We start from the raw sequence: 1,085,614 nt of genomic DNA, 5'->3' as shown, positions 1-1,085,614 counted from the left end.
CGCACGTTGAAGAACGCTATATGGAAAAAGTTTAGTCTCCGTGGGAACTACAAATGGTTCGACGTACTACCGGAGCTCACAGCTGCTTACAATAATCGCAAACACAAAACTATTGGTATAAAACCTACCCAAGTTACAGCGGCGAATCAAGCTCAAGTATTAAAAAAATTTATACAATACGTGGGAAGAAGAAAGCCAAAGTTCAAAGTTGGCGACAAAGTCAGAGTGAGCAAAGCGAAGCAAGTATTTGAAAAGGGATATAAACCAAATTGGTCAACGGAAATATTTACAATTGTACGCGTGGCACCAACAAATCCAACTATTTATCATTTGAAAGATTATCAAAATAAGCCTATCCTAGGTGGCTTCTACGAACAGGAACTTTAGAAAACCAAATATCCCGACATCTATCTAGTGGAAAAGGTTATTAAGAGGCGTGGTAATCGAGTTTTCGTAAAGTGGTTAGGATTTGATGATTCGCACAATAGTTGGATAAATAGAACCGTATTGTAGAGAAAAAAAGAAAAACTATGTAGATTGAAGAATTACTAAATAAACACACACACATATTTTGATTTGAAAAAAATATAAAGGAAGTTTATTCTCTTCTTTTTTTTTTTTTTTTTTTTTCTTGTTATGCGTTCATTGATATACATATATATTTATGCAGTTGTAAATTCTATACAACCATTACCCTTATGGCTGAGAAATAATTTAAGTTTATTAGCGTAATCGGACATATCGTTGTACAGCTTTTCATTCACGATCAGCGCACTCGATACCTTGTTTGGTAGAAACAGCTGAAACTCCTCGTTCACTTCGGCTACGATTTTTGCACCGTATCGTGTTTCAACTTGTTTGAGTCTGGTGATCATATACTTGGATTCTGTGTCCAATTCACGAATCTTCATAGTGGGTTTGAATTGATTACAAGCTAAATTATTCAGCTGCGCGAGATCCAACTGTAGAAAAAAACAATGATATTTAAACTCAGTCGACTTGAAACAAAACACACACAGACACAAAATCACAATTACCTCGTGTAATTTTTTTTATTTTTTTCTAATTTTTTCGACGAACCGAGCTTCCAGTAACTTTCTATTCCTCGGTGCAAGTTGACTAAGAATGAAATTCGAAGACTGCTGCTCGCTACTCGTCGTCAACGTTGCTGGTAACTTTGTCTCGATGAGAATGAGCTGCGAAGCCTCGGGCGTCGATTGATATAACCCGTCCCCCACTCCGCTCTTTTTCGGCGACGGCGGCTCGACAGCGGCGGCGGCGGCTGCCGGCGGCTCGGCGGCGTCGGTCGGCGGCTCGACGGCGTCGGCCGGCGGCTCGACGGCGTCGGCCGGCGGCTCGACGGCGTCGGCCGGCGGCTCGACGGCGGCTTTTGGCGGCTCGACGGCGTCGGCCGGCGGCTCGATGGTGGCGGCGGCCTCGGTGGCGGCGGCCTCGGCGGCGGCAGCAGCGACCGTTGGCTCGACTGCGATCATTCCCAACGCCTCTATCCGCCCCTCCCTCTCCACCAACGGAATGCCGTAATGGCCCCAAGGAAGCGTATCGGTGGTTCCGGGCAGCAAGAAGCGTTTATCGTCGTGCGCGCTGAGCGCGATCTTTGTTTGTCTCTCGCTGTACAATTGATGATGACGCGATCTGATGAACTTTTGCTGTCGGCTCAAAATCACATTTTCTCGGAGACATTTGACGTAGTCGGCGAACGTAATCGTGGTATTCAGCACCGAATTCTTGATCCCCTTTGCCTTCTTTATCGCATCTCTATTCCGAACTCTCACGCTGTACATTTTGCTTCTGAGTCCCACGAACTCGAGCATGAGCATTCCGGCGTTCTCGTCCTTCATCTTGCCGACCACCTTCTTATTGGCTCTGGGAATCGCGAAGCGATTCGGCTCTGGAAAATCCGACGTATCGAATTCGTGAATATCACGACGCATGACCTCGTACATGTCTACATTGGTGATCTCGTACACGAGACTGTCCGTGTCGGTGTACAGAAGCTTGCAACGCTCCTCGCCAATGGCGGCACCGAGCATGTAGTCGTAGTGGAATCGATACACGAGCGTCTTGGACAAGTCGAGAACAGCGAGACCTATGTAAATGGGTTTTCTCACGGTGATTTCCGTACGCAACAGTTGAATCGCCACCAGTTCGTCGTCGAAAATGTCGCTACTGTGGAAATTTGGTCGAGCTATCAGAGCCTCGGCACCGTATCGCCCCGCCCACTTGTTCACCAACTTCACGTCGATGTGTTTCTTCTCGTTTTCCATGGTCTTGCCGTACACCGCATTGTTGAACAGTTTGTACAGCATTTTTTCGAATTCGTTTGCCGCTCACTTACGCAACTCGCTATTCAAATCGATGTACGTCTTGGGCCATGGGCTCTCGCGGTGCGCTGGAAGTGCCTTTGAATCGAAGGTGAAGAGCACATCCAATTTTATTGCATAAATAGATTCTACGGTACTTACTGAGTAACTCTCTGCAAAAATTAAAATAATCCCCAGCGCCGTTTTTATTTTTTTTTAGTTTTAAGCTTAGAAAATCAAATATTGAGACGTACACAAAAATTTGACGGAGCGTGGTCGGTGAAATAATTCGATGATGTAGAAAAAATCGTATAACATTTTATTAACTGAATAATTAACATCTGCGGACTGTATGTGCACATCTATATCAAATCTATACATATATACATATGTGTGTATATTTGAAATATATACATTAAATATCCAATAACAAACTATAACAAACAAAGAATAACGAACTATATATGTTGACTATTATATTCTTGCACCGCTTTGAGTAAATTTGCAGCATAATTTTCGTGGGATTTATTCAACTTATATCTCTTCCAAGTGTTTTCAAATCCCACGAAAATTATGCTGCAAATTTACTCAAAGCGGTGCAAGAATATAATAGTCAACATATATAGTTCGTTATTCTTTGTTTGTTATAGTTTGTTATTGGATATTTAATGTATATATTTCAAATATACACACATATGTATATATGTATAGATTTGATATAGATGTGCACATACAGTCCGCAGATGTTAATTATTCAGTTAATAAAATGTTATACGATTTTTTCTACATCATCGAATTATTTCACCGACCACGCTCCGTCAAATTTTTGTGTACGTCTCAATATTTGATTTTCTAAGCTTAAAACTAAAAAAAAATAAAAACGGCGCTGGGGATTATTTTAATTTTTGCAGAGAGTTACTCAGTAAGTACCGTAGAATCTATTTATGCAATAAAATTGGATGTGCTCTTCACCTTCGATTCAAAGGCACTTCCAGCGCACCGTGCTCTGCTTAAACTTTAAAACCCGATGTATCTTCGCGAGGTGCAAGCCATGCCCTATTGCTTGTTTCAGAGCTCTGTAGTGGATTACGTAACGCTGCTTATCATGGAGAGTCGTCATGAGCTTTTTCTGCTTGGATCCCGGAGCGGCTTTGTGCTCCGGACAAAATGGCATATTTCTGTGCGGATCGTGAATTTCTTCTGGATACTCCAAATCCACCTCGAGTATGTAACCGAAGGCTGAGTCATCGGGAATATCGAAGGAAAAGTTGGCGGCGGCGTCAATGTCGCACCATTCGAAATCACCGAGTGGAAGTGGCTCGGTCATACTCCAACCGTAAAGGTTATTGACGTCAAAATACATCAAATATTTGTCATCTTTCTGTGGATCGTAGTTGTCGTCGTCGTCGTCCATGTATGGATTGTTCGCGACAGCGTACCTATTACAACACTGGCTAACTCCACCGCGAATGCCGCGCTCGACAAACATGAGCATGTCGATATCCGTCAAGAGCTCCAACCTTACACCCGTATACTTCAACATGGCGTCCCTACTCAATCCGGGCGTCGTATAGTAGTGGGCCGGATCCAAACGATACGCCGTTCGACACTTGGCTCTGAAATTTTCAAAAACTTCGGCCAACAAGAGAACGTCCGTCTTGAGATACAAATCCGAATAGTTGCCGAGATCGGCGATGTCGAACGTTCTCCAAACGTTCTCCGCGTGACTTTACTCCTCGTCGCTGATATCCGAATCGTACAGACTGCTGTAAAAATCTTGCTTTTGTGGAAGCGTCGTCGTCTCCTCGAGTTTTGTAAACGACGACACATAGTCATACGGAAATACACCTTTTCTCTTGAGTAGGGCAATCTGCGGCAGTGTGTATCCGTCATCTTGCTGAAAATGTCGCTCTAGAATATCGTGTTTTTCCAAGTACGACGATAGTTTGTCGAGCGAGGACGCCATAAATCGAAACGAATCGACGAAACGCAGCTTTATATCGGTACCTTCCACGTACTTCGTAAAAGATATGTATTTTTCCTTGGTTTGAGGAATGAGGCTCACTCGACCGGGAAATTCGTTCGCGATTTCCCGGATAAATAGATGCGCATCGTATCCGCTGAGATTGTGAAAAAAAACGGGTATAGTTCGCGATTCTTGATAAGCAATGTTACACGTGCTGTGAGCAGCTCCACGATACTTTCCCGTAAAGTGACAATGATCGCGAACTTTTCTGTCTTTTTTTTTTTTTCATTCTCGACAAAAGGCCTATTACATATATGACATAGCGTAGCACGAAGAAAGCTAAGTGCCTCTTGAAACGTTAAATTTTCCATAGGCTGCGGGCTTCTGTACAACTCTTGCAGATACTTGGCCAAATCGTGAAGATTGCGAACGAACCACTTGGCCGGACCAACATCATCGACGGTTTTCTGTCTGTAGCTTCGATAACGCGAAAGAGAGTCATCGTAGCTACACTTGACGAAAAAGCCAACGCTGTACGGTTTGTGACGTTGATAGATCCGCTCGTGGTTGGACACCGCTTCCAAGAGACTCTCAAAATTGGCGTACACGACGAACGGTACCGCGCACTCATTTTTAAAGTTTTCAAATTGTAAATATTTATCCTTGACACTGGGAAGCACAATTTTACACATATTCACATTTTTACAGTCGATCTCGTGCGTTTTCAATCTCTCTTCAGTTAGAAAATAGTGTAAGCAACGATCGCATATGTACGACTTACATTTGCGAAATGACAACTGTCGATACATCAATCGAGATAAGTCTTTTATCCAAACGTAGTGCACTTTGTATGGTATACCGGGACGTTCCATTTGCTGCTGCTGCTGCTGCTGCTGCTGCTTTTCGTTTACATCGATATAATAATTTTCCACTAGAAGAAGATTCACATGCCTGTCTTTTTTCTCATCGGTCAAATGTTGCGGCAACACATCGTAGGATCCATTATTCAAATTTAAAAAGTACACGTTCACTGAAACGTTGTTTTGCTTTTCAAATTTCACGACTTCTTTCGGGTGTACCGGAAATGATAGATTTTTGAAATTATATTTATCTTGATGAGGAGTATAGGCAGTGACACGGCATGCATTCCTTGCGACTGGATGTAACGCCGAAAGGATGGCCCATTTGAAACATTCGTTATCGTTGTTCCGCACGTTCACACAGGCTTTCTTATTTTTAACAGGCTTGGGCAATTCAACGTAAGAACCAACTCTCATAGGATTGTACTTGCTGATATTTACGGTTAAGTTTAATATAACGCGAAGAGACCAGCCTGAGCCTTGCTCTTGAAATTCTTCCGTGCTCTTACTAATTGGTTGTAAAACGTTTTCGACGAACCACTCGTCTATGTCTGTGGTTAGGTATATCGGCGCCATCTTCGTATTGAAATACTTCACATCGCAATTATTCTTTTCGACTGCATACTCGGCATCCAGTACGGCGTTAACTTTTAAAGAACTATGTTTCTCCAAGGTCTCCTTAATTTGAGCATGGAATAATGGTTTGGCATGCCTCAAAAACGCATTCAAATCCAGATGTTTCAGATTGGTTATCACACCAGTCTTTATTCTGCCTTTGAACGCACTATTGATGTCGTTCCAGTGAACTGTTGAGTCTTGAGCTGGATTAACAACAGCCGGTGTAGTGGCAGTAGTAGAAGTAGTAGTAGTAGTAGTAGTAGTAGTAGTAGTAGTAGTAGTAGTAGTAGTAGTAGTAGTAGTAGTAGTACTAGCCGGTTCGAGACCTTCACCAACTACATCTAAAATAACGAGAGGTTCGTATATGGATTGTTCGCTATGCTTGCTCACCACAGGTTCGGCAATCGATGAGGTGGCAATGGGGGGCTGTGCCAACAGCCTACTCTTGTATTCGTTTAGCAGATGTAAAACGCTTCTAATCATGCACATAGCTGCCTGCAGCTTCTGTTTGCCAGACACGATCAAGCTAGGCGAACGAGAAAGCTCATCGGCTTTGCGCAAAGCCAATGAACCCAGTGTCAACCATCTTTCGATGTCTTCGACACTAGCATCACCTGCATTCGCCAGACGATGTGCGCGCAAGAGCAACAAAGCTGTGTTCTTGAAATACTCAGCCATGATGCTAGTTACTCAACTGAGCAGATTTGACAAATCCATCGCGTTATATTCATTACTCGTCAATGCTGATTGGTTGGAAAAAGTATAGAGGGGGTGAACGATTGTGATTGATCGAAAAATTATAGTGGGGCATCAACAAGTGCAAGCTCAGTATAAAAAGACATTCATTCGTCTGTATTGACGCAGTCGTCGACGTCGATTCCTCAGTTACTACGATGGATTTTGTTGTAGACGTACAGGGCTTCAAAACTAGCTTAAACGAATTCGTATTCAAGGAGATTGCTGTTTGTCCTCTGGAAGAAGATCCAACTCCATCGGTGCTTCTGTTTAAACCACCTTACCCATGGGAGTGGTTATTAAAGAAAAATCAGTGTGAAAACCGGTGGTTAGCGAGAAATTTTCATGGTATTCCGTGGGAATCTGGCGATTTACCGTACGACGATCTTGGAAAAATAATCAAAAAAACACTTTTTGGAGCAACTATTTTTGTCAAAGGTCTTGAAAAAACAAAATGGCTGAGAAATTTGTTGACCAATGCACAGTAAGTGTCTTTTCGTCGCGTATCATCTTAAAGAGAAAAAAAATGATATCTAATGATTTTTTTTACAGAACGACTGTGGTTAACGTTGAAGATTTGGGTTGTCCATCACTCAAGAATATTTCAAACGATAGCATTTCCGTATGCAGTAACCACAACGCGTACCTATCAAATCCACCGTGTGCCTTTAAAAACGCGCTGGCTATCAGTAGATGGATGCTCGCTCGCAAAAGTCGTGATATGTAATTTGGTTTTTTTATATCTAAGTTTGAAAAATAAATTTTAAAAATTAACGTATCGATCAATCCTTGTTTTTTACTCACTTATAATATATAAATTTTAGAAACAAAAAAATATAACATTAAAATACAAAAAAAAATATTAGATTAAAAGAGAAAAAAAGTACACAAACATTTTTTAAAAATAATAGGAACTTTATTAAAACCAAACAAGAACAAATTTACGCAAAATAAGCACGAACGCGTTTGCTAATAGTTTGACGACATATTGGACAATCGTCAATTCTTGATGCACATTCCATGCATACAGTGATATGTCCACAAGGTAAAAAAAGTACAGCGATCCTAGCATCCAAACATATCTTACATCTGGTAATTTCAAGTTGACGCAAAATATTGCCTATATCTCGCTGAGACTTTTCAACCCTTTCGCGAATTTTATTCATTTTTTCATTTTGTTTATCGATACTCTTCTTATTACCGCGTACAAATTCTTCGCAAACAGATACCATACCAACAGTTGCATTTGCTATGGTTTTCGAAGCACATTTCTCCGTCAAATGTAAATTGGAAAAAAGCTTTGTAACAAGACTCTCAATCGATAACGATAACGCAGGCTCGTCTGTACTCGAAGGTGGGCTAGTTGTTGCGCACGCTGTTGCTGCCCGATACTCGAGCTTATACGGTCCACAAACATCTTTACTTTTTCTTCGAGGAGGAGGTACCGGTACGGGGCTCAATCCGATCGGCACATTGCCACAACTTCTGTTACGAATGAAAAGGCAGCCGCCATCCCAGCGCTTATGTTCCGTCATAGGGTCGTCACCTTCTTCCCAACGACAGATTTCCATACCACATTCAAAACAGCGTACTTGATCGATCTGCCCCGTATAATAAAAGCCGGCCGCAGCAAGATCTGCTGGTCGTACGTGTGCGCATGTCCATTGAGACGTGAAGCTATCCAGCCTCGCTTGCTCAAATCTGCACAAATAAAAAAATATTAAAAAAATATATAAAGTGTGTTCTATAAACAATAAAACAAATAATTACCTATAGTCAATCTTGTTGGAGCTCATTGTAGAATGTTCGTATGACCTTTCTTCTTTCACACTTTACACTAGTTCACTCTGGATGCGAATGCAACTGCTGATGAGATGCAGCTCATTTTTATAACGAACGATTGAGATTTCCCCTTCCATCCTCCATTAAAAAATTCCATACATGCCATACGTGCCATACATTCCATTCATTCCATACATGCCATACATTGCATAAAAAAAATTCATTTAATTTTTATGAGTTATACATACACGTGCGCACGCGTATGCGTATGTAAAGCATACAACTTGTGGGGAATTGACTCAACGGCCTATGCGAGTGACGTCATTTAAAACTGTCGCATATACGCACTGATTTTTAATAACGATATTTTAATTATTTTTAATTGAGAAGAAATTACCTATCCTTTCTGTTGAATTTAATTGTTGACAATTTACATATAAATAATTAATTGTCTACATCTAATACTCTATAAGAAAAAAATTAGTAACATTATTTATCGAATTTTTTTCTCGTAATAATCTTTCGGTAATATTAAAACTGTCGCATATACGCACTGATTTTTAGAGACATTTTTGTTGTTGTTGTTATTTTTAATAACGATATTTTAATTATTTTTAATTATTTATCGAATTTTTTTTCTCGTAATAATCTTTCGGTAATAGATATACAGGAGAATCGAACCTAGCCTCCTTTGCATCTATACGACAGTGCTCTACCGTCTGAGTTATTGTCGCTCTTTCTAAAGATAGTGCATACTAACTGTATATTATTTTATGATTTAGGAAAAAAATTATCGTTTTTTTTTAGTATTATTTTGTACACTGAATTAAACGAACTATTTTTATTGTGTATATTTTTTAACTAATTAAAAAAATACTTACCTTATACTTACCTGCTCGTTTCGCTGAAAATGGAGGGGGGGGGGGGTAAGAATAAAGAAAAACACAAGGTTGAATTTATTCGTAATTTCAAATTGTTATTTTATTAAACAAATAGTTAGTCTATGTTATATTTAACCATACGTTTGAATAGCACTGAAAAGTGCTGATTTATAAAAAAAATAATATAAGATTTTTATTGAAAATTTAGCACTGATATATTTGCACATACGTTTGAATAGCACTTAAAAGTACTGATTTATAGAAAAATAATATAAATTTTTTTTATTGAAAATTTAGCACTGCAAAGTGCTGTTTTAAATTGATCATGATATCGATTAACTGTCGGGATTGTACAGCTTCGTCAACTTGAAAAAAAAAAGTGGCCCAGAAAAGGGAAAAAATACTTACCTTATACTTACCTTATACTTACCTGCTTGTTTCGCTGAAAATGGAGGGAGGGGGGGGTAAGAATAAAGAAAAACACAAGGTTGAATTTATTCGTAATTTCAAATTGTTATTGTTTTAGTACTTACCTTTTCGGCTACGATATATTTGCACATACGTTTGAATAGCACTTAAAAGTGCTGATTTTTTAAAAAAATTATATAAGTTTTTTTATTAAACAAATAGTTAGTCTATGTTATATTTAACCATACGTTTGAATAGCACTGAAAAGTACTGCTTTATAAAAAAATAATATAAATTTTTTTTATTGAAAATTTAGCACTGAAAAGTGCTGTTTTAAATTGATCATGATATCGATTAACTGTCGGGATTGTACAGCTTCGTCAACTTGAAAAAAAAAAAGTGGCCCAGAAAAGGGCCGATCGTTCGTTCGCTGCAACTTGTCACTGCCAACGGCTTGCCACCACCTACTCTTCGTCCGTTGCGTGAGAAATAAAGAGCGTACGCGCTATCGCGATCCTATATTAATACACATTGGCGTCTCTTCTCCGCACTAATCACATTTTCATTAGCTACTCCCACCACTAATTATGATTGTCTTATGCGTGCGACAAAATCAGTGCTGTCGCGTAGTCTCGCATCCCTACTCCCAAATCTTCGACCAATGACCGAAACGCGGCTAGTGTTCCAAAAGATGAATAAAAATTCGAACGCCTTGCAACGATACGTTATTGTGATTTTTTTGTCGTCGAGTTAAGTGAAGTTAAGTGAAGTGTTTAGTAAAATGAGTGATGAACGGGTGGAAAATTTGTTTTCCTTGGACGAGGCGTCGTGGCAAGACGCACTGAACGAAGCAATCGAGACGTTGGGCGAGGACATAGATCTTTCCGAAGATGAAGAACGACGACGACGACATCCACGAAGCGGCAACCATTCGGATGCCGCTGACACCTCCACCTTCAATATTGTAAGTACATTTTTTTTCATTCTCTTGTACCCTCTCTCTCTCATTCTGTTTTTTATAATTAATACCATTATACTAATAACACAATTATATTTAAATTTTATTAATTTATTAATAAAATGGTATTAGTTATACATAAATATTTTAAAAATAATAAGAGCATATATGTTCTTAAATTAAAAAAAAAAGAGGTTCTGTTCTTTTTTATACATAAATTTTTTAAAAATAATAAGAGCATATATGTTCTTAAATTAAAAAAAAGAGGTTTTGTTCTTTTTTTCTGTATACTAATAATACAATTATATATCTAATAATATTGTATTAATAAATTGATAAAATTTTATATAATTTATCAATTTATTAATGTAAAAGTATTATTCGTTATATAATATGTATGTACGTGTGTATATGAGAGAGAGAGAGTATATACTCCAATTTTAAATTTAACATTCTTTTCTCTCACGTACTTAAAATTTCTTATTTTCCGATGTCCGGTTTTCGTCGTCGTAGTCGCGTTATCGGCATAATATAAATATAAGTGTTTCCGATTACAGCAGGCATCGGACAGCGCCACTCGAATTACCGCCACCGTCTCCATGCTCCCGATCGTCTTCAACGGTGAATGTGTAAGTTGAATATTTATTATACAGATAGATATATGAAATGATTTTTTTTCCAAAATAAAGAATCTTTTTTTTTTTTTTTTTGCAGGTCTGATGACGACGACGACGACAACGTGGAGATGGTCTGCGAGGTGATTGTCTCGCGTCGACCACCACCACCATCACGACGCGTGACATGCGTCGACCTGGTGACGCCTCGAAGAGCACCCGTGATGATCGACATCACAACGCCACAACAGCCGCTCTTGGTGAACTTAGTTTCACCACCAGCGATACAAGAGACGTCCTGCCGCCAACGAGAACAGGTATGATTCTTTTTTACTCTTTTCTTTTTTTTTTTAATTGGCAGTAGTATGTTCTAAGTTTTTTTTCATTTTTTTGTTGCAGGTCGGCGATCACAACAACACCATGCCAGTATGCGGGGGCTGGGAGTGCGCACACTACGCCGCTGGTCGCTGCAGTCGGCAGCCGCAGTGGGCGGAATCACCACCGCAGCGCGGCAGCAGGCGGCACGTCGATCGGAACGGGCCGGTCAGACAGGTGGTGCGAAGATTATTCGCATCACGGTTGAGCAGTCCCGAAGATTCCCCCGCTGTGCGCCAGCCTTCTCGGTCGCCGTCGCCAGCTCCGTTGAGTAGGCAGCCTTCTAGATCGCCCGCGGAATTATTCACAACGGCGATCATGCAGAGTCTCCACATCGCGGGGAAAAATCGCCTGCACGTCACGGACGAAACCGTCGACGGCGCCCCGCGGTACAAAATAGCAAAATTTTTCACCGCTGACGACGACGACGACGACGACGACGCCGACGACGACGACGACGCCGATGATAATGATGATGGCGAAAACTAGGCGTTAGTTTTTTTATACATTTTTGTACATTTTTTGTATTTTTTTTGTAGATTTTTTATATTTTGTTATATAATAAATAATTATTAATAATAATGTCTTTTCTTATAAATAATTATTAATAAAAAATTATTATTCGTTATATACCAATTATAATAAATATTTATTAAAATTTATTATCATTTGTATGTATTAGCGCTTGGGCCCTCCCCAGCAGCAGCAGCAGCAGCAGCAGCCGCCGGCGCCGCCGCCCCCCACATATCAATCGCGTGTGTAGCCAGTATACACAATACGGTATTGCCCGTGGTAACAGTGGCTGTAGCTCTAGCGGTAGAGCATCGGCCTGCGGATCCGGAGGTCGCGCGTTCGATCCCCCGATCCGTCCGTTTTTTTTCAGATAAATCTAAAAATTTTTAACACGCGCGCGCGCGCACACACACACAATAAAACAATCAAAACGCGTAACACAGAACGTGCGCGCAGTGCATAGGAATCAAATCAGTGGGAGAGGGGGAAATGCAGAGAACGCACGCCACATTAGATCAAGCCACATCAGATCAACTCAGTAAGGGAGGGGGAGTGCGTAGAACGCACCGGTATACGCCACATCAGAACAACTCAGTAGGGGAGGGGGAGTGCGTAGAACGCACCGGTATAACTCAGTAGGAGGGGGGGGAGGTGAGTCGACAGCGCACGGGCCGATCGGGGGGGGGGGGATGAGGTGAACATGCATACACCTCAACTCACACGCTTCAACTCAGTGAGCTAGTACCCCTCTGAGTTGATGCCCCTCTAGTTTACCTACTGTGATTAACTAAGCAAGACTATCGTTTCCTTATAATTTGAGCTCGACTTATAGAACATCTCGCGCTATAAGAAACTTGGGCCGAATTATATCCTGTCAAAGAAACACTTTAGCTCTGCTTATGGGACAATTCGCACCATAAGAAACTAGGGCATTGTCTGACTTTCCTCGATATATTGCACTTACTTATGTATATTTGATTTACTTATTTATTATATTTGATTCATTTATCTATTTTCTTGACAATTAGAGTAAAATCATTGGAAACAAATTCTTACTCATTAGCTAGATTACGAGAGTTCGAATTATTTTATTTATAAGTGATACGAACATCACATTTGGTGACCGTGACAGGACTCTTGTTACGTTAGTTAGTGTTAAGTGTTTGTTATTTATTTTGTATTAATTGGTAATTTTATTATAAATCTTTCTTTTATTATGCCGAAAAGAAATAGACATATGCGAGCTATATTGTGTAAAAATGCGTCACTAGAAAAAGAATTAAGTGAACTGCGTACTTTATATATGGAACTTGCGGAATCATTTGTTAATTTAGGTAACAATTACAAAAAGAATATGAGATTATTTGATACAAGTTTGAGAAATATGAGCTCTGATTTGAATCATTTGGCTGATACCGTAGAACATATATTAGTATCTAGGCCCGCTCCAGGCGCATAATTTGTGTTATTATTTATATAATAAATTTGATAACTACTATATATAATTTGAATTTGTTCAATTATTTGTCAAATCCTATGTATTGTTGAAATTAATTGATTAATATCATCCATATATTATTTATTATTGGTGTTGTATTAATTATATACTTTGGATTTTTTTGTTGATATTACAATGTCAAACGAGAAACATCTAATGTATAACTCTACTGAGTGTGCTCCCGAAACAATTCTAAACGAACTTAGTGAATCACTAATTGGTGAAGAATTGACCGTGCAGCAAAAAAGAACGCACGAATGGGAAAGAGCTGTAGTAGATGAATTAAAGACATTTCATACTGATCAGTTTAAATTACAAAATGATTTTAAAACAATTTGTGAAACTATTAACAATTTAAGTAATAAAGTTGATAGATTAACGAATAAAATAGTTGAACAAGATCAAATAATTAAAAGTTTAGAATCAAATTTAGAAAAGTCAAATGAAATTATTTCTATTTTAAAAGATAGATGTTAAGATAATTTTAATGATATTATTCGAGCGAAAAATAATGTTACTATGGAAATGAATGAAACATTTTCAGTACTTCGTGAGAATATTGATAAAATTAAGAATAATGAACAAAATAGATCAATTGTTAATGAAACTATTATTGAAACTATTAAGCAACCTGCTTTAACGTGTCCAGTTTTTGACGATAGTTATAAATATCGACCAGTAAAGTATTTAAATGATCTCAAACGTTATTTGCAAGCAAGTAATTATAATACTGCTCAACTGTTATGTTTGCTATCTCAATCTATGTCGGGAGTAAATTCTTCTTGGTATGACTTAGTACAGCGTGAAATTAGAAATTTTGAAGATTTTGAAATGTTATTTAAAGAAAAATTTTGGAACGCTGAAATACGTAGAAATATTACTCGCGAAATAGAATTTGGAAAATATTTTGGTGGAAAATTATGACGTTATAATTATGCTATACGTAAAATTAATTTAGCTTTTGATATAAATGAAAATCTAGATGAAGAAGAATTAATAGATAAATTATCTCGACATTTTGATAGAGATGTACGTTTATTAGTTCAAGCTAGACATATAAAAAAGATATCAGAATTTATTAAAATGTTATCTTCTTTGGATAATGATGATTATATTAGTTCACGTCATACTCAAAAAGATAGCGGCGGAGAACAACAAATTAATAGCATAACAATTGAAAATAGTAAGTCGAATAATAAGAATAATAAAGCAAATAAAAATAAGAATATTGCAAAACCGATTTTACAAGATATACCTAGTACTTCCTCGGGAAACGAGTAAATGTTGCTTCTCGGAAATCGGATAAATGCAAAAGCTTGCAACGAGTTGCAACAATAAAATCAAGTAACGATTTATTATCAAAAGAATTATTAACTATTTTTGAAGATCCTAGACATGAAATTAACGGTGAATTATCAAATAACGATAATAGCAATGGGGGCAGAATTTGTCCTGAAATATTTCTTTTATTAGAAAACATTCCAGTAAAAGCTCTACTTGATTCGGGTAGTGAAGTTTCTGCTATTTCAGAAGAATTTTACAATCAAAACTTAAGTAATTTTAAAGATAAACCTACTCTTCCGATTAGTGGACACGTTATTAAGGTAGCTACAGGCCAAAAATCGGTGAGATTGAAAAAGCAAATTCATTTGAATGTAAAATGGGGTAGTCAATACATTGATATTATCTTCATAATTATTCCTAGATTAATAAAAGATTGTATTATCGGTTATGATACTATGAAAAATATAAAGCTCAAACTTGACACATTTAAAGTGCAAATTTATTTTGAAATTAATAATACTTTGGAAAACATGAAATATAACGATGCATTTATAGATGAAAGTACATATCAAAGCTTAACTATTCAGTATGATACTGTCTCGGATTTTGGGGATGACATACCATCACTCATTGATCTAACTCGTAATGAAATAGATGCAGGCATCACAAATGATGATTCTGAAAATCTAACTCGAGGGGAAATTAATGAGAATGTTGATGAAAGCTCTAACCTTACCGACGCTCAAAAAAATGAGATAGCTTCGCTTGTGTACGAGTTTAGAGATGTATTTCGTAAAAAATTAGGTTTATTGAAAGTATATACTCATAAATTAATTTTAAAAGATAAAGAGCCATATTTTTCAAAACAGTATCCTATACCGTTAAATTATGGAGAAAAGGTTCGAATTGCAATCAAAGAAATGCTAAGAGATGGCGTTATTCGTCGATCAATTAGTAATTATATTAATCCAATTGTTATAAGCATTAAAAAAGACGGATCAGTGCTATTTTGTTTAGATGCTCGAAAATTAAATAAAAAATTAGTTAAAGATTATGAAGCCCCACTACATATGGATGATATTTTTGAACACTGTTTCGGAGTAAAGTTTATTTCTAGTTTTGATTTGACAAGTAGTTTTTGGCAGATTCCTCTCGATGAAGAAAGTAAAAAATATGCAGCATTTATTATCGAGGGCAATACCTACGAATTTAATGTAGTTCCTTTCGGTACATGTACTAGTACAGCAGCTTTAGTAAGAGCTTTAAATTTGTCAATTGGCGATTTAAAACAATTCATTATACCATTTGTGGATGATATACTATGTATTTCTAAAACCTTCAATGAACATATTTATCATTTACGAACGTTATTTACATGTTGTCGAAGAGATAATTATACATTGAAATTTTCAAAGTCTAAATTAGTTCAAGAAGAAATTGAATTTTTGGGACATATTATAACTCCACAAGGTATAAAAGCTCAAAAAAGCAAATTAGAAATAATTCAAAATTATAAAGCTCCAAAAAATTTGAAAAGCTTGCAAAGCTTTCTTGGATTTGTTAATTTCTATACAAAATTTGCAAAAAATTATGCTGAAATATGTAGACCTTTAATGAATTTATTGCAACAAAGTAAAGGCTATCAATGGTTACCTGAGCATGAAACAGCTTTTAATAACGTGAAAAAAATATTTATTGATACAATTACTTTAAAATTTCCTGATCCTAATAAACCTTACATATTAACAACTGATGCCAGTTATCATACTATAGCCGCTGCTTTGTCACAATTAAATAATGAAGGTGATGAAGAAGTTATAACATTTATATCTAGAACTCTAAAAGGAGCAGAATTAAATTATTTTACTACTGAAAAAGAATTATTAGCTATAGCTTGGTCATGTTTAAAATTAGAAACGTATCTAAGAGGTGCGAAAGAAATAATTATTCGTACTGATTACGAAGCGTTGAAATTTTTAACGACTTGTAAATTTACAAATGCGAGATTAGTGAGGTGGTGCTTGTTTCTTCAAGACTACAACATTACGTATGAGTATTTACCAGGAAATAAGAATAAAGCCGCCGATTTTCTATCTAGACATATCACAGACTGCAGTAATAACTATACAGATGAAATTCAGATTGCTATGTTGATGAAAGAACCTTCACGAAATTTAATGAAATACTTCAAGAGTATGGAGTCATTACAACAAAATGATGGTTTTATACAAAATTTAAGAAATAAAGAAAATTTTAATCATAGATACATAATTTATAAAAATTTAGTATATAAAAAAGATAAAATTAACAACAAATTATTATTGCCAGAAATAATTATTCAAAAATTGATCCAAGAAATACATGAAGTTTATGATCATATTGGAAAAAGAAAAATTACAAAGATGTTACAGGAAAATTTTTATATCTACAAACTTCGTAAAAAAGTAGCTGTAACAATAAATCGTTGCGATTTACTATATGTCAGCACACGAAGTATTACACAAAACAGACATTACCTGTAAATCTATACCAATTTTAGCTACTAGAAGATTTATCTTCACTCCAAACAAATTTACAATATATTGTAACGGGGGGATAAATCTGCAAAAATGAGAAATTTATTTAAGAACCAACTCCCACGATGCAGAGCAAACCGCCGCTCCGTTAACACGTATGTTAATACGTGTATTCGCCTTAACGTCAGTTGACTTAACTTAGTTGTCTTCGATCAAGCAGAGTTGAACTCACCTTAAGTCACGTGCCTTGTGACACACGATGAGTTTCAAGTGTAAGCGACTTTACTCCAAATCCACTTAATCCCCTAGCTATAATAGGATTAAAACCTAAGCTTTTTCTAATTGTTTAAACTACTAGGAAAAATCATATGACGAAATCGGCGAATAATTTTAATAGATTTTATTAATAAAAATCTCTACAGTCTTTATCGGGCCAAAAGACTGACGCACGCGAATAGGATTTACAATTAAATAACTTTCGGTGAGAAAGAGAGAGAGAGAAGATACGACAATTGGCGCAATCTAACGCTCGGCGCAAATACAAAAAAATATCAACGCTAACACGGTTGAATAAAATACTAAATGTATTTTGTCACGCGATAATTAAGGGAGGTGCACCTACCCTGCGGTGCAATTACGGTGATCAGCCGTAATTGTTGATGTTAGAAAAAACGATCAACTGCCTCTGGTCCTGATTTATCAGCTGCGCTGCCTCGTACCGCCTTTCTGCTGCAAATCTGCTGCTTTCGTAACGCCGCAATCTGTTTATCACCTTGATGCACTCGCGTGCGTAATTAATCTGTATAAAATGATTATTCCGCGAGAAAAACTGTGAAAACAAAATTCGGCGATATCCACTCCAATCAACAGCTGAGACGTAACTGCTAATTTAAAAGATCGCGCGCCCCCTCTCTCTCTCTCAATACTTAGAACTAACGCGCGAAAATCAGAATCGCGAACGGTTCGATTAATTGAATCGACTACCGTTGCAATATGTAAATATTGGAGAAAATGTATTAATAATTTTGAGACAAGGAGGGATAAAATCAACTTGGATGGTTATCCGATGTAAAGAACTTTATCTTCCTCCCTCAATATAAATTTTAAAACACATATATAATAAAAAGCTCATAAGGAACTCATTCATGACACTTCTTATCAGAAATCATTCAGTCTCAAGAGGGGGCTATGTAACGGTCCTATATATGAGCTATTTATTAAATCACTGAATGACTGCAACTAGTCTAACGTATCTATCTGTTTAGTCAAAACAATACATTAAGCGGCGCTACCTCACTGTTTACGCGACTGTATACAAATAAGAGTCGAATCAAAATAAACAGCGTGACGTCACAAAATAATTTTTTTTTTTTTTTTTTTTTTTTTTATTTAACAGAACAATTTACAATCCGTCAACTTGATTGTTGACAATAAATAAATAGTATTAAAATTGAATGGATAACATGGTATCAGCCGAGTACACCAGTGTGTGCTTGAACTTAGTCTAGTAGTTTGAAGACACTGCTGTTTTTATTTGTTAGTCATTATTTTGTGTTTCTTTAGTCTAGTGTTGGTGATCGACTCCGAAAGCAGTTTGCCGATTAGTTCATTTGTATGGTTTTGTAGTCTTGTGTAGTTTTTTTTATATACATTTGTAATTTCTGCTTTAACTGTTGGGATCTGTAAGTCATTTCTGATAATTTCGTTTGGAACGAACCACGGCGCGTTTGTTATACTACGCAGGACTTTCGATTGAAATCTTTATAATAGGAGGGCACGTATCTTTTCGGAGCGTGAATGTAGTGTGGACTGATTTACTTCCATTTACTACTATTCGCCATGAGTTTAGCCAGTTTTGAAAATGTTTATTTACGTAATTTTGTAATATTTCTGACGCTTTTGTTGCTTCTTGATGAGTTGTTAATATTGCTGTATCGTCTGCGTAGGTTGCTGTTAATATATTTGGAGACTCTGGTATGTCCGATGTGTATAGTAGATAAAGCGTTGGGCCTAAGACACTGCCCTGTGGTACTCCTGCATTTATTTCTTGCCGTTTTGACACTTTTTTATTAATCTTAACTTGGAATGTTCTATCTTGCAGGTAGGATTCTAGCAAATCGCTGTAGCATTTTGGAAAAAGTTTCTTCAATTTATAAATGAGCCCTTTGTGCCACACTTTACCGAAGGCCTGCGCGACATCGAGGAATATGCCTGTACAGTGTTGTTTTTTTTCTATTGATTTTCTCGCTGCTGATACAATTCTATTGACTTGTTCTATTGTGGAATGATGGTTTCTGAATCCAAATTGATGGCCCGGGATTAGTTTTTTTTCTGTTATAATTTTATTTAATCTTGCTAGTATTGTTTTTTTTAACATTTTTGATAACACAGGTAGTAGGCTGATAGGTCTGTATGAAGTCACTAATTCTGTTTCTTTGCCGGGTTTGGGTATTAGGATAATTTCTGCTACTTTCCATAGAGACGGAAAGTAACAAAGGCGAAAACATGCATTAAAAATGATTGTTATATATCGAACTGCAATTTTCGGAAGTTTTTTAATCATTTTTCCTGAAATGATATCATAATCGGGAGCTTTTTTATTGTTTAAACTATTGATTATTTGTTGTACTTCTTTATACTTGACTGGTTTGAATGGAGTGCCGTCTTGAACGTTATGAGCTTGCAGTAGAGCTTCTTCTTCTTGTTCATTGATTATTCTTTGATGTGGTTTGTAGACTTCGCTTAGATGATTTGCAAATATTGCTGTTTTTTCCTCGTTTGTTCTGACCCAAGTTCCACAGTTTTTACGGTTGGGCGGTATGAATGAGATTGGTCGATTTATCCTTTTTGTTGCTTTCCACAGTGAATAATCCGTAGCTTCAGTTGGGCTTAGTGCTCTTAGATTTTTTTGAATTTCTGCATTCTTCTCGACTACTAATAATTTTTTCAGTTCTTTAACCGCTTTATTAAATTTTCTTTTATCATGGCTCGATCTTGTAATTTGATACCTTTTCCTTAATAGTCATTTTTCTTTAATTTTTTTTTCTACTGTTGTGGAGGTTAATTGCTGTAATGATTTTTTCGTTACCGTTGTAGAACATTTATTAATGGCTTCAGTTACAATTGAGTTAAATGTTTGTATACTGTTTTCTATGTTTATGGTTGTTTTGAGAGGTACATTACATTTAATTCTTTCCTCTACGAGTAGTGTATATTTTTCCCAGTCTGTTATTGTGCGGTTATTTACGGTTTTTTGAACGGTTGAGTTTAGGATGATTAATATTGGTGAGTGATCTGAAGAAAGGTCATAGCAAGAGTGAGCTTCTATATGTGTTTTGTTTATACCTTTAGTTATTGCGAAATCAATCAAGTCCGGTTTTTTTTTCTTATCTGTTGGCCAGTATGTTGGTTCTCCAGTGGAGATTGGAATATATTTATTTTTTTGTAGAATTTCGTAAAGTATTCTACCTCTATGTGATGGCGTTGGTGATCTCGAACCCCACCACGGATGCTTAGCGTTCTAATCGCCTGCTGCTATGAAGCGGTTTCCAAGTGAGTGAAAGAGCTCAGTCCAATTATTTTTTGTTATTGTTTTGTTTGGAGGACAGTAAATAGCTGCTATTGAAATCGGGCCGTCTTTAGTCTCTATGATCACACTGATTGCTTGTATATAGATTTCGCTGACTTGTATGTGGACGTGATGATTTATTCTTGATTTGATTATTATTGCTGTACCTCCTTGCGCTCTATTGAGTGGGTGATTTGTTTTATAGACTATGTAGTTAGGAATTGTTAAGTAGTTTTTATTTGTGAAATGTGTTTCCGAAATTAGCATGATGTCAATGTTTTGATATATTAAGAATGACCGTAATACTTGATGCCTCTGTATAAGTCCATTGGCGTTCCATATTGCAATTTTCAAATTATTCATTTTGTTAGTTTGCTGATTAGTGCTGTTATTAGGTTTAACAGTGTGTCCATTCTTTGCATCATTTGCTCCATCATATGCTCGAGTTTGTTATTGTTGTTATTTTGTATTGTGTTTGTATTTACTGCTTCCGTGCTGTTTTGTTTTGTTTTTTCTGTCACAGACTCTACAATTTGTTTTGCTGTTGCTTGGGCGTAAGAAGTGTTTGGTCTCACTTTATTTTGATCGGAATTGTTATGCTAGTTATTATCTACCTCTATGTTATTCAGTATCTTTTTTTTCAATTTCGGGAATAATTTTTGTTGTAGTTTCAAGTGAACTGGACACCCTTTGTAACTAGCAGTGTGATTACCTTGACAATTTGCACATTTGACTACACTTTCCTCGTTTCGCACTCGCATTGGGCATTCTTTTGTCGGATGCGGTTTAACACATTTAACGCAAACTGCGCTTTTATAACAGTAGTTCTTAGTATGTCCATATTCTTGGCAGTTTTGACATTGCGTAATTACCCTTTTTATATTTTTGGTGATTCAAATTTGACTATAGTATTTAGTAATTTATTAACTGCATAGATTTCTTGAGAGTTGTAGTCATGTTCTATTTCAACGGCAAAGAGAGGTAACGGTATCTTCGTTACCCGATGTTTGATGTTATAAATGCTTATAACTTTGAATTTGTGCTCTTCTATAGCGGCTTTTATCTCATCAGTGTTATTTGAAGGGTGTACACCTCTTAGTATAACTTTTATACCTTTATCTTCTTTGCGTTGGTAGGTATAAAATTGGGTATTTTTGTTTTTAAGTGCATTTACTATTGGTAAGTATTTTTCTGACACATGTGGATGTATTTTCACTTTATTCGATCCTAATACTTTTGAAGTAAAGCAATTTTTCGCTATGTTGTTTAATAGGCTTTCTAGCGGTCGGATGTCCTCCACATTGAAAACAAAAATCGGACGAGATTTGCTTGGTTTTATTTCTTCAGGCCTTTTATTGTTCGGTGCTTCTGCGGGATTATCTTCATCACCCTTTTGTAGAATTTGAAGCTTATTGATTGATTGGCTCAGCCAATAATCCTTAAGTTGAGCCTGTTTTTGTTTATGTTTTTTGTTGATTGAGTTCTGCTCTGGGCTGTCTCGGTCTCGTTTTCCTTTGACAAGTTCCCAATCCTGGGACTTGTCGCTGGACGGGGTGGATGGAGCGTCCCCCGGCTGTGAGGCCATCAGGCCGTTATCTATGTTTACCCTTTTGTTTGTGACGATCACGCCTGAACTCGATTCACGCACTACACAAGATTCAGACAGATCAAATAAACACGTCCAGTCCCCTCGGAGTCTAGACATGAACTGTCACAAAATAATAGACATAGATATAATGATTCATGATATTAAGAAAAATATGTTAATTTTAATATAACAAAGTATCGATTATATAGATTTTAACATGTAGATTCAGAATATCTCTTTCAATTATAAATTAATAATGAATATCAATATGCAAAGTTGATTTATTTATTAACATACGAAATATTAGAAAAATATAAATAATTTATATGCTGTGACGGTAAACGTCAAATTAGCGCTGATTATTTAGCCTAATTGCTGCCTGTGAGGGCAGCACCTGCCGGGGGGACAAAATAGGTAACGAAGGAATTCGGCACGCGAGCAGACGGAATGCGCGCGACACAATTCGAACCAGTGAAGCTTAGACCATCATTGTGTCCGCCCGCTTTCGCTATTACCGCCACCGAATCACGTGCCCTTGACGACTACACACCAGATCAGCGATATCCGAGAGTGCCAGATAGCCGTGACAGCTGCCACCGAGGTGCCAGGCATCCGTCAGCTCGAGACCAGGACGAGAGAGAGAGTGAGTGAGGTTTCGCCATCGAGGGCGAAACCAGTGTGTGCGCGCATTCGCGACTCGCGAGCAAAACAAACATTAAAAACTTTTCCGCGCTGTGCGATTTATCGCTGTGTTCTCCGATCGCCTGCAAATATAAGGTAAGCTGGCCAGCTTAATTTCGCGATCGCGATCGCATGATTTATAACTAATTTCTAATATTCGATGCGTGCATGTAACGGCCCTAATAACAAAGAGCAGCGAGCGTGCCGGAAAAGCGTGTTGCCGATGAGCGAGCGTCAACGTAAACAAACGCGAGGGCCGACCTTCTGTAGAAGGAATAATAAAAGATCTAGTTCATTTTACTAACAAGTGTTTTCTTTTGATTCGCTTATATCTCATAGCTTCCACTCACTTTCCTTCGATAAGACGACTTATTGGTTGACTGGCGACTATCTTTACATGCTCTCCGATTTACGTACTGAGCATAATTAATTGCGCGCGTCCTTTTAGTGTATTTGCGCGCATAAAATAATTAAACGGTTTTACCCCGTTACAATGCAAAATGAATAAGCATAGAATATGAGTAAGAATTGGTTTCATTAATAACAGCTGAATAATAACTGTTATTAATAAATAAACAATAAGCTATATATAAAACGAAAATATTAAGTTAATACTTGATAATGATAACTTTATGACTTAGAAATCTTAGATAATTAATCTAATAATTGCATATTATGATTAGAAAAAACCGTTACAAATATGAAAAATTAGTCATAATTCAAATGTTATTAATTAATTTAAATAATTAATTTTGGAAAATACTTCCAAAATTAATCAACTATAAAGTTATATGAAATTTTAATAATTTTCTAATGTAAATAATGTAATATCACGTTAATTAACTTTATTAGTTAATAACTTTTGACGACAATATTGGCGATAATTACATATCGTATAAAATCAACAAATAACTAATTCTGTAAAATTTACATGTGTTAAAAACTTAATATTAATGGTTATTTACTTGTAAATTAAGAAAACTTATTTCTCAAAATTCGCGAATGTCTCTCGAATTTTCGATGAAATCTCTCCTGCAATAATAAGCGGGAAAATCTGTGTATAAATAGGCCTACCTTTGCACAGGCTAGCATTCACTTCTAGCCTTGCAAGGTGAGCGCATGAGTCTGAATAAACTTGGATTAATACCTAAGTTCTTTCTCTCATTGTGATTAACTAAGCAAGACTATCCTTTCCTTATAATTTGAGCTCGACTTATAGAACATCTCGCGCTATAAGAAACTTGGGCCGAATTATATCCTGTCAAAGAAACACTTTAGCTCTGCTTATGGGACAATTCGCACCATAAGAAACTAGGGCATTGTCTGACTTTCCTCGATATATTGCACTTACTTATGTATATTTGATTTACTTATTTATTATATTTGATTCATTTATCTATTTTCTTGACAATTAGAGTAAAATCATTGGAAACAAATTCTTACTCATTAGCTAGATTACGAGAGTTCGAATTATTTTATTTATAAGTGATACGAACATCACAAATATCTAATATTTAAAATCACTAACGTCACCCCTAATCTTGTTATTCATGCGTACTACAGAGCTCCAGGTAATCAGCATTCGCAAAACGATTGGAACTCTATTTTTGAAACCATTGATGATAATGAATATACTTTAATAATGGGCGATTTTAATGCTCACCATACGTCATGGAACTGTGGTAACTCTGACAACAATGGTGAATATCTTTATTCGGTTTACGTAAATTCCGATACTTTCTTGCACAATTTCGATACTCACACTTATTTTCGCCCTAATTCGAACTATGTTTCAAATCTTGATCTAATATTCTCGTCGAACAATTTCGTTCATAAAGTAAATGTTTTAGTCAATGATAAAACCTGGGTCTCGGATCATTTTCCTATTTTTATTGACATTAACATTAACAAAAGCATTTATCGCAAAAAAACGCACAACCTCAAATCCATTCGTACCGATTGGGATAAAGTTTCAGATCATGATATAAGAAAATATGCTAAAATACTAAAAATTGAATTTTCGAAGTGTTTTCATGCGTGATGCTCTATCGGCTGATGGACCCCGATATCCAGAGACAGCTATTGTAAATTTAGATAATAAACGTGGACCAGGGACTCATTGGGTAGCATATAACAAGAAAGGTGATGAGGTTATGTATTTTGATAGTTTTGGTAATCTACAGCTGCCTATAGATCTATTGCTCTATCTCAAAGTTAATAGAATCATGTATAATTATATTAGATATCAAGATTTTAATACATACAATTGCGACCATTTTTGTCTCAAATTTCTTTTAAACAAACTATAGAAAAGACAACTAGTATAAAAAATACTCACTCAACGAATGAATATCATTTTATATGAATCTGTCATGGGGAATACACTGACATTGAGTCTCTCAGGAATATCATCCGTACTCGAATCATATTACTTTATACTGATCGAATTGATACAAAAAAAAATACGCTCTTGGTCTACTTGAGCTATTAACAATTAATACAAAACCAAACATTGACGTTGGTTATAATAAATTTTACATTGAAGGTCAAGAAGCTATAACTTTACCGACTAGTAGCTAAAAAATAGAAGATATTGAAAACTTTCTCAATGAAGCATTATCACCTAAAGGTATATTGTTTAGCCTGAAACCAAATAATAATACTTGACGTAGTGTCATTCAGTGTATTAAAAAAATAGATTTTAAACTAGAATATTCTATTGGATCAATTTTAGACTTCACTAAACACACGCTTGTTGAAAACGAAACACACAGTTCTGACTTACCCGTCACTATACTCAAAGTTAACGCTTTACGTGTATATGAATTTTTCCCAGCAGTCCCACCTGGATATAAGATTATAGAAGTTCCCTCTCACGTCATTTACCTTCCAGTCGCTGCGAGGAGCATTGATCATTTTCAAATTCGTATAGTTGATCAACACGGAAACCTAGTTAACTTTCGAGGAGAAGTCATCACAGTCCGAGTACATACAAAGACCATATCTTAGTAATGGGTATCATTTACAATATAAAGAGCGGTCAAGGCTATATTAAAAGACATAAATGTGAACAGCGAGCTATCAGACAGCTCACACCTCAGAACATTCAATTCCTAAAAAGCTTGAGATTAAAAGTCGTCGAAAATCGTGTAAGAAAATATTGTGCATATTAGTGTGTTGTATAAAACAACAACAACAATATGGAGGGAATTCTAGACATTCATTCAGCTGTCGCTTTCGATGAGTCTATAGTTCATTATGAATTTCATGCGCATCAGCCTTATTCATTATCATATTTCAATAATAGCGATAAAATCCATATAGCAATTCAACATCAAGATTTATCTCTGCTTCCATCACGCAATATGATTCATATTTGTGGTCGATTGACCAAGCCATACGGTACTACGCCAGTGGAGAACACTTTATTAGTCAACAATGCCCTCTGTCATTTCTTTGAGGAAATACGATATGAAATAAATGCTATTGAAATTGATAAACTAAAAAATGTAGGTTTTACGAGCCTCATGAAAAATTTGCTTTCTCTCAATCTATGTCAGAGCTCTATCGCTGAAAATGCCGGATGGAATGATGATAACAATGATGTTTTAATATGTAATGCACTAGGTTTTTCTGATGTGACTATCCCTCTCAGTATGTTGCTGGGCTTTGCTGAAGATTATCGGAAAATTGTAGTCAATGTCAAGCATGAACTTATTCTCACAAGATCAAGAGACGATTTGAATGCTATTTTAAGTATTCTAGTAAGGAATCCTGATGCTTCAGAAAAATAAAAAATTACTTTAACTAAGGTTGAATGGTTGATGCCATATGTGATGGTTGCAGACAAAGAAAAAATCAAATTACTCAATCAGATTGGACGAGATCGTGCAATTACAATGAGTTATCGTACTTGGGAAATGTATGAGTATCCAAAATTACCACGTACATCAAAGCATGTTTGAAGTGTTAAGACTTCCAATCAATTGGAAAAGCCTCGCTTTGTTATTTTAGCTTTTCAAACTAAACGTAAAAGTTCAGCGAGTGTTAATTCTAGTAATTTTGATCATTGTAATATTAGTAATGTAAAGCTATTCCTCAATTCACAATGCTATCCGTATCGAAATCTCAATTTAAATATCAATCAAAATCAGTTTGCTGTTCTCTACGATATGTATACTAATTTTCAAAACGCTTATTATGGTAAAGAAAACGAGCTGTTACTCAATAAAAAAGATTACATTAATAAAGTGCCACTAATAGTTATAGACTGCTCCAAACAAAATGAAACATTAAAAAGCGCGCCAGTCGATATTCGCCTAGAATTTGAAACTCCGACTGATTTTTCTGAAGATACTGCAGCCTACTGATTAATATTACACGATCGTTTTGTACAATATAATCCAATTAGTGGTGATATTAAAAAATTAGTTTGAAATTAACAAGACATTATGTAATCAATGTAAACAATGCTTTTCAATAAAAAAGAAAATAAAATATATATATATTGTTGGAATTTAATACAAACTACCTATAATCATATTATATAGTGACTATGACGCCCTATACTTTCGAATGGTAAGGTATGGTCATTATGACCCCCTCTACTTTCGAATGGTGAGGTATACGCTTTATATAGAACAAACGCGCTCCTCTACTCTCATAACGGTTTTAGGAACTAGTAGAGTTCACATTAACTTCAGCATCTTTTCAAATGACTTTCGTAATAGATTTTCGAGGCTTTCAAAGTTTAAACGAGACTTTTGTTTGTAAAGAACTCGTATATTTAGCATTGGATGTAGATACTGTTCCATCTGTGTTTTTGTTCAAACCATCGTATCATTGGTTTCAACTTCCTTTCAAGTATCGAAAAGTGAATCATTTCTTAGGAACGTGTCATCATGGTTTATTATGGAGATTATTCCATATAAAAATTTAGCACGTGTAATAAACAATCATTTAGATAATTCAAGAAATATTTATATTAAAAGATTGAAAAAGAAACAATGGTTACAAAACATATTATCCGAAAAATAAGTATAAAAATTATTTTTATTTTTTGGTAGAAATTAAAATCATTATTAAATAGAAACTTTTTTCCTTCTATAGAAAAATTTTAGAACTTGAAAGCGAGATGAGATGTTCACCAATGAGCGCATTACCTTACCCATTAGAAACAATATGCACATATCATTACAATAAACCAGCTAACTTTGTATGTGCCGTGACAAATGCATAAAGATTGTTTTTATGGATAGAACCTAAACGGAAGCAATCTGAAGAGGAAGGTAATAATATTGAAGTTGATAATATTATATATAAAAATTCAACTCAATATTTCAATATAGCGATGTCAACTACTGAAAATAAAGATTATAGACAGACTATATTATATTCAATGTATAGTTGAATGAACAATAAATTAATAATTAAATGAAAATTCTATAAGTTTTCTTAATTAATATTCAAATAAAATTAACTGTGAGGTTGAAAGGTTCCCTAAATCTAATGAAACTACTATAGCGCTTGCTTAGAGAAAAAGAGAGAGAGAGAGACAGACACAGAGAGAGAGAGCAGCTTATAGCTTACCAAGCTATATGCTACCCTCTCTTCAAGGTCCCACACGCCCTACTATCGAAGAGAGAGCAGCATCCACACTATACGGCGAACGCACCTAGCAAGCTAGAGACGCTACCCCCTCTCCGAGAAACCACACTCAGCCTGCATAAGCTTACGAAGCGTCCTACTATCGAGGGAGAGTTAGAGAGACCATCATATAGCTTACCAAACAGCCTACCAACTATCTACAACATCCTACCTGAACAACCTCTTCAGGTGGGTTGGTGGTTTTCATATTTAATATTTTATTTTTTTATAAATAAGTAAATATACACTTTTTATTACATTGTTACGTCTCGTGCATAAACTACGAATAGCGAATGTGCGAAACGTACCAATATAGTACTAGTGGCTGATTGAGGCTCACAAGTAATGAGGAATATACGATATATGAATAAGAATGAATGTGTTTTATTATTTTGTTGTTCTTACAGTTTCTAGAGTACTTTCAGTATCGTAGATCTCGGTATTTGGATAGGTTCAATAATGAAGTTGCACGTTCTCACTTTTAATGGATCGCGTATTTATTGAGATCAAATAATTTAGTTTGACAGGTAATAATTGAATAGTTAACCAAATTGTCGAACAGGCTTGCACGCGACTGTAGCGTCGATACGTAGAGTTTATTCGTCAATTGTCGAACTGACGTGTACGGAGTAACAATAGTAATTTTTCCTTTTGAGTTCAATGTGTGTTGTGAAATGCTGAGTATGGTCTTTGTATTTTGCTGCCGTGTAGTTTTCTGGTGGATGTGTACATAGTTTTGATTTTACGAAATTTGGGATTGCACTTTTTAAAGAATGTGAATGAGTAAAGATGCGTCTTGAGACGTAACAACATAATTTATTTATTTATTTATTTATTTATACATATATAATGTTTTTTAATTTCTTTTTTTGCCGCATGGCTTGGAAGGTTGTGTTGGCCTTCGAACCATTCCCGAATACAACATATTCACGTTTTCTCTTTTCACAACTTTTATTTTCCGCTTATTGGTGATGCTGGTGGCGGTGGCAGTAGTGGTGGTGGTGGTGGTGGTGGCGGTATCAGCAGCAGTAGACTTTGCTCTTAGAAGGGCATTTTCAACGCTACTCAATGGCTCTCGAGCAACATCGTTTATCTGAAGAAATAATAATTTTTTAATTTTAATTTTATAATTAATTATATGATTATTAAAATTATACCTTTAAAAGTTTTTTTTTGGCGGTATGGATCCAAACGACTTCCTCCTTTTCCTTGCTGTTTCCACCAACATCTTTTCAGCTGCAGGCTTTTCGATTGCAGCCTGTTCGGCTGCAGTTTCTTGACTGCAGCACTTTCAGCTGCAGCTTTTTTGGCTGCAACCCTTTCAGCTGCAGCTTTTTCGGCTGCAGTCCTGTTGGCTGCAGCCCTTTAAACAACGGCTCTTTGGGCATCAGCCCGCTGTCTTGCTGAGCGCTTAGCAAACTCTAATATCTGCTGCAACTAAAAAACAAACAAATATTTATATATTTATATTAAGCAAATTATAAAAAAAGTAAAATTTCTTACCTCGATCACCCCCTGCAGCAGCTGACCAATCCGCATCTTTTGATCAGGATCGACCATGACTGAATGAAGCTGAAAAAAATATACAAGATTATAATAATTAAAAATAAATATATAATATAATTACTCACACAGATAATATCACCAACAATAAATTATAAAATAGTGCTGTCGGAATGCCCGCCAGCAGGTTTGGAGGAGTCTAAAAAAGATATATTAATTGAATTATAATATTAAGAATAAGATTGTTTTTTACTTACATTCACCATGAATACAATCATGGCGTTTATTGTTCGTATAATTTCCATTGCATTCATAATGCACTTTTTTTTTAATCACTTAACTTTACTCACTTATTTAGAAGTCTTCTCTTTGAGACCTAGTCTACTAATGAAAGATTTTCTGAAAATGAAGACGTTTTTATTTCGTTCCTCCCAAAAGTTTCCTACTCTCGAAGCTCCACTCAAAAATAGCGAACGTATTTTTTTAATGGAAGAGGTACATCGATTTTCGCTTTAGACACTCAGCATGTGATATATTGTTAGCGAAACTCAAGATGAGGCTAACTTGGAAAACCAATCACTTATTTTCAGACATTAAGATAACTATCGAACGATACACATAAATTTAGTTTTAGTTGCTCAGTATGCGATTCGTAATTAAGATAGAAGGTAACTTCAAAAGAAAGAGGTACATCGATTACGTCTTAAACCCTCAGCATGAGGTATAACATTATCAGAGAGTGCATTCTGAGAAAACACATAAGCATGCGACTCTGAAAATAAAAAAAAGGAGAGCACCCGATGCTAGAACACATCTTCAATAAAAAGGTACATGTATTGCATCTTAGCCCTCAGAATGAAGTATAGCGGTATCAGAGAGAGAGAGAGAGAGAGAGAGAGAGAGAGAGAGAGAGAGCACTCTGCTAGAGTGCATCGAAAGGACCCATTAGTAGACAGCCGAGGGCCTACACTCAGTCAGCATAAGCTTACTAAACACCCTACTAATGAAGGAGAGCGAGAGAGAGAGAGAACAGCATCCACACTATACGGCGTACGCGCCTAGTAAGCTAGAGACGCTACCCCCTCTCCGAGGGCCCACACTCAGCCAGCATAAGCTTACTAAGCGCCCTCTCGAAGGAGAGCGAGAGAGAGAGGGATAGAGAGAGAGACCATCATATAGCTTACCAAACACCCTACCGACTTCTACAGTATCCTATCTTAACAACCTTCTTAGGTGGGTGGGTGGGTGAGGGGGGCACTCTGTCGAAGGGCCCACTGGCTTCTGTCTCAGGACATACACATATACCTTATGCATTGGCGACGCATCTTCTATGCATAAGCTACATCGATTACCTTTGAGATACTCAGCGGGAGGTGTCAAAGGTACATCAAATGCCTATTAGATAATCAGCATGGCGTCTCACCTTATCGCGATAAAAAGATGTCGCGGTAGTGTGATACCGTGGGCGGCCTCTTTGTGTCCCAAAACATACACATATCCCTTATACATTGGCGGCATCCTTTGTCGGCTCCTTTGTGTCTCAGAACATATATTGCTTATCTACTCACTAAACTGCTTTCAGTATTCCTGGCCTAGAACGTTTCGAATTTAAGATATTACCCTTTGGGGTAATAAATTCACCTAGAGTCTTCCAGAGAGCAATAACAAAAGTACTTAGATACTTAAGCGCAAAAGGGTTTTGCTATGTCTATATTAACTACATAATCATTGCAGAAAAATAGTAGAAGAACATAACGAAAGATTTAAGCTTACAGAGCAAAAACTCAGAGAATCAGAGCTAAAAATCGAAACAAGTAAACGCAAAATTTTTCAGAGAGAAGTAAAATTCTTAGGTCATATAATAAGTGAAGAAGGCATCAAAACTGACGCCAAGAAGATAGAAGCTATCGTGAAATTTCCTATACCTTGAAATATCAAAATCATTAGAGAATTTCTAGGATTGACAGGCTACTACAGACATTTTATCGAGAACTTCTCACAAATAGCCAAACTTATTATCCAATTATTGCAAAAAGACACGACATTTATTCGGAATGAGGAGAGATGAAAAGCTAGTGTATGCGTTGTTTCACACTTTTCCGTTTTGAGGGTGGTATAGCGTAATCGAGACATTTCCACCCCTCTCTCTGGGCGCCAATAAGTTGGCATAGCCCACTGTCTTTCTCCCCTTCGCTTTCAAATATATTGGGGATCCGGAAGTCAAGTTTGCTACGACATCCCAGGCACACTCAGTGAGTCGGAACCTTTTTGATCTAAGGCGGCGACCTCCTCGAAAGGAGTACCGATCTTTTCACGGTTCGACGCTCAAGGAGAGCGGAACTAAAGGCTCGACCCTCGGTTTGGGCGCGACGGGACTCTAGTTGCCCCAACGGCTATTGCGTCGGAAGCACGCAGCATACAAATCTTACGAGATTTGCTTGACCTGGTACCACTACCCCTCAGAGGCCAACCCAAAATTGGGATGTCAGAAGAGAGACTCAGCCAGGACAGCCAGAGGAAGATTCCTAAGACGATCAACCAACCTCCCCTCCTGGGCTCGCGTTCGAAATACATCCCACCGTGCGTACCTGTATTAAGGGATTTCTCCCACGACTCACAGGTCCATCGCTTCGACGTGCCGGGGCATGTCTTCCCATTACGTTTCGGTCGTCCCCACTCACGCTGGTGGGTATCCGTCATTCGAAAGGTTGTGTTCTGATTTTGCCCGAGTCTCGGATTTCGCTTTCCATGGAAGGCTTTTATGACTCGCTGATATTGATCTCTGCTCTTTCGATTAATTTTCTGACTTGGGTCAGGGGCGGGGTCTCGCCTAGCCGACAAGGCGACTCCCCAGGCAGTTTTCAATATTCGTGCCAGTCATGCCACTCATTCAAATCAATTTCCGAGATCCAGGCTAAAATCAGGTGTTTTAGCGTTCGAGATTAGCGTTCAAATTGTGTTTTCTCACACAAAGGTGTCGGGCCTTACTCCCGGAGCTCGAGGCAAAGAACTTTGGGTGGCTGCTATGACCACGGCCACGACTCTTTACCCACAATAGTGGCACCTACCGATTGCCAGTCGATAGGGAGTAATTTCTTATCTATCCGAATTAGATTCGGATTGCCGGGGCCATTGGTCCTCTGCAACTAGCTCCCGGAGCGGTCTCCCGTCCTCTAAGAGGGCGCGTGGTACCACAATCCCAAGAGATTTCCCCTCAAGTGATTCCCAGATTTTGGCTTTTCTGGGCTTGAGTTGAGCTCTTGGGGTGCGGTAGACTCCACGTTGAATGTTTGGGCGTTTACGGGCCGCACCTCACCAAGTGCTGTCATGGTCCGTGTTGTTTATTGTCGTTTAGCCTATTGGCCATTTGCCCTAGGGTCGAGCGTTGTGTGTTTTGCCTACTGTTTCTTTACAGAAACAGCGTTTTCAGCCCCACCACGTGAAGGTACACACATCCGCACATGTGATTGCAAGTCTTCGTTCAAATACACATTGCATTCACTTCGGGTCGACTAGCATTAGTTGCTTGTCGAGGGCAATCGGTGACGCATTTTGTATTTCAGCATTTGCATTTGCTCATGCCCGTACAGGTAAGAGAAGTTTACGACATCCTCTGCCAAAACAACAAAGTGTTTGTTTGAGAAGTCTCCACTCTCTGTTGAGGAAGACAACTACTTTCCGCCGCTTTGACAAAAGATTTTTGCACAAGGTGACCTGGCCAGCCTCGCGGCTGGCTATATGGTGCACTATGTGCATCATCCATGTTTTTGCTAAGCGTATTATAATCGAGCTTCCTGAGAGCGTCGTGATCGCAACCGCCAGAGATGAAAAGCATTCGAACATTTGAAAAATGCTCTATGTAATGCCCCGGTCCTTCAATCCTCTGATATGAAAAAAACCTTTTATCATTACAACAGTCGCCTCAAAGTTCGGCCTGGGCTGCGTACTCTCTCAATGAAAAATCGATGAAAACAGAACAATAGTGTTCGCATGAAAGGTTCTAAAATCAACGGAACAAAAATACCTTACCTATGAATGTAAAACTCTTGGAATAATGTTCGCAGTAAAAAACGTTCAGAAACTATATATACGGAAACAAGTTTATTATTGTTAGTGTCCACAAACCACTGTTATCTTTCAAATCGGCATATAACAATTTAAGGGTGCAGAAGTAGAGACTTAAACTAGCAGACTATGACTATGACTATGACATCATTTATAAACCTGGCAAAATGAACACAAACGCTGACGCACTATCAAGAAATCCAGTAGACGAAATAAAAGTAAATGCAATTACCAGAGCTCAAAGAGAAGAAAATCTACAAACAATAAAAATACCAACAAATGACAACAAAGCTTGGAAAACAGATAAAATGGATGGTATGGATAGCACTGAGAGTTGAGTTACAGTTTTACATTTCTGATGTTACAATGATCAAATATACTAGCGTTAGAGTTTTGTTCATTTTTTTGAATGGTTTGGAAGGCTAAGATGACGTAGCGTGGTTTCTCCAACTGATTTGTCGTTTTAACTGTCCAGACGTGATTTGTATTTGCAGGCAGCGCTGGATATTCGTACAGCTTCCAACTACGAAAACTCATTGAAATACTTCGTTCGGTTTTTTAAAAAGTCGAGTAGACGTATTTTCTTGCCATTCGATGCAGTCACATATAGCATAAGCCATTCAAGACGTGTTACATTAATCTTGAATTCTTCGCAAGCTTCAACGTCGACCACGGTCTTCTTCGTTTGATAAACTGCATTTGAATCGGTACTCGATCTTATGAGAATTAATCCATGTTTCATATTCACTAGCACTTTGCTATAGTCCTTAGCGAATACAAGTATGAGGCTCAGAGAAATCAAAATGTCAAAGTCGCCATTCGCATTATTTATTTTACGGTCCTCTTGTTCTAACGTATTTATCCATCCGGCATTTTCGGCAATAAAGGTTTGACTTGGAGTGATACTCAACTTGATAACCAGTTCTTCATAACGGTTATGAGTCCAACGTTCTTACATTTATCTATTTCTATAGCATACACCTCATACCTAATTTCTTCAAAAATGTGACAAATGGTATTATTAACAAAATCAGTATTCGGAGCAGTTTCGCCGGATAAAGTCCACTGTTCCTTGGTCTCTGGTGTATACCAGTGGATCCATGTTTCGTCGACTGTCACGAAACGACGCAGAAACTCCTTCGGATTGCGCTTAAACAGCGTCAGACATTGCTATGAAGTTGTCTCATGGTTGCGTTTGTTGTCCGGAGTGAGTAAACGCGGTACCCATCGCGCCGACAGCTTTCTCGTGCCCAAAATTTCATGCAGAACATGACCTACGCGGTTTTTTGAGATGCCCACAATCTTAGCTATCTCGCGCACCTTCAATCGTCGATCTGCCAATACGAGATCGTGAATTTTTATCACGTTATCCTCCGTGGTAGCCGTTTTCGGAGCACCTGGAGGTGGCTCTTCAAAAATCGACGTGCGACCACGTTGAAACTCGTTAAACCAATTTTTGACGGCGCCATCGAAGGAGAAAAGTCACCGTACACAGCATCCAAGCGCTTTTTGATTTCGCTGCGCGATTTCCCTTCCAAAAACAAGAATCGAATCACCGACCAATACTGCTCTTTTTCAAGTTTTCAAAAATCAACGGACACACTTGCTTTCACACGCTGTCAAAAATAAACTACAACTTCGATCAAGCTGAAATCTTGACAGTAACCATCGAGAAGATTGTACTACGTGATAGAATATTTCTTTTGCGAGAGTGGCGCCATCGGGCGGTGAGGCTAAGTACTTATCGGACTACCCTCGTATGTGATACTATTACAGCAGGTATCGGTCGCCACTTCAAGCACTGCCACCGTCTCCATGCTCCCGATCGTCTTCAACGGTGAATGTGTAAGTTCAATATTTATTAATTTTTTAAAATTGTTATATATATATATATAGATAGATATATAAATTGATTTTTTTCAAATAAAGAATCTTTTTTTGCAGGTCTGATAACGATGATGACGACGTGGAGATGGTATGTCAGATCATTTTCTCGCGTCAACCACCACCACCACCACGAGCACCACGACGCGTAACACACGTCGACCTGGTGACGCCTCGAGCAGCACCCGTAATCAACATTACAACGTAACAGCCGCTCTTGGAGAACTTAGTTTCACCAGAGATACAAGAGACGACGCCCTGCCGCCGACGAGAACGGGTATGATTTTTTTCTTCTTTCTTTTTTTTTCTAATCGGGGGTATTTTTTTCATTTTTTTGTTGCAAGTCGACGATCACGACGACGACGACGACGACGACGACAACACCATGCCAGTATGCGAGGGCTGCAGTGGGTGGAATCACCACCACAGCGCGGAAGCAGGCGGCACGTCAATCGGAATGGACCGGTCAGACACGTGGTGCGCAGATTATTTACATCGGTGTCGTCCAATCACGAAAGTTCTCCCGCTGTGCGTCAGCCGTCTCGATCGTCGTCGCCAACTCCCTTGAGTAGGCCCGTAGGATCACCCACAACGGCGCTCATGCAGAATCTCCACATCACGGGGAAAAAGCGCCAGTGCGTAATGGACAGATCAGTCGACGCCGCTCCGCGCTATGAAGTTGCTAAATTTTTCTCCGCTTGTCACGATGACGACGACGACGACGACTACGACGACGACGACGACGACGACGACGACGACTACGACGACGACTACGACGACGACTACGACGACGATGATGACTAAGCGTCAGTTTTTTTAACAAATTTTTGTACATTTTTATATTTTTTTGTATTTTTTGTACATTTTTATATTTTTTTGTATTTTTTGTACATTTTTCTATTTTTTTGTATTTTTATATAATAAATGATTATTAATAATAATAATATGTCTTTTTATTTCAGCGATCAGACACACACACACACACACACACACATTGAACAGCAAAAAAAATTATATACCATTTATAATAAATATTTATGTATAATTTATTATAATTAGTATAATTATTAAAATGTATTATCATTTATATATTTGTATTAGCGCATGGGCCCTCCCCAGCCGCCGCCTCCCCGCATATCAATCGTGTAGCTAGTATACACAATACGATATTGCCTGTAGTACTAGTGGCAGTAGCTCTAGCGGTAGATCATCGGCCTGCGGATCCGGAGGACGCGCATTCGATTCCCCGATCCGTCTGTCCGTTTTTTTTCTGATAAATCTAAAAATTTAACACATACACACACACACAATAAAAAATCAAAACGCGTAATACAGAACGCGCGCGCATCGAGAATAGATTAGATCACGAGGAGAGAAGGAGGAGGGAGGGGGAAGTGCAGAGAACGCGCACGGGCGTCAGAGCACATTAGCATAGTATAGGAGAGGGGAGGGGGGAGTGCGTAGAACGCACGGATATCATAGTGTAGGAGAGGGCGGGAGTGCGTAGAACGCATGGATAGCATAGTAGAGCAGGGGGAGGGGGTGGGGGAGAATGCACGCCATCACAACAGATTAACTCAGTAGGGGAGGAGGGAGGGCGTAGAACGCACCGGTATAACTCAGTAGGAGGGGGAGGGGTGAGTCGACAATGCACGGGCCGCTCAGTAGGGGGGGGGGAGGTGAGGTGAGGTAACAGTGCCGAGCTGAACATGCACACACCTCAACTCACATACTTCAACTCGGTGAGTTGATACCCCTCTGAGTTAAGGCCCCTCTAGTTTACCTACTCATAATATGAAAAGAAAGACCAAAATAATATTATTATCGACACATAAATCCTTGTAATTTCAAAATAGGAAACCTAGTGTGGCTTATAAAAGAACCGAAATTAGGGAAATTAAATAAAAATCAAAACATAGGCCCATTTGAAATACTAGATGTCACCGAAAACACTAATGTAGTAATACGAGGTGTGTTCAAAAAATAACGAGAATTTTCGTTTTATGAAAAAAATATTTATTTATTCATCTACATTAATGTTGTCGCCTTCAAAGTAGTCCCCTTCGGATACAATACACTTATGCCAACTCTTTTTCCAATCCTCGAAACACTTTTGAAACTCGATCTTTGTAATAGCTTTTAGCTCTTTCAGCGATTCGCTTTTAATGTCATCTATGCTTGTAAAACGACGGCCTTTTAATGTTCTCTTTATTTTTGGAAATAGAAAAAAGTCACATGGAGCCATATCTGGCGAATATGGAGACTGAGGCATCGTTACAGTTTCGTTTTTGGCCAAAAATTCACGAACAAGCAATGAAGTGTGAGCAGGCGCATTATCGTGGTGCAAAAGCCATGAATTGTTTTGCCACAAATCCGGGCGTTTTTTTCGGATTGCTTCACGCAAACGACGTTGAACTTGTAGGTAGTACTGCTTATTGATTGTTTGACCTTGTGGCAAGAATTCATAATGCATTATGCCATTAAAATCGAAGAACACAGTGAGCATAACCTTCACATTCGACCGTACTTGTCGAGCCTTTTTCGGTCTTGGCGATCCAGAATGCCTCCACTGGGACGATTGAGCCTTAGTTTCGACATCATATCCGTAAACCCATGTTTCGTCACCTGTTATAACACGTTTTAGTAGTTCTGCATCGTTATTGACTTCATTTAGCGACTCCTGAGCAACTTCCATTCGCTGCTGTTTTTTGTTCGAAATTCAACAATTTTGGAACGAATTTTGCTGCCACACGTTTCATACCCAAAACATTCGAAAAAATTTGATGGCATGAGCCAACTGATATGCCAACATCATCAGCGACTTCTCTGATTGTGATTCGGCGATCGTTCATAACCATTTCTTTCACTTTTTTCACGTTTTCATCGGTTGTTGATGTGCTTGGGCGTCCGGGTTGTTCGTCATCTTCAACGTTTTCGTGGCCATCTTGGAAACGCTTATACCACTCATAAATCCTTGCTTTACTCATAGCAGACTCACTATATGCCTTTAACATTTGACAAACTTTACTACACTTTATTTCATTTTTTACGCAAAATTTAATACAAATTCTTTGATCCATTTTTTTTCACAAACGAAAATCGCCGAGCTCGAAAAACACGTCTAACGTTAGCGGCTGCCACTTAAAAAGTAAGCAATGAATATTGCTGAAAATTTTATCGTACTTCAGGGGCATGTGTACCAACATAATAAAAAAAAATTTTATACAAGCGGACTCTCCAAACCCGCGAAATTTAAAAATTCTCGTTACTTTTTGAACACACCTCGTAAACATGAGTGGAAAACCGAATACAGTTTTTGCAAATAAATTAATCTTATATAAAAAATTGCTTAATGTTTTATTCTATTTTAGGAAACTTCCAACCATGATTTTCAAACTCTTGCTAATAACAATCTTTAACCCAAGTAAGGGATTCATTGGATATCACTGTGGCTTAAAAACACCAGAAATCATGACATTCTCCCTGTTAGACTCTGGAAAATGTGATTTCTATGATACACATATAAATTCAACGACAGTAAACATAGAGCTTATCCAAGAAGCCAAATTCCGTGAGATATCAGTACTTCAATGTAAAATGGACTTCCACCACCGAACAATACGTATATCATTGTAAATGGTTTGGACGTCTAGAACCAGAACCCAATGGCGAACAAGAATACATGCATGAATTGAACCATGAGTAGTGCCGGCTCATCCACGAGACGAACATTTTCAAATACGATAATTCACATATTATAGCAAATTTAAAAATGAATTCCATAATAATAAAAGGTTTAGATTTTGCAAGCAATGTTGAAAGCCGCAGTAGCGTGATCTACACGGATAGTTTCGGATCATAGAGTAAAGTACTTGTTCAAGGTACAATAAAAATTACCCTTATACAAAGTAAAGCGAAAATTAGCCTAAGTAATGATAAACTAAGATTAAACTCAGGGACAGTATGTAAATTTTCCGAAAAAAGTTGTCTAGACGCAGAAGGAGGTTATACATTTTGGAATATTTTACCAGAAGGGGAATGTTTTAAAAATTTATATGATATTTTATATAAGAGTTTAGCTATAAAATATTCTAATGATAAAAATAATGAAATAATCTATATGGTAAAGTCTAGCGAAATAACACTTGTCTTTTCAGCAAGAGATAAAATTGTAAAATGTTATAGAGAATTTATACGAACTGAACATACAAAATTATTTATTTCAAAACAAATGTATATCCATAATTCCTATTTATACAAAAATGATATAGTCAGTAAAAAAAGTAGTATAAATATAGACTTATTCACATATGTAAATTCTAACTTCGTATATGTCAAGAAGTATTTCGGGAGACAACTCAACAACTTATATTTAAATTTTATTACAGAAAAATGTGATTTAGAAAGAAAAACTATATAAAATTCTCTATCCATCGCAAACCTTTCCCCAGACGAATTCGCATACAATATAATAAAGAAACTTGGTTATATCGCCAGGATTGCAGGTGAAGTAGTACATCTGATAAAATGCATTCCATGAATAGTAGAAGTCCAACATCTTAAAGAATGCTACAACGAACTCTCAGTCATTTCAAGAAATGAAACCTGGTTTCTCACACGCAAAACGCACACTCTGAAGAAACAGGGTATTCAAATAAACTGCAATTCCGTAGTACCCACATTAATTATTATTAATGTTAATAATTGTTTATAATTTTTTGAGGAAGGTTTTTAAGGCTCCTAGACCCTAGGGACCCTATACCTAATGCTTTCAGTCTAATTAAATTTAAATATATTTTTTTTTAAAGTTATAAATATATTGCAACGATTGCCGAAAATCGTGTGACTCGCGCGAGGTTAACGAGCGGCTAAATGTAAGTAGCCGCGCTCGGTTCGCGAGAGAGAGAGCGCGTAAGGGGCATTGACCGGGAGGGGAGGTAGCAACCGGCAGTATGACTGTGCTACTCAGTCAGTCCGTGCGCATAACCTGTTACCGTGCCTTCCGAACTTTCGTTGTTGCCGGTGATATTGCGGTACTGAGTGCGTGGGTGCGTTGGTAGCAGCAACTGCAGCAGCAGCAGCATCAACAGTAGCAATAGCAACAACAGCAGCAACAGCAGTAGCGACAACAACAACAACAGCGATCGAGGCGGTGCAGCGACAAGCGAAGCGGCGTCTCAGCCACTTGTCATTTGGATACGGTTGGCCACCGTATCCTCAGCGGTATCGCGGTAGGTGCACCTTCCCCTTTCTAATTGTTGTAACAATTTGGCGTGCGAATCCGCGCAGCGAGCGCGAAGAATTTGTTGTTGCGAGCGAGTAGGTAGTTCGCGATAATCGCGGTTTTCTTTCTCTCTCTCTCGATTAGCGTGTTGTCATTCACGCGTGCGTGCGTGAGACTCTCGGCATACCCTCCGTGTAATTGATTTTATTAAATAAATCATTCGTGGTTTTCCATTTAAACGAGTTTCCGTTATTGTGTTTAATCCTTTGTCCGGAGGTCGCGCCCAGCCTTGTTTACATTTCGTTCGAATTCGCCGGTAGCGTAGCACGGAGCTCGCTAATATAGGTAGAGGCGAACCGACGACTTGAGTTCCAGCGGCGGCCGCACGAGCGCTACTAGCAAGAGCGACAGCGCCGTCAAGTGGCGAGTTGGGGGAACCCAATTCGGAACTTTGAAGAGACTCTGCGCAGGCGCACTCCGAGGTAAGGTAGGTTAATGCGCATCAAGCGCATAGATAACAAGGCTTCGTATAGTTGAAATACGGGCACTATTAGGAGATTATCGACTAAACGATAGCCTGTTACATGGTGCCCAACTAATTTAGGACTCACACACGAGGGAAAGTGCACAAATAAAGAGAGCAACGCGCGCGAGAGAGAGACGTTTGCGCGCGCGCGTAATAAGGTGCGAGCGGGTAAAATAGCGCGTGGCTCGTTCGGTACGTGCTCTGCGGTAGGGGAAAGACGCCTCTCCGACCCAATAATACCTGCTTTTGTGAGCCGAGAGCACACTAACCCCAAGGGTCGAAGAGACGTCCGTAGTCGCTCTAACGAGAAAATAAAAGGTGACTAAGGGTATATAGGTTAACTTTTTACTTTTTTAAGTGTTTTAATTACACATTAAGGTAATTAAGTGGGGGTGAGTCACCGAGCGACAGTACCAGCAGAGCGCGGAATAGGGGTGTGTGTAGGGTTAGATTAACTAACCCGGTGGAGCTAACAAACAGTTAGCCTCCACCTATAGGCAGGTAGTTGCGAAGCGGAAGTTCGAACTTCCTTAGAGTGCGCGATACCTGCACACACCCACAAGCCACGCGTATTGTTGCCTTGTGAATAAAGGCGTAATTGGGTGGTTGGCGATAATAATCGCAACACCCCGCTCGCGCCTTGGGCGATAGGAGGCGGTAGTGGTCGACTAGGGTAAATTAACCTCAACCGTCACCTACGCCCCAGCATAAGCGTCATGGAGGATACCGCCGACGCGATAACCCGGTGGGCTTCGGAACTGCCTTCGACACAGCTGGACAGATACCTGACGCAACTGGAGTTGCGCACAGATGGTCCTAGGCTGATGCAGGCAGTCCGATTAGCATATTGGTTGCTAGGCGAGTACATCGACCTAGACTTCCAAGGAGCGGCGTTGGATAGGGAGGCCACACAACGCAGGCGACGGAGCCGCGAGAGGTGGCTGGAGACCAAGCGACGCGAGTTGGAAGCAGCCGACGCCGAGGATCTTGTCGCCCACCCACTCATGCTGCTATATAGAGATGAGGCGGTGGAGGCGAACCTAACGCGGACTCTCGCCGTCTACGAGAACCTCGAAGAGGAGAGCCAGAGCGAGATGGGGGAGCGAGAGCCCGCAGAGGAAGGGGGGACCGGCGAGGTTAAGGGGCCCACGGAGGGGGTCGAAGGTGAGCACAAGGGCTCCACCGGATCGCCAGATAGACGAAGAGCCCGACGCTTCGAGAATGAGGAGTTACAGCCTCAGGAAGAAGAAGAGGAACGGTGCGTAACTGAACGATTGAAAGAGGAAATCGAGCGCAACCGTGTCGGGATCAACCGCATACTTGAGATGCTGGAAAGGCACGACCAAGTATGCGCACGGTGGAGTGACCAGGTCACCGCTCTGCAGGTGGAGGTCCAGCAGTTGAGAAACAGGGACCCCACCGGTCGACGAACGGTCGTACCAGAGCGGCCCAGGAGAACCGTGGATTTCCAATCCACGTATACGTGCCACTACGACCCAAGGGTACCGGGTAGTACCCCGGAACCCCAGCGACCGACCCCTGGCGAACCTCGAGAGGCTCCCCAAAGGCAGGTGCCTTCAAGGATGGAGCAGCCACCGAGAAGAGGACCAAGAGACGCCGACATGGATGAAAGGCAGGCAACCACCGAAGGATCCGCCTGGTACGACGCTAATGCGGCGTCAGGGTACTACGCGACACGGGACGCGGGTAGGATTGTGAGAGGGTGGAAGCTGCGATACTCTGGCACGGCCTCAGAGTGCGTAGACACCTTCTTGTCGAGGCTAGAAGATCTACGCGCAGGTTCTGGGCTAACAGATGGCGAAATCTTGTGCTCGGTATCAGAGCTCCTCGAAGGCGTAGCGAGGACCTGGTACGAGCTTAACAAGCTTAAATGGAGAAGTTACGCCGACTTCGTGGCAGGCGCTCGACGTTGGTTTGGGTCGAGCGAGCTTCAGCAACAAAGGTTGCTGCAAGAGGCCCAAGCTCGGTACCAGGAGAAAGGAGAGCTGGTACGAGAATATGCCTGCCACCTTCTCTTCATGTTAGCCCAGCTGCGTCCGCCGTTACCAGAGCAGAGGCAGTTGGATTTGCTATATGCAAATCTCCTACCCGCCATCCGGATGCAGCTGCGGAGGAATGCATTCTCCAACGTGGACGAATTCCATGCCCGGGCGACCGAAATTGAGACCGCTTTGCGGGACGACGAGCGCCCGAGGACCAGGTTGGAGCCAACGTCCACGTTGTATCCCGAGCACATGGGGGTGTCAGCTAAGGCACCACCGCCCCGGGCAGGACCCCGAACGGCGGCCATGTCCAGCAAGCCTCGGGGTAGGGAGCAGCGGCAACCCGAGTCGCCGGTTAAAACCCCGGCCAAGAGACCCGAGGACCGGCCCACAATCGCTGCAGCGCAGGCAACAGACCCCATTGAGGATCTGTCGTCGCAAATTGCGACCCTGCGGCGCGATATGGACCGGTACTTTAAGGAGAGGAAGGCTAACTCTCCCAGGCGGCCGAGGGGTCGGCCACAAGAGAAGGGGAGGAACAAAACCCCCCCAGGGTCTCCTGGCCAGCGACGAGAGGGTCAGCGGAGGAAGATAGATTACTCCCAACCCATCAAGTGCTCGTCTTGTGGCAAACTGGGCTTTACCAGAAGGTACTGCCCGGATTGCAACAAGGGAAACGGGCAGGGAAGCGGAGGACGGAGGTCCCCTCCGCGTCCCCAGTAAAGGTGGCCTCTCGTCGCAGGTCGTTTGAGCGTGGCAGAGGCCCGTCAACGACCTCAGGGTTCAGGGAGGTCTCGACAGGGGTATCGGACCCCACGAGACCCAGCAGGACAGCGGCATTAGAAGCGACAGCGACCGAACAGATGCCTGATCTGGGTGACCGGGCATTTTGTATCCTCGAAGGATACGGAGGCCGGATTCAGGTGGTGGAGCAGGGGTTTGAGTGGGCCGGAGAGGAGACCACCGGACCCAAAAGCTCCAGGAGACCACCTGACGCTCCGGAGGATACGCCGGCGACCCAGACACCTGCGGGAAAGAGCACATCGACGCGAGTAGCGGCTGCCCAAGGCAAGAAGAGCCGTGGAAGCCCCCCGTCCACAGAGGGGAGAGGGACGGCGAAAGCTCCCCGCAGGTACAGACCCGAGGATGAGACCAGGTGGTGGCTTCAGGTGGGAATAGGTGCCTATAAATTAAGGGCACTCTACGACACCGGGGCCTCATCAACGGTGATGGGTCAACTCGGGCTAAGGTTGGCATCTGATATGGGACTGGGCCTGGACGTCACTCGAGCGGGAGATGCGAAGCTCGCTGACGGCCGTCCGTGTCCCATCCTGGGTCATGTGATTTTCCCCTTCACGGTAGGGGGAATCACAAAAGATGTAAGGGTCGCTATAACGCCACTGCTGTCTGATGACTGCTACGTCGGCGCGAATTTCGTAAGGGAATTCAGCGCCAACCTGAACCCTGACACGGACCAGCTGTACTTGGCAAAAGCCAAAGTGGCGGTACCGTTAGAAGTGGCAAGCGTCACTGGTACGTCGTGCCTCGCACCCGTAGGCCTGGTAGAAGCCACGGAAGCACAGCGCCAAGAAGTGGCTAGCCTCGTCGACGGATTAATTCCCGACGGAGGCGAATGTTTAGGCTGTGCTGTGGGGGTCGAGCATGAGATTGACATCGGAGACGCTCGACCCTGTAAACAGAAATACTACCCGGTCTCCGACAGGGTGCGAGACGAAATGCACGCGCTGGTCAAGGCCATGCTGGACAACGACGTCATTGAACCAGCAACCAGCGGGTGGTCAAGTCCAGTGGTGATGGTTAAGAAGGCAGACGGCAAATACCGGTTCTGCGTAAATTACCAGAAGGTAAACGCAGTAACCAAGCCGGACGCCTACCCATTACCCTTCATGAGCGACATCCTGCGAAGGATCAGGGATGCTAAATTCATCTCAACGCTGGACTTGAGTAGCGCGTACCACCAGATACCTCTCAAAAAGGAGTCGCGCCCAATTACGGCGTTTACAGTCCCCGGCCTGGGGCATTTTCAGTTCAAGAGAATGCCCTTTGGATTGTCCTACGCCGGCGCGACTTTCCAGAGGTTGATGGACAGAGTGATTGGCCCGGATTTAGATCCTTTCGCTTTTGCGTACCTCGACGACGTGATCATCATCTCGCCGTCATTCGAGGAGCATAAGCGACACTTGGGGTTGGTTTTACAACGAATCCTGAGTGCGGGCCTCACTGCGAATAAGACCAAAAGCCACTTCTGTAAGTCGGAAGTCAAGTACCTGGGGGTCCTAGTGAACCGTGAAGGGGTAAGGCCAGACCCAGAAAAGATCAGGCCCATAATGGAGTACCCAGTACCACGGACGATCAGACAGGTGAAGCGATTCATGGGGATGATGTCGTGGTATCGTCGCTTCATACCCGACTTCGCAACCATCGCTGAACCGATAAACCGCCTGACGAAGAAGAGCGTCCCGTTTGCTTGGCAGCAGGAACAGGAGCAGGCTTTCGAACGGTTGCGAGACGCAATGGTCTCGGCACCGATCTTGCAGTCGCCAGATCCCAACGCGCAGTTCGTGTTACAAACTGACGCGAGCGATAGTGGGATAGGCGCGGTATTGACGCAAGAAGTCGATGGACAGGAGCGCGTAATAGAGTACGCCAGTCGCTCCTTAAACAGCGCGGAAAGGAACTATACAGTCTCCGAAAGAGAATGCTTGGCAGTAGTATGGGCTATCGGAAAGTTCCGGCCATATGTCGAGGGGCACCACTTCAAAGTCATTACCGATCATAGTTGCCTTAAGTGGCTCCACAGTATGAGGAATCCTACAGGAAGGCTAGCGCGTTGGGCGCTAGCGCTACAAGGACAGGTTTTCGATATCGAGTATCGAAAAGGAGACCTCAACGTGATGCCAGACGCTTTATCTAGGGCCTATGAGGAGGGGGTGGTAGAAGTGGGTGCCATGACGCATCAGCCGGAAACCGCCGATGCCTGGTACCTTCAAAGGTACAGAGAGGTATGCCAGGACCCACATTCTCAGCCTACCTGGAAGGTAGTGGGTGGGAGACTGTACCATTACCATCCGGCTGAGGAGAGCGAAGGATCCATCGACAACGAGGAAGCCTGGAAGCTTGTGGTTCCTGCCGAGAAGAGGCATCAAGTACTTGAGGAGGTACATGATGCGCCGGCAGCGGGACACCAGGGGAGAGAACGAACGTTCTCCCGGGCTAGGCACCTGTATTTCTGGCCGAAGATGTATGATCAGGTCAGAGAGTACGTGCGGAGTTGCCCGGTATGTCAGCAATGCAAGGCGGAACAACGGCCACCTTGCGGGCTGATGGGTCGTCGAGAGGTCTCGCGACCCTGGCAGGTGGTGGCCAGTGACATTACTGGCCCTTTCCCAAAGAGCTCGAGAGGGTTTGAATATATCTTGGTATTCATAGACCTGTTCACTCGGTGGGTGGAATGTGTACCCGTACGCAAGGCCAACGGAAGGACCATCGTACGGGAATTGCACGAGAGGGTGGTAACCAGGTTCGGCGCGCCCGAGATTTTTCTTTCGGACAACGGGACCGAATTTAAAAATCAAGAGGTCGATGCCTATTTGATGAAAAATGGCATCCGACGCGCCCTGACCCCAGTTTACCACCCGCAGGCGAACCCAACCGAGCGAGTGAACAGAACCCTCAAGGTCATGCTCATGTCGTACGTGGAGCGTGACCATAAGAGCTGGGATGAGCACCTGCCAGAGTTCAACTTCGCGTTGAACTCGGCAACTCACAGCGCGACAGGATACAGCCCGGCCATGCTGGTCTTCGGTAGACAGCCCACTCCCCCCTCGACCTTCAAGAGGGCCCAGGATCAGTTGGCTCGGGAAGCTTCCGAGGGCCAAGAACAGATCGAATGGGGTGAGCACATGCGCCGGTTGCCCAACTTATGGGAACGCGCTGGCTCTAAGTCTAGGGAGCAGGCGGACCGTCAGGCGGTCTATTACAACCGGAAGAGACGTCAGGCCGACTTTAGGGTTGGGGACTGGGTGTGGAAGCGGAACCGCATCCTGTCTTCCGCAGCTCAGGGCGTTTCGGCGAAGTTGGCGCCGAAGTATGCTGGTCCCTATGTAATTCAGGAGGTATGTGGCACGAATACCTACCGCCTAGGTAACCAGCAGGAAGAGTTGCCCGAGCTAATCCACGCCAAGGACCTCAAGCCCTATCTCGGCCCCTTTTCGGATGAGGACAACGAGGAGCCAGGAGGCGGGGACTCAGCACCGTTGGACGAAGAGGAGGGCGTAGGCGACCCGCCAGCGAAGATCGAGGAATCCAGCGAGGATCCGATATGCGAGCGCGTCGCGAATGCAGCCCCCTCGAACGAGCGTGAGAAGCCCGCGGAGGCTCCTGAAGTACCGATCGAGGCGCCGGTTAAGCGGGGCCGAGGAAGGCCGCGCAAAAACCCCACGGGCGAACCTCGAGAACCAGGTGGAGACGACCTGGATGGCAATGCGGTAAGGGGAAGGGGCAGACCACGTAGAACCGCTCAGCACGTGCGGAAGGTGGTGCTGCCAGCTACCCCCGCAAATGGGCCATGTTCACGAGGAAAGAGCCGGGGACCGGGACGTCCTCGTAAAGAATAGCGTCGAGCGTTACACGGCGACGGGTAGGTTAAGGGCTGAGCCTGAGAAATCCCTTGACCCCACTTCTTCTCTTTTGCAGATGGAGAGGAAGCTGGTCATCAGTGAGGAGGCCCTCGAGACGGCCACCCAGCTGCTGCTCGACCTGGGATTGGGTCCGGGCGCCGATCGCCTGATCGGCGATTTAAGAAGATTTGTCCGGGCCCAGGTCGAGACGGCCGCTCGCGAGGGCCGCTCGCGCCAGCGGGTGGATGACTTCCTCCGGGAAGGTCTGAGGGCCCAAACCTCCAGACCCTCGACCCGGGAAGCATCCACCCAGACCGACGGTCCATCCGAAGAGGGCCGTCGGTCTCAGTCCACGCGGGACCAAGGTGTGCAGACCCCAGGGTCGAGCGCAACCACGGTAGAGAGCTCGACCCAGTGCCCCGGACCAAGGGAGGCCTGCGGCCAGCAGCACTGGGTCTGCACACACCCACGAGTCCCCCAGCAGGTGGGTCTCGAGAATACCTGGAGGCACGTGAGGTTAGGCCTCCAGGAACTCGAGAACGCCTGGGAGTTTGTCGGGGAACTCCAGCGCCAGGTGCACGCCCACCTGGAGGAGTTCCTCGATTTCCGAGGCGCCCAGGAAATGCTGGGGGAGTGGGCCCCTGTAATCCGGCGGCAGAGGGCCTATGGAGAGGCCCTCATGCGCATCGACCGGGGGCTGGAGTCCCCTGAGGCCGCGGGCCCGCCGGCAGTGTTGCCACCGGCGGCCCCATCGAACAGGGATGCGGCCAGGACTTCAGCCAAGCCCCCGACCAAGACCCAACCCAAGAGGGTCTCGGGGGCCCCCGGAGCCGGGCAGGAATTTGTGGTCCGCGTGGACGGGTCGGTTTCCGACCCGACCGTGGTGGTGCGAACCGTAGGGGGACGCACATCCGCCACGGTGGGCGGCGTTACCTTCATCGCCGCCCCGGCGTCAGCAGCCACGCCGCCCCAACAACCGTCCGGAAGCCAGGGCCACGGGGCGGAGCCCGGCCTCGCCAGGAGACCGAGCCGGGGCTGCTACATTTGCGGCCACCCCGGCATCACCACAACATCAAAGTGCCCCAACAAGGCGGAGCACTGGCGCTACCCCAGGCATAAGGCGCCAGGGGGCTCCGGCAAGTGACGGGGGGGCATCGGTGGTCCGGGATGGCCCAATAAAGCGTATTTTTTGAGAATAGGATGTGTTGGTTTCTCTCCTTTCCCCATCCTATCCTTGGGTCGCGAGTCAATAGGGTAGTTCGATCCGGTAGTTCGAAGCTAGGAGGGGGCTGCAACGATTGCCGAAAATCGTGTGACTCGCGCGAGGTTAACGAGCGGCTAAATGTAAGTAGCCGCGCTCGGTTCGCGAGAGAGAGAGCGCGTAAGGGGCATTGACCGGGAGGGGAGGTAGCAACCGGCAGTATGACTGTGCTACTCAGTCAGTCCGTGCGCATAACCTGTTACCGTGCCTTCCGAACTTTCGTTGTTGCCGGTGATATTGCGGTACTGAGTGCGTGGGTGCGTTGGTAGCAGCAACTGCAGCAGCAGCAGCATCAACAGTAGCAATAGCAACAACAGCAGCAACAGCAGTAGCGACAACAACAACAACAGCGATCGAGGCGGTGCAGCGACAAGCGAAGCGGCGTCTCAGCCACTTGTCATTTGGATACGGTTGGCCACCGTATCCTCAGCGGTATCGCGGTAGGTGCACCTTCCCCTTTCTAATTGTTGTAACAATTTGGCGTGCGAATCCGCGCAGCGAGCGCGAAGAATTTGTTGTTGCGAGCGAGTAGGTAGTTCGCGATAATCGCGGTTTTCTTTCTCTCTCTCTCGATTAGCGTGTTGTCATTCACGCGTGCGTGCGTGAGACTCTCGGCATACCCTCCGTGTAATTGATTTTATTAAATAAATCATTCGTGGTTTTCCATTTAAACGAGTTTCCGTTATTGTGTTTAATCCTTTGTCCGGAGGTCGCGCCCAGCCTTGTTTACATTTCGTTCGAATTCGCCGGTAGCGTAGCACGGAGCTCGCTAATATAGGTAGAGGCGAACCGACGACTTGAGTTCCAGCGGCGGCCGCACGAGCGCTACTAGCAAGAGCGACAGCGCCGTCAAGTGGCGAGTTGGGGGAACCCAATTCGGAACTTTGAAGAGACTCTGCGCAGGCGCACTCCGAGGTAAGGTAGGTTAATGCGCATCAAGCGCATAGATAACAAGGCTTCGTATAGTTGAAATACGGGCACTATTAGGAGATTATCGACTAAACGATAGCCTGTTACAATATATTATTGACAATTTACTTGCTTTATTGAAAATGAAACGAGTAGAAAGTAGTGATGATTTTTGAAAAAAATGAAGAGACAGACTGGAGAATAGAACCGGAGTCCTCTGGGTTGGCAGGCTAGCGCTCTACCACTAGAGCCAATACCACAAGTACCTTAGAGGATGCATATCGTGTATATTAGCTACACACGCATACGTTTGGTTTTGGGCCTGAGCGTGCGGAGGAGGGGGAGTGCATGCTGTCTATAGTTCTAACTTGAGGATGCGCTGATAGTAGTAAATGTGTGCTCTTTCTCTAGCTCTGGCTCAGCGTGGACCACAGCGTGCGGAGGAGGAGGGGAGCGCATGCTGTCTATAGTTTTGTCTTGGGGATGCGCTGCTATAGTAATAGTAAACGTGTGCTCTCTCTCTCTCTCTCTCGCTCTCTCTCCTATGCTCTAGCTAAGTGTGGACTACGGTGCACGGAGGGGAGCGTATGCTGTCTATACGCTACCAAAGTTCTACCTTGGGATGCGCTGCTATAGTAGTAAATGTATGCTTTTACTCTCACTCTCTCTCTCTCTTACGCTTTAGTTTAGCGTGGCTTGAGGCCATTCTCTCATAGAGGAGATATATTTTAATTCTCTCCGTGGAGGACAGCTATACTTGCTTAAATATAATCCCCGCTAATCCTTGCCCGCTATCCTAGCCATTTTCACTTAAATCTGTTTAAAAAGAGAGAGAGAAAAGAGATCAGCTATGCTTTATACATTTGGTTTTGGCCTGAGCGTGCGGAGGAGAGGGAGCGCATGCTGTCTATAGTTCTGGCCTGATGGGGATGCGCTACTATAGTAGTAGTAAACGTGCGCTCTCTCTCTTTCTCTCTCTCTCTCTCTCTCTCCAATATATCACCAGCCCCAAACGTTCCATGCCCAACCCCAGCATCAGCCACTCCAACAGCCCCAGCTACCGCACCTGCAAGCCACGCACCAACAAAAATGCTTGCAGAAAAACCGTGGCCGGAAAACGGCGCAAAACTCTGGTCCGCATCTGCTCCCCGTTCTGCCCGCTCATCCCTCATCCGCTGTTACAGCATCCTCCAATTCTCATACTGGCCAACCCCCACTTCTAAATCATCCGAGCATCAGTCCCGATGCTGCCCCTCGAATGTCTTCACTGGCAATGGATACGGCGGAGCCTTCACTCTCAAGTGGGACGAACTACCGTCAACCTTCCCACATCGCAGATGATGCATCCCTTCCCACTGAATGCACTATGGGAAATCCACCTACCATTGATTGACCCTCAGGGTCAATACAGCCCCCAATTGTTGCCCCCCTCCCATTTTCTGTGTAGCACATGCAAATGTGAACCGCCTGAACCACGGCGGCTATTTCGCCCTTCTTGAGGACAGAGTATCCCACTCACACTATGACGCTGTTGCCATCACAGAAACGTTCCTAAAGGATACTGTGGCTGACTCTCACCTTTCTTTCTCTGGATTCAACCTATTCCGACATGATCGCTCAGCCATGGAAGGTGGTGGTGTTGCTCTCTACATTCGTGACAGCTTCTTCGTTCGCATAATTGCCAAATCGCATCCTGATGACTACAATGCGTCAGAATTTTTGGTGATGGAATTACGACAACAACATGCAAAACTTCTACTTGCTGTAGTCTATCGTCGCCCGTCTGCGTTGGCTCCACTGAATTTTTTCCAAACCATTGTCCCTCTTCTCCCAAATTATCATGACGTGATAATTTGTGGGGATTTCAACTGCAATCTCTTATCGCACACACTACACTACGTCAACGTGCTCCGAGAACAAATCGAGCGCTACGCCTTAAAAGTCGTCTCCATGCTGCCTACTTGTCATCGATTCCAGGATGGTCATGCTTCTCACACTCTTCTGGACCTCTTCTTAAATAAAAATGACACAGATATCCACTCCTTTTCAAAAACGCCGGCCCCATTTATTGACTGTCACGACCTTATCGAGCTTTCTATCTACTCCACGGTTCCCCCCTCAGCCACGAAAACCATCCTCATTCGCAAACTGAAAAGTGTTGACATAGTACAGCTAAATTTACTGGTTGCCGAGAGCGTTGCCGTACAGTATCCATCACCGCAGACTACTCTTACTGACCCAACTCAAATGTCCCTGGATTCACTCGAACGCTTCCTCTCAAACGCCGTGCTGAAAGCCTTCGACACCCTTGCCCCGGTTCGCCAGACAAAACTGTCTGCCAAGGCTAAGCCGTGGGTATCAGCTGACATTCGCATCCTCATGCGTGCTCGCACGGCGGCGTACAAGCGAGCAAAAATAACTGCGCTTCCAGGTGACATTCGGAGGTACAAAGACCTTCGAAACCGTGTTTCAAACCTGCTTGACACTGCAAAAAATAACCACATCTCGGCCAAACTTGCATCTGCCACAGATCCCAAGACCAAATGGAGAGAGCTTCGCTGTCTCGGCATTGCACAAAAATCCATGCCGTCTCCACTATCATTTTTCTCACCCACAGCGTTAAACTGTCACTTTGCCAAAATCGTTAACCAGCTTCCGCCTATTACTCTTTCCTGCTACGACAATCTCACATCGATACCACTCTCTCGCTCATTCTCATTTCCCCAATTCAATCTAAACCCGGTGTCAGTCAAGGACGTGGAGGATGTTCTCGCGGATGCCCACTCAAAGTCAAAAGGAGAGGACGAGATCTCGCTGAGAATGCTCTCGATGGTTTCGCAAACTGTCCTTCCGTACTACACCACGCTTTTTAATCACTCAATTGCTAACTCACTTTTCCCCACGCTCTGGAAGCGCACACAAATTGTCCCGCTCTCCAAAGTGAAATCTCTTACCTCCCTTTCGGATACACGACCTATTGCTAAGCTATGTGAGCCCTCGAAGCTCTTCGAGCGCCTCGTCCATCGTCAATTGTCAGCCTACCTTCAGCAGCATCACCTGCTCGACTTCCGCCAAGCCGGATTTAGAAGGGGACATTCTACCGAGACCGCGCTCCTTGGTCTTCTCGACGATGTTCGGTTTGCTACCGAAAATAGGCTTCTCACCATCATCTATGCGGATGACACGCAAATATATGTGCATTGTTCCCCGCGGGACATTGAGCGTGGCATCGTGGAGGCCAGCGAGATGCACAAGCGGTGGCTGATTGGGCCTTGGGCAATGGCCTTGATCTCAACCTTGCTAATACGAAGGCTATGATCTTGGGCAGCGAATTGTATGTGACTGCCCTTGACCTCACCATCTTGCCCCGCATCACCGTCAATGGTCATATGATCCCCTTCGTGATGGCGGCAAAGAGCCTTGGGGTCACCCTCTCTCCTACTCTCCAATGGAAGTCACACACCTCAGACGTTGTGAGGAAGGTTTACGGCTCTCTCAGCTCTCTTAAGTTCTATCGCCGTTCTTTGTCGCTCGCTCTCCGCAAGACTTTGGTTGAGTCACTGGTACTCCCACTGCTAAACTTCTCGTCCACCGTATTCATGGATCTTGACAAGACACGTACTCGTGACCTCCAGGTGGCGCAAAATGCCTGTGTCCGATTCATCTCTGGTAACATCCCATTCCTACCAAATAATAACCTCACCTCTCATGTTACGTTCCACCGCCTGAAACTACGTTGGCTCACACTCTCATCGACACGTCAACTAACCCTCGCAAAACTATTTTATAAGGTCGTTTGTAACAATGGCCCGTCGTATCTGACTGGCCACATATCACTACTGAACCAACTTACTATCGCCCGCCGCTCTATTCGCAATATACCAGCGGCCTTCCACTTTCGTGCTCCATGTACTGAGTCCTGGAAGAGATCATTCGCAATTAAAGGTATGGATCTCCTAAACCAACTTGCAGTGACCACTTTTTCCTTGGAACGACTCACTGAATTCAAATACTGGTTATTTGATCTTCTTTTCCTCCTTGAAATTGACAGATTCGCTATCCGGGTTGCACAGGAGCAAATGACAGGTACGGCCTCCCTCGCTTACCTACCCCATATTTCACGCCCGTACAACGTCTCTGCGTTCGCTCCTAATCTCTCCCTCCAATCTAAACTGTAAATATGCCCCCCTCCCACTGCGTTAATTAAGTTTATATATTAAGCTCGTGCGCACCTCTCTGAGGTTCTCTTATTTGTATTTTTAGATTATACAGGGTGTCAATTAAGTCCCGGGACGCCTGAATATTTTCTGAAGTACTTCAGTTCTTAAAAAGGTCAAGGTCATTCCTACAGTAACTTTGAACAAGGAATCCGATGGTGACCTTGGATTTGACCTTGAACATCAATTTTGAGGTTATTTTGAGGTCAACCTCATTTTTTTAAATAGGAACCCCTATTTTTTATTGCGGAATCGGAAAGAGCGGGAAATTTTACGTCAGGATATGTATTGAGGTTTGAGGTTGAGGTTGAGGTTTAACCCCTAGAGGTCAAATAGACGTCAAATAATGATATTTTAAGAATCTCGCGAGTCCAGAGGTAACAAAAAACAAACAAAGGTCATACCTTAGGTAAGTCTTAACGAGGAACCCAACGGTGACCTTGGATTTGATCTTGAACCTCATTTTCAAGGTCATCTGAAGGTCAACCTCATTTCTTCTAACAAAAGAACTTATTTTTGATACCGGATTCCAAAGAAGCCAAAAATTTAACGTCCAAATATTTATTGAGGTATGAGGTTGAGGTTACTCCTAGAGGTCAAATAGAGGTGAAATAATGAATTCTTAAAAATTTCGCGAGTTCAGAGGTAAAAAAACAAATAAAGGTCATACCATTGGTAAGTCTTAACGAGGAACTCAACGGTGACTTCGAATTTGACCTTGAACCTCATTGTTAAGGTCATTTGAAGGTCAACCTCATTTTTTCTAATGGAAACCCCTGTTTTTGATAGCGGATTCGAAAGGAGCCCAAAGTTTTACGTATCGATGTGTCGAAAAAGGAATCCAATTGTGACCTTCAATTTGACCTTGGACTTGACCTTACAGGTTATTTGAAGGTTAACTTTTTTTTTTAATAGGAACCCTTATTTTTGACACCGAAAATCTATAGAGCGGGAAATTTTACGCTCAGGTATGTACTTAGGTCGCAGAAAAAGTTTGACATTGGGGTTTACTCCAAGGTCATTTACCCACAACGGTTCAATCTCCACTTGACATTTAAGGTCATTTCAAGATCAACTAGTTTTTTTGATTGGAAATCCCAGTTTTAGTACCAGGAATCGATAGAGGGGGAAATTTTTCATTCAGACAGCATTTTTTAAAATTATGACCTTACTATCGTCCTTATTCTTACTCTTTGCGTTACCCAGAAACAACGACGTGGACGTAGTAAGATCTGTTTCCTTTGGGGTGCTTGATTAGCGTGAGTCCCCTTGCCTCTCACTTAAAGGTTGAAAGTTTAATGGCAATGCCATTTTAGATTTGAGAAAATCTAAATTTTGTCAGTAGATTCGAACTCACAAGGAAACCCCCCCGACCCGACCTCACCGATTTCAATAATCTTTTGATATGTTATAGTTCATCAAAAAATAAGACATACGTATTTTTTTTTTATCGGCGGAAAAACACTTTGAGGGGGTGAAAACAACCCTCAAAGTTCACCCCCAAAAATAGATTTTCCAATGTATCTCAGCATCTAATTGATATTTTACGACCAAACAAATTTCATATCACTTCTCATGTGAAAAGCAAACTAGCACATTCCGACCACAAGGTATGCAACCCTTATTTTTTTTATTTAAAATACTATCTATTTCATGGCTATTTTTATGAAAAAAATTAAAATAACCCGAAAAAAATTGGAAAAAATATTACCCTACATAAAATACAAAAATAAAGTTAATCTAGTCAAGGTTTTTTTTGAAACTACCCCTTTAAAGTTGAAAAACCACCCCTAAAAAATTGTTTTCAATACATTACAGGTGGTGTTGATAATTTAGTGTAAAATACGTTAAGCATCATTTATACTTTACAAACACAACTATCTCGTGCAGTTTCGACCACAAGGGTTGCAACCCCTAATTTCTGTCATCGAAATTTTTACCTTCTTTGTACCTATTTTTGAAAAAAAGTTCATAATGAGCTTGAAAAAATTAGTAAAAATATTACCGTGGATAGAATAAGAAAAAAAATTTACCTTTTATTTTTAAAACCACCCCTTATGTTGAAAAACCACCCCCAAAAAATTGTTTCCAATACATTACAGGTGGTGTTGATAATTTACTGTAAAATACGTTGCGTATCATTTATAATGTACAAACACAACTATCTCGTGCAGTTTCAACCACAAGGGTTGCAACCCCTAATTTCTGTCATCGAAATTTGTACCTTCTTTATTCCTATTTTTGAAAAAAAGTTCATAATGAGCTTAAAAAAATTGGAAAAAATATTACCGTGGATAGAATAAGAATAAAAAATTTACCTGTTCAAACTTATTTTCAAAACCACCCTCAATGTTGAAAAACCATCCTAAAAAAAGTTTCTGACATATCGTTGCAATCTCTTCTAAATCAAATAAGCTATGATTCCATAGCTATTTTGTTGCTCTCTTTTAAATTTTTTACGTTCTATCGTTTATTAATTCTATCAAAAATAAATAACTTTTATTATATAAAAAAACAAGTCAAGAATAATATAATATTATAAGTATACCTAGAAGATAAGTATAGTTTCTCGGATGCGCAAAAATTTTGGTATATGAATGATAGTATTATCAGAATTTTATTTACGTCCTACTATCAGCGTCTCTGACGATGGTCTGTTATTTTCATGATTGATAAATATGAGTAAGTAATTCTTCATCAGTAGCCAACACAACTTTCTTGTTGTTGGACGTATTGTATCGACTATTGAACTAAGAGCATAATAAATAGTAATAAGAATATAAGATTATAAGTACAAATAATAATAAGATACTATTCCGTTAATTCGTATTTCGTAGTACCTGCTACGTAAGTATAACTATAAAATTATTTTTTATATGCAAATAATTTTACGGCTTTTTAATATTTGTTATTAAAAAAATTGAAATTACACTGATTATGAGGATTTATTAATTAATGATGTTTATAATTATTGTTTACTTATTGATTTGTTTATTATTATTGTTTATTAATTAATATGTTTACTTTTTAATTTATTAATTAATTTTTTTCATGAATGTTTTCTATAAGTTTGTTTATCATTATTGTTTACTTATCAATTTGTTTATTTATTTGTTTTTATCCTAATTTGTTTATTTGTTATTCAGTTTATTTCTTATTCCCCAGCGATATCAGGAGAGACCTATACAGAGGAAAAATAAGGAAAAAAAGGGGACGGATGGATGGACGGACGCACGGAGAATTTCGCGCCTTCTGTTTAATATAATAGAAGATATATAAGATATATATATATATATTTTTTTTTTATTTCTGATTAAAAAATGAAAATTAACGCTCTGAACGTTTTAAATTTATTATTAGCTTACTTTCAAACTCTACAAATACCTGAAAGTGAGACAAATTATAAAGAGATTCAATTGTCGGAAAGAATTAAAAGCATTTTAATAGATTCCGTGAATGATTTCAATGAAGTAGATATGATCGTTGAAGATACATTAGATTTTCAAGAAGATTACAAAGATCATGCTGCAAAAATAGTAGAAGATGAAGTTCAACACCATTTTCCTGACGATTTCGAAGCACCCACCGACCATTGTACCAAAGACAATGAAGATGTCAGTTTTGAATATAAGCAAAGAGCCGTAGAATACTGGAGAAGTGGCAAAAAAAAAAATTTAAGTGTTGAAAGTGTACGTCAAAAATTTAAGAAAGTTTCATCTGTGAGTCTGTTGAAACGTTGGGCTCATACAGTCAACGAAGGTGGTACTTATAGAGAAAAAATTGCAAGAATTTGTCAGTACACTTTTGATAATTTTAAAGCAGCAGTAGACGCTGGTTACATCATTCATGATCGTGACATACGTCGATGGGCATTGCAAGCTCAAAAGATTATAGGATCAGAAGATGTAAGATTCAAAGCTTCGGATAACTGGCTTTGTAAATTCAAGAAAGCTCATAGAATAGTATCCCGGAAAATAAATAAGTTTATAACCAAGAAAACACTAGAAAGTAATTCAGAACTAACGATTAAAGCAAATACTTTTATTGCTGATGTTAAAGCAGGCATAAGAATAATTGGAATTCATAATGTGTTTAATTCTGATCAGAGCGGATTCCAACTGAAAATGCACTCCGGAAGAACGCTAGCGGTGGAAGGAGAAAAGCAGGTACAGTGTTTAGTACAGTCAATTTCTTCAACAACCCACAGTTATACTATACAGCCACTCATATCAGCCACAGGAGAATTACTGTTACCACTCTTTTTAGTTTTGAAGGAATCTAGCGGTGAGTTTGGACCCATTGTTGAAACCACTTTATTTAGACCCGAAAATGTTTACGTAAAAGCATCTAAATCTGGAAAGTTGACTACAGGTATACATAATCCCATCTAGTTACAATTAATGTCATTATAAATGATTTTACAAATAAGATTTTTGATTTTAGATCTCTTTAAAATATGGCTGCAAAAAGTATATTTCCCTAATGTAGGTTCCAATACGATGCTGTTGCTTGACTCCTGGAGCGGTCATTGTGACAGTGCCATAGAAACTGTAACTCCACGTGATAAAATTATAAATTTTAAAAAAATACCGACTGGCACAACGGGAAAAATTCAGCCACTTGATGTTTTTGGATTTCGCATATGGAAGAACTTTGTCCGCCAATTTTCAGATACCGTAATTTTGATGAATTATGATTTGGATTTACATAAAAGAAACAACATTATTAAACTTCAGTCGTTAGTCCACAATCAATTATCTTCACCAAGATATACTAATCTTTTTAAATATTCCTGGTTCAAGAGTGGTTACCTCACTAAAAAACCAGAAAATTTTGACAATCCTGTTGCTTACAGTTTTGGAGATTCCTGCAATACACATTGTGACATAGAAGGATGCAAAAATGTGGCTATTATACGTTGCGGTTGGTGCAAAAAATCATTATGTTTCGAGCACTTCTATGAAGAATATCATTATTGTAAGAAGTATGAACAATAAATCCGTCCTAATTTTTTTGATGGTTTTTAATTGGTAACTGAATGAATTATAGTAACGCATATAAAAATCAATTAAATATATATTACTTGGCAGTTTACAATTTTAGTCACAAGAAAGGAGAAAAACTCAACCAACAAAAACAATGGCAATGCTATCAACCCTCCTAATCACCGAATGGCGATGGTAATAAACCTCCCCTAATAACCCTCCTAATATCCCCCAATGGCATTGCTTACAACCCCCCATTAACCTCCTAATAACTCCCCCCCCCCCCCCTCAATAAGACCCTCCCCCTAATAACCCCCTAATAACCCCAGTAGCTAGCAGGGTTGATAACGTTGCCATTATGTTATTCGGTGGGTTGCAAGCATTGCCATAAGGTTGCAAGGGGGCTCAGCTATGTCTTCGGGCTATTAGTGGGGGGCTAACGGCATTTTCATTGGAGGTTTTTAGGGGGTTATTAGGGGGGGTTGTAAGCATTCTGATAGTGTGGGTTAGTGCGGGAAATTGCCATTGGGATATAAGGGGAGTTTTAGAAATTGCTAATGGGTGATGGATCTTTTTTCCGGACAGATTCGGAATCGGCGCAACAAAATACTTTGGAAAAACGTTGTCCTAGTTCTGGGTCTTGTTGGGTGATATAATCTTGAATTGGTACATATTTTTCGTATTCTATCCACGATAATAATTTTTCCAATTTTTTTAAGCTCATTATGAACTTTTTTTCAAAAATAGGAATAAAGAAGGTACAAATTTCGATGACAGAAATTAGGGGTTGCAACCCTTGTGGTTGAAACTGCACGAGATAGTTGTGTTTGTACATTATAAATGATACGCAACGTATTTTACAGTAAATTATCAACACCACCTGTAATGTATTGGAAACAATTTTTTGGGGGTGGTTTTTCAACATAAGGGGTGGTTTTAAAAATAAAAGGTAAATTTTTTTTCTTATTCTATCCACGGTAATATTTTTACTAATTTTTTCAAGCTCATTATGAACTTTTTTTCAAAAATAGGTACAAAGAAGGTAAAAATTTCGATGACAGAAATTAGGGGTTGCAACCCTTGTGGTCGAAACTGCACGAGATAGTTGTGTTTGTAAAGTATAAATGATGCTTAACGTATTTTACACTAAATTATCAACACCACCTGTAATGTATTGAAAACAATTTTTTAGGGGTGGTTTTTCAACTTTAAAGGGGTAGTTTCAAAAAAAACCTTGACTAGATTAACTTTATTTTTGTATTTTATGTAGGGTAATATTTTTTCCAATTTTTTTCGGGTTATTTTAATTTTTTTCATAAAAATAGCCATGAAATAGATAGTATTTTAAATAAAAAAAATAAGGGTTGCATCCCTTGTGGTCGGAATGTGCTAGTTTGCTTTTCACATGAGAAGTGATATGAAATTTGTTTGGTCGTAAAATATCAATTAGATGCTGAGATACATTGGAAAATCTATTTTTGGGGGTGAACTTTGAGGGTTGTTTTCACCCCCTCAAAGTGTTTTTCCGCCGATAAAAAAAAATACGTATGTCTTATTTTTTGATGAACTATAACATATCAAAAGATTATTGAAATCGGTGAGGTCGGGTCGGGGGGGTTTCCTTGTCAGTGACCCCCAAAACCCCCGGGTACTGATTTCCAGCCATAAATTTGCGATTTCTATTTTCATCCGCCATCTTTAATTCGCCATCTTCGATTTAAAAAAATCTAAATTTTAGCAGTAGATTTGAACTCAGTGACCCCAAAAACTCCCGAGTACTGATTTCCAGCCCAAAATGTGCTATTTCTATTTTCATCCGCCATCTTGAATTTGCCATCTTGGATTTGATAAAATCTAAATTTTGTCAGTAGATTCGAACTCAGCGACCCCCAAAACCCCCGAGTAAGAAATTTCAAGCCAGAATAGTCAGTTAAAAGGAATGTTTATAAAAGAACATGATTGTTGATAAAATAAACGTTTGTTTAAACCGTTTTCAAACTTATTTCAAATTTGTAAGTGGGTAAAGACAAAGATTAATGTCCAGAAGTTTGCATTACAGTATATGAGTTAGGGATTCCTGAATTTAACGACTCTTGTTATTTAAGCATTTACAAAAAAAAATAGAATTTATTTGATCTTTTTTGTTGTTCCTGGATTGTATTTCCGGCTGATAGTTTACGAACATAATAAGTTCCAGAGTTAAAAACATTCTAAAGTTTAAAACATTCTAGAGTTCTAAACATTTCTTTTTGAACAACTCGTTTTTCTTTGCAGCTCCTAAGTTTTTCTTTTGGTTTTAATTCGTGTACTATTCTTATCTAATTAAAAAAAATGGCGTATGCTAAACTTTCGGAGCGAGAACGGATAAGTTTGTTGATGATGCGTGGTTGGGAAGATCGAGTTCGATCTTACCTTGAAGTGCGCACACTGTTCAATAATAATTTCCGTAATCAAGATGGACAAACACCTATTTCAAAATCTACAGTCGAAAGGACTGTACGGCGCTTCGCAGAATTTGGGACTATTAGTGATCTTCAGAGAACTGGTCGCCCAACATCTGTTGCAACTGAGGAGAAGCAGATTGAAATTGCTCAAGCATTTATTGAAAATCCGCATCTTAGTTTACGTAGAGCTGGGCATGAGCATGACGTTTCTCATGAATGCGTACGAAAAATTCTGAAAAGCATTCATTTTCATCCTTATAAAATCCATTTGGTACAGGAGCTTAATGAAGATGATCCGGATCGTCGGCTCGAGTTTTACGAAACGATGATGAATAGAATAGATGCAGAGCCTAATTTTTTATACAATATAGTTTTTTCAGATGAGGCTACTTTCACTTTAAATGGTGAGGTTAATAGACACAATTGCAGATATTGGTCTGACTCAAATCCTGCATGGATGTTGGAATACCACACACAATATCCACAAAAGTTGAACGTGTAGGCTGGTATCTCTAATGGTACTCTTGTAGGCCCTTTCTTTATAGACGGTAATCTCACTGCAGCTTCATACGAACAGTTACTTAGGGATCAAATAATACAACGAATTAGAGAGATAGCAGGTGATGATTACGATGTAACTTGGTTTCAGCAGGATGGAGCAGCCGCTTATTTTGGTCAAAACGTTCGAGCATATTTGGATGCTCAGTTTCCTCGAAGATGGATTGGAAGAAGGGGTGAAATCGAGTGGCCGGCTAGATCTCCGGATCTGACACCACTCGATTACTTTCTCTGGGGTTACCTTAAGAATAAAGTTTATGCCACTAAACCAAACAACATAGAGGAACTGCGCAATCGAATTCTGGAAGAGGCTGCAAGAATCGATAGAGCGATGATTCGCGATGCTGTTACTCATTTTTACAATCGTCTAGCTTTTTGTCAAGAAGTTGAAGGATTTCAGTTTGAGCATCTCCATTGAACTTTGAACCTTTAAGTAAGAGGCAAGGGGACTCACTAATCAAGCACCCCAATCGTGAGAGGCAAGGGGACTCACGCTAATCAACCACCCCATCGTGAGAGGCAAGGGGACTCACGCTAATCAAGCACCCCAAAGGAAACAGATCTTACTGCGTCCACGTCGTTGTTTCAGGGTAACGCAAAGAGTAAGAATAAGGACGATAGTAAGGTCATAATTTTAAAAAATGCTGTCTGAATGAAAAATTTCCCCCTCTATCGATTCCTGGTACTAAAACTGGGATTTCCAATCAAAAAAACTAGTTGACCTTGAAATGACCTTAAATGTCAAGTGGAGATTGAACCGTTGTGGGTAAATGACCTTGGAGTAAACCCCAATGACAAACTTTTTCTGCGACCTAAGTACATACCTGAGCGTAAAATTTCCCGCTCTATAGATTTTCGGTGTCAAAAATAAGGGTTCCTATTAAAAAAAAAAGTTAACCTTCAAATAACCTGTAAGGTCAAGTCCAAGGTCAAATTGAAGGTCACAATTGGATTCCTTCTTCGACACATCGATACGTAAAACTTTGGGCTCCTTTCGAATCCGCTATCAAAAACAGGGGTTTCCATTAGAAAAAATGAGGTTGACCTTCAAATGACCTTAAAAATGAGGTTCAAGGTCGAATTCGAAGTCACCATTGAGTTCCTCGTTAAGACTTACCAATGGTATGACCTTTATTTGTTTTTTTACCTCTGAACTCGCGAAATTTTTAAGAATTCATTATTTCACCTCTATTTGACCTCTAGGAGTAACCTCAACCTCATACCTCAATAAATATTTGGACGTTAAATTTTTGGCTTCTTTGGAATCCGGTATCAAAAATAAGTTCTTTTGTTAGAAGAAATGAGGTTGACCTTCAGATGACCTTGAAAATGAGGTTCAAGATCAAATCCAAGGTCACCGTTGGGTTCCTCGTTAAGACTTACCTAAGGTATGACCTTTGTTTGTTTTTTGTTACCTCTGGACTCGCGAGATTCTTAAAATATCATTATTTGACGTCTATTTGACCTCTAGGGGTTAAACCTCAACCTCAACCTCAAACCTCAATACATATCCGGACGTAAAATTTCCCGCTCTTTCCGATTCCGCAATAAAAAATAGGGGTTCCTATTTAAAAAAATGAGGTTGACCTCAAAATAACCTCAAAATTGATGTTCAAGGTCAAATCCAAGGTCACCATCGAATTCCTTGTTCAAAGTTACTGTAGGAATGACCTTGACCTTTTTCAGAATTGAAGTACTTCAGAAAATATTCAGGCGTCCCGGGACTTAATTGACACCCTGTATAATTAGCTTAGTCTCTACATGTACATTTGCGCTGCCTTGCACTTCTATGTATCAACTAGATTCCACTGCTGTCTTGCAACAATCCGCTTGCTAAAACATGCCGTTTGTACGCTTACAATACTGCTATTGTCACTATCACTACTATATATTGTCAACTATGTATTTCTTCCAACCACACGGGGTCCTACCCCATGGTTTAATAAAGATTAATCAATCAATCAATCAATCAATCTCTCTCCTACGCTCTAGCTAAGCGTGGACCATGGTGCGCGGAGGGGAGCGTATGCTGTCTATAGTCAATACGTGCTCTCTCCACGAAGGGAACTGTTTTCGTGAGAATGCTAGAGACTACGCATGCAGTCGCTCGACTGACACCTCCTTGAGATGTTCCTCCTAAACATCTCTGCTAGGAGAGAACCTTATTCCCATCCGTTAGGCCTTTCTTGTAATCGTTATGATTATTTTACTATTTAAATAAGTACATATTTTATTATTTATTTAATATTTATTATTTTCAATTATACATTCTGTAGAGTACACTTTGTCTATAATCTTTATGTTCAGTGTCTGACATAGCTATTTTTAAATATTCAGTTTAACTTTTATATGAATTATAGTCATCTGTAAATCTTTCGACTGTGTCGATCCCTTTTGATTTTGCTTGTTTTTGTCTTTCCATCATCCAATCGTGTATCATTTGTGTATTTACCGCAGCACATACTATATTCTCGCGATTTTGACTATGATATATATGCATGATGGTTTAAATTTAAGACTTAAATCTTCCAATCGCGGACATCTCATTTCAGTTGCGAAATCTAAAATATTTCTGTAATTCAAAAAAAACTAATTAAATTCGAATTTAGAATTTTATACTATTGTATATTATTTGAACCTACTTTTCAGGAATAATTTTTTTGAGCCATTGCTTCTTTTGTAATCCTTCCACATAAATATTTCTACAATTATGTAAATGACTGCGTATAGTACAATTTAAAAAATTGTATGGTAAAATACCATGATGATGTAATTCCAAACACTTATTAACACTTTGATATTCAATAGGTAGTTTGAGCCAATGATATGGAGGTTTAAAAAGTAGTACTGTAGGTGAAGTATTAGAACATACTGGTAAATAGGCAAAATCCTTACAAATAAAAATATTATTAGGACTCTGAAAACCTTGAATATCTAAAATATAGTCCATCTTAGAGTATAAATCCAATTATTCTCTATGATATGTGAGCTGAATCGTATATCAAAGCAATAATGACTATATTTTTATTCTGAAGATCTATATAAACCCTTTAATACTAAATTAATAAGTTAGATGGTGCTACAGTCGGTTCACCCCCCCCCACTCTTTCGTTTGAGCTATCCCTTCCATGTACTACCTACAGCGCCCTCACTTTATAGGCAGCATCCTCAGTTTGCTGGCAGCGCCCTCACTTAACCTTTAAAAACCGCTTTGGCCTAGCAAAAGAGCGCAGTCTCTCGAGACAGCCTGCGAGCTAAGCTTGCCTTACCTTACTCCATTTGCAAGTAGTTCCTCAGTAGTTAGTTGAATCCTTATTGATTTGTTAAACAAATCAATATTCATTACCAACTGAGAACAAGTTCATTTTAGAGCTGTTCACTACCTTTTATCAAAATAATCCTTTATACAACTATAGACAAGTGACTCTACAAGACAATAAAAGCTAGATAACTAACATGACTTCTATCGCCTATTTTGAAGAAACAGTTAAAAATTTGTGGAAAGCTTATAATCATTCGGACGATTTAGATATAGACGATTGTATTAGATGGATAAATCTAACAATTAATGCTATAATTTCAATTAATAAATTTATAAAACGATCTGATTTAAGTAAAGCAATTCGACAAAGGTGTCAAACTTGTGCTTGTCATTTGAATTCTATTCAAGTCAATTTAAGTAAAACGATAAAAGTTGGTGGAAGTATACAACCATTAACAGCTATTCAGGATGAAATTCCAGGTGATGGAGTTGTTTAGAGACCAATTCATTCAGCCTTTGAAAATCGAATTATTACAGTCTGTACAGTTAATCAACATCATACTTTTTTCAAATTTATAGCAGTTGTATCAAGTGATGACTCATCATGATCATGATCATCATCATCAATAGAAACAGCAGACTCAAATGTAGTATCAAGCGGTTGTAATGTAGAATTTAATTCATTAGCAGTACTATTGAAATATCTAGATTTGTAGGGAGTGTCATTTGCTACTTCTGACTTGAAAACATTATCGAACGCGATTTTCTTTTTCTTTTTCGTTGACTGTTGAGCAGTAGTAGCGTTACTTTTATCAGTAGTTGCCTCTACGAGTTTCCTCAATGGATCAACCATAGGTTTAAAAGTTTCATGCAATGTCTTTTCTAAATCAGCTTGACCGCGTTTTATTAGTTGATACTTGCGTCTTATGGCATCACGAGCCATGGATAATTGCTCGAGCACCTTCTTTTCTCTTTCTTAGTCAGCCATGTTTACGCTTCTAATTTCTGAAGTTAAATAATCTTCATCCACTCACTCATCTATATTTATAGCAAAAGAATCAAATCCCTTTCTATATCGTCCATGATTTATTGGTCCGTCTCTGTCGATTACCAAAAACCTATGATTATCGTCTCTCCAACATTTTGAACATATTGCTTTAAACTTCTCAAAAGACATATCTGAGTTAACCTGATCATTGTAAATGTCTTAATATTTACGTCATCTTGTCGAAACAAAACAAGTAAATTCACATTATTTCGAATGAGATGCTTTGGAATGCGAGCGTACGATTGACAGATGTAACGGTCCTATTTATGAGCTATTTATTAAATCACTGAATTACTGCAACTAGTCTAACGTATCTATCTGTTTATTCAAATCAATATATTAAGCGGCGCTATCTCACTGTTTACGCGATTGTATACAAATAAGAGTCGAATCAAAATAAACAGCGTGACGTCACAAAGTAATAGATATAGATATAATGATTTTCGATATTAAGAAAAATATGTTAATTAGAGATAAATTTAATATAACAAAGTATTCATTATATAATTTTACCATGTAGATTCATAATATAATAACAAAAATTACATTCAATTATGAAATGATAATGAATATCAATATGCAAAGTTGATTTATTTATTACGTTAACATATGAAATATTAGAAAAATATAAATAATTCATGTGCAAAGTGAATAAGCATAGAACATGAGTAAGAATTGGTTTCATTAATAACAGCTGAACAATAACTGTTATTAGTAAATAAACAATTAATAATTTATTTAAACAATAAGCTATATATAGAACGAAAATATTAAGTTTATACTTGATAATGATAACTTTATGATTTAGAAATCTTAGATAATTAATCTAATAATTACATAATAAGATTAGAAAAAACCGTTACAAATATGAAAAATTAGTCATAATTCAAATGTTATTAATTAATTCAAATATTTAATTTTAGAGAATACTTCCAAAATTAATCAACTATAAAGTTATATGAAAATTTAATAATTTTCTATTGTAAATATTGTAATATCACGTTAATTAACTTTATTAGTTAATAACTTTTGACGACACTATTGGCGATAATTGTATATTGTATAAAATCAAAAAATAACAAATTCTGTAAAGTTTACATGTGTTAAAAACTTAATATTAATGGTTATTTACTTGTAAATTAAGAAAACTCATTTCTCAAAATTCGCGAATGTCTCTCGAATTTTCGATAACATCTCTCCTGCAAAAATAAGCGGGAAAATCTGTGTATAAATAGGCCCACCTCTGCACAGGCTAGCATTCACTTCTAGCCTTGCAAGGTGAGGACATGAGTCTGAATAAACTTGGATTATACCTAAGTTCTTTCTCTCATTGTAATTAACTGAGCAAGACTGTCCCTTCCTTATAATTTGAGCTCGACTTATAGAACATCTCGCGCTATAAGAAACTTGGGCCGAATTATATCCTATCAAAGAAAGACTTTAGCTCTGCTTATGGGACAATTCGCACCATAAGAAATTAGGGCATTGTCTAACTTTCCTCGAAACATTGTACTTATTTATGTATACTTGATTTACTTATTAATTACATTTGATTTACTTATCTATTTTATTGACAATTAGAGTAAAATCATTGGAAACAAATTCTTACTCATTAGCTAGATACGAGGGTTCGAATTATTTTATTTATAAGTGATACGAACATCACACAGAGATAGAAACTATCTACTTTTTTATGTCTACCCATACAGAAGAATGCTCTTACGTTATCTTGCTTCTCAGTGGCTATATCGTCAAAAATCATGGTAGAATTTGGTCGTGTTTTATCTGGTGAAACAACTGTCTCATGCTCGCTGAAAGCATAATACTCTATATCATTAATAGGCTCTAATAAATCTTTCAAAAATGTATATTTAGGTTAATTAAGGGATTTTGAGTAGACATATACGTTTTCAAATCTAAGACCATTAGGATGAGTGATAAATGTTCATAAGCAATTAGTTTTTCCACAATTACTATGTCCGCAGAAAACGACACGAATACTATTAGGCAATAGTTCATCATGTCTTTTTTCTTGTTTTTCCGTCTCCACCACTCTATCGAAATTAATGACTTGAAGCTTAAGAGGTTGTTCTTTGAAATCCATGTTGTTTACTCATCATCGACACCTCAATGAATGAGTTTGTTAGGTATAAAAAGGCTGCTTATATATCTTTTATTTCATTAACATGCTGTCTTTTGAAGAAGTATGATCACGTAATATAAAAGAAAGACTGGTGGTGATCTAGTGAACAAGATTATAAATAACTTGCCTATTGAAGCTCACTTACCTGGATATCAGTATTGTGGTCCTGGTACAAAATTGAACAAACGCTTCGCACGTAGAGATCCTGGTAAAAATCCACTAGACGTTGCTTGTAAAGAACACGATATTGCTTATGCACAAAATCTGGAGGATATTACGACAAGAAATAAAGCTGACGAAATTCTAGCTAACAAAGCTTGGGAATGAGTGCAAGCTAAAGATAGCAGTTTTGGTGAGAAAGCAGCTACCTTCACTGTAGCCAACATTATGAATGTTAAAAGTAAGCTTGGTATGGGTATTGATATGAAGAAAGTTAGTAAGAAACGTAGTAGAGGATTTAAAAAACGCCAAGCACGAAAGAAATGTAGAAAAATCAAAAAGCCGTCAGTTACATTGAATAAAATTATTAAGACGGTCTCGAAAAGTAGTGTGCCTAACATTCGAGCTCTTGTAGTTATTCGTTCGGCTATAAAAGGAGCCAAAGAAGCTGTGAAAAAGGCTCGCGGTAGAAGTAAAATAAATATACCTCGTATTTTACCTATTCCCAGTAAAGTTGGTGGAAAGCTTCCTTTTTTAATTCCATTATTTGCTGCTTTATGCGCCACTGGAGCTCTAGCTGGAGGAGCTGCTTCAATAGCAAAAGCCGTCAACAGTGCTAAGGCCGCTCAAAATTAATTGAAAGAAGCTCATAGACTATAACGGGGATTTAGCCCGGTTAGCCCCGTAAATATAAAAAAAAGAAATAACTAATGTTAAATGAGGAATGTCCGAGCGAAGTCTGGAGCCTCCTGGACTGTCCGTCTTCTCAGGTCCGGTGTTCGTCACGCCGATGACAGGACAGCCGGATCCGCGCAGATTCGTAGTGTTGGCTGAAGAACGCAAAAGCCGAAGATTCGAAAGCGGGTGTAGGCGCGAAAGGGCGGAGCGTTTGAATAAGGCGTCGGGATACGATTAAATAAAAGAGACTCACGGTAAACAGTATTTTTAATCAGTAGAAGTTAACAAAAGTGGTCGGAAGGAGGGAGAGAGTACGCTGAGAGAACGGATAGAGAGAGAGTAAACCAACTAGCCGGTACTTACAATGACGGTGCTCGTCCTCTAGATACGCAAACGAGTCGCACAGTTTGCGTCAACGCACACGCACAAATTATCGGGCACCACGTGCACTCCGCGGTTCGTTTCCTCCTGACGAAATCCTGCTCCACCAGCTACAATACGCGAGCGTAGATCCTCTACTGGGCCAGGCGACGTCGCAATTCTTCTCTGGATAAAGGCCCAAGTTTCAAGATCGAAGAAGGGGGAAGCACCAGGTCACAACGAGGATGTGAGCAGGGAAAGTCGTTGAGACAATGGAATCTACCTGCCCGCTGACAAATCCGCACGATAGCCACTCTCTAGCGTGTTGCCTGCTCGGCTCTCGATTTCTTTCTGCTCTGTGTCTAGTCGATTAGTGCCCGCGGTCACTCGCTAAGGCGCGACTATGTTTCTCTCTCTCTCTCCGCGCCTCGCGGTCGCGCGCGGAAGTATCCCTGCGTACTCGCATCTCTCTCTCTCTCTTACCTTATATTCGAGCCGAAGGGTAATTACATATACAAATATTAATAATAAATGAATATAAACCTAATAAATTCATAAATATATAGGATAAGTTCGGAGAAATATGTTATATTTACATATCATTACTAGGGAGAGAGAGATATAACGGGTTGGCAATCTCACTCGTTATAAGACATAATCAAACTATGGAAGTTATTGCTATTGGTAAAGGACTTTATTTGAAACCATATCGTAAAGGTCAAGGTCTTCATCTGAAACCATATTCAAGTGGAAAAGGTTTAAAAAAAAAACCCGAAGTAACTTTACCTAATCGAGCACTGACAGATCATGATATAAGAAAATATGCTAAAATAATAAAAATCATTTTCGAGGGGTTTTCATGCGTAATACTCTGCCAGCCGATGGACCACGATATAAAGAGACAGCTATCGTAAACTTAGATGATAAACGTGGACCAGGTACTCATTGGGTGGCATACGAAAAGAAAGGTGATGAGGTTATGTATTTCGATATTTTTCGTAATCTACAACGGCCTATAGATCTATTGCTATATCTCAAAGTTAATAGAATCATGTATAATTATATTAGATATCAAGATTTTTATACATATAATTGAGGCCATCTTTGTCTCAAATTTCTTTTAAACAAACTATAGAAAAGACGACTAGTATATATAATACTCATTCAAAGAATGACTATCATTTGACATGAATTGTGTCTCTCAGGAACATCATCCGTACTCGAAACATATTATTTTCCACCGATCGAATTGATACCAAACAAAAAATAAGTTCTTGGTCTAGTTGAGCTATTAACAATTATTTCAATACCAAACATTGACGTTGGTTATAATAAGTTTTACATTGAAGGTCAAGATGCTATCACTTTACCGACTGGTACTGCTACGAAATAGAAGATATTGAAAGCTTTCTCAAAGAAGCATTATCATCTAAAGGTTTATCGTTTAGCCTGAAACCATATAATAATACTTTACGTAGTGTCATTCAGTGCTATCAAAAAATACATTTTGAACCAGAAGATTCTATTGGATCAATTTTAGGCTTCACTAGATATACGCTCGTTGAAAACGAAACACATAGTTCGGACTTACCCGTCACTATTCTCAAAGTCAACGCTTTACGTGTAGAGTGTAATATTACTACAGGCTCTTACATAAACGATCGCAAAGTACATAATATATATGAATTTTTCCCAGCAGTCCCACCTGGATATAAGATTATAGAAGTTCCCTCTCAAGTCATTTACCTTCTAGTTGCTGTGAGGAGCATTGATGATTTTCAAATTCGTATAGTTGATCAAGACGGAAACCTACTTAACTTTCGAGGAGAAGTCATCACAGTGCGAGTCACTATATCTTAGTAATGGGTATCATTTACAATATAAAGACCGGTCGAGGCTATATTAAGAGACAAAAATGTCAATCAATAGCCAGTGAACAGCGAGCTATCAGACCGCTCACACCTCAGAAAAGTCAATTCCTAAAAAGCTTGAGGCTGAAAGTCGTCGAAAATCGTGGAAGAAAATATTGTGCATATTAGTGTGCTGTATAAAACAACAACAATATGGAGGGAATTCTAGACATTCATTCAGCTGTCGCTTTCGATGAGTCTATAGCTCATTATGAAGTTCATGCGCATCAGCCTTATTCATTATCATATTTCTATAATAGTGATGAAATCCATATAGCAATTCAACATCAAGATTTATCTCTCCTTCCATCACGCAGTATGATTCATATTTGCGGTCGGTTGACCAAGCCGGACGGTACTACGCCAGTGGAGAACACTTTCTTTGTCAACAACGCCCTCTGTCATTTGTTCAAGGAAATACGATATGAAATAAATGATATTAAAATTGATAAAATGATAAATGTAGGCTTAACGAGCCTCATGAAAAATTGGCTTTCGCTCAATCCATGTCAAAGCTCTATCGCGGAAAATGCCGGATGGAATGGTGATAACAATGAAATTTCAATATGTAACGCTCTAGGTTTTTCTGATGTGACTATCCCTCTCAGTATGTTGCTGGGCTTTGCTGAAGATTATCGGAAAATTGTAGTGAATGTCAAGCATGAACTTATTCTCACAAGATCAAAAGATGATTTGAATGCTATTTTAAGTGTTCCAGTAAGGAATCCTGATGCTTCAGCAAAATAAAAAATTACTTTAACTAAGGTTGAATGGTTGATGCCATATGCGATGGTTGCAGACAAAGAAAAAATCAAATTACTCAATAGATTGGACGAGATCGTGCAATTACTATGAGTTATCGTACTTGGGAATTGTATGAGTATCCAAAATTACCTTGTACATCAAAGCTGTTTGGAGTGTTAAGACTTCCAATCAATTGGAAAAGTCTCGCTTTGTTATTTTAGCTTTTCAAGCTAAACGTAAAAGTTCAGCGAGTGTTAATTCTAGTAATTTTGATCATTGTAGTATTAGTAATGTGAAGCTATTCCTCAATTCACAATGCTATCCGTATGGAAATCTCAATTTAAATATCAATCAAAATCAGTTTGCTGTTCTCTACGATATGTATACTAATTTTCTAAACGCTTACTATGGTAAAGAAAACGAGCCGTTACTCAATAAAAAGGATTTCATTAATAAAGTGCCGTTAATAGTTATAGACTGCTCCAAACTAAATGAAACATTAAAAAGCGCTCCAGTCGATGTTCGCCTAGAATTTTAAACTTGGACCGATTTTCCTGAAGATACTGTAGCCTACTGCTTAATATTACACGATCGTATTGTACAATATAATCCAATTAGTGGTGATGTTAAAAAATTAGCTTAAAATTAACAAGACATTATATGATCAATGTACACAATGCTTTTCAATAAAAAAATAAAATAATATATATACACTATATATATTGTTAGAATTTAATACAAACTACCTATAATCATAGAGAGAGAGAGAGAGAGTGAGAGAGAGAGTGAGAGAGTGAGAACAGCATCCACACTAAACGGCGTACGCACCTAGCAAGCTAGAGACGCTACTCCCTCTCCGAGGGCCCAAACTTAGCCAGGATAAGCTTACTATTCTCCCTACTATAGAAGGAGAATGAGAGAGATCATCATATAGCTTACTAAATATCCTACCAACTTCTACAGCATCCTACCTTAATAACCTCTGTAGGTGGGTCTGGGTGGGTGGTTGGATGAGGGTTGGTTGGTGGGTGTGGGTGGGTGGGTGGAGTAGGTGGATGGATGGTTGGGAAAGGCACTCTGTCGGAGGGCCCACTGGCAGATCCAATCAGCGATGATGTAAAGAAATTAGTTTAGTATAGTTGACTCTCTAAATAAATTGGTATTAATACAATTAAATATAAGCTAAATAAATTAAAATGTGTAACATACAGTACATCACGTTAAAATGTATGAATAAAAGCATTTAATTTTAAATATAATAATAATTTAATTTTAAATATATAATACCTAATCATAACAGCATATGTAACTCTCTCTCTCTCCCTCTCTCTCTCTCCCTCCCTCTCTCTCTATCTCTCAACCACTAGTTCTCTCACTCTCTCACTTCTTTCTCTCCCTCTCTCTAATTAAAAAAATAAAGCATTTTATTTATTTTAATTTATTTTATTCATAATTTATAATAATTATTACAAAAAACAATATTATTTTATTTTATTTTGTCCTCTTTCTTCTTATGCGTTCCTACTACCTTGAGGGGGCGAGTCGACTTTCTCGTTGTCGGTTCAGCCGGAATCATGATTATTCTACGCCGAATAGCCTCACTACTCTTGATTTGTGGCTTCTTCGGCACAGTTCTCTGTAAAATATTAAAAATATTAATTAATTTTGTTTAAAATAAACGTATAAAATATATAAATTTTATAATAAATATAAGTGTATTTTTACCATAGTAGACAAATCAATTGCCTCATCATGTTGTAAAATGTCAAGCGAAGGCATCGATGATGTTGTAGATGCAGATGTGGTAGATGCAGACGTAGATGACGCAGACGTAGACGATGCTGACGTAGACGACGATGACAACGTCTCCGATCCTGAAGATGATGTAGATGAGGGCGACGCTGATGACGATGATTTTGATGGCACTAATCTTTTTTTTATTTTGTCCGCTAATTCATCCTGCACCGTCTTGGCCAGCTCAGCTTTTCTCTTGCGCTCTAATCGTGAGAATTCTTGTTTTTTTCTCATTATTTCTGCGCGCTTCTGGCGACATAGCTGCGCCCTCACTCGCTCTTCTATGGTCTTCTCAATTTGATAGGATAATTGTTGCGCGACCAGTCTTTCAGTCATTGATTCTTTGATCCACTGATAAATGAAAAATCTATATAAGTACATGTATAGAATTAAATAATAATATTAATATACTTACTTCACGAACAATCGCAATAATCTGGGTGAGTTGGGCAACGTGTTGTGCGTTACCTGCACACCTAAGCAACTGAAAATAAATAAATAAATAAATATTTAAATATTAAATATTAAATAATATAAAAAAAGACCTTACTGCGTTTAAAATAACAATGAGCAGCCGATACAGTATAGCTCACGTGGGATAGCATTAGTATTCTGTAAATTATAATTAAAAATTATTAAAATTATATATATATTATATATATATAAATAAAATAAATAAAATATATATATATAAATAAAATAAATAAAATATATATATATAAATAAAATATATAAATAAAATTATATATATATTATATATATATATAATTATTTTTAATTTTTAAAATGATTACTTACGGTTTCTAAAAGCTGACAAACATTAACGATACTTTCCATTTTCACTAATACAAATTTTTTTACACAAATAAATAGAAAAACTAATTTCACAATGTGCTATGACTAACTCGATGTTTGCCTTGAGACTGACCGTCGAAAATCCTACCGAACGCTTGTAATAATAAGAGATAATATTTTTCTACAATATGGAGTATAAGATAAAGAGGGTTGGTAGCAAAACATAGCTGCTCCCTTTTTCTCACTCCCAAAAAGTAGTGGAGAAGCTTGATCATCCTCAAGCCAGCTGTGATCTATATTTGTGATAGACATAGTCAACTAAAGATAAAAGGATAGGTAGTAAGCATAGCTGCATATATGCGTTCCTCTACTCCTCCGCGCTATGGTCCACGCTGAGTCAGAGCTAGAGAGAGGGAGAGAGAGAACACGCATCCTCAAGTTAGAACTATAGACAGCATGCACTCCCCCTCCTCCGCACGCTCAGGCCCAAAACCAAACGTATGCGTGTGTAGCTAATATACACAATATGCATACTCTAAGGTACATGTGGCATTGGCTCTAGTGGTAGAGCGCTAGCCTGCCAACCCAGAGGACTCCGGTTCAATTCTCCGGTCTGTCTCTTAATTTTTTTCAAAAATTATCGCTATTTTCTACTCCTTTCATTTTTAAGGGGTAACATCTATGTAGAAATTTCAAAAATTCAATTTTTTTCTTTAAGCTTATATAGTAGAGAAACATGTTAAAAAGAACGTCCCAAAGTGATTTTACGAAAAAAAAATTTTTCTCTGAGTTGTGAGCATTATACGCTAGGTATCCCGCTGCGCGGTCGCGGTCCCGCGGTGCGCCCTTCGCTCCGAAATGCTTACCTACCTGAGATATCCCTTTACGACTGTTTCTACTCGAAAATAGTACACAAGGCTGCCCAAGAGTGGCACTAGTGCGATTTTGAAATGTATTTGTGTTAGTGTATAAGTGTGGCGTCAGTTTGACCGTTGGCACCACGCTAACTGACAGTTGTGTTCTAGAGTTCAAATACTATTGCAGCGAAAGTTTTCATGAGTATGGCGTCGAATAAACCAGTGTTTGCTACAAAAAAAGGCACCATATCGACGAATCGCAAACGAAAAATGGGAAAGCCTCGTCCTATGAATCGTTACGAAGCAGAAGCTGATTTGTCAGGAGTGAGCGCGTCAGCGAAAAAACTGAAAAATGCTTCCCCGTGCGATGCGACTGTTGATCCGGCGTTCATGTATTGCTTCGTTGCTTTTGTGTCAGTTTTTTCAGAAATTTCATGTTGTGTGTCGTATTTGCCATTCAACAGTGCAATTTTACCAATCATCAAAACGTGGCTTGGGCTTCAAAATTGACATCGTTTGTTCTACTTGTGCCAAAAAAAGTGAAAAAAAAGTGATAGCTAGTGTGCCCAATAGTCCATTTATCAGAAATGCCTATGATATTAATCGTCGGATAATATTGGCAATGCGTTTGATAGGAGTGGGTTTGAATGGCTTGTCAAAATTCTGTGCGTTTATGGAAATTCCTCGTCCAATGTTTCAGTCCGTATATGACTCTATTGTGAAGACAATTTTGGTAGCAACAGCAAGCGTGCGGGACGCAAGTATGAAGAAAGCAGCTCAAGAAGAAATAAAATTATCTGCTGAAAATGAACAAACAGAGGGGATCACAGTTTCTGGCGACGGAACATGGAGAAAACGAGGTTTCTCATCGCTGTTTGGTATAGTAACTTTGATTGGTTGGACAACCGGAAAAGTTGTAGATATTGTTGTGAAATCTAGCTATTGTAAGTCTTGCGAGTTTTGGAAGAAGAAAGAAGGCACAGAAGAATATGCAGAGTGGTTCGAAACGCATGAAAATGAATGCCAAGCGAATCATAAAGGATCTGCAGGAAAAATGGAAGTGGACGCTGCAAAAGAAATGTTTGGTCGGTCTATCCTTTTACACGGTGTGCCTTACGTGAACTATGTTGGAAACGGCGACTGTAAGACTTACAAAGGGGTTGAAGAATTAGATCCGTATAAGAAATTGAATATAAAAATAAAGAAAAAGGAGTGCATCGGTCATGTACAAAACGTATGGGCACTCGCTTGCGAAATCTTGTCAAAACGAAGAAAGGATTGGGCGGACGAGGAAAACTTACTGGGAAGTTGATTGACGAACTCAATAAATATTATGGCTTGGCGATTCGTCGTAACCCTCATTCATTAGAGAATATGAAGAATGCTATTTGGACAACACTTTCTCATAAAATATCCACGAACGAGAACCCACAGCATGACCACTGTCCGATCGGCGTGGACTCGTGGTGTACATGGCAACGAGCGAAAGCAGAGGGTACTTTAAATAATTACGAGCACGTGAAGCCCCTCAACAACGAAGTTTACGATGCCATCAAACCAATATACGAAGATTTGACCAAGGATGAGTTATTGGATCGCTGCCTGGGGGGCTACACACAAAACAGCAACGAAAGTTTCAACGCGCTCCTGTGGTCGATGGCGCCAAAACATGTGTCGAGTGGCATGAACGTGCTCTCTGTTTGCGCTGATCTTGCTGTTTGCATCTTCAATGACGGTATTTCAAGTGTTATGGACGTGATGAGTGTGTTGGACCTCAAAATTGGAGACAATTGCTACAATTATTGCGCCGAATTTGACGAGAAGCGTATCCAGTCCTCGGAGCGCTCGCTAACTGACGCGGCGAGGGAGGCTCGCCTGGCTTTGAAATCGTCAAGAAGAGAAGAACAGCAAGGACATACCAACTTGGAAGGTCAACTTTATGGTGCTGGCATCGCTGAATGAAGGTGAAAACCGTTTATAGTGAATATTTTTAAAACTATGTTCGATTTTTCCCGTTTTCTAACTTTGAAAGTGTTTTTCTCGAAACGACTTTTTTTCACTTTACCACCATAATTATTCAGTCAATTTTGATCCGATCGATTTCAAATTTCAGTACAAGTTTTAAAACAGCATTTTCTAGAGAAAAGCGTAGGATTTTGATGAAAAGTTGAAAACTTTTTATTTTACGGCTGATTTTTCATGCTTTTTTTAACGAAAAAAAAAAATTTTTTTTCGAACTTTTGCAAAAATTTTAAAATTTGATATTTTTGAAAACCCCTACGTAGTTCTCTTGTTTTTAGTCCATACAATAAATAAAAATTTAATTTATGTGTTTCAGATCAATAGCGACGATAAAAAATTGGTGGTAGTGGAGGCCTCTCTAAAAATTGCTGCTCTACTTATAGCTCTATACAGGCGCCATTTTGTTTTTAAATCCATTGTAAAAATTAATTTGTGTAGTTCAAACCATGTATAATAAAGACAACTTGTTAGATTTTACATTAAATATTATGTCTTTCTAAAAAAAAACTCCGAAAATGTCCTTCAAAAACGTCTCTACATAGATGTTACCCCTTAATAAAGCAAGTAAATTGTCAATAATAGATATTTATAACTTATTAAAAAAATATATTTAAATTTAATTAGACTGAAAGCACTAGGTATAGAGTCCCTAGGGACTAAGCCCTAGTGACTAGGAGCCCTAGAAACCTTCCTCAAAAAATTATAAACAATTATTAACATTAATAATAATTAACATTGAAGCGTTAGGCCAGGGAATCAAAAGGTTAAACCAGGGACCCCCCACGAATATTGTTAATAATAATTGTTAACATTAACAATTATTATTAACGATATCCCCCGCAGATGTGTTGAAACATACGTATATTCCAGCACACCGGAAGTGTGCTGGAACATACATTGCTATACTACTCCTAACTAAAGAAACTAGCAGAAAGCACTTGGAATCATATCATCAACAAATTAATCACATGCGGGTCCCTCTCATCAATACTCATCATGTTATTAATTCTCCTATATATAGGAAATTTACTTATCGATGCCATCATTAAGGGATATACCCTACATGCAATATACGGCTGGTCAATGCACCTACTTTGGGCATTATTCAGTTCAGTTAATGACCTTCTCATAACAATGGAAAAGCGAAAATAATTTGAGGAACGAATTCATTTCCACATGTAAACAAACGCTTACGATAGACGGACAAGAAAATTACAATATAGATTTAAAAGAAATTAAAATAATTTCTATAAACTCAAGGGCAGAATCCACATTTTCCCCATTACCTACCTAACCTTCACACCTCTTCTTAAAACCAAAGATATGCATAATGTTTTTTCACTCAAGGAGTACTAAAAAAAATAACAACTATATTCATAATCAAAATTATCTGCTGACTAAGTCTCCCCGCAATTACTTCATGATATATATATTTATATCTCAAGTAGGGAGGGAAGCGAAATATTCGCTCTAAGTATTGAGAAAGACAAACAATATATGAGTTATATTTAGACTTTTATATTTTACATTTATTCAAATAAAATTACAGTCATATCTATGAACAATACTGGAACCTATAAATACTCGTACATCACAATAATCAGAAAATACCTCCATATACATTCTTTGGAACCCATTACAATATACGCTTAATACATAACAAAATAAATCAGAAAGATCCTAAACGTCTTTATCAGACATAAGCAACCCTTCCCACTTAGCACGCTTTACAGCGCGTGTATACTGTCAATCCGCAAAGTGGAAAAAGAAAAAAAATAAAAAAGAGAGTGAAAAAAATAAGATCATGAAATGACTATTAATAATGATAAGTTGTAAAAAATGAAATATTTACGTAAATAATGGAATATCGCTTTCTAGAAAAGCCAAACATTCTCAACGTGATATTTAATTGACACAATAAGTAAACTGTATAGAACTGAACAAGTCCTCACCTTTACTTGTTCGTGAATCTTAATTAGCCACTAACAAACATATTGGAACGTCCCGTTCATTTAATATTCGTAGTTTATGCATGAGACGTAACAATCTATTATATAGTTTTATATTACATAGTTTTATTATTACAAAGATAAGAGCCCTAACCTTTGCTAACATCTGTGAGGTACTTTTATTTCATCTTCGTCACTTGTGAGTCCATTAAGGCAAGTTGAAACCTACTTTAATACATACACATATGATTCGTTTACCTCTCCATAAAATAAATTTATATAATATAATCTTTATTGACATATAAGAAGATATAAAAAATACATTTAAATAGTAAATTTAAATCGATCACATCTATGATATTGTATAAATAATGCATATCTTTGGACTCTTTCTTGAAGAATAATAAAAAGATCGTAATGATGGATCATTGATCTTCAAATTCGGTCCCGTAGTATGATTTGGAATTCACAATCGAGTTGAAGAATAATTCGTGATTCATCTTGCCTCTTTGATGTTTGTATCACTTATTATTTATATTATAGTTCGTACTCTCGTGGTCTGCCGCGTTAATGAGTAAGAATTCGTTTCTTTTCAATATGATTCTAATTATTACTATAAAATAAAGTAATAAATAATATATATGATTATATAATTGAGGTTTCAAGGAAAAGATAGACTTTACCCTAGTTTCTTATGGTGCGAATTGTCCCATAAGCAAAGCTTAAGTCTTTCTTATAAAGGATGTAATTCAGCCCAAGTTTCTCATAGCGCGAAATGTTCTATGAGTCGAGCACGAATTACAATAGGAAAAGAGAGAATTTGCTCAGTTAATCACTATGAGAGAAAGAACTTAGGTATTAGCCAAGTTTATTCAATTTCATGCGCTCGCTTTGCAAAGCTAGGAGTGACTGCTAGTCTATGCAAAAATCAGTGTATTTATACACAGATTTTCCCGCCTATTTTCGCAGGACAGCTCTCTTTAAGTTCTTTACGCAATTTAGAGAAATCAATTTTCCAAATTTACAATTGAATAAACAGTAATAATGAAATTTTGAAACATGTAAACTTTACAAAAAGAGATATTGATCATTTTAGTATAATTTACAATTATCGCAAATAATATCGTCAAAAGTTATTAACTAATAAAGTTAATTAATGTGATAGCACAATATTTACAATAAAACAATAATAAAATTTTACATAAATTAATAGTTTATCAATTGTAGAAATAATTTCTAAAAAGAAATACTCAAATTAGTTGATAACGTTTGAATTATAATAAATGTTTAAATTTGTAACGGTTTTTTTCTAAAATCTTGCAATTACTAGATTAATTAATTAAGATTAATAAATTCATTATAGATAATGTCATTATTATGTACAAAATTAACGCATTTGATCTACATACAACTTTATGTTTAAATAAATTATTACTTATTTGTTTATTGATAACAGTGATAATTAAACTGTTATCAATAAAACTAATTCTTACTCATGTTTAGAGTATGCTTATTATTCTGATAATTAAATTTACAATATAATAAACAAATTAACTTTGCATATTAAAATTCAATATAATTTAATAATTAAACGCAATTAAAATTATTATAATCTAAACCTATACCCTAAAATCTATATAAAGAATGCTTTGTTTCATCAAAAATACTCTGAATTAACATATTTTAATAAAATAACAAAAACTATTATTTCTATATCTATAAGTATGTGATGTTATGCTCCTTATATAGTCATGAAATTTGACTTTGGTACTAAACAATCAAATAATATGTGAGGTGGCGCCGTTTAATATGCTAATTGATGTAAATAGATTCATGAGTTTAGTGGGTTGCAGTATTCAGTGAGTTAAGAAAATAGTTCATAGATAGGACCGTTACAAACAGGTCCAGTCCGATCAACGTGCTGCCTGCTCCCGCGCTGTGTTGGAGATTCTACCCACTGCGGTTTCCGACTGCAACGACCAGCGGCGCAGTATGCGCACTCTGAGCTCTCACATACGAGCATGGTGTCATTGAAATAAGAAAATAGCTCATAGTTAGGACCGTTATACCTCAGATATGTTATTAAAAATTCTGATCTCCATACAATACATGATCATTCTTTTCAGCAAGTATTTCGAAGAGCTTTATTCCAATATTATTATTATTATTATTATTATTATTAACCAGAGTATAGTACAAAATATTACAACAAGTAGTAATAATTATACAATTTTACATTACAAATTTGTAACCCGGCAGAGGATAAACCTGTTCGCTGGTCTGGTATTTTAAAACTACTAAACACTTAAAGAAAATTAAGGAAAAAAATAAAAAACTTAAAACTAAGAGTCGGTTTGTATAATAGATTATACTATTTCACAGATGAGGTATGGCTTAATATTGGTAGCAAGAATGCTTCCTATAAAAGCTTACTTCACCAATATCTTCGATTTTGTTCTTCTATCTCCAATATCTGATTAACATTTGTCTGGCCGTTACGATTGTCGCCATTGATGCTTTCATTTTTCTTGCGTATGATATTCTTTCGTATGTATTTAGTCTAACAGGACAAGTAAGTCCTGTAGCACACGTGACTCTATAGTGAGGGAACATTTCAGTATGCTGTCTATGTGAATCACATTTACATGTTTCTGTGAATACTATGTCATCTAAGACTATCAAATCTTTATATTTAGGTTGTTGTTCCAGTGAGTACAATGAATTAGTGAAAGTTTGATATCCTCTGATACCTCTATAAAAGTATAATAATGCTTTATTGTTTCCAAGATAACTGATGTCTCCATAGGTCATTCGAATATTATTTGTTTGTAGAATCGGTTTTCCTGGTGTATTTTTTGGTTTACTTGTTTCTAGTTGCATACTATTGTTGTCTGCAATGTCATCTATTTGTTTAAATACTGTTTCTATGGGTTTATATCTTACTTTATCTGTATTTGGTTCTTTGTGATCTTCTTTGTTTTCTTCTTTTATGAAATGTATATGTTTTTTACCAATTAATTGTTTGTATGTGCAGTATTCACATTTATTAATGAAATTTATGTTGGTTGTATCTGTTTTTGTTAGAATGTAAGTTTCGTTTCTTTTTCCCTCTTTGAGTCCGTTTTTTGTTTTGGTATTAATAGTTATCCGTTGTGAGTTCCATGCTACGTTAATCACATTTACAATTGTTTCTATTATTTTTCTGTAGTTATCTGATACTTTAATTTTTTTCATGTTATATTCAGACATTCGACGATGAGAACGATTGTGATGAAGTGTACAAGTGCCTTGTGAACACAAATATGTCCACATCCAAGAGAAACTTATCCTTATCCACATCCATATGGACTTCCAATGCTGAATTTAGACTATTATCAAAGTTCCCTTGTTGCTTTAGTTTGTAATATATTTGTTGTAAATTGTTGCAATGTATTTTGTGGTTCATTGTATTCCTGTATCTAGAATGTATGGCCTTTTATCCATTTTTTTATTTTGTCCTTTATTGTTTTTGTATTGCTATTTAAAGTTTTGAGGTGAGAAGGTAGTTGATTGAAGGTGGCTAAAGCTCTTGTATAGCTATCTTTAATGCTGATTGTTAATTTTCTTTTAAGGGGCTGTATAGTTTTTTTCCTTGTTACGGAATTTTTCTTCAGGAACATATCTTGCAGGTTGACATAGTGATACACTAGAGATTCCATGGTGAATGTTTGATCTATGTTTAGTGCATTTTTTTCATTTATAAACTTGTTTTTACTTATTATTTGTAATAGTCGTGTTTGTAGAGTTTGTATATATTTGAGTCTTCCAATGTATGCTCCACCCCATGCTATAATACCGTATGTTGTTATGCTATGGAAAAGTGCATAGTAAATCATACGTAGATTATCTGTGCTCATTATCCTAGATAATTTGTAGAAAATATAAGTTAGATATTTTAGTCTATTGTATAGCATGTTTGTATGCATGTCCCATCTCATATGGCTATCGAAATGCACTCCAAGGTACTTAGTGTTATCAACTTTTCGAATGGGTGCACCCTTTATATTTATATGTAGATATGTTGAGTTGCTATTGCAGTTATTTCCAAATGCCATGTATACTGTTTTGTCAATGTTTAGTGACAGTTTATTCAATGCTAGCCAAATGGATATTTTGTTTAAGTAGAAGTTCATATTTCTTTCGACTTCATGCCATGTTTCGTCTTTCACGATAATTACCGTGTCATCAGCAAAAGCCAACACATTATCATTTGGTAGCAATTGTAACATATCATTTATATAGATTATGAAAAATAAAGGTCCCAATATTGTACCTTGTGGTACGCCAATGTTGAGTTGTTGATATTGACTATATTCACCATTAATTTTAACTCTTTGTTTCCTATTACTTAGATAGCTTTTGATAAGTTCATACGCACTTCCTCTAATTCCATATCAATAGAGTTTTTTGAGTAGAATTTTGTGGTCCACAGTGTCAAAAGCTTTCGCTAGATCCAAGAAAGTTGCTGCTATTGATTTACTTTTGTCTAGTTGATTGTATATTGAGTTAGTTAGGTAGTATAGGGCATTTTTGGTGCTAAGACCTTTTCTAAAACCAAATTGTTTATTAGAAAATAAATTATGTTTGTTGAAAAAACTTGTAATCCTGATTTGTATTAATTTTTCAAAAATTTTGGCGATATTTGATATTAAAGATATAGGTCTATAGTTTGTTGGTAGATACTTCTCTTTAGTTTTGTGGATAGGAATAATTTTAGCACTTTTTAATTCGTCAGGCCATATTTCTTTTTGTAAGCATAAATTAAAGATATAGGTCAACGGATCACTTATGTGGTTTATTATCATCTTTAGTACCTGAGTGATGATGCCGTCAGATCCTCCATTTTTGTTGCCCATGTTTCTTATTGTTTGTTGAACTTCTATTCTATTTGTTAAATGTAGAAAAATACTGTTGTTGTTCATAGATGGTAGAGTAATGTTACTATTTATTGGTTGTCTAATATTATCACATATCTGTTTGCCTACTGTACTGAAAAATGTATTCATTTGTTCTGCAATGTCGTTTGAGTTTGTAATTTTTTTATTACCTATTAATAGATGATTAATGTTATTATTTTTTTTGGTTTTCTTCCCAATTTTGTTGTTGATTATTTTCCATAGTTTTCGTGGATTGTGTTGATTTGTTTTGATTTGATTTTTTTCATATTTTTCTTTAGCTAGATCTATGGTCTTTTTTAAAGTTTCTACATAGTTTTTATATTTTTCTCTTTTTATTGAATTATTGGGATCTTTTTTCCAATTATTATAAAGTTTTTCTTTGTGTGCACATGATATCATTATTGCTTTAGTTATCCAATTACTCCTTGGGTTCATTTTATTCTTATTGTGTTTATTGTTATTAGATGATGCCGTAATACATGTTTGAATTTTTTCTATTAATTTGTTCGTAGCTAGATTAGGGTCTTTTATAATTTGTATGTCAGTCCAAACATTTCTTTTGGCTTTATTTTTTAGTTTAAAATAGTTTATTATTTTGAAATTGGTTTTTTGTGTACATTTATATATATAAATTTATTCAACTAAATGTTACATCTTATTTTTTTTTTTTACAAAGCACATTTCATTTCTCTACTGTGTGAAGCGTCTTGCCTCCCTTTGCCTGTGTTTTGTGTGATTATGTTGTATGTGTGTGTGATTGAGTTTTTGTTCGTGTAAGTGTCTTTTGTATTTCCTTCTCATCTTCTTTTCCATTTGCCTTCCTTTTTTTCGTCTTCTTCTCACTCTTTCATTCCGTCTTCTATCCCATCCTCTCTCTTTCTCTCTCCCTCCTATACTTACCTCCTCTCTTTCTGTATGTTCTCTCATTTATAATCATCCTTCTGTTTTCTACCACGATGTCCATTACTACTCCTGCTTCCTGGCAAGCACTGAGGACCTTCTTTGCTGCCCTTACCATTTCGTCCCTCTCTTTTCTTTCTTCAAAGGACAGCCACTCGTCTAAGCTCATTTTTCCTTCTCTATATATTTCTCTTTCCAGGTCCCATATCTTGTCTCTGTCTTCTCTGCTATTAAACTCAACTTTCAGCCTTTCTCCCAATTCCTTTACGTAATTCACTTTCACTTTATGAACATTTTTAAACCATTCTTCTATTTTTACACCTTCTTCCCATTTTGGTCCCTTTTTCACTACCAGTATTCTTTTTTTCCACTTGTCCCATTCTTCTCCTGGTGATTCGTCACTCTCACTTTCCATTTTCCTTTTTTTCTTTTGTTTTTCTCTTTTTTTCTCTCTACTTCCTCTTCTGCTCCTTTCTCATCTCTTTCTTTTCTGCTTTCTTTTAGGTTTTCCTAAATTGTTCTTAGTCTTATTTCCTGGTTCCTAGCCTCTCTTTCCAACTCTTTTACCTTATTTTCCACATCACTTCTTTTTTTCTTTCTATTTCCATCCATTCTTCCAGATCTTCTTTTTCTACTCTTCTGTCTCTTTCTATCTTCGTTATTTTCCTTTCAATTTCATCCATTTTCGTTAATCTTTTCTTTCGCCTTCTTTACTCTATGAATTTTCTTTTATTTCTTTCTTATCTAGCCGGTCTTCTCACCTGTCCGTATTAAGGCTTTTACACCTTTTCTGCGATCTCCTCCGCTCCCTCTGCTTTCACTTATGCTTACTACAATTCTCTCTTACCAATTTCTTTCTTCTTTCTTTTCACTTTTCTTTTTCTTTCTCTTTTTCTTCTTCTCTTCTTCTTCTTTTCCACTTTAGTTCCCTCATCCATGCTATTTTATCTTTGCTCCCAACTATTATTTCTTCCCACTTTTCTCCTTCTTTTCTTGTCATTTCGCATTTTTCTACTATGTGTTTCCAATCTTCCTCTTCTTTTTGGCACATTCTACATTTCTTATTTTCTTCTTTTTCCCAGTATCTACTCCCTCTTGTCTCGTTCCCTAACCTAAACCTCTCTCTTATTTGTAGGCCTCTTATTTTCCCTTCATTTTGTATTTCTTTTAGTCTACACTTCTTTATTTCTTCCTTTATCCCCTTCCACTCTCTTATATATCTTGATTCTTCCAACTTATCTTCCATTTCTTTTTCTTCTTTTTTCTTCAATTCTTCTCTTACTTCATCCCAGAACTCTTCTCTTTCATCGTCTCCTTCTTCTCTCTCTCTATATTTCTTACTTTCCCCTAGTCTTTCTTCTCTCTCTCCTTTTTTTCATTTCTTTCTTCTCTTTTCCTTTCGTTTCTCTTCATTTCTCTCCATGCTTCTTTCTTTATTGTTCCATCGCCCTCTTCTTTAATTTTATTTTCATATCTCATCGCTCTCTCCATTGCTTTTTCTTTTATTTCTTTTCTTCCTGTTTCCCATTTTATCAGATAACTCGGTGTGTTTCTGTCCAAACCCAGTACCCATTTTATATATTTCATTTGAAGTCTTTCTATTTCCTCGTATCTTTTCCACCCCCATATTTCTGCTCCGTACATTATCACGCTTTTCACTAACGCGTCAAACAACATCATCCTTAGCTTCCAATTTTCTTTAAATAATCTTTCTCCCAACCCCCATACTTTTCCTAGTCCCATATTTATTTTACCTTCTGTTTTCTTTATATGTCTCTTATTCCCATTATTTTTGTTTATTATGTATCCCAGATAGTTATATTCTTTTACCATTTCAATTTTCTTTCCTATCCACTCAAAACTTTCTTCCTTTCCTCTTCCTCCTCCTTTCTTACATTTCATCATTTTTGACTTTTCTACGTTTAATTCCAGCTCTCTTTCCTCTAAGAATATCCTTAGTTTTTTCAGCATCTCTTTCATCCCATTTTCATTTTTTGCCATCATTACTATATCGTCCGCGTATCCTATCATCCAAATTTTCTTTCTTCCTATTACCACTCCTCCTTCCTGAATTTTACTCATTTTCTCTTCTAACTCCGTAAAGGCAAGATTAAATAGCGTGGTGCTCAGCGGGCACCCTTGCCTTACTCCCTTTTCTGTGTCAAATTCCCCTATTATCTCTCCTCTAATTTTTATTCTGCATCCTGTTTCCTTGTATATTTCTTCTATGCTTCTTCTGATCCTTTTATCTATTTCTTTTTCCTTCATTATTTCCCATATCTTCTTTCTTCTTATCCTGTCAAACGCTGCTTTCATATCAGCGAAGAAGACAAACAATTTCCCACCTTTTTCCCTGATTTCTTTTCCTATTGCCGTTTTTAGCACGTATATTGCATCTGTTGTTCCTCTTTTTAGTCTGAATCCCATTTGCGTATCGCTTAGTATTCCTTTTTCTTCTATCTCTCTATCTAGTCTTTTTCTTACTATTTCTGCATATATCTTATATCCTGTGTCCATCAGTGTTATACCCCTATAATTGCTTACTTCTTCTTTTTTTCCTTTCTTGTATACTGGTATTATTATTTCCTTTTTCCATTCCTTCGGGTATCCTTCTCCGTTCCATACTCTATTTAGACATTTTGTCAGATCATTTATTAGGCTTTCCGTCCCAGCCATCCACGCTTCATTTGCAATCCCAACTTCTCCTGTTGCTTTTTTCTTTTTAATTCTCTTTATCACCTCTACTACCTCTTTTACTTTTATTTCCCCTCTTTCTTCTTTTTCCCCTCTTTCCCATTCTTCTCTTTCTTCTTTTTTATTGTAGTCCTTTTCTTTTTCTCCCAGCTGCTTCTTGAAGTGTTTTAGCCATTCCTCATTGCTTATGTTTTCGTCTATTTTTGCTCTTTTTTTCTTTTCTCCGCCCACTTTTTCCCAAAATTTCCTTCTCGTTCTATCTTTGTTTATTTCCTCCACCACTTTCTTTCCTTCCTCTTCTTTTGCCTTTCTTATTTTCTCTCTGTATTCCCTCTTTGCTTCCAGGTATCTGCTTCTATCCCCAATTCCTCTTCTTAGTTCTTTCAGAGCATTCATTACCTTGTCTCTTTTTACCTTGCATTCTTGTCTCCACCAGCTTTTTCTTGTTCCTTTTTTACTTCTTATTTTCTTTTTTGTTATAGCGTTCTACACTCTAATTTTTATCTCTTCCCATTTTTCCGTTCCTTCTACTGCTCCTATCTATCTGTGATACTCTTTTATTCCTTCTTCGCTCCAGTCTTCTCTTAACCTTTCTTCTTCTCTGTTTTCTTCTTCTTCAACCCTGTTTTCTAGCTCTACTTCTACTGGTAGGTGATCCGATTTGATTCTCTCTCCCATTTGCATTTTCTTCACTTTCTCTTCCCCTCCTATATTTCCTATTATGTAGTCAATCGTCGACATCCCTCTCGCTCCTATATATGTAATTTCTCCCTCTTCATCTCCCTCTTTTTTCCCATTCATAATCACTAATCCCGTCTCTCCTAGCCATTTCACCATCTCTTCTCCTTCTGCGTTTATCGTACCATCCTTTGTTTTTATTTCTTCTGTCTGTCCTTCGCTATCCCATTCTCTTCCTTCGCCTCCTGTTCTAGCGTTAAAGTCTCCTCCTATTATTAATATTTTTCCTCTATTTTCTTCTATTTCTTCGGTTAGGTACTCATAATTTTCTTATGCTGCATGTAGACTGATGCAACCGTGCATTTCTCTCTCTCTATCTCTATTTCCCCTACAATGACTTCTTCTGTCCTTTCTTTCTTCCATTTTACCTTTATTCTCCCTTGTCTTTCTCTAACTGCCATCAGTCCACCCCCTATCTCCCTACCCCTTTTTCCTTCCCTTCTCGAGTCCCTCCATTCAATGTTATACTCATGCAAATTTCTTCCTATTCCTATTTCTGCTTCTTCTCTTTTCACCCATGTCTCCGTAAGTCCTACTATATCAAAATTTCTAATGTATTTCCAGTCTTCTTCTTCCAAGCTCTTTATTCCCGCCACATTCCAGAATAACATTTTTACTGTTTTTCTTCCCTCCACCTCTTCTCTCTTCTCTCCTCTCTCACATTTATTTCCGCAACCATTCCTTTTCCGCTTCCATTCCTTTCTTTGTCATTCTTTCTTCTCTCTCATTCCACCTCCGCTCTTCCTCCCCTGCTCTTAACCCGTTGTGCCATATTTTTACTTCCTTGCACTTAGTTTTCAATTCTCTTGCTTTTCTTCTTACCTCCTCTCTTATTTTCCTCTGTTTCCACGTCCAGTCGTGATCTATATATATTTTTTTCTCCCCTAATTTACTTTTTTTCTTCATTATTCCCTCCTCTTGTTCCCATGAGGCACACTTTATTTGCCACATCCTCTTCCTTCTATACTCCATCCCTTCCTGTCTCTATTTTATTTCTGGTCCTCCTATACTCCTTAGGCTTATTATTTCCCCCTTAATTCCCATTCTGTCCTTTAACCATTCCTCTGCATCTCCTTTTTTTCCCATTTCAATTCTGTCTCCAGATCCGTTACAATTATATTATTTACCCTACTTTCTCTATCCATCCTCTCCTTCATGTGATCCATTTCATCCCTATTATCTACTCCTTTTTCTTCTGCCCTTGTCTCTCTTCCTTCCACGCCTTTTTTTATCTTATTCACCTCCTCTTCCAATCCAGTCATTCTTTCTTCCCACTTCTCTTGTCTTTTTTTTTCTTCTCTTTTCTCTTTTTTTCTTTCCTCTCTATCTTTCTCTAATTCTTCTCTAAGTTTTTCTAACCCTCTCTCCCATTTTGCCTCTCTTTTTTTCTCCGCCTCTTCTATTCGCCTCATCATTTCATTTAGCAGTTCCTCTCTTTCTCTCTTCCCCTCTCTTCTCAGTTCTCTCATTTCTCCTAGTACTCTTTCAATTGCGTTATCTTCTCCGTTACTCTCACCCACCCCTATCAATGTTCTGTCCATTTCATTTCCTTCATCCCCATCTGTTTCACTCCCCTCGCTTTCACTTTTGTACCTTTTCATCTGCCTCACTTCTTCCTTGTTTCCTCCCCTCAGGCCCTCTTCGCTCTCTCTACCTCTCACCCCCTTTGCCTTCCTCTTATCCCCTCTACCATCCCTCTCTTTCGCTGTTCCTGGCGTTGTAAACATCTCGTTCCTGTTTCCTATTCAAATTCCCCAACTTGCTCCCGCCTTAACTCTCTCTCTTATTCCCTTTGTCTTCGCCTTTATACCCCTCTCCTACGCTCCTCTTTTCCCGCCTTCTGTCTTATCTAGCCTAACCTATCCTTTCTCCCTTTATTTTTTTCTCACCTTACTTCCTTCGCCCTTTGTTTCCCTCTCTTTTTCTCTTCTCCAAACCCCTTTCCACTCCTCCTGTACCTTTTCTCCACTTTTCCCTTCACTTCCCGCTCTCCTTCTCTCCAAAATTGAGTTATACTCAGCACTCACACAAGACACGTTCACACTCATCCAAGTCTCAATATAACCCCCTTGTGTACATTTATAATTATTCCTTAAACTCATCATTATTGGGTAGTGATCATTGAAGGGTACGTTGAAGACGTAAGTTTTATATTTGACTTTTTCTAGCCTAACATAGAAATTATCTATACATGTACCTTTATTAATATCAATATTGGATGGTCTTGTTATGGTATGTAGTCCAGGAGAATATCCATTTTCTAGCAGTACTTGTAAAAAATCTTGATCTAGTATTTCTTCACTCAATATATCAAAATTAAAGTCTCCCATTAAAATATTGTTTTTATATTTTTTGTTTATTTTCAATAATTCTTTGAGATTCAAAAGGAATTCAGATTTAGATAAATCATGGGATCTGTAAATTGCAGACAGCATCAAATTTTTGTTGTTTTCTAGTGTAATATTAGAGTTAATTATTTTTAATTTATCTATTTCAAGAATTTCTGTAATTTCGATGATTTCTTCTTTAATGTACAAAACAACTCCATCTGATTTGTTTATTTTACTTTCATTATAATATATTTTATAGTCTGGAATATTGAACATTTCATGATTTTCTAAATACCATGTTTCTGTGCATACTATTATACATGGTTTTTTATCGAGGTTCTTCAGAAATACTAGCAATTTATTGTAATTTTTTTTTAGGCTTCTGATGTTTATACATAGAATGATATTATTTTCTTTACATATATATTTATTTAGATCATCAATATTATCTGTTTTATGTTCATTTTCAAATATAATATCATATAAATTGTTATCCATATTGTAATATTGCAGAAAACTATTTAGTACTCCTGGTTTTATTACCTGTTGGACTTGGTGTAGATAACGATGATAACGATAAACTGTTATTTATTCTCGGACGGTTATATATCTTGCGGGTGTTTGTTTCAAAGTTTATTCTACCAAAATATCTTTGATGAGTTGGTAGAATTGGATAATCTGTCATTTCAATATACCTTTTTATTTTCATTTTTAAAACTTCACACATTTCGCTGTCGATTGCACTATGGTTTACGTTGTAGTTTTTACTATATGTTTCATTGTGGAAAATGCAGTTTGGACATTGGAGTATGCTGCTACTACACATTTTTGCTTGGTGCTTGCCTGCACATTTATAACACGTTGGCTCTTTTTTTGCTTTTTCACACTTTCCGCCGCCGTGGCCAAAACCTGAGCAGTTGTAACACGGATATGTATTGATGACGTCGAAGACTCTGCAGTTTTGACAACCAATAAATAATTTGTTACTATTGTTTTTTATATGTTTATATAAAATAGATGGAACTTCTACTATTGCAGTTACTGTTTTATTTTTTTCATTTGTAAATACATGATTTACTTTGCATTTTTCTTCGTATTGACTAAAATTTCTTGCATTAATATCAGTTTCTATATCTTTTACATTTGTTGTGAAAGCTTTAGAAATTCCTACTACTTTAATTATCGGTTTACGTATTTCTTCTTTTAGAACAGTAAGTGCCGGTAGTTTTTTTTGTAAAGTTTTTTCTAATACTGTGACATTTTCTTCGGTCATGCAGTTGACAATTATTGTGTCAGTATTTTTAACTTGTACACTTTTTGTTTGTATGTTTTTGTCTTTAATTAAGTAATGTGCTACTTGATTTTCTAAGTTTATGTTATCATTACTCTTTTTCTTTATTATTAATCTTGGTATTCTTTTGGGTTTAGGTTTTGGTAGTGCAATTGTTTCAGCATATGTTTTTCTCATAATGTTAGTATTTGTATTTTTATTTTGTTTTTCTTTAATTAGTAGTTCATTGAGGAATTCATTTTTTTCTTTTGTTTCTTTGTATAGTTCTTTCAATAGGTTATTTTCGGCTTTTAATTGTTGTAATTCATCCAAATCACTGATCTGTGTTACGTCCATATTATCATCGTTTTCATTTAAAATTTGCTTTTCATGCACAAGCTCATTTAATATTTCCTGTTTTAATTGTTCTCTACTTACAAGTTTGAATTGTGTTATAAAAGAACTAGCTTGTTCATTTAAGTCCCCATATGGCAAGTTTGATGTTAGTGCAAAATTTGGATGCTCCTGGCATATTATGAATGAGCTGTTTATTAGTTTAATTGCATTTCCTGCATTGATTTTTGCTACTATTTCACTCGTATGATAGAAATTACCACATACTAAACACACAACTGCTCCAACTTTTGTATTTGGATGACACTTGAAATACTTATGTAGCGATGATGCGTCAGGCGGTTGCACTTCCGCACCGCTTGACGGCGACATCGCGATTGAATTTATTCAATATTTCAAAATCAATATTCAATATTCAATATTATTCAATATTTCAAAATCCTTCTTGCTATTGGCTTAGAGATAGAGTATGTTACGTCTGCTACTAAGACTACAACAGCTCCTATAGGATTCTTGAGACAGAATAAAGCTTTTTGAGTTTTGCAACTCTTTTAAGACCTGATTTTTGAGCCGCCACAACCGCCTCCTTCTATTTTAAATTAGATTTCTATTTTATTTAACATAGAAGGTGTGATCAAAAAGTAAGGTGAATTTTGAAATTTAGCGGGCTACGTCCGTTCGATCTTCGACTTTTTTATTTGGTTATGTCGGTACACTCGTCTAGACCGTACGTTCCAAATTTCAGCTTTGTAGTATGTTTGGTTTGTTTGTGAGAGGCATCAAGGTTAGAAGTGTTTTGCGTGATCCACGATTTGCTGCTATCTAAAAACATGGATCAAAGAGTTTGCATTAAATTTTGTGTGAAAAATGGAATCAAATGTTCCAAAACACTTGAAATGCTGAAAGTGGCATACGGTGAGTCTACTTTAAGCCAAAAAAATGTTTACAAGTGGTATAAACTCTTCCAAGAAGGCCGAGAAAACACCGACGATGAACCTCATTCTGGACGCCCCAGCACATCAACAACTGATGAGAATGTTGAAGAAGTGAAGAAAATAGTGTTGGGAAATCGTCGAATTACCATTAGAGAAATTGCTGATGATATTGGCATCTCATTTGGTTCGTGCCAATCAATTTTGACGAGTGTTTTAGACATGAGACGTGTGTCAGCGAAGTTTGTTCCGAAATTGCTCAATTTCGACCAAAAGAAACGTCGCATGAGCATCGCCCAAGAGCTACTGAATGACGTCAACGATGATCCAGATTTACTCAACAGGGTTATAACAGGTGACGAAACATGGCTATACGGTTATGACGTTGAGACTAAGACTCAATCGTCCCAGTGGAGGCATTCTGGATCACCAAGACCAAAAAAAGCACGCCAAGTTCGATCAAATGTAAAGGTTTTGCTTACAGTTTTCTTTGATTGCAGGGGCGTGGTGCATCATGAGTTCTTGCCACAGGGTAGAACAGTAAATAAGGAATATTACCTGCAAGTTATGCGCAATTTGCGCGAAGCAATCCGCCAGAAACGTCCGAATTTGTGGAAAAATAAAAATTGGCTTTTGCACCATGATAACGCCCCTGCTCACACATCGTTGCTTGTGCGCGAATTTTTGGCTAAAACCAACACAGTAATGATGCTACAGGCACCGTATTCCCCAGATCTGGCCCCCTGTGACTTCTTCTTGTTCCCAAAACTGAAGAGGCCCATGAAAGGACGGCGTTTTGCCACGATTGAGGAGATAAAGACGGCATCGAAGGATGAACTAAACAAGATCACAAAAAATGATTTTTTGAAATGCTTTGAGGATTGGAAAAAGCGTTGGCACAAGTGCAGTATATCCGAGGGGGATTACTTTGAAGGAGATAAAATAAAAATTGATAAATAAATAAATATTTTTTGAGAAAAATAAAAATTCACCTTACTTTTTGATCACACCTCGTATATATTGCATAGTGCTTTTCTAATAGAGAACCAAGCATTTGATTCATTATTAGTATACGTTTCTTGAATAATACCCATGTTATAACTTGGCTCAATCCAGTAATGCGCCTGAACAATTGTGCTTATCTGTGAAGTGCTCTCGGTTGTATTGTGGATATTCTCACTCTTCGAACTTAAGCCGCCGTGTACATTTTCCTCTCCATGGTTCTCCCTTCTTAAGCTTTTTACGATTGACAGGCATCACTCCATTTCTAGATCTCGAGTCCTCAACGTCACCGCTGTTCCTCCCACCATATCTAATCTTCGTTTCTTACATACAGGGTTATTACCTCCACTACACAAACTTTTTTCTGAATGACATCTATTAGTATTTTGAAGAACTTCTAGATTCTCTTGTTGGTTTTGGCCACTGTATGTAGATAATTTTGTTTTTCTTTGTTGCGATGCATCTCTCTCCTTGAGGTGACATATTTCTTACGTTCTATAATGATCCCAAGAACGAGTATCAGAATTATTAGGATACAAACAACGTTTGTCATTATTACGATTCAAAGCAACTTTTTCTTCTTGAATGGTTCGAACTATATGTAAATTACTTCATATATTACATTATGTGCGTTTGATAATCTGTAACTGCTCCAAGCAACGTCTGTAATCTTCATGATCGATTTTATTTTTGACAATATATGTTTTAACAGCTTTTGCTTTTTTAATCAACTACTGATTTTTAATTTGAATACTGTACATTTTGCTTTGTAACTCTATAAATTCCTTGAATATATCCGAATTACACTCATCTTTCATCACTCCTAGAACTTTTTTGTTTACGCGCGGCATATCAAAATTGATTATTTTCAGGATAATCTGATGTATCAAACTCATCAATATCCTCTTTCATAATTTCATATATATCAACATCTTCAATTTCACATCCAAAGTTGTCTGTATCTGTATATAATAATTAATTTACATTTAGAGCCAACTCGATTTAACATATAGCCATAATGAAATTCATACATAAGTGTTTTTAATTTATTACCAAAGCTTATTAACAAAGCTCTATATAAATTGGTTTATTTACTTCTATACTTGTTGGCGATATAATTGTACTGCAATAAAATTTTCATCAAAAAAAGAGCTGCTATGAAAATTATGGAGAGCGATGCGTGCTTCTGCTCCAAATCGACCCTCCCATCGATTAATTATTTTCTCATCTTGTCTTTTACGTTCATCTTCCACCGTTTTATCGTATACTACATTGACCATAAGTTTATAAAACAGTTTATCGATTTCATTTGTAGCTTGTTTCCTTTTTGTCAGTAGGGTGACGGACTCGCACCCGGTAGGCCCAGGTTCGATTCCCAGTCTCTGCTGATTGATACAAGCACAACTGAAAAAAGTTTTATGTGCTTTATTCTCAAACACATTGCAAAATGTATCCAATATCGTTATAATCAGAATCATAAAAAAAAGTCCGTATTATCAATACTCTTAATCCATTCAAAATTTTTGTATGGTAATGACTGTGTAATAGCCTAACCATAAAGATTATAAACGTAATAATACATCATAATAGTTCATTCTCTTTGAATTTTGCCCTATGTATTTATTATTAGCCTGTGCATATCTATTACAACATTAACTAATACCTCCACGTATGCCTTTTGAATAAATAATACCATATCAATATCGATCAGAAGTTTGAGCTCAACTTTTATATACTTCAGCATTGCATCCCATGTTAAACCGGCTGTTGTATAATAGTGTGCTGGATCAAGATTATATGATTGTATATACGTTTTAAGAAAATTTAAAAAAATATCAGCTAATAATAGTATATCGCTTTTTAAATATAAGTGAATACATTCCCAAATCTGTAATTTTAAAAGTATTCCAAACATTTTGTGTATGATGATATTCGACTTCATTGATATCCCTATCTGTTAATCGGCTATAAATTGTTTCTATCGAAGGTAATCGAAGCTCGTTTAATCTACTAAAACTATTTATATATTCATGTGGGAAAATACCTTTTCTATACAATAACTCGATCTGATCTAGAATAACCATCTTTTTTAAATTCTCATGTAACTATATCTTATTTCGTTAAATAAGATGCTAATTTCTCGAGAGATAATGGTATAAAGCAAATGAATCAATAAAACGAAAATGAATTGGACTGTCTTGAACTTCTTTTGTGCAAAAGATATATTTATCTTTATATATATATTTATATATATATATATATATATACAAAGATAAATATACGCTACTACTACGATATTCGTACGCTTTTTAGGGTCAATTTGATGCTCATATTCCGAGTACTGTAACTTGGTTAATTCTTAATATTTTTGAACCAACCGCGTGTCATTTTTTTGTCTTTTTAAGACCTGTAATTTGAGACTCGGCGCATCTCAATGGACGCATTAAAACTAGACATATAGCCGTTTGAAAATGACCATTTTTTGAAAAAATCGAAATCGCCAATTTTTGAAATCGTTTTATTTGAAAATGAAAAAGGGTCATATCGTGAAAATATCAGAGCATGTTCTACTCGATTTGAGCTAACTAAAACCGCCTCAAAGTAGAAAAAAAATTGAATGCGTTTTTGTTTTTTCACCTTTGAAAATGTCCATTTTAAAAAAAAACGGCCAACTTTTATCGGCTATATCTCTGATTCTAATGTATCGATTGAGATGTACTGGATCTTAAATGAAAGGTCTTAAAAAGACAAAAAAAATGACATGTCGTTGGTTCAAAAATATTAAAAATTGACCAAGTTACAGTACTCGGAATATGAGCATCAAATTGACCCTAAAAAGCGTACGAATATCGTCAGAGTACACCCGGTAGCTGTCATTTTTTATAAATGAACAATTTTTTTCTTGAAAGTATAAAAGTAGACGAATCAAATGAGACGTGGCACGTTGAAAAATATTGAAAACTCGCGGAGCTACGATTTTTCAAAAATAACCAAAAACAGGCAGATTTTCAGACTTTGAAAAAAAATATATGGACATATATATATTTTAACGAAAATCTGAGATAGCCAAAAGGCTTTTTTTGACATACTCTATCATAGAAAAAATCGTCGAGAAGATCGGCTGACCCCCTTGCGCAGCCAATTTTAAAAAACTGCTGGAATCACCCATATATATATATATATATATATATATATATATATGACTCACATTTTATTATAAAAGAAATTATTACCCATCCTGATTTTGAAGGTGCTGTTAAAGTATTAGCTGAAATATATATATATATATATAATATATATATGAAATATATATGATGTGACGGTAAACGTCAAATTAGCGCTGACAATATAACTTAATTGTTGCCTGTGAGGGCAGCACCTGCCGGGGGGACGAAATTCATAACGAAGGAATTCGGCACGCGAGCAGACGGAACGCGCGCGATTGAAACCGAACTAGTGAAGCTTCGACTATCGTTGAGTCCGCCCGCTTTCGCTATCTTTATCGCCAATCTACAAGCCATCAACATCAACACGCTAGAGCAGCAACAGCCAGTCGTCCGTGATCGTAGCCGCCCAGGTGCCTTCCAGCTACCAGTTCGAGGCCAGGACGAGAGTGTGTGTGAGGTTTCGCCATCGAGGGCGAAACCATATCCGTGCGCGCGTGTTCGCGACCGGCGACAAACAATTAAAAACTGTTCCGCGCTGTGCGGTTTGTTTGTGCTTCCTTCGTTCGCCTGCAATAATAAGGTAAGCTGGCCAGCTTAATTTCGCGATCGCGGTTGCATGATTAATTATTAATTTCCGACATTCGAAGCGTGCATGCGACGACTCTAATAACCAAGAGCAGCGAGCGTCCCGGCAAAACGTGTTGTCTATGAGCGAGCGTCAATGTAAACAAACGCGCGGGCCGACTTTGTGTAGTATTTGAATGATAATAAAAGGCTCCGTCCGTGTTATTAACAAGTATTTTTGACTCGCTCTTTTCGTATAGCTTCCACTCACTTTTCCCAGATTAGAGGACTTACTGGTTGACTGACGCACGTTTCCATATGCTCTCCGATTTATGTATTGAGCATAAATAATTACGCGCGTCCTTTTAGTATAATTGCGCGAATAAAATAATTAAACGGTTTTACCCCGTTACAATGAAATATATATTTTATTATAAAAGAAATTATTACCCATCCTGATTTTGAAGGTGCTGTTAAAGTATTAGCTGAAATATATATATATATATATTTTTTCTAATACTTTATTAGCACCTTCAAAATCAGGATGGGTAATAATTTCTTTTATAATAAAATGTGAGTCATAGCTAGTCAAATTATGAAATACATGCAGGTATAGAGGAAACATTTCTGCAATATGTAATGCGGTACATTACAAGGCCTTTCCTGAGCGCTGCATTATTTGCAACACCTCAGAAAGGCCATCTCCGTCCCTTGCCACTCCGTAACCGGTTGAATAAAATAATAACAAACGCGCCCTATATAAAACAATTACCCCTTTTTATGTCCGAACAACCACATCGGAGATATTGGCAAAACAAACTCGACAAACGCGATCCGACGGACACTGAAAGAAAAGAGAGAAAAAAAAAAGGAGAGCACCACGGAAAAAGAGAGCGCACGCACACACTCACTCCCGACCACGTGGCCGACCGGCAAAAGAAAACGGAAAAACTTGACTGGGAAATGCAACGGAAATGCATGTTGATGACACATGCAGATCCGTTACACTCCCAGACACCAACACCAACACTCACAAAGCACTGACACTCCTGGGGCGAGCAGAAAATCGCCGATGAAGTGGCAGCCGGCAATCAGCTGTGTCGGGCTGACAAACACCATCGGCGACATCCTGAGCGCCACACACAAGCACAACAGCGACCACACAACCACCCGGGAACACGTCACTCAACGAACACGGGAGCGCCCCAGGAGGCGCTCCAACAACCGATACAGGAACACGAGGCGTACGCGCGAGAGACCGAGCGAGCGAAATAGACTAAACAAGAGCGAGCGAGACAGATGATATGAAATGATGAATAGAATAATATGAAAATGCGAGGATGAGGGCGCTACAAATGAAACGACGTATATTATATACGTATTCATGACAAATTACAATTATCATTGAAAAAAAATGAACATGGAATAGATACCGAATTGTAAAATTCGCATGCGACCGACACCCCTATTATGATAGCGACAACTACCCCGTTAAGTTTAAGCAATAAATTACTCTGACGAAATTCGCTAGTAACGTCACGACCAATCAGCGAATTAGAATAAAATTTGATTTCCGTCCGGATAGAAAAATAGATAAGAGTAGGGGTAGATCTTTTCCGACAATTAATGATAGCTACCTTAGTGGGGGGTGAGAGAGGGTAAATAACGACGAAAGTAGGAGAGTTAAGTAAGGCGCTGTATCCTTCTAATTTACATACGGACCAATGATAAAATATTCGGAGGGCGCTACCGATATCCGAATTAGCATACCGACCAATAATAACATTTCTTCTCGGAAAGAGGAGAAGAAAAGCGATCTTTGACCGCGAAAAGCCGATTCTCGTCCATTTTGCCACCGGTCTTCTAGCTAGAAGGAGTGATTGAGCCAGATAATTTCGTCACACAGGACTAATTACGTGGACATTCTGTACTAGCTAATTTTGTTCGCCGAAACAGTAAGGAAGAATCGTAATTAGGCAAAGTGCCACTCACTTATATTAATCGCGGAGTACGGGAGTGAAATTCTCAGTGTCGTAGGTCGTCGCGACGCGTGGATCCGTCGATGCCGGTGCCTATCGAATCGCACTGACTTCCCGCCATTTCGTAGATCGAACGTGAGTGCTAGGTTTATACGAATTAGAGGTCGTGATTAATTATTCGCGCTGACCTTTTGCCGTATAGAATTTTATTGCGTACGCAGAAGTAGGCGAATAACATTATTGATTAATTTATTCAGGCTGATCTGCTCGCCATTTAGCCGAATAGAATTGTCGTGCTTATTGAATTGTGCTGACCTTCCAGCCATTTCGCAAACTGAACGTGAGCGTTAAGATCAGACAAAGAAAATTCGTGATTTAGGATATTCGCGCTGACCTTTCGCTAACAATTTATTGCGAACGCAGAATTAGCCAAATAAACTTACCGCGATTATTTACTTGTGCTGGCCTTTCCGCCATTTCGCAAACCGAACGTGAGCTTTAAGATCAGACAAAGAGAATTCGTGATTTAGTTATTTGCGCTGACCATTCCACCATCTTTGTTAATCGAAGACCGACCGGAAAATTATTAATATTTCGATTAATTTGTACCCTTGCTATTTTATAATTATTCAGAGTTGTACTGACCCTAATCACTCCGACTTCTTGCTTATAAATTAATAAATACGTCAATAAAGTGATTAATTGTTTTTTTTACATATAATTTACTTCTGTAACCCTGCCTAAATTGCATGCTGGTGATTTTCAGCCGCGGGCGGTTATAATCGGGTAACGCTGATTCGCTATATTTTCGGGTCCCGCGATAGGTAACATACGCGCGAATTCGAACGGACTTACGACCTGAATTAAGGAGCCATCATCTGAGCTGCCGGCTTGCCATACTTGAGGAGGAAAAATTGGAATCGAGTATTTGGAAACCGAGGCCTGAACTGAGGAAATCGCGAGTACTCACCCGCTTGCCTACCCTGCGCAGTCGTCGTGAAGGCAAGCCGGGATACCCGCGACGAAACCCCATTTTGGCCCTACCCCCGACGATCGTCCTAATTAGCCGGCGGTCTGGCTCCCTAAATAATCGGGGGTAGTGAGTCAAACAGGCCTTGTGGCGGAAGAAACTCGTAGCGCGGTTAAAACCCCCGAAATTCCCCGCCACAAATGTAAATTACACTTATTATGAGTAACCCGTCTAAATTTACCTGTTAAATGACAATGATCTCTAATTTTCTTGTAGCTACTATCTTTTAAATTTCTGTAAGCGAATGTGGCATTTTGTAGTGGACTGAAAAACTTTTTCTTCAAAATCTGATCAATTCATTTTTACTGCGTTGTAATACACTTCTTGTAATTGTGTTAATAATATCTTAAATTGCTTTAAAATCCATGGAGCTGGTGTCTGATATTCATCGGTCTTCTTTCTATATTCTAAATACATTGATCTTGAATTATCAAAACTACATTTCCTGTACATTTCTATGCTTAAAGCTTCACGCTCTTGAAATGCCCGACGATTATCATCAATCTGTTTTAAGATACATTCCAAATTGGCATATATGATAAATGGAACCATTTCTGCTCGTTTGAAATTTTTAAATTCAAGAATATTATTTTTAGGTATCTCAATCGCATATGTATTTAGTTTTGAGTCTTAAGTTTTCCTTCATCTTGAAAATAGTGTAGATAACGATCAGAAAGATATAATTTGTTATGATTTTATTAATTTGATTTCTATTTAATGCAGACAAATTTTTAATCCATACGTAATGAAATTTTAAACTAAAATTGTTATGATCATATAGTCTATTTTCTTGATACTTTCTTAATCAATATAAGAATTTTGAATTAATAAAAGATTAATATGCTTATCTTCTTTTAACTTTATTACATAACACGGAGACCTTTTAATTCATTTAACATATTTTTTAGTATATACAAATTGATTGAGATGTTATTCAGTTTCTTAAATTTCTTGATATGTTTTATTTAAACTAGGAAACTTCTACCATCAAATTCAGTTCATTTTCGTAATTTTTATATTTATTCACTTGATATCCATTATTGCTTGGATAAAGTGCTGATAGAACAGCCCATTTAAAACACTCCTTATCATCATTCTTAACGTTAATACAGGCTTTTTTATTTATTAGATACGATGGTAATGGAATACATAAAGCTGGCTTGATAGGATTATGCTTATTCATATTGTTAAATCAACTATTTTACTTATTTATTTATAATGATTATTTTTGCTTGTTTTTTTACAGAAAGACGATGGTCAACGTTGAAGACTTGGGTTGTCCATCACTCAAGAATCTTTCAAAAGTTCATTTCCGTGTGCAGTAACCACAACGCGTATCTCTATCAAATCCATCATATGCCTTTAAAAACGCCCTGGTTATCAGCAGATGAATGCTCGCTCGCAAAAGTCGTGATGATATGTAATTTGGTTTTTAAATCTAAGTTTGAAATAAATAAAAAACAAAATTAGCGTATCGATCAATCCTTATTTTTTTACTCACTTATTTTATATATACAGGTTGTCCCATTTTAACATGCCCAGTAGGATATTTAAAAACTTGGCAAGGTAATCGAAAAATGTTTCAAACGAAAGTTATATGGTTTGAAGGGGGTCAACTTATGATAACCTCAAACTTGACCTTGAACTCGATTTTCAAGTTCATTTCAAGGTCAACTTTGTTTTTTTAAATGGAAACCCCTAATTTTACGTTCAAATCATGTAATATGTGTATGGTTAAAATGACCCCCACCCCACTCCCAAAGTCAGTTATTTATTTATTTTATTTATTTACCAGAGTATATAAACATTAATTACATAATCACAATAAACATACATATATTACACAACTAATAAATTATGTCAACGCTCGAGGTAGCGTTTTGTAATAAATTTGAATTCGTTAGTGACAAGGAGAGTAGTCATTGTGATCACCTTTTCTCTTCTACCTTTCCGGGAGTGATATACCACTTCCGTTACCTACTCCTTAAACAATTAGGTGATAGCGGGAAGGAATTGCCGGCCACGGACGGCCGACGCTATTACAAGATCAAACAAAAGCTTTCGAGCTCAATTAAAATTAACCCTACACCCAACCAGCCGGAGCATCGTAATCATCGTCGTCGTCATCGGTGTCGTTGACTTTATCGTCATCGGCGTCATTGACGTTATCGTTGTCGTTGATGTCAATATTCACGTGCTGTCAAAGAGTGAAGGCACAACAAGTCGACATGCCACTCTGATTTGTCAGCTGTGAGGTAAGTATTTAAAATACATAAATGCTGAATTAAAATTAATATTTAACTTTTTTTCTTTTGTTAGACAAATAAAAATATTTCGAAAGTACCATCAATAAAAAAAGTTATGGCGGTACGATGAAAAATTTTTCTAATACCAGTTGAGCCTACAATTTAAAAGTCAATTTACCCTGCCAAAATTATAGGATTGAAGACAAAAATATTTATAATAAATACTTTACAATCATTCAAAAATAAAATATTTTTGTAATCTTTGTAATTTTTGTAATTTTTTAAATTAAAATAAAATTATTAAATAAAGCATTATAATATTTATTTATTTACTTCGAATAGAGACAGAAAGAACCATGATCGCTTAAGAGCCTACAGCAGTTTCAGAAGCGTTACCTTATAAAATTCTATGAAATAATAAAAGTGCACTAAGTTTACAGAGCGTTATAGAATAAAACTGCCAATCGTATTTGTAAATTTGATTTATACAAGTATTTATTAAAAATTTATAAAATAAGATAATATACATTTTATATTATATAACTTTTTTTTTAATAGTTATATACTACATTAGTTTTCTCACATTACCAGTGATCGGATTGTATTGTACAAGTAGATCATAAAGAATTATCGGAATATTGTAAAGTTTAATTTTCTTACAATATGAATAACGTTACAGGCATACATAGAGATTCTTTAATTAAGATAGTAACATCAAATAAGATAAGTCATATGCATTTCTTTATTTTTCTGAAACTGCATATATTTACAGTATAACAAATAATGTAGAACGTAATCGTAGTCCTATTAATTATAAATAAGATAAGTTACACTGCCGCGAACGTACTTTGACTCCCTCTGAGCAAAATTGTATAAAATTAAAAATTTCATATGTTCCTTCTAAACTAATGTATAGAGATGAGCGGATACGCATTTGAAAGGACTTTCCAAGAGCTTTCAAAAGGTATCTACCACGAGCTCAATCAAATGGTTTTTTAAATTTTTCCAAAATTTTAAGTACATTTTTTATTTCTTGCCAATTCTAGGAAAAAATAGCAGTAAAATTATAAGTACGAAATTTTTTTCCTCTTTCCAAATGCTATCTAAATCACTTAATCAAAAATTATTTACATCAAATATGACCCATATTTGAGCATTTTTTTCAAAATTTTTTTTTCAAATGTACACTCCTCGCAAAAATTAAGGTAACAAAAAAATTTGTCAAATTTTTGGCTGATCTTCAACAGGCGGTATTTCAGTGATAAATGGTCGTACAGGAAATAAAAAAATAAAGCTGTTGAAGTTTGAAGACTCTAGTTTTTAGTTTTTATGGTTAAAAATTTCTTGGAGCTCCGTATTTCATGCAATCCTTATACAAAGCGCAAAAAAAATTTTATCCAAATTTTTTACATTTTGTTTCTTACTCTACGGGCATGGAAAAATTTGTTCAAGCTACGCCAATACATAGGTCTTTTAGCCTGTTTATTCAGCTTCACGCTGCTTTTCGCGGAGCTCAATTACGATCATTTGTCTTCGAGATATCGAACTTTGAATGTAAAATGATCCTTTTGCATTCAAAATTCGATATTTCTGGAACTACTGGTCGCACAGCGAGCGGACACCGAATTTCATCATCTGCATAAAATTTCCGATGAAATACAGTGAAACGTTAGGAAAGAGAACAATTTTTTTCCATCTCTAACATAGAATTGAAAAAAGTGAAAAAAGTGACATTTTCCCCTTTTTTGGTTACTTGACTATATCTTCAGTAATATGGGCGAGTAGTACAGCAATGTATGTTCCAGCACACCTGCGGGGGGTCTGTAACCCTTTGGCCCCACCGCGCTTAACCCTTTGGCCCCCCTGGCTTAACCCTTTCGTGTTAATAATAATTATTATTGTTAACAATTATTATTAACAATATTCGTGGGGGTCGCTGGTTTAACCCTTTGATTCCTTGGCCTAACCCTTCCATGTTAATGACTATTAATGTTAATAATTGTTTATAATTTTTTGCGGAAGGTTTCTAGGGCTCCTAGTCCCTAGGGACCCTATACCTAGTGCTTTTAGTCTAATTAAATTTAAATGTTTTTTTTTTTTAAGTTATAAATATATATTATTGACAATTTACTTGCTACATTCAGAATGAAACGAATAGAAAATAGTGACGATTTTTTGAATAGATGAAGAGACAGACCGGAGAATCGAACCGGAGTCCTCTGGGTTGGCAGGCTAGCGTTCTACCACTAGAGCCAGTGCCACATGTACCTTAGAGGATGCATATTGTTTATATTAGCTACACACGCATACATTTGGTATAGGACCTGAGCGTGCGGAGGAGGAGGGGAGCGCATGCTGTCTATAGTTCTGGCCTGATGGGGATGCGCTACTATAGTAGTATTAAACGTATGCTCTCTCTCTAGCTCTGACTCAGCGTGGACCACAGTGCGAGGAGGAGGGGAGCGCATGACCAGCTATGCTTACTAACTACCCTATTATCTTAAGTTGATTATGTCTATCATAAATGTAGATCACAGCTGGTTTGAGGGTGATCAAGCTTCTCCACTACTTTCAGAAAGAGAGAGCATCTATGCTTACTACCTTCCCTCTTATCTTATGTTACCTATGATTATCGCAAATGCAGATCATAGACGGTTTAAGGATGGTCAAACAAACTCATTAGCGCGGAAGCGTAACTATCTGCGTTTAATGTGTTTTTTTTGCGGATGACCATAAAGTTAGCGGGACGTCAAGATTTATAGAGTTTTTAGAAAGTGACAAACTTTCTAGCCTACATGGGGAGGGAAAGGGTACACCAAACGTCCTATCTCACTGAAAGAATATCTACGTTTGTGTGTAGCGTTACATATATTGTAGAAAATTCGTACCTGATAATAGTGTGAGTGTTCAGTAGGATTTTCGTTGGTCAGTCTTAAAGGAAACTTCGAGCTGTTCATAGCGAAGTGCTGATTATTTAAACATCAGTAAGTTTTTATATTTTTTATAAAATTTATTAATAAAAAAGAAAAACAAAAACTATGGAAAATATTATCAAAGCGTGTGTGTTTTTAGAAACTGTAAGTATAATTTTAAATAATTTAAAAATAATTAAAATAACTTTTAGAATTTTTTTAATAATATTATTATTCAATTTCAGCTTACTATTCCTTCCGTACAGAACGTAGCAAAAGAGCCGTTATATCGGCTCTTAATTCTAATATTAATAACTGTAAGTATTTTTTTTCTCATATATTTATTTATTTATTTATTTATTATCATTTATTTTTTAGTTGCAACGATTTGTGGAGGAGAGCAGTCCTCAAGGACTGCAAATCCTTGAGATAAAAGCTACTGTTCAACAAGTAAGTATTATTATAAAATTATATCAATTTATATTGTTTATTAATATTTAATTGTCTTATCTCTTTTCAGTGGATCAAGGAATGATATGGCAGCCAGAATGATGCCGCATCAAGTCGCATATCAAATTGACAAGATTGTCAATGATCGCGTCAAGGCAAAGTTGGAGCAACATAAGCGTGCGGACGCTATGAGGAAGCAGCAAGAATCCGCTCGATTGGAGCGGAAACAGAAAGCCGACTTAGCTAAAGCAGAGCAAGACGAACTTGCTGCGAAAGTTAAGCGAAGGCTTTCCAGCATAAACAAGATTGTTGCACCATCAACAACCGCTATGATGAATGAAGATAATGCACCACCTTCGAGGATGTCAACATCATCTCCGTCGGTGACATTATCATAGTCATCAGCAACGTCGAGGTCAACATCACCAGCGACGTCAACAGCAACCTCATCTACTGCAACATCCGCAGGCTGTCAAAGAGGAGACGATACCCAAATCGATATACCACTCGATTTAACTGCTAATGTAAGTAATTACATTATAGAAATAATTAATAAATTTAAATTATAAAAAATAATTAAAAAATTTTTTTTTTACAGAAAAAAATTCCGTTGGTGAAGAAAGTTTAGTGTGTTCGACGGAAAGTGATTTTGATTCCGGTTCAACCAACAGTGAGGAAGCCGACTCGCCCCTCTAAGGTCGTCGGATCAAAAAAAATTAAATAATAATAATATTAAAAAGAAAAAAAAACTGTATTTTTAATTTTGTAAAATTTATAAAAAAAGTAATAAAATAAACTAAATTAAAAAATTAATAATGTTTTAATTTACTTAGGATCTACCAGTGCCCCCATCCCCATTCACCTACTCCACCCACCTACTCATTCATCTACTCCACCCACCTACCTATCCTCACCCACTCACCCACCAACATTCACCTACAGAGGTTATTAAGGTAGGATGCTGTAGAAGTTGGTAGGATATTTAGTAAGCTATATGATGGTCTCTTTCATTCTTCTTCTATAGTAGGGAGGATAGTAAGCTTATGCTGACTAAGTTTGGGCTCTCAGAGAGGGGGTAGAGTCTCTAGCTTGCTAGGTGCGTACGCTGTTTAGTGTGGATGCTTCTCTCTCTCTCTCTCTCTATGATTATAGGTAGTTTGTATTAAATTCTAGCAATATATATATATTTTATTTTCTTTTTATTGAAAAGCATCGTGTACATTGATGTCTTGTTAATTTTAAACTAATTTTTTAACATCACCACTAATTGGATTATATTGTACAATACGATCGTGTAATATTAAGCAGTAGGCTGCAGTATCTTGAGGAAAATCGGTCCGAGTTTCAAATTCTAGGCGAACATCGACTGGAGCACTTTTTAATGTTTCATTTTGTTTGGAGCAGTCTATAACTATTAACGGCACTTTATTAATGAAATCTTTTTTATTGAGTAACAGCTCGTTTTCTTTACCATAATAAGCGTTTTGAAAATTAGTATACATATCGTAGAGAACAGCAAACTGATTTTGATTGATATTTAAATTGAGATTTCGATACGGATAGCATTGTAAATTGAGGAATAGCTTTACATTACTAATATTACAATAATCAAAATTACTAGAATTAACACTTGCTGAACTTTTACGTTTAGTTTGAAAAGCTAAAATAACAAAGCGAGGCTTTTCCAATTGATTGGAAGTCTTAACACTCCATACATGCTTTGTTGTACGAGGTAATTTTGGATACTCATACATTTCCCAAGTACTATAACTCATAGTAATTGCACGATCTCGTCCAATCTTATTGAGTAATTTGATTTTTTCTTTGTCTGCGACCATCACATATGGCATCAACCATTCAACCTTAGTTAAAGTAATTTTTGATTTTTCTGAAGCATCAGGATTCTTTACTGGAATACTTAAAATAGCATTCAAATCATCTTTTGATCTTCTGAGAATAAGTTCATGCCTGACATTGACTACAATTTTCCGATAATCTTCAGCAAAGCCCAGCAACATACTGAGAGGGGTAGTCACATCAAAAAACCTTGAGCGTTACATATTAAAACATTGTTATCACCATTCCATCCGGCATTCTCAGCGATAGAGTTTTGACATGGATTGAGTGAAAGCCAATTTTTCATGAAGCTCGTTACGCCTACATTTTTCACTTTATCAATTTCAATAGCATTTATTTCATTTCGTATTTCCTCGAACAAATGACAGAGGGCGTTGTTGACTAATAAAGTGTCTTTTATTACCACTGGCGTAGTACCGTCCGGCTTGGTCAACCGACCACAAATATGAATCATACTGCGTGATGGAACCAGAGATAAATCATGATGTTGAATTGCTTATGGATTTCATCACTATTATTGAAATATGATAATGAATAAGGCTGATGCGTATGAACTTCATAATGAGCTTAGACTCATCGAAAGCGACACCTGAATGAATGTCTAGAATTCCCTCCATATTGTTGTTGTTGTTTTATACAGCACACTAATATGCACAATATTTTCTTCCACGATTTTCGACGACTTTCAGTCTCAAGCTTTTCAGGAATTGAATGTTCTGAAGTGTGAGCGGTCTGATAGCTCGCTGTTGACTGGTTGTTGATTGAAATTTTTGTCTCTTAATATAGCCTCGACCGAACTTTATATTGTAAATGATACCCATTACTAAGATATGGTCTTTATATGTACTCGCACTGTAATGACTTCTCTTCGAAAGTTAACTAGGTTTCCTTCTTGATCAACTATACGAATTTGAAAACGATCAATGCTCCTCACAGCGACTGAAAGGTAAATGACTTGAGAGGGAACTTCTATAATCTTATATCCAGGTGGGACTGCTGGGAAAAATTCATGTATAGTATGTACTTTGCGATCGTTTATTTTAGCCTGTAGTAATATTACACTCTACACGTAAAACATTGACTTTGAGAATAGTGACGGGTAAGTCAGAACTATGTGTTTCGTTTTCAACGAGCGCACGTCTAGTGAAGCCTAAAATTGATCCAATAGAATCTTCTGGTTCAAAATGTATTTTTTGAGTGCACTGAATGACACTACGTAAGGTATTATTATTTGGTTTCAGGCTAAACGACATACCTTTAGATGCTAATGCTTCTTGGAGAAAGCTTTCAATATCTTCTATTTCGTAGCTACCAGTTGGTAAAGTGATAGCTTCTTGACCTTCAATGTAAAACTTATCATAACCAACGTCAATGTTTGATATTGAATTAAATGTTAATAGCTCAACTAGACCAAGAACTTATTTTTTGTTTGGTATCAATTCGATCGGTGGAAAATAATATGTTTCAAGTACGGATGATGTTCCTGAGAGACCTGTCAGTGTATTCTCCATGACAGATTCATGTCAAATGATAGTCATTCTTTGAATGAGTATTATATATACTAGTCGTCTTTTCTATAGTTTGTTTAAAAGAAATTTGAGACAAAGATGACCGCAATTATATGTATTAAAATCTTGATATCTAATATAATTATACATGATTCTATTAACTTTGAGATAAAGCAATATAGGTGGTTGTAGATTACCAAAACTATCAAAATACATAACCTCATCACCTTTCTTTTTGTATGCCACCCAATGAGTACCTGGTCCACGTTTATCATCTAAATTTACAATAGCTGTCTCTTTATATCGTGGTCCATCAGCTGGCAGAGCATTACGCATGAAAACACCTCGAAAATTAGCAATTTTTAGTATTTTAGCATATTTTCTTATATCATGATCTGTCAGTGCTCGATTAGGTAAAGTTATTTCGAGCTTTTTTTTAAACCTTTTCCACTTGAATATGGTTTCAGATGAAGACCATAACCTTTATGATATGATTTCAAATAAAGTCCTTTACCAATAGCAATAGCTTCCATAGTTTTATTATGTCTATGAACTTCTTTCAATTAATTTTGAGCGGCCTTAGAACTGTTAACGGCTTTTGCTATTGAAGCAGCTCCTCCAGCTAGAGCTCCAGTGGCGCTTAAAGCAGCAAATAATGGAATTAAAAAAGGAATCGTACCACCAACTTTACTGGGAATAGGAAAAATACGGGGTATATTTATTTTACTTCTACCGCCAGCCTTTTTCACAGCTTCATTGGCTCCTTTTATAGACGAATGAATAACTACTACGAGAGCTCTATTGTTAGGCACACTACTTTTCGAGACCGTCTTAATAATTTTATTTAATGTAACTGACGGCTTTTTGATTTTTCTACATTTCTTTCGTGCTTGGCGTTTTTTAAATCCTCTACCTCGTTTCTCACTACCTTTCTTCATAGCAACACCCATACCAAGCTTACTTTTAACTTTCATAATGTTGGTTACAGTGATGGCAGCTGCTTTCTCACCAAAACTGCTATCTTTAGCTTGCATTCTTTCCCAAGCTTTGTTAGCTAAAATTTCGTCAGCTTTATTTCTTATCGCAATATTCTCCAGATTTTGCGCTTAAGCAATATCGTGTTCTTTACAAGCAACGTCTAGTGGATTTTTACCAGGATCTATACGTGCCAATCGTTTGTTCAATGTTATACCAGGACCGCAATACTGATATCCAGGTAAGTGAGCTTCAATAGGCAAGTTATTTATAATCTTGTTCGCTAGATCACCACCAGTCTTTCTTTTATATTACGTGATCATACTTCTTCAAAAGACAGCATGTTAATGAAATAAAAGATATATAAGCAGCCTTTTTATACCTAACAAACTCATTCATTGAGGTGTCGATGATGAGTAAACAACATGGATTTCAAAGAACAACCTCTTAAGCTTCAAGTCATTAATTTCGATAGAGTGGTGGAGACGGAAAAACAAGAAAAAAGACATGATGAACTATTGCCTAATAGTATTCGTGTCGTTTTCTGCGGACATAGTAATTGTGGAAAAACTAATTGCTTATGAACATTTATCACTCATCCTAATGGTCTTAGATTTGAAAACGTATATGTCTACTCAAAATCCCTTAATTAACCTAAATATACATTTTTGAAAGATTTATTAGAGCCTATTAATGATATAGAGTATAATGCTTTCAGCGAGCATGAGACAGTTGTTTCACCAGATAAAACACGACCAAATTCTACCATGATTTTTGACGATATAGCCACTGAGAAGCAAGATAACGTAAGAGCATTCTTCTGTATGGGTAGACATAAAAAAGTAGATAGTTTCTATCTCTGTCAATCGTACGCTCGCATTCCGAAGCATCTCATTCGAGATCATGTAAATTTACTTATTTTATTTCAACAAGATGACGTAAATATTAAGCACATAAGGATATGTCTTTTGAGAAGTTTAAAGCAATTTTTTCAAAATGTTAGAGAGACGGTAATCATGGGTTTTTGGTTATCGACAGAGACAAACCAATAAACATAGACGATATAGAAAGGAATTTGATTCTTTTGATATAAGTATAGCGGAACGAGTGAATAAATGCTATTAAACTTTCGGGAGTTACAAGCATCGAAATGTCTGATTTTGAAAGAGAAAAGGAGTTGAAGCTCGTAATGCCATAAGACGCAAGTATCAACTACGAAAACGCGTTAAATCTGATTTAGAAAAGAAATTGCATGAAACTTTTAAACCTATGGTTGATCCATTGAAGAAACTCGTAGAGGCAACTACTCATAAAAGTAACGCTACTACTGCTGAACAGCCAACGAAAAAGAAAAAGAAAATCGAGTTCGATAATGTTTTCAAGTCAGAAGTAGCAACTGACACTCCCTACAAATCTAGATATTGCAATAGTACTGCTAATGAATTAAATTCTACATTACAACCGAATGATACTACATTTGAGTCTGCTATTTCTATGGATGATAATGATGATGATCATGATGAATCATCACTTGATATAACTGCTATAAATTTGAACAAAAGTAGTTCAAATGTAACTACAGAACAGAGACAACAGCTATTGGATGATTCGATTATAGGAAACTATGTTCGACTATTGCATGAACGTCAGCAGAAAAGAAATTTAGACAAGACATTTGGTGTTCGCTTACATGAAAATACATATGTCATAGGCAATTCTCCAATTTCCTTCCAAAACGATAACGTGACTGTGAATGATAAAGCATACAGCAAGACGCTTGGTTTAATGGAACTTCTCTTTCGTAAAGAATCTGATTCTAAATTAATCAGTTTATTGGATATTGAAAATTATATAAAAATTCTCGAAATCACTAACGCTCATCGAAATAGATATGAAAAAAATGGAGAATATCGCAATAAGCATGTAAATAAATTCAATAAGTATATTGGTCCAAATTTATCTTTGAGCAGTAGCGCTAAGAAGCGAAAATCGACTATTGATGGAAGAGGTCTTTTTCCTAACTATAAAATAGCTAGAAATGGAACGTTATTTCATTATGTATATTGGAATGATCCAAACGAGCTCGTTAATCGATGGAGATTGCTTATTTCCGAACAAACCGCCGGCAATTCTAGTCATGTTAATGAAATTCATTCAATTATTGAAGAATTACGTGAAGCTGGCTATATATATTAAGAGAATCCTAAATATTACTCAGTAATAAAATGAGTGTTGATGTGTTTGGACGTATATTGAATAAAAAAAAGGAGGATAATCGAGGTCCTCCTGGTATAGGGTATAATATCACTGAAGACGGACAATACGACGCGAATGACAAAAGAATTTGTTATATAGCCGATCCTCAGGAGAGTAACGATGCTGTAAATTTAAGAACGTTGCGAAAAACTAGTGAAGCTAACGTTACTACGCTTACGAGTATGATAAATGATCTCTCAAAATCATTGGATACAATAAGATTAGAATTAGTAAAGCATAGAGTAGTTATTGCTTAGTTAGAAAAAGATAATATTAGTAATCATAAAGAGAAAGAAAAAACTATTGGACCGTTTGACATTTTAAAAACAACTTTAAAAATAGTTTAAAATGAAACATCAAAGAGTGGTGGATGAGTTACATAAACCAGCACGTCGAAACTATCCCCGTAGAAAAGTTGATGTACGCGGAATAGATGAAACATGGCAAGCTGATCTTGTAGAGATGCAAGGCTACTCGAGAGAGAACAAAGGCTTTCGATATCTATTAACTGTCATTGATATATTTTCAAAGTACGCTTGGGCAGTTCCTGTGAAACAAAAAGCTGGTGTAGATGTTGCTTATGCAATGAAGTCTATATTAAAAAAAGGACGCACTCCTAGAAACCTACATGTGGATTGTGGCAAAGAATTCTACAATTCAAATTTTCAAAGACTAATGACAAAGTATAAAATAAATCTATATTTAACCTATAGCAATCTTAAGGCAACTATTTGTGAACGTTTCAATCGCACGCTAAAAAATGTCATGTGGAAAAATGCAGTCTTCAAGGAAATTACAAATGGATCAACATTCTAGCTGATTTATTGAAATCTTACAATAATCGAAAACATCGTACGACAGATATGAAGCCTAAAGACGTAACTAAAGAGAATGAAATGCAGATGTTGAGACGATTCTCTTACGACCGACCTCTTTTCGTTAAGAGCCCTAAATTTCAATTAGGCGATAAAGTACGTGTGAGCAAGTCTAAACACGTTTTCGAAAAAGAATACACTCCTAACTGGTCTACTGAGATTTTTACTATTCAACGAGTTGCGAAGACAAAGCCTATCACTTATTATTTAAGAGATTATAAAGGCAATCCGAATTGTTGGAGGTTTTTACGAGCAAGAACTACAGAAAGCTATGTATCATGATGTATATCTCATTGAAAAAGTTTTAAGGAAACGTGGTAATCAAGTATACGTTAAATGGTTGGGATTCGACAATTCGCACAATTCATGGATATATAAGACTTTATACGTATGAAAGCATAAAGACGTTTATGTAAAGTAACTTTTATTCAAATAAATATGAATAATAATAAATAATTTTTGTTTTATTTTAATGGTAAGAGCCCCAACCTTCGCTCTCACCTGTGAGATACTTCCACTTGAGCATCATCACTTGTGAATCCATCAGAACAAGTCGAAACCTGCTTTAGTAGAAACACCTGTGACTCATTTACCTCTCCACAATATATTTTATAATAAATTTGTTGTACATACTTTATTGAAATAAAGATACATTGATGTTACATTAAATCATAAATTGAAATCTACCAGCGCTATGATATTCAATCTGTAAACAATATTTTTGTACATGATCTGAAAGTAATATATAAAGATCATAATGTTTCATGATGGATCTTGAAATTCGATCTGGTAAAATAAGTTGGAATTCACAATCGAGCTCGAGAATGCTTCGATTGTTATCTTCTTCCTTAAAGTTTGTTACTAAATAACAATGATTTTCTTCAAGTTCATAATAATTTTTCTCCGGTAGTGGATCAAAGGGCTTCATAGCTATTTTATTTAACGGTTCTAAGTCCATCTTGCTATCGAAGACTTGAGAATAGTGGAGAGGGAAGTGGAAACTACTGGTAATGATTCTTCTAACAGAATGACGTTTTCCGAGCTCTTCTCTCTCTTTACCCCACTACTACACTTTTTTCTAGCCGGCACGACCGCCTCCCTCCACTTGCTGCTTCTTCCACCTCCACTTAGATTTTTAGTTTGTTAAGTGTATATACTATACAATGATTTTATAGTATAGGTTCAAGAATATGATTCATCATTATTATACGTTTTTTAAATAGTGCTCGCGATATTACACTACGTAGTTGCATAATACGACGTTGGAAGCGTTCTCGATCTCGTGCAAGCTGCTCCCATACTCCTTTCCTCGAGTCATTGTCTTCAATAGGAAGATGAAGAATTTGAATATTATCTGAGAACCATACATACTTCGAAGCGCGAATGCTCTTCTTGTTTCTTCTAATAGGCGCCATGATGAATCACAAGAGGATAGTCTTGCTATAGCTATTTCTTCTCATTGAATGATGGTAAAGCAATCTATGCATCCTTCTTATAAATATATTAGAACTCGAATGACTGCCCGCTATCGGAACTTAAGGTAAATTATAGGAATAGTGAGAGCCCCAACCTTCGCTCTCACCTGTGAGGTACTTCCTTTGGAATCATCGCTCATGAGTCACCTTTACATTGAAATAAAATTCATTGGAAAGGGCTACATTAGTAACTTTTTTTTTACCTCTCCACAAAAGAAAATAAGAGGATATTTAAATAAAGAAAAAATACACTATTCACTTAGATATATTTTTTTTATTATTCATAGTGCAGCTATTTAAATTAGTATTATAATACATTTAATTATTATTCGTTGAAGATAAAATTATGTTTAAATTCGAAGTTTGAACGGACAATATTGTAAATAAATAACTCCTCTTTCTGACTAGTTTGATGTAGGTTTTTCAACATTTCTTCATCTTTTTCGAGTACTATGTTAACCCTTTTAGGCAGGAACACATCAAATTCCTCATCAATTGTAATAACAACGCTAAATCCATATTTCGTTGTTAATGATCTAACTTTAGTAACTTGATATAATGTATTCGATGTTAGTTGGGACATCGCCTTCCGAGGAAGGAAAGTCATCTTGGAAATTTTATTTATTGCTGAGATAACCATTCTGTAAAATAAAAAATCAAAGAATTAATTATTTATTTATTTATTACTAAGGTATTAATAAACTAAAATTATTTAAATATCTTACTTGTTTCAATAGTTAGTGGAAGATGTATTAGAGGTTGAGGTAAGACTGTTGCTTGAGTGAGAACTGAGCAATTATTTCGAACAAGAGTGAGCTCGTATTTTTATAAGTATCATCACCACTCTTAAAGCTCAAGCCGCCGTCGCCGTTTCCCTCTCTTTCAGTCTCTCCTCTCTCATGATTTTTCATCTAAAACCATTCTCCCACTCTATAGACTCAGATATCCATTGTTTCTCCCGCTCCATTACTAGTCATCAGCGCCATCTAGTAACTGTCGAAGGAGTAGAATTCTTTCGCTAGTGCTGCCCTCTAGAATTATTTTCTTCAATTCTGAATCATTTCATATTACTATTTTGTTCTATCACTTCATCTTCTTCTCTATACCTCTTTCTTCGTAGCTGTTCAACTCTTTCTTTCATTTCAGCAATTTCGAGAGTTTTATAATGCCCCCATGGAAGTGTGTCCGGATTATTATCAAAAATACAACGTTTATCATCATGAGGGCTTAGTGCTGTCTTTTCCTCTCGCTCTGTTATTACTTGATGTAATTTAGATCGAATATTACATTGAGTACGTTTAATAATTTCCATTTCGTTTAAACACTTTCGATAATCTGAGTGAGTTATTCTATTTTTTACTGTATGTTTTTTCACTACTTTTGCCTTTTTCAAAGGATCCTTATTTATTATTTCGATACTGTATAGTTTACTTCGTAACCCAATGTACTCCCTCATAACAGCAGCATTGCACTCATCCTTCATAACACCAAGAACTTTTTTGTTGGCTAGAGGCATTCCAAATTGATTATCAGCAGGATAGTCCGATGTGTCAAATTTATGAATATCTACTTTCATGATCTCATACATATCAACATCTTGAATTTCATAAATAAGGCTGTCAGTATCAGTATAAAGTAATTTACATTTTTCACCAATTCGTTGCTTCATGTAACCATAATGAAAGTCATAGACTAATGTTTTTGAAAGATCTAATACACATAGACCGATGTATATAGGTTTTTTAATACTGATAGTTGTCCAGGATAATTGAATAGCAGCTCAATTTTCATGAAAGATGGAACTACTATGGAAATTTAGTTGGGCAATTCGAGCTTCAGCGCCATATCTACCACCCCATTGATTGATCAGTTTGATATCTTTTCGTTTTCTTTCGTCTTCCATTGTTTTTCCATATACTGCATTAATCATAAGCTTGTAAAATAATTTTTCAAACTCATTTTTAGCTTGGTTTCTTTTTTCAGTATTTAAATCAACATATGGTTTCAGCCATTGTTTTTGTTTGAATTCTAGCGCTCTATATATCTTTTTGAGTTTTAGTCCATAATTGAGAGTTTGTTTTAACGCTCTATAATGAATATCGTATCGTTCTTTATCATAAAGCGTTGTCAAAAGTTTTTTCTGTTTTGATCCGGGGGTTTAGTATGTTCAGGACAAAGAGGTAGGTCTTTATGATCATCATGCAGCTCTTGTGGATACTCTAGATCTACTTCTAAAATATAGTCTTCGTCGCTATCATCAGAGATATTGAAAAAATTTGACATATCCACATCTGAAACCCATTTGAAGCCCTCAAATGGTATTGAGTCATAGCCCAACCATAAAGGTTGTTTACGTCATAATACATTAAAAATTTGTTTGGCTCATCCTTATTGAATTCTTCAGCCATATATTTATTGTTTGCTTTTGAAAATCTATTGCAGCATTGACTAATACCTCCACGAATACCTTTTTGAATGAATAAAACCATATCTATATTTGTTAATAGTTCAAGCTTCATATTTGTATATTTTAACATCGCGTCCCATGTTAATCCAGGGGTAGTGTAATAATGAGCAGGATCGAGATCAAATGCATTCTTACAGGTTGATCGAAAATTCTCAAAAATATCAGCTAGTAAAAGTACATCAGTTTTCAGATAGAGATCAGAATACATTCCTAAATCTATTTTCTTCCAAATAGTACCGAAAATATTCCATACGTTTTGATCATGCTTATATTCTTTAGTAGGAATATCACTATCTGTCAATTAACTATGAAATTTTTCAATAGATGGTAACTCTGTCTTAGTTAGTCTATTTAAATTTTGGATGTATTCATATGGGAAAACTCCTTTTTTTTGAGTAAATTAATCTGTTCTAAAGTGTAATTATCTATCTGAAATTCTCTCTGTACAATATCTAGCTGAGATAAATAATATGCTAATTTATCTAGAGATGTAGGCATAAATCGAAAGGAATCAATGAAACGAAAGCCAATTCGACTGTTTGTAACTTCTTTTGTGAAGGATATGTATCGCTCCTTGTTTTCAGCGAGAACAGATATCTTTCCTTCAAATTCTGAGTTAGTAGCAATTTCTGTTATAATAAGATGTGAGTCATAGCCGGTAAAGTTATGAAATACGACTAGTATGAAAGCAGCATTTTTATAATTCAAATTGCAATCATTATGAGCTACACCTCTAAATTTTCCTGTTAAATGACAATGATCACGAACTCGTTTTTGGTTATCTTGAAAATATTGGTTGCAAATATGACATCTTCTTGCCGTTTTGAATGCCTGTTCATTAATAAATGATAAATCCATTTTTTTTGCGCTTTGTATAAGGATTGCATGAATTACGGAGCTCCAAAAAATTTTTAACCAAAAAAACTAAAAACTAGAGTCTTCAAGCTTCAACAGCTTTATTTTTTTATTTCCTGTACGACCATTTCTCACTGAAATACCGCCTGTTGAACATCAGCTAAAAATTTGACAAATTTTTTTGTTACCTTAATTTTTGCGAGGAGTGTAGTTTGAAAGTCTTGCAGGCAAGAAGGATGACAGAGCTGATGTGATTTATAAAAGCCAGAATTGAAAATCCGGATTTACAATAAATTAACTAGTTGAAATCGAGAGGAGACAAGGAAAAAGCTTGCAAAATTATGGAGCAAGAGTTTATGTGAGAGGTACATAAGGAAAAGACGGGAAGTTAGTAGAGTGAATTGAAGGGGGAAAATAATAGTTGAGGTAGGTTCCAAGTATTTAAAGGTAGGTCGATGTGGAGGTGAAAGCAGACACCATTTAGAGGGAGGGAAACTGGCGGTAGCTTTAGGAGGAACGAGGAATTTGAGGGAGACTCTAACTTAACTAGATTATGCAGGGCTAATTGTTCAAGTACCATGAAAAAAGAGAAAAGCCAGAATTTGAGTTCCATGTACCTTGTCATGTTAAAATCTGTAATGTATAATTGATCAAGCAGATACATAGCATAAATTGAGAAGGAAAGATTCCAGGCCTCCGTTCGTGAGGCCGAATATATGTGTGAAATTAGTTGGGGGGAGGGGGGGTATGAGAGAAACGTTTTATGGATGATTGTTTTGGAGGTAGTTAGATATGGAGGTTGTGATGTGCAGAGCGTTTTATATGTGAGAAGAACGAGTGATATGTTACGCTGTGATTCAGGAGAGCCATCCGAGGCGCAACCTGTGAAAAGTAACATGTGTTTGAATATCACAGGATGGAATGAAAGAAATGGAACCAGTTACAAAGTGGATACATGCATTCTGAGCAGTTTGCAAGGCGTATCGTCTGGTCTTGTTTGATTTTTGAAACGTAATAGAAACATAAATAAAATGAGGAAAAGTAAGGGTTTGAATAAGGTATTTCTTGGTGGAGATGGCAAGTGATTTTCAATGGCATTTGTGGGAGTTTAAGTTGATGTAGACCTTTTTAAGAACGTTCGAAATATAAGGTTACCAATGCAATGATGAAGTGATAGTTAGTGTTTTGATTTGTATTATTTTCTAAATTGCCGCAAGTGGCATTCTCAGCAATGTTTGAGATGTTTGTTATTTTGTCGGTTTGAATTTTTCTTTTAATCGAAGTAAGGATTTTATTTCAATCGAAGTAAGGATTTTGTTTAAAGAATTAGACGTAATTTTTTGTTTGGGTAAAAAGCCGTTAAGGCATCAAAATCCCAAATTTATTCAAATAAACAAAAGGACAAAAAATGATTAATACACTTAATGAATAAAAAGACAAGGATGTTAAAGGAAAACGTTAAAATCAAGTAACTAGTAAACGCTGCACTGCAAATGACCATCGCGGTGTACGGCCGCGGTTTTCGCGTATTTTACACAGCCACATTGTGGCACAGAAGCACGCGCGCTTGCGGAGGAATTCCCACACACACACACTTTGATCATTTTTGATAATTTGCTAGTTGATATTGATTACCTCGTTAACGTGCGGTTAGATGGTGAATACTTCAGCACAAGTATTCAGTTCAAGTTACGCAATGTGTTGATTGTGACTTTTGTGATTCATTACGGGCGCAGCACGTTATTCTATAGTTTACTGCTGTTCTCCTTCGCTGTTATGGTTTACTTCTGCTCTCCTTCACTCCTGGCGGGAACTTACACCGGTGGCGACTTGCTCAACAACAAAGGGAGAAGCGGATAGCCTGATTGGACGACATTTGTTGTCAAGCAAGCGAGTGCCGCTCTCGTGCGCATTCTCGTGTACGGTGACCGAACAGTTAGTCCTAGACTTTTTACTGATAGTGAAAAGAAGATGATGATATTGTCGATGTAAATTTGAGGAAGTAAGGAAAAGTAAAGGGAAAATTTATAGAGTTTACTGCCGACTATGATTACTTTTGTTTCGGCAACATTAAATTATATGCCATTCAGTGCAGCCCAATCAGCAACAGCCTGAGCGTTGAGCTGCATTACAGCAAGAGCTTCATGTATTTCGGATGGAAAACAGTGATGATAGATTGAAGTGTGGTCAGCATACATCATATGTCGGCAGAAATGCAATTCCTTGGGAAGATCGTTAATGAAAATGGCGAACAGTAGAGGACCAAGGACACTGTCTTGAAGGACACCAATCTGGGCACGCAATCATCGTGAGACAGCACCACCCCGATCGACAACAGCCTGTAATCATTCAGACAAGTAACTGAAAAACCACCGAAGAGTAGAGTCATCAAGATTGCAGGCCTTCAGTTTGCGAATGAGAAGGTCATGAGGGATACTATCGAAAGCTTTGGAAAAGTCAAACAATACCAGGATGGTAACCTGACGCAGCTCAACAACATATCTGACGGCATCCATGAAGCCGATCAGAGCGGTCTCAGTCGAATGCCCCGCTCGAAAACCAGTCTGCCTCGGATTAAGAATATTATGATCCTTCGGATTGTCTGAGAGTTGCTTATAAAGCAGACTCAAGTACCTTGGAGGACTCACAGAGCTGTGCTATTGGTGTAGTGTCAGACAAAGACTATAGAGCTTTTATTTTGGATAATGGACGGATAATAGTGTTCTTTTAAGAGAGGAAGGTGGATGTGGCAATGGATTGGTTAATGATAAATATAAGCTGAGGTGCAACGGAGTTTATGGCAAGCCTGAGCATATGGGCAGTGAGGCCATCATAGCCCCTACCCATTGAGCGAAGGGCTAAGATCTCAGACTCGATCTCACGCTGAGAAACATTAGAGAAGGAGAAGAGCAGAGAAGTATGCAGAGAGATGAGATCATAAGATGGAGCACCGATATGTCCTCAAAGCCCCGGAGTAACGATTAGCCACAGCTGCATAGTGGTCATTAAGATTATCAGAGGAGAAAACAAGCAGTAGGGAGGGCAGAGGACTAGAGGCTATACCAACATCGTGGAAGGCTCTCCACTTGTGTTTAATTGAGTTGGGATAATGGATGCTGTTATGAATGTATGAATTGTTAGCGGTGTCGATGTAATTGGAAATAAAGTTGCGGAGAGCGCGATATTGATTAAGTAAACCTAGGGAACCAATTTTTTTGTAGTGCCTGAAGATTACATCATGGACACGCATTTAACTTGCAACTCAATTGAAACCCAGGGCTTTTTCTTTGCCATAATGCTAATTTCCCGCAGAGGGGCAAGCTCATTGAAAGTTGAAAGAATTGAACTAGTAAACACACTCTCAAGGTGATCAACTGGTAAGGGTATGCTTTGATGGGGATTAAAAGAGTTCGAGAAATTGGTGGTAATTAAGCTATTAAGGGTAAATGAATTAATGCGTTGAAGAGAGCGAGAAGTGAAAGTTTCCACGGAAGTTTTAGCAAAAAATAGAAAGACAAATTAGATTATGGTACGGAACAAATGGAGAGAGAGACTGCGCAAATTTGAGAATAATTTGTAATGAAAAGATCAAGGGAAGTGTGGGAATGTAGGATGGTGAGTGGGTTCGATGGATACAACCTTTACAGCATAAGAGTCAAGCAAGTTTTGGAAGGAAAGTACATAAGGAAAATTGGAGGAGAGGTCGGAGTTAAAGTCACTGATGATAACAACATTGTTACAAAGCGGGAGATGACTGAAATAGAATCCAAGGAAAAGGAAGAGATGGATGGACGATGGTAGGCCATGGCAAACAATAGCTTATTCTGATTTTTATTTCGAACATCCACCACCATGAATTCAGGAGTGTTATCATTCTGCCACCCTCTCTGCCGACACGACCAAGTTGAAAAAAACTTATAATTAGCTAGGGAAAGATGCGGATCGGAAACATAATCATTTAGTTTTGTCTCGGAAATCACGATTAAATCATAAGGGTTAGAAAGAAAGTTCAAGCAAAGAGGAATGCAAGGGAACATTGAGGCCGTTTATATTTATGTGTACGTCGTTGGTGGACGGTGGAAGAATATTCTGAATAGCTCAAGGAGCTTTCACAGGTTTGTATCAAAAAGTCCTGTGAGTAAACTGAGAGAAGAGTGAAGGCAGCACCGATCCCTTATTCAGGGTAGGAGGGGGTTCGATTTACACTAGGAGGATTCGAGCGATGTAAAGAGTCAAACTTACGAAGGTCAGTCTTAGTCGTTATGAGTATCGGGTCGGAGCACTGAGTAGGCTTGCAGAAAACTCTCAAGTTTCTAACCATTGGCCAGGCATATTCGAGGTCGGTATCACTTGTCTAGCCTTTGTGAGAAGATCGAACACCGGCTTTAACCATATAGGGCCCACATATACAGGATGTCCCACTTTAACTTACGCATCAAGATATCCCAAAAACTCTGACAACTAGCGAAAAATGTTTGGAATAAAAGTTACTTGTCTCCGAAGAAGACATATTATGGTGACCTTGACTTTGACCTTGAAGGTCATTTTCAAGGTCATTTGAAGGTCAACTTTGTTTTTGTAAATAGGAACCCTTATTTACGACCCTGGATTTGGAAAAAGCGGGAAATTCTACCTTTAAATGACTTATTATGTGTGGGATCCGGGAGATCCGCCAAGGTCATTTCATGGTCAACTTGGTTTTTTCCTGGAGTACCCTACTTTTTTTATAGCGGATTCGGAAACAACAAAAAATTCTATGTTCAGGCAAGGTGTAACTTGTGGTTGATCACTCAAGAACATGTGAAGGTCCATTTTTTTCATAGGAATCCTCATTCTCGACCCTGGATTCGGGAAGTATAGAAGGTTCTCTGTTCTGTCAACGTCGAGGTGTAATGTGTATTCAATTCTTTATGCTCATTTAGAGGTAAAAGTAAGTTTTTAAATAAAAAGGTCGATTTTTGTTTTGAACGGATTGACGAATTTAGTGTTGAGATGAGTGATTATTAATAATCATTTTTTGAACAACTGTTGAAAAAGTCGTTGAGCATTTTTTATGTAAGTATAAAGTATTAACAAATTATTACCACAAGAGTGGTAATAATTTGTTAATGTAAATATGCATTACGTCTTTGATGTTTCTTCACAAAATGGCCAATTAATCACGAAATGAAGTTGAAGTATTGTTAGTTCTTGGTGAATGTCACTGAAACTATCGAGCTGCTGCTCGGCTCTATGCTGAAAGTTTTCCTAACTAGCGTCGTCCCAATGACAGACAAATCAGAAATATCGAAAGACGTTGCCGTATGAATGATCTTCATCGACAGACAGGTAGAAACAGAAATGTGAACAACAATGATCCAAGACTTCTTGCTGTGTTGGCAATGGTTCATGTGAATCCTCACATCAGTACAAGAGAAATTGAACGTCGATTGGGCGTACCTCGTACTACTGCTCATCGGATATTAAGATCCGCGGGTTATCATCCATACCACATCATCCTGCACCAAGAACTCAATGATAATAATTATTTACTCAGAATGAATTACTGTAGGTGGGCTCTTAATCGACTGGACGAGGATCCGAATTTCTTTTGGAATGTTTGTTTTAGCGATGAAGCTACCTTCAAAAGTGACGGTAGATTCAATAGACATAATTCTCATTATTGGTCATCTGTGAATCCTCATTGGCATCGTAAAGTGATAAATCAACACCGTTGGAGTCTTAATGTTTGGGTGGGAATATTCAACGGGCATATCATTGGTACCCATTTTTTTATGGCAATGTCAACGGCTAAGCGTATCTTGATTTTCTGGAGAATCATGTACCTGAATACTTGGAGGACATCCCACTGAATATACGGCAGCTCACGTGGCTACAACAATATGATGCTCCAGCTCATTTTGCTGTAAACGTTAGAGAATGTTTGAATGCTCAATTCCTTGACCATTGGATAGGTCGTGGTGGTCCAGTTCCCTAGCCACCTAGGTCTCCTGACCTGAATCCACTAGACAACTATTTCTAGGAATAGTTAGTGTATGTGTGTTGTCATACTTTTCCGATTTGAGGGAGGCACAGCGTAATCAAACATTACCACCCTTCTCACTGGGCACCAACAGGTTGGCATAGCCCACTGTCTTTCACTCCTTCGCTTTCAAACATTTTTGGAGATCCGGAAGTCAAGTTTGCTGCGACATCCCTGACGCACACAGCGAGTCGGAACCTTTTTCATCTAAGGCGGTATCATCAAAGTACCGATCTTTTCAAGGTTCGACGCTCAAGGAGAGCGGAACTAAAGGCTTGACCCTCGGTTTGGGCGCGACGGGACTCTAGTTGCCACAACGTCTACTGCGTCAGAAGCACGCAGCGTACAAATCTTACGAGATTTGCTTGACCTGGTACCACTACCCCGCAGAGGCCAACTTAAAATTGGGATGTCAGAAGAGAGACTTAGCCAGGACAGCCAGAGGAAGATTCCTAAGACGATCAACCAACTAAACCTCCCCTCCTGGGCTCGCGTTCGAAATACATCCCACCCTGCGTACCTGTATTAAGGGATTTCTCCCACGACACACAGGTCCATCGCTTCGACGTGCCAGGGCATGTCTTCCCATTGCGTTTCGGTCGTCCCCGCTCACGCTGGTGAGTATCCGTCATTCGAAAAGTTGTGTTCTGATTTTGCCCGAGTCTCGGATTTCGCTTTCCATGGAAGGCTTTTATGACTCGCTGATATTGATCTCTGCTCTTTCGATTAATTTTCTAACTTGGGTCAAGGGCGGGGTCTCGCCTAGCCGACAAGGCGACTCCCCAGGCAGTTTTCAATATTCGTGCCAGTCATGCCACTCATTCAAATCTATTTCCGAGATCCAGGCTAAATTCAGGTGTCTTAGCGTTCGAGATTAGCGTTCAAATTGTGTTTTCTCACACAAAGGTGTCGGGCCTTACTCCCGGAGCTTGAGGCAAAGAACTTTGGGTGGCTGCTATGACCACGGCCACGACTCTTTACCCACAATAGTGGCACCTACCGATTGCCAGTCGATAGGGAGTAATTTCTTATCTATCCGAATTAGATTCGGATTGCCGGGACCATTGGTCCTCTGCAACTAGCTCCCGGAGCGGTCTCCCGTCCTCTAAGAGGGCGCGTGGTACCACAATCCCAGGAGATTTCCCCTCAAGTGATTCCCGGATTTTGGCTTTCCTGGGCTTGAGTTGAGCTCTTGGGGTGCGGTAGACTCCACGTTGAATGTCTGGGCGTTTGCGGACCGCACCTCACCACGTGCTGTCATGGTCCGTGTTGTTTATTGTCGTTTAGCCTATTGGCCATTTGCCCTAGGGGCGAGCGTTATGTGTTTTGCCTACTGTTTCTTAACAGAAACAGCGTTTTCAGCCCCACCACGTGAAGGTACACACATCCGCACATGTGATTGCAAGTCTTCGTTCAAATACACATTACATTCACTTCGGGTCGACTCGCATTAGTTGCTTGTCGAGGGCAATCGGTGACGCATTTTGTACTTCAGCATTTGTATTTACTCATGCCCGTACAGGTAGGAGAAGTTTACGACATCCTCTTCCAAAACAACAAAGTGTTTGTTTGAGAAGTCTCCACTCTCTGTTGAGGAAGACAACTACTGTCCGCCGCTTTGACAAAAGATTTTTGCACAAGGTAACCTGGCCAGCCTCGCGGCTGGCGATATGGTGCACTATGTGCATCATCCATGTTTTTGCTAAGCGGATTATAATCGAGCTTCCTGAGAGCGTCGTGATCGCAACCGCCTATTTCTAGGAATATTGCAAGGAGGCTGTTTACTGGGATGCACCTACCACTAGACTAGTTACGATGGGAAGAGTGAGAACAGCTTGTACAACTGTTACGCCTGAAATGTTTACAACCGTTCTCAATAATTATCGTCGGCGTTTGGAAACATGCTTAGCAAACAATGGGGGATCTATTGAACATCTCATGTAATTGTGCTCATCATTTATCACTAACTTATTGCCAGATCATTATTATTGTAATTATTGAGTTATTCCTCATCAGTTTGACTAATACTGTTGATTATTACTACTAATGACTAATATTTTTTTTGTTAAGCTCTGTACATAAAAAGTTGAATAAATTTTTGTGTTTTTAAATTTACTCATACTTTATTTCTCATATGAAAACATGAAACTGTTCTGAGTAAAATTTTTTTCCATTAATTTGACGTTTAAATGGCCATGAAAAGTTGAATTAATTCATTACATAATATCTTTAGGATTTTTAGTATTTTTCGAATCCGGGGTCGAAATTAGGGATTCCTATTTAAAAAAAAAACCATGAAATGACCTTGGTGGGTCTTCCGGACCCCATGATAGATCATCTAAACATAAAATTTTCCGCTCTTTCCGAATCCGGGGTCGAAAACAGGGGTTCTTACTTAAAAAAAAAAAAAAAAAAAACAAAGTTGACCTTCAAATGACCTTGAAAATGATCTACAAGGTGAAGGTAAAGGTTACCACAATATGTCCCTCTCGGAGACAGATAACTTTTAATCGAAACATTTTTCGTTAGCTTTCACAGTTTTTGGGTTATCTTGGTGCATAAATGGGACACCCTGTACTTTTGCAGTACTACCACAACAAAAAATCGTTTGCGCTGTGTATTCCCTTAGTCTCGGTGAAAAGCGGAGAATTCTATCACGGACTGAAGGAGAATCCACCAGGAAAGTGAAAGATCGTCTGGAATGCGGCTGTCGAGAGATCATGGAGTGTTGCTGTTGAGTCATGGCGAACAGTAGTCAAAGGATTCCACTCGCGAGTATCAATTAATGGTAAAAGATTATGTATCCCACCAAAATGAGGCGCTACAAGAACGGCAGTAGCAGCTTGAAAACGTATGGAAATCCTGAACTCAGGCGGAAGACCATGGACTAGGAACTCAGGTTCATCTGTAACGGAGAAAATCGCATCTCTAGCCTGATGCTCAGCCGGGAGCTATGTCCACATGTCGCGGACTTTCTGATGGTGCCTAGCGATCAGTTGCACCCCTTTCAGGAACCATTTCGGCGCCTCTGTAATGCCGGTCCGGTGATGCGCAGCTGCGTAGAGAGAAGATTCTTGAAAGGGCGCAGAGCAAAGCAAATTTGCAGGGAACGTAGGTGAAGTAGAGTCCGAAAAATCAGGCGACAAATAAGCAGAGACCGTACAAGGCTGCTTAGTAATTGGTGAGAGTGATGGCTGCGAAGGTGAGCTAAATGCTTCTTAGCGAATGAGAGGATGTATAGGGAGTGGCCAGTGGGCATAGTAAAGAGCGCTGCCGATGTATTGGCGAGTTTGATATTGTTTGAGAGGGCGTGATCGTCGCAGCAGATGAAATCGGCGGATTGAGTGATGACTGGTCGAGCATTGGGGGAAATACAGCCAAAGTGGTAAAGAGAATCGCAGGAAGTAGTAGTATAGCAATGTATGCTCCAGCACACCTGCGGGGGGTCTGTAACACTTTGGCCCCACCGGGCTTAACCCTTTGGCCCCCTGGCTTAACCCTTTCATGTTAATAATAATTATTATTGTTAACAATTATTATTAACAGTATTCGTGGGAGGTCCCTGGTTTAACCATTTGATTGCCTGGCCTAACCCTTCCATGTTAATTATTTTTAATGTTAATAATTGTTTATAATTTTTTGAGGAAGGATTCTAGGGCTCCTAGTCCCTAGGGCTCCTAGTCCCTAGGGACCCTATACATATTGCTTTTAGTTTAATTAAATTTAAATGTTTTTATTTTAAAGTTATAAATATATATTATTGACAATGTACTTGCTACATTGAGAATAAAACGAATAAAAAACAGCGACGATTTTTTGAAAAAAATTAAGAGACAGACCGGAGAATCGAACCGGAGTCCTCTGGGTTGGCAGGCTAGCGCTCTACCACTAGAGCCAATGCCAAATGTACCTTAGAGGATGCATATTGTGTATATTAGCTACACACGCATACATTTGGTATAGGGCCTGAGCGTGCGAAGGAGGAGGAGAGCACATGCTGTCTATAGTTCTAACTTGAGGATGCGTGCCCTCTCTCTCCCTCTCTAGCTCTGACTCAGCGTGAACCACAGTGTGCGGGGGGGGGGGCATGCTGTCTATAGTTCTGGCCTGATGGGGATGCGCTACTATATTAGTAGTAAATGTATGCTCTCTCTCTAGCTCTGACTCAGCGTGGACCACAGAGCGAGGAGGAGGGGAGCGCATGATCAGCTATGCTTACTAACTACCCTATTATCTTAAGTTGATTATGTCTATCATAAATGTAGACCACAGCTGGTTTGAGCGTGATCAAGCTTCTCCACTACTTTCAGAAAGAGAGAGCATCTATGCTTATTACCTTCCCTCTTATCTTATGTTGCCTATGACTATCGCAAATGTAGATCATAGACGGTTTAAGGATGATCAAACAAACTCATTAGCGCGGACGCGTGACCATCTGCGTTTAATGTGTTTTTTTGCGGATGACCATAACGTCACCAGCACGTCAAGATTTCTGTAGTTTTTAGAAAGTGACAAACTTTCTAGCCCACATGGGGAGGGAAAGGGCACACCAAACGTCCTATACCTAAAGAATGTCTACGTTTGTGTGTAGCGTTACATATATTGTAGAAAAATCGTACCTGATGATAGTGTGAGTGTTCAGTAGGACTTTCGTTGGTCTGTCTTAAAGGAAACTTCGAGCTGTTCACAGTGAAGTGCTGATTATTTAAACATTAGTAAGTTTTTATATTTGTTATTAAATTTATTTAATAAAAAAAAGAAAAAACAAAACTATGGAGAACATTATCAAAGCGTGCGAGTTTTTAGAAACTGTAAGTATAATTTTTAAATAATTTAAAAATAATTAAAATAACTTTTAGAATTTTTTTCAATAATAATATTATTATTCAATTTCAGCTTACTATTCCTACCGTACAGACCGTAGCAAGAGAGCCGTTATATCGGCTCTTAATTCTAATATTAATAACTAAAAGTATTTTTTCTCATTATATATTTATTATTATTTATTTATTTATTTATTTATTTATTATCAATTATTTTTCAGTTGCAACGATTTGTGGATGAGAGCAGTCATCAAGGACTGCAAATCCGGGAGATAAAGGCGATTGTCCAACAAGTAAGTATTATTATAAAATTATATCAATTTATATTTTTTATTAATATTTAATTGTCTTATCTCTTTTCAGTGGATTAAGGAATCTATGGCGGCCAGAATGATGGCGCACCAATTCGCATATCAAATTGACAAGATTGTCAATGATCGCGTGAAGGCAAAGTTGGAGCAACGTAAGCGTGCGGAGGCTATGAGAAAGCAGCAAGAATCCGCTCGATTGGAGCGGAAACGGAAACCCGACTTAGCTAAAGCGAAGCAAGACGAACTTTCTGCGAAAGTTAAGCGAAGGCTTTCCAGCATAAACGAGATTGCTGCACTATCAACAACCGCCATGGTGAATCAAGATAATCTGCCTTCTTCGAGGATGTCAACATCATCTGCGTCGGTGACATTATCATCGTCATCAGCAACGTCGAGATCAACATCACCAGCGACGTCAACAGAAACCTCATCTACAGCAACATCCGCAGTCTGTCAAAGAGGAGACGATGCCCAAATCGATATACCACTCGAAATAACTGCTAATGTAAGTAATTTCATTATAGAAATAATTAATAAATATAAATTAAAAATAATAATTAAAAAATTTTTTTTACAGAAAAAAATTCCGTTGGTGAAGAACGTCGAGTGTGTTCGATGGAAAGTGATTTTGATTCCGGCCCAACCAACAGTGAGGAAGCCAACTTGCCGCTCTAAGGTCGTCGGGTCAAAACAATTTAAATAATAATAATAATATTAAAAAGAAAAAAAAAACTGTATTTTTAAATTTGTAAAATTTATAAAAAAAGTAATAAAATAAACTAAATTAAAAAATGAATAATGTTGTAATTTACTTAGGATCTACCAGTGGGCCCTCTAACAGAGTGCCCCCACCCCCATTCACCAACTCCGTCCACCTACCCATTCACCCACCCACCCACCAACATTCACCTACATAGGTTAGTAAGGTAGGATGCTGTAGAAGTTGGTAGGATATTTAGTAAGCAATATGATGGTCTCTCTCATTCTCCTTCGATAGTAGGGAGAATAGTAAGCTTATGCTGGCTAAGTTTGGGCCCTCGGAGAGGGGGTAGCGTCTCTAGCTTACTAGGTGCGTACGCCTTTAGTATGGATGCTGTTCTCTCTCTCTCTCTCTCTCTCTCTCTCTCTCTATGATTATAAATAGTTTGTATTAAATTTTAACAATATATATAGTGTATATATATATAATCTTATTTTTTTATTGAAAAGCATTGTGTACATTGATCGTATAATGTCTTGTTAATTTGAAAACTAATTTTTTAACATCACCACTAATTGGATTATATTGTACAATACGATCGTGTAATATTAAGCAGTAGGCTGCAGTATCTTAAGGCAAATCGGTCCAAGTTTCAAATTCTAGGCGAACATTGACTGGAGCGCTTTTTAATTTTTCATTTTGTTTAGTGCAGTCTATAACTATATTAACGGCACTTTATTAATGAAATCCTTTTTATTGAGAAACGGCTCGTTTTCTTTACCATAGTAAGCGTTTTGAAAATTAGTATACATATCGTTGAGAACAGCAAACTGATTTTGATTGATATTTAAATTGAGATTTCCATACGGATAGCAATGTGAATTGAGGAAAAGCTTCGTATTACTAATATTACAATGATCAAAATTACTAGAATTAACACTCGCTGAACTTTTACGTTTAGCGAGAATTTTCCAATTGACTGGAATTCTTAATACTCCAAACATGCTTTGATGTACGAGATAATTTTGGATACTCATACATTTCCCAAGTACGACAACTCATAGTAATTGCACGATCTCGTCTAATCTGATTGAGTAATTTGAATTTTTCTTTGTCTGCAACCATCACATATAGCATCAACCATTCAACCTTAATCAAAGTAATTTTTGATTTTTCTGAAGCATCAGGATTTCTTACTGGAACACTTAAAATAGCATTCAAATCATCTTTTGATCTTGTGAGAATAAGTTCATACTTGGCATTAACTACAATGTTCCGATAATCTTCAGCAAAGCCCAGCAACATACTGAGAGGGATAGTCACATCAAAAAAACCTAGAACGTTAAATATTGAAATTTCATTGTTATCACCATTCCATCCGGCATTTTCAGCGATAGAGCTTTGACATGGATTGAGTGAAAGCCAATTATTCATGACGCTCGTTAAGCCTACATTTTTCACTTTATCAATTTCAATAGCATTTATTTCATATCGTATTTCCTCGAACAAATGACAGAGAGCGTTGTTGACTAAGAAAGTGTTCTTCAGTGGCGTAGTACCGTCCGGCTTGGTCAACCGACCGCAAATATGAATCATACTGCATGATGGAAGCAGAGATAAATCTTGATGTTGAATTGCTATATGGATTTCATCACTATTATAGAAATATGATAATGAATAAGGCTGATGCGCATGAACTTCATAATGAGCTATAGACTCATCGAAAGCGACAGCTCAATGAATGTCTAGAATTCCCTCCATATTGTTGTTGTTGTTGTTGTTTTATACAACACACTAATATGCACAATATTTTCTTCCACGATTTTCGACGACTTTCAGTCTCAAGCTTTTTAGAAATTGACTGTTCTGAGGTGTGAGCGGTCTGATAGCTCGCTGTTGACTGGTTGTTGATTGACATTTTTGTCTCTTAATATAGCCTCGACCGGTCTTTATATTGTAAATGATACCCATTACTAAGATATGGTCTTTACATGTACTCGCACTGTGATGACTTCTCCTCGAAAGTTAACTAGGTTTCCGTCTTGATCAACTATACGAATTTGAAAATCATCAATGCTCCTCACAGCGACTGGAAGGTAAATTACTTGAGAGGGAACTTCTATAATCTTATATCCAGGTGGGACTGCTGGGAAAAATTCATATATAGTTTGTACTTTGCGATCGTTTATGTAAGAGGCTGTAGTAATATTATACTCTACACGTAAAGCGTTGACTTTGAGAATACTGACGGGTAAGTCAGAACTATGTGTTTCGTTTTCAACGAGCGTACGTCTAGTGAAGCCTAAAATTGATCCAATAGAATCAACTGTTTCAAAATGTATTTTTGACTGCACTGAATGACACTACGTAAAGTATTATTTGGTTTCAGGCTAAACGATATACCTTTAGATGCTAATGCTTCTTTGAGAAAGCTTTCAATATCTTCTATTTCGTAGCTACCAGTCGGTAAAGTGATAGCTTCTTGACCTTCAATTTAAAACTTATTATAACCAACGTCAATGTTTGGTATTGAAATAATTGTTAATAGCTCAACTAGACCAAGAACTTATTTTCTGTTTGGTATCAATTCGATCGGTGGAAAATAATATGTTTCGAGTACGGATGATGTTCCTGAGAGACACAATGTCAGTGTATTCTCCATGACAGATTCATGTCAAATGATAGTCATTCTTTGAATGAGTATTATATATACTAGTCGTCTTTTCTATAGTTTGTTTAAAAGAAATTTGAGACAAAGATGACCGCAATTATATGTATTAAAATCTTGATATCTAATATAATTATACATGATTCTATTAACTTTGAGATAAAGCAATAAATCTATAGGTGGTTGTAAATTACCAAAACTATCAAAATACATAACCTCATCATCTTTCTTTTTTTATCCCACCCAATGAGTGCCTGGTCCACGTTTATCATCTAAATTTACAATAGCTGTCTCTTTATATCGTGGTCCATCAGCTGGCAGAGCATTACGCATGAAAACACCTCGAAAATTTGCAATTTTGAGTATTTTAGCATATTTTCTTATATCATGATCTGTCTGTGCTCGATTAGGTAAAGTTACTTCGAGCTTTTTTCGCTTAAAGCAGTAAATAATGGAATTAAAAAATGAAGCGCTCTACCAACTTTACTGGGAATAGGTAAAATACGGGGTATATTTATTTTACTTCTACCGCCAGCCTTTTTCACAGCTTCTTTGGCTCCTTTTATAGCCGAACGAATAACTACAAGAGCTCTATTGTTAGGCACACTACGTTTCGAGACCGTCTTAATAATTTTATTCAATGTAACTGACGGCTTTTTGATTTTTCTACATTTCTTTCGTGCTTGGCGTTTTTTAAATCCTATACCTAGTTTTTTACTACCTTTCTTCATAGCAACACCTATATCAAGCTTACTTTTAACTTTCATAATGTTGGCTACAGTGAACGCAGTTGCTTTCTCACCAAAACTGCTACCTTTAGCTTGTACTCTTTCCCAAGCTTTGTTAGATAGAATTTCGTCAGCTTTATTTCTTGTGGCAATATCCTCCAGATTTTGCGCATAAGCAATATCGTGTTCTTTACAAGCAACGTCTAGTGGATTTTTACCAGGATCTCCACGCGCCAATCGTTTGTTCAATTTTGTACCAGGACCACAATACTGATATCCAGGTAAGTGAGCTTCAATAGGCAAGTTATTTATAATCTCTTTCACTAGATCACCACCAGTCTTTCTTTTATAGTACGTGATCATACTTCTTCGAAAGACAGCATGTTATTGAAATAAAAGATATATAAGCAGACTTTTTATACCTAACAACTCATTCATTGAAGTGTCAATGATGAGGAAACAACATGGATTTCCAAGAACAATCTCTTAAGCTTCAAGTCATTAATTTCGATAGAGTGGTGGAGACGGAAAAACAAGAAAAAAGACATGGTGAACTATTGCCTAATAGTATCCGTGCCGTTTTCTGCGGACCTAGTAATTGTGGAAAAACTAATTGTTTATTAACATTAATCACTCATCCTAATGGTCTTAGATTTGAAAACGTATATGTCTACTCAAAATCCCTTAATCAGCCTAAATATACATTTTTGAAAGATTTATTAGAGCCTATTAATGATATAGGGCATAAATGGTTGGGATTTGACAATTCGCACAATTCATGGATAGATAAGACTTTATACGTATGAAAGAATAAAGACGTTTATGTAAAGTAACTTTTATTCAAATAAATATCATAATAATAATAAATAATTTTTGTTTTATTTTAATGGTAAGAGCCCCAACCTTCGCTCTCACCTGTGAGGTACTTCCATTTGAGCATCATCACTTGTGAGTCCATGAGAACAAGTCGAAACCTGCTTTAGTAGAAACACCTGTGACTCATTTACCTCTCCACAATATATTTTATAATAAATTTATTTTACATACTTTATTGAAATAAAGATACATTTTTGTTACATTAAATAATAAATTGAAATCTACCAGCGCTATGATATTCAATCTGTAAACATTATTTTTCTACATGATCTGAAAGTAATATATAAAGATCATAATGTTTCATGATGGCTCTCGAAATTCGATCTGGTAAAATAAGTTGGAATTCAGCATCGAGCTCGAGAATGATTCGATTGTTATTTTCTTCCTTACAGTTTGTTACTAAATACCAATGATTTTCTTCAAGTTCATAATGATTTTTCTCCGGTAGTGGATCAAAGGGCTTCATAGCTATTTTATTTAACATTTCTAAGTCCATTTTGCTATCGAAGACTTGAGAAAAGTGGAGAAGGACGTGGATACTACTGGTGATGTTTCTTCTAACAGAATGACGTTTTCCGAGCTCTTCTCTCTCTCTTAAGACCTTTACCCCACTACTACACTTTTTTTCTAGCCGCCACGACAGCCTCCCTTCACTTGCTACTTCTTCCACCTTCACTTGCTGCTTCTACCACCACCACTTAAATTTTAAGTTTGTTAAGTGTATATACTATACAATGATTTTTTAGTATAGGTTAAAGAATATGATTCATCATTATTATACGTTTTTTAAATAGTGCTCACGATATTATGCTACTTAGTTGCATAATACGACGTTGGAAGCGTTCTCGATCTCGTGCAAGCTGCTCCTACACTCCTGTCCTCGAGTCTTTGTCTTCAATAGGAAGATGATGAATTTGAATATTATCCGAGTACCATACATACTTCGAAGCACGAATGCTCTTCTTGTTTCTTCTAATAGGCGCCATGATGAATCACAAGAAGATAGTCTTGCTATAGTTATTTCTTCTCATTGAATGATGGTAAAGCAATCTATGCATCCTTCTTATAAATATATTAGAACTCGAATGTCTACCCGCTATCGGAACTTAAGGTAAATTATAGGAATAGTGAGAGCGTCAACCTTCGCTCTCACATATGAGGTACTTCCTTTGGAATCATTGCTCATGAGTCACCTTTACATTGAAATAAAATTCATTGGAAAGGGTTACATTATGAACTTTTTTTTTTACCTCTCCACGAAAGAAAATAAGAGGATATTTAAATAAAGAAAAAATAGACTATTCACTTAGATATATTTTTTTTATTATTCAGAGTTCAGCTATTTGAATTAGTATTATAATACATTTAATTATTATTCGTTGAAGATAAAATTATGTTTAAATTCGAAGTTTGAACGGACAATATTGTAAATAAATAACTCCTCCTTCTGACTAGTTTGATGTAGGTTTTTCAACATTTCTTCATCTTTTTCAAGTACTATATTAACCCTTTTGGGCAGGAACACATCAAATTCGTCATCTATGGTAATAACAACGCTAAATCCATATTTCGTTGTTAATGATCTAACTTTAGTAACTTGATATAATGTATTCGATGTTAGTTGGGACATCGCCTTCCGAGGAAGGAAAGTCGTCTTGGAAATTTTATTTATTGCTGAGAAATCCATTCTGTAAAATAAAAAATCAAACAATTAATTATTTATTTATTTATTACTAAGGTATTAATAAACTAAAATTATTTAAATATCTTACAATTAAACAATTCAATAGTTAGTGGAAGATGTATTAGAGTTTGAGGTAAGACTGTTGCTTGAGTGAGAACTGAGCAATTATTTCGAACAAGAGTGAGCTCGTATTTTTATAAGTATCATCACCACTCTTAAAGCTCAAGCCGCCGTCGCCGTTTCCCTCTCTTTCAGTCTCTCCTCTCTCATGATTTTTCATCTAAAACCATTCTCCCACTCTATAGACTCAGATATCCATTGTTTCTCCCGCTCCATTACTAGTCATCAGCGCCATCTAGTAACTGTCGAAGGAGTAGAATTCTTCCGCTAGTGCTGCCCTCTAGAATTATTTTCTTCAATTCTGAATCATTTCATATTACTATTTTGTTCTATCACTTCATCTTCTTCTCTATACCTCTTTCTTCGTAGCTGTTCAACTCTTTCTTTCATTTCAGCAATTTCGAGAGTTTTATAATGCCCCCATGGAAGTGTGTCCGGATTATTATCAAAAATACAACGTTTATCATCATGAGGGCTTAGTGCTGTCTTTTCCTCTCGCTCTGTTATTACTTGATGTAATTTAGATCGAATATTACATTGAGTACGTTTAATAATTTCCATTTCGTTTAAACACTTTCGATAATCTGAGTGAGTTATTCTATTTTTTACTGTATGTTTTTTCACTACTTTTGCCTTTTTCAAAGGATCCTTATTTATTATTTCGATACTGTATAGTTTACTTCGTAACCCAATGTACTCCCTCATAACAGCAGCATTGCACTCATCCTTCATAACACCAAGAACTTTTTTGTTGGCTAGAGGCATTCCAAATTGATTATCAGCAGGATAGTCCGATGTGTCAAATTTAGCTTGTAAAATAATTTTTCAAACTCATTTTTAGCTTGGTTTCTTTTTTCAGTATTTAAATTAACATGTGGTTTCAGCCAGTGTTTTTGTTTGAATTCTAGCGCTCTATATATCTTTTTGAGTTTTAGTCCATATTTGAGAGCTTGTTTTAACTCTTTATAATGAATAACATATCGTTCTTTATAATAAAGCGTTGTCAAAAGTTTTTTCTGTTTTGATCCGTATGGTTTAGTATGTTCAGGACAAAGAGGTAGGTCTTTATGATCATCATGCAGCTCTTGTGGATACTCTAGATCTACTTCTAAAATATAGTCTACGTCGCTATTATCAGAGATAAAAAAAAAATTTGACATATCCACATTTGAAACCCACTTGAAGCCCTCAAATAGTAGTGATTGAGTCATAGCCCAACCATAAAGGTTGTTTACGTCATAATACATTAAAATTTTGTTTGGCTCATCCTTATTGAATTCTTCACCCATATATTTATTGTTAGCTCTTGAACATCTATTGCAGCACTGACTAATACCTCCACGAATACCTTTTTGAATGAATAAAACCATATCTATATCTGTTAATAGTTCAAGCTTCATATTTGTATATTTTAACATCGCGTCCCATGTTAATCCAGAGATAGTGTAATAATGAGCAGGATCGAGATCATATGCATTCTTAGAGGTTGATCGAAAATTTTCAAAAATGTCAGCTAGTAAAAGTACATCAGTTTTCAGATAGAGATCAGAATACATTCCTAAATCTATTTTCTTCCAAATACTACCGAAAAGATACCATACGTTTTGAGCATGCTTATATTCTACAGTAGGAATATCACTATCTGTCAATTAACTATGAAATTTTTCAATAGATAATAACTCTGTCTTAGTTAGTCTATTTAAGTTTTTGATGTATTCATATGGGAAAACTCCTTTTCTTTTGAGTAAATTAATCTGTTCTAAAGTGTAATTATCTTTCTGAAATTCTCTCTGTACAATATCTAGCTAAGGTAAATAATATGGTAATTTATCTAGAGATGTAGGCATAAATCGAAAGGAATCAATGAAACGAAAGCCAATTCGACTGTTTGTAACTTCTTTTGTGAAGGATATGTATCGCTCCTTGTTTTCAGCGAGAACAGATATCTTTCCTTCAAATTCTGAGTTAGTAGCAATTTCTGTTATAATAAGATGTGAGTCATAGCCGGTAAAGTTATGAAATACGACTAGTATGAAAGCAGCATTTTTATAATTCAAATTGCAATCATTATGAGCTACACCTCTAAATTTTCCTGTTAAATGACAATGATCACGAACTCGTTTTTGGTTATCTTGAAAATATTGGTTGCAAATATGACATCTTCTTGCCGTTTTGAATGCCTGTACATTAATAAATGATAAATCCATTTTTATTGCATTATTATATATCTTTTCTAACTCAATCACTAGGGACTTCAATTGCTTTATAAACCATAATGCTGGTGATTCGTCTTCATTTATTTTTTTTCTATATGACCTTTATATCGACTTACTATCATCATAACGGCATTTTACATATAATCCAATGCCATAGGCTTCATGTTCTTGGAAACTGTGTCTCTTAACATCGAGATTTCTATTCGGATCTTCTATAGGTTTTAACAGATATTCTAAATCAGCGTATATAATAAATGAAACTTCCTCTTTATGCTTAAAATTTTCAAATTCTAAAGTAGCGTCATCAGGTTAATTAATCCGACACTTATTTATTTTGAAACAGTCAACTTCATGAGATTTCAAATTTTCCCCGTTAGTTGAATAATGAAGGCAACGTTCGCAAAGATAAATTTTTTTAGTATGTTGAGTAACTTGTCTACGAAGGAGAGCAGATAAAGACTTAATCCATACGTAGTGAGTTTCTAATTTGAATTTTTCATCATCTATTGGTATTTGTGGTCTATTAGTATCGTTTTTATCAATATATTCGTTTTGTATAAAGAGTAAGTTCACATGTTTAGTTTGTTTTAATTTCGTTTTATAGCATGGTAAGACTTCATATTTCGATCCATATTGTTTTAGTATATATAAATTTATACTTATATTATTCAACTTTTCAAATTTAGGTATACTTTTTATTTTTACAGGGAAGCTTATACCATCAAAATTTAGTTCATTCTCATAGGGCTTGTACTTAATTATTCTGTTTGGATTTCTTTTAACTAGATGAAGGCATGGAAGTATAGCCCATTTAAAACATTCATTGTCTTCATTTTTAAAATTAACACAGACTCTTTTATTATCTATGCTTGACAGTAACGGTATATATGAGCATGGTCTAAATGGATTATATTTATTTATATTAATAGTGAGACCAACAATAGTTTTTAACGACCAGTCTGAGTCTCTTTCTTGAAATTCTTCGATTTGTTTAAGTATAATATATTTAACGTTATTTTGAAACCATCTATCAAGATCAGTAGTCTTAAAAATGCAAACATTTTCTCTATTGAAATACTTGATTTGAATATCTTCTTTTTGATTTTTCTTTATGATAAATTGTGATGCCATTTCTGTATTTATTTTTAAGTTATTATGGATAGCAAGAAATTGAGGTATTTTAATTTGTAAAAGTTGATTTGTGGCAACTAGAAATGTTTTTATATCTTAATGATGTTGATGAACTATACAGACTTTACTAATTCGATTTTCAAAGGCTGAATGAATTAGTCTCCAATCAACTCCATCTCCTGGAATTTCATCCTGAATAGATGTTAATGGTTGTATACTTCCACCAACTTTTATAGTTTTACTTAAATTGACTTCAATAGAATTCAAATGACAAGCACAAGTTTGACACCTTTTTCGAATTGCTCTACTTAAATCATATCATTTCATAAATTGATTAATTGAAATTATAGCATTAACTGTTAGATTTCTCCATCTAATACAATCGTCTATATCTAAATCGACCGAATGATTATAAGCTTTCCATAAATTTTAAATTGTTTCTTCAAAATAGGCGATAGAAGTCATGTTAGTTATCTAGTTTTTATTGTCTTGTAGAGTCACTTGTCTATAGTTGTATAAAGGATTATTATGATGAAAGGATGGAAAAAGTAGTGAATAGCTCTAAAATGAACTTGTTCTTAGTTGGTAATTAATATTGATTTGTTTAACAAATCAATAAGGATTCAACTAACTACTGAGGAACTACTCGCAAATGGCGAAAGGTACGGCGAGCTTAGCTCGCAGGCTGTCTCGAGAGACTGCGCTCTTTTGCTAGGCCAAAGCGTTTTTTAAAGGTTAAGTGAGGTCGCTGCCAGCAAACTGAGAGCGCTGCCTATAAAGTGTGGGCGCTGTAGTTAGTATATGGAAGGGATAGCTCAAACGAAAGAGTGGGGGTGAATCGACTGTAGCATCATATAACTTATTAATTTAGTATTAAAGGGTTTATATATAGATCTTTAGAATAAAAATATAGTCATTATTGCTTTGAGATACGATTCAGCTCACATATCATAGAGAATAATGGGATTTATACTCTAAGATGGACTATATTTTATATATTGAAGGCTTTCAGAGTCCTAATAATATTTTTATTTGTAAGGAGTTTGCCTATTTACCAGTATGTTGTAATATTTCACCTCCATATCATTGGCTCAAACTGCCTCTTGAATATCAAAGTGTTAATAAGTGGTTGGAATTACATCATCATGGTATTTATTTTTATTATCGTTAATTAACATTGATTTTATTTGAAATATTTAATGTAAACAATTTTATACGTATATTATGGAGAAATGGTATTTTACCATATAATTTTGGGATGGGAATAAGGTTCTCTCCTAGCAGAGATGTTTAGGAGGAACATCTCAAGGAGGTGTCAGTCGAGCGACTGCATTCGTAGTCTCTAGTATTCTCACGAAAACAGTTCCCTTCGTAGAGAGAGCACGTATTGACTATAGACAGCATATGTTCCCTCCGCGGGCCATGATCCACGCTTAACTAGAGCGTAGAAGAGAGAGAGAGAGAGAAAGAGAGAGAGAGCGCACGTTTACTACTACTAGTAGCGCATCCCCATCAGGCCAGAACTATAGACAGCATGCGCTCCCCTCCTCCTCCACGCACACTGTGGTCCACGCTGAGTCAGAGCTAGAGAGAGGGAGAGAGAGAACACGCATCCTCAAGTTAGAACTATAGACAGCATGCGCTCCCCTCCTCCTCCGCACGCTCAGGCTCTATACCAAATGTATGCGTGTGTAGCTAATATACACAATATGCATCCTCTAAGATACATGTGGCATTGGCTCTAGTGGTAGAGCGCTAGCCTGACAACCCAGAGAACTCCGGTTCGATTCTCCGGTCTGTCTCTTCATTTTTTTCAAAAAATCGTCGCTGTTTTTTATTCGTTTCATTCTCAATGTAATAAGTAAATTGTCAAGAATATATATTTATAACTTTAAAAAAAAAACATTTAAATTTAATTAGACTAAAAGCACTATGTATAGGGTCCCCAGGGACTAGGAGCCCTAGGGACTAGGAGCCCTAGAAACCTTCCTCAAAAAATTATAAATGTGACGGCCAGCCGTAACTTAGTTTTTTTTCCTCTATTAATTTAATTATTAAATATGACGAACGGAGTGGGAACCTTCCTAATTTCCCACGATGAAAACGCATTCGAAATATAAACTTTGATAGTGGCCCGAGCCTGCGTACTCAAGCTTACAATCAGCGCTCTATCCTGCTTTGTCCCACACGCATGTGTTGACAGGGGCCTATGATCATCGCGTATACATCGTGAAGTGTTAATACGCTGATAATGGAAGGGGACCATAAAAATGCAATCTATCTTTTTTTTCCCATCGATTTTTAAGAAAATATCCGTCATATTAAATAGATTTTCATCAATTTTGTAAGTTATTATAATGCGCATCTTTTTGTCACCGAATAACCAATAAATAGAACAATAATGTATTTTATAATAAATCGTAAAAGGTTTGGATTTTTCTGAATGTTTATAATAATCACTATGTATCGTTATAATTAATTAAGCTTAGTGCGATTATGTATAAGTAATTATAAACTATAGCGTTACTCTTGCTCTTAAAAGTGGCACTTCGAGAGCCATCTCTGGAGAAAAGGGCCCAAGTTAAAAAGGGACCGCCCTTTCTCTCTCTGAAAATTCACGCCCACAGACCAATAAAGAAATTCTGGATATGATTAGAAAATTTCCCACCAATACAAAATTTGGCCGTTATCGCTTCATGGGCCTGAGGAAAGGGATTTCCACCCAACCACCCACGGCTTATAAAAAGCTCTGTACAAGGCTGGAAAGTAGAGTTGGAAGTGGAGTGAGCACCAGGAAGTCCCTAACAAGAAGTGTTTACCAGTGAGGGAGTCCCGGAGGAAACATCAAAGAAAAAAAGTCAGCCAAAATTCAATTAAGAAGTTACCCAAGTATATTCAGAGTATACAGAGAGAGAAAGAGGCCAAAGAGCAGAGAGAGAGAGCGCTACCTTAATAATAAGTGATTTGATAAAATAAAAGTAAGTAAAATCTTATATCTGGCTATCCTTTTCTTTCTTTAAACAATCCACCCTCTTTTTTTGGAAATTCATTAAGCGTGAGTCTGGTGAATTTTCATTAAAGTCCCTTAAGAACACATTAAGCGTGAGTCTGGTGTGTTCGTAATAACATTTGGTTATTACATTCCGCGTTAGCATACAGTTTTCTCAACGCAACAATATTGCTCGTCCCGGCTTATGTGTTACACGATAGCCAAATCAGAGCAACCCTGAGTTTACGCTTACTCCAAGCGTACCTGATAGTGACCCCGACGTCACATAAATAATTATTAACATTAATAATAATTAACACGGAAGGGTTAGGCCAGGGAATCAAAGGATTAAACCAGGGACCCCCCCCCACGAATATTGTTAGTAATAATTGTTAACAATAATAATTATCATTAACATGAAAGGGTTAAACCAGGGGGCCAAAGGGTTAAGCCCGGTAGGGCCAAAGTGTTACAGACCCCCCGCAGGTGTGCTGGAGCAAACATTGCTATACTACTGCAGGAATAACAGAGTCGAGAGCGATCAAGGCACCGCAGGGGAGGCTACATTTGACACAATTTCTTTTTAACATGAATGGAAAAGAAATGTAACTTCACCTTAAATCAATTAGTAAAAAAGATATCGGAGAGGCTGACTTCGACATACTCAAGCGGATGATAGCTGCTGAGAAAAAGCGGATTATAGCAGACGGATGATGGGAATGACGTAAATGAGGCGGTTGGAGATTTAGCTCGGAAAACTTGGTGGGGATTTGAGAAAGCCTCACCGGTTGAAGTGCGAAGTATAAAATTGGAGCAATATTCGCGCAAGAAATTTGCAGAAACTGTAGATATAACCTCGATAAGTTAAAAAGTTTTATAAAAATGCGTTATAAAAGAAATGTACAAAACAATAAAACAAGAATCAATTAAGTCAATACTATGAACAAAAAAGAAAATGAAACAACAATAAATGCTTGCGCGAGTCAGGCAGAAATAGCGATATAACTCGGTCAGTGGACTCGCAAATTATAACGAGCGGAAAAACACAAAAGATGCAAATGCAAAACGAAAAAAAAAACTAGCAGTATAGCAATGTATATTTCAGGCCAACCTGCAGGGTGTCCTTAACCCGTTGGTCTCCTGGCCCAACACTTCCTGGCTTAACCCTTCCATGATAATTATTATTAATGTTATTATTATTTATATTTTTTGAGATAAGGTTTTATATTGATAATTTGCTTGCTACATTCAAAATGAATAGAATGTGATAACTGAAAAAAAAATAAACATACACATCGGAGAATCGAACCGGCGTCCTCTGAATTTGTAGGCTAGCATTCTACCACTAGGGCCAATGCCACATATACCTTAGAGAATGCTTATTATGTATATTAGCTATAAACACATTTAGTATAGGGCCCGAGAGTGCGGTGGAGGGAAGCGTGTGTTCATCGTGGCTTGGCGGCGCTCTCTCTCTCTCTCTATCTCTCTCGCTCTTGCTTAGCGTGGCTTGGGACCACAGTGCAAGGAGGTAGAGGAGAACTCACGCTATCTATAGCTTTGACTTGGGGATGCTCTGCGATAGTAGTAAACGCGTGCTTTCTCTCTCTCTCTCTCTCTCTCTCTGGTACGTACAACACCTCCTTTTTTCGCTCTGTTGATACTCTGCCTCACTCATCTTGTTTTCCTTCTCGGAGTGAAAACTCACTTTGCAGGGTATTCGCCGACTGCGGCTCTCATGCTTGGGCAATAAATCGCAATTTTTATTGCCTTTTTTGAGTTGCGGAGGCGATTAAATACCCGGCTACACAACATAACCTACAAACATAAACAACAACGCCTTACACACACACGCTTCTGCACACCTGCGCTTCTACACACTACGCTCTCATCTGCGCTACCACACACTACGCTCTCATCTGCGCTACCACACACTACGCTCTCATCTGCGTCCACTGCATCAGCTGCATCTCTGTGCTGCTGCACCTCTTCAACACATTCGGCTTTGCTCCAACTCGCCGTAGCTGTCCTCGCCTGCACTCTACCTACATGTTGGTGAGAGAGAGAGAAAAATCTCAAATCTCGTGCATGCCTATCTGCACCCTCGTATGCGTTGCATAAATTTGCACTATTGTATTCCGCTTGCGTTATCGTGCATTTCATATAACACGCTTTTATATGTATTTTGCCGAGTTTCCAAATATTGTGTTTATGTTTACATTTTGTCTGTTCGTTTTGTTTACCTATTCAGCTGGGAAAAGTTACTCTGGCTAGAGTCTGTTTGGCACGCAATCACCCGCGAAATTCAAAACTTGAAATCTGCCCGTGGCATTTCCGCTCTTTCTTGACTTCGTCAAACTCTCCACGGTCGGACAATCAACTATTGCCTCTGCCAGCATCTCTCGCTCAAGTGTCTTTCCCCTGTCTGTCCACACCGGCCTGCTTCTATGTCCAGTCTATGCGCTAAATGTCTGTTTCCCCTGCGCCGTATCGACAATACTTTGTTATGCACTGAATGCAACGCGCTCCTTCACATCGACTGTGTGTCGCCGTCAGCAGCGACTCGTCGTTGGCGTCTGTCGTCGAGGCTCTTCCCCAGTCTTCACCAGTAGTTCCACTGGCCTCTGGCGCGTCCCTTTTACCATATCTCTCCAAGAAGCGGCTAGCCTCGTCCACTCTGCCTAGTTTACACGCTCCGAAGCTCCGTTGCCAGGGTCCTCCATTGTTACGCCGCAATTCAACTACTTTATACAGATCCTCGCCTGCATCGTTGGAGAACTCCTCGGCTGCCTCTCACCCGACTATACAGGTAGAGCCTACATCAAAGCCCATCATGTCTGAAAAACCACCTACTTGGTTTGTTGGCTTCCTCGAGGAATTCCAAGACCTCAGAAATGATATCAACTCTATTAGCTCCACTCTCCAGCATTCCGTCAAACAAAATGATCTCAACAATAAACTTGCTGCACACATTGATGCTCCAGAGGTTATGGTTCGCGGGCTCCCCTCGCAGTTTAATGGCTCGCTGTATGATGCCGCTCGCTACATACTAAGCGCCCTTGGTTTTGGCCATGGCCATGACATGCCTGCTATCGAGGCCACCCGTGAATGGTATCAGCCAAACCGCTACCAAAATGCGCAACAAAATGTTGACGCCCTCGCAGAGTCTTCTCACCCACGCCTCCCTTTTTTCACCTTCTCATTCTACCTCTCATCAACCTCCTCTCGCGATCGCGTTATCGCTGCGACAGCTCGTATTCGTGAGCTCACTGCCCAATCTATTTTTGGGTGCGGTGGAAGCTCCCCTGTCTATGTGCGCCCAGTCTACCCCAAAGCCATCTACGATCTCCTCACAAAAGCTAGGGCTGCCTGCACAACGCTTGGATATCTCCGTCCTTTAGTCCGTAACCTTCGTATCTTCGTGCGACCTACATTTAATTCTAAGCTTTTACCGATTCTCTGCGAGGAGAATCTACACCTTCTCCCCCCTAATCAAAATCAAAATTGCTCAGCCAATCTCTCACTCAACGCTATTACCCCTACTCGTGGCTCTCGACCCTTCATTCCACGAAAGTCCCAGCGACTGCAGCACCCACAAAGTAAACAGGAACAATACTCGCATCAGCTACCCTCACTTCTACAATATCAACAAGCGCAGCAATCGCCACAGCAACAACAGCAGCAACCACCTCAACAACAGCAACAACAGGAACTTTAGTATAGTCAGCAGTTACCACAGCATCAGCCACCCCAATTGTCTCAACAACTCTATTAACAACCCCCGTCCCTGCAGCAACAATATCACCAGCCTCAAACTTTCTATGCCCAACCCCAGCATCAACCACTCCAACCGCCCCAGCTATCGCACCCGCAAGCCACGCACCAACATCATACTCAATCGCTTCTACCAACCCTGCAAACCCTGCAAATCACACCCACTTTGGCCGCTTTCTACAACCGGGCCGCTCACACAGGCAAACGCCCCACAGTGTGTAACTAAACTGCTACAAAACGCACGCCCGCAAACTTCCCAGAAATGCTTGCAGAAAAATCGTGGCCGAAAACCGGTGCAAACCTCTGGTCTGCATCTGCTCCCTCTTATGCCTGCCCATCCCTCACTCGCTGTTACAGCATCCTCCACTTCTCACACTAGCCAACCCCCACTTCAAAACCATCCGCGCATCAGTCCCGAAGTTGCCCCTCAAATGTCCTCACTTGCAATGGATACGACGGAGCCATCACTCTCAAGTGGGAAAAACTACTATCCTCCTTTCCACGTCGCAGACGATGCATCCCTCGCGCTGGAAACACTACGGGCAATCTACCTACCATCGATTGACCCTCAAGGTAAACACAGCCCTCAACCATTGCCCCCCCTCCCATCCTCTGTGTAGCACATGCAAATGTGAACCGCCTGAACCACGGCGACCATTTCGCCCTCCTTGAGGACAGAGTATCCCACTCACACTATGACGCTGTTGCCATCACAGAAACGTTCTTAAAGGATACTGTGGCTGACTCTCACCTCTCACTGCCTGGATTCAACCTATTTCGACACGATCGTTCAGCCTTGGAAGGTGGTGGTGTTGCTCTCTACATACGTGACAGTTTCTCCGTTCGCACAATCGCCAAATCTCATCTAGATGACTACAATGCGTCAGAATTTTTGGTGGTGGAATTACGACAACAACAAGCAAAACTTCTACTTGCGGTAGTCTATCGTCGCCCGTCTGCGTTGGCTCAACTGAATTTTTTCCAAACCATTGTCCCTCTTCTCCAAAACTATCATGATATGATAATTTGTGGGGATTTCAACTGCAATCTCTTATCGCACACACTGCACTACGTCAATGTGCTCCGAGAACAAATCGAGCGGTACGCCCTCAAAGTCGTCTCCATGCTGCCTACTTGTCAGCGATTCCAGGATGGTCATGCTTCTCACACTCTTCTGGACCTCTTCTTAATTAAAAATGACACAGATATCCACTCCTTTTCAAAAACGCCGGCCCCTTTTATTGACTGTCACGACCTTATCGAGCTGTCTATCTATGCCACGGTTCCCCCCTCAGCCATGAAAACCTTCCTCATTCGCAAACTTGAAAGCGTTGACAAAGTGCAGCTAAACTCACTGGTTGCCGAGTGCGTTGCCGCACAGTACCCATCGCCACAGACTACCCTTACTGACCCAACTCAAATGTCCCTGGATTCACTCGAGCGCTTCCATTCAAACGCCGTGCTGAAAGCCTTCGACACCCTCGCCCCGGTTCGCCAGACAAAACTGTCTGCCAAGGCGAAGCCGTGTGTATCAGCCGACATTCGCATCCTCATGCGTGATCGCACGGCGGCGTACAAGCGAGCAAAAATAACTGCGCTTCCAGGTGACATTCGGAGGTACAAAGACCTTCGAAACCGCGTTTCAAACGAGCTTGACACTGCAAAAAATAAGCACATCGCCAAAATCGTCAACCAGCTTCCGCCTATTACTCTTTCTTGCTACGACAATCTGACATCGATGCCACTCTCTCGCTCATTCTCATTTCCTCAATTCAATCTAAACCCGATGTCGGTCAAGGACGTAGAGGCTATTCTCACGGATGCCCACTCAAAGTCAAAAGGAGAGGACGGGATCTCGCTGAGAATGCTGTCGATGGTTTCGCAAACTATCCTTCCGTACTACACCATACTTTTTAACCACTCAATTGCCAACTCACTTTACTCCACGCTCTAGAAGCGCACGCAAATCGTCCCGCTCTCTAAAGTGAAGTCTCCGACCTCCCTTTCGGACTCGCGACCTATCGCTAAGCTCTGTGAGCCCTCGAAGCTCTTCGAGCGCCTCGTCCATCGTCAACTGCCAGCCTACCTTCAGCAGCATCACCTACTCTACTCCCGCCAAGCTAGGTTTAGAATGGGACACTCCACCGAGATCGTGCTCCTTGGTCTTCTCGACGATGTTCGGTTCGCTACCGAAAATAGGCTTCTCACCATCCTTGTGCTTTTTGACTTCTCAAAAGCCTTTGATCGTATCTGCCACTTGCGATTGATCACCAAGCTGCGCAACATAAACCTCTCCGACAAAACCCTCAAATAGTTTTTCAACTATTTGGCGGATCGCCTACAGGCGGTGGTCGATGAGGGAGACGTTGTCTCCGAATGGCTCCGCGCTGCTACCGGTGTCCCGCAGGGGAGTGTCCTTGGCCCACTACTCTTTGCCATCTACATCATCGATCTTCCGATGGTCCTGTTATCTGCCAAGTATGTCATCTATGCGGATGACACGCAGATATATGTGCATTGCTCCCCGCGGGACATTGAGCGTAGCATCACCGAGGCCCAGCGAGATGCACAGGCCGTGGCTGACTGGACCTTGGGGAATGGCCTTGATCTCAACCTTGCTAAAACGAAGGCTATGATCTTGAGCAGCGAATTGTATGTGACTGCCCTTGACCTCACCATCTTGCCCCGCATCACCGTCAATGGTCATATGATCCCCTTCGTGATGGCGGCAAAGAGCCTTGGGGTCACCCTCTCTCCTACTCTCCAATGGAAGTCACACACCTCAGACGTTGTGAGAAAGGTTTACGGCTCTCTCAGCTCTCTTAAGTTCTATCGGCGGCCTTTGTCGTTCGCTCTCCGCAAGACTCTGGTTGAGTAACTAGTACTCCCACTACTAAACTTCTCGTCCACCGTCTTCATGGATCTTGACAAGACACGCACTCGTGACCTCCAGGTGACGCAAAACGCCTGTGTCAGATTCGTCTCTGGTAACATCCCATTCCTACCAAATAACGACCTCCCCTCTCAAGTTACGTTCCACCGCCTGAAACTACGCTGGCTCACACTCTCATCGACACGTCAACTCGCCCTCGCAAAATTATTTTATAAGGTCGTCTGCAACAATGGTCCGTCGTATCTGACTGGCCACTTATCACTACTGAACCAACTTACTATCGCTCGCCGCTCTACCCGCAATGTACCCGCGGCCTTCCATTTTCGCGCTCCACGCACTGAGTCCTGGAAGAGATCATTTGAAATTAGAGGCATGGATCTCCTAAACCAGCTTGCAGTGACCACTTTTTCCTTGGAACGACTCACTGAATTCAAGTACTGGTTATTTGATCTCCTTCTACTCCTTGAAATCGACAGATTCTCTATCCGGGTTGTCCAGGAGCAAATGACAGGTACAGCCGCCCTCGCTTACCTACCCCATATCTCACGCCCGTATAATGTCTCTGCGTTCAAATTATAATCGTCTGTAATCTTTCGACTGTATTGACCCTTTTTGATTTTGCTCGTTTTTGTCTTTCTATCATCCAATCGTATATCTTTTGTGTATTTACCGCAGCACATACTATATTCTCTCGATTTTGACTATGATATATGCATCATGATATAAATTAAACACTTAACATTTCGTACATTTTCGAAATACAATAATTTCTTTACCAATATTCATCAAACTTTGTATGTATGGGTTTTTGGGGTTGCTAACTACGAATTTACAATTATATTTTCAAAATTCAAGATGGCGGATCCAATATGGCGAACGAAAATTTCGAAAGATGTCAAGTTTTTTTGAAAATTGGTATACGAGGTCTGTCCGGAAAGTATCGGGCCTACCTTTATATTTTCGTGCTAGCGTTATTCTTTATCATCTGGTGGATGGTATCCTTCAAAGTAATACCCACTTGATTGAATAACACGGTTCCATCGATGTTTCCAATTTTTAAAACAGTCCTGGAACTCACTTTTAGGGATAGCCTTAAGTAAACTCGTCGCATTGTTTTCAACCGTTCTTTTGTCATCGAATCGATGTCCTTTGAGTGGTTTTTTTAGTTTTGGAAACAGCCAAAAGTCACAAGAGGCTACGTCGGGACTGTATGGAGGTTGTCGAAGCAATGCGATATTGTGTTTGCTCAAAAACTGCTGCACAAGATTGGATGAATGCACTGGCGCATTATCGTGATGGAGAAGCCAGTCACCACTTTCCCAAAAGTACGGCCGTTTTCTTCTTATTGCATCACGCAAACGTTTCAAAATGTGAACGTAGTATTCTTTATTGATATCTGACCTGTTGGTGCATATTCGTGATGTACAACACCTTCACAATCGAAAAATACAATCAACATTGATTTAACATTGCTCCGACTTTGACATGCTTTTTTTAGTCTTGGCGATTCAGAATGCTTCCACTGAGAAGATTGTTGTTTTGTTTCAGGATAATAACCATAAACCCATGATTCATCACCTGTAATAACTTTTCTAAGCACATTATCATCATTATTGACCATTTCCAGATTGTCCAGAGCGATTTCTAAGCGAATGTTCTTCTGCTCTGCTGTGAGCAATTTTGGGATGAATTTCACACACACGCGTTTCATTCCTAAATTTTCGGTTGAAATTTCTGAAATTATAGTTTTTGGTATCCCAAGGTTTTTTTCTAGTTCTCGTACAGTCATATGACGATCTTGTTCGATTGCAAGTCGCACCCGCTCAATATTATCTGCGGTTTTTGTCGTCGAAGGTCGGCCGGAACGAGAATCACTATCGACAGAAGTGCGACCATCCTTGAACCGTTTATACCACTCTTTTATTCGTGTTTTGCTCATACACTCGCTTTCGAAGGCCTTTTACATCATTTCAATAGTTTCCGAACTCGTTTTTCCGAGTTTAAAGCAAAATTTGATGCAAATTCGTTGATCTTGTTTTTCAGTCATTTTTAACAATATCAAAATCCGACGAACGCGAAAAAGGCACTGTAAACAAAGACACGCTGCGCATGAACTACACGTCCGACAGGTAAGTAACCAATAGATTCGTGAGGCTTTACTGTTGACGTTTCTGTCCGGTAGAGGTCGCTCGAACACTATGGCGCGAAGATATAAACGTAGGCCCGATACTTTTCAGACAGACCTCGTATAAGGGTTGTTTGGGTCGCTGATTAGGAATTAATTATCAGATTTTCAAAATTCAAGATGGAAAAATCAATACGGCGGCCGAAAATCAAAAAATTTTCTCAGTTTTTACAGAAATCGGTACCTGCAACTCTTTTAAATCACTGATTAACAATTTGTAGTCAAATTTTCAAAACTTTACATAGCTAATATAAAGTGTTCTATCCTTTCACAATTTTCTAACCTCAAAAAATGTATGTATATAAGGGTGTTTTGTGCTTATGTCATGAATACACTAACAGTTTTTAATGTTTCGAATTTTTGGTTAAAAAATATGGTCAAAAGCTAGATTCATCAACATTTTTAAGCTTTTAAGTACCAAAATTAAAAACTGAATAAATTTTACGAAATTTTCGGCCGACATATTGGATCCGCCATCTTGAATTTTAAAAATCTAATTGTAAATTCATAATCAGTGATCTAAAAAATCCATATTTACGAAGTTGATGAATATTGGTAAAGAAAATATGGTTTTTCGAAAAAGTACAAAAAGTAGCAAAAAATTTCTTTCTTTGAACCACCTTATTGGATGCAGTCATGTTGAATTTCAAAAAAGCTACACCTATAACTTAAAGTCTAGTATTCGAAGACAACTTTTATGTGCTATTTATAAAGATCTATATTGAAATTCAACTCGAAAACAATTTAAAAATTTTTATCACTCAAAATTTCATATTTTTGTTAAATAAACAATTATAAATGTGTTAACAAATTTTTAACAAATTTTTATCGAAAGTTTAGACTATTTTACGTCGGAAATGTCATCTCCCGATTTTACATTTAGAAAATTATTTGAAAACTGTAAAAAAAAATCATCCATTTGGGACTTAATGGATTAAAAAGCCATCTCTTGAGAAAGTGGACCAAACATAAAAGTTGCTACTCTTAATCGTCTAGAAATTCACGTCTTTCAGCCAATTAGGAGGACTATTTTCAGCGAGAGAAATCCTCAACTAATCCAAAACTAAAAGAACAAGTCTAAATACAAATCGCCTACAAAGCCCCGCTTGTCAAAACGCAAGTATGTTACATGAAGTTGAGTGACAGAATTCAAATAGAGTGGTCTGGTTTAGGCAGGTAAAAGTGCAAAAGACCTTAAGTAAAATATAGTTGGAGTTTCGTGACACAGTAATATAGTAAAAATGAGAAAATAGTCTAGGAGCTCATAGATAGGCCCGCTAGAATGTCATTTATAACAAATCAATATTAAAATGAAGAAAAATTACTTGTCCTTCAATCAATTTTTTCATAAGAGTAAGTAAACTACAGAGACCTCAGCTCAGGGGGTATCAGTTTAGTGAGCTAATAGCCTCCCTGCGCTGATACTCGTGTATTTTGACTTCGGTTCTGTTGACTCCCGCCCCCCTCCCATGTTAAGCTGATGCCCATGCCTTCTATGTGCCACACATTAGGTTTATTATGCCCCCTTCCTCTACTGAGCTGATGTGCTCCCTGAGCTGATACCCGTGCGTGCTGTGTTCCACGCTTTCATTTCCTTGTGTGTGCGTGTGTTAAATTTTTAGATGTAATAAAGTAAATTTTATTATGAACAGACAGGTCGGGGGATTGAACCCATGTCCTCTGAATCCGCAGGCCGCTGCTTTACCGCTATAGGCACTGGCACTAGTATCAAGGACAATTTTTTTGTGTATATTGGCTACATGACTGGTATAGGGCCCCAAGCGTCAATATTTATAAATAATAATGCTATTTATATATATTTATTATAAATAGAATATAATGAATTTTTGTAGTGCAATGTATGTGTGTGTGTGTGTGTCACCTACCGAAGATGGTTTAATTAAAAAAAGTATAAGTACCTGTGAAGACCAAGACAAAAAAAATATGCAACACAAAATCCTGCGAAGACGAACTACTGCTGCTGCTGCTGCAGCTGTCCTCGTCAGAGTCAGTAAAGAATTTTGCTTCTTTGGATGGTTTAATAAAAAATAAAACAATATTTTTTTGTATGGATTGAAAAAAATTTGTTCGACATTTGGCCCTGAAGTTTTCAAAAACTTCGGTCAAAAAGAGAACGTCCCTCTTGAGATACACATCCGAATATTTGCCCAGATCGATGATATCGAACATTCTCCAAACATTTTTCGTGTGACTGTACTCCTCGTCACTGATATCTGAATTATACAGACTGCTGTAAAAATGTTGCTTTAAAAAAATATATGTAATGTATAAAATATATTATCTATAAACAATAAAAAAATAATTACCTATAGTCAATCTTGTTGGCGCTTATTGTAGAATCCTTATATCACCTTTTTCTTTCTTTCACACTTTTTACGCTACGTAGTATAAGGCCGATGTAAATGCGACTGCTAATGAGATGCAGATTATTTTTATAATGGACGACTGATATTTTTCTGTCCATTAAAAAAATTTACTTTTATTCCTTCTAATAAATACAGGCCATACATTCCATACATTTTAGTGAAAAATTACATCCCTTGCATACTGTGATGGTAAACGTCAAATTAGCGCTAATTACCTAACCTAGTAGCTGCCTGCGGGGGCAGCACTTACCGGTAGACTAAAAATGTAACGACGGAATTCGACACGCGAGCAGACGGAACACGCGCGATTGAAAAAGAACCAGTGGAGATCCAGCTACCAGTACGGAAGCCACGAAAGTTAAGGTTCGCGACCTAATTGCCCGTACGTGCCCCAGAGTCCTGAGTAATTGTCATCGAGCTACACGGCGTGCAGATCTGAGCCAGCCGAAAAAGCAGCATTGTTACCTGCGGATTCAAGAGTGTGTGTGTGAGGTTTCGCCATCGAAGGCGAAACCACGTGCGCGCGAATTCGCGATCTACGACAAAAAGAACAGTCAGACTTTCCCGCAGTGCGAATTGTTCCCTTCGTCTTCGTGCGTCTGCAAAATAAAGGTAAGCTCGCCAGCTTGACCTCGCGACCGCGATTGCATGCGTGATAACTGATTTTCCGCATTCGATGCGAAGCGTGCGTGTAATAGCTCTACGGACAAAGAGCAGCGAGCGTTCTGACACTGCATGTTGTTGTCGAGCGAGCGCCGATGTAAACATACACACGCGGGCCAATTTTAGTGTAGCATTTGAAGGATAATAAAGAGTTTTCGTTCGTGATATTAGCAAGTGTTCTCAGCGTGTTTATTCCGTAGTAACTCCACTCCTTGTAGATTCGTAGATTTGTCGGTTAACTGACACCCGTTCCCTCTTGCTCTCCGACTTTCTTATTTAATCTAGGTGATTGCGAGCGTATTTACGCGATCGTCTTAATAAAATTAATTAAACGGTAAGCAACCCCGTTACAATACATTTCAGGAAAAAAGTCGATATTTTTGACATTTTTTAAAATAAATGTATGAAAGTTATATAAAACCTATCATTAGAATTCGATTAAATAAATAAAAACAAATTTTTAAATAAATTTTGATATTATGGAGAATCTTACTTGCGATCTGAGCATCCGCACGTCAACGTTTTACCGTTCGACAACACTTATATATAGAGTATGTGCTGACTATATAACTTTTTGATTTATCAAATAAGAAAAAAATTATTATCAATTGTCTTTAATACAATGAATACGAGGTGTGTTCAAAAAGTACCCGGAATTATCGTTTTTCTAAAAAAATATTTATTTATTCGTTTACATCACTGTGGTCCCCTTCAAAGTAATCCCCCTCCAGATATAATACACTTATGCCAGCGTTTTTTCCAATCTTCGAAGCACTCTTGATATTCACTTTTTGGTATGTCCTTGAGCACTCTCAGCGATTCGGTCTTTATTTCTTCAATCAAGGAATAACGCTGTCCTTTCATGGGTTTCTTCAACTTTGGGAACAGAAAAAAGTCACACGGAGCCATATCTGGTGAATATGGAGGTTGGAGCACGACTACGGTATTGTTTGTGGCCAAAAAATTACGAACAAGTAACGACGAGTGAGCAGGTGCGTTATCGTGATGCAAAAGCCATGAAATGTTTTTCCATAAATCGGGGCGTTTTTTTTGAATTGCTTCACGCAAACGTCGCATAACTTCAAGGTAATACTCCTTATTAACCGTACGACCTTGTGATAAGAACTCATGATGCACCACGCCCCTGCAGTCAAAGAAAACTGTAAGCAAAACCTTCACATTTGATCGAACTTGACGTGCTTTTTTCGCTCTTGGTGACGTTGAATGCTTCCAGGTGGACGATTGTGCTTTGGTTTCGACATCATAATCATACACCCATATTTCATCACCAGTTATGACCCTTTCAAGCAAACTTGGATCGTTGTTGATGTCGTTTAATAGCTCCTGAGCGGTGTTCATGCGATTGTTTTTTTAGTCAAAGTTCAGCAGTTTTGGAATGAATTTTGCTGCCACCCATTTCATGCCCAAAACATTTGAAAACATGACATGAGCCAATTGATATGCCAACTTCATCAGCAACTTCTCTAATTGTGATTCGGCGATCATTCAGGACCATTTTTTCCACTTTTTTCACATTTTCATCTATTGTTGACGTGCTGGGTCGACCGGCGCGTTCGTCATATTCAACGTCTTCGCGGCCATCTTGGAAACGCTTATACCACTCGTAGATACTTGTTTTTTTTTCATAGCAGACTCACCATAGGCTTTTTGTAACATTTCACACACTTTGTTACACTTTATTTCATTTTTTACGCAAAATTTAATACAAATTCTTTGATCCATTTCTTTTAAAAAACGAAAATCGCCGAGCTCATAAAAACACGTCAAACCTTAGCGACTGCCGCAGACAAAGTAAACAGTGAATATAGCTGAAAATTTTATCATATTTCAGGGGCATGTTTTTGCGTGTATTAGCCTTGTCATCTCCTGCCTGCGCCTGTGATTACGTTCTTCTGACGACTATCGACTTATTTGCTCTATTTAACCCATTAAGGATGGGACGGACACTTTTTCGTGTCCAACTTCAAGCTACCACCAAGCCAATAATTTAATTGCAAAAAAATTCGCGAACTACCGTTTCCTATGTTTTGGAGTATGTTCTTTCCGATTATGACACTTAATTTTTTCTAAAATGAGTTTTTTTATGTACAATTTGAAAATTAAAAAAAAAAGCACTGATTTTTTGGAAAAAAAAATTTTTTGATCGAAATTTGTTTGCCTTTCGATTTTTTTATGGGCTTAAAATTCATAAAAAAGGTGTCCATGATACCTTAACTAAAAAAAATCGGCCCTACGAAAACCCAAATATATATATTTTTTAATTAATTTGCGTAAATAAACAAAAATTTCATTCACTAACTTCAACGATTTTTATCTCGAAAACTATCGACTTTCATGAAAAGTTTATAAGAACAAAAAATGCTTAGAATCAGTCAAGGAACACGTCTGAATTTTTTTAGATTTTTGGAGACCATTTTTGGTTTTTTCGAAAATGGCAATTTATATCCTTCTTTCTGATCGAAAAAGTGGACGTGGCCTATATTATTAAGATTGATACAATCATCAATTACTAATGCGTCAATTCTTCGAAATTTAGTTCATGATGATAAAGTAGGAACAAAATCGATCGCCTTGGAAATTGCAAAATCCTATCTAGCTAAATCAAAGAAACACGAAAGCGTACATGTTGCAAAGAAAGGATATTGTCAAAATTTTGAGAAATGTAACGCAAGGACACAAAAAATGTGCAAAAACTGTGACTTTTACTTGTGTTCGTCCTGCTTTCTTACTTTTCACACGTCATGAACAAAAAAAAAGAAAATTAAAAGAAAATGAACAAGAAAAACATAAAAAATGAACAAAAAAGAAAAAAAAACATAAATTAAAAACAAAAAAAAAATTTTTAAACAAAAAAAACACAAAAAAAACGAGGCTCTTGATTATGCGTTTACCTCCCCGTGGTAAGAGCTAGGCAACGGTAGTATTATTAGTTTTTGCACATTTTTTGTGTCCTTGCGTTACATTTCTCAAAATTTTGACAATATCCTTTCTTTGCAACAAGTACGCTTTCGTGCTTCTTTGATTTAGCTAGATAGGATTTTGCAATTTCCAAGGCGATCGATTTTGTTCCTACTTTATCATCATGAACTAAATTTCGATGAATTAACGCATTAGCAATTGATGATTGTATCAATCTTAATAATATAGGCCACGTTCACTTTTTCGATCTTAAAGAAGGATATAAATTGCCATTTTTGAAAAAACCAAAAATGGTCCCCAAAAATCTGAAAAAATTCAGACGTGTTCCTTGACTGATTCTAAGCATTTTTTGTTCTTATAAACTTTTCATGAATGTCGATAGTTTTCGAGTTTAGGAGATAGTGAATGAAATTTTTGTTTATTCACGCAAATTTATTAAAAAATATATATATTTGGGTTTTCGTAGGGCCGATATTTTTTAGTTAAGGTATCATGGACACCTTTTTTTATGAATTTTAAGCCCATAAAAAAATCGAAAGGCAAATAAATTTCGATCATAAAAATTTTTTTTTCCAAAAAATCAGTTCTTTTTTTTTCAATCTTCAAATTTTACATGAAAAAACTCATTTTAGAAAAAATTAAGTGTCATAATCGAAAAGAGCATACTTAAAAACATAGGAAACGGTGGTTCGCGAATTTTTTTGCAATTAAATTATTGGCTTGGTGGTAGCTTGAAGTTGGACACGAAAAAGTGTCTGTCCCGTCCTTAATGGGTTAAGAAGAGATGAGAAATTCAGTGATCCAGTGAAACTTACTTTTATATACTTATTTGTGACTTGTTATGGTGTTTGTTTTGTGTATATATGTATTTTTGCGGTTTATAAGTGCTTGTTTATATCATAAACTTAAGTTAAATCTATGCGTAAGTCACTCGTCTGTGACTGTTTACGTTGGCGTATTTGGATTCTCGAGCGCGAAACTTAAATATAATTTGTATACTGATTTATCTGGTGAGAGGGCGCCGTGTCTCGATTACCGATTGTTAAGTGTGGGAGCTCCTTGAATTCACTATAGATGTCATTACGTGCCTATATAAATGAGTGAGCCTTCCGTTGCTTCTAATGCCTGATATGAATAAACAACGTAATAAAACATTGTGTGCGCGTTGCTCTGGTAATATTGCCGGTGCGCTAAGATATTGTGAGGTTTACGCTCGTATTTTTCATCCAGGCTGCGTAACTTATTAACTTAAGTCGAAATCAGCGGAAGCTTGTTGCGCACTCCATTTGGATCGGACTATCACGAGACAAAAATATTTAGCGCTGCTCAACGCTACCAACCCGGCTAGTTTGTCTGCTGCGGCCCATTCTTCTACCTTTGATAGCGTGCATAATATTGTGGAGTCCAGTATGAATCTCTCATCTGATCGCTTATCCAACATGCACGCAGATAACAATGATCTCCCGGAAAATTGGAGCACACTTTCTCAATCCGATCAATTGGCTGCTATTTTTCGGAACCAGAATGTCATTGCTGCTCAAACAAGCGCGAAGCTAGACATGTTTGCTGAACGATTTGAAACGCAGGATAGAATAATAAACAATCTGGTGAATGAAAATGTGATTCTGCGTGGTGAGATCGACCAGCTGAAGGATCTCTACGCTCGAGCTGTGCCTAGTACCCAAATAAGGGTGAGTGATATGCCATCGTCGTGCGCCGTGCCTCTTGATGATCTTGTTACACGTATTTTAGGAGTTCTCGGTATTAAACATTTATCTGTGGATATCATCGAGACAAGGCCCTTTGCGCGTCGTGTGGTGCCGCAAGAAACTATAAGCCAGCATGGTTCAGATGTTGGGGCGACTAACCGGCAGCGAGACCCGCTTTCGCGAGTGAAGTCGTTCTCCTTCGTGATTAGGCTGAAGTCCCCCGAGGTGCGCAGATTCATCCTTGAGGCCAAGCGTAAATTCGGCAGCATTAAGCTCTCTGCTCTTGTTGGTGTCTCACTCCACAGCGAAACTAGGCTTTACGAGTTAGCTCCACAGCCAGTGTATGAGTTGCGCATGTTTACGAAATCACGTGCAGAGGCATTAAATTATAAATATATATGGCTGCGCGATGGCAAATTTATGTTCGAAAAGAGGATAATCGGATTGCCATGTGATTGCGACCGAAGTTGATCTCGATCGTTTGGAATGACGCCAATTACCCACAAGCCCCACCTGCCCACTTAGCGTTTTCTCGAAAGGGTTGCGTATAGCCCACGTTAATGCAAGCTCGATGCATCGCCATCATGCTGAAATTAGGGAACTTTTGATAGATGTGTAATGCGGTACATTACAAGGCCTTTCCTGGGTGCTGCATTATTTGCAACACCTCAGAAAGGCCATCCCCGTCCCTTGCCGCCCCGTAACCGGTTGAATAAAATAAAGACAAACGCGCCCTATATAGAACAATTACCCTTTTTAATGTCCGAACAACCACGCCGGAGATATGGGCAAAACAAACTCGTCAAACGCGATCCGACGGACACTCAAAGAGCAGAGAGAAAAAAAGGAGCGCACCACGGAAAAAGAGAGCACGCACACACTCCCGACCACGTGTTGCCGACCGGCGAAAGAAAAATGGAAAACTTGACTGGGAAATGCAACGGAAATGCATGTTGATGACACATGCAGATCCGTTACACTCCCAGACACCAACACCAACACTCACGAGGCACTAACACTCCTGGGGCGAGCAGAAAATCGCCGATGAAGTGGCAGCCGGCAATCAGCTATGTCGAGCTGCCGAACACCATCGGCGACATCCTGAGCGCCACACACAAGTATAACAGCAACCACACATACAAACACCCGGGAGAACGTCACTGAACCGACACGGGAGCGCCCCAGGAGGCGCTCCAACAACCGACACAAGAACACGAGGCGTACGCGCTAGAAACTGAGCGGCCATCTTGAAGCGCCGAGACAGACTGAGATCGAGCGAGCAAGACAGAGTGAGCGAAGTAGACTAAGCAAGAGCGAGCGAGACAGATGATACGAAATGATAAATAGAATAATATGCAAATGCGAGGATGAGGGCGCTACAAATGAAACGACGTATATTATATACGTATTCATGACAAATTAAAATTAAAATTATAATTGAAAAAGAATGAGCATGGAATAGATACCGAATTGTACCGAATTCGCATGCGACCGACACCCCTATTATGATAGCGAGCGACAACAACCCCCTTTAGGTTTAAATAATAAATTAACTGACCGAATTCGAACCTCTGACAGAATTCGCTAGTGACGTCACGACCAATGAGCAAAGTAGAATAAAATTTGATTTCCGTCCGGATAGACAAATAGATAAGAGTAGGGGTAGATCTTTGCCGACAACTAATGATAACTACCTTAGTGGGGGGGGGGGGGGTGAGAGAAGGTAAATAACGACGAAAGTAGGAGAGTTAAGGAGGGCGCTGTATCCTTCTAATTTACATACGGACCAATGATAAAATATTCGGAGGGCGCTACCGATATCCGAATTAGCATACCGACCAATAATAACATTTCTTCTCGGAAAGAGGAGAAGAAAAGCGATCTTTGACCGCGAAAAGCCGATTCTCGTCCATTTTGCCACTGGATCTCTAGCTGGAAAGAGCCTTCCGTAGATAATCTTATCGCAAGACCATTTGCGCTAGACACCTTCCATTTTAGCTAATTTTGTTCGCAGAAGCAGCAAGGAAAAATCGTAAGTAGGCAAGGTGCCACTCACTTTTATTAATCGCGGAGTGCGGGAATAAATTTCTCAGTACCGTAGGTCGTCGCGACGCGTGGATCCATCGACGCCGGTGCCTATCGAATCGCGCTGACCTGTACGCCATTCCGTAAATCTAAAGTGAGTGATAGGTTTGTACGAAAGAAAGTTCGTGATTTAGGATACTCGCGCTGACCTTTCGTTAATGGGATTATTTCGAATATAAGATTAGTCGGATAAAATTACCGTGCTAATTCAATTGTGTTGACCTTCCCGCCAATTTATAAAATTGAATGTGAGCATTAAGATCAAACAAAAGAAAGTTCGTGATTTAGGATACTCGGGCTGACCTTTCCGCCATTTCCTAGATTTAAAGTGAGTGTTAGGTTTATACGAATTCGAAGCAGTGGTTGAGTTATTCGCGCTGACCTTTTGCTAATAGTTCGTTGCGAACGTAGATTTAGCCGAATATAAGATCACCGTACTTATTTAATTGTGCTGACCTTTCCGCCATTTCGTAACCGAGTGTGAGCGTTAAGATCAAACAAAGGAAAGTTCGTGATTTAGGATTCGCATTGACCTTTCGCTAACAAATTATTACGAGAGTAGAATTAGCCGAATAAGATCACCGTACTTATTTAATTGTGCTGACCTTTCCGCCATTTCGTAAACCGAGCGGGAGCGGTAAGATCAGACAAGAAAAATTCGTGATTGAGTTGTTTGCGCTGACCTTCCCATCATTTTTGTTAATCGAGGACCGACCGGAAAATTAGTAACATTTCGATTAATTTGTACCCTTGCCATTTTATGGTTATTCAGAGTTTTACCGACCCTATTCACTCCGACCTCTTACTTGTAAATTACTGTATACGTCAATAAAGTGATTAATTATTTTATATAAAATTTACTGTGTTATCCTACCTCGATTGCATGCTAGTGATTTTCAGCCGCGAGCGGTTATATACGGGTATCACTAATTCGCTATATTTCGGGTCCCACGATAGGTAATATACTCGCGAATTCGAACAGACTCACGACTTGAATTAAGGAGCCATCATCTGAGCTGCCGGCATACCATAATCAAGGAAGGAGTTGGACACCGAGGCCTGAATCGAGGATATTACGCGTATTCGCCGTTAAGCAGATCGGGATACGCGACAACCTTACTGGCCTTACCCCCGACGATCGCCGTAATTAGCCGACGGTCTGGCGCCCTAAATAATCGGGGGTAGAGCCAACGAGGCCTTGTGGCGGAAGAAACTCGGAGCACGGTTAAAACCCCCGAAATTCCCCGCCACAGATGAAAATATTGATATCCCTGCTGTTACGGAAACTTGGTTCACACCAAATCATGGTGATGTTCCGTATTCCATTGATGGTTACAGCTTTGTTCGTAATGATCGGGGCCTTCTATCAGAGACGGGCAAACCCACTTATGCTCAGGGCGGTGGTGTGGCTTGTTACATGCGTAAAAGCATGAGTTTCAGTATGATTAAATCGTCATCCATGAAGGTTCGAAATGAGACCGAGTACATGATTTTAGATATAAGTCTAGCTAATAAGAAGATATTGTTTTGCGTTGCCTACCGTAAACCTGGAGGTCGTGTCTTATCTGGCCTATTCAAGTGGATTCAAGAGCTTTCACATCGGTATACAGGTGTGTTCATCGTTAGGGATTTTAATTTAGATGTTTGTGATCAGAACGATAGCTATGGAGTTCATTTAAATAAACTTATTTCGGACTATTCTCTGTTTTTGGTTCCTTTTAATGTAACTCATCATACGGCCAGCTCAGATAAATGGATTGATATCATCCTAGTTAATTTGCCTAATTGTTTAGCATTTACTAGGAAATCACATGCTTCATACATTAACGGGCATGACTATTTAATCTGTGATGTCGACCTTAGCATTTACGTTGATAAACCGAAGAGCTACACTTTTCGTTCATTTACGAACTTTTCACCAGATCGTTTTGCTCGGACACTTGATGTTGCTTTGACGCCCCTGAATTCCTCCCGACCAGATAATGTCGACCAATATTTGAGTTCTATTAAGGAAATACTCTCCTCCGGTCTTGACGAACATGCGCCCTTCGTGACACGAAAAATCAGGACAAATTTTGCTCCGTGGATGTCGGCGGATCTTAAAGATCTACGCAAGTTTAGAGATCGATTATGTAAGCGTGCCAAGCGTTCTCGAAATCGGCTCCATTGGTTAGAGTATAAGGAGGTCCGTAGACGGCTTCGCAAAAGCATTGACTCTGCTCGAGATGAATATATCACAAAGTCTCTTGTTGCTGCGTGTAGTAAGTCGGAACTGTGGCGTCTTTTAAATAGGTTTGGCATTACGAATGATGTAGCTGGCTCGCCGCTCCGACTATTCTCGGCGCGAGATTTGAACTGTCATTTCAATTCAATAGCTACGAGGCATCCGCTTTGTCATTAGTGCTGAGTCGTGAAATTTTTTCATTTGTTCCGATTACCAAGACTGAAGTTTTGAATTCTCTTAAATCCTGTCTTCCGAGGGCGAAGGGCTGTAGTTTTGATGGTTTGTCTCTTACCTACTTCAAGCAAGTTTTTCTTTCACTAGTCCCCCCGCTAACAAATCTGTTTAACATGTCGCTGGAGACAAAGTAGTATCCCACCAGATGGAAGAGGGCTGTAATCATTTCCCTTAGTAAGGTCCCAAACCTTAAAACTCCGTCAGACACACGTCCGATTGCAAATCTTTCTCATTTCGCTAAGACTTTCGATAAAATTATTGCCCATCGGATCACTGATATTTTGGAGGGAAAGAATCTGATTTTTGATTTCCAATCGGGTTTTCGTAAGTATTACAGCATGCAGATAGCTCTTTTGAAGATCACCGAGGATATTCGCCTTGGTTTTGATGAGGGTCTTGTAACAATCTTGCTCTTGTTTGATTTCAAGAAGGCGTTTGACTTTCTCGATCATACTGTGCTTCTTGTGATTCTTAGGGAGTTAAACTTCTCGGATGATGCTGTCATGTTTATCTACTCTTATATAACGGGCCGTTTCCAGGGAGTGCTTGATCTTGACGGTACCATCCGAGTTTCTTGTAGTCACTTCAGGGGTTCCACAGGATTCAGCACTTGGCCCTATCATATTTCTGTTATTTATAAATTCTCTTTTACTTGTCCTATTCCATTCTATTGGTATGCTTTACGCCGACGACCTCCAAATTTATATTCAGTGTAAACCTAATGAGGTAAACGATGGAATCTTGAAGTTAAACCAGGATGGAACCAGGTCAATCATGCGTGGAATTGATATCCGTTTTGCTAAGACAACGGCTATACTATTCGGATCAGTCCAACAATTACGATTTCTGGACATGAGTGCACTATATCCAATCGTCATTGGAGATAACGTCATTCCGCTCGTGCATACTGTGAGGGACTTAGGGCTCATCATGTATAATAGTCTTCAGTGGAACTCTCAGGCGGCACAAGTTTTATCGCGTGTATACGGTGCACTGCATAAGTTGCGGAGAAGAGGCTCGATTCTGCCGTTAGCCCTTCGCAAGGAGTTGGTCACTGCCCTTGTGTTGCCACACTTTGACTATGCGTGTCTGGCCTTTGTGATCTGCCTGATTATCTTAACATTAAGCTCCAACGACTGCTAAATGTTTGCGTTCGATTTGTTTTTAGACTTAAGAAAGACGCCTGTCTTTAGCCTTTTTACGATAAGTTAGGTTGGCTATCGATCCGAGCAAGAAGAAGGTACTTTAAGGCCTCAGTACTGTACCAAACCCTTACTACTCAAAAGCCGGAGTACTTGTATGCCTTATTTCCGCCGCCGAGAGGCGAAATTCGGTGCTCTGGGCGCCTTCAACAATCTAGCTTTGATATCCCTCTGACTCGTACTACCGCATATGAAAGTTCATTTACAGTGCAAGCTATGATTCTTTGGGACTCATTGCCCGCTTCTCTACGCCTTAGGGAGAACAGTGTAAATTTTAGGCTGGGATTGTTGGAGTACCTCAAATCACGTGATATTTGTTTCACGGAATAGATTGCTAAAATAATTGCTGGTTGCAGTTGGCGCACAGGTTTGTCTTGGTCTGGCTTCAAATGTCTAGCGTTAACACAAAGTGTATACTGTGCTAATTTGTTATTTGCTGCTGAATTCTCAAACTGCCATATCTGTCCTGTATCGCTTACGTTTTGCTACGCGTTGCTATTAATGTTACGTCTAATAACATTGTTGTAATTTTTGTTGGCTGCTCTTATTGTTATTATTGTTTTAAATAGTAGTTTGGTTCTACTACCGACTGATCGATGTTGTTATGCGCTATTTATATTGTATTTCTATTTGTATGTACTAAATTATGCAAATTACCATAAGGCCAAAATGTAGCTATGGCATAAATAAATCCTTTATCAATCAATCAATCGCACTCCCTTGTAATATATATTTTGATAAGATACTTATTAAAAAAGATTTTCTACTCTATTTTAAAAAAGAATGAAAATGAATAAAGAAGTAACCGTGCGCGCGCGCGCGTGTGTGTGTGTGTGCGCGCGGCGTGTGTTTGTGTGTGCACGCGCGCGAGTGTGTGTGCGTGTGTGTGTATATGAGAGAGAATATATATACTCTAATTCAAATTTTATTTCTCTCTCTCATGTACAATTCTTATTTTGTTCTTTGTTCTCTATCGCATTCTTTTCACGCTATTTGACACCTCGATTTCGTCTTTATCAGCATAGTGCACGGTTACTTCGTGCATTCTCATTCTTTTTAATATAAAGAATTTTAGGTGAAGAACATATCTGTTCTTCATATAAAATTTATACTTAATTAATTAATTAATTTATTAATAATATTACAGCATGCGTCGGTCACCTTTCCAACCATTGTCGACGTCTCCATGCTCCCGATCATTATCAACGGTGCATGTGTAAGGTATATATATATATATATATATATTGTGACGGTAAACGTCAAATTAGCGCTGATAATATAACTTAATTGTTGCCTGTGAGGGCAGCACCTGCCGGGGGGACGAAATTCGTAACGAAGGAATTCGGCACGCGAGCAGACGGAACGCGCGCGATTGAAACCGAACTAGTGAAGCTTCGACTATCGTTGAATCCACCCGCTTTCGCTATCTCTATCGCCAATCTCGAGGGCGAAACCATATCCGTGCGCGCGTGTTCGCGACCGGCGACAAACAATTAAAAACTGTTCCGCGCTGTGCGGTTTGTCTGTGCTTCCTTCGATCGCCTGCAATAATAAGGTAAGCTGGACAGCTTAATTTCGCGATCGCGGTTGCATGATTAATTATTAATTTCCGACATTCGAAGCGTGCATGCGGCGACTCTAATAACAAAGAGCAGCGAGCGTCCCGGCAAAACGTGTTGTCGATGAGCGAGCGTCAATGTAAACAAACGCGCGGGCCGACTTTGTGTAGTATTTGAATGGTAATAAAAGGCTCCGTCCGTGTTATTAACAAGTATTTTTTGACTCGCTCTTTTCATATAGCTTCCACTCACTTTTCCCAGATTAGAGGACTTACTGGTTGACTGACGCACGTTTCCACATGCTCTCCGATTGATGTATCGAGCATAAATAATTACGCGCGTCCTTTTAGTATAATTGCGCGAATAAAATAATTAAACGGTTTTACCCCGTTACATGGCGCCCAACGTTAAAGAACCTCCGGTGTTTCTGATTGTTCAAAACACCGGTTCTCAATAGTGACCTCGCGCCCAGTCAACCAGCGACTTAGGTGGCAATCAAGTGTTGTTGTGCACACTTGATACCGAAGGCCACGTTAGTAAACAGAGCCTGTTAGCTAGCTTGCGAAGGCCCGCCGCGGCGAAAAATTGTAAACAATAGCTGTGAACGCGTGCGAGTGCGACCGAAAGATTCTTAAACGTAAACACCAACGAATTTTGAAAGTTGCCGCAAATAATATTATTATACCCGTTGGCCCGGGGAAATCTAACACCGGCAATTTTCAAACGAAATTAATTCAATCGAGTAATTTTATTTGATACAGTGCTGTCTTAACGTAAATGTGTTTCTTTAAATATTATTAACTGCGGTTATTGGTGATTACGCGCAACGCTCGTTACAATATTTTAGATACTAACTCACACAGCCGTACTAACAAACAGTTAGTGCGTCTGATAGGCAGGATCATTATATTGCGTATTAACGAGCGAAGAATCTTTCGGCAAATAAATCGTAAAACGCCTTTGATCAAGCCCAGTGTTGGCTAATAAATTTTTTTTATTTTTCATTCGGCGTACGAATTGTAATACAACACTCGCACTCGCGTAACATACCTGTATTGTTACAAAGAAATTAAACGCAAGTAAACAAACAGACAATCATGGACCGCACTCAGACAGAGATAGAAAATTGGGTATGGACGCTCCAGGAGGAGGCAATCGAAGAATATCTCGAGCAACTGGAGCTCAAAACAAGCGGGACCAAGCTCTCGAGAGCTGCACGACTGCACAACTGGTTACTCGGCGACTATTCCGCAGCAGATTTCGCGGAAGTCGACAACCAACACAGCAGTCCAGCCAAAAGAGCCGCCCTACGTTCGGAGCTAATCGTATCCCTATGCCAGGAACACACAGCATCCGAGCAGGAGGGAGAACACCAGCTAGCCCAACTATTGCAAAGTACGGACGTAATATCGCGAGTTCAGAAAACCGCGATAAACATCGCGAATGCCCTGGACAGCGGAGAGAACATGAATAGTAATAAGAGTATTACTATAACGGCTGACGATGGCAGCCAGTTTAAACTCCCGCCGGCATTCGCGGTGATGATTCAAAACCTCATTTTCCGGTCCAGAGAAAATGAGAAGAAATGGGAGGTACAAGACTCACGGAATTCGAATACGTCTAACCTAACGCAAATAGTGGAACAAATTCTCAGGACCAAGGTGCAGGAACAAATGGACAACCTGTCAGCCAGGATGAACGCACTGGAGAATGCCACTCACAGAGATATGCGGCAAGACGATTCGAACAGTTCCAACGAGGAGCCACAACCGGAAAACACGCGTAGGAGCATCGCATTCCAGGATACATTCACATGCCACTACGACGCCAGGCTACCCCAGAGCATTCCAGCCGGACCCGGACTGAGGCCCACGGGGGACGCCGGCAGGACCCCCCGCCGGACGCCCCCTTTCGGAGAGGGTGGACAGCATCAACTCGGTGGAGTTAATGCTGAAGTGGACAACCACCCGCCGAGCATGTGGTCATCCCAACAGACGTCAAACACGTGGTCGATAACAAGAGACGTCGGCCGCATCGTCCGGGGATGGAAACTCAGGTTCTCCGGAGAAGGCAACGCGAGCATTGACACCGTCTTATCAAGGTTGGACAACTCGAGGAGCAGCGCTGGACTCACAGAAGACGAGATGCTCATGGCCGTATCCGAGCTACTCGTCGGTCCTGCCCTCGTCTGGTTCGAAGCAATGCGGAACGAATGGTTCTCCTACGCGGATTTCGAGGCAGACGCCAGAGCATGGTTTGGGACCAGCAGGCAACAACAGCAGCGTCTAACCAAAGAGGTTCAAGGCTGATACCAGGGCCCAGACGAACCCGCGAACGTATACATCGCGAACATGATGGGCCTAATGAGTCGACTGAACCCCAAAATGACGCACGAGAGCCAGCTGGATCTGCTACATGCCAACCTCCTACCGGAAATCCAGAGTCAAATACGGAGATCAGAGGTGGACTCCGTACGGACCCTGAACGACCTGGCCACGACGGCCCAAAATAACTTGCATCAGCGAAGGATGGAACGGACGATACCAGACCCTCAGTCGACTCTATATCCTGAGTTGGCGTATCACCCCCGCACCGACGCGAGCAAGGGTCGTAAGGGGAAGGTGGCATCCATGTCCGGTGACAAACCGGAAGTCAATGATAGGTTGGACGGCATGGAGAAAGTACTCGAGAAGGTGACGCACCAGGTCGTCTACACGCCGACGCCCTCGGGGGCGACACCTAATCCGAGTCTGGAATCCGTCGATGGCGAGAAAAAGGTTCTGCCCATCGACATGTTTAACCAATTGCTGTTGTCCATCAAGGAAATGACGGCGGAAATGAAGAATAATCGCGACGACAATCCGAGGACCGAGCCAAGAGGCCGGAGACTCCCCGCAAACGAGGAAGAGAGTTCTCAGGGCCGATCAAATGTGCCGAGTGCGGCCTACTGGGTTACTACAGGAAGTTCTGTCCCCAATGCAATAAGGGAAACGAGCAAAGGAGTGGATAGGTGGGGTTGATCCCATTCCTTCATCCAGTAACCCAAACCCCGTCAAAAAGATGGGGTCTCGCAGCCTCCGCCAACACAGCCCACGCCGTTAGTAGCGAGCGTATTGAGCGTCGAGAGCAAGAACTCCCTTAGTGAGGCCAAAGATAAGCGTGGCGGTAGAGTGCATGTGGAGAATGAGGATAATGACGTTAACAGAGCCAGAGACCCTAAACCAGCCGAGGCGGTGACTTATGGATCGCACACGCCCTCGGGGGCACGGGCAAAGGCGGATAAATCGTCGAAGAGTAACCCCATGGAAACTCCGCTCGTCCGAACCAAAGGGGCTCAGACGACAAGTAACGTCACTCGACCACGCGACAGCACAATGGCTAGCGCTATGATGAATAAGGAGCAAAGCTGTGGAGCCGTCGAAGCTGTTTCCCGATATTCCCCGGAACAGGAGACGCGTTGGTGGCTACCGGTGAAAATAGGGGACTTCCAAATACGGGCCCTCTATGATCCGGGAGCTTCCACCACAGCCATGGGTAGTAATGCTCTACAAATAGCGTCTGTGCTGGGCGTCAAATTGGACACCACCCACGTGGGTACAGCAGGATTACCAGACGGTCGTAAGTTAACGATCGTTGATCACGCCCTGCTACCATTCACCGTGGGAGGATTGACGATGCCGACGAGAGTAGCCATCCTCCCTACCCTCGTCGAGGAATGTATTTTAGGAGTGAACTTCATCAGGTTGTTCAGAGCGGTACTTGACTCCGACGATAACACGTTGCTGTTCAAGGGATCACAGGCCAAAATGGAGCTAGAAGTAGCTAGCTTGGAGGCTGGTCCGAGATTAGCTACAATTGGACTAGCCGAGGTTACGGCTACACAACAGGCCATGCTGCAGAAGACCATCGACGAGGCCCTATCTCGAGCCGCGACGGGCTTGGGATGTGCGGCAGGCATCGAGCACGAGATTCGGGTCGGTGATACGAAGCCAATTAAACAGCGTTACTACCCGGTATCGCACAAGGTCGAGCAGGACATGCATAGACTGGTAAGGGAAATGTTACCCCAAGGGGTAATCGAACCGGCGGACAGTGGCTGGTCGAATCCAGTGGTTATGATACGCAAGAAGGACGACTCGTACAGATTTTGTATTGACTTCAGAAAGGTCAACAAAGTCACCGAGCCGAATGCGTATCCCTTACCTTTTATGCAAGATATATTAAGGCGTTTGCGAAACGCACGCTATATATCGACACTCGACCTCAGCAGCGCGTATCACCAGATCCCACTCAAGCCGGAATCTCGGCCAATTACAGGTGCGCTCTATCATGGAGTACCCACGACCAGGAACCGTGCGATAGCTGCGCACCTTCCTGGGGGTTGCTTCATGGTACCGCAGATTCTTGACCGACTTCGCCACACACGCTCAACCGTTAACGAGGTTAACAGGAAAAAAGAGCGAATATGTGTGGGGAGAGGAACAGGAACAAGCCTTTGCCAAAATTAAGGCACTCATGATGTCCGCACCATGCATGGGATTACCGGAACCCGATGGGCAGTACGTGCTGGAGACAGATGCTAGCGCTACAGGAATCGGTGCCGTCCTGATACAAAAAGCAGGAGACGGCGACCGAATCATAGAGTACGCTAACAGAGTCCTTAATCCGGCTGAGCAAAACTACTCAGCTACGGAGCGCGAGTGCTTGGCGGTCGTGTGGGCCATCCAAAAATTTCGCCCATACATAGAAGCGTACCCGTTCAGGGTGGTAACTGACCACAATAGCCTGAAATGGCTATACAACCTGAAGAACCCAATTGGACGTCTCGCCCGATGGGCCTTATAACTTCAAGGCCATACTTTCGAGATCGAATACCGAAAGGGGGCAGACAATGTGTTGCCCGACGCCTTATCACGCGTTTTTGAGCCCACGAAGGCAGAGGTTGGCGCAATGGACCAACCGAAGTCAAGGGACAGCGCCTGGTACACGGATCAATTCCGACGCGTCGAGAACCACCTAGAGAGATACGCGAATTGGAAGGTTGTCGGCCGGGTGATGTATCACTGAAAGCCGAGCTACGATCATCAAGGAGGAGACGGATATGGCGACGAATGGAAACTCGTCGTGCCCCCGGAAGAACGCAAAGCGGTGTTGTTCGAAAATCATGACCTAGAGATGGCAGGACACTTGGGACGCGAGAAGACCTTCGCCCGCGTCGCCCAGTGCTATTACTGGCCGGGAATGTACACGGATGTGAAGGGATACGTCCAAAAGTGCCAGGTCTGCCAACAGTGTAAGGTCGAGCAGCGACCGCCGCGCGGATCGAACATGGTCTATGCCTTGGCAAGTGGTCGCGGGCGACATCGCCGGACCCTTTCCGAAGAGCTCTCGAGGGCACGAATACGTCCTAGTATTCATCGACGTATTCACACGATCGGTCGAATGTATACCCATACGTAGTGCTAACGGCAAGACGATAGTGAAGGAACTTCGGGAACGAGTAATCCTACGTTTCGGCACACCAAAAATCTTCTTGTCCGACAATGGCACCGAGTTCCGCAATCAGTTGGTAGACGGGTACCTAAGAGATCAGGGGGTAAAACGGACCTTCACCCCAACCTATACCCCGCAGGCTAACCCTACGGAAAGGGTTAACCGCACCTTGAAGACGATGATAACGTCGTATCTGCAGGGGAATCATAGGGAATGGGACCGAGCGCTACCCGAACTCATGTTCGCGTTGAATACGGCCGTCCATAGTTCCACCGGGGTTAGTCCGGCCATGCTCAACTACGGCAGACAACCGGGAGCCCCGAATACTCTCCGGAAACGGATGGACGAGCTCGCCGCGCAAGAGGAGAGTTTGCTTCGAATCGGGCAATGGAACGAGCACATGCAGAATAGCCGTTCCGCCTTTCAGCAAGCTCACGAGAGCGCCTCGGATGAGTCCCTGAGGCAGTCCAAGTACTACAACGCCAAGCACAGGGACCACAGGTTTAAAGAAGGTGATTGGGTGTGGAAAAGGAATCGCGTACTGTCCTGCGCGGCGCAGGGCATTTCCGCGAAACTAGCACCCAAGTTCATAGGCCCCTTTATCGTCACGAAGGTACTCGGCGCCAACTCATATCGCCTCGCCAACCAACAGGAGGAGGTCACGGAGCTAATACATGCTAAGAACCTCAAACCCTATTATGGGCGAGAGGACGATACACCGGAAGATGGAACCCGAACACGAGATGACGACGAGACCCCTACCACCGAGGGAACCGAGGCGATGAGCGTCCCGCCCAATGCGAGCGATACATTGATACACGGAAACGGGAGCGCCGACACTACAGATAATACACTCCGAAATGACGACGCGACAACTCCGAGCTCACCTCGCCGTACTCGTCGTGGTCCCCCCAGCCGGGTCCCACTAAATACCTCTCCCACTAACACGATGAAGCGCCCACGAGGAAGACCTCGTAAGTGCGCACGAACCACACTCACTACACAACACGGACAGATTACTCGAGCCCCTCCTCCCATCATCGGGAAGAGGAAGAGGGGCAGACCACCGAAAACGACAACCGTGGATGCATGAGACACGGCGAACGAAGGACCTGGGAGACCGACGCCAAGGACCCCACCTTCGACTCCGGCGATGAAGGCCCTGGGCAGCCGAACAGGCGCCCACCTTCGATATCCAAAATTATTCAGGATACTAACTCGCTGGATTATTACAGGATGCAGATCACGCTCGAGCAGTTCGAGCAAGCGGCAGCCGCCCTCATCGACTTGGACTTAGGTCTCGCCGTTGAAGGGGTGGTGCATGCCGCCCTGCACCTTATCGGTGTAAAGAAGGAGGAAGAGGAGCAAGCACGGGTGCGAGCTCACGAGAGCTCGTCATCCGTGCTCATAGAGGAGCTCCCAGCAGAAGAGCCGACCGCGATGCCGTCGACGAACCCCGGCATCACACGCAGTGACGCCGCATCGCTGCCTGGGCCTCCAGCGGGACCAATCCCTCGGAAGGCCCCGACATCGTCCATCGGCACCCAGACGGAGGAGGGTGCCGCCGACGCGACCTGGCGCCCCAGGTTCACCAGCCAGACGCCCCCGTCTGGCGAACGGACCTGGGAGGAGATAGTTGAGGGGTTGAGGGAAGTCGAGCAAGGCTGGGCGACCCTCAACGCCCTCCAACGGGCTGTGTACGCCGAGTACGACGCGTACACAGCCGCGGGGCACCACCCAGACGATCTGGACCATTGGGATATGGTGGTGTCCCGCCGTCGCCAGTTCGCGTCGGCAATCAGAGAGGTGCAGCAGCGCCACCGCCAGGCCATCGAGGGCCCGGCGAGTGGCAATTCCGCGAACCTCCCCCAGCCTCCGATCGCCGGAGCCAGAACAGTGGCTCCAGAGGTCAGGTCGGGGGTCACATCGCGCCAGGGCCCGCAAACGTGCGGGGTAAACCTGGTGGTGAATGTGGACGGGAGCCAGGGTGGTCAAGCAACGGGGCCCATCCACATCAATGTGGTATTAGGCCCCGCGGGTGAGGACCCCACGGTTGAAAGACCGTGGTGGTCCGCCCCGAACCGTAGAAACGGGTTGCCTCTGACCCCGAGAGAACGAGGCCTCCCACGGGGCACCCTTTCCCGCGCTCAGTGGGAGGGGTGCAACGTATGCCACTACCCCGGGGTGACCCGCACGGACCGTTGCCCCCGCGTGCGACAACACGCCGACCTGGTCCAAGAGAGGCTGGGGTGGGAGGCGCGCGGCCGTCCCCCACTAGATGACCAGGGCGAGGAGCTACCCGGGAGACCAGCCAGGTGATCTTCCCCTGCCCCCGTGGGCAGGGACACCGTCATGTTACCCGGCAAATAAATAGTGAATTGACATCACATGGACTATAACCCTTTATTATCCTTCCTCTTCTCCTCCTCGGAAGGGACAGCGCTAATGGAATTATCGTCGAGGACCCTGTAGGCTCAGACTGGAAGGGGGCTGTGACGGTAAACGTCAAATTAGCGCTGATAATATAACTTAATTGTTGCCTGTGAGAGCAGCACCTGCCGGGGGGACGAAATTCGTAACGAAGGAATTCGGCACGCGAGCAGACGGAACGCGCGCGATTGAAACCGAACTAGTGAAGCTTCGACTATCGTTGAATCAACCCGCTTTCGCTATCTCTATCGCCAATCTACGAGCCATCAACATCAACACGCTAGAGCAGCAACAGCCAGTCGTCCGTGATCGTAGCCGCCCAGGTGCCATCCAGCTACTAGTTCGAGGCCAGGACGAGAGTGTGTGTGAGGTTTCGCCATCGAGGGCGAAACCATATCCGTGCGCGCGTGTTCGCGACCGGCGACAAATAATTAAAAACTGTTCCGCGCTGTACGGTTTGTCTGTGCTTCCTTCGATCGCCTGCAATAATAAGGTAAGCTGGCCAGCTTAATTTCGCGATCGCGGTTGCATGATTAATTATTAATTTCCGACATTCGAAGCGTGCATGCGGCGACTCTAATAACAAATAGCAGCGAACGTCCCGGCAAAACGTGTTGTCGATGAGCGAGCGTCAATGTAAACAAACGCGCGGGCCGACTTTGTGTAGTATTTGAATGGTAATAAAAGGCTCCGTCCGTGTTATTAACAAGTATTTTTTGACTCGCTCTTTTCATATAGCTTCCACTCACTTTTCCCAGATTAGAGGACTTACTGGTTGACTGACGCACGTTTCCACATGCTCTCCGATTTATGTATTGAGCATAAATAATTACGCGCGTCCTTTTAGTATAACTGCGCGAATAAAATAATTAAACGGTTTTACCCCGTTACAATATATATATATATATATATATATCAATTTTTAATATGTATTGTTTTAATTAATTTTTTCTATATAATTTTTTTACAGGTCTGATGATGATGACGTGGAGATGGTGTTCAAGGTTCTCGTCACGCATCCACCACCACGACGCGTGACACACGTTGACCTGGTGATGCCTCTAGTACCCTTTGTAGATCTCACGACATCTCAACCGCTCTTGGTAAATTTAGTTTCACCATAGCAGCAAGAGCTAAAATAAATAAAATAAAATAAATGCGAGAAACATCGCACCAGTGAGGAAAGGTATAAATTTTTTATTCATTACAAACAATACTCTTTTTTTTCTAATCAGTATGGTTTCTTTTGGTTCTTTGTTGCAAGTCAACAATCATAACGAAACCATACCTGACTGCGAAGTCTGGGACTGCGCATACTGCGCTGCTGGTCGTTGCAGTCGGCAGCCGCAACGGGTGAGTCAGCTCCACACTGTGAGATCCAATATACACAATAAGAATTGTCTATGTTACTAGTGGTAGTGGCTCTAGCGGTAAAACATCGGCCTGCGGATCCAGAGGACGCAGGTTCGATCCCCCGACCTGTCCGTTCTTTTTTTTCAATAAAATTTACTTTATACATCTAAAAATTTAACACACACACACATACATACAATAAACGGAAAGCGTGGAACACAGAACGCACGGGCATCAGCTTAATAAGGGCGGGGAGAAGGTGAGTCGACAGTGCCGAAGTTAAAATGCACGGGCATCAGCTCAGGAAGGATATCAGCTCACTGAGCTGATACCCCCCCCCCCCCTGAGTTAAGGGCTCTCTAGTTTACCTACTCATAAGCATTCAAATGAGAAAACTTCAGAGGCTGACTCAGATATAATTATTTTATATTTCCTAAAAACTTCTACTCCAGTACAATCCTTGGTTAATAGTTCAAATGACTCTAATTTACACTATTGTAGTTTTGTGCTTTAAAAATATTGTATTTTAACCGGGTTCCATGCACAATATGAAATTATATAAATAGTGGCAGTAGGTTAAGATATTTAAAACACAAACAAAAATAACATATTTTTATAAAAATCCATCATCCAAAGCAAATTAGCTTATATGATTATTTTAAGCATCAAGTTGAACATTGATACAAAATCTCCGTCATTACAGAAAAACTTCTTGTACTTGACTTTTGAAAGAGTGTATAAATTATAACTTATTTAAGAAATATAATCAACAATTTCACTGTAAAATAAATTGAAAGGTAAAAAAATTACATGAACTGTGAAGTTCCAATAAAAATTGTTTAAAAAATGCATACACTGCATAATTATATCGTATTACCACGAAATTGAAACTCATTGATAATATCGTAAGAATAAAATCCTATTATTATTATTAACGTAACGTTTATATTCTTTTAATTTATGTTCAATAACTACTTCCAACTATGTCGTCCAAAAAAATTTATAACTTATTTAAGATTTGAGAACTATCTCTTTTTTTAATTAAAAAAACATCAACATCAATAATCCACTCAAGGCCTGTAATGGCTTGGTCGGTAGGGCAACGGACTCGCACCCGGTACGCTCGGGTTCTATTTCCAGTCCCTGTTGATTGATACAAGTACCACTAAAAAAAGTTTCATGTGCTTTTTTCAAATACATTGCAATTCTTTGTCGCTGATTAGCACTGATAGAGCATAAATAGATCGACGTTAAAACTAAATAAAAAAAATAAATATGTAACCCACTCGTGGGTGTAGAACATACATGCTCATCAAATAATGGTGATATCGAATATATCGGCGCAAACAAACTTAACATGAGATCCACATTGAAAAGTAATCTTTTTGAAATTTTTAAAAACAGAAGATTTATGTTACGAACCACTTCATTTATTCCCTCATCACTTACGCGTTGTGTGCTTATTAATAGATTCTATAGCCTAAGGCTTTTTCACGGAAAATTTTTGAGTAGCAATATATGAATTCTAAGAGTAATAACCAATGAAAATTACCGATAACGGTGGCACTCCCAGAGCAATGACCATTGAGAATTTATGATCACCGATCACCAATATAGTGGCACTCTAAAATCTAGCTCCTTTTGATATTTGTATAAATAAAATTGCAGAGCTAATTTATGAAACATTTTGTTAACAAAGTGTTATATTTTTAAGTAATATATTGAGGATAAATTCAAAAAAATAAAAAAACGTTTGTACTTGGGGTATCAGAGTTATTTCTAACCGGAGAAAATAAAACATAACTTCCAAATATTTTTTATAGTTTTCTTCAGTTTTATAAAAAAAAAAGATTATGCTAAAATTTGACTCACATATGCTAGAAAATATGTTTGAATCACATATGCTAGAAAATATGTTTTGTTTTTTTGTCATTCAAAAATTAAACCCTTGCCAGGTTTAAAAACATATAATGAGATGTTGCAATTATTTTAGTGATCCATTGATTTTGTTTTACAAACTATATAAAGTTTCATATTTCGTATATAACATCATAATTTCTCTAAAAATCTTGTCAAAAATTCATAAAAACCAGCTAAGAAATCGAATTTTTAACGTTTATTTATTTTTTGTTCTTAATCATCCCGGGACTATACAATCTGACTTAGACAGATCTAGTTATCTGAAAAATATGATATATTTTTATCTCATGTATCATTTATAATTTATGGAATGATTTTTATTTAATTTTAAGATTTCCAATTGTTAAAAAAGAGTATTACAATAAAGTCAAAGTTATACGTTTGTTTGTATTTTTCATACACCTTAATGAATGCAAAAACTTTTGAAACAAAAGCGTGCAATTAATTTGAAAAACTTATAAAACTCCGCTAAATGAATGAATTTTTTGTTTGGAATAGATATAGTTTAAACAATAATATTATTGATCAAAATATTTTAAATAATTTGTTTATATAATCATGGTTTGGTAACAGTTCTGTATTTTTACGGAAAAACTATTTTAGTATATGATAACTTTAGAATTATTTTCATACGTGATCGACGTATTTTGCAACAACGACAATCTCATGTCTATAGTCCAACTATATGTTTCTTATACAAATCATTTGATGTTAGAGAAGGTAATCAATACAACTATCTATAATATTACAACATGTGGATAATCAGTTTGATATGGGATAAAAAGTGAGATATTAACTATTTAAAAAACATTCGATTAATCAACCACTCGATTATTGATTGATTTTTAAATAATAATCAAAGGACTCATCGTGAAATTTACTGTATAATTTTCTGTAAAAACGTATATAAAAAAATTTAAATTCAGTAAAAATGTTGATAATGATTTATTGTAAGCAATACACTTGGAATAACCTTCATACAAAACCATTTATGATTAGAATTCAATAAACGAACGTTATTGAAAAACCATTTTTGCTGATTTCGTTTTGTAATTCATAAAATAAATCTAATTTGTTAGGTCATCAGACAATGAAAATAAGTATATGATATCAAGTTTTTTCATTATTGTTTTGTATTTGGAAATCTAATATTTTTTATTTCAGAATGACGACGATGCAAAATGACGAAGCTGTTGAATCGATCGAAGCTTGGACATTGACGTTGACGGCGTCGGGTGGGGCAAGAGGGCGCTTATGTCTTTCGTTTATATAGTGACTGGGCAGAAAGCTCTTGTCAAAAGTTGCTGAGTTTATTCTTTTAATTCTTATCGTCTACATAGTTTCAATTTGATTTCAATATCTGAACAGAATGTAACACTGATTGTGATTAAAATGAAATCAAGTATGAAATATCTAATGATATTACTCTATCCATGAAATATGTCCCTTGTTTCTCACCTAAAGAAAAGGTAATTATATATCGTTAAATTAAAAATATTATATTATTTTAAAATAATTTATGCTATTATTTATTATTATTAGATTATTTCAGTTAACTACTCAGGACTTTATCTCTTATAATATACATTTATCATGATAAAAAAAGGTAGAGAAGAACCTATTCTCCGGTCAGTAAAATAATTATTACATATACTTCCATGATATTAATTGTAATTGTACATTATATAGTTGATTAGAATAGCAGTTTTTAAATGTAAAGCTATAGTATTCCACTTTAATAATAAAATATCAAGTTCGTATTCTAGAACCAGAGATATAAAAATGGTTCCTCTTCATTCTCGATGAAATCTATGTATAATATTTTAAATATTTTTGGTATACTATACAGATTCAATCAAATGAATGATAGCCGCGTCAAAAGAAAAGTCTAAGGCAGAAGTCTGTAGCGATATAAAACATTTTTTCCATTCATATTTTCTATTAATATAACGCATTCACTAATCGTGTTTTTATGTCATATGAAAGAGCAGCATTTCCTTTTCGTTTCCTTACATGTCCGTTAAGATTGGTATCTCATAATGAATTGTTTCTCAATTACTTTTTCATTAAATGTATCTTATACTACTTTACGTTACATAAACTCACCTTTATACATGTCTTAAACAGGACATCTTTAGAACGTATTAAGGAACGTATTAAAATTCTAGAAAAGGCTAGATTCAAGAATTATCTTGAATCAACATATTTAAAATGATTAAATAGATTTTTATTAGTAAATTATTCTTATTATGATATAAATAGTTTTTTTTTAACATTTTCATTAATGTTACAATATCCGCTCAAATCGCTCATTTAATATCAATTTACACTAAAAAAATTGTTTGCACATCATAGATAGTGGAATGATAGTCAGCAATAGTATGCTTTAGTTGATTCATTTATATCCTGAACAGCTAAGAATCTAATTTGATAAATTCCTCGATAATATTTTTACCACTTAAAATAAATATGAAGATTCAATTTGGTGTAAGGATGGAAACGTATGTAAATAAAACATGTTATTCAAGTTTTACGCTATGGTCCTTTTGTTTCTACCAACGATATTTTTTAGGAAACAGGTATTCTAGTAATTTAATCTAGTCAATCTAGTAATAATCGAAAAATGTATTTTTTCATATTTAATAGTTTTGAAAAGACCATTTAAATAAATAATTTGTATGCTTATATTTTGGCAAGTATTTGATAAGATTTCATGAATATGCCTAATCTTGAAAATTTGTGTATATAAGCTTACATTGTTTCTCTGATAATGTTTTAAATATTAGAGATATCTGTATTATAATAGCCCAATAACTCAGAATAACTTGGTTTCTAAACAAATTTTTGTATACGCTGAATGTATTGTACATTGTTTAGGTGCAGAGAGAATCCGGATTTTCCGTAGATTTCCTCGGTTTTATTTCTTTATGGATGATTTTACTTATTGACATTAAATCACTTCAAAATAATATTTATGTCACGTAAGTTTATGAAATTTTATAATGTTTGATATGAGATTATATACTTGTAAAAAAAATTACAAAGGTATAAAGTATGTAAGTCATTTTTTCAGCTTTAAAAACACCAAAATGTTTATGTTAATTTAACGTAAATTTGAGTGTATAATCAACGTAAAATCACTAAGGAATTCATTTTAAATCAACATTCATTTTTTCTGAAAATGTAATGTTAAATCAACAAAACTTACCTTTGAGAATAATAAACTAGTCAAGCACACCTTATGCTTCCATTTCATTTGTTAATATAAATGTCTTATTTATATATCAAAACTAATAAATTCGTTTTTTTAGTTTGTAACATTGATTCTTTTAAGAATATGAAAAAAGACTTCTCATAAAGTAAAAAGTTGAATAAATGCTTTTATAACTTCATCACTATTTTTGTTATTCTTCATATTTAATTTTTGATCTGTAGTAAAATTTATGTGAACATGACACAAATTCCATAAATTAATTTCAGCTTCATTAAAGCTGAAGAGAAAACAAAACTTTCTGTCTTCTATTAATAAAAAAGACATTAATTTTATTTTATACTTATTATCTTTTTCAGATCCCGATTCCTTCTGGTATGTTGGAAAAACGTATATTTTATTCAAATGTGATATGGATATTATTAATAAGTTTTAAATGTTTGGCATAAATTTCAAAAATTTATAATAAACTTTATCAATTCCGTCATTTGATACATAATAGTAATTAATGACGTTTTCAAAATTAAAAAAATTTTGAATATACCGAAATCTTAGGAAAACACAACTCGAAAGCTTAAAATTATTTTCATATACTTTAGAAGATTGAATAAGAAAATTAAATTTCGCTCAATAATAATCAACGTTTTAAACTCTTTAAACTTTCGATTTTAAACTATTGAAAGTGTTAAAATCTATTTAAAAATGGTAAAAATGCTGTTGATAAGTTTCACAAACATTACACATACATTTGAGAGATTTATATTGCATAAAAATTACAATCTTTGATAAATGAAATATACTCGTCGTCGTCGTATTTATTTCTAAATAAAAATTTCCAATACTTTATAATTTTTGGTAATTTTTATTATTTACGGGTCTAATATTCAAAATAAGAAGATTTACAGTAAGTTTGTTGATCTAGCTAAATTGTAAGTGACCAATATTGAATGTGAATGCCGTACTTCTACAATCTAATAAAAATATGTAATCCTTTTTTATAATTTGTTCCATTAACTTCTACAATTAGTTATACGTTTACTATATCCAAATTATTTATGTAAACGTGCATTTGATTTTATTTTCATTGTTTGTAATTGATACTGTTGGCGAACAGACTCAGCTAAAAAGTTTGAAAAATGAAAAACAATTTGAATAAAATACTATATTTAGTATATTATAACATTATAAATAGTATATTTAATCTAAAATATAAGGTACTGAGGAAGATGCGAATATACTTGTAAAATGCGATCATGCCTTAAATTTGCCAAAAAAGTTTAAGAACAACATATATTTGCAATATATAAATACAACTGAAATATCGCTGATAATCCTATCTCTTATAAATAAAAAAAGGTGGAGGTGATGAAATTTCTGCACTAATATTGACGACTTTAGACAGGTAAATAAATTTGTCATTAGAGTTCATATTCAATTCGTGCATTTTCAAGGCATCATGGCCCTCACCTTTGAAAAATGCTGTAATATAACCAACACAAAACAAGTGACGAATCATTAAATCATTACGAATGAACTATAAGTCTGCATATTTTTAATTGAAACATGGCACAAATTTCGAAAAAATAATATACGCGAGATAACATAATTTTCTATCGAAATATGAAATAGTTAAAATACTATCTAATAGAAAGTTTTATTTAATAAAAACAAGTAGGAACGAAGAATGCTCAATCTTATATAGTTGGTTAAATAATTAAAGTAGTGAAGGAAAATCAAAAAGTCGTTTATTGTTTTCGTAGACTTGGCAAAGGTTTTTGAGACAATTGCCCATGAAATTTTATTGAAAAATTTGGTACGATATCGAATAAAAGGTTCAGCCCAAGTTACGTCTTGTTTTTATGTTATTTTTTAAGGGGATAATTTATGAGTCTGCGCGAATAGCGAAGGTTTATGGAATAATGCGGATTTGATAGTACATGGAATAGTATAGTGTTCAAATGCGTGGAAGCAATAAACTTAGCAAAAATGCTATAAATCAAATAAATTAATCACAAAAATATAACATCAGGTAACGAGAGATGTCAACTCTCATTACCTATATATATCGATTTGTTGGATAAAGTCCGTCAGTTGCATTTATTATTTTTCTTCTTTTTTTTTGTTTGGCTGGCTCTGAAGTTCCCTTTATTAGTAACTACGTCTAAGCTTCCTTATTTTCAATGTTATGGATTACGTGTGATTCTTCCTAACATATATGCGACACCGATTGCAGGAATTTGCGATTCTCAACCAATCATACTTAGTACAAGTTCGTCGAGCAATTGGCGGAATAAACGGTAATTATAAAATGAAAATACGTGGAACTCCCGGTTGCACTTGTGTCGTTAAAGATATTTATTTCTCAAAAAAAAAATGACAGAAAGATAGGCTTAGAACTGAACGGTATCTTATTCAACACTTATCGAAAGAGAGTTGTATTACTTAGTCACGATGCTCGAGCTAGACTGATTATCGTTGACAAAAAATGTATCGCAGAAGCGGTAATTTCCCCACCTTGACTGATCGGGAGTTAGGAAAATTTGATATTTGGCAGGTGGAGATAGTGCACTCCGCTCTTGCTGACGTTTGTGCAAGCGAATTCATTTTACGTCTAGCGTGCGCTCGCGAATCAGCTGTGATTTCTGCAGTATTAACCAATTTCGCCTGCCTTTGCCGGTCGACTTCGTAAGAACACATAAGAGCTCTCCTACAGAGTCAGCAACAAAGACATGAATTTACGGTGTCCTTATGTCGACCTTGCCTGTGTAAGCCTTATCGAGATGTAATGGCCAACGATCTGTTCAAATACTATTTGAGGAATGAAAAACAATTTGCGAAATATTAAAGCTGTAAACAAATTTTCGCATTAATTTTACCTGGTATACCGCAGGGTACTGTTCTTGGACTTCTATTGTTTATCATTTTATAAATGATTAACTTCTTTTGTTACTGGGAAAAATATTATGTATATTTTATGCTCCATAAGGTATTATGGAGCTCTGTTGAAAAAATCTTGCTAGATTTTCAGTTTAATTTACTAGTTGCATTTTCGACTGAATTTTCAGTTGAATCAACAGAATTCATAAATAGATTCTGCTAGATTTCTCAGTCGACAATTCAATATGATGCGTATATTAAATGACCGTATATTCACAGACTATTTTAGTTTGTTAAAATTAAAGGCTTATGGTATAATATCTTTTGAAAAATTATGATTTTCTTAATTTTTATAAAAATTTACACATTATTTTTATCTGAATTAAAATTTAAGTAACAATCAAGTAGATACAAAGTATGCAAATTTTTAAATAAAAAACGTTTGTAACGTATAGAAATAATTTATGTATGGTCTTTTATGAGTTCTGAGTATTTCTAACACATATCTAATTCACTTATAACCTATACAGAGCGATCAAAACTCTACTGACGATCTTACCTTTTGTTCATAATTGAAATCAATAATCATATCAGTTCTCTTTTACCTTATCAGAAAAATAGCAACTCAACTAAATTTTTTTTAATATGAATAGCAAGAATTGTTTTTGTAAGCATCTATAAAATGTTGTAAGCCGTTATAAAATAAGAGTATGGAAATAAAGCTGCAAGTAATATCGTTTACAAATCAAACAAAATTATCATAACAGGCAAACGCTTCGTTAAAAAACATCTCCGTTGCAACTTAAAGCAACCATTGCATAAGACTTATAAATTCTTTCTTATATGTGACTTAAATTTCTGTGCTTAACGTATTTAGCTTGGAAATTTTATTAAAGTAACTGTCCGAAATGTTAATGCCCGATTAAAAAAACTTTAAAGACAGGATTCAGAAAAGTAGTAGTAGCTATGAAGATCATGAGCCACTTACCATGCCAGCATTAGTTTCTTCCTTACCGTTAGTCGCTAAACTTTATTGACTCGCATGTTACCGACATATCGTGCTGTTTTATGAGCGGTTTATCGATGTTAGAACTGCTTTTACCAACATCATTTCATACCAACAGTTATGTACTGATATGCGTATCCTATTTATCGACCTGCGCAGGAGCCCATTCAGCAATATCGTTACTTCATGCCTGTTCAATTACTACGTAATAGTAAGGAAAAGAGAAATTTTGCTAACAATCTCACCTGGAAATGAAGGCTTATACTCTGTACTTAAATTAGACTAGGGTTAGGGCTGTGTGCGTAATATAAGCAAAAATCCAACTCAGAGATTACGTGAAATCTTACTTTTAATCAGAAAAGAAACAAAACCTAACATACGTACTTATCCGACATAAAAAAACCCCAATCCTAAGTGGAGGAAAAGCCATCTATGCACCTAAGGTAATGTTATACTCGACTCTCAGAGTAAGCATGATGTATGATTAGTAAGCTCTTGGTATAAGAAAGATCAACTCTCTGATTCATTGTAGACATACATAGGCTTTCACAAGGCACTTTTGTTTTCAACTAGTTCCTAATATTGAAATAAATAATTTCTTGTAACGCATGTGCAGTGGAATTATTTGTTGTTTGGAGTTTTAATATATAACTATCGTTTCTTTCTTTTTCCTCTCGTCTTTTACAGATCAAACATTTTATTACACTAGGTAGATCGTGAGCAAAGAATAATTTGAATATTTCAACTTTTTGACATAAATCTTGTAGAAATGTAGAGGCATCATGTAGTATTGGTAGCGAATACTTTTGACTAATGAAATCTTTTAATTCTTTTGTATTTGTTGAATCCTTTGCCATGTATTTATCAAAGAAAAATTTTAGAGTCTACATTTATCTGCTCCATTAATTTACACCTTATTTCATCACAGTGTAATATACATTGGATACACACGTTTGCATATGATGATACGCGATCTTCATGTGTAAGTTCCCTTAAATATGCCTAATAATTATCTTCAATTAGATTCGTTTGTCCTAACAAGTGTTCAAGTGGTTCACTCCATTTATTGTCACGGATTGTAATTTGGACAATAACAGGGACGTGCATTACTACTATCGCGGGAAATTCTCTTTTCGACGACGAGGGATTGAAGCTTCGCTATACCACACGCTTGACAATATAGTTATGCTTCGCATTACTTTACTACACTCTTGGCAATAAAATAACGTAACAGGGAGCCTATCTAATATGCACTCGACCAAACGCTTGGCAATTGAGTGTAACTATCTAAAGCGAAACTAAGAAAGGAAAGGATGAGAAAATAAATGAACCGAAAGAATTGAATTAGAGTTTTGGTTTTCATTAAATTAGTCTTCTTACTTTTTTAATACTTATTTCCTTTTTATAGAGTCACTGAACTGGAACGAACTGGGATAGAACTCCTTATTTTTCTTCACGAGTTTCCTTTTATGCTTTTCGCGAGAGAGTCCCACTCTGAATTTCTTGTCATTTTTGGGCAGGAAAAATTATAATCTTTCTGGTTTAATTGGTTGGAAAATTTGGGGAGTATCTTAAGCGTAAGCGAAGTTCGAACACTAAATGATCGGAGGCGGAGTATGCAGGAGTGGCCTCATTCAAGTGTTTCGGGCCCTCTTCACATAGATTGGCCTCTATTTACTATTTTCATCTAGCCTCCGTCGCTGATTAGCACTGATGGAGCCTAAATAGAGCGACATTAAAAAAAAATATATATTATTTAGTCTATAATAAAACTAAAATTCTAAACAAAAGTCAAGGATTACATTTATCTGGAAACAAACAAGATTATACAGGTTTCATCATTAACTAATTACCAAAAGCCCATAAGAAATACTGGAAAATCGGAGTTAATTATTATGAATATAATCATCAAATTTCGTTCAAGACATTCTTATTTTTTAACGCGAAATTGAGAGTATTTAACATTTAAACATTATTTCACAATTCAAATTTTTATAACTACAAATTTTTAGTTAATACGGAAATATAATAAATTATTTAAAAACTAAAGCTATTCGAGCAATTAACAAAAACTATTATTCAAAATAGCCTTTTGTTAATTACTCGAAAGTTACTTGAAATGGTTAAGTCTTGCAAATTTTTGAGGGATCTGCAAGAAAATGTGTTTCTTTTAATTTAAAAAAAAACTAATAAAATTGAAAAAAGTTAGTTAAAATAAAATAATTATATTATATAGGATGCACATGTGCGCTGCAGCTCTCCATTTTTCAGTTATTCGGCAATTTTCTGAGATGTTCACAATCTGCCTATTCCAGATGGCACGGTCGTAAACAGTCTCTTTTTTTTAAACAGGCTCCACTTTTAAGCATCCGAAAATTACCAGATGCAAGAGACGAAAGCTGTCGTTCACGAAATTTTTCTTTTCTCAGCTGCACGCAATTTCTAATCTTAATTTACGAGCTAAACGTGTGTCCTGTTTTCCTACTTCCTCTTTTTTTTTATTTTTGAGCCGCCGTTACAGGATCATAAATTCTTTATTTCGATTAATATTTGGGATATGTATTAGTTCTACATGCGAATCACTAATTTTTCTAATTCTATTATATTCCATTCGCTGGCAAATATACTATCAAAAGTAATAAAATACGTTGACGATCCATACTTTCTCATCGTGCAGTTTAAGTCGTTTCTTAGATATTTCCAGTATAATTCAATACCTCTTAGACATAAAAGAATGCTGTCGATATTTGATTTAAGTTTATTATTTTTTTCATGTTTTGTAAGTCACCAGTTGTTCATTTATAATGTGGATTAACAATGTTCCATTTGTGAAATAGACCTACGCCAATTTATCTACGATTATGATTGAATAACAAATAGAAAAGGTAATGTTTATTTAATCGAAATCTTAAAAATTTTGAAGTCAATTTACTTTTAATGAAATCAGATTCTCTCAAATTAAATTTTCTTATTTCATACATCCCTTCCATGCTTTCCTGTCGGAAACAAGTCGGGAAAACACATGAAATCCAACTCTTTTTCGCATGTGTCTATAGCGGTTCCGTTAACTTTTAAAATTTGATATAATGTTATGTATCAATATTTTTTGATTCATTATGTAAAGCATAAATTGTATATTGATTATAAAAAGCGTCAGAGGCTAATTTCTGAGTTCATAGTGCTTGTGGTTATTTTAAAAGATGGCTCTCTTTTTTTCATCTTATGAGAGGTCTGTTCAAAAAGTATCGCGAATTTTGAATTTCCGCGGGCTACACAAATTTGCTTTTTGATTTTTTTGTAGCGTTATGTTGGTACTCATGTTCCGTATTTATGCTGACAACGTCGGTCATTTTTAATGTTTAGTTAATTTTTAACATCTGTTTAGCTTGGGTGTTTTGGCTCGTCTTCAATTTTTGCCTATTCTAAAAAATGGATCAAAGAATCTGTATCAAATTTTGTGTGAAAAACAAAATAAAGTGCGTGGACGCATTCCGAATGTTAACTGTGGTATATGATGAAGCTATTTTGGACCAAAACAACGTTTATCGGTGGTACAAAATGTTCTGAGAGGGCCGAAAAGATGTGAACGACGAACAACGTGCCGGACGCCCGAGCACGTCAACAACAGACGAAAATGATAAAGTGAAGAAAATAGTATTGGCCAATCGTCGAATAACCGTTAGAGAAGTTTCTGAGGATCTAAACATATTGATTGGCTCATATTATTCGATTTTAATCAATGATTTGGGCATGAATCGGGCCGCCGCGAAATTCGTGTCTAAACACCTCAATTTCGACCAAAAACAGCATCGCGCTAAAATTGCTCAGGACATGTTGGACTCGGTCCGTGACGACCCAAATGTGCTCCAGAGGATCGTAACTGGTGATGAATCATGGATTTATGGTTTTGATGTGGAAACTAAAACTCAATCATCCCAATGGAAGCTGCCGCATGAGCCAAGAGCGAATAAAGCGTGCCAAGTTCGGTCGAACATGAAGGTTTTGCTCACAGCAGCGATGAGCATTCTTCGGTTGCAGGGGCGTGGTGTATTATGAGTTCTTGCCACAGGGTAGTACAGTCAATAAAAAATATTACCTGCAAGTTATGCGCAATTTGCGCGAAGCAATGCCCCAGATTTTTGGAAGAACAAAAACTGGCTTTTGCACCATGAAAATGCCCTTTCTCAAACATCGTTGCTTGTGCCCGAATATTTAGCCAAAAACAACATAGTAATAGTGCCGCAGCCACCGTATTCCTCAGATCTGACCACCTGTGACTTTTTCTTGTTCCCAAAACTGAACAGGCCAATGAAAGGACAACGCTACGCCACGATTGAGGAGATAAAGATGGCATCGAAGGAAGAGCTGAATAAGATCACAAAAAATGATTTTTCAAAGTTCTTCAAGGATTGGAAAAAACGTTGGCACAAGTGCATTATGTCCGAGGGGGATTACTTTAAAGGAGACAAAATAGATATTCATGAATAAATAAATAATTTTTGAAAACATACAAAATTCGCGATACTTTTTATATTCGCGATACTTCGTATAGAAGAATTTTAATTATCTTTTTTCCATCATGTACCATTGAATAACTAATCGCATTTTTGTTTTCATCGTCAACTCTACAATATTGCAGACGTGTTTGCTGGTTAGTTGATATTTCATCAGCATTTTTTGCCTCCATTGAGCAATCATTAATCATTATCTTTTCTATTCCATTCGTAACTGGATGATTAGTTAAATCTTTATTTTCCTCATGAAATCTACAATCTTGCAAATTATCAAACAAATTTGCTAGATTGTTCGGAATGAATATTTTTTATATTTTTTCTCCCATATAAGTTTATTTTTATTAGGATTCCCTCTTACGTACAAATCTTGATCTTTCATTGAAGAATCTACTATGGGGCATATTTTTTTCAAAGTTACTTCAATAGGCAATTGTAGATGGAATGTCCTACCAACAACTTTATCGATTTTTACGTAATATGGAAAGTGTTTTTTCATAATAGTATCCTTTTTTACAACTATTTGAAATGCCTTTGCTCGTTGAATTAACACTTTTTCAAAATCATTGAGGACAACTATTTCACTAGGAACTACGTTACTAGTCAATTCATTTAAAATACAAGTAGAAGGCATATTATTTTTATAAAAATTACTTTTGCAGATTCTATAAAATCATGTACTTGTTGTCATGAGGTCATGAAACTGCAAGAATTTATCCCAATATCTTTTACTTTGTACTTTGAATTAAGAATCTTTAGTGATAGGTGATAACTCGCGCGAGGCGAGTTTGTCCCCTACGAAGGCCTTTTTAACAGCCGAGCGGCCTTACACTCGGGCGGCAGTCAGGCTTTCGGGCACCCCGGCCCGTTCGCGCGTCAATAATGAAATCCCTGTTAATTATAATTCGACACTCGATATCGTTTTTGTAAAATAAATAATTGAACGTTTATAACGTTTTTCGCTTATTTATTAAAAGGAAAAATGTAATAGCGATTTTCTTTAATATAGTGGGGAAGCATATGGATACACTTATAGGCGTTTATAATTATAATATTTATTCTAGTCTCTTTCACAACATAAATAAGTTAAGCAGAATAGAGCAGAATAGATATATTGTAACGGAGTAAGACCGTTTAATTATATTTTTATTCGCGCGGTTTTGTTGAAAGGGCGAATGTAATTATCTATGCTCAAAACGCAATCCGGAGAGCATGGGGAGACAGGCGTCAGTGAACCAGTAAATCTATTAAGCTATAAGAAAGTGAGTGGAAGCTATAAGAAGTAAGCGAGTCGAAAAACACTTGTTAGTAACACGAACAGAACCTTTTATTAGCACTCAAATGCTACATAAGGTCGGCCCGCGCGTTTGTTTACATCGACGCTCGCTCATCGACAACACGTATTGTCGGGACGCTCGCTGCTCTTCGTTATTGGAGCCGTTACATGCACGCTTCGGATATGATAGATCGATTATTAATCATGCAACCGCGATCGCGAGATTAAGCTGGCCAGCTTACCTTGATATCGCAGACGTTCGTAGGAAACGGTAGAGACACACACTACGAGAAAGTTGTCTTATTGTTTATATCGCGGGTCGCGAATGCGCGCACACGCGGTTTCGCCCTCGATGGCGAAACCTCACACACACTCTCTTGATTTCGTCTGGGGCGACGCTTCTCTGTCGGCGCAGATCTCTCCCTTTGGATGCTGTAGGGCACCTTGACGATAGCGATCACTCTGGCTATTACTGAAACGGGCGTCCTCTCGATTTTCGGTGTTAGCTGCAGCGGATCGGTAGTGGCAAAACAATAAAAGCGGACGAGCGTTTTGGTGGTCAAAGCTTCACTGGTTCGGTTTCAATCGCGCGCGTTCCGTCTACTCACGCGCCGAATTCCTTCGTTACGTTTTTCGTCCCCCCGGTAGGTGCTGCCCTCCCAGGCAGCGATTAAGTTAGGTTATCAGCGCTAATTTGACGTTTACCGTCGCAATATATATATAAATTCTCAGACGCGTAATTTTCGCCTCGCGATGTCTATTATTTTTTGGTTACATAAAAAGTATTACTCACTTTGTATTAATATTGTAAATATAAATCGGCCCAAAATATTATTCGCTTCGTGATGTGGCCAATCACTTTTTCTTTGAATCTGATCAGATCAACTGGTCCAATATATTTTTTATACCATACTTTAGCAACACGCAAGAAAATGATAATTCCTATGATTTTCGTTTACACAAAATTATTAAAACAATTGTACTCGACACTTCTAATACTTAATCGCAACTCAAACAATTATATTCTCAAACTCTTATTATGGTTTTAACTTCAGTAGGATAAATGCAGGCTTCTTAATTGAGCGCTCGCTCCTAACTGACTAATTCTCTGTCATGTTGTTTTCGTCGGTTTATTATATAGCCTTTGTCCCTTGCATACCGTCTCTCTCTCGCGCATATACTTTAGACGTTTACGCTTCTCGTAGCGGCTCGTCTTAACTAGCTAAGCACGCTGACTGCAGCGTGAATCAGCCTCTACCGCTCATTTCCACCGAGTCGCGCACACGAATACTGCTAGCTATACTATGTCCGAACGGAAATCCCGAGAGCAAAATATTATTCGATAGTATATGTATAATTGTAACATAATAAGACGTCACGTAACATTAGCATTTTCTTTGTCGTCTTCAACTTTTTCCAAAAGCTCTTCGACATTTTCTTCTTCATTAACATATTCAACATGTTTCCTGTTTGGTAAATTATAAGATTTATTTTCAAATTTCTAGTCATCTCTAGTTTTTTGTACTGACATCATATTTATTGAACAGCAAAGTCGCTCACACGAAATTCGTGGAATACAAGGAGGATTCCTGTCAATTTTCTGGTACTCAATGATACTTTCTGTATATTTCTCTTTAATTTTGACTACGTCTAAAGATATTACTTCGTCTGGATAATGGAAGTCAGTGCGAGAGTCATGAAAACATGTTGCTTTATTTCTAAATTCAGATACATCATTTGTATTCAATGCCTTATCAATTCGAGAAATTGGGCGATAATCAGCTTTTATTTTATAAATTAGTCTTTTTATTGTATGTAGATAAGGATAATGGTCAGCTAAAAAGCTCAACTTTAAAAATATTGATTTGCACGTAAGTGGTTGATCATAACAAATATTTGGATGTACTTTTTTCCGATGATCTTATGATTTACTAGAGCAAACGTCAATATCTCGATAAAATTCAAAATCGTTAGTGTATTAAACATCTAGTATAGTAATGAATAAATCTGCCAATATCTACAAAATATTAGAGATAAAAGTTTTACAATTTTCATTATAAAACCACGTGATCGGCTGATCTTCGTATTAACAAGCATTTCTTTCAATTTTTTAAAAGCATCTTTGAAATTATATGATGTTTCTGCTAAAAAAACTTCCACTTGACATGTTTGATTGCGTTGCTTACGTAAAATTCTTTAGACTGCAATATGTATCGAGTACTATGATTGGTAGTAATCTTTTTACATTTTCGCAATTTTGAGGACGAGGTAGAAGTCGACGAATTCAAGACGATCAAGGTCTTTTGGTATCTGTAAAGGCGCCAAGAAGTCCGAGACCAGCCGAAGAAATATCATAATTGGAAAGTAGAGGACAATCTGTTATATCCGCATATGACAGATCATCTGCTCGATCCAATCACGAACCACGACGAGTGCTGGTTGTTTTGCTCGAATATAGAGAGAAAGTTCTGCAAGATGAGAAAAGGAGAGAAGGAAAGAAAGAGAGAGAGAGTGAAATAGTGTCGTCAGTGTGATCCGCACGTGTGTGCGTAGCCGGCGGCGCTTAGCCGATTTTAAGTATTGTTTCTCTCTCTTGGCGAAAACCATTAGGACGAAGATGAATGGATGCGAATACGTTTGAATCGCACCATATCTGTCAGGCAAACTTGTACGGAAGCTGCGAACTGTGAGGACTTTGTCAGCTAAGCAAGACGCCGACCGTACAACTAACTTAAAAAACAGGGCAGTAAGCGGTTCTAACAAATTAGAAATGCCTATCTCTCTGAAAATAAAATTTGAAAGCGAAATCAGAAAAACAAACTATCTTGGAATGACAGATACCCATCAGTGTGAACGAGGTTGACCGAATTGGAATGGGGAGACGTGCCTTGGTACGTTGAAACGAGGGACCTGTGAGTCGTAGGAGCAATCCCTTAATACAGGTACACAAAGAGGAACGAATTTGACAGAGCCTAGAAAGAGAGATTTAGCCGGTCGATCGTCTTAGGAATCTTTTATGACTGTCCTAACTGGATCTTTCTTTTGACGTCCCAACGTTGGGTCGGCCTCTGCGGGGTAGTGATACCTGGTCAAGCAAGTCTCGTAAGATTTGTATGTTGTGTGCTTTTGACGCGGACGACGTTGAGGAAACTAGAGTTCTGTCGCGTGCAGACCGAGGGTCAAACCTTTAGTTCCGCTCTTCGTGAGCATTGAACCTTGAAAAGATCGGTACTCCTCTCGAGAAGGTAGCCGCTTTAGATTAATAAGGCTCCGACTCCCTGTGAATGTTAGGGATGTCGTAGCAAACTTTTTCTGGATCCCCATGGTATTATTTTTGAAATCGAAACCAAGGAGTGAAAGACCTAAACTATACCAATCTATATACCATGTATATATAATCTTATACATATATATATATAAGGTTGGCTATACCAACCTTTGGTACCCAGGGAGAGGGGTGATAATGTCTGATGATGTTATACCTCCCCTAAAACAGAAAAATGAAAACACAGAGACTATCTATAACTAAATACCAAGAGCGAATAAAGAATGTTAGTAAATGAATAAGTCTCGATAATTCCTAGCCTCTCTCTCTCTCTCTCTCTCTCTCTCTCTCATAATTGCAGTAATCAAGATTGTTGGGCGACGAGAGCTAGTCGATACCTTCCGCGGCGAAGCGAATGTGCCTTCCTTACCTTCCCCTTTAAAAATAATTAGTGACGCGATGTTATTTGGGCTATTTCTTGATACACGAATCGCGAAGTCGGAAATTAAAGAATCGAATGTATGACATAATATACATCATTTTTAATTCCCTTATAATAAATGGATACATTAACGAGATAAAAAAGTGAATCATGACATCCGCAATGTCTATGAACTTGTAAAAGTAATAAAGAAAAATCTATATTAATTACAATAACATCATGTTGTATAGATGTTGACTATCATGAACAATGTAGAGAAATTTTAAATAATTCTCTTTCATGTCGGCCCTACCTGCCGGCTGTTCGATTTTTATTGACAAATAATATACATGTCCATGAATCTGTCAATGGGATCATATGACGTTTCGATTGGAAAGAGTCAATTTAATCCAATTTAAATTCTTTTTTGAAAAATGTCTTATAGATTTAGATGGCGTTCTTCATTTTCAGATGTCAGTATTCATGTGCAAGTTGTAAAAGCTATGAAGAAATAATTCACTTTTTCTGTTTTTGAAATATTGGATAATGTCAATTATTTTTGCCATTATTATTATTTACTTTACGAGGTGTGTTCAAAAAATACCCGGAAATTTTTAATTTCGCGGGTCTGGAGAGTCCGAATGTCAAAATTTTTATTGTGTTAGTATACATGCCCCTGAAGTATGATAAAATTTTCAGCTATATTCATTGTTTACTTTGTCTGCGGTAGTCGCTAAGGTTTGACGTGTTTTTATGAGTTCGGCGATTTTCGTTTTTTAAAAGAAATGGATCAAAGAATTTGTATTAAATTTTGCGTAAAAAATGAAATAAAGTGTAACAAAGTGTGCGAAATGTTACAAAAAGCCTATGGTGAGTCTGCTATGAAAAAAACAAGTGTTTACGAGTGGTATAAGCGTTTCCAAGATGGCCGCGAAGACGTTGAAGATGACGAACGCTCCGGTAGACCCAGCACGTCAACAATCAATGAAAATGTGAAAAAAGTGGAAAAATGGTTCTAAATGATCGCCGAATCACAATTAGAGAAGTTGCTGAAGAAGTTGGCACATCAATTGGCTCATGTCATAACATTTTTTCAAATGTTTTGGGCATGAAACGGGTGGCAGCAAAATTCATTCCAAAACTGCTGAACTTTGACCAAAAAAACAATCGCATGAACATCGCTCAGGAGCTGTTAAACGACGTCAACGACGATCCAAGTTTGCTTGAAAGGGTCATAACTGGTGATGAAACATGGGTGTACGGTTATTATGTCGAAACCAAAGCATAATCATCCACCTGGAAGCATTCAACGTCACCAACAGCGAAAAAAGCACGTCAAGTTCGATCAAATGTGAAGGTTTTGTTTACAGTTTTCTTTGACTGCAGGGGCGTGGTGCATCATGAGTTCTTATCACAAGATCGTACGGTTAATAAGGAGTATTACCTTGAAGTTATGTGACGTTTGCGTGAAACAATTCGAAAAAAACGCCCCGATTTATGAAAAAACAATTCATGGCTTTTGCATCACGATAACGCACCTGCTCACTCGTCGTTGTTTGTTCGTAATTTTTTGGCCAAAAATAATACCGTAGTCGTGCCCAACCTCCATATTCACCAGATATGGCTCCGTATAACTTTTTCCTGTTCCCAAAGTTGAAGAGACCCATGAAAGGACGACGTTTTTCCTCGATTAAAGAAATAAAGGCCGAATCGCTGAGAATGCTCAAGGACATACCAAAAAGTGAATATTAAGAGTGCTTCGAAGATTGGAAAAAACGCTGGCATAAGTGTATTATATCTGGGGGGGATTACTTTGAAGGGGACCACATTGATGTAAACGAATAAATAAATATTTTTTTGGAAAAACGATAATTCCGATACGACACACCTCGTATATTAAGGTATTAAGTATTCTTTCAAGTTAAAATAACGTATAAATCCCAGAAAAACGTTGATAAATTTTGTTATACTGTAATTGAAATTGGTAGTGATTAAACTGACGTTATAATGACTTTATTATATTTCAGAAGTGTTCGAAAAATGAATTGACAGTAGCGTAAAAACATTATATAATTATGAAACTATAACACTGACATGAGAATTAAACCATTTACTGCAATCCTGTTCCTCTGTGAGGATACTATGTTTTGTTTACAGGTGGAAAATTACATATAGAAAAATTGGAATAGGATAATAAATGTAAATAACATTAAATATAGCAAAAATCTGAAATAGCAATCAAAGTAAAAATTGTTGTATGGAATTAGATTGAACTTACAGTGACAAAAAAATTCAAAGTTTCTTAAATAGCAAAATAAGTGATAGTACTACTGATTGCAATATAAATTATTCTTAATTTTTTCACTCCTGATGTTTGATAATTATATTAGTAATCTTGATCTTAGGAGTCATCCCTATAAATAAACTACACACTTATTTTATTATAAACGTTTCGCAATGTATATGACTAAGTATGATAATAATATGAATAAGTATGATATGTTATTATATTCATAACAGTTACTTAGCTTTTAATTTGCTGATCATGATGTGTTTTTACCTAATTGACAAATTATGTTTTTACCTAACTGACAAAAGATTGTTAATTTATTTATATTTATTATTAGACAGAAAAATTAATATTTATTTAATTAAAGTGTAATGACTATATATGTGCGGAAGAACTTTTAATTTATTCAATTTTATCTACATTACAAACATGTACTGAGGTGGCAATAAATAAAATTGCGAAACGTTTATAATAAAATAAGTGTGTAGTTTATTTATAGGGATGACTCCTAAGATCAAGATTACTAATATAACTACTGATTGCAAGTTAGATAACAAAGCGAAAAATCATGATTCAGCGTTGAAAACTCAAGTTAACTGTTTTCAATTTTCAACTCGTATTTCTATAGATTTTCCGCTTTGGAAACACCTGTGCTGTTATCAATACGAGTTTTTATCGATCAACTTGAAACTTTCCAACTGAAAACACTGAATATAGATATCGCTTTGATTATGTAACTCTAATAACTATTTCTCGTATTGATATTGTGTTACAAAATAAATAGATTATAATTATGTTTACTGTAGTAGCAAATCGACATCAGATGCATAGCGGAAAGCTATAAGAAAATTTCGTTCTTATATTAGTCAAACTGATGTGATTGTTACTTTTTGAGGGTCAGCCGTCAGATTAGAGTAAGGATTTTGGGTTGGGTTAGAGTTAAACTTCTTGATGATGAGTGATGTGAAATGATATTCGGGCGTCCAAGTATAAGTATTCTGCCTAACGGTAGGTTAGGTGATCGAAGCTCATTTTGAAATCGCAACTCACGCGTGAACATAAAATTCCGTAATTAATCCATTACGTAGGATGAGATTCGTGAAACAAATAAATGACTGACCAATCAAAACAAATTTCCAACTGAATTTTTACGATATTTTTGCCGGATACAAATTTGGCGTTAGCTGACCAGCGCACATATTTCATCAATTCATTTTGAGTAATTACCGACGAATAAATAAACATTAATGACCGAAAATTGCTTATAAGTTGAAGAACTATGTAATGTTGTAATTATTTGATCGATTACCAAAATATACAGGAAAATGTGCGCTACCTTGTAGAACCTAGTAAGACCTAGTTAGCAGATAGCTAAAATTTCAGAGTCCTAACTGTTCAGTGTGGTCCATTTTTAATATTTTTTAATACATATATATCTATAACATTTCAAATATTTATTGGAATACTGATTCAGATTTTTATAAGTGGAAATAGTTTTCAGATAGTTTATAGTAATATGTTATATAATTTTGTAATTGAAGGGATCAAAATAAAGAAAATTTCAAATTAACCTTAAAAGTATTGTGCAAAACTTTATTTAGAATGAGAATTATTACATGAAAATATCAAAGTAGTGAATATCTTACAACGGGAATTATGGTTCCTATTTTTTCCTCTCCTATTTGTTCTTTGATTCACATTTATATTTTGTAAAACTTCTAAAAAAATTCAGATTCTATAATATGAGTAGAAATTCATAAACAAAGTAAAAAAGACAATGGATAAGAAACATGTCTATCATTTCAGTATCCACAGTAATAAAAATGACTACATAAAAATTAAAGACAGGCTTCACGTTTTTTGTCTAGATTCATTAGTATGTATAATATTTTGCAAATTAACATCTCGGAATTGGGGTCTGCAGTGGGTTAAGTTGATCGGTAGGGCGCCGGACGGGCCCCAGTTCGATTCCCAATCCCTGCTGATTGATACAAGCACCACTGAACAAATTTTTTTAATTATTTCACTGAATCACTGCAACTCGTTAAACTCATCTATCTGTTTACATCAATTAACTATTTAACGGCGCCACCTCACCTATTATTTAATTGTCTTAATACAAGGGTTTAATTTCATGACCATATAAGGAGCGTGACGTCACAGACTGATAGATATAGATATAATAGTTTTTGTTATTTGAATAAAATATGTTAATTAGACGTAATTTTGATGTAACAAAGCATTTCTTATATAGATTTTAGTACATAGATTTAGATTACAATAATACGAATTACGTTTAATTATTAAATAATAATGAATTTTAATATGCAAAGTTAATTTGTTTATTACACTATAAATATTAGTTATTAGAAAAATGTGAATACTCCATATTCAAAATGAATATCTAAAAAACATGAGTAAGAATTGGTTTCATTAATAACAGTTTAATAATAACTGTTATTAAGAAATAAATAATCAATCATTTATTTAAACATTAAGTTGTTTATAGAACGAAAGCGTTAATTTTATACATAATAATGATAGCTTTACAATTTATAAATCTTAAATAATTAATCTAGTAATTGCATTATAAGATTATAGAAAAAACCGTTACAAATATAAAAATTTGTTATAATTCAAATGTTATTAACTAATTTGAGTATTTCTTTTTAGAAATTACTTTTGTAACGTCGGCTGATGAAACAATTCTCAGGCGCACTTTTTGGCTTATCCTTTCGGACAATAACTGGGACATGCGTTGCCACTATCGCGGGAAATTCTCTTTTCGGCGCCGGAGGATTGAAACTTTACCATACCACACGCTTGGCAATATAGTAATGCTTCGCGTTATTTTATCACACTCTTGGCAATAAATTAATGTAAAAGGGTGCCTATCTAATATGCACCCGATCACACGCTTGGCAATCGAGTATAACTATCTAAAAAAAACCGTACGCGAAACTAGGAAAGGAGAGAAAAATTAATGGAAAGAAGTTAGAGTGTAAATTTTTTATTTAATTTTTCTTATTCACTTTTTATATTAGTTTTCCTACACACACTGGAAAAATAACTGAAACTAACTAAACGAAGTCGAACAAGTTGCACGAACTGAAATAACTTGAACTATACGAAGTCGAAAAAGGTTGCATGAACTGAACGATCTGGGAAAATAACTGCCTAATTTTCTTAAAGAGCTTCCTTTTATGCTTTTCGCAAGAGACTCCCACTCTAAAATCTTTGTCATTTTAGGGCAGGAAGAACTGAAATTTTCTTGACTTAATTGGTTGGAAAATTTGGGAAGTGCCTCAAGCGTAAGCGAAATTCGAACCCTGATTGGCTGGGGGTGGAGTGTGCGGGAGTGGCCTCATTCAAGTGTTTTGGGCCCTCTTCACACAGATGGCCCTCTATGTACTATTTTAATCTTTAATTATATAAACTAATTTTATCTAAATATAATTGTGTGTGTGGTACTCTAATTTTACAAAAATATTACTTAATCTACAATAAAACTAAAATACTGAACAAAATTAAGGATTATATTTATCTGAAAACTAACAAGATTTTAATAGTCTTAACTATTAATTAATTACCAAAAAGCCTTAAGAAATACTGAAAAATCAGAGTTAATTATAATGAATATAATTATTTACTTTCGTTCGAGCCGTTCTTAAATTTTCTAACGCAAAGTTGAGCGTATTCAACGATTAAACACATAAAATTCGCAGTAAAAATCTTAATAAATACGGAAATATAATGAATTATTTCTATATTTCTATATTTATATTTGTATATAAAATTAAAACTATTCGAGCAATAAACAAAAACTATCAATGAAAATAGTCCTTGTTAATTACTTGAAAGTTACTTGCAATAAATACGTCTCGCATATTTTTAAGAGATCTGCTAGCAAATGTGCTTCCCTTAATTTAAAAGAAATTAATAAAATTGAGAATAAATTATTTAAAATAAAATAACGGTATTATGGGTAAGATGCACATGTGCGCTGCAGATTTCGATTTTCCAAAGATGTTCGCAATCTGGTTACTCCGGATGGCGCGGTCGTAAACTCTCTCTGATTGTTCCAAACATCCGAAAATTGCCAGATGAGCTAGCCAAAAACTGCCGTTTACAAAAAAAAATTTTCTTTACTCAGCTGTACACGATTTTTCATCCTAATTTACGAGTTAAGTGTGTGGCCTGTTTTTTTTTCTTGATGTTTTTTTGAGCCGCCGTTACACTTCTAAAATTAATAAACGATAAAGTTATGTAAAAATTTAATATTGTTCTATTATAAATATTATAATATTGCATTTATTAACTTTATTAGTTAATAACTTTTGACGATACTATTTGTGATAATTGTAAATTACACTAAATCGACCAATAACTAATTTTGTAAAGTTTATATGTGTTAAAACTTTAGTATTGTTGGATTACTGGGATAAATTGAAAATAACAATCACCTTTTGTTTTATATATGAATATATATATAAGTAAGACTATACAAATACTTTTCTCTAAAGATATGCAAACTCTAATTTTATTAACTAAATCACAAATCAAAGATAACACAAAAAGAACAAGAAGAAAGTAGCAGAGCTCCGAGTCGATGATAGGATATAGCTGTAATGCAGAGCACGCCAGTTGAGCAGCGCCGCACAGCGAAGACGGCGCGGCAAGCTCCCGCGCACATGCGCACAGTATTCCGAACACTCCCTCCACTGTACGCATATGCGCGTGAGCACAAGCAGCTCACTTAGGTCCGTTGGTTTCCGCGTCTGTAAATAATCAAAGACATTCTCGAGCATAGTCAGTTATTAATTATATTATCTCTAATAGCTCTAAAAGAATCGAAAGGAAGAGGCTTTGTAAATATATCTGCTAAATTTTCTTTAGATGGTACCCAAATCAATTTAACTTTTCCTTCAGTTACGCACTGTTTAATGTAGTCACCATGTACTTTAGACAATTTATTTTTAGTTCCTGTTTTCTCTCTATTCTCTAAGCTAACAATTATTTCTTTAACTGAATCATCAAAATTCTTTAGTTTATGGTTTCCTTCTTTTTGTGTGCAGCTGATTGAGGACTTATTATCGCATCTGATAATTATAGGGTACATAGTTTTTCTTAACATGTCTCTAAGAGCTTTATCTAATGAGATCATTTCTTGACATGCTTCGCTCATTGCGTAATATTCAGCATGACAGGTCGAGAGATTGATTACACTTTGTTTGTGGCTTCTCCACATAACGGAGTCTCCAAATAGTCGTGCAACCATTCCACTTGTTGAAGATGAATCAGCATTGTCTCTAAAACTTGCATCTGTAAATACTTCTAAGTTTTCAGTGACTCCTCTATATATTAGTCCTAGATCAGAACTTCCTCTAAGATATCGCATGATCCTCTTTACATCAATCCAATCCTCTATGGTGGGATTTGATTGTTTTCTAGCTAGTAAATTTACAGCAAATGCAATGTCAGGTCTTGTGACATTCGCAAGATACATTAAGCTACCTATTGCTTCCCTATAAGGAAATTCTGGTTTTCCCAGTTGTTTCGCTTTCTCCATATTTTTATTGTTTCTAACTTTGACTTTTCTAGTTATCATCGGCGTGTTTTGGGGTTTGCTTTCATTCATATTGAATCTCTCTAATACCTTTTTCGTATATTTGCTTTGACTTAATATTATTTGTTTAGATTCTCTGTCTCTAGTGATTTGTATACTTAAGTATTCTTTGGGTTCTCCTAATTCTTTCATTTTAAATACAGAGCTTAGGTGTCTCTTAACTTCATTAATCTTGTTAGAATTATTCCCTGCTAAAAGTATATCATCTACATATAAAATAAGTAATATCATTACGCCATTCTTTCTGTATGTAAATAAACAGGGTTCATTTATATCTCTCTGTAAACCTAATTTTTCTACCTCAGTCGAAAACCTTTGATTCCATTTCTTAGGACTTATTTTCAAACCGTATATAGCTTTATGTAATTTACAAACTCTATTTTCTTTCGTGTGTTTATCTAACATTAATCCATCTGGTATTTCTATGTATATTTCTTCCTCTAGTTCACCGTTTAAGAATGAAGTTTTCACATCCAGTTGACATACTTCAAGATTTAATTTATTGATTATAGCGAATGCAGCTCTGATTATAGACAGCCTAGATACAGGTGCATACGTTTCTCTTAGTTCGTATTCATTGATATCTTTAAATCCTCTAACTACTAGCCTAGCCTTAAATGTTGTTTTTCCTTCTGAGTCAATTTTTCTTTCAAGTACCCATCTACTGTCTATTATGTTGGCTTTATTGCCTTTCTGATTCATCGATGGTCTCTCTACTATACTCCATACATTATTTTCACGCATGGACTCTAATTCATCGTTTATTGCTTTAGACCAGTTCATTTTATCTTTAGTCTCCATAGCTTCTTTATAATTGGTTGGGTTAGAGTTTAGCGTAGCCATCAAACAATAACATTTTTCATCTTCTCCCAATACTTTGATTTCATTATATTGAGTTATAAAGGCAAAACTGTTATCTACTAGATTAACCTTTCCTTCTGACATGGCTTTGTAGTCTCGTTTTATCTTGCTGTTTCGTTTAGGCTGCACTCTATTATGTTTTTCTGATATGCGATCAATTATTCTTTGTCTCTTGTTGGTTTTATTTGTCTCTAATTGTTTTCTGTTTTCCGAGTTACCGGCATTGAATATATCCATGGTCTCCTCTGGTGTTTCTTTATCATTGTCATTTGGAATAGAGTTTGAATCCTTATTCCATTCTCTAGTAATTTCTTCATGTTTGTCAATATTTTTATAAGTTAATTTTTCCCGGAATTTCACATGTTTGGTTAGAATTAATTTTCCGGACTGAGGATGCCATAGTATATATCCATTACTGGTTTGTCCTACTAAAATTCCTTTTATAGCCTTTTCGGATAATTTGTTTTCAGATAATGGTTTCTTTGCATAAGCTATACATCCAAAACGCCTGATCTTTTCTAAATGATTTTTCTTATTAGGGGATATCGTATTCAAAGGAGTTTTGAATTCTATAGACGAATTTGGAGTTCTATTATATACATCTACAGCCACTTCCAGGGCTAAGTTCCATAAAGACTTTGGTAGTCCTGAATCTATCATTAATGATCTTAATTTTTCTAATATAGTTCTGTTGAATCTTTCAGCAGTACCATTATGGGGAGGTGTATATGGATTCGAAAAATTTGACTCTAAATTTTCCCTTTTCATGACTTCTAGAAATTCTCCACCTGTAAATTCCCTAGCGTTATCTGCTCTTATATAGCAAGCTCTCAAATTCTTACCTGTCAAATTCCTCATGGTATTTAAATAGTTTTCTAAGCATTCTCCTGCTTCAGATTTGTTTGTTATTGCATACGTTTTGGCAAATTTCGAAAAATCGTCTATGAAAGCTATTATATATTTCTTTCGACCAGGATAAGTAATTGTTTTAAATGGACCTATTATATCGGTGTGAGTTAGTTGAAGTGGATGATCGGCTCTAGTTCTTATTTCTTTAAAAGGTTGTTTACTCATTTCGGACATTGTGCATACTTCACAGTTCTTAATATTTTCATTAAATTTTACATTGCTCAGTTCTTTATTTATCTTTTGCAATTTTAATAGGTAATCATATGATGGGTGTCCTAGTCTTACATGCCACAACATCCCTTCATCTAACTCCTCTGAATATCTTTTCTCGAGTTCGAAAGACGTGAATATATCATCCATTGGTTTTTCGTTCTTAAGATCATCTAGTGAATAATTTTCGAAGTCTCTATATTGGCTAAGTTTAGGTATAGATTCATTTGTAACTAACTCCCTCCCAACTTCTGAATCTATGTCTTTATTGTTTTGATCCTACCGTGAGTTTTTGGATCTCGAGTCGCTTTGACTCGAGTGAAGCGTCCATTATCAGTCTTGCCTCTTTGATGGCCTCGTTGATCTGAGGCCAGGTTTTGGCCTGTAGCTCGGCCACTTTTTCAGCAGAGGCCATTATGGACTCGAGTCGGGTGGCGAGGATAGTGTTAGGGTCTTCCCTGGGTGGTGCGTAGGCCGAGCTAGCCCTTGGAGGAGGTCGAAGGGGCACTATCATGCGGGGGTTACGAGTTCTCGCACTGGTTGTTGCGGTGGGTCGCAAGGAGTTCGATGGGATGACGAACTCGGGGCCCCGGTCGTCTGTTGTTGTATCGGAAGCAGGGGTTGACGACAATGCGTCACTGGTAACAGTTGAGGGTGCTAAGGAACAATATCTCCATTTAAACATTCGGTACTTAACTCTGATTAATCGCGGATCCGCACTCTATTACTCTAAGATTGTTCGATAGCTATCCAAGCTCTAAAACTTATTATATTTGTTAATATTTATGTATATACCTGTCTCATCCGCCTCCGTCTCCTGACCGACGACGCGGTCCCCCTCCATTGCCTCCCCCATCTCCTGATTAGCCTCGCTGTTCATCTATAAATAAAAATTGACCGAATGTTTCTTCTAACTGTTTATAAAAGGCGGGCTAACAATAGGCTTCTTTCTTATATCTGTCGGGTACATCCGACAAATGCAGTCAGAAAGCCAACAATTAATTGCCCAATAAACCGGTACTGCTCCCGTGATCCCTCCTTTTCTATTGACCATACATAGCGCAAATTACTGGGGAGGGGCGATCGCTCACGTTTACAATACCAGGCTCATCACGCAATCAACCGTTAAAGTCGCAAGAGGTGTTGACTATACATAGTGCAACAACCTCGACTTTATCAGGAGATATCACGGAATATATATACAAATTTTTGGCTCTTAATATCTCTAAAACGGTAAACTATTCTTCTAAGAATTTAAACTAATTTTAAGATTATAATTTGCAAGTACATACATAATTTAACATAATTACTATATGTATATATATATATATTAATGTTATATTTATAAATATTAAATGTTGATATTATGTGTATTTAATTTTATTTTATATATGGTATTGGTTTTATTTTGATCTACATTAGCTTAATCGTAGTACATGTCATGTGCGCAGGCAGTCCCATACCGGGTCACTGTCTGGTATTTGACAATTCACTCCAAAGTTGCAACGGACCTTAGGTTGTGTCACAAGTACCGTTGTGAACACACCTTAGTAGCGCGCGCGCTCACTACCTCTACTTTTTCCTTTTCCTCTAGCTGTTTGTTGCGCGCGCATTCTCTCTCGTTATACTATTTGTTTAGCGCATGCGCGATGCTACTCTTTTATCGCGCGCTTTCTTGTTGCCTCGTGTTTTAGCCGGGTGTCATGGCGTCGAGCCCTTTGTTCAACCGTCACTCATGATACCGACTTTCAATTGCATTTAATTCACGAACAAGGCTATGTCACTCGCGAGAAATCTAATGTTACTGTTTCTCTGTGTTTACGTTGTTGCCTCTAACCTTGATCCGAGCCATGTCTTTACGCCACTGCACGATAAAACGCGACAGATAAACCGCACTATTCTGCAATTTTATTAATGTCGTAAATTTACTCTAGAATTCCAGCCCTCTTATTAATTCGCTCTAATATGTTATTCCGTTTCTTTTCTAATGATTACGCGCTCGATATTTTTATTAGTCTACGACTGACTAAATGTTAAGTAAAAAAAATATTCGTTCTTCGAGTATTTTGCGTATTCGGAATGCGACACTTTCCGTGTGCTTATTAGCTCACTTTGCTTTTTTTTTTTGTTATTTATCGCGAACTCGTGTTGCTCAGGTAGATTCTTTTCAGCTCACATTAATAATTTTTTACCATACCTCTATGATTCACAATTTTTCCTTTTGCTGCGCAGCGGAAGCTTGGCAGGGCCGATAACCTGTTGGATTACTGGGATAAATTGAAAATAACAATCACCTTTTGTTTTATATATGAATATATATATAAGTAAGACTATACAAATACTTTTCTCTAAAGATATGCAAACTCTAATTTTATTAACTAAATCACAAATCAAAGATAACACAAAAAGAACAAGAAAAAAGTAGCAGAGCTCCGAGTCGATGATAGGATATAGCTGTAATGCAGAGCACGCCAGTTGAGCAGCGCCGCACAGCGAAGATGGCGCGGCAAGCTCCCGCGCACATGCGCACAGTATTCCGAACAAGTATTAATGTTTATAGACTTGTAAATTAAGTAAATTCATTTCTCAAAATTTGCGAATATTTTTCGAAGATTCGAAAACTTCTCGAAGAGAACACTCCTGCGAAAATAGGCGGGAAAATCTGTGTATAAATACGCTGATTATTGCACAGGCTGGCATTCACGCCAAGCCTTGCAAAGTAAGCGCATGAGATTGAATAAACTTGGCTAATACCTAAGTTCTTTCTCTCATTGTGATTAACTGAGCAAAACCTTTTTTTTCCTATAATTCATGCTCAACTTATAAAACATTTCGCGCTATAAGAAATTTGGGCTGAATTATATCCTTTATAAGAAAGACTTTAGCTCTGCTTATGGGACATTTCGCACCATAAGAAACTAGGGCAGAGTTCTGACTTTTCTTGAAACTTTACTTATATTTGCATATACTTGATTTATTAATTTATTTCATATTGACAATTAGAGTAAATTTGAAAAGAAACGAATTCTTACTTATTAACGCGACAAGACCATGAGAGTACGAACTATTAATTATATTATAAGTGATACAAATATCACAGTTCTCAAATACATTGCAAACCTCCGTCACTCATTAGCACTGATGGAGCATAAATAAAGTGACGTTAAACAAAACAAAAAAAGAAAAAATCATCTTTGAATTTAGACCTATACAAATTTTGATGCTCTCGGATATCACTTATCTCACATCCTTGGATTCGTTAATTTGTAATTAGAGATTGAAATGCTCTTAAAGTTAATAATACTTTTAAAAAAATACTAAATTATGTCACTTGTGATACCATTTTCAGAAATTGAATGAAAATGACATAAATAATATTTTGAACCAATGAAAATTTGATTTTTCAATTTTACTACTAGCTGATAGTCATATATTCTGGCCTTGAACAAGCCAATTTTCTTGGCGAAGGTCTTGGTTTTCAACTTGAATATGATTGCCACCACGTAGACTGTTACCTTGAACATTGACAGTATTACCTTGAGATAATCGAGCACCTTGATTGCCAGCATTTTCTTGCCGTTTGAATCAATCCTCTAACGTTGAAATACAAAAAAGATATTTTATTATTAGTCATTTTATTTTATTATTCTTAGCCCAACACTAATGTGAAAATATAAAAAAGATTTTCTGATGATAAATTAGCTCAATTTATTTACCACCTGTTTTAGCATTTACGCCTTGTTCATCAATGGACATGTGATTATGTGGCTGGTGATAATCAGCAGCATTGAACGCTACAATTAACAGAATAATTCCAATCACATATTTTAAAGGAACCGCATTAAAAACCCGTTGTAAATTTTTATAGCAAACAATATGATATGAGAAATGAATTTACTCATCAAGTGGTAGAAGATTGCTGTCATCTCTCGCATTTATAATGGGATTTTGTTGCGTATTTCCAACGGTATGAATTAATTCTAAATTATTAATATCAATTTAGTTATTAAGAAAAAGTATTAGAAACTTATGGTAAGTTTTTTTACCATCTATGTTATAATTTTCCCCATTGCCTTACTTATCAACCATCACGTTTTCTATACCACCATAAAAACAATGGAATATTCAAACTCAATGAAATATATATCGAATATCACCTAAAAAAAATTTTTTCTTGTCATCTTGCAAAATCATAGACAAATGAAAAGTTATTGCATGATAGTGAACCATACATGTATATTCGACTTCAATCAACTAGTACAACGATAATTACCATTGTTAATTCCGAAGAATTCGTCGATTTCTTCCATCGCGTGCAGTAACTCTGATTTGAGTAGATAATATAATTATACGGTAGTTATAAGTACAAGAAAAACTAATATGTATCTATTCCGCAATACAACTAATATGTATCTATTTCACAAACTGCAAGCAATAAAAAATCGTGTAAGACGAAAAAATTGTTCCAACAATCAACAGGTCTGATCTTGCAGATCTTTCCTTTTGTTTTGATGTGCTTATCCTTTGTATGAAAATTGGGTAAAGGGAAAAGGGAAGAGAAGACACCATGTTTTTGATGCTAGTTTAAATATTTGAAAAGTATGGAAATTATATTAATATTTCTTGACTTTCAATATTTCATTTTTTTAAATATAGAATTAATTCAAATTACCACAGTAGTATAGCAATGTATGTTCCAGCACACTTGCGGGGGACCGTAACCCTTTGGCCCCCTGGCTTAACCCTTTGGCCCCCTGGCTTAACCCTTTCATGTTAATAATAATTATTATTGTTAACAATTATTATTAACAATATTCGTGGGGAGTCCCTGGTTTAACCCTTTGATTCCCTGGCCTAACCCTTCCATGTTAATTATTATTAATGTTAATAATTGTTTATAATTTTTGAGGATAGTTTCTAGTCCCTAGGGCTCCTAGTCCCTAGGGTCCCTATACCTAGTGCTTTCAGTCTAATTAAATTTAAATGTTTTTTTTAAAAGTTATAAATATATATTATTGACAATTTACTTGCTACATTGAAAATGAAACGAATAGAAAATAGCGACGATTTTTTGAATAGATGAAGAGACAGGCCGAAGAATCGAACCGGAGTCCTCTGGGTTGTCAGGCTAGCGCTCTACCACTAGAGCCAATGCCACATGTACCTTAGAGGATGCATATTGTGTATATTAGCTACACACGCATACATTTGGTATAGGGCCTGAGCGTACGGAGGAGGAGGGGAGCATATGCTGTCTATAGTTCTGGCCTGATGGGGATGCGCTACTATAGTAGTAGTAAACGTGTGCTCTCTCTTTCTCTCACTCTCTATCCTACGCTCTGACTCAGCATGGACCACAGCGCGCGGAGGAGTAGGGAAGCGCATGTGCAGCTATGCTTACTACCTACCCTTTTATCTTAAGTTGACTATGTCTATCACAAATGTAGATCACAGCTGGTTTGAGGGTGATCAAGCTTCTCTACTACTTTCTGGAAGAGAGAAAAAGAGAGCAGCTATATTTTGCTACCAACCCTCTTTATCTTATACTCATATTGTAGAAAAAATATTACCTGTTAATATTATGAACGTTCGGTAGAATTTTTAACAGTCAGACTCAAGGAAAACTTTGAGTTGGTCACAACACATTGTGAAATTAGTTTTCTATTTATTTGTGAAAAAATTTTTGTTGGTAAAAAAAAAAATGGAAAATATAGTTAATGTTTGTCAGCTTCTAGAAACCGTAAGTAAACATTTTAAAAATAAAAAATAATTTATGTTATATATATAAATATATGTATAATTTTAAAAATTTTTATTTATAATTTATAGAGTACTAATGATATCCCACGCGAACTGCTGTATCGGCTGCTCATTGTTATTTTAAACGCAGTAAGGTCTTTTTTTATATTATTTAATATTTAATATTTAAATATTTATTTATTTATTTATTTTCTGTTGCTTAGGTGTACAGACAACTCACAACATGTTGCCCAACTCACCCAAATTATTGCAATTGTTCGTGAAGTAAGTATATTAATATTATTATTTAATTCTATACATGTACTTATACAGATTTTTCATTTTTCAGTGGATCAAAGAATCAATGACTGAAAGACTGGTCGTGCAACAATTGGCCTATCAAATTGAAAAGGCCGTAGAAGAGCGAGTGAGGGCGCAGCTATGTCGCCAGAAGTGCGCAGAAATAATGAGATAAAAACAAGAATTCTCACGATTAGAGCGCAAGAGAAAAGCTGAGCTGGCCAAGACGGTGCAGGATAAATTAGCGGTCAAAATAAAAAAAAGATTAGTTCCAGTAAAATCATCGTCATCAGCGTCGCCCTCATCTACATCATCTTCAGGATCGGAGACGTTGTCATCGTCGTCTACGTCTTCATCGTCTACGTCTGCGATGTCTGCCTCGTCTATATCTACGACGTCTACGTCTGCGTCATCTACGTCTGCGTCTACCACATCTGCGTCTGCAACATCATCGATACCTTCACTTGACATTTTACAACAGGATGAGGCAATTGATTTGTTTACTAAGGTAAGAAAACACTTATATTTATTATAAAATTTATATAATTTATGCGTTTATTTTAATCAAAATTAATTAATATTTTTAATATTTTAGAGAGAACTGTGCCGAAGAAGCCACAAATCAAGAGTAGTGAGGCTATCCGGCGTAGAATAATTATGATTCCGGCTGAACCGACAACGAGAAAGCCGACTCGCCCTCTCAAGGTAGTAGGAACGCATAAGAAGAAAGAAGACAAAATAAAATAAAATAATATTGTTTTTGTACTAATTAATATAAATTTTGAATAAAATAAATTAAAATAAATAAAATGGTTTATTTTTTTTAATTAAGGATGCTGTAGAAGTTGGTAGGGTATTTAGTAAGCTATATGATGGTCTCTCTCATTCTCCTTCTATAGTAGGGAGTATAGTAAGCTTATGCTGGCTAAGTTTGGGCCCTCGGAGAGGGGGTAGCGTCTCTAGCTTGCTAGGTGCGTACGCCGTTTAGTGTGGATGCTGTTCTCTCTTTCTCTCTCTCTCTTTCTCTCTCTCTCTCTCTCTCTCTCTCTCTCTCTATGACTATAGGGAGTTTGTATTAAATTCTAACAATATATATAGTGTATATACAGGGTTTCCCATTTTAACTTGCCCAGTAGGATATCTCACAACTGGGCAAGGTAATCGAAAAATGTTTCAAACCAAAGTTGTATGTTTCGGAGGGGGCAACTTATGATAACCTCAAACTTGACCTTGAACTTGATTTTCAAGGTCATTTCAAGATCAACTTTGTTTTTTGAATAGGGACCCCTATTTTTGACACTGGATTCAGAACCTACGAATAATTCTACTTTCAAATGATGTATCATATGTGGGGTCCGGGAGACCCCCAAGGTCACTGAAAGGTCAACTTTGTTTTTTTAAAGTACACCCACTTTTAATTGCGGATTTGGATAGTGTTGGCATTCTAAAATTAGATGAGGTTATTAGATGAGATTCTGAAGAATCGCTTCAACTTCGCAACGTAATGTACAAGTCAAAGTAGTTTCCCTCGTGAAAATCGTTCGATTCTCTAATCGGATGAAAATCTGCTGCCTGCTCCGATTTCTGAAACGGGAAAAATTCTAGCTCTGTGACATTCTGAGAAAGCGATTTTTAAGGAGCCTGTTTAGGCATTAAAAACTTATTGTACGTAGATTATCTATGACAACATCGCTTCTTTTTTTTACCATATCATCGGAATCGAAATGATCCTATCTTTAACTTATGTTTGAATGACAATTTCATGGTGAATGAAATGATATGGACGTGAAAATAATAACAATAATAATAATAATAATAATGAAGGTGAGAGTGTGATCGTAGTATTTAGTGAACACGGTGTAAATTAGTATCTTTGAACATTTTTGTTTCCTGTAAGTATAAAAAATTATTTACCTACTACATGTGGAGTTGAACCTTTTTTTCCCGTAAGTATGAAAAATTAATGTAAACTTCTTGTACTACCATTAAAATGCTGCGATTCGCATATTTTTTCTACAGAATGGTAAATTATTCAGCGGATGAAGTTGTTGAAATACTGTTGACACTTGGGGAATGCAATCGGAACTACAGAGCTGCTGTTCGGCTTTATGCTGAACGCTTCCCTAACCATCGCCACCCAAGCCATAGACAAATATTTAATATTGTAAGACGCTGTCGTCGGAATAATTTACATCGGCAGAGACATCAACACAGATATTTGAATAACAATGATGCAAGACTCATTGCGGTATTGGCAATGGTTCATTTAGACCCTCATGTCAGTACAAGAACAGTTCAACGTCAACTGGGAATTTCCAAATCTACTGCTCATCGCATGTTAAGATCGGTGCGTTATCACCCATATCACGTATCACTGTATCAAGAGTTAAATGACAATGATCGACTACTCAGAATGAACTTCTGTTGGTGGGCTTTGAATCAATTGGATCAGGATCCAGATTTTTTCTGAAACGTTTGTTTTAGTGACGAAGCCACTTTCAAAAGTGATGGCAGGCTTAACAGACACAATAGTCATTATTGGTCCCCTGTTAATCCTCACTGGCATCGTCAAATTATCAATCAACATCGTTGGAGTGGTAATGTTTGGGCCGGAATTTTCAATGGGCACATAATTGGTCCACATTTTTTTGATGGTACAGTCAATGTTCCACGATATCTTAACTTTCTGGAAAATCATTTGCCCGAATATTTAGAGAATATTCCATTGAATATTAGACAGCTTATGTGGTTCCAACAAGATGGTGCTCCAGCTCATTTTGCGGCCAATGTTAGGGCATTTTTGAATGGTCGGTTTGGGAATCATTGGATAGGTCGTGGTGGACCAATCCCATGGCCACCAAGATCGCCTGATCTTAATCCATTAAATAGTTTTTTTTAGGGATTTTGTAAAGATGCTGTTTATGGAGATACACCTACTACTAGATTAGACATGATAGAAAGAATCAGGAGGACTTGTGCAGCAGTCACGCCAGAAGTACTCAGAGCTGTCATGAACAATTATCGCCGTAGATTGGAATTGTGTTTAGAAAATAATGGAGGACCAGTTGAACAATTGTTATAATCAATTTAAAATTATTTTTATTTGAAAATAAATAATGTTAATCGCTATGACGAGCTGTATCCCAAATAAGTTGCTAGCTAAACTCTGTTCATTCGTACATTAATAAATTGAATCTGAGCTGAAAACTATCTTTGCTTTTTTACTTACCTGAATTACAAATTTGAAATCCCATTTTTGACTTGCACATAACCTTGAGAGGTTGAAAGAATTATTGAGTGATAATTCATTTACTCTAAAAATTCTCGCTCTATCCAAATAGGGGTTCCTATTCAAAAAAACAAAGTTGACCTTGAAATGACCTTGAGCGGTCTCCCGGACCCCACGTATAATAGGTCATCTTATGGTTAAATTTCCCACTCTATCCGAATCCAGTCTCAAAAATAGGGGTTGCTATTCAAAAAAACAAAGTTAACCTTGAAATGACCTTGAAAATCAAGTTCAAGGTCAAGTTTGAGGTTATCATAAGTTGACCCCCTCCGAACCATACAACTTTGGTTTGAAACATTTTTCGATTACCTTGCCCAGTTTTGAGATATCCTACTAGGCAAGTTAAAATGAGACACCCTGTATACAGGGTGGCCCATTTTAAGTGATCCACTCAGATATCTAGATTGGAGTGAGTTTTATCGAAAAAAGTTTCAGACAAAAGTTACTCAACTTTGAGGGGGCCATGTTTCTATGACCTTGGATTTGACCTAGGAGGTCATGTTCAAGGTCATTTCAAGGTCAACTTTATTTTTTTAAATAGGAACCCCCATTTTTGACCCCGGATTCGGAAAGAGCGGGAAATTTTACGTCCAAAACGGTATTTTTAAATTTTTTTTCATGGCCTCGAGAAGGTCGATTTAAGGTCAAATGCTTGAAAAACTGCCTAAAAGCATTTTTTTAATTTTTAAGATATCGAAAAATGACCTCTACAAAATTTGTTCAGAATAGAGTGGGCCACCCAATGCACCAAAAACCTTTGACCTTTAACCGCATTTTGAAGGTCATTTCAAGGTCGAAGTGTTTTTTGTAATGGAAATCCCTCTTTTTAACCCCGGATACGCACATAGCGCGAAATCCGACGTTTGGATAAGGTATTGTGTTGAGTTTCGCGCTATGTGCGAATCCGGGGTCAAAAAGAGGGGTTTCCATTACAAAAAACACTTCGACCTTGAAATGACCTTCAAAATGAGGTTAAAGGTCAAAGGTTTTTGGTGCATTGGGTGGCCCACTCTATTCTGAACAAATTTTGTAGAGGTCATTTTTCGATATCTTAAAAATTAAAAAAATGCTTTTAGGCAGTTTTTCAAGCATTTGACCTTAAATCGACCTTCTCGAGGCCATGAAAAAAAATTTAAAAATACCGTTTTGGACGTAAAATTTCCCGCTCTTTCCGAATCCGGGGTCAAAAATGGGGGTTCCAATTTAAAAAAACAAAGTTGACCTTGAAATGACCTTGAACATGACCTCCAAGGTCAAATCCAAGGTCATAGAAACATGGCCCCCTCAAAGTTGAGTAACTTTTGTCTGAAACTTTTTTCGATAAAACTCACTCCAATCTAGATATCTGAGTGGATCACTTAAAATGGGCCACCCTGTATATACCGGGTGTTTCAGACCATCCGTACAGCCATTTTAAAATCGAAAATTCGTGTTTTTGTAAAAATGTTTCAGATGAAAGTTATTTAAGACAAAGGGAGCCATCTATTTATATAATTAGTTTTGACCTTGAACATCGTTTTCAAGGTCATTTGAAGGTCGAATTGTTTTTTTTAAATGGTAACCCCCATTTTTGACCCCGGATTCGGAAAGAGCGGGAAATTTTACGTCCAAAACGGTATTTTTAAATTTTTTTTCATGGCCTCGAGAAGGTCGATTTAAGGTCAAATGCTTGAAAAACTGTCTAAAAGCGTTTTTTTAATTATTCAGATATCGAAAAATGACCTCTACAAAATTCTTTCAGAACAGAATAGGCCACCCAATGCACCAAAAACCTTTGACCTTTAACCTCATTTTGAAGGTCATTTCAAGGTCGTAGTGTTTTTTGTAATGTAAACCCCTCTTTTTGACCCCAGATTCGCACATAGCGCGAAATCCGACGTTTGGACAAGGTATTATGTTCAGTTTCGATTGATCCACGACGTTCATCGCTAAGATCATGTAAATATAACCCATTAACGACCAAGACGGTCGATTTTAGACTAACTTTTCGTAGCTGAATTTCAGGTACTCAACGAAGTAATAACTGGGTCCAACATATCAATCTTTATGTATTTTTGTCTGCTAAATCAGAATCTGGACTCGAAATTCGAAAATTTCTATTGCAAAAAAAGATATGGCGATTTTATTGCAAAAAAATCGAAAAAAATCGCATTTTCAAACTTTATGATTTTTTTTCAGGCAGAAATCGCATGAATTCATGGTGAAATCTCACCCATCGGTGCACAAATTTGTTAAAGTTTAACGATAAATTTTTACGTATATGTATTTTTCGCCAAAATGGCGGCCAAAATGCAAAAAATTGCATAAAATCGCATTTTTTGTTCTTTATTTTTTTTCTCGAAAACTAAAGGATTAAACAAAAATTGTCTAAGAATAAAAATGTCTTAGAATTGATCAAGGAATACTCTCAAATTTTTTCAGATTTTTTTGAGACAATTTTTGATTTTTTGAAAAATGCTAAAACCAAATTTTTAAAAAATGTCTGCAAAAAATTTGAAAAAATTTGAGAGTATTTTTTGATCAATACTAAGACATTTTTATTCTTAGATAATTATTGTTTAATGCTTTAGTTTTCGAGCAAAAAAATAATGAACAAAAAATGCGATTTTTTGCAATTTTTGCATTTTGACCGCCATTTTGACGATAAATTCAGATATGTAACAAATATCTATCTTGACTCTACAGTGATTTTTTACTCTTTGCATAACCCAGAGACAACAGCGTGGACGTGGTAAAAAAATGTCTCCTTCAGGGTGCTTTTTTACCGTGAGTCCCCTTGCCTCTCACTAGTCGGGGTGCTTTTTTACCGTGAGTCCCCTTGCCTCTCACTAGTCGGGGTGCTTTTTTATCGTGTGTCCCCTTGCCTCTCACAAGCACCTATATTTTAGTGCCTTTTTTTCATACACGAACTGCAAATATATAATTGGCAATCACTACATAAAAGGTATGTTCTTACAGGACAATTAGAACAACTTTTTTGCTTGCTTTCTCTGATCGTTTCATGTTTACTTTGCTTTATTTTACCATCATGAATATAACTTTTAGCTATCGATATAGCGAAGTCTTTTGTTCCAACTTTATTTTCATTATTCTTAGCAACATTGAATATAACAACAGAATTTGTAGTGGCAGCCTGGATGAGCCTGATGAAGACTACCCAAGTCCATTTCTTTGATCGAATACTAGGCAATAAATTATTACAGTGTCCATCATGAACATCGACCCCACCCATGTACTGATTGTAAAGGTGAAACGCTTGTGGGATTGGTATCACAATTTTTGCCTTTTCGTTCGAACTATATCTCATTAGTGGTTCTAATGGAGTGCCCCCTGCTGATGTTGATAATATTGACACTAATTTTGAATCCATTACAGTAATATAGTTGATCCCACTGTTTTTTTCATGTTTTACTGCATATGTACCACGTGGAGATTTGTTATTGACGACATTTTATTCATTGATACGATTTTCTCTAACAGTTCCAGTGCATCTCAATTGTAATTTTTTCAAATGTATAACAATATCTAAATTTGTAAAAAAGTTGTCAAAATATACGTGGTACAGGGGAATTTTTCCAGGAGCTGTCATTTCGAAAAAAGGTTTCAATAAATTCATAATTACACGAGAACCCAATGCACATTTCGCTAATTTTTCTCCTACTACAGAATTTTTTCCGCAGTATAAATCGAAATTTAATAAATATCCATCAGCAGTGCAAAGACCCCAAAATTTAAGTCCAAATCGCGTAGGTTTTCCGCGTATGAATTTCTTCAATGACGTTTTAGCATATGATTTGGCCATCATTTCATCTATTGACAGAGCAGTTCTCCAGAAACCAAACTTCAGAATATTTCTTTGAAAAATTTTCATCAATTTTCACGAACACGCCACGCCTTATCGTTTGGATTGTTATCTTTAGCCTTCGAGTACTTCAATTTTGATTCTATATTTTCAAACTTAGATCGTGACATTGCGGAAGAAATTATTTGACAAGGCAAGAAAGGGTCTGTCGACCAATAATCTCGCTGACTTTTTCTTTTATTGAAAGAAGTGATTATAATAATTCCAATGAATGTATTCAACTCAGCCAACGATAAATTTAAACCATTTTCTTTGCATGCATCGATAATATACTCCTTCATTTCAATTGAAAAAAAAATATCAAAGAGTTCCCTTGGCTCACTCTTTCGTATATTATTTTTTGCACTTTCTGTCAATAAAATTTATCGGTACATTTATCGGAATATGTCCTTTCACCATCTACCTAATCAAATACATGTTCATTTTCTAGCTTCGCTTGATCTTCTTGATAATTTTTTGAAACTTTCTGGTAAATAATTCTCGATAATTTTGCGTCAGAATAATTTTCAGAATCAGAATCAGAGTCCCCTGATGAACCGGAATCATCTGCACTTGGTATCAAAACCGTTTCATCATCCTCTGAGGTTTCAACCTCAGAATCAGAAGAAACAGATCGTCTCGTACGCTTTTTTGACATTATTATGAATGTTATTGTGACGAACTATTTAATTGAAGTATTTTATTTGTACTATGGATAATAACATTTTTTGCCCAATATGACAAATCGTATCTGAGGACTACAATGAATACATAACAAATATTGAAATTTCGAATGTACATTGACGAAAAAACCTTTCAAGATGGTTGACTAATTTTACGAACACATAAAAGCAGACCAATTCGAAACGTTATTATCTAATGTCAGCAACAAGTGTCCACCATTGGAAAATGCATGTAATCAAGTTCAACAAAGTTTTTCTCAAAAACTAAAGGCTTACATGAAAATTGCCTAAGAATAAAAATGTCTTAGAATTGATCAAAGAATACTCTCAATTTTTTTCAGATTTTTTGCAGACATTTTTTAAAAATTCGGTTTTAGCATTTTTCAAAAAATCAAAAATTGTCTCAAAAAAATCTGAAAAAATTTGAGAGTATTTCTTGATTAATTCTAAGACATTTTTATTCTTAGACGATTTTTGTTTAATCCTTTAGTTTTCGAGAAAAAAAATAATGAACAAAAAATGCGATTTTATGCAATTTTTTGCATTTTGGCCGCCATTTTGGCAAAAAATACACATATGTAAAAATTTATCGTTAAACTTCAACAAATTTTTGCACCGATGGTTGATGATTTCACCATGAATTCATGCAATTTCTGCCTGAAAAAAAATCATAAAGTTTGAAAATGCGATTTTTTTGCAAAAAAATCGCCATATCTTTTTTTGCAATAAAAATTTTCGAATTTCGAGCCCAGATTCTGATTCAGCAGACAAAAATACATAAAGATTGATATGTCGGACCCAGTTATTACTTCGTTAAGTACCTGAAAAGTAAGTCTAAAATCTAAGCTACGAAAAGTTAGTCTAAAATCGACCGTCTTGGTCGTTAATGGGTTAAAATCCAATAGTATTTGCGAAACATTTACAAAATGTTTTGGGCTAAATTTATTAAACTCCACTGGAAGCACGTCGTCTTTAGACACATGGTATTCATGTTGATCCTTGAGTTTTTCTGCTGACGCACTCATTCCATTGTCTGAAGCCTCTGCAGCTTTGGGATTAAACTGCTTTCTTTTTCTACTTCTTGCCTTATAAACGTGGTCACTTTTTCTTGACTCTCTCGATACTTTTTTATCCATTTTACACTCAAAACATCGAAGTTCTTGAAAATACAGATGCGCCCGGACCGAGCAATGCAACGTGTGTTCAGCTCAAAGTTTCAAGTTCAACTGCTGCGTACGCAGCTGCTAGCCGAAAATGTACATTAAAATCTTTCAAAATTTTACAATAAAGATGTAAGTAATTTTACAATGTAGTACAATGTATTTAAGCTATGTATATGCCAGGCAGGTAAGAAAAAGATCCCTATAACTCGAACAACGGTCGAACGCACAGCTGCCGCTACCTACCTGTTTTTAAGCACTCGAGGTAGGTGTGTTGTAAGTTGTATATCTCGGTGAATAATGGTCCGATTGGTCTAATAATTTCAGGGAATACTTTCAAAATGTTATACTTTTAGAAAATGTAATAAAAAGAAAATCGATTTTTTGAAAATCATGACTGGACCTAACCCCTTAAGTGTATATACTATACAATGATTTTTTAGTATAGGTTCAAGAATATGATTCATCATTATTGTACGTTTTTTAAATAGTGCTCGCGATATTATGATATTAATATTATCCGAGAACCATAAATACTTCGAAGCACGAATGCTCTTCTTGTTTCTTCTAATAGGCGCCATGATGAATCACAAGAGGATAGTCTTGCTATAGCTATTTCTTCTCACTGAATGATGGTAAAGCAAACTATGCATCCTTCTTATAAATATATTAGAACTCGAATGACTGCCCTCTATCGGAACTTAAGGTAAATTATAGGAATAGTGAGAGCCCCAACCTTCGCTCTCACCTGTGAGGTACTTCCTTTCGAATCATCGCTCATGAGTCACCTTTACATTGAAATAAAATTCATTGGAAAGGGCTACATTATGAATTTTTTTTTTGACCTCTCCACAAAAGGAAATAAGAGGATAGTTAAATAAAGGAAAAAAAGACTATTCAATTAGATATATTTTTTTTATTATTCATAGTGCAGCTATTTACATTAGTATTATAATACATTTAATTATTATTCGTTGAAGATACAATTATGTTTAAATTCGAAGTTTGAATCGACAATATGGTAAATAAATAACTCCTCCTTCTTACTAGTCTGATGTAGGTTTTTTAGCATTTCTTCATCTTTTTCCAGTACTTATTAACCCTTTTGGGCAGAAACACATCAAATTCGTCATCTATTGTAATAACAACGCTAAATCCATATTACGTTGTTAATGATCTAACTGTAGTAACTTGATATAATGAATTCGATGTAAGTTGGGACATCACCTTCCAAGGAAGGAAAGTCGTCTTGGAAATTTTATTTATTGCTGAGAAATCCATTCTGTAAAATAAAAAAACAAAGAATTAATTATTTATTTATTTATTACTAAGGTATTAATAAACTAAAATTATTTAAATATCTTACTTGTTTCAATAGTCAGTGGAAGATGTATTAGAGGTTGAGATAAGACTGTTGCTTGAGTGAGAGCTGAGTAACTGTTTCGAACAAGAGTGAGCTCTTAGTTTAATAAGTGACATCCCCACTCTTAAAGCTCAAGCCGCTTCCCTCTCTTTCAGTCTCCCCTCTCTCATGATTCTTCATCTAAAACCATTCACCCACTCTGTAGACTCAGGTATCTATTGTTTCTCCCTCTCCATTACTAGTCATCAGCGCCATCTAGTAACTGTCGAAGGAGTAGAATTCTTTCGCTAGTGCTGCCCTCTAGAATTATTTTCTTCAATTCTAGATCTTCTTATATTAGTATTTTGTTCTATCACTTCATCTTCTCTATACCTCTTTCTTCATAGCTGTTCAACTCTTTCTTTCATTTCAGCAATTTCCAGAGTGTTATAATGCCTGTAACAGGCTGTCATTTAGTCAATAAATCGTTGAATCCACCTAAAAGTGACTATACGACGCCTTGTTATCTAAGTGCACGAAGCACAATCACCTACCTTGCCCGAAGTGCGCCTGCGCAGAGTCTCCACGATGTTCCGAGTTGGGTTCCCCCAACTCGCCACTTGGCGGCGCTGTCGCTCGTCCTAGTAGCGCTCGTGCGGCCGCCTCCGGAGCCCAAGTCGTCGATTCGTGACTACCTATACTCGCGCGGTTCGTGCTACGTAACCGGCGAATTCGAATCGAATGTCAACACTGGCACGACCTCCGGACAAAGGCAAAACACAATAACGGGAACTCGAAATAATGGTAAAGATTCACTTTATTACGCTAATCAATTTACACGGGAAATTGGCCGAGAGACTAACGCGCGCACGCGTGAATGACAATACACGCTTTACGAGAGAGAGAGAAAAAACCGCGATGCCGCGAACTACCTGCTCGCACGCAAAACAATAAACTCCTCGCGCTCGCTGCGCGGATTCACACGCAAAATCAACAACAATTGACAAAAGGGGAAGGTGCACCTACCGCAATTCCGCAGGGGATACGGTGGCCAACCGTATCCAAAAGACGAGGGCTGAAACGCCGCTACGCTGCTCTGCCTCTGATGCTGTTGCCGGTGTTGTTGTTGCCGCTACTGTCGCTGCTGTTATTGCCGTTGCTGCTGTTGCTGTTGCAGTTGCCGCTGCTACTATTGCTGCTGCTGCTGCTGCTGCTGCTGCTGCTGCTGCTGCACCTCACCCACGCACGCTCACCAGGAACAATGTCCAAAACGAAAACGACAAAAATACTCGGGACGGATGGAGGTTAGGCGCACGGATCGACTGAGTAGCACAGTCATACTGGCGCTCGGAGCCTCCCCTCCCGGTCGTTGCCCCTTACGCGCTCTCTCTCTCGCGAACCGAACGCGGCTCACCTCGCTTAACCGCTAATTACATCGCGCGAGTCGAACGATTTTCGGCAATCGTTGCAGCCCCCTCCTAGCTTCGATCTACCGGATCGAACTACCCTATTGACTCGCGACCCCAAGGATAGGATTGGGAAAGGAGAAAAACCAACACATCCTATTCTCAATGTACACATTTTATTGGCCCATCCCGGACCACCGATGCCCCCCCGTCACCTGCCGGAGCCCCCTGGCGCCTTGTGCCTGGGGTAGCGCCAGTGCTCCGCTTTGTTGGGGCATTTCGACGTCGTCGTGATGCCGGGATGGCCGCAAATGTAGCAGCCCCTGCCCGGTCTCCTGGTGAGGCTGGGCTCCGCCCCATGGCCCTGGCTTCCAGACGGTTGTTGGGGCGGCGTGGCTGCTGACGCCGGGGCGGCGATGAAGGTAACGCCGCCCACCGTGGCGGATGTGCGTCCCCCTACGGTTCGCACCACCACGGTCGGGTCGGAAACCGACCCGTCCACTCGGACCACAAATTCCTGCCCGGCGCCGGGGGCCCCCGAGACCTTCTTGGGTTGGGTCTTGGTCGGGGGCTTGGCCGGAGTCCTGGCCGCATCTCTACTTGTCGGGGCCGCCGGTGGCAACACTGCCGGCGGGCCCGCGGCCTCTGGGGACTCCAACCCCCGGTCAACGCGCAGGAGGGCCTCCCCGTAGGCCCTCTGCCGCCGGACTACAGGAGCCCACTCCCCCAGCAGTTCCTGGGCACCTCGGAAGTCGAGGAACTCTCCCAGGTGCGCGTGCACCTGGCGCTGGAGTTCCCCGACGAACTCCCAGGCATTCTCGAGCTCCTGGAGGCCCAATCTCACGTGCCTCCAGGTGTTTTCGAGACCTACCTGCTGGGGGACTCGTGGGTGGGTGCAGACCCAGTGCTGTCGGCCGCAGGCCTCCCTTGGCCCGGGGCACTGGGTCGAGCTCTCCACGGTTGCCGTGCTCGACCCTTGGGTCTGCACACCCTGGTCCGTGGTGGACAGAGACCGACGGCGCTCTTCGGGTAGACCGTCGGTCTGGGTGGATGCTTCCCGGGTCGCAGGCCTGGAGGTTTGGGCCCTCATGCCTTCCCGGAGGAAGTCATCCACCCGCTGACGTGAGCGGCCCTCTCGAGCGGTCGCCTCGACCTGGGCCCGGACGAATCTTCTTAAATCGCCAATCAGCCGATCGGCGCCCGGGCCCAACCCCAGGTCTAGCAGCAGCTGGGTGGCCGTCTCGAGGGCCTCCTCACTGATGACCAGCTTCCTCTCCATCTGTAAAAGAGAAGAAGTGGGGTCAAGGGATTTCTCAGGTTCAGCCCTTAACCTACCCGTCGCCGTGTAACGCTCGACGCTATTCTTTACGAGGACGTCCCGGTCCCCGGCGCTTTCCTCGCGAACATGGCCCAGTTGCGGGGGCAGCTGGCAGCACCACCTTCCGCACGTGCTGAGCGGTTTTACGTGGCCTGCCCCTTCCCCTTACCGCATTGCCATCCAGGTCGTCTCCACCTGGTTCCCGAGGTTCGCGCGCGGGGTTCTTGCGCGGCCTTCCTCGACCTCGCTTAACCGGCGCCTCGATCGGTACTTCCGGAGCCGCCGCGGGTTTCTCACGCTCGTTCGAGGGGGCTGCATTCGCGACGCGCTCGCATATCGGATCCTCGCTGGATTCCTCGATCTTCGCTGGCGGGTCGCCTACGCCCTCCTCTTCGTCCAACGGTGCTGAGTCCCCGCCTCCTGGTTCCTCGTCGTCCTCATCAGAGTATGGGCCGAAATAGGGCTTGAGGTCCTTGGCGTGGATCAGCTCGGGCAACTCTTCCTGCTGGTTACCTAGGCGGTAGGTATTCGTCCCGCATACCTCCAGAATCACGTAGGGACCAGCATACTTCGGTGCCAACTTCGCCGAAATGCCCTGAGCTGCGGAAGACAAGATGCGGTTCCGCTTCCACACCCAGTCCCCAACCCTAAAATCGGCCTGACGTCTTCTCCGATTGTAGTAGACCGCCTGACGAGCCGCCTCCTCCCTGGACTTAGAGCCAGCACGTTCCCACAAATTTGGTAACTGGCGCATGTGCTCGCCCCATTCGGTCAGTTCTTGGCCCTCGGAAGCTTCCCGAGCCAACTGATCCTGGGCCCTTCTAAAGGTCGAGGGGGGAGTAGGCTGTCTACCGAAGACCAGCATGGCCGGGCTATACCCTGTCGCGCTGTGAGTTGCCGAGTTCAACGCAAAGTTGAACTCAGGCAGGTGCTCGTCCCAGCTCTTATGGTCCCGCTCCACATACGAAATGAGCATGGCCTTGAGGGTTCGGTTCACTCGCTCCGTGGGGTTTGCCTGTGGGTGGTAAACTGGGGTAAGGGCGCGCTGGATGCCGTTCCTCGACAGGTAGGCATCGACCTCTTGATTTTTAAATTCGGTCCCGTTGTCCGAAAGAAAAATCTCTGGCGCCCCAAACCTGGTGACCACCCTCTCGTGCAATTCCCGTACGATGGTCCTTCCGTTGGCCTTGCGTACGGGCACGCACTCCACCCACCGAGTGAACAGGTCTAAAAAGACCAAAATATACTCGAACCCTCTCGAGCTCTTTGGGAAGGGGCCAGTGATGTCACTGGCCACCACCTGCCAGGGTCGCGAGACCTCTCGACGACCCATCAGCCCGCAAGGCGGCCTTTGCTCTGCCTTGCATTGCTGACATACCGGGCAACTCCGCACGTACTCTCTGACCTGATCGTACATCTTTGGCCAGAAATACAGGTGCCCAGCCCGGGAGAACGTCCGTTCTCTCCCCTGGTGTCCCGCTGCTGGCGCATCGTGCACCTCCTCGAGTACTTGATGCCTCTTCTCGGCAGGAACCACTAGCTTCCAGGCTTCCTCGTTGTCGATGGACCCTTCGCTCTCCTCAGTCGGATGGTAATGGTACAGTCTCCCACCCACTACCTTCCAGGTAGGCTGAGAATGTGGGTCCTGGCATACCTCCCTGTATCTCTGAAGGTACCAGGCATCGGCAGTTTCCGGCTGATGAGTCATGGCACCCACTTCTACCCCCCCCTCCTCATAGGCCCTAGATAAAGCGTCTGGCACCACGTTGAGGTCTCCTTTTCGATACTCTATATCGAACACGTGTCCTTGTAGTGCTAACGCCCAACGCGCTAGCCTTCCTGTAGGATTCCTCATACTGTGGAGCCACTTAAGGCAACTATGATCGGTGATGACTTTGAAGTGGTGCCCCTCAACATAGGGCCGGAACTTTCCGATAGCCCATACAACTGCCAGGCATTCTCTTTCGGAGACTGTATAATTCCTCTCCGCACTGTTTAAGGAGCGACTGGCGTACTCGATTACGCGCTCCTGTCCATCGACTTCTTGCGTCAATACCGCGCCTATCCCACTATCGCTCGCGTCCGTTTGTAGCACGAACTGCGCGTTGGGATCTGGCGACTGCAAGATCGGTGCCGAGACCATTGCGTCTCGTAACCGTTCGAAAGCCTGCTCCTGTTCCTGCTGCCACGCAAACGGGATGCTCTTCTTCGTCAGGCGGTTTATCGGCTCAGCGATTGTTGCGAAGTCGAGTATGAAGCGACGATACCACGACATCATCCCCATGAATCGCTTCACCTGTCTGATCGTCCGTGGCACTGGGTACTCCATGATGGGCTTGATCTTCTCTGGATCTGGCCTTACCCCTTCCCGGTTCACTAGGACCCCCAGGTACTTGACTTCCGACTTACAGAAGTGGCTTTTGGTCTTATTCACAGTGAGGCCCGCACCCAGGATTCGTTGTAAAACCAATCCCAGGTGTCGCTTATGCTCCTCAAAAGACGGCGAGATAATAATCACGTCGTCGAGGTACGCAAAAGCGAAAGGATCTAAATCCGGGCCAATCACTCTGTCCATCAACCTCTGGAAAGTCGCGCCGGCGTAGGACAATCCGAAGGGCATTCTCTTGAACTGAAAATGCCCCAGGCCGGGGACTGTGAACGCCGTAATTGGGCGCGACTCCTTTTTAAGAGGTATCTGGTGGTACGCGCTACTCAAGTCCAGTGTCGAGATGAACTTAGCATCCCTGATCCTTCGCAGGATGTCGCTCATGAAGGGTAATGGGTAGGCGTCCGGCTTGGTTACTGCGTTTACCTTCTGGTAATTTACGCAGAACCGATATTTGCCGTCTGCCTTCTTAACCATCACCACTGGACTTGACCACCCGCTGGTTGCTGGTTCAATGACGTCGTTGTCCAGCATGGCCTTGACCAGCGCGTGCATTTCGTCTCGCACCCTGTCGGAGACCGGGTAGTATTTCTGTTTACAGGGTCGAGCGTCTCCGATGTCTATCTCATGCTCGACCCCCACAGCACAGCCTAAACACTCGCCTCCGTCTGGAATTAACCCATCGACGAGGCTAGCCACTTCTTGACGCTGTGCTTCCGTGGCTTCTACCAGGCCTACGGGTGCGAGGCACGACGTACCAGTGACACTTGCCACTTCCAACGGTACCGCCACTTTGGCTTTCGCCAAGTACAGTTGGTCCGTGTCAGGGTTCAGGTTGGCGCTGAATTCCCTCACGAAATTCGCGCCGACGTAGCAGTCATCAGACAGCAGTGGCGTTATAGCGACCCTTACGTCTTTTGTGATTCCCCCTACCGTGAAGGGGAAAATCACATGACCCAAGATGGGACATGGACGGCCGTCGGCGAGCTTCGCTTCTCCTGCTCGCGTGACGTCCAGACCCAGTCCCATATCAGATGCCAACCTAAGCCCGAGTTGACCCATTACCGTTGATGAGGCCCCGGTGTCGTAGAGTGCCCTTAATTTATAGGCGCCTATTCCCACCTGAAGCCACCACCTGGTCTCATCCTCGGGTCTGTACCTGCGGGGAGCTTTCGCCGTCCCTCTCCCCTCTGTGGACGGGAGGCTTTCGCGGCTCTTCTTGCCTTGGGCAGCCGCTACTCGCGTCGACGTGCTCTCACCCGCAGGTGTCTGGGTCGCCGGCGTATCCTCCGGAGCGTCAGGTGGTCTCCTGGAGCTTTTGGGTCCGGTGGTCTCCTCTCCGGCCCACTCAAACCCCTGCTCCACCACCTGAATCCGGCCTCCGTACCCTTCGAGGATACAGAATGCCCGGTTACCCAGATCAGGCATCTGTTCGGTCGCTGTCGCCTCTAATGCCGCTGCACTGCTGGGTCTCGTGGGGTCCGATACCCCTGTCGAGACCTCCCTGAACCCTGAGGTCGTTGACGGGCCCCTGCCACGCTCAAACGACCTGCGACGAGAGGTCACCTTTACTGGGGACGCGGAGGGGACCTCCGTCCTCCGCTTCCCTGCCCGTTTCCCTTGTTGCAATCCGGGCAGTACCTTCTGGTAAAGCCCAGTCTGCCACAAGACGAGCACTTGATGGGTTGGGAGTAATCTATTTTCCTCCGCTGACCCTCTCGTCGCTGGCCAGGAGACCCTGGGGGGGGTTTTATTCCTCCCCTTCTCTTGTGGCCGACCCCTCGGCCGCCTGGGAGAGTTAGCCTTCCTCTCCTTAAAGTACCGGTCCATATCGCGCCGCAGGGTCGCAATCTGCGACGACAGATCCTCGATGGGGTCTGTTACCTGCGTTGCAGCGATGGTGGGCCGGTCTTCGGGTCTCTTGGCCGGGGTTTTAACCGGCGACTCGGGTTGCCGCTGCTCCCTACCCCGAGGCTTGTTGGACATGGCCGCCGTACGGGGTCCTGCCCGGGGCGGTGGTGCCTTAGCTGACACCCCCATGTGCTCGGGGTACAACGTGGACGTTGGCTCCAACCTGGTCCTCGGGCGCTCGTCGTCCCGCAAAGCGGTTTCGATTTCGGTCGCCCGGGCGTGGAATTCGTCCACGTTGGAGAACGCATTCCTTCGCAGCTGCATCCGGATGGCGGGTAGGAGATTTGCATACAGCAAATCTAGCTGCCTCTGCTCTGGTAACGGCGGACGCAGCTGGGCTAACATGAAGAGGAGGTGGCAGGCATATTCTCGTACCAGCTCTCCTTTCTCCTGGTACCGAGCTTGGGCCTCTTGCAGCAACCTCTGTTGCTGAAGCTCACTCGACCCAAACCAACGTCGAGCGCCTGCCACGAAGTCGGCGTAATTCCTCCACTTCAGCTTGTTAAGCTCGTACCATGTCCTCGCAACGCCTTCGAGGAGCTCTGATACCGAGCACAAGATTTCGCCGTCCGTTAGCCCAGACCCCGCGCGTAGATCTTCTAGCCTAGACAAGAAGGTGTCTACGCACTCTGAAGCCGTACCAGAGTATCGCAGCTTCCACCCTCTCACAATCCTACCCGCGTCCCGAGTCGCGTAGTACCCCGACGCCGCATTGGCGTCGTACCAGGCGGATCCTTCTGGGATCATCTGCCCTTCACCATTGTCGGAGTCTCTTGGTCCTCTTGTCGGTGGCTGTTCCGTCCTTGGAGGGATCTGCCGTTGGGGAGCCTCTCGAGGTTCGCCAGGGGTCGATCGCTGGGGCTCCGGGGTACTACCTGGTACCCTTGGGTCGTAGTGGCACGTATACGTGGACTGGAAGTCCACGGTCCTGCGGGGCCGCTCTGGTATGACCGTGCGTCGATTGGTGGGGTCCCGGTCTCTAAACTGCTGGAACTCCACCTGCAGAGCGGTCAGCTGGTCGCCCCACCAAGCGCATACCTGGTCGTGCTTTTCCAGCATCTCCAATATGCGGTTTATCCCGACCCGGTTGCACTCTATCTCCTCTTTTAGTCGCTCGGTCACGCACCGCTCCTCCTCTTCCTCTGGAGGTTGTAGCTCCGCGTTCTCGAAGCGACGGGCTCTTCGCCTATCCGGCGATCCGGTGGAGCCCTTGTGCTCACTACCGACCCCCTCCGTGGGCCCCTTGACCTCGCCGGTCCCCCCTTCCTCTGCGGGCTCTCGCTCCCCCATCTCGCTCTGGCTCTCCTCTTCCAGGTTCTCGTAGACGGCGAGAGTCCGCGTCAGGTTCGCCTCCACCGCCTCATCCCTATATAGCAGCATGAGTGGGTGGGCGACAAGATCCTCGGCGTCGGCTGCTTCCAACTCGCGTCGCTTGGTCTCCAGCCACCTCTCTCGGCTCCGTCGCCTGCGTTGTGTGGCCTCCCTATCCAACGCCGCTCCTTGGAAGTCTAGGTCGATGTACTCGCCTAGCAACCAATATGCTAATCGGACTGCCTGCATCAGCCTGGGACCATCTGTGCGCAACTCCAGTTGCGTCAGGTATCTGTCCAGCTGTGTCGAAGGCAGTTCCGAAGCCCACCGGGTTATCGCGTCGGCGGTGTCCTCCATGACGCTTATGTTGGGGCGTAGGTGACGGTTGAGGTTAGTTTTCGTACTCGACCACTACCGCCTCCTATCGCCCAAGGCGCGAGCGGGGTGTTGCGATTTTTATCGCCAACTACCCAGTTACGCCTTTATTTACAAGGCAACAATACGCGTGGCTTGTGGGTGTGTGCAGGTATCGCGTAGTCTAAGGAAGTACTAACTTCCGCTTCGCAGCTACCTGCCTATAGGTGGAGGCTAACTGTTTGTTAGCTCCACCGGGTTAGTTAGTCTAACCCTACACACACCCTAATTGCGCGCTCTGCGGGTACTGTCGCTCGGTGACTAACCCCCACTTACTTACTCTAATGTGTAATAAAACACCTAAAAAGCAAAAAGTTAACCTAAATACAGTTAGTCACCTTTTATTTTCACGTTAGAGCGACTACGGACGTCTCTTCGACCCCTGGGGTTAGTGTGCTCTCGGCTCACAAAAGCAGTTATTATTGGGTCGGAGAGGCGTCTTTCCCCTACCGCAGAGCACGTACCGGACGAGCCACGCGTTATTTTACCCGCTCGCACCTTATTACGCACGCGCGCAAACGTCTCTCTCTCGCGCGCGTTGCTCTCTTTTTTTTTTTTTTTGTATAATTTTCCCCGTGTGTGAGTCCTAAATCAGTTGGGCGCCATGTAACAGGCTGTCATTTAGTCAATAAATCGTTGAATCCACCTAAAAGTGACTATACGACGCCTTGTTATCTAAGTGCACGAAGCACAATCACCTACCTTGCCCGAAGTGCGCCTGCGCAGAGTCTCCACGATGTTCCGAGTTGGGTTCCCCCAACTCGCCACTTGGCGGCGCTGTCGCTCGTCCTAGTAGCGCTCGTGCGGCCGCCTCCGGAGCCCAAGTCGTCGATTCGTGACTACCTATACTCGCGCGGTTCGTGCTACGTAACCGGCGAATTCGAATCGAATGTCAACACTGGCACGACCTCCGGACAAAGGCAAAACACAATAACGGGAACTCGAAATAATGGTAAAGATTCACTTTATTACGCTAATCAATTTACACGGGAAATTGGCCGAGAGACTAACGCGCGCACGCGTGAATGACAATACACGCTTTACGAGAGAGAGAGAAAAAACCGCGATGCCGCGAACTACCTGCTCGCACGCAAAACAATAAACTCCTCGCGCTCGCTGCGCGGATTCACACGCAAAATCAACAACAATTGACAAAAGGGGAAGGTGCACCTACCGCAATTCCGCAGGGGATACGGTGGCCAACCGTATCCAAAAGACGAGGGCTGAAACGCCGCTACGCTGCTCTGCCTCTGATGCTGTTGCCGGTGTTGTTGTTGCCGCTACTGTCGCTGCTGTTATTGCCGTTGCTGCTGTTGCTGTTGCAGTTGCCGCTGCTACTATTGCTGCTGCTGCTGCTGCTGCTGCTGCTGCTGCTGCTGCTGCACCTCACCCACGCACGCTCACCAGGAACAATGTCCAAAACGAAAACGACAAAAATACTCGGGACGGATGGAGGTTAGGCGCACGGATCGACTGAGTAGCACAGTCATACTGGCGCTCGGAGCCTCCCCTCCCGGTCGTTGCCCCTTACGCGCTCTCTCTCTCGCGAACCGAACGCGGCTCACCTCGCTTAACCGCTAATTACATCGCGCGAGTCGAACGATTTTCGGCAATCGTTGCATGCCCCCATGGAAGTGTGTCCGGATTATTATCAAAAATACAACGTTTATCATCATGAGGGCTTAGTGCTGTCTTTTCCTCTCTCTCTGTTATTACTTGATGTAATTTAGATCGAATATTACATTGAGTACGTTTAATAATTTCCATTTCGTTTAAACACTTTCGATAATCTGAGTGAGTTATTGTATTTTTTACTGTATGTTTTTTTACTCCTTTTGCCTTTTTCAAGGAATCCTTATTTATTATTTCGTTACTGTATAGTTTACTTCATAACCCAATGTACTCCATCATAATAGCAGCATTGCACTCATCCTTCATAACACCAAGAACTTTTTTGTTAGCTAGAGGCATTCCAAATTGATTATCAGCAGGATAGTCCGATGTGTCAAATTTATCAATGTCTACTTTCATGATCTCATACATATCGACATCTTGAATTTCATAAATGAGGCTGTCAGTATCAGTATAAAGTAATTTACATTTTTCACCAATTCGTTGCTTCATGTAACCATAATGAAAGTCATATACTAATGTTTTTGAAAGATCTAATACACATAGACCGATGTATATAGGTTTTTTAATACTGATAGTTGTCCAGGATCATTGAATAGCAGCGAAATTTTCATGAAAGATGGAACTACTATGGAAATTTGGTTGGGCAATTCGAGCTTCAGCCCCATATCTACCACCCCATTGATTGATCAGTTTGACATCTTTTCGTTTTCTTTCGTCTTCCATCGTTTTTCCATATACTGCATTAATCATAAGCTTGTAAAATAAGTTTTCAAACTCATTTTTAGCTTGCTTTCTTTTTTCAGTATTTAATTCAACATATGGTTTAAGCCATTGTTTCTGTTTGAATTTTAGCGCTCTATATATCTTTTTGAGTTTTAGTCCATATTTGAGAGCTTGTTTTAACGCTCTATAATGAATAACGTATCGTTCTTTATCATAAAGCGTTGTCAAAAGTTTTTTCTGTTTTGATCCAGGTGGTTTAGTATGTTCAAGACAAAGAGGTAGGTCTTTGTGATCATCATGCAGCTCTTGCGGATACTCTAGATCTACTTCTTAAATATATCCTACGTTGCTATCATCAGAGATATTGAAAAAATCTGACATATCCACATTTGAAATCCATTTGAAGTCCTCAAATGGTAGTGATTGAGTCATAGCCCCACCACAAAGGTTGTTTACGTCATAATACATTAAAATTTTGTTTGGATCATCCTTATTGAATTCTTCACCCATATATTTATTGTTAGCTCTTGAACATCTATTGCAGCACTGACTAATACCTCCACGAATACCTTTTTGAATGAATAAAACCATATCTATATCTGTTAATAGTTCAAGCTTCATATTTGTATATTTTAACATCGCGTCCCATGTTAATCCAGGGGTAGTATAATAATGAGCAGGATCGAGATCATATGCAGTCTTACAGGTTGATCGAAAATTTTCAAAATATCAGCTAGTAAAAGTACATCAGTTGTCAGATAGAGATCAGAATACATTCCTAAATCTATTTTCTTCCAAATACTACCGAAAATATTCCATACGTTTTGAGCATGCTTATATTCTTCAGTAGGAATATCACTATCTGTCAATTAACTATGAAATTTTTCAATAGATGGTAACTCTGTCTTAGTTAGTCTATTTAAATTTTGGATGTATTCATATGGGAAAACTCCTTTTCTTTTGAGTAAATTAATCTGTTCTAAAGTGTAATTATCTTTCTGAAATTCTCTCTGTACAATATCTAGCTAAGGTAAATAATATGCTAATTTATCTAGAGATATAGGCATAAATCGAAAGGAATCAATGAAACGAAAGCTAATTCGACTGTTTGCAACTTCTTTTGTGAAGGATATGTATCGCTCCTTGTTTTCAGCGAGAACAGAGATCTTTCCTTCAAACTTTGAGTTAGTAGCAATTTCTGTTATAATAAAATGTGAGTCATAGCCTGTAAAGTTATGAAATACGACTGGTATGAAAGCAGTATTCTTATAATTCAAATTGCACTGTTTGTGAGCTGCACCTCTAAATTTTCCTGTTAAATGACAATAATCACGAACTCGTTTTTGGTTATCTTGAAAATATTGGTTGCAAATATGACATCTTCTTGCCATTTTGAATGCCTGTTCATTAATAAATGATAAATCCATTTTTATTGCATTATTATACATCTTTCTAACTCAATCACTAGGGCCATCAATTGTTTTATAAACCATAATGCTGGTGATTCGTCTTCATTTAATTTTTTTCTATATGACTTAAACAATATCGACTTACTATCATCATAACGGCATTTTACATATAATCCAATGCTATAGGCTTTATGTTCTTGGAAACTATGTCTCTTAACATCGAGATTTCTATTCGGATCTTCTATAGGTTTTAACAGACATTCAAAATCAGCGTATATAATAAATGAAACTTCCTCTTTATGCTTAAAATTTTTAAATTCTAAAGTAGCGTCATCATGTTAATTAATCCGACACTTATTTATTTTGGAACAGTCAACTTCATGAGATTTCAAATTTTCCTCGTTAGTAAAATAATGAAGGCATCGTTCGCAAAGATAAATTTTTTCAGTATGTTGAGTAACTTGTCTACGAAGGAGAGCAAATAAAGTTTTAATCCATACGTAGTGAGTTTCTAATTTGAATTTTTCATAATCTATTGATATTCGTGTTCTATTATTATCATTTTCATCAATATATTCGTTTTGTATTAAGAGTAAGTTCACATGTTTAGTTTGTTTTAATTTCGTTATATAGCACGGTGAGACTTCATATTTCGATCCATATTTTTTAGTATATATAAATTTACACTTATATTATTCAACTTTTCAAATTTAGGTATACTTTTTATTTTTACAGCGAAGCTTATACCATCAAAATTTAGTTCATTCTCATAGAGCTTGTACTTAATTACTCTGTTTGGATTGCTTTCAATTGGATGAAGGCATGGAAGTATAGTCCATTTAAAACATTCATTGTCTTCATTTTGAACATTAACACAGGCTCTTTTATTATCTATGCTTGACGGTGATGGTATATATGAGCATGGTTTAATTGGATTATACTTATTTATATTAATAGTGAGACCAACAATAGTTTTTAATGACCAGCCTGAGTCTCTTTCTTGAAATTCTTCGATTTATTTAAGTATAATATCTTTAACGTTATTTTTAAATCATCTATCAAGATCAGTAGTCTTATAAATGCTATAACGGGGTTTTGACCCAGTGCGGGTCGCTCGTCATATAATTTACGAGGAAGTTGGGAACAGCTCGGAGTGGGCCTAGTAATAGGCTGTGCGAAGCCTAACCCGGCAGCAACAGCAACGACTTGGTACAGCGTCTGTTACCTTAGCCCGCAGAGAGCGTCGTGTAGTCCTACGGGCGCTGTTGAGCGATCACGAAATTAAGGTGCGAGGGAGGACGGAACGGGATTGATTACGATAGGTGGAGTGCTCAGAGAAAGAAAACAGATATACAAAAAGCATCGAGTTTACTACTGAGGAAAATACAGAGTTAGGACACAGCATAGGCGAGAGAGAGAGCGGCGAAAGGTTAGCGAGAGAGACACGTATTCGAAGTGGTACTTACAAAGACGTTCCAGCGTCAGCCCTGGAAGCGGTGCCCTCAGCCTCGCACGTGGCTTGCGAGGACGTGCAGTGTGCAGCTCAGGTGCAGTCGGGAGGCGGGCCGCCTTAAAGGCTCGCGCGCGTACTCTCAGGAACTGGCCCACCAAGGACTCTAGGGGTAATCAGACCTGAAGTCTTGCACCGAGTGAACACTAGCGTACTCGCCGGAAACGCCAAAACAATGAAAATGAAAAAATCGGTAGCGGAGGACAAAGGTCGCGCACGTGTAGAGCTATTCGTAATACGTCCGCGTGCGTCGAAGTCGCCGATACAATTGTCAATCCCCACTCTCGTTCTTGCGTGCGTCGCGTCGGCTTCCCGAATTCTCTCTCTCTAACTCGCCCTCTATTAGTGCTCTCTCTGACTTACCTTTGGCTGCCGTATATATGAAATAAGTATATGACAAATAAATACATATATATAAGGATAATTATAATTATGTATGGAGGGAGAGAGACATAACGAGGGTCTGGCCACTCGTTATAATGCAAACATTTTCTGTATTGAAATACTTGATTTGAATATTTTCTTCTTGATTTTTCTTTATGATAAATTGTGATACCAAATCTGTATTTATTTTTAAGTTATTATGGATAGCAAGAAATTGAGGTATTTTAATTTGTAAAAGTTGATTTGCGGCAACTAGAAATGTTTTTATATCTAAATGATGTTGATTAATTATACAGACTGTACTAATTTGATTTTCAAAGGCTGAATGAATTTGTCTCCAAACAACTCCATCTCCTGGAATTTCATCCTGAATAGCTGTTAATGGTTGTAGACTTCCACCAATTTTTATCGTTTTACTTAAATTGACTTCAATAAAATTCAAATGACAAGCACAAGTTTGACACCTTTGTCGCATTGCTCTACTTAAATGAGATCGTTTCATAAATTCATTAATTGAAATTATAGCATTAATTGTTAGATTTCTCCATTTAATACAAACGTCTATATCTAAATCGTCCGAATGATTATAAGCTTTCCACAAATTTTTAATTGTTTCTTCAAAATAGGCGATAGAAGTCATGTTGTTAGTTATCTAGTTTTTATTGTCTTGTAGGGTCTATAGTTGCATAAATGATTATTATGATGAAAGGATGAAAAAGGTAGTGAACAGCTCTAAAATGAACTTGTTCTCAGTTGGTAATTAATATTGATTTGTTTAACAAATCAATAAGAATTCAACTAACTACTGAGGAACTACTTGCTAATGGCGTAAGGTAAGGCAAGCTTATGTAAGGCAAGCTAGGTAGGCTATCTCGAGAGACTGCGCTCTTTTGCTCAGTCAAAGCGGTTTTTAAAGGTTAAGTCAGGGCGCTGCCAGCAAACTGAGAGCGCTGCCTATAAAGTGAGGGCGCTATAGGTAGTATATGGAAGGGATAGCTCAAACGAAAGAGTGGGGGTGAACCGACTGTAACACCATCTAACTTATTAATTTAGTATTAAAGGGTTTTGTAACGGGGTGGATACCGTTTAATTATTTTTATTCGCGCAACTTTATTGAAAGGCAAATGTAATCATCTATGCTCAAAACGCAATCCGGAGAGCATGGGGAGACAGGTGTTAGTCAACCAGTAAATCTATTAACCTATGAGAAAGTGAGTTGAAGCAATATGAAATGAGCGAGTCGAAAGCACTTGTTAATGTCACGAATGGAATCTTTTATTACCTGTTATATGCTACATCAGATCGGCCCGCGTGTTTGTTTACTTTGACGCTCGCACGACGACAACATGCGGTGTCGGATCGCTCGCTGCTCTTTGTTAGAAGAGCTGGTACATGCACGCTCGAGATGTCGGAAAATTAATTGTTATTCGGGCTATTGTATCGCGACCGTGAATATAAGCTGGCCAGCTTACCTTAATATCACAGGCGTATGAAGCGGACGATGGAGAATCGCACTGCGCGGAAACTGTTTGTGTTTATCTTGCGGATCACGAACTCGCGTACACGCGGTTTCGCCCTCGATGGCGAAACCTCACACACTCTCTGTTGGCTTCGTGGAGGGCGACGCTTCTCCCTCGCCGCAGGTCTCTCTCCTTTTGGCAGCTATCTGGCACCTTGGCAATAGCGATTATTGCTGGCACTCTCTGGGCGTTCCTCTCCTATCTCTTTTAGCGTAACGGCACGGGGATCGGTATAAGCGTAGCAGATAAGCGGGCGATCGTGATGGCGATCATAGCTTGACTGGTTCGATTTCAATCGCGCGCGTTCCGTCTGCTTGCGCGCCGAATTCCTTCGTTACGTTTTTCGTCTCCCCGGTAAGTGCTGCCCTCGCAGGCAGCAATTAGGTTATATTATTGGCGCTAATTTGACGTTTACCGTCACAGTTTATATATAGATCTTCAGAATAAAAATATAGTCATTATTGCTTTGAGATACGATTCAGCTTACATATTATAGAGAATAATGGGATTTATACTCTAAGATGGACTATACATTAGATATTCAAGGCTTTCAGAGTCTTAATAATATTTTTATTTGTAAGGAGTTTGCCTATTTACCAATATGTTCTAATACTTCACCTACAGTACTACTTTTTAAACCTCCATATCATTGGCTCAAACTGCCTATTGAATATCAAAGTGTTAATAAGTGGTTGGAATTACATCATCATGGTATTTATTTTTATTATCGTTAATTAACATTGATTTTATTTGAAATATTTAATATAATCAATTTTATAGGTATATTATGGAGAAATGGTATTTTACCATATAATTTTTTAAATTGTACTATTCGTAGTCATTTACATAATTGTAGAAATATTTATGTGAAAGGATTATAAAAGAAGCAATGGCTCAAAAAAATTATTCCAGAAAAGTAGGTTCAAATAATATGCAATCGTACAAAATTCTAAATTCGAATTTAATTAGTTTTTTTTTTAATTACAGAAATATTTTAGATATCGAAACTGAAATGAGATGTCCGCGATTGGAAGATTTAAGTCTTAAATTTAAACCATCATGCATAGTCAAAATCGCGAGGATATAGTATGTGCTGCGGTAAATACACAAAAGATACACGATTGGATGATGGAAAGACAAAAACAAGCAAAATCAAAAGTGATCGGCACAGTCGAAAGATTTACAGATGACTATAAATCATATAAAAATTCAACTGAATATTTAAAAATAGCTATGTCAGACACTGAACATAAAGATTATAGACAAAGTGTACTCTACTCAATGTATAGTTAAAAATAATAAATATTAAATAAATAATAAAATGTGTACTTATTTAAATAGTAAAATAATCATAACGATTGCAAGAAAGGGCGAACGGATGGGAATAAGGTTCTCTTCTAGCAGAGATGTTTAGGAGGAACATCTCAAGGAGGTGTCAGTCGAGCGACTGCATTCGTAGTCTCTAGCATTCTTACGAAAATAGTTCCCTTCATGGAGAGAGCACGCATTGACTGTAGACAGCATATGCTCCCCTCCGCGCACCATGGTCCACGCTTAGCTAGAGCGTAGGAGAGAGAGAGAGAGAGAGAGAGAGGGAGAGAAAGAGAGAAAGAGAGAAATTGAGAGAGAGCGCACGTTTACTGCTACTATAGTAGCGCCTCCCCATCAGGCCAGAACTATAGACAGCATGCGCTCCCCTCCTCCTCCACTCACTGTGGTCCACGCTGAGTCAGAGCGTAGGAGAGAGAGAGAAAGAGAGAGCACAGGTTTACTACTATTCGATTCCTGATCCTCAGCATGCTCAGGCCCTATACCAAATGTATGCGTGTGTAGCTAATATACACAATATGCATCCTCTAAGGTACATGTGGCATTGGCTCTAGTGGTATGGCGCTAGTCTGCCAACCCAGAGGACTCCGGTTCGATTCCCCGGTTTGTCTCTTCTTTTTTTTAAAAATCGTTGCTATTTTCTATTCGTTTCATTTTCAATGTAGCAAGTAAATTGTCAATAATATATATTTATAACTTTAAAAAAAAACATTTAAATATAATTAGACTGAAAGCACTAGGTATAGGGTCCCTAGGGACTAGGAGCCCTAGAAACTATCCTCAAAAATTATAAACAATTATTAACATTAATAATAATTAATATGGAAGGGTTAGGCAATCAAAGGGTTAAACCAGGACCCTCACGAATATTGTTAATAATAAATGTTAACAATAATAATTATTATTAACATGAAAGGGTTAAGCCAGGGGGCCAAAGGGTTACGAACCCCCCGCAGGTGTGCTGGAATATACATTGCTATACTACTTACCACAGCTCATGAATTTGACTTGAAAGTATTATTTTTAGATAGAATAGAAAAAACAAAAATAAGGAATATTATTAGTACAGTATTATTGATCAATAATTTAATTTCATGAATATTCACTAAATTTACATAGCTCTAACAGTAAAGCAATTACATGACACATATGTTATGCAGTATTAATAACTAAAAATCTTTTAACTTATTAAATGTCATCTTGAAGAGCTTTTTGTAATATTCATTTTATAAAATAAATCTTGGACCCTTGAAGTTGACCAGAAAAGACAAAAGATACTTTGACATAAGCGTTATTGTTTACCTTTGCTCTGTAGTACACTGCTAATATTATTAAAAAGTAATAAGAAATACGTCAAAGTTCTAATCTTTTCAGGTACAGTGCCGGATTAAGCAATTTCAAAAACATAGGCAAACATGGTCGGGGGCCTATTTAAGGAAATGATTTTGAGCTAATTAATTATGAAAATTGACATCGAAATTAAAGTTACAATTGATTGAGATATGCTAAAAGAATTCCATTTATTTACATGAAACTATTATTAATAATTATACATTAACATTTTGGTAACAATTTTGGTATGTTTGATTGAATAAAACATTATATCAGTACTTTCCGAGATTTTCTCTCAGTGAAGTCATTTATTATATCATCATAATTCAAACTTCTTAATAAGTCACTTTCAATGCTCATAATTGACAGATCGTTCAGACGATATTACTTCATAGATGCTCTAAGTCTATCTTTTATCAATTTGAGTTTTGAAAATGATCACTTACAGGTGCAGTTTGTTGTCATAGGAGTTAAATATATTCTTAATAAAATACAAATATTTAGAAAGACATCTCGTAAACCTCTATTGATTATAAACCTGTAAATTTTTAACTCGAAAGATACATTTTCTTTTTCGTTAATATTAATAAATTCTTGTACAAATTCTTTAAATTGCAATAACTCATTAATCAAACTGTCCTCCAAATCATCTTTATATAAATCTGTTAATTTAGCAGCATGGGCTCTGATCTCTTCAGTAGGCAGATTATCTAGATTTCTTAAAAATCCAAAATAATTGTTAGCTTCTTCATACGCACTAATTCTTTGATTTAAGAACGTAACTAATTGATCGATAACAGGAAGATACCTATCAACTTGAAATTTATTGGAGTCTATGAGGTTGACGTCGTTTGCACGACCATAATCAAGAGGGTTGAGCCTAACATTTCGTCGGCGTGTTCCTTTTTATGATTGTTCGTATGTCTTACATTCAGAAATTTCTTTACCTAACTTCTCGTAATGTGTGAAATTATCGCGCATCGACTCAACAAAAGCCTTTAATGATTGCAAAAGCTCAGTAGAAGTGGTTATGTCTGCACTGGAGCTTTGTAATTTAATGCTTGTTGCATTTATCCTCTCTAATATATCTTTCCAAAACACAAGATATATACTAGTTTTTAATTTTACTATCGTGTTATATAATCCCTGTGCTTCATCATTAGTTGCTGATAATTCCAATAACACAGAAGTGTATTCTTTTATTCCTTTCTTAACAGATTTAACAGACTCTGATCGAGCCGACCATCAAGTTAAATTAATTTTCTTAGTTAAAATAGGATGATCTTTGTTATTATCTGCAGCTTGCTTCAATGCATGAACCAACATGTCAAATCTTTCTGTTAAACTAGTATAAAATACATAGAGTCTTTTTAAAAAATCGAAAAATGATTTTGCTGTTAAGCAACACTTCATTGTTGCCGTACCAACCAGATTCAACGAATGCCCAAAACACGCTATCCATAGTGCTAGATAATTTTTCTCCTTTATAAGAGCTTGCAAATCATTAAATTGACCGCTCATAACTGAAGCATTGTCGTATGATTGGCCTCAACAATCCTCGAGTCGAACCTCATATTCTTGATAAAATGACAATATTGCATCAAATATATTTCGTGCTTTGTGGCCTTTATTGTATAAAAATATTAAAAATCGTTCAACGAGTTCATCATTTTTAAGATATCGTATAGCCAAAGTAAATTGATCAACGTGACCTACATCACTTGTTTAATCCACAGATAAGGAGAAATATTTTATTTTAATATTTTCAATTATTTTGTTCAACAGATGTTCGCATATTATTTTAATTAGCTCTTCATAAACTGTTAATGAAAGATAACTTACATTACCTTAACCTCCCTGAGCATATTTAAATTAATGAGCTTTCATAAAATCATCATATAAGGCTAAAACTCAACCAATCCCAAAAAATTCCCATTATTAGGTACTCCTATATTTTCAGTGTCATCCCTGAATGGTAAATTTCTTTCACTTAAAAAAATAATAATGTTGATAATTCTTTTCAATAAGTTTTTCCAATAATTTTTTTCATCTTCAATCTGCTTTCTTAGTTTATGATCAATCACGGAAATTTTTGATGAACGCATTGTAAAATTATAAACAGCTCCTAAATGTGACTGAGATTTTTCATGCTCTTGCAAACGATTGTAAGCATTTTTCCAATCACAAAATCCATCACGTGTGAATTGTGTGTTTGTACCACTAAAAAGTTTACAATGAAAGCAGTAAGGTTTTTCAGTGATTGGTGAAAAGCATAACCATGAACGCTTTACCGTGTAATTTTTAATTTTCCTTTCCAACATCGATACTTTACATTTTCTCGTAGTGTTTCCATCTTTTTGTATAAAGGATTTTGAATCTAATACCTTGGGAACGTTATACTGAATTTGTACGCTGTTTTCTTTCACCCAATAATCTAAATGCTTAGCCATCTGCTCAGGCCATTGAGAAATATCACTAAATGCTGTTTGTAAGCCATCGTTTATCAAGTTAACGGCAGAATATGATGTTTGAGTAAAAACTGATCTGTCACTCGTATTGTTGAAACGTTAATTGCTGTAGAAAATATTATTGTCACTTTTTATTCGGGCCATGCTCATTAAACCATCTGCAAACAATGTAATTATTGAACAGTACTAAATTAATAAGCAAATTCTATGATTGCACGATATCGCATTCTACAAAAAAACGAATACTCACTTGTTTACTATTCTTTGAAGAGTTTAATTTTATTGCATTTTTTATATATTCTCATTTTCATCACAAATAAATGCACAGCAGTCAAAAACGTTAATATATTGTGGCGGGGAATTTCGGGGGTTTTGACCGCTCTCCGAGTTTGTCCCGCCACAAGGCCTATGGGGCTCTACCCCCGATTATTTAGGGCGCCAGATCGTCGGCTAATTACGGCGATCGTCGGGGGTAAGGCCAGTAGGGTTGCGCGTATCCCGGTCTGCCTAACGGCGACTGCGCAGAGTGGGCAGATGGGGGGAATACGCGTGGTATCCTAGCTTCAGGCCTTGGTGTCCAACTCTCGTGGCTATTTTCCTCCATAATTAGGGTACACCGGCAGCTCAGGTGATGACTCCTTAAATCAGGTCGTGAGGACGTTCGAAATCGCGCGTATATTACCTAACGATTGACCCGAAAATATAGCGAATTAGTTAAACCCGTATGTAACCGCTCGCGGCTGAAAATCGCTAGCATGCAATAGAGGTAGGTTATCAAGTAAATTTTATATATAGATATAAAGATAATTAATCACTTTATTGATGCATTAAAAATTTCTCACATACGAGGTCGGAATGAATATGGTCGGTAAAATTCTGAATTTTCATTAATCCTTAAAGGTACAATTTAATCGGACGTTCATGATTTTCCGGTCGGTCTTCGGTTAATAAAGGGACAGAGTCAGCGCAAGTAACTCAATCGCGAATTTCCTTTGTCTGATCTTACCACTCACTCTCGGTTCATAAAGTGGCGGAAAGGTCAGCGCGAATATCCTCGATCTCAATTTTCCTGGGTTAATCCTAACGCTCACATTCGGCTCGCGAAATGGCGGGAAGGTCAACACAAATATCTAATCAAGACAATTTTTCAATTGAACCTACGTTTGTAATAAATAACTAACGAAAGGTCAGCGCGAATCCTAACTCGCAATTTTTATTCGTAACATCTAACACTCAATAAAAGTCAAGGAAAGGTCAGCGCGAATACTAAATCGCAATTTCCTTTTTGTAAGACCTAACGCTCAAATTCGGTTTGCGAAATGGCGGAAAGGTTAGCACAACTAATTAATCAAGACACTTTGATTCGGTTAAACCTACATTCGTAATAAATTATCAACGAAAGGTCAGCGCGAAAACTAGATTGCAATTTTCTTCCGTAAAACGAACACTTAATAAAAGTCGACGAAAGGTCAGCGCGAATACTAAGTCGCAATTTTCTTTCGTAAACTCTACACTTAATAACTGGTAAACGAAGGGTCAGCGCGAATCCTAAATCGCAATTCTCTTTCGTAAACCGAACACTCAATTTATATTCACGGAATGGCGGACAGGTCAGCACGACCCGATAGGCACCGGCGTCGACGGATCCACGCGTTGCGACGACCTACGGCACTGAACGATTGATCCCCGCATTCCGCGATTAATTGAAAATGAGTGGTACTTTGCCTACTTACAAATTTTCCTTGCGGTATTAGCAAACAAAATTGGCGGAAGGAGTATGACTGGCGTCTAGCGCTAATAATCTGGCGGCAAGAGTATCTGGCAGAGGCTCCTTCTTTCGAGAGATCCAGTGGCAAAATGGACGAGAATCGGCTTCTCGCGGTCAAAGATCGTTTCTCTTCTCCTCTTTCCGAGAAGAAATGTTATTATTGGTCGGTATGCTAATTCGGATATCGGTAGCGCCCTCCGAATTTTTATCATTGGTCCGTATGTAAATTAGAATAATACAGCGCCCTCCTTAACTCTCCTACTTTCGTCGTTATTTACTCTCTCTCACCCCCCACTAAGGTAACTATCATTAATTATCGGAAAAGATCTACCCCTACACTTATCTATTCGTCTATCCGGACGGAAATCAAATTTTATTCTAATTTGCCTATTGGTCGTGACGTTACTAGCGAATTTTGTCAGAGGTTCAAATTCGGTCAGTTAAATTATTATTTAAATCTAAAGGGGGTAGTTGTCGCTCGCTATCATAATAGGGGTGTCGGTCGCGTGCGAATTTTACAATTCGATATTTGTTCCACGCTCATTATTTTCTAATTTAATATTTTAATTTTATTATCAGAGATACGTATATAATATACGCCGTTTCATTCGTAGCGCCCTCATCTTCGCATTTGCATATTATTCTATCTATTATTTTAAATAGTCTGTCTCGCTCGCTCTTGTTTCGTCTATTTCGCTCGCTCTGTCTCGCTGGCTCTGTCTCAGTCTGTCTCGCTCGCTCGCTCTCAGTCTATATCGGCGCTTCAAGATGGCCGCTCAGTTTCTCGCGCGTACGCCTCGTGTCCTTGTGCCGGTTGTTGGAGCGCCTCCTGGGGCGCTCCCGTGTTGGTTCTGTGATGTTCCTCCGGGTGTTTGTGTATGTGGTTGCTGTTTTTCGTGGCGCTCAGGATGTCGCCGATGGTGTTCGGCAGCCCGACACAGCTGATTGCCGGCTGCCACTTCATCGGCGATTTTCTGCTCGCCCCAGGAGTGTCAGTGCCTCGGGAGTGTTAGTGTTGGTGCCTGGGAGTGTAACGGATCTGCATGTGTCATCAACATGCATTTCCGTTGCATTTCCCAGTCAAGTTTTGCATTTCTTTTGCCGGTCGGCAACACGTGGTCGGGAGTGTATATGAGTGAGTGTGTGCGTGCGCTCTCTTTTTCTGTGGTGCGCTCCTTTTTTTTCTGTCTGCTCTTTGAGCGTCCGTCGGATCGCGTTGGGCAAGTTTGTTTCACCCATATCTCCGGCGTGGTCGTTCGGACATGGAAAAGAATAATTGTTCGGTATAGGGCGTGTTTAACTTTATTTTAAACGACCGGTTGCGGGGCGGTAAGGGACGGGGATGGCCTTTCTGAGGTGTTGCAAATAATGCAACACTCAGGAAAGGCCTTGTAATGTACCACATTACAATATTTTCAATTAAAGTTTTGTAATTTGAACTTAAGCCAATTTGACTATATATACATCTGTTGTTAATACAGAATAAAAGGAATCTATGTCAACTTGTGAAACTTGTCATTGCAGGAATCGTCATTCCATAACACACATTTCAGGTTACGAGCAGAACACATCAATAAGTTATGTTCGATCGATAAAGCAGTCAGTTACGCAAGATGTCAACGCACGCGTTTTTAAGTTTTCAAAATTATAATTTTTTTTTAATACAATATATTAGTTTGATCATATTGACATAAACAAGAAAACTAAATGATAAATTTGTAATGATGGAACGAAGGTAAATAGTGATAGATGGAAAATCACTAATTTTAATTATATATTTTCACTTATTTTAATTATACTTAATTTTAATTATATTCAGCAACGTTTCATTAGCACATTTGCTGACCTCTTCAGGCTTTATTAATAAGAAAAACACAACAAATTATTAACAATAGAGTTTTCATAACTAATTTTAAAAGTACATAATTTTAAGTATACGTGTATACCTGATTTCTCTAGTAGTCAAATTATTATAGGCTAAAACGAATAAATCGTAGCACAGTCAAAATTAAAGTGAGAAATCAAGTATTTCATCTCATATATATACTCTTCATCTATTGTCCCTTCCTCATCGATCTTGATAAAGGCTTATAGGTGTGACTAAGATATTGTATATCCTCTTTTCTGTTTAACGTATTTTTATGTAAGCCCATTTGTAACATTTCAGATATTCTTCGTTTCTTATAATTCTTTTCATAATCCAATATCTTAGCTTTTTTCCAGTCAAATTCGTGTGAGAACGTTCTTCTATGTGTAGCTACTACTGTATCTGAATCAATGTTTTTTTTGTGTTTGTTTAATCTAATTTTTAATGAACGTTTACTTTCACTTATATAGACCGCTGAACATTGTTTGCAGTTAAAACTGTAGACAATACCAGTGTTGTCTAATAAATCAGATTTGTCTTTTCCTAAACGGATAAACTCTTATAATGGTTTTTGTAATAACGGGTGGTTTTTATAATAATTTCCCTTCGTTCCATCATTACAAATTTATCATTTAAACAAATCATAAGGGAATCAAGACAGTATGTTACGTCAAGAAAACTAAAATATAATTATTGCAATAATACAGAGCACAGATGATCGAATAATTTTCTACGAGATCTACACGCTTGGAGTGCATGTGTTTCATTAAAAAATGTATTTTTTCATCACAAAAAAAAAATTCTAGTATGGTGGAGGCTCTTTTTGTGGTGGGGGCCTATAGGCCGTGCTTAGTTTGCCTATGCGTTAATCCGGCCCTGTTCAGGTGTATATAAAGAGCTTAAGGATGATATTGTAATTTCCTAGTCCCCAAGTTCAAATTGAATACCACATCTCCATATAATTTTCAGGTAAGAATTTCTTACAAATAAGAAATGTTACTCTTTTTAGAATTTTTGATATTGGAAATGAAATTTGTATTGATAACTACAAACAAATTTGATTCAGTCAGTTACATATCTATAAAAATAGATAAATAAATATCAGATTAGATATATAAAACTTGAATAGATAAATAAATAAATAATAAATAGGCTGACCTTGGATATTTTTATATGGCAATACAAAAGACAAAATTAATTAATGAAAGCGAGAACTAGCGAAACTTTTTTTGAAAATGAAAGGTTCATAAATTTTGAGATTTATTATCTGTAGCTTGACCTAGCGAGACCATTGAGACTATTATTTGTTTCTAGCGAGACTCTTTTGAGAGATTCATAAAGTTTTGAGATTCATTTATTGTAGATAGTGTACCGGCGGTGGCGATCACGACGCTCTCAGGAAGCTCGATTATAATCCGCTTAGCAAAAACATGGATGATGCATATAGTGCACCATATGGCCAGCCTCGCGGCTGGCCAGGTCACCTTGTGCAAACATCTTTTGTCAAAGCGGCGGACAGTAGTTGTCTTCCTCAACAGAGAGTGGAGACTTCTCAAACAAACACTTTGTTGTTTTGGCAGAGGATGTCGTAAACTTCTCTTACCTGTACGGGCATGAGCAAATGCAAATGCTGAAGTACAAAATGCGTCACCGATTGCCCTCGACAAGCAACTAATGCTAGTCGACCCGAAGTGAATGCAATGTGTATTTGAACGAAGACTTGCAATCACATGTGCGGATGTGTGTACCTTCACGTGGTGGGGCTGAAAACGCTGTTTCTGTAAAGAAACAGTAGGCAAAACACACAACGCTCGCCCCTAGGGCAAATGGCCAATAGGCTAAACGACAAACAACACGGACCATGACAGCACGTGGTGAGGTGCGGCCCGTAAACGCCCAAACATTCAACGTGGAGTCTACCGCACCCCAAGAGCTCAACTCAAGCCCAGAAAAGCCAAAATCCGGGAATCACTTGAGGGGAAATCTCTTGGGATTGTGGTACCACGCGCCCTCTTAGAGGACGGGAGACCGCTCCGGGAGCTAGTTGCAGAGGACCAATGGTCCCGGCAATCCGAATCTAATTCGGATAGATAAGAAATTACTCCCTATCGACTGGCAATCGGTAGGTGCCACTATTGTGGGTAAAGAGTCGTGGCCGTGGTCATAGCAGCCACCCAAAGTTCTTTGCCTCGAGCTCCGGGAGTAAGACCCGACACCTTTGTGTGAGAAAACACAATTTGAACGCTAATCTCGAACGCTAAAACACCTGATTTTAACCTGGATCTCGGAAATTGGTTTGAATGAGTGGCATGACTGGCACGAATATTGAAAACTGCCTGGGGAGTCGCCTTGTCGGCTAGGCGAAACCCCGCCCCTGACCCAAGTCAGAAAATTAATCGAAAGAGCATAGATCAATATCAGCGAGTCATAAAAGCCTTCCATGGGAAGCGAAATCCGAGACTCGGGCAAAATCAGAACACAACCTTTCGAATGACGGATACCCACCAGCGTGAGCGGGGACGACTGAAACGCAATGGGAAGACATGCCCCGGCACGTCGAAGCGATGGACCTGTGAGTCGCGGGAGAAATCCCTTAATACAGGTACACAGGGTGGGATGTATTTCGAACGCGAGCCCAGGAGGGGAGGTTTAGTTGGTTGATCGTCTTAGGAATCTTTCTCTGGCTGTCCTGGCTGAGTCTCTCTTCTGACATCCCAATTTTGGGTTGGCCTCTGCGGGGTAGTGGTACCAGGTCAAGCAAATCTCGTAAGATTTGTACGCTGCGGGCTTCCGACGTAGTAGACGTTGGGGCAACTAGAGACCCGTCGCGCCCAAACCGAGGGTCAAGCCTCTAGTTCCGCTCTCCTTGAGCGTTGAACCTTGAAAAAATCGGTACTCCTCTCGAGGAGGTCGCCGCCTTAGATGAATAAGGTTCCGACTCGCTGTGTGCGTCAGGGATGTCGCAGAAAACTTGACTTCCGGATCTCCAAAAATGTTTGAAAGCGAAGGAGTGAAAGACAGTGGGCTATGCCAACTTGTTGGCACCCAGTGAGAAGGGTGGTAATGTTTGATTACGCTGTGCCTCCCTCAAATCGGAAAAGTATGACAACACACATACACTAACTGTAGATAGTGTACCATAATATGATTGATGAAGTTTATTTTTTCAATTAGAATCTTTGCTAGTGCGACCATTTTTATTATTCATCCTCTGGATTCTACAGGCACCTACAAAACATACGACTGTAGAATTAGTTTTAACAAAATAAATACATACTAGTGTTTTCAAACAACCTTTCTCTCATTAATGAACTGAACACGTTTTTGCAAAAACTCGTAATAATATTCGTGGTTCTATTGCTCATGGGAAATTTTTAGCTTCATAAATAGCAGCCTGTATTCATTTATTACAGTGCAATATGCTTAAAAAATCCTTCCATACTTGTCTACTAGTTTTTACTTTTATACCAGCTCTTGTCCCTCGTGAACCACCTGCACCTGATATTTATTCATGTACCATTAATTATCGTTAGCACTGTACAATTGTTTGTGAAACTATATCACTTGATTGAACATAGCGCAATGTGACGTTAATATCACCTATTATTTATTATTTTGTTCGTACTCTCATGGTCTGTCGCGTTAATGAGTAAGAATTCGTTTTAACTTTGAAAATTTTCATGAATATTGAGTTTGAAATTAAATTATAAATAAAATACCTATCATTAATTGAATTGGGCTTAAGGAATGATAGACTTTACTCTAGTTTCTTATGGTGCGAAGTATACCATAAGCGGAACTTAAGTCTTTTTTGTAAAAAGGATGTAATTCAGCCCAAGTTTCTTAGAGCGCGAAATGTTCTATGAGTCGAGCGTAAATTACAATAGGAAAGGAAAGCATTGCTTAGTTGATCACTTGAGAGAAAGGACTTATAAGCTAAGTTTATTCAATCTCGGGCGCTCAATTTGCAAGGCTAGGAGTGAATACTAGCCTGTGCAAAGTTCAGCGTATTTATACACAGATTTTCCCACCTATTTTCACAGGAAAGCCTTCTTCGAGCTGTTTACGCAAGTGTGCAAAATCATTTTCTCTTGTTTACAAGAGAATACACGCAATAACGAAATTCTAAAACATGTAAAATTTACAGAAGTAGATATGAATTATTTAAGTATAATTTACACTTATCGCAAAAAGTATAGTCAAAAGTTATTAACTACTGAAGTTATTTAATATAATAGCGGAATATTTACAGTAAAATAATAAGAAAATTTTACATATAAAATAGTTTATCGCTTGTAGAAGTAATTCCAAGAAAGAACTGCTTAAATTCGTTAATAATATTTAAATAATAATCAATTTTCGTATTTTTGCAAAATCTTATAATGTATATATTAAATCAGTTAATTAAAATTAATACATCATAAAGATGTCGTTGCTAAGTACAAAATTAATGCTTTCGATTCATATACTATTATTTGTTTAAATAAGTTATTAATTGTTTATTTATTGATAACAGTAATAACTAAGCTGTTATTATTGAAACGAATTCTTATTGATGCATAAATAAGAGTGAAAATAAGAGAAGAGCTCATAGATAGGACCGTTATAATAGCCTTTTTGTCCAGTAAAATTATTTGTATTGCTCGAAAATTTGGAAATAGTTTGTTGCCATGTCGATGATTGTTTGTGCTTTTTTTTTATCTGGGTCTTCTTGTGGAAGACGAGAGTACGTTACTTAAGGGTAGCGATCCATTTTATTGGAATACTGGTTGATGAATGATTCGATAATTCTTACACTGTGCTATTTATAGTAGCTTACAACCACGAAGGCTACAAATATAACAAAATAAGCAGGGTTTTGAGTTGGATTTTTTTTTCATCTTGGTCTTGCACTTTTTTTTATTAACCATCTTCGATAGATGAGACACACACATACACATACATACACACATGTTAAACTGCAAAAAAATTCATTTTATACTAATTATAATAAACACACACACACACACACACACACACACACACACACACACACACACACAAACACACACACACACACACACACACACACACACACACACACACACATATATATATATATATATATATATATATATAATAGCATTAATAGTTATATATATTAGTGTTTTTGGGCCCTATACCAATCGTCTAGCTAATATACATAATAAGAACTGTTCGGGGTACTAGTGGCTGTGGCTCTAACGGTAGAGCATTGGCCTACGGATCCAGAAGAAGCGGCGGGTCCGTTCGTTTTTTTTTATAACTATAACAAACTTATAACAAATATATAACAAATATATAACAATAACTTATAACAAATGGCAAGTGGATTACCGCAAGCTACTGGACATTGCACTCTACTATGTCTTAACGCCTTGCAATTAAAAAAGGCTTCTGTAAATTGTCCATCTAAATTGCCTCCAAAGACACCAACTGTTAGATCGCGCTGCTACAAAATTAAGCTATGGGCTACACCTGCAGCTGAGGCTAGTGAAACCTGCGCATTCTGTTAAGCAGACGCGGTTTGTTTCGCAGGTTGGTTCGTCACTGGTGGCTGCTGCTTATTGGCCACAGCCGCGGCAATTTCACCTACCTACTTTTCACCCTTTCTATTTTTCTTTTTTCTCTGCTATTACACTTTCTTATTAGATGGCTCTATGACCAAAACCCTTCTGCTGCTTTATTAAATTCCTCTATAGTCTTTATCAATTTTTACTTACCTGAGACTTTTTAGACCTAGTGTATACAGATTAAATGACCTCTGCCACCTTTTCCAACCTGCTATATGATTCTCTAATACCATACGCGCTTCTTTAAAGTCCTCTAAATCTACCATTTATATTTCAGTTATAAATCTTTTATTGTAGTAGCTAGTTAACATGTGACCGAAATCGGTGAATTGAAATGGCGCAAAATCATCTGACATATAGCGACGTAGTCCACTATTTTCTTATATTCGCCTTGTGTTCTTTGACGCAACGCACCATAAAGCTATTTTCTGTTAAATCTACGTCAAAATTCACTAGAAAAGTTTTTTCTGAAATCTGTTAGCGTTTTTCATAAACCGCGATTAACCCCGTACTACAATCGTGCTTTGTCGCAAAACACTGTACCTATTGCTCATAGGATCTCTTCATCAGAGATACCATAGTAGCGTTTACAATCGCTCAAACACGACAAAGAACTCAATGCATTCATACCATCTTTGCCAGAAAACCGAAGAGACCACGCATTGAGCGCACTTACCCCGTTCGCAGGTATACCATTGATGTACTTTACTCCCGGACGGCTGCACTTTTCACTCAGTCTCTACATTTTAATTACTCCACTTTTTCTCAGTAATTCACTTATATTAGTATCGCAACTATTCGAATTGGAAAGACATGTAGTCATATCATATCAATCGCTCAATCGCAGCAGCTGGCACATTTAGCACTGCGCGGCCGCCAGGCGGCTTATTTTGAAGCGTTGTTGAATTCTACTGCTCAGCCTCGGCTACCCTATCGTGTTTTGCCTCTCTTTCTATAAACTACCTTTGTATCATCCATGATGCCTTTCGCGTCTATGTATCCAACGAGATATATTTAGCTTCGTGCACTTACCGAACGTCTGGAGTAGTCATTACCACAAACATAGTCGACTTGTCTCGCTGTAAGAATCGGTGCAAGTGTATGGTGGTATTCCAGAATCTGTTCACTAAGTGGGTAGAATTCAAGCCACTGATCATCGCGACGAGGATAAGCACCTACACAAGTTTCGGTACGAGATGAACACGGCTGTTCAATCAAGTACAAGATTGTCGCTCGCGTTCCTGAATTTTGATAGAGGACCACGCTAAATGAAGAGTCTACGTAGAGACGTCAAGAAACGAAAGCCATTCGTGCGATACTCTCCTGGTGAATGGGCAGACTAGATGAAACGCCTGAACACACTGTGAAGCCTCGTCATGAAATATATTGAGTAGACGCAGAATAAATAAAAGAGTCCCTATAATTGTGGCCGTCCTTTTATCTAGTTTCAGGAGGGTGATTTGGTATGGCACAGTCACACACCCTTTCTAATACGGCTAAGAGCAGGAAGGTGAAGCTAAATCCCTCATATATCGAGCCCTACAAAAAGATAAAGGTGCTGTTCCTAGAATTGTACATTCTATCGACGGATAGTGAGCAGTAGGTGGATCATGTACACGTGAAGAAACTGAAGCGGTATGTCTCGCTGCGAGGAAACCGAACGATTGAATAGCAAACGACCGATAATCTAGGGCAGCCTTCATTAGACGGCTCTTACAATGAGAGTCGAGTGTAATATTACCTTAGGTGCATATATGAATGGGAGTAAGGTTCACGATATTCATGAATTTTTTCCTGCAGTACCACCTGGATATAAAATTATCGAAGTTTCTTCAAATGTGATTTATCTCCCAGTTACCGTAAATCGTATAGATAATTTACAATTATGCATCATTGACCAAAACGGAAATTTAATAAACTTTCGAGGTGAAGTGATAACAATTAGATTACAACTGAAAATTACATGATGGGAATCGTTTACAATTTAAACAGTAGAGGTGGCTATACGAGTATAAGGAGTAAAATATATAAACCAACCATCAGTCATCGATTGAAAGTAAAAGCAACAACACGGCGAATTCCGAGTGTCAATCGTTATCGAAAAGCAAAAAGATTGACGTATCAAAGCATAAAGTTCTTAAAAAGTCTCGGTTTATAAGTAATTTCTGGTGAAAAGTAAATTACATTATTTTTTGTTGCTTTCAACCAAATAATGGAGAACGTTCTAGAAATAAAGTCACCCATCACCTTTGATGAATCTTTGACTCATTTTGAGATTCATACTCATCAATCGTACACCAATACATCTTTCAAAAATAGCGATGAAATTCGCATATCAATCTAACATCAAGACCAGTATCTTTTACCATCTCGTAGCTCATTGCGTATTTGTGGTAGATTGTGCGATGATAAGAATGTAGTCTTAACGAATACTCTATTTGTGAACAACGCCATCTGTCACTTGTTTGAAGAAATTAGGTATAAGCTAAATGCGATAGAAATCGATAAATGTAAAAACGTTGGTCTAACAACTATTATGAAAAATTGGCTATCACTTAATCCAAGTCAAAATCGGATTGCTGAAAATGCCGGATGGATAACAGAAAATGATCAGAAAATAATCAACGACGAAGGATATTTCGATGTCACTATTCCTTTAAACTTCATTCTCGGATTTGTTAAAGATTATCGCAGAGTATTGGTAAACATGAAACATGAACTAATTTTCACACTATCTAGCAGTGATTTAAATGCAGTTATCCAAATTGTGACGAAAGCAAGCGTTGCGCTTGTTCTCGTCGGAATTTTCCCAAGTTCCCCTCTCTCTCGGCAAGGCACGGTGACCAGCGTTAGGCGCATTTAAGAATGCTTCTAATGCATGGTCTCTGTTTCAGCTGACGGAGATTGCCGAGCGAGGCCGAGCAGGCTCGAAGCGGCTACGCTGGCGACAGAGAGTATAGAGATGTTAGAGAGAGTTAGTAAGTCGAGTAGAGACTCAGAAGGTTTTCGGAGTCGACCGGAGTTAGACGGTGGACGGCCAGCGGTGACAGAAGTTCAGCCGAGGACAGGGGACCGAGAGGAAGCCGGCAGGAGTTGCCCAGCGACGACCTGCAACACCGTGCGCAGGGCGCAGCCGGAGTTGCCCAACAACGACCTGTAACACCGTACGCAGGGCGCAGCCAGGACTCTCGCTCCGGCATCCAAGGTCTAGTTCTCAATTTAATCTCTCTCTCTCTCTCTCTTCATTGACGGTACTGTGCGCGAATTTCAATATTAGGTGGGTAGCAAGGCGTACATATGCCGGCTATCTGCCTTAATCACGAGAGGGTAATAAATCGCGCAGAGAAATCGTCCAGGCGATCCCTCGCCGGGCGACTTTCTCTTTTAGCTAAATAACTTAAGTCGGTTCGTCGTCAAGGCGGTCATCTGCCGGGCGACGCGTGTTATGTTTTCTATAGATTTGTAGGCGCGATAAGTTAGTTAATTTGCTCTTTTTTGTAATAGTTGTTAAGGACGTCATTGTGTTTATTCGATTAAAGTGTGTGTAATGCGGCTTATCACTATGCGGTTTGTTAATGTGCGGTATTTGCGAAGTTTTAAGTGTAATTTAACTTTTGTTTGATATAATTATATTTGTTTAAATGCGAATGTGTTTGTGTGTATAAAGTTATTAACCATTTTTATTGAATTGCCTCTTCCCCCTTCCCACCTCAATTGCTATGAGCGAGTGCGCCTCACTTGCCCACCTTAAATAATAGTTAACGAACGAGCTTTCGTTACAAAATAACAAAATCAGTTGAACTAGAAACAATCATCGAAAAGTTCAAGATCAATATAACACACATCGAATGGCTTATGCCATACGTTACTGCATCGAATATTCAAAAAATTCGTCTACTTGATTTTATGAAAAGTGAAAAATGTAAGCGTTAAAAAAGAACAATGTATATATTTATGATCACCCCCCCTCTACTTCACTATTTCATGAATTAATAATCAGTATATAATTTTTTTCACTAAATCTATGCATTACACATAAATCAATTGCATCAAATTAATTAAATGCCATTAATTACATAAATTTATTTTGATTTTTAAAACGCATTTCACATTCGGAGGGCGGTGTGAAGGGGGAGTGGCTCTTGTGCATGATCTAACAGTACTGATCTGATACCTTATACATCTCAGATCACAGAGGGGGTGGCGGCGAGGGCGCCTAATCTCAAGAGGAGATGGGAAGCCTGATCTAAGAGTGCTGATCTCATAGATCATGCACTTCAGATCACTGATCTGAGCCCCCCTCCCCGCCATGATCTGAGGCCCCCCTTATCTATGGCCTGCCTAGTTTACCTACAAGGGAGTGATTAAACTACTACATCTTAATAATAGTGGTAAATTTGGTTCGTTTTTTTAGTCCCATTCCTAAGCGCTCGGTGATTTCCTTGGTGGCCTGCATTTTTATTTTTCTCTCGAGTGTGGAAAGTTTGTTACTTCTTCTCTTCATTTTCTATGGAGACAGCCGCTCATTGAGTTGAAGGGAGGAAGGATCGGCCGTTTGTGCGGGTATGGACTGGATACACCTAACGATGATCCCTGGTCGTGATGGGAAAGCCAAAGGCGAGTCGCAGATGAACCATCTGGATGGCGTCTGGGTTGCCTTGACTGAAGATGGTCGAGGTAGTTCCTTGATAGTGAATGGAGAGAGGTGCAGATCGGAGGAATCGGTCTACATTTCGACGCTCTTTTTCAAGAGCATTTTTGTTTTCTTTGTCCATACCCTCAAAAAACCCACTTATATACAATAGAAACTTTTAATTTGTGTTTAGGTAACTTGTCTCCTCCTTTCAGTCATTCTACGTATGACTTTATATTATTGTGTGAAATGTACCTCTCTTTTCCGTTAGGATAACTGTGACAGGGCTACAGCGATGCTCGCTGGCCCTGAGTGTGGCACTCTCCTCGCGTGAACGCAGCGACCGAGTATACGCTATATAGCGACTACATACTTGTGTCGTTGCAGGATCTGGAGAGAGGAGCGCAACGATCGGCGAAGTGTCGCCGTGAGTGCGAGTGAGAGCGAGAAGAGCGAGAGAGAGAGAGAGAGAGAGAGAGAGCGATTTTGACTGATTTTTGACGGCGAGAAAGTAAGAGAGAAGAAGGGCAGTTAGGCGCGAGCTCTCGAGTAATTAAGCCCTCCTAGAGAGGATCTTCCTGGACAGAGTTCCTGCTGCAGAGGAACCACTTCCACTGATGTGACAATTATATCTGTCAGGGAGGAGAAGCTATCTGGGAAGCAGAGCCAGTCCCCGCAGCGATCATTCGTCGACCACAGAGTAAAGGCCGTGCTGCGGGTCTCCGCTTTCGCCGGCGCGGCGTCGCCTCTCTACCGATGGACCATCGGCACCCGGTGGGTCTAACGCCAGTTTACTCTCTCTCGCGTCAGCTCTCGCTCGTTTACAGATTCAAATTTATCAAGCGTAATTTTATTACGCATGCTGAGCGATCTCGCTCGCGTGATCCCGCGAACTCTGGTCGCGAGAGGCTGAGCGAGCGCACTCGCCACGGTAAATTAACTTTGTAGCGTTTATTTGTAAAAGAGCGTCAATAAATGAGATCGCCATATGTAATGTTAGTTAATCAAAATGTCTGATTATTTGAATCATCCTCCTCAACCAGAGCGAACGTCGGCATGTGAAAGTCAGCGCCGGCTTTTTTTACTGAGAAAGAACCCAGTAAAATTTAGCAGAGACCAGCTCAAGGCGCACAGTGGCTGATCTCTCTTGCATAACTAGAAGATAAGTATCTAGACCTTTTATTCGTTTAATTATGTACGGTCCTTCATAAAAATTTAGAAATCTTTTTAATCTTTTCGTAGTCATTCTTGTCTAAACATTTTGATAGAAAGCCTGCTGCTGCGTTTGTTTTCTCAGAATGTGTTCCTAAGTAATGTTAAAATTTTGTAGAAAAAGACTCAATCTTATTAATCTCGAATTAGTAAATTTTAGCACTTCGTGATCAGTTCTTACAATAATTTCCCTAGCACCTCGTAATATGTTTCTAATTTTAAGCAACTCCAATCAATAACCAGAAATTCCTTTTCGGTGGTAAAATAATTAAGTTTTGAGCCCATTAGTGAGTGCGATATAAAAGTTATTACTTCTTTCTCTCCTGAATCACTTAATTGAGAGAAGACAGAGGCCACATTATGGTAGGTGGCATCTGTGGTTAATATGTAAAGCTTATTAGGGTCAGGATATTTTAAAATAATAGTATTAATAAATAATTTCTTAACATTTTCTGTTGATACGCAAGTAGCCATTTGTACCCTTTACCTTGTGTAAGTAAATCAATTAGAGGCTTACAAGTTTCAGAGTAGTTTTTTGCAAATTTGATATAAAAATTGACAAAACCAAATAAATTCTGTAATCTTTTAATATCTTTAGGAGCTTTATAATTTTGTATTATTTTAAGTTTCTCTTTATGAGCTTTTATTCTCAATGAAGAAATAATAGCCTAGAAATTTTATTTCGTTTTTAACTAAATATGATTTTGAAAATTATATCGTGTAATTATTTCTAATACAACACTTAAATAATGTTCTTAATGAAATAAATGTTCGTCAAAAGTTTTGGAAATACATAGAATGTCGTCGACAAAGGGTATCACAAATTGTTTTAATTTGCTAATTGAGAGATTTAATGCTCTTACGAGGGCTGAAGTACTAATTCATGTGCCGAACGGTACCATATTGAATCTATATGTATTGTCTTCTATTATGAAGGCTGTATACTTTCTACTGTTTTATGTAGAAGAATATGCCAAAAACTGCTGGTTAGATTGGAACTAGTCATATATTTTATGCCAAAACATTGTTGAAATATCTCATCTATATGTACTAGGGCTTTCTGGTCTTTTACTAACTTTATATTTAATTATTTAGCGTCTAAACAAAAGCGAACAGTGCCGTCTTTTTTTATACTGACCACGTTTTTGGCAAAATTGGTTTTTTATATTCAACATAGTTGCCATCGAGACGATATAGGAATTATAGTGATCTTCCAACTTTTCAATACCATTTTTGTAAGGCGATGTGTCCATAGCCTCAAAATAGGCCGCTGTTTCAGGGATTACTTCTTCATCGGTCTTAAATTTCTTTCAGCACTTTTTTCTTCCTAAAATGGGGACGTTTTTTTGCAATGTCGTCCTTCAAACACTCCAATAATGCTATATAATAGTCGGTGTTGATGGCTTTTCCTTTTTCAAGGTAGATGATAAAAACTATTCCATGCGCATCTCACAATACAGAAGCCATAACCTTCCCAGCCGATTGTTGAGTCTTTCCACGCTTTGGATTCGATTCATCGCGTGCAGTTCAATAAGCTGTCGATTGGATTGTCGATTGAACTCCGGAGTAAAATGATGGAGACATGTTTCATCCATTTCCACATATTGACGTAAAACTTCGGACTTATTATGATAGAACAGCTCCAAACACAGTTCAGGATTATCAATTTGTTGTTGTTTTTGGTCGATTGTGAGCTTGCACTGCACCCACTTTGCACAGAGCTTTTGGCACAAGATGACTTTTGGCTTGTAATATCGGGTATCACTTTTACCAATTTACTGCCGAATTTATACATGATTAATACTTTTCTACCACAAGTACCTAGTTATATCTCTGTAGCGTTCCACATGGACGTAGTTTTTGAAGTCATAATAACACAATAACACATGCGGTTTTGATTTCTAATTGTTTGTTGATGGAGATGTGCTGAGTGATAAATATAGACATTTCTCTGCACAAGATTGTTAACTTTTCATAGTAATTTTCGGCTTTTCTGATTTTGACTTATATTGACAAGCACTTTAAAACATATGTTACTACCCTTGTCATCATGCTTATGTATTTAGGCTAGTGTATTAGATAGTTAAGGGCTGTGTATTGACGTAGTAAACTTTAAAGTCAACTTTCAAAAGTAGACGTAATTGAAACAGTATCCATACAAAATTATGGTAGCTAAATTAGATTTATTGTTAGATGTTCAATGAATACGATTAGCTATGAATATCGCAAATTACAAATCATTGTTCAAACAATGTATATACTTTATTTAATAATTTGGACATTCATGAGTAAAATTGTTTTATTAATTTATATAAATGATTGGTAAAATGCTTTATGTATTATTTACATTTTTATATATTTTGATTCTGTATTTGTCAGAAAATATGAGTAATGAATATTGTTATTACTATTTCTTCCATGGTACGAACTACAAAATATATTTATATATATTTGTTTATACATGTGCGTATGTATAAAATTTCCACGTATTCTTTACAGGACTCTGTATATTCACAAGCCATCGAAGATCATATGTATACTGATAATCACGATGGTGGTGAATTTGAAGAATACGAGGCATTTAGTCAAGAGTAAATGAATGATTGGAGTCACTTCTAAAAATTAATCGATTTATCAGATGAAAATGAAACTAATGATACTTTTGCTGCAAATACAGTTGTCAGTGAAGTAGAAAGAATTTTAGCTGTTACAGAATTTTCAGAAACGTTCGGTTTGCGAAATATAGCTGCACCTAACTTTTTCAAAATGATGAATTGATTCTTTTATCAGCGTGTACTTCGCTACTCAATACTTAATTGACAAACTATTCTATCTTGATGGAGGTATAAAATCTTCTACATCTATTAAATTTAAATCTTATGTAAATATTTTTAAAAGAATATACAAATAATTTTTTTGTGAAATTTATCAAGTAGATATCAACTAATAAAATCAATCATATAAAAATTTTTTTCTAGCTATTGATATAACAAACAGAATAAGAAAACTCATAAAAAGTAATGACGTTTTCTATCAAACAATTGTCTTTAAAAATCAGAAACAAGATAACATACGCTGTAACTATTTTCAATAGTGGTAGTTCACCTTTATTCAAGATCTTGAAGTACTCGTGTGGAATTCAATTAGGGTCAATGAATTACCTACGTATACACGATCGTAACCAGAAAAGTATTATTCATTCGCTCTTATTTATCCACAAAAAGCCAAATATAACCTATTTTCTGCCTCCGTTTGTAGATAATATGAATGTTTTATCACAAGACGGAATACAGTCGACTTTGAATTACGAAATGAAATTATAAAATATATTTCTATGATGATGCGATTACAACAGCAATTAAATGGATACTTTATCTGCATTTGGTGCCTCGATCTAGGTGAACGTGTTTTGCATAAAATTAGAAGTGCATTTAAATATCCGTTTTAAAACGAGATTTCACAGAAAAAGACAACTGAAGAAATGTTTAGATATGCACAGAATACGTTGAATTCTGAATTAGCAACTTTTTGTGTTAACAAAGATAGTTCTTTCTTGAATTTAAACAATTTTGATCTTGTTGTATAATTTATATCAGACTTTATGCATTTTATCAATTTACAATTTATATAACAATCACGAAGCTATTAATTCGATGTAGCAAGAAAACCTTAATATATTCCAAAGCGATACATCAATAGTCTTCATTAACATATAAAATATTTTTAAATTCCTACTGAACTTATTTATTAATCAGAATCAATTATCTTAGGCTTTGAAAAGCGTCCTAATAGTCCCATTTTTGCTTTTTGGCTAATGGGCAATGTTTGCGCATGTATTCGTGTATACGAGGAGTCTCAAGTAAAAGGTTGGTCGCAGTGTGAGGTAGCCAGGCTCACACTCGGGCGGTTGGTAAGGTAGGAAGCGTTTCGTCCCGATGCTACAGGCTGGGCTCGTGAGTGAGGCTCGACGGCCGGTAACACCTACCTCATACGCTCGAAGTGCTTGTGTCGCTATGCGGACTTATATATTCAGTGAGCGTATTTCTTGCCGCTCGTGGCTGGCCGATGCCATCTAGATATGGATGGTCAAATCATGAGACCGCTACAACTCGTTTTATAGCATTTTGCATTATTGCCTGTTCTAGTCAAAAATATCCAAGACTCTCAGCAGTATATATGATTGATGTCAACATGTGGAAGACTATTATTTAATATTACAAGATAATATAATACATATAGAAATTAAAAAAGCAGAGAACCTTATTACGCTGTCCATAGCAGATATAAAGTGCTAATATTTCGGGTAACCAAAACTTGTGAAACTAATTTTTCTTAAGTTTTTAATTCTTTTAATAACTGCTTTACAAGCTTTTTATAGAATATTCTAATACAAGTGCTTTTTTAAATTTAGTAGAGAAATATGTTGTATATCTGATAATTTATTTGTATGCTTAATTTATGAAATATTTATAATAGTAAAGAAATTTATCATTGATATAAATATGGGAAGAGAATATACACTTTACAAAAAAATATCTATCGAAGAGAACGTAATTGTAAATAGTTTAACTTCAATTTAAAAAATACAACGTATACAGCAAGATAAATTGTGCGTACATATACAAACAGGAGCAACTGAATTTGTTGTATCAATATTTGATGGGTGACAACTCGCGCGAGGCGAGTTTGTCCCGTACGAAGGCCTTTTTAACAGCCGAGCAGCCTCAAACTCGGGCGGCAGTCAGGCTTTCGGGCACCCTGGCCCGTTCGCGCGTCAATAATGAAATCCCTGTTAATTATAATCCAACACTCGATATCGCGATTGTAGAATAAATAATTGAACGTTTATAACATTTTTCGCTTGTTTATTAAAAGGAAAAATGTAATAGCGATTTTCTTTAATATAATGGGGAAGCATATGGATACACTTATAGGCGTTTATATTTATAATAGTACTTGTTAGATTTATTTTATAAACATTAAGTACATGAATAAATGATAAAGCAGAGATAATAAAATGATTAGAGCTATATATAGACGCGTGTTCTTCGCTTCGCGTTGTCTATTATCTATGAACAATATGGTTACATAAAAAGTATTACTCACTTTGTATTAATATTATAAATATAAATTGGTCCAAAATATTATTTGCTTCGTGATGTGCCCAATCACTTTTTCTTTGAATCTGATCAGATCAACTGGTCCAATGTATTTTTTATACAATACTTTAGCAACACGCAAGAAAATGATAATTCCTATGATTTTCGTTTACACAAAATTATTAAAACAATTGTACTCGACACTTCTAATACTTATTCGTAACTCAAACAATTATATTCTCAAACTCTTATTATGGTTTTAACTTCAGTAGAAAAAATGCAGGCTTCTTAGTTGAGCACTCACTCCTAACTGACAAATTCTGTCTGGGGTCATTGTTTTCGCCGGTTTATGATATATCTTTTTTCCTCGCATTCCGTCTCTTTCTCGCACATATGCTTTAGACGTTTACGCTTCTCTTACCTAGCTAAGCATGCTGACCAAAGCATACTGTCGCAGCATGCTGCCGCAGCGTGAATCAGCCTCTGCCGCACATTCCTACCGAGTCGCGCACACGAATACTGCTAGCTATACTATGTCCGAACGGAAATCTCGTGTCCGAGATATTATTCGACAAAATACAATTATAACATAATGAAGTATCACGTAACATCCCTCCCCACTTAGAATCGTTGCCGTCCTCGGCAATGTATCAAGAGCCACAGGGTCTGCAATGGGTCGGTAAGGAATAAATTAGTGACTAAATTAGTAAATATATAGGTCCTTTATTCCTAGTCCATTATTATAATTGACGATAGCGTATAAAGAAGGGGGTGTGTACATATATTTAATAAGGGAATAACCCGGTCCTAGATTTCTATCCGCGCTAAATCATCCGAGATGGCCTGCGCCGTGTTGTTGGTCCTTGCCGCTGATTCTGTAGGTCCAGCGAGGTCGATTAATGTTTGTTCTGGTTTTACTTTACTAACATAATCAAAATTCCTAATACTACAGTCCTCCAGGTGCTGGTCCCATTCTCTTAATTCTATGGACCTGCCGCAGAAGTAATGTTTTCTTAAATTACCTCCGATCTGCATATCGCAGAGTAAGACGTGCTTGCTGCGTTCATTAGAGGTGATCTAGTGGCTGCAGAGATCGTGTTTTTCATAGAGGTCCAACGTGTTTTTGTCGTACCTTACGATCTTGGGGCGAATAAGTCTGGCTTTTAAATACTGACCAAGCTTATTCACGACCACCCTTTCTGCGTCAGAGGTATAAATAAATGCGGCGAACCCCATTGAACCTTTCCCTTTAATTTATGTAGTCCATAAGGCCAAATTTTAGTAAGGCTTTATTTGCCATTACTTCGGTCCAATTATAGGGTAGTCTTACTATAATAATATAGTGAATCCTATTTAAGCGATCGTGTTTAGGACCAAGGTTTTTTGTTTGGGGGACCAGAGCGGCACTACTCAGGCCGGTGTTTTGCTCATCCTCGTCATCAGATGAGTCTGGTACATTGGCGTTTTCCGAGAGGTCGTAGTCGTCAAATATTGCCTTCTAAAGCTGATAATAAGTCGGCTATTCCTCTTCCAGCCCTAGAACTTCTTTGTAAAACGGTTTTCAATCGTTGAATAACTGCTCGATTGCCTCCAGGGCATGAATGGAGTTCACAAAGTAGAAGACCGTGCATCCTAGGCTTTCCCTGAATTTCTCGGGAATCACCACGTCGATCATCTTCTCTAAAGGTCCATATTGGCAAGCGAGCCACATTGCTTCCGCTTTCCTATTGGGGTCCATGTATACCATTGTAAGACCATAGTTCTCATTAAACATCGGCTCAACGTCATATCTGAGCCATGGGTCCATGTTAAAGATCTTCTGTAAATTTTAAGTATGGTCCTTTAGAAAGATGAATGATAAAATATAGATAAATCGGAAGCGAAATGTACTACGAGAAGCGTTAGACGGGGTATTATAATTAGTTCACGGGTAGTATCTACAAACATGCACTTATTCAAGGTATTATCTAATCGTCGGCGCGTGTATAACTAAGATTAACAAAAGTGACAAAGATGATCATACTTAGTTTGAAAGAATTTCCTTTAAGCTATAAAATATTTATCTTTAGATAACGTTTTAGTGTAATCAACTTTCTCCCTTTTTGCCCCATTTTATACATAAGTTTCTAAATATTCTCGCGCTTGGTCAATGTTTGTGCTTATTTCATCTTCAGGTGGAATATCAGCTTGGTCCATGGACTTCGCGTTCTTCGCGGGCTGCTGAATCAAGGTGGTTAATTGTTTGGTCCTGGTTGAAGAGATCGATTGTGTATTTACCTTGGGTTCAGGGTTAATTGTGGTTTTAGTTGTGCTTACGACTATAAAGTGTGACGGTGGTCTTCTAACTTCTGATTTTGGATAACGTTCGTTAGCCTTTTTCTCCCTTATCCTTTTCTGATGCTGCCACATGCAAGTCCTGTCATGGTCTTGTTCATCACATAACCAGTGGTGTTTGGTTTCATGATCCCGATTCCAACGTCGTTTCCGTACCTGTGCGAATTCTGCGCCATATATTGGATCACACCTTTCTACTGCCCTGTTAGCGTCAGCTGCATCTTAGTATTGGACGTATTCCAAGGTTAATGATCCCCTCGAATCTTTCAATACTTTGTGATATAGCAAGGGTCCGAATTCTACGAAATGCTCGAAAAAGGCCACTTCTCTTCGATTTTCTTCAATAATCCACGGTAGTCTGCAGAATAAGCGTGTGTTATCAGTTGGTCTTGGCGAAGATTTCTTAAAGATTCTGGTCCTTTCTATACGCGATGAATGTTTAGTTATTGGGTCAGGGGTCCATGATTTATTCCTCCTAGCTATTTTAGCATGTTCGATTTGATCGAATTGACATAATACAACTTTTACGCTGCTATTGGCCATTTTTTCCAGTGCATGAAACTCCTGAACTAGTCCGATCTGTTCCAGTCTGCGTAGAAGTTCATTTAATAGCAGGTGGTTAGGGTAAAGAATTTTTATATTTTAGGATCCTGTACCGTAGTACTGGTTATTTCACTCATGTCGTGTTTTCTTCTTTTTTCTCTGAAACAGATTGTGAGTTGGTCATATAAGTCATTAAGTTAATTCTGCGATTTGGGTTTGCAGTGCAAGGGTATTGTCGTGTCTCTTTTGGGGGTTAGGTTTCAGTGTAGATGATGCTTTTGATTTTGTTTCATTTTGTTCCAATGAAGCGTCATTTAACGTATGACCAACAGGTTTTCTTGGTTCATCCGTCCGTTTAGAATCCTTCCTAGTCTTAGTCATTTTAAGACTTTGGAAAATCGATGTGGTTCTTGCAATATGGTTTCGATTAGGTCTACGAACGTCGGGTGATTTGTGAGTTGTAGTGCTATGTGAGATCCATGTGCAGTTAGCGCACCATTTATACGCAAGTGCAATTAGTAACATTATCATAATAATATTGATACTTAGTCCGCCGTAGATCAGTCCGGATTGATAGGTAGTAATTTTATTGTGTTGACTTATAGTTTCTGCCTTCTCCATAATGTCATTTAAAGCCTTTTCCTGGCTAGTCCACATTCCAGATTGCGGGACCCATTTTTCTTTATTTTATATCTGAATCGGATAAGAGATGTACGGTAGGATATAGATTCGTTAAGTTGAGGTTCAAGTTTGGTTTATATAGATAAATGTTTCTGTCATTTTTTTTTGCTTCTGTTAACAAAGTCGCATCGCTCGTGTATCCAATACAGCCTGGGGCGATTTTGAGTATCCCTAGCCCTTGTATGTGGATCATCTGGTCCATTCGGTCCGGACAAGCGATTCGTATAGTGCCCAGTTGATGAGCAGAGAAAATCCACGACCCGTCCATCGAAATATAATTCAAGTGCGTCGTTTCCTGACTTTTCAGTACTATATCACAATAATACAACTCATGGTTGGATGGTTGTATTAGCATTCTTAATTCACAATTCTTATTCAGATTAACATCTAGAAGGGGTCCTTTTACTGAGCATACAAAGGTGTAGTGAGTTCGAATGCAATCTGATAGAGATTGATGGTCCATTTGCATATACTGTTTTTGATCCGAGCTCAAGGCTAAGTAAGGGTAATTATATTTTATATATGCCGACCTTCTTTTAGAGATCGATAATTGTGGTACTAATATAGAATGCAATCTATATAAATTGTAGTAATTTCTGTCCACAAGGGGCAAGTGCACCACTATATATGTCCTTCCTTCGCGATGCGATGCATCAATTTTTGAAATTCTAACAACTTCTTCCGCTCTGAGATGCTCCGTTGGAATGGGAAAATCAAGGTCCATTACAGTATGTTTGATATCATTAACTATTTGATGCAGCACATCAGTCTCTATTAAATCTGGGTGCACTTTTCCTTTGAATGCGCGGAGAATTTATAGAAATCTTTCTGAACCTTTAATGAAATAATCTAATCTAGATTCCAACATTCTTCCAAAAGATTGTACAGAAATCATATATTCTAAGCGTGCGTTTTCATTTTCTAATTTTTCGAATTTCTGCTGCAGCTGGGTTCCAAGCTGAAAGATTTTGTCACCATGTATGTCTATCATTTTGAATAATTTGTTTATTTCCGTGGTAATAATGCGTGTCCTTTTATTAAAGAGGTTGATTAAGGATTTCTGGTCTTGGTATAATTGATCGATGTTTGTGTCTATTTTATTCGTTTCGTCCACAGTTACCAATCCAAACAAATTGTTGCTTAAGCTTCCTATCCCTCCAAATGATATTAGTCTTTTGTTCCTGATGCTTCCGGGCCCCCGAACCCTGGATGGTTGGATGTTTCCCATGTTTCCGATTGATTCAGTAATTTCCGTTTGTAGTTGTTGAAGCGTGAGCTCTTTCACATCCAAAATATCTTTGTTTAACATGTTGTTGCACGTCATTCCATCTAGGTGTTTGGTGCAATTCCCAAGTAATATCTGAAGGTCATGTATTATGGTTGTCCTTGCCAAGAAGTACTTCGTATCAACTGTAATATATACTTTCCAATCCGCTCTTTTTATTCTCATGGGGTTCAATCTTTCATAATATAATCCTGGGTTTTGGCTCAAATTTTCTATCGTATAAGCTTGGGGGTCCGTAACAAATAATGCGAATACGGAGAGAAAGGAAACTTAGATACATATTAAATGAAAGGAAATATATTAAAAGAAATAGTACCTGAAAGAACAGAACAAAATAAATAGTATAGACGAAGGATATAGAACAGATAAGATAAGTGAGTAATTGTACTTATATAGCTACGCCTGAAGTTTAAGTTTATCCATATGCTTCCGTATTGTTTTTCCATTGGGTAATTCTAATAAAACGTTCTTATGATTCAAAATTTCAACGATTTTTAGAGGTTTTTTTATAATAACTATCAGCTTTTCCTACCCGAGGTTCGTTTAGTATCCAGGCGTAATCATCGACTTTCCCTTTAAAGGGTCCAGCGTGTTTATGATATTGGTCTTTAGATTTTTCCTTTTCACGAATTTGATTATCACCCGCCGCTATCTTTAGTTCTGTCAAACGTAAGACTAGATCGCGTAGATATTGATTATAGGTCCCTAATTTTTCCTCCTGATAATTTTGTTGGTTTTGTACGAAGTTAACATTGAGACTGCGTAATAAATTTGTCCATTTGTTAGGGTTCGAGTCCCCATGCCTTGCCCTTACTTATTTCTTGTTTCTATACGCAACGCTTCTTTATAAGCATCCTCCAAGGTTTTAGGCTGTTTAATATCCACTAAGTCTCCAATTTCTTTTGGCTATCCATCTATGAAAGTCTTAATAGTTGAGTTGCGCATTGGAGTCATCATCGTCTCAGTGTACTCTTGTAGGTTAATCGGATTCCTTGAAAGTGCGTCTGCATTGCAGTTTAATTTTCCAGGTTTATACTTGAATGTATATTGGTAATCTGTGAATTTAAACATTCATCTTATAAGCCTTTGTCCTGGGTCCTTGCGATTATGCATAAAGTTTAGAGGTTCGTGATCAGCAACCAGAGTAAACTTCTTACATAGGAGATAAGGTCTGAACAAATTCATCGCATATAAAACTGCAACACACTCCTTTTCCGTGGTAGTATAGTTTCTTTCCGCTTTATTCAATAATCTTGAAAGATACGCTACAGACCTTTCATGGCCATCCACTTTCTGCGATAGGACCGCTCCTATCGCATAATCCGAAGCATCTGTGGTTAAGGTAAAAGTCTTCCCGAAATCAGGAAAGGCTAGGATCAGAGCCTTACAAAGCATCTGCTTCAGCTTTTCGAAAGCCTCTTCCTGCTCTGGTCCCCAGTTATAGGCAACTGCGATAACTGGTTCATTAACGATTGTGGATTCTTTAGTATTGTCATTACTTTTGCTGGGGGTACTCCCGGTTTTTCGGACGTCGATACTTCCTGAATTTCGGTCAACATCGTCTTCGCATTCGGTTGAACTTTCTCTTGGTTCTGGCGGCACGTCTGACAGGGGCCCGTTCCATTCGCTGCTGGGCCCCATCTGAGTTTAAATTACTTGCATAATTGTGTTGCTGGTACTTTGGATTAGGTCTAAGCTCGCCTCTTTGCTGCTGATCATAAGCTATTGTTCCATAGCGTTTTCCAGAGGGATGATGATAAGAGTCTGTATCTGGGTCATATAGCCGTCCTGCATGTGGTCCATTGTCCTGATAATTTTTGTAACGAGGCTTCCAATTCCTATTTTTGTTCGGTCTCTGCCCTTGAGATCGAACCTGTTGCTGTCCTTGATTATTCTGATTATTCATATACGATTGCTGTTCTTGATTTCTTTGTACAAATAATTGTTGGATTTCTGCGGGTAATTCATCCCACTCATCCTCTAATTGTTGCTCTTGGTCGTTTTGTTGGTAGAATTCACCTTATATATTTTTCTCACTTCTGATTTAGGGTATCGTTTTTTTTTATTTTTCCTTCCCTGAGTTTTTTCCATTTGTTGCAAAGCCAGTGATGCCTAGTTTCATCACTGTGGTCCCATCTTCTTTTCCTTATATCAGCATATCTAGCGCCGTAAATAGGGTCGCATTCTTTTAAGGCTGTTGCGGCATCAGCAGCTTTGTAATACTGAGCGTAGCCTATAGCAAGGGCTCCCTTGTTATCTCGTACCACTTTATGATACACTAAGGGTCCAAATTGTACGAAGTGTTGGGAAAACGAGATTTCCCTATAACTCTCTTTAATTGTTCAGGGGAGTCGACAAAATAGTCGGGTTTTCTCTGTGGGCCTAGAGTTGTTTGTTCGTGACGGTTTTGGTTTTCCAATACGAGCACGACTTATCTCGCTTATGTTCCGGTTTTTTTATTTTTCTTGCTTCAACTGCATATTTAATTCTAGTAAATTTGCAGAGAATAATTCTTGTACTGTTGTTCGTGAGATTTTGTAATGAATGAAATTCCTTTATGGGTCCGATACTCTCTAATCGTGTCAGGAGTTCGCTCAGCGGCTTATGCTTTAAGTACCGTATTTTGATGCAAGTCGGGTCTATTATCAAGTGGTCGGACATTTCACTCTTGACGATAGTGGGTACTGAAACAAATGATCAATAATTTTTTTTTGATAAGAAAAAAATTCATACAGGCTCTGCTGTCTGGATTTGTAAACCCGAGGAATTTTCAGATTTTATCAGCGGATTAGGCATAGTCGCGGGGGGTTTCGGTTTCTTCGAGGGTTGAATGCGAAAGGTTTCAATTGGAGCTTGTTTTTTTTAGGTCGTTCTTCAGGCATCCGGGCAGGATATTCGGACTGTATCTTGTTGGTTAGCTGAGTATATCCACGATCCATCCGTTGATATATAATTCCAACTGGTAATTCGTCGTATTCTCAGAACTATGTCACAATGGTATAGTTCATGCTTGGATGGTTGTAATAGCAGTCCTAGTTCGCATTTGCTATTTAGATTAACATCTAAAACAGGTCCTCCTACCGGGCATATGGGTAATTCTAGGCTATTTCGATTGACTTGTAACCCTTAGGTTACGGATTTTTTTTTAATTTGGCACAATTGTTGTACACATAAAACTGAGATTTTTCCCAAATTTTGGAGACGATACATTAATTATATCAAAAGTTATTAACAATTAAAGAAAAATGATAAAAAATTTTCAAACAGCTATATTTTAAAAACTAATAAAGATATCGAAGTCGGATTTTTTTCAAAATACTTATAATGCCTTAAAATTTCGAAATAATTACAACAATAAACAATAAAAATTTTTTTTCGAAAGTTATTAACTTTTTGTTTAAACAATTGCTAATATCTCAAAAAGTATATTTTTTTTTTGAAAAATTCTTGCTCCTACGTATTCCTGAAGATTTTTGCTATCGAAATCAATCATAAAATTCAAGGGCCCGACATATCGGAAAGCGTAGCCCTAATCAAAAGAAGACGCCTCGGCGTAAGGCTGCGGTAACGCTCCAGCGGACTCACGGTCGAAAGGTACTTTAGCTTTAATCTAAAAAACTAATAAAGATACCGAATCGGAGTTTTCCCAAATTACTTATAATACCTTGAACTTTCGAAATAATTACAACAATAAACAATAAAAATTTTTTTTCGAAAGTTATTAACTTTTTGTTTAAACAATTGCTAATATCTCAAAAAGTATATTTTTTTTTTTGAAAAATTCTTGCTCCTGCGTATTCCTGAGGATTTTTGCAATCGAAATCAATCATAAAATTCAAGGGCCCGACATATCGGAAAGTGTAGCCTGAATCAAAAGAAGACGCCTCAGCGTAAGGCTGCGGTAGCGCTCCAGCGGACTCACGGTCGAAAGGTACTTTAGCTTTAATCTAAAAAACTAATAAAGATACCGAATCGGAGTTTTCCCAAATTACTTATAATACCTTGAACTTTCGAAATAATTACAACAATAAACAATAAAAATTTTTTTTCGAAAGTTATTAACTTTTTGTTTAAACAATTGCTAATATCTCAAAAAGTACATTTTTTTTTTTGAAAAATTCTTGCTCCTACGTATTCCTGAGGATTTTTGCTATCGAAATCAATCATAAAATTCAAGGGCCCGACATATCGGAAAGCGTAGCCCTAATCAAAAGAAGATGCCTCAGTGTACGTCGCAACGACAGCAGGACGTCTTCGTGGTCTTACGCTGAGGCGTCTTCTTTTGATTAGGGCTACGCTTTCCGATATGTCGGGCCCTTGAATTTTATGATTGATTTCGATAGCAAAAATCCTCAGGAATACGTAGGAGCAAGAATTTTTCAAAAAAAAAATATACTTTTTGAGATATTAGCAATTGTTTAAACAAAAAGTTAATAACTTTCGAAAAAAAATTTTTATTGTTTATTGTTGTAATTATTTCGAAATTTTAAGGCATTATAAGTATTTTGAAAAAAATCCGACTTCGATATCTTTATTAGTTTTTAAAATATAGCTGTTTGAAAATTTTTTATCATTTTTCTTTAATTGTTAATAACTTTTGATATAATTAATGTATCGTCTCCAAAATTTGGGAAAAATCTCAGTTTTATGTGTACAACAATTGTGCCAAATTAAAAAAAAATCCGTAATCTAAGGGTTACAAGTCAATCGAAATAGCCTAGAATTACCCATATAAAGGTATAGTGTGTTAATTCTGTTTCCCATTAGAAGGATCAGTTGCCTCTTAGCTAGGGCCAGCCTCAGCCCATATCTAGACATTTATCTGTTAATTCGTTCGTATGGTTCGGTAACATTTATGGCAACTCCGTGGTGGGTACTGTTATCACTGCTGCGATGTCACCGACGTAGGCGACCATCTTCACTCCCGACGGCATCTTCAGTCTCAGTAATGCGTCATATACTATATTCCAGAATTTCAGATCCAAGATAGATCCCTGCGTACACATGAGGTATATGGAGAGTCGAGGATTTCAAGGTCCTCAAGTATATCACTCCATTTGGCTAGGTTAAGGCATCTTGATGTCCACTGTCTCTATTGATCTCGCCCTGTAGCAAATGCGCTTCGTCTACGAAAAACTATCCGTGATCTGTCGTATTACCCTTATTGTCGAGCATTGCCTTAGAAAACCATGCCGGTTATCCGCGGTTCTCCGTTGATGTTACCACATCCGTTAGTTTCGGTTTTATTAGCGCTTCGTACAGTTTACACGCTGTCTTTAGCAGACTCAGGAGTCTATAGCAAGACGAGGCATTCGGCTTTCTTTTTTCATATAATGTCGCAGTAAATTTTCCCGCAGTGGTTTACGGATTATATATGGCCCAGGGTCCTTTATATATATATTTTTTTTTAATATTATAGATAATAAATGAATAAAGCCGATAATACAATGATAATAATTCCTAACAAGATAATAATTTATTCAAATAATTATTATCAACAAAATACCAAATATTATTATTAATTAATTATAATTAACAATTAATAATTTATTCAAATAATAATTACCAATAAAATACTAATTATTATTATCAATCAGTAACAATTCAATATATATATATATAGAATTATAAGTTTTTATTTTAATAATTAATTTATATTATTCCATTAACCAATAAATAACTTATATTAATAAAATAAATTATTGATTAATAAATTAATTTATTAACCAATAAAATATATATTTTATTAACTAATATATATCTATCATTTAGTAATAAAAGTAAAAGTAAAAATAATTAAGGGAAATTTTAATAAGTGAATGGTACGGGATAATGCCAAGTGTCAGTCCCCTATTACAACAGAATAAAAAAAAAGAAATAATATATTTCGCAAACGCGCACATCAAAATTTTAAACCATCGTTCATAAATAATACCCCAAGGGAATTTTGCTAAGCCGTGTTTCGACTTTCCAATATTTTTAAGCAAAAGAATCACGTTGCCAATGCTATTCCGTCAACTAAGTATGAAATGTGAGAACGGAAAAAGGACGCACCCGGTTTCAGACGCGAAGACTCTAATTACGCTTACGCGACCAAAAAACGAAACTCCGATGAATTCCTGAGCGCCCGATCGTGTGAAAAACAATTTTTCCACGTCTCCGGCGTGGCTTTAGCCTGCTCAAAAACAAGCGTCCTATTCACCCGTATCGCACTTCACCAGCACAAGAAAGAAATTATATTATTTAATTTTAATCGCGATTATAATCAAATACAACCTAAATATTAATTTAAAGGGAAAACAATATATGAATTAATGAATAAAATAAGTAAAAATAAAAATAAATTATATTAATAATAATAATAATGACAGCGGATTAATTAATATGTATCAATATTAACCAATATGCGTCAACATATATTAACACTACGTAAAATATATATGTATATTTCACACATCAATCAACCCGTATAGTGTATTAATACCAATTGCATTAATACACGTACTACCCAATATGCATATATAAATAAATTTATAAGGTTATTCGATAAATTATTGAAAATGTTATCAACGCGAGGGAAAAGTGGAAAGACCAAGCCTGACAACCACGCTCTGCTACCAATTGATAGGTGACAACTCGCGCGAGTCGAGTTTGTCCCGTACGAAGGCCTTTTTAACAGTCGAGTAGCCTCAGACTCGGGTGGCAGTCAGGCTTTCGGGCACCCCGGCCCGTTCGCGCGTCAATAATGAAATCCCTGTTAATTATAATCCGACACTCGATATCGCGATTGTAAAATAAATAATTGAACGTTTATAACGTTTTTCGCTTGTTTATTAAAAGGAAAAATGTAATAGCGATTTTCTTTAATATAATGGGGAAGCATATGGATACACTTATAGGCGTTTATATTTATAAAAGTACTTGTTAGATTTATTTTATAAACATTAAGTACAAGAATAAATGATAAAGCGGAGATAATAAAATGATTAGAGCTATATATAGACGCGTGTTCTTCGCTTCGCGTTGTCTATTATTTATGAACAATATGGTTACATAAAAAGTATTACTCACTTTGTATTAATATTATAAATATAAATTGGTCCAAAATATTATTTACTTCGTGATGTGCCCAATCACTTTTTCTTTGAATCTGAACAGATCAACTGATCCAATATATTTTTTATACAATACTTTAGCAACACGCAAGAAAATGATAATTCCTATGATTTTCGTTTACACAAAATTATTAAAACAATTGTACTCGACACTTCTAATACTTAATCGCAACTCAAACAATTATATTCTCAAACTCTTATTATGTTTTTAACTTCAGTAGGAAAAATGCAGGCTTCTTAGTTGAGCGCTCACTCCTAACTAACTAATTCTGTCTAGGGTCGTTGTTTTCGCCGGTTCATTATATATCTTTTTTCCTCGCATTCCGTCTCTTTCTCGCACATATGCTTTAGACGTTTACGCCTCTCGTATCGGCTCGTCTTACCTAGCTAAGCACGCTGACTAAAGCATGCTGTCGCAGCATGCTGCCGCAGCGTGAATCAGCCTCTGCCACACATTCCTACCGAGTCGCGCACACGAATACTGCTAGCTATACTATGTCCGAACGGAAATCTCGGGTCCGAAATATTATTCGACAAAATACAATTATAACACAATGAAGTGTCACGTAACAATATTTAATATTTATTTAAAATAAAACTGAAAGAAATTATAAATAATGTATGAGATCTGTTATATTTTTTAAACGATACATGTCAATCATTGTATAAACCTTATATTTTTTATTTAATTTAATTTTGTCTGCGATGAGTTTTATTGTTTTTTTTTAACAATATTGAATACTTAGCAATATTGAATATTTCTACTATTCAATAATAAATTTTTCTGTTTATTAAACAATTAGAATTCGCACATTGTTACTGTTTTCTTAAAGTAGAGACAATCTAAGCGAACACAAAATTTAAATTAATAACCAATTTTATAAAAGGTTTTATAATCATAATTTGTAGAAAAATTGCTCTCAATAGTTATGTAATTAATTCTAAAGTTTCTTTTACATACCAAAAAATTGAACTTTTTGTAATTGAATTGAAAATTAAACTTTTTTCGTTCAAACCCGTGCCCATTATTTAAAAAAATGTTATGCACCAATCGTTTAACAAATTAGATAAAAGTATAACCTACTTTAAATCCTTAAAAATTAATACAGAAAATATTTTGATACTTTACAAGCATTCGTAATTCAAAAAACGATATTTGTATCGAATACAATTTTGAAAATAACGTTATGTTACGTTGCAAACTAGAGCGGACACCAGACGCTGTTACGCCGAATGACTGCTTGTATGAGAGAACTCATTTTAAGCTTTCTCACATAAGAATGTATATCCGCACTAATTTGTTGCTCTTGCAGCTGTGAAAAGGCACATGTGTATTTGTGAGTCGAGGTTGCCTTTCGCGAAAGGTGACAATCATGCATAACAGTGCCCGATACACACTTTTTTGAACATAGAATCACGAAACAGAAGGACAGGAGAAGCACTTTACTTTTTCTCTGTCTCTCGTCTCTGCCTTTGCTTTTCTTCCTCACTTTGCTCCCACCTATGGATCTGCACTTGGCTTAGCTCCCATTTATGCATCTGCACTTGGCTCCTACTTATACATCTGCACTCAGCTCTCACTTAATTGCTCTTCTTAAAACGTAGACTGACTCTTATTTGTTGCCTTCGCAAGAATCGTTGCACGAAAACAGAAATAATTTTTTGCGGTTGATTTAAAAGAGTGGAGAGTTAAGTAATTAGCTCATTGTCCAGGTTTATTTATTGTCTTGTCAGTAAGCTACCTACCTTGATTTTCATTGATGCACAGTTGGGAAGCCCCGAAAGATTTTCGAGCGACTTCTTAAGCCCATGAAAAATGGGACAGATACGGAGATTAGATCAAAGAGAGCGGATACAGTTGCGAAAGTCGTGAATAAATTTTTTTTGTGTAACTAACAAGTCGCCTTGTACTTAAAGTGGAGAAAATAAGCCTTTTAAATTTAAACAAATTTCTAGTGACATTAATTTTAAAATCGAAACACCTTATCTAGCTGTAAATGATGCTTCAAGCATGTTTTATATTGTCGAAGACACATATAGATGAAACCAAGCACAAAACTTGACTATACTGTGAGAGTAGCCGAAGCGATCGATGGAAAATCCAAGTAGGTGAAATTAAACAAGGGTGCCCGTCATCCGTCATCAGAAGGAGATTGTACATTTCCTATCCAATACTTATAGTTTGAAAAAAATAATAGCGAAAGTTACCCAAACTCAGGACGCAACAAATACACAACGTGCTCTTTATTATAACAAACTAAAATACGGTCTATGAATTATAGTCATTTGGTGTACGCACCTGGATTTTTTATAGATATTTAGTTGAATAGAATTGGCTTTTTTACTGAAAAGATCCAATTGAAAATCTAGATAGTTAATCTAGCTAGAAAGCGAGCAGAATTTTTTTAACAGGGAGATGATCCAGTAATCCTAAGGAAGAAAACTGATTAGGCATATGCGAAATCCAACATAAACAGGTACTCAAGTGCTGTAAATTACTAGGAGGCTCTAAACCATCTGTAGTTAAATACATAAAAGGCAGTATATGTGATTTTTGGCTCATATCATGATATTATACGGTTTGATTTAAAATATCCACATTGTGAAGAAGCCAACAAATATACTACAATATTAAAAATATTTGAGGATTGTAATGAGCTACAGACTCAAACAGGATAATCATATGCAATATATAGAAAATAAAACGAAATATATTATTACGAGATACTACTGAAAATCATGGACTTTTTGTAACTACCGCTTCTTGCTCATATTCACAAAGAATTCTAGCGCTTACCGCACGGTACGTATCTTCGCTCTCAATAAAGCTATGCAAGGATGACGCGAAAGCTACTACAAAACTACATCTCATTTATATTACGCAGATTTCTGAAGACTAGTCAGCAAAATCGCGCCCATTATGGAATCTTCGCAGCAACAAATCCGTCTGTCGTTTCTATAAAATGTTCAGAGTCGAAAGAGTGAGTTAACGGTTTCCTGCTAAAAAAGTTTCATCATTCAAAATCATCAGTATTCTGTGGTAATCAGTTATGTTTAATAAAATAAATCTATGGCGGGGAATTTTAGGGGGTTTAATCGCTTACAAAATTTGTTACCACAGCTTATCCTGTGGTGATTTATTTCTTTGATTTTATTTATTGGTGAGAATGGATCTGCAGCTTTCTCAATAGGAAGCGTCCTCAAAACTAATCTGCCGGCCGTAACCTGCTTGCAGTCCACGACTTACGATTTCTTTTCATCTCAGTTGACTTTAATTTTTGGTGGCGTGCAACGTTCGCTTGCTCGAACCTGCATAGTACTTAACGCGCTCTCTCTTTTTCTCTCTAACTCTCATTCTAATTTCTTCGCTGCTTTAGTTTTTGGGCCGACCCAACCTCTCCTTAGCAATCGATGGCATTGAAACAAAGAGGCGTATTATTGTGCGCTGAACGCTGGCCAGTATGCCTTGCCAAGAGCATACGGAAGAGGGAGAGAGGCTAATGAGAAACAAGCTAACTGCCTTATCTCGTCAGAGAGTTCTTAAGAATATAGAATAATACTAAATAATTTCAAAGAATTATTATTAGATAAGCAAAATATGTTCTGGGACACAAAGGAGCCGACAAAGGATGCCGCCAATGTATAAGGGATATGTGTATGTTCTGGGACACAAAGAGGCCGCCCGATGAAGGTGTCGCGGTAGTGATGCCTTTTAATTTAAGGTGAGACCCCATGCTAAGTGTTTAAAAGGCATTTGTTTTTCGTTTGACACCTCCCGCGTGCCAGTGGGCCCCTTCGACCCCCCCCCACCTTTTTTTGTTTTTTTTTTTGTTTTTCAGAGTCGCATGCTTATGTGTTTTCTCAGAATGCACTCTCTGACGGCGTTTTACCTCATGCTGAGTATTTAAGACGTAATCGTTGTACCTTTTTCTTTTGAAGTTACCTTGTATCTTAATTACGAATCGCATACTGAGCAACTAAAACTAAATTTATTACCTCTTCCATTAAAAACAATACCTTCGCTATTTTTGAATGAAGTTTCGAAAGTAGGAAACTTTTGGGAAGCACGAAATAAAAACGTCTTCATTTTCAGACAATCTTTCATTAGTAGACTAGGTCTCCAAGAGAAGACTTCTTAAAAAGTGTGTAAAGTGATTAAAAAATAAGTGTATCATGAATCCAATCGAAATTATAAGAATAATAAATGTCATGATCGTATTCATGGCGAATGTAAGTAAAAAAAGCAATCTTTATATTAATATTATAATTTAATTTATATATGTTTTTTTTAGACTCCTCCAAACCTGCTGGTGGGCATTCCGACAGCATTATTGTATTGTTTACTACTAGCAATTTTATCAGTCGTAAGTAAATTTATTATATATCCATTTTTAATTATTATAGTCTTATATATTTTATTTTTCAGCTTCATTCAATCATGGTCGATCCTGCTCAAAAACTGAGGATTGGCCAGCTGCTGCAAGGAGTGATCGAGGTCAAAAATTTTACTTTTTATAATTTTTTTCATATAAATATATAAATATTTGTTTGTTTTTTAGTTGCAGCAGATATTGGAGTTTGCTGAGCGCTCAGCAAGACAGCGGGCTGATGCCCAAAGAGGCGTTGTTCAAAGGGCTGCAGTCGAGAGGGCTGCAGCCAAAAAAGCTGCAGCTGAAAGGGCTGCAACCAAAAAAGCTGCAGCTGAAATGGCTGCAGGAAAGAAAGCTGCAGCCAAACAGGCTGCAATCGAAAAGGCTGCCACCGCAAAGCCTGCAGCCGAAAAGCCTGCAGCCGAAAAGCCTGTAGCTGAAAAGACTGCATCCGAAAAGGTGTCGGTGGAAACAGCGAGGAAAAGGAGGAATCCCTTTACGTCGTTACCACCAAAAAAAAAATTTTTTAAGGTATAATTTTTTAATAATCATATTATTAATTATAAAATTAAAATTTTTAAAATTATTTTTTTTTTCAGATAAACGATCGAGAGCCCTTATGCAGTATTGAAAATGCCCTTCTAAGGGCAAAGTCTACTGCCACTGACACCACCACCACTACTACTACCACCACCACTACCACCAATGCCATCGCTACCACTAACATCACCATCACCACCACCACCACTGCTGCAACCGCCACCAACAAGCGGAAAATAAAACTTAAGAAAATAGAAACCGTGAATATGATGTATCCCGGAATGGTTTGAAGGCCAATACAACCTTCCAAACCATACGGTAAAAAAAAAATTAAAAAAAACATTATGTAAAAAAAAAATAAATAATTGTAATAATTAATATTATATTTAATAATTATATAAATAAATAAAGAATAAATAAATTACATAATAAAAAGTGTCTCTCTCTCTCTCTGTCTCTCGCTCTCCTCCGATAGTAGAGTGCTTCGTTAGTAGGACTATGCTGGCTGAGTCTAGGCTCTCGGAGCGGGGGTAGCGTCTCTAGCTGCTTGCTAGGAGCGTGCGCCGTATAGCCCTTGGAGAGGGGGAACGTCTCTAGCTGGTTGCTAGGAGGTGCATAGTATAGCCCTTGGAGAGGGGGTAACGTCACTTGCTGGTTTCTAGGAGCGTGCGCCGTATAGCTCTTGGAGAGGGGGTAGCGTCTCTAGCTTGCTAGACGTATAAGCTGTATAGTGAGGATGCTGCTCTCTCTCTCTCTCTCTCGCTCTCCTTCGATAGTAGGGCATGTGGGCCCTTGGAGAGAGGGTAGCATATAGCTTACCAAGATATATGCTGCTCTCTCTCTCTCTTTTTCTAAGCAAGCGCTATAGTAGTTTCATTAGATTTCGGGAACCTTTCAACCTCACAGTTTGATTTAATTTGAATATTAATTAATAAAACTTATAGAATTTTCGTTTAATTATTAATTTATTGTTCATTCAACTATACATTGAATACAATACAGTCTGTCTATAATCTTTATTTTCAGTAGTTGACATCGCTATATTGAAATATTGATTTGAATTTTTATATGTAATATTGTCAACTTCAATATTATTACCTTCCTCTTCAGATTGCTTCCGTTTAGGTTCTATCCATAAAAACAATCTTTATGCATTTGTCACGGCACATACAAAGTTAGCTGGTTTATTGTAATGATATGTGCATATTGTTTCTAATGGGTAAGGTAATGCGCTCATTGGTGTACATCTCATCTCGCTTTTAAGTTCTAACATTTTTCTAAAAAAGGAAAAAAATTTTTAATTAATAATGATTTTAATTTCTAACAAAAAAAAATAAAAATACTTACTTTTCACGTAAAATTTTTTGTAACCATTGTTTCTTTTTAATCCTTTTACATAAATATTTCTAGAATTATTTAAATGGTTGTTTAGTACACGTGCTAAATTTTTATATGGAATAAGACCGGATCTCCATAATAAACCATGATGACACGTTTCTAAGAAATGATTTACTTTTCGACACTTGAAAGGAAGTTGAAACCAATGATATGGTGGTTCGAAGAAAAACACAGTTGGAACAGTATCTACATCTAATGGTAGATATGCGAGTTCTTTACAAACAAAAGTCTCGTTTAAACTTTGAAAGCCTTGAAAATCTATTACGAAATCCATTTGAAAAGATGCTGAAGTTAATGTGAACTCTACTAGTTCCCAAAACCGTTATGAGAGTAGAGGCACGTGTTTGTTCTATATAAAGCCTATACCTCACTAATTGAAAGTAGAGGGCGCCATAGTCACCATATCTCTCCAATCGAAAGTATAGGGCATCATAGTCACTATACAGTATGATTATAGGTAATTTTTTCTAAATTCCAACAATATATGTAATTTATTTTCTTTTTTTATTGAAAAGCATTGTATACATTGATTACAAAATGTCTTGTTAATTTCAAACTAATTTTTTAACATCACCACTAATTGGGTTATATTGTACAATACGGTCGTGTAATATTCAGCAGTAGGCTGTAGTATCTTCAGGAAAATCAGTCCGACTTTCAAATTCTAGGCGAACATCGACTGGCGCGCTTTTTAATGTTTCATCTTGTTTGGATCAGTCTATAACTATTAGCGGCACTTTATTAATGAAATATTTTTTATTGAGTAACGGCTCGTTTTCTTTACCATAATAAGCGTTTTGAAAAATAGTATACATATCGTAGAGAACAGCATACTGATTTTGAATGATATTCAAATTGAGATTTTCATACGGATAGCATTGTGAATTGAGGAATAGCTTCACATTACTAATATTACAATGATCAAAATTCCTAGAATTAACACTCGCTAAACTTTTACGTTTAGTTTGAAAAGCTAAAATAACAAAGCGACGCTTTTCCAATTGATTGGAAGTCTTAACACTCCGAACATGCTTTGATGTACGTGGTAATTTTGAATACTCATACATTTCCCAAGTACGATAACTTATTGTAATTGCACGATCTCGTCCAATCTGATTAACTAATTTGATTTTTTCTTTATCTGCAACCATCACATATGGCATCAACCATTCAACCTCAGTTAAAGTAATTTTTGATTTTTCTGAAGTAGCAGGATTCCCTATTGGAGCATTTCAAATAGCATTTAAATCATCTCTTGATCTTGTGAGAATAAGTTCATGCCTGACATTGACTACAATTTTCCGATAATCTTCAGCAAAGCCCATCAACATACTAAGAGGTATAGTAACATCAAAAAAACCTAGAGCATTACATATTAAAACTTCATTGTTATGACCATTCCATCCGGCATTTTCAGCGATAGAGCTCTGATATGGATTGAGTGAAAGCCAATTTTTCATGAGAGTTGTTAAGCCTACATTTTTCACTTTATCAATTTCAATAGCATTTATTTTATATCGTATTACCTCGAACAAATGACAGAGTGCGTTGTTGACTAATAGAGTGTTCTCCACTGGCGTAGTACCGTCCGGCTTGGTCAACCTACCACAAATATGAATCATACTGTGTGATAGAAGCAGAGATAAATCTTGATGTTGAATTGCTATATGAATTTCATCGCTATTATTGAAATATGATAATGAATAAGGCTGATGCGCATGAACTTCATAATGAGCTATAGACTCATCGAAAGCGACAGCTGAATAAATGTCTAGAATTCCCTCCATATTGTTGTTGTTGTTGTTGTTATTGTTGTTGTTGTTGTTTTATACAACACACCAATATGCACAATATTTTCTTCCACGATTTTCGACGACTTTTAGTCTCAAGCTTTTCAGGAATTGAATGTTCTGAGGTGTGAGTGGTCTGATAGCTCTCTGTTGACTGGCTGCTGTTTGACATTTTTGTCTTTTAATATAGCCTCGGCCGCTCTTTATATTGTAAATGATACCCATTACTAAGATATGGGCTTTATATGTACTCGCACTGTGATGACTTCTCCTCGAAAGTTAACTAGGTTTCCGTCTTGATCAACTTTACGAATTTGAAAATGATCAATGCTCCTCACAGCGACTGGAAGGTAAATGACGTGAGAGGGAACTTCTATAATCTTATATCCAGGTGGGACTGCTGGGAAAAATTCATGTATAGTATGTACTTTGCGATCGTTTACGTAAGAGCTTGTAATAATATTACCCTCTACACGTAAAGCGTTAACTTTGAGTATAGTGACGGGTAAGTCAGAACTATGTGTTTCGTTTTCAACGAGCGTGCGTTTAGTAAAGCCTAAAATTGATCCAATAGAATCTTCTGGTTCAAAATGTATTTTTTGACTGCACTGAATGACACCACGTAAATTATTATTATTTGGTTTCAGGCTAAACGATATACCTTTAGGTGCTAATGCTTCTTCGAGAAAGCTTTCAATACTTTCTATTTCGTAGCTACCAGTCGGTAAACCTGTCACGATGTCGCCGTCGAGCGGTGCGGACGTGCAACCGCCTGACGCATCATCGCTACATAAGCATTTCAAGTGTCATCCAAATACAAAAGTAGGAGCAGTTGTGTGTTTAGTATGTGGAAATTTCTATCATACGAGTGAAATAGTAGCAAAAATCAATGCAGGAAATGCAATCAAACTAATAAACAGCTCATTCATAATATGCCAGTAGCATCCAAATTTTGCACTAACATCAAACTTGCCATATGGGGACTTAAGTGAACAAGCTAGTGCTTTCATAACACAATTTAAACTTGTAAGTTGAGAACAAATAAAACAGGAAATATTAAATGAGCTTGTGAATGAAAAGCAAATTTTAAATGAAAAAGATAATCATATGGATGTAACACAGATCAATGATCTGGATGAATTACAACAATTAAAAGCCGAAAATAACCTATTGAAAGAACTGTACAAAGAAACAAAAGAAAAAAATGAATTGCCCAATGAACTACTAATTAAAGAAAAACAAAATAATAATGCAAATACTAACATTATAAGAAAAACATATGCTGAAACAATTGCACTACCAAAACCTAAGTCCAAAAAAATACTAAGATTAATGATAAAGAAAAAGAGTAATGATAACATAAACTTAGAAAATCAAGTAGCACATTACTTAATTAAAGACAAAAACATACAAACAAAAAGTGTACAAGTTAAAAATACTGACACAATAATTATCAACTGCATGACCGAAGAAAATGTCACAGTGTTAGAAAAAACTTTACAAAAAAAACTACCGGCACTTACTGTTCTAAAAGAAGAAATACGTAAACCGATAGTTAAAGTAGTAGGAATTTCTAAAGCTTTCACAACAAATGCAAAAGATATAGAAACTGATATTAATGCAAGAAATTTCAGTCAATACGAAGAAAAATGCAAAGTAAATCATGTATTTACAAATGAAAAAAATAAAACAGTAACTGCAATAATAGAAATTCCATCTATTCTATATAAACATATAAAAATCAATAGTAACAAATTATTTATTGGATGTCAAAACTGTAGAGTCTTTGACGTCATCAACACATATTCGTGTTACAACTGCTCAGGTTTTGGCCACGGCGGCGGAAAGTGTGAAAAAGCAAAAAAAGAGCCAACGTGTTATAAATGTGCTGGCAAGCACCAAGCAAAAATGTGTAGTAGCAGCATACTCCAATGTCCAAACTGCATTTTCCACAATGAAACATATAGTAAAAACTACAACGTAAACCATAGTGCAATCGACAGCGAAATGTGTGAAGTTTTAAAAATGAAAATAAAAAGGTATATTGAAATGACAGATTATCCAATTCAACCAACTTATCAAAGATATTTTGGTAGAATAAACTTTGAAACAAACACCCGCAAGATATATAACCGTCCGAGAATAAATAACAGTTTATCGTTATCATCATTATCTACTCCAAGTCCAACAGGTAATAAAACCAGGAATACTAAATAGTTTTCTGCAATATTACAATATGGATAACAGCTTATATGATATTATATATGAAAATGAACATAAAACAGATAATATTGATGATCTAAACAAATATATATGTAAAGAAAATAATATCATTCTTTGTATAAACATCAGAAGCCTTAAAAAAAATTACAATAAATTACTAGTATTTCTGAAGAACCTCGAAAAAAAACCATGTATAATAGTATGCACAGAAACATGGAATTTAGACAATCATGAAATGTTCCATATTCCAGACTATAAAATATATTGCAATGAAAGTAAAATAAACAAATCAGATGGAGTTGTTTTGTATATGAAAGAAGAAATCACCGAAATTACAGAAGTTCTTGAAATAGATAAATTAAAAATAATTAACTCTAATATTACACTAGAAAACAACAAAAATTTGGTGCTGTCTGCTATTTACAGATCTCATGATTTATCTAAATCTGAATTCCTATTGAACCTCAAAGAATTATTGAAAATAAACAAAAAATATAAAAACAATATTTTAATGGGAGACTTTAATTTTGATATATTGAGAGAAGAAATACTAAATCAAGATTTTTTACAAGTACTGCTAGAAAATGGATATTGCCCTGGACTACATACCATAACAAGACCATCCAATATTGATATTAACAAAGGTACATGTTTAGATAATTTCTATGTTAGGCTAGGAAAAGTCAACTATAAAACTTACGTCCTCAACGTGCCCTTCAATGATCACTACCCCATAATGATGAGTTTAAGGAATAATTATAAATGTACACAAAAAACAAATTTTAAAATAATAAACTATTTTAAACTAAAAAATAAAGCCAAAAGAACTGTTTGGACTGACATACAAATTATAAAAGACCCTAATCTAGCTACGAATAAATTAATAGAAAAAATTCAAACTTGTATTACGGCATCATTTAAAAACAATAAACACAATAAGAATAAAATGTACCCAAGGAGTAATTGGATAACTAAAGCAATAATGATATCATGTGCACACAAAGAAAAACTTTATAATAACTGGAAAAAAGATCCCAATAATGCAACAAAAAGAGAAAAATATAAAAACTTTGTAGAAATTTAAAAAAAGACCATAGATCTAGCTAAAGAAAAATATGAAAAAAATCAAATCAAAACAAATCAACAAAATTCACGAAAACTATGGAAAATAATCAACAACAAAATTGGGAAGAAAACCAAATAAAACAATAACATAAATCATCTATTAATAGGTAATAATAAAATTACAAACTCAAACGACATTGCAGAACAAATGAATACATTTTTCAGTACAGTAGGCAAACAGATATGTGATAATATTAGACAACCAATAAATAGTAACATTACTCTACCATCTATGAACAACAACAGTATTTTTCTACATTTAACAAATAGAATAGAAGTTCAACAGACAATAAGGAAAATGGGCAACAAAAACGGAGGATCTGACGGCATCAACACTCAGGTACTAAAGATGATAATAAACCATATAAGTGATCCGTTGACCTATATCTTTAATTTATGCTTACAAAAAGAAATATGGCCTGACGAATTAAAAAGTGCTGAAATTATTCCTATCCACAAAACTAAAGAGAAGTATCTACCAACAAACTATAGACCTATATCTTTAATATCAAATATCGACAAAATTTTTGAAAAATTAATACAAATCAGGATTACAAGTTTTTTCAACAAACATAATTTATTTTCTAATAAACAATTTGGTTTTAGAAAAGGTCTTAGCACCAAAAATGCCCTATACTACCTAATTAACTCAATATACAATCAACTAGATAAAAGTAAATCAATAGCAGCAACTTTCTTGGATCTAGCGAAAGCTTTTGACACTGTGGACCACAAAATTCTACTCAAAAAACTCTATAGATATGGAATTAGAGGTAGTGCGTATGAACTTATCAAAAGCTATCTAAGTAATAGGAAACAAAGAGTTAAAATTAATGGTGAATATAGTCAATATCAACACGTCAACATTGGCGTACCACAAGGTACAATATTGGGACCTTTATTTTTCATAGTCTACATTAATGATATGTTACAATTGCTACCAAATGATAATGTGTTGGCTTTTGCTGATGAGACGGTAATTATCGTGAAAGGCGAAACATGGCATGAAGTCGAAAGAAATATGAACTTCTACTTAAACAAACTATCCATTTGGCTAGCATTGAATAAACTGTCATTAAACATTGACAAAACAGTATACATGGCATTTGGAAATAACTGCAATAGCAACTCAACATATCTACATATAAATATAAAGGGTGCATCCATTCGAAAAGTTGATAACACTAAATACCTTGGAGTGCATTTCGATAGCCATATAAGATGGAACATGCATACAAACATGCTATACAATAGACTAAAATTTCTAACTTATATTTTCTACAAATTATCTAGGATAATGAGCACAGATAATCTACGTATGATTTACTATGCACTTTTCCATAGCATAACAACATACGGTATTATAGCATGGGGTGGAGCATACATTGGAAGACTCAAATATATACAAACTCTACAAACACGACTATTACAAATAATAAATAAAAACAAGTTTATAAATGAAAAAAATCCACTAAACATAGATCAAACATTCACCATGGAATCTCTAGTGTATCACTATGTCAACCTGCAAGATATGTTCCTGAAGAAAAATTCCGTAACAAGGAAAAAAACTATACAGCCCCTTAAAAGAAAATTAACAATCAGCATTAAAGATAGCTATACAAGAGCTTTAGCCACCTTCAATCAACTACCTTCTCACCTCAAAACTTTAAATGGCAATACAAAAACAATAAAGGATAAAATAAAAAAATGGATAAAAGGCCATCCATTCTAGATACAGAAATACAATGAACCACAAAATACATTGCAACAATTTACAACAAATATATTACAAACTAAAGCAACAAGGAAACTTTGATAATAGTCTACATTCAGCATTGGAAGTCCATGTGGATGTGGATAGGAATAAGTTTCTCTTGGATGTAAGGACATATTTGTGTTCACAAGGCACTTGTACACTTCATTACAATCGTTCTCATCGTCGAATGTCTGAATATAACATGAAAAAAAGTAATGTATCAGATAACTACAGAAAAATAATAGAAACAATTGCTAATGTGATTAACATAGCTTGGAACTCACAACGGATAACTATTAATACCAAAACAAAAAACGGACTCAAAGAGAGAAAAAGAAACGAAACTTACATTCAAACAAAAACAGATACAACCAACATAAATTTCATTAATAAATGTGAGTATTGCACATACAAACAATTAATTGGTAAAAAACATATACATTTCATAAAAGAAGAAAACAAAGAAGATCACAATGAACCAAATACAGATAAAGTAAGATATAAACCCATAGAAACAGTATTTAAACAAATAGATGACATTGCAGACAATAATATTATGCAAATAGAAACAAGTAAACCAAAAAATACAGCAGGAAAACCGATTCTACAAACAAATAATATTCGAATGACCTATGGAGACATCAATTATCTTGGAAACAATAAAGCATTATTATACTTTTATAGAGGTATCAGAGGATATCAAACTTTCACTAATTCATTGTACTCACTTGAACAACAACCTAAATATAAAGATTTGATAGTCTTAGATGACATAGTATTCACAGCAACATGTAAATGTGATTCACATAGACAACATACTGAAATGTTCCCTCACTATAGAGTCACGTGTGCTACAGGACTTACTTGTCCTGTTAGACTAAATACATACGAAAGAATATCATATGCAAGAAAAATGAAAGCATCAATGACGACAATCGTAACGGCCAGACAAATGTTAATCAGATATTGGAGATAGCAGAACAAAATCGAAGATAATTGGTGTAGTAAGCTTTTATAGGAAGCATTCTTGTTACCAATATTAAGCCATACTTCATCTGTGAAATATTATAATCTATTACAAACCGACTCTTAGTTTTAAGTTTTTTGTTTTTTTTTTTATTTTTTTATTTTTTTCTTAATTTTCTTTGTTTTTTTTTATTTTTTTTTCTTAATTTTCTTTAAGTGTTTAGTAGTTTTAAAATACCAGACCAACGAACAGGTCTTCCTCTGCCGGGTTACCAATTTGTAATTGTAAAATTGTATAATTATTACTACTTGTTGTAATATTTTGTACTATACTCTGGTTAATACTAATAATAATAATAATAATAATAAAGTGATAGCTTCTTGACCATCAATGTAAAATTTATTATAACCAACGTCAATGTTTGGTATTGAATTAAATGTTAATAGCTCAACTAGACCAAGAACGTATTTTTTGTTTGGTATCAATTCGATCGGTGGAAAATAATATGATTCGAGTACGGATGATGTTCCCGAGAGACTCAATGTCAGTGTATTCTCCATGACAGATTCATATCAAATGATAGTATGATATCATTGAAAAATGATATCAAATGACAAATGATATCAATTCGTCGAATGAGTATTTTTTATACTAGTTGTCTTTTCTATAGTTTGTTTAAAAGAAATTTGAGACAAAGATGGCCGCAATTATATGTATTAAAATCTTGATATCTAATATAATTATACATGATTCTATGAACTTTGAGATAAAGCAATAGATATAGAGGCGGCTGTAGATTACCAAACCTATCAAAATACATAACCTCATCACCTTTTTTTTTATATGCTACCCAATGAGTACCTGGTCCCGGATTATTATCTAAATTTACAATAGCCGTCTCTTGATATCGTGGTCCATCGGTCGGTAGAGCATCATGCATAAAAACACCTCGAAAATTTGCAATTTTTAGTATTTTAGGATATTTTCTTATATCATGATCTGTCAGTGCTCGATTAGGAAAATTTAGTTCGAGCTTTTTTTTTTTAAACCTTTTCCACTTGAATAGTTTCAGATGAAGACCATAACCTTTACGATATGGTTTCAAATAAATTCCTTTACCAATAGCAATAGCTTCCATAGTTTTATTATGTCTATGAGCTTCTTTCAATTAATTTTGAGCGGCCTTAGCACTATTAACGGCTTTTGCTATTGAAGCAGCTCCTCCAGCTAAACCTCCAGTGGCGCTCAAAGCGGCAAATAATAGAATTAAAAAAGGAAGAGCTCCACCCACTTTACTAGGAATTGGTAGAATACGAGGCATATTTTTTTTTCTTCTTCCTCCAGCCTTCTTCACAGCTTCTTTAGCGCCTTTTATAGCCGAACGAATGACAAAGAGTGATTTATTACTAGGTACAACCCTTTTAGAGGCAGCGTTAAAAATTTTTTTCAATGCAATTGATAAATTATTACTTTTTACATGTGTCTTTCGCCGCTGCTGTTGTTGTTGGCGATTTTTTAAGCCCTTACCTCGTTTCTTTCCTCGTTTTAAAATTTTAACACCCATACCAAGTTTACTTTTAACTTTCATTAAGTTTTATTAATGTTTTTATTAATGTTGGCTATAGCAAACGCAGCAACTTTTTTACCAAAACTACTATCTTTCGCTTGCACTCTATCCCAGGCCTGATCAGCTAAAATTTTGTCGGCTCCGTTTCTCGCTTCAATGTTCTCTCGATCCTGAGTTCCTGAACTTCTCTTTCGCAAAGAACCTAATTCTAAATTAATCAGTTCATCGGATATTGAAAATTATATAAAAATTCTTGAAATCACTAACGCTCATCGTAAGAGATATGAAACAAATGGAGAATATCGCAATAAGCGTGTAAATAAATTCAAAAAGTATATTGGTCCAAATATATCTTTAAGTGGTAGTGCTAAGAAGCGAAAACTAACTATAAAATAGCAAGAAAAGGAACAATATTTGATTATGTATATTGGGATGATCCAAACGAGCTCGTTGATGGATTGAGATTGCTTATCGCCGAACAAACCGCTGGTAATCCTAGTCATATTAATAAAATTCATTCAATCATTGAAGAATTACGTGAAGCTAGCCATATATATTAAGAGAATCCTAAATATTCCTCAGTAATAAAATGAGTGTTGATGTGTTTGGACGTATATTGAATAAAAAGGAGTGTAATCGAGGTCCGCCTGGTGTAAGGAATAAAATTACTAAAGACGGACAATACGACGTGGATAACAAAAGAATTTCTAATATAGCTGATCCTCAGGAGAGTAACGATGCTGTAAACTTATGAACGTTGCAAAAAACTAGTGAAGCTAACGTAGATACGCTTACGACTACAATAAATAATCTTAAAAAATCTTTAAATATAATAAGAATACAATTACGATCGTATGGAGAAGCGATTTCATATTTACAAACAAATAATAATGATAATAATAAGGAGAAAGAAATAAGGATTACGCCGCCTGACTTTTCATTCAATTATAACAAATAGATTAAAAAAATGAAACATCAAAAAGTGGTGGATGAGTTATACAAATCAGCACGTCCAAACTATCCTCGTCGAAAAGTCAATATACGCGGAATAGATGAGACGTGGCAAGCTGATTTTGTTGTGATGCAAAGCTATTCTAGAGAGAATAAAGGTTTTCGCTATCTATTAACTATTATAGATACGTCCTATAAATATGTTTGGGGAGTTCCAGTAAAACAGAAAACTGCTACAGATGTCACTAACGCAATGGAATCTGTATTAAAAAAGGGACGCATTCCTAAAATCTCCAAGTGGATAGAGGCAAAGAATTCTACAATACAAATTTTCAAAGTATAATGAAAAAATATAAAATAAACCTTTATTCTACTTATAGCAATCTTAAAGCATCAATTTATGAACGTTCCAATCGAACACTAAAATATATTATGTGGAAAAAATTTAGTTTAATAGGAAATTATAAGTGGATTGACTTTCTCCCCAGTTAAATAGAATTTTATAATAATCGAAAACATCGCACAATAAATATGAAGCCTAAAGACGTGACTAAAGAAAATGAAATTCAGGTCTTGACACGATTCTCTTACGATCATCGTCTTTTCAAAAAACCGAAATTCCAGGTAGGAGATAAAGCGTGAGTGAGGAAGTCTAAACACGTTTTTGAAAAAGGATATACGCCTAATTGGTTTACAGAAATTTTTACTATTCATCGTATTTCGAGAACTAAACCTGTAACCTATCACCTACTAGATTATCAAGAAAATTCTTTTGTTGGTGGTTTTTATGAGCAAGAACTACAGAAAGCTATGTATCCTGATATTTATCTGGCAGAAAAAATTCTCAGAAGACGGGGTAATGAAGTCTTTGTAAAATGGCTTGACTTTGATGATACTCACAATTCTTGGATAAATAAGGAGACTACAACAATGAATTACAAATATAAATTCTTATGTATCTAGCTTATATTTAAATAAATAGTTGTTTTCATTTATAAATATTACATTGTTTTTTTTATTTTAAGGATAAGAGCTCCAACGTTCGCTATTACCTGTGAGGTACTTCAATTTTTTATATTCGGCACTAGTGAGTCCATTAAGACAAGTCGAAACCTGCTTTAATAGAAACAATAATAACTCATTTACCTCTCCAGAAAATAAATTTATATAATACAATCTTTATTGAGATATAATATGATATACAAATACATTTTACTTAATATTAAATTGAAATCGATCCCATCCATGATATTAAATAAATAATGCATATTTTTGTACTCTATCAGAAAAGAAAGATAAATAAAAATATCCAAATGATGAATTATCGCTCTTGACATTCCGTCTGGTAGAACAATTTCGAACGCACAATCGAGTTCAAGAATAATTCGAGATTCATCTTGTCTCATGAATGTTATTAGATAATTCTCATCTTCATGCAATTCGTAATGACTTTTTTCAGGAAGTATATCGAAAAGCTTCATTCCAATGTGATTCAACATTTCAAAATTCATCTTGCTGTAGGTAAAGAGATCTAGAATGTTACGTATTCTTCTTCTAATACTACTTCTACTACTACTTCTACTACTGCTCTCACTGCTGTTGGTACTGATGCTGCTGCTGCTGCTGCTGCTATTACTACTCGATTCTTGAGACAGAATGAAACTCTTCGAGGCTCACAGCTCTTTTAAAACCTTTTCCCACTACTTTGGTTTTCGAGCCGCCACAACCGCCTCCCTCTACTTTAAATTAGATTTCCATTTTATTTAACATATATATAGTGTGATGATTTTCTAATATAGGACCAAGCATTCTATTCATCATCAATATACGTTTCTTGAGTAATACTCGTGATATAACTTTATTCAATTCTTTAACATTCTTCGCAAACCATACATGCTTAGAAGAGGAGTGAGATCTCCTGTTGTCTCTTATAGCTGGCATGGCTAAGCTTCTACTATCCTTCTTCTTCTTACCACTACTTCGAACAGAATGGGCTTCTTATTAACATCTCATCGCTATTTTAGAATATAACCCCACTACTTCGCTTTTCGAACTGCGGAAATCGCCCCTTCTCTCTTTTTTAATTTTTTTTTTGTTAGGGAATGGTGAGAGCCCCAACCATCGTTCTCACCTGTAAGGTGCTTCCACTACTAACATTGCTTATGAGACCTTTACACTAAGTCGAAACTCGGCAGAAAGAACGCATAAGTAATTACTTCAACGTCTCCAAAAAAAAGGATTTGAAGGAATAATTAAATTAGGATAAAAGACATAATTAACATTTTAAATATAAATTTATTTACTATGTATACATTTACACATTATACTAGATTAATTTTTAAATTCAAAATTCGAGCCTTCTCGATGGTAAATAAACAACTCCTTTTTCTTCATAGTCTCGAATAATTTCTTCAACATATCTTCGTCTTTTTCTAACGCTAAGCTTACTCGCTTAGGTAGAAAAATTTCAAATTTGTCGTCCTCGGTTATTATAACACAGAATCCCTAACGAGTATTCAGCCATCTTAATTTCGTTATCATATAGGTGTAGTTATTTTCTAATTGCGACATTGTTTTTCTAGGTAAGAATGCCGATTTGGCTATTTTGTTAATTGATGAAAAATCCATTCTACAATAAAAAAATCAATCATTAATTAATACTACTAGGATATAGTTAGAGAGCAACTCGTATATAAGAAACTTACTTTTAAGAGAAAATCTAGAAGTCCAATAGGAGAACTAGGAAGAGAGACTACTGCTGTTGCTTCAACCTACTGCTGAATAACTGCGACGAACTGAGGTGTGTTCTCCGGTTTGTACCATGCGTCCCCAGGATTTTTATCGAATATACATCGTTTATCATCATATGGACTTAGAGCTACTTTCTACACTCTTTCTGTTCTTACTTGGTGCAATACACTTCGTATGTTGCATTGCTCACGCCCAATAATTTCTAAATCCAATAAACAGTTTCGAAAATCTTCATGATCTATTGTTTATATGACAGTATGTGTTTTTACGCCTTTTGCTTTCTTTATTGCTTGATGGTTTTCTATTAGTATACTATACATTTTACTTCGAAGTCCAATGAATTCTCTCTAATATTACCATTGCATTCATCTTTCATAATATTGAAAACTTTTTTATTAACTAACGGTATATTAAACTGATTATTTTCTGAGTAATCTGATGTATCAAATTTATTGATATCTTCTTTCATTATATCATATATATCAACATCTTGAAATTCATATACGAGGCTATCTGTATCAGTATAAAGTAATTTTGCTTCATGAGGTAGTCTTTCTTTTATGTAGCCATAGTGAAAGTCACATACTAATGTTATTGAGAGATCTAGCACACAAAGTCCAATATATATTGGTTTTTTAATATTAATAGACGTCCATGATAACTGTATTGCTACTAAATTTTCATCAAAGATTGAACTACTATGAAAGTTGGGTTGGACGATCCGTGCTTCTGCTCCATATCTGCCACTCCATGCACTAATTAATTTAACGTCTTTTCGTTTCCTTTCATCCTCCATAGTCTTTCCGTATACTGCATTAATCATGAGTTTATAGAATAACTTTTCAAATTCATTTTTAGCTTGTTTTCTTTTTTCTGTATTCAAATCTACATAAGTTTTAAGCCAATGCTTTTGATTAAACTGAAGTGCTCTGTGTATTTGTATTATTTTAAGCCCGTATTTAATAGCCTGCTTTATCGCTCTATAATGAATGACATACCGTTCTTTATCATACAGTGTTGTTAAAAGTTTTTTTTGTCTTGATCCAGGTGGTGTGTTGTGTTCAGGACAAAGTGGAAGGTCCTTATATTCGTCGTGTAGTTCTTTTGGATACTCTAGATCAACTTCTAAAATATATCCAACCTCATTGTTATCCGAAACATTGAAAAAATGAGGCTCATCGATGTTAGAGACCCACTTAAAATTTTTATATGGTAATGATTGCGTCATCGCCCATCCATATAAATTGTTAACGTCAAAGTATAGTATTCTGAGCCCATATATCGATTATTAGCTTTTGAGTATCTAATACAGCATTGATTAATACCTCCTCGAATGCCTTTTTGGATGAATAAAACCATGTCTATATCGGTTAAAAGTTCTAGCTCAATTTTTGTACACTTTAACGTAGCATTCCATGTTAATCCAGGAATAGTATAATAGTGTGCCGGGTCGAGTTGATACGCGTCCATACACGTTTTACGAAAATTTTCAAAAATATCGGCCAAGAGTAATACGTCAGTTTTTAAATATAAATCAGAATACTGTCCTAAATAAATGATGTCAAATATATTCCACACTTTTTGAGCATGCTCATAGTCAGCTTCAGAGATGTTGTTATCTATCAATTAACTATGAAAATCTTCGATAGGTGGTAAGTGAGTCTGTTTTAATCTTGCAAAACTGTTAACATACTCATATGGAAAAACGCCTTTTCTCTTTAATAATTCTATTTGTGTTTTGGTATATTTATCTATCTTAAATTCATGCTCTATGATATTTAGTTTGGTTAAGTATGAAGCCAGTTTTTCGAGAGATTGTTGGATAGAGGAGACTCGGGGGAATTTCTTCGGCTTCCGGGCTCCTCGGCCAACGAGTGAGAGCGTTTCCCCGACTTTGTGAAGGGCGCCAGACAGCCGAAAATCGGTAGTCGTCGGGGAAAACGTCGGCAAGGCGAGCTTTTCGCAGCTCAAGCCAACCGGCGTGAGTGGTACGCTCCACTCTTCCACCACAGCCTAAAATTCACCACAAACCCTTATCCTTGGTCCACGGCTAGCTCCACGCATGTACCTCGATCCAGGGGTAGGTATCGGCCTCGGCTGTAAATCGCGAAAAGTGATGTCGGAACAATTAGCGCACGCACACAAGATGTCCGCCGGTCGTCCGTGGTTTGGGCTCCTTCCTAGTCCTGCTAAAGTCGGAAAAAGGGGAAGGTTGACAACAAAATCACGGCACTTTTGTCAGAAAACTCTTTATTCAACTTGCGTTCCCTTCAAACCGGCGCGACGGTTAACGCCTAAATACGCGAGGGGTGATGGCGGCCCAGCGTTCGCGCGAATTTACAACGGTCGCGACGACGGAATTCGCACGCCTCGTGAACCGATAAGTAACGCGCGCAACGCACCAAAACCACACTCGCGTTACCCAATTAGGCGGCACTCGTCACCGCAAAGTCAGCCCTGCAAGGAAAAATGTCGGCAACTTACAAGATCTCGTAATTCCTCGGCGGATTGATAGGGAGAGAGAGAGAGCTCTGTCGTGCTGTTGCTGCTGCTACGGCGGGTGACAAAATGGACGAGTCTTTTTGCTACTCGTCCTTCCCGGAAATCTCTTCCAAAATCGCTGATTTTCCCCCGCTATCGTCTGTTACTCATAAGAGGCTATGCAAATTAGCCTACCCCTACCGCGGGTCCTTTATCAGAGAGAGCGGAACAAACAAGTTTCAACGCCTTCTCGTCATGTACAAATTTTCACTTAAGTCAGCGGCGCTCGGTCTAAGTATAAAATTTCGCATAGTCTGAATCATTTGTCTAATAGTTGTACGTTTCGCTATACATCATTATTTCGCAGTTCGTGATTTATTATATTTTTCGCATGTCAGTTACAATGTTTTTGTCCAATTGTCCATTTATTTTGCCTGAATTAACAATAAATTCGCTCGCAATAATTTATTCAAGTTGTCAGCTCATTCAAATTTTCGTCAGTAGCGCCCCTGTAATTGATTTGCATGTATGAGTCAGTGTGTCTGTTTTATCGGTATTCTCGGTAGTGCGCATGGTCAGTAATTTGAATAGTCGTCGGAAACTTCGCGCCGCTAGCGCTTTTAATTAGTATTTTCCTTTATCTCTCTCTATCTCTCTCTCGCTCCCTCTCTCTAGTGCTATCTCGCGCGCTCCCCTCCTTGTCGGTCTCGCATACGCGCGCTCTCTCCTACTCTATCTCTCGCTCTCATACACGCTATCGCGGCACATGTGCGGCGTCCAAAATGGCCGCGCCCGCTCGCACACGTGCTCGTCGCGCCTCGCGTCCGTCGTTCTCGGCGTCTCCTGGAGCGCTCGCTCGCCGTCCAGGTCCGCGTGTGTGTGTGCGGTTGTCCTTCGTTGGCGACACCTGTGGCCACAGGTGTCGTCATCCTCAGCAGTGTCAGTGTGTGTGCGCGCCACCGGTAGTAGCCGGCCGATCAGCTGATCGCCGGCTCCCGGTGGACTGTCTTCGTCGGCGGTGTCAGCCTCGTCCTCGCCAAGGGCGAGCTACGTCGGTGTATGTGTGTGGCTGGAAGGCCACGTGTGGCAGCTTCTCGGGTACGTGCCTCAGGAAGCTGCACGTTTTGTATGTTTTTTGGTGCGGCCTCCTCGCGTCTGCCGTCGGACGCCGTCTGTGTCCTTGCAACGCCCGTATCTCCGGTCGTGGGCGTTGCAGGGAGAAGAAAAGGGGCGCGCATTAGAGGGTGGGCCTTGCCGCGATTTATGCGGCCGGTCGCGAGACGGGTGGGCATAGGGCAAGGGCGCGCACGGGTAGCAGAAGGTGCGAGCTTCTGCTGCACGCCTCATTACAAGATGATGGCATAAAACGAAACGAATCAATAAATCGAAAATTTAAAGTACTACCGTCCACGTGTTTTGTGAAAGCATTATATCTTTCCTTGGTTTCAGCTAAAACAGTCACATTTCCCTCAAGATCAGAGCTAGTAGCTATTTCTTTTATTATAAAATGAGAATCATATCCAATAAGGTTATGGAAGACGACTGGTATAAAATAAGGATTCTGTTGGAATAGTCACTACGAGTGTGTATGTGTCGTGCTATGCGTGTGAGTGAGAAAGGCCACTCGCGGCGTTGACTGCGGCAAGCGCGCCCCCAGGCTTACCGAGTCGGTCAGTCGAGGCGTTCGCACGCCTTCTTGTGCTAAGTAGGAATAAAGGTTTTTGTTCTAAACACCACATTTTTCTTATTTTACCTGCTCTGCTTCCCATAATTCCCTCAGATTCTTATACTTTAAATTATAGGATGCGTGAGCAGCATCTCTAAATCGGCCCGTCAAATGACAATGATCTCTAACTCTTGTATCATCACGTTGAAAATATTTTCTATAAATATGACACACTTTGCTCATCTTGAAATTCATTTGATTACGCCATGAAAGATTCATTTCTATTGCATTCTTATATATTTGATTCATTTTATCTAACAAAATCTGAAATTGTTTGATAATCCATTGTGCGGGTGATTGTTCTTCATTCAGTTTTTTTCTATACATCTTAAAAACTGATTTGGAATCATCATAACTACATTTTATATAAAGCCCCACACTAAAGGCTTCATGATCTTGGAAGGATCGTCCATTATTTACTGGTTTCAATAAGCACTCTAAATCAGCATAGATAATAAACGGAACCACTTCTTTTCGATCATAATGATTAAATTTCAGAAGAGGAAAATTAGGTAGATTAACTCTATATTTATTTAATTTTGAACAATCTGTCTCATGAAAATTCAATTTTTCTTTATTATTAAAATAGTGAAGACAGCGTTCACATAGATAAATTTGTACAGTATGTTTCGTTACTTGACTTCTAACAAGAGTAGATAAGTTTTTAATCCATACATAGTGTAATTTTAATTTAAAATTAGCATAGTTATTTGATCTATTAGATTTTTCTGTTTCATTCTCATCAATATAATCGCTTTGTAGTAACGAAAGATTTACATGCTTATCTTATTTTAAAGTTGATATATAATATGGTGAGACTTCGAATTTAAAACCGTATTTTTTTAGTATGTATAGATTTATTGAAATACTATTTAATTTTTCAAATTTAGGAATATTCTTTACCTCAACAGGAAAGTTTATATCATCGGATTTCAATTCATTCGCAAAGGGCATATAATTTTGAACTCTTTCGCTATGAAATCTAGCTGGATGAAGACAGGCAAGCACAGCCCATTTAAAACATTCATTATCTGTATTTTGAAAGTTGATAATTGCTTTTTTATCTGCTATTTGTTTTGATAGTTGAATATATGAGCCAGGTTTGAAAGGATTAAATTTATTTATATTAACAGTAATACCGATGATAGTTTTCAATGTCCAACCGGAATCTTTTTCTTGAAATTCTTCTAAATTTTTAAGTATAACATCTTCAATATTTTCTGTAAATCATAATTTAAGATCTGTCGTTCTATAAATAGAAACATTTTCGGTGTTGAAATATTTTACTTGAATGTCCTCTACATTATCTTTTATTACGGTAAATTAAGCTGACATTTCTATATTTATTTTTAGAGCATTATGAATTGAAAGATATTTTGGTATTTATAATTGTAATAGTTTATTTACTGTTTTTAAGAATAACTTTATATCTGTATGTTCTTGATTGGCTATGAATGCAGTAATGATACGTTTTTCAAATGCTAAATTTATTTCACGCCAAATAACTCCGTCCCCTTCAATTTGGTTTGGAATAACTCGTAATGAATTAACATTTTCTCCGACTTTTATGGAATTATTTAAATTAATTTCGATTGAATTCAAATGAGTAGCGCATGTTTGACATCTCTATCGTATTGCTCTACTTAAGTTAGGCCGTAACATATATTCTTGAAGAGAATTCAAAGCGGTAATTATTATATTTTTCCATCTAATAAAATCATCCTTATTAGCGTCTGAGTTGTAATAGGCTTTCCATAAATCGCGTACTGTATTTTCGAAATAAGAAATAGAAGCCATTGTAATAAAAATGCGCGGAGGATAACTAGTAATACTACTACTACTACTATTAGTACTACTACTACTACTACTAGTACTACTACTACTACTACTAGTACTACTACTACTACTACTACTGATTGTCACTGCTAAGAAAGCTAGTGAAGCGGGCGGGCTGTCTCGAAAGACTGCGCTCTTTTCCAATCGAGCACGGCTTTTAAGCACTATGGTGGCGCTGAAAGCAGCGATTTCGGCGCTGTAGGTTGAAGAGGGGGTAGTCAGACGAAAGGTGGGAGGTGGGTGGGTGGGTGGTGGCTGCGCCTAGCAAGCTAGAGATGCTACCACCTCTCCGAGGGTCTAAACTCACCTAGCATTAGCTTACTAAGCGCCCTACTTTCGAAGAAGAGCGAGAGAGAGAGAGAACAGCATCCATACTATACGACGTATGCGTCTAGCAAGCTAGAGACGCTACCCCCTCTCCGAGGGCCCACACTCAGCCAGCATAAGCTTACTAAGCGCCTTACTATCGAAGAAGAGCGAGCGAGAGAGATATAATGAGAAAACAGCATCCCCACTATACGGTGTACGCGCCTAGCAAGCTAGAGATACTACCCCCTCTCCGAGGGTCCACGCTTAGTCAGCATAAGCGCCCTACTATCGAAGGAGAGCGAGAGAGAGGGATAGAGAGAGAGAGAGGAAACAGCATCCACACTATACGGTGTACGCGCCTAGCAAGCTAGAGACGCTACCCCCTCTTCGAGGGTCCACGCTCAGCCAGCATAAGCGCTCTAATATCGAAGAAGAGAGAGATAGAGACCATCATATAGCATCCTACCTTAACAACCTCTGTAGGTGCGTGGGTGGGTGAGGGAGGGGTGGGGGGAGAACTCTGTCGAAGAAGCCCACTGGCACGCGGTAGGTGTCAAACGAACATCAAATGCCCTTTAAACACTCAGCATGGGGTCTCACCTTAAATTAAAAAGCATCACTACCGCGACACCTTCATCGGGCGGCCTCTTTGTGTCCCAGAACATACACATATCTCTTATACATTGGCTTGTGTCCCAGAACATACACATATCCCTTATACATTGGCGGCATGCGGGAGGTGTCAAACGAACATCAAATTCCCTTTAAACACTCAGCATGGGGCCCACTGGCACGCGGGAGGTGTCAAAGGTACATCAAATGCCTTTTAGACACTCAGCATGGGGTCTGACCATAAATTAAAAGGTGTTACTACCGTGACACCTTCATCGGGCGGCACCTTTGTGTTCCAGAACATACACATATCCCTTATACATTGGCGGCATCCTTTGTCGGCTCCTTTGTGTCCCAGAACATACATTGCTTATCTACTATTATTAATAAATTTCCTTAAAAATGCATTATTGAATTTCAATTGTATTATATAAATTACATAATCATCTAGTATATCCTCTAGAATGCTTAATAATATTTGCCCATCGAAGAACAGAATGACTATAACTTTTAAGCCCCATATCTTGGCTGTAATTGATCCTATTGAGCTCTACAAAGTTCGTTTCAAAAAGTTTTTCAAGCTCTTTTAACTAGTATATGTTAAAATTATACAAAAATTAAAACAGAAATTATAAAATTTTTAGTGTAACTTTAACCGCTCACCATTTCAAAAAAAAAAGTTGAAATAATTAAAACAAATTATTTTCTAGTCCTTTTCTTATACTATACAAAGCAGTAATTTAAAAATAATTTTAATTTAAATTCAGTGATAATATGGCTACGTACTTTCTTCAGAAACAACGTCTATAATAGTAGCTCTTAATTTTGAGACATTTAAATCATAAAAATAAGCTTGCTTGAAAGAAAAAGCTCTATTTCATAGCAAAATATTAAAAAAAAAAGTTTCCTAATCATATGAAAATATTTTTTTCTTATCATAATATCAAGTACATCAATTTTTTTAATATTCAGTTTTTTTTATTTTGAAAAACTAAAAATGATCTATAATGAGAGAGTTTTGATAGTATTAGTTTTAAATTCTTTGTATAAACGTTATTGATATATTAATAATTTTAATATTAGCAATTATATATATATATACGACCAATAAAATTTCAGACGTGATAATCAAATAACTAAAGATTGAAAATTTTTTTCATTCATAGATATTACAATTAAACAATCTTTTGACAATTTTTTTTAATTAGGTGGTATTTAATAAATACAGAAATAAGTATATAGAAGAAATTACAAAATTTATTTACATATTGTGGTTGTACCTAAGTTCCAAAAGTTTTTCATAATTGTTAGGATGATATTTAATGTAATAACAATCAAAACAAAATAATTTTCTGTACCATGAGCATTTAATGTAAATTGAAATCATGCATTTATATATTTACCATTGTCTTGCTCAATTGCAAAATATACTTGTCTAACATTCATAAAAACATCACGATCATCGAACATTCCTGATGTATACCAGGCATACGAGGTGTGTTCAAAAAGTAAGGTGAAATTTTAAATTGGGCGGGCTACGTAGATTCGATCATCTAGATTTATTTTTATTACGTTGATATACATGTCCTTCACATATGCTCAGAGTTTCAGCCAGATTGTATGTTTACCTTTTTCTGCGATACAGAAACGTTAGATGTGTTTTTTATGCTCGGCGATTTTCTGCTGTCAAAAACAATGGATCAAAGAGTTTCCATAAAATTTTCTGTAAAAAATAGAATTAAGTGCTCCAAAATACTTAAAATATTCACAGTGGCACACTGTGAGTCTACTTTGAGTCAAAAAAATGTTTACGAATCACTATTAGAGAAGTGGCTGAAGACGGCGGCATCTCTATTAGCTCGTACCATGCAATTTTTTCCAAAGCTTTGGGTATGAAACGTGTTGCAGCAAAATTTGTTCCGAAACTGTTTAATTTCGGAATTAATAAAAGTGATTGTATTTTTACTGTATTTTACAACATATCTTGATGTTAATTTTTTCAAGGTATGTTGAATTGTAAGTTTCTATCAATAAAGTGTTTGCTTATATACGAAAATGCTGATTTAATAAACTTCAAAAAATATATATATATTGATAAACCGCCTGAAACATCCAAAGGATGAGCGTAAGCTGTGCAGTCAGGACAAATAACTTTGACTGTATAACTCTGATTAATGTATGCGTTAATAACTTTTTCATATAAATTTATATTTTTTTGTCTATTCTAGCTATTCGAAAAAAGGAAAAATGGATTATACTCTTACTTTACTCGGTAATATTTTTAAATCGATTTACCCACAATAAGGAAGAATTAAATTGCCAGTATACTTGGTTGAATTGCATAGAACCTTGCAATGCTTATTTCTATAAGTTTCAAGTATTCATAGAAAGTTTCTTTTCTCTGGCATCTACAAATCTATCGTATGTTCATTTATGTATGATTTTCTGCTTGTTGAATCAAGTGCCTTCTTTTTAAACATCTTTTCCCATCTCTTTATTATATTTAATCTTATTAAAAACTGAGATCCTCTATTTTGTAGAGTGGTAAGCGGCCAATCAGGATTTTCTTTACCTAAATTTACATATTTTATTTTAATCTTCAATGGAATAGCTGAATAATAATCTTTTTATTATTTTTTTGGTTTCAGGTTGATAATCACTCGCTTGCATTTTAACAAAGTTATCTAGATATGTACAAAAACTACTGTATAAGTTTATCTAAAAACTATTTAGTGTGTGAGTAATTATTTGGTAGATTTTACAAATGATATTTGTAAAACCAACCTTCTTGATTTTCTAAATTTTTCAATATATAAAATTCTTTTGGTGCATATATATTTATATTGATTAAATTTACATATTCAGCATCTGTATATAGTGTGTCAATTTCATTCAACATCAAGTCCTCTTTTAAAGTCATATTTCAAAATAATCGCATTGAACTACTGCCTTCTAATTACCAATTCTTTTACCGGCTTGCTCTGATTTGTCTTATGAGAAATCTTCATCAAATTCATACTCTAAATTTTTCAAGCAAAATTGTAAGCTCTGATTGAAGAGTTTTGAGTTTGAATCAATATTTTTGTATTGTAATCTTATGTATAATTTTAATCTTTTTAATAATTTATTCGTAAGAATGGTTTATAATGTATATTATAATTTTTCTGACAACAAAAATTTTTGGAAAACCTCCCACGAATCGCAACATAATTTTGAATAATTACTTATCCGTTACTACTACTTACATTGTAACCGTAGATACGGTCATTTCCCCTAAGATTAACTCGTGGCCACCTGTACAAATAATTTTTGAGGGGGATTCGAAAGGCGCCAATGCTCTCACGACTAAATGACTGCTGAGCTATAATGCATCAATCGGGAATGGGGTTCAGGATGAGAAGTGACACTGGCGGCAAAGGAATATGAAAGGGATTTAATATAACAGCATTATTATAACAGAATAACAGAACAAAAGAAACAAAGGTAACTATATATATATATATCGTTACCTTTGCTATATATATAATTGTTATATATATCTAACAAGCCAAATGCTGTTTACTCTAACTGGACAACAATTCCGCGTTCGCGAAGGTGAAACAGTGGTAGGGCTGCTACCCTTTACCCCTATTCTACCATTACTAACAACAGTAAAACGCCGTACAAGTCGGTAATCACAACCGACGGAATAGCTGATAGGTCTGACACGCTAGCCGCAATAAGCTTGCTTCTAAAATTTGTGAGAGAGGGAGAGAGAGAGAGAGAGTGAGAGAGAGAAAGAGAGAAGTCACGGCACTGACCTAGTCTGCTGCTCTCTTGCTCCGTCATTGTTGTCGATGCTGTCGTCATTTTATCATCGATGTTGTCGTCGCTGTCTCTTCTATTGCTACCACTATTGTTGCCCTAATAGTTATTGCTGTTGTTGGTGTTGTTGTTTGTCGTCACTGTTGTTGTAATCATTGCTTGTTCTCGCCGCCTCGTTACTTATTGCTGCTGCCAATCGCTATTGCCATACTACTTGCGGCAATGGCCGCTGACAGGCGCACGCCGTTACCTCGCTGGAATTTTCATGCGCACTAGTGCTTGGTAAATCTAACGAAAATGGCTGAGCATGATCCAGCCTACCTGACCGTACCGTACACATTTCCACGCACCGAGCGCGTATCCATAAAAATTCGTTGACGAGGTCGCGGGAAACCTCGAGAAAAATGTTGGTACGAAAGTACCTGAGTAACTCCCGAACTTTATTCTTCTCTCTTCTATCTCTCTCGCTCTTTATTTTTCTGTCTTCAATCTCTCTATATTTTTTCTGTCTTGTGTCTCTCTTTTTCACTCTTCTCTCTCGCTCTTCTTCCCCTCGCAGCCTGTTCTCTTCTCTGCCGATCGTTCTCGCGCCACACCTCAATAAAGCAGCAACAAGCATGAATGTGTGCTGCAGACACATACATATTCGCAGCTTGACGCGGGGCACGGACATTAGCGAGAGTCCGGCAGCGGAAACACTGACCATGCCGGGATTCTCCGTCATAGCCCCTCCGAAGCAACGGATCCTTTCAATAGTAGTGCGGGGGCTGTCTTCCACTTCCACCGTCTGGCTGCCTTAACTAGACTAGGATATTTTACTTGACTGTAGCTGCCAGTTAACAGCAGGGGTGCAAATGGCATCCCACCGCCCGCGAGTGGGCAAGCTAGCAGATGAAAGGAAAAATCATATAAAATGAAACCCGAAACGAAAAATGAAACGCAAAACAAAAAGACACATCAAACTGAAAATAAAAAAACTGTAAAACTCAAATGAAAATTTGTAACGGTGCCGGTGGATTTGACCTGCACCGTGTGTCTCTTATCTCTCCCTACCATCGGCAGGGACTCATGGCAGACCTATGGCGCATAGTTCACGTGCCTGATGCCAGCCTTTATGTTTTCAGCATCGCTACCGCAACAAGAAAGAAGAGGAGAGATAGAGAGAGGCAGCGGCATTGGTCGACAAGAGCGCGTAGTAACATGCGCTCTTGTAAGAGAGAAAGAGAGAGAGAGAGAGAGAGAGAGTGAGAGAAAAGAGAGAAAGAAAAGAACGCGACTAGTGCAGGCAGGCGCGTGACACTGGCCGCGCTTGACGGTGCCGCGTGCCGCCGATTAGGCAAGTGAGTGGGGAGAGCGTGAGAAGCAGTCTCTCACGCACTCGGAAGCATACTCGCGGGCAGTAAAAAGTTGCCCATAGCAGAGAGAGGTGCACGGACCCCCTGCAGTCAGCAAGAAAAGGCGAGGAAACCGAGACGGCATTAGCAATCTGCCCGGATCCAGCCTATCATTTCAGCGAGCCCTTCCAACCACAGATTTGCCTGCAGGACGTTATCACCATCATCGGCGAGGCACTGCATCAAAGGAGATCTACATTCGTCAGGTCATTCTCTAATCTCTCTCTCTTGAATTCTCACTTTACGGCTACTCGCGGCTTGTGCACTGTGCCAGGCTTTCACGGGCCGGCACGGCTAGTTTGGTTATTAACATAATTTAGATTATATCGAGTCGGTAGCGAGATGGCAAGGCGCTAACGTGCCGGCCATCTCCTTCAACGATCGTAGATTGTTAATAGTTAGATAAGGCGCGCGGTAGATTGACCGAACTATTAACGCTTAAGGTAGCGTATTGTAATAAATAGATTTACCAAGATAAGAGGAAAGATCATTGCGTTTACCTTTCTCTTTACCTTGTCAGGAGCAATACACCGCCTCCCTTGCCTTCCCCCTTTATAAATAATTAGTAATAGCGATAGATTTATCGGCGTTATAGGCCGACTCTATTACAAATTAAAACAAAACCCAAAACCTAAAAATAAAACGAAAATTAAAAAATTAAAACTAAATAAAACTTACCTCATCGCTTCTTCATACTTCTAGTCTTCTTAGAGGGTTGGAGGTTGCAGCTATTCGCTCGCCCCACAATGAGTCTCAGCCGGTCCCCTTGGAACAGTCCGACAAGGTACAGAGCCACTTCCCAGGAGGCGATGATAATTTCGCTGGTGGACACGGTGACTTTGCAAATGTTATATACACCGACGTCATCAATGGTGAAACCTCTGCAGTGTCGGTCAGCGGCATCGGGTACAGAATGGCAGATTCTGGACTATAGCGGGCGAGATGTTCTTAACATCCTCGTCGGAGATGAAGGCGGCCTTCTTTCGTCCTGGAATGCGCCTTAATTCAACGCAGATTTTTCGACGCCGACGGCCATCGGGCTACATCTTCCAAACTATCCTGTTGGCGTTGATCTCAAGGGCGAGATCTGGAGCTTCTCTAGCCACCGAGGCCTTACCAATCAACGCGCTCCCCGAGGATGGTACTGCTGAGGCTCTTCCCTTCTCCATTGGCTGGGATTGTCCCACGTTTTCCCTTGCGGTAGAAATAACTCACGCCCTCGAGCTCTGGGCCTGCCCAATTTCTTGGTCCTCTTTGCATCGGCGTGCCGGCCTCTGCTCCGCATTATATTTTACCTGCGAAGAAGGGTGATCACTAATATAGCGGAATTCTACGTTCAAGAAGGTACATACAGCCAAACTCCGGCCGTATCAATATCGATGGTGCAACCATTCAACGTCGCATTGTCACCAAGGCGTTACCGGTTTTCGACCGCTCTCGACTGGTGCATGGGGACCGGCTTAGGGGTGCCAAGAGCGCTATCAAGGAGTTAGCCGATAGGGATATTGTCAGACCATCTTAAAGCCAGAAGGCTAGTTCTTGAAATCTGGTAGTAAAGAACTCTGGCATGAACCGTGTCACTGGCAATTACCAAGCCCTCAACACTGTCACCAAGGCAGACCGGTACCCACTACGTATCATCAAGGACTTGCTTCACGACCGCTAAGACGGCATCGTCTTTTCGGTGATTGATCTGGAAAAAGCCTCCTATCAAATCCCGATAATCAAGGAGGACATCGTCAAGATAGCCGTTACGACTTCTTTTAGCCTCGTCGAATTTTTTACGATGTTAATAAGTCTCCGAAACGTCTTGTAGACTCTGCAGTAGCGTTTTCCGACTCACTTTTCTGGAACATGCTTATTGTTCGCTAGTATCTCGACAACGTCTCGATCATCTATTCCAAAGACCAAAAACAGCACCTGTGCATTATCTTGCAGACTACGTGACACAGGCTTAACCGTCAATCTTAAGAAGTGCCAGATCGACCAAATGAAAGTCGACATCTTAGGATACCTAGTATCGCAGCACGGATACAGTCCGCCACCACGGAAGGTCGATGCAAAGGTCAATAAACTAGTAAGAGTTTCACAGCTTACTGGAGATGGTGGATTATTACCGCCGCTGCATCCCAAAGGCAGTGCACATCCAGATGCCGCTAAATGACCTTCTTCGTGACTCACCAAAACGCAAGAAGGCCAAAGTGTCGGTGTGATCTGAGCAGTACGAGACTGCTTTCCTCGCATGCAAGGAAGGACTGCACAAGGGTACAATCAATTGGCTCCTGGCTTCGAAGTGGCAGCTCATCGTATTCATGGATACCTCAGATACAGCTCTCGATGCCTTCTTGGAACAAATCTTCGATAGAATAAAACATCCAGTAGATTTTTTTTGCACGAAGCTCACGAACACCGAGAGATGATAGAGAACATATGACAGGGAACTGCTTGCGACCTACGCGGTCGTCAAGTTTTTCCAATGCTATCTGCAATGCCGCTCTTTTGAACTTCAAATGAATCACAAACCGCTCAACAACTCGTTACAAAATTTGTAAAATTTCTAACAATTGCGTAATATCTTTATGAATTATTTAAGGGGGATAAGTGAAGTACTTTCGCTCTCAGTAATCGAAGTAGAAAAAAGAAGATAGATCAACAAATAACTTTATACACCCGTCTTATCAAAAAGCATAATTTTATTACTAACTAAAACAATTCAATAAACGAACATCTTAATTATTAAGAACGGAAATGAACACATAAACGACTTACCATTGTATTGAGTATCAAAAATAAATCGGTGGTACAAATTGAAACTAATTTTTTTAAAGTACTTATAACATACTTATACCATACCTGTTCCTACACTTGTCCTGCATCTACACCTGTTTTTACTTTACACAGTTGTACTAAATCAAGATTATATACTTCTGTACTCGTGTATTTTTACACTTGATATACCACGATTCATTCAACGATATACAATTATCGACAAAAATAAAAAAAGAGTATACATACATTGAAACGGATTTTTATAACATTATACGCCGTACAATTTAACACACTAATATTTATTTCTTTAATTATTCAACTCAATTATTCTGAAAATAATTGTCAGAGTAATTAAATATTGATAGGTGACAACTCGCGCGAGTCGAGTTTGTCCCGTACGAAGGCTCTTTTAACAGCCGAGCGGCCTTAGACTCGGGCGGTAGTCAGGCTTTCGGGCACCCCGGCCCGTTCGCGCGTCAATAATGAAATCTTAGTTAATTATAATTCGATACTCGATAACGTTTTTGTAAAATTAATAATTGAACGTTTATAACGTTCTTCGCTTATTTATTAAAACCAAAAATGTAATAGCGATTCTCTTTAATATAGTGGGGAAGCATATGGATACACTTATGGATGTTTACAATTATAATATTTATTCTAGTTTCTTTCAGAACTTAAATAAGTTAAACAGAATAGAGATATATATATATATATATTCTCAGACGCGTAATTTTCGCGTCGCGATGTCTAGTATTCTTTCGGTTACATAAAAAGTATTACTTACTTTGTATTATTATTGTAAATATAAATTGGTCCAGAATATTATTCGCTTCGTGAAATGGCCAATCACTTTTTCTTTAAATCTGATCAGATCAACTGGTCCAATATGTTTTTTTATACAATGCTGTAGTAACACTCAAGACAATACTAGTTGCTATGATTTTAGTTGTCTAATATCCTCCTTATCCAATAACGTAGCAACACGGAAGAAAATGATAATTCCTGTGATTTTCTGTTTATGCAAAATTATTGAAGCAATCGTACTCGACACTTCTAATATTTAATTATAACTCAAAACAATTAAAAATTAAAACTTCTATTATGGTTTTAATTTCAGTAGGAAAAATATGCGGCCTTCTTAATTGAGCGCTCGCTTTTAACTGACTAATTCTCTCTCCTCTGCTTTCGCTGGTTTATTATATAGCCTTTGTCCCTAGCATACCGTCTCTCTCTTGCGCATATGCTTTAGACGTTTACGCTTCTCGTAGCGGCTTGTCTTACCTAGCTAAGCACGCCGACTGCAGCATGCTGTCCCAGCATGCTGACGCAGCGTGAATCAGCCTCTGCCGCTCATTCCCACCGAGTCGCGCATATGAATACTGCTAGCTATACTGTGTCCGAACTGAAATCCCGAAAGTAAAATATTATTCGATAGTATACAATTGCAATATAATAGGCCGTCACGTAACAAATATTCATCAATCAAATCTAATTATTTTGTTGAAATTTAAATAAAATATGATAGACTTAACAAGACATCTTTTAGGTAGATCAATTAAATATTAAAATTAATTATTAAATATTAAATATTAAAATCATAAAAATTGAATCTATGTTAAAAGTTATTCATGTCGACAATTTTTATTCAATATTAAATAATTTTTTAATAACAAATCCACCTATTATTCAGCAACGATCTACATTAATTATACATAATATTACGAAAAATCCAATAAACATAATGGCTTCAATCTGTTCCAATTGATTCAGTGCATTTGGAAATATTGTACACATTTTTGAATCGTTCAATTAAAAGGGTCTCTATCCTTACATAGTTTTTGATGTAATTCTTTCCATATTTTATACCAGATGGAAAATTTAACAAACATAAAATTATTTTTTTAAAAGTGCAAAACCAAAATACAATCGCATGCAAAAATATCCGTGCACATATAATTTTTTGATTATATAATATATTAAAGGTGCAAAATCGAAAGATACATTTATTATCATGAAGTACTTATATGAAGTTTCTAAGCTTTGTAATTAAAACATTCTATATAAATATTTTTAATTATTTCTAAGAAAAATAAATATTTATGAATTTATGAAAATATCAAATTTTCATAAATATCCTGCCAAACAAAAACAATATATATAAAATCTTAAGAAAAATTAATTGTGTTACTAGTCAAAACTAGTAACACAAGATGAATATAACAAAGATAAATAAAAATTTCTATCAATACTTTGTAGCCGTGCCTTTAGCAGTTATCACAGCATCACAACGATGAGACACCGATTCGACAAGTTCCTGTATTTTATTTTGTAACACTATGATTTATTGAACGCGTACGGAAAAGAATAGTATTCGATTCTTCCCACTGGCTACACTCTAGGTCAGTGTCTAAGCGCCGTGTTACTAATTATTTTTAAGGGAAAGGTACGGGAGGCTTATTTACTTCATTGCAAATGTGACGATGGGCCTCGTCACGAAGTTGGCAGGCTAGGTGTTAGCACGAGAGGACGGGAATGACGGGCGCACACAGTAATGACTCTCAATCCCCTTAGATTATATTTATTCCATTAACTTGTACAAAAGTAGAGACATCGTAAATTTACGCATTATTCTCTGTGGCCATGTGCCTCTGCTCGTGCAGAAGAATGCACGGGGGCACGATACAATAATAGCTTTGAGAGGCAACAAAGGAAGAATTTCGCCGTAATCGCTGTGATCGCGGATGATTGTGAGCACTTCACCACCGCGTCACGCACTCACGAATGAAAGGAGGGAGAGAGAGAGAGAGAGACGACTATATATGAAGAAGTCTGCTGGCTGAACTGATAATGCAGTTGCTGGCAGGTTGACATCAGACTGGCTCGAATTCTTCGTGCCCTGGACGATAATTTTTCCTCGCGATTCTATGCTCAGCGTCGTCCTCGTTCTTAGATCTTGCTGCTCTGCAAGCGGCGATTCTAGAAATCTGGCTCTCCTCTCTAGCGCGCGCGCTCTCGGCCATCACGGTCTATATCCTCTGATCGAATGCAGAGCTCGAACTGGCTTCTCTCTCCCCATCGCGCACGTGCCAGCTCGAGCAACGCTGCCGGCTTCGCTCTCGCAAGCGAATCACCGCGGGTCACTCGCGCTCGTTCTCTCATTCTACGCGACGTATCCTCTCGCTCTCTTCTTGACACTGCAACTCTCGCTTCCACTTGGCTCCCAATAACGATGCCAGCCACATGAACACAGCGAATGAGTGAGTTGCGAGAGAGAGAGAGAGCCAGACAGGGCAGTCCATTTCAGCCAGTGACCCCTCACAATTTTTAGAGATATTTCTTCACTCTTCTTAAACATTATTCTACAAATCAGCTTTATTGGCACAGTTTTTACTTACTATTGTCAATTTTAGCTTTTGTTAAAATTTCAGCTCTTGTTGCTCTAGCTCTTAAATTTTCTACAGGATTCAGGTCCGGAGATTAATCTGGCCACTTCAAAACTCGGACTTTTTTTGAGAAACAAACTGTTGTAGAAGTGAAAATTGATGTTTTAAATCGTTATCCTGCTGTAAAATCCATCCTCGTGGCATGTTTTTACAAGCGTAAGATAGCATTATATCTAATATGATTTCTCTATACTTAATAGAATCTATAGTGCCGTCAATTTTATAGATTGGACCCACGGCTTGCACCGAAAATGTACCCCATAACATGATGCTGCCTCCGCCGTATTTCATAGTTGGTATTTGGTATTGCGAATCATTTCTGGTACCTTTCGGTCGTCCTACATATCTTCTTCTATCATTTATAAACAAATTAATTTTAGTTTCGTCTGAAAATAACACTTTGTTCCAATCATCTTATAGGTCAGTTCTGGTGATTTTTTGTAAATTATTGATAAGCGACTTTTTAACACCATTACGTCCAAAAATTCACACTTCTATCAGCCTTCGTAACATAGTAATTTGACTAATGTCAGCCAAATTTTTTTCGCGTAAATCACGTGCGATGACTGCAGTATTTTTCTCCACGTTCGAGATAGTCTTCCTTTTGATTATTTTATCAACACGATTAGTTAATTTTCTAGACTGCCCAGGATTACGTTTGGTTTCTAAAGTATCTCTTCACTTACATTTATTAATTAAATCACTAATCGTTGATTTTCCGATAACTAAAGTTTTTGCTATTTTATCTAAAACTTTTCCTTCATTGTCTAATTTAATTTACAGTATACGTACAATTAAAGGTGTGTGTTTCTGCATCTTATCAAAGTGTTCCTGAGCGTCTAATATAGCGAAGGTAAAACATGTTTAATGTTTATATATTTTTGCCGCAGCGGTAAATACAGCGAAGCAAATTCTATTATACTTTGATGATAATACCATAATGAAATTTGGCCAGATATTTGTTATTAAATGAAATTTAATAATTCTTTTAAAAATAATTGTTAAGCGCTATTGAAAATTTTTCAATTACATGTTTGGATTACGTAATAAAAGTGATTTACATTTATATATTTGATTTTTTATTTTCTATTATGTTAAACATACTTAATCATAAAATTATGTTTGGCCGAACAATTTTGCATGCAACTGTATTTATACTTGTGAAGAGATTATTAAAATATATGTGATATGAATATAATTTTCTTAGCGTCGTACTCATCAGTAATTGTTGTAATATTTGAAGAACAATTCTACTTCCCTGAGCACACGTAGGTAAATAGTTGGATGTCTTAGATTTTTTCTGCAGTATATATCAAAATCAAATAAGTAACCGTCAGCATTGCACAACGCCCACATCTTCATGCCAAATCTATTGGCTTTAGATTTTATAAACTGTTTGAAAGAATTCTTTCTATAATATTTCATCATCATTTAATCAATAGAAAGGGCTGTTGACAACAACCCAAATGGCCTGATGTTCTTTCGAAAAATATCCACCATTTTTCTGGTCTGCCACACTTTATCAACATTGTTTTGATCTCAGGAACCGAATATTTTATAGACGACTTTATTTTTTCAATATTATGCCAAGACATTGCTGATATTATCACTTTCAATTTCAAAGGATCAGTAGTCCAATAGTCTCTTTGAGATGACATTTTATTAAAGATAGTGAATACTATTATTCCGATAAAAGTATTTAGTTCATCCTGAGAAAGAGAATACCCGTTAGCTTGAGTGCACGGTATCATGTATAACAGCGTATTTACGGTAAGGCAAGAACTGTACGATGACTCACGCGATTAGCGCATGGGCGCCAGGCACTGAGGGGAAGTGAGGGAGCAGTGCCTCTCCTTTGGATATGACTAGCTCTAATATTGAAGAGCGGGAGCAGGTTCCTGTGAATTTACCTAGAAAGAATGGGATAAGGAACTGGGGATTGCATACAACTCAATGTCTATAATAAAAATCAAAGTAAATGATAAATATGAGATTTATTACAGATCGAACAAACAAATACTTGTTAAATAAACTAGGCAATTAATATGGTATTCAAACGAATACTAACTTGATAATGAGCTTCGACTTACTCGTCTAATTCGACGGCTAATTAAATTAAATATTTCAAAATTGTAATTCTAAGACTTTGGCTCTCTTCGGCTTGACCGTACGATAGTCAAGCCAGGCATAGAGGAAAACAAAAGATTCTAATAACGCGAGGTCACTTACAATCGCTAATGATATAATTCGCCGATAGTCAAATTTCCATTTAGAGTAAGATTTGAGTCACACACATGACCGATTGAAGCAATTTAATAGGCTTGAAATGACTGTTACCTTAATTGCTTACAAAGCTCTGATAATCCACTTACTGATACATGCTCGCTGATTAACACGGAACAAGACCTTTGACGGTAGTTGATTAGTTAGGCAAGGTAACGGCAAACAATGCAACGTGATCACTTATGATTGAATGAGGCACGTTTGAGCTAATCAAAGACTGACTTTGTAATGCAATTTCGAATGCCGGAGAAAGCGTTATCTCGGCGCAGTATGATAAGCGCGGGTTTAGAACGTCCGGCGTTGACCGCAGCCTAGAACTCTCTGCCGGATTCCTTTTCTTCTCCGTCTTTGCTAGCATTGCCCCTCATCTCGTTGTACTTAGCTTCCGAGAGTGGGCTTGGTAATTGTTTGTGTGTACTTGGTAAGTATTTTGTAAGTGTGGTGTGACGTCATATGGCCTTGACTCAGGGAAACATGAAATAAATACAAAATATGAAAATATCGTATGACCTGTACTTTGTCAAATACGTCGCGAGAGTCAATATTGCTCATTGCGCATGAGAAAGTCAGCAGCGGTCAATTAGCCTACCGCTGCCTGATCTTGTCCCATGTTACACATGTAGTTTTTCAATTCTGTTGAAAGTTGTCGAGATGTTATTCCAGCTTTATCTTTGTCAGACAACAATATTTCATTGGTCAAACTTTCATTTAAAGGATATCCCCCCCCATTTGTACTCATAATTCGTCTCTAACTTTTTCTGTGTTGCAGAGTAGTTACTTAATACTTTCTCGTAAGACCCGTATTGAAGAAAAGACTCATCTTCCAAATCACTGTTATTCGCCTAACAAGGAAACCCCCCTAACCCGACCTCACCGATTTCAATAATCTTTTGATATGTTATAGTTCATCAAAAAATAAGACATACGTATTTTTTTTATCGGCGGAAAAACACTTTGAGGGGGTGAAAACAATCCTTAAAGTTCACCCCCAAAAATAGATTTTCCAATGTATCTCAGCATCTAATTGATATTTTACGACCAAACAAATTTCATATCACTTCTCATGTGAAAAGCAAACTAGCACATGCAATTCTGACCACAAGGGATGCAACCCTTATTTTTTTTATTTAAAATACTATCTATATCATGGCTATTTTTATGAAAAAAATTAAAATAACCCGAAAAAAATTGGAAAAAATATTACCCTACATAAAATACAAAAATAAAGTTAATCTAGTCAAGGTTTTTTTTGAAACTACCCCCTTAAAGTTGAAAAACCACCCCTAAAAAATTGTTTTCAATACATTACAGGTGGTGTTGATAATTTAGTGTAAAATACGTTAAGCATCATTTATACTGTACAAACACAACTATCTCGTGCAGTTTCGACCACAAGGGTTGCAACCCCTAATTTCTGTCATCGAAATTTTTACCTTCTTTGTACCTATTTTTGAAAAAAAGTTCATAATGAGCTTTAAAAAATTAGTTAAAATATTACCGTGGATAGAATAAGAAAAAAAATTTACCTTTTATTTTTAAAACCACCCCTTATGTTGAAAAACCACCCCCAAAAAATTGTTTCCAATACATTACAGGTGGTGTTGATAATTTACTGTAAAATACGTTGCTCATCACTTATAATGTACAAACACATTTATCTCGTGCAATTTCGACCACGAGGGTTGCAACCCCTAATTTATGTCATCGAAATTTTTACATTCTCCATTCCTATTTTTGAAAAAAAGTTCATAATGAGCTTAAAAAATTGGAAAAATTATTATCGTGGATAGAATACGAAAAATATGTACCAATTCAAGATTATATCACCCAACAAGACCCAGAACTGGGACAACGTTTTTCCAAAGTATTTTGTTGCGCCGATTCCGAATCTGTCCGGAAAAATGATCCATCACCCAGTAGCAATTTCTAAAACTCCCCTTATATCCCAATGGCAATTTCCCGCACTAACCCGCACTATCAGAATGCTTACAACCCCCCCTAATAACCCCCTAAAAACCTCCAATGAAAATGCCGTTAGCCCCCCACTAATAGCCCGAAGACATAGCTGAGCCCCCTTGCAACCTTATGGCAATGCTTGCAACCCACCGAATAACATAATGGCAACGTTATCAACCCTGCTAACTACTGGGGTTATTAGGGGGTTATTAGGGGGAGGGTCTTATTGGGGGGGGAGTTATTAGGAGGTTAATGGGGGGTTGTAAGCAATGCCATTGGGGGATATTAGGAGGGTTATTAGGGAGAGGTTTATTACCATCGCCATTCGGTGATTAGGAGGGTTGATAGCATTGCCATTGTTTTTGTCGGTTGAGTTTTTCTCCTTTCTTGTGACTAAAATTGTAAACTGCCAAGTAATATATATTTAATTGATTTTTATATGCGTTACTATAATCCATTCAGTTACCAATTAAAAAAAATCAAAAAAATTAGGACGGATTTATTGTTCATACTTCTTACAATAATGATATTCTTCATAGAAGTGCTCGAAACATAATGATTTTTTGCACCAACCGCAACGTATAATAGCCACATTTTTGCATCCTTCTATGTCACAATGTGTATTGCAGGAATCTCCAAAACTGTAAGCAACAGGATTGTCAAAATTTTCTGGTTTTTTAGTGAGGTAACCACTCTTGAACCAGGAATATTTAAAAAGATTAGTATATCTTGGTGAAGATAATTGATTGTGGACTAACGACTGAAGTTTAATAATGTTGTTTCTTTTATGTAAATCCAAATCATAATTCATCAAAATTACGGTATCTGAAAATTGGCGGACAAAGTTCTTCCATATGCGAAATCCAAAAACATCAAGTGGCTGAATTTTTCCCGTTGTGCCAGTCGGTATTTTTTTAAAATTTATAATTTTATCACGTGGAGTTACAGTTTCTATGGCACTGTCACAATGACCGCTCCAGGAGTCAAGCAACAGCATCGTATTGGAACCTACATTAGGGAAATATACTTTTTGCAGCCATATTTTAAAGAGATCTAAAATCAAAAATCTTATTTGTAAAATCATTTATAATGACATTAATTGTAACTAGATGGGATTATGTATACCTGTAGTCAACTTTCCAGATTTAGATGCTTCTACGTAAACATTTTCGGGTCTAAATAAAGTGGTTTCAACAATGGGTCCAAACTCACCGCTAGATTCCTTCAAAACTAAAAAGAGTGGTGACAGTAATTCTCCTGTGGCTGATATGAGTGGCTGTATAGTATAACTGTGGGTTGTTGAAGAAACTGACTGTACTAAACACTGTACCTGCTTTTCTCCTTCCACCGCTAGCGTTCTTCCGGAGTGCATTTCCAGTTGGAATCCGCTCTGATCAGAATTAAACACATTATGAATTCCAATTATTCTTATGCCTGCTTTAACATCAGCAATAAAAGTATTTGCTTTAATCGTTAGTTCTGAATTACTTTCTAGTGTTTTCTTGGTTATAAACTTATTTATTTTCCGGGATACTATTCTATGAGCTTTCTTGAATTTACAAAGCCAGTTATCCGAAGCTTTGAATGTTACATCTTCTGATCCTATAATCTTTTGAGCTTGCAATGCCCATCGACGTATGTCACGATCATGAATGATGTAACCAGCGTCTACTGCTGCTTTAAAATTATCAAAAGTGTACTGACAAATTCTTGCAATTTTTTCTCTATAAGTACCACCTTTGTTGACTGTATGAGCCCAACGTTTCAACTGACTCACAGATGAAACTTTCTTAAATTTTTGACGTACACTTTCAACACTTAAATTTTTTTTTTTCCACTTCTCCAGTATTCTACGGCTCTTTGCTTATATTCAAAACTGACATCTTCATTGTCTTTGGTACAATGGTCGGTGGGTGCTTCGAAATCGTCAGGAAAATGGTGTTGAACTTCATCTTCTACTATTTTTGCAGCATGATCTTTGTAATCTTCTTGAAAATCTAATGTATCTTCAACGATCATATCTACTTCATTGAAATCATTCACAGAATCTATTAAAATGCTTTTAATTCTTTCCGACAATTGAATCTCTTTATAATTTGTCTCACTTTCAGGTATTTGTAGAGTTTGAAAGTAAGCTAATAATAAATTTAAAACGTTCAGGGCGTTAATTTTCATTTTTTAATCTGAAATAAAAAAAATATATATATATATATCTTATATATCTTCTATTATATTAAACAGAAGGCGCGAAATTCTCCGTGCGTCCGTCCATCTATCCGTCACCTTTTTTTCCTTATTTTTCCGCTGTATAGGTCTCTCCTGAAATCGCTGGGGAATAAGAAATAAACTGAATAACAAATAAACAAATTAGGATAAAAACAAATAAATAAACAAATTGATAAGTAAACAATAATGATAAACAAACTTATAGAAAACATTCATGAAAAAAATTAATTAATAAATTAAAAAGTAAACATATTAATTAATAAACAATAATAATAAACAAATCAATAAGTAAACAATAATTATAAACATCATTAATTAATAAATCCTCATAATCAGTGTAATTTCAATTTTTTTAATAACAAATATTAAAAAGCCGTAAAATTATTTGCATATAAAAAATAATTTTATAGTTATACTTACGTAGCAGGTACTACGAAATTCGAATTAACGGAATAGTATCTTATTGTTATTTGTACTTATAATCTTATATTCTTATTACTATTTATTATGCTGTTAGTTCAATAGTCGATACAATACGTCCAACAACAAGAAAGTTGTGTTGGCTACTGATGAAGAATTACTTACTCATATTTATCAATCATGAAAATAACAGACAATCGTCAGAGACGCTGATAGTAGGACGTAAATAAAATTCTGATAATACTATCATTCATATACCAAAATTTTTGCGCATCCGAGAAACTATACTTATCTTCTAGGTATACTTATAATATTATATTATTCTTGACTTGTTTTTTTATATAATAAAAGTTATTTATTTTTTGATAGAATTAATAAACGATAGAACGTAAAAAATTTAAAAGAGAGCAACAAAATAGCTATGGAATCATAGCTTATTTGATTTAGAAGAGATTGCAACGATATGTCAGAAACTTTTTTTAGGATGGTTTTTCAACATTGAGGGTGGTTTTGAAAATAAGTTTGAACAGGTAAATTTTTTATTCTTATTCTATCCACGGTAATATTTTTTCCAATTTTTTTAAGCTCATTATGAACTTTTTTTCAAAAATAGGAATGGAGAATGTAAAAATTTCGATGACAGAAATTAGGGGTTGCAACCCTTGTGGTTGAAACTGCACGAGATAATTGTGTTTGTACATTATAAATGATACGCAACGTATTTTACAGTAAATTATCAACACCACCTGTAATGTATTGGAAACAATTTTTTGGGGGTGGTTTTTCAACATAAGGGGTGGTTTTAAAAATAAAAGGTAAATTTTTTTTCTTATTCTATCCACGGTAATATTTTAACTAATTTTTTAAAGCTCATTATGAACTTTTTTTCAAAAATAGGTACAAAGAAGGTAAAAATTTCGATGACAGAAATTAGGGGTTGCAACCCTTGTGGTCGAAACTGCACGAGATAGTTGTTTTTGTACAGTATAAATGATACTTAACAAATTTTACACTAAATTATCAACACCACCTGTAATGTATTGAAAACAATTTTTTAGGGGTGGTTTTTCAACTTTAAGGGGGTAGTTTGAAAAAAAGCTTGACTAGATTAACTTTATTTTTGTATTTTATGTAGGGTAATATTTTTTCCAATTTTTTTTGGGTTATTTTAATTTTTTTCATAAAAATAGCCATGAAATAGATAGTATTTTAAATAAAAAAAATAAGGGTTGCATCCCTTGTGGTCGGAATTGCATGTGCTAGTTTGCTTTTCACATGAGAAGTGATATGAAATTTGTTTGGTCGTAAAATATCAATTAGATGCTGAGATACATTGGAAAATCTATTTTTGGGGGTGAACTTTAAGGGTTGTTTTCACCCCCTCAAAGTGTTTTTCCGCCGATAAAAAAAAATACGTATTTCTTATTTTTTGATGAACTATAACATATCAAAAGATTATTGAAATCGGTGAGGTCGGGTTGGGGGGGTTTCCTTGTAAGAAAGATCATCATCAAATTCATCACATTCGGCAGATACATTCATCAGAATCTGATTCCAAAGAATCATCAGCATCTGGGATCAAAATAGCATCAACAAATTTCTCTTTTTCAACAGCTTCTATCATTTTTTCCGCGTTACCATTGTCGAATGAACATTGGATTTCTCTACAGAATCAGATTCAAAAGGAGGATCACTTGATTTCCTTTTTGTAATATTTTACAGATATTTAAATGAAATTGTAATTGAAGAAGTATACTTATACAATGAAATCAGCTATCCATAAGTTTTTCAAAACGTGTGACCTATTAGAGTTGATTCTCGTACAGTGATATGGCCATGCAGAATCTAGTAATACAATTGTGTACTTTGTAGTACTCTAAGACTATGTAGAAGACTATGTATTCTTTCAACGATTACTTCATTGACCGGGAATTAGACCGTGCAAATGGCAGTGAATAAGCTTTTTAGTTGATTTTTGAAATTATCCTAAAAATCACATACGTACAGTTGATATATTATACTTGACATTATGAAATGGAATTACAAATATACGGATATGTATAACAGTACATACCTTTTGAAATATGATTTTTTTGCTCGAAAACTATAATATTTACAAAGAATTTTGCAAATACAAAGATATCTTAAAATTGATCAGAGAACATCTTGGAATTATTTCTGAATTTTCCGATACAATTCTGAAATTTTCACTTTTGGGACTTTTCGAAAATTAAAAAATTTTCTTGGACCATTCTGAAAAAATTTGAGAATATTCTTTGATCAATTTTAAGATAATTATGTTCTTAGAAAATTTCTACGAAAATGCTTGGTTTTTGAGTAAAAAATCATCCAATTTAAAACAAAATTTCATATCCGTCGCTATTTTGTTTACATAACAAATTTTCATATTCGGTAACTTTACTACTATTTACTTCAGACGTTGAAGCCGTGATCTAAAGGGTTTTGGAGCATATAAAAACATGTTACGGGATTGCAAATTCGATTTAAACAAAAAATTTAGCCGAAAAATTTAGCTTTTTTTATTTACTTTCGATTTTTTATGGCAAAACTTCCTTAGCTGGACTTTGCTCTCAGCTTTCAAAAATCGTCCTATGAGCGTTAATGGGTTAGTCAGCAATATGTTCCAGAATTCATTGATAAATTAAAACATATGAAATTAACAGTTTACTATGAATTACAAATAACATTGTCATGTAGTATTTGTGATAACATCAAAGTTCTTATCCTATATTATAACAATATATTTTCTCTATCTATTTCTTCAGATAAATTAATGTATAATTTGCAGAATTAGATTAATACGAATTTATAAGCTTCGAAGCTAAGTAACATATTTTGTGATTGTTGTAGCATGAACTCATTAAAATTTCATGAAATATTAATTTTCAAAACTAATAATAACGTTATAATAGTGCATACTAATTTATTCCACCTAGATAGTAACGAAATATTAAAAATTAATAATTTTGTTTTAACGGAAGTACAGACAGTTAATATTTATAATAATCTGTACAAAATGAATAGCGTAATTGTTCATATAGGACAATTAAACGACAGTGGACATTACATTAACTACATCAGACAGGGTAACAATTGTTGGATAATCTATGATAATAATGTAATTAAAATACGTTCTCCATCTGACATACAAGATGCTTATATTAATTTTCTGACAAAAAGTTAACCAAACTGAGTTAAGGCTGCGAAATTTATAAGTGTGTAATGTGGTACATTACAACGCTTTGCCTGAGAGTGTTGCATTATTTGTAACACCTCAGGAAAGCCATCGCCGTCCTCTGTCGCCCCGTATCCAGCCGTATAATATTAACCTATACGTGCCCTAATTTAAGCATTGATTATTTTTCATATCCGTTCACCTAAACCGGAGAAATCGACGACACAACTTGACGAATGCGATCCGCCGGATGCTCGAAAAATGGAACGCATTATAAGAATAAAGAGAACGCACGCTCATACACACACTCACGACCACGTGTTGCCGGCCAGAGAGAAAACACGAAAAACTTGACTGGAAAATGCAGCAGAAATGCATGTTGATGACACATGCAGGCCCGTTACACTCCCAAACACTAACACTGATACTTGGAGAACGCTAGCATACCTGAGGCGAACAGAACATCGCCGATGAAGCGGCAGCCGGCAATCAGCTGTGTCAGGCTGCTGCGCACCATCAGTGACATCCTGAACGCCACACATGCATACACTGCTGCTGACCACTAGTGGCACCCAGAGACACACACACACACATACACACCACATAACCGAAAAGGGAGCGCCCCGGTAGGCGCTCCAAAGACCGGTACGGAGACTCGAGGTACACGCGTGAGAGAGCGGGCGGCCATTTCGAAGCGCCGAGTTAGATTAAACATGAACGAGCGCGATAGACTCAACTTGAGCGAGCGAGATAGACTAAGCGAGAGCGAGCGAGACAGACTAATCGAGAGCGAGCGAGACAGACTAAGCGAGAGCGAGCAAGGCAGACTAAACGAGAGCGAGCAAGGCAGACTAAACGAGAGCGAGCGAAATAGACCATATGAAGCGAGCGAGATAGACCATATGAAGCGAGCGAACTAATAAGTATTATAAATTCAACTGTAAATGCGATGATGAGGACACTACGAATATAAAATGACTTTAATTATTTTATCATTGGCAAATAATTTAAAGATGTAACTTAGGTATGAAACATTAAAATACATAATTAGAAATATTTGAATGCGACCGCTACAACCCCTTTCATGTAATAAGCGACGAACAATCTGACGAATTAAATTAACCAATTGATTGACGAAATTCGAACCTCTGACGAAACTCGCTGATGACGTCACGACCAATAAGCGAATTAGAATCAAATTTGATTTCCGTCCGCATCGAAAAATAGATAAATAAAAAAAAATAATAATCTTTCTCATCAATCAATGCTAGCCGACTTAGAGGGCTAAGAGAGGGTAAATAGCTACGAAAGTGGGAGATAAAGTGAGGGCGCTGTATCTTTCTTATTTACATATTGACCAAAGATGAAATATTCGGAGGCCGCTACCGATTTCCGAATTAGTCTATCGGCCAATAATAGGATTTCTTCTCGGAAAGAGGAGAGGAAAGGTGATCTTTGACCGTCAAAAAGGCGTTTTTCGTCCATTATAGATCCATAGGAGTGATTGTGCTAGATCTTCTCTTGTAATTTTGCTCATCGAGTCATCAGCAGAAATTCGTAAGTAGACAAAGTGCCACTCACTAACAGTAATTGTGAAGTGTGGGCGTGAATTTTCTTGGGCTAATAGACCGTCGTAACGCATCTATCCGTTAACGTCGATATTTTAGTGCTTCAGCTATTCGCGCTGACCATTCCGCTATTTCTCCGAATTGACGTGAGTAGTAAAGTTTAACTGAAAAGTATTTGGTGATTCGATTAAGTCGCGCTGACCTTTCGTTATTTCCCCAAATTGAGTGTAAGTGCTAGGATTAAACGGAAAAAATATTAGTGCTTTAGTTAATTCGCGCTGACCAATCGCCGTTTATTTGAATTAAACGTGAGTGATAGGATGAAAAGGAAAAAATATTAGTGCTTGAGTTAAGTCGCACTAACCATTTGCACGTTTATTCGAATTTAACGTCAGTGTTAGGTTTAATCGAAAAATATTTTAGTACTTCGGTTACGTTGCATTGAACATTTCGCCATTTCTTCGAATTGAGCAAGTGTTAAAATCAAACGGAGAGAATTCTAGTGTTTCAGTTAAGTCGCGCTGACCTTTTTGCCGTTTCTTCAAATTTGTCGTGAGTGCTAGGAAAGAGTAACAGAATTTAGATAGTGGACTAGGGAATCACGGTTTCCAAGTCAGAGATCGGAAATATAGATCGTCACAGATTTAATTCCCCGGGACGTGTAGATCCGTACCACTGAGTATTTTGTTGAGTTGCGCTGACTATCCACTAATTAGACCGCCTTTGTACTCGTAGTTTGAAATAAATGCAATTAAAACTAATCAATTTTGCATAATTATACGCCTTGTTACTTTCCCTTCCCTGCATGCTGATATTATTTTCAGCCGCGGACGGTTAATATCGGGAAGTACTTGTTCGCCATTTTTGGTTCCAATATTAGGTAACATACGCATGAATTCGAACGAATCTCCTACCCAAGGTAAAGAGTCATAACCTGAGCTGTCGGCATTTTACGGATACGAGAGGATGTAAGGAATTAAATTGATGGACACTAACGGCCTGAATCCAAGGAAATCGCGGGTCAACGCAAACAGGGATACGTCGCGATATCCTGGCCCTATCCCCGAAGATCGCCCTAATTAGATATTGCGGTCTGGCACCCTAATAATTAATCGGCAAAAAAGGGCCAATCAGGCCTTGTGGCGGAAGCGCTTCGAGAGTGCGGCTAAGACCCCCCCAAATCCCCGCTACAAGTGATAGCTGGCTGTGCACATAAATCTAATAACTTTCAAAAAAGAAAAGTTATTTAATCAGATGTTATGCTTCCCATGAGAAAGCGCAGACGACTTTAAATAACTGAAATTACTTTTGAGTAGAGCTTAATCAAAGATGATAATCATTTTGATAAAAGTTTAAATAACAGTAATTTGGCTCACATAAAATCAATTGATGTGGCAATTATTACAATAATGGAGCTAATGAATATTTTATTAATTAAATTAATTCATTTAGTATTTCCTAATATATTACTCGAAGGCCCATAGAAGCTAAAAGCTATCCGATATCAAAGATTTTAACAAGTCTTGTAATTTTAAGAAGTGATATTTATTACATAGTCCATTACCAGATAGTATAATTATTCGTATTAATAAATTTATCAATTGTCAAACGGTATTATCAACTGATAAAAATATCAACAATAACAAGTCGTTGATAACACAAAAAAATATTTATCATCGAGACTACTGTAGGGAGAATGAAGACAAAGTACGTATGAAGCGTCGCCACATTATGGTCAATAGGTTCAAAACCACCTAGAAGCCAGAAATCTTATTCAAACTTTATAATTTTTGTTGAGGATCTTTTTTATACTATATGGAAGAGAGCTACGAAGCCCCTTCTCCAAACTCACAAACCCAAAACCCCAAACCCACAAACCCCAAACCCACAAACCCAATACTCCAAACCCACAAACTCATAACCCCAAACTCCAAAACCATAAACCCACAAACCCAATACTCCAAACATACAAACCCAAACCCCCAAACCCACAAATCGAAAACCCCAAACCCCAAACCCCAAACCCACAAACACAAAACCCACAAACTCAATACTTCAAACCCACAAAACCAATACTCCATACCCACAAACCCAATACTCCAAACCCACAAACCCACAAACCCAAACCCCCAAACCTCAAACCCAATACTCCAAACCCACAAACCCAGTACTCCAAACCCACAAACCCAAATCCCCAAAACCCAAACTCCCAAACCCACAAACCTCAAACCCAATACTCCAAACCCACAAACCCAAACCCACAAACCCAATACTCCATACCCACAAACCCAAACCCCCAAACCCACAAACCTAAACCCCCAAACCCAATACTCCAAACCCACAGATCCAATACTCTAAACCCACAACCCAAAACCCCAAACACCAAACCCACAAACCCCAAACCTGCAAGCCCAATACTCCAAATCCACAAACCCAGTACTCCAAACCCACAAACCCAAATCCCCAAACCCCAAACTCCCAAACCCACAAACCTCAAACCCAATACTCCAAACCCACAAACCCAGTACTCCAAACCCACAAACCCAAATCCCCAAACCCCAAACTCCCAAACCCACAAACCTCAAACCCAATACTCCAAACCCACAAACCCAAACCCACAAACCCAATACTCCAAACCCACAAACCCTTCTCTTTCGTAGAATTCATTTAACACATTGCACTTCATTATGTCTTTTTATCCTGACTTCATCATTTTTTTTTTAAATAACAGATTTCAATATGTAAGCTCTGTGTCAATTATAAATTTAAATTTCTTAATCGTGTAATTTCAAATACTTATACAGTAAATTTTAATCCCAATTTATTCTACATCATTGAAAGCTTATAATAGTGAAAGTTTGAAAGTTACTGTTTTATGTTTATGGTGAAAATCTAAAACAACTATGTATGGCTGTCTATTTTCCTTTCAATAGTATGCAACTTATTATAATTTATTGCGAGTAGATCGATTTACAAACCTAAATCAGTTATATTACTAGAAAAAACTATAGATAAAATAATATTTTTATAATTAGAACAAGCAAAATTGAATATGTCAAATTCAAGTAACTCAAATTGTAAATGAAATGGAATAACAGTAATTGTTATCAATAAGAATAAGATGTATAAAAAATTTAACCACATATAACGTTTAAGTTAAAATTTGCTAAATAATTTCCTTTAATATTAGTAATATTCATTAGTAATACTTATAAGTCATATTTGTATTGTATTATCTATAATTATTCACATCACATTCATTCATCACAATCATTCGAGAGCCCATTTTTTTTAATTTTAGTGTATTTTAAAAAAATAAAGACTTGTGCATACTTGCAGTATTATTAATATTCTTACATCACACTTACATCACACTAAATATTTTAAAATGGAACTCTTACTCTACCCCACTTAAACTTATGTGACGTATTGTTCAAACTCGATAAAAATGAACAAAATGTTGATTGCTAATCAGTTATGTTAATACGATTTATCCTGACTTAGACGAAGAACAGTTATCGCGCGTGAAGAAAAAACTTAGTTTCAGTTTTCTGCGCATCTTCAAAATGAAATTATCTTCTGCATTTTACAAAGAAAATGTATTTAGGAATAAAAATTGCCAGTGGTTATCAGAAAATGTTATTATTGATCTTAAAGAGGATGCCCCAAGTGGTGGCAGACCATCATTAGATAATTACGAAGGTAGTTCTAAATCTACTAAGCGCAGAAAAATACTACTTCTGTCTGAAAGTTATTCAGAAGAAGAAATAAAACAGGCTTTTTATAAAAACTTAAGAGATTCTGGAAAGAAACATTTGATACATGTTATTGAATGCCTTTTAAACAATGAAGAATGCAACTTACTTACATTTACCGAAAATGAGTCATTAGCTCTTATTGAGGATACAAAGTTATCTCGGTGGCAGTATGATACGATTCGAAAACGATCTAAAGAAAAGAATGCAGATATTTTTATACCTTATAAAAATCTTGCAGAAGCAAAAGTAGAATGCTATCCTGTACCTTCAAGTATATTAATAACTGAGAAACACGTTTCCATTGATTTATTCGAAACTGATAACTCGGATTCAAAATCGATTGAAGAAAAAGAACAAATGAAATTATCTAAAACTAGGATCCAAAAAATGTTCAAAGATAAAACAGGTTTACTTATAGATTACCCAAAACAAGGGACAGGATCTTCCAATGACGGTAATACTGCAAGAAGATTTTTTTGTGATCCTGACTTGGCATCTCAAATAACAGGTGTCGACAAACAATTAATCGTCAAATTTGGAATCATATTACAAACTATTGCATGTGGTATAAAACTTGACACCATGAAATTCAAGTTTTATGCAAAAGAATCTTTACAATTATATATAAATTTATATAATTGGTACTATATGCCAGAATCTGTGCATAAGATACTTTATCATGGAGATAAAATCATTGACCATTTTGCACTAATTCCAATAGGTTTATTATCTGAAGAATCTCAGGAATCTCGAAACAAGGACGTGAAGCATTACCAAAAGTTCAATACAAGAAAGTGTAGTAGAATCGCTACTAATACCGATTTGATTCATAAATTACTTATTTCATCTAATCCATACATCTCTAGTTTGAGATACAAAATGAAAAACACTAAACTTGAAATAGATAAGGCTGCAAAAAATATGTTAATATTGGAATAATGGTAAATTATGATTACAAGAAGACCTTTTTTAGATTTAATCAAGCACCCCAAACAGTGAGAGGCTAGGGGACTCACTTTAATCAAGCACCCCAAAGGAAACAGTCCTTACTACGTTCACGTCGTTGTTTCTGGGTAGCGCTAAAAGTAAGATTAGCTCATTTAAAGCAACAGCTCCTGAGCACTTGTGAAAAATGAAATTTTAAAGTACAATTTCAGACTTAAAATTTCTCGCTCTTTTCGAATTCGGTGTCAAAATAGAGGTTTTCTATTAAAAAATTCTGACCTTCAAATGACCTTGAAAATTATTCTAAAGTCAAATATATTTGCACAGACAGATGACTCTGATTATCCTAAATTTATTTTGCCTCAAACATGTTCTGGAACCATGCTTAGGAACGGATATGAAGTGGACATATATATGTTTCACTATATAGATAAGGGGTTATGGATTTGGGGTTTAGAATTCATGGTTTCAGGGCTTAAGGTTTATGATTTACAAAAATAATGCTTCGCAGATCTCTGACGAATTGAATTACCAATAATCTCGTCTAAGAAATTATTAATTCCATCAAATATTGTTTCATCTAAGTGGTTTTGAACCAACCCACCTCTATAGCTCCAATGTGGCGTCGGTTGAGATATAGTTACATGCAAAATTCTCCGGCCAATCATAATTTTATAATTAACTGTGATTGAAATAATATAAAATGATAACTTTCATATACCATTATACAGTACATTGATTGTGCTACATAACTACATATTTGGATAATTAAATATAATATAATATAATAATTATTTATAACCAAAATGAAAATGTTTGATACTTCATAAATATCCGGCCAAAATTTATAACAGTATTTACTAATCGGGAAATAATGTGTTTCGCTCCGTGTAATTTGTCAACATTGATTACGCTATTTATTCTGTATTATTTGATCAGTTATCATTTGCCAAGATGCTGAAACGGATGTCATTAGACAAATGTGACTTGGTTTTGAAACTACACAATGAAGGTAAAACTTCACGTGAAATATTGGGAACTTTGGCTATGGGAAAATGAATAGTTAATGATATACTGTAACGGGGGAAATAAATCTGAAAATGGGAAATTTATTTAAGAACAAACTCCCACGATGCAGAGCAAACCGCCGCTCCGTTAAACACGTATGATAATACGTGTATTCGCCTTAACGTCAGATGATTTATCCTAGTTGTCTTCTATCGATCGAAGTTGAACTCACCTTAAGTTGTTACACTTGATGAGTTTTAAGTGTGAGCGACTTTACTCCTAATCTTCTTAATCCCCTAGATGTAATTGGATTAAAACCTAAGCCTGTTTCAAATACTTAAGCTACCAGGAAAATCAAATGACGAAAACGGCGAATAAATTTAACAGACTTTAATTAATAAAAAATCACTACAGTCTTTGTTGGGCTGAAAGACTGACGCACGAAAATAGGATTTTACAATTTAATTATGTTCTGTGAGAAAGAGAGAGAGAGAGTAGATTTGCATTCTACCGCGAACTAACGCACGACGTGAATACAAAAAATAACCATATCACGAATATACAAAATATTGAAAGTATTTTGTATCGCTTAATATGATGGGAGGTGCACCTACCATGCGGTGCAATTACGGTGATCAGCCGTAATTGTTGTTGCAAAATTATCAACAGCCGCTGCACCTCGATTAATCAGCTGCACTGTCTCAATTCCTCTATCAGCTGTTATCTGCTGCTTCTGTACCGCTTCTTGCTGCTGCAATATCGTCGTTGCAGACCCGCACGTAGAAAACTAATTATTTTTGCGAATCAAAGTGTAAAACACAAATTGGCGGTAAACTCGCGTAAACAGCTGAAGCGTAACTGCTTATTCAAAAGATCGCGCGCCCCCTCTCTCTCTCAATAGTTCGAACTAACGCGTGAGAAGCAGAATCGCGAACGAGTCGATTAATTAAATCGACTACCGTTGCAATACTTAAAAAACTTGAGAATACTGGTACTGGAAAAGCTAAACGTAATCCTGGGCGACCTAGAGAAACGACTCAGCGTATTGATAAAGTGATAAAAAGAAAAGCTATCTCAGATGTGAAGAAAAATGCTGCTATTATTGCACGTGAATTACGTGAAGAAAATGTAACTGGCATTAGTCAAAGTATCGTATCTCGAATAATAATAAATAACACATATCGTGAATAATCCAGAACATGAATTTGATTGGGAGAATGCAAAAATCATGCATTTAGAAGCTGATTACAGAAAGAGATGCATCGCAGAGTCGGTGTATATTAAAATTACGGATAATACCATCAATTCACAGGAAGACATAAAATATTTAAACAATCAATACTCAAGAATACTCAACATCATAAAATCTACTTAGTTTCAGTACAAAAAATAAACATAGTTATTACAATACATCACTAATTCCCTTTCCTTCCAGTGTTTCCCCCACTCGTCAAGTACACTTTTTCTCTTGTTGTGTCTCTCGCTGTCTTTCTCTTTTATTTCATATACAGTACGATATGTCATTATATACATAACAGTTACTTAGCTCTTAATTTGCTGATCATGATGTGTTTTTACCCAATTGACAAACTATATTTTTACCTAACTGACAAAAGATTGTTATTCTATTTTTATATTTATTATTAGACAGAAAAATTAATATTTATTTAATTAAAAGTGTAATGTTTATAACAGACCATGTATGTGCTGAAGAACTCTTAATTTATTCAATTTTATCTACATTACAAAACGTATGTTTATATTATAATACAATATTAATATTGAAAGAATTCATTTATTTATAATAATATATATATTCAACAGATGTACTGAGGTGGCAATAAATAAAATTGCGAAACGTTTATAATAAAATAAATGTTTAGTTTATTTATAGGGATGACTCCTAAGATCAAGATTACTAATATAATTATCAAACATCAGGAGTGGAAAAAATTAACAATAATTTATATCATACGATCTGTGATTGAAAATTAAGATCGGATTCCATTGGGGAATTATGGGTAATTTTTTTAAATACATTTTAAGAATATATGGAAACGCACAACATAATTGTTTGAGAAGATGGACAACCTTTAGACACGATTTGGCTCGTTGTAAAGCAAGGCTACGTTTCCTTACTTACTGTAGAAAAAATGACGTTACTCTTATTCACATTACGGACATTTTTAATAGAACTTTTAATTTTCATAGTAATTCAAACAATAGAAAATATACTAAATTAAAGTCGTATTTTCAAAAAAAATTACTCAACACTGAAATTTCAGATCTACATATACATATAAAATATTGCCAGAAACGTTTAAATGTCCTTGCTAACCTTCTCTATTCTTTTAATATAAACCTTGACACCATAGAAATGTTTAGAGTATTTACGGAAAATAAAGCAAACAAAATTTATTGGAAATTGGATAGGAAATTGAGTATTAGATATGACAGACTATTGGAAAAAGAAAAAAGATTATTGAATAAACGTCAGATAAATAATCATAATAAGGAAAATTGGGTCAAAAACACTACGGACACATACATCCCGAATGAGGTAATTGAGGTAATATCTTTAGGCCCTAATCATAACATACATAATGATCTTAGTAGAACGGATATGATAGACAGTATTACTAATTTAGAATTTATTCTGAGTGGAAAACAAGATAAACATAATAAGGACATGGAAAACTCCTTTAATGATATAAGGAATAATTTGATTAATAATATAAAGTCCAGTCTTAACAACAAAAGACATATAAAAAGATTTGATAAAGACTTCAAAAAAAAGCTCAAAGCCACTAATATTTTTTTAAAAAATAATAACAACCTTTTTTTCACTAGAGCTGACAAAGGCAACATAACGGTATGCTTATACAAGAACGAATACATTGAAAAAATGAATTTGATGATGTCAGACAATAGTACATACATAATCTGGGAAAAAAATAATACATTAACCAAAATGCAAAAAGATGTCCAATATTTTCTTACAAATTTTAATGACAAAGGCTATATTAAAAAATATTTTCCAAACATACATATTAACCAATTTTTTCTAACGCAATCACATACAAATCTAGCTAGAGCATATGGACTTCCAAAAATCCACAAAAATGGTTTTCCACTCAGGCCCGTAGTATCTACAGTTAACACTCCCATGCATTTCCTATCAAAATTAATTAGTAAAGTTCTTAAAGAATCCATAGACTTGCCTAGATCACACATTAAAAATAGTTATGAATTGAAAGAACGTATCAAAAACATTCACATCCCATCGGACCACATATTGGTGTCTTTCGACGTAGTTTCATTATTTACAAGTATACCTAGATATTTAATTCTTAATAGCATATACAAGAGGTTCCAAAAATTACATAGAAAATCGTTGATGATGTTTGACGAAATCATAACAACTATCAATTTTCTTTTCAACAATGCATATTTTTGTTTCAATAATACAAATTATAAGCAGATATTTGGAACTTCGATGGGAGACCCACTATCAGCATTATTTGCAGACCTAGTCATGGATGATTTGGAGACACAATGCTTGGTTTTTCTGAAAGAAGAATATAATATTAATCCAATTTTTTATTACCGATATGTGGATGACACATTAATGTGCATCAGAAACATTGACTTTGATCGTGTTTTCGAAGTATTTAATGATTATAATTCACATTTGAAATTTACTTATGAGACAGAGGTTAATGGTTCTATTAATTTTCTAGACTTATCAATTACTAGAAAAAATAATGGGATTATTACTAACTGGTACCAAAAACCAACTATGTCGGGACGTATTTTAAATTACAACTCAAATCACACACTAAAACAAAAAAAGAATATTGTTAATAACTTGATAGATAGATCGATATTGTTGTCTGATGAAAGTCACCATGACAATAATATATCTATTATAAGAAACATGTTATATAACAATGACTATCCGGAGGAATTTGTTGATGTGTGCATCAGAGATCGCATTAGAAAATATACATATAGTCATAACAATACACGTAATAAAAACAATAACGATAAACCGACAATTTACTTTCCAATTCCATTTAAAGAAGAATTTTTCTATAAATGCAAATCATCATTAAAGAAGAGTAACATTGTATGTGTACCAAAAATGACAAGCAAGCTATCTAATATTATTGGTCTAGGCAAAGATAAATTAAAGAAATGGGAAAAAACAGGCACAATTTATAATATTCAGTGTAAACAATGTCCATCGAATTACATCGGTGAAAGCAAAAGAGCTCTCAAAAATAGAATTAGTGAACATAAATATTCCGTGAAAAAAACTGTTGAAGATCCAGTCAACTCTAGATTTAAACTTTTACCTATACCGGCCCATATCGTGAATAATCCAGAACATGAATTTGATTGGGAGAATGCAAAAATCATGCATTTAGAAGCTGATTACAGAAAGAGATGCATCGCAGAGTCGGTGTATATTAAAATTACGAATAATACCATCAATTCACAGGAAGACACAAAATATTTAAACAATCAATACTCAAGAATACTCAACATCATAAAATCTACTTAGTTTCAGTACGAAAAATAAACATAGTTATTACAATACATCACTAATTCCCTTTCCTTCCAGTGTTTCCCCCACTCGTCAAGTACACTTTTTCTCTTGTTGTGTCTCTCGCTGTCTTTCTCTTTTATTTCATATACAGTACGATATGTCATTATATACATAACAGTTACTTAGCTTTTAATTTGCTGATCATGATGTGTTTTTACCCAATTGACAAACTATATTTTTACCTAACTGACAAAAGATTGTTATTCTATTTTTATATTTATTATTCGACAGAAAAATTAATAATTATTTATTTAAAAGTGTAATGTTTATAACAGACCATGTATGTGCGGAAGAACTCTTAATTTATTCAATTTTATCTACATTACAAAACGTATGTTTATATTATAATACAATATTAATATTGAAAGAATTCATTTATTTATAATAATATATATATTCAACAGATGTACTGAGGTGGCAATAAATAAAATTGCGAAACGTTTATAATAAAATAAGTGTTTAGTTTATTTATAGGGACGACTCCTAAGATCAAGATTACTAATATAATTATCGTATCTCGAAGACTAAACGAAATAGGACTTTTTGGACGCGTTGATGTTAAAAAAACCATTAATCAGTAAGAAAAATAATAAAGCCCGACTAGAATTTTTTTTTTTTTTTTTTTTTTTTTAATTTATTAAACGGGCATAAACCCATATCAAGATACATATAAATATAATAATAAAATATATAATATAAACAAAAAGAAGTATAAATAATTAATAAAACGACAATAGTGAGAAGAAAAAAAAATAAACGGAATAGCTATAAACAATATCCAAAAGTCGACAAAACAACACAATAGAAAAATAGTAAAATAAAAAATAAAAAAGTAACACAATAAAGGAAAAGAAAAAGAGAAAAACAAAATATAAAAAAGAATAATAACTAATAACTAATAAATAATAACTAATATAAAAAAATAATAAAAGAATAATAAAAAAGAATAATAAAAAAAATAATAATAACAAAAATTAACATGTAGAAAGGGAGAAGCAGCCAAGATAGGTGGGTAAATGGGAAGAAATAGGTGAGGTGTCACGTGACAGAAGAAAAGAAAAATAAGACACTAGCGAAACACCGCAGCATTCGCACGAACAAGCCGTTTAAAAGCGCCCAGGCAAACTGAGTGAACATCCAGCGGAGTTGACAAATTATTAATAATGAGGCAAGATCGATCAATAATTGATAAATGGTTAAGATTCCACCTACGTGAACGGATGAAAAAGGTATGATTACGGGCACGAAGAGTGCGTGCTGGGACAATATAGAGGATATGGTTAGAGAGTGAAATCGAATCGATGAAATTATGACATAATTTATAAATGAAAAATGCAGACTGGTAATTAATGAAGGAAGTGACGGTACTAATATGAAATGAGTTTGCAATGGCAGAGTAGTCATGAGAGAAGGGATCCATACATGGGCCAAATTTATTAGCTAAAAAACGCAGAAAACGATGCTGAACAGTCTCGAGTAACTTAGATTGCTGGTCAAAACGTGGAGCCCAAATAACTGACGCATACGTGAGACGAGAGCGAATATTACCATTATAAAGTGCAATGAGGGAGGCTGGTCGCTTAAAGGCACGACATTGCCTAAACAGTAGAAAAAGTGACCTGGATGCCGTACAGCAGGACTGATTAATGTGAGCGGTGAACGATAAACTCCGATCGAACAATACTCCCAGACTTTAAACTCCGTCACCCTACAAATTGCAAGATCCATACAAAAATAGTCGAATATATAAGACGCTTTACATCGAGAAAATGAAAGGACTGCACATTTATCAGTATTTACCAAGAGCCCATTAACTGAGCACCAATCAGAAAACCTCAGCAGATCCAGCTGTAACTCATCGGCATCATTCCTAGATGTAATAACTTTAAAAATTATAGCGTCGTCAGCATAGAAAGAGATTCAGGAAGAACGAATAACGGAAAATGCATCATTTACAAAGGTAATGAAAAATAGTGGACCAAGGTGCGAGCCCTGCGGTACCCCAGAGGTAGCCAGATAAGATGAGGAGATGAATTTCAGGAGCTTAACGGAGTAGGTTCTATGTGATAGGTATGAAGAGCACCAGGATAGAAGAGGGCCATGAATCCATAGAACGACAACTTAGCAGCCAGAAGTTGATGATTAACACAATCAAACGCACTGGTAAGATTAGTGTAAATCGTATCAACCTGCCGATCGTCATCGAATGCGTCCGTAAGAAATTCAACGAACTCCGCAAGATTAGTAACCGTTCAACGGCGCGGAACAAAATCATGCTGGGAGACATTAATGACACGAAGAAGGAAACGAGAAAGTCGTATGGATACCAGATGATCACACAGCTTAGAAAGCACGCTGAGCTTGGCAATTGGACGATAATTACAAACATTTCTCCTGTCACCACGCCTCTTATACACCGGAATGATAAAAGCTTGTTTCCAAGCAGTAGGAAAGGTACCAGATCGTAAAGATAAATTCATAATATACATAATCGGTCGAGCTAAACAATTGGTACAATTTACAAAAAAAGTTGACGGGATTCCATCGGGTCCGGCCGCAGATGACGGTTTCAGTCCAGCAAGGCCCTGAGTTACCTCTTCAATATCAAGAGAAATGTCCGACAGCGTATTAGAATCAAACGTTAGCCCCTCGAAACCATTAAGTAGTGAAGTTGAAGAAAAAACCGAAGAAAATCGTTCCGCAAACAAGTTGACAATATCCGGGCCATCATGGGCATCGATACTATTATAATACATACTATCAGGATAGCCAGAGCAACAATCCCTAGGGTTAGCAAACCTCCAGAACTCTCCAGGATCAGACTCCAATGACTCCTCAACATCACTAATAAATCGACTGTAGTCGCGCAACGTCAGACGCTTGCAAATTATCCGGAAGCTCCTGAAGTCATGCAATGCCTGACCATCTCCCGAAGCCTTAAATATCCGGTGGGCCATCTTCTTCTGAGAAATCGCAGCTCTCAGTTCGTCTGTCATCCAACTCGGGAATCTAGCAGTGAAAGAGCCAGTAAGTGGAACGTTGCAGCTAATAATTTCGAATAATTTCCGGTAAAAACAATCAAGCGCCATGTCAACGTCCCACTCACCAAGGAGATCATTCCAATTTGTCGACGTCAGAGCAGCATTAATACTGCTATAATTTGCCTTTTTAAAGTTGAAGGAAGCAGAAGTATTAAATGGTAGAGAGCTTGGTGAAGCCACTGCAACACAGTTCAAATTAATAATGACAGGTTCGTGATGTCTGTCCGATGGTGCCAGAGGATCCAAAGCCGTGCTGAGAGACGCCGGAATACTACAAAATGCCAGATCAAGCGTGTTTCCAGAGCAATTTGTTGAACGAATCAACTGAGCGCACTTAAGGGAGCTCGTACAACTCTCCAATCTAGATGCCGAATCACAAATAGTCCTACTTGCTAGTGCGTCAGATGAAAGCACACCATCATAAGCCGACCACGTGCAGCGGGGAAGGTTGAAGTCACCCACAATGAGAACGGCACACTCAGGATATCCGGCAGCTGAATCCTCCAGAGAACAGCAAAAGGAATCCAAAGATGACTCGAATATCACCGGTGAGAGAGACGTAACTGGCGGCAGATAAGCAACGGAGAGAAGTAGCGGTGCTCCATAGTCAAGCTTCAGAGTCACATGCTCCAAATCATAATTGAGGGTATGTACTGTTACAAAGGAGCATGTGCTCTCAATCCAAACGAGGATACCACCTCCCCTTGATCTGCCACTCCGAACCTTCCAGCGATCCAATCTCACGAGCGAGTAGCCAGGAATCCTCAGCATAGCATCATCCACCGTGTCATCCAACCAGGATTCAGTGAGGGCAATTATATTAAACTTTTGCGCACATGTTAATACATTATTAATAAAAGTAGTGATGGATGATTTAATGCTACCAACGTTCTGGTAGTAAATAGAAAGAAGATTGGGTATCTCGGCTGCACTTATGTGTTTTTTGTTGAGGTGATGGAGGGTACGCCATTGAAAAATTTAATTTTGAGATCCTTCTCACCGGCCTGCATTCTAGAATTGATGTCGGCAATGGTCTCACGCAACAACCGCCGCTGAAAAGTGGATCGGTCCGGGCCACACTTCGCGTTCGGCACCGATTTAAGCAAATCCGGTGAGTGACGCAAGAACCACCGCGCCTCAACAGCAGATCGAAGAATGAGTTTCAATGGACGAGTCCTGTCCTCAGCCCTCTTTCCAAGTTGCAAAGTGGTGAGCAATGAAGCATCGATACTCGCCCCCACAAGTAGCGCCGCCACTGCCGCTGTGTCCTCGGCCGACGAGACATGTTCAGGGAAATTGTATATAATACAATTACATTCCCTTCTCCGCTGCTCGTTCATCTCCGCGAGAGTAACCGCATCAATCTTTGTGAAGGACTCGCCGACACAACTTTCCACCTTTGCCAGCCTAACCTCGTGGTCGTCAACTCGAGTGGCCTGCTCCGAGATAGAATGGTTGACCGCCTGAAATTGTGAGGTAATGGAGCCAGTGACCACCGAAAGCTCATGCTGGATGACGCCCATCCTGGCATCCATGGCATCAGAGCGCGCGACAAGACCATCCGTCACGCGCTGCAGCTCATCACACCTTCCAGAAATCAATGAGACGATGCTGTTCAATTTCGAATCGAAATATTTCACAACATCGTCCCATGATTCGCAATGCGAGTCATTGAGGGGCTTAGGCGGAGACGGATTAGACACTAATCCGGCTTGCGCGGCACTCATGATCGGAGACAACACTGAAGACAACAATGATGCTCTCGAAGGTATCTCAAGTCCTCCACAACACTTTTTGAATGACCCATTAGAAAGTTTGGCTGTCTTGCTCGCACAACTCCTGTGATAGAGTGATCGGCAACCCGAACACTGCACGGCATCACTAACGTTGATAGGGCCCTTAGACGGGCACGAAAAACATCTATTGTCAGACATAACTGACGCACCAAACAATAAGACTGTCAACTGTCACTCACAAAAGTCACAAACAAAACAAGTCTACTGGTCAACTCACTAACGTCACGAGAGTAACAAATTAAGTGGAACAACAATCAAGAGCACAAAAATATACACTTAATCGAAAACAGTACTAAACAACACAAAATGCAGCACAACAACTGATTTAATTCAGCACGGTAATAACGAAACTCAAACACGTATTTTATTTATTTATTTTTTTTTTTTCGCGTGCGGGTAAAACTTTGAGGTTAGGATTCGCGTGACTATTCTGACTGATAGTTTCACGTGTAGGTAGGAATTTGCTACAAAACATCGGAGCTGGACTGTTGAGAACTGGAAAAAAGTGTTGTTGAATAAAACTAAAATCAATTTATCTGGAAACGATGGGAGAAGATACGTTCGACGACCTAAAGATACCAGAAATGATCCACGATATCAAACACCAACTGTGAAACACGGTAATGGAAACATCATGCTATGGAAAGCTTTCTCTTGGAAATACATTGGTCCAATTTTCAAAATTAACGGCATTATGGACTCTACCAAGTATAGGGTCATTATATTAGATGTAATGCTGCCTTATGCATGGAAAAATATACCAAGAGCATGGATTTTTCAGCAGGATAATGAACCAAAACATCCATCACAGCTACTTCAACAAGTTTTTACTCAGAAAAAAGTCCGAGTTTTAGAGTGGCCAAGTTAATCTCCGGATTTTCATCCTATAAAACACTTATGTCAAGAATGAAAATTAAGAATAGGGACTGAAACTTGTACAAATAAAGCTGATTAGTGGGAAAAAGTTCAAGAACAGTGGTAAAATATCTCTCGAAAACGAATTATAAAATTGATTGATTCGATGCCTCACCGATTTGCTGCCGCGATAGCTGCAAAGGGTATGGCTACTAAATATTCATGAACAACGTGAATCCTTTTATTTATCTGTAAGTTTTTTGTACATATACTGAGTAATTTCTGTTTGGCCGGATATTTATGAAGTATCAAAAATTTTCATTTTTGTTATAAATAATAATTGATTGTTATATTTAATTATCTAACTATGTAATAATGTAGCATAATAAATGTACTTTATATCAGTATATGAAAGTTATTATTTTATACTATTTCAACTACAGTTAATTATAAAATTATGATTGGTCGGATAATTTTGCATGCAACTGTATAATAACAAAAAATGTCTTTGAAAAAATACAACAAAAATTGAGAAGAAAGAACGAAATCAAAAATATTATAATAAAAATAAAAATTAAAAATCGGATAAAACGATAGAGATATTATCAAACTTATAAAGTAAAAAAATTATAAAATAGCAAAGAATATTACAATCTCAATCGAGAAGAAAACTGATCGAGAAAATGAAACGTCAACGAACATTGCATATAAAAAAGAAATCTTTTGTCATATATATTAAATACAATACACTAAACTTATTTCATGAAAAATAGCTTTGGATCATAAAAAATATATTTCTTTTAAATTGAAGATGCTGTGCATTACCGGTGCATTTCACGATGCACACGCACTCACATACCCGACCACGTGTCAGTTCGAACGCCGAAATCCGTGGAAAACTCGGCAGAATAGCGGCCTGGTCGCACCCTTACATGTAAACGGGCGTTCCCAATTATCCTCTTGGGGGCGATCGAGTACCAGCAGCTGGATGTAGACGACTATCCAGAGCAGCCGGAAATCATCTGATCGGAAATAAAACGGCATCGACGCACGAGATGCGCATGTATTCGCGATGGTGGCTACTTTGACTGCCACATGCTTACTATATAATTATAAGGAAGGCAGTTAGCTGATAGAGATAGAGTGGTTAAAGAGAAATACTGACAATGAGGACTATCATGTAATTGAAATACAAACAAATTCTACCGTTAAATGCGTATGACAGCTAATTGAGATGAGTTACTTGTAATGAATGACACCGATTGTACTAATTGAACATGCGATATTTAAATTAGACTTCAAAGGTGCCACTAACGTCAATTATTACTAAACCAATTTCGAATTAATTACCGCCCTCATCAAATGAGGTGATAGAGTAGAGATAAAAATTTAGTTGACTAATGAAATAAAACTAAGCGTACAGCGTAGTGGAGCATGAGAAAATTTGTTAAAGGCACATTAAGGGTATTTAGATGGTACAATTGACTTCTGCAAAGTAGAAAAGCAATGTATGTTCTGGGACACAAAGAAGACGACAAAGGATGCCGTTAATGTATAAGGGATATGTGTATGTCCTGGGACACAAAGAGACCACCCGATGAAGGTGTCGCGGTATCACACTACCGCAACACCTTTTAATCGCGATAAGGTGAGACCCCATGCTGAGTGTCTAAAAGGCATTTGATGTACCTTTGACACCTCTCGCGTGCCAGTGGGCCCCTTCGACAGAGGGAAACCCCATGCCGAGTGTCTAAAAGGTATTTGATGTACCTTTGACATCTCCCGCTGAGTACTTAAAAGGTAATCGATGTAGCTTATGCATTGAAGATGCGCCGCCAATGCATAAGATATATGTGTATGTCCTGAGACAGAAGTCAGTGGGCCCTTCGACAGAGTGCCCCCCCCCCCCCCCCCCACCCATTCATCCATTCTTCCACCCACCCACCTACAGAGATTGTTAAGGTAGGTTGCTGTAGAAGTCGTTGCTAAGAGTCTGAAGCACAATCGATGTTCCTTTTTAAATGAAGATGCGTTCTAGCAGCGTGCACTATCCTTTTTCAGGGTCACATTTAATTTTAGGAAACTTTCGACTACTCACACCACCTTGCACTCTCTTCAATAACGCTTTACCTCATGCTGAGGATTAAAACGCATTCGATGTTCCTTTTTCAATGAAGATGCGTTCGAAAGTACGTATTACGCAGCAGGTGACTGGAGATAGAGTAATCTTAATGACGAATCGTCTCTTAGTCATTTTATTGCTTTTTGCCTTAGAGATAAGGTTTTTAAGTTAGCCTTGTTTAGTTGCGTTAACATCCCCCACATGCTGAGCGTCTAAAGCGAAATCAATGTTCTTCTTCCTTTAAAGATTTTTATCAATTTGACTAGAGTTTCTTTTGGAGAGTAGGAATCATCCTGATTTTTCCGAAAATGTTTTCCGGAGTCAATCGTTAGGTAGTGCTCAAGAAGAATACATCAACGAAGCATTTAGTATTTTTTAGTAACTGTTCATTGTTTTGTATAAAAAAAATTTAAAGAAATGGATAGTACACAAATAATTAGTACAATAAATGCCATGATTATTTTCATGGTTAATGTAAGTATTTTATGTATATATTCTATTAATTATTCAAGATAGTTTTTATAATAAATTTTTTATTTTTTTAGACTCCACCGATCCTGCTAGCTAGTTTACCGACTAGCATATTTTATTATTTATTGATTGCTATTTTAAAAGTGGTAAGCATTTTTTTATATAACATAAAATATATTTATTTTTAATCATTTTATTTTTTCTTTTCAGCTAAATATAATCGTGACGGATCCGTCGCATAGGCGACATATTTAACATATATTAGAAGTAGTTATAAAGGTATGTATATATATATATAAATAATTATATTTAAATAAGTATATTTAAATAAGTATATATATATATATATATTTTTGTTCTAATTTACAGAGCGATGTTGAGAGAATAGAAAGAGCTGCGGCCGAAAGAGCTGTGGCCGAAAGAGTTGCGGTCGAAAAAGCAGCGGCCGAAAGAGCCGTAAGCGATAAGGCTGCTGTACTTGAAAGGGCCGTAAGCGAGAGGGCCGCTGACCTTGAAAGGGCCGCAAACGAGAGGGCTGCTGCGCTCGAAAGGGCCGCGGCTGAAAGAACAGCAAAGTCCACAAAATATATAGCTGAAAGGTCTGAAAGGGCTGCTAAAGCTGCAGCCGAGAAGACGGCGAGGGCCGCAAAGTCTGCAGCCGAAAAGGCTGCAAGGGCTGCGACCGAAACAACAGCCGTAAAAGCAGCCAAAAAAAGATGTGTAAACACTTATTTAATTAATTAATTTATATATTATTTAAATAAATACATATAAACTGTTAGAATATGAAATTATTTATTCTTTAAAGAAGGCAATTGCAGCAAGCAACGTTGGAATCGCACGAGTAGCAGACGGCCGAGCGGCTAGCACGCGTTTCTTTTTATTTTAGTGCTATCTTAATCCTAATAGCGAGCACTCGATTTTCTCAACGGTTTCTTATGTAAAAAATGACAAAGAATACGATAGTACAAAAATTCAAAAAAAAAATATCGTTTTTTGAGATATCGTCGATTTTTTGAAAAAATTGTTTATAACAATGGTATAAATAAATAATTTGGTATTTTATTATTTACATTTTAAAAGTGAAACTCTTTCCGCGTCTTTTAAAAAAAGAATCATGTCTATATCTTTATTAGTCTCCGAGAAATCGAATTAATAAAAAAAAGTCTAATATTTTTTGAACAGTTGATAAGTCGGCCCCTTATCAATATTTTGATCTAAAACTCTGCATAGATGTTAACCTCTGTATAGATAACAAGTCTACCAACTTTGAACAAAATTGGTGATTTGAAGTTTTAAACTGTTTGAAATAGCCAAGAATTGCCCTGCTGTGGATAGACATCCCATGAGTAGCATCGAAAATGTCCTTACAACGGCAATCATCGCTACCAGCAGCAGCAGCAGCAGCAGCAGCATGATTTTTACTACCACTAATACCACGAGCACGCAGAAAGTTGTACCGCAGGTGAAATCTATTGAAAGCATCACGTACCCTAGTGTATTTTCTTGTTTCAATGGAAAACCTACACGACCTACCAAACCACGCGAAAAAGGCACTGTAAACAAAGACACGCTGCGCATGAACTATACGTCCGGCAGGTGTCAAGTAAGTAACCAATAGATTCGTGAGGTTTTACTGTTGACGTTTCCGGTAGAGGTCGCTCGAACACTATGGCGCGAAGATATAAATGTAGGCCCGATACTTTCCGGACAGACCTCGTATGTATTAAAACCTTGATATCTAATATAATTATACATGATTCTATTAACTTTGAGATAAAGCAATAGATCTATAGGAGGCTGTACATTTCCAAAACTATCAAAATACATAACCTCATCAGCTTTCTTTTTATATGGTACCAATGAGTACCTGGTCCACGTTTATAATCTAAATTTATAATAGCTGTCTCTTGATATCGAGATCCATCGGTCTGTAGAGCATCACGCATAAAAACACCTCGAAAATTTGAAATTTTTAGTATTTTAGCATATTTTCTTATATCATGATCTGTCAGTGCTCAATTAGGTAAAGTTACTTCGAGCCTTTTTTTTAAACCTTTTCCACTTGAATATGATTTCAGATGAAGACCATAACCTTTACGATGTGCTTTCAAATAAAGTCCTTTACCAATAGCAATAGCTTCCATAGTTTTATTATGTCTATGAGCTTCTTTCAATTAATTTCGAGTCGCCTTAGCACTGTTAACGGCTTTTGCTATTGAAGCAGATTCTCCAGCTAAAGCTCCAGTGGCGCTCAAAGCGGCAAATAATGGAATTAAAAAAGGAAGAGCTCCATCCACTTTACTAGGAATTAGTAGAATACGAGGAATATTAATTTTTCTTCTTCCTCCAGCCTTCTTCACAGCTTCTTTAGCGCCTTTTATAGCCGAACGAATGACAAAGAGTGATTTATTACTAGGTACAACACTTCTCGAGGCAGCGTTAATATTTTTTTTCAATGCAAGTGATAGATTTTTACTTTGTACATGTGTCTTATGTCGCTGTCGTTGTTGTTGACGATTTTTTAATCCTTTACTTCGTTTCTTTCCTCGTTTTAAAATTTTAACACCCATATCAAGTTTACTTTTAACTTTCATTACGTTGGCTACAGCAAACGTAGCAACTTTCTCACCAAAACTACTATCTTTCGCTTGCACTCTATCCCAGGCCTGTTTAACTAGAATTTTGTCGGCTTCGTTTCTCGTCTCAATGTTCTCTCGATTCTGAGAATAAGCAATATCGTGATCTTTACAAGCAGCGTCTAGCAGATTTATTCCAGGATCACCACGAACAAGTCGTTTTTTCAATTTAGTTCCCGGTCCGCAATACTGATAACCAGGCAAATGAGCTTCGAATGGTAAGTTATTAATGATCTTATTCACTAAGCCAGCACCACCAGTCTTTCTTTTGTGACAAATGATCATACCTCATCAGAAGACAAAGTCTTAATGAAACTAAAAATATATAAACAGTCTTTTTATAGTTAGTAGTCTCATTCTTCGTTCGATCAATGACTAGAAAACAATATGGACTTCAAAGAGCAACCACTTAAGTGCAAGTCATAAATTTTGATAATGTGGTTGAGACGGTAAAACGAGAAAAAAGACATGGTGAACTACTACCTGACAGTATACGAGCAGTTTTCTGTGGTCCTAGTAACTGTGGGAAAACTAACTGTTTGCTAACACTAATCACACATCCTAATGGACTTAAATTCGAAAACGTTTATGTTTATTCAAAGTCCCTCAACCAACCAAAGTAGATGTTTTTAAAAGATTTATTGGGACCGATTGATGGTATACAGTATTATACATTCAGCGAGCATGAGGCAGTTGTTTCACTGGATAAAGCTAATCCAAATTCCATCATGATTTTTGACGATATAGCCACTGAAAAGCAGGACAACGTTAGAACATTCTTCTGTATGGGAAGACATAAAAAAGTTGATAGTTTCTATCTCTGTCAATCATACGCTCGCATACCAAAGCATCTCATTCGAGGTAATGTAAATTTACTAGTTTTGTTTCGACAAGATGACGTGAATATTAGACATATTTACAACGATCAGGTTAACTCAGATATGACTTTTGAGAAGTTTAAAGCAATTTGTTCAAAATGTTGGAGAGACGATAATCATGGATTTATGGTTATTGATGGAGATAGACCAATCAATCATGGACGGTATAGAAAAAGATTCGATTCTCTTGCTATAAATATAGCCGAGTGAACGAATGAAGATTATTTAACTTTAGAAATTACAAGCGTCAACATGGCTAATTTTGAAAAAGAAAAGAAGATGCTCGAGAAATTGTCTGAGGCTGGTGAGACCATCAGACGTAAGTATCAACTAATAAAACGTGACAAAGGTGATTTAGAAAATAAATTGAATGAAACTTTTAAACCTATGGTTGATCCATTGCAGAAACTTGTGGAGTTGGCTATTGATAAAACTAACGATAATACTGAACAGGAAACGAACAAGGAGAAGATAATTATGTTCGATAAAGTTTTCAAGTCAAAAACAACAGCTGACACTCCCTATAAATCTCAATATTTCGATAGTACTGTTAATGACTTAACTTCTACATTACATCCGCTTGATTCTACATTTGAATCCGCTATGTCTATTGCTGATTCTGCTGATGATGGTGTTGATAATGCTGATGAAGACGAATTTAGTAAGACTAGTGAATTATCACTTGATAGAACTGCAATAAATTTAGACAATGTTAGTTCAAATGTAACTACAAAACAACAAAAACAGCTATTGGATGACTCGATTGTAGGAAACTATATTCGACTATTGCATGAACCGCAACAGAAAAGTAATTTAGACAAGACATTTGGCGTTCGCTTACATGTAAATACATATGTCATAGGCAATTCTCCAATTTCTTTCCAAAACGATAATGTGACTCTGAATAATAAAGCATTCAGCAAGACGCCTGGATTAATGGAACTTCTCTTTCGTAAAAAACCTAATTCTAAATTAATCAGTTCATCGGATATTGAAAATTATATAAAAATTTTTGAAATCACTAACGCTCATCGTAAGAGATATGAAACAAATGGAGAATATCGCAATAAGCATGTAAATAAATTCAAAAAGTATATTGGTCCAAATTTATCATTGAGCAGTAGCGCTAAGAAGCGAAAATCGAATATTGATGGAAGAGGTCTTTTTCCTAACTATAAAATAGCTAGAAAAGGAACGTTATTTGATTATGTATTATGTATGTTGAAATGATCCAAACGAGCTCGTTGATCGATTGAGATTGCTTATCGCCGAACAAACCGCTGGTAATGCTATACGCCACTACGAAATACTACGGTCATATCTGCAAAAAAGGGCATTTCAAATTAGAATAAATAAGAATAAATCAAAATGCCAGCTAATAAAATCAGGAGTGCCGCAACTCATTATCTAGTATACACCTCGGACTTACATAAATCTGAAAATATTCTGACAGCAACATACGCAGATGATACAGCAATTCGAACAACACTGAGACCCAACAATAACATCAGAAATAATCAAAAAATACTTTAATAATCATCTTCAAAATTGGTTCAACTCATGGAGAATAATAGTAAACGAAAGTAAATCAATACATACAGCATTTGCACTTCGAAAAGATACCTGTCCACCTATTAGTTTAAACGATAAATATATCTCGCAAAGTAACCAAGTAAAATATTTAGGTATTCACTTGAACCGAAGGCTTACATGGAAAGAACACATATTCACTAAACGTAAACAGTTGGGATTGAAATGAAGTAAAATATAGGAGGAAAATCGGAACTGTCAATCGAAAACAAATTACTGCTATATAAAGCTGTAGTCAAATCAGTCTGGACCTATGGTATTTAACTATGCAGTGCTGCTTCAAGCTAGAATATTGAAATCGAATATTGAAATTTTCAAAAGATTTCAATCGAAAGTACTTCGTAGTACTTGTATAGTACGGACTCCATGATTCATTCCTAATGAAATAATCAAAAATGATCTACAGATTCCAACAGTCAAGGAAGATAATCAAAAATTTCTACAACAGATGTCAAAAACACCCAAATAAACTCATCAGCAATCTTCTCAAGACTTCTATTACAAACACTAGACTAAAGAAACGTAATCTATTAAGCGGATAAATAATCTGATGTAACAATCATAATCACACTGTAAAACAAAGACAGAATACTCGCTAGAGTATTCTGTCAAACAACATGTACATTATTATTTTTTTTTTGTAATTCCATTTGCTTATTGTCTCAATAAGTGAGACAGATTGTAAATATTGTAAGGAAGTAAAAAAAAATATTTTCTACATTGGTACAAGCATGCTTAATTTTTTTAAAATTTTAGTCATGGTGTCTGAGATTTCCCACTTGAGAGTGGATTCAAGTTATTAATATGAATTTGAAGATTAATAATAGAATCCAAAGACCATCCTGAATCGATACTTTCAAATTATTTCACCTCTTTTTATAATGGACTTTTAATGTTATTATTAAACCACTCCTTAAGAGGGCTTGCAGATACATTTCGATGTTTCGTGTAATAAAATGTTTTGTATCATAAGCTTTTCCCATCTCATCTTGGTTACTTGAATATTTTCAAAAATTGTATGATAGCACTGCATTAATGTTACATGCATTATATGCTCTCAAAATATATTTGATATGTTTTGCAAACAATCTGCAAGCATCTTTCAAGAATGATTCGATATATTCGATATATTCCATAAACTTTGTCTATTAACTTTACAAGTTTTTAATTGTAAATGCATACTTTGAAGATTACCAGTAGTAGTGAGCATTGATTTTTATTCTGACACGTCAGATGATGAATGTCTTAAAACTTTTTTCAAAATTCACGAAAAAAAGATACACTGTTTTTTACTGCTTTATAATTTATTCATCACGTACATTTTTTCACTCTTGCATGCGTAGATATTGACTGTTTATAGATATCAATGACAAATGAATTGAACAAACTTCAAATATGTGTTACTTTAAGTATCTTTAGCGAAAAGGACTTATAAACGAATATATACAAGGTGTCCTAAAAGTATGGACACATCTGAATATCTCGGAAAATAAGAATGCTAGTATAAAACGTTAGACATAACAGTTTTGGAAAATCAAAATAGCCATCTAACGATGACCTTGGGTTTGACCTTGAGCATGATCTTTCAGATTATTTCAAGATCAACTTTGTTTTTTTAAATGGGAACCCCTATTTCAACGACGACAATCGAAAGAGCAGGAAATTAAAAATCTAAATTATACTGTAACTGGGCCTAGAATAGCCAGACCTGTCTTACTCGCTCTCTCTCTCTCGTTCTCTCTCTCTCTCTCTCTCTCTCTTTCTCTCTCTCTCTCTCTCTCTCTTTCTCTTTCTCTCTCTCTCTCGCAGCCTCGCACCTTCGCTGTTGCCCTGGCGAGCGTTTGAAAATTATGAACCGATTCTGATGCTCGCACCGCTTTATTTCAGTGCCAATACCTGAGCAGAGCATCGTCATTGGGAGCCAATTAGGAGCAAGAGCGGCTGCGGTAAGAAGAAGAGAGAGAGATTGACGCGTCGCGAGGAGAGAGTAACTGAGCGCGAGTGACCCGCGGCGATCCGCTCGCGAGAGTGAAGCCGCCGGCGTTGCTCGAGCCGGCGCGCGAACGATTGGGGAGAGAGTTCTAGCCGAGATCTTGAGATAAACGGATCCATTTGACGGCCGAGCGTGCACACGTGAGAGAAAGCCGAATAATCAGGTCAAGACAAAGAAGTTCGACGACGCCGAGCAGAGTACAGCAAGGAGAGTATTTCCAACGACCCTTAGAGCATCGTGGAATCCATTCAAGCCTGCCACAAGCCTGCCAGCAGTTCCTGCAGAATTTTCTGCCAGCAGCTCCAGCAGCTCCAGCAGCAGTCCCTGCCAGCAGCACTAGCAGCGATTCCTGCCAGCAGCTTTCACCAGGTCAAATCGTGTCTCTTTCTCTCTCATTTCGTGTGTCGGCGAAGTGCTCGCGATCTTCCGCGAGCACAGCGGAATTGACGAATAAAACGAGTCCCTCCTTTGTAATCCTCTCAAATTATTGTAACGTGCCGATTATTGTCCGCACGAGCGCATGCACGCGGCTGTCGACGACGACGCGTGAACTAGCGTCGTCACTCTTTTATTGTTAAGCGTAGAGAAATAAATATTCTTAACGGTTATCGGGAGTGATTATTGTGTGCGCCCGTCATTCCTTTGCTCTTAATCCAAAGCCCAAAACGTCAATTTAGTGACGAGGCCCATCGTCACCGTTCAGAGGAGTGAAAGAGCCTCCCTTACCTTTCCCCTTTTTAAATAATTTGTCATACGGCACTTGGGCACGGGCCTTCGCATGGCTCGTGGGAATTACCTTTCCCCAAAACGCGTTAAATTTTAATCATTAGTGTCACAATCCTCTATGACTTACCTCCAACTTCCCCTCCCCCCCTATAACTTTCTCATAAACCTAGAAAATTTCCATGTTATGTTTTTGAAACTGTTAAAGTTATTCTTTTCTTTTTAATTTTTTGAGCATCACCTGCAACGTTATTTCAAAATGAACTGCAAATATGAGTAAAAAGTAAATATGTTTAACTGCAAAAAAAATTTATAAAGTTGCAAAGATTGAAAATATACAAGTATTTGAATAAAAGCAAGTTTTTAAATATTTACAAATATTTTCAGAATTCGCGAAGCTCTGCAAAAATTTTGAATATTCAAATTACAAAAATTTTAAAAGTTGCAAAAGGTGTAATATATAAAAATGCGATCATCAGCGATACCCTGTTGAAATCCTGAGCCCTGATTAATGTGCAGTGACCCAAAAAATCCATTGGATAACGTTCTCATTATTTTTCCATCACATTCACATTTTCAATCTTCATTGTACGGGGTTTATTATCATACCATGAACTGGTGTATCACTGAATTCGTTTTCATAGCGACCCCGAAAATTCTTTCGTAAAAATTTTAGCTACAATCATAACTTTAAGAAAAATATTATAAGAAAAAAGCTCAATAATCCATACAACCAGTCTTTCCATCTCAAACTAATTATTTGTAATTGAATATGTGTCTTTACTCGTTGACATATGAAAAAACATTTATCAAAATTTTGAATACATCTATTTTATAATTTTTGATTATAATTTAAGGTTTTCCATTTTTTTTATTTTGAATTTGGTCTACCAAATCGTCTGCTTTTTATTATTCGTTTTGTTCTTAGTTTCTTAGCTTATTCTTAGTTTCTCTTCTTGTCATCTGGAAATGAATCGTTTTACAGCACGTGAACGAATAGTTATTTGATGATTAGAGGTTGGGGTAATATGGTCAAATCATATCGACGAATTGCACCTCTGTTTAACGCAGAATATCATATACTGTTGCAATCAGGAATTTCAAAAAAACACTTTTTTTCGTTTTGAGCAAACTGGTAGTGTTTCCCAAAAGTATGTGACGAGCGGAGCGACCGTTGAGTTTGCTCGCCCTCTCTCTCTCTCTCTTGCGCGTGCCTTCCCCTTCGCCGCTACCACATCGGTCTTTGTTGATTCAAACGGAGTATCGACGCACGATGTGACTCTTTTTCAGGTCTGATTCTTGATCGGCGTTGATGTTTGGCACGAGAGAGATGGAACGAGAGCAGGAAACGAGAGAAGAGAGAGAATTAGTGTCGCCAGCATGAGTCCACATGTGTGCGTAGCCGACGGCGCTCGGCCGTTTAAGTACCTGTAGGAAGGTGCGCGGAAGTCGCCGCGGAAAGCGCGAGATCGCAAGGGGAGTGTGGCTTTGACCAGCAACGCGCCTTTAGCTGGAATAGCCTCGCGACTAAAGTGAGTGTGAGGCGCACGATTACCAGCTATTGCAAAAACTACGCCAGACAACGGAGGAGAGGACCGACGGTACCGTGACCAATCCACCTTCTTCGAAGACAGCAGTCGAGCCGAAGGACGTGAACTTTCTCTGCGGTGCTCCCTCCTAAGGTCAGGTACACTTGTTTTTCCTTGGTGCACCTTCCAGACCTTTCCCCTTAAAAAATTTGTGACACGACGTTACTTGGACTCATTTCCGACGCGAAAATAGGAAAATATAAACGAACGTGTTACGTGACATTCCTTGTGGGGAAATCGCGGAAATCGGGAGTTAAATAGTCATGAGAAAAGAGCGACAGGGCGCGATATTATAGTCGGGAATTCTAAGGACTCGGAGTAGTATGTATAATCCACACTGCCTGAAATATTATTTTATTTTATTGATATGGGAGTTGTAACGGACAAATGGGAGTCGAAACGAATGCGTAGAAGCCGCATTCGTGGACAAAGAGTGTAGGTCGGACAGTGATTTAAGACGAATTGATGTTGGTTATTAGGGTCCCTTGTGTTACTTTTGTTTTTATAATTGTGACAGTTGCGTGACGTGGTCGTCGGTTGTGCCCATATCGCGAGCGTACGGTTAACCGGGTGTTCGGGTAACAAAAGAAACCAACGACTCGTCACGATGCCACCGAGCGGGATGGTAAACGCGATTATGTGCGAAATTTTAAAGGAGAGATCGGTGCGGGCTCTTAAGCGGCGAATGAATGAGACGCTACACACGGAGTTAATGAGTCTCCTTAATACCTATGGCCTTAGCGTGATAGGTAGCTTCAGGAAATTCCAGGAGCGCATGTTGTGCTACATGATCTCACGTGAGCGGCCGGAACTCAATCAGCCCCTGGGTCATGGCGACTTTGAAACAGGCATTATGCCAGACCCATCGGAGGGTATTCTGCGTGAGGAATCGTGATCCGTAGGCGAGAGAGCTTGGCGTCCACGGACGAGCGATCGTGACCGGTTGCGGTGCAGAGAAGTGGGTCAGAGCATAGGATTGGAGACGGACAAGATAATGCACAAAACGCGTAGGATGATGGGGTGACGGCTTCCGTCGATACAGGGAAAGAGTTGGCGTCTCACGGACAGGTAGCGTTCCAGGGTATTGGGGTCCAGTTCAACGTTTTCGGACAGATATGGAATATCGTCGCGAGTCTGCCCGGATTAGTTATGAGTAGGGAAGTGAACCTAAGAGAACCTAATTCTAAATTAATCAGAACCAGCGTTATCCGAGAGCGCGAATAATTTACATTGCGTTGAGAATGTAAGCGGGTAAACGGGATGCGCCGCGCACTGAGGGTATAACGGCAGCTGAGACGCCGCACAGACGAATGCGGGAGGAGAGATTACCTCGCTCTACGTTGCTCCGACAGCGGGAAGATAGCTTGCGTGAGCCGGTTTGGGAAGACGAATTTTTTTCAAAAGTGGAGAGCGATGCCACCGCAAGGGGAGTTTTAGGGTTGTCAGATAGGAGGATAAGTACCCCGGCATTATCCCGCGAGGTAGGGGAGGTCATGAAGAACTGGGAGGAATCAGTTAAGGAAATGTTGAAAAGCGGCGCTCAAAATGATCACGCCGTGAAAATAGAAAGGTCCCACGGTTTATCTATCCGAAGGGACCTAAAGAGGAACATAGGCCGAGATGCCCATCGGCAAGTGAATGAGAAGATAGCTGGAGCGAGTCATTGAGTTCGGATGAGTACGAGCCGGATGCCTTGGGGTTGGCCAGTCGTAGACCGAAGCGCCTGAGGACTTTCGGGAGCTCAGGTCTGCGTCAGCCCCGACGTTAGATGTATAATAAACCGGTAGATGCGGTAAAGGCCTTTCGCTCTTGGTCACTGAAGTTTTCGGGCGACGGGAAAGCGGACGAGGACGATTTCGCGAGTTATAACCGAAAATGTCAGGATTTCTACGGTTTAAAAGGCGATGAAGTACTCAGTACCAGAACAATGAGTATACTTGGTAAATCCTCAGGGAATTTCTCGCGGATTTGAAGGAGGAATTCGGAAGACATTATCAATGGGAGGATCTGTACCAAGAGTTGCGGTTAGGGACACAGGCTGAGGGAGAAACGCTGAGTGATTACCTGACCGCGTTCCAGTGCATCGTTCGCCGTTATGATAGGCCCCCTTCGGAGAAAAGGCAGGTGGTGATTTGCAAAGAAGGCTTGCATTCCACCTTCGCGAGATATTTGTACGGGAAGCTTTTCGCCACGCTCCGGAAGTTAAAAAGGGTAGGTTGCGAATTCGAGCGTCAGCGAGCAAGGGAGAAGAGATGGCGACCACCCCCGGTGACCGACAGTATGCTTGTTCAGGACGCGGCATACAGAAGTTCAGCTGGACCAACAAGAAAAGTGGCAAAAACCGCGGTGATAGAGGCGGAGAAGAACGTAGGGGTGACACAGGAGGATAGATCGGGTCCGCGGCGTTCGAAAAGGCGGTTAAAGAGGAAGAGCAGCGACACGTCAAAGAATGAATTGTTGACGACTGCGGCACAGCAGGGCGAGGATGGTAGGCTGACCTTGGGTGCAGGAGCTGGCAGAGGCATAAGTGCGAATAATGCCGCACCCTCGGCCGCTCCGGTAGACCCAAGTGCGGTACGGATGCGAGCATCGGTCCCGCCGAGTTTGGTTCCCCAGCAGAGGGGCGCGCAGCGAAGTAACGATAGCACAGGCGTGAACTAGCGCGCGTTCGGGGGAAATTGTTTTTTATGCGGAGGACAGGGGCATAGGAGCTCACAATGCCTAAATCGCGTTAACCGTGAGGGAGGTAGGCCGCCTCCCACCTGTTATCGATGCAGACAAGCCGGACACTTTGCGAATATGTGTTCGGGGGCCATGGTTAGCTGCCAGGTTTGTGGGACCGCGGTAGTAGTTTTTCAGAACTGCCCCACGTGTGCGGGTAACCTGGGACCACAACGAAACTCGCAGGCGGGGGCCGAAACTCGCTCCACGATCTCTGCTTGAGTTTACTCGGGCGAGCACGGTTGGCACGTAAGGTGCACCGGAACAGGATGGCTCGCGCAACGAGAAGCGACAATGGGGAGGCAAACGGTAGTAAACAGGTTGAGCGCGGTGAGGCTGCGTTGTTATTCGCAGCCGGGCCGCGCGATCAGAGTAGGGACGGCATGATTGGTAAATTGGTGCGCGGATTCGGAGACGCGCACTCAGAGGTAGTTAATAACAAGACAGAGAAATTTTGGGATAGTTTGTCGCGCCGGTATGAGCAGTTGGAGGTGTCGGATCTTGAGGATGTTGAATTTTTTAAACAGTAGGAATCGAAGGAAAGGAAGCGTGAGAGTTAGTGAATGATAGAAAAGATCTCACTGTCATGAAAGAGAAGTCCAGAATAGTGAGTGAGCGATCCGATCAAACGCGGGGTGAGCGCGTGGTTGAAGAGTCGCCACGACACTCCCAACTGCTCTCGGATGGGCTAGTAGAAAGAGAGTGATCGAATAGAGCTCGGGAAGAGCGTATTGTGGAGGAATCGCCACGACGCTTCTTGGTGCTCTCGGATGCGCATCAGGTAAAAGAAAAGTCCGATGGAGCGCGCGTAGAATGCGTGGCGATAGCATCGCCGTGATGCCCCCTGCGGCTCTCGGACAGCCGCGAGCGAGGCAGTAAAACGGTCCGACAGGGATCGGTGGTCGAGGATCCGGCGAGCTGTGCGAGGGTGGCAGAGACGTCTCTTCTATTGTAGTGGAGGGGAGAGCCGAGGCAAGATCGGATGATCGGTTCGCGAGTCCGTGTGAAGACAATACCGCAGCTTAGTTGGCAGTAGTAGAAAATAAATTTTTTCTAGCCGTTAAAATAAATGGAAATAATTATTTAGCGTTATTAGATTCAGGTGCGCAAGTTACGGTCGTTGGTCCGGGACTAGCGAGTAGGCTTAGGTCGCGATTGAGGCCGCCAACGATATTCGTAAGAGGAGTGTCGGGTGAGGAACTGGACCCTTTGGGCGATCTTAAATTGTACCTCGAGATAGAAGAGACAAGTGGGACGTTTATCGCGTGTGCTGTAGCGCAGTGCGCGCATGATTTGATTTTGGGCACGGATTTCTGGAACGCGTGGATACAAGATATTAACATCGAGAGATGGGAATGGCGACCTAAGGGCTCGCGAGATTGGTTTCCCTTCGCGAATAATACGGACGGGACGGCACACGTGTTCGCCTAGTGCCCAGGACTCACGAGCTGTATGAATGCGCAGCGTGAACGGGTATTAGGAAGAGACAACGAGAATGTGGCGTGCGGGGATAATCAGGCCGTCAGATAGTCAATGAAGTAGTGCGCTGGTTGTGGTGAAAAAGACAGACGGGACGTATCGATTTTGTCTGGACTTCCGTCCAGTAAATAAAGTGACAAAGTTCGATGAGTACCCGATGCCTAGTCTCGATTTAATTTTGGATCGACTGCACGGCGCCGTATTTTTGTCGAAGGTTGATCTCAGGTCGACGTTTCGGCAGATTCCCTTAGACGAGAATAGTAAACAATTTACTGCGTTTGTGGTTCCGGGGTTGGGACTGTGGGAGTTTGAAAGAATGCCCTTCGACCTGGTGAATGCTCCCGCGACGTTCATGCGCTTCATGGACGCGCTATTCGGACTGGAATTCGCGCAGAATGTTTTTTGAGACATGGACGATTTATTGGTAGTGAGCACCAATTTCGAGGACCACATGCGGTGGTTAGAAAGAGTATCGCGGAGCTTAGTTGAGGTAGGCTTGAAGATAAACTTCGAAAAATCGGCCTTCTTTTGTACGGAAGTGACGTATCTCTGTTATAGGCTGAACAGCGAGGGTCTGCGCCCAGACCCAGACTAAATTCAGCCGATTATGGATTACCCGACGACAGACATTTGCAGGCTTAGGCGGGAACTGGTCAGGTTGCGGAGGAGCTTCTGGAGCAACAATCCGAAGAGGTGGTGAGGCCCCGACAACAGGTGGAGGAGGCTGATAAGCTCCATGATGACAAGGCCAAGGACGGAACTACAACGGAGTCGCGCAAGAAGAAGCAGCAACGTGGTGGCCGCCTTCGACGAGAGCGAATCGTGGCGAACAGAGCCCTAAAGGCTAAGAAGACAGGTCTGAACGGTGCGATCGAGAGACTGCAGGAGGATGCGTGGCAAAAACACCAAGCCGCTAGCTCTCGTCAACGAGACGCGGAGGTGATTCTGCGGCGTACTCCGACGGGTTTCGGTGATGACGCTGAAGGAGCCGATATTGACCTCGGCCCTTCAGATGAGCCTCTTCACCCTCGGTTCGAGGTCTTGGATTTGGTCGCCGATAGACTTTGGACGGACGCACAGGCCGAGGAGTTGAATAGCTTGGCTGTGGCGATTGATCCTAGCCATCCAACTTTGGCCGAATACATTAGGATGGTGCGGCTACGACGCTTTGCGTTGCAAGGCTGCACTCCTGATGTCTCAGATATAAACTAAAGTAATTGGGTGAGTAGTGCTGTAGCCTGAGAATTTTTTTTTTGTTATCAGTATGAATATCGTGAATTCGAATATTGTCATGTGTGAATGTTGCCATTCAGTTTCTTTTCTTGTCCCTGCAAGTACCCAGGACCGTTGATGGTGGTGCTGGGGGAATGGCCGAGGTGGTCGTCGACCGATGATCACGAGGGTATCGTTAGACTTGGGAGGGGGTGTGACGGGTGAAGCGACCGTTGGGTTCACTCGCCCAGTTCACCTCTCTCTCTCTCTTCCGCGTGCCTTCTCCTTCGCCGCTGCCACATCGGTCTTGGTTGATTCAAACCGAGTATCGACGCACGATGTGGCTCTGTTTCAGGCCTGATTCCTGATCGGCGTTGATGTTTGGCACGAGAGAGATGGAACGAGAGCAGGAAACGAGAGAAGAAGAGAGAGAATTAGTGTCGCCGGCATGAGTCCATATGTGTGCGTAGCCGATGGCGCTCGGCCGTTTAAGTACCTGTAGGAAGGTGCGCGGAAGACGCCGCGGAAAGCGCGAGATCGCGAGGGGAGTGTGGCTTTGACCAGTAACGCGCCTTTAGTTGGATTAGCCTCGCGACTAAAATGAGTGTGAGACGTGTGATTACCAGCTCTTGCAAAAACTACGCCAGATATCGGAGGAGAGGACCGGCTGCGCCGTAACCAATCCACCTTCTTCGAGGACAGCAGTCGAGCCGACGAACGTGGACTTCCTCTACGGCGCTCCCTCATAAGGTCAGGTACCCTTGTTTTACCTTGGTGCGCGCTTCGGTTTCTCTCTCTCTGGGCATCGTATCGGCCGGACGTGGACGAGTGGTTGTGCATGCGTAGAATGCGCACCGCATGCACGGAGACTCGCGGGATAATTTTGTAAGGCGACGTATCCTCTTCGGTGCGTTAATTCCCACGGGACAGACTAGCCCGGACTTTTCCCGACGCACAAGTCAAAACATGCCGAATATGTACATAGGATAATTTGAATAAAAAGTGTAATTGACCTTAGAAAAAAGGATTTCACATAACCCTGTCTCCTCTTATAATTAGAGAAAATCGCGACTATTGAGATTGCCGGGTGACGAAAGCCCATCATTAATTTTTCGCGACGAAACGATTACGTCTTCCGGACCTTTCCCCTTAAAATATTTTGTGATGCGACGTTACTTGGGCTCATTTCCGATGCAAAAATAGGAAAATATAAACGAACTTGTTACAAGTGGAAGGCCGAAGACAGCAAATGATGAAGAAACCTTATTGAATGTGGAATGATATTTCGTTAAGAACCCTGAAACCTCCATAAGGCAGGTATCAATGTTAGTAGAAGTTTCTTTCACAATATAATGAAACTGATGAATTTTCATCTATATAAAAGCAAATTGATACAATAATTGTATAAAGATGATTTCGATCGAAGATTGTAATTTTCAGAATGAATGATGAACCTTATAGATGCACAATCTCAAATAATATGATTCAAATGGTAGTTTCAGCATTTTATGATCACATGGGACATTCTCAACTAAAAAATGGAAGACATTTCGAACAAGAACTTTCAAAAGAACTGACAATTTCTAAAAGATTCTTTTATCTTGCCTTTACTAGCCGGACACCAGGATACCTTGCCTTCACTGACCAATTATCACTCCAATCATGACAGGCAAGGGGACTCACGTTAATCAGGTACCCTAAAGGAAACATAATTTATAACATGCACGTCTTTGTTTCTGGGTAGCGCCCAAAGTGAGGATAATAAATTTGAAGCATAGCTACTGAGTACTCGTTAAATATTTGACCTTGATATGAATTCCTTAAAATTAGAATAACGGACTGTAAAATATCATTTCTGGCTTTAAATTTTTCGCCTTTCGATTGCCGTTGTCAAAAATAGGGATTTTCATTTTAAAAAATTAAATTGACCTTAAAATAACTTTGAAGGTTATGCTCAAGGTCAAACCCAAAGCCACCAATGGATTATTCATAAAAATTAAATAAAAATATGATCTTGACATTTTCAAAAACATAACATGGAAATTTTCTAGGTTAATAAGAAAGTTATGAGGGTGGAAGGGACGGTGGATGTGAGTCATAGAAGATTATTTAGATTTAAATTTTTCCGCTCTTTCGATTGCCCTGGTCGAAATAGGCGTTCCCATGAAGGATTCTTGAAGGTCATGCTCAAGATCAAACCCAAGGTTATCGGCAGATCGCTATTTTGATTTCTGAAAACTTTTATATCTAAAGTTTTTTACTAGCACCCTTATTCCGAAACATTCAGATGTGTCCATACTTTTGGGACACCTTGTATATACTCATTCATCAATCCTTTTCACCAGAGGTACGTGTAGTAACACGTATCTGAAATTTGGTCTTCCTTTGACTTATAATACATAGTAAACTATATTGAAGTCCTCTTGTACAGTTTACCTTTGATTATAATTAATATATGCTCCCTTGATTAATTCAGTATCATCGCTAAGTATTTCTCTATCTTATTGAGCTTCTTCTTCTATATCCATAAGCAATTCTTCTAGCGGTTTTTCAAGTGGAATGCTTGATTTATCAATATTTCGAGCATGTTTTGGATATCACATTTTAAGCTTTTTAAATATATCTACAGATAACTAGAGAATGATTAAATTTGTAGAAGAAATTCCGTTTAGTTTAAAACGCATGCAAGTGCTTTTATTTAATTTAGAAATATTAGAGCTCACATTCCAGCAATATGTCAGGCTACAAGTAATTATTTTGATATAGTTTTAGCAACTTGTTTCTTACACATCAATTTTTTTAAATGTAAACAAGTTAGGTTGGAAAGCTTTTACAACGGGCCATGCTTATACTTGCTGTCTAAAAATTCAGCAGCTGTGGGATTATACTTTGTAAATGAAATGGACAAAGTCTGATGCTTCGACTCTGTTCGTGGTATTTGCGCTCCTGATGTACGACACTTGCGCCTCGAGTTTTTACAGGAGCAGAGTTTCCGAAAGGGAAACCAATAACAAGGTCGTAAATCTCTGTGTAGCTGCGTGCAAGCTGCCGATCGTCTACGTGCAGTGTTCTCTTTCCTTTCTTTTTCTTTTGTGCGTTATTATCGTGATGCAAATCGTCTACAACATTTAGGAAAATCCAAATTTCTCTCGAACCATAAATCCGCTCACGGTCGATAAGCCGCGCCGGGCCAAAAAACAATCGTTCCTGCACAGGTAGTCTATGGTAGGACCGCGCGGGCCTTTTTCCTCATTCGTTCACGAAAATTATTAGCTAGCTTCGGTGGGTTGGGCTCCTGATAGGAGGGGTTTTCGTGTCCCCTGTTACTGGAAAGCTGTGCTATTACAACTCAATTTAGTTCAGCACGTAGAGTCATTGAGCACGGTTCGCTCTTGGTCAAACTTTCGATAATTTGCAGCCTCGCTAGCAGTTTTTGTTGTTTCGACGACTTGACCATCAGTGTGTTCAGATAGTGTGGGATTATCGACAGTAAGAATGTCTGCGTATATGCGACTGCGTGCTATTGTGCACCAGCTGCGAAGCGGCTCACTATCAGCGACGCTATCGAAGACTAAGGACAGGGCGACTTGCTGCCTTAGTTGGGGCTCCAACCGCACGGTAGTACTGTCCACCTGAAATCTCAGGCGGTGACGCAGTGAGAGTTGCCCCCGTTCCCGAGACGTCATGGCTGCATCGCGCCTTTTACACCTGGAACACTCTTCTCAACCGAGTGTTATATCTGCGTCGAATTGGTAAAGGAGAAACCTTATTAATGGCTATTCTTCGTATTCTATAAGTGTATGGGCTATCCAAGCCCATATTGTTCAATGCACTCTAAGAATTATTATTATTTTAGTTACGCGATCTATTATAAGCTTAGTTTTGTAACAGCTTTGATGCTCTGCTACCTATTTTAAAAGGGAAAGGAAAGAGAGGCGCTTTCGCTCTAGATGCAATCGGAAGAATAGACGGGAAAATAAATCAATTTTATTTATATCAAATCACAAACCTTTTCTTAATTTATAATTCAAACGCCCTTAAAATAATCAACTATGAACAACTAATTCGTATGTCTACAATATGAAACTAATCAAAAATCTAAGCATTTTAACCGTAAACGCGACTTATTCTAATGTAAAGAAACTCGTAAAGTAGCCGGCGAGCGATGGCCTAGCTACCGCACACTTATAAATAAACGAAACACGTAATACAAATTACCGGCGAAAAAGGAATTAAACAAAGGTAGCCGGCAAGTAATTGCGCGGCCGCACATCACTGCAAGAGAGAGAGAATAACCGGGAGAGAGATAACCTGATCTTTGTTTTCCACCTCGATAATTCCTTGAAGGCGTAGGTGGTAACTCGAGCAGGCCAACCGTCCGGCCTCTTGTCATTATCGCTGCTGCAGGTAGTGCGTGCTCTAATGAAGATCAGGGCGTGGGACCACTTGGGATGGAAGATAGCCAACCTCTTCTTTCAGGGAACAATGGCAGATGATGGTAGCGCGAGCTAATTCCTTGTTCGACTGACCCCGATTGCTGGCTGACGTAGAGTGAATGACTAACGCCACGCAATCCTCCTGCGCGGGCAGTGACCGCTCTCTCGCAAAATATCCCTATTTAGCCCATTTTTAGGCAGCGTGTGATGAAGCGCTAATTGGTCGCGCCTCGCCCGCCTGCCTAGTGCACAGTTTAGTGTGAGCTCACGTGAGCGCCCTTTCTCTCTCTTTCTCTCTCTCTCTCTCTCTCTCTCTCTCTCTCTCTTTCTTCAACTGGAGCGTTTTTTCACGTTTGTCCTTCTGCAACGCTCTCTCTCGTTCTTCTTAGGCTATCTTAGCTTGGCCTGGTAATTTATGACGGCTGAAAAAGAGGTATAGTATTAGGTGCATAGAAAAGTGCACCCAATACTGACCACTGAGCCTTGCCGAGGGCATAGGGGGAAGGCAGAGAGACCGACGAGAAACAAGCAACAGCCTGCTTTCGTCACAGTTTTAATCATTTTCGCAACCGTCACTGAATGGCTTTTCCTCCACTTATGATTGTAGTTTTTTATTCCGGCTAGTGTGCATTGCCTAATGTACTTAATTACGATTAAATGTTAATATTATTGCAATTTGGTATGAATTATTCATTTAATTAGACATCCACCCTTTACTCTTAACTATAATCTTATTTTATCTGTGCATAGAAATATCGACACGTATATTTTTCTTTCTCTTTTAAGTAAGCATTAGGGTGTTTAGTTTGTGCGATACGTAAACAGAGTGTAACATAGAGATTTGTTGTTGAAAGACGGAGTACCAGTGATGGCGTGGCCGCTGCAGATTCATTTGCAATGTACCTTGTAGTAATATCCCAATCGGAGTTGATCAAAGTATCGTACCTGTGCGAAATCCACCAAATTTTGATGTATGTGATATATAAGAGCTCGAGTACCTTTAAAATGCAGAGATTCGTATAAGTGTATTTGTAAGTCAATAAATACAGATTCAAATATAGCATCATCGTCACAAACAAATACAGATAGAGTAAGCGATGAACGACTTTATTCGATATGTTTCGCTGAGGAACTTTGAAAGATTTTTCACACATGTGGACATATCGGAACATGCTTCATGTGGCCAATCAGGTACAGCTATTATCCGACTTACCGCAAGACAATAAATCGAGCTTATGATAATTTAATAATGTAATTAATATTTTGTAATAAAAAATAATAACGCAAGCTTTTCATGTCTTCTTTTTATTATAAAAGTAAAAAATTATATTAGTCCTACATAAAAATATTCACATTTTAAAATCTAAAAACTCATTTAGTTCAATCATTTTCAGTCGATTATTACTTTTAGATGAAAATGAACTCGATCGTAAACGAGGATATGATTTGTTTGAACTAAGAGGTGTTAGTGTCTGGAGGAGTATGTCTGTTATTCTAGTCTTATATTTGTGAAGATTTTCAGTTCCAATCTTTTTTGTTTCAGCGTTGTATACATGAACAGGCTAAAATAATAGAGTAATCACTTCATTGTTGAAACATGCACATTTCAGTTCATAATATAATAAAACTTACAAACTGCAATTGCAATAAGATGATATTTCCAGCTGTTAAAATCGTGGATTAATCTTACGTTCATTTTCTTGATCACAATTTCCATTTTTACTTTCGTAAAGGAAGTAACACGATATTTTTCTCTCTTTTTTTCACTCATTTACGTTTAACCTGTACCGCGCTCTATTTTATATCGACGACAGATTTTTTTTCTTAAATATCGAACTAGAATGAGCTAAAAATGAGAAAAAGTATGGATTTTTATATTCGAAATATTTAAAATCTAACACTTGAACTACGTCACGACAACATAAATTTTTACGATTATGAAAGTATAGTGCAGATCTACGCATACATGAGCAAGTGTTTCTATACTTATGTATGGCAGTGATTATCATTCAAATTTCAATACTCGAATGATATTTTAAATTATACAGAGTGTAAGAAAAGTAACGATACATCCAAAAAATTTTTCCAGCTTACAATATTTTTATAAATACTGAAGGTCACTCTTGTAGTAAAATTCAACGAAGAATCCAATGGTGACCTTGGATTTGACCTTGAGCTTGACCTTCAAGATCATTTCAAGAACAACTTTTTTTTTAAATGGGAACACCTAGTTTTTATTTCAGAAATGGAAAAAGCGAATAATTTTACCTTCAGATATGAACTTGATCTTGAATCAAAGTAACACCTGAGGATCATTTGATTTTAGTGACGAATCCCGAAGTAAGTCGCATTACGAATGATCTTGCAGATGGAAGTTATAGGGTTTGGTACAAAAAATTAACTAATGATCTTGACCTCGTCCCCAAGGTCATTTTTGAAGGTCATTTTAAGATCAATTTTAAGTTTTTAAATGGGAACCCCTAGTTTTTATTTTAGAAATGGAACTTGGAAAACTATTCTCGGGGTTTTTGGGGTCATTTAAAACTAATCTGCTATCAGAATTTCGATATAAAAATGGCAGCCGTGCACAGCTGATTTCATCAAAAAATGCTCAAATTATTTTGAAAATTCAATCTGGCAAATTTTAGAGGTTGCTGAAAAAGAATAAATTATTGGACTTTGGAAATGAATGGAATATCAGAAAGCGGATTCAAAATGGTGACTATACACCCTAAATTTTACCAAAAAATTTAAGTAAAATTAAGAAATCCTGTCCACGCCAAATTTAGTATTGCTTGTGTGCGAAAAATAAGTTGATTAGTAAATCATGATATCATTCAAAAGCTTAGATTTACATTTTATTTTCAATAAATAAATAATTCCCTAACCATGAGCTCCCAAACCTCCCAAACTCTATTCAACCCCAGTTGAATGTTGTCTGTGTTTTTGTCAAAATCAAAATTCTAATAATTATTCATTTTCAATAAACTTGAAAACTCTCGAGTATGACTTTCTAACTTGATTTCAGCATAGTTTGATGAAACCAGATGTTCACGGCCGCAATTTAATATTCGTCATTTTGAGTATCTTAATTCTGATAATAGATTCATTTTCTACAACCTCAAATTTTCAGTAAAATAAAATTTTTAAGTTACTTATTGTACTTAGTTTTTGTACTTACCCTTAATTTCCAATAAAAAATGGCTTATGTTCGTTTAAGTGAACGAAAACTGACATCTATTCTGATGATGTGCGGATGGGGTGATAGGGAAATATCTCTAAATCAAGTACGACAGCTTTTCAATGAAACTTTTTCCATAAATGCTACACCCATTTCTAAGGTGATTGTAATAAGAAAAGTCACTAGCACAGGGAGTGTTAAAGATCTACCTAGAACAGGTAGGCCGCGATAGGCAACCAACGAACAAACGTAACTTGATATTGCACTTTCTTTTATGGAAGATCCTCATTTTTCTACTCATCGAGTAGGATTGCAACATGGCGTAAGTCATATTTCTGTGTAAAAAACTTTAAAATTAATATCTATTCATCTTTATAAAATGCAATTAGTGCAAAAACTAAATGAAGACGATCCTGATCGACGTATGGAATTTTGTGAAGAAATAATGATGAATATTGATAATAATAATGGTTTTCTTTATAATATTGTTTCGTCGGATGAAGCTACTTTTGAATTAAATGGACATGTAAACAGACATAATTTTCGTTACTATTCTGACGTTAACCCTCATTGGATGATGGAAGCACATACGCAATATCCTCAAAAACTAAATGTTTGAGCCGGTATTTTAAGTAATAGATTAATTGGTCCATTTTTTTATTGATGGTAATCTAAATGTTGCAAGTTATAAAACAATGTTACGAAATGAAATATTACCGGAAATTAGACGAATATTAGGTGAAAATTTTGAGAACATTTGGTTTCAACAAGATGGCGCTCTGGCCTATTTTGGAAGAGACGTTGTAAGATTCTTGAATGAAACATTTCCTAATAGATGAATTGATAGACGAGGAGAAATTTGGCCACGGCACTTACCAGATTTAACTCCTCTCGATTACTTCTTTTGGGGATATTTGGAAGAAAGAGTTTACAGAACTCAACCAAGAGACTTAGAAGAATTGAGGTAGAGAATTATTTAAGAAGCAGCATTTATTGATGCTGAAATAATAAGGAAGGCGGTGGATCACTTTTATGATAGGATAGCTTTCTGCTAAGCAGCTGAAGGTGATTTTTTTGAACATTTGCTCGAATGAGAATGCACTATTTTAACATGAGAGGCAAGGAGACATGTCATTAAATAATGATGAATTATTATTATTGAAATAATGGAATATTTCGCTATTCATCTATTTATACTCATCTATTGTATCTATTCATCTATTGTATCTACTCACCTATTGTATCTACTAACGCTTTTGAAGAATAAAATTGTGAAAATAATGATTTTACATTTTTATTTATTTCATCCTCAGTTTTAGCATAAGACATTTTTTTTCATTTAAATTATGTGCATTAAAATATTTATTGTTTCTTACAACTTATTGTTTAAAAGTAGAATATTCTTTTTTTTAATTTTTAATATCATTTTTCCATTTATTTAATTCGTCATTAAAATCAAATATGACCTTGAAATGACCCTCAGGGGTTACTTTGAGGTCAAGTTCATATCTGAATGTAAAATTATTCGCTCTTTCTATTTCTGAAATAAAAACTAGGAGTTTCCATTTAAAAAAAGAAAGTTGACCTTGAAATGACCTTGTCAAATCTAAGGTCACTTTTGGATTCCTCATCGAAAGCTACTAATGAAACTATATTCTCTAAAATGATAAAAAACTTACACAACGTCAGACCGTCACAAAGTTTAAATAACCTTCAAATAAAATTCAAGGTCATCCTTGATATATGACCTGAGTATATGTTTGGACGTAAAATTTCCCGCGCTTTTGATTGCCGGTGTTAAAAATAGAGGTTCCCATTTGAAAAAAAAAGTTGACTTGAAATGATCTTGAAGGTCAAGCTCAAGGTCAAATCCAAGGTCACCATTGGATTCCTCGTTGAATTTTACTACAAGAGTGACTTTCAGTATTTATAAAAATATTGTAAGCTGTAACATTTTTTGGGTGTATCGTTACTTTTGTTACACCCTGTATAAAAAATGATTGAAAAGAAAGTTGACTATTTTTTTCAAATTTTCAAAGTGTAATGAGGTTATTGAATACTTTTAATAGAAAAGGTGGACAGATGTAATGCCATTTTTGCTCATTAATCAATTGACGAGCAACCATTGATCGCTGTTACATAAATATCAATCAGTAGAGAGAAGTGTCAAAGGCTACTTCCGACTTGTAACTTCATTTAGCATCATATGGCTCGCAGTTTGTGTAGCTTCGGATTTTTACATACAGATACTTTACCATGACTAAGCTTCACATGTCGCACACAACTAAAACCTGAACGTTCGTGCGCGACTAAGTCCTCATATGCTCGCGCTCGAAGAATTCAAAGACTAGGTCATGGCTTGTAACTGCATTCCGAGTCATTCAACTCATAGCTTTCCTAGCGAGAGGATGATGTCGTTTATTCGTGAATCTAGAAAATTGTCATGGGATAAATACCTGCGCACAACTGAGTTCCAATAATACTTTAAAAAATTTTCAGAGCAAGTTACTATTTTAATAAAGTATACAAAAGTGGAAGAGCATAATTTAGGAAATGCGCATCAAAATCAATGCTTCATCACATTCAGTCGACTGCAGCGATCATAGCACGTTCTAATCCTTTCACAAGGTATTGAAAAATATTTTTACTAAACTTCATTAATTTTTATTAAATTGATATTGTGTGACGTCGGTTGACGAAACAATTCTCAGGCGCACTTTTTGGTCTATCCTTGCGGACAATAACCGGGACGTGCGTTACCACTATCGCGGGAAATTCCTTTTTTCGGCGACGGAGGATCGAAGCTTTGCTGTACCACACGCTAGGCAATATAGCAGTACTTCGCGTTATTTTACCACACTCTTGGCAATAAAATAACGTAAAGGGAGCCTATCTAATATGCACTCGACCACACGCTTGGCAATCGAGTGTAACTATCTAAGAAAGAAAATCCCGTACGCGAAACTAGGAAGAGTAAGGAGAGAGAAGTTAAAGGAGAGTAGTTAGAATGTAAAAAAATTTTATTTAATTTTTCTTACTCACTTTTATAATGGTTTTCCCACACACACACTAAAAGATTAACTGGGTCTGGACGAACTTGAAGAATAGCTAACGAATTCAAATAAATTGTACGAACTAAATCTGAGCTACTAACTTTGAACGAACTGAATTTCGAAAAAAAATAATAATGTAATGCCTGAATTTTCGTGAAAAGATCTCTTTTATACTTTTTTACAAGCGACTCCCACTCGAAAATCTTTGTCATTTTTGGGCAGGAAGAACTAAAATTTTCTCAACTTAATTGGTTGGAAAATTTGGGGAGTATCTCAGCGTAAGCAAGGTTCGAATCCTAATTGGCCGGGGGCGGAGTGTGCGGGTGTGGCTTCATTTTAGTGTTTTGGGCCCTCTTCGCATAGATGACCCTCTATGTACTATTCTGGCCTTTATCTATTTAAACTAATTTTATTTAAAATTAATAGTGTGTGTGGTACTCTAATTTTACAAAAATGTTTCTTAATCTATAATAAAACTAAATGATAGAACAAAAGTTAAGAATTACATTTATCTAAGAACAATTAGGATATTAATAGTTTTAACTATTAATTGATTATTAAAAAGTTTTGAGAAATGCTGAAAAAATCAGAGTTAATTGCAACAAACATAATTAATAACTTTCATTCAAGTCATTCTTAAATTGTCTAACGCAAAGTTGAGCGCACCCAACAATTATATATACGAAACTCGTAAAGAAAATGAACCAATAAATACGGGAAGACAAATTTCGCAATTTTTCGAGAGACCTGCAAGCAAATCTGTTTCCTTTAATTTAAAATAAATTAGCAAAAATGAAAATAAATTATTTAAAATAAAATAATAGTACTGTTGGCAGGATGCACATGTGCGCTACAGATCTCTTCTTTCTAAACATGCGCGCAATCTGACTACTCCGGATGACGCGATCGTAAAATCGCCCTGATAATCTCCAGTACCCGAAAGTCGCCAGATGCACGAGCCGAAAACTGCCGTTCACAGGAAAAATCGTTTTTATTCATCCGCACGCAGTTTTTCATCTTAATTTACGAGCTAAATGTGTGGTCGGTATTTTTTTCTTTATTCTCTCTTTTTTTGAACCGCCGTTATAATTGAGTTGAAAAAAATACGCAAAGTTTAATGGATGTTAATTTTATTATTATTAAAGAAAATTTTATGATATCAAATATAATCCTATATTCATTTTATATTCATTTACACCTTACAGAAATTTTCGAGACATCAGGCAAAGAAGGCGGTGGTTTGTTAAAATGCATATTGTAGTGTTACGTCTTACGACGCATCCTTTTTATAAAATGCACATTCGCGAAATTCAAAGCTACTAAACTATTCACACGTCAGCAAAAGCTAACTAAACGCGAGGTAAATGACTCTCCGAAATTAAGCCTTACGACGCATCCTTTTTATAACATATGCACATTCAAAACTGCTAAACTATTCACACGACAGCAAAAAGCTGTCGAAACACACTCCGAAACTAAGTCACCAAAACGCAAGAATTTATAATCAGCGAAAACAAAAATGTCACACAATATCGCAATACTGACCTGAAAAGAGCTATAAAAGATATAAAAAGCAATGAACAAATTGCTCTCGCCAGTTGATCAGTAGTCCGTCAGTCAGTCAATAAGTACCTGTAAGACTCAACTCCGTACACACCGGTCCGACAATTGGTGATCATTTTACTTAATAAACTCGCGACTGTTACAAAGTAATATCGTGCAAGTATTATTCAACAACCTATCCTATTCAATTCAACAAGCAGTTAGAGCATGCTACACTCATACAATTCAACAAGCAGTTAGAGCCTGCTACATTTTATCAACAATTAAAAGCTACGATTATCAAGGTAGTACAATTATCAGACATACATTTCCACATACACTCCCGCCCAATAATCTTTGCCCACCTAAGAACAAAACGACTATAACTTTGAAACTCCATATCTCGGCTGGAAATACACCTACAGAGCTCTGCGGGGCTCATTTGAAAGGGTTTTTCGAGCACTTTTCAATGGTGTATATTAAAATCATACTTAGATATTTCCCTTGCAGATAGAGCGGCGAATATCAAAACAAAAATTACGAAATTTTTGCTTTTTCTTTAACCGCTTGCCATTTCGAGAAAAAAATCGTAGAAAAATTCTAAACATAGCATTTTTTAGCTCTTTTTCTGCACTATCCAAAACACTCATTCAAAAATAATTTTCGTCTAAATTCAGCGATTATATGAGCATTTCATTCAAAAACAGCATCTATATTCATTGCTCTGTATCTCGGAAAATTCGAATTGTAGAAAAAAATTTTCTTGGAAGAAAATACTCTATTTTGTAAGTAGAATACGTGAACGAAATTTCATAATCATATGAAAACATTTTTTTTTCAGTCGTAATATCAAGTAGTCTAATTTTTTCAATATTTCACTTTGGAATAATAAAACAGATCATTTATACTCGAAGCTATTCTATTAATTGTAGACAAATTTTAATTGTATGCAAATCTCGATCAACGAAAAATCTAAGTAGAAAAATTAATCTAATCTACCAAAACTGACATAACTAATGATTAGTGAAAAAAATTTTTTTTTAATGTTGTTCTAATCTTCTAAAAAATTGTTTACCATAGTAACATATTATTGAAGTATGGCACCGAGAGATTTTAGTAAACGTTATCAAGTTATTGGATTTCACATAAATGGTAAAAGCAATCGTCAGATTGCTAGTATTCTCAATATTCCTCGTCGAACCGTAGACTACAATGTAAATAAATTTAAAAGTAGCGGCAGTGTTGAAGACAAGAAGGGCTCCGGTAGACCGCGGAAACGATTGCTTCTACTATTTATGTGAAATCCAATAACTTGATAACGTTTACTAAAATCTCTCGGTGCCATACTTCAATAATATGTTACTATGGTAAACAATTTTTTAGAAGATTAGAACAACATTAAAAATAAATTTTTTTCACTAATTATTAGTTATGTCAGTTTTGGTAGATTAGATTAATTTTTCTACTTAGATTTTTCGTTGATCGAGATTTGCATACAATTAAAATTTGTGTACAATTAATAGAATAGCTTCGAGTATAAATGATCTGTTTTATTATTCCAAAGTGAAATATTGAAAAAATTAGACTACTTGATATTACGACTGAAAAAAAAATGTTTTCATATGATTATGAAATTTCGTTCACGTATTCTACTTACAAAATAGAGTATTTTCTTCCAAGAAAATTTTTTTCTACAATTCGAATTTTCCGAGATACAGAGCAATGAATATAGATGCTGTTTTTGAATGAAATGCTCATATAATCGCTGAATTTAGACGAAAATTATTTTTGAATGAGTGTTTTGGATAGTGCAGAAAAAGAGCTAAAAAATGCTATGTTTAGAATTTTTCTACGATTTTTTTTCTCGAAATGGCAAGCGGTTAAAGAAAAAGCAAAAATTTCGTAATTTTTGTTTTGATATTCGCCGCTCTATCTGCAAGGGAAATATCTAAGTATGATTTTAATATACACCATTGAAAAGTGCTCGAAAAACCCTTTCAAATGAGCCCCGCAGAGCTCTGTAGGTGTATTTCCAGCCGAGATATGGAGTTTCAAAGTTATAGTCGTTTTGTTCTCAGGTGGGCAAAGATTATTGGGCGGGAGTGTACATTTATTATAAGTGAGACATGTCCAACCACTAGTCAACATATTGGAACGTCTCATTCATTAACTATTCGTAGTTGATGCACGAGACGTAACAGTAGTATTTAGTGATTTATTTGAACTAGCACCTGTAAGAGAAGATTTTACTTTGATTGTATTCAAAATTCACAACTAACTATAAATATGATATAGAAAAATAATCAACATTACTTAGATATTTTAGGAATAATAATATTGGGCTATATAACAAACTCGGACATAGAAGTTTTACAAAAAAGAAAGATTACATTTTCTAGTCGCACTCCTTCAATTTCTCTTACATGAATTATGCAAATATTTTACTAATTTACCGAATGATGCAGTATGCTTAATAATTATATTCTCAAAAGGTATGTGTACCATCTTTAATAATCCCATGTTCAATAAGTTAGAGTTTACATAAAGAAAGTTAGTGATTTTTACAAATTAGATTTGTAAAATTTTCACAAATTTTTTGCTGCAAGAATAAATGACTAACTGTGGGAAACGGCCAACTTGGTATTCTAAACAGAATAGTTACAATAGGCCGAAGAATAAGATAGATATCCTTCAAGTAACTTGAGAAAGATTGTTAAAGAAATAAACATTCAACCTAATTGAAAATCTTATCAACTATCTTAAATAGACTGTTGGAGAAGCACCCGTAAAAAAGTGAAAATCCTCTAACTATCTTAAAAAAAGATTTATTAGAGTGTCACGGAGAATCTCAGCTAGGTCAATTTCGTCCTTTTAGCTCTCGCAAATGTCCGTGCGCTGCGCCAAGTTGAGAGTGTGTGCGTTTGGTTCACACACTCATGCTTGGATCTTTTGTTTACGAGGTGCTGAACACGGGCTGAGCTGATGACTGGAGCGATGCAGATGGCGCAAAAGAAAGGAGAGCGAGAGAGAGAGAGAGAGAGAGAGAGAGCGCTCGAATTGCGGCTCGCCGCGGAATATTCGAGGGAGTCTCTGCTATGCTATGAGCAGGGGAAGTCACGCGCGCGGATAAAACCGAAAGGTCACGGTTTTCCAAGTTGGCCCCGCGACCTCGCCGACATTTTATTCGTTTTCGGAGACACGCCCGGTGCGCGGACGAGTAATAGAGCGTGAGGCTGGGTCGCGCCCAGCCGTGTCCCGAAGAATACCCGGCACCGGTGCGTGTGATCTGTTAAACTATTAGGAAACGAAATGACGTAATACGGCGAATAAAATTAATAATGTTTAATTCAAATAAACTACAGTCTTTTACTAACGTACGCAAATAGGATTTACAATAATTAATAATAATACGGGGAGAGAGAGAGAGAAAAATAACGCTTGACGCGAATATAAAAAATAACGATCGCGATAGACAAAATACTTTCTTTACTTTTTATATTGAAACTTCATCTATCTAATTTCCGGGAAACTCAACTTGAACCTAAAAGCCGTTATATTAAGTGGAAATGTTTTTATTTCTCTGATTTAATTAGTCGATACTCAATTATTCTTTAAAGTTTTCCATATACATAAATAAATAAATTAAGTTTTATTATACAAAGTATACAGAAAAAATAAGTTTATAATTTCTATGGATAGAAACAAGTTTTACAATATGACAGATGGATAGAATATTAAAAATTACAAAGGTGGTAAAAGAAAGTTTTTGTTCGCAACTCATTGAATATTTAAGCAAAATATTTTATTCAATATTCCAACCAAGTATTCGAATAAAATATTTTTTATACGTTTCAACTCATATTATACTTCGCATCAGCGATCATTATTTTACCAGAGTATCGCAGTCTACACGTGTAAAACACTTCTTGCCGATTCGAGTCAAATTTTGTTGTATATCAATCTCAAAATTAAATATAGCACAATAAAAATATGTTAATTAGTTTTTCACAATATTTCACAAACTTGGCCCTACTTTAGGGGCAGCATAGTGCGGACCGTGCCCGTGACCAAGACGTTGGCACTGTGCTGCTCTAGGAGACGACCTTCCTTCTCGCACAAGGTGCAATTAGCGTCGTGTGGTAAGCGAGTAGTCTATAACTTGAATGGCCATTCACAGGCAAAGCGAGCCTGCCGAAATGTATTAATTATAATAAGTAGCATAACTCTTTGTACATTCGTCGACTGTATTTGCTCATATTTAGATGGCTTTTCCCTACTTATGACTTGGGTTTTTATGCCGGATAAATACGAGCCTAATTATACTTGATAAAATTATAATAAAAATAAATCCATATCCTTTATTTATTCACTATTCACGCACCATATTCGTATTAATTTTCAAAGAACTTAATATACATGAGACTTATAAATTCTTTCTTATAGGGGATCCGAATTTCTGTGTTAATTATATTTAACTTGGAATTTCTACTAAGAATTGTCCAATTTGTTCAGAGTGTATATTGCTTCTTTAGAAAAGGAGCATTAGCTTCATGAAAATTTCCTTATAAATTAAACAGTTTGGAAGATTACATGTAGGGAATAGGTCACATATCTTCAACGATAACTTTTTTAACCTGATGCAACAATATAAAATAAGTGTAACGGGACCCTGACTGAGATGGCCGGCCCTGTCTGGCTCGCTCTTTATCCCGCGATTCGCTCCTTTGTTGTGACCATAGCGAGCGTAACAAAGCCAAAAACCATTACCGATGCTCGTAACGCTTTATTTCAGGACCAATACCTGTGGCTGGCATCGTTAGTGGGTACCAATTGGGGGTAAGAGTAGCAGCGTCGAGAAGAGAGAGAGAAGATACGTCGCGTAAAATGAGACGATAAGCGCGAACGACCCGCTGCAATCCGCTCGCGAGAGCGAAGCCGTTGGCGTTGCTCGAGCCGGCACGCACGCGGAGGAGGGAGAGAATAGAGTTCGAGCTTCTACATTCGATGAGAGGGTATTGACCGTGATGGCCAAGAGCTCGCGTGCTAAAGAAGAGAGCCATCGATTTCCAAAATTACCGATTGCAGAGCAGCAAAATTCAGAAACAAGGACGACGCTGGGCATAAAGCGGCGAGGAAAGATTATCGTCCAGGCACAGAGACTTCGAGTCAGCCTGCTATCGATCTGCCAGCAACTGCAGCATCACTTTAACCAGCAGCCTTCAACGATCATCTGCGAGCACACCAATTACGGTGAAGTCCACCGTTTGTCGCTTCTCAAAGCTGTTGCTGTACCGTACCCTCATGCGTTCTTCCGCAGAAACTAAGGCACGCGGCTACGCGTCGTTTCTACTTTTGTACGAGTTAACGAAATAAATATATTCGAAGGTGATTGAGAATCATTTCTGTGTGCATCCGTCATTCCTGTCTTCTCGAGCGAACACCCAACCCACCAACTTCATGACAAGGCCCATCATCACATTTGCAGTAGAGCGAACAAACCTCCCGAACCTTACCCTTCAAATTAATTAGTAGTACGGCACTTGAGCACAGGCTTAGTGTATGGCTAGTGGGAATAATCGAATACGAATTCTCTTACGTGTTCAATAAATCATAGTGTTACCTGCATCCCTTGTGGCGAAGCTGCAAGGTTGGCAGAGTTTTGAGCCGAGAGGAACGATAGGCGGTTTGAAGCGCACTTGCTCATTTTGAATTCGTGTAAATTTGAAAGGACGAAGGTTGGGCGGGAGAATGCGCGATCGATGCTTTACGAAGGTCGAGCGTCATAAACTAGCGCTCATTGTTGGGTATCGAGAACGGACGAGTTGTTCAGATTGGTAACCCGAACGGCTTATTTACTTTCGCGCGGGCTAGCTGTGCCTTTGAAATGAGGAAAGTAGAGAGCCTTGTGGGCCGACGGAATTTCCAATCTGAGTGTGAGCAAGTGTAATCTTTTATTTAATTTTATATTAGCAAACATCACCGCTTACTGTCGTCGTTGCGCTTGGGCCTGGACGGGCAGTGGCCTAGTGTATGGCTAGTGGGAATAATCGAATACGATTCTTTCCCTTATGCATTCAATAAATCATAGTGTTACATAAGTAATTGTATTGAATATTTTTAAAGATATTCTTTTTCATTCTTATGATTACAAGAGGGCAAATAAGTGAAATACTTCTTTCATTATCATAAAAAATGGCTCAATACACCTGATTTTACATTTGTTTAAGATTACATATATATCAGGCACAGTAAAGCATGTAATTTTAAAAAATTATCAAAAGTAACGGAGGATTTATTATACCAAGTAATACTACAGCTACTAGATAAATCAACAAACTCTTATTTTATTGCTAGCGAAACAACGACAATTTTATGACTTCAATTAGCTAAATTCCGAATAAATGTGTTGATTAAAAAATTCACAGAGATGAATTTTTCCGATAGCAAATAACATCAAAACCGATTTATTGTTGATCGATTCATAATTAAAATAAATGCATTTTTTGTTAATACATAAAAGCAATTTTAGATGTTTGTACAAACTAATAATGATTCAAAGGGTGCAGTGCTTTCTTGTAGATTATTAAAATACAAAATAAATTATTTATATAAAATATAACGGGGTTGATTTACTGTTGCAATGAGGTTTTGTATCAGAACAATTTCCCACGATGCAGAGCTAACCGCCACTCCGTTAATCACGTAAAAGCATACGTGTATTCGCTTTTACGATTGATACTTTTGCTTCAATGTCTCCTTTCCAACGCAGTTGAACTCATCTTTAGTCACCTGACTTGTGACACTTGTATTATCCTAGGTGTACGGAGACTAACGTTTATTTCCCACGATTCCCTAGATAAAATCGGTTCAAAAGATTTCAGGAAACAGATCCGTTAAATTAAAGGGAAATGAAAGAACGTAATGCTGCGAATAGAAATCAAACCTTTTATAGGATCAATCTCTACAGTCTTTTATGGGCCGAAAGACTTACACATGCGTATAAGATTAACACTTATCCGAAGAGAGAGAGAGAGAGAGAGAGAGAGAGAGAGAGAATACAAAATTCTACCGCGAACTACAACGCTCGGCGCGAATATAAAAGAGGCAACGGTCACGTACAAATCTACGCTCGGAATTATTTCGTCGTACTAAAATAAGGTGGGGCACCAACTCTGCGGTGCGATTACGGTGACCAGCCGTAACCGATTATCGTCTACAGTTGTAGCTCCCGGGTGATGCTGCTGTAGCTGTGTCCTGGCTAGCGTATTGCTCGGTTGCTGCTCGTCCACTCATCTCTGTCATTATCTTTGTTGTTGCTCGTTCTCGCTCCTCAACTTCACCCACTCACGTACCAAAACAAAACCAAAACTTGAACTCGTCGAACGGCAAAGAAACATGGAAAAATTTTGCGGTATTCTGATGAATAGCTGAGGCTATAATGGAAACTGAAACTCGGGCGCGCCCCCTCTCTCTCTCTTAACCGTTTGTCTAGCGCTTCGAGTGTTACCGAATCGCGAATGTATCGATTGTTCGAATCGACTACTGTTGCAAAAAATTAATTTTGTCTTCGGACGCTTTGTATATGAAAAGCGGAAAACTATGTTTCAAAGTTATCTTTCAAACACGAAATTGTACCTAATGCAAATTCAAACCTTATTCAAAGTTTTATATAAAAATAGTTAGAGTGTATGAAAACAATGCAGACAGTTAGTTTATTTATATAATTTTCTTGACGTATGGGTTCATGATTACCTGCTCAACATTATACAGAACTGACTACTATAGCGTGCTGGGTGGCAGATAGAAAGGCCTGATAATTTTCGAAACAAGTATGTGCAGGAGTAATGTGTCCCGCGGTCAACATCCAGAATTGCACGATTGGCTGGTCAAGTCGCGCACGTTGTTCAGTTTCGCGTCGTTATCACCTATCCTTTACACGCACATGCTCGATAGCCCTACTGGTCGCTCCTACGAGAGTATCGATATCGTCTATCTCGCTCACACGCATGCTCTTTTCCATTCTCCGCTCGCGCCCGATCACTCTCCTACTGATCGTCTCACTCGCACTCACGCGCAGACTCTCTCTCTCTCCTCCCACTCATGCTCTGGCTCAAGCTCGCTACCGAGCGCGTCACAACATGGCCGCTGCTCAGCTTACGCCTAAACGTCGAGTTCCGTTGTCGTTCTTCGTACCTGCTTCCCGCTGCTCGGAAGGTCGGTTAGTGTCTGCGTATATGTGTGTTTCAGACTGTCCTTTGGGTGTGCTGATTAGGTGACAAGAGGTGTTAGTGTGCGTGCGGCGCATCAATCGGACTGGTCCTGAGAAGTCGTGATTCGCGAGGTCTCGAGGTGCTAAAAATGCGTGTATGTGAGCTAAGCGACATCAGCTGATCGTCCGTCCGCGTCCTCTTGTTGGGAGATAATTTCGAGCGAGCCCTGTAGGTCAGGCTTTTCGCGTGATGACGATCATCAGACTATATGTAGAATACTGTTAATAATTCTCTACAAAAAGTTGTGCAAAATATTAACTGTAAAATTAGTGGGTGCAAAATAAGAGAGAAGTTGGTAACAAGATCAGTTCATTTCTCCACAATCGTATACTAATATATGCAGGATTGTAAATATATGAATCTGTGCAAATTATGTTGGTGGGAATTATATTATTCTATATAAAAAAATTTTAGTTGAATAAAACTTCATGAATTTGTGGATAAATTTGTATATAATTTCAAATTGTACAAAGTCTCAGTAGAATCACGTGCATACAAATCAACAACCGAATGAACTTATTCAGAATTAAATGATCATACATGTTTCTATAAAGATATAGGTGTATATTAAATTTCAACAATGTGTATATTTTATATTTTGTTATTGTGTATAATTGAAAAATATTGTGTACATTGATTACATAATATTTTGTTAATTTTAAACTAATTTAAACATTTAAAAACATCAATTTAACACACTTTTTGACGATTTTTAGTCTCAAGCTTTGCAGGAACTGAACATTCTGAGGTCTGATAGCTCGTTGTTGACTGGTCGCTAATTGACATTTTAGGCTTTTAATATAGCCTCGACCAGTCTTTATATTGTAAATGATACCCATTACTATATGGCTTTTGTGTGTACTCACACTATGATTAATTCTCCTCGAAAGTTGACTAGGTTTCCGTCTTGATCAACTATACGAATTTGAAAATGATCAATGATTCTCACAGTGACTGGAAGGGAAATGACGTGAGAGGGTACTTTTATAATCTTATATTCAGATGGCACTACTGGAAAAAATTCATGTATAGTATATACTTTGCAATGATTTATGTAAGAGCCTGTAGTAATATTACACTTTACACGTAAAGCGTTAACTTTAAGAATAGTCACGGGTAAGTTAGAACTATGCGTTTTGTTTTCAACAAGCGTGCATCTAGTGAAGCCTAAAATTGATACAATAGAATCCTCGGGTTTCACATGTATTTTTTGACTGCACTGAATGACGTTACCTAAACTATTATTGTTTGGTTTCAGGCTAAACGATATACCTTTTGGTGCTAATGCTTTTTTTAGAAAGCTTTCAATATCTTATATTTCGTAGATATTAGACGGTAAAGTGATACCTTCTTGATCTTCAATGTAAAATTTATTACAACCAATGTAAATATTGCTATTAAATTAAATGTTAATAGCTCAACTAGATCAAAAATGTATTTTTTGATTAGTATCAGTTTGATCGGTGGAAAATAATGTGTTTCGAATACGGATAATGTTCTCGAGAGACTCAATGTCAGTGTATTTCCCATGATAGATTCATATCAGATGAGTCATTCTTATAATGAATATTTTTTATACCAGTCATCTCTTCTATAGTTTGTTCAAAAGAAATTTGAGACAAAAATGGCCACAGTTGTACGTTTTAAATTCTTGATATCTAAACTAATTATACATGATTCTATTAACTTTGAGATAAAGGATCTATAGGCGATTGTAGATTACCGACACTATCAAAAAACATAACCTCATCACCTTTCTTTTTATATGCCACCCAATCAGTACCTGGTCAACATTCATCATCTAAATTTACAATTGCTGTCTCTTAATATCATGGTCCATTGGGTAGTAGGGCATTACGTATGAAAACACCTAAAAAATTTGCCGTTGTTAGTATTGTAGAATATTTCTTTATATAGTGCTCTGTCAGTGCTCGAATATGTAAAGTTACTTCGAGCTTTTGTTTTAAACCTTTTCCACTTCAATATGGTTTCAGATGAAAGCCATAATCTGTAGGATGGAGCTTCAAAAAAGCCCTTTACCAATGTAACGGTGCCGGTGGATTTAACCTGCACCGTGTGTCCCCTATCTCTCCCTACCATCGGCGTGGACTCATGGCAGACCTATAGCACATAATTCACGTGCCTGATGCCTGCCTGTATGTTTTCAGCATCGCCACCGCAACGAGCAAGAAGAAGAAGGATAGAGAGAGGCAGTGGCATTGGTCGACAAGAGCGCCTGTTACTATGCGCTCTTGTAGGAGAGAAAGAGAGAGAGTGAGAGAAAGAGAGTAGGCAGGCGCGTGACACTAGCTGCACTTGACGGTGCCGCGTGCCGCCGATTAGGCAAGAGAGTGGGGAGAGCGTGAGAAGCAGTCTCTCACGCACTCGGAAGCGTACTCGCGGCGGGCAGTAGAAAGTGGCCATTAGCAGAGAGAGGTGTGCTGATCCCCTGCAGTCAACCGCAAAGAAAAGATAAGAGGAAACCGAGACGGCATCAGTATCGGCCCCGGATCCAGCCTATCTTTCGTCGAGTCTTCCGGCCACGGACAGATTTGCCTGCAGCTAGACGCTAATACCATCTTCGGCGAGGCCCTGCATCGAAGATCTTCAATCGTCAGGTCAATTTCTAATCTCTCTCTCTCTCTAATTCTCACTCTAAGGCTACTCACGGCTTGTGCGCTGTGCCAGGCTCTCACGGGCCGGCACGGCTGGTTCGGTTATTAGCTTAAGTTGGATTATATCGAGTCGGTATCGAGAGGGCAAGGCGCTAACGTGCCGGCCATCTCTTTTTAGCGATCGTAGATTGTAGTGTAGATAATAAGACGCGCGTTTGAATGTCCGAACTGTATGTTCAGGGCAGAATGGTGTAATAAAGGGATTTATTAAGATAGGAGGAATGATTATTGCGCCCACCTTTCTCTTTACCTTGTCAGGAGCAATATACCGCCTCCCTTGCCTTCCCCCTTTTAAATAATTGGTAATAGCGATAGGTGCATCGGCGTTGTAAGCCGACTCTATTACACCAATAACAATAGCTTCCATAGTTTGATTGTGTCTATGAGTTTCATTCAATTGATTTTAAGCGTCCGTAGCACTGTTAACAGCTTTTGCTAATGGAGCAGCTCCTGCGGCTAGAGCTCCAGTGGCACTCAAAACTGCAAATACTGGAATTAAAAAAGGGAAAGCTCCACCTATATTACTAGGAATCAGTAAAATACGGGACATATTTATTTTTCTTCTACCTCCAGCCTTCTTCACAGTTTTTTTAGCCCCTTTTATAGCCGAACGAATGACGAAGAGTGATCTATTACTAGTCACGACACTTCTCCAGGCCGTGTTAATAATTTTTTTCAATGTAATTGATATATTTTCATTTTTTACAGATGTCTTTCTTCGTCATCCTCGTCGTTGTTGTTGTTGTTGACGATTTTTTAATTCTTTCCCTCGTTTCTTTTCACGTTTTACAAGTTTACCACCGACACCAAGTTTACTTTTAACTTTCATTATGTTGGCTACAGCAAACGCAGCAACTTTCTCACAAAAACTACTATCTTTCGCTCGCACTCTATCCTAAGCCTGTGTAGCAGAGATTTTGTCGGTTCCGTTTCTCGTATCAATTTTATTTCAATTCTGAGAATAAGCAATATCGTAATCTTTACAAGCATCGTCTAGCGGATTTTTTCCAGAATCACCACGAGTGAGTCGTTTTTTTAATGTAGTTCCCAGTCCGCAATACTGATAACCAGGCAAATGAGCTTCGAATAGTAAGTTATTGATGATCTTATTCACTAAGCCACCACTAGTCTTTCTTATATGACGAATGGCCTTACCTCTTTAGAAGAAAAAGTCTTAATAAAACTAAAAATCTATACAGTCTTTTTATAGTTAGTAGACTCATTCCTTTTTCGATCGGTGATATGTAAACAATATGGACTTCGAAAGGCAACCAATTAAGCTGCAAGACATAAATTTTGATAGTGTGGTGGAGATGGAATATGGAGAAAAAAGGCATGATGAACTACTACCCTACAGTGTGATCCTGGTAACTGTGGGAAAACTAACTGTTTGTTAACACTAATCACATATCCTAATGGATTTAGATTCAAATACGTTTATGTTTATTCAAAGTCCTTTAATCAACCAAAATATCAATTTTTAAAGTATATGTTTTTAAAAGATTTATTGGAACAAATTGATGGTATACAGTATCATGCATTCAGCGAGCATAAGACAGTTGTTTCACGAGATAAAGCTAATCCAAATTCCATCATAAGTTTTGACGATATAGCCACTGAAAAGCAGAAGAACGGGAAAGTATTCTTCTGTATTAGAAGACATAAAAAAGTAGATAATTTCTACTTCTGTCAATCATACGCTCGCATACCGTAGCATCTCATTCGAGATAATGTGAATTTACTAATTTTGTTTCAACAAGATAAAGTAAATATTAAACATATTTACAATGATCATGTTAACTTTCATCTGACCTATAAGAAGTTTAAAGCAATTTGTTTAAAATATTGGAGAGAAGATAATCATGGAATTTTGGTTATCGATAGAGATAGACTAATCAATCATGGACGGTATAGAAAGGGATTTGATACTTTTGCTACAAATATAGCGAAGTGAGCGAATGCACAATATTTAACTTTAGAAATTACAAGCGTCAATATAGCTGATTTTGAAAGAGAAAAGAAGGTGCTCGAGCAATTATCTGAGGCTCGTGATGCAATCAGACTTAAGTATCAACCAATAAAACGTGACAAAGCTGATTTAAAAAATACATTGAATGAAACTATTAAACCTATGGTTGATCCATTGAAGAAACTTGTAGATGTAGCTATTGATAAAACTAACTCTATTACTGAACAAGAAACGAACAAGGATAAGAAAATTACGTTCGATAAAGTTTTCAAGTCAAAAACAATAGCTGATACTCACTATAAATCTTAATATATCAATAGTCTGTTAATGAATTAAATTCTAAATTGCAACCGTTTAACACTATATTTGATTCCACTATTTCCATTGATGATAAATACGTATTTTTATAAGATTACTGAATCATCTCTTGATAAAACTGCAATAAATTTAGACAAAGTTATTTTAAATGTAACTACAGAAGACAGACAACAGTTATTGAATGAATCGATTATAGACAACTATGTTCAACTATTGCATGAACCTGAGCAGAACAATAATTTAGACAAGACATTTTGTGTCCGCCTGCAAGAAAATAGATATGTCATAGGAAATTCTCCAATTTACTTCGAAAACGATAATGTAACTGTGAATGATAAAGCATACAGCAAGATGCCTGGTTTAAGCGAACTTCTCTTTGGTAAAGCACCTAATTCTAAATTAATCAGTTCATTGGATATTGAGAATTATATAAAAATTCTTGAAATAACTGACGCTCGTCATAAGAGATACGAAACAAATGGAGAATATTGTAATAAACATGTAAATAAATTCAAAAAATATATTGGCCTAAATTTATCTTTTAGCGGTAGAGCTAAGAAGCTAAAATCGACTATTGATTGAGGAAATCTTTTTTCTAACTATAAAATAGCAAGAAAAGAAACATTATTTGATTATATATATTGGGATGATCCAAACAAGCTCGTTGATTGATTAAGATTGCTTATCGCCGAACAAACCACTGGTAATCCTAGTCATGTTAATGAAAATCATTCGATCATTGAAGAATTATGTGAATTTGGCTATATATATTAAGAGAATCCTAAATATTCCTCAGTAATAAAATGAATGTTGATGTGTTTGGACGTAAATTGAGAAAAAAGGAGGGTAAACCAGGTCATCCTGGTGTAAGGTATAAAATCACCAAAGACGGATAATACGATGAGGATGACAGAAGAATTTGTAATATACTGATTTTTAGAAGAGTAATGATGCTGTAAACTTACAAACGCTGCGAAAAACTAGTGAAATTGACATAACTACGCTTACGACTGCGATAAATTATCTTAGAAAATCTCTAAATATAATAAGGTCGGTATTACTAGTGTATCGATAAGTGATTGAACATTTACAAGAAAATAATAAGAACAAAAACTTAAAGAATATATCGTTTGACTTTATGCATCAATATCAATGAATATATTGAAAATGAGATAGAGTTAAGCGACAAATTAGATGAGACATGGCAAGCTGATCTTGTTGAGATGTAAGGCTATTCCAGAGAGAACATAGGTTTTCGATATCTATTATCAACTATAGACACGTTCTCAACATATGCTTGGGAAATTCCAGTAAAACATAAAACTGCTACAGATTTCACTAATGCAATGGAGTCTGTATCAAATAAGTGGCGCATTCCTAAAAATCTCCAAGTAGATGGAGGCAAAGAGTTTTACAATACGAATTTTCGAAGTCTTGTGACGTGGCTACAGACACTGACCCTGTGCGCGGCACTCTTCGCATGAACGCAGCGCCCAAGCGTGTGCTAAACAGCGGCTACATGCTTGTGTCGTTGCAGGATCGGGAGAGAGGAGCGCACGGTTGGTGAAGTATTGCCGTGATTGTGAGTGAGTGCGAGAAAAGCGAGAGAGAGAGAGAGCGATATCGGCCGATTATTGGCGTCTGAAGAAGTGGAAGCGCGGCGGCGCATGGCTAAGAAATCAGGTGTGAAGAAAGGCAGTTAGGCATGAGCTCTCGAGCAATTAGGGCCGCCTGGAGAAAGAGAATCGGATTACGATTCCTGCGACTCAACTTCTGCCACAAATGCCACTGTTACGATTGCCAGGAAAAGGAATTTGTGTGCAGCCAAGTTATCTTGAGCAGCAACCATTCCACGTCCACGAGGCAAAGGCCGTACTGCGGCCCTCCCTGCAGCAGCACCGATCATCGCCAGAGCGCAGTTTCCCGCCGAACTACGTCTTCGCCGGCGTTGTCTCTCCAGACAGATCGACTGTGCCCGGTAGGTCTAAGCCTAATATTGTCTCGCTCGGTTACGGATCTCCAGAATTTTATGCGAACTTTATCGTGCATGCTGAGCGATTTCGCTCGCGTGATCCCGCGAACTTTGGTCACGGAAAAGGCTGAGCGAGCGCGCTCATCACGGCGAAGAAAACTTTGTAGCGTACATTTGTAAAGGCGTTAATAAATGATATTGCCAAGTGTATTAAATTTTCATTGACGAGTTTTTTCTTTTGAATCCTCACCCAACCAGAGCGAACGTTGGCCCGTTAAAGTCAGCGCCGGCTTTCTTTACCGTGATTGAACCCGTTAAAAATTAGCAGAGCTCAGCTCAAGGCACACGGTGGCTGTACCCTCTCGCAGTCTAACGAAAAAATATAAAATCAACCTATATTCTACCTATAGCAATCTTAAAGCATCTATTTGTGAACATTTCAATCGAATACTCAAAAATATTACGTGGAAAAAATTCAGTTTACGGGGAATTTATAAGTGGATTGACTTTCTCCCCGGTTTAATAGAATCTTATAATAATTGAAAACATCGCACAATAAATATGAAGCTTAGAGACGTGACAAAAGAAAATGAAATGCGTGTCTTGATACGATTCTCATACGATCAACGTCTTTTCAAAAAACGGAAATTCTAGGTCGGAGATAATGTGCGAGTGAGCAAATCTAAACATGTTTTTGAATAAGGATATACGCCTGATTGGCGTACAGAAATTTTTACTATTCATCGTATTTTGAGAACTAAAACTGTAATATATCATCTGTTAGATTACCACCAAAATCCCGTTGTTTGTGGTGTTTACAGTAAACTATATATCCTAATATCTATCTTATGGAAAATATTCTCAGAAGACCGGGTAATGAAGTCTTCGTTGAATGGCTTGGCTTTGGCAATACTTACAATTCTTGGATAAATAAGGAAATTAATAAATAACTGAATAAATAATTTTTATTTAAATTAATTTTTAATAAAATTAATAAATAAATGAATTGATAAATAACTGAAAATTAATGAATTACAAATATAAATGTATATGTATCTAGCTTTTCTTGAAATAAATAGAATTGTTTTCATTTATATATATAACATTAATTTTTTTTTACTTTAAGAATAAGAGTCCTAACCTTCGCTCTTACCTGTGAGGTACTTCCATTTTATCTTCGTCACTAGTGAGTTCGTTAAAACAAGTCAAAACTTACTTTAATAGAAACTCTCATGACTTATTTACCTCTCCATAAAATGAATTTATATAATATAATCTTTATTGACATACAAGAAGATATAAATTTTGTAACTGGGTGGATTAGCTGATACAAAATTGGTTTATTAAAAAACTAACTTCCACGATGCAGAGTTAACCGCCGTTCCGTTAAACACATATGAGTATACATGTATTTGCCTTTACGTTTGATACTTTCGTTCTGATTTCTCCTTTTCAACAGAATTAAACTCACCTTAAGTCACCTGACTTGTGACACTCAATCTATATTAGGTGTGAGTGACCTAATGTTTACTCAAACTATCCCCTAGATGAAATCGATTTAAAATCTAACCGGTGACAGATCCGTTACACTAAAAGGAAACGAAAAAACGTAATGCGGCGAATAAAATCAAAATCGTTTATGACTAGAAAACTACAATCTTCGATGGGCCGAAAGACTTACCCACGCGGATAGGATTTACAATGTGTCACAATAATACGGCGGTTGCAATCACGACGCTCTCAGGAAGCTCGATTGTAGTCCGCTTAGCAAAAACATAGATGATGCATATAGTGCACTATATGGCCAGCCGCGAGGCTGGCCAGATCACTTTGTGCAAAAATCTTTTGTCAAAGCGGTGGACAGTAATTGTCTTCCTCAAGAGAGAATGGAGACTTCTCAAACAAACAACTCGTTGTTTTGGGACTTCTCTTTCCTGTACGGGCATATGCAAATGCAAATGCTGAAGTACAAAGTGCGTCACCGATTGCCCTCGACATGCAACTAATGCTAGTTGACCCGAAGTGAATGCAATGTGCATTTGAACGAAGACTTGCAATCACAAGTGCGGATGTGTGTACCTTCACGTGGTGGGGCTGAAAACGCTGTCTCTGTAAAGAATCAGTAGGCAAAATACACAACGCTTATCCCTATTTGAGCATAGAACTTCGGAATTAAACTCCGAAGTTCGATGTTTTGAACGAGAATTAGAATACCCGATTTAGCCTAATGTCGGAGTTTGATTCGAATGCGTGACATGACTGGCACGAATACTGAAAACTGCCTGGGGATTCGTCTTGTCGGCTAGACGAGACCCCGCCCTGACCTAAAAGTCAAAAATATTAAATCGAAAGAGCAAACATCAGTATCAGCCAGTCATAAAAACCATTCCCTAGAAAGCGAAGTCCGAAATTGGAGCGAAAACCGGGAAACAACTTTCTTTTCGAATGACGGATACCCACCAGCGTAAGCGGGGATGACCGAAACGCAATGGAAAGACGTGCCTCGGTACGTCGAAGCGATGGACCTGTGAGTCGCGCGAGCAATCCCTTAATACAAGTACGCAGGGTGGGATGTTTTCGAACGCGAGCCCAGGAGGGGAGGCCTAGTGGTTGATCGTCTTAGGAATCTCCTCTGGCTGTCCTAGCTGAGTCTCTCTTCTGACATCCCAACTTGGGTTGGCCTCTGCGGGGTAGTGTTGCCAGGTCAAGCAAATCTCGTAAGATTTGTATGCCGCGTGCTTCCGACGCGATAGACATTGGGGCAACTAGAGTCCCGTCGCGCCCAAACCAAGGGTCAAGCCTTGAGTTCCGCTCTCCTTGAGCGTCTAACCGTGAAAAGATCGGTACTCCTTTCAAGGAGGTCGCCGCCTTAGATCAAAAAGGTTCCGACTCGCTTTTTGCGTCAGGCATGTCGTAGCAAAATTGACTTCGAGGATCTCCAAAGTGTTTGAAAGCGAAGCAGTGAAAGACAGTGGGCTATGCCAACCTATTGGCGCCCAGAGAGAGGGGTGGTAATGTTTGATTACGCTGCGCCACCCTCAAAGCGGAAAAGTGTGAACAACACACATACACTAACTATCACAATAATACGGGGGGAGAGAGAGAAAGAATTCAAAATTCGACCGCGGAAACTAACGCTCGGCGCGAACACACAAACGGTCGCGAGAGACAAAATATTTTCATAAATATTTTGATATTTACGGTGATATTTTCATAATTATTTTGGTGATCAGCCGTAATTGCTGAAGAGAAATAACTGAAGGTGCTCCTCTGGAACCAGCTGCGTTGCCTCGGTCACGAATTTCGGTCACTACTGCTGTTTTGCTGCTGCTTTACTTGCTGCTGCTGTGATGCTGTTGCTTTTACTCAGCTTCCTCGTTATCACTCGCGCACGTATCCAAAATCAAGAAAAACTTTCGATTTAAATTCGGCAAAACAATGTGTAAAACTTTTGTCGATTTTATCTACAACAGCTAAGGCTTAACTGTAACTTTGAACTCTCGCGCGGTCCCTCTCTCTCTTAGGCTTTCGCTCTAGCATCGCGAGTGCTACCAAATCGCGAACGTATCGATTGAACGACTACCGTTGCAAAATACATTTAAATAATAAACTGAAATCGTTCAAATCCATGATATTGAATAAATAGTGCATATCAACTGTTTCCGATAGATTAATAGAAAGATCAAAGCTTTTTTAAAACCTATCCCTACTACTTTTGTTTTCGAGTTACCTCAACCACCTCCTACCAATTTAGAATCAGATTTCTATCTTCCTTAACATATATATAGTGTGATGATTTTTTAATATGGTACTAAGCATTCGATTCATCATTAGTATACGTATTTTGAACAAAAAACTCGTGATATAATTTTATTCAATTCGGATATACGTCTTTGGAAGCGTATACGATCTCGTGCTATCTGTTCCTAAATGTCTTTTTAGAGTCTTTTTCTTCGTATGGAAGATGATGTATTCTAATTTTCTTCGCAAACCATACAGGCTTAGTAGAGAAGCGAGATCTCTTGTTATCTCTTGTAGTTGGCATGGCTAAGCTTCTACTACTTCTTCTTACCGTTGCTTCGAAAAGAATGGGCTTACTATTAACTTCTTATCGCTATTTGAAAATCTAATTCCACTACTACGCTTTTCGAGCTATCGAAATGACCCCTTTCTCTCTTTCTTATTTATTTTTTTTTTAAGAAATAATGAGAGCCCCATCCATCGTTCTCACCTATGGGGTACTTCCACTACTAACATTGCTTAAGAGACCTTTACACTGAGTCAAATCTCAGTGGTAAGGACGCATAGGTAATTACTTCTACCTCTCCAAAAAAAAGGATTTAAAAGAATAATTAAATCAGGATTAAAGACATGGTTAAAATTAAAAATATAAATTTATTACTTATTCACTATATACATTTATACATTATTCTAAATTAATTTTTAAATTCAAAGTTGGAGCCTTCTCGTCGTAGAAATTTACTTCGTTTTGTACCCAGCATCCCCTCTCTGAGAAGTCCAGCCGCCGTCATTTCCCTCTATTTTCGCCTTATCCCTATTTGAGTAATTTCTCATATGATTCCATTGCCCTACTCCTTCGACTTCAGTCGCCATGTCTACCGTTGTCCCTCACTCTACTGTTGTCCTCCATTCTGTCACTATTCTATCCTTCGTCTTTTACTAACTAACCCTTTTTCCTCCCCACTATTACTACTTTATGCTAAGCGACTTCTATCGGAGGTTCGAAGAAGCTTACAACTTTCTTGGTATTGCTTTCTACTTATGGAAAAACGCGTTTTCTCTTCAGTTATTCTATTTATCTTTCTTGAATTCATGCTTTATGATATTTAGTTAGGTAAAGTATGAAGCTAGTTTTTCGAGAAATGATGTAATTAAACGAAACGAATCAATAAATCGAAAATTAATGGCACTACCGTTCACGTGTTTTGTGAAAGCTATATATCTTTCCTTATCTTCGGCTAGAACAGTTACATTTCCTCCAAAATCAATGCTTTTAAGCAGTATGGTGGCGCTGTAAGCAGCGGTTTCGGCGTTGTAGGCTGAAGAGAGGATAGTCACACGAAAGAGTGGGGTAAAAATTTTGTATAATTTGAATTCATAAATAAATCATTACAACTGCTAGAAAGAGAGAGAGAGAGCAGCATCCACGCTATACAGTGTACGCGCCTAGTAAGCACACACATAGCTTACTAAGCTAGAGGTGCTACCCCCTCTTCGAGGGCACACATCTAGCCAGCATATAGCTTACTAAGCTCGAGACGCAATCCCTTCTCCGAGGGCCCATAGTTAGCATATAGTTTACTGAAAGGGCCTACTGACAGACAGAGAGGTGTCACATTATCGCGATACTGCAACACCTTCAGCGGATGGTTTCTTTTTGTCCCAGAACATACATATATCCCTTATATATTGGAGGTTTCCTTTGGCGGCTCCTATATGGCCCAGAACATGCATTGCTTATATACTTTATAAACTGTATTTTTTACGACTTTCTTTTACCATTTTCTTTGAATTAAAGCTATCTAATTCTTTTATGAAATGTATGTGCTAAATTTTGTTTGCATTAGTGACTGTTTTGTAATCACAGCAGATGCAAGCACTTGTCACTTTTGTAAGTATTTTATATTAACGTTATTGCATGATATAGTCGGAGTTATATTGTATCGTACATAATTTTTCGTGTGTTTCAAAGTTTTTTTTCTTTTCCTTCATTCGTTTATGAATTATTTGGTGTATAGTATGATGTAAAAAAATAGCCAGTCATGTAACACATCTGTATTCAAATTTATTTATAATATTTTCTGGGGTTTGGTTCTATGTGTAATTTTTTCGAAATAGTCAAATGAAAATAGCTTCAAAATGTAATTGATCGAAAACAGTGAAACAGGAATACGAATTCTGCATAACAACAGTATCGAATGACATTTAGTAACATCAATTTTTTAACGGAGAATTACAGTTTTGCTAATTCGTTAGTTGGCTTTTACAATCGTCCATTTGCCGCAATTAAGCCGAGAATTTGTACGTATATTTTCTCGTTTCTGTTTCTCTGTTCGAGATACAGTGGATGAGCTGGTTGGCCGTCAACGACTACAGACGATGTGAAATAGAATGCAAGAATTATAAAAATGAAAGAGTCGGAGAGTAGCCGACGATAAAATGAAAATTAAAGGGCCAGTGTGAATCAGATTGGGTGTTTTGCCGATTGCTCGACAGCTTATAGTTTGTTTTTGAGCGTGGTCTTACCTGATTTTCGGTTGTTGAGGATACATATTCAGTGTGTGGGACATGTTTTTTGTCGTTGATGGAGTCCTGACGTGTAGAATTCTGGTGAGAATCCGTATCCACGGTGTTCACGGTTACTTCAAACGACAACAGCAACAGTCATAAACAAAGCAACAGAGGTAATAGCATCAATGGGCGATAGCAGCAACAGTCAGCAGCAAGGGACAGTGACTGAAAACGGTTGCTGTATCACAAAAGGTCAATTCTCTCTCTCTCTCTCTCTCTCTCTCTCTCTCTATCTCTCTCTCTCAATTACGTTGTACTAGTCTTGCTGCACTGTCATAAAGTGTCTGTTTGCGTAGGACGTAATAAATAAAATTAATTTAATGATGATGAAATTAGGTGAGGTAAGGCAGCGTGTATGGGTTGTGCTAAATAATAGGATAAGATTTGAGTAAATTGATTTCGTTTAATGGCATAAAAAAACCTCCTCGAAGTGAGAAGGAAAAAAGCCGCAAAGGCGAAGCAAATTATAAATACAGTTATTGATAAGGGAGTGGAATTACAAAATAATGCACTATTATTATTACTAGGGTGAGTGAGTAAAGCAAATGGATTACGCTGATGCGAAGTGATAAGGCTCGCAGAGCCTTTATAAACGTTGCGGTGGAATGGCCATTCACTTGTTAGAATTCGAGAGCTCTTTTACCTTTGGACGACGCACACACACACAATGATTGAGCGAGCGAAGGGAGAAGGTGCTGCCAGGTAGGAAAGGTGCATGCAGCTCCAATGCCTTGGACACGGGTACAGCCCTTACTGCTATGTCACCGAGTTGCCGATCTGAGGGCGCGGGGTTTGACAGCACCCCAGAGGAAACTGAAGTCGCCTCTACTAGCGCAGCGAGTTGATTCGTCGCTAGTCTCTTTGCGATGGTCGTCAAAGGGTTACACACACTGCGGTACAACACACGCGTTTTGCTCGAAGCAAACGAGCACACCCAAGAATACAAGCGGTCGAAGACGACGCGAAACAAATATGTTAGCGATCGCGCTTCGGTATAACTGCAGAAAAAAGAGATGCGCACGAGAAGGAGCGTAATAGTTGGCTACCGTTCCGGTCGAACTCTTTTTCAAGACTCAGTTCTGACGTGGCGTCTTCTTGGAAATGCCCCTATGGCGAAAAGCGCGGAAAGGCGGGAAAACTACCCTCTCTCTTTGGGCCCCTTTCGCAGGATCCAATCAGAGATTAGCGGGAGCGTAGCGAAGAGAGTCCGCGCGGAGTTCGGCAACTCGAGGGCCAGCGGCGAGCGAGAGAGAGAAAGTCCCCTTTTTTATTGCCCAACGCTGCGGGCGGAGCGGCCCGGGCAATTAGGGAAAACCTGGACTTGCCGAACTCGTTTATGATGGGATGAGCGTAACGGTGTTTTGGAAGGTTTACGAGTGTTTTTTCCTCTGAACCGAGACAATTTATAACTCGTCCTAAACTGAGGTAGCAAACGGAATATCTACGGTTGCAAGTAGAGTACGATGAAAACAATGAGCACATTTAGAGAAGACTCAACACGTTTTTGGGGAATCCCCAGCGCAATTAGAGAATAAGCACGTATTTTGAAAAAGTGATTTGCTGCGAGAAATAAAAGTAAAAGGTGAAGCGAGAGAACGCGTAATTGTAAAAATAAGGGAGCGGATTCGCCGCGAACAGTGTCTAAGCTTAACTTTTTCTATTTATTTGTTTAACATGTCTTCATGACTTTTAAATATATGTTATTGACAGATATTATATTCTTATAAATTGTATAATTTTTTTATCGATACTATACTTAAAACAACTGATATAAATAATTTTTTTTAATATGTTCATGAAAATTACTATATATATATCAGTAATACACCTTTTATTAACCATGCTTTGAAATTTTTGACTGGTAGTGTGTATATATTTAATGAGAGCTGTAGGGCAAAAATGTTTCGTATTTAGGGTTTGCTAATATATTATTAAAATCAACAAAAATTATTCATCTAGTTAAATATTGTATCAAAAGTATATGAAAACAGTAACGTACGCTAAACATAGCATTTATTGAAATGATAAAATTGAAGGATGATGTGATAGATGAATTATTAATATTATAAACAACACATAAATATTTCAACCTATTCAATTAACTAGTTATTGAATGATAAATATTATAAAATATAATTAATTTTACAGGTCTAGCAGACGATAAATCAATGGATCAACTTTGTCCTAGTTTGAAAAGAGAAGGGAATGATATATGCATAAAATTATAGTTTATTTTCTAAGAAATATATGGATCACAAAATTGAAAATTGCATTGATGGAATGGTCAACGTCAATTTTTCGATATTGCTTATGATAACTGATGTTAGAATTCAATATAGATATTCATTGTATTGTATAGAAAGAGAATTTTGATAATTTATACTAATCTAGTCGTATACGATCGAAAGAATGGGTTGTGCTATGTCTGCTGAGGAACGTGCGGCTTTAGCCCGAAGCAAACAGATTGAAAAAAATTTGAAGGAAGACGGTATTCAAGCTGCAAAGGATATAAAGTTATTATTGCTTGGTATGTAAAAACCTTTTTTAATGATTACATTTAAGTGATTCAATTTCTTGTTTACTTTGTCTTCTGGAAGATTGAGCGAATCAACTAGGTTATAAGTAATATATATGTATTGTGTATTATTGTATTTGGCCGAATCTTGGAAACTTCTTACGGTTAAACACAAAACCTCTTTAGAAATATTTTAACAAGCTAATCTTGTTTACTCTTTCAGTGGTAATAATGAGTGTTAATAACATTTTTTAAGTATCCCCATAGAAAAAAATTTAGTCTTGTTAAATCTGGAGATTGCGGGCATCATTCAACATAACCACCTTGTCCATCAACATATTCATCTATTTGGAAATATTAGATCCAAATATTCGCGTCCTCGTTTACTCCAGTGTACTGCTAATTCTCTATCCTACTGGAATCACATACGTGCTCTAGTTTACAATCCAATGTTTTCAAGGATTTCAGGTTCGTTTTGTGAGAACTGTAAGTAGTTTGTACTATGATGCTGTGCATCACCGTCAAATTTGATGATGCACACACTCACATATCCTGCCACGTACCAGTTTGGACACCGGAAAGCGTCGCATTCTTACGCGCAAACGGGCTTTTCCATATATTCTTCTAGGGCGATCGAGCATCAGTAGCTGGATAAAGACGTCGATCCAAAGCAGCCGGCGATCAGCTGATCGGCATACGTTAAAACAAAGGTTGACGCCCATGAGCTACTTACATACGATGACTTAGAAAACTAGAGCCCCCTTCACCCGCACATAAACATACGCTGAAATCGCGGGCAAGCCCTCCAGGAAACACGTACGAAGTGTGTTCGTGATGGTGACTATTTTATCTACCGCATGTTTACTATGTGATTAGGAAAGAGGGAGAGAGATTATCAGCTGATAGAGATAAACTGATGAGAGAGATAGCAAGCGATAATAAGAACTCGCATGTAATTGAAATATAAACAAACTCTGCCATTAAATGCGTACCACAGCTAACAAGGAGACACTACCAACCATGAGAAGTCAAATGACTGGAGAACAATTAAACGTATTCTAATAAAAACAAAAAAGAAATCGTATCTCGGTGATTATTCCTATAGGTCTTCTGAGCCGAGGGTAGAGCCTCAACCAAGAACAGCCAGTCTTTTGATGCGTGCACCTAAAAGTTAGGTAGAGATTTGAAGAGAAGAGACATTGGGCTCGACGAGGACAAAAAGGTCGCTAAATCCAGGATTTGTTAACCAGGCCTTAGGATGTTTTTTATTTCTAGTGAAATTTCTGATATAGCAGTGAACAATGATGAGAATCCGATGACGCTACAAAAAATTTTATTTTCATGAAGTTGTATCATATCTACATTGATTATATAACTATGATCAAGATTGGGTGTTCACAGAAGGAATCTGACACTCACGAAATGACACGAATTCTAACATGACAAATATACATAAAAGGATATTTTAGCTTAAAAAACCCTGGAAATGTTTAAATAATCATCTCAGTAGCATTCTTAAGGATCAATTATGATAATAAAATATCTCAATAATTTTTGTGTGAGCGCAGATTTAAGATACGTAGAGGTGTTCACAGAACGATTCTGACACTTAAAAAATGACATGAATTCTGACATATGGAATGTACGTAATACGTTGTTTTTAAGCTAAAAAATACTCGAGATGTTTAAATTAGCGTCTTATAAACACAATAATAGCAATAGAATACATATAACAACTTTCCGCAAAATGTTAGTCTTTAAATCATATATATAACACGAATAAAGCGGTTATCCATGTCATTCTGTGTAATTTGAAATCTTAGCTCACACAAAAATAATTGAGATATTTTATTATCATTAATGATCCTTAAGAATGCTACTTAGATGATTATTTAAACATTTCGATGGTTTTTCGAGCTAAAATATCCTTTTATGTATATTTGTCATGTCAGAATTTGTGTCATTTCGTGAGTGTCAGATTTCTTCTGTGAACACCCATTCACAGCCGGCATTCCCATAGAATCTCGGTTATAGCTGTATAAATGATATAGATGTGATACGATTTCGTGAAAATGAAATTTTTCGTTGCGTCGTCGGATTCTCATGACTGGCAGTGAACGAAGACGCCACTGAACGAAGAGCAGAAAAATGTAAACATGAAATCGAAAAAGAATATCTTGAGTTGGAGCTCAATGATATGGACTATGACTTGGCACTCGACGCCGATCAAACGAGGCGAGAGAACGTTCCAAACTGCGGTTGCGCAAAAGAACCGAACATGGGATTTATTGACAGGTGACAAGTGTACACTGTGACGATTGTTGAAGAATTGAGTGATGATATTTACGAAAAAAGATGGGTAGACGGCCAAACAATTCTTCAACATCGTTGGAACTTAAATTTGTGGTGTGGCATTATTGATTGTATCTTAATCGGACTATCCTTTTCTGATAATCATATAAGTGGTACAAACTACTTACAGTTCTTACAAAACGAATTACCTGAACTGCTTGAAAACGTTACATTGAAAACTAGAGCAAGTATGTGATTTCAATAGAACGGAGCACCAGTACACTAAAGTAGACGTGTAAGTGAATAGTTGGATCTAATATTTCCAAATAGATGGATAGGACAGGTGATTCTGCTGAATGATGCCCGCAATCTCCACATTTGACAAATCCAGATTTTTTCCTGTACGGACACTTAAAAATGTTATTAACATTCAACCACCAACAACGATTGAAAATATGGAAGAGTGTATAATATAACTTGTCAAAATATTCCAAAAAAGGTTTTGTTGATAACTGTAAGGAGTTTCCAACGTAAAATCAACTTATGCTTCGAAAGTAATGAGCATCACTTCAAATGCTATTACGATCATACTTTTATCTATTTTATTTATTTTTGTCAATCAGTTTCATTTCTATAAATTAATGAATTAATACACATTATATAATCGTACTTTCTACATTATTATAAATTACTTCACATTTTAACAATAAAAAAAATTTGTGCTAGTAACATCGCAAGAGTGGTCAGCCTCCGTGCGCCGTGGGCTGGTCTCTGCTAATTTTTCTGGGTTCTTTCTCGGTAAAGAAAGCCGGCGCTGACTTTCACAGGCCGAAGTTCGCGCTGGTTGGGGAAGGTTGATACAAAGAAACAGACACTCTAATTCAATGATATTACATATGGCGATCTCATTTATTGACGTCTTTTCACAAATATCGCTACAAGATTTACTTCGCCGCGGCGAGCGCGCTCGCTCAGCCTTTCCGCGACAAGCGTTCGCGGGATCACACGAGCGAGATCGCTCAGCGTGCGCGATAAAATCGAAATACGCAAATGTCCGTAATCGAGCGAGAGCTGGCGCGAGAGAGACAAACAGGCTTTTGACCCACCGGATGCCGACGGTCCGTCGACAGAGAGGCGACGCCGGCGAAAGCGTAGGCCCGCTGGAAACGGCGCCCTGGCGATGACCGAGACTGCTGCAGGAGAGGCCGCAACACGGCCTTTGCCCCGTGGACGGCGAATGGTCGCTGCTTGTCCGGGCTCGGCTTGGAACACCTGGTTCTCCTGGTAAGTGTCAGTCGCACTTCTGGCAGCAGTTCCTCTCTGGCCGAAAATGTCGTCTCGTCCAGTCTCTCCTTAGGCGGCCCTAATTACTCGAGAGCTCGCGCCTAACTGCCCTTCTTCTCTCTTAATTTCTAAGCCTCGCGCCGCCGCGCTCCCACTTCTCTCGCCATCAAAAATCAGTCAAAATCGCTCTTTCTCTCTCTCGCTCTTCTCGCTCTCACTTGCACTCACGGCGACACCTCGCCGATCGTCGCGCTCCTCTCTCCAGATCCTGCAACGACACAAGTATGTAGTCGCTATATAGCGTACACTTGGTCGCTGCGTTCACGCGAGGAGAGTGCCGCACACAGGGCCAGCGAGCATCGCTATAGCCCTGTCACAACATCAATCATGTTTATTATTTATTAAGCTTTTTAAGCAAAGGTCTTTAGACCCAAATTATAAAAGAAATTTTTAAATGTTTTATCGGATTGCACATAATCTCTTTCAAGCCCATTTATAAAATAACATGACACGGAAATGACCCCTACTGTCCTAAACAACTTTCATCCCAACAGTTTTTTTGTAAGACGTTAACTTTTCGACATTGTCAGATTTGTTATTTAAAATGGAAAACCTTGTATGATAAATTAGAACATATAAAATTTCCTTAGCCCCAAGCGCGGATATATTATAAGTTGGTACCGTCTTAGGTTAAAGAGTTATCAGCATTTTGCATTCAATTTTTCTATTTGGTTTGGCTTGACAGTGGCTTTTTTCTTTGTTTACAACGAGAGGCTATTTATGCCACTGTCAGATTGTATTTCATATTTTTTTAAATAATTGAATTTGATAATAATAAGTTTGTAACCGTATTAAAGCAGCACCCCTCCTTAAGTCTATTGAAATCAGTAATCACTGTCTGTCAATTAATAAATATTTTAAATTATATTATAATAATATATTTTTTCTATCCATTTGTTCAGACAGATTAAGGTGTGATTTGCAGAATGTGATTAATAAAAATTTAGGATCTTTAAAGCTAAGTGATACGATTTATGATTATTACAGCGACAATACATGAAAATTTAAGGAAGTATCAAATTTGACAACAAATAATGATGTTATAACAATATATGAATATAATAATATAATATGTGAATAATAATAAATATAACCATGGCTTACTTTGAAAGAAGTAAAATCTACATAAAACAACTTTTGTCAAAGTAAAAGCATTCACATAAAATTGTATGAATGCTTTATTAGTGTTTTATTTTTCTTGAAATTTATTTAGAAGTGAAATCACCATAAAACAGCACGGATGCTATGTATATTAGTTTTATTTTGGCAACCTAAATTATTAGATTATTTTATTAATCAAAAAATGTACCTGATTAAAAATATCTTTAAAAAAATCAAATATTTTGTCAAAATTGCGTCTAAAATTTCGAAAGTAGTGAAATCTTTTTAATAAAAGGCATAATTGTAATTATTTCATTAGATAAATTAAATGAGTTTATATTACCTATATTATTTTTTTTAAATGAAATATTTCTAAATATAACTTAGAGTTTTATTAAGATTTATTCATGTTTACTACATCGAAATAGTAGTATTTATGGTGTGACGTCGGTGTCACTCTCAGGTACGCTTGGAGTAAGCGTAAACTCAGGGTTGTTCTGATTTGGCTATCGTGTAACACATAAGCCGGGACGAGTAATATTGTTGCGTGGAGAAAACTGTATGCTAGCGCGATATGTAATAACCAAATGTTATTACGAACACACCAGACTCACGCTTAATGTGTTCTTAAGGGACTTTAATGAAAATTCACCAAACTCACGCTTAATGAATTTCCAAACACGGATTGCTTAAAGAAAGAAAAGGATAGCCAGATATAAGGTTTTACTTACTTTTATTTTCTTTCATTACTTATTATTAAGGGTGCGCTCTCTCGGCTCTTTGATCTCTTTCTCTCTCTTCTGGATGTAGTTGGGGGACCTAATTGAATTTTGTCTGACTTCTTCAAAATTTTCTTCTTTGATGCTTCCTCCAGCACTCACTCACTGGTAATCACTTCTTGTTAGATACTTCCTGGTGCTCACTCCACTTCTCCAGTCTTGTACAGAGCTTTTTATAAGCAGTGGGTGGTTGGGTGGAAATCCCTTTCCTCAGGCCCATGAAGCGATAACGGCCAAATTTTGTATTGGTGGGAAATTTTCTAATCATATCTAGGATTTCTTTATTGGTCTGTGGGCGTGAATTTTCAGAGAGAGAAAGGGCGGTCCCTTTTTAACTTGAGCCCTTTTCTCCAGAGATGGCTCTTGGAGTGCCACTTTGAAGAGCAAGAGTAACGCTATAGTTTATAATTACTTATACAAAATCGTACTAAACTTAGTTACTTTTAACGATACATAGTGATTATTACAATAATTCAATTATTATAAATATTTAGAAAAATCCAAAACTTCTACGATTTATTATAAAATGCATTATTGTTCTAATATAAAATTATCTATTGGTTATTTGGTGACTAAAAGATGCACATTATAATAACTTACAAAATTGATTAAAATCTATTTAATATTACGGATATTTTCTTAAAATTCGATGGGCAAAAAAAGATAAATTGAATCAATAATTTTAACACGCTCGAAAGACGTCTAGTCAAATTTTGCCAACTATACAGTTTCAAATATTGTACCCTATTGAAAAAAAAACATCATTTAAAGACGTCATGAAACGACGTCTTTAAATGACGTAATTTATTGACATCGTGTATGTCACAAATTGGAACACTTGGTTCGTCATTATGAAATGACGTCATTTTCCTCCAAAAATATTTTTGGCAAATAAATAACGTCATTTTGTTGATGATATACTGAAAGACGTCATTTTTGCACCCTTACTTTTGATGAGAAAATAATGTCATTTTTAGAAGCACATCTTTTTTTAAATGATTTTTTCTGCAGGTAGATCAGATCAATGACAGGATTTTGAAACAGCCATTGTTTTTTTTAATGTTTGCTACTATGAATTAATGTTATTTGAGATAGGGCCGTTCTTTGCACCGAATTTGAAGGAATAATTTTTTCTAAGAATTCACGTTATTTAAGTATCACATAATATTTCAAAATGTTTTTACTATAGAATATACAGTAACAGAACAGCATATTAATTTTACAACGTTTTATTAAGCAAATAAAAAATAAAGTTGACGCTTGAGTCAATTAATATAATGTACAATTTTTTTTCTTTCTTGTAAATATCATTATATATAATAAAAAAAACTATTAGAGAGAAAAGTGTCCCATAATAGACAAATGAACTGATAAACTATTTCTATTAGTACATATCTATTTAATAAGAGAGCACATTCGGCAGAGCGCACAAATAAGATTCATTTTTACAATTCATGTGAACACAAGGTCTATCAACTGTACCAGTATCTATAGCTCGCAAATTTTGATCAATTGACAATATTCTTTTTATTTGAAAATCAGGAATGTACGTATCTATATCCATCACGTTTACAACATTTACGCTCTTACATACGGTATATTTCTGTCTGCTTACTGTATCAACAATAAAGAATACAATTTGAATAAATGTGTTATCAATTGTCTTAGCAAATGAATTATTTGTTCGCAATCGTACTTTATTGCAAGATAAGTAAGTACACTCATTTTTGATTAATTTTAAATAAAGTACCGCTGAGTTGGATAAATTTAGTTCTGCTATCCATTGATCTGTCGGAAGAGCAGGAACACCAAAATATCGTCCAATATCAGTTTTGAGAACTTTGATGCACTTTTTCTTTTCCAAATATTCAACGTACGGAAGAACATTAGAATGAGGATGGTTTTGTAACAGAAACTTTCTTAAAACTAATTCACTTTTACGCATCCCAGTAACTCTACAAAGTTGGTGCAAAACACCTTTAGCAGCTTGTACCTCTTTCACAATTTCTCCATTCCCATTTTCAAATCCATATCCAGAATGCTGATACAAAGAACCAAAATTTCTGACACTTTGTACTACGTGAAGACATTGATGTAAATTATAAATCATTGCACTTCTTCCATAATAAGTTTCTGTCAAGGTAACAAATATTACTAATAAACGATGTGCTTCACGTAGCTGATCGATAGTAATATTTTCTTGTAACAAAATATAGTAGGCTCTTACTAGATGACACCAATGTAACATGTAAGCTCGCATACGAGGAATCATCAACAAAGCCACAGTACTATAGAACAAAATCCAGTTTTGATATTCTTTGGCTTTCCAAAATCTTCTATCTCGTATAGAGCGAGAATTTCGAATTACCTTATAAGGCACTTTCAGGGCTTTCATGAAGTTATCAATCATATCAATTTCTACGTTAGTTAATGAGTAAGGCAAATTTTTAACATCAATCCAAGACTTCATAAATTGTTTTCCAATACCTGAATCAATAAAATGCATGGAATCAGGAACAAATCCCCAAATAATATCATAGTATCGTAAATAACACAGTACTAAATAGTTCATAACTCCCATAATGGTTTGTCCAGATTCGACAGCCTCTCGCATTTGTCAACGAGTATCCGCATCATTTCTATCAACTACTTCTTCGTCTACTAAAATATATTTAACGCTACCCCCTCTACCAAGAGCTATATAATACCCTGGATGCAAACACCAGTTGCATCCATAATAACCGTTGAACTGAGTAAGTCCCTGCATTGGAGCGCGTGCAACGGAATCAACGCAAGAACATATCGCATATACATAAATAGTCTGATCGGTACCTCTTATGTTACATCCTATTCCTTCATCGGAAAATGTATTCATTTGCATTACAAATGGCTCAAAAAAACGTTCATGTCGATTTTTGATTTACCAAAATAGAAACCGCAAACAATCGGGTTTGAAGTTCTTACTTTGAAAGGCAGATCATTAATCATTATTTGAATTGGCGTTACAGAAAAAGCAGAGCTTTCGAATACAGGCGATGCATCGCTATTAAATGTAACAGTTACGAATCGGTCTTTCTTATGATTGGGTAATAAATTTCGCAGTTTTTTACATATTAATCCACTATGGAATTCATTGATATCCTCTTTATTACGTGTTCTAGCTTCAATAACGGACTCGTAATACGACCAATTTTCTTCAAGATAGTAAACTATTTCCGATTGAGGGTTTATGATGTAGGATCTTTCAAAGAAAAATTTAAATTACATAGACCACAATAAGCATTGCGATCCTTCTCACGGTCAAATCTTGGTACGTAATTCTTACAATTTGGGCACAATGCAAAATAGTCGACATGACTGATATCATTGAAAATTTTGTCAATCATATATCGCGATTGAGGTAAATCAGCTGTATCGAAAAAAACATTAAGCATTTTTAATAAATCCGCGATAGCTGATTGTGGTAAATGATAAACTAAAGAAAACTTGATAATCGATATAAAAATTTCGACCTTTGAGACATCAATCCGAGCACCAATAATATTAGCTGCATCGTCGTCGTCTAATATTTCCTGCAATCGATTTCCAGCACGAAATAGGGGGTTATTCTCAATGATTTCTTGATAATCAAAAAAATCTTCTTCACTAGCACCTCCATCATCGAGTTCCTCGAGCAGTAGATCCTGAACAATGACAACGAATAGAAAATAAAAATACAGATTTATAATATGTTTGCTATAAAAAGTCAATTTTCGCGTGTTTTATTCAGCGCTTTTATAATAAAAAATCCACAATAATTTGTAGCTGTCGAACAAAAAATATGTAACAGCTAATTATTTTCTTTAACATCTGTACTCGAATTTGAGCTTGCACTTTTGAAAAAATGAAAAAACTTGTTTATTGAAAAAGTGATCCGCTCAAATTTCATTACAGATTCTAACGAAGAAAATGAGTCCTTAAACAATATTTTTCGTCCATTTCAATGTACATAATCATGTACGCCGTCATATTTTGTCGATAAAAAAGCCATTACTTTACGATGGAAAATGTTCAAAAAGGGGAAAATAGGGGACACACTTTTATCTTTGCTGACTCGACTGATAGTACAATGAAGAAAGTTTTATAAACTTACCTCTATATCATCTATTGTACCATCTGTTGATTCACTGTTGTCTTCATTTACGGAAACAGCAACGTAAGATGATGCATTTGATTCCGATTCCTATGAAATAAATATTTAAAGTCAATCTAATATTAAAACGTATTCCTGAAAATAAAAATTATTTTCTTATATAAACTTGAATTATAACTTGTTCGTGCCTAACTTCAAGATTTTCGTTTTCCGAACTAGGAGGTTCAAGGCTTTGCACCGACTCATTATCAGAATCTTGCTCCTGCTGATGCTGGTACATTTGCCAAATTTCTTGTACTTGCTATTATAATTGAATTACATATGTTAAAAACACTTTTTCATTCAAGCATTACATTTTTATACAAAATTTAATACTAACTGTGTACTCTTCTCTCCATCTGTTACTATTGTCGCTGGAATCTGAATCTGATTCTTCGCGCCTCCGCCTTTCGCGATTGTATCTTGTTGTTCTGGGTGTGACCGCAGTGGGATCACATCGTCCTCTGTTATAGTGAGCCATTATCTACGTTTACTAAGGAAGCTGTAAAAATCAAATATATTGTAATAACAATTACTGACACAGTGAGTACATTGCCATTTTAATGTTATTTTATTTAAGAGAACTTTTTTAACACTTTATTATTTGAGTTATTAGTGAATTGCATTTATACTTACAATAAAAAATGTATTCGTGACAGCAAAACTTGTCCACAAAACAAGTTGAAAGAGAAGTTATTTCCTTCGATGAAGCAAACCTTAGAAATGTCACATAAAATCTATTATCAAAACCTATCTCAAACTAACATAAACTATGAAATGTTAAAAAAGAGGATGATTTTCACTACATTTAAAAAGGTACATTACCAAAACTGAGTTCAGCAAGCATTTCCTTTCTATCCCTCTACGTATTCTGTCAGCCCAAACTTTGTTCGATGATCATCTGAAAAGAAATTCACAAATTATTGTAAAACTAAAAGTCTTGTCGTATACTAAATAAATTAATTGCAGTAAAGCTACATATATAGCTGCTACAACATGTATGTTATCAGATATTGAGGTACACATATAAAAAGATTGACTTGAAATGAAAGAAAGATAAAGTAATAGATTGCAAAATTTACAAAATACATTACCATAATATATCATAGATGACATAGCTTTTTCATCGAAAAGTACGTTGTGAAGGTACTCTCCTCCTCGCTTGAATGCTTTCTGATAAGCCAATTGTTAATAAAATTAGAAAGTCACACTGTCAGCTTGATAACACCTGTAGCAAAGCATTTGGGCAATGTGAATACAAATGTAAATATGTAAATACAAAAGTAAATATGCAAGTACAAATGTAAATAAATGTTTGAAAAAACAATGGGCAATAAATCTGGAATCTCTCAATCAAAAGTTATGTAAAAAAATAAATTAACAGTGCATTTTTTATCTGTTATTGTTTAGTAAGTTTTACTGTTTTTGAAAATATATAAATGTGTTAAAATCATTTGTAATTATATGAAATAGTTTGAAACATATAAAACCAAGTAAGGTTATGGTAGCTACAGCTTTTTAATATATACGCAATTAGGCACACGTACAGTAGTTACTCGTAAAAAATTTTTTTTTTATCAGTATATTTTACATTAATTATATTGCTTACGTTCAATTGTGTATGGATTACAAAAATTCAGCTCACCACCAAAATTCAGACGAGAAGAACAAAAAGGACGTGAAGGCCGCCAAAATTGTTGCTAAACGGAAGTTTCATGTAGAGCAATAGGATGTTTACAGAAGGAATTCTGACTAGTGAGAATGACATATTAACGGTATTGGATATGCTAGCAGTGGCCTGCGTCAAACTGCTGCGCAGTTCGCGTCAATTTGTCATTTTCACTTATAGTCAGGCAGAATTCTATTTTTATTAACAATTGGCTTATCAGAAAGCATTCAAGCGAGGAGGAGAGTACCTTCACAACGTACTTTTGGATGAAAAAGCTATGTCATCTATGATATATTATGGTAATGTATTTTGTAAATTTTGCAATCTAATACTTTATCTTTCTTTCATTTCAAGTCAGTCTTTTTATATGTGTACCTCAATATCTGATAACATACATGTTGTAGCAGCTATATATGTAGCTTTACTGCAATTAATTTATTTAGTATACGATAAGACTTTTAGTTTTACAATAATTTGTGAATTTCTTTTCAGATGATCATCGAACAAAGTTTGGGCTGACAGAATACGTAGAGGGATAGAAAGGAAATGCTTGCTGAACTCAGTTTTGGTAATGTACCTTTTTAAATGTAGTGAAAGTCATCGTCTTTTTTAACATTTCATAGTTTATGTTAGTTTGAGATAGGTTTTGATAATAGATTTTATGTGACATTTCTAAGGTTTGCTTCATCGAAGGAAATAACTTCTCTTTCAACTTTGTTTGTCAAATTAATATACACGTGGAATATGAAATGCCAATATTTTCAATATAAACCTACTTACCTTAAGAAGAAAATGCTTCAATTTTTTTAATTCATCAAGTGGTTTATTGATTTCCAAACATTGAATTTTATTGATTGAATTTTATTCAATGTTTCGATGAAGCAAACCTTAGAAATGTTACATAAAATATATTGTTGAATAAAATTCAATGTTGTATTTTTCAGTTTGATCCAGAGTAAAATATGTAGAATAATAATATAAATGCATTTGTGGAAATATATGCCTTAATTTTTCTTGCCATTTGAAAATGTAATCATCTTGTGATTAATTTGTTTATTTCTCCACAGATCCTATTATGCATCAAAAAAGTACTGGTGTCAACTAGCTCTTATCATCCGACAAGATGAAAACTTAGCTTTTATCGTGTCATCAATTTCAGGTTTTATTGTGAGTACCTAATAATTTCGAATCTGATCTATCAATCTAAAAGCAATATCTAGACTTTTTTCAATATAATTTTTTTTTGATTTTTCTTTAGGTATCAATGGCAACCGAAAAACCTCCAGTTGATAGCGGTATATCGGCTAACAACACAGCTGATGAATCAGATAGCGAAGAAAGTTTGAATGCAGTTGAAAATAAAACTCTTTTCGCTGCTACTCGCATTTATATTGGAAGTCGTAAAGTGCAATTCGTACAGGAGAACAAAATAAAAAATTTTCCCTACAATTGCTTTGTAGCCAATGGTCAAAATGAGGATGGAGAAATAATTTATGAACCTGCAGTAGTTTTGGGGACATCAAGTAAGTATTATAATAATGCAATATTGTGTATATTGACTCGAAAAGAAATAATTTTATTTACTTTCATTGTATATATTCTTTAACTGAACTCCAATCTCGAAGTACCAGATGGCCAAAATCCAACCAAAGGCGAAGTGATGTTTTAAATCAGCTAGCTAAAGAAGGTATGAGTAATGAAGAGGAAGTTGTGAATAAACCAAAATCAAAACGTAAAAAAATATAGACAATGTACAGAGGAGCCCAAAAAATAACAATGTACGTATCAAATTTTGCATGATTTTCTCACTATATTTTTTCCTAATTGAATGTGTATACTTTTCCAGATTTGCTATCTCTTCTGTATAATAATTTATTTAATTTTTTTGTTTATGTAGGTACCTTTAGCACCGGACTTTGCCAGTACTTATGAAGCTGCAGCAATAAAAATTTCGTCAATGCAGAAAACTAATTTGAATTTTGATTTAGAAGAAGATCCTGATAAAGAAATTGACATAGCAGAGGTTTTAAAAACCAAAGAAGAACAAATAGCTAAATTGCTGAAAGAATTAGAATCAAAAAGAGCAAAAAATCGATCCACACATGCATTGGTTTCTCCCAGTATCAGCTTACGTGATTGTAAGAAAAAAATTCCTCTTGCTTCAAAGTCTGCTGCTGAGCATCACAAATCTCCACATCCATCGATATCAAGCTGTTTGAATGATGCATTTCCAGATGAAACTTACACCGATAAAAAAGGAAAAACCATATCAACTCCAGAGAATATTAAAGTACTTCAGAAGAATTCACATTATGTGAGAAAGACAAAAGATGTGACTTACGATTCGGATGACTATGCACAGTCTGGTCTTGAAAAACATGAAAAATTGTCAAGCTGGACATCCACGGTTCAAGAGGAAAATGGAAAGTCAATAAAAGTATGTATATATTAATTGAAATTTATTTTAATTGTTACACTAAATGTGTACGTATCATTATCTTTAAATAGATTCACATGTTCCATATCCATTACGGAGTGTCTGTGCCATACAAAAACTGGTGTAGTGCTCTGACGAAGGCTAAAACTGGCCAAGGATTTTTGAGAGAACTGGTGCTACATATTTGGCCACTGAAAGAATTTATCAAATTAGCTGTTGCTGTAGATCGTACCAAAACTCCTGAGGATAGGCAACCGGTACCTGCAAGGCAATTTGTAGCTTTAAAAAGTAAATAACTCACAATTTTTTATAAAAACTATTATAATCTTGGAAAAAGCAACTAATGTTACAAATCCCTATTTTTATTATTACAGAAGCCTATATTCAGTTTCTGTTGAAGAAGAAATTGATAAAAACTAATGTCAAGACAGCAGCAGAAGATAAACAAAGGAATGCAACTATTGCACGTTTTGGTCATGATCTCGGGGTCATAATTAACCAAGTAAGGAACAATTATTTTAAGAGACTAAAAATTTGTGAACAAGTTGGTGTTGATGAATCTGAAGCCAATATACAAGACGCATTTGAGGAATATGAAGAGATACCATTGGAAATTGATTAACAGTAAAAATGGATAGTTGTTTGTTCAACAAAACTATCAAAAATTTATACAACTTTCGTACAAGTTTTATACAAATTTTTCTACAAAGTTTATTAAAATTTTTTTTATACAAAAGTTGTGTAAATTCAGCATAAAATCTATATACTGATTTTCAATGGGGTAATAATTTTTACTGTTCAACCCCATCTGGTCCGCTTAACGAGTATTAATATTATTCTAGATCAACGATTATTAATGCGTATATTGAAATTTATCGCAAGATTTAAAATGTATTCTATTAGTTTTAAATTAATTAAAAGTTTAACAGATGTTTGTTAGTTTTAATAGAAGATATTAAGTTCGTGCATTAAATTATAAACTTGCTCGAGCAAATAGTTGTTGCAACAAAATTTTAATTTTTCAAATTGAAAGCATTATAATTGTTTTAAACTTTAAATGGCATATTTATTTTTAAGCATACAATCGCTGTTGTAACAGCTGAAAACAATGATTTAATACAGTACAGTACACTGTCGAATTTTCATTCAATTAGCTTTAAGTTACTAACAATACAATACATTGTTTAAAAACCAATTTTTTTATAAAAATTATAGAAATGCATGGTGCGGCATGACTCATTATCGGTCATACGTACTTAGGTTATTGGTGAGTTATAAGATGTCACACCTATCCCAGAAAACCGATTAATAGTAATTTAATATCGTGAATTCTCAAAATATTATACGTTCAGCACCACCGGAAAAAACAGCTTGTTTCGCTGTAGCAGCGAATGTGTTAAAAATAAGTAACCAATACGAAAGAAAAAGCGTTGGTATTCATTATAATTTCGACAAATTAGTATAAGATGTTCACCCGTTACTTTTATTATAAGTGCGACTTTTCCCTTCTTTTTATTTAAATTTTTGCTATAGGTAATTCTCTAGCAGTTTTTTTTCTTGTGTTTTTTTTTCGCTTTTATGGAGTATAATTTAAAGAAAAACATTATATTATATCCATTTATATTGTAAAACGTGACGTAACCGTCAAATTTATTATTTATTTTCTTAATAAACCAATGTAAAATTAATATGCTGTTCTGTTACTGTATATTCTATGGTAAAAACATTTTGAAATATTATGTGATACTTAAATAACGTGAATTCTTAGAAAAAATTATTCCTTCAAATTCGGTGCAAAGAACGGCCCTATCTCAAATAACATTAATTCATAGTAGCAAACATTAAAAAAAACAATGGCTGTCTCAAAATCCTGTCATTGATCTGATCTACCTGCAGAAAAAATCATTTAAAAAAAGATGTGCTTCTAAAAATGACATTATTTTCTCATCAAAAGTAAGGGTGCAAAAATGACGTCTTTCAGTATATCATCAACAAAATGACGTTATTTATTTGCCAAAAATATTTTTGGAGGAAAATGACGTCATTTCATAATGACGAACCAAGTGTTCCAATTTGTGACATAAACGATGTTAATAAATTACGTCATTTAAAGACGTCATGAAACGACGTCTTTAAATGATTTTTTTTTTTTTCAATAGGGTACGGGAACGAAAAATTATTTTCTTGTTGATACTGGTTCTGAGTGTAATTTAATTAGAAAATGCAGTTTATCTCCATTGGCTGAAATTGATGAAAAAACAATAATACCATTGAAAGGTATTGATCTCAAACAACGATTGGTATAACTATAGTGACTATTCTTGGCTTAGATGTTATACTTCATGTTGTTACTGATGATTTTGAATAACCTAATGAAGAAGTACTGGATACATCATTATGTGATGCTTGTGCTGAACGTGAAATTTCTAGTCTCGCAAAAAGACATGTTTTTATTATTTCGCAAAATGAAACTTTTGATGATAATATAGGTATTGTAGACTTGTTAGTTGAAGAAAATAAAGATAATTAGAATAATCAAATAATTGAAGAGTATGTAAATCTAGAGCACATGAATGATGAAGAAAGAAATTACACAATTAGGCTAATTAACGAGGTACGAGAAGTTTTTTATCTACCCGGTGACGAATTACCCGGTACTAATTTAGTTATCCATGAGATCCATACAACCGATGAACATCTTGTTAATTGCAGACAATATCAATTTCCTGATGCAATGAAACCTAAATTGAATCATCATATTGACAAATTATTAAAAGCCGGCATAATACGCGAATCTAAATCTTCTTACAATGTACCAGTCTGGATAATCCCAAAAATAACCGATGAAAACGGACGTATGGTTATGGACACACGGGAATTCAATGAGAAAATTCTTGCTGATTGATTCCCTATTCCTAATATCACTCAAATTTTCGACCGAGTTGGTGGTGCCAAGTTTTGCACAATTTTAGATTTAGCCATGGGATTTTATCAGATTAAAATGCATCCTGATCATGCTCATAATACTGCATTTACTATAGCACACCCTTTGTTCACTATGAATTCATACGTTTGCCTTTTGGTCTTAAAAATGCACCTGCTACTTTTTAATGATTAATGGATATGTTTTTAAGTGATTTACAGGGATTAGAAGTTTTTGTTTATTTAGACGACATTGTTATTTATGCTAATGCAATCGAAGAACATGATCGAAAATTTAGATTGCTTGCAGAAAGATTACGAAAAGCTGGATTAAAGTTATAAATTAGTAATTGCAAATTTTTAATGCGACGTGTAAATTATCTTGGACATGTTATCAGTGAGAACGGTCTTGAGCCTGATCCAAAAAAAGTTGAAGCCGTGCAAAAGTTTCCTCAACCAAAAAATGTCAAAAGCTTCCGACAATTTCTAGGTTTATGTGGATATTATCGTCGATTTATAAAGAACTTTGCCAAAATCGCTAAACCTTTGACTAAATTATTGCTAAAGGACATAACTTTTCAATGGATTACAAAAGCTAACGAAGCTTTTCATACATTAGAAAAGGCATTGTGTGAAGCCCCAGTTTTACAATTTCCGGATTTCACTAAGGGCTATAATATACGAAGTCATGCCTCTGGTTATGCTATATAATATGCTGTTATACTCTCACAAGGTCCTATTGGAAGCGACAGATTAATTGCATATACTTTACGTTTTTTACGCGGAGCTGAACTAAGTTACGAAGTCTACGAGAAAGAAGCACTCGCAATTATACACAGTGTTAAATCCTTCAAATCATATGTTTACGGTCAATTTATAACAATAATAATTGATCATCAATATTTGGTTTGGTTTAAAACTGCAGATTTAAACACTCGAGTATTGAAATGGAGATACCAGCTCTCCGAATATGACTATAAAATTGTTTATATAGCAGGGAAATCTAATGCTTCAGCTGACGCTTTATCAAGAAATCCAGTAGAATCAGTTGAAACCAATATAGTTGCCGAACTACATTCTATCTCAAAAGCTCAAAGTTCTGTCATAAATTTAGTTTTTCCTCCTGAATTTGGGGATACAGATGTCGATATAAAATTTTTAATAGATTGCTCTTCCAATATTAATGTTATTAAAAGAAGCTCAGTACCACAAAACCTAATGTTTCATCTTGAAAAGGGCATTATTTTAAAAGGATTATTTATAGAGAATATCGAAGTAGTTTGTAGTGTTGAATTATTACTTTTAGACCAAGCTGCAAAGTTTTATATAATTGATGATGATTATAATTTACCTTATGATGGAATTATCGGTTTAAAATTTTTGAACGACACCAAAAGTAGAATTGATTTTGAAAAGTCGATTTTAATTCATTCTGATGTAATTACACCTTTGAAACAATTAACAAGTCAAAGACCTAATAACAGATATATGTATACGATTGATACTCGCATTATAAACAATAGAATTCCTTTATTAGAAACATATATTAAGCTTCTTGTGCGCATGTGCGCGTACGCATACTACGCCACCTTCACTAAGCTCAACTGCCGCGGAAACTAGCGCGGCATTCCAACAGTGTTCTCCTTTGGTGCTAGAGCTCACAACGTATTTAGAGTAACTTTAGAGATTCAACTATTGAAATAGATATTAAGAATAAAGAATTTTGTACTTTCTATTTTAATTAAAAGGCTGGTGTCTATATTAATTTTCGTCGATCCATAAATCCAACAGGTTATCGGCCCTACAACGCTTCAACTGCGCAACAAACAAAACTTATAGAGGTATGTCGATTGAATTATTCAAGTGGTATAAAATAAAGAATCAACACCGCAACGAAAAAGAGAATATAAGTTGCCGGAATCGCGATAGAAATAGAGATAGTAACAGTGAGTCAGCGTTAAAGAACAAATAAAAATAATTAGAGAATAAACAGAAAAGTGCGATTTTTCTGCCGCGTTTGTTTTTAAGAAATAAAGTGATAGAGAAATTGAATAAAATTATATGTTAATTAATTAAGATTAGAAAAATGAAAATTAGATGCATTCCGGGAGTGACACAACATATTTCGCGAATTATAGGTGAATCAAATGTCGATGTCATGCGTGACAGTTGAACAAAGGATTCGACGCCATGACACCCGGCTAAACGTGAGCAAACAAGAAAGCACGCGACAAATATACCACTCCGCGCACGCGCCAAATAGAAAGAGAGAGAGAGAGAGTGCGCGCGCAACGAAACGTTAGAGAAAAGGAAGGAGAAAATATAGAGAGCGCGCACTACTAAGGTGTGTTCACAACGGTAATTGTGACACAACCTAAAACTTACAATTCTACAGCGACTTGTCAGACACCAAGTAGTGACCCGGTATGGGACTGCCTGCATGTATGACATACACACATTACAATTAAAATAAAAAGGATACTAAATAATGATATATATATATAAACTCAATATCTATACTTCTGAACATAATATTAATATATATAATAATAATACAAACATATATGTACATATAATTATAATTATGAATCTAGTTAAATCTTTTAGCAGAACGGTATATTTTTTAGAGATACCTAGAGTCTAAACTAGAATTATATATATATATATATACTTAATAATATCTCCTGATAAAGTCGAGGTTGTTGCGCTAAGTACAGTCAACACCTCTCGCGACTTTGACAGTTGGTTGGATGATTGGTTTGATGTTGCAAACGTGAGCGATCGCCTCTCCCCAGTAATTTGCGTCATGTATGGCCACTAGAAAAGGAGGGATCACGGGAGTAGTATCAGCCGATCAGATAACTAATTGTCGGCTTTCGGACTGTATCTGTTGGATGTACCTGACAGATATAAGAAAGAAACCTATTGATAGCCAGCTTTGTACAAACAATTAGACGAAACATTCGGTCATTTTATTTTAGATGAACAGCGAGGCTAATCGGGAGATGGGGGCGGCAAGGAAAGGGGAACATGTCGTCGATCAAGAGTCAGGGGCGGATGATACAGGTATATAAAAATTAACTATATGTTTAGAGTTTTAGAACAGCTATCGAACAATCATAGAGAAATAGAGTGCGGATCCGCGACTAATCAGAGTTTTTCTTTTAACAAATCAGAGCTAAGCACCGAATGTTTATATAGAGATATTATTCCTTAGCATCTTCAACTATAGCCAGCGACACCACAATATCTAGTGTCGCGTCATCCGCACCCGATATTGCTACGGACGACCGGGACCCCGAATTCGTCGTGCCTCTAGGCCCTAACCGACACACAGCTGCCAACAATGCGAGGGCAAGAAACCCCCGCATGATAATGCCCCTCAGGCCCCCCCCCCCAGAGATCTGGAGCAGTGAACACACCACCCAGGGAAGACCTGAACACCGCTTATACCACACGCCTCGAGCATATTATGGAGTCTGCGGAGAAAGTGGCGGAACTTCAGGCCAAAGCATGGCCCCAAATTAATGAGGCAATAAAGCAAGCCAGGATAATCCTAGATGCTTCTCTCGAGTCAAAGCGACTCGAGATAAGAAGACTCGAGGTAGGGTCGAAAAAAATGCAAATACTAACACTAGCGTGATAACCTCTTCACCACTTCAAAATGATAGGAATCATCTATTCTCCATTGACAGAATTTTAAACCCTAAAAACAATATAACCTCCAATAACACTAGAGCCCCTGATATAACTGCTAGAGAAAACGAAATCAACCCTGAAATTACATATACTGAGGTTAACCAAAATAATCTTACCAGCGACATTAGCAGTCAACTAAATCAAACCTTTGGAGCACTAGCTAAAACAATAGAGAGTACCAATTCTACGTCTAAAGCATTCTTCAAAAGGGATTATACCCTCACATCAAAAGCTAATGTCAATGTATGGTTAGATCGGTTAATCTCAGAACTATCAGCAAAAGAATTATTAGATGTGATAGATTCAAACACTAGACGTAAAAGAATTTTTAATGTTGATGAAATTGATAAAAGAAATAGACTGGTTAGAGATATTATAATCAATCATCTAGATAAGAACTATCATAAGATAATTCTCAATATTAATGACCCCAAAGAAATATTAGCAAAGATTAGAGAACACAGAAGAATAGAGGCAAACACAGATGATGCTAAAGTGAGGGAAGAACTGTACAGCATTAAGATCAATAAGAAAGATAAAGTCTCAGTATTCTTGGATAAATTTGAATCCATTATTAGAGAGTATGAACTCTGTGATACAGCCATTCCTCTCACTGACGCGGAGAAAAAGTCTGCCTTTATGAAAGCTGTGAAAGACACGTACCCCCGAATTAGAGAAATGGAAATAATCACTAAACAAACAAAAGGCAGAGGAATGAATATAGAAGAAATGAAAAATTTCATTCGACAGCTGGAAGCTGACTTAAGGAGCTTTGGCGTCTCGGAGGGAGCCTCTGCCAGTGTTGCAAGGACTGGCGCAGCGGCCACAGCCGGTACTGGTCCCAGCGGTGGAGGCAAGTGCTTCAGATGTGATCGACACAATGTTGATCACATCTCGGACTCTTGCCCGCTGATCCAGTATGGGTTATGGTTCTGCTACATATGCAGAGACTTCGCGCACCACACGGGCAGAACCTGCCCTCGTGGTGATGGATCCCACCGAGGTGGAGGGTACGTTGCCAATAAAAATAATAATAGACAGCTAAAAGAATCTAAAGAAAAAGGTACATACAGAGGTAACAGGGGAAATTTCAATAGAGGTAATGGTAATAACAAAAGAGGCAAAGGTTATTGCGAAAACGATAGAGATAACAAAAATCGAAACTCTAGAGGTCGTAACAGTGGCAGAGTAGGTAAATGGGGCGCAAGCAGAACTTATTACCCAAGCGGAGACAAAAAGAAACAGAAACTGGCGAACGCTGCAGTCGCACACACTGAAGGTAAGAATAACATTGATAAAGTAAACAATAAGATAACTTTCTTACTAGATTCCGGAGCGACGGAACATATTACAAATAAAGCGTTCATCCTGCGAAATTTTAAGAGAAGCTCAGGAACCTATATTAAGAGTGCGAACAAAAATAAATCGGCTGATATCGAGATAGATGGAAAAGGAGATCTGTACCTTAAAAGTTTAAACAAAGAAGGTCATACCATTAGACTATTTAACGTTATAGCTGCCCCTGATATATCCGAAAACCTAATGTCCCTTAGGAAATTTGTTGACGCTGGATTTAGTATATACTTAGATGACAAAAACTTAAAAATATTTGATAAAAATGATGGATCTATATTTTTAACCGGGTACTATAAGAAACCAAACTGGCTAATATAATTAGAAGTAAAGAACAGAATCGAGAACCCGGACAAACAAACATACAATAAATATTCTTGTAGAGCACGATTAATAACATTAGAGGATTTTTCGAAAGAATCACAAAATATAGAGATAGAAAACAGTAAAAATATAGACTCAGAGATTGGGAGGGAGATTATTACGAATGAATCTATACCTATACTTAGTCAATACAGAGACTTTGAAAACTACTCACTAGATGACCTTGAAAACGAGAAACCAATGGATGATTTATTTACGTCATTCGAACTCGAGAAAAGATACTCAGAGGAGTTAGATGAAGGGATGCTGTGGCATGTAAAATTGGGACAACCATCATATGACTATTTAATAAAGTTACAAAAGACAAATGAAGAACTTAGCAATGTCAAATTCAATGAAAACATCAAAAACTGCGAAGTTTGTATAATGTCCAAAATGAGTAAACATCCATTTAAAGAAGTTAGAACTAGAGCCGATCATCCACTTCAACTAACTCATACTGATATAATAGGTCACTTCAAAACAATTACTTATCCTGGTAGGAAAAGATACATAATAGTCTTTGTGGACGACTTCTCGAAATTTGCCAAAACATATGCTATTGTCAACAAATTCGAAGCAGGAGATTGTTTAGAAAGCTATTTAAACACAATAAGAAACTTAGTTGGGAAGAATCTTAGAGCTTGCTATATAAGAGCAGATAACGCCAGAGAATTTACAGGAGGAGAATTTATAGAAGTTATGAAACGAGAAAAACTAGAGTCAAATTTTTCTAATCCATACACACCACCTTATAATGGTACAGCTGAAAGATTCAACAGAACAATATTAGAAAGACTAAGGTCTCTAATGATAGATTCTGGATTACCGAAATCGTTATGGAACTTAGCCCTGGAAGTAGCTGTAGATGTGTATAACAGAACTCCAAATTCGTCCATAGAGTACAAAACTCCTTTAAATATAATATCCCCTAACAAGAAGAGTCATTTAGAAAAGATCAGACGCTTTGGATGCATAGCTTATGCAAAGAAACCATTGTCTGAAACCAAATTATCAGAAAAGGCCATAAAAGGAATCTTAGTAGGACAAACCAGCAATGGATATATACTATGGCACCCTCAATCCGTAAAATTAATTCTGACTAAACACGTAAAATTTAGAGAAAAGCTAACTTACAAAAACATTGATAAAAATGATGAAATAACTAAAGAATATAATAAATATTCGAGTTCTACTTCCGAAGAATACCAGAACGATACACTAGAGACAACTATAGATATATTCGATACGGATAGTTCTGAAAAACCAGATAAATTAACTGAATTAGAATCTACAGAAAACAATACAAAGAAAATTAAAACTAGTAAAAGTAAATCAGAAAATAATAAAGAAACAGAGAACCAATCTAGAGTACAACCTAAGCGCGTTAGTAAAATAAAACGAGATTATAAAGTGATGGCTGACGGAAAATCTAACTTAGTAGATAACAGTTTCGCGTTCTTGACCCGATGTAACGAAATTGAAATTTTGGGAGAAAATGAAAAAGGTTTTTATTTAATGGCTACCCTAAACTCAGACCCAACCAATTATAGAGAAGCTATGGAAACAGAAGATAAAATGAGCTGGACTAAAGCAATAAACGATGAATTAGAGTCCATGCATGAAAACAACGTATGGAGTATAGTAGATAGACCTACGGTAACTCAGAAAGGCAATAAAGCCAACATAATAGATAGCAGGTGGGTACTCAAACGAAAAATTGATTCAGATGGAAAAATAACCTTCAAAGCTAGATTAATAGTTAGAGGATTTAAAGATACTAATAAGTACGAACTTAGAGAAACTTATGCACCTGTATCTAGACTTGCTATAATTAGAGCTGCATTTGCCATAATCAATTAATTAGATCTTGAAATCTGTTAGTTGGATGTGAAAACTGCATTCCTAAACGGTGAACTAGAGGAAGAAATATATATAGAGATACCTGATGGAGTAATAGTAAATGAACACCCGAAAGAAAATAAAGTTTGTAAACTACATAAGGCTATATATGGATTGAAGATAAGTCCTAAGAAATGGAATCAGAGGTTCTCAACAGAAGTAGAAAAATTAGGCTTACAAAGAGATATAAATGAGCCCTATTTATTTACATACAGAAAGAATGACGTAATGAATGACGTAATTGCTTATTCTATATGTAGATGATATACTTCTAGCTGGAAATAACTCTGATAAGATTAATGAAATCAAAAGACACTTAAGCTCAGTGTTTAAAATGAAAGAATTAGGAGAACCTAAAGAATATTTAAGTATTCAAATCACTAGAGATAGAAAAACTAAAGAAATAACGCTGAGCCAAAGCAAATATACAGAAAAGATACTAGAGAGATTTAAAATAGATGAAAGTAAACCACAAAATACACCTATGATAACTAGACAAGTCAAAGCCAGAAATGATAATAATATAGAGAGAGCGGAAAAACTTGGAAAATCAGAGGTTCCTTATAGAGAAGCTATAGGTAGCTTAATGTATCTTGCTAATGTCACAAGACCTGACATTGCATTTGCTGTAAATCTATTAGCCAGAAAACAATCGAATCCCACTATAGAAGATTGGATTGATGTAAAAAGGATCATGAGATATCTTAGAGGAAGTTCTGATCTAGGACTAACGTATAGAGGTGTTACTGAAAACTTAGAAATTTTTACAGATGCAAGCTTTAGAGACAATACAGACTCATCCTCAACAAGTCGAATGGTTGCTCGATTATTCGGAGACTCCATTATGTGGAGAAGCCACAAACAAAGTGTAATTAATCTCTCGACCTGTCATGCGGAATATTACGCAATGAGCGAAGCATGTCAGGAAATGATTTCATTAGATAAAGCTCTTAGAGACATATAAGGAATAACTATGTATCCTATAATTATAAGATGCGATAATAAATCCTCTATCAGCTGTACAGAAAAAGAAGGAAATCATAAATTAAAGAACTTAGATGATTCTATTGATGAAATTATCATTAACTTAGAGGATAGAGAGAAAACAGGAATTAAAAATAAATTATCTAAAGTACATAGAGATTACATTAAGCAGTGCTTAACTGAAGGAAAAGTTAAATTGATTTGAATACCATCTAAAGAAAACCTAGCAGATATATTTACAAAGCCTCTTCCTTTCGATTCTTTTAGAGCTCTTAGAGATAATATATTTAACTATTGTATATGCTCAAGATAATTTCTAATTATTTACAAACGTGGAAACCAACGGGTCTAATTCAATTGTTCATGATTGCGCGCATATGCACTCAAGGGAGGGAGTGTTAAGCTTCTTGTACGCATGTGCGCGTACGCATACTACGCCACCTTCACTAAGCTCAACCGCCGCGGAAACTAGCGCGGCATTCCAACAGTGTTCTCCTTTGGTGCTAGAGCTCACAACGTATTTAGAGTAACTTTAGAGATTCAACTATTGTAATAGATATTAAGAATAAAGAATTTTATACTTTCTATTTTAATTAAAAGACTGGTGTCTATATTAATTTTCGTCGATCCATAAATCCAACAACATATAATTTAAAATCTGAATGTAATATGTTATTTATCATCAGCATAGTCTCAGAATAAAGTGTTATAAAAAAATGTTTTGCAAATGATATTAATGAATCAGAGAAAATAATCATAAAAGATATCGGTGATCATTCATATCTAACTCTCGGGTCGACTTTAATGAAATTGTTTGGTCAACAAATAAAATTACAAGTAGTATCTAATGATTTTCCCATAAATAATGAAGGATTATTAGGTATTGATTTTCTTAATGATAATAAAGCTGTACTTGATTTCAAAGCTAAAATAATTCGGATTGATAATTTTGTTACTTCTTATAAACGCTCAGTTAAAAATATTGATGAATTTTTAGAAAAACGAATTGTTGGTAAAGATTTACTTAAAGATAATGATTTATCGAACACGTTATCAACCAATTTAAGTAAAAATCTTTTTATTATGACTAAAAAACAAAAAAAACTTGCTGATCAACCTGTTTGTTCTACTCAACCACCTCAAGCCGTTATTATAGATACTAATAAACCAGAAAAACGATCTCGTGGTCGACCTAAGAAACAAGTCCCGGCAGATATAGAAAATTCCATGCCTGACCCAAAGTTTCAGCTCGATTCATCAAGTCGTTTTTTTGTGAACGTTGGTTGAACAAAAAGTTATTGCTTTATTTGAAAAATGGAAAAAACAGAGTTTCGAGCGGTGATAAAACATTTTCATTTGAAAGGCCTTACACCAAAAGAAATCACAGTTGAGTTGAACGCCGTTCATGGCAAATCTGCCCCTGTGTTTAAGACTGTTTATAACTGGATAAATAAATTTAAACGCGGTCGTACAACAACAAAAGATGAACGTCGTCCAGAACGCCACGTAGAAGTGAGTACGCCCGAAATGGTCAACAAAATCCACGATATGGTGTAGAGTGATAGAAGATTAAAATTGCGAGAATTAGTTGAGGCCACAGGGGTATCAAAGGGTACAATCATTTCAATTTTGCATGAAAAATTGAGGATGAAAAAAATATCAGCAAGATGGGTGCCGCGTTTGCTCACTGTTGAAAACAAACGAACGTCCGTGGTCACCTCTGAGGCTCTTTTGGCACGCATACGTCGTAATCCGGAAGACTTTCAGCTTTTGGAACACTCCTGAAACTAAAGAACAATCCAAACAATGGATTATCGCAGGAGACCCAGTCCCAAAGAAGGCAAAGACAGTAAAGTCAGCTGGCAAGATTATAGCCACGGTTTTCTGGAATGCGTATGGAATCATCTACATCGACTACTTGGAAAAGAGTCAGACGATCACTGGGACAATATTATGCGTCATTATTAGATTAGCTGAAAGAAAAGATCAGAGAAAAACGTCCTCACTTGAACAAAAAAAAATGCCTTTTTCTTCAAGACAATGCTGGAGTTCACACGTGTGGAGTTTCGATGGCAAAAATTAATGATTTATAGTTCGAATTAATTAATCATCCATCATATTCGCCTGATTTGGCTCCCAGTGACCTTTTCTTATTTCCTAACTTCAAAAAATGGCTTGCCGGACAGCGATTCACGTCGAATGAAGAAGTCATCGCCGAAACAAATGCCTATTTTGAGGGTTTTCAAAAATCATATTTTTCTGATGACTTAAAAAACTGAAAGGCCGTTTAATAAAATGTATCGACCTGCAAGGAGATTATGTTGAAAAATAAAAAAAAATTACATACGCAAAATTTTTTTTTCCCTCTTTTTGTAAAGACTTAATTGAACCTCCTTGTATGAACGGATAATCACTAAACAAGTAGAAGAAATCCTACTGAAATATTATTATGAACAGGACAGTACTCCATTTAAATCAGTTAAACAAAAAAAAGTACTCAAAATCATTAATAATATAAATAATAAAAAAGCCCCTCGTTATGATATAGTTATAGGAAAAATGATTTTAAAACTTTCCTTCTCAATGGAAAGTAGCAGAAATTATCTTAATACCAAAATCTGGTAAAGAAAATTAACTTGTAACCTCATACAGACCAATTAGTCTACTGTCTGTACTCTCAAAAATCTATGAAAAAATCATACTAGGAAGAATAAATCCAATCACAATAGATAGTAAATTTATCCCGGACCACCAATTAGGATTCAGGAATAAATATTCCACGATTGAATAAGTGAATAGAATAGTATCAGTAGAGAGAAAATCCATAGAAAATAAACAATACTGTACAGGCATATTTCTCGACGTCGCGCAGGCGTTTGATAAAGTTTAACACAAGGGGCTGCGACACAAACTGAAAGAATTTTTTTCTAAACGTTACAGTGATTTGATACAATCTTACCTTCAAGATAGAATATTTCAAGTAAAAATCAATAAAAAAGTGACAACACGGCAAGTAATAAAAGCAGAAGTACCGCAGGGCAATGTTTTAGACCCAACATTATACCTGCTATACAAATCAGGCTTACCAGAGTCTCCAAATATTTTGACAGCAACATATGCAGACGATACAGGAATATTAACAACACATCAAGAAGCAACAATAGTATCGGAAACACTAAAAAATTACGTAAATAACCATCTCCAAAATTGGTTAAACTTGTGGAGAATAATTGTAAACGAGAATAAATCAATTCACACCACATTTACTCTCCGTAAAGATACGTGTTCACCTATTTCGTTGAACGACAAAAACATACCGCAGAAAGACCATGTCACATACTTAGGCATACATTTGGATAAGAGGCTGACATGGAAAGAACATATATTCACCAAGAGGAAACAATTAGTATGAAAATGGAGGAAAATACTGGCTTATTGGAGGAAAATCGGAGCTAATAATTGAAAATAAATTACTGCTATAAAAGTAGTACTCAAGCCAGTCTGAACCTACGGCATTCAACTATGGAGAGAAGCTTCGAATTCGAACATCGAAATTCTAGATAGATTTCAATCGAAAGTCTTTCGCAGCATAACACACGCGCCGTGGTTCGTTTCAAACAAAATTATTAGAAACGATTTACAGATTACAACAGTGAAAGAAGAAATTCAAACTTTTTTCGTAAAATACTATACAAGACTATAAAACCACAGAAACAAACTTATTGTCAAGCTTCTCTGGGAATCGATTTCCAACCATAGACTCAAGAATTATAAAATAATGAAAACATAATCTAACTCAAGACAAATAGTTGCACCTTCTAATTACATCAAGATAGAATACTTACTGGAGTACTCTGCTGATAACATGTAAAATTCTCTGTTTAGTAAAATAATTTACTTATTGTCTTTTTTATCTAATGTTGACAGATTGTAAATATGCTTTGGAAATAAGAAAAAAAAAATTAGAGAGTTCAATCCCTTTTGGCAATTCCATGTATATTTCCTCCTCAAGAATTCCATACAGGAAGGCTGTATTCTAATCAAATTTAGAGATATCATAGTCGTACTTGATCGCAATGGCGAAAACCACGCGTACCAGAGGCAGCCTAGAAACAAGAGCGTAGATCTCTCTCAACTCTATATTAATATACTACTGTAATGTTTGAGTCTATCTCGCGTTATCAAAATAATACTTCGGACTCTTTCTGTCGCGTTTATAATCGCGTTTCCGAGAGTAGCAAGAAGTTGTATATTCTACTAGAAATGAAATATCAAAATTTGTCGAGTAGCAAACGCAAAGTTTTCTATCTCGATGAACCGTCTTGAAATACAATTGAGCGTAATTACATCTATCGGGGAGAGGCTCGACAGTGCCGCAACCAATACTCAATCTAAATTCTCAACAATTCATAAATTTGAAGGAAGGAGATCTCTAAGGCTACTTTTTTCTCATAAGAGAGATAGTCTTATGAGTTGAGCGCTTAGGTATCGAAAGGAGAGGAATTAGCAGACTAACCACTGAATAAACAAATTAGTCTCAGAAAATTGGTGAGCGTTTATTTCTAATCAATGCTCGCGCTGCTAAGCAAGGTGGGATAGTGAATCTTCTTGCCGCAGCGACGAGCGAATTTATACTTGCGAAATCGGCTCCTTTCTACGCTTGGTAGCCCCTACAATTCTATTTTTGAAATTGATACAAACTTTGCACATGTTTTGTCGCAAAATGGCTCGATCGAATTTGCAATTTTATGATTTAAAAAATTAAATATGAAATAACGAGTTTTTTAACATAAATCGTTTCTCGAGGAAAAATCGCCTTTTAGAGTTATAAGTAATACAATTTGATAATCAAATAACGCCAATTTTACAATAAATTTTCGGAAAATTTTTACATAAAAAAATCGCTTGTGATTAGTAGAACATTATTCAAATTAAAAACGATTAACATAGCTATCCAATTTTGAATAATAATTAAACAACGAATTTGCAAATTTCTTTTTTAACCATTTAAAAATCAGCAAATGAGTGACAATCATTGTCATTAATTTTACAGATATGTACAATCGACTCGCTATCTAACAACGCAATTTTAATTGTTTAAATAAATTATAATTTTTTTATTTATTGATAATTCAGTGAATAATCAGTTACTAAAGCGTCAAATTCTTGCTTCTCTGTTTCAATACGTTGCGGACGTAATCGCATATTCGAATTAACAATATCATTATTTATTGCAAAATAACTTACACTATTAACTTGTAAATTAAATTAAACTAATAAATACAGACTTGAGAATTATGACAACATGAAATTCAAGATCAGCGCATCAAAATTGACTAAAAAAATGCTTTTGTTCATTTAAAACTTTATATTTATCGATTTTTCATTGTAAACAATAAATTTCCCACGGTCGTGACGTCACGCTCCTTACATGGTAATGTTTTCGCTGAGTTGCTCTAACACATTTGCATATATGTGAGAAAAGCGCCTTCGCTCAATTACCGCTTTTCTTTGATTGTATCGTGCACGACGGGTTGGTATTTTGCAGAGGGAAAAAAAGAACAAATCAGACTGAACCGTTACACTACTATGGACTCAAAACAGACTCAGATATCTATACTACTCTATACTATATACCACTATAAATCTCTACTCTATATGTTTCTATCTTTTAAACCGCACACTATTAATCTTGCCCTGTATTTGACTAAGCCATCTTGACTTACCTTACGCTATTTCTATAATCGTTAGATTATAGAATATCGTATAGATAAATATCGTAGAGGTTATTTATGCCATAATACATAAGGTATTTGTTATCTTTTTGTGAATTATACGGCATACCTATTGCAACACTGGTTCATCCTTTCATGAATACCGCGTTCGATAAACATGAACATATCGATATCCGTCAGAAGCTCCAATTTTACGCCGGTGTATTTTAACATAGCATCCTAACTTAATCCGGATAATTAACGAATTTGTATTCAAGGAGGTTGCCATCGTTTCTATAGTAGAAGATGCAACTTCTTCAGTATTCCTATTTGACAGTCGTTTGGCATGTTTCGAAAACAGTCAAATCTAAATTCTTCAGTTTGGTAATTACACTAGTGTTGATTCTATCTTTGAAAATACTGTTAATGTTACTCCGACGAACTTTTGCTCCTTCTTCGGCTACATTTATCATTGTTCATGAAGCATTGGATGGTTGCACACCAGTACCAACCACACTCAAAGATTCTTGTACAGATGATGATGATGAAGATTGCGAGGCCCCAGCGATATCACAGCATTAAGTTGCGTAGTAATGGACTTCGCTACAAGTTTAATTTTATAAACATTGAGTAGATGCAAAATACTTCTAATTGTATACATAGTTGCCAGCAATTTCTCTCTGCTAGCTAATGTTAAGTTTGATCTTTCAGCAATTTTCTTAGCTTTTTGCAAAACCAACGAACCCAATTTCAACTACCCAATTTCGATAGCAATACTTTTGTAAAGCAATATGCATGCAAAAGTATTAAAGCAGTGTCCTTAAAATACTGAGCCATGATTTGGATCATATTTTATTCAACACTAGTCAAATCTGATTGGTTACAAAATCTATGGTGGGAGACAGCGAATTAGATTGGTTAAAAATTATGGGGAAATATGGCGCTGAAAGTGGGGAACAAGAAATATGATTTTTTTTACGGGAAATGAGAAGTTTTATTAGTTGAAAAAAATAGTGAGGTATGAGTAATTGCAAATCGTATATAAAAGGCGCTGATTCAAGTGTTTAATGTTTAATCAGTAAAGGAGATTGTCGTAGACATAAAAAGCTTCAAGACTTCCATGAACTAATTTGAACGAATAAAAATAAGACGTAACTACTTTAATATTCCTATTCAAACCACCTTATCCATTATTGAAAAAAAATTGTTGGCTGCTGAAGAACTTTCATGGCATTCCACGGGAACGTGGCGATTGACCTTATGACAAGCTTTAGAAAATAATGAGGAAAACTCTCTTTGAAATTACTAATTTTGTTAAAGGCCTCGAAAAAGCAAATTGGTTAAGGTCTTTGCTGATCAATGCAAACAAAGTTTTTTCTTTCTCACACATATAATTAGAAAGCGTCATCCGTATATAATATTATTATTTTATTTTTTCAAGAACAATTGTGATCAGCGTTGAAGATTTGGGTTGTCCTTCACTCAAGAAACTGTCAAACCAAACTTTTTCTTTTTGCAGGAACCACACTAAGTGTCGCTCAAATCAATCGTATACGTACAGAAACGTACTTGCTATCACCAAATAAATGATTGCTCGTAAAAAATACAATTAGTTATCATTTATAATTACACTATTATTTTATGTATCAGAGTTTATATAACTTAAAATACAAACGAAATAAATACTGATTTATTAAAAAAGTCTTTTCGACATGATTTTAATTATGAGATGAATATGTTATAAGAATATTTGAGAAAATTTAGACTTTTTTGAGAAAATTAATTGAGTGATTGATAGTAAAAAACACATACGCACAGTTTAAATAGAAAATGTTTTATTAAAGAAAATTTATACAAATTGAGCATGAACACGTCTCGTAATTACTTGGCGACATATTGGACAGTCATTAAGTTATACTGCACATGCACTGCATGAAATAACATGTGCGGATGGTAAAAAGACTACACCAATTTGCGGATCCAAATATATTTTATATTCATTGAATTCAAGCTGTCGCAAGATATCAACTGTATCTTGTTCTGATTTTTTAATGACTTCTTCTATATCTGTATTGTTTTTAGTAATAATCTTTTCGAAATTACATTCTATTAAATTTAAATCAAGAAGTACTTTCGTGATGTCATTTACTGATGTTGAGGTTAGCTTGGCTGTTGCTGTACTTGAGCTTGCTGCAACTGGGATTATTTCATTTAAGTTCTTTGTGGCTATGCTGCTCATTGCGCGTGCTGATTATTACTTTTAATACAAAAATGATCATATTAGTCCTTTATTCCAACCTGGTGAATATAACTTAATTAAAAAATACTTACCTTATACTGATCTATTGACTTTACTGCAAATTGGATAGCAAAGAAGAAAAAACACTAGGAATTGTTTATTAATAATTTTTGTGATTTAGCACTGAAAAGTGCTGTTTTATTTAAAGTGAATAAATTTTTTCAAGTATAATTCCTTTATTTATTGAATAAATAGTTTGTCACACGATGTGATTTAGCACTGAAGAGTGCTCTTTTATATTTCGAAATATATATTTGTATTTGTATATATAAAAAGTATATATGCAAAAAAGGTCCTCAAAAAGACCGTTTAAGTCGTTGCAGCTATACCACCCACGGCCTGTCTGTTGCTTTTTACGACTTGCCTGTTGTATGAAAAACTATTGAACTGACGTTTACGTCTTGCCTGCTGTGTGAAGAGAAAAGCGCACGCGCGACAAGAAGACATCATAATAGACCCATGCTAAGCTGCTCCGGATTAATCCCCTCTGACTTAGCTACTCCCACTTCAAATTATAATTGACTTATACGCGCGACAAAATCAGTGCTTTTGCAGAATCCTCACCTTCGACTAGTGAGCCAATGATCGATGCGCGCTGGAGTTTAGTGAAAATGAGTAAAATATTCCTCTGTTCTCCTCATTGCATCAGTATACTTTTTTGAGCCACAAGTAAAAGATTGAATTGATTTTGATGAGTTCTTGTATTTATATTTAATTTTGTGTTATTTTATATAATTATGGATTGTGTTTTATTACGCAACAGTATAACAATATGCAATGCAGAGATATGGTCAATGAGTTTTTTCGCCGTAAGCTAGGTTGTAGCAGGATGTCCTCAACTGAGCTATTAAAGCTTTGGGTGAAAATTTTCCGATGGATGATGAGTTTAACGCTTTGGAGTAGGAGATTATCAATGTTCTAATGACACAAGAAAGAGGACCGAACGAAGAGGAAGAGGCATTAATACATTCGACAGAAACGATTAAGATGCCGTTAACACCTCAACAGTCAAGTGGATAAGTTTCATATGTTATATTTATTCGATTATTTGGTCTTTTTCATTTATTTCTCACAATTTTTTTTGCACTATTTTCATAGTATGGCACAGTGTATATATACATTAATTTTCACGTATGTTATTGTGCACAAGATTTTATATGCAACAATAATTATGTGCGCACTTGTCAGCTTGCTTGTTGTAATGTTTTATTTGATCGGATCATAATTATTATAAATAGACCGCGACTTATTTTTCTTAATTTATCTCTATCTTGCATTATGAATTTTGTAATGTTTTATTAAAATTATTAAAAATAATTAATAATTAATTAAATTATTATTTGTACTAAGGATTTTATAATATTTTATTGAAATAAAATATTAAAAAATTCATAGTACAAAAGAGAGATAAAGAAACGAAAAGAACCTGGTCTATTTAAAAAATTATTATTTAATGAAATAAAACATTATTAAAGACAAGCTAACAATTATGCACATAACTATTTTTGTATGTAAACTGTCGTGTACAATAACTTATGTGAAAATTAATGTATGGATATATTGTACCATACTATTATACAACACACAATAGTTCATGTGTAAAATAGTTATATGCGACTAGTCTTGTAAATTTTATAGTGAAAAATAGTACAAGAGAAAAAGTGAGAAATGATCGCCCTCAGAAAACTGGTATATAAGGTATCTTATATCAACAATTGATCATACACAAAGTGTCGATCAGGGGGTGCGTCAAAATATTAATTTTCCGGCAGGGAACGGAACTGCTAATGTTAAAAATTTCGAATTTAAAAAATATTATTTTTTAATGGTAAAAAGTGCTTCTTTCTTCATAAGAATATTATATAAGTTAGATTTATCGATTTAATTAACTATTTAAAGTATTTTAAAGGGTTGGATTTTTAGTCAAATTTTAGGGGTTGTTTTGAAGGTATTTCACCCCTTTAGACACGGTATTCAAGTTTTATCTACTTTGTAATGCAAATACACTTTTTCGGGGTATTTTTTGACGCTGAATCCAAATCTAATATCAAAATTATAATAAGTTCAAAAACCATCCCTAAAGTAGGGTACTCATCACAAACTACCCCCTCTGTCTCGCGTCAACGATTACGAAACACCCTCCTCTTTTGAATGCGGGCTTGGGACCGACTGTGGCAGAGTTATGTTTCTTCTTTTTTCTTTTTTTTTTATTTTTTGTACTTTTTTTAAATTTTTTATTTGTTGTTCTTTTTTTTATTTTTTTTATATTTTTTTGGTAATATTATAGAGATTTTAAATACTTTGGTGTAAGAATTCTAACTTATGGTAAAGACCCTTTGGGTGATAAATTTCAAAACAAGGTTCAATACTTAGAGCTTTAGAACATATTGAACACTCATATGTAGATCGCGACTTTTTGTTGAGCATATGACATAAAGCACATTGACGTGGTAATGGTTTATCACTTTTTTCAGATTTAACTTTTCTAAGAAAATGGCGACTCTTTAGTTGAATACCAGGTGTAAAAGATTGAGTTGGAACTTTTTCAATGTCTAGTTTTAGAATTTCTCTTACTACGCTCAATCGAAAATCGAAGAACGAAATTTCAGTTGTAGTCAGCATCTCAAATAATTTATGAAAATTCGTCAACATCAAGTCAAGAAGATGAAAAAATAGTTTTCTATATCATTTCATACATTTTCGGATTGTCTCTGTCATTGATAACTGTCTGTCGATGTCATCTACTTTACCCATATTTTTGTTATAGTCATGAATATAACTTGGTTTTATAATATCTTCATTAGTTTTATAATGCTTTTTACCAGTGGCACATTACTCAAATTTATGAATACTTGTCAAGATATAAACTTCTTTTTTATCCATCCATTTGGTAACCATCCAACTATCGGTGTGAGCAACTTGTGTTTCACCATGATTCAGCTTCGAGTCAAGAGTACGTATTCCTTTTCGATTCTTTCTCACAGTTCCACAAAGGCCAGTTTCTTTATCGTGGAGATATTTCGTAAGTTGTGGTGAAGTGTACCAATTATCAGTGAATTATTGACGTCCTACATTACAATTAGGTTGCATAAGATGTGCAACAATATCTCCAGAAACGCCTAAATCAAATTTATCATAATCAGTGTCTGCACCAGTATATACAATAAAATCTAAAAGAAAACCTGTATCGCAATCTACTAATTCAAATAACTTCAATCCAAATCGTTTTCTTTTCAAAGTAAAGACTGTTTGAACTTAAGTCTTCCTTTTCACAAGACTAAGCTTTCGTCTATACAAAGTTTTTTACCTGGAATAATTGTACTAGAAAATTTATTTTTCAAATAATCAATTACTGGTTTAATTTTTTTCAAAGGGTGGTTAGAACCTCTAAATTATTAGAAAAATGAAGATATCTTAAAATTTGAAGATATCGGTTTCGAGGTATAGTTTCGCCAAATATTGGAGTACACAATAATGGATCCTGGCTCCAATAGTCATTCAATTGTCCTTTTACAACATGGCCCATATTTATTGATAAAGCAATAAATATTCATAATTCATCTTCAGTCAAATCAGTCAATGGTTTCATGTTTTTTCGTGTTGGCTCAGGATTTTACTCTTGATATAGGTTTGTTTGTTCTACAATAAGTTTTACGAGAAATGGGTCTAAAATATAATTAAAACATTCTAATGGTGTTATTTTATTTATTGACACTCCAGGACGTAGTTGAGCTTTGTCAGGAAAATCTTTTATGGACGGATAAAAATAAGGATCAAAGTACGAGGTGTGTTCAAAAAGTAACGAGAATTTTTAAATTTCGCGGGTTTGGAGAGTCCGCTTGTATAAAATTTTTTTTTATTATGTTGGTACACATGCCCCTGAAGTACGATAAAATTTTCAGCAATATTCATTGCTTACTTTTTAAGTGGCAGCCGCTAACGTTAGACGTGTTTTTCGAGCTCGGCGATTTTCGTTTGTGAAAAAAAATGGATCAAAGAATTTGTATTAAATTTTGCGTAAAAAATGAAATAAAGTGTAGTAAAGTTTGTCAAATGTTAACAAAGGCATATAGTGAGTCTGCTATGAGTAAAGCAAGGATTTATGAGTGGTATAAGCGTTTCCAAGATGGCCACGAAAACGTTGAAGATGACGAACGACCCGGACGCCCAAGCACATCAACAACCGATGAAAACGTGAAAAAAGTGAAAGAAATGGTTATGAACGATCGCCGAATCACAATCAGAGAAGTCGCTGATGATGTTGGCATATCAGTTGGCTCATGCCATCAAATTTTTTCGAATGTTTTGGGTATGAAACGTGTGGCAGCAAAATTCGTTCCAAAATTGTTGAATTTCGAACAAAAACAGCGGCGAATGGAAGTTGCTCAGGAGTCGCTAAATGACGTCAATAACGATGCAGAACTACTAAAACGTGTTATAACAGGTGACGAAACATGGGTTTACGGATATGATGTCGAAACTAAGGCTCAATCGTCCCAGTGGAGGCATTCTGGATCGCCAAGACCGAAAAAGGCTCGACAAGTACGGTCGAATGTGAAGGTTATGCTCACTGTGTTCTTCGATTTTAATGGCATAGTGCATTATGAATTCTTGCCACAAGATTAAACAATCAATAAGCAGTACTACCTACAAGTTCAACGTCGTTTGCGTGAAGCAATCCGAAAAAAACGCCCGGATTTGTGGCAAAACAATTCATGGCTTTTGCACCACGATAATGAGCTTGCTCACACTTCATTGCTTGTTCGTGAATTTTTGGCCAAAAACGAAACTGTAACGATGCCTCAGCCTCCATATTCGCCAGATATGGCTCCATGTGACTTTTTTCTATTTCCAAAAATAAAGAGAACATTAAAAGGCCGTCGTTTTACAAGCATAGATGACATTAAAAGCGAATCGCTGAAAGAGCTAAAAGCTATTACAAAGATCGAGTTTCAAAAGTGTTTCGAGGATTGGAAAAAGCGTTGGCATAAGTGTATTGTATCCGAAGGGGACTACTTTGAAGGCGACAACATTAATGTAGATGAATAAATAAATATTTTTTTCATAAAACGAAAATTCTCGTTATTTTTTGAACACACCTCGTATACGTCAGGTGTCGTATACTTTGATCGTACGCTTCGTAGTCTTCATCATTTGTGATATCATTTGAATCAATATCACTCCCAATGTCTCTATCTCTAACATCTTTTTCAGGTTTTGATTCTCCACTACTCTAAACATTGTTGTCTACATTCATTGTATTACGCAGTTTGTATCATAAGAAATAAAACGAAAAAAACTACTTCCAATAAAAAATATCTAAATTCAATAAACTTGGTGTTCAATCTCCTAGTTTTTATATGTAAGAAAATAATTGATAAATTTATTTTTGAGTCACTATGTTAATTTTTCATAAAAATTATTTTATGAAAATAAATCTATTCATAAGCCACATGCAAACAAAGCAACATATTTTTCAAAAAAACCTAACGTGAAAGCATTATAAATATGGGAGGGAGAGAGGGGGGGGGTTATTGAAGTAAAGAAAGCAAATTCAGTAACTAAAATTTTTATGAAAATAATAAAATATATTACATTGATAATTTTAGATATTTTCAAACAAGGCAACGAATTTTTTAAAAAAAAAAAAGCAATACAAATGCTAGTACAAAGCATAGAACGAGTAAATAAGGGTAAAGAAGGGTTGAAAGGGGTGGGGAGGGATAAATTTATATTAAAATGTATTCGATTGTAGTAACAAAAACTTTTTTGAAAGTATATTTCGTTGCAATTATGGTCAGATCAAAAAAAAGAAAGAACCGCTTGTACAAAGTAAAAATGATAGTTTTAAGGGATGTCGGGTGTGTGAAAAGGGGTGTAAAGGGGTAAATTTATCTTAAATGGTTGTAAAAAGTGAAGATTCTATTAAGGTTATGCATATTTTAGTCTAAAAATGAAGATTGAAAAAGTTTTTTTGTTGTATCAAAATATTGATTTTCCGGCAGTCTAAAGGTTAATTATACATTTTTTGTTTACAGACGTCCGCATCCATCACCACGTCCATCATATATATATATATATATATATATATATAATGGAATTATTAATAATTATTTATACATAAATTAGTATATAAATATATAAATATAAATTATTAATTATATATTTTTTATTTATAACCGTTCCCGTCCATCACCGGTGTATGTAGAATTATCATCAGATGTGTAAATGATAAATTTTGTACTAATGGAAAGAAGGGAAATAGTGAGAGATGGAAATTCACTTAATTTTAATTATATTCAGCAACGTTTCATCAGCACATTTGCTGACCTCTTCAGGCTGATTTCTCTTGTAGTCAAATTATTATAGGCTAAAATACTATATTATAACGTGACTGGCTACGAGCTATTTGCTTTAGCCTATAATAATTTGACTACAAGAGAAATCAGGCTGAAGACGTCAGCAAATGTGCTGATCTAACGTTGCTGAATATAATTGAAATTAAGTGAATTTTCATCTCTCACTACTTCCCTTCTTTCCATTAGTACAAAATTTATCATTTAAAAAAACTATAAGGAAATCAAGACAGTATGTTGCGTATCACATGTGTAAGTATTATACATAATATATATATATATATATATATATATATATGGGTCAAAATAATACTTTTCGGCCAAACCGTGCGCGGGGGGTCAACCGATTTCGACGCCAATTTTTTTTCATGTTCCATTGGTTGAAATATGACTCTTTGAATTTTTAGAACTAGATTTGGGGTCCCTAGAATTTTTCAAAGTCTCAAAATCGAGCCAAAATCGCGCTCAAAATGATCATTTTTGAAAGACCACAGAATGGTGAGTTTTGATGCTAAAATATTGTGCCACAGCTCACTCTCTTCCTTTTTTCACGTACTTTTTTTTGGTGTATTTTAAAATTAGCTCATGTAATCAGGAAGCATTCAAACGGACAGAAAAGTAATATACGTTTTACTCGATTTTACCTCATCTTCAAACCCCTGTAAAGTGTCAATTTTTTTGATCATATAAAAGCTCATCTGTTTGGTATTTTTTAAGACGAAGAAAACTAGCTCTCGCACGTTGAAATACATCAAAAATTGACGGAGATACGGCCTTTCAAAGTTGGCAATTTTAACAAAAATCGAATTTTTCGCGATTTTCAAGTGATGATTAAGATGCGTTCGCCTATTTCGATCGAGCTGAAAATTTCAGACAAACTCAAAAAAATGTTCCCAAACAAGGTAAAAATTGTCGGGAACCGGATATCGAACCCCATCATACAGTGGGCGGGCATCTCTTTTTATCGATTTTTCAGCGTATTTCACTATTTGCCTTGATTTAAAGCGAGCTTAAAAATCTTTAAATTCATTTTTTCTTTGTAAATTAAAAAGTATACATGTTTTTTGTTTGTAGTATAGTAAATTTATATTTTCCATACCGCCAGATCCATCAATCGCGGTCAGAAATACATGATCATGGATTATCGAAAAAGTTCTATGTCAACGTAGGAAGGTCCTTCATGGGTGAATGAAATAAAAAAATTGGGCTATTTTCTTTATTTTCAAGCTATGTTGACGATATCGTACTCAGTATCATAAGATTATAGTTTGGCTTTCATTGTCTCCGTATTGACTGGTTCAAAAGAGTGATATTGCCTGGTATTTTTGACCGTCTTAGCTAATTTGAATCTGGAACTCAGTTTCTTGCCTTTCGATTCAACGTCTTTGTCACTCACATACAAGTATCTGAAATATTTTTGAAACATTATAATTGTGTAAATGTCATGATAAACAAAATGATTAATTATGTCATACTTTATATCAGAGTCAGTTTCACTGAGATAAGCATACATCTGTTCGGCATTCAAAATACAGGTGCCTTGTAAAGATGCTTTTCTTGCACTCCGTTTTGCAGCAGCTCCTATACCATCTGCTGCGCTTTTACCGTGAGAAGTTATAAAAAAGTTATAAGAAATAACTTTCAAGCCAAAATCGTTTTCATGGTAGCAGATGTTAATCAGATGATTTCTGAAAAAAATAAAATAATCATACCTTGCTGCTTCTGAATTGTTTTAAAATCATTATTGGAATGGATTTTTACACCAAAATTGATTTTTTCAATCTCAAATCACATTATTATTACAGGAAAGCCACTACGGTTGAATGTTACGGTCACGAATTTCAATGCTGATTTTGAAATTATTATTGACAGTTGATTGAAGTCTTGATTATAACACACATATTTTATAGAGAACAAGTACTCAAAATATTTTTTATGCTTCAAATACGTATTCATGTGAATCAACGGAAACTAACATTACTGCTTCATCAGATTTTTTTTTCAATTGAAAACTTTACCTCGAAATATCTTTGGCTCGAAAGATGATGTAATAAATAAATTTTAATCATATTCATTAGTCAAATACTGTAGAGTAAATATAAAAATACGATCGAGGTTTATTATGGTACGACCAATCTTCTAAGCTCTTTCCTGTTATTTTGATTCCTAGAACTATCATCTTTATTTTATAAATGATTATTTTCAGATTCTTTTAAAGTTCAAGGAGCTTTCTGAAAAGTTAAAAGATAATTAATCTTCAGAAAAGAAAAACACTTTTTTACTTCTTGGTAACAATTTTAGGATATTTGAGTGAACTTAATCATATCTTACTTGTTCTTAAACTGTGTTGGAGCTCCGTCGCTGTAGTATATCAATTTTTGTATCCAAGGAAACTCTTTTTTTAATTCATTCAAAATAGCTTCTTGGAATGCATTCACAGAATAAGCTTGATGTGTTTTAGTGTCTGAGATTACACAAAAACTTTGGCATGAAAACTCATTGGTATCAATATCTCTATAGTACAAGACCCCAGTAAATAACGTAGCCTGCTTATTATTGAAGTAAAGCCCTTGAGGTGAGTCTTGAGCAATGAAGGAATAATTCTCAGTAAAGTCCATGACGAAAACTGCAGTATTTAGGTCTAATTCTTTGCGGCATTGACAGTAATGTTCTTTCTGTTTAGACGAAATGAAATGATGTTGTGTCAAATTGTATATATCTTCAGAAGTGGTTCTTAGAGTATCTTTGTAAGGCTCATTATGTTCTACAAGAGTCATTCTGCTCATAGAGGAACTTTTTAAGTTTTTACTTTCTATTTGAACAGTATCCCAAATTGCATATTTCTCATTTCCTTTATTCTCAATATCGACATCAGCACTCAAAAAATTAGACACGGATTCTTTAGATGGACATTGTTGGTGAATTGACACGAACGACTTCCTTGGCGAAGTAAATCGCTCCAGTTCTTGATTTTTTGTCCTTGATCGTTGATTTACTTGTAGCGGTTAAATTCTTTAATTAATTGGAATGATGAGAGGGAAATCACTAAACACTATTTAAGGGAAAAAGCCGTAACGGCATAAAAAACCCTTTTTATTAAACGAAATTGGAAGTTACACTTGTGAAGATATCGCGGGATAGAGACGTCGCGCGGAGACAATGGTTGTTACCACACACACACTCACACGCTCTTACTCAAAGAAAGTTAATACACGACGAATTCACATTCACTGTCACACTTCCGATTTACAATAGAATGATAGAACGGATTCCACGTGGGTGGACGAGAACCTTGTATTACGTGAGTAATACAAGTGATGTTGCACGTGGGTGCACGAGAACGTTGCCGAGAACGTAAAGGCGCGAGGGAGCTCCGCACGCGAGACGATATCTTCGACGACTGCCGGTTGCACCGGCAAATTTCGCCATGCTTGGCGCGAGTGGCGCAGCGCCGTAAGGTGCTGCCACCACGCTAGGCTTAAGGCCCTAGCACCTCACACACACACACAGACATGCTTTAGCTGCGCGCGCAGCTAACTTAATTTAAAAATACATATCTGAGTCGTATACGTATGCGTTAATACGTACGTATCGTGTTGCGACGTAACAGTTGGCATTTGCGCAACATACAATTTTTATTTTCCATTGAACAAACTGAGACTTCCATTGCTTTTTTGTAGCTGATTTTATTATTTACAGCTGCAGTTTTGAGTTTGACATTTTGATGCTCGCTACAAACACAAATATTATACGTACCAGGTTCTCCGGCAAAAAAGCAATTTGGTGGCCATAACTGACAGAAAAATGCTAAGCATGGAATATTAGCTTGAGTTGTTTTTTCCTTCCAACTATTGTACAAATCTTCTTGATCATACAACATTATTCGCTTTTGAACTATTTCTGATTCTTCACCATAAGTTTTAACTTTAATTTTTTCTTTGGCTCCACTACACTCCGAACTATTAGTATCATCCAAATAAAAATCAACAATTTCCTGTCTAATTTCAGCTTGATATCTGAAATAAGTTTTTCTTTTGCGTTTACCCAACGGACCTATAAAATTGTAGCAAATATGAAGAAATTAATTGCCACGAATTGTAAAGAGCTCAGAAAAAAATAGAAGGTTGAAGATTTGAGAGAACCTTTTGGATCATGATTTTCGTTATAACTTCATCAATGTTTATTTCCATCCATATATTCTTACTAAAGAGATACGATAATCTAGATAAAGACTTTCTGAATATGCATTTTTTCATGATCCTTTGAGTTTCCTCAATATATATGAGGATATCCCCCCAAAAAGTACTACGATTTGCTAACCGTCTCGTCAAAATTTTGAAACGATGGGTACGCTTCTGGACATGAAATTTTCTCATTCTATATAGTATGTAGAATCAAAAACCACTCTGGTACAAGCCCGGAAACCTTTGTGGAACCCTTTTTCTGCCCATCAAATTAAAAAAATTAATAAAAAAATAAGCAATATTCTTGGTTTTTTGTAATTTAAAAAATAACGATAGAAGATATAATTAATTTGACTCCAGATTCGAAATCTACGTCACAAAATACATCGAAAACGTGTATTCTATTATTTTTTTCATGAATATTGGCGGCGTTCATACCTTGAAACGAATATTGGCCGAAAACTTCGATTTCTTCAATTTCCAAAATAGCTCATTTTCCGCATTTTTGCCGGATTTTCTCAATTTAAAAATAAGGAAATTTCGATAATGATGATCTGAGTCAATATTTGTATTCTACATATAGAAATATATCGAAAATTATATTATACTTTTTGTATACGATAAATTTTGACCTTCCAAGAACTTTGAGAAGCGTAAACGTCGATTCAAGCTATTCATTTTTTTTTTTTTTACTCATGGAGTTTTTGATTTTTCGCGCCGCCAATGTTCTCAGAGCTTGTACGTCTCCAAATCTCACGAAAAAAATAACAGAATACAATTATCCGATGTATTTTTTATGGTGCCTCTCTACCCAAATTTGGTTCAAAAAATCAATTTTTTTTTATTACAGATTATGTTTCCTTTCATCCTAATGAATCTGAAAATGTTATGATAATCAGCAAAAAATCATGAATTGATCATGAAAACAGAATTTTATTTTTTTTCCTTAAACTTTGTAAAATAAAATAGTTAAAAATAGCAAAAATAATCTTTTAGTTATCACAGCTTTTTTTAAATTTTGTTCTCAGTAATAATAAAAATACTTTGCAGTTTTGATTTCATGTTAATGTAGCGCCCCCTTTCGATAATAACTGCTAGCAGCATTGACTGCCACTATTCCTTTTTTGATTGTGATCTCTTGCATTTGTACTCTATGGTTCAATTTGAATACAAGCTCAGGCAGCTGACTGATGTAAACAAGAAATCATATGTTCATTATAACTCCATCAACGCATATATTGGTATTCAAATTATTCTATTAATATTTAGTCAAACGAAATTTATTCATGCACCTTGGCATGAATGAAAAAGTGGTACGAACAAATTTCTCCAAACTAATCTGTAACAATTTAAAGATTGGTGGTTGTTTAGAATGAGTGGAAATAGATAGATTGATAGGAAATAAGTATCAACCTCAAGAAGCATGGATCAGAATTGATTCAAAAAGGTGTGATTGAAAATAAACTTGCTCCTCTGGTTAATTTAGATTCATGTAATGAAGGTGATTCAAGTAATATGAATTTCATCCCAAATATTTGTTAATTTATGAAAGTGCTCTTAGTTAATACATTTTATTTTGTATTGGCTATACAAGAATATACAGTAGTTAATGTGAGAATATTTAACATAATGTGTTCTTACTCGAGTGTAGCAATGATAGAAAAAGTGTGTATGCAGCTAGGGAGTTTGAAATTGAATTGATTATAATAACTGTGTGGAGGATTCAATGTTTTCTCTCTGTCTAAAATTATTTGTTGTGATGTGAATATCAATTGCGTTGGAATTGGATTTAGACAGCTGTGATACTGAGAGATTGCCATTAATCATTCTGATGAAATCTGTGATGAAGAAGTTGGATGTGTAATACTTTTCCTAATAATTATTTGAGTGGAGAATCAAATAAATTGTTTTTTTTTTAAATATGAGTTTTCTCAGTTTCCCTAGTTCAAAATAGTGCTTGCGTATGGAAGAAATATGAACTGATCTATAATTTTGGCTTCGGTTAACATTTGTTTTGAAAAAGGGTCATCTTTTCAGATTTTGGATTTTCATCGATGGTTTTTTTTGGCGCCAAAGGGCATAAGTGAAAAGTATAGAAATTTTATAATGTTACATAGACTACATCATACAATTTAATTATAGACATTGAATTGGTCAATGAAAATTTAGAAAAAATTACTGTCTATTTTATACGCATTGGAATATACATGAATTTTGGTAAAGGTGAAAAGTGTAATGGCATACGCAAGTATTTTTTGAGAAATTGGCCATTTTTATTTAAAAAAAAACACATTATTAAACATTACTCCATGGGAAATCATAGAAATCATTTGAAAATTGGTAAGTAACTTTACAAAATGTGTGGTAATACATTGGTAAACTGTAATCCAAGTTAAAGGTAATAACAAACAAAATTCTTTCTTGGGTAGAGAGGCACCTTAACGTAGAATCTGAATTTGAATTCAGATTGAGTCTATCATTGATCGTTCTTTTTGAATTTTAAAAACTATGCAAATTTGGATCTATTTTTTAATTAATTTTTTTAATTTGATGGGCAGAAAAAGGGTATCACGAAGGTTTCCGGGCTTGTACCAGAGTGGTTTCTGGTTTTATATAGTATATAGAACGAGTAAATTTCATGTCCAAAAACGCACCCATCGTTTGAAATTTTGAAGAAACGGTGAACGAATTGTAGTACTTTTTGGGATATTCTCATATATTATTATTAATTATATCATAAATAATCCATAGATATGTAATCAGTATTCAAAATTCTCAAAAATAGCTATCTAGCTTTCTTGCAATAGAAAATGTGTGAATTTTCGTGAAAGTGAGAAGTGAATGAATGTGACTAATATACACAAAATCATGAGGTTTTGATGCTTACCCATTTTTTCTCTCAATTTTTTAGCTTCGCCAAACATGTACTTGCTGCATGGTATATGACATCTTACATCGGCCAACTTCCAACTTTTAGGCAAAAGAGTTAGTAAAGAAATTTTCTCATTAAAAGTCGTTGAAGGAACCAGATATTTTTCTTGTATGTTCGAAACAATTTCTCTGAACCAACCAGATTCGTCAGATGTTTCTGTAATATTATATTCTGGCAATTTTACATTAGCGATATTTCCAAAAGTTTCTGAAACTTGATTAACAACATTCTTTAATATTTTCACACCTTCATTTATTGTTTTGACGCTTGAATGGAGGTATACCAAAAATTTCAAGCATGTCATCAAATTTCCTTTTTTTTTTGGACTATCTGATTGAAATTCAGAACCAGAAGAGCTTTGAGAGTAGTCTGGTGTGTCTTTTGCAGCATCAATTTTTTTCACTTCATCACTGCATTCCAATAATAAGTTAGGAGAGTATTGCTTTAATTTGAAAATACAATCATCCAAACGTGAACTGCAAATATTGCAAATCTTATACTCAACGGTGAATTTCTTATTACACATATTCACTAGATGATCTATATACTCTTGCTTCAAGCAGACTAAATTTTCATCAATTTTGCTCCTATGCTTTTCAAAAGGATCAATACAAAAATTTAACTGTTCTTTGAAAGTTTTGATTTCTTTCAAAAAATTGCTATAACAATTTTTACAACGTTTTTTTCCTGGTACCATTTCATATTGACATATTCTCTTAATATCTTTTGCATATTCTAAATCAACAATAATCAGAGGGGATATGACATTTTTGGCATGTTTATTGCATGGATCACAACAATGTTTCTCATCCAGTGAATAATATTTAATATATTTCTTATAGTGATAATCACATATAGATTTAGTTTCAATATTGTCTATACCAGGTACCCTCAATGACAGAAGTTGTAATTCTTCATCTGATAAATTATTATTCTTATGCATACTTGTATCAGCACGGAATCTTTGTGCATGGCACTTGTCTTTGACCAAATTACTAACACAACAACTGTCGATATCAGACATTTTGTTTTCTGTATCATACAATTATAAAATTAATAATTTGAAATCACTACTTTCAATTAGAATATTATCTTTTTATTGAGTCAACTGTTATGTATTTAAATCAAGACTGAGAGCATGTTATGAATTGAAAAGCTAGAATTGCTATGTCAACGATGAATACAGCTGTAGAATAGAATGTAACTACGTCAAAAGTTATTATTGAAAAAAAAAAAAATTAACTTACATAATTCGATAGTGCGGGAATAAATTCATTGAAATAATTGATAGAATTATTTGTGCGTCATCATTAGGATTTCTGAACAATAATAAGGATGAGTCTAGATACCGAGGTACCTTCTCACACTTTCCAATTCATTTGCATGAATAATGTATGAATTTCACAACTGGTTTGATATCTACGGGTAATCAAAATTGACTTCAATATCAATCGAATATCAAACTCAAAACCTCAATGTACATATCTACAGGCATTGCGCATGCGCATGCGTACCTGACTGACTATGACTATTTTGTAGGGATCATCCGAATATTCACTTTGGAATTCTGATAGAGCATCAGACTTTACTTCGTTCTACCATTTTTTTTTCGTAGAATGAGTTGAAGCTACCAGATTGAAAATAACCGGGAAAATAACCGAATCTTCAGTTATCCAGTGATAAATACGGAAATGTTTTTCATATTCCTATTTAGAAATGATTTGAAAAATCATCGGGATACGCTGAAAAATCGATAAAAAGAGATGCCCGCCCACTGTATGATGGGGTTCGATATCCGGTTCCCTACAATTTTTACCTTGTTTGGAACATTTTTTTGAATTTGTCTGAAATTTTCAGCTCGATCAAAATATGCGAACGCATCTTAATCATCACTTGAAAATCGCGAAAAATTCGATTTTTGTTAAAATTGCCAACTTTGAAAGGCTGTATCTCCGTCAATTTTTGATGTATTTCAACGTGCGAGAGCTAGTTTTCTTCGTCTTAAAAATACCAAACAGATGAGCTTTTATATGATCAAAAAAATTGACACTTTACAGGGGTTTGAAGATGAGGTAAAATCGAGTAAAACGTATATTACTTTTCTGTCCGTTTGAATGCTTCCTGATTACATGAGCTAATTTTGAAATACACCAAAAAAAAGTACGTGAAAAAAGGAAGAGAGTGAGCAGTGGCACAATATTTTAGCATCAAAACTCACCATTCTGTGGTCTTTCAAAAATGATCATTTTGAGCGCGATTTTGGCTCGATTTTGAGACTTTGAAAAATTCTAGGGACCCCAAATCTAGTTCTAAAAATTCAAAGAGTCATATTTCAACCAATGGAACATGAAAAAAAATTGGCGTCGAAATCGGTTGACCCCCCGCGCACGGTTTGGCCGAAAAGTATTATTTTGACCCATCTATATATATACAGGGTGGCCCATTTTAAGTGATCCACTCAGATATCTAGATTGGAGTGAGTTTTATCGAAAAAAGTTTCAGACAAAAGTTACTCAACTTTGAGGGGGCCATGTTTCTATGACCTTGGATTTGACCTTGGAGGTCATGTTCAAGGTCATTTCAAGGTCAACTTTGTTTTTTTAAATAGGAACCCCCATTTTTGACCCCGGATTCGGAAAGAGCGGAAAATTTTACGTCCAAAACGGTATTTTTAAATTTTTTTTCATGGCCTAGAGAAGGTCGATTTAAGGTCAAATGCTTGAAAAACTACCTAAAAGCGTTTTTTTAATTTTTAAGATATCGAAAAATGACCTCTACAAAATTTGTTCAGAATAGAGTGGGCCACCCAATGCACCAAAAACCTTTGACCTTTAACCTCATTTTGAAGGTCATTTCAAGGTCGAAGTGTTTTTTGTAATGGAAATCCCTCTTTTTAACCCCGGATACGCACATAGCGCGAAATCCGACGTTTGGATAAGGTATTGTGTTGAGTTTCACGCTATGTGCGAATCCGGGGTCAAAAAGAGGGGTTTCCATTACAAAAAACACTTCGACCTTGAAATGACCTTCAAAATGAGGTTAAAGGTCAAAGGTTTTTGGTGCATTGGGTGGCCCACTCTATTCTGAACAAATTTTGTAGAGGTCATTTTTCGATATCTTAAAAATTAAAAAAACGCTTTAATGCAGTTTTTTAAGCATTTGACCTTAAATCGACCTTCTCAAGGCCATGAAAAAAAATTTAAAAATACCGTTTTGGACGTAAAATTTCCCGCTCTTTCCGAATCCGGGGTCAAAAATGGGGGTTCCTATTTAAAAAAACAAAGTTGACCTTGAAATGACCTTGAGCATGACCTCCAAGGTCAAATCCAAGGTTATAGAAACATGGCCCCCTCAAAGTTGAGTAACTTTTGTCTGAAACTTTTTTCGATAAAACTCACTCCAATCTAGATATCTGAGTGGATCACTGAATGGGGCACCCTGTATATATCATTTTATACTTCTTTACAGATATGACTGTGAGATTGTGTGAGAGGTGCACCAACCTAAACCTAGATCGATCATGGACATTGATCTTATCACTCCACCATTACTCTGCATCGACCTTCTCAGCACAAAGCTCATCACCACGACGCAGAGTGAAAATTTACTGGAGAACAAAACTCTGCCATAGAAAAAATCGCTCACTTGTGCTGGTAGTCAATTGAGGCATCGTCTAAAGTGGGAAGAGCTATTAAAAGGTATTTGTATAATAAATAATCATTTTATTAATTTATTCATTGAAATTCATTTCAATATTTTTTACCAGCAAGTACGAGTATAGTTAGGCGGCTCTTCGTCGACATCAACGATTTTAGACATATAAAAGGAGCAGTGACAGAACATCACCAGTGTTCGCTCCTGAAAAAACAAAAGTTGTATACGAATTTTATGAAACAACGGCGATGCTGATGGATGCTGAGTGAAATGACAAGATATAATTGAATTTTTAATTATATAATTTAATAATTTAAATTAATAGTTTTATGATTATATAAACAAGATGAATTTTTATGTATAAAAAAATTTCAGTTAAGGAAAAACAATGTATACGTTTACTATTAACCACGCCGCCTCCACCGCTTCTTGATTTTATTAATTAATAATCAGTACATACATGGATACAGGCATGCATACATACATTGTGATTAATTGGGCATCCAATACATATATATATATATATATATATCTATGCATATACAAGGTGTCAAATAAGTAACGGAACAAGGCTGTAGCTTTTTAGGTACAGATTATTAGACCAAGGTCAAGGTCATTCCTTTAGTAACTTTCAACGCGGAATCCGATGGTGACCTTGGATTTGACCTTGAGATTGACCTTCAAGGTTATTTCAAGGTCAAATTTGTTTTTTTAAATGGGAACCCCTATTTTTGACAACGGCAATCGAAAGAGCGGAAAATTTTACGTCCAAAACGGTATTTTTAAATTTTTTTTCATGGCCTTGAGAAGGTCGATTTAAGGTCAAATGCTTGAAAAACTGCCTAAAAGCGTTTTTTTAATTTTTAAGATATCGAAAAATGACCTCTACAAAATTTGTTCAGAACAGAGTGGGCCACCCAATGCACCAAAAACCTTTGACCTTTAACCTCATTTTGAAGGTCATTTCAAGGTCGAAGTGTTTTTTGTAATGGAAACCCCTCTTTTTGACCCCGGATTAGCACATAGCGCGAAATCCGACGTTTGGATAAGGTATTATGTTGAGTTTCGATTGATCCACGACGTTCATCGCTAAGGTCATGTGAAATTTAGATCCAATATTATTCGCGAAACATTTACAAAATGTTTCGGGCTAAATTTATTAAATTCTACTGAGAGCATGTTACAGTGACCTTATCTTTGACCTTTGATTGTTTGAATAATAAAGTAACGGGTTATCCAATCCGAAAGTCAAGTTGTTTTAGATGAGGAGCAAGCAGAGACATAGGTAGAGTTTTTTTGCCTGATAAGTTTTTTCCACTCACTGCGTTTTGAATGTTTCTCTCTGATTTTGCGCTATATGCGAATCCGGGGTCAAAAATAGGGGTTTACATTACAAAAAACACTTCGACCTTGAAATGACCTTCAAAATGAGGTTAAAGGTCAAAGATTTGTTGTGCATTGGGTGGCCCACTCTGTTCTGAACAAATTTTGTAGAGGTCATTTTTCGATATCTTAAAAATTAAAAAAACGCTTTTAGGCAGTTTTTCAAGCATTTGACCTTAAATCGACCTTCTCAAGGCCATGAAAAAAAATTTTAAAATGCCGTTTTGGACGTAAAATTTTCCGCTCTTTCGATTGCCGTTGTCAAAAATAGGGGTTCCCATTTAAAAAAACAAAGTTGACCTTGAAATAACCTTGAAGGTCAATCTCAAGGTCAAATCCAAGGTCACCATCGGATTCAGCGTTGAAAGTTACTAAAGGAATAACCTTGACCTTGGTCTAATAATCTGTACCTAAAAAGCTACAGCCTTGTTCCGTTACTTATTTAACACCTTGTATATGAATTCAAGCATATTGAAATAATAATATGCGTAATCTTGAAACGCACACACACGGATTAAAGGGGGTACTCAAGGCGTGGAGATGCCATTCTAGTCGCTTTGGCTGTGTAGCTAATATACACAGTAAGAACTATCAAGAGCTAAAAGTAGTCGTGTCTTAGTTGTTAGAGCTACGGTCTATCGATCCATAGAACGCTAGTTCGATTCCCCGTACTGTCTGCTCATTTTTTTCGCTGAGCTAAATCTGTTAAATCTGATAAATCAATTATCTACACATAAATAAGTTTTAATTTTAAAACGCATTTCAGATTGAGCGGGTGGAGGGGCGGGAGCTTTTGCGCGTGATCTAAGAGTGCTGATCTAATAGATTATACACTTCAGATCACTGATCTGTGGAGGGAAGACGGGGACGGGGGTTCTCGCGCTTGATCTTGTGACAAGAATCACTTTTCCTTTGTCACCAATTATTTTGCGGAGTAAGTGAGGCGCTTTCGCTCAAGGCAATTGAGGGAGAAATGAGAGGATAGGTCATAAATAAATTATACAATGACATGAATCAAATTAAACTTACAACCTATTATTATTAATCATTATTCAAACTAAACATACGCGCGCATAACTTAGTCTAAATTATTGACCAATTAACTACAAAACGGAACAGTAAACTACTTATAATATTCACAAATAAATATTTCGCATTTCATCCTAATACCTAATCGCGCACTTAACCTATTACAAACTTACTTAAAAACTACGCGAACCAATACCGGATAAATTGCCCGGCACGTGGGCGCCTGGACAATTCGCCGGTCGCAACTTACACTATTATAAATTAAACTTAAGCGCGAACCTTAAGATAGCCGATACGTGAATGCCAGGCTATCTTATTCAACGCGCACCGGTCGTCGCATTACTAGAGAGAGAGAGTGTAGAGAGAAAGAAGAAAGGAAGGCTTAACCTTTATTCACTGCTCCTCGCAACGTCGAGAATCTTGAGCAATGTGCTGCCGCAGGAAGTACTGATCGTCGTTGCTGGTCAGATCGTTGCTAGCTGCTGGCTACTGTCGCTAACCAAGTATCCGCAGGCGACGTTGACTCTCCTTGCAGGTGGGGCTGGCTGTAGTCGCAGAAAAAGCTGTTGCCGGTAGGGTTGACTTTCCTCTCAGCTATCCCAAACTGCACTCTCTGCACTCTAGCAGGACTAGGCTTCGACTCCCTCACGCACTTATTCTCGCGCTCGTCTCACTGCCGCTCAGCGGCGCTCGCTCCTCTCCCTACCTTGACCTATTAGTTAGGCGGCACGCGACGCACCGCTTATCGGTCACGCGTCGCGCGCCTGCCTATCCCTGCATGGGCCTAGTACTCTCTCTCTCTCTCTTTTTCTCACTCTCTCCGCGCTCCTCAACTTTTCTTGCGCTCAACTGCGCTGGCCCGTCCTTGGCGCTGAAACAAAAAGACCAAGTGTTAGGCGCATACTTTAATGCTCCTAACGTTGGCCAACACGCCTTGCCGAGTGGAGGAGGGAGAAACGCAGACGAGAGACCCGCATACGGCCTGCTCTCGTCACAATCTTCTCGTCAAATCTGATAGCGCATGCACTTCCGATTACTTGTCTGAGCCCCCCCCCCCCCCCCCCCCGATCCTGATCCTGTCCCTAAGCCCCTCAAGTTTACCTATTAATGATATAAAAAGGAATTTAATAAAATTATTATAAATATCGTGGAGTGAAAGGTGTGACAGGACTTTTGTTCGAGGTGTTTCGAACAGAAGTCGAAACATAAATTAGTTATTATTTGCGGACAAAAATTATATGTAGCGGACATTATCGCTATTCTATACAATCCTATGCTCGTGCATAGGCGCGTCCAGGGTCCAGCTGCTTCAGGTTGCCTGCTTTGTTAAAAAAGAGAAATGGGCTCGCGGAAAGTGTTGTTAGCTACACGAAGATCAACCGTTGAATAACCGAGAGGGAACGGGGGGCGAATCAATAATGCGACTGACTATTGTAAGAAGAGCGGGAGTGGTTAGGTTAATAACTCGGCACGAATTTCAGGTAAACAGTAGCTTATATTAGCAAGAGGAGAGTTAATATAAATTTTTAAAGTGTAGAACGCAAGCTCGGCGCAAATTGGGCGAAGCACTGCGTCACGTAGGCCAGTGCAACACAAACACTCGTACATATGGACTCAAAAGGAACGAGTATAGCGCACGCATTACGTGGGTGAACAGTACGCAGCTCACACCACGTTATGAGCCACTGCCGATAGAAAGCAAATTAAAGCTCTGTATACAAATATGTAAGCTGACACGCTTACTCAGTCGCAATCGTAGACGATCGACAGTCGGCGCGATCAAGCGTAAATACGTGGCACAAAGAAATTATAGCATGTGCCCGACGTACTAGACGCTATAGCATAAGTTATATAAGACGAGCGTGAGGAGAGAGAGCGGCAAAGAGAGAGAAAGCCAAGTGTTGAGCCAATACTTACAGTGCTGATCGCTTGCTTAATCTGTCAACATTCGGTAGCGCACTCGTTTCGTGCATCTAGCTTGCATATCCACTTCTCCACTGGTAGGCGATCATCTTGATGTTTTCGCTGGGGTCCTGGGTTATCGCTGTTGATATTGTTAGTCGCACACGTGGCTGTCTTACTTCTCTCCTCGCTTCAATTCTCCATGTCACACACTTTTCGCTCATCCTCCTCACCAGATGTGCGCTTGTCGCCGATTGAAACCAATTGTTCTTATCGCGCCTATTCTCTCTCTCTATTCTCGATAATAATCGCATCTCTGCGAGGTCCGCGTCGCGCGCTTACTATTGACTATCGAAGGAATGACGCGTCACTTACCGGTTAGTTAACACCTACGCAGTAAGCATCTCATATAAATAAATACATAGCAATATTACAAATATATTTATTACTGGCTTCGTGGAGAGAGGGAGAGACATAACGAACTACAAGCCGTTCGTTATAGTGGATAATGATTATGTAACGAATGCGCAATATCGTCACCAATTATTTAAGGGAGATAATAGAGGCTCTTTCGCTGTCAGCAATGAAAGGTGAGAAAAAAGAATAGGATAAAAAATCATTAAACACAACTGTCTTAGCAAAACTCAAAATGTTATTACTAATTAACACAAATCAATAGATGAACATATACACATATTAAAACTAATTATGAAAACAAACACATATGAACGACTTATAGACTACAATACCTGTGATCTATATAAATTAGGTAGCTACTGTACTTTATGTATCTTAGAATAATTAGTTAGTGTATAATGGTGTGTGGAAGAGGTAAGCCAGAGCGCGAGCACTTCTTGACATTTTATAAAGCCAAAAAGAGCCTCGTTCCAGATGTCGATTATAATTCAACTTACCCACGTACACCCATCGAACGATCAAGAGTGTTCTGTTGCTAAGTGCACTTTACAATATATTGGCATTTCGTACATAAGAAATGGCACCTATCGTTCTAAGTAAGAGCTTTACATTGATTTCTTGTTTACGAAGCTGATCGATAATGTGTCATTGCTAGTCGTAAAAAATCTTGTGTATGAGGTAAAAGAGTTACTGCATATGTGAAGGAATATACGTCACGGATATACTATAAGAATGCTCTATAAACCAAACAATAATATGATTATAAATATGGTAACTTTGTAACACAAATAAAAAATAATATAAACTGTAACGGGGTGGATTAACTAGTACTACTCGTATAGAGATTTATTGACGAACAAACTCCCACGATACAGAGTTAACCGCCGCTCCGTTAAACACGTATGAGTATACGTGTATTCGCCTTTACGTTTGATACTTTCGTTCCTATGTCTTCCTTCCAACCGAGTTGGAACCGATTGCACTCTGCCCAAGTCATTAGTCGGTTAAGAAAGAAAAATGCAGCGCAACCTCAAATCCTCGTCGAGCAAAAACTGCTGCGTAGTTCTCGCTCTATACTATCTCCAAAATCAGTAGCCTCGTGCCTTTTCTTTTTTCTCTCGCGCTATATCTCTCTATCTCTCTCTATCAAATCAAACTACGGTGTACACAAAACTAATTATCTACCTAATGAAGTACACACATACAAGCACATACATATACAAAAACACAAGCACACTAATCAAGTTTAACTTCAAATAATTAGTGGAATCATAAATGATAATAGCGCTCAGCCAAAAATATCAACTGTTTACTGTCCTCGAAATAAAACAATAACACAAGAAAACTGAACAGATTTATTCAAAATACTAGAAAATGACTTTCATGTAGAAGGCGATTATAATGCTACTTGTCATTACTAATATCAATAACATTACACTCAGAAGTGTTCAAAACTGTAAAAAACAAATGTTGACTCGAGAAAATATGCTTTTATCATTAACCTGTTAACCGGGGAAATCCCTTTCTAATTACGCAACATATAACGGGCGCCTCCTTTTCCACTAAGACGTGTATGAATGACGTATTACCATAGTAGTAGTAAAATATACGTCCCGCCCGTTCCACGGCGCAATATAAATATCGAGGACGTATTCATATGTCCTACCCGTACCCAATATTGTTTACTTTTGACGTATTTATACGTCCCGCTCGGTTAACAGGTTAAGGGATATACAACATATAACGTTCCTCTTTGATTTGCTACTAATATAAAAATTAATAGTATGAAAACATTGAATTCACTCAAAACTACAGTCATTAATGAATGTTGTACTTTAAAATGTAAAAAAATATAGATGATAATTTCCAATAAAGTAGCTGAAATAATTAATTTTTTTTATTTACACCAAAAGTTTATTTACAATCTGTCTAACATTTATAAAGACAATAGATAAATTTCATTGCTATACAGACATCTTTATATGAATTTAGTAGAATATTCCAGGCAGCATTCTATCTTGGTCTTGAAATTTGAGGGTACATATATAGTTGTCATCTTGAGGTTTCATCATGCTTTCATTGTTTTCTGTTTTGTGAGTCTAGTGTTCCAAATTGATTCCAAGAAAAGTATGCTGATAAGTTTGACTGGATTTGTAATCTTATATTGACATTAGATAAAAATTTTTAATTTCTTCTTTTACTGATACAATCTGTAAATCATTTCGGATATTTTTGTTTGGACTGAATCACGAGGCGTGTTCTATGTTACATTAGACTTTCGATTGAAATCTTTCTAAGATTTTAATGTTTGAATTCTCAGCGGCTCTTTCTCCACCTTTTTCTCCATTTCAGTCCCAGATGTTTTCGTTTCGTAAATATATGTTCTTTCCGTGTCAGTCTTCGATCCAAGTTTCTTTCTAACTATTAAACATGGTTTTTTTGCGGAATGCATTTGTCGTCCAATTTAATGGGTAGAAAAGTATCTTTACTTGTAAATGTGGTGTGAATTGATTGAATTTTGTCTACTATTATTCTCTATAAGATTAGCCAATTGTGAAGATGGTTATTTATGTAATTTTGTAGTATTCCTGATGCTATTATTGCTAGCTGATGTGTTGTTTATATTGCTGTATCGTTTGCGTATATTGCTGTCAAAATATTTGGAGACTGATAGGCCCGATGTGTGTGAGAAGTATAGTGTTATGCCTAAAACACTACTCTGCCGTACTCCTGCTTTTATTACTTGGCGTTTCTAAACTTTTTTATTACTTTTTACTTAAAAGATTCTATCTTGCTGGTATGATTATAACAGGTCGCTGTAGCGTTAGAAAAAAATTCCTTCGGTTTGTAGAAGCTCCTTGTGCCAGACTTTGTCAAATGCTTGAGCAACGTCAAGAAATACGCTTGTGTAGTGTTGTTTATTTTCAATGGATTTCTTTGCTAGTGATACTATTCTGTTTACTTATTTTATAGAGTGATGAAAACTGAAACTGAATTGGTGATCCGTGATAAATTTTCTATTTATGATAATTGGGTTCGTTCTAGTTAGTATACATTTTTCATAAATTTTTGAAAGTACTGGCAACGGTCTATATAAAATCACAAGTTCCGTTTCTTTAAAAGTATTAAATATTAAAATAATCTGTACTACTTTCCATTAAGAAGGGAAATAGCAAAGATGAAAGCATGCATTAAATATTATTGTGATGTATCGAATTTTGTGAGAAGTACTTAAATAATTTATCGTTACACGTTGACTACCGTAGATGGTCAATAGTGGAAGCATTTCATCTTAGCGTAAGTTTTATCCCTCCGAGGTGGTCGGTCAGGCGGACATTGGACACTCTTTTAGCACTTGCTCCTGGTATTTTGCGGGAACTAGAACTTTTCATCACTCTTCTTCATCCGAGATTTTTGAGCCGTTGTCATGATGATAATATTTACATTACCGTCCTGAATTTTTCAGGTTAGGTGTAAGCCATGGTTTTCAAAGAATTTTCTCTTCTAGTCGATAAGCTACTTATCGGGGTCCTGTCAATCCATGTGATGACATTTATCGCGAGCTTGTCTTCTTTGTATGTGCGTTAAAAGGCGTATGAAACAGCGTACAGGGATCTCTTGCGATGTTCAACTGCAAACGCGTATCTCTGTAGCTTCATTGTCCATTAAACTATGCAACTAGTAGGGTTTTGTATACTTTGCAGTCAATGCAGGCAGCTGAGGAGGTTATCACTTTAAAATAATGATGGCCCAGATAATATCGAGTCACTCTCTTCGAGACGGTATCGGAGAAATCTTTCGATTCATCTTGTTCAGAGCTCGATACTGAAATCCACTATTTGTTTCGTTTTCACAACTAATTACGTTAGAATGGCGCCTAACCCCGTGTTACTGATATTGGTTTTGTAGGATGAACTTTCAAAGCTGTGATCATTAGGTACTTGGTACAAACAAACACTGTTTCTTAGTCTTGCCCTTATTGATAATGGATTGTCTTTTTTCATTAACCGAACGGTCGGCTTTATAAAGCGAAATCGTCAACGAAATACCTATATTACGGTACTATCCTCAAAACATTGTTGAGATTCTTTATGTATTTAAGGTTGAGCCATGGGTTGTATTTTATCTGGATCGGATATATTTCTGTTCCAGGATTGTTAGGTATTGGACCTCTGACCTGCAGAATCTGTTCTTCTCCAGAATTAAGATTATTCTGGCATCCCTCAACTGTCTCATTATTTTTTCCAGGTCCATCGGGTACTCTTCAAAAGTAAATGAAATCATGATAATATCGTCTAGATAAGCAAGAGCATCCATCTTTGAATCAATGCTGGAGTCGATCGCCTGCTGGAATAATGAGCCAGTCATGAAATTCTTTCTTTAATCATATCTGGTGGTAAGTTAAACTTAACTACAGAGTGAAGATGTAATTAACGTTAAATAAGCACCCAAGTACACCCTGCATCAAGGGAATAGAGTAGGCGTGAGGCATTGTCGCTTGATTGATCGCTCTGAAATCAATATAGAATGATATAAGCATCTGCTTTCTTCACCATCACTATCGGGCTCAACTCTTCGTTCGTTAACAATTCTTTAATACCGATATTTAGCATATTCATTTACAGTAGATACCTTTCATGCTCGACCCTTGGAGAAACAAAGCTATATCTATATTTGGTAGGTCGATTATTGGTCACGATGATTTCATTCTTGGCCTATTCTACACTCTTAAGTTATTTCACCAGCTTAGATACTAGTTGGTTCACTAATTCTCGGACTTGATGCGGCTGATCTTCTGTCGTATCCGCAATTTCGAGTGAAATCACCTCGGTTTAGCACCATGGGCTAGCCATTTACATCGTGATTGGGATTTCCTCCATCTTGATTGAGAATTCATCCTTCTAGAAATCATTGCGGTTCAAAACACCTTGGCAAAGTTCATCTCAACGAATTCTCTGGTAACTTCGCTCAAAGTAAATATTATGAATAGGTTTCCTATGATCGCAACGCCTGAGCCACTCATAAGATCCAAGTATTCAAAAATGTTTTATCTGAATGGGTAATTTAATATTATGTATCTCCAGTCTCTAGCATAAGTATTAACGCCTTCGATTTCCAATATGCTCTGTCTCACTGATCCTTTGTCAACGGATATGCCTATAGCAACGAAAAGTTGTTAGTTGTTGACTGAATCCGGAAGCTCCCGGGATATCCGTACAAACTTCTTAGCCTTCGCTGAATTTGATCTAGAAAACCAACCTGAAAGTCTTCAACTCTGTGGCTGTTTCAGTATGCTAACCGGAGATAATGTCAATATTTACTTATAGAGTCATACTCTACCGGTATTATTCTCGACTTGGTGTCCCAAAGTTCGTCCCTCTTTCGGCTACGCCATGAGTTCGAGCACGGTCTGTACCGGACGAAATCTTTTTCCGTCATATCAGTCAGTGGTGAGAGAAATATATTGCATGACTCTTTATGCAAATATCTGTTATGCGAGAGGGGATGAAAAGGGTTAGTGGTCGAGATCCTGACTGATTGCTTGTGAGTACATTTTTCTCTACGTTCTCGATCTTACGTACAATAGGGCAGTGTCGGATATTGAAATCTTGGCGTAGCACACTCTGCACGCTTAAGGCGATTGGAGTAGTTGAACTCTCGACATTGTCCCTAAGTCAGCTTTGCCTTGGTTTGGCTCCTTTTAGTCAGATTAAATGCCACAACCTAGAGCGTGGTAGGTAACTTCTTTACGTGCTTAATCTCTTTATTCAAGTCTCAGACTTAACCTTAACCGTATTTTTAAGCCCGTTGAAGGAAGGTTTATAGAGCTAGTTTGAGAAAAGAGCTTCTGACTCCATGAGGATTTTCTTGTAAAGGTAAAAGATTGGCATACATTAACTTCTGAAGTTGACATTGGAGGCTGCAATTTGTTGATCATGATCAGTATCTTAGTAAAGTAAATGATAAAAGGTTTAGCCAGATTCTGATGCATGCTTTGGCTTTCGATTTCAGCCGCTCTATTACAGCCACTGCTTTTGATGGAGTATTTTTGATTACTGTGTTATCGATCTTCTCCAGAAAACGCAACTGAGTGCCAGCGCCTATCTTGGAGGTTTTGTGGTTCACAAGGGTGCTTTTAGGCAACCTTATTTCATAATTTAGTTGGACGGTATTTTGGAAGTTCACTATCCTAGCTGGCTAGGTTCTCTCACTCGTCAGGTTAGCCTTACAGAGTTGGCTCTGCTACATCAAGTGAATGATTTTTTCGAATTTTATGACCGCTATTAATTGAGTAGTACACCTGGACTCTACCATTTTTAACAGTGACTTCTATAGTTGTATCTAGAACCTTCACCAGCTCCCTAAACTTCTGAATGAGCTGGGACATCATCTCGACTAATTCCGCTGGAACTATGATGTTGTTGCTTTGGATGTTTAATTTGGTCTCTTGTCGTTGTTGTTTCTGCGGTCGTTTGTCAGTACTGGGTTCTCTTAGCGCTGACTTATCTACCTCATTATTCTTTATAGAATTGCTACAACGGAGAGATTTAATATTACTCCAATTTCATGCTTCGTCAGCAATCTAGGCAGGGATTAGTGGCTGCTTTAACGACATCGGTAACCTTGAAGGCATCACAATCTTATGTGATGAAGAAAGCGAACGCAACTCTACTTTGGCTAGAAACTTGGCCTTTGTAGAGTATAATTCTATATGAATAGGCTCTATATTTCATAGGTGAAATGAAAAATCTGATAATTTCTGTAACGTTTCTGGAAAATTTGAACCCCCGAAATATTAGAGAAATTTATTTGAAGAGTTGATAACTTTACAAAAAATGCTTTAATTTCTCATCCAAAATATTATCTGGATACTTTACATAATTTGTAATTATTGCAGTATAATTTTATCGCGGTAGAAGAAAAATTGAAATCAAGATCAGCTGATATTTACACGACGTATGATATGGTTCAAATCATGATGTCAAGAGGATTGCTATTTCTATATAACTAATACGTTTTACTTTAATGCATGTACGAAATATAAATCTATATATAATCTATATATATATAATCTCGTATATGAACAAAAAAAAGATCAATAATTTCCGAAATACAAACTTACAATGTACATAGTACAAGAATCTATAGAATTTGACAAGTGATTTGTGCTAGAGGGAATGGAAGTTAGTAAATGGTCAAATGAGGGATACGACAGTAAAAGCGATAACGAGAAAGATGAATATTTATCAGGTATTATCAAGAATAAAACTACAGAACTTTCGATCGAAAGCAATTGAATGGTCTCATAAGGAATTTGTGATTACCCGAAGATGGAGCTGAGTATTTAGTCGCTGTATTGAAAAAAAACGTTATCCAAAGGAACTAAAGATTATGTTTAATGTAACACGAAAAAAAAGTTTCGTAAGTTCATTACCGAAGATATAAAAAACTCGATTACATTCTGTACCAATGTAAAAGAATCAATTAATGAAATAAAATCTAATATTTATAAGGATAATTATTTACATTCTTATGAACTTTTTCCTGAATTCGGTCTTCAAATGTCATTGAACCTAACGTGCTAGGATCAAACTAATGGCGGATTCGGATTCAGCGTATCAAAATACACGAGAATATATTTATGTCGTTTTTGATACAAGCCACTTATTTTTTTGATCTGCCTCTGTTATTAATTAAAGTTTCCTGATCAACATATCTATAGCTTTGTTTTATTGTAATGTCACATTCTTTATAAGGAGATATATTAAATTAATACCAACAACCTATATAGATATACGAATTGATTTGTAACATACATTAGATTATTCTAATACGAAATAATCGCAAGTGTGACAGGTTGCTGTATATAGACGCTTCAGAGAAACTACATGATTGTTACTTATTTCGTAAATAAATTTTACAAAATTACATAGATTGGATTTGAATATTTTTTGGATTAAAAACAGAAATATCAAGTTAGAATTTTGGTAATATAAATATCAAATAGTTTATACAGAAAATTTTAAAATAAACGTAGGAATTTTGAAGAAGCTTAAAATTATTTACATATTGTTCAGAGTGTTGTACACGGCCACATTGTGCCTTCTCGTTATTACAATTCTTAATATTAGAGATTATGGTTAAAAATTGTTTTGAATGTTGTACTATTCTACATTATATCAACATTTTAATATAATAATATACTATTCTTATTGTTGTTATTGCATATTTCAATTTATAGAGAAGTTCAATTGAACCTGTTTACATATCCAGCTGCATTTCTTTCAAATATTCTCTATAAAATTAATGAAAACAAGTTGTAAATATAACTGGATTTATGACTTGCTTTCTTAGGTGATGAATTACAGTTGGACTGTTATTGACCGAAAAGTGACACAATACCCATGAATAATGAGATCTAACTACTACGCTTATATCTTTAGAACACTTAAAACTATGGAAACCTTTTGTTTATTTTGGCGGAATCCACTTTTTAAGAATTGAAACCACTTCTATTAATCTCCAAATAGGTTAATCCACCTATCTCTAGGTTAAGCAAGTTTAATCAACTAAACTACTCAATTTTTACTCACTAGATTGGCACTATTCAATCAATTATATATAAGAAGACGTGACAGGTGAGGGGATTCACATAAATCCAACACTTCAATTGTGAGAGGCAAGAGAACTCACTTTCATTCAGTACCTTATCGTGAAAGGCGAGGGAACTCAGATAAATCCTGCACCCCGATCATGAGAGGGGAAGGGACTCACTTTAAATCAGCACCTCGATTATGAGAGGTAGCTCACGCTAATTAAGTTCCCCAAAGTAAGCAACGTCTTCATCGTTAAAAACGCTAAACATAGATTAAAAGAAGAATTAGATGGTTTAGTCTGCTTAAGGATTGATAGAGATGATTTCTAAGGGTTGTAAGGATTATGAGGATAAGATTGATGGGTGACAACTCGCGCGAGGCGAGTTTGTCCCGTACGAAGGCCTTTCAACAGCCGAGCGACCTTTGACTTGGGCGGCAGTCAGGCTCTCGGGCACCCCGTCCCGTTCGCGCGTCAATAACGAAGCTAAGCTTTTGCGAAGGTCAAGGTTGATTTAGGACTAACTTTCGACGAGGATTTCGATGGTGACCTTGAATTTGACCTTCACCCTCAATGTCAAGGTCATTTGGAGGTCAACTTTTTTTTAAATGGAAACCCCTACTTTTGACACCAATTTTATTATTACATTTAGCGTTATTATTTTAAATATTATTTTAAAGTTTAAGATAATAGAATTTATGTTAGTGAGAACAGAAATTATACGGTAAATAATTTGAAGATTTAACAACTTAGAACTTTCGTAAAACAAGCACCCCAAAGGGAACAGATATTACACCGTCCACGCTATTGTTCCTGGGTGACGCTAAATGTAATAATAAAATTGTTGTTAAAAGTAGGGGTTTCCATTTAAAAAAAAAGTTGACCTCAAAATGACCTTGACATTGAGGTTGAAGGTCAAATCAAAGATCACCATCGAATTCCTCGTCGAAAGTTAGTCCTGAAGCAACCTTGAGCTTCGCAAAAGCTTTGCTACCTGGAAAGTTATTTCCTTGATTCGTTACTTTTTGGACACCCTGTATATAAAATAAGCAATAACGGAGAAGCATATGGATATACTCAAGTGCGTTTAATAGTACTTATAAAATTTATTTTATAAAGCTCAAGTACATGAATAAGTGATAGAGCGAAAATAGAAAGATATATATATATACATATATAGACGCGTTTTCTTCGCCTCGCGTTGTCTATTATCTATGAACAATATGGTACTCACTTATTTTTTTTAATAAAGTTATTGACAATCGATCCTTTATATATTATTTCCTATTTATTGGTCCTCTCTCCTTTCTATTTCTTTTTAAACGGATTGTAAGGTCCGTCAAATGTACGCGTATATTTGTATATGTCCAATTAATACTGTGGATTAATATATTTCCTTGGTCCCAGCGGCGTGAACAAGTTGCCTGTATGGTTGCTATCTTTCTTTGCCTTTTATTAACACTGAAGCTCTGATAAAGTAAACTGAACTCAACTTTCAATTAAGTAAAAGAGTAATACCGGATAACTCGGATAAATTAAGCCAAATTAAATTTAAATTTCAATTGGCGAGATAAACTCTGAATTCGGAAATATTGCGGCCTAGTTGCTCTAGCACTCAGTCCTGACTGACTAATCTAAGCTCCGTTGTTTTCACCGGTTTATTATATATTCTTTGTCCCTCGCATTCCGTCTCTCTCTCGCACATATGATTTAGACGTTTACACTTCTCGAATCGGCTCGTATTACTTAGCTAAGCACGCTGACTGCAGCATGCTGTCGCGGCAAGCTGCAGCAGCGTGAATCAGTCTCTGCCGCTCATTCCCACCGAGCCGCGCACACGAATACTACTAGCTATAGTGTTTTATTGCTATGTCCGAACGAAATTCTCGAGAGCGAAATCTTAATCGTAAAATATAATTATAACATAATAGAACGTCACGTAACAAAGGTATATCAGGGTTGAGATCTTAATTTTCTTATGAAAAAGCAGTTAATTAAACTTGCTCTACTTAGAGTTAGGTGGAATAGCCTGTTTTGGAGTTGGTAAGGGTGGTTTTTACCTAGAAAAAGTGGATTCCGCCAAAATAAAAAAAAACACGGCTTCAATATTTTTTAGTGTTCTAACAAATATGCCAAGTTTGCTTAAAATTGGTTAAAAAAGTGGTACTTGGGTAGGGTTACATGTAAGTTGTGACGAATCGATAAGATCGTTTGAATGATCTCGCTAGAACTGCGATCGATGGCTCGCTCGACACTGTCTCGCGAGCAACTTCAGGCCGAGGCTCGCTAGCGAGTTGCTCGGACCGCGGAGCGCGGAGGACTCCGTTTTCTGCCGTCGACACGACAACACCTGAGAGGGCTCCGTTCTGTTTGCCTAGTGGATGAAGACGGGCAGTCCTGAGATGGCGTTTGTCGTAATCGTGGAATCAGTGAAAATAATTGGACGGTGAGACCAGTGCAGCATGGGAAGAAGAATTTCTCAACCATCATCGTTTTTTGGAATGACGAATTCAGCCACCCAACTAGCCTGATATAGCGTGAGTCGCCTCAAATCTGCAGACCCTTGAAATCGAACTATTTAAATTTAAAATATCTAATGATAAACGAAAGGGCCGTTCGCGCGGAAAATAAGATGAATCTGAAATTAACAAAGTGATCAATTTTATTTGTAACATAAATAGCGTAACGAGTAATTGAATTATATAGTGTAAAACGTATTTGACTTAGTTTTATAAAAAACAAACTATAAAATAATCGGAGTGACCGATCTTCTTTTATAACGCATAACGTGTGATCGCATTATATAATGAAACTTTCGTATATTACTTAGTTTATAATATGTAATGGAGTGAGTCGTATGAATTTGGAATGAATGAGTTCGTGAGAATGATGTAATGTTGTAAATGAGAAATGTAACGAATATATGGAGAGATGAAGTGCGTGACGGATGTAATTTTATAGTGTATGAATGGCATAACGATTGGATTAAGTTGCTGAGATCACGAGATTAGAAATAGGGGATTATATGATAATCGTGTAGAAGAATGAAATTAACTTATGTTTCTGTGCTCTATCAGTGAATAAACACCGAATTGTTCATTATCGAGATTTTGACATTGGCTTTCTTGTTTTGTGCATTCCTAAGCTTTAAGTATGTGATCATTTGAATAAATACCACAATATTTAAATACAATATTTACAAAGGAACGTGATGTTTGCACTACGACTTTTTGGGCCGAACAAATTATGGAATTTATATGTAGGAAATTGTATGTACAATTTTGCTATTAGCTTAGATAAATACCTTCGTTTCTATTAATAAACGGAAGGACTGGATACTCGATTTTGGCTTTGAGATATTTCTTTGATGGCATATACGTAAAGGGTAAATGAAAGAGAAAAAATCACAAAAAAGCACCGTGGATTTTTGACTTCTAATTTATAACACTTTGACATTACTTAGCATTTCAAATGGAAATATTACAAAAGTTTTTGTTTGTTACATTACTGTGAAGTAATTTTCATTTTATATCTAATATTTATTTTTTAGGTGCTGGGGAGTCAGGCAAAAGTACTATTGTGAAACAAATGAAGTAAGTTAAATTGTAATAAATTAGCATAATATGTTTTTGTATAGTAAATATTTGTCATAAACTCTAATATATTTATCAATTTATTATTATTAATATTATTAATGTATTCTGAACTGCACATTTTTTGAATGTGTATATATAAGTATGGTTAGCAGTACGGTGGTGTGCCAACGCCAAGCTTATATTCCCATTCAGCTCTTCTTGCTGTCTCCCCCTTTCTCCGTGCTCTGCGTCACGATCAGTGTCTGGACACTTTTGAGAGGGAACACGCTTGCGAATGTTTCCTCTGCGATTAGTCTACTCACTCTTACAATTGTTCTTCGATCAATAAATTATCCTTTCACTTGGTTATAAATAAAGTGTTATTTATTTCTCTGCTATTAAGAACCACAAAAAATATTATAAATTTAATATTTTTGCCAATTGTGAATTGATTACCGTTTTTAAAAAATTTTTATATGCAATATTTTCCGAAAAAATTAAGTTTTCAACGGTAGTCGATTCTATGCATCGATCCGTTCGCGATTCTGTAACTCGCGCTTAGTACGAACAATTAAGAGAGAGAGAGGGGGCACGCGAGCATTTGAATAAGCAGTTACGCCTCAGCTGTTTATGCGACATTACCGTCAAATTTATTTTTCGCTGTGTTTCACCGAATCATCAAGTTTTTCTGGGACGATTTTACGTGCGAAAGTGCAACGGAGAGATCGTAGCAATAGGAAGCAGCGGCACAGATTAGCAGCAGCAAATTGCAGCCGATAGGAGAGTGAGGTAGCGCAGCAGATTGAGTGGAGGAGCAGCGGCAGTTGATTTACTACATCAACAATTACGGATGATCACCGTAATTGCACCGTGGGGTAGGTGCACCTCCCGTTATTATTGCGTGACAAAATACATTCGGTTTTTTGTCAACCGTGATAGCGATTTCTTTGTATTCGCATGGAGCGTTAGTTCACAGTAAATTTCGAATCTTCTCTCTCTATCTCTCTCTCTCTCTCTCTCTCTCCCCGCGTAAAAATGAAAATGTTGCTGCCAAATTTGGCCCAAGTTTATGTTGCCGAGACATGACAAAACTTTGCTAATAAGACTTTCCCAAACTTCGAGTGCACAGCACTTCGAGAAATCAAAGTTTGGGGAAACTATACTCAAACTTTGGAAAAGTTTGGGCAAAATTTTAATCAACTTCCGCTAAAGTTTCCAACCAGAAAACCCACTGTTCATCATTCGATCACGGTTGTGGTAAGTTTGGATAAGTTTACGAAAGTTTCTAGTTTACTTCCAGGAACTTTTGTCAAACTTTCTTTGCCAAAATTGGTTTTTATTTTAAGTATGGCAAATGTTGCCCCCAATTTCGCAGGTAAGTTTGAGAAAAACATTTTATTTGCACAAGTTTCTAAACATTTTGTAGAAGTTTTGCGTATGTTTGGAAATTTATTTTACAACAATGCATCAAGGTAAAACAACTTTTATCAACTTTTCGCAAAGTTCATAAGAATATTTTTGTTCATCAAGCGTGTATCAAAAAAATATAAAAACTTTTGAAATACTTCATTAATATTTCGCGTATACCTGGAAAATACCTCGGAAATACAATAAAGTTTCAACAAGTTTGCAAACGTTTGAGAAATGCTTCAAGCATATTTAGAAACCAATTTGTGATATTGGTCTGAAAGATGACTTAGAACTTTAGCAAAGTTTCGAAATATTATGACAAATTTTCCAGAAGTTGAAAAATATTTTAAAATAAAAATAGGCAAAATCAGGTGAAAAATTCCATTTTTATTTTTTATTAAATTATTGATAATATTATTAATTACCTTTTACATCTTGTTGACATTCTTGCTCTACAAATCAAAAGACAATTAAAAATTAAAGTTTTTTGTTGTATATAAATGGCGAAGAATTGATTTGTACAGTTTAGATTATTTTCTCAACTGATTCGCTTTATCGCTAAACTCAACTCTCAGTCGGAAATCGTTATAATTAATTATGTAAATTGTGGACAACAGTACAATAATATTTAACATGAATTATTTCTTATTCAATTGACAACTTCTTCATTAAAATTGTTTGGTACAGTAATATAAAATACATCGTCTACTTTGAAAAAGTAACAAATGTGCAGTATCGCTGTTACACCAAGCGCCAACAATTGATTTTCTAATTTTACGCATGTATAAATAGTAGGAATGTAATTATTGACTATGTTACATATAAAAGCTGGTTGAATATCACATTGATTTATAATAACATACGTTTTAGTCATCGTTGCACTCATCGCATTGCCTTTCACACTCACACGCACACAATGTTACAAAACAATGTAGAATCCCGAAATAATCATGATTGTTATATCTGTAGTTGACTAATGTTGAGTTGGTTTTCTTATTTTTTACGTAGAGTTCTGTTTCATAATATAAGCCGTCTTTTAGTAATCTATGGAAAATATGGCACTTTGACAAATCGATTTCATCCAAAAGATGAAATAAAGCATTAAAAATTAATTCGGGCATGTTATCCGTTTTCTTAATGGATCCAACGGCATAAATTCTGTTAATAATGTGTTTTGTTTTGTACGTCAATGTCCCGCACTTTTCCACTCTTCTGCAAAACCGCCAAGCTACACTATTAGGCCTTACAAACTTATCTTTAATTTCAGCTAGACTTGTAAATGTCGACACTGCGGAACATATTTGTAATCCAGGATGGCGAGATCCGTGCACGTAGCTCTTCAAAATTCCATTTAAATTTTCAAATGGATAACAGCTCATGACATATATAGGTCCGAATTTCATTACTTCGTTGGCCATGTGTCGAAAAATATGCAAATTGCAGGTCATATACCTCAGCCCATAGAAATATTCGAATCGGGCTCCGTACTCTTCCATTGCTCTGAATGCCTCATCAACCATATCTTCTGAAATACTTGAGCTGTTATAATTAGTGATGCCGTGCACTAACAATGTGTGATGCTCGAAGTAATCAGGTGCCATAATATCTTTGAGTACAGACAAACTGTAAACTAGTAGAAAAATTTCTACTTCTGTTACCTTGAAATGTGCATGTTCTGATATTTTTCTCGGCAGTCTTGGAACAAACGATGGGAGTATTAGAGCTTTTATTCTAGCATCAATTAAATCCACGTATGCATATAAAGAAAATCCATGGACTCGATATTCGGCATCAAACCAATATGATAGCAACTTTTTTACATGCCCGGAAACGCAGTGCATCTTATCATTCGCCGTCGAATCCACATAGTTATAAGCTATGCGACTGAGTGTTGTGGGACCCTTGACGCCGAACGTTTCCTCGTCGTTTTCGTGAGCTTCTTCTGCGAGTCGCATTGAATCTTCAGTAGTTCGTAGCTCTAGCTGATCAAAATCAACAAACGGATAAACCATTGTATTTCCTTCCCGCATAGTTCTTATTTTACAACTTGGACATTCAAACCTTGCATTAAATTGTTTTACATTAAGAAATAATGCTTTGGCGCATAAATCACATGTGCCACAAATAAGCAGTGCTCGTATGCGCATCGGTTCTTGCGTATTAGGAATTTCGAAATCAACTCCACGGTATAATTTTGTGAGCTCTTCTTTAAACGAATTCATAAACATATTTGGAGATGGTTTTGCAGTACCGAACCACAATCCGGCTAGTAAAATATTTTCTTTTTTCACCCGATACTTGTACGGTAGATTGTTGATCGAAAAGAAAAATGGCCAAATGCAGAATTTCGATGAATTGAATAGGTTGACACCATCGATGTTCCAAGTAAATGTTATACTATTTCGTCCGTTCAAAAAATCGGCAGGCAACGAATTATAGATTGACCCATCGTATACGTCCTCGTAATTATTAGGATTTTCTTTTCGTCGTTCGAATCTATAGTTCAAGTTTTCTCTAAATTCATCTCTTTTTAAAAACGATGCTAATTATGGTATAATCGGGACTTGCAAAAAATAATGATCGCCATTGTTACATGTAGGACAGATATCTTCTCTCACTGGCGCTTTACATATAGTGGAGTAGTAATGACGAATTAAAGGGGAATTTATATTCGCAAAGAACTTCTTCAACTTATAAATAGATGTAACGCAATTGTTAGGTTCTATACAATAAATTGATATTAAATCTAATATATGTGATAGTAAAACGCTTGTAATTGTAAAATGCGTCGTAAGTTTTAAAATAGAAATTACGCTTTCGCCAACCGTAATAGGGGCACCGGTATACAAGGGAATATTCGCATCTTCCATTAGTTCGTCGATGCTTTCATCACTCGAGCTTTCGTTTGATGAATCATCACTCGACGATATAAGACCTTCGGTTCTTGATAAAGATTCACTACCACTCAAGTAGTTTGAGTTCGCACTATCAGTCGAGGCTCCAGAATAGCCTTGTTCTCCTCCGACAGCATCTAATAAAATTTCACATTACATTACGATGATTGCAAATCACCAAGCAGGTATGACAGTTCACGTCACTTGTTAAATATTATTTACAATACGAATCGGATCAGACAAAATAACCTATAGCCACCCAGGTTGCTGGTGTGAGGCAATTTTTTTCTCGTGAAAAAATTCTCTTGTGCTCCACCCGGGAATCGAACCCCGGCCTAGCGCGTGGAAGGCAAATGTTTTATTCACTGAGCCACCAGGGGGCTGTTTTACTGTTAGTATGTTTTGCCAAAAACAACGATTGATTGTAACCTTCTTATTGCACGAGGTCGAATTTATAAAAAAAATAAATATTGTAACGAGTGTTGTCATATTTTTGTAAGTAATAATCCAAGCGTAACAATGTCTTGAGTGAGAATGTCGTAAGAGTGTGGGTTATATTATGTGTATGTGACTGCATCTTTCTACGCGACTATAGTCACTATAGTTATAAAAAAGAACCTTATATATCCACGAGAACCATAATATTAAAATTAAAGTCCTACCTGTCATCAAATACTTTCCAAATTTCTTGCGGTTTCACTAATGTTTTCTATTGTTTAGACTGCGACGTTCATGATTGTAAATAAACTTACTATATAGCACTTGATGGTTTTCTTGAGCACGATCGTCCACTCCGTAGTTTTCTAGCTCATTATTGTTGCTTCCATCTGAGGTGATATCTAAGAAAAAAATATATCTATGACGGTTTGTAGATACTATTCATACATTGTAAATTTAACTGACTTGGCGACCTCACTACAAGTTCACTAAATTTACAGTAATATTAAAATATTCCTTTTCAAAGATAAATCCAAATGTGTAAGATAAACTGATTGTATTAAAAACAAATGCACCTTAAATTTACGTGATAACGTGTAAAATCTTAGTTTTATCGTAATGCACCAAAAAATTGAACAATGACTACTGACTACGTTTTATGATTTTTTTTTTTGAAAAAGGTAAAAAAAAAGTCACGTATCAAATACGCCGTGCGCGCTCGAAGATGTGAGTTACGTGCCGCACAACAACGATCGGATCGTGTTTAAATTCAATGTGGAACAGATTTTCATAGCAGTTTAAAAAAAATGTATGAGTTTAAAATAATATTTTGTTCTAAATCCGAACCGGAGGAATGTTCCGTCAAATTTATCGCAAAAGTGCCTCGGTTGGCGCGGCAGTTGCTGTTGCCACTGCTACTTGAATCATTGGTACTGCTTTCACTTTCGGAAGACGAGTTTGACGAATCATCGTTTAAAATTCTTGAATTCCTAATTATACGATATCTTGACGCTCGTGAATAACTTTGAAAATCTTGTTTTTTGCGTTTCATGTTTGACGATGTCATATTTTACATAACCAAAAAGACATTTCAAGCATTTGAACCTTTGGATTTTTTTTATACTTTCGAATGTTTCATGGAATGTTTATTCATCACACTGGTAACGACTCACTTCAGTTGATAACTGAAAATTATTCAAGCATAACCTGCCGGAGCAACGAGCCGCAATAATGTACGCTTTGATTTTGTACGAAAAAAGTAAAGAAATCGGTGTAGTTGGCGTTGACAAGATACGGGAAGGCAGAGATCAAGTCAAGAAGGTGCAGTGGGGGAACAAAGTGGTATGAAGTGACAGTTCTTCATAAAAGTGGTAAGTTACCATGTAAGGTTATTGTGTAAAATTAAAGTTCAAGATTTTCTTACTAATACGTAGATGAAGTACTTCGATGAATAGACAAATTTATATCGTCATGTATTTTTCCTATTCAATTTTTTTTTTATTTTTCTTTTCACGTATATATAAATGAAATACTTTGAAAAATCGATGAATTTAATACCCTTGAGTATTTTTCTAATTGTACGTTGTTTTATTAGAAAGCGAGGATTATTTGAATTCACTGGATGTGACAACTAGCGGCGAAATAATACCGCCGGCGAAGCGAACTACTGTGTCAAAAGAGCTGCTACTGACAAAACGTGAAGAAAAGATGAAAGAGAAGAAGGAAAATGCTTTGCGAAAAGTTACGGAGAAAAGGGAAAATGACAAGCTGTTGGCGTCAAAACCGGTTTTTGCATCGTCAGAGGAATCATCGACAGAGTTAGTTATTGATTAATTCTAGACACCGGTAAAATTCATCGGATAATAGTTTTATCAAAATACTTAACCTTAAACAAACCTTTTCACAATAACAATTTCATTTGTATTATCTTACGTTCTTTATACTTTACCTCAGACAATTACATTTTTTTTTCGTGAAAATTTGAATTTAGTAATGTGCATGTATCACGAAAGCGAGCGCGATCATATCGGAGCAAAAATAGATAGAGAAAAAAAGTGCAATGAGTCGATCATATCAGTGCATAAATAGATGATTTAATTCGCTTAAATTATTTCAACATTCCCGCCGAGTGGTTCGAAATGCTATACGCGCACGCACTTATTTCGATAATTCACGAAGCATCGTCTGCGTACTGCAGCCTCAACGGAAAGGGCTCCGCGCTCTGATCTATTTACTTTCTTCGACTTTTGCCGCTGAGAATTATAGGTTTACGTCTATTCATGATAACAATTCAGGAAATATTTAATGACGGTTTTATTGACATACACATTTTTTCGTATTATGTACAACATTCATTGCTAAATTATTGCTTTGTATTATTGTTTTATATACAAGAGAATGTACATTTACTACGTAGTATTTTCAAAATATTTATTAGTAGGGTAGGGGTTATGTTAAATGAAACAGGTATAGTTCGTCTCGTGTAAGAGTCGCGCGTGAGCTTTCAAAATGAAAGAGGAGACTTTGAAGTTACTGTAATTTAGATTCATGCTTTATTTTTTTGTGCATTTTCATATTTTTGCTGAATATTGTTTTTTTCTAAAAAATTTTGAATTCGTTCAAGGGATGAAAAAAACGAGTCTGGCAACAGTCAGTCCAGAGCCGAAAAGTCCGAAGATACTGAGTCTGAGGCAAGCGGAAATGAACAACTCAAACAGTCACCGCATCTACCGAGGCGTCAACAGACTAAGGGAGTTTTGAAAAAGTCAGTAAATTCAAACAAAGATGATGTATCCGATGTAAACGAAGACAAAATACCCGAAAAGTCATCGAATCAGCAGCCTCAAAGAGTTCCGACCAACTCAAACGGCGGCACCAGCACTGATATCACTACTACCACCTGTTTCGCAGAGAACTCGAAGAAATCTGCACCCTGTTTCTGCAAAAATTTACCACCGAGTAATAACTATATTTAATTACTACTATTCTATTAGTCATTATAAGTTATTTACATGACAATAGTTTATTCTTGTTTTCTTTCAACGCAGTACCTAAAGAAGATATACAAACGCTTGCACTGATTTTAGCTTTATGTAAGAAGATCAACATCTCAAAATTGGCGTCTATGAATGCCTCTAAAACCGATATCGTACGTATTTTCTTGTAATGAATTAGTAAAGAAAGCTTTAACAAATTTTTGATTTACGTGTTTCTTTTTTCCAGATTGAGCTTTACGAGGGATTTGGGATTTTGATCAGCGAGAAGCAGCGAAACAAGCTGCACAAGGATTACGAAAAAAAATCCAGAGAATTAGCGAGACGGCTAATGAGAGCGATTATGAGTGATAACGTCCTTAGACAGAGCTCCGTCATTGGAAAAGGAAATTGGGAGGCTATTCCGATTCATATATTTGATGGCGTCCATCGTAAGTTGTGACTCATAATTTGTCTAATGTTTGTGATTTATTTACCTAATGACGCGCTTTTTCACATTTCAGAGTACATCAACGATAATGCCTCCAGATCGAGATATAAAATTGATAGAGATGAGTACAGAGAAGTTTTAACGCAGCTCTGTGCTATACTGAGAAACAGCGGTGATCAAAAGGCTATTAAGAAAGAAAATTCTTCTAGATCGTCGAAAAAAAAAAGATCGGAGTCGTCGTCGACCAGCACAGAGGATAATGCAAAAGTATCTACAGCTGCTTCTATTACGACATTTGTTGAAACTAAGACAGTTGAAAAAGAAATAGGGAAACAGAAAGTACAGAAGATTGATGACGAAGTGACTGAGAAAGCTGAAAATCAAATCATCAGCAAAGTCCAAGTAGTCGACGGGAAAGGTGATGGTTCAGAGGGCATTGTGAAGAATTTGAAGAAAGATAAGGGGTTCCTACAAGACTTGAGTTTCAATGATGAAAATGAGTGTGCAAAAAATAAACCTAGTAGCTCACAGAATACATCGAAAGCAAACAACAAAAATGAAATGGTAAACAGCGAAGCGGAAAATAATGAAAAAGTGGACAAGAAAAAGAAAGAAGCTGAAGAGAAAGAAAAGATGAGAAAAGAAATCATAGCAAAACTGAAGGAACTAGAAGAAGACGAGTCGATTTCAGAAGACTCTCTGAAAGAAACTGCTGACAACGGAAAGCGAATGAAACGTGGAAGACCCCGCGCGCCCAAAAAGCCTAAGAAATAATTGTTATACTAATTTAGCTATTCTATCTTATTCTATGCTATTCTTAACGTGGAGTGTAGAGAAATGGTTACGCTATCGGTCTATACACGGTAAGGGTCAAAAAGTAAGAGAGAGAAACATCGAGTGTGTTGTATGCGTGCACATGTATATGTGAGAGCGTGCGCACACGTGTGTATGTGACACGTGTAACATTCCTAAATGAGTCTGCATGCTTGTCGATCTGATATACTCGCTAATATATGTATTTCAACAATCATTTGCTCGAATTTTAAGAGTATACCGTCATTGCTGATCTCTAGTTTTCGATTGTAGGTTAGCTCTACGGAGTTTACAATAATTACTTACACGAGCATCATCTGTGGAATTTGTGTATGCACTAGTATGCACGTATTCTTGCAAGCATACGTGCATACTAGTGTGAGGTAAGTGTCTGAAACGAACAGTGACAGAGGGTTCTCTCTTCTACACTACACACTCTGATGCTAATTAAAAATCGACAACGTATTAATTGTATTTTCATTGTAAGTTCACATACGAAGTATCATTACACTTATTTTTTTATTATATTTTATTTTCTCACAACAGAAGAATATTAGCCGCTTGATAAGTCAGGCTAGTTTTTGAACAACGGTATTAAACAATTTGGCAGCTTTCAGCTCAGTTAGGCAAAAGTTGCAAAAACTTTTCGTTAGCACTCGATGTATCAAAATATTTTTTTCAACTTCTTTTCTCGTGAACCGTAACGTTGTCAAAGCTCTAATTCATTTCTTAGAATATCACATCGTGCTTACAAGCATATGCGAAATTTTCTAGAACGTTGTTGTATTTCCGAGATTTTTTCCAAATATAATCGAAATATTAATGAAGTATTTCAAAAGTTTTTATATTTTTTTCATACACGGTTGATGAACAAAAATATTCTTATGAACTTTGCGAAATGTTGATAAAAGTTGTTTTACCTTGATGCATTGTTGTAAAATAAATTTCCAAACATACGCAAAACTTCTACAAAATGTTTAGAAACTTGTGCAAATAAAGTGTTTTTCTCATACCTCGAAATTGGGAGCAACTTTTGCCATACTAAATATAAAAACCAATTTTGGCAAAGAAAGTTTGACAAAAGTTCCTGGAATTAAACTAGAAACTTTCGTAAACTTATCCAAACTTACCACAACCGTGATCGAATGATGAACAGTGGGTTTTCTGGTTGGAAACTTTAGCGGAAGTTGATTAAAATTTTGCCCAAACTTTTCCAAAGTTTGAGTATAGTTTCCCCATACTTTGATTTCTCGAAGTGCTGTGCACTCGAAGTTTGGGGAAGTCTTATTAGCAAAGTTTTGCCATGTCTCGGCAACATAATCTTGGGCCAAATTTGGGAGCAACATTTTCATTTTTACGCGGGTCACCGAATAATCATTCATTGTAATATCCTATTCGTGTGCGTTAGTCTTTCGGCCCATAAAAGACTATTTTTACTAATTAAAGTTAGTCAATTTTATTCGCCGATTACGTCATTTAATTTACCATTAGCTTGAGCGATTTGTAAAAGCTTAGGTTTTAATCCAATTACATCTAGGGGATTCAGCGAATTAGGTGTAAAGTCCTCCCACGCCTAAGATACATCGAGGGTCACAAGTTAAGTTACTTAAGGTGAGTTCAACTCCGTTGGATAGAAAACACTTCAGCGAAATCATCTGACGTAAAGGCGAATATACGTACAACTATACGTGTTTAACGGAGCGGCGGTTAGCTCTGCATAGTGGGAGTTTGTTCTTAAATAAATTTCCGATTTTTTCAGATAACCTCCCCCGTTATAAGTTATACAATTAATGATTTAGACCAATCAGAGTATCGCTTTGGTCGAGTGCAGATTTTCTCCTCATTTACTATTATCCCCTCCACTCGGCTCTGGCAACCGTAGCAGCGGTCGATACGGCACGGCTTTATAAGTCAAAATTAGTTGGCCTAGAAAATAGTATTTAACAAATGTAGATAACTTATATATTTTAAATTAAATATCATCTAATTAATATCAAATGCTAAAGGTTAAATATAAAAAATTTAATTGTGCATAAAAAAGTATGAAAACATGCAAATTATCTTTATTTATTTTTTCTCCTTAAAGAACGTTCACAGAAAACCATACGCTCAATAGTTAAGAATTAAAATTTATCGATGATACATTTTAATTATTGATGGCTCAAACAACGTATGTAAGAAATAGCTTATTTCTTACAATTACCATATACATATTTTAATGTACTATGGATATCTACGGGAGACTCGTTAAATAAGAATATTAATAAATTTATAATGTAAAATATTTTTTATTAACATTAAGTAGATTAATCGATATTCTTCACATAAAATATTCACAATTTTACAAAACTATTTAGCATTTCATTGAATAACGCTAGTAACACCCAATCTACTAAAGGCTCCTGGCCTTTTAAAGTGGTTTACTATAGCTGTTCTATTAATTTATGCTTGTTTTGATTTGAAAAAATTCCTGTGACAGCTTTCATTAAAAGAATCATAGTTTCTGATACCGAAAAATAGTAAACAATAATGAAATTCGAATTTGTAATATGAATATTTGAAACTACTCATTAATCAAATGATTATTCTCAATGAATTATTAAATTTTTCAATTTTAAATTGAATAAAAAAAGACATTCGCGAATGGTTTAGGTGCTACTTCATATCTAACTTTACTACAAAAATAATTTACTTCGCTATTTTTTAAAAATCATTATATGATGTATTATTCTAATAACAAATCGATGTGTTAGCAGCTGATTTTTTGTAATAACCAAATTACTCATATTAAAGCTGTTAGTTAACAATAATATTTTCTGTGATCATAGCGGAAAATTAGTTTAGTTTGGTGTTATGGAAAGTGACTTAAGACAATATAGTATAGTGCCAACAAGAAACGTTAGATGTACTCGTAATAGAAAGAAAGTGGAAGCGAAATTTGGAAGAAAGGTGATTCGAAATTGATATAATAGAAAGTAACAATAAGTAAGCAACATTTTTTGCACGAATAATAGAATTAATGCTGACCTTTTCTACATTAATTAACTTGTACATACCGCGTAGCGCTCTAACCGTGATGCGTTCAGCGTTTTTGAAAGAAGGGTACGATATATTGGCTGATAATTGAGGATATTAGTATATTGTATGGACATTAATAGGTCTCCGCGTAAATATAATTTTATAATAGTGTCTGAAAAATCATACAATATATCGATATTATTCTGATACCATCGATTTCAAGCCCGATGATTCGACCGCAAGTGCGTGGATGATTTTGCACCGTTGCAATCTTAGTATTGAATATTTTAATTTGAAAACTCATTTTTAATTGCTGGGACAAAATCTGCTTTGTTTTCACGTCTGAACGACAAGGAAAAATCCTCCAAAAATACCTCAGAAAAGTCCTCCAAAAAAATCCTCGTAAAAGTCGTCAAAAAAATCCTCGGAATAGACCACCTACAAATACTAGAATAAATCCTCCAAAAAATCCTACAAATTGTCATCGAAAAAATCTTCTAAAAATTTCTCTGGATAAACCACGGAAAAGTCCTCAAAAAAATCCTCTAAAACTTCCTCGGAGAAGACCTCAGAAAAGTTATCCAAAAAGTCCTCGAAAAATTATCAAAAAGTTCTCGATAAAGTTCTCAACAAAGTCCTCGGATAAGTTCTCGCAAAAGTCTTAGAAATAATTCTTCAAATAGTCCTCGAAAATTTCCTTGAAAAAGTTCTCAATAAACTCCTCGAATAAGACCCCGGAAAATTCCTCGAAAAGACCTCGGAAAAGTCATCAAAATATTTCTAGAAAATGTCTTCAAAAAATTTCATGAGAAAAATTCTCTAAAAACTCCTCATAAAAGTCCATAAAAAGTATTCGGTAGAGTCCTCAACAAAGTCCTCGAATATTTCTAGAAAGATTTGCTCAAAAAAATCCTCGGAAATGACTTCTAAAAAGTCCTCGAAGGAGACCTAGGATAAGTTATCGAAATAGTTCTCCGAAGAGTGTTTATTAAGTCTTAAAAACGCCCTCTAAAAAGTCCTCGATAATGTTCTCGCAAAATTTTTTTGTACGTACTACCTGTAAGTGCTAGGTCGATTGCTCTCTCTCACTCTCTCTTTCTCTCTCTGTATCGTTCGGATTGGCATACTGTTTTTCTGATGCTACTTTACAATTGTTTTGCTTGTGATTAGAATTCGGTATAACTAGTTACATTGTTTTGCCTTAGCTACTTCTCGCAGCGTTTTCTCTCTTTCTAAGCTTTTTTTTAAGAATTTTTTTGAAAACTATTTGGATCACTTTCATGAAGAATTTTCTGAGGATTTTCCCATGTATTTCCAAGAGAAAGTTTTGTGAATATTCTTGAGAATAATTTTTTTGAGATTTTTTTTTATGAATTTCATGAAGATTTTTTCGTTTACTTGTGATTGGGCGGCTGTCTTTGTCGACCGGCTCTGTCTGTCTCTCTCATTCCACTGCTCCTTAATTACCTATCAGCACTCATCCTTTTTATAAAATGATTGTGAAGTCGTTGCTCGAGCACACCTATTAATACGAGGTGTGATCAAAAAGTAAGGTGAATTTTGAAATTTAGCGGGCTACGTCCGTTCGATCTTCGACTTTTCTATTTGGTTATGTCGGTACACTCGTCTAGAATATACGTTCCAAATTTCAGCTTTGTAGTATGTTTGGTTTGTTTGTGAGAGGCATCAAGGTTAGAAGTGTTTTGCGTGCTCCACGATTTGCTGCTGTCTAAAAACATGGATCAAAGAGTTTGCATTAAATTTTGTGTGAAAAATGGAATCAAATGTTCCAAAACACTTGAAATGCTGAAAGTGGCATACGGCGAGTCTACTTTAAGCCAAAAAAATGTTTACAAGTGGTATAAACTCTTCCAAGAAGGCCGAGAAGACACCGACGACGAACCTCGTTCTGGACGCCCCAGCACATCAACAACTGATGAGAATGTTGAAGAAGTGAAGAAAATAGTGTTGGGAAATCGTCGAATTACCATTAGAGAAATTGCTGATGATATTGGCATCTCATTTGCTTCGTGCGAATCAATTTTGACGAGTGTTTTAGACATGAGACGTGTGTCAGCGAAGTTTGTTCCGAAATTGCTCAATTTCGACCAAAAGAAACGTCGCATGAGCATCGCCCAAGAGCTACTGAATGACGTCAACGATGATCCAGATTTACTCAACAGGGTTATAACAGGTGACGAAACATGGGTATACGGTTACGACGTCGAGACTAAGACTCAATCGTCCCAGTGGAGGCATTCTGGATCACCAAGACCAAAAAAAGCACGCCAAGTTCGATCAAATGTAAAGGTTTTGTTTACAGTTTTCTTTGACTGCAGGGGCGTGGTGCATCATGAGTTCTTGCCACAGGGTAGAACAGTAAATAAGGAATATTACCTGCAAGTTATGCGCAATTTGCGCAAAGCAATCCGCCAGAAACGTCCGAACTTGTGGAAAAATAAAAATTGGCTTTTGCACCATGATAACGCCCCTGCTCACACATCGTTGCTTGTGCGCGAATTTTTGGCTAAAACCAACACAGTAACGATGCCACAGGCACCGTATTCCCCAGATCTGGCCCCCTGTGACTTCTTCTTGTTCCCAAAACTGAAGAGGCCCATGAAAGGACGGCGTTTTGCCACGATTGAGGAGATAAAGACGGCATCGAAGGATGAACTAAACAAGATCACAAAAAATGATTTTTTGAAATGCTTTGAGGATTGGAAAAAGCGTTGGCACAAGTGCATTATATCCGAGGGGGATTACTTTGAAGGAGATAAAATAAAAATTGATGAATAAATAAATATTTTTTGAGAAAAATAAAAATTCACCTTACTTTTTGATCACACCTCGTACATCGTGTAATTATAATAATTTATGATTTTCTGTATTTTTTTTCAACAAAATTTTAGAGGACTATTCTAATATCACATTGAAAGTTTTTCATTCAATTTACAAAAGAGTAAAAGTGTTTGTGGTTTAACATTTTATAGAGAAAGTTAATTAATTTTTTAATGTACAATTTAAGAACAAAAAACTGTATTTAGAACAATAATGAAAATAAAATAACTACTCATAAATCAAGTAATATAGATTAAACAAATATTCCTAATTATTTACAAACTTGTCTTTCTTTTTTTTTGTAGAACATAATCAACTTCAAAATAATAAATATATCAAAAGTCTCCAGCATTCAGATCTGTGAAATTAATGAATGAAATTCTTTTTATTGATAAAAATAGATCTTATTCAACAAGTTATTTATTAAAAAAATACTCATAGAAATTCTTCAATAATTTCATTTCTCTCTTCCCAATTCATGTAGCAACCATTTATGTAAAATTATTTCATACATTTGACGTTTTAATGTGTGCACGTGGTTACATATTTATCGTTATGATTAGGACACACGGAAATTAATTTCATATTATTGAAAGGGGAATATCCCTAATCATTCAGGTCGAAAACTTTAGGGCCATATAGCTCTAACTATTCATTTTTGAGATCTCCGGAATCGAACATTTTCGTGGCATCTTTGATTATGTCTGTAATATCACGTCGATACTAAGAAAACGTACGTCACGAACCATGATAAGTAATTAAGTGTCACGAGAACACACATGACGGGTAATGGTAACTAATCGGGTATCGGTAATTTAACTTCCAGTCGTATCAACCGTCTCGGGAACATTTGTAAATCTATCTAGCGACATAGATTAGGCTAAGCACGTTTTCCATATTATTTCCGCGAATATTACTCACCGCATATTAAGGGCACATCAGCCTATGGTATAAAAAGGCTGGATCAAGATCCGCGATAGCTCATATTCAAGCTAATACTCATACTCGTACTTATACTGATTTTCATCAGTAAAAGAATAATAACTCAGTAATTTAATTATTGTATTATTTCTAAGTTTCGCTACCTGGCTACTCAGAACTGGAATTATACTCTGCTAAGCATTATAAACTTGTCTTTCAACAATAAATGTTAATCAAGTGCAACACCTGAGACTCTTTCATAAAATCTTCTGAAGTCCAATCCTAACAAGATAATAAACTAAGTTATCTACCTAAACAAACTACATATAATAAAGGCGCTATGCCTTTAACCAACCTCCTTTTAACTCCTGACTAAGATCCAACTTTTACCAACGCGACAGTATTTTAAACATTATTACGTCTAGCCATAACGTCTCCTCGTCTAGGCATAACAATTGGGAGCCCCTCATTCTTGGTAATAAGGATCTTGTCGCAAAAAACTTACAATGGTCGTAACACCTTACGAACGAAAACTAATTAGACTCAAAATACTAATTAAAAAAATTAGCGTAATAGAACCAAACTTTGCGACAAACAGGGAACCTACGTTCGCAGAATATCTCGCATATCTACATCAAAGAAATCCACCAGCCGAAAACAAATTACCTGAGTCGAGGAATTACAAAGATTAAAATATAATTTACAAGACTACATTGATACAAACCCATTGGACTTTCTATGCAAAGATGACTTAATATTCGACATCCTCATTGAAATGATTAGTAAAAATAAAAATCCAGCATTCCTCCTTAACGTTAATACGGATATAAACTTCGAAAAATTAAAATTAGATAAAACTGAAATTCCAGTACTTGAACTCATTGAAAATCGAACAGCTTACGAAACAGCAGCAACTGAAAATTCAGACACGTACAACGTGCTCACTACAAACGTGTCTATGACTAATACATCATCCGCTTCCAAATCACCAGAAATGACTCATAATAAATCGGAAAAAGTTAATTTCACTCCAACTCGACATTTTGCCACAAAAAACAAAATTAATTTTGCAAGCAGCCCATTTACCACGTATTATACACTGGGGACTTTGAGAACAGGACTAATAAATTCCATACAGAACATAGTATCACCAATAAAAAATTTTAGCTTGAAAGATGCTGTTAATTTTGTACCTCAATTCGATGGATTCAACATATCTTTATACTTATTTATTGACGGTTGTCGAGAGGCACGCAGCATAGTCTCAACAATCAATGAAAATTATATCGCCAAGTTAATTAATATCAAACTAAGCGGTGAGGCACTTTATAGCTTGCAAGGAAAAACGTTTGATAATGTAGAACAAATGATTAAATTTTTAGACCTACTATTCGGATCAGCAAAAACTTTTAATTAATTAACAGGCGAATTAACAACCTTAAAACAAAAACGTGGTGAGAATGTAGTCACATTTTCTAATAGAGTAAAAACAGTAGCTGACGAACTTTTTGAAACATCAGTAAGGGAAAATCGAAACTAAGCTGGATTTAAAAGCCAACTTGAAAAAGATAATTTAAAATTCTTCATCCGCAGTTTGGGTCATCAAGCCGCGTATAGGGGAAGCCGAACATTTAGAATCAGTCACTACTAAAGTAATAGAAATTGAACGAGAATTCAACGTACAGGAACCTGAGGAAATAACCGAAACAGTAAAAGCGATAACCCAACGTAAAGTAGAGCCGGTTCGATTAATGACAGCGGAGGATAGTAGCATTTGCCAAATTTGCAATAAGCCAAAATATACAGCTAAAGACTGCTGGTATCGTATACCGCAGATTCAAAATCGAACTCAGGCAACTATGCAACAGCAACGGCAGCAGCCCAAACAGCAGCCGTGGGTAGAGCCTCGCACGACAGCTAACAATAACACTAGTCCCCGCTCCAACCAGCAGCCACATTAGACCGCCCAAAATTAAGTAAAAACAAACGCCCCAGCTAATTTAAAATTGAAAGAAAAATTGCAACAAACAAATTCCTGGATTTGCAATTACTGTAAAGAAGCGGGACACTGGAAGAATGATTGCGAAAAACGAAAACTCAGAAATCAAAAATTGCAACAATCGAAAAAAGACAAGGGTTCTTAGACACTTGGCGCTGACCGGGAACCCATGTAAATACAGCATCTCAAACTTCGCAGACACAAAAAATCATCCTTTTGCATCTTAACAGTCAGTCACCCACAGTACAGCTTGAAATAAATACAACTAAATAAAAATGTAGCTTCATCGTAGACACCGGGGCAGCAGTCTCACTACTAAAAATTTCAATCAAACCAGACGGTGTCCACATAAATATTCTAGAAAGATTCGAACTACGATGGATCTCGCAAGAAGGTATCACGACAGTAGGAAAAATTTCATTAACCTTTCATAACTTTATACTAGATTTTCACCTAGTTCCGGAAAATTTTCCTAAATTAGAAGACAGTGTAATAGGAAGCGAATCAGTAAGAAAGTATAGAGCGCATATTGATTACTCCAGGAATCTCTTAAAAATTAAGGGAGTACGGTGGCTAAGACTATTAAAAATGAGAATTGCTTGTAATTTGGACACAATGTGTATTATGGTTCACTTAAGCTATGGTTCAAGTTTGGTGACCCTTCAGAGCTTCAAACCCGAGAAATTAATGTTTAAAATTAACATGTGATCTTATGGGAAAACGCTGTTTTTTTTTATTATAAAGATATTCAAACATGAGAAAATTATGAAAAAATTCTGAGGGACGTAGAAAAAAATACTGAATCCATGGGTGCTTTCAAAACTATCAATCAGAGCCTGTAACAAAAGATATTGACTAATTTATATCGTAAATTTACGATTTTCGTCAGTGAATTGACGACGTGGCAACGTCGCATGTACTCCATGTGCCTCGGTATAGGCGCGGATTTCGGAATGACGCTACGAACTTCTGAACAGCGAAGCTCACTTTTTTATTAAAAATTATTCTGTTCATGTTAATAAAAAAATTTTTATATCATATTAATAAAAAACTCCACATTTATTAATTTAATAAAGATTTTATTTATTATATTAAATAAATAATAATTATTACGAAATAACAGTAGTTATTTTTCTTACTCATTTTTTTAGTCTGTATAACATCAGGTTACCTTTTATAGGTTAGCCCGCAAGCATAATAAATACACGCGGTAGCAGACGTACGTTGAGCGTTTAGAGCGGAGTATATGCGCGACGTTGCCAAACTTACGATTGGTACTAAGCGAGTCAATATAAAGTCGAGGCGTTCTCTCAACTGACTAACTACGTACCCACCATACTCCCTTAACGACTTGTTTTTCTCAATTCTCACCGAGAATAAATTATGTTACATTGGAGTTATTTCCATAGCAAAAAAAATTTACCAGGCACCCAGCAAAATACCTCTTGCAAACGAAGGGCAAGCACAGCCTAACGATAAATCGTCGTATTCGATCGATGGCCCTAGCGGAAAATTGCCGGACCTAGCAGTCGAAACTCAGAGGATGAACAGGCCTATATACGAAACTCATGTAAAAACAAATGGTCACGATGCCATAAAACAGAATGACACACTGACTCCTAAAGTGGATATACTTCAGCTGTCTGAAGACAAAATTTGAGGAACACAAAAAAAATCACAGTCTGAAAATCTGTTCAACCTGTCTGTTAACGACTTTTCCGAAAACTCAAAACAAATTTACTCTGTATCTGTAGCTTCTGGCATGCAATTCTGGCATTTAAACAACGCATCCGAAATGATTAAAAAATCAGAAAAATCAGAATCAGATTATCCACTAATACAAGAATTAACTAACAGTATTATTAGTTGATCAAACAATAAAGAATCTGAAATTAATAGCGATCGCGTATACTTCCTCGAAATACTAAATAGATATCTCAATCCAATTATTAAATCACAAAGTAACTTACAAAAACCAAATATAGTAAGTAATGCATTAAATGCATTATTAACAGCCTGCTCGATTATTAGGAGAAAAGTACCTAGAGCGCGCCGCACAGTACTACTTGTTAACCCAGAAAGTAACAATCGTGACGAAAGTGTCAAACAGTTACTTCAATTGATTACATTGGACCATATCAAGCAAGATCAACAGACAAAGGTTGAAGAAATCGTCGAAAATTACAGTGACAGATTTTTTGTTAATGGTGACAAGCTCGAGCACGAGATCTATACTACCTCCGAAGTACCAATCAGACTCCGACAGTTTAGGCACCCTCCGCAGATCAGTAAATTTATAAGTGAACAAATACAGGAATTATTAGAAAGAGGGATTATCGTAAAATCAACTAGCACATACTGCGCATCAGTCTTTTCCATGCCCAAAAAGAAAACGGCAGATGGCGAACCGCAACCGCCGAGCATCGTATTTAACTATCACGCGCTAAATAAAGTTATACCGAATTATAGTTTTCCAGTCACTTTATCTGTCGACTTATTTGAACGGATGGCCGGTGCACAGCTATTCTCATCATTCGATATGTATTCATCATATCATCAGATAAGCATTAAAAAGGAACACAGACATAAAACGGCATTCCAATGCGAGTCAGGCCTATATCAGTTTTATCACTCGCCCCTTGGACTGAAAACTAGCACACCAGTTTTTCTGTCACTTATAAATATACTAGTATGAGATTAAAAATATGTAGTAGCATTTTTCGATGATATTTGGGTATACGAGGTCTGTCCGGAAAGTATCGGGCCCACGTTTATATTTTCGTACTAGCGTTATTCTTTATCATTTGGTGGGTGGCATCCTTCAAAGTAATCCTCACTTGATTGAATAACACGGTTCCATCGATGTTTCCACTTTTTAAAATAGTCCTGGAACTCACTTTTAGGAATAGCCTTAAGTACACTTGTCGCATTGTTTTTCAACCGTTGTTTTGTCATCGAATCGGTGTCCTCTGAGTGGTTTTTTTAGTTTTGGAAACAGCCAAAAGTCACAAGGGACTATATCAGGACTGTATGGAGGTTGTCGAAGCAATGTGATATTGTGTTTGCTCAAAAACTGCTGCACAAGATTGATTGAATGCGCTGGTGCATTATCGTGATGGAGAAGCTAGTCACCACTTTCCCAGAAGTGCGGCCGTTTTCTTCTTACTGCATCACGCAAACGTTTTAAAATTTGAACGTAGTATTCTTTATTGATTGTCTAACCTGTTGATGCATATTCATAATGTACAACACCTTCACAATCGAAAAAAATAATCAACATTGACTTAACATAGCTCCGACTTTGACGTGCTTTTTTGGTCTTGGCGATTCAAAATGCTTCCACTGTGAAGATTGTTGTTTTGTTTTCAGGATCATAACCATAAACCCAAGATTCATCACCTGTAATAACTTTTCTAAGCACATCATCATCATTATTGACCATTTCCAAATTGTCCAGAGCGATTTCTAAGCGAATGTTCTTCTGCTCTGCTGTGAGCAATTTTGGGATGAATTTCGCACACACGCGTTTCATTCCTAAATTTTTGGTTAAAATTTCTGAAATGATAGTTTTTGGTATCCCAAGGTCTTCTTCTAGTTCTCGCACAGTCATACGACGATCTTGTTCGATTGCAAGTCGCACCCGCTCAATATTATCTGCGGTTTTTGTCGTCGAAGGTCGGCCGGAACGAGAATCACTATCGACAGAAGTGCGACCATCCTTGAACCGTTTATACCCCTCTTTTATTCGTGTTTTGCTCATACACTCGCTTCCGAAGGCCTTTTGCATCATTTGAATAGTTTCCGAACTCGTTTTTCTTTTTCCGAGTTGAAAGCAAAATTTGATACAAATTCGTTGATCTTGTTTTTTAATCATTTTTGACAATATCAAAATCCGACGAACGCGAAAAAAGCACTGTAAACAAAGACACGCTGCGCATGAACTATACGTCCGACAGGTATCAGTAAGTAACCAATAGATTCGTGAGGCTTTACTGTTGACGTTTCTGTCCGGTAGAGGTCGCTCGAACACCATGGCGCGATAATATAAATGTAGAACCGATACTTTCCGTACAGACCTCGTATTCTAAAACATTCGACGAACACTGCGAGAGCATCATCGAATTAATGAAACAGCTTCGCGAAGCGAATCTGTTCCTTCATCCGAAGAAATGCAAAATTCTACGCCCGGAAATTGATTATCTCGGATATATAACAGAAAGACGGACTACGCCCATGCAACGACAAACTACGCGCAGTAAAAGAATTTCCGGTCCCGCACACACCAAAGAATATTAAAAAATGGCTATGCCTGGCGGGATACTATAGACGATTCATAGAAAATTTTGCTAAAATCGCTAAACCACTTACTATGCCTATTACAGAAACAAAGAGCTTTCAAGATACTCCGTGATAAATTATGCGAACTTCCAGTGCTCAGACACCCGGATTGCGACAGGACATTTTTTCTTACCACTGACGCATCCAAAATCGGAATCGGAGGGTCGCTTTCTCAATTTGATGACGAAGAGAAAGATCACGATGTAGCATACATCTCACGTACCCTCACACCTGCTGGAAGTAATTACTCTGCTATTCGACTCGAACTATTAGCAATAGTATGGAATATTTCACAATTCAAACCATATCTGTACGGCCGAAAATTCATCATCATTACTAACCATAGACGATTGGTACTCTGTACTCGATAAGCGATCCAAATTCATAAGCAACTTATCAGCAACTATTGTTACAAAATTTTAATTTCAAGAAATCAAACAGCTCAATAAGCATTTGCAAGTAACTAGGCAAGATCTGGTTTAAAGACTGGTCTTGACAGCTTAACTATATGATGACACCGAAAGGCCAAGAAATACGCATGCCATGACCACGCGACGCGTGAGGGGCCGACAACCAAGTCAAAATACCTGGAAGCCATCAAGTCCCTCCTGCTGCGTCAGAGAAAGAATCCGCCTCCTCAGGAAGTGCAGACGCCAGTAACAGAACCAGACACGCATACTAATTATCCTACAATTGCCGAAAACATGTACTGCCCCGAAGGCAATAAAATTGGCACACAATGTAATACGCATGATGAAGACTCTAAAAATATACAGGATACGCAACCAAAACAGGATATGACCTTTTTAAAAGACGTGATGCTTGAAGACTTAGTCAACTCCCCTACCAAACTCGTTACGTTACCTAATGAAAACATTATCTTTTGTCAGTATGCACTATTTATGAGGCCAGACAATTACTTATACTTCACTAACACCTTTGGTAACCCCCTGGATGAAGGAGCACCCAGAATATTTAAGCATGATAAACTACCACAAATGAACAAATTACAATTAGCAATTCCAACTGTAATCAAAATAGGAAACAAGATGCATTTTATTATCCAAATCCGTCATGAAAATAGAGAGACTACGGAAAACATTAGAAATCATATACAGGGTGTCAATTAAGTCCCGGGACGCCTGAATATTTTCTGAAGTACTTCAGTTCTGAAAAAGGTCAAGGTCATTCCTTTAGTAACTTTCAACGCGGAATCCGATGGTGACCTTGGATTTGACCTTGAGATTGACCTTCAAGGTTATTTCAAGGTCAACTTTGTTTTTTCAAATAGGAACCCCCATTTTTGACCCCGGATTCGGAAAGAGCGGGAAATTTTACGTCCAAAACGGTATTTTTAAATTTTTTTTCATGGTCTTAAGAAGGTCGATTTAAGGTCAAATGTTTGAAAAACTGCCTAAAAGCGTTTTTTTAATTTTTAAGATATCGAAAAATGACCTCTACAAAATTTGTTCAGAACAGATTGGGCCACCCAATGCACCAAAAACCTTTGACCTTTAACCTCATTTTGAAGGTCATTTCAAGGTCGAAGTGTTTTTTGTAATGGAAACCCCTCTTTTTGACCCCGGATACGCACATAGCGCGAAATCCGACGTTTGGATAAGGTATTGTGTTGAGTTTCGCGCTATTTTTCGATATCTTAAAAATTAAAAAAACGCTTTTAGGCAGTTTTTCAAGCATTTGACCTTAAATCGACCTTCTCAAGGCCATGAAAAAAAATTTTAAAATACCGTTTTGGACGTAAAATTTTCCGCTCTTTCGATTGCCGTTGTCAAAAATAGGGGTTCCCATTTAAAAAAACAAAGTTGACCTTGAAATAACCATGAAGGTCAATCTTAAGGTCAAATCCAAGGTCACCATCGGATTCCGCGTTGAAAGTTACTAAAGGAATGACCTTGACCTTTTTCAGAACTGAAGTACTTCAGAAAATATTCAGGCGTCCCGGGACTTAATTGACACCTTGTATACCTAGCACTTAATCAATTAGTAATCAATTTAACTGAAAATAAAATTAAAACCATCAGTATAGCTCAAAGTAAAAAAATTGAACCCGTCGAATTCTTTGAAATTTTACGAATGATAAAAAATACACTAGGTTCTTCTGAAGTCAAGTTTATAGTATGTACTCGTAAGTGATATATAGTTTTCGCCCCCATCGAGCATCGTGAACAAATAATCGAAGAAGCCCACTGTTCAGCCATAGGTGGTCATAACAGTTGCAATAGAACATACAAACGTATCAAGAATAAATACTACTCGGTGCATTTAAAGGAAGATATGCAAGAATTTATCCAAAAATGCTTACTATGCCAGTTAAGAAAATTAAATAGACATAATGTCAAACAAAAAATGATCATAACCGATACTCTGCCGGTTCCCTTTTTTAAGGTCAGCATAGGCGCAATAGGCCCACTCGAATCTACTGAAGCGGCAAACGCTTACGTACTTACCTGCATGTGCACGTTTACCGAATACGCCATAGCGGCACCCATGCCGGATCAAACAACTACTATTGTGGCTGATAACCTTATTAAAAAACTAATGGGTGCCTTTACCTAACCTAACGTCATACTAAGTAACAGAGGCACTAACTTCACTTCAAAACTAATGAAACGTATTGCAGCTCTCTAGAAAATTAAGCATATTACTACAACGGCTTATCAGCCGCAGGCTAACAATGTTGAACGAATTCATTTATTATTAATTGAATATCTAAAAATGTTCCCTTCCAAGACCAAAAATCGGGATGAGTATGTCGAAAACTACGTGGAAAACTTGGTCAAAGAATTACATAATATAAATGAAATAGCTAGAGAAAAATTAATAACATCTAAAGAAAAAGCTAAAATACAATACGATAAAAAAACAAATCCAAGCCAAACATAATGGAAGCAGAAGTTACTTATTACGTAAATAATAACTTTTCACTTACTTGCACAAGCTGTCATAGGGCCCTACCCATACAACAACAGTTATTATATAAACTTGTCTACGTCAAAATCATTGGCCCTCACAAACCACCATACGCCATACGATGCATTAAATGCATAGACTGCACACACCATGTCATCCGACAGTACCCCAATCTTGAATTGCCTATAGACACATCTCCTAAACCACCCGACATAGTCCGGCATAGACCTTTTACCTTTGCGAACAAAGAACATTCGCTCTTTAAAACAATTTCATGAAAACTACTCTAACTGCTTACACATAGCCATGAAGTATATAGCAGAGATAAAAGATATCTTTGAGAAATGCACTAACAAAAACGCCCCTACACAAACACATTACACCACGAGTTATCATCGCGACGTCCAAGATAAAAATATAATGCTCAACGAGCTACTTAAACCCAGTACTAATGACCTTTCTGACACGTTCCCATGAGTAGCACCAATCCTGTTCCTTAGAAATTATAACACCTCTCCAATCCAACCAATAAACATTTTTGACCAAATAGACAATTGCGAATGGATTGAGCTTTTTAACAAAATCGCTGTCAACGCAAGACAAAAATAAAAAAAAAACAACTCTTCCAGCTAACACTAGCAAAACACTGTTTCTCAGAGTACTTTTCATCAGTCTACTAACTACCATTATATGACAAAACCAGCCAACTACAAAGCAACGCGATAGTCAACCTGGAATCGCTTTTTAAAAAGGACCTAACATACGATAGGACGTTTACATTTTTCAGTTAGTCTTCGTCGTGGAAAGGGAGATTTAAATAATCGTAAGAATTTTTTCATCGTAGTTAAACGGATTTATCGCTAGCTTTTTTAAAGGATACGTTTTGCCGGGCATCACGAAAAGTTGCACATCTACTCTATACTCAATTCTGGCAGTTACTGAACTACTTGAAGGAAGAGTCGATTTTTACTCCTTAAATAAATTTCTTCACATCCCCAGCTATTAAATTATATCGAACGATGAGATCATGTAAAATGAGACACTACGCTGAAGAACTTCAGGAATATTTTTCCTTGTTTCAAATTCCAAGCGTACATCTACTATAGAGTTGTTCAATGTTTTATTTTGTTTGGAGTAATCAATCAAAATGAGTTGTACATGTTTTATGAAAGTAGATTTTTTTAAATCGATTCAAAGTCTTTAACGTAGTATACCTTTTGAAAATTGACATACATGTCGTAAAACATTGCAAACTGATACTTACTTATGTCAATATTAAAACTACTACAGGAATAACACTGAGAGTTGAGGAAAAGTTTCACGTTACTAATGTTGCAATGATCCAATACACTAGCTTTACCTGTTGGAATATTTTGTCGTTTAGTTTGAAAATTTAAAATGACATAACGTGGTTTGTCCAGTTGATTTGCAGTTTTGACTGTTCATACATGACTTGTGTTCATAGGTGGCATTCGATGCTCACATGATTCCCAACTACGACTACTCATTGAAATGCGTCTTTCTCTATTCAGAAAATCAAACTTTAAAACTTTCTTTAAACGTTTGCTCGTATTCCTAAACATCTCATAAGAGATAACGTTAATTTGTTGGCAGCTTTTCGATAAGACGAAGCAAATATGAAACATATTTTTCAAATTTAGAAAATACACATTTACCGAAACATCAACTTCTTTTTCAAATTTAACAACTTGCCTCGGATCTACGGAAAATGTAAGCTCTCTAAAATTATACTTATGTTAATGCATAATGTATGCTTTGACACAATCTGAATTGATCGCAACCGGATGTAATGCGAGAAGATAGCCCATATGAAACACTCATCATCATCATAGTACTGTACATTTACAGAGGTCCTCCTTTCGCTGATAGGTTCTAGCAACTTAATGCAAGAACCAGCTTTATAGAATTGTGTTTAGCAAAATTAACAGTTAAATTTAGTATAACACGAAGAGATCGCCCTGAATTTTGATCTTGGAAATCTTCTATACTAGTGCTGATAGGCTTTAGTACATTCTCAATATACCGTTCATTTATATTTGTAATTATGTATATCAACATTATCTTAGTATTGAAACGCTTTATATTGAATATTTCCTCGTCATTCTTTGTAACTGTATACTCAGCATCTAATACAATATGCACTTTTATAGAACTATGTCGCTTCAATGCTTTATCAATTTAACCATGAAACAGTCGTTTGGCATGTCTCAAAAACATAGTCAAATCTAAATGCTTCAGAGTGGTAATTACACTTGTCTTGATTTTATGGTCCGGAGACGGATCCGTGCGTATACCTCGCGACTTGGCGGTCCGCGCGCGGCACTTTCCGCGGCTCTCTCTGTTCCGAAAGAAAGGCGTGATCTATTTGTAGTGGCGTCGCAGGAGCCATAGCGCACGGTACGATCTTTAGAGATTACAGGCCCAAAAAAAGCCGAAGGTGGTTTGGTCGCATGACGCACAAATGTACGTCGGCTATTCTTCTTTGTTATGTATGCTTCTTACAAACGGACAGATATAATAAAAATGTGACCGAACACATCTAGTAATTAGTCTATAACATAAAAGAATAATTAATCTAGAAATAAAATTCCAATTTGTAAGCTCAAATATTACTTGTAATGATGGTTGAGTCATTGCACAATAGGTATAATTGAAGTGATCGGCATAAGAACCGGTCGGAGAATGAATGCGTGACTGAGAGTGAAGTAATATAAAAAACAGGAGGAATCTGCGGGTGATCTCCCGAATTTCCATACATTGCATGCTCGTTATGTGAGGGGAAATTCATTGGCATTGCAAGTATACCATTGGCAATACAAGTGCACCATAAAGCATGAACGCCTTTGAAAGCATACCAAATGTCGCGCGACCTTCCAAGAAAACTCAAACGTAGTACCCGAATATATTAGGCAGCTTGGATAAAGGGGAAAAAAACTCGATGACTTGGCAGCGAGGCTTTGGCTGAAGCTGATCAGACACGTCAGACGCGCCACAACGTCCGACTAATAAGGTACCATTTATTCCTAATATAATTTTACGGAATGTGAATATCCTTCTTTAGTTTACTGCGCACGACTATTTGTGAAATTAATCATTATATGTTTTAATACTCGATAATACTTTATTTCCACTTAATTACTTTCCTTTTCAATCGTTAATTTTAAGTTGTTCGATATCTTACGTTCTTTCTAGTATTAGTTGTACTACGCTCAACATTCTAATTTATTAAATCGTTCGTTTACGTCATTACGTGACACTATTGAAATATAAAATGCTTTTTTAATAGTTCTTGAGAAATTTCAACGATAAGTTCTTAATAAGGTAAATAACGTATTATAGAGTTATAACTTGTTTTTGTTATTACGTTATAAATTGTGTTTATGTGAAGATTTGATGAGATATATGAAGAAAGTTTATAGAATGCGTTGTTATTCAAAGAAAAATTCTGATTTCTTATATGTTATCTTTTGAGAAAACGATTCGCTGTAGGTGAATTAATAGTTTCACATGTAAGGTTTTTTTTAAATATATTCTACAGATAATGATGAGCTAATGAAATAATAGATTTATTAATGTTGTAAAAGCGATCAATATACGAGGGGTGTTTAAAAAATAAGGTAACTTTATGGTTTTCTCAAAAAATATTTATTTATTAGTCAATATTTATTTTGTTCCCGTCAAAATAATGCTCGCTAGATATATTATACTTATGCCAGCGCTTTTTCCAATCATCGAAGAACTTTTGATAATCATTTTTAGGTATAGCCTTGAGTTCTTTCAGTGTTTCAGTTTTCATTTCATTAATTATTGAAAATCGATGTTCTTTCATGGGTTTCTTAAGTTTTAGGAAAAGAAAAAAGGCACCATAACCCTTTTGAGAAAATCAGGATTTTCATTGACATCATTCAATATCTCCTGAGCGATGGTCATGCAGCGGTTCTTTTGATAAAAATTAAGCACTTTTAGAACAAATTTCGTTGACATACGCCTCATGCCTAACACATCCGAAAGAATATCATGACATGAGCCAAACGATTTGCTAACATCTTTTGCAATTTCTCTGATGGTGATCCCACAATTTATTAACACAATTTCTTTCACTGCTTCAACGTTTTAATCTGTTGTTGATATGCTTTGATGTCCAGGGCAAGATTCGTATTAGACATTCTATTGGCCTTCTTGGAATAGCTTACTATATACCACTTATACACATTTTTCTTACTCACAAAGAAGATAAACCAAGTGTAAGTAACCGATTTCGATGAAACTTTGACATGTGGTGCAGGACTGAAAAATAGTCGACATGTATTTTTTTTATGTGCTTATATGTCGTTCAAAGGGGTGAAACTGCCTCTAAAGTTCACCACCGAAAATCGTTTTTTTGATATACGTATCTCTTCTTCTAATTGAGATATTCTCTTGAAACCTACTCAATATTCATTGTTACTCAATAACAGAGTCACGTAGCGTACCAAAGCTCCAGAGGGTTGCAACCCTTACTTTTATAAGGGTGGAAGTGATTTTTTTCCTACATTTTTGTCTGCCAAAATTGCAATTTAATCCTCTTCTAACATTTTTGATTTAGAAGGGCATTAAGAATAAAAGTTGACGTATTTTTTATTTTTTTCTAATTTAAGGTTAAACTACACTTAAATTAATTTTTTTATTTTCATTGAAACTAAGCGCTTTGAGTTCACTGTATAAATGAAAATGATGTAACTACGATTGAATCTGTTCAATATACTATGCACAACTAACAAAAAGCCAGAAGTATTCATTCATGAGACGAAGAAACCATTTAAGGGGTGGAAACTACTCATCACGTTCACCCCCAAGAACCGTTCTTTCAGTATATCTCCTTTTCTATAAAACATTTTTTCTTGAAACCAACTGAAAATTATTTGCTACCATGTCACAATGTTATAAATTATACCACGGATTCAGGGGGTTGCATCTCTTATTTTTCACAAGGGTGAATTTTCTTTTTTAATAAATTTTATTCGTGCAAACTAACAGAAACTTCTTTTATTCCGAAGGACATTGAAAACTACAGGTAATGTATTTCAAATTTGCTTTTTAAATTATATATGAGAGGATAAAGAGTTAAATATTTATTTGAATATTTATTTATTAGCCATCCTCTCCAGTTGAATATTCATTTTTATTACAATAGATAGCTACGATAAGCAAGCAGAATAAAATTTTATTAATACACGAGATGATATTCCATATTACTTCTTAATGTTAGGAAACTTATCTATTACAAATTTTTTAAATAAATAAATTCTTCCAAAATGCATTGAGAATTTCAATATAAATTTATGAATTATAAGCAGAACAATAATGATATTCTTAAAAAAAATTCTTGAGACATAAAGATTTCTTACACCAACTGCTACGAATGACAGCCACGTTTTTACAACCGTCTATTTCACAATACGTTCTACGTGAATTTCCGAAACTGAAACCTATAGGATTTTCAAATGCCTGTGGTTTATCTATAAGATACCCACTTTTATACCACGTATACCTGAATAGATTCTTATAACGTGGGGATGAAAACTAGTTATGAACTAGTGACTGTAATTTGATAATGTTATTTCGTTTGTGCAACTCTAAATCATGATCTATATACATAATACAATCTGAAAATTGCTTAACAAAATTTTTCCAAACACGGAACCCAAAAACATCTGGCTGAATATTTCCAGTGGTCCCTGTAGGTATTCGTTTCAGATGGACCGTTTTATCACGTAGCGTGGCATGATGCAGAGCCTCGGGACAGTGTTTACTCCAAAATTTGGAAAATATATTTCCCTCAACCATGATTTGAAGAGATCTGTAAATTTGTCCTTTTTGAATTGCTATATTTACAAGTATGTGGATCATGATTTTTCCAGAGTTTGAAGCGGCAACATACACATTCGGAGGCTTAAATATTTTTGTGAGACAGTTGGTCTAAAATCTCCGGTCCGTTCTTATAAAATTTAGTATACGAGTAAAGGTGATAATAACTGTCCCTCTACTGATATCGTTGGTTGTACTGTATAGCTGTGTGTAGTTGACGAGACAGATTGTACAAGACACTGTACTTGCGTTTCTCCTTCAAGTGCTAAAGTACGACTAGAATGCATTTCTAATTGAAAACCACTGTGATCTGAATTAAAGGTATTCGCAAGATCAATTTGTTTTATTAATTGATTGACATCTGTTATAATTTCTATCTCTTTTGCGTGCAACTCATCTCTATTTTCTATGCTTTTTTTTGTTACAAATTTGTTAATTTTTCTAAAAACGATTCTATGGGCTTCTTTAAATTTTGCAACCCAACCTTTAGAAGCTCTAAATCGCACGTCTTTGTTTCCAATCAATTTTTGTGCTTGTAAAGCCCACCTTCTCAAAACATTATCATGAATTATAAGTCCAGATTGAAGAGCCGCGTTCAAGTTTTCTAAGGTATAATCGCAAATCCTTTTAATTTTTTCCCGGTACGTATCACCATTGTTAATTTGGTCAGTCCAGCGATGTAACTGTGTTTCAGATGTGACTTTATGAAACCAATTTTGTACTGTTTTAAGAGATAAATTTCGCTTTCCTTTTCCGGTCCTCCAAAACTCCACAGATTTTTTCTTGTAATTGAAACTCAATAGCTCATTTTGACTCTTGCAATTACCTGTCGGAAATTCAGGATGAGCAGGAAGTGTATGTAGATCAATATCCTCGACAATAATAGCATGAGGTCCCTTTTTGGAAATCTAAAATAGTTTCTACAATTAAATTGACGTTATTACTTGAGTCCATCAAATCTAATAATATTGACTGAAAAAGATCTTTAATTTCCACTTCCTTAATATTGTAATTACTTTCTTCAATAGGTAGTTGTTGAAAATAAGCGAGTAGCATATTTATCATGTTTAGAGGATTGATTCTCATTTTGAATGCTAAAATAAAGATGAAATGCTGGTAAAAATAATTATAAATACAAGAAAAATCTTAAACTTATCTAATCTAGGCTTATAATTAGTCGACGAAGAATATTATATTTACGCATGTACTCCATAACGAATTTAACTAGAAAATAACTTGAAGAGACAATATCAACAATAATCTTACACTAAATATAAATTAAGAAAGAAAAATTATTCACGCAAACAGAGGAAAACAAAAATTTTTTGAGAAAAAGATTGTTGAAAATCAAAAATAAATACGAAAGCTATTGTCAATACGAACTGTAGAATGCCTGATTCAGTTCATTTATTTCTACACATATTCCAATTTAAAATCCATTCTCGTATCAATATAATATTTTTCACATGGCTGAAATATATGACCTAGAACTTACAGACGTTACTACTTTTGAAATTTTTTTGAGACTTGAAATAATATAAATATGTATATATTTTTTTCGAACGTTTGGCAAGAATTTCTTTCGCAGAATAGTATCGACTCACAATAAAACATTCGATTGACTGGCAACGAATAAAAATATACATGGTAAGCATATGATGATAAAACCTGCTCATTTTTAGCAGATAAACAAGTTGAAAACATTCCAGTGACTCACACCAGAAAACTCGTTTCCTCCAAATATGAAATTTATATTAATAATAATATTAATGTAATGCAACTTATGGTCATAATAATCTTGGAGTAATTAATTGTTTGCGTGGGCTTTACAAGCACAAAAATTGATTGGAAACAAAGACGTGCGATTTAGAGCTTCTAAAGGTTGGGTTGCAAAATTTAAAGAAGCCCATAGAATCGTTTTTAGAAAAATTAACAAATTTGTAACAAAAAAAAGCATAGAAAATAGAGATGAGTTGCACGCAAAAGAGATAGAAATTATAACAGATGTCAATCAATTAATAAAACAAATTGATCTTGCGAATACCTTTAATTCAGATCACAGTGGTTTTCAATTAGAAATGCATTCTAGTCGTACTTTAGCACTTGAAGGAGAAACGCAAGTACAGTGTCTTGTACAATCTGTCTCGTCAACTACACACAGCTATACAGTACAACCAACGATATCAGTAGAGGGACAGTTATTATCACCTTTACTCGTATACTAAATTTTATAAGAACGGACCGGAGATTTTAGACCAACTGTCTCACAAAAATATTTAAGCCTCCGAATGTGTATGTTGCCGCTTCAAACTCTGGAAAAATCATGATCCACATACTTGTAAATATAGCAATTCAAAAAGGACAAATTTACAGATCTCTTCAAATCATGGTTGAGGGAAATATATTTTCCAAATTTTGGAGTAAACACTGTCCCGAGGCTCTGCATCATGCCACGCTACGTGATAAAACGGTCCATCTGAAACGAATACCTACAGGGACCACTGGAAATATTCAGCCAGATGTTTTTGGGTTCCGTGTTTGGAAAAATTTTGTTAAGCAATTTTCAGATTGTATTATGTATATAGATCATGATTTAGAGTTGCACAAACGAAATAACATTATCAAATTACAGTCACTAGTTCATAACTAGTTTTCATCCCCACGTTATAAGAATCTATTCAGGTATACGTGGTATAAAAGTGGGTATCTTATAGATAAACCACAGGCATTTGAAAATCCTATAGGTTTCAGTTTCGGAAATTCACGTAGAACGTATTGTGAAATAGACGGTTGTAAAAACGTGGCTGTCATTCGTAGCAGTTGGTGTAAGAAATCTTTATGTCTCAAGAATTTTTTTTAAGAATATCATTATTGTTCTGCTTATAATTCATAAATTTATATTGAAATTCTCAATGCATTTTGGAAGAATTTATTTATTTAAAAAATTTGTAATAGATAAGTTTCCTAACATTAAGAAGTAATATGGAATATCATCTCGTGTATTAATAAAATTTTATTCTGCTTGCTTATCGTAGCTATCTATTGTAATAAAAATGAATATTCAACTGGAGAGGATGGCTAATAAATAAATATTCAAATAAATATTTAACTCTTTATCCTCTCATATATAATTTAAAAAGCAAATTTGAAATACATTACCTGTAGTTTTCAATGTCCTTCGGAATAAAAGAAGTTTCTGTTAGTTTGCACGAATAAAATTTATTAAAAAAGAAAATTCACCCTTGTGAAAAATAAGAGATGCAACCCCCTGAATCCGTGGTATAATTTATAACATTGTGACATGGTAGCAAATAATTTTCAGTTGGTTTCAAGAAAAAATGTTTTATAGAAAAGGAGATATACTGAAAGAACGGTTCTTGGGGGTGAACGTGATGAGTAGTTTCCACCCCTTAAATGGTTTCTTCGTCTCATGAATGAATACTTCTGGCTTTTTGTTAGTTGTGCATAGTATATTGAACAGATTCAATCGTAGTTACATCATTTTCATTTATACAGTGAACTCAAAGCGCTTAGTTTCAATGAAAATAAAAAAATTAATTTAAGTGTAGTTTAACCTTAAATTAGAAAAAAATAAAAAATACGTCAACTTTTATTCTTAATGCCCTTCTAAATCAAAAATGTTAGAAGAGGATTAAATTGCAATTTTGGCAGACAAAAATGTAGGAAAAAAATCACTTCCACCCTTATAAAAGTAAGGGTTGCAACCCTCTGGAGCTTTGGTACGCTACGTGACTCTGTTATTGAGTAACAATGAATATTGAGTAGGTTTCAAGAGAATATCTCAATTAGAAGAAGAGATACGTATATCAAAAAAACGATTTTCGGTGGTGAACTTTAGAGGCAGTTTCACCCCTTTGAACGACATATAAGCACATAAAAAAAATACATGTCGACTATTTTTCAGTCCTGCACCACATGTCAAAGTTTCATCGAAATCGGTTACTTACACTTGGTTTACCTTCTTTGTGAGTAAGAAAAATGTGTATAAGTGGTATATAGTAAGCTATTCCAAGAAGGCCAATAGAATGTCTAATACGAATCTTGCCCTGGACATCAAAGCATATCAACAACAGATTAAAACGTTGAAGCAGTGAAAGAAATTGTGTTAATAAATTGTGGAATCACCATCAGAGAAATTGCAAAAGATGTTAGCAAATCGTTTGGCTCATGTCATGATATTCTTTCGGATGTGTTAGGCATGAGGCGTATGTCAACGAAATTTGTTCTAAAAGTGCTTAATTTTTATCAAAAGAACCGCTGCATGACCATCGCTCAGGAGATATTGAATGATGTCAATGAAAATCCTGATTTTCTCAAAAGGGTTATGGTGCCTTTTTTCTTTTCCTAAAACTTAAGAAACCCATGAAAGAACATCGATTTTCAATAATTAATGAAATGAAAACTGAAACACTGAAAGAACTCAAGGCTATACCTAAAAATGATTATCAAAAGTTCTTCGATGATTGGAAAAAGCGCTGGCATAAGTATAATATATCTAGCGGGCATTATTTTGACGGGAACAAAATAAATATTGACTAATAAATAAATATTTTTTGAGAAAACCATAAAGTTACCTTATTTTTTAAACACCCCTCGTATATTGATCGCTTTTACAACATTAATAAATCTATTATTTCATTAGCTCATCATTATCTGTAGAATATATTTAAAAAAAACCTTACATGTGAAACTATTAATTCACCTACAGCGAATCGTTTTCTCAAAAGATAACATATAAGAAATCAGAATTTTTCTTTGAATAACAACGCATTCTATAAACTTTCTTCATATATCTCATCAAATCTTCACATAAACACAATTTATAACGTAATAACAAAAACAAGTTATAACTCTATAATACGTTATTTACCTTATTAAGAACTTATCGTTGAAATTTCTCAAGAACTATTAAAAAAGCATTTTATATTTCAATAGTGTCACGTAATGACGTAAACGAACGATTTAATAAATTAGAATGTTGAGCGTAGTACAACTAATACTAGAAAGAACGTAAGATATCGAACAACTTAAAATTAACGATTGAAAAGGAAAGTAATTAAGTGGAAATAAAGTATTATCGAGTATTAAAACATATAATGATTAATTTCACAAATAGTCGTGCGCAGTAAACTAAAGAAGGATATTCACATTCCGTAAAATTATATTAGGAATAAATGGTACCTTATTAGTCGGACGTTGTGGCGCGTCTGACGTGTCTGATCAGCTTCAGCCAAAGCCTCGCTGCCAAGTCATCGAGTTTTTTTCCCCTTTATCCAAGCTGCCTAATATATTCGGGTACTACGTTTGAGTTTTCTTGGAAGGTCGCGCGACATTTGGTATGCTTTCAAAGGCGTTCATGCTTTATGGTGCACTTGTATTGCCAATGGTATACTTGCAATGCCAATGAATTTCCCCTCACATAACGAGCATGCAATGTATGGAAATTCGGGAGATCACCCGCAGATTCCTCCTGTTTTTTATATTACTTCACTCTCAGTCACGCATTCATTCTCCGACCGGTTCTTATGCCGATCACTTCAATTATACCTATTGTGCAATGACTCAACCATCATTACAAGTAATATTTGAGCTTACAAATTGGAATTTTATTTCTAGATTAATTATTCTTTTATGTTATAGACTAATTACTAGATGTGTTCGGTCACATTTTTATTATATCTGTCCGTTTGTAAGAAGCATACATAACAAAGAAGAATAGCCGACGTACATTTGTGCGTCATGCGACCAAACCACCTTCGGCTTTTTTTGGGCCTGTAATCTCTAAAGATCGTACCGTGCGCTATGGCTCCTGCGACGCCACTACAAATAGATCACGCCTTTCTTTCGGAACAGAGAGAGCCGCGGAAAGTGCCGCGCGCGGACCGCCAAGTCGCGAGGTATACGCACGGATCCGTCTCCGGACCATAAAATCAAGACAAGTGTAATTACCACTCTGAAGCATTTAGATTTGACTATGTTTTTGAGACATGCCAAACGACTGTTTCATGGTTAAATTGATAAAGCATTGAAGCGACATAGTTCTATAAAAGTGCATATTGTATTAGATGCTGAGTATACAGTTACAAAGAATGACGAGGAAATATTCAATATAAAGCGTTTCAATACTAAGATAATGTTGATATACATAATTACAAATATAAATGAACGGTATATTGAGAATGTACTAAAGCCTATCAGCACTAGTATAGAAGATTTCCAAGATCAAAATTCAGGGCGATCTCTTCGTGTTATACTAAATTTAACTGTTAATTTTGCTAAACACAATTCTATAAAGCTGGTTCTTGCATTAAGTTGCTAGAACCTATCAGCGAAAGGAGGACCTCTGTAAATGTACAGTACTATGATGATGATGAGTGTTTCATATGGGCTATCTTCTCGCATTACATCCGGTTGCGATCAATTCAGATTGTGTCAAAGCATACATTATGCATTAACATAAGTATAATTTTAGAGAGCTTACATTTTCCGTAGATCCGAGGCAAGTTGTTAAATTTGAAAAAGAAGTTGATGTTTCGGTAAATGTGTATTTTCTAAATTTGAAAAATATGTTTCATATTTGCTTCGTCTTATCGAAAAGCTGCCAACAAATTAACGTTATCTCTTATGAGATGTTTAGGAATACGAGCAAACGTTTAAAGAAAGTTTTAAAGTTTGATTTTCTGAATAGAGAAAGACGCATTTCAATGAGTAGTCGTAGTTGGGAATCATGTGAGCATCGAATGCCACCTATGAACACAAGTCATGTATGAACAGTCAAAACTGCAAATCAACTGGACAAACCACGTTATGTCATTTTAAATTTTCAAACTAAACGACAAAATATTCCAACAGGTAAAGCTAGTGTATTGGATCATTGCAACATTAGTAACGTGAAACTTTTCCTCAACTCTCAGTGTTATTCCTGTAGTAGTTTTAATATTGACATAAGTAAGTATCAGTTTGCAATGTTTTACGACATGTATTACCCCGACTGATCTCAATTTCACATTCTTTACTTGTTGGCAATCATTAATATAAATAGCAAATAAATAATAAAAACCGTTCTTCCATTAACTATGCAACTAGAATGGTTGGACCGTTTGCGTGAATCACGACAAGGAGGCGGGCAAACTAAGCTACTTTGAATTTGTATTAAAACATCAATTTATTAGCTAAATATGTATGACCTCGTTAAATTATAGTATAAATACTATTGTATACTATAACAGGGTACGAATTCCGTTTTATTTCTTTGTCTCGCGCGATGCGCTGTCGTGCCGGAATGCGCGCGACGAGATCGAAATATTCACGTTTTGCTAACTGGAGAGCAGGAGGAGACGGGAGTCAGTCAACCAACTTACTACTAATGACAACAGTAAATTATCGTTTTAATTAAACATGGACTAGTTTATTTTCAATAAACTCTACAATACGCTTGGCCCGCGTGTTTATGTTTAGACGGTGCGCGCGACAATATCATGCATCGCCAGTTCGTTCACAATCTTATGTTCGCAACATTCGTTTGCATGCACGCTACCGATTTTCTCATAATTGCTAATACGAGGGGAGAGCAATCAAGCGCGGTCGTTTGATAAAAATCGCGACGTAAAGCTAGCCAGCTTATCTTAAATGTACGGTCGCACTATCGGGGGAGCAAATCAGTATCGCCTCTGGTATCTCAGGTTGCCGCTTTTGTCTGTTGTAAGTGTGGTTATCCCTGTCGTCCTGTCGACTCTGTAAGAGGGATTCCACGATCTCGTGGTCGCCTACGATGGCGATGTTTGCACTTACTCCGAACGGCAACAACGAAGAAAACTTCGATGTAAGTTATCAGCAGGCTCGCTTCCGCACTATTTTAATATCTGTGTTCGCGTACGAGTTGATCCGGCTTCTGCGCTTCTCGATGCTCGGATGGTTAATCCTCGACTTTCGTGTAGCTGCACTCTAGCGTTAGTGCTCCTGGACTCTTTCACACTGTTGCCGGTGTCAAAGGCGCTCTCCCACTGGTCCTTTTCTCTTTGTGCGCATTCCTTCCCATTTCGGACCGAGTTTCCGTTTTCGACTTGCCCGGACCGGTAGGCAGCCACGCGATCGAGACGGTAGCGCAAACCGGACGTTTACCGTCACAATACTAATAAATATGCTAATGCCTCAAACTGCATCTGTCTAATTACTAAATAAAATTAATTAAAAAATAAATACTAATGCTTGCTTTAGGAGATATTGCGAGCAATATATTTTCGTTAATTATGAATATTTTTTCGATATAAAACCACCAAAAATCTGTACCCCGAATGATTTTAATTGTATCTTCTTTACTTTTTCTAAATAATTAATCTGAGTACTAAATAATTGATAAAAACCATTTTTCCATTAGCTAGGTAGCAGTAATGCTTTACTTTGACACTAAATGGCTTGACTCTTAATACTTTGACACTAACGTATCGGTGGGTCTCTATCCGAGTCACCGATATGTTAATCCGAGAGCATGCACGAATTACTACATGGAGACAGATAAACAAAACTGTTTTGAATTTGTACCTCAATTATGACAGTTTCTCAATTTTATTAAATATTAATGTAATTATATGAAACTTAAAATTTTAAGAGACTTGTTTCTTGTAAATCAGTTGGAATAAAGATGCGAAAATAAAAGATGGTTTATTACGAAATATCTCACGTTCATTCATTTGTTACCGACAAAATCTTACATTTATCTTACATGTACACATTTTAAATAATTATGCAATAATAAATCACTTAGTTACTATAAAGTTAGTTATTTCAGATGCATTAGAAGGCCAACGTTGATACAAAATCTCTAACTATTTTTCCTCTTTTTCTATTTACACTGAAGCTTATTTATCTATTGGTTGCTTTATACAGTAGTTTGTATACTTGCATGAAAATTATCTAAATTTAAGTAAAGGTATTAATCAAGCAATATATTCTTTTTCTCGTATCTAATCATTATTTCAAATTAAAATATGCAGTCTCTTCTGGACGAGAGTTATCTTCAATTAATTTGATAAATAATCGTGCATCAGAATTAATTGATATTCATGATATTACGCGCGTACTGCAGATCATTTTTATGTGTTCGCACGAAACCAAGCAGAAAATAGTCACAAAAATAATAAAATTAACATAAAAAAGACAAATAAAACAGCTCGCCAGTATTATAACTGTCCCAAAACCAAATAAAACAAATAAATAAGAATCCAAATAAAACAAAAACTTCATGATAAGTAAGCAAACTCTCATATGTTAGTCTTTTCACGCTTTGTCTGAAGCTGCGTTCTTGCTTATCGCTCAGGCGACGAGCTCGCACGCCTGGCGTTTTACTCTCGCAACTTCTTCGCGGTATTCTAGAGTCAAGTATACCAACTCTACCAATATCGTCGCTACGGGATAGGGCCTAACATTATCATCGACCGTCTGCACCGCCTCGTCTTCCACCTCAGCTTCTACACCGGTACCTCCTCCTGCGTCATAAGTGCCGAGTCCAGCGTATTCGCTGTGCTTATCAATCCTGTAGCTGGCAAAGCAAGCTGCGCTTTTCGCTGCTGCTCTACCCACACAGCTACGAATTTCTTCATGGGTGTGCCCTCAGACGTTGAGGCAATGCCTAGAAACGCCGGCTCGTAGTCACCGAAGTTCGGCGTCTTCCTGTTGCGACGGCGCTTCTTTAATGTGCCACATCTAACAGCTGCCCCCTCCTCCTGGAATTTCCGTAGGCATTCCGATGGAACTCCGTCTGTATTAGCGCGCTACGTCGCGCTCAAGGGCGGGACATTTTAAGGACCGTCGGCGCTCCAACGCAGACGGTTCCACCGGTGTGCTAAATTGCAACGGACACTGCGGTAACGGGTCCTCCGGTGTTATCAACTCGTTCACTATAGGGCCAAATCTCCTGCGCAACTCCTGTTGCCGCTCAGGTGTTCGGGTATCCCGTCGAATCTCAGCTATCAACAGTAGTGACACGGCTCTGCTGTTGTCCCACTCACTCGGCGCATTCGCCTTTGCAGTGGGTGGCTGCACATCAACCGACAAACAACTCATCGTTGGCTCAAACGTCGACACTTCGCTATTGAAACCACGCCTCGGCAGCCACATTAGCATCAGCAACGACAGGTGAAGGAACAGTGTCGCCCAGTGTACCTCTCAATGAAGCATACTGGACGTGCTCACGTCTGGAGGCACCCTCTGAGGCTGGAGACCCTACTAACTCGTTTTCCAACCTGACGCCTTACTCTTCCAACGGCCTCGCCGTGACCGCACCCGCGACTATCTCAGCGACTATTTCAATTTCGGCGCTTCCTTACGCAAGGAACCATCGTTTTCGTCTTAGCTCTGCCCTCCGGTTGCACCTACGTCGACGGCCCTCCTTGCTGGTCTGCTCCTGCTGCTACCGTTATCTTGGCGTGCTCGGCAGAGATACTCGGGATTTCTTCCTGTATTACTATCACACTTGTAATAAATCATACGTACAACTATTAGCAAAGCAAACACTCCATCAGCCAATATCCGGTGAGTTGTCCAGATACTGCAACGTTTTCTCTCCTTCTGTTTTAGGCGTGAAAACAACAAAACAAAAAAAACAAACTAGACATTATGAATTCAATACTCACTCATCGCACCATACAACAACTAAATCATTTTTGACTTATTTTTCGTCGCATTTCGTGGGCAGCACGTATCTTTTAAGCTCAGATACATATACCAGTGATACCTATTTATTGTTATTCGTGGTTACCATATATATATACCCGGAAAAACTATACGTAGAACCTTATATGGACCGATGAATCAAGAATTTAGTTTTACGTTTCTACCCGTACTCGCGCTTGACAACGTATGGGAGCGTCTCAAAACCAAATCACCGATCGAAAATTCCGCGTCTCGCCGTTTTCTATCATAATGTTTCTTCTGGCGATTATGTGCTTCTTTAAAATGTTTTGTCACCAAGTCACGAAGCGCATCAAGTCTCACCATTCGCTTGCTTCGATTTTTAATTATCGAGCGAATAACCGGCGCTCGCGCTTCCATTTCGCGTCGCAGTCTCTTCGCCTACTATGGTTTACAACCGAAAGTTAAGAACGCTGGAAAGACCTTTGTGCTCACCTGAATTGTCATATTCATCGCCTACCTGAATTCGTGTAGGTACTTATTCCAATTACTATGATTCTGGTCCACGAAAATCGCTACCATCAGCTTTGGCGTTTTATTCATTCGCTCGGCAAAATTCGCCTGTTAATGTTACGGTGGGTAGAGTACGAGTACATACTCGATCTTGCTAGCGTCCACCGTCGGTCAGAACTCATTCCCACAGAAATTCTTACCGTTGTTCGTCACAATGTACCCTGGTATTTCCCACCGATACACGATGAGCTCTTTAAGAGTTTGCACAAGCGTTTTCCCTGTAGTAGACGCGAAAGGTTTAAATTCCACATATTTCTTAAACAAATCCTGAAACACGACATGTAACGGTCCTATATATGAGCTATTTATTAAATCACTGAATGACTGCAACTAGTCTAACGTATCTATCTGTTTAGTCAAAACAATTCATTAAGCGGCGCTACCTCACTGTTTACGCGACTGTATACAAATAAAAGTCGAATCAAAATAAACAGCGTGACGTCACAAAATAATAGACATAGATATAATGATTCATGATATTAAGAAAAATATGTTAATTATAGATAATTTTAATATAACAAAGTATCGATTATATAGATTTTAGCATGTAGATTTATAATATTATAACAAAAATCTCATTCAACTATGAAATAATAATGAATATCAATATGCAAAGTTGATTTATTTATTAACATATGAAATATTAGAAAAATGTAAATAAGTTATACGCAAAGTGAATAAACATAGAACATGAGTAAGAATTGGTTTCATTAATAACAGCTGTATAATAACTGTTATTAATAAATAAACAATTAATAATTTATTTAAACAATAAGCCATATATAGAACGAAAATATTAAGTTAATATTTGATAATGATAACTTTATGATTTAGAAATCTTAAATAATTAATCTAATAATTGCATATTAAGATTAGAAAAAACCGTTACAAATATGAAAAATTAGTCATATTTCAAATGTTATTATTTAATTTAAATAATTAATTTTGGAAAATACTTCCAAAATTAATCAACTATAAAGTTATATGAAATTTTAATAATTTTCTATTGTAAATAATGTAATATCACGTTAATTAACTTTATTAGTTAATAACTTTTGACGACACTATTGGCGATAATTGTATATTGTATAAAATCAACAAATAACAAATTCTGTAAATATTACATGTGTTAAAAACTTAATATTAATGGTTATTTACTTGTAAATTAAGAAAACTTATTTCTCAAAATTCGCGAATGTCTCTCGAATTTTCGATGAAATCTCTCCTGCAATAATAAGCGGGAAAATCTATGTATAAATAGGCCTACCTTTGCACAGGCTAGCATTTACTTCTAGCCTTGCAAGGTGAGCGCATGAGTCTGAATAAACTTGGATTAATACCTAAGTTCTTTCTCTCATTGTGATTAACTAAGCAAGACTATCCTTTCCTTATAATTTGAGCTCGACTTATAGAACATCTCGCGCTATAAGAAACTTGGGCCGAATTATATCCTATCAAAGAAAGACTTTAGCTCTGCTTATGGGACAATTCGCACCATAAGAAACTAGGGCATTGTCTGACTTTCCTCGATATATTGCACTTACTTATGTATATTTGATTTACTTATTTATTATATTTGATTCATTTATCTATTTTCTTGACAATTAGAGTAAAATCATTGGAAACAAATTCTTACTCATTAGCTAGATTATGAGAGTTCGAATTATTTTATTTATAAGTGATACAAACATCACATTTGGCGACCGTGACAGGACTCTTGTTACATTAGTTAGTGTTAAGTGTTTGTTATTTATTTTGTATTAATTGGTAATTTTATTATAAATCTTTCTTTTATTATGCCGAAAAGAAATAGACATATGCGAGCTATATTATGTAAAAATGCGTCACTAGAAAAAGAATTAAGTGAACTGCGTACTTTATATATAGAACTTGCGGAATCATTTGTTAATTTAGGTAACAATTACAAAAAGAATATGAGATTATTTGATACAAGTTTGAGAAATATGAGCTCTGATTTGAATCATTTGGCTGATACCGTAGAACATATATTAGTATCTAGGCCCGCTCCAGGCGCATAATTTGTGTTATTATTTATATAATAAATTTGATAACTACTATATATAATTTGAATTTGTTCAATTATTTGTCAAATCCTATGTATTGTCGAAATTAATTGATTAATATCATCCATATATTATTTATTATTGGTGTTGTATTAATTATATGCTTTGGATTTTTTTTGTTGATATTACAATGTCAAACGAGATACGTCCAATGTATAACTCTACTGAGTGTGCTCCCGAAACAATTCTAAACGAACTTAGTGAATCACTAATTGGTGAGGAATTGACCGTGCAGCAAAAAAGAACGCACGAATGGGAAAGAGCTGTAGTAGATGAATTAAAGACATTTCATACTGATCAGCTTAAATTACAAAATGATTTTAAAACAATTTGTGAAACTATTAACAATTTAAGTAATAAAGTTGATAGATTAACGAATAAAATAGTTGAACAAGATCAAATAATTAAAAGTTTAGAATCAAATTTAGAAAAGTCAAATGAAATTATTTCTATTTTAAAAGATAGATGTAAAGATAATTTTAATGATATTATTCGAGCGAAAAATAATGTTACTATGGAAATGAATGAAACATTTTCAGTACTTCGTGAGAATATTAATAAAATTAAGAATAATGATCAAAATAGACCAATTGTTAATGAAACTATTATTGAAACTATTAAGCAACCTGCTTTATCGTGTCCAGTTTTTGATGATAGTTATAAATATCGACCAGTAAAGTATTTAAATGATCTCAAACGTTATTTGCAAGCAAGTAATTACAATACTGCTCAATTGTTATGTTTGTTATCTCAATCTATGACGGGAGTAAATTCTTCTTGGTATGACTTACTACAGCGTGAAATTAGAAATTTTGAAGATTTTGAAATGTTATTTAAAGAAAAATTTTGGAACGCTGAAATACGTAGAAATATTACTCGCGAAATAGAATTTGGAAAATATTTTGGTGGAAAATTATCACGTTATAATTATGCTATACGTAAAATTAATTTAGCTTTTGATATAAATGAAAATCTAGATGAAGAAGAATTAATAGATAAATTATCTCGACATTTTGATAGAGATGTACGTTTATTAGTTCAAGCTAGACATATAAAAAAGATATCAGAATTTATTAAAATTTTATCTTCTTTGGATAATGATGATTATATTAGTTCACGTCATGCTCAAAAAGATAGCGGCGGAGAACAACAAATTAATAGCATAACAATTGAAAATAGTAAGTCGAATAATAAGAATAATAAAGCAAATAAAAATAAGAATATTGCAAAACCGATTTTACAAGATGTACCTAGTACTTCCTCGGGAAACGAGTAAATGTTGCTTCTCGGAAATCGGATAAATGCAAAAGCTTGCAACGAGTTGCAACAATAAAATCAAGTAACGATTTATTATCAAAAGAATTATTAACTATTTTTGAAGATCCTAGACGTGAAATTAATGGTGAATTATCAAATAATGATAATAGCAATGGGGTCAGAATTTGTCCTGAAATATTTCTTTTATTAGAAAACATTCAAGTAAAAGCTCTACTTGATTCGGGTAGTGAAGAGTAGGTAAACTAGAAGGGCATCAACTCAGAGGGGTACTAGCTCACTGAGTTGAAGCGTGTGAGTTGAGGTGTGTGCATGTTCACCTCACCCCCCCCCCCCCCGATCGGCCCGTGCGCTGTCGACTCACCTCCCCCCCCCTCCTACTAAGTTATACCGGTGCGTTCTACGCACTCCCCCTCCCCTACTGAGTTGATCTGATGTGGCGTATACCGGTGCGTTCTACGCACTCCCCCTCCCCTACTGAGTTGATCTGATGTGGCTTGATCTGATGTGGCGTGCGTTCTCTGCATTTCCCCCTCTCCCACTGATTTGATTCCTATGCACTGCGCGCGCGTTCTGTGTTACGCGTTTTGATTGTTTTATTGTGTGTGTGCGTGTGTGTGTGAGCGCGCGCGCGCGCGCGTGTTAAAAATTTTTAGATTTATCTGAAAAAAAACGGACGGATCGGGGGATCGAACGCGCGACCTCCGGATCCGCAGGCCGATGCTCTACCGCTAGAGCTACAGCCACTGTTACCACGGGCAATACCGTATTGTGTATACTGGCTACACACGCGATTGATATGTGGGGGGCGGCGGCGCCGGCGGCTGCTGCTGCTGGGGAGGGCCCAAGCGCTAATACATACAAATGATAATAAATTTTAATAATTATTTATTATAATTGGTATATAACGAATAATAATTTTTTATGTTCGATGTGTGCGCGCGGGCGCGCGTGTGTGCGTGCATGCGTGTCTCATCTACCAAAGATGGTTTAATAGAAAAAAAACGAGCAAGTACCTGCTTACTTTCTTTTATTTGTAGACTTCGTGGTTGTAAGCTACTATAAATAGCACAGTGTAAGAATTATCGAATCTTTCATCAACCAGCATTCCAATAAAATGGATCGCTACTCTAAAGTAAAGTACTCTCGTCTTCCACAGGAAGACCCGGACGAAAAGAAGAACAAAGAATCATCGACATGGAAACAAAGTATTTCCAAATTTTCGAGCAATACTAAAAATTTTCCTGGACAAAAAGGCTATCAGTAGTTCAATAACGAAAAGAAGAAATAATCATATTTATACATGTCATCATTGTACACCACCTCAACTAATAAATAAACATTTTTTTGTCTAAATTCTATATTGTATAAATTTTTTTTGTTGATGAACTGCTGCTGCTGCTGCTGCTGCTGCTGTCATCGTCAGAGTCAGCGAAGAATTTCGCTTTTTTTTTTTTTGTTGGATGGTTTAATAAAAAATAAAAGAATATTTTTTTGTATCAATTGAAACAAAATTTTTTTATTGATAAAAAATATATCTTATTCTACATGTTCTTAAAAAAATACATATTATTCTACAAAGTATTTACTTAAAAAACAAAATCACTATAGAAATCCTTCAACGACTTCATCGCTCTCTTCCCAATCCATACAACAGCCATCAATATAAAACTTTTTCATTATTTTAACGTTTTGATGTGCACATGTCGTTACGTATTTGCCGTTATGATTAGGGCACACGGTAACTGATTTTAATTTTTCGAAAGGCGAATAGCCCCAATCATTCAAATCGAAAACTTTGAGCCCATATCGTTCTAACCACTCTTTTTTCAAATCTCCGGAAACGAAAATTTTTGTGGCATCTTTGAGTCTATCTGTGATGATGAATTTATGCTCTTCGTATTTATAATCGCCAGAGTTCCATGTTAATCCATGATAGTAGAGTTCTAACCAGAGATTTTCTCGCTTATATTTCTCCGTTAGCCTTCGCCATGGAAAAGGAGGTTTGAACAAGCGTACGAGCGGTTCTTCGTTGTAGTTAAGTGGGAGTATCGCTAACTCTTTCACGGCATAAGTTTTGCCAGGCAACATGAAGCCTTGCATATCCACTACGTACTCCATTGCGATAGAAAGCTACTACTGAGCTGCTTAAGGAAAGAGTCGATTCTTTAATACCCCTCCCCCCCTCTCCTAAATAAGTTTCTTCACATCTCCATTTATCGGATTATGCTGAACGATACGATCGTGTAGAATAAGACAATACGCTGTAGTTCCTTCGGGAATATTTTCTCTGGTTTCGAACTCCAAGCGCACATCTACTGGAGCAGTCTTTAATGATTCGTTTTGTTTCGAACAGTCAATCACTATGAGTGGCATGTAATTTTTATATTCGAGTTTTTTGAGCATCGATTCGGCATCCTTACCGTAGTATACGTTTTGAAAATTGGCATACATATCGTACAACATTGCGTACTGGTTTTTACTGAAATCAATGTTGAGATTACCGTATGGATAGCACTGAGAGTTGAGGTACAGTTTTACATTTCTGATGTTACAATGATCAAATATACTAGCGTTAGAGTTTGGTTCATTTTTTCGATTGATTTGGAAGGCTAAGATGACGTAGCGTGGTTTCTCCAACTGATTTGTCGTTTTAACTGTCCAGACGTGATTTGTGTTTGCAGGCACCGCTGGATATTCGTACAGTTTCCAACTACGAAAACTCATTGAAATACTTCGTTCGCTTTTTAGAAAGTCGAGTAGACGTATTTTCTTTGCATTCGATGCAGTCACATAGGGCATAAGCCATTCGAGACGTGTTACATTAATCTTGAATTCTTCGTAAGCTTCAACGTTGGCCACGGTCTTCTTCGTTTGATAAACTGCATTTAAATCAGTACTCGATCTTACGAGAATTAATTCATGTTTCATATTCACTAGCACTTTACGATAGTCCTCAGCGAATCCAAGTATGAAGCTCAGAGGAATCAAAATGTCAAAGTCGCCATTCGCATTAGTTATTTTACGGTCCTCTTGTTCTAAGGTATTTATCCATCTGGCATTTTCGGCAATCAAGGTTTGACTTGGAGTGAGAGATAACCAGTTCTTCATAACGGTTGTGAGACCAACGTTCTTACATTTATCTATTTCTATAGCATTCAGCTCATACCTAATTTCTTCAAACATGTGACAAATGGCATTATTAACAAAATCAGTATTCGTTAACAAAGTGTTATTGTTGCTGCGTAATCGTTCACAAATGTGTAACGAGCTGCGAGATGGTAAAAGGCACAAGTCTTGATGTTGAATTGATATACGAATCTCGTCACTATTTTTGAACGATGAATTGGTGTAAGGTTGATGAGCGTGGATCTCGTAATGAGCCAAAGATTCATCGAAGCCAAAGATTCTTTTTCGTAACGGGAAGATAAATCACGCGAGAGGGAATTTCAATAATTTTATATCCAGGCGGTACTGCTGGAAAAAATTCGTGAATATCGTGAACGGTGTTTCCGTTCAAGTAAGCTCCAGCGGTTATATTACACTCGACTCTCACAGCGTTCACTCTGAGAATACTGACGGGAAGATCAGAGTTGTGAGAAATGTTTGCCTCTAATGTACGTTGTGAAAAACCCAACAATCGTCCGATAGAATTCTGCGGACGAAAATCGATAGGTTCGGAACACTTGATTGTACAATGCAAGGTGTTGTTGTTTGGTTTCAAACTAAATATTATATTATTATTATTATCAGTACGGAGAGGCTGCACAGCTTTGCGAAGAAATTTATCAATGTCGTCGATCTCGTAGGTCCCGACAGGTATGTCGATAATTTGATTTGCGACGTAAAATTTATTATTATGTACGTCGATATTAGGTATCGAGTTGAACGTTAGAAACTCGACTAAGCCCAACTTGTAATGTTTATGCTGTGATAGTTCGATTGGTGGGAAATAGTGCGCTTCCAACAGTGAAGAATTACCCGAGAGCGTCAGAGTTAACGAATCCTCCATGACTGTGTGAACATGACTACCGATATTTTCACGTTGCCTTTACTTTTATACCCTCGCATAAAAACTGTAAGCAAAGATGACCGCATACGTGAGAATTGAAATCTTGATATCTTTTCGTATTATATTTGATCTCGATATCGCCAAAATACATCATTAAATCAATAGGTGGTCTAAGATCTCCAAAGCTATCGAAATATGTGACGTTTTTTCCGATTTTGCGATAAGCCACCCAGTGCGTTCCTGTTCCTTCGACGCCGTCAAGATTGACTATAGCTGATTCGTGATAATATGGTCCAGAACTCGGTAAGTCATTTCTCATGAAGACTCCGCGAAAATTTGGTATACTCAAAACTTTTGCATACTTCATCAAGTCGGCATTTGTGAGGGCTCTATCTGGTAAATTTATTTCGAACTTTTTTTTTTTCAAACCTGATCCCAGATAAGGTTTGAGATAAAGTCCATAGCCTTTTTTATAAGGTTTGAGATACAGACCTTTTCCCAGAGTAATGGTCTCCATCGTTTTGTTGTGTCTCTTGTTCTCTTCCAATTGCTGTTTTGCAGACTTTGCATCGTTCACGGCTTTTGCGATTCCCGCGGCGCCACCAGCTAGAGCGCCAGTTGCACTCAAGCCTGCAAAAAGTGGTATGAGGAAGGGCAAAGCTCCACCCATCTTAGTTGATATTGGTAGAATTCGTGGAACATTGATGTTTGCTTTTCCACCAGCTTTTTTAACGGTTGTACGAGCTTTTTTCAAAGCAGAACCGATGACTTTGCGCGCACATTTACCCTTGGACCATTTGAATGTGGCCGCTTTGATCACGCTTTTCAAATTAACTAACTTTTTCGTTTTCTTGCGTCTTTCCGTCTTGGTTTTCTTTCTTCTCTTCGCGAGACCCATACCAAACTTTGATTTTAATTTCATGGCGTTAGATATAGCGTAAGCAGCTGCTTTCTCATCAAAACTAGAATCCTTAGCGAAGACTCTTTTGATCACTTTTTCAGCTAAAATTTTGTCTGTGATATTTCTAGCCTGGATATTTTCTCGATTTTTCGAGTACGCTATATCGTGTTGCTTGCAAGCTGCGTCGAGAGGATTGATTCCTGGATCACCGCGAGCTAAACGTGTCTGTAACTTAGTTCCTGGTCCGCAATATTGATAGCCTGGAATATGGAGTTCAAACGGAAGTTTATTAATGATATTATTGACGAATCCTCGTCCTTTCTTTGCTCTTTGACGTTTGCATATGACCATCCCTCGACCAAGTCCAACACACGACTAACGTTTTAAACTATAAAAACAGGTATATATATAGCCATGTGGTCAGTTATCGTTCGAACTCTGTCTCGTGAGTATGAATTTCAAGAAACAAACTGTGAAACTTCCCGTAGAAAATTTTGACGTCATCGTGCGGGAGGATAAGCAACCAAAGCGTCACGGAGATTTACTGCCGAATAGCATCAGAGCTATTTTTTGTGGTCCGTCCAACTGTGGCAAGACCAACAGTCTTTTGGCGCTTATCACTCACCCCAATGGCGTTAGATTCGAAAATGTTTACGTGTACTCGAAATCGCTCGATCAGCCAAAGTATAAATTATTGGAAGAGATGTTAAAGCCGATAGACGGAGTGAAGTATTTTCCGTTCAAGGAGCACGAATCCGTGATCGATCCCGAGCATGCATTGCCTAATTCAATTATGATATTCGACGACATCGCCTGTGAGAAACAGGACAATGTACGTGCTTTCTTTTGTATGGGCAGACATAGGAGCGTCGACTTTTTCTATCTCTCGCAAACGTACGCGCGTATTCCTAAGCATCTCGTGAGAGATAACGTCAATTTATTGGCAATTTTTCGACAAGACGAAGCAAATATGAAACATATATACGACGATCATGTGAATTCAGATATGACTTACAATCAATTTAAAGAACTTTGTGCAAAATGCTGGTTGGATGATAAATATGGGTTTTTAGTGATCGACAAAGACAGAGCTATAAATTGTGGAAGATATCGAAAGGGCTTTGATTGTTTTGTTATAAATATATCACGATAGTAATGCGGTACACAGTCTCTCGATGATCGTCGAAGCGTTAACATGGCTGATCATCAAAGGGAAAAACATGTGCTTTCTCAACTCGTAAAAGCGCAAGACGCGATAAGACGAAAATATAGTTTATTGAAGCATAACCGAGAGTATACTGACGAAGTCTTGAATAAGACATTCAAACCAATAGTCGATCCTCTTAAAGTCATAATAAGTGAGAAGGAACAAAAAAAAAATCTTCCCCCCGAAACTCCCGTTACAGTTATTAAAAAGCCGAAATTTCTAAACAAAAAAAAATTAAAATACGAAATCAATTCGGCTGATAATATCGACAAGTACGAAACCGCTCAGTCTAGTGGCGGAGATAGCGATGCTACTGTCACGCACAATACTACACAATTTTATAACAGTTTATCCGACGAACCGAGCGAGGATGAGCATTTAGCTGGCGACAAGTACACGAATGCATTGGATAAGAGTGATTCGAATTTTGTGAACTTGATTTATGGAGTACGTAAAGAACGAAATTGATCATACACGCTTGGTAAATCTACGGTGATTTTTGACAAAGATAACGTAGACGTCGATGATTTCAAGTATCCAAAAACACAGGGTTTGATGGAGTTACTGGTTGCAAAGCAACCTGATCAAAGTTTAATCACTTCCAATGATCTCAAGAGCTACAAAGAAATCTTGGAGATATCTAATATTCATAGGAAGAAAAATAATCCAAACGAGGCTATACGAGCGCACAATAGTAATAAAGTCAATAACATAATTGGTCCGTTATTTGGTTTGACGAAAAAAAATACAAAAGGAGGCGAGGGGCTGCTACAGACGACTGATACGTCTTTGCCTATCTACAAGATTGCTCGAAACAATACTTCTATGGATTACGTATACTGGGATGATCCGAATGAGCTCGTTGATCGTCTTCGATTGTTATTGGCTGAGCAATCAGCTGGTAACAATAATCACATCAACGAAATTCATTCGATAATCGAAGAATTACGCGAGGGTGAATATATATATACTAAGAGCACACCTATCGTTCGAGCATTATCAAAATGAACGTCGACGTATTCGGACGTAAATATAAAGAGCAAGGAGTTCACGGTCTTCGCGGTCCGCCCGGTATTGGGTTCAAGCTCACGAGCGAGTACCATTACGATCTAGAGAATAAAAGATTGGAAAATCTTGCTCCTCCGCGGAAGGCTAAAGATGCTATAAATTGGGAAACTGCGGAAAACATTGTTCAGATGGCAATCAAATCTACGAGAGACGTGATCGCACGATTAAGGAATGATCTTGAGGATTTGGATGCAATTATCAAAGAGGAATTACCACGAATAAAGTCAAGTGTTGAAAATTTAGAAAACAGTCGATTAGATGGAAGCGGTGGTGGAGGAGTTGCACAAACCAACGAGACGTAATTATCCAAGACGAAAGTACGACGTTCGAGTTATCGATGAGACGTGGCAAGCCGATCTCGTCGATATGCAGGCCTATTCTAGACAAAATCGCGGCTATAATTGGCTTCTCACGATAATTGATAATTTTTCCAAGCACGCGTGGACTGTGCCAGTGAAAAGGAAAACCGGTCGCGATGTGACAGCGGCCATGAAATCTATTTTAGCGAAAGGTAGACGGCCAAAGAATCTTCATACGGATAGAGACAAGGAATTCTACAATACAGATTTTCAAGCTCTCGTGAAAAAATATAATATCAATCTGTATTCTACCAATAGTTCGCTCAAAGCTTCGATATGCGAACGATTTAATCGCACGTTGAAGAACGCTATGTGGAAAAAGTTTAGTCTCCGTGGGAACTACAAATGGTTCGACGTACTACCGGAGCTCACAGCTGCTTATAATAATCGCAAACACAAAACTATTGGTATAAAACCTATCCAAGTTACAGCGGCGAATCAAGCTCAAGTATTAAAAAAATTTATACAATACGTGGGAAGAAGAAAGCCAAAGTTCAAAGTTGGCGACAAAGTCAGAGTGAGCAAAGCGAAGCAAGTATTTGAAAAGGGATATACACCAAATTGGTCAACGGAAATATTTACAATTGTGCGCGTGGTACCAACAAATCCAACTACTTATCATTTGAAAGATTATCAAAATAAGCCTATCCTAGATGGCTTCTACGAACAGGAACTTCAGAAAACCAAATATCCCGACATCTATCTAGTGGAAAAGGTTATTAAGAGGCGTGGTAATCGAGTTTTCGTAAAGTGGTTAGGATTTGATGATTCGCACAATAGTTGGATAAATAGAACCGTATTGTAGAGAAAAAAAGAAAAACTATGTAGATTGAAGAATTAATAAATAAACACACACACATATTTTGATTTGAAAAAAATATAAAGGAAGTTTATTCTCTTCTTTTTTTTTTTTTTTTTTTTTTTTCTTGTTATGCGTACATTGATATACATATATTTATGCAGTTGTAAATTCTATACAACCATTACCCGTATGGCTGAGAAATAATTTAAGTTTATTAGCGTAATCCGACATATCGTTGTACAGCTTTTCATTCACGATCAGCGTACTCGATACCTTGTTTGGTAGAAACAGCTGAAACTCCTCGTTCACTTCGGCTACGATTTTTTGGTCTGGTGATCATATACTTGGATTCTGTGTCCAATTCACGAATCTTCATAGTGGGTTTGAATTGATTACAAGCTAAATTATTCAGCTGCGCGAGATCCATCTGTAGAAAAAAACAATGATATTTAAACTCAGTCGACTTGAAACAAAACACACACACACACACAAAATCACAATTACCTCGTGTAATTTTTTTTATTTTTTTCTAATTTTATCGACGAAGCGAGCTTCCAGTAACTTTCTTTTCCTCGGTGCAAGTTGACTAAGAATGAAATTCGAAGACTGCTGCTCGCTACTCGTCGTCAACGTTGCTGGTAACTTTGTCTCGATGAGAATGAGCTGCGAAGCCTCGGGCGTCGATTGATATAACCCGTCTCCCACTCCGCTCTTTTTCGGCAACGGCGGCTCGGCAGCGGCGGCGGCGGCGGTTGGCGGCTCGACGGCGGCGGTCGGCGGCTCGATGGCGGCGGCCGGTGGCTCGACGGCGGCGGCCGGTGGCTCGACGGCGGCGGTTGGCGGCTCGATGGTGGCGGCGGCGGCGGCAGCAGCGACCGTTGGCTCGCCTGCGATCATTCCCAACGCCTCTATCCGCCCCTCCCTCTCCACCAACGGAATGCCGTAATGGCCCCAAGGAAGCGTATCGGTGGATCCGGGCAGCAAGAAGCGTTTATCGTCGTGCGCGCTGAGCGCGATCTTTGTTTGTCTCTCGCTGTACAATTGATGATGACGCGATCTGATGAACTTTTGCTGTCGGCTCAAAATCACATTTTCTCGGAGACATTTGACGTAGTCGGCGAACGTAATCGTGGTATTCAGCACCGAATTCTTGATCCCCTTTGCCTTCTTTATCGCATCTCTATTCCGAACTCTCACGCTGTACATTTTGCTTCTGAGTCCCACGAACTCGAGCATGAGCATTCCGGCGTTCTCATCCTTCATCTTGCCGGCCACCTTCTTATTGGTTCTGGAAATCGCGAAGCGATTCGGCTCTGGAGAATCGGACGTATCGAATTCGTGAATATCACGACGCCTGACCTCGTACATGTCTACATTGGTGATCTCGTACACGAGACTGTCCGTGTCGGTGTACAGAAGCTTGCAACGCTCCTCGCCAATGGCGGCACCGAGCATGTAGTCGTAGTGGAATCGATACACGAGCGTCTTGGACAAGTCGAGAACAGCGAGACCTATGTAAATGGGTTTTCTCACGGTGATTTCCGTACGCAACAGTTGAATCGCCACCAGTTCGTCGTCGAAAATGTCGCTACTGTGGAAATTTGGTCGAGCTATCAGAGCCTCGGCACCGTATCGCCCCTCCCACTTGTTCACCAACTTCACGTCGATGTGTTTCTTCTCGTTTTCCATGGTCTTGCCGTACACCGCATTGTTGAACAGTTTGTACAGCATTTTTTCGAATTCGTTTGCCGCTCGCTTACGCAACTCGCTATTCAAATCGATGTACGTCTTGAGCCATGGGCTCTGCTTAAACTTTAAAACCCGATGTATCTTCGCGAGGTGCAAGCCATGCCCTATTGCTTGTTTCAGAGCTCTGTAGTGGATCACGTAACGCTCCTTATCATGGAGAGTCGTCATGAGCTTTTTCTGCTTGGATCCCGGAGCGGCTTTGTGCTCCGGACAAAATGGCATACTCCAACCGTAAAGGTTATTGACGTCAAAATACATCAAATATTTGTCATCTTTCTGTGGATCGTAGTTGTCGTCGTCGTCGTCGTCCATGTATGGATTGTTCGCGACAGCGTACCTATTACAACACTGGCTAACTCCACCGCGAATGCCGCGCTCGACAAACATGAGCATGTCGATATCCGTCAAGAGCTCCAACCTTACACCCGTATACTTCAACATGGCGTCCCAACTTAATCCGGGCGTCGTATAATAGTGGGCCGGATCCAAACGATACGCCGTTCGACACTTGGCACTGAAATTTTCAAAAACTTCGGCCAACAAGAGAACGTCCGTCTTGAGATACAAATCCGAATAGTTGCCGAGATCGGCGATGTCGAACGTTCTCCGAACGTTCTCCGCGTGACTGTACTCCTCATCGCTGATATCCGAATCGTACAGACTGCTGTAAAAATCTTGCTTTTGTGGAAGCGTCGTCGTCTCCTCGAGTTTTGTAAACGACGACACATAGTCATACGGAAATACACCTTTTCTCTTGAGTAGGGCAATCTGCGGCAGTGTGTATCCGTCATCTTGCTGAAAATGTCGCTCTAGAATATCGTGTTTTTCCAAGTACGACGATAGTTTGTCGAGCGAGGACGCCATAAATCGAAACGAATCGACGAAACGCAGCTTTATATCGGTACCTTCCACGTACTTCGTAAAAGATATGTATTTTTCCTTGGTTTGAGGAATGAGGCTCACTCGACCGGGAAATTCGTTCGCGATTTCCCGGATAAATAGATGCGCATCGTATCCGCTGAGATTGTGAAAAAAGACGGGTATAGTTCGCGATTCTTGATAAGCAATGTTACACGTGCTGTGAGCAGCTCCACGATACTTTCCCGTAAAGTGACAATGATCGCGAACTTTTCTGTCTTTTTTTTTTTTTTTTATTCTCGACAAAAGGCCTATTACATATATGACATAGCGTAGCACGAAGAAAGCTAAGTGCCTCTTGAAACGTTAAATTTTCCATAGGCTGCGGGCTTCTGTACAACTCTTGCAGATACTTGGCCAAATCGTGAAGATTGCGAACGAACCACTTGGCCGGACCAACGTCATCGACGGTTTTCTGTCTGTAGCTTCGATAACGCGAAAGAGAGTCATCGTAGCTACACTTGACGACAAAGCCAACGCTGTACGGTTTGTGACGTTGATAGATCCGCTCGTCGTTGGACACCGCTTCCAAGAGACTCTCAAAATCGGCGTACACGACGAACGGTACCGCGCACTCATTTTTAAAGTTTTCAAATTGTAAATATTTATCCTTGACACTGGGAAGCACAATTTTACACATATTCACATTTTTACAGTCGATCTCGTGCGTTTTCAATCTCTCTTCAGTTAGAAAATAGTGCAAGCAACGATCGCATATGTACGACTTACACTTGCGAAATGACAACTGTCGATACATCAATCGAGATAAGTCTTTTATCCAAACGTAGTGCACTTTGTATGGTATACCGGGACGTTCCATTTGCTGCTGCTGCTGCTTTTCGTTTACATCGATATAATAATTTTCCACTAGAAGAAGATTCACATGCCTGTCTTTTTTCTCATCGGTCAAATGTTGCGGCAACACATCGTAGGATCCATTATTCAAATTTAAAAAGTACACGTTCACTGAAACGTTGTTTTCCTTTTCAAATTTCACGATTTCTTTCGGATGTACCGGAAATGATAGATTTTTGAAATTATATTTATCTTGATGAGCAGTATAGGCAGTGACACGGCATGCATTCCTTGCGACTGGATGTAACGCCGAAAGGATGGCCCATTTGAAGCATTCGTTATCGTTGTTCCGCACGTTCACACAGGCTTTCTTATTTTTAACAGGCTTGGGCAATTCAACGTAAGAACCAACTCTCATAGGATTGTACTTGCTGATATTTACGGTTAAGTTTAATATTACGCGAAGAGACCAGCCTGAGTCTTGCTCTTGAAATTCTTCCGTGCTCTTACTAATTGGTTGTAAAACGTTTTCGACGAACCACTCGTCTATGTCTGTGGTTAGGTATATCGGCGCCATCTTCGTATTGAAATGCTTCACATCGAGCTTTTCATCGCAATTATTCTTTTCGACTGCATACTCGGCATCCAGTACGGCATTAACTTTTAAAGAACTATGTTTCTCCAAGGTCTCCTTAATTTGAGCATGGAATAATGGTTTGGCATGCCTCAAAAACGCATTCAAATCCAGATGTTTGAGATTGGTTATCACACCAGTCTTTATTCTGCCTTTGAACGCACTATTGATGTCGTTCCAGTGAACTGTTGAGTCTTGAGCTGGATTAACAACAGTCGGTGTAGTGGTAGTAGTAGAAGTAGTAGTAGTAGTAGTAGTAATAGTAGTAGTAGTAGTAGTAGTAGTAGTAGTACTAGCCGGTTCGAGACCTTCACCAACTACATCTAAAATAACGAGAGGTTCGTATATGGATTGTTCGCTATGCTTGCTCACCACAGGTTCGGCAATCGATGAGGTGGCAATGGGGGGCTGTGCCAACAGCCTACTCTTGTATTCGTTTAGCAGATGTAAAACGCTTCTAATCATGCACATAGCTGCCTGCAGCTTCTGTTTGCCAGACACGATCAAGCTAGGCGAACGAGAAAGCTCATCGGCTTTGCGCAAAGCCAATGAACCCAGTGTCAACCATCTTTCGATGTCTTCGACACTAGCATCACCTGCATTCGCCAGACGATGTGCGCGCAAGAGCAACAAAGCTGTGTTCTTGAAATACTCAGCCATGATGCTAGTTACTCAACTGAGCAGATTTGACAAATCCATCGCGTTATATTCATTACTCGTCAATGCTGATTGGTTGGAAAAAGTATAGAGGGGGTGAACGATTGTGATTGATCGAAAAATTATAGTGGGGCATCAACAAGTGCAAGCTCAGTATAAAAAGACATTCATTCGTCTGTATTGACGCAGTCGTCGACGTCGATTCCTCAGTTACTACGATGGATTTTGTTGTAGACGTACAGGGCTTCAAAACTAGCTTAAACGAATTCGTATTCAAGGAGATTGCTGTTTGTCCTCTGGAAGAAGATCCAACTCCATCGGTGCTTCTGTTTAAACCACCTTACCCATGGGAGTGGTTATTAAAGAAAAATCAGTGTGAAAACCGGTGGTTAGCGAGAAATTTTCATGGTATTCCGTGGGAATCTGGCGATTTACCGTACGACGATCTTGGAAAAATAATCAAAAAAACACTTTTTGGAGCAACTATTTTTGTCAAAGGTCTTGAAAAAACAAAATGGCTGAGAAATTTGTTGACCAATGCACAGTAAGTGTCTTTTCGTTGCGTATCATCTTAAAGAGAAAAAAAATAATATCTAATGATTTTTTTTACAGAACGACTGTGGTTAACGTTGAAGATTTGGGTTGTCCATCACTCAAGAATATTTCAAACGATAGCATTTCCGTATGCAGTAACCACAACGCGTATCTATCAAATCCACCGTGTGCCTTTAAAAACGCGCTGGCTATCAGTAGATGGATGCTCGCTCGCAAAAGTCGTGATATGTAATTTGATTTTTTTATATCTAAGTTTGAAAAATAAATTTTAAAAATTAACGTATCGATCAATCCTTGTTTTTTACTCACTTATAATATATAAATTTTAGAAACAAAAAAATATAACATTAAAATACAAAAAAAAATATTAGATTAAAAGAGAAAAAAAGTACACAAACATTTTTTAAAAATAATAGGAACTTTATTAAAACCAAACAAGAACAAATTTACGCAAAATAAGCACGAACGCGTTTGCTAATAGTTTGACGACATATTGGACAATCGTCAATTCTTGATGCACATTCCATGCATACAGTGATATGTCCACAAGGTAAAAAAAGTACAGCGATCCTAGCATCCAAACATATCTTACATCTGGTAATTTCAAGTTGACGCAAAATATTACCTATATCTCGCTGAGACTTTTCAACCCTTTCGCGAATTTTATTCATTTTTTCATTTTGTTTATCGATACTCTTCTTATAACCGCGTACAAATTCTTCGCAAACAGATACCATACCAACAGTTGCATTTGCTATGGTTTTCGAAGCACATTTCTCCGTCAAATGTAAATCGGAAAAAAGCTTTGTAACAAGACTCTCAATCGATAACGATAACGCAGGCTCGTCTGTACTCGAAGGTGGGCTAGTTGTTGCGCACGCTGTTGCTGCCCGATACTCGAGCTTATACGGTCCACAAACATCTTTACTTTTTCTTCGAGGAGGAGGTACCGGGACGGGGCTCAATCCGATCGGCACATTGCCACAACTTCTGTTACGAATGAAAAGGCAGCCGCCATCCCAGCGCTTATGTTCCGTCATAGGGTCGTCACCTTCTTCCCAACGACAGATTTCCATACCACATTCAAAACAGCGTACTTGATCGATCTGCCCCGTATAATAAAAGCCGGCCGCAGCAAGATCTGCTGGTCGTACGTGTGCGCATGTCCATTGAGACGTGAAGCTATCCAGCCTCGCTTGCTCAAATCTGCACAAATAAAAAAATATTAAAAAAATATATAGTGTGTTCTATAAACAATAAAACAAATAATTACCTATAGTCAATCTTGTTGGAGCTCATTGTAGAATGTTCGTATGACCTTTCTTCTTTCACACTTTACACTAGTTCACTCTGGATGCGAATGCAACTGCTGATGAGATGCAGCTCATTTTTATAACGAACGATTGAGATTTCCCCTTCCATCCTCCATTAAAAAATTCCATACATGCCATACGTGCCATACATTCCATTCATTCCATACATGCCATACATTGCATAAAAAAAAATTCATTTAATTTTTATGAGTTATACATACACGTGCGCACGCGTATGCGTATGTAAAGCATACAACTTGTGGGGAATTGACTCAACGGCCTATGCGAGTGACGTTATTTAAAACTGTCGCATATACGCACTGATATTTTAATTATTTTTAATTGAGAAGAAATTACCTATCCTTTCTGTTGAATTTAATTGTTGACAATTTACATATAAATAATTAATTGTCTACATCTAATACTCTATAAGAAAAAAATTAGTAACATTATTTATCGAATTTTTTTCTCGCAATAATCTTTCGGTAATATTAAAACTGTCGCATATACGCACTGATTTTTAGAGACATTTTTTTTGTTGTTGTTATTTTTAATAACGATATTTCAATTATTTTTAATTATTTATCGAATTTTTTTTCTCGTAATAATCTTTCGGTAAGAGATATACAGGAGAATCGAATCTAGCCTCCTTTGCATCTATACGACAGTGCTCCACCGTCCGAGTTATTGTCGCTCTTTCTAAAGATAGTGCATACTAACTGTATATTATTTTATGATTTAGGAAAAAAATTATCGTTTTTTTTAGTATTATTTTGTACACTGAATTAAACGAACTATTTTTATTGTGTATATTTTTTAACTAATTAAAAAAATACTTACCTTATACTTACCTGCTCGTTTCGCTGAAAATGGAGGGGGGGGGTAAGAATAAAGAAAAACACAAGGTTGAATTTATTCGTAATTTCAAATTGTTATTGTTTTAGTACTTACCTTTGCGGCTACGATATATTTGCACATACGTTTGAATAGCACTTAAAAGTGCTGATTTTAAAAAAAAATTATATAAGTTTTTTTATTAAACAAATAGTTAGTCTATGTTATATTTAACCATACGTTTGAATAGCACTGAAAAGTGCTGATTTATAAAAAAATAATATAAGATTTTTATTGAAAATTTAGCACTGATATATTTGCACATACGTTTGAATAGCACTTAAAAGTGCTGATTTATAGAAAAATAATATAAATTTTTTTTTATTGAAAATTTAGCACTGCAAAGTGCTGTTTTAAATTGATCATGATATCGATTAACTGTCGGGATTGTACAGCTACGTCAACTTGAAAAAAAAAAAAAAAGTGGCCCAGAAAAGGGCCGATCGTTCGTTCGCTGCAACTTGTCACTGCCAACGGCTTGCCACCACCTACTCTTCTTCCGTTGCGTGAGAAATAAAGAGCGAACGCGCTATCGCGATCCTATATTAATACACATTGGCGTCTCTTCTCCGCACTAATCACATTTTCATTAGCTACTCCCACCACTAATTATGATTGTCTTATGCGTGCGACAAAATCAGTGCTGTCGCGTAGTCTCGCATCCCTACTTCCAAATCTTCGACCAATGACCAAAACGCGGCTAGTGTTTCAAAAAATGAATAAAAATTCGAACGCCTTGCAACGATACGTCATTGTGATTTTTTTGTCGTGGAGTTAAGTGAAGTTAAGTGAAGTGTTTAGTAAAATGAGTGATGAACGGGTGGAAAATTTGTTTTCCTTGGACGATGGGTCGTGGCAAGACGCACTGAACGAAGCAATCGAGGCGTTGGGCAAGGATATAGATCTTTCCGAAGATGAAGTCTTCGGATTGATCGATTTACCGGTGCAAGAAGCAGCGGTGGACGAAGTCGTCGTCGAGCAGCCGCGAACACCTTCGCCGAGGAGGAGGAACGACGACGACGACATCCAGGAAGCGGCAACCATTCGGATGCCGCTGACACCTCCACCTTCAATATTGTAAGTACATTTTTTTTCATTCTCTTTTACCCTCTCTCTCTCATTCTGTTTTTTATAATTAATACCATTATACTAATAACACAATTATATTTAAATTTTATTAATTTATTAATAAAATGGTATTAGTTATACATAAATTTTTTAAAAATAATAAGAGCATATATGTTCTTAAATTAAAAAAAAAAAGAGGTTCTGTTCTTTTTTATACATAAATTTTAAAAAAATAATAAGAGCATATATGTTCTTAAATTAAAAAAAAGAGGTTCTGTTCTTTTTTTTCTGTATATTAATAACACAATTATATATCTAATAATATTGCATTAATAAATTGATAAAATTTTATATATATATTTTATCAATTTATTAATGTAAAAGTATTATTCGTTATATAATATGTATGTACGTGTGTATATGAGAGAGAGAGAGAGAGAGAGTATATACTCCAATTTTAAATTTAACATTCTTTTCTCTCACGTACTTAAAATTTCTTATTTTGCGATGTCCGGTTTTCGTCGTCGTAGTCGCGTTATCGGCATAATATAAATATAAGTGTTTCCGATTACAGCAGGCATCGGACAGCGCCACTCGAATTACCGCCACCGTCTCCATGCTCCCGATCGTCTTCAACGGTGAATGTGTAAGTTGAATATTTATTATACAGATAGATATATGAAATGATTTTTTTTTCAAAATAAAGAATCTTTTTTTTTTTTTTTTGCAGGTCTGATGACGACGACGACGACAACGTGGAGATGGTCTGCGAGGTGATTGTCTCGCGTCGACCACCACCACCATCACGACGCGTGACATGCGTCGACCTGGTGACGCCTCGAGGAGCACCCGTGATGATCGACATCACAACGCCGCTCTTGGTGAACTTAGTTTCACCACCAGCGATACAAGAGACGTCCTGCCGCCAACGAGAACAGGTATGATTCTTTTTTTCTCTTTTCTTTTTTTTTTAATCGGCAGTAGTATGTTCTAAGTTTTTTTTAATTTTTTGTTGCAGGTCGGCGATCACAACAACACCATGCCAGTATGCGGGGACTGGGAGTGCGCACACTGCGCCGCTGGTCGCTGCAGTCGGCAGCCGCAGTGGATGGAATCACCACCGCAGCGCGGCAGCAGGCGGCACGTCGATCGGAACGGGCCGGTCAGACAGGTGGTGCGAAGATTATTCGCATCACGGTCGAGCAGTCCCGAAGATTCCCCCGCTGTGCGCCAGCCTTCTCGGTCGCCGTCGCCAGCTCCGTTGAGTAGGCAGCCTTCTAGATCGCCCGCGGAATTATCCACAACGGCGCTCATGCAGAGTCTCCGCATCGTGGGGAAAAAGCGCCTGCGCGTCACGGACGAAACCGTCGACGGCGCCCCGCGGTACAAAATACCAAAATTTTTCACCGCTGACGACGACGGCGACGACGGCGACGACGGCGACGACGACGACGACGACGACGACGCCGATGATAATGATGATGGCGAAAACTAGGCGTTAGTTTTTTTATACATTTTTGTACATTTTTTGTATTTTTTTTGTAGATTATTTATATTTTGTTATATAATAAATAATTATTAATAATAATATCTTTTCTTATAAATAATTGTTAATAAAAAATTATTATTCGTTATATACCAATTATAATAAATATTTATTAAAATTTATTATCATTTGTATGTATTAGCGCTTGGGCCCTCCCCAGCAGCAGCAGCAGCAGCAGCAGCCGCCGGCGCCGCCGCCCCCCACATATCAATCGCGTGTGTAGCCAGTATACACAATACGGTATTGCCCGTGGTAACAGTGGCTGTAGCTCTAGCGGTAGAGCATCGGCCTGCGGATCCGGAGGTCGCGCGTTCGATCCCCTGATCCGTCCGTTTTTTTTCAGATAAATCTAAAAATTTTTAACACGCGCGCGCGCGCGCGCACACACACACACGCACACACACACACACACATACATACACAATAAAACAATCAAAACGCGTAACACAGAACGCGCGCGCAGTGCATAGGAATCAAATCAGTGGGAGAGGGGGAAATGCAGAGAACGCACGCCACATCAGATCAAGCCACATCAGATCAACTCAGTAGGGGAGGGGGAGTGCGTAGAACGCACCGGTATAACTCAGTAGGAGGGGGGGGTGAGTCGACAGCGCACGGGCCGATCGGGGGAGGGGGGTGAGGTGAACATGCACACACCTCAACTCACACGCTTCAACTCAGTGAGCTAGTACCCCTCTGAGTTGATGCCCCTCTAGTTTACCTACTGTGAAGCTTCTGCTATTTCAGAAGAATTTTACAATCAAAACTTAAGTAATTTGAAAGATAAACCTACTCTTCCGATTACTGGACACGTTATTAAGGTAGCTACAGGCCAAAAATCGGTGAGATGGAAAAAGCAAATTTATTTGAATGTAAAATGGGGTAGTCAATACATTGATATTATCTTCATAATTATTCCTAGATTAATAAAAGATTGTATTATCGGTTATGATACTATGAAAAATATAAAGCTCAAACTTGACACATATAAAGTGCAAATTTATTTTGAAATTAATAATACTTTGGAAAACATGAAATATAACGATGCATTTATAGATGAAAGTACATATCAAAGCTTAACTATTCAGTATGATACTGTCTCGGATTTTGGGGATGACATACCATCACTCATTGATCTAACTCGTAATGAAATAGATGCAGGCATCACAAATGATGATTCTGAAAATCTAACTCGAGGGGAAATTAATGAGAAAGTTGATGAAAGCTCTAACCTTACCGATACTCAAAAAAATGAGATAGCTTCGCTTGTGTACGAGTTTAGAGTTGTATTTCGTAAAAAATTAGGTTTATTGAAAGTATATACTCATAAATTAATTTTAAAAGATAAAGAGCCATATTTTTCAAAACAGTATCCTATACCGTTAAATTATCGAGAAAATGTTCGAATTGCAATCAAAGAAATGCTAAGAGATGACGTTATTCGTCGATCAATTAGTAATTATATTAATCCAATTGTTATAAGCATTAAAAAAGACGGATCAGTGCGATTTTGTTTAGATGCTCGAAAATTAAATAAAAAATTAGTTAAAGTTTATGAAGCCCCACTACATATGGATGATATTTTTCAACATTGTTTCGGAGTAAAGTTTATTTCTAGTTTTGATTTGACAAGTAGTTTTTGGCAGATTCCTCTCGATGAAGAAAGTAAAAAATATACAGCATTTATTATCGAGGGCAATACCTACGAATTTAATGTAGTTCCTTTCGGTACATGTACTAGCACAGCAGCTTTAGTAAGAGCTTTAAATTTGTCAATTGGCGATTTAAAACAATTTATTATACCATTTTTGGATGATATACTATGTATTTCTAAAACCTTCAATGAACATATTTATCATTTACGAACGTTATTTACATGTTGTCGAAGAGATAATTATACATTGAAATTTTCAAAGTCTAAATTAGTTCAAGAAGAAATTGAATTTTTGGGACATATTATAACTCCACAAGGTATAAAAGCTCAAGAAAGCAAATTAGAAATAATTCAAAATTATAAAGCTCCAAAAAATTTGAAAAGCTTGCAAAGCTTTCTTGGATTTGTTAATTTCTATACAAAATTTGCAAAAAATTATGCTGAAATATGTAGACCTTCAATGAATTTATTGCAACAAAGTAAAGGCTATCAATGGTTACCTGAGCATGAAACAGCTTTTAATAACGTGAAAAAAATATTTATTGATACAATTACTTAAAAATTTCCTGATCCTAATAAACCTTACATATTAACAACTGATGCCAGTTATCATACTATAGCCGCTGCTTTGTCACAATTAAATAATGAAGGTGATGAAGAAGTTATAACATTTATATCTAGAACTCTAAAAGGAGCAGAATTAAATTATTTTACTACTAAAAAAGAATTATTAGCTGTAGCTTGATCATGTTTAAAATTAGAAACGTATCTAAGAGGTGCGAAAGAAATAATTATTCGTACTAATCACGAAGCGTTGAAATTTTTAACGACTTGTAAATTTACAAATGCGAGATTAGTGAGGTGGTGCTTGTTTCTTCAAGACTACAATTTTACGTATGAGTATCTACCAGGAAATAAGAATAAAGCCGCCGATTTTCTATCTAGACATATCACAGACTGCAGTAATAACTATACAGATGAAATTCAGATTGCTAAGTTGATGAAAAAACCTTCACGTGATTTAATGAAATACTTCAAGAATATGGAGTTATTACAACAAAATGATGGTTTTATATAAAACTTAAGGAATAAAGAAAATTTTAATCATAGATACATAGTTTATAAAAATTTAGTATATAAAAAAGATAAAATTAACAACAAATTATTATTGCCAGAAATAATTATTCAAAAATTGATCCAAGAAATACATGAAGTTTATAATCATATTGGAAAAAGAAAAATTACAAAGATGTTACAGGAAAATTTTTATATCTACAAACTTCGTAAAAAAGTAGCTGTAACAATAAATCGTTGCGATTTATGTCAGCACACGAAGTATTACACAAAACAGACATTACCTGTAAATCCATACCAATTTTAGCTACTAGAAGATTTATCTTCACTACAAACAAATTTACAGTATATGTAAATATTGGAGAAAAAGTGCTAATAATTTTGAGACAAGGAGGGATAAAATCAACTTGGATGGTTATCCGATGTAAAGAACTTTATCTTCCTCCCTCAATATAAATTTTAAAACACATATATAATAAAAAGCTCATAAGGAACTCATTCATGAGACTTCTTATCAGAAATCATTCAGTCTCAAGAGAGGGCTATGTAACGGTCCTATATACTATTTATTAAATAGTATGAGCTATTTATTAAATCACTGAATGACTGCAACTAGTCTAACGTATCTATCTGTTTAGTCAAAACAATACATTAAGCGGCGCTACCTCACTGTTTACGCGTGTTCCGGATGACTAAGTATTTACGCGTTCGGATGACTAAGTATTTACGCGTTCGTATGCCAAGTGAGGAAAATAGTCGGAATCAAAATCACGCGCTAGTTACAGAATGCCCGTTCGCGATATATTTTTCTTAGACCAAGGCGCAAACGCATTTCGAACCGTTAATCACCCGATATCCAAATCTGGGGGAAACGTTTTTAAAAACAAGCAGAGTGCGCCTAAGGGTGATTTACAGCCTCGCCTAAGAGTAGCGCCTGCAAGAAAACCCGACCCGACGATGAGCGCTGATCGCGCATATGTTTTCGCTCAGGTTTCCGCCGGCCTTCTCGACGCGCAAAGACAATTTGTTCGGGTTGAGGAGTGAAATGACGAAATTAATAAAAGGCGAATTACACGTTTATTGCAAACAACACAATCAATGGTACAAAGATACAGCTAATACTAGGTACAAACGTATTACAAAAAGAAACAACAAGTTGCTGCAGACAACTATCGTACGAAAAACGACGCTAACCTGCCTGGACGAAAGGTCGAACGGTTCTGCCTGAATACGCTGAGCGAGTCCAAAAAGGAAGCATATAGTTTTTTTTTTCCTCTCCCGCTTTCCCGTTACTTTTCCTTCTCTCGCGGCTCAAGGGCCGCGGGGCGTCGCTTGTTTTCGCTTTGCCGCCGATGATGGTGTTTTTCAGCCTGCTATCCTGCCCGCGTCACGTTTCACGATTAGTTTTCGAGGGGGACCCACGGCCCCCGCTCTCAACCTTTTCAACCTTCGAGTCTTTATCTCGATGTGAGATTCAGAAATACACGTTTCGATCTGCTGGTTTGATTCGCAAGCTAGCATCAATTCTGGCGATGCGCATGCTTAATCGAGCTTGATGGACAGCGGCTTTCGCACACGGGTGCAGGTTTCTTATTTCAACAATTTAAAGTTTGAGGATCTCAACGTCTCGTTTGATTAGTTTTTTTTTTTTATTATAATAAAATCAACTCGTGTCAGTGCGCATCACGCAGAATCGCTCATAACCCGTTTGAACTCGCCACTCGACCTCTCACAAATTTGAAATTCTATGGTGCTTATCCTAAATCTTAACATTAACATAGCGTCGCTGGCTTACAATATTTCTTATGACTATAGAAATTCAACGTCACATTTCTTATCCGATCCGTAACATATTGTTTGTAAAAAGGAAACTAGTCGGAAAGGTCTTTGCGCGTCGAGAAGGCCCGCGGAAACCTGAGCGAAAACATATGCGCGATCAGCGGTCATCGTCGGGTCGAATTTTCTTGCAGGCGCTACTCTTAGGCGAGGCTGTAAATCACCCTTAGGCGCACTCTGCTTGTTTTTAAAAACGTTTCCCCTAGATTTGGATATCGGATGATTAACGGTTCGAAATGCGTTTGCGCCTTGGTCTAAGAAAAATATATCGCGAACGGGCATTCTGTAACTAGCGCGTGATTTTGATTCCGACTATTTTCCTCACTTGGCATACGAACACGTAAATACTTAGTCATCCGAACGCGTAAATACTTAGTCATCCGGAATATCCTCCCACCTAAAAAATCAGTGTGATTTTTTATTTCCCTTGGATTCTAGAATTTTAACGAGTCTATGAACGGGCCGCGTTAGAACACTCTTTCCTGAACGAACTTTGACGCATCGAACTATCCCGTCGGATTTATTTGGATATACTTCAATGACCTTTCCCTTTTTCCATGTGTTTCGAGGTGCTTGATAATCCAGAATTATCACAATATCGCCCACTTGAATCGGAGACGTTTGCTTATGCCATTTTTTTTGTGCGAGCATCATAGGCAAATACGAGGTGTGTTCAAAAAATAACGAGAATTTTCGTTTTATGAAAAAAATATTTATTTATTCATCTACATTAATGTTGTCGCCTTCAAAGTAGTCCCCTTCGGATACAATACACTTATGCCAACGCTTTTTCCAATCCTCGAAACACTTTTGAAACTCGATCTTTATAATAGCTTTTAGCTCTTTCAGCGATTCGCTTTTAATGTCATCTATGCTTGTAAAACGACGGCCTTTTAATGTTCTCTTTATTTTTGGAAATAGAAAAAAGTCACATGGAGCCATATCTGGCGAATATGGAGGCTGAGGCATCGTTACAGTTTCGTTTTTGGCCAAAAATTCACGAACAAGCTATGAAGTGTGAGCAGACGCATTATCGTGGTGCAAAAGCCATGAATTGTTTTGCCACAAATCCGGGCGTTTTTTTCGGATTGCTTCACGCAAACGACGTTGAACTTGTAGGTAGTACTGCTTATTGATTGTTTGACCTTGTGGCAAGAATTCATAATGCACTATGCCATTAAAATCGAAGAACACAGTGAGCATAACCTTCACATTCGACCGCACTTGTCGAGCCTTTTTCGGTCTTGGCGATCCAGAATGCCTCCACTGAGACGATTGAGCCTTAGTTTCGACATCATATCCGTAAACCCATGTTTCGTCACCTGTTATAACACGTTTTAGTAGTTCTGCATCGTTATTGACTTCATTTAGCGACTCCTGAGCAACTTCCATTCGCCGCTGTTTTTGTTTGAAATTCAACAATTTTGGAACGAATTTTGCTGCCACACGTTTCATACCCAAAACATTCGAAAAAATTTGATGGCATGAGCCAACTGATATGCCAACATCATCAGCGACTTCTCTGATTGTGATTCGGCGATCGCTCATAACCATTTCTTTCACTTTTTTCACTTTTTCATCGGTTGTTGATGTGCTTGGGCGTCCGGGTCGTTCGTCATCTTCAACGTTTTCGTGGCCATCTTGGAAACGCTTATACCACTCATAAATCCTTGCTTTACTCATAGCAGACTCACTATATGCCTTTGTTAACATTTGACAAACTTTACTACACTTTATTTCATTTTTTACGCAAAATTTAATACAAATTCTTTGATCCATTTTTTTTCACAAACGAAAATCGCCGAGCTCGAAAAACACGTCTAACATTAGCGGCTGCCACTTAAAAAGTAAGCAATGAATATTGCTGAAAATTTTATCGTACTTCAGGGGCATGTATACCAACATAATAAAAAAAAATTTTATACAAGCGGACTCTCCAAACCCGCGAAATTTAAAAATTCTCGTTACTTTTTGAACACACCTCGTATTCTCTCAACCATCGCTTCCAAAATCTGTGTGCAAGATTCTGTACTATGTCGAAAGTTCGACGCGGGCTTAAAATTTCGCTCTCGTAACGTGCGCATTTCAAATTTCCGGAAGATCGGCCGATGAAAAAATGGTTCGGCGTCAATGCCTCCTCATCGTTTGGGTCTGTTGACACATGTGTCAATGGCCTCGAATTGACCATATGTTCTATTTCGGTTAGTAACGTTAGAAGGACCTCTTCACTACACGATTGATCGTTTAGAGCATGGTTAATTGCTACTTTTACACTCTTTATCAACCTTTCCCAAGCTCCCCCCATGTGCGGTGCGTCCGGCGGATTAAAGTGCCATGAGAATCGATTCATTTTTGCGAATTCCAGTTGCTTGTCTGTATCTATTTCGGCAATTGCGTCGCGTAACTCTTTACTAGCCTTTACAAAGTTCGTACCGTTATCGCTAAAAATTTTCGAGGGAAAACCTCTTCGCGCGGCCAACCTTTGGACAGCCATGATTATTGAGCTGGCGCTTAAAGTGCTTGCCAATTCTAGGTGTATTGCGCGCGTCGTCATGCAAGTGAAAAGTATGCCCCATCTTTTCTCTCGTCGACGACCTATTTTTACTATCATCGGTCCGAAATAATCAATGCCGCATTAAGAAAACGGCCACTGTCCGTAATTCGTGCGACATTCAGGCAAATCGGCCATAGGCGGGTTTTGCGGCATTGCGCGTTGGAGTCGGCAGGTTGCGCATCTTTTCGCGATCCATCTCAATCTGGTGCGCAAACCTATTATGTGATATTGTTGTAGTAGTTCATTCACAACGGTCTCGTTGTTCGCATGGTAATATCGCTCGTGATACATTTCGATAAGGAACTTCGTCGCGTAATGATCTGCACTTAAAATAATTGGTCTATTTTCAAAAAGTTTGAATTCGTTATTTGACTGACTGGTTTTATGATTAAAAACTCTAGAGACGCGGCCTCTCGCGCGTAATATTCCTTCTTCATCGATGTGTGGTCGTAGACTAATTATCTTACTGCCTCGTGGTAAATCTTTTCCTCGCCTAAGAGCTTCGAGTTCGCTTGAAAAATAAGCTGCCTGAATTAAACGGTACCAAAAATTTTCCGCCTCACGTATTCTTTGCATCTATGATTCCTTTACTTCGTCTACTTCCTTTATTATTTCGCCCCGTATTTTTCGCACTTTCCATTTATAAAGGCGAAATAAATTCCGTAAACTTTCGGCGACATTCACGATTCTATTCCAGCGACATTTTCCAACTTGCGCAGATTCTTCCCATGCCCTCGGTTTGCCGGCAAATAACGCGCCTATGAACTCTTTTCGAGATTCTAATTTATCCGCTTCTCGTTCTTCTTCCTCATTTAAATTTTTCGGCTTCGGCCACATGCATTCCTGTTTTCGTAAAAATTCGGGGCCGACGAGCCACCGATCCGTCGAAGACATAGGCTTATTTGACGGCCGCGTCGCGTCGTCCGCCGGGTTGAGTTCTGTTGGCACCCAACGCCACTCTATCGCACGTGTATTTTTTTTTTTTTTTTTTTTTTTTTTTTTTTTTTTTTTATTTTAACGTCGGTCTATTTATGCTTCATCAGTGCTAATCAGCGACGGAGGCTTGCAATGTGTTTGAGAACAAAGCACATTAAACTTTTTTCAGTGGTGCTTCTATCAATCAAAGACGCATTTCGGGTTGAGGAGTGAAATGACGAAATTAGTAAAAGGCGAATTACACGTTTATTGCAAACAACACAATCAATGGTACAAAGATACAGCTAATACTAGGTACAAACGTATTACAAAAAGAAACAACAAGTTGCTGCAGACAACTATCGCACGAAAAACGACGCTAACCTGCCTGGACGAAAGGTCGAACGGTTCTGTCTGAATCCGCTGAGCGAGTCCAAAAAGGAAGCATATAGTTTTTTTTTTCCTCTACCGCTTTCCCGTTAATTTTCCTTCTCTCGCGGCTCAAGGGCCGCGGGGCGTCGCTTGTTTTCGCTTTGCCACCGATGATGGTGTTTTTCAGCCTGCTGTCCTGCCCGCGTCACGTTTCACGATTAGTTTTCGAGGGGCCCCCGCTCTCAACCTTTTCAACCTTCGAGTCTTTATCTCAATGTGAGATTCGGAAATACACGTTTCCGATCTGCTGGTTTGATTCGCAAGCTAGCATCAATTCTGGCGATGCGCATGCTTAATCGAGCTTGATGGACAGCGGCTTTCGCACACGGGCGCAGGTTTCTTATTTCAACAATTTAAAGTTTGAGGATCTCAACGTCTCGTTTGATTAGTTTTTTTTTTATTATAATTAAAATCAACTCGTGTCAGCGCGCATCACGCAGAATCGCTCATAACCCGTTTAAACTCGCCACTCGACCTCTCACAAATTTGGAATTCTATGGTGCTTATCCTAAATCTTAACATTAACATAGCGTCGCTGGCTTACAATATTTCTTATGACTATAGAAATTCAACGTCACATTTCTTATCCGATCCGTAACATATTGTTTGTAAAAAGGAAACTAGTCGGAAAGGTCTTTGCGCGTCGAGAAGGCCCGCGGAAACCTGAGCGAAAACATATGCGCGATCAGCGGTCATCGTCGGGTCGGGTTTTCTTGCAGGCGCTACTCTTAGACGAGACTGTAAATCACCCTTAGGCGCACTCTGCTTGTTTTTAAAAACGTTTCCCCCTGATTTGGATATCGGGTGATTAACGGTTCGAAATGCGTTTGCGCCTTGGTCTAAGAAAAATATATCGCGAACGGGCATTCTGTAACTAGCGCGTGATTTTGATTCCGACTATTTTCCTCACTTGGCATACGAACGCGTAAATACTTAGTCATCCGGAACAACGCGACTGTATACAAATAAAAGTCGAATCAAAATAAACAGCGTGACGTCACAAAATAATAGACATAGATATAATGATTCATGATATTAAGAAAAATATGTTAATTATAGATAATTTTAATATAACAAAGTATCGATTATATAGATTTTAGCATGTAGATTAATAATATTATAACAAAAATCTCATTCAACTATGAAATAATAATAAATATCAATATGCAAAGTTGATTTATTTATTAACATATGAAATATTAGAAAAATGTAAATAAGTTATACGCAAAGTGAATAAACATAGAACATGAGTAAGAATTGGTTTCATTAATAACAGCTGTATAATAACTGTTATTAATAAATAAACAATTAATAATTTATTTTAACAATAAGCCATATATAGAACGAAAATATTAAGTTAATATTTGATAATGATAACTTTATGATTTAGAAATCTTAGATAATTAATCTAATAATTGCATATTAAGATTAGAAAAAACCGTTACAAATATGAAAAATTAGTCATAATTCAAATGTTATTAATTAATTTTAATAATTAATTTTGGAAAATACTTCCAAAATTAATCAACTATAAAGTTATATGAAATTTTAATAATTTTCTATTGTAAATAATGTAATATCACGTTAATTAACTTTATTAGTTAATAACTTTTGACGACACTATTGGCGATAATTGTATATTGTATAAAATCAACAAATAACAAATTCTGTAAAATTTACATGTGTTAAAAACTTAATATTAATGGTTATTTACTTGTAAATTAAGAAAACTTATTTCTTAAAATTCGCGAATGTCTCTCGAATTTTCGATGAAATCTCTCCTGCAATAATAAGCGGGAAAATCTGTGTATAAATAGGCCTACCTTTGCACAGGCTAGCATTTACTTCTAGCCTTGCAAGGTGAGCGCATGAGTCTGAATAAACTTGGATTAATACCTAAGTACTTTCTCTCATTGTGATTAACTAAGCAAGACTATCCTTTCCTTATAATTTGAGCTCGACTTATAGAACATCTCGCGCTATAAGAAACTTGGGCCGAATTATATCCTATCAAAGAAAGACTTTAGCTCTGCTTATGGGACAATTTGCACCATAAGAAACTAGGGCATTGTCTGACTTTCCTTGATATATTGCACTTACTTATGTATATTTGATTTACTTATTTATTATATTTGATTCATTTATCTATTTTCTTGACAATTAGAGTAAAATCATTGGAAACAAATTCTTACTCATTAGCTAGATTACGAGAGTTCGAATTATTTTATTTATAAGTGATACGAACATCACAGACTTAGTACTTGAAACGATTCCTGCTTGTCGGAAGCTCAATCACTTCTGCCACTATTACTAACCATGGTCGCTCGATTACTCGCTTTCTCATAAGGCCCATCGGTAAGTGCTGCTCGATTTTATACTGTTGGCATACAATCGCACGATTCCCCTCGCAACCCTATCATAAGTTTCATCCCTTCTGAAATGTCCCGCCGACACTTCGCAGTGTGAGTTCCGCATCACTCGAGATCTATGTTCCAGCGATACCACCAAGCCTATCACTGCTCGCGATTTGTCACTGGATCTAGCAATCTATCTGTCGTGAATGATAAAGCATACCATTTTTTACTCTCTTATTTCTAAATTTATCCGATCTCGCGATTACGCCTCCTTTCATGTGCTGCAAATATTCGGGATCCTTAATAGCCGCGAATGCTGTTACTTATTCGCCGTCTTCCCGCGATAATGTATCCGACGTGTGATGTAGGCCACCTTGTCTATAAACGATCTCAAAATCGTACTGTTGAAGTTCGAGAACCCATCACGCAGGTCGACCTGTGGGCTTCTAATTGCGTAGCTAAGTAAGCGCCGTGTGCTCCGTGAGCACCACGAAATGCATTCCCTCAACGTATGAGTGAAACTTCTTAATTCCTATTATCACGGCCGCGCATTCTATCTCCGACACGGTTTAATTACGCTCATGGGCATTCAACATCCTGCTCACGTAGTATATCGGGTGGTCGGAATCATCTGCGTCCTTGTGGATCAAACACGCACCCAACGTCTATGACAACGCATCGTAGTAGATGAAGAACGACCTCTCAAAATCGGGTCTTGCTAAGACCGGCGCACTATGGATAATTTTTTTTGAGTGTAAAAAAATTAAATATCACGGTTCAGATTGAAGACAAAAATATAAGCCGGGAAGCAAATGAAACCGAGACTAATGTGCAATCCGAGAAAAATATTACAGAGACGATAATTCTATTATATGACCTTCAAATGACCTTCGAAACTTTATGCAACCAAGTTTTTACGATTTTTTTCTACTTTTACCAGTCCTAATCGTTTCATAATTAATTTTAAAGCACAGTATTTTATACAATTTGTTACTACAAATCCGAATCTCTGACATCAAAAATTTTTTAACATTTTTCTAACGCTGAAAAATCACCTACAAAGCCCATCTTCTATTTATATTTATTTCGATACTGTTGACTATGAAAATTTTGGAAAAATAAGGGATCATTTATTGAAATGTAACTTTTGATACTCGTGACAATTCAATTTTGAAAAAAGCTGTACAAAGTGCAATGAAATGCAGAAAAAATTATTTTTTCTCTAATTGTAAGGGTTGAGGATTGAGCAGGAACCACAGTTTTTTTTTTTTTTTTTTTTTTTTTTTTTATTTACAATGAAATTAACACAACACTAGAACAAAAGTTTATTTATAGTTCGCAATAAAACTTAAAGATACCGCACCAGAGAATCAAAATGTCACAAGGTTGAATTTTAATACATTGTGATTGAACCACGATTGAAGAAAAAAGAAGAGAGAGCCCGCGGAGGCACGCTGCGCTCCCTTTTAAATACATTCGTTGCTATGGAAATAACATTCGCTGTTATGTATAAAACAATTTATCGTGCATTTACGCTGTCAATTTTTAATAAACAAATGCGCATGTATTCACGACACTAATCGTTCTTCAAATTTAATCAATAAAATTTTCATGGTTCCGTTTTTATCGCATATTGCCCTTCTTTTAATTTTTTCATAATCTTGATTTCTCTCTTTTTCGTAAATTTCCCGCAATTTTGGGCCTTTTCGTATCACGCCTTCTCGACTCGCCCTCACGACCTTATCTCTCTCTCCGTTCTCCCCTCTCCTCTTGCCTGCACCCCCGCTCGCCAGCCTACCGGACCGAAGGTTGATTTAGCCAGGTTTTCCTCGCTAGCCTCCCTTCCCCGTTGAATTTGCTCACGATACGAGGGCTTATCCCTCGTAAGGCCTGCAGCCTCCGAGAGCATTTCTCGGAGCTGATATGACGGCTTCACGGCGACGTTTCTGCGGAATGCGCAAACGTCCACGTCTATGGGTCGAGCTAGTGCTGAGCAAGTGGATAGTGAATCATTTCGAGAAGACAGGCGTGAATAGGCGTATCGTTACAAATTTTTGATCGTAGTCGCTACATTTTTCTTTTCTTTTCGCGTACAAATTTTTACGAGCGTATTACAAATATGAAGATAAAGCTATGCCAAGTGTTTAGGCCCAGGGATGGTTCCTGGTGCATGTTTCACGCGCGTTTTTTTTTTTTTTTTTGAAATAGTGTAGTGTGCGCCGCTTACGTTTTTAACAATCTCCCCCCAGTCTAAGAATTATGTGAAATTTTAGACTCCCTGTAAAGGACTAAATATTTTTACTAATTTGTTGACAGGTCGAACGAAATCTTTCTTTCCGGCGCGCACTTTCACGATTCTAACTACTTGATCGGAGGTGTTTCGGTAGATTTCCACAACCTTTCCTTTTTTCCAAGTGTTTCGCGGCGCTTGATAGTCTGTGATCAAGACAATGTCGCCAACTTTTAACGCTGGAACTGAAGTATTCCATTTTTGGCGCGGAAGTAAAGTGGGCAGATACTCGCGCAGCCATCTTTTCCAAAAACCGTTCGCGAGATGTTGCGCGATTTCGTAGGTTTTACGCGGATTTAAAGTTTCTGCTTCATATCTGTCTATTTGCACGTGTCCGGATGACTAGCCGAAAAGAAAATGATTAGGCGTTAGCGCCTCCTCATCCTGCGGGTCTACTGACACATGTGTCATAGGACACGAGTTAACCATATGCTCTATTTCTATGAGAAGAGTCACGAGTACTTCTTCCGACGGCGCCTGCTCGTTAAGCGCGTGTTTTAGGGCAACTTTTACCGATCTAATGAGGCGTTCCCACGCTCCCCCCATGTGAGGAGCATCAGGCGGATTGAAGTGCCATTTAATTCGGCGCGATTCCGCAAACTGTTTTTGCTTCCGTATGTCTAAGCTTTTAATTTCCTCCGCTAATTCTTTATTTGCCCTTACGAAATTGGTGCCATTATCGCTATAGATTTCCCGCGGGCACCCCCTCCTGCCCCCAAATCTCTGAATAGCCATGATAGTTGAGCTCGCGTTCAAAGTATGTGCTATTTCTACATGTATTGCTCGCGTCGTCATACATGTAAAGAGCACACCCCACCTCTTCTCGCGGCGACGCCCAATTTTCACCTCCATGGGACCGAAATAGTCGATTCCACAGTGAGTAAAGGGCCTAAGACCACTGGCTAAACGACAAGTAGGTAAGTCGGCCATCGGAGGGTTCACAGGTTTCGCTCGGCGTAAACGGCACGTGACGCAATTTTTTGCGAGCCATCGTAGTCTCGTGCGCAAACCAACAATATAGAATTGTTGGCGCAGTTCGTTGATGACGCTTTCGTTGTTCGCATGATCGAACTTACGATGGAATTCGGCTATTAAAAGTTTCGTGGCATAATGCTTAGCGTCTAAGATTATTGGTTGATTTTGAAAGTGCGTGGAACAGAATTTTGAGACCCGACCTCTCGCGCGTAGCAAACCGTGCTTGTCAATGTAAGGCTGTATGTTTATTAATTTACTACCTCGATGTAATTCTTTCCCTTTCTGAAGTGTCTCAAGTTCTCGTGGAAAGTGTGCAGACTGAATTAAACGAAACCACGTTTTTTCAGCTTCGAATATTGCCTCTAAACCATTTTTTGTCGATTCGTTTGCGTTTTGTGGTGATGAGTTGTGCGTTCTAGTTTTACTACGTCTATTTGTCTGAACGCGTTTCTCGCGAGATTTTTGTTTCCAGATAAAGAAGAACTTTCTTACACTCTGCATTGTTCTTACTATTCTCGACCAGCCTAATATCCTTAGTTTGAGCGGAACTTCCCATTTAGTAGGTTCGGTAATGAAAGTCGCACCTATATATGCTTTGCGCGATTCTTGTTCGTCTATTTTTTGTTTTTTACACGCTTGCAAGGCTTTCTCTTTTGGCCATGATTCAGGCCGCTCGCGCAAGAATTCGGGGCCGATAAACCAACGATCCTCCGAAAACATTGGCTTGTTTGATTGTCTTGTTGCGTCGTCTGCGGGGTTCAATTTCGTTGGGACCCAACGCCATTCTGAGACTTTGCTCAACTCGCCTATTTGGCCCAACCGATTGGCCACAAATACCTGCTTTTCTCGCGGCTCCCCACGAATCCAGTGTAACACTGTCGAAGAGTCGGACCAAAAAACTCGCTTCCCTATTTTAATGTCTAACTCTTGTTCTATGGTGGCCGCGATCTTTGTGCCTAACAGAGCCGCCTGTAATTCTAACCGCGGGATTGTCATGGGCTTCTTTGGTGCGACTCGTGCCTTTGCCATCACGAGTGATAATTGAACGTCCCCATTATTTGTTTCTATCCTAAGATACGCGACTGTCGCATAAGCTTTCGTGCTTGCGTCGGTGAAGGTGTGTAGTTGTGTTTGCGCATCGATTTTTCCGAATCTCAAATAACGCGATATTTTACAGACTTGCATTCGCGGAAGGTTTCTTAACCATATGAGCCAAAACTCGAACTCGTCGTCACGAATGCGCTCATCCCAACCGATGGCACTACGCCAAACATCTTGCAGGATCAACTTGGCTTGAATGGTGAATGGTGATATTATTCCCAAAGGATCATACACTGACATCACTATACTGCTGACTTCCCGTTTGGTTGGTATTGCATCACCTCTTAATAGTTCTGCACGAATTTTCTCAAGGCCTACATTAAAGCTAAATGTATCTTCCATCCGATCCCCGTAAAGACCTAATACGCGTTCGTCGTTGTTGCATAAGTTTGTTCGGGCAAGTTTGCTTTTGTAATCGTCGTGTACGTCGTTGATGACGTTCGGATCGTTGGACGCCCAACCGTGCATATTAAAGTTTGCTTCGCGGTTGATGGCAATTACGTTGCGAACACGTTCTCGCATTTCTTCGGCTGACTTCCCCGATGCGAGATAGTCATCCATATAGCTGTTCTTTATTATGCTGCGCACGGCTTCGGGTTTTTCGAGAGCGAAACGTTCGGCGTTTTTGTTTTTGACATAGATTGCGCTGCACGGTGACGATTTTGAACCGAAAATCAAGCTTACATTTTCCCAAACACTTGGCTCACAACTACGGTTTGCCCCTCGCCATAAAAAACGCTGTGCCCCTCGATCACGCTCTATCAACTTGATCCGCAGATACATGTCCTTTATATCTGCTTTTACAGCGATCGCGTGTTGACGAATCCTAAGCAAGACGCCGACCAACGATTCGAGTAGACCGGGGCCAGTCTCGAGTAAGTCGTTCATGGATACCCCCCCAGTTCGCGCGGCTGCGTCAAATACTAAGCGTACTTTATCGGATTTGTTTGGGTTCTCAACCCCAAAATGCGGCACAAACCATACTCGCGGTCGCCTCACGTTCTCTTTGACCTTTTCGACGTAGCCGTTCTCAATTAACCTCTCCATTTCTTTGTAATAGCGCGTGGCGAAAGACGGGTTATTATCTAATTTGCGCTCTAACGAATAAAGACGACGCAGTGCAGTTGCTCTGCTATTTAATTCCGGCATCAGTCCCTCTTTCCATAATAAGCCCGTTTCCCATTCGCTTCCCGTTTTCCTAGTTGTCGCTTCTAAGATCGCTATGGCTCGCTCATTTTTATCTTGAGATGGTTTCGCTTGTTCTATACCGAGACTTTCATATTCTAAATACCTATGTACTATATTGTCTAGTTCAAATAACCGTTCTTGATCACAGAGTTTCACATCATTTTTCGTAAAACAAGAAAAATGCACTAGTACATCGCTTCTTAGTGATTTTTCCTCGATGTAACCGTGTAGCGACCAACCTAAATGCGTGTGAGAAATCACGAATCCGGTGTTCTCGACCCGTAATACTTCGTCGCACTCGATTAGCGGCCAGTTGTCTTGTCCTATGATAATGCCCAATCTAACATTCTCAAACGGATGAAGTTCGATGTCAAGTATTCTCTTTACGCGCTGTACGACTTCTATAGACAAAGATTGCCGCGGTAGTTCCAAGCGAGGAACTATAATTGCGTGTTCAATTTTCTGTACACCGAAAGGTCCACTCACGGCGAAACTAGTTCTTTGACATTTTACACTATCTGCACTACCGTATAATCCGTGTAAATTTATTTCGATCGTTTTTCCATCAATTCCTGCGCGACGCGCAAGCTCTGAATCACATAACGTAATTGTTGATCCCCCGTCTAGTAAAGCGTACGTTGCGACCACTTCCTTCGAACCTTTAATGCTTAATGGTACTATGCGCAAAAGGCCCTTTCTCCCGCCTAGTCAGTCTTTTTTGTCGGTCGAATCAATGCCTTGCGTGTGATCTTTAAGTTTGTCGCGTCCCTGGCGACTACTCGGATGTTCCTTTCGCTCATTATCGCGACCTTTCTTATCGTCCAAATAGTTTCGATTTTTATCGTTCCTAAAGGTGTGTAAACGAGTGTGGTGATTCTTTTGACAGATATCACATATAATTCTCGATTGACATTGCTCACGCCGGTGACCTGTACCCAAACACTTAAAGCAGAGCTTCATACGCTTGATAAAGGACCAGCGGCAATTGCTGGTTTCTTTTTGAAATTTTTCACAAGCGCTTATGTCATGGTTGCTACGATCACAAAACTGACATCTGCACTGTATTTTGTCGTTGCTGCTTTCAACAGCACCATTGATTGTTGTGCATACTACCCCGGATCGCGTAGTTTTCGCATGTTTTCTCGCACCGCTTTCATTCCCGCTTTTCGAAGATGCCATTTCAATGTCAAAAATTCCCGCACGCATGGCCATATCCGATTCTTTTGATAAAAACATTGTTAATTTCTGTAGTAACGACGCATCAGCAGGCAAATCCATTGCACTGTCCACGTATCGACAGTATGTAGACTTCATGTCCTCGGGAATTTTATTCACAACGCTCATTAGTAGATCGATGCTACTTAAATATTCACTCATATTTAATGCCTGAAGGGCCTCGACGCCGCTTTTTAATTGAGTCGCAAACACTGATAAATTGCTTTTTCCGGACTTCAGGCATGGTAACGAGTGAAGATCTTTTACAATGTCTTCTTAAAAATTTATTCCCGAAGTGTTTCTTTAGCTCGTCGACAACTACGGTTGGGCTATCGGTGATAGACAGCAGTGTCTTTACAAGTTTTCTAGCCTCTCCCGACAATGCCTTTTCTAAACGCGATATGTTGCGACGAGCGCTAAACAAGTCTGCCGTTTCCTCGTAGGTTTTATAAAAATGCAGCCACTGCAATGGTCTGCCTGAGAACTCGGGTAATTTCCTGTCAACTTCGTGTTGCTCCGACGTACGCGAAAAATTCCTGATCGACGCGCCTTCGCGAATCACATTCATCGTTTCGATTAAAGTTTCGGACAAAAGAAGCATCGCATTTTCTACGGGAGTCTCACGTGTAATTGACGCATTTTTCAGCGTGGTACCTTCATTGTAGTTGTTCGATCCGCCGGTGCTGTTGACGTTGATGTCTTGGGGGTGTTGCTGCCTTTGAGGAGTTGATGTAGCCGGAGTTGGTTCGATGATGTTTACCTCTGCCTCTAGTGGGTAAACAGGATTTGGACGTCGTCTTTCACTGGGTAGTGCAGCATCTTGCCGCTGCTGCTGTTGTTGAAATCTCGGTGTTCTTGGTTCTCGCTGCCTTTGTCTTGTAACTCTGCGGGCAGGGGTAGCTTCTGGTTCTGGTTCTGGTATCACGACGGCCTCGATGACTTGATTGAGATTTTCTTCGATAATCTCAGCGCGGTGCCGTCTTTTTTGTTGGTTGCTCCGTGTTGCTGCTGCCGCTTGGCGTTTCCTCGGTGCCATCGTGGAAACGAGGTGAACGTGGTTACGGATCCTGAGCTGAATAGAACTGTCCTGCTCAAAATTTATCGAGGTTCCTCACCCGGGGCACCAATTGTAAGGGTTGAGGATTGAGCAGGAACCACAGTTTTTTTTTTTTTTTTTTTTTTTTATTTACAATGAAATTAACACAACACTAGAACAAAAGTTTATTTATAGTTCGCAATAAAACTTAAAGATACCGCACCAGAGAATCAAAATGTCACAAGGTTGAATTTTAATACATTGTGATTGAACCACGATTGAAGAAAAAAGAAGAGAGAGCCCGCGGAGGCACGCTGCGCTCCCTTTTAAATACATTCGTTGCTATGGAAATAACATTCGTTGTTATGTATAAAACAATTTATCGTGCATTTACGCTGTCAATTTTTAATAAACAAATGCGCATGTATTCACGACACTAATCGTTCTTCAAATTTAATCAATAAAATTTTCATGGTTCCGTTTTTATCGCATATTGCCCTTCTTTTAATTTTTTCATAATCTTGATTTCTCTCTTTTTCGTAAATTTCCCGCAATTTTGGGCCTTTTCGTATCACGCCTTCTCGACTCGCCCTCACGACCTTATCTCTCTCTCCGTTCTCCCCTCTCCTCTTGCCTGCACCCCCGCTCGCCAGCCTACCGGACCGAAGGTTGATTTAGCCAGGTTTTCCTCGCTAGCCTCCCTTCCCCGTTGAATTTGCTCACGATACGAGGGCTTATCCCTCGTAAGGCCTGCAGCCTCCGAGAGCATTTCTCGGAGCTGATATGACGGCTTCACGGCGACGTTTCTGCGGAATGCGCAAACGTCCACGTCTATGGGTCGAGCTAGTGCTGAGCAAGTGGATAGTGAATCATTTCGAGAAGACAGGCGTGAATAGGCGTATCGTTACAAATTTTTGATCGTAGTCGCTACATTTTTCTTTTCTTTTCGCGTACAAATTTTTACGAGCGTATTACAAATATGAAGATAAAGCTATGCCAAGTGTTTAGGCCCAGGGATGGTTCCTGGTGCATGTTTCACGCCGGTTTTTTTTTTTGTTTTTGAAATAGTGTAGTGTGCGCCGCTTACGTTTTTAACATCTAATTAAAAATATATATATGTAAGCATGACTTTTTAAATATGAATTTTTTATACCTTATATATATTTTTTTTCAATTTGAAATTCATTGTTTAGAATCAAGGCTAAGTAGTGAATAATTAAATATAAGTCTCATAAATCAATAAATAAACAGAAGGGAGTTCAATATAATTATGAGAAGGTGTGTGCAATTTACAAGGGATAACACTGAGATTTAATGTGAAATGATTGTAGTTTCTTTCCAAACAAAAGGAAATAAAATGAGTTGTATTTAGTCGGCACCAACGACCCCAGTGATAAGTAGGGAAAAAGCCATTTAAATACAATACAAATAAATGCAAACAAATAAAAGATCATGAAGTTAATGGATCGAATTCTGCTAACACACAATAACATCAGGTAAAGAAAACTACATTGTAACGCACGGATTATCCGAGGCTCGAAGAGCCTATAAAAATTCACACGCTTGAATGGTCATTCATGGAGACGGTTACTAAACAGTGCACACCCACGCCTGGTGATTCAGGAGGAAGGTACTGCCCCACACGCACCCATATACACGGGTGCACCGTAGCCCCAACGTCTCGGGCATACACATCTGCACTGTGATAACACCTACGTTGCTGAACTCATGAGTAGAAAGTTGATTCCTGGGCAGCATCTCAGAGATGTGACGACGTCGTCTGCTAACGGAGTTAGCCCTGGAAGGCGACGGCACTGGTAACGCAGAGATCACATACTCAAATACTCTCCAACGTACACAGTTTGTTGACGTTAGACGTTTTCGTAGCAAAGGTTGATGGGTGACTCAGCGCTCACCCACACACACATAGCCGTGACGCCATGAAGGAAGCAGTGTCGTTCAAGATACTCAGGTGTTGGTACACGCACGGCACATAACAAGCACATAACACATAATAAGTCAAGACTGGAGATAGAAAGAGAGAGCAAGGATCGGCAGAGCAGGTCGCTCGTAGTTGTCGATTTTCCAAGCGGGACTAACTCGCAATGCATGTTTTGGCAGAACTTTTGGCGGACTCCATTGGGTACCTGCGGGTGATCGGTGCTGATCCTTTTTCTATGGTGCGTGTCCTTGAACAAGGAGCATCGGTCACAAACAATTTTTGGTTTCCCCAAATATCCTGAGACTGAGAGTGACCCGGCTTAACACACATATGTTCTTGCGCTTTCACATTTTGCGAAAAACAACTCAAAAAAACTATAATAGATAGTAATTCAAGCTGTTTAAACAGGCGGAGCCCAGATGTGACATCTATTGCAGCGAACACACACAGTGTCATAAATTCTCGTAATACTTGTATTCGATGACTTTGTGAAGACCAACATAAACATTGAAGTATAAAATATTGCCTATTAATAACCCTCTGCTCAGGTTTCGCTCTCTCTCTCTCTCTCTCACTCTGTGGAGCGCAAACAGCGTGAACATTCTTATTCATTTAATTCCAATATACTGAAACATTCTTGAAAGATTTTTCCAATATTTTTGTACTTCATTATGAAAAGTTATCTGACTATAGATTTCAATGCAACAAAAGGTTGAAAAGTATAGCTGAACGGAAAGTCCTTGAATGTTAAACAATAATAAATGCAAAGGAATGGTATGTACAGATGATGGCTTTCTCTCACAAAATTCGATTTTTTTTGCAGGCTATGGTAGACCGAGGACTGCTTCAGCTCGCGCACGCCCTTTTAAAACCTAAAGGTAGTTGGAAAGAAAATCCCTCCCTAAACACCTCAATTATCGAGAAGAGTGGAATGGACAAGAGTTTTCTAACTGGTTTTTTCAGATCTTTTCACTTTTCTTTTTGGTTTTGGCACCCTAATTGGTGTGAGGATGTGGAGAAAAACCGTGTACGTATACTTAGGGGTACGGGTCCTAACTCGAAAGATGGCTCTCCAAGTTCTATTTTCGTTCCACATTTTTTTATAGTTAATATTTTTGTTCAATACATACAATATTATAAATTACACTTCATAATAAACCATCTAACATGGTGTATAAATATGTTTAACATTTAGACGGCCGGAAAACGTCTTGAGACGTAAAATAATCAATTTGAAATATACGCATTAGAATTGCTTAAAAATTGATCTTTATGGGATTACCAAGTCTTTACGGGGTTTTAGAGGTTGTTAGAGGTCATTTAAAGGTCGTTTCAAGGTCAAGCAAAGAAATAACCATGTAAAAAATCTGAAAAATTCATGGGTATGTTTTTGATATCCCTGAGTCCGAATTCGTGGTTTGATTAAAACTGCGAATTATTCCAGAGATCGTACAAGATCAATCCAAGGTCATTTCAAAGTGAAGTAGAGAAATAACTGTCGGAAAAAATTAAAAATGCTGGATTCAATATGGCCACCGTAACTAACTAACTTTCTAACTAACTATGTTGTTTTTCATTAAAATAATTTAGAAAGTATCCAGCACCAACCTTATGGATTATAAATTATTTATGGATTATTAATTATTAATATTAGTTCCTGGTCAAATTCGCGGAAATTTCAGTATGTAGTTCTTTTTCATGTCCTGATGAAAAGCTTTAATAGGCACGAAAGCCCAAAATCCATAGTTTCTGAGATACAGCTCGATGAAGTATCGGTATTTGGCTATACCCTGTTTAACTACATAGGTGTGACGGAAAAATCTGTCGCCGTTGCTCATGCCAACTTGCAAATACCGTACTAGCCACTGCATATGTGCATGCCAGAATGTGGGGGGATATGTAACCATCGGCAGATGCGATCTGCGAGTCGGTAGCCACAGACCCGGGGGTTGTGCGTAGCTCGCGAGCAACCATTGTAGGTACTCTATTTACAATTGAGTATCTTAGTTTATTGTTTACATTTTTATAGAGTGGTCACCTGCATCATATACGGACTCATTAGTTTCATGGATAGATAATAGATTTTTCCTAGATATTTTGCATACTCTAAGGCAATCTCAGAATTGTTAACGATTATCCGCAAAAGGGATAACGTTTTCTTTTTAGAACTGTTGAAAGGGATTCCTACTTTCTAGGTAATTTCGTTTCCAATGGTCCTTGTCAGAGTATTTGGCGATTTTCTATATCACTTTCGGTGATTGCCCCTTAGATAGTCCTTTTAAGAATAGTTGAAGAGCAGTTATATTTGATGGTTGATTGTGTTTCAAAAGTATTTCTTAGGATAATTTGTGGTTTGTAACACGTTTCGTTTCTTTAACTCGGTTTGCAATTCGCTCTCCAAGTTAATAGCCCGAAATAATGTTGCGCTACTAATTATTTGAAAAAGGGAAAGTACGGAAAACACATTTGCTTCATCGTGGAAGGCGTCGATGAGCTTTCGTCGTTCAGTAGTTCGAATGCTGTAATTGAAAGATAGGGAAGACGCAGGAATAACTCAACTCGTTTATTGTTAACAATTTTGTTTATTAATTTACAAGGCTATATGCGATTTCGCAACAAAAAGAAGACTGTGCGAGTCTGTCTCTCTGCGGGTAAGCGCAGTGGAGACAAAGCTTCGCCTCACACTCACTTTTCCCGTTGTCTAGCAGATGCGGTGCGGGTTAACGCACGCATCTACCTCTCCGCGTCCCGATGATTTATTCGAGAGAGAGAAAGAAATAAAACCGAGGGACGCACCGATAATGTAAAGAGTATCTGACCTAGGAAGGGGCGTCGTTGGGAATCCGGCGATCTGCTTCGGCTGGCGTCGCTCCGCCGCTCCTCGATGTCCCTCTTGCTCAGATGGCTCGTGCTCTTGGACTTTCAGGCAAGTCCGGGAAGGGCTGGATGCCTCTTGTAGTCCTTGTTACAGCTTCTCGTCGTCAAAGAAGGGCTGATGATTGCTTTTCACTTTCTCAATTGGTTTTCAATCTTTCTATCGCTCGCGACGTTGGTCAGGCCAGTACTACCCGCGTGCTCTCATGCCTCACGGCATTCCCGCTTCTTCCCTCAGTACTCAAAATAGGCCGATCACCGCCGGCTACGCACGCACGTGCGAGTCACTTCGTCGACACTATTTCTTTCTCTTTCTCTCTATGTATATATATATATCTCTTTTCTTCACACGGCACTCCTTATATGATCATAAAATTTGACTCTAGCACTAATATAATCAAAACAAAAACTTTGAAATGACCTTGCAGGATACAAGCAAGATTGAGTTTGAGGTCACCGCTAATTGTGATCAAACAAAACAACTAAAGCAAGTTTTAGTCTATTTCCATCAATCGATTTCTTCTGAAAGGCATCAGAATTGAATCATCTTTAAATGACCTTCAAGATCAACGGGAAATTTTTGACCTCAATGATTTTCAACGTAAAATTTCCCGCTTTTTCGATTGCTGATATAAAAAAAGGCGCTTTCCAATTAAAAAAATTGACCTGACCTTGAAAAAATATTCAAGGTCAAGGTCAATTCCAAGATCACCGTTGAATTCCTTATTGACAATTACTTCATACGTAACCTTAATATATTTTAAAAATAAATCAACTGAAAAGTTATTTGGGTGTTTCCAGACTTTTTGGATACCATGTATAAATGGAAATAAGTATTACTTATGTACGTAATTTATGATTAGAGAAAAGAGAGGAAAAAGAAATTTGATTTAACTAAGTAGAGGAATGTGTGGTTCACAATCAAAAAAACGTGTTTAGTATTTAATAGTTTAATTGCAGAAGCGTGATACGTAGCCAGTATAAAAAAACCCTAGTTACATGTGGGGGAAAAAGCCATTTAGGTGCGCGTATAAACAGAATGCTTACATGCTACCATACGTCTAATTGCATGTGGCTCACTCGCAATGATAACGCCGCTTGTACTCACCGTGCAAAAGAAGGAAAATGTCTCCTAGGATCCCGCAGCACCAACGTCTTAGACGAGAGCACAGCCCTTGCAACGTTGCCCTTATAGGCGAGGTGAACCGGTCTGTCCAATATGACAGCGCTGCTCGAGAGGCACAGGCACCTCAAAGGATATTGCACCTATCCTTAGCTAGGCTCGTATCGCTGAATAGTCCCGGCGTCGTTGAATAAGGATTCGATTAAGCGGTGATCACATCGCCGAAATACACTCACACTCACAATTAACTTTGATGTTTATAATTACACTTATTATCGCGATGAATCCGCGTTACAAAGTTTTTTACGAGCGCGTTGGAATAGCAGAGTCCAGAAAAAACTCGGTTATCGCAGTGCGAACGCAACAACTAGAACTCGGACACGAGAAGAATTGTCGAAGACAGACAGACCCACACTTATATAGTTTTCCAGCAAGAATTGCTTTCCTGAAATTTTCCTCAGCTCGTTAGGCTCCGAAGGAAAGGGAGCCAGTCAGAGCGACTATAAAGGGATGCGATTCCTAAAAGATAGCTGGCTACCTAAGCGCGATCTAATGAGCGCGTCGTCACTCTCTTCGGCACGTACGAAATCTTACAAGTAAAACGACAACACAGCAATTTTCGATTGTTCATCGTCATTGAAAAGCAAAAACATTGACTCATTAAAGCATAAAGTTCCTAAAAAGTCCCGGCTTAAAAGTAATTTCTTGTGGAAAGTATTTTGCATTATTTTTCGCTACTTTCAACAAAAAAAAATGGTTATTGTTCGGGAAATATAGTCACCTGTCGCCTTTGATGAATCCTTGGTTCATTAGAAAATTCATACTCGTCAACCGTACACCAATACATTTTTCAAAAATAGCGAAGAAATTCGCATATCGATCCAAAACAACGAATTGTGTCTTTTACCGTTTCGTAGCTCACTGCGCATTTGTGATAGATTCTGCAATGAAAAGAATGCAGCCTTAACGAATACTTTATTTGTGAACAATGCTATCTGTCACTTGTTTGAGAAAATAAGATATGAGCTAAATATAATGGAAGTCGATTAATGCCAAAACGCTAGTTTAACAACTGTTTCAAAAAATTGTCTATCACTTAATTCAAGCGAAATTATTTTTTTGAAAATGCCGGATGGATAATCGAAAATGATCAAAAATAATCAATGAGAAAGGAGATTTGCTGAAAATTATTGTAAAGTATTGGTACACAAAAAACATGAACTAATTCTCACACGATCGAGCAGTAAATGATAAAATTTGTAATAATGGAAAAAAGAAAAATAGCGAGAGCTGGGAATTCACTTAATTTTAATTATATTCAGCAACGTTTCATCAGCACATTTGCTGACCTCTTTAGGCTTTATTCACAGAAAAATAACAAATTATTAACAATAAAGTTGCAAATGTGATTTTATTGGCATTTAATTATATGTATATGTGTGTACCTGATTTCTCTCGTAGTCAAATTATTATAGGCTAAAACGATTAGCTCGTAGCAGGTCACGTTTCAATACAGTAAGAAATCAAATATTTCAACACACACATATATATATTCTTCATCTATCATCCTTTCTTCATCGATCTTAATAAAGGTTTATAAATATGACTAAGATATTGTATATCCTCTTTTCTATTTAAAGTGTTTTTATGTAAGCCGATGTGCAACATTTCAGATATTCTGTGTTTCTTATCATTCTTTTCATAATCCAATATCTTAGCTTTGTCTCAGTCAAATTCATGTGAGAGAGTTCTTCTATGTGTAGCTACTACTGTATCTGAGTCAATATTTTTTTGTATTCATTTAATCTAATTTAAAAAAAAACTATAATGGAATCAAGACAGTATGTAACGTATTAAAAACAACCTTGGATTAGATAACGGCTGTAAAGAAAACAGAACACCTAGTTTCTTTGAATTAATAATAGATCGAATTTTGGACAACAAATTACAAGAACACTGAACCAATGGAAGTTGACTAAGAAACAATTAATGGTTTCCTGGTCCAAACGCTGCTTTTTATTAAGATGCAGAAGCAATAATATTCTACTGTCACATATTTTTCAACATATGACAAAACTAAAGAATATCTCTCTCGAAAATAGACATTCCAAAAATAAATTTAATATGGTTCTATAACTCTAGCATCGAAAATCTTAAAAATTAAAATACAAGATATAAATAGACATATTAAATTCTTGGAAAAATAATTAGACAAAACAACATCCTTATTAAGGAAATCAAAAATTGACAATAAAATTTTAAACAATTATTTCTACTGTAACGTGGTGTATTAGCTGGTACAAATAGGGTTTATTAAAGAACAAACTCCCTCGATACAGAGCTAACCGCCGTTCCGTTAAACACGTATGAGTATACGTTTACGTTTGATACTTTCGTTTTGATGTCTCCTTTTTCAACAGAGTTGAACTTACCTTAAGTCACCTGACTTGTGGCACTCGATCTATCTTAGATGTGAGTGACCTGATGTTTACTCCCACTATCCCCTAGTTAAAAAATTAATCGGTGACGGATCCATTAAACTAAAAGGGAACGAAATAACGTAATGCGGCGAATAAAATGAAGATCGTTTATGACTGAAAAAAACTACAGTTTTCGTTGGGCTGAAAGCCTTGCGCATGCGAATAGGATTAACAAATTGTTACAATAATACGGGGAGAGAGAGAAAGAGAATTCAGAATTCTACCGTGAACACTAACGCCTGGCGCGAATACAGAAACGGCCACGATTCACAAAATACTTACGTAAGTATTTTGTCGCATAGAAAAAGGGAGGTACAACTACCCTACGGTGCAATTAGGATGATCAGCCGTAATTGTTGTTCAGCAAAATAATCGGTGCTCCTGTGGAACCAGCTGCGCTGCCTCGGTCATTAAGATCGGTGACTGCTGCACTCAATCAATGCTACTGTTCGCTGCTGCTGTGTTTTGCTGCTACTTTTATTGTCTGTTGCGTTCACTCGCGCACATATCCAAAAAATCCAGGAAAACTACTTTTGATCGGCAAAATGGTAAGAACACAGTAGAAAACTACTTGGCTGTTCTCTCACGAATAATATAGCTGAGGCTTAACCAGAAATGGTAGGTAATTTACATAGGTAACTTACCTAGTAAGAAAGTAGGTAATCAACCGGTAAATTACCCAGAAAGATTATGACATAGTTGCTGACATGGTTAATGACCGACTCAACAAATATAACCCTATTTATATATACCTTGTTGACTTGTTCTGTGTCTCTTGTCTATTAACGACAGTGTCAAAAATCAACATTAATTTAAGCGGTTTTTTTACTAAAGACTATTTAAAATGAATAGAGGCGAAAGAAATTTTCACTTGTATTGAAAAGAAGGGGGTTCGAACCCGTAAAAAGAGAAGTGCCCAGTAAAAATAATACTTCAGTCACTATAACTATGCTGAAGGCATGTTCCAAAGTTTGCAAAAGAGATTTAGCAAACACTTCTAGTCAGGCTCCGCAATCATCGGTAGGTTGATTTTATTATATTGTTTCCATTTTTTTTTGAAAAATAAATTGTTGATTAATAGCTAACCTAGAATTTACTATTCGTGTATGTTTGTTATGCAGTAAATCCTGCATATTTCACACAGACAGTAAAACTACTACTACTGTCAGTTCGAATGACGTAAATGGAAATGTTGTCACGGCTACGAACGTGGAAGAATTTAATTCTACTTCTATAGTCGAAAAATATGACGACTACAACTCAGCTTTGGAATCTGCAAACGCTAGTGCAAAACGTAAAGAGAGGAACCTATTGTCTCAATTTCAGCCAGAGTCAGAACAAGCTGTTCAATTGTTGATTATTGCTATCATGATAGAATTGTATAGTTCTTATATGAAAAATATTTTTGCAGGTATCAAGACAAAGTGTATCAAGTGTTAGACCAGATAAATTACTGCAGCCACCAAGAAAAAGAAGCATCATGAAATCATTCGTTGACTGCATTGATGAAAAGACAAAAGTTAAAATAGATAAAAGCTTACTAAAACTTATTCTAAGTTTAGGCATTGATATTGAACTTATAGATACTAATTACTTTTATGAGTTTTGTAAAGTATTAAGACTAGCATATGAACCTTCTCTATCGGTTGATTTACTTAAATAAATTCTATCTATACTTTACAATAACTTGGTAAAAGCTAGTTAAACAGTAAGTAACTCAGGTATTCTTTTGATTAGTTTGCAAAAGGAATATGGAGAAATTTTGAAGTCTAACTTTTGGCAACGAAGGCAGACATTTTATAATAGGGAGTGACTTATCCATACATATAGAACCATTCATTGTTGAGTCAATTTATGAAATAAATTTACAGTTTAGTACTAAAGTTTACGCTGTTGTTTCGAACGCAGAAAGAATGTTTAGATTAGAAGAGGCTAATAGAAGTTTTTGGTTTTTCAATTGTTTATCCAGCTCCATATATTCAATTATTGATTTAATCTTAGATGAAAATTTAAAAGATACCATAACTGTTATTGTGAACGAATTTATGGACTTTGAAAAGGAAAAAGAATTATTAAAATTTGGTGGTTTGACAATGACAAGCTTTACAAATTCTATTGATTAAAACATTTATGAAGTGCTCATACCAGTATCTAAAAATTTAAGTTTTATGCGTCAAATGATAACAGAAAACAAGTACGAGTTTACTCATGAGTTTCTTCTTATTATATCTGAAAATAAAAGTGGTGCGGATTTGAAAAATGTGATAGATGTTTTAACTGATGTTCTGGAAATGTCTCACTTTAATAAAAAAGTTGAATACACAATTGCAGATGCTCTTGAAGATTTCATGAATATTGCAATAAAAGCTGAAAATTTAAACTTGAGAAATAATAATTTAATTAGAGATGAATTGAAAAGTAATTTTAATTCTATTTCTATAGCAGCTAATTACTTACACCCCGCTTATCAAGGCATAAAATTGAAAATTTTTAAGCCTGACAGCGAAAAAATTGTCATTGAGTTTTTTATTTGTAACAGGGACGAAGATATTATGAGTGCTTTCTTAAAATTCAAGGACAAATTAGATATTTTCAAAGTTCTATTTAAATAAAAATATGAAAACGCCAAAGTATTTTACCAAGCAGTACAACCATTTCACAAAAAGTATAGTGAATTTTGTTTTAAATTAATTAAAATACCTGCTTATACGAATCACAAAGAGTTCAAAATAAACTTGCCAATAAATAGATTATATAAAATAGTAATTAAAAATAACATAAATAAAATCGTTGTTAAAATGAATATTTGATATTTTGTAGTATCAAAGAAATAAATACATTAAATTTAATACAAAATTTTTGTAATTAATAAATATATTAACTCATTGATATACATTTGTTTTAGTTTTGATTTTGAAAATGATTATCTTTTATTCTTCATCGTCATTTATTAGATCATAATTATCGTGTAAACGAGTATCAAAGTATATAGCCACAAGCTTAGAAGACCTAGCTGATGTTAATCGATTTCTTCTAGCTGAATGCAATTACGACCACTTTGAAAAAAGTCTCTCCAACTGGCCAGTTGAAGAACAGAGCAATTGTAATTTCAAAACTAATTCGCTTAATTCATCATAAAATGGTTGTGCAGCTCTCCAAAAAACTGTCCAAGACCGATAATTTCTATCGAATAAATGTGCAAAAATACCCGTTCCATTTTTATATTCTTCTAATTGTGACAATCCTTGTGGTGATAAATTTTCTCTCAAAAATGTATTAACATCTTCAACATATTGTTGATTTTCAGCAATTGTTCGGCCCTGATACTGGGGATGCAAAAAATTGGCAGCCAAACCATACACATTATTTGCTAGTTTTCGTCTTGCTTTGTGACGTCGAAGTCACTTTCAGGTACGCTTAGAGTAAGCGTAGACTCACGGTTGCTCTGATTTGGTTTGTGCGTAACACTTTAGCCGGGACGAGCAATATTGTTACTCCAGAAACTTCTAATTATGAGGATAATAATAACCAAATGTTATTATGAGCACACCAGACTTCTAGCTTAATGTGCTCTTAAGGGGGCTTGAATGGAAATCCACCAGACTCAGGTTTAATAGATCTCCGAAAAGTGATAACTATTACAGAAGCAAAAGATAGCCAAATAAATTTTGTAACTTACTCTTTTTTATTTATTTTGAAGTAAAGAAGATTTCTTTCTTAAAAATCACTCTTGTTCTCTCTATCTTGCTCTTGCTCTCTCTAAATCCGTCTAGTTTTTATCGGGCTGACGATGTTTCTTAAAGTAGTTTTAGCTCCTTGAACTAAATTTCACTGGACTTCTCAAATAACTTGAACTTGATTAATTTCCACTAGACTTCTCTAATAACTTGAACTTGAATCTGAGTTTACTAATTTCCACTGAACTGCTTAAAATAATCTGACTTTATTAATTTTCACTAGACTGCCTATCGCGGCCTAGTGCAGGGATTTTTATAACTTGAGGGCGGTTGGGTGGAAATCCCCTTCTTCAGGCCCATGAGCTGACAAACTCAAAGTTTTCCATATTTCCCGAAAGATTTTCTTCGTCGAACCGGAATACATAATGGTCGGAGGGCGTGAGTTTTCAGAGAGAGAGAGGGCGGTTCTTTTCTAAACTTGGGCCTTTTTCTTCAGAGATGGCTCTTAGAGTTTCATTTTTGAGAGCAAGAGTGACGCTATTATTTTTAATTAATTAACGCAAACGAATGTTAATCAGAGTACATAATTGTAATTTTACATTATTACTTAATACTAGGGAATCGATTACAAGTTGAAATAATACTAAAAATGTAAAAATTCAATGATTAATTATTATAAACGAATTTATAATATTTGTGAATTTGTCTGAACTTAGTGTTACGTTATTAGTTACTATAGACTATTGTTGCTTATGATCCTATTATGTAACTTAAATTGTATGTTTTGATGTTTGAAAATGGTGAGTCGATAAAAGAATGAGGAGAGCCATAAATAATTATTTATAATAGAAGATGAAAGGTTAATTTTTATAATTTCATTCTCTTTGAGTGGTAAAAAATTTTTTGTCTTCTTAAAAGAGAAGAATTCGGTGGGAAAAATTAGAACGGGAAACAGATTGCAGTTTTATGGCCCTCTTCTCTCATCGGCATCTCAGCGCTCACGTGTTCGGAGGCTGCATGCACTTCATATGTAAGTGGGAAGGTACGAAGGGCAGAATAGCGTATTGAAAAAATGAATACACACTTGTATAAATTTAGACTATAGATTCTATTGCTTGGAGACTATCAAGAAGAATTTTCCTGCGACACTCGGCTCGGTTCCCACAGCTCATGGGAAGCAGTTTCGACTCTGCCGTTGGTCTTAGAAAAATTATTCTTGTGAAATTAAAAAATTTTAATCATATATGGCCCGCCGTCACAGCTTCAATCATTAGTTCAATGCGATCATTCAATGCGGGCATTTCCAATTGCAACCACAATTCTATAGCTTCTGCTGCAGTACACTCAGCTTTCCGGCAAGCATTTGTCAACTCACATATAGGATCCAGCAGGAGGAGATTGAATTACAATTGCTGTGCAAGATCTTCATTGTGAAGAAAATTGTAATTGTCGTCAGAAATATGCTTTCTAGCATCTGGTCACCTTGAGATATCTCGCATCAAATCTAAATTTTTTAAGCACCTTCGCATTGTATCTCGATGAGAGTACCATCGGGTTGGTCCAATCAAAATAATACGATTACCTTCTAGCTCTGTCAATAATCCTTCTAAATATGTATGCTTAAAATCTTTTAATAATTTATCTACTTGCTTAGCTAATTCTTCATTTACTGTGCTTCAAGCTAGCAGATTGCCACTGTGGCTATTACAAATTTTGTTCCATATATTAACAAGTCTTTCCATAAGCTTCATATTTGCAGCATTATCAGTGATGACTGCAAATATATTAATGTTGTACTTTTGTTTTGCCATATCAATACAATAATTAACGAGCCGACGAAGTGCTTCGCCAGTTTCACTTGCTGTACTAAAATTAGCTGCGTAGAAAAATATATATTTCTTCTCGCTTAAATCATCTAAACGAATAACAGCAACATTTTGCGTATCAGCTAACTTGTTCTTCCAACCATCAATTAAAAACACACCATCTCGTGTTCTTATATTTGCGATTGATTCTTGCATCTCATTGTAACATTCATTAAGTATACGGTTTGATAGTGTGTTTCTTGTCGGTGAAACATAACTTGGATTGAGTGCTTGAACAAAATTTTTGAAATGTATAGATTCGACGATTACAAAAGGTATATTACAGCTAAAAAAAAATCTTCCAAGCAGTTTATCTAAATTTTCGTTTTCTAAATTTCCTGGAAAAAATATTCATCGATCTTAATATTTTTATCTCTATCATAAAATTGATTTTTTTAAATATATATCGAAATTCGTACCTGCCATAGTTAGAAAGTAAAAAACAAAATATATTAAAAATTGATAAAACTTTTTATACTTTTGAAATTCTAACTTATGTGATGGAATTAAAACTTACAAATTTTGCAAAAATATATAGAAAAATATGGTATTATGCTGATCTTAACTAAGAAGTACTTCAGTTACTTTAGTTCCGTTGTGTTAAAATTTAAATTTTGTAGCAGATGCGCCTGCGCAATGACGTACTGAGCGTGCGCAATGGGTTATTGGAGTTTTCAATGTTACATACATTAATTACTCATTTCTACATTTTCTACCGGTTTCTTACATGTATGGTAAGAAACCTCCAAATCGTGTCATTTATCCACCACTGGGCTTAACTGAAAAATTGAACTCTTGCGCGTCCCCTCTCTCTCTTAGACGTTAGCTCTAGCATCGCGAATTCTACCGAATCGTGAACGTATCGATTGATCGAATCGACTACCGTTGTACTACATAACTGAATTAAACATGAACAATTTTAGAAAAAAGCTTGACTTATCACATAAAAGGAAATTTGAGAATTGATGTCAAAGAATCATAACAAGGAACAACATAAATTCACTGGTTGCAAAAGTTAGATAAAAAATTTAACAAACATCGATCTTTTTCTAAAGAGGTTGCTCAAATAATTTCACTTAGTCCAAAATTTTGTTACTCCACTGAAGTTTATAAACCACAAATATTAACTATTATAAAAAATGTAGAAGGGCTATTAGAAACAGACTATATAAAAACGACTTATGATAAACAAGATATCCGCAGTAAAATAACGAGAATATTAGAAACACCTAATAAAAACGTAAAACGTTCAATATATTGAACAAAAAGAATTCTACAAAAAAATAAAATCAACAAAATATTTTCAGAAAATGTATCCAGACATTATGATTACAAACGCAGACAAAAATAATGTCACAGTAGTCATGTCGAAAAAAGAATATTTAAAAAAAATGAAATCTTTATTAGATGATAATATCACTTATATCAAAGTTAAATTAAACCCTCTGAAAAAATTATAAGGCGACGTAAAAATAATTTTAAAAGATTGAAATGATAATGGTTTTCTGAATAAATATTGGCATAATAATGATTTGACTCAAACCGACGCATCTATAGCAAAATGCTATGGATTACCAAAAATACATAAAGAAAATGTGCCACTACGACCAATAACTTTATCAATTAATAGCCCTACTCATAAATTAGCAAAATTCTTATATAGTGCTCTAAAAACAGTTATAAATAAACCAAACTCTCACATTTTAAACAGTGGACAGTTAAAACAGAAATTAAAAGATATTTTTATTCCAAACGATCACGTTTTAATATAATTAGATGTAAGTTCCTTATTCACGAACATATCTTGTGATTTAGTCTTGGAGGAATTGGACAAACGTTATGAACAAATTAAAAATTGTGAGATTCCAATAGAAGAGATTCGGAAAGGTTAAACATTTTTATTTAATAACACATATTTTGTGTTCAACAAAATTTAAAATAAACAAATATTTGGAAGCCTGATGAGCTCCCCTATCTCTCCTTTATTGGCTGATATTGTAATGGAAGACTTAGAGAAACACGTTGATGATTCATCAACGTGTTGTGGAATAAATATCAAATTATTCCTGTTTTCTACTATAGATATGTTGATGATACTTTGATGTGCGTTCCGAAAGATAAAATTGATTTAGTTGTCGACACGTTTAATTCTTATCATAATAGATTATAATTTACGTTAGAAATTGAAATGAATAATTTTATTACATTTCTCGACTTAAAATTGATCAGAAATAATAATAAATTAGAACTTGACTGGTTTAGAAAAACAACACAAACTGACAGAATTTTGAATTTTAACTCAGAACATACAGTTCATCAAAAAGTTAATATAGTTTTAAATTTAGTTGACCGGGTATTTTTACTTGCTGACAAAAAATTTCGTTCACGCAATTTAACAATAGTAACTAATATCCTGAAAAAGAATAATTATCCATTTGAATTCATCCAAAACACATTCACAAACGGATTAGCAAATATAAAAAAGGGAAGAATAGTTCTAAAAAATTAATAAATCAAAAACAGCCTATAGTTTCTATTCTAAATAATTACATCATCTTTAAAAAATGTTCTGTGTTAAAAAAACATAACATTACTCCAATTCCTTTATTATAAAAACCATTACAAGAGTTCATTCGTTTAGGAAAAGACAAATCTGATTTATTAGACAACACTGGTATTGTCTAGAGTTTTAACTGCAAACAATGTTCTACGAGTACATAGGTAAAAGTAAGCGATCCTTAAAAATTAGATTAAATGAACACAAAAAAACATTGACTCAGATACAGTAGTAGTAACACATAGAACTCTCTCACATGAATTTGACTAGGACAAAGTTAAGATATTGGATTATGAAAAAAACAATAAGAAACGCAGAATATCCGAAATGTTGCACATCGGTTTACATAGAAACACTTTAAATGGAAAAGAGGGTATACAATATATTAGTCATATTTATAAACCTTTATTAATATCGTTGAGTAAGGAATGATAGAAAAAGAATATATATATATAAGTGTGTGTTGAAATACTTGATTTCTTACTGTATTGTAACGTGATTGGCTACACGGAGAGAAATAGTATAATAAATAAAAAATAATAAATAATAAAAATTACTATATTACATAGGAAAAGTGTGACATTTTTGTGTTATAATAATTTTTGCTATACAGTATAGTAAAATTTCTTTACAACAGTTTTTATTATAATAATTTTTCTTATGAATATAAGAATTTTTAATATATTCGTATACCATGCAACGTTTGCCGAAAATCGTTTGGACTCGAGTGAACTGCTAAGCGTGGCTAAGCGTAACAGCCGTGATCGGTTTGGGTTAGAGAGAGAGAGAGAGAGAGAGAGCGCGTTAGGGGCAATGACCGGGAGGGGAGAACTAGCGAGCCAGTATGACTGTGTCCTTCAGTCAGGCGACCTCGCAGATCGCATTGGAAGCAACAACGTGTTCTTTTCCCTCCGAGTGAGTTCCAGGGAGTTTGCGTAGATAATTAGTGAGTGTCGAGGCGAGTGTGCACACTGCGGAACGTGTGCACCAACAGTGGTATAGATAATTGTGAGTGGAGTGTCGAGTGCGCACACTGCTCAACGTGTGCGGCCGCAACGCTGCTGCCGAGCGAGCTCAACCTCAGCAGATTCAACAGCAACGCAACAGCCTCAACGGAGAAGCAGTCGCAGAGGCAGTTCTTTGTCTTTAAAATAGTCTGATACGGTTGGCCACCGTATCCTCGCCGATTTAGCGGTAGGTGCACAGCACTTTTCAATTGCGTTTAGCGTGCGATCCCCGCGCAGCGAACGCGGTGAATTTATAGGTAGCGTGCGTGCGAATAGTTCGCGACGTCCACGAGATTTACTCTCTCTCTCTCCCCGTTCGAATCATTGTGTCGAAATAACGTGCGTAAGTCTCTCGACAAATCCCTCCCTTATACAGTTCTAGTTCTGATTAAATAAAGTGGTTAGAGATCAATAAGAAACGATCTTATTATTTAGTCTTCCCTTTGTCCGGCATCGGTGTTATTGTTTACATTCGATTCGAATGCGCCGGTAATCCAGCACGGAGCGCGCGAGCATAGGAGGAACTGTTCGTCGACCGAGGTGTTTGCGGTGTCCGACGGAGCGCTAGTAAACTAGCGCACCAGCGCCACTTTGCGGAGAGATCGCGCACCCAAGTTAGAATCGCTGAGTGGACACGGCGCATGCGTACACCGGATCGAGGTGAGTAAGTGTGCTAGAAGCATACAGCTAATAGTGCACCGTCTGGCCGTATTGAGGACTACAATTACCCGGGATTTGCGGCTAGGTGATAATGTATGTTTAACCGTTTAATCATTTTTAATGAATTTATAAAATATATTTTACGTACAGAAAAAATATTTGAAAAAAATTATTTATCATTTTTAATTTATTACGCTTATTAATTTTGATTATTTTTAATTTTGGACTTTTGTATATTTATAAAATATTAACATTAAGATTATCTGTAAGTATCGTATATTTTATATCATTAAATGTTAAATATTTAAATCGCTGCTATACTTTGATGTTATACTACCTACTTATACGTATATTGATCGCAATCGCTATTACGAGGGTGGTCCGATAAGTACTTAGCCTACAAAAGAAAAACGAAAATTTTGGAAAAGTGGCGTTTTATTTTTCAACATAGTCTTCTTTTAGTTCGATACACTTGGCCCAGCGATGCTCCAACTTCTTTAACCCGTCTGAAAAATACGTTTCCTCGAGGCCTGAAAAGTAGGCTTCCGTGGCAGCGATTACCTCCTCATTCGACTCAAATTTCTGCCCGGCGAGTGACTTTTTCAAGTTTGGAAACAAAAAGACGTCGCACGGGGCTAAATCTGGAGAATATGGTGGATGGGACAGCAGTTCGTAGCCTAATTCGACCAATTTGGCCATGGCGACGGCGGAGGTGTGAGCCGGTGCGTTGTCATGGTGAAAGAGCACTTTTTTCTTCGCCAAATAGGGCCGTTTTTTCTGCAATTCGATGTCGAATCAGCCCAATAATTCGGCATAGTACAGCCCTGTGACCGCTTTGCCCCTCTCCAGGTAGTCGATGTAGATCACACCTTGTGAATCCCAGAAAACGGTGGCCATCACCTTTCCGGCCGATGGGGCAGTCTTCGCCTTCTTCGGAGCACTTTCGCCGGGTAAAGTCCAATGTTTCGACTGTTCCTTGGTCTCTAGTGTATACCAGTGGATCCATGTTTCATCGACAGTCATGAAACGACGCAGAAACTCCTTCGGATTGCGCTTAAACAGCATCAGACACTGCTCTGAAGTTGTCTTACGGTTGCGCTTGTTGTCCGGAGTGAGCACACGCGGCAACCATCGCGCCGACAGCTTTCTCATGCCCAAAATTTCAGGCAGGATATGACCCATGCGATCTTTTGAAATGTCTACGATCTCAGCTATCTCGCGCACCTGCAATCGTCGATCTGCCCATACGAAATCGTGAATTTTTGTTACGTTTTCCTCCATGGTAGCCGTTTTCGGAGCACCTAGGCGTGTTTCATCAAAAACCGACGTGCGACTACGTTGAAACTCGTTAAACCAATTTTTGACGATCGCCATCGAAGGAAAAGTGTCACCGTATACAGTATCCAAGCGCTTTTTGGTTTCGCTGCGCAATTTCCCTTCCAAAAACAGGAATCGAATCACCGACCGATACTGCTCTTTTTCCATTTTTCAAAAATCAACGGACACACTTGCTTTCACACGCTCTCAAAAATAAACTACAACTCCGATCCGGCTGAAATCTTGACAGTAACCATCGAGAAGGTTGTACTACGTGATAGAATATTTCTTTTGCGAGAGTGGCGCCATCGGACGGTGAGGCTAAGTACTTATCGGACCACCATCGTACAATACATCGAACATTAATATGTGAAATTATTTTCGCATATTAATCACGTACAAAGTTCCATATATCAATATTTTGATAGTTTGGTCACTCGCAGGATAGAAATGTAAAATATGCCATCTAGTGTAAGTGTAGTAACCGTAAATTATATCTAGTTTATACCTAGTTGTATAACAGATATATATATTTTATTAATTTTTACTGAAAGTATGAGAAGGGTAAAAAAGTAAAAACGTTATTAATATTTTTAAACAATTATTTATTAAGAGAACAATTACAATTAAAATTAAACCCACTTTTTGCTTACATAATAATAACCATCGAACAATAGAGTATTATATGTAACAATAAAGTTATTAATAATATTTGCTTCAAACAATAACATATAACACCGCTACATTTTACTATCGACAAGCGATCCAGCGCCTGCGCGCGCTTGTCGTAATGTATGCGTATGCATGTGTGTAAGGGTGCTGGGACCCTAGAAATATCTAGAGTGGCGGCAGCACCTTCTGGTGCTGTTGTCAATCATCGTAGGTACCTCGAGCTCTACCGTACTACGTACGGCGTGCATTTCTCATGCAAATCTCTAACCGTTAGAAACGAATTTTTCGGCCACTCACGTGGTCACCGACACTTCATGTGTGTAAAATGGTTAATAATTGTTCTTGTAACTGACGCATGAGTGTATGTGAAAGTATCATCGACAGTGTAAGAATTTGGAGCAAGTGCGTATATGCGGCGCCGGCATTGTCCTCGCCGTGACGTCATCCGCAAATAAAAATTCATTGTTCTCTTCGTTTCATTGTTGTCTTGTGTGAGTGATTTTTGAAATAAAAGGGTTTTTTATGCCGTAGCAGACTTTTTCCCTTATATATTCGTGTTATATTTCCCTTAGTGTTAGTTATTTTACCCTTCTAAAACATTCGGGCTTCGAGTAATTTCCTCATTTTCCAAAATTTTAGCTTTAATTAAGTTTAACGGTAAATCATCACGAACGTTTTCAAGAACTGGGCTCGCCTACCTACCCGGTAACGAGCCGCGAACATTCATGGTGCCTCCTGTGAGGTAATTATCTACCTCTTCATTTCTTTCGAACTCAACGGTGACGTCACACGAGTGCAGTGCGTGGAGCGTATTGTATAGTATGTGTGAGGGACAAGGAAAACGTACGTGCGAACAAAAGCGCGCGCAAAAAACTTATCGCCACGCGATATCGCTTTGTCTCTCTCCGTACCCAGGCTTTCAGCGGCTGCGCGACGACATAACGGTTTGCAGCAGCATTAGGTCGCCTTACCATCACTTCGACCCAGGGGGATCCCGCTCAGCCAGCTATCGTTATCGCTTGGACGAATTATTCAGATGAGTACTTTTCAATTTCTACTTCTTTAGACTATTTCCCGATGTGACGAATGCAGGCTTGCGTTTGCGCATCATTCAATCCTTGTTCACCGAATACATGCATAATTATCAAGAATTGACTTTCCTTCATGCTAACCATCTCCGAATCCACGCATTCGCGAAAATTCAATCGACTTATTACGATTTAGCCAGTAGATTCGAAAGGATAAAAGCTCCCTCTGAACCTCTCTTACTTATTATTCTTACTGGAAGGTGCCATTTGCTCAAGCTTCCTGCCGTGCTGGTCCCCACGTTCGACGGTAGACACGACAATAGGGTTTCGTGAAAGAATAGCTTCCAAGCGATAGTACATGAACGCATCGAGATCAGCGCGTACGTAAAACATACCCAACTTAAAGCTGCGGTACAGAGATTAGCCGCTGAGGTTATCAAAGAATTCCGACCGAGAGAAACTGATTACCCCCTCGCGTGGGACCAAAAGCGGGTGATTATTTCGGAACACATTGATGCTATCCTGAACTTAAAAAGAGTGCCTGAAGCGAAGCCAGACTTGCTGGCCGAGCTTACTCGTATGTATACTATGCGTCAACGCGTAAAATTATTAAAATCACTCGGCGTTAAATTCGGTGATGAAGTTACGATTCGTATACTCGAGCATAGCTTACCGACTAGTGTGGTGTCTCAGTGTAAGGATCGCTTATTGATCGACGAAATGCCCAAATTAGAAGATTTGTACAATTTCATTCAAGACACTATTTTTAAATTGCGCGAGATGAGCTACCTTCCCGATACTGGACGCTTCGCAAAAAGGAAGGCAGGGGAGAGCGGTACCTTTCATCCTTCGAAGGCTCAGAAAATCGATGTGCATACACTCGTCACTACTACCGATACCTTTGATAATGCGTGCCTCAAGTGCAAGCAACCCCATCGGCTTTACAAATGTCCGACCTTTAACGAGCTCAAGGCGAAGGAAAAATGGAAATTCGTTAAAGCTCACAAACTCTGTCAAAATGGTTTGTATCTTCACCCTCTTCCTTGCTCTAGCGAGAAGCGATGCAAAAAATGTCAGAAGGACCATCATACCCTCTTCCATACTGATAGAAAATCCAAGCCCGTTAAGTCAGAACAATCTCAGCCCTCTAAGGAAGAAAGGTTTTCCGGGGCAAAACAGTCATGACTAAGTGCATGTCAAACCTATGTCTCGAACGCGTACTCTCCCGATTCTCAGCTTATGACCACTGCTGTCTTAGGCTTTCGCGCCTATCGAGGAGATCGTCTCATGGCACGCGCGCTTTTAGATTCTTGCTCTAATGCAAACTTAATGACTCGTGCTTTCCTAAATCGATTATAATTATCAACTAAACAATGTCTTATAAATATCGGAGCAGTTGACAATGCTAGCACTGTTTCGGATAAGTACACTAAAGCCATTTTTCATTCAACATACAATAACGCTAAACATGATTTTAATTTCTTAATCGTTCCAAAAATCGCTGATAGAGTGCCTAATGAAACATTTCCTCGTGAGCAAATCCAAATACCTAAGAATATTCAGTTAGCCGATCCTCGGTTTCACATTCCTGGTTCAATTGACGTTCTGTTAGCTTCAGGTTCTACAATGTCGTCTCTGGCGATAGACCAAATCAAGTTAGGCAATCAGGATTCTTAAATAACTCTTCAAAAAACCTCCTTTGAGTGGATAGTCGCCGGAGGTTCGATATCAGGTGGTGATTCATATACCGTTTCGTGCAACGCTACGAGGTTAGATACTCTCTTCGAAAATTTCATCGCTGCCGAAGACCTTGATCGTCAATCGCCTAAGGTCGAAGATAACACCTTCTGCGAAGAACATTACGTTCGAACGAAGATTTGTGACAGTTCCGATCGCTATACGGTTCGATTACCATTCAAAGGTGGTAGGTTCGAATTAGGCCCTTCTATAACATAAGAGTTGAAACGCTTCAAGACGTTAGAAAAGAAGTTCGAGGCCAATCTGACTCTCAAGTCTGCATACGAGAAGAAGATGAACAGTTACGTGGAATTAGGTCACGTGACTCTGTGCGAAGATGACAACGAGGATGACGGTTGTTACTTGCCTCACTACGCGGTCATCAAGGAGACGAGCGAGACAACCAAGTGTAGGGTAGTTTTTGATGCATCTGCGAAGACCACGATCGGTGTTTCGTTGAATGACGTTCTCCTCGCCGGATCCACAATCCAGGATACTCTTATCCAACAAATTTTGCGGTTTCGATCTCTTGCCTTCGTTCTCACTGCAGACATTGAAAAAATGTACCGACAGATCTGCGTTCATCCAGACGATAGGAAATATCAAAAAACATTTTGGTATTATCAAGGTACAGTAGTGTCTTAGAACTTGAATATAGATACTTTGGAGTGACGAGTGCTCCATTTTTGGCGATTCGAACTCTGCATCAGCTGGCCAAGGACGAGGAGGTCAACTTCCCTCGAGCTTCGCTACTTCTTCGGCGCGACTTCTATGTCGACGATTTTCTTTCAAGTGCAGAATCACTGGAGGAGATCTTGGCGATTCGCGATAAGATGATTCAACTTCTCAGTCGGGGAGTGTTCGTTATTCGAAAATAGTCGTCTAATCATCCATCCGCTTTGGACAACATCGATAAGAAAATTTTCGAGTTGGACTGCGGAATTTAAGACAATCCCGTCAAGAAGACTCTAGGGATCGTTTGGAATTCTAAACGAGATATTTTCACATATAGTTAGACCCGAAAGACGTCGCATTAGTTTCTACAAAGCGGAAACTTCTTTCCCAAGTAGCCAAAATATTCGACCCGTTAGGTCTATTAGGACCTCTGATTTTGTACCCTAAAACCCTTTTGTTAGGTTGTTGGCGGGCGAAGATGACCTGGAACGAATCGTTGCCCCAGGATATTCACACCAAGTGGATCAAGTTTCTGATCAATTACCACAAGTACAGAAGGTTGCGGTACCGCGGTATTTACGTTGCAAGGACCCAATCTCCACCAAAATTCACGGCTTCTGTGATGCGTCAATGAACGGATATGGCGCTTGTCTATTGGTAAGTACGCTCGATTCTACCAATCACATTACTGTAAGGTTGCTCATAAGCAAATCCAAGGTCGCGTCGTTGACTCATCAAACGATACCACGACTGGAGTTAGCTGAAGCGGTACTTCTGAAAAAATTGTACATCGAATCTAGGAAGCAGCTGGTTTTTCCGATCAATCGGACGACACTCTGGTCAGACTCAATGATCGTTCTTTGCTGGTTAAAAAAGGCTCCTCATCTGTTGAGAACTTATGAGCACAATCGAGTAGTTGACATCCAAAAATTGGGTGACGAAGTCGATTGGAAACATGTCCGGTCGAGGGACAATCCAGCTAATTCACTGTCACGTGGACAGTTACCGAGTGAACTTCTGAGCAATACTCTCTGGGAATGCGGCCCTCAATGGCTGTCTTTAAAAGAGGAAAATTGGCATCGTCCGTTGGATTCGCCTCCCAAGGACCTACCGGGTCTCAAGGAAGGACTCGTGTTCGTTACTACTTTATCCAGTAGCACGATATATTCTCGATTTTCCGATTACGGATGCTTGATTAGGTCGATAGCATACTCGCTTCGATGGAAGAACAAGGGACGGTTGCCAAACGGTACACCAGATTCGAGTAGGTAGCAGAAAGGTATACGTTATCTTTCTCCCACCGAAATTTGTCGGGCCGATCGTACTATTCTTTTTTTAATTCAACGTGAAAATTTTAGCCACGAAATTAAGCTTATTGAATCTGCTAAAGAACTCAACTACAGACATCCTAAGGGGGCGTTTAAGTGTAGGACTAAAATCCATTCCTTGACAACGATGGGCTCATTAGAGTGGGAGGGCGCTTGAAAAACTCAGAACTTCTGTTTAATCAAAGACATCCGATACTTCTTCCGAGCAAGCATCTTGTTTCTGATCTCATAATTCGTGAAACTCATCAACGAAATCTTCACGGTGGAGTTCAATCCACACTTTACGTATTACGCGAAAGGTTCTGGATTCTCAACGGAAAGAATCAAGTTCGACACGTCATTCATCGATGCGTGCTATGTACGAGGTCTGTCCGGAAAGTATCGGGCCTACGTTTATATCTTCGCGCCTTAGTGTTCGAGCGACCTCTACCGGACAGAAACGTCAACAGTAAAGCCTCACGAATCTATTGGTTACTTACTGATACTTGCCGGACGTTCATGCGCAGCGTGTCTTTGTTTACAATGCCTTTTTCGCGTTCGTCGGATTTTGATATTGTCAAAAATGACTGAAAAACAAGATCAACGAATTTGCATCAAATTTTGCTTTCAATTCGGAAAACAAGTTCGGAAACTATTGAAATGATGCAAAAGGCCTTCTGAAGCGAGTATATGAGCAAAACACGAATAAAAGAGTGGTATAAATGGTTCAAGGATGGTCGCACTTCTGTCGATAGTGATTCTCGTTCCGGCCGACCTTCGACGACAAAAACCGCAGATAATATTGAGCGGGTGCGACTTGCAATCGAACAACATCGTCGTATGACTGTGCGAAAACTAGAAGAAGACCTTGGGATACCAAAAACTATCGTTTCAGAAATTTCAAACGAAAATTTAGGAATGAAACGCGTGTGTGCGAAATTCATCCAAAAATTGCTCACAGCAGAGCAGAAGAACATTCGCTTAGAAATCGCTCTGAACAATCTGGAAATGATCAATAATGATGATAATGTGCTTAGAAAAGTTATTACAGGTGATGAATCATGAGTTTATGGTTATGATCCTGAAACAAAACAACAATCTTCACAGTGGAAGCATTCTGAATCGCCAAGACCAAAAAAAGCACGTCAAAGTCGGAGCAATGTTAAGTCAATGTTGATTGTTTTTTTCTATTGTGAAGGTGTTGTACATCACGAATATGCACCAACAGGTCAGACAATCAATAAAGAATACTACGTTCATATTTTGAAACGTTTGCGTGATGTAGTAAGAAGAAAACGGCAGCACTTTTGGGAAAGTGGTGACTGGCTTCTCCATCACGATAATGCGCCAGCGCATTCATCCAATCTTGTGCAGCAGTTTTTGAGCAAACACAATATTGCATTTCTTCGACAACCTCCATACAGTCCCGACATAGTCCCTTGTGACTTTTGGCTGTTTTCAAAACTAAAAAAACCACTCAAAGGACACCGATTCGATGACAAAACAACGATTGAAAACAATGCGACGAGTGTACTTAAGGCTATCCCTGAAAGTGAGTTCCAGGACTGTTTTGAAAAGTGGAAACATCGATGGAACCGTGTTACTCAATCATGTGGGGATTACTTTGAAGGATGCCGCCTACCAGATGATAAAGAATAACGCTAGCACCAAAATATAAAGGTAGGCCCGATACTTTCCGGACAGACCTCGTATAGCCGAATGAATGACGAAGAGAGATTTATTACGAGGTATAACACTTCTCGAGGCAGCGTTAATAATTTTTTCAATGTATTTAATAGATTTTTACTTTTTACATGTGCCTTTCGTCGCTGTCGTTGCTGTTGACGATTTTTTAATCCCTTGCATCGTTTTTTTCCTTGGATTATAATTTTAACATCTATACCAAGTTTACTTTTAAGTTTCATTATGTTGGCTACAGTAAACGCTACATCTTTCTCACCAAAACTACTATCTTTCGCTTGAACTCTATCCCAGGCCTGTTTAGCTAGAATTTTGTCGGCTTCGTTTCTCGCTTCAACGTTCTCTCGATTCTGAGCATAAACAATATCGTGATCTTTACAAGCAGCGTCTAGCGGATTTTTTCCAGGATCACCACGAGTAAGATGTTTTTTTTACTTTACTTCCCGGTCCGCAATACTGATAAACAGGAAAATGAGCTTCGAATGGTAAGTTATTGATGATCTTATTCACTAAGCCAGCACCACCAGTCTTTCTTTTCTGACAAATGATTATACCTCATCATCAGACAAAGTCTTAATGAAACTAAAAATATATAAATAGTCTTTTAATAGTTAATAGTCTCATTCGTCGTTCCATCGGTGACTAGAAAACAATATGGAATTCAAACAGCAACCATGTAAGTCGCAAGTCATAAATTTTGATAGTGTGGATGAGATGGAAAAACGAGAAAAAAAACATGGCGAACTACGACCTGGTATTATACGAGGATTTTTCTGTGGTCCTAGTAACTGTGGGAAAACTAACTGTTTGCTAACACTAATCACACATCCTAATAGACTTAGATTCGAAAACATTTATGTTTATTCAAAGGCCCTGAATCAACCAAAGTATAGGCTTTTAAATTAATAAGATATTGAAAATTATATAAAAATTCTTGAAATCACTAACGCTTATCATAAAAGATACGAAGCAAATGGAGAATATCGCAATAAGCATGTAAATAAATTCAAAAGGTATATTGGTCCAAATTTATCTTTGAGCGGTAGTGCTAAGAAGAAAAAATTGACTATTGATGGAAGAAGTCTTTTTCCTAACTATAAAATAGCAACAAAAAGAACATTATTTGATTATGTATATTGGGATGATCCAAACGAGTTCGATGATCGATTGAGATTCCTTATCCCCGAACAAACCGCCGGTAATTCTAGTCATGTTAATGAAATTCATTCAATCACTGAAGAATTACGTGAAACTGGCTATATATATATTAAGAGAATCCTAAATATTCCTCAGTAATGAAAAGAGTGTTGATGTGTTTGGACGTATATTGAATAAGAAGTAGGGTAATCGAGATCCTCCTGGTGTAGGGTATAAAATCACTAAAGACGGACAATACGACGTGGATAACAAAAGAATTTGTAATATAGCTGATTCTCAGGAGAGTAACGATGCTATAAAGTTATGAACGTTGAAAAAAACTAGTGAAGCTAATGTTACTACGCTTACGACTACGATAAATACTCTTAGAAAATCTTTAAATACAATGTAACGTCGGGCCGTTTACTATCAACAGAATTTTTTTTTTTTCGTGTGCTTTTGCGTGTATATGCATTTAATACGTGACCTAAATTTTAACTCTGTGAGTGAGAAAAAGGAGAGCATTCAGCTGAAGCGGCAGAAGAATAAATGAAAATACTCGTCCCTTTTGCCGCGCACTTTCCGAATTTTACTTCGAAAGATCGTAAAGTTTTTTTTGAGCAGGTTTATATATAGATTAAAGGAGCCGCGGAATTCTGCCTGCATCCTGTTACACGATAGCTCCCAAAAGTTTCCACTTTTGGAAGCTAAAACTTTTACCATAGAGAAAAAATTTAATAATTACACAGGCCGACAAAATTTAAAAAATGGAAAAACCCAGAAACCAGACAGTCAAAATTCTCGTTACTTTTTGAACACACCTCGTATACTATAGTTCATTCATGTAATTGTTTTTTGAATATTTATCCAATTTTCCAACTTATAGCTTCAAAACTTTTGGATATTTTCTTTGGTTTAGCGGAAACTACGCTTTTAATCAAAAAGTGTGCGGGAGGTTTTAAGAAGCTGCGAAATTCTCCTATAATACTGTTATTTTCTTAATTAATTTATACAAAAATAACACAAGCCGACAAGGAAAAAAACCCAGAAACCAGACAGTGCGTTCCCAAAGGTTTTTGGTGCGCTGAAACCGAATCTGACCTCAGAATTGCTCCATCACCCTAGGTTTTCGAGAAATCCTAAGCTAAAAGTTCAAAAAACACGATTTTTCACTATATTTCGCGTAGTATTACGTCATAAGCCAATGATAATTTTAAAAAACGAGTAATGTTATCTCCAAGTCCTACTCTTACCCTTCAAAACCTTTTTTTCACATTTAAAAAATCTTTTTTTTCCATCGAGATATCGTAGATTGAATTTGAGTGATTTAGCGATTTCGTTACAGCACGAAATAGTGGCGAATTTCCGAATAAGGAGTTATAGTGTAATTATATGTTTTTTGGGTCACTGAATCCAAATGTAACATCAGAATGACGCTATAATCTCAATTCCCTTAACCCTAGAGCCCCATAACCTGCGACGCTGTAACCCCTGACCGACATACCCCAATTTCCTTAACCCTCGAGCCCTTTAACCTGCTCCGGTATAACCCCCGACCCTTACACCCCAATTTCCTTAACCCTCGAGCCTTTAACCTGCGAAGCTATAACCCCCGGCCCTATCGAAGGTTAAAGAAATTCGGGTTTGGTGGACAGGGAATACCGCTGGGTCAATGGAACAACTATAGACGTCATTTCTGCGGTAAAAGAAGGTAAAAGAAGGTGTCTATAACTTGCGAAATCGATGAGCTAGGATTTTTTAATCTTACATTTTTCTGGTCTACTAACGATGAAGAAAGTATCTACGTTAGCAGATATCGGATTCACTTAGGGCCTACATTTCCTTACTTGAGGATAACCGTGTATGACATTGCTCAAAAACTACAAATTTTTGTGCATCGTTCTTCATCCGTGTTAGGGATCGTGTTTGAGCGGCAGGCTAACGGATAAGTCACTGGAATTGAATTTTTGGTATTATTTCTCGTACAACACTGCGTGCAGTACTTTCATTGATTTTTATTATAACTTCATTTTTCAGAAATTTTATCATTACCCCATTCCGGTATTAGAATAAGTTTATAATATTATTCGTGTTTTAACACTGCTCGAAAACTCCAAGTTTTTGTGTTCTACTCTTCATCCGTATTATAGATCGTGTTTGAGCGGCAGGCTAATGGAGAAGTCACTGGAATTAAATACTTTCTATTATTTCTCATATAACACTGCGTGCAGTACTTTTACTGATCTTTATTATTACTTTGTCTTCTAGAAATTTAATTATATTTACCCATTTCGTTATTAGAATAAGTTTATAATATTACTCGTGATTTCCAATTAACTTATAAGTTATTGAAGATGTCGGCACGTAGAATTCCAAGCAAAGGAAAAATCGATTCCTTTTGTAATATCTGCGGTGAATTTGAGATATCTCGACTTCGTCAATCAATCACTGATATCATTAAAGATCAATTTGAAGAATGTTACGAGACACCTATGAAGAATTTAGACAAACCATGGGTTCCTAAATATATTTGTGAAGACTGTCGCCGAAGTTTGAAAAACTGGAATAAAACTAAAACCGAAGTTGTTCTCCAACCAATATGGCGTGAACCTAAATATCTCCATGATGACTGTTACTTTTGTAAATGTGATACTTTAGGTTTAAATCATAATAACAAAGCTTCTCTCCTTTATCCGAACGTTTCTAGTGTAACAGCAGCTCAGTATGGAAAAATAGAAAGAAAAAAAAATTCTGATTCTGAGCCAAAAAAAATTCAACCAATAGAAGTTCCGGTAACAGACAAAAGCAGCAGTAGTGATGAAGAAGATTTTTCTGACTCCGAAAAGCCCAAACTTTTCGACCAAAATTCTTTGGATGATCTGATCCGTGATTTGAATCTTCCGAAAGATTCTTCAGAACTCTTAGATTCAAGACTAAAAGAAAGAAATCTTTTATTACCTGAGATAAAAGTTTCTATTTACAGGAAGAGAGATATTAAATTTCGGCCATATTTTACTTGCGTGGATAACCTTGTTTACTGCAACGATATAAAGCATCTTATCAGTTTATATGGGGTGCAAGGAGGTTATAATCCAGAGAACAGGCGACTCTTCATGGATGCATCTGTACAAAATCTCAAGGCAGTACTTCTGCACAATAGGAATGAGTATGCAGCTATTTCCATTGCTCATTCCACTGTGATGAAAGAGTTTCACGATAACTTTCGATTCCTTCTTGAGAAAATCAATTACAATGAACACAAATGGCTCGTTTGTGACGATTTCAAGATGATCAATATATTAGTTGGCTTGCAATCTGGAAATACGAAGCACCCCTATTTTTTGTGTCTCTGGGACAGTCGTGCACGAGAAGAATATTGGGTTCGGAAAGAATGGACGAAAAGAATCGGAATGGTTGTTGGATCACACAATGTCGTCCATAGCACCTTGTTGATACTAAACATATCTTGTTACCTCCACTCCATATAAAACTAGGCTTGATGAAGCAATTCGTCAAGGCACTAGATAAGGAAGGCGAATGTTACAAGTATCTTCAGGGCAAATTTCCTAAATTGTCTGAAGCGAAAATTAAGCAAGGCATATGTGTAGGGCCAGACATTCGAGCACTTATGAAAGATGATGAATTCCTCTTGACAATGACGACTAATGAGAGAAATGCTTGGATAAGTTTCAAAAGTGTCACCGAGAATTTTCTCGGAAACCACCGGGACCCTAAATACAAAACTATTGTGTTGACAATGCTACAGAATTTTCAAAAATTAGGGTCTTTGATGAGCCTGAAAATACACTTTTTGTTTTCACATTTGGAAAGTATTCCGGACAATGTTGGTGTGTTCAGTGAAGAAATGGGTGAAAGATTTCATCAAGATTTCAGAAACAAAGAGGAACATTATCAAGGTAGATGGAATGAGAGCATGATGGCTGACTATTGCTGGGTTCTACACCGACACGATACATTGACAGATCATCATAGACGCAAATCTCTTAAACCTTCATTTCAAGATAAACGACAGCGTTTTCATAAAAAAAAGAAGTGAAAAACTGTAGGGTTGCAGATATTCAGATGCAACACTCACAAACTGAATAAATGAGATTTAAAACGCGTAATTGAAAGCTGCGTAGAATACAAGACTTGGATATTGAAGGGATTGAAATGTAGAGACATACGGTTATACGATAGCAGCTTGAAGTTCTGATTGAGGAAATTCTGGCAAAGGAGTGTGAGGTTGCAGACTGGCAGGGCTCGGGGGTTGCATATAATTTGGAGGCTTGAGGTATTCTGCGTCGCGAATTTTGGTATGAGGGTTGGGGGTTATAGCGTCGCGGTAATAGGGCTCGAGGGATGAGGAAATTGAGGTGTGAGGGTCGGGGGTTATAGCTTCGCAGGTTAAAGGCTCGAGGGTTGAGGAAATTGGGGTACGAGGGTCGGGGGTTATACCGCACCAGGTTAAAGGGCTCGATGGATAAGGAAATTGGGGTATGAGGGTCGGGGGTTATACCGCAGCAAGTTAAAGGGCTCGAGGGTTAAGGAAATTGGGGTATGTCGGTCAGGGGTTACAGCGTCGCAGGTTATGGGGCTCTAGGGTTAAGGGAATTGAGATTATAGAGTGATTCTGACGTTACATTTGGATTCAGTGGCCCAAAAAACATATAATTACACTATAATTCCTTATTCGGAAATTCGCCACTATTTCGTGCTGTAACGAAATCGCTAAATCACTCAAATTCAATCTACGATATATCGATGGAAAAAAAAGATTTTTTAAATCTGATAAAAGGGTTTTGAAGGGTAAGAGTAGTAATTTGCGATAGCATTACTCGTTTTTTAAAATAAAATTGGCTTACGGCGTAATACTACGCGAAATATAGTGAAAAATCGTGTTTTTTGAACTTTTAGGTTAGGATTTCTCGAAAACCTAGGGTGATGGAGCAATTCTGAGGTCAGATTCGGTTTCAGCGCACCAAAAACCTTTGAGAACGCACTGTCTGGTTTCTGGGTTTTTTTCCTTGTCGGCTTGTGTTATTTTTGTATAAATGAATTAAGAAAATAACAGTATTATAGGAGAATTTCGCAGCTTCTTAAAACCTCCCGCACACTTTTTGATTAAAAGCGTAGTTTCCTCTAAACCAAAGAAAATATCCAAAAGTTTTGAAGCTATAAGTTGGAAAATTGGATAAATATTCAAAAAACAATTACATCAATGAACTATAGTATACGAGGTGTGTTCAAAAAGTAACGAGAATTTTTAAATTTCGCGGGTTTGGAGAGTCCGCTTGTATAAAATTTTTTTTTATTATGTTGGTACACATGCCCCTGAAGTACGATAAAATTTTCAGCAATATTCATTGCTTACTTTTTAAGTGGCAGCCGCTAACGTTAGACGTGTTTTTCGCGCTCGGCGATTTTCGTTTGTGAAAAAAAATGGATCAAAGAATTTGTATTAAATTTTGCGTAAAAAATGAAATAAAGTGTAGTAAAGTTTGTCAAATGTTAACAAAGGCATATAGTGAGTCTGTTATGAGTAAAACAAGGATTTATGAGTGGTATAAGCGTTTCCAAGATGGCCACGAAAACGTTGAAGATGACGAACGACCCGGACGCCCAAGCACATCAACAACCGATGAAAACGTGAAAAAAGTGAAAGAAATGGTTATGAACGATCGCCGAATCACAATCAGAGAAGTCGCTGATGATGTTGGCATATCAGTTGGCTCATGCCATCAAATTTTTTCGAATGTTTTGGGTATGAAACGTGTGGCAGCAAAATTCGTTCCAAAATTGTTGAATTTCGAACAAAAACAGCGGTGAATGGAAGTTGCTCAGGAGTCGCTAAATGAAGTCAATAACGATGCAGAACTACTAAAATGTGTTATAACAGGTGACGAAACATGGATTTACGGATATGATGTCGAAACTAAGGCTCAATCGTCCCAATGGAGGCATTCTGGATCGCCAAGACCGAAAAAGGCTCGACAAGTGCGGTCGAATGTGAAGGTTATGCTCACTGTGTTCTTCGATTGTAATGGCATAGTGCATTATGAATTCTTGCCACAAGGTCAAACAATCAATAAGCAGTACTACCTACAAGTTCAACGTCGTTTGCGTGAAGCAATCCGAAAAAAACGCCCGGATTTGTGGCAAAACAATTCATGGCGTTTGCACCACGATAATGCGCCTGCTCACACTTCATTGCTTGTTCGTGAATTTTTGGCCAAAAACGAAACTGTAACGATGCCTCAGCCTCAATATTCGCCAGATATGGCTCCATGTGACTTTTTTCCATTTCCAAAAATAAAGAGAACATTAAAAGGCCGTCGTTTTACAAGCATAGATGACATTAAAAGCGAATCGCTGAAAGAGCTAAAAGCTATTACAAAGATCGAGTTTTAAAAGTGTTTCGAGGATTGGAAAAAGCGTTGGCATAAGTGTATTGTATCCAAAGGGGACTACTTTGAAGGCGACAACATTAATGTAGATGAATAAATAAATATTTTTTTCATAAAACGAAAATTCTCGTTATTTTTTGAACACACCTCGTATTAGTCCAACATGCGACATAAATTAAAATTATGTTTGTAATAAATAAAATTGAATTCCATTAGATAAAATGATAAATCAATTAGATACTCCGCAATTAACTATTTATTAAGCTTCATGTAAACGAATACGATTCCTAAATAATGCATAATCTCTCCTTTCTCATTCCATATTATTTAAACAACAAATTTAGTTAATTATTTAAGTTACTCATTGTAAACACGTAGGATTAGAGATTTTCGCGTAAAATATGTTTAGATATTAAGAAAATTGCGTTATTATTAAGAATTAATTACAACATTTTATATAACAAAATAAATTAATAATTATAAGAAAACTTGTAACGAAAATGGTACTTGGAAAGCCATCTAACGAGATAGGGCCCATACCCTTGAACGCACGCCCCGAATTTCACCACGCCCGTGAACCAATTAGGGTCCGAAAATTGAAAGAGAAAAGGGAGGAAATCTCAGTCAGCCAATTAAAACATGCTGCCATTTCCATTCTTTCCAAATTTTGAGGGACTAAAAGAGGGATTTTCCTCCCAATCACCCCCAGGCTTTAAAAGGGCGTGCGCGAGCGAAAAAACACTCACTCTCTTTCGCTCCTCGCCAAGTTTTCAGTTTTTACCTTGTTCGACCAAGTGCCAGTAAGATACCACTCTCCAAGTACCAGACAATTACGCTGAATAAAAAGTAAGTCGAAACTAAATTTTTTTTATTGTTATCTCTCCTTTTCCTCTTCTGATTAGAGTAACCAAATCGAAACTCGATAGAATAAGTCTTCGAAAAGTATTTCAGCAGGAATTGGGATACTTTTCTATAAGACAATCGCGCCGTTAAAAAATAAATTAAATTCTTTTTTATGTGATAATTCTAGCAAGGTCTGGGATATTCACATCCAAGTCCCGATTCCATTGGACCCTGGTGTTTGATAGAAGACTTGAAGTCCAAACTTTTTTTCTCTTTTAACGCGAAACGCGAAATAGGAAGCTCTGATTCTTCAATTGCTCGTCCCGGTTTAAGCGTACGCACGCAAACCAAAAAGAGCACCTGAGATAACGTTCGCCTCAGACGTACCTGAGATAGTATCCCGGACGTCACAACAATAAGAACAGAATTATGAACGTATAGAGAAACGATTCAATATTAACAATCAAATAATAATAATAATAATAATAATATTAATAATAATAATAATAATAATAATAATCTGCCACGGCTGAGGGGGTGGCGGGTGGTCGAGGACTATACAGCCAGCGACCATCAATACATCGTCTTCGAAGTGGCGGGATGGACAGAAACGAGACAAACGAGAATCCACCAACCCCGGCGGTGGAACCCTAACAAACTTGACCGACAAAAATTTTCGGAGGAGTTGATGGCGGCATCAGCCCCAGGGTCGAAGATTCCTCCTGAGCTAACGGGCCGGCGAAGAACGGAAAGACTGACAGACGAGACGGCGAAATTAATAAATAACTTGGCACCAGCACAATGACGAAACGACGACAGATACAAAAAAGACGACCACAATACTGGTGGACGGACGAAATAGCCGAGCTACGCAAGATATGCCTGGCAAATCGGCGACGTGCGACGAGGGCTGGAGGTCGACCCGAAAGGGAAAACCTTCAGGCCATATACAAAATAGCACGGAAGACGCTGACGAAAGCAATACGGGACAGCAAGACGCGATGCTGGAGGAAGCTCTGCGAGGAGGTGAACGAGGATCCCTGGGGAACCGGCTACAAGATTGTGACCGGGAAACTAGGGGCCCGAGTCTCACCGGAACTTAAAGATGCCGAAACAGCAGGACGGATTGTTGACGGATTGTTTCCGACGCACCCGATTAGGACAAACGTGATGGATGACGTAAACGCACAAATGCCCCCCGCTTTTGCCGCTGAGGAGCTCATCAGAGCAACGAATGCGATGAAGACGGGTAAGGCACCGGGACCGGACGGAGTACCATCCGAGATCCTCCGGCTCGTGGCTCGTCTACGGCCGGAGATACTTCTCGACCTGTACAATACGTGCTTGACGACAGTCAAGTTCAGCGATCGGTGGAAGGAGGCGAGGCTCGTTCTTATTCCAAAAGGTAAGGGCGACCCTTGCACTCCTTCGGCCTACCGACCGTTGAGTTTACTTGACACTACTGGTAAACTCTTTGAACAATTACTCAGACCGAGACTGACGGACGCGATACAAGCCGGAGGGGGTCTCTCAGATTTGCAATTCGGCTTCAGGAGGAGTCGGTCGACGATTGGAGCGATCCAAAAGGTGATTGATTCTTTCCTGGAACTAGACAGACACTGCCATGCGGCGCGACCCATTGTGCTGCTGGCGACGCTCGACATCAGAAATGCTTTCAACTCGGCCAGGTGGGTGGATATCTTGGAGGCGCTGAAAAGCAACTTTCGGATCCCACCGTACCTGGTTCGGGTTGTGGAGAATTATCTGAGAAACAGACGAATAACGTACGAGATGATCGAAGGACAGGTAACGAGACAGGTCACCGCTGGGGTGGCTCAGGGGTCGATACTGGGACCCGATTTTTGGAATGGTCTATACGATAGTCTGCTTCGGCTTGGGATGCCACTCGGAGTGACCCTCGTCGCCTACGCTGATGACGTGGCGGCGGTGATCACGGAGAGATCTCCCGAGCTGGCGCAGCTGACGTTGAACCAGACCATGAGACGAGTTGGACAATGGATGACAGAACACGGACTGCAACTCGCAACAGAAAAGACGGAACTTATGCTTCTCACGAGAAGACGCATACAGACGATACTACCCATGAAAGTGGGTACATACGAAACGGAGACCAAGGGGAAGTCAAGTACCTTGGGGTAACCCTCGATACGAAGATGACCTTCTGGCCTCACATACAGAAGACAGCCCGAAAAGCGGCAGAGAGGATAACATCCTTGAGCCGCCTGATGGCAAACACGACGGGACCGAGACCAGGAAAGCGGCGACTGCTAATGGCGACAGCTCACTCGATCCTCTTATACGGCGCGGAAATATGGGCAGATTCCTTGAAGACAAAGAAATACTGTAAGACAATGACGATGGTACAGAGACAGGGCGCTCTGCGAATCGCTTGCTCCTACCGGACAGTCTCTGCGCAGGCTGTCCTGGTGGTGGCGAGTGTAATACCCGTGGATTTTCTTGCCTCTGAACGCAAAAGGATCTATGGGAGCAGCGCAGACATAGGACGAAAGAACGCGGTAATCGTTGAACGCGAAAGGACGATCGACATGTGGCAAGACCGATGGAGAGAAGAACGAGGTAGCAAATAGACGAGACGACTGATACGGGACGTGAGATCGTGGCTTGGAAGGAATTTTGGTGATGTGAATTTTCATGTCACCCAGCTCTTGACGGGCCACGGGTACTTTCGACGGTACCTCCACAATATGAACAGAGTACGAACATCCGACTGCAAGTATTGTTGACACGAACGAGACGACGCGGAACACACGTTTTTCGGGTGCGACCGCTGGACAAGACTCAGACAAGAACTAGAGACAACAGTTGGCAACATCACCCCCGATAACATTGTAGAGGTGATGCTGCATAAACCCGAATGGTGGCGTTTAGTCGCTACCTATACGGAAACCATACTAAGACGTAAGAACGCAGACGACTGTCTGAAGGGCTACTGAGCAGACGGATTGACGCGACGTAACGACGCACGGTGACACGATACGAACGAACGAACACAAACAGAACCCCCAGTCAGAAGTAATATCAACATAGTCCCTGGCTGGAGGAAGGACAACAAGGAGATGGCGGTTTAGTGGGTAGGCCTGTCTTTTTTCGGGGAGTCCCACATACCTCCTTAGATATCAAGACTAAGGGGAATCCGCAAAAAGTATTCCGCAACTCCTTGTAAAAAAAAAAAAAAAAAAAATAATAATAATAATAATAATAATAAGATTAACAAAGACTTAAAGATACCGTTTGACTTTATACATCATTTTTAACAAATATATTGAAAATGAAACATCAAAGAGTAGTGGATCAGTTACAAAAACCAGCACGTCGAAACTATCCTCGTCGAAAAGTCGATATACGTGGAAAAGATGAGATATGGCAAGCTGATCTTATTGAGATGCAAAGCTATTCTAGAGAGAATAAAGGTTTTTGCTATCTATTAACTAATATAATTACGTTCTTTAAATATGCTTGGGGAGTTCCAGTAAAACAGAAAACTGTTACAGATGTCACTAATGCAATGGAGTCTGTATTAAAAAAGGGACGCATTCCTAAAAGCTCCAAGTGGATAGGGGCAAAGAGTTCTACAATAAAAATTTTCAAAGTCTAATGAAAAAATATAAAATAAACCTTTATTCTACTTATAGCAATCTTAATGCATCAATTTCTGAACGTTTCAATCGAACACTTAAAAATATTATGTGGAAAAAATTCAGTTTGATAGAAAATTATAAGTGGATTGACTTCCTTCCCAGTTTAATAGAATCTTATAATAATCGAAAACATCGCACAATAAATATGAAGCCTAAACAAGTGACTAAAGAAAATGAAATGTAGGTCTTGACATGATTCTCTTATGACCATCGTCTTTTCAACAAACCGACATTCCAAGTAGAAAATAACGTGCGAGTGAGCAAGTCTAAACGTTTTTGAAAAAGAATATACGCCTAATTGATCTACAGAAATTGTTACTATTCATCGTATTTCGAGAATTAAACCTGTAATATATCACCTGCTAGATTACCAAGAAAATCCCATTATTGGTGGTTTTTACGAGCAAGAACTACAGAAAGCTATGTATCCAGATATCTATCTTGTGAAAAAAATTCTTAGAAAACGGGGTAATGAAGTCTTCGTAAAATGGCTCGGTTTTGATAATACTCACAATTCTTGGATAAATAAGGAGACTATAAATCAATGAATTACAAATATAAATTTATATGCATCTAGCTTATATTGAAATAAATAGTGTTCTATTCATTTATAATTATTACATTGTTTTTTTTTTTATTTTAAGAATAAGAACCCCAACCTTCGCTCTTACCTATGAGGTATTTGATGAGGTATATTGAGTCTATTAAGACAAATCGAAGCCTGTTTTGATAGAAACATTCATGACTCATTTACCTTTCGAAAAAATAAATTTATATAATACAATCTTTATAGAAATATAATAAGATATAAAAATACATTTAAATAATAAATTGAAATCGATCACATCCATGATATTGAATAAATAATGCATATTTTTGAACTCTGTCAGAAAGATCAATAAAAAGATCATAATGATGAATTATCGCTCTTGAAATTTAGTCCGGTAGAACGATTTCGAACTCACAATCGAGTTTAAGAATAGTTCGAGATTCATCTTGCCTCATGTATGTTATTAGATAATTCTGATCTTTATGCAATTCATAATGACTCTTTTCAGGAAATATGTCGAAAAGCTTCATTCCAATGTTATTCAACATTTCAAAATTTATCTTGCTGTAGGTAAAGAGATCTAGAATGTTACGTCTTCTTCTTCTTCTTTTACTACTACTACTATTATTTCTACTACTACTGCTGTCACTGTTACTGCTGCTGCTGTTGCTATAATAGCTACTACTCGATTCTTCGGACAGAATGAAACTCTTCGAAGCTCACAGCTTTTTTAAAGCCTCTCCCCACTACTGTGGTTTTCGAGCCGCCACAACTGCCTCCCTCTACTTTGAATTAAATTTCCATTTTATTTAACATATATATAGTGTGATGATTTTCTAATATAGGACCAAACATTCGATTTATCATCAATATACGTTTCTTAAATAATACTTGTAATATAACTTTATTCAATTCAGTAATACGTCTTTTGAAACGTTTGTGATCTCGTGCTATCTACTCCCAAATACCTTTTCTAAAGGCTTTTTCTTCGAATAGAAGATGATGTATTTTAACTTTCTTCGCAAACCATACATACTTAGAAGAGGAACGAGATCACCTGTTGTCTCCTATAGCTGGCATGGCTAAGCTTCTACTACTTCTTCTTACCACTATTTCAAACAGAATGGGCTTTCTATGAACGTCTTATAGTTATTTGAGAATATAACCCCACTACTATGCTTTTCGAGCCGCCGAAATCGCCCCCTTCTCTTTTTCTTATTTATTTTTTTTAATATAGTAAATAAATATAAATTTATTTACTATATACACTTATTCATTATTTTTTTTTTTTTTTTTTTTTTATTTAGCAGTTTGAACTATGTGTTCATTGCTGCTGCAGTTGAGAATACAGTTGAATTATTTACATGAGTTTGCATTGTAAAATTACATGTTGATCTTTTTATACAGTAGATATCTTATCTTTAAATTTTTAGATTACAATCTTTGAAGAAGTTTACAATATATTTACATGGTTCGCTGTAGGGGTTAGCTAGGAGAGATTCCACATTTATAGGAAATTGTACCTTTGCTATTTTGAGGAATTGGTACAGTTTTTCTCTCTGTTTGTTGTAAAGCTTGCAGCTCCAGATCACGTGATTTAGATTTTCATTCTCAGTGTTACATATACACTTCGGGTTATCAATATATCCCAGACGGTGTAGGGATTCATCCATGTTATAATGATTTGCACGTGCTCTGTTAATGCTTACAATAAATTACCTGTTCAGTTTTTTTCCGGCAAACCACGGCTTTTTGCTGTTACTGTGGAATAATTGGAAATATAGCGAGCCTGTTTGGTTACTACGCTGTAGAATTTGTTTATCGGTTTCAACAGAAGCCTCTCTTTTGAAAAGTTCAAATAAATCGGTATGAGGGATAGATTGTACAAGTTGTTCACTAGTTTGGGTTGCTTTTTTCGCAAGACCATCGACGGTCTCATTTCCTAATATACCGATGTACGCTGGAATCCAACAGAATTGTAGCTTATAATTGCTATTTAGTTTTGTAAAGGTATTGTATTTTTCTTTAATTTGAAAGATGTACTTGTTGATTTTAACATTTGTTTTTGTAGAGTGTAATGATTGTAACGCACTCAATGAGTCGGATAGTATAATAATGTTGCGATTTGTAATGTTTAGCGCTATATCTAGTGCATCATTTAGAGCGATGCACTCTGCAGTATACACCGACGCTTGACTATCAATTGATTTGGTCAGTGAGAGGTTAGGGTCTGGGCAATAACAAGCCGAGCCAACATAGGGCGCACCTGATATTTTGCTACCGTCGGTGTATATAGAGACTGCATCGTTCTGTACAATATATTTTGTAAGAGCCGCTGTTGGGTCAAGTTCTTTTTTGATTTTTAAACCGATCTCAATATTGATTGGAATAGGCGTGATAGCCGTCTCGTAGTTATGCTCATATATGATCCAGTTATTGTGAGAATCAATTCGATTAAACATATTTGAGGCGTGTGTAGCGCTGATGCATATTAAGCTTTTGAGTGTGAACGGTTTCGTTTTTCTTTTACATAGTTTTACAAATTTATTTATGCTTTTTGCAGTTAGTGAAATTTGATTTGCTAATGATTTGGTCAGGAAGCAGTTGCATAGATATTTAGCTCTTTCTTTAATTAAGCTTAGTTTCGACTCAGCAATCACAATATTATTTGGCGTGCTGTTCCGGTATCCTAGAGCCCGTCTAATAGCAGTTCTTTGTAATTTTTCAATTTTATCAGCGAGTATAGATGTTGAAGGGTAGTAGATTTGTATGCCATATTCTAATATTGACCGGACAAAACTCTTGTGCAAAGTGATTAAGGTAGAGGGATCGGAGCCCCACCAAGTGCCGCAAAGAAATTTAATAATATTTAAGGCTTTAGCACATTTTTTCTGAACTTGGGCGGTGTGTTGTCTAAATGACATTTTGTAGTCAAAAGTAATACCTAAAAAGCGTGCGGATTCGGATGATTTAATAATACAGCCGCCAATGTTTAATTCTAGTGATCCTGGTCGGTATTTTCTTCTGTTGAAATGTACAAATTTTGTTTTGCTAGGAGAAAGATCTAAACCGAGGGCGCGAAGATTAGCACTAGTTTTTTTAATAGCATTTTCTAAGATTCTCTTGCCTCTTTTTAAATTTTGGCATTTTATGTAGAGAGTCAGATCATCAGCAAATTGGGAGACTGTAACAGATTTTGCTAAATTAGCAGTAATTTTGCTAACATATAGTATGTAGAGCAGGGGGCTGAGTACACCACCCTGCGCTACCCCTTTGAAAACTGATCTGTATCCATCTATGTGATCTGAGAAAATGTGCCTTTCATATGTTAGAAATTTTATAAATTGGATGATTTGCGGAGTGCAGCCTATTTCTGAGAGTAAGTTTAGCAGTATATCAATATTGATGTTATCAAAGGCGCCTTGTACATCGAGAAATGCCGTAAGGACGTCTTGTTTTTCTATGAATGCTTCTTCTATTTTGATAGAGAGACCAGCCAAGCTGTCCGTGCATGATTTGGCTTTACGAAAACCGTTTTGATTAGGAGGAAGAAGATTGAAATGTTCGATCCACCAAGTTAATCGGTTTTTAATCATGGTCTCAAAGAGCTTGCATATGCACGATATTAGTGCTATTGGTCTAACGCCACTGTTATCAGGTTTGTGAATGAAATGAATGAAGGACTGTTTCCATTCTTGCGGATATTTATTTGTTTTGTACATTTCGTTGAATATGTCAACCAAGATTAATTTGAGTTTGACTGGCATTTTTTGCAGGACTTCGGAATCAATGCCGTCTAATCCGGGAGATGATTTTGGATTTTTGTCATCAAGAGCCACGTTAAATTCTTCAAAGTTAAATGGGGAATTAAAAAAATCGTTTTGTTGGCAAGGAGGAAGCCATGCAAGGTCAGTTTGAGCCCAGGGTGGACTGATTTTGTTTGTTGCTGTATCAATATTGCTATTAGGCTGAAGATTTTCAGAAGTTTCCTGGTTGCAATTTTTTGTCCAGCTATTTTTAAGTACTTTGCACGTGTTCCATACAAAACCGGGGTTAGTGTGAGCGTTTAGACTGGAAGCGAATTTTTTGAAGCAGTTTATTTTCTTAACTTTGGTTGTTCTCCGAAAAAGTGCTACATATTTTTTATACTCGATGAGGTCAGTTAGCGATTTTGAAAGTTGCCATTTTTTGAGCGAAGCTCGTCGTAGCCTTTTGAGTCGAGCGCATTCAGCGTCCCACCAAGTAACGGGATTGTTTAGCTTCTTCTGAGTGAATTTTACAGGTTTGCGGGGGGTGCAGTCACGAATTGCATTTGATATTAAATCGAGAAATGAGTTGTATTTTTCGCTTGCTGAAAGTTGATCATACTCAAGTGATAAAAAGAGTGAGAAGTTTGCGTCAATGTATTTTTCGAAATTAGCCCAGTCCGTTTGCACGCTTTTCAGTTTGAAAGTTTTTTTTACATAGTGGTGTTTTTGAGTATCTACGCTTATACAAATCGGAAAATGGTCCGAGCCCCAGGTCTCATCTTTCACCAGACAGTTCATTTGATCCGCGATGGCATGAGATGACAGAACTAGATCTATATTTGAAGTTTGATTGTTTGCCATATCTATATGAGTGTATGAATCAACATTATGTATAAATAAGTTTTGCTCATTTATTGCCTCGTATAGTCTCTCCCCATTTAAATTAGTATATTTACAATTCCAGCTAAGATTGTGAGCGTTAAAATCACCTAGAAAAATACAGTTTTCGCGGTTTCCAGCATTATCTAGAATGCTGTTCCATTGCGGTTGAGAAAGCGTGAGGCCTGGGGGTCGATAGCATGCGATTATATCTACTGAAGGGTTTACGCTTGTTAGTCGTATTCCGCACATTTCGACAATGTCATTTGGAAATTCAACATTAGTGATTTTAACAAAGCATAGATTTTTACGTATTAAACAGATGATACCTCCTCCTTTTTTGCTGATTCTATCATGTCTTAGCGTTAAAAAACCAGGAAATCGGACGCAGTCGTTTGGTTTCAGCCATGATTCCACACAGATTATTATATCATATTGATCTTTCCTAATTTCAATTTCTTGACGTTTCATGTTGAAGCTTCTAGCATTCCAGTAGAGGATTTTGAGAGGAGCATAACATGTTTCGCTTGCAGGATCCATTTCTTATAGTTAATTAGTTCTCCATTTCCCTAGCACTCGAATCATTTTCTATAGCTTCTTTACTATTTACATTTTTCAAGCGGTGGATAATTCTTTTAATTCTCGATTTTAGATTTTTATCATCAATGATTTCTACAGTATCTAGTAACATTTCTACGAGGCTGTTGATATCGATGGTGTATTTCAGCGCTTCTTCATAGATGTTAGGATTTCCATACGTCATGAACAAAAATTGGTTAAGTTTGTCGAAGTCTATAGGATAACTATATTCGTTGTCTTCTAAAGTCTTTTTGGCTGGTAAAGTTTTGTTTGCGATGTCTTCTACACTGGTGTATCGAGTTTTGTTTTTGTTCGTTGTATGTTCCTTTGTATTTTGAGAAAGGTCCATTACAGAACCCGATGTCGAGGAATTGGAGCTTGGAAGCTTTCGTTTGTTTTTAGGTATACAGGGAACAGCGAAGTTATCTTTGGGCGCTTTTTCATTATTGTCGGAGTTTTTTGTTTTATCGAGAGGAATATCTTCATTCAAGTTATTTACTTGTTCTTGGTTGCGTGACAATGGTTCGTTTAATGATGATAGTTGCTCTGTTGTTTCTGGTTGAGTTGTATTTTTATGCGGGTCAGTTGCATATAATTCGCTAGCTTTTGGGCAGTTTATAGCAATATGTCCATCTTTCTTACAAAGAAAACATTTTAGAGAATCCGTGCTAGGATATATATAGTACGTGACGTCGTCGTACACAACTTTGATAAGATCGGGAAGTTTGTTGACATCATTAGGATCGATGAAAGTTTGCCTTCTTGAACTGAGCACGTGACTGTATTCGTCTTTCGAGATAGATGCTTTAAGAGTTGTTATGGGAGCGTGACGTTTGATTCCTAAGCTTTCCATGATATCCTCGATGACATGATGAGGAATCGGAGGGGCTACATTTGAAAAAATGAGCCGCTTCTGCTTAGATATGAGTGGTCTAATAGTGACTTGGTGCGATTGTATTTGAATGTAGGAGTGTTTTTCAGTGAGATCTTCTACGAGCTCTTTCTTGACTAAGTATAAACAAACTCGGTTCTTGGATATGCGCGTTGCATAGACTATATTAGTTGGTTCAACAATTTCACCCACTGCACAGGTATAATCGGTTAAAATCAAATTGTCGACACAATCTAAAACTAATCCTTGCTCACGTACTGGGAATTGGTCGGCTTGTGTGGCTGTTGCATAACTGACACTATTTTTTGCTGCGCTGACTGTATACTTGAAAACATTTGATTTGGGATCTGAACTTTGTTGGCTTTTATTTAGAAAAGCCATGGTGGTATGGTTTTGCGAGCGATGGAAGGCTCGCAATATTACTTTACTTTGAATGTGGGCCAAGCCCAACGATGCGGAACGTAAACACTATTTACTAAGTCACACCGAGCGTGGGGTCAATTATAAACACGTCTGCTTTCAATGAAGGCTCAGACATTACCCACTTATTCATTATAGTAATTTAATTTTTGAATTCGAGCCTTCTCGATGATGTTTAAAATAATTCCTTTTTCTCCGTAGTCTCATACAATTTTTTTAATATCTCTTCATCTTTTTCTAACACCAAGCTTACTCGCTTCGGTATAAATTCCTCATATTCGTCATCTACTGTTATTACTATGCTAAATCCGTAGCGAGTGTTTAAACATCTTAATTTAGTAACCATATAGGTACAGTTCTTTTCCAACTGTGTCATAGTCTTTCTTGGTAAGAAAGCTGAGTTTGCAATTTTATTGATTAAAGATAAATCCATTCTAAAATAAAAATAAATCAATCATTAATTGAATATATACTGTTTGATACCACTAGGATAGAGAGCTATATTAGAAACTTACTTTTAATAGAAAATCTACAACTGGAAGAGGAGAACTAGGAAGAGACTACTGCTGTTCCTTCAAGCTGCTGCTGAATAACTGCGATGGACTGAGGTGTGTTATCCGTTTTGTACCAAGCATCCCCTCTTTGAGAACTCGAGCCGCCGTCATTTCCCTCTCTTTTCGCCTTATCCATACTTGAGTTATTTCTCATATGATTCCATTACCCTACTCCTTCGACTTCAGTCGCCATGTCTACCGTTGTCCCTCACTCTACTGTTGTCCCCCATTCTGTCAGTATTCTATCCTCCGTCTACTCCTAAATGACCCTTCTTCCTCCCCACTATTACTACTCTATCCTGAGCGACCTCTATCGGAGGTTGGAAGAAGCTTACAACTTTCTTGGTTTTGCTTTCTACAGTCATCTCTAATACTTGTTGTAAAAGTATCTTGCGGATTTTCTTCCATTTCTATGATCTTCGTCTTCCTTCGTTGTTCCGCACTGCTGATTTTAAGCTTTGACATTTCAATAGTTTTGTAATGACTCCATGGAAATGTATCTGGATTTTTATCAAATATACATCGTTTATCATCATATGGACATAGTGCTACTTTCTGCGCTCTTTCCGTTCTTACTTGATATAATACACTACGTATATTGCATTGCTCACGCATAATAATTTCTAATTCCAATAAACAGTTTCGATAATCTTCATGATCTAGGATACTGAGATAGGAGAAGGATGAGAAAGATAATAAGAGGAAAATTAGGTAGATTAACTTTATATATATTTTGAACAATGTCTCTCGTGAATATTCAATTTTTCTTTATCATTGAAATAGGGGAGACAGCGTTCACATACATAAATTTGTGAAGCATGTTTCGTTACTTGACTTATAACAAGAGCAGATAAGTTTTTAATCCATACATAGTGGAATTTTAATTTGAAATTGTCATTGTTATTTGAACTATTAGATTTTTCTGTTTCATTATAATTTAATATAATATACTTTTATAATATAATAATGTAATATAATATAGTTTCATCAATATAATCACTTTGTAGTAACAAAAGATTGACATGCTTATCTTGTTTCAAACTTGATATATAATAGGTTGAGACTTCGAATTTGAATCCGTATTTTTTTAGTACGTATAGATTTATTGAAATACTATTCAATTTTTCAAATTTAGGAATATTCTTTACCTCAACAGGACAGTTTATACCATCGAATTTCAATTCATTCGCAAAGGGCGTATAATTTTGAACTATTTCGCTATGAAATCTAGCAGGACGAAAACAGGCAAGCACAGCCCATTTAAAACATTTATTATCTGTATTTTGAACATCGATACATGCTTTTTTATCTGCTATTTGTTTTGGTAGTTGAACATATGTGCCAGGAGTTATTTATTTATATTAACAGTAATACCAATGATAGTTTTTAATATTCAACCGGAATCTTTTTCTTGATATTCTTCTAAATTTTTAAGTATAACATCTTCAATATTTTCTGTAAACCATAATTTAAGATCTGTAGTTCTATAAAAGAAAACATTTTCAGTGTTAAAATAGTTTACTTGAATGTCCTCTACATTATCTTTTATTACGGTAAATTAAGTTGACATTTCTATATTTATTTTTAGAGCATTATAAATTGAAAGATATTTTGGAATACCAAATATGTAATTGCAAGAGTATTTGCTGCTTCTAAGAATGACTTTATATCTGTATGTTATTGATTGGCTATGAATGCAGTAATGATACATTTTTCAAATGCAGAATTTATTTCCAGTCGAGCACGGCTAGCCAGGTTTCAAATACTTTTATGTTTTTATTCATATTTGTTTCTATTTCTTTCTAACTCTTACTAGTCGAGATAATAGCTGTATCATCAGTGGAAAATAGTATTGCATTTTCTGGCATTATTAGCAGTAGATGATCCAAATATATCTGAAACATATTTTATTGTAAGGAGTATAATAGTTTTTAAATTTTTGAAAGTAGTGAAATCAATTTACTTTGCAACTAATCAAATGGCCAGTCATTACATTTATAAACAGCAATAATGTTTGCGTAGGACGTAATAAATAAAATTAATTTAATGATGATGAAATTAGATGAGGTAAGGCAGCGTGTATGGGTTGTGCTAAATAATAGGATAAGATTTGAGTAAATTGATTTCGTTTAATGGCATAAAAAAACCTCCTCGAAGTGAGAAGGAAAAAAGCCGCAAAGGCGAAGCAAATTATAAATACAGTTATTGATAAGGGATTGGAATTACAAAATAATGCACTATTATTATTACTAGGGTGAGTGAGTAAAGCAAATGGATTACGCTGATGCGAAGTGATAAGGCTCGCAGAGCCTTTACAAACGTTGCGGTGGAATGTCCATTCACTTCTTAGAATTCCAGAGCTCTTTTACCTTTGGAGGACGCACACACACACAATGATTGAGCGAGCGAAGGGAGAAGGTGCTGCCAGGTAGGAAAGGTGCATGCAGCTTCAATGCCTTGGACACGGGTACAGCCCTTACTGCTATGTCACCGAGTTGCCGATCTGAGGGCGCGGGGTTTGACAGCACCCCAGAGAAAACTGAAGTCGCCTCTACTAGCGCAGCGAGTTGATTCATCGCTAGTCTCTTTGCGGTGGTCGTCAAAGGGTTACACACACTGCGGTACAACACACGCGTTTTGCTTGAAGCAAACGAGCACACCCAAGAATACAAGCGGTCGAAGACAACGCGAAACAAATATGTTAGCGATCGCGCGTCGGTATAACTGCAGAAAAAAAGAGATGCGCACGAGAAGGAGCGTAATAGTTGGCTACCGTTCCGGTCGAACTCTTTTTCAAGACTCAGTTCTGACGTGGCGTCTTCTTGGGAATGCCACTATGGCGAAAAGCGCGGAAAGGCGGGAAAACTACCCTCTCTCTTTGAGCCCCTTTCGCAGGATCCAATCAGAGATTAGCGGAAGCGTAGCTAAGGGATTCCGCGCGGAGTTCGGCAACTCGAGGGCCAGCGGTGAGCGAGAGAGAGAGAGTCCCCTTTTTTATTGCCCAACGCTGCGGGCGGAGCGGCCCGGGCAATTAGGGAAAACCCGGACTTGCCGAACTCGTTTATGATGGGATGAGCGTAACGGTGTTTTGGAAGGTTTACGAGAGTTTTTTCCTCTGAACCGAGACAATTTATAACTCGTCCTAAACTGAGGTAGCAAACGGAATATCTACGGTTGCATGTAGAGTACGATGAAAACAATGAGCACATTTAGAGAAGACTCAACACGTTTTTGGGGAATCCCCAGCGCAATTAGAGAATAAGCACGTATTTTGAGAAAAGTGATTTGCTGCGAGAAATAAAAGTAAAAGGTGAAGCGAGAGAACGCGTAATTGTAAAAATAAGGGAGCGGATTCGCCGCGAACAAATATTAATATCAAATTAGCTTTAGTATTGTTTTAAAAATTGTAAAAATACAAAAATTGCAATCTTTTTACATAATTTTTGCATACAACTTGACTAAGTGCTTGGATTAATAGTATTTCAGCGAAAAATTGGGATATGTAACTAGTAGCTTGAGTTCGCGGGTACCCGTCGCGAGAGATGTGGCAATTACTAGACTTTTCCGCTAATCTGATTCCTCATTAGCCTCCAAAGCATATACTAGCAGTTACGTCTTCTGTATCTCCATGGCAAATACGCATAAAGTGATATGCCCATGCCATCTAATCATTACTCCAGTATATAGCTATTGAAAGAATGGTTATTATTATATATTTATTATTTATATTAATAATTTTGAAAAAGTAGAGAGGGTACAATTGAAATCAATCAAGGTACAATTTTTAAGTGGTTTTACATCGTAAAAATATTGATAATTAACGAAAAAATATCGCATTAGTTTTTATTTGGTAATTAATTTTATTTTAGAATGAGAAAGATACATTTTGAGTCATTTGCATATTATATTTGTATTACAGTTTAATAAGGTCCTACATATAAAGTCGTTGACAAACTGATGTTTGAACGTAATGAATTTACGCAGCTTATTTTTCCCGCCTCCCATGATTCACTCATGCGTTCTGACTATTACTGTTGTATAGTTAATGAAAGAACGGTTATTATTAATTATTTGCTATTTATTGTTACGTCCGGAATTTCCAAATATTTAATTTAATTTACTTGAAAAATCAGTCTAAAGCAAGCGAAGCTTGGCAAAATTATCGAAAGAAAAAGAAATAAAAAGAGAACCTGTCGTAGGGGTTACCCTTCGCTATCTTTCGGACTGTTGTTTCCTTTGCGATTTGTCGATCTGCAGTCCGACGTTTGACAAGTAGTGGAATATGCCTAAAGCACTGCTCACCGTCAGTCACACTTTACAAATCGAGAGGGATTAGCGGAATGTTTCGGTTTGAGTTAAACTTTACTGATTTTAAGATGTATCGTTTCCTTTAGTAGATTTATACCTTTTTACTTCGACGTTTCGCGCAGCTTGTTACCGTTTCGCTCCCGGTTGCCGAGTGTTCCGAGTCCTCTCTGCAATCGAGGAAAAAGCCCCGTGATGGCCTACCCACTGGCGTACTAACTAATGGCACCGGTCAATGGGCTAAATGTTCAATCAGCTTCGCGAGTCGTTCCTTATTCTATTCAGCAATTTTCGCGAAAGCATGAGAAAAGAGAACTGTTTATCCCACTTTCGCGACGTGCTTTTGTAAAAAGCGCATATTAGACGGAATGCTATACGCGACTTTCATTCTCCGCGGGAAACGGCATCGGCTTACATGCACATTCCGTCTGGAGGTCGATCCGTACCGAAGCTGCCGAAGCGAGGTTCCGCGCAGTTAGCCGTTTGTGTAAGAAAGATTAAAAGTCACACGCAAACTGCTATTTCGACGACACATCAGCGTCTGATGTCTGGCTTGCTTGGGACGTAACATTATATTATTGATTTCCAAAAAGTATAGAAGGTACAATTAAGATTAGCCCGGGTATAGTTTTTGGTACATGTAGATAGTAAAAATATATTTATAAAGATCAGCGACTGGCATAAGATGGATGTCGATTTTAATCACGGGAATCGAATACTGTACTGAGGGTGCATGTCACCGAAAATGGTTTATATAAAAGTTGAAAAAGATGAAGAGACTATCGAACGGCGACGTTCAAGTCAACCTACAACTTGACTTTTATAATCGTTTGAGGGTTAACTTCGACATTTTAACTAGAAACTTCCATTTTTTATGGCGGATTGAGAAATAACAGAAAATTGTACATTCAAATAAAGTATCAAGTGTATGTCTGGCAAACCGTCAAGATCGTGTAGAAGTTATCTTTTTTTTTTAATTTTCTCTCCCTATGATCATGCAAAATCGTCCGTATCTGAAAGCAATCTCTATTTATTATCTTGCATGTATTATTTTCCATTTATATAGACATCAAAATATTTTGATACATAATACATATTATAACCTAAATGATACACTGCCCGTCAATCACTTTTGCCATGCTTACCATAAATTAGGCAAACTTGAAAGTTTTGTATCTCGGTCGGAAATCATCGTATCACAAAAAACCGCAGGGAGTTTTAAAGGTAATTGCAAAAGCTTCCATTTAAGACGTGCAGAGACTTAAAAATGGTAATATGTCTTTTTTACAGTAAAAAAACTGATTAAAAAAATTTCAATTTTTTTAACCTCGACTTAAATCAATGCCAATTTAGAACCAGGCGGTGGAGGACAAATCGACCTGAGGGGTTCGGAGGGTAATATCTTTCCCTTTAAAATGAGCTTCCGTGGGGTACTATCCGATGTTTTTTAACCGAGTTACGGCGTTTTTTGTAAAAAGCAACCTTTTTCCAATCCTCAATTACTTCGACTTGCGTACGTTTTGGAAAAAAATGCCAAAGAAAAAAAAGTTTCATTTTGTGTCCAATAATACGAAAATAAAGTTAAAATAAAGAAATAAAGAAAAAATTTTTTTTCGGTTTTTTAGCGCATTAAAAAAATAAAGGAATTTCACTTTTTTTTTACGCTTAGTTTTAAAATGTCTAGGGACGTAGTAGATCACAAAAAAACTAAAACTAAGCGTAAAAAAAAATTAAATTCCTTTATTTTTTTAATGCGCTAAAAAACCGAAAAAAAATTTTTTCTCTATTTCTTTATTTTAACTTTATTTTCGTATTCTTGGACACAAAATGAAACTTTTTTTTCTTCGGCATTTTTTTCCAAAACGTACGCAAGTCGAAGTAATTGAGGATTGGAAAAAAGGTTGCTTTTTACAAAAAACGCCGTAACTCGGTTAAAAAACATCGGATAGTACCCCACGGAAGCTCATTTTAAAGGGAAAGATATTACCCTCCGAACCCCTCAGGTCGATTTGTCCTCCACCGCCTGGTTCTAAATTGGCATTGATTTAAGTCGAGGTTAAAAAAATTGAAATTTTTTTAATCAGTTTTTTTACTGTAAAAAAGACATATTTTCATTTTTAAGTCTCTGCACGTCTTAAATGGAAGCTTTTGCAATTACCTTTAAAATTCCCTGCGGTTTTTTGTGATACGATGATTTCCGACCGAGATACAAAACTTTCAAGTTTGCCTAATTTATGGTAAGCATGGCAAAAGTGATTGACGGGCAGTATATATTGCTTTTAATATTACATATCAATCTCATATGAGACTTGTATAGCGTTTTATCCATATGGGATTTTACAGTTGATTTTTCAAACGAAAAAAATGATGATTAAGTATTATATATATAATATTCTCTATCTGTTTTCAATGATTTATGAAATTTGTTCAGCACTATATAATTATATTTTGTCTGCTGTTAATTTAAATCTGAAAGTTAATAAATAATGTTATATTGTTTACAGAATTATCCATGAAAGTGGGTTTACTCCTGAAGATTTCAAGCAGTATAGGCCTGTTGTTTATAGTAATACAATACAATCTTTAGTTGCTATTTTGAGAGCGATGCCGAGTTTAGGAATAGTATTTTCCACAAATGAAAGAGAGGTTAGTTATTTTAGAATAATATTAAAATATCTATAATTATAATTAAGTGAAATAAAACACAATTTTGGTTTCGATTTTCTTGGAAATAAGGCTTAGACAAACTTTCTTTGTATTATTATTCTGAAACTGCAATACTTATTGAAATAATACATGTCACATTGAATCATATTTAGATAATATCGTTGGATACGTTTTGTTTACATACAAATAGACCTCATAAACCTAATTACTTAGATTAGGAATTTTTGGTCGTACAATGATCAAACCAATAATGATTAAAAACAGTGGTTCAGTTTTTTAGAAAATTTATTCAAGATTTCAAAACCTACCTTCATTTTTTTGTGCAATCAGCGGTTGCTGAGATATTGATGGTTAAAGACAAAAAGATCCTTTTCCATTCAAAGTTCGATATCTCAGCAAGAGGTGGTGGTATTGAACTTTTCAAAAATGCAAATTAAAGCTAAACTAGTTATCCGATCCATATAGTGGCTGTGTTAGACAAATTTTTTCCAAGTTCGTAGACTAAAAAAAAAACTGAAAAAATTTCATAAAAAAATTTTTTTTGGTATTCACGAGGATTGAGCAGAACATGTTGCTTGAAAAAGTTTTTGATTATGAGATCTCAAAATTAGAAACTTCAAACTTGAAAACGCTTTTTTTTTAATTCCAGTACGACCATTTTCAAAGGAAATACAGCTAGTTAAAAAGAATTTTTTTTTGATCCTTTAATTTTTTTCACTAATGTATATATAATAATGCTATTGATATATATTTATTATAATTAATATATAATGGTTTTTTTTATAGTTAAAAGTGTGTGTATCTGTGTGTGACCTACCGAAGATGGTTTAATAAAAAAAAGTGCAAATTGGATTGAAACTTGGAGGTGGGAGAATACGCAATTGCTCTTATTTTTGTCGAGCGCATAAGACATTCATAATCAGCGGTGGAAGTAATTATAACATAGTGGTGGGAGTAATTAAAATAATAGCGATTAGTGCGACACAAAGACGCGAAAGTGTATTAATACGCGATCGCGGTCGTACTTGTATATATAAACGTATGAGCAAGTATATCGTAACCACAAAGGTAAGTATTAAACAAAGAAAAACAAACGTTTGAATGAAAAACGATTAAAATGACAACCTTTCGGAGCCTCGTTTTCTTGTCAATAATAAATAAAACAAACGGCACTTTTCAGTACTATACGTATAAATAAACAAAAAAAGATAATTATTGATAAACTGTAACCTGTAATCGGTTATTTTTATTTATCCTTATTATATTTTTTTCAGCGGAAATAGCATGTAAATATACGTAGGTATCTTTTAAGTTATATTCAACATATTAAACACAATTAATAATAATTTTTTTCTTATTTGCTAAATCAAAAAATAATATAGGCAGCACATATTCTACCTATAAGACTTGTTATAGATCAAGCGGTAGAGCGTTGACGTGCGGATGATCGGAACGCAGGTTTGATTCTCCATAATATAAAATTTTATTTTAAATTTATTTTAAATTATTTAATCGAATCTCAATGATAGACTTTATATTAATTTTGAAAATTTATTTTAAAAAATATTAAACATATTGTAACAGGTTGCCGTCTAATCAATGAATCCTTGGATAAACCTAAAAGTGATCAGACGTCGCCTAGTTATCTATGCGCTCGATGCGCATTAACCTACCTTGCCTAGGAGTGCGCCTGCGCAGAGTCTCTTCAAAGTTCCGAGTTGGGTTCCCCCAACTCGCCACTTGGCGGCGCTGTCGCTCGTACTATTAGCGCTCGAGCGGCCACCACCGGAACCTAGGACGTCGACTCGCGTCTAGTGATTCTCACGCGATTCGTGCTTCGCAACCGGCGAATTCGAATCGGAATGTAAACAAATATGCGCGACCTCCGGACAAAGGGAAACACAATAACAGAAACTCGTTCGAATAAAGACCAAGGGATGATTTATTAACTGAAATCAATTACACAGGGATTTGGCCGAGAGACTGACGCGCGCACGCGTGAATGACAATACACGCTTTTTGAGAGAGAGAGAGAAAAACCACGAATGCCGCGAACTACCTGCTCGCACGCAATATATCTGTTCTTCGCGCTCGCTGCGCGGATTCGCACGCCAAATTAACAACAATCAGAAACAGGGAAGGTGCACCTACCGCAACGACGGCGTGGATACGGTGGCCAACCGTATCCGAATAACACGTAGTTATTAAACTGCTCCGCTGTTCTGCCTCTAATGCTGTCACCGCTGTTGTTGTTGCCGCTACTGTTGCTGCTGTTACTGGTGTTGCTGCTGCTGCAGTTGCTGTTGCCGCTGTTGCTGCTGCTGCAGTTGCTGTTGCCGCTGTTGCTGCTGCTGCTGCAGATGCTGCTGTCGCCCACACTCACCCGCGCAAATCACAGTCTCAGTCAGTGGCAAAACAAAACGAGAAAACTCGGGACGGATGGAGGTTAGGCGCACGGATTGACTGAGTATCACAGTCGTACTGGCGCTCGGAGCCTCCCCTCCCGGTCGTTGCCCCTTACGCGCTCTCTCTCTCTCGCGAACCGAACGCGGCTCACCTCGCTTAACCGCTAATTCCATCGCGCGAGTCAAACGATTTTCGGTAATCGTTGCAGCCCCCTCCTAGCTTCGAACTACCGGATCGAACTACCCTATTGACTCGCGACCCCAAGGATAGGATTGGGGAAGGAGAGGAACCAACACATCCTATTCTCAACAAATACTTTATTTGCCCATCCCGGGCCACCACCCCCCCACGTCATTTGCCGGAGCCCCCTGGCGCCTTATGCCTTGGGTAGCGCCAGTGCTCCGACTTGTTGGGGCACTTCGACGTGGTCGTGATCCCGGGATGGCCGCAGATATAACAGCCTCTTCCCGGTCGCCTGACGAGGCTGGGCTCCGCCCCATGGCCCTGGCTTCCTGTCGGTTGTTGGGGCGGCGTGGCTGCTGACGCCGGGGCGGCGATGAATGTAACGCCGCCCACCGTGGCGGATGTGCGTCCCCCCTCGGTTCGCACCACCACGGTAGGGTCGGAAACCGACCCGTCCACGCGGACCACGAATTCCTGCCCGGCGCCGGGGGCCCCCGACGCTCTCTTGTGTTGAGCCTTGGTCGGGGGCTTGGCTGGAGCCCTGGCCGCATCCCTGCTCGTCGGGGCCGCCGGTGGCAACACTGCCGGCGGGCCCGCGGCCTCTGGGGACTCCAGCCCCCGGTCAACGCGCTGGAGGGCCTCTCCGTAGGCCCTCTGCCGCCGGACTACAGGAGCCCACTCCCCCAGCAGTTCCTGGGCACCTCGGAAGTCGAGGAACTCTCCCAGGTGCGCATGCACCTGGCGCTGGAGTTCCCCGACGAACTCCCAGGCATTCTCGAGCTCCTGGAGGCCCAATCTCACGTGCCTCCAGGTGTTCTCGAGACCCACCTGCTGGGGGACTCGTGGGTGGGTGCAGACCCAGTGCTGGCTGCCGCAGGCCTCCCTTGGCCCGGGGCACTGGGTCGAGCTCTCCACCGTGGACGCGCTCGACCCTTGGGTCTGCGTACCCTGGTCTTGCGTGGACTGTGACCGACGACCCTCTTCGGATGGGCCGTCGGTCTGGGTGGATACTTCCCGGGTCGAGGGCTTGGATGCCTGGGCCCTCATACCTTCCCGGAGGAAGTCATCCACCCGCTGGCGAGAGCGGCCCTCGCGAGCGGCCGTCTCGACCTGGGCCCGGATGAAGCGACGTAAATCGCCGATCAGCCGATCGGCGCCCGGGCCCAATCCCAGGTCGAGCAGCAGCTGGGTTGCCGTCTCGAGGGCCTCCTCACTGATGACCAGCTTCCTCTCCATCTGTAAAAGAGAAGAAGTGGGGTCAAGGGATTTCTCAGGCTCAGCCCTTAACCTACCCGTCGCCGTGTAATGCTCGACGCTATTCTTTACGAGGACGTCCCGGTCCCCGGCGCTTTCCTCGCGAGCATGGCCCATTTGCGGGGGCAGCTGGCAGCACCACCTTCCGCACGTGCTGGGCGGTTCTACGTGGTCTGCCCCTTCCCTTTACCGCATTGCCATCCAGGTCGTCTCCACCTGGTTCTCGAGGTTCGCACGCGGGGTTTTTGCGCGGCCTACCTCGGCCACGCTTAACCGGCGCCTCGATCGGTACTTCCGGAGCCGCCGCGGGTTTCTCACGCTCGTTCGAGGGGGCTGCATTCGCGACGCGTTCGCATATCGGATCCTCGCTGGATCCCTCGATCTTCGCTGGCGGGTCGCCTACGCCCTCCTCCTCGTCCAGCGGTGCTGAGTCCCCGCCTCCTGGTTCCTCGTCGTCCTCATCAGAGTATGGGCCGAAATAGGGCTTGAGATCCTTGGCGTGGATCAGCTCGGGCAACTCCTCCTGCTGGTTACCTAGGCGGTAGGTATTCGTCCCGCATACCTCCAAAATCACGTAGGGACCAGCGTATTTCGGTGCCAACTTCGCCGAAACGCCCTGAGCTGCGGAAGACAAGATGCGGTTCCGCTTCCACACCCAGTCCCCAACCCTAAAGTCGGCCTGACGTCTTCTCCGGTTGTAGTAGACCGCCTGACGAGCCGCCTCCTCCCTGGACTTAGAGCCAGCGCGTTCCCACAAGTTTGGTAACTGGCGCATGTGCTCGCCCCATTCGGTCAGTTCTTGGCCCTCGGAAGCTTCCCGAGCCAACTGATCCTGAGCCCTTCTAAAGGTCGAGGGGGGAGTAGGCTGTCTACCGAAGACCAGCATGGCCGGGCTATACCCTGTCGCGCTGTGAGTTGCCGAGTTCAACGCAAAGTTGAACTCAGGCAGGTGCTCGTCCCAGCTCTTATGGTCCCGCTCCACGTACGATATGAGCATGGCCTTGAGGGTTCGGTTCACTCGCTCCGTGGGGTTTGCCTGTGGGTGGTAAACTGGGGTAAGGGCGCGCTGGATGCCGTTCCTCGACAGGTAGGCATCGACCTCTTGATTTTTAAATTCGGTCCCGTTGTCCGAAAGAAAAATCTCTGGCGCCCCAAACCTGGTGACCACCCTCTCGTGCAATTCCCGTACGATGGTCCTTCCGTTGGCCTTGCGCACGGGCACGCACTCCACCCACCGAGTGAACAGGTCTAAAAAGACCAAAATATACTCGAACCCTCGTGAGCTCTTTGGGAAGGGGCCAGTGATGTCACTGGCCACCACCTGCCAGGGTCGCGAGACCTCTCGACGACCCATCAGCCCGCAAGGCGGCCTTTGCTCTGCGTTGCATTGCTGACATACCGGGCAACTCCGCACGTACTCTCTGACCTGATCGTACATCTTTGGCCAGAAATACAGGTGCCTAGCCCGGGAGAACGTTCGTTCTCTCCCCTGGTGTCCCGCTGCTGGCGCATCGTGCACCTCCTCAAGTACTTGATGCCTCTTCTCGGCAGGAACCACTAGCTTCCAGGCTTCCTCGTTGTCTATGGACCCTTCGCTCTCCTCAGTTGGATGGTAATGATACAGTCTCCCACCCACTACCTTCCAGGTAGGCTGAGAATGTGGGTCCTGGCATACCTCCCTGTATCTCTGAAGGTACCAGGCATCGGCAGTTTCCGGCAGATGAGTCATGGCACCCACTTCTACCACCCCCTCCTCATAGATAAAGCGTCTGGCACCACGTTGAGGTCTCCTTTTCGATACTCTATATCGAACACGTGCCCTTGTAATGCTAACGCCCAACGCGCTAGCCTTCCTGTAGGATTCCTCATACTGTGGAGCCACTTAAGGCAACTATGATCGGTGATGACTTTGAAGTGGTGCCCTTCAACATAAGGCCGGAACTTGCCGATCGCCCATACTACCGCCAGGCATTCTCGTTCGGAGACTGTATAATTCCTCTCCGCACTGTTTAAGGAGCGGCTGGCGTACTCGATTACGCGCTCCTGTCCATCGACTTCTTGCGTCAATACCGCGCCTATCCCACTATCGCTCGCGTCCGTTTGTAACACGAACTGCGCGCTGGGATCCGGCGACTGCAAGATCGGTGCCGAGACCATTGCATCTCGCAACCGTTCGAACGCCTGTTCCTGTTCCTGCTGCCAAGCAAACGGGACACTCTTCTTCGTCAGGCGGTTTATCGGTTCAGCGATGGTTGCGAAGTCGGGTATGAAGCGACGATACCACGACATCATCCCCATGAATCGCTTCACCTGTCTGATCGTCCGTGGTACTGGGTACTCTATGATGGGCTTGATCTTCTCTGGATCTGGCCTTACCCCTTCACGGTTTACCAGGACCCCAAGGTACTTGACTTCCGACTTACAGAAGTGGCTTTTGGTCTTATTCACAGTGAGGCCCGCACCCAGGATTCGTTGTAAAACCAATCCCAGGTGTCGCTTGTGCTCCTCAAAAGACGGCGAGATAATAATCACGTCGTCGAGGTACGCAAAAGCGAAAGGATCTAAATCCGGGCCAATCACTCTGTCCATCAACCTCTGGAAGGTCGCGCCGGCGTAGGACAATCCGAAGGGCATTCTCTTGAACTGAAAATGCCCCAGGCCGGGGACTGTAAACGCTGTAATGGGGCGCGACTCCTTTTTAAGAGGTATCTGGTGGTACGCGCTACTCAAGTCCAGTGTCGAGATGAACTTAGCATCTCTGATCCTTCGTAGGATGTCACTCATGAAGGGTAATGGGTAGGCGTCTGGCTTGGTTACTGCGTTTACCTTCTGGTAATTTACGCAGAACCGATATTTGCCGTCTGCCTTCTTAACCATCACCACTGGACTTGACCACCCGCTGATTGCTGGTTCAATGACGTCGTTGTCCAGCATGGCCTTGACCAGCGCGTGCATTTCGTCTCGCACCCTGTCGGAGACCGGGTAGTATTTCTGTTTACAGGGTCGAGCGTCTCCGATGTCTATCTCATGCTCGACCCCCACAGCACAGCCTAAACACTCGCCTCCGTCTGGAATTAATCCGTCGACGAGGCTAGCCACTTCTTGACGCTGTGCTTCCGTGGCTTCTACCAGGCCTACGGGTGCGAGGCACGACGTACCAGTGACGCTTGCCACTTCTAACGGTACCGCCACTTTGGCTTTCGCCAAGTACAGCTGGTCCGTGTCAGGGTTCAGGTTGGCGCTGAATTCCCTCACGAAGTTCGCGCCGACGTAGCAGTCATCCGACAGCAATGGCGTTATAGCGACCCTTACATCTTTTGTGATTCCCCCTGCTGTGAAGGGGAAAATCACATGACCCAAGATGGGACATGGGCGACCGTCAGCGAGCTTCGCTTCTCCCGCTCGCGTGACGTCCAGGCCCAGCCCCATATCAGATGCCAACCTAAGCCCGAGTTGACCCATTACCGTTGATGAGGCCCCGGTGTCGTAGAGTGCCCTTAATTTATAGGCACCTATTCCCACCTGAAGCCACCACCTGGTCTCATCCTCGGGTCTGTACCTGCGGGGAGCTTTCGCCGCCTCTCTCCCCTCTGTGAACGGGAGGCTTTCACGGCTCTTCTTGCCTTGGGCAGCCGCTACTCGCGTCGACGTGCTCTCGCCCGCAGGTGTCTGGGTCGCCGGCGTATCCTCCGGAGCGTCAGGTGGTCTCCTGGAGCTTTTGGGTCTGGTGGTCTCCTCTCCGGCCCACTCAAACCCCTGTTCCACCACCTGAATCCGGCCTCCGTACCCTTCGAGGATACAAAATGCCCGGTTACCCAGATCAGGCATCGGTTCGGTCGCTGTCGCTTCTAACGCCGCTGCACTGCTGGATCTCGTGGGGTCCGATACCCCTGTCGAGACCTCCTTGAACCCTGAGGTCGTTGACGGGCCCCTGCCACGTTCAAACGACCTGCGACGAGAGGTCACCTTTACTGGGGACGCGGAGGGGACCTCCGTCCTCCGCTTCCCTGCCCGTTTCCCTTGTTGCAATCCGGGCAGTACCTTCTGGTAAAGCCCAGTTTGCCACAAGACGAGCACTTGATGGGTTGGGAGTAATCTATCTTCCTCCGCTGACCCTCTCGTCGCTGGCCAGGAGACCCTGGGGGGGTTTTATTCCTCCCCTTCTCTTGTGGCCGGCCTCTCGGCCGCCTGGGAGAGTTAGCCTTCCTCTCCTTAAAGTACCGGTCCATATCGCGCCGCAGGGTCGCAATTTGCGACGACAGATCCTCAATGGGGTCTGTTGCCTGCGTTGCAGCGATGGTGGGCCGGTCCTCGGGTCTCTTGGCCGGGGTTTTAACCGGCGACTCGGGTTGCCGCTGCTCCCTACCCCGAGACTTGCTGGATATGGCCGCCGTTCGGGGTCCTGCCCGGGGCGGTGGTGCCTTAGCTGACACCCCCATGTGCTCGGGGTATAACGTGGACGTTGGCTCCAACCTGGTCCTCGGGCGCTCGTCGTCCCGCAAAGCGGTTTCGATCTCGGTCGCCCGGGCGTGAAACTCGTCCACGTTGGAGAACGCGTTCCTTCGCAGTTGCATCCGGATGGCGGGTAGGAGATTTGCATATAACAAATCTAACTGCCTCTGCTCTGGTAACGGCGGACGCAGCTGGGCTAACATGAAGAGAAGGTGGCAGGCATATTCTCGTACCAGCTCTCCTTTCTCCTGGTACCGAGCTTGGGCCTCTTGCAGCAACCTCTGTTGCTGAAGCTCACTCGACCCAAACCAACGTCGAGCGCCTGCCACGAAGTCGGCGTAGTTTCTCCATTTAAGCTTGTTAAGCTCGTACCAGGTCCTCGCAACGCCTTCGAGGAGCTCTGATACCGAGCACAAGATTTCGCCGTCCGTTAGCCCAGACCCCGCGCGTAGATCTTCTAGCCTAGACAAGAAGGTATCTACGCACTCTGAAGCCGTACCAGAGTATCGCAGCTTCCACCCTCTCACAATCCTACCCGCGTCCCGAGTCGCGTAGTACCCCGACGCCGCGTTGGCGTCGTACCAGGCAGATCCTTCAGGGATCATCTGCTCTTCTTCAGCGTCGGAGTCTCTTGGACCTCTTCTCGGTGGCTGCTCCGTCCTTGAAGGCACCTGCCTTTGGGGAGCCGCTCGAGGTTCGCCAGGGGTCGGTCGCTGGGGTTCCGGGGTACTACCTGGTACCCTTGGGTCGTAGTGGCACGTATACGTGGACTGGAAGTCCACGGTCCTCCGGGGCCGCTCTGGTATGACCGTTCGTCGGTTGGTGGGGTCCCTGCTTCTAAACTGCTGGAACTCCACCTGCAGAGCGGTCAACTGGTCGCTCCACCGAGCGCATACCTGGTCGTGCTTTTCCAGCATCTCCAATATGCGGTTTATCCCGACCCGGTTGCACTCGATTTCCTCCTTTAGTCGCTCGGTCACGCAGCGCTCTTCCTCTTCTTCTGGAGGTTGTAGCTCCGCGTTCTCGAAGCGACGGGCTCTTCGCCTATCCGGCGATCCGGTGGAGCCCTTGTGCTCACTACCGACCCCCTCCGTGGGCCCCTTGACCTCGCCGGTCCCCCCTTCCTCTGCGGGCTCTCGTTCCCCCATCTCGCTCTGGCTCTCTTCTTCGAGGTTCTCGTAGACGGCGAGAGTCCGCGTTAGGTTCGCCTCCACCGCCTCATCACTATATAGCAGCATGAGTGGGTGGGCGACAAGATCCTCGGCGTCGGCTGCTTCCAACTCGCGTCGCTTGGTCTCCAGCCACCTCTCTCGGCTCCGTCGCCTGCGTTGTGTGGCCTCCCTATCCAACGCCGCTCCTTGGAAGTCTAGGTCGATGTACTCGCCTAGCAACCAATACGCTAATCGGACTGCCTGCATCAGCCTGGGACCATCTGTACGCAACTCCAGTTGCGTCAGGTATCTGTCCAGCTGTGTCGAAGGCAGTTCCGAAGCCCACCGAGTTATCGCGTCGGCGGTATCCTCCATAACGCTTATGTTAGGGCGTAGGTGACGGTTGAGGTTAGTTTTCGTACTCGACCGCTACCGCCTCCTATCGCCCAAGGCGCGAGCGGGGTGTTGCGATTTTTATCGCCAACTACCCAGTTACGCCTTTATTTACAAGGCAACAATACGCGTGGCTTGTGGGTGTGTGCAGGTATCGCGCAGTCTAAGGAAGTACTAACTTCCGCTTCGCAGCTACCTGCCTATAGGTGGAGGCTGACTGTTTGTTAGGTCCACCGGGTTAGTTGGTCTAACCCTACACACACCCTAATTGCGCGCTCTGCTGGTACTGTCGCTCGGTGACTAACCCCCACTTTACTACTTTAATGTGTAATGAAACACTTAAAAAAGCAAAAAGTTAACCTAAATACAATTAGTCACCTTTTGTTTTCAAGTTAGAGCGACTACGGATGTCTCTTCGACCCCTGGGGTTAGTGTGCTCTCGGCTCACAAAAGCAGTTATTATTGGGTCGGAGAGGCGTCTTTCCCCTACCGCAGAGCACGTACCGGACGAGCCACGCGTTATTTTACCCGCTCGCACCTTATTACGCACGCGCGCAAACGTCTCTCTCTCGCGCGCGTTGCTCTCTCTTTTTTTTTTTTTGTATAATTTTCTCCGTGTGTGAGTCCTAAATTAGTTGGGCGCCATGTAACAGGTTGCCGTCTAATCAATGAATCCTTGGATAAACCTAAAAGTGATCAGACGTCGCCTAGTTATCTATGCGCTCGATGCGCATTAACCTACCTTGCCTAGGAGTGCGCCTGCGCAGAGTCTCTTCAAAGTTCCGAGTTGGGTTCCCCCAACTCGCCACTTGGCGGCGCTGTCGCTCGTACTATTAGCGCTCGAGCGGCCACCACCGGAACCTAGGACGTCGACTCGCGTCTAGTGATTCTCACGCGATTCGTGCTTCGCAACCGGCGAATTCGAATCGGAATGTAAACAAATATGCGCGACCTCCGGACAAAGGGAAACACAATAACAGAAACTCGTTCGAATAAAGACCAAGGGATGATTTATTAACTGAAATCAATTACACAGGGATTTGGCCGAGAGACTGACGCGCGCACGCGTGAATGACAATACACGCTTTTTGAGAGAGAGAGAGAAAAACCACGAATGCCGCGAACTACCTGCTCGCACGCAATATATCTGTTCTTCGCGCTCGCTGCGCGGATTCGCACGCCAAATTAACAACAATCAGAAACAGGGAAGGTGCACCTACCGCAACGACGGCGTGGATACGGTGGCCAACCGTATCCGAATAACACGTAGTTATTAAACTGCTCCGCTGTTCTGCCTCTAATGCTGTCACCGCTGTTGTTGTTGCCGCTACTGTTGCTGCTGTTACTGGTGTTGCTGCTGCTGCAGTTGCTGTTGCCGCTGTTGCTGCTGCTGCTGCAGATGCTGCTGTCGCCCACACTCACCCGCGCAAATCACAGTCTCAGTCAGTGGCAAAACAAAACGAGAAAACTCGGGACGGATGGAGGTTAGGCGCACGGATTGACTGAGTATCACAGTCGTACTGGCGCTCGGAGCCTCCCCTCCCGGTCGTTGCCCCTTACGCGCTCTCTCTCTCTCGCGAACCGAACGCGGCTCACCTCGCTTAACCGCTAATTCCATCGCGCGAGTCAAACGATTTTCGGTAATCGTTGCAATATCAAATTTGTTCTATAATGCATGAAAGGGTTGTAATTTTTCAATGGAATGTATGGAATATATGGCATGTATCACGTGTATGGCATGTATGGAATTATTTTTTGATGGAGAGAAAAATCTCAACCGTTCACTATAAAAATATTCTGCATCTCATTAGTAGTCGTATTCGAATCGAGCGTGTACTAAGTAGCGTGTAAAGTGTGAAAGAAAGAAAAAGGTGATACGAGGATTGTACTGTTACGTCTTACGACGCATCCTTTTTATAAAATAAACATTTGCGAAATTCAAAGCTACTAAACTATTCGCACGTCAGCAAAAAGCTAATTAAACGCGAGGTAAATGACTCTCCGAAATTAAGCCTTACGACGCATCCTTTTTGTAACATATGCACATTCAAAACTGCTAAGCTATTCACACGACAGCAAAAAGCTGTCGAAACACACTCCGAAACTAAGTCACCAAAACGCAAGAATTTAGAATCAGCAAAAACAAAATGTCACACAATATCGCAATACTGACCTGAAAAAGAACTATAAAAGATATAAAAAGCAAGGAACAAATCACTCAGCAGTTGATCAGTAGTCTGTCAGTCAGTCAATAAGTACCTGTAAGACTCAACTCCGTACACACCGGTCCGACAATTGGTGATCATTTTACTTAATAAACTCGCGATTGTTACAAAGTAATATCGTGCAAGTATTATTCAACAACCTATCCTATTCAATTCAACAAGCAGTTAGAGCCTGCTACATTTATTCAATTCAACAAGCAGTTAGAGCCTGCTACATTTATTCAATTCAACAAGCAGTTAGAGCCTGCTACATTCATACAATCCAACAAGCAGTTAGAGCCTGCTACATTTATTCAATTCAACAAGCAGTTAGAGCCTGCTACATTTATTCAATTCAACAAGCAGTTAGAGCCTGCTACATTCATACAATCCAACAAGCAGTTAGAGCCTGCTACATTTTATCAACAATTAAAGGCTACGATTATCAAGGTAGTACAATTATCAGACATACATTTCCACATATATTTATTATAAGTGAGACATATCCGACCACTAGTCAACATATTGGAACGTCTCATTCATTAGTTACTCGTAGTTGATGCACGAGACGTAACAGTACAATGAGCACCAACTACCAGATTGACTATAGTTAATGGTTTTTTAATGTTTGAACGCTTTGAGCGTATTTAATAGGTAGAAAAATGTGGATATATAAGCCTCATAGATTTAAGTATTGAATTCGTTATTATATTAGGAGAGTGTAGTTGTGCGAAATAATAATTCCAGTGCTTAGTATAAGTAATCTTTAATTATAATCAAACAAAATTCAGCCGGCACAAAAAACCCCAGTCCTGAGTGGGGGAAAAGCCATTTGAATAGAAAGAAATTAATACAAATAGTTACAGATAAGTGACTTAATTAATGAAAATTATTAATATGACGCTAACTTGACGGTGAACAAATCAATGAAGTAAGTAAACTAAAAAAATTTGTAATACTGCTGACAATTATAGAACTGAATATGATTAATACACACGCATACAATTATATGAAGGCTCACTTGCCTTTGTCGAAGCGCGGATTGAATGGCCATTCAATAGAAAAAGCGTTTACCACAGCCGACAGCACACAGTGCTAGGAAGGTGTCACCTAGAACAATCGTAGTACCAACGTCTTGGTCCTGGGCACCGCCTACTACGTTGTTCCTGGTCGAAGGTGCGCGTATGCAGAAGATGGAAGACTCGGGCTGAAGCCCAGGCAGTCGCTGACACCTCAGAGAACACGCCCGTGTCCTCAGCTAAAACCTTGATCGGTCTTAACCCTTCCGTCTGGCGCTGGGTCGTACACAAGCCGTGTAGTCGAATATATAGGCGGTCGGCGCGCTTTACACGCACTCCAAGGTCCAGTCCCCTTTTTAGCGGCTAAACAAAACTGTCGGGTCGGACGGAGAGAAATCGAAAACTGAGATGGTTTGAGAGCGAGAACTGTTCTTGGCGATTTCCCGAATCGCACTGTCGCTCCGTCCGCAGTTTCCCTGGAAGCCAAAAAAGGGAGCGAGTGCAAGGGTTCTGCTAAGGCCCACTCTACGAGGTTGCGGAAGCTGCCCATAACGTGACAGCAGCACGGCGACAGCGCAGCGGCGGCGTTGATGGCGACGTTACGATTATACCTGGAGGCAATCGGTCCTCTACTCTCTTTTTTTTAATGGCCCTCCTGAGTTTGGCAACTAGCGAAAGTTGGGGAAATCCCGAGCTGGGAAAGTCCCGAAAATAATGTCCAGAACGTGCTTGTATGAATGAAAGAAAGTTTGGGTCATAAAGGGATGCCGGTTTTTTTGTGCTGTTTTTTCTCTCAACCTTTATAGTTGAGATGTTTTGTTGATCTTCTAATCTCGCTGTTTGATCTCGTTGAGAGATTCGATCTTTTCCTTTCCTTCAAACACATGGAGCGCATATGGCGCGAACAATGTTTATAGAGAATATTTTATATATTTATATATTTTTTTCAACATATTGTTGTAATTATTTATTGTGCAGATTTGAGCAGGCAAAGCTGAATAGCTTCACATCTCAATGGACATGTGCACACGTACAACTAGCAAATCTTGCTGCAGCCGGTCTTTACTATACGGGGCAGATTAATAGACGGCGCTTTTTGATTGTGGTTTGGAAGTCTGTTGTTGGGAAGAAGATAACGATTCTGTGCTGCCTTTTCATTCGATTATTATTTTTCGATTCTGCGTGCGCAAAATGCATTTTTGCCCGTACGCTCGGCTGAAAACGTGCGTTGAAAATTGCACTTTCCACATGTCGAATTAAAAAATACGGTACGACACATGTTCGGGAAAGCGTTTATCGTCTCGTGAACCTTTCCATTAATAAGGTTATCGTACGGTAAATCGCTAGATTCCCACAGAATACCATACAAATATCTCGCTAACCACCGATTTTCACACTGATTTTAGTTTTGTGACAGGGCTGATAGCGATATTCGCTAACCCTGTGCGCGGCACTCTCCTCGCACGGATGTAGCGGCCGAGCGTGGCTACGGTTAACATAACATGCACGCGCTCGTGTCGTTGCAGGGCCTGGAGAGGAGAGAGCGCGGCTGGCGGAGAAGACGGCGCGAGAAGGAGCGGGAGCGCGAAGAGCGTGAGAGAGAGCGAGAGAGGAAGAGGAATGGGCGAGAACGCGGAAAGCGCGGCTCGCGCCACGAGAATTAAGAGAGCGGGAGAGATTGAGGACAGTGAGAGAGTGACCGTACGCTAATCAGGTCACGGCGCGAGATACGCTAGGACACGCGCCAGGAGAAAGACACCCCAGGACGAGAGATAGAGTTTTGTGGCGAGTCTCCGGCTGCTGTTCGAGCAGCCTTTCCCGGCGATCATCATCCGACGCCTGAGGAGCCGATCCCGGCCGCCAGCTGCCAACCAATCGCCGCCGGTGATCCAACGATCTCCTCTGCTGGCTGCAATTTACTATTGAATAAATATTTATAAATGTACGTGAGGCCTGCAATGGCTCGGTCGGTAGGGCGACGGACTCGTACCAGGTAGGCCCGTGTTCGATTCCCAATTCCTGCTGATTGATACAAGACCACTGAAAAAAGTTTCATGTGCTTTGTTCTCAAACACATTGCAAGCCTCCGTCGCTGATTAGCAATGATGATGCATAAATAAAGCAACGTTAAATAAAAAAAAATGTACGTATAAGAAAAAAAATACACTAATTATATATTTTTCTAATCAAATACGTGTTTATTTATTAATTCATCAATGTACATAGTTTCCTTTTTGTAATTCGGTTCTATTTATCAAACTATTGTGTAAATCATTAAATCCTAACTACTTTACGAAAACTTGATTACCACGCATTTTAATAACTTTTTCTACTAGATAGATATCGGAATACTTATTGAATGAATTTCGATTATTGAATGATATGATACGAGGGTGGATTGAAATGTTTCCGGTCTGACCTAGAGATGGCGCCACTCGGCCTACCTTGAGGTGGCGTTCTATAGTACCATCCTTAGATAGCTTGTAGCTATAGTTTCAGCCCGATCGCCATGTTAGTTTAGGTTTGAGAGCACACTGAAAAAGGCGCCTCTGTGTTTTTCTCAAAAATGGAAAAGCTGGAAAATCGTGCTGTCATCAAATACTTCTATTTGAAGAGGTTAAAGCCGAAGGAAATCAAAGAAGAGATGGACTCAACACTGGGGACATCCTCCTAATCATATTAAATCATTAAGCAGTGGGTTTCCGAGTTTAAAAAGGGTCGTGTGAGCACCTCTGATGAGCCTCGCTCAGGACGCCCTGTTGAGGTCACAACTCCAGATATGATCGAAAAAATCCATCAAATAGTGCTAGAAGACCGCAGATTAAAAGTGCGTGAGATAGCTGAGACCTGTAAGATGTCATATGAACATGTGCAAAATATTTTGCACCAACATTTGCGTATGAAAAAGCTCTGTGCAAGATGGGTGCCGCGTTTGCTAACAGTCGACCAAAAATTGATTCGAAAAAACATTTCTACCGCCAATTTGGCGTTGTATAAGCGTAATTCAAGCGAATTTTTGAGTCGATTCGTAATCGTTAACAAAACTTGAGTCCACCAGTACACTCCTGAAACCAAAGAACAGTCTAAACAGTGGATTGGACCAGGGGAACCAACTCCAGAGAAGGTAAAAACAATTTTTTCGGCGAACAAGGTTATGGCTACTGTTTTATGGGATGCAAGAGATATTATATACATTGATTACCTTGAAAAGGGTAAAACTATCACTGATCAATACTACGCAGACTTATTGCAACGTTTGAGCCACGAGGTTAAAATTAAACGACCTCATCTGGCGAAGAAAAGAATCTTGTTTCATCACGATAACGCACCAGCGCACAAGTCAATCGTTGCGATGGCTAAAATCAACGATCTGAAGTTTAAATTGATGCCGCACCCTCCCTACTCTCCAGACCTAGCCCCGAGTGACTATTATCTGTTTCCTAACCTCAAAAAATGGCTTGGCGGTAAGAGATTTGCGGACAATAAAGAAGTAATCGAAGCTGTAAATGGGTATTTTGAGGAGTTGACGAATCAGTCTATAGAGATAGCATAACTAGACTAGAACACCGCTATGAGAAATGTATCAACCTTGGAGGAGATTATGTTGAGAAATAAAAAAAAAATATTCTTAAAAACGTTGTTTTTCTTGGTCAGGCCGGAAACTTATCAATCCACCCTCGTATTGTTACCAGCTGATTGTTCAGCCACTAACAATCGAAGACGATCAACGAACTCATTCGAATCATCCAAGTATACGTAATCCGTATAAGTATTGTTTCGTGCAACCTTATAGATAAGTAAAGACGTACCAATCTCTAGTCCCTGCTCTCCTTATGTCTTTTTAGTCAAATTGAACGACGGATCAATTATGTTATTAAATTTGTTACTATTGTGCACTCGTATAGCCTCCTTTGGAATATTTTTTTACTATGAATACTGGATATTTTCTATGAATACTGAAACCATCGACGTCTACGTTATTTTGGTCAAAAATCACCGTAGATTTACCAAGCGTGTATGATACATTACGTTCTTTACGTACTCCATAAATTAACAATACCGAAGTCAAAATACACGTGCATCAGCTCAGTAAGGGGAGGAGAGGAGCTGAGTTAACAGCGTCGGAGTGAAAATGCACGGGCATCAGCTCAGGAAGGACATCACCTCCCTGAGCTGATACCTCCCTGAGCTAAGACCTGTCTAGCTTACCTACTTCTAACCTTCAAATAACATTATAAAAGTTGATGGAATTGAAGATATTTACACTCGTACATTTGTTTCTAGGTTAGTAAAACTTTTATATAGTTTGGCACAGTGAATGCAAATCTGTTGTCGAAAGTTGTCAAGCATTTTTTCAATGCTTCAAAAAAGCTTTGCAAATGCAAGTATGTTTAAATACACTTGTCAATATTACGAACTCTGAAAATTATTTATTACGATGTTTTTTTAGCCTACAATAACAATTTAATTATACAAAATTTAAAAGAACATACTTCTGAAAAAAAGTAAGGAAATAAAAAAAATTTTAGTTAGTCAGTCAGACAGAAAAAATATTATATAATCATATATTCAAATGGATACCGTAGATGAATCTCTATCTTCTAAAAAATCATTTTCAGCATCGTTAATGATCAACAATTCCAATAATTCTTCATCATGTTCATCACTTTCAATAATTTCCATAGGTTTAATGAATTTCTCGATATTATTTGAGTCTTTTTTAACGTGTAATGATATTTTCGTGTTTGTTTCATTGATATTTTAAAAACTGGACGGTATCTATCTCGATTATTTTAACGGACATATGCTTTCAAATTTTGTTGTTGTAGATCTTATACCAAGACTTAATCGTATCTTTTGAATAATAACTGATTGGGACCGAAAACTGTTCTATTATTTCACAGCCATGTATCAATAATTCATGTAAAAATGAATTTATTCGTGCCCAAGAAAATAATTTATAATATAACCAATATGTTTCTATGCAGAATTAGTGTAGCAAATCTAGTTTCCGCGCTTGTTTGCTTCTGAGAATTGACAATATTTTTAAATATTTTTGGACAAATACCTGAAATTGTATTTAATCCTTTAGCTGCGGGGGTGGTCGCTATATGGACCACTCTAAAGACATAGAATATTTGAAGTTCAGAGATCAAATGTAATGTTCTAAATGCATGATAAGTAGTTTTAAAATTTCTCATAACATTCTTAACCTTGAAAAACTAATTCTTAAGGTCAAATTTCATTTTTAGTAGAATCGAAGATTTTAGAGTGCTTTCCTATGCAATTTGAAATGTAGTAGAAATTAAAATTTGACCTTCAAATGGTGATTATTAAGATCAACGGTGTCTGCGAGAATTTTGTTACTATTTTTCTTTTGATTCAACACGTGAAATTACCTGTAAAACCCTCGTAAATCTTCATAAAAAGGGAGACAAATGTTTTTACATTGTACTTTACGTTGCCTGCGGGGCTTGTTAACATATGGACCAGCAGTCAGGTCAGCGACTGTATCTGAGATATCCAATAATATTATGTATACATTTCACATATTCGTAGTGATCAATTTGTATTGACATTCCCCGCAGCCTAAAGGTTAAGGCGATCAAGTATTGCAATTAGTGATACCATCAATACTGGCAATATTGCCAATATTTTTTTTTAACTATAAGCTTCTATTCTTCAAGTTATTTTAATAATAACATGAGAATTAGATAATGACTTTAGATTGTAACTGATCAATTCTCGAACTGATAAGAGTACGTATGTTGGCATTACGATAATTGAGAAATAATTAAGATAATTAAAAAATATAGAAACATTTTTTTACTCACCTTAGCTCTCTTTTCTTCCATTCCCCATTTTATATACGAACTTGATATGCGATATTAAACCGCCTCATCCTCTCCAACAACACTTTTCAGAAAAAGGAAAATTCGGTAAGTAAATCTTTTAGTTAAGTTCCCGTAAAAAAATTAATTTCTCATCAATTTCTCTTACCTCACCGCTTCCCAAAAAAAAACCTTCTAAAAAAAAGTACGTTTCCGTTAAAAAAATTATTTCTAATCAAAATTTTATTTATTCTACTTGCTACTTTCTAGTTATTTACTATTTTTTTCCTATCAGTTCATGATACCTATTTTATAAATGTACAAAATGAAAGATAATTAATTCAATGATTTCTAGTATCACGTCGATACTAAGAAAACATACGTGACGGACCATGATAAGTAGTTAAATGTCACGGGTTATGGTAACTAATCGGGTATCGATAATTTAACTTCCTATCGTATCAACCCTCCCGGGAACATTTGTAAATCTATCTAGCGAGATAGATTAGGCTAAGCACGTTCTCCATAATATTTCCGCGAATATTACGGAGCGCATATTAATTTGGCAAAAACAAGGGGAGGGGCACATCAGCGTATGGTATAAAAAGATTGGATCAGGATCCGCAGTAGCTCATATTCAAGCTAGTACTCATACTCGTACTTATACTTATTTTCGCTATCCGGCTACTCAGAACCGGAATTATACTCTGCTTAGTATTATAAACTTGTCTTTCAACAATAAATCTTAATCAAGTGCAAACATCTGAGACTGTTTCCTAAAATCTCTTCCGAAATCCAGTCCTAACAAGGTAAGAAACTAAGTTATCTACCTAAACACACTACATATAATAAAGGCGCTATCCCTTTAAGCAACCTCCGCTTAACTCCTGACTAAGATCCAACTTGAACCAGCGCGACAGTATTTTAAACATTATTATGTCTAGCCATAACATCTCCTCGCCTAGACATAACAATTAGGGACCCCTCATTCTTGGTAATTGGGCTCTTATCGCAAAAAAATTACAATGGTCAAAATACCTTACGAAAGAAAACTAATTACACTCAAAATACTAATTAAAAAAATTAGCCAAATAGAATCAAACTTTGTGAGAAACAGGGAACCTACGAGGGTGGTCCAATAAGTACTTAGCCTCACCGTCCGATGGCGCCACTCTCGCAAAAGAAATATTCTATCACGTAGTACAACTTTCTCCATGGTTACTGTCAAGATTTCAGCCGGACCGGAGTTGTAGTTTATTTTTGAGAGCGTGTGAAAGCAAGTGTATCCGTTGCTTTTTGAAAAATGGAAAAAGAGCAGTATCGGTCGGTGATTCGATTCTTGTTTTTGGAAGGGAAATTGCGCAGCGAAACCAAAAAGCGCTTGGATACTGTATACGGTGACACTTTTCCTGCGATGGCGATCGTCAAAAATTGGTTTAACAAGTTTCAACGTAGTCGCACGTCGGTTTTTGATGAAACACGCCTAGGTGCTCCGAAAACGGCTACCATGGAGAAAAACGTAACAAAAATTCACGATCTCGTATTGGCAGATCGACGATTGAAGGTGCGCGAGATAGATGAGATCGTAGACATTTCAAAAGATCGCGTGGGTCATATCCTGCCTGAAATTTTGGGCATGAGAAAGCTATCGGCGCGATGGTTGCTGCGTTTGCTGACTCCGGACAACAAGCGCAACCGTAAGACAACTTTAGAGCAGTGTCTGATGCTGTTTAAGCGCAATCCGAAGGAGTTTCTGCGTCGTTTCATGACTGTCGACGAAACATGGATCCACTGGTATACACCAGTGACCAAGTAACAGTCGAAACAGTGGACTTTACCCGGCGAAAGTGCTCCGAAGAAGGAGAAGACTGCCCCATCGGTCGGAAAGGTGATGGCCACCGTTTTCTGGGATTCACAAGGTGTGATCTACATCGACTACCTGGAGAGGGGCAAAACGGTCACAGGGCTATACTATGCCGAATTATTGGACTGATTCGACATCGAATTGCAGAAAAAACGGCCCTATTTGGCGAAGAAAAAAGTGCTCTTCCACCATGACAACGCACCGGCTCACACCTCCGCCGTCGCCATGGCCAAATTAGTCGAATTAGGTTACGAACTGCTGTCTCATCCACCGTATTCTCCAGATTTAGCCCCGTGCGACGTCTTTTTGTTTCCAAACTTGAAAAAGTCACTCGCCGGGCAGAAATTTGAGTCGAATGAGGAGGTAATCGCTGCCACGGAAGCCTAATTTTCAGACCTCGAGGAAACGTATTTTTTAGACGGGTTAAAGAAGTTGGAGCATCGCTGGGCCCAGTGTATCGAACAAAAAGCAGACTATGTGGAAAAATAAAACGCCACTTTTTCAAAATTTTCGTTTTTCTTTTGTAGGCTAAGTACTTATCGGACCACCCTCGTACGTTTGCAGAATGTCTCACATATTTGCATCAAAGACATCCACCCGCCGAAACAAAGCAATTTACCTCAGTCGAGGATTACAAAGATTAAAATATAATTTACAAGCCTACATTGATACAATCCTTTTGGACTTTCTATGTAAAGATGACCTAATATTCGACATCCTCATTGAAATGACTAGTAAAAATAAAAATCCAGCATTCCTCCTTAATGCTATTACGGATATAAAGTTTGAAAAATTAAAATTAGATAAAACTGAAATTCCAGTACTTGAGTTCATTAAAAATCAAACAGGTTACGAAACAGCAATTGAAAATTCAGATACGTATAACGCGCCGACTACAAACGTGTCTATGACTAATACACCATCCGCTTCCAAATTACCAGAAATGACTCATAATAAATCGAAAAACAGTTGATTTCACTCCAACTCCACATTTTTCCACAACAAACAAAACTAATTTGGCAATCAGCCCAATTACCACGTATTATCCGCCGGGGACTTTCAGAACAGGACTAATTAATTCCACACAAAACATAGTATAACCAATAAAAGATTTTAGCTTGAAACATGCTGTTAACTTCATACCTAAATTCGATGGATTCAACATACCTTTACACTTATTTATCGATGGGTGTCGAGAGGCACGCAGCATAGTCCCGACAATCAATGAAAATGATCTCAGCAAGTTAATTAAAATCAAACTAAGCGGTGAGGCACTGAAAGCGTGCAAGGAAAAACATTTTATAATGTAGAACAAATGATTAAATTTTTAGACCTACTGTTCGAATCAGCAAAAACTTGTGATCAATTAACAGGCAAATTAGTAACCTTAAAACAAAAACGTGGTAAGAATGTAGTCACATTTTCTAATGGATTAAGAACAGTAGCTGACGAACTTTTTGAAGCAAAAGTAAGGGGAAATCGAAACTATGCTGTATTTATAAGCCAACTTGAAAAGATAAAGTAAAATTCTTTATCCACGGTTTATATTGGGTCAACAAAGTGGGAGAAGCCGAAAATTTGGAATTAGCCACAACTTAAGCAATAGAAATTAAACGAGAATTTAACGTAGAAGAACCTGAAGAAATAATCGAAACAGTAAAATCGATAACCCAACCTAAAGTAGAGCCGGTTCGATTAATGAAAGCGTCGGATACTAACATCTGCCAAATTTGCAATAAGCCAAAACACACAGCTAAAGACTGTTGGTATCGGATAACCCAGAATCAAAATCAGACTCGGCCAACTATGCAACATCAACGGCAGCAGCCCAAACAGCAGCCGTGGGCGGAGCCTCGCGCGGCAGCTAACAATAGCACTAGTCCCCGCTCCAACCAGCAGCCACATTAGGCTGCCCATAATCAAGTAAAAACAACCGCTCCAGCCAATTTTACTTCGCAAGAAAAATTGCAACAAACTAATTCCTCGATTTGCAATTACTGTAAAGACGCGGGACACTGGAAGAGTGATTGTGAAAAACGAAAACACAGAAATCAAAAATTGCAACAAGCGGAAAGAGACAAGGGTTCCCAGACACTTGGCGCTGCCCGGGTACTCCTGGAAATACAGCACCTCAATCTTCGCAGGCACGAAAAATCATCCTTTTGCATCTTAACAGTCAGTCACCCTTAATACAGCTTGAAATAAATACAATTAAACAAAAATTTAGCTTCATCGTATACGAGGTGTGTCTAAAAAGTAAGGTGACTTTTCAAATTTCACGGGCAACGTACTTTCGATTATCGATTTTTTTATTTTGTTATGTTGGTACACTCTTCCCGAACATGTGTACCGAGTTTCAAGTGTATAGCATTTTTTGTTTGGTTGTGAGAGGCGTAAAGGTTATAAGTGTTTTGCGTGCTCGACGATTTCTTGCTATCGAAAAATATGGATCAAAGAATTTGCATCAAATTTTGTGAAAAAATTAAATAAAGTGCTCTGAAACACTTGAAATGTTGACGGTGGCATACGGTGAAACTGTTCTGAGTAAAAAAAATGTTTACAAGTGGTACAAACTCTTCCAAGATGGCCGGGAAGATGCCAATGACGAGCCTCGCTCTGGACGCCCAAGCACGTCAACAACTGATGAAAACGTTCAAGCAGTGAAGAATATTAAAAAGAAAAGTTCTGGAACATCGTCGAATCACTATCAGAGAAGTTGCTGAGGATGTTGGTATATCGCTTGGCTCGTGCCATGAAATTTTTTCTAACGTTTTGGGCATGAGACGTGTATCAGCGAAGTTTGTTCCGAAATTGCTAAATTTTGACCAAAAGAACCGTCGCATGAGCATCGCTCAAGAACTGTTGAATGACATCAACGACGACCCAGATTTACTCAAAAGGGTCATAATTGGTGACGGATCATTGGTATATGGATATGATATCGAAACCAAAGTCCAATCGTCCCAATGGAAAAGCCCAGATGAGCCAAGACCGAAAAAAGCACGCGAAGTTCGATCAAATGTGAAAGTTTTGCTCACTGTTTTCTTCGATTATCATGGCGTGGTGCATCAGGAGTTCTTACCATATGGACGTACGGTCAATAAACAGTATTATCTTGAAGTTATGCGCCGTTTGCAAGAAGCAATACGAAGAAAACACCCAGAATTGTGGAAAAACAATTCATGGCTTTTGCATCACGATAATGCCCCTGCTCACTCATCTTTGCTTGTGAAAAATTTTTTGCCAAAAACAACACCACAATCATGCCTCAGCCACCATATTCACCGAATTTGGCCCCATGTGACTTTTTCTTGTTCCCAAAACTAAAGAGACCTATGAAAGGACGGAGATTTGCAACGATTGAAGAGATAAAGACTGCATCGCTGGAAGAGCTCAAGGCTATACCGAAAAGTTCTTATGAGAAATGCTTTGAGGATTGGAAAAACCGTTAGCATAAGTGTATTGTATCTGAGGGGGATTAATTTTAAGGGGACAACATAAATATTGATAAATAAATAAATAATTTTTCTTAAAAATACAAAGTCACCTTACTTTTTGAACACACCTCGTAATCACGCTTTTCACCAGTGCGTCGACCAGGTTCTTCCTTAACTCCCAATTTTCTCTAAATAGCTTTTCTCCTACCCCCATAGTCTTCTGAGTCCGATATTTATTTTCTCTACTACCTTCTTTATCTGCTTTATATTTCCGTTATTTCTGCTTATGATATATCTCAAGTAGTTGTACTCTTTAACTATCTCTATCTTCTCACCTTTTTATTCGAATTCTTCTTCCTTCCCACTTCCTCCTCTCCTGGATTTCATCATCTTTGATTTTCCTACATTTAGCTCTAATCCCTTTTCTTCCAGGTATCTTTTTAATTTTTTCAGTATCGTTTTCATTCCACTTTCACTCTTTACCATCATCACTATATCATCTGCGTATCCTAATGTCCATATTTTCTTCCTTCCTATCACTACCCCTCCTTCTTGCACCTGTTTGATCTTGACCTTCAGGTCGGCGAAGGCAAGATTAAATAGCGTGGTGCTCAAAGGGCACCCTTGCCTTACGCATTTGTAAGTCTCGAACTCCCCAATTATTGCTCCTCCAACTTTTACCTTAATCCCTGTTTTGTTATGTATTTCTGCCTTTCTATTCCTAATTTTTCTATTTATCCCATTCTCTTTTATTGTATCCCATATTTTCTTTCTCTTTATCTTGCCAAAAGTGGCCTTCATGTCGTTCCTAACTCTATTGTTTATCTCTTCCCAATTTTCTATTCCCACTATTGCATCTATCCACCTCTGATACTCTCTTATACCTTCTTCGCTCCAGTAGTCTATCATTCTTTCTTCTTCTTCTTTTCTTTCTTCTGCTATTTAGTCTCCACTTTTACTGGTAAGTGGTCCGACTTCACCCTCTCTTTTATTTAAACCCTTTTTATTGCCTCATCACCTTCCTCGTTACCTACTACATAATCTATCGTTAACATTCCTCTCCCTCGTATATATGTTATTTCTCCCTCTTCATTTCCTTCTTTTCTCCCATTCGTTATCAATAAACCCATTTCTCCTAGCCATTTTATCATTTCGTCTCCCTCTGATTTTAACACTTTATCCTTGGCCTTTATTTCTTCTACGTTTTCTTCTGTCTCCCATTCTCTCCCTTCATTTCCTGTTCTTGTGTTGAAGTCTCCTCCTATAATTATTGTTTTTCCTCTGTTTTTCTCTATCTTTTTGCTTAGATATTCACAGTTTACCTTTTTCTCATGTTTCATATACACCTTTGCTATTATGTATTTCCTCCCTCCGATCTTTATTTCTTCTGCTATTACCTCACTTGTCCTTTCTTTCTTTCATTCAACTTACTTACTCATCTCTTTCCTCTCTCTTACCGCCATTATCCCTCCCACTATTTCTCTCCCCCTTCTTCCTTCCCTTCTTGAGTCTCTCCACTCTATGTTATATCCTTTCAGTTGCTTCTCCACCCCAGTTTTTGCCCTTGCCTCTTCACCCAAGTTTCCATTAGCCCTATTATATCGAATTCCCTAACATATTCCCAGTCGTCTTCCTTCAAGCTCCTAGTCCACGCCACGTTCCAGAACAGTATCTTTACTGCTTTTATTCCCTCTCTCTCCCTTCCCTCCTTTCTTTCTCTCTTTTTTCTCTATTGTTTTCGTAACCCTTCCGTCCTTTTTCCTACCATTTTTTCTTCTTTCTCGCTTCACCACCATTCTTCTTTCTCTGACTTCACCCCGCTATGCCATATCTTTATCTCTTTACCTTTACTATTTATTTCTCTTGCTATCCTTCTTAATTCGTCTCTTATTTTTCTCTGTTTCCACATCCAGTCCTGATCTATAAAAATATATTTCTGCCCCAGCTTCTTTTTCCTCTTCATGATCCCTTTTTTTTTGTTCCTATGAAGCGCATCTAATTTACCACATCTTTTTTCTTCTTTCTCTCCGATCATCCCTCCTCGCTGTCCCTCCTATTCTTTTCAGATTCAATAACTCTTCTTTCATTTCTAGTTTCACTCTTAACCAGTCCTCTGTCTCACTCTTCATTTCTTCACCCACCTCCTAAGTCTGTCACTATTATTTTGTTTATCCTACTTTCTCTATCCATTTTTTCTCTCATATCCTCTATTTCTTTCTTATTGCCTACTTTTAATTCTCTTTGCTTCCCGTTTCCTCCTTCTAAAATTTCTTTTAGTTTCACGTACTCTTCTTCCAACTAATTCATCCTCTCTCCCCATTTTTCCTGCAGTTTCTTTTCTCTAAGTTCTGCTTTTTCCCTTTCTTCTTTCGTCTCTCTCCTTCTTTCTTCTCTCCCTCTCTCTCTCTCTCTCTCTCTCTCTTTTCTTGTTCTCTCCTTACTTTTCCTATTTCTTTCTCCTATCTTTCGTCTTTTCTTTTCCCCTCTGCCTCCGTTCTTTTCCATTATATCTTATGCACCACTACTTTTTCCCATTTCTCTTATCATGTAGTCCAATTTGTCCCCCCTTCCCTTCCATCTCGCTCTCCTTACTCTCTCATTTCTCTTCTAATATTCTCCTTCAGCCCTTCTACGATGTTTCTCCCCCTTACTACCTTTACTCTTTTCTTCTTTTCCTCCCCTGGGCCTTTCTTATCCATCCTTCCACCTTTATCTTTTAATTTTTCTGTCGTCATAAATCTTTCCATCACTATCCCGTACGTCTTAATTCGTCTCTCTAATTCTGCTCGTGATCCCACCTTTATTCCCTATCTTACTTTTTCTATCTCCGCCTTTATTTCTTACCGCCCCTCCTCTCTACCTGCCTTTCCCGCTTCCTGATTTTCTCTCTTAACCTCAACTTTTCTTTTTTCTTTATTCCTTTCTCTTTGCTTTTTCGTGCTCTTCTCCAAGCCTCTCTGTCTCTCTCTACTCCACTTCTCTTCCGCCTCCACGCTCTTTTCACCTCTATCTCTCTACTCAAACACTTTTCCACTCGAACTTTCTCACCAAAACTCGCACTCACAGCCAAGATACGTCCGCTCCCTTCCACGAGTCGAAACCCACTCCAATAATTAATATATAATTAATTGAATTAATTAAATTAATATGTAATTGTTTAATTTTTTATCAATAAAAAATCTGAATAAAATACAATGTATAATTAACTAATATCTCCTACGTAATTTATAATATTAATTATAATATATTATAATATTTACCTATATACAGGGTGTCCTATTTGAACTTTCATAGCTGAATATCTCGGAAACAAGCCCAGAAAGCTAAAAAATGATTCATATGAGTTTTTCAGGATCGAGCGGGCCATGTGTTGACAAACTTGGATTTGACCTTGAAAGCGACCCGTCAAGGTTATATCAAGATTAATATTATTTTTGAATAAGAACCGTTATTATTGACCGTGGATTCGGATTCCTCGTGAAATCTATGGTAAGATTATCTAATATGTATAGGGACCCGGAGCCGCCCACCCTCCAATTGCCCCAACCCCCAAAAAGGTTATTTCCACGTCAATGTTGTTTTTTCAATGGAAACTCCTATATTTTATCTTATTTATACAGATTTCGATTCCTTGTTAAAATCTACGTTCAGGTACAGCTACGAGGGTCGTTTGAAAAGTCCGTGCAAAAATAAAAACTGCTTGATTTTTTTTAATAAATCTTTTTTATTTTTCAACATAGTCTCCTTTTAGGCTTATACACAACGCTGCTCTAGTTTGTTAATCCCTTCCAAATAATAGGATTTGTCCAAGTCGGTAAAATAGGCATTCGTTTCTGCAAACACCTCCTCGTTTGAATAAAATCTTTTCCTCGCCAGCCATTTTTTCATATTAGGGAACAAATAGTAGTCCAACGGAGCCAAGTCTGAAGAGTAGGAGGGGGGGTGTGGAACGAGTTGGAACCCTATCTCCATCAGTTTTGCGGCCACAACTGCTGAGGCGTGAGCTGGCACATTATCGTGGTGGAAGAGGACTTTTTTGTGGGCCAATCGTGGACGTTTCTCTAGCAACTCGGTTTTCAAACGATCCAATAACAATGAATAATATTCGCCTGTAATGGTTTTACCCTTTTCCAGATAGTCGATGAAGATTATTCCCTGCGAATCCCAAAAGGCATTCGCCATAACCTTCCCGGCCGAAGGAATTGTTTTCGCCTTTTTCATAGCAGATTCCCCCTTGGTAACCCATTATTTAGACTATTCTTTGGTCTCCGGAGTGTAGTGATATATCCATGTTTTATCTACAGTGATGAAACGACGCTTAAAGTCTTGCGGATTTTGCTGGAACAGCTGCTAACCATTCTTGCAACACTTCACACGATCTCGTTTTTGGTCAATCGTGAGCAATCGCGGCACCCATCTAGAGGATAGCTTTTTCATATACAAATGTTGGTGCAAAATATTATGTACCCGTTCGCTCGAGATGCCTACAGTACTAGCAATCTCACGCACCTTCACTCTTCTGTCAGCCATCACCATATCATGGATTTTATCAATGATTTCTGAAGTGGTAACCTTAACAGGGCGTCCTGAACGTTCAGCGTCTTTTGTGCTCATATGGCCACTCCGAAAATTTTGAAACCACTTATAAACCATTCTAATCGAAGGTCCACAATCACCATAATGTTTATCAAGCTTCTGTTTAATCTCCTGAGGCGTTTTGCCTTTGAAAAAGTAATGTTTAATCAATACACGAAATTCTTTTTCGTCCATTTTTTTACAACCACTCGATTTCTTTGATTGAAACGAATGTAAAACGCAAAGTAATTGGCCGATCTGGCTGAAACTTGGTGTGTGCTCTTCCAAGATATGCCACTAACTGAAAATAACCTTGTTACGCACTAGTAGCGCCATTTCTCTGACTTTGCACGGACTTTTCAAACGACCCTCGTACATGCCTGGGGTACGAATAATCTCCCTAATTATAAATATAATAACGCGTGATCTTAAGACACGCGTACACGGATATATATATATATATATATATTTAGATATAATATATATATGATAACACTGATATTAAAACGTCCACACACACGAATTAACTCTGTGGGGGGGGGGGGGGGGGGGGGCGAGGCGCGGGGCGTCGTTCTAGTTGCTTTTTGGCTGTGTGACTAATATATACAATAAGAGCTACAAGAAGCCGTGGGTCAGTCAACAGAGACTACGATTTATCAATCCAAAGGACGCGAGTTCGATTCCCCATAGTATCTGCTCATTCTGCGATGCATATACACATTGATAAATTATATAAATAAATTACATTCAATTACACATAAATAATTTTTAATATTTAAAATGCATTTCACATTGGGCGGGTGGGGGGCAGGGGCAGAGACTCTCGCACGTGATCTAAGAGTGCTGATCTGATAGCTCATACGCTTGAGATCACTGATCTGAGGAGGTGTTCTTGACCATCAAATTGAGTTTCGTAGTGTGGTGTGGGATCATTAATGATTACCTGAATAGGCCTTATTTTTTTTATCAAAATTTTAATAAGCAAAGTTATGTGGTATTGCTCAGAGATCGACTGCCAAGGCTTTTAGAAGAAGTTGACTTGAAAACGAGAAGAAGAATGTTGCGTCAACAATATGGCGCAGATCCCCACTTTCTGCGAACAGTGCGTCCACATTTTTTAATTAAAATTATAATGGAAAATGGATTGGTGAAGAAAGTTCAATTACTTGGCCATCAGACTTACCAGACATGACATGCTCTGATTTTTTCTTATTGGCTTACATAAAAATGTTTGTTTTGATCAACAGCCATCAACTAGAGATAACATGACGAGTATTCGTAAAGCTTGTGGAGCTATCCTAAGAAAAGTTTTGTTCAGGACGGTAAAGCCCTTTCAAAGGAGGTTAAATTTATGTCTTGAAGCTAATAGAAGAATTTGAGCAATTATTGTAAAGTAATAAAGTGAGAGGCAAGGGAACTCACGTTAAACAAGCATCCCAAAGGAAACATAATCCTATTACGTCCACGTCATTGTTCCTAGGTAGCGCTAAAATTAGAAAATTTTAATTTTTTCAAGATCAATATTTTCATGGTCATTGTTACATTGGCTCTGAATATTCATAATAAAAGTACATTAACTACGATTAGTCTGTCAGAAAATGCAATGAAATAGCAACCACAATATTTCTTAACATTTGACCTTCTAAGGATCATGAAAAAAATTTTGAAATACCATTTCGAACATGTGAAAAAAAATCCACATTTTACTACTTTTAGCTTACAATCACCTTACAGTACCTTAAGAATTTCTCACAGAAAATGATAAGTACTCCGTTGTACAAAAAAAAAAAAAAATTATGTCATAAAATAAGTGTTAAAAATAAGTGTTAAACTTTAATATTCACGGACATAAAATACTTTAGAAGGGTCTCTAAAACACATTTATACGATCAGCGTACGTGGTACCTCCAAAAAAAATTATTTTTTTCAACTCTCAACAGTTAATATACAGAGAGGTCCATTTTCCAGATATCTCTGCCCAGGCGACGTTTAGCGGAATATTTCTCAAACAAAATGTATAGATTCAAAGGAAGGCTTTTTGTAGTAACCTTGCCTTTGTCCTTAAAGATCATTTTCAAAGTCATTTGTTTTTTTTAAATAAAAACCCCTGTTTTCAACTCTGGATTCGGAAAGATCAGGAAATTGTATGTTTAGATGAAATATCATATGTGGGGTTTAGAAAATAACCTCAGGGTCGCATAATTTGTATTTAAAAATATTATAGACAAATTTTAGATAGATTAAACGAGTCATAACAATTTTTAAAGAAAATATTTTTTTATTATAAGCTAATTACATATCAAGATATACGAGGCTTTGTGCAATAATTCTGAAAGGTAACAAAATCAATAATTTCATAGCAAAAATAGGGTGTTACAAAGAAAAAAAATTTAAGGTATATGTTTGAATACGAGGGTCGTTTGAAAAGTCCGTACAAAGTCAGAGAGATGACACTACTGGTGTGTATAGAAGTTATTTTAAGTTAGTAGCATATCTTGGAAGAGCATACATCAAATTTCAGCCAGATCGATTTATTATTTTGTGTTTAACATTGGTTTGAGTAAGAAAAATCGAGTAAAAGAATGGATGTAAAAGAATCGCGTATTAAGTAAAAATTACTTTATTAAGGATAAAACTTCTCAGGAAACTAAACAGAAGCTTGATAAATATTATGCTGATTGTACACCTTATATTAGAATGATATAAAAGTTGTTTGCATATTTTCGGAATGGTCATATGAGCACAAAAAACGCTGAACGTTTTGAATGCCCGGTTGAAGTCATCACTCCAGAAATCAGTAATAAAATCTATGATATGGTGATAGCTGACAGAAGAGTAAAGGTGCGTGAGATTATCATTATTGTAGGTATCTCGAGTGAATGGGTATATAATATTTTACATCAATATTTGGATATGATAAAGCTATTTGCTAGGTGGGTGACGCGTTTACTCACGTTTCACCAAAAACGAGATCATGTCAAGTGTCATAAGAATGGTTTGCAGCTGTTCCAGCGAAATACGCAGGATTTCAAGCATTGTTTAGTTACTGTAGATGAAATATGGATACATCACGATACTTCTGACACCAAAGAATAGTCTAAATAATAGGTTATTATTTCGTTTTTATAGCTTTTACTTATTTTTATGAAACAAAACTAAATCAGGAAAAAAATTTACAATAAAAATATAGCCTACCGTCATTTAGTTATTGAATAAACTTTTTCAAACTTTAAAAAAATACTATTATAATTTTATTCTACTAATATATTCGTCTCTGATTTATTATATTTCCTTCTAGACGGATGCAAAAATGGTATTCGATGTGATTCAGCGAATGGAAGATACAGAACCTTTTAGCGAAGAGTTGCTATTAGCAATGAAAAGACTTTGGGCAGACAGTGGTGTTCAAGATTGTTTTGGAAGGAGCAATGAGTACCAGTTGAATGATTCTGCAAAATAGTAAGTAAAATATGTATTGTGTATTATAAACATATTTTAAATAAAACACATTAAGTATGTAGTTAGACTATTTTCATTTTCATTGAATTGGCAAATGCGAATTGTGGTAAGGGCAATTCTTGGCTATTTCAAACAGTTTAAAACTTCAAATCACCAATTTTGTTCAAAGTTGGTAGACTTGTTATCTATACAGAGGTCAACATCTGTGCAGAGTTTTAGATCAAAATATTGATGAGGGGCCGACTTATCAACTGTTGAAAAAATATTGGACTTTTTTTTATTAATTCGATTTCTCGGAGACTAATAAAGATATGGAAATGATTCTTTTTTTAAAAAACGCGGAAAGAGTTTCACTTTTAAAATGTAAATAATAAAATACCAAATCATTTATTTATGCCACTGTTATAAACAATTTTTTCAAAAAATCGACGATATCTCAATAAAAGATATTTTTTTTTTTAATTTTTGTACCATCGTGTTCCTTGTCATTTTTTACACAAGAAACCGTTGAAAAAATCGAGTGCCCGCTATTAGGATTAAGATAGTACTAAAATGAAACGAACCACGCGCTAGCCGTTCGGCCGCTCGGCCGTCTGCTACTCGTGCGGTTCCAACGTTGCTTACTGCAATTGCCTTCTTTAAAGAATAAATAATTTCATATTCTAACAGTCTATATGTATTTATTTAAATAATATATAGATGTATTAATTAAGTAAGTAATGTAAATGAACTATTTCTTTATACAATCTGATATAATATTGAAATTAAACATTCGCTCTCTGCGTTTGAGCGGGCTTGAGACCGACGCATATTTAGGATGCGGCCGCATTAAAAATGTTTTTTTATCGGACCTACACCATAATACTCTTAATAAGTTATTTACAAGTAATTTTACAAAAAAAAAACCCTTTAAATTATGCGTCTTATTTCAAATTCAGAAGAGTATGAAGTTTTTTTTACTTTAATTTCCGTTGTATTGTCATCACTAACTGGAATGAATGCATGCAGTGATTGTGTTCCTTGTATAGTAAGAGCATCTTTTAATTGACTATACATGCTACTTTCAAAAATTTCATATTCTTCTTGACTACAGTAAATAAACGTAATTTTAGGCATAACTTGCTTCGCCCATTTGTAAAATTCTGCAGAATTACTTATGTAAAATTAAATTGTTTGATTCTACTGACAGTAATAATTGTAAAATAAATAATTAAGACTAGGCGGGCCATACTGTCAAATAAATTGTTTTTATTATGTTGACGACGTTTCGGTTACATTTTTGGTAACCCTTTTCAAGTCTCTACAACATTTAAACATGTACATAAATTTTATTACAGATCATTTTTGATGTATAGTATTTTTTTCTTACACAATTATATTAATGCTTACCAATCATTTTTTGGACGCGCAAATATTATCACATTGTTTTTGTTAAAAATTAACAAAGTCAGACTTAAAAAGTAATTTTCATATTTGCGACGTTATTGCGAGATAGCTCAATTAGCCCGATTAGCTCAATACTAGCCGACATTGTTTTAACTGACTTAATTAAAGATTGTCTAATCTGTTGTCCATACGAAATTCTATTTTGGAAAGTTTACGTCGATGATGGATTGGCTTGTGTACGAGAAAGCGAGATTGACTTGATTTTGTCTTACTTAAATAGCTATGACATTAATATCCAATTTACAGTCGAAAAACCTAACAACAATACTATTAACTTTTTAGATCTATCTTTGACAATTACAGACGATAGATCAATAATTACCAATTGGTTTCATAAGCCAACACATGCTGGCATGTACTTAAATTTCCTTTCCCACACTCCTCTTCAACAAAAAATCGCTACTGTTTACACATTAGTTGATAAAGCTGTAAAATTGTCACATAAATCATTTCACTATCAAAATTTAGATCACATTTGCTCTCTTTTACAAGCTAACTACTATCCATTACATTTCATTAAAAAATTTATAAAAATTAGATTAAAAAAACTCAATAATTTCAATACTGAAACTCCAGAAACCAACTTGCCCAAAAAATCTGACTTCGTAGTTCTACCGTACATTAAACATAATGATATAACTATCAAAAAAATAGCTAATAGATTCAATCTAAATGTAATCTTCAAATGTTGCAATAAATCAAAAATGTTCAATATTAGGGAAGGATCCAATCCCAAAAATGTATAAATCCTGTGCAGTTTATAAGATAAATTGCCAAGATTGTGATATGTGTTATACAGGACAATCTAGTAGAACAGTATTAACTAGAGTGAAGGAACATATTTCGGATTGTATACATAATAGAGATAAATCAGCTCTTGTTATGCACATGAAAGAAACAGGCCACAATTTCAATTTCGATCACAAAAATATTAAAATTTTAGACGTAGAACAATCATACTTTAAATGTTTAATTTCAGAAATGATCTTTATCACAAAATTTAATAGCGTAAATAAAATACAAGACACACAAAACCTAAAATCTGTGTTTAAGAATCATATCAGTAAATTGCTTTAAACTCTCCTTTGTATTACTATACCGTTATGGACTGACCGGTTGATTGTCATTCTCCATAATAACATTGCAACATAAGCCTGATACTACTCTATTACAGTCCGAATGTTTTCAGTCACTCATTCACTCGCAATAACGTCGCAAATATGAAAATTACTTTTTAAGTCTGACTTTGTTAATTTTTATTGTTAATTTTTTCCACTCCTGATGTTTGATAATTATATTAGTAATCTTGATCTTAGGAGTCGTCCCTATAAATAAACTAAACACTTATTTTATCATAAACGTTTCGCAATTTTATTTATTGCCACCTCAGTACATCTGTTGAATATATATATTATTATAAATAAATGAATTCTTTCAATATTAATATTGTATTATAATATAAACATACGTTTTGTAATGTAGATAAAATTGAATAAATTAAGAGTTCTTCCGCACATACATGGTCTGTTATAAACATTACACTTTTAATTAAATAAATATTAATTTTTCTGTCTAATAATAAATATAAAAATAGAATAACAATCTTTTGTCAGTTAGGTAAAAATATAGTTTGTCAATTGGGTAAAAACACATCATGATCAGCAAATTAAAAGCTAAGTAACTGTTATGTATATAATGACATATCGTACTGTATATGAAATAAAAGAGAAAGACAGCGAGAGACACAACAAGAGAAAAAGTGTACTTGACGAGTGGGGGAAACACTGGAAGGAAAGGGAATTAGTGATGTATTGTAATAACTATGTTTATTTTTCGTACTGAAACTAAGTAGATTTTATGATGTTGAGTATTCTTGAGTATTGATTGTTTAAATATTTTGTGTCTTCCTGTGAATTGATGGTATTATCCGTAATTTTAATATACACCGACTCTGCGATGCATCTCTTTCTGTAATCAGCTTCTAAATGCATGATTTTTGCATTCTCCCAATCAAATTCATGTTCTGGATTATTCACGATATGGGCCGGTATAGGTAAAAGTTTAAATCTAGAGTTGACTGGATCTTCAATAGTTTTTTTCACGGAATATTTATGTTCACTAATTCTATTTTTGAGAGCTCTTTTGCTTTCACCGATGTAATTCGATGGACATTGTTTACACTGAATATTATAAATTGTGCCTGTTTTTTCCCATTTCTTTAATTTATCTTTGCCTAGACCAATAATATTAGATAGCTTGCTTGTCATTTTTGGTACACATACAATGTTACTCTTCTTTAATGATGATTTGCATTTATAGAAAAATTCTTCTTTAAATGGAATTGGAAAGTAAATTGTCGGTTTATCGTTATTGTTTTTATTCCGTGTATTGTTATGACTATATGTATATTTTCTAATGCGATCTCTGATGCACACATCAACAAATTCCTCCGGATAGTCATTGTTATATAACATGTTTCTTATAATAGATATATTATTGTCATGGTGACTTTCATCAGACAACAATATCGATCTATCTATCAAGTTATTAACAATATTCTTTTTTTGTTTTAGTGTGATTTGAGTTGTAATTTAAAATACGTCCCGACATAGTTGGTTTTTGGTACCAGTTAGTAATAATCCCATTATTTTTTCTAGTAATTGATAAGTCTAGAAAATTAATAGAACCATTAACCTCTGTCTCATAAGTAAATTTCAAATGTGAATTATAATCATTAAATACTTCGAAAACACGATCAAAGTCAATGTTTCTGATGCACATTAATGTGTCATCCACATATCGGTAATAAAAAATTGGATTAATATTATATTCTTCTTTCAGAAAAATCAAGCATTGTGTCTCCAAATCATCCATGACTAGGTCTGCAAATAATGCTGATAGTGGGTCTCCCATCGAAGTTCCAAATATCTGCTTATAATTTGTATTATTGAAACAAAAATATGCATTGTTGAAAAGAAAATTGATAGTTGTTATGATTTCGTCAAACATCATCAACGATTTTCTATGTAATTTTTGGAACCTCTTGTATATGCTATTAAGAATTAAATATCTAGGTATACTTGTAAATAATGAAACTACGTCGAAAGACACCAATATGTGGTCCGATGGGATGTGAATGTTTTTGATACGTTCTTTCAATTCATAACTATTTTTAATGTGTGATCTAGGCAAGTCTATGGATTCTTTAAGAACTTTACTAATTAATTTTGATAGGAAATGCGTGGGAGTGTTAACTGTAGATACTACGGGCCTGAGTGGAAAACCATTTTTGTGGATTTTTGGAAGTCCATATGCTCTAGCTAGATTTGTATGTGATTGCGTTAGAAAAAATTGGTTAATATGTATGTTTGGAAAATATTTTTTAATATAGCCTTTGTCATTAAAATTTATAAGAAAATATTGGACATCTTTTTGCATTTTGGTTAATGTATTATTTTTTTCCCAGATTATGTATGTACTATTGTCTGACAACATCAAATTCATTTTTTCAATGTATTCGTTCTTGTATAAGCATACCGTTATGTTGCCTTTGTCAGCTCTAGTGAAAAAAAGGTTGTTATTATTTTTTAAAAAAATATTAGTGGCTTTGAGCTTTTTTTTGAAGTCTTTATCAAATCTTTTTATATGTCTTTTGTTGTTAAGACTGGACTTTATATTATTAATCAAATTATTCCTAATATCATTAAAGGAGTTTTCCATGTCCTTATTATGTTTATCTTGTTTCCACTCAGAATAAATTCTAAATTAGTAATACTGTCTATTATATCCGTTCTACTAAGATCATTATGTATGTTATGATTAGGGCCTAAAGATATTACCTCAATTACCTCATTCGGGATGTATGTGTCCGTAGTGTTTTGGACCCAATTTTCCTTATTATGATTATTTATCTGACGTGTGTTGATTTGTTAATTTGTTAATTTATCTGATTTGTTAATTTTTAACAAAAACAATGTGATAATATTTGCGCGTCCAAAAAATGATTGGTAAGCATTAATATAATTGTGTAAGAAAAAAATACTATACATCAAAAATGATCTGTAATAAAATTTATGTACATGTTTAAATGTTGTAGAGACTTGAAAAAGGTTACCAAAAATGTAACCGAAACGTCGTCGACATAATAAAAACAATTTATTTGACAGTATAGCCCGCCTAGTCTAAATTATTTAGAATTACTTATGATTTTACCGAGCAAGCTTTCTCGTCGAGCTAATCTTTTTATACCTCCACCAATTCCATTACATGGACTTTTAACATGATAACTTGCAAAAAAAAGCCACTCTGCTCTAAATAGAATAAATGCCGTAATATCGAACTAAGTTTAAAAAATTTATTCTATTTTTATATTGGCTTCCGGCACCATCACTAACATAAATAATTTTTTTTACAGTATTTTGAAATGTATTTTTGATGAATTCAATTAAATTTTTTTGATATTTAGCATAAATTCTTTTTCGTAAGAAATTCAAAGACTTTTAAAGACTTCTAGAATCTATTACAAATTGGTGTTTATATTTTCTACCATATATTTTTGCATATACGTCATTCTCACGCCCGATCTAATGCACAGAGCAAATGTTTCATTCAATGTTGTGTCAGATTTATATTACTTATATTACTTTACTTATATTACTTTATATTACGTTATATTAAGTAAATAAGTCATCAAAATTTAATTTAAATTTAATTACTTATTTAATTAATTAATTTATATATTATTTAAATAAGTACATATAAACTGTTAGAATATGAAATTATTTATTCTTTAAAGAAGGCAATTGCAGCAAGCAACGTTGGAACCGCACGAGTAGCAGACGGCCGAGCGGCCGAGCGGCCGAGCGGCTAGCGCGTGGTTCGTTTCATTTTAGTGCTATCTTAATCCTAATAGCGGGCACTCGATTTTCTCACCGGTTTCTTATGTAAAAAATGACAAGGAACACGATGGTGCCAAAATTCAAAAAAAAAAATATCGTTTTTTGAGATATCATCGAATTTGTGAAAAAATTTTTTATAACAATGGCATAAATAAATGATTTGATATTTTATTATTTATATTTCAAAAGTGAAACTCTTTCCGCGTCTTTTAAAAAAAGAATCATGTCCATATCTTTTTTAGTCTCCGAGAAATCGAATTAATAAAAAAAAGTCCAATATTTTTTCAACAGTTGATAAGTCGGCCCCTCATCAATATTTTGATCTAAAACTCTGCACAGATGTTGACCTCTGTATAGATAACAAGTCTACCAACTTTGAACAAAATTGGTGATTTGAAGTTTTAAACTGTTTGAAATAGCCAAGAATTGCCCGTAATGTAAAGCGAGAAGGATTCAGGATTCATTTAATGTACGAACAGTAGTTAGACTAACAAGGAAAGATACCCAACCCGAACTCACCAATTTTGATGATTTTGATACATATTGTAGAACATAAAAAAATAAGAGACGCGTATTTTTTTTTATCGGCTAACTTTCACTTTTAAGGGGTAAAAACCTCCCCTAAAGTTAACCCCCCAAAACGCGTTTTTTTTAATATCTCGGCTTGAAATTAATATTTTTCAGTGGAACATATTGGAAGTTATTTCTTACAAAAAGAGCAAGTATTTCATGGTGATTTGAAGAGTAAGGATAGCATCCCCTATTTTTTAGGGGTTGAAAACATATTTTATGACATGATTGTGACATGATGATGACGTAATTTGTACGTCTCTAAGTACACTATCAATCATGCGTTAAAATGTACTTGAAAAATTTTTTAGGCCGAAAGGCATCCTTACAGAATAAAAGTCACCGTATGGAATTGAAAAACCAGTTTTATGGCGGTCTTTGAGGTGAAGTAAGACTTGGTGAAATCCTGATGTCATATCTAGAATACCGTACGAGTAGATGGTCGACACAAATAGTTGAGATAGGCTGTTGAATTGGTTGGGAATAGGGTAGGAATTCGCTTTTGTTTTCTTATTTATTACACGGAAATCTATTATGACTCTCCATTTTCAGTTATGCTTCGGTATTACTAGTAAAGATGCGTTATAATCAGTATCAGAAGGTTCTACTATTCCTGTCGCTAATAATTTCTTTACTACTACCTTCACTACTTCTTGCATTTTTTGCAATATTAGGTATTGTCGAATATTCACAGGGATGCATCTATGGCTATTCTATGGCATGTTGTATTAGTTGCTATTAGGTGGTTGTTTGATAAGTGAAAGGCTTTGTCAATTTTTTGTACGAGTCTATGAAAGCGCTTTTGTAAGTCGTTTGGGATTCCGTCGGTATCAATCAGGCTCATAATCTCGTCTACTCGACGAAGGTTAGACTTCGGGAGGTAGATGAGTATAATTTAGCGAAAAAAATTTTTCTTCGGAATAATAAACGGAGTCACTTTCAAGTATATGTTTGACATTACCTTCTGAATCCAATTTCATCACTGACAAAGTGTATACCTGGTTGTATTCCATTCCTCCATCTAAGACAATCACGTTTTCTTATGACTGATCTTAGAATAACAAATTGTTCATATGGAATCTTTTTGAACCGTAGCTGATTTGGATTCATGGGTCTTGGCTGATGTTTTAGACCATCATTAGACTGAATGGACGGTACGTCTTTGTGTTGACACTGTTGAGGATGAGTTGTTGGGATGGGTTCTTACGTTGTGTTCTGGATGTGTTATGGATGGTTCGTCTAAACTGGTGCTGTAATCATCTTATTATTTAGCTTTTTGTCTGGCATTCCATGTTTTAATCGGTCACGTTCTTGTCCGCTTTCATTGCGTTGTTGAATAACTCTTGTAGTATTATGTCTGGTTTCATTTAAAGACGACTTTGGAATACATGGTGGAACCCGTCCCTGAATCCTTCGATGGTCTCACTATTAAGCTTAGCCCTTTACATCAAAGTTATTTCTCTGTCATTTTATGATCGCGTAACGTCAGCAATACTGTCTCGGATATCCATTACTCGTAGAATGTACTCTAGTATGGGGTCGTTCTTTCGCCGTACTAAGGCTACCAACTCTTCTCGGTGGGTATTTATAGTTGTATTTGAGGAAAACACTTGTTTGAATTGTCACTCAAAGTCGTCAAACTCCGTGAAGATCAACCCATGTATAGCTGCCTACGCCTTATCTTCTAGTTTGTTAATAAGGAGCTTGATCATTGGAGACTGAACGTCTTGTGGTATTAGACCTTTTACACGGCGGTTCGCTCGGATGAATGCGTGTAAATTAGTACCCTCTAAACGACGAACGTTAGCCAGGATTTCTTTAATCGTCAGAGTAGAAGACAAACTATAAGGTACTGTGGGTGAAGCTTCGAATGGCTTTGGTCGCGGTGTGTGATAAAAGGATAGTCGCTGTCATATTCAAGACAGGAGGCTACCTGGTAAACCTGAGGTCGCAGGTATTTGTGTTGAATTAATCAAATTTTAGTTTTGTGTGATCGAGGCGGTCGAATTTTCCAACTGATTATATGCTGCGCGCAGTGATATAATGTGTCTCTCTAGTTCATAATATTCCTGTTTTCTTTGTCAAGAGCAGCGGTAATCTTTTGCGCGAATTTTTCCGCTTCCTCGTTGACGCTGGCTTTTTCAGCAGTAAGAACCACTTCTGGGATGTCTAATTGTTTTTGTGCGTTCAATTTCGGTTAACGCCATTAGATCCCTTTGAAAATTTTGAGAAAACACATCATCACGTGAGCCTTTAAAGTCTTTTAGGTTTTTTTCTTTTGTAAAAATGCATTTGCGAAAGTAAAATTAGCGTATTATGGTGTATTTAGGTATTCGCGAGTAACACGATTTTTGGTCGAAAACTCGAATTATTTAGACCTTTGTAGCATTTTACGTGAATATACAGGGGGGTAAGAAAAAGAAACATACACCTGATATGTAGCAGTGATGCGAATGTGAGCGTATGGGTTGAAGCCGCTGTCGGCGACTACGAGTCTTATTGCGTGCTTTTATTGTGCGGTGTAATTAATTTTGTTAATAGTGTTGGATACAAATACTCTATTGAAAAAGTATCCCACCGCTGCTATCACTAATGCTATATCTTGTTTTTATGTTACTTTAAAAGAGGATGATTTGTGTATCCGCATAAATAGCGAAAGATTATGGAATAGTACCGATTTAATAGTATTCAATAGCGTGGAAGCAATAAAGTTAGCTAAAATACTGTAAATCAAATAAATTAATAACAAAAATGTAACCTCAGGTAATGACAGACATCTGTCAACTTTCATTACCTATACTTATCGATGTGTTGGATCAAATCCGTTAGTTGGATATATTATTTTTCTTTTCTTTTGTTCGGCTGACTTTGATATTCCTCAGTGTATATAACTCAGCCCCCTTATTTTCAAAGTTATGTATCACGTATGATTCCTCCTATATGTGACAACGATTACACAAATATGGTATTCTCACCATTCATATGAAAATATGTGAAACTGCTGGTTGCACTTGTGTGGTTGAACACATTCATTTCTCAAACAAAGAATGACAGAAAGATAGACGTAGAATTAAGCGGTATCTTATTCACCGATACCCTTCTCTCTCTTTTTCCGCTCCACAAGAATCAGTTTTAGTGCACGTATAACAGTCGTGATGTCGTGGACTACTGACAATCGAGTGATCTACGGTATGCAAGATTGCCACTGCTGAACGATCTTTGTTTGTTCGAATCTGCTCAAGAGGCTCACAGTTGCCCGTCGTGCAGGACTGCCGCTTTGCAACGATTGAACACCTATTCGGGAACATCGCTTCGTCTCGAAAACTTATTTGTTAGGGAATCTGTTTTACGATTCATTATTTTATGTTGCTTATTTGTTTGTAATTCTTTTATATATATATATATATATATATATACACGTTACAATATATATATATATATATATTGTAACGGGGTTGCTACCGTTTAATTATTTTTATTCGGATGATCGCGTAGATACGCTCGTAATCACCTATATTAAATAAAAAAGTCGAAGAGCAAGAGGGAACGGGTGTCAGTTAACCAACAAATCTACAGGAGTGGAATCAATACGGAATAAACACGTCGAAAGTACTGGTTAATATCACAGACGAAAACTCTTTATTACTTCTGATTGCTACATTACATTCGGCCCGCGTGTTTATGTTTACATACCGCGCTCGCACGACAACAACAGCCAGTGTCTGAACGCTCGCCGCTCTTTGTTAGCCAAGATATTGCATGCACGCTTTTCATCGAGTCGAGGGATTATTGTTTAGCGACTATATCACGGTCGCGTAATTAAGCTGGCCAGCTTACCTTTTTATTTCAGCTCTCGCACGGATTGCAAGGGGGGAAGGGGAATCTCGTACAGCGCGCTGTGTCTTTGTGCACTGTCCGATTGTCGGTTGTGGTGAGTAGTAGATAAGCAATGTATATTCTGGGACACAATGGAGCCGACAAAGGATGCCGCCAATGTATAAGGGATATGTGTATGTTCTGGGACACAAAGAGGCCGCCCGATGAAGGTGTCGCGATAATGACACCTTTTAATCGCGATAAGGTGAGACCCCATGCTGAGTGTTGCATTTGATGTTCGTTCGACACCTCCCGCGTGCCAGTGGGCCCCTTCCAGAGAGCCAGTGCCCCCCCCCCGCTCTCCTTCGATAGTAGGGCGCTTCACCCACCCACCCACAGAGGTTGTTAAGGTAGGATGCTGTAGAAGTCGGTAGGGTATTTGGTAAATTATATGCTTATGCTGGCTGAGTGTGGACCCTCGGAGAGGGGGTAGCGTCTCTAGCTTGCTAGGCGCGTACGCCGTATAGTGCGGATGCTGTTCTCTCTCTCTCTCTCTCTCTCTCTCTCTCCATCCCTCTCTCTCTCTCTCTCTATCCCTCTCTCTCGCTCTCCTTCGATAGTAGAGCGCTTCACCCACCCACCCACCCACAGAGGTTGTTAAGGTAGGATGCTGTAGAAGTCGGTAGGGTATTTGGTAAATTATATGCTTATGCTGGCTGAGTGTGGACCCTCGGAGAGGGGGTATCGTCTCTAGCTTGCTAGGCGCGTACGCCGTATAGTGCGGATGCTGTTCTCTCTCTCTCTCTCTCTCTCACTCTCCTTCAATAGTAGGGCGCTATGGGGCTCCTTCGACAGAGTGAGACCCCATGCTGAGTGTCTAAAAGGCATTTGATGTACCTTTGACACCACCCGCTGAGTACCTAAAAGGTAATCGATGTAGCTTATGCATTGAAGATGAGCCGCCAATGCATAAGGTATATGCGTATGTCCTGAGACAGAAGCCAGTGGGTCCTTCGACAGTGCCCCCTCCCCATTCACCCACTCTCCCAGCCACCTACAGAGGTTATTAAGGTAGGTTGCTGTTGAAGTCGTTGCTAAGAGTCTAAAGCATAACCGATGTTCCTTTAAATGAAGATGCCTTCTAGCAGCGTGCCCTATCCTTTTCCAGAGCCACATATAATTTAGGAAACTTTAGACCACCCACACCAGCTTGCACTTTCTCCAATAACGCTTTACCTCATGCTGAGGGTTAAAACGCATTCGATGTTCCTTTTTCAATGAAGATGCGTTCGAAAGTATGTACGCAGCAGGTGATTGGAGATAGGGTAATCTTAATGACGAATTGTCTGTTAGTCATTTTATTGCTTTTTTTGACTTAGAGATAAGGTTTTTGAGTTAGCCTTGTTTAGTTGCGTTAACATCCTCCAACATGCCCTTGTACCTTTTTTTCTTTTGAAGTTATCTTGTATCTTAATTACGAATCGCATACTGAGCAACTAAAACTAAATTTATTACCTCTTCCGTTTAAAAACAATACTTTCACTATTTTTGAATGGAGCTTCGAGAGTAGGAAACTTTTGGGAGGAACGAAATAAAAACGTCTTCATTTTCAGAAAATCTTTCATTAGTAGACTAGGTCTCCAAGAGAAGACTTCTTAAAAAGTGAGTAAAGTTAAGTGATTAAAAAAGTGCATCATGAATTCATTGGAAATTATTCGAACATTAAATGCTATGATCGTATTCATGGCGAATGTAAGTAAAAAAAAAGCAATCTTTAAATTAATATTATAATTTAATTTATATATCTTTTTTAGGCTCCTCCAAACCTGCTGGTGGGCATTCCGACAGCAACATTTTACCATCTATTATTAGCAATTTTATCAGTCGTAAGTAATTTTATTATATATTTATTTTTAATTATTATAGTCTTATATATTGTATTTTTCAGCTTCATTCAATCATGGTCGATCCTGCTCAAAAACTGAGGATTGGCCAGCTGCTGCAGGGAGTGATCGAGGTAAGAAATTTTACTTTTTATAATTTGCTTCCTATAAATATATAAATATATAAATATTTGTTTGTTTTTTAGTTGCAGCAGATATTGGAGTTTTCTGAGCGCTCAGCAAGACAGCGGGCTGATGCCCAAAGAGCCGCTCTTCAAAGGGCTGCATTCGAAAGGGCTGCAGCCGAAAAAGCTGCAGTCGAAAGGGCTGCAGCCGAAAAAGCTACAGCTGAAAGGGCTGCAGTCGAGAAAGCTGCAGCCGAAAAAGCTGCAGTCGAAAGGGCTGCAGCCGAAAAAGCTGCAGCTGAAAGGGCTGCAGTCAAGAAAGCTGCAGTCGAACATGCTGCAATCGAAAAGGCTGTCTCCGAAAAGTCTGCAGCTCAAAAGCCTGCAGCCGAAAAGTCTGCAACCGAAAAGGTGATGGTGGAAACAGCGAGGAAAAGGAGGAATCCCTTTGCGTCGTTACCCCCCAAAAAAAATTTTTTTAAGGTATAATTTTTTTTATTAATCATATCATTAATTATAAAATTAACATTTTAAAAATTATTTTTTTTTTTCAGATAAACGATGTTGCCCGAGAGTCCTTATGTAGTATTGAAAATACCCTTACAAGGGTAAAGTCTACTGCCGCTGACATCACCACCACCACTACTACCGCCACCACTACCACCAATGCATCACGATCACCACCACTGCTGCCACCGTCACCGCCGCCACAACTACTACCACCGCCACCACCACCACTACCACCGCCACCAACAAGCGTAAAATAAAAATGAAAAAAATAGAAACTGTAAATATAATGTATCCCGGAATGGTTCGAAGGCCAACATAACCTTCCAAACCATACGGTAAAAAAAAAATTAAAAAAAAAACATCATGTAAATAAATAATTGTTATATTATATTTAATAATTATATAAATAAATAAAATATTAATAAATTACATAATAAAAAAGTGTCTCTCTCTCTCACTCTCCTCCGATAGTAGGGTGCTTCGTCTAGGCTCACGGAGAGGGGGTAGCGTCTCTAGCTGCTTGCTAGGAGTGTGCATAGTATAGCCCTTGGAGAGGAGGTAACGTCTCTTGCTGCTTGCTAGGAGCGTGCGCCGTATAGCCCTTGGAGAGGTGGTAGCGTCTCTAGCTTGCTAGACGCCTAAGCTGTATAGTAAGGATGCTGCTCCCTCTCTCTCTCTCGCTCTCCTTCGAGAGTAGGACATGTGGGCCCTTGGAGAGAGCTTGGTAAGCTATATGCTGCTCTCTCTCTCTCTTTCTCTAAGCAAGCGCTATAGTATTTTCATTAGATTTCGGGAACCTTTCAACCTCACAGTTGGTTTTATTCGAATATTAATTAATAAAACTTATAGAATTTTCGTTTAATTATTAATTTATTGTTTATTCAACTATACATTGTATATAATACAGTCTGTCTATAATCTTTATTTTCAGTAGTTGACATCGTTATATTGAAATATTGAGTTGAATTTTTATATGTAATATTGTCAACTTCATCAATACCTTCCATTTCAGATTGCTTCAGTCTAGCTTTTATCCATGAAAACAATCTTTGTGCATTTGTAACGGTATATACAAAGTTAGCTGGTTTATTATAATGATATGTACATATTGTTTCTAATGGGTAAGGTAATGCACTCATTGGCGGACATCTCATCTCGCTTTCAAGTTCTAAAATTTTTCTAGAAAAAGGAAAAAAATTTTTAATTAATAATGATTTTAATTTCTAACAAAAAAAAAATAAAAATACTTACTTTTCACGTAAAATTTTTTGTAACTATAGTTTCTTTGTTAATCCTTTTACATAAATATTTTTAGAATTATTTAAATGATTGTTTAGTACACGTGCCAAATTTTTATATGGAATAAGACCGGATCTCCATAATAAACCATGATGACACGTTTCTAAGAAATGATTCACTTTTCGATACTTGAAAGGAAGTTGAAACCAATGATATGGTGGTTCGAAGAAAAACACAGTTGGAACAGTATCTACATCTAATGGTAGATATGCGAGTTCTTTACAAACAAAAGTCTCGTTTAAACTTTGAAAGCCTTGAAAATCTATTAGGAAATCCATTTGAAAAGATGCTGAAGTTAATGTGAACTCTACTAGTTCCCAAAACCGTTATGAGAGTAGAGGCACGTGTTTGTTCTATATAAAGCCTATACCTTAATATTCGAAAGTAGAGGGCGCCATAGTCACCATACCTCACCAATCGAAAGTATAGGGCGTCATAGACACTATATAGTATGGTCACAGGTAGTTTTTATTAAATTCCAACAATATATATAATTTATTTTCTTTTTTATTGAAAAGCATTGTATACATTGATTACATAATGTCTTGTTAATTTCAAACTAATTTTTTAACATCACCACTAATTGGGTTATATTGTACAATACGGTCGTGTAATATTAAGCAGTAGGCTGTAGTATCTTCAGGAAAATCAGTCCGATTTTCAAATTCTAGGCGAACATCGCCTGGCGCGCTTTTTAATATTTCATTTTGTTTGGAGCAGTCTATAACTATTAGCGGCACTTTATTAATGAAATCTCTTTTATTGAGTAACGGCTCGTTTTCTTTACCATAATAAGCGTTTTGAAAATTAGTATACATATCGTAGAGAACAGCATACTGAATTTGATTGATATTCAAATTGAGATTTCCGTACGGATAGCATTGTGAATTGAGGAATAGCTTCAGATTACTAATATTACAATGATCAAAATTACTAGAATTAACACTCGCCGAACTTTTACGTTTAGTTTGAAAAGCTAAAATAACAAAGCAAGGCTTTTCCAATTGATTGGAAGTCTTAACATTCCAAACATGCTTTGATGTACGTGGTAATTTTGGATACTCATACATTTCCCATGTACGATAACTCATTGTAATTGCACGATCTCGTCCGATCTGATTGAGTAATTTGATTTTTTCTTTGTCTGCAACCATCACATATGGCATCAACCATTCAACCTTAGTTAAAGTAATTTTTGTTTTTTCTGAAGCAGCAGGATTGCCTATTGGAGCACACAAAATAGCATTCAAATCATCTCTTGATCTTGTGAGAATAAGTTCATGCTTGACATTGACTACAATTTTCCGATAATCTTCAGCAAAGCCCATCAACATACTGAGAGGTATAGTAACATCAAAAAAACCTAGAGCATTACATATTAAAACTTCATTGTTATCACCATTCCAACCGGCATTTTCAGCGATAGAGCTCTGACATGGATTGAGTGAAAGCCAATTTTTCATGAGAGTTGTTAAGCCTACATTTTTCACTTTATCAATTTCAATAGCATTTATTTCATATCGTATTTCCTCGAACAAATGACAGAGGGCGTTGTTGACTAATAAAGTGTTCTCCACTGGCGTAGTACCGTCCGGCTTGGTTAACCGACCACAAATATGAATCATACTGCGCGATGGAAGCAGAGATAAATCTTGATGTTGAATTGCTATATGAATTTCATCGCTATTATTGAAATATGATAATGAATAAGGCTGATGCGCATGAACTTCATAATGAGCTATAGACTCATCGAAAGCGACAGCTGAATGAATGTCTAGAATTCCCTCCATATTGTTGTTGTTGTTGTTGTTTTATACAACACACTAATATGCACAATATTTTCTTCCACGATTTTCGACGACTTCTAGTCTCAAGCTTTTCAGGAATTGAATGTTCTGAGGTGTAAGCGGTCTGATAGCTCGCTGTTGACTGGTTGCTGTTCGACATTTTTGTCTTTTAATATAGCCTCGGCCGCTCTTTATATTGTAAATGATACCCATTACTAAGATATGGTCTTTATATGCACTCGCACTGTGATGACTTCTCCTCGAAAGTTAACTAGGTTTCCGTCTTGATCAACTATACGAATTTGAAAATGATCAATGCTCCTCACAGCGACTGGAAGGTAAATGACGTGAGAGGGAACTTCTATAATCTTATATCCAGGTGGGACTGCTGGGAAAAATTCATGTATAGTATGTACTTTGCGATCGTTTATGTAAGAGCCTGTAGTAATATTACACTCTACACGTAAAGCATTGACTTTGAGTATAGTGACGGGTAAGTCAGAACTATGTGTTTCGTTTTCAACGAGCGTGCGTTTAGTGAAGCCTAAAATTGATCCAATAGAATCTTCTGGTTCAAAATGTATTTTTTGACTGCACCGAATGACACTACGTAAAGTATTATTATTTGGTTTTAGGCTAAACGATATACCTTTAGGTGCTAATTCGTCTATGAGAAAGCTTTCAATATCTTCTATTTCGTAGCTACCAGTCGGTAAAATGATAGCTTCTTGACCTTCAATGTAAAATTTATTACAACCAACGTCAATGTTTGGTATTGAATTAAATGTCAATAGCTCAACTAGACCAAGAACGTATTTTTTGTTTGCTATCAATTCGATCGGTGGAAAATAATATGATTTGAGTACGGATGATGTTCCCGAGAGACTCAATGTTAGTGTATTCTCCATGACAGATTCATATCAAATGACAGTCATTCTTCGAATGAGTATTTTATATACTAGTCGTCTCTTCTATAGTTTTTTTAAAAGAAATTTCAGACAAAGATGGCCGCAATTATATGTATTCAAATCTTGATATCTAATATAATTATACATGATTTTATTAACTTTGAGATAAAGCAATAGATTTATAGGCGGCTGTAGATTACCAAAACTATCAAAATACATAACCTCATCGCCTTTCTTTTTATATGCTACCCAATGAGTACCTGGCCCCCGTTTATTATCCAAATTTACAGTAGCTGTCTCTTGATATCGAGATCCATCGGTCGGTAGAGCATCACGCATAAAAACACCTCGAAAATTTGCAATTTTTAGTATTTTAGCATATTTTCTTATATCATGATCTGTCAGTGCTCGATTAAGTAAAGTTATTTCGAGCTTTTTTTTTTAAACCTTTTCCACTTGAATATGGTTTCAGATGAAGACCATAACCTTTACGATGTGGTTTCAAATAAAGTCCTTTACCAATAGCAATAGCTTCCATAGTTTTATTGTGTCTATTAGCTTCTTTCAATTCATTTTGAGCGGCCTTAGCACTGTTAACGGCATTTGCTATTGAAGCAGCTCCTCCAGCTAAAGCTCCAGTGGCGCTCAAAGCGGCAAATAATGGAATTAAAAAAAGAAGAGCTCCACCCACTTTACTAGGAATTGGTAGAATACGAGGAATATTAATTTTTCTTCTTCCTCCAGCCTTCTTCACAGCTTCTTTAGCGCCTTTTATAGCCAAACGAATGACAAAGAGTGATTTATTACTAGGTACAACACTTCTCGAGGCAGCGTTAATAATTTTTTTCAATGCAATTGATAGATTTTTACTTTTTACATGTGTCTTTCGTCGCTGTCGTTGTTGTTGGCGATTTTTTAATCCCTTACCTCGTTTCTTTCCTCGTTTTAAAATTTTAACACCCATACCAAGTTTACCTTTAACTTTCATTATGTTGGCTACAGCAAATGCAGCAACTTTCTCACCAAAACTACTATCTTTCGCTCGCACTCTATCCCAGGCTTGTTTAGCTAGAATTTTGTCGGCTTCCTTTCTCGCCTCAATCTTCTCTCGATTTTAAGAATAAGCAATATCGTGATCTTTACAAGCAGCGTCTAGCGGATTTTTTCCAGGATCACCACAAGCAAGTCGTTTTTTCAATTTAGTTCCCGGACCGCAATACTGATAACCAGGCAAATGAGCTTCGAATGGTAAGTTATTAATGATCTTATTCACTAAGCCAGCACCACCAGTCTTTCTTTTGTAACATATGATCATACCTCATCAGAAGACAAAGTCTTAATGAAACTAAAAATATATAAACAGTCTTTTTATAGTTAGTAGTCTCATTCGTCCTTCGATCGGTGATTAGAAAACAATATGGACTTCAAAGAGCAACCACTCAAGTTGCAAGTCATAAATTTTGATAATGTGTTTGAGACGGAAAAACGAGAAAAAAGACATGGTGAACTACTGCCTGACAGTATACGAGCAGTTTTCTGAGGTCCTAGTAACTGTGGGAAAACTAACTGTTTGCTAACACTAATCACACATCCTAATGGACTTAGATTTGAAAACATTTATGTTTATTCAAAGTCCCTCAATCAACCAAAGTATAAGTTTTTAAAAGATTTATTGGAACCGATTGATGGTATACAGTATTATGCATTCAGCGAGCATGAGGCAGTTGTTTCACCGGATAAAGCTAATCCAAATTCCATCATGATTTTTGACGATATAGCCACTGAAAAGCAGGACAACGTGAGAGCATTCTTCTGTATGGGAAGAAATAATTAAGTAGATAGTTTCTATCTCTGTCAATCATACGCTCGCATACCGAAGCATCTCATTCGAGATAATGTGAATTTACTAGTTTTGTTTCGACAAGATGACGTGAATATTAAACATATTTACAACGATCATGTTAATTCAGATATGACTTTTAAGAAGTTTAAAGCAATTTGTTCAAAATATTGGAGAGACGATAATCATGGATTTATAGTTATTGATAGAGATAGTCCAATCAATCATGGACGGTATAGAAATGGATTGGACTCTTTTGCTATAAATATAACGGAGTGAACGAATGAAGATTATTTAACTTTAGAAATTGCAAGCTTCAACATTGCTAATTTTGAAAAAGAAAAAGAGATGCTTGAGCAATTATCTGAGGCTCGTGATGCCATCAGACGTAAGTATCAACTAATAAAACGTGACAAAGCTGATTTAGAAAATACATTGAATTAAACTTTTAAACCTATGGTTGATCCATTGAAGAAACTTGTGGAGGTAGCTATTGATAAAACTAACGATAATACTGAACAGGAAACGAACAAGGAGAAGATAATTACGTTCGGTAAAGTTTTAAAGTCAAAAACAACAGCTGACACTCCCTATAAATCTCGATATTTCAATAGTACTGTTAATGACTTAAATTCAACATTACATCCGCTTGATTCTACATTTGAATCCGCTATGTCTATTACTGATGCTACTGATGATGGTGATGAAGACAAATTTAGTAAGACTGGTGAATCAACACTTGATAGAACTGCAATAAATTTAGACAATGTTAGTTCAAAACAACAAAAACAGCTATTGGATGACTCGATTGTAGGAAGCTATATTCGACTATTGCATGAACCGCAACAGAAAAGTAATTTAGACAAGACATTTGGCGTTCGCTTGCATGAAAATACATATGTCATAGGCAATTCTCCAATTTCTTTCCAAAACGATAATGTGACTGTGAATGATAAAGCATTCAGCAAGACGCCTGGATTAATGGAACTTCTCTTTCGTAAAGAACCTAATTCTAAATTAATCAGTTCATCAGATATTGAAAATTATATAAAAATTCTTGAAATCACTAACGCTCATCGTAAGAGATATGACACAAATGGAGAATATCGCAATAAGCGTGTAAATAAATTCAAAAAGTATATTGGTCCAAATTTATCTTTAAGTGGTAGTGCTAAGAAGCGAAAATTGACTATTGTTGGAAGAGGTCTTTTTCCTAACTATAAAATAGCAAGAAAAGGAACATTATTTGATTATGTATATTGGGATGATCCAAACGAGCTCGTTGATCGATTGAGATTGCTTATCGCCGAACAAACCGCTGGTAATCCTAGTCATATTAATGAAATTCATTCAATCATTGAAGAATTACGTGAAGCTGGCTATATATATTAAGACAATCCTAAATATTCCTCAGTAATAAAATGAGTGTTGATGTGTTTGGACGTACATTGAAAAAAAAGGAGGGTAATCAAGGTCCTCTTGGTATAGGGTATAATATCACTAAAGACGGACAATACGACGCGAATGACATAAGAATTTGTTATATAGCCGATCCTCAGGGGAGTAACGATGCTGTAAACTTACGATCGTTGCAAAAAACTATTGAAGCTAACGTCGCTACGCTTACGACTACAATAAATAATTTACAAAAAACTAGTGAAGCTAACGTCGACACGCTTACGACTACAATAAATAATCTTAAAAAATCTTTAAATATAATAAGAATACAATTACGATCGTATGGAGAAGCGATTCAATATTTACAAACAAATAATAATAATGATAATAAGGAGAAAGAAATTAGTATTACGCCGTTTGACTTTTCATTCAATTGTAACAAATAAATTGAAAAAATGAAACATCAAAGAGTTACATAAACCAGCACGTCGAAACTATCCTCGTCGAAAAGTCGATATACGCAGAATAGATGAGACGTGGCAAGCTGATCTTGTTGAGATGCAAAGCTATTCTAGAGAGAATAAAGGTTTTCGCTATTTATTAACTATTATAGATACGTTCTCTAAATATGCTTGGGGAGTTCCAGTAAAAAGAAAACTGCTACAGATGTCACTAACGCAATGGAGTCTGTATTAAAAAAGGTACGCATTCCTAAAAATCTCCAAGTGGATAGAGGCAAGGAGTTCTACAATACAAATTTTCAAAGTTTAATGAAAAAATATAAAATAAACCTTTATTCTACTTATAGCAATCTTAAAGCATCAATTTATGAACGTTTCAATCGAACACTAAAAAATATTATGTGGAAAAAATTCAGTTTAATAGGAAATTATAAGTGGATTGACTTTCTCCCCAGTTTAATAGAAACTTATAATAATCGAAAACATCGTACAATAAATATGAAGCCTACAGACGTGACTAAAGAAAATGAAATGCAGGTCTTGACACGATTCTCTTACGATCATCGTCTTTTCAAATAACCGAAATTCCAAGTAGGAGATAAAGTGCGAGTAAGCAAGTCTAAACACGTTTTTGAAAAAGGATATACGCCTAATTGGTCTACAGAAATTTTTACTATTCATCGTATTTCGAGAACTAAACCTGTAACATATCACCTACTAGATTATCAAGAAAATCCCATTGTTGGAGGTTTTTATGAGCAAGAACGACAGAAAGCTATGTATCCTGATATTTATCTTGTAGAAAAAATTCTCAGAAGACGAGGTAATGAAGTCTATGTAAAATGGCTTGGCTTTGATAATACTCACAATTCTTGGATAAATAAGGAGACTATACAACAATGAATTACAAATATAAATTTTTATGTATCTAGCTTGTATTTAAATAAATAATTGTTCTCATTTATAAATATTACATTGTTATAAGGATAAGAGCCCCAACCTTCGCTCTTACCTGTGAGGTACTTCCATTTTTTATATTCGATACTAGTGAGTCCATTAAGACAAGTCGAAACCTGCTTTAATAGAAACACTAATGACTCATTTACCTCTCCAGAAAATAAATTTATATAATACAATCTTTATTGAGATCTAATAAGATATACAAATACATTTACTTAATATTAAATTGAAAACGATCACATCCATAATATTGAATAAATAATGCATATTTTTGTACTCTATCAGAAAGATAAATAAAAAGATCCAAATGATGAGTTATCGCTCTTGACATTCGGTTCGGTAGAACAATTTCGAACTCACAATCGAGTTCAAGAATAATTCGAGATTCATCTTGTCTCATAAATGTTATTAGATAATTCTCATCTTCATGCAATTCATAATGACTTTTTTCAGGAAGTATATCGAGAAGCTTCATTCCAATGTTATTCAACATTTCAAAATTCATCTTGCTGTAGGTAAAGAGATCTAGAATGTTACGTATTCTTCTTCTAATACTACTTCTACTACTATTACTTCTACTACTGCTCTCACTACTGTTTGTACTGTTGCTGCTGCTGCTGCTGATACTACTGCTACTACTGCTACTACTGCTACTACTGCTACTACTGCTACTACTGCTACTACTGCTACTACTCGATTCTGGAGGCAGAATGAAGCTCTTCGAAGCTCACAGCTCTTTTAAAACCTTTCCCCACTACTTTGGTTTTCGAGCCGCCACAACCGCCTCCCACTACTTTAAATTAGATTTCCATTTTATTTAACATATATATATAGTGTGATGATTTTCTAATATAGGACCAAGCATTCTATTCATCATCAATATACGTTTCTTGAGTAATACTCGTGATATAACTTTATACAATTCAGCAATATGTCTTTGGAAACGTTCGTGATCTCGTGCTATTTGCTCCCAAATACCTTTTCTAGAGTCTTTTTCTTCGTATGGAAGATGATGTATTTTAACATTCTTCGCAAACCATACATGCTTAGAAGAGGAGTGAGATCTCCTGTTGTCTCTTATAGCTGGCATGGCTAAGCTTCTACTACTACTTCTTCTTCTTACCAATGCTTCGAACAGAATGGTATTCCTATTAACATCTTATGGATATTTTAGAATATAACCCCACTACTTCACTTTTCAAGCTGCCGCATTCCCCCCCCCCTCTCTCTTTCTTATTTTTTTTTTGTTAGGAAATGGTGAGAGCCCCAACCATCGCTCTCACCTGTGAGATGCTTCCACTACTAACATTGCTTGTGAGACCTTTACACTATGTCGAAACTCAGCAGAAAGAACGCATAAGTAATTACTTCAACCTCTCCAAAAAAAAAGGATTTGAAGGAATAATTAAATTAGGATTAAAGAGATAATTAAAATTTTAAATATAAATTTATTTACTATTTATACATTTACATATTATGCTAGATTAATTTTTAAATTCAAAATTCGAGCCTTCTCGATGGTAAATAAACAACTCCTTTCTTTCTATAGTCTCGAATAATTTTTTCAGCATATCTTCATCTTTTTCTAACGCTAAGCTTACTCGCTTAGGTAGAAATATTTCGAATTCGTCGTCTACTGTTATAACTACACTGAATCCATAACGAGTATTAAGCCATCTTAATTTCGTTATCATGTAGGTACAGTTATTTTCTAATTGTGCCATCGTTTTTCTTGGTAAGAATGCTGATTTGGCTATTTTATTAATTGATGAAAAGTCCATTCTACAATAACAAAAAATCAATCAATAATTAATACTACTAGGATATATAGTTAGAGAGCTACTAGTATACAAGAAACTTACTTTTAAGAGAAAATCTAGAAGTCTAATAGGAGAACTAGGAAGAGAGACTACTGCTGTTGCTTCAACCTACTTCTGAATAACTGCGACGGACTGAGGTGTGTTCTCCGTTTTGTACCATGCGTCCCCTCTCTGAGAACTCGAGCCGCCGTAATTTCCCTCTCTTTTCGCCTTATCCCCACTTGAGTAATTTCTCATATGATTCCATTGCCCATACTCCTCAGACTTCAGTCGCCATGTTTGCCGTTGTCCCCCACTCTACCGTTGTCCCCACTCTCTCACTATTCTATCCTTAGTCTTTTCCTAACTGAGCCTTCTTCCTCCCCACAATTACTACTCTGTTCTGAGCGACTTCTGTCGGAGGATGGAAGAAGCTTACAACTTTCTTGAGGATTTTCTTCCATTTCTATGATCTTTCTTTTCCTGCGTTGTTCCGCACTCTCGATTTTAAGCTTTGACGTTTCAATAGTTTTGTAATGATCCCATGGAAGTGTATCAGGATTTTTATCGAATATACATCGTTTATCATCATATGGACTTAGTGCTACTTTCTGCACTCTTTCTGTTCTTACTTGATGTAATACACTTCGTATATTACATTGCTCACGCCTAATAATTTCTAAATCCAATAAACAGTTTCGAAAATCTTCATGATCTATTGTTTTTATGACAGTATGTGTTTTTACGCCTTTTGCTTTCTTTATTGCTTGATGGTTTTCTATTAGTATTCTATACATTTTACTTCGAAGTCCAATGAATTCTCTCATAATATTACCATTGCATTCATCTTTCATAATACCGAGAACATTTTTATTAACTAACGGCATATTAAACTGATTATTTTCTGAGTAATCTGATGTGTCAAATTTATTGATATCTTCTTTCATTATTTCATATATATCAACATCTTGAAATCCATATACGAGGCTATCTGTATCAGTATAAAGTAATTTTGCTTTATGAGGTAGTCTTTCTTTTATGTAGCCATAGTGGAAGTCATATACTAATGTTTTTGAGAGATCTAGCACACAAAGTCCAATATATATTGGTTTTTTAATACTAATAGACGTCCATGATAACTGTATTGCTACTAAATTTTCATCAAAGATTGAACTACTATGAAAATTGGGTTGTGCGATCCGTGCTTCTGCTCCATATCTACCACTCCATGCACTAATTAATTTAACGTCTTTTCGTTTCCTTTCATCCTCCATAGTCTTTCCGTATACTGCATTAATCATGAGTTTGTAGAATAACTTTTCAAATTCATTTTTAACTTGTTTTCTTTTTTCTGTATTCAAATCTACATAAGTTTTAAGCCAAGGCTTTTGATTAAACTGAAGTGCTCTGTGTATTTGTTTTATTTTGAGTCCGTATTTAATAGCCTGCTTTGGCGCTCTATAATGAATGACATACCGTTCTTTATCATACAGTGTTGTTAAAAGTTTTTTTTGTCTTGATCCAGGTGGTGTGTTGTGTTCAGGACAAAGTGGAAGGTCCTTATGTTCGTCGTGTAGTTCTTTTGGATACTCTAGATCAACTTCTAAAATATATCCATCCTCATTATTATCGGAAACATTGAAAAAATGAGGCTCATCAAATGTTAGAGATCCACTTAAAATTTTTATATGGTAATGATTGCGTCATCGCCCATCCATATAAATTGTTAACGTCAAAGTACATCAAAGTCTTGCTAGGTTCTTTTTCATTATATTCTGAGCCCATATATCGATTATTAGCTTTTGAGTATCTATTACAGCATTGACTAATACCTCCTCGAATGCCTTTTTGGATGAATAAAACCATGTCTATATCGGTTAAAAGTTCTAGCTCAATTTTTGTACACTTTAACATAGCATCCTATGTTAATCCAGGAGTAGTATAATAGTGTGCCGGGTCGAGTTGATACGCGTCCATACAAGTTTTACGAAAATTTTCAAAAATATCGGCGAAGAGTAATACGTCAGTTTTTAAATATAAATCAGAATACTGTCCTAAATCAATGATGTCAAATGCATTCCACACTTTTTGAGCATGCTCATAGTCAGCTTCAAAGATGTTGCTATCTATCAATTGACTATGAAAATCTTCGATAGGTAGTAATTGAGTCTGTTTTAATCTTTCAAAACTGTTAACATACTCATATGGAAAAACGCCTTTTCTCTTCAATAATTCTATTTGTGTTTTTGTTTATTTATCTATCTTGAATTCATGCTCTACGATATTTAGTTTGGTTAAGTATGAAGACAGTTTTTCGAGAGATGATGGCATCAAACGAAACGAATCAATAAATCGAAAATTTATAGTACTACCGTCCACGTGTTTTGTGAAAGCTATATATCGTTCCTTGTTTTCAGCTAAAACAGTCACATTTCCCTGAAGATCAGAGCTAGTAGCTATTTCTTTTATTATAAAATGAGAATCATATCCAGTAAGGTTATGGAAGACAACTGGTATAAAATATGGATTCTTATAATTTAAATTACAGGATGCGTGAACAGCACCTCTAAATCGACCCGTCAAGTGACAATGATCTCTAACTCTTGTTTCATCAGGTTGAAAATATTTTCTACAAATATGACACATTTTGCTCATCTTGAAATCCATTTTATTACACCATGAAAGATTCATTTCTATTGCATTCTTATATATTTGATTCATTTCATCTAACAAAATCTGAAATTGTTTGATAATCCATTGTGCGGGTGATTGTTCTTCATTCAGTTTTTTTCTATACATCTTAAAGACTGATTTGGAATCATCATAACTACATTTAATATAAAGCCCCACACGAAAGGCTTCATGATCTTGAAGGATCGTCCGTTATTTACTGGTTTCAATAAGCACTCTAAATCAGCATAGATAATAAACGGAATCATTTCTTTTCGATCATAATGATTAAATTTCAGAAGAGGAAAATTAGGTAGATTAACTCTATATTTATTTAATTTTGAACAATCTGTCTCATGAATATTCAAATTTTCCTTATTATTAAAATAGTTGAGACAGCGTTCACAGACATAAATTTGTGCAGTATGTTTCGTTACTTGACTTCTAACAAGAGCAGATAAGTTTTTAATCCATACATAGTGGAATTTTAATTTGAAATTATCATTGTTATTTGGTCTATTAGATTTTTCTGTTTCATTCTCATCAATATAATCGCTTTGTAGCAACAAAAGATTTACATGCTTATCTTGTTTTAAAGTTCATATATAATATGGTGAGACTTCGAATTTAAAACCGTATTTTTTAGTATGTATAGATTTATTGAAATACTATTTAATTTTTCAAATTTAGGAATATTCTTTACCTCAACAGGAAAGTTTATATCATCGAATTTCAATTCATTCGCAAAGGGCATATAATTTTGAACTCTTTCACTATGAAATCTAGCTGGATGAAGACAGGCAAGCACAGCCCATTTAAAACATTCATTATCTGTATTTTGAAAGTTGATAATTGCTTTTTTATCTGCTATTTGTTTTGATAGTTGAATATATGAGCCAGGTTTGAAAGGATTAAATTTATTTATATTAACAGTAATACCGATGATAGTTTTTAATGTCCAACCGGAATCTTTTTCTTGAAATTCTTCTAAATTTTTAAGTATAACATCTTCAATATTTTCTGTAAACCATAATTTAAGATCTGTCGTTCTATAAATAGAAACATTTTCGGTGTTGAAATACTTTCCTTGAATGTCCTCTACATTATCTTTTATTACGGTAAAATGAGCTGACATTTCTATATTTATTTTTCGAGTATTATGAATTGAAAGATATTTTGGTATTTGTAGTTGTAATAATTTATTTGCTGCTTTTAAGAATGACTTTATATCTCTATGTTCTTGATTGGCTATGAATGAGTAATGATACGTTTTTCAAATGCTGAATTTATTTCACGCCATATAACTCCGTCCCCTTCAATTTGGTTTGGAATGACTGGTAATGAATTAACATTTCCTCCGACTTTTATGGAATTATTTAAATTAATTTCGATTGAATTCAAATGAGTAGCGCATGTTAGACATCTCTGTCGTATTGCTCTACTTAAGTTAGGCCGTAACATATATTCTTCAAGAGAATGCAAAGCGGTAATTATTTTATTTTTCCATCTAATAAAATCATCCTTATTAGCGTATGAGTTGTAATAGGCTTTCCATAAATCGTGTAAAAAAATACTACTACTACTACTACTACTACTACTGTAGGTTGAAGAGGGAGTAGTCAGACGAAAGGTAGGAGGTGGGTGGGCGGGTGGGTAGGTGGTGGCCGCGCTTAGCAAGCTAGAGACGCTACCCCCTCTCGGAGGGTCCACACTCAGCTAGCATAAGCTTACTAAGCGCCCTACTATAAAAGGAGAGCGAGAGAGAGAGAGAACGGCATCCACACTATACGACGTACGCGTCTAGCAAGCTAGAGACGCCACCCCCTCTCTGAGGGCCCACACTCAGCCAGCATAAGCATATAGTTTACCAAACACCCTACCGACTTCTACAGCATCCTACCTTAACAACCTCTGTGGGTGGGTGGGTGAAGCGTCCTACTATCGGAGGAGAGCGGGTGGGGGGGGGGGGACTGGCCCCCTCGAAGGGGCCCACTGGCACGCGGGAGGGTTCGAACGAACATCAAATGCAACACTAAGCATGGGGTCTCACCTTATCGCGATTAAAAGGTGTCACTATCGCGACACCTTCATCGGGCGGCCTCTTTGTGTCCCAGAACATACACATATCCCTTATACATTGGCGGCGCGCGCGAGGTGTTAAACCAACATCAAATGCCCCTTAACACTCAGCATGGCGCCCACTGGCACGCGGAAGGTGTCAAAGGTACATCAAATGCCTTTTAGACACTCACCATGGGGTCTGACCATAAATTAAAAGGTGTCACTACCTTCACACCTTCATCGGGCGGCTCCTTTGTGTCCCAGAACATACACGTATCCTTATATATTGGCGGCATCCCTTGTCGGCTCCTTTGTGTCCCAGAACATACATTGCTTATCTACTGTGGTGTCTCTCGCTCGCGGTTTCGCCCTCGACGGCGAAACTCACCACTCACGCACACACTCGTACACACTCAGTTCCGTCAACTATCTCCCCTCGATCCTCGTAGCTGTTCTGTCTTCACGCTCCCAGGAACACTCGGAGCAACGTCAGAAGGTTATGCGGCACGGCTTTGCGATCGGTAGTTATTCTGATATGCGGCTCTCCGTATCGGTAGATAGTCCTGCCCCTTTGGCCAAGCGTGACGATGGCTAATCCCTCACTGGTTCATTTTCAATCGCGCGCGTTCCGCCTCGTCGTGTGCCGAATTCTCTCATTACGTTTTTCGTCTCCCGGTAGGTGCTGCCCCCGCGGGCAGCTACTAGGTTAGGCAATTAGCGCTAATTTGACGTTTACCGTCACAATATATATACAAGGTGTCAAATAAGTAACGGAACAAGGCTGTAGCTTTTTAGGTACATATTATTAGACCAAGGTCAAGGTCATTCCTTTAGTAACTTTCAACGCGGAATCCGATGGTGACCTTGGATTTGACCATGAGATTGACGTTCAAGGTTATTTCAAGGTCAACTTTGTTTTTTTAAATAGGAACCCCTATTTTTGACAACGGCAATCGAAAGAGCGGAAAATTTTACGTCCAAAACGGTATTTTTAAATTTTTTTTCATGGCCTTGAGAAGGTCGATTTAAGGTCAAATGCTTGAAAAACTGCCTAAAAGCGTTTTTTTAATTTTTAACATATCGAAAAATGACCTCTACAAAATTTGTTCAGAACAGAGTGGGCCACCCAATGCACCAAAAACCTTTGACCTTTAACCTCATTTTGAAGGTCATTTCAAGGTCGAAGTGTTTTTTGTAATGGAAACCCCTTTTTTTGACCCCGGATTAGCACATAGCGCGAAATCCGACGTTTGGATAAGGTATTATATTGAGTTTCGATTGATCCACGACGTTCATCGCTAAGGTCATGTGAAATTTAGATCCAATATTATTCGCGAAACATTTACAAAATGTTTCGGGCTAAATTTATTACATTCTACTGAGAGCATGTTAAAGTGACCTTATCTTTGACCTTTGATTGTTTGAATAATAAAGTAACGGGTTATCCAACCCTTAAGTCAAGTTGTTTTAAATGAGGAGCAAGCAGAGATATAGGTACAGTTTTTTTGCCGGATAAGTTTTTTCCACTCACTGCGTTTTGGATGTTTCTTTCTGATTTCGCGCTATATGCGAATCCGGGGTAAAAAATAGGGGTTTCCATTACAAAAAACACTTCGACCTTGAAATGACCTTCAAAATGAGGTTAAAGGTCAAAGGTTTTTGGTGCATTGGGTGGCCCACTCTGTTCTGAACAAATTTTGTAGAGGTCATTTTTCGATATCTTAAAAATTAAAAAAACGCTTTTAGGCAGTTTTTCAAGCATTTGACCTTAAATCGACCTTCTCAAGGCCATGAAAAAAAATTTAAAAATACCGTTTTGGACGTAAAATTTTCCGCTCTTTCGATTGCCGTTGTCAAAAATAGGGGTTCCCATTTAAAAAAACAAAGTTGACCTTGAAATAACCTTGAACGTCAATCTCATGGTCAAATCCAAGGTCACCATCGGATTCCGCGTTGAAAGTTACTAAAGGAATGACCTTGACCTTGGTCTAATAATATGTACCTAAAAAGCTACAGCCTTGTTCCGTTACTTATTTGACACCTTGTATATATATATATATATATATATATATATATATATATATATATATATATATATATATACATGTATATAAAACTATATATATATAGTTATATATATAGTTATTTTAATAAAATGATGCTTTCGGGTCTTTGAAATGTATATAATTAAGTTTTCAATTACTTCTTCTTCCTCTCTAAGGTTCTTTTACGCGCGAACGTCGCAACCTGCATGCCCGGCAGGTTGTTTAGTAGCTGAAGCATTTTGCCTTCCAAATTCCCGCTTAAATAATTAGTAAATAGAGTCGTGGGCAAAATTTCATTGGAAAATCCGACTCTCCCTTTACAAATAGAAACTTTTATTTCAAAGTAGATGTTTTCGTTTTAAATAAAATAAAAATAAAAAATAAAAAAATTATAAAAATATTGCTCAATATATTTTTAATTCTCTCAGAAATATGAACTCGAAGGTTTTCACTTGATTTTAGTGCTCCGCTCTAACTAACTTGCGATCAGATCCGAGTTGTTGGCTTTTCTGAACAGTTTCATTCACTGCAGATAATTTCAAGGTAGCTTCATGAAAAATGTCAAGGTAGCTTCATGAAAATTTCTTTGGGCAAATAATTTCTAGGGTAAGTGTTCGGATGAAACTTGTGTTAAATGTAGTCAGATCACAGACTAGGAAAATGAGCAAAATTTCATTTTTAACTCACACGTGTACCTAAAATCGACCGAAATTTATTGTAACTCACGATGTAGACATCGGTGAGTGGTGTGCATGTATTATCTGAATGGTATAAAAATTTGAATTTTCGTTTCGGGTTTTTTTTATTGCTTTGATGCAAAAGCCTGGAACATTACTATATTAGTCAAGAGAAGAATTATCTGCTCTTAATTTGAGAAATAAAAAGAGATTATGAGTTTGAGTTTAAATGAAATTTTGAGCAATTATTTAATTTGAGTAAAATAAAAGTATTTATTTTTTTTTAGGTTGATTGCCTAAGTGATAAATTTCATTATTGAGTATAATTAATTAATAAGTTATAATAAAAACATATACTATTTAAAAATGTTTCATAATATTCGAACAAATGACTATTAAAATTAACATGGGTGCTTTGAGATAACATTATGAAAAGCACGTGAAAATGAGAAATGAAGTAGAGGTTATTTTTGTTGAGTTTGAATGTGCGTGGGAATGTCAGATCTGACGATTTCATTGAGTTAGAGAAATCCAGGTAGTATATGAGTATTTTATTTCACAGTTACAACTACAACAATCAGCAGGACCATGTCTAATGATTTAGAAACTCAAGTGAATAGAAGTATAAGTAACGAATCTCTGAGTATGTCTATTAATAAAGAAGTTGAGGAACTACAAAAAACTATCGTACGTATTCAAACTCTAGCTAATAACATACTTTTGAATAAGTTAACCAATCATGCAGAAGAGTGAATAATAATTTGTCTGAAGAGAGAATAGTGATGGATAGAAAATTTTAGATTATTTTTTTCAACTTCACACTTTTTTTTATTAATTTTAGATATAAATTATTTAGTTGTATTTTAAAATTCTTTTTCTCATACATGAATTTCGAGTTAACATAAGTAAATAAGTCTAAATTCCCCTACTAACTACCTTCCCCTACTACTAACAAAAATTTAGGCATTTAGGTACCTGCTTTCTCGGTAATAAAAACGTATGGGTGTACTGTTCTTATGAATTCTCTGTTACACCTTACTAGTTTAGTAGTTAGTTAGTTTATTTATATACAACTTATATGTTATATTTGGTTTTCATTTCTTACACTACAATTGTGTCTCGTGTCCAGTTTGTGTAATTGATAATGTATGTGTTTTGTGTGTGCATGTGTGTATGTGTGTGTGTGTGTGTGTGTGTTTTATGTATATGTGTACGTAATCGTATGTAGGTGTGTCTGCAACTCTTGCTTCTGCTTGTCTTTTGCTTCTGTCTGTTCAGCTTTTCTTCCTATTTTTTTGTTGATTAATCTTCTCATCCTCTCTCTCTCCGAGATCTGCCTTTTCCCCTCTTCTTTTTCTCTTTCTTGCTTATTTTCTTTTTGACTTCTTCCTTTGTTACTTTGCCTTTACACCTTTGCCTTTACTTTGCTTTTGCTCTCTTTCTTGCTAATCATTTCATCTGTCTTTCTCCTTATTAGGGCTTTGAAACCTTTTTCTGATTTCCTATTGATCTCTCTGCCTTTCCTTTCCTCAACCTCACTTATTTTCTTTAGTATCTTTTAATTTGTCTTTTTGTTTTCCTTTTTCTTTCTCTTCTTCGTTTCTTCTTCTTTTCCATTTTAGCTCGATCATCCGCGCTATCTTTTCTTTGCTTCCTATTATTATTTTTTCCCAATCTTCTCCATCCTTTTTGCGTTTTTCACAATTTTCTATTATGTGCTTCCAGTTTTCTTCCTCTTTCATACACATTCTGCATCTCTTATTTTCTTCTTTTTCCCAATACCTGCTTCCTGTCGTTTCATTACCTAACCTAAGTCTTTCCCTTATTTGTAGGCCTTTTATTCTTCCCTCTCCTTGAATTTCCTTTAATCTGTACTTTTTCATTTCTTCTTTCAGTTCTTTCTATTCGTTTATGTGTCTTGATTTTTATAGCTTTTCTTCTAGTTCTTTTTCTATTTTTTTCTTTAGCTCTTCTCTTATTTATTCCCAAAACTCTTCTCTCATTTCGTCTCCCTCTTCCCTCTCTCTATATATTTTACTTTTTTCTAGCCTTTCCTCTCTCTCCTACTTCTTACCCTTTTTATCTTTTTCATTTCTTTCCCTTTTCTTTAATTCTCTCCATGCTTCTTTTTTTATTGAGCCATCTCTTCCTTCTCTTATTTTGTTTTTATACCTCATTGCTCTTTCTAATGCTGTTTCTTTCATTTCTTGTCTTCCTGTTTCCTATCGTATTAAGTAACTTGGCGTGTTTCGATCTAATCCCAATACCCACTTTATGTATTTTAGTTGTAATCTCTCTATTTCTTCATATCTCTTCCATCCCCAGATTTCTGCTCCATACATAATCACGCTTTTCGCCAGTGCGTCGAACAGGTTCATCATTAGCTTCCATTTTTCCCTAAATAGTTTTTCTCCTAGACCCCATAGTCCTCCTAGTTCCATATTTATTTTCCTTACTACCTTCTTTATCTGCTTTTTATTTCGGTTATTTCTGCTTATCACATATCCCAAGTAATTGTACTCTTTAACCATCTTTATTTTCTCACCTTCCCATTCGAATTCTTCTTCCTTTCCCCTTCCTCCTCCTCTCCTCCATTTCATCATTTTTAATTTTCCTACATTCAGCTCTAATCCTCTTTCTTCCAGGTACCTTTTTAATTTTTTCAGCATTGCTTTCATTCCACTTTCATTCTTTGCTTTCATCACTATATCATCTGCATATCCTACTATACATATTTTCTTCCTTCCTATCACTAATCCTCCTTCTTGCACCTGTTTGATCTTGACTTCCAGGTCGGCGAAGGCAAGATTGAATAGCGTGGTGCTCAAAGGGCACCCTTGCCTTACGACTTTGTAAGTCTCGAACTCCCCAATTATTTCTTCTCCAACTTTTACCTTACTCCCTGTTTTCTTATATATTTCTTCTAATTTATTCTTTTCCTAATTTATCTACTTAATCTTTCTCTTTCATTGCTTCCCATATTTTCTTCCTCTTTATCCTGTCAAAAGCGGCCTTCATGTTGGCAAAGCATACAAACAGTTTTCCTCCTTTTTCCCTTATTTCCTTCCCCATTATTGTTTTTGTTACATATACTGCGTCCATTGTTCCTCTTTTCTTCCTGAATCCCATCTGCGTATCGCTTAGCATTTCTTTAGCTGCTAGTTCTCTTTCCAGCTTTTTCCTCAGTATTTTCGCATATATTTTATATCCCGTGTTCATCAGCGTTATTTCTCTATAGTTTTCTACTTCTTCTTACCTCCCTTTCTTATATATTGGTACTATTATTCCCTTCCTCCATTCTTCTGGATATCCTTCTCCGTTCCATATTCCGTTTAAGCATTTTGTCATATCTTTTAACAAGCCTTCCGTGCCTTCCATCCACGCTTCATTCGCTATACCATCGTCTCTTGTCACTTTTTTCTTTTTCATTTTTCTTATTACCTATTTTACTTCTCTTACTTTGATCTCTTCACCTTCCTCTCATTCACTGTCGTCGGTTTCTTCCACTTTGCTTTCTTCCTTTTCTTTCTCTCCCAGTTGTCCCTTGAAGTGCTTTAACCATTCTTCTTTTCCTATATTTTCATCTAATCCAATTCTTTTCTTCCTATTGCTATTCATTTTATCCCAGAATTTTCTTCTCGTCTTATCTTTTCTTATTTATACTGCCACTCCTTTCCCCTCAGCTTCTCTCGCTTTTTTTATTTCCTCTCTGTATTCTCTCTTTGTTTCTCTCTTTGTTTCTCGGTATTATTTCTCGGTATTCTATTTCTTATCTCTTTCCATTTTTCTGTTCCCTCTATTGCGTCTACCCATCTCTGATACTCTCCTATACCTTCTTCGCTCCAGTCGTCTATCATTCTTTCTTCCTCTTCTTTTCTTTCTTCTGCTATTTTGTGTCCCAATTCCACTTCTACAGGTAAGTGGTCCGACTTTATCCTCTCTTTTATTTGAACCCTTTCCATTGCCTCATCACCTTCCTTGTTACCTACTACATAGTCTATCGTTGACATTCCTCTCACTCCTATATATGTTATCTCTCCCTCTTCATCTCCTTCTTTTCTCCCATTCGTTATCACTAAGCCCATTTCTCCTAGCCATTTTATCATTTCGTCTCCCTTTGCGTTTAACACTTTATCCTTGACCTTTATTTCTTCTAGGTTTTCTTCTGTCTCCCATTCTCTCCCTTCATTTCGTGTTCTTGCGTTGAAGTCTCCTCCTATAATTATTGTTTTTCCTCTATTCTCCTCTATCTTTTCGCTTAGATATTCATAGTTTTCCTTTTTCTCATGTTGTATATACACCTTTGCTATCATGTATTTTCTTCCTTCAATCTTTATTTCTCCTACTATTACCTCACTTGTCCTTTCTTTCTTCAATTCAACCTTACTCATCCCTTTCCTCTCTCTTATCGCCATTATTCCTCCCCCTATTTCTCTCCCCCTTCTTCCTTCCCTTCTTGAATCTCTCCACTCTATGTTATACCCTTTCAGTTGCTTCTCCACCCCAGTTTTTGCCCCTTGCCTCTTCACCCAGGTTTCGGTTAACCCTATTATATCGAATTCCCTAACATATTCCCAGTCGTCTTCCTCCATGCTCCCAATCCCCGCCACGTTCCAGAATAGTATCTTTACTGCCATTCATCCCTCTCTCTCTCTCTTTTTTCCCTATTGTTTTCTAAACCCTTCTGCCCTTTTTTCTACCATTTTTCCCTCATTCTCGCTCCACCACCATTCTTCTTCTTTTGACTTCAACCCGTTATGCCACATCTTTACCTCTTTACCCCTACTTTTTATTTCTCTCACTTTCCTTCTTACTTTCTCTCTTATCTTTCTCTGCTTCCACGTCCAGTCCTGATCTATAAAAATATTTTTCTGTCCTAGCTTCTTTTTCCTCTTCATGATTCCTTCTTTTTGTTCCCATGAAGCGCATCTAATTTGCCACATATTTTTTCCTTTTTCTCTCCAATCATCCCTCCCCGCTGTCCCTGCTATTTTTCTCAAATTCACTATGTGGATGTACCGAAATACCTGGAATTACTTCAAGAGCTAATAATCTCATCAATTCAGGAAAGAGTTGCTGATGAATTTGACGAGGTTTTGTTCCAGCAAGATGGTGCACCTGCTCATTTCCGAATAATTGTAAGAAACTACCCAAATGAAGTATTCAATAATCGTTGAATAGGTCGAAGGAGCACTATTAAGTGACTAGCCAGATTCTCTAATCTAACTCCACTTGACTTTTTCCTTTGGAGCTACATAAAAAATAAGGTATACATTATTAAACCACGAGATTTAGATATTTTCGACAGAGAATAGTCAATGTATGCACTGACATTAGATCTGATGTAATATGGAGTACAATTGAAAATTTTTATGTCTGTCTAGGAATATGTCAGGATATTGAAGGACAACATTTTGAACACAGATTATAAGTTTTGTCTTAATTGGCTATGGTTATTAACCATTGGCTATGGGTCACTTTCCTGCTTTCACTAGCCGGGTCATAGCCTTGTAATTGGGTTATTGGGTGGTGGTTAGTTTCATGCTCAAACGGAAAATTCGCAATCTAAGATGGCGGATCCAAGATGGCAGATAATATTTATCATGACATTGGTAGTGGTGAAGGTCATGATCAAATTATTTTTACCAAATTATTATTATCAAGGTCATTCTGGACAAAAAAATTAAGTAGATAGGGACAGTGGGAATATCGTTATTTTACCATAAAAATTACCTGACCATGACCTTCAAAGTCATTTCAAGGTCAAGGTCACAGTTATATTTGGACATAAAGTTTTTTGCTCTTTTCAAATCCACAATAAAAAATAAGGGTTGTCGTTTAAAAATGTAACCTTGTCCTTGATTTGATCTTGAATGGCAAGGTTAAGGTCAAATTCAAGCCACGGAAAAATTCTAAATATTTTATAGTGATCATTTTTCAAAAAAATGTATTCCTGAAAAGTTATCCAAGGATTTCCATATTTTTAATTTTCCTGTATATGAGCAATATTGTTTTGATAATTTATATAATACCCAAATTTAATATTAGCTCATCACCACTTAAGCTAGCTTTAGCGTTGTTTTGGACCAGTGTGATTTTCATTGTTCCTTATGCATATGATTTATTCTACAATTTGAAATTATGCGCGTAAGATATATTATTACAGATTCTAACTTCCGTGCTACCCCAAAAATCTATGCTATTAGATGTTGTACTGTTTACTTTAAAATTTGTTAGTATTTACTTTTGAATTTCATGAACAAGTCGACATTATTCATGTTTCAATTCATATATACTAGCGTCTTTGACTAGTCTGTGACTTCTCGAAAGATGGTAGTGTTATCATAACGTATTTTACACTGTAAAAGAGTCACATCTAGTAGAAATGCGTGTACAAAATTTCAAGTCAGTTAGTTGGCTTAGAAATTTTTTACAACCACTTGAATTTAGTTTTTTATTGTGTAAACAAAGTCATAGAAAAATGAGTTTCGTGTGCTTATTAAACATTAATTCCTACGAGAAAAATAAATCAAAGAAACTGAATAAAAGCTAAGGAAATATTATGGAGACTCTGTTCCATCGATCGCTCGGTATGATTCAAAACTGGTTTACTGAATTTCATTATGGCCTTAAGAGCACAAGTGGTCCTGGCCGACCTGACCGTCCAAAAGAGGTGACTACTTAAGACATAATCGATAAAGTTTATAATATTTTACTTGCTGATCGTTGATTGAAAGTGCGTGAGATTAGTTAAGCTCTTAACATTACAGTAGGATGCACATGGAACGTTTTACCTGAATGTTTGGGCATGGAAAAGTTGCTTGCAAAATGAATGCCGCGCTTGCTCACGGCTGATAATAAGAGAGTTCATATGGTTCCTTTGAGCAATATTTAAGCATGTTTCAACGTAATTCAAAAGAGTTTTTGCGATACTACGTTACTGTTGATAAAATGGATTTATTATTATACATCGGAAACGAATAGTTGGTCGGAAATATGGACCGAGCCAGGTGAATCTGCGCCAAAAAAAGCGAAGACAATATGATCAGCTGGAAAAATCATGGCTGAATATTTCTTGGACTAAAGTGGTATAATATTAATCGATTATCTATTACTTTCTATTTTCTCATTTTTAATTCTTCCTTGAAAACGTTGGAGTATTTTACATTAATTTTCGAACTTGTAAATACTGTAATAGAGAATATGCGACCATTCCTGTCTGGGTAGCTCGCGGCCGTCCGCACAAATTATTTATTTGGGGATTCGGGAAGCAGAAGACGTTCCCACGACTGAATAACGCGTCGAGCAGAACCACGTTAAACGCAGAGATTCGAAGTCTGGATGAGGACTGATTCAGCGGCGAATAAACACAACACCGGATTAACACACTAATCCTTTAATCGTCAACAATCGACTACAAGGCGACGATCTCACGCCTATATACTACGAGCGAAACAATAATAAACATAAATGCGAAAGTGAATGGGTAGCTGGTCAGCCTGCCGATTCCCTGTTTAAAACTAAATATTACAATCAATGCCCGACAAACACTTTCCACCGTTATTTCATCAACGGGATAGCCAGCAGATCTGCCGCGCTACCACCCATCAGCTGGTGCCCAAACATGCAAGAGAGAGAAATAAGAGAAAACACGGCACCAACCTCGACCTTTAGCCTCTCCGACGGCTAGAACGCTTCGCTGTGTGATGTTACTGGTGCGCTCCTTCTCGCTAACCGTCTCTCTGGTGTTTGTTGTCGTCGCTGTTTGTTTTCTTACTCGTCTTCTCCGGTGCCGGGTATCCTTCGGGACACGGCTGGGCGCGATCCAGCCACATACTCCAATACTCGTCCGCGCACCGGGCGTGTCTCCGAAAAACGAAATTTTCTGCGATGATACGCAACTAGAGTGCGCTCTCTCTCTCTTTCTCTCTCTCTCTCTTTCTTCCTCTTCGACATTAGCTCGATAGCTCCAGCCGTCAGCTCAGCCTGTAAACAGCACCTCTAAAACAATAGTCCAAGCATGAGTGTGCGTACTACTTGCACACACTCTCAACTTGGCGCGGCGCGCGGATATTTGCGAGAGCCAAACGGACGAAATCGGCCTAGCCGAGATTCTCTGTTACCAATCAAATTATGACATTTTATCAGAAATAAATAACCTTTTTGGAAACCTCTCATGTGATTGCTATTAAATATGGCCAATTCCATCTCAGATCATGCAGAGCTCCCCACACACCTGTCACCAAGCTACTCCAAAGTATTTTTTTATTGTTCTAGGTCAAAAATAAGAGGACCCGTATTTTTCTTTTTTCTCTCAGATGCATAGTTCCGTCAATAATGCAATCGGAAAATGCACTGCTGAAAAGGGAAAATTGAGAAAATTTTTCCAATTAAATTTGGTTTCCTCAATATTTTTTTTATTTTTCGATACAATTAAATAATTTTTATGTCATCTATAGTAGAAACGAAGTTCTTCAAGTCTAATTTATCAAAAATATGAATGTATGCATTTTTCGGGAGAAAATCATGTTTTCGAAAAAGTGCATCTTGGAGAAAAAATTGTGTATCTCAAAAAGGCCATAATTTTTTGCGCTCAAATTTTTTTTATATATTCTTAGTACCAATACCTTCAAATCCATTCGATCAAAATTTGCTGTTTTTTCGTTATATCGCTTAAAAAAATTAAAAAAAAAAGTTTTACATTTTCAAGTCAAACGCGATAAATACATTCAGGAATTCATGTTAGCGACTATCTAAGTGAATTGAGAAGCAAATATTTCTGTATAAGTATGTACTTTATCAATAAAACATTGTTTCATTCGGTCATCTGTGTTTACGTACGTAGTTCATAAACACAGACGATCGAATATATAACCGAATAGAGACCGTGAAATATGTAAAATTTCACCGCTTTTATTTAGAATTCAGCGTTAGTGTATGCTTGACTGTCTCGTTGTCAGCATGTCAGCTATTTATTCTGTAAAGAGAGTGAAGTGCCCAGATTATTTCAATGTTCACAAAAAGAGTGTATATCAGTGTCGAAATGTGATTTTTCAAAAAATTGGTGATTATGCTGACTATTTGCAAATAAATTTCAAAAATACTAATATTGATGCAACTGATCGTGTGTGTAGCAATTGTTATAAACTTATAGTCAATGACTACAAAATAACAGAATTGGATAACTACAATAAACAAGAAATAGATGAACCCGAAGAAATGCAAGTTGAAAGCCCAGATAATGATTTTGTACCAGATACCTCAGTCTGTGTTGACGAATTCAACAATGAAATAATCTGTCAGTTAGAATATCCAGTATCACCTTTACGTAGCAAACGTAATCTCAAAAATACAAATGTTGCAAGATATGTTTTAAAAAAAAAGAGGGAACTTGTCTCATCTTTTTCTGAAGCCACATGTCAAAAATTACAAAAAATATACGATGTGCAAGTTGAAGAGTCAACAAATGAATCAAATAATTTTTCTGCTGAATACAAGATAATTTTTCAAAAGCTTTTGATCACTGTTCGTCTATCTCTGAAAAGATAAGACTTCTAACAATTATAGTACCTGTATTATCAAAGTTTCAAATTATAACGATGTTTCCACAAGTAACTGTCTACATGATAGATAAAGCAAGAAAGCTTGCTTCGAACGGAGGTAACAATTAATAAATCGCTATACAGTGCATAACTTTTTAGTCATTTAATAATTAATTCTGTTTAATTCACGTGAGAGCTTTATTTTATAATCTATTTCTAGGAATTTATTGTGAGCCAGACAAATACAACGGGCATCCAATAGATACAAAAACGAAAGACATAGTTATGGAATATTTTTTAAATGACGACTTTAATTGTTCAAGACAAAGTCCAAATAAATCAGATGTTATCACGGTGATGGAAAATGGTGAAAAAGTAAAAAAAGTAAAGCGCTTCATGACACGAAGCATGAAAGAAGTTTATGTTCTATTGAAAAAAGAGAATCCTGGAATAAAAATCAGTAAATCGAAATTTTATTCCATGCGTCCGAAGTATGTTTTGATAAATCCATTGAATGATGTGTGCTTATGTATATATTGTGCTAATTTTGAACTTCTCCTAATCGCTTTGAAAAATTTCATCGGTCAAAGTAGTGTCGAGCTTTCAACTTTGCGCTCTAAAGTCCTATCTTCTGTTATATGTTCATCAACCACAGAGTTTTGTTATTTTAAAGAATGTGATTCATGTCCTGGTGTTAAGGGTGTGAATTTTGAATTACTGGGGCTTGATAAATTAAACATTGAAAAAAATATAACTTTCGCTGTGTGGAATAACGGCAATTTAGAAACTCGTTCAGTATCTATGACCACATTCATGGAAGAGTTAGCCAATCATACAATCACAATAACTTCTCATTTACGTATCAAAGAGGTACAGCGAATGGAAATCAAAGCTGAGAAAGAAAGGGTGACGTTAAATTATCAACATTTGCTGATGCATATAGATTTTGCTGAGAATTGGTCTGTAATTTTGAAAAATCCAGTTCAAGGGAATCATTGGGTGAATAAACAGATTTCAATTTTCACTGCTGTTTGCTACATAGGCGGAATTACAAAGAGTTATACTGTAATTAGTGAAGACTTAAAACATGATTATTCTCATGCATTGGCAGCAATACAAATAATTCTTGAACATATAACTAGATACACACAAGAAACGTATGGAAATTCGATTGATTCTATAACTTTAGTATCTGATGGCGCTGCAAGTCATTTCAAAAATAGATTCCAGTTAAATGAATTTTTAAATGCAAGTATGAGTAAAAAATGGATATTCTCTGCTACTGGTCATGGAAAGGGTGCTGTAGATGGTATAGGTGGTTTGGTAAAGCATTATGCAACAGTGCATAATTTACGCAGTACTGAATCTGATGCTATTCAAACTGCTAAAAGTTTTGTTGAAAATGTATCAAAATACACAACTTCTATAGAGCTGATTTTGATGGAAACTGCAGAGATAAACAATTTTCGTAGTAGTCAAATGGAGCAAAGACACAAATGCCAGAAATATCAGGGTATTCAACGTTGCCACATGTAGAAATCTGTTGTCTCGAAAGGGAGGAGCGAATGTTTTATAGCTCAAACGGCTGCGCATCCATGGATTGAAGTGAAAAAAGATGAAAAAAAAAAAAGAAAAGTACTCATAAGAAGAAAAACGAAAATGTAAACAAGGGCAAGAAAGTGAAAGTTGTATCTAAAAAAGTGAAGAGAGTTGTAAAAGTAATCAACTCAAACAGAAAAAAATGATCGTGTAATTTTACATTTCTTGCAGACATGATTGAATAAAAGTGAGCTTTTTCTTTGAGTTACATATTATTGTAGTTCAGTTATTAACCTACATAGTCGCTAACATGAATTCCTGAATGTATTTATCGCGTTTGACTTGAAAATGTAAAACTTTTTTTTTAAATTTTTTTAAGCGATATAACGAAAAAACAGCAAATTTTGATCGAATGGATTTGAAGGTATTGGTACTAAGAATATATAAAAAAAATTTGAGCGCAAAAAATTATGGCCTTTTTGAGATACACAATTTTTTCTCCAAGATGCACTTTTTCGAAAACATGCATTTTCTCCCGAAAAATGCATACATTCATATTTTTGATAAATTAGACTTGAAGAACTTCGTTTCTACTATAGATGACATAAAAATTATTTAATTGTATCGAAAAATAAAAAAAATATTGAGGAAACCAAATTTAATTGGAAAAATTTTCTCAATTTTCCCTTTTCAGCAGTGCATTTTCCGATTGCATTATTGACGGAACTATGCATCTGAGAGAAAAAAGAAAAATACGGGTCCTCTTATTTTTGACCTAGAACAATAAAAAAATACTTTGGAGTAGCTTGGTGACAGATGTGTGGGGAGCTCTGTATGATCTGAGATGGAATTGGCCATATGTAACGTCGGGCCGTTTATTAGCCAATTATTTTTTTTTTCCTCATGTACTTTTGTATAGCTTAAATTTTAACTCGGTAAATTAGCAAAGGAGAGCCTTCAGCTGAAGCAGCTGGAGGACACGTGAAAATAGTCGTCCCTTTATCGCGCGCTTTCCGATGTTTACCTCGAACGATCGTAAAGTTTTTTTGAGTAGGTTTAGATAAAGAGTAAAGGAGCCGCGGAATTCCACCTGCATCCTGTTATTCGATTTCACCCAAAAGATTTCCACTTTTAGAAGTCAAAACTTTTGCTATATAAAAAAAAAACCTTAATAACTAATTTTACATAAATGAATCGGGAAAATAACAGCATGATAGGAAAATTTCGCAGCTTCTTGAAATCTCCCACACACTTTTTGATTAGAAACATAGTTGCCGCGCAATCATTGAAAATAACTCAAAGTTTTAAAATTACAAATTAGAAAAATGAGGTAAATAGTCGAAAACAGTTACTTGAACGAATTTGAGCAAATCAGTTATATAGTCCACAATTAAATAATACCCTTTTTTCGTTCCAATTTATTTAAACAACGAAGTGAGTTAATTAATTAAGTTACTAATTGTAAACATGTAGGATCAAAAGATTTTCGCGTAAAATATGTTAAATAATAAGGAACTTGCGTTATTTTTAAGAATTAATTGTAATAATTTTATATAGTAAATAAATTAATAATTATAAGAGAAACTGTAATAAAAATGGTACTTGGAGAGTCATCTAGCGAGATAAGGCCCAAACTCTTGAACGCGCGCCCCCAATTCTCACCGCGCCCCCGAACCAATTAGGGCCCGAAATCCGAAAGAGAAAAGGAGGGAAAATCTCGGTTGGCCAATTAGAATTCACTGGCATTTCCACTCTTCCCAAATTTTGAGGGACTGAAAGAGGGATTTTCCTCCCAACCACCCCCAGGGTTTAAAAGTGCGTGCGTAAGCGAAAATCGCTCTCTCTCACGCTCCTCGCAAGGCTCTAAGTGCATCTCATTGACCAAGTGCGAGGTCCAGATTGACTTCTCCCAGTACCAGTGAATTAAATAAAAGAAAAGTAAGTTGAAACAAAATTTTATTCACTATCTCTCCTTTTCCTCTTCTTGTTAGAGTAGCCGATCGAAACTCGTGAGAAATAGGTCTTCGAAAAAGTATTTCAGCAGGAATTGGGATACTTTTTCAATAAGACAGTCGCGCCGTTAAATAAAAATTAAAATACTTTTTATGTGATAATTCCGGCAAGGTTTGGGATTTTCACATCCAAGTCCCGATTCCATTGGACCCTGGTGTTTGATGGAAGGCTTGTAGTCCAGTTTATTTTTCACTATTTTTACGCGAAACGCGAAGTAGAAAAGCTCTAATTCTCCAATCGCTCGTCCCGACTTAAGCGTACGCACGCAAACCAAATAGAGCGCCTGAGATTACGTCCGCCTCAGACGTACCTGAGATAGTGACCCGGACGTCACAATATATAGATTAACGGGAAATTTAGAAGTATTTAATTGGTTTTGAATGAATTATTTCCTTTTAATTTAAATATTTCGAAAAACCAATAATTAATTTAAATCAGTTAAGTAGGACTTTCATACATACTAATTGAATCTTGATTTTATAATTAACAACAATTAATTAAAAATGGTTTTATTTATTAATCACATGTGGTTTTTTTAAATTAATAGTTGTTGAAGTTACGCCCCAATTCTTAAGCAAAATGTTAACAAATTACATTAATACAAATAAATACAAATTTAGAATATTAGTTGATAACCCGATAATTGTAAGTTTTTCGTTAGCAAGCTATAATTTAAATTTGAATCAAAATTTTATTATCATGTCAATTTATTTTAAGCAAAACTCAAACAATAAAAAAATTATTATAAAATAAATATTAATTTCACAATTTCAATAGACAATGTTAAATTACAACTAATTTCTGTAACCTTTGTAAGAATTAACGTAAGTTTGTATTTTTATATGAGAGCTAATAGTAAGCTTTGCACGCAATTGGAATTGTAATAATTAAACGAAAACCAATAATATTAATAAAACTCAGACTAATTCGATACATGTCACGCCATCCATAGCAAAAATTAAAAATCGGAAAATGTCCGCACATACAAGGCCTTTCCTTAATTTAAAAACGGGCACCCGATTAGAAAACGAATTTTTCTATTCGCCTAGTTGCTAGATGTTATGCAGCTAAATATATAAGAAGCCATTGTTAATCATTTTGCTTCATCTAAAATGAAATGAACTCATTATCAGCTATTTTTTAGAATGAAGATTAAATAAGGCACAAGTCCTGTGGAAAAATATACTCGTATGTTTAACAGCGACTGCAAGCTCATTTGCGAAACATATGCGTCTGTGTGCACGTACGTAGTGCTCACTTTAATGCCGTTGGGTGAGATACTTACTGCTTTCAGAAAAAACGAACTAGAAGGTTCTTCTGAGAAATAAGTTTTTTTCTTTTTACTTAAATCGCCTTTATTACATTCTCCTCACTTTAGTCGAAAATATTGCATAAATGATTAAAAAACTACTATTTTATTTATTGAAACATTCTTAGATCATTTATTTCAGTTTTTTAGATGACCTGGATCGATTGGGTTCAAAAGACTACCAACCAACGGAGCAAGATATTTTGCGCACTAGAGTTAAAACAACAGGAATTGTAGAAGTCCATTTTTCATTCAAAAATTTGAACTTCAAGTGAGTTTTAAACATTTTTAATTTACATGGTAATGGTTATTTTTGAAAATAAAAATAATCTGAAAATTTTAAGCAATTTTTTCACATAAACATTTAATCGAATAAAATGGATGCGTCACTTCTATTCTCGTCAGGTCGTTAAATATTATTACTAAATACTATTGAATTCTGGATGTGTTTGTGCGTGTGCATGTGTGTGTGTGTGCGTGAGCGTGCGTAATCAAATAACACACGGTTTCTAATAAAATCACAGTAAATATTGAGGTAAACCATATTTTATGTCTTTTTAGATCCTATCCAAACCAAATAAAAAATATTTTTAAATAACAGTTAGCATTTTATATGAGCATTTTTATCAAAAATCAACAGAGGCGTGAAAACTCGCACAACTGAGGTAGGTAAACTAGAAAGACCTCAGCTCAAGGGATATCAGCTCACTGAGCTGAGGTCCCCCAAGCTAATGCCCGTGCATTTAGACATTGACACTGTCAACTTACCTTCCCCCTTACTGAGCTGATGCCCGTGCTCCCTCAGCTGATGACCGTGCGTGCTACATTCCACACTTTTAGTTCATTGTCTGTATGTGTGTGTTAAATTTTTAGACATAATAAAGAAAATTTTATTTATTTAATAATCATTTATATCAGCAAATAACATATTGAATTATAATGACGTATCGAAAGAAGGCTTTGTTATAATTAAAAAAAACGTACGGACAGATTGAGGGATTGAACCCGCGTTCTCTAGATCCGCAGGCCAATGCTTTACCACTAGTACCACGTACAGTTCTTATTGTGTATATTAGCTACACGATTGGTATAGGGCCCAAGCGCTAATATATATACTCGTAAATAATAATTATTTATATATATATTTTTTTGCAGTTCAACGTGTATGTAAATGTGTGTATGTCATCTACCGAAGATGGTTTCATAAAAAAAGTCCAAGTACTTGTGAATACCAAAATGAAAAATATGCAACACTTGTTTACTTACTCCTGTTTACTTTCTTTTATTTGTAGCCTTCGTGGTTGTAAACTACTATAAATAGTACAGCATCAGAATCATCGCATCGTTCGTCAACCAGTATTCCAATAAAATGGATCGCTACCCTAAATTAATGTACTTTCGTCTTCCACAAGAAAACCTAGACGAAAAGAACAATCATCGACACGGAAACAAACTATTTCCAAATTTTCGAGCAATACTAATAATTTTCCTGGACAAAAAGGCTATCAGCAGTTCAGTAACAGAAAGAAGGACTAATAATCACACGTACATATGTCATCATTATACATCACCTCAACTATAATAAATATTTTTTTTTAATCTAAATTCTATGTTCTATAAATTTTTTTATTCATAAAAATACAAAATTTATTATAAAGAGATTATCTGCTGCTGCTGCTGCTGTCATAGTCAGAATCAGTGTAGAATTTCGCTTTTTTGGATGATTTTGTGACGGCTAGCCGTAACTTAGTTTTTTATTTAATTATTAAATATGACGAACGGAGTGGGAACCTTCCTGATTTCCCACGATGAAAACGCATTCGAAATATAAACTTTGATAGTGGCCCGAGCCTGCGTACTCAAGCTTACAATCAACGCTCTGTCCTGCTTTGTCCCACACGTATGTGTTGACCGGGGCCTACGATCATCGCGTATACATCGTGAAGTGTTATCACGGTGATAATGGAAGGGGACCATAAAAATGCAATCTATCTTTTTTTTCCCACCGATTTTTAAGAAAATATCCGTAATATTAAATAGATTTTCAACAATTTTGTAAGCTATTATAATGCGCATCTTTTTGTCACCGAATAACCAATAAATAGAACAATAATGTATTTTATAATAAATCGTAAAAGGTTTGGATTTTTCTGAATGTTTATAATAATCACTATGTATCGTTGTAATTAATTAAGTTTAGTACGATTATGTATAAGTAATTATAAACTATAGCGTTACTCTTGCTCTTAAAAGTGGCACTCCGAGAGCCATCTCTGGAGAAAAGGGTCCAAGTTAAAAAGGGACCGCCCTTTCTCTCTCTGAAAATTCACGCCCACAGACCAATAAAGAAATTCTGGATATGATTAGAAAATTTCCCACCAATACAAAATTTGGCCGTTATCGCTTCATGGGCCTGAGGAAAGGGATTTCCACCCAACCACCCACGGCTTATAAAAAGCTCTGTACAAGAATGGAGAGAAAGTTAGAGTAAGTGCGGAGTGAGCACCAGGAAGTCCATAATAAGAAGTGTTTACCAGTGAGTGAGTCCCGGAGGAAGCATCAAAGAAGAAAAGTCACCTAAGTATATTCAGAGCATATAGACAGAGAAAGAGGCCAAAGAGCAGAGAGAACGCAACTTTAATAATAAGTGATTTGATAAAATAAAAGTAAGTAAAATCATAAATCTGGCTATCCTTTTCTTTCTTTAAGTAATCCGCCTTTCTTTTGGAAATTCATTAAGCGTGAGTCTGGTGTGTTCGTAATAACATTTGGTTATTACATTCCGCGTTAGCATACAGTTTTCTCAACGCAACAATATTGCTCGTCCCGGATTATGTGTTACACGATAGCCAAATCAGAGCAACCCTGAGTTTACGCTTACTCCAAGCGTACCTGAGAGTGACCCCGACGTCACAATTTAATAAAAAATAAAAGAACATTTCTGTTTCAATTCAAAAAAATTTTTTTATTGATAAAAATATATCTTATTCTTAAAAATACATGTTAATCTATAAATTAACTACTTAAAACAATCACTATAGAAATACGAGGTGTGTTCAAAAAGTACCCGGAAATATCGTTTTTCCAAAAAAATATTTATTTATTCGTTTACATCAATGTGGTCCCCTTTAAAGTAATCCCCCCAGATATAATACACTTATGCCAGCGTTTTTTCCAATCTTCGAAGCACTCTTGATATTCACTTTTTGGTATGTCCTTGAGCACTCTCAGCGATTCGGCCTTTATTTCTTCAATCGAGGAAAAACGGGGTCAACCCCTTTCATGGGTCTCTTCAACTTTGGGAAAAGAAAAAAGTCACATGGAGCCATATCTGGTGAATATGGAGGTTGGGGCACGACTACGGTATTGTTTTTGGCCAAAAAATTACGAACAAGCAACGACAAGTGAGCAGGTGCGTTATCGTGATGCAAAAGCCATGAATTGTTTTTCCATAAATCGGGGCGTTTTTTTCGGATTGCTTCACGCAAACGTCGCATAACTTCAAGGTAATACTCCTCATTAACCGTATGACCTTGTGATAAGAACTCATGATGCACCATGCCCCTGCAGTCAAAGAAAACTGTAAGCAAAACCTTCACATTTGATCGAACTTGACGTGCTTTTTTCGCTCTTGGTGACGTTGAATGCTTCCAGGTGGACGATTGTACTTTGGTTTCGACATCATAACCGTACACCCATGTATCATCACCAGTTATGACTCTTTCAAGCAATCTTGGATCGTCGTTGACGTCGTTTAACAGCTCCTGAGCGATGTTCATGTTTTGTTGGTCAAAGTTCAGCAGTTTTGGAATGAATTTTGCTGCCACCCGTTTCATGCCCAAAACATTTGAAAAAATGTTATGACATGAGCCAATTGGTATGCCAACTTCATCAGCAACTTCTCTAATTGTGATTCGGCGATCATTCAGAACCATTTTTTCCACTTTTTTCACATTTTCATCGATTGTGGACGTGCTGAATCGACCGGAGCGTTCATCATCTTCAACATCTTCGCGGCCATCTTGGAAACGCTTATACCACTCATAAACACTTGTTTTTTTTCATAGCAGACTCACCATAGGCTTTTTGTAACATTTCACACACTTTGTTACACTTTATTTCATTTTTTACGCAAAATTTAATACAAATTCTTTTAAAAAACGAAAATCGCCGAGCTCATAAAAACACGTCAAACTTTAGCGATTACCGCAGACAAAGTAAACAGTGAATATAGCTGAAAATTTTATCATACTTCAGGGGCATGTATACCAACACAATAAAATTTTGACAATCCGACTCTCCAGACCCGCGAAATTAAAAAATTCCGGGTAGTTTTTGAACACACCTCGTACTTCAACGACTGGATCGCTCTCTTCCCAATCCATGCAACAACCATCTGCGTAAAACGTCTTCATTAATTTAACGTTCTGTTATGCACATATCGTTATGTACGTATTTGCGTTATGACTAGGGCACACGGTAACTGATTTTACTTCTTCGAAAGGTAAATAACCTTAATCATTTAAGTCGAAAACTTTGAAGCCGTATCGTTTTATCCACTCTTTTTTGAGATCTCCGGAAATGAAAATTTTTGTGGCATCTTTGAATGTATCTGTGATGATGAATTTATGCTCTCCGTATTTATGATCGCCATAGTTCCATGTTAATCGATAAAAGTAGAGCTATAACCAGAGATTTTGTCGCTGATATTTTTCCGTTATTCTTAGCCATGGAAAGGAAGGTTTGAACAAGCGTACGAGGGATTCGTCCTTGTAGTTAAGAGGAAGTATCACTAACTCTGTCACAGCATAAGTTTTACCAGGCATCATGAAGCCTTACATATCTACTACGTACTACATTGTAATTGAAAGCTACTACTGAAATGCTTAAGGAAAGAATCAATTCTTTAATAACCCTTCCCCCTCCTAAATAAGTTTTTTCACAACTTCGTTTACGGATTATACTGAACGATGCGATTGTGTAGAATAGGACAATATGTTGTAGTTCCTTCAAGAATATTTTCTCTGGTTTCTCTCTTGCTTGAACATCCTTGTCGATCTTCTTTGTTTGACAAACTGTATTTACATCGGTACTCGATCTTATGAGAATTAATTCATGTTTCATATTCACTAACACTTTACGATAGTCCTCAGCGAATCCAAGTATGAAGCTCAGAGTAATCAAAATATTACAGTCATATTTCGCAATAGTTATTTTATGGTCTTCCTGTTCTATATTTATCTATCTGGCATTTTCGGCAGTAAAAGTTTGACATGGAATGAGAGATAACTAGTTCTTCATAGCTGTTGTGAGATCAACATTCTTATATTTATCTATTTCTATAGAGTTCAGCTTATACCTAATTCCCTCAAACATGCGACAAATGGCATTATTAACAAAATTAGCGTTCGTTATTTTTACTACATAATCCTCCACAAATATGTAACGAGAAGCGAGATAGTAAAAGACGCAAATCTTAATGTTGAATTAATATACGAATCTTGTCACTATTTTTAAACGATGAATTGGTATAAGGTAATGAGCTAAAGATTCATCAAAGATGGCAGGTGACTCTATTTCCAGAATGTCCTCCATTATTTCCTTAAAAGCAGCAAAAAAAATTAGGCAATTTATTTTCCATCAGAAATTACTCTTAACCCAACACTTTCTAGGAACTTTATGCTTTACGTGTTAAAGCTTTCGCTTTCCAATGACGATTGATGACTGGAGTTCGCCGTAACGTAATCAATTTGAGTAGACGACTGATAGTGGGCTTGCATTTTTCAGTGCTTATATAGCCCCTACCACTCTTTGAATTGTAAATAATTCCCATTATACCCTTTCGAGGTGTATTCTGATGGTTATGACTTCACCGCGAAATTTAATTTGATTTCCGTCTTGTTGGATGATGCCTATTTCTAAATAATATACAGACTTTTTCGTAATTGGAAGATAAATCACGAGAAAGGAAATTTCAATCATTTTATATCCAGGCGGTACTGCTGGAAGAAATTCGTGAATATTATGATCAGTGTTTCCGTTCAAGTAAGCGCAAGCGGTTATGTTACACTGGATTCTCACAGCATTTACCTTCAGAATACTGACGGGAAGATCGGAGTTGTGAGAATCGTTTGCTTCTAATATATGTTGTGAGAAATCCAACAATCGTCCAATTGAATTCTGAGGACGAAAATCGACAGTATCAGAACACTTGATTGTATAATGCAAGGTATTGTTGTTTAGTTTCAAATTTAATGTTATATTATTATTATTATCAGTACCGAGACACTGCACAGCTCTATAAAGAAATTTATCAATGTCATCGATCTCGAGGGTCCCGACAGCTATATTGATAACTTGATTTGCGATGTAGAATTTATTGTTATGTACGTCATTATTAGGTATTGAGTTGAACGTTAGGGACTGGACTAAGCTCAACTTGTAATGTTCATGCTGTAATAGTTCAATTGATGGGAAATAGTGCGCTTCCGACAGTGAAGAATTACTTGAGAGAGTCAGAGTTAACGAATCCTCCATGACTGTCCCAACATGACTACCAATATTTTCACATTGGCTTTATTTCTATACCCTCGTACAAAAACTGTAAACAAAGATAACCGCATACGTAAGTATTTTGATATCTTTTCGTATTATATTTGATCTCGATATCACCAATATACATCATTAAATCAATAGGTGGCCTAAGATCTTCAAAGTTATCAAAGTATGTGACGTTTTTACCGATTGTCCGATAAGCCACCCAGTGCGTCCCTGTTCCTTCGACGTCATCAAGATGGACTACAGCTAATTTGTTCAAGCAACCAAAGTATCATGGATATTTACTGCCAAATAGCATCAGAGCTATCTTTTTGGTCCGTCCAACTATGGTAAGACCAACACTCTTTTGGCGCTTATCGATCATCCCAATGGTGTTAGATTCGAAAATATTTATGTGTTCTCGAAATCTCTTAATCAGCCAAAGTATAAAATATCGGAAGAGATGTTAAAACCCATAGAAGGAGTAAAGTATTTTCCATTCAAGGAGTACGAATCCGTAATTCATCTCGGGCATACACTACCTAATTCGATTATGATATTCAACGACATCGCCTGTGAGAATCAGAACAATGTACGTGATTTCTTTTGTATGGGCAGACATAGGAGCGTCGACTGTTTCTATCTCTCGCAAACGTACGCACCTATTCCTAAACATCTCACGAGATGTTTAGGATAACGTCAATTTATTGGAGGTTTTTCGACAAGACGAAGCAAATATGAAACATATATATGACGATCATGTGAATTCTGATATGACTTACAATCAATTTAAAGAACTTTGTGCAAATGCTGATTGAATGATAAATATGGATATTTAGTAATCGACAAAGATAGAGCTATAAACTGTGGAAGATATCGAAAGGGTTTTGATTGTTTTGTTAGAAAATATATCACAATAGTAATGCAGCCTCTCGATAATCGTTGAAGCGTCAACATGGCTGATTATCAACCGGAAAAACATGTACTTTTTCAGCTACTAAAAATACAAAACGTAATAACACAAAAATATAGTTTATTGAAACATACCCAAGATTATACTGACGAACTTCTGAATACGACATTCAAAGCAATATTCGATCTTCTTGAAGCCATAACAAGCAAAGTGGATTTAATAAATGTGAAGGAAAATCTTCCCGACGCGTTTATTACAGTTGAAAAGCCGAAATTTCTTAAAAAAATCAAAATATGAACTCAATTATTCTGCTGATAGCGTCGATAAACATGATACCGCTTAGTCTAGTGGCGAAGATAGTGAGGCTATACCGGTACGCATAATACTACATAGATTTATAACAGTTTATCCGAGCTGATCGAGGATGAGCATTTAGCTGGCGATAAGTACACGAATGCATTAGATAAAAGTAATTATAATTTTGTGGACTAGATTTATGGAGTACGTAATGAACGTAAGAATGAAATGGGTCATACACGCTTGCTAAATCTACGGTGATTTTTGACAAAAATCAAAGCAACCTAATCAAAGTTTATTTAAATTACTTAAATTTAATCAAAGTTTAATTAAATTACTGAAATTTAATTAAATATTACTTAAATTTAATCAATTTGAATAATTTCAAGAGCTATGAAGAATTCTGTGACAGGGCTGATAGCGATGTTCGCTAACCCTGTGCTCGGCACTCTCCTCGCACGGATGTAGCGGCCGAGCGTGGTTATGGTTGACAAAGCATTCACGCGCTCGTGTCGTTGCAGGGCCTAAAGAGGGAAGAGTGCGGCTGGTGGAGAAGACGGCGCGAGAAGAAGCGAGAGCGCGAAGAGCGTGAGAGAGAGCGAAAGAGGAAGAGGAATAAGCGAGAACGCGGAAAGCGCGGCTCGCGCCGCGAGAATTAGGAGAGCGGGGAAGATTAAGGACAGTTGAAGAGAGACCGTACGTTAATCAGATCACGCCACGAAGTAAGGGTGAACGGCGCGCCAAGGGAGAGAAAACCCAGGACGAGAGAGAGTCTTTGTGTGGCAAGTCTCCGGCTGCTGTTTGAGCAGCCCCACAGCGATCACCATCAGACGATCGAGGAACCGATCTCGACCGCCAGCTGCCAACCAGCCGCCACCGGTGATCCGACTATCTTCACTGCCAGCTAGACTGCGATTCCGCCGACGCCGGCTCTCCACCAGCGAGCCGCGGGAGGGGCTACCCGGTGGGTTTGTTTCTGCTCTATTTCGCGGATCTCTCTCTCACGTACCAGTTCTCGCCCGGTGCAACGCTTCGAATTGAATTGTTGCGTTTGATAGTCGAGCGACTACGTTCCTATTCGCCGCCTGCTGTCGCATTCTTTGGATTGAGCGAACGCACTCACCATTGTAATTTGTAAGAATCCGTAAATGTAATTTTCCGATGGCGTAAATACAGGGATCGCCTCTTTGTATTTATTCCGACTTCTTCCATTCACCTTTCCCGTCGTCGCGGTAGATTCGTACGCGTGGAAGTCAGCGCCGGCTTCCTTCACCGAAGTAGGACCCTTTAATAAATCGCAGGGGGCATAGCAGTGGCGCATTTGGCTGTGTCTTCGAGGATATTTTTCCCCCCTTTGCAATTCTTGGAGATATCTAATATTCATAGGAAAAAAAAATTCAAACTAAGCCATACGAGCGTATAATATCGTAGTAAACAACTTATTCCGGAACGAAATAATTGGCCACCTCGATTAAAATGGTTCACCCTGTATATATATAAATGTTTAATATATATTCTTTTAATTTATATTATACATAATAGAGCAATATATTAAAAATTATATATTTAATATCTAATATATAGTATATATTTCATAAATAATATATTACTAATTATATATTTTATATACAATTTTTAATATATAGTTATATATAGATATATATAAATTAATTATTTTTTCCTACATAATTTTGTAATGTTTATATCATCTATTATTTATTATTTTGTTCGTACTCTCGTGGTCTGTCGCATTAATGAGTAAGAATTCGTTTTAACTTGGAAAATATTTATGAATATTGAGTTTGAAATAAAATTATAAATGAAATAATTATGATTATTTGAATAGGACTTAAGGAAAGATAGACTTTACCCTAGTTTCTTATAGTACGATGTGTTCCATAAGCAGAGCTTAAGTCTTCCTTATAAAAGGATGTAATTCAGCCCAAGCTTTTCATAGCGCGAAGTGTTTTATGAGTCGAGCGTAAATTACAATAAGAAAGAAAGGATTTGCTCAGTTAATCACTTGAGAGAAAGAACTTAGGTATTAGGCAAGTTTATTCGATGTCGAGCGCTCACTTTGCAAGGCTAGGAGTGAATGCTAGCCTGTGCAAAAATCAGCGAATTTATACACAGATTGTCCACCTATTTTCGCAGGACAGCTCTCTTCGAGTTGTTTACGCAATTGTGGCAAATCATTTTTTCTAATTTACAAGAGAATAAAGAGTAATAACGAAATTCTAAAACATGTAAACTTTACAGAAGTAGATTTAGATTATTTGAGTATCATTTATAATTATAGCAAAAAGTATAGTCAAAAGTTATTAACTAATAAAGGTAGTTAATGTAATAGTGCAATATTTACAATACAATAATGATAAAATTATACATAGATTAAAAGTTTATCACTAGTAGAAGCAATTCCTAAAAAGCATTACTTAAATTAGTTAATAACATTTAAATTATAATCAATTTCGTATTTGTAACGGTTTTTTGTAAAATCTTGTAATGCAAATGCTAAGTTAGTTAATTAAGATCAATAAATTATATATATATCAATAAGTTATCGTTGTTATGTACAAAATTAACGCTTTCGATCTATATACAATTATATGTTTAAATAAACAATTAATTGTTTATTTATTGATAACAGTAGTAACTAAGCTGTTATCAATGAAACAACTTCTTCCTCATGTTACTTAGATAGTCATCACGAATTTAGTGTATCCGCATTATTCTGATAATTAATATTTACAATGTAATAAACAAATTAACTTTGCATATTAAAATTCAATATAATTCAGTAGTTAAACGCAATTAAAATTATTATAATCTAAATCTATGGCCTAAAATCTATATAAAAAATGCTTTGTTTCATCGAATTCACTCTTAATTAACATATTTTAAGAAAATTACAAAAACTATTATATCTATATCTATAAATACGTGACATTACGCACTTTATATGGTCATGAAATTTGACTCTCGTACTAAGACAATCATATCATATATGAGGTGGCGCCGCTTAATATGCTAATTGATGTAAACAGATCGACGAGTTTACTGGGTTGTAGTAATCCAGTGAAAATAAGAGAATAGCTCATAGACAGGACCGTTACAATTGCGATATTATATTAACTAAATTTATTAGTTAATAACTTTTGACTATACTTTTTGCGATAATTGTAAATTATACTTAAATTATCTAAATTTACTTCTGTAAATTTTACATGTTTGAGAATTACGTCATTACTGTCACGTCAATACTAAGAGAACGCACTTGACAGGCTATGGTAACTAATCAGGTATCGGTAATTTAACTTCCTATCGTACTATCACGTCGATACTAAGAGAATAGACGTGACGGGCTATGGTAACTGATCATGTATCAGTAATTTACCTTCCTATTATGACAATTGTCCACCTTCCCGGGAAGATTAGTAAATCTATCTAGCGAGATGGATTAGTCTAAGCACGTTCTCCATATTAATTCCGCAAATATTACTTATCGCATATTAATTTGGCAAAAAGAAAGGGAAGGAACACAGGTCAGCCTATGGTATAAAAAAGGCTGGATCAGGATCCGTGAATAGGCAGTAGTAGTTCAGTAATTCTGTAGTGTAGTACTATTGTATTATTTCTAAGTTTCGCTACCCGGTTGCTCAGAACCGGAATTGTACTCTAAAATTGTTCTTTCAAATAATAAATCTATATCAAGTACAAACACCTGAGACTTATTCATAAAATCTCCTATAAAGCCCGGTCTTAACAATGTAAGAAACTTAGTTATCTACTTAAACACACCAGATATAATAAAGACATTATCCCTTTCACCAAGCTCTGCTTACCTCCTGACTAAGATCCAACCTTTACCAACATGACAGTATTTTCAACATTATTGCGTCTAGCCATAACACCTCCTCGTCTAGGCATAACATTACTGTTTATTCTCTTGTAAATTAGAAAAATTTATTTCGCACAATTGAGTAAACAGCTCGAAGAGGACTGCCTGCAAAAATAGGTGGGAAAATCTATGTATAAATACGCTGATTTTTGCACAGGCTAGCATTCTCTCCTAGTCTTGAAAAATGAGCACTCAAGATAGAATAAACTTGGCTTATACCTAAGTTTTTCCTCTCAAGTGATTAACTGAACAAATCCTTTTTTCCTATTGTAATTTACGCTCGACTCATAGAAGATTTCGTGTTATGAGAACCTTGGCCTGAATAACATCCTTATTACAAGAAAGACTTAAACTCTGCTATGAGACACTTCGCACTATAAAAACTAGGGTAAAGTTTATCTTCCTTTAAATCCAATTCAAATAATCATAGATATTCATTCATAATTTTATTCCAACTTAATATTCATAAGCATTTTTCAAAGTTAAAATGAATCCTTACTCATTAACGTGACAGACCACGAGAGTACAAACAATATTATAAATAATAGATAACCTTAACATCACAGTCTAAGCAGATCCCACGTTCAATTGAGATTTACTGATAGAAAACAAAGCAATATAGTCGATAATTACACACTTGGTAATATTTTAATATTGCATTTTACATATACGAAACTTAAATTTTTTTCTATGTCAAATTATGATATCTCAGGTTGCAAAAATTCGTCAAAAACAATGGTAGTTCTCTATAAAGTAGAGGACTTGCTTTTGTTACGTTTCACGCAACGGCCACGAATTGACAATAGTTACTCAACCGCGACTGTCTCTTTTCGGTCAACGCGTAAGCGCTTTCCCACGGGTACGAGACCAAGCAAGAGCAGACTGGCAATCAACTAAAGCACCGACTAGAAAAGTAACGGTTAATTAAAATAGATTTACCTTAAAGATGACTCGTCCTAAAACTCGTACTGCAGAATCTAGGGATATATTGTAGCTATATGGAGTAGGCGTAAGACTTTTTCTAATTTATAATGAATAACTCGTAGAAATTTAGCTTCAATATTTATTACTCAGAATAAGTAATACAAAGACTTCCGGAGTCTTTTGAAGTAGAATACTCAGTTTTCTCTGCAGTCTCTCTGCCACCTCTTTTATACGGCAAAACACATAAAATGTAGGCTATAAAGGATTGAACCTATAATGAGAACGCGCGACACTAAGAACAAGGTCAAACTTTAATTAGGCGTTACTCTAATTGAGGGAATGCCCCTTTCATAAAAATTCAAATTTGCCGCTTTTATACGGCCTGACCTATTCCCGATGTTACACGCCCGCCCCTGAAGTTAACGACGCAGGGTGCTCGCAAGTTGCACCAGTCATTATGCCTTGTACTATTTGAAAAGCTTCCTAATTCAATAGTATTAAACGATAGTCAATCGATTTACCTCTTAATATTACCTGACAATACATTTACACTTACAAATTACATACCACGAATTTTTTCTACGCATTATCAATTTAACATAAGTTTAGTACGTATACATATATATATATATATATATATATATATATATATTATTAAACAAACAATTCACAACATCACTCATCATGTCCTTAAATAGTCTCTATTGTTCGAAACGACGTTTCACTGACAACTAACTCCCTTTTTATTCTAGCTCACCTTTCATATCAGGAGCTTAATCATTAATCTGGCCATCAAAATTTTATTTTCACTCTTTTCCTACTACTAGATACATTTTATGACTAACTAATTTATTTGAGAGCCATGTATTCAGCTCAGCACGGTTCTCGACAACTATTTTCGCAGGAGCCTTACCGGTGAATTGCAGTACGTAATTAATTATTATAAATCCACAGTAATTCAAGAAAAAATATATATATATACATAAAAAAAACTTTTATTTACTACATATCTACCTAATAGCTACTGTTCTCCCTGTACAACTCATCTACCTCCCTACTCCTTACCTAGATTAATTCGGTACCACTTTGATGAAACGCGCACATTTCGTCCTCATTTTCCAATGATTTGCGATGTTCCGTAAAGGAACACGTTATAAATCTAACCAACACGTCTTTATATTGTTTACTTAACCCATTTCTTCCCAATCGATCATGAGACTACCGATTGGTTTATCGTCTTGTAAAATGGGTAGAATCGCTTGAAATTGACATGCAAAATACCATTTCCGAAGCAAAAAGACTTGCTCTTTCCGAATCTGCTAACAGATATTCAAAATTTTGCGATCCAAAAACAATATGGCTGCTCAAACTTAGTGAAAATTTCATTTTTTATTTTAACTGAATTTCCTTTTTTTTCGAGTAAAGTATGTAACGTATACCTACTAAACAATTTTATTTCACTATTAGTATGGTTGTAGGACTTCTGTTATCGATTGTTGATATTTTTGAAAATCCAATATTAAAAATGGCGGACGAAAAATTGAAAAATTCTGAAAAATGAAGGAAAATGAGAAAATATATATTTCTTGTGTTTTTGAGGGTTGTTAAGGCGCTGGCTCAGGGGGGCTGAGGCGGTAATCCCGCCGGGAATGAAGTGACGCAGATACAAGCTCCTTTCACTTGAATACTTTATTGGCCACCACTTGGGTGACAGAACAGGCAGAGGTTACAAGATCGCGTTAAATGATGGTTCTGGCGGTGGAGAACGCAGGTCGATGCTGGCCGAAAGCTCCAAGCAAACTGAGCTTGGAAGCGGCGGTGGCGTCATCCGGGGGGGGGGGGGGGGCTCCAGTCTTGCCCTCACTTCAGGGCCCGCGTCGTTATTCCCTCGTCGGGGGATAGAGGAAGGGGGGAGCCTGGGCTCGAGCCGCGCGAGGCCGGGCAACTCGACCAAACAAGGGTGCTGATTTGATATGTTATGTTGATTTTTGAAAATTCTTGCATTGAAAATCAATATCGAGCATTCGAAATGGCTGATAATCTTAATTTATTTTATAAATATATTTTTTCTAGCGAAAATCCACAGGTTTAGCATTCATTAATTTTCTAAATAATAAAAGTTACAATAAAATTATTTCAAATCATATTTCACTTATAAAACGGCCGTTAGGTGGAGAACAGTCATTTTTTTGTACTTGCAGTAAAATCTGCAATCCTAAATCCATATATGTACCTGATATTTTCCGCAAATTTGTATACTTAAAAAAAATAAACTACAAAATTTATATTACTATTGCATTACAATAATAATAATTTATATAAAAACTTCGACTACTACTACGATTGATTTATTATAATATTTTTGAACCTCATAATATTATAATTTTGAATAACTTTACAAAATAAAATCTGGTGTAAAGTATGCCAAAGAAAAACGCAAAGCAATCCGACAGTAGCATTACTGTTGAAACTACTGAGCTTATGGATTTAGATTCCGATCATGTTGACGGAACAGATAAAACGTTTTCTTATTTACCCGAAAGTTTATTTAGAAACGTTGCTGTGATTCCTGATGATATAGGCTAATAAATCCGAACTAATTGTTGCGATATTTAGTGCATTCATTATGACTTTCTTTTCTAACTGGCACTGTTAAAGTAACACGTCATAATATAATTTTTGTAAACTTTTTCTTACGTTTCTCAAAAAATAGTATCTTTGCATTAAAGTATGCAAATAGGTTAATATTTTTGATATTTTTATCTTTTATCGTCGGAAAGGTAAGTTTATTTTCATCGTCAAGGATAAAAATTCTCGGATGTTCCGTTCTAGTTAAGACAAATCCGCATTTAGGTAATGTTCCTAGATCTTTAAACGCGAAGGACACTCCTTGTATGTCTAACACGTATAGTGGTCGCCTTTCGCTACCCTGTTCCATGACCTTTTCTACGTATCCGGTATAAAGTTCTATGAACTTGTTTTCTTGACATTCGTGCTTGGAAATTGGGTCCCAAAAAGCGTAAAAATTTCATTTTTCCTAATCCAACTTTCATATTATGATTATTATAACCGCATCTCTTAGTGTCTCTGTCTATTTCTATTTTACAATAATGCACTCGAACCGACGTGTATTAATTGAGTTGCAATAATGTTACTTCGATCAGCGTAGAGTTGACGATTGGTGATGGCAATTCATAGTCTGCAATATCTACTAAAGAAAAAAATGCGACATTTGCGAACTTCTGTGCGCAATCATAAGTAATGTAAGCCATCGCCTTGGTGACAACTCTCAAGACTAATCATCTATGAACGACAAATTTAAGTTATTCTTTGATAGATCTTAGTCAGAACATACAATTGGCGCAACTGTCTATTAAATTTTGCAAAACGATTAATTCGCTTGCTACGTTTGACGCTTGGTTCCCGCTTTGTTGCGTACTTGGTGCTAGTTACGTCCTCAGAGGTTTCTGACCTCATGTCTTCCCCCTCGTGTTGTGTTACGTCTCTGGCACTTTGGTCTCACCTCATTTGTTTACAAGGTCTCAGTGCGCTTACAATTTCTTCGTATTTAGCGCTAGCCTTTCGTCCAACGCGTGAATTTTCGCTAGTTTTTTTCCGCTATATCCGATACTTTATCATGATTTGCTTTTGACCCTTTCGCTATATTGATCGGCTCCTAAATTAATTGAGGATCTAATGTATGTAATTCTATTGGGTTGCGAGACAAAACATCTGCGTTTATATTGGTAGCTCCAGCTTTATATTTAATTTCATATTGAAAATCTGTTACCTTCTTCTGTTGTCCTATTCTAGTTACTCGGGCGTTAGGATCTTTGTGCGATCTTAATCTAACTAGAGGTTTATGATTGCTAATGACAGTGAATTTTTTTGCAGTAAGTACGGTTGAAATTTAGTAATTCCGAAAACAATTGCTAACATTTTTTTCCCGAAGGTGCTGTAATGTCTTTCCGCGTCGTTTAACGCTCGCGATGCATAAGCTATCGGCTTATCAAAGTCGTCTTCATCATGTCTTTGAGATAATTCGCATCCTACACAGTATCCACTAGCATCTGTTGTTAAAATAAATGGTTTATCGAAATCCGGATGAACTAGTACGGTTGTCAATGAATCGTCTGTAGTAGCTACACAGGTCAATAAATTGTTTAATATTCCTTGGGTTTCTTGACGAGGGAAATTGTTGCACGGCTAAAATTTTACCGTTGTGAGGTAGTAGACCATCTTTTGATATTATATAACCCAGGTATACTACCTCAGATTTAAAATACTCGCATTTTTCCTGATTTAGTACTAAATTCGCTTTTCTTAGACGCCCCATTAATTCAGTGATACTCTCACAATGTTCCTCAATGGTTTTAATGTGTACACAAATATCATTGAAGAAAGTTACTACTCCTTTCATTCCTGTCGTTAATAGGCAGATTAATGAGAGAAAGACCGGCGCGCTTGTTTTCAATCCGAAAGGCAACCTTGTAAATTGAGAAAGGCCTTGGTTACATTGAAACGCTATCACTTGCCTGTCCTCTTTTTTAACTAAGCATTGATGATATCCTGAATAAAGATCAAACATCGAGTATATTGTGGATCCTCCTAGCGCATCTAACTAATCATCTACATTTGGCACGGGAAATTGTAATCCGGAATCAGTGTATTTATTGCGCGGAAGTCTATTACTGGTCTTTTCTTGATTACACCTTCAGCATTCTTTTTTTTTGTCCACGCAAAATATTGGAGTCGAATAAGGACTGAGAGATATTTCAATTATACCTTGCTCAAACATATTTAAAACTTGAGTATCAATTTCTTTTCTTGAAAGGTCTTATGCGAATTGGTACTTTTGTTAATGGAATTTTATATTGGAGTAGATTGGTATATCCTAATTTATCTCCAGGTAAATAATATCTGTCGTTGAATTTATTAATTATATCTACTATACGTTCCTTTTCATTTAGATTCAAATGATCTTATGCGACATGCTAATTATTCTTGATGCTGTATCTTCAATATTCTGATTCATTATTTTGGCTATGCACACGCACTCGTTGATAGTAAAGGGTATTCGTGCTTTTCCCTTCAATAAAAACTTTATGGCGACCAAAAGTTGTAAAACCGCTCGTTGTTTATTGGACTTTTGAAGATGACTAATAATAATTTTATATTTTCTGGTTATTTGTACCACTCCTTCTAATAATTCTTTAATGTATTCTCTATCTCTGATTTCGATCAGTTTTTCAAGTAGGGTGATTGCAGAATTAATTACTGATAAAAAGTTGTTCACGGAATATGGCTTATCTCTTTCGTATGAGTTGGTATTTTTTAATACCTTGATATATTCATGAACTCTCTCCAATAGGATAGTCTCGTCAGTATTATCGTAACAATCTATACTCTTGCGATCCCTGCTACCAATTTCTCTAATTTTCAACTTATAGTACTTATATATTATTATCAAATTACTTTCTGTCATTGACAATTTCATGGGGTAAATTTTATCATCCGCAAAATTTTTATCGAGTGTGCCTACTTTATGGCTTTGCTCAACCTTACTTATTTTATTGTTCTAAGTCAATAATAAAATAGCTTTTCCGGAACTTGTGTGTGCACTCTTGTATTCTTTGTCTGCTAATATCAAATTACAAACTTAGTATGAATTTTGGTTTTTTTCTAATTTCTGAGTTTTTCTTATAATTTTCAACGTTCGAGTTTCTAATTTCAGATGTACAGATTTCAGGTTCACAAATTTTAACATCGCTATCCTTTTCTGGCCCAAATTCAAAATTACAAATTTCAGATTGTTATGTCGCAATTTACAAGTTTCGAATTTTCGCGAATTTACTCCAATTTCAATTGAACTGTTGTCATCGGAATTACCTTCACTAACTCGAATAACATAGTTTTTATCAGCCTGAAGACCTGTCTCTGAATCTTCATTGTTTTCTTTATTATGGGTAGCTCTTTAAGTAAGTGTATCAAAACTGCTACAAATCCTAACTTGATTTTTGACTACTCTAGTGTATGTTTTACAGTTTGTTGTTGATTCTGAACAACTATTACCATCTTGCGTGTAACGGTCCTATCAATGAGCTAGTCTATTATTTCACTGAATCACTGCAACTCGTTAAACTCATCAATCTGTTTACATCAATTAGTATATTAAACGGCGCCACCTCACCTATTATTTGATTGTCTTAGTACAAGAGTCTAATTTCATGACCATATAAGGAGTGTGACGTCAAAGACTTATAGATATAATGATAATAGTTTTTGATATTTGAATAAAATATGTTAATTAAAAGTAATTTTGACAGAACAAAGCATTTTTTATATAGATTTTAGTACATACATTAAATTATAATAATATTTATTGCATTTAATTATTAAATGCAATTAAACTCATAATGAATATCTTAAAAACATGAGTAAGAATTGGTTTCATTGCAAGAGGGGGGTTAGCCACCGTGCGCCATGGGCTGGTCTCTGTTAAATTTTACTGAGCTCTTTCTCGGTCAAGAAAGCCGGTGCTGACATTCACAGGTCGACGTTCTCGCCATGCTCGGTAGCTCTGCGGCAGGTGGAACAAGCTGCGCTTCTCGCTGCTGCTCCTCCCGCGCCTCCTCAAGTTCAACTTGAACCACTATGTTATCTTATGCTAACAAAATAACACCCGTGAACGACGGCTCATAGTCGTTGAAGTTCGGCGTTTTCCGGTTCGTACGGCGTCTTCTCGACGTTCCATACCTAGCCGCGTCTTCCTCCTCCCGAAGTTCCCGTAAGTATTCCGGTGGGACTCCATCTGTGCTTGCGCGCCACGTCGCGCTTACCGGCGGCAATATACGAGGTCGCGATCGCTCCGATGCAGACGATGGAACCGGTGCGCTAAAGCGTAAAGGACGCTCCGGCAGCGGGTCCTCTGGCCTAATCAGTTCGTTTATGATCGGGCCGAACCTTTGGATCAATTCCTGTCGTCGCTCTGGAGTTCGCACACCCCGCCGGAGTTCAGCTATCAATAACGGCGAAACAGCTTTGCTATTATCCCATTCGTTTGACAAACTTGACCACAAAGTAGATGGCTGTACACCCACTGACAGTCAACTCCCAGTAGGCTCCGACATCGTCACCTGATTTTCAAATCATCGTTTCAGTAACGGTTTTACCGCGCCCACCGACAAATCGCGTAACAACTCGGCGGCCCCTGCCCTCGCCTCAGCGGCCGTAGCGGCAGCGGCAGCAGCTTCGCTCCGACCGAATGGGAGAGTAGTGACACGGAGCGTACTTCGCTACGTACACCTCTCAAATGGTCTCGCTACGCCTACATCCCTATCCACGGTTACCCCGACTTCGGCGCACGCCTCGGGAACAGAACCGGCGTTCTCGCCTTGGTTCTGCCCTGTAACCGCGCTCGCGTCGAGAAGGTCACGCGCGCCCCGTTCTACGATAGGCAGCTCTAACGCCGATTGTCTCTGCTGGCCTGCCTCCACCACACCTGGCATCTCGGCGTATTCGCCAGAGATATCAGACGTTTCTTCCATCACCTCTACCTCTCCTGTAATAAACCATGCATGTATTAGGATTGCTACCTCATCTAACATCCATTCCAATGACCAGAAAATCATGGTTCTATTCTCTCCTGTCTCATCCGTAAAAAAACAAACAAAACGAATATCGCACTCACACAGACACCACACAATAGACACATCACTCCCGGCTATTGCCCTTTCTCGTACTTTGAAGAAGCACGTATCTTATAAGTTCCAATACATGAGCCATTGGTACCTGCCTGTTGTTACTCGCGGACAACATGTAAATTCCTGGAAAAACTACCCGTAAAATCTTATACCGGAAGCAACTGATAAACTCAATTCTCCCAAAGTTAGGTCTATTAGCCTACATTTGGTTGGGTAAGGGTGGTTTATGGGAGTTCGGTGGGTTAGAGGCAGGTTGGTTAGTTGAGGTAGCTCGCTCAGGCGTAGGATTAAATTATTTCAGGAAATAACAAACGACTTAACTCGGGTTTCCCAGGGTTAGGAGGTTTAGCCTGCTTGTGTTTCAATAAGGGTGGTTTATAAGGGTGGGAGTTAGATAGGTTAGGGGTAGGTGGATAAGAGGTATGTTATACAGCTGGGATAACTCTCTTATGGTGTAAAATTCAATAATTTCTAGAAATAATAAGCGACTAAAGTTGCTTATCACAGAATTAGTTGGGTTAGCCTGCATGTGGTTCGGTAAGGGTGGTTTATGAGGGTTTGGTGGGTTAGAGGCAGGTTGGTTAGTTGAGGTAGCTCGCTCATGCATAGGATTCAATTATTTCAAGAAATAACAAATGTGTAACAAAACTCGTTCCTTTGTTACCAATTCTTTGCGGGGTAAGTGAGGCACTTTCGCTCATGACAATTGAGGGAGAAGAACGAGGGGAGGTTGATAAATAAATTATACAAAGACAGGAATCAAATATCACTTACAACCTATTATTATTAATAATTATTCACACAGAACATACGCGCGCATAACATAATCTAAATTACCGACCAACAAACTGCAAATAGAACAATAAACTACTTAAGATAATCACAAATGAACATTTCGCATTTCACTAATACCTAATCGCGTACTTAACCTATTACAAACTTACTTAAAACTACGCGAACTAATACCGGGTAAATTGCCCGGCACGTGGGCGCCTGGACAATTCACCGGTCGCAGCTTACATCACTATAAATTAAACTTAGCGCGAACCTTCAGGTAGCCGGCACGTGAGTGCCAGGCTATCTCTTTCAACGCGCACCGGTCGTCGCATCAACAGAGAGAGAGTGTAGAGAGAAAGAAGAAAAGGAAGGCTTGACCTTTTATCTCCTGTTCCTTGCAACGTCGAGAATCCTGAGCGATGCGCTGCCGCAGGAAGTACCGGGTGTCGTCGCTGGTCAGATCGTCGCTAACCGCTGTCGCTGACCAGGTATCCGTAGGCGACGTTGACTCTCCTAGCAGGTGGGCTGGCTGCAGTTGCTGGCAAAGCCGTTGCCGGTAGGGTTGATCTTCCTTCCTTCCGGCTATCCCAAACTACTCTCTCTGCTGGGCTCGGACTTCCGAACTCTAGTAGGACTAGGCTTCGACTCCCTCACTCTAGTAGGACTCGGCTGCGACTCTCTCACGCACTAATTCTTGTGCGCATGGTGCAGCCGCTCAGCGGCGCTCGCTCCTCTCCCTACCTTGACCTATTAGTTAGGCGGCACGCGACGCGTCGCTTATCGGTCACGCGTTGCGCGCCTGCCAATCCCTGCATGGGCCTAATACTCTCTCTCTCTCTCTCTCTTTCTCACTCTCTCTCCGCGCTCTTCAACTTTTCTTGCGCTCAACTGCGCTGGCTCGTCCTCGGCGCTGAAACAAAAGGCCAAGTGTTAGACGCATACTTTAATGCGCTTAACGTTGGCCAACACGCCTTGCCGAGTGGGGGAGGGAGAACGCAGACGAGAGACCGGCACACGGCCTGCTCTCGTCACACCCCCTTCCAAGGCCAAAGTTCGCACCCGCGAACGGCCTGACTCCGCTTCTCCCTCTCTCTCTCCCTGTCGACCGGCAGTGGCAACCATCGATAGACGCTAAATTATATAATAATATCTTAGACTTAGCTTGAATCATAATTAATTCTAAGTTGGTAACAACCATATCAACTAAGAGCAAAATCTAACAAACCCAATAGTCTAATCCGAGTGATATGCCTAACCTTTCGTCATAGCAAGCCGACTAATCCACTGCGCCAAGATCGCGACTATCTCAGTATTCAATTAAACCAAGAATCTTACCATTTACTGCCGCTCCGACGACTCCAAATACCGGAGCCTGAGCGTTCGAAGTTCCTCCGCCGAAGGAAACGAGGCACTCGCCCCGGAGAGTCTTTGGCCGGCATCCTCAGTCGCCTCGGACCCAATCACCTCGGCGCTCCGATCGCTCGGCTCACCCGCGGGGACCGACGCCTGCTCCGTCCGCGACGCGACTTCCATTCCTGGATTTTCAGCCGAACCGGCTTCAGTCCCGGCTCCCTCTGCAGCAAGCGCCTGTGACCCACGCGCGAGCTTAGTGCGAAAACGCTTGCCACATCGGTGCCTGGGCTTTTTCGCCTTGGGCTCCCCGACGGAGGATTCAGGGCTGGCTACCTCGGGCATTGACCTAGAAACTTCGAGCTCCGGCTCTACAGTCTTTTCCTGCGATGCCGGGAGCTCTACTGGTTCGCCCGGGCGAGCCCGAACCCTTACCTCCTCCACCGATCGTGCGCGCGCCTGGTCTGCCATAAAGGCATCGCGGCAACGCGGACAGTCTTGCACGCGGACATCGAGTCGCCCACAGTTCCTACAAACCGGACGCGAGAGAGGCGGGTTCCTGCAGGCCGACCTGGGATGTGGCCCCGTTCTGCAATTAAAGCAGCGGAACGAGGGCACGTCCAATTCCTCATCCCAGAGGACCGGAGCCAGGTTTTGCAGGAAGCTATCTCTTACCAACCGAAACCCTGTTTCGTCGACCCAACACGGCGACGCAGAGGTCGAGGTCGGGCTCGCCACCTGAGGAGTCGGGACAGGTCGTACCGGCCTAGGGGTTGGTCGCTCCGGCACAGCCGGCTTCACTCTTCGTGGGGTCGGCGGCACTACCACTTCCTTCCTTGTACCTGCCTCTCCCGTCTTCTCGGTGACTATGCTCGCACCAACTCCCGAGGCTCTCCCTTTGCCAACAGCCAACAAAACCGGTGGCTGGAGGGCGCCTGTTGCCTCAGCAACGACTCCCTCCGCCATCTCGGGTAGAGTTGGCGTCGAACCGGAGGATGGCCTCTCAAAATTACACGCGGATAGGTTGAAACGCATTGTGCGTTTCCTCCTACCTGAATTCTGGCGAGCCTCGGCCTCCTTCCTTCTCTCGTCCTCCATATACCCCGCTGGGTAGAATTGCGCGGGCCCACCCCTGCGGACGAATTGGTACGCGGGGTCTAGCCTCTGTAACGCGAGCGGTATGAAAGGGAGATTAGGATGGACGTGTGGTTGTGGAGCCACTCGAGGCAGCTCCTGCACCGGCATCGCCTCATCCTCGGAGTCGCTCGAGCTTAGCACCACCTCCAATATACCGTTGGTGGCGCCTCGCTTTGTGGGACTCCAGCTTCCCCTTCCAATACAAGCCCTCGCGGTACGGCTCCGATTTGCCGCCCTACCCGCGAGATATCCTCCCGCGGCAGCTCGAGAGCCCGGCGATTTCTCGCCTTGGCTACTCGTGCCCACCTGCGAGAAGACAATTCCCTCTTTTGCGGCGATAACTCTCGACTTGTCGGATGTTTCGCGTATGCAAAGCGTTGTGAGCCGAAACGCTGCGCTACGACGTACCGCCTCGTCCCATGTACGCGTGGGCGCAGCCAGACGAATTATCGAACCCGCACGGCGATTTCCCGTTAACAAACGGACCCCTCGCCGGTCGCTCACGAACGGCGTCGGGGGCGAAGGCAAAGGCGCCGGCAAAGGGAACCCCTTCGCCTGTCCGTCACCGCCTCCGCCAACCGACGCCCGTGCCAACTATGAAACACAGGAGGCAACCTCGACGTCAAAGGAGGCCGCCTGCCCAAGGCCTGAAAACCGGGCGGCAGACTCCGACGCTCGGTCTAACTCCATAGCCTCAGCAATTCCCGCCGAGTTCACCAATGCGGTCACGTCGCCTGTAGGTGTTTGAGCCTCGGCGACTTGAGCGAAGCGGCCCGACTCCTCGGTTTCAGCCATCATCACCTGACGTCGATGAACCTCTTGTACCTTAAAACAAACAATTCAGTTACTACACCTGTCCTATTTCGCAAACTATTTATTTACCTTACGCGGTGGTATATATCGCTTAATTTCCGAGACATGTACCTTAGCTGTACGATGCTTACTGTTCGTCGTTAGCTCGTAGATCTCGGGCGAAATTACTGAAATAATTTCAAACGGTCCGTCAAATTTTGGATCAAGTTTCGCGTTTTTACCATCCGCTGCGCTCGAAAGCGTATGCACTTTGCGCAAAACCAAGTCACCTACCTGAAAAAGTACCTGACGCCTACCCTTATCGTAGTGTTTCTTTTGCTTTTCCTGAGCTTCATCTATGTGCCTAGCTACCAAGTCGCGTAATGCGTTTAAACGTGATAGCCTATCTTCCCACGCCTTCATATCTATCTTAACAATAGGGGCCTTTGTCTCGATCTCGCGCCTTAAACTCTTTACCGGACGCGGATCCCTACCAAAGTGTAGAAACGCCGGCGATACCTTTGTAGACGCCTGAGTCGCCGTATTGATAGCATGACGAAATTCATGCAAATACCTATCCCAGCTCCTGTGATCGGCATCTACAAACATCGCTATCATCGTCTTTAGCGTTCGATTTACGCGCTCAACCGGGTCACTTTGCTGATGATACGCAGGACAAAATATATGTTCGATACCATATTCTCGCAACCTGTCTTGAAATACTTTGCTCCTATATACCTTTGCATTATCACTAATGATATATTCCGGAGTTTCCCACCTGAACAGGATTAACTCCTCAAGCGCGGCAACAAGAGCAGGGCCGTCCGCCGATCGTAGTGGTTTCAGCTCGACCCACTTAGTAAATAAGTCTTGAAAAACCACCAGGTATTTAAACCTATTTTTGCTACGGGGCAGTTCTACGACGTCAGTCGCTACTACGGCCCATGGTCTTTCTACCAAGCGCTTACCCATTAGACCTTGGGGTGCCTGCTGGAATACCTTGTACTTCTGACATTGAGAGCACTCACTTACGAACGTCCTCACATCATACCAGACTCCTGGCCCGTAATACTCACGAGCAATTCGATCGTAAGTCTTTTCATGGCCGAAATGTCCAGCGAATGGCTCGCAATGAGCGTCTCTCAACACCCTTTCTCGGTACTCCAGCGGCACCACCATGCGCCAACATTCCTCGCGATTAGTTATCGGATCGAGCAGGTGATCGCGCATGAACCGATACAGGACGTTATTCTCTACTCTCCAATTCTCGAATTTCTTCGGTCTTTGAAGAACGTCTTTCACGCGTTGTAGATACCAAGCATCCTGTATCTTATCAAATGCGCAAACCTCGAGCTCGTCCTCAAATTCTCGCGAAAGTGCGTCCGGCACATGGTGCAGCGTTCCCTTTTTATGTATTATTTCGCAATCCAACTGCTGAAATTCTAATACCCATCTTTTCAATCTACCTGTAAGTTCGCGTTTATTAAGAATCCTAGTGAGCGCACTATGATCCGTAACGATGACAAAGTGCGAGCCTTCTATATAAGGCCTAAACTTTTTTATCGCAAAAAGTACTGCCAAAAACTCGATTTCGCTCACCGTGTAATTTCGCTCGTGCGCGTTCAGCATCCGACTGGCGTAGCATATGGGATACTCGCCGTCGTCGAATACCTGGACCAAACACGCGCCAACCGCGAAGGAAGAGCCATCGCAGTGCAAGTAAAAGGGGCGCGTAAAATTAGGGCGCGCGAGTACCGGCGCCTCCGTTAATGCGCGCTTTATCCTCTCAAATGTAACTTGCTGTTCTTCCTTCCATTCCCATGGCTGGTCCTTTCGGATGAGCTTGGTCAACGGGACCTTTATCTCACTCTCGTGTTCGATAAAAAGCGCATACCATCCTACCATACCTAGGAATCGGCGTAATTGAGCTACGTTACTCGGCGCAGGGTAATTTACTATCGGTTTCACCTTGTCGTCGTCCGGACGCAGACCTTCACTATCTAACCTGTACCCCAAGTAAGTTACCTCGGTACAGAAGAAATCGGACTTTTCTAAGTTGATTTCTAAGCCAACGCTTACTAAACGCTTCAAAACTTTCTCTAGCCAGATCACGTGGCTGTTAAAATCAGCGCTAACTACTAGCAGATCGTCAAGATACCAGAAAACGTGCGGCTCATACTCTGGACCGAAAAGTGCGTCCATGAGGCGCGTGAAAGTAGCCAGCGCATTTACCAAACCAAACGGCATTCGCTCAAACTCCCATAAACCAAGACCTGGGACCGCGAACGCCGTATATTGTTTGCTATTCTCTGAAAGCGGAATTTGCCAAAACGCCGCTCGCAGATCTATTTTCGACAGGTAGACTGCTCCGCGCAACCTATCTAAAATAGCGTCAATGCTAGGCATCGGATACGTGTCTACTTTCGTCACCTTATTTACTGGTCTCAAATCGAGACAGAACCTATAGCCGCCGTCCTGTTTACGTACGATTACCGGCGCACTACTCCACTGACTGTTCGATGGCCTAATTATTTTCGCCTTCCATAGCCGCATGGTTTCTTCCTGCGTGAATGCTACTATTGGAGCCGACATTCGGCGCATCGGCGTCTTTATCGGGCGCGCATCTCTTACATCTATGACGTGCTCGATAACTTTTGTAACCGCCGGAGATTCACCAGGCTCCGGGACAATCCGGCGAACGAGCGTCAAGATTGTCTCTCGTTGAGCCTCCTCGTAGCTGCTTAAACCTGCGCATTCCGCAAAAACAACTATCTCGTTACTATTCTGCTCTGCTAACGGATACCAATCGCCTTGGTCACCTGCCCGCCAAGCGCGATTACCGTAGCTAATATTTATATTCCACGCTATCTAAAAGTCGGCTCCTAAGGTCAAGTCGTGCTTAAGCGTAGATACTACCGTCGCAATTAACCAATTCGTCCTACCGCCAATTTCAATACTTAACCTCAAGTCGCCCCACATTTGCGGCTTCTCGCCTGAGATGCCCTGTACAAAAATCGTAGGCGGCTTTAACCGGTCCTTGAAACGTAAACCAAGATTCGGTCCTACTACCGATACCTGAGCACCTGAATCTAGTAGCGCTGTATAGACTTGTCCGCCTATGTCGACCTTAATAAAGAACCTATTCTCTACTACTGCGACTAACGCTGCATCTGATTCATCTGCCGTTTTCTTCGGGATTTCTGAGTTCCACTCAGACCCTCCCCTCACTAAAACGGAAGGTGCGTCGGCACCGACGACCGAACGTCCAAACAAGAAAACCCTAGTATCAACAAGCTCACTTCTATCGCGCGTGACCATGACCTTTGTCGCAGCCCGCTCCGACGGGAGCGCAGCGCCTGAGCTCGCTTCCTTACCAAGTGATTCTTTCACAGGTTCACCCTGATTTCCTAAAGCAACGGCATTTTCCGAAGCCTGCCCAACCGTGGGCGAAATACTTAAACCTGCCTCATTCGTGTTCGTGCGCGACGATGGCAACTCATTTTGCCTCGCTGGGCACATCTCAGGCGAGCTAGCTATCGCGCAAAATTTATTAAACCCTATCGGATCATGCATATCCTTATCGGGCAAAGTTTTTCGCGCGATAGTGTGTCGATCTTTTTGAAGACTTTCCGCGTCCTGCTGTAACGAGTCACGCTTATTTGCCTCTTCGGGTTCATTGCTGATCCTACTAGGGAAACTTACGCCCTCATCGCTCTGCGCCTGAACTTCTTTCAATGTCGAACGACTAAACTCGCTTTTAAACACGTTTTTAAACTCAACGATTTCCTTACTTCCTTTTTCCGGATCCTCATATTCTACAAATACTGCACGCTTAACCTTAGCCTTTACTTTCAAATATTCTCCTATTACCTCGTCTAAGAGAGGTGGCGCAGAACTGGCAGTTCCCGCCTTGTTCTCGCCTTTCCTTTTTACTAAATTCATAAAAGGAGGCGCAGAACTGGCGGTTTCTGCCTTGTTCTCGCCTTCCCTTTTTACCTCAACTCTATTCCCTTCTTCTACGGTGCTTTCGCTCCCTGCGCGAGATACTTTCTCTACCTCAATAGCCCGCTCAATCCATCTTAGGCAGGAGTCGTCGAGCGGTCGACGGCTCCCGCGCTGAGGTTTCTCTGCTTCACCTAATTACAAGTAGGGCATTCTCTAAACACGTAACCGATTGTCCCACAAACCTGATAATATAATGTCGGCTCTGAAGTTCGCGTTGGACAGTTATTAGCGTAATGCCCAGATTGTCGGCATTTATAACAAACTACCCGCGGATTGACCTCAGCTATCGGGCATTGCGCCCTCCTATGTCCCACTGCGTTACAATTGAAGCAAGCCCCCGTAAATGGCCTATTTAAGTTGCTACCTCCCTGATTGCGCTGCTGCGGGACCAGACTAGGGGCTATACCTGCAGGTGCCGGGGCCAACGAAGCCTGCGCGCTCTGACGAGCAGGCGCGGCTTCGTTCGCAGGCTGGTTTCTTGCCTGTGACTGTTGCCTATCGGCAATAGCGACGTCAATTTCACTGTTCTGCTTCTTGCCCTTTTTACCTAGTTTTTTGTTCTGCTGCTGCGCTTTCTTTTTAGGAGATTCGACTATAAAGACCTCGTCAATCGCGTCGTTTAAACCGTCAATGGTTTCGACCGATTTTTGCTTACCGGGTGACTTCTTCGTCTCTGTGTACGCGGATTCCGAAATTAGCGTTACGTCAGCCGTGGGCGGCTTTTGCCACCTTTTCCAACCGGCCATGCGATCTTCGAGTGCCATACCCGCTTCTTTAAAACTATTTAGATCTGAGAAGGTCTTAGTTTCAAGATATCGCTTATATCTTGGATGTAGACCCTCTATGATCATAGCTAACTGGCGTCTCACCGAAACGGGCGGATCAAAACGGCGTAAAATCGTCTGAAAAGCCGCGACATAGTCCGTAATGTTCTCATTCTCGCCCTGTGTTCTTTGACGCAATTCGCCGTAAAGTTGTTCTCTGTTCAGTCGTCGACAGAATTCGCTAGAAAAACTCTTTTTAAAGTCTTTCAGCGTCCTCCACATACCGCGATTAACCTCGTACCACGGACGCTCCTTATCGCGGAATGCAGTGCCTATTGCTATCAGCATCTCTTCATCCGAGATGCCATAATAGCGCTGGCAATCACTCAAACCTGATAGAAAATTTAGTGCGTTTGTACTATCCTTAGGAAAAACGGAGAGACCAGGCATTGAGCGCGCTTACTCCATCCGCAGGTATACCATTTATATACTTGATTCTTGGAGGAGCACTCTTTTTGCTTGATCTTTCCGCTCTTACTTGCTTAGTTTTCCGCGGCAATTTAACTTTATAAGTGTTGCAACTATCAGTATCCGATAGACTTGAGCTAGTGTCGCTTCCACTGATATTTTCTACCTGTCTCACCTGCTTTTGTTTAGGTCGCCTTATGCTCATTACGCTTTTCTCACTAATAATCGAACCTTCACCTAATGGAGCTGGTATTTCCATTTCCTCTCTAGTAGCTACCCGTACCTCGCGCTCCCAGTCTTCAACCCATGAACTTACTCTAGGCGCGTGATATTTCGTGCTCGCCGATCTATTTGAATCGGCATAGAGAAATGTACTACCTGCTCTATTGTTTGGTGCGTTCGCGTGAGCCGATGGCTCAGTCGCAACCGCTGGCGCGTTTAACGTCTCGCGATCACCGAGCGGCTTGGCCTGAGGCGGCAATGAAGCCTGCTGTTCGACCTGAGCCGCTCTACTGTGCATCGCCTCTCTTTCAACTCTAAAAACTGCATTCGCACCATCCGTGATGCTCTGTCTAACCTCGCGCCTATAAATCCAACGCGGAACAGCAGTTAAAGCTCCCCAGATTTGGCTTATCGCGCTAGTGCTACGCTCGCCTTGGTTTTCCGCGATTTGTTCGCGTGCGCGTTCGGTCTTGCTGTCCGACGGCGAACGAGCCGCCATCGGTAACACGTCGTTATTACCGAGCGCGACTGCATTTTCGCCCGGCGGTCGAATTTGTTCACAAGAAGCGGCAACACTTGCTTTAGCCTGTGTCACCTGCTCTTGTTTACATGATAATTCGGCCGCCAAAGGTGCTGCAGCTACCGCGAATTCACCGCCTAGGTTCGCGTTCCGCGCACTGCTTACCGTTGTTTCTTGCTGTTCGTCATACAGCTTTTCCGGGATTCGGCCTGACGCAAAATCGCTCGAGCGCAACGGTGGCTGCAAATCTGGCCGCTCTCTTAACAGCATATATCGAAAATACCGGGTTTGTAATTCCTCAAGATCACCGTGTAGACTAAGCTCGCGATAGCGCATTAATTCCAACAGAACAGCCGGTTCTGTGGAATCAATTTTGCGTTTTAATTTTTTCGCATGCGCATCGCGTAATATTCTGCGTAAGACTATTTTATCTCTACACGCTAGCGACATTGTTATTTCTAAAAGTGAAAATCCGTAACTTGACTACGACGCGAGCTTATGGGGCTAAGCAAGTCTCGACCGGTCCGTGTAACCTGATACCTACTAACGAATTTCTTTCCAAGCTATAAGCCGGCAAGAAATCGCCTTGCTTACGCCTAAGGAAAGAAATTATAATTTATCAAAATTTACTTACCGTAATTTTTGAATAGGCAGTTTAGTAAAATTCATAAAACAAAAAAAAACTAAAGCGAGGAAAGAACGCAGTCGTCTAGCGTCAAAGCGACTCAATGACGCACCGTTGTCATCCGACACCGCTACTAAGAAAGGTCACTGGCAAGCACTAACAAGGAATTCAAAATACCGAAAACTCGAAATTCTTTTACGCGCACTCTTTGCCCTTAGTTCACAAAGAAAATCAGTTAACCGTTATTTCTAAAATTCATTATCAAACCATTTCTCTCATTTATCTCCCAATTGCCAGACTCACAAGGGATGCCATGTAACAAAACTCATTCCTTTGTTACCAATTCTTTTGCGGGGTAAGTGAGGCACTTTCGCTCATGACAATTGAGGGAGAAGAACGAGGGGAGGTTGATAAATAAATTATACACAGACAAGAATCAAATATCACTTACAACCTATTATTATTAATAATTATTCACACAGAACAGACGCGCGCATAACATAATCTAAATTACCGACCAACAAACTACAATTCGAACAATAAACTAGTTAAGATAATCACAAATGAACATTTCGCATTTCACTAATACCTAATCGCGTACTTAACCTATTACAAACTTACTTAAAACTACGCGAACTAATACCGGGTAAATTGCCCGGCACATCGGCGCCTGGACAATTCACCGGTCGCAGCTTACATCACTATAAATTAAACTTAGCGCGAACCTTCAGGTAGCCGGCACGTGAGTGCCAGGTTATCTCTTTCAACGCGCACCGGTCGTCGCATCAACAGAGAGAGAGTGTAGAGAGAAAGAAGAAAAGGAAGGCTTGACCTTTTATCTCCTGTTCCTTGCAACGTCGAGAATCCTGAGCGATGCGCTGCCGCAGGAAGTACCGGGTGTCGTCGCTGGTCAGATCGTCGCTAACCGCTGTCGCTGACCAGGTATCCGTAGGCGACGTTGACTCTCCTAGCAGGTGGGCTGGCTGCAGTTGCTGGCAAAGCCGTTGCCGGTAGGGTTGATCTTCCTTCCTTCCGGCTATCCCAAACTACTCTCTCTGCTGGGCTCGGACTTCCGAACTCTAGTAGGACTAGGCTTCGACTCCCTCACTCTAGTAGGACTCGGCTGCGACTCTCTCACGCACTAATTCTTGTGCGCATGGTGCAGCCGCTCAGCGGCGCTCGCTCCTCTCCCTACCTTGACCTATTAGTTAGGCGGCACGCGACGCGTCGCTTATCGGTCACGCCTTGCGAGCCTGCCAATCCCTGCATGGGCCTAATACTCTCTCTCTCTCTCTCTCTTTCTCACTCTCTCTCCGCGCTCTTCAACTTTTCTTGCGCTCAACTGCGCTGGCTCGTCCTCGGCGCTGAAACAAAAGGCCAAGTGTTAGACGCATACTTTAATGCGCTTAACGTTGGCCAACACGCCTTGCCGAGTGGGGGAGGGAGAACGCAGACGAGAGACTGGCACGCGGCCTGCTCTCGTCACAAATGACTAAACTTGTTTATCCCAGGGTAAGGTGGTTTAACCTGCTGATAGTTTGACGGGGGTGGTTCCTAGGGGGTAAAACACCCTTTAAACATATTTTTTTTTTTAAATCCGGAAACACGTCAATTTAATTTCGGTATTTTCTCATTATCAGTGCAATTTTTAAATCACTCGAGATGATTTACTATATTACATGTCGTAAAACAGTACAAAAAATAGTGTATTTATCCCTATTAAAAAGGTGGTTGCAACCCAACGGTATAAATGTTATGTCCTTAAAAGCGCCTTTTTATAAGAAATTTTTTAACGTTGAGTTTACTGAAAAACAGTGCTATTCATTTGATGCTGAGAAATATAAAAAAAACTGATTTTAGGGGTTGATTTTCAGGGTGGATTTCACCCCTTAAAAGCCCTTATGGGCCGATAATAAAAAACACGTATCTAATTTTTTTTCAAATACTACAACATATCCCAAAATCATTCAAATCGGTGAGATCGGGTTGGGGTGGTTCCCTTGTAAGGCTCTTTTCGCACGAATTCATCATAATCCGGACAACATTTTACGACGATTAATAACTATAGACGTAACATGGATTTAATACTACACTCCCAAAAGGAAGAAATAATCAAAATAGTGGATTATCAAAGGTGAATGCTCTCCAAACGAGTTAAGCACGGTTAACTAGGCTGGAAAGATTATGACCATAGTTTTTTAGAATATACATAGAATTATCTTCATCGACTATTTAGAAAAAGAACAATCAATGATTAGAGAATATCATATATATGTGTATTTTTGCAGTTCAAGAAATATTGAAAAAATTATTCATCTCAAATAAATTTATTGCCTACAATCTTGTAAGAGTTTTCAACTTTTCTATATAAATTCTAAAAGTACTCTGTGAGAATTACATTTTAAAGAAACGTACAGATACAAAAATTTAACCGACATATTAAATGTCACGACCGGTAGCTTGTTGCATGTCTGCAATAGATTTTTTATTTACAAATAAAATTTTGTTGTTATGTTTCAATCAAATACATTTATTTGTAAAATTTCAAACAAGTGCTCTAATAAAAATATAAATATGACTGTTCGTCTTCTCATTATTAATAACAAATTCCATTTTACGAGCTCATTCAATAATTTAAAATAAGACAATGAAATAAATTGTTAATTCAGTATATTATTATTTAATATAAAAAGAAGAGTTGAAATGATGAAATAATTAGAGAATTTAGAGATACATGTATATATTGTAACGGGGTAAAACCGTTTTTATGCGCGTAAATACTCTAAAAGGACGCGCGTAATTAATTATGCTTAGTATACGAAACGGAGAGCATGTGAGGACGGGCGTCAGTCAACCAGTAAATTGTCTAATTTAAGGAGAGTGTAAATAACCTATAATCAATCGGGAGTGAGTGGAAGCTATAAGATATGAGAGAATCAAAGAAAACACTTGTTAGTAATATAAATTGGATCTTTTATTATCCCTCATACTCTACAGAAGGTTGGCCCGCGCGTTTGTTTACGTTCACGCTCGCTCATCGGCAGCACGCTTTGCCGGTACGCTCGCTGTTCTTCGTTAATAGAGACGCTATTACATGCACGCTTTGAGAATGATATTTATTCGTCAATTAGATAACCGCGATCGCGAGATTAAGCTGGCCAGCTTACCTTATATTTGCAGGCGATCGGAGAAATCACAAATACCTCGCACAGAGCGGAACAGTTTTTAATTGTTTGTTTTGCTCGCGAGTCGCGAATGCGCGCACGGAGTGGTTTCGCCCTCGATGGCGAAACCTCACACACACACTCTTTCGATGGCACGTGCTCCCTTTCCTCTGCAGACGAGTGGCTCCTCGTGAACAGCGGACACAGCTAGCTGACACTTGTCGTTCTCGTTAACTTTCGAGGTTTTGCGGCACGTGAATCGGTAGCTCAAAATGAAGGCGGGCGGACACTATGATGGTCTAAGCTTCACTGGTTCAAATTCTATTGCGCGCGTTCCGTCTGCACGCGTGCCGAATTCCTTCGTTACCTATTTCGTCCCCCCGGCAGGTGCTGCCCTCACAGGCAGCAATTAAGCTAAATAATCAGCGCTAATTTGACGTTTACCGTAACAGCCCCCTTCCAGTCTGGACCTATAGGGTCCTCGACGATAATTCCATTAGCGCTGCCCTTTCCGAGGAGGAGAAGAGGAAGGATAATAAAGGGTTATAGTCCGAGTGATGTTAAATTTGTACTTTATTGTACGACAGGGCGATATATCGGTGGCCCTACCCACGGGGGCAGGGCATCATCACCTAGCTGGTCTCGGTGGCAGTTCCTGGCCCTGGTCGTCCAACGGGGGTCGGCCGCGCGCCACCCACCCCAGCCTCTCTTGGATCAGGTCGGCGTGTTGTCGCACGCGTGGGCAGCGGTCCGTGCGGGTCACCCCGGGGTAGTGGCATATGTTGCACCCTTCCCACTGAGCGCGGAAAAGGGTGCCCCGTGGGAGGCCTCGCTCTCTGGGGGTCAGAGGCAACCCGTTTCTACGGTTCGGGTCGGACCACAACGGTCTTTCAACCGTGGGGTCCTCACCCGCGGGGCCTAATACCACATTGATGTGGATGGGCCCCGTTGCTTGACCACCCTGGCTCCCGTCCACATTCACTACCAGGTTTACCCCGCACGTTTGCGGGCCCTGGCGCGATGTGACCCCCGACCTGACCTCTGGAGCCGCTGTCCTGGCACCGGCGATCGGAGACTGGGGGAGGCTCGTGGGATCGCCACTCGCCGGGCCCTCGATGGCCTGGCGGTGACGCTGCTGAACCTCTCTAATCGCCGACGCGAACTGACGACGGCGGGACACCACCTTATCCCAATAATCTAAATCTTCCGGGTGGTGTCCCGCGGCTGTGTACGCGTCGTATTCGGCGTACACAGCCCGTTGGAGGGTGTTGAGGATCGCCCAGCCGTGCTCGACTTCCCTCAACCCCTCGACGATGTCTCCCCAGGTCCGCCCGCCAGACGGGGGTGTCCGACTGATGAACCTGGGGCGCCAGGTCACGTCGGCGGCACCCTCCTCCGTCTGGGTGCCGATGGTCGAGGTTGGGGCTTTCGGGGGGATTGGTCCCGATGGGGGCCCGGGCAGCGGTGCGGCGTCACCACGCGCGATGCCGGGGCTTGACGACGGCACCGCGGTCGGCTCTTCTGCCAGGAGCTCTTCTATGAGCTCCTCTTCCTCCTTCTTTGCGGCGAGCAGGTGGAGGGCGGCATGCACCACCCCCTCGACGGCGGGACCTAAGTCCAAGCCGATGAGGGCGGCTGCCGCTTGCTCGAATTGTTCGAGCGTAATCTGCATCCTGTAAATGTCCAGCGAGTTAGTATCCTGAAATAATTTTGGATATCGAAGGTGGGCGCCTGTTCGGCTGCCCAGGGCCTTCGTCGCCGGAGTCGAAGGTGGGGTCCTTGGCGTCGGTCTCCTAGGTCCTTCGTTCGCCGTGTTTCATGCATCCACGGTTGTCGCTTTCGGTGGTCTGCCCCTCTTCCTCTTCCCGATGATGGGAGGAGGGGCTCGTGTTGTTTGTCGATGTTGTGTAGTGTGTGTAGTTTGCGCGGACTTACGAGGTCTTCCTCGTGGGCGCTTCGTCGGGTTAGTAGGAGGGATATTTAGTGGGACTCGGCTGGGGGGATTACGGCGAGTACGGCGAGGTGATTTCGGAGTTGTCGCGTCGTCATTTCGGAGTGTATTATCTGAAGTGTCGGCGCTCCCGTTTCCGTGCATCGATGTGTCGCTCGTATTGGGCGGGACGCTTATCGCCTCTGTTCCCTCGGTGGTAGAGGTCTCGTCGTCATCTCGCGTTCGGGTCCCATTTTCCGGTATGTCGTCGTCTCGTCCATAATAGGGTTTGAGGTCCTTAGCGTGTATTAGCTCCGTGACCTCCTCCTGTTGGTTGGCGAGGCGATATGAGTTGGCACCAAGTACCTTCGTGACGATAAAGGGGCCGATGAACTTGGGTGCTAGTTTCGCGGAAATGCCCTGCGCCGCGCAGGACAGTATGCGATTCTTTTTCCACACCCAATCACCTTCTTTAAACCTGTGGTCCCTGTGCTTGGCATTGTAGTACTTGGACTGCCTCAGGGACTCATCCGAGGCGCTCTCGTGAGCTTACTGAATGGCGGAACGGCTATTCTGCATGTGCTCGTTCCATTGCCCGATTCGAAGCAAATTCTCCTCTTGTGCGGCGAGCTCGTCCATCCGTTTCCGAAGAGTATTCGAGGCTCCCGGTTGTCTGCCGTAATTGAGCATGGCCGGACTAACCCCGGTGGAACTATGGACGGCCGTATTCAACGCGAACATGAATTCGGGTAGCGCTCGGTCCCATTCCCTATGATTCCCCTGCAGATACGACGTTATCATCGTCTTCAAGGTACGGTTAACCCTTTCCGTAGGGTTAGCCTGCGGGGTATAGGTTGGGGTGAAGGTCCGTTTTATCCCCTGATCTCTCAGGTACCCGTCCACCAACTAATTGCGGAACTCGGTGCCGTTGTCGGACAAGAAGATATTTGGCGTGCCGAAACGTAGGATTATTCGTTCCCGAAGTTCCTTCACGATCGTCTTGCCGTTAGCACTACGTATGGGTATACATTCGACCCATCGTGTGAATACGTCGATGAATACCAGGACGTATTCGTGCCCTCGTGGGCTCTTCGGAAAGGGTTCGGCGATGTCGCCCGCGACCACTTGCCAAGGCATAGACCATGTTCGTTCCTGCATGAGCCCGCGCGGCGGTCGCTGCTCGACCTTGCACTGTTGGCAGACCTGGCACTTTCGGACGTATCCCTTCACATCCGTGTACATTCCCGGCCAGTAATAGGACTGGGTGACGCGGGCGAAGGTCTTCTCGCGTCCTAAGTGTCCTGCCGTCTCTAGTTCATGATTTTCGAACAACACCGCTTTGCGTTCTTCCGGGGGCACGACGAGTTTCCATTCGTCACCATATCCGTCTCCTCCTTGGTGATCGTAACTCGGCTTTCGGTGATACATCACCCGGCCGACGACCTTCCAATTCGGGTATCTCTCTGGCTGGCTCTCGACGCGTCGGAATTGATCCGTGTACCAGGCGCTGTCCTTTGGCTTCGGCTGGTCCATTGCGCCAACCTCTGCCCTCGTGGGCTCGAAAGCGCGTGATAAGGCGTCGGGCAACACATTGTCTGCCCCCTTTCGATATTCGATGTCGAAAGTATGGCCTTGAAGTTGTAAGGCCCATCGGGCGAGACGTCCAATCGGGTTTTTCAGGTTGTATAACCATTTCAGGCTATTGTGGTCAGTTACCACCCTGAACGGGTACGCTTCTATGTATGGGCGAAATTTTTGAATGGCCCACACGACCGCCAAGCATTCGCGCTCCGTAGCTGAGTAGTTTTGCTCAGCCGGATTAAGGACTCTACTAGCGTACTCTATGATTCAGTCGCCGTCTCCTGCTTTTTGTATCAGGACGGCCCTGATTCCGGTAGCGCTAGCGTCTGTCTCCAGCACGTATTGCCCATCGGGTTCCGGTAATTCCAGGCATGGTGCGGACATCATGAGTGCCTTAATTTTGGCGAAGGCTTGTTCCTGTTCCTCTCCCCATACATATTCGCTCTTTTTTTTTGTTAACCTCGTTAACGGTTGAGCGTGTGTGGCGAAGTCGGTCAAGAATCTGCGGTACCATGAAGCAACCCCCAGGAAGGTGCGCAGCTGTCGCACGTTTCCTGGTCGTGGGTACTCCATGATAGAGCGCACCTTTACAGGGTCTGGCCTGATCCCCTCGCGGTTGATCAACAGGCCGAGGTATTTGGCTTCAGACTTGCAGAAGACGCTTTTCTCTCGATTGATCGAAAGGCCAGCTTCGCACACCCTGTCCAATACGGTTTTTAGATGTCGTAGGTGATACTCGAAACTGGACGATACCACTATGATATCGTCCAAATAGGCGAAGGCGAATTCGCCTAATTCGGGACCGATCACACTATCGATCAACCGCTGGAAGGTGGCACCGGCGTACGAGAGACCGATCGGCATTCGTACGAACTGGTAATGTCCCAGTCTGGGTACGGTAAAGGCCGTAATCGGCCGAGATTCGATCTTGAGTGGGATCTGGTGATACGCGCTACTGAGGTCGAGCGTGGATATATAGCGCGCGTTTCGCAAACGCCTTAATATATCTTGCATAAACGGCAAGGGATACGCATTCGGCTCAGTGACTTTGTTGACCTTTCTGAAGTCAATACAAAATCTGTACGAACCGTCCTTCTTGCGTATCATAACCACTGGGCTCGACCAGCCACTGTCTGCTGGTTCGATTACTCCTTGGGTGAACATTTCCCTTACCAGTTTATGCATTTCCTGCTCGACCTTGTGCGATACCGGGTAGTAACGCTGTTTAATTGGCTTCGTATCACCGACCCGAATCTCGTGCTCGATGCCTGCCGCACATCCCAAGCCCGTCGGGGCTCGGGATAGGGCCTCGTCGATGGTCTTCTGCAGCATGGTCTGTTGTGTAGCCGTAACCTCGGCCAGTCCGATTGTGGCTAATCTCGGACCAGCCTCCAAGCTAGCTACTTCTAGCTCCATTTTGGCCAGCGATCCCTTGAACAACAACGTGTTATCATCTGGATCAAGTACCGCTCTGAACAACCTGATGAAATTCACTCCTAAAATACATTTTTCGACGAGGGTAGGGAGAATGGCTACTCTCGTTGGCATCGTCAACCCTCCCACGGTGAATGGTAGCATGGCGTGACCGACGATCGTTAACTTACGACCGTCTGGTAATCCTGCTGTTCCCGCGTGGGTGGTGTCCAATCTGACGCCCAGAACAGACGCTATTTGTAGAGCATTACTACCCATGGCTGTGGTGGAAGCTCCCGGATCATAGAGGGCCGTATTTGGAAGTCCCCTATCTTCACCGGTAGCCACCAACGCGTCTCCTGTTCCGGGGAATATCGGGAAACAGCTTCGACGGCTCCACAGCTTAGCTCTTTATTCATCATAGCGCTAACCATTGTGCTCTTGCGTGGTCGAGTGACGTTACTTGTCGTCCGAGCCCCTTTGGTAAGGACGATCGGAGTTTCCATGGGGTTCTTCTTCGACGATTTATCTGCCTTTGTCCGTGCTCCCGAGGGCGTGTGCGATCCATACGTCACCGCCTCGGCTGGTCTAGGGTCTCTGGCTTTACTAGCGTCGTCACCCTTCTTCTCCAAGTGCACTCTACCGCCACGCTTATCTTTGGCGTCACTAAGGGAGTTCTCTTTCTCGACGCTCAACACGCTCGCTACTAACGGCGTGGATTGTGTTGGCGGAGGCTGCGAGATTTCTTTGACGGGGTTTGGGTTACTGGATTGAGGAGTGGGATCAACCCCACCTATCCTTTTCTCGTTTCCCTTATTGCATTGGGGACAGTACCTCCTACTGTACCCCAATCGGCCACACTCGGCGCATTTGAGCGGACCGGAGAAATCCCTTCCTCGTCCGCGAGGAGTCTCCGGTCTCTTGGCTCGGTCCTTGGAAGTCAGACTTTTGTCGGCGCGATTATTCTTCATTTCCGCCGTCAATTCCTTGATGGACAACAGCATTTGGTTAAACATGTCGATGGGCAGAACCTTCTTCTCGCCATCGACCGATTCCAGGCTCGGATTAGGTGTCGCCGCCGAGGGCGTCGGTGTGTAGACGACCTGGTGCGTCACCCTCTCGATTACCTTTTCCATGCGGTCCAATCTATCACTGACTTCCGGTTTGTCACCGGACATAGACGCCACTTCCCCTTACGACCCTTGCTCGCGTCGGTGCGGGGGTGATACGCCAACTCAGGATACAAAGTCGACTGAGGGTCTGGTATCGTCCGCTCCATCCTCCGCTGATGCAAGTTATTGTGGGCCGTCGTGGCCAGGTCGTTCAGGGTCCGTACGGAGTCAACTTCTGATCTCCGTATTTGGCTCTGGATTTCCGGGAGGAGGTTGGCATGTAGCAGGTCCAGCTGGTTCTCGTGCGTCATTCTGGGGTTCAGCCGACTCATTAGGCCCATCATGTTCGCGATGTATACGTTCGCGGGTTCGTCTGGGCCCTGGTATCGGCCTTGAACCTCTTTGGTTAGACGCTGCTGCTGTTGCCTGCTGGTCCCAAACCATGCTCTGGCGTCTGCCTCAAAATCCACGTAGGAGAACCATTCGTTCCGCATTGCTTCGAACCATACGAGGGCGGGACCGGCGAGTAGCTCGGAGACAGCTGTGAGCATCTCGTCTTCCGTAAGTCCAGCGCTGCTCCTCGAGTTGTCCAACCTTGATAAGAAGGTGTCAATACTCGCGTTGCCTTCTCCGGAGAACCTGAGTTTCCATCCCCGGACGATGCGGCCGACGTCCCTTGTTGTCGACCACGGGTTTGACGTCTGTTGGGATGACCACATGCTCGGCGGGTGGTTGTTCCCTTCAGCATTAACTCCACCGAGTTGACGCTGTCCACCCTCTCCGAAAGGGGGCGTCCGGCGGGGGGTCCTGCCGGCGGCCCCCGTGGGCCTCAGTCCGGGTCCGGCTGGAGTGCTCTGGGGTAGCCTGTCGTCGTAGTGGCATGTGAATGTATCCTGGAATGCGACGCTCCTACGCGTGTTTTCCGGTTGTGGCTCCTCATCGGAACTGTTCGAATCGTCTTGCCGCATATTTCTGTGTACGGCATTTTCTAGTTCCTTCATACTGGTTGACAGGTTGTCGATTTGTTCCTGCACCTTGATGTTGGTCCTGACGATTTGTTCTACTATTTGGGTTAGGTTAGACGCATTCGAATTCCGTGAGTCTTGTACCTCCCCTTTCCTCTCATGTTCCCTGGACCGGAAGTTGAGGTCTTGAATCATCATCGCGAATGCCGGTGGGAGTTTGAACTGGCTGCCATCGACAGCCGTTATAGTAATTTCCTTATTACTATTTGTGTTCTCTCCGCTGTCCAGGGCATTCGCGATGTTTATCGCGGTTTTCTGGACTCGCGATATCACATTCGCACTCTGCAATAGTTGGGCTAGCGGGTGTTCTCCCTCCTGCTCGGATGCTGTGTGTTCCTGGCATAGGGATACGATTAGCTCCGAACGTAGGGCGGCTCTTTTGGCTGGACTGCTGTGTTGGTTGTCGACTTCCGCGAAATCTGCTTCGGAATAGTCGCCGAGTAGCCAGTTGTGCAGTCGTGCAGCTCTCGAGAGCTTGCTCCCGCTAATTTTGAGCTCCAGGTGCTCGAGGTATTCTTCGATTTCCTCCTCCTGGAGCGTCCATACCCAATTTTCTACTTCTGTCTGAGTGCGGTCCATGATTGTCTGTTTGTTTGCTTGCGTTTGCCTTCTTTGTAAAATTTACAGTTATGTTACGCGGGTGCGAGTGTTGTATTATAATTCGTACGCCGAATGAAAAAATAATAAAATTTTATTAGCCAACACTGGGCTTGATCAACGGCGTTTTACAAATTATTTGCCGAAAGATTTTTTGCTCGTTAGTACGCAATATAATTATCCTACCTATCAGACGCACTAACTGTTTGTTATTGCGGCTGTGTGAGTTAGTATTTAAAATATTGTAACGAGCTTTGCGCGTAATCACCAATAACCGCAGTTAATAATATTAAAAAAAACACATTTACGTTACGACAATACGATGTCAAATAAAATTATTCAATTAAATTAATTTTGTTTGAAAATTGCCGGTGTTAGTTTTCCCCGGGCCAACGGGTATAATATTATTTGCGGCAACTTTCAAAATTCGTTGGTGTTTACGTTCAAGAATCTTTCGGTCGCACTCGCACGCGTTCACAGCTAATATTTACAATTTTTCGCCGCGGCGGGCCTTCGCAAGCTAGCTAATAGGTTTTGTTTACTAATGTGGCCTTCGGTGTCAAGTGCGCACAACAACACTTGACTGCCACCTGGGTCGTTGGTTGACTGGGCGCGAGTTTACTATTGAGAACCGGTGTTTTGCACTATCAAAAACACCATAGGTTCTTTAACGTTGGGCGCCATGTAACGGGGTAAAACCGTTTAATTATTTTATGCGCGTAAATACTCTAAAAGGACGCGCGTAATTAATTATACTCAGTATACGAAACGGAGAGCATGTGAGGACGGGCGTCAGTCAACCAGTAAATTGTCTAATCTAAGGAGAGTGTAAATAACCTATAATCAATCGGGAGTGAGTTGAAGCTATAAGATATGAGAGAATCAAAGAAAACACTTGTTAGTAATATTAATTGGATCTTTTATTATCCCTCATACTCTACAGAAGGTCGGCCCACGCGTTTGTTTACGTTCACGCTCGCTCATCGGCAGCACGCTTTGCCGGTACGCTCGCTGTTCTTCATTAATAGAGACGCTATTACATGCACGCTTTGAGAATGATATTTATTCGTCAATTAGATAACCGCGATCGCGAGATTAAGCTGGCCAGCTTACCTTATATTTGCAGGCGATCGGAGAAATCATAAATACCTCGCACAGAACGGAACAGTTTTTAATTGTTTGTTTTGCTCGCGAGTCGCGAATGCGCGCACGGAGTGGTTTCGCCCTCGATGGCGAAACTTCACACACACACTCTTTCGATGGCACGTGCTCCCTTTCCTCTGCAGACGAGTGGCTCCTCGTGAACAGCGGACACAGCTAGCTGACACTTGTCGTTCTCGTTAACTTTCGAGGTTTTGCGGCACGTAAATCGGTAGCTCAAAATGAAGGCGGGCGGACACTATGATGGTCTAAGCTTCACTGGTTCAAATTCTATTGCGCGCGTTCCGTCTGCTCGCGTGCCGAATTCCTTCGTTACCTATTTTGTCCCCCCGGCAGGTGCTGCCCTCACAGGCAGCAATTAAGCTAAATAATCAGCGCTAATTTGACGTTTACCGTCACAATATATAAAAAAATTTGAAATACAGACCTGCTATAATTTATTATTTTTATAATTCTTTTATCACTTTGAAAATTACACATCTTTTTATTTATATTTTAACATACTTTTTGCATTAGACATTACCATTGCTTAAATAGACAAATGAAAAAATCATAATTAAAAAAAATATGTATTTAATACTTTGTATAATAATACGTAATACTACCCAAATGTAAATCTCTGATATTTCTGAAATTCTATACACTCGTTCGGTATCGAAAAATAATAGATACGTATTTTTTTATTTAGGCAGAGTTTCATGTTTAAACTTGAAAATTTAATGGCTATTTTATGTTTATACTCGTATACTGTACTATATGCATGATATCTAGAATCTATTGATGTTTAATAGTTCAGACCAATATGTTTATAAATGTTTTAGACCTCTGAATAAAAATTCATTATCCGTTTACTTCTATCTGATTAGGTTCAAGATCATTCCTAGAATATTCCAAGCTCAATGTCAGAATAGAAATCCTATATGTGTGCTGGCAAGATTTTCAAAATTAAAAAACGGCGTGAAAGTCGTCGACACTATGCCGTTAGCAGTGTTGCGTTAGATTCTGGTTTAGATTTATTAGGGCGCCAGATTCTCGCATGGACAAGATCAGCAACAAGGGCGAATGAAGTTTTCAAAGCATAGCAACCAGCTCAGTCAGGAATTTCTATAACTCATGGCATTGGTCCTCCTAGAAACGCAAATATGAATGATGGCAAAATTTAGCAGTGATCATTATGGAATAATGATGCGACCCGTCGTTTGCAGAAGTTGCAACTCATCTTATCTTCTTCTCGAACAGCATCTATCCTGCAATTAACAAGGTTAAGAGAACGGCGATCGCAATAACTAAAGAAACACACTTAAATAACTTCCTTTCTTCATTAATCCCATTCTAAAAATACACTTTGGACAATCGACGCTCAGACTAGATGAAGGAATGAAAATTTCAGCATAGCTATGTAGTTTCACGCGGTCAATAGATATACAATCCCCATAAAGAACTAGCGGATCGTGATCCTGATACTCTCGACATGTCCTTAAGCTCTTACCTCTACGTTCTCCGTGACTTCCAAAATAGTGCTTCCATACCGGCTCGTCGACAAAGAAACAACGCGTCTAAGCTGGTATGGATCCTCGAAGGTAATGGAAAAGATTGCGTTATTTCCCACTTCGTATCCCATTCTCTCTATCAAGTAAATCATAACCGTATTGGTTCTACTACATGGTTACGCCCTAACACGCCTTTTCTCATGGTTAGATGTCAAAAAGCGGGGTAAGATTTGGCTAATCAGTAATGGTATTTTTTCGAATTTACCCTGTCCTGATGACATTTCTATTTTGCATAATTCGGTACCGACAAAAGTAAGAAGTTAATGACTTTTATTCTATTAGTCGATAATCATTTATGACGTCATTGCTGAAAGCGCGTCAATACGAATTTTCGTTCGATCAGCCTATTAGGCTTGTTACGGCAGCGTTATTACGTAATTAGAACGGTCAATTATATGACTCTCATTTGCGAGTTATATGTAGATGAGTCTATCATATGATTACAATCATTACCACATGTGCGTATATGCTCTTGCGACACGTTGGTTTGGTAACGGTCTGATTTATCAATTCGTTAATCGATTTTTCAATCTCACTATCTATCTTTGTTAGTTGCATTATCCTTATATCTCTCATCTCGCTTACTTGCTCATGTAGGCACAGTAGACGTTGCTTGATTTATTTTGCACATGGTAGTTATGTAGTTGTGTGTGACTTCATGCGATTTGTTTTCCAATATAAGCCTGAAATATGGCCGCCGACGCGAGCAGTTCTGGGACGCTCTCCAGAATGATTATTATTATCGCATGTGTATGTCCGTATATATGGTGCGCGAGTGCTTAAATCGTGGTGGTGTGAAGTGCGCGGTCGCGAGTGCGCTAACGTGATGCCCTGATGGCAGCCGCACGATCAACTGATCATCGGCTGTAATTTTCGCGGCCTCATGGTGTACTTCGGGTGCACCAGAGCCGGTTGGCATCGCCAGTACGGACGGCGATACTGATAAGGAGGTGTGTTCGTATCCCTTAGCAGTTCGCGTTTCTTTCTTGTATTCTCTTTTTTCTCTCTTTTTCTCGTAGTCTGTCGTGGTCGCGGTGTAACTCGTAGTTAGCGTCATCGAGGGTTATCAAGATAGCATTCATCAATGTTTATGGATATTCGTTTCATCCTATTCAACTATATTCAAGGTCACTTCAAGGTCAACTCTGAAAAAAACTAGCCAACTAATGGTTCCAAATTTTGCTTGATATGCTTGGATCAAAAAGGAATGATCTGAATTTTTTGAGCGGTGAACTATTTTGGTTACATATGAAATAAAGTGAAAAGACAAATCTGTAATCATCTCGGCCTTTACATGAGAAGGGGAGAGCGAGAAGAAGATACGAGGGGTATTCAAGAAGTAAGGTGACTATGGTTTTCTGAAAAAATATTTATTTATTGGTCAATAATTATGTTGTGTCCTTCAAATTGAATCCCGTTAGACATAATACACTTGTACCAGTGCTTTTACCAACCATCGAAGCACTTCTGGTAAGCACTTTCTGGTATAGCCTTGAGTTCTTTCAGCGATGCAGTTTTTATATCCTCCATCGTTGAAAAGCGAAGTCCTTTCATGGGTTTTTTAAGTTTTAGGAAAAGAAAAAAGTTTAGAGCCAAATCCGGTGAATATGGCAACGGAGATATGACAGTGGTGTTGGTTTTGGTCAAAAAATCTTTCACAAGAAACGATGAATGAGCAGGTGCATTATCGTGAGGCAAAGTCCATGAATTATTTTTCTGAAGTTCCGGACCTTTTTTCGTATTGCCTCTTGCAAACAACGCATAACTTCAAAGGAATACTTCTTATTGACCATACTACCTTGTGGTAAGAACTTGTGGCGTGCATTTTCTCTCCACGTGTTTGCCAGAAGTTTACCGTTTTATGCAAAAAAACTTCATAATTCTTTAACGAATTGCTGGAGATTTTGTGGCCATCTGTAATAAACACATTAAACGTCGACGGTCGCGCGTCCGCGTTAATGAGTTTATTTAAGGGAAAGCGCGCGCCCAACTTTCGTTTTTTAATGTTAACCCGCGGTCCCAGCTACCCTTTCCACGGACCTCATGGGAGGGACTTGCTCTTTTGACTGGATTCTTCCGAGGAGAAACGCCAAGTAGTTGGGACGAGTACCCGGGACTCTAGCCCGAACCCGAGACCAGCTCACAGCTCGGCCTTCTGCCAGCTTCGCGGTTTACGTTCTGCCGAGTCGCGTTACATTTGTAAGTCTTGTTTTGAATTAAATAAAGTTATCCTCACTCCAACTAAAAGTTCATTTCACCCTGCGCCCACGGCGACAAATTGGTGACCCTGACGTGATCTGGGTGAATAAGTGTAACGTGCGGAGTGAATCGTCATTCAAATTAGTGCTACATAAATTCTTTCAAACATCTACAACCATGACGGACGACGCTGCCGCCGCCGCTACTGTTGCACCGATCGTCAACGTACAAACGTCACGACATTTCCGTGCTCCACCGTTCACGGAAAGCAACGTGAAATTATGGTTTCGGCTGATGGAAGTTGCATTCAAGAATGCCAGCATCACAGACGACGAGGCCAAATACTGCCAATCTGTCGCAGCTTTGACGCCATGTGCCATCGCGAAAGTGGAAGATGTCCTCGTCAACGCACCAAACCAAGGCTTATACGACGATCTGAAGGTGAAGCTGATCGAGCATTTCACCGAATCAGATAGCGCGCGCGTACGCAATCTGCTCGAAGGCGAGGAGATGGGAGACCGCACTTCTTCCGAATTTTACCGGAGCATGAAGACGCACACGACGTCGTCAACGACTGACGAGTTCATTCTTCAAGTATGGAAGACTCGTTTACCCTTGCAGATCAGTGAAATTTCTGATTTCGCTGCTCTCGTCGAACAGATGCGCAAGTTGACGGCGAAAATCGACGCGATTACTAATCAGCAAAGCTGCTCACGTTCTCGTTCTCGCCGAGGATTTGAAAAACGTGGTCGCGGTATGACTCCTGTACCGACGCCGAACAACAACTCTCCGGATAGGTACCTTTGTTTTTACCATAAAAGGTTTCAGGAGCGTGCAGAAAAGTGCCGTGGACCATGTACCTGGTCGGGAAACGACGCGCGCCGTCAGTAAACGCAGCGAGTTCTGACGACTTCGCGCATCGCCGAATTCATGTGAAAGACTTTAATTCAAATAAATCTTTCCTCGTGGATACTGGTGCTCATTTATGCGTATACCCGCGAAAGTGGCTGGCCAAGGAAACGAAGAAAAGTGCTTACGAACTCTTTGCTGCTAACGGAACTATAATTAGCACCTACGGAATCGTGTCCTTAAGTCTTAACCTATCGCTACGCCGCGAGTTTAACTGGTCGTTCATCATCGCCGACGTGAGTTCCGCGATTATCGGAATGGATTTCCTCTCGCATTATGGCCTGCTAATCGATCCAAAAAGAAAAACCTTGATCGTTAATACCACAGGTTTGTCAGTGCGCGGAATCTCGTTCGAAGGAGGGAAGACGTCAGTTAAAACAGTGATCGGTGCCTCTGCGTATCACGAGCGTTTGGCCAAGTACCCGGACCTCACGCGCCCACAAAGTTTTCGGAAAGGCGAAATCAAGCACCGAGTACAGCACCACATCAAGACGACACCTGGTCCGCCTATACGTGCGAAGCCTCGTCGCCTTAGACTTGATCGATTGAAGGTAGTAAAAGCCGAATTTGACATGCTGTTGCGGCAAGGCGTCATGCGGCCATCAAAGAGCCCATGGTCGACGCCACTCCACGTTGCTGCTAAGAAGGACGGAAGCCCTCGAACATGCGGCGATTATCGCGCCCTCAACGAACGCACCGTCGCAGGCAACTACACTCCGCCACACATCGAAGATTTTGCATATAATCTACACGACAAAAAGGTATTTTCGAAAATCGACCTTGTGCGCGCGTTTCATCAAATTCCCATCGCCCCGAAAGACACCGAAAAAGCAGCGCTTACAACGCCTTTCGGATTATTCGAGCCGCTTATGATGATGTTCGGTCTAAGAAACGCTGCGCAGACGTGCCAACGTTTTGTTGACGAGATTGTACGTGGTTTAGATTTTGTATTCGCGTACATCGACGATTTTTTGATCGCATCGGATGATGAGAAGCAACATCTCGAGCACTTGAAGATTTTGTTCGATCGTTTTTCTCAGTATGGCGTGGCGGTTAATCCCGGAAAATGTATGTTCGGTCAAAGCGAAATAACTTTTCTCGGGTACAAAGTTAATGCTAACGGCATCGCTCCTATGGAAGAACGCGTCGAGTCGATCATTAAGTATTCATTGCCATCTACGATTAAAAGCCTCCGCGGTTATCTCGGCATGTTTAACTTTTATCGTAGATTCGTACCTCACGCCGCCGCTATTCTTCCACCATTTGCTAACTGGCGTGAGGAAAAGCAAAGAACCCGTAGACTGGACCGACGAAGCTCGTGACGCTTTTAATAAATCAAAAAGCGCTCTCGCTAAAGCAACAATGCTTGCGCACCCTGCCCTTGGCGCACCCATCAGCATTGTCGTAGATGCTTCGGATTTTGCCGTTGGTGATGTTTTACAACAACGCATGATTAATGCATGGCAACCTTTCGCTTTTTACACAAAGTCTTTAACGCAGACCGAACGTAAATACAGCGCATATGATCAAGAAATTTACGCGATTTACAAATCAGTTAAACGTTTCAGACATATGGTGGAAGGTAGATACTTTACAATTTTTACGGACCATAAGCTTATTACTTAAGCTTTCCAGCAGAATTTAGGTAAGTATTCACCACGTCAATTCAGATATCTGGATTACATTTTGCAATTCACTGTTACGTCTCGTGCATCAACTACGAATAGCTAATGAATGAGACGTTCCACTATGTTGACTAGTGGTTAGATATGTCTCACTTATAATAAATGTATGTGGAAATGTAAATATGTATGTATGATAATTGCACTACTTTGATAATCGTAGTTTTTAATTGTTGATAGAAATGCAGCAGGCTCTAACTGCTTGTTGAATTGTATTGGATAGGTCATTGAATAATACTTGCACGATATTACTTTGTAACAGTCGCGAGTTTATTAAGTAAAGTAATCACCAATTGTCGGACCGGTGTGTACGGAGTTGAGTCTCACAGGTACTTATTGACTGACTGACGGACTACTGATCAAGTGCCCCCCCGAGTTTTTGTTCATTCCTTTTTATATCTTTTACAGCTCTTTTCAGCTCAGTATTGCGATATGGTGTGACATTTTGTTTTTGCTGAATATAAATTCTTGCGTTCGGTGACTTTATTTCGGAATGTCATTTACCTCGCGTTTCGTCAGCTTTTTGCTGACGTGCGAGTAGTTTAGCAGCTTTGAATTTCATGAATGTGTATTTGTTACAAAAAGGATGTGTCGTAAGACGTAATACCCTAGGGCCTAAGACATTGCAATGTTTGCATGAAAATACTTCTGAAATTCAAAGCTACTAGCGGTTTATACAGAAATTTTGAGGTGTGTGCACTTTATTTAGTATATAAGGAGCGTGGTTGCTCGACTTTGTACAGTTCGATTTTGACTTGTAATTTACAATGCTTGGACCTCCAAGGAAGCGTCATTTGATGGTCTGCGTAAGTCTTTTACAAATTGATTGTAGTTCTTGTTACTTAGTTTTTTTTTTTTTTTTATTCGTTGTTATTATTATCATTATATATTTTCCTTTTTCTAGTTTGCGGATTACTCTTTTATAATTTGCCAGCACATTGCAACGGCCCTCGTCGAGCACGCGTGAAGGCTCCTAATGATTTCCACAATGCAATCATAGGTCCAAGTGCGGACCATCGATATAATTGCAATTGTATATAAGTGCAATTATATTTGTAAACATAATTGTAATTTTGTAAAAATAAATATCTCTTTTTCTTTTGTTTTTAGATAAAAAATTTGTTTTTTAATTTAAATTCCTTTGCAGTCTTAGCCTAATATCCTAAAGCGAATATCTCGCTTCCTTCCCCGCTTAAAATGTAGCCATGACGTAAAGCATTTGGGGTACTGAATGATACAACAATTAATTAGACTTTTGTTGAAAATAGGTCATGTTTGTATTTGATTAGTGTTGATTCGAGAGGTAAGCTTTGTTGAGGAATAGGACAGTGGGTATCAGGGTAAATTTGTATCTTGATGTCTGTGTCGTTCAGGTTTGTGTGCACTGTGTCCAGTTGAATTTCTGCGTTTTGTTTGTTATTTTTTGTCATACTGTCATGGTTTTGTTGTCCTAGTATCACTAGCAGGTGGGTTATTGAACTGAAAAAGGCCCATAGTAGGTTCATAGACCAGCCATAAACCATGTGCAGCGTATATCCTCTGATGATGGTATCAATCGTCAATTTTATTATTCGCAGTAATATTAATATCATTATGATTACTGATGAGATTGATCCGCACGTGATTAGTTTGTTGAACATGTGATTCCAAGTGCTTTCAGCCAATTTCGCAAGTAAATTTTCTGTAAGAATGTTCTTTGTTGTTCCTTCTCCTGATATCTCTTTAGCTATATTATTTAACAGAGATGCTTTTTCCATGGGGAACGTTATTTGTTGTTGTAGTTGGTCCAAATCTTGTTGTGAGTATATGCCGTTAGTTGCTAATGAATCTGTGGATTCAAATTTCCATTTTATGTTTGTGTTAGGTTTGAGTGCTTGTGTGGTATATTTACCATTGGTTTGGGCGTTAGTTTTATCCATTTGTTGTTTACTTTGTAGTATGGGTATTATGGAGTTGCAGTTCATTGGAGTACCTCTTCTTTTGAGGATATGTGTTTTTGGAGTAAGAAACCAGGTTTCATGGCCTGAAATTACTGGTAATTCGTTGTAGCATTCGCTGAGGTGCTGTGCCTTCACTACAGTAGGGGTGCATTTTATGACATGAACTGCTTCTCCTGCGATCCTGGCAATGTATCCAGGTTTCTTCATGATGTTGTATGCGAATTCGTCAGGGGAGAGGGTTGCAAGGGATAGGGAGTTTTGAATTGTTTTCCTCTCTACTTCGCACTTATCTGTAATGACTTTTCTGTAAAGGTCGTTCAGCTGTCTGCCCAAATGCTTTTCGACATATACAAATTTAGAATTTACGTATGTGAATAAATCTATGTTGACCTTGCTTTTGCTAGTAACAGTATCTTTATCGAATTTGTATTTGTTGAAGTTATTTTTTTCTTCCGCGATAAAGAGTTTTGGGTGTTCTGTTCTTATGAACTCTCTGTAGCATTTCAATATTTTATCTTTGGCTGTTAAAGCAAAGGTCGTGTAGCTAGTGTTTACCATGTATATTATGTCGTCATTGTGTGTGTTCAAATATTTTGTTACTGGACCTTTATATAAAATATCATAAGTGTTAGTAAAACATTCTTTCTGAAGTAAAATGTCCCAAAATGTATAACCCTCATCAGAGTCTACGCAAGTTGTGTCTGAAAATTTACACGTCATTCCTGAGCTTAAATGTAATTTGTCATTACTCAGACAAATTTTCGCATAGGCTTGTATTAATGTGATTTTAATTGTGCCTTGAACAAGTACCTCACTCCACGATCCGAACCTGTCTGCGTAGGCTACGCCGCTGCAGCTTCCTGCATCGCCAGCGAAGTCTATGCCCTTGGTTGTTGTAGCGTTTATTTTTAAATCAGTAATCGTATGAAAATTGTCATATTTAAAAATTCTCGTTTCGTGGATAGTTTGGCATTGTTCATGGCTCAATTCATACAAGTCTTCTTGTTCTCCGTTTTGTTCAGGTTCGAGATATCCGAATAATCCGCATTGGTATACTGTGCGATGGATTTCAATTTTGCATTGATGTACTGGAACATCTTTAAATTCGGCTGCTTGGAAAAGTTCTACATTTACTATTGTTGAGTTTATGGTTTCGGTGTTAAAGTCGCATTCGTCAGCGTCCAGTAAGGAGAATGTTGTGATGTTAGTGTTTGTGGTGCCGCAGTGATATCCAATGTATGACTAAGTAATTTGAAAGAATGTAATGAATAACGTTATTTTTGAAAACATGATTTCTTTGTCCTAAAACAGAGAAAAGTTTATCAGTTTATATACTCTTGTGTAATATTAATTTATTTGTATGAACTGTATTCGGTTTTCCACCCTTATTTATTGTTACGTTATTTTTATCTGTGATGTTTAATATTTCAAAGGGACCCAGGTTGTGATTCTTTTCTAATTTTCCTGGTTTAGGTTCTTTAATGAGCCACACTTGATCTCCTATTTTGAAATTGCAAGGGTTTATGTGGCGATCATAGTATTTTTTTTATTTTTCTGTTGCTGTTACGATGTTTTCTCGCGCTAAGCATGCAATATCCTGCATGTTTTGTATAAGTGTTGATAGATAATTATTGAATGTTGGCAATTGTTCTGAAATTTTTAACGGTTCACTAGACGGTGAGTGGTGGGTAAGCGAAGACCAGTTAGTAAATCTATGTGCGCTGTGAACGCTTGTGTTGTAATGAAATTGGGCTAATTCTAATAAATTGTCCCATTCAATTTTTTTACTAGAAAAAATTTTCAAATATTCACAAAGGGGGTAATGTGCTCTTTCTAGGGAGCCGTTTGATTGTGGTGAAAATGCGGTTGTTTCTATTTTTGCAAACTTAAATCTACGAGCAATGGCTTTTAAGATTTTACTTGTAAAGTTCGCTCCTCTGTCGGTGAGGACTACTTTTGGTGAACTGAAAATACCTCGTATAAATCTTTTGATTAGGGCGTCTGCAATTGTTTCTGCGGTTTGATTAATGAGTGGAACAACTATTATGAATTTTGAGAGTAGATCTTGTATAGAAAGAATGTATTTGTTCTGATTATTAGTAACGTTTAGAGGTCCTACTATGTCCATTGCGATTTTGTCGAATGTTTTCATGGGAGTGTCCGTTATTATCATTGGTTGTCTAGTTTTTATTCTTTTTAGTTTATTTCTTTGACAAGTTTCACAATTTTTGATACGGTTCTCTATATCAGTTTTTAGGTTTTCCCAATAGTATTTGTTCTTTATTCTGTTCCATGTTCTGTTGATTCCCGAATGTCCTCCTAGTGCACTTGAGTGATATTGGTCGAATATATTGTCTCGGTCTGCGAGTTTTACGTAGTCGATGTAGTTTAGGCAAATGATAATTTTAGTTTCAGAAGTTTCGAATGTTGGTGCTAGAATGTTTTCTATTTCGGCCCAATGTATGTTTTTTAATTGTAGGTCTCTTGAGATGCTGAATGTTGTTATTTTCTTGCAAATTATTAATGTTCTTAATAATTTGAAGAGACCTTTGAGATTCTCCTTTATCCTCATAGCGGACTGTCTTGTGTCAAGACAGGCTATGAAGATATTTTTTGTTCCTGACTGTATTATTTCAATTTCCTGGGGCTGTAGATTTTTGTCTGGTGGTATCTGTTTGATTTTTATTAGTCTTTTTGTTGCGTTATCTAATGATTGATGTTTGTTGTCGATAAAATGTATAATGTTGTCTTTTCTTGATTCGATGGGTTTTTTCGTAAATCGAATGTTATGTTGTTTCTGTATTTTTGCTTCATTATTTGTATTTTCTTCATTTTCCATATGTACTTGTGCTTGTGTAATATTTTTATTTCTATTTTCTTTTTGTTTGTCTTGTTTTCTTGTTATTTTGATTTGTTCCTCTTGTTTTTCTTGTACTTGTCGTTCATTTGTTATTATTTCTATTAATTCTTGTTTTGCTTTTTGTGCTCTGGTAACTACATTTATTTATTTCGTGATAGTGCATCGGCATTTGTATTTATTTTGCCAGGTTTGTAGATAATATCATAATCATAATCTGCTAGTTTTAGTCTCCATTTTTGTACTCTTGAATTATTATCTGCTGATTTGAAGGATAACAATGGTTTGTGATCACTAACGATGGTAAATTTGTTTCCGTATATGTAATTCTTAAGTGTCTTTATTGTGAATACTATGCCAAGTGCTTCTTTTTCGTATGTATGGTATTTTTCTCTGCTGATTTTAAGATTCTTGATGCAAATGCTATTGGTCTGTCATCACCAATCTCTCCTTGAGAGAGTACACAACCCAGCGCGTAGTTTGAAGCATCTGTTGTAATGATGAATGGTTTTTTCATATCTGGGTATTGAAGAACTGGAGTTGTGCATAGGGCATTTTTTAATTTTTCAAATGCTTTTTCTCTTTCTTCAGTTCAAATAAATGGTTGTTCTTTTTGCAGTAAATCTATGATAGGTTTTGCTATTTGTGAGAAGTGTCCAATAAAGCGTCTGTAATAGCTTGTTAGGCCTAAGAATTCTCTGATATTTTTGATAGTTTTCGGGATAGGAAATTTTTTTATTGCTTCTATTTTCTTTGGGTCTGTTTTGATGCCTTCTTCACTTATAATGTGGCCTAAGAATGCTACTTCCTTTTGGAGAAATTTGCATTTACTCGTTTCAATTTTTAATCCTGCCATTCTTAATTTTTCTGCTATGAGTTTGAATCTTTTATTAAGTTCTTCAACCATATTTGCAACGATGATTATATCATCGATGTACAGGTAGCAGAACCCTTTTTCTAATAGGTCTCCGAGTACTTTTGTTAGTGCTCTTTGGAAGACCATAGGTGAGTTTATTAGTCCGAAAGGTAATACTTTGAATTCAAAACATCCCAAGCCAGGGATACTAAACGCCGTTTTATGTATATCTGATTCTTTCATTTTTAGTTGATGAAATCCAGAAACCATATCGATGGTGGTGAAAACTTTGTTTTTTCCTATGCAGTCGAAAATGTCTAATATGTTGGGTATAAGATATGGGTCTGGAATAGTTTTTGCATTCAATTTTCCATAATCTATTACCATTCTCCATTTTTTCTTTTCGCCTTTTCTTATTCCCTTTTTTGGCACGATTCATACTGGCGCGTTAAATGCACTTGTTGAGGGTCTAATTAAGTTATTTGCAATTAGCTTCTTTGTTTCATCACATGCGATTTGTTTGAGTGTATATGGCAGAGGAAATTGTTTAACATATACTGGTTTATCATCAGTTAAATTAATTTCGTGTTCTTCTATGTTGTATTTGCCAAGTTTATTTCCTTCTAACCAGCATATGTCTTCGAATGACAGTATTAAATTTTCTATGTTTTTCTTTTTACGTTGAGTCAGGTGTTCTAAGTTTATTGTATTTATCAATTGCTTTCGTCGTATATTTATTTCGTGTTCTTGTGTCTCTTTTTGTGCGATTTTGTTGTGTGTAGTTGTAAATATATGTGTCGATTTTAAATTAGTTTCTTTAGCTGTGAATTTTTCATTAATGTTTTTGAAGTTATTTTCTAATCATTCATAATGTGAATTTGCTGGTTCGTTATTTTCTCATATTTTCTGTCAATCTCTCCTGCAACGTTATCTTTTAACGTGTCGCAAAAATTTGAATAATCATTAATAGTATCATTCTCTTCGGTTTCATTGGATTCGTCTTCCAGGGCTTTACTAATATTTCCAATAAATTGTGCCAAGCTTGAGTGATAGTTAGGTTGAGATAATATTTTTGTTTCTGGATTCCCATATATTTGATCATTCGTACTATTTTCGTTTCTTTTTGTATGTCACTTATTATATTTAAGATTTGTGTTACATCTTTATGTATTGATACTTCTTTGCTGTGTGTTGTTGTATTTGTTTCGATATCATTTTTGTCTACTATGTAATTTTTGTCAAATGCTATGGGTTCCCATGTGTCATGATGTTTATTAATTTCTTTTGATGTTTGTACTGTAAATGTCTTTGTTTGATTTCTGCTAGTAGTTTCTTTTAATGGCACTTTTTGATTGTTTATTTTCAAGTAACCTCTATCTAATCTTAATTTGTGTTTGGATAAAGAATTTATTCCTATTATTCCATCGTAAGGAATAGAAAAGTTATCTGGTGCTATATGGAAATCAAATGGTTCATCTGCAATATGCATTTGTGTTGAGCCTATTGTTCTTATGGCGTGTTCTGTGATTCCTGATATAGATATTTGTTCGTTTCTATTTAAATGCTTTTGTGGAATGCTGCTATTCTTCATAATGTTTAGTTGTGCTCCACTGTCTACTAGTAGTTGCAGTTTATTATTCGAATTTGGTTCAAATATTTCTATGTACTTGAGAAGGTTTTTAAGTTTGACAATGTATATTTTGGTACAGTCGTTTGTAATTTGTTGATTAATATCAGTACTGTTTTTAGCTATATCTGTCTGTAGCATGGTACTCTCTATTTTCTTTACATTTCCTTCGAATTTGCTGTATATATCTATGTATTGTTTTGTTTGTGCTAGGAGAGTGGATGTACTGATATTAGGCATATTAAAGGTTCCGAAAATTGTGTTGCCGATGCATTGTCTCGCGTCGAAGCAATCGCCTCATCCGTCGATCACGATTCTCTCGCATCTGCTCAGAAAAGCGATCTCGAGTTGCGCGAATTGCTCTCATCCAAAATTTCGTCACTTCAACTGAAAAAGGTTTATTTTCCGGATTACGACGTGCATTTATATTGTGATACGACAAGCGACGTCGTACGACCATATGTGCCCTTACCTTTACGTCGCGCCGTTTTTATCTCACTACATTGCCTTTCGCACCCTGGCACACGCGCATCTCAACAACTGGTAACTTCGTGTTTCGTTTGGTCTAATATTAACAAAAATTGTAAAGAGTGGACGCGAGCGTACATTTCATGCCAGCGATGTAAAGTTACTCGACACATGTACTCTCCAGTCGCGCAATTACAGAAATTAGCCCGATTTGAACATATACACATTGATATTATAACCATTAGTTATTGTCAAGGGTTCCGTTATTGTCTAACATGCGTCGATCGTTTTTCTCGCTGGCCTGAAGTAGTCCCTCTTAGCGACATGGAAGCTAACACCGTTGCTAAAGCTTTACTCTCGACTTGAATTGCTCGATTCGGCGTGCCCGCACGTATAACTACCGACCAAGGCCGTCAATTCGAATCAGCTCTTTTTGCGGAATTATGTAATTTATTAGGTACAAAGCGAATTCGTACGACAAGTTACCATCCACAAGCAAACGGCCAAGTAGAAAGAGTGCACAGGCAACTTAAGGCAGCAATAAAATGTCACGACGGTAACGATTGGATATCCGTACTACCTGTAGTTCTTTTAGGTATGCGTAGTGCATTAAAGGAGGATCTTGGTGCAACGGCGGCCGAACTTGTATACGGCGCCGGATTGCGTTTACCCGCGGAATTTTTCCACGCAAGCAACCAAAATCCGACTTCAGACTTCATTGAAGCTTTCAAAAAGCGCATCAATAACGTGAAGCCATCACCTACACAACGACACGGCGAAAAAAACGTCTTTATTTTTAAGGATTTAGCTACTACTCCTTACGTTTTTTTGCGCCACGATGCCATACGAGGTCCATCCGACCCTCTGTACGACGGGCCTTATAAAGTCCTCGAACGCAACGACAAATCTTTCGTTATCGATATAAACGGTAAAAAGGTTCGCGTTTCTATCGACAGACTCAAGCCCGCATTTATTGTAACCGATGACATCGAAAACAATGTAAATAACAAATGCAATCGTGAATGTTACGACGAAGTAGACTACGATATCGTACTACAACGTAATTGTGATAAAGATACGCCTCCTTTTGAAATTGTCCCTGCACATGATAATGCCGAGCAGCTTGGACCACACAACATCAATTGTAATAACGAAGCGCCTGTTATTGTTCAACAGCCATGTCCTGCTAACAAGAACCGCTTTACCACTCGTTCTGGACGAAATGTTCATTTTCCAGACCGTTACCAAGCTGGTTTTTCATAGTTTGTTCGTTTGCGTACCTTGATGAGAGAACAGTCTTAATTCTAGTTCAGCGTTACCACTGGTAAGGGGGTGATGTGGCGTGCACTTTCTCTCCACGTGTTGGTCAGAAGTTTACCGTTTTATGCAAAAAATCTTCATAATTCTTGAACAAATTGCTGGAGATTTTATGGCCATCAGCAATAAACACATTAAACGTCGGCGGTCGCGCGTCCGCGTTAATGAGTTTATTTAAGGGAAAGCACGCACCCAACTTTCGTTTTTTAATGTTAACCCGCAGTCCCAGCTACCCTTTCCACGGACCTTGTGGGAGGGACTTGCCCTTTTGACTGGATTCTTCCGAGGAGAAACGCCAAATAGTTGGGATGAGTACCCGGGATTCTAGTCCGAACCCGAGACCAGCTAACAGCTCGGCCTTCTGCCAACTTCGCGGTTTACGTTCTGCCGAGTCGCGTTACATTTGTAAGTCTTGTTTTGAATTAAATAAAGTTATCCTCACTCCAACTAAAAGTTCATTTCACCCTGCGCCCACGGCGACAAATTGAGTCTCGACTTACGCATGCGCGAACGACGCGCATGAGCCAACGTGGTGACCCCGACGTGATCTGTACACGCAACAACGACCTAGTAGAGCTTGCTTGCTGGTCCACCGGGCCTCGCAGGAACACCTCCGACCGTCATATGCGTATCGCTCACCACCACCTATGGTGGAGCTATGACCGAGCAGGATGTCCAACGGAGAAGCCTACGCAACGCGGCTCGCACATACTCCCTCGCACGGTTGTTCCTTGTCTACTATCTCTCGTCCTCATCTGCCTTCTATCTCGCTCTTTCTTGGCGCTCCTCTTCTCTCATCGTGACTCGAGCCCCCACCTCGTCACTAAGGAGGGAATGCTGTGGCGGTTCCACGATTCGACCATCCACATCTAGATGGCATCGGCCAGCCACGAGCAGCAAGAAATGCGTTCACTGAATATATAAGTCCGCATAGCGACACGCGCACTTCGAGCGTATGAGGCAGATGTTACGGGCCGTCGAGCCTCACTGACGAGTCCAGCCGGTAGCATCGGGACGAAACGCTTCCTTCTTACCGACCGCCCGAGTGTGAGCCTGGCTACCTAACACTGCGACCAAACCTTTTTTCTCGACACTCCTCGTATCGACTTACACATTCGCGAACGCCGCGCATGAGCCAAAAACTCTTGATGAACTACGCCACGATAACACAGGCCGACAAAATTTAAAAAATGGAAAAACCCAGAAACCTGACAGTACGTTTCCAAATGTTTTTGGTGCGCTGAAACCGAATCTGACCTCAGAATTGCTCCATCACCCTAGGTTTTTGAGAAATCCTAACATAAACGTTCGAAAAACTCGATTTTTTACTATATTTCGCGTAATATTACGTCGTAAGCCAATTTTATTTTAAAAAACGAGTAATGCTATCTCAAAGTACTACTCTTACCCTTCAAAACCCTATTTTCAGATTTAAAAAATCTTTTTTTTCCATCGAGATATCGTAGATTGAATTTGAGTGATTTAGCGATTTCGTTACAGCACGAAATAGTGGCGAATTTCCGAATAAGGAGTTATAGTCTAATTATATGTTTTTTGGGTCACTAAATCCAAATTTAACGTCAGAATAACTCTATCATCTCAAATCCCTTAACTCTAGAGCCCCATAACCTGCGACGCTGTAACCCTGACCGACATACTCCAAAGTCCTTAACTCTCGAGCCCTTTAACCTGCTGCGGTTTAAGCCCGACCCTCACACCCCAATTTCCTTAACCCTCGAGCCTTTAACCTGCGAAGCTATAACACCCGGCCCTATCGAGGGTTAGAGAAATTCGGGTTTGGTGGACGGGGAATACCGCTGGGTCAATGGAACAACTATAGACGTCATTTCTGCGGTAAAAGAAGGTAGAAGAATTTGTGTCTGTGATAGGAAAATTCATATCCAACTTACGTATACAAGTACAATTTACGTTTACATATAAGTGTCTATAACTTGCGAAATCGATCAGCTAGGATTTTTAATCTTACATTTTTCTGGTCTACTAACGATGAAGAAAGTATCTACGTTAGCAGATATCGGATTCACTTAGGGCCTACATTTCCTTACTTGAGGATAACCGTGTATGACATTGCTCAAAAACTACAAATTTTTGTGCTTCGTTCTTCATCCGTGTTAGGGATCGTGTTTGAGCGGTATGCTAACGGATAAGTCACTGGAATTTAATACTTTCTATTATTTCTCATATACTATAACACTGCGTGCAGTACTTTTACTGATCTTTATTATTACTTTGTCTTCTATAAACTTAATTATATTTACCCATTTCGTTATTAGAATAAGTTTATAATATTACTCGTCATTTCCAATTAACTTATAAGTTATTGAAGATGTCGGCATGTAGAATTCCATGCAAAGGAAAAATCGATTCCTTTTGTAATATCTGCGGTAAATTTGAGGTAGCTCGACTTCGTCGATCAATCACTGATATCATTAAAGATCAGTTTGAAGAATGTTACGAGACACCTATGAAGAATTTAGACAAACCATGGGTTCCTAAATATATTTGTGAAGACTGTCGCCAAAGTTTGAAAAACTGGAATAAAACTAAAACCGAAGTTGTTCTCCAACCAACAATATAGCGTGAACCTAAAAATCACCATGATAACTATTACTTTTGTAAATGTGATACTTTAAGTTTTAATCATAATAACAAAGCTTCTCTCCTTTATCCAAACGTTTCTAGTGTAACAGCAGCTCAGTATGGAAAAATAGAAAGAAAAAAAAAATCTGATTCTGTACCAAAAAAACTTCAACCAATAGAAGTTCCGGTAACGGACAAAAGCAGCAGTAGTGATAAAGAAGATTTTTCTGACTCAGAAAAGCCCAAACTTTTCGACCGAAATTCTTTGGATGATCTGATCCGTGATTTGAATCTTCCGAAATATTCTTCAAAACTCTTAGCTTCAAGACTAAAAGAAAGAAATCTTTTATTACCTGAGACAAAAGTTTCTATTTACAGGAAGAGAGATATTAAATTTCGGCCATATTTTACTTGCGTAGATAACCTTGTTTACTGCAACGATATAAAGCATCTCATCAGTTTATATGGAGTACAAGGAGGTTATAATCCAGAGAACTGGCGACTCTTCATGGATGCATCTGTACAAAGTCTCAAGGCAGTACTTCTGCACAATGGGAATGAGTATGCAGCTATTCCCATTGCTCATTCCACTGTGATGAAAGAGTCTCACGATAACTTTCCATTCCTTCTTGAGAAAATCAATTACAATGAACACAAATGGCTCGTTTGTGGCGATTTCAAGATGGTCAATATATTAGTTGGCTTGCAATCTAGAAATACGAAGCACCCCTATTTTTTGTGTCTCTGAGACAGTCGTGCACGAGAAGAACATTGGGTTCGGAAAGAATGGACGAATCGGAATGGTTGTTGGATCACACAATGTCGTCCATGAGAACCTTGTTGATACTAAACATATCTTGTTACCTCCACTCCATATAAAACTGGGCTTGATGAGATAAATTCGTCAAGGCACTAGATAAGAAAGGCGAATGTTACAAGTATGTTCAGGGCAAATTTCCTAAATTGTCTGAAGAGAAAATTAAGGAAGGCATATTTGTAGGGCCAGACATTCGAGCACTTATGAATGATGATGAATTCCTCTTGGCAATGACGACTAATGAGAGAAATGCTTGGATAAGTTTCAAAAGTGTCACCGAGAATTTTCTCGGAAACCACCAGAACCCTAAATACAAAACTATTGTGTCGACAATGCTACAGAATTTTCAAAAATTAGGGTGTTTGATGAGCCTGAAAATACACTTTTTGTTTTCACATTTGGAATACTTTCCGGACAATGTTGGGGTGTTCAGTGAAGAAATGGGTGAATGATTTCATCAAGATTTCAGAAACAAAGAGGAACATTATCAAGGTTGATGGAATAAGAGCATGATGGCTGACTATTACTGGGCTCTACACCGACATGATACATTGACAGATCATCATAGACGCAAATCTCTTAAACGTTCATTTCAAGATAAACGACAGCGTTTTCATAAAAAAAAGAAGTGAAAAACTGTAGGGTTGCAGATATTCAGATGCAACACTCACAAACTGAATAAATGAGATTTAAAACGCGTAATTGAAAGCTGCGTAGAATACAAGGCTTGGATATTGAAGAGATTGAAATGTAGAGACATACGGTTATACGATAGCAGCTTGAAGTGCGGATTGAGGAAATTCTGGCAAAGGAGTCTGAGGTTGCAGACTTGCAGGGCTCGGGGGTTGAATATAATTTGGAGGCTAGAGGTATTCTGCGAAGCGAATTTCGGTTTTAGGGTTGGGGGTTATAGCGTCGCGGTAATAGGGCTCGAGGATTGAGGAAATTGCGGTGTGAGGGTCGGGGGTTATAGCTTCGCAGGTTAAAGGCTCGAGAGTTGAGGAAATTGGAGTATGAGGGTCGGGGGTTATACCGCAGCAGGTTAAAGGGCTCGAGGGTTAAGGAAATTGGGGTATGTCGGTCAGGGGTTACAGCGTCGCAGGTTATGGGGCTCTAGGATTAAGGGAATTGAGATTATAGAGTCATTCTGACGTTAAATTTGGATTCAGTGACCTAAAAAACATACAATTACACTATAACTCCTTATTCGGAAATTCACCACTATTTCGTGCTGTAACGAAATCGCTAAATCACTCAAATTCAATCTACGATATCTCGATAGAAAAAAAAGATTTTTAAATCTGAAAAAAGGGTTTTGAAGGGTAAGAGTAGTATTTTGAGATAGCATTACTCGTTTTTTAAAATAAAATTGGCTTACGACGTAATACTACACGAAATATAGTGAAAAATCGTGTTTTTTGAACTTTTAGGTTAGGATTTCTCGAAAACCTGGGGGTGATGGAGCAATTCTGAGGTCAGATTCGGTTTCAGCGCACCAAAAACGTTTGGGAACGTACTGTCTGGTTTCTGGGTTTTTTTCCTTGTCGGCTTGTGTAATCAAAAAAAACAGTCAGCAAAACCTTGACATTTGATTGAACTTGGCGTGCTTTTTTGGGTGTTGGCTCTTCTGGATTCTTCCATTGGTATGATAGGACTTTACAGTACGAGGGTGGTCCGAAAAGTACTTAGCCTACAAAAGAAAAACGAAAATTTTGTAAAAGTGGCGTTTTATTTTTCAACATAGTCTCCTTTTAGTTCGATATACTTGGCCCAGCGATGCTCCAACTTCTTTAACCCGTCTGAAAAATACGTTTTCTCGAGGTCTGAAAAATAGGCTTCCGTGGCAGCGATTACTTCCTCATTCGACTCAAATTTCTGCCCGGCGAGTGATTTTTTCAAGTTTGGAAACAAAAAGAATTCGCACGGGGCTACATCTGGAGAATACGGTGGATGGGGCAGCAGTTCGTAGCCTAATTCAACCAATTTGGCCATGGCAACGGCGGAGGTGTGAGCCAGTGCGTTGTCATGGTGGAAGAGCACTTTTTTCTTCGCCAAATGGGGCAGTTTTTTCTGTAATTCGATGTCGAATCGGCCCAATAATTTGGCATAGTATAGCCCTGTGACCGTTTTGCCCCTCTCCAGGTAGTCGATGTAGATCACACCTTGTGAATCCCAGAAAACGGTGGCCATCACCTTTTCGGCCGATAGGGCAGTCTTCGCCTTCTTCGGAGCACTTTCGCCGGGTAAAGTCCACTATTTCGACTGTTCCTTGGTCTCTGGTGTACTTATACCAGTGGATCCATGTTTCGTCGACTGTCACGAAACGACGCAGAAACTCCTTCGGATTGCACTTAAACAGCGTCAGACATTACTCTGAAGTTGTCTCACGGTTGTTCTTGTTGTCCGGAGTGAGCAAACGCGACACTCATCGCGCCGACAGCTTTCTCATGCCCAAAATTTCATGCAGGACATGACCCACGCGGACTTTTGAGATGCCTACGATCTTAGCTATCTCGCGCACCTTCAATCGTCGATCTGCCAATACGAGATCGTGAATTTTTGTCACGTTATCCTCCGTGGTAGCCGTTTTCGGAGGATCTGGACGTGGTTCTTCAAAAATTGATGTACGACCACGTTGAAACTCGTTAAATCAATTTTTGACGGTCGCCATCGAAGGAGAAGAGTCATCGTACACAGCATCCAAGCGCTTTTTGATTTCGCTGCGCGATTTCCCTTCCAAAAACAAGAATCGAATCACCGACCGATACTGCTCATTTTCCATTTTTCAAAAATCAACGGACACACTTGCTTTCACACGCTCTCAAAAATAAACTACAACTCCGATCCGGTTGAAATCTTGACAGTAACCATCGAGAAGGTTGTACTACGCGATAGAATATTTCTTTTGCGAGATTGGCGCCATCCGGCGGTGAGACTAAGTACTTATCGGACCACCCTCGTAGTGTTCAAAATTATAAGGCACCCCTGATTTCGCTTTATATTATTTAGGATTTTTAAGCTTTTGACAGCCTTGGAGGTCTTAATTTTCTAGTAGTCATTCGCAATATTTTTTTAATCAAAATTTGTGTTTTTCTAAACAAAAAAAACGTCAATTCGATGTAGATTTGATCCACTACAAAATTTTTATGAAGATTTGAATTTAAAAAGTAATATTTTTTGAAACAATGAAATACCGTCGATTTCGTAGCACTTAAAACACTTTACAAATGTTGTATCGGTATATAACAGCATGATTCTTTTTTCCTCATATTTTTTCAACTTTCAGATTCAACCAATTAAAATTTTAAATGGCTATGGATAAAATTGTTCTAACCACATAAAAATAACGACTTATTTTCATACTTGAAAATCGCTAATTTTATTTCATTTAAGGCCAATTTTTTTCAAATACCCCAGTCATTTTTTAATTTACTGCACACAAATTGTAGGAAAATACATTTTTTATTCGTTTTAAATCAATTGGTTTTGAAACAAAATATTATAGATACTTAAAAATTTTCTTTATGATTTATAGAGGTTAGTACAGGTTTGGAAGCCGCGACACGATACTTCAAATTCTTTTCAAACAAACGCCTGTTAACTATTTGTCTGGATATTTTAACCTTCAATTCTATATCTAATTAACTTTTAATACTATTTGCTGTTATAGTAAGATTTTGTTTGGCTTTTTGAATGATAATTCTATCAATTCGAGAAATTGTTGCGAGCGGTCTTTCTGTATTTTTCTTATTTCTCACCATCTTACTTTTATGATAAGCAATAATAGTATTTTGTACACAACATCTACTTACCTTCAATAATTTAGATATTTTAATCTGGTTTTTATGTGCTTTGAACAAACCAATAATTTGCCATTTTTTGTTTCGGGCACTGCTTTTCTCCCCATAATTATTTTTTGAGTAAAACCTATATAATAGGATAAATGAGGCGCAAATAATAGGATCAATGATTTTATTCGTCTAAGCTTACATTCGCAATAACTACTATATTGGCGAAAGGTCAGCGCGAATAACTTAATCACTGATTTTAATTCGTCTGATCCTAACACTCACGTTCGATTCTACGAAATGGCGGAAAGGTCAGGGCGAATCAATAGGCACCGGCATCGATGGATCCACGCGTCGCGACGACCTACTGCACCGAAAAATCCACTCCCGCACTCCGCGATTATTACTAATGAGTGGCACTTTGCCTACTTACGGTTTTCCTGCTGAGATTCGGCGAACGAAATTAGCGTGAAAAAAGGTGTTAGTGCAATTAATCTTGCGTAACGAGAAGTCTGTTGGAGCAATCACTCCTTCTGGCTAGAAGAACAGCGGCAAAATGGACGAGAATCGGCTTTTCGCTGTCAAAGATCGCTTTTCTTCTCCTCTTTCCGAGAAGAAATATTATTATTAGTCGGTATGCTAATTCGGATATCGGTAGCGCCCTCTGAATATTTCATCATTGGTCCATAAGTAAATTAGACGGATACAGCGCCCTCCTTGATTCTCCTACTTTCGTCGTTATTTACCCTCTCACCCCCCACTAAGTTAGTTAGAATTAATTGATGGGAAAGATCTACCCCTACTCTTATCTATTTTTCTATGCGGACGGAAATTTAGAAATCACCAGCGAATTTCGTCAGAAGTTCGAATTCTGTCGGTTAATTTATCGATTAAATTTATTGGAGTAATTGTCGCTTGCTATTATAATAAAGTGTGTGCAGTCGCTTGCGAATTTTCATAATTCGGTATTTCTTTCATATTCATTTTTAATTATAATTTTAGATAGTTGTGATTAAATATATAATGTAAGTCATCTCAATTGTAGCGCCTCCATCTTCGCATTTACATATAATTCTATTCATCATTTCATATAATCTGTCTCGCTCGCTCTTGTTTAGTCTATTTCGCTCGCTCTGTCTCGCTCGCTCGCTCTCAGTCGGTCTCACTCGCTCATGCTCAGTTTATCTCGGCGCTTTAAAATGGCCGCTCGCTCTCTCGCGCGTACACCTCGTGTTCCCGTAACGGTCTTTGGAGCACCTCCTGGGGCACTCCCGTGTCGGACAGGTGACGTGTTCTCGTGTGTTTGTGCGTGGTCCTCGTTGTGAGTGTGCGTGGCGCTCAGGATGTCGCCGATGGTGTTCGGCAGCCCGACACAACTGATTGCCGGCTGCCAGTTCATCGGCGATTTTCTGCTCGCCCCAGATGTTTCAGTCGGCAACACGTGGTCGTGAGTGAGTGTGTGCGTGCGCTCTCTTATTCCATGGTTACGCTCCTTTTTTTTTTGATTGTCCGTTGGATCGCGTTGGTCGAGCTTGTTTCGCCAATATCTCCGGTTTTGGTGTTCGGGCATAAAAAAGGGTAATTGCTTCTTATAGGGCGCGTTTGTTTTCATTTTATACAACTGGTTACGGGGCGGAAAGGGACGGGAATGGCTTTCCTGAGGTGTTGCAAATAATGCAACGCTCAGGAAAAGCCTTGTAATGTACCGCATTACACACGTTTCATGCCCAAACATCGGAAAGAATATCATGGCATGAGCAAACCGATATGCTAACATATTTTACGACATCTTTGATGGTAGTTCGACGATTTTTTAATACAATTTCTTTCATTATTTCAACATCTGTTGTTGATGAGCTGGGACATCCAGGGCAAGGTTCGTCTTCGACATCCACTCGGCCTTCTTGGAATAGCTTATATCACTTATACACATTTTTCTTAGTCAGAGTAGACTCACCGTATACATTTACGTATTAACATTTCAAGAGCTGTAGAGCACTGGATTCGATTTTTCACACAAAATTTCATGTAAACTCTTTGCTCCATTCTTTTCGATAGAAGAAAATCGCCGAGCATACCCAACACTTCAAATCTCTGACGCCTCTGCCAGAAAAACAACATGTGCTATATAGTCAAAACTATGAATATATGATCGTAGCGAGTGTACCAATACAACAACAACAAAAATTTTGAAATTGAATGTACTTAACCCGCGAAAATTGAAAAGTCACCTTACTTTTTGAACACCCCTTGTACAATATGAGTCGTGGCCTCTGTTCGTTTATCGTACCTTTAAATTGCACTTTTATTAAAGTAGCACCAAATATTGTTCTGCATATAAAATATTATGATTTTTTTAATGGCGTAGATTATTTTACCGTTCGTTAAACCGCTTGTAAAATATAAGCAGAAAGAACTTTCAAACGTTATTTTCGCATACAATCCGTGAATATAAAATGTTGTATATTTCAGAATTAATTTTTTCGACCTCAGTTTATCTAATATCCGAAATGAGTCTACTTCTGTGATAAATATTATATCAGATCTATTTTGACTAGATTGAAAATCAAAGATTCTATCTAAATATCTACTGCACTTATACGATACTGTAACATATATCAAAATCGCCATGTGATTCTCTCAGCCAAACAGATCACAAATATAATGATTTCACTTCTGAGACCATAACTTTTCCTAAATAATATAATGAAAGAAAAATTAAGTTATTTTATTTTTTATTGAATGATTAGAAGATAATTGTAGTATTAAACAATTTGCTTCATTTGATCTGATGCAATATTTGGGTTTGCATTTTCTGATTTCAGATAGCTTTTCGATTTAAATCTCATTTAATTAGCTTGAGTCATTTAGAATATAAAAATCTACCAGCTGATGTTTTTCTTCTTTATTTAATCAGAAAAAAGAATTTCATTAAGACACTCAATATTGATATGCCAGTAGATGCAGCGCTTTCCTTTTTATATTTTAATCAATGATCACCGTAGATCATATTCGATATAAATGATCTTTAACTCTACTGTAATTTTCCAGATTATTTGATGTTGGAGGGCAGAGAAGTGAGCGCAAGAAATGGATTCATTGTTTCGAGGATGTAACAGCTATTATATTTTGTGTTGCAATGTCTGAATACGATCAAGTTTTGCATGAAGATGAAACAACGGTTTGTAAACACCATTCCTAAATTAGTAAAAATTATCTGCAATTAATCAATTAATTTTAATTATTACTCAATGATTTATTTTAGAAATAGAATAAAATAATCCGATGCGGTTTCTTTTTTTCTCTCCTATAATATAAAAAAAGTTATTCATCAAACTGATGATTTTACATTAAGTAATGATCAATATATATGACGCTATTGTATATTGCACATACAAAAAATAAAATGCGAAAGAATCATCGACAAATAATACAATTAAATAATTAGCATTAACCAAAACAGACTATTTTAAATATAATATATAAAAAATGAAACATCACATTCTTATTTAAATGAATTATTATTAGTCAAACTTTCATAAAATTTAATATAATAATTTGATAATATATTATAATTTATATTCGGTGAATCCGGAGACCTTATACAAACAATGATTGAAATAATATTAAATCTTCTCATATTTATCATATATTTCTAAAATATGACAAATATAGTTTGACCGATTATCACAACATCATCAGTTCAATGAAAATCAGTTGTACATTTATATTAATAAACATATATACATATATACTAATATCGATAAACATATGTACAATATATAGTATAATTATGCCTATATATCTGTCTCTTTCTGCGGTCTAATCAAGATCGCTATTGAACTATTGAATATACATGTTTATATTACTTTTATAATTTTTTTGTCACAGATTTATTACAGCAGAGGCGAAGGTATGCGCGGAAGTGCGACAGAGAGCTAGCTAGTTAGCTACGACACAGGAAGAACGCGCGAGCTTCTTCAGTTTTTCAGCAACAAGCGCGACGTTAGTAGAAGAGAAGGAAGGGAAAACTATTATGCACGTTGTTAGGAGTAATCTAGATCACGCACTTTAGCCGAGAATTAAACGCTATTTGTCTCTCCGGTTGCCAATCGATATTCCGATGTTTTAGTTACGAAGAATCCTAAAGTGGAACATCTGTATCAAGAGCACTATAATTCATGCAAAGAAGTAATTGTTTCTTGCAGTCACGCAATGTACAGGTAGCATACATCGAGTGAGCAGGCAAAATCTCTACTTTCTCTTCGATAGTCTTCATCCCTGACAACTTGGGTTGATTTTATTACCGCTCAGAAGAAGGAGTAGGAAGTATACTTTTTTTTGACTAGTGGTGCTATGCGCCTATAGCATACGTACACCAAGATGCAGTATTACTTGAAATGGAGCGCTATTTGATATCATATTTATATTCCACCTTTCTAGATACCAACATTTGATTTTGTTGATATTGTAGTAAAATTATACACCCTGATCTTTGCTGTAGTCTCCTAGATTTTCACGAAACAAGTCGATATAAGAATGTAGAAATGTAATTTTAATTCAAATCCGTCGTCTAAATTACTCTATCCCATTAGAATATTATTATTCTTAGATATTATTATTGCTATTGCGACTATTTTTCCTATTTTTGGGCTTAAATAACTTCGCAAGTATAATTTTATTAAAAATCCGGAAAAACCACTAAAAAAAGCAACTTTTAAACTTTCAATTTTACTACTCTAAATTGTCAGCCCTATCTATGGTAAATTTGAGGTTATAGTTTTCAGTCTAACAGATAAGCTCTACGGGTAAATCATTACTTTTATAAAACATCCTTTGTTTGTAATAAATTAATTTTAATAATAACCGAAATGTTAAATAATGTAATTGTTCTTTCATGTAATGGCCATAAGAAAAATTCAATTTTTTCACATTTCAATCGTCGATATTTCAAAGTAAAATAATGCAAATCATAATTTCAGTATGAAGAAATTAGTATAGAATATCTTGAAATCCAAATGTAATAGAGAAATTTTGACACTGGATTCGAATCCAGCGTACCAAAACCCTTTGAGAACAGATATTCTCGTTTATAGATGTGAAATAAATAGAAAATGTATTGATCTATGTAATTTTGCATCGAGTAACATAATAATTCTTCTCAGTTTTTATTAAAATAGAACTATAACTCCCTATTATCTTTTTACTCTATCTTGGGTCTGTAATCAGACAGCTTCTTTTTCATGATTTGAAGCATTTGCGTCTAAGATGAAAGGTAACATCCGAACCACCACTTAAGAAAAGGCAAAGATGGGTGCAATTATTTAATTCAATTTTGTATTGAATGAGATGATATTTCTTAACAATATTATTATCTTGTAAAATATTCTTAAAGTCGATTAAAAGCTAATCAAAAATCTCTTTTTATGAAGAATCTAAATTCTAAGATTTATCTTCGAAAAAATTTTTCAATAAAACCACTAACCTGCTTTGAAATTCTGCAAAATCTCTATTGTTTAGTATTACAATCGACTGTACCTGGATTTTACACAATTTTATTTATTGATTCTATAATTCCAATATCTTCAAAGAATCATATACAAGTCTCATCGTCAGCAATATATGCAACAAAAACAATCATGGAAACTGAGTTTTTTTGCAATCTGTATTATACTTTAAGACAATAAGCGTCCAGCACTGGGTGACGTCTAGAAATATGTCGGTACAATGTTGCTTTCCCTCGATAAATTTTTTTTCAGCAGCTAATATTTTGTTTACTTGTTCTATCGTAGACTGATTGTATCTAAGACTGAATTATTGATCTGAGATAAATTTTCTATTTATGATTGGATTGATTTTGATCATTTTAATAGAAATAATAGAATTTACTGGTAAAAGATTAGTCGGTCTGTATAACGTCACCATTTTAGTTTCTTTACCGGATTTGGGAATTAATATAATCTCTACCACTTTTCATTGAACGGAAAAATAGGATAGATGAAGACATGCATTAATTTGCAATAACAATTGCTATTAATGCATGTCTTCGTCTATCTTATAACCTTATTGGTATTGTAGATAGATTTTCAATCATTATTTCTATGATGTTATCAACACTGGATGCGTTTTGTTATTAATATGTCTGATTAATTGTAATATTTACTTTATTGTAACTCTTTCAATTGGTATGTTATTGTAGATATTATGATTTTCCCGTAAGATATCTTTTTTTTATTTTGTGATGATTCTTTGCTGAAGTTTGAATATTTGATATGGATAATTTACAAATGCATCAGTTTTCTACTTATCGGATCTAACCAATTTACCACAGGATATTTTGATGGGTGGAATAAATGTAGTTGATTTTTCGTAACTTTACATAGTGAACATTCCGTTGCTTCTACGGAACTCAATGCTCCTAGAAATTTTGCATTTGTATGCTTTATTTTTATACGATATTTTCTTCAAATCTTTAGATGCTTTATTTAATTTAATTATACCTTCACTCGATCTGGATGTGTAATACCATCGTTTAAGTTATTTCTTTTCTTTAATTTTGTTTCAGCTGGTACTAGTCTACTTTGAATTAGAACTAGAGCTAATAAGCCCTTAAAAATTATTTATACAGATGTTATGGGTCCTATTAAACCACAAACTTACCCAAGTAGAAAACGATATATTATAGTATTTATCGATGACTTTTCGAGATTTGCCAAAGCTTATGCAATTAAAAATAGATCTGAAGCAGGCGAATGTTTAGAAGATTTTTTAATAACAATTAAAAATTTGCTAGGGAAAAATGTAAAAGCCTGTTATATTAGAGCTGACAATGCAAAAGAATTCGTCGGAGGTAAATTTCTAGAAGTTATGAAAAATGAAAATATTGAATCTGATTTTTCCAATCCTTATAGTCCACCGCACAATGGTACGGCGGAGAGGTTCAATAGAACCCTAATACAAAAAATTAGATCACTGATACTAGACTCTGGTTTGCCAAAGAATCTTTGGAATCTAGCTCTGGAGGTAGCAATAAATTTGTACAATAGAACAACACATTCGTCTGTAGATTTCAAAACTCCCTTGAATACATTGTTCCCTAATAGTAAGTGTCACATAGACAAAATTAGAAGATTTGGTAGTATAGCCTATGCGAGAAAACCCTTAGCAGAAAACAAATTGTCAGAAAGAGCCATTAAAACTATATTAGTAGGACAGTCGTCAAATGGTTATATCCTTTGGCATCCTCAGACAGGGAAAATAATTCATTCAAAGCATGTAAAAATTCGAGAAAAATTGACTTATAAAAATATAGACAAAAATCATGAATTGTTTAGAGTCGTTAATGTAGAAGATGAACTAGATGATGAAAATATAGAAAATAATATCATAAACTTATTTGATAATAACTCTGAGTCTGAAATTTTAGAAAAACCAAGTGAAGCTATTAACGATAATATTGTAGAGTCAAATAAAATTAGAGCCAAAAATAAGAAAAGAAAACTAAACAATATGTTAGCACAAAGTGAAATTGAAATTCATGTGAGAAAACAGCCTAAAAGAAGTGCTAAAAAGCCTAAAGATTATAAAGCTATATCTGAAGGGAAAGTCAATATTGTAGATACTAGCTATGCATTCTTAACTGATTTTCTAAATATAGATGAAATTGATAAAGATGAAAAGAATTCTATTTTATTAGCAGCAACTAACTTAGATTCTATAAGTTATCTAGAGGCCCTGAATATAAAAGAAAAGTTAGAATGGCAAAAAGCAGTTAAAAATGAACTAAACTCCATAAATGAAAATAAAGTTTGGAGCTTGGTAGATATACCATATATAATGCCAAATGGCAGAAGAGCAAATATAATAGATAGCAGATGGGTCTTTAAACGTAAAATGAACTCTGAAGGTAAACTGATTTTTAAAGCTAGTCTTGTAGTCAGAGGTTTCAAAGATAAAAATGATTATCAACTTAGCGAAACCTATGCTCCTGTTTCTCGACTTCTCGTAATTAGAGCTACTCTTGCTATAATAAATAAATTGGACTTAGAAGTTTATCAATTAGATGTTAAAACTGCTTTCTTGTATGGTAAGTTAGAAAAAACAGTTTATATGGAAATCCCTGGTGGACTAGAGGTAGATAAAAAGACTAGAAAGACTAAAGTTTGCGAATTACACAAATCTCTTTACGGTCTGAAAGTTAGTCCTAAAAGATGGAATTTGAGATTTTCTGAGGAAGTAGAAAAATTGGGTTTAGAAAAAAATATTAATGAACCATGCTTGTTTCCTTACAGAATGAAAGGCACTATGATTATATTGATACTATATGTAGATGATATTCTTTTAGCTGGCAATAATATACAAAAACTAGATGAAATTAAAAAGCATTTGAGTTCTATTTTCAAAATAAAAGATATGGGAGAACCTAAAGATTATTTAGGAATTAGAATAAATAGAGATAGAAATAGTAAAATTATGGATTTAAGTCAAGCTTAATACACTGAAAAGATTTTAGAGAGGTTTGGAATGAAAGATTGTAAACCCCAAGATACTCCCATGGTAACTAGACAGGTCAAAAATAGAAGTCTGAAAAACAAAAACAATCAAAAAGGAAAATTAGAAGTTCCTTATAGAGAAGCAGTAGGAAGTCTTTTATATTTGGCTAATGTCACTCGTCCTGATATTTCTTTTGCAGTTAGCTACTTAGCTAGAAAACAGTCTGATCCTTCTGAAGATGACTGGAGTGACATTAAAAGAGTATTGAGATACTTGAGAGGTACTATTGATTTGGGTTTAGTTTACAGAGGTAAAACAGATGGACTAGAAGCTTTTTCAGACGCAAGTTTCAAAGACAATTTAGATTCAACATCAACTACTATAAGACTTTTTGGTGATACTATCATGTGGAGGAGTCATAAACAAAATCCTGTAAATACCTCAACTTGTCATACTGAGTATTTTGCAATGAGCGAAACTTGCCAAGAATTAATTTCACTAGATAAAGATTGTGACGTCCGGGTTACTATCTCAGGTACGTCTGAGGCGGACGTTTTCTCAGGTGCTCTATTTGGTTTGCGTGCGTACGCTTAAACCGGGACGAGAAATTGGAGAATTAGAGTTTTTCTATTTCGCGTTTCGCGTTGAAAAAGAGAAAAATAAAATTGGACTACAAGTCTCCCATCAAACACCAGAATACAATGAAATCGGGACTTGCATGTGAATATCCCAGACCTTGCTAGAATTGTCACATAAAAGAATTTAATTTTTCTTTAACGGCGCGACTGTCTTATAGAAAAGTATCCCAATCCTCGTTGAAATACTCTTCGAAGACTTGTTTTTTTTCGAATTCCGATCTAACTATTTTAATAGAAAGGAAGAGGAAAGATAGCAATAAAAAATTTTGTTTAAACTTACTCTTCTTTTATTCAATGGAGTTGACTGGTATTTGGAGAGTCTGAACCTGACACTTGGTAGAACTTCGTACAATGTAGTAAATCTTATGAAGCTTGCGAGGATCATGAGAGTGGACGATTTTCGCTTGCGCACGCCCTTTTAAACCCTGGGGGTGGTTGGGAGGAAAATCCCTCTTTCAGTCCCTCAAAATTTGGGAAGAGTGGAAATGCCAGTAAATTCTAATTGGCTGACTGAGATTTTCCCTCCTTTTCTCTTTCGGATTTCGGGCCCTAATTGGTTCAAGGGTGTGGTGAGAATTGGGGGCGCGCGTTCAAGAGTTTGGGCCCTATCTCGTTAGATGGCTCTCCAAGTACCATTTTCATTACAGATTTTCTTATAATTATTAATTTATTTGTTACGTAAAATTGTTACAATTAATTCTTAATAATAACGCAAGTTTCTTAATATTTAACATATTTTACGTGAAAATCTCTAATCCTACATGTTTACAATTAGTAACTTAAATAATTAACTTAATTCGTTGTTTAAATAATATGGAATGAAAAAGGGGCATTATTTAATTGTGGACTATATAATTGATTTACTGAAGTTCATTCAGGTAACTGTTTTTCGACTATTTATCTCATTTTCTAATTTATAATTTCAAAACTTTGGGATATTTTCGATGATTGCGCGGTAACTACGTTTCTAATCAAACAGTGTGCGGGAGGTTTCAAGAAGCTGCAAAATTTTCCTATCATGCTGTTATTTTCTTAATTCATTTATACAAAAATAATTATTGAATTTTTTCTATATAGCAAAAGTTTTAGCTTCTAAAAGTGGAAAACTTTTGGGTGAAATCGTGCAACAGGATGTAGGCAGAATTCCGCGGCTCCTTTACTCTATATCTAAACCTACTCAAAAAAAACTTTACGATCTTTCGGAGTAAAATTCGGAAAGCGCGCGACAAAGGGACGGGTATTTTCACGTGTCCTCCAGCCGCTTCAGCTGACTGCTCTCCCTTTGCTCATTCACGGAGTTAAAATTTAAGTTACGTATTGAGCACGCAAAAGCATACGAGAAAATAATTAATTTTATTCATAGTAAATGGCCCGACGTTACAAGCTATTAGAGATATGTTAGGTAGAACGCTTTATCTAATACCACTATGGTGCGATAACAAATCTGCTGTAGCATGTGTTCATAAAGAAGGTAGTCATAGATTGAAAAATTTCGATGAAAAAATAGAAGTTATTCAGGAAAAATTGAAAGAAAGAGAAATCACTGGCAAAAAGAGTGATTTATCTAAGGCTCATGGGGACTATGTAAGACAATGTCAGCGTGAAGGCAAAACTGACGCTAGATGGATTTGTACCTTAGAGAATATTTCTGACATTTTAACTAAGCCTTTGCCTTTAGTTGCATTTAAAAAATTTAGAGATTTATTACTGAATGTATAGATGTAAATAGTTTCTTTTTTTTTGTATGTTCACAGAATAAACCGAAGAGATGGAACAGGACATTAATTAGATAGATGATTGTTGAAAATACTAGATTATAGAGTCTTTTTTAGATGTTTATACCTAAGTAATATTTTTTTTTGTACCGCAAAATCTGCTTATTTATTTATACTTGTAACTCATCTCATGTAATTTTGATATTCATTATACTATATAACAATAAAAGGCTGATATGCTTCACTTAAGGGAGGGAGTGTAAAACGTAGCTTAAGTTGAGCATACGAGGTGTGATCAAAAAGTAAGGTGAATTTTTATTTTTCTCAAAAAATATTTATTTATTCATCAATTTTTATTTTATCTCCTTCAAAGTAATCCCCCTCGGATATAATGCACTTGTGCCAACGCTTTTTCCAATCCTCAAAGCATTTCAAAAAATCATTTTTTGTGATTTTGTTTAGTTCATCCTTCGATGCCGCCTTTATCTCCTCAATCGTGGCAAAAGGCCGTCCTTTCATGGGCCTCTTCAGTTTTGGGAACAAGAAGAAGTCACAGGGGGCCAGATCTGGGGAATACGGTGCCTGTGGCATCGTTACTGTGTTGGTTTTAGCCAAAAATTCGCGCACAAGCAACGATGTGTGAGCAGGGGCGTTATCATGGTGCAAAAGCCAATTTTTATTTTTCCACAAATTCGGACGTTTCTGGCGGATTACTTCGCGCAAATTGCGCATAACTTGCAGGTAATATTCCTTATTTACTGTTCTACCCTGTGGCAAGAACTCATGATGCACCACGCCCCTGCAGTCAAAGAAAACTGTAAGCAAAACCTTTACATTTGATCGAACTTGGCGTGCTTTTTTTGGTCTTGGTGATCCAGAATGCCTCCACTGGGACTATTGAGTCTTAGTCTCGACGTCATAACCGTATACCCATGTTTCGTCACCTGTTATAACCCTGTTGAGTAAATCTGGATCATCGTTGACGTCATTCAGTAGCTCTTGGGCGATGCTCATGCGACGTTTCTTTTGGTCGAAATTGAGCAATTTCGGAACAAACTTCGCTGAGACACGTCTCATGTCTAAAACACTCGTCAAAATTGATTGGCACGAACCAAATGAGATGCCAATATCATCAGCAATTTCTCTAATGGTAATTCGACGATTTCCCAACACTATTTTCTTCACTTCTTCAACATTCTCATCAGTTGTTGATGTGCTGGGGCGTCCAGAACGAGGTTCGTCGTCGGTGTCTTCTCGGCCTTCTTGGAAGAGTTTATACCACTTGTAAACATTTTTTTGGCTTAAAGTAGACTCACCGTATGCCACTTTCAGCATTTCAAGTGTTTTGGAACATTTGATTCCATTTTTCACACAAAATTTAATGCAAACTCTTTGATCCATGTTTTTAGACTGCAGCAAATCGTGGAGCACGCAAAACACTTCTAACCTTGATGCCTCTCACAAACAAACCAAACATACTACAAAGCTGAAATTTGGAACGTATGTTCTAGACGAGTGTACCGACATAACCAAATAAAAAAGTGGAAGATCGAACGGACATAGCCCGCTAAATTTCAAAATTCACCTTACTTTTTGATCACACCTCGTACATGTATGTGTGAGCGCATGCGCGAGAGCTGTATGTGTGTGCGAGGAGAGCGCTGCGCATTCTTTCCGTCGCTAGCCTTCGCCTAGACTAGACGCCTTTTACCAAAGTGTTCACTAATAAAGATTACAATTATACTAGAAGTGTGTATGCTGTGTTTCTCTGCAACCCTCTCAATCTAACAATCTATTACATCAAAGACAGTTTTAATTGGTTTGTATTTTATTTTATCTTTTGTTATTGTAGATTCAGATTCAGAGTGAGAAGCTTTTACAAATTTTATTGATATAAAGCCCTTGTAAAAGGGCGTATTAAAGTCATCTTTTTTATGTTTATGTGAGTCGGGATGTTTTTTATAATAATCTTAGAATTCATTTGCCATTTTAATGATTTTCTGAAGTTTCCAGTGGTTGTTAATTGTATTTTATTATAATTAAACTTTGTTAGTCTGTTGTGGGATTTATTGTTATATAGATTACATTTGCATTTTGAACATATATAGGTCCTAACATCTAGTAGTGTTTTGTATTGTATCCTTATGGACTTTTGATGCCGGATACATTTTTCCCTTGTATTATGTAAGTAGTAGATGTTTTAATTGATTGCAATTTAGTTTATCTGTAATCTTCTCCATTTTGTTTGCATTTACCATTGTTATGGATATTCTTTTATCCATTTTTTTAGTTTATTTTTTATTATACTCGTATTGTTAATTGTTTTAAGCTCATTTGATAATTTGTTAAACAGTATTATGGCCCTTATATAAATATTTTTGATACTTATTTCCTTAGATCTTTTTCATAAGTTTAAGCAGTTATACCTGGTTTGATCGATATTCAAAGGAATTTGTCAAATATAAAATGATTTTTGTTGATTATTTTTATTAGTCTAATCTGAAGGTTTTTGAACAACTTTAGTAGTAGATGCAGAATAGAGAGAGAGAGTGAGTACTAGGTAGAATCACGGAAGTGTATGTTGTTTGGAGGTTCAATTTACAGAGAAAAGACGCAGACGTATCCCACCTTTGCTAGTACGGATTAGGGAATAGACCGCACCTAGCCGGCATAAAAACCCCAGTCGAAAGTGGGGAAAAGCTTTTTAAATGCGGCAACTTTATTGATATAAACTGCAAACTATATAGAGCGCAAACATCGATACAAGTCCGACGCAGAGACGTCGTTCGCCTTCGGGCTCTCGCCCTTACAATTTTCCGCGTATGCGCGCGCGCAGTCCGGTGGACAATCCGTTCCACGTACCAGTTGCCTCAGGACTCGTAAGAGAGGGAGAGAGAGAGGGAAAGTGCCTCCGAAATATAAGGCACGGTGTAGCCCCGACGTCTCGGAAACGAGGACAGTCCTCGCTACAGCGTCGCCTGAGTGACTTGGTGGACGCAGAGCCGTGTAGTTGGAGGCACTTCTGAGGGCTGATCGCACCCTCATTTACGGCAGTAGGTCGCCCTGTACGTGGTCCTGTAGCCAGGAGTCGCTGGTCGCCGTGACGGTTGGAGTTCTCGTTGGTACCACGACGATCACTTTTCTGGCTCACGAAAACTGTCACCGCAGCGCACAGAACAATGACTTGTCTAGGAGCGTTAGACAAGTTCCGATCCGTCAAGGAAGACGTACGAACTTAAAACTGGCCCGCGGAAAAGCAATGCTCGACTTATAAGCGCGAAGCATTCCCACTCCCTCCCTGCGCTAAGGGCCCGCGAAGCGGTAGAGAGACAAAGAGCGTTGCTTGAAATGCGAGCGCGTCGCACGGTCAGACCCCACACATGCCGCACCGCGGGCGGTTGTCGGGAACAGACACATATTGATAAGGACGCGCCGGCCTTATCGCACATGCATCACAGCTGATCCTGGCCCAGACGCGGCATAGGTAGCCGGGAAAATATACCAGCTTATCGCGAGATCTTGAGGTCGCATGTGTGATGCAGCCGCGCTACCCGAGGACCACAGACGCTTCGGACACCCAGGCGCAAATACCGTAAACAGTTTTGAAGTCTTTTTATTCTACCAGAATATACGAGGGTCGTTTGAAAAGTCCGTGCAAAGTCAGAGAGATGGCGCTACTAGTGCGTATCAAGGTTATTTTCAGTTAGTTGCATATCTTGGAAGAGCACACACCAAGTTTCAGCCAGATTGGTCAATTACTTTGCGTTTTACATTCGTTTCAATAAAAAAAATTTCGTGTATTGATTAAACATTACTTTTTCAAAGGCAAAATGCCTCAGGAGATTAAACAGAAGCTTGATAAACATTATGGTGATTGTGCACCTTCAATTAGAATGGCTTATAAGTGGTTTCAAAATTTTCGGAGTGGCCATATGAGTACAAAAGACGCTAAATCTTCTGGACGCCCTGTTGAGATTACCACTTCAGAAATCATTGATAAAATCCATGATATGGTGATGGCTGACAGAAGAGTGAAGGTGTGTGAGATTGCTAGTATTGTAGGCATCTGGAGCGACCGGGTATATAATATTTTGCACCAACATTTGGACATGAAAAAGCTATCCGCTAGATGGGTGCCGCGATTGCTCACGATTGACCAAAAACGAGATCGTGTGAAGTGTTGCAAGAATGGTTTGCAGCTGTTCCAGCAAAATCCGTAAGACTTTCAGCGTCGTTTCATCACTGTAGATGAAACATGGATTTATCACTACACTCCTGAGACCAAAGAATAGTCTAAACAATGGGTTACCAAGGGGGAATCTGTTCCGAAAAAGGCGAAGACAATTCCTTCGGCCGGGAAGGTTATGGCGACTGTCATTTGGGATTCGCAAGGAATAATCTTCATCGACTATCTGGAAAAGGGTAGAACCATTACAGGCGAATATTATTCATCGTTATTGGATCGTTTGTAGGCCAATCAATGAAGATTTTTTCGTGACATTAATACTATCAGCAAAACGACTATGCAAAGTTGTTTAATACTATGTGTAGATGAAAACGTATGTTTCCAACTCGCAACTTTCATTTAATAACTCTTTACAGTCGTTTGAAATTTGCAAAAGCATGTTTTTCGCGTATAAAACCAAAACTATTGAAGTTAGGTATGTACCTCAATGGAATAAGTTATAGATAATAGAATTATCTATAAAATGAGCTATCGCTCATCTCAATCGAGTAATTAATAATCAATATAATTACAAAAAACATCAAAATTGATCAAAAAAGGTAACATTTCAAAAATGCATATCTCCACATAGAGTGATGTTGAAAGAATTAGCTTATGATATTTTGTAGATTGCATTGTCTTCTTCATGTATGCTAAATCTGAGCTTTATATAATTATTACTTTCGGCACTACAGTAATGACAATTAAACCTTTTTTTTTAGTACATCTTGCATAATGCCCTGTGGCTCAGCCGTTAGAGTTATACATTATTTGAAAAAAGTTTTTTAAAGCTCAATAATCAAACTACAACTTTGTCATTTGAACTTTTGCTCTAAAATCAGTATAAAAGGGTGAAATTTGTAGTTGAATATCGGGAAAAATGCGCCCGAGCGTTAAAGAAAGCGAGCGGTGGGGGATACAGATCCCGCGGAGGGGAAGTATATATAGTAATAGAAAAGCCAGGCGCTCGGCGTTTGACTTTAATATTACTTATATTAATATTATTTACGCTTTTTTACTGAAATTTATTTTATTTTTCAAGTTAATTAATTATTAAAAAGTGCCGTTTTTTCGCTTTTTTTAGCTAAAAAAATGTATATTGCTAAACGCAAAAAGAAATTCGAGGTGACGGATAGGGGGTTTTAATATGTACCTTATTTAAAACTGATTCTACTGGACTACTCCTTTCCTATTTATAAAATTTACTTGAAGTTATTGGAATTACAATATATTAATATATTAATATATATAAATCATTTTTATATTCATATTAATATGTATGTTACAATAAGTTCAGTACAATTAAATCAATAAATTCAGCGGTGTACTATGTACAGCTTGTGAAATTGTTCTAATATGCTATTCATAACTTACAGATAATTAAGTTGTCTTTCATCTTGCAACTTTTTATTATGGCTGCAACTGACGACTTCCATAACATGGCAGAACATTCATCAGAGGAAGACAATCACGTTGAAATCCCTGCTCTAGAAGACATCGGTGAACAGCCAGACGAAAACGATGTAAACTTTTGCATACTATGTGATAAGGTACTAGATCTTAAGAAGTCTTGTATAGTTAAACAACAGGGTATTGAGAAATTAGCAAGCGCTAGCCGTCGAAGAAAGGACAATAAACATGTAGATTTGGAAAAAGTCCAAGAAATCACTGTACATAGAGTTTGTCAAACAATGTATGTTAGGGAATCGAATATAAAAGCGGCACTGAAAAATGCACTCAAATTTGTTGAAGTAGATAGAAAAGGTAAAGAGGAATGGGTTCAATTTGATTTTTCGACGTATTGTTTATTCTGTTCGCAAAAATTTTATAATGTGGACAAATATTCGCGTGTATTGCAGCAAAGTACTATAGATAGCATTATAGCGCAGCTTTAAACGTATCAAGAAAATGAAATTAATTTAATGATATCATCGCGTGTATGTAATTTAAAAGACAAGAACGATGAATATTACACTCAGGCAAATGTTTTTTCTCATCGACGTTGCTTAAGCAAGTTCTATTTATATAGTCCAACAAACGTGATAGGTAAACCTATAAGTGATGAAATGTCTCATTTAATATCATATATTATTAATTTTTTATTAGAAAACAGCGAAGAGTGCCAATTTTCGTTAAAAAAAATTTTAAATCAATAATATTAGTATTCACGGGTCTACAGATTTACCACCGCTTAATCGTATTGAAGATGCTCTAAAAAAACATTTTGAAGATGAGATAGTTACTTATACAGTTATCAATGATTGAATTATTTGTTTGAAAAGGTTGGGAGGATTATATAGTGAAAAAAATTTTTATGATAATCGTAAAAGTGATCCGCGAGAAGAAAAACTACATATAATTACATAAGCCGCAGAATTAATATTGCAAGATATTCGTTCAATGAAATGCGATATTGATAGTTATAAATCGCCAACTACATTTTTAGATAATGTTAACGAAGAAATTTTTAGAAGCACTGAAAGTATTTCTCGACGTATTATTAAAAACACATAAACGTACTCCCAAAAAAGGCCCTGATTTCAAATTAGATAATAAACTTAGTACTTTAGGCCATATTTTAATGTCTGTCGTTAGACCACGGTCGTTTTCTTTTTCAATATTACTAGCACTTTCTTGTATGATTCACACTAAATATGCTGCTAAAGGTATCATAGATTGTCTTCATAATTTAGGTCTTTGTGCTTCATATTTTGAGACAACTCGATTTGAAACATCGATTGTGAACTGTCCAGAAACTATAGATTTTATCTCCGATTCGTATTTGCAATTTGTATATGACAATGCAGATCACAAAACTTGCACTATTGATGGAAAAAATACTTTCCATTCTATGGGCGGTATAATGTGTGTGACGCCATCAGCGTCAGTACACTCAGATACTTGTATTCCACGTTTAAAAGGAGCCTTTTCGTTTGATTCAACTAATACATTCGGGTTTACGCCATTAAGTACTTTTAATAATAAGAAGCCTTTTAATTTGAGTTCTATAACTGTAGATGATTTAGCATTAGATAGTATCAGTATAATTGTTAGATTACAACCTATCGATTTGTTGTGGTTCTATGGAAAATTTAGTGCACCACAACAAACATCAAACTGGAATGGATTCATGAACAAATTTCATTTATTGAACGATGAATTTGATACATCAAAAATTATCCCTTTGCCATTTATTAATGCTCCTCCAAGCGACCATAAAACTATATTAACCTCACTAATCGATGCTAGGCAAAGAGCCGATATTAACAAACAAAAACATTGTTTTGTTACGTTCGACTTGCCATTGTTTATGAAAGCAATGGAAATCGTTTCCTCTATTGATCCCGATAACGATCCCCATAACCTGATGTCAGTATTTCCTCGTTTAGGCGGCTTCCATCTATTAATGTCTTATATTTCATCTGTCGGATATATAATGGGTGGAAGTGGCCTTAAAGAAGCTTTTAGTTCAATTTATTCTGAATTATCTGCTGATAAAGCTCTTATTGGCCAAGCTTTTTCTCGAGCTGTGAGAAGCCATCTGTTAGTCCAAGCAGCACTTGCTTCTATCATTTTTAAATAAATAGATCTTGATGATAATGAAAAAAATTTTTTAAATCAATCTCTGTTAGACGTAGGAGGGGATAATTTTAATAATAAACTTGAATCTGTTATAGTGCAAAATATAAAGGAAAAATTTGTAAAACGCGTCAATTATCTAAAAAATAATGGACCAACGTGTCAACTGTAGATGCAATATTTTGAAATAGTTTATTTAATTCAACGATTTATAGATGCCGAACGTTCTGGCAATTTTCCGTTGCATTTGGAAATTATTAAATTAATGATTCCAATTTTTTATGCTTCGGGGCATCATTTGTTTTCGAAAGCTAGCTTATTGTATATACAGCATATGCTAAAATTAAAAGATATTATGGACATTGTTGAGTATGATAAGTTTTGTAATCAGGGCTACTTCAGGATTAGGCGGTCTAACAGATTTTGGTCTGGCATATGGTCAGATATGACCATAGAGCAGATGTTAATGAGGCCAATCAAATGTGCTGGAGGTTTAACACATGGTCGTAGTTTGACAGAATCGGTTGTAGGAAAATAGGTTATGTCTAGAGTATTAGAAGTTAGTAGTGCGATGGAAAATTTCTGTAACGTTACATTTGCCACGTCTGAGCAACACGTAGATAATAGGGTGTCTCGTATTAATCGAGATACTGATGATTTAAATAAACTATTAAACTTTTTCGAATTCTATAATCCATTTCCAGACACAGACAAAATTATTGGTATATTTTCTGGCTATGTTGGTGATTTGTCTTCTGTAAATTCTTTTGAAGCTTTCGAAATCGGGAATGCATTAATGAAAAATACAGCTGATAAAACATATTCATCCTTAAAATTTAAGCGGAGCAGTAAAGTTGTTAATTTACAAACCACTAATTCAATAATAAAAAATATCAGCAACGAAGTAGTTCATATATCACCGGAATTGATATTTCAAAAAATAGCGTTAAATATAAAAACTCCAGAAGATAATAGGGAATATAGCAGAAAATTTGAACTATCTTCAGTGCCATTGTTATTATTCGATGAAAATAGTATGCGGAAAACAAAAAAATCAGCATTTTATTCAAATTTTAAAAAAGTCGATATTATCGAGATCAAGGGCAAAACTACTCATGTAGTAGACGGACGATTTTTTCTTCATAAAGTCGTTTGGAATTGTAATGAGACAATAGAGTGCATATTAAATAAGTATATTTCGTATGCAAAAATCCATTATGAACCCAATAGTAATATAGTCTTCTATGGTTATCCAGAAGACGATGCAAATGTAACGAAATCGGTTGAGCGTTCTCGGCGAAAATTAAAAAATATAGGTAGGGAAATAGCATTCAAAAATCATACGAAAATAACGGTTAATCAGCAACAGTTTTTGAGTAATGAAAAAACAAAATCAAATTAATTGAAATATTATGCTATTTATTAAATGAAATAGGTTTCAGAACAAAAATTGCTTCTGATGAAGCCGATGTTTTGATTGTTCAAACAGCGATTGACAATGCGTGTGTCGATAGTGATAACATTACAATGATTGTAGGTACAGATAAAGATTTATTAGTAATATTAACGCAAATAGGACAAAACGTGAGTAATATCTTTTTCAGAAAAGACAGTAGAGGTGTTCATAATTATGAATACTATAGTAATACTAGCTTTTTATATAAAGATTTGTTAAGCATTGTAGGCTTTTTGCATGCCTTTTGTGGTTACGATACGACATCTGCTTTCTACAAACAAGGTAAAAGTGAATTGATGGAAACATTTAATCATCAAAAATTAATAGAATTTGCTTCAGTTTTTTATAAAAAAGATGCTACTCACGACGAAGTTTGCAGACGAGTACTCACGACAGTGCAGTCATTTTAATTACGGGTATTTATTGCAGTAAAGCAGAAAAGATTTTAATAGAAAAATTTAATACTTTCTCGTTAAATGACCTTTGCTATTTGCATTTTAGCACGGCCAAAGTCAAATCCAAATTTTTATTAGAATCTTTGCCATCAACCGAAGGAACAGCAAAAGAGCACGCGTTTAGAGTTTATTATCAAGTTCAAAGATGGCTAGGAAATTCAAATGTGAAAGCAATAGATTGGGGATGGGAAATAGATAACAATAGTCTTTTACCTATAGGTACTAAAGAGCCACTTGTGCCGAAAAAATTGCTTGAACAAATATCTTGTTCGTGTAGCAAGAAAGGCTGTGTAGATTATTCTTGTACTTGCCGGAAAAATGGATTGAAATGTACAAATCTTTGTACACATTGTCACGAAGAATTTTGTTTAATTTTGAAAAAAACATTATTATCATATGACGAGAGCAGGCCGTTTGCCGGTCTCTCGTCCGCGTTCTCCCTCCCCCACTCGGCAAGGCGTGTTGGCCAACGTTAGGCGCATTAAAGTATGCGTCTAACACTTGGCCTTTTGTTTCAGCGCCAAGGACGAGCCAGCGCAGTTGAGCGCAAGAAAAGTTGAAGAGCGCGGCGAGAGAGTGAGAAAGAGAAAGAGAGAGAGAGAGAGTATTAGGCCTATGCAGGGATTGGCAGGCAAGCAACGCGTGACCGATAAGCGACGCATCGCGTGCCGCCTAACTAATAGGTCAAGGTAGGGAGAGGAGCGAGCGCCGCTGAGCGGTTGCAAGATGCGCGTAAGAATTAGTGCGTGAGGAGAGTCGCAGCCGAGTCTTACGAGAGTGAGGGAGTCTAAGCCTAGTCCTACGAGAGTGCGGAAGTCCGAGCCTAGCAGAGAGAGCAGTTTGGGATAGCCGGAAGGAAGGAAGATCAACCCTACCGGCAACGGCTTTGCCAGCAACTGCAGCCAGCCCACCTGCCAAGAGAGTCAACGTCGCCTACGGATACCTGGTCAGCGACAGCGGTTAGCGACGATCTGACCAGCGACGACACCCGGTACTTCCTGCGGCAGCACATCGCTCAGGATTCCCGACGTTGCGAGGAACAGGAGAAGAAAGGTCAAGCCTTCCTTTTTTTCTTTCTCTCTACACTCTCTCTCTGTTGATGCGACGACCGGTGCGCGTGGAAAGAGATAGCCTGGCACTCACGTGCCGGCTATCTGAAGGTTCGCGCTAGGTTTAATTCATAGTGACGTAAGTTGCGACCGGTGAATTGTCCAGGCGCCCACGTGCCGGGCAATTTACCCGGTATTAGTTCGCGTAGTTTTAAGTAAATTTGTAATAGGTTAAGTATGCGATTTGGTATTAGGATAAAATGCGAAATGTTCATTTGTGATTATCTTAAGTAGTTTATTGTTCGATTTGTAGTTTGTTGGTCGGTAATTTAGATTATGTTATGCGCGCGTATGTTCTGTGTGAATAATTATTAATAATAATAGGTTGTAAGTGAGATTTGATTCTTGTCTGTGTATAATTTATTTATCAACCTCCCCTCGTTCTTCTCCCTCAATTGTCATGAGCGAAAGTGCCTCACTTACCCCGCAAAAGAATTGGTAACAAAGGATCAAGTTTTGTTACAATCAGATGCGATAGTGATGACGAAAATGATGAAATAATAGAATGCGAAACTATAATTGATAGTGTGTGTGATAATCTAGATAATATAATAGGCATAGATCAAGTACACTGCGCTCAAAGATATAGATTTAATAAATAACTTTAATATTTAAATTAAGTATCTATTGTATTACCATAATAATGTCATAATTTTCAAGTATAATGAAACAAATTAAAATTTATTGTAAATAACATTATAAATATAATTATTATAAATAAAATCTCAAACTGTTAATTAAATTTCAGTAAAATAGCGTAATTATATATATATATATATATATATATCAAAATAAGTAATATTAAAGTCAAACGCCGAGCGCCTGGCTTTTCTATTACTACATATACTTCCCCTCCGCGGGATCTGTATCCCCCACCGCTCGCTTTCTTTAAAGATCGGGCGCATTTTGCCCAATATTCAACGACAAATTTCACCCTTTTATACTGATTTTAGAGCAAAAGTTCAAATGACAAACTTGTAGTTTGATTATTGAGCTTTAAAAATTTTTTTTCAAATAATGTATAACTCTAACGGCTGAGCCACAGGGCATTATGCAAGATGTACTAAAAAAAAAGGTTTAATTGTCATTACTGTAGTGCCGAAAGTAATAATTATATATAGCTCAGATTTAGCATACATGAAGAAGACAATGCAATCTACAAAATATCATAAGCTAATTCTTTCAACATCACTCTATGTGGAGATATGAATTTTTGAAATGTTACCTTTTTTGATCAATTTTGATGTTTTTTGTAATTATATTGATTATTAATTACTCGATTGAGATGAGCGATAGCTCATTTTATAGATAATTCTATTATCTATAACTTATTCCATTGAGGTACATACGTAACTTCAATAGTTTTGGTTTTTGGTTCAATGGTTTTGGTTTTATACGTGAAAAACATGTTTTTGCAAATTTCAAACGGCTGTAAAAAGTTATTAAATGAAAGTTGTGAGTTGGAAACATATACGTTTTCATCTACGCATAGTAATAAACAATTTTGCATAGTCGGTTTGCTGTTAGTATTAATGTCACAAAATACCTCATTTTTGGCTTCATTGATTGGCCTAGATGGAGATAGGGTTCCAACTCGTTTCACATCCCCCCTATTCTCCAGACTTGGCTCCGTAGGACTACTATTTGTTCCCTAATATGAAAAAATTGCTGGCGGGGAAAAGATTTTATTCAAACGAGGAGGTGATTGCAGAAACGAATGCCTATTTTACAGACTTGGACAAATTCTACTATTTGGAAGGGATTAACAAACTAGAGCAGCGTTGAATGAAGTGTACGAGTATAAGCCTAAAAGGAGACCATGTTGAAAAATAAAAAAGATTTATTAAAAAAAATCAAGCAGTTTTTATTTTTGCACGGACTTTTCAAATGACCCTCGTACTTATACAAGTTTTGTAATATGATCATTTGTATTTCTTCTTTTCATTGTCGAACTGTTGGTAGTCTTCTTGTTCTGGAAAATGACTAGTGTTGGTTGAAAATTTGGAAGTTATTTGTTTCCATGTAGATTGCTTTTTATTTTCATCTGGATTTTCTTGGAGAAGACGAGAATACTTGACTGAAGGGTAGCGGTCCATTTTATTCGAATGCTGGCTGATGAATGATCTCATCCTTACGATGTCTTATTTATAATAGCTGACAATTACGTTAGTTACACAGCCAAGAGAGTAATTTGAAATCTGTGTTTGATAATTTTCAATCTTGGTTTTCAGAGGTTGTAGCACTTTTACGCAGAACCATCTACGATATGTGTAAGCCGAATAAACAGTAATAATTTTCAATTTGAAAATTTTAACTTTGAATTTTGGATCGAAATCAGTATATTAACGATGTACATATAAACCTGTGAATATAAAATAATCCATAACCAATTCATTTTGCAGATAATTGTCAATGATGATACGAACATATTCAGCAACATATTGTATAAAAACATTTAGTATGGAATGACTAACGATGATCACTACTTTTGTAGCAAATCTATCAGTACTATAGAACTAGGAATATCTTCTTGGGTAAATTTATGACAGAGGCTCATTAAATATTCAGATAAGTTGTTCGTTTTCTTAGCCTTTGTCATGTACCAGATACCTTTTAATAAGACTATAGAATATTGAATTATTGTGAGATCATTCGTTGATAGGTTGAAAATGTTAGAAAAATATATCAGCCCCGCACCTTCGTCAATGAGTGACTGTACGTAATCCATCGTTGTTTAAACCGCAGAATCATCTACATTGTACGGTTTACTAAGATATTCATGCAAGCAGGCTATAGCCCGCCTTTAAATGTTGTTATTTAATGAATTCATAATGTGTCTGATACTGCTGCAGACGGTAAATGAGCTGCAGCGAATGAATCGCACTCCTTTGTTACGGCAACTGAGTCGTGGAATGGATAAATGACTCATTCAACTTATGAATGTCAGAAAAAACTTCTATGATTTTCATATCAAGTTCTTTTCGATGAAGATCAATCATTGTATAAGTTTCTTTTAACTCAGCTTTAAATTTTAAAATAGAATCTTTAATATTTTCAATCTGTTTTAAAAGAATCTCATGTGAAGTTTTCAAATTTACTTCGTCAGTTCCTCTGAGCTTGCGTCCAAACAAATTGATGCTCGTTGTTAAAATGAATAAAAACAGGAAATGAATGGATGATAAATTGTTAATTTCTTTAAGTTATTTTGATATTTATTGAATTATTATCACTTATATAAATTCTAATAAGCTGCCGCCAAGGTACTTAAGCTTAACAATTCTTTTTTCAAGTTGACTGAGCAGAGTATTGTATGATTCCGGATTCGCAATGAAATGTTCGTTTAGTTTATTCGGAAGGAAAGCCTCCAGTTCGATGACGACTTGTGTTCCGAATTTTGTTCGAACCTTTTTCATGCTAGTGACTGTGTAAAGAATTGAAGGATTCAATTCTTTTAATTTTTTTGTTGGCAAGTACGATGGGGTACAAGCTACAGCGTTGACAGCTTTCTTTATGAAGATTGATACCTGCGACATGTAAAATTCGGAATATAAAAAATGAAAAAATTTTATATGTAAAAGTTGACATACAATTTTTTATTAAAAAGAGTATTCAAGCTATATGAAGTATCTACTGTCAGCGTAAACAAGCGAATGAATACGTACCTTGATGCTGTCGCATATATAGGGTTAAACCACTTATTTTAGTTAAAGGTGTCATACCAATCCCCCACCTCCACTTCATCTTCCTCATCGTCTAAATTTAATATTTTTAGTTTGCTGATCACATTACGGTACACATCATCACCATCATCATCACTATTCGACTCTAACGTTGAAGAATCACTGTCAGAGAAGTCACAAGACTAACTTAATTGTCGACTATAACTGTTTTTCAATTAGTTTTTAAGAGCTACGATATTTTGAAGGGCACAGTTTTCTGTCCAGCCTGGAGGATGATAATTGCAAAGTATAGGTTCGCAAAATTCTAGCTGATGTAAGGAAGGGCAACCCAGATCTTCGAGATCGAAGACATGATCAATAAATCTAGTGAGACACTCCACTTTTTGACGTCCCTTTACATAAATAAGAACTTCGTCAGTGCCAGCTACTGAGGAACCTAGGTTTTGTGTAATAAGCGGATGGCAATTGTATGGTAAGTTTCCTGTATTTCAATCAAGCCTATGGAAGTTAACTGTAAGCCATGAATTTTCACGTTTGGAATGACTGGGAAGTTCTTCCCAAGGACATGGTGGCTTGAAAATCCAATTTGCGGGTTCAATATTGCCATTGAGATTTATCAATGCAAGTTCTTTAAAAACTGGTTGATCATCGTACTTAAAGGCTTGTATATCAACGATGATTTCCATGACAAATCTACAATGAAAAAAAAATTAGCCAGAAATAAGTTTTAATCAAAAGTTAGTTCATTGATTGAAATTTTTTCAATACCTTGTTAAAAGATTGCAACGTGCCATGATCACTGTGATTTTGACGCGTATGTTATACAATTACCCTCTTCCACTTTTGCATATTTTTTTGAATATATGTAAGTTCCTTTTTCATATATGTTAATAACAGCGCGACAATCAAAATTCACTCATACGTCTATGTCTAATCAAGAGTCTTTATGAATGTGGTTTTATGAAGTTCTTTTTATATGCTACAAGAACTCTAGAGTTTGAAGCTAGAAACGAATATGGTTGAGTCCCTTTAAACGAGCTTGTATTTTACGCGACTATTTACCACCAAGATGCTAGATAACTTATACTATAGCCTTTCTTTTCAATGCTCACAAGGTTAAGTTTCATCTCTCTTTCTCTCTCTCTATCTCTATTATCGACACTTAATCTATACAGCATGCAAAACAGAAAAAATTTGTGCGCCTACGAAGTGACATAGCTCTATTAGCTATGTCGCACGCTGAGAAAGATATGTTTTCGAGTCATATAAGAACTTAAATGTGTGAACGTAATACGGTCTTAGCCGTGAAGCAGTGCAATGCTTCACACTCTTTTCCCCCCACAAGTTAGCCATGTAGCACGGGGCTATGAGCTGTGCGCGCTCTCTCTCTTTCTCTCTCTCATGCACACACACACACACACATATTTCCTTCATTCTTGAATTAATATAATGCATAATGTATAATCATAATGCGCGTTAATCGATGATTAAACAGCGTCATGATTGCACCTTATCAATTACTAAATCAACGCGCTCATTTTAACTTTGAAAAAATTTTTAGGCATTCATGAGCATTGGAACTGATAAATTAGCAGTCGGATTATACCTTAGTAGATAAGCAATGTATGTTCTGGGACACAAAGGAGCCGACAAAGGATGCCGCCAATGTATAAGGATACGTGTATGTTCTGGGACACAAAGGAGCCGCCCGATGAAGGTGTGAAGGTAGTGACACCTTTTGATTTATGGTCAGACCCCATGGTGAGTGCCTAAAAGGGATTTGATGTACCTTTGACACCTTCCGCGTGCCAGTGGGCCCCATGCTGAGTGTTAAGGGGCATTTGATGTTGGTTGACACCTCGCGCGCGCCGCCAATGTATAAGGATACGTGTATGTTCTGGGACAGAAAGGAGCCGCCCGATGAAGGTGTGAAGGTAGTGACACCTTTTAATCGCGATAAGATGAGACCCCACGCCGAGTGTTGCATTTGATGTTCGTTCGACACCTCCCGCGTGCCAGTGGGCCCTTCGAGGGGGCCAGTCTCCCCCCCCCCCCCAATAGTAGGACGCTTCACCCACCCACCCACCCACCAACCCACCCACCCACCCACCAACCCACCCACAGAGGTTGTTAAGGTAGGACGCTGTAGAAGTCGGTAGGGCGTTTGGTAAACTATATGCTTATGCTGGCTGAGTGAAGGACCCTCGGAGAGGGGGTAGCGTCTCTAGCTTGCTAGACGCGTACGCCGTATAGTGAGGATGCTGTTTTCACTCTCTCTCTCTCTCTCTCTCTCTCTCTCTCTCTCTCTCTATCCCTCTCTCTCGCTCTCCTTCGATAGTAGGACGCTTCACCCACCCACCCACCAACCCACCCACCCACCCACAGAGGTTGTTAAGGTAGGATGCTGTAGAAGTCGGTAGGGTGTTTGGTAAACTATATGCTTATGCTGGCTGAGTGAAGGACCCTCGGAGAGGGGGTAGCGTCTCTAGCTTGCTAGACGCGTACGCCGTATAGTGAGGATGCTGTTTTCACTCTCTCTCTCTCTCTCTCTCTCGCTCTATCCCTCTCTCTCGCTCTTCTTCGATAGTAGGGCGCTTCACCCACTCTCCCACCCACCTACAGAGGTTGTTAAGGTAGGTTGCTAAGAGTCTCAAGCATAACCGATGTTCCTTTTTAAATGAAGATGCGTTCTAGCAGCGTGCACTATCCTTTTTCAGGACCACACATATAATTTAGAAAACTTTCGACCACCCACACCAGCTTGCACTTTCTCCAATAACGCTTTACCTCATGCTGAGGGTTAAAACGCATTCGATGTTCCTCTTTCAATGAAGATGCGATCGTAAGTATGTACGCAGCAGGTGATTGGAGATAGAGTAATCTTAATGACGTCTGTTAGTCATTTTATTGCTTTTTTTTGCCTTAGAGATAAGGTTTTTGAGTTAGCCTTGTTTAGTTGCGCTAACATCCTCCAACATGCCCTTGTACCTTTTTTTCTTTTGAAGTTATCTTGTATCTTAATTACGAATCGCATACTGAGCAACTAAAACTAAATTTATTACCTCTTCCGTTTAAAAACAATACTTTCACTATTTTTGAATGGAGCTTCGAGAGTAGGAACCTTTTGGGAGGAACGAAATAAAAACGTCTTCATTTTCAGAAAATCTTTCATTAGTAGACTAGGTCTCCAAGAGAAGACTTCTTAAAAAGTGAGTAAAGTTAAGTGATTAAAAAAGTGCATCATGAATTCATTGGAAATTATTCAAACATTAAATGCTATGATCATATTCATGGTGAATGTAAGTAAAAAAAAAATCAATCTTTATATTATAATTTAATTTATATATCTTTTTTTAGACTCCTCCAAACCTGCTGGCGGGCATTCCGACAGCAACATTTTATCATCTATTATTATCAATTTTATCAGTCGTAAGTAATTTTATTATATATTTATTTTTAATTATTATGGTCTTATATATTGTATTTTTCAGCTTCATTCAATCATGGTTGATCCTGCTCAAAAACTAAGGATTGGCCAGCTGCTGCAGGGAGTGATCGAGGTAATAAATTTTACTTTTTATAAATATATAAATATATAAATATTTGTTTGGTTTTAGTTGCAGCAGATATTGGAGTTATCTGAGCGCTCGGCAAGACAGCGGGCTGATGCCCAAAGAGCCGCTCTTCAAAGGGCTGCAGTCGAAACGGCTGCAGCCGAAAAAGCTGCAGCTGAAAGGGCTGCAGTCAAGAAAGCTGCAGCCGAAAAAGCGGCAGTCGAAAGGGCTGCAGCCGAAAAAGCTGCAGCTGAAAGGGCTGCAGTCAAGAAAGCTGCAGCCGAAAAAGCGGCAGTCGAAAGGGCTGCAGCCGAAAAAGCTGCAGCTGAAAGGGCTGCAGTCAAGAAAGCTGCAGCCGAACAGGCTGCAATCGAAAAGGCTGTCGCCGAAAAGTCTGCAGCCGAAAAGTCTGCAACCGAAAAGGTGATGGTGGAAACAGCGAGGAAAAGAAGAAATCCCTTTGCGTCGTTACCCCCCAAAAAAAAATTTTTTAAGGTATAATTTTTTTTTTTTATTAATCATATCATTAAATATAAAATTAACATTTTAAAAATTATTATTTTTTTCAGATAAACGATGTTGCTCGAGAGTCCTTGTGTAGTATTGAAAATACCCTTACAAGGGTAAAGTCTACTACCGCTGACATCACCACCACCATCAGTACTACCGCCACCACTACCACCAATGCCTTCACCACCACCACTGCTGCCACAGTCACCGCCGCCACCACTACTACCACCGCCACCTCCACCACTACCACCGCCACCAACAAGAGTAAAATAAAAATGAAAAAAATAGAATATGTAAATATAATGTATCCCGGAATGGTTCGAAGGCCAACACAACCTTCCAAACCATACGGTAAAAAAAAAAATTAAAAAATACATGTAAATAAATAATTATATAAATAAATAAAAAAATTAATAAATTATATAATCAAAGTGTCTCTCTCTCTCTCTCTCTCTCTCTCACTCTCTCCTCCGATAGTAGGGTGCTTCGTTAGTAAGCTTATGCTGGCTGAGTCTAGGCTCACGGAGAGGGGGTAGCGTCTCTAGCTGCTTGCTAGGAGCGTGCTCCGTATAGCCCTTGAAGAGGGGGATAGCGTCTTTAGCTTGCTAGACGCATACGCTGTATAGTGTAGATGCTGCTCTCTCTCTCTCTCTCTCGCTCTCCTTTAATAGTAGGGTATTTGGGCCCTTGGAGAGAGGGTAGCATATAGCTTGGTAAGCTATATGCTGCTCTCTTTCTCTTTCTCTAAGCAAGCGCTATAGTATTTTCATTAGATTTCGGGAACCTTTCAACCTCGATTATTATTTTATTCGAATATTAATTAATTAATAAAACTTATAGAATTTTCGTTTAATTATTAATTTATTGTTCATTCAACTATACATTGAATATAATACAGTCTGTCTATAATCTTTATTTTCAGTAGTTGACATCGCTATATTGAAATATTGAATTGAATTTTTATAGGTAATATTGTCCACTTCATCAATACCTTCCATTTCAGATTGCTTCAGTCTAGCTTTTATCCATGAAAACAATCTTTGTGCATTTGTAACGGCACATACAAAGTTAGCTGGTTTATTATAATGATATGTACATATTGTTTCTAATGGGTAAGGTAATGCGCTCATTGGCGGACATCTCATCTCGCTTTCAAGTTCTAAAATTTTTCTAAAAAAGGAAAAAATTTTTAATTAATAATGATTTTAATTTCTAACAAAAAATAAATAAATAAAAATACTTACTTTTCAGGTAAAATTTTTTGTAACCATTGTTTCTTTGTTAATCCTTTTACATAAATAGTTCTAGAATTATTTAAATGATTGTTTAGTACACGTGCTAAATTTTTATATGGAATAAGACCGGATCTCCATAATAAACCATGATGACACGTTTCTAAGAAATGATTCACTTTTCGATACTTGATAGGAAGTTGAAACCAATGATATGGTGGTTCGAAGAAAAACACAGTTGGAACAGTATCTATATCTAATGGTAGATATGCTAGTTCTTTACAAACAAAAGTCTCGTTAAAACTTTGAAAACCTTGAAAATCTATTACGAAATCCATTTTAAAAGATGCTGAAGTTAATGTGAACTCTACTAGTTCCCAAAACCGTTATGAGAGTAGAGGCACGTGTTTGTTCTATATAAAGCCTATACCTCACTATTCGAAAGTAGAGGGCGCCATAGTCAGCATACCTCACCAATCGAAAGTATAGGGCGTCATAGACACTATATAGTATGGTTATAGGTAGTTTTATTAAATTCCAACAATATATATAATTTATTTTCTTTTTTATTGAAAAGCATCGTATACATTGATTACATAATGTCTTGTTAATTTCAAACTAATTTTTTAACATCACCACTAATCGGGTTATATTGTACAATACGATCGTGTAATATTAAGCAGTAGGCTGCAGTATCTTCAGGAAAATCAGTCCGAGTTTCAAATTCTAGGCGAACATCGACTGGCGCGCTTTTTAATGTTTCATTTTGTTTGGAGCAGTCTATAACTATTAGCGGTACTTTATTAATGAAATCTTTTTTATTGAGTAACGGCTCGTTTTCTTTACCATAATAAGAGTTTTGAAAATTAGTATACATATCGTAGAGAACAGCATACTGATTTTGATTGATATTCAAATTGAGATTTCCATACGGATAGCATTGTGAATTGAGGAATAGCTTCACATTACTAATATTACAATGATCAAAATTACTAGAATTAACACTCGCCGAACTTTTACGTTTAGTTTGAAAAGCTAAAATAACAAAGCGAGGCTTTTCCAATTGATTGGAAGTCTTAACACTCCAAACATGCTTTGATGTACGTGGTAATTTTGGATACTCATACATTTCCCAAGTACGATAACTCATTGTAATTGCCCGATCTCGTCCGATCTGATTGAGTAATTTGATTTTTTCTTTGTCTGCAACCATCACATATGGCATCAGCCATTCAACCTTAGTTAAAGTAATTTTTGTTTTTTCTGAAGCAGCAGGATTCCCAATTGGAGCAGACAAAATAGCATTCAAATCATCTCTTGATCTTGTGAGAATAAGTTCATGCTTGACATTGACTACAATTTTCCGATAATCTTCAGCAAAGCCCATCAACATACTGAGAGGTATAGTCACATCAAAAAAACCTTGAGCGTTACATATTAAAACTTCATTGTTATCACCATTCCATCCGGCATTTTCAGCGATAGAGCTCTGACATGGATTGAGTGAAAGCCAATTTTTCATGAGAGTTGTTAAGCCTACATTTTTCACTTTATCAATTTCAATAGCATTTATTTCATATCGTATTTCCTCGAACAAATGACAGAGGGCGTTGTTGACTAATAAAGTGTTCTCCACTGGCGTAGTACCGTCCGGCTTGGTTAACCTACCACAAATATGAATCATACTGCGCGATGGAAGCAGAGATAAATCTTGATGTTGAATTGCTATATGAATTTCATCGCTATTATTGAAATATGATAATGAATAAGGCTGATGCGCATGAACTTCATAATGAGCTATAGACTCATCGAAAGTGACAGCTGAATGAATGTCTAGAATTCCCTCCATATTGTTGTTGTTGTTGTTTTATACAACACACTAATATGCACAATATTTTCTTCCACGATTTTCGACGACTTCTAGTCTCAAGCTTTTCAGGAATTGAATGTTCTGAGGTGTGAGCGGTCTGATAGCTCGCTGTTGACTGATTGCTGTTCGACATTTTTGTCTTTTAATATAGCCTCGGCCGCTCTTTATATTGTAAATGATACCCATTACTAAGATATGGTCTTTATATGCACTCGCACTGTGATGACTTCTCCTCGAAAGTTAACTAGGTTTCCGTCTTGATCAACTATACGAATTTGAAAATGATCAATGCTCCTCACAGCGACTGGAAGGTAAATGACGTGAGAGGGAACTTCTATAATCTTATATCCAGGTGGGACTGCTGGGAAAAATTCATGTATAGTATGTACTTTGCGATCGTTTATGTAAGAGCCTGTAGTAATATTACACTCTACACGTAAAGCATTGACTTTGAGTATAGTGACGGGTAAGTCAGAACTATGTGTTTCGTTTTCAACGAGCGTGCGTTTAGTGAAGCCTAAAATTGATCCAATAGAATCTTCTGGTTCAAAATGTATTTTTTGACTGCACCGAATGACACTACGTAAAGTATTATTATTTGGTTTTAGGCTAAACGATATACCTTTAGGTGCTAATTCGTCTATGAGAAAGTTTTCAATATCTTCTATTTCGTAGCTACCAGTCGGTAAAGTGATAGCTTCTTGACCTTCAATGTAAAATTTATTACAACCAACGTCAATGTTTGGTATTGAATTAAATGTCAATAGCTCAACTAGACCAAGAACGTATTTTTTGTTTGCTATCAATTCGATCGGTGGAAAATAATATGATTCGAGTACGGATGATGTTCCCGAGAGACTCAATGTTAGTGTATTCTCCATGACAGATTCAAATCAAATGACAGTCATTCTTTGCATGAGTATTTTATATACTAGTCGTCTTTTCTATAGTTTGTTTAAAAGAAATTTGAGACAAAGATGGCCGCAATTATATGTATTAAAATCTTGATATCTAATATAATTATACATGATTCTATTAACTTTGAGATAAAGCAATAGATCTATAGGCGGCTGTAGATTACCAAAACTATCAAAATACATAACCTCATCGCCTTTCTTTTTATATGCTACCCAATGAGTACCTGGCCCCCGTTTATTATCCAAATTTACAATAGCTGTCTCTTGATATCGAGGCCCATCGGTCGGTAAAGCATCACGCATAAAAACACCTCGAAAATTTGCAATTTTTAGTATTTTAGCATATTTTCTTATATCATGATCTGTCAGTGCTCGATTAGGTAAAGTTATTTCGAGCTTTTTTTTTTTAAACCTTTTCCACTTGAATATGGTTTCAGATGAAGACCATAACCTTTACGATGTGGTTTCAAATAAAGTCCTTTACCAATAGCAATAGCTTCCATAGTTTTATTGTGTCTATGAGCCTCTTTCAATTCATTTTGAGCGGCCTTAGCACTGTTAACGGCTTTTGCTATTGAAGCAGCTCCTCCAGCTAAAGCTCCAGTAGCGCTCAAAGCGGCAAATAATGGAATTAAAAAAGGAAGAGCTCCACCCACTTTACTAGGAATTGGTAGAATACGAGGAACATTTATTTTTCTTCTTCCTCCAGCCTTCTTCACAGCTTCTTTAGCGCCTTTTATAGCCGAACGAATGACAAAGAGTGATTTATTACTAGGAACAACACTTCTCGAGGCAGCGTTAATAATTTTTTTCAATGCAATTGATAGATTTTTCCTTTTTACATGTGTCTTTCGTCGCTGTCGTCGTTGTTGGCGATTTTTTAATCCCTTACCTCGTTTCTTTCCTCGTTTTAAAATTTTAACACCCATACCAAGTTTACTTTTAACTTTCATTATGTTGGCTACAGCAAATGCAGCAACTTTCTCACCAAAACTACTATCTTTCGCTTGCACTCTATCCCAGGCTTGTTTAGCTAGAATTTTGTCGGCTTCGTTTCTCGCCTCAATGTTCTCTCGATTTTGAGAATAAGCAATATCGTGATCTTTACAAGCAGCGTCTAGCGGATTTTTTCCAGGATCACCACGAGCAAGTCGTTTTTTCAATTTAGTTCCCGGTCCGCAATACTGATAACCAGGCAAATGAGCTTCGAATGGTAAGTTATTAATGATCTTATTCACTAAGCCAGCACCACCAGTCTTTCTTTTGTAACAAATGATCATACCTCATCAGAAGACAAAGTCTTAATGAAACTAAAAATATATAAACAGTCTTTTTATAGTTAGTAGTCTCATTCGTCCTTCGATCGGTGATTAGAAAACAATATGGACTTCAAAGAGCAACCACTTAAGTTGCAAGTCATAAATTTTGATAATGTGGTTGAGACGGAAAAACGAGAAAAAAGACATGGTGAACTACTGCCTGACAGTATACGAGCAGTTTTCTGTGGTCCTAGTAACTGTGGGAAAACTAACTGTTTGCTAACACTAATCACACATCCTAATGGACTTAGATTTGAAAACATTTATGTTTATTCAAAGTCTCTCAATCAACCAAAGTATAAGTTTTTAAAAGATTTATTGGAACCGATTGATGGTATACAGTATTATGCCTTCAGCGAGCATGAGGCAGTTGTTTCACCGGATAAAGCTAATCCAAATTCCATCATGATTTTTGACGATGTAGCCACTGAAAAGCAGGACAACGTGAGAGCATTCTTCTGTATGGGAAGACATAAAAAGGTAGATAGTTTCTATCTCTGTCAATCATACGCTCGCATACCGAAGCATCTCATTCGAGATAATGTGAATTTACTAGTTTTGTTTCGACAAGATGACGTGAATATTAAACATATTTATAACGATCATGTTAACTCAGATATGACTTTTGAGAAGTTTAAAGCAATTTGTTCAAAATGTTGGAGAGACGATAATCATGGATTTATAGTTATTGATAGAGATAGACCAATCAATCATGGACGGTATAGAAAAGGATTCGATTCTTTTGCTATAAATATAACGGAGTGAACGAATGAAGATTATTTAACTTTAGAAACTGTAAGCGTCAACATGGCTAATTTTGAAAAAGAAAAGAAGATGCTCGAGCAATTATCTGAGGCTCGTGATGCCATCAGACGTAAGTATCAACTAATAAAACGTGACAAAGCTGATTTAGAAAATACATTGAATGAAACTTTTAAACCTATGGTTGATCCATTGAAGAAACTTGTGGAGGTAGCTATTGATAAAACTAACGATAATACTGAACAGGAAACGAACAAGGAGAAGAAAATTACGTTCGATAAAGTTTTCAAGTCAAAAACAACAGCTGACACTCCCTATAAATCTCGATATTTCAATAGTACTGTTAATGACTTAAATTCAACATTACATCCGCTTGATTCTACATTTGAATCCGCTATGTCTATTACTGATGATGGTGATGAAGATGAATTTAGTAAGACTAGTGAATCAACACTTGATAGAACCGCAATAAATTTAGACAATGTTAGTTCAAAACAACAAAAACAGCTATTGGATGACTCGATTGTAGGAAACTATATTCGACTATTGCATGAACCGCAACAGAAAAGTAATTTAGACAAGACATTTGGCGTTCGCTTGCATGAAAATACATATGTCATAGGCAATTCTCCAATTTCTTTCCAAAACGATAATGTGACTGTGAATGATAAAGCATTTAGCAAGACGTCTGGATTAATGGAACTTCTCTTTCGTAAAGAACCTAATTCTAAATTAATCAGTTCATCAGATATTGAAAATTATATAAAAATTCTTGAAATCACTAACGCTCATCGTAAGAGATATGAAACAAATGGAGAATATCGCAATAAGCGTGTAAATAAATTTAAAAAGTATATTGGTCCAAATTTATCTTTAAGTGGTAGTGCTAAGAAGCGAAAATTGACTATTGATGGAAGAGGTCTTTTTCCTAACTATAAAATAGCAAGAAAAGGAACATTATTTGATTATGTATATTGGGATGATCCAAACGAGCTCGTTGATCGATTGAGATTGCTTATCGCCGAACAAACCGCTGGTAATCCTAGTCATATTAATGAAATTCATTCAATCATTGAAGAATTACGTGAAGCTGGCTATATATATTAAGACAATTCTAAATATTCCTCAGTAATAAAATGAGTGTTGATGTGTTTGGACGTACATTGAAAAAAAAGGAGGGTAATCAAGGTCCTCCTGGTATAGGGTATAATATCACTAAAGACGGACAATACGACGCGAATGACAAAAGAATTTGTTATATAGCCGATCCTCAGGAGAGTAACGATGCTGTAAACTTACGAACGTTGCAAAAAACTATTATACCTAACGTTACTACGCTTACGAGTATGATAAATGATCTCTCAAAATCATTGGATACAATAAGATTAGAATTAGTAAAGCATCAAGTAATTATTGCTAAGTTAGAAAAAGATAATATTAGTAATCATAAAGAGAAACAGAAAGAGAAAGTGTTAGAAAAAACTATTGGACCGTTAGACATTTTTACAAAAATTGGACCGTTTGAAATTTTAAAAAAAAAACTTTAAAATGAAACATCAAAGAGTGGTGGATGAGTTACACAAACCAGCACGTCGAAACTATCCTCGTCGAAAAGTCGATATACGCGGAATAGATGAGACGTGGCAAGCTGATCTTGTTGAGATGCAAAACTATTCTAGAGAGAATAAAGGTTTTCGCTATCTGTTAACTATTATAGATACGTTCTCTAAATATGCTTGGGGAGTTCCAGTAAAACAGAAAACTGCTACAGATGTCACTAACGCAATGGAGTCTGTATTAAAAAAGGGACGCATTCCTAAAAATCTCCAAGTGGATAGAGGCAAAGAGTTCTACAATACAAATTTTCAAAGTTTAATGAAAAAATATAAAATAAACCTTTATTCTACTTATAGCAATCTTAAAGCATCAATTTGTGAACGTTTCAATCGAACACTAAAAAATATTATGTGGAAAAAATTCAGTTTAATAGGAAATTATAAGTGGATTGACTTTCTCCCCAGTTTAATAGAATCTTATAATAATCAAAAACACCGTACAATAAATATGAAGCCTAAAGACGTGACTAAAGAAAATGAAATGCAGGTCTTGACACGATTCTCTTACGATCAACGTCTTTTCAAAAAACCGAAATTCCAGGTAGGAGATAAAGTGCGAGTAAGCAAGTCTAAACACGTTTTTGAAAAAGGATATACGCCTAATTGGTCTACAGAAATTTTTACTATTCAACGTATTTCGAGAACTAAACCTGTAACATATCACCTACTAGATTATCAAGAAAATCCCATTGTTGGAGGTTTTTATGAGCAAGAACTACAGAAAGCTATGTATCCTGATATTTATCTTGTAGAAAAAATTCTCAGAAGACGGGGTAATGAAGTCTATGTAAAATGGCTTGGCTTTGATAATACTCACAATTCTTGGATAAATAAGGAGACTATACAACAATGAATTATAAATATAAATTTATATGTATCTAGCTTGTATTTAAATAAACAATTGTTTTCATTTATAAATATTACATTGTTTTTTTATTTTAAGGATAAGAGCCCCAACCTTCGCTCTTACCTGTGAGGTACTGCCATTTTTTATATTCGACACTAGTGAGTCCATTAAGACAAGTCGAAACCTGCTTTAATAGAAACACTAATGACTCATTTACCTCTCCAGAAAATAAATTTATATAATACAATCTTTATTGAGAACTAATAAGATATACAAATACATTTACTTAATATTAAATTGAAATCGATCACATCCATAATATTGAATAAATAATGCATATTTTTGTACTCTATCAGAAAGATAAATAAAAAGATCCAAATGATGAATTATCGCTCTTGACATTCGGTCCGGTAGAACAATTTCGAACTCACAATCGAGTTCAAGAATAATTCGAGATTCATCTTGTCTCATGAATGTTATTAGATAATTCTCATCTTCATGCAATTCATAATGACTTTTTTCAGGAAGTATATCGAAAAGCTTCATTCCAATGTTATTCAACATTTCAAAATTCATCTTGCTGTAGGTAAAGAAATCTAGAATGTTACGTATTCTTCTTCTAATACTACTTCTACTACTACTTCTACTACTACTGCTCTCACTGCTGTTGTACTGTTACTGCTGCTGCTGCTGCTGCTGCTACTGCTGCTACTGCTGCTGCTGCTACTACTGCTGCTGCTACTACTGCTACTACTGCTACTACTGCTACTACTCGATTCTTGAGGCAGAATGAAGCTCTTCGAGGCTCACAGCTCTTTTAAAACCTTTCCCCACTACTTTGGTTTTCGAGCCGCCACAACCGCCTCCCTCTACTTTAAATTAGATTTCCATTTTATTTAACATATATATAGTGTGATGATTTTCTAATATAGGACCAAGCATTCTATTCATCATCAATATACGTTTCTTGAGTAATACTCGTGATATAACTTTATTCAATTCAGCAATACGTCTTTGGAAACGTTCGTGATCTCGTGCTATTTGCTCCCAAATACCTTTTCTAGAGTCTTTTTCTTCGTATGGAAGATGATGTATTTTAACATTCTTCGCAAACCATACATGCTTAGAAGAGGGGTGAGATCTCCTGTTGTCTCTTATAGCTGGCATGGCTAAGCTTCTACTATTACTACTACTTCTTCTTCTTACCAATGCTTCGAACAGAATGGTATTCCTATTAACATCTTATCGATATTTTAGAATATAACCCCACTACTTCGCTTTTCGAGCCGCCGAAATCACCCCCCCCCCCCTCTTTCTTATTTTTTATTAGGGAATGGTGAGAGCCCCAACCATCGCTCTCACCTGTGAGGTGCTTCCACTACTAACATTGCTTATGAGACCTTTACACTAAGTCGAAACTCAGCAGAAAGAACGCATAAGGAATTACTTCAACCTCTCCAAAAAAAGAATTTGAAGGAAAATTAAATTTGGATTAAAGAGATAATTAAAATTTTAAATATAAATTTATTTACTATTTATACATTTACATATTATGCTAGATTAATTTTTAAATTCAAAATTCGAGCCTTCTCGATGGTAAATAAACAACTCCTTTCTTTCCGCGGTCTCGAATAATTTTTTTAGCATAGCTTCATCTTTTTCTAATGCTAAGCTTACTCGCTTAGGTAAAAATACTTCAAATTCATCATCTACTGTAATCACTACGCTAAATCCATAACGAGTATTAAGCCATCTTAATCTCGTTATCATATAGGTGCAATTATTCTCTAATTGGGTCATTGTTTTTCTTGGTAAAAATGATGATTTGGCTATTCTATTAATTGATGAAAAGTCCATTCTACAATAACAAAAAATCAATCAATAATTAATACTACTAGGATATATAGTTAGAGAGCTACTAGTATACAAGAAACTTACTTTTAAGAGAAAATCTAGAAGTCTAATAGGAGAACTAGGAAGAGAGACTACTGCTGTTGCTTCAACCTACTGCTGAATAACTGCGCCGGACTGAGGTGTGTTCTCCGTTTTGTACCATGCGTCCCCTCTCAGAGAACTCGAGCCGCCGTAATTTCCCTCTCTTTTCGCCTTATCCCCACTTGACTAATTTCTCATATGATTCCATTGCCCATACTCCTCAGACTTCAGTCGCCATGTTTGCCGTTGTCCCCCACTCTGCCGTTGTCCCCACTCTCTCACTATTCTATCCTTAGTCTTTTCCTAACTGAGCCTTCTTCCTCCCCACTATTACTACTCTGTTCTGAGCGACTTCTGTCGGAGGTTGGAAGAAGCTTACAACTTTCTTTCATACTACTCTGTTCTGAGAGACTTCTGTCGGAGGTTAGAGGAAGCTTACAACTTTCTTGAGGATTTTCTTCCATTTCTATGATCTTTCTTTTCCTGCGTTCTTCCGCACTCTTGATTTTAAGCTTTGACGTTTCAATAGTTTTGTAATGACCCCATGGAAGTGTATCAGGATTTTTATCGAATATACATCGTTTATCATCATATGGACTTAGTGCTACTTTCTGCACTCTTTCTGTTCTTACTTGATGTAATACACTTCGTATATTACATTGCTCACGCCTAATAATTTCTAAATCCAATAAACAGTTTCGAAAATCTTCATGATCTATTGTTTTTATGACAGTATGTGTTTTTACGCCTTTTGCTTTCTTTATTGCTTGTTGGTTTTCTATTAGTATACTATACATTTTACTTCGAAGTCCAATGAATTCTCTCATAATATTACCATTGCATTCATCTTTCATAATACCGAGAACCTTTTTATTGACTAACGGCATATTAAACTGATTATTTTCTGAGTAATCTGATGTATCAAATTTATTGATATCTTCTTTCATTATTTCATATATATCAACATCTTTAAATTCATATACGAGGCTATCTGTATCAGTATAAAGTAATTTTGCTTTATGAGGTAGTCTTTCTTTTATGTAGCCATAGTGGAAGTCATATACTAATGTTTTTGAGAGATCTAGCACACAAAGTCCAATATATATTGGTTTTTTAATACTAATAGACGTCCATGATAACTGTATTGCTACTAAATTTTCATCAAAGATTGAACTACTATGAAAGTTGGGTTGCGCGATCCGTGCTTCTGCTCCATATCTACCACTCCATGTACTAATTAATTTAACGTCTTTTCGTTTCCTTTCATCCTCCATAGTCTTTCCGTATACTGCATTAATCATGAGTTTATAGAATAACTTTTCAAATTCATTTCTAGCTTGTTTTCTTTTTTCTGTATTCAAATCTACATAAGTTTTAAGCCAAGGCTTTTGATTAAACTGAAGTGCTCTGTGTATTTGTTTTATTTTGAGTCCGTATTTAATAGCCTGCTTTAGCGCTCTATAATGAATGACATATCGTTCTTTATCATACAGTGTTGTTAAAAGTTTTTTTTGTCTTGACCCAGGTGGTGTGTTGTGTTCAGGACAAAGTGGAAGGTCCTTATGTTCGTCGTGTAGTTCTTTTGGATACTCTAGATCAACTTCTAAAATATATCCAACCTCATTGTTATCGGAAACATTGAAAAAATGAGGCTCATCGATGTTAGAGACCCACTTAAAATTTTTATATGGTAATGATTGTGTCATTGCCCATCCATATAAATTGTTAACGTCAAAGTACATCAAAGTCTTGCTAGGTTCTTTTTCATTATATTCGGAGCCCATATATCGATTATTAGCTTTTGAGTATCTATTACAGCATTGACTAATACCTCCTCGAATGCCTTTTTGGATGAATAAAACCATGTCTATATCGGTTAAAAGTTCTAGCTCAATTTTTGTACACTTTAACATAGCATCCCATGTTAATCCAGGAGTAGTATAATAGTGTGCTGGGTCGAGTTGATACGCGTCCATACACGTTTTACGAAAATTTTCAAAAATATCGGCCAAGAGTAATACGTCAGTTTTTAAATATAAATCAGAATACTGTCCTAAATCAATGATGTTAAATGCATTCCACACTTTTTGAGCATGCTCATAGTCAGCTTCAGAGATGTTGCTATCTATCAATTGACTATGAAAATCTTCGATAGGTGGTAATTGAGTCTGTTTTAATCTTTCAAAACTGTTAACATACTCATATGGAAAAACGCCTTTTCTCTTCAATAATTCTATTTGTGTTTTTGTATATTTATCTATCTTGAATTCATGCTCTACGATATTTAGTTTGGTTAAGTATGAGGACAGTTTTTCGAGAGATGATGGCATAAAACGAAACGAATCAATAAATCGAAAATTTATAGTACTACCGTCCACATGTTTTGTGAAAGCTATATATCTTTCCTTGTTTTCAGCTAAAACAGTCACATTTCCCTCAAGATCAGAGCTAGTAGCTATTTCTTTTATTATAAAATGAGAATCATATCCAGTAAGGTTATGGAAGACAACTGGTATAAAATAAGGATTCTTATAATTTAAATTACAGGATGCGTGAGCAGCACCTCTAAATCGACCCGTCAAATGACAATGATCTCTGACTCTTGTTTCATCAGGTTGAAAATATTTTCTACAAATATGACACATTTTGCTCATCTTGAAATCCATTTGATTACGCCATGAAAGATTCATTTCTATTGCATTCTTATATATTTGATTCATTTCATCTAACAAAATCTGAAATTGTTTGATAATCCATTGTGCGGGTGATTGTTCTTCATTCAGTTTTTTTCTATACATCTTAAAGACTGATTTGGAATCATCATAACTACATTTTATATAAAGCCCCACACTAAAGGCTTCATGGTCTTGGAAGGATCGTCCGTTATTTACTGGTTTCAATAAGCACTCTAAATCAGCATAGATAATAAACGGAACCATTTCTTTTCGATCATAATGATTAAATTTCAGAAGAGGAAAATTAGGTAGATTAACTCTATATTTATTTAATTTTGAACAATCAGTCTCATGAATATTCAATTTTTCTTTATTATTAAAATAGTGGAGACAGCGTTCACAGAGATAAATTTGTGCAGTATGTTTCGTTACTTGACTTCTAACGAGAGCAGATAAGTTTTTAATCCATACATAGTGGAATTTTAATTTGAAATTATCACTGTTATTTGATCTATTAGATTTTTCTGTTTCATTCTCATCAATATAATCGCTTTGTAGTAACAAAAGATTTACATGCTTATCTTGTTTTAAAGTTGATATATAATATGGTGAGACTTCGAATTTCAAACCGTATTTTTTTAGTATGTATAGATTTATTGAAATACTATTTAATTTTTCAAATTTAGGAATATTCTTTACCTCAACAGGAAAGTTTATATCATCGAATTTCAATTCATTCGCAAAGGGCATATAATTTTGAACTCTTTCGCTATGAAATCTAGCTGGATGAAGACAGGCAAGCACAGCCCATTTAAAACATTCATTATCTGTATTTTGAACGTTGATAATTGCTTTTTTATCTGCTATTTGCTTTGGTAGTTGAATATATGAGCCAGGTTTGAAAGGATTAAATTTATTTATATTAACAGTAATACCGATGATAGTTTTTAATGTCCAACCGGAATCTTTTTCTTGAAATTCTTCTAAATTTTTAAGTATAACATCTTCAATATTTTCTGTAAACCATAATTTAAGATCTGTCGTTTTATAAATAGAAACATTTTCGGTGTTGAAATACTTTACTTGAATGTCCTCTACATTATCTTTTATTACGGTAAATTGAGCTGACATTTCTATATTTATTTTTAGAGCATTATGAATTGAAAGATATTTTGGTATTTGTAGTTGTAATAATTTATTTGCTGCTTTTAAGAATGACTTTATATCTCTATGTTCTTGATTGGCTATGAATGCAGTAATGATACGTTTTTCAAATGCTGAATTTATTTCACGCCAAATAACTCCATCCCCTTCAATTTGGTTTGGAATGACTCGTAATGAATTAATATTTCCTCCGACTTTTATGGAATTATTTAAATTAATTTCGATTGAATTTAAATGAGTAGCGCATGTTTGACATCTCTGTCGTATTGCTCTACTTAAGTTAGGCCGTAACATATATTCTTCAAGAGAATGCAAAGCGGTAATTATTATATTTTTCCATCTAATAAAATCATCCTTATTAGCGTCTGAGTTGTAATAGGCTTTCCATAAATCGCGTACTGTATTTTCAAAATAAGCAATAGAAGCCATTGTAATGAAAATGCACGTAGGTCAACTAGTAATACTACTACTACTACTACTAGTACTACTACTACTACTACTACTACTACTACTACTACTACTACTACTACTACTACTGCTTGTCACTGCTAAGAAAGCTAGTGAAGCGGGCTGTCTCGAAAGACTGCGCTCTTTTCCCATCGAGCACGGCTTTTAAGCACTATGGTGGCGCTGAAAGCAGCGGTTTCGGCGCTGTAGGTTGAAGAGGGAGTAGTCAGACAAAAGGTAGGAGGTGGGTGGGTGGGTGGTGGCTGCGCCTAGCAAGCTAGAGACGCTACCCCCTCTCCGAGGGCCCACACTCAGCTAGTATAAGCTTACTAAGCGCCCTACTATCGAAGGAGAGCGAGAGAGAGAGAGAGAGAGAGAGAACGGCATCCACACTATACGACGTACGCGTCTAGCAAGCTAGAGACGCTACCCCCTCTCCGAGGGCCCACACTCAGCTAGCATAAGCTTACTAAGCGCCCTACTATCGAAGGAGAGCGAGAGAGAGAGAGAGAGAGAGAACGGCATCCACACTATACGACGTACGCGTCTAGCAAGCTAGAGACGCTACCCCCTCTCCGAGGGCCCACACTCAGCCAGCATAAGCGCCCTACTATCGAAGGAGAGTGAGAGAGAGGGATAGAGAGAGAGAGAGAGAGAGAGAGAGAGAGAACAGCATCCTCACTGTACGGCGTACGCGCCTAGCAAGCTAGAGACGCTACCCCCTCTCCAAGGGTCCACACTCAGCTAGTATAAGCACCCTACTATCGAAGGAGAGCGAGAGAGAAAGAGAGAGAGAAAACAGCATCCGCACTATTACCGACTTCTACAGCATCCTACCTTAACAACCTCTGCGGGTGGGTGGGCGGGTGGGTGAAGCGCCCTACTATTGAAGAAGAGCGAGAGAGAGGGATAGAGCGAGAGAGAGAGAGAGAGAGAGAGAGAGTGAAAACAGCATCCTCACTATACGGCGTACGCGTCTAGCAAGCTAGAGACGCTACCCCCTCTCCGAGGGTCCTTCACTCAGCCAGCATAAGCATATAGTTTACCAAACGCCCTACCGACTTCTACAGCGTCCTACCTTAACAACCTCTGTGGGTGGGTTGGTGGGTGGGTGGGTGGGTTGGTGGGTGGGTGGGTGGGTTGGTGGGTGGGTGGGTGGGTGAAGCGTCCTACTATTGGGGGGGGGGGGAGACTGGCCCCCTCGAAGGGCCCACTGGCACGCCGGAGGTGTCGAACGAACATCAAATGCAACACTCGGCGTGGGGTCTCATCTTATCGCGATTAAAAGGTGTCACTACCTTCACACCTTCATCGGGCGGCTCCTTTCTGTCCCAGAACATACACGTATCCTTATACATTGGCGGCGCGCGCGAGGTGTCAACCAACATCAAATGCCCCTTAACACTCAGCATGGGGCCCACTGGCACGCGGAAGGTGTCAAAGGTACATCAAATCCCTTTTAGGCACTCACCATGGGGTCTGACCATAAATCAAAAGGTGTCACTACCTTCACACCTTCATCGGGCGGCTCCTTTGTGTCCCAGAACATACACGTATCCTTATACATTGGCGGCATCCTTTGTCGGCTCCTTTGTGTCCCAGAACATACATTGCTTATCTACTTACCTTGCTGATTATAAGGGTCAATGTACTAAATGTGTATTTGCTATTGAAAATTATTTGAAGTTAATGAAAAAGGTAATTAGTGTGTGATATGAGTTAGAAGCGTGCACGCATGAAAAGACATAGCATGAGTATAAGTGGTCTTAGTTGCGTGAGAGCATAAACACCTTATATGAAAATTTTCTAAGTCCACATCCGGATGACGACATCCTCTCGCTGCGAGAGCTCAGAGTTAAATCACTCTGCGTGGAGCTTCCCATCCTGAAGTAGCCTTTGACTTTCATTGCATTGATTAATATGTACGAACCTAGCCGCGCGCGAACATATTAGGACTTAGTTATATGCAAATATATTCGAGACTTATGATAAATTACAAGTGTCAATACCCTCACTTGACTTAAACAAATTTTTAAAAATTAAAATTTTTCACATTTGTTTCAAAATTTTTTTCAATGCTATACGAGGTGTGATCAAAAAGTAAGGTGAATTTTGAAATTTAGCGGGCTACGTCCGTTCGATCTTCGACTTTTTTATTTGGTTATGTCGGTACACTCGTCTAGAACATAAGTTCCAAATTTCAGCTTTGTAGTATGTTTGGTTTGTTTGTGAGAGGCATCAAGGTTAGAAGTGTTTTGCGTGCTCCACGATTTGCTGCAGTCTAAAAACATGGATCAAAGAGTTTGCATTAAATTTTGTGTGAAAAATGGAATCAAATGTTCCAAAACACTTGAAATGCTGAAAGTGGTATACGGTGAGTCTACTTTAAGCCAAAAAAATGTTTACAAGTGGTATAAACTCTTCCAAGAAGGCCGAGAAGACACCGACGACGAACCTCGTTCTGGACGCCCCAGCACATCAACAACTGATGAGAATGTTGAAGAAGTGAAGAAAATAGTGTTGAGAAATCGTCGAATTACCATTAGAGAAATTGCTGATGATATTGGCATCTCATTTGGTTCGTGCCAATCAATTTTGACGAGTGTTTTAGACATGAGACGTGTCTCAGCGAAGTTTGTTCCGAAATTGCTCAATTTCGACCAAAAGAAACGTCGCATGAGCATCGCCCAAGAGCTACTGAATGACGTCAACGATGATCCAGATTTACTCAACAGGGTTATTAACAGATGACGAAACATGGGTATACGGTTATGACGTCGAGACTAAGACTCAATCGTCCCAGTGGAGGCATTCTGGATCACCAAAACCAAAAAAAGCACGCTAAGTTCGATCAAATGTAAAGGTTTTGCTTACAGTTTTTATTGACTGCAGGGGCGTGGTGCATCATGAGTTCTTGCCACAGGGTAGAACAGTAAATAAGGAATATTACCTGCAGTTAAGCGCAATTTGCGCGAAGCAATCCGCCAGAAACGTCCGAATTTGTGGAAAAATAAAAATTCGCTTTTGCACCACGATAACGCCCCTGCTCACACATCGTTGCTTGTGCGCGAATTTTTGACTAAAACCAACACAGTAACGATGCCATAGGCACCGTATTCCCCAGATCTGGCCCCCTGTGACTTCTTGTTCCTAAAACTGAAAGGACGGCGTTTTGCCACGATTGAGGAGATAAAGACGGCATCGAAGGATGAACTAAACAAGATCACAAAAAATGATTTTTTGAAATGCTTTGAGGATTGGAAAATGCGTTGGCACAAGTGCATTATATCCGAGGGGGATTACTTTGAAGGAGATAAAATAAAAATTGATGAATAAATAAATATTTTTTGGTAAAAATAAAAATTCACCTTACTTTTTGATCACACCTCGTACATGTGTATAGTACCCGATGCTCGCGTTTGCGTTTAGCTGATCCATAGTCGTTGCGCCGTAGCTCATGTTATAATACAAATTTACAAAGCAAAAACACACCTACTTTATCTCATTTTTAGTGCATAGTTCGATTTGAAAGAAAGAAAAATCTCAGTCAGTGTAAAGCAGTGGTGCTGTTGAAATATCTGTGAATTTTTGAAATTGAAAAAATGTCGCGTTACTCGAGGTGTTATTTTATTCATGAAATTTGTTCAAACGAAAATTGTTATCGTGCAAATGAACATTTGATTGATTCACGACTTCAACAATCAGAGTTATCACCGTTACATAAGTGTGTTGTAAGTTTATTAGTTTTCATGCATTGATATATGTGTTTTTCAAACTTAGTTTTAATAGTGTAGTGATGGCTTTATTATTTTAGCCACTTCATTTTTAAAAACAAAAAGCAAAGAAATTGGAACGCAAACAAATATATAAGATTATGAAAAATCTGTTACTCCGAAAAAAAGCGTCACTATCGAAGTTATTGTTCCTGATGCTGAAAGTATATAAAAATTTTAACGTCGCAGTGGAAACTGAAATTTTCAATTTCAATTAATTTTTTTCTAATGATTATTATTCTGAGTGCAGGAGGATTTTCAGAAATCGTGCATTGAAGAAAAAATGAAGAGTCGGCAACTCAATATTATCCGGTTTCAATGGTAAAGGACCCCGCACAAACCTTATGGAAAAAAACTTTCTGTCAAATGTTCCTAAAATTTGGGAGAAGGTAGCTAATATCATGTAGATTAAATGTCTACATGGGTCCAAAGCTCGCCTATAGCTGGGTTTCGAGATACCAGATATATATATATATATATATATATATATATATATATATATATATATAGTCTAGCGACGTTGCCGGTGGTGGTTCCGTGGGGACGCTCGGCAGGGGGCCGTGTCTACATCCAATTATTATATATATATATATATATATATATAGATATTTTTTTTCTTTTCTATAGTCCACCCTATTCAGCCATTATGTAAATCAGGATCTATTATTTCAATACCATTCGGGTTGCCTATATCCATCTGTGCGTTCATTACTGTATGTAAAAGACGGAGTGAAGGGTAGTGAACATTTCCTTCGTGATGTCTTGCGTAGGAGAGATACCAAATAATGGAAGCGACGTGAGCATAAGTTCTTAGAGTTCGAGCTCCTGCTTTACACGTGCAATAATATCCGAGAATTGGATCTTGTTCCCCGTGTTCTCCGCCGTTATGTTCTTCGTCAAAAGCGATCCACAATTGATATCTAGTAGCATTTCTATAACGCGAAAACAGCCGGATTCTTATGAATCCCGGTTCATTTGTATTGGCATCGATTTCAAACGTCATATCTTCTTGCTCGTCATCTTCCCGTTCAGCTCTTAAAGAACTATCTTGCATGTAAGATGGTGCCAAGTACACTTGGTATGTTCCAAAAGTCAGAGCTTGTAACTCATTCACAGTCATCTGAGGAAATAATGGTATATGAGCTGGAGTTAAGAGAACCCAGCGAGCTCTTCTTCGTCCGAGATTATCAGCTTCTACTCTTGCCTGTACTATATTTACTTGCTGTGCTTGTTCGAGCATATGATTGGCCAAGGCTTCATTGGCATTTGGCATATTTATAGGTCCATAATACCTATTTATGATTGCACCAGTAATACGTAGGAAATCTGACAAGTTTGCGGCATGAGACGTTGGTATTGTATTGGAAAAAAATGAAAAAATACTTTTTAGATGCCCGTTGCGCGCTTCGACAATCCACCTCGTTTTAGTCACTATGCGAGACTCATTAGCTTCTTCAGTTCGAAACTGATTTTGATTACGATCCAAAAGTGGTGGCATTCTCGTTATCAGGCCTATTCCTTGCAAAGTTTGGATTGAGTTTTGGTATCCACGATCTACTATAACTATATCACCTTCTTGAAACCAATTCTGCATTCCATTAACATCTCGATTGAGTTCATTCAAAAGGATTCGAGCATCGTTGTTAAGTGCATTCGAAAAGTATGGACCTTGAATATCAAGAATGTATCCATCAGAGCCAACAATTACTGATGGTTTCACGAGATGTTTATGTTTATGCACGCAAAAGGACTGTCTTAAAACTTGGAAACAAGAACTCTTCTCGATATCAAGATAAGTACAATCTATATAAACTATTGCTCTCGGATATTGGGGCGTAGGGTTGTACAATTGATTTGCAAACGGTGTGACATGCCTTTCAATGAATTCTTCTCTAGTCATAGCGTCAAATCCAATATTTCCATGGCAAAATCTTGCAGATAGTGATTGTCTTACTGTAGCTATTTGCATACCGGTACTCTGTCGAGAAGGATAATAAAACATTACACATAAAAAGTCATCACTCAGACTGTGACTCAACTTACATAAAAAGCACAGAAGATCCTTTTTGCTAATATACCTATGTCCTCTTGGCACAGGTACTGGATCGCAGAAAGAATAAAGATCGTTGAATTGGACTTTTGTTAAAGAGTAGAGTGTTTGAAACTCCTCATCGGTTACACCATGCTCGTCTTCATATCTTCGTTCCGCACTTCGTTTTATTTCTTCGCGCATTCCTTGTAAGAACGATTGAGCCTCTTCACCGTTTAAGCGCTATGGTCTATTAATGTATCTCAGTCCTTCAATTAAAGCTTGCAATAACCATCCCCTTTCATCTAAGTGAAGCCTGCAGCAAACATGAGTTCTGGGAATATATATGTTTCTCTTAACAAAAATATCAACTCTACATTCTAATGTCAATCTATGAATATCATTGATACCATTACATACCAAACAAGTTTGAGACGAAGTTTGAGATAAGACATTCAATCTCAAACACTGTGGGTCATTGGCCAAAATCTCAATTTCACGACGGATTGTTACGATGCAGTTATTGCAAACTCACGTATCGGGAGTTACTTCAGCTGGTGGTCTACCGTTTTCATCGCGTCGTGCTATAGCTATTTCACGTACGATAGCATTTTCATCACCAAATATGAATGCCATTACGCGTGGTATCTGTCGGTTCTCACATGTGTAACATTCATGTCGTACCCGGAAGGCCATTGTTCTGTTACTTTGGTGAGTCAGTTGTTCCCTGCTATACAAATGATGAAGGAACAATCACCCCCAACTGCGACTGAGCTTCAACTATCCTGAAACGGACTGTTGAAGAACAATCACCCCCAACTGCGACTGAGCTTCAACTATCCTGAAAAGGACTGTTGAAGCAACACCGACCAGCCAACTGCAATGGAACTCCACTTATCCTGAAAAGGACTATTGAAGCAACACCGACCAGCCAACTGCAATGGAACTCCAATTATCCTGAAAAGGACTATTGAAGCAACACCAAACAGCTAACTGAGATGAAGATGACTAGCAAGAAGATATGACGTTTTAAATCGACACCAATGCAAATGAACCAGTATTGACAAGAATCCGGCTGTTTTCGCGTTTCAGAAATGCTACTAGATATCAATTATGGATCGCTTTTCACTACGTCTTTTACATACTGTAATGAACACACAGCTGGATATAGGCAACCCGAATGGTATTGAAATAATAGATCCTGATTTACATAATGGCTGAATAGGGTGGACTATAGAAAAGAAAAAAAATATCTATCTATATATATATATATAATAATTGGATGTAGACACGGCCCCCTGCCGAGCGGCCCCACGGAACCACCACCGGCACCGTCGCTAGACATATATACGAGGTGTGATCAAAAAGTAAGGTGAATTTTGAAATTTAGCGGGCTACGTCCGTTCGATCTTCGACTTTTTTTATTTGGTTATGTCGGTACACTCGTCTAGAACATACGTTCCAAATTTCAGCTTTGTAGTATGTCTGGTTTGTTTGTGAGAGGCATCAAGGTTAGAAGTGTTTTGCGTGCTCCACGATTTGCGCTGTCTAAAAACATGGATCAAAGAGTTTGCATTAAATTTTGTGTGAAAAATGGAATCAAATGTTCCAAAACACTTGAAATGCTGAAAGTGCCATACGGTGAGTCTACTTTAAGCCAAAAAAATGTTTACAAGTGGTATAAACTCTTCCAAGAAGGCCGAGAAGACACGGACGACGAACCTCGTTCTGGACGCCCCAGCACATCAACAACTGATGAGAATGTTGAAGAAGTGAAGAAAATAGTGTTGGGAAATCGTCGAATTACCATTAGAGAAATTGCTGATGATATTGGCATCTCATTTGGTTCGTGCCAATCAATTTTGACGAGTGTTTTAGACATGAGACGTGTCAGCGAAGTTTGTTCCGAAATTGCTCAATTTCGACCAAAAGAAACGTCGCATGAGCATCGCCCAAGAGCTACTGAATGACGTCAACGATGATCCAGATTTACTCAACAGGGTTATAACAGGTGAGGAAACATGGGTATACGGTTATGACGTCGAGACTAAGACTCAATCGTCCCAGTGGAGGCATTCTGGATCACCAAGACCAAAAAAAGCACGCCAAGTTCGATCAAATGTAAAGGTTTTGCTTACAGTTTTCTTTGACTGCAGGGGCGTGGTGCTTCATGAGTTCTTGCCACAGGGTAGAACAGTAAATAAGGAATATTACCTGCAAGTTATGCGCAATTTGCGCGAAGCAATCCGCCAGAAACGTCCGAATTTGTGGAAAAATAAAAATTGGCTTTTGCACCATGATAACGCCCCTGCTTACACATCGTTGCTTGTGCGCGAATTTTTGGCTAAAACCAACACAGTAACGATGCCACAGGCACCGTATTCCTCAGATCTGGCCCCCTGTGACTTCTTCTTGTTCCCAAAACTGAAGAGGCCCATGAAAGGACGGCGTTTTGCCACGATTGAGGAGATAAAGACGGCATCGAAGGATGAACTAAACAAGATCACAAAAAATGATTTTTTGAATTGCTTTGAGAATTGGAAAAAGCATTGGCACAAGTGCATTATATCCGAGGGGGATTACTTTGAAGGAGATAAAATAAAAATTGATGAATAAATAAATATTTTTTGAGAAAAATAAAAATTCACCTTACTTTTTGATCACACCTCGTATATATATATATATAAAATATACCGCGCATGAGTGTGTGCATGTCTGTGAGTTAAACAACATGAAAATAAATAATATAATAACAATAACAATATAATAATAATAACAATAACCGTGATCCAGAAATCCGTCGTTTTGCCTGTGTTTGAACCCTAGTATCTCGGAACCCAGCCATAGGCGAGCTTTGGACCCATGTAGACATTTAATCTACATGATATTAGCTACCTTTTCCCAAATTTTAGGAACATTTGACAGAAAGTTTTTTTCCATAAGGTTTGTGCGGAGTCCTTTATTTTTAAAAAATTTTAACGTCGGAATAGAAACTGAATTTTTTAAGTTAAATTAATTTTTTTTTCTAATTTTAGACACTTTTGAATATTGTTAATGTCACAGATTATGAAAAGGTAGGTTGAAACACTATTTTATTATATGAAAAATTATTTGTATAACGACTAATTATTTTGATTGCAGAAGGATTTAAAAAAAATGTACATGGAAGAAAAAAGTAAAGTGGCTTTGACTGAATGTTATAAATGGTAAGTTTTTTTTACAAAATCACATTTTATTAAAAATATTATTTGCAAGCTCATTTATTATCACTATAACGAGTGAGATTGCCAACCCGTTATATCTCTCTCTCCCTAGTAACGACATGTGAATATAACATATTTCTCTGAACCTATCCCATATATTTATGAATTTATTATGCTTATATTCATTTATTATTAATATTTGTACATGTAATTACTTTTCGGCTCGAATATAAGGTAAGAGAGAGAGAGAGAGAGATGCGAGTACGCAGGGATACTTCCGCGCGCGACCGCGAGGCGCGGAGAGAGAGAGAGAGAGAGAGACTTAGTCGCGCTTTAGCGAGTGACCGCGGGCACTAATCGACGAGAGAGCAGAACGAAATCGAGAGCCGAGCAAGTATCAAGCAAAAGAGTTGTCATCGTGCGGATTTGTCAGCGGGCGAGTAGATTCTTTTGTCTTGACGACTTTCCTTGCTGAGATCTTGGTTGTGACCTAGTGTTTCCCTCTTCTACAATCTCGGAGCTGTGGCCTTTATCCGGGGAGGAGTTGCGACGTCGCCCGGCCCTGCAGAAGATCTACGCTTGTGCGCTGTAGCTGTTAAAGCGGGAGATCGTCAAGAGGAAACGAGCCGCGGAGTGCACGTGGTGCCCGATAACTTGTGCGCGTGCGTTTACGCAAACTGTGCGACTCGTTTACGTACCTAGAGGACGAGTACCGTCATTGTAAGTACCTGCTGGTTTACTCTCTCTCCATCCGTTCTCTCGGCGTACTCTCTCCCTCCTTCCGACCGCTTTTGTTAACTTCTATTGATTAAAAATACTGTTTACCGTTAGTCTCTTTTATTTAATCGTACACCGACGCCTTATCCAAACGCTTTGCCCTTTCACGCCTACACCCGCTTTCGAATCATCGGCTTTCGCGTCCTTCAGTCAACACCACGAATCTGCGCGGATCCGGCCGTCCTGTCACCGGCGTAACGAACACCGGACCTGAGAAGACGGACAGTCCTGGAGGCTTCAGACTTCGCCCGGACATTCCTCATCTAACCTTAGTTATTCCTTTTTTTTATATTGACGGGGTTAACCGGGCTAAATCCCCGTTATATCACAAATTTTTTAGAATCCATCCAACAGCAAAAGTTCAACAAAAAATGATATGAATGAAAATAATCAAGAAAATACTGAGTCATACGATGAATATGTTCCCTCTTCAGAGGTAAAATATTTTTCAAATTTCTAACATTAATCATTTTTACTTATTTATTTTTTATAGTATAATCAGAAGAAAAAATACCTCGAATGGAAAAGGCAAAATGGAAAACCTAATAAACTTGCATATCAAAGTGAGATAATTATTTTTATCCACGTATATTCTCTTTTATTAACATGGTTGAATAATTTAAATGAATCTATAATAAAAAATACTTTTTTCAGATTTGTGATGTGCAGTCGAACGTGGTGGACCATTTCGATATTTGCCGTCCAAACAAGAAGATCGAGTCCTTGCCACGTATGCCTAAAAAGATCGATGAAGAAATAAAGAAGACGAATAATTCATATAATTATGTAAAATGTAAGAAGGGCAATTCTTGGCTATTTCAAACAGTTTAAAACTTCAAATCACCAATTTTGTTCAAAGTTGGTAGACTTGTTACCTATATAGAGGTCAACATCTGTGCAGAGTTTTAGAACAAAATATTGATAAGGGACCGACTTATCAACTTTTGAAAAAATATTGGACTTTTTTTTATTAATTTGATTTCTCGGAGACTAATAAAGATATGGACATGATTCTTTTTTTAAAAGACGCGGAAAGAGTTTCACTTTTAAAATGTAAATAATAAAATACCAAATCATTTATTTATGCCATTGTTATAAACAATTTTTACAAAAAATCGACGATATCTCAAAAAACGATTTTTTTTCTAAATTTTTGTACCATCGTGTTCCTTGTCATTTTTTACATAAGAAGCCGTTGAGAAAATCGAGTGCCCGCTATTAGGATTAAGATAGCACTAAAATGAAACGAACTGCGCGCTAGCCGCTCGGTCGTCTGCTACTCGTGGGGTTCCAACGTTGCTTGCTGCAATTGCCTTCTTTAAAGAAATAAATAATTTCATATTCTAACAGTTTATATGTATTTATTTAAATAATATATAAATTAATTAATTAAATAAGTAATTAAATTTAAATTAAATTTAATGACATATTTACTTAATATAACGTAATATAAAGTAATATAAGTAATATAAATGAACTATTATTTTGTACAATTTGAAACAACTGTAACGATTACCGAAAATCGTTTGACTCGCGCGATGTAATTAGCGGTTAAGCGAGGTGAGCCGCGTTCGGTTCGCGAGAGAGAGAGAGCGCGTAAGGGGCAACGACCGGGAGGGGAGGCTCCGAGCGCCAGTATGACTGTGCTACTCAGTCGATCCGTGCGCCTAACCTCCATATTCTCCGTGCCGTTCTCGTTTGTTTTCCCTGGTGACATTGCGAGCGTGAGTGCGTGGGTGCGTTAGCAGCAGCAGCAGGAGCAGCAGCGATAACTGCGACAGCAGCATCTGCAGCAGCAGCAGCAACAGCGGCAACAGCAACTGCAGCAGCAGCAACACCAGTAACAGCAGCAACAGTAGCGGCAACAACAACAGCGGTAACAGCATTAGAGGCAGAGCAGCGGAGCAGTTTAATAGCTACGTGTTATTCGGATACGGTTGGCCACCGTATCCACACCGTCGTTGCGGTAGGTGCACCTTCCCTGTTTCTAATTGTTGTTAATTTTGCGTGCGAATCCGCGCAGCGAGCGCGAAGAGTTTATTGTTTTGCGTGCGAGCAGGTAGTTCGCGGCATTCGCGGTTTTTCTCTCTCTCTCTCTCAAAAAGCGTGTATTGTCATTCACGCGTGCGTGCGTTAGACTCTCGGCTATTTACCCGTGTAAGTGATCTTATTAAATAAATCATCCCTTGGTCTTTATTCGAACGAGTTTCCGTTATTGTGTTTCCCTTTGTCCGGAGGTCGCGCATATTTGTTTACATTCCGATTCGAATTCGCCGGTTGCGAAGCACGAATCGCGTAAGTATCGCTAGACGCGAGTCGACATCCTAGGTTCCGGTGGTGGCCGCACGAGCGCTAATAGTACGAGCGACAGCGCCGCCAAGTGGCGAGTTGGGGAAACCCAACTCGGAACATCGAGGAGACTCTGCGCAGGCGCACTACGGGCAAGGTAGGTTGATGCGCATCGAGCGCATAGATAACAAGGCTTCATATAGTTAGAGTACGGGCACTTTTAGGAGATTACCGACTAAATGACAGCCTGTTACACAACATTGAATGAAACATTTGCTCTGTGCGTTAGATCGGGCGTGAGAATGACGTATATGCAAAAATATATGGTAGAAAATATAAACACCAATTTGTAATAGCTTCTAGAAGTCTTTAAAAGTCTTTGAATTTCTTACGAAAAAGAATTTATGCGAAATATCAAAAAAAATTATGAATTCGTCAAAAATATATTTCAAAATACTGTAAAAAAAATTATTTATGTTAGTGATGGTGCCGGAAGCCAATATAAAAATAGAATGAATTTTCTAAACTTAGTTCGACATTACAGCATTTATTCTATTAGAGCAAAGTGGCATTTTTTTTCAAGTTGTCATGGTAAAAGTCCGTGTGATGGAATTGATGGAGATATAAAAAGATTAGTTCGACGAGAAAGCTTGCTCGGTAAAATCATAAGTAATTCTGCAGAATTTTACAAATGGGCGAAGCAAGCTATGCCTAAAATAACGTTTATTTACTGTAGTCAAGAAGAATATGAAATTTTTGAAAGTAGCATGTACGAGGTGTGTTCAAAAAATAACGAGAATTTTCGTTTTATGAAAAAAATATTTATTTATTCATCTACATTAATGTTGTCGCCTTCAAAGTAGTCCCCTTCGGATACAATACACTTATGCCAACGCTTTTTCCAATCCTCGAAACACTTTTGAAACTCGATCTTTGTAATAGCTTTTAGCTCTTTCAGCGATTCGCTTTTAATGTCATCTATGCTTGTAAAACAACGGCCTTTTAATGTTCTCTTTATTTTTGGAAATAGAAAAAAGTCACATGGAGCCATATCTGGCGAATATGGAGGCTAAGGCATCGTTACAGTTTCGTTTTTGGCCAAAAATTCACGAACAAGCAATGAAGTGTGAGCAGACGCATTATCGTGGTGCAAAAGCCATGAATTGTTTTGCCACAAATCCGGGCGTTTTTTTCGGATTGCTTCACGCAAACGACGTTGAACTTGTAGGTAGTACTGCTTATTGATTGTTTGACCTTGTGGCAAGAATTCATAATGCACTATGCCATTAAAATCGAAGAACACAGTGAGCATAACCTTCACATTCGACCGCACTTGTCGAGCCTTTTTCGGTCTTGGCGATCCAGAATACCTCCACTGGGACGATTGAGCCTTAGTTTCGACATCATATCCGTAAACCCATGTTTCCTCACCTGTTATAACACGTTTTAGTAGTTCTGCATCGTTATTGACTTCATTTAGCGACTCCTGAGCAACTTCCATTCGCCGCTGTTTTTGTTCGAAATTCAACAATTTTGGAACAAATTTTGCTGCCACACGTTTCATACCCAAAATATTCGAAAAAATTTGATGGCATGAGCCAACTGATATGCCAACATCATCAGCGACTTCTCTGATTGTGATTCGGCGATCGTTCATAACCATTTCTTTCACTTTTTTCACGTTTTCATCGGTTGTTGATGTGCTTGGGCGTCCGGGTCGTTCGTCATCTTCAACGTTTTCGTGGCCATCTTGGAAACGCTTATACCACTCATAAATCCTTGCTTTACTCATAGCAGACTCACTATATGCCTTTGTTAACATTTGACAAACTTTACTACACTTTATTTCATTTTTTACGCAAAATTTAATACAAATTCTTTGATCCATTTTTTTTCACAAACGAAAATCGCCGAGCTCGAAAAACACGTCTAACGTTAGCGGCTGCCACTTAAAAAGTAAGCAATGAATATTGCTGAAAATTTTATCGTACTTCAGGGGCATGTGTACCAACATAATAAAAAAAAATTTTATACAAGCGGACTCTCCAAACCCGCGAAATTTAAAAATTCTCGTTACTTTTTGAACACACCTCGTATAGTCAATTAAAAGATGCTCTTACTATACAAGGAACACAATCACTGCATGCATTCATTCCAGTTAGTGATGACAATACAACGGAAATTAAAGTAAAAAAAACTTCATACTCTTCTGAATTTGAAATAAGACGCATAATTTAAAGGGTTTTTTTTGTAAAATTACTTGTAAATAACTTATTAAGAGTATTATGGTATAGGTCCGATAAAAGAACATTTTTAATACGGCCGCATCCTAAATATGCGTCGGTCTCAAGCCCACTCAAACGCAGAGAGCAAATGTTTAATTTCAATATTATATCAGATTGTATAAAAAAATAGTTCATTTACATTACTTACTTAATTAATACATTTATATATTATTTAAATAAATACATATAGACTGTTAGAATATGAAATTATTTATTTCTTTAAAGAAGGCAATTGCAGCAAGCAACGTTGGAACCGTACGAGTAGCAGACGGCCGAGCGGCTAGCGCGCAGTTCGTTTCATTTTAGTGCTATCTTAATCCTAATAGCGGGCACTCGATTTTCTCAACGGTTTCTTATGCAAAAAATGACAAGGAACACGATGGTAGAAAAATTTAAAAAAAAAATATCATTTTTTTAGATATCGTCGATTTTTTGAAAAAATTGCTTATAACAATGGCATCAATAAATGATTTGGTATTTTATTATTTACATTTTAAAAGTGAAACTCTTTCCGCGTCTTTTAAAAAAAGAATCATGTCCATATCTTTATTAGTCTCCGAGAAATCAAATTAATAAAAAAAAGTCCAATATTTTTTCAAAAGTTGATAAGTCGGCCCCTTATCAATATTTTGTTCTAAAACTCTGCACAGATGTTGACCTCTACAGGTAACAAGTCTACCAACTTTGAACAAAATTGGTGATTTGAAGTTTTGAACTGTTTGAAATAGCCAATTGCCCAGAACTCATCAAAAAAATATGTACACGTAACTATACCAAAAACAAACGGACAAAAACATAAGACTGATGATAAACCAATAACCAAAAAAGAATTGCCAAAAATAATAAGTGATGTTAAAATGCATGTTATATCCAACAAACCTACAAATAAGACTGAAGCGACAACAAAAACATGGACGAAAAACTTCCATCTGATTGAAGAAGCTGTAAATCTTGTTATTTCTAAAAACCTACATGATGAAATTATAGAACGATGGAAAAAACAATGTGTTTTATCTTTGCGAACTTTGAAAAAAGTTTCGAAACAATCATTATCGGTTGGTGTACCAGAAAAACAATCATTGCTCAGTACCATTGGTAAAGTTGAATGTGTTCATTTAAGACTAGAAAATTGTAAAGTTCATGAAAGAGGTTTAGGTGATACTATAAAAAAACGTGTACAATGGGTGAACTTGGAAAGCTCATTTGAAAATCATTTGAAAACTGGTATCATATCCAATATTCAGCACATTGACATTGATTTGTTCGCAAGACATGCCAAAAGTATTTTAAGAGTGAATAATGCTTGTAAAATTAATGCTGTACTATCATGCAAATTTGGGAAATATTTAAGTAATCAAGATAAATTGTAAAAGTCTTTTGATATAAAACATTTTACTACACGAAATCTTGAAGTATATCCCTCAAACCTTCTCAAGAAATGGTTTGATGATAATATTAAAAGTCCATTATTAAACGAGGTGGAGGAATTTGAAAGTAACGAGTCAGGATGGTCTTTGGATTCTATTATTAATCTTAAAATTAATATCGATAAATTAAATCCAATGCGAAGTGAAAATTCTTATATACCTCAACCAACATTTAAAAAAAAACAAGCATGCTTGTATCAATGTAGAAAATAATAATAAAAAATGCTTTATATGGGCAATCTTAGCAGCTTTATGGAAAATTGAATATACAAATCATCCTCAAAGAGTAGTTATTACATATCACACGAAAATAAACTTCATTTAAATGTTATATCATATCCAGTCTCTTTAAATCAAATTTCAAAATTTGAAAAAAAACAGTATATAAATTAATGTGTTTGGTTTAGAGGGTAAAAATATCGTTCTTCTTTATCATACAGATGATAAAATATAAATCATGTCAATTTTTTATTGATAAGTGATGAAATATCGAATAATTATCTGTAATGCGGTACATTACAAGGCTTTTCCTGAGAGTGTAGCATTATTTGCAACACCTCAGGAAAGCCATTCCCGTCCCTTGCTGCCCCGTAACCAGTCATACAATACGAACTCAGACGCTCCCTAAAATAAACATTAATTTTTTTCATGTCCGAACAACAAAACCGGAGATATTGGCGAAGTAAACTAGACGAACGTGATTCGACGGACATTTAAAAAAAGGGAGCGCACCACGGAATAAGAGTTCGCACGCACACACTCACTCACGATCACGTGATGCCGACTGGAGAAAAAAACACGGGAAACTTAACTGGAAAATGCAACGGAAATGCATGTTGATGACACATGCAGATCCGTTACACTCCCAGGCACTAACACTAATACTCGTGAAACACTGACACACCTGGGGCGAGCAGAAAATATCCCATGAAGTAGCAGCCGGTAATCAGCTGTGTCGGGCTGCTGAACACCATCGGAAACATCCTGAGTGCCACACACACTCACAACGATGACCACTAATAAACACCGGAAACACATCACCTGACCGAAACAGGAGCGCTCCAGGAGGCGCTCCAAAGACCGTTACGAAAACACGAGGTACAAGCGCGAAAGAGCGAGCGGCCATTTTGAAGGACCGAGACAAACTCAGTATGAGCGAGCCAGACAGACAGAGCGAGCGAAATAGACTAAATAAGAGCGAGCCCGATAGATTATATGAAATACACGAAATGATGAATAGAATTATATGTAAATACGAAGACGAGGGCGCTACGAATAAGAAGACTTAAATTATATTATTATTCGCAACTAATTAAAATTAAAATTAAAAATGAACATGGAAAAATACAGAATTATGAAAATACGTATGCGACCGATACACCCTTTATTATAATAGCGAGCGACAAATACTCCGACAAATTTAATTGATAAATTAACCGACAAAATTCGAACTTCTGACAAAATTCGCTAGTGATGTCACGACCAATAAGCGAACTAGAATAAAATTTGCTTTCCGACCGCATAGAAAAATAGATAAGAGTAGGGGTAGATCTTTCCCATCAATTAATGCTAGCCAACTTACAAGGGAACCAGAGTGTATACAAAATCCACCGTCAGCCCGGGCGCAACGAACGGACGAGAGAGAGACAAAGGAGAAGCCGGCAAGCCGAAATTCTCCGTCACAGCCCCCCCGTAGCAACCGATCCTGTACCAAGATCGGGAGCTATCCCCCGCTCTCATCGTCCGTGTGTCACACCCGGGCTGGATCCCGAGTGCAAGCTCGGCCCGACGGCAATTCTGCCCGGGGAGTCTCGCATCTCGCTGACCACGAACGAACAGGAATGGTGGGTCATCACTACCTATAACGGGACAACAAAAGAAAATACAAATACAGGGGATCACACGACATCCCCTATCGATACTCCCGAAATATAACTAACAAACAAAAAAAAAACGAAAACGAGACATGCGTCATTGCGGGGTTCAGAGCGCCACTCACCTTGGATCCCGTGTGGCCTCACCTACTGGCCACCCTCGCGGGCGGGAGGCTGCGATATTAGGCCAGCCTCCTCCACAAGGTGCAGGCGATCCTCTCGGGACAGCCCTGCAAGGTAGGCCAGGGCCCCCACACGAGAGGACGGCCTCGACGCCGACGGCACGGGTGACACCGATGGTGGTGATGGCGTCACCGACGCCACAGGTGGTAGTGGCGTCTCCGGCACCACAGATGTTGATGGCGCCGCTCGTGCCGTCGGCAGCATTGGCGGCTCCCTGGTTGGTGAGCCCCGCTCGGCCCGAGCTCGGATCTCAGCCTGAATCCGGCGTCGTGCCCGACGCTTAGCCGCCACTGAGGTGGGCGATGGCGTGCCCTGCTTGGCGGCGGCGGCTCCGGACCCGGGCCGAGGCAGCTGACACCGGCTTGCCAGCGCGCCATCGGCGGTCTGATGGTCGACCGCGGTGCGCGCTGGAGAGACCCGCTTGGCCTCAATCCCCATCCTCGTGCGTCGCCCCCCCGCTCGGGTCACAGGGCGAAAACGACCGTCACCGCAAAGGCGGTAGACGATGCCATCGTCACCCACGACCCGACGCGAAGACGACGCCGAGGTGGGGACGGACAAACCCGTCTCCAGGGTGGGTGAAGGTGTCGTGGTTGCCGCGGCCTCCGGTACCAGACCAACCTGAGCCTCGGATGGAGGCGTCGACGGGACCTCCTCCACCAGTCCCGCGGGTGGAGACGAATCCGAGTTTCCCACAAGTGGGGAACCGGCCCTTACCGTCTCCTTCTGGGGGCACCCAATCTCACCGGACGCGTCCGGCCCCGCCGACGATCGGTATTGAGGAACCCCCTCCTGTCGAGGAGTTGGTTTCTCACCGATGTGGCGGAACTCTACGTCCCTGGTGAAATCGGGCAGCCGCTCAGACCTCTTCTTACGAGACGGTTGAGGGGTCGCCTCCTCCTCGTACCCCGCGGGAGGGTAGAGGCCCCGGCCCCCGGTCGCGACAGTTGGGAGCGCCACACGCTTCGGCTGCTCCGCTTGTACCCCCGACGCCGGGAGGAAACGATACTCGAGAGGGATTTCATCCCTTCTCGAGTGGCCGCGAGATGGGCGCGGCTCCTCCCGAATCGCCGGGAGCACGTTCCGGGCTCCCGGACACCGTAACTCGGTGCTCAGACCGGGGTTGCGCGGCTCAACGAGAGCCTGCAGACCCCGGGTCCGTGCCGTCCGGAGCCTCATGGGCGAGCCCGCGTACAGGCGCTCCACCATTTTTCCCTGCCGCGGCCCGCGAGCGGCCAGGTTGGCCAGCGCCCTCTGCAACGGCAGTGCCTGGCGAGCCGGGCCGGAGTTGAGACTATTGTCCCACTCCGACCTACCCCTCAGTGGAGAGGCCTCCACCGGGACCATCCTGGCCACCAAGGCCTCACTGGCCCGGCGTTCCCGCCCCAGCCGCTCAGCACGCGGCAGAGATCGGACAGCGGAAAACGGCGCCCCGGAAGGAGTCGCCAAGGGAATTGGCTCATCCCCCAGGTACGCCGCGAGCTCCAGTTGCGCGGCTCCGCTGCCGAGCTCCAGCGCGTCCCCAGCAGACGCGGACATGGAGGCGTCCTCCACCTCCGGACATGGCTCGCCAGACCCACGAACGGGGAAAGGCCCACTGCCCCGGGGCTCGGAGGGCATCACGGCGGCCACCGAGGCCACACTCCCCCCGAACCGCGCAGAACTCACCTCAACGACCGAGTTGGCCACCGGTCTGGCTTCCGCCGCGGCATCACTGCCCGCCGCGGAGCCTTCCAATGGCTCCGGTGTCGAGGTCGGGGCCGACCCCTCACCTCCAGACCTGCTGTCCGTCCCGACGAGGGCTCCCAGTTTGCGGATCTCGTCCGCCAGTGACATGCTACTGGACCTGTAACCAACCAAATCAACCCAATCTAGAGCCCATCCAATAATCCTCTGCCTGGACACCACAATGACCACATGCAATACCAGCTCACCATAAACAAGAGTGACGACAAAAAGAAAACACTCACGATTCGCACGACTGAAAAACGCAAAACTTGACCCACCATTCGTCGACTTATAAACTATTGGCCGTTTCTACACATACGCTGTCGCTCGGTTCGACCGCGGAGGGACATATCGCTTTAACTCCTTCACGTGTACGCGGTCCACCTGCTTCTTGCTATCCGTCGTCAGAATATACAATTCTGGGGACAGCACCTCCAGCACCTTATACGGACCGATATACAAAGGGTCAAGATTGGCGTTCCTACCTAGCGCTGCGTTGGACAGAGTGTGGGAGCGTCGCAAGACCAAATCTCCCTCTTGGAACTGGACGAACTGGCGGCCACGATCATAGTGGCTCTTCTGCCTGTCCTGCGCCTGCTTAATATGCCTGACCACCAGGCTCCTCAGAGCATTGAGGCGCTTCAGCCGGTCCGCCCACTCCTCAGGAGACAACCGAACAAAAGGTCCCCGCACCTCTACTTCCCTACGCAGGCTCTTCGCTTGACGCGGTTCCCGACCAAAATTGAGGAACGCCGGTGACACCCTTGTACTCGCCTGTACCGCCGTATTTATAGCGTGCCGAAACTCGTGCAGGTGCTTATCCCAGTCGCGATGATCATGATCTACAAAAATGGAGATCATGGTCTTCAACGTCTTGATCGCACGTTCACAAAAATCTGCCTGTTGATGGTAGGGTGGGCAGGGCACGTGTTCAATCCCATACTCTTTGAGTACGGTCATGAAGTCCGCCCCGCAATAGTTCTTACCACTGTCGCTGACCAAATACTCCGGAACTTCCCACCGGAATAAAATAAGTTCCTCGAGCGCACATCCTAACATCTTACCGGTCGCGACTGTCAGTGGTTTGAACTCCACCCATTTCGTAAACAAGTCCTGGAAAACCACCAGGTACTTGTAACGATTTTTGCTGCGGGGCAGTTCGACAACATCCGTGGCAATCACTGCCCACGAACGCTCCACCACACGCTTGCTCATCAGACCTTGTGGCGCGCGTTGTTCTAGTTTGTACCTCTGGCAGGCCGGGCAAGACTGCACAAAACCCTGCATGTCAAACCACATGCCAGGCCAGAAGTACTCGCGCGCTATGCGATCGTACGTTTTCTCGCGTCCTGGATCTGGATCTAGGAGTTCATTCGTGCCGTACTTGTACAGCATTCCGTCCTCAACCTTCCACCCGCGGTACTTAAGTGGACGCGCTTCCACGTCCTTCATCCGCTGAAGGTACCACGGGTCGTTGATGACTTCGAATGCTGCAGCCTCCACGTCGCTCCCAAACCCACGAGACAACGCATCAGGGACATGGTGGAGTGTCCCCTTGCGATACACCAGCTCGAAGTCCCATTGCTGCAACTCGAGGATCCAGCGGGCCAGACGTCCCGTCGGATCCTTCTCGTTCTTCAGCCAGGTCAGAGCCGTATGGTCGGTGACTGCAATAAAATGCGCGCCCTCGATAATTGTGTAATTTTTCTCGTGCTCATTAAGCATGCGATTCGCGTAACATATCGGGTGATCGTACCCTTCGTCGTCCTTTTGCATCAGGCAAGCACCCAGTGCATCAGACGACGCGTCGCAGTGCACATAGAACGGCCGGCAAAAATCCGGTCGCACAAGCACAGGAGCTTCCGTAAGAGCTCGCTTGAGCGCATCGAATGCTCGTTGCTGCTCGGAGTCCCAGTGCCATGCTTCGCCCTTGTGCAATAGCTTCGTTAAGGGCACCTTCAGATGTGACTCATGCTCGATGAACCTGGAGTACCATCCACACATCCCCAGGAAACGACGCAGCTGTTTGATGTTCTGCGGGGCTGGAAAGTCCAGCACAGGCTGAACTCGATCAGAGTCAGGCCGCAGCCCACCCTCGTCGAGAAGATATCCCAGGAACGTGTCCCTGGAGCAACCAAATTCACTCTTCTCGACGTTGATCTCCAGCCCCGCCCGGACCATGCGCTCCAGCGCCTTCTCGAGCCACACCAAGTGATCCTCGAACGTTTCCGTGACTACGATCACATCGTCGAGGTACTTGAATACATGCGGCTCGAAATCTGGTCCGAACAGCGCGTCCATCAAGCGCATGAAGGTTGCGGGAGCGTTGACCAGACCAAAAATCATCCGGTTACACTCCCAGAGCCCGCAACCCGGCGCACCAAACGCCGTGTACTTTCTCCTATCTTCCTGCAAGGGCACCTGTAAATAGGCACTCTTGAGGTCGATCTTAGAAATGTACCGGGCTCCTCGCAACCTATCGAGAATCACATCTACCCCCGGCATGGGGTAAGCATCGATCCGAGTGGTCTTGTTCACCGGTCTCAGGTCGATGCACAAACGGTAGCTACCATCGTGCTTTTTCACGACCACCGGTGCACTGCACCATTCGCTCTGAGACGGACGTATCACTCCTTTCTGATACCAGTCCTGAATCTCCTGGCGAATAAACTCCGTGACCTGCGGAGAGTACCTGCGCATCGGCGTCTTAATTGGCCTGGCACCTTGCACATCAATGACGTGCTCGATAAGGTCCGTCTGCGCGGGGGACCTCTCCGGTACCACTCGCCGCACCAACGTCTCAACCTGGAGTCGTTGGGGCTCCTGCAGTGCCGAAAATCCTCCTTCCTCCGCGGTCAATTGGAGCTTTCCTGGTTGGTCGGGAAAGTACACCCGGCCATCTTGCCGTTTGGCAAAATCATGCCAACTCTCCCGACCTGCGACACTCCATGCATTGTGTTCGGCATCCATACGGAATCCAAACGCACGGATGAAGTCCTGTCCAAGGAGCATATCGTACTGCAATCCCTGCTCGCACGCATACGCCTCAATGGACCGGACCACAGTGTCGATCTCGATCACCAGCCTCAGTTTTCCTACCATACTGACTGATATACCCGAGAAACCATTTACTGCTCCCGGAGTTTTCCTCACCTGAGCCTGGAAGTCTTGCGTGACTCGGCAGCCTACCACTGATACTTGCGCTCCGGTGTCAAACAGCGCAGTGTAAGGCTCGCCATTTATGAGCAGTATGAGCAGAGGACGATTCTCCGTTACCATGTCGACTGCGGGATCTCCGTTGTCAGAGGCGCCCGGGCAACCCGTTGTGCCGCTCACAACGCCCGCCCCCGCCGGAACCGACGAAGCTTTCAGCTCTCTCGTCGCGTTTCTCACGCACGGGGAAGCCTCTGTACCTGGCACCTCGCGTCCACGCAGTCGACCTGTCCGCTCTAAGAACCCCTGCAAGGTCTGACAACCGGGGGCAACTTGCTGCGATTGCTCGCTCGCAAGTCGCCTCACACACAGTTGCGACCTTGGGCTCCCCTGCTCACCTCGCACTTCCTGGGACTCGCTTCCGTCAGCCACCTGCCAACGGCTCTCGAGTCACCGGCTCAGTTGTCGCCAGTATTCATACGTCTCAGGCCCCGAATCTTCTTGGGGTCTTACTCGTATGTCCCATCCGCTGTGCTCCACGCCGGCTGCCCTCTGCGAGTTATGGCGGAGAGCGTAGGGCCACCGTTCCCCGCTGACCTGTTTTCCGCCATCCGACGAATCGGCTCGCAGTTGATGCACGTGCGAAACGTGCAGTTGGGCGCCTGGCAGTTTTGGCACGACTCGGCCGGGGCTCCAAAGGGGCAGCTGGGGGCATAATGGCCCACCCGGTTGCATCGGTAGCACACAGGTGCTCCGCGAGCCTGGTCGTTCTGGCGGCCAGTATTATGCGGGCACTGTAACCGTCTATGTCCCTCCCCGTTGCAACCAAAACAACGACCTCGAAACGGGGATGGACCCTGGCCGCCTCCAGAACTTGCGCCACCTTATCCCTGCTGCGGGACTACAGCTCGCGCTGGAGCCTGCAGGGACGGCGCTGCTCGCGGGTTCGTGCCCCCACCGGCAACCTTCCCTTGGGCCTGGGCGTTGGGATAACGCCCGGGTGCTGAGTGCATCACTGCACTCGCCATGCACCCCTCAGCCCCCGAACCGCCACACGACGAACGCCCCGAAACCTGTGCTCCCGAGGACTTGGCACCCTTGCTCTTCTTCTTCTTCTGCTTCGGCTTGCTGGCCGGCTGCTTCTTGGAGGCTTGGGAGACCTCGACGGCAATCTCTGTAACGTGGGTCTTCCTCGCCTTCCCTCGGTACGCAGCATCCTCCACCAGCAAGTTATCCTTGGCAGAAGGTGGGTGCCATCTCCTCTCGCGATCCTGGTGCCTCTCCAATCTATCTCCATAATACCGGAGATCGCGGAGGTCATGTACGGGTCTATCTCGGAGATAGCGCCCATACTCCGGGTTCAACCCGGCCATCGCCAACCGCACTTGCCATCTGTCGGACGGAGGAGGCCGCATCCGCCGCACGATACTCTGGAATGCGGTGAGGTAGTCAGCGATCGACTCGTCCTCACCCTGCATCCGGCGGCTCAGCTCACAGTAGAGCTCTTCACGGTCCAACGTCCGGCAGTATTGGTGACGGAAATCAACAGCAAAATCATGGAAGGTGCGCCACCCTCCGAGGTTGTTCGCCAACCAAACCTCCGCGCGATCGGAGAAGATCGCATCCAGGGCCGGGAGCACCTCACGATCGGGGAGGTTATATAACCTCACGCAGCGCTTCAACTTCTCCAGGAAGCGTTCTGCACCCGATCCCGCGGCGCCGTTGAACCGCACGTTCCAGGCCCTAAACGCCGAAATCGCATCGGCGGGCCTGCCATTCAAACGGCCGCGCGACCTCTCCCTGCGCGCGCCTCGATGGCCCAAACGTGCGCGCCTCCGACGACACCGGTGATGGCGCCGCCGGTGGCACGCGCTCACGTCATCGCTGGAAGAACTTCCAGCGATGGAGGGCTCGGATTCGGAGGAGCTCGTGGCTTCCCGGCTGTGCCGCCCTCTGCGCGGCCGTCTCTTGGGCCTCAAATGCGCCTTGCTCGCCTCACTAGACGAGTCTGACGTTGAGGACAGCAGCAGCAGGGGCCTCGTCAGGACAGGTCGTCGCTCCTCCTCGAATCCACTCGAGGTGGCGAAGTGCTGTCGCCACTCGCGTGCGAGCTTGCGAGGGCACCTGCGTTTGGGAGAGTCCAAACCCGTTAACCGCTCCCCCCGCTGGGGGTCAGCTGCGGGGCCACCCGGGCCCATCGGTGGCCGGGGCCGCAGCGGGGAGGGCTGTACCGTCGGTATCCCGGCCACCAGCGGGGCCGTACCAACAGGCCCATAACCCAAGACCTGTAATGCCGCCAGCACTTGCTGCAAAAATAGCGGGTCAAGAGGCGGCACTGGCACCGCTGGAACCGGGATAGGTCCGGCAGCCACGTCCCCCGGGCTCTCGGCCTGCTCCAGGTGGGCCCCCCGTGGCAACGTCGCAGCTACCGCAGCCTCTCTCGCGGTATCGCCGGAGTCGGAGTCTGTCGAAGCGCTCCGGACCTCCTCCTCGAGCAGGGTACGGTTGACCCGGTCCTCGCTCAAGTCCGGCCCAACTCCAGGAGGGGAGTGCTTCACTTTCCCCTGGACCGTTGAGCTGAGCAAGGACACGTCACCCGCTCCCGTGCGAGCGAAAAGGGAATCCCGGGCCAGAGTATTCTCAAACCGTGTGCGCAAGCTCTGGTCCGGCACTACGTCGCGCGCTTCGCTAGAGGAGGGATCGGGGATGCGCCCCGACATGAAGTCAGAGGGGAAAAGGGGCACCTCAGTTCCGGATCGCGTATTCGCCAAGAACACGCGGAAAACGCGGTCCTGGAGTACCAGGAGCCCACCCTCTGTGGTCAGCCCCTGAGTCTGCATATACCTCACCAGTTCCTCACGCGGAACCCTGGTGATGCTGGCCCTCAGGTGCTGTAACTCCGGCTGCCTAGTATAAATTCGCGTCAGCTGCGGGGGGCGGCATCTTAACGGGACCGAGCGACAGACGTAATGAATCGACTCCATAGCGATTCCCACGTGGGATTCAGGGTATCTTCGTCGAGTAGCTTAGCTATGGATATTCCCGGGCCTAGATTGGATTTTCCAGCGAAACCGAGCGCGATTTGATTAAGGACCGCGTTCCGTTCTGTAGGGAACATTATAAACGTGCGAAGGTGTTCGATGTCGTTATATGTGTAAATTCCGCTTGTTGCTGTGTTTATGGGGCTATTATATTCCCAATTTTGCTTGGCCTGTGGTTTGATTATGTGTGGGGTTTCTTGACTAGTGACATCCGGAATAACTTTTACCCATGAGTCACCGAACTTATACATTACCGACATTTTAGTATCGCAAGCGATTTTGGTTCCGTCTTGTTTTATTATATGCGTGCGAGGTGTGATAAACATCGGAGTCTCACCGCGCGTGACCGGTAATTCTTGGTAGCACGTTTCGGCCTTTCGAGCTTTGACTTCTGCAGGTACGCATTTGATAATGTGTACTACTTCACCCGCCAGCATGGCCATGTATCCGGGTTCTCTCATTAAATAATATGCTAAAAGGTCCGAGGATAAAGTGGCAATATTTAACGCATTCGTAATAACTTTTCTTTCTAATTCGCATTGCTATAGTAATACGTCATGGTATAATTTTTGCAAATGATTTTTGATATGTTTTTCAACAAATAATATTTTTGAATTTACATAAGTGAAAAGATCTAGATCGTGCATATTTTTAACTCTGTTAGAAATGAAATGTTCACCGAGCCGATTTTCTAATATGAATAATCTCGGGTGTTCTGTTTTAATAATTTCAAAACCGCATTGTATCATTTTACCGAGGTCTTTGAAAGCAAAAGATATATCCTCAGAATCTAATACATAAAGTGGTCTTCGTTCATTGCCGATCTCTGTTACTTTAGTGACGGGTCCTGAATATAGATAACGTTCTTCAGTAAATTGACAAGAAGTTCCGGACTCGAGTTTGATTTTATTTGTTTCCAGTGTTACAGAGTTAAATCTTTCTTCGAGTGATACTTTAACATAGCCGGTAACGTGTACATTGCTGAATGTGCCGTAAGGGTCCGAGAAACTTCCTGCGTTAGTGCAAGTGCCGTCTGGGGCAATGTATCCTGCCAATTCTATCGGGTGTACGGTTGTTTCATTTATCATTAAGTTTTGTACTAGATTATCGCCGATCGTCATTATTCGATAAGAGTGCATTTTAACGCATTCTTCTCGTGTTACTTCCTTCATATATTCTATTTCGGAAAAAGGGGGGGACCATTCGTGAGAGAGCGCGCCGCATGTCTTGGCTGATCGTTTGACCTCTATTTTGCAATAACGAACTTTTACAGTTGCAATGTCATTAAGTTGGAGGAGGGATATTTCAGTTACAGTAGAATTGATTATCGGATTAGGAATGTCGCATTCAGCAATATCTACAAGAAAGAAGGTAGATAAGTTAGTAAAACGTTGAAAACAATCATAGGCTATGAAAGGAGTGACTATTTTATAGTATTGTTAAACAAAGATGCTGAAAATTACTGCTTTCATCTGAAACATAAATTTTCAATTACTACTTGTTTCGATGTACGATTTTTTTAAACGATTGGCGTGGACCGTTCGAGTTTCTTTTTCGTTTATTTTTATTTTAATATTTTCTTTTTCTCCCACTTCCAGGACCAAGTAGGGACTGGCAAAGTGACTGCCTGTGAGTTTATGAGGCTTTGGGCCGCTTTTTAGAAAAACCCATTGACCGACTTTGAATTTGCTAGGATTTGTTTTTTTATCATATTGCATTTTGGTTTTTTCTTTATATGTTATTAATTTTTCTCTAGCTATTTCATGTATATTGTGTAACTGTTTAACCAAGTTTTCCACGTAGCCTTCGTAGGTAGGTAGTAAATCTTGCTCTAGCAAGGGCTCCGTGCTTGGTAGGCGTGGCTTGCGAGCGAACAGTAGTTCCCATGGTGAGAACTGGTGGCTGCTGTGCCAACTCGTATTATAATTAAATATAGCAAGTTCGACATACTCGTCCCAATTTTTGGTCTTGGAAGTGAACATTTTTAGATACTCAATTAACGATAAATAAATTCGTTCAACATTGTTAGCCTGCGGGTGATAAGCCGTTGTAGTATTATGCTTAATTTTGAAGCGAGCTGCTATACGTTTCATTAGTTTTGAAGTGAAGTTAGTGCCTCTGTCACTTACTATGACGTTAGGTGCTCCAAAGGTACATATTAGTTTTTTAATAAGGTTATCAGCTACAGTAGTAGCTGTTTGGTCTGGCATGGGTGCCGCTATGGCGTATTTGGTAAACGTGCACATGCAGGTAAGTAAGTAAGCGTTTGCCGTTTTGGTAGGCTCGAGTGGGCCTACTACGTCTATGCTGACTTTAAAAAAGGGAACTGGTGGGGTATCGGTTATGATCATTTTTTGTTTGACATTATGTCTATTTAATTTTCTCAATTGGCATGGTAAGCATTTTTGAATGAACTCTTGCACATCTTCCTTCAGGTGTACCCAATAGTATTTATTCTTGATACGTTTGTAAGTTCTATTGCAACCGTTATGACCGCCTATAGCTGAACAGTGGGCCTCTTCGATTACTTGTTGACGATGCTCTATGGGGGCGAACACTATAAGTCCCTGACAAACTATAATCTTGACTTCAGAAGGTCCCAGTGTATTTTTTATCATTCGTAAAATTTCAAAGAAATCGACGAGATCAACTTTTTTACTTTGGGCTATACTGACGGTTTTAATTTTATTTTCAGTTATATTTATTACTAATTGCTTCAGTGCCTGGTATATATAATTTCTAATGTTTTCGGTGGTCTCTCTAGTTTCATGACGGATTGGGATAATAAAATGCATCTTGTTTCCTATTTTGATTGTAGTGGGAACGGCTAATTGCAATTTGTTCATTTGTTGTAGTTTATCATGTTTAAATAAACTGAGTGCACCTTCATCCAGGGGGGTACCAAATGTGTCAGTGAAGTACAAGTAATTGTCTCGCCTCATAAATAGTGCATCCCGACAATAGATAATGTTTTCATTGGGTAAAGTCACGGGTCCGGTAGGGGAGTTGGCTGAGTCTTCAAGCATCACGTCTTTTAAAGAGGTCATTTCTTGTTTTGGTTGTGAGTCCTGTTTATTTTTAGAGTCTTGATTATGCGTATTATATTGTGTGCCAATTTTATTGCCTTCGGAGCAGTACGTGTTTTCAGTAACTGTAGGATAATTAATATTCGTGTCAGTTTCCGTTACTGACGTGTCTACTTCCTGAGGAGGCGGATTCTTTTTTTGACGCGGCAGGAGGGACTTGATGGCTTCCAAGTATTTTGCACTTGGTTGTCGGCCCCTTGCGCATCGCGTGGTCATGGCGTGCGTATTTCCTGGCCTTTTTGTATTATCATCTAGTCGAGCTGTCAAGACCAGTGCTTGAACCGGATCTTGCCTAGTTGCTTGTAAATGCTTATTGAGCTGTTCGACTTCCTGTATAGGATTGCATCTACATTGACATTCGACGCTCCTTTTTTATATCTGACTTCGAAATTAAAATTTTGTAACAATAGTCGCTGATGAGTTGCTTGTGAATTTGGGTCACTTATTAAATATAGATGTACCAAAGGTCTATGGTCAGTAATGATGATGAATTTTCGGCCGTACAGATAAGGTCTGAATTGCGAAATACTCCATACTATTGCTAATTGCTCGAGCCGGATAGCGAGGTAATTACTTTCAGCAGGTGTGAGGGTACGTGAAATGTATGCTACAGCGTGTTCTCGCTCTTGGTCATCAAATTGGGAAAGCGACCCTGCGATTCCGATTTTAGATGCGTCAGTGGTAAGAAAAAATGTTCTGTTGAAATCCGGGTGTTTGAGCACCGGAGGTTCACATAATTTATCGCGTAGTGTCTCGAAAGCTTTTTGCTGCTCTTCCGCCCAAACGAACGGCTGGCGTTTCTTTAATAGAATAGTAAGTGGTTTTGCGATCTTAGCAAAATTTTCTATAAATCGTCTTTAGTATCCTGCCAGGCCGAGCCATTGTTTAACATTCTTTGGCGTGCGCGGGACCGGGAATTCTTTTACTGCGCGCAGTTTATCGTTGCACGGGCGTAGTCCGTCTTTCGAGATTACATGACCGAGATATTCGATTTCCGGGCGTAGAATTTTGTATTTCTTCGGATGAAGGACCAGATTAGTTTCACGAAGGCGTTTCATTAACTCGATGATGCTCTCGCAGTGTTCGTCGAATGTTTTAGAATATACGCAAATATCATCGAAAAATGCTACTACATTTTTTAAATCTGATACTAGTATATTTATTAGTGACAGAAAAACTGGTGCGCTAGTTTTAAGTCCAAAGGGGGAGCGACAAAACTGATACAGGCCTGACTCGCATTGGAATGCCGTTTTATGCCTGTGTTCCTTTTTAATACTTATCTGATGGTATGATGAATACATATCAAATGATGAAAATAGTTGCGCACCGGCCATTCGTTCAAATAAGTCGACAGGTAGAGGGACTGGGAAATTATAATCTGGGATAATTTTATTTAGCGAGCGATAGTCAAATACGATGCGCGGCGGTTGCGATTCGCCATCTTCCGTATTGTTATTGGGCACGCAAAAGACTGGTGCGCAATATGCGCTAGTTGATTTTTCAATAATACCTCTTTCTAGCAATTCTTGCATTTGTTCATTTATAAATTTACTGATCTGCGGGGGGTGTCTAAACTGTCGTAGTCTGATTGGTACTTCGGAGGTAGTATAGATCTCGTGTTCGATAATACTCGTGGCCCCGAGCTTGTCGCCCTTAACAAAAAATCTGTCGCTGTAATTTTCGACGATTTCTTCAATTTTTGTTCGTTGATCTTGTTTGATATGGTCCAATTTAATCAACTGAAGTAACTGTTTGACTCTTTCGTGACGATTATTCGTTTCTGGGTTAACAAGCAGTGCTACGCAATGTGCTCTAGGTACTTTTCCCCTAACAATCGAGCGGACCGTTAACAATGCATTTAATGCGTTACTAACTATATTTGGCTTTTGTAAGTTACTTTGTTATTTAATAATTGGATCGAGGTACCTATTTAGTATTTCGAGCAAGTATAAGCGATCGCTATTAATTTCAGATTCTTTATTATTTAGGCAACTAATAATACTGCTAGTTAATTCTCGTATTAACGAGTAATCTGATTCTGATTTTTCTGATTTTTTAATCATTTCTGATGCTTTGTTTAAAGCGTAGAGTAAATCGGATTCGTTTTTCAGAGTTTGCATGCACATGTTATGTCGCGACTCCGTAGCCGTGACATGTATTTGTTTAATATGAGTAAAATTTATTTTATCACGGTATGATTATAATATAATATGTATAATGGCAGGACTTACCTGGTTTATATATATATTGTTGAAGATGTTGATAAATTATTATCTTACTCCTTGTTCCTTTATATTATTTTCTTCTTAAATTGGTTTCTTTATTATTGAGAATATTTCGTATGGAAATTATAGAAATGAACTTGATACACTTAATTTAATAATATTTAATAACACTTTATTTAATAATTGGATTTCACTCAATGAGTGGCAGAGTCAAGTGGTACAGTAGAATTGTCGCGAGTCGCGAATCAACTGGCTAAAAAATTGAGACGCTGTTTTATATATTGGCTTACTGACTTACATTTAGTTGTCGAGTAATCAAGTTGATGTTTCAATTTCTCAATTGAGATTTCTGCTGAATTTGATTTATTAATTTTTGCGTTTCGTAAAATAAAAGAAGGTGAAATACATTTTGTGCTTATTTTGCTACTTTCAATTCGCATGATTGCCGTTGATCTCAAAATGATTTAATTTTACGTCTCAGGACGTAACACCTCCGTGGCTAGATAGTTGCATATCGATGCGACATCAACGTAAAAGAAAGAAATAGTTAAGTTTATATCAATTTGAGGTCTTCGTCAATTTTACTTGGTTACAAATTTTATCTTAAAACTAATAATAATTATATTCTGAAAATGATAATATTTTGTATGACGGTGCAGTAGAGTTCCATTTTAGGGTCTTTATTTATATAAATTTGTGATTATTATTAATGCAAGTCTAATGTGAAGATTGGAGTATCATCTTTGTTTGTTTTGAAAATTTTGTTTGGAATTGGTGCTGAAGGTATGATTTTTGGTGGTTCTTTGTGTATGGTTTGGAGATATAGAGGTGGTGATTTTTGTATGGTGGTTTCTGGGTGGTCAATCACTATTTGCTGCAATTCATATTCATTATTTTTCGTTGTGTCTTTGTATTTTTGTTTGGCGAGTGGTTTGTTTAACGCTATCAGTAAGTGTGTGATAGAGCTGAACACTGCTGCTAGCAAATATGTTGAGAATCCATATATTGAATGCAACGTATATCCTCTGATTATCACGTTAAACACGCTTTTGACGCATTGAAATATGATAATACTCATTATAATGGCGGAACTTATAGAGCCGAATTTAGTGAGTTTATTGATGGTTTTGGTCCAGAGGTTTTCTGCTAGATCGGTTAGAGTTTTTTCAGTGAATATCAAGTTTGATATTAGTCCTCCTTGCATACTTTCGTCGCCTTGCATACCTCTTGCAATTACGTTGAGGAGTGCTGTTTTCTCCATAGGAAAGAGTATATGGTCCTGTAACTGTTGCAGATCTTCTTGAGAATAAATGCCACTGGTTGCTAATGACTCTAGTTCGGTCGGTTGCCATGTTATTGTAGTATTTGGTTTCAATGTCAAAACTGCGTTAGTTGCTTTTCTTGGTGTTGGTGTAAGATTTATCCATTGATTTCCAATTTTGTAGTATTGGGGGATGATTGCATTGCAGTTTATTTCTGTTCCTGTTTTCAGTAAGATGTGTGTCTTTGGTGTGAGGTAGTATGTTCCGTTTTTTGATTTTACTGGAAGTTGTACGAAACATCTGTCTGTGTGAAGTAGTTGGACTTCAGTTGGCGTACATTGTATGATATGTACGGCTTCCCCTGCCAGCCGAGCTATGTATCCAGGCTTCTCCATGAGGCTATATGCAAATTCGTCAGGTGCAATGGATGCAATGGATAGGGAATTGTATAGGAATTTTCTGTCCAGTTCACATTTTTGTTTTAAAATATTTAAGTAAAGGTTTTTTGTTTCTAACCTAAAATGTTTCTCTACATACACGAATTTACTATTAAAATACGTGAATAAATCATAATTAAGTATCCCTTGCTTTGTCCGAATGTCATTGTCATATAGTACATTGATATTAGACTTTTCATATATAAAGAGTTTTGGGTGTTCGGTTTTTGTTAGGATTCTATTACAAAAACTTATATTCCCTCTAGTTGACAATGCAAAAGATATTTCTTCTGTATTTAGGCTAAATATTGTTTCTTGGTTGGGTGAGGTTATTTTAGTGACCGAGCCTCTATATAAAATATCATATTGATTTTTAAAGCAATTTTCGCGTGGTAATAATGGCCAAAAAGTGTGGCCTCCTTCCATATCAATACAGTGTTGGTCTGAAAATTTGCATACCGTACCCGAATTTAATTTGATTTTGTCGTTTTCTAATCTAACTGCTGCGTAACTTTCCCATAGAGTTATTCTTATAAGATTTTGTACAAAAACGTTACTCCATGTTCCGAAATTATCGGCATAGGTTGCTCCTGAACAAGATTTTCCCTCTACTTTTCCTGCTAAGTCTAATCCTTTGGATGTTGTAGAGTTAATTTTTAGTCCTGTTATAATGTGTACGTTATCGTATTTGAAAATACCCGTTTGGTGTATGTTATTACAATCATCGTGTGATATATCGTAAACGTATTCTTGGAGTGCGTTTTCTGTTGGGCCTAAATGGCTAAACATGCCGCAATGAAAAACTGTACGTTGTATTACTATTTTACATTGGATGATTTTTATCGATTTAAATTCGGTTTTTTGTAGTAATTCTATTGTAGATTGTGTTGAATTTATTTTTGTTTCGTGGAAGTCACATTCTCCAGTGTCCACAAGGGAGTATGTTGTAATGGTTGGGTTGGTTGAAGCGCAGTTAAATCCGATGAGCCCTTTGCTTGTTTGAATGAGAGTGATTAGTATTAATATAACTAGTGAATATTGTTCCATTGTATTTTCTGAAATAAAAAGAATATTAATTTATTTGTTTAACTAAACTTAATTTATTCGCATGAACTGCTTTTGGTTTCCCGTTGTAATTTATTACAACGCTGCCTTTTTCTGTTATTTTTAGTATTTCAAACGGTCCTAAGTATTTATTTTTCTCCAATTTCCCCGGGTTTGGTTCTTTCATGAACCAGACTTTGTCTCCGATTTTGAATTCTATAGGGTTCATAAATCGGTCATAGTATTGTTTTGATTTTTGTTTTGAAATTATTAAGTTTTCTCTAGCCATGTGTGCTAGTTCGTTCATGTTTTTTATTAAATTTTCTAAGTATCCGTTAAATGTTGGTAATTGTTCGGATTTTTTCAGCGGTACGCTAGATGGTAATTTGGCTGGAAAGGCAAAAACAAGTTCATGTGGCGTGAAATTATGACCAGTGTGAATGCTGGTGTTATAATTAAATTGTGCCAGTTCTAAAAGTTCATCCCATTCACATTTTTTTGATATGAATTGTTTAATAAATTCACAGAGAGGATGGTTAGCTCTCTCGACAGAGCCGTTGGATTGTGGTGAGAATGATGTTGTTTCGATTTTTTCGAATTGAAATCGTTTTGCTATTTGTTTTAGCAGTTTACTTTTAAAGTTCTGAGCTTTGTCGGTTAATACTACTTTTGGTGTTCCGAAAATACAAATGAATCTTTTTATAAAAGCTTCGCTTACCGATTCCGCGGTTTGATCTTTTAACGCTGTGAGAGTAATAAATTTTGAAAGTTGGTCTTGAATTGAGAGTATGTATCGATTATTATTTTTTGTAATCTCGAATGGTCCCATTATGTCCATGGCAACTTTATCGAATGGTTTGAAAGGTGTGTCTGTTAAAGTCATCGGTTGTCTTGTTGGTTTTCGTTTTAGTTTGTTTCTTTGGCATTCTTGGCACATTGAAATTCTTTTTTGTACGTCTTTCTTTAAATTTTCCCAGCAATATTTTTCTTTAATTTTATTGTAGGTTCGGTTTACTCCTGAATGACCTCCGAGTTTAGAAGTGTGATATATTTTAAATAGTTCGTTTCTTTGATCTAGATCGTTTATGTATTCGATGTGGTTCATGCAAACTATGATTTTAATGTTGCTTTCTTTGAAGATTGTTTTGATTATGTCTTCTATTTCCGACCACCATATATTTATTATGTTGATATTCTTTGAAATACTTATTGTTGAAATGTTATTTTATATTAAAAGGTGTTTTAAATTTTCGAACAGTTCGGTTAGATTTTGCTTTTTTGTTTCTGCTGATGTAGCAGTGTTTAGACATAAAATAAATATTTTCTTTTTTCCATAGTTTAATGTATCTATTTCGTTTATAGATAAGTTTTCATTGATTTTTAGGTTCTTTTTTATTAGTATACTGTTAGTGTTTTCATCTAATTCTTTGTGTTTATCGGATATTATGTGAATTATGTTGTCGTTTCGAAATTGTATTGAATTTTTACTATAAACGATGTTATCACTATTCGTGTCATTATTTTTGTTTTTGTTAGTGTGTTTATTTTTTTCGTTTTGATTATTATTCGTGTTGCTGAATTTGCGTGTACGTTTTCTTTTGTTCTTTTCTTGAATTCTTTTGTTATTCATAATTTTTATTTTCTCGTTGTTATTTAATTTTTGAGTTGGTATTATTTCATTTTTTGATTTTGCTTTCTGTGCTCGCGTTGTGACACATATTTTAGCTTCTATAGGGTTTCTTGATAAACAGTCAGCTGGGCCGTTTTCTTTACCCGGGCGGTAAATTATGTCGAAATCGTAATCGACTAATTTTAATCGCCATTTTTGTACTCTGCTATTGTTATCGGCTGATTTTAATGATAGTAGGGGTTTGTGATCCGTTACAACAGTAAATTTGTTACCGAATAAGTAAGTTCGGAATGTTTTGATTGCGAAGATTATTCCCAGAGCTTCTCTTTCGTAAGTCATATAATTTTGTTCTGTTTTACTTAGAACTCTTGATGCGTATGCGATGGGTCTATCGTGTCCCAATTCTCCTTGAGATAGTACTGCGCCTAAGCTATGGTTTGATGCATCTGTTCTAACGATGTAGGGTTTGTTAAATTTTGGATATTGTAGAATAGGAGCTTCGCATAGTAATTTCTTTAATTTGTCTAATGCTTGTTGTTGTTCTATTTTCCAGAAAAATTTTACATTTTTGTGTAAGAGTATAGTTAATGGTTTTGTTATTTCAGCGAAATTCGGAACAAAACGTCTATAGTAATTGCAGAGTCCGAGGAATTCTCTTACGTTTTTTGTAGTTTTTGGTGTTGGGAAAGCTTCGACGGCTTGTATTTTTTTTTTGTCTGGTTTGATACCGGATTCGTTTATAATGTGTCCTAAAAATGATACTTCTGTTTTTAACCAGTCACATTTTTGAGGTTCGAGTTTTAGACCAGCTTCTCTTAGATTTTGGGCTACTGTATAAAATCTTTCGTTGACTTCGTCTACTGTTTCTCCGAAAACAATTATATCGTCAATAAAGACAAAACATGTATTGGCAATTAGGTCGCCTAGAACTGTGTTTAGTATTCTTTGAAATGTTCTAGGTGAATTTATTAGGCCAAATGGTAAAACAAGGAATTCAAATCGTCCTAAAGAATGTATACTGAATGCTGTTTTAAAAATATCTTTTGGATGCATTTTTACTTGATGAAAGCCTGATTTTAGGTCAACGACGTGATAATATTTTGCTTTCCCTAGTTGGTCGAACATTTCGGTTATGTTTGGAATTAAATATGGATCGGGAACAGTTTTTTCATTTAATTTTCTGTAGTCGATAACTAATCGCCATCTGGTTTTTCCATCTGCCAAGCTTTTCTTCTTAACTATCCATGTTGGTGCATTAAAAGCACTTTTTGAATTTTGGATTAGTTTTTGAGATATTAGTTTTTTCACTTCTTCTATTGCGATGTCTCGTAATTTATGTGGTAAGGGGAATTGTTTCGCATAGACTGGTTTATCGTCAATTAAATTTATTTCGTGTTGTTCTATGTTGCAGGTACCTAATTTATCGCCTTCAACCCAAAATATGTCTTCAATTTTTTCAATCAATTTTTTCATTTTTTTATAATCATTTCCTTGTAGGTCAGTTAAATTTATTTTTTCGAAGACTTTTTCTTTGTGGTTTAATTGATTATTTTCTGATTCTTCTTGTTCTTCTCCTAGGAAGTTTATACTGCCTGCGTGAAAAATTTCATTTTCATTGACATTGAAATCTGTATTTTCCGTTAGGTCGATATTGTCTGGAAAATTGTCTAAATCGAAAGAAATATATTGGTATGTTTGAGTTTCTTCTAGTATGTTGTTTTCAGGAGAGAATTCTATTTCAGTATTTTCTTTTATGACAGACATAAATTGTTTATAGTTATAATTTTCGATAAATTCGTCATTTGTGTTGGATATATTGTGATTATTCATTGTCATATTTATATGGTTAATCAAAAGTTTTATTTGTAAAGGATTTTTTTCTAATTCTAATTTTAAATTTGTAAGTCCTTTTGAAGGGAAGAATGTTTTGGTTGACTCTTTACAAGTTTCTATATCCTGTTTCGTATTGTCTGATGAAATTATTTCATTGTTTAATTTATTTGCTGTTGCAGTGTTCGTTTGTTCGGTGATTGTGGGGTATATTATTTTTGTATCATTTTGTTGTAAATTATAATTATTTTCAGGTACTGTATAATTTTTGTCTTTTTCTTTTTCACATTCTTTTTTATTTTCTTTATTAATGTTTTGTAGAGTTTTGCTTAGAAAAATTTTTTGTTCTTCTGTTATTCTTGTTGCTGTCCTTTCTTTTTTTTCGTTAATAGCAATTGAATTGTTTGTATTTAAAGGGACTGATATGAGTTGTATTTTCCGATTATTTATTTCCAAGTAACCTTCGTCTAGTCTTAATTTGTATTCTTTCAGAATAGGTATTCCTAGTATTCCATCGTAAGGAATTGAAAATTCTTTTGGAGCAATGTGGAAATCGACTAATAATCCATTGATGATTATTTTTACTAGTCCTAATGTTTCTATTGTTTTGTCAGTAATTCCTGATAGTGCAATTTTCTCGGAATCTAGTATGGCGTTTGCTGGTATTTGGTTACTTTTTATAATGTTTATTTGAGCTCCACTATCAACCAGTAAGTTGAAATTAATGCTTGAAAATGGATTTGGTATTTGTATATATTGTAATAAATTTTCTAATTTTAAAAGATACATTGATACTTTAGTTTTGAATGTATTTTTGAATTCTACGTTTTCTTTACATTCGAAACATAATTTTTCTTCTGTTGTTATTTTCACGTTATTTTGATTTGCTGAGTTAATTATGTCAAGTTCGTTTGTGTCAGCAGTTTCAACGTTTAGTGTTGTCATTATATTGCTTTTTGCTTCTGTAGTAAGTGACTCACTATGTTGTTCTTCCGTGCACTTGATTTCGGAAGAATCTATTCGTTTCCCTGATTATTTCGTCTAAAGCATTGTGAGTCTGTATGGTCCGTTCGTTTGCAAATTGAGCAGAATTTTTCTTGACTGCTCTCTAGTGATTTTATAATTGGACATGCTTCGATTTTATGACCTGTTTCTTTGCAATAAGAACATACAATGCTTTTTTTTTGCATTTTTCTCAAGTGCTTTTATTTTTAAGCAATTTTCGATTGTGTGATTTCGCATGTGACAATAGTCGCATTATATCGTGTAGGTCTACTGTTGTAATCGTTGTTTCCATTTCTACGTGTATTGTTATTAAAATTTGAGTTTGTATTATCTCTGTTATCATTGCTTCTATTGTTTTTAGTGTAGGTGTTCAAAATTTTTACCAATTTGCAGTCGTTTGTTTCATGACTTTCTTCGTTGCAAATTGCAAACGCTGCGATTCTGTAATTTCTCATTTCGTCTGAGTTTGGACAAAATTTTACCGAGTGGCCGATTTTATTACAACGTTTACATGTTACATTTGGACAATTCAATACTGTGTGTCCTGTACTGTCACAAACCGCACAAGGATCTGGTGTTTTAAGAGGTTTTAAACAGGTGTATGGGCTGTGTCCACTTTCTTTACATTTCCAACATACTTCGTATTCTGTAATGAATGGGCATTGTATGACAGAATGTCCCATCACTTGACAGTATTGGCAATGGTTTCCTTTTATTTTCTTAAATTTGCAACCGTCTATTGAGTGTCCTTTAGCATTGCAAAATTTGCATATGAGTTCGATTTTTGATTTTGCCACTTTACAATTGTTTGATAAATGGTCGTTAGATTTGCAGTATACGCATGACCCGTTGTGACAAAATAAAGCTTCATGATTGTAGCTTTCACAGATTTGACAATTGTAAATATTATTAACATTTGCCGAAACGGTAGTTAAATCAGGTGTGTTTTGGGTAATGTCGGTAATTCCACCTATTAATATTTTATGTTTTTTGAATTTTGTTTCGATTTGTATGGCTTCTTGTACAGTAGTGCTTAAATTGTTATAATCTTTTAATTCTATTCATATATTTTGTTGTAAGCCATTTTTAAAATTTATTAATGCGTCTTCATTTATTGTTTTTTCAAATGCCTTAAAGGTTTCATCAGTATCTACTTGTAGTTTTTTTAATTCTTTGATCTGTACAACTAGATCTTTCAACCGATTTGCATATGTAAGAACTGATTCGTTTGGTTTTTGAATAATATCCGTAAGTTTCCCGTATAAACTATGAATATTATCTAAAGAAGGAAATAATTGTTTTATAGCTTTAATATAATCGTCTATTTTATTGATTTTTATATTAGCTAGTGCTTTATAAATTTCTCCACTTAGCTTGCATTTTAAAATTGGTATTAAATTTGATTCATCTATTTCAGAAACTATTGACTTTGCAGTTTTTAATTTGTCGATATATTCGCTGAGTGTTATGTTTTTGCCGTCGAACTGTGGGACTAAATCCGCGACATACTTGAGTGGTAATCTCAGCGGTTGCGACATTTCGCTGACGTTTGTTTTCGTATTAATATTTTCGATTTGTTCAGTTTTCTGTAATTGGATGTTTGAATTATAAGGCACTAATTGTCCGAAATTTTCGTTTTTGTTTATTAAGTTTTTTGACTCACTACAAATACTTTGTTCGTTTAAAATACCACCGATGTCCGTGTATTCGTTATTATTAAATGAAGAATCGTAATTTTGATCGAAAGTGAAGTCTAAATTCGACGGTGAATTCGGATATTCAAAATTTAATGTTAATTTTTGTTGTGAGTTTTCTTCTGGAATATCGGTGTCTAATATATCAATTAATTTTTCTTGTGTTATTTGTTTATTTAACTTCTCTAGATTTTCTGAAATTTTTATTTTATTGTTCTCGCTATTTGTTCTAGGAGGAGAACGCGCGAGTTTATTTGATTTTTTAAAAGGATTTGTAATAGATGTGCTTGGTTTAATTATACCGCTTTTTAATTCTGGTTTAGTTTTTACTTGCAGTCGCGTAAGTCTTTTCGCGTTGTTAGAACTAGAAGAATCTTTATTGTTCATTAAAATTTAATTTTTTTTTTTTAAGTTTTACTTGATGCAAAGTAAACACCCTTTTTGTACCGGAACCAATTTGTTATGTCGCGACTCCGTAGCCGTGACATGTATTTGTTTAATATGAGTAAAATTTATTTTATCACGGTATGATTATAATATAATATGTATAATGGCAGGACTTACCTGGTTTATATATATATTGTTGAAGATGTTGATAAATTATTATCTTACTCCTTGTTCCTTTATATTATTTTCTTCTTAAATTGGTTTCTTTATTATTGAGAATATTTCGTATGGAAATTATAGAAATGAACTTGATACACTTAATTTAATAATATTTAATAACACTTTATTTAATAATTGGATTTCACTCAATGAGTGGCAGAGTCAAGTGGTACAGTAGAATTGTCGCGAGTCGCGAATCAACTGGCTAAAAAATTGAGACGCTGTTTTATATATTGGCTTACTGACTTACATTTAGTTGTCGAGTAATCAAGTTGATGTTTCAATTTCTCAATTGAGTTTTCTGCTGAATTTGATTTATTAATTTTTGCGTTTCGTAAAAAAAAAGAAGGTGAAATACATTTTGTGCTTATTTTGCTACTTTCAATTCGCATGATTGCCGTTGATCTCAAAATGATTTAATTTTACGTCTCAGGACGTAACACACATGCCAGAAGTTACAGATACAGAGTTCATTTTTTCTGAGTTCTCGGAAAGGTAGTTAACAGACAGGTTGTACAGTTTGTCGGAATCTGATTTTTTTAGTGCTTCTCGGATTTTGTTTTCAGATAGCTGAGGTATATACTCTTTAGGAGTCAGTATGTCACCTTGTTTTATGGCCTCGTGACCATTTTTTTTACATGGGTTTTGTATAGAGGTGCGTTCGTCCTCTGAGTTTCGACTGCTAGGTGCAGTAGCTTTCTAGTAGGGTCGACGACCGAATGCAAGGAGTTATTGCCAGGCTGTGCCTGTCCTTCGTTTGCGAGAGGTATTTTGCTGGGTGCCTGGTTAATTTTTTTTTGTTACGGGAATAGCTCCAATGTAATAGGACTTACTTTCGGTGATAATTGGGAAAAACAACTCATTAATTTTTAAGAGATTCTTGGCGTAATCAATATACGCTCTGTATTTTTTTAATGACTCGCTTCCTATTACACCGTCTTCTAATATAGGAAAATTTTTCGGTACTAAGTGAAAATCTAGTACAAAGTTAGCAAAGGTTAATGAAACTCTTCCTAATGTCGAGATACTTTCTTGCGAGATCCCCCGTAGTTCGTATCTGTCAAAGATATCTACGTGGACAACGTCTGGTTTGCTTGGAATTTTAGGTAGTGAGACTGCTGCCCCGGTGTCTACGATGAAGCTAAACTTTTGTTTAGTTGTTTTTATTTCAAGTTGAATTGTTGGTGACTGACTCTTAAAATGTAAAAGGATGCTTTTTTGTGCGTGCGACGTTTGAGGCGCTGTATTTACAGGGGCTCCCGGGCAGCGCCGAGTGTCTTGGAACCCTTGTCTTTTTCCGCCTGTTGTAATTTTTGATTTCTGAGTTTTCGTTTTTCGCAATCACTCTTCCAGTGTCCAGTTTCTTTACAGTAATTGCAAATCGAGGAATTAATTTGTTGTAATTTTTCTTGCGAATTTAAATTGACTGGGGCGCTGGTTTTTACTTGATTTTGGGTGGCCTAAAGTGGCTGATGGCTGGAGCGGGGATTAGTGTTATGGTTAGCTGTCGCGCAAGGCTCCGCCCACGGCTGCTGTTTGGGCTGCTGCCGTTGCTGTTGCGTAGTTCGCCGAGTTTGATTTTGATTCTGCGGTATCCGATACCAACAGTCTTTAGCTGTGTGTTTTGGTCTAATGCAAATTTGGCAGATGCTACTATCTTCCGCTTTCATTAATCGAACCGGCTATATTTTAGGTTGGATTAGCGCTTTTACTGTTTCGGTTATTTCCTCAGGTTCCTGTACGTTGAATTCTCGTTCAATTTTTATTGCTTTCGTTGTAGCTAATTCTAAATTTTCGGCTTCCCCCATACGTGCTTTGATGACCCAGTATAAACCACGGATGAAGAATTTTACTTTGTCTTTTTCAAGTTGGTTTTTAAATCCAGCATAGTTTCGATTTTCCCTTACTGCAGCTTCAAAAAGTTCGTCAGCCACTGTTTTAACTCTATTAGAAAATGTGATTACATTCTCACCACGTTTTTGTTTTAAAGTTGCTAATTCGCCTGTTAATTGATTATAAGTTTTTGCTGATCTGAACAGTAGGTCTAAAAATTTAATCATTTGTTCTACATTATCAAACATTTTTCCTTGCACGCTTTTAAGTGCTTCACCGCTTAGTTTAATTTTAATTAACTTGGCGAGATCATTTTCATTGATTGTCGGGACTATGCTGCGTGCCTCTCGACAACCGTCGATAAACAAGTGTAAGGGTATGTTAAATCCGTCGAACTTAGGTACGAAGTTAACAGCGTCTTTCAAGCTAAAATTTTTTATTGGTGATACTATGTTTTGAGTGGAATTCATTAGTCCCGTTCTGAAAGTTCCCGGCGTATAATACATAGTAAATGGGCTGCTTGCAAAATTAGTTTTGTTTGTAGGGGTAAAGTGTCGAGTTGGAATGAAATCAACTTTTTCCGATTTATTATGAGTCATTTCTGGTGATTTGGAAGCGGACGGTGTGTTAGTCATAGATACGTTTGTAGTGGGCGCGTTGTACGTGTCTGAATTTTCAATTGCTGTTTCGTAACCCGTTTGATTTTCGATGAGCTCGAGTAATGGAATTTCAGTTTTATCTAATTTTAGTTTTTCAAAATTTATATCTGTAATAGCGTTAAGGAGGAATGCTGGATTTAAATTTTTACTAGTCATTTCAATGAGGATGTCAAATATTAAGTCATCTTTACATAGAAAGTCCAATGGGCTTGTATCAATGTAGTCTTGTAAATTATATTTTAATCTTTGTAATTCTTCGACTCGGGTAATTTGCTTTGTTTCGGTGGGTGGAAATCTTTGATGCAGATATGTGAGACATTCTGTAAGCGTAGGCTCCCTGTTTGTTGTAAAGTTTGGTTCTATTTCGCTAATTTTTTTTGTTAGTATTTTGAGTGTGATTAGTTTTCGTTCGTAAGGTGTTTCGACCATTGTAATTTTGCGATAAGATCCTAATTACCAAGAAATAAGGGGCCCCTAATTGTTATGTCTAGGCGAGGAGATGTTACAGCCAGACGTAATAATATATTCAAGTGATGTCGCGTTGGTAAAGGTTGGATCTTAGTCAGGAGTTAAGCAGAGGTTGGTGAAAGGAATAGCGCCTTTATTATACGTAGGGCGTTTTAATTTTTTACCTTATTAAGATTGGATTTCAAAAGAGGTTTTTTACGAACAGTCTCAGGTGTTTGCGCTTGATTTAAGGTTTATTGTTTAAAGATAATTATAATACTTAAAAGAGTATAATCCCGGTTCTAAGTAGCTGGATAGTTAGACTTAAAAAAATAACTTTGCGAAACTACCAAACTGCTGAATTGTCAACTGTGTACTGCGTAATGTGTGTGCGAATTCCAATCCAGCCGTTTTATACCGTAGGCTGATATGCCCCTTCCTGTGTTTTCGCCAATTTAATATGCGGTGAGTAATATTCGCGGAAATATTATGGAGACGTGCTTAGACTAATCTATCCCGCTAGATAGATTTACAAATCTTCCCGGGAGGGTTTGTACAATAGAAAACTAAATTACCGATATCCGGTTTGTTACCATAACTTATAATTCGTCACGTACTTTTTCTTTCGTATCGACGTGACAATTTATAACACCAAAGAGCAAAATCAACACTGCGAGAACCGTGAAGTTTTTAGTAGACTTATTAAGGAGTTAACGGAACTATCAATTAATGGATTAACGATTATCGTAAATGGGCTTGAAGAAAAAGTATATTTCGATTGTCCGTTAATTGCAGGAGACAATAAAGGACTCAATGAAATTTGCGGTTTCTCTAAATCATTTTCCGCTACATATTATTGCAGAATATGTCGCGTAAATTCTATAGATTGTAAATTTTTAACTTCAGAAAACGCGAAAGAGATACGAACAAAAGAATCGTATTCTACTGATGTACTCGTACAAAACAAAAGCGGAGGTGTTCTTGAAGAATGTGTCTTTAATAATTTGCCCAACTTTCATATTACAGAAAATAACTCTACAGATTTGATGCACGATTATTTGAAGGCACAGGTGTAGACGTTTGTGAATTATTTTTAAGTAGTTTATATTAATGGAAAAATTATTTTCTTTTGAAGAATTCAATCGTAGAATAGAACGATTCGATTTTGGATATGAAAACTCGAATCGTCCAAGACCTGTAAAAATAGAAAAATACACACCTATAAACAAGGATGTTTATGAAATGAATATAAAAATCAAGGTAAAACAATCAGCGAGTGAAATGATTTGCCTTTTGCGATATCTTGGCTTCATTCTTGATGACTTGATTCCTACAGAAAGCGAGTATTAGCGACTGTATGTTTATTATAGAAAATTTATTGGAATAGGTACAGTTCCGCGATATATCGAAGCCGATCTTTACGAAGTTAAAGATATAGTCGAAAAATTCAACATTATTTTTCTGAAATTATTCAAGCGATTAAAGCCCAAACGTCATTTCGGAGTGCACATGAAACGCATGATGGAACAAAACTGATCTCCTGTCCATTTTTGGGCGATGACTTTTGAACGGAGATATCGCACTTAAAAAATGTAGCAAGAGGAACGTCATCATCACGAGACTTGCCTTTTACGATAGCTATTAAAAATCAAATATTATTAAGTTGTGACAGGGCTATAGCGATGCTCGCTGGCCCTGTGTGCGGCACTCTCCTCGCATGAACGCAGCGACCGAGTATACGCTATATAGCGACTACATACTTGTGTCGTTGCAGGATCTGGAGGGAGGAGCGCGACGATCGGCGAGGTGTCGCCGTGAGTGCGAGTGAGAGCGAGAAGAGCGAGAGAGAGAGAGCGATTTTGACTGATTTTTGACGGCGAAAGAAGTGGGAGCGCGGCGGCGCGAGGCTTGGAAAATTAAGAGAGAAGAAGGGCAGTTAGGCGCGAGCTCTCAAGTAATTAGGGCCGCCTAAGGAGAGTCGGAACGAGAGGACATTTCGGCCAGAAAGGAACGACTGCCGGAAGTACGACTGCCATTTACCAGGAGAGCCAGAAGGTCCCAGCCGAGCCCGGACACGCAGCGACCATTCGCCGTCCCCGAGGCAAAGGCCGTGCTGCGGCCTCTCCTGCAGCAGTCCCCGTCATCGCCAGGGCGCCACTTCCAGCGGGCCTGCGCTTTCGCCGGCGTCGTCTCTCTGCCGACGGACCGTCGGCATCCGGTGGGTCGAAAACTTGTTCGTCTCTCTCGCGCCAGCTCTCGCTCGATTACGGACATTTGCGTATTTGATTTTATCGCGCACGCTGAGCGATCTCGCTCGCGTGATCTCGCGAACTCTTGTCGTGGAAAGGCTGAGCGAGCGCGCTCGCCGCGGCGAAGTTAATCTTGTAGCGATATTTGTGAAAAGGCGTCAATAAATGAGATCGCCATATGTAATATCATTGAATTAGAGTGTCCGTTTCTTTGTGTCAACCTTTCCCAGCCAGCGCGAACTTCGGCCTGTGAAAGTCAGCGCCGGCTTTCTTTACCGAGATAGAACCCAGAAAAATTAGCAGAGACCAGCCCATGGCGCACGGAGGCTGACCACTCTTGCATGGCATCCCTTGTTTAATCTCGGCAGGTTTTCGTTGTTCGCATCGCTGTGTTCTGGTTGGAAAGAGGTGATCGCGATAATTCCTTTTGTGATAAGCTTGAACAGTGCGGTGTCTCGGCCGATCAGCGCTTTTCGGCGAATTCGCGGAGTAGCGAGCGAGAGCCGTGGAAATAAGCTGGAAAAGGGAAAATTTTAGTTGCATGGGACATTTTGAGTTTTCGTCATTATTGTGTCGTCAACACATTTGGCTCGAGTTACGCGGAAGTCCGGAGCTAGTGAAACGGGCTGAAGCGAGTATCGCGTTGTTGTGACTAAGCGATTACGCTGTAAATCTGTGCGTTGTTGTTACGCAGATTGCGATTGCTCGAGCCGGGTGTTTTGGCTAGTTAAATTTGTACGTTTGAATGTGTGTTTCTGAATTTGAAAGTTACGAGAATCGCAAAGATCATTCTCGGCTGTTGGGATTGTTGCTGAGCGCGAGCTCAAGGTTAGACGTGTTTACAGGCTGAGCAAAGTCTTTGTGTTGCGTACTCGCACCATAGGCATGCCGGCTTGTGCACGTTGAGCTGTTCTCGAAAACAGAGAGGACAAACGCGCTTAGGCCTAGTGAAGGCGAGATAAGCCTAGGAAAGCTTGAGTCTGTTTTGGCGCCTGTTTATTTGCCGCGCGAGGTCGCGTGAAATACGATGCCGGTGACGAGATCGCCCAAGCATCGGAGAGCTGCGGAATCGTGGCCGCGGCCGGAAGCGTTTAGAAGGCGGGTTATGAGAATTCCTGTAGTGAAGTCAATATGGGAGCACATTCAGGCAATGCAAATTCAGGAATTGCTGACATGGATGACGTTGAACGGATTAGTTACGGACGGCACGACTGCGATCGTGCAAGACAGGGCATTTCGCGCATTTTTATATAGCGTGCGTCATGAACCGGCACCGCCTGTGAGCGCCGACGATTTTCTATCAGGGGAAATACCGACTGTCGTTGATGCGAGAAGCGCATCATCGGCGCGGGTCGGACTGCTGGAAACTTTGAAGGCGGAGGTAAATGCAGCGGTAAGCGCTCGACGAGAGCGAAGTGACGTCACGCGGGAGACACGTGCGTTGCCATCGGATACGCGAGTTCGCGCCACAGATGGTGCGATCGCACGTGAGGAGGTGCGCGGAAGGAAAGAAAGAGCGGGCTTGCATCGTTCGGTGCCGACGGATTTCGCGCCAGATCTGGGTATTGCGAACACGCAAACAGAGATTGTGCGAGTGCGCGCGGAGCGGCGACCGGAGAGTTTCCATGGTCGGGAGCCATCGATGTGGCAGCGCGCGGTGAAAACGTTTTGGCCGGCGTGGTTGACTTCGGCAGCATCTAGAGTAAATAATGCTGAGAGCCGGGGAGAACGCGAGGGCATATCGCAGGTAGCGACGCGTGGCCCGGGAAGTACGAGCACGCCGGTGCGTGATGGCGCGCAGCGGGGGGCGAGGTACCGACCTTGTGAGACGAATTACGATCAGAAGCGCGTGAATGACACCGCGGGTGCGCGGTTAGGCAAGCATGAGGCCGGTAGAGAGCCTGACGAAACAGAGGACACGGACTACGATTCGGCACTCGATGACGACGAAACGTGACTAGAGAGCGCGTCAGAGAAAGAGCGCGCGAGCAAACCGAGGAGCCGATTTCTTTATGGGCTACAAGCAGACGCGGTCACGGCGGTAAGAAGTTGGTCTTTAGTATTCTCGAAGAAGGGCGGACTGTCAGCGGAGCAATTTCTGAAGCGATTGCATTTCATGCAATCATTTTACAGATTCAAGGACGCGGAGATATTGCCGGCGTTAATGTTGTCGTTTACGAGCGCAGAAATGGCTTTATGGTGGGAAACGAATCGCCCGGGCTGGGACACATTGCAGGATTTTAAAGATGAATTCCGGCGCCAGTTTTGTCCGCGGCGATCGCGCGAGGATGTTTACGACGCGCTACGCCGCCGAACCCAAGGCGAAGATGAGCCAGTAGGTGAATTTCTCACGGCCTTCCTGTATATTGCGAGTAGGTTAGAACCGAAGCTTTCGAAACGTAGACAGCTTGAGTTGATTAAAAACAACTTATATCCGAAACTTCGCAATTACATCAGGGCGAAGAAGGTTCAAACGCTCAGAGATCTTCGCGTGTACGGGGAGAGATTCGAACGCAGACGGGACATCGAGAATCGCTACCGCCCGCCGCCAGCGCCGCAGGAGTCGTTGATGCCAGAAGTCGCTTACCGCGGAGATTCGTCAAGAAGAACCGCGAAGACTGGCAGCGGTGCGAACTTTGCGATGGGCGAACGAGTCTATGCGGTCGGGAACGAAAATAGTAAGGACCGCCAAGGAAAGAAAAATAAGTCGGCAACAAAACCCGTAGGCAGAAGCTGTAATTCGGATAGTGAAGGTTTAGCTCAACGGAAGGAAGCGGATTCGTCAAAAGAGTTGCCGAGAGATGTAGTGGCCGTGTTATCCCAGCTAGCTCATTCGCAGAGGGGCCCGCTCAGGGGAAATGCGTGGCCTGCTGCGAGGAACGCGGCAGGGCGCGTGACCTTTGAGGGCGTATGCCACAAATGCGGGGGGCTGGGACATCGGAAGGCCGAGTGCCCAAGCCCAGAGAACTTGAGACCGACGCGATCAAGTTCGGAGCCGTTGGGAGCTGAAGGCACGAGTGGCAGAGGGGTTTCTGACCGAAGTGCGAGTCGCAATCGGGGAAAGAGCCCAGTGCGCTGCTACAAATGCCAACAGCTGGGACATTACGCGAACCGGTGTTCACAAGGAAATAGAACGGGACTAGCGTGCCAAGGCTGCGGTAAGGAAAATAAAACGTTGGAAACATGTCCGCAATGCCAGGTGTGGCTCAAAGCCCTGGAAAACTTAAAAGCGGGACCCAGTTGCCCGACGGATTCCGCGTAGTTGTGCGTAATAGGGCACCCAACGGAGCGAAAGTCGCGTTTATGAGGCTGTTTTATAGCAAGTTCGCAGAGTTTCAGCAGCAGGTTGAGCGAAATGAAGCTAGTTTGGGCGCGAATAACGCGAAAACGGAGGCCTCTATGCAACGCGAGGGCGCGAAAGATGGAATCAGGGAGAGTTCGAGGAAAGAGTTCGACTGGATCGAATTCAACGAACGATGGAAAAGAATGCATGAAGCAGGGCCCGAGCGCGAGCGAGGAAAGCGAGCGTTGGAGTCGGGAGAAATGCTGGATGCACGCGAACCAGAGCGAAATCGAGTAGGTGGCCAAGGGAGTCCGACGCTCGGGCGTGGGTCGAGAGGTAAATCGACGAGAACGTCCGAGGTGGATCAGCCGGGCATGAACTCGAGGGAAACTGCAGAGACCGCGCGGTCTTCGAGAGGTCCTGAGGGGAAGGCGGCGCGTGCGCGGCCGGTTCCGGAACAAACTCGGACTGAGAGATCGCCTCAGCAGGCTGGAAACTCGAAATCTGACGACCCTGACGGTGTAGACGAGACGTCGTCGCGATCCGTCACCTCGTTCAGGGAGTTTATGGTGCTGAGTGGAGAGGTAGCAGTTTGGGCGACACCAATCGCATCGGGTTTGGAAGCGTCGGATGGCGCAGGATGCGAGTCGACACGTAAAAATTTGACGGATAGTCGGGAGAACGAGAAGCGAGGCGAGTCATCGAGAACCGGTGTAGGTCTCTCGCGCCTCTGTGTTCGTTTTTGCGTGGGCGAGCCAACGGTGGACGCGGTGGAAAATCGCGAGTTGCTGGTAGTCAATATCGCGGGGAAGCCTTACAGTGCGCTGTACGACTCGGGTGCGATGGTGACTATTGTGGGTCCGCGGATACGCGGCGATTTCGCGGACAAGATTGAGCCATGCGATTTCGCGTTGTTCGGGTTTTCGGGAGCGAAAACCGAGATCGTGGGAAAACTTCGGTTCAGGGTTGAGATTGACGGAGTGTCACGAATAATCGAAGCGCGAGTCGTGGATGTGCCAGTGCAATACGACATGATAATCGGGATGGACTTCATTCAGGAGTTCGGCATTGGCACGAATCATGCGAATGGGAAATGGCATATAGAGGATGGCCCTTGGCACTGGTTCGCGGAGCTGAAGCGCGAAAGAGTGGAGTTCCCGAGTGAGCCTGGACTCGCGCGTGTTCGCGTTAGAGCTGAGGTTGCGGGGCTCTCCGAGTTGCGATCTTCGCAGCGCGAATTAGTGGAACGTCTGGTGCGTCGGGTGGTACCCGAGAAGTCACCTGCGCGTACGCATTTAATTAAGTATGAGATCGACGTGCAGGGTGCACGACCAGTAAAAAACTCCCTTAAGGCGATATTCGCCACAGGTGATGGAGTTTATGCGAAGCGAGCGTATGGCAAGACTTGATGCGTTACGCGATCTTGTGATTAGACATATCGAAGAAGCACAGAACCGTCAGAAGAAACATTACGATAGAAAACGCCGAGACGTAGAGTTTTCTGTCGGTGATCTAGTCTTGAGGCGAGCACATACTCTGTCAAGTGCGAGTGCGGGGAAAAACGCAAAACTGGATCCGCGATATACCGGTCCGTATAAGATTTTGCGAGTAGTTTCTCCGGGAATTTATATGCTAACCACGAATAACAACAAGCAGGTACCAATGGCTCATGTATCGGAGCTTAAAAGATACGTGCCTCCTCGAGGTACGAGAAAAGATAACAGCCGAAAGTGATTTGTTTGTTGGGTGATGTTTGTGTGAGTGTGATGTTTGTGTTGTTTATTTTATTTCTTTTATTTTACGGAAGAGTTAAGAAGTGACCAGGATCCAACGCCAGGCATGTGAACTCGCTGCCAGGGCGATTGGCAAGGGCGCAGCCCCAGATAAAGCATGAAAAGGCTGAGGTACCAAATCTGTTCACTTTAAAAAGGGTTTTATGTTGTTTTGATTTGTTTTATTTTATTTTTATTTTGTCTGTGTATGGCATGTTTATTTTTGTTTATTTATTTTTATTTTTATTGATTTTGAAGGTTTTGGCGAGCTGACTTATTGAAGTTTTTATGATTTTGATTTTGTAATATAGTTTTAAGTCGTTTTCTCGCTGGTCCTGTGTTCGAGCGAGGAGGGTTGCGTTGGGTAACCCACGGGTGCCTGCGGCTTCCGCGGCTTAGCGGGGGGCTGTGACAGGGCTATAGCGATGCTCGCTGGCTCTGTGTGCGGCACTCTCCTCGCATGAACGCAGCGACCGAGTATACGCTATATAGCGACTACATACTTGTGTCGTTGCAGGATCTGGAGGGAGGAGCGCGACGATCGGCGAGGTGTCGCCGTGAGTGCGAGTGAGAGCGAGAAGAGCGAGAAAGAGAGAGAGAGCGATTTTGACTGATTTTTGACGGAGAGAGAAGTGGGAGCGCGGCGGCGCGAGGCTTGGAAAATTAAGAGAGAAGAAGGGCAGTTAGGCGCGAGCTCTCAAGTAATTAGGGCCGCCTAAGGAGAGTCGAAACGAGAGGACATTTCGGCCAGAAAGAAACGACTGCCGGAAGTACGACTGCCATTTACCAGGAGAGCCAGAAGGTCCCAGCCGAGCCCGGACACGCAGCGACCATTCGCCGTCCCCGGGGCAAAGGCCGTGCTGCGGCCTCTCCTGCAGCAGTCCCCGTCATCGCCAGGGCGCCACTTCCAGCGGGCCTGCGCTTTCGCCGGCGTCGTCTCTCTGCCGACGGATCGTCGGCATCCGGTGGGTCGAAAACCTGTTCGTCTCTCTCGCGCCAGCTCTCGCTCGATGACGGACATTTGCGTATTTGATTTTATCGCGCACGCTGAGCGATCTCGCTCGCGTGATCTCGCGAACTCTTGTCGTGGAAAGGCTGAGCGAGCGCGCTCGCCGCGGCGAAGTTAATCTTGTAGCGATATTTGTGAAAAGGCGTCAATAAATGAGATCGCCATATGTAATATCATTGAATTAGAGTGTCCGTTTCTTTGTGTCAACCTTTCCCAGCCAGCGCGAACTTCGGCCTGTGAAAGTCAGCGCCGGCTTTCTTTACCGAGATAGAACCCAGAAAAATTAGCAGAGACCAGCCCATGGCGCACGGAGGCTGACCACTCTTGCAAAGTTGCAGAAAAGAGATGTATGTCAAAGTAGAAAATGATTACGAATTAGGTCCAACAAAAACTGAAAATAGAATAGTATTATTACAAATTCAGAAATATATACCATACATAAAATCTTATAAATTTTACAAACATGTAACAATCATTGGACATAAATTCTCATCTGATACTATATTTGTAGAAAATCTTGATGACAATGGTGAATACTCTTTCGGAAAATTAAAACATGTAGTTGAAGCTAATAACGAATTGTACTTTCTTGTTTGTTCTTTAACAAGAAAGGCATTCCATGATCACTATCACGCGCATGAAGTGATTAATAATAACATACCAAATTAATTAATTCCTTTAAATAAAATCAACCGCATGCCACCTTGTTTATCATTTAAAAATGTTGATGGCGAGTATTACGTTGCAACTAGATATGATTAAAGCGAGTCCTTACTCAAATTTAAAAATTTTCCATATTTTTTTTATCAACAATTTTTTTGCCAATGAATCGAAAATTCATTACGGATCCACCTTAAGATCGATTTAATTTTGTATAAGACTAATTAATGCGTTAGCTAGGTAATGTATTTTTATTTTATATGTATTTTTATTTTGTAATTGATAAAATAATATTTATGTTGTAGTACCATAAAATATGTGTATGCAGATAAAATAACGATTCTCATTTGTATTTTTACCGTAAATTGTTCATACCTGGTTGAAAAAATATCCATAATAGTTTACACAATCATAATACGACGTAATTGACGAATTAAGTAATATTTATGCTTAAAAATGTACCTATGTCGGTATGTATAGAATACCTATTAAGAACTTATACTATAATATTGTTGATGTAGTTAAAGAAATAAAAATGAATATTAATTTGATAGAAGTATACTTACCAGTCTCGAAAACCATGTTTTGTATTTTTTTTTCTGCTCAAAATAATCGTCGTGCCAAGCTTAGAAAGTACGTAGAAAAAATGGTTTTCGATGTATTTTGAGTCATAGAATTCGCAGTCGCCCCCGTGCTATTAACGTACGGGAGCCACATCTGTATCTCGGGAAGAAAAATAGTTGCCGAGACGGGCCAAAGTATTACGAGCGCATACATGATAGTGGATTGAATAAATATAGAAAATATTACCGTAAAAATTCTTTTGAATAATCAACGTCACCAATTTAAAAAGTACTTTTATACTGACGTTTTGTACGCTTTATTTAACTATTCATTAAAGTTCTACAAAGGACTAAAATTTTTAAGATTATTTCAAACAGGATTTTTAAACAACTTGGATTGACCCATTGTTTTTGATCCGCACTGTAATTTTAGTTCTTTACAATATATTGTGTAACAGGCTGCCGTTTAGTCGACAATCTCTTGAAAGTACCTTTATTACGACTAGACGACGCCTTGTTATCTCTGTGCTCAAAGCACAGCAACCTACCTTGTCTCGGAGTGCGCCTGCGCAGAGTCTCCTACTATTCCGAGTTGGGTTCCCCCAACTCGCCGCTTGGCGGCGCTGTCGCCCTTACTAGTAGCGCTCGTGCGGCCGCCGCTGGAACCCAAGTTGAAGATTCCCGCCTATCGATATTTTCGTGATTCGTGCTACGCTACCGGCGAATTCGAATCTACTGTAAACAAATACTGACGCGACCTCCGGACAAAGGAATGACACAATAACGACTATTTAACTTGAAGATGACGATTAATATTCACTTTATTTATGCAACTTTGTTACACGAGGGTTTTGCCGAGAGACTTACGCACGCTTGCGCGAATGACAACACACGCAGATTGAGAGAGAGAGAGAAAACCGCGATTACCGCGAACTAACCGCTCGCACGCAACAACTAATTTTCCTCGCGCACGCTGCGCGGGATCGCACGCAAATTACAACGGTAAAAAGGGGAAGGTGCACCTACCGCGAGAATGATGAGGATACGGTGGCCAACCGTATCCGAACAACAAATTGCTGGAACGCCGCTTCGCTGCTCGCTGCACCGCCTCGAATACTGTTGCTGCTGTTGTTGTTGCTGCTGTCACTGCTACTGCTGTTGCTGCTGTTGCTACTGCTGCTATTGCTGCTGCTACTGTACCCAGCACACCCACGCACTCAAGTTCGCGATGCTCAACTGCGCACTATCACCAGGAAACGAAAAACTCGGAAATGGAGGTTAGCTCGACGCTGACAGACTGAGTGGCACAGTCATACTGCCGGTCGGAGCCTCCCCTCCCAGTCATTGTCCCTACACGCTCTCTCTCTCTCGCGAACCGAACGCGGCTCCTCTCGTTTAGCCGCTCATTAACCTCGCGCGAGTCTGACGATTTTCGGTAATCGTTGCAATTGCAATAACTATATAATTTTTGCAAATTAGAAAAAAGGTTGATTTAAAAATAATTTATAAGTATGCACCGCATATTGAGTTCCTCATACATTGAAATGTTAATGCACCTAAGTACCAAGAATAATTTACAATTTATCGAAATTTTGATTACTTGAAAAATAGGAATTAATCTTGGTATAATTCTTTGTACGCGAGATTTTGAAATTAACTGTGCATAATTTATGGTTCAAATAATAAGAATTCAATATAAAAATTTTTAACAATTAAACAGCAGCGGTATTCATTTTGATCATAATTACTTTTCTTCGGGGAACGTATTAATTTTCCGACGGGTTACCTACTGCCATCTCAAAGCTACGCATAATTCGAAAATTAAATATGAGTTGTCTAATCAAAGTAGAAAATGATTAAGACAGCTTATTCGTTTTCGATTACTATATTTTTTTATTATACTGTATAGTTATATGTTTGTCATAAATATATATAAATATATATTTTTTTAAGTATAATGGATGTGTGCCATAAAAAGCACTTACTTATCTTTAACACCATGTTTAAGCAACGACGGTAGTTAAAATCTGAAGTTTTTTAAAAAAGTATATTTTTCAATTTTTTTTTTCAGGCAGTTTGAACAAAAATTATTTTTCAAGTTTTTTTTAATAAGCTTCATTTTCATAAAAATAAAAGAAAACAAATTTGGTTGACAAGACAATAAATAGGCTATTTTAGAATAAGATCTTGGTTTGATTTTTATATTTAGCATATTAATTTTATATTTCATACCAAGGTATTTTATACTAATTTTGAAAATAAAATGATAAATGATTAAAAAGTTATAAGCAATTCATAAAAACGTGAAAACTGTTGATAGAATCGACACAATTTTTTTGAAATACGCAAAAAAATATGAATTTTAATAATATGAGTATGTTATGAATTATTTATTTATAAAAAAATGTAGACTTGTTAGTGAAATAATTGCAAGTATCGTCAAAAAGAGTCATTCCGAGTGGAACATTTTTTATTGCAGCTGTAAAAGGATTCAAATAGTCGGGTTATGAATTGAGAGCCGCGCCCATTGTATCTGTACCGGCCCTGCTTATGACCGAAAATATGAGCTATGATCTCAGTCAGAAACTGTATGCATTTTGGTTGCGGGATGGCAATAGTTTGGACGTCCCGAAAGCAACAGAGTTCCGAACGCAAACAGTGCGGTCTCTCGTGCCGGAATGACATCAATTACTAACTTCTTGACGCGCTGTTGTTGCGACTCGAAAGCGCGCACATGTCGGTTTTAGAACGGCAGTGATTTAGACGTCCCGAAACCAATCCAATACGGCGCGCGAACGAGTACGCGTTCTGTGCTGAAGCGCCATCGCACGCGAGTTTTACGATCTGTCGTCCTTTAGCTCGAAACCATGCGCGTCTGCGTCGCATACCTATAACTCCATCGCTCTCGACCGTACCACGCCGTGACCGTTTCAGTTCGTCATCGATGAGATTCAGAATCGCACAATCATATCAGTTTCGGATTTTCCGTGAGCAGGCGGGTCTTGGATTTTTTTCCGTGAGGTTGGTTAGTTGAGGTAGCTCGCTCATGCATAGGATTAATATAATTTAAGTCTTCTCATTCGTAGCGCCCTCATCTTCGCATTTACATATAATTCTATTCATCATTTCGTGTATTTCATATAATCTATCGCGCTCGCTCTTATTTAGTCTATTTCGCTCGCTCTGTCTCGCTCACTCGTTCTCAGTCTGTCTCGCTCGCTCATGCTGAGTTTGTCTCGGCGCTTGAAAATGGCCGCTCGCTCTCTCGCGCTTGTACACCCAACGTGAATTGAATCGCGACCCCCCCCAGTTAGGTTGGTAGAGTGCTACTTTCAGTCCGTAACGGTGGTTTTCAGATCGGCCATAGTATAACGCTCGTTCTTAAATTATATAATTAAAACCTAAAATCAAATAATCATGCATCTAAATTCATTGTTCGTAAACAATTAATTTTAAACCTAAAAACAAATTAGTAACGTTTTAGCTTTTTATCGTATCTTAAAACGAATTTTCATTTTTGAATATTCTCGCGGTTTTTTCGTTCCGATGCAACGACGGAATTCTCATACCAACCTAACTGGGGGGTCGCGATTCAATTCACGTTGGGTGTACCTCGTGTTTTCGTAACGGTCTTTGGAGCGCCTCCTGGACCGCTCCTGTTTTGAATTCGATTCTATCTTCTTTTGTCTTTTGTAAAATTATTCAACTGCAAAAAAAAGTATTTATATCTTGATTTTGTTTTAGATTAAAACATGAAGATCAATCCTTCGAACGTAGTCAATTTATTATTAGCATATTTTCAAAGTTTACCAATACCAGATAGCGAGATTAATTTCAAAGAAATTAAATTGTCAGAAAAGTTGAAAGAAATATTAATAGATGCCGTGTATGATTTTAATGATATTGATATGATTGTTGATGCGACGTTAGATTTTTATGAAGATTATAAAGATACTGATGCTAAAATAATCGAAGATGAAGTTCAACATCACTTTCCTGATCCTGATTTTGCACCAACAAATTAGTGCACAAATGATGATGAAGGAATCACATTTAATTATAAACAAAGAGCTGTAGAATTTTGGATGAGCGGCAAAAACAAAAACTTCAAACTGGATACTGTACAATATAGATTCAAAAAAGTTTCATCTATAAGTCAACTTAAACGGTGAACGAAAACAATTAATTAAAACGGAAATTACCAAGAAAAAATTGCGCAAATTTACCAATACACGTTTGATAATTTAAAAGCCGCTAATGCAGCTGGTACGATAGTGCATGATCGAGATATGTATACGGAAATCGGCATTGTAAGCTCAAAAAATTGTTGGTCATGAAGATATAAGATTTAAGACTTCTCAAAATTGGTTACTAAAATTTAAAAAAGCTCATAAAATAGTATCTAGAAAAATAAATAAATTTATCACCAGAAAAACATTAGAAAGTCAAGAAGAACTACAAACTAATGCTGATGCTTTTGTAGCTGATGTTAAATCATGTATACCAGATATCGGCATTGCAAGCTTTTATAATTCAGATCAGAGTGGTTTTCAATTAGAAATGCACTCGAAAAGAACATTACTAGTTGAAGGAAAAAAGCAGGTGCAATGTCTGGTGCAGTCGGTTTCATCGACAACGCACAGTTATACAATTCAGCCAACTATATCAGCAATCGGGAAACTTTGATCACTACTTTTTATAGTATTAAAAGAAAAAAGTGGTCAATTCGGTCCCATAGTGGAATCTTCATTATTTAGACAAGAGAATGTACATGTGGAAGCATCTAAATCTGGAAAATTAACGATAAGTTAGTATATTTTTGTTTATTATAATGCAATGACATAAAAAAATTTTGATATTTTTTAATTTTAGATCATTTTTAAATTTGGTTGAAAGAAGTTTTTTACCCAAATGTTGGACCTCAATCTGTACTTTTACTCGACTCTTGGAGTGAACATTGCGATAAAGCTGTAAGAGAAACGATGCTGACAAACAAAATTGTTAATATAAAAAAATTCCCACAGAAACGACAGGGAACATCCAACCATTCGATGTTTATGGATTTCATATCTGGAAAAACTTCGTTCGACGTTTATCAGATCAAGTAATTTTGATGGACTATGAAATGAATCTACATTTAAGAAATAACATCATAAAAATGCAGTCTCTTGTCCATAACCAGCTGTCTTCACCAAGATATACAAATATTTTTAAATACGCTTGGTATAAAAGCGGCTACATTACTGAAAAAGCAGCTAAAACAGATAACCCTGTTGATTTTAGTTTTCCAGATTCTTGCAATATACATTGCGAAGTAGAAGCATGTAAAAATATTGTTATAATACGGTGTAGTTGGTGTAAAAGATCATTATGTTTCAAACACTTTTTCGATGATTATCATTTCTGTAAGGAATTCGTTGAATGATACACTTCAATTTTCCAATAAATAAAAAAAAGAAAACTATGAAAATTATTATGAAAAATCAAATTATATGTAGTATCGCGTACGATGGCTCTTACGTAAATATGTATTATACGATTATAAATATATAAATATATATGTGTAGATCTATATATGATAATTAGACCTCGTGTTATTCTCGTGTTTATTTTTAAGAGATATTTCTCACCATTTTGGTACTATTAAAATCAAATGTATTAAACATATTTTTATTTGTCATAAATTATGTTTGAGCTACAGATATATTTTATCAAAAAAAAATGGGATACCCCACGTGCGGTGTAGAAATCAATTATTTTAAGAAAAAGCAACTGTTAAACTCAATTCTCCCAAAGTTAGGTCTATTTGCCTACATTTGGTTGGGTAAGGGTGGTTTATGGGGGTTTGGTGGGTTAGAGGCAGGTTGGTTAGTTGAGGTAGCTCGCTCAGGCGTAGGATTAAATTATTTCAGGAAATAACAAACGACTTAACTCGTGTTTCCCAGGGTTAGGAGGGTTAGCCTGCTTGTGTTTCAGTAAGGGTGATTTATAAGGGTGGGGGTTAATTAGGTTAGGGGTAGGTTGATAAGAGGTATGTTATACAGCTGGGATAACTCGCTTATGGTGTAAAATTCAATTATTTCAAGAAATACCAAACGACTAAAGTTGCTTTTCGAAGGATTAGTGGGGTTAGCCTGCATGTGGTTCGGTAAGGGTGGTTTATGGGGGTTTGGTGGGTTAGAGGCAGGTTGGTTAGTTGAGATAGCTCGCTCATGCATAGGATTAAATTATTTCAAGAAATAACAAACGACTAAACTTTATCCCAGGGTTAGGTGGATTAACCTGCTGATAGTTTGACGGGGGTGTTTCTAGGGGGTGAGACACCCCTTAAATATTTTTTTTTTAAATCCGGAAACACATCAATTTAATTTTGGTATTTTCTCATTATCAGTGCGATTTTTAAATCACTCGAGCTGATTTACTATATTACATGTCATAAAACAGTACAAAAAATAGTGTATTTATCCCTATTAAGAAGGGGGTTGCAACCCTTCGGTATAAATGTTATGTCCTTAAAAGCGACTTTTTATAAGAAATTTTTTAGCGTAGAATTTACTGAAAAATATTCATTGGATGCTGAGAAATATTAAAAAAACTGATTTTAGAAGTTTATTTTCAGGGTGTATTTCACCCTTTAAAAGCCCTTATGGGCCGATAAAAAAAACACGTATCTAATTTGTTTTCAAGTACTACAACATATACCAAAATCATACAAATCGGTGAGGTCGGGTTGGGGTGGTTCCCTTGTTAGAGGCGGGGGGGGGATAAATAGTGACGAAAGTAGGAGAATCAACGAGGGCGCTGTATCTTTCTAATTTATATACGGACCAATAATGGAATATTCGGAGGGCGCTACCGATTTCCGAATTAGCATACCAACCAATAATAGTATTTCTTCTCGGAAAGAGGAGAAGAAGAGCGATCCTTGACCGCGAAAAGCCGATTTTCGTCCATATTGCCGCTGTTCTTCTAGCCAGAAGGAATGATTACCCTAGCATTTTTCCACACTAATTTCGCTCGCCGAATCTTCAGCAGGAAAACTGTAAGTAGGCAAAGTGCCACTTACTAGTACAATCGCGGAGTGCGGGTGTAAATTTCTCGGTGCAGCAGATCGTCGCGACGCGTGGATCCGTCGACGCCGGTGCTTATTGTTTCGAGTGATTCGCGCTAACCTTTCCGCCATTTCTTGGAATCGAACGTGAGGATCAAGTAAAAAAAATTGGTACTTAGATTATTCGCGCTGACCTTTTGCCTGTATTTTAAATTGTCGCGAATGTTAGAAGTAGACGAATAAACTCAGTGATTAATCTATTCGCGCTGACCTTTCGCCAAAATATTAAATTGTCGCGAGTGTTAAAATTAGACGAATAAAATCAGTGATCAGATTATTCGTGCTGACCTTTCGCCAGTATATTAATTCAACGTGAGATTTAGGTGCGAGGAAGAGAAAAATTTAATTAACTCGTGTTGACCTTTCACTTGATCCGACGTTAATGTCAATGTTCAATCAATCGGAGGGTAATTAATAGTGGGTTAGGTCGCGCTAACTAATTATTTGATTATTAGGACGTAGTTAAGGATTGAACCAGGTAATAATTCTTTGATTGCGTCGTGCTGACCATTAAGCTATCTTCGTTAATCAAAGGCCGATTGAGATAACCTTAGCTTTTCTATTATTTCGTGTCCTTGCTATTACGTATAATTATGCAGAATCATACTCACCTCTAATTAATTAGACCACGTGCGTATGAAGTGTGAAATAAGTCAATAAAGAGTGATTAATTTTCTTTATAAATTTCTGTTTCCTATTACCGTACGTTATTAACATGCTGATTATTTTCAGCCGCGAAAGGTTATAATCGGATAACGCTGATTCGTTATATTTTCGGTTCCCATGATAGGTGACATGCGAGCGAATTCGACGTGAGGTAAAGAGTCATCATCTGAACTGCCGGCATACTATAAACGAGGAGACAAAGTGGAATCGAATTTTTGGACATCGAGGCCTGGACCAGAGAGGAGGTCGCGAGTACTCATACGTTTGCCCACACTGCGCAGTCGCCCTAAAAGCAAACCGGAGTACGCTACGACCTTTAAGCCCTATCCCCGACGATCGCCCTAGTCAAACGGCGGTCTGGCGCCCTAAATAATCGGGGATAAAGAGCCAAACAGGCCTTGTGGCGGAAGAGATTCGAGAGCGCGGTTAAGACTCCCTCCCCGAAATTTCCCGCCACAAGTTGCGCTCGAATTAGATTACGCGTATAGTTACTGACCGGAAATTTGCGAATTAGTTCTAACCATAATACATTATTATTATTATATATTGATAATTATTTTATATACATATATTATATGTGATTAATTATTATATGCATGTGTATGTAATTATACGTTTTGGAAAATCGGAATAATTATTTAATTAATAAAATTATTTTCAGCATAATTTCTGACCATCAGTGCAAGTTACTGATACCTAGTATTTCTGACCATCAGTACAAGTTAGTGATAACTAGTATATCTGACCATCAGTACAAGTTACTGGTAATTAGTATTTCTGACCATCAGTACAAGTTACTGATAATTAGTATTTCTGACCATCAGTAAAAGTTACTGATAATTAGTATTTTTGAACAACAGTATTATCGAAGACAACCAGTATATTATCATAAATAAATCCGGATATTACATAAGATCTAGCCGATCCTGCATAATCGTTTGAGAGTCAAGTCCGAAACTCCAGAACCCTGACTATAAATTGCGCACTCACAATGAATGGAACTCGACTGTTTTAAGTACTGACAGTTCAGACTTAAACAGTACGAATACGTTGCCACAGACTTTGACAGTTTGGAGTCTGACGTGAAATATTATTTCAAATTGCAACGGCTCAAGTTCGTTTAGGGTTCGTATATAGCTTGGATTTGGCACCAAATTCTGATAGTTTAGATTCTGGGGAGGTGTCGGATTTTGGCTACTTCCAGACTGATGTTGACGGATTCAACAATTTTAAATTAGCTTAGAAACTGAAAAACTTAAAATTTAGTAAGAGCGAATAGATATCATAAACAAAGGAAACTGATAATAGATAAACTAAGTTGGTAAAAATGGTTGTTACTCACGATGACATTCCAGCTAGAGCAACAATTAAACCGCCACTATCAAATGCTGACCTGCTACACATATTAAAGAAAAACAAAACAGCCCGAGATGTAGCAAATAGAATAGCTGACAACACTGAGGAGAAAGTTCGTAATGAATTACGCCAAGGGGGATGGTAAATATCGAACGAAGATAATACAGACCGATTAGAGCTACTGAGATGGGTGCTTCGAGAACAAAGACTCTCTGCTAATCCATTCATGACTCGCAGTCAAAGAATTGACAGTTTTCCACCGTTCGCAAGAATATTATGAAATGAAGAGCATAAAACTGACTCTAACAAAACCGCCAACCAGCCTCCAAAAACAAACACGATAGATGCAATGTGAACAGCAGGCGAGGAGTTAGAAACAAACAAGGGACAGACAACAGACACGAATCAACTAAATGATCTACCAGTCGACGTAGATATCGTTCGTCGATAAGCTACGCCATCAAAACAACTCCATACAACTTCGCCAACATTGACATGGACTCAGATCAATGAAACAGAATCAAGTAATACCAATAGACAAACAACCAGAAATAGAGAGACGGAAATAGCACAAATCACGTCAGATGACGACTATTCCTGTGCTCAGGCACCACGTCCGCCGATATACAATAGACCTAACAAAATACGTACTAAACAGTCTAATTGGTCCGACAGCAACTCTGAATCGCCATCAGAAATTGAAAGAAAGACACGCAGGCGTTCGAAACCACTACTCAAGGAGTGAGTAACCTGGAGTGTAACCAGAGAAATATACGGTCCGTCAAATATCGACCAAAACGGATACAGACCAGACTTTGCCACAGTTAAGCCGTCCAAAACAAAGCTCGCAACCACAGATGAGCTTGTAAAAAGGACTAGACCAAACAATACAATAAAAACAAATTTAGATAAAAATTACACTTTTACAGCAAAACCCTCAAAGAACACTGCGGAAATAAACAGAGCTCAATCAGTCCGACATAAGAAACAATATTTAGATGAAAAAGAACAGGTAAACAATACAGGTAAAACAAAACAAAATAATACACAACAACAGATCAAGCAGGGAAATACGAGTATATATGCTGCACACATGATAGCACAAATTGCAGCATACCAAGGACCACACCAATACTCGGGCTTCCCAACAGTCAGACAAGAACGAACATGGACAAATCAAGACGAAATACAGACAGTAAATAATAATCAGACCAATGGCAAAATGAATAACCGGAACCAACAGACACAAGCTTACAGTCAAGGTCAACAAGTACCAACGAATATTGTAAATACCAACGAACGAAGTAACATCGAATGGCGTGGAAATAAGATGGGATTTACCCTCACTGATACCGTTTCAAAACAATCAAACATATAATGCAATGAATAATGATAATCAAACTGACAGACAAAACGGAGAGCCATGCAAATGCTGCCAAGGTAATCATAACTACCGACAATGCCCAAGGAATCCTTGTTTCTTCTGTTACCAACCAGGTCATTATGCAGCATCCTGCCCAAAACGAGAATCTTTATTCCCAAAAACAGGACCGAAAATAAGACAGACACACTGTCAAGTTTGTAAAAATGTAGACTCGCCCTTTGACTTTTGCCAACATATTCGCTCTGAATTGTTGGAAAACGCGCTAGGTGGGGAGCAGATGAGCCCACTGCTTCCCTCCGATTCCCAATAATAGGCCAACATGATTACACAGGGGAAATCGCCATGAAAATGGCCTTTCACATAGAAATTGATACAGACTCGGAAGAAAATACTTGCCCAATATGGGAAATATCATCAGGTGATGATAAAGGAATAAATGACCAGTCATCAGATGAGGATGAAAACATTACCGACAGAAACACCGCTCAAGCAAATGGACAGGAAGTATCCTAGATTGATGAAGAACCTGTGACGGTGTAGGCCTGTCATGGCCTGCACCGTGTGCTTATCTCCCTCTCCTTCCTAGGCAAAGGCGCACGGCCGGCATTGCCGCGTTCCGCAGATTAGGAGGCGAGTGATGGGAGAAGGCGTGAGAAGCCGGCTCTCATGCATTCGCGACAGTGAGTGATGCGACGCACGCGAGAGTAATCGGCCGCATGAGTTAGTTGGTGACCATCGCTGCGAAGCCTGCGCCCTTTGTTCGGGAAGAAGTTGGCATTCCTCGACAGATAAGCCGGACGGATTCTCTCTGCCAGCGAAGCAGCAGACAGGAGGTTTTCCTGCAAGAAGCCACCACCAGAACGGTACCCGGCTGGTTCTTCTGCCAGATCACCGGCTGCACAGCAGCCAAGGGTTTTCCTGCCAGGCCGCCGGTAGGACATCTTCCAGATTGCCGGCGACAGCGACGTCTGCCGAAATTGGTCAGGTCACCCATTCCTCTCTCTCTTTATATCTCTCCTTTTCTCGGCGATTCTCACGGTTCGCGTTGCTACGCCAGGCTTTCCCGAGCCGGCGTAGTTTTCGGCAGTGTGTAATTTAAGTAGTTGTTTGAGCCGGTTAACGAGGTGACATGGCGCTAACGTGCCGGTCATCTCGTTTAGATTAAGTTTGTACGTTATTGCTAATAAGTGATTTGTACTCTCGTCGGCACTCGAGGTAGTGCGTTTGTAATAAACGGTTTGTTAACGAGTTGTGTGTGTGAAATCATTTTGCCTGTACTTCTCCTTCCTGCTTTGCTCGGAGCGATACACCGCCTCCCTTGCCTTCCCCCTTTATAAATAATTAGTAATAGTGGTGAATTTATCGGCATTGCACGCCGACGCTATTACAAACCACTTAATAAGTTGCTAAAACGCCTTAAGGATCAGGAAACGTTACTATTTGACATTAATGGGGAGATGCAAAATAGTAAACAGTTGGTGGAAAACCTAGCATTTCCACCAGCTGAACGAATGACATTAACAGACGACACTGACCATCAGATCCCAGCAATAGCAGATCAAATAATAAAAGTTCCAGACAAAGTAGATACTGACACATCTGAAATACAACCTGAAGGAACGCATATAGGAATGCCAAAAGGAATATTGAAAACCGTTAAATTTTTAAACAATGAAGAAATGATACAAACAAAAGATGAAGTACTGACAATACCCTCACAATGAGACCTGCAAACAACTAATGAACCTGATAAAGGATATCAGGAAGCTGTAGATGAGGATAAAGACAAAAACATAACAATGATATTGACCGCACCCCACAATCGATAGGAGGATTGAGTTCAGACAGTAGATGTTTCATACCGATGATTATTGGTAATGTAGCATATGACGCTTTAGTTGACTCAAGAGCGGAACTCTCACTGGTAGGACCGGAAATAACAAACAGATTCAAAGAAAGACTAATTCCGAGTTATACTACGATACAAATTGATTTTGACGGATATACACAGAAATTCAGATTTAAGGCAATGAAAAACCTACCTGGACCGCTAATTATCTTTAGTCTAGACTTTCTGACACAATGGAATATGCTTATACTTTTCCGAGAAAGGAAATGGAGAGTACATAATGGTAAATGGCATCACCTACAACCTAGACAACTGACGCAACGAGAAGCTTTCTCTGCAGGATGCGCTGGCCTTACAGAAATTACACCTGACCAAACTAAACGAATCAAAGAAATAACAGATCGTTTAATACCACCCATGACTGACAAACTAGGAAGAACACCGATAGTAAAACACATTATAGATGTAGGTGATAGCCAACCAATAAGACAAGGATTACGATGAATGTCACCCGCAATACAAAAGATAGTACGAACTGAAATACGAACAATGTACGAAATGGGCATTATCCGACCATCCAAAAATGCATGGCGTAGTGCTCCAGAGATGATAAGAAAAGCTGACGGTTCCTGGAGATTTTGAATTGATTTTCGCGATTTAAATAAGGTCACAAGGAAAGATGCATATCCACTACCTAACATGGATTCAATACTGGACAAATTACGACACGCCAAATATATTAGTAAATTTGACATTAAACAGGCCTACTTCCAAGTAGCCCAAGGCTAGTGGAGGCCTGGACCAGAGAGGAGGTCGCGAGTACTCATACGTTTTCCCACACTGCGCAGTCGCCCTAAAAGCAAACCGGAGTATGCTGCGACCTTTATGCCCTATCCCCGACGATCGCTCTAGTCAAACGGCAGTCTGACGCCCTAAATAATAGGGGATAAAGAGCTAAACAGGCCTTGTGGCGGAAGAGATTCGAGAGCGCGGTTAAGACCCCCTCCCCGAAATTCCCCGCCACATATAATATTTATATAAAAGACCTTATAAGATTAGTAGGAAGTAGTTTATCACGCTGCAAATCTAAAAAGTTTATTTGTGATCAGTGTTTGCATTATTTTAACACCTCAGAGAATCTCGTTGCACATGAAAGGAACTGTAAACAAATAAATAAGTGTAGTGTACAAATGTCAAGAAAAGGTCAAGATATGATTGAATTCAAGAACTACGGATTCAAATTCAAATCATCGTTCATTATCTATGGAGACTGTGAATTCCTATTGAAAAAACCAAAAGTTGATGAGCAAGATGTTCATAAAAATACCATTACGATTCAACACCACGACATATTTAGCATAGGCTACTACTTGAAATGTAGTTATGATGACAGTTTATCGAGATATAATTCTTATTGCGGATCTGAGCCATTGAAATGGTCTGCAGAAGAGTTAAAAAATATTTGTTATTACAAAAAAAGTATTTATGATGATCCAAAACCTATGAATGATCTTATGCCAGAGGAAATCACTCAATTCGAGGCAACAAATGTATGTCATATTTGTGAAAAATTAATTAACGAATCAATGAAAGTTCATGACCATTGTTACTTGACAAAAATATATCGAGGTGCAGCCCATCAAAGTTGCAATCTGAACTATCAAGATTCTCGTATAGTACCTGTAATTTTTCACAATCTTAGTGGTTGTGATGCTCATTTTATTATTCGTGATATATCCAATCACTTTTCTGAAAATATTAAAATTTTACCTTTGACGAAAGAAAAGTATATTGCATTCACAACGACTGTTGCAGACACTGGAATCAAATTCATTGATTCATTCAAGTTTATGGCTTCGTCACTTGACAAATTGGCTTCTTATTTAGATAGTTATAAAATTGTGAATTTAGAATTTCAAGATACTGAAGAAGAATAAATAAATTTGTTGACGCGGAAAGGTGTGTTTCCACATGAATACATGGATTGCTGGGAAAAACTTGAAGAAATCAGCTTGCCTGAAAAAAAAAAACTTTTACAGTAATCTCACTGATTCAGAAGTATTAGATGCTGATTATGAGCGTGCCTTCTAAGTTTTAAAAGCATTCAAATAAAAAATTTAGGTGAATATTGCGATTTGTACATGAAAATCAATATTCTATTACTCGCAGAAGTTTTCGAACTATTTCGTGAGCAATATCTAACTTTTAACAAAGTGAGATGGACAATATGGTGTGGAAGCTTTCGTTTCAAAACCTAACTTTCATAGTAGAGCTATTTTAGATGAAAACTTGGTCATTGTTCAGTTGCGTAAAACTCAGGTATATTCAAATATACCTATTTATGTCGGTCTTACAATATTAAACGTATCCAAAACATTAATGTACAGCTTTCATTATAATTACATGAAAAGAATGGATGGAAAAAAGTGTAAACTTCTCTATACGGATATTGATCGTTTTATATACTCCATAAAGTGTCGAGACATTTATGCTGATATGAAAGCTAACATAAATTATTTTGACACTTCTGGCTATCCGGCTAACAACATATTCGATATGCCCAGGGTAAATAAGAAGGTAGTTGGTTTAATGAAGGACGAGTGCAATGGAAATATAGTAACAGAATTTATTGGTTTGAGAGTAAAATGTACTGTACTCGTGTCAATGGTATCGATGCTATGAAAAAAATTAAAGGTGTGAAGGCTTCCGTTGTCGAGAAAACTATTGAATTTGATCATTATTTGGATTGTTTACAAAATTTATATATTCCTAAAAGACAGCAATGTACGATCATATCTAAATTGTACAATGTTGAAACAATTCAAGAAAGAAAAATTGCATTGAATCCTTATGATGACAAGAGATATCTATTATATAACAGCACTGACATTCTACCACATGGACATTACAAAATTAGGTAAGTCAAAAAAAAACATATCAATATTTTTTTAAATATAATTATGGAACAGATGCGTAATTAGTCTTAATCATTGTTAATTAATTTTAGATTGAACCAGAAAAAGAAACCATCCAATTCTGTACGGTTTCAAGAAAAAATTCAAATACGTGAGATGATTACATGGGCATATATGCACATCGAACTGCTCGTCATGGAGAATGGATGCAGATGGCTCGTGATAGAGAACGGTTTAAAATGAGAATCAATCGTTTGAGCGAAATTTTTACACCTGTACTCATAAAAAAATGTATAGAAATGAAAAAATAAAAAAACAAAATATAATTTATCATTTTATTTATTTAATACCGTTGACATATCATCTTTATTAACATAACTATTATGTGATTCTTAAAATCCTAACCATTTTACACAATAATGATCACCATGTTTTTTTATAACTTTTTCTATCAAATAAATATGTGAATATTTTGTCTTGAGTAATTCTTCTTCATGAAAGCCACCAGCAATAGGTTTTGTCTTGATAATCTTTCAAACGATAAGTAAATGGAACTGTTTTCATCACTTCATAAACTATGGAAATTTCTGTTGTCCAATTCGGTGTATAGCCTTTCTCTAAAATCTCTTTACTTTTGCTTATTCGTACTTTGTCACCAACTTTGAATTTTGTACGTTTCATTAGAGTTAGAGTTCATTTCGCAAACAGTCGTTTCAATATTTCTAAAACTCTAGCAGCAGTAGGTTTCATTCCAATTGTTCGATGTTTGGAGTTATTGTATTGTGAAATTAGATTAGGTAGTACATCCAACAATTTACCATTACCATTCAGTGAGAACTTTTTCCACATCTTATTTTTCAAAGTTCTATTAAATCGTTCACAAATTGATACTTTCAATTTACTATATGTAGAATACATATGAATTTTATATTTGGTCATTAAACTTTCAAAATCTTTATTATAAAATTCACGACCACTATCAAGACATTTCTTTTTTGGCATACGTCTTTTCTCAAGTATAGTTTTCATAGCCTTTGCAACATCTTTACCAATTTTTTGTTTGACTGCCTCTCACCAAGCGTACTTGGAAAAACAGTTAATAGCGCACAAGATATATTTATAATTTTTATTTTCTCGTTGATATAGTATCATTTTAACAAGATCAATTTGCCATGTCTCGTCAATATCACGAATGTCAAATTATCTTCTTAAATAATTACGACGAGCTGGATTATGAAGCTCATCTACAACTATTTTATACTTGTTCTTCATTTTTTTTCAAACGCAAAAGTTTTTCTTGAATAGCATCTAATTTTTAATTCAGTGATGAAATATTCTTGTTAATAGTTAACAATTTTTGTTCGATATCAGTGTATATCAACTGATTACTTGAACTTATTTCATCGACTTCTCGCTTCTTAGGGTTAACAATGATAAACAATTTTTCCAACTCGTCACTGATAACTTTTCTCAAAACTTTAAGATTGACAGCGTCTTGAATGTCTGCAGTATCAGTAACTATGCAGAGTCTCTTATTTTCTGTGTCAAACTGATCATAATCGATCAATTTGAATCCCAAGCCAGGTGGACCCTGAGTGGTAACTGTGGAATCTGATTTTAATTAACGTCCATAGATTATAATGATAGCTCATGATGATAATGAACTTGAATGCTAACTAGTACTATTAATATATTATTTCAGCTTCTCTTAATTCTTCGATTATAGACTGAATTTCATTCAAATGATTTTGATTGCCTGATGATGTCTCTGCAATTAATAATCTAAGACGTTCTACAAGCTCATTGGGATCATTCCAATATATATAGAATCAGTAAGATTATTAGGTTGTACAATTTTATAAGGTGATTACAAAGAAAACCCTTTGCCATTTGGTGAATTATAAGGTGTAACTCTGATCAAATGAAATATAATATCTCAAAATTTTTTACTTGATTGATAACGTGTTTCCTCGTCAGGTTTGTAATGTTTTTTTATATGCATTCATTTTATTTATAATACAACCATATGTACCTAAATCGTCTTGAATTACAATGGAGCTATCAGGATTTTTTTTGAATAACAGTTCAATCAATTCAGGGCTTTTTTCATAAGTATCTTACCAATAATAATTTTATTATTTTCAAAATTCAATGACCTATCACCAATCTTAAGAGTACCATCTTAATGCTTCTTCCAATCCACTATCATATAATTTTTCAAATGGTTTTTCCTCTTTTTCAGATAATTCTTGTATGTCATAGCTATCTTTTTCTTCTTTTTTAGGTTGCAATAATTTTTTATGTTTGGTTTTTCTCTGCTGACTAAGTGTTGTTTTATCAACCAAGTTTCCAAGTGGTTTAATCACAGGCTTGAAAGTCTCTTTAACAAATTTTTCAGTTGCTAATTTGTCAGACTTTAAGAAATTATATTTATGTTTTATTGCTTCGCGAGCTTTTTCCACTTTTCATAGAATACGAATCTGTTGACCTAACTCAATTATGTTGTCAATCTGCAATCTTGTTTCCTACTGTCGGTTTTATGTTGAATGACTTACATTTATAATGAACTTATCAGAATCTTTTCTGAATCTGCCAACATTTATTTTTCGATTCTTCTTAATTACAAGAAAGCTGTAATCTTCTTTCCAACACAAAGAACAAATTTCTTTAAAACATTGGTATGACATATCAGTATTCACATGATCATTATAGATATGTTTTAAATTCATATCATCTTGGCGGAAAATTATTAAAAAATTTACATTATCTCTCACTAAGTGTTTGGGTACTTGAGCATATGATTGACATAAGTAAAAGCAATCAACATTTCTATGTCTTCCCATACAATAAAAAGCTTTCACATTATCTTGTTTCTCACAAGCAATGTCATCAAAAATCATAATAGAATTTGGACGTGCTTCGTCTGGTGATACAACGAGAGCATACTCGCTAAATGGTAAGTAGTCAACACCTTTGATGGGTTCAAGAAGTTGCTCAAGAAATTTGTATTTTGGTTGATTAAGCGACTTAGAATATATGTAAATATTTTCAAACTTTACACCATTAGGATAGGTTAAAAGAGCTAAAAGCGCATTCGTCTTACCACAATTAGATTTACCACAGCATACTGCACCAATGCTGTCTGGTAATAGATTTCCATGTCTTTTACTTTTCTTTTCTCTTTTATCTGTCAACGCATCAAAATTTATCAAGGAAGCTAGAGAGACTGTTCCTTTACATCCATTTCACTCTAAACTCCGAATCACAACTGATAATCGATGCTATAAAAGAGTGTATTTATAAATTTTTACGCATTAACTACTAAACACTCGACCATGATCGCCCATGATAGAAAAAATAAAAGGAAGACTTGTAGAGGTTTAGTAAATAACTTGATAAATAACCTACCCTTTGACGCCTTATTGACCAGGTTATTTGACCAGGTTATCAAAATTGCGGACCTGGTACAAAACTGTATAAGCGATTAGCTCGAGGAGACCCTGGCATAAATCCTCTGGACGCTGCATGTAAAGATCACGACATTGCTTACTCTAAAAATAAGGATATTCAAGCACGAAACATTGCAGACAAAGTATTGGCTGAAAAAGCTTGACAACGTGTTCATAGTTCTGACGCTAACTTAAGTGAAAGAGCTGCAGTATCTACTGTTACAAACATCATGAATACAAAATCAATGTTTGGAATGGGACTTAGCATGAAGCGTTCTAAGAAAGAAACACTTCATCCAAAAAAAGTTCTAAAAAAGGAAGACTTTAACAATGAAAAAACTTATTAGCATGACAAATAAATGTATAACTCCTAGCAATGATACGAAAATTGTTATTAAGAGTGCTTTAAACGCAACACGAAAAACCATAAAAAATGTTGGTGGAAAGAAAAATATTAATTTCCCAAGAATACTTCCAATCTTTAAAGTTGGAGGTTTCCTACCAGCACTCGCTCCTAGTTTCGCAGGACTTAGCGCACTTGGATATTTGGCAGGTGGTGCAGCAGGAATAGCACAAGTTGTAAACCGAACGAACGCTGCTAAAAAAACAATTAAAATAACAGTCGAGGCACAATAAACGTGTTCAAGCTTTAGCTCTTGGTAAAGGTTTATATTTGAGATCATATCAAAAAAGTTTTGGTTTAACCTTCAGTACAAATAGTAAAGTCAAGAAGCCTAAAATTAAAGTTATTAAGAAAAAAAAATTATAAAGACATTAAAAAAAAACTTTGATTTAAAACTGCCACGTCATCCTTTAACAGATTACGATATAAAAAAGTATGTTTATGAATTATGAATTCCAAAATTTCGTGGTGTTTATTATGTTATGAGAAACCCACGCGTCAACGAGTGTGCAATTGTACACCTTGATGATAATTCTGGACCAGGTACACAGTGGGTGGCATACCGAAAAAATGGTAAAAATGTCTTCTACTTTGATAGTTTTAGTGATTTACGACCACCTCTAGACCTCTTGAAATATTTCAAAGTTTATCAAATCAAGTACAATTATAACAAATATCAAAATTATAATACTTACACCTGTGGCCATTTATGTATAAAATTTTTATGTAATTTGTTAGAACATCAGTTATGAAATTGAGGACAATATCAATATTTGAAAGAACACTTAAAGTCAACAGGTATACAAATGGAAATAAAGCCTAACAACAATACTTTACACAGTGAAATAATTTGCAATGAACTTGTCGATTTTCGATCAACAAACTCTATAGAACGTTTGTTAGGTTTCACTAAACGATTGTTGCCAGCCAATATAAATAATGTTTCCGACATGCCTGTAACCATTCTCAAACTAAATGCTCTACGCATTAAATGTAACATAACATCTGGAGCATATATTAATCAAAATAGAGGTCATATCATTCATGAGTTCTTTCCAACTGTACCACCAGGATATGAGGTCATTGAAGTTCCTAAACAGATCATATATTTAACTTTATCTGTCAGTGTTATTGATCATTTATAGCTACGGCTAATTGGTTAAGGCGGTAATTTATTCAACTTTCGTAGAGAAATAATCACAATTCATTTACATATAAAGAGAGTATAATGGGAATAGTTTTTAATGCTAAACTAGGCAGTGGCTATATAAAAATATCATCATTCGCTTAAAAAATCAGTTATTGACGGATAGTCAAAGGTCTAACGTTTGAAAAATTAACGTGCTTATTTGTATGTTGTTGTCATCTTGAAGATGGAAGAAATACTTAGTGTGCAAGCACCTATAGTCTTTGCTGAACCCATAGCTCACCATGATTTTCATGCATATCAACTTTGCAATTTACAAACATTTAATAATAGCAATGAAATTCGTATATTAGTACAACATCAAGATTTATATCTCTTACCATCGAAAAGTTCTCTATACATTGTTGGAAATATAAGAACACGAGATGGTAATGCTGTTACTGGGACAAAGTGCATAAATAATGCTATTTGAAGATATTCGCTATGAAATTAATGCCATTGAGATAGACAAATGTAAAAATGTTGGATTGAGGAGTACTATGAAAGATTTGGTTAATTAAAGTCAACAGGTATACAAATTGAAATAAAGCCTAATAACAATGCTTTATGCAGTGAAATAATTTGCAATGAACTTGTCGATTTTCGATCAACTAACTCTATAGGACATTTGTTAGGTTTCACTAAACGATTGTTGTCAGCCAATATAAATTGTGTGTGAAGGTAATTGACTGGACACTTAACGGACTACTTAGGTGATTTTGTTTCTTTATTTAACTGTGACAAACAATTGAAAATGAGTCGCAAGCTCTTATCGTTACTGTCAGAGAGCGGACACAAAACAAAAGCTCTATCTAGCCTGGAAGTCCCCGGGAAGGGGCGCTCTTGACTTGAGCTGCAGCCCCTGTAGACCCCAGTAGGCACTAACCGCCAACTTTCTTACCGTCGGTAAACGGGGGGGGGGGGGGGAGAGGAAACGGAACGTGGATCTTCGTCCAAACATAAATAATGTCTCCGACGTGTCTGTAACCATTCTTAAAGTAAACGCTCTACGCATTGAATGTAATATATTAATCAAAATAGAGGTTATATCATTTATAAATTCTTTTCAGCTGTATCACCAGGCTATAAGATCATTGAAGTTCCTAAACAAATTATATATTTACCTCTAAGTGTCAGAGTTATTGATCATTTACAGCTATGACTGATTGACCAAGACGGTAATTTAATAAACTTTTGTGGTGAAGTAATCACGATTCGATTACATAGTTTATAATAAAAAGTAGGTAGTGGCTATATAACAACACCGTCATGCGCTCAAAAAGTCAGTTATCGACGGATAGTCAAAGGTCTAACACGTCGAAGCATTCAGTTTCTGAAAAGTCATAAATAATGCTATATGCCACCTATTTGAAGATATCCACTATAAAATTAATGCCATTGAAATAGACAGATGTAAAAATATTGAATTGACGAGTACTATGAAAGATTTCATTTCATTGAATCAAAATAAAAGTGCATTCCTCGAAAATGGCGGATGGCTTGATATTGAAGAAACTAAGACAATAATTGACAACAATGGTTATTTTGATGTGTTGATACCAATTCCCATTATTTTAGGATTCGCTGAAGACTATCACAAAATTGTTGTGAATGTAAAGCATGAACTTATTCTTATCCGATCAAGAGATAATTTAAACGCAGTCATACAAAACTTGGTGAGAATTGATGATAATGAGTAGTATTAACCTTTTAAAATAGAACTCATACGAATCAAACGGCTGATCCTTACGTATTTACGTCAGATAAGTGTAAAATACAGTTATTCAATTTCACTCAAAAAGATGTTCCTATTTTTATGAGTTTTTGATCGTGCTAACTTTATGAGTATTCAGCATTACTACAAACGTCGAAACATCTTTCGACAGTAAAAACATCCAATCAATTAGAAAAACCAAGATATATTATATTAGGTTGTCAAACAAAACGCAAGTCTGATCAAACTAAAAATCCCAGCAGATTTGATCATTCCAGTGTAACCAATGTTAAACTTTTTCTCAATACTCAGCAATATCCTTATGGAAATTTAAATCTTGATATAAGTAATAATTAATATTCTATGTTATATGACATGTATGCTAATTTTCAAGTGAACTATTAAAACAGAGACTGTATGTACAATCCACTTTTGGATCGAAAACAATTTATTACGCATGCACCTCTAATAGTAATAGATTATTCTAAGCAAAATGAATCATTGAAACAAGATGATGTAGATGTACGTCTAGAGTTTGAAACAAAAAATGATGGGGCAACAACTGCATATTGTTTAACTTTACACGATCGTATAATTAAGTATAATCTAATAAGCGGTCACGTTACAAAACTTGTATATGTATTATAATATAATAGCTATGTATACTCTTTTTATCAAATAAATGTTGTTTAAAATTTCAAACGTGTTTAAAATTTGGAGATTTTATTGATTTTCCAATAAACCTTATCCCACGGGGCATGCGCACGAGTACTCCGGTAAATCTGGAACTTTCCAAGAGATATATTGACTAGGCATGCCAATACGCCGTCCATATCGTTAATCATATTTTTTTTTTCTATCTGACTCATCGATCATCGGGGGCATGGGGCCGGGGGCATCCATCCACGTCGATACAAGAGGAGTCGGTAACTACCGGTGGGGCCTGCATATCGGCACACATACACACACAACGGTCGGCTACAGTGCCACTCAAACAAGTCCATCATCGATAAAGAATCTGCCGATAAAACATCCCATAGGTCGGTAACGACTGCTGGTAAGGAAGGTATAAAAACTCGCATGGTAAAAGTGGCTTAGAACCCTTATAGCCCATACTACTTGTTACATAATTTAATGCATCTTTAATGTTTTTGTTCTTTGGAAGTTAAATTGTTTTTTTGATATTAAGTTGCAATCTTCAATACAACTTAAAAATCTTTTGTAGATAATTTTTTCGAACATTTCTGCTATGTTAGAGATGAGCGATACTGAGCTATAATTATTAGGTAAAAATTTTTCTTTGGTTTTGTGTATAGGTATTATTTCTGCTTCTTTTAATACATCTGGTCAAATTTCTTTTTGAATACTTAAATTTATTATGTGTACTATGGGAGATGTTATATATTCAGTTAATGTTTTCATTACTTTTATATTTAAGCCATCGACTCCCCCTTTTTATTTTTCGTTTTGGCAATGATCTCCTGTAGGTTTCAAAAATATGCTTTCAAAATTCCTTTCCATCATTTTTATGTTATGGTTTAGTGGTGCGTTTATGTTGCTACTAAGTTCTATTCCAATATTGTAAAGAAATTCATTCATTTTGTCTGCTATTGTTGTTGGTTCGGTAATTTTGGTGTTATTATCAATAACGTAATTAATGTAATTAGTTTTCTTTGTGTTTTTTCCTAATTTATTATTAATTATAATCATAGGCTTCTAGGATTATGAGTTGTGGCTTGGATAAGATTTTTATCATAAGTTTCTTTTGCTTTGTAAATAACTATGTCAAGTATTTTGACATATTTTTTGTGATTTTCTTTTTTTATTGTATTAATTTTGTTGGTTTTCTAGATTTTATGGATTTTTTTTTTAGTTTTACTTGATAGTAGTATTGCTTTAGTTTAGTATCCATGCTTTTCTAGGTTCCATGTTATTGTTGTTATTACTTCTGTTGTTAACCATTTTAGCTTTTTGTATGCATTGTTTTACGTTGTTTGTAAGAATCAAGGCAGCTTGGTTTGGATTTGCTTGTATTTTTATTTCACTCCAATTTATAGTTCTGGCTATGTTGCTTAATTTCTGGAAATTTATTTGAATGATATTTGTATTTTGTCGAATTTTCTTTTTTATACCTTTCAATGACATTATCAGTGGATAATGGTCATTAATAGCGTGCTCAATAGATATGTATTATAATTTATCTTATCAATCTTGTTGAAGAAATTATTAATGCATGAACCTTTGTTGTTATCATCAGTGGATGGTCATGAAAACCCGGGCAATAGCCATTTTCTAGAAGTAGTTCTAGAAATATTTGATCCATTATTTCTTGGCTAAGTATATCACAGTGAAAATCACCAACTATTATATATTTTTCTTATTTTTATTGAGTTTTAAAAGCTTTTTAATATTAATTAAGAATTCGATTTTATGCATGTCGTGAGATCTGTAAATAGCAGAAAAATTTAATTCTTATTATTTAGTAATGTTATTTTCGAGCTAATTATTTTCAAGTTATTGATTTGTATGTTTTATGTGTTTTTTTATGTCATTGTTAATATCAGAGGTCGTGGTCGAGAGCCGTAGGCGAGCAGGCACAAAGTGGCCACGACGACTGCTAGCCGGCCGTAACACTCTATACAGTAAAATGGAGAAAAAGCAGATTTGTTGAAGAAAATATACCTATTTTTTCATGCTTCTACATATCGATTTCCTAATATGGTATATAGTTTAAAAAGTCTATATTCTCTTCTATTATCCGAAAAAAGATTTACTTTGATAGCTTTTGATTTGAGAAAGTTATTTGAGTTTGAAGTTTTGAGTAATGTGCTTTTTCCCCATTTTCAGATTCTTCTAACGCTTTGTTTTATTTTTATACGTCTCTACGTCTTTTACGTCTGCTACGTAGTTCCAATTTTGGAATTCCTGTGAGTCGCGTTACTAAGTCAGTTATATATCCCTTATAAGTCGGTACCATATCTGCTTCACGCAAGGGGTTACTAGATGGCAATCGGGCTAATCGACCGAAAACAACTTCGAATGGGGTATGTTTAGTGCTTTCTTGAACGCAGGTGTTATAATTTAACATGGCTAAGTCGAGCCATTCGTCCCAATTATTGTCTATTTCTGTATATTGTTTTAAGTACTCAGCAAGAACATGATGAGATCTCTCTAAAGTGTATGGAGAGATTCTTTAATCTCTACAATATTTTCGCTAATCTTAACAAAATTACTTGATTCATCGTTCATTTATTCATTCATTCATGTTTCCATTTTCACTTTCGCTCATATTTTTATCTAATTCAGGTTGTATTTGAAAACTATCTATTATTCTCACTGTGCTCAACAAGGCTAACGCAAAGGCTCTAATAAAGCCACTACCTGCTGTTTTAATACCGAATGGAACACGTGCGAATTGATACATCCGACCATTGAAAACAAATGCAGTCAAAGGACGAGAATTTTCTTCAAGCAACATCTGCCAGTATCCCATTGTCATATCAATTTTCGAAAACATTTTACAATTATGAAATTTTTGCATAATATCAGCTATTAACGGAGGCGACTCATGATCGTCTTCTATGTTTTTAATTAATTTACGCGCATCTAAGCAAATTCGTACCGTTCCATCGTCCTTTCGTACTATGCGAATCGGGTTACAATATGGACTGACCGCTGATTCTATTATCTTTGCCTCCAGCATTTGGTTTAAGCATAACTCCACTTCACCTCGCAACGCGTACGGAACTGGGTATGATTGTTTTATTTTCGGATTTATCGATGTTAATTTGAGCTTATGTACGTAGTTTGTGACACATCCCGGTTTATCTGAAAATAATGTCTTAAATTGCTTTAACATATTCATAAAAATATTTTTCTCTCTTTTATCGACATTAAGGAAATTTTCCGCAACCGAATCGAGGTGCTCGGAGAGAGTTGTTGATCTTATTTTCTCAACTGTACATGCATTTAGTATTAAATTATCGATTACTTCTAAATAATCTTCAATGTCAAACATTTCATTACCCTCTAATATTTCTTTTTGTATTTCTTCTATAGTCTATGCTACACATTTGAAAGTAATTCTCTTTAATTTTTTCTGGAGGGTTTGGTGGTTCAATCTCGATCACATTAATTTGTTTCTTATCAATTCTTTCATTTTGTTTAACTATATATATGCATATTTGTTCGTTGTTTTTACTCAATATCAACCTCTCCGAACTACCCGGTTCAAATAATATCGATGATTGTGATACTATTTTATTTTTTATCTGAATTCTAGTATGCCAGTAATCTTTTATTACTCCTATTTTAAGATGAAAGTCGTTTCCCAGAATCATTTTGCTAGCTAAAAATGGTACTGTTAAAAATGTATATTCGTAAATTTCGTTACCTATTTTTAATTGTAAATAAATTTACTTTTTTATAGGGGTTGCTTTTTTACCTATGGCTATTGATACTATTACATTTGTTACTGGTAATTCAGTTAAATGATGCGATTTTTTTAAACTATTATAAAATTCTTCCGATATAGCACTAACCTGTCAACTACCAGTGTCAACCAACGATCATATTGTTTCATCATAGACCGTACAAAGTAAATGAGGTGAATATGGTATTCTTTGTGATATAGTTTGCTCATCCAATTGGTCCTTATTATATATTCCTTTATTTATTTCTTTAACTACATCATCGTTAAATTGACGCATCGACGGACCGCAACTCAACGCGCCTATGTTCTGTTTAAAGAATCCGATTGACTAATACCCTGATTTTGATTATTTGTATTGAATGGAGTTTGAATATTAGTATATGTGGAGGTGGTAACCTTGTATCTATTATAGGGATCTGCGAATGTTGTGTATTGTTTGGCTGTTTATTACCTTAAGTATTTTTGTGATTATTGTTTGTATTATGATTGCTTTGGTTATTATAGAATTTTCCTCTCCCCCTGGGTCTATTAAAATTTCTGCGACGATAATTTGAAACATAACTTTTGTTTTGAACTTTAAATTAATTGATATTTACGTTTTCCTGACTGTTATATTTTTGACTATAATTTTGATTATTTTGTGAATAACTATTCCTTGAATTATATGCTTCGAAATCATTATTTTTGATTTTTTCATTGTAAAGGTTGTCTAAACTAATTATTGCTTTCAACAAATCATTTGAATTATTATAGTCTATATGAGCTAAACTTTTTCTAGCAGAAATTTGAAACTGCTTTACTATAATCAAATTTTTTTCATAAACTGTAATAATAGGTATCAAATATCTAGCTTGTTTGAGTTGCTGATAGTAATAAGTTTGTATGCTTCTATCCTCTTTATTGTTAAATCTACCACTCGACCACCTGACACGATAATTAATTTGAATGTTAGTATTATAAAATTCATTTTGAAATCAATCTTTGAATTGTTGAAATATCAGTGAATTATCTTGTAAGCTGTATCAATGTCGAGCCTTCCCATGTAAAGATATATTCAAAATTTTCATCCTATTTTCATTATTTATATTTTTTGTTATGCAAAACCTTTCAAAATTATCGAGATATTCTAAAGGGTTTGACGTATTCTCGTCATGAAATTCCGGCATTTTTACATCAATGTGCATACTAGTAACATTACCTATAATCGCGCAAATTTCGGCAGTGTAGTCGTGCTAACGAGCGGCTTCTTGCTGGTTCAATGGCGCTTGCTGTACAGCATTGGCGACGTCAGTTTGTGGTTCTGGAAGCACGAGTTGAGCAGCCCGTAGTCTCTGAATTTAAGTTTCTTGATTCGCAAGTTGCTGCCTCAACTCATATACTTCATCTTAATTATTTCTCGCCACTTGCAGCTCTTCCAATTGCCGTTGTTGTCGTTCCAAGTCTTCACGCTTTTGCTCGTTGATGTGACGAAGTCGCTCGACTTCGCCGCTGTGATGTTGACCCTGCTGCATCGTCTCGTTATTTCGTTCAATTACCATTTCAATTGTATTAGTATTTGTGTTATGTATTTTTCGCCTAACCAAGAAATTCAAGTTGCATTGCTTTTGTTTAGTTACGCGACCTAATCTCGTTACGTACACAATGCTTTTGTCACTCATCAATTCGTAAAGTTTCACTAATTAACAAACGTTAAATTTTTTCGTTGGAGCGCCATTTATAATTTTCTTTCTTCGTTCGTGATTAACAAAGTAATATAAACCTTTGAAATAAAATAATATGTGAAAAATCCCAGATAAGAAACTCAAGAATTCCGAGAAAGTGAAGGAAAGTGTGGTAGAAATTATATTAAATATGAGTTCGACGATTCTCCATCTTTCTCTTTTCAATGTATACATTTATTATAAAAATTCATAGTAAATTTTCAGAGTACTCTCGAATATCTTCCTATAATCATATTCAATAAACGAATAAATGTCGCTCTCACATTATAAATATATATACATACGGACTCGCTTGAACTCGACGCGCTGTAGAATATTTCGCATTAAATAATCTTGATTATCATTGTCAATCGAATATTGCCACGACGTCTTATATATGACCAGATGCGCTTACAGGAACGTGGCGTCGTTCTTCTAACAGCCGCTCTACTCATCCGATACCGCACGCTACCGCGAGAGACCACAAGCGAAATCGTAACGTGGTGCGAGAAAGTAAGACCTTGATGGGCAATGTTACATGTTCTATGAGCAGGTCCTCGATATTTTCTCGTAAAGTGACAATGATCGCGAACTTTTGTATTCTTTTTGTCGGTGTCGAAGAGCTTCTAACATATGTGGCATTCTGTAGCACGAAGAAAGCTAAATGTCTCATGAAAAGTTGAATTTCTTATAGGCTGTGGATTTTTGTATAAATTGTGCAGGTACATAGCTAAGTCCTAGAGATAATGTACGAACCACTTGGCTGGACTAATATCATAGATCGTTTTCTGCCTGTAGCTTCGGTAATGTGAATTAGAGTTATCGTAGCTATACATCACGAAAAAATTATCACTAAACGGTTTGTGCTGCTCATAGACGCGTTTATCATTAGACACTGGCTTCAAGATACTCTTGAAATCGGCATACACAATGTACGGTACAGAACACTCATTTTTCAAATTAACAAATTGTAAAAATTTGTCTTTCTCATCAGAAAAGACAATTTTACACATATTCACATTTTTACGATCAATATCGTGTATTTTCAATTTTTCTTCAGTTCGGAAATAGTGCAGACAACGATCACAAATATATGACTTACATCTCTTAGATAACAATTATCGATGCATCAGTCGAGACAAGTCCTTTATCCATACATAGTGTACTTTACAAGGCACGTTGTATATGATTTTCATTCTCTTCAGCATTTACATCAAAGTAATAATTCTCCATTAGAAGAAGGTTCACGTGCTTTTTCTTCTTCACAGCGGTCACATGCTGAGGTAAAACTTCGTAGATGCCATTTTTCAAATTGAAACATAATTTTCTTTTTCAAATTTAACAACTTACCTCGGATCCACGGGAAATATAAGATTCCTAAAATTATACTTATATTGATGCATAGTATATGCGCTGATACGATTTGGATTCATTGCAATCGGATGTAATGCTGAAAAGATAGCCCATATGAAATACTCATCATCATCATAGTTTTGCACATTTAGATAGGTCCTCCTTTTTCTGGCAACTTAATGTAAGAACCAACCCTCATAGGATTATATTTACTGATATTGACAGTTAAATTTAGTATAACGCGAAGAGACCACCCTGAATCATGCTCTTGGAATTCTTCCATACTGGTGCTGATAGGCTCAAGTACATTCTTAATATACGTAGTTATGTATATCAGCATCATCTTAGTATTGAAATGTTTTACATCGAGTGTTTTCTAGTCATTCTTCGTAACTGCATACTCAGCATCCAATACAACATTAACTTTTATAGAATTATGTCGCTTCAAAGCTTTATCAATTTGAGCTTGAAACAGTCGTTTGGCATGTCTCAAAAACGTAGCCTAATCTAAATGTTTCAGATTGATAATTAACCAGTCTTGATTCTATCTTTGAAAGCACTGTTAATGTCACTCCATCGAGCTGTTACATCTTTGGCTACATTTATCGTTGTACGTGGAGCATTAGATGCTTCCACACCAGTACCAACCACATTCGGAGGTTCATATACCGATGATGATGATGGTAATGATGATGATGATTGCGAGACCCTAACTTCTTCACGCGATATTACAGCATTAAAGTTCGTAGTAATGGGTTGCGCTACAAGTATTTAAAAAATTATCAATGGTTAATTTTCGTTTTCTGCAGAAGATTTCCTACAAAAATTAGTCATGGTTGATTGGAAAAAAAATTGTTTTTTTTCGTTTTCATGACAAACAAGGTTTCTGATTGATTGCTGATTTACCGCCGGCATTAGCGTTATCCTAAGCATACGATGTGGAAGTTGCACGGTCGGATTTACGCTTCTTTTGTGCTTACGCACGTGTGTTAGATTCTTTGGAAAAAATGAGACTCCGTGGTTTGTCATTTTCACAGTATTTAACGACTCCAAACTCATTTTCTAAAGTGTGTAATGTGTATGTGTTCAGTATCGAGTGTTTCCGCCTCTACTCCTAATTACAGCTTGCAACCTTTGTCGCATATTCGAAATGCAATTTCGGATCATCCGTAAAGGGATCTGACACCAAATTATTATCAGTTCTCTAATTCTGCTAAATTATCCAGATGGTGATAATTTTGACGCAATCCGCGGCCCAATATGTCCCAGACGTGTTTTATGGGATTTAGATCAGGACTCATTGCAGGATGCCTCAAAAATCTGATGTTGTTCCTCTGAAAGAATTGATGGATGATGTTCGCTGTGAGGCCTAGCATTATCTTGCATAAAAATAAATTCTCTCCTGTTTCGTGCTAACGGTAATACGTGAGGTTGCAAGATTCGATCGATGAAACGCCTAGCATTGAGAGTGTCTCAAAGAATTACTAATGGAGTACGAGAATCCCGTGAAATTGCAACCCAAGCCATCACCGATCTTTCACGGTAAGCAGCTATGGGACGAATAAAACGCTGTCGATAACATTGACCTGTAAGACGCCAAGCTCAATGTCTTCGGTCGTTACCATGCAGGCAAAACTGATACTCGTCAAAAATAAAAGGCTGTTACAATTTCTCATTGACAAGTTCACACGGTTGTCGGCGTACTGCAGACGAGCTCTGCGATGTGCAATGGTCAACATCGGTCCACGGGCAGCAGTTCGAGCACGGAGTCCAGATTCGCAAAGACGATTTCTTACCGTTGATCGAGAAATGTTTCGACACTGTCGTTGTTGTTATTGTTGTTGTTGTTGTTGTCCCTGTTGTTGAAGATTCGAGAAGTTTCGACCGATGACGTTTGCTGCAGCAAAAGGGTCTTGGATAGCCTGTCGAATGATTGCTCGATCATCTCGACGACTCATTGCTCGACGTCGTCCTTGTCTAGCACGTCGTTGGTATCTATTTGTCCGGAATCGGTTGTACGCACGAAACACAACCGAAGCACTTACACCGAGTTCTTCACCAACCTGTCGATATCTGTACACCTCCTGAACAAAGGTCACTAGCCGAGCGACTTCTGGGGCAGATAAATGTCGCCTGAGAAGCATTATGGGATAAATTGAAATTTAAAAGCTGCTGTCAATAATTTCTTTAAAAATAATGAAAAAACTGTTACCAGAAGTCGAAAAGTTTTGAAAAAAACTGTTTTGTGTCACGTAATGACTCTGTAGAAAACGTAAAAAATTTATCGCTCAGAATTTCGAGCAATGACTACCATGGACACCTTCGGGATATCGACTTTAATTCTATTCAATAAAATATTTTTTAGGAAAAAAAGGGTTTGAATGTGTCCATAGCTGCAACGAGGTAAGTCAGAAATGGCCTCTTAGTTTTTTTAATTTTTAAAATTTAATTTTCCAAAAAATAAATTAGCGGGGAGTTACAGGGATGGCCTTTAGGGTAAGCCGTTTTCCACATTTTTTGTTGATTTATTCGATATTTTTTTGAGAAAATTTTCGAAATTTTTGAAAAAATTATTTTGGATTTTTTTTTTCGTTAATCAATTTTCAGAAAACTCAAAATCGAGTAAAAAGTAAAAAAAAAATGAAATTATTAATTTTTAAAAAGATTAAGTCAAGTTTAAGGAACAAAAATCTTGTTCCCTTAATAATTTCAAAATTTCAATCAATCGGTCCAGAAAAACCGCTGAACCGAGCGATCTAAAAATTTAGGGGGGTCTTTGGGGTACGTTAGACTGTAAAATCTTTTTCTAATGGCTGGTAATACATCCCAAACCGCTGCAATGGCTAGCGAAGGGAAGGCGCGTGCGAAGAAGGAGGGAGATCCGCAACGCGGACAGGGCGTGGAGAACCATGCCAGGAGGCCTACCGAACAAGCATTGATATCGGCTACGCAAGCTTCCACTTCTGATAAGAAGATGGAAGAGCGTCTGGAGGGCATCGAGTGGATGTTGCGCAAGTTGGCCAATGAGAAGCAAGGCAGCCCTCCAGAACAGCGTAAGAGCCGATGGCGTGGGGGAAGGTAAAATTCTCCTTCTCCCAGGTCTCTTGGCGAGCGTCGAGAAGGACAGAGATGGAAGATCGACTTCACCAAACCTCTCCAGTATTCCACTTGTGGCAAATTGGAATTTAGTCGTAAATTCTGCCCAGATTGCAACAAGGGAAACGGCAAGGAGAGCGAAGAGAAGAGGTCATCTTCGCGCCTCCAGTAGATTCGACCTCTCGCTGCGGGTTGCCGATGAGAAACAGCAAATTGTCGGCGACCCCGGGATCCAAACAGGTCCTAGAAGGACATTAAGAGAGCCCAGGGCCTAACGGTACGTTGGAACTGAAGGCGATCGAATCCGATGCCAGCCCTCGGCAGAATAGAGGGGTGGTCATTCTGGAAGGACCAGATGGCCACATACAGGTTGTGGAGGATGGGGAAGACTTCAGGGAAAGCCTCTCCACACAAAAAGCTCCTCTGCCGAAGAAATCCACAAGTACAAGCAAGCCCACCGTCATCGAAGCAGCGGAAGGGAAAAAGCCGCTGAAAAGCACGACGAAGGGAGGCAAAGATGCGACTCCTGGATATGATCCTGAGGATGAGACCAGGTGGTGGTTGCGGGTAGACATAGGTAACTTTAAAATTAGAGCACTCTATGATACCGGCGCCTCATCCACGGTCATGGGTCAATTAGGGCTGAGATTGGCATCGGAGATGAGTCTCGGATTGAATGTGACCAGAGCGGGCGATGCAAGGCTCGCTGATGGGCGCCCATGCCCTATAATTGGTCACGTGACGTTCCCCTTTAAAATAGGAGGAATCACGAAGGAAATCAAAGTCGCCATTACGCCACTGCTCGCGGATGACTACTACGTAGGCGCAAACTTTATAAGAGAGTTCCGCGCAGTTTTGGATCCCGACGAGGATGAATTATGGCTTAAGGACGCCCAGGTGAAAGTACCAATGGAAGTAGCTGGAATTGATGGTACGGCATTTCTCGCACCGGTAGGACTGTGGGAGGCCACGGAGACACAGCTGGGGGAAATAGAAGACCTCGTTAATGGATTGATTCCTGACGGAGATCAGGTTTTAGGCTGTACCGTAGGGGTTGAGCACGAAATAGATGTTGGAAATGCTCGACCCATCAAACAGAAATACTACCCAATCTCTGATAGAGTGCGAGAGGAAATGCACGCGCTGGTCATAGATATGCTGGAAAAAGATGTAATCGAACCAGCGACCAGCGGATGGTCAAGTCCAGGTTTGATGGTAAAGAAGGCTGATGGAAATTATAGGTTTTGCGTGAATTACCAAAAGATAAACGCAATAAGCAAACCTGATGCCTATCCTTTGCCATATCTGAACGACATCCTAAGACGGATAAGATTGTAAAGTTCATATCCACGCTAGACTTGAGTAGCGCGTACCATCAAATTCCCCTAAAGGAAGAATCGCGTCCGATATCAGCGTTTATAGTACCTGGATTAGGGCACTTTCAATTCAAGAAAAGGCCCTTCGGACTGTCATACGCAGGAGCGACATTCCAGAGGTTGATGGACAAGGTGATAAGCCCCGATATGGATCCATTCGCCTTTGCTTACCTTGACGACGTAATTGTGGTTTCGTCGTCCTTTGAGGAGCATAAGCGGCACCTACAATTGGTATTAAAGAGAATTCTAGGTGCGGGCCTAACCATCAACAAAGCCAAAAGTCACTTCTGCAAGACGGAAGTCAGGTACTTGGGAGTTCTTGTAAACCAGGGCGGAGCAAGACCAGATCCAGAGAAAATACGACCGATATTGGAATATCCAATACCCCGGACTGTTAAACAGGTGAAGCGATTCATGAGAATGACCTCGTGGTATAGACATTTTATACCCGACTTTGCCATGATCGCTGAACCTATAAAACGCCTGACAAAGAAGAATGTACGTTTCTCTTGGGAGGAGGAGGAAGAGCGAGCTTTCACGAGGTTGCAGGAGACGATGACTTCCGCCCCAATACTGCAATCGCCCGATCCTAACGGTCAGTTTATACTGCAAACTGATGCCAGTGACAGTGGGATCGGGGCAGTCCTCACGCAGGATGTCGATGGAGAAGAGTGTGTGATAGAATACGCCAGCCGATCACTCAACAGCGCTGAGAGAAATTATACGGTCTCCGAAAAAGAGTGCTTGGCAGTGGTATGGGCTATTGGAAAGTTCCGGCCGTACATTGAAGGGCATCACTTCAGGGTCATCACTGATCATAGTTGCCTGAAATGGCTCCACAATATGAGAAATCCCACGGGAAGACTAGCGCGATGGGAGCTAGCATTGCAAGGCAATGTCTTCGATATTGAATATCGAAACGGGGATCTCAATGTGGTGCCAGACGCATTGTCTAGGGCCTATGAAGAGGAGGGGATTGAAGTGAGTGCCATAAATAGTCGGCCGGAGATCACTGACGCCTGGTATTTGCAATAGTACCAGGAAGTATGCCGAGACCCACACTCTCACCCTACTTGGAAGGTAGTGGGAGGGAGGCTGTATCATTATCAGCCTGATGAGGACTGTGAAGGGTCCATCGACAACGACGAAGCGTGGAAGCTTGCGGTGCCTAGGGAGAAAAGGCACCAGGTGCTCCAGGAGGTCCATGAAGCTCCTACAGCAGGACATCAAGGACGAGAGCGTACGTTCTCCAGGGTTAGGTGCTTGCTACTGGCATAAGATATATGATCAGGTCAGGGAGTACATAAAGAGTTGCCCGGTATGTCAGCAATGCAAGGTGGAACAAAGAGCACCTTGCGGGCTGATGGGTCGTAGACAAGTATCACGACCCTGGCAGGTGGTGGCCGGTGATATCACTGGTCCATTTCCCAAAAGCTCTCGATGTTTTGAGTACATCTTAGTCTTTGTAGACTTGTTTACTCACTGAGTAGAGTGTGTTGCAATACGCAAAGCCAATGGAAAGACAATCGCAAGGGAATTACACGAGAGGATTGTCACTAGGTTTGGCGCGCCAGAGGTATTTGTAACGCATCAATTTGAATTACTCAAATTTTGTGTAAGTAAGTAAGTGGGGAGTCGTTCCATGTACGCGCTCTATTATATAAGCCCCTCTCTAACGCTGCTCGCTCTCCTTTGCTCGGTTGCCACTCAGCGAGAAACACCACAGAAGGCGGGACCTTCTGACTTACAACTATTTGACGACATTCCAACGGCTATCTTGTGCGACAGAATCCGTTCTGGGATCAAGATAATTTCACTGCTTGTGTTGCAAGATATACTAGTGCAGTTTAGTGATTACCTCCTATATTGGGAATTGTGACGAGGCAAGCCAAGTTTCGCTTTTCTTCTCAGTTTTGAGATTACTTGGCAGCTATAAATATTCAATATTCATCGACAGATGTGTGGCATAGAAGAACCGAGCATTGCGAGCGAAGAACCATGAGCATCTTAGTGTGAGCTAATCTTTTATTATGTATCCGAGTTGACGAACCGTAGTTTGAATGTTAAATATGGAAATGTTTTGATTTTAATCTATACATCTCAGGTCTCACCGGGAGAGTGTAAGCATGTTTCATTTATTGATTTTAACTAAATAAATAGTTTTATAAGTTCTGATTTAAATTCTAATAAACTTCATTTCTTGTTATTTGGTTCAATCTGATTGCCCGAGTCTTGCTCTACCGACTTAACTATTTTAAGTTAACTAATTTATCTTTTATATCATTTTCTCTTTTATATATATTTATATCAAATAAAATAATTTTACATTGGCACCCAACGGTTATGTAACTCACGTAATTTTAATAAAATGAATGGCTGACGATTTGAACTATGTGACAAGGTCTGGAAGAAAGACAACGAAAATATTTCCTAATTCTATTTTGTTTTCCAAACGAACGAGAAAGAACAAGTCAACAATGAATGTTGTACCCGATGACCCACGCTTGGAGCAGAGGCAGCGCGAGGAAGCGCAAAGGCATCGCGATGAAGTGGCACGTTTAGAGCGGCTTGTAAATGTTGAGTTCGAGAGAGCCAACGGCCTGGTCGAGCAGGTAGATCAGCTACAGCGAGAGCTGGACGCTGCTCGTGTTCTGCATGAAAATCAATCTGAAAACATTGTCGCTCCGCCACAGTCTATACCTCAAGATGCGCAACGATCGAACAACGAACGGGGTGATGTGCTTGCGGACGTTTTGGCGATTTTGGGAAATTCAGGTACAAATCATATTGATGTTAAAATCCCTGAGTTTTCTGACGAGGATACTCAAAATCCCCTTGAGTTTTTGGACGGACTCGAACGATATTTTCGTTTCAAACAAATTTTTGAAAATAGAAAAATAAATATTGTAGGTGTTATTCTTCACGGTAAAGCGCGCGATTGGTATGAACTACAACCTGACTTTTCGGATTACCCGTCGTTCAAGGTTGCTTTTATTAAAAAATTTTATACTATTCCTATTCAAGTAAAAATTAAAAGTAAATGGTTATCGAGAAAATTTAGCAAAGAGAGAGATGGAAATTTGCAGTCTTACTTTTTTGCACAAAGAAAACAAGCAAAGTTTTTAATGCCACCTATGTCAGATTTTGAGATGAATCATAATATAGTATTACAAATGCCCTATCAGGCTCGACAATCTTTAGCTTCAGTTGCTTGTGATGATTCGAATTCAATTGTTGCCACGTTGTCGACTCTTGACACTCTCTTCATGGAAAGGAAAAATCAATTTAATAACTATAAAAACAATCAAAATAATCAACAACAAGATTGGCAAAATTTTAAAGTACAAAGTATGTACGCTAATCAAAGTAGAAATCGTGGTCGTTATGGTAGAGGTCGTGGTCGCGTAAATAGAGATCGTAATCATTTTCAGGGTCCGTATGAGGATCATCATAAATGTAATTGTTTACAAAACTCTAATGGTCGGTTGCACGGCCAGAGTTTGAATTCGAATCAAGCTACAATGAATTTGCCTGATCTATCACATCCCCCGCCAAACTATCAAAATGGGAATAATAATAATAATAATCAGGTTTCAAACAATAATTTAAACTCAGTATAGACGTATTGAACTCTGACCCGCCAATGCGTCTATATCACGAATTAGAAAACGATTTATCATATGGAGTAGTTAATGATAAGGGTCAAATTGAGAACATAAACAAAAGAATACCTGCTTCACCACGCATTATGATTAATATTTTGAATAGCTCTGTTTGGAGTTTAGTGGATAGTGGGAGCCAAATTACTGCTATTTCAGAAAACTATTATAATAAATTAAAAATTGACTTTGAATTATTAGAACTTCCAGTTTCAAATGTAGTTGTCTCAACAGCAATAGGAAAAAAATCAACTAATATAAAAAAACAAATTTTGTTGCACATAAAAATCCATAATTTTCAAATTGCACATTATTTTCTAGTTGTGCCTTTTTTGTCTACTGATATTATTCTGGGAAATGATTTTAATTTAAGGGCTGGTTTGGTGATTGATTATTGGAAGACACAGCTTAGAATTAAACATGAAATTATACCATCTGAAATCATAAAATTTGAAAAATGTGATTTAGAAAGAATCATACTATCAAATAAAGATGAAGTGACGTGTATTCATATTGTTCGAATAGATAAAGAAAAATTTCAAATTAATAATGTAAATGAATCAAATTATCTGCTTGAAGATAAGAATGAAGCGCGAAATAAAAATAAAAATAATGAAATAAATGAAATTATAACGAGTGAAAAAATAAATACGTATAATATTAATATGTTTATGAATCAAGCAGAAGAAAGTTTATTATGTATAAATAGTGATTGCCATCAAAATGATAAAGATAAAATATTATGTAAAAACGATAGTATGACTCTTAATGAAAAATTAAAAAACATAGTTTTATTGAATAAGAATTTGAACGAAAATGAAAAGAGTGTTTTCCGACAATTATTGAATAAATATGAGAAACTTTTCTCAAACAAAACAGGTTGTGCAATAGGTTATGAACATAAATTAAAATTAGCTAAACCAAATCCGAAAATTAATAGACATTATTCAGTGCCTTTGGAATTTAGAAAACCTCTTGCACTTGTTATTAAGGAGATGTTGGATCAAAGTATTATAGAGCCTGCTATTAGTCAATATTGTAATCCAATTAGGATAGTTATGAAATCGGATAAAACTCTTAGAATATGCCTAGACGCACGACAGTTAAATGATTGTATAGAGGATGATCATGAATCTCCTCCAATTATAGCTGAAATGTTGCAACAATTTTTTGAATGTAAATTTTTCTCAAAAATAGATTTAACTAATAGTTATTGGCAGGTAATGTTACATAAGGACTCGAGACCGTTGACAGCTTTTAGATTTGAGGGAAAAATGTATCAATGGATAAGAGTGCCATTTGGTGTTAAAACCGCTGGAAGCGCTCTTATAAGAGCTTTTAACATAGCCATGTTAACTCCTCTTTCACAAGATTTTAAATTTTTAGTTGATTCAAATGAAAATTGTTGTGATGATCCTTTTGATATTTATACAAACTCGCAGACTTATATTGATGATACTGTTGTCGCAACAAGGAGTTTCAATAGACACATACAAATCCTTCAAATTATTTTCCAAAAATTGCTTCAAAGTAATTTTACGGTTAGAATTGATAAAACTGAATTGTTTCAAACTGAAATATTGTTTTTGGGGTTTCGTTTGTATACAAAAGGCATAGAGCCGAGTCTTGAAAGAGTAAGGGAGATAGTTGACTTTGAGCCGCCCGAAAACCAAAATCAATTACAATCTTTCTTTGGTATGTGTAACTACTATAGAAGATTTATAATAGCACATAATTCATATATTACACCTTTTCGCGATTTATTAAAAAAAGACTCATTATGGATTTGGACTGATAAGCATACGGAAAATTTTGAGAAGTTAAAAAAGAACTTTTTGAATGCAGTGTGTTTGAATCACATAAATCCTAATGCTAAGTTGAAGGTACAATGCGACGGAAGTTTGATGGGAATAGGCGGTATTTTGTATCAGTTAGATGAGAATGAAAGTCACTGTATTGTGTCCATAGCCAGTCGTTGTCTCACATCTGAGGAATCGCGATATACGACGACTGAGATCGAGTTGCTCGCAATTGTGTATTCGGTGACAAAATTTAGATGTTACCTGATTGGGACTAGATTTGATATAGTTACGGATCATAAAGGCTTAATTTTTATGTTATCCACTGTTTATCATAACTCTCGCTTAATCAGGTGGACTCTTTTGTTGCAACAATATATGTTTGACATTAAGTATTGCAAAGGTGTTGATAATGTCGCGGCAGATTTTATCAGTAGAAATCCAAATGGAAAATTTCGTACACAAATCAGTGATAGGTTGTTTATTAATCTGCTTAATCAATTTACACTGCCATATTTAGAAAATGAGATCTCTCCATTGTTAATATTGTCAATTAACAATCGTGATATCTCATTAAAATCAGTTTTAAAAAACTTGCAAAATGAGCAAAGTACTGATAGGGTTTGTAGAGATATAATAGATAGCTTGAACAAACAAACAAATCAGAAATTGAGTGAGAATTTCCATGTATATGAAAACATACTTTTTCACAGTGAAAATAAAATCAGCAATTTTCGCATAGTCATACCACTGGTTTTGAAACAAGGTTTAATTGAGCATACACATAGGAAGCTTGGTCACCCGGGAGTATTTAAGACGCTTACGTATATGAAGCGATTTTATTACTGGAGGTTTATGCATCGAGATATAAAAAGTTTCGTCTTGTCATGCGATCTCTGTCAGCGAGTTAAGTACCTGTCGGTCGCGATGGAGGGTCCATATAACCTTGTGACTTCTGAATTTCCTTCAGACTTGGTTACCGTGGATTTTTATGGACCCCTCCCTCGCGCCCGGGGGGGAATGGAGTACTTGTTCGTCGTACTTGATGCTTTCTCAAAGCTTGTGAGGCTCTACCCTATGAAAAGAGCAACAACTTTAGCTTCAGTCAATAAAATCATTAAAGAATATATACCGGAATGTGGCAAGCCCAAAAAGATTTTAAGTGATAATGGCACGCAGTTTACCTCAAACCGATGGATAAACCCATTGGAGGAAATAGGCGTGAAAGTACTATTTAGTAGTATTCGCCATCCTCAGTCTAACCCTACAGAGCGCGTCATGCGGGAAATTGGTCGCCTTTTTAGAACTTTTTGTGTGAAAAAGCATACAACATGGATAGACTCGGTTAAAACAATAGAAAATTTACTAAATATTACCACCCATTATAGTACAAACTTTGCTCCCATAGAATTACATTTCGGACAGCATGTTAAGGATGAGATATCTAAGATTGTAAAGTTTCCATCTCCTCAACCAATTGATAAGGCGTTAATGATTACATTAGCAAGAGATAATATTCTGAGAAACTTTCAAAGAAGAAAGAAAAATCAAAGAAATAAAATATCTAAAGTAGTCTTGAACGTAAACGATTTGGTGATGTTGAGAGTCAGGCACTTATCAAATGCGCTTGACAAAGTCACACAAAAATTTTTTCACCTATATGAGGGGCCGTATAGAATCTCGAGAGTTATTGGCGAGAATGCTTTCCTTTTGGTTGATCCAAATGATCCATCAATCGAGAAGGGTACCTTTAATCGCCTCAATCTTCGCAAGTACAAAAATGCTGTGAATCAGAGTTCTTTATGCGTTGCCTTTCCGATTTCCTCGCAAAGTCTTTGCTATACCTTGCTGGACTAACGAATTATATTTTAAGTGAAATGTTTGATTTGTTTTGTGCGTATGAGTATGAGTGAGTTTATCTTGTGAAATGAATGACTGAAATGTAGTATGCTATGAATGTGTATGATGTTAAGTGCATGTATAATGATGAATGTCTTAAAAACAGATAGATTGAAATGTATTATCATGATCGAGATATGAGGTATTTGTGAAAAGGAGAATTATATTCGAAAACCTATAAAGGGACAAAAGAAGAATGATATGATTAAATATGTATTGCTTTAAGCGATATCACGTGTACACCTATGTAATTACGAGAATATTTATTATATTATGTAAAATTAACTTGCGCTAATTACTCCGGAGTTATTTTTTAAGTCGACTTAGAATAGTATAAATAAGGGTTAACTATGTGGTGTGAAATTTGAGGTGTATTAAAGTAATTATAAGATTTAGCTCTAATGCATCCACTGAAATACGGAGCATTTTTGTTCCTGCGATTCGTTCTAAATCTACGGAGCATATGTAACGCATCAATTTGAATTACTCAAATTTTGTGTAAGTAAGTAAGTGGGGAGTCGTTCCATGTACGCGCTCTATTATATAAGCCCCTCTCTAACGCTGCTCGCTCTCCTTTGCTCGGTTGCCACTCAGCGAGAAACACCACAGAAGGCGGGACCTTCTGACTTACAACTATTTGACGACATTCCAACGGCTATCTTCTGCGACAGAATCCGTTCTGGGATCAAGATAATTTCACTGCTTGTGTTGCAAGATATACTAGTGCAGTTTAGTGATTACCTCCTATATTGGGAATTGTGACGAGGCAAGCCAAGTTTCGCTTTTCTTCTCAGTTTTGAGATTACTTGGCAGCTATAAATATTCAATATTCATCGACAGATGTGTGGCATAGAAGAACCGAGCATTGCGAGCGAAGAACCATGAGCATCTTAGTGTGAGCTAATCTTTTATTATGTATCCGAGTTGACGAACCGTAGTTTGAATGTTAAATATGGAAATGTTTTGATTTTAATCTATACATCTCAGGTCTCACCGGGAGAGTGTAAGCATGTTTCATTTATTGATTTTAACTAAATAAATAGTTTTATAAGTTCTGATTTAAATTCTAATAAACTTCATTTCTTGTTATTTGGTTCAATCTGATTGCCCGAGTCTTGCTCTACCGACTTAACTATTTTAAGTTAACTAATTTATCTTTTATATCATTTTCTCTTTTATATATATTTATATCAAATAAAATAATTTTACATATTCTTGTCGGATAATGGAACCGAATTCAAGAATCAGGAGATCGATTTATACCTCCAGATGAACGGCGTCCAGCGCGCCTTGACTCCCGTGTATCATCCCCAAGCGAATCCCACAGAGCGAGTAAACAGGATACTCAAAACCATGATCACGTCTTACGTAAGCCGTGATCATAAGAGCTGGGATGAACATTTGTCAGAGTTCAACTTCGCGTTGAACTCGGCAACTCATAGCGCCACGGGATATAGTCCTGAGATGCTCATGTTTGGGCGTCAGCCGATACCTCCTTTGACGTTCAGAAGAACCCAAGATCAGCAGGCCCTTGAATGTTCGGAGGATCAAGCTGTGGTGGATTGGGCTGAACATATGGAGAAGCTCCTTAATTTATGGGAGAGGGCCAACTTCAAGTCAAAGGAGGAAGCTGCGTGTCAGGCGGCTTATTATGACCGGAAGAGACGGCAACCCGAGTTTAAGTTCGGAGATTGGGTTTGGAAGAGGAAAAGGATTCTCTCTTCGGCTGCCCAAGGCATTTCAGCCAAATTGGCGTCGAAATATGCCAGTCCGTACGTGATTGAAGAGGTTTGTGGTTCCAACACGTACTCTTCCATGCCAAAGACCTTAAACCGTACTACGATCAGGGTGAGGATGAGGAAAGCGAGGAGGTCATCGAGCCCTGCGAGCCGCAAATTGAACAGCCGTCAGAGGCGAACGATTTCGCGAACGCGTGCAAAGATCCGGGGAGAGATTTATCGGATAGCGAGCGGATCGAATTAGCAGCCCCCACGGCCGTAGATAAGGATCCCACCGAGACGTCGGATATACTGGTATCTGCCCCAACCAAGAGAGGTCAGGGTCGACCTCGAAAGGTCCCAGAGACGGTCACCGGTCCAGTAAGAGGCAACAACTCTCCCATGAAGGAAACTAGAGGGAGCGGTAGGCCTCGAAAGACCGTCACCGTGTAAAGGACGGTTGGGCCGATAAACCCGAACGGTAATCGACGAGGGCCAGGACTTTCTCGCAAAGAATCGCGAGGGAACGTATAACTCGGTAGAATGCGGCGTATATTAGGGTTTTTCTTCGCGCACGGAGTTTTATCTTAAATTTTTTGTTTTGGATGTTTCAGATGGACCGGAGAATCATCGTCGAAGAGGAGACCTTCGAGATGGTCACGCAGATGCTATTAGATCTGCAACTGGGCCCTGATGCGACGCAGTTAATTGAAGATCTGCGGAACTTCGCCGGGGTCCAGTTGAAGGGGACCACCCGTAGGGAGCGCCACAATGCTTTGGTGGCAGACGTTCTTCGGGACTCATCGTGGATCGCCCCGAAGAAGGCTTCCCGGGACGCTTCGACACAAATGGAAGACCATGACAGTGTCGAGCGTCTCAAGTCCACAGTAGACCAGGGGGTGCAGACCCTCAAGTCCGGCGTACCCCAGACGTTGGACAGTGCGAGCCAGTGCCCAGGATCCAGGGAAACCTGTGGGGCATCGCACTGGGTCTGCAACCACCCCCGTATCCCGGAGCAGCCTACTCTCCTCTTCGACTTCAGACATGTACGTCTGGGGATTAATGAGGTGGAGAGTGCCTCGCAGTTCGCCCAAAATCTCCAGTCTCAGGTGCAGGAGCACCTGAGACGCTTCATGGACCGGCAGGGCGCAGAAGAACTGCTCGGGGAGTGGGCAGAGATGGCTCAGCACCAGAGGGCCTATGGAGAGGCCCTGCTGCGGGTGGACAAGGGATAGGAGTTCCCCGCAGCGCTCCCGGCGCCAGCTCAGGAGAAGAGAGCCCCGGGAGCTATTGGCGCTGGACCAATGCTCACGGTCCATGTGGACGGGCGTATGGCTCCAGATACCACAATCGTGGTCAGGTCGCAAGATGGTCATGCGACTGCCACGGTGGGAGGCGTTACAATCACCGCCTCCCAGGGAGTCAGCGCCCAGCAGTCCCCTCTGACTGCTGAGCTGCCTACACAAGATCGGGAGGCTGCTCAATCTCGATCACAGCTGAGGGGCTGCTACATCTGTGGGGAGTCTGGGGTGACCAACTCCCAGCGGTGCCCGAAGAACGCTACACACTGGCGGTACCCAAAACATCGAGTGCCAGGTGTAGCCAAACGATGATGTAGGCCCTAGAGGGCAAATAAATTAGCCAAAATAAAGGAGGGAGTTTGTTATTTGGTTCCTTTCCTTCTTTATTTTTTCAGGTTCCTGATGGCGGTGAATCGCGGGTATTCGTCCTGCCCGGGTAGTCAGGATTTGGAGGGGTCTGCAACGGTAGTCGATTTAATTAATCGATCCGTTCGCGATTCTGCTTCTCGCGCGTTAGTTCGAACAATTAAGAGAGAGAGGAGGCGCGCGATCTTTTAAATAAGCAGTTACGCCTCAGCTGTGTTCGTATCGATACCGTTGATTTTGTGTTGTACTTAGTTTTCGCCGATAATAAGTTTTTTGGGACTATTACATGCGTGTGTGCAACAACGGCATTGCAGCAGTAAGCAGCAGGACAATACAGCAGCAGATTGCAGCAAATCAGACGCAGTGCAAGGTAGCGGGGCTGATTAATCGAGGGGTACCGGCAGTTGATATTTTGCATCAACAATTACGGCTGATCACCGTAATTGCACCGCATGGTAGGTGCACCTTCCGTCATTATATACGATACAAAATACACTCAGTATTTTGTCTAATCGTGTTAGCGTTATTTTTTTGTATTCGCGTCGAGCGATAGTTTGCGGTAGATTTCGAATCTTCACTCAACGAACTTCGAATCTTTCTCAACGAACATAGTTAATTGTCATATCCTATTCGTTTGCGTCAGTCTTTCGGGCCTACAAAGACTGTAGTGATTTTTATTAATTAAAGTCTGTTAAATTTATTCGCCGTTTGGATCATTTAATTTTCCTAGTAGCTTAAGTAATCGAAAAAGGCTTAGGTTTTAATCTGATTACATCTAGAGGATTAAGAATATTAGGAGTAAAGTCACTCAGACTTAAAACTCATCGTGTGTCACAAGATACGTGACTTAAGGTGAGTTCAACTCCGTTTGATAGAAGACAACTAAGATAAATCATCTGACGTTAAGGCGAATACACGTACTATCATACGTGTTTAACGGAGCGGCGGTTTGCTCTGCATCATGAGAGTTTGTTCTTAAATAAATTTCCCATTTTTCAGATAACCTCCCCCGTTACAACTGTCATTTCGTCGTTTGTACTGACACTGACGGGGCGCATCTGCATGAGGCTCAATAATTACTAAAAGTATTTATCAATACGTAATTATTGAATAATAAAAAAAGCCACTATAGAAACCAGCTACTATCATTCTTCTGAATCATCAGGTAAGTTATATTATTTATGTAAGTTACATATTATTTAATGTGAATAAGCGAAAATTGGGTTTTAGAAAGGTTATGACCACGTGTTCACACATAAATTTTACTTTAACCAGACTGAACAATAATATTTTTTACAACTTTGCCACGCAACCCTCAACTGCTAACATTTGTAATTTCCAAATTTTAACAAGTTGAATGGTCTTAGATAATAGGAAATATCATGGTTGTGCATAATGAAAATAGTCGCACTATATGAAAGATTCGTTATTAATCTCACATATGTTAATAGTTTATAAACATGTAGTATATATAACAAATAGTTAAAATAGACAGTTATATATTGTTGATATATAATATTTACTCTACAGTGAGTTTATAACATATAGCTTTTAGTGTATATTGCTAAATAAATGCGTAAAGTTATTAAAAAGGCTATGTGTAAAGTAGAACAGAATTTAGTCGAGGTCCAAAATTCTTGCCCAAATCTTAAGATAATCGAGCAGCTGCTGTTACTCAAATCCATGAATGCAAAAGACAGCAATTATCCAAAAAAAGAAAACAGCAAAATCTATTAATTATTTATTTTATTAAAGTTTTAATTTTATGAAATCTCGACCTTCCAAAATTAAGGCAAGCTCAAGTCTCTATACATATAAGACTTGCTCTGTTATTTATAAGGCTTACCCAAATTTTATGTTGATAGACTTATTGTTTTTTTGTTAATCGACATCTGCAGAAATATTGTCCAACTGCTACTCCTACTCAAATCCAAGTAATATCTGAAATAAAAAATAAATAAAACCCACAAAGTATTTATTATGTAAAACATTAAATTTTATGTAAACTTAAAATAATGCAAGCTCAAGTCTGACATTATAAAAAGGTATACATATCTGATGAGAAAAGTCGCCACAGCACATGTTCTAATACTCTTCTGCAATTTCAAAATAAAAGAATGATTTCTGAATTAATAATAAGCTTCTGCTTGTTTTGAATGCTGAGTAATCTAAACTGAGTTAAAATACTTATTCCGGGGATAGAGTATCTCACTCTGAACTTCCTCTCTGTATAAGAGATTATTGAAACAAGAGTCTCAACTCCCAAAGAGTACTTTAATTATTGCACTTGACTCTGTCTGTACCTCTATTAAAAATTATGATTGGTATAACACAAACTTATATTCATGATGAGCAAATTGTTAGTTATTTTTTGTAGTCAACTAAACTGTGCTTAAATGATGAAAAAACAACCATGATATTGGGTGATAGAAAATATCATAACATCAAAAATGATTCCATCGATATCCAAAGAATAACTAAGAATTTGCTCATCATAAATATAATTTTATGTTATACGAAGGATAATTTTTAATTAAGTTATAGACGGAACCCCCAGTGCAATAAGTATTTCAGCTCAGTTCAGTTCAGTCAGCATTCTAAGCAAGCATAAACTTATTATTAGGTTAGAAATAATTTTTTTAGTCTATCGACATAAAATTTGGGCACTACTTTTTCACCTCGAATAAATGTAGTCCCACTCTATAAGTAGAAAATATTGCTTAATGTCCATGTAAAATTGAGTTTATTGATTGCTATTGTTCAATTGTATTTCTTTATGATCCCTGGTTTTGTTTTGTTCTTAATCGGATGTTAAAATTGATACAAATATTCTTAGCTCTAGACAAATTTTTTTTCTAATTTCAATATGAAAAAAAAATCCTGCCTACAATAGTACACATCGTGTTTTTCATCCATGAATTAAAAATCGTTTTTTCCTATCAGATTCCAATTTTTTTTAAATTCATAAAATTACTAAATTTATGGTATTGTATAAATTGTTTGTGGTTTTCTGAAATTTGACAAAATCTGACAAGTTAAAGCATTGATTTGAAATGATCATGCGGCTGCTTATAATTTGACAAGGAACACCCTCACATTTTGCCAGATTTTATGGAAAAAATGTCAAAATATCGGAAATTAGAGTGTTGTTTTACTAATTCTAAGATTTCGTTCTTTTAAAATTCCCCCAAAGCTTATAGTTTCAAGAACAAAAAAGTCTTTTAATTACTGTAAGAAAACTTTATTTTTTCTAGATTTTTTTGAAAATTTCAATTTTCTGGATTTAAAATAAAAAATTTTCTCCAAAAAATCTGGAAAAATGTGCCGTAGTTACATTTTAGTCCCTGAAATACAGCGTTTTGGCATATTTTAATAAGACATCTTTTTTATTAGTTCGACAACCGGTACATTTTTTTCCATGAGTAGTTTCAGTAAGTAATATTACATAATATAATCATTTTTGGGAAGGATCGCATGTGTAGTTTTGAAATTATTAGAATATCCGTTATTGCGCGAAATGTACCTCTTTCTTACTAATGTAAAACCGCTGGGATTTGATCATTTATTTTTATTCAGTATAGTCGGTAACCTCCATTTTTTGTAATAGCATCTGAAAGCTGATGCGAAATACTTTGCATATAAAAATTACTTTTCCGCACACTGCGCACACAGTGACGACTGTAAGCCTCGAGCGGCCGCGAGCAACCGACGTGTCCTCTTAGCAGGGAGCACAGAACCGCATGGTCAACCTGGGAATACAGTGCTCCGCGCATGCGCGGTGCGCACTTTCATTTGAATCGAGTACATGTTTCTTAAAATAATTCAGAACTATGTTTGCTTCATTTATAGAATTTTCTTTGTCATTAGATTTTTCATTAACAGCATTGGGAAGAATTTTTTTTTCTTTTACCTAAAATGTTATATTCTACACTATCAGGATTGTACGGATATAATCCACAAGCTTTGAACCCACTCTTAATACCTTCCGCTAAATCAGTACAATCTAAAGTGTTTTGGAACGAAGTTCCTTATCGCGGGTTGCGCAGGATGCTAGCCAGCAAAAAATGTAACGTTGCCAATGCGCGTGCCGTTACCTCTTTGTTACGAATGGGAAGCGAAGGAGACCGATACTTGCCACTACCACTCTCATTACACATCCCCACTCCGAGCATTCTCTCTCCTTCTTTCGCTTGCTAACATACTTTATTAACGCTCTCTCTCTTTATTTCAGTTACCATTGCTTTATTATATCAATAATTGAATTATTTAATTAGATTTGCTTTTTATAATCATCGTTATATTATGAAAATTCTTAACAATTACATTTAATTATATTTGTGTATTAATGTAAAATGTATACACATCTTGTACTATAGAACATAAATTTATCTATTAAAAATATTTAACGCAAAAATCCATTACGAATAATTTTGTATGTATGATTATTTTTTGATTTAACAATCATACTAAAGTGAGAGAGAGAGAGAGGGATGGGACAGAGAAAAAGAGGCAATCACTTTACTGATTAATTAAGCTGACCTTACATACGAAGGGAACTTCGTTCCAAACCTTTATACGTTCTTTACATTTAGACAGTAAATGCGGTTCTGTATCGCCGATTGAGGGCGCAAAGTCATCACTTCATTGGAATGTGTAGAAATATTGTATAAAACACGGGAGTATAATTGATAGGCAAGAAGTGCATGATATGAACACGTCAAGCATTGCGTACAGTGCTTACTATACTTCTTTGGTGACTAATGTACTCTTTTAGCACGTTTGGGTGCAATTATGACTTGCGCACTTGCACAAATTTATTTTTCATTCCATAACAAAATGGTGACAATTAGATGAAAACTGTTTTTAAAATTACGTGCATTAATTTTAATAAACTTTATTTGAATTGACATTCTATGTTATTAACTGGAAATACTGTAGATGCATTTTTACGTTGTAATAGATAAACTTTAATATATAGAGACCATTCTCTGCAAGTCAATATACTAGTTTTATACAAAAACTTCTTCAAGTAGCATAAACTAAGGTACCTGTACTCCATATCGGGCTACTAAGCGTGGACGGACCTAACTTTTGATTCGAAGCAAATTTTAAATCAAGAGTTGTCTTATTTAAAAGCTGATATCAAAAGCTTCCAAATCAGCCCTCACACGACCAGAAAATTACTTTTTGTCAGAAGTTACAGCAATTTTTAATCGATCTACTTTTTTTCCGAATTCGAGCCAGTGTACTAATATCAGACTTTCTGTAAAATGCGTTTTCAAAGTTCTAAATCAAAACTTAACAGGTAAAATATTACAGATTGAGATGTCATAATTAATTATTCTTTCGGTTTATAAAGAATTTAACGAAGTTTAACTGACTCATGAAAAAAAAAATGAAGTAAGTTTATTTTACATGATACTTTAAACATTTTAAAAATCATATTGATTCAAAAAAGTCGATCTTGCTTTCTGTGTACTCATAAACTCAAAACAGATGGCCTTATACATAATATTTAAACTTTTTATTCGATGTTGATATTAAGGTTTGGAAATGTCCGATATTGGGTAGTTTCGAGTATTAACAGTAATCAGACTGGCATTTGAGCAATTTATGCATTATCTTAGGTGGGGTGAGTAAAATTTCAGCCTACCTTTGAAAAAAAGTCGTAGGGAGCTGAAATTAGAATCGATAATGTAGTGTTTCGTGCTAAATCCAATGTTGCTATCAAATTAAAAAAAAATTCTTTTGACATTTTTAATTTTATTGGTTTTTATTTTTTTTTTCGTGGAAGAAATCAATATTTCCAAAAGCCCATTCGCTAAGTTCTTGAAAATGTAGCAATAATTTCACGTTAAGTCGAAAAAAAATTTGATATTTTGTGCCAATCGAAAGTACTGGTTATGCAGAATATCCCTAATTTGTCCAGATTTTTAAACTCATAATTGAATTTTTGTCAGAATTTTCAAAATTGTCACTTTAAACTTCGACGTAGATTATTAAAATAATATTAGTTTTTAAAAATACACATCATGAACAAAAATATATATATATAAATATATATACATTTATCAAAAAGTCAAAGAGGGACAAAGTTTAGATCAAATTCTATAACCAAATAATGGGTATCTCTTTTCTTCTATAGATTGTAAGGGTCAGCTAAACGGGCAAAAAGTTACAGGCAATGTCAGCGCCGGAATTAGCGATACTTACGGGCGACCGTCAAATTTTCTTCGAGTTCGTAGTAGAGCGCCAGGTAGCTCGGAGGCTATCGGAGGAAAATCGTACCACGACGTGTGAATGTGTGAGAACTGGTAGACGGTGGTCGATCCACAGATGCTGGGTTAGCGGTAGGTCGAGTGGCAGAGAGCTTCCCCGTTGTCTGATTAGCTGAGCGAAAAAAGATGGCGAGGTTTGGACGTCAGGAGCCGGTTCAGAGATACGTTGCATAAAACGACTAATAAAAATCGAGTTACGCTAGATGGACATTTAGTTTTATCGCCTGCGGTGGTATCAGGTTGCGATGCAACGTATCGTTTCAAATAAATTCTCAGATGCAAAATACTGTAATACTTAATGCTTCAGGTAGCCCGGTAGTCAATATTTATGTAAGTGTCGCGCCCGCGGCTGAAATTGAAAGTGATGACGGCTTGGGATAGAATCGTAGTCAAGATATCGCAAATTCAGAGACAGTAATTAAAAAAAATTGAGTCGATTTATTCCAAACAGTTTCCAAGATGTCGCTAAAGCAAAGTTGAATTTGTAGTCGAAGATGAATATGCAAGATGCACGACGCGTTCAAGATCAAGGCCAGAACATCCGTGATAAAAGTCGGGTCTGTATGAGTGTTTCACTTCTACATCGGTCTACCATGAAAGTTTCTCCGGCACAATAGTCAGACGCTTAGTTCGCGGAGGATTGCTTTAGTCGTCAGGGTCGCGGGTCGGTAAATGCCGGCCGGCGTTGACACGTGACTGTCGGAGTCGCGTCGCGAATAACGTCAGATCTGAATGAATAGTGTACTTACAGCGTGATAGAGTGCGAAGATCAATATTTCGACCCTCCAGCAACAATCTCTAGCGAGTATGTTTCGACTGAACAAACTAGTATTCATACAATATAGAAACTATGTTCAAGCACAAGAAATACGTCCTATCACTGATACACCAGGCGATAAAATGGATGAGCCGACGCGTCTTCTTCGTGCAGCTCGTCGTTGTCTCTCTCTTTTTAATTTTGTGTTAAATTCGGTGATTGGTCGCGGAGAGAAAATCGATCATTAGTCAAAAATGTCCTCAGCGAGATAATTCAGTACTACGTCATCACCTCTCCCATAAATTCCCCAGTTTTGGTTGGTCAGTTAGAACCGAGCGATAGTCCGGTATAAGCGAAATTATTTGATTAGTAGATCGTAGCGCGCGATTCTTGAAATCCAATAGATTTATCATACGTCTGTGGAGCGGTCGGTAATCGAACGCAGATCTGTGCGAATGGTATCGAGCGTCATCTACCCCACGTGGTCTCTCTCGCTATAGTATGCTCGTCGCCACTTTATGGATTTGGTATGCTCCGTGGTCATCAAGCTGCTCAGCTCCGCATGCCGCATCGTCTGCTGCTCGTTCGCTTCTGGAAGTACCGCGTAGTGTGCGTGTCAGTGTGTGTGTATACGCGACCTTAGAGTAGCGGGTAATACCGGTGTGATTGTATGTGCGAGGTGAAAAGGCGCTCGCTTGTCGGATCAACTCGAGATCGGCTGCTACGCTCAAATGCTAACCAGCATCCGCCAGCTAGGAAAGTACGCGGGGTCAGCGATTATACATCGTCGGCAGGGAATATCGTGGCCAAGTTATGATGCCATTTCCGCATCATAACAATATTTAACACGCAAATATAAAAAAAATCACATTATCTCATATATAATTTGATGTAGTTCCCCCACAATAAATAAAAAATAACAATGTGGTATATGTTTTCGATGTATTTTTTCCCGTAGATTACGATGATGTTATTAGTTTTTGAATACGACTTACTTAGGAAGTAATAATAGTAAAAACCCTCTAAAAATCTTTAAAAAATCTTGTTGTTTGCTTCTAGCGCTTTTTTGGTAAACTTTATGATAAAACCAATAATACCATCGTGTTCTACGTGGAAAAATATATTGAAAACATATATCATTTAGTAGAAAATAATTAGATTTGTCTGGTAGTTCTCTGCCAAATTAGCTATTACTATATTGCCCTACACGCAGTAATTGGGCTACTAATATAACTATTATTTCTGTTCAAATGCCAGTATTAAATTATATGTGTTTCAACATATAGGATATGTTTTTAATGTATTTTTTCACGTAAAATACGATGGCATTATTGACTTTATCATAAAGTTTACCGAAAAAGCGCTAGAAGCTAAAAACAAGATTTTTCAAAAATTTTTAGAGGTTATTAGCTACTATAGCTTTCTAGGTAAGTCGTATTCAAAAACTAATAACACCATTGTATTTTACGAGAAAAAATACATCGAAGACGTATACCACTTTGTTATTTTTTATTTATTTTAGGGCAACTACATCATACTATATATGAAATGATGTGATTATTTTATGATATTTGCTTCTTAAATATATAGAAGGAAAGGGATACCCATTGTTTGCGACACTTTTTTCGGAAGCTACTGGAATAAGATACATTTTGATGGAATAAAATTTGATCTAAACCTTGCCGCTCTTTGACTTTTGTGTGTGTGTGTGTGTGCGCGCGTGTATGTGTGTGTGTGCGCGCGTGTATGTGTTTGTGTGTGTGTGTGTGTCTATAAATATATATTTGTATATACATTTTTTCCTAATGGTTATTTTGAAAAACTAATATTATTTTCATAATGTACGTGAAAAGTACATGTTATTTGATGTATATATGTATATACCTAACATGACTGCTTCCTACTCAAAAAAATTCATGAAGTTGGACAAGTTTTCAAAAATTTCAAAAATTGAAATTTTGAAATTACTGCCAAAAAATTTTGATCCGGTGAACCGGCGTGAAATCGCCCATATATATATATAACAAAACGCAAAAAAAAAACAAAAAAAAACACACACATACAAAAATAATATAACAATCTTGACAAATATGTAGAATGATAAGACACAAAAAAAAAAACACAAAAAGTATACTCATACCAAAAATTGCAGTAGCGTTCGGAGAACGCTAGTCCCTTGCTCTATCAGCAAAGGACTCCGAGGGGTGGGCATGTCACGTCGATACGAAAGAAAAAGTACGTGACAAATTATAAGTTATGGTAACAAACCGGGTATCGATAATTTAGTTTTCTATTGTACCAACCCTCCCGGGAAGATTTGTAAATCTATCTAGCGGGATAGATTAGTCTAAGCACGTCTCCATAATATTTCCGCGAATATTACTCACCGCATATTAAATTAGCGAAAACACAGGAAGGGGCATCTCAGCCTACGGTATAAAAAGGCTGGATTGGAATTCGCACAAGCAGTATATAGTATACAGCACGCAGTGCACAGTTGACGATTCAGCATTTTGGTAGTTTCGCAAAGTTATTTTTTAAGTCTAACTATCCGGCTACTTAGAACCGGGATTATACTCTGTTAAGTACTATAATTAACTTTAAACAATAAACCTTAAATCAACCATTTAATTCATATAAAGGTTGAATAATATTATGTGTTCAAATATGATTATAATAATATAAAATATAATAATATAAAATATAAAATTTTTTTGGTATTTTAAATAGCTATTAAAATTTTTAAATTACAAAATTTTATATTACGTTTAAATTTAACTTTTATATTAATTAGTTTTCATGTCAGTAGAATACTTTATTCAGTCTCGTCGGTTACGCATTGTTAGCGGTATGTTACTTGGTTCAGCCTGGTTGCTGTAAAGAAAAGGGTGCATTATAATTTAATAATTATGTAACGAAAGCTCGTTCATTAACCATTATTTGAAGGTGGGCAAGTGAGGCGCACTCGCTCATAGCAATTGAGGCGGGAAGGGGGAAGAGGCAAAGAAATGAAAGTGGTTAATAAATTATACACACATAACACAAATTCGCATTTTAACAAATCTAATCAAATCAAATAAAAGTTATATTACACTTGAACTTCGCAATACCGCACATTAACAAATCGCATAAGAATAAGCTGCATTACATAAACTCTTAATCTAATAAACACAACGACGTTCTGAACACCTATTACAAAAGAGAGCAAGTTAACTAACTAATCGCGCCTACAAATCTATAGAAAACACAACGCGAGTCGCCCGGCAGATGACCGCCTTGACGACAAACCGACTTAGGCTATTTAGCTAAAAGAGAAAGTCGCCCGGCGAGGGATCGCCTGGATGATTTCTCCTTGAGCGATTTATTACCCGACCGTTATTAGAGCAGGTAGCCGGCGTATGCACGCCTTGCTACCTACCTACTTAAAATTACGCACTGTGCCATCGTAGAAGAGAGAAAGAGGGAGAGAGAGAGAGAGAGTTGCTGGTCGCCGCTGGGCAACTCCTGCCGGCTTCCCGAGTAGCGTCCCGAGTAAATGCAGGACCAAGTCGTCTTCTCTTCTCGGTTTTCTTCTCGGCCCTTTGTCCTCGGCTGCACTTCTGACTTTTTCACCACTGGCCGTCGACCGTCTTGCTCCGATCGACTCGGAAAACCTTCTGATTCTGCCCTCGACTTACTACCGTCTGTGTTGCTCGTTTTTCCTCGCGATCTACAGCTTCTTCGTCGATCTTTTCTCTCCCCACTTGACCTACTTATTAGGCGGCGCGCGACCAATGCGCTAATTGGTTCGAAACGCGCGCCTGCCTAATCTTGCGTAGGGCACGCATGCCCCCGACAATTTCTCTCTCTCTCTCTCTCTCTCTCTCTCTCTCTCTCTCTCTCTCTCTCTCTCTCTCTCTCTAACACCTCTATACTCTCTGTCGCCAGCGTAACAGCTTCGGGCCTGCTCGACCTCGCTCGCCAATCTCCGTCAGCTGAAACAGAGACCATGCATTAGACACATTCTTAAATGCGCCCAACGCTGGTCACCGTGCCTTGCCGAGATAGAGGGAAATTTGGGAAAACTCCGACGAGAACAAGCGCAACACTTGCTCTCGTCACAATTAAAATAATAGTTACTGTAAAAAATTAAAAAATTTAATACATATTGATATAAATATTACTCCACTTGGCTTAAAACGAATGCCGGTATAAATTTTTCGTACATCATGGATGATGGCGGTAGCGCTGGTAGAGGATGAATTATAAGCTTGGCGGTGTTGTACGGGCGCTCCTTGTCTTTGAAGGTTCTGTCGTTTGGTAATTTCTATCAATTTATTCAGTTTATCCTACTCAGCTTTTCTTTCAGTCCAAGCTATTTCCTATTGCTTAAATACTAACCGTGTTCGGCGCTCCAAATCCATCCCAGAGCGTATACCGTCAGCTATTTAATGCTAAATGTCGTTAGCTATTCGTTGAATTGGCATTCATTGGATGATTAGGTCTCGCGGTCTCTAAAACATACAACTGGTTATTAAAAATTGAAAACATCTAAATATATATATATATCTGTTCAGTTATCCCCATCATAATAAAATTATGTACTTCATGTAAGATATTGGATTTTATTATTTGGCTATTCCATTCGGATTTATGAAGGCTGTTACTTTTGAGTTTTAACTTTGCGTTTGTTATAATGAAAATACGTTTCGGGCATATTTAACAAGACACGTGTCTCCGGACTTTGGCCGAAAATTTTGTTTTTCGATTATAAAGCTATACAAAGATTGAGTAATGTTTCAAAAATGTAAAATCGATTTTGAAATACAAATTGCTGGAACTTAATTTTTAATTTTTAATCTTATAACCCAACCCCATTCGGACGTTGAAATATGCGGGTTTGGCTTAGTTTCTGACACCGTAGCCAAAGTTTAATTTGCATAATTTGCTAAAACGCTATTAAAGAAAAACAAAAAAAAACGACTTTTTTCGAAAAGTGCTTCTTTTTTTCATTTCACGGAAAGCTTTCAAATCAGATTTAGGTAAAATAAGTATTCAGATTGCACTGGTCTATTTTAATACGTGAGTTAAAAAATCTTGTACATTTCTAATTTGATCTTTAGTACCTGTCGAAAGATTATTCACCGTAGCATAATGCTTCACCAAATCACCGACATCATCACAAGCACTTTTCCCATGGCCTGTTGCAGAGAAGATCCATTGCCTATTCGTTGACGAATTAGCAAGTTCAAATATTTGGTATCTATTTTTAAATAGGCTAGCTGCTCCATCCCCAATAGTAATTCTTTCTTCAATCTCACGTAAAGACGTGTTCATTTTTTTCAAATCTTCCATAATCAAATCCATAGCCTTTAAGTCATAAGTTGAGTCATGCTTACTGCCTACAACACAGTTTTGAGTTTTCTTTTCCCCAAAATAGCATACTGACGTAAATAGCGATTTTTGAGTTTTCCTCCAATGGGAGCTTTGGATCGCAGTTTGTAATGAAACGCTCAAACTGTGAGCAAAATCTCCGTGTATAACTAATCATGACTGATTATTTTTCACAGCAATTTTAACTTCTTTAATAGCAATGCGTTGAATTTCATTGATCACTTTATGAATAGCTATCGTGAGAGCATTTTTCCTTAATTCTTCAACAAACGTATCAGTGAGTGGATACAGCACAACTCATTTCGACCATAACATTATTCACTAACAATTAAGCTTCATCAATCATGTAAGAGGTTACGTTCGGTAGATACGATAATATATACGCTTTGGATACATCAGTCGATATGATTGTCACTAGCCGCACTTTGTTAGAGTATTTGAACAATTTCCTAGAGCGACTAATAAATTATCGAGCCATTTGACACAAACTTCGTAATCTTCTCTTTTACTCTATTATAGTAACCCTTCGACATCAAACAGTTTTGTCATTTTATACTAAACTTGTGAGTCAATTCACCTATTTTTACATTTATATCTTGAAGATATTTGACTGGTGAAATGTTCAAATTTAAATTAGTTGTGGTTTTTATTTATTTTAGTATCCGTAAACTCACTGTTTTCGAATATTTTTTCACTACTCATAGACATTGACTGTTGACTGCTTGAACTCAGTAAGTTGTTTATTTCTTTTTATAATATATTATAACAGCCTGGACAAACTATGACTTCTTGAGACATTTGAGGATATTTTTTCTGTAAACTGTAAGTTTCCTAAGGCTCGGAGTGGTAGTTTAGTAGAATGGTAAATAAATTTGTTATGTCTTTGCTTAGGATCTTTGTATTTATTTCTTGGTATTTCACTAGATATACCCATAGCTTTTTACAATCACTTTTTTTGATAATAACGATAAACATAAATGTCACAAATACTGCTCATAAGATAATAGTGCTTATATTCGATAATAAATAGATATCCTAGAATATCGTTTAATCAAACACTCAAAACAGATGTTCAGCTCTTATTACAGAAAACCACGTGTTTTAACTAGTCAATCTACTGGGTACTCCATAAAGAGCGTAGTACGCTGCATGCGCAAAATACCTCTACTTTTACACTCGATGGAAAATATTTCCTGATAAAAGGAATGTGGAATCCATATGTTATACACAGCGGTGTACCACAATTTATAACATGAACATCATCGTTACCTCAAAAACATATGGGGTTCCTCACTGTTTGTCTGCAAAAATTATTTTTCGTCGAGTTTATATAAAAGCAAGAAATTACTATTTTTTCTTGTTAATTTATAAAAAAGTCTATAGATAAGAGCATATTAAATTGAAAGGTAAAATAATGCTATGACAAGAGAATAAATTTAATTATTGTATAACTAAGTTATATACGTTGCTATTAATGAAAATAATAAATGTAAATAATAAATTTTAACTATACGTAGTACGTATTTTGTATTTATTTGTATTGATAGTTCGACATTGAGAAACTCTAAAGAACAAATCACATTTTTGTACATGCGTGAGAATTTTCATTGATTTTTCAATAATTTTTGAAGCTTGTAATATCTTTATACCGACGTGAAAATGTTTTATAAAGTTTTTATAAAATTATTATAAAATTGTTTTTATACAGTTTTTATAAAGAAATGATTCTATAAAATTTTTATAAAATTCATTTTTTGTATAACATTTTGATAAAGTCTTCCAACGGTAGTCAATTCGATCAGTCGCACCGCAGGGTAGACGTACCACATTAATTTTCGTGCGACATTAATAATTCCGTGCGTTTATTTGTGAGGGACCGTTACCATTTCGCATTCGTGCTGAGCGTTAGATTTTGTGGTAGAATTTCGAATTCTCTCTCTCTCTCACTCCCCATATAATTGTAAATCCTATACGCATGCGCAAGTCTTTCGACCCAACGAAGATTGTAGTTTTTTTGTTATAAACATCTTGATTTTATTCGCTGCATTATATTATTTCGTTCCCTTTAGTTTAACGGATCCGTCGTCGGTTATTTTTTAAACCGATTTCATCTAGGAAATATTGGAAAGGAACATCAGTCTCCGTACACCTAAAAGTAAACAAGTATACAAGCCAGGTGATTTAAGGTGAGTTGAACTCTGTTGGAAAAGGAGACATTGGAGCGAAAGTATCAAACGTAAAGGCGAATACACGTATACTCATAAGTGATTAACGGAGCGGTGGTTAGCTCTGCATCGTGAGAGATTGTTCTTAATTAAACCCAATTTGCATCAGTTAATACTGTGCTGCGATGCCCGTGTGTTCTACGCACCCCCCCCCCCCCCCCCCCCCCCTCCTACTGTGCTATAACACCCGTGCGTTCTCTGCACATCCCCCTTCCCCTACTAATCTGATTCCTAAACTGTGTGCTGATGTGCTCTGACGCCCGTATGTACTTTACACTTCCCACCCCCTCCTTCACTACTGATTTAATATGTTTTCGATGCGCGCGTTCTGTGTTACGCGTTTTGATTTTTATTGTTTGTGTGTGTGTGTTAAATTTTTAGATTTATCGGAAAAAAATGGATGGACGGATCGGGGGATCGAACGCGCATCCTCCGGATCCGCAAGTGGATTCTCTACCGCTGGAGCCACTGTCGCTGGTACCAGGTACGATTCCTATTGTGTATATATAGTAGTTGCACGATTGATATATGGGGGGCGGGTCCGAGCGCTAATACACACAAATAATAATAAATTTAATAAATATACTAATTATAATAAATATTATACATAAATATTTATTATAATTGATAAATTACGAATTATTTTTTTGCTGTTCAATGTGCGTGCGCACGCGCGTGTGTGTGTGTTTGTATGTGTCTGATCGCTGAAATAAAAAGATATATTTTTATTAATCATTTATTATATATAAATGAACAAAAAATATAAAAAAGTATAAAAAATACAAAAATATAAAGGAGCTTATACATGTATAATTTATAAAAAACTGACGCTTAGTAGACGTAATCATCATCGTCATCGTCGTCGTCATGATCAGCGAGGAAAAATTTAGCTACTTTATAGCGCGGGGCGCCGTCGACTGTGTCGTCCAAGACGCACAGGCGCTTTTTCCCCGTGATGTTGAGATCCCGCATGAGCGCCGTTGTGGATGATCCCGCGGGGCTACTCAAGGGAGTTGGCGACGGCGATCAGGACGACTGGTGCATAGCGGGGGAACTTTCGGGAGTGGGCGACCGCGATGTGCATAACTGGCGCACGAGTGTCTGACCGGTCCAGTTCGATCGATGTAATGCCTGCTCCCGCGCTGTAGTAGTGATTCCACCCACTACGGCTACCGACTGCAGCGACCAGCGGTGCAGTATACGGCCTCCCAGCTCTTACATACTGGCATGGTGTCGTCGTGATCGTCTATCAGCAAAAAAACATGAAAACTTAGAACAAACTTCCCCGATTAGAAAAAAAGAAAAAAAATTATACCTGTTCTTGTCGGCGGCAAGGCGTCTCTTGCTGCTCTGGTAAAACTAAGTTCACCAAGAGCGGCTGTAACGTCATGATATCGATCACGGGTGCTGGTCGAGGTGTGTCATGCGTCGTGGTGCTCGTGGTGGTGGTGGTGGTCGACGCGAGACAATGATCTGACATACCATCTCCACGTCGTCGTCATCGTCATCAGACCTGTAAAAAAAGATTCTTTTTGAAAAAATTAATTTATATATCTATATATATAATAACATTAAAAAATTAATAAATATTAAACTTACACATTCACCGTCGAAGACGATGGGGAGCATGGAAACGGTGGCAGTACTTGGAGTGGCGACCGACGCCTGCTGTAATAGTATCACATATATTAATAGAAAACATATGTATGCTTGGTATGAAATTCTTTGTATAATAAAACTGTGAGATTTTACGAAGTAACTGTGTACTATGCTGATAACGACGACGACGAAAACCAGACGTAAAGTACCGTAAAAAGAATGCGATCGAAAACAAAACAAGAAATGTTAAGTACGTGAGAGAGAGAGAGAGAGAGAGAGAGGGAGGGACATTAAATTAGAAATTTGAGTATATACTCTCTCTCTCTCTCTCATATACACACGCACATACATATATAACGAATAATACTATTACAATAATAAATTGATAAATTATCTATATAAAATCTTATCAATTTATCAATTTATTAATACAATATTATTAGATATATAAACTTTTAATAATGTATAAATTTTCAATAACAAGAGCACATCTAGTCATTATATTAAGACGATTCTCTTTCAAATTCAGTTTTTACTTTCTTGTACGCCCTTATCTCGTTCTCTTTCGCATTGTTTTTACTTTCGAATGCCTATTTGACACCTCGGTTTCCGTCAGTTTACTCACTTGCTTTATCATGATCTCACATTCTTTATTTAATGAAAAAGAACAGAAACTTTTTTTAATGTAAAGAACATATATGCTCTTATAATTATAAAAATTTATATATAACTAATACCATTATATTAATAAATTAATAAAATTTAAATATAATTGTGTTATTAGCATAATAGTATTAATGATATATAAATTTTATATTAATAAGAACATATATATTTACATTTAAATAATTTTGTTCTTTATATTATAAAAAATAGAATGAGAGAGAGAGAGAGAGAGAGAATAAAAGAGAATAAAAAAATAGGTACTTACAATACTGTTGGTGGAGGTGTTAGCGACTGCTCGACGACTTCGTCCACCGCTGCTTCAATCTGTGGCACCAACACTCCGAAGACTTCATCTTCGAAAAGATCACAGTTCTCGCCTAATGCTGCCATAGCTTCGTCCAACGCGTCTTGCTACGGCATATCGTCCGGCGAAAACAATTGTTCTAACACTCGCTCTCTCACTGCACTATCGTCTTCGCGCTGCATCTTACTACACTAAACTTAACTTCACAACCAAAAAAATCACTATGACGTATTGTTGCAAGGCAATCGAATTTTATTCATTTTCGGAAACACTTTCCGCGCTTCGGTCATTGGTTGAAGAATTGGGAGTAGGAGTGGGAGACTACACGACAGCACTGATTTTGTCGCGCACATAAGACGATCATAATTAGTGGTGGGAGTAGCTAAAGAAATAGCGATTAGTGCGGAGAAAAGACGCCAATGTGTATTAATACAGGATCGCGATAGCGCGTGCACTTTTCTTCTAACGCAACGGACGAATCGTAGGTGGTGACAAGTCGTTGGTAGTGACAAGTTGCAGTGAACGAACGATTGGCCCTTTTCTGAGACACTATTTTTTCATGTTGGCGAAGCTACGAGGAGGGGGTCAATAAGTCTTTACAAAACGAAGGAAAAAAAAGTTTTGCGTATGTAATTTTTTTTTATTTTTCGACATAATCTCCTTGAAAGTCAATATATTTTATTGAACGGCCTTTCAGTTTTTTTAAGCCACCAGAAAAATATGATTTCTGAACACCCTCAAAATAGGCTTTTGTTTCGGCGATGACTTCTTCATTCGATGTGAATCGTTATCCGGCAAGCCATTTTTTGAATTTAGGAAATAAGAAAAAGTCACTGGGAGCCAAATCAAGTGAATATCGTGGATGGTCAATTAATTCGAACTTTAAATCGTTAATTTCTGTCATCGAAACTGCACACGTGTGAACTCGAGCATTGTTTTGAAGAAAGAAGCATTTTTTTTTATCAAGTGAGGACGTATTTCTCTGATTTTTTTTTTCAGCTGACCTAATAATGACGCATAATATTATCCAGTGATCGTCTGGCCCTTTTCCAAGTAGTTGATGTAGATGATTCCATACGCATCCCAGAAAACCGTGGTCATAATCTTGCCAGCTGACTGTGGTTTCAGAAATGTAGTGGAGTACCCATGTTTCATCTACAGTTACGAGTCGACGCCAAAAGTCTTCCAGATGCGGGCCAAAAAAGCCTCAGAGCTGACTACGCGGGTTCTTTTGTTTTCAACAGTGAGCAAACGCGGCACCCATTTTGCTGTTATTTTTTTCATTCTCAATTTTTCATGCAAAATTGAAATGATTGTACCCTTTGATACCCCTGTGACCTCAACTAATTCTCGCAATTTTAATCTTCTATCACTCAACACCATATCGTGGATTTTGTTGACCGGCATACTCACTTCTACGGGGCGTCCTGAACGAGGTTCATCTTTTGTTGTTGTACGACCGCGTTTAAATTCATCTACCCAGTTATAAACAGTTTTAAACACAAGGGCAGACTTGCTATGAACGGCGTTTAACTCAACTGTGATTTCTTTTGGTGTAAGGCCTTTCAAATGAAAGTGTTTTATCACCGCTCGAAACTCTGTTTTTTCAATTTTTCAACCAATAACTTTTTGTTCAACGAACGCTCACGAAAAGCGACTTAATGAATCGAGCTGAAACTTTCTACGATATCTAGTTAGTAGTATTGCTTTCCAAAAACATTATAATTTAAGCGTGACGAGCGCCATATCTTAGATTTTATAAAGACTTATTGACCCCCCCTCGTATATGAGGTGTGTTCAAAAAGTGAGGTGACTTTGTATTTTTAAGAAAAAATATTTATTTATTTATCAATATTTATGTTGTCCCCTTCAAAGTAATCCCTCTCAGATACAATATACTTATGCCAACGGTATTTCCAATCCTCAAAGCACTTCTCATAAGCACTTTTCGGTATAGCCTTGAACTCTTCCAGCGATGCAGTCTTTATCTCTTCAATCGTTGCAAATCTCCATCCTTTCATAGGTCTCTTTAGTTTTGGGAACAAGAAAAAGTCACATGGGGCCAAATCCGGTGAATATGGTGGCTGAGGCATGATTGTGGTGTTGTTTTTAGCCAAAAAATCTCTCACAAGCAAAGATGAGTGAGCAGGGGCATTATTGTGATGCAAAAGCCATGAATTGTTTTTCCACAATTCTGGGCGTTTTCTTCGTATTGCTTCTCGCAAACGGCGCATAAATTCAAGATAATATTGTTTATAGACCGTACGTCCATATGGTAAGAACTCCTGATGCACCACGCCATGGTAATCGAAGAAAACAGTGAACAAAACTTTGACATTTGATCGAACTTGGCGTGCTTTTTTCGGTCTTGGCTCATCTGGGCTCTTCCATTGGGACGATTGGACTTTGGTTTCGATATCATAACCATATATCCATGATTCGTCACCAGTTATGACCCTTTTGAGTAAATCTGGGTCGTCGTTGACGTCATTCAACAGTTCTTGAGCGATGCTCATGCAACGGTTCTTTTGGTCAAAATTTAGCAATTTCGGAAGAAACTTCGCTGACACACATCTCATGCCCAAAACGTTAGAAAAAATTTCATGGCACGAGCCAAGCGATATACCAACATCCTCAGCAACTTCTCTGATAGTGATTCGACGATTTTTCAGAACAATTTTCTTCACTGCTTGAACGTTTTCATCAGTTGTTGACGTGCTTGGGCGTCCAAAGCGAGGCTCGTCATTTGCATCTTCCCGGCCATCTTGGAAGAGTTTGTACCACTTGTAAACATTTTTTTTACTCAGAACAGTTTCACCGTATGCCATCGTCAACATTTTAAATGTTTCGGAGCACTTTATTTTAGTTTTTACACTAAATTTGATGCAAATCCTTTTATCCATATTTTTCGATTACAAGAAATCGCCGAGCACGCTAAACACTTATAACCTTTAAGCCTCTCACAACCAAACAAAAAATACTATACACTTAAAACTTGGTACAGATGTTCGGGAAGAGTGTACCAACATAACAAAACAAAAAAATCAATAATCGAAAGTACGTTGCCCGTGAAATTTGAAAAGTCACCTTACTTTTTGAACACACCTCGTACAATCCCGACAGTTAATTGATATCATCGATTAATATAAATTTAAAACAGCACTTTTCAGTGCTAAATTTCAATTATAGACAAACTATTTGTTCAATAAAAAAAGCACTTTTCAGTGCTATTCAAACGTATGTTTAAATATAACATAGACTAACTAGTTGTTCAATAAAAAAAGTTATATAATTTTTTATAAATCAGCACTTTTAAGTGCTATTCAAACGTAGGTACAAATATATCGTAGCCGCAAAGGTAAGTACTAAAAAACAAACGTTTCAACAAAAAAAAACAATAACAATTTGAAATTACGAATGAATTCAACCTTGTATTTTTCTTTATTCTTACCCCTCCGTTTTCAGCGAAATGAGCAGGTAAATATAAGGTGAGTATTTTTTAATTAGTTAAAATATATACTAAATTCAAATAGTTTGTTAAATTCTGTGTACAAAATAATACTAAAAAAATGATAATTTTTTCCTAAATCATGAACTAATATACAGTTAGTACGCACTATCTTTAGAAAGAGCGACAATGGCTCAGACGGTAGAGCACTGTCGTATAGATGCAACGGAGGCTAGGTTTGATTCTCCTGTATGTTTTTTTCTTGTTCTTAAATGAATTTTAATTCATTAATTTTAATAATTTATAATTTTAAAAATATTTTATTACTGAAAGATTATTAAGAGAAAAAAATAAGATAAATAATGTTATTAATTTTTTTCTTATAGAGTGTTAGATGTAGAGAATTAATTATTTATATGTACATTGTCAACAATGAAATTCAAGAGAAAGGACAGATAATTACTTCTTTATCAAAATAATTGAAATATCGCTATTAAGAAAACGACGATAAAAAAATGTCTCTAAAGTCAATGCGTATATGCGAAAGTTGTAAATGACGTCACTCGTATAGACCGTTGAGTCAATTCCCAACGAGTTGTATGCATTACATACGCATACATACGCAGACGCGCGCGCACACATGTATGTATAACTTATAACAAATTAAATTAATATTTTATGGAAATATATGGAATGTATCGAATGAATGAATTGTATGGCATGTATGGCATGTATAGAATTTTTTTAATGGAGGATGCAGGGAGGAAATCTCAATCGTCCGCTATAAAAATGAGCTGCATCTCATCAGCAGTCGCATTCGCATCGAGAGTGAACTAGCGTAAAGTGTAAAAGGCGATACGAATATTCTACAATAAGATCCAATAAGATTGACTATAAGTAATTATTTGTTTTATTGTTTATAGAACATACTTTATATATTTTTTTTTCAATATTTTTTTTTATTTGTGCAGATTTGAGCAAGCGAGGCTGGATAGCTTCACGTCTCAATGGACATGCGCACACGTACGACCAGCAGATCTTGCTGCGGCCGTACGCAAGTCTGGTATGGAAGTCTGTTGTTGGGAAGAACCTTATGACGGAACATAAACGCTGGGATGGTGGTTGCCTTTTTACTCGCAACAGAAGTTACGGCAATGTGCCGATCAAATCGAGCCCGGTACCGGTCCCTCCTCGAAAAAGTAGAGATGTTTGTGGACGGTATAAGCTTGAGTATCGGGCAGCAACAACGTGTGAAGATCCAGCGTGCGCAACGACTAGCCCACTTACTGTCAACCCACCTTCGAGTACAGACGAGCCTGCGTTACGTTATCGATAGACAGCCTTCTTACAAAACTTTTTTCCGATTTACATTTGACGAAGAAATGTGCTTCGAAAATCATATCAAATGCAACTGTTGATATGGTATCTGTTTGCAAAGAATTTGTACGCGGTTATAAGAAAAGTATAGATAAATAAAATGAAAAAATGAATAAAATTCGCGAAAGGGTTGAAAAGTCACGGCGATATAGGCAATATTTTGCGTCAACTTGAAATTACCAGATGTAAGATATGTTTGGATACTAGGATCGCTGTACTATTTTTACCTTGTGGACATATCACTGTATGCTGGAATGTGCATCAAGAATTGACGATTGTTCAATATGCCGTTAAACTATTACCAATCGCGTTCACGTTTATTTTGTGTAAATTTGTTCTTGTTTTGTTTTATGAGAGTTCCTATTATTTTTAAAAAAATGTTTGTGTACTTTTTTTCTCTTTTAATCTAATATTTTGTATTTTAATTTTAAATTTCATTAAAAAATCTGTTCAAGTAAATTGAAAATTTTGGAAATATGATTTTTTTGTTTCTTATATATATGATATATATATATATATATATATATATATATATATATATATATATATATATATATCATATATATATAGATATAATATATATATATCTATATATTAATAAGATATATATTTATTTATTTTCAAACGTAGATATAAAAATCAAATTACATATCACGACTTTGCGAGCGAGCATCCATCTACTGATAGCCAGCGCGTTTTTAAAGGCACACGGTGGATTTACTAGATACGCGTTGTGGTTACTGCATACGGAAATGCTATCGTTTGAAAGATTCTTGAGTGATGGACAACCCAAATCTCAACGTTAACCACAGTCGTTCTGTAAAAAAAAATAATCATTAGATATCATTTTTTTTCTCTTTACGATGATAGGCGACAAGAAAGAAACTTACTGTGCATTGGTCAACAAATTTCTCAGCCATTTTGTTTTTTAATACCTTTCACAAAAACAGTTGCTCCAAAAAGTATTTTTTTTATTATTTTTCTAAGGTCGTCGTACGGTGAATCGCCAGATTCCCACGGAATACCATGAAAATTTTTCGTTAACTATTGGTTTTCGCACTGATTTTTCTATAATACCCAGTCCCATGGGTAAGGTGGTTTAAACAGAAGAACGTTGGTCTCACAACAGTTATGAAGAACTGGTTATATCTCACTCCAAGTCAAACCTTGATTGCCGAAAATGCCGGATGGATAAATACCTTAGAACAAGAGGACCGTAAAATAATTGGCGACTTTGATATTTTGATTCCTCTGAACTTCATACTTGGATTCGCTGAGGACTGTCGCAAAGTGCTAGTGAATATGAAACATGAATTAATTCTCGTAAGATCGAGTACCGATTTAAATGCAGTTTATCAAACGAAGAACGACGTTGAAGCTTACGAAGAATTCAAGATTAATGTAACACGTCTCGGTTGGCTTATGCCTCATGTGACTGCATCGAATGCAAAGAAAATACGTCTACTTGACTTTCTAAAAAGCGAACGAAGTATTTTAATGAGTTTTCGTAGTTGGAAACTGTACGAATATCCAGCGCTGCCTGCAAACACAAATCACGTCTAGACAGTTAAAACGACAAATCAGTTGGAAAAACCACGCTACATCATCTTAGCCTTCCAAACCAAATGAAAAAATGAACCAAACTCTAACGCTTGTATATTTGATCATTGTAACATCACAAAAGTAAAACTGTACCTCAACTCCCAATGCTATCCATACGGTAATCTCAACATTGATTTCAGTAAAAATCAGTACGCAATGTTGTACGATATGTATGCCAATTTTCAAAACGTATACTACGGTAAGGATGCCGAACCGATGCTCAAAAAACTGGAATATAAAAATTACATGCCACTCGTAGTGATTGACTGCTCGAAACAAAACGAATTATTAAAGATGTGCGCTTGGAGTTCGAAACCAGAGAAAATATTCCCGAAGGAACTACACCGTATTGACTTATTCTACGCGATCGCATCGTTCAGTATAATCCGATAAATGGAGATGTAAAGAAATTTATTTAGGAGAGGGGGGAAGGGTATTAAAGAATTGACTCTTTCTTTAAGCAGCTCAGTAGTAGCTTTCTATCGCAATGGAGTACGTAGTGGATATGCAAGGCTTCATGATACCTAGCAAAACTTATGCTGTGAAAGAGTTAGCGATACTTCCACTTAACTACAACGAAGAACCACTCGTACGCTTGTTCAGACTTCCTTTTCCATGCCGAAGACTAACGGAGAAAATTTCTGGTTAGAACTCTACTATCATGGATTAACATGGAATTCTGGCGATTATCAATACGAAGAGCATAAATTCATCATCACAGATATACTCAAAGATGCCACAAAAATTTTCGTTTCCGGAGATTTGAAAAAAGAGTGGTTAGAACGATATGGCCTCATAGTTTTTGATTTGAATAATTGGGGCTATTCACCTTTCAAAAGATTAAAATCAGTTACCGTGTACCCTAATCATAACAGCAAATACGTAACGATATGTGCACATCAAAACGTTAAATTAATGAAAAAGTTTTATATCGATGGCTGTTGTATGGATTAGGAAGAGAGCGATGAAATCGTTGAAGGATTTTTATAGTGATTTTGTTTTTTTAAGCTAATAATTTGTAGAATAACATGTATCTTTTAAGATTATGTAGAATAAGATGTATTTTTTATCAATAAAAAAAAGAAAGTAAGCAGGATTTTGTGTTTCATTTTTTTCATCTTTGTTTTCACAGATGCTTGCACTTTTTTTCTATTGAACCATCTTCGGTAGATAAGACACGCGCACACAGACGCGCGCGCACATACACACACACACACAACACACACGCGCGCGCACGCACGTACATTGAACAGCAAAAAAATAATTCGTGATATACCAATTATAATAAATATTTATGTATAATATTTATTATAATTAGTATATTTATTAAATTTATTATTATTTGTATGTATTAGCGCTTAGGCCCATCCACCATATATCAATCGTGTAGTCAAGGTATATACACAATAGGAATCGTACGTGGTACCAGCGACCGTGGTTCCAGCGGTAGAGCATCCGCCTGCGGATCCGGAGGACGCGGTTTCGATCCCCCGATCCGTCCGTCCGTTTTTTTCCGATAAATCTAAAAATTTAACACGCACACACACACACACAATAAAAATCAAAACGTGTAACACAGAATGCACGCATCGAGAACATATTAGATTAGTAGGGGGCGGGTGCGGGGGGGGGGGGGGGAGCAGAGAACGCATGGGCGTCAGAGCACATCAGCACACAGTCTAGGAGTTAGCATAGTATAGGAGAGGGGAGGGAGTGCGTAGAACTCACCGGTATAATTCAGGAGGAAAGGTGGGAGGTGAGTCGACAATGCACGGGCCGTTCAGTACGGGCAGGTGAGGTGAGTTGACAGTGCTGAGCTGAAGATGCACACACCACAACTCAGACACTTCAACTCAGTGAGCTGATACCCTTCTGAGTTATATCCTCTCTAGTTTACCTATTATCAAAATTAAGATAAACCGTAACATTTTTTCAATTGAAGGTGAAATTATTAAGAATTAAAAAATCAGATAATTTTTTGAGAAACTCGATTAGCATTCGAAACCATTTTGTCTTTGTTTTCAATCAACTTCTGGCGCATACTTGTTGATAGAACTTGGTTACTCACACCTGGTCATCCTTGTTTTTCTCCGTATTTACGTACATAAGCTAAAATAAATAAAAAAGATTATGGATGAATTCGTGTATGAGTACTGGTTTCGTTTCATATATATGAATATGCAATTTGTTTTAATTTATATTCAGAGTTAATGTTTCTACCATACCGAGAATAGCATCTATAGCTGGCTTATAAAGGCCTAGTCTCGTTTCATAATCGACTCCAAGATTGTTAGCCTTCCTACTCATCAAAGAGCAAGTTCTTAATGCTTCTGACTTAAAAATTGCGTCTATCGAAGCTCGCGCCAACTTAGTGTGGAGACAATTACAGGAGCCTTTGGCATTTTTTAATTCATAGGCATTAATGTACACATCCGAACCGTCAAATAATTTAACAATTTAAGAAATATATATATATATATTTTTTATAAACTCGAGAAGAGTGTGGACGTGTCTTGTATGTGAGCGCGAGTTTTGGTGAGAAAGTCAAAGAAAAAAAGTGTTTGAGGAGAGAAATAGAGGTGAAAAGAGCGTGGAGGTGGAGGAGGAGTGGAGAAGAGAGAGAGAGGCCTGGAGAAGAGCAGGAAAAAGCAGAGAGAAAGGAATAAAGAAAAAAAATAAAAGTTGAGGTTAAGAGAGAAAATCAGAAAGCGGGAAAGGCAGGCAGAGAGGAGGGGCGGTAAGAAGTAAAGGCAGAGACAGAAAAGGTAAGACAGGGAATAAAGGTGGGATCACGGGTAATTATAGAGAGTCGAATTAAGGCGTACGGGATAGGATGGAAAGATTTGTGACAACAGAAAAATTAAGAGATAAAGGTGGAAGGTTGTATAAGAAAGGCCCAGAGGAGGAAAAGAAGAAAAGAGTAAAGGTGGTGAGGGGGAGAGAGAGCGGGGAGGGGCTGAGGGAGAATAATAGAGGAGAAATGAGAGAGGCAAAGAGATGCAAGAGTGAGAGCGAGGGAAGCGAGATGGATGGGGAGGGGGGAGAAGGATTGGACAACACGATAAGAGAAGTTTGAAAAAGTAGTGGTGCAGAAGATATAATGGAAAAGATACGGACAGACATAAGGGAATTAAGAGAGGTATGGGAGGAGGAAAGGAAAGAATGGACAGAAATGTTTAAGAAATAATGGGAAAAATGGAAAGAATGGAGGCAGAGGGGAAAAGAAGAGAAGAAAGGTGGGAGTGGGAAATAGGAAAAGTTAGGAAAGAAGAAGAGAGAGAGAAGAAAGAAAGAAAGAAACGAAAGAAGAAAGGGAAAAAGCAGAACGTACAGAAAAGAAACTGCAGGAAAAATGGGGAGAGAGGATGGACCAGTTGGAAGAGGAGTGCGTGAAACTAAAAGAAAGCATAGAAGGAGGAAACGAGAAGCAAAGAGGAACAGAAATAGGCAATAAGGAAGAATTAGAGCATATGAGAAAAAAAATGGATAGAGAAAGTAGGATAAACAATATAATAGTGACAGACTTAGAGGTTGAGTTAAGATGGGAAATGAAGGGAGAGGCAGAGGTCTGATTAAGGGAGGTACTAGAAATGAAAGGAGAGATAGTGAATCTGAGAAGAATAGGAGGAACAGCGGAGAGAGATGATCGGAGAGAAAGAAGAAAAAACATGTGGCAAATTAGATGCGCGTCATGGGAACAAAAAGAAGGAATTATGAAGAAGAAAAAGAATCTGGCACAGAAAAAGATATACATAGATCAGGACTGGACGTGGAAGCAGAGAAGGATAAGAGAGGAAGTAAGAAGGAAAGCGAAAGAAATAAGAAGTAAAGGTAAAGAGGTAAAGATGTGGCATAACGGGGTGAAATCAGAGGAAGAAGAATGGTGGTGGAGCGAGAGAGAGGGAAAAATGGTAGGAAAGGGGGTGGAAGGATTTCGGCAACAATAGGGATAAAAGAGAGAGAGAGGAGAGAAGGGAGAGAAGGGAGAGAAAGGGGAGAATGGCAGTAAAAATACTCTTCTGGAACGTGGCGGGGGTGAGGAGCATGGAGGAAGACGACTGGGAATATGTTAGGGAATTCGACATAATAAGGCTAACGGAAACCTGGGTGAAGAAGCAAGGGGCAAGAACTGGTGTGGAGAAACAACTGAAAGGGTACAGCATAGAGTGGTGGGACTCAAGAAGGGAAGGAAGAAGGGGGAGAGAAATAGGGGGAGGAATAATGGCGGTAAGAGAGAGGAAAGGGATGAATAAGGTTGAATGGAAGAAAGAAAGGACAAGTGAGGTAATAGTAGGAGAAATAAAGATCGGAGGGAGGGAATACATGATAGCATCGGTGTATATGCAACATGAGAAGAAGGAAAACTATGAATACCTAAGTGAAGATATAGAGGAGAACAGAGGAAAAACAATAATTATAGGAGGAGACTTCAACGCAAGAACAGGAAACGAAGGAAGGGAATGGGAGACAGAAGAAAACCTAGAAGAAATTAAGGCCAAGGATAAAGTGTTAAACGCAGAGGGAGAAGAAATGATAAAATGGCTAGGAGAAATGGGATTAGTAATAACGAATGGGAGAAAAGAAGGAGATGAAAGAGGGAGAAATAACATATATAGGAGCGAGAGGAATATCAACGATAGACTATGTAGTAGGTAACGAGGAAGGTGATGATGCGATAAAAAAGGTTTAAATAAAGGAGAGGGTAAAGTCGGACCATTTACTAATAAAGGTGGAATTGGGAGACAAAATAGCGGAAGAAAGAAAAGAAGAGGAAGAAAGAATGATAGACGACTGGGGTGAAGAAGGTATAAGGGAGTATCAGAGATGGATAGACGCAATAGAGGGAACAGATAAATCGAAAGATATAAAAAATAGAGTGAAGAACGTAGTCATAAAAAAGAAGATAAGGGTAAAAAAGGATCAAAAAAAAGCTGGTGGAGAAAAGAATGTAAGGCAAAAAGGGATAGGGTGATGGCAGAGTTAAATAAGGTAAGAAAAGGGGAAAGAGACAGAGGCAAATACTTAGAAGCAAAGAGAGAATACAGAGAGGAAATAAGAAAAGCAAAAGAAGATGAAAGGAAAAGAGTGGCAGAAGAAATAAGAACAGATAAGACGAGAAGAAAATTCTGGGTTAAAGTGAATGGCAATAGGAAGAAAAGAATTGGATTCGATTAAATATAGGAAAAGAAGAATGGATAAAGCACTTCAAGGAACAATTGGGAGAGAAAGAACAGGAAGAAAGTAAAGGGGAAGAAACCGAAGACAGCGAAGGAGAAGAAGGTGAAGAAATTAAAAAAAGAGAAGTAAAAGAGGTAATAAGAAAAATGAAAAATACAAAGGCGACAGGAGAAGATGGTATAGCAAATGAACCGTGGGTGGAAGGCACGGAAGGCTTGATAAAAGATATGACAAAATGCTTAAAAGGAAAATGGAACGGAGAAGGATATCCGGAAGAATGGAGGAAGGGAATAATAGTATCAATATATAAGAAAGGGAGGAAAGAAGAAGTAGGAAACTATAGAGGAATAACGCTGATGGATACGGGAAAATACTGAGAAAAAAGCTGGAAAGAGAACTAGAAGCTAAAGAAACGCTAAGTGATACGCAGATGGGATTTAGGAAGAAAAGAGGAACAATGGACGCGATATTTATATTAAAAACAATAATAGGAAAGGAAATAAGGGAAAAAGGAGGAAAACTGTCCGTATTCTTTGCAGACATGAAGGCCGCTATTGATAAAATAAAGAGGAAGAAAATATGGGAAACAATGAAAGAGAAAGGGATAAATAGAAAAATTAGGAAAAGAATAGAAGAAATATACAAGAAAACAGGGAGTAAGGAAGGGGAAGAATAGGAAAAAATAATAATAGGATGCAAAGAAAAGATAGCGTGGATGATGGAGATAAAATGGAAAAGAAGAAGAAATGAAGAGAAGAAAGAAAAAGAAAAGCAAGAAGACGAAGCTACAAGACCCTAAGGAGAGACGGAAACAGAAAACAGAGAAGCAAGACTCGCAGACATATCTACACACATATACATACACACACATACACCCAAAACACAAACATACGCGCAAACATAAACATACACATGCACACACACACACACAAGACACAAGTAATAGCAACTACACAAGCGAGAGGAAGTAGGTATTGGAGTATGGAGCAAAATGGAAAAGAAGAAGAATCGAAGAAGAGAAAGAAAAAGGTAAACTAGAATGCAAATCATAAGATACTAAGGAAAAATAAGTGAGGTTGAGGAAAGGAAAGGCAGAGGGAGTAATAGGAAACAAGAAAAAGGTGTCAAAGCCTTAATAAGGAGAAAGATAGATGAAATGTTTAGCAAGAAGGAGAGCAAAAGCAAAGGAAAGGCAAAGGTGAAAAGGCAAAAGAAAGTAATAAAGGAAAAGCTGAAAAGAAAACATGCAAGAAAGAGACAAAAAAAACAGAAGAGCGGAAAAGGCAGATCTTGGAGAGAGAAAGAGGAAGAGAAGATTAATCAGAAGAAAAATGAGAAGAAAAGAGGAACAGGCAGGCGCAGAAGACAGGGACACAAGAGTTGCAGACACACCTACAAAGGCACATATTTACACAACACATACACATACATACGCACGTGCGCACTCACACACACACACACACACACACACACACAAAACACATACCTAATCAACTACACAAACTGGATACGAGACACAAATAGTAATATAAGAAATGTAAACCAAATGTAACATATAAGTTGTAAATAAATAAACTAAACTAAACTAAACTATATATATTTGTTACAAAATTATCGTGAATATATTTTTATTTTTTATTACGTGTTTGGTTTTGTTTTCTTGAGAATATTTCGAAGTCCAAAATTCATCACCGTAATCTTTCTTAGTTTTAATTCTTTTTGCTAATTGTTCAATATCTTCTCCAAATAGTAAGTTTTATTTCTTAGTTTATTTCATCTGGGTTTATTCAATATATTTTGTTTTCTCTTCTTCGAAACTTTTGGGCTAATATTAAATAAAATGATGAAATTTTAATTTTTATTGCAAGTTAGATTGAACTCAAAAGATCGGCGATAATGGTAAGTCTGAGCGAATCTGCTCCTAGAAATATTCACAATATTATGAAAAATTTTTGTATCAGTCTAAAACATCAATCATACTAACCTCTGATTCTTCATTATATATTTCTGATTCTTTTTCATTATCTGACAGTATATTATCATAATTCAGTAGATCAAAGCTCTTGCCAGAATCAATTTTAGTTTTCAACATAAGCATTGATTTCTGTTGAGAAACGACAAATAATTTTCGTTTAGTCGATAAACTCTCTGGCTGGGACGTTGATGGCCCTTTTAAGATGCCTACCTTGTGAATTCCATTTCATGGGTAGCTCTCAGTATTGTCACATATATTTTCAGCAACATCAGACAGCCCTTCAACATCTGTTTTCATGACAGGAGAAGTATAGGAACGCCTTTTCGATGATTTTTCGATAGAGTCATCGTCGCCTAACCCTTCTGAGTTGATTTCTTCAGCAGGAAGAGTATACGAGCGTCTGCTATTCATAGTATTGAAGGCTGTGATGCATTCTGTGTTGTCAGATTCAGTAACAGCATCGATATTCACATCGTATGTTTTCAAGATTTGTTGAAGGTATAATTACTTTCTAAAATAATAATATTATTATTAAAAAATTGTCAATTTTTATTGTGTGATGTTATTTATAAAAATAAAAATAATAGTTCATATCTGTTGAATAACTCCTGCGTTTTCCTTCAAAGATATGCACTCCGCAGTGCAAGCATCAGTGTAGGTATTAACAGTAACGAACTTAGCTCGTAACCACTCTACGGTTTTTGGTGTCTGATGCTTGCTTATTATAACTTCTGTGGATTGGCTTGTAGTTGCTTCTTCTGAGGGTTGACTTGTACTACTAGGTCTAGCTATATTTTCCTGATGGTGACGACATTCTTCGATAGACTTTAATTGCACTTCCAGATCCATCGTGATGTTCTTGGTCATCTAACTACTGATTTTATTACTAACTTGAGTCTCGATAGCCTGTCATTGAAGATAATTCATCAACGTGAGAAAACAAAAAAATAAAATTATACAAAATTAAAAAAGTACCTTCGCATTTGGCACTTTTGTCAGTAATGGCTATCCCTTTCTTTTGGTTTACTTTCTTGTTAGCATTCTTACGTTTCGACAGTTTTACTTCTTTCAACTTTTCGAGTTCATCGAATAGGTATTCTTCCTCATCTTAAGAAAAAAGTAATTAAAATTAGGTCGTTTGTATGATAAAATAAATTAGATTATGCGGGCCGTGAATACTTCGCGCGAGACGACCGTGTCACGCACGAAAATTTTCGTCTCTCAGCAGATCTGCCTCCAACTTTTTATACAGATAACAGAATATACAGAACCGAGAGGCGGCCAGACGTAGTCAGTTTGTATGTGCGCATGCGTGTGCGAGTGCGTGTGTGTATGCGCGTGTGTGTATTGGTTCATAGCGTTTGGAGCTCAATTTCATTATAGGCCGCATAAATCGCACGGAAAATCAACCAGAAAATTCGACTCACGGACAATTCAACCTTGCGAAAGTCAAAAAGCGACACGTGACATAGTCTTTGCATGTAAAACGCTCGCGATCATCGGCAGTTAATGAAATAAAAAAAAGTTCTTAATGACATTCAAACGTAATTTTTGACTGACTTTACGCAAGAAATTAGTATATCCCTAAGATTTTCACAACTTTTCCAGTATACTTCTTCGCATTTCGCGAGTCCTTCGACCACAAATAGGTAATCGTAAAATTAAAAACTCGTGAAGTTACTGTAGTTTGAATTTCGGAACTGATTTTACGTTTTTGAAACATTACATTTGCTTCCAGTCATTGTATAGCTATATAATTAAAAAAAAATTTTTAATTTTATAATTAAAATTAATTGTATAATTAAAAAAAAAAGACAAAATTAAATCACAAAAGTGACAACCTTTACGAATTCAGATGAAATAGACCATTTAGAGCATCTGAAAATTGAAAATACATAGAACTGGTTATATAACAATAAAACTAGTACAAAAGATAAAGAAAAAATTACATACTACCATGCAAATGCTTATTAATAGCTCATATGAGAGTTCTAATGGAACCAATCGGGCTGCAAATTACATGTTTATTTACAAAAATTATTATTACTGTTATAATTATCATTATATATGAGGTGTGTGTGTACAAATATGTATTTGCAATCTTTATGAACGTTACAAATTAAGTAAAACCTTTCATTTCTAGTATATATTATTTATAGCTAAAAGCACAATACTTTTCAAAAAGTTGTAAATAGGAAGCTGTAGTACTACTGATGAACCTTTTTCATTGGAAAACTTTATATATGTAAGCTTCTTACTCTTTCGTTTGTAAAAACCCTTCTCTCGACGAATAGGAATGCTTTTCGTAAGATTTCAAAAAAATTTCTAATTTTTTTAAAAAAAGGTAAAAAGTAGAAAAAAAAAAAGTTTCAACATTTAACGGTAGGGAATTGATGGTGAACGTACTGAACTTATAGTCATAGTAGAGTTTAAACGGTAGGGTACAGTCTCGTAAAAAAGAAACGACAATTCACAAAACAAGTTTAGAAGGAAAAATTACCAGGTATATTAAACCTTATTATAATAGAGCTAAAATGTTGACTGTGTAGCTAGTATATACACTGAGAATGGTACAAGGTATACGTGGTAGTGGCTCCATTGATAGAGCTCCGGCTTGTCAACCCAGAGGACGTGGATTCGATTTCCTGACATGTCCGTTCATTTTTTTTAATTAGTTGATCAGCCGAATACGTGACAAAACGTTTTTTCTGTATTCATTGTATAATTAATTAATAAAATTGATTAGAATGTAATTAATCCGTACATAAAAAATTAATTAATTCTACTGATCCAAAACAAACAATTTAAAGGTAGCACTAGGGTTTTTGAGAAAGCTATTCTTAACTGTTTGTATTACTGCATACATTATACCGGTCAAGTCCTATGATAAGCTCCTAAACCCTAAGTTCAACTTAAATTTGTCCTAAGATATTGAGAATATTAATCCTTATTGCTTATTATTTGAAAATATATGTCTGAAATATTTTATTCAATGAAGTATTTATAACACAGAGCAAAAATACAGTTTCAGAATTTTCAAATTCTCATATAAATCTTTATAATATATGTTTTCACTTTACAGAATCGAATGCAGGAGAGCCTGAAATTATTTGATTCAATATGTAATAATAAATGGTTCACAGACACTTCAATAATCCTCTTTTTAAATAAAAAAGATCTTTTTGAAGAAAAGATCAGAAAGTCTCCTTTAACAATTTGCTTTGCAGAATATGCAGGTGAGATTTTATCTTAATATGCGAATAATTGTATAATATTGATAAACAAATAAAACACTCGATTTCTGTACAATTCGTTAGTATAACTGCTTAAAAATAATTTGATTATCCTTTAATAACGTCAATGCATAGATCTTTCTAATTAAAATATTAAATCAAGTTTAGTAAAATTGTATTATAACTAATAATATGAAATATGTAATCGTACTAAAACAAATAGATTCACAGACTCTAAAAGAAATTGTAAATAGATTTCCCTCTTAGAAATCTCTTTCCGTAAATAGAAATCCTCTTCCGATAAGAGGATGCGGACGTTTGATCAGCTGATCCCATTAGCTCACATAAGAGCATACGATTAGCCCTGAGACCTCGCGAAAAAACACCTCTCAGGACCCGCCCAAATCGATGCGCACGATCCTTACACTCCCGCACATACACTATCACACACAGCAACACGGACCAACACTCCCTCAGGAAGCTAGACGACGAAAAAGGTCGCAGCTAAGATCAGCTGATCCTGCTAGCTAACGCATAAGGGGAACACCGCACATATACACTAATACCACTGGCCGATCATTTAGCACACCCGAAGGACTGTCGGAAATACACAGACGCACGCACGATTGACCAACGTGCCCAGGGAAACAACAAAATCAGTGGCAATGAGACGCAATGTTAACGTATGAGCCGAGCGGTGGCCATGTTGCGACGCGCTTGAGCTAGACCGAGAGAGGGGCAACCGAGTGTATGAGTGCGAGTGACACGACCGATAGGAGAGCGATCGGACGCGAACGAGGGGATAGCGTAGATTCGCGGTCGCGTCGTGGTGCGCCGCGTAAAATTGCGATGCAATGTAGCATCGGGTGGACCGGGGTAAACCTGAAGCTATTCATATCAGTGAACACCAGATTGATCAATTTAGGAACGCGGTTACTATGCGTCATCATAGCGTTCCACTCTGAGATATACGAGATAGTAGACCTTGGGCCAAAATCCGATTATGCTTCGTAAATAAATAGAGTAACTATCTTAGATTTATCTTATTGTTGACTCAACCTTGATCAACTTTCTGTAGCTATCGCGATCGGGCCGCGTGAAGCCGGCAAGTGCGCGTCGACGCTTCGACGCCATTTTGTGCGCGCGACCGGTTCATCTACGATCTTACTGCCCTGGATCGCTGCTGAGTCGACTTGAGCCACCGCTCCAAGGATCCGCTGCTGAAAGGAGTTTCTGTGCCCGACATTTTGACTAGCCGCCGCCCGCATTTTCTTCGGCACGCTAGATAGGATTTCGCGCTCTCGTTCTCACACTTCTAGATGGCCAGCGAGGCCAGCGTGCGGACAAGACAGCAATCTATCCGACTTTCAGCGACCAGAGCCAGCCGACCTGCAGCGCTACCGACCCTTCTAATGCGAGGACGGTAGCTGGCGCCTAAGACAACATTCTAGCTGCGAATTCGGCTGACTGCGCCGATAGTGGCCGTGGAGGCCGAAGAAATAAAATACATTGTTTTTCCCCTGCTCTGCCCTTCACAATGCATTTGCAGTAATCATATGAAACTTTAATTTAATATGTAATTTCCAGGCATAGATGAATATGTTCTTACGATAACATTGGCAATTTCGGCCGAAATATTTAAAAATTAGTCACTCTTAGTCACTGCCGTGAGAATAACATTTCTCGTTTATAGCGTGACGAAGAGTAAATAAATTTCAGTAGTAGATATGTTTTCATCATTGCACTTGAGAACCTAATCAGTAAAGATACAGTTCGCAATCTCAATATGTCGAGTAAGATTTTAATAAGTCTTATATGATATTTGACTGGAAAAAGCTAGACAGCACCGTGACAAAAATTTAAAAGAACCACTACTCTTAATGCGTTACGTTAAGAGGGGAGATTATTGACTTATACTACTTTTTCCTTATAACAGTAAACATCTTATAAAGTATGTAACTAAGTAATTATTGAAAATAGAAAATTGCAACGCTAACTATTGAATAAGTAAATCGCATTGTTTGTTAAAAAAGCTCATAGTTATACATTTTTCCTAGTAGCAGCTTCCGCATAGATATGACTTCATACTCCTTATAAGGCACTGAATTTTACCAGTTGTTTTAACATAAGTAAACCTACGTGTGAGATAACGTCTTAATGTAGACAGCGCTTTCCTTCCTTTTCGAGTGTATCATGGGATACCACTGCGCAGCAAAGAAAAAATCTGACTGAACCATTAAAAGATAGAAATTGATATTTTTTGTTAAATAAACATTATTTGAAAATTTTTCTAAATCATAAGAAATGTATTTATATGTTTACTTTATTTATTACTATAACTAACCAAATTGAATAGAAAACTTAAATTTAATTAATGCTAATTGTAAAGATTTATTACCATTATTAATATAAAATATGATAATTTGATTAATTAAACAATTTGCGTATAAAATATTCGGTTGAATACGAATATGTGTCTACGTCACAACATCCTCCACATTGCAGTATTATATTAAATATTAAATGACCGCGAATTAGAAATAAATGAACTAATTACCGGCACGCTGTACTTTCACGAACTTAGTGAGTTCAATAATTAAATGAGTAAATAAAGCTGGTTATTAGCAAGTCGTGCAGTACTCACATGAAGTGCCGGAGTCATCCAAAATAATTCCCCGTGTTAATTCAAGCATAGGCAATCAAGTAACGGCAATCAAGCTATAATCTAAATTAAAATTAAGCAGCAATTATAGGAACGGAAATCTACAGTGTTATCGCATATATGCACATAGTTATGTTAATTGAGAAATGAGAAAATTTGCAAAGCAGTACAATTAAAAAATTTTGTAAGTAAACTCATGCATCTATAGTCTACAAAAGCCGTAGGCAACCTCTTGCTTTTCCTCCATCCTCTATTCCCTTTTATCCGTGAACATTCGTAATCAAGCAGTATCAATTTCATTTGAATTCGGCATGGAATACTATCGTTCTCAATCATCTCTTCACTCTTTCGACCTGACTGTCTATTATTCCGTCTAGGCACAGTAAGTGTGATGCACTGTCCTTATTTATTCATTGAGCTATCTCTTTCTAGCTAGCCTATTGCTATCCGTAACTGGACATGGCCTACGCATTACAGGTATATGAATATTTTAATTTGGACGCAATATTTTGCATGTTACAATTATTAATAATTAGAGATTTCTATATATATTTTTCTTGCACAAAAACTAAGAATTTTGATTTTTAGTTATTAATTTAGCGAGAATTTCGTCCTGAAGATATGCAGCGTACAGTAATGAAGCGAATTTTTTTGTTAATGATTTTCGGCAGGTTTAGAACAGTTACTGTTGGCTTGAAGGCAATAAAATTTGGAGGAACAATTGCGGGAGGGGAGGTCAATAAGTCTTTACAAAACGAAGGAAAAAAGTTTTGCGTATGTAATTTCTTTTTTATTTTTCAACATAATGTCCTTGAAAGTCGATACATTTTATTAAACGGCCTTCCAGTTTTTTTTAAGCCATCAGCAAAATATGATTTCTGAACACCCTCAAAATAGGCTTTTGTTTCGGCGATGACTTCTTCATTCGACGTGAATCGTTGTCCGGCAAGCCATTTTTTGAATTTAGGTAATAAGAAAAAGTCACTGGGAGCCAAATCAGGTGAATATGGTGGATGGTCAATTAATTCGAACTTTAAATCGTTAATTTCTGTCATCGAAACTGCACACGTGTGAACTCGAGCATTGTTTTGAAGAAAGAAGCATTTTTTTTTTATCAAGTGAGGACGTTTTTCTCTGATTTTTTCTTTCAGCTAACGTAATAATGACGCATAATATTGTCCAGTGATCGTCTGGCCCTTTTCTAAGTAGTCGATGTAGATGATTCCATACGCATCCCAGAAAACCGTGGTCATAATCTTGCCAGCTGACTGTGGTTTCAGAAGTGTAGTGGAGTACCCATGTTTCATCTACAGTTACGAGTCGACGCCAAAAGTCTTCCAGATTACGACGTATGCGTGCCAAAAAAGTCTGAGAGCTGACTACGCGGATTCGTTTGTTTTCAACAGTGAGCAAACGCGGCACCCATTTTGCTGTTATTTTTTTCATTCTCAATTTTTCATGCAAAATTGAAATGATTGTACCCTTTTATACCCCTGTGGCCTCAACTAATTCTCACAATTTTAATCTTCTAAATTTCTATTTCACTCAACACCATATCGTGGATTTTGTTGACCGGCGTACTCACTTCTACGGGGCGTCCTGAACGAGGTTCATCTTTTGTTGTTGTACGGCCGCGTTTAAATTCATTTACCCAGTTATAAACAGTTTTAAACACAAGGACAGACTTGCTATGAACGGCGTTTAACTCAACTGTGATTTCTTTTGGTGTAAGGCCTTTCAAATGAAAGTGTTTTATCACCGCTCGAAACTTTCAATTTTTCAACCAATAACTTTTTGTTCAACGAACGCTCACAAAAAGCGACTTAATGAATCGAGCTGGAACTTTCTACGATATCTAGTTAGTAGTATTGCTTTCCAAAAACATTATAATTTAAGCGTGACGAGCGCCATCTCTTAGATTTTGTAAAGACTTATTGATATACTTCTTCTAACTCAGCTAATAATATTTTAAATTGTTTTATAAGCCATTTAGCAGGCATCTCTTGTTCAATTTTTTGTTTTCTATGAGACTTATACTCTGACTTACTTTCATCATATCTACATTTTATGTATAATCCAACGCTATAAGCTTCATGTTCTAGAAAAGCACAACTATTGTCGACTGGTTTTAACAAACATTCTAAGTCAGCATATATAACATATGGAACCACTTCTTTATTTTTCGAATGTTTGAATTTCATCATTGTATCATCAAGTAGATTTATTCTACAGTTATTAATTTTTAAACATTCAATATCGTGAGCTATCAATTGATCCTCAGTGGTAAAAAAGTGGAGGCAGCGTTCACAAAGATAGATTTTTTTAGTATGTGAAGTTATTTGACTTCTAACAACAGCAGACAAATTTTTAATCCAAACATAGTGAAACTCGTTGGAAATTAGTTCTACATCGTGAATATTTTAGCTTTTATCATCATCATATTCATCAATATACTCTTTTTAAATTAAAAGAAGATTAACATGTTTGGAATTCTTTGAGCTACTTAAATGACATGGTGACACTTAAAATTATTTTTCTGTATTTTTTAAGAATGTATACGTTTATAGATATGTCATGCAACTTTTCAAATTTTAGAATACTTTTTATTTCCACAGGAAACGTTATATCATCAAATTTTAATTCTTTTTCAAAGTTATAATTACTAGTTCTATAACTGTGGTTTTTATAACTATCAGTAGGATGAAAACAAGTACAGCCCATTTGAAACATTCGTTGTCGGTATTCTTAACATTCATACACGCTTTTCTCATTTCTATGGCCTTAGGTAATGGAATATATGAGCAAGGTTTCAGTGGTTTGCGTTTATTAATGTTATCTGTAAGTTTAACAATAGTCTTTAATGGCCAACCAGATTCTCTTTCTTGAAATTCATCAATATTCATAAAGTTAATATTTTTAAGGATATTCAAGTTAAAATATTTAATTTGAATATCCTCTTCATTATTTTTTTCAATAATAAACTGAACTGAAAATTCCATATTTATCTTCAATGCATTGTGGATAGCTACAAACTTCGGTATTTGCTTTTGTAAAAGTTTGTTTGCTGCGTTTAAAAACGACATTATATCCACATGATGCTGATTTGCTATAACTATATTATTAATACGATTTTCAAAAGCAGAATGAATAGGTCTCGAAACAACACAATCTTCTTTAATTTCATCTATATTTAAGTGTGATGTCTGAATAGTTTCACCGACTTTTATGAAATTATTTAATTTTGTTTCTAGGGCAATCAAGTGTGTAGCATAAGTTTGACCTCTATGTAGTATTGCTCGAGATAAACTATTCAGCTTCAAACATCGATTAAGAGCAATGAAAGAAGAATTTGCTACATTTTTCCATCTAATAAAATCATCTACGTTGACTTCTTTGTCAAGAGATTTATAATAGGCCGATCACAGATCTTTGACAGTTTGTTCAAAATATGAAATTGAAGACGTTTTTATTGTGATATTCAGTAAATTACTTTGTAAATTAATAGTTATCTTTAAAATACTTTAGGAATTATACAGGATCTATAAGCTACTTTTTCTATCTACTAGTAGTCTATAGAGAATACTGTTAACTACCAACTATGGCTACAGACGGTCTTAATAGACTGTGTTCTTTCTTTCGGCAGATTAACTTTCAAAGGCAGGCGGTGGCGCTGTTTGCAGCGGCGTCGGCGCTGTGAGGTATGGAGAGAATAACTTCTGTCGGAATAGTGGGGAGGCGATTGTAGCGACACTGAACAAAGTGTATGCAGTTTTGTCATCTATGGAAGGAGTAGCTTATACTGAATAGTGGGGAGGAGACTGCAGAGACATCTAACTAAATACAATATATATTGTATTCTAACGTTTTCATTTCTAGGTTAGCTATCGTATTGTTCGAATATATCTAAGAGGATAATTGTTCAAAATGAAGAAAAATAATTGCTAATAATTACATTAGCGTTTGAGGGGCACCGAAGCGGTAGATAATGGTGTCCTCGAAGGCTTTAATGACGGTTTGGCCATTTGCCTTACGTACAAGCACTAGTTCGACCTATTTCATGTACCAGTCCTGAAAGACCAACAGGTAACAATGTCCAGCTTTTAAACGCAGCAAGGGATCTATTGTATCGGCAGTACGACCATCCAGGGTTGATACACTATCCTCTCTTCCATGAGGCCAACGGGGGACTTCTGCTCAACTTTGCATGTTTTGAAAACGTTGCATTGCCTGACAAAGTGAGTAGTGTCCTCATAATACCCGGACCAATAATAATTTGAAGAGATGCGATGATAAGTTTTGTCAACCCCTTAGTAGCAGGCTAACGGAGCATCATGTGCATCCTCAAGAGCTTTCGTCGTAAGTTACGCGGCAATACTGCTTCTATGGCTCTAAATCGTCGATGACATCTGAATAGCGAGGATCTGGATTATGTTTTAAGACCTTGCCGTCTTATACTTTCCAATTAGAAAATTTTTCTGAGCGTTCAAGAATATCGCTTTACCATGGATTCGCATCATCCGAGATGGCGGTACTCACTGACTCCTTGGAGAACATGCACGAAAGGACGTCAGGCACGTGATGAAGAGCACCTTTCCGGTGTATTATACCATGCTCACTTCGCTCAGGCGTAAAGACCACACGAAACAGGAATCTACTTTCTTGAACTTATATCGTAATGTACTATTCCTATCCTATTTCCGTACTACATTCTAAATTGTCCTCATAATTAACAAAATATTTATAAAATAAAAAAACGTATTATAAATAGCTAAAGTAGCTATATATAATAGTAGCCTGTATACAGTACTGTATACAGTACGGTAGCCCGTCGTTACAGTAATAAGATTATTGCATTTTATTATTAGATTTCATATGAGTTAACCTGTCATTGCAAAAAAGATAAATATAAATAGGTGCACAGTCGCCTATAATATTGAAAAATACAGTGCAACAGGTAGTGTAGAAAATAGGTGTCAAGAAGAAAAACTACTGCTGCCAAGCAGACAATTACATTTACCAAGTGAGTTTGTGTAATGAGAAAATAACAGCCCCAGAACTTGCCGCAGATTTTAATGAACATGTACCAGAAAAGTCGGTAAGTATGAGTACAGTGAAAAGATATCTTCATGAAAAAGGATTGTTTAGTCGAATCGCTGTTAAAATATAACTACTACAAAGTGTCAGTAAATAGAATCGCTTGCCGTGAGCAAAAACACACAGAAACTGGCAAGTTGATGATTCTTTTAGTCGGAAATTTTCGGAAGTAGCAGAAGAGTTCATGTAAGAGGAAGGGTTAACGAAAAATATATTGAGAAATTGTTTAGTTCCTAGTATAAAGCATGGTAGTAGTTCATTAATGGTATGGAGTTGTTTTGTTGGGTAAAGTCTAGTTAAATTATAACTAATATTAATAAAATTTAGAAAAAAGAAAGTTACAAAAAAATTTTACAAAAGCATGCAGTGACGTCAGGGTTACGATTAGTTTGATGACAGTTTGATTTATAACAGGATAATAATCCGAAGCACACTTCGAAATTATGTAAAAGTTATTTGTTGAACTTAGAAATACAAAAAAACTAAAAGTCATGCAATGGCCACAACAATCGCCTGATTTAAACCCTATCGAGTTACTATGGGAAGAACTTGATCGATCTGCAAAAAAGTGTTTTCTAGAATCTAGATCTGACTTATAGGAAATCTTACAAAAAGAGCGATAAAATCTTCAACACTCAACATTCGATAAACTGATTGAAAGAATGCTAAAGATTTTAAGCTGTAATTAAACACAAGAAGTAGATTTTGATGAAAAAAAGTGTAATTTTCTCATGCAAGTATAATTTTGTTATACAACATGTGTTTACTTTTCATTCAAAAATTACTTTTGTTACTCATTATTGATACAACTCTTCATGCATTAATCTATTTCAAAACTGTTTAGTTTGAAGACTATTTTGTAAAAAATTTCAATGATGATGAATTAAATAATATAATGTTATATTTTATATAATTTCAAATTTTTTCTTTTTTTATGCGTCCAATCAATTTATTATTATGCACGGATTTATGAAAGAGCGTTCTATATAAGTACTGGTTAAGTTTTTTGCGTCTTCGGAATGGATGAAGGTAAATGACTCGGTGCACGGATAAGTTGGGTAGCGATATTTATTCACAAGACTAGAAAACTTCTATGATACAATCAATTTGGATCGCGCGGTAATAAGGCGTGTGAGTTGTCTTGCAGCCATCTTCTGAATTACTTCAGTAATGAAGGAAGAGACTCGCGAGGTAACAATTTCTGTTTCCGTCGGTGCTGTTGCTTGCCGGCCGAAGCTGGGGTCAATGAAGCGCTCACAGGTACTCCCCCCTTAGTGCTTCTCGTAGGCTCTTGGGGACACGAGGAGAACGGTACGCGTTTTCGCAGAATAGCCGGTGTAATCCTTGAAGCAGGTTTTGGGTCCGGCGTGGCTGGATGCGACGGGGGTGAGGATGGGGCTTCCAGATGCTGAGTGGAGCGTGTGGCTAAGGGCAATGCATCTGGAGGCTCGCTGAGCTGCTGAGCTGGAGGTGGTAAGCCTGGCTGTTGGGATTGCTGAGGTGGAGGCGATGTCGCTGGTGAACCATCCGCCTGTTGCATGTAAGACGATATCACTGGTGGTTCAGGAAAGTACTGAGTTGAAAGCGATGATGCTGAAGAATCTTGCTCCTCTGTGCTTCCAGGAAAGCTGGCTTGAGGCCGTCCGTGGAGACTGTTCTCTCTAAGTCGTTGACAAGGATGACGAAAACTTTGTCACTGAGACGTTGGCAGACTTTATATGGGCCACTATACTGAGGCTGCAGTGGTTTACGCACAGAGTCCACTCTCAAGAATACGTGCGAGCAAGTTTCTAGGGCTTTGTGCTGGAAAGCTCGGTATTTGCATCTCATGAGGGAGCGTAGATTGTCTATGGAGTAGTGAGGCTCTGGCAGGAGGCTGTCCGTGACGAGGAATTCTCCCGGGAGTCGGAGCGTCGTTCCAAAAAACATTTCAGCTGGTGAAGCTTGGACATTCCTCTTGTATGTGTTTCTGAGGCCTAGCAGGGCAATCGGCAGACGTTCTGGCCACGGCGCTTGTGCCTCGCACATTAGCGCAGCTTTTAGCGTGCGGTAGAACCGCTCCACAAGGCCATTGACGTGGAGGTTGTACGGTGTGGTGTGAATACGTTGAGCTCCCATTATGCGTGCTAGGGCGGCGACGAGCGCCGACTCAAATTGAGATCCTATGTAATGGTAAGCGGGCATCCATGATGTGCAAACCATTCCCTCGTGAACGATGAGGCGACCGATTCAGCAGAGATATTCGAGAATGTTACTGCTACTGGCCAGCGAGAGAATCTGTCGATCATCGTGAGACAATAGCGTAGGTCACCTACCTGTGGTAAGGTGATGATGTCCAAATGTACGTGCTCGAAACGATTATCTGGTACATCAAAAGACTTAAGATCGGCTCGGTTATACCTGTTGACCTTGGCACGCTGGCAGTTTTCACATGATTGTGCCCAGCAGTTGACGTCCTTTTTGATGCCTGGCCAGACAAATGTCTCGGTGAGCATCTTCACTGTGGTGCGGCCGCTTGGATGCGCTGGGTAGTGGAGGGCCTCGAACGCGCGTCGACGCAGAGGTTGAGGCAGAAAAGGTCTGACGATTCCGTTGGCAATGTTGCAGGCGACATTTGCATCATCGATTGGAAGGATCTGTAGATCGAGTAGATCGCTATCCAGCAAGCTATGAAGCTCTTCATTGATCTTCTGCGCTTCTGCGATATCGCTAGCACGTAGGCTAGATGGCATGTCAATGGCGCTGATCCTAGACAGGGCCTCGGCAACAACGTTGTCCACGCCCTTGACGTGCTGAAACTTGATATTATGTTGGAGAATATAATCCAGATGTCTCTGTTGGCGTGGTGTCGCTTTATACGAGGACTGAGCTCCTGCATAAGTAAGCGGTTTGTGATCCGTCTTCAAGTCAGCAATGCATCCATAAATCGCTGGAATGTCTGCGTGGCATTCCTTAGCCCGAGTGGCATGTACAAGTATTCCAGGAGACCAAAAGGCGTTGTAACCGCAGTCTTGGCAATGTCTGCCTTTGCCATGGGTACTTGGTAAAAGGCTCGTCTAAGATCCAACGTTGAGAAAACACTACAGCCAAAGCAGTTATGCAGCATATCCTCTATCACCGGAATTGGATAACGGTCCGGCGTCGTGCAGGCATTCAAGCGACGATAGTCTCCAGTGGCTCTGAACTCTCGTGTGCCCTCCTTGACTATCAGGTGCATCGGACTGGCCCATTGACTAGAGCAGGGACGAACAATGCCACGGTTCTGGAGGTCCCTCAAGATGTCCTTAGCTGCCTAGAGGCGATCTCCATGCAAACGACGAGGACGATCATGAATTGGAGGTCCAGCAGTGTGAATCTGGTGCGTGACAGGAATACTGTTGAGCAGGGTCGGCTGGCTACGAGGCTGAGTGATATCAGCGAATTCCACCAGTAGATCGCGGTACTGCGAGCAGCTGTTAAGCTCTTGAGCTTGAGTAGCAGGTGTGCCGAGTAGCGACGACTGCATCGCTAGAAGAGCTCAAGGCTATGCCGAAAAGTGTTTATGAGAAGTGCTTTGAGGATTGGAAAAACCATTGGCATAAGTGTATTGTATCTGAGGGGGATTACTTTGAAGGGGACAACATAAATATTGATAAATAAATAAATATTTTTTCTTACAAATACAAAATCACCTTACTTTTTGAACGCATCTCGTATAACATATCGAAAACGGCAATCCCTCAGACTTTGAAAATGAACCCCTAAAATCAGTTTTTTTAATATTTCTCAGCATCAAATGAATAGTTTTCAGTAAACTCAACGTTAAAAAGTTTCTTATAAAAAGGCGCTTTTAAGGATATAACATTTATATCGAAGGATTGCAACCCCCTTTTTAATAGGGGTAAATACACTATTTTTTGTACTGTTTTACGACATGTAATATAGTAAATCAGCTCGAGTGATTTAAAAATCGCACTGATAATGAGAAAATATCAAAATTTCAATTGAAGTGTTTCCGGATTAAAAAAAAATATATTTAAGGGATGTTTCAGCCCCTAGAAACCACCCACGTCAAACTATCAGCAGGTTAATCCACCTAACCCTGGGATAAACAAGTTTAGTCGTTTGTTATTTCTTGAAATAATATAATCCAATGCATGAGCGAGTTATCCCAGCTGAATCACATACCTCTTATCCATCTACGGCTAACCTATCTAACCCCCCACCCTTACAAACCACGCTTACCGAACCACATGCGGGCTAACCTTATATAAATAGCGAAAAATAAATGTATTTCTTGAAAAACATTCATGTTGCATAACAATATGTCCCAAGTATTATAAATTTTATGTAATAATTATTATTTTCTTTTCATTATAAATACAAACAAGATAAAAATAATTAATAACGGCTTATAAATATAAGATTTGAGACTAAAATAAATTATAGATAATTATTAACTATTTTGTTTTTTCGAAATTAATAATAACAGTTATAGTATCAGTTTTTTTAAATATTATTTGCATTTTATTGCATATAGCTGTGTATAAAAGAGTAATAATAATAGTTACTATTTTTTAAGCGTATAGTTAATTCGTAATAAAGAAAAATAACAAGTAATAACAGTTAAAAATTATTAATTACAAAAGTGGAAAAAAATTTGTCAATGAGAAAAGAAATTATAACAAATAATTAATTATATCAATAGTTATAAATAGTTATTATAGTCTCAATTTCTATACTTCTAAACTGTTTCCTTTTTTCAATTTTCACTTGTGGTTTAGTTTACTTTTTGTTGGTACTTTACTTTGCTGTACACTTTATCTTATTTACAATTTTGTCTAATCAATGGCTCGAAGAAGATAAGTTATATCAAATCTACGCCCCTTACGATATTAAGACATCCGATACATATTTCATTATTCATAGTAGTTGAAGAAAAGTCAAGTATTTAAAAAGTTAAAGTATTTTTATAGTGCTGGATTTATAAATAAACTTATTTCTATATTTACATAAAAATTTCCCGAACACGAAAATATAGTACATAACAAGAAGAAAAGTTTTTGTCTACTACGTAAGTATTTATGTCACTTATCATATATAATTTTATTCAAATATTTTGATTTGTAAACATGTGAAATATAACTGTTAAAAACGTATGATCGAATTCTATCTATAGACTGGGTTTTGTTTTGTCTTTTGTAAAATTATTCAACTGCAAAAAAGAGTATTTATATCTTGATTTTGTTTTAGATTAAAACATGAAGATCAATCCTTCGAACGTAATCAATTTATTATTAGCATATTTTCAAAGTTTAAAAATACCAGATAGCGAGATTAATTTCAAAGAAATTAAATTGTTAGAAAAGATGAAAGAAATATTAATAGATGCCGTGTACGAGTTTAATGATATTGATATGATTGTTGAAGAGACGTTAGATTTTCATGAAGATTATAAAGATACTGATGCTAAAATAATCGAAGATAAAGTTCAACATCATTTTCCTGATCCTGATTTTGCACCAACAAATCAGTGAGCAAATGATGATGAAGAAATCACATTTGATTATAAACAAAGAGCCGTAGAATTTTGGAGGAGCGGAAAAAACAAAAACTTAAAACTGGATACTGTACAACATAGATTCAAAAAAGTTTCATCTATAATTCAACTTAAACGTTGGGCGAAAACAACAATTAATAAAAATGGATCTTACCGAGAAAAAATTGCGCAAATTTGCCAATACACACGGTGGGAGGGAATGAAAAAAAAGTTTCGCTGCCATGCCGACGAAAACTGAATTAGTAGTTTCTTTCAAAATATAATTACATGTTAAAAAAACCTGGAATCAGAATCCTAGCTGATTGTCTACAAGTTATTTCGGTAATGTACTAAGAAAATTTTTTTTTTCCAATTAAATAGCAATGGGCTCATGTTTTTATTTCCAATTATATTTTTTTCTTTTCTATATTACTTTTAACACTGAATCTCAAATAAGCAACAAATAAAGTATGTAGTGGTAATGAAAAAAAATTTTTTTTTTAATTTCAAAGTAATTATTTTATTAATAAAGGCATTTATATAACAAACGAGTATAAATATATTAATAGAAACACATATTTTTCATGAATATATCACAACAAAAAATTAACATATTAAAAATAAATTGTACATTATTAATTTTATACTTGTTCCAATACTTGAGAAATTCCCTATGGATCGATTCACCTGCTTGCTCTGACCACAATCCTAGGCCGCTATTAGAATCTAAGAACGCGAAACACTGTTCAAGATGTACTGCGAGCACGTGAATTTTCAATGTTTCTGATATTTCCGTCGCTAAAAAAGATTTTTGCAGTTCTCTAATCTGTAATCGTAAATTTTCTTGAAACTTGACATTACTCTTCTTGACTGTAAAGCAACTTTCAACTATTTTATTCATAGCCTTTAATGATGTAACAAACGGCACAAGTTTCAGTTTACCAACATCACCGCAAATTTCACGATCAAAAAGTTCATCCGATCGTTTTAACATTTTACGGCAAGCATTACCCTCAAAGACATCTCCATGGTAATTTTTTGAGATGAGATTTAATTTCATTGGCCAGATCAAAGCTTTTTCTTTTTCTAGAAGAGGCATCAATCCATTCCAAAATATGTGGTTAACAAAACCTTGTAAAAGGTGTAACTCTGGAAGAATACATTTTTCTAACACATAAATCTCATCACTCTCTTCAAACAAAGGATTATTCACAGTACTATTACATTTTTTGGCCAGTTTTTTATTACTTCCTAAACAGTTTTTAAATAGTTTATAATCTTGTTTTAAGTCACCGTAAGTTTTCAATTTAAAATTTTCAGATTCATCATCCATTAATTCTTTGCGACATTTTAGATCATTTAGTTGTATAAAGCAAAACGGACAGGGGCTAGTTGCAGTAGCAGTCTGCATTCCATTTACAATTAGTGTCAATTTAAAATCAGCAACAAACTTAAAAGAAATGTCGTTGATTTTAATCAGATCAAACAATATTTTCACGTTCTCGTAAGTTTCTTTTATATCGGGAACGATGCACAATATAATCAATTTTTTTACACTTGTCAACTTGAACTTGCAACTTGAATGCTCTTTAGTGTCAAGTTTTACTTTTTTACTGGGTGGTGCACCGTTATCATCATTTTGAGGAAAAATTGACAAACAAATTTTAAAGAATTTTTGACCTCCATCTGCCATAACTTTAAAACAAGGATAACCAATAATTTCTCGTTTCTTCATAACTTTCTTAACCATTTTTTCTGCGTTTGTCCAGATAACAGGCCTTCTTTCTTTGTTACTATTATCAGAAACATCAAAATTAAAAAATGCAATGTCGTAAAGGTAATCTAATTGATTTGCATTTTCCGATGCATGTTTGATGTAATGACTTGGGACAGATTGCCTCCCAGATTTCGACCTCAACACACTAGTTAATTTTTTCATATGATTTAAAGATACATTTGTTTTAGTTTGAAACTCGTCTAAACTTTCTTGAGAAAAAGAAACACCATTTTTAATTTGATTTGCGTCTTTAATATAAACTTTCAATTTGCGACCACCTGTACTCATTTCAATGAAATTTACATTAGAATTTGGTTTGTTTACTTTAGCGAGAATGGTAGTTGCAATTTGCTCTTGCTGCTGTGAAGGTAAATTGTCGACTATGCTACTAATGTTTTTATGTCTTATGTCTCCATGAATATTACAGCGATGTTCCTTACCCTTACCTATTTTCGTAAAACAATTTTTGCATAGTTGGATAAACTCTTTTTTTTTTCATCACTGATTGCTTGCTCAATATTTGTAGTACACTTCACTCCATACAGCCCATTTGATTTGTCTATTTTTTTCGTTATAGAACGTTTTTCACCAACTTTAAGTTTTACATGCCCTCTGTATGTTGCTGTCTGGCAAATATAACACTCACATTTTATGTCTTGTATCGAATCACCTTTTGTTCATATTAATTTAGGTAGCAGTATATCTTTGTAAATTAAAATCACCGGTAGCGGTCGTGAAGAGTCGCCATTATCATGTTCTGCTAGTATTTTACGGCACGTTACGTAAACACTTAATGGGAATTTCTGATCTGATAAATCGAAATTTGCGTAAACATAGTTTTTGATTAGTTTTTCACTCCCGATAGAAATACTATAATGTTCTAATTTCTTTTTGCCTACTACTATTTTTCTACCACAGCACGCACACACTTTCTTTCGGTTTTCATCGTGAGTACAAGTAGCATTTGGCATGGTGATACATAATTGGTATTATAACTGACAATGCTTTTACATGAAAAACGAAAGACAAACTGCCAAGAAGAAAACATAACGTATACTGATTCACAGACTGGCTTTGCGAGAAATTTTCACATATCAACACTCAAATTATTCCAGTACGTTTGTTTTGATTATGTATATTGTGCATACGCTCTAAATTCTATGTATTTACTTTTTGTTTTGATTTAGAAAAGTAGCCGCTTAATTTTTGATTGATTTTATAGAGAGAATTTTGCATTTAATAAACAGAGCCACCAATGAATGCATTCATTGTGTAAATATATTTTTTGTTATGTAATAATATAAATATTTTAAACTTGAACATGTTTTTACCATTATACTCCCATAAATATGTATTACTAATACATTATCGTTGCTCATTAGTGATTCAGTGTTAAAAGTAATATAGAAAAAGAAAAATATATAATTGGAAATAAAAACATGAGCCCATTGCTATTTAATTGGAAAAAAAATTTTTCTTAGTACATTACCGAAATAACTTGTAGACAATCAGCTAGGATTCTGATTCCAGGTTTTTTTAACATGTAATTATATTTTGAAAGAAACTACTAATTCAGTTTTCGTCGGCATGGCAGCGAAACTTTTTTTTCATTCCCTCCCACCGTGTGTATTGGCAAATTTGCGCAATTTTTTCTCGGTAAGATCCATTTTTATTAATTGTTGTTTTCGCCCAACGTTTAAGTTGAATTATAGATGAAACTTTTTTGAATCTATGTTGTACAGTATCCAGTTTTAAGTTTTTGTTTTTTCCGCTCCTCCAAAATTCTACGGCTCTTTGTTTATAATCAAATGTGATTTCTTTTTCGCTATTTATATAAGGTTAGCCCGCATGTGGTTCGGTAAGCGTGGTTTATAAGGGTGGGGGGTTAGATAGGTTAGGCGTAGATGGATAAGAGGTATGTGATTCAGCTGGGATAGCTCGCTCATGCATAGGATTAAATTATTTCAAGAAATAACAAACGACTAAACTTGTTTATCCCAGGGTTAGGTGGATTAACCTGCTGATAGTTTGACGTGGGTGGTTTCTGGGGGCTGAAACATCCCTTAAATATATTTTTTTTTAATCCGGAAACACTTCAATTAAAATTTTGATATTTTCTCATTATCAGTGCGATTTTTAAATCACTCGAGCTGATTTACTATATTACATGTCCTAAAACAGTACAAAAAATAGTGTATTTACCCTTATTAAAAAGAGGGTTGCAATCCTTCGATATAAATGTTATATCCTTAAGAGCGCTTTTTTATAAGAAACTTTTTAACGTTGAGTTTACTGAAAACTATTCATTTGATGCTGAGAAATATTAAAAAAACTGATTTTAGGGTTTCATTTTCAAAGTCTGAGGGATTGCCGTTTTCGATATGTTATACGAGGTGCGTTCAAAAAGTAACGTGACTTTGTATTTTTAAGAAAAAATATTTATTTATTTATCAATATTTATGTTGTCCCCTTCAAAGTAATCCCCCTCAGATACAATACACTTATGCCAACGGTTTTTCCAATCCTCAAAGCACTTCTCATAAACACTTTTCGGTATAGCCTTGAGCTCTTCTAGCGATGCAGTCTTTATCTCTTCAATCGTTGCAAATCTCCGTCCTTTCATAGGTCTCTTTAGTTTTGAGAACAAGAAAAAGTCACATAGGGCCAAATCCGGTGAATATGGTGGCTGAGGCATGATTGTGGTGTTGTTTTTGGCCAAAAAATCTCTCACAAGCAAAGATGAGTAAGCAGGGGCATTATCGTGATGCCAAAGCCATGAATTGTTTTTCCACAATTCTGGGCGTTTTCTTCGTATTGCTTCTCGCAAACGGCGCATAACTTCAAGATAATACTGTTTATTGACCGTACGTCCATATGGTAAGAACTTCTGATGCACCACGCCATGGTAATCGAAGAAAACAGTCAGCAAAATTTTGACATTTGATCGAACTTGGCTTTTTTTTTTCGGTCTTGGCTCATCTGGGCTCTTCCATTGGGACGATTGGACTTTGGTTTCGATATCATAACCATATACCCATGATTCATCACCAGTTATGACCCCTTTTGAGTAAGTAGTATAGCAATGTATGTTCCAGCACACCTGTGGGGGTCTGTAACTCTTTGGCCCCACCGGGCTTAACCCTTTAGCCCTCCTGGCTTAACCCTTTCATGTTAATAATAATTATTATTGTTAACAATTATTATTAACAATATTCGTGGGGGGTCGCTGGTTTAACCCTTTGATTCCCTAGCCTAACTCTTCCATGTTAATTATTATTAATATTAATAATTGTTTATAATTTTTTGAGGAAGGTTTCTAGGGCTCCTAGTCCCTAGGGCTCCTAGTCCCTAGGGACCCTATACCTAGTGCTTCAGTCTAATTAAATTAAATTTTTTTTTTTTTTAAATTATAAATATATATTATTGACAATTTACTTGCTTTATTGAAAATGAAACGAGTAGAAAATAGCGATGATTTTTGAAAAAAATGAAGAGACAGACCGAAGAATCGAACCGGAGTCCTCTGGGTTGGCAGGCTAGCGTTCTACCACTAGAGCCAATGCCACATGTACCTTAGAGGATGCATATTGTGTATATTAGCTACACACGCATACATTTGGTATAGGGCCTGAGCGTGCGGAGGAGGAGGGGAGCGCATGCTGTCTATAGTTCTGGCCTGATGGGGATGCGCTACTATAGTAGTAGTAAACGTGCGCTCTCTCTCTTTCTCTCTCTCTCTCCTACGCAGCTATGCTTACTACCTACCCTCTTATCTTAAGTTAACTATGTCTATCACAAATGTAGATTACAACTAGTTTGAGGGTGATCAAGCTTCTCCACTACTTTCTGGAAGAGAGAAAAAGAGAGCAGCTATGTTTTACTACCAACCCTCTTTATCTTATACTCATATTGTAGAAAAAATATTACGTGTTAAAATTACGAGCGTTCGGTAGAATATTCAACGGTCAGTCTCAAGGGAAACTTTGAGTTGGTCACAGCACATTGTGAAATTAGTTTTTCTATTTATTTGTGAACAAATATTTGTTGGTGAAATGAAAAATGGAAAATATAGTTAGTGTTTGTCAGCTTCTAGAAACCGTAAGTAAACATTTTAAAAATAAAAAATAATTTATGTATATATATATATATATATATATAATTTTAATAATTTTTATTTATAATTTATAGAGTACTAATGATATCCCACGCGAGCTGCTCTATCGGCTGCTCATTGTTATTTTAAACGCAGTAAGGTCTTTTTTTATATTATTTAATATTTAATAATTAAATATTTATTTATTTATTTATTTTCAGATGCTTAGGTGTGCAGGCAACACACAACACGTTGCCCAACTAACCCAGATTATTGCGATTGTTCGTGAAGTAAGTATATTAATATTATTTTTTAATTCTATACATGTACTTATACAGATTTTTCATTTTTCAGTGGATCAAAGAATCAATGACTGAAAGACTAGTCGCACAACAATTGGCCTATCAGATTGAGAAGACCGTAGAAGAGCGAGTGCGGGCGCAGCTATGTCGCCAGAAGCGCACACAAATAATGAGAAAAAAACAAGAATTCTCACGATTAGAGCGCAAAAGAAAAGCTGAGCTGGCCAAAACGGTGCAGGATGAATTAGCGGCCAAAATAAAAAAAAGATTAGTTCCAGCAGAATCATCGTCATCAGCGTCGCCCTCATCTGCATCATCTTTAGTATCGGAGACGTTGTCATCGTCGTCTACGTCATCATCGTCTACGTCTGCGTCATCTATGTCTGCGTCTGCAACATCATCGATACCTTCGCTCGACATTTTACAACAAGATGAGGCAACTGATTTGTCTACTAAGGTAAGAAAACACTTATATTTATTATAACATTTTATATATTTTATGCGTTTATTTTAAACAAAATTAATTAATATTTTTAATATTTTACAGAGAACTGTGCCGAAGAAGCCACAAATTAAGAGTAGTGAGGCTATTCGGCGTAGAATAATTATGATTCCAGCTGAACCGACAACGAGAAAGCCGACTCGCCCCCTCAAAGTAGTAGAAACGTATAAGAAGAAAGAAGACAAAATAAAATAAAATAATATTGTTTTGTAATTATTAATATAAATTTTAAATAAAATAAATTAAAATAAATAAAATGCTTAATTTTTTTAATTAGAGAGAGGGAGAGAAAGAAGTGAGAGAGTGAGAGAACTAGTGGTAGAGAGATAGAGAGAGGGAGAGAGAGAGAGAGTTACATATGCTGTTATGATTAGGTATTATATATTTAAAATTAAATGCTTTTATTCATAAAATTTAACGTGACCTACTGAATGTTACACATTTAAATTTATTTAGTTTATATTTAATTGTATTAATTCTAATTTATTTAGAGAGTAAACTATATAAAACTAATTTCTTCACATCACCGCTGATTGGATCTGCCAGTAGGCCCTCCGACAGAGTGCCTTCCCCAACCACCCATCCACCTACTCCACCCATCCACACCCATCTACAGAGGTTATTAAGGTAGGATGCTGTAGAAGTTGGCAGGGTATTTAGTAAGCTATATGATGGTTTCTCTCATTCTTCTTCTATAGTAGGGAGCATAGTAAGCTTATGCTGGCTAAGTTTGGGCCCTCGGAGAGGGGGTAGCGTCTCTAGCTTGCTAGGTGCGTACGCCGTTTAGTGTGGATGCTGGTCTCTCTCTCTCTCTCTCTCTATGATTATAGGTAGTTTGTATTAAATTCTAACAATATATATAGTGTGTGTATATATATAATTTTATTTTTTTAATGAAAAGTATTGTGTACATTGATCATATAATGTCTTGTTAATTTTAAACTAATTTTTTAACATCACCACTAATTGGATTATATTGTACAATACGATCGTGTAATATTAAGCAGTAGGCTGCAGTATCTTCAGGAAAATTGGTCCGAGTTTCAAATTCTAGGCGAACATCGACTGGAGCGCTTTTTAATGTTTCATTTTGTTTGGAGCAGTCTATAACTATTAACGGCACTTTATTAATGAAATCCTTTTTATTGAGTAACGGCTCGTTTTCTTTACCATAGTAAGCGTTTTGAAAATTAGTATACATATCGTTGAGAACAGCTAACTGATTTTGATTGATATTTAAATTAAGATTTCCATACGGATAGCATTGTGAATTGAGGAATAGCTTCACATTACTAATATTATAATGATCAAAATGACTAGAATTAACACTTGCTAAACTTTTACGTTTAGTTTGAAAAGCTAAAATAACAAAGCGAGGCTTTTTCAATTGATTGGAAGTCTTAACTCTCCAAATATGCTTTGATGTACGAGGTAATTTTGGATACTCATACATTTCCCAAGTACGATAACTCATAGTAATTGCACGATCTCGTCCAATCTGATTGAGTAATTTGATTTTTTCTTTGTCTGCATCCATCACATATGGCATCAACCATTCAACCTTAGTTAAAGTAATTTTTAATTTTTCTGAAACATCAGGATTCCTTACTGGAATACTTAAAATAGCATTCAAATATCTTTTGATCTTGTGAGAATAAGTTCATGCTTGACATTGACTATAATTTTCCGATAATCTTCAGCAAAGCCCAGCAACATACTGAGAGGGATAGTCACATCAAAAAAACCTTGAGCGTTACATATTAAAACTTCATTGTTATCACCATTCCATCCGGCATTTTCAGCAATAGAGCTTTGACATGGATTGAGTGAAAGCCAATTTTTCATGAGGCTCGTTAAGCCTACATTTTTCACTTTATCAATTTCAATAGCATTTATTTCATATCGTATTTCCTCGAACAAATGACAGAGGGCGTTGTTGACTAATAAAGTGCTCTCCACTGGCGTTGTACCGTCCGGCTTGGTCAACCGACCACAAATATGAATCATACTGCGTGATGGAAGCAGAGATAAATCTTGATGTTGAATTGCTATATGGATTTCATCACTATTATTGAAATATGATAATGAATAAGGCTGATGCGCATGAACTTTATAATGAGCTATAGACTCATCGAAAGCGACAGCTGAATGAATGTCTAGAATTCCCTCCATATTGTTGTTGTTGTTTTATACAGCACACAAATATGCACAATATTTTCTTCCACGATTTTCGACGACTTTCAGTCTCAAGCTTTTTAGGAATTGACTGTTCTGAAGTGTGAACGGTCTGATAGCTCGCTCTTGACTGGTTGTTGATTGACATTTTTGTCTCTTAATATAGCCTCGACCGGTCTTTATATTGTAAATGATACCCATTACTAAGATATGGTCTTTATATGTACTCGCACTGTGATGACTTCTCCTCGAAATTTAACTAGGTTTCCGTCTTGATCAACTATACGAATTTGAAAATCATCAATGCTCCTCACAGCGACTGGAAGGTAAATGACTTGAGAGGGAACTTCTATAATCTTATATCCAGGTGGGACTGCTGGGAAAAATTCATGTATAGTATGTACTTTGCGATCGTTTATGTAAGAGCCTATAGTAATATTACACTCTACACGTAAAGCGTTCACTTTGAGAATAGTGACAGGTAAGTCAGAACTATGTGTTTCGTTTTCAACGAGCGCACGTCTAGTGAAGCCTAAAATTGATCCAATAGAATCTTCTGGTTCAAAATGTATTTTTGACTGCACTGAATGACACTACGTAAAGTATTATTATTTGGTTTCAGGCTAAACGATATACCTTTAGATGCTAATGCTTCTTGGAGAAAGCTTTCAATATCTTCTATTTCGTAGCTACCAGTTGGTAAAGTGATAGCTTCTTGACCTTCAATGTAAAACTTATTATAACCAACGTCAATGTTTGGTATTGAATTAAATGTTAATAGCTTAACTAGACCAAGAACGTATTTTTTGTTTGGTATCAATTCGATCGGTGGAAAATAATATGTTTCGAGTACGGATGATGTTCCTGAGAGACTCAATGTCAGTGTATTCTCAATGATAGATTCATGTCAAATTATAGTCATTCTTTGAATGAGTATTTTATATACTAGTCGTCTTTTCTATAGTTTGTTTAAAAGAAATTTGAGAAAAAGATGGCCGCAATTATATGTATTAAAATCTTGATATCTAATATAATTATACATGATTCTATTAACTTTGAGATAAAGCAATAGATCTATAGGTGGTTGTAGATTACCAAAACTATCAAAATACATAACCTCATCACCTTTCTTTTTGTATGCCACCCAATGAGTACCTGGTCCACGTTTATCATCTAAATATACAATAGCTGTCTCTTTATATCGTGGTCCATCAGCTGGCAGAGCATTACGCATGAAAACACCTCGAAAATTTGCAATTTTTATTATTTTAGCATATTTTCTTATATCATGATCTGTCAGTGCTCGATTAGGTAAAGTTACTTCGGGCTTTTTTTTTAAACCTTTTCCACTTGAATATGGTTTCAGATTAAGACCATAAGCTTTACGATATGGTTTCAAATAAAGTCCTTTACCAATAACAATAGCTTCCATAGTTTTATTATGTCTATGAGCTTCTTTTAATTAATTTTGAGCAGCCTTAGCACTGTTAACGGCTTTTGCTGTTGAAGCAGCTCCTCCAGCTAGAGCTCCAGTGGCGCTTAAAGCAGCAAATAATGGAATTAAAAAAGGATGCGCTCCACCAACTTTACTGGGGATAGGTAAAATACGAGGTATATTTATTTTACTTCTACCGCCAGCCTTTTTCACAGCTTCTTTGGCTCCTTTTATAGCCGAACGAATAACTACAAGAGCTCTATTGTTAGGCACACTACTTTTCGAGACCGTCTTAATAATTTTATTCAATGTAACTGACGGCTTTTTGATTTTTCTACATTTCTTACGTACTTGGCGTTTCTTAAATCCTCTACCTCGTTTCTTACTACCTTTCTTCATAGCAACACCCATACCAAGCTTACTTTTAACTTTCATAATGTTGGCTATAGTGAAGGCAGCTGCTTTCTCACCAAAACTGCTATCTTTAGCTTGCACTCTTTCCCAAGCTTTGTTAGCTAGAATTTCGTCAGCTTTATTTTTTGTCGCAATATCCTCCAGATTTTGCGCATAAGCAATATCATGTTCTTTACAAGCAACGTCTAGTGGATTTTTACCAGGATCTCCACGTGTTAATCGTTTGTTCAATTTTGTACCAGGACCACAATACTGATATCCAGGTAAGTGAGCTTCAATTGGCAAGTTATTTATAATCTTGTTCACTAGACCACCACCAGTCTTTCTTTTATAGTACGTGATCATACTTCTTCGAAAGACAGCATGTTAATGAAATAAAAGATATATAAGCAGACCTTTTATACCTAATAAACTCATTCATTGAGGTGTCGATGATGAGTAAACAACATGGATTTCAAAGAACAACCTCTTAAGCTTCAAGTCATTAATTTCGATAGAGTGGTGGAGACGGAAAAACAAGGAAAAAGACATGGTGAACTATTGCCTGACAGTATACGAACAGTTTTCTCTGGCACTAGTAATTATGGGAAAACTAACTATTTGCTAACACTAATCACACATCCTAATGGACTTAGTTTTGAAAACGTGTTTATTCAAAGTCCCTCAATCAACCAAAGTATAAGTTTTTAGAAGATTTATTGTCACCGATTGATGGTATACAGTATTATGCTTTCAGCGAGCATGAGACAGTTGTTTCACCAGATAAAACACGACCAAATTCTATCATGATTTTTGACGATATAGCCACTGAGAAGCAAGATAACGTAAGAGCATTCTTCTGTATGGGTAGACATAAAAAAGTAGATAGTTTCTATCTCTGTCAATCGTACGCTCGCATTCCGAAGCATCTCATTCGAGATAATGTGAATTTACTTGTTTTGTTTCGACAAGATGGCGTGAATATTAAGCACATTTACAATGATCATGTTAACTCAGATATGTCTTTTGAGAAGTTTAAAGCAATTTGTTGAAAATGTTGGAGAGACGATAATCATGGGTTTTTGGTTATCGACAGAGACAGACCAATAAATCATGGACGATATAGAAATGGATTAGATTCTTTTGCTATAAATATAGATGAGTGAGTAGATGAAGATTATTTAACTTCAGAAATTAGAAGCGTAAACATGGCTGACTTTGAAAGAGAAAAGAAGGTGCTCGAGCAATTATCCATGGCTCATGATGCCATAACACGCAAGTATCAACTAATAAAACGAGGTAAAGCTGATTTAGAAAAGACATTGCATGAAACTTTAAAACCTATGGTTGATCCATTGAAGAAACTCGTAAAGGCAACTACTGATAAAAGTAACGCTACTACTGCTGAACAGCCAACGAAAAAGAAAAAGAAAATCGAGTTCGATAATGTTTTCAAGTCAGAAGTAGCAACTAACACTCCCTACAAATCTAGATATTTCAACAGTACTGTTAATGACTTAAATTCTACATTACATCCGCTTGATTCTACATTTGAATCCGCTATGTCTATTGCTGCTACTCATGATGATGATGGTGATAGGCCAGATGAAGACGAATTTAATAAGACTAGTGAATCATCACTTGATATAACTACTATAAATTTGAACAAAAGTAGTTCAAATGTAACTACAGAACAGAAACAACAGCTATTGGATGATTCGATTGTAGGAAACTATATTCGACTATTGCATGAACCTCAGCAGAAAAGTAATTTAGACAAGACATTTGGTGTTCGCTTACATGAAAATACATATGTCATAGGCAATTCTCAAATTTCTTTCCAAAACGATAATGTGACTGTGACTGATAAAGCATTCAGCAAGACGCCTGGATTAATGGAACTTCTCTTTCGTATAGAACCTAATTCTAAATTAATCAGTTCATTGGTTATTGAAAATTATATAAAAATTCTTGAAATCACTAACGCTCATCGAAAGAGATACGAAACAAATGGAGAATATCACAATAAGCATGTAAATAAATTCAAAAAGTATATTTGTCCAAATTTATCTTTGAGCAGTATCGCTAAGAAGCGAAAATCGACTGTTGATGGAAGAGGTCTTTTTCCGAACTATAAAATAGCTAGAAAAGGAACTTTATTTGATTATGTATATTGGAATGATCCAAACGAGCTCGTTGATCGATTGAGATTGCTTATTGCCGAACAAACCGACGGTAATTCTAGTCATGTTAATGAAATTCATTCAATTATTGAAGAATTACGTGAAGCTGGCTATATATATTAAGAGAATCCTAAATATTACTCAGTAATAAAATGAGTGTTGATGTGTTTGGACGTATATTGAATAAAAAAAAGGAGGATAATAGAGGTCCTCCTGGTATAGGGTATAATATCACTGAAGACGGATAATACGACGCGAATGACAAAAGAATTTGTTATAAGCCGATCCTCAGGAGAGTAACGATGCTGTAAACTTACGAACGTTGCGAAAAACTAGTGAAGCTAACGTTACTACGCTTACGAGTATGATAAATGATCTCTCAAAATCATTGGATACAATAAGATTAGAATTAGTAAAGCATCGAGTAGTTATTCCTCAGTTAGAAAAAGATAATAATAGTAATCATAAAGAGAAAGAAAAAACTATTGGACCGTTTGACATTTTAAAAAAAAAAACTTTAAAATGAAACATCAAAGAGTGGTGGATGAGTTACATAAACCAGCACGTCGAAACTATCCCCGTAGAAAAGTTGATGTACGCGGAATAGATGAGACATGGCAAGCTGATCTTGTAGAGATGCAAGGCTACTCGAGAGAGAACAAAGGCTTTCGATATCTATTAACTGTCATTGATATATTTTCAAAGTACGCTTGGGCAGTTCCTGTGAAACAAAAAACTGGTGTAGATGTTGTTTATGCAATGAAGTCTATATTAAAAAAAGGACGCACTCCTAGAAATCTACATGTGGATTGTGGCAAAGAATTCTACAATTCAAATTTTCAAAGACTAATGACAAAGTATAAAATAAATCTATATTCAACCTATAGCAATCTTAAGGCAACTATTTGTGAACGTTTCAATCGCACGCTAAAAAATGTCACGTGGAAAAAATTCAGTCTTCAAGGAAATTACAAATCGATCAACTTTCTAGCTGATTTATTAAAATCTTACAATAATCGAAAACATCGTAAGATAGATATGAAGCCTAAAGACGTAACTAAAGAGAATAAAATGCAGATGTTGAGACGATTCTCTTACGACCGACGTCGTTTCGTTAAGAGCCCTAAATTTCAAGTAGGCGATAGAGTACGTGTGAGCAAGTCTAAACACGTTTTCGAAAAAGGATACACTCCTAACTGGTCTACTGAGATTTTTACTATTCAACGAGTTGCGAAGACAAAGCCTATCACTTATCATTTAAGAGATTATAAGATTATTATAAGATTATTATATTTAAGAGCAATCCAATTGTTGGAGGTTTTTACGAGCAAGAACTACAGAATCTATGTATCCTGATGTATATCTCATTGAAAAAGTTTTAAGGAAACGTGGTATTCAAGTATACGTTAAATGATTGGGATTCGACAATTCGCACAATTCATGGATAGATAAGACTTTATACGTATGAAAGAATAAAGACGTTTATGTAAAGTAACTTTTATTCAAATAAATATCATAATAATAATAAAAAATTTTTGTTTTACTTTAATGGTAAGAGCCCCAACCTTCGCTCTCACCTGTGAGGTACTTCCATTTGAGCATCATCATTTGTGAGTCCATTAGAACAAGTCGAAACCTGCTTTAGTAGAAACATCTGTGACTCATTTACCTCTCCACAATATATTTTCTAATAAATTTATTGTAGATACTTTATTGAAATAAAGATACATTGTTGTTAAATTAAATAATAAATTGAAATCTACTAGTGCTATGATATTCAATCTGTAAACAATATTTTTGTACATGATCTGAAAGTAATATATAAAGATCATAATGTTTCATGATGGCTCTTGAAATTCGATCTGGTAAAAGAAGTTGGAATTCACAATCGAGCTCGAGAATGATTCGATCGTTATCTTCTTCCTTAAAGTTTGTTACTAAATAACAATGATTTTCTTCAAGTTCATAATGATTTTTCTCCGGTAGTGGATCAAAGAGCTTCATAGCTATTTTATTTAACATTTCTAAGTCCATCTTGCTATCGAAGACTTGAGAATAGTGGAGAAGGAAGTGGATACTACTGGTAATGATTCTTCTAACAGAATGACGTTTTCCGAGCTCTTCTCTCTCTTAAGACCTTTACCCTACTACTATACTTTTTTCTAGACGGCACGACCGCCTCCCTCCACTTGGTACTTCTTCCACCTCCACTTGCTGCTTCTTCCACCTCCACTTAGATTTTTAGTTTGTTAAGTGTATATACTATACAATGATTTTTTAGTATAGGTTCAATAATATGAGTCATCATTATTATACGTTTTTTAAATAGTGCTCGCGATATTATACTACTTAGTTGCATAATACGACGTTGGAAGCGTTCTCGATCTCGCGCAAGCTGCTCCCACACTCCTTTCCTCGAGTCATTGTCTTCAATAGGAAGATGATGAATTTGAATATTATCCGAGAACCGTACAAACTTCGAAGCGCGAATGCTCTTCTTGTTTCTTCTAATAGACGCCATGATGAATCACAAGAGGATAGTCGTGCTATAGCTATTTCTTCTCACTGAATGATGGTAAAGCAAACTATGCATCCTTCTTATAAATATATTAGAACTCGAATGACTACCCTCTATCGGAACTTAAGGTTAATTATAGGAATAGTGAGAGCCCCAACCTTCGCTCTCACCTGTGAGGTACTTCCTTTCGAATCATAGCTCATGAGTCACCTTTACATTGAGATAAAATTCATTGGAAAGGGCTACATTAAGAACTTTATTTTTACCTCTCCACAAAAGGAAATAAGAGGATAGTTAAATAAAAGTAAAAAGACTATTCAATTAGATATATTTTTTTTTATTATTCATAGTGCAGCTATTTACATTAGTATTATAATACATTTCATTACTTTTCGTTGAAAATACAATTATTTAAATTCGAAGTTTGAACCGACAATATGGTAAATAAATAACTCCTCCTTCTTACTAGTCTAATGTAGGTTTTTCAACATTTCTTCATCTTTTTCGAGTACTATGTTAACCCTTTTAGGCAGGAACACATCAAATTCGTCATCAATTTGTAACGTTTGAGTATTTCTCACGTTAATAAAAGTTCGGACTCTTTACAGAAAATTCGCAATAACGTTTCCGAAAAAAGCAAGAATTTGACACGCGCGCAGTCTGAAAAATCAAAAGAAAATCTTTCGAGTGGCAAACCACGACGTTTGCCAACTCGATGAATCGTTTTCGAGATGTAATTGAGAGCAATTGCATCTATCGGGGAAAGGCCCGACAGCGCCGCAATTACTGCTCAATCTGATCTCTCAATAGCAAGTGTATTTAGAAGGGAAGATCTCTAAGGCTGCTTTTTTCTCATGAGAGATATGGTCTCATGAGTCGAGCTCTTAGAGATCTATAGGATGGGAAGTTAACAGGCTAACCACTGATTAAGAAATTCGTCTCAGGAGATAGCTGAGGCTTTATTTCCAACAGTGCTCGCGCTGCTAAGCAAGGTAGGAGAATGAGTCATTTTGCCGCAGCGACGAGCGAATTTATACATGCGAAATAGGCTCCTTTCTACGCTTGGTAGCCCCTACAACGTTATTTTTGTCTTTGGCGCAAATTTTATACATATTTTATCGCAAAATGGCTCGAACGAATTTACAATTATGTGATTTAAAAAATGAAACTGGAAAAGATGAATTTTTTAATATAAATTGCATCTCTAGGAAAAATCGCATTTTAAAGTTATAAGCTATACAATTTAACAATCAAATTACGCCATTTTTACAATAAAATTATGGAAAATTTTTACATGGAAAAATCGCTTGTGGTTAGAAGATTGTTATCCATATAAAAGATGATTAATTTTGCTCTTTAATTTTGAATAATAATTAAAAAACAAATTTGCAATTTTCTTTTTTAGCGGTTTAAAAATCAGCAAATGAGTAACAATCTTAATCATCAATTTTACAGATACTTATGATCGATTTTCTATCTAACCTTGTCATTTTAATTGTTTAAAAAAATTATAAATTGTTTATTTATTGATAACTCAGTTAATAATGGGTTATCAAAGTGTCAAATTCTTGCTTTTCTGTTTTAACACGTCGAGATTGTAATCGCATACTTGAAATAACAATATCGTTGTTTATTGCAAAATAACTAACAATGTTAACTTGTAAATTAGATTTGACTAATAAATATCTATTTGAGAGTTAAATTAACATGAAATTCAGGATCAGCGCATCAAATTTGACTAAGAAATACTTTTGTTCGTTTAAAAAAACTTTATAATTAACTATTTTCGGTTGTAAACAATAAATTTTCCCACGGTCGTGACGTCACGCTCCTTATATGGTAATGTTTTCGCAGAGTTGCCCTAACACATTTGCATATACGTGTGAAAAGCGCCTACGCTCAATTACCGATTTTCTCTAATTGTTTCGTGTATGACGGGTTGCCGTTTTACAGACGAAAATAGGAGACAAATCAGACAGGACCGTTACAAATTGTAATAAGAACGCTAAATCCATATTTCGTTGTTAATGATCTAACTTTAGTAACTTGATATAATGTGTTCGATGTTAGTTGGGACATCGCCTTCCGAGGAAGGAAAGTCGTCTTGGAAATTTTATTTATTGCTGAGAAATCCATTCTGTAAAATAAAAAATCAAAGAATTAATTATTTATTTATTTATTACTAAGGTATTAATAAACTAAAATTATTTAAATATCTTACTTGTTTCAATAGTTAGTGGAAGATGTATTAGAGGTTGAGGTAAGACTGTTGCTTGAGTAAGAGCTGAGCAACTATTTCGAACAAGAGTGAGCTCTTAGTTGTATAAGTGGCATCCCCACTCTTAAAGCTCAAACCGCCGTCGCCGCTTCCCTCTCTTTCAGTCTCCCCTCTCTCATGATTCTTCATCTAAAACCATTCTCCCACTCTGTAGACTCAGGTATCCATTGTTTCTCCCTCTCCATTACTAGTCATCAGCGCCATCTAGTAACTTCGAAGGAGTAGAATTCTTTCGCTAGTGCTGCCCTCTAGAATTATTTTCTTCAATTCTGAATCTTTTCATATTACTATTTTGTTCTATCACTTCGTCTTCTTCTCTATACCTCTTTCTTCGTAGCTTTTCAAATTTTTCTTTCATTTCAGCAATTTCGAGAGTTTTATAATGCCCCCATGGAAGTGTGTCCGGATTATTATCAAAAATACAACGTTTATCATCATGAGGGCTTAGTGCTGTCTTTTTCTCTCTCTCTCTGTTATTACTTGATGTAATTTAGATCGAATATTACATTGAGTCCGTTTAATAATTTCCATTTCGTTTAAACACTTTCGATAATCTGAGTTAGTTATTGTATTTTTTACTGTATATTTTCATTCCTTTTGCCTATTTCAAGGGATCCTTATTTATTATTTCGATACTGTATAGTTTACTTCGTAACCCAATGTACTCCCTCATAATAGCAGCATTGCACTTATCCTTCATAACACCAAGAACTTTTTTGTTAGCTAGAGGCATTCCAAATTGATTATCAGCAGGATAGTCCGATGTGTCAAATTTATCAATATCTACTTTCATGATCTCATACATACCGGCATCTTGAATTTCATAAATGAGGCTGTCAGTATCAGTATAAAGTAATTTACATTTTTCACCAATTCGTTGCTTCATGTAACCATAATGAAAGTCATAGACTAATGTTTTTGAAAGATCTAATACACATAGACCGATGTATATGTTTTTTAATACTGATAGTTGTCCAGAATAATTAAATAGCAGCTAAATTTCCATGAAAGATGGAACTACTATGGAAATTTGGTTGGGAAATTCGAGCTTCAGCTCCATATCTACTAATCTATTGATTGATCAGTTTCACATCTTTTCGTTTTCTTTCGTCTTCCATCGTTTTTCCATATACTGCATTAATCATAATCTTCTAAAATAATTTTTCAAACTCATTTTTAGCTTGCTTTATTTTTTCAGTATTTAAATGAACATATGGTTTAAGCCATTGTTTTTGTTTGAATTCTAGCCATCTATATATCTTTTTGAGTTTTAGTCCATATTTGAGAGCTTGTTTTATCGCTCTATAATGAATAACGTATCGTTCTTTATCATAAAGCGTTGTCAAAAGTTTTTTCTGTTTTGATCCGGGTGGTTTAGTATGTTCAGGACAAAGAGGTAGGTCTTTATGATAATCATGCAGCTCTTGTAGATACTCTAGATCTACTTTTAAAATATAGCCTACGTCGCTATCGTCAGAGATATTGAAAAAATTTGACATATCCACATTTGAAACCCATTTGAAACCCTCAAATCGTAGTGATTGAGTCATAGCCCAACCATAAAGGTTGTTTACGTCATAATACATTAAAAATTTGTTTAGCTCATCCTTATTGAATTCTTCACACATATATTTATTGTTTGCTTTTGAAAATCTATTGCAGCATTGACTAATACCTCCACGAATACATTTTTGAATGAATAAAACCATATCTATATCTATTAATAGTTCAAGCTTCATATTTGTATATTTTAACATCGCGTCCCATGTTAATCCAGGGGTAGTGTAATAATGAGCAGGATCGAGATCATATTCATTCTTACAGGTTGATCGAAAATTCTCAAAAATATCAACTAGTAAAAGTACATCAGTTTTCAGATAGAGATCAGAATACATTCCTAAATCTATTTTCTTCCAAATACTACCGAAAATATCCCATACGTTTTGAGCATGCTTCTATTCTTCAGAAGGAATATCACTATCTGTCAATTAACTATGAAATTTTTCGATAGATGGTAACTCTGTCTTAGTTAGTCTATTTAAATTTTGTATGTACGAGGTGTGATCAAAAAGTAAGGTGAATTTTTAATTTTCTCAAAAAATATTTATTTATTCATCAATTTTTATTTTATCTCTTTCAAAGTAATCCCCCTCGGATATAATGCACTTGTGCCAACGCTTTTTCCAATCCTCAAAGCATTTCAAAAAATCATTTTTTGTGATCTTGTTTAGTTCATCCTTCGATGCCGTCTTTATCTCCTCAATCGTGGCATAACGCCGTCCTTTCATGGGCCTCTTCAGTTTTAGGAACAAGAAGAAGTCACAGGGGGCCAGATCTGGGGAATACGGTGCCTGTGGCATCGTTACTGTGTTGGTTTTAGCCAAAAATTCGCGCACAAGCAACGATGTGTGAGCAGGGGCATTATCATGGTGCAAAAGCCAATTTTTATTTTTCCACAAATTCGGACGTTTCTGGTGGATTGCTTCGCGCAAATTGCGCATAACTTGCAGGTAATATTCCTTATTTACTGTTCTACCCTGTGGCAAGAACTCATGATGCACCACGCCCCTGCAGTCAAAGAAAACTGTAAGCAAAACCTTTACATTTGATCGAACTTGGCGTGCTTTTTTTGGTCTTGGTGATCCAGAATGCCTCCACTGGGACGATTGAGTCTTAGTCTCGACGTCATAACCGTATACCCATGTTTCGTCACCTGTTATAACCCTGTTGAGTAAATCTGGATCATCGTTGACGTCATTCAGTAGCTCTTGGGCGATGCTCATGCGACGTTTCTTTTGGTCGAAATTGAGCAATTTCGGAACAAACTTCGCTGACACACGTCTCATGTCTAAAACACTCGTCAAAATTGAATGGCACGAACCAAATGAGATGCCAATATCATCAGCAATTTCTCTAATGGTAATTCGACGATTTCCCAACACTATTTTCTTCACTTCTTCAACATTCTCATCAGTTGTTGATGTGCTGGGGCGTCCAGAACGAGGTTCGTCGTCGGTGTCTTCTCGGCCTTCTTGGAAGAGTTTATACCACTTGTAAACATTTTTTTGGCTTAAAGTAGACTCACCGTATGCCACTTTCAGCATTTCAAGAGTTTTGGAACATTTGATTCCATTTTTCATACAAAATTTAATGCAAACTCTTTGATCCATGTTTTTAGACAGCAGCAAATCGTGGAGCACGCAAAACACTTCTAACCTTGATGCCTCTCACAAACAAACCAAACATACTACAAAGCTGAAATTTGGAACGTATGTTCTAGACGAGTGTACCGACATAACCAAATAAAAAAGTCGAAGATCGAACAGACGTAGCCCGCTAAATTTCAAAATTCACCTTACTTTTTGATCACACCTCGTATTCATATGGGAAAACTCCTTTTCTTTTGAGTAAATTAATCTGTTCTAAAGTGTAATTATCTTTCTGAAATTCTCTCTGTACAATATCTAGCTAAGGTAAATAATATGCTAACTTATCTAGAGATGTAGGCATAAATCGAAAGGAATCAATGAAACGAAAGCTAATTCGACTGTTTGCAACTTCTTTTGTGAAGGATATGTATCGATCCTTGTTTTCAGCGAGAACAGAGATCTTTCCTTCAAATTCTGAGTTAGTAGCTATTTCTGTTATAATAAAATGTGAGTCATAGCCTGTAAAGTTATGAAATACGACTGGTATGAAAGCAGCATTTTTATAATTCAAATTGCAATGATTGTGAGCTGCACCTCTAAATTTTCCTGTTAAATAACAATGATCACAAACTCGTTTTGTGGTTATCTTGAAAATATTGGTTGCAAATATGACATCTTCTTGCCGTTTTAAACGTCTGTTCATTAATAAGTGATAAATCCATTTTTATTGCATTATTATATATCTTTTCTAACTCAATCACTAGGGACTTCAATTGCTTTATAAACCATAATGCTGGTGATTCGTCTTCATTTTTTTTTTCTATATGACTTATATATCGACTTACTATCATCAAACGGCATTTTACATATAATCCAATACTATAGGCTTCATGTTTTTGAAAACTATGTCTCTTAACATTGAGATTTCTATTCGGATCTTCTATAGGTTTTAACAAACATTCAATATCAGCGTATATAATAAATGGAACTTCCTCTTTATGTTTACAATTTTTTAATTCTAAAGTATGCATCGTCAGGTAAATTAATCCGACACTTATTTATTTTGGAACAGTCAACTTCATGAGATTTCAAATTTTTCTCGTTAGTAAAATAATGAAGGCAACGTTCGCAAAGATAAATTTTTTCAGTATGTTAAGTAACTTGTCTATGAAGAAGAGCAGATAAAGTTTTAATCCATACGTAGTGAGTTTCTAATTTGAATTTTTCTCATCTATTGATATTCGTGGTCTATTAGTATCATTTTCATCAATGTATTCGTTTTGTATTAAGAGTAAGTTCTGTAACAGGCTGCCGCCTAGTCGATAATCTCTTGAAAGTGCCCGTATTACGACTAGACGAAGCCTTGTTATCTATGTGCTCGAAGCACAGTAACCTACCTTGCCTCGGAGTGCGCCTGCGCAGAGTCTCCTTACGATTCCAAGTTGGGTTCCCCCAACTCACCGCTTGGCGGCGCTGTCGCCCCTTGCTAGTAGCGCTCGTGCGGCCGCCGCTGGAACCTAGGTTGTCGATTCGCGTCTATCGGTATTCGCACGATTCGTGCTACGCAACCGGCGAATTCGAATCCACTGTAAATAAACACTGACGCGACCTACGGACAAAGGAAAGACTCAATAACGGCTATTTGATTCAAAAATAACGATTAAAATGCACTTTATTCATGCGACTAATTTACACGAGGGTCTGGCCGAGAGACTTACGCACGCTCGCGTGAATGACAAGACACACAGATTGAGAGAGAGAGAAAACCGCGATTACCGCGAACTACCTGCTCGCACGCAACAAATAAATTCTTCGCGCTCGCTGCGCGGATTCGCACGCAAATTAACAACAAATGAAAAGGGGGAAAAGGTGCACCTACCGCAAGAACGACGAGGATACGGTGGCCAACCGTATCCGACTAGCGAATCGTTAAAACGCCGTTCCAGCGACCCGCGACGAGAGGTCACCTTTACTGGGGACGCGGAGGGGACCTCCGTCCTCCGCTTCCCTGCCCGTTTCCCTTGTTGCAATCCGGGCAGTACCTTCTGGTAAAGCCTAGTTTGCCACAAGACGAGCACTTAATCGGTTGGGAGTAGTCTATTTTCCTCCGCTGACCCTCTCGTCGCTGGCCAGGAGACCCTGGGGGGGTTTTATTCCTCCCCTTTTCTTGCGGCCGACCCCTCGGCCGCCTGGGAGAGCTAGCCTTCCTCTCCTTAGAGTACCGGTCCATATCTCGTCGCAGGGTCGCAATTTGCGACGACAGATCCTCAAAGCGGTCTGTCGCCTGCGTTGCGGCGATTGTGAGCCGGTCCTCGGGTTTCCTGGCCGGGGCTTTTACCGGTGACTCGGGTTGCAGCTGTTCCCTACCCCGAGGCTTGTTGGACATGGCCGCCGTTCGGGGTCCTGCCCGGGGCGGTGGTGCCTTAGCTGACACCCCCATGTGCTCGGGGTACAACGTGGACGTTGGTTCCAGCCTGGTCCTCGGGCGCTCGTCGTCTCGCAAGGCGGTCTCGATTTCAGTCGCCCGGGCATGGAATTCGTCCACGTTGGAGAACGCATTCCTCCGCAGCTGCATCCGGATGGCGGGTAGGAGATTTGCATACAACAAATCTAACTGCCTCTGCTCTGGTAACGGCGGGCGTAGCTGGGCTAACATGAAGAGGAGGTGGCAGGCATATTCTCGCACCAGCTCTCCCTTCTCCTGGTATCGGGCTTGGGCCTCTTGCAGCAATCTTTGTTGCTGCAGCTCACTCGACCCAAACCAACGCCTGCCACGAAGTCGGCGTAACTCCTCCACTTGAATTTGTTAAGCTCGTACCAGGTCCTCGCAACGCCTTCGAGGAGCTCTGATACCGAGCACAAGATTTCGCCGTCCGTTAGCCCTGAGCCCGCGCGTAGATCCTCCAGTCGTGACAAGAAGGTGTCTACGCACTCTGAAGCCGTGCCAGAGTATCGCAGCTTCCATCCTCGGACAATCCTACCCGCGTCCCGAGTCGCGTAGTACCCCGACGCCGCATTGGCGTCGTACCAGGCAGATCCTTCCGGGATCGCCTGCCCTTCATCCATGTCGGCGTCTCTTGGTCCTTTTCTTGGTGGCTGTTCCGTCCTTGAAGGCACCTGCCTTTGGGGAGCCTCTCGAGGTTCGCCAGGGATCGGTCGCTGGGGTTCCGGGGTACTACCTGGTACCCTTGGGTCGTAGTGGCACGTATACGTGGACTGGAAGTCCACGGTCCTCCGGGGCCGCTCTGGTATGACCGTCCGTTGATTAGTGGGGTCCCTGTTCCTTAACTGCTGGACCTCCACCTGCAGAGCGGTCACCTGGTCGCTCCACCGCGCGCATACCTGGTCGTGTCTTTCCAGCATCTCTAATATGCGGTTTATCCCGACCCGGTTGCGCTCAATCTCCTCCTTTAGTCGTTCGGTCACGCACCGCTCTTCCTCTTCTTCTGGAGGTTGTAGCTCCGCGTTTTCGAAACGACGGACTCTTCGCCTATCCGGCGATCCGGTGGAGCCCTTGTGCTCACTACTGACCCCCTCCGTGGGCCCCTTGACCTCGCCGGTCCCCCCTTCCTCTGCGGGCTCTCGCTCCCCCGTCTCGCTCTGACTTTCCTCTTCTAAGTTGTCGTAGACCGCGAGAGTCCGCGTCAGGTTCGCCTCTACCACCTCATCTCTGTATAACAGCATGAGTGGGTGGGCGACAAGATCCTCGGCATCAGCTGCTTCTAACTCTTGTCGCCTGGACTCCAGCCACCTCTCTCGACTCCTTCGTCTGCGTTGTGTGGCCTCCCTATTCAACGCCGCTCCTTGGAAGTCTAGGTCGATATATTCGCCTAGCAACCAATACGCTAATCGAACTGCCTGCATCAGCTTGGGACCATCTGTGCGCAACTCCAGTTGCGTCAGGTATCTGTCCAGCTGTGTCGAAGGCAGTTCCGAAGCCCACCGGGTTATCGCGTCGGCGGTATCCTCCATATCGCTTATGCTGGGGCGTAGGTGACGGTTGAGGTTAATTTTCCCTAGTCGACCACTACCGCCTCCTATCGCCCAAGGCGCGAGCGGGGTGTTGCGATTTTTATCGCCAACTACCCAATTACGCCTTTATTTACAAGGCAACAATACGCGTGGCTTGTGGGTGTGTGCAGGTATCACGTACCCTAAGGAAGTACGAACTTCCACTTCGCAACTACCTGCCTATAGGTGGAGGCTAACTGTTTGCTAGCTCCACCGGGTTAGTAAATCTAACCCTACACACACCCCAATTGCGCGCTCTGCTGGTACTGTCGCTCGGTGACTAACCCCCACTTAATTACTTTAACGTGTATGTAAACACTTAAAAAAGCACAAAGTTAACCTAAATACTATTTGTCACCTCTTTTATTCGAGTTAGAGCGACTCCGGACGTCTCTTCGACCCCTGGGGTTAGTGTGCTCTCGGCTCACAAAAGCAGGTGTTATTGGGTCGGAGAGGCGTCTTTCCCCTACCGCAGAGCACGTACCGAACGAGCCACGCGTTATTTTACCCTCTCGCACCTTATTACGCACGCGCGCAAACGTCTCTCTCTCGCGCGCGTCGCTCTCTCTTTTCGTGCCAATTCCCTCGTGTGTGAGTCCTAATTCTAGTTGGGCGCCATGTAACAGGCTGCCGCCTAGTCGATAATCTCTTGAAAGTGCCCGTATTACGACTAGACGAAGCCTTGTTATCTCTGTGCTCGAAGCACAGTAACCTACCTTGCCTCGGAGTGCGCCTGCGCAGAGTCTCCTTACGATTCCAAGTTGGGTTCCCCCAACTCACCGCTTGGCGGCGCTGTCGCCCCTTGCTAGTAGCGCTCGTGCGGCCGCCGCTGGAACCTAGGTTGTCGATTCACGTCTATCGGTATTCGCACGATTCGTGCTACGCAACCGGCGAATTCGAATCCACTGTAAATAAACACTGACGCGACCTCCGGACAAAGGAAAGACTCAATAACGACTATTTGATTCAAAAATAACGATTAAAATGCACTTTATTCATGCGACTAATTTACACGAGGGTCTGGCCGAGAGACTTACGCACGCTCGCGTGAATGACAAGACACACAGATTGAGAGAGAGAGAAAACCGCGATTACCGCGAACTACCTGCTCGCACGCAACAAATAAATTCTTCGCGCTCGCTGCGCGGATTCGCACGCAAATTAACAACAAATGAAAAGGGGGAAAAGGTGCACCTACCGCAAGAACGACGAGGATACGGTGGCCAACCGTATCCGACTAGCGAATCGTTAAAACGCCGCTTCGCTGCTTGCCGCACCAACGAAACTACTGCTGTTGTTGTTGTTGCTGCTGCGGTTGCTTCCGTTGCTGCTGTTGCTGCTGTTGCTGCTACTGCTGTTGCTGCTGTTGCTGCTACTGCTGCTATTGCTACTGTTGCTGCTATTGGCACACCACCAAACACAAAACTCGGCTCGGGAACAGGTTAGCGCGACGCACTGACTGAGTGACACAGTCATACTGCCGGTCGGAGCCTCCCCTCCCGGTCATTGCCCCTACGCGCTCTCTCTCTCTCGCGAACCGATCGCGCTCGCTCTTAATCCGGTACGCGGATCTAAACGATTTTCGATAATCGTTGCAATTCACATGTTTAGTTTGTTTTATTTCCGTTATATAGCACGGTGAGACTTCATATTTCGATCCATATTTTTTTAGTATAGATAAATTTACACTTATATTATTCAACTTTTCAATTTTAGGTATACTTTTTATTCTTACAGGGAAGCCTATACCATCAAAATTCATTTCATTCTCATAGGGCTTGTACTTAATTACTCTGTTTGGATTTTTTTCAACTGCATGAAGGCATGAAAGTATAGCCCGTTTCAAACATTCATTGTCTTCATTTTTAACATTAACACAGGCTCTTTTATTATCTATGCTTGACGGTAATGGTATATACGAGCATGGTTTAAATGGATTATACTTATTTATATTAATAATGAGACCAACAATAGTTTTTGACGACTAGCCTGAGTCTCTTTCTTGAAATTCTTCGATTTGTTTAAGTATAATATCTTTAACGTTATTTTGAAACCATCTATCAAGATCAGTAGTCTTATAAATGCAAACATTTTCTGTATTGAAATACTTGATTCGAATATCTTCTTCTTGATTTTTCTTTATGATAAATTGTGATGCCATTTCTGTATTTATTTTTAAGTTATTATGGATAGCAAGAAATTGAGGTATTTTAAGATGTAATAGTTGATTTGCGGCAACTAGAAATGTTTTTATATCTAAATGATTTTGATTAACTATAGAGACTGTACTAATTCGATTTTTAAAGGCTGAATGAATTGGTCGCCAAACAACTCCATCTCCTAGAATTTCATCCTGAATAGCTGTTAATGGTTGTATACTTCCACCAACTTTCATAGTTTTACTTAAACTGACTTCAATAGAATTCAAATGACAAGCACAAGTTTGACACCTTTGTCGAATTGTTCTACTTAAATCAGATCGTTTCATAAATTCATTAATTGAAATTGTAGCATTAACTGTTAGATTTCTCCATCTCATACAATCGTCTATATCTAAATCGTCCAAATGATTATAAGCTTTCCATAAATTTTTAATTGTTTCTTCAAAATATGCGATAGAAGTCATGTTGTTAGTTATCTAGTTTTTATTGTCTTGTAGAGTCACTTGTCTATAGTTGTATAAAGGATTTTTATGATGAAAGGATGGAAAAGATAGTGAACAGCTCTAAAATGAACTTGTTCTCAGTTGGTAATTAATATTGATTTGTTTAACAAATGAATAAGGATTCAACTAACTACTGAGGAACTACTTGCAAATGGCGTAAGGTAAGGCAAGCTTAGCTCGCAGGCTGTCTCGAGAGACTGCGCTCTTTTGCTAGGTCAAAGCGATTTTTAAAGGTTAAGTGAGGGCGCTGCCAGCAAACTGAGGGCGCTGCCTACAAAGTGTGGGCGCTGTAGGCAGTATATGGAAGTGTTAGCTCAAATGAAAGAGTGGGGGGTGAACCGACTGTAGCACCATCTAACTTATTAATTTAGTATTAAACGGTTTATATATAGATCTTCAGAATAAAAATATAGTCATTATCGCTTTGAGATACGATTCAGCTCACATATAATAGAGAATAATGGGATTTATACTCTAAGATGGACTATATTTTAGATATTCAAGGCTTTCAGAGTCCTAATAATATTTTTATTTGTAAGGAGTTTGCCTATTTACCAGTATATTCTAATACTTCACCTACAGTACTACTTTTTAAACATCCATATCATTGGCTCAAACTGCCTATTGAATATCAAAGTGTTAATAAGTGGTTGGAATTACATCATTATGGTATTTATTTTTATTATTGTTAATTAACATTGATTTTATTTGAAATATTTAATATAAACAATTTTATAGGTATATTATGGAGAAATGGTATTTTACCATATAATTTTTTAAATTTTACTATTCGTAGTCATTTACGTAATTGTAGAAATATTTATGTGATAGAATTACAAAAGAAGCAATGGTTCAAAAAAATTATTCCTGAAAAGTAGGTTCAAATAATATACAATACTACAAAATTCTAAATTCGAATTTAATTAGTTTTTCTTTTTTTTTTAACTACAGAAATGTTTTAGATATCGAAACTGAAATGAGATGTCCGCGATTGGAAGATTTAAGTCTTAAATTTAAACCATCATGCATATATCATAGTCAAAATCGCGAGAATATAGTATGTGCTGCGGTAAATATACAAAGGATACGCTATTGGATGATGGAAAGACAAAATCAAGCAAAATCAAAAGGGATCGACACAGTCGAAAGATTTACAGATGACTATAATTCATATAAAAATTCAACTGAATATTTAAAAATAGCTATGTCAGACACTGAACATAAAGATTATCAACAAAGTGTGCTCTATTCAATGTTTAATTAAAAATAATAAATATTAAATAACTAATAATTGTATACTTATTTAAATAGTAAAATAATCATAATGATTGTAAGAAAGTGCGAACGGATGGGAATAAGGTTCTCTCCTAGCAGAGATGTTTAGGAGGAACATCTCATTGGCTCCAGTGGTAGAACGCTAGCCTGCCAACCCAGAGGACTCCGGTTCGATTCTCCGGTCTGTCTCTTCATTTTTTTCAAAAAATCATCGCTATTTTCTATTCGTTTCATTCTCAATGTAGCAAGTAAATTGTCAATAATATATATTTATAACTTTAAAAAAAAAAAACATTTAAATTTAATTAGACTGAAAGCACTAGGTATAGGGTCCCTAGAGACTAGGAGCGCTAGGGACTAGGAGCCCTAGAAACATTCCTCAAAAAATTATAAACAATTATTAATATTAATAATAATTAACATGGAAGGGTTAGGCTAGGAAATCAAAGGGTTAACCCAACGACCCCCCACGAATATTGTTAATAATAATTGTTAACAATAATAATTATTATTAACATGAAAGGGTTAAGCCAGGGGCGCTAAAGGATTAAGCCCGGTGGGGCCAAAGGGTTACAGACCCCCCGCAGGTGTGCTGGAACATACATTGCTATACTTCTTGAGTAAATCTGGGTCGTCGGTGACGTCATTCAACAGTTCTTGAGCGATGCTCATGCGACGGTTCTTTTGGTCAAAATTTAGCGATTTCGGAACAAACTTCGCTGACACACGTCTCATGCCCAAAACGTTAGAAAAAATTTCATGGCACGAGCCAAGCGATATACCAACATCCTCAGCAACTTCTCTGATAGTGATTCGACGATTTTCCAGAACAATTTTCTTCACTGCTTGAAAGTTTTCATCAGTTGTTGATGTGCTTGGACGTCCAGAGCGAGGCTCCTCATTGGCATCTTCCCGGCCATCTTGGAAGAGTTTGTACCACTTGAAAACATTTTTTTTACTCAGAACAGTTTCACCGTATGCCACCATCAACATTTAAAGTGTTTCGGAACACTTTATTTTATTTTTTACACAAAATTTGATGCAAATCCTTTGATCCATATTTTTCGATAGCAAGAAATCGCCGAGCACGCAAAACACTTATAACCTTTACGCCTCTCACAACCAAACAAAAAATGCTATACACTTGAAACCTGGTACAGATGTTCGGGTAGAGTGTACCAACATAACAAAACAAAAAAATCGGTAATCGAAAGTACGTTGCCCGTGAAATTTGAAAAGTCACCTTACTTTTTGAACACACCTCGTAAAGTCTCCTTATTTATCCAAAAATTGGGAGTATTTCAAAGCTAAGCCATTTTACGAAGACTTCATTCTCTGTCTTCCAAGAATTTTTTCTACAAGATAAATATCAGGATACATAGCTTTCTGTAGTTCTTGCCCATAAAAACCACTAACAATGGGATTTTCTTGATAATCCAGTAGGTGATATGTTTCAGGTTTACTTCTCGAAATAAGATGAATAGTAAAAATTTCTGTAAACCAATTAGGCGTATATCCTTTATCAAAAACGTGTTTAGACTTGCTCACTCGCACTTTATCTCCTACGTGGAATTTCGGTTTTTTGAAAAGACGATGATCGTAAGAGAATCGTGTCAAGACCTGCATTTCATTTTCTTTAGTCACGTCTTTAGGCTTCATATTTATTGTGTGATGTTTTCGATTATTATAAGATTCGATTAAACTGGGGAGAAAGTTAATCCACTTAGAATTTCCTATTAAACTGAATTTTTTGTACATAATATTTTTGAGTATTCGATTTAAACGTTCACAAATTGATGCTTTAAGATTGCTATAAGTAGAATAAAGGTTTATTTTATATTTTTTCATTAGACTTTGAAAATTTGTATTGTAGAACTCTTTGCCTCTATCCACTTGGAGATTTTTAGGAATGCGTCCTTTTTTTAATACAGACTCCATTGTGTTAGTGACATCTGAAGTAGTTTTCTGTTTTACTGGAACCATCAAGCATATTTAGAGAACGTATCTATAATAGTTAATAGATAGCGAAAACCTTTATTCTCTCTAGAATAGCTTTGAAGCTCAACAAGATCAGCTTGCCAGGTCTCATCAATTCCACGTATATCGACTTTTCGACGAGGATAGTTTCGACGTGCTGGTTTGTGTAACTCATCCTCCATTCTTTGATGTTTCATTTTCAATCTATTTGTTAAAATTGATGTAAAAAGTCAAACAGCGTAATCTTTATTTCTTTTTCCTTATTATTATTATCATTATTATTATTTGCTTGTATATATTGAATCGCTTCTTTATACGTTCGCAATTCTAATCTTATTGTATTTAAAGATTTTCTAAGATTATTTATTGTAGTCGTAAGCATAGTAACGTTAGCTTCACTAGTTTTTTGCAACATTCGTAAGTTTACAGCATCGTTACTCTCCTAAGGATCAGCTATATTAGAAATTCTTTTATTATTCACGTCGTATTGTCCGTCTTTAATGATTTTATACCCTACACCAGGAGGACCTCGATTACCCTCTTTTTTTACGTCCAAACACATCAACACTCATTTTATTACTGAGTAATATTTAGGATTCTCTTAATATATATAGCCAGCTTCACGTAATTCTTCAATAATTGAATGAATTTCATTAACATGACTAGAATTACCGGCGGTTTGTTCGGCGATAAGCAATCTCAATCGATCAACGAGCTCGTTTGAATTATCCCAATTTACATAATCAAATAATGTTACTTTTCTTGCTACTTTATAGTTAGGAAAAAGACCTCTTCCATAAATAGTCAATTTTCGCTTCTTAGCACTATCACTTAAAGATAAATTTGGACCAATATACTTTTTGAATTTATTTACACGCATATTGCGATATTCTCCATTTGTTTCATACCTCTTACGATGAGCGTTAGTGATTTCGAGAATTTTTATATAATTCTCAATATCCGATGAACTGATTAATTTTGAATCAGGTTCTTTACGAAAGAGAAGTTCCATTAAACCAGGCGTCTTGCTGAATGTTTTATCATTCACAGTCACATTATCGTTTTGGAAAGAAATTGGAGAATTGCCTATGAGGTATGTATTTTCGTGCAAGCGAACGCCAAATGTCTTGTCTAAATTACTTTTCTGTTGAGGTTCATGCATAGTCGAATATAGTTTCATACAATCGAATCATCCAATAGCTGTTTTTGTTGTTTTGTAGTTACATTTGAACTAAATTTGTCTAAATTTATTGCAGTCCTATCAAGTGATGATTCACTAGTCTTATTAAATTCGTCTTCATCTGGCCTATCATCATCATCATCATGAGCAGCAGCAATAGACATAGCGGATTCAAATGTAGAATCAAGCGGATGTAATGTAGAATTTAAGTCATTAACAGTACTGTTGAAATATCGAGATATATAGGGAGCATCAGCTGTTGTTTTTGACCTTAAAACTTTATCGAACGTAATTTTCCTTGTTCGTTTCCTGTTCAGTATTATCGTTAGTTTTATCAATAGCTACCTCTACAAGTTTCTTCAATGGATCAACCATAGGTTTAAAAGTTCCATTCAATGTATTTTTTAATCAGCTTTGTCATGTTTTATTAGTTGATACTTACATCTGATAGTATCACGAGCCTCAGATAATTGCTCGAGCACCTTCTTTTCTTTTTCAAAATTAGCCATGTTGATGCTTGTAATTTCTAAAGTTAAATAATCTTAATTCGTTCACTCCGCTATTTTTATAGCAAAAGAATCAAATCGTTTTCTATACCGTCCATGATTGAATGGTCTATCTCTATCGATAACTGAAAATCCATGATTATCGTCTATCCAACATTTTGAACAAATCACTTTTAACTTGGGACGGTGAGAGAGGGAGGGAAAAATTGAATGAATGGTAGACACAATTCTTTTTTCGGTCTCGCACTGCCGCCAGCGGCGCAGGTAGCCGACGATGTGTATGCAGCTTTTATTTATTTAAGTTGGGCGCCAGCTACCGTGTCCTCGCGTTAGGAGGGCAGGTAGCGCTGCAACATCGGTTGTCGGGGGCTCTCTGGTCGCTGATGATTGTCGGGTGGTTTCCCCGCTGCCTCCTTCCTCGTCGTCGTCGACCTCGCGCGGGCTATCACCTGTGGGAGATGAAAGTAGGAGCGCGAAGTCCTAGACTGAAATTGTTCGGGCCCGGAAAAGGGGAAAACATCGAACGAAAGAGAGAAGGGACAACGGGTGGTTTTTACAGGCCACCCCGGCTGCAGCTCGTTCGGCTAGTCAGGTGTGGTTCGGGGTACGGTGGCTCTTATCTCAGAAGCGGGTATATCAAGGGAGGCGTCACAGAGGCGCCTCGACTAACGGATTAGTAGTCTGGGAAGAGGTTCCTTCCGGTCCTTCGTCGACTGGTAGCGTGGTTCCCGCGGCAACGGCTATTGGGCTAGGCGGCAATCAAGTCGTTTGCATGCGCGTTCGTTAATCGCGGACCGATCGCGGTAGCTACGGGGAACGAGGTAATCAAGTGGGTACAGTCAATAATAAAACCAATTTCAATAAGACTCGAATTTATTGGGCCAACATTCCCCAGGTCAGCCCAGTAGTCAATCCCTCGCGATGGTCAGCCTGATCTAGGTTAACAGGGACGCGAATAGCGTACAACGACGCAACATCGACTTAGGCGGATAATAGCCTGGGCGAACAGTCTCACGGATTTTGAACGCAGTTACGTAATGTCGAGTTGTCTACTTGCGGCGAAAATTCCAGCTCGTTCGAGGTAAACACACGCAAGAATTCGGTCGGTCGCGCGAAGGTTAATCACTACCCCGGCCGATGTTGTTAGCACCTCACAGCAATAACCGCGTAACGAAAACAAGGGCTAGTGATGTGTGCACGGACAACTTTGTCGGTCGGACGAAGGTCGGACGCGACTCGCGCAATGTATTCGACCGGCTTCAAAGGGGACCATATCAACACGCGTATGAATTCCTCGCCTGCGCGAAGGTCATGCTTTGCTTCGTCAAATCAACTCGCGGGGGAAAATCGCTTCAAAGAACTGTGACAAATACGCACGCGGACGTTTCGCTTTCCGCGCGACAACTGGGAAAAACTCGTTTGTCGATCGATAGATCGGTAAAGCTAAGCGAATAATTTACGATACATAGACGTGCGCGCTCGGAGAATTTGTCTTTCAGACATCGGACAGTATAACGGCGCAACAAAGAAAAAAGACGCTCTGAAGGTCAACAACGAAAACACGCATAATAGCGAAGCTTTAAGCGCGCGAAGGTCATACGACATTCCCGCACCACGGATGTTCGGCGATCACGCGGCGATTTCGTCTTTCGGACAATGAACAGTACGACGGCACAACAAGAAAAATGCTCGGAAGGTCAGCGATAAGAGTATGCGCGAAAACGGCATCATCGGACGCGCGAGGGTGGTGCGGTACTCCCGTAACGCGGACGTTCGGCAATCAAGCGATAATTAAGAGTAGAGAAGCGTACTTACTCCAGCACTTCCTTAAGGTGATTGCGGTCGCGGCCACCGCCGCTAAAGCTGCTGTAGCTACCGCTACGGTTGTCGTCGTTGGTGCTGCCGTTGTTACTGTTGCTGCTGTTACTAAGGCTAATGCTGTTGCTCTGCTAATGCTAATGCTGCTGCTCTGCTAGTGCTAATGCTGCTGCTCTGCTAATGCCAATGCTGTTGCTAATGCTGTTGCTGCTGCTCTGCTAATGCTAATGCTGTTGCTCTAATGCTAACTCACTGCTAATACTCACTCACTGCTAATACTCGCTCACTGCTAATACTCACTCTTACTCGCGGCACTCGCGCAGAAATTCCCTGGTTGGCTCCAGGGCTCAGTGGCGCACTGGTCGGCACCAGGGCTGAACGGGTACTGGCGCGCCGTTTTTCGGCGACGTGCCGCTTCTCTTAACTTACCTCCCCTTAGTCATTAGTTGATTGGTTGGCTTGTTGCTAAGCCGGGTATCAGCGCCGTCTATACCGGTATCTCTAACCCGCGTAATTTGTTTATTGGTCGTGCGTTGGCGCCTAATTTCCCTACTGGCTAGAAAGATAGCGTCGGTTTCGTTCTATTAGTCTAGCTACCTCTAAGCCGATAACGATTGGCTGACCAGTTAGCGTCACTTGCCTATCCTTGTCTATCTATTGCTCGTTGGTCTTGCCGATTCCCCTAACTCGCGTCCGATCGGTCTCGTATCGATGGTCGCTTGCTCTCACGCACTCGGTTGCCCCTACTTTAGTCTACGGGGGCTTGTAATCAACTGATCACGGCTGGAATCTTTAAGGGCTTCCAGCTTCCCGGGAGAGTGTCGGATCGAGTCGTGAGTGCTCGAGGGGTTGTACGCGGGTGTAAGGGTTGTGCGCATCGGTCAGGGAGACTTCGGGGGACCATAGGTCGCGAGATCTGGACGTGCGTGGGCGGCTGCATGCGGTAGTAGCTGTTCCGTCGCTTTTTCTAGCCGAAGCGGGGCTAGCACAGATAGTGTATATTTTTCTTGTGATGACGCATAATCACAAACTTCTTAAAAGTCATATCTGAGTTAACATGAACATTGTGAATACTTTTATCAGTAGTTGCCTTTACGAGTTTCTTCAATGGATCAACCATAGGTTTTAAAGTTTCATGCAATGTCTTTTCTAAATCAGCTTTACCTCGTTTTATTAGTTGATACTTGCGTGTTATGGCATCACGAGCCATGGATAATTGCTCGAGCACCTTCTTTTCTCTTTCAAAGTCAGCCATGTTTACGCTTCCAATTTCTGAAGTTAAATAATCTTCATCCACTCACTCATGTATATTTATAGCAAAAGAATCAAATCCATTTCTATATCGTCCATGATTTATTGGTCTGTCTCTGTCGATAACCAAAAACCCATGATTATCGTCTCTCCAACATTTTCAACAAATTGCTTTAAACTTCTCAAAAGACATATCTGAGTTAACATGATCATTGTAAATGTGCTTAATATTCACGCCATCTTGTCGAAACAAAACTAGTAAATTCATATTATCTCGAATGAGGTTCTACGGCATGAGAGCGTATGATTGAAGGAGATAGATACTATCTACTTTTTTTATGTCTTTCCATACAGAAGAATACTCTCACGTAGTCCTGCTTTTCAATGGCTATATCCTCATAAATCATGATGGAATTTGGATGAGCTTTATCTGGTGAAACAACTGTTTCATGCTCGGTGAATGCATGATACTGTACACCATCAATCGATTCCAATAAATCTTAAAAATTTATACTTTGGTTGATTGAGGGTCTATGAATAAACATAAACGTTTACGAATCTAAGTCCATTAGGATGTGTGATTAGTGATAGCAAACAGTTAGTTTTCCCACAGTTACTAGGACCACAGAAAAATGCTCGTATACTGTCAGGTAGTATTTCACCATGTCTTTTTTCTCGTTTTTCCGTCTCAACCACACTATCAAATTTATAACTTGCAACTTAAATGGTTGCTCTTTGAAGTCCATATTGTTTTCTAGTCACCGATCGAACGACGAATGAGACTACTAACTATAAAAAGACTGTTTATATATTTTTTATTTTAATTAAGACTTTGTCCTCTGATAAGGTATCATCATGTCACAAAAAAAAGACTTCAAAGCTCATTTGTCTGGTTATCAGTATCGCGGACCGGGAACTAAATTAAAAAAACGACTTGCTCGTGGTGATCCTGGAAAAAATCCACTAGACGCTGCTTGTAAAGATCACAATATTGATTATTCTCAGAATCGAGAGAACATTGAGGCGAGAAACGAAGCCGACAAAATTCTAGCTAAACAGGCCTGGGATAGTGCAGGCGAAAGATAGTAGTTTTAGTGAGAAAGTTGCTGCGTTTGCTGTAGCTAATATAATGAAAGTTAAAAGTAACCTTGGTATGGGTGTTAAAATTTTCAAACGAGGAAAGAAACGAGGTAAAGGATTAAAAAATCGTCAACAACAACGACAGCGACGAAAGATTCATGAAAAAAGTAAAAATTTGTCAATTGCATTGAAAAAAATTATTAACGCTGGCTCGAGAAGTGTTGTACCTAGTAATAAATCACTCTTCGTCATTCGTCCGGCTATAAAAGGCGCTATAGAAGCTGTGAATAAGGCTGGAGGAAGAAGAGAAATAAATATGCCTCGTATTCTACCAATTCCTAGTAAAGTGGGTGGAGCTTTTCTTTTGTTTAATTCCATTGCTGCTTTGAGTGCCACTGGAGCTTTAGCTGGAGGAGCTGCTTCAATAGCAAAAGCCGTTAACAGTGCTAAGATCGCTCAAAATTAATTGAAAGAAGCTCATAGATACAATAAAACTATGGAAGCTACTGCTATTGGTAAAGGACTTTATTTGAAACCACATCGTAAAGGTTATAGACTTCATCTGAAACCATATTCAAGTGGAAAAGATTTAAAAAAAAAAGCTCGAAGTAATTTTACCTAATCGAGCACTGACAGATCATGATATAAGAAAATATGCTAAAATACTAAAAATTGCAAATTTTCGAGGTGTTTTCATGCGTGATGCTCTACCGACCGATGGACCCCGATACCAAGAGACAGCTATTGTAAATTTAGATGATAAACGTGCATCTGGTACCCATTGGGTAGCATATAAAAAGAAAGGTGATGTGGTTATGTATTTTGATAGTTCTGGTAATCTACAGCCGCCTATAGATCTATTGCATTAGCACAAAGTTAATAGAATCATGTCTAATTTTATTAGATATCAAGATTTTTATACATACAATTGCTGCCATCTTTGTCTCAAATTTCTTTTAAACAAACTATAGAAAAGACAACTAGTACAAAAAATACTCATTCAACTAATGACTATCATTTGATATGAATCTGTCATGGCGAATACACTGACATTGAGTCTCTCGGGAACATCATCCGTACTCGAAACATATTATTTTCTACAGATTGAATTGATACCAAACAAAAAATACGTTCTTCGTCTAGTTAAGCTATTAAGATTTAATTCAATACCAAACATTGACGTTGGTTATAATAAATTTTGCATTGAAGGTCAAGAAGCTATCACTTTACCGACTGGTAGCTACGAAATAGAAGATATTGAAAGCTTTCTCAAAGAAGCATTAGAATCTAAAGGTATATCATTTAGCCTGAAAGCAAATAATAAAACTTGACGTAGTGTCATTCTGTGCAGTCAAAAAATACATTTTGAACCAGAAGATTCTATTGGATCAATTTTCGGCTTCACTAAACACACGTTCGATGAAAACGAAACACATAGTTCTGACTTACCCGTCACTATACTCAAATTCAACGCTTTACGTGTAGAGTGTATTATTACTACAGGCTCTTACATAAATGATCGTAAAGTAGATACTATACATAAATTTTTCCCAGCAGTCCCACCTGGATATAAGATAATAAAAGTTCCCTCTCACGTCATTTACCTTTCAGTCGCTGTGAAGAGCATTGATCATTTTCAAATTCGTATAGTTGATCAAGACGAAAACCTAGTTGACTTTCAAGGAGAAGTCATCACAGAGCGAGTACATATAAAGACCATATCTTAGTAATGGGTATCATTTATAATATAAAAGGCGGTCAAAGCTGTATTAAAAAAAAAATTTTAATCATCAACCAGTCAACAGCGAGCTATCAGACCGCTCACACCTTAGAACGCTTAATTCCTGAAAAGCTTGAGACTAAAAGTCGTCGAAAATCGTAGAAGAAAATATTATGCATATTAGTGTGCTGTATAAAACAACAACAACAATATGGAGGGAATTCTAGACATTCATTCAGCTGTCGATTTCGATGACTCTATAGCTCATTATGTTCATGCGCATCAGTCTTATTCACTATCATATTTCAATAATAACGATGAAATCCATATAGCAATTCAACATCAAGATTTATCTCTGCTTCCATCAGGCAGTATGATTTATATCAGTATGATTGTGGTCGGTTGACCAAGTTAGACGGTACTACGCTAGTGGAGAACACTTTATTAGTTAACAACGCCCTCTGTCATTTGCTTGAGGAAATACGATATGAAATAAATGCTATTGAAATTGATAAATTGAAAAATGTAGGCTTAACGAGCCTCATGAAAAATTGGCTTTCACACAATCCATGTGAGAGCTCTATCGCTGAAAATGCTGGGTGGAATGGTGATAACAATGAAGTTTTGATATGTAATGCTCTAGGTTATTTTGATATAACTATCCGTCTCAGTATGATGATGGGCTTTGCTCAAAATTATCGGAAAATTGTTGTCAATGTCAAACATGAACTTATTCTTACAAGATCAAGATATGATTTGAATTCTATTTTAAGTATTCCAGTAAGGAATCCTGATGCTTCAGAAAAATTAAAAATTACTTTAACTAAGGTTGAATGGTTGATGCCATATGTGATGGATGCAGACAAAGAAAAAATCAAATTACTCAATCAGATTGGACGAGATCGTGCAATTACTATGAGTTATGTACTTGGGAAATGTATGAGTATCCAAAATTACCTCGTACATCAAAGCATATTTGGAGTATTAAGACTTCCAATCAATTGAAAAAGTCTCGCTTTGTTATTTTAGCTTTTCAAACTAAACGTAAAAGTTTAGCAAGTGTTAATTCTAGTAATTTTGATCATTGTAATATTAGTAATGTGAAGCTATTCCTCAATTCACAATGCTATCCGTATGGAAATCTCAATTTGAATATCAAACAAAATCAGTATGCTGTTCTCTACGATATGTATACTAATTTTCAAAACGCTTACTATGGTGAAGAAAACAATCCGTTACTCAATAAAAAAGATTTCATTAATAAAGTGCCGCTAATAGTTTAAACTGCTCCAAACAAAATGAAACATTAAAAAGCGCACCAGTCGATGTTCGCCTAGAATTTGAATCTGCTTAATATTACACGATCGTATTGTACAATATAATCCAATTAGTGGTGATGTTAAAAATTGGTTTGAAATCAACAAGACATTATGTAATCAATGTATACAATGCTTTTGAATAAAAAAGAAAATTTATATATATATAAATATATATATATATATATAGTTGGAATTTATTACAAACTACCTATAATCATACTATAAAGTGACTATGATGCCCTATACTTTCGAATGGTGAGGTATAGGCTTTATATAGAACAAACACCTGCCTCTACTCTCACAACGGTTTTAGGATCTCATAGAGATCACATTACTTTCTGCATATTTTCAAATGCAATTCGTACTAGGTTTTGAAAGCTTTCAAAGTTTAAACGACTCTTTTGTTTGTGAAGAACTCGCATATTTACCATTAGATGTGGATACTATTCCAACTGTGTGTTTCTTCGAACCACCATATTATTGGTTTCAAATTCCTTTAAAGTGTCGAAAAGTGAATCATTTCTTAGAAACGTGTCATCATGGTTTATTATGGAGATCCGGCATTATTCCATTCAAAAATTTAGCACGTGTTCTAAACAATCATTTAGATAATTCTAGAAATATCTATATAAAAGGATTAAAAAAGAAACAATGGTTATAAAAAATATTACCCGAAAAGTAAGTATAAAAATTATTTTTATTTTTTTTTAGAAATTAAAATCATTATTAATTAGAAACTATTTTTTTCTATAAAAAGCTTTAGAACTTGAAAGCGAAATGAGATGTCCACCAATGAGCGCATTACCTTTCCCATCAGAAACATATGCACATATCATTACAATAAACCAGCTAACTTTGTATATGCCGTTACAATTGTTGCAAAGATTGTTTTCATGGATAAAAGTTAGATAGCAGCAATCTGAAGTGGAAGGTATTGATGAAGTTGACAATATTACATATAAAAATTCAACTCAATATTTCAATACAGCGATGTCAACTACTGAAAATAAAGATTTTAGACAGATTGTATTATATTCAATGTATAGTTGAACAATAAATTAGTAATTAAACGAAAATTCTATAAGTTTTATTAATTAATATTCAAATAAAATTAACTGTGAGGTCGAAAGGTTCCCTAAATCTGATGAAACTCCTACAGCGCTTGCTTAGTGAGAGAGAGAGAGAGAAAGAGAGAGAGAACAGCATATAGCTTACCAAGCTATATTCTACCCTCTCTCCAAGGGCCCACACGCCCTACTATCGAAGGAGAGCGACAGAGAAAGTGAGAGAGAGCAGCATATAGCTTGGTAAACTATATGCTACGCTCTCTCCAAAAGCTCACAGGCACTACTATAGAAGGAGAGCGAGAGAGAGAGAGAGAGCAGCATCCGCATTATACAGCGTATGCACCTAGCAAGCTAGAGGCGCTGCCCCCTCTCCAAGGGCTATACGGCGCACGCTCCTAGCTAGCAGCTAGAGACGCTACTCCCTCTCCTAGGACTTACACCTCTCCAGCATATGTTTACTGAGTACCCTACTGCCGAAGGAGAGTGGCGGTTACAATCACGACGCTCTCAGGAAGCTCGATTACGATCCGCTCAGCAAAAACATAGATGATGCACATAGTGTACCATATAGCCGGCCTCGCGGCTGGCCAGGTCACTTTGTGTAAAAATCTTTTTGTTAAAGCGGCGGATTATGATTGTCTTCCTCAACAGAGAATGGAGACTTCTCAAACAAACAATTCGTTGTTTTGGGAGAGAATGTCATAAACTTCTCTTTTCTGTACGGGCATATACAAATGCAAATGCTGATGTACAAAATGCGCGACCGATTGCCCTCGACAAACAGTAAATGCAAGTCGACCCGAAGTGAATGCAATGTATATTTGAAAGAAGACTTGCATTCAAAATTGCGGATGTGTGTACCTGCACGAGGTAGGACAGAAAACACTATCCCCGCAAGGAAATAGAAGGCAAAACACACAACGCTCTCCTATGAGAACTCAGGCCATATGGCTAACATAATAATTTGAAGGCTAATTCCGAGGGACCTGTGAGTCGTGGGAGCAATCCGTTGATACAGGTACGCAGGGTGGGATGTTTTGAACGAGCCCAGGAGGGGAGGCTTAGCTGGTTGATCGTCTTAGGAATTTCCTCTGACTGTCCTAGCTGCGTCTTTCTTCTGACATCCCAATTGGGGTTGGCCTCTGCGGGGTACTGGTACCTGGTCAAGCAAATCTTGTAAGATTTGTAGACCGCGTGCTTCCGACGCGGTAGACGTCGGGACAACTAGAGTCTCGTCGCGCCCAAACCGAGGGTCAAGCCTTTAGTTCTGCTCTTCCTGAGCGTCGAACCTTAAACAGATCGGTACTCCTTTCGAGGAGGTTAGATTAATAAGGCTTCCACTCCCTGTAAGCGTCAGGGATATCGTAGCAAATTTGACTTCCGGATCTCCAAAGTATATTTGAAAGCGAAGGAGTGAAAGACAGTGGGCAGTGCCAACCTTTGTGGCCCAGGGAGAGGGGTGGTAATGTTTGATTACACTGTGCCTCCCTCAAAACGGAAAAGTGTGAAAAACGCATCCATACCTGCCGAAGGAGAGTGAGAGAGAGGAAGGGTAGGAGGGAGGGAGGGAAGGAAAGAGAGCGATTTATTTTTTTTAATTTAAATCAATTTATTTAATTAATATTGATACATGTTATTAAATATTCAATTTTATTAAATACAAAATTTTTTTTTTTAATTTTTTAATTGTTTTTCCTACCATATGGTTTGGTAGGTCGTGTAGGTTTCCTAACGAAACAAGAAAATACACTCGGGTTCGTGATGCTTTCAATCGATTTCACCTTTGGTACCACTTTCTGCGTGCTGGTGGTATTAGCGGTGGTAAAAATCATACTGCTACTGCTGCTGCTGCTGCTGGTAGCGAATATTGCCGTTGGAAAGGCATTTTCCATGCTACTCATTGGATGTCTATCCACAGCATCAGTAGCATAATTCATCTAAAAAATAATATTCTTTTTTTTTTAATTTAGTTATAAAATAAAAAAAAATTTATTTATCTATAATAATGAATAATTTTACCTTAAGAAATTTCTTCTTTGATGGAAGAGATGTAAACGCTGCTAACGAAACAATGTTTACACATCTTTTTTAGGCAGCTTTTACTTCTGTTGTTTCGGCCACAGTCCTCGCAGCCTTTTCGGCTGCAGACTTTGCAGCTCTCGCCGTCTTTTTGGCCGCAGCTTTAGCAGCCCTTTCAGCTATATATTTTGTGGCCTTTCTGTCCTTTCGGCCGCAGCCTTTTCAATTCTCTCGACATCGTGCCGTAACTAAGAACAAAAAAAATATATACCTATTTAAATATAATTATTTATATTGTGATAGTAAACGTCTTGTTTCAATCACACGGCTGTCTACGAGGGCAGCACCTACTGGCCGGGGAAAACGAAAAACGGAAACTCGGTAGGAGACGGGACGGAACGCAAGCGAAGGTGAAAGAACCAGTCGAGGATTAGCCACCCGAGCATCTAGCTACACAGAAGAGTAAGACGGGAACACGAACATCAAAAGAGTACGAAAGTGATCCACCTGACAGCTTATATCGGAGTTTTCTTTGTTGTTACCGTTTGGAGGGCCGGTGTGAAGTTTTGCCATCGTAGGCGACCGCGAGGGCGCGGAACCCCTTTTACGAAGTCGATAAGACAACTGAGAGAGAGAGAGAGATAATAAGCTGAGATACATGAAGCGGCAATATTGATTTGTACCCCCCTGATAGTGCGACCGTATATCTAAGGTAAGCTAGCCAGCTTTACATCGCGATTTCTAACAAACGACCGCGTTTAATTGCTATCCCCTCGTACCGGCGATTCTGTAAAAAGCGGTGGCGTGCATGTGAATCAATATTGCGAACAAAGAAACTGTAAGCGATTTAGCGATGCATGTTATTGTCGCGCGTGCCGTATAAACATAAACACGCAGACCAAGCGTCTTGTAGAGTTCACCGAAAATAAACTAACTCACGTTTAATTGAAACGAAAATTTATTGTTATCTTTAGTAAAAAGTTGGTTGACTAATCCCCGTTCCCTCCTGCTATCTGGTTAGCAAACGTGAATATTTCGATTTCGCCGCGCGCATTCCGATACGATTGTGCGTCGAGCGAACCAAAGAAATTAAAACGGATCTCACCCCGTTCCAATATATTGTTACGAATGCGGTTTATAATATCGAATTCGTACGTTTGTATCCACGGCAACGTCAGAATAAATATTTTTGTTGTTGTTTAGTTAGTTGACGCCTGAGCGTCAAATTGAAAGCATCACGTTTGTGTTTCAATAAAGTTTAGTTTGAGTTATTTGCGTATTTTTATTGACTACTCGTAAACGTAAAAATATATATATATACTACTTCTAGCATATGCTGAATATGTCGCCTATGCGACGGATCCAGCACGATTATACTTACGAGAAGAAAAAATAAAATGATTAAAAAGAAATATATTTTATATTATATAAAAATGCTTATTAAACTTACCACTCTTAAAATAGAAATCAATAGACAATAAAATATACTTGTTGGCAAAATTCCCATACAATCTCCCAAAATCCTACAACAAGCTATTTACAAGACATTTTCTATAAAACGTCTGTAATAACTTGTTAATGCAAGAAATTCCTAAAATTCGACATTCTAAACATTCGACTTCTTTTTGAAAATATTTGTATTTACTTGTTTCTAGTTTTAATCCTGAGTCTTTAAGCTTTTTATAACGAGTTTAAATCTCTCATTATCTTCTTCTGTACTTGATACTATATTTGATAACTGTATTTGATACTGTAATTACATAATCTATATACACATAACAAAAATCTTATTCTAGCATATCTCTAAGTACCTTTATTAATACTTTCTGAAACACTCTTATAGAAGTTATCAATTTAAATGGTAATACTTCCAATTCAAAATGTGCTAAGCCAGGTATGGTCAATTATGTCTTAAATATATCTAACTCTGTCATTATTTGGTGAACAATTGAAACCTTATCAATGATCGTAATAAATATTAGAAATTAAAATCAATGGCGTGAGGAATATCCTTATAAGTAATCACAACTACAAAACTTGTTCAAACTAGTTCAACGTTTCGCCATTTTTTTCATGGCCTCTTCAGGAATACTTTATTAAAAAATTATACTTAATTAAGTAATATATTCAAATTATTAAATATCAAACAATAAATTACGAATAGTTGCACTTATAATTTCAAAATGCTTTCTAAACATTGTCAAAATAAATTTTCTTTCGGTGAAATTTAAATTGTCAACTGTGAAAATTATAGTCAATTATGTGTATCACGATGCATGATTGAGAAAGGACTGAAATATAATTAGTAATACTGTCAAAATTTCAAATTAATCCGATTATGATGAAATTATATAAATGACCAAACTTTTATTAATGAATTTTATCCGTTTAGACTATTTAAAATTGTACAAATTTTCGAATACTGTTTACTGAGAAAATATGTATCTTCTTTCCTGTTGATTATATCAATATGACTATTCATGTGTAACATTTCAGATATTAATCTTTTTTTATAATTACTTTCTCTGTCTAGGATTATTGTATTATTCTAATCAAAATTGTGATCCGGATTTTTAGAAATATTTAACGGAACTGGTAAAATGTTATGTTCTATTGATTTTTTATGTTCATTTATTCTAATTTTTAAACTACGTTTTGCTTCACCTATTTATATAGCAGAACATAACTTACAGTTAAATTTGTATACCACACCAATTTCATTCCATTTACAACTATTATCTTTGCCTAATTTTATAACATTATTTTATTTGTGACTAACCGTAGGAACACATTCAATATTAAATTTTTTAAAACTATTACTACATTTGTAAAAAAAGTAATGAATAAACGGAATCGGTAAAATTGTCATGTCGAAACCAAACAAAATCTCACGCACCGCGAATCCTTTCAATTAATCGTCGGTGAGGGCACGGGAAACTCGACAGAAAATTAAGAATATGAACTAAAAGTGCTTGCGCGTAATGGCCTGTTCTATATCTCACAAGTAACCCTACCCAAGTGTCACTCACCGATTTTAACCAAACTTGGCACATCGTTAGAGCACTAAAAAATATTGAACCCGTGTTTTTTTATTTTGGCCGAATCCATTGTTAAGGGGTAGAAACCACCCCTAATAACCCCTAACCAGGCTAACCCACCTAACTCTGGGTAGAGCGAGTTTGATTGATTATTTTTTCACAAGAAAGTTAACTTCTCAACCCGGATAGGCTAACCCATTTATAACCTGATATAACCGATCCCCACAAATCACTATATCCCTTATACACCATCCCTATCAACCCCTAAGCAGGTTAACTCACCTAGCCCTGGGTAGAGCGAGTTTCATCAACTGCTTTTCTATAGGAAAATAAAGATCATAACCAGAGAAAGGTCAACAAAATTTTACTTTGTAATAAAACTTTTGTATAAAAAATGAGTTAAAACCTGTAAGTTTCATAGAAATAAATAAAACCGCAGCCAACTCGTTGGAAGTAAGCTTCTTTAAATAAAATGTTCATTCGCAAGCTTTTTTTTGTAACAACGACTATACTTTTCTTGTATTATCTTTGTATTTTTTTTAAGGTTTAAAAAGTTGAAAAAAATCTTTTGACCTCAAATATTTTGAGAATAACAGTAACTGTGATTTGAAATTACTTGTTGAAGAACCGTCGACATTAGCGTGACCCAATGTGCACCGCGTGGAGGTTATCGATCGGATTTTGCACATCATTTGGCCATGAAAAGGGCCGTTTGGAATTTTAAAAGATTTTTTATAGTAAGTGGAGTTCGTTTAAATATCATAAAATTAGTGAAGACAAAAGTAACACGAAACAATAAAAAATGTACTATTATTTAAAATATAAAATATTCATAATGAAATTACTATTATTATTTTAATATTTATGTGGAATTAACGTATTGCTTACAATAGTGTGGTTTATCGACATTGTCAAGAGCAAAAAAGTGGTTTATACAAAGACATTTGGTGTATCATGCACATATGACAATCCCAAATAGCATACAAAAGTGGCATTTAACATCAGTATGTTGAAAACAATACTGAACAGGGGTTTGCCAACTATTTGGTTTTTCAAGTACGTAACCACTTTTGTACCATCCATATTTGAACATGTTTGTAAATCGTGGTAAAGAAAACTGGTTATGCGTAAGAGATTGTAATTTTAAAATGTTATTACGTAAATGTAAGTTAATGCTAAAATTGTACAACATAACTATATCTGAAAAGTTTTTTACAAAATTTTTCCAAGGTCTAAATCCATAGACGTCTAAAGGCTGTATCATTCCCGTCGTTCCAGCAGGTATAGTTTTAATTTGAATATTTTTCATACCTGTATCCAATTTTTCAAACACTTTTTCATTTTGTCCAGTCCAAGAATCTAAAATTAACAAACTATCCGTATCAGCTGCAAGTAAAAAAACGTTTTTAAACCATTCAGTTATAATATCAGATGTTAGTTTTCCTGATTTTGAAGGTAAAACATAAATATTATCTGCTTTATAAATAGTAGATTGTACCAATGGTCCAAATTTAACATCAGGTTCTTTTAAAACTATTAACAAAGGTGAGTGTAGTTTTCCATCTGCTGAAACGATTGGCTGAATTGTATAACTATGTGTTAAAGAATTTATCGACTGTGCTAGACATTCTACTTTTTGGGTGCCTATGATTGATAAAGTACGGCCAGCGTGAACCTCTAGATTAAACCCTGATTGGTCAGAATTATAAATATTTTTTTTACCTCTTGCTTCCACTTCTGACCATACCTCGTCGACAAATTCAGAAGCTGCTTGTTTCATTTCGTATTGATTTGTCAACTGTGCAGTAGTAACAAACTTATTAATTTTTCTTGAAACTATTCCATGTTTCACTTTAAAATTATGCACCCATTTTGGCGACGCTTTAAAATATTTTGAAGCTAATTGTACACTTTCATTTGCCAATAACCCCCATCTTTTTAAATCGATATCATGAACAGGTAAACGATTTTCAGTAGCATTATTGAATTGCTGTAAAACGTATTTTGAAATATTGCGTAACTTTTCTAATCTGGATCCTCCTTCTTCTATTTCTTTTTCCCATCTGTACAGCATTCTCTCATGTTTTACCATCTTAAAACTTTTCTTTACTGAATCCAAACTTCTCCTTTTTTTAGTACTACTTTTACGCCAAAAAGTAACTGCTCGTTGTTTATAATCCAAATCGACATCCTCTGATTGGTCAGAAATTTCTTTTTCTTCATAGTCATCGAAATCTTCTTCTACTTCATCTTCCACGCTTATAGCATTAGCTTCTACGCTATCATCATAGTAACATAAAGTTTCGTAATTTTCAACAAAAATTTTAGTATTCGATGAAACTTTTATTAGGTCTGTTAAATACGAAGCAAAAGATCGTTCTTCATCTGTTATTTGACTTTGGATATTATATGCTGGGTCATTAAATGCAGAATACAATAAATTCAAAATATTTTTTGGGTTCATCAGCATGGTGGGCTATTTGAATTATTATTGAATAAAAAGAAAGAAAAAGATACTCGTAAGTTATCAAATTATTTATTCCACACGGTTCTTCTGTTTCTCTTTGAATTTATTTCTTATAAGTTGATATAAAAAATGATAGTAGATAAATTTAAATTATGTTCTGTTTTTAGTTGGTATAGGTATTTTAAATGATGCTTAAGGTTGACGTTTCGATATTATTCCTTAGAATCAATTAATATCATCTGATTACGCGTAAACTTAACCCTGAAGGTACATACAGGACTAAAATACCCGGATGTAAAATTGAAAAATGTGTGAAAAATTCACTTTTGATCTTGTAAATCTCTAAATATAATATTTATACTTTAATAAAAAAATGTTTGTCATATTTCCAGAAAAATTTACTTTTGTTAAAAAATATTATATTTAATAAAATATAAAATATATTTAAATTTAATAAAATAGAAAATTAAATCAAGATACGAATTGTAAAAGAGACCGTAAATACATCCACAGTGTACCAAACTGAAGCTTTAGGATAGTACACCTTAAAGGTTAATTTAAATTAAGTTTTTTATATTTTTTATGTATTGAAAGATAGAAGCATTTTAATACTTGGAAATTGATAGGGGTGGTTTATGAGGATTGTGCGGATTTGTGCGGATGAGGTACATCAAGGTTTAGGTTGTGTTGGCCTATCAGTGGTTATGATCTTAATTTTTTTACAGAAAAGCAGGTGATGAAACTCGCTCTACCTAGGGCTAGGTAGGTTAGCCTGCTTAGGGGTTGATAGGGGTGATTTATGAGGATTTAACGGGTTTTTTAGGATAAGATATATCAAGGTTAAGGTTGTGTTGGCCTATCAGTAGTTATGATCTTAATTTTCTTACAGAAAAGCAGCTGATGAAACTCGCTCTACCCAGGGCTAGGTGAGTTAGCCTGCTTAGGGGTTGATAGGGATGGTTTATAAGGGATATAATGATTTGTGGGGATCGGTTATATCAGGTTATAAATGGGTTAGCCTATCCGGGTTGAGAAGTTAACTTTCTTGTGAAAATATAATTAATCAAACTCGCTCTACCCAGAGTTAGGTGGGTTAGCCTGGTTAGGGGTTATTAGGGGTGGTTTCTACCCCTTAACAGTGGATTCGGCCAAAATAAAAAAACACGGGTTCAATATTTTTTAGTGCTCTAACGATGTGCCAAGTTTGGTTAAAATCAGTGAGTGACACTTGGGTAGGGTTATTTGTCAGTACCAACTGCCGAAAAATCGGCGCGAAGATATACACGCAACTTTTTCTTTCTTCTCTCTCTCTATGTTTTTCTTTTCATTCTTCTATCTCTTTCTCTTTTTCGCTTTTTTCTCACTGCCGCCCGTACTCTCCTTCATCGCCGTCCCAGCGCCGCACTTTGGAAAACAGAAAAAAACTTATATGAGTGTATGCTCATAATGCACATACTCGTAGCCTGGCCCGGCACGTCCCTGACAAGAGTCCGACGGGAGAAACTACAGCCATGCCGCGATACTCCGTCACAAGCAATATAAACTTGAGTCTCCATCTTGCTCTTCGAATGTTTCTTATTGCATTGTAAGTTTGGCTACAGGCTTCTCCTACAACTTCAGCTTGGTTCAGTATCTTGAAGTCCCTTTAAAATGTTACTCCAAGGTCTCTTTTGTCTTTACTTTTGCTATATCAATTTTTACTACTAGGGGCCTTTTTTGGCTCAGACTTTCAGTAATACAAACCCTGATTTTTCTACTGCCAGTTTCATCTTTTTTGACTTCCACGAGTCCATCATAATCCTTATAATTTTTAGTACTTGTATTTTAAGATCCTATCTATGGTTTGCCTTTATGATAGATAGTACGTCGTATCCTACTTCTTTTAAGACACGGAGTGGCGTATCAAAGATGATATGCCATCCAACTGGTCCAAATACTGACCTTTGCGGGGACCCCTTAGTTACTGTATTTATAACTTGTATGAATACCCCTCTGACGTCAAAGTAACTTTTTAGAAGCCCATAGATGTACTTGGCCATTTCCTTCTTTTGATTTCTACAATCAGGAATACCACTATAAGGTGTCGAATGCTTCTGTGATATCTAGTGGAATAACCGCGACTTACTTAAAGCTGCTATTGCTTTTTATTTCTTCATAAGCTTCCAATTTTTCATCTACTTGGAAAACACTCAAATAGCTAATCAAGCATTAAAAATGATATGCCTTTGCCAGCATCATTGCCTCTATTCTATCTAGCGTGGGCTTTTCCTTGTTTTGTTTGCTTTTAGACCTTCCATATGTAAGTTCAATGGAAACAGTATATTGTTTAAATTCATTACCGATGTTTAGTAGACCACATTCAGTAGTTCGTCTGGCAGTACATACTAAAAACCGCCAATCCATAGTATTTCGGGAAAATGAAGTTCAAGATATTTTAAACTGTAATGTAAATACCACTTTAACAGTATGGTTTATTGTTGATAAAATACGAGGTGTGTTCAAATAGTAAGGTGACTTTTCAAATTTCACGGGCAACGTACTTTCGATTACCGATTTTTTTGTTTTGTTATGTTGGTACACTCTACCCGAACATCTGTACCAAGTTTCAAGTGTATAGCATTTTTTGTTTGGTTGTGAGAGGCGTAAAGGTTATAAGTGTTTTGCGTGCTCGGCGATTTCTTGCTATCGAAAAATATGGATCAAAGGATTTGCATCATATTTTGTGTAAAAAATAAAATAAAGTGCTCCGAAACACTTTAAATGTTGATGGTGGCATACGGTGAAACTGTTCTGAGTAAAAAAAATGTTTACAAGTGGTACAAACTCTTCCAAGATGGCCGGGAAGATGCCAATGAGGAGCCTCGCTTTGGACGCCCAAGCACGTCAACAACTGATGAAAATGTTCAAGCAGTGAAGAAAATTGTTCTGGAATATCGTCGAATCACTATCAGAGAAGTTGCTGAGGATGTTGGTATATCGCTTGGCTCGTGCCATGAAATTTTTTCTAACGTTTTGGGCATGAGACGTGTGTCAGCGAAGTTTGTTCCGAAATTGCTAAATTTTAACCAAAAAATCCGTCGCATGAGCATCGCTCAAGAAGTGTTAAATGACGTCAGCGACGACCCAGATTTACTCAAAAGGGTCATAACTGGTGACGAATCATGGGTATATGGTTATGATATCGAAACGAAAGTTCAATCGTCTCAATGGAAGAGCCCAGATGAGCCAAGATCGAAAAAAGCACGCCAAGTTCTTACCATATGGAAGTACAGTCAATAAACAGTATTATCTTGAAGTTATGCGCTGTTTGCCAGAAGCAATACGAAGAAAACGCCCAGAATTGTGGAATAACAATTCATGGCTTTTGCATCACGATAATGCCCCTGATCTTTGCTTGTGAGAGATTTTTTGACCAAAAACAACAGCACAATCATGCCTCAGTCACCATATTCACCGGATTTGGCCCCATGTGACTTTTTCTTGTTCTCAAAAATAAAGAGACCTATGAAAGGACGGAGATTTGCAACGATTGAAGAGATAAAGACTGCATCGCTGGAAGATCTCAAGGCTATACCGAAAAGTGCTTATGAGAAGTGCTTTGAGGATTGGAAAAACCGTTGGCTTAAGTGTATTGTATCTGAGGGGGATTACTTTGAAGGGGACAACATAAATATTGATAAATAAATAAATATTTTTTCTTAAAAATACAAAGTCACCTTACTATTTGAACACACCTCGTATAACATATCGAAAACGGCAATCCCTCAGACTTTCACTCAACAGGAATTGAACCATCTTATTCTTGAACAGGATTGCCTAAGGTTGGAACTAAACATTTGGCGGCAGCACTAAAGAAGAAAAACTTGCTATCGAAAGCTACAAGCGCTTATACTTACCGAAACAGAGAACAAAGTTTCAGCAAATTTTTCACAAAAGATGATGGAAAGTCATTGGTATATTGTTCGGATATGAAAGGTTTGGTAGATGAAATTAAACCAATTGTTTATAGAGACGAGGAATAGAGGCTGTTTATCGACTCCTCGAAGTGAAGCCTCAGAACTGTTCTTTTTACAATGGAAATACGAAGGGGGGTCAATAAGTCTTTACAAAATCCAAGAGATGGCGCTCGTCACGCTTAAATTATGATGTTTTTGGCAAGCCATACATATAACTATATATCGTACAAATTTTCAGCTCGATTCATTAAGTCTTTCTTTCGTGAGCGTTGTTTGAACAAAAAGTTATTGGTTTTTTTGAAAAATAGAAAAAACAAAATTTCGAGCGGTGATAAAACATTTTCATCTGAAAGGCGTTACACCAAAAGAAATCACAGTTGAGTTGAACGCCGTTCATGACAAGTCTGTCCCTGTGTTTAAGACTGTTTATAACTGGGTAAATGAATTTAAACGCGGTCGTACAACAACAAAAGATGAACCTTGTTCAGGACGCCCCGTAGAAGTGAGTACGCCGGTCAACAAAATCCACGATATGGTGTTGAGTGATAGAAGATTAAAATTGCGAGAATTAGTTGAGGCCACAGGGGTATAAAAGGGTACAATCATTTCAATTTTGCATGAAAAATTGAGAATGAAAAAATAACAGCAAAATGGGTGCTGCGTTTGCTTACTGTTGAAAACAAACGAACCTGCGTAGTCAGCTCTGAGACTTTTTTGGCACGTATACATCGTAATCTGGAAGACTTTTGGCGTCGACTCGTAACTGTAGACGAAACATGGGTACACCACTACATTCCTGAAACCAAAGAACAATCCAAACAATGGTTTACGGTAGGAGAACCAGTCTCAAAGAAGGCAAAGACAGTAAATGCAGCTGGCAAGATTATAGCCACGGTTTTCTGGGATGCGTATGGAATCATCTTCATCGACTACTTGGAAAAGGGCCAGACGATCACTGGACAATGTTATGCGTCATTATTAGGTTAGCTGAAAGAAAAACTATCAGAGAAAAATGTCCTCTCTTGAACAAAAAAAAATGCCTCTTTCTTCAAGACAATGCTCGAGTTCACACGTGTGCAGTTCGATGGCAAAAATTGACGATTTAAAGTTCCAATTAATTGACCATCCACCATAATCGTCTGATTTGGCTCCTAGTGACTTTTTCTTATTCCCTGACCTCAAAAACTGGCTTGCCAGACAACGATTCACGTCGAATGAAGAAATCATTGCCGACAAATGCCTATTTTGAGGGTTTTCAGAAATCATATTTTTCTAATGTCTTAAAAAAACTGGAAGGACGTTTAATAAAATGTATCAACCTTCAAGGAGATTATGTTGAATAATTAAAAAAAATTACTCACGCATAACTTTTTTTTCCTTCTTTTTGTAAAGACTTATTGACCCCCCTCCCCCTCGTACTTTCATACCTGTTCCAATAGCACATTCCACCAAGTTTATAGAGACGTATGAGAATTTGGAAATATTTCTGAAGAAGGTCAAAGACGCAGAGCATAAATGTAAAATATGTGGTGATCTGAAGATCGCAATATTTATTCTTGGTCACCAGTCAGGAATTACTACATATCCCAGCTTTATCTGTTTGCAGGATAGTAAAGATCGAATCAACCACTATCAAAAAAAGGAATGGACTAGGAGAAAAGAAATGGAACCAAGCTCTCAAAATATTATTCGCAAATCTCTGGTTGAGCCCACAAATATCCTCTTGCCTCCAGTTCACATAAAACTTGGTCTTATGAAACAGTTTGTCAAAGCTCTAAACAAAAATAGTGATTATTTCGCTTACTTGAGAATGACATTTTCAGGAATGAGCGATGCGAAGTTAAAAGAAGGAATCTTCGACGGACCACAAATTCGAACCTTATTTGCAGATCAGTACTTTGTTACAAGACTGAACGATACCGAGAAGAAAGCATGGATCAGCTTCCAAGCAGTATCACAAAACGTCCTGGGAAATCAAAAAAGTAATTAGTATGAGGTTCTGGTTAATGAACTGCTGGAGAATTATCAGAAGTTGGACTGTTTGATGAATTTGAAATTACATTTCCTGCATTCTCATCTAAACTATTTTCCCGCAAATCTCGATGACTACAGTGAAGAACAAGGTGAACGATTTCATCAGAATTTACAGGAAAGGGAACGTAGATACCAAGGAAGATGTGACATAAATATGATGGCAGATTTCTGATGGATGATATAGAGAGATACTGAAATCAAAGAAAAGACGAGAAAAAGACATCCACGACACAGATCATTTGAAGAGATAAGGGTTCGATCACAAATGGTAACAAACGAAGAAAATGACGAATTTCTGAAATAAATTTACGGCTATTCTGATGCACAATCAGTTCATGCAGATGCAGAATAATTTTTTGACTATCAAAATTTTTTTATCGTTTCTTTACAAAGGAAATTCATTGTTTTTCGAATAAAAATTCCAATATTGTGTTCCTTATGAAGGGACAGTTTTTTTGTTTACTGCAGACTTAGGGTGTTGCGAATTTCGAGAATCTATAATCGATGCTCTGTACCTGAGTGTACTTGCAACTTTATTCTCTAAGCTTGGCACCAGATACTCCAATTCCGTCTATCCCCGCAATTTTCTACCATGACAAGAAATTTTCCGAATTAGGAGTGGTTTTCTACAGACTTCGGGGGTTGCATGGCTCTGACACCCCAAAATTCAACTTCAGCCGATTAAAATATAGAACTGTAGTTGTAAATATTACACCGGGGTCCGACTTACCTATGGAAATGTATTATAAACGGAAGAATCCAAGTTTACAAGGGCTTTTCCGAATTATAGGGGTAGTTTATCCCAATTACGAGTAACTGAAGGGTGTAGAGCCAATTCCGATGGTGGATTCGGATTCAGCACACCAAAATACATAAGGGTGCATAGGTGCCATCTTTGGAACAGCCCACTTTTGTTCTTGTGTGCCTGTGTAATGATAAGTTTCATATCTAATGCAATGTCTGGAATAACAACATCTGTGAATTCAAACATTTATCAAAAGTAAATGAGGTAATCGGTTAATTTGATTTAATTTGAATAAACAATTATATCAAATTTCAATATATGTAGATGATTTTATTGCAAACGGTTTCTGCTCAAGAACAATGGAATTTGAATAATGGCAACATGGCTTATGAATTTTATTTGAATAAAAAAACCAAATAAAAGGATTATCTAATTGGGCATATACATTACCATTGTGGAGTAAGACTGATTTTATGCTTCTTGTAAAAGAATCTATAAATAGACGCCAGTCAATAGTTTCATATTTCATATTCCTAAATATATTTTTCAATTATTCAACGTCATTACAGCAAACTAAATCGCTTTTTTTTTAACAAAATTTTCTAAACTTTTAATCTTGATATCTGTAAAATGTTATGCGAGTTCCTAGAGCCAGACAAATTTTTTCTTTTAACCACGATGCTAACAACTCAGAAAGTTCTTTCGAGAGTCCTGTATCTTGAACTAAATCACTAAGTTCCTCTTGATTGAACTTGAAAGAAGATTAATATTCCTCATCATCTTCAAATACTTCCATCTCATCTGTAGAATTTCTATCATGCTCGTCACTCGATTCTTCGATTTGTCAAGTTATACCGTGTGTCGGTACCCACGACACCTTCACGTGATAACGGCGGATAACGCCTTTTTTTATGCTTTTTTTCCGGCAAAGCCCTGGGATGAAGGCATGATGCCATCATGGTCGACACATGTCAAACTACGATGTAAGGTTTCGAATGTCCAATATCAGCGATTGATCAGAGTGAGCAAGGAGGCCCGCAATCGTCGTCATCATATGACCGCGGCTCTACATTGATAGGTAACTCTGTAGGGTCTACTGTTACAAGAATAAAACTAATGCCAGGCAATACGCGCGTTGACAACTTTTGTGTTGTTTTTGGAATATTTTCAATCAAAGGTAACGGAAAAATTTGTACATAAACTGAAATCAAATTATAAGAAAATTTTTTCTTAATTTTTTCTTCAACTACTCTCGAAATTAACAACAGTTGTATTCCTAAAGTGATATTCATAAAATGTAAGATTCAGGTACACAAAAAAAGTTGCAGTTTATCTCACCAATGATTTGGCGGAATTCAACTGATCGTAAGACAAACTACTACTTCTGTTTCACCAACACCAATGGGTACAGTTGTAAAAACATATCCCTTATATCTTATCCATCCGTCGATTTGGTGATTTTTTCTGTTCTTGCCCCTGTGGATCATAATATGGAAAAACTTCCGACTAATGAAGATTCCTCTGGTGTAAACGCTCCGAATATTGAAATGCAAATTGGAAACTTGAGGGATGAGCATAACAGAAATGCTACAGATGAGATAAAAGTATTTGAAGACTTGAATCTTCTTTCAAGTTCAATCAAGATGAATAGTGATTTAGTTCGAAACACAGGACATTCGAAACAACTTTCTAAGTTCTTTCGAGAACATTGCGGTTGAAAGAACAAAATTACCTGGCTTCTGGAACTCGCATAACCTTTTACCGAAATCGAAATGAACAGTTTAGGAAATTTCTTTTAAAAGAAAACGATTTAGTTTACTGTAATGACATTAAATGACTGATAAATGAATTTGGGGATATAAAATATGAAACTATCGACTGAGGTCTATTCATAGATTCTTCTACAAGAAGCTTTAAAGCAGTCTTACTCCACAATAGTAATGTATATGCCCCTCTAGCAGTAGATCATTCTGTTGTCTTGAAAAGGATTGTCTTATTGAAAGGATATATAAAAAAGAATATCACAATCTTCATTTGCTACTACAGAAATTGAATTACGATAGTCATGGATGGCAGTTTATTGGAAATTTAAAAATCACAACAATTTTGTTATGTGAATGGGATAGCTGATCTCGAGACGAACATTATGTGAAAAAAGAATGGCCATTGAGACGAATTCTTACTTCAGGTAATAAAAATATTTTATACGGAAGTCTTATACCTGTACATAAATTTATCTTCTGACTCTCACACATTAAGCTTGGTCTGATTAAAGTAATGTCAAAATCACCAGATGGAAGTGTTACGTCTTACGACGCATCCTTTTTATAAAATGCACATTCGCGAAATTCAAAGCTACTAAACTATTCGCACGTCAGCAAAAGCTAACTAAACGCGAGGTAAATGACTCTCCGAAATTAAGCCTTACGACGCATCCTTTTAGTAACATATGCACATTCAAAACTGCTAAACTATTCACACGATAGCAAAAAGCTGTCGAAACACACTCCGAAACTCAGTCACCAAAACGCAAGAATTTATAATCAGCGAAAACAAAAATGTCACACAATATCGCAATACTGACCTGAAAAGAGCTATAAAAGATATAAAAAGCAATGAACAAATTACTCAGTCAGTTGATCAGTAGTCCGTCAGTCAGTCAATAAGTACCTGTAAGACTCAACTCCGTACACACCGGTCCGAAAATTGGTGATCATTTTACTTAATAAACTCGCGACTGTTACAAAGTAATATCGTGCAAGTATTATTCAACAACCTATCCTATTCAATTCAACAAGCAGTTTGAGCCTGCTACACTCATACAATTCAACAAGCAGTTAGAGCCTGCTACATTTTATCAATAATTAAAAGCTACGATTATCAAGGTAGTACAATTATCAGACATACATTTCCACATACATTTATAATAAGTGAGACATATCCAACCACTAGTCAACATATTGGAACGTTTCATTCATTAGCTATTCGTAGTTGATGCACGAGACGTAACAGAAGTAACACCTTTACGTACGAGTATATCTTCGAGAAGTTTTCAAAACTTTCGAAAGCAAAGATTAACGAAAGTATGTTTGATGGTCCACAAATAAGAGATCTGTTACAAGACAAAGAGTTTCAAAGAAGAATGACAGCTAAGGAACGAGCAGCATGGCAGAGTTTCAGAGAAGTTCAATAAGGATTTTTAGGAAATAATAAAGATGATGATTACGAAAATATTGTAAATAAAATGCTGAACAATTCCAAAGACATGGGTTGTTTAACGAATTTGTAGATTCATTTTCTCCATACTCATCTTAATTACTTTTCTATAAAACTTGGGGGACTTCAGCTAAGAGCAAGAAGAAAGATTACACCAAGACTTCAAAGATATGGTAAAGCAATATCAAGGTTATTGGAATGTAAATATGATGGCAGATTACAGTTGATCTTTCAAAAGAGATACTACTTTTCAACACAAACGAAAAACTCTTTGCAGATCTTTTGTAAACAAAAGAACGTGCTAATCCTAACTTTTCAGTTTATAAGAGCAAAGTGCTCAGATTTCGTTATGCAAGTCCATTCAAATACATACTGAAATGAAACTTCCTATCATTGAACAGTCTTTATCCCAATGTATCTGGGTCACGGGGATCCCAAAATTGGATGAAAGATACGAAAATACATGACAATATATGATTCAAGGGCATAAAATATCTAATTCTCGTTTATATGAGTCTAAAGTCATTCAGGTCTATCCATCCTTTCTTTGACCCCCACATGATCCTGAAGAATCACGTGAAAAAAAACCAGAAATACGTATTATAAAGTGAAATTTCCCGCTCTTTTCGAATCCGTGGTCAGATTTGAGATTTCATGGCAATCAACAATTTTGACCTTCAAATGATCTTTAAAAGATCATGGTCCCGATGTGCTAGAGTCTCAAGGACCCCGAATTTTTAACCAGCGCATCCGAAAAACTATTAGGTATGATTTTGGAAGGGGCACTTTTTTTTGTTCATTTTGTGGTCCTGTATAGTTGATTCACTTTATTAATTTCCTTTATAAATTTCAACTGTGAATAACGACAATGGTAGTTTTGTAATGCAATGCCTTATATTATGAATACTCAATACTTTATATCTATGTTATTCTATGGCTGTCTTTAATTGGTCTATATCAACTGACGGGTGAATACTTCTTAATATAACTTTGAAACCATTTTCTTCTTTGTGCTGATAAGTATAAAATTGCGTGTTTCTTTCTTTCAATGCAGTTATAATTAACAAATATTTTTCGGAAGTTGTTAGCTAAATTTTCATTTTGTTTAGTTCTATCACTTTTAAGGTGTAATTTTCTTTGGCTACTGAGTTTAGCAAATTTTCTAACGGTTTGATATTCTCTACATTAAAAACGAAGATCGAAGGGGATTTACTTTGTAACTTATTTGCTTTGTTGTTTTCCTATTTACTATGATTTTTTTTATATTCATTATTTTCTTGAAGTATTTTGTACCTCTTTCTTGTGTTACATAGCCAGTAATGCGATAATTGTGCTTGTCGTTTTCTGCTTTGGATTTGGTTTTCTAGGTTGTTTCTTTGACTATTGCTGCTTAAGATTTTTTAATTTTTGTTGCTTTAATTAGGAAAGGTCTTAATAGCTCGTGACTGAGTGGCCATTCCGGTCATTGTTTTCTATTTTTGTAGTTTATTAAATTAAATTTTGAATTTAACTGTCACTTTACTGATTGGCTAAAACTTAAAGATAAAGATCTTTCGTGTTGAGAGCAGTGTTAGCACATCTTCACACCTCAGTGGTCAAACGCTGCATGATATAGCTTTTTTAAAAAATCAAGAAAGTATAGAGTATAGGAATATCGCAGACAGAATTTTATCTGAGAAAGCTTGGAAGCGAGTGTTTCATCAAAATTCTAGTATTGGTGAAAAAGCAGCTGCTTACACTGTAACTAACGCCATGAAATTAAAATCTAAATTCGGCACGGGACGCTAGAAAAAAAACATTAAAACTTGAGTCAAAAGACCACAATGAGAAATATTAAAAATGAATAGACTTGAAAAACATAATCAAAGTTGCATAATTTAAATGACCAAAAAATAAATGTGCTCAGCACCGCTCTAAAAAGAGCTTGTGCAGTTATTAAAATGATTGCTGGAAAAGCTAACATAAAAACTCTGCGAATTCTGCCAAATTCAAATAAGATGGGAAGAGCTTTTCCCTTTCTCATTCCTTTCTTAGCTGATTTAAGCACCACTGGTGCTTCAGCTGGTAAGGCTGCAGGCATCGTAAATGATGCAAAATCTATAAAACTACAATTAGAAGAAAATAAAAAACACAACATAATGATGGACGTCATTGCACTAGGTAAAGGAATTTATCTTAAACCTTATAAAATAATCTATGGACTGTATCTCAAACCTTTCTTGGGATCTGCTTTAAAAAAAATAACTTTGAAGTAAATTTACCTGATAGAGCTCTCACAAACATCGACTTGATGAAGTACGTTAAAATTTTAAGTATATCATATTAGTAAATAATGTTTATGAGAAATGATATAAAAGTCTGGACCACATTATCGGCAATCAGCTATAATTAATGTTAATGATATTAAGGGTTGCTTATCGGAAAATAAGAAATAACGTCATATATTTTGATAGTTTTGCAGATTTTCGACCTCCATTTATCTAATGACATATCTTGCAGTAGACGAGGTTAAATACTATCCAAAAAGAAATCAAGATTTCGATACATATAATAGCGGTCATGTTAGCAGTTTTGTGTGGGGCTATATAAGTAAAGATACCATAAAAAATTATTAGTCGTATTTAGACATCATGGAAGAATCATTCACTTTTACTCTCTCAGGTAAGTCTTCTCTACTGGAAGGGCAATATTTTCCAGCCATTGAATTATCAGTAAATAAAAGATTCGTTTTAGGTTTAGTAGAATTTTTAACATTCAACTCAAGACCCAGTATAGATATAAATAACAATAAATTATACGTTAGTGACAAACCACCTGTAATCTTACGAGTATCTATGGGCAGTTATGAAATAAAAGATATTCATAAATTTCTTTGTAACGCCTTAAAGCCGGAAATAACAGTGAACTTGAAATCTAACAATAATAATACTTTACATTATATAATTAAAATTTCGAAACATATCGATTTCTGTGCAAAAGATTCCATTGATCGAGTACTGAGATTTATATCACTTAAGCTAAAAAAACACTCACCACTCGGATCTTCCAGTTAAAATTCTCAAAGTAAATGCTCTGAGAGTCGATTGTAACATTGCCTCAGGTGCATATATGAATGGGAGTGAGGTTCAGAATATTCATGAATTTTTTCCTGCAGTACCACCTGGACATAAAATTATTAAAGTTCCTTCAAATGCGTTTTACCTTGCAGTTACTGTAAAGTGTATAAATAATTTGAAATTATACTATAAGTGATGTAAAATATACAAATGAATCATCAATCATCGACTGAAAGTCAAAGCAACAACACAGCGAATTCCGATTGTCAATCATCGTAGAAAAGCGAAAGGATTATTAAATCAAAGCATAAAAGTCTTAGAAAGTCTTGGCTCAAGAGTAATTTCCGGTGGACAGTAACTTGCATTATATTCTCCTGTTTTCAATGAAATAATAGACAACGTTCTAAAATTAGAGTCACCTATCTCCATTGATGAATTCTTGGCTAATTATGAGGTTCATACTTATCAACCGTAAACCAATATATCTTTCTAAAATAGCGATGAAATTCGCATATAATTCCAACACAAAAACTTCTATTTTCTACAATTTCGTAGCTTATTGCGAAATTGTGGTCGATTATGTGACAAAAATAATGCAGACTTAACGATTATTCTGGTCATGAGCAAACCATCTGTCACCTGTTTGAGGAAATTAGGTATGAGCTAAGTGCGACCAAAACCAATAAATACAAAAATGTTGATTTATCCACTATTATGAAAAATTAGCTAGCACTTAATTTAAGTCAAAATTGGATTGAAAGTGAAAATGCCGGATGGATAACAGAAAATTATCAGAAAATAATCAACGACGAAAGATATTTCGATGTCACTATTCCTTTAAACTTCATTCTCGAATTTGCTGAAGATTATCGTAAAGTATTGGTAAACACGAAACATGAACTAATTCTCACAGGATCAAGTAGTAATTTAAATACCGTTATCCAAACAATAAAATTAGAGGAACTAGAGACAATCATCGAAAATTTCAAGATCGATATAACACGCATCGAACGGCTTATGACGTACGTTACTGCATCAAATACTCAAAAAACTCGTCTACTTAATTTTCCGAAAAGAAAAAGAAGCATTTTAATGAGTTTTCGTAATTACATGTATATGAGGGGGGGTCAATAAGTTTTTACAAAAAGAAGGAAAAAAAGTTCTGCGTATGTAATTTTTTTTTATTTTTCAACATAATTTCCTTGGAGGTCAATACATTTTATTAAAAGGCCTACCAGTTTTTTTAAGCCATCAGAAAAATATGTATTTTGAAACCCCTCAAAATAGGCATTTGTTTCGGAGATGACTTCTTCATTCGAGGTGAATCGTTGTCCGGCAAGCCATTTTTTGAGGTTAGGAAATAAGAAAAAGTCACTGGGAGCCAAATCTGGCGAATATGGTGGATGGTCAATTAATTCGAACTTTAAATCGTTAATTTTTGCCATCGAAACTGCACACGTGTGAACTCGAGCATTGTCTTGAAGAAAGAGGCATTTTTCTTTGTTCAAGTGAGGACGTTTATCTCTGATTTTTTCTTTCAGCTAACATAATAATGACGCATAATATTATCCAGTGATCGTCTGGCCCTTTTCCAAGTAGTTGATGTAGATGATTCCATACGCATCCCAGAAAACCGTGGCCATAATCTTGCCAGCTGACTTTACTGTCTTTGCCTTCTTTGGGGCTGGTTCTCCTGTGGTAATCCATTGTTTGGACTGTTCTTTGATTTCAGGAGTGTAGTGCTATACCTATGTTTCATCTACAGTTACGAGTCGACGCCAAAAGTCTGCCAGATTACGACGTATACGAGTACGTGCCAAAAGAGCCTCAGAGGTTGACCACGCGGGTTCGTTTGTTTTCAACAGTAAGCAAACGCAGCACCCATCTTGCTGATATTTTTTTATTCCCAATTTTTCATGCAAAATTGAAATGATTGTATCCTTTGATACCCTTGTGGCCTCAACTAATTCTTGCAATTTTAATCTTCTATCACTCAACGCCATATCTGGATTTTGTTGACCATTTCGGGCGTACTCACTTCTACAGGGCGTCCTTATTTTTACATTTTCTAGTATATTTTGGGATGTTTCTTGATTTCTACTGAACTAAGCAACCATGGAGATTTGCTTTTAGAAAAAATTTCTTAAGCTTCAACGTACGCGATCCAAGTGCAACTCTTGTTTAAATAATAGGAAATTTTTTTCTTAAAAACTCAAACTGAAAATTTTTAAAATAAGCCAAGGTATACAAGGGAATTATTTCTATGCAATTTTATGATTTTGCATAAATTCTGCAATTTGCAAAATCAATATGGTACTTAAAACTTATGGAAAACAATTCAGCACAATTTTTTCGGAGTGAATCTAAGAACTTTTCATCCTTACTCATTTTCTCGGTTTGCTGATATTTTTTGTGGAAAATGTCATGAGAGTAATCGTGAAATATTTGCAGTTCCGGCGCCATTTGGAAAGATGTAATTGAAAAGGAATCGACAAGGAATTCAAATCCGTGATAAAAAATATTTACCTGGAAATAACCTTTTGGGAGGGGGCAATTGGGGGGTGGGTGGCCTCGGGACCCCACACATATTATATTATTTAAACGTAGAATTTTACGAGGAATCCGAATCCGTGGTTAAAAATAGGGGTTCCTATTCAAAAACAGCAATTCACCTTGAAATGACCTTAACGGATTGCGTTCAAGGTCAAAACCAAGATCATCAACACATGGCACCCTGGATCCTAAACAACTTTCCTATGAATCATTTTTTAGTTTTCCGGGCTTGCTTCCGTGATATTCAGCTGTGAAAGTTTAAATGGGACGCCCTGTATATATACACATATAAATAAATGAATTAAATTAAATTACACATAGAATAATAAATTTTGATATGTATTTAAAAATCATATTAGATAAGAGGTGCGCTATAGCATGTGATTAAAGGTACTGATCTAATAACCCGTACATTCCAGATCATTGATTTGAAGACCACACTAATCTGAAGACCTTTTGTTCTGTAACCTGTCTAGTTTACCTACTATTACAAAATAATTTTTTTAAAATAAAATATCAGATATTATACATCAATACTAATATTTTAACAATTTTTATACACTCCGGTGTGAGATTAATGGTCTGACATCTGGCTTACTTAGGTAGCAGATAGGGGAACGCTTACTAATAAAATGATATGTGTTAAAATACAATTTGAACTATTATTTTACTTGAAAAGTATCGGTAAATCTTGGCCAAACCAAAATCACTTGTGCGCGAAATGAAAACCTATAGTGAATGAAAATCTAACAGACATTGAAATTCCTATCATACATAAATGTTCGTGTATACCAGATCGTCATATGATTAATTTGTATCCTATTGTATGTGTATGTGTATGTGTGTGTATATGTGTGTGTTGTGTGTGTTGGGTGTGTTGGGTGTGTGTATGTGTTGTAACAATCCTATCTATATATTTCTAGATCATTTTTTCGGATTTTATCACAGGAACTCGTCAAGCTCGCAAATCTGTGCATATTAATTAGTATAGAGAATAGCGCCACCTCACGTATTTTATGATTGTCTTAGGGTAAGAATCAATTTTCATAACAATATAAGGAGAGTAACTTCACTTTACTTATAGATATAGATATGCCAATTTTTATTGTTCAATTAAAATCCGTTAACGATAGTAATTTCAATGAACTAAAATATTTTTTCTGTTAATTTTAGTTTGTAGATTACAATTATCATGTTTTCAAATGTTTTAAACTCTTAAATATTATTGAATTTTAATGTGAAAATTTTATTTATTTATAATTTAATTAATTGTAATAAATCCTCCTACAAAATCTGCTGAAAGAAAATCTGAAAATAAAAGTAAATCTAAAGATGAAATTCTCAAGTCAATTGATGATTTACCTGAAAGGGAGCAAGAGCAAATTATCACTGGGCTTATACGTAAAAAAGTTGATCAAAATTCATCGCTAGTTAAAGATGTAAAACTACATCTTAGTAATGACAGAGGAAAAAAAATGCAAGTTGTACTCAACCCAAAAAAAAGTGAAAACAAAAATCCTTTTTTTTCTGAAGAAAGTTTAGACAATTTTTTCGTACAGAGTACATCATCACAAAGACAAATGAAAACATTAGGAACTTTAATTCATTCGCAATGTGGTCGAATTTCTACACCTAAGAACTATAATACTCATATTAGTGAAAAATCAAAAGTTTTAGAAAATCTCTACAAAAGTGAAGCATTTGAGTTCGATATAAATTCTTCATTCAAGCGAGAAAACAGACCAGTAATATATGCTAATGCAAGTGAATTAGTAGAAACTGTTGTTGAAAAACGGAGCTTAATTGGAAATTATACAATTAAAGTTATGGCCGATGGAGGACAGGGATTTTTTAAAATATGTATATCTATAATTCCTGAAAATTATTCGTCTGACGACATTAGCAGTGAAGATGATGATTATGAACCTGCTGAAAAAAAATCGAAGTCCACATTGAAAAACTCTAATGTAAAATCACAATCAAAATTAACAAGTGTGAAAAAACTACTTATGTTGTGTGTTGTTCCGGATATTAAAGAGTCATATGAAAATATGAAAACATTATTTGAGTTAACAGGGCTTAATAATATTTCATTTAAATTTGTAGCTGATTTTAAGTTGCTGTTAATAGTGAATGGACAGCAAACTGCTTCAGCTGCGTATCCATGCCCGTATTGCTTCGTAAGACTGAGAAAATCAGATAAATTGTGTAATGAAGATGAGGTTAATATCGCTGAGGGTGATGATGCTGCTAAATTAAAGACTTACGGAGACCTGCGAAGAGATTATCAGCTTTTCGTAAATTTAAATAAAAACCAAAAAAAGGCTCCGCAAGCTCACAGTACTGTTAACGAACCTTTGTTTGATGAAGATGATAGTACATGTGTTATCAACAAGTGTATTATTCCTGAATTACATTTACTTCAAGGTTTCGTTAACCATCTATCTTTTCAAGGATTGGTACCTCTTCTGACATCCGAAGTTGCATTTTTGTGGCCAGAAAAACTATCTCTTTCCTCGAAAAATTATCATGGTAGAGTATTCGAGGGGAATGCTTGTCGCAAATTACTTAAGTCTGCTGACCTATTAGACGATGTAAAAATTTATGGAAAAGTTGGCAGACTTCGTTTGGTGCCTTACATAAATGCTTTTAAAGCGATGGATAAAGTAGTACCAAGTTGTTTCTCTACAAGAAAAGTTGACAAAGATTTGGATAAAAACTTAAAAAACTTTGAAAAAATATACGAAGCTACAGAATGCTCAAAAACGTTAAAAATTCATGTCATTATTAAGCATATCAAAGATGCCCTTCGTTCTTTTCATGGAGATGGATTAGGGAATTGGTCAGAGCAAGCTGGTGAATCTATACACCGAGAATTTTTAGTACATTGGAATAAGTACAAAGTAAACTCACTTAATCATCCATCATACGTGTTAAAATTCAAAAAAGCGGTTGTTGCTTTTTCTTCGTTACATTTGTAAATTGTTTTGTAAAGTTAGTTTAATTAAAATCTAGTCAAAATGTTCTATAAAATGTTATACAGGACTTTGAACAATTGAATTCCTATAGTTAAAGAGTTTAAAGTATAAATACCAAACAGTCATGTGTTATTATTGTATTTACATTATGTATATGATTAATAATTTGATATAATATACTATTTTTTTCACATTATTTATCGTTTTGTTTTTTTTTACTAAATGTCTCTACATGTTTCTTTATTATTATACATATAATTATACACATTTAAAATAACTTAAATGAGTAAATCTAGGAAATCTTTGAATTTATACTCAGGAAAAAAAATTTTTTTTTTTGAAGGCACATGAATTTTAATAGGCTTAAATGCTTATTTAGATACTTAATAACAAAGAAATATAAGGGCCCCCAATTTTTTAAAAGACTTATTTCAGAAATTGCACGTCAAAAATTAATTACTGTACTCGTTAAATTTTAATAATATACATAAGCAAAAAATGATTGCTAGAAACGGATAGGGTTATCCTTATGGATTTGGCGTTGCTGATCCAAAGCTGGTATTGTTTTATATCAGGTTCAGAGTTATTTTTATAAAAAAAAGGTAGTTTAGGAATATTCAATAAATCAATGTCGCAAATCTTATGACGCTATGAATCATTTAATTCACAAATTTACAAATACAAGAAAATAAGTATAAAGACATTCGCAACAATATTTTTCTCTAATTACATTAGTCATCAATACAAAAAAACGATTCCTTTTCTTATGTAATAACACTCTGTAAATAACATTTTTATACGTTTGAATCAATTAACTATCTATTTTTATTTAGCATAAATACAAGTTTAATCACAGGTACTGTAATCACTGAAAGTATCTCTTCGCTATTTTTTTTCCATCACATCGTAGAACAAGTTTTTTTATTTGTTTATTTTACAGTATTTTCTTCGAAACATGTTTTTGAATACCTCTTATTTTTTTCGTAACATACATATCCCAGTGAACTTTCTTTCTATCTCTGTTGCTACTGTATACTCTATTTTTGTCAGTCTCATTCTCGTTCTGCATCTCCGAAGAACTTTCGTCGTTTGATGAAAGAACTGAATCGTTTCCATTTGTAGAAAATTGATGATCATCTATCTCAATAAAATCTGTAGACGTCGTTGTTTTTCCTACTGAACTCACATCACTCAAAGGTTCAAAAATTTTCTTTCTTTTACGACTTTTATGATTGTCAGTGTTCAAACTATCATTTCTCATTTCCCATTCGTCATCGACTTCTTCTGATTCAACTGCTTCCATCGATTTTCGCTTTCTGTAAATGAAGTATGTGGGTGCGATGTTATCACGCAATCGGGCACTCTTCCGTAGACTAGAGTGAAAACTGTCATTAGTGACTTCTGTGGGCGTTGTAGATGAACGCGAAGCATCAGCCACGAAACTGTCTGAGCTGGCACCTTGCATATCCCTATAAAATTCACATACACAAATTCACATCACATCTAAACATAATCGAATAATTGTAAAGCTTGTAAACGTTTTTAACTATGTTGCCTACCGAGTACGTAGTTGTGTATTCAACTGTTTGTTTCTATTAAACTCTTCTAGTTTCAGTGTTTTCTTAGCTTTCTTCTCAGCAGCAATTTGTCGCTTTTGTCGCATTGCAAGTCTTTTTGATGCGGCTTTATCAATCTTCGGTGATTCCATGTTTTAGCACTCAATTCACATTCACAAATTTAATCACGAAAACACCGAATCTAATACCTTACCATCAATAACATTTCATCGATCTGAAATACTATTCTAAATGTGAAATTTCCACATTCTCACGCATGTACATAGTTGGACTACACGTTGATAAGCCTGCAGCAAACCTCTAGAGTTATAGATAGACTTATCATGTTTTTTTCCTTGAATTAGCACGATAAATAATTTAATTCGTGGTTGAATGAATATTATAGAAATTTTCACTACTTGTTCAGCCTATATCCTGAACGTTTATACGAATCTAAACGTAAGTCATACCAGAACTGTTTATCTTTTACTAAAAATAAAAGAGTTGTTGAGTACAAGCGCGTTCGATAAGAACCTGCCGTGTGCTACTCAAAAATGAAAATTTTAAAGGCGAGGGGCGCGGGAATAAGGAAACTTTGGATTAGCGTAACTTTTGAATGGAAGGTGGCACACCTTAGCGCCAAACGTAATTGAGTTCCGTTATTCAAACACAACAGAGTAATATTAGTTGCAATACCTTTTCTCAAAACTTATTTCGGCAAAATTATAAATTGTTGCAATTATCAAATTTTATGAAAAAGTAGTTCCTTATGAATTTTCATTTTTATTTCGTTATTCGTGAAAGGCACACTATTCTAACATATACAGCCTTAAAGTAGATGTCAATGAGATCCTAAAAAAAAATTTTCGTGTTGATTCGTGAAGACTTATCCATTTAATGAAGTTAATAAATTAGACATCACCACTATTTCTCTTATACATTATTTAAAAAATCGAACTTTACGAATATTTTACGGGTCGGCTATCGAGTATAATTGAAAAAACTATGTAGGACCCTGTTTTGTATCCTTCATTTATTATGAATCCGTTGTTACATATATACAAAAGGTTTTAGTTAATAGTTTTTGTACCCAGATCCTCGAAAATCAAAGGTTCTGAAGATTCACTCAAATAAATTTTCGGTACGAGATTTTAAATTTTTGTAAATTAAAATTTTAAAAATGGTTCAAAACTTATTAAAGGACAAACCTAGAGGTAAGACAAGCTGATTTCGATTCGTTTTTATAGATACAATCGTTCTGTCCAGACAGATTTTCTCTGCATTTTTGTCTCATTTAAATCGGCTTCCGGAGCACCGTGTTTTCATGAGGCTCGTTAAGCCTACATTTTTCACTTTATCAATTTCAATAGCATTTATTTCATATCGTATTTCCTCGAACAAATGACAGAGGGTGTTGTTGACTAATAAAGTGTTCTCCACTGGCGTAGTACCGTCCGGCTTGGTCAACCGATCACAAATATGAATCATACTGCGTGATGGAAGCAGAGATAAATCTTGATGTTGAATTGCTATATGGATTTCATCACTATTATTGAAATATGATAATGAATAAGGCTGATGCGTATGAACTTCATAATGAGCTATAGACTCATCGAAAGCGACACCTGAATGAATGTCTAGAATTCCCTCCATATTGTTGTTGTTGTTTTATACAGCACACTAATATACACAATATTTTCTTCCACGATTTTCGACGACTTTCAGTCTCAAGCTTTTCAGGAATTGACAGTTCTGAGGTGTGAGCGGTCTGATAGCTCACTGTTGACTGATTGTTGATTGACATTTTTGTCTCTTAATATAGCCTCGACCGGACTTTATATTGTAAATGATACCCATTACTAAGATATGGTCTTTATATGTACTCGCACTGTGATGACTTCTCCTCGAAAGTTAACTAGGTTTCCGTCTTGATCAACTATACGAATTTGAAAATGATCAATGCTCCTCACAGCGACTGGAAGGTAAATGACTTGAGAGGGAACTTCTATAATCTTATATCCAGGTGGGACTGCAGGGAAAAATTCATGTATAGTATGTACTTTGCGATCGTTTATGTAAGAGCCTGTAGTAATATTACACTCTACATGTAAAGCGTTGACTTTGAGAATAGTGACGGGTAAGTCAAAACTATGTGTTTCGTTTTCAACGAGCGTACGTCTAGTGAAGCCTAAAATTGTTCCAATAGAATCTTCTGGTTCAAAATGTATTTTTTGACTGCACTGAATGACACAACGTAAAGTATTATTATTTGGTTTCAGGCTAAACGATATACCTTTAGATGCTAATGCTTCTTGGAGAAAGCTTTCAATATCTTCTATTTCGTAGCTACCAGTTGGTAAAGTGATAGCTTCTTGACCTTCAATGTAAAACTTATTATAACCAACGTCAATGTTTGGTATTGAATTAAATGTTAATAGCTCAACTAAACCAAGAACGTATTTTTTGTTTGGTATCAATTCGATCGGTGGAAAATAATATGTTTCGAGTACGGATGATGTTCCTGAGAAACTCAATGTCAGTGTATTCTCCATGACAGATGCATGTCAAATGATAGTCATTCTTTGAATGAGTATTTTATATACTAGTCGTCTTTTCTATAGTTTGTTTAAAAGAAATTTGAGACAAAGATGGCCGCAATTATATGTATTAAAATCTTGATATCTAATATAATTATACATGATTCTATTAACTTTGAGATAAAGCAATAGATCTATAGGTGGTTGTAGATTACCAAAACTATCAAAATACATAACCTCATCACCTTTCTTTTTGTATGCTACCCAATGAGTACCTGGTCCACCTTTATCATCTAAATTTACAATAGCTGCCTCTTTATATCGTGGTCCATCAGCTGGCAGAGCATTACGCATGAAAATTTTTGCAAAAATTTGCAATTTTTAGTATTTTAGCATATTTTCTTATATCATGATCTGTCAGTGCTCGATTAGGTAAAGTTATTTCGAGCTTTTTTTTTTAAACCTTTTCCACTTGAATATGGTTTCAAATGAAGACCATAACCTTTACGATATGGTTTCAAATAAAGTCCTTTACCAATAGCAATAGCTTCCATAGTTTTATTATGTCTATGAGCTTCGTTCAATTGATTTTGAGTGGCCTTAGCACTGTTAACGGCTTTTGCTATTGAAGCAGCTCCTCCAGCTAGAGCTCCAGTGGCGCTTAAAGCAGCAAATAATGGAATTAAAAAAGGAATCGCTCCACCAACTTTACTGGGAATAGGTAAAATACGGGGTATGTTTATTTTACTTCTACCGCCAGACTTTTTCACAGCTTCATTGGCTCCTTTTATAGCCGAACGAATAACTACAAGAGCTCTATTGTTAGGCACACTACTTTTCGAAACCGTCTTAATAATTTTATTCAATGTAACTGACGGCTTTTTGATTTTTCTACATTTCTTTCGTGCTTGACGTTTTCTAAATCCTCTACCTTGTTTCTTACTACTTTTCTTCATAGCAACACCCATACCAAGCTTACTTTTAACTTTCATAATGTTGGCTACAGTGAAGGCAGCTGCTTTCTCACCAAAACTGCTATCTTTAGCTTGTACTCTTTCCCAAGCTTTGTTAGCTAGAATTTCGTCAGCTTTATTTCTTGTCGCAATATCCTCCAGATTTTGCGCCTAAGCAATATCGTATTCTTTACAAGCAACGTCTAGTGGATTTTTACCAGGATCTCCACGTGCCAATCGTTTGTTCAATTTTGTACCAGGACCACAATACTGATATCCAGGTAAGTGAGCTTCAATAGGCAAGTTATTTATAATCTCGTTTACTAGATCACCACCAGTCTTTCTTTTATAGTACGTGATCATACTTCTTCGAAAGACAGCATGTTAATGAAATAAATATATATAAGCAGACTTTTTATACCTAACAACTCATTCATTGAGGTGTCAATGATGAGTAAACAACATGGATTTCCAAGAACAACCTCTTAAGCTTCAAGTCATTAATTTCGATAGAGTGGTGGAGACGGAAAAACAAGGAAAAAGACATGGTGAACTATTGCCTAATAGTATCCGTGCCGTTTTCTGCGGACCTAGTAATTGTGGAAAAAATAATTGTTTATTAACATTAATCACTCATCCTAATGGTCTTAGATTTGAAAACGTATATGTCTACTCAAAATCCCTTAATCAGCCTAAATATACATTTTTGAAAGATTTATTAGAGCCTATTAATGATATAGAGTATCATGCTTTCAGCGAGCATGAGACAGTTGTTTCACCAGATAAAACACGACCAAATTCTATCATGATTTTTGACGATATAGCCACTGAGAAGCAAGATAACGTAAGAGCATTCTTCTGTATGGGTAGACATAAAAAAGTAGATAGTTTCTATCTCTGTCAATCGTACGCTCGCATTCCGAAGCATCTCATTCGAGATAATGTGAATTTACTTGTTTTGTTTCGACAAGATGGCGTGAATATTAAGCACATTTACAATGATCATGTTAACTCAGATATGTCTTTTGAGAAGTTTAAAGCAATTTGTTTAAAATGTTGGAGAGACGATAATCATGGGTTTTTGGTAATCGACAGAGACAGACCAATAAATCATGGACGATATAGAAAGGGATTTGATTCTTTTGCTATAAATATAGATGAGTGAGTGGATGAAGATTATTTAACTTCAGAAATTAGAAGCGTAAACATGGCTGACTTTGAAAGAGAAAAGAAGGTGCTCGAGCAATTATCCATGGCTCGTGATGCCATAAGACGCAAGTATCAACTAATAAAACGTGGTAAAGCTGATTTAGAAAAGACATTGCATGAAACTTTTAAACCTATGGTTGATCCATTGAAGAAACTCGTAGAGGCAACTACTGATAAAAGTAACGCTACTACTGCTGAACAGCCAACGAAAAAGAAAAAGAAAATCGAGTTCGATAATGTTTTCAAGTCAGAAGTAGCAACTGACACTCCCTACAAATCTAGATATTTCAGTAGTACTGCTAATGAATTAAATTTTACATTACAACCGCTTGATACTACATTTGAGTCTGCTATTTCTATTGATGATAATGATGATGATCATGATGAATCATCACTTGATACAACTGCTATAAATTTGAACAAAAGTAGTTCAAATGTAACTACAGAACAGAGGCAACAGCTATTGGATGATTCGATTGTAGGAAACTATGTTCGACTATTGCATGAACCTCAGCAGAAAAGTAATTTAGACAAGACATTTGGTGTTCGCTTACATGAAAATACATATGTCATAGGCAATTATCCAATTTCCTTTCAAAACGATAACGTGACTGTGAATGATAAAGCATACAGCAAGACGCTTGGTTTAATGGAAATTCTCTTTCGTAAAGAACCTGATTCTAAATTAATCAGTTCATTGGATATTGAAAATTATATAAAAATTCTCGAAATCACTAACGCTCATCGAAAAAGATACGAAACAAATGGAGAATATCGCAATAAGCATGTAAATAAATTCAAAAAGTATATTGGACCAAATTTATCTTTGAGCAGTAGCGCTAAGAAGCGAAAATCGACTATTGATGGAAGAGGTCTTTTTCCTAACTATAAAATAGCTAGAAAAGGAACGTTATTTGATTATGTATATTGGGATGATCCAAACGAGCTCGTTGATCGATTGAGATTGCTTATCGCCGAACAAACCGCTGGTAATCCTAGTCATATTAATGAAATTCATTCAATCATTGAAGAATTACGTGAAGCTGGCTATATATATTAAGACAATTCTAAATATTCTTCAGTAATAAAATGAGTGTTGATGTATTTGGTTGTACATTGAAAAAAAAGGAGGGTAATCAAGGTCCTCCTGGTATAGGGTATAATATCACTAAAGACGGACAATACGACGCGAATGACAAAAGAATTTGTTATATAGCCGATCCTCAGGAGAGTAACGATGCTGTAAACTTACGAACGTTGCAAAAAACTATTGTAGCTAACGTTACTACGCTTACGAGTATGATAAATGATCTCTCAAAATCATTGAATACAATAAGATTAGAATTAGTAAAGCATCAACTAATTATTACTCAGTTAAAAAAAGATAATATTAGTAATCATAAAGAGAAAGAGAAAGAGAAAGAAAAAACTATTGGACCGTTAGACATTTTAAAAACTATTGGACCGTTTGAAATTTAAAAAAAAAAACTTTAAAATGAAACATCAAAGAGTGGTGGATGAGTTACATAAACCAGCACGTCGAAACTATCCCCGTAGAAAAGTTGATGTACGCGGAATAGATGAGACATGGCAAGCTGATCTTGTAGAGATGCAAGGCTACTCGAGAGAGAACAAAGGCTTTCGATATCTATTAACTGTCATTGATATATTTTCAAAGTACGCTTGGGCAGTTCCTGTGAAACAAAAAACTGGTGTAGATGTTGCTTATGCAATGAAGTCTATATTAAAAAAAGGACGCACTCCTAGAAATCTACATGTGGATTATGGCAAAGAATTCTACAATTCAAATTTTCAAAGACTAATGACAAAGTATAAAATAAATCTATATTCAACCTATAGCAATCTTAAGGCAACTATTTGTGAACGTTTCAATCGCACGCTAAAAAATGTCACGTGGAAAAAATTCAGTCTTCAAGGAAATTACAAATCGATCAACTTTCTAGCTGATTTATTAAAATCTTACAATAATCGAAAACATCGTAAGATAGATATGAAGCCTAAAGACGTAACTAAAGAGAATAAAATGCAGATGTTGAGACGATTCTCTTACGACCGACGTCGTTTCGTTAAGAGCCCTAAATTTCAAGTAGGCGATAGAGTACGTGTGAGCAAGTCTAAACACGTTTTCGAAAAAGGATACACTCCTAACTGGTCTACTGAGATTTTTACTATTCAACGAGTTGCGAAGACAAAGCCTATCACTTATCATTTAAGAGATTATAAGATTATTATAAGATTATTATATTTAAGAGCAATCCAATTGTTGGAGGTTTTTACGAGCAAGAACTACAGAATCTATGTATCCTGATGTATATCTCATTGAAAAAGTTTTAAGGAAACGTGGTATTCAAGTATACGTTAAATGATTGGGATTCGACAATTCGCACAATTCATGGATAGATAAGACTTTATACGTATGAAAGAATAAAGACGTTTATGTAAAGTAACTTTTATTCAAATAAATATCATAATAATAATAAAAAATTTTTGTTTTACTTTAATGGTAAGAGCCCCAACCTTCGCTCTCACCTGTGAGGTACTTCCATTTGAGCATCATCATTTGTGAGTCCATTAGAACAAGTCGAAACCTGCTTTAGTAGAAACATCTGTGACTCATTTACCTCTCCACAATATATTTTCTAATAAATTTATTGTAGATACTTTATTGAAATAAAGATACATTGTTGTTAAATTAAATAATAAATTGAAATCTACTAGTGCTATGATATTCAATCTGTAAACAATATTTTTGTACATGATCTGAAAGTAATATATAAAGATCATAATGTTTCATGATGGCTCTTGAAATTCGATCTGGTAAAAGAAGTTGGAATTCACAATCGAGCTCGAGAATGATTCGATTGTTATCTTCTTCCTTAAAGTTTGTTACTAAATAATAATGATTTTCTTCAAGTTCATAATGATTTTTCTCCGGTAGTGGATCAAAGAGCTTCATAGCTATTTTATTTAACATTTCTAAGTCCATCTTGCTATTGAAGACTTGAGAATAGTGGAGAAGGAAGTGGATACTACTGGTAATGATTCTTCTAACAGAATGACGTTTTCCGAGCTCTTCTTTCTCTTAAGACCTTTACCCCACTACTATACTTTTTTCTAGCCGGCACGACCGCCTCCCTCCACTTGCTACTTCTTCCACCTCCACTTGCTGCTTCTTCCACCTCCACATAGATTTTTAGTTTGTTAAGTGTATATACTATACAATGATTTTTTAGTATAGGTTCAATAATATGAGCCATCATTATTATACGTTTTTTAAATAGTGCTCGCGATATTATACTACTTAGTTGCATAATACGACGTTGGAAGCGTTCTCGATCTCGCGCAAGCTGCTCCCACACTCCTTTCCTCGAGTCATTGTCTTCAATAGGAAGATGATGAATTTGAATATTATCCGAGAACCGTACAAACTTCGAAGCGCGAATGCTCTTCTTGTTTCTTCTAATAGGCGCCTTGATGAACCACAACAGGATAGTCTTGCTATAGCTATTTCTTCTCACTGAATGATGGTAAAGCAAACTATGCATTCTTTTTATAAATATATTAGAACTCGAATGACTGCCCTCTATCGGAACTTAAGGTTAATTATAGGAATAGTGAGAGCCCCAACCTTCGCTCTCACCTGTGAGGTACTTCCTTTCGAATCAACGCTCATGAGTCACCTTTACATTGAGATGAAATTCAATGGAAAGGGCTACATTAAGAATTTTTTTTTTACCTCTCCACAAAAGGAAATAAGAGGATAGTTAAATAAAGGAAAAAAGACTATTTAATTAGATATATTTTTTTTTATTATTCATAGTGTAGCTATTTACATTAGTATTATAATACATTTAATTACTATTCGTTGAAAATACAATTATGTTTAAATTCGAAGTTTGAACCGACAATATGGTAAATAAATAACTCATCCTTCTCACTAGTCTGATGTAGGTTGTTCAACATTTCTTCATCTTTTTCGAGTACTATGTCAACCCTTTTAGGCAGGAACACATCAAATTCGTCGTCAACTGTAATAACAACGCTAAATCCATATTTCGTTGTTAATGATCTAACTTTTGTTACTTGGTATAACGTGTTCGATGTTAGTTGGGACATCGCCTTCCGGGGAAGGAAAGTCGTCTTCCAAATTTTATTTATTGCTGAGAAATCCATTCTGTAAAATAAAAAACCAAAGAATTATTTATTTATTTATTACTAAGGTATTAATAAACTAAAATTATTTAAATATCTTACTTGTTTCAATAGTTAGTGGAAGACGTATTAGAGGTAAGACTGTTGCTTGAGTGAGAGCTGAGCAACTGTTTGGAACAAGAGTGAGCTCTTAGTTTTATAAGTGGCATCCCCACTCTTAAAGCTCCCCTCTCTCATGATTCTTCATCTAAAACCATTCTCCCACTCTGTAGACTGAGATATCCATTGTTTTTCCCTCTCCATTACTAGTCATCAGGGCCATCTAGTAACTGTCGAAGGAGTAGAATTCTTTCGCTAGTGCTGCCCTCTAGAATTATTTTCTTCAAATCTGAATCTTTTCATATTACTATTTTGTTCTATCACTTCGTCTTCTTCTCTATACCTCTTTCTTCGTAGCTGTTCAACTCTTTCTTTCATTTCAGCAATTTCGAGTGTTTTATAATGCCCCCATGGAAGTGTGTCCGGATTATTATAAAAAATACATAGTTTATCATCATGAGGGCTTAGTGCTGTCTTTTCCTCTCTCTCTGTTAATACTTGATGTAATTTAGATCGAATATTACATTGAGTACGTTTAATAATTTCCATTTCGTTTAAACACCTTCGATAATCTGAATGAGTTATTGTATTTTTTACTGTATGTTTTTTCACTCCTTTTGCCTTTTTCAAGGGATCCTTATTTATTATTTCAATACTGTATAGTTTACTTCGTAACCCAATGTACTCCCTCATAATAGCAGCATTGCACTCATCCTTCATAACACCAAGAACTTTTTTGTTAGCTAGAGGCATTCCAAATTGATTATCAGCAGGATAGTCCGATGTGTCAAATTTATCAATGTCTACTTTCATGATCTCATACATATCGACATCTTGAATTTCATAAATGAGGCTGTCAGTATCAGTATAAAGTAATTTACATTTTTCACCAATACGTTGCTTCATGTAACCATAATGAAAGTCATAGACTAATGTTTTTGAAAGATCTAATACACATAGACCGATGTATATAGGTTTTTTAACACTGATAGTTGTCCGCGATAATTGAATAGCAGCTAAATTTTCATGAAAGATGGAACTACTATGGAAATTTGGTTGGGCAATTCGAGCTTCAGCGCCATATCTACCACTCCATTGATTGATCAGTTTGACATCTTTTCGTTTTCTTTCGTCTTCCATTGTTTTTCCATATACTGCATTAATCATAAGCTTGTAAAATAATTTTTCAAACTCATTTTTAGCTTGCTTTCTTTTTTCAGTATTTAAATCAACATATGGTTTCAGCCATTGTTTTTGTTTGAATTCTAGCGCTCTATATATCTTTTTGAGTTTTAGTCCATATTTGAGAGCTTGTTTTAACGCTCTATAATGAATAACGTATCGTTCTTTATCATAAAGCGTTGTCAAAAGTTTTTTCTGTTTTGATCCGGGTGGTTTAGTATGTTCAGGACAAAGAGGTAGGTCTTTATGTTCATCATGCAGCTCTTGTGGATTCTCTAGATCTACTTCTAAAATATAGCCTACGTCGCTATCATCAGAGATATTGAAAAAATTTGACATATCCACATTTGAAACCCATTTGAAGCCCTCAAATGGTAGTGATTGAGTCATAGCCCAACCATAAAGGTTGTTTACGTCATAATACATTAAAAATTTGTTTGGCTCATCCTTATTGAATTCTTCACCCATATATTTATTGTTTGCTTTTGAAAATCTATTGCAGTATTGACTAATACCTCCACGAATACCTTTTTGAATGAATAAAACCATATCTATATCTGTTAATAGTTCAAGCTTCATATTTGTATATTTTAACATCGCGTCCCATGTTAATCCAGGAGTAGTGTAATAATGAGCAGGATCGAGATCATATGCATTCTTACAGGTTGATCGAAAATTCTCAAAAATATCAGCTAGTAAAAGTACATCAGTTTTCAGATAGAGATCAGAATACATTCCTAAATCTATTTTCTTCCAAATACTACCGAAAATATTCCATACGTTTTGAGCATGCTTATATTCTTCAGTAGGAATATCACTATCTGTCAATTGACTATGAAATTTTTCAATAGATGGTAACTCTGTTTCAGTTAGTCTATTTAAATTTTGTATGTATTCATATGGGAAAACTCCTTTTCTTTTGAGTAAATTAATCTGTTCTAAAGTGTAATTATCTTTCTGAAATTCTCTCTGTACAATATCTAGCTGAAGTAAATAATATGCTAATTTATCTAGAGATGTAGGCATAAATCGAAAGGAATCAATGAAACGAAAGCTAATTCGACTGTTTGCAACTTCTTTTGTGAAGGATATGTATCGCTCCTTGTTTTCAGCGAGAACAGAGATCTTTCCTTCAAATTCTGAGTTAGTAGCAATTAGTCTATATGTATTTATTTAAATAATATATAAATGTATTAATTAAGTAAATGAACTATTTTTTTATACAATCTGATATAATATTGAAATTAAACATTTGCTCTCTGCGTTTGAGCGGGCTTGAGACCGACGCATATTTAGAATGCGGCCGCATTAAAAATGTTTTTTTTTATCGGACCTACACCATAATACTCTTAATAAGTTATTTACAAGTAATTTTACAAAAAAAACCCTTTAAATTATGCGTCTTATTTCAAATTCAGAAGAGTATGAAGTTTTTTTTTACTTTAATTTCCGTTGTATACAAAAATAAGTTGTATCAAAAATAAATCAAAATACTGTAAAAAAAATTATTTATGTTAGTGATGGTGCCGGAAGCCAATATAAAAATAGAATGAATTTTCTAAACTTAGTTCGACATTACAGAATTTATTCTATTAGAGCAGAGTGGCATTTTTTTGCAAGTTGTCATGGTAAAACTCCGTGTGATGGAATTGGTGGAGGTATAAAAAGATTAGCTCGACGAGAAAGCTTGCTCGGTAAAATCATAAGTAATTCTGCAGAATTTTACAAATGGGCGAAGCAAGCTATGCCTAAAATAAGGTTTATTTACTGTAGTCAAGAAGAATATGAAATTTTTGAAAGTAGCATGTATAGTCAATTAAAAGATGCTCTTACTATACAAGGAACACAATCACTGCATGCATTCATTCCAGTTAGTGATGACAATACAACGGAAATTAAAGTAAGAAAAACTTCATACTCTTCTGAATTTGAAATAAAACGCATAATTTAAAGGGTTTTTTTTTTGTAAAATTACTTGTAAATAACTTATTAAGAGTATTATGGTGTAGGTCCGATAAAAAAAAACATTTTTAATGCGGCCGCATCCTAAATATGCGTCGGTCTCAAGCCCGCTCAAACGCAGAGAGCAAATGTTTAATTTCAATATTATATCAGATTGTATAAAAAAATAGTTCATTTACTTAATTAATACATTTATATATTATTTAAATAAATACATATAGACTGTTAGAATATGAAATTATTTATTCTTTAAAGAAGGCAATTGCAGCAAGCAACGTTGGAACCGCACGAGTAGCAGACGGCCGAGCGGCTAGCGCGCGGTTTGTTTCATTTTAGTGCTATCTTAATCCTAATAGCGGGCACTCGATTTTCTCAACGGTTTCTTATGTCAAAAATGACAAGGAACACGATGGTACAAAAATTTAAAAAAAAAAATATCGTTTTTTGAGATATCGTCGATTTTTTGAAAAAATTGTTTATAACAATGGCATAAATAAATGATTTGGTATTTTATTATTTACATTTTAAAAGTGAAACTCTTTCCGCGTCTTTTAAAAAAAGAATCATGTCCATATCTTTATTAGTCTCCGAGAAACCGAATTAATAAAAAAAAGTCCAATATTTTTTAACAGTTGATAAGTCGGCCCCTTATCAATATTTTGATCTAAAACTCAGCACAGATGTTGACCTCTGTATAGATAACAAGTCTACCAACTTTCAACAAAATTGGTGATTTGAAGTTTTAAACTGTTTGAAATAGCCAAGAATTGCCCTATAATAAAATGTGAGTCATAGCCTGTAAAGTTATGAAATACGACTGGTATGAAAGCAACATTTTTATAATTCAAATTGCAATGATTGTGAGCTGCACCTCTAAATTTTCCTGTTAAATGACAATGATCACGAACTCGTTTTTGGTTATCTTGAAAATATTGGTTGCAAATATGACATCTTCTTGCCGTTTTGAATGTCTGTTCATTAATAAATGATAAATCCATTTTTATTGCATTATTATATATCTTTTCTAACTCAATCACTAGGGACTTCAATTGCTTTATACACCATGATGCTGGTGATTCGTCTTGATTTAATTTTTTTCTATATGACTTATATATCGACTTACTATCATCATAACGGCATTTTACATATAATCCAATGCTATAGGCTTCATGTTCTTGGAAACTATGTCTCTTAACATTGAGATTTTTATTCGGATCTTCTATAGGTTTTAACAGACATTCAAAATCCGCCTATATAATAAATGGAACTTCCTCTTTATGTTTAAAATTTTTAAATTCTAAAGTAGCATCGTCAGGTAAATTAATCCGACACTTATTTATTTTGGAACAGTCAACTTCATGAGATTTCAAATTTTCCTTGTTAGTAAAATAATGAAGGCAACGTTCGCAAAGATAAATTTTTTCAGTATGTTGAGTAACTTGTCTACGAAGGAGAGCAGATAAAGTTTTAATCCATACGTAGTGAGTTTCTAATTTGAATTTTTCATCATCTATTGATATTCGTGGTCTATTAGTTTCATTTTCATCAATATATTCGTTTTGTATTAAGAGTAAGTTCACATGTTTAGTTTGTTTTAATTTCGTTATATAGCACGGTGAGACTTCATATTTCGATCCATATTTTTTTATTATATATAAATTTACACTTATATTATTCAACTTTTCAAATTTAGGAATACTTTTTATTTTTACAGGGAAGCTTATACCATTAAAATTCAGTTCATTCTCTTAGGGCTTGTACTTAATTACTCTGTTTGGATTTGTTGCAACTGGATGAAGGCATGAAAGTATAGCCCATTTAAAACATTCATTGTCTTCATTTTTTACATTAACACAGGCTCTTTTATTATCTATGCTTGACGGTAATGGTATATACGAGCATGGTTTAAATGGATTATACTTATTTATATTAATAGTGAGACCGACAATAGTTTTTAACGACCAGCCTGAGTCTCTTTCTTGAAATTCTTCGATTTGTTTAAGTATAATATCTTTAACGTTATTTTGAAACCATCTATCAAGATCAGTAGTCTTATAAATGCAAACATTTTCTGTATTGAAATACTTGATTTGAATATCTTCTTCTTGATTTTTCTTTATGATAAATTGTGATGCCATTTCTGTATTTATTTTTAAGTTATTATTGATAGCAAGAAATTGAGGTATTTTAATTTATAATAGTTGATTTGCGGCAACTAGAAATGTTTTTATATCTAAATGATGTTGATTAACTATACAGACTGTACTAATTCGATTTTCAAAGGCTGAATGAATTGGTCTCCAAACAACTCCATCTCCTAGAATTTCATTCTGAATAGCTGTTAATGGTTGTATACTTCCACCAACTTTTATAGTTTTACTTAAATTGACTTCAATAGAATTCAAATGACAAGCACAAGTTTGACACCTTTGTCGAATTGCTCTACTTAAATCAGATCGTTTCATAAATTCATTAATTGAAATTATAGCATTAACTGTTAGATTTCTCCATCTAATACAATCGTCTATATCTAAATCGTTCGAATGGTTATAAGCTTTCCATAAATTTTTAATTGTTTCTTCAAAATAGGCGATAGAAGTCATGTTGTTAGTTATCTAGTTTTATTGTCTTGTACAGTCACTTGTCTATAGTTGTATAAAGGATTATTATGATGAAAGGATGGAAAAGGTAGTGAACAGCTCTAAAATGAACTTGTTCTCAGTTGGTAATGAATATTGATTTGTTTAACAAATCAATAAGGATTCAACTAACTACTGAGGAACTACTTGCAAATGGCGTAAGGTAAGGCAAGCTTAGCTCGCAGGCTGTCTCGAGAGACTGCGCTCTTTTGCTAGGCCAAAGCTGCTTTTAAAGGTTAAGTGAGGGCGCTGTCAGCAAACTGAGGGCGCTGCCTACAAAGTGTGGGCGCTGTAGGCAGTATATGGAAGGGTTAGCTCAAACGAAAGAGTGGGGGTGAACCGACTGTAGCACCATCTAACTTATTAATTTAGTATTAAAGAGTTTATATATAGATCTTCAGAATAAAAATATAGTCATTATTACTTTGAGATACGATTCAGCTCACATATCATAGAGAATGATGGACTATATTTTAGATATTCAAGGCTTTCAGAGTCTTAATAATACTTTTATTTGTAAGGAGTTTGCCTATTTACCAGTATGTTCTAATACTTCACCTACAGTACTACTTTTTAAACCTCCATATCATTGGCTCAAACTGTCTATTGAATATCAAAGTGTTAATAAGTGGTTGGAATTACATCATCATGGTATTTATTTTTATTATCGTTAATTAACATTGATTTTATTTGAAATATTTAATATAATCAATTTTATAGGTATATTATGGAGAAATGGTATTTTACCATATAATTTTTTAAATTGTACTATACGTAGTCATTTACATAATTGTAGAAATATTTATGTGAAAGGATTACAAAAGAAGCAATGGCTTAAAAAAATTATTCCTGAAAAGTAGGTTCAAATAATATACAATAGTACAAAATTCTAAATTCGAATTTAATTAGTTTTTTTTTTAATTACAGAAATGTTTTAGATATCGAAACTGAAATGAGATGTCCGCGATTGGAAGATTTAAGTCTTAAATTTAAACCATCATGCATATATCATAGTCAAAATCGCGAGAATATAGTATGTGCTGCAGTAAATACACAAAAGATACACGATTGGATGATGGAAAGACAAAAACAAGCAAAATCAAAAGGGATCGACACAGTCGAAAGATTTACAGATGACTATAATTCATATAAAAATTCAACTGAATATTTAAAAATAGCTATGTCAGACACTGAACATAAAGATTATAGACAAAGTGTACTCTATTCAATGTATAATTAAAAATAATAAATATTAAATAAATAATAAATGTGTGCTTATTTAAATAGTAAAATAATCATAACGATTGTAAGAAAGGGTGAATGGATGGGAATAAGGTTCTCTCCTAGCAGAGATGTTTAGGAGGAACATCTCAAGGAGGTGTCAGTCGAGCGACTGCATTCGTAGTCTCTAGCATTCTCACGAAAACAGTTCCCTTCGTGGAGAGAGCACGTGTTGACTATAGACAGCATACGCTCCCCTCCGCGCACCATGGTCCACGCTTAGCTAGAGCGTAGGAGAGAGAGAGAGAGAGAGAGAGAGAGAGAGAGAGAGAGAGAGAGAGAGAGAGAGAGAAAGAGAGAGAGCGCACGTTTACTAATACTATAGTAGCGCATCCCCATCAGGCCAGAACTATAGACAACATGCGCTCCCCTCCTCCTCGCACTGTGGACCACGCTGAGTCAGAGCTAGAGAGAGAGAGCATACATTTAATACTACTATAGTAGCGCATCCCCATCAGGCCAGAACTATAGACAGCATGCGCTCCCCTCCTCCTCCGCACGCTCGGGCCCTATACCAAATGTATGCGTGTGTAGCTAATATACACAATATGCATCCTCTAAGGTACATGTGGCATTGGCTCTAGTGGTAGAACGCTAGCCTGCCAACCCAGAGGACTCCGGTTCGATTCTCCGGTCTGTCTCTTCATTTTTTTCAAAAAATCATCGCTATTTTCTATTCGTTTCATTCTCAATGTAGCAAGTAAATTGTCAATAATATATATTTATAACTTTAAAAAAAAAACATTTAAATTTAATTAGACTGAAAGCACTAGGTATAGGGTCCCTAGAGACTAGGAACGCTAGGGACTAGGAGCCCTAGAAACCTTCCTCAAAATTATAAACAATTATTAATATTAATAATAATTAACATGGAAGGGTTAGGCTAGGAAATCAAAGAGTTAACCCAACGACCCCCCACGAATATTGTTAATAATAATTGTTAACAATAATAATTATTATTAACATGAAAGGGTTAAGCCAGGGGCGCTAAAGGGTTAAGCCCGGTGGGGTCAAAGGGTTACAGACCCCCCGCAGATGTGCTGGAACATACATTGCTATACTACTGACAATATTTCAAGAAAGACGAAGAAGGCACTCTGGTATATTGCACAGATGTTTTAGGTTTGACGAACGAAATAAAAGAAGGTATTTATGTTCCTGAAGAATGGAGATTGTTTATATAGTAGATTCCACAAAACGGAGTCTGAAGGCAGTGCTTCTCAATAATGGAAATTGGTACGCAAGTCTACCTTTAGCGCACTCAACGCAATTGAAAGAAAGTTACGAAAATGTGGAATACGTATTGGATAAAATACGATATAAAGAACATAATTGGCAGATTTGTGGCGATCTAAAAATAATAACGATTCTTCTTGATCAACAGTCAGGATTTACAAAGTATCCCTGCTTCCTATGTTTATGGGATAGTAGAGATCGCGAAAATCGTTATGTAAAAATAAATTGGCAATCAAGAGCATAACTAGTTCCTGGAAGTTACAATATACTGAAACTGCCTTTAGTTGATCCCTTAAAAGTTTTACTTCCGCCTCTTCACATAAAACTTAGGCTGATGAAACAGTTTGTCAAAGCGTTGGATAAAGGTGAAAAATGTTTTAAGTACTTAGTGGAGCGATTCCCTCGATTAAGTGAAGCGAAATTGAAGGAAGGGATATTCGATGGACCTCAAATCCGTAAAATGTTTAACGATGAAAAATTCATTGATACCATGAATGACTTAGAGAAAGCTGCATGGCTCAGTTTCCGAAATGTTTGTCAGAACTTTTTGGGAAATAACAAAAGCGATGACTACAAAACTATTGGTCACATACACTTCACAGGTCATTTGAGGATAAAAGAGTGCAGAAGAGTAGATTTTCATAAAAGTCCTTTTTTACATGCGTGTTTTTAAGATAAGCCAGTTATTGGCTTAGTAACATGTACTGTAACAGGCTGTCGTTTAGTCGATAATCTCCTAAAAGTGCCCGTATTTCAACTATACGAAGCCTTGTTATCTATGCGCTTGATGCGCATTAACCTACCTTACCTCGGAGTGCGCCTGCGCAGAGTCTCTTCAAAGTTCCGAGTTGGGTTCCCCCAACTCGCCACTTGGCGGCGCTGTCGCTCTTGCGAGTAGCGCTCGTGCGGCCGCCGCTGGAACTCACGTCGTCGGTTCGCCTCTACCTATGTTAACGCGCTCCGTGCTACGCTACCGGCGAATTCGAACGAAATGTAAACAAGGCTAGGCGCGACCTCCGGACAAAGGATTAAACACAATAACGGAAACTCGTTTAAATGGAAAACCACGAATGATTTATTTAATAAAATAAATTACACGGAGGGAATGCCAAGAGTCTCACGCACGCACGCGTGAATGACAATACACGCTATTCGAGAGAGAGAGAAAAGAAAACCGCGATTATCGCGAACTACCTACTCGCTCGCAACAACAAATTCTTCGCGCTCGCTGCGCGGATTCGCACGCCAAATTGTTACAACAATTAGAAAGGGGAAGGTGCACCTACCGCAACGACGGCGTGGATACGGTGGCCAACCGTATCCGAATAACACGCTGTTACTCGCTGTTCCGCTGCTTGCTGCACCACTCGATTACTGTCGCTGCTGTTGTTGTTGTCGCTATTGTCGTTGCCGTTGTTGATGCTGCTGCTGTTGCTGCTATCGCAGTCACTGCTACTGCTATTGCTGCTGCAGCTGCACTCTCACCCACTCACGCAATGTCACCAGGAAAAGTCAACGGCAAATACGAAAAACTTCGAAACGGGTGGAGGTTAGGCGCGCTAGCTGACTGAGTGTCACAGTCGTACTGCCGGTTGCTACCTCCCCTCCCGGTCAATGCCCCTTACGCGCTCTCTCTCTCGCGAACCGAGCGCGGCTACTTACATTTAGCCGCTCGTTAACCTCGCGCGAGTCACACGATTTTCGGCAATCGTTGCAGCCCCCTCCTAGCTTCGAACTACCGGATCGAACTACCCAATTGACTCGCGACCCCAAGGATAGGATTGGAAAAGGAGAGAAACCAACACATCCTATTCTCAGTATATACATTTTATTGGCCCACCCCGGGCCACCAATGCCCCCCCGTCACCGGCCGGAGCCCCCTGGCGCCTTGTGCCTGGGGTAGCGCCAGTGCTCCGCCTTGTTGGGGCACTTTGATGTGGTGGTGATGCCGGGGTGGCCGCAGATGTAGCAGCCTCTTCCCGGTCGCCTGACGAGGCTGGGCTCCGCTCCCTGGCCCTGGCTCCCTGCGGGCTGCTGGGGCGGCGTGGCTGCTGACGCCGGGGCGGCGATAAAAGTAACGCCGCCCACCGTGGCGGATGTGCGTCCCCCTACGGTTCGCACCACCACGGTAGGGTCGGAAACCGACCCGTCCACGCGGACCACGAATTCCTGCCCGGCGCCGGGGGGCCCCGACGCTCTCTTGTGTTGAGCCTTGGTCGGGGGCCTGGCTGGAGCCCTGGCCGCATCCCTGCTCGTCGGGGCCGCCGGTGGCAACACTGCCGGCGGGCCCGCGGCCTCTGGGGACTCCAGCCCCCGGTCAACGCGCTGGAGGGCCTCTCCGTAGGCCCTCTGCCGCCGGACTACAGGAGCCCACTCCCCCAGCATTTCCTGGGCGCCTCGGAAATCGAGGAACTCCCCCAGGTGGGCGTGCACCTGGCGCTGGAGTTCCCCGACAAACTCCCAGGCGTTCTCGAGTTCCTGGAGGCCTAACCTCACGTGCCTCCAGGTATTCTCGAGACCCACCTGCTGGGGGACTCGTGGGTGGGTGCAGACCCAGTGCTGGCTGCCGCAGGCCTCCCTTGGCCCGGGGCACTGGGTCGAGCTCTCCACCGTGGACGCGCTCGACCCTTGGGTCTGCGTACCCTGGTCTCGCGTGGACTGAGACCGACGGCCCTCTTCGGATGGACCGTCGGTCTGGGTGGATACTTCCCGGGTTTGGGGCCTAGAGGTTTGGGCCCTCATGCCTTCCCGGAGGAAGTCATCCACCCGCTGACGTGAGCGGCCCTCTCGAGCGGTCGCCTCGACCTGGGCCCGGACAAATCTTCGTAAGTCGCCGATCAGCCGATCGGCGCCCGGGCCCAACCCCAGGTCGAGTAGCAGCTGGGTGGCCGTCTCGAGGGCCTCCTCACTGATGACCAGCTTCCTCTCCATCTGTAAAAGAGAAGAAGTGGGGTCAAGGGATTTCTCAGGTTTAGCCCTTAACCTAACCTACGCAGCGTCACGCCCGACACTATCGCCTACGAGGACGTCCCGGTCCCCGGCGCACTCCTCGCGAACATGGCCCATGTGCGGGGGTAGCTGGCAGTACCACCTTCCGCACGTGCTGAGCGGTTTTACGTGGTCTGCCCCTTCCCCTTACCGCATTGCCATCCAGGTCGTCTCCACCTGGCTCTCGAGGTTCGCCCGCGGGGTTTTTGCGCGACCTTCCTCGGCCCCGCTTAACCGGCGCCTCGATCGGTACTTCAGGAGCCTCCGCGGGCTTCTCACGCTCGTTCGAGGGGGCTGCATTCGCGACGCGCTCGCATATCGGATCCTCGCTGGATTCCTCGATCTTCGCTGGCGGGTCGCCTACGCCCTCCTCTTCGTCCAACGGTGCTGAGTCCCCGCCTCCTGGCTCCTCGTTGTCCTCATCCGAAAAGGGGCCGAGATAGGGCTTGAGGTCCTTGGCGTGGATTAGCTCGGGCAACTCTTCCTGCTGGTTACCTAGGCGGTAGGTATTCGTGCCACATACCTCCTGAACTACATAGGGACCAGCATACTTCGGCGCCAACTTCGCCGAAACGCCCTGAGCTGCGGAAGACAGGATGCGGTTCCGCCTCCACACCCAGTCCCCAACCCTAAAGTCGGCCTGACGTCTCTTCCGGTTGTAATAGACCGCCTGACGGTCCGCCTCCTCCCTAGACTTAGAGCCAGCGCGTTCCCATAAGTTGGGCAACCGGCGCATGTGCTCACCCCATTCGATCTGTTCTTGGCCCTCGGAAGCTTCCCGAGCCAACTGATCCTGGGCCCTCTTGAAGGTCGAGGGGGGAGTGGGCTGTCTACCGAAGACCAGCATGGCCGGGCTGTATCCTGTCGCGCTGTGAGTTGCCGAGTTCAACGCGAAGTTGAACTCTGGCAGGTGCTCATCCCAGCTCTTATGGTCACGCTCCACGTACGACATGAGCATGACCTTGAGGGTTCTGTTCACTCGCTCGGTTGGGTTCGCCTGCGGGTGGTAAACTGGGGTCAGGGCGCGTTGGATGCCATTTTTCATCAAATAGGCATCGACCTCTTGATTTTTAAATTCGGTCCCGTTGTCCGAAAGAAAAATCTCGGGCGCGCCGAACCTGGTTACCACCCTCTCGTGCAATTCCCGTACGATGGTCCTTCCGTTGGCCTTGCGTACGGGTACACATTCCACCCACCGAGTGAACAGGTCTATGAATACCAAGATATATTCAAACCCTCTCGAGCTCTTTGGGAAAGGGCCAGTAATGTCACTGGCCACTACCTGCCAGGGTCGCGAGACCTCTCGACGACCCATCAGCCCGCAAGGCGGCCTTTGCTCTGCCTTGCATTGCTGACATACCGGGCAACTCCGCACGTACTCTCTGACCTGATCGTACATCTTTGGCCAGAAATACAGGTGCCTAGCCCTGGAGAACGTTCGTTCTCTCCCCTGGTGTCCCGCTGCCGGCGCATCATGTACCTCCTCAAGTACTTGATGCCTCTTCTCGGCAGGAACTACAAGCTTCCAGGCTTCCTCGTTGTCGATGGATCCTTCGCTCTCCTCAGCCGGATGGTAATGGTACAGTCTCCCACCCACTACCTTCCAGGTAGGCTGAGAATGTGGGTCCTGGCATACCTCTCTGTACCTTTGAAGGTACCAGGCATCGGCGGTTTCCGGCTGATGCGTCATGGCACCCACTTCTACCACCCCCTCCTCATAGGCCCTAGATAAAGCGTCTGGCACCACGTTGAGGTCTCCTTTTCGATACTCGATATCGAAAACCTGCCCTTGTAGCGCTAGCGCCCAACGCGCTAGCCTTCCTGTAGGATTCCTCATACTGTGGAGCCACTTAAGGCAACTATGATCGGTGATGACTTTGAAGTGGTGCCCCTCGACATATGGCCGGAACTTTCCGATAGCCCATACTACTGCCAAGCATTCTCTTTCGGAGACTGTATAGTTCCTTTCCGCGCTGTTTAAGGAGCGACTGGCGTACTCTATTACGCGCTCCTGTCCATCGACTTCTTGCGTCAATACCGCGCCTATCCCACTATCGCTCGCGTCAGTTTGTAACACGAACTGCGCGTTGGGATCTGGCGACTGCAAGATCGGTGCCGAGACCATTGCGTCTCGCAACCGTTCGAAAGCCTGCTCCTGTTCCTGCTGCCAAGCAAACGGGACGCTCTTCTTCGTCAGGCGGTTTATCGGTTCAGCGATGGTTGCGAAGTCGGGTATGAAGCGACGATACCACGACATCATCCCCATGAATCGCTTCACCTGTCTGATCGTCCGTGGTACTGGGTACTCCATTATGGGCCTGATCTTTTCTGGGTCTGGCCTTACCCCTTCACGGTTCACTAGGACCCCCAGGTACTTGACTTCCGACTTACAGAAGTGGCTCTTGGTCTTATTCACAGTGAGGCCCGCACCCAGGATTCGTTGTAAAACCAATCCCAGGTGTCGCTTATGCTCCTCAAAAGACGGCGAGATAATAATCACGTCGTCGAGGTACGCAAAGGCGAAAGGATCTAAATCCGGGCCAATCACTCTGTCCATCAACCTCTGGAAAGTCGCGCCGGCGTAGGACAATCCAAAGGGCATTCTCTTGAACTGAAAATGCCCCAGGCCGGGGACTGTAAACGCCGTAATTGGGCGCGACTCCTTTTTGAGAGGTATCTGGTGGTACGCGCTACTCAAGTCCAGCGTCGAGATGAACTTAGCATCCCTGATCCTTCGCAGGATGTCGCTCATGAAGGGTAATGGGTAGGCGTCCGGCTTGGTTACTGCGTTTACCTTCTGGTAATTTACGCAGAACCGGTATTTGCCGTCTGCCTTCTTAACCATCACCACTGGACTTGACCACCCGCTGGTTGCTGGTTCAATGACGTCGTTGTCCAGCATGGCCTTGACCAGCGCGTGCATTTCGTCTCGCACCCTGTCGGAGACCGGGTAGTATTTCTGTTTACAGGGTCGAGCGTCTCCGATGTCTATCTCATGCTCGACCCCCACAGCACAGCCTAAACACTCACCTCCGTCTGGAATTAATCCGTCGACGAGGCTAGCCACTTCTTGGCGCTGTGCTTCCGTGGCTTCTACCAGGCCTACGGGTGCGAGGCACGACGTACCAGTGACGCTTGCCACTTCTAACGGTACCGCCACTTTGGCTTTTGCCAAGTACAGCTGGTCCGTGTCAGGGTTCAGGTTGGCGCTGAATTCCCTTACGAAATTCGCGCCGACGTAGCAGTCATCAGACAGCAGTGGCGTTATAGCGACCCTTACATCTTTTGTGATTCCCCCTACCGTGAAGGGGAAAATCACATGACCCAGGATGGGACACGGACGGCCGTCAGCGAGCTTCGCATCTCCCGCTCGAGTGACGTCCAGGCCCAGTCCCATATCAGATGCCAACCTTAGCCCGAGTTGACCCATCACCGTTGATGAGGACCCGGTGTCGTAGAGTGCCCTTAATTTATAGGCACCTATTCCCACCTGAAGCCACCACCTGGTCTCATCCTCGGGTCTGTACCTGCGGGGAGCTTTCGCCGTCCCTCTCCCCTCTGTGGACGGGGGGCTTCCACGGCTCTTCTTGCCTTGGGCAGCCGCTACTCGCGTCGATGTGCTCTTTCCCGCAGGTGTCTGGGTCGCCGGCGTATCCTCCGGAGCGTCAGGTGGTCTCCTGGATCTTTTGGGTCCGGTGGTCTCCTCTCCGGCCCACTCAAACCCCTGCTCCACCACCTGAATCCGGCCTCCGTATCCTTCGAGGATACAAAATGCCCGGTCACCCAGATCAGGCATCTGTTCGGTCGCTGTCGCTTCTAATGCCGCTGTCCTGCTGGGTCTCGTGGGGTCCGATACCCCTGTCGAGACCTCCCTGAACCCTGAGGTCGTTGACGGGCCTCTGCCACGCTCAAACGACCTGCGACGAGAGGCCACCTTTACTGGGGACGCGGAGGGGACCTCCGTCCTCCGCTTCCCTGCCCGTTCCCCTTGTTGCAATCCGGGCAGTACCTTCTGGTAAAGCCCAGTTTGCCACAAGACGAGCACTTGATGGGTTGGGAGTAATCTATTTTCCTCCGCTGACCCTCTCGTCGCTGGCCAGGAGACCCTGGGGGGGTTTTATTCCTCCCCTTTTCTTGCGGCCGACCCCTCGGCCGCCTGGGAGAGTTAGCCTTCCTCTCCTTAAAGTACCGGTCCATATCGCGCCGCAGGGTCGCAATCTGCGACGACAGATCCTCAATGGGGTCTGTTGCCTGCGTCGCAGCGATTGTGGGCCGGTCCTCGGGTCTCTTGGCCGGGGTTTTAACCGGTGACTCGGGTTGCCGCTGCTCCCTACCCCGAGGCTTGCTGGTCATGGCCGCCGTACGGGGTCCTGCCCGGGGTGGTGGTGCCTTAGCTGGCACCCCCATGTGCTCGGGGTACAACGTGGACGTTGGCTCCAACCTGGTCCTCGGGCGCTCGTCGTCCCGCAAAGCGGTCTCAATTTCGGTCGCCCGGGCATGGAATTCGTCCACGTTGGAGAATGCATTCCTCCGCAGCTGCATCCGGATGGCGGGTAGGAGATTTGCATATAGCAAATCCAACTGCCTCTGCTCTGGTAACGGCGGACGCAGCTGGGCTAACATGAAGAGAAGGTGGCAGGCATATTCTCGTACCAGCTCTCCTTTCTCCTGGTACCGAGCTTGGGCCTCTTGCAGCAACCTTTGTTGCTGAAGCTCGCTCGACCCAAACCAACGTCGAGCGCCTGCCACGAAGTCGGCGTAACTTCTCCATTTAAGCTTGTTAAGCTCGTACCAGGTCCTCGCTACGCCTTCGAGGAGCTCTGATACCGAGCACAAGATTTCGCCATCTGTTAGCCCAGAACCTGCGCGTAGATCTTCTAGCCTCGACAAGAAGGTGTCTACGCACTCTGAGGCCGTGCCAGAGTATCGCAGCTTCCACCCTCTCACAATCCTACCCGCGTCCCGAGTCGCGTAGTACCCTGACGCCGCATTGGCGTCGTACCAGGCGGATCCTTCGGGGGTTGCCTGCCCTTCATCCATGTCGGCGTCTCTAGGTCCTCTTCTCGGTGGCTGCTCCATCCTTGAAGGCACCTGCCTTTGGGGAGCCTCTCGAGGTTCGCCAGGGGTCGGTCGCTGGGGTTCCGGGGTACTACCTGGTACCCTTGGGTCGTAGTGGCACGTATACGTGGATTGGAAATCCACGGTTCTCCTGGGCCGCTCTGGTACGACCGTTCGTCGACCGGTGGGGTCCCTGTTTCTCAACTGCTGGACCTCCACCTGCAGAGCGGTGACCTGGTCACTCCACCGTGCGCATACTTGGTCGTGCCTTTCCAGCATCTCAAGTATGCGGTTGATCCCGACACGGTTGCGCTCGATTTCCTCTTTCAATCGTTCAGTTACGCACCGTTCCTCTTCTTCTTCCTGAGGCTGTAACTCCTCATTCTCGAAGCGTCGGGCTCTTCGCCTATCTGGCGATCCGGTGGAGCCCTTGTGCTCACCTTCGACCCCCTCCGTGGGCCCCTTAACCTCGCCGGTCCCCCCTTCCTCTGCGGGCTCTCGCTCCCCCATCTCGCTCTGGCTCTCCTCTTCGAGGTTCATGTAGACGGCGAGAGTCCGCGTTAGGTTCGCCTCCACCGCCTCATCTCTATATAGCAGCATGAGTGGGTGGGCGACAAGATCCTCGGCGTCGGCTGCTTCCAACTCGCGTCGCTTGGTCTCCAGCCACCTCTCGCGGCTCCGTCGCCTGCGTTGTGTGGCCTCCCTATCCAACGCCGCTCCTTGGAAGTCTAGGTCGATGTACTCGCCTAGCAACCAATATGCTAATCGGACTGCCTGCATCAGCCTAGGACCATCTGTGCGCAACTCCAGTTGCGTCAGGTATCTGTCCAGCTGTGTCGAAGGCAGTTCCGAAGCCCACCGGGTTATCGCGTCGGCGGTATCCTCCATGACGCTTATGCTGGGGCGTAGGTGACGGTTGAGGTTAATTTACCCTAGTCGACCACTACCGCCTCCTATCGCCCAAGGCGCGAGCGGGGTGTTGCGATTATTATCGCCAACCACCCAATTACGCCTTTATTCACAAGGCAACAATACGCGTGGCTTGTGGGTGTGTGCAGGTATCGCGCACTCTAAGGAAGTTCGAACTTCCGCTTCGCAACTACCTGCCTATAGGTGGAGGCTAACTGTTTGTTAGCTCCACCGGGTTAGTTAATCTAACCCTACACACACCCCTATTCCGCGCTCTGCTGGTACTGTCGCTCGGTGACTCACCCCCACTTAATTACCTTAATGTGTAATTAAAACACTTAAAAAGTAAAAAGTTAACCTATATACCCTTAGTCACCTTTTATTTTCAAATTAGAGCGACTACGGACGTCTCTTCGACCCCTGGGGTTAGTGTGCTCTCGGCTCACAAAAGCAGGTATTATTGGGTCGGAGAGGCGTCTTTCCCCTACCGCAGAGCACGTACCGAACGAGCCACGCGCTATTTTACCCGCTCGCACCTTATTACGCGCGCGCGCAAACGTCTCTCTCTCGCGCGCGTTGCTCTCTTTATTTGTGCACTTTCCCTCGTGTGTGAGTCCTAAATTAGTTGGGCGCCATGTAACAGGCTGTCGTTTAGTCGATAATCTCCTAAAAGTGCCCGTATTTCAACTATACGAAGCCTTGTTATCTATGCGCTTGATGCGCATTAACCTACCTTACCTCGGAGTGCGCCTGCGCAGAGTCTCTTCAAAGTTCCGAGTTGGGTTCCCCCAACTCGCCACTTGGCGGCGCTGTCGCTCTTGCGAGTAGCGCTCGTGCGGCCGCCGCTGGAACTCACGTCGTCGGTTCGCCTCTACCTATGTTAACGCGCTCCGTGCTACGCTACCGGCGAATTCGAACGAAATGTAAACAAGGCTAGGCGCGACCTCCGGACAAAGGATTAAACACAATAACGGAAACTCGTTTAAATGGAAAACCACGAATGATTTATTTAATAAAATAAATTACACGGAGGGAATGCCAAGAGTCTCACGCACGCACGCGTGAATGACAATACACGCTATTCGAGAGAGAGAGAAAAGAAAACCGCGATTATCGCGAACTACCTACTCGCTCGCAACAACAAATTCTTCGCGCTCGCTGCGCGGATTCGCACGCCAAATTGTTACAACAATTAGAAAGGGGAAGGTGCACCTACCGCAACGACGGCGTGGATACGGTGGCCAACCGTATCCGAATAACACGCTGTTACTCGCTGTTCCGCTGCTTGCTGCACCACTCGATTACTGTCGCTGCTGTTGTTGTTGTCGCTATTGTCGTTGCCGTTGTTGATGCTGCTGCTGGTGCTGCTATCGCAGTCACTGCTACTGCTATTGCTGCTGCAGCTGCACTCTCACCCACTCACGCAATGTCACCAGGAAAAGTCAACGGCAAATACGAAAAACTTCGAAACGGGTGGAGGTTAGGCGCGCTAGCTGACTGAGTGTCACAGTCGTACTGCCGGTTGCTACCTCCCCTCCCGGTCAATGCCCCTTACGCGCTCTCTCTCTCGCGAACCGAGCGCGGCTACTTACATTTAGCCGCTCGTTAACCTCGCGCGAGTCACACGATTTTCGGCAATCGTTGCAGTACATAGGATATATAATTTTCTCTGAACAAAATTTTTCCACTGCATAGGGTTTTTTCGGTTATAGTGTTGTGAAGATGCAAAAAAAATGTTTTTTTAAGCTTCTAATTAATTAATATGTGCAATATTTATACCAGAGTTGGTTCAAAAAACAATACTCCAATATTTTTTTTCAAAATATCACATGGCTTTTGACTATTAACTTCAATTTTATAACAAAAAATGTAAATGAATATATTATAATGTATCATTTAATTTGTTGTTATAACTAATGATTTGACCTATTTCCTTGTAGGTAGCTGCTCAATGACCATGTTTCAAACTCTAGTTTTTAATATAATAAAACAAACTTTTCGCAGTTTGCCTGAATGAAAATAAATTTCTATATGATACATTTCAATGAACAAACTTATAAGTCAAAATTACTTTGCCACCTGATCTTGTAAAATACATAACAATTAGTTCATAGTTCAATAAATCTATTTAGATTTCAAATACCAATCTATCTATGTAACTAAATCTTTTGAAAGTACGGCCATTTATACCAATCAGTAATTGTCGTCTTATTTAATTTTCTGTATCAATCACTTTTTCACTTAATTATGAGTATATTTTATCACTAAAAATTTCACTTGTTCACTTGCCAATAAATGATGATTAAATTAACTGATGAATGATAATAAAATTTCTTTATGACATATTTTGTTTTTGTAATTAAAGAATTCACACATTTACTTGTCAGTACATGCTTGGTAACCATATTACTAACTTTTTTTAAATTACATATAACAGACTGCTCGCAGTTCTTCTGAATCAAAATAAGTTTTCTGTATCACACATTTTTCAATGAGTTGAATATGAACAAAAGTAAAAGTCAAAATTATTTTGCCATCTGATGTAAAATACAGAACAATGAGTTAATAGTACAATACGTCTTTTTTTTAAACAAATCTTTTCAGAGTATGATTATTTGCACTAAAAAGTCTTTGTTATAATATTTAAGTTTTATATCAATTATTCTGAAATTAATTATGTAAAGATTTTATTACTAAAGATTTCACTTATTTACTTACCAGAAAATTCTTAATGCAAATAAAATAACTGGTAAATGAAAATAAAATTCGTTTATCACATACTTTGTATTTGTAGCCAGAGATTCAACTTATTCATTTATCAGTAAATGCTTGGTAAACATATTCCAAACTTTAGTTAAAATTAAATGAAACGTACACTATATAAATTAGAAATATTACAGCTCAGGGGAATATGATACTCGTAACAGGCTGGTTTTGAGACTAAACCGGTACAGCATAACGCGAGACGTTCTTTCTACACCTCTCCCGTCTTCTAATAAGGAGAGAAATGTGAGAATAAATTATACATATTCAAATAAATACTATTTTATTTATGAATATTATCAAAATAAATAAATATCACCAAATAAACCCTCTGAACCATATAACTTTTATCTCAACTAGTGTTATTTAGCGCGCTTCGCACGCTTATTTTTTTAATGTTTTACTATTATTTATTACATTATTTGAACCTTTTACATGTCAACTTCAAGATTTCAATGGAGACAAATAAGTCATGTTGTTTAAAATAGACTGCATACGTCAATATTTATTGATGAATAAAAATAGGACATGCACCCATTTTTTCTCAAAAATCGATGAACTTTTACTCATTTCAAAATATATCGGAAAAATTATTCAAAAGATTAATTCGACCTAAGATCAATAATGCTATTATACTATTATACTATTATACAACACTAAACTTACATATTCAATAGTAGTGTGACGGCCAGCCGTAACTTAGTTTTTTTTATATTAATTTAATTAATAAATATGAAGAACGGAGCGGGAACCTTCTCGATTTCCCACGATGAAAACGCATTCGAGATAAAGTGTTTATATAAAACTTGATAGTGACCCGAGCCTACGTACTTGGCCTTACAATCGACGCTCTATCCTACTTTGTCCCACGCGGATGTGTTGACAGGAGCCTACGATCATCGTGTATACATCGTAAAGCGTTATCACGTCGATAATAGAATGGGGCTACAAAAATGCAATTTACCTTTTTATTCCCACCAAATTTTAAGAAAATATCCGTAATATTTAATGGATTTTAATCAATTTTGTAAGTTACTATGGTACCATAATGCGCATCTTTTAAAAATATATCATTTATTCAGTTCAACCCTTGCAATAACAAAATAACAAATAAATAATTTCATGTTTTAAGCGAAAATAACAATAGTACCGTAGCATATTATAATAACCCTTAGAAGTTTTTGGATATTTATAATAGTTAATTATTGAATTATTGTAATTTATAGTTATTAAATAATCACTATGTATCGTTAAAATTAACTAAGTTTAATACGATTTTGTATAAGTAATTATAAACTGTAGCGTCACTCTTGCTGTTAAAAGTGGCACTACGAAAGCCGTCTCTGAAGAAAAGGGCCCAAGTTAAAAAGGGATCGTCCTATCTCTCTCTGAAAATTCACGCCTACAGACCAATAAAGAAATCCTAGATACGATTAGAAAATTTCCCACCAATACAAAATTTGGCCGTTATCGCTTCATGGGCCTGAGGAAAGTGATTTCCACCCAACCGCCCCCTGGTTATAAAAAGCCCTGCACAAGGCCGCGATAGTCAGTCTAGTGAAAATTAATTAAAAAAAATTCAAGTTCAAGTTGTTAGAGTTAAAGTTAGTTGCAGTTGTTGTCAGTGATTGTAGTGACTGTGCAAAGCAGAGATTGAAGGAAGCTCGGAAATCAGTAGTGTCGAGAAGTCAGCCAAGAAGTTAGCAATACTCAGTCAAGAAGTCAGTCAAAGAGCCAATCAGCCAAGCGACGGAACAAGAAAAACAAGAAAAATAAGTTAATGTAAAATAAAGATGAGCAGACCGAAAGAGTGAATTACAAAATAAAAAAAAAGAGTAAGCAATCAAAATTTTTTATTTTTTACTTACCTATCTTTCCTCTCTTTTAGCGTAGCTCGCAATCCAAAAATTTTCCCTTTATCGTATTTGGATACTACTTTTGATATGCTCCAAATACAATTTATATTAGGAAAACCGGGTTCTAGTATTAATAGGACCCAGGGTACCTCCCGCTCTCGGATTACAACTATTGATTGGAATCCAAGAGCAGAAGTACAGCTTTAGTGGCACTATCCCCTTCGGTATTATTAATTTTCGAATAGTGATCCCGCTAGTTTATACGAGAAATCGCAGACTAGCAACAACTGAACCCTGAGACTGCGCCAAGCCTAAGGTGCACCTGAGATGTGTCGTTGCCACGACGTCACAGTAGTGATTATGGCTCCAATCTTATATTAGTATGAGTAATACATTTAACATCGTGTACATTTTGCTGCCACTATGAAAACATCCGTGAATATTCTTCTAATTTAACGGGTTTAATATTTTGATAATTAATTTTCTTTGTTCACATACGTTTCAATTTAAAATATACAAAAGATTAATATGTAGTCTCTATTTGATTTTTATTCATTCTCTTTCTCTTTGTACCAAATTTTAACACAACGATATTGATTGTAGTATCGGAGATGGTTATAAAATTAACAATTTGTAGAAATAATTTCAAAACATAACGTATTATGTTCTTAAACCAATTTACTAACATATTTTCATTCTTGCAGTTTATTATCCATGTTAATTATTCATAAATTGAATTTATCGCTAAAATAGGAATCTTACACTCTTTGATATATAATAATAATAATATTTCAAAGTATAGGAAAATTCAAAATTTCGCGTTCTATTTTTGCATCAACAAATCACAACGCTGGATGTCAGCGACTCATCTTTTTTTAAAGATAAGATAGGAATAAAATATGTAAAAAGTTGTGAAAGGGGATTTCGGGGGGCGTAGGCCTCACCAGCTAAAATCGCCAACACCAATTTCGTTGGACGTGATTTTCCTAATTTTGGTAGCAAGGTGTCAGATCACCGCCCTTACCTACAGTAATCGTTGGAAAATCGAGTCAACGGCGAATTCGTCGGTAGAATTGCCCACCGTGCGACTGCGCAGAGCGGGCGATGAAATTTCAAAATTCCAAAACTGTTCGAAACTTGAAAAATTCACTTAAAGCTCCGACGATGTTTGTCCTGATATATTCGTTCAAATCAATCCTTTATCCAATACCCTGCTTCCAGCAGAATCACAGAGGATATCCGGCCGCTTAGGTCTCACTCCTTTGCTTCAGGTCGTGTTTCGTCGAATCGTACTTTTCGTTACCGTAAAGAGAAAATTAATTCAAATTTCACTTATAAAATTCCGTCCGCGGCTGAAAATAATTTGCAGAGGAAATTTGGAACTTAGGTGGAATTACCGGAACGCAATATCAAGTTAACTTTATTTATTCGTAAAGCCATACACCACGCACTGAAATGGCGGAAGGTCAACGCGCTTCGGTCAGAACTCGCAATCGCGACCGCGACGGATCCACGCGCCTCGGCGAATTACGGTCTACACGTATCCTATCGCCCTAACTATTCGCGAAGGTCAGTCACACTTCAACTACTTACTTGGGAATAATGCGGCGATAAATCCTTCACAAAAGAAATATGCTCTATTCGCTATCTACGCTCGGAACTGTCCTTGGCGAGATCCAGTGGCAAAATGGAAGAGAAACGGTTCTCCACGGTCAAAGATCTCTCATTCTCTCCTCTTTCCGAGAAGAAACACTATTATTGGCCGATATGTAAATTCGGATATCGGTAGCGCCCTCCGAGTGTGTCGTTATTGGTCAATATATAAATTAAGAAGGTAACAGCGCCCCTCGTCTTATCTGTTACGCATCAATTTTTACCCTCTCTCACCCCCCACTAGGTCGGTCAGCATTTAATCTAAGAGAGAGATTCATCCCTACTCTTGTCGGAATTTTGATGAGGACGGAAATCAAATATCCTAATGATTTGCCTATTGGTCGTGACGTCATCAACAAATTTCGTCAGAGTTTCAAATTTCATCGGCTAGCTATTAATTTCAATAAATGCGCGGCTTATCGCTTTCAAGTATATATAAGAGCGTGCGAAATTACATACATTATTTAATTCATACGATACGGTTCAATTATAATTAATGCATTTAATTTAAGTCAGTTCTAAATTTAAAACAAGTTTTAAATCGCCTTACATTTATTTACAATTAATTCGCATACGCGTACAAATAAATCGTAATTTTGAGTCAACTATAGGCGCGCCTTTAGTAATCTATCTATCTCGCTCTCTCTTCCCCTCAATTAGTTTATCTCGCTCGCACTCCCGCTTAGTCTACCGCGCCGCCGTTCTGTCTAGCTTAGCGCTCCAAAATGGCCGCCTACTCTTTAGCGCGTGCACCTCGTGTCTCGGTGCCGGTAATCGTAGCGCCTCCTGGAGCGCTCCGTTTTTCGGTCGTGTGCGGTTTCGGAGTGTTGTATGTGAGTGTCGGCAGTGGTTCATCTCAAGTGTGTGTGTGGCGTTCAGGGTGTCGTCGATGGTGCGCAGCAGCCTGACTCAACTGATTGCCGGCTGCCGCTTCATCGGCGATTTTCTGTTCGCCCCAGGAGTGTCAGCGTGCTCCGGGTGTCAGTGTCAGTGTCTGGGAGTGTAACGGGTCGGTACGTGTCGTTACGTGCATCTCCGCTGCACTTTTCAGTCAAGTTTTCTCGTTTTTCTTGCCCGCCGACAACACGTGGTCAGGAGTGTGTGCATGTGCTCTCTCTCTCGTGCGCTCTTTTTTTTTTTTTTTTCATCCGTCGGATCGCGACAGCTCGTCTGTTTTCCTTGTTTACTCGGTTGTGGTTGACATGTAAGGGAAAATATGATTTTCGCATTAGGCGCGTTTTAATTAAGTATTTTCAGCTGGCTACGGGGCGGCAAGGGACAGGGATGGCTTTTTCTGAGGTGTTGCAAATAGCGCAACACTCTCTGAAAAGGCCTTGTAATGCACCGCATTACAAAGTATAAAAATAAAACATAAAAATAAATATAAGGCAAGGGTAAGGATAGGATAGAACCATCAGCTGCGCCTAACAATTTAATTTTGTTTCTTTTTTAACGTATTGGTTCATGGTATCAAGCTTTCCATAGGATTTCTGCATATCAACAGATATATTATTTTAATTTAACTGTTTTTTTTCATTGTTCATCTGAAACCATTTGGAGAGTTTGTTTACATTTATAAATTAAATTTCAAAATTTATTTAAAATAAATTAACGACGCCGACTTCACCGAAATAAATTCGTAGAATTTCATATACAATATCAATTTACCATTTTTCTCAATATTGATCATATTTATCCGAAGCTAAACTTTATAATAAAGATATATTCAATTAATTTATATGTCCAATAAATAAATGCAATTGAAGTGCATTAAGATTACTTTATCGTATTTTTTTAAGATTAGGCCATTGAGAGAATGTGGAAGTTATTTACAGTTTAATGCCTACAAATTATTATACTTATTTGTATTGATAGATGTAAAGTACTTCTATTTATTATTATGACCGATTTACTCATAATTGTGACACACGTGACGAAATTTAGTCAATCAGGTTATAAATAAAATTACTTCACTCAGCCTCACTTTTTCATATAGGAAAATAAAAATATATAGGTTTAGATAAACTTTACGCGTTTTTACCTTCTTTTTTATTTCTTATTGTTATATCAATATTAACATATTTAACAAATTACTTTTTTCAAAGGTAGATTTTTCAATTTTTTTTTAAAACCCATATCACAGCGGAAAATGTGTATTAGTGATGAAACACGTTTTCAAATTTATGATTTATTATATCAAAAACTGTAATAAATATAATCTTATACTGATTTTTTCTCAACAGGTTAATTTATTATTAAACTTTTATTCTACTTTTTGCATAAAGATTGCAACATTACAACTTTTATTTTACACATTCAAAAACCAAATTTTCGATTATTGATAGAAAATATTTAGAGCAATTTCAACCTATATTATTTGTATGAAATGATTTCTTCGTTGTTAGTTTCATATTATGAGTGTATAAACAATATTACAGTCTACTTTTTTATTCTTTATCTTCAAAATTATCCGTATGATAAATTATGATGATTTGAATTTTTATTAGTAAAATCTCAACTCAAAACCACACCTATATGCTTATTTTTCGCCACATAAGTATATCACGCAATTATATCTCAGCCATCAGATCACTATATCCTTCAACATGGCATCCATCACTTTTTTATATGGAATAAAACTCATAAACAATGAACTACACTATAATTATAAATGATGAATGAAAGATTATATTTTTTATATTTTATTTTTTTGCTAAAAACAAATTAAATTAAATCTGAAATAAAAAAACTAAAATCAATTTGAATTCTCGCGGTTTTTTTCATTTGGGCCAATCAGGTCACGAATAAAATGCTTCAATATGGCTTCCATCACTTTTTTTATAAGGGGAAAATTTTTCTAAAACTGTGGAAAATTTTAAGTTATCCTTTTGTCCGAGTTAAAGTGGAATATTTTGTATATTTATACAGTTTTTCGTCCAGTTTCCGAGGTTTCTTTGATTTCCTAATGTTTTATATATATTAAATCTTCTCAAAGATGTAATAATTTTCATAATTAATAAAAACGTGCATTTTTATATTTATGTGCCTCCAAATAAGAATTTTTAACTAAATTGAACTATTCAATCTCTTGAAAGTATAATATTAAGAAATTTTATATTTTTTTACATGAATTTGATTGTTATACAATAAATACGCCCTTTTTAGAACTAATATATGGATTTTATTTAAGATAGAAAATGAATCAAACCAACTCTTCAAACTTCATATTTTCAGAAATGGAAAGACAATAATAATTATAATTAATATTAAAAATATTAAATTCATCTAAAATAAATATTTCCTTTTTTTAGGAGCACAAGAATATGGAGAAGCAGCAGCATATATCCAAGCACAATTTGAAGCCAAAAATAAGTCGACAACAAAAGAAATTTACTGCCATATGACATGTGCCACCGATACTAATAATATTCAGTTTGTATTCGATGCTGTAACTGATGTAATTATTGCGAACAATCTGCGTGGATGTGGTCTTTATTAGGTTATCATAAACTACAATCGATAATTTGTGAAAATCAGTATTAAAATCAGTTTCAAATTACACGTCTGTCCGATACATGAGCGTCATTATAAAATTGATAACATAAATAATGTTCTATCGGTAAATAGAAATGATATAAATTAAAATTGCATTGATCTTATGAAAGACTATGTATTCTTATATTGAAGGGATAGAATTCTTCTGAATAAACTAAGATATAATTAACTAAAATTAATATGAAAAGATACATTCACATTTTTTCCAGAACTAGTGATGAAAAGAAATATAAAAAGCCAGTGCTTATAACTTATAACATAATTTTGCAAATTATTAATTTATTTGCATCTTTTGCCAAAAATGTCTGTTTTCTGTAAAACAAATGCACGGACAGTTTTATATTTTTAGTGTACTAAAAAATACGAGCATGGTCATAATAATAATTATTTATTATTATCGAAATTCATCAAATTTTGATTACATAGGAAAATTTGCAGAAGTATACTTATGTATACCTGATCGTAAAATGGTAGTGTCAAACACATAAAACCAAAACTAAAGTAGAAACAAAAAATGAATGAAAATACAGTACGTAAATTCTTGCATAATCACAATTGATTTCAGCTATCTATCTTTGCGTAACACACCCATCTTCAATAATGTAGTTATATTGTCATGTATTCATGTTTTAATTAAGTTTCTCCAGCTTTATTCTTTATGTTTAAATTTTTTATAGTAATGCTAAAATTTTGAAATATTTTTCAAAACCACATTTCTGTGATTTATAAGAGTGTCACATAATTGCGAACCTTATTTCTAGCGATTCCTTTTTGGTTTGCACTTTTACGTGCCTAAATGAAGCGACTTTATTTGAATTGAGTGACTTCTTCTGTAACGAAGCAGTGCCTAAATTGTCACTGTCGCCAGCAATTCTTTTAAAAAGAGGGGAGAGTAAGAGAGCCACTTTCGCTCTTACAATCGGGGAAAAAGAGAGGACAGGTCGAATGAATAAAATTGATTGCAACTTCGAAAAACAAAACTTATCTACTAGGGGGGTCAATAAGTCTTTAGAAAATCCAAGAGATGGCGCTCGCCACGCTTAAATTATGATGCTTTTGGCAAGCAATACTACTAATTAGATATCGTACAAACTTTCATCTGTTTCTTTAAGTCGTTTTTTTGTGAGCGTTGGTTGAACAAAAAGTTATTGGTTTATTTGAAAAATGGAAAAAACAGAATTTCGAACGGTGATAAAACATTTTCATTTGAAAGGTCTTACATCAAAAGAAATCACAGTTGAGTTAAACGCCGTTCATGGCAAGTCTGCCCCTGTGTTTAAGACCGTTTGTAACTAGATTAATGAATTTAAATGCGGCCGTACAACAACAAAAGATAAACCTCGTTCAGGACATCCCCTAGAAGTGAGTGTTTTTAGGAATCATATTTTTCTAATGGCTTAAAAAAACTTGAAGGACGTTTAATAAAATCTATCGACCTTCAAGGAGATTATGTTGAATAATTAAAAAAAATTGCTTACGCAAAAATTTTTTTTCCTTCTTTTTGTAAAGACTTATTGACCCCCCCTCGACTATTCACTAGTTCAGTTACAATTAACTTAAAATTATCGCGCGCATTAACATATGAATGAGTAAACCTTTGCCGCGGGAAAGCGGATTGATCGACGACAGAATTAACAATACGTTTCCTTACGCAAAGAAAAGAAAACCCGATACTTGATTACCGCAGTACGATAGATATAGCCGGCAAGTGATTGCCTGGTTATTTTTCTGTTTATCACGCATCACCACGAGAGACAGACACAACGTGTAATAGCGTCGGCCGTCTTTGGCCGTCAATCTTTTCCCGTTATCACCTAATTATTTAAGGAGGAGGTAAGGGAGGTGGTGTATCGCTCCCAGGAAGGTAGAAGAGGAAAGGCGATCGCAATAACTACTCTCACCTTTTACCAAAGAAACATATTTATTATAAAATCACTACCTTGAGCGATGACAATTAAAATACCTTATCGAACGTTCATCTAATACACAATAACTACTTATCAACTAAATGACATGGCCGGCACGTGCCATCTCATCACCGACTCCATACACAATAAAGAAAACTTAACCACTAGTTCAGCCGTGCCGGCCCGCGGGAGCCTGGTATAGCGCAAAAGTCGCGAATAGCCAAAAAGAGTTAAACCGATCAAGAAAGAGAAACGAGAGGAGAGAGGATGATCTGTATAATTGGTGAAGTTCGCTGGGCTGGCACGTTGACCTTCTTTTCTGCCGGCTGGTGACTTCCTGAGATATGGCGTGACTGATGGACAAAGGCCGCTCTCGAAAATACTGTGGCGGTGCGTCAAGCTGATATGCTTTCGCTCGCGGGGTCACTTTCTTAATACTCTCGAGAAAACGACGCAATAGTGCGTGAGAGATTGCTTCTCACGCCCTTCCCGCTCACTTGCCTAATCGGCGGCATGCGACATCGCCAAGCGTGACCAGTGTCGCGCGCCTAGTCGCATTATATCTGCACTCTTTCTCTCTCTTTTTCTCTCTCTCTCTCTTTCTTTTGGTGACTGACAAGAGCGCAAGTTGGCGCGCGCTCCTGCCTGTTAGTACTGCTGCGTCTCTCTCTTTCTTTCTTTTGGAAGAGAGAAGCCGATGCTGAAACAAAAGGCTGGCATCAGGCATGAAAAACATACGGGCGCCAGATGCCTGCCATGAGCCCATGCCAATGTCGGAGAGAGAGAAGGGATGCACGGTTTAGGCCATGGCCAGCCTACATTGTTACAAACAAAAGACAACACTAGAACTTTGCTTAGGCGACGAAGATGGCTGCAGGGAGTTGGTCCGGCTGCTGATTTCTGGCTTCTTAGTGGTTGCTGGCAGCTTCTTTGAAAGCTGTGTTGCTTGCGGTGCTGAGATTCGCTGACAAACGGCGAAGGAGATGATAAAAGCCACATACTCGAAATCGAGTTCAGAAACAACGGCCGGTTAGGTTATCTAAGCAGGCCGTATCAAGTGGAAAACGAAGAATGTCTGGCTGTACAAGTATTGTTGTGCGGCCAGCGTTTGCACTTTTTTCAAGCTCTTCCTACCAAGCCCACTGATTAGCCGGCGTGCGACAACAGAACACTAATGGTCGCGCTTCGCACGCCTGCCTAAGCCTGTATAGTACGTGTATACGCACGCACTTTATTTCTTACACTTACTGTCTCTCTCTAAGTCTCTCTTTCTCTCTCTCTAACACCTAGGCGCTGCACTTTCGCTCGTTCGGGCTCTTTCGGCCTCGCTCGGCAGTCTTCAACGGCTGAAAAATATAAAGGCCAGTGGTTAGGCGCCATAAAAGTAAGCGCCATCAACCGACGCCCGAGCCAATTGCAAGGTTCCGCTGAGCGAAACTGTGTAGTTGCGACACCCGAAACTGCCTGAACCTCAGCATCCTGAGAAATACGTTCTGACTCACCAGTTTCAGCCATCATCACCCGGTGTTGATATACCTCTTGAACCTTTAAAAGAAGTTTCGTTATTACACCTGTCCTATTTCGCAGACCGATTTATCTACCTTACGCAGCGGTATGTAATGCTTGATCTCGAAAACGGTTGCACGATGCTTGCTGTTTGTTGCTAGCTCATATATTTCGGGTGAAAACACCGCGATTACCTTGAACGTCCCGTCATATTTCGAAGCGAGCTTCGCATTTTTAACGACCGCAGCGTTTGAGAGCGTATGTATTTTGCGCCAAACCAAATCGCCTACCTGGAAGAGTGCCTGATGCCTACATTTGTCATAATATTTCTTCTGCCTTTTCTGAGCTTCATTAATGTGTTTAGCCATCAAGTTAGATAACGTATTCAAGCGCAATAGCCTATCTTCCCACATCTTTGTATCTAATTTAATAATCAATCCTTTTACCTCAATCTCGGGCCTTAAACTTTTTACCAAACGCGGATCCCTACCGAAGTTTAAAAAGGATGAGAATATCTTTGTAGACGCCTGAGCCGCAATATTTATAGCATAACGATATTCATGCAAAAATCTGTTCCAGCATGTGTGATCTGTATCTACAAACATCGCTATCATCGTTTTCAATGTCCGATTTACACGCTCAACCAGATCACTTTGCTAATGATACGCAGGGCAAAGCATGTGCTTATTAACATATTCTTGTAACCTATCATTAAATACCTTGCTCTTAAAAACGATTCCGACGGTCTCGAAAACTTGACAAACTGGCACACGCTCGGTAGATGAAGTCGGATAATTATTGGCGTAATGCCCTAGTTGCCGACACTTGTAGGAAACTCAAGCTGCAGGACATTGCGATCTCTTGTGTCCTACTGAATTGCAATTAAAACAGGCTCCCGTAAGCGACCTGCTTAAATTGCTCCTAAACATACCACCTTTTTGATCACGCTGCTGCGAAACCATCAGCCGTAGCTACGGCAACTTCTCCATCCTGCGTTTTTCCTTTCTTACCTATCTTCTTATTCTGCTGCTGTGTTTTCTTTTTAGGTGGCTCAATCGCTAAAACTCCATCTATCGCATTGCTAAGGCTCTCAATTATCCCTACCGATTCCTGTTTACTTTGAGATTTTTTTGTCTTAGTGTCTGACGACTCCGGTATTGGCGTTGCATCGGCCGTTGCCATCTTTTTCAACTTGCCATACGATCTTCTAATGCCATTTCTGCCTCTTTAAGCCCGTTTAAATCTTTAAACGTTTTCATCTCGAGGTATCGCTTGTATCTTGGGTGTAAGCCTTCCACAAGAATGGTTAATTGACGCTTAACCGAGACCGGTGGATCAAAATAGTGCTAAATCGTTTGACAAACCGCTATGTAATCGACGATTTTCTCGTCTTCACCTTGCGTTCTATACCTAAGTTCACTGTGAAGCTGTTTCCTACTCAATCGGTGACAAAATTCTCTAGAAAAACTCTTTTTAAAGTCTTTCAGCGTCTTCCAATGCCGTACTAGCGCTGGCAATTGCTTCAACTAGATAGAAAACTCAACACGTTCGTACCGCCTTTACCTGAAAAGCGGAGAGACTAAGCATTGAATGCACCTACTCCATCTGCAGGTATACCGTTAAAATACTTTACTCGCGGAGGGCTACTCTCTTTGCTCGATCTCTACCTTTTTTATCCAATCTCTTCTTAACGATCTCTCTTTCCGCGTATCGTAACTATCGGTATCTGACGGATACGTGCTCGTATCGCTTACTCTAATAATCTCTACCTTTTTCGCTTGCCCCTGCCTAGGCTACTTCACACTAACCACACTTTTCATTCGAATAAGTTCAGATTGAGACTAAATCCTTCGACAAGAGTAGTAAAGGGAATCTCTAGGGAAGAGCCAGGTGCGCTCGGAGATTTAAAACTGCACTTAGAGATTAGTGGAAACTGTGGAGCCTTAACGGTATGCGCGGTGGCAAAGTGCGCGCATGATCTTATATTCGAAGTCAATTTTTCGAACGATTGTATGAAAGAGTTTAGTATTAAAAGTGCAAATGGAGGCTGAAAGGCTCAAGGGAATGGATTTCGTTTGCCAGTAACAAAAATAGGTCGGCGCACATCTTCGCGGAGAGCACAGAGTTGATCGGACATGGTTATATGCAACGAGAGTAGGTGTTGGCGCTCTTGCATAGTATTGCATAGTATTGTGCCGAAGCCTGGAGCTGCATCAGTCGTGACGAACTTGATCAAACGTATCATAGATGTGGACGACGTGTGATCTATCCGGATACTTATGCGGCGAATGTCGACTCCGATCTTGAGCTTGACGCAGGAAAAAACGATGCGAATGTGGTGAGCGGTAATCAATACTCCATCAGAGAGTCAGTGGAGTAACGCACCATTGGTAGTTAGGAAGGCGGACGGAACGTATAGATTTTGCTTGGATTTTCGTCCAGTGAACAAAGTGACTAAAGTCGATGCGTATCTGATGTCTAACGTTGAGTCGATTTTAGACCGACGCAGTTTTTTTCTCGAAAATAAATCTACGGTCAGCATTTTGACAGATCCTGTTTGAGGAAAACAGCAAGCAGTATATTACGTTCGCGCGATACCACAGTTAGAGTTTTGAGAGTTTGAAAGAATGCTGTTCGGACTGATTAATACTCCCGCGATATTCCTGCAATTTATGGATGCTTTGTTCGGCCCGGAGTACTTTCCAAACGTGTTTTGGTAAATGGATAACTTGTTAGTGGTAAGCACGAGTTTCGAGGATCACATAGGAGACGGTCCAGTTGTTGAGCAGCTGTGGAGCGAAGCTCGTAAGGAGCATCGGAGTTCCGGCTGCAGTAGCAGGGATGACGAGCTGAAATGATACTGGAGCTACTCGCCATGGTCGTCGATTTGCTCTTCGCCGAGTGGGCCTCAGTCTTGGGCGTCCCTGCAAGAACACTTTATGGACCAGATATAGTGTGACGGTTGTAAGTAGAGTGGTTGCTGAAAATTACATTAATTATTCCTGTTATGGTTATCTGTTTGTCTGTATATGTATGATTGAACGTAGACTGGAATATGCGCGGCTTCGACGCATGGTGTCGATAAAAGTATGCCCTTTCGTTCCTTTTCTTTTGGTTGAACTGTTACGTCGCAGTTACGGTTGAACAAGCAGTTAGAGCCTGCTACATTTTATCAACAATTAAAGGCTACGATTATCAAGGTAGTACAATTATCAGACATACATTTCCACATATATTTATTATAAGTGAGACATATCCGACCACTAGTCAACATATTAGAACGTCTCATTCATTAGCTATTCGTAGTTGATGCACGAGACGTAACAATTGGTTCCGGTACGAAAAATACATTCGATTGAGATAAAGAAAATTATTTTGATACATATTAAAACTTAGTTCTTAATGAATTAACGCATCAAACGGAAAAGAGAGAGTTCAAAAACCGCGGATATACGAGTAGGTGTTGTATTACAGAAGTAAACAGCACACGTTACTTTCTTTCATAGTGACCGAATTTCAAAAATTGCAATTTTGTAAAATTGTAAAACTAAGACAACAGCAGAAATAAGTGACCAAAAAATAATTTTCAGCTAGTAGGTCAAATACCATACGTAGATAGAATTTCCTTTTTTCTTTTCTTTTTCCCCTTTTATTTTTGCCATCTCAATAAGCAATTGTGTTTCCATATACTTCTACCATAATTTTTTGCTAACAATAATTTTTCTTATTTTATATATTTTCCCTGCTTCACTCTATTTTGATTTTGTCGAATTACCTTTGTTTATTCCGTTTATTACGAAAGTGTGATAAATGAGCAAGAAGTCCAGCATAACGAAGGACACATCATCGATAATTAGGAAACTTACGCGATCAAAAATCGACAAAAATCCAAAATTAGAAGACCTTTTAGAAAAAGGACTGGATGAGATAGCTTTCAAAAAGAGTAACAAGCTACAAAGATCACCGAATAAGACCAAGACCCAAGAAGAAATCGTAAGAAAAGAGAAAAACACAGGAGCAATAAAGAAAATCATACCAACAGTTGACCAATTAGTTGATTTAACAGAAAAACAAACAAATAAAACCGACTACACTGATTCAGACAAATATTCATTATTAGACCAGACGTTTGACACATTTGACTCAGAAAAACACGATAGATATTCAGACATTGGAGGATTTTTAGGTGAACAAAGCCTAATATTAGGGACACCAAAAGATATATTATTCAGCATAAACACAAACGAAGAATCTGTCTACATAATAATACGCATTACCAAAAAACTCTGACGAACCTATTAAACAACAACAGAACATCGAAGATTCAAAAAAAGACATTAGAAAAATAAACAAAACACAATACATAAACGAAAAGGAGAGTGAAAGAAACACTCAGCAAATTCAAAGACAAATTCAAGGAAACCAACGTATCACAAGTCCAGCAACAAACCCAATAAACATGGCAAATTCACACCCAATCAAATTATCACTCAAAGAATTGGTAAATTATGTTCCGGACTTCGATGGCAAAAATATGCCACCCGCAAAGTACATCAGAAGACTACGACGAGTAAAAAATTTAGTAGATGACCAAGATGAACACAATGTAGTAGAATTATTGAAAGTGAGAATGAAGGGAGAGGCAGAAGAAGCTTTAGGAAACAGCTGTGTAGAAACAATAGACGAATTAATTACAGCAATACGAAGTCTATACCCAATTCAAGAAGACATACACGAACTGCGTGCTAGGATACGCAAAATAACACAAGGAACTGCAGAATCAGTTATCCAATACACAAATAGATTATGTCAATTAGTATTAGAAATAAAAGATATATATAGAATACAAGAAACAAATGAAATAGCCAGGAAGAATTTCTACGAAGAATTAGATGCGGACGCAGCAAAATGTTTTAAAAAAGGAATGCGAACGGAAATAAAATACGAACTGGGCAATGAGACAACATTACAAGAAATGTCCAAAAAAGCCATAGAAATTGAAAATGACATAAATATTAGAAAAACAACGGACAATGTAACAATTAATAACACATATGCCGAATACAATGATTATTATAGACCTGAATTACCAAAAAAAATCATGATATGTCAAATTTGCCATGACCCCCAACACGAAGCACTGTTTTGCCATTCTGCAGCATGCGTCTATTGTAAAGGATCAGATCACTTTTCTAATAATTGTAAAAATTCATTAGACAAAATCAATTTGATATGCAAATACTGCAGCCAAAAAGGACACTCAATAAGCGCTTGCCCACTGAATAAACGAAGAAATATCCATTGCCAATACTGTCAAGAATTAGGACATGAGGTAGGTCAATGCCCCTACATTGCCGACTACATAAAATGCTGGAAATGTGGAGAAACAGGACATGAAGCCATTAAGTGTAAAAATAAGATCACACAAAAGGTAAACAAATGCGATATTTGTGACGAAGGAAGTCATTCAACGCAAGAATGCCCTGAGGTCTTTTGTAAAAAATGCAATAAAAAAGGTCACTCTATCAAATTTTGCACAACAGGTAAAAATAGATCACCTTATAGAATATGCACCCTATGCCAAGAACAGGGACATGAAGAACAAGATTGTGAAGAAGCGCGAATATACTTCACAGAACAAAGAAATAAATCAAGTTACAAATACCAATTATGTGATCAATTAGGTCACACAGCAAAGTTCTGCAGAAAAATCGCGAATACACAACAATCTGCAAATACTCAGCAAAATCAGCAAAACTATAACACCTACAATAGAAACCACAACAACGGCAACAGAAACAATTTTAACAATGATCAAAGAAAAAAATTCTGCGCTTATTGCAAAAATATAGGTCACACAGCAAGTGAATGTAGGAAACTACAAGCACTAAAAAATTATCCACCTCAAAATATTTCAATCACATGCGAAGGTTGCAACGAAACTGGATATAACATAGATAACTGTGAAAAAATTAAAAGATTACAAGAAGAAAGAATATTTTGCAGAATCTGTAAAGGTGTCGGTCATACAACAGAACAATGTCGCAAACATGGGACAAACTCGGAAAACTCTGGAGCTCCTTTGGGAAGAACGCCTAAAGAATGAGCAGACAATAAAAACGTTCCACGACAAAACACTCACTCTCCCAACACAAACAAAACATCACATAGATACATACAGCAAATTCAAAGAAAATATAAAGGAAATAGAAAGTACCATGCTACAGACAGATATAGCTAAAAATAGTACTGATATTAACCAACAATTTACAAATGACTGTATCAAAATATACATTATCAAACTAAAAAACCTGCTCAAGTACATAGAAATAGTCGAACCAAATTCGAATAATAAACTGCAACTACTAGTAGACAGTGGAGCACAACTAAATATTATCAAAAATAGCAGCATTCCACAAAAGCAGTTAAATAGAAATGAACAAATATCTATATCAGGAATCACAGAAGACGCAATAAGAACAATAGGGTCAACACAAATGTATATTGCAGATGAACCATTTGATTTCCATGTAGCACTAGATAACTTCTCTATCCCTTACGATGGAATAATAGGAATAAATGCCTTATCCAAACACAAATTAAGATTAGACAGAGGTTACTTGGAAATAAATAATCAAAAAGTGCCATTAAAAGAAATCACTAGCAGAAATCGAACAAACACATTTACAGTACAATCATCAAAAGAAATTAATGAACATCATGGAAACCCATAGCATTTGATAAAAGATACATAGTAAGCAAAAATGATATCGAAACAAATACGATTACACACAGCAAAGAAGTATCAATACATAAAGATGTAATTCAAATCTTAAATATAATAAGCGACATACAAGAAGAAACGAAAAATAGTACGAATGATCAAATATATGGGAATCCAGAAACAAAAATATCTCAACCTAACTATAACTCAAGCTTGACACAATTTATTGGAAACATTAATATTAACTATTAATGATTATTCAAATTTTTGCGACACATTGAGAAATAACGTTGCAGGAGAGATCGACAGAAAATATGACAAAATGACGAACCTTCACATTATAAATGATATAGAAAATAACTTCAAAAACATCAATGAAAAATTCACACCTAAAGAAACTAATTTAAAACCGACACATATATTTACAACTACGCACAACGAAATTACACAAAAAGAGACACAAGAACACGAAATAAAAATACGACGAAGGCAATTGATAGATACAATAAACTTAGAACACCTGACTCAACGTAAAAAAGAAAACAGAAAATTTAATACTGTCATTCGAAGACATATGCTGGTTAGAAGGAGATAAACTTGGCCAATGCAACATAGAAGAACACGAAATTAATTTAACTGATGATAAACCAATATATGTTAAACAATTTCCTCTGCCATATACACTCAAACAAATCGCATGTGGTGAAAGAAAGAAGCTAATTACAAATAACTTAATTAGACCCTCAACAAGAGCATTTAACGCGCTAGTATGGATCGTGCCAAAAAAGGGAATAACAAAAGACCGAAAGAAAACATGGAGAATGGTAATAGATTATCGAAAATTAAATGCAAAAATTATTTCAGATCCATATCTTATACCCAACATATTGGAAATTTTCGACTGCATAGGAAAAAACAAAGTTTTCACCACCATCGATATAGTTTCTGGATTTCATCAACTAAAAATGAAAGAGTCAGATATACATAAAACGGCGTTTAGTATCCCTGGCTTGGGACGTTTTGAATTCAAAGTATTACCTTTCGGACTAATAAACTCACCTAGGGTCTTCCAAAGAGCACTAACAAAAGTACTCGGAGACCTATTGGAAAAAGGGTTCTGTTACCTGTACATCGATGATATAATTATGGTTGCAAATACGGTTGAAGAACATAATAAAAGATTCAAACTCATAGCAGAAAAATTAAGAATAGCAGGATTAAAAATTGAAATGAGTAAATGCAAATTTTTCCAAAAGGAAGTAGAATTCTTAGGCCACATTATAAGTAAAGAAGGTATCAAAACAGACCCAAAGAAAATAGAAGCAATAAAGAAATTTCCTATCCCGAAAACTATCAAAAATATCAAAGAATTTTTAGGCCTAACAAGCTATTACAGACGCTTTATTGGACACTTTTCACAAATAGCAAAACCTATCATAGATTTACTGCAAAAAGAACAACCATTTATTTGGACTGAAGAAAGACAAGAAGCTTTTGAAAAATTAAAAAACGCACTATGCACAACTCCAGTTCTTCAATACCCAGATATGGAAAAACCATTCATCATTACAACAGACGCTTCAAACTACGCGCTGGGTTGTGTACTCTCTCAAGGAGAGATCGGTAACGACAAACCAATAGCATTCGCATCAAGAATCTTAAAATCAGCAGAAAAAAAATACCATACATACGAAAAAGAAGCACTTGGCATAGTATTCGCAATAAAAACATTTAAGAATTACATATATGGAAACAAATTTACCGTCGTTAGTGATCACAAACCATTGTTATCCTTTAAATCAGCAGACAACAATTCAAGAGTACAAAAATGGAGACTAAAACTGACAGATTATGATTATGACATTATCTACAAACCTGGCAAAATAAATACAAATGCCGATGCACTATCACGAAATCCGATAGAAGATATAAAAATAAACGCAGTTACCAGAGCACAAAAAGCAAAACAAGAATCAAAAGAAATAGTAACAAATGAACAAGAAAAACAAGAGGAACAAATCAAAATAATAAGAAAACAAGACAAAGAAAAAAGAAATAGAAATAAAAATATTACACAAACACAAGTACATATGGAAAATGACGAAAATACAACACAGAAACAACATAACATAAGATTTACGAAAAAACCCATCGAATCAAGAAAAGACAACATTATACATTTTATCGATTACAAACATCAATCATTAGATAACGCAACAGAAAGTCTAATGAAAATCAAACATATACAACCAGACAAAAATCTACAGCCCCAAGAAATTGAAATAATACAGTCAAGAACAAAAAATATCTTCATAGCCTGTCTTGACACAAGACAGTCCACTATGAGGATAAAGGAAAATCTCAAAAGTCTCTTCAAATTATTAAGAACATTAATAATTCGCAAGAGAATAAAAACATTCAGCATCTCAAAAAACCTACAATTAAAAAACATACACTGGACCGAAATAGAAAACATTCTAGCAACAACATTCGAAAATTCTAAAACTAAAATTATCATTTGCCTAAATTACATCGACTACGTAAAACTCACAGACCGAGACAATATATTCGACCAATATCACTCAAGCGCACTAGGAGGACATTCGGGAATCAACAGAACATGGAACAGAATAAAGAACAAATACTATTGGGAAAATCTGAAAACTGATATAGAGAACTGTATTAAAAATTGTGAAATTTGTCAAAGAAACAAACTAAAAAGAATAAAAACTAGACAACCAATGATAATAACGGATACTCCCATGAAAACATTCGACAAAATCGCAATGGACATAGTAGGACCTCTAAACGTTACTAATAATCAAAACAAATACATTCTTTCTATAAAAGACCTCCTCTCAAAATTCATAATAGTTGTTCCACTCAGTGATCAAACGGCAGAAACAATTGCAGATGCCCTAATTAAAAGATTCATATGTATTTTCAGTTCACCAAAAGTAGTCCTCACCGACAGAGGAGCAAACTTTACAAGTAAAATTTTAAAAGCCATTGCTCGTAGATTTAAATTTGCAAAAATAGAAACCACCGCATTTTCACCACAATCAAACGGCTCCCTAGAAAGAGCACATCACCCCCTTTGTGAATATTTAAAAAATTTTTCTAGTAAAAAAATTGAATGGGACAATTTATTAGAATTAGCCCAATTTCATTACAATACAAGCGTTCACAGCGCACATAGATTTACTCCGCATGAACTGGTCTTCGCTTATCCACCACGATTACCATCTAGTGAACCGTTAAAAACTTCAGAACAATTGCCAACATTTTATAATTATCTATCCACACTTATACAAAACATGCTGGATATTGCATGCTTAGCACGGGAAAACCTCATAATAGCAAAAGAAAAATCAAAAAAATATTATGATCGCCACATAAACCCTTGCAATTTCAAAATAGGAGATCAAGTGTGGCTCATTAAAGAACCTAAACCAGGAAAATTAGAAAAGAATCAAAACCTGGGACCATTTGAAATCTTAAAGGTTACAGACAAAAATAATGTTATCATAAATAAAGGTGGAAAAGCAAATACAGTTCATGCAAATAAACTAATTATGCACAAGAAAAAAATCTAACAATAATTTATATTCTAGGACCATTTCAATATGTATCAACAATTCTTAATAATAATTACAATTATCAAAACAACATCAGCCATCATTGGATACGACTGCGGGACAACAACGCCAAACATCACGACGTACTCCTTAGTAGACACGGGAGAATGCGACTTTCACAACACTCCCGTAAATAAATCAAATGTAGATATAGAATTAATACAAACCGCGGAATTCCGCGAAATTTCCGTACTACAATGTAAAATAGAAATACATAGAACTGTCTCCACATGTGGAATATTCAGGCACTTAATACCCACACCAACTGGAATACGAAATAAGTCATGAACAATGTAAATTTATCCATGAAACGGGAACTTTCGTATATGACAATATTCATAAAATTGTTAATCTAAAAATAAACGCAACTACTTCAAAAAGTATCGATTTCGCGAGTAGCGCAGAAGGAAACTCCTGCTATGGAGCAGCCTACGCTGATAGCTTCGGATCATGGAATAAGATATTTGTTCATGGCTTTATCAAAATAACATTAATACAAAGTAGAGCTTAAGTAAACTTAGATAACGATAAATTAAGACTAAACACAGGGACCGTATGCAAGTTCTCTGACAAAACATGTATAGACATGGAAGCAGGCTATACCTTCTGGGATATTTTACCATGAGAAGAATGCTTCAAAAATGAATTCGATATACTATTTAAAGGCATAGCAACGAAATATTCTAGTGACTACGATCACGAAATAATTTACGCATTAAATCATAGTGAAATAACATTTGCTGTAAGCGCCAGAAACAAAATACAACGCTGCAACAGAGAACTTGTAAGAACGGAACACCCGAAACTATTCATCGTAGAAAAAGACAATTACATAAACGCATACCAACTAGAAAATGACTTAGTAAGCACAAGAAGCATCGTAAACCTAGACCTATTTACATATGTCAATTCAAAATTTGTATACGTAGAAAAACATTTAAGGAGTCAATTGAACAAACTATACTTGAATTTAATAACAGAAAGATACGAAGTTGAAAGAAAGGTAATACAAAATGCCCTATCCATTGCCACCCTCTCCCCTGACGAATTTGCATACGACATCATGAAAAAACCAGGATACATCGCAAGAGTTGCAGGAGAAGCAGTACACTTAATAAAATGTGTACCAAAGACAGTAAAAATAATTAAATTAGAAGAATATTACAACGAACTCCCAGTAACCTCTGGAAACGAAACATGGTTCCTGACACCAAAAACACACATCCTCAAAAAGAAAGGGGAACAGATAAACTGTAACGCACTCGTCCCAACGTACTACAAACTCGAAGAAGAATGGGTAAGACTCACACCCAAACCTCAACCATGCGCAGCACCAAACACACTTAGACCTAACACAAAAATAGGATGGAACTTCAAATCAATAAATTCATTAGCAACAAGTGGAGTATACTCTCAAGACGAACTAGACGAACTACAACAACAAATAATGTTCCCTATGGAGAGAACATCAATACTCAATGACATAGCAAGAGAAATAACGGGAGACGTGACAACGAGTGGAAGCATCTTCTCAGAAAATACCATAAAAAACATTGCAGTCAGCACCTGGAATATGATCATAAACAAAATGATCACTTGCGGATCAATCTCTTCAGTTATAATTATGACATTGATCTTAATAAACACTATAAAATTAATAATAGATACAATAATTAGAGGATACGCACTACACGCAATCTACGGCTGGTCGCTCCACCTACTCGGAGCCATCTTCAGCTCTATTACACACCTCCTCATCAAACTCGAGAAACCAAGCAAAAACAGAACAAACAACGACAAAGAAAAACACATAGAACTGCAAGAAATCAAGATTATCCCCACAATACCTATCTCAACACCTAGATGCACAACGCCACCTCCTCTACCAAACAGACCACCTTTTACCTTCAACAATCAAACCACTCTTTCAACTACAAATAAACATTTGTTTTCACTAGAATTAAAATAATACAATCATGACACTCCTCAAATGTTGCCACATTTTAAGCGGGGAGGGAAGCGAGATATTCGCTTTAGGAATCTAAATTAAAAACAAATTCCTTATCTAAAAAACAAAAGAAAAATATATTTTTACAAAATTACAATTATGTTTACAAATATAATTACACTCATATACAATTACAATTATATCGATGGTCTACACTTGGACCTATGATTACATTGTAAAACTCACTAAAAACCTCCACACATACTCGACGAAAACCATTACAATACACTAACAAATCATAAAAAAATAATTCGCGAAGATTCCAAGTATCTTCATCTGGACCGTACTCCCCCAAGAAGAAGGCCGTCTACGTCACTCGATCGCAATGCCTCAGAGTACGCACTAACTTCCATTTCTGAAAGTAACAATAGGAAACAAATTAATCAGACATATCAATATACCAATATACAAACATACATTGTAAAACACTTACATCTATTCTCACATATTTTCGGGTCCCGGGCTTAGGCGCGACTGATAAGGGCAAGCCCTCCCGTCTGACTTTCTTTGCCGCACGGGAATACTGCCAATCCGCAAACTAGAATAAAGAAATATAATGATAATAATAACAATGAATAAGAAATCAATTTGTAAAATACTTACGCAGACCATCGAATGACGCTTCCTTGGAAATCCAAACATTGTAAAAATTGAACTGTACAAAGTCGAGCAACCGCGCTCCTCATATACTAAATAAATGCACACACCGCAAAAATTTCTGTATAAACCGCTAGTAGCTTTGAATTTCAGAAGTATTTTTATGCAAACATTGCAATATCTTAGGCCCTGGGGTGTTACGTCTTACGACGCATCCTTTTTATAAAATGAACATTTGCGAAATTCAAAGCTACTAAACTATTCGCACGTCAGCAAAAGCTAATTAAACGCGAGGTAAATGACTCTCCGAAATTAAGCCTTACGACGCATCCTTTTTGTAACATATGCACATTCAAAACTGCTAAGCTATTCACACGACAGCAAAAAGCTGTCGAAACACACTCTGAAACTAAGTCACCAAAACGCAAGAATTTATAATCAGCGAAAACAAAATGTCACACAATATCGAAATACTGACCTAAAAAGAACTATAAAAGATATAAAAAGCAATGAACAAATTACTCTCGGCAGTTGATCAGTAGACCGTCAGTCAGTCAATACGTACCTGTAAGACTCAACTCCGTACACACCGGTCCAACAATTGGTGATCATTTTACTTAATAAACTCGCGACTGTTACAAAGTAATATCGTGCAAGTATTATTCAACAACCTATCCTGTTCAATTCAACAAGCAGTTAAAGCATGCTACATTTATTCAATTCAACAAGCAGTTAGAGCCTGCTACATTTATTCAATTCAACAAGCAGTTAGAGCCTGCTACATTCATACAATCCAACAAGCAGTTAGAGCCTGCAAAATTTTTTAACAATTAAAGGCTACGATTATCAAGGTAGTACAATTATCAGACATACATTTCCACATATATTTATTATAAGTGAGACATATCCGACCACTAGTCAACATATTAGAACGTCTCATTCATTAGCTATTCGTAGTTGATGCACGAGACGTAACAGAACATTTCATTTTTTTCTTACTATGAGACTGTTCACCTGTAGCACTCGCAAAGAGGAGCGAGATCGTCGTCAGTTAATCGTCAGGGAGAGATCAATGACTTGGGAAGTCGGGCTGTAATGAGGCCATGGCCGAGTTGGCTAACCCTGTTTGGCTCTCTCTCTCTCTCTCCCTCTGTCGACTTGCTTCTTCGCTATGACTATGACAAGCGTTATGGAAATTAAAAACCATTACGATGTCCGCGACGCTTTGTTTCAAGACCAGTACCTGCGGCTGGCATCGTTAGCAGGGGCCAACCAGGAGCGAGAATGGTAGCGGTGGGAGACGAGAGGCAGAGTCGATGCATCGCGTGAAGCGAGGAAGCGAGCCACCCGCGACAATCCGCTCGCGAGAGCGAAGTCGTCCGTATTGTTTGAGCCGGTACACGCGCAGTGGGGGAAAGAGCAAATGCACAATCGACAGTATCGACCGTGACGGCTGAGAACGTAGTTAGAGAGCGAAAACCAATAGGGATCACTAAAACGTCACCACATTAAGCGCGGAGGGAGACCATAAACACCAGGATTATTCCTACACCAGGAGGACAAGTGGCGGAGCAGAATCTTTGGCCATCACCATAATGGTTATCACCGCATTAGTTCCGACTTGACTTCGACCGGGCGAGCATTAACATCGGCTGTAGCTTGCAGCCTCCGTCAGATTAGGTTTCTCTCTCCGTCTTCTTTCATTCGCGAGTGCGCGATGCGACGGCAGAGTGTTTGCGATTACTCACGATATCACGGCGTTTAACTTATCCAATCAATTCCTCTCGGACTTGTCTTGTAACGTGCCCCCATGCGCTATTCAGACGAGCAAAGGCACGCAGCCGTAGAATGCGACGCGTAAATTCTCATCGCTTCTCTTTAATTATATGAGGAAAAAATAGTAAAAACAGTTAAAGTTCACTCGAATCATTTCTTATGTGCACGCCTGCCATTCCCTTCTTTTCGAGTTATCACCCAGCTTTCCAACTTCGCGACGAGGCCTATTATCGTCATTGCAGTGGAGCGAATGACATTTCTATGCTTTCCGCTTTTTCAAATAATTGGTGACACGATGCAGGGAAGGGTACACCGTATGGCCCGTGGGAATAACCCCGTATGCGCATAAATCGTGTTACTTTGAGAGCATCTTTATCACCTGGTTTTCCATAGCTACTTATGAAATAAGTAACATGAAAGAACGTACGCGAATGAACTCTATAATATTTATCAAATAGTTAGAATGGTTTTGAAAAAATATTATAGATTCATCCTCAAATTCGTTTATTTGAGATCCGACCATTGCAGGTTCATTGTCAAATAGTTTATCATCTGACATTTCGTCATCGTGATCAGGGATTTTAGGCAATATCTGAGGTTCTTCTAATAATTGATCATCCTCCGATTTATCCTGATTGTAAATAAGAATAGTCTCTTTTAGGGTATTTGATGAATTAATTAAATGTTTCTGTTTTGGATAATTTCGAACTTGTTGTGATTAACCCTTTTAGACGTTTCCGCGGTTGTTTAATTTGGATTTTGGGCTACAAAGGGGTACTTATTATTGGTAAATCATTACTAGGGATGTTTTTTCGTGGCTGTCCACGATTTTATTTTATAAGTTCTATACCAGGTATAGGAAAAGAATTAATTATTTGATTCTCTAATTATTTTTGTCTTCTTGATGTTATATTTACTCCTTTGAAAAAAATGTTCCTAATGTATCAAAATGGAATTGATGTATTCTTTAGGAGTTTTCTCTATGAATTCATTTATTTATGATATCATCGATGCTTCTTTCATATCGTGAGAAAGAAACAATTACTGTTTCTACTTTAATTATTTTTAGGGCAAAGTCAAGTACAATCTTATTGGAATTTAGAAAATTATTTCTTAGTAGATTATCCTCATTTATTTGAAAATTATTTTGCACTACTTGGAAGATTATTGTTCTGTTGAATATTTGTAACTATGAGGTACCTAGAGTTTCATAAGATGAACGATTAATACCTGTAATAAATACTTTATTAGCAACATCTATCTCATGAGTAGTAAAACATTTTTTTATTATATTAATTTCCAATACTATACTGATTATAAATTTTGAATCATATTTGAACTTGAAATTATTACTGTCTAGTACTGGTTCATTATAATAAAAAGTTGTAACAAAGTTGTCGCGTCACCTCCACGCTTTGCTACCAATTCTGTAAAAGGGAGATAAGAGAGGCACTTTCGCCCTTAGCGAACGAAGGAAATAAAAAGGACAGGTCATTAAATAATTGTGTACCATCATTTCAAATTACCACTTAGTATTTCACAACGAACGAACAAAATAAATCGCAATGTTAATCTAATGAACACAACTATAAAAAAAAGAACGGAACATAAATTGCAACTTTAAATTAACGAATACACTATTACTTTAAAATTATTAGCAAAACGCAAGCTAGCCCTGCCATGAAATCGCCTTGGCAAGCATTTCCTTTACACGAGCCGCTGCTCGAAACATAAGTCGAATAGACGGTGGATGAACGTTTTGCTACTCAACTACCTGAGTCAGATCTTACGCGACCATGTAGTTGCCATGTAGAAAATTAGTAAGGAGAAAGAGTACACGAGAGAGAGATCGAGAGAGAGAGAGAGAGAGAGAGAGAGAGAGGAGAGAGAGATAGTAAGGAAAAGGGATACCTGTCCTTGCTGGACACCAAACCGTCGGCCACGAGGAGGTGAACTGCTGTTGGCGAGATACTCTTTGGGCCCTGGCAAGGCGTTGCCACTCACGCTTGCTCATGTTTTCGACAACTGCAACTCACACTGCTGGGCACGACCTGCCCTGCTGTAACCTCTGAGTACCCAGACACTTTGTTTGCTCTCGACTGCACTCTGCTCTCTACCAACTCACACACACTTTGTCTCTGCCAGCTTCCTTGTCGTCGCTCGTTTTTTCTCTACTGCATTCCCTCTTATGAAGCGACATACGAGTACAACAAAGAAAGATAATTGATCGTGCATCGCATGCCTGCCTAGTTCGCATAGTTCGTGCGTGCGCTCTCTTTCCCTTTCTCTGTCTCTATCTCTAACTCACACTTCTTCCGCTACCTCTTCAGGTCGAAATTGTTACATCAACTTGGGTTAAGTTTAAATTTTCGAAATCTATTCTACTCTTGGTCCTGTAAAGATATCGTAATCTAATAATTCCATCAAATGATAAATCACAATCGTTATTGATAATATAAAATTTAGTTATTTATCCTAGTAGCAGTAACTCTATGCAACATATAACTTTAACCTTCCCAGTAATTATTCCACGTAAGGTGATTTCTTCTCCTTAATAAAACTTTAATTCTGCAGGAACTGAACTTTGTTTTATCACATTTATCGTTGATGAATAATCTACTAGAAATCTTATCTTCTTTCCGGAATCATTAATCTTTGAATCGAAAACTAAATTTGTTTATTAACTTAAATATCAACAACAACATATCATCAAACAACAATTATTATTAAGTAACGTAATGAAACAGAGAAGCAAGAATTTGACACTGAGTTATCAATAAATAAAAAATTTATAATTTATTTAAACAATTAAAATTGCGTTGTTAGATAGTGATTCGATTGTATATATCTGTAAAATTAATGATAATGATTGTTACCAATTTGCTGATTTTTAAATGGCTGAAAATGAAATTTGCAAATTCGTTTTTTTAATTATTATTCAAAATTGGATAGTTAAATTAATCGTTTTTAATTTGAATAATGTTCCACTAAATCACAAGCGATTTTTTTATCTGAAAATTTTCCGTAAATTTATTGTACATTTGATGTTATTTGATTATCAAAATTATATTACTTATAACTTTAAAAGGCGATTTTTCCTCGAGAAACGATTTATGTTAAAAAATTCGTTATTTCACACTTAATTTTTTAAATCATGAAATTTCAATTTCGATCGAGCCATTTTGCGACAAAACATGTACAAAGTTTATATCAATTTCAAAAATAGCGTTGTAGGGGCTACCAAGCGTAGAAAGGAGCCAATTTCGCAAGTATAAATTCGCTACCTGATGTTGTAATTGAATTGTTATATCGCGACTATGTAGCCGTGACGTGTAGTTTTAGAATATGTATGATCATTCATTTATTAGAAATTATTATAGTGACAGGAACTTACCTGGGTTATTATTTCGAGTTAAATTGGCTGCTTAGTTCTATCTCCATGAAGTATACGTGAGGTCGGTCGGTAATGATGCACGAACACTCGATTCAAGTAATTATTTATTTATTCAAAGACAGAAATGATTTCTCAAAAATAACAATAGGTAAATTATACGTTATTCGGCCATCGCGCGTCGCGAATCAGCTCGTAAGAACTTTAACAAATTTTAATGCTATTGAGTAGTCGCGCGTGGCGAATCCGCTGTCGAAAAGTGGAGTATCTGTTTTTATATTGACTCTTCGGCCCGTATTAATGTGTTGAGTAATCAGAAAATCAAAATGTCGGGCGCCCCAAATTTTCGAACTACTTATCTTTTAATTCGCTGAGTTTGTATTTTGTAAAAATGCCGTTCGTCGTTTATACATTATTTCGTTTTCAATCGATTGCTGATGAAATCAAAATGAAGAAATATTTACGTCTCAGGACGTAACATTGTCATAAATTATGTTTGAACTACAGATATATTTAAAAAAAAAATGGTATACCCCACGTACGGTGTAGAAATCAATTAATTAAAAAAAAAGCAACTGATAAACTCAATTCTCCCAAAGTTAGGTCTATTAGCCTACATCTGGTTGGGTAAGGGTGGTTTATGGGGGTTTGGTGGGTTAGAGGCAGGTTGGTTAGTTGAGGTAGCTCGCTCAGGCGTAGGATTAAATTATTTCAGGAAATAACAAACGACTTAACTCGTGTTTCCCAGGGTTAGGAGGTTTAGCCTGCTTGTGTTTCAGTAAGGGTGGTTTATAAGGGTGGGGGTTAGATAGGTTAGGGGTAGGTGGATAAGAGGAATGTTATACAGCTAGGATAACTCGCTTATGGTGTAAAATTCAATTATTTCAAGAAATAACAAACGACTAAAGTTGCTTTTCACAGGATTAGGTGGGTTAGCCTGCATGTGGTTCGGTAAGGGTAGTTTATGGGAGTTTGGTGGGTTAGAGGCAGGTTGGTTAGTTGAGGTAGCTGGCTCATGCATAGAATTTAATTATTTCAAGAAATAACAAACGACTAAACTTGTTTATCCCAGGGTTAGGTGGATTAACTTGCTGATAGTTTGACGGGGGTGGTTTCTAGGGGGTGAAACACCCCTTAAATATATTTTTTTTTAATCCGGAACCACGTCAATTTAATTTTGGTATTTTCTCATTATTAGTGCGATTTTTAAATCACTCGAGCTGATTTACTACATTACATGTCGTAAAACAGTACAAAAAATAGTGTATTTACTCCTATTAAAAAGGGGGGCCACTGATACTACGGGCAATACCGTATTGTGTATACTAGCTACACGATTGATATGTGGGGGGGGGGGCGGCGGCGGCGGCGGCTGCTGCTGCTGCTGCTGGGGAAGACCCAAGCGCTAATACATACAAGGTATGTCCGGAAAGTATCGGGCCTACGTTTATATCTTCGCGCCATAGTGTTCGAGCGACCTCTACTGGATAGAAACGTCAACAGTAAAGCCTCACGAATCTATTGGTTACTTACTGACACCTGCCGGACGTATAGTTCATGCGTAGTGTGTCTTTGTTTACAGTGCCTTTTTCGCGTTCGTCGGATTTTCATATTGTCAAATATGATTAAAAAACAAGATCAACGAATTTGCATCAAATTTTGCTTTCAACTCGGAAAAACGAGTTGGGAAACTATTGAAATGATGCAAAAGGCCTTCGAAAGCGAGTGTATGAGCAAAACACGAATAAAAGAGTGGTATAAACGGTTCAAGGATGGTCGCACTTCTGTCGACAGTGATTCTCGTTCCAGCCGACCTTCGACGACAAAAACCGCAGATAATATTGAGCGGGTGCGACTTGCAATCCTAGAAGATCGTCGTATGACTGTGCGAGAACTAGAAGAAGACCTTGGGATATCAAAAACTATCATTTCAGAAATTTCAACGGCAAATTTAGGAATGAAACGCGTGTGTGCGAAATTCATCCCAAAATTGCTCACAGCAGAGCAGAAGAACATTCGCGTAGAAATCGCTCTGGACAATCTGTAAATGGTCAATAATGATAATAATGTGCTTAGAAAAGTTATTATAGGTGACGAATCATGGGTTTATGGTTATGATCCTGAAACAAAACAACAATCTTCACAGTGGAAGCATTCTGAATGGCCAAGACCAAAAAAAGCACCTTAAAGTCGGAGCAATGTTAAGTCAATGTTGTGTAACGGGGAATCTCAGTCATCCGTTTTGGATAGCTCTCGACTGCCCGCACAAATTATTTATTGGCGATTCGGGAAGCTAAAACTGTTCCCACGGCTGAATAACGCGCCGAGCACGCGCGTTAATCGTACGCGGACTGTTGTACCCGGGATAGGAGTGACTGTATGGGTAAAAGAAAACGGAGGCGGAGACTAGGTGGAACAGCAGTCTTTAATAATAGTTATAATAAGAAAAAAAAGTAAGCAAACGCAAACGCGGAAATTAAACAAACCAAGGAATTTAAATTAAACTCAAATAATCGGTAAAATAAAACAAACAAACGGTAAAAGAAATACAAAATAAGGAAGTACAAAATAAAAGAAATTACAAAATAGTCAAAATGAACAAATAAAAAGAAATACACATAAGGAAAAATTACAAAATAAAAGAAAATTACAAATTCAAGAAAATTCGAAAATAAAGAAGATTACAAAAAAAATAAAGAAGACTTCGCTGTATAATAGCAACGATCGCCCGAACACAATAAACGCGACCTCGCAATCGGCAGAGCTGCCGAACTTCGAGGTGTCCGTCCGGCGCCTCGGATGAGAGAGAGAGAGAAAGAGAACACCGCACCAACCTTGCCCGGGTCGACTTAGATTTCCTGCCGCGTCCTCGTCCCTGCAGATCCCGCAAGTAGACACTCTGGAAAGAAAAGAAACAAAGACAACGGCTAGATGAAAGTCCCCTTTAGCTCCGTGGATACTCTCTCGCCGATCTCGCTGTTCCGGTTGGTGTTGTTAATCGTGTACTTGTTGCTGTTCCCGTCTTCGTTGTTAATGGTGTCGTTGTTATGCTCCCGTTGTCGTTATGTGTTCACTACTGTTGTTATCGTTGTTATTACTGTTGTTGTTATTATTATTGTTGTTGTCGTTAGTGCGTGGACGTATTGGTGCGTTGTTGAGCCCCCTTGGACGTGACTGTGTGCGTGTATGTGTGTACGTGTGTCCGTGTGTATGTATCCGTGAGCGTGTCTCCGCGTGCGCCAGCGTTTCGCCTCACGCTGCAGACCGGTAACGGAACTCACTTCCAAGATGACCACACGCGCGCACACTCCCGCGTCACCTCGCCGGTCGCCACGTGTACCGGTGTCGGTTCAGCTGCCTCCACAAACGATCTTCTAGAACACAATTTCCGCGCACCGGCCACGTGTTTCCAAACAAAACGTAAATCGTCGGCGAGGGCGCGGGAACTCACAGATCACAGGCAAACTTGGTAGAAAAAACGTGTGCGCGCGGTGGGCCGTGCGGCAGCTCAGCAGGTACTGCTCGTTCCTTCCTCAAGCCAGCGAGATACGCGCGCAGGTCTACCGACGCCTCGCTGGCTTGCGCTTATCTTCTGTCTCTCTCTCTCTCTCTCTCTCTCTCCTTCGCTGTGCTCTCTGCGTCGGCTCTCGCTCTCCCCAATTCGCTGCCGTCGCCGTCGCACCTCAAGAACAGAACAAAGAAAGAAACGGAGCAATCAGAGTGTGCTCAACTAGTGCACACTCTCAGCTCGTCAAAGCGCACGGGGAAATGGTGAGAGTCCAACGGAGAGCAACGGTCGAGCCGTGATTCTCCGTCACAGTTGATTGTTTTTTTTTGATTGTGAAGGTGTTGTACATCACGAATATGCACCAACAGGTCAGACAATCAATAAATAATACTACGTTCAAATTTTAAAACGTTTGCGTGATGCAGTAAGAAGAAAACGGCCGCACTTTTGGAAAAGTGGTGACTGGCTTCTCCATCATGATAATGCACCAGCGCATTCATCCAATCTTGTGCAGCAGTTTTTGAGCAAACACAATATCGCATTGATTCGATAACCTGTATGCTTTGTACTGAAATTCTCTGTATAATAAAACTGTGAGAGTAATCGTGTACTAGGCTGATAACGACTACTACGACGAAAACCAGACATCGTAAAAAAAAGAACGCGATCCAAAACAAAACAAGAAATTTTAACTACGTGAGAGAAAGAGAGAGAGAAAGGGACATTAAATTTGAAATTGGAGTATATACTCACTCTCTCATATACACACACACATACATATTATTTAACGAATAATACTTTTACATTAATAAATTGATGAATTATCTATATAAAATTTTATCAATTTATCAATTTATTAATACAATATGATTAGATATATAAATTTTTAATTGCTTAATCATACTCTCACATTCCTTATTCAATTAAAAACGAACAGAACCTCTTTTTAATGTAAAGAACATATATGCTCTTATTATTATAAAAAATTTATGTATAACTAATACCAATGTATTGATAAATTAATAAAATTTGAATTTAATTTTGTTATTAGTATAATGGTATTAATTATATAAAAAATTTTATAATAATAAGAACATATCTATTTACATTTAAATGATTTTGTTCTTTATATTATAAAAAAAGAGAATGAGAGAGAGAGAGAGAGAGAGAGAGACAGAGAGTAAAAGAGAATGAAAAAAAAAAAATAGGTACTTACAATATTGTTGTTGGTGCAGGTGTCAGCGGCATCCGAATTGTTGCCGCTTCGTGGATGTCGTCGTCGTCGTTTCTCCTCGGCGAAGGTGTTCGCGGCTGCTCGACGACTTCGTCCACCGCTGCTTCATTCACTGGTAACATCACTCCGAAGACTTCATCTTCGGAAAGATCGCCGTTTTCGCCAAATGCTTCCATAGCTTGATCCAATGCTATCACTATATCAATGCTTGCCACGGCCTATCGTCTGGCGCAAACCATTGCTGCAGAACTCGATCTCTCACTTCACTATTATCTTCACGCTGCATCTTGCTTCACCAAAGTTGACTTTCCAACCAAAAAAATCACTATGACGTAACGTTGTGAGGCGTTCGTATTTTATTTATTTTTGGAAACACTTGTCGCGCTTCGGTCATTGGTTGAAGATTTGGGAGTAGGGGGTGCGAGACTACGCGACAGCACTGATTTTGTCGCGATCATAAGACGATCATAATTAGTGATGGGAGTAGCTAAAGAAAATGTGATTAGTGCGGAGAAAAGACGCCATTGTGTATTAATACAGGATATTAATACACTATTAATACGCGTATGCTCTTTTTCTCACGCAACGGACGAAGAGTAGGTGGTGGCAAGCCGTTGGCAGTGACAAGTTGCAGTGATCGAACGATCGGCTCTTTTCTGGGTCACTTTTTTCAAGTTGACGAAGATATACAATTCCGACAGTTAACTGATATCATCGGTTAATATAAATTTAAAACAGCACTTTTCAGTGCTAAATTTTCAATAAAAAACTTATATTATTGTATTTTAAATCAACACATTTCAGTGCTATTCAAACGTATGGTTAAATACAACATAGACTAACTATTTGTTCAATAAAAAAACTTATATAATTTTTTAAAAATCAGCACTTTAAAGTGCTATTCAAACTTATGCGCAAATATATCTTAGCCGCAAAGGTAAGTACTAAAAACAAACGTTTCAACAAAAAAACAATAACAATTTAAAATTACGAATGAATTCAGCCTTGTGTTTTTCTTTATTCTTAACCCTCCAGTTTCAGCGAGACGAGTAGGTAAGTATAAGGTAAGTATTTTTTAATTAGTTAAAAAAATATACTAAATTAAAATAGTTCGTTGAATTCAGTGTATAAAATAATACTAAAAAAAATGATAATTTTTTCATAAATCATGATGTAATATACAGTTAGTATGCACTATCTTTAGAAAGAGCGACAATGGCTCAGACGGTAGAGCACTGTCGTATAGATGCAAAGGAGGCTAGGTTCGATTCTCCTGTATGTCTATTACTAAAAGATTATTAATTCTATTAATAATCTTTTAATTTTTTAATCTTAATAAGTCTATTAATAAAAGAAAAAAATTCGATAAATAATGTTACTAATTTTTTCTTATAGAGTATTAGATGTAGACAATTAATTATTTATATGTAAATTGTCAACAATTAAATTTAACAGAAAGGATAGGTAATTTCTTCTTAATTAACATAATTGAAATATCGTTATTAAAAAACAACAACAATAAAAAATGTCTCTAAAATCAGCGCGTATATGCGATAGTTTTAAATGACGTCACTCGCATAGACCGGTGAGTCGATTCCCCACAAGTTGTATGCTTTACATACGCATACATACGCGCACGCGCGAGCGCACGTGTATGTATAACTCATAAAAATTAAATGAATTTTTTTTTTATGGAATGTATGGCATGTATGGAATGAATGGAATGTATGGCACGTATGGCATGTATGGAATTTTTTTAATGGAGGATGGAAGGGTGAAATCTCAATCGTCCGTTATAAAAATGAGCTGCATCTCATCAGCAGTCGCATTCGCATCCAGAGTGAACTAGTGTAAAGTGTGAAAGAAAAAAATGGTTATAAAAAACATTCTACAATGAGCTCCAACAAGATTGACTATAGGTAATTATTTGTTTTATTGTTTATAGAACATACTTTATCTATATTTATTCAATATTTTTTTATTTGAGCAGATTTGAGGAAGCGAGACTGGATAGCTTCACGTCTCAATGGACATGCGCACACGTAGGACCAGCAGATCTTGCTGCGGCCGGCTTTTATTATACGGGGCAGATCGATCAAGTGCGCTGTTTTGAATGTGGTATGGAAGTCTGTCGTTGGGAAGAAGGTGACGACCCTATGACGAAACATAAGCGCTGGGATGGCGGCTGCCTTTTCATTCGTAAAAGAAGTTGCGGCAATGTGCCTATCGGATCGAGCCCCGTACCGGTATCTCCTCGAAGAAAAAGTAAAGATGTTTGTGGACCGTATAAGCTCGAGTATCGGTCAGCAACAGTGTGCGCAACAACTAGCCCACCTTCGAAAACAGACGAGCCTGCGTTATCGTTATTGATAGAGAGCCTTGTTACAAAGCTTTTTTCCGATTTACATTTGACAGAGAAATGTACTTCGAAAACCATATTAAATGCAACTGTTGGTATGGTATCTCTTTGCGAAGAATTTGTACGCGGTTATAAGAAGAGTATAGAAAAAGAATATAAAATGAATAAAATTCACGAAAGGGTTGAAAAGTCGCAGCGAGATATATGCAATATTTTGCTTCAACTTGAAATTACCAGATGTATATGTTTGGATGCAGGGGTCGCTGTACTATTTTTACCTTGTGGACAAATCACTGTATGCATGGAATGTGCATCAAGAATTGACGATTGTCCAATATGTCGTCAAACTATTACCAAACGCGTTCATGCTTATTTTGCGTGAATTTGTTCTTGTTTGGTTTTAATAAAGTTCTTATTACTTAAAAAAAATGTTTGTGTACTTTTTTTCTCTTTTAATTTAATTGTTTTTGTATTTTAATGTTAAATTTTTTTCGTTTCTTATATATAATAATAATACACATTTCTAAAATTTATATATATATGTATTATAAGTGAGTAAAAACCAAGGATTGATCGATACGTTAATTTATTTAAATTTATTTTCAAACTTAGGAATAAAAAATCAAATTACACATCACGACTTTTGCGAGCGAGCATCCATCTACTGATAGCTAGCGCGTTTTTGAAGGCACACGGTGGATTTGATAGATACACGTTGTGGTTACTGCATACGGAAATGCTATCGTTTGAAAGATTCTTGAGTGATGGACAACCCAAATCTTCAACGTTAACCACAGTCGTTCTTTAAAAAAATTATTAGATATCATTTTTTTCTCTTTAAGATGATACACGACGAAAAGACACTTACTGTGCATTGGTCAACAAATTTCTCAGCCATTTTGTTTTTTCAAGACCTTTGACAAAAATAGTTGCTCGAAAAAGTGTTTTTTTCATTATTTTTCCAAGATCGTCGTACGGCAAATCGCCAGATTTCCACGGAATACCATAAAAATTTCTCGCTAACCACCAGTTTTCATTCTGATTTTTCTTTAATAACCACTCCCATGGGTAAGGTGGTTTGAACAGAAGCACCGATGAAGTTTGATCTTCTTCCAGAGGACAAACAGCAATCTCCTTGAATACGAATTCGTTTAAGGTAGTTTTGAAGCCCTGTACATCTACAACAAAATCCATCGTAGTAACTGAGCAATCGACGTCGATGACTCCATCAATACAGTCGGATGAATATCTTTTATATACTGAGCTTGAACTTATTGATGCCCCACTATAATTTTTCGATCAATCACAATCGTTCACCTCCTCCATACTTTTTCCAACCAATCAGCATTGACGAGTAGTGATTATAACGCGATGCATTTGTCAAATCTGTTCAGTTGAGTAACTAGCATCATGGCTGAGTATTTCAAGAACACAGCATTATTGCTCTTGCGCGCACATCGTCTGGAGAATGAAGGTTATGCTAGTGTCGAAGACATCGAAAGATGGTTGACACTGAGTTCATTGGCTTTGCGCAAAGCCGATGAGGTTTCTCGTTCGCCTAGCTTGATCGTCTCTGGCAGACAAAAGCTGCAGGCAGCTATGTGCATGATTAGAAGCGTTTTACATCTGTATGTAACTGATGTGCTAAACGAATACAAGAGTAGGCTGTTGGCACAACTCCCCATTGCCACCTCATCGATTACCGAACCTGTGGTGAGCAAGCATCGTTATTTTGGATGTAGTTGGTGAAGGTTTCGAAGCGGCTAGTACTACTACTACCACTACTACTACTACTACCACTACTACTACTACCACTACTACTACAACCACTATTACTACTACCCTACTACCACTACTACTACTACCACTACTACTACTACCACTACTACTACGACCACTACTACTACTACTACCACTACTACTACTACCACTATCCACAGAAAGATGACAAATATTTGATGTATATTGACGTCAATAACCTTTACGGTTGGAGTATGACCGAGCCACTTCCACTCGGTGATTTCGAATGGTGCGACATTGACGCCGCCGCCGTCGCCACCATTGAGACGCGAGCCGCCGCCGCTGTCGAGCCGCCGTCACCGAAAAAGAGCGGAGTGGGGCACGGGTTATATCAATCGACACCCGAGGCTTCTCAGCTCATTCTCATCGAGACAAAGTTACCTGCAACGTCGACGAGTAGTGAGCAGCAGCAACAACAGCAGCAATCTTCTAATTTCATTCTTATTGTAAGCCCAACTTGTAATGTTTATGCTGTGATAGTTCGATTGGTGGGAAATAGTGCGCTTCCAATAGTGAAGAACTACCCGAGAGCGTCAGAGTTAACGAATCCTCCATGACTGTGTGAACATGACTACCGATATTTTTACGTTGCCTTTACTTTTATACCCTCGCAAAAACTGTTAGCAAAGATGACCGCATACGTGAGAATTTAAATCTTGATATCTTTTCGTATTATATTTGATCTCGATATCGCCAAGATACATCATTAAATCAATAGGTGGTCTAAGATCTCCAAAGCTATCGAAATATGTGACGTTTTTTCCGATTTTGTGATAAGCCACCCAGTGCGTTCCTGTTCCTTCGACGCCATCAAGATTGATTATAGCTGATTCGTGATAATATGGTCCAGAACTCGATAAGTCATTTCTCATGAAGACTCCGCGAAAATTTGGTATACTCAAAACTTTTGCATACTTCATCAAGTCGGCATTTGTGAGGGCTCTATCCGGTAAATTTATTTCGAACTTTTTTTTTTCAAACCTGATCCCAGATAAAGTTTGAGATAAAGTCCATAGCCTTTTTTATAAGGTTTGAGATACAGACCTTTTCCCAGAGTAATGGTCTCCATCGGCGCCACCAGCTAAGGTGCCAGTTGCACTCAAGCCTGCAAAAAGTGGTATGAGGAAGGGCAAAGCTCCACCCATCTTAGTTGATATAGGCAGAATTTGTGGAACGTTGATGTTTGCTAACAAAATCGCGGCTACAATTGGCTTCTCACGATAATTGATAATTTTTCCAAGCACGCATGGACTGTGCCAGTGAAAAGGAAAACCGGTCGCGATTGACAGCGGCCATGACATCTGTTTTAGCGAAAGGTAGATGGCCAAAGAATCTTCATATGGATAGAGGCAAGGAATTCTACAATGCAGATTTTCAAGCTCTCGTGAAAAAATATAATATCAATCTGTATTCTACCAATAGTTTGCTCAAAGCTTCGATATGCGAACGATTTAATCGCACGTTGAAGAACGCTATGTGGAAAAATTTAGTCTCCGTGGGAACTACAAATGGTTCGACATACTACCGGAGCTCACAGCTGCTTACAATAATCGCAAACACAAAACTATTGGTATAAAACCTATCCAAGTTACAGCGTCGAATCAAGCTCAACTATTAAAAAAATGTATACAATACGTTGGAATAAGAGAAAGAAGAAAGCCAAAGTTCAATGTTGGCGAAAAAGTCAGAGTGAGCAAAGCGAAGCAAATATTTGAAAAGGGATATACACCAAATTGGTCAACGGAAATATTTACAATTGTGCGCGTGGCACCAACAAATCCAACTACTTATTATTTGAAAGATGATCAAAATAAGCCTATCCTGGGTGGCTTCTACGAACAGGAACTTCGGAAAACCAAATATCCCGACATCTATCTAGTGGAAAAGGTTATTAAGAGGCGTGGTAATCAAGTTTTCGTAAAGTGCTTAGGATTTGATGATTCGCCACAATAGTTGGATAAATAGAACTGAATTGTAGAAAGAAAAAAAAAAGAAAAATACTATGTAGATTGAAGAATTAATAAATAAACACACACACAGATATTTTGATTTGAAAAAAGTATAAAGAAAGCTTATTCTCTTCTTTTTTTTGTTATGCGTACATTGATATACATATATATATTTATGCAGTTGTAAATTCTATTCAACCATTACCCTTATGGGTGAGAAATAATTAAATTTATTAGCGCAATCCGACATATCGTTGAACAGCTTTTCATTCACGATCAGTGCGCTCGATGCCTTGTTTGGTAGAAACGCTGAAACTCCTCGTTCACTTCGGCTACGATTTTGCACCGAATCGTGTTTCAACTTGTTTGAGTCTGGTGATCATATACTTGGATTCTGTGTCCAATTCACGAATTTTCATAGTGGGTTTGAATTCTTTACAAGCTAAATTATTCAGCTGCGCGAGATCCATCTGTAGAAAAAAACAATGATATTTAAACACAGTTGACTTGAAACAAAACACACACACACAAATCACAATTACCTCGAGTAATTTTTTTTTTAATCACGGAAATTTTATTTTTTTCTAATTTTATCGACTAACCGAGCTTCCAGTAACCGTCTTTTCCTTGGAGCAAATTGACTAACAATTAGTCGAGTTCCTAACGTTCAACTCGATACCTAATATCGACGTACATAATAATAAATTTTACGTCGTAAATCAAATTATCGACATACCTGTCGGGACCTACGAGATCGACGACATTGATAAATTTCTTCGCAAAGCTGTGCAGGCTCTCCGTACTGATAATAATAATAATATAATATTAAGTTTGAAACCAAACAACAAAACCTTGCATTGTACAATGTTCCAAATCTATCGATTTTCGTCCGCAGAATTCTATCGGACGATTGTTGGGTTTTTCACAACGTACATTAGAGGCAAACGTTTCTCACAACTCTGATCTAGCTATCAGTATTTTCAGGGTAAACACTCTGAGAGTCGAGTGTAATATAACCGCTGGAGCTTACTTGAACGGAAACACCGTTCACGATATTAACGAATTTTTTCGAGCAGTACCGCCTGGATATAAAATTATTGAAATTCCCTCTCGCGTGATTTATCATCCAGTTACGAAAAAGTCTATAGATTATTTACAATTACGCATCGTCGATCAAGACGGAAATTTAATTAATTTTCGCTTTGAAGTCATAACCATTAGATTACAACTCAAAAGCGTATAATGGGAATTGTTTACGATTCAAAGAGTGGTAGGAACTATATAAGCATTGACAAATGCAAACCCATCATCAGTCGTCGACTGAAATTGAAAACGTCAACACGACGAACTCCAGTCATTAATCGTCATCGGAAATCGAAAGCTTTAACATGTCAAAGCATAAAGTTCCTAAAAAGTCTTGAGCTAAGAGTAGTTCCTGATGAAAAATAAATTGCCCGATTTTTTTGCTGCTTTCAACGAAACAATGGAGAACATTCTAGAAATGCAGTCACCTGTCGTATTCGATAGATTTTCGGCTCATTACGAGGTCCACGCTCATCAATCTAATACTAATTCATCGTTCACAAATAGTGACGAGATTCGTATATATTAATTCAACATGAAGACTTACGTCTTTTACCAACCCGAAGTTCGTTACATATTTGTGGATGATTATGTAGCAAAAATAACACTTTATTAACGAATACTGATTTTGTTAATAATGCCATTTGTCATATATTTGAATAAATTAGGTATGAGCTGAACGCTATAAAAATAGATAAATGTAAGAACGTTGGTCTCACAACAGTTATGAAGAACTGGTTATCTCTCTCTCCAAGTCAAACTTTGATTACCGAAAATGCCGGATGGATAAATATAAAACAAAAAGACCGTAAAATAATTAATGCGAATGGCAACTTTTATATTTTGATTTCTCTGAGCTTGATACTTGTATTCGCTGAGGACTATCGCAAAGTGCTAGTGAATATGAAACATGAATTAATTCTCATAAGATCGAATACCGATTTAAATGCAGTTTATCAAACAAAGAAGACCGTGACCGACGTTGAAGCTTACGAAGAATTTAAGATTGATGTAACACATCTCGAATGGCTTATGCCCTATGTGACTGCATCGAATGCAAAGAAAATAACGTCTACTCGACTTTCTAAATAGCGAATGAAGTATTTTAATGAGTTTTCATAGTTGGGAACTGTACGAATATCCAGCGCTGCCTGCAAACACAAATCACGTCTGGACAGTTAAAACAACAAATCAGTTGGAGAAATCACGCTACGTCATCTTAGCTTTCTAAACCAAACGAAAAAATGAACCTCTAACGCTAGTATATTTGATCATTGTAACATCAGAAATGTAAAACTGCACCTCAACTCTCAGTGCTATCAATACGGTAATCTCAAGATTGATTTCAGTAAAAATCAGTACGCAATATTGTACGATGTACGAAGATCGTTTGAAAAATCCGTGCAAAGTCAGAGAGATGGCGCTACTAGTTATTTTTAGTTAGTAGCATATCTTGGAAGAGCACACACCAAGTTTTAACCAGACCGGCTAATTACTTTGCGTTTTACATTCATTTCAATCAAAGAAATCGAGTGGTTGTAAAAAAATGGACGAAAAAGAATTTCGTGTATTGATTGAACATTACTTTTTCAAAGGCAAAACGCCTCAGGAGATTAAACAGAAGCTTGATAAACATTATGGTGATTCTGCACCTTTGATTAGAATGATTTATAAGTGGTTTCAAAATTTTCGGAGTGGCCATATGATCACAAAAGACGCTGAACGTTCTGGACGCCCTGTTGAGGTTACCACTTCAGAAATCATTGATAAAATCCATGATATGGTGATTGCTGATAGAAGAGTAAAGGTGCATGAGATTCCTTAGTACTGTAGGCATCTCGAGCGAACGGGTACATAATATTTTGCACCAACATTTGGTCATGAAAAAGCTATCCGCTAGATGGGTGCCGCGATTGTTCACGATTGACCAAAATGAGATCGTATGAAGTGTTGCAAACATGGTTTGCAGCTGTTCCAGCAAAATCCGCAAGACTTTAAGCGTCCTTTCATCACTGTAGATGAAACATGGATACGTCACTACACTCCTGAGACCAAAGAATAGTCTAAACAATGGGTTAGCAAAGGAGAATCTGCTCCGAAAAAGGCAAAGACAATTCCTTCGGCCGGGAAGGTTATGGCGACTGTCTTTTGGGATTCGCAAGGAATAATCTTCATCGACTATCTGGAAAAGGGTAAAACCATTACAGGCGAATATTATTCATTGTTATTGGATCGTTTGAAAACCGAGTTGCTAGAGAAATGTCCAAGATTGGCCCACAAAAAAGTCCTCTTCCACCATGACAATTCGCCAGCTCTTGCCTCAGCAGTTGTGGCCGCAAAATTGATGGAGATAGGGTTCCAAATCGTTTCACATCCTCCTATTCTCCAGACTTGGCTCCGTCGGACTACTATTTGTTCCCTAATATGAAAAAATAGCTGGCGGGGAAAAGATTTTATTGAAACGAGGAGGTGATTGTAGAAACGAATGCCTATTTTACAGACTTGGACGAATCCTATTATTTGGAAGGGATTAACAAACTAGAGCATCGTTGGATGAAGTGTATAAGCCTAAAAGTAGACTATGTTGAAAAATAAAAAAGATTTATAAAAAAAAATCAAGCAGTTTTTATGTTGCACGGATTTTTCAAACGACCCTCGTATTTGCCAATTTTCAAAACATATACTACGGTAAGGATGCCGAACCGATGCTCAAAAAACTCGAATATAAAAATTACATGCCACTCGTAGTGATTGACTGTTCGAAACAAAACGAATCATTATAGACTGCTCCAGTAAATGTGCGCTTGGAGTTCGAAATCAGAGAAAATATTCCCGAAGGAACTATAGCGTATTGTCTTATTCTACGCGATCGCATCGTTCAGTATAATCCGATAAATGGAGATGTGAAGAAACTTTTTTAGGAAAGGGGAGAAGGGTATTACAGAATTGTCTCTTTCCTTAAGCAGCTCAGTAGTAGCTTTCTATCGTAATGGAGTACGTAGTCGATATGCAAGGCTTCATGATGCCTGGCGAAACTTATGCTGTGAAAGAGTTAGCGATACTTCCACTTATCTACAACGAAGAACCACTCGTACGCTCGTTCAAACCTCCCTTTCCATGGCGAAGACTGACGGAGAAATATAAGCGAGAAAATCTCTGGTTAGAACTCTACTATCATGGATTAACATGAAACTCTGGCGATTATAAATACGAAGAGCATAAATTGATCGTCATAGATACACTGAAAGATACCACAATAATTTTCGTTTCCGGAGATTTGAAAAAAGAGAGGTTAGAACGATATGGCCTGAAAGTATTCGATTTGATTGATTGCGGCTATTTACCTTTCGAAAAATTAAAATCAGTGACCGTGTGCCCTAATCATAACGGCAAATACGTAACAACATGTGCACATCAAAACGTTAAATTAATGAAGTTTTATATCGATGGCTGTTGTATGGATTGGGAAGAGAGCGATGAAGTCGTTGAAGGATTTCTATAGTGATTTTGTTTTTTTAAGTAAATACTTTGTAGAACAATATGTATTTTTTTAAGAATATGTAGAATAAGGTATATTTTTTATCAATAAAAAATTTTTGTTTCAATTGATACAAAAAAATTTTCTTTAATTTTTTTATTAAACCATCCAAAAAAAAGCGAAATTCTTCGCTGACTCTGACGATGACAGCAGCAGCAGCAGCAGTTTATCTTTTTTATAATAAATTTTGTATTTTTTTTTAACGAAAAAATTACAACATAGAATTTAGATGAAAAAAATATTTATTTATTAGTTGAGGTGGTGTACAATGATGACATGTATACATATGATTATTAGTTCTTCTTTTCGTTATTGAACTGCTGATAGCCTTTTTGTTCACGAAAATTTTAGTATTGCTCGAAAATTTGGAAATACTTTGTCTCCATGATTCTTTGTTCTTCTTTTCGTCCGGGTCTTCCTGTGAAAGACGAGAGTACCTTACTTTAGAGTAATGATACATTTTATTGGAATGCTGGTTCATGAATGATTCGATAATTCTTACACTGTGCTATATATAGTAGTTTACAACCACGAAGTCTACAAATAAAAGAAAGTAAGCAGGATTTTGTGTTGCAATTTTTTCATCTTTGTCTTCACAGGTACTTGCACGTTTTTTCTATTAAACCATCTTCAGTAGATGAGACACGCATGCACGCACACACACACACGCGCACGCGCGGACATTGAACATCAAAAAATTTATTATTCTTTATATACCAATTATAATAAATATTTATGTATAATATTTATTATAATTAGTATATTTATCAAAATTTATTATCATTTGTATGTTGTATGTATTAGCGCTTGGGCCCTCCCCAGCAGCCCCCCCCCCCATATCAATCGTGTAGCTAGTATACACAATACGGTATTGCTCGTAGTAACAGTGGTAGTCGCTCTAGCGGTAGAGCATCGGCCTGCGGATCCGGAGAACGCGCGTTTGATCCCCCGATCCGTCCGTCCGTTTTTTTCCGATAAATCTAAAAATTTTAACACACACACACACACATACACACACACAATAAAAAATCAAAACGCGTAACACAGAACGCACGCGCGCATCGAGAATACATCAGATCACGAGGAGAGAAAGAGGAGGGAGGGGGAAGTGCAGAGAACGCACGTTGCGTCAAAGCAGATCAGCACACAGTACATAGGAATCAGATCGGTAGGCTGGGAGGGGGAAGTGCAGAGAACACGCGTCAGAGCACATCAGTATAGTATAGGAGAGAGGGGAGTTCGTAGAACGCACGCACAGCACAGCAGGGGGAGGGGGAGTACGCACGCCATCAGATCAACTTAGTAGGGGAGGGGGGAGTGCGTAGAACGCACCGGTATAACTCAATAGGAGGAGGGGGCAGGTGAGTTGACAATTCATGGGCCGCTTAGTAAGGGGGGGAGTGAGTTGACAGTGCTGAGTTGAACATGCACACATCTCAACTCACATACTTCAACCTGATACCCTGATACCTCTGATAACTCTGGTTTACCTACTAATATAATTTGATCAGAAATAGGATATTTTTAAAAGAAAGCTTAGAGTTATAGGCGTCAAGATTGAAAGAAAAAAATTGTTAATGATCTAAAACGAAAATAACATTTTAATTACAGGAGAAATAAGCCCTTCACAGAGTTTTTTTGTCACGATATCAATTTAATATATTGTAACAATATTCAAGCTTCAATTAAGCGGTTCAAACTTAGTTGTGATGCATGATGACTCATTCTTGATTCTTCAACAAAAGGTTTGAAGGCAGGATTATAACATAGTGGCAATGTATACGGCCCCATGGCGACAGCACATTCTACTATTTTGATTGATGAATTATTATATCTCCAATTTTTATCAATAATATTGCGATATGTTAAGCATAACTGGTTGTTGTATGGAGATCTGAAAATTATATTCATTATATGAAGACTACAAAGCGGTAATACTAAATATCCGTGTTTTTATGCTAATAAGCTAATCGGCCCGCACTTAGCGCTATATACGAAAAGAGTTACCTTTTCAAGGGAATTTGGAACCAAACACATGACAGAGCGTTCTTTCTATATTCATTATTAAATTGAACAATATAAATAATAACTAAAATGAAATCAATCTGTTTATAAATGCTACTGATCAAAAACTACTAGAATGAAAGTACTAAGGTGTCTTGTCCTTAGCATGATATGTCTAGTTAAAATTAAATGAAAAATGTCTGTACCTCAAATTTTATTACTGATACTGTATTCTGGCTCTATATAGACATGTTTTATAAAGTGACAAAAACCGTAAAGATATCACTTTCTTTAACGACCTCAAATCGATTTTTGACAAGTTTACCATTTTACTTATTGATAATTATAATAATACGACGTAATAAATCGTAACAATTCTAACTCATTTATAAACTATAATAAACCTATTTTAATATTAACTTAACTATTACAGAACTATATATTCAACATAACGTTGTTATATATACATAATTACGAAATGAAATCAAACTCATAAAAATATTTTTTTATAAGTGCAAAGTATTGTAAACTAGTGTGGCCCTCAAAAGTTTATCAAATTAATAGACAATATTTTGTATACTTTATAATTATTTCAAGTTGCCTTGAAATCGTAATGAACAGCTCATTGCCTGCTCAGAATAGTAACCAAGATCTAAAATAATAATAGTGATAGTCACAGAATAATAAAAATAAAATAATAAAGTCAATAGGAATAATAATATCAATATATCTTGCTGATGTAACTCGCAAAATTCTTCAACATGTTCAAAAACAATGTGGATTTTCGGCGTTATTGGTATTTCTAATTCCAGAAAACTTCATTTGAAATTTTCTAGAATTTTTTAAATTTGGGATCTAATGTAAGAGAAAAGCACCTATCAGCAACTTTTTTTAATTTTCTCAATATTTCAACATATTTATAGACTCCTAAGCATTTGATTGAATCCAAAATATCAACTAAATTTAATAGTTTATTACAGTCATTTCCTAAAAAGGCATAGTTTCCAAAAGTGCAAGCTCTAGATAGATTGTATTTATTAGCCCATGCCAAAGCAACACTTTCAAATTAAAAATTCACTGCTCCTAATAAAAGATGCAGTTGAGAAAGTGGTATAAAACAGAATTTTCTTATCCACATGTGGCAACAATGGCGAATCCATACAACTTTTGAAGTTTTTAATTTTTTCTTGAGCAGTTTTCGATTATAACCATTGTTTGTAATTTTTTTCACACTGAATGACAGTTCTTGAATCTCCAACATTAAGCAAAGTAGTTGAGCAAGCGTTGCATTAAGGGTATGAATAAGTGATGCACCTGACATTAAGCCATAAACCATGTTAACAATTTTAAAGTGAGCTGCAAGAGTAGCACTATTCTTTAGATGGACATTCATATTCAACTTTTCATGACATCAGGAGCTATACAAATAATAAAGTGTTTTTAACACCACCATCAGAAAATTCTTTATTATAATTTTTCTTCTTCTTGAATTCTTGGACATCTATATCGGCTGACACATTCGTTAATAAGAGCGACATGCAAAATTTGAAATATACACCGGCTTCATCAATACCAAATTTTATGTGTACTTCATTAAAACTACGTCTTCTTGTCACAAAATCGATAAAACTTTGTAAGTTTTATCGATTTTGTAAATAACGGCTTTCCCTGCTGCATCAGTTTTAACATTTTGCTTTTCTTTCACAAAATTTAGATCACATACTTCAAAAAATTTATCAAATAAATAGGTTTTTTGTTAATTTTTTTCTATAATTTTTTTCAATTTTGATTGTGCTAGTAGTGATTTACTTGGTTTCAATACAATGTCGATAGGCCACTCCCTTTTTTGAGACAAAATCACTTTTTGATCTTAATTAATTACTAACAATATTTTAGACTCATCGTTCTTTACTATGCCTTAAAAATGTCTGATCCTGAGTGTTCTTTTTGTTTTCTATTTTAAAAGATATCGTTCTTCAAATTTTCATGTAGAGTCGCACTATTGTACTTATGCTTAATGCCTTTTCAATTATAGTACAACAATTATAGTAGATCAACGTTTCAAAACTTTGTTTGTTTTTGAGCCGTATTGCAAACTGTATCTGTCAATTCTGCAATTGCTGATTAAATTACAAAGACAACACTTACCACTGTTATTTCGAGATCGGCACTTACTACTGGCATTGCTAGAACTCAAATTATATTTACTCAATGAAAAATAATTTATGCTTTCTTGTAAATCATATACTTTTTACTGCGAATTTCTCATCTTCATTCTTTAATATATACTTAATTAGTATGCTGGACACAAAACAGTAGGTAAACAATCGTTCACTTCAGAATAAGTTTGTCCACTTTTTTTACCAAAACGCCATTGATTTTAATCATTTGTATCGACTCTTTGATATATACAAACAAATCTTCAAAATAATGTATAACTCTATAATATGATAACTCACAATTTGATTAGCCATTCTGGCTGAATAAGTGACAATAACACGTTATTGCAAAAAAATAAAAAATCAAGAAAGTTAGGAATACAGAAAAGTAGATAAGCAATGTATGTCCTCGGACAAAAAGAGGCCGCCCCATGAAGGTAGTAGTAGTAGTGGTAGTAGTAGTGGTAGTAGCAGTGGTGGTAGTAGTGGTGGTAGTAGTGGTGGTAGTAGTGGTGGTAGTAGTGGTGGTAGTAGTAGTGGTAGTAGTGGCGGTAGTAGTAGTGGTAGTAGTAGTGGTAGTAGTAGTGGTAGTAGTAGTGGTAGTAGTGGTGGTAGTAGTGGTGGTAGTAGTAGTGGTAGTAGTGGTGGTAGTAGTGGTGGTAGTAGTGGTGGTAGTAGTGGTGGTAGTAGTAGTGGTAGTAGTCGTGGTAGTAGTAGTGGTAGTAGTAGTGGTAGTAGTAGTGATAGTAGTAGTGATAGTAGTAGTGGTAGTAGTAGTGGTAGTAGTAGTGGTAGTAGTAGTGGTAGTAGTAGTGGTAGTAGTATTGGTAGTAGTAGTGGTAGTAGTAGTAGTTCAAAATTATATGCACTTTGCGAATAAATTGAAATTCGATGATATAAACTTTTATGTTGAGGTAAAGAATATGACTAAATTAGAAAAATTAAATAGTATTTCAATAAACCTATACATACTAAAAAATACGAAACAAGGAAAGATATATAGCTTTCACAAAACACATGGACGGTAGTACCATTAACTTTCGATTCATTGATTCCTTTCGTTTTAATGCCATCATCTCTCCAAAAACTGGCTTCATACTTAACTAAACTGAATATCGTAGATCATGAATTCAAGAAAGTTAAATATACAAAAACAAAATTAGAATTATTGAAGAGAAAAGGCGTTTTTCCATATAAGTATGATAACAGTTTTGAAAGATTAAAACAGACTCAATTACCACCTATCGAAGATTTTCATAGTTAATTGATAGATAGCAACATCTCTGAAGCTGACTATGAGCATGCTCAAAAAGTGTGGAATGCATTTGACATCATTGATTAAGGAGAGTATTCTGATTTATCTTTAAAAACTGACCTATTACTCTTGGCCGATATTTTTGAAAATTTTCGTAAAACTTGTATGGATGCGTATCAACTCGACCCAGCACACTATTATACTATTTCTGGATTAACATGGGATGTTATGTTAAAGTGTACAAAAATTGAGCTAGAACTTTTAACCGATATACGAGGTGTGTTCAAAAAATACCCGGAATTTTTAAATTTCACGGATCTGGAGGGTCCGATTATCAAAATTTTTTATTGTGTTGGTATACATGTCCCTGAAGTATGATAAAATTTTCAGCTATATTCACTGTTTACTTTGTCTGCGGTAGTCGCTAAGGTTTGACGTGTTTTTATCAGCTCGTTTTTTAAAAGAAATGGATCAAAGAATTTGTATTAAATTTTGCGTAAAAAATGGAATAAAGTGTAACAAAGTGTGTGAAATGTTACAAAAAGCCTATAGTGAGTCTGCTATGAAAAAAACAAGTGTTTACGAGTGGTATAAGCGTTTCCAAGATGGCCGCGAAGACGTTGAAGATGATGAAAGCTCCGGTCGACCCAGCACGTCAACAATCGATGAAAATGTGAAAAAAGTGGAAAAAATGGTTCTGAATGATCGCCGAATCACAATTAGAGAAGTTGCTGATGAAGTTGGCATATCAATTGGCTCATGTAATAACATTTTTTCAAATGTTTTGAGCATGAAACGGGTAGCAGCAAAATTCATTCCAAAACTGCTGAACTTTGACCAAAAAAACAATCGCATGAACATCGCTCAGGAGCTGTTTATTGGATTTAGAAATTATTAGGCGTGAGCAATGCAATATACGAAGTGTATTGCACCAAGTAAGAACAGAAAGAGTGCAGAAAGTAGCACTAAGTCCATATGATGATAAACGATGTATATTCGATAAAAATCCTGATACACTTCCATGGGGTCATTACAAAACTATTGAAACGTCAAAGCTTAAAATCAAGAGTGCGGAACAACGAAGAAAAAGAAAGATCATAGAAATGGAAGAAAATCCTCAAGAAAGTTGTAAGCTTCCTCCAACCTCCGATAGAAGTAGCTCAGAACAGAGTAGTAATAGTGGGGAGGAAGAAGGCTCAGTTAGAAAAAGACTAAGGATAGAACAGTGAGAGAGTGGGGACAACGGTAGAGTGGGGGACAACGGCAGACATGGCGACTGAAGTCGGAGGAGTATGGGCAATGGAATCATATGAGAAATTACTCAATTGGGGATAACGCAAAAAGAGAGGGAAATTACGGCGGCTCGAGTTCTCAGAGAGGGGACGCATGGTACAAAACGAAGAACACACCTCAGTCCGTCGCAGTTATTCAGCAGTAGGTTGAAGCAACAGCAGTAGTCTCTCTTCCTAGTTCTCCTATTCGACTTCGAGATTTTCTCTTAAAACTAAATTTCTTGTATACGAGTAGCTCTCTAACTATATCGTAGTAGTATTAATTATTGATTGAATTTTTTATTGTAGAATGGATTTTTCATCAATTAACAAAATAGCCAAATCGGCATTCTTACCTAGAAAAACAATGTTGCAATTAGAAAATAACTGCACCTATATGATAACGAAATTAAGATGGCTGAATACTCGTTATGGATTCAGTGTTGTAATAACCATAGACGACGAATTTGAAATTTTTCTACTTAAGCGAGTAAGCTTAGCGTTAAAAAAAGAAGAAGATATGTTGAAGAAATTATTCGACACTATGGAGAAAAAGGAGTTGTTTATTTACCATCGAGAAGGCTCGAATTCTGAATTTAAAAATTAATCTAGTATAATGTATAAATGTATACATAGTAAATAAATTTATATTTAAAATTTTAATTATGTCTTTAATCTTGATTTAATTATTCCTTCAAATCCTTTTTTTTGGAAAGGTTGAAGTACGAGTTCTTTCTGCTGAGTTTTGACATAGTGTAAAGGTCTCATAAGCAATGTTAGTAGTGGAAGCACCTCACAGGTGAGAGCGATGGTTGGGAATCTCACCATTCCCTAACAAAAAAAAAAAAAAATAAGAAAGAGAGGAGGGGGCTTCGGCGGCTCGAAAAGCGAAGGATTGGGGTTATATTTTAAAATAGCGATAAGATGTTAATAGGAAGCCCATTCTGTTCGAAGTAGTGGTAAGAAGAAGAAGTAGTAGTAGAAGTAGTAGTAGAAGTAGTAGTAGAAGTAGTAGTAGAAATAGTATTAGAAGAAGAATACGTAACATTCTAGATCTCTTTACCTAGAGCAAGATGAATTTTGAAATGTTGAATAACATTGGAATGAAGCTTTTCGATATACTTCCTGAACAAAGTCATTATGAATTGCAAGAAGATGAGATTCATCTAACAACATTCATGAGACAACATGAATCTCGAATTATTCTTGAACTCGATTATGAGTTCGAAATTGTTCTACCGGACCGAATATCAAGAGCGATAATTCATCATTTGGATATTTTTATTTATCTTTCTGATAGAGTACAAAAATATGCATTATTTATTTAATATCATGGATGTGATCGATTTCAATTTAATATTAAGTAAATGTATTTGTATATCTTATTATATCTCAATAAAGATTGTATTATATAAATTTATTTGTTGGAGTGGTAAATGAGTCATTAGTGTTTCTATTAAAGCAGGTTTCGACTTGTCTTAATGGGCTCACTAGTGTCGAATATAAAAAACGGCAGTACCTCACAGGTAAGAGCGAATGTTGGGGCTCTTATCCTTAAAATAGAAAAAAAAACAATGTAATATTTATAAATGAAAACAATTAATTATTTAAATACAAGCTAGATACATATAAATTTATATTTGTAATTCATTATTGTATAGTCTCCTTATTTATCCAAGAATTGTGAGTATTATTAAAGTCAAGCCATTTTACAAAGACTTCATTACCCCGTCTTCTGAGAATTTTTTTCACAAGATAGATATCTGGATACATAGCTTTCTGTAGTTCTTGCTCGTAAAAACCACCAATAATGGGATTTTCTTGGTAATCTAGCAGGTGATATATTACAGGTTCAATTCTCGAAATGCTATGAATAGTAAAAATTTCTGTAGACCAATTAGGCGTATATTCTTTTTCAAAAACGTTTAGACTTGCTCACTCGCACATTATTTTCTACTTGGAATGTCGGTTTGTTGAAAAGACGATGGTCGTAAGAGAATCGTGTCAAGACCTACATTTCATTTTCTTTAGTCACTTGTTTAGGCTTCATATTTATTGTGCGATGTTTTCGATTATTATAAGATTCTATTAAACTGGGGAGAAAGTCAATCCACTTATAATTTCCTATTAAACTGAATTTTTTCCACATAGTATTTTTTAGTGTTCGATTGAAACATACACAAATTGATGCTTCAAGATTGCTATAAGTCGAATAAAGGTTTATTTTATATTTTTTCATTAAACTTTGAAAATTTGTATTGTAGAACTCTTTGTCTCTACCCACTTGGAGATTTTTAGTAATGCGTCCCTTTTTTAATACAGACTCCATTGCGTTAGTGACATCTGTAGCAGTTTTCTGTTTTACTGGAACTCCCCAAGCATATTTAGAGAACGTATCTATAATAGTTAATAGATAGCGAAAACCTTTATTCTCTCTAGAATAGTGTTGCATCTCAACAAGATCAGCTTGCCACGTCTCATCTATTCCGCGTATATCGACTTTTCGACGAGGATAGTTTCGACGTTCTCGTTTGTGTAACTCATCCACCACTCTTTGTTATACACCAATCTATTTGTTATAATTGAATGAAAAGTCAGACGACGTAATCCTTATTTCTTTCTCCTTATTATCATTATAATTATTATTTGTTTGTGAATATTGAATCGCTTCTCCATACGATCGTAATTGTATTCTTTGCAACGATTACCGAAAATCGTTCGACTCGCGCGAGGTTAATGAGCGGCTGAACGAGAAGAGCCGCGATCGGTTCGCGAGAGAGAGAGGGCGCGTAGGGGCAATGACCGGGAGGGGAGAGTTCAACAGGCAGTATGACTGTGTCACTCAGTCCGTCTGCGTCGAGCTAACCCGTTTTTCCGAGCCGTTAACGCGTTTCTTTTGGTGGAGCGAGATCCAGAGGCGAGAGTTTGAGTGCGGTGTGCTGAGTGCGGCGAGGGCAGTGGCAACAGCAGCAACAGCAGCAGCAGCAACAGCAACAACAGCAACAGCAACAACCGTAGCAGCAACAACAACAACAGCAATAACAGCGGAGCGCAGCGAGTGGCGGAGCAGCAAATTAGCGGCGCGTGTATCGGATACGGTTCGCCACCGTATCCTCATCGTTCTCGCGGTAGGTGCACCTTCCCTTTTTATTGTTGTCAGCGTGCGATCCCGCGTAGCGTGCGCGAAGAAATTGTCTGTTGCGCGCGAGCGGTTAGTTCGCGGCGATCGCGGTTTTCTCTCTCTCTCTCTCTCTCATTTAGCGTGTATTGTCATTCGCGCTAGCGTGCGCAAGACTCTCGGCAAATCCCCCGTGTACTTGGTTAATTCGAATAAAGCGATCAATCGTTATTTCTAAATCGAGTCATTGCTTTGTCTTTCCTTTGTCCGGAGTTCGCGTTTGTTGACGTTCGATTCAAATAAGCCGGTAGCGTAGCACGGATCACGTGGATATCGGTAGACGAGAATCGTCAACACAGTTTCGAGCAGCAGCCGCAGGAGCGCTACTAAGCAGGAGCGACAGCGCCGCCAAGGTAGGTTGATGTGCTTCGAGCACATAGATAACAAGGCGTCGTTTAGCTATTGAGTAGACATATTCTAGGGAAAATTACAGGTTAAACGGCAGCCTGTTACATCTTATTATATTTAAAGATTTTTTAAAATTATTTATTGTAGTAGTAAGCGTAGTGACGTTAGCTTCACTAGTTTATTGCAATGTTCGTAAGTTTACAGCATCGTTAATCTTCTGAGGATCAGCTATATTAGAAATTCTTTTGTTATTCACGTCGTATCGTCCGTCTTTAGTAATTTTATACCCTACACTAGGAGGACCTCGATTACCCTCCTTTTTATTCAATATACGTCCAAACACATCAACATTCATTTTATTACTGAGGAATATTTAGGATTCTCTTAATATATATAGCCAGCTTCACGTAATTGTTCAATGATTGAATGAATTTCATTGATATGACTAGGATTACTAACGATTTGTTCGGCGATAAGCAATCTCAATCGATCAACGAGCTCGTTTGGATCATCCCAATATACATAATCAAATAATGTTCCTTTTCTTGCTATTTTATAGTTAGGAAGAAGACCTCTTCTATTAATAGTCAATTTTCGCTTCTTAGCACTACGACTTAAAGATAAATTTGGATCAATATACTTTTTGAATTTATTTACACGCTTATTACGATATTCTCTATTTGTTACATATCTCTTACGATGAGCGTTAGTGATTTCAAGAATTTTTATATAATTTTCAATATCCGATGAACTGATTAATTTAGAATTAGGTTTTTTACGGAAAAGAAGTTCCATTAACCCAGGCGTCTTGCTGAATGCTTCATCATTCAAAGTCACATTATCGTTTTGGAAAGAAATTGGAGAATTGCCTATGACATATGTATTTCTATGCAAGCGAACGCCAAATGTCTTGTGTAAATTACATTTGTGTTCAGGTTCATGCAATAGACAAAATATAGTTTCCTACAATCGAGTCATCCAATAGCTATATTTGTTGTTTTGTAGTTTCATGTGAACTAACATTGTCTAAATTTACTGCAGTTTGTGACGGTAAACGTCAAATTAGCGCTGATAATCTAACTTAATTGTTGCCTGTGAGGGCAGCACCTCCCGGGGGGACGAAATACGTAACGAAGGAATTCGGCACGCGAGCAGACGGAACGCGCGCGATTGAAACCGAACCAGTGAAGCGTCAACCATCAACATGCCCGTTCGCCTTTTCTATTTCGCCGCTGTCAATTCGAGTGCCATTTGAGTTAGATTGGGAGAAGAATATCCGGACCAGTATCAGCCATCTACGATCGTTGCCGCCAAGGTGCCATACGACTACCAGTTAGGAGCCAGGTCGAAAAAGTGTGTGTGAGGTTTCGCCATCGAGGGCGAAACCATAACCGTGTGCGCGCGTTCGCGACCGGCGACAAACAATCAAAAACTGTTCCGCTCTGTGCGATTTGTCTGTGTTTCCTTCGATCGCCTGCAATAATAAGGTAAGCTGACCAGCTTAATTTCGCGATCGTTACTAATAAGTGTTTATCCGATTCGCTCACACCTTACGGCTTCCACTCACTCTATTATAGGTTATTAAGAATTATTGGTTGACTGACGCCTGTCTTCGCATGCTCTCCGGACTGTATTCTGAGCATAGATAATTACTTTAGCCCCTTTAATTTAATTGCGCGAATAAAATATAATTAAACGGTTTTACCCCGTTACATGGCGCCCAACGTTAAAGAACCTACAGTGATTTTGATTGTTCAAAACACCGGTTCTCAATAGTGACCTCGCGCCCAGTCAACCAGCGACTTAGGTGGCAATCAAGTGTTGTTGTGCACACTTGATACCGAAGGCCACGTTAGTAAACAGAGCCTGTTAGCTAGCTTGCGAAGGCCCGCCGCGGCGAAAAATTGTAAACAATAGCTGTGAACGCGTGCGAGTGCGACCGAAAGATTCTTAAGCGTAAACGCCAATGAATTTTGAAAGTTGCCGCTAATAATATTATCATACCCGTTGGCCCGGAGAAAATTAACACCGGCAATTTTCAAACGAAATCAATTCAATTCGATAATTTTATTTGATGTCATGTTACCTTAAAGTAAACATTTTTTTTTTCAAATATTATTATCTGCGGTTATTGGTGATTACGCGCAACGCTCGTTACAATATTTTAGATACTAACTCACACAGCCGTGCTAACAAACAGTTAGTGCGCTTGATAGGTAGGATCATTATATTGCGTATTAACAAGCGAAGAATCTTTCGGCAAATAAATCGTAAAACGCCTTTGATCAAGCCCAGTGTTGGCTAATAAAATTTTTTTTATTTTTATTCGGCGTACGAATTTTAATACAATACTCGCACTCGCGTAACATACCTGTAAATTTTACAAAAAAAAAAAACCAAACGCAAGCAAACAGAGAATTATGGACCGCACTCAGACAGAGATAGAAAATTGGGTATGGACGCTCCAGGAGGAGGAAATCGAAGAATACCTCGAGCAACTGGAGCTCAAAACAAGCGGGACCAAGCTCTCGAGAGCTGCACGACTACATAACTGGTTGCTTGGTGACTACTCCGCAGCAGATTTCGCGGAAGTCAACAACCAGCACAGCAGTCCAGCCAAAAGAGCAGCCCTACGCTCGGAGCTAATAGTATCCCTATGCCAGGAACACACAGCATCCGAGCAGGAGGGAGAACACCCGCTAGCCCAACTTATGCAAAGTGCGGACGTAATATCGCGAGTTCAGAAAACTGCGATAAACATCGTGAATGCCCTGGACAGCGGAGAGAACACGAATAGTAATAAGAGTATTACTATAACGGCTGACGATGGCAGCCAGTTCAAACTCCCGCCGGCATTCACGGTGATGATTCAAGACCTCATTTTCCGGTCCAGAGAAAATGAGAAGAAATGGGAGGTACAAGACTCACGGAATTCGAATACGTCTAACCTAACAAAAATAGTGGACCAAATCCTCAGGACCAACATCAAGGTGCAAGAACAAATGGACAACCTGTCAGCCAGGATGAACGCACTGGAAAAGGCCATACATAGAGATATGCGGCAAGACGATTCGAACAGTTCGAACGAGGAGCCACAACCGGAAAACACGCGTAGGAGCGTCGCATTCGAGGATACATTCACATGCCACTACGACGCTAGGCTACCCCAGAGCACTCCAGCCGGACCCGGACAGAGGCCCACGGGGGCCGCCGGCAGGACCCCCCGCCGGACGCCCCCTTTCGGAGGGGGTGGACAGCATCAACTCGGTGGAGTTAATGCTGAAGTGGACAACCACCCGCCGAGCATGTGGTCATCCCAACAGACGTCCCTTGTTGTCATCCCGACAACAAGGGACGTCGGCCGCATCGTCCGGAGATGGAAACTCAGGTTCTCCGGAGAAGGCAACGCGAGCATTGACACCTTCCTATCAAGGCTGGACAACTCGAGGAGCAGCGCCGGACTCACAGAAGACGAGATGCTCATGGCTGTATCCGAGCTACTCGTCGGTCCTGCCCTCGTCTGGTACGAAGCAATGCGAAACG

The 1,085,614-nt window shown here is 37.8% G+C and overlaps 3 protein-coding genes across 11 annotated transcripts; 2 read left to right on the top strand and 1 right to left on the bottom strand.

The window, feature by feature from the left end:
• Positions 1–52,450: 52,450 nt before the first annotated feature.
• LOC131669300 (uncharacterized) lies at positions 52,451–54,145 on the top strand. Its single transcript, XM_058944086.1, has one exon. The coding sequence runs from the start codon at positions 52,451–52,453 to the stop codon at positions 54,143–54,145; it is 1,695 nt and encodes a 564-aa protein (XP_058800069.1).
• A 126,975-nt stretch (positions 54,146–181,120) lies between these two features.
• Positions 181,121–1,035,002, top strand: LOC131668951 (guanine nucleotide-binding protein G(o) subunit alpha). 9 transcript variants are annotated; one of them, XM_058943468.1, is made up of 12 exons: positions 181,121–181,313; positions 181,387–181,472; positions 261,288–261,631; positions 304,899–304,986; positions 394,621–394,999; positions 462,019–462,061; positions 597,743–597,884; positions 629,973–630,133; positions 675,832–675,960; positions 744,270–744,399; positions 917,069–917,222; positions 1,034,595–1,035,002. In XM_058943468.1, the coding sequence occupies exons 5-12, from the start codon at positions 394,882–394,884 to the stop codon at positions 1,034,780–1,034,782; spliced, it is 1,065 nt and encodes a 354-aa protein (XP_058799451.1). In that variant the 5' UTR covers positions 181,121–181,313; positions 181,387–181,472; positions 261,288–261,631; positions 304,899–304,986; positions 394,621–394,881; the 3' UTR covers positions 1,034,783–1,035,002. The 9 variants fall into 9 exon arrangements, 8 of the variants coding, with proteins under 8 accessions (XP_058799451.1, XP_058799460.1, XP_058799468.1 ...); XM_058943477.1 differs by lacking the exon at positions 181,387–181,472; XM_058943485.1 differs by lacking the exon at positions 261,288–261,631 and having other exon boundaries at positions 181,397–181,472.
• Positions 337,672–340,403, bottom strand: LOC131669283 (uncharacterized). The gene is made up of 3 exons (XM_058944061.1): positions 339,677–340,403; positions 337,963–339,602; positions 337,672–337,824 (listed from the first exon to the last, which is right to left on the bottom strand). The coding sequence occupies exons 1-3, from the start codon at positions 340,401–340,403 to the stop codon at positions 337,672–337,674; spliced, it is 2,520 nt and encodes an 839-aa protein (XP_058800044.1).
• Positions 1,035,003–1,085,614: the final 50,612 nt, after the last annotated feature.

Source organism: Phymastichus coffea, unplaced genomic scaffold, assembly GCF_024137745.1.
Source record: "Phymastichus coffea isolate CEN01 unplaced genomic scaffold, Cenicafe_Pcof_1.1 PCOF00007, whole genome shotgun sequence".
NCBI lineage: Eukaryota > Metazoa > Arthropoda > Insecta > Hymenoptera > Eulophidae > Phymastichus > Phymastichus coffea.
This window is presented reverse-complemented; position numbering and strand designations above follow the sequence as displayed.

What these genes read in the sequence shown, in the direction of transcription:
- LOC131669300 (XM_058944086.1), top strand. Translation starts at nt 52,451, where the DNA reads ATGGAAGGTGGTGGTGTTGCTCTCTACATTCGTGACAGCTTCTTCGTT.
- LOC131669283 (XM_058944061.1), bottom strand. Translation starts at nt 340,403, where the DNA reads ATGAGTGCCGCGCAAGCCGGATTAGTGTCTAATCCGTCTCCGCCTAAG. An exon ending in CAATTCTAGAATGCAGGCCG is followed by an intron (nt 339,603 to 339,676) that starts GTGAGAAGGATC and finishes ACATAAGTGCAG; the next exon opens with CCGAGATACCCAATCTTCTT. An exon ending in CTAAGCTGTGTGATCATCTG is followed by an intron (nt 337,825 to 337,962) that starts GTATCCATACGA and finishes GACGATCGGCAG; the next exon opens with GTTGATACGATTTACACTAA.
- LOC131668951 (XM_058943493.1), top strand. Translation starts at nt 394,882, where the DNA reads ATGGGTTGTGCTATGTCTGCTGAGGAACGTGCGGCTTTAGCCCGAAGC. An exon ending in ACTATTGTGAAACAAATGAA is followed by an intron (nt 462,062 to 597,742) that starts GTAAGTTAAATT and finishes TATTGTTTACAG; the next exon opens with AATTATCCATGAAAGTGGGT. An exon ending in TTGCTTTGCAGAATATGCAG is followed by an intron (nt 917,223 to 1,034,594) that starts GTGAGATTTTAT and finishes TCCTTTTTTTAG; the next exon opens with GAGCACAAGAATATGGAGAA.